At 41.2% G+C, this 1,153,433-nt stretch overlaps 4 protein-coding genes, 1 long non-coding RNA gene and 2 pseudogenes across 24 annotated transcripts in view; 3 read left to right on the top strand and 4 right to left on the bottom strand.

Annotated features, from left to right (window-relative positions):
* Aoah (acyloxyacyl hydrolase) overlaps nucleotides 1-127,687 on the bottom strand; it is a 215,405-nt gene extending 87,718 nt beyond the window's left edge. Inside the window, exons 1-14 of one of the 7 annotated variants that reach the window (XM_087196415.1) lie at nucleotides 127,539-127,686; nucleotides 127,243-127,423; nucleotides 126,902-127,053; nucleotides 126,606-126,763; nucleotides 105,359-105,454; nucleotides 87,841-87,907; nucleotides 71,201-71,300; nucleotides 41,756-41,815; nucleotides 36,276-36,346; nucleotides 33,050-33,110; nucleotides 31,068-31,138; nucleotides 30,281-30,329; nucleotides 27,147-27,195; nucleotides 25,081-25,175 (exon numbers count right to left, since the gene is read on the bottom strand). In XM_087196415.1, the coding sequence (XP_087052541.1) occupies nucleotides 25,081-25,175; nucleotides 27,147-27,195; nucleotides 30,281-30,329; nucleotides 31,068-31,138; nucleotides 33,050-33,110; nucleotides 36,276-36,346; nucleotides 41,756-41,815; nucleotides 71,201-71,300; nucleotides 87,841-87,907; nucleotides 105,359-105,454; nucleotides 126,606-126,732 (846 nt within the window). In that variant the 5' untranslated portion in view covers nucleotides 126,733-126,763; nucleotides 126,902-127,053; nucleotides 127,243-127,423; nucleotides 127,539-127,686. Of the gene's footprint in view, nucleotides 1-25,080; nucleotides 25,176-27,146; nucleotides 27,196-30,280; nucleotides 30,330-31,067; nucleotides 31,139-33,049; nucleotides 33,111-36,275; nucleotides 36,347-41,755; nucleotides 41,816-71,200; nucleotides 71,301-87,840; nucleotides 87,908-105,358; nucleotides 105,455-126,605; nucleotides 126,764-126,901; nucleotides 127,147-127,242; nucleotides 127,424-127,538 lie in introns of those variants that run through there. The other 6 variants (XM_004840290.4, XM_004840291.4, XM_087196417.1 and 3 more) reach the window with 6 other exon arrangements.
* Nucleotides 127,688-210,472: 82,785 nt separating this feature from the next.
* On the bottom strand, nucleotides 210,473-222,864 carry LOC110348171 (uncharacterized). Its single transcript, XR_002393160.2, has 3 exons — nucleotides 216,845-222,864; nucleotides 216,587-216,726; nucleotides 210,473-212,388 (listed from the first exon to the last, which is right to left on the bottom strand). It is a non-coding gene; the product is annotated as an uncharacterized LOC110348171 (long non-coding RNA).
* A 36,965-nt stretch (nucleotides 222,865-259,829) lies between these two features.
* Nucleotides 259,830-838,688, bottom strand: Elmo1 (engulfment and cell motility 1). 12 transcript variants are annotated; one of them, XM_004840282.4, is made up of 24 exons: nucleotides 838,371-838,491; nucleotides 824,749-824,821; nucleotides 733,836-733,986; nucleotides 708,556-708,596; nucleotides 707,493-707,565; nucleotides 666,459-666,509; nucleotides 657,819-657,988; nucleotides 648,650-648,685; nucleotides 639,602-639,701; nucleotides 629,912-630,063; nucleotides 627,768-627,846; nucleotides 623,276-623,320; nucleotides 622,277-622,327; nucleotides 619,080-619,202; nucleotides 616,957-617,088; nucleotides 544,246-544,350; nucleotides 515,941-516,049; nucleotides 420,649-420,785; nucleotides 301,827-301,990; nucleotides 294,390-294,502; nucleotides 285,187-285,294; nucleotides 278,215-278,297; nucleotides 267,506-267,583; nucleotides 259,830-261,186 (listed from the first exon to the last, which is right to left on the bottom strand). In XM_004840282.4, exons 3-24 carry the CDS (start codon nucleotides 733,911-733,913, stop codon nucleotides 260,986-260,988), a joined length of 2,229 nt encoding a protein of 742 aa, XP_004840339.1. In that variant the 5' UTR covers nucleotides 733,914-733,986; nucleotides 824,749-824,821; nucleotides 838,371-838,491; the 3' UTR covers nucleotides 259,830-260,985. The 12 variants fall into 12 exon arrangements, with proteins under 12 accessions (XP_004840339.1, XP_021110238.1, XP_004840340.1 ...); XM_021254579.2 differs by having other exon boundaries at nucleotides 838,195-838,406; XM_004840283.4 differs by lacking the exon at nucleotides 824,749-824,821 and having other exon boundaries at nucleotides 838,371-838,688.
* Nucleotides 274,105-275,328, bottom strand: LOC147822679 (ataxin-3 pseudogene; annotated as a pseudogene).
* LOC101717818 (transcription factor BTF3 pseudogene) lies at nucleotides 761,967-762,585 on the top strand (annotated as a pseudogene).
* Nucleotides 838,689-1,050,963: 212,275 nt separating the features above from the next.
* Nucleotides 1,050,964-1,112,523, top strand: Gpr141 (G protein-coupled receptor 141). Of its 3 annotated transcripts, XM_087196407.1 has the most exons (4): nucleotides 1,050,964-1,051,189; nucleotides 1,066,423-1,066,490; nucleotides 1,106,251-1,106,382; nucleotides 1,108,750-1,112,523. In XM_087196407.1, exon 4 carries the CDS (start codon nucleotides 1,109,005-1,109,007, stop codon nucleotides 1,109,920-1,109,922), a length of 918 nt encoding a protein of 305 aa, XP_087052533.1. In that variant the 5' UTR covers nucleotides 1,050,964-1,051,189; nucleotides 1,066,423-1,066,490; nucleotides 1,106,251-1,106,382; nucleotides 1,108,750-1,109,004; the 3' UTR covers nucleotides 1,109,923-1,112,523. The 3 variants fall into 3 exon arrangements, with proteins under 3 accessions (XP_087052533.1, XP_087052534.1, XP_087052535.1); XM_087196408.1 differs by lacking the exon at nucleotides 1,066,423-1,066,490; XM_087196409.1 differs by lacking the exons at nucleotides 1,050,964-1,051,189; nucleotides 1,066,423-1,066,490; nucleotides 1,106,251-1,106,382 and adding an exon at nucleotides 1,106,460-1,106,823.
* A 25,552-nt stretch (nucleotides 1,112,524-1,138,075) lies between these two features.
* LOC101715521 (putative G protein-coupled receptor 141) lies at nucleotides 1,138,076-1,145,938 on the top strand. The gene is given in 2 exon segments (XM_087196406.1): nucleotides 1,138,076-1,138,646; nucleotides 1,140,801-1,145,938. A coding segment is annotated over 1 exon segment (888 nt). The 5' UTR covers nucleotides 1,138,076-1,138,646; nucleotides 1,140,801-1,140,834; the 3' UTR covers nucleotides 1,141,723-1,145,938.
* Nucleotides 1,145,939-1,153,433: the final 7,495 nt, after the last annotated feature.

Raw genomic sequence — 1,153,433 nt, 5'->3', positions numbered from 1 at the left:
TACCCAAGCCTCCACAAAAATGCCTCTTTAGGTTTCAGATCTACGGCCTTCATCAATAAGGTGACACCCCTTGCCTTCTGGGAGGTTGCAGACATTTCTGAGAATCTAATTATGGTTCTTTTCCCCCTCAAAGACACATGTGTACTCAGCCTGTGACTGCAGGGGGTTCACAGAGCTCCCTATGGATTGAATATGGTTTGGTCCCCCTGCAACATTCACTGGAGATTAATCCTCACCATGAGGTCTTAAGAGGTCAGAAACTTAATCTACTATGTCTCTGGAGGTGGAGGCCTTTGGGAGGTGTTAACAACAATGGAATTTATTGGAGCCATATTTCTATGACTGGTGCAAAATCACAGAAGAAAAATATGGTCAGCTATGACCTCTTTGTGTTCCTTTTATATGTGGCTTCTGGGAACGAGTTCCCCTGTGGTCTAATTTCTAGAGACAGCTTACCTAGCCTGGTGTGTTTCGGATAGGAGTGCTAGACTTTGCAAATAAAAATTTAGGCTGTTCAGTTAAATTTGGATTTCAGGAAAACAAGGAATAATTTTTAGCATTTGCGTATTTTCTGCATAAGTATAGTAAAATTTTTTATTTCTTGCTGACCTGAAATTCCAATTTAACTGGGTGTCCAGAATTTTACCTGGGAATCCCACTTTGGTTAAAACCCTAAAAGCCAGCATTCCCTTTTTGCCTTGGCTGAGCGGAAATCTTGGTGAGCAGCTGCAGGAAGATTCGGTATTTCTCCACATTAGAGATACATGCTTTCTTTGGATGAACATGAAAACCTCGGCCCTCTTTAATACTATTTTGAAGTTTGAAATCAGTTAAGGGTAGCACCTTAAGACAAATCACAGGCTCCTACTTCCTCCTCTCTTCCTCCCCCATGTTGATTCTGCTCCTATCTCTTACTGAAAATCTGACACTGAGGGGAAAGAAAAGCCACACGAATCTTTCATTAGGCCCTTGAAAATCTATGCATTGTTCTTTCTGATTAAAAAATAGTATATATCAGTCATAAAAATTCAAAAATCATAATACTTTACAATGTAGAAATGAAAGCCCCTTGTCACCTTCCCCCAAGACATGACTACGATGGAACGGCCACTGTTAACAGTGTCACAGTACCCACTGCATATAAAATCTGTCCTAGGTCTTTACACCTGGAGAAAACTCAAGTAATCTTCCCATAGAGGATGTAATCTTCCCATAGAGGATGAGAACTCAAAATAATTTTATTTCTCAATTGTAGATCGCTAAAGAGTTGAATTTTGTCCCTCCAAAAAGATATGTTGAAGTCCTAACCCCTAGTGCATCAGAGTGTGATCTTACTTGGGGACAGGTCATTGCCTATGTAATTAGTTAAGATGCGATCGCACTAGAATAGAGTGCATCCCTAATCCAAAGACTGGTCTTTACAAGAAGAGAAGGAAGAGATACAGAAACAAACACACAGGGGAAATCCATGTGATAAAGGAGGCACTGAGGAGAGCAATGCCTCAAGGAATGCCAAAGATGACCAGCAGTATCAGGAGTTAGAAGAGAGACATGGACCAAATTCTCCTTCAACCCCCTGGGAGAGGAGCCAACTCTGCTGATGTCTTGATTTTGGATTCACGGCTTTCAGGACTCTGAGATGACACATTTCTGTTGTTTCCAGCCACTACTTGTTTAGGGAGCATTAGGAAGCTAATATGTGACCTGAATTGAATTACTTGCTTGTAGTTGTTATTCAGAGGGCTGAGATATAAACTCTCCACTATGTTGATTTACTTGGTAACATAAGACAAATGACAAACGAATGAATTAAAACACAGCCATTAGCCTACGATGTCATGTGCATTTTCCATGGGTCTCTGGCTTCCTCTGCTCCTCCTTCCTTAAGTGCCTCTTCCTTCCAAATGCCAAACCCAAGATCCTCATCCTGTCCTTATCCATGTGTGGCTTCCAGCTTGGTGGGGACAGGAGGAGTGGCCAGGAAGGATGACTTCCTGGAGACTCCTGCATTCAGTATGATTTATCTTTCAAAGGAGCAGAAAGCAAACTCACTGAAAGAAACCTCCCACTGCATCTCAGAGGACCCTGGAGTTCCAAAGGCTGGTACTTTGTCATCCACTTGTGGCTGGCATCCATTGCTTCCTTCTCAAAACTCCATCATTACCATGACTCTGCTATTCTCTGTTCTGATTTTTAATTTTCCTGGCACTATGAACAAAAATTTCTTTTGCCTTTTATCTTTTATTCACCCCCTGCCATCTTTCTGCTTATAATGTGTGTTTAGTGTAGGATTTGAAGATATTCAGTTGTGCTAGGGAGGACAGGAAAAACAAACAGGATGGATGAAACTCATAAGCTGTGCTAAGCAGAGTCAGTGAGGAAGCAGGAGGGTTGTGAAATGTCAGCAGAATTTGTGCTCTGTCAGTGAGTCACCTGCACAACACTTTTAGAAGGGAAGTGAAAGGTGTACTCCTGGCCCACCCCACTCCCTCACTTTTTCCTCTGCCATCTGTGCAGTGGTGATTGAAGGCTTGGAGCTACGTTTCTGCTTGTGCACCGACAACTCTGGCTTCTGCAGGAAGGAGGTGGTCAAGACCTCTGCAGGCATAGAGATCCATGTTTAATTCCCCCTGTAGCGGGAAGTAATGGTGCAGGGGTGGGAATTCTGAGTGTGCTATCAAAGCAGGGAATGTGCCTTGCCCTGAGAACCAGAAGATCTGTCTTCTCTTTCTGATGCCACACATAGGTGTGATAAAAAATATGGCAAATATTTACATTAAAATTTATTGCAATGAAAGACACATTGCCAAGAATCCCCTTTGAAATACTTTCCTCTCGTTGAATGCAGTTATTCCACCATTCTTACCACTTTCTGAAGCAGTTCTGGAAGTCCTCTTTCATGAGTGTCTTTAATTGTGCTGTCCTGGCTGCCTCAATATCCTAAATCAATTAAAAATGTTTACCCTTCATGGTTATTTTGACTTGGGGAAGATCCAGAAGATGCACTGGGGAGATCCAGTGAACAAGGTGAATGAGGCCACACTGTAATGTTTTTATCAGCCTGCTTTTCTGTTGGATGACACTGGGCAGCAGCACGCACTGTATTTTTGATCATACCTTGTAAAGACACTCAGGAAAGAGGGCTCGCAGAACTTCTTCAGAAAGCAGCAAAAACAGTGGGATAAGCATGTTTGAAGTGAGTAGTAATGGTAATGTGTCTTTTACTGTGATAAATTTTTAAAAATTTAAACATTCATTGCATACTTTGATCACTCCTTTCACAGTTAAAACTCCATGACGCAGACACAATACCTCTGGAAATGGGTTCATACTCCATGCAACTTCCATTCTCAGGCGGCTGGTAAAGTTCTTGTCTCCAATGGGAGGGGTAGCTAGTTAAGGAAATGGTAGGCAACTGTATCTTTGGGATTGGGGTCTCTATGTCCCAGTGTTCTCCGAGTTCCATCTCTCTGAACATTCAATCTCTCTGGAAGAAATGAGTCAGTCTTAACTACTCAGGAGACCCATTTGCCACTCTCCAGCAAGCCCTAGTCAGCACTGGGATCTTTCCCATTTGGTCTTAAAATGCCATGGACAGTGCCTGGTGCTGAATCACAGCTGGGACTAGGGTGAATTTGCATTCTTAACTGTATCCCTCTAGGGGGCTACTGTAGCCTTCTAGGCCTAAGCAGACAAGCTACATAGGTTTATCACAGTGGTTTGATTAACTTCAAAGTAATACAAAGCTGTGTTTTTCTGATTGAAGTCTTAGATTCCACTTACAGTATTGCTATGAGGTTTTACTCTTTGTAGCTGTACATATCAAGGAAGATGTAGCTTTAACAGCGTCTCAGATGACTACAGGAATATTATCTGGTTCAGCAGACCAATGGGAAGATCAAGAGACACAGTGAGAAATAGGTTGAGAAGCCAGTATGCAAAGCACTGTGGCTAGGACGGACCACCTAGTGCCCCTGTCCAAGAGGACTGTCATAGGTTTAAGAGGAGGGAAATTTATTGTCAGGTAATAAAAAAGAGTTGAGCACACCAACAGCAAACTCAATAGATTTCTTCCCGTGTAAATATGGTAAAATGAAAAGTAACAGCCATTAATAGCAAACACCTTATAGACGTATCAACAAGAGAATGTTTAAGTCATTTTACATTAAACACTGAATGCCTTATTCATGCAACATTATACCCAAGATATTTCAGCCATTTAAGGCAGGAAGAATGCAAATGAAGATTTCCATCATCAACTCCTGATTATTCCTCTTGAGCATTCATGTTCCCAGGAATTCTTTTTAAGTGTGTCTTAAATGTACATACGTGGAGAGACTTAATATTTACCAAGAAAAAATTCTGCTAGTTTAACGAGTCTGAGCAACTCATGAGGGTTAGGTCAACTACTGCATTGTTTCCTATTTTTCTCTTGATTTTTATTGATAACATAAATGTATTTTATGTCATAATTGGAACATATATGCTACTTTTGTGTAATATTTTCATTTAACATTGATCTCTCTTTCTCTCTCTATTTCCATGCATTGAAAAAAACCACTGGTTCTTATTTCTGGTGAATCTTTAGTAAAAACAATGATTTGTATTTGGAAATGATCTAAAGCTGTCACTTTGCTAAGTAACTGATGGTTGGCTTTCTCAAATCTCTGCTAATCTCTGCTAAGATGGCATTGATCACACAGTCATCTGGTTCTGCCAGTCTCCTGTTGATAAAGGGAAGATCCTGGTGGCTTCGATTCATTGTTTGGATGCGCCCTTCCCCCCCTGCAGCAATACCGTCCGTGGACATTCCACGCAGCGTATTCGTTTTCCTAATATGCTTAACTGGGTTAGACCTGGATGGATTATTTTCAAGCACTATAAAGTTAGGGGGATTTGCAGGCAATCACTGTTTTAAAAAAGATATGGAAAGTATTATCATCAGTTAAATCATTTAAATTATTTTCCAGGAATTAAACCCTGAAAGAATAAAAGGGGGTTGTTGTTTAACCAGAGAGGAAAATAGCTCTTGGGTTGGTGTTTTAATAACACACCGGGGGAACCTGAGACAAAGCCTATCTGTTTAGCCTTGAGGTCAAAGACCTCCCAGTACCACTGATTTGCGACTCCTTCATTGTCCTGTAGGTGGCGTACGTGAGGTTTTCCCTTCGTTTTAAGCCTTTCAGTCCCACTGTGTGACCATAGGGTCACCACACCGCTACACTGCTCAGACCCTCCTCTCATATGCCAGTGAGTTAGTGCCTTTTCTATACAAACATCAAATTATGAAATTTAAGGGCCCCCGTAATCCTCACACAAACTTTCCAGCCCAGGTCCCGTTCCTTTAGGCTTTGCTACAGGACAACATCTTGTGCATGATACTTGAATGTGCTTATTGCCTAGGAATAAATATTGAATGCCTCTTATGTGCCAGACACTGAGACAGGCAGCTTGCACAAATTGTTTGACTTAATAACACAACTCTGAGAAGCAAGGGCTTGTCTTTCTCTTTCCCCTTTCCTTCTCTGCCTTCTACAAGCACTTTTGAGAAACTTCCATTTATGAGATGCTGGATATTATTACCTCTTAAAAAACTGTACACATCTTTGCCTTGGACATAAGGTGGTAAATTCAATGGCCATGCCCTAACCCAATTAGCAGTACAGGGAGAGGCCCTTTATCATGGGTGCTTCTGGCTGCTGGATCTGGGGTCAGAGAATTTCTATGTTTTCTCTTAGTAGAAAAATCCCACACATAGTACTGTGCAGACCCTAGGAAAAGGTCTTGTGAGCAGAGTTCAGAGAGAGTTTGGTTGACTTGCCAATGACACAGAGCTTGTGAGAAGTGGGGCTGGGACTTGAGCCAATTTCTGGTGGAACTAGGAAGAGAGAGGCCAACAGCAGACTCATTGTCCTCAGCCTATAGGAGCCCATTTATATATATTTGGTGCTCGTTTTCCCCCCAAGCTGTCAAATCCCATTAAATTAAAAAAAATTGGCTAAGCTGGGTGTGCTAGTTGCTGAAAACATGACTTCCTGGTTGCCTGTTTAGAGGGTGGCCTCTCAGAGACAGCTTTGGATAAAGAGTTCAGGATCCATGAATAACCTGAGTTGCCACCATCTGTTCCTTCTCTGTTTCTGTCATGGCTTGTGTCTAGATTTCTGCCAGAAAGCTGCATGTGGTCATAGGTTGGGCTTTTTCAGAGGTTACTGGATCTAGAGTGTGTGACACTGGGATTGATTCATGGTGCAATGCTAGGCTCAAGGGCTCTAGAATTAAGGGCATGAGTGCCACTCTCCCTAAGTAGTCTGGATAAGATAAAAGGGGCAGAAAGATGCTATTAAGGTCCTTTGTTGCTTTTGTTGTCTTGTGCCCGCCATGAACTGTTTCTCCTCCATGATGCCCCTCTGCCATGTACCACCTCGCCTTGGAGCCAGCCGACTATGAACTGAAACCTCTACAAACTATGAGCTAAATAAACCCCCTTTAACTTTGAGTGTTGAGTATTTTCTCAGCAATGAGAGAAATGTAACTAAAACACTTTCCCTTCTATATACAGCCTATGTCTAATGGATGAAGAGTACAGAATGAGTACTTTTGGGACACATTCTGATAGGACCTGAGGCCCTAATGCAGATATCACAGACACCCCACTCCCACATGCCCAGGGCCAATTCTGGCATTCAGTATACTGGGAACAACACACACAGCTGCTCTGCAGGTCTGTCTGTCCTTGGGGCTAGCAGGTGCTGCTCAAGGAGGAAAGAGAGGGAATGTACCATCTGGCTTCTGCCTATGTAATTTCAGGCTTCACTAGATTAGGCAGTACAGTTCTGGAAAATTAAAACTTTGAGGGTAGACAACTTCAAGAAAGCAATTTAACCCTGCAAGTTTGATTTGTAAAACTTACAGTCCCCTGTGCATGAGATGAGTCTCATATGGAGGGAAGATCCCTGTGTTCTTGTTATTAACTACTTCTGCTTGCTTGGACACACACACACACACACACACACACACACACACGGAGATAGGAACACACCACTGACCAGCCTGCACTAGGAAGTCTGATGACCTTCACATAAGGCAGCTTTGGGATCCTTCTACAGGGAGCTCACTGTATAATGAGGCACAGTCAATGAACAACTCCCCTTTGGTAACTCAAACATGTTTCTCAACCCCTCTGTGCCTCAGTTGTATTACCAATTAAAATGAATTAATAATGGCACCTATCTTATCTGTTGGTTGTAAAGATTAGAAGAGATAAACTGTGAACAAAGTAAGTTCACCAAGTTGCCTTCTAATAGTATTAATAAGGAAGTCCAGGGTACTAGGTCTACATAGGAGGGGCACATACATTACGTGTGGGGCTTTGGGAGAGGAACCTTGAAACAAGTATTATTTACTGTGAGTGGTATGGTCTGAATATTTGTGCCCATTGAAAATTCAAAATATGCTAAAACCTAGCACCAAATGGTGATTGTACTAAAAGGTGGGGAGTGATTTAGTCACCAGAGCTCCATGCTCATGGATGAGATTTGAGCCCTTATAAGAAATGCTTAGATAAGCTCCCTTGTCCCCTTCCACCAAGTAAGGGCACAACTATAGAAGATGCCATCTTCGAAGCAGAAGCAAAACCTTACCAGCCACTAAACCTTTCTGTGCCTTGGTCCTGAACTTGCCAGGATCCATAACTGTGTATAATAAACTTATGTTCATAAAGTGCCCCACCTAAAACTAAGATGGTGAATCCTGAGAGACTAGTAAGAGGCAGCCAGGGAATGAGGGTTAGGGGAAAAGTAATTCAGACATTGGTAATGCCACAAGGAAAACCCACCAAAACAAAACTCACCATATTATGTCCAAAGAAGATAAACAAACAATGTATCAGTTATCCACTGCTGTGTAACAAATTACCCTCAAATTTAACATCTTAAAACATGCTGCATCCAAACAGACCAGTAACAAAAACTGCACATCTATAAGGATGCCCATTTAAACTTCAGCTTGAGCTAAATAAGCAATTTTTTTTTGGAAAAAGTAAAGCATTTTATCTTTGACCTGGTGCCAGTCCCAAAACTTCAGAGGACAATGAAGAAGCAGTCAAAGAATTCTAGAAAAATAAGACTAGTAAATATAAAGAAGACAGAATGGCAGCAACTCTAGATCTTTCATCATTTTGCCTGAAGAGAGCTCTTTTTATTTTTTTTTACCTTGTCAGCTCCTCTTAGTTTCTTCCTTTTCCCTTTTCTATTATTTATTATTTAAGCTCTAGCTCTGTGATTTATTTATTCAGTGAATGAATCAAGGGGCACATTTATCCAACTGCTTCATACCAAATGAAAACACACTGTGCACTGGGCTCTTCCTACTGAGTTCCATGCCTTCCATCATTTTTTCCAAGGTGAATGGAGAACAGTATCCAGACTTGTAAAAGTGAGAAAACAAGGCTTTTATGTGTCCTGCTTTTACACAAAGATAATCACAAGTCAATTCTTCCATGGGGCCGGTGAAACAAATTCTTTCACAAGCAGAAAAAAATAAATCCTCGAAGGGCCAGAAACAAACCACCAAAGGTTCATGTCATGAAAGTTGACCCTTCTGATCTTTGATTTTGGAAAGCTTTGGTTACTTCTTTCACTTACGGATTGATGGGTAGTACTGGGATCTAACTCAGGGCCTTCACACTGAGTTACTTTTAAGTTCTTTAAAAATTAAAAAAATTTTTTCAGACAGGATCTTGCTAAGTTGCTAAGTTGCCCAGGCTGAGCTCAAACTTGGAATCCTCCTGCCTTGGTCTCCCAGAGAGCTAGGATTACAGGCCTGGGCCACCATGCCTGGCTAAGATTTGCTCATTTCTAAGGCAGGCAGGCTGCCATTGGTCTACTCTAGGGGGTGGGTAGTTTTATTTTTCTTGGAGGTGATCTCTGGGATTCGACACCAGGTGATTCCCAAGTTCCCAGTCATAGGGGTGAGAATGTGTGGAGGCCATACTGGGACCTCCTAATAAAAAGGCCTGCATTGGGCACTCACTCTACACTGTCTTGGTCACACACATCTCATTTTCTTCCACTCTGTCTCTTTCATCCACTCCGTCTCTTTCACTTAGACCACGAGGCCATCACTCAGAACCTCCTTGCTCCACCCTCTGGACTTCCATTTTTGTCCATTGGTTATTGCACCTGCCGCTGGCCAGGCACCCACCCCCTCCCTCTCCTCCTACCACCTGCAGCAGGGAGCCCCAGAACCTCTGGAGAGCTCCTTTAAAATTCCAATCCTGATTGAGTGGTTTGTGGTGGGCCCTAGAATCTTCATTTTCATAAGTGATGACTGGCTGAGTGGGGGACATGCTGATCTATAGGCTGCTGTGACTACACAGCGTCATTTGTACATGGCATCACCCACTCTCTCAACTGCATCTCTGTCCTTCTCCTACCATCACCAACCTGCAGGCTCCTGATCCCATCATTGCCCCTGCAGAGCCCTGGGCTTTGTTTCAGCTCCTCCTCTTATACTGGTACCTTTGTTGGGGTTGCTGCTCATGGGCCAGGAGTCAGCTACATCCATGCCCATATGCCCTTCCTATTAGGTTTCTTCTCTGAGTTCTTACTTTGCCTGGTGCAGGCTTGGCCAACTGCATTCAACCCACCAGCACTGGGCAGGGTTGGCACACTTGTTCTGGAAAGGGCTGGATAATAAATATTTCAGTATTTACACATGTGTGTCCTATTTATTTCATTTAAGAGTATGGCCTCAATATGCATCCAGTTAGCTATAAATGTCTCTAGTTTCTTGTTCTTTATGGCCAAGTAGTACTCCATTTTATTAAAAAAAACCCCTACAAAACCACTTCTTTATCCAGTGTCCAGTTGATGGGCACTTGGGCTGTTTCCAAGCTTTAGCTATTACAAACTGTGCCGCTATAAACATGGGTGCACATATATCGCTGTGGTATGATTCTTTTAATTCTTTGGGGAAGATACTCAGCAGGGAAATAGCTGGGTTAAATGGGACCTGTAGTCCTAGTTCTTTGAGGTATCTCCATACTGATTTCCACAGTGGTTGCACCAGTCTACACTCCCACCAACAATGGAGAAGGGTTCCTTTCTCCCCACACCCCCGCCAGCATTTGTTATTGGTTGATTTCTTGATAGCAGCCATTCTTTCAGGGGTGAGGTGGAATCTCAGTATTGTGTAAATAAGGATTAAAATGATTAAAATGAATAATTGATAATGTGAAATAGGAAGAAAAGGTCCAAAAGGGTAGGGAAAGTGGGGATGGGGAAAGAAAGAAGGGAAAGGAAAAATTATGAGAAAAGGAAAAGATGGAAACAAAGTCTTTGTAAATAGGGAAGGGTGGAGGGGGTGAAGGGAGGGCAGGGGAAGGGGAAAAAATAAGAACCAAGATACATCACGTACAGGTACAAGCACCCAATGATAAACGTAAATGTATTGTATACCTAAAATGTACCAATAAAAGAATTTAAGGAAGAAATAGATAATAATATTTCAGGCTTTGTAGGACATTTGGTATCTTATGACAACGTGGACATGCTGTCATAATGTGGAAATGGCTACAGATGATATGTAAATGAAGGACAGGACTGTGTTCCAATTAAACTTAATTTACAAAGACTGGTGGACAGTAGCACTTGGCCCAAGAGCAATGGTTTCCTGACCTCTCTGTTCTAGGGTCTGAGTCTGTTCTAGACTCAATTTGTATTCAGCCTCCATATTTAACTGTATTTATTACCTTGGATAAGTTCACCAACTTCTCTAAGTCCCAGTTTTTTTACCTATAAAATATACATGATAATCGAGTCTTTTGCAGGATTAGCTGCTATAACCAAATACCCGAGACTGAGAAATTTATAAACAACAGAAACTCATTGCTCACTGTTCTGGAGCCTGGGAAGCTCGAGATCAAGGCATCAGGAGAGTCAGTTCCTGGTGAGGGTTTGTTCTATGCTTCATAGACAGTGCCTGGTTGCTGGGTCCCAGAACTTTGCTCATAAGGGCCCTAATCTCATCCATGAGAGTGGAGTGCTAATGATTCAATCACATCCCAAAGATCCTATCTCTGAACACAGTTATCACTGGGTGTTAAATTCCAAAAGTGAATTGGGGGGATGGGCACCAACATTCAGACAATAACAAGTATTAAATGAGATAATTTCAAGTGCAATATCTGGTACAGTGGACCCTTGAGTTACCACTGGTGTGACATACAAACAACTTGGGTTAGGACTGAAATTTTAGTTTTAATTTACGACCAAAGTCTTGAGTCACAACCCAAATGCCAGCCATTTGTCCTTCTAGATGGTCTCAGATACGGATTTAACCCTAAAGAGTTCTGGAAGGAACATGACAACATCCTTTCCTGTGTGAGGTTAATTGAGAAGTCCTGGGCCAGTGTCTCTCTAAGGACACTGAGATCTGCATGTATACAGGAGAGAGGCTTTGAAGGCTGTGTAAAGGAGCCTGAGCCTTCAATCGACCAACTTGAGTTATAACCAGCCCTTGCAAATGCATTGAGTTCATAAGTCAAGAGTCCACTGTATTTGGTAAACACAAGATATTTGCATTGTATTATTATTACATTGTGAATTTGTTTGTTCATCTTCCCAACTAGACTCAAGCTCCTTGTAGCTAAAGACAGCATTTCTATCCCTAGGGCTCCAGTGGTCCACCCATATCCGTCTTCTCTGTCTTTAATGACAGAGTAGTGGTAGTTGGACACATGGCTGCTCAGCTGGAGGCTATACTTCTGAATCTCTGCTGCAGCCTGGTGTGACCATTTCAATAGACTAGAGTTAGGGGCAATGGGGCTTGAGTGGCAGAGAGTGGTAGATGCCTCTCTGTGCCCCTTCTTCCCAGCGATGTGAATGCCCTTACTCAGTCCTTTTTGACCCCACAGTGGGCAGTGGTGAGACCAGGAGCAGCCACCCTAAACTCTGGGATGGAAGCTGCATGTTGAGGATGCACTAAGTGAGTGTCCTCCTGCCCTGGACCACCTCTCTTTGGGTTATTATATGAGAGGATAGCACACTTCCATCATCTGGGACTCTTTTAATAGAATCTGAGCCTATACCTCGCCTGATTAATGACTATTCTTTTACAAGGAACTGACTCATCCACTCATTCTCACTGGCTCTCCAATCTGTTACCGCCTCAATACCCTGACCTCTGTTAGTCCCTAATCTCCTGTCCTTTGAGCCTTTTATCCATCAGGCTTCAAATTTCTGGCTGGTGATGCTGCCCTCAAGGTCTGCCCTGGGAGTTTTTGGGCCTTGGATTTCATACATGTGCTTCTTGGTTTTCCTCTAGAGGAAACTCATCTTTCCAACTAATCCCCCCAGCTATTGCCTTGACTAAGAAATCACCCAGAAGCCAGTCTTGGCCCCCCAGGCATTTGAATTAGTGCTGGACTGGGGTGTTTCTGCCTTCTGTGCTCCCTGAGGAATTGTATGGATCAGATTAGATGCTGAAAAAAAAAAAAAAAGGATGAATGGCATCTAGTAATCAATTCCAAGTACTCCAAATTATTTTTAAATGCCAGAAATTCCTCTTTCCACATCCCAGTGGACTTGACAACCTGTTTCCCTTAGGATGAGCTTGTTCCATGAGATCCATTTGCTGGCCAATATGGGGTGAGGGAAGCAAAGTGCCGAATATAATTAAGTAGAAGGAAAGAGATTGTGCTCAGTTGGAGCAGGGTGAGGGACAGCACAGGTGTGGACTGACTCACACAGACTCCTGAGGGAGAAATTTCTGTCTATACTGCTGGGAAGCAGCCATGGAGGCCGGGCAATTATAAATGCCTTTCAAATGCAGGGAGCTTAAAACAATTTCATCTTGCAGTTTTTCACAACAGTGGACGTTTGGCTTTTTAATTCTCTGAGAAGGCAGCGAGGGCTAACGTGAGGTTACTTCCACGAGAACAGGGCTGGATGCACACACTGCTTTTCTAAACGCTGAGACCCAGATGTCCACGTTGAACAGGGTGAGAGGGAGCTGAGTTGGTCAGAGCTCACGAGCAGCTACCTCGCCTGCCTGCGTTCTTGAACGGAGAGGGAGCAGAGTGACTTTCTGTCCCTCATAGCCTGCTGGTGGCTGGAGAAAAAAATTTGCCAGAGCCAACACGACACCCTCTTTTGGGCAGAGTCGATGAAAAGTCACCAGGAATTCGGCTGGCCTGCTTTCGTTTAGCATCGTTCCTCTGCCAGCCTGCAAGATGTCGGAGGAGCAGAAAAGGTAATTTTGTCCAGTATTACTAAACAACAGCCTTTTCTCCTCTTAAAAAAGCCATAAAAAGTACTCTAATGCTTGGATGTTCTGGAGTAGATGTGAAGTGAACGCAGATGGAATTTCCATATTTTATATGCACCATGAAAATCTGCCTTCATGCTTAGTGGAAGCTCTAAGTGCCCTGAAAAATTCAGAGACCAGGAAGCCAGGCGGGGTAGCGAGGGTGGGCAGGGCACACCTATCCTGCCCAAGCTGTTTGCAGGCTAATGAAGACGCCCTGAGCCCCACTGAGGACTGGCCATAGGGACTGGGAAGATGAAGCTGCCTTGCTGTCAGGTTAATATGCATTTTCTGCAGCCAGATTACAGATTCATTTTGTCCTTGACGCAGCATGAAATCCAATCTGCGCCGCCTTGCCTTACAAACAACAGCCTGCCAGGGGTCTTGTGAAGATTCCATAATAGGACAGAAACAGTCTTCCGAGCAAAATAAACATTTGGCAATGGGCTTCAGAATAGCTTCTCTCCCTCCACCTCCTTCCCCGACCCATCACGCAATTCTGGTTCAGTGAAATCTTTGTAGTGTTTAATATTTTGGAACTAATTTTTGAACAGATGGGGGAGGAAGCAGGAGGGCAGCACCCACGGCTGGCCTCCACCATTGCTCTGCCTCCGCTGCGCTGACAACAAAGCCACTCTAGCAGTGATTGTTTCTCCTTTGAATGGAGGGGAAAGAAAAGCAAAATAAACAGCATGAGCATGTTCTCAGATTTTACTCTTTGCTTTTCTTTGAAATCGTTCGTTCTAAGTTGAGGTCTTCCAGGAGAGAGGGGTAGCTGGATGGGAACCTCGCTGCTGTGGGTCCGAAGACTTGCAGAGGCTAAGGAGAGAGGGGTGGGGTTGTCTTTCTTTCCCCAGCGCGCTGAGGCTCCGGGCCTTTGTTTCTGAGGAACCATGGGGTGATTCTTCACACACTCTTTATTGAGCTACAAATATCTTTCCAGATGAACACACTCCTAATCTAATTAGCTGTAAACAGGCCTCGTGGGTATCACACTGGTTAACTAGAAGATGAAGGAGAGGGGCGAAGGGGCTGTGGCAGGACAACCTACAGTGATGGGTTCCTTTTCCCTGAATGCGGCTGCTATGGTGCAGCTGTGCCTGCCCACAGAAGCATTTTCTGCATTATTGGGAGTCAAAGACAAAGGAATGTTGGCTGGCCTCATAGAGGCCAGAAGGTCTTGTATGAACAGTTGTCTTTCCACAGCATTTATTGTCCTTTCTAGATGATATGATCCAGTTCTTGGGCAGCAAAGAAATAGCACAGACATCAAGTTTTAGACTGTTTGTTTCCACTGAGGCCCTGAGTAAGACCTATTGGTCTACTATTTACCATGTAGTAGGTGGACCCCTGCTAATGTATGGACATCAGCTCTCATCGCACACTGAGCGGCAGGTCCTCCCTAACCTGTTCGTGCTGCAGAATCCAAATTCAGAACCTACATCCCGTGAAACAGGGGAAGGAAAGCCTACACTGCCTCTTGTGTTTTCTTCTTTTGTGATACTGGGGATTAAGTCCAGGTCCTTTGCGCTGAGTGATACCCCCCACCCTTTTTATTTTTTATTTTGAGGCAGGACCTTGCCAAGTCATTAAGTTGCCCAGGGTGGCCTCCAACTTATGATCCTCCTGCCTCAGCTTCCCAGAGTGTTGAGATTACAGGCCTGCACCATAGCATCTGGCTAAGGCTTCATTTTAAATGGTGTCTGCATTAAATCTAACACCAGTGTGGCCAGTTCCCTGTGAAAGATCCACTGACTTGAATGCTTTTATTTGCTTACTGGCCCCGGCTAACTGTGGGCCCTGATACTGATCAGGACCTGCACTAAACAGATTACACCAGGCAACTAGTTCAGGGCTTTAGAAGAGTGAAAGCAGATAGGCCAGGAAAGAACTTAAGAGGAAGTGGCATGGGGGCCACCGGAGTTGTTACTAAGTGCTGTTTCTTCTCTCTTCCTGTATTTCTCCCAATGAGGCCTAAGAGCAGTTGCACCATAGAGAGTTCTAGTTCACTCTTCCATGGGGACTCAAATCTGAACAGAAGGAAGTCAGGGACCTCGCCAAATGTGGCTGCTCCCCTGCAGTGAGGGGAGCATCTGTGGCCAGTGTGCAGACTGTGGGCAGTTGCGGCTGATCTGTCCCCAGATGATGCCTCCTCTGTCCCTCATAGACACTGACATGCTCTGGAAACAGAGTTTAGAGTCCAGGCCACGCTATGCCAATGGCCACCCCATTTTGTCCTAACCTAAAACATTCCTTTCTACCTCTCTCCCAGCATTGTCATATGTGGAAAATTTTGAAAGTCATCCAGAAGGACCCGCCATCACAATTTTTTCCTGTAAATCTTTGAAGGTCATGCATTGGTGGGAGTGCAGATGCTCTATGTCAGAGGTTCTCTGGGACAGAGGCCTGGGGACCCATGGGAGGTCTTTGAGACCCTGCTAGGGGCTCACAAGATCACAGTTTTATCAGAATACTAAGTCTTGTTTGCCGTGACTTAGTCATGAGGGCACAGTGGAATATCAAGTATCAGCACACATAGATGCTAAGAGAGATAGAAGCAGGATCAGATTAGTACTCTGGCTGTCTTCTAGAAAGCCAGATGTTAAAGAGATTCATGAAAATGGAAAATAAGGCTACTCTTTAAATGTACTTCTTTTGTTTTTGAAAAAATTTGTTATAAAGATGTATAATTTATGTTAACATGTAGTACGCTTCCTGTTATTTCTAAATTCATTGATACATTTTTAAAAATTTGTTTTAATTTCTTTTATGGTCGTATTAGTAGGTGTAACAGACAGATATTGATATGTCTATGTATACATATGAATAGATCTCTATATAGTTATATTGATAGATATAATACCTATATTAGTCAGCTTTCTTGTTGCTGGGACAAAATATCCAACATTCAAAACTTAAAGGAGGACAAGTTTAATTTGGTTCATGGTTTGGGGCAATCCAGTCCACGGTAGACTGGCTCCAAGGAAACAGCATGGTGGAAAGGTGCTCACCTCACGGCAGCCAGGAAGCAGAGAGAGAAGGGAGGAGTCTGGGGTGAGGGGTAGATGCACCCTTCCAGGTCACACCCCCAGTGACCACCTCTTCCAACTGGACCCCTCCTCCACACACCGCATTTAGCTATGAGCTCAGTAATAGATGAACCCAGTGATAAGCAGAGTGTCCCCAATGATCAAGTCACCTTCCAAAAGCTCCACCTCTGAACATACGAGACTTTTGGGGGACAATCTAGATCTAAATCATAATGATACCCCACAAGAGCCAAAACTCTTTGGACCCTTTAATTTTTTCTAAGAGTACAATGGGCACTTGATACCAAAAAGTTTGTAAACTGGCTCTTTATGATGTGAGCTACTTTTTACACAAAGCAATACTTAGAATTATTGGGACCAACAGAGAGAAGACAATTCGCACATACCAAGCCTCTATTATCATGTTTGCATTTGAGGTCTGGCACATTCAAGAAGCAGTGCTAGCGGGGTGCAACAAGACAAATTCTATTTTGTCTCCTTAAACTATGGTGTTAAGTCATCCCCTGGTCCAGAAAAAGAATCCAGGCCAGCATAGTTATACATGGGCTCATTCTTAGAAAACACACATTCCTCTGGTTATGTTCCATTCCATTTTAGGAAATACAAAAATGGGCAGTTCTAGGAGTCTGGTCTTCATAATTTGAAGTGAAACTCCTTGCCCCAAGCTCACTCGAGGCAGAGTCTGCCTGTCTGTACCTAGGGAGGGGATGTGTCCAGTTCCTCTGTCCACCTCACCAGCCTTCCCTTCTACTTCTGCACCCAGGGACAGTGGAAGAGGAAGAAGAGGTGTGTTTGGCAATGACTGTCTCTGACCACAGCCGAGTCTCCGCAGTGGGGCTGTCCTGGGAATCTTGCGCAATCCTCCTGCGGCCAGATTGGTGCGTTCCCTACACTGCCCATAAGCCATTTATTTATGGTGCCTTGGCCATGCTCAGCTGGAGATGAAGCCCTGGGTGATCACTTTGTCCTGGCAGGCTGTCCTGTCCACACTGTCCCTCATTCTTGCGTCAGGACACACTCTTTCTACCTTGCTGCCTCAGTCTCTGCTCTTCCACTCCTCACAGGCCTAACATCCTGTTAGGAAAATCACCCCAATTTCTGATGAGGTTGCCATATCTTACAGATAAGGAAATTAACGTTCAGAATAAATAAGTAAAGGTATGTGACGAAGCCAGTGTTTTGAACCCAGTTGGTTTGACCTAGACAAATCCAATCTTATTCATTATGCGGGCAAGTTAGGGGCTTGAAATTTCCCTCAGGACACCGCTCCCGATGCGGGTCAGCTTGTCACATGGCACTCATGCTATCCAATAGGGTGACTGCATTCAGATCGGCAGTGCACATCCACTTTAATGTCTGCAGTCCTGCCATTGTTTTTCTCTACGTCCCCAGTTTGGACAGCGGACTCTAGGCTCACCATAACTGTTGTGGGTGTGATGCAGAGGGACAAGAAGCACCGGAAGTTTCTCAAAGTGTCCGGTTCTTCTCTCGTCTCCAATGTTGACCTAGACTCTGTGAGGACAACTTGAAGTTGGGGATCAAGTTCAGGCAGCCACTTTCAGATGTACCCACCAGGGAACAGCTCAGGGTCAGCCCTAGCCAGTGAGGTCCAGCTGGAGGGGAGGGTGGTTGCTACAGTCTGGATGCTGAATGTCCCCTGAAGACCCATTTGTTCAAAGCTTGGCCCCCAGCTTGGTGCTGTGGGAGTTGGGCCCAGTGGGAGGCTATGAGGCCATTTGGAGAGTGCCTCCTGAAGGGGGTTATGGGACTCTGGCCCCTTCCTTTTTTTCTCTTCTGCTTCCGGGTCATGAAGTGAGCAATTTTGCTCTGCCATGTGCTATTGCCATGATGTGCCACCTCCCTCCAGGCCAAAGCAGCAGGCTCAATGGATCATATATCAGAATCTTCAACCCTGTGAACCAACACAACCCTTTCCTATTTATCAGTTAACAATCTCAGGTATTTTGTTACAGGAATGGGAAGCTGACTGTGGCAGAGGTCTCTTCCATGGTGGTCATCAAGTGCACAAGATGGGAATGGCGTGGGTGAGGCATGTCCAACCTTGATCCTAGTTGGGTTCTGAGTTTGTCTAGTTCTTTGCTTCCCCACTGTACTTTTCTAGTTTAGGACATATTCATCAGAATGGTAATACTCTCCTAGTGGGCTCTCTTGTTTGAGTTTCCCTCCAACTTATCTGCATGGTGCATTGAAGCCAGAGTGAATCGTCTAAGGCTTAAATCTGACTACTGCCATTTCTCAGTTGAGCCTTCCATGGTTCTTCCTTGCCTCCTGGATGAACTCTGAGGTCCTTGGTGCTGAGCCTCCCATGGACTCTGAGACACATCCCTGGGCTCTTCTCTCACTTTCCCTCCTGTGCTGGGTGAGTTTTTGGCTTCTTGCTTTCCCACCTCTGCATATGGCCTTCCCTCTGCAAAGAAAGGAGGCCCAGCCACCTATTTTTTTCTCTCTCTGATGCCATATTGCCTCTCTGTCTTTTTTCCCTTCTGAGTTCTCCTGAATTATTCTCTCCTGTAGTTCTCTAGGAGTCTGAGAATAACATGTGTGATCGATAAATGAGACAAGGGACAGAAACCACTCTTCCAGCCATGGTGAGCCTCACAGGCAGATCACCCCATGATGAGACTACCCTCCCAAGCAGAGCAATGACCCCGTGAGAGGTACTGAGGCTGCACCCACCCAAGCAAGAGCAATCATTTCATGCTGGGAACTGAATTGCTCCCCAAGGCCTAAGGACTTCCCCAGAAGGTCCCAGTAGACCTGAAACAATGACTAACCACGATCTGACCAAGGTTACCTGGTTTGCCATCTATGCAAACCCCCAGCTATGCCCACCCCAACCCTTGCCTTCAGTCTTCTTTCTAATCTCAATGTTCTTGTCAGTTCCTTAAGACAGATTGTAGGTAGCTAGACCTTCCCATTTTCCTGAGTGTGGCTGTGTTTGCTGAAGCTACTTTTCTGCCCTTCACCAATTCTCATCTCTTTGACTGGGGCTTTGGGATGGGAGACTGAGCCTATGCATTGGGACCTCTAAAGTTGGGACCTTTGTCTTAAAACTCCTGTAACATTAGGACTTGTTTTCCTAGGTGCCAGCATTTGGTTGATCGCCTCCACTTGATTCTTCTGTTTGGAACATGTGTTTCTTCCCCTAGGAAGCCTTCCCTCCATCATCACAACCCGCTACTGTTGAAGTGCCATTGCTGGTCTGAATTTCCCACAGGGTCCTGGGCTCTGTGGGAACTGGGTCCTTTCCAACCTTTTCCCTCCTGAGTCATTAGCTCAGAACAGGGCTCTGCGCTATGGGCTCTGGGTTAGTGTTTGTTGATTTAACGAATCACAATTAGTGCTACGCTTATGGCTCTGCCAAGGCGAGGCTCTAGAACCTTCCCTAGATACAGCTGAGATGTTGGTTACATTCGCCTCAAGAACTAAAAGCCAAACAGTGGAAACATGAGACATTCGTGCTCAACACAGCTTGTGGCTGTCAACCAGGCAAGGTGTTTATGTCCAGCAGGACTCCTCCAATGAATGAAGCAATTCTACAGATAATACTTTTAAAAAATCAAAAGTGATGGGCCAGGGATTTAGCTCACTGGTTTTGCCGCCTGCTGAGCAAGCGCAAGGACCCGAGTTCGATCCCCAGCACCCAAACAAAACAAAACAAAACAAAAACAAACAAACAAAAAAATTGAAAATGTTTTTCTTTTTTTATGAAAGGAGAGTGATTCATAATAGTCATAAAATAAAACCATGAATTGGCTTAATATCCACTGGAGGGCAAATGATTTAGTACCTTATCCATGCTCACTAATAGGATTCTCTGGAGCACCCATAAATATAATAAATATAAATACTAAGTAGCAATGTGGACTAGGATTATGATTAGTGCTAATAGACAAAAAGGAGAATTTCCAGTTGTAAACTTGTTATTCCTGTGACTAGGATACATATGCGTGCATATGATATATAGATATACATAAAAACTCACAGAGATACATGTGCATATGTATTGGAGGTGGAGTACTGGTAACACATAAAACAATGAGCAAAATTTAAAATGGTAGGGTGATTTTTACTTCTCAAAATTGACTCTATTGATGAGTACATATCTTTTAAAAAATAATAATATTAAGAGAATATTTCAAAACAAATTTGATACTGCAAAATATTAAAATGACTCTCTCTGTGGTGTAGAATTAAGAAGGAATTTATTATAACTTCTTAGTATTGTTTTTACTTTTCTCCAGAACATGTATAATTAGATAGAAGCCACAAAGCAGCTGTGCACTCTCCGTCTCCCACACTGGGCCGACTGTCCTCTCCGAGAGAACTGTGGAGTGGGCACCGGGTTGTGAGAGAGACACCTCTTTCTTCGGCTTGCAGAGGCCATGGACAGCAATAGAAAGTATAACCACGAAGAGATGACCAGCCTCACTGGGTCCCAGCACGCACTGTGTGAGTGGGTCCTTGTTGATCCAACGTGTGAGTCCGAAACACTTCACAGCCATGAGCTCACTGAAGCACATGACCTTGCCTGAGATGGGTACCCTGTCATTCACCATGTGCAGGTAAGTGGTTCATTCAGGGGATCCTGCCACCTCGGGCAGCCTCCTCAGCCTCCCTATCTGTCTATAAAGTGATACTGTGTTCTAATAACAGCCACCTCAGAGGGCTTATATAAAGCCTAAATAAAGCAGTGTGTTGCTTTTCGTTAGATGGTTTCCTTAGTTATTTGCTTCAAATAAAACAAAATAAAGCACAATGAACAAATCTCCAAATTTTCTGTGTGTGTGTGTGTGTGTGTGTGTGTTTCTGTATGTGTGGTGCTGGGGTGGAACCCAGGGCCTTGCACAAGTGCTCTGCCATTGAACTACACCCTTTGTCCCCTTTGCCACACTTTGTGTCAAAATCTTGAATTATAATATTTGCTTCACATGTAATACAAAAGCACTAAAGAAAAATTAGAAAAATATTACCCATCATTCCACCTTCCAAAGATAGCCCATATTGACGTACTGAACTACAATGTACCAATTATTTTTTTGTTCACACACAGACACACTTATATATTCACAAAATTGGTTCACACACATTATTTTAAATCTGCTTTTGTTCCCCACTGAATCATAATTAGCATATTTTCTTGCCCATAAGCGTGTCAGTTACTATGAGTACTAAGTCAATTGTACAGATGTAATATATTTTCACATCTTCTATTTTTGGACTTTTAAAATTTCTTTTCTTATCCTTGCTCTGATAGACAATTCTCTGATGAATATTTACATACATATATTCTTGAGCAAATGATTGACCATTTTAAAGGGGAAATTGCTGGTCAAAATAAAAAACAGTTTAATGTCTCTGTCTGTATATTGCCAAATTGCCTTTCAGAGTTCTAGCAACTGAACTCTTCATTGGCGATGTAATAACATGCCCGTTTCACCACATTATTGCTAAAACTAGGCCTTTTATCTCTTTGTCTATTTGACCAATGATAAATGAATTACATTGTTATTTTGTTTCTTAAGGCTGAAAATAAAATTCTTGTAATTATCAGTCATGCTCTTGATCATTACAATTTAAAGATTTTTCTTATTATCATAGAAATTCATTAATTAGAAGACTTAATTTTTGACTTATATTTTATAAATATTGCTCCAGTTTTTCATTTGTCTTAGTTTTTTGACATTGCATACATTTGAAAATTTTATGCAATTAAATTTAGTAACTCCTTTGGCTGCCTCTTATAAGATCATGCTTAGAGAAACTGGAGTGCTGTTCAAAATAAATTTTTTTCCAGGGATGGCCTATATCTGGCATGTTTTCTGCATCTTTGAATGACTGAAAATAAGGTTTTACAGTCTCATGTAAGTACAATAGCTGGGCAGTCAGACCATTTTTAAGACACAACCTTTCCTTTTCCAAATCCCAACACTTTGGGTGGCTGAGGCAGGAAGACCATGAGTTTCAGCTGAGCCTGTCAACTTAGCAACTTCGTGAGACACTGTCTCAAAATAAAATAAACCAATGTACGGTTTGGGTCCCCCCAAAGCCTCACGTGGTCTCATAGGCTGGACCTAGAGTGTGTGAAGCTGGAATTGATTCATGATGCAATGCTCGGCTCAAGGGCACTAGGATTAAGGGTGTGAGTGCTACCCACCCTAAGTAGTCTCAATAAGATAAAAAGGGCAGGGAGATGCTGTTAGGTTCCTCTTGGTGCCTTTGCTGCCTTGTGTGTGCCATGTTGTTTCCCCTCTGTGATGCCTGTTTGCCACCCCAGCCTTGGAGCCAGCCGATTATGGACTGAAACCTCTACAAAGTGTAAGCCAAATAAACCACTTCCATTGTAACTTTGGGTGTCGGGTATTTTGTCTCAGCAATGAGAGAAAATTAGCTAACACAGCCAGGGAATGTAGCTCAGTGCAAAGGCCCTGAGTTCAATCCAAATATGGAAAATAAAACAAACAGACAAACAAACAAGTCCTCTGGAGGGCTGTTCCCAGTTTTGTAATTTAGTGTTGAGAGATATGTCTGATGTGCCCTGTGGGCTGGGATTTCATACTTTGGCCTGGCACTCAGTCCTGGGCTTTGGATTGACAACAGTTTTCTGCAATACACAAAAATTGTCTTTCCTTATTTCTTGCTCCTAGCTCGTCATCTACCTGATGTCCGAATTCTTCTGGGCTTCCTGTTCAATCTCCAGGACCCACCCTGCAAGCCTCTGGTCTCTGGCTTGAGTTTCACCTTTATCCTGAGCCCCAGGTCCCCCCGGAGGGCTGGGTGGTTTGGTCACCCTGTTTCAGTGCTGCCCAGCTTGCTGATTCGTATCAATGTGGGCTTTTCCACTCTAGTGCCTCCTGTTCCTCCTAAAAGCAGCTTTCCTTCATTGACCTTGAACTGCTCATGGGCACGGTCCCCTCCCAATTACTGTTGAGAACCTGAGGTGAACATTGTACAAAATGTCACTCTTTCCACCAGCAAGCTGTTCACTAGAGTATCCTTTTCTTTGGTGCCCCTGCGCATCTGTCAAGTACCCACAAGGGTTTTCACATGGGAGGCCACTGCCCTTATATTTGCACATAGAACTGGCACAGTGTAACAAAGATAGAGGTAATATTTGTATCAATTATTTAAATTTTTAATTAAAAAATGACATTAAATAGCAAGCAAAACAAAACAAAAGCACCACAAGAAGGCTGGAGGTTGCAGAAGAGAGGCAAAAACTCCTTATTTTAGCACCTTTAGGGGAACTTCTCCCTGTGTGGTGAACAAAGACATCTGCACTTTTCAGCTGCACTGGGCCCTGCCAGTCCTATAGCCGGCCCGGGCACCAGCTTTGGTGCAGCCCTTTCTGATAAGTGGTGGCCTCAGGTAGCTGGAGCTGCAGATGATCCATCTGACAATGCTGCCCCCTGCTTGAGTGTGTGGCATTTGGACTGTCTTCCTTGTCACTTCCCACTCCTGTCCTTCGGCACACCATTCCCCGAGGTGTTCCACAGTTTGAAGGGAGGACAGAGGTTCTGATCACATGGTACATGTGTGCCACACTGAGCTGCCACGTAGGTCCATCCCATAGTCCCTCCTCAGTGTCCAGGGCATGAGATCCAGGACACCCCTCAGATACCAAAATCCATGGATGCTCAAGTCCCTTATGTAAAATGATGCAGTACAGTATTTCATGTGGCCTGTGTGAGCCCCCCCTACACCTTACAGCATTTCTAGCTGACTTATACTACCTAACTCAGTGCAAGTGCTAGATACACAGTTGTTAGATTGCCTTGTTTAGGGACTAAAACACAGAAGAATGTCTGTGTGTTCAGTATGGATGCAACAGGCCTATCTCCTTTTCCCTCTGTGGCGGGTTGGCTACTGAGGGCGACTGTTCCGGAGTTGATCACCTGAGTTACACTCATAAATCCTGCCCATGGTGCCTGATGCCTGACACCGCCATAACTGTTGGCTTCCTTCCCCTTTCCTGGCCTCCTATGACAATGTCATTTTTTAGGATTCTCTCTTAATGTAGCTCTCTTTGGTTTTACACTCACAAGCCCCTCCTGGAGAGTCCTGCTCTTTGGGAAGGGATGTAGGATTCTCTGTCTCCTGCTATCCTCTGAGGGGGGATAGGGGTCATCAGGAGCCAAGTAGTCCACCCTGCCCAGCCCCTTCTTGCCTGCCCAGACAGAAACCAAGCTGGAGAGGTCCCGAGGCGCTCCTGCTGACCCATAGGCTCTCCGTGAGTGTGCCACTTTCTCCTTTGCTTCCTCTACCTTTATTGATCAACTGATTGATTGACTGTAGTCCTGGGGATTGAACCCAGGACCTTCACACTGAGCTACATCTCCAGCCCCTATTTTGAGACAGGGTCTTGCTAAGTAGGCCAGACTGGGCTGCAACTTGTGATGCTCCTGCCTCAGCCTCCCTGAATGCTCGCATTACAGGCCTGGCTTTGCCACTTTCTTCTTGACACCCACCTGCCATCTTCAGGGTTCCTGGCAGCAGTCGGGCTGAGACTGGAGAGGTGAGGCAGAGAAACCCTCAGCTTCCCTTTGCCTAGGGCTGAAATGGCTGTGGATTTGCCTTTCATGGCAGATTTTGCTGAGGAAGCAAATCGGCACCTGTTTGGAGCTGGCACCACATTGAAAGAGAGCAAAGGGAAACGAAAACAAAGGGCGGCACATCCAGAATGATTGCTGCCCAAATTACTTACCAAAGACATCTGCGAAGCTATGAGCCATTCGGGAGGGATGTGAAAATGAGCCCCAGCTGAGTCTCCCAGCAAAATGATTCCCCTGGGCTGTGAACCTAGGCAGCACAATTTATTCCATTATTTATGCACTCAAGTAGCTGGAGTTCCCACAGGGTGGTAATGAGGGCAGAGAGCCCAGTGTGTGCTCCACGTGCAGCACATGGGGACAGTGGGTGATGCAGGGCCACCTCTCCTGGGCCAGGGTGTGAGGGGCATGGGGCTTAGGAGTTGGATGAATCCTGAGGCTGCAGTACTGAGAGCTAAGCTGAGCAGATGCAGGTGAGTTTCCCAGCTCAGCATCAAACTGGCCATCACACAACATCCAAAGTGAATGATGGGTGAAGAAATGAACCCAAACTTTATCTGGACTCAGAGATATGCTCTGAAGTTTGCTTCTAGAAAGGGATTTCTTGGAAAACACACTAATTTGTATTTCAGTTCACTTTAGGGTCCAATGACCTTATGGAGTGGTTTGGATTTTTCAAAGATGTTATGGTCTGTTAAAGTCCTTAATCCATACCCACAGAAGCATGCAGTGGACAGTTCTAGCTGTTTAATGGAAACATGGAGATGGAAAGGCCACCCATGCAGCTGTGTGTCTGGAGGTCAGAGATGTTTAGTCTGATGCCGAGGCCCCTCCACGCCAATTGCTCACCTGGAGGTACACTCTCCCAGATCCTTCCAACCCCGGAGAACAAATTGACGCCTCCTTTCTCCACCTCACCCCAGCCCCTGAGGGAGGCCAGCTGATGGCCCAGTGGGGATGGCTACACAGTAGGGCCTGAGAAGGCCAGGACATCCAGGAGGGAACGGGGGTGAGATGTGTGGACTCCAAGAGGCTGCCCACAGCGAGTCCCAACTGTCCGGGGCTTCAATTACACCTGCACTATTTATTATTTTTTCCTTTTTTATTCAGTTTTGGTGATTGAACCCAGGGGTTTGAATATGCCAGGCAAGCAAGCACTCCACGACTGAGCAACACCAGGGCCCATGTTTATTCATTAGTTTATATGTCCCGTCTTTTATTCATCCAACTAATGTTTCTCAACTGCATGCATATGGCATGGGCCTTTACATTTTCTGTCCTCCTTTGTGCCCCTCTGAGAGCTTATAAACAAATAGATTTACAGCTGATCAAAGGAAGAGCTGTGTGGTTTTTGCCCTCAAAGTGCATGGCCAGGAAGAGGCTTTGGTGCACAATCAGAATAGCTGTCCCCAGGCCGGGGATTTATCTCAGTGGTGCCGCCACCGCCTGCCCTGCAAGCTCAAGGACCCGAGTTCGATCCCTGTTACCGAAAAAAAAAAAAAAAAAAAGCTGTCCTGGAAGTACCTTGGTATGAAGGAGTGAGTGAGGGAGGGAGGAAGTATGTCTGCAAGTAGGGCAGAGCATTGCTTAATTCAAGGCAGCAGTGTCACCCTGGGTCTGTTTTAAGGCTCCTCGGGGTGGGTTTACAGGGACACAGGGGTGCTGAGTTTCCTCCGAATGGTACCAGTGGCTCAGATGTCTGAGGCACAGAGGCATTTAGGATACAGAGATGCTGCTCAGCAGTCACCTTTGGCCAGAGCAGGGCATCTCTCTCAAGTCCCTCAGACCTGCATCTCTAGCTGGGTGGACATGGGGACTCCTCCCATGAGCTAAGGCTGGGTGCCTGACCTTGCACTGTAGTGACAAGGACCTGCAAATGTAACACATTTCCATTTTCACTTCTCCTTTTTTAAAAAAAATATTTGGAAAAATTCCAGATTTCAGTTATCCTTAGTCATCCTGCAGCCTGTTCCAACATTATTAATGTTTCTAATCCCCGAGAAAAAGAGCCCATTAAGAAAATTAAGTTTGGCATTTTTCTAAGTTCTGCCTCCTTTTTGGTACCTTTCTTGATGTCATTCTCTGTCATGAACACAAATGTAAATTAGTCACCTTAACGTGAGGCTCAGGGGCTCCTCTCAGAGTGGTCTGTTCATTTCAATTTGACTCAGTCAGTGAGGACCGTTCTGCTGTAACAAGCACAGACTTCCACAGTTCTTACCTTCACAGAATTTCTTCTCGTAAGGAATTCCATCTTTGGGATCAATGCCCTTTAAAAGAGGAAAGATGAGATTAGCTGTGTGTGTTTTTAAAGTTATGAGACGCGTACACTAAATCCTTCCCTGCTGGCTTTAAAAGTGCAAAGATAAATCAATAGATAAAATGCTGGAAAGTTGCTCGAGCCCCTACTCCAACACAGTTAATACTCCATGTGAGTGAGAGCTGGGTTTAAGAGGAACCAAGGGCAGGGAAAGGGAGAGACCTAGAACCTGGGCCTCCTCTTCAGAGGGATGGGAAGCAACTTCTGGAAGAGGCCCCGGGCCGGAAGTCCCCCTCCTCAGAGCACTGAGGGGCAGCTGAGGGCTGGGACACAGGTTGGGGGTTCTGTAGCCTCTGAGCTGAACTTCCGTGTCCCGGAAGCTCCAGAGCCTGAAGACTCAGGTTTCTAGAGATGCAAATCTCAACCAGGGGTGATTTTCCCCTTCACCCTCCCACCCTACAGCCATCCCAGAGGATACTAGAGGCTACAGGTTGTCACTACAGGGTAGGAAGACCCTGGCGTCTAGAGGGCAGAGGTGAAGGAGGGCACTGAATATGCCACCGTTTCTAAGACAACCCCCCCAACAAAGACTGATCCAACCTCAGGGTCAGTAGTGCCAAGGTCAACCAAGATATATCATGTACAGGTACAAGTTCCCTACGAGGAATGTGATCACTATGTATATATAAAATGTATCAATAAACTTAATTAAATAAACAAACAAAACCCAGCAGAACAAATCTGAGCTATCAGTTAAAGAAAAAAAAGAAAAAGAAAGCTAGAAGGAAAGTTGGACCTGTAGGGGTGACTAAGTGATGCGACCGAAGTCTTCTAAAGCTAAAGCCACCCTACACTTGGAAGGGACAAGTGTCCCAAGACGAGATTGCTTTGTGGTCAGAGATGGGCTGGAAGTAGTGTATCCCTCTTTTGCACTCTGTGGATCCAATTCGGGCAACGTTGGCCTTGATGGTGGTGAAGTCCCCTCCTCGTTCCTGATTCTGGGATTCTGTGGGCCACTGTTCCTCTGGGAAAGGCATGGGCACGGCAGTGAGGTGCCTTTTTCCCATTATCGAGAGAACCCCTGAGTTCAGTTGGGTTTCCTCTGGTCTCTGCATGGCCTCTTCCTCATGTGGAGGCACACAATGCCAGCAGCCATGGTGGGACCATGGGACAAAGGTGGCAGCCCCGCACACTGATCAGGGCCCTTTGTCCTCCAGTAGGACAAGCAAACTTGGGGATATTAGAACAAAAGCCACCTTGGGGGTCTTGACACCTTAAAGCTTTAGGGGAGGCATCTCCTCTTCCAGGAATGGTCATGTGTCTGAGGACAGTCCTCTGTCACCCTTTCCATGTACCAGAAGCTACTGGGCCCCAATCAACATAGTAGGTGACCGCTGGTATAAAGCTGCGCTGTGAGTGTCCTAGAGAGAGGATGATATTTATAGGAACTTTCTCCACTTCATCCAAGCAGATAAAGGAGGTGACTGTTTACCTTGAGGTCAGAGAATATTAAACTTCAGGGCCCTTTGGTTGCATAGCTCCTGCCTATATGAGTGCTAGGAATGGCTAGGAGCTAGAGGGTGTTCTAGGTGGAGAGGGAGAGGCCAGGCTATAATCAAGACCTGTTTCCATGTAAGCTTTTCTGGTTAGTCTGATAAAAGGTCTCAAAAAAGGGACCTGAATTTACAAGATTTCAGTACCGTGTTAGGAATTTATTTACTTTCATTCATGATCTTGCATTTGCAAGTTGGTTTTCTTTCTTTTTCTCTGTCTTTTTGTGGGATGGGGATTGAACCTGGGGCCTTGGCACTGACCTAACATCCCAGCCCTTTCTTTCTTTTTTTTTAAATTTTATTTTATTGGTACATTTTAGGTATGCAATATAATGACATTCATCATTGGAAATTTGCACCGTTACATAATCTCTCTTGGTTCTTATTTTTCCCCCTTCCCCTGCCCTCCCTTCAACCCCTCCATCCCTCCCTATTTACAAAGACTTTGTTTCCATTTTTCCATTTTCTCATATTAATTCCTTTCCGTTCTTTCCTTTCCCCTACTCCTCTCACTTCCTCCTCCCCTTTAGACCTTTTCTTCCTATTTCACATGACCTATTAAACATTTTGATGCTTATTTACACTTTCAGTTTCTCATACCAGAGACACTATTCGGTATTTACACATGTGTGTCCTATTTATTTCACTTAAGAGTATCGCCTCAATGTTCATCCACTTACCTAGAAATGTCTCTAATTTCTCATTTTTTATGGCTTTTTATTTCTTATTCCGAGGCAGGGTTTCACTGAGTCATCAGGTTGCCCAGGCTGGGCTTAAATTTGTGACCCTGCTACCTCATGCCTAGCTTGTATTCATAGCCTCTTGAGGAGACTTCAAATCATGTAAACCTAAGACCCTGCAAAGTGTGGTGCTTCTATCCTTGCTGTGCACAGGGAAGTACCTGGCTGGCTTTCCTGCTTCCTTCCCTCCTCCTGGAAGCAGTGAACCCTTTATTGCTAGGGTCTGGGACACCAAGATCATATGCCATGATGCGGGGGTGGTGAGGTGAGCTTGGGAAAGCTCCACTCTGCCGACTCAGCTTATGACACAGAAAAGAATGGCTGGGTTGTCACCGTGGAGATGGTGTGGCCTGTGTGGACAGTGGGATGAGCTGCTGTGAACGTTCCTAACACCACTCCCCACTTTGTTTCACACTGTTGGAACAGGATGAAGGGATTGGACCTGGGTGACCACAAGCAAGGCTGAAAGGGACTGTGACAGAGCCTCAGCTTGTGTTCCATCTTCGATACTCTTTGCACATGGTGTGGATTCCATACCCTCTTCCCACATTATGCTCCAGCTAACTGGTTTTGCATATGTTTTTCTTTGGTACCAGGGATCAAACTCTGGACCTTTTGCTTGCGGGGCAGGCAGTGGAACCACTGAGCTATATCCCAGGCCCCACACCCTTTTCCGAGCAGCAGCAAGACAGTGCTTGTAGGCTGCCACCCCCTTCCTTAGGTGGGACCAGCACACAGGCAATGGGCCTTTGGGGAGAGCAGAAAGTAAGACATGGTGTTAAACTCGAAGTTAGTTGCTTACCCAGATGCCATTGCAGTTGGAGTCCCGATGGGCATCCCAGTTGTCTGGCCTAAGAAAGAAACATCAGCATTGGCCTTTGGCATGAACTCACTTCAGCAGTGAACAATGGATGGATAGATGGATGGATGAGGGCTACACACCATGCCATTGAAAGGTAAGTGTTTTTCCAGCTAGCACCTCATACCTCTATGTGTAGTGCACACAGAAGCCTCTCCTTGGCCCTTTGCCTTTAGCTCAACATGGGGCATTTACTAGGAAGCCTGGATCTAACAGTCTGTCCATGGTGAGCTCTTCTCAGGGACTGCATAAGTGGGGAGGGATGCTGGTGAGCATAGTGAACACATCTGCTGTCTTATTTAGAAAGTTGGGGGATTGTTCAAATTGTGCCTCTAAAATGCCACACATCTGGTGAATTTAATGCTTCAGCACTGAAGCCACAGCGTAAGTGAAGGGTGGCATCTTCATTTTTTGAAGTCCATTTTTTTATGTGAACAGTTGAACATTAACCCAGGACTGAAGTGTGACACTCTTTCCATTCCTGGACACCCATGGTGTCCTTTACCACTATTTCCTTTACCACTACATGATGCAAAGTGATTCGCAAATCTTAGCTGCTCGATAAGCATCTCCTGGCCCAGTGAATGAATGAATGAATGAATGAATGAATGTGGTTCTCTTTCACTAGCCATTGCAGCACAGAGCTCCCTTTTCTACCTGGGAATCATCTACACCTGGAAGGGAAGATGCCTCCTGCCTCCTTTGCTCATTTTCAAAGCCTGACGGTTACCTTCTGCCTGGGTACACGGTCTTGTCGCTGTCATTACAGTCTCTCCCTCGCCAGTGGTAGCCCCGCAGCGTCTGAAATTGAAGAGCACACTTGATGTGGGGATCAGGCTGGCTTTGATGTTATGAATGAAGGTTAATCAGAGCCATCTGAGGGGTACTAACCTCTGCAGTCATTAATTCAAATACAGTCTGGGAGCACGGGCCATCACTAAGAAAATGAAGATGATTATAAGCCGTGCTGTGTGCAGTGAAATGTAATCACACACCAGGACAAATAACAGGCTGGAGTGTGGGCCTGTGCGGTATTTGTGTGTGACAGTATGTGCCCGTGTGTGGGTGTGTTGGGGTGCAGGTGTGTGCGTGTGTGTACACGTGCATGTGTGTAAACAAATACATGTGTGTAAGTATGGTGCATGTGTGTTATACATGTAAACATGTACTACAGGTTGTATATGTGTCAATGTTCATGTGTGTCTATCTTCATGTGCACATGTGTTCATGCATGTGTATTAACATCCACCTCCAGACATAGCAGGACCTTCCAAATTCCTAAAATTCCTCTGTTAACCACCAATTTTCTCAAAATAATTGCTCCAAAATAATTCACTTAATGCTGGCCAAATGGTTAATGCTTTATGGGACAATTAAAAAATAATCTATTTTTTTGAAAGGCACTTCTTTTTTTTATTATTAAATTCTTTTATTGGTACATTGTAGGTATACAACACAATTACATTTCTCATTGGGAATTGTACCTTTACATACTGCATCTTGGTTCTTATGTTTTCCCCATTCCTAGCCCTCCCTTCACCCCCTCCACCCTTCCCTATTTACAAAGCCTTTATTTCCATTTTTCCATTTCTCAAAGAAGACTTACAGAGATAAGATCTAACCTGAAGAATGCTTGAAAAATTGCATAAGTAAAATTCTTACTTAATTTTAAGTTTAGATAATAGACAATACATATATGCTGTGCCGTTAGGGTAAAACCTAATGCCATTTGGTCTATTAAAGGAAAAAAGTGAGAGAGAAAAAGTTATTATAATCCAGCGAGGACAATGTATCTAAAAGTGTATCTTACTACAATTGTCTTATGTGTTGTACATATTTTTTTGGCCTAGGTTAGTCTGCTTTTTAATCTGTATTTCTAGTAATTAACTTTCTAAATTATCAATAAATAAATCTGATTCTGGCAAAAATAAAAGAGGGTGGAGGAAAGGGGAAGAAAAAGAATTGAAATGTGTTAAGTACATGTACTGATTCCCTATAATTAATGTAATCATTATGTATGGCAAAAATGTACTAATAAAAGTCAAGAAAAGAAAAAAAAATCTAGCTCAACTGATAACTATGTGAATTTATATGTTCAATCAGATTGATTTAAAAGAATAAAGAATCACAATTATGTCAAACAATGTTTTCATTTTCTCCATTACCAAGTCAATCTGAGATCCCACAATTTTGGAAGTTTGTCACACATTACCTGCTTGTTTGCTTAACTTTTTTTTTTTTTTTTGGTACTGGGGATAGAACTCGGGTCCTTCTGCTTGTGAGGCAGGTGGCAGAACCACTGAGCTAAATCTCCGGCGACCTGCTTGTTTACTTTCTCAGAAAACATCCAGACATCCGAACAGCTCCAAACCAAACACATACACATATGCATACTTTAAAAAATAATATAAAAGAGGCTTAAGGATTTCCAAAATAAATCACAAAACCTTTCAACATATTAGTAATCCCTATGGAGAATTCCAGCTGAGAATGGAAACAAAAAGGAAATAAAATCTGGGTTTAAGATTTACTTTGATGGAAGTATGTTTTGTTATGAAGCTACAAAGTCATTAAACATTGTGAAATGATGTATTTTTCCTCAAGCTAATAATGCATTCAAATGAAACTCAGTCTTGTCTTATTAAAGGAAAGTAATTTGTAGGGAGTGACATAACATTCAGTGAACATCTGGGTATTTGGAACAATACTTACTGGGAAAACACTGTATTTGTCTGAATCGACATCTTTGAACGGCATAGAAGTTTGTATAGATCTGGAAGAGAGAAAACAAAACACCCCGGTGAGCTCAGGAAAAAGGAAATGATGTTTGTAAAATCAAACACACACATTTTCAGATATGGCTGTGTTGAATTCAGGCTACAGAGGGCTCATCTAAAAATAAAGTTCAGCGTCTTCGTGCTGTGTGAGAGCGCCAGCCAAACTTGGCCAGCCTCTGCTTTCCACTTCACAGAAGTGTTTTCTCTGCTATTTAATCGGTCCATGTGGGAAGAGTGAAATAACTGAATTAGTGGAGGGCATGGGATGTTGATGTGAGGATCTCCAGCAAACGGGAGACTGTGTTGGGTCCCGGCAATGAACTCGGAATTACAAATTGAATTCATGTCCTTTTACATATTCTATTTACTCTCTAGCCATTCACTCTGGGATTCTGGAGGCATTTAGTTGTCATTAGCTGGCAACTTTGATCCCCAAGTATGAGCCTGGGTAACCACAGATCCTGATGCAATGACCAACCCAATCATCCCACTCCACGAGGGAGCATTTCCCCCGCGCCATCACTTCCAGACTCTCCCCCTTCTAAATGGCGAATGGTTTTCCAGCTAGGATGGTCTACTGCAGGGCAAGGCTCTTCCTGGAACCTGAAATTTGGAGTTAGACTCTCGGCCTTGTTTAGGATTTACTGCATGTTCTTTTGAGTCCAGGGCATCCTGAAGTGCTGAGAGTCTCAAAGCCAGTGAATGCAGCTCTCCAGAGTGGGTCAGGCTTTTAAAACCTTCTCTCTTATCTGAAGAGTAGGCCTAGGGCTTCAGGGGGCCAAGGAGGGTCTGATGCTGGCTTCAAAGGTGAGGTTTACCCATTGCCAGCCCTGTAACCTTGGGCAAATAACTTTCCTTCCTTGGAGGATGACAAAAATGATGCCTGTCTTAGTGGGTTGCGCTTACAAGAGCTCTTGGTGAATAGAAAACATTGGATAATTTTTAGTTATTATTATTACTGAGCCAGAGGTTGTTTTGAAGAATAAATGAGGCTGTATTTAAGTGAATTTTCTAAATCACAAAGCTGTGAACAAACTGTGATCCAGTGCAAATAATGCTCAGGGCACAATGATTTTGAATAAAGGAGAGAAACACACTGTTTTTGCTTTTCATTTTCATAAAAGAATAATTTCCCTCTTAAATTGGGCCAAGAAAATCCTTGGCTGCAGATGCTCTTGAATTTAATTTTTCAAAAGTGGTTCAAGTGAAGAGTTGTCATTTTGCCACGGCTGGGTTCTGCTGGCCCGTGTCTAACACAGAAAAGAAAATGCAGTGATGTGTTCACCAAAGAGGGGCAGGGGTCCTGATCCAACAGGAGCGAGGCATGATGAAATGAGTGGTCACCAGCATCTTTTCTGTCTGATTCCCTTCTTTCCGCCCTGCTCCCTGAGGCTCCTGCAACTCCCCCATTCACAAAAGGGGAAGTGCTACTCTTTCTGGGATCCAGGCCAGCAGTTTGCACAGTGAGCTGGGAGGCTCTTGCTGGCAGATGAGCCAGGAAGTCTAACTCTTGGATTCCTAAGAGGCTGCGAATGTGGGTCAGAATCACAGCTGTTTGTGCCTCTCTCTGGGTGTTTTCACAGCAGTTGAGATATTCAGTGGGTTTAGCTCCCACCAAGCTCAAGAGATGAAGGATGGTGGGATATAGAAAAAGCCTTTGGTGTGGGTTGATTTACGTTCACCAAAAGTGTTGAAGTTCTAACTCCCAGTGTCTGTGAATGTGACCTTACTTAGAAATGGGGTCTTTGCAGATATGAGCAAGTGAAGATGAGGGTATTAGGGTGGCCCTCATCCAATGTAACCGGAGTCTTTATCGAAAGAAAAGAGACACCCCGGAGAGGTGGCTGTAGGAAAAAGGGAGGCAGAGACTGGCATGATGCAGCTGCAAACCAAGAAGTGCAAGGGTTGATGGCCACCATCAGAAGCCAGGAAAACAGCAGGAAGGAGTCCACTTGGTCTTAGAGGGAGGAGCCTGGTCCTGGTGCCACCTTGATTTTAAACTTTTGGCTTCCAGAACTGAGACAACACACATTTCTATTGTTCTAATCTGCCCAGTTTACAATATTTTGTTATAGCAGCCACAGGAAGCTATTCCAGCCTCTCAGACCCAATGTGCAGATGATTCTCATTCTGCATATTCTGGGGCCTGATCTCTGCCTCCCGTGAGGCCCAGGCTGGAGCAGGTGGTGCTTAAGGAACAGGGGTTCCCACTGGAGAGTGAGAGTGAAAGAATCAGTGGCTGGGGTAGATGGTTTGGTCTAAATGATCACAGGAAGGGATTGGGGACACTGGTTTCTTCCTCTGTTCCTTTCACACTTGGTCATGGGGTGAATAGGCCCTCTCTGCTGCGTGCTCCTACCCTGACATACTGTGCCTTTGTTGGAAACAGGGTCAACTGGTAATAGACTGAAACCTGAAAACCAGTGAGTCCAAATAAACCTTTCCTCTCTTTAACTTGATTATCTCAGGTAGTTGTTACAGTCATGGAAAGGTGACTAACACAAGGGGAAAGGAGAACCTATGCAATTTTGCCTCTTTGTCCAGTGTCCTTTCAAGTCACTGTTTGTTTCTTCACATTTTGATCAGTGGTTCTGTGACATGTAGCTTAACCCTAGATGCAAAGTGGGGCTAGAAAATGGGATTTGAAACTGAGATGGGGGACTTGGGAATTTCAGACAGTGTCCTTCTATCTGGAATCCTATTCTATGTGTCTGACTCAGCATTGCCAGGTAACAGCAGATAGCAGTCTGCTGGGGTCTGTGAAGAACACAGTCCCCTTCTAACCTCCTGAGTGCCTTGCATCAAAGATGCTCAGAGTCCCCATCATAAGCTGGGGACAACTGGGTCTGGGTCTTCCATGGCAAAGGGGTGCTTTCCCCAGTGTCATACAGGGGGTGACAGGGCTGCAGAGAAAGGTCACTGGCACACTGCATCCACACTCACAGGTTCTGCCCAGTCCCGTGCATTTCCAACACAGGGTTCCTGGTTTTGCTGGAGCAAACTCACCTTCTAGTGGGTGTACTATCCCTGCTTGGAGCAGAAACAGTATCAGCTTTAGGAGGATGCTTCTTGGATGTGAAAATCATTTTAGGCATAGGAAAACAGAGACAAGCAAAGATGTTGCCATGCACTTGGAAGGTAGGAAGAGCATATGTACGTACAATTTGATTTTCTGGCAGATCTTGGCCAAAAATGGGAGTGAGCAAATATCAGAACCACCTTTGAGATATTTCTAGAGAGAGAGAGAAAAAACAGAATAAAAAGACAGTTAAGTTTGAGAAATGGTTTCCTATCTGAAAGTCCTTCTGCAGTCCAGATCTCTGGAGTTTCCTTCTAGAATCACTCCACTCCTCTCAGTTTACTCCCATTTCTTTCCCACAGTCCACACCGACCCCACCTCCCATGCCATGGTCCATGCTGGTCGCTCATCCTGCAGGTTCCCTCTTCCCGACACCCAGCCTCTGGCTGCCTTCCCACTTCCCTCTCTCGTTGCCTCTTCTCAGGACGGTCTGGCCTCACCTTGGCGGCTTCCACTCTGACCAGAGCATTCCTCTACCCAAGTGCTTGGAAAAAGGGGTTGAAAATGAAAAATAACTCTTTCAAATAAAACATTTCCATGCTCTGATGGGGCAAAATGAAGACTGAGGGAGAAATATGGTCAGGAACTTGGAGAGAAGGAAAGGTCCTTCTCAGTAGAGTGGAGAGGTGTGCAGAGAGATGGGTTTTAGACAATGGCTTTTCCTTTCTTTTTTTTTCTTTTTTCTGAGGGGTGGGGATTGGTTATTGAACCCACGGCCTTCACACTGAGCTGGATCCCCAGCCCTTTAAACATTTTTTAAAATTATGAGACATGCTCTTGTTAAGTTGCCCAAACTGGGGTGGAACTTGTGATCCTCCTGCCTCAGACTTCCGAGTGATGGGCTTCTAGGTGTGAACCACTATGCTCAGTTTAGACAGAGGTTTCTAGAAGAGTCCAAATGTGTGTTAAATGAAGACCTCTGGATTTTTACTAAGCAGTAGTTTTTAGAAAGACAGTGGTTTCCCTGATGCTCTCTTCAAATGAAAGAAAGAGAAAACAAAGTAGAAAAAGTTGGGAACCAGCAATTATCAGTGAAGGTCCTACCAACTTAAAGAGTCCTTCAGAGGGCTGTGAGCTAGCTGTATGTGTTGGGTATATTTTGACTCTAGTGAAGGGGAGGTGGCAACCTTATCAGAATATAAGTGAGGTATGTGAGGGTCTAAGAGACAGATGCTCGCACAGATTTCTAGGAGCAGAGGAGCAATCCTGACTAGGCATGGAGTCAAGGCATGGGGACAAAGGAGCTATCTTCATCCTGCCCACCAAGTTCAGGCTCTGAGTAGACATCCCAACTTGTGGATCCTCCTGCAGGGTCCATAGTGCCCGAGGCATTAGCAGGGCTCTCCAGGAACCTGGTAGGCCATGCGGATGTCCCGGACCTTAAGCAGGAATGAGGCAGGTGAGAAGCAAGGCACAGGCACCCCGAGGTTTGTAGCTCACAGAACAGCCCACAGTCTCACTAGAGATGCAGCCCTCTGCCCCCCAGACCCACTGGACCAGAACCACAGGGAGGCCCCGGCAGTCCGTCCTCTCATAGGCATTCAGTTCACTGTGGTGCTCTCTCCAGGCTCCTTCCAGGGCCTGCTGAGGCCTGAGATCCACTGCTCAAGGCATGACAGCAGACTGGGCACACTGGTGCCCCAGGAGCCTTTATTAGATGCAGAACCTAGAGCCTCTCCCACCTGCTGTGATGCCACTTGTCTGTCCCCAAGGTCCCCAAGTGCCCACTAATGCTGTGAAGCCTGATCCTGCTCATGGAGAAGGCTTGAAGGTGTCAGGCCGAGGAGTTACATTCATGTCTCAGAGGACATCTCCTGGAGTGGGAGGGAGGCTCGTGGCAGATAAGAGATGCTGAAGTCAGATCCCAGGGTTTGTGGGTGCAGCACTAGTGGCACTAAGGCTGAATAAACCAGTTGTGGGTGTGTGGCTTGTCCTTTTGCTGTGCTATGTCCCCTACCCACTAGATGCCAGCAGCACACATCTGTCCCCAATGATCTCATGGGCTCACCCTCCTGTCTGTGGCCCATTGTCGCCACAATGTCATTATGTGACACCTGACTACATTAGTTTTTTGTGTTCTTGAATTTCATATGAATGGAATCATGCAGTTGATACTCTTTTATGCTTTATCTCTTTCATCTCCATGCTGTTGCAAATACCTGCAGTTGGTTCTTCTCATAGCTGTTCAGTATTCCATTGTGTGAAACACAGATTGAGAATATTGTCAGTTTTTGGCTATTATGAATAAAATTGTTATGAAAAATGCTTAAAACACCAAATCTGTCTCCAAACTTTGTCAAGTACCCTGTGGGTGAGGGACAAAACAGCCAGAGGTTGGGAACCTCTGTTGTAGTGTGAGACAGGTACAGTTACTGGAAAGAAGGGGATCTGATGGAGGTCAGGACTGTAGTCACACAACAAAACAACGAAACAAACACTAGCTGAGATTATGCAGAACATCGGCGGCATTTTGCAGTATGGAGACAATCTCAGACCCAGAGTCCAAAGTCAGCTTGCATTTGGATGTTTGAGCTCCTTCTTTTAATACTCACTTCAGTCTGAAGGTCTCAGTCTAATTATCATAACGACAATGTAGATTTGAACACTGATGATCACCAACACACACCCAAATTTATATGACCAGTCTTGTAATTACTACACAAGAGGCACAATAGGATAAAATTTTATAACTGCACAGCTGATCACCCTCAAAATCCATCCTAAGGCTGCAGCTGTGTCTGATATTCATTGTGCAGAAATCAGGGTTAGGGATTAGGTGATACATGATGTGGCTTGTCCACAGATGCCACAGAAAGCCTGCTGTTTAGACAGAGGTTTTGATTATCGGATCTCTTTTCATCACAGAGAATGGGAGGGACATTTGTCCCCAAGCTGTGCTTCTACCTTGAGACAATTTACTTGCAAAGAAAACTAAGATGGACCCAGAAAAACACTGCAGACGTTCTTGTTTTTTAGTCCCCTCCATTCAGTTTGAACTTTGCTAGACAGGGACAGAAATACGAGCTGTTATCAACTCAGAACTAGGTTTAAAATATTGCCTGTGGCTGCATCTGGTCCCATCTAAAGGAGAGTCTCAAATTTGGGGTGTCCCTGGAGACAGGAGTCAAGCAGCATGTTCAGTTTGCAATCTATTCGACCTGAGTCTACTTGTCTCCTGAGCTGTCCCCCATACCACGGTGTTAAGTGAAGGCAGAATAACAAGTGCAAGAGGAATAGAGGAAATTGTGGTGAATGGCATAAATAGAAGGGCAAAGGGTGAGAGTCAACACCTTTCTGCATGCAGCTAAGCTGAAATTGAGTTTCGGCATTGCGAAGTGCTTTTCAACCCTTTTTGTGTGTTGCACAGCCTGGTTTTAATCTGTCTGGGCTGGGTTTGGACTTCAGCCATTTTTAAAGTCTTCTTGGATGATGCCACTAAGCAGGTAAAGTTGTGACCAGGGCCTTGATGTTCAGCTGCACAGGCCTTCCCCATTACCCCTTTATCAACATAGCTTGGGATATAAACGGTGCCCTCGAGTTCAGCGCTGGGCAGGCTTGGCTGTGGAGCTACTGGCATTGAAGAGAGGCCTGGAAATAGCTGACTCTGGACTTCAATGATGGGTTTCTGACTTACTAGCTCTGTGGAGTGAGAAAATTACTGAGCTTCAGTCCTCTCATCTGTACAGCAAAACTCCTCTATCTGCTTTGTAGTGGTGAAAATTAAATAAAGTTGATTCTGTAACTCAGGTGCTGTGTAACCTGGAGATGTGGTGCTCCCTAAATCCATGCAAAGTTCCCAGGAGATGCAGAACATTTCTGGGGCATTGGCTTCCCTTCCGAAACACATGACTTTTCTCCAGTCTGGATCACAGCCTGACACGCTGTGCTGGGAAACCTACTATGTGTTGCTTTCTGTCCTGACTACATCCTCAGTTCCATCAGCCATCGCAGTAGAATTAATTGCAGTTGATATTCTCTGAGCAGTTTTTCCAGAGATGCTCATTGTTTGCATTTTGTGATTAAATTTTTTCCTTGATAGTTTTAATCCTGAGAGTAAATAAACTGGGCTGTTTTTAAAAGCTTGTTGAATTTTCCATAGAATTTCTTTTGGCTTCTTACAAGTAGTTATTGGAATCCTGCCCCTAGAATTATGCTTTCAATTGCGGTGACAGAAATTTTTAAAATGTAAAATCCTAATTAGCCTTCGAGTTAATGCCAAGGCAGTTTGTGCTAACCAATAAACAATGGCCTGAAAATAAGTTTCTAGACCCACATTGAGAAAAATAAAAGACACATTCTGTTTTTCTCTAATTCTGCTCCAAGTTGTAAAGGTGGCAGTCCCAGGTTTCTGGTGGTGTTTCAATTTCTTATCCAACAATTTAAGCAGATTAGCTGAACTGGCTACTGCCAGCCTTTAATTAGTCACTGAATTAAATAATGATCAGAGAAGCAGACATTGTGATTGATTAATCAATTATGTAGAATGCTGGCATGTTGCTATTTAACATGGACCAGCCTTGTACATCAAAACTCCCATGACTTTTGTGCATAGGATTTCCGATAAAAATACTGTGCTGGACATACTTACACTAAAAACATTTATCCATTGGTTCTCTAAATTTAACTGGACATCCTGTGTTTTTATTTGCTAAATCTGGTAAGCCATGGCCTAAGTGATTTTCCTTCCTGTTTTTCATGTGGCTCAATCGATAACACCTTCAATGCCTTGCATCAGGGTGAGCAGGGAGGGAAGCTTGTGGGGAAGTCAAGGACAAGGTCAGCACCCTCTCACTGGGGATGGATGCGTACTTCCTGCCAGGGTCTCCAGTGTCAAGGATGGTATTAGGCTTTAAGAGTCTGCGTTTCTGCTTCCTTATCAGCCGGGGGTGATTTTGCCACCAGAACCCAGGTTAAATACCTAACTCTGTGATGACTAGAAATGTCATTGCAAGGATGACAAATTAGGGAGATGAATAGTGATGCCGTTAGGGTTTACTGAGTACTTGGTAAGCCAAGGCCAGATAGCAGGTGCTTTGCATACAGGAACTGTGCTAGCACCACCCAGGAGAGGGAAACTGAGGCTTAGCAAAGTCGAGCACCAAGTCACGTTTGTAGGAAGTGGAGGGGCAGGAGGACACAGACTCCTCCAGAACACTCTGCTGGTGAGGAATGTTCTCACTGGGGTGATTTTACCCTTCAGAGGCCATGTGGCAATGCCAAGAGACATTTCTGGCCATCACAGCTAGGGAGGGTGAATGGCACTGCTAGTGTTGAATGGCTAGAGGACAGGGTCACTGCTGGGGACCACAAAGCATTCCCTACAACAGGATTATCTAGCCCTGAATGTCAGTGGTGCCGAGGTGGAAACGCCCCTGAAGGGAGAAGGCAGGAGGAAATTGTGAAAAGGCATGCATGTTTCCACTTTAGTTGCCACGAAACTAGGGCACTGGGTGGATGGACTTGTATCCAAAGCAGCCCCAAGGCTTTGGGGTATAGGGCTAGGGCTAGGGAGCAGAAAGCTTGCCCAGAGAAAGGCTGGCATTCCACCTAATGATCACTTACCATGTTCTCGGACTTCTTGACAGTGTGTTTTGCCTTCTCTTGTCTCAATTTCCATGCCTCCTAGAAAAGCAAAGTTAGACAATATCATAACTTGTGTCCTATGTTTTCTATGTTTTTTCTAAAGTGAAAAGTTTTATGTCTTTATGTTTGAAATAAATGGATTACCCAAAAATTTGTGATAAAGTAATTCACGAGGCTATTTTATGTTACTATATGGATGTGATAAAAACTATAGTCAATGTTTAAATTTTAAAAATTTATTACAGTGAAAGACGTGTTGCTATGAATCGCCCTCAAAATACTCCCCTTTGCTTCAAACACACTAGTCTCACCACTCTGGCTACTTTCTGAAGCAGTTCTGGAAGCACTGTACTCTTTCCTGAGTGTCTTTAGTTGCACCGTTGTGAATTGATTCAAAACATTTATAGCAACTTATGCCAAAAAAGACATGATAGTGTGTCCTCATCTTCCTTATCCACTGGCTCTGACACTGTGTGACTCTGGCTCTTCCTTAAAATCAAAGTGATTACAAATGGCCAACTTTTTCAGTGGATTCAGGACATTGAGGCAGTCATGACTCCAGAAAGAGGACTTTCAGAACTGCTTCAGAAAGTGGCCAGCATGGTGGGATAAGTGTTTAAATTAAGGGGGAATTTTGAGGGGACTAATGGCAATATGTCTTCAACTGTAATAGATTTTTAAACTTCCAATTTAAATGTTTATTGTATATTTTGGTCACAGCGTATATTTGGTACTTTTATTAAGGAGACTCTGTCCCAGTTGCTGTGGGAGGAACTTTGCAAGCATTATCTTACTTCATCTTCACAAAGGTTCCCAGAGATAGGACCGTCTCCTAGGTGAGATGTAGAAAAGGTAGGAAACCGCTCAAGGTCACATTCTTGGAGATGTGGATGCTGTCTGGACCCTGAAGCACTGGGGAGAGAGTGGACTTTGGGAAGAAATGAGCACAGCTGACAAGGAGGTGGCCTAGGGCAGTGACTCTCCACATGGGGGTCTGCATGGAGATTCCTAGAGCCCAATCCCGAGTTCCTGGGCAGAACCTGTGGAAGTCAAGTAAAAGGAATCTGCATTTCTAATCAGGAGCCTGGGTGAACTTAGGGAATTATGTGGTGAGGATTAAGATCTGGGTGATGGGGTCAGGCAGAGGAAGAGAAGGCCAGGCATTGCCCCTCCCATGCCCAGTGCCCTGTGCAAAGCTCAGCTAGTCAGTATCAGCTGCCACAAACAGAATTCCCAACATTTCGGACTGGTAAGAACATCAGATTCGCTCACGGGACGGGTGGATTCAGCATTCACAGGGGACAAGGGGTGGGTGTGGTAGTGTGTGCCTGTGATCTCAGCACTCTGGAACCTGAGGCAGGAGCATGGCACCTTTAAGCCCGACCTGGATGACTTGGTGACTTAGTGAACCTCTGTCTTAAAATAAAAAATAAAAAAGTGCTGGGGATGTAGCTCAGTGAGAAGGCTCTGGGTTCATTTCCCAATACTGAAATAATCAATCAATCAATCAAAAGCCCCACCAGCTGGAGGCTGTCAACAGCTTACCAGAGTCTGTGCCTGGCACTAAAGAGCCACAATCACTGGCATCACAAGCTCCCGCCTCCCTCTCCTCTGGTTCAGTATCCTCTGTCCTCTTCCAGACATTTCCAGAGCATCTGAGAGCATCCAAGTCACCCCCCAGTACCCGTACTTGCAAGTCTAGAGCTGGCTCATTATTAGCAATAATTATTGTCATGCAAAACCCTGAGGACCCCTGTTTGTGTTTGCATGGTTGGGAGAAAAAGAGCACTAGGATTGGAGGTGGGGTGTGGGGAGGGTTTGCCCACAGGGCTGCTTCCCAGAGCTTTGATCCCTGCTCTGCATACCCCAGCCCTGCCACCCCTCTGTGCCTGCTCCCTGTGCAGCTGGAAACAAGCCCCTGCCTAGTCATCCATGGATTAATTGGAAAGCTCTGTCTCCACCCTTGCTTCCCCTGCCCCAGAATCAGCAGGGAAGCCGGGATCTGGGAGAGTTCTGGAGTTCTCTCTCTGTCCGGGTCACTGAGAACACTGTCCATGTACATGAGAAGTAAAATGGATGTGGGAAGGGACTTCTGCAGTGAGGTTGAGTGAGAGAAGGCCCCCTGGGAAATGCTGATCTCTGATGCTGGTGGATGCTGGGGATTCAGGTTCCCTCTTAACCCTGGTCTGTTCCTCACCAGAAGTGCCTGTCTCCACTTTGGGGCTGTGTGGTGCTCTGAGAACACCAGGCACATGAGTGAGCGTGTGCAGGAAGTGACCACCAGCTTCTGGAAAGGGGCTTTCCAGGCTCAGAAACGGTCTCTCTGGTGTCAGGCCCAATCACATGCCTTGGCTCAAGATCAAAGGACAGCAAATTGTGTCCCTGAGGTCAAAGGCAGTGGGTCAGCAGATAGTGCGTGGGAATGACTGAGGAAAGGACACCAAGGACACCTTCTCAGGTGGGGCTGGATGCCAGGTATAGGCCTGCCTCTCAGGACACCGACACCCTGCCGTGCTGCTAGGGACAACTGTGTCCCTGAGCTTCCAGGTGTCTCTCCTTTCCACTGCCCTGGCTGCTGCTCAGTCTCTTCCTCTTCCTATGGTGTCTACCCTTCTTGGGATGGGTCACCTGAGAGGTCAGTTCGATGGTGCCACACAGCAGACACCTCTAGGTTGTGCTCCAAGCCTCCCAGAGTCCACCCCATCAGTAGGGACAGAAGATGACCATCCTCACTTTTAAACAATGGGTGTCTTTAATAAGAAGATTGCTTAGGGAGTGGCCCTGATTCAAAAACTACCCTTATTGAACTACTTTTGGCTTTCCCGGGAAATTCGGGCTAAGCCTTGAAGTCCCCCAAAGTATAAAGTCAGCACATCTGCCATGGCTGGGATAATGGACACCAGGTCTGAATGCTGACTTCTCTGGCTAGCCTTCTTAGCCTCATGTTCACTCTCCATGTATGGATTTTGTTGTTGTTGTTGTTGTTGTTGTTGTTTGGTAGTACTGGGGATTGAACCCCGGGCCTGAGCACTGAGCTACATCCCCAGCCATTCTCTCTCTCTCTCTCTCTCTCTCTCTCTCTCTCTCTCTCTCTCTCTCTCTCAACAGGATCTGACTAAGTTGCTAAGTTGCCCAGGCTGGTCTTGAACTTGTGCTCCTCCTGCTTCAGCCTCCCAGAGTGCTAGGATTACATGCATGCAGCACCATGTCTGGCTCACATACAGAATCTTGAAGGCAGTATTTACAGCCTTCCTTATGAGCTCCTGCTTTTCTGTCTTGGAAAGATTCCCTTGGATTGAAATTCCCCATTTAAACATCTACAGGGCCCAACACAGTCTCTGATGTACAGTAGCTGCTCAATAGATAAGACAAAAAGAAGGAAAACATTTATGATATTATGTTAAGCAAGAAAAACAGGCTTCCAGATTTTACATACACAGAACAAAACCTGCGAAGCAGCACACCATGTTAGTGTTTGGGTGATAGCTTTTTCCTTGTTCTTTTCTGTGCTTTCCAAATTTTCAAGAATGAGCACCAATTCAGAAACAAATGCTTTCTAAAAAGAGCTCAATCCATGAGGTCTTGTTTCTTATTAAAGAGGAGAATGGTGTGCTCTGAGCATGTAAGTGCCGGTGAGGGCCTGGAGGTGGAGTGAAAGGCACCAGCGTCCCTGCCTTCTGGAAGCATCCAGTCTGGCCAGAGCCTGGCCTTGAACATGGACACCAAACTGAAGTGAAAGGAGGCAAGAGAGGACCTTGGTGATAGCTTCCTTGTAGAGGCACCTGGATCTCTTTGAAAGAACCACTGTGATTTTATCCCAGCTCCAACTCGGGCTCAGTGATTGTTGAAGGATGAAGACAAAGTATAACAAGATGATGGGGGTCCGTGGCCCACCCTTGGTGCCAGGTTGCTTCCATGGCTTTCTAGGAGGCTGTGCTCCAGGTTCATGGGGCATTGGAGCCTGTCGGGGAGACAGTGGGGAGCAGGGCTTGGGCAGCAGGGAAACACATAGACCTTTCCAAGGACAGACTTGGAGATCCAAGAGTAGGAACTAAGTCCTGAACCAGAGAGGGACCAAACCCACCCATTTATCCAGTATCCCTGGCACATTCCAGTTACATTGTCCAGTAGGACAATCTGCATTTCTGCAGGAAACCAGAGAAGGGGAGGATCTCACACTGGACCATTGCTGCAAGATGCACCTAGAATATCAACCGAGTGGAGCCAAGAGGGGTAGCCAGGTTTCCAGCACATTCATGGGGAGGGAAGAGGAGGGCCGGGCTGGAATCCCCAATACTTCTAATGAGGCAGGAGGGAGGGACAGAAATCCCTGGAAGGAGGGAGCCTGAAGAGCAGTGGGAGAAAAGAGGAAGCTGGTTGTCTAAAAATCACGAGTGCTGGATTCTGACAGCCGGGCCAGAGCTGGGAATGACAAGAGGAGCCTGTGCGGCTGTTACTGGATTGCCTGGGTCGTGCCCCAGTGGTGACAAAGAATGAAACCATGGATAAAGGAGGCACGGTACAAGCAAATTTATTTAAAAGATATAAAGGCAAGAAAGTAGAGCTCCCACTAGCTGGGAGGGGTCCTGAGTAGGATTCTCAGGCAGGCTCTCTGTTTGGGTGTTAGTTTATAAGGGTTGTGGAAGGCAGCTCAGACTGTTGTGTAAGCAATATCATCTCTAAACTATAGAAGATTACATATTTTTTTAGGGTCCCATCCATGCAGTGTTTATGCAGGGTCCATGTGCCCTTAAGCCAGTGCCTTGTTCATCATGCTCTGGTCACGCTTTGGGGAAGTCCCTGACAGCCAAAGAACACCTGGCAGATGTTTTTTGTAAGATTCCTGGAGGGCTGTGACTCAGCAGACTCTATTTCAGGCTTCCTGACTATTTCTGGGCTGCTGTCATTACTGCCTAATCAAATCCTAAGTCCTCTTTCACTAATTTCTGTTACACTATAGGCCTGGGGATACATGCAGTATGTGTCCCAAAGTGATCCCAACTCAGGTATAATTAATTATAATCTCATTTACATTGTGGTTTTGACTCCTCCTGTGGACTTGGGTGCCATGACAGTTCCTCAAAGGTCTGTATAGTGACACCCTCCCCCCAAAGGAGCAGACTAGTCCCTGATGGAAGTGGATTATGAATCACAGCACCAATTTGAAGAGCTGCCCTCTTCCTGTACAAACTACACAGAGCCTCTGACACCTGGCTGCTTCCGGTGTGACCTCTTCTCGGTGGCCCTTCCAACCCTAAGGAGCTATCCTGCCTCATAAATTTACACTTTCACTTCTACTTTTGTGTGTCTTGTGGAGGCCTTTGTTCAGATACCAAGAACCAGGTCAATCACCACCTCTGACAACACTAAGGCTGGAGACACCCTCGGAGGGTAGGGTGCAGGTTGTGATGCTATAGATGCGCAGAGCAGCCCTCAGACCCAGAGCCTCTGGGGGACTCACCTGTTCCTCAAAGAGCTGTCCCTTTCATTTCCTGGGTGGCGGTGGTGACAAATGTCTCCTACAGCTGTGTTTCCACCAAAGCTTGAGAAAATGGCAGTTGGCTTTACCCACCAATCAAGAGAAGAGAGTAGGGAAAGTACAGAAACTGCCCTGGGCCCCAGACCCAGGCATTGTGGGCAGAGCACAGACGGGGTGCTGGAGGGGCTCTGGGTCTTCAAGGTGGGGTGGAAGTGGGAGCAAATCAGCCTTTTGATTCCTGGGGTAGAGTACTGGGTGCAGGCACTGGGCAGCACCAGCCCAAATGGAGACTATGTGCGTCCCAGCTGGGGCTTGGGGAAGCTTCTCAGAGCCTTCCAGTTTGAGCTGGGCTTTCCCTCAAATGTCCTGTCACCCAGGAGGGGCACCTCTTTCCTGCTGTGTAGTAGGTGCATCCAGAGGCTGGCAACTCACCCAGGGTCACACAGCCAGTGGGAAGCTGGTCAGGAGTCAAGCCTAGAGCTTTTGGGCTTTGAAGCCCATGCACTTTTTCTCTTCTACATTGGCCTCAGTTATAACAAACATGGAATTTCTTTTTTTCCTTTTTTCTTTTTTCAGCACTGGATTGAAGACAGGAGCTTTGTTCTGAGGTATATCATCAGGCCCTTTAAAATTTTCTTTAAAATTTTTAAGTCAAGGACTCACTATGTTGCCAAGCTGTCCAGGCTGGGTTCAATTTTCAATCTTCCTGCCTCAGCCTCCCAGAGTTCTGGGATTATAGGAGTGTACCACCACGCCTGGCTTTGTCACCCATTTGTTTTTAAGCTGAAGGCAGACCTTGTGCAGCCACGAGCTACCATCCTGGGAGATGTCCCCTTTTGGGGTAATTTTCCAGTAGTAGCACTGATGTCTCATACTGTCAATGGTTGTGAGTGCCTGTAGGTGCAGGGACTCATGGTGATCTCTTTGGCTCTCCCTTAACACCTCTGATGGTATGGAGTACAGAGCAGGGAGGCCCCAGAATCTGTTGACCTGAAATCTCAAGACCATTGAAATGAAGAAGACTAAAAGGAGATTATATTTTTCAGATACTTCCTCCTTCCTTTATTCAGCCAACAATGCTACTTGCAAGGCAGTATGTCAGGAACCAAGGTGGGGAGTGTGGGGTGGGGGAGTTGTGAAGACAACTTATCATTCTCACAGACATGAGCTTAGCATTTGTTAGGGGAATGAGACACCCACACTTGACAGTATATTCCAGCAAGCAAAGTCAAGTAAACCGGAAAGGAAGGCTCTATGACAGCAAGAAGCTGGGAAGACGTTAGGAGGAAGCAACCCTTGCACTGAGGTTTCAGGGGTGGAAGTGGTTGGGAAGGGAACATTTTAGGCAAAAGGGACTTCATAAGTAAGGGGCTGCAGATGCCACATTTGGGCCTTAGGACATTGGATAAATCCGACATTCTGGCTGCATGAAGAGAAACTGGGACAAGTGGATGTTGGGTAGAGAGTAGGAGTTCTCGGGTGACATGGTAACAGTGTGGTCTTTAGTCCCAAGGTAGGTGTTGGCTTCTGAGAGCTTTTGAGCAGGAGTGTGTCAGGTTTAGTGACAAATATAAGTTAAGAAAATTAAAATTGAAGAAAGATCAAAGCATCATTTCCTCTCACAATCACCAATGCAAAACGCATTATTATTAACATAAAACAGAACATCTAGATAAAAGCCTGCTCACTTCCCCAGCCCAGGAGAAAATGAATGTAAAAATTCAAAGACATTTGAAGAGTTACTTAGTTACTTGTCTTAATGGCAAATGTGGTGCAAATAAAAATAAAAATAATTATTATCTTTCCTTGGTGATCTTTAAATGTTGGCACTTTGATATTTGTGCTTGTTTACAATGTACAAAGACAACTCTTCAATATTCTGAAAAATTAAAGTGAGACCGGAGGGCACAATTCTAATGAGTATTTGGAGAGAAAGTTTGCGAATGGACTGAGAGCTGGGTAGAACACAATCGTGGTTGAAAGTCAGAATAGTGTTTCTGACTTAGTCAGCCAATAACCAGATTCTCCACCAACAACAAGGAGCTTGGTTCTGGAAGCTTCCATTTGATCCTGCAATTTTTAATGGTCAAATCTTTTCAGAATCTCATTACTTTCTTCATTTGGTTGTCATATTTTCCTATTCCAGCTTCAAATCCCTTCAGAGCCTACTTATTTACCACTCTCAGGAGCGGATGCTGAGGAAGGCATCCCCAGGCTCACAGAGGTATAAGACCCAGACTGGGGTTTACAGTCCAAAGAACCACGGATATGTGGATTGGATTTCTTTCTTTTCTTTTTGTTCGTTTGTTTGTTTTTTGCTTAAATTCTCTTATCGGTACATTTTAGGTATACAGTACATTTACATTTATCATTGGGTGCTTGTACCTGTACATGATGTATCTTGGTTCTTATTTTTTCCCCATTACCTGTGTTCTCCCCGACACCCTTCCCTATTTACAAAGACTTTGTTCTCATTTTTTCCTTTCCCTTCTATCTTTTTATTTGTTTTGTTTTGTTTTTTGATTGGATTTCTTCACTCAAGAGCTAGGCAAGTGCTCAAGGGCAACATGGCATGGGACCCCAGCAGTCTATGATGGACTACAGAAAGACACATTGTGATCCTGAGGGGACACAGTAGCATGTAGCTATGTTAGCTTGCTAAAATGCTTTTGTCTAGAATGGTTACAGTGCCCACCCAAACCACAGACACCCCAAGGTCTTCAGACAAGAGGAGAGGCTTGGTAACCATGGACTGACATTATGGGTGGAATTATGTCCCACCAAAATTTTTATGTTGAAGTCTTAACCCCTTAGTACCCCAAACTGTGACTTTATTTGGAAGTAGGATCACTGCAGATGTAATAGGTTAGGTTGCATATTGGAGTAGAATGGGACCCTAATCCTATACAACTGGTGTTCTTATACATAAGACAAGGGATGAGAAATAGACACATATGAAAGGAAGATGATGGAAAGGTACAGGTAGAATGCCATCTATCAGGAGCACCTAAGATTTCCAGCAGGCCACCAGACCAGGAGTCTAACCCAACAGTTCAAATGTGGACAAAATTTCCACCTTCAATGGAAACTCAAACTATTGAGTTGATCACTAGGTCACAGTCTCCATTGTTGCATTAAAAATTAATTTGGACCACATAGTGTTTGTGGATTTGAGTCCTGGCTTCATGTTTACTGGTTGTAAGGCCTTGGGAAAGTTACGTGAAACACTCAGAGCCTCAATTTTCTCAGGTACAAAATGGAGATGAGAATAGCATTACTGTGAGGATTGAATGATATAGTACTCAGAATAGTGCTTTGCGTATAGTAAGCATGACACCAATAAGTGCAACATTAGTTTTGACGATAATTGATGTTTTCATTTGGGATGGTTATGTTACCAACATGCAACTGGAACACTAATAGTTACAACACCAACCTACACAAAAGTGTGCTGTTTCTCAATGATCCTAAAAACTACCCTGAGGAGAAAGTATTATTTTTCACATTTTACAGATAAGAAAACTGAGGGTCAGAGAGATTGCACTTTAACCAGGGCTTGTCTTCAAGCAGAGCCATGGTTGTTACCCAAGTTTCTACACCTCATCATCTTTTTCACCAGTGCTGCATTGGTTTCTAAGAATGAGGGGAGCCTGACATTGTACCCCAGGGAAGCAAATATGGCTTTGGAGGTTTTGCTAAGGTCTTGGAGAATGGCAAGTTTCACTCCCAGGGAAAAGATCAGAGTATCAGGGGACAGGGCTAGTTCGGCACGTCAAGAAGCCATGCATATGGGTGGAGATTCATGTGATCCAGGCACCAGTGTTCTAACAAGCTTATTATTTGGAATGCAAAGGGATTCGTCCTTTCATTCCATCATTTCTTTGTGCGGTCATTCATTCTACTCATTTATTTCAAATGGTTACTGAGTATCTATTGTATGTTGTGCTATGAGCTGTTGTCAGGGACATAAAGTAAATGAGATGTCAAGGATTTTATCATCTGGAGAGGGAAGATTGACTGTGATCTGTAATTAGAATACAGTGTGGAACGTGTTCAGTACCAGTTACTACTGTCCCTCTTCTATAGATGAGGTCAGCTGAGGCTTCTTTGAATGAATACCTTGCCCCAAAGCCACAGAGCTAATGAGCGACAGTGGAGATTCAACTCAGTCTTGTTTAGCACAGGATCCAGCTTTTAGCCTTGCTCTGGGTATGCTATAAAGACTGTTTTGTTTGTTAAAGGCAAAAAAGTTTGGAAAAAAATCTGAAAATGAAATCCTCCTCTGAGAGAGCCACAGCACACTTGAGAACATTCAGAGCTTTGAGTCACTTTGTGGGAATAAGTATTATTTAGATTGAACAAACTGAAAGATTTCAGCCAACATGCATTAAGCCACACTGACTCTGCGGGGGCAGGGGCGGTTCTAAAGAACGTAGTGTACAGGCATTCTAAGGGACTCCATGTCATGTCCCCTGACATTTGAAGACTGTTGGTGAACTGGACAAGACACACTCACTAATTGGTCCTTTGCAGGGTCTGTGATGGTAAAGAATTGAGCTGTGGTGCACTTGAGAGTGAAAGAAGTAAAGAAAAATGGTGTTTTTATGTTTCTATAGTGAACAATTTTTTTAGTGATCTAGTTCTTTGCTGTCAATTAGGGCAGCAATCGGTTTGAAAAGTACAGAAAGTACCTTTGATCATGCCACATTTTTGACAGCAGTGACAGATTCCCGCAAAGGAGAAAGCCCCTGGGAAGTGCAGTGATGATCGGAGAGGGGTGTTCTTTATTGTTAATGAGTATGCACAGACTGGGGGGAACCGGGAAGGAGGAGGACCACTCATTTACTGTGCATCTTTTCTAGAAGTTTGTTAGGACAGGTTGCTCCTCACACACAAATGAAATGGTACAGTTGAGTTAAAAAAGGGGGCAAGATTTGGAAGATGCTCTCTCCAAAGACTTTCTTGCTTGCTGGCGGAGGTAAGGGCATAGATAACTACAGTTTAACATGATAGTTAAGCTTAATTGTTAACTTGATTGATTTGGGATCCACCCGGGGGATTAGTGGAGCACATTTCTGGGTGTGTCTGAGTGGGTCATGTGGTGTGAACTTGGGGTCTGTATCTGATACTTGGCCCCTTTCTTTCTGGCACTGTTCCCCTGCTCTGCTTCCCTGCTGCTATGAACTAAGCAGCTTTGTACTGCCATGCCCTTCCACCATGATGTTTCTGCCTTAGAGCCAGCTGACCATGGACTGACTCCCCCCAAACTGTGAGCTAAATTAAACTTCTCCTCCTTCAAGTTGATTGTGTCAGGTATTTGGGGCCAGCAATGGGAAAGATTAATACAGTCACCCTTCAATTCATATACTGAAGCTATAAACTTGATATGATAGCAGTTGGAAATGGGACCTTTGAGAGGTGACTAGGTCATGAAAGTGGACCTATCATGACCTTGATTTGTTCTCTTAGCAGAAGAGCCATCTTGAATGTGAATACATAGTGAGAAGTGGGCTGTCTGCAACCTGAAAGGGGGCCCATACCTGGGAACCTTAATCATAGACTTCTAGCTTCCAGACTGGGGGAAATAAATGTCTGTTATTTATAAGGCACCCCAGCTGTGATACTTTGGTATATTAATCCAAATTTACTAAGTCTGGTAGATGGGAAAGAGACCATGGAAAGGTTCAGAAAAGAGCTTTCAGGTGATTTCTATGAAGTAGAAAGAAAAGGCAAGATGTTCCACAGCTTATGAGTTTTTATCGAATAATGGCATGTCTGACCTTTGGGTGGAATTTGCTGGTCTATTCTGATATCTGTGTTCGACTGTGTGGTACAGTGGCGGTTTTCCAAAATGTAGGATTTAGCTCTATCAAAGCCCAATTTGGTCTTCAGGATTTGACATTTTTCAGCTCTGATGGCCATTTATGGCTCTGAGTTCAATAGAAAACAATGAAGTCAAGTTCATGTCATTTTCCTCTTCAAGAATGAAAAAAAAGTAAAAGAAAAAAACCCACTTTTGAAATGCGTTCCCTTTTATTTCTGAATGACTCTCTTCATCACACACATTTTATCATTAGCTACATTTTCTCCCATCCTTTTAGGGTACTTTGGCATTGTGTAGATATTATTATCACCAGTATATTGAATGACAACTATCATTGTTTTTGTCTTTCTCTGGGCAAAATCTTTTTTTTAAAGCCTTATTTTCTGTAGCACTATATCACTCTAATCTTTCTTCCAACATGATTTATTGTTTCCGGACATTACTGTTATCATGACCACCACCATCATATGGCACCTTGCCACAGAGTTTCTTCTATGCTTCAAGGTCTGTAGCAAATGCCGTATGTATTTTATCTCTAAGTTTTATACTAACTCTATAAAGTAGGAAATAACAATTCTTAATCCTACTTATGGTTGAGAAACCAAGACCCAAAGCCATTAAGTGAACTGCCCAAGGCTTCACAGCTTCTATCTCTGCTCCATTTTGCTGGTTTTTCTGGGCCCGCAAACAAGACAGCCAGCACCAAACTCCGTGGGTTCAGAGTTTTACTTATATACACAATGCTATCTCATTCTTTAAATGTACAATTTCTGGGAAATAACTGGGTTAGTCAGATGCTAGTACAATTCCTGGGAAATAACTGGGTAGGTCAGTTACTTTGTAACATAGAATTTTAATTTTTTAAACCATTTTTCTGTTTGCCTTCAGGTTGTTAGATATCTAAGATTTGCTTAATGTTACACAATGAAGTAATTTATTTGTATTGGTTTTCTACTGTTACTGTAATAGTTGACCACAAACTTTGTGGCTTAAAACAACACAAACTTATTCTTTTTTTGCAGTTCTGGAGGTCAAAAACCTAGGGCTAAAATGAAGATGTCTGCTGGTTCCTCCCATAGGGTTCCAAGGGAGAATCCCTCCCTTGCCTCTTCCAGTGTTTAGCTATTGTGCACATTTTTTGGCTGATGGCCTCATCACTTTGACCTCTACTTTTATTGTCAGGTTTTCGACTCTCTGATCCTAACGCTTGCCTCTTACAAGGACTCTTGAGATTATATCAGCTTCACACAGACAATCCGAGATGATCTTTCATCTAAAGATCCTTAACTAAGTCACATCCAAAAATTTCTTTTCACCACGTAAGGTGACCAGTTCACAGGTTCTGAGGATTAGGATGTGAACTTCTTTGCAGAGGGAGGGCATTATTATTTCTACTATGCCATTGTTAACCAAGAGTTATTGAGCAATTACATATGTAGTGAACTGTGCAGGACTCTGGGGAAATTGCAAATAACACTATGTTTGAAGAAAAAGAAAACAGCCAGACTACTTGTGTTCCCATAGAAGCTGCACCTTAATGGGAGACAGAGACATTCAACAATAATTTTATGATTATTTAATACAACTATATTAAGTGCCAGAAAAATGAAGTGGGAAGAATGGAAAGAAGTCCCGGAAGGCCTGGCTTAACTGGGAGCATCAGGAAAAACTTCTTAGAGGAAAGACGTGTAAGCTGAGCAATGATCTAGTAGAACAAAGAGGAGGGCCAAGAGTGGATGCAGAAAGGTCAGTGATTAAAACTTTGAAGTTCAAATGATCTTTCAGAACTATTGAAATTTATTAAGGCCAGCAGCTCTTTTTGAGCTAAGGGAAAAAAATCAGTATGTTCTCAAGACAGAGATAGTTGTGATGTTCTGAACTTCTCAAAAGTGGGCAAGATACATTTTTAAAATATCTTGAACATCATATAAGTACCTTCTTAGGAATAATTTGATTTCCTCTACTTATAAAAAGTCATTTGCATTATTATTGCCATCCTTTGAAAAGTCTACCTCTACATTAGTTAATGCCCCTCAAATAAGTCTTTAAGTAAGTCTAAGTAGATAAATTCTCCAAGATACAAATGTTGACTTTAACAAAAGTACAGCTTGGATTCTCTGGCAAGTTAATTTAAAATGCTTGGATAAAAGATTGAAGAGTAGACCTTTAGTCTGAACACAGGTTCTAATGTTCTCCTCAGTTCTGTTAGGGTTTAAAACCTTCAAAATTTCAGGGACCAATTTAATTTAGTGGTCTCTGATATTTAGAGGTTTTCTATTTCTGTGATAATTTATTGTCCAATAACCATTAGAGAGTCTCATGGAAGCATAAACATGAGAGGTAGATGGCATCTAGTTTTAATTTTCTTTTTCTTAATTATGAGCATTAATTTCCCCTTTAAATTTTTGGCTCTTTGATATTCATTTTCTGTAAACCAATGGTTTGTGATATTTGCACATTTTTTCTTTCTAAGAGCTCTTTGAATCATAGAAAAAATTTTTGTGTGTGGCATATTGCAAAAATAGTTTCCTGGTTTGTCATTTGGCTTTATGTACAGAAATATTTTTAATAGTTAGATGTATTAATATTTCCCTATTAATATTGTGACTTTTGGATCACAAATTATAAATAAACTTGCACAGGTTTGTCTTTGTTTATGGTTCCACTGTGTCTCATTCAACCTTTAGCTCATTTGGGATTTATTTTGCTATAAGGAATAAATATCTAGCTTAACCTCCCCACCATATCTGGTGTTTAGTTCTGTGTATTTATTGACTAATCCAGTGCTTTACCGTTAATTTGAAATGGTATTTTAATTAAAAAAGAACCAAGAATTTCAGGTGCATTTGGGTTTATTTCTAGATACCATATTCCATTCCATTTTAAGCTGATTTTCTATATTGAAGCGGCTCTTTTCCGCTGTCATATGTTTCATTGTTCCTAATTTCCTCAGGTGTTCAAGGAGGTACTTTAAAAACATTGTCAATTAAACAGCTCCATAACCAGCAATTTTCTTAAATTTCTTCTCATCTGTGAAATTAGGACAATGGAATAACCTTGCAGTTGTGTGGGATGGTTTTAGATGACATTTGTGTGCCAAGTACTTTGCCTGATTTCATGACAGTCATCATTGTCTTTTATTTCTCAGCCCCTAATGTATGCCCATCATACAATAATAGCTTGGGAAGCATTTATTACAAGGATAAGACAGTGACAGTCTGTACCTTAGGAGCCTGTTGATTTCACCCAAGGCCCTTGTGATTAGTACCATTTCTGGTCTCAGTGATCAAAGATATATTCATACTCCAGGCAACACCATGGATTTAATTATGCAGGGTAATTTTGAAAAATTTATGAACTCTTCCTGAATACTAAGTTAGCAAATAATGTTCCAAACCTGTAGGTTACTCTTTCTTGGATGTACATTCCCTTAAGAAATAACATTTGATGTTCTGATGGTTTATCAAGTCATCCTCAAAATCAGCCATCACTCAAGAAGGAAATTTCCTCAACCCAAAGCTCTGATCACCACAAAAAGAACTTCTTTCTTATTTTATAACTTGTATTCTGCAAAGCTTGGGTGTCTGAGGAAGCACTACACACGCACTACTCACAGTAAAGGTGGAGGACAGGGTTAGAGCAAGCACAGTCAAATGGGACAGAGAAGCTTAATCATTCTGTCTAGGTTCTGAGCTATTATTTGGCTGGAATTGTGCATGGCAAAAGCCCCAGAAGCTCCAAATAACAGATGATGATGACAGAGGAAGTAATTTCCTTTCTTTGATAGAGAGATTTTGTTAAACTGAGAGCATTTAATTCGTCTTTATTTTCTGTGCACCTGTCACAAAACAAGATAAGTCATTATTTCAGCACAGAGGAAAAATGTGGACTATAGAGATTTGAGTCTTGGAAAACAGATATGGGTTGAAGAAATTTACCCAAATACATACACACATGCAAATGCACACACACACATATGTGCACGCACACGTGTACATGCATAGAACAAAATGGAACTCAGTACCAGGAGATGAGTTTTATGATTAAGAAGAAGGAAGTGGACCGGGGATTTAGCTCAGTGGTTCTGCTGCCTGCTTTGCAAGCTCAAGGTCCTGAGTTCGATCTCTGGTACCAAAACAACAAACAAACAAACAAACAAACAAAAACAAGAGGAAGGAAGAATTGCTGATTATTAGAGACCATTTGGTTTTAAATATGGAGACCATGTACTGCAGTCTAGACTCCAACCCTAGATTCCAATCCTCTTCTCAATTCCGTATTACTTTTTAATTTTTTATTTATTTCTTTAATCATCCTTTGTCAAACACCTACTTGATTTAAGAACTCTGGTTGGCTTTGAAATGTGCTCTCTAAAAGTACTCATTCAAGTGCAGGGCTCCAAGTGCACCGTACACTGTGAAGTAACTAGGAGATGCATTTCCTGGGGGGTGACTGCAGCCTCAATCAGGAAAGAGGCCTGAAGGACAGAGTGATGCCCATGGTGAGCCTTCCAGAAAAGCCAAAGTTGGAAATCCCAAGTCTAGATAAAAGCACTAAGACCTCTTCAGGCTTAGTTAGAGTCTGTGGAAAAGATAAGGAAGATGTAGTGAAGGCACAGAGGCTAGCAAGTCTGGGGAAGGAATGGAGAGATAAGGTAAATCATGAAGGCATTACTGTCTTTACTGTATAGGTAACCCTGGGCTTAAATGCTGGCCCATTTCAACACACATTTGGAGGGCATCCTTAGTGTGCTAGCAATGGGTACAGACAGCTGGACAGGCACAGCCCCAGCCTTACAATCTCGTTGGTTATTTGACATTTAGGAGGTCACTGATGTTCTTACAGGAAAGGCTAGACACCCAGTAACCGAGTTTAAGTTAATGAATTCATCAGGAAAGGAGTAGAAGGCAAGGAATAGTTGGGGAAAGGGCTGGTGGAGCTATGATTCTGAGAGTCTGGGCAGTCACTGGATGACAAAGGGGAGGTCAGTAGCAGAAAGAACAATATGATTTGAGCCAGGTTCCAGAACAACAGTTGCCATTTTTCAGTGCTCATGAAAAGCTTTGTAGAAGTTCAGATATTCAAATCCTACCCCAGTAATATCAGACCAGACACACTAGGATGGGGTCCATGCTTATTTCTGAAAACTACTTCCCATTCTAACATAGGCTCAACATTTTGAACTCTGCTATATTCTTTAAGACCAAATGAATCCTCACAAAGGAAGAGGTAAAGCAGATCTATGTTCAACATTGCTCTTCACATCTGATCACTCACTCAGCAAGTCTCATGAGGCAGCTACTATACATTTGTCTCAGGAATATGATGGTAAGCAAGAAGACATAGTTCATGTCCTCAAATGTGAGAGATAGAAAGGAGACCTTTTTTAAATTTTTAAGATAGGAAAGGTTTATTTAGCTCACAGTGTATAGAGGATTCAGTTGGCTGCTCCATGGCAGAGTGGCACAGTGGAGGGGTGTCACAGAGGAGAAACAGTCCATGGCAGGCAGATGGCAGCAAAAGGAGACCTTCTTTAGACAGGCTGATCAGGGCAGGTGTTTCAGCAGAGATCCACAGGAGAGGAAGGCCCCGACCATGTGAGAATAGGAAGTGTTCTAGGCAGAGGACCCAGGCCCAGGCATCTTTGGCCCAGGCACCTGAGGTGCAGTGGGCGGGGTCAATGTACAGCCTCATATGGGAGGCCCTTTTCATCTGCACTCCACCCTCCTGTACTGGGTTTCCTCTTCCTCCTGACATCCTCTGCTAGAGCACTGTCTCTTCCTCATCATTTGTTTACATGCCCACCTCCCCACTAGAATTGGTATTTGCATATCTCTTGTCTGTCACACTTGCTGGACAAGTGGTCATAATTCATTGTACATAAATATTTGTTGGCTGGAGAAAGGAGAACAATTATTCTGTGGATACTGTGGGACTTTAGGGAAGTCTTTAGTTCTCTAGGTATTTGTAGACATGTTATAAAATAGGGGAATCTTTCTGTCCTGCAGACTTGTGATGGTTAAGAGAGAGAGCTTACTTATGGTACCTGGTTATGGGGTTGGTACATGCTAAGTGCTCAAAAAATGTTCCTTGAGGCATGGCTGAGTGGGTGGGTGGCTATACAGTTTAATTGGTACAGAGAAAGTTGGGATATTTGCATGAGGGTCTTGGAAATTAAGATTCTCAGGATGTTTCATTAAAACTAAAATCAAAGCTACCATTACTTCTCTATGAATCTGAGAAGAGGCTACTCTGTGTGTGCCCCATAATCTATGATAAACACAGGCAGTGCTGATGTGATGAGCAGAGGTGTACAGGCCAAGGCCCTGGCTTGAGTTCAGAGTCTACTCACCAGTTAGGAGCCTTGACTAAGATCTTATATGTCAATTATAAAATATGTTTGATAAATAACACCTATAAAGTAGAATTTGGTGCTGTGCTACTGGATTAAAATTGGATATTTCAGTATAAACTTATTCCCATGCACATGATGAATAGACACAAACAATTCCTAGTTATATGTGTATATGTAGGATGTATGCACATATACTTTACTTAGCTCTCCACCAAGAAGGCTAGAAACAAGGACATACCAGTGTTCAGATCTTGGCTTCTAAATATCATTCTCCAAGAGAAGGAAACAGAACCCTTGGGGGAAAGGGCTGATTCTTGAGTTTGGGCAGAAAGACATCAACAGTAACAACATGATGAGATGAATCTATGTCATCTATTAATACCAAAAGGTAAGAAAGTGCTTAAAAAAAGAGGTATGTTAAGGGGACACAGGAGCCAACCCAAAGATCTCCCAGCGGTAGCAAAACTGGAAAAGCTTGAGCAACAAAACACATAATGTAGATTTAGATTCAAGTCAAAATATATGGTGCATCTACATGAGTCCACATGGAGGAGAAGTGACACAGTTTCTTTCTGGAAGAATTCCAAATAATGTACACAGATGCTCGCTCCTCCAGGAGGTGGGGCTTGATCTGCCTTGGCTGCCTTGGGGTGGGTTAGATTTAGAGACTCACTTTTGGAGAACAAAGTGATGGAATGGGGGCAAACAGCGACTTCACATGGGAAACCTAGCAAACACCACCTTACCTAAGTGGTGAGCCTGACCTCCACAGTGACATCCCATGGTACCGTGTAACCCCGATAGGTTGTGGGGAGAAGAACACTTTCATCTAGGATGTTCTTTCCAAAGCCCATAACCCTGTCTTCTCCGAATAAGAAAAAAAAAAAATCAAACAATCCAAATTTGAGGACTATTTTACAAATGTACTTAAATCAGTATTTCTCTCTATTTTGAAGGTCACATAAAAAAAGGACAGACTGAGAACCTTTCACAGAGCAGAAGCCACCAGGGAGACATGGCATCAAAATGCCATGTGTGTCCCGGAGTGGATCCTGGGGCAGGAAGGGGATATTCGTGATGAAATCTTAAGACTGGAGTTTAATTACCAGTCATGTCTACAAAATCATAATATTGGTTTCCTTAGTTTTGATGGAGTAATGCTGAGATGTTGGCCTAAGGAGAATCTGAGTTCAGGGGATGGGGTGTGTGCTCTGCTTTTCCCTTGCAGATTTCCGTAAATCTGCAATTACTCCCAAATAAAAACTTTGTTAAGAAACATAGAGTTTGAGGAAGACTAGATTAACAGCTGAAAGCATCAGTTCCCAGGGCTAAGGGGAACAGAAAGGCAATGGTACTTTTATTGAAAGAAATTTAGTGATTGATAAATCTTAGAAAATGTTCAATTTCCTGTCCTCTGTGATTTTTTCCTTAAACTTTGCTACCCGACACCCTATATTAAAAGAGATGCCAGAAATTATATTTGTTGCCTGATGTTTAAAAAATAAAAGCAAATTCCTAAGATCAGCTCATTTATTTCCCAGGCAAACAAGAGCTTGTCCCATATTACTTTGTCATAATACCAGTGTGAATTTGTTCTTTCCCAAACTGATTGATGTCAGCTACCCGGAGGTTTGGATTCTGGGGAAACACAAATTCCTACGTACGAGCGCTCCCACACACTCAGCACAGAGAGCTCCTGGTTCCTGCAGAAACTGGGTTCAGCATGGGAAACACCACTTCAAAGTCTGGCTGTTTTCCTAGGATGGAAGTCCTCCCTCCCAGCAATGTAAGTGGGCTGGGGCCCCCAGGGAAACGAGGAAAGCTTATCTCCTTGCATAGCATACATTCTGAAAAGTTCTGAAAATAATTCTCTTCTAGTGTGGATCAGAGGGCTGTGAAGTCATTCCCGAGTGTGCCTTTGAGATGCTGGTAAATACAGCATGGCCCTCTGGCAAGCCATAGGTAAGAAGGGGCTGATTGCAAACTACAAGCTCTGCCTGGGGACCTCAGGGGTAGGCGGCTAGGGAAGGAGCGGCAGAAAGCTGAGGCCCCAGGACTCCTGGCTGGACTGGGCCTCCTACCTTGTGACACTTGGATTCCGAAAAGAGAGGTATAAAGAGCCACAGGGTGCACACAGCTGCATTTGATTTTCAATTTGTGAACCGTGCTATCAGAAGAATGCTTTTGTCCATATACGTACACTCGCAGGCCACTGTTTCGAGTGCAAATGAGAGGGGGAGTGGAAAAAGTAATCAAGGTATAATTAATCCCCCAAAGTAGCTAATGTAAAACCATCTGGGTGATCTTTGCCATGATGGTCCGTAAACATTTTTCCTTCCCACTCCTCAACTTTCTCTCCCCCTTCCCATATCCTTACATTCTACTAAGGAAATCTATATAATTTTAAGATCTTAGCACTTCTGCACCTCATTTTCCTCATCTATAAAATGTGGCCAACACTACCTACTTCACAAGAGTAAATGGATTAATAAACATAAACCATGCAGAACAGTATCAGCACATTGTAAGTACTAGGAAAGTTATTTGGTGACCACGGTTGGGAGAGTTAGGAATTATTTTATGGAGGTGGTGACAGCTGAAATGAGCTGTAAATGCATTTACTACACCAAATCCACCAAATGTCATCGCTCAGCCCAGCCAGCTGCGATGCACTCAGAGCGCTTACATCAACGAGCCCACGGTGTGGCAAAATCATCTAACACACAGGCTGTTTCACAACACAGTTGAATATCTCATGGACACACAGATGGGTGTTTGTAGATGTGATGGGATGTGAAAACACAGTATCTCCAAAAACCCGCACACTGTACACAAAACACAGAACACAAAACACAGTACACTGTAGGGTGTTGCTGGTTTCTCCTGGTAATTGTGTGGCTGATTGGGAGCTCGTTGCAACTGTCCAAGGTCTTGGAGAAGAAGGAGACCACACATGGACAGTTATGGAAAAGATCAAAACTCAAAATGTCATTTCTGCTGGATGCATGTCACTACTGAACCATTGTAAAGTATAAAAAACTGTAAGTCAACCCCTTGTAAGTGAGGGACCATCTATACAAGGTATTTCCACTTCTATGAAGTTCAACAACACATTTTTTTTTTTTGTAAATGAACTAATCTGTGGTACAATTTCAGAATAGGGGCTACTCGGTGGGTATTTATATGGAAGGGCCACGAGGAAGCCTTCTGGTGGGTTGGAAATGACCGTGACTACACCTGCATCCTTGGGTAGGTAGACAATTCATGTGTGCATTGTAGGAAGGATTTGTATGCCAGGGAAATAATACAATTTTACTTTGCACCATTTAAGAATATATGAGAGGTGACCAAACAATATAGGGAATGTTTAAATAAAAATTAAAAATTATTACAGTAAAAGACACATTGGCATTTGTCCCCTTAAAAACCCTCCCCTGACTTCAAACATACTTATTCCATCATTCTTGCCATTTCCCGAAGGACTTCTGGAAGCCCTCTTTCCTGAGTGTCTTTATGAGGTAAACAAAACAAGGTAACAAAATGAGGTAAAAAAACAAAAATAGGGTGGATGCTGCTGCTCATTGCCATTCAATGGAAAGGCAGTCTTGGAAAAATATTAGTGAGTCCTCACCCACCTTATTCAATAGATCTAGACCCGTGTGAGTTCTGGCTCTTCCTTAAAGTCAAAATGATTATGAAGGTAAATGTTTTGAATTGCTTCAGAACATCAAGGCAACAACAACAGGGCAACTAAAGACACTCAAGAAAGAGAACTTCCAGAACTGCTCCAGAAAATGGCAAGAACAATGGCACATGTTCAAAGCAAGGGGGAATATTTTGAAGGGGATTAATGGCAAAATGTCTTTTACTATCATGTATTTTTTTCTTAATTTAAACAGTCACTGTATTTGATCATAACACATATGCTCAAAATGTAATGACAAAAGGGAGAAACAAATACAAATAACATTTTAACACTGATGGTTTCTGGTGGTGGGAATTCAGATGACCATTGCAAAATGACAGCTCAGGGGAATTACAGAAACCCTGACCCAGATGCGACGAGAACACCAACCCTCCTAAGCACAGTGACAGATCTCAGTCCTGTTTCTTCCTAGTGGTGGAACTTTCAGCAAGTTACAGAAACTCTTCTGCCCTCAGTTTCCTCATCTATTGAATGAAAGGATCATAATGATGCTGAAACACTAGGATTCTTTGGGGAAATAAAAAGATGAAACTGAGTCTCTTGGCACATGGCAAAGACACAGGACAAATTATTTCTGCTGTTAAAGGAAACCTTGAGGCAGAGAGGACTGAAGATGCCTAGGTCATTCTGACTGCCCCTGCTTAGGGTCACCCCTAGGAACAGAGGCTGCCCAGGGGATTTGAGGAGGAGGTCTTGAGCAGCACCCAGAAGCAGGGAAGGGAGATGTCCAGGGCACAGGTGCAGGCTTCTTGGGCAATGCCAGAAGACAGAAGGTGAGCCCTTCCCAGTGAAATCCTCAGGCCCTCCCTGATTAAGAGGATTAAGGGTTGACATGTTTTTGTTTTGGGAGTTGAAAAGGCGGTTGTACTGGGAAGAAAAAAATGAAATTTTCAATATAAATTCTAGCAAGTATGACACAAAGGAATGTTATTTTTTAAAATTTTATTTTATTGGTACATTTTAGGTATACAATATAATGACATTCATCATGGGAAATTTGCACCTTTACATGATCTCTCTTGGTTCTTATTTTTCCGCCTTCCTCTACCCTCCCTTCAACCCCTCCATCCCTCCCTATTTACAAAGACTTTGTTTCCATTTTTTCATTTTCTCATACTAATTCCATTCCCTTCTTTCCTTTCCCCTACCCCTCCCATTTCTCCTTCCCCTTTGCCCCTTTTCTTCCTATTTCACATTACCTATTATACCTTTTAGTCCTTATCTACACTTTCAGTTTTTCACACTAGAGAAACTATTCGGTATTTATACATGTGTGTCCTACTTATTTCAATTAAGAGGATCACCTCAATGTGCATCCATTTAGCTATAAATGTCTCTAATTTCTCACTTTTTATGGCTGAGTAGTACTCTATTTTATTTAAAAAACCACATTTTCTTTATCCAGTCTCCAGTTGATGAGCATTTGGGCTATTTCCAAGTTTTAGGTATTACAAACTGTGCTGCTATAAACATGGGTGAACATATATCACTGTGGTATGATTCTTTTAATTCTCTGGGGAAGATACCCAGCAGGGGAATATCTGGGTCAAATGGGATTTCCAGTCCTAGTTCTTTGAGGTATCTCCATACTGATTTCCACAGTGCTTGCACCAGTCTACACTCCAACCAGCAGCGGAGCAGGGTTCCTCTTTCCCCAAAGCCCCGCCAGCATTTGTTATTGGCTGATTTCATAATAGCAGCCATTCTTTCTGGAGTGAGGTGGAATCTCAGCATTGCTTTCATTTGCATCTCTCGAATGGCCAGTGATGTTGAACATTTTTTCATATGTTTATTTGCCATTTCTACTTCTTTGTCTGTTCATTTCAGATGCCCATTTTTGGATTGGGTCTTTAAATTTGGGAGGTCTGATTTTTTAAAAAATTCTTTATAGATTTGAGATAGTAGACCTTTGTCTGAGGGACAGCTGGTGAAAATATTTTCCCACATTGTGGGTTGTCTCTTCACACTGCTGGTGGTTTCTCTTGCTGTGTAGAAGCTTTTTAGTAAGAAGAGATCCCACTTGTTGATTGTTTGCACTAGTTCTTGGGCAACTGAGGTTTTGTTCATAAAATCTTTTTCTACACTGAAGTCTTCAAGAGTTCTACCTAACCGCTGTTCCAGCCGGTTCTGTGTTTCTATTTTAATATTTAGATCTTGAATCCATTTTGATTTTAGTTTAGTGCATGGTGAGAGATATAGGTCTAGTTTTAATCTTTGGCAAGTGGAAAGCCAATTTTTCCAGCAGCATATATTAAAGAGGCTATCTTTCCTCCAGTGAGGGTGTTTGGCTCCTTCATCAAAAATGAGGTGGCTGAGTGTGTCTTGAGTCATTTCTGCATCTTCCAATCTGTTCCACTGGTCCTCAGGTCTGTTTCTTTGTCAGTACCATGCTGTTTTTATCACAGTAGCTTTGTAGTATAGTTTCAAGTTGGGGGGTTGTAATACCCCCTGCCATGTCTCTGTTACCTAGAATTGCTTTTGCTATTCTGGGTCTCTTCTTGTTCCAAATGAATTTTTGGATTGTTTTCTCAAGGTCCATAAAGTATGGTTCTGGGATTTCAATTAGGATTGCATTGAATCTATATAGCAGTGTTGGAAGTATAGCCATTTTCACTATGTTGATCCTTCCTATCCAGGAGCAAGGGATGTCTTTCCATTTTCTGATATCGTCTTCAGTCTCTATTTTCAGAGTGCTATAGTTTTCAGAGAAAAGGTCTTTGATTTCTTTTGTTAGGTTGATTCCAAGGTATTTCAGTTTTTTGGATGCTATTGTGAAAGGAATTATTTGCCCTATTTTTCTCTCACTGAGTGTACAGAAAAGCTACTGATTATTGTGTATTGACCTTGCATCCAGCTACTTTACTGAATTTGATTATTAAGTCTAGAAGACTTTTGGTGGAGTTCTTGGGGTCTTCTATATACAGTATCATGTCATCTGCAAATAATGAGAATTTGATTTCTTCATTTCCTATCTTTATTCCTTTTATTTCTTTTTCTTGTCTAATTGTCATGGCTAATGTTTCCAAAATTATATTGAACAGGAGTGGTGATAGTGGACATCCTGTCTTGTTCTTCATTTTAGAGTGATGGATTTCAGTTTTTGAACATTCAGTATGATATTGGCTGTTGGTTTTTCATAGATGGCTTTTATCAGATTGAGGTAGAGACCATCTATTCTGATTTTGTGTAGGGTTTTTATCATAAATGCATGTTGGAATTTGTCAAATGCTTTTTCTGCATCTATTGAGATTATTATATGGTTTTTGTCCTTGGCTCTATTGATATAGTGTATTACATTTATTGATCTTCATATGTTGAACTGTCTCTGCATCCCTGGGATGAATCCCACTTGGTGAGGGTGTATGATCTTCTTGATGATCTTCTGCATTCTATTTGCCATTATCTTATTAAGGATTTTTGCATCTATGTTCATTAGTGAGATTGGTCTATAGTTATCCTTTTCAGTTGGGTCTTTCTCTGCTTTGGGGATCAAGGTGATGCTTGCTTCCAGGAATGAATTCAGGAGTATTGCTTCCCTTTCAACTTCACTGAAGAGTTTAAAGTGTAGTGGCAGTAGTTCCTCTCTAAATGTCTTGTAGAATTCAACATGAAGCCTTCAGGACCCGGACTTTTCTTAGTTGGTAAGTTTTTAATTACGTTTTCAATTTCATTGATGGATATTGGGATGTTTAGAATTTTGAGGTCTTCTTCATTCAACTTTGGTAATTCACTTGTATTTAGGAATCTGTCCATTTCTTCTGTGTTTTCCATCTTACTAGAGTATAGGTTCTTTAAGTAGGTATTGATGATCTTCTGGATTTCTGCTGGGTCCATTTTAATTTCATCTTTTTCATTCCTAATTGCATGGATTTGGGCCATTTCTTTCCTTTTTCTGATAAGGTTGGCTAGGGGTTTGTCAATTTTGTTTATTCTTTCAAAGAACAAACTCTTGGCTTCATTGATTTTTTTGTATTATTCTCTTAGTCTCCATTGCATTGATTTCTCCTCTGATCTTTATAATTTCCTCCCTTGTATGAGCTTTGAGTTTGTCCTGCTCTTCTTTTTCTAGCAGCTTAAGGTTCAGCATCAGGTTATTTAATTGGGCTCACTCTGTTTTCCTAATATAAGTATTCACTGTTCTGAATTTCCCCTATAAGACTGCTTTCATTGTGTCCCATAGATTCCGATATGTTGTATTGTCATTGTCATTTAATTGAAGGAACTGTCTGATTTCTTCTTTAATTTCCTCTGTGACCCACTGATTATTCAGAAGTGTGTTGTTCAATTTCCATGTGTTTTATGAAATTTTTGCATTTTTTTCCACTATTGATCTCCAATTTCATTGCACTATGGTCTGATAATACACAGGGGATAACTTCAATTCCTTTGCACTTACTTAAACATGTTCGATAAATGAGAATGTGGTCTATTTTGGAGAATGACCCATGTGCAGCTGAAAAGAATGTGTATTCTGATTGTGTGGGGTGGAACACTGTAAACATCTGCTAAATTCATTTATTCAAGAGTTTGATTGAGTTCTAGTGTTTCATTGCTTGTTTTTTGTCTACTTGATGTATCTATTTGTGACAATGGGGTATGGAGGTTCCCCACTACTATTGTATTAGTGCTTATATGATTTTTCATGTCCATTAGTATTTGTTTTATATAGTTGGGTGCACTAGCGTTTGGTGCATAGACATTTATGATTGTCATCTCTTCCTCTTGGATTGTTCCCTTTACAAGGATGTAGTGTCCTTCTTTGTCTCCCTTGATCAGTGTTGGTTTGAAATCCACTTGATCTGCAAAGAGGATAGCTACTCCTGCCTTTTTTCAGGTTCCTGACACATGGAGTATTGTTTTCCACCCATTAACTTTCAGTCTATGAGTTTCTTTTTGAATTAAGTGTGTTCCTTGTATGCAGCATATTGTTGTATCTTGCTTCTTGACCCGTTCTGCCAGTCTGTTTCTTTTGATTGGTGAGTTGAGACCATTAACATTGATGGTTATAACTGATATGTATTGACTTATCATTGTCATGACTTTTTTGTTTGTTGGATTCTCCCCCTTTGCGTTTAATTTCTTGTCGTGCCCAATGGATTCATTCTGCTAGGGTTCCTGGGGTTGTGTTCCTCATTGTCTTTTCCTAGGATATTGTCTCAAATTTTTTGGAGTGCTGGTTTGGTATTCATGAAGTTCCTAAGGTGCTCTTTGTCATGAAAGTATCTTATTTCACCATCAATTTTGAAAGATAGTTTTGCAGAGTACATCAGTCTGGATTGGAGGCTTTTTTCCTTTAAGGCTTTCAGTGCTTCACTCCAAGCTCTTCTTGCCTTGAGGGTTTGCATTGAGAAGTTTGCTGTGATTCTGATGAGCTTTCCTTTGTATGTGATTTGTTTCTCTTCTCTAACTGCTTGTAGAACTTTGTTCTTCTGTTGGGTTTCTGGAATCTTAACAGTTATTTGCCTATGTGCACATTTTTTTTTGATCAAGGCTAGTTGGGGTCCTACATGCCTCACTTATCTGTATGTCAAGTTCTTTTCCTCTTCTTGGGAAGTTTTCTGCCGTCTCTTTTGTGAACAGTTTTTTTTGTATGTCATCTGCTCTCTCTTCTGTTTCTTCATTGACTTCAATCAGTCTTATGTTATTCTTCTTTGCATCATTTAGCAGCTGCTGGACTGATTTCTTGTGGTCCCTTACAATTTTTAAGCAGTTTTTCTTTTCCTGGTTACTAATTGCAATCTTACCTTCTATATCTGAAATTCTTCCCTCACATAAGCTCATTCTGCTTCATAGACTTTCAGTGGAGATTTTAGTCTCCTGGAAATCTGTTTGCATCTGTTTTATGGATTCCATTTGTTTCCTATGTTGGGATTCCATCATGTTCCTCAGATCCTCTATTTTTTTATCTGTGTCCTCTCTAGATTTATTAATCATGTCTTGCACTATGGGCACAATCTCTGCTGTTATCTGAGAAATTATTTCTGATTTTATTTTTTCCAGATCCTCTTGTGTTGCCAGTTCAGGGAGTCCAGGTGTTTGGGTATCAGAGTGTTCCATCTTGTTTCCCTTTGGGGCTGCTCTAGGTGACCTGGAAGTCTGGTTTTGAGGCTTGTTTAACTGTCTTTTCATTTGGGGGGGCTGCTATTGGCACCCGCGTGGCTCACCTCCTCTGTGCTGGGAGCATCGGTATGTTGGCCCAGAAGCCTCCTCCTCTGCACTGGGAGTGGTGGCATGTTGACCCCAGAATGTCCTTTTTAAAAATTTTTATTTTTTTTAAAGACAGGGTCTTGCTATGTAGTCCAGGCTGGCCTTGAACTCAAAGCAATCCTCATGCCTTAGCCTCTCAAGTTCTGGGATTACAGGCATGGGCCAGCCTGCCCTCCAGGAATACCATTTTAAATGGGACAGTTTAAAGTTGTGCATTTTCTGACTATGTCTAGCTGTGGTTATCAAATCTGTAGAACATGATGTTACTTGTGAAAATCACAAAACCCCAAATCACTTGCTTTCCTACCCAGAGACATGTTTCCTTCTTCCCATATTATTCAACAGTGATTATCATGATAAAATAGTCATGTACCATTTTGTTAGGGTTTATATCTAGATGTCCTCCCAAAGTCTCTGGGCTGACAGGTGGGGGTTTGGGGAGGTGACTGGATTGTGGGGCTGTGATACTCTTCAGAGGTTTGATCCACTGATGGGTTTATAGCTAAATGTGATGTTGGGAGGTGAAGCCTGGTTGGAGGAGATGGGTTACTGGGGGTGTGGCCTGGAAGGGTCTGTCTCCTTCCTCCCTGGTCTCTCTCTCTCTCTCTCTCTCTCTGCTTTCTGTACCACACCATGAACTCTTTCTCCTCTGCCATGCCACCCTGACTTGGAGCCAGCTGACTATGGACTGACGCCTCTATAAACTGTGAGCCAAAATAAACCTATCCTCCTTTGAGCTGGTGTCAGGCTTTGTAGCTCAGCAGAGAAAGTGGTTCAGACACATTTGAACACATGAGTTTTTTTCACTCTTCTACAAAGCCGTGGAGTCCACACTTCTTAGGTGGGCTAGGGGAATTAAATTGGCATTTAGTCAGTAACCTCAGAAATATGAGCTACATGGATCCCAAGTATTTGCCTCCTTTCTTCATGCTCAAGGAAACACACTTAGGATATTTAATATTGTCAGTCACAAAATTGTATGCATTGGTTAGCCCCTCAAATACTCCAATTGATTTCATTTCAACATGAATAAAAAGAAAACTATTATAGTAGAAAATTGTGTTTTGTACAGAAAACCCATAATTCTGTGAAAGGAGGCACAGTACAGATATTTTTTTCTTATAGGAAGCTGCTGAAAATCAGTAGAGGCCTGGTTGCCTTTATTGTTATATTCTGATCCAGAGTGCTGGGAGGGAGTTGTGCCAACAATAACAGCCTTGTCTATGATTGCAATCCAATTAAAAGTAACCCGAAGTGCTATATTGCACACTGGGTATTCTGAACCCTGAATAATAATGCATCGATAATAATCTTACGGACTCTCATTTTTATTAGCACTTTTTATGCAGCAAGCATTGCACTAATAAAATTTGCATATATTAGGTTCCTTTCTTTCCATGACAAAATTGTCAGGCATTTTACAGGTAAGGACAATAAAGCTCAGACTAGGGTGATCAACCGCCCAGGTTTTCCCAGGATATGGGCTTCTAGTTCTTATCCTGGAAAAGCTCCAGGCAACCTTGGATGAGTTGGTCACCTTATAAGAAGGACTTGCTTTTTAAGTGGGAGAAGTATTTAAGCCTCTTTTTTCTTTGGTTGACCAGCTCTGTCCCCTACCATCTCAGATCAAGATCATTGTCCACAACATCTGGACAACAAAGACATCCTTTGGAGTATGGGAGGAGGAATCTAGGTTGAAACTAGATGAATTTATTTCATATGGAGTAATTGAAAATGTCACCTTGCCTCTTCTGTCCCCAAACCACTGAGCAAGTGAAGCTGAGCCTCTATGTACAGCATTTCCAAAGAGCTTGCATGCTACTGGAAACACATTGGGAGTGGGACCCACTCACCTTAGGCAAGGGGTAGAGATGGCACTGTGGTCTGCCAGAGTCCTGCTTACAGAACTCCAGAGTGTGACACACCATATCAGCGTTCATGTCTGCGTCAAGCCTGGGGGGAAAAAGGGCAAAGCAAAGGCTGTTAAGATCTCACAGGTGTGAGGAAATAGAAGCTTTTTCAAAGGAAAGTAAATCCCCAGAATGGATTCTAATACCCTCAACTCATTGCAGCTGGGCCTTTCAGCCCCATCCAGTGTAGCAGCTGGATCATAATGATTTCCTGCCATGCTGCTGTCTCCTGCAGTTAGAATAAGGTCCTGGGGGAGCAGAGGGGGCAAGCACAGCTGTAGGCTGAGTTCGCCTCTCACAATAGCACTGCATTCTTTTCAGAAGTCACAAATACAATTGGAAAAGGAAAAATGGATAAGGGCATAATTTGATGGGAACACAATTTTCATATTTTCTGTGTCTTATAGAAAAAATCATTTGTGATACAGTCTTAGATACCTAAAATTATTTTCTTAGGTGTAATCCAAAACATCTCTTCTCTTTTGAAATAAACATATTTCTTATCCTTAAGGAAGAAAATACAATATACTCAACTTGTTTCTTTCCCTGGGGATGGTGTAAGGATCACACTCTTCAAATATTTTGTTTTCTGTACAGATTTGAAAGAGCTAAAACAAACCTTCCATATGAATTTTCTCTTTGTCACTCCCTAAAAACTCTTCTAATCAGGTAAAACACACATAAAGTATTGTTTCTAATAAAGAACAAGTTAAGTATTAGCAAATTTTTCAAGGACATTCTTGTGTCAGACTAAGAGCAAACCAAACCAATGCAAAGAAAATGAAAATCCAACAACACAGGTTGGTAATACTCAGAGATAAATCTTTGTATCTTGTGGATGGAATCTAAAGGATATTTGGGGCGGGGTTTCTCAGGGTTCCAGATCATCCAACTGTTCCCCCTTGCCCATAGGGGTGGGCTCCTTGTAATCACACTCCAGCAATACCTCCCCTTTGGAGGATATGTTCCAAAACGCTTTGTGGATACTTGAAACCCCAGATAATACCAAACCTATACTGTACTTTTTCTTACACAGCCATATCTATCATAAAGTTTAATTTATAAATTAGGCATGATGAGAGATTAACAAAAACTAATCATGAAATAGAAAAAGTCAAACAATATACCATAATAGAAATTATTTAAAACTTATGAACTATTTTCTTCTGAAATTTTCTACTTAATGTTTCTGGACCACAATTAACTGTGGGTAATTCAAACAGGTAAGGAGGTGTTTGGTCTCTGTAGCTCTTGGCCAGTTGATTAGACCTCATCAGACTACTGTTTCAAGCATGAACCCTCAGATTTTTTTCTTAGGAAAGTCTGGAATTGACGTTAACAAAAGTTTGACTTCAGTCTGTGTTCGTTTGTAAGATTTCTGTCTTATTCTTAGAGTAAGAGAAGCTGCGGTCAACACAGTAGTTTCCTGCCATGTGGACCGAGTATCTGGTTAGCCTACCTGCAGGATGGGGTGCCTGCAGAAAGGGGTGCTGGGGAAGAATACAGAGGGGTGTGACCGGTTCTGCTTTCTGCCTCTTTTGGAGGCCTGGATCATTTCCTGCTCCTTAGCTCTATGTCGTGTGTGCTCTGGGTTCCTTGTGTCTCTCCTAACCCAATTATTAAATGACTGTTTCTGTTACTACCACAATTACTATCACCTCTCTTCTTCCTTCCTGACCCTTCTCTTCTTACTCAAGGCCAAACTATTTCTGTTTCTTGCCACTGATGACAGTTACAGCCATGCATGGGCCAACTCTTGAGAACTGCTGGTTAGTACTGGGGTAGGTGGCCCATGTGAGCCAGGGCCTAGATGCAAGTCACCAAGTCTGTTTCCCACTCCATGCCTGTCTCTGCTTTATTCCGTGCACTCTTGGCTGCCCACCTCGCCAAAAGGAATTCTATACTTGGACATGCAGATTAACGAATGAGACTGAAAAAGCTTAAACAAAAAGCATCAGGAAGGCTGAGGCAGGAGGATTGCAAGCTGTAACTCAGCCTGATCAATTTAGCCAGACCCTGTCTCAAAAAAAATTAAAAAGGAGGGGCTGGGGATATAAATCAGTGCTAAGGCTCTGGGTTCAAAAAAACCTCTAATTTTCATTTAGTTAGTAAGCAGAAATTTTAATGGTTACTGAACATCAAAATAACTTTTAAAATCTCTAATAGTTTTATCTTTTCAGACCACCACCCTTCCAAATTTGGACCACCCCTCCAAATGCTGGATGGAACTTGGAGAATTTATTTGTACCATTTACTCCTGTGGATAGAATTACCTTGTGTTCATGCAAATGGATTTCATCAAAGTCCATCAGGGAAAGCAGTTCACATAAGAAACTGCCAAATACATTGAGGGTCACCACCATGTGAAAACACAGGCTGGGACTGTGGGCCCCCAGACTTCATTCCAGCTGAGCGAGACTAACACTGTGGCTGCCAGGATGGTTTATCAACTGTCTGTGTACCTCTGAGCCGAGAGAGAAAAGCAGTTCTGTGAGTGCCACCTGCTTGGCCCCAGGGTCCCTTCATGGGAGATCAGAGGGTGGGAATTACCTCAAAAGTGTAAAGAAGGCCAAATCTTTCAAGCAGCAGAGCAAACTCTGTGTTACAGCTACAGATTATCACCAGACTAATGTCTACCGAGGGTCAGTAAGTCAGGAGAACATGGCTATTTCCAAACACCTGTTCTCAACTTAATGGCTCATTTATTTAACGAATGCTGTCTTTAGGGGGGTCTGGTATTCAGGGGACTCAAGGGAGTGATAATCTTTGCTTAATCTTTGTTTTAACCTAGGGCCACTATCCCATCTGTGACAATTCTGGATGATGGAGCCAAGTCATACATGGTTTCCAAGATCTGCCCTCCTTCAATCCCAAATAATGCACAATTTCAAGGGAGAGAGCTTGAACATGGGAGAGGATAGAGCCACTCAGTCAGGGATTGAGTGAGGCTGGGACAGTAGAGGGGAACTGTGCACTGGGTGTCACTGTGGGGTCCTCTAAGATAGCATTTCGTCATCAAAAGACTTAAAGTGAGGAGTGCTCTTCTTGCCCAAAAGAGAAAATGTTTAGCCTTGTAAATCCACACAAGCTCATAATCATTTTAATGTGCAAGACGCATAAGAAGCAGCCTTTCCCAGAATGTCATATAGTTGAAATTATAGTTTGTAAACTTTTAATTTTAACTTCTTTTACTTAACAATATGGGTTTAAGCTTCCTCTTTGTCTTTTCACGATGTGAAAGTTTGTTGATGTTTATTGCTGAATAACATTCCATTGTATGGTTGCACCACAGTGTGACCAGTAATTGCAAAATGTCAAGAGATTGGTAAAGCACACCTAGGAGATTAGGAAAGCGCACTTCTGGGTGTGTCTGTGGGTGTTTCAAAGGTGACTGGCAGCAAACCAAGTGGGGAAGATCCACCCGGACTGTGGGTGGCACCATCCAATAAGCTTGTAGCCTGGATGGAAATAGAAAGTTCATATATGTTTTGAAGAACTCCATTCTGCTTGAGCTGCTGCATGCTTTTTCCCATCACCTGTGGACATCAGATTCCACTTTCTTCAGCTTTTCAACCCAGACTCATGCAAGGTTACTCCAGGGAGCTTCCAGGCCTTCAGTCTCAGACTGGGGCTGTATCCTTGATACCTGTGGTTCTGCAGCTTCCAGCCTTTTGGACTGAGCAGTTACTGGATCTGCCAGCTCTCCAGTGCACAGATGGCCATTGTGGACTCTCCTTTTGATCCTATAAGTCTTCCTAAAAATCCCTTATTACCATATATATATATATATATTTTTCCTACTAATTTTGAGAACCCTAACTGATACACATAGGTTTTAAAAATCTTACTGGTTGCTTCCAGTTTGAATCCAGTCATTCTATTGTGAGTTACAGTTGTTTATTTTTTTTTTTTGGAACCGGGGATCGAACTTGGGTTAATTTGCAATCCCCTGATGAATATAATATTAAGCATTTATACATGTAATTATTCATCATCTGTATATCTTCTTTGGTAAAATATGTGTTAAGGTCTTTGAGTAATTTTTAAAAAATTTATTGCTGAATTTTAAGTCAGTTTTCTGTCACAGTAACAAAACACCTGAAATAATCAACTTAAAAGGATGAAAGGTTTATTTTGGCTCATGGTTTTAGAGGTTCTGGCCTATGATTGCTTGGCCCTGCTGCTTTGGGGCTGTGCAGTAGCATGTGTCAGAGGAGGCCTGTTTATCTCATGGCAGCTGGAAAACAGAGAGACAAGAAGTGTTCACAATCCCAATATTCCCTTCAAGGGTCACACACCCATTGACCTCACTTCCACCAGGCCCCACCTCCTAAAGGTTCCGCCATCTCCTAATAATGCCACAGGGTGAGGACCAAGACTTCAACCCCAAGCCTTTTGGGGACATTCAAGATCTAAACCATAGTAGGAATTCTTTGTATATTTTTTAAACAGTACTTCATCAGATATGTCCTTTGCAAATAGTGTCTTCGTGTCTGTGACTTGTCCTTTTGTTTTCATTATGATGATTTTTGTGGAATAAAAATTTCAGTTGTAATAATATTAGCAATTATGAATTCCTTCATTCATGGATAATATTTTTCTTTTTTTTTTTGCGTACCAGGGATCGAACTCAAGACCTTGTGCTTGTGAGGCAGGCGGCCACACCACTGAGCTAAATCCCTGGCCCCATGGATAACATTTTTGGTGTCCTATCTAAAAAGTTATCCCCAGACCCAAGGTCCTCTAGGTTTTCTCATACATTATCTTCTGGGAATTTTATAGGTTTGCATTTAGGTCTACATCCCATTTAAATTCACCTTTCTGAGGTCAGCTTCTGGATTCATTTTTTTGGAATGTGGGTATCCTTTTTTTTTAGCACCATTTGTGGAAAAGACTATCTGTCCTCTGTCATATTGCTTTGGTCCTTTTTCCTATCTGTGAACATTGGTTCTTTGATTTATTTCAACAGTTTTACTCAAAGAGCCCTTGTACATATTTTATTAGATTTGTACCTAAGTATTTCAATATAAATAGTATTGTGTGTTCAACTTCAAATTCCATTTGCTCATTGTAATCATAGAGGTAATCAACTGATTTCTGTATGTTAACTTTGCATCCTGCAACTTTGCTATAATTGCTTATTAGTTCCAGGAAATTTTGTTGATTCTTTTGGATTTTCTACATAAACATCATGCTATTGGCAAACAAATATAGCTTTATTTCTTCCTTTTCAATCAGTGTACACTTTAGTTTTATTTCTTGTCTTATTACATTGGCCATGACATTCAGAATGATATTGATAAGTGTGGGGGGGGGGTATCCTTGCCTTGGGTCTGATCTTAGTGGGCAAGTTTCTAGTTCTCAGCATTAAGTATAACATCATTGTAGGTTTTTTGTAGATATCTTTATCAAGCTTAAGACGTTCCCTTTAATTTCTAGTTCACTGAGAGTTTTCATATATAGGTTTTGGGTTTTGTCAAATTTTTTTCTTCATCTGTGAATATGATTATGTGATTTTTTTTTCTTGAGCCTCTTGATATGCTTGATTATATTAATTGGGTTTGAATGTTAAACTAGCTCTGCATACCTAGGATAAATCCCACTTGATTGTGGCATATAATTTTTTATACATTATAATGGTTTGCTGAAGAATTTTTCTCTATGTTCATGATAACGAAAAATATTCATCTGTTCTTTATTTTTTCTTTTTGTCCTCCTATTATCAGGGGAGAAAACCAGATACCAGGGATTGAACCTAGGACCTTCACACTGAGCTACATTCCTAGCCACTTTAAAAATTTTTATATTTGGAGACAGGGTCTTGCTAAGTCACTAAACTGCCCAGCCTGGGTTTAAACTTGCAATTCCCCTGCTTCAGTCTCCCAGAGTACTGGGATTACAGGCCTGCATCACCATACCTGGTTTATCTGCAGTGTTTTTTTGTAATTCCTTTGTCTGGTTTTAGTATTAGGGTGATGCTAGCTTCATAAAATGAATTAGGAAGTATTCCACGAACCACTGTCTTTTGAAGAGATTATAGAGAATTGATATAACTTCTTCCTTGGATGCTTGGTAAAATTCACCAATGAATCCATCTGGGCCTGGTGCTTCTGTTTCAAAGGTATACTGATTCCATTTCTTAAACAGATATAGGCCTTTTCTATTTTCTATTTCTTGTTGTGTAAGTTTTGGTGGTTTGTGTTTCAAGGAATTGAACAATTTCATGTAGGATACTAAACATGGGGCTTAAGAGTTTTTCATAGTATTCCTTACTTATCTTTTTTTTGGTTCTGGGGATCGAACTAGGGACCTTGAGCTTTTGAGGCAGGCAGTGGAACCACTGAGTTAAATCCCGGGCCCCTTACTTATCTTTTTAACATCTATGAAATATGATAAAAGTTGTTTGTATTTTCTTTCTCTCTCTGTCTCTCTCTCTCTCTCTCTCTCTCTCTGTCTCTGTCTCTCTCAGATTCTAGAACAATTCACTGAGCTGCATGGCTATCCATTTAAAAATTTTTGTTTTTATTTTGAGACGTCTCACTAAGTTGCTAAATTGTCCAGGGTGGGATTAAATTTGCTATCCTACTACCTCAGCTTCCCAGAGTTCTGGAGTTCTGGGATTACAGGCATGTGCAATGACTCCCAGTTTTCTCTTGTTTTTTCTTAACCTGGTTAAAGGCTTATAAATTTTACTGATTTTTTTCAAAAACTAGCTTTTGGCTTTATTGTTATTTCTATTGTTTTACTATTTTCAGTTTCATTGTTTTCCTGATCTAATTTTTCTTATTTATCTTTTGCTTACTTTGAATACAATTTGCTTTCCTTTTTCTATTTTCTTATACTAGAAGCTGCAATGCTTGACTTTAGATCTTTCTTCTTTTCTGATATTTGTATTCAATGCTATAAATTTGTAAGATCTGCTTTTACTTCATCTCACAACTTTTGATGAGTTGTATTTTCAGTTTTATTTACTTGAAAATGTCTGTTTAGGTTTCTTTGATGAATATCTTATTTTGGAATTTATTGTTTAATCTCCATATATTTAGGGTTTCCAGTTACCTTTTTTTTATTGATTTCTATTTTAATACTATTGAGGTCTGAGAGCAGGCACTATGATTTCTATTCTTTAAAATTTCTTAAGGTGTGTTTCATGACTAAGAATGTGTTCTATCTTAGTCAATGTTCCATCTGAGCTTGAGAAAAATGTGCATTTTGCTGTTGTTGGCTGAAGTGGTCTTTTTATGTCTTTCTTTTCTCTGAAGTCTATTTTGTCTAAAATTAATATAGCTATTCTTGCTTTCTTTTGATTATTGTTATCATGGCATATCTTTTCCCATTCATTCACTTTTAAACTTTATGTATTTTTATATTTAAAGTGAGTATCTTGTATGTAACGTATAGTTGGGTCTTGTTTTATGATCCACTGTGACAATCTTTTTTATCTTTTAATTGGTGCTTTTTAGACCATTGGGATTCAAAGTGATTACTGATATAGTTGAATTAATATCTACTGTATCTGTTACTATTTCCTAGTTTTTGCTCTTGTTTTTGTCTTCCATTATTTGTCTGTCTTTTATGGCTTTGAACATGTTATATGATTTTACTTTTCATTTTCTTGTCAATGTGTTAATTGTACTCCCTCCCTCTTTTTAATTGTTGTTCCACAGCTTGTAATACATGTTTACAACTAATCCAAACCCACCAAAAAATAACACTATTCTACCTCGTGGGTAGCGTGACTACAAAATCTTCATTTTACCTTCTCATAATCATATCATTGCTGCCATTTATTCCACACACATATACATAATTGAATATATACTTGCTATTATTATTTTGACAAAGTTTTCTGTTAGGTCATTCAGGAAGGGTTTTATTTTGCCATCTTTTATTCTTCGTTGGCACTTTTTCTCTTTATGGAGATTCAAGTTTCTGACTTTCAATATTATTCTTCTCTCTAAATGCATAATTTCCTTTACCATTTCATACCAGGAAAGTCTATTGGAACAAGTTCTCACTCTTTTTTTGTCTATTTGTTCTTCACTTTTGAATGATAATTTTTTAGAGTACAGAAGCCTAGGCTGATTGAGTTTTCCTTTTTTCTCTTAACACTTTAACTATTTTATTCCACTCTCTTCTTGCCTATATTGTTTCTGAGGAGAAATCAGAAGTACAGTTGCTCTTATTTTTGCTCTGCCATAGATAATGCCTCTTCAGACTTCTTTGGGGATTTTTTCTTTATCTTTATCTTTTATTTTATGTGTTTGCAAAAGGATATGCTCAACTGTACTCTTTTGCTTTTTGTTTGTTTTGCTTGGTGTTTGTATTCCTTGTTGTTCTCTGTGCTTCCAGGATCAGTCTGACTTGGATTTGGGAAATTTTCAGTCATTACTTCAGGTATTCTATTTCTTTCTCTTCTTTTTGTATTCTATTATTTGCATATTCTGCTGTTGCCCAAGAGTCAGTCCTTGGATATTGAATTTTTTTTTTCATTTTTTGTTCCTTTTGCTTTTCTCTTTGAAAATTTTTTTATTGATATATTATTAAGCTCAGAGATTCTTTCCTTAATAATTTCTAGTAATAAGCCCATCAAAAGCAGTCATTGTTTTTGTTATTCTTCATGTGCTCTCTGGAATTTTAAAATTACTCTATTTGGACTTCCATCTCCCTCCTTCTTTGCTCTTGCATGCTGTGTACTTGATCCATTAGAACACTTAATATATTAGTCATAATTATTTTAATTCCTTTTTGGATGATTACAACATCCCTGCTATGCTTAGTTCTGGTGCTTGTTCTGTCTCTTCAAACTGTGTTTTTTCCTTTTAGTGTGCCTTGTTATTTTCCTTGATAGCCAGAAACAATGTATTGGGTTTAAAAAAAACTTGTGTAAATAGGACTTTAGTAAAGTGACAGTGTAGTGTGGGGCCAGGGAGAACTATGCTCAGGTCTCATTCTTTCACTGAGCCCGTGCCGCTGGTCTGTGAACTTCACAACTGCTTTTCAAGTTTTTTCTACCCATTTGACATGGGCTAGGATGGCTATCGCTGTCCGGATTTGGGTATTTCTCTTTTCTTAGGTCAGGCAGGGTCTGAAAAAACCCACAGATGTCAGGCTGTGGTTACCAGTTTTTCCTGATGGCAGACTTGGAAAGAATAACAGAATGCTCAGGTGGTTTTTTTTGTTTTGTTTTTTTGCTTCCAGGGATTGAACTCAGGACCTTGTGCTTGCAAGGCAGTTGCGGTGCCACTGAGCTAAATCCCCAGCCCATCTGGTGCATTTTAAAATGCCCCTCCATAGAAGCAAATGAGATCTCTTTTTCTCCAATAATTATTGTGAGAATCTGTCAAACTCCTAGAAGTAAAATTCACCTAAGTGTTGGCATACCCCTATGACAGTTACCCCAGAGTTTTTAACTCTTATACTTGATCATGTCTAGCTTACAGGAGGCTCTCAAATACAGTTCAGCTTCCTATACTTGAGCTTTAGTGTCTATGGCAGTTTCTATCCTAGGAAGCTGCGCCTCCCTGTATCCATCTATCTCTTGTAAATTCTGGAGACAGTGGCTTGCCCACTGATCTTACTTACTCTCTGCAGGATCATTAGAAGCATTGTTATTTCTCAGTTTGTCCAACTTTTACTCATCCGTAGAAAAAAAAGGGTAACGTCAAAACTCTATGCTCATGGAACTCATCCCGTATTAATTTACTTCCTTTACGTAGCTGTATAGGGATATATATGTACCCCTATACGTATGTAGCTGTGTAGGGGTGAGGTATGCAGGGAAGCAGGCATCAACATATTTGGCAGAGATAAGTAGTAGGTTTAATTAGGATCATGGTAGAATGATATCAATGATGATGATCTCTATCATCATAAATCTAAAGAAAAGAACAAGGGTTTCCAGAAGGGAAGAGTAACAAAGCCTATGGCACGGATGGGGACAGAAGGCTTTTTCTGGAAAAATATTCAGTTCTGACTTCAGACATTACTCTCAATGGAAGTTTTATGTATCAATTGTAGCCAAAGAGCTACATCACCAGAGTTGAAAGATCTTCTTTCAATTTAGTATTTTAATTTCTGGATCACACTATAGTGTACTATGAATTTCATAATTTCTGCAAGTAGCTTATGAATAACACAGTTACATTGTTTTATATTTTTTATACCCGGAAAAGCCATTACTTATATTTAAGTTGAATCATAATTGTTATAAATTCTGTTTTCATTTTTTTTTTTACAGTTACATTCATCATTGGGATCTTGTGCCATTCCATGAGTATCTTGGTTCTTATTTTGTTTTCCCCTTCCCTTTCCCTCCCTTCACCCTCTCCACCCCTCCCTATTTGCAAAGACTTTGTTCCCATTTGTTTTCCTCTTCTCATATTTTTTCCTTTCCCTTTTTTCTCTTCCCCTACCCCTCCCAATTACCCTGCTCTTTTAGATCTTTTCTTCCTTTTACACAATATCAGTTACACATTTTTTAATTACAATATTAAGATCTAGGAGACATTACCACAGATTTTACAGAATTTAAAAGGATATAGAAAGCATATTACAAAAATCTTTTTTGAAATAAATTTGACAACTTCTAAGAAGTAACTTGGAAGACAAATTAATGAAACTAACTCTGGAGGAAATATAAAATTTGAATAGCACCTATTAAAGAAAGTATATTCCTAGCTTGAAAACCTACCTATATGACAACAGCAGGCTCACAAACATTTTAACTGATAAATTAGAGCAAACAATTAAAGCAGAAAAAAGAAGGAACACTTCTCCCCTCATTTTAGGAACTCAGCATTGTGGTAACCGAAAACTGGATAAAGATAATAGAAGAAAAAGTATGAACATAGATAGAAATTTGTTTAACAAAACAAACTCTTAGAAGTCAGATCTGTCAGGATGTAGAAAGTGGTTTTGTTATAGGGATGGCAGTGTTGGTTCAGCATTGGAAGATCCACCCCCAAAAGTCATCATTTTAACAGAGGAAAGGAAAAAGCCATATGATCCTGTCACTAGTTGAAGATAAAGTATTGGACTAAATTCTACAGCTTCTCTGCCTAAAGCTATCAGGAGACTAGAAGTAGAACAGAAACTTCTCAACAGATTAAAGACATGTACTCCATATTTCCAGTGAGAATGCCTTATATGAATGGAGAAGATACAATGCTTTCTCCTTAAAGTGGGGAACAAGGGCAGATATGCTTACTCTTTATCTGTCCATTAAATTTTGAAACCTAGTCCCCACCAAAATAGTCTTGCAATAAAATGACACAACTAGGATAGGATTGGGACAGCAGAAGCAAAATCTTTATATGTAGATGAAATGATCATCTACAGAGAAAATACTAAGAAATCTCTAGGAGGCCCTAAAACTTGTACTTGAATTTAGCAGGATTAGAAAACACAAGGTATATATAAAAATTCAGGTCTGTGTATACTTGCTATAAATGAAGAATTGGTTATTGAAATTTAAAAGTTAGGTAGGAATACAAAGGACCTAGAAAAGTAAAAAACAAAAACAAAAACAAAAACAGTGTTGGAAGAGGTTTAGTACCTAATTTTAAGACTTCTTCTAAAGTTACAGTAATCAAGGCAGTGTTCGTGTAAGGAAAGACATATAGATCATTGGAATAAAACAGAGAATCTAGAAATAGAACCACACATATATGGTCCACTGAGTTTTGAAAGATTATTTAACATTAGCATTTTATAGAATATAAACTCAATTCAAGAGCCAAGGAAGAGATAGTGTTTGCAGCAAACGGCACTAGAACACCTGGTATCTGCATATAAAAAATTAACCTCAACCCTTTTTTTCCATACATGAAAATAACTTGAAGGGATCTATGAACCTAAATAAGAAAGCCTAAAAGTATAAAACTTTAAGAAGAAATTATAAGGGAAAATATTTATGAATTCAGGGTAGGCAAGAACTACCTAGGATACAAAAAACATGATGTATAAAAGAAAAAAATTGATAAATGAGATTCCATCAATATTTAGAACTTTAAATGATATCATTAAAATGAAAAGTAGTCCTTAAATAGACCATATTTACAATGCATATAACCTATGACCAGAATATATAAAGAATTCTTAGAGCTCATTAATAGACAACCCAATTAAAAAGTAGACATAAGAAGATGATAAATAGCCAGTATAGCACAAGGAAAGGTGTGCAACTCTAGAATCAGAAAAATACTAATCAGTACAATAATAAGATTGAATTATACACTCATTAGGGAGATGAAGTTCAAAGTTTTAAAAGCCTTGTCATGACTTTGTCTTTTTGTTGGATTCTCCCTCTTTGCATTTAATTTGTCACGCCCAATGGATTCATTCTGCTGGGTTTCCTGGGGTTGTGATCCTCATTGTCTTTTCCTAGGATATTGTCTAAAAGTTTTTGGAGTGCCAGTTTAGTATTCATGAAGTTCCTAAGGTGCTCTTTGTCATGAAAGTATCTTATTTCTCCATCAATTTTGAAAGATAGTTTTGCAGGGTACATCAATCTGGGTTGGAGGTTGTTTTCCTTTAGGGCTTGAAATACATCACTCCAAGCTCTTCTTGCCTTGAGGGTTTGCACTGAGAAGTCTGCTGTGATTCTGATGGGCTTTCCTTTGTATGTGATTTGTTTCTCTTCTCTCACTGCTTGTAGAATTTTGTTCTTCTGTTGGATTTATGGAATCCTAACTATTGTATGCCTATGTGTAGATTTTTTTTTGATTAAGGCTAGCAGGAGTCCTATATGCCTCACTTATCTGTATGTGAAGTTCTTTTCCCCTCCTTGGGAAGTTTTCTGCCATCACTTCTGTGAAGAGTTTTTTTTATGTCATCTGCACTCTCTCCTCTTTCTTCATTGACTCCAATCAGTCTTATGTTATTCTTCTTTGCATCATCTAGCAGCTGCTGGATCGATTTCTTGTGTTCCCTTACAATTTTAAAGCAATTTTTCTTTTCCTCCTCACTAATTGCAATCTTATCTTCTATATCTGAAATTCTATCCTCACATTGGTTCATTCTGCTGTGCAGACTTTCGAGGGAGTTTTTAATCTCTTGGAAATCTGTTTGTATCTGTTTTATGGATTCCATTTGTTTCCTATGTTGGGATTCCATCATGTTCCTCAGATCCTCTATTTTTTTATCTGTGTCCTGTCTAGATTTATTAATCATGTCTTGTACGATGAGCAAAATCTTTGCTGTTATCTGAGTAATTATTTCTGATTTCATTTTTCCCATATCCTCTTTTGTTGCCAGTTCAGAGAGTCCAGGTGGTTGAGTATCAGATTGTTCCATCTCGTTTCCCTTTGGGGTTTCTGTAGGTGATCTGGAAGTCTGGTTTTGAGGCTTGTTTATGTGTTTTCTCATTTCCACAGGGTGGGGGGGGTGCTTCTGGCACCCACATGGCTCACCTTCTCTGCCTTAGGAGCTTGGGATGGACCGGGGGAGCTTCCTTCTGGGTGCTGGGACTGGCTCAGCTTCACTGCCCTAGGAGCCTGGGATGAAGGCAGGGAGCTTCCTTCCTGGTGCTGGGACTGGCTCACCTTCTCTGCCTTAGGAGCCTGGGATGGAGGCGGGGAGCTTCCTTCTGGGTGCTGGGACTGGCTCACCTTCTCTGCCCTAGGAGCCTGGGATGGCAGCCGGGGAGCTTCCTTCCGGGTGGTGGGACCAGCTCAGCTTCTTCTGTTTTCATTTTTCTTTCAAGAATCTTAGAAACAGGTATTTCCTGATCTCTGAGAGTGACTGGGCTTGGACTACAGAGTTTGTGGTTTACAGGGACACATCAATAGATACCAGGGAGCAAGGTGAGACTCAAGGACCAGAGCAGACAGAGGGCTCTGAGCACACGAACACAGGCTAGAACTGGCCTGCTCCTCAGTTAGCCCTTCCTGGCATGCTATGGCCTGAGTGTTTGTGTTCCCTTGAAACTCATATGGTGAAACACAATCACTAATGCAATAGTATTAAGAGATATAGCCTTTAGAAAACAATTAGGGTAGATGATGAAGGGAATTAGTACTCCTTTATAAAAGAGGCCCCAAGGAAACTTATTTGCCTCTTTAGTTACATGAGGGTGCAGCAAAAAAGGCACCATTAATGAGGCTAAGAGTGAGCCTCACCAGATGCTGAATCTTCCACTACCTTGTTCTTTTACTTCTCACCCTTTAGAAGGTGAGTGACAACTTTCTCTTTATAAATGGCTCAGTCTGAAGCATTTTATTATAGAAGTCCAAACAGACTGAGGTACTGCATGACCAAGGCTCTTGGGAATGCCTGAGTTCTCAGGTGTTCCCCCTTTTATAGCAGCCTGTATCTCTGCCTGTCGGTAGGAAATATATTTGTTGCATAATTAGTCCATGAATTATTGAGAACTTAATGGTATGAGATAAGGGAGGTCTGCCCTCTGGATTAGGAAATGGATTTAATATGAGACTGATATTCAGATAAAATTAAAGCATGAAGTTTTTTTCAGGGCTTACATCAACCCAGAGCTGTATCTGATCATTTATATCAAGACATAAAAAGAGCACATTGCAAGAAGAGAAATTCTATCAACACGTGACTAATGGAATGGAATGTACAACAAAACAGCAGACAGAACCATGAAGGGAGATAAGTTATTGCATCAGTCTTCCTTCAAAACAGCCCACCTGGTGCTAATAGGAATGACTCATCTTAGGAGAATTACTCCTCAGTGGGTCCCTTTTTGGTGACTTCCTGGGCTCATTCTTTTTTTTAACATCTATGCCCACTTGTTCCTGCGCAGCTCACCTGCTGTGTCAGTTGCACCTGCAGATGGCCAAAGTTCCAGAGAACAGTTGCCAAAGCAATGTACTGAGAGTAAAAGGGAAGTGAGCTGGGTTCCTGCGGACCTGGAGCTGAGGGCTGAAGCAGGATGTGCCTGGGAGTAGAGGTTTTGAAGTGGCAAGCATAGGGAACATTTCCTGCAAAGGTCTTGAGGCAAAACCCTCGTGGTGTGTAGGGAGAACTACAAGTGGGGTGTGCTATCCTGTGGGGTAGAAAGGGATCAGCCTGGAAAAACTCTTAGGACCAGTTCTTGAAGAGTCTTGCCTGTGGGGTCGGAATCCTGCAAGGGTGTGGAGACTTTAAAGAACCTTATGGAAGAAGGTGCTGTGATGAGACTTGCATTCCCAGGTGGAACTACATGTATTATAGAACTGCAGGACATTGAGCGAGCCTGCAGACCCGAGTCTGGTTAGAAGGCCGTGGCAGTCAGTGCAGTATTAAAAGGCCCAAACACTCACAGTCCACCATAGGTAATTTGCATGACAGAGCGAGGTCAATATTGACAGAAGCAGGTACACAGCTTGAGAAATACTATGTCCTTACTCTTTATTATTTTAAATTCCTTCTAGCTTTAAAATTCCACATCTCTAGGGTATCCTGTTGTGAAGGGTGATGCTATATTCGAAGCCTCTGCCACATGAAGGGGAAAACCTAGAAAACAACCCAACTTTGGTGGGTGAAGGTGTGGGGAGACACCTGTAGAGACAGAGTCAGCACTGTCCGTGGTCGGGGGAATGAACTACAGACATGAGAAGAACACAGGCAGATGAGTTTAAGAGATGAGAACCAAAAGATAAGTCAGATGTGCTAGGTTCTGCATAACTAAAGAAATAGCTAAAATAACAATATAGAGTTTTAAGGATATATATCTATATCTATATCTATATCTATATCTATATCTATCTATCTATCTATATATATATATATCTCCAATATTCCAGTACTGGGGGGACTGGACCCAGGGAATGCTGATCTTCAAATCCGACCTTTTTAAATTTTGAGATAGGGTACCACTAAGTTGCCCAGGCTGGTCTTGAACTTTCAATCTTCCTGACTCAGTTTCCCAAATAGCTGGGATAACAAATGTGTGCCACAGCATCCCACTTGTAATTTATATTCTTATATATAATAAAACTATAGATAAGGACACCAAGAGAAAGATGAACGTGGGATCTAGGATGATGGTAACTTGGTGGGAAAAAGTGACAGAGAATGACAAAGAGGGACCAGGGGGTGAGATTAAGTGATTGCCAAGTCTTAGACTTTTTTTGGGTAATAGGTCTGGGTATTTATTCCATTTCCAAAGTAGCTAAATCACTAAATCAGAAATATAATGGATCATTGGTGGAGAAGCAGATAGTGACGATGGTGAGGGGGTGGGGACGTGGAGAGTCCAGGACTCCAGCCAAGAGGGGAGGAAGAGGCCTGGAGGCCAGGCAGAAAGGGCTGGCACAGGTGGGGAGCCCAAGACGAAGGGTCCATTATGATGGCCTTTGTCAGCCACTGGAATTGGCATTTACTCTTGGTACTGCATGTGAAATTTCCCTGAAAGGTTCTCGGGGAGAAATTGAGCCAGATTGTCACACTGTAGTTCAAGGGAGCCTTCACCCTAAGGACAAAAAACTGAGTCAGGGTTCGATTTCCCATTGCTAACAAGAACTGAAGCAGCAGCCTGCACCCCTGCTGAGTGAGTTCATCGAGCTGAAAGCAGTGTCTCTCATCTGTCCTCCTGTGTCTCAGCAGCCAAGTAAGAACCCCACGCCCAGCATACTCACAGCTTTATGATGTCTGATCCAAACAGGTGAACCAATAAGTAGCAGGTGGTTTTCAAGAAGAGTTTTCCTAAGAAACAGAATATGTTTTTATTGTGATTAATTTGAACATTAAACATGGATTTAAACATGAGTTAATGAAGAACTAAGATTGAGTGGTTAATGACTGATTTCAGTGTTTAATTTAAAAGGCTTAGTAATTTTAAAGTGAATGTATCTATTAACATATCATTTCTGTCTAGGTTTATGTGAATTCCACTTTTCTATATATGCTGAAGACCTCCACTTTATTATAAAAATACAGTTACATTTTGAGTTTTCATTATTTTCTTTTTTTACAGCAGGGAATATCTGAATGTGGGCTAAGATCTCATTTGGGGTTGAAAGAAACAAAAATTGTGTTAAAGTAATAATCTGGAATGTGGATCTACTGGAGATATTCTTTGCCGATATTCATTTTGGGGAGAAGACTTCGCCTTGGCTAGTTTTTTGCTGTGATTACCTCAAAGATAGAAGACCAAATGTTACAAGGGCCTCTACACTGCCATCTATATGAGCGAGCACAGATAGGAACAACACACAATTACACCTATGAAGAGAACACTCTACATCAGAGAATACAGATGCACACACTTATATCTAGATGTCCTCCTAAAGTCTCATGCTTTGTTTAAATGAAACAAAAACTTAGTACAGTAAAAGACACATTGCCCAGAATGATGGGGTAAGTGTCTTCAAAGCGAGTGAATATTTTCAGGGGTATTAATAGCAATGTGTCTTTGACTGTAATTTTTAATTTAAATATTCACCATATGTTTTGATCAGTCCATATCCTCCAGTAAATGACTATAGGGGAAGATGTATGAATCCTTAGAAGAATCAAAGATGTTTGTAGCAAGATTTGTCTTGGTTTGTGAGAGTATGCTATCCTAGTAACACTAATTTCTTGATAAAAATTAATTTTCAGGGGCTTAATAACAACTGAGTTTCTTTGAAGGATTTGTACTTAGGGAGATAAGGGAAATTCAGAATCTCTCACTCTATTTACCTATTGGTAATTAATATACTAAATGACATACATTTGGGTGGCATTTCCTGAGCTCCTTTAACACCAAGCTTCCTTTAATGAGCAATTCATAATTAAGAAAGAATAAATCATTCAACTATAAATACAATAGAAGCTTGTGGATGAGCTTTTAACACAAAGTTAAAATGGCATAGAGCAAATGAAAATTGTGCAAAGTACCTAAATAGGCATCTTTCTAAAAAAGATATACATTGTCACATAAAAGATGAAAAGATGCTGAAGATCATTAGCTATCATGGAAATTCAAATTCCAACAAAGAGGAGATATAATTTCATACCTACTATTATACGCTATAATAAAAGAAGTAGTAAGTATTGAGAATGCAGAAATTTTGGAACCCTCATATAACGCTGGTAGGAATATAAAATGTTTTGGCCTCTTTAGCTATTGGTCACACAAAAACTTATGCTCAAATGTTCATAGCAGCATTTTTTATACCAGCCACCTCATTGCTCATCAACTAATAGACTGATAAATAAAATGTTTATGTCCATACAATGGAATATTATTCAGCCATAAAAAGAATAGAGTTCTGACCCATACTGAACATGAAATCACATTAAAACATTATTCTAAGTGAAAGAAACTATCATGCTGAGTGAAAGAAACCAATCACAAAAGACCCAATATTATATGATTCAATTTATGTGAAATGCCTGTCATAGGCAAATTCATAGAGTCAGAAAGAAGATGGGTGGTCATCAGGGAACGGGAAAGGTGGTGTGTTGGGAGTGACAGTAAGTACGCAAATTAATTGCAGTGGTGGATGTGCAACTTTGTAAATATATGGAAAGCCACTGAATTTTACACTTCAAATGGTTGAATTGTGTGGCATGTGAATTTTATCTTACTAAAACTGTCAAAAATCACCCATGCTCTTCCTGGGGATTCCTTTTTGTATTGGTACATGGTTGTGACACATACTACTTATATTTGTTTTGGGAAATAGATGCACATATATATCACATTTTGATCATTTTCAATGTTCAACTGTTCCCCTTCCCCATCTCCAAAAAGTCTGACTTCCTGTTCCTACAATCTCTCCTTTAATTTGTTCTTTAATTTATTTATATTTTGGCCTTCTCATATTATAAGAGAAACCATGTGATATTTAACTTTGTGTGTCTGGCTTATTTCACTTAACATTGTGGTCTCAAGATTCACCCATTTCCCCTGCACATGACATGAGTTCATTCTTCTTTATTGTGATATAAAATTCTACTGTATTTATAGATTGCATTTTCTTTATCTACTGGGTGGTCCTTTTTTAGGGGTGCTATTGTGGAGAGTCTCAAGAAGGTGTGGGGTCACAGGACTCAGAGACCCAAATTCCTGCACAACTCACTGCCTTCTGACCATGGGAAAGTGCTTCCCTTCTGTGGATTTCAAGTTCTTTATCTGAAACATGTGGAAATGACATTTGGTCCCCTTCACTATAGCATCTTATGCATTTAGAGAATTCTATAAGAGACATTTGGAGCAAAGCAGCTTGGAAGCAAGTTTAAAGTATTGCTGATGTAGAACTAGCTTGCCCGGAGCAGAACAATTTAAAAACCAACATTAGGTCGTCTTTGATTAACTTGTATTACTGGCTGAGAGGCAGAGAGCATTCATCTTCCTTTTGGGAAGATTAGAGGTATTAGTGTGTGTGATGTTTCTTTTTTTTTTGTATTAAATTATTTTGTTGGTACATTGTAGGTATACAACACTATTATATTTCTCATTGGGAATTGTACCTTTACATAATGCATCTTGGTTCTTATTTTTTCCCCGTTCCTAGCCCTCCCTTCACACCCTCCACCCTTCCCTATTTACAAAGACTTTATTTCCATTTTTTCCATTTCTCATCTTTTTTCCTTTCCCTTCTTTCCTTTCCTCTGCCCCTCCCACTACCCCTACCCCTTTGGACCTTTTCTTCCTATTTTACATTTTTGATTATTCATTCTAATTATTGGTACATTTTAGGTGTACAATATAATGACATTCATCATTGGAAATTTGCACCTTTACACAGTCTCTCTTGGTTCTTATTTTTCACCCTTGCCCAGCCCTCCCTTCAACCCCTCCAGTCCTCCCTATTTACAAAGATTTTGTTCCTATTTTTCCATTTTCTCCTATTAATTCCATTCCCTTCTATCCTTTCCCCTAGCCCTCCCACTTCCTTCCCCTTTGCCCCTTTTCTTCCTATTTCACATTACCTATTATACATTTAGTCCTTATTTACACTTTCAGTTTCTCACACTAGAGAAACTATTTGGTATTTTACACGTGTGTCCTATTTATTTCACTTAAGAGTATTGCCTCAATGTGCATCCACTTAGCTATAAATGTCTCTAATTTCTCATTTTTTATGGCTGAGTAGTACTCCATTTTATTAAAAAACCCCCACATTTTCTTTATCCAGTCTCCAGTTGATGGGCATTTGGGCTGTTTCCAAGTTTTAGCTATTACAAACTGTGCTGCTATGAACCTGGGTGCACATATATCACTGTGGTATGATTCTTTTAATTCTTTGGGGAAGATCCCCAGCAGTGGAATAGTGGGATCAAGTGGAACTTCCAGTCTAGTTCTTTGAGGTATCTCCATACTGATTTCCACAGTGCTTGCACCAGTCTACACTCCCACCAGCAGTAGAGAAGGGTTCCTCTTTCCCCACAGCCCCGCCAGCATTTGTTATTGGTTGATTTCATGATAGCAGCCATTCTTTCTGGAGTGAAGTGGAATCTCAGCGTTGTTTTCATTAGCATCTCTTGAATGACCAGTGATGTTGAACATTTTTTCATGTATTTATTTGCTATTTCTACTTCTTTGTCTGAGAAATGTCTGTTCATTTCAGATGCCCATTTTCGGATTGGGTCTTTAAATTTGGGAGGGCTGATCTTTTAAAGTTCTTTATAGATTCAAGATAGTAGACCTTTGTCTGAGGAAGAGCAGGTGAAGATTTTTTCCCACATTGCGGGTTGTCTCTTCACACTGCTGGTGGTTTCTCTTGCTGTGCAGAAGCTTTTTAATAAGAAGAGATCCCACTTATTGATTGTTTGTGCTAGTTCACAGGCAACTGAGGTTTTGTTCATAAAACCTTTTCCTACACCGATGTCTTCAAGGGTTCTACCTAACCTCTGTTCCAACTGGTTCAGAGTTTCTATTTTAATATTTAGATCTTTAACCCATTTTGATTTTAGTTTAGTGCATGGTGAGAGATATAGGTCTAGTTTTAATCTTTAGCTGGTTGAAGCCCAATTTTTCCAGCAGCATATATTAAAGAGGCTATCTTTCCTCCAGTGAGGGTGTTTGGCTCCTTTATCGAAGATGAGATGGCTGAGTGTGTCTGGCGTTGTTTCTGCATCTTCTAATCTGTTCCACTGGTCCTCAAGTCTGTTTCTTTGCCAGTACTATGTTGTTTTTATCACAGTAGCTTTGTAGTAGAGTTGCAGGTTGGGTATTGTGATACCCTCTGCCATGTCTCTGTTACCTAGAATTGCTTTTGCTATTCTGGGTCTCTTCTTGCTCCAAATGAATTTTTGGATTGTTTTCTCAAGGTCTATGAAGTATGCTGCTGGGATCTCCATTGGAATTGCATTAAATCTATATAGCAGTTTTGGAAGTATGGCCATTTTCACTATATTAATCCTTCCTACCCAGGAGCAGGGGATGTCTGTCCATTTTCTGATATCATCTTCAATCTCTCTTTTCAGAGTGGCATAGTTTTCAGAGAAGAGGTCTTTGATTTCTTTCGTTAGGATGATTCCTAGGTATTTCAGTTTTTTGGATACTATTGTGAAAGGAATTATTTGCCCTATTTCTCTCTCAGTGAGTCTGTCATTCGTGTAGAGGAAAGCTATTGATTTTTGTGTGTTGACCTTGTAACCAGCTACTTGACTGAATTTGGTTATTAAGTCTAGAAGACTTTTGGTGGAGTTCTTGGGGTCTTCTATATAGAGTATCATGTCATCTGCAAATAATGACAATTTGACTTCTTCATTACCTATCTTTATTCCTTTTATTTCTTTCTCTTGTCTAATTGCCATGGCTAATGTTTCCAGAACTATATTGAACAAGAGTGGTGATAGTGGACATCCTTTTCTTGTTCCTGATTTTACTGTGAAGGATTTCAGTTTTTGACCATTTAGTATGATATTGGCTGTTGGTTTTTCATAGATGGCTTCTATCAGTTTGAGGTAGAGACCATCTATTCCAATTTTTTGTAGGGTTTTTATCATAAATTCATGTTGGATTTTGTCAAATGCTTTTTCTGTGTCTATGGAGATAATCATATGGTTTTAGTCCTTGGCTCTATTGATATAGTGTATTACATTGATTGATTTTCTTATATTGAACCATCCCTGCATCCCTGGGATGAATCCCACTTGATCAGGGTGTATGATCTTCTTGATGATCTTCTGCATTCTGTTTGCCAGTATCTTATTAAGGATTTTTGCATCTATGTTCATTAGTGAGATTGGCCTATAGTTCTCTTTTTCAGTTGGGTCTTTCTCTGCTTTGGGGATCAAGGTGATGCTTGCTTCCAGGAATGAATTTGGGAGTATTGCTTCCCTTTCCATTTCATTGAAGAGTTGAAACAGTAGTGGCAGCAGTTCCTCTCTAAATGTCTTGTAGGATTCAGCAGTGAAGCCATCAGGGCCTGGGCTTTTCTTAGTTGATAAGTTTTTCATTACATTTTCAATTTCATTGGTTGATATTGGGTTGTTCAGAATTTGTAGGTCTTCTTCGTTCAACTTTGGTAATTCATATGTATCTAGGAATCTGTCCATTTCTTCTGTGTTTTCCACTTACTGGCGTATAGGTTCTGGAAGTAGGTATTCATGGTCCTCTGGATTTCTTCTGGGTCTGTTGTAATTTCATCCTTTTCATTCTTAATTGCATGGATTTGGGCCTTTTCTTTCCTTTTTCTGACACGGTTGGCTAAAGGTTTGTCAATTTTGTTGATTCTTTCAAAGAACCAACTCTTGGCTTCATTGATTTTTTGTATCGTTCTATTAGTCTCCATTGCATTGATTTCTCCTCTGATATGTATAATTTCCTCCCTTGTATGAGCTCTGGGGTTGTCCTGCTCTTCTTTTTCTAGAAGCTTGAGGTTCAGCATCAGGTTGTTTAATTGGGCTTGTTCTATTTTCCTAATATGTGTATTCATTGCTATGAATTTCCCTCCTAAGACTGCTTTCATTGTGTCCCATAGATTCCAATATATTGTCATGTCATTGTCATTTAATTGGAGGAACTGTTTGATTTCTTCTTTAATTTCCTCTGTGACCCATTGGTTATTCCGAAGTGTGTTGTTCAATTTCCACATGTTTATGAAATTTTTTGAGTTTCTTTTGCTATGGATCTCCAATTTCATCGCACTATGGTTTGATAATGTACAGGGGATAACTTCAATTCCTTTGCACTTACTTAAACATGTTCTATGTGTGAGTATGTGGTCTGTTTTGGAGAATGACCCATGTGCAGCTGAGAAGAATGTGTATTCTGATTTTGTGGGATGGAAGACTCTGTAAACATCTGTTAAGTTCATTTGTTGAAGAGTTCGATTGAATTCTAGTATTTCATTACTTATTTTTAGTCTAGTTGATCTATCTATTTGTGACAGTGGGGTGTTGAGGTCCCCCACTACAATTGTATTAGTGCATATATGACTTTTCATGTCCGTTAGTATTTGTTTTATATAGTTGGGTGCACTAGTATTTGGTGCATAGATATTTATGATTGTCATCTCTTCCTCTTGGATTCTTCCAAGGACACTACAAGGATGTAGTGTCCGTCTTCATCTCTCTTAATCAGTGTTGGTTTGAAATCTACTTGATCTGCCGATAGCTACTCCTGCTTTTTTTCGGGTTCCTGTCACGTGGAGTATTGTTTTCCACCCTTTAACTTTCAGTCTATGAGTTTCCTTTTGAATGAAGTGTGTTTCTTGTATGCAGCATATTGTTGGATTTTGCTTCTTGACCCATTCTGCCAGTCTAGTTCTTTTGATTGATGAATTGAGACCATTAACATTGATGGTTATAACTGAAATGTATTGACTTGTCATTGCCATGACTTTTTCTTTTTGTTGGGTTCTCCCCCTTTATGTTTAATTTCTTGTCATGCCAGATGGGTACATTCTGCTTTGCCTCCTGGGGTTGTGATCCTCAATGTCTGTTCCTAGGATATTGTGTAAAATTCTTTGGAGTGCTGGCTTGGTATTCACAAAGTTCCTAAGGTGCTCTTTGTCATGAAAGTATCTTATTTCTCCACCCATTTTGAAAGATAGTTTTGCAGGGTACATCAATCTGGGTTGGAGGCTGTTTTCTTTTAGGGCTTGGAATATGTCACTCCAAGCTCTTCTTGCCTTGATGGTTTGTGTTGAGAAGTCTGCTGTGATTCTGATGGGCTTTCCTTTGTATATGATTTGTTTCTTTTCTCTGACTGCTTGGAGAACTTTGTTCTTCTGTTGTGTTTCTGGAATCTTAACAATTATATGCCTATGTGTAGATTTTTTTTGATCAAGGCTATTTGGAGTCCTATATGCCTCACTTATCTGTATGTCAAGTTGTTTTCCCCTGCTTGGGAAGTTTTCTGCCATTATTTCTGTGAAAAGATTTTTTATGTCATCTGCACTTTCTCCTGTTTCTTCTTTGAACCCAATCAGTCTTATTTTATTCTTTTTTGCATCATCTAGCAACTGCTGGATTGATTTCTCATGTTCCCTTATAATTTTGAAGCAATTTTTCTTTTCCTGGTCACTAATTGCAATCTTATCCTCTATATCTGAAATTCTGTCCTCACATTGGCTCATTCTGCTGTGTAGACTTTCAATGGAGTTTTTCATCTCCTCTAAATCTATTTGCATCTGTTTTATGGATTCCATTTGTTTCTTATGTTGGGATTCCATCATGTTCCTCAGCTCCTCTCTAGATTTATTAATCATGTCTTGCACTAGGGGCACAATTTCTCCTGTTATCTGAGAAATTATTTCTGATTTCATTTTCTCCAGATCCCCTTTTGTTGCCAGTTCAGTGGGTCCAGGTGGTTGAGTATCAGAGTGTTCCATGTCATTTCCCTTTGGGGTTGCTGTATTTGATCTGGAAGTCTGGTTTTGAGACTTATTTACCTGTTTTCTCATTTTGACTGGGGCAGGGGGCTGTTAGTGCCTGCACAGATTACCTCCTCTGAGCTGGGTGAGGTGGGACAGGGGCCCGGAGCAGCAGTAGGGATGGTGACCCAAAAGCCCTTTCCTGTGGGCTGGGAGCAGCCAGAGGGATGGTGGCCGGGAAACCCCTACCTCTGGACCAGGAGCAGTGGGATGGTGGCTCAGAAGCCCCTTCCTCTGGGCCGGGAGCAGTGGGAGGGATGGTGGCCCAAAAGCCCTTTCCTCTGGCCTGGGAGCAGCGGGAGGGATGGTGACCGGGAATCCCCTTCCTCTGGACCAGGAGCAGTGGGATGACGGCTCAGAAGCCCCTACCTCTGGGCCAGGAACAGTGGGACTCAGTACCTTGGTCTGGTGGTCTGGTGTCCTCTGCTTGTTTGTAGTGTGGAATCAGGTGGCTGCCTGTCTGAAGCGGGGTGATTCAGTGTCTTCTGCACGACTCAGGATCTCGGTAGTGCGTGCACAGACCTGCCTGTCTGCAGCAGGCTGATTTGGCGTGTGTTCATCACAACTCTGTGTGATGTTTCTTAGAGTTCCGTTTTGCTCAAGTCACAGTGAAGGACTTCAGAGTTCTCCTAGCTTGCAGAGCTGGGTCATTTGAACCATCCTTTCCTCTTACCGAGTGTCATTATTCGCTTGAGAAGGCCCTGGAGCGATGGTGGATGTGACAAGAGGTGGTCCTCTGGGAGCTAAATCCTAAGACCTCTTACTATTCTCTTGCCCAGTGGCTACTCTGTAAGCCAGGTAAGGCAAGGATAGCCTGATTGGGGCTTGCATTTTTCGTCTCTATAGTTTTCAAGGTTGATTATTTTCCAGTTAGGTCTTATTTTTCAGGGAAATGAGATCAACACAGAAGCATGCACAGCAGAGATATGTTGTCTCTGGAAGGGGCTGGATATTTTAAGTCAGCCCAAACCAGATGGGAACCTGACAATCATGATATAACTGAAGAAAAGCTTGGTATTAGCATATTGCTGTATCCCCTTCTTTAAATGCTAGCAAAATGTAAATCAAGCCAGAATAAGATTCTAGTGTCCAAAGTACTACAGGTGCCTCTGCCTCAGAAAATTCTTGTTTAGCTTCAGAGGCTAAAAGCATATTTAAAAATAAAAACATCTGCTGTGGTTTGCATGTGTCTCCCAAAGTTCCTGTGTTGGAAACTTAATCTTCAATGTAACAGCCTTGGCAGGTAGGGCATAAGGACAGGTGAGTGCCCTCAGGAGTGGACCAATGGTGTCATTGCTCAGGTGAGCTACTGCGAGAGTGGTTGTTACAAAGGCAAGTTCACCTCCTCCTCCTTGCTCACTCTGCACTCTTGCCCACCTCCTCTGCCTCGGGATGCTGTAGCTGAAGGCCTTTGCCATGGGCTGACACCATACTCTGGGTCTTTCCAGCCTTTTGAACGGTGAGCAAATACATTTCTGTTCATTCTAAATTCCTCAATCTGTCCTCTCCTATTACAGCAACACAAACTGGGGAGACACCATCTAAAGTGAAGATTATGCTGTGGAGGCATGGGTGTGCCCAGGAAGGCACAAGAGTGTTTAGTTTCTACAGATCCAAAGAACTGGGACTTGGGCCAGGGATTTAGCTCAGTGGTTCCAGCGCCTGCCTTGCAAGCGAAAGGTCCTGAGTTCGATCCCCGGTACCAAAAACAGACAAAACAAAACAAAACACAAAGAACTGGGACTTGAAATAACATAGGAAAAAGAAAATGCAGCTATTCAAATGGACAAAGGAGGGTGAAAAAAAGTTGAATTGTGCAGCATCATGCATTAGCACACATATGTGTGCAAATAAAACCTAGGACATTCTGGTCAGCAAGTCACCTTCATGTTTACTGTTAATTCCTTTCTTATAAAAAGCTTTTGAGGAAATGGTTATTTTTATCCTTGTTTTATGGACAAGAAGATTGGGGGGTGAAAAGCTTAAGATCCCAGACATGGTAAATGATTCAGCCGAGGTTGAAGTCTTTCACTCCGAGGCAGTATTATTGGTGGTGCACATCTCTACATGCTAGGAGATTTTGTTTGATGCCTTATCTACCTTGGGTAGAGCAGGTGTTTTTATACATTAACTATTAATGAGAAACTTGATGCGCAGTGAGACCAATTAACCACATAACATACTCTAGGCTGCATGAGGTGCCTTCTTCCTTTTCATCTTTGTGAATTTTAAGCTATTATACTGCACAAAGATAAGCTTTCTGCACAGGTGACCCACGAAAGTGAAGTTTTACTAAGACATGCGGGGCATAGATTCTGTTGACCTCTACTGAGTTGTGATTCCATTAATCATTTTTTCCATGAACAATTCTTAGATTCTTTCAATGTGTTTACTAATGAGAGCCAGAGGCAAAAACAGTGGGTGAAATTGAAGGTCAGAAATGCCTTGCAGAATTTAGAAAAACAAAACAAAATCATCTTCCTAAGCATAAGAGAGGGCAGTGTTTTACTGAGTGATTATTCTCAAGAAAGTTGCTTACAAGCCAAGTTTCCGTGTTTTATTATTGTTTAGCTTTAAAAGCAAAAGGTATACTTAAAACACTTTTTGAAATAATTGAGTGTTGATCTGCATAATTTTACTTTCTTCTACTTCCCATTATTTTGGCTGATCAGGCAGAAAACCATATGGGTTCAGGTTGGCTCTGTGGGCCAAGCCTATTATGTTTTCTAGGAGAGGTGCTCAGCTAGGAATAGTCTAGTTTTTCATCTCACAATATTTATCTCAGCATTCCATGCAGCTTTCTACAGCCATAAAATAGGTTCAATAATGCCTGCCCTGCCTTTGTGACTGTGAAGTGGAATGACCCTTTAATTTGAAGGAAGTGCCTGGTTTCCATCTGGAGGTAAAACATTAATTTATAAAATTAAAATAAACTCAATCAGCCTTCTGCTCAATTGAAAAGGCAGCCCACCATTGAAACCCAACTATTTGCCTTCCTTTCCTTGGTGAAGTATCAATTCCATTTTTACCAGAATCTCGCATTTTTCTCTCATTTTCCCTGAGCTAATATTTGGACACTTCCTGTTTTGGGCTAAAGGTGCCAGCATGGTTCCTTGGACACCAGTAATCTTGTTCTAGGTTGTTTTACATTTTGCTATTATGTAAAGAAGAAGGAATAAACTAAGGAATAGGGTTTGTACTCAGTCTTTTGTCTTTGGACAACACAATTGTATTAAAAAAAGAGAAAATCAGATTCAAGTACAAATGGTTATATTTGTCAGTGTGTGGTCTAAGACACAGAAATGGTAACCAATTAAAACTCTTAATGATAATTGTGCCTGTGCATCACTCTTTCCCTTTTGTAAAACTGTAGTAATATTTCATTCTTTCTTTGATACAGAGATGTAAAAATATAAAGGAAGCAAAGTAGTTCATTTTATGTTGCTGTAACAAACTACCTGAGCCTGAGTACTTTATAAAGAAAAGAGATTTATTTAGAATTCAGGTTTGGAGGCTGAAAGTCCAAGATTGGGTGCCCCTACTCTGTTCAGCTCCTGGTGAGGACTCTCCTGGTCACATCACAATGTGGCAGAGACACTTGCAAAAGGGAGAGAGCTGTCACATGATAAGACTGGCAGCAAGAGAGATTCAGAAGCCAGGCTTTATATTTCTCTTGAGTCCATATTGTCTGGGCTGAGTTTAAACTCATGGGATAAAATGATCCTTCTGCCTCAACCTCCCAAGTAGCTAGAACTACAAAGTGTACACCACTAACCTGGTGAGCTTGCTCTTTTTCTAACAATTTACTGTCTCAGGAACTAATGTTCTCCATGAGACCAGCATCACCCCATTGCAGAGTGATACCTGCCATGACCTCAGAGGATTGTACCTCTCAAAGGTTCCACTATCTCAGCATTGCTGTACAGGAGATCTGGCTTCCAGCATGTGAACGTTTGACGGACACACTCAAGCCATAGCTAGACCACAGCACTGAGATTTATAATATACTGTGCATGTCTAGAAATAGGGAATAAAGCAGTGAGATACAGGACATTTATATGGTGGAGACTAGAGTAATTTAAGAGGCTTAACCCCAGTATATGTGCCTTAATGTGTGTAGATCTTACAAACCTAACATTGAGTGAAGAAAGTTGCAGAGCAGTACATACCATAGACCACTGGTGGAAAATTAAAGCCTTTGCTAGGGAGAATTATGGGGAGAAGATGGATGGGAACAGAGTTCTGGAATCTCTTTGAATACACACACACACACACACAGTACTTTGATAGCTGTGTTAGTCGGCTTTGTATCACTATCACAAAATACCTAAGTGAAACAACTTAAAGGAGGAATGTTCTTGGTTTCAGTCCACAACTAGCCAGCTCCATTGGTTTTAGTGGGAGCACATGGCCCAGCAAAGCTGCTTACCTTTTGGCAGCTGGGAAGCAGAGACAGAGAGAGAAGATTCCAGGGCTCCCAAATACTTTTCTTGGCCACAACTTCAATGACTTACTTCCTCCAATGAGGCCCCACCCCCAAATTTCTACCACCTCCTAGTAGCACCACCAGCTGGGGACCATGCCTTCAATACATGAGCTTTTGGGCGACATTTAAGATCCAAATCATAACTAAAGACAAAACAGGCAAAATAACAGCAGAATGAAGTATTTCCAAGAACCCCAGCATCCTCTTAGGTGAGGATGTGGATGTGCTGCTACTCACTACCACAACACCTGCAGCTTATCAACATCTGTACCAAAGAAAGGAAAGGAAATCAATTACTTGAGGCAAACCCAAGAAAAGAGAATCACCACAGAGCTGCCAGATATTAGCTAGAGAGCTCAGTGGGCCAATGAGAGCAAAGCAGCTGAGGTTGGTAGGGTTTTTGCCCACAGGAATGGCCGGTGGGTTCCAGGGGCTGAAGGTCAGCAACACTAAGCAGTCAGAGTATCTGTAAGCTCTAGAAAATGACCCATCCAAGGTTCCTTCCAGGGCCTGCACTGAGGAGAAACTTCTGGGTTTGGATCAAAATTGAGCTGGACAGAAACAAAGCATAAAGGAATTCCAGATAAAAGTGGACAGTGAGAGGAGTCAGAGAATCTCAGAAAGCAAGCTAACCTGTATTTTTAAACATGACACAGAAACAACAAAAGAAAGAGCTCTGGGCATTTAGAAAAGCTACCCCGAACCACCTCTTTCTAAGAGTTTTTGAAAACTAATTTCACATAAAAATGAACAACAGAAATGTATCTAGGTCAATTCCCATACAGAGTTATTATAAGAAGAAAAGAATAAGGAACAGAATAGAATCCCTACAGATAGTCAAAGCATGCCAGGAAGTCATGCCAAAAAAAGGTTAAAACATAGCATTATTTTAAAATGAGCTACGAGGCACTAATAACATGATATAAGACATGAAAGAATAGCAGAAATCAGAATTAGAAAAACTCAGGTATGGAACGAAAGAACTCAGGGAAGAATAAAAATTATCAAAGAAATGAAGTTTAAACTGAAATGAACACAAGAACAAGTGAAAATAATCCATGATGTAGTAGAAATAGAAGGTGATAGGAGGAACAATTTGAAGATTAAAAAAATAAATGAAAGGTTGGGCATGGTGGTACCCTGGGTTCCTAAGTTCTTGTCCAGCATGGGCAACTTAGCAAGACCCTATCTTAAAATAAAAAGGGGGGATGAGGTAGGTAAGTGTGAAGGCCCCTGGTTCAATCTCCAGTACCACAAAATAAAAAGTACTAAATGATGAGATAAACAAAATATTCTACCAAAAACAAGCAATGAAGAGAGTCAATATATGGATAATAGAAATCCCAGAAGAATAAAACCAAATCAAGGGACCTGAAGGAATACTAAAATCTTTCATGAAATGAGGAGATATTTACTTGAAACCATATATTGAAAGAGCACACTGTTTACTTGAAAATATCAACAAACCAAAATTAACATCAAGACATTTTCTAGGTAGGTGACTAACCTTTATGGGAAACAAAAGAGAAGAATACCCATTGCACTCCTAGGCAAAAGCAGTAAGTGACTTATAAGGACAAAAATTAGATTATCATTAGGCTTTACATAATGTATTTAAGCTGTTTGGGGAAAGAAATTGTGTGCCAAGAGTTTTTATATCTAGAAAAATGCTGACTTTCAAGTATAACGGCAGAGATAGCCTATAATCAACATGCAGGATTCAGGGAATATTGTTTCTGGGAGCGCCTTTCTGAGGCATGAACTTCAGACAACTCAGCTAGAGGGACATCCACTCGAGGGTGGGGATGAACATCAGTCATCCACTTGCTGCAGGAACTAAGACTAAATAAGGAGGGAAGGGAATGGACCGTCTGTGTAATTGCTAATTTACTCTGATAAGAGGGCTCAAAGATTTAAAATGGTGGAGAAATGGAAAAAGCATATGCAAAAAACATTTTAGCTGCTCTCAGTAGTTATGAAATATATTAATGGTGGTAGTATTAGGACTGATAGTCTGAGACTGATATGAGTATAGTGAAGAATAGGTAAATGAGTAAGCACTGGATATTTTAATTTGATCATTCACCTTGTCCTTGGCAATTAGAATTTTGGAAAAAAGGAGACAGACATATGAAATTGAAGAGATTTTAAAAAAATTCTGTAGTTCTGTGTTTGAACTTGAAGTGTCAGTATGAATTCATTAGATACTGTTACGGTTTAGAATTAGAATATCCCCCAAAGTCTCATGTGTTCAGAGGCTGGATTTTGGAAGATGACCAGATTATGGAGGCACTGCACTCATCAGTGAATTGGCCCATTGATGAGTTCACGGTTAGAGGTGCTGTTAGGAGATGGGCCCTTGTCGGAGGGTCAGTGGGGGCGCACTTTGGAGAATTCATCTCTCTCCTCAGGTCCTCATTGCTTTCTCTGCCTCCTGACTACTATGAGATGAAGAGCTTTCTTCCATTAGACCCTTCTACTATGATGTTTCTGCTTTTCAGCCAGCCAACTATGGTCTAAATCCCCTACACCATGAGCCAAATTAAACCTCTCTTCCTTTAAGTTGTCGGTGTTGGGTACTATGTCCCAGCAACAGGAAAGCTGACTACTGAAGATATTCTATCTTAGAAATTCTACATGTAAATGTATATACATATATTTCACTGTTCATAGAAAAGACCTAGAAAGAATGACCAGTCAGGAGCCGTGAGTATCCCTAATCACACAGATGGTGGCCTTGAAATAGTATTTCTCACTAAAAGAAAGCAGGGCTTCAATGAGAAATAACTGATGCCAAGCCTGACACTGACTGGATAAATACAAGACAAGGCTGGGACCCCTTGCTGGTCCAGTTCCTGATGGAACTGTCCAAGGTCACAGCCACTCACTCAGGAGTCAAACTGAGGAGTCTCTGCTGGCCAAAGATGGAGTCATTTGAGCATCAACAGAATAATAATTTCAACTGACTGAAGACCTCCAGGTGTGCTTTAATTTGTGAGTTCACTAGCATGTTTTAGAAAACTAGTTGATTACTTTAGAATGATAATAGATCATCAATGGATTATACCGAAAATTGATAAGTAAAGGGAAAAAAATCAAGTATTTATTCGGCTGCTCCTACATAAATTATACCACTAGGTACTATGCAAAAATATTTTGAGCATGATGATGATGAGGGAAAAGGTCTGACATATCTCAATTAATAAATGAAAAATAAATGATGTATTAGAATATTCTAATTTTGTACCTCCCAATAAATTAATAAATGTTATACTGAGCACCAACAGCAGGTAAAACATCACACGCACACACACACACACACACACACACGCACATACAGAGAGAGAGAGAGAGAGAGAGGAGAGAAATTATTATAATCTTGCCAAAGTAATCAAACAAGTCCAATCAAGGCTCTGGATCCAGCTGTAAATGTTTAGGAAATATAGGACAAAGAGAACATTCATTTATGCCACAGGGATGTAATCAGTATAGTCTAGACTGTGAGAAACTCTGGAGGTCATTTTCCACTATAAGGAAAAGAGGATATAAAAAAGTTGTAGATTAAAATAGATTTAGAAAGCACATCAAAACTGCAAAAACTTGGCAGGACTGGTATCTAGGGATGCTCACTAGGGTGATAAAAATATAAAATGCATAGGAAACGATTACCATAAAATTCAGGACATTATTCTATCAGTGTTCACATTTCAATAGCTTTACATTGTGCTGTTTTCTATATTTGTTTTACCCAGAAAAGACTAAAAAATTATGTTGTTTATGGATTTATACAAATGAATATGTGAGTACACAATTTGAGAAAAACATTAATTATTACGTTCAAAGTCAGTTCTTCCTTATAGGGACGTGGAAGGGAAATGGAACTGGAGGTAGGGGCAAGTCAAAGGTGTTTAAAATTTATATGCTATACTTTACTTTCCTAAAAGAAAGATGATGTAAATATGTCAAAATCTTTACAATGATCAATATGCAATGTTGTAAGCACAAATGTTTGTGTGTTGTCCTTTCCTGGTCTTTATTTTTGAATTCTGAACATTTTATCATGTGAAGCCATATTGCATACAATAAATTCTCTGAAAATTCTTTGGTGCTATTTGGCACAGTGTTATATAAATCAAAGATATAATGACCATTGGTCCATCCAGCTTACTTAACAGAAAACATAATGTAGGATCTTTGGTGAACTAGCACTAAGTGAAAGAAAATTTGATTCTTAAAATGTTTATTCATTACCACTGTTCATGCAACAGTATTCTATAAAGAAAATAGATTTTTCCTTCTTTAAGGTTGGAAAATAAATGTACAAGTTTCTTGAGCCACTGATCCTTTCATTCTTTTGAATGGTGGATAAAGGACTCTGTGGAGATCTAGGTGACACCAATGGAATGTTCCAGATTATTTTCCCATTTAGGGTTTTAAGGCCAGTTGTCTTACCAGCCTAAAGCTTTGTTTTCATAGGTATGTGTATTCAAGTAAATATGAAATTATTGACATTATTTATTATTCTGACTTCTTAGTACTTAAGGCATCATATCATTTGTTAGGCAAATCATTATTAATGTGACCCATAAAATGACAATTTGCCATTCAACATTTTATTACCTATTGTCCACAGCAATTTCATTCTGCCATGATGAAAAATGAATGTCAGGGAGAAACTGCCTAGAGTCCTATTATTTTTATTTTAATTTCTATGAGCCCCATCAGAATATCAACCCACAGAAATAAGAAAATCCAGACTGTCCCATAAGCACATGTGGGACATATAGACACACTCATGCTGACTCATGAGTGAGAGGGCAAGCAGATATAGCAGTGAGATGCTTCCATACTTACCAGGCAAGTAGCTGCACAGCCTCTCCATTGAGGCCTCCACTGTAGAGTTGTGAACTTGAGCCAGCTGTGTGATGACAGACATCACCAACACACACCCTACAGGGAGCAGAAGAATAGGTGAGTAATGTCCACAGGAAGCTGGAGTGGGGGGACAGGGAAGGAAAGGGTGCATATGTCTTTGACACTGCAAGCCTCACCAAAACAGAGCTTTTCTTTGCTTTTTGCCTTTAAGAATCCTCTGTGTGCATCAATGCACTGAGTTGTCACAAAATGTGAAGGGCTGTGAGAAGATTGTGGGTCTGGGGGTCAGAAAGTGGGGTGATCAAACCAGTTTTGTCACTTGTGATTTTTGTGACTTTGGGGGAGTAATTTAATTTTCCTTAATTTCTATTTCTTTTTAGTCATGTGGGAGAAAGAGATGATGTTTAAATGATATAGTGCAAATAAAACAGCCTATTCAGAGTAGAAGCTAGATATCAGCTTCTCTTTTCTCCATTTTCCTTCCCTTCTTTAGTACACGGCTTCATTATGAATAGCATCATTCTTATCTTACATAATTTCAGCTCATGACTCAGGGCTAGATTTTTAATTTTGGAACAGTTAATGGTGGAAATTGTCTGAAGGACACACTATTGAGCCTGACCTTGTAACCTTGGATTGGCCATCCAGTTTTCCTGAGCCTTGGTTTCCTCCCTATAAAGCAGGTAATGAAATGTTTCCCATAAGGACTGCTGTGATGATTAAATGCAATAATAATGCAATTGAGTGTGCCTTTGAAATCACACTGTTGTAAAATATTATTTTACTTCAAGCTACAAAAAACATTGTTGAAAACAAGTACCAATACAGTAAGTGTCTGAAAGAAAATTTAGATTAAATTAGGAATATATTCCTTCCCCTCATTCTGTATGTGATAAGTTTGCATGTCCAGAACTGCTAGGCTGAAATTTCTAGAAGTTTTTATTTAAGCCCTGACCTATGGAATTGATAGGGAAGCCCAGATGTCCTTTTTCCAAAGGTAAAGAATACTTTTTTTTCCATACATAAGTACTGTAGTTGGTCGAAGTTCTATAAGTTTGTGAGAGGAAATTATTGTATCCAATTGCAATAAGAAAAGTGGGCACTTGTCAGCAGATTTCTAACAAGCCAAAGGAAGAAGCTCCATCATGAAGTTAAGTAGAAACTTTATGAACACAGGAAGTCCCAGATGTCTGGACCCAGCTTTAGACTCCTTACTATCCATCTGCTCAAGAAGCTGGGGACCTCACTCATGTACACAATATCATCAAAATCAAATTCACACCAAGACCCTGGAGGGAAGGTTGCTGATACCAAATTAAACATGCAACTGGGCATTTCTATAAACTTCAAGCTAAATATTATAAGAAAAGGCAAAGAAGGTCACTACAAATTGATGTAACAACTCAACAGGAAGAGATAGCAATTATAAATATATATGCACTATATATCAGTGCACCTAATTTCATAAAACAAATACTACTGGATATAAAAGATCAAATAAAAACCAACACAATCACAGAGGGTTCTATTTGTACAAATAGATCAAGTAAGCAAAAAATTAAAGAAATATCAGGGCTGAACCATGTATTTGAACAAATAGACTTAATAGATATCTACAGTGTTGTATCCTATTACAACAGAATACACATTCTTCCAGAAGCACACAGAACTTCGACCAAGATAGATATACTAGTCCATAAAGTCTGTCTAAATAAATACAAAATAATCAAAATCATTCCATGTATGCTATGAAATCACAGCACAGTGAAACTAGAAATCAACTGCAAAAAAACCCACAGATTTTTTTTTTAAATCTGGACAAACACCTGGACATTAACTAATACACACCCGAATGTACTCATTGGGTTACAGAAGAAATCAAGGAGGAAATTAAACAATTCCTAAAACCAAACCCTAATGCCAGTATAATACATCAGAACCTATAGGACACAATGAAAAGAACCCTAAGAGGGAAGTTTTTTCAATTGGGAATGTTCACAATAGGAGAACAGAGCAATCCCAAGTAAGTAAGGTAGTGAAGCACCTCAAAGTACTAGAAAAACAGGAACACTCCAAACCCAACCTAGAAGAGGGAAGGAAATCATAAAGATCAGAGAGTAAATTAACAAAATTAAAATTAAAAAATACAAAGAATCAATTGATCAAAGAGGTAGTTCTTTGAAAGAATAAACAAAATAGATAATCTCTTAGCCAAACTTAGCAAAAGAAGGAAAGAGAAGATCCACGTCAATGCAATTAGAAATTAAAAAGGTGAAATCACAATGGACATCACAGAAATCCAGAAGATTATTAGTAGCTACTTTGAAAAGTTATACTTCAACAAATTGGAAAATCTTGAAGAAATGGACAGATTACAAGACACATATGAATTACCAAATCTGAACTAAGAAGACATAAAATCCCTGAATAATCAATCCAATGGGAGGCAATGAAATTGATACAGTAATAAAACTAAACCTTCCAACTAAGAACAGCCAAGACCTGATGTATTCACCACTGAATTCTACAAGACCTTCAGGAAGCATATAATCCAACACTCTTCAAACTCTTCAATAAAATTGAAATGAAAGGAGTACTTCCAAACTAATTCCTGGAAGCTAACATTAATCTGATTCCAAAACCAGACAAGGACCCAACTAAAAATGACAATTACATGCTAATCTGTTTAATGAACACAAATGAAAGTCCTCAACAAGATACTGGCAAACAGAATGCAATGAATCATCAAAAATACCAGCCCTCCAGCTGGAGATTTAGCTGAGTGGTTCCGGTGCCTGCCTTGCAAGTGCAAGGTCCTGAGTTCGATCCCCGGTACCAAAAAAAAAAAACAACCCCAAAATCAGCCCTCTATGCACTGAATATTTGGAGGGATCAGAAATGAGCATGTTAATCCCTTCAGAGAGGAACCCCCTATTGTGTAGTGAGTTCATTTCATTTCTACCACCCCTTCAAAAGGCACTGGCTCTTATATATTATTTTCTACATTCTCCTTCTTTCCTGATGGTTGCCTGTGAATCATTCAAAGTTCTCAAAACCCATGCCCCTTGTGAAACATCATATTCTGTCTCCAATCAGAATACATGGGACCCTCTTGTCCCTTGTCCCAGCAGTATGTAGTCATCATCCCTTTATATTGATGGAGGGTTCATTCCAGGACCTCCCCACCCCAAAGTACCAAAATATACAGATGTTCAAGTCCCTTATATTAGATATCTCAGTATCATAAACATATCACCCACACACATTCTTCCTTAGACTTTAAGTCCTCTCCAGGTTACTTATAATGTTCATCATGATATAAATGTGGTATGAGTCTATTACTTAGGGAATAATGACAAGAAAAAAGTCTGTGCATGTTCAGTGTAGAAAGTATTTTTCAAAAAGTTGTTTTAATACTGAGTTTTTTGTTTTTTAATTAAACCCAGAGCCTTTGCCCTGAGCTACATCCCCAACCCTTTAATTCTTTTTTTTTTTTTTTTTTTTTTTTTTAATTTTAAGACAGAATCTCATTAAATCACTAAGTTGCCCAGACTGGGCTAAAACTTGCAGTCCTCCTGCCTCAGCTTTGAAGAGTGCTAAGATTACAGGCATGTACCACCATGCCCTGCTCTTGAATATTTTTGATCCAAGGTCTGCTGAACCCACAGAATTAGTATCCACTGATACTGAGGGCCAACTGTACTCATCACATTGGACTGGTATTAGGAGCTGCTCTGAGCAAAGTCAGTAACTTTCTTCCACTCCAGATCTAGTGCTGTGTTTGGGTAAGAGCTCCACATACATTTACCACATGGATGAGTGAAAGGAAACATCCCCCTGTGATTTCATCCCCCTGTGATTTCCTCTCAGAATCCCTCTCTGCACCTGGGGAGAATAGCACTGCCTCTTCCTCAACTTGTGCGTGGGAAAAACTATGCAAGACTACATGCATAGATAGAGCAACTCTGACAGCTTCCTTCTTTTCTGCCTCTAGGAATCTAAAGCCATATATAGATTGCCTGAATATCAGAGGAATCTACCAACATTGCCTTTAATAAAGGAAGTGTGCATCCAACCAATAGTTACAAGAAATTTGCCAAGAAACTGCTAGGCTTTGGTGATCCCAGACCAACAGAATGTGACCCCTGTGCACAGGGGCTTCTAGTATGCTTCCTGAATGCACACAAACTATACTGTAAATACCCATCAAACATCTGGTGAGATTTTTTCGGAGAACGGGTGGCAGAACAGGTGGGAGAAAAGACACTCTTTCCCAGGAAAGAAACAAGATCTAGTGGCCTGAAACAGCATATCACGTTTCTCCATATTTTTCAAAATTTAATTAGTGGCAAATTTTCTTTCTTCTTGGTTCATGGTTTCTTAAGAAACTACTTAAAATAATAGTTTCTTATAATTAATGGCATCACAGACTGGAAGAGATGCCAGAACTGGGAAGCTATGGTTAATTTGGGGTAACAGGAATATTGGGTGAGCAAGGGGCACGAACGATCCCCTCTTGGAATTTGACCTTAAGGATCATACATTTCACTGTCCCTGGGGGATGGTTGTTTTCCTTCCATGAAACTTCAACTCCAGCACATATTTGCATGCTTTAATCCATGGCTTAGAAGGATGAATGCAAAAAGAATTGGTCTGGTGGAGACCAACCTGCACCTTTGTACTTACAAATACATACTTTTCTTTTGAGTTTTACTCAGAGAAATCCCATCAAAGACTTGGGGCTATTGCAGCTCCCTAGCACTGCTAGCTAAAATTGGAAAATCATTAGATAGATAAAAATGAGCCACAAAGAGGCCAGCTGTCTCTGAAGACTAGGTGAATCTTACCACTCTCACTTTACCTAGTGAAGAGTTATTATGATCAAAAGGCCCCTGCAGAAAAGCAGGTAATGGGGTTTGAAATCGTGAATGCTGAGGTTGGGCTCAGCTTTGACTGGGAGTCCATCTCTGTCCAGCCCCAGTGGGCCTGACTCCCATTTTTGTGGGATTGTCACTGTAGGGTCTGCAGTGAGGAGTCTTGGATCCTTTAGCAGCAAGAATGGAGGAACTGACTGTTTCTGTGGTCTCTAATAAGAAGTTTCACTGCCTTGAGAAGCTAACAAATGTTTTCCCTGGGAGAGACATGCTTGGTGAGCAATCCCTCCATCTGCAGATGATTCTTTGGCTGCTAATAAAAGGCCTGGTTCTGCTAAAAGGAGTTTGTCCAGGCTGCCATTCATTTAGCAAGTGAGGAGAGAGCAAGACTTGTGCGTTTCGCTCAGCAGTCATCATCTGAAATCTCACATATGGTCAATCTTCTCACCTGGCATCTGCAGATCATAAGTGTAATAGAAACAGACACTCCTGATGGTGTAGGGAAAGAAGCAAATGGGCCTGATTATGAGCACCTGCCCGAGCTCCGCTTCTGGCCACCCACCTTGGGCCGACTGCAGACTCTACAGAGGAATCCTTTTGAAATGAGACAGAACTCTTGAAAGTAATTAGAATCTTGTCTGTGCCGCTGGAAATTTGGCAGCTGCAGAGAGCCGTGTACCAACTCCCGCACTTCACAAGCCTCTAAAGCACCTGTAGTCCTCAGAGCTGGAGTTAGCATGACTGTGCTTCCTTTTTGACCCTGTGAAGGGGCATAAATAATTCATCACCTAGCTGGAGTGTGTGCTGTGGTTTTCAAAGAGTCTCTGCATATATTATTCTCTCATTCAAACCTCACAACAACTTGGAGAGGTAGGAATGATTAATCTTATCTTACAGATGAGCGCACAGAGGCTCAGCGTGTGTCTCGCTGAGCTTGAGCTTATGCAGCTGTAAGCAGGGGGCTGGGACTTGAACACAGTATTGGGTGAAAACAAAAGGAAATGAGGAAGGTATGGTAACAATCCCCTAAATGTATCCTACTGGCAGGCTTGTTTCTCCAAGATGCTAGGTAGCAAGCAGAGCTGGTAGCACACCTTCTGCTTGTGAATCACAGTGCACCTTTACCCTTTTCTTTTGCATCTTTCTCTTAAATTCCAGACACAGACAGGGAGTAGCAGGGCAAGAGAAGGAAAGAGAATGGAAGGGAGGAAAGAGAAGTCTTTCTGAGTTGCTGAGGTGTAATGTAGAGGAGTATGTGGGCATCAGAGAGACCTGAGCTCAAATCCTGGTCCTATTCCTGATGAGCTGGAACATTTGGCAGTATCCAGCCATCCTCAGGATGGAATAGTCACACCACTTGTGCAGTGCATTAGGAATGTCCACAAGGGTATTGCACTTCCTCTCATGAAGGGGGCATCGTCAATGTCTCAGCCCCTTGAGTCTGGCCTCATCAGTGCCTTTGAGCAGTAGAATAGGCAGGAAGTGACAGTGTGTGGGATTGGAACCAGCCCTCAAGGGCTCTGCAGCTTTACTTCTTCCCTAATACTGCAGCCATGAGTCTGACCTAGGCTGTCTGCAGAGGCCCCATGAGGGGAAAGACAGGCACCAGCCCATAGCCTCCCAGCTATCAGATTTGTGAGTGAGGCCAATCTAGGCCACCCATCCCCGCCGCCACTCCAGCTGAGCACAGCAGTGGTAAGAGTGAGCCCAGGGCACAGGGCTGGAAAATGGTTCAGCAGTGCCCGCCTGCAGTCACCGGCTCATGTGTGATTGCAGTGTGGGTGAGGTGACTGTGATACAGCCCATAAGATGCACTTGACCGTGCTGCTGGGCAAGGATTTAGCAAGTGTCCTCTTCCACCTGTGAGGCTCCCAGGGGGACAGACATCATCTCCATGGACTCTTGAAAATAGGAGCTCAGAAACCCTTCTTTGTGAAACGTGTGGCTTTGCCAACACACCTTTACTGTTCTAGAGCTTAGTTTTCTTTCACTGCAGATATCTTGTATTTTCAGCCGATTTGGCTGGATTAGGCTCTGTGACCTTGCTTAACCACCACTTTAAAGCTACAGCTTTTAAAGAGAAAATGCTCTGTGAGTTCCAAACTCGCAGGCTTGTGGAGAACATTAGCAACAGGAGAGGCACCGTACTAGGCAAAATTACTGGTGAAAAGAAGGGCAGAGGGCACCAAAGGGCAAGCAGAGCCCAGGCAAGGCTGTGAGAAGCAATTAAGGCTGTGTTGAGAGACAGGGTCACCTGTAGACTGTCATAGAAATATATTAAAAATTAATCATAAGGAAATGAGAGACCTTCAATCCTGTTATTCATTCAACGAATAATAGCACCTGCAGATTGCTTAGAAGCTGGAGGTTACAAAGGTGAATAAGAGAAGCCATAGACCAGTCAGGGAGACTGATGTCTACACCCAACAGTCCTAGGTCACCTAGTCAGCAACCTGTGAGTGGAGCGATGGACGGACAACCTGCTCTGCTTTGGGAACAGAGAGGACCTCACTGATCAGAAAGTGGGAAGGTCCTTCTGGACAGAGAGTAGCATGTTTTAAGACATGGAGGCGAAAAAGGAAGATTTGGCCAAGGGTAGGACTCAGGGTTTGTAGGAAAGGGAGAGTGGGAGAGGATGGAGGGGCTGGACTGAGAAGAGCCTGGAAGGTCACGCTGTAGAGCACCGAGGTGTGCGCTCCAGAGTGGAGTGTGGAACAATGGTTTCACACGCTTGGCTCTCTGTTCCCTAACAGAACTGTGAAAAGCTATGTGTCTGCTCCACATTTTATTTATTTATGCTTTTAACATTTTTACTGGTATATGTTGGCAATACACAGTGATTACATCTTCATCACCTCCCTGTTTCTTAATTTGTCCCTTTCATTTTGCTCTTTGAATTGTTCATATTTTGTTCTCTCATATTAGAGAAACCATATGATATTTAACCTTCTGGGTCTGACTTCACTTAGCATTATGGTCTTAAGATACAAGTACAGTGTGTTCCTACAAATGACTCAAATTTATCCTTCGTTCTAGCTGAGTAATACTCCACTGTGTACATATACCACATTTTCTTTACCCATTCATGTGTTTATTGGGATTTAGACTGTTTGCATGATTTAGCTATTGGGTTGGATTATCAATGAATATCAATTTAAGTAGGTATAAAGGGTATGTTTTGGGAAGATTGTTACAGTAGAACTGTTAAATCAATATTCTACATATATGCAAAAGCATATCAATACTCTACTGACTTATACCTACTCTCATTCATTTAAAAATATACAAGACCAAACTCTTCATTTTACAGTGAGACTTTCTCTCCTTGAATTCTATCGATTTCAATGAAAAGCCTAGTTTCCTGAATTCTTCTTCTACCATACAATTTTATCCCAATGTAATATATTTTTCATTGATCAATATTAAAACTATGTAAAAAGGTTAAAGAGGAATTTAAATTGCTTATAAAACACCCTATTGAAGGAGTCTTCGGAGCTGGGCATAGTGGCAGATTCCTGGAGTCCCAGCACTTGGGAGGTGCAGGTGGGAGGATTATTTGAGCCTAGCATTTGGAGCTCAACCTGGGCAGGATAGTGGGACCCTGTCTCAAAACAAAACAAAATTCTTCTGAAGAGTTTTGATTTTTTGTAAAACCAACTTATACAAATAATATATATTACCAATTTGATAGACAGTTAGTAAATGATAAAAGTAAAACTCTATTGTTGTACACACTTCATGCAGTGGTTAGACCATTTTAATTAATACCTCTATCTATTGAAGAATATTATTTATTCATCTCAAAAGACAAGGAAATAGAGTATTCATACACAATTGAGTACTCCTCTGCCATAGAGAAGGATAAGCTTGAGTCATTTGTAGGAAAATAGATGCAACTTGAGACCATAATGTTAAGTGAAGTAAATCAGATACATAAACTTAAATATAGCATGGTTTCTCTTATATGAGAAACTCAATATACAAATAAAGTGCAAAATAAAAGACAGACAAGGGGAAAAAAGAGAGAAAAAAACACTCTAATCTAGCATGGGCAATGTATCTAAAAGTGTACTTGACAGTATAATGACATAATTATCTTACGTGTTTTGTATGGTTTTGGCCAGTTAGTGTGGCTGTTAATCTGCATGTATGGCAATTGATTTTATAAAGACTTAAAGATACATAAATGAATCTGAAGCTGCCAAAAAAGGGGAGTGAAGGGGAAGGGGAAAAAAGAATTGCGATGTGTTATGTACGTGTACCAATTCTCCACGATGAATATAATCATGTACTGCAAATATGTGCTCAAAAAAATAAGCAATTTAAAAAAGACAAGTTCCTATTCTTCATGTTAAAATATAAGTGCTGAGAAATATGTTTTCTTAAGTAGATGGGAATGTAAATATTTTTCATACCAACAATGTCACTCAATTCTTTGAATTCCTTCTGAGTTAAATGTCAAAAATTCTTAGAGTGATCTATCATTAAATTCTTTTATATGATCTATATCCTGACAAATCTGTTAAGTGCCCTTCAATTTTGTTGAAAGCAAAGAACTAAAAAGCAACTGGCTTGGAAAAAATATTACCAATTAATGAAATCTTTCACTTTCTTGATTTCAGGTAAATATATTCCCAAATTTACTAATGGTTGCCTTTTAATTCTGTGTATAATATTTCACTTAGACCCTGTTAAACCTCATACTAAGAAATATTAAGAAGTTAAAAACTCTTCTTTTCCATTCATTTTAACTGTACCATATTTTTTAAAAAATACTTTCATCTTTTTTATTTTTGTGGTGCTGGGAATTGAACTCAGGACCTTAGGTATGCTAGGCAGGGTCTCTACCACAAAGATACTTCCTTTGCCCATAAAATATTTTTATCTTAATGCATGCTTCAAATGTTGGAGCTACAGATTTAGTTTATCATTAAATGGCAAAGCCAGGTCTTATCATTAAAAAGCTAACGAGATTTTTCTTTAAGCAATATGTAATTTCATCTTTTAGTTCACTTCAATATTTGTATTTTAAGATAGAGAAACACAGATATGGATGATGGATAGATGGATGGATGAATGGATGGATGGATAGATGGATGGGCTAATAGAAAAAGAGATGGGTGGATGAATGAGTGAGCAGATGGATGGAAAGGATATATAGATAAAGGGTGGGGAGGGAGAGAAATAGACAGATGGCTAGATAATCTTAGACTTTCCAACATTATTCAGTATTTATCCACAAGCCTAGTTACTAACATGAAAAGTTTCCACCTGCCTGCCAGTGCTTACTGTTGCCAAAGTTCTTCTAAATTGTTTAATTGAAAGAAAAACACAGCATTTGCTTTTAGATTGTCTATTTAACAGTCCAAATTTAGAAATAAAACATGACCATACAGCAAGATTCAAACCCCATAAATGTATATCTAGGCAATTGTGAGAGGTAATATAGCAACGTATCAGTAGTGATCATTGGGTTTTGAGGTTGCAGTTGATTGTACTCCTTAAAAATACTCAGGCAGGCTGGGTGAGGCAGTGCATGCCTGTAATTCCTGCACTCTTGGAGGCAGAGGCAGGAAGACTGCAAGTGTGAGCCCAGTCTTGGCAATTTAGTAACTTAGGGAAACACTGTCTCAAAATAAAAATTATAGAGGGTTAAGGATGTGGCTCAGTGTGAAGGCCCTTTGTTCAATCCCTAATACCACAAAAAGAAAAAAAAAACACACACTCAGATCTAAAATCTCTGTAAAATCTTTTTATAATCATAAAAACAAATTCTATTTCATCCAATAGTTTTTTTTGAATAAGTATTTAAATGGTTGTCTTCTACCATAATAAGCTTTAGGAAAACATAAAATAATATTGTCTAGGAATATCTTCTTGGTTTCAGGGTCTCTGCCAGTTGTTTTGATAAATTCTACCTCATTTAATCTTCAAAACATACTAAGAGAGTGATACTTCCTATTTGAAAAATGAGAAATCTGAAGCAAGAGAGGTTAATCAAAGTACTGAAAGCCTTTCAGGTAAGCAGCGGCTAACTGGTGATTCAAATCCAGATCTATTTTACCTTGACATTTATGTTCTTTTGAGCACCACATTGCACATATTAAGACATTGCCGTGGAAAGTGATCCCACTGGATCCATTTTTGTGTATTGTTGAAATAAGTCTATGCAGGGGCAGGGATGTAGCTTGGTGGCACCGCGCCTGCCTCACAAGTGCAAGGACCTGAGTTCGATCCCCGGTACCAGAAAAAAAAAAAAAAAGAAAGAAGTCTAAGCACATCTACCCACATAGCTTTTTATTTGCATACAGATATCCCATTATTTCAGATTCTGCTTTGAAAACTACCCTGTCCTCACTGAATCACTTAGGAACCTTGGTTGAAAATCAAATGCCCGTAAATTGGTGCTTTTATCTCTGACCTTTTTTGTTCCACTTCTCCATAACAAGGCTTCTGTCAATACTAGTGTTTAGTTACTGTAATATCAGTAAGTTTTGAAGTCAGGTGGTTAACTTCTCCAACAACGTTGGCTATTCTGGCTTCACATTTTCTATGTAAATTTTGGAAACGGCTGGCCAATTTCTCTCCTTCCAAAAAGCAAAACATGTTAGGGTTTTGGTTAGAGTTGTGTTTAGACCAAATTGGGATGATTGCCATCTTTTCACGATTGATCTTCCAGGCCATTGATAAAACACATTTTTCCACTTCTGTAAAACTTCCCTTAACTTCTTTGAGCAATATGCTATCATTTTCTGTGTAGAATGATTCCATTTCTGCTGTCACATTTATTTATTTATTTATTTTTTTGGTACCTGGGCTTCAAGTATGGCTGAGCTACATCCTTGGCCCTCGAATTTCTTACGTATCTTTATCATACGGTGAAAGTTGTCATTTTAAAATTTTAATACTTGAATACTTGTTAATATAAACCCATACACTGTAATTGATTTTTGTATATGCTATGGTTTGAATGTGTTTCATGTGTTGGAAGCATAATCCCTAAATTCATATGTTAATGGTATCTGGAGGAGAAGCTTTTGGGAGATGGTTACGATCAGATGAGGTCGTGAGGGTGGGGCCCTATGATGGGATTAGCGGCTTTATGAGAAGAGGAAGAGAGCTCTTCTCTGGTCAAATTAAGCCCATCTAATTGGCAATAGACAGGATGGTTTTTGCATCTATTTGCAAAATGATAAAGCTCTGATTTCACTAAGCTGAGGACAGGATAGAAGGAGCAACACCAGGCAAGAAAAGTACTGAATCTCTAGGTTCTTCCTGATCTTTAAGCATTTCAAGAAACATTTCTCCACTCCTTGTATTCCATTGCTGCTTTCTAGTGCCCCAAAATGCTTCTGACCATTTTTCCAGTTTTATCCCTGGTCTTTTGCACAAAGGAATGTTGCAATCCTTCAACACCATCATAATCCGAAGTCCCTCTTCCACTTACTTGTGTCAACTGAAGCAATCTGGGAGTTTAGAGTTCACAAAATAAAGGGGAAGTTAATCTGCTCTAATTTGCATTCATATGCTGTTAAATTTTAAACCATGGATTCCGCCTGGAGAAAGATTCAGAGAGGAATTTGTCCTTCTTTCCCTAGCACCAACAAACTCCTTCACAGAGTGTGAAGTCCATGAGGAAATGATGGCAAAAAAAAAAAAATTGTAAAGTACAAAACAAAAAATTTGAAATGAAAAAACTTAGTCTGCCACTTATTCCTCATCCATTAATCTCTATTATGCATTAATGTCTATTGGTTGAACCAGTACTGTAGGACTGTAAGATTAAGCCACCCAAATTTTCTTTTTATAATCACAGTATTTAATCTGACAATTTTTTTCTTTCTTTGTTGAGCATTTCTGCATGTGGCAAGCAGAATTACAAAATCCTGGTTTATGTGTCAAAGTGAGGGCAGAACCTGTGGTTGTGATGGGCTGTAACTCCCATGACTTACATTTTATTCTATGACAATGTCAAAGGAGTCTGCATCAGTAATTCTGGACTCTCATCAGTTTACTTTGAGTTAATCAAGATTTCCCTGGGTTAGCCTGACATAATCGGAGCAGCACTTTAGCTGTAGTTTTCTCTGGCTGGTGTTGGGCCAAAAAGAAATAACCATGTTGCTGACTTCCTCTATAGAGTCAGCCTCTAGTCACCAAGAGTAGTCTCTGGCTGACAGCAAGCAAATGGGACCCCAGTCCTGCAATGGTGAGCAACTGAATTCAACAATCAGTGAACTTGGGAAAGAACCCAAGTCCTAAGTCAGACTCTGGCCCCAGGTGACATCTTGATTTCAACCTTCGAAGAGCTGAACAGAGAACCCCATTATGTCATGTCCAGACATCTGCTGTGTAGAAGCTGAGGTGATGAATTCTTGTTGATTAAGCTGATAAGTGCGTGGCAATTTATTACACCACAGTAGAAAGCTAACACAGTGTGAAATCTTTCTTTATAGATGAATCTTCCCTTGAGACATCTCAGGTTTGAGAATTTGTATTTACACAAGATATATATTGGCATGTAATCATGCAGTTAATCAAGACTCTTTGCTTTACAATAGGTTTAATTTCAGAACTTCTAGAGCACAATTTCAAAGCATTTCTTTGCTGATTTCCAAAAGAATAGATAATCACAACCCTTTTGAGTATTTACAATGTACCCAGCAGAGGCCTAAGTCTGCCAAGTGTATTCTCCTGGTTAGCCCTCCACTTTGCTCTGTGTAATTAACATTTTGCAGATGAAGGAAGAGAGATGCAGAGGGTAGAGGCAGTCCCCCAAATCATATTCATAGTGAGTAGCAGAACTAGGATTCAGACCCAGGCTGTCTGACTAAGACTCTTGATTTTATTTATTGCATTTAACCACCATGCCTTACTATTGCTTTCTTAAAAAAATGTGGAGAATTCAGAAAAGCACTGAGAAGAAAATATAAATCACTGTAACCTCAGCATTCCCAGATAGCCATAGAATCACATTTTGGTGTTCATTTTGTCCAGGAAGATATCTACATAAATAGAGAGTGATGGGCACTTTATAACATAATTGGAACTTTATTCTGCTCAGTGGTGTTTCCTATACTCCATTTTTCTCTTTTCCATGGTACATTTACAAAAATAAAAGAAAACATTCACTTTCTTCCTAAAGAATAGCATGCTGTCATCTTGTATGCTTTTGGTTTTTATTCATGGTACAATCTTTCTCCAAAGTTGTGGACTCTTCCCTTCTCTGAAGGATTTTTGTGATCTTTCTTTTTCAGGGTTATGATCCCAGTACAATCCCGGAAATAAAAAGGCAGATGGGTGTGAAAAATTCAGATGATCAGAAAACTAGGTGTGCTAAAGTTAGGTTAAATTCAATTTCAATTTCAAAACAAAGATAGAGGATTAAGGGAAGAAGAGTGTCCAAGGAAACTGCCAATGTGAAGGCCAAGTGCTGAGGGGGTCAGCCAGGGAGTCTCGGCTGGGTCCACCTAGACTTCGAGGGTCTGCAAGACCCTGGGGTGGAAGTGAAGGGGCAAGTCAGAGGGGTGGGGGGCACTGTCCAGAGTGCTGTGTTGGATATGACCATGAAGTCCACCAGCCATGGTGTCTTCACTATAATCATAGGACCTCTGGCGGGGTGGGGCGGGGGGGACAGAGCCACCCTGAAGACTGAGAACCGTGAGTGTCAAGGAGATGCTATAGCCTCTCTGAGGACAGAGACCTGCCCCCACAGGGGACAGAAGAGGACAACTTGAGTTATCCAAAGGAAACTGAACTTTAAACACATCAACGGCAATGTTTTGTCTTCGGAAACAAGTGCTCAGCTACAGAGAAATAGAGAAAGTAAAATTTCTGTGTATCTAAATCATGATCATAAATTTGTAACCTTCTCTGCTGGCTCTGTCTAAATCTTTCCTATTTTTGTCAGTGATGCTGTCTTTTCCCATGCTCATTGACAAATCCATAGGACAACTTTGTCTCTCTGTCATTTGAACCAGTCACCTCTGACCACTCTGGAGGGTTTGTGGGCAGTGATAACCTGACTCCAAAGACAATTTACATATTTTATATAACACAAATGAGGGGGAAAGTAGGTTTTTAACTCTTGAAAAGCTTCCTGAGTATTAGTGCTTTTAAAAAAACCCAAAACTCAATGGATTGGTTTAAATGTCCATGACTGAGAACATAAGAATTATTTCCCCTCTAAATCATCCATATAAAGAAAATGATGTTTTACAAAATTGAATCTGACTTATTATTGATTCCAGATTTGGAAAGCGGCAGAAAGGCAGAGCCTGCCCAAGCAGAGAGAAATCAGCAATTCCTAGTGATCAAAGGGGATGACTAGCTCAATGCTAACAAATGCAGGAAACTGAGGAAGGGGTCCCTACGAATTCCCACCACTTAGTTCTGAATTCGGAATATAGTCAAGTCTATGTCCTAAGGTCTACTGATTGTTTTCCCACCATGAGGCTCCTTGTCGTTACAGCTGGAGCTGGGGCTTTTGTGATGGGATTTGGGCCTAATAGCCTGGAAACTTTGGTGGTAGCTCCCTTTGGAGTATCTCAATCTCTCCAGTCCTAACAATTCCCCCTTTCAGGGAGCCATGTAGGCACCTTGAGCTCCCCTCACTCCCACCTGCCTCTTATCCAGTGGTCCAAAGACTTAGCTCAGAGTCTCTGTGCTGGGAAGTTGGGACGACAATCAGAAGGAGGAGCCATGTGTGTGTGGGCTGTGCGATCACATGCAAACCTAGGACCACAGGAGCCAGAAGTCAGCCAAAGGGCTGAGAGCAGTAAATCGGCTCATCTGTAGATAGCAGTAGAGCCAGAAACAAGAGGCCAGGACAGAGGTTTCCTGGATCCCCATAGTCATCATGTTTTGGCTCTTGCTTTGATTTTAAATCTGACTGACTTTCTGTCTTTAGATTCCAAATTCCATTCTTCAGATTCTCATAAGAAGATTTCCTCCTTTTTTGCTTATTTTGATTTCTTATTATTTGTTTAGGTGCTAGGAAATGAAGCTGGGCCCCACACATACTGAGCATGTACTCTACAAATGAACTATGCTCCCAGTTCCAATTTAATCTCTTTTAATTGCAACCCTAGATGTCACACTCCTTTTTGCCAAAATGGTAGTTGGGAGCTCAGTGTCGGTGAAATAAGATAAATCAGCGGACATAAGACAAGGAAAACAACAATTTTAAAAATATTGATCTTAGATATGATGCCCAAATCATGAGACTAAATAAGTAAATAGGACTTCATCAAAAGGATAAATTTTTTCTTGGGAAGACACTATCATGAAAGGAGAAAAATCCAAATAATTGGAGAGGATATTTGCAAATCATAATTTGGTAGAGGACTTTTATCTAGAATATATTTTTAAATGTACAATAGAATGACAAACATACCGATATAAAAATAATCAAAGACTTGAATCTATGTTTCTTCAAAGAAGACATAGAAGTGGCCAAAAAGCACATGAAAAGATTCAACATCATTATCATTTGAGAACAAATCAAAACCACAATATTTCATTCCATACCTGCTAGCATGGCTATAAAAACACAGATAATAACAAGTACTGGTAAGAATGTGGAGAAATCGTGTCCTTCCTACACTATTGATGGAAATGTAAAACAGCGCCTGTGCTATGGAAAAGTTTTGCAGTTCTTTAGAGTGTTAAAGGTAGAGTTAGCCTATGCCCTAAAAATTCCACTCTTATTATACACCTAAGAGAAATAAAAGCACATGTTCACATGAAAAATTGCATACAAAGGTTCATAGGGAAATAATTCACAATAACCTAGAAGTAAAAACAACTCAAATGTCCATAAACAATGAATAGATAAATAAAATGGGGTAGAGATTCTAAAGGGGTAGAGGAAATAAAAATGATTAAGTTGTGATGTGTATATGTATCAATTCTCTAAGATAAATGTAATTATTGTGTATCATAAACATGTACCAATAAGTAAATAAAATGGGGTATATCCTTAAAATGGAGTGTCACTTGGTCCCAAGAAAAAAATGAAGTTGATAGATGCTATAAAATTAAAGAGCCTTTAAAACATTACGCTAAGTCGAAGCCTGCAGCAAAAGGCCATATATTATATTATTCCATCTATATGAAATCCTCATAGAGAAAAGGAGTAGGCAGTGACTTCCAGAGGCTGTGCAGAGGAAAGCTTAGGGAGTGACTTTCAATGAGGAATAGTTTCCTCTTTGGGTAATGAAATGTTCTAGAATTACATATTGATAATTGATGCCCAATGCATGAATATACTAAGAGCCACTTCATTTTACACTTTAAAAGGGTGAACTTTATGGTATGTGAATTGTGTCTCAATAAAGCAGTTATAAAAGGTATGATGAAGAAATATATCAGCTCAACTTAATTACTTCAAAAACAATACACTTAGAATTACAATGAGGAATAAGAAGCCAAATTTTAACTAGCTATGTAACCTTGAACAAGTTACTTACTTCTCTGTCTCAAATTTTTTTACCTGTTAAGTGGAGATAATAATATGCATTCTATGAGGTCATTATGATGATTAAATTAGTTAATACACATAAACCCTGTGGAAGACTGTTCATCACACAGCAAATTCTCAATAGGTGCTAATACTTCTTATAATTATTAACATACCAATGTAATACACATGGCTGAAGATCTCTTGGCTATAATAATTATTTTCTTCAAGGGTCACTCCAATTACTCCACATGCAGCTCCACAAAAGCATGGAGGGTGAATGCCCCCACAGAATATTGGAGGCTGTAAATACGATGATAATCTAGTAGTAAAATAAGCCTTATGAGTAAGAAACAAATGTGATCACTGAATGCTCATCTTTATAGAAATGGATGGAACTCCATGTCAAATAGGAAAGAAGAGTCTCTTCCATGTGTTGGGAAGGTGCCCATAAGTATTTCATTATGATATTAATCAAGGCAAAAATGTACTTCTGTGATCCAGGTAAGACTTTATATAAGCATGGTGACTAAAAGATAGATGATCTCTAACAAAGATGACTCCTTGCCCAATTGGGCTAACTGACATCCAACTGGGTGTTTAACTTCTCTGCTCAACAAGGTTTTGTTGGCCAGGATCTTGCAGGAAGGAGCCTGCTTGCACAGAGTCTCTGAGGTAACTGGTGCTTCCTTCTGTCACCAGCCATCTTTGGGCAGAAACATTTCTAAAATTCTGAAATTTTAACTTGCTCTGCTCACTTCACTCAAATTCTAATTCCCCCTTCCTGTGATGACCATGAAGATCCTATCCTCTGCTATCTGTCTCTGAGCTGCCTTTGCCCTGTGCTGCACAGTTCTCCGCAGCTCTGCCATTGTTATTGCTGCATACAGGGTGTTGGACCAGGATGTCTTATCTAACCTTTGCTAAATGCCCAGTTAAATGAGGCTAAATGCTCATTTAAAGGACTGCAATCTTTTTTTTTAATTAAATTATTTTATTGGTACATTGTAGGTATACAACACAATTACATTTCTCATTGGGAATTGTACCTTTACATGATGCATCTTGGTTCTTATTTTTTCCCCATTCCTAGCCCTCCCTTCATGCCCTCCACCCTTCCCTATTTACAAAGACTTTATTTCCATTTTTTCCATTTCTCATCATTTTTCCTTTCCCTTCTTTCCTTTCCCCTGCCCCTCCCACTACCCCTACTACCCCTTTGGACCTTTTCTTCCTATTTTGCATTATCAATTATTCATTCTAATCATTGGTACATTTTAGGTATACAATATAATGACATTCATCATTGGAAATTTGCACCTTTACACAGTCTCTCTTGGTTCTTATTTTTCACCCTTGCCCAGCCCTCCCTTCAACCCCCCCATTCCTCCCTATTTATAAAGATTTTGTTCCTACTTTTCCATTTTCTCATATTAATCCCATTCCCTTCTATCCTTTCCTCTAGCCCTCCCACTTCCTTCCCCTTTGTCCCTTTTCTTCCTATTTCACATTACCTATTATACATTTTAAGAACTGCAATCTTTACGGGTCTCCAGGTTCTTGTTTTTCTCGAAACTGGACAGTGATTCCCTGAAGGCATGCATTATTAAAATAGCTATTATTCATCTTGTGACCTTGGCTCAGAGCACTGTGCCTGGCATATAGTGGCAACTGAGGAAGCAGGTGAGGAGTGCATGTATGGAAATGTTGGGGATCCTTCCTGCAGCTGAATTGGAAGGCATAGAATCCTACTTTTTGTCTGAAAGTTGTTCGAGTGTTGACAACAGAAGTTGAATTAGCAAAGCTCTACCAAAATTCCATCTTTCCTCCTTTTTCTCCTCCTCCCTGAAGTTCTTGCTCCAACCACTGGCTGAGAGCAAGCTTCCCTGGCTGCCTCCTAGGACATTCCCCGCACATGGTCCTCAGGAAGGGCACCCCAGGGCCCCTTTTCAGAGGCACTGGCTCTCCCCTAGCTTCTTGGAGTGTTCAGTTGAGGGATCATGGAAGCACCTGGCCAGAGAAATGTCTCAAAATTATGGCACCTCTCTTGGGGTCAGTTCTCATCTGGTGGCTGCAGTATGGCAGAACTCAGGCCTGGCCCACTTCAGGGCAGCTCTGATGGGCTTTGCTAGTCCCAGTGCTCTCAGTGGAACGCATGAAGGTCCTGATCTATGGCTCTGGCCCAGGCCTGCTCCTTCCTCCCCTTCCTGCTACCTTCCCTCTCTTACTGGTCTTTTCCCTGAGGGCACTTCAGGAAAATCCCTTGCCCACAAATGCACATTTCCACACCCAACCAACTTCAAGCGGTAGGCATCAGCAGAGACCAGGCACATGCTTATCCACCATCCAAATACCACCTGGTTACCTCAGTCATTCCTTCAGGAAGCAGAAATATCACCAGCAAGAACAAAATTCCTCACCCAAAAATCATAAATAAAACATGTATTTTAATTGGCTATGAAGCAACAGGTAACCAGAGCAACCTCATCCAGGAATCCCCTCACTACCTCCTTCTAACCTTCTGTGGCCTTAATGGAATGAGGCAGGGAAAGGAATGAGTACCTTGAGTCCATTTGACCAAGGTGAAGGTCCAGGGATCTCAGGGTAGGTAACCTGCCTAAATCCAAACATTTGATTTGCATCCAGCCTAGAAGTAGAACTGATCTCACTGAAGCCTTTCTCAAGTGTATTTCCATCTGCCAGGCTTCAGGGCTTTGTTTTGATAAAATGGACTGGCAGTAAGTAAGCACACAAGGAAACCAAATGCGGAGAGAGGGTGACTTCCCAGGCGTGGAGCAGAGGTAGCTCAAACTTCTGCTTCCTGGTCTCTGGACCAAAGATTTTCAAGGAATCAAGATCTTTTGGTTGTAACTTAAAAGCTGCAGGTGTATTCTTTAACATGTATAACGACCTGAGGTCACGGTTTTGGGAAGCAGGGCTAATTCAGGTATTTTTCCATATTGTCTCCAGAAATAATTTCAAAGTGTTAGAATCTCTGTCCAGATTTTCCATGTATACCATATGCTCACCATATTATCCCCAGGTTTCTTTTTCTGGATTCTCAAGCCAGAATTCTATTTTGAGGTCTGCTGATTGAACAATTGCTACTTAGTTCAGAGTCTGTGTGGCTTCGTGGGTTGTCCTATCTAAACACCCATCACAGCGGTGGACCTTCCAGGTACAATATGAATATCAAATGTCTCATGTTACTTCTGACTCACCTCAGAAGAAACCAAAAAAAACCTCAAAACCAAACACAAACCAAAAACAACTTGGAAATAAAACATTTCAGCAAGAGATAAGTTAGTGTTTCCAGTTGACCACCAAGTCTGGACTCACTAAAATAATGAAGGAAGCTAAAATGGTTGAGTCTTGACTGTGTGCAAATAGCACACATTCACATGCATAACCCCAGTTCTCACAGTAGGTGTTATTTCCTTGAAGTAAGTATTATTTCCCTGTTTCACTGATAAGGACACAGAGGCAAGACGAGGGTTAATAACTTATTCAAGGTTTCATAACCAGGTAGGGATAGGCAAGAGAGGAAGAAGGTGAGCAGCACTCAAACTCACAGTCTGAGGTCAAAGTCATGGAAAGGTCAGAATTTCAGGCTGTTATAGCTGTTTACCCAAGAGAAACAAATTCCAGCCACCAACAAAGTAGAAGACTTTTCTGACTCATCAAACTAGCAACTGCACATCGCACTTCTGTCTACGCCTACATGCATATCCTGTGAATGGTTTCCCTGAGACTCAAAAGTTTTTAGTCTGTGAGGTTAATGGTGCCTTGCTTGGAATCTTACACCCATGCATGTCATTAAGCAAGTGATCTATTGTGCAAGCAAAGTATTAGACCTCATTATCATGCCCACGTCAGAAAACACAAAAATACCTACCTAGACAGCGGTGGCCGTTGGAGTGGCCCATGTTGAACTGGTCATCAGAGGCTGGAGAGGCCAAGAAGCGAAGGAGCAGGAGTAGGAACACAGGAGCCACCTTGAGGATCCTGCACGGGGACTTCATCTCAGAGCTGTCCACCTGAGTCACCACCTGGCTGCAGAGATGGCCAAGTGAGGAATGTTGAACAGAGTAATCCGTCTCTCTCTCCTCCTCTTCCTCTTTGTCAGCCCCCCAGCCTCACACACACTTTTCAATAAGCCTGAAGCGAATAAAACCCCACAGGAATACTCACAGACTCACAGCTCAGTAATCTGAGGGAGCCACAGGGTCTAGGTCGGGGAGGAGCTGGAGGGAGTCTTCAGTGTGTAGTTCTGAGTTAAACATTACAGGGTAAAGGAAAGCCCGAGTTTCACAGTTTAGCAATGGCACTTCCGTCCTCTCCAGCTGAAAGCAGAGGTCATAAACTGTGGGGATTATTCTGTGGGTCTGCTTAGGAGGCTCTTCCCCTTTCACTCTTGCCAAACAAAGCTAGGTAAAACTAAAACTGAAGAGAAAAACGCACCAAAAGATATAGCCCTTTAGCAATGTGATCACAGACCGCATGGTGTAGAAATCATTCTGCATCATACTCACAGCATATTTAATTTTGTTTTAAAGACTTCTGTGTGATGAAGCCAGTCTTTTTGTTTTGTTGTTAAGGAGAATTCTGGACCAGTAGCTACTTGGCTCTAGAGAAGTTGGCTTATTCCTCAAAGGATCAAGTTCTCTCAAGGTCTTTCATTTGATGTGCAGAGCATAAGGACAGTCAGCAGGACTGGATTTTAAATGAAATGAGAAATAAAAGAAGGGTTAGAATTAGCCAACTCATATTTACTTGGGTAAATTGCATCTTTATTCCCAGGGTTTCAAAGTGCATTTATATTTCTTACCTGCAGGTGATTTGTCCGTTTCTAAGAGGCTGCTTTTGTGCTCTGAAGGTGACAATAAAACACTGTTTTATATGGGGAAGGGAAAAAAACCTGAAAAAGATCATAGATAAAGAAAAGGCATTTAATCCAAATGCTTTGTTCTAAAATAAGATACAGCAAAGTCACTTACCATTCTCAGACAAGACCAAAGGACAGGGCCAAAGTACCACTGACCAGATAAGAGATCATGTGGTTCTTTTCTGTCCCTGCTGAGGCCTCAAAAAGCTTATTATATACTGTGACATATTACGGAAACTATCTAAATTGGCAGCCTTTCTTTAAAGACTAAGATTTTAACTAGCAGATAAAGTTCTAGAATCCTATCCTTTCCAGAGTGTATGAAATACCAGTTTTTGTGGTTTGAAGATTTTTCAGGCAGGCATTTGTCTTATGAAGGTCATGGGGCTAAAATTCTCAAACGTGCAGCAGAGAGTCACAAATGCGAGTGTTTCCCTCATTACAACCCCAGCATAGGTTGGGCCAACAAATGTCATGCTTATTTGGATGTCCTTGGTCACCTATGAACCTGTGAATTCCTCTGAGGTAAAGATGCTGCTGCTTGAGATCTTGACCCTGTGACTAAAGGAAGATTTGGAGGTCACGAGGACCATCACAGGGATGGGGCCTAGACTTGGAAGTTCTGGAGTCTTCCTGGGGAGACTGGATATGGTAATGATGATGACAAAAGGGCCCATGTTCAAGCTGCGTATCTACTATTTACTCTGGGTAACATAAACTTTCCCCCTTCAGCATCCTCACTCGGTGGGGGTAGCAATAACGTCTGCCTCATGAGGGTGCAGGAAGGACTCAGATAGATGACATATCAAAGGACAAAACAATGCATCTAACAAGTATGTGCTTATGAATCAGAGCTCCAGCTGTTTCCCAGCAGGGGTGCAATGGGGCACCAATGCTCTTCCAGGGAAGTCCAACAACATGGTGGTTGCAGGGCAAGATGTAATGTAGGGAGATGCTGTGGGCACGAAGGGCAGTGTTTAGTGAATACTTTCTCTGTGCCTGGTGAAACTACAGGCATACATGATCTAGTTCGTGTAACCCAGAGATTGGCTAGGAATCTTCTGAGGGCTCATGGAAGAGCATTCTGTACCGGCTCCGGGATCCCCGAGAACTCCATGTTGTGGATGTACAGCTGTGAGCAAGTCGGGGAAATCTCGAGGTTGGAAAGGAGACGAAATGATCTGCTTCATAGCATACACTGTGGTAGTGCCTGACAGAATGGGTTTTGATGAATGAAAGTGCTTTCCATGCTTGGAGGGTGTGATTTGACTTGGCAAGGTCAAAAGAGCAGCAGAGCGAAAAGGAAGTAGTTTTGCCAACTGAGGCTGACAGTGAAGTGTGGTACACACACACTGCTAATGAATCCGCAGTCCCCTCGCCAGGCTGTCCCTGTCCCATTTGCACGTATTTCCTGTCCCTCAGGCTGGCTGATGCTGTTTCTCCCAGCGGGGCTGCCTTTGTTCATGGAGCACTGCATGTAGATGACTGGGGATCTCTGAATACTCTGCTGAAAGGCCTGGACCCTGCTGGAAGGTGGGTTTGTGACAACACGTCAGACCCTGTATGATGTCCCCACAGGACCCTTACTGTCAGACATTCCAATTTGATTTTCTCAAAATCTATTCTTGAGAATGAGATTTCTTTCTTGCAGCACTTTTGTTACTTTGCTCAGGAGCCCTGATTCAAGCCACAGCCTTTCTCCCTGCTACAGGAGACCGAGGATTGATGGCCTCTCAATGTCGGCCTGTGGTCTGGCGGTTCTATACGAATACACCTGCTTCCTGGTTTTCTTTTGGCTAGTATTGGCCTGGACCAGCTCATTCACAGCAAGTTCCTTAATCAGAAAGGAATGAGAGAATAGGAAAAGGCCTGGGTGACAGAAGAGGCAGTAAAAGCTGCTGCATTACCATCCTGGCTTGGTCCTCTCTCTGATGCCTGGGCTCGCACTTCCTTCTCCCTGTTCCTGCTCCTCAAGCCAGATTTTGTCTGCGGCAAATCTTGTTCGGTTCTTCAGGCCTACCTAACACAGACCCTTTGCAGCCTTCCTTATCCTGGCCCCCTCCTCTTGTCCCTGGAACCTTGCCTCTCTGCTAAGGAAGTGGCCACTTAACCCGCAACCAGGAAGCATGTGAGCTACTTAAAAACGGTCGTGAGTCAGGATGAGGAAATTGCGTGGCTGGTGTGGCTTCACCACTGGCAACCTGCACTGCTTCTCTGATTATCAGTTTAGTTAACTATAAAATGAAGGATATAGTGCCAACATTATTGGAGAGTTGTGAGGATTAAAGAGACAACGTGAGTGGAGAAGCATCAACAGAAATTGCTATATAAGTTTAAAGCTGGCAATGAGAAATGAGAAATGTCTCAGGTAATACATTTGCCAATAACTCTGATCTGATCCTTACATATTACATGCATGTATTGAAATGTCACACCATACCTTGTAATTTTGTACAATTACTACATGCCGTATAAAAATAAGAGCATGTTTAAAATTCAAAGCTAACAATGAATTCATATGATCTTTCTCATGTTATTGGGTGTGCATATGCATCACTGTGTCTATTATCTTGGAAGGTTTAATGAATTTGTTTTAGAAACATGGGCATACAGATACAAAGGGACAAAACCCTGGAGGAATGACATTGCAGGTTTTTAATAATTGGAAAGGATTTTTCTCCTTGGAAGGTGCATTCTTACTGCCTATGTTTAAAAGACATCAACCATGGCTATGGCTGCTGGTGGAAGAGTATGGAGACCAAGGGACCCATCCCTAAGAGCTGCAGAGGAAGAGCCAGGGCCCTCCAGGTATTTTTGATGCAGCAGTAGGTGACACACTGACCAGGCAGCAATGGGATCTCAGTTCTAGCACCCTCCTCCTCCCATGCAGCCCCAAGCCCTCATACACACACTTTGGGATTCTGGAGCATTTTAGAGAGACACTCATGTCTGTTAAGAATGGTGTGAGAGGGCCGGGGATTTAGCTCAGTGGCTCCAGTGCCTGCCTCGAAAGCGCAAGGTCCCGAGTTTGATCCCTGGTACAATTAAAAAAAAAAAAAAAAAAAGAATGGGGTAGGGGAATTGGGAGTGGAAGGGGAAAGGAAAGAAGGGAAAGGAAAAATAATGAGAAAAGGGAAAAATGGAAACAAAGACTTTGTAAATAGGGAAGGGTGGAGGGGGTGAAGGGAGCACAGGGAATGGGGGAAAAATAAGAACCAAGATACATCATGTACAGGTACAAGTACTCAATGATAAATGTAAATGTATTGTATACCTAAAATGTACCAATTAAAGAATTTAAGGAAAGAAAAAAAGAATGGGAGTTTTGTCTGCTATACAGATTCAATGCAATCCCGATTGAAATCCCAACAGGATATTTCACAGAACTAGAGAAAACAATCAAAAATTCATTTGGAAACTGAAGAGATCTAGAATGGAAAAAGCAATTCTAGGCAACAGAGACATGGCAGGGGGTATCACAAGCTCCAACTTGAAACTATACTACAAAGCCACTGTGATCAAAACAGCATGGTATTGGCAAAGAAACAGACCCGAGGATCAATGGAATAGATTAGAAGATGCAGAAACAACACCAGACATACTCAGCTATCTTATCTTTGACAAAGAAGCCAACCACCCTCACTGGAGAAAAGATACCCTTCTTAATAAATGGTGTTGGAAAAACTGGATTTCAACCTGCCAAAGATTAAAACTAGACCCCTATCTTTCACCATGCACTAAACTAAAATCCAAGGGGATTAAAGATCTAAATATTAAAACAGAAACACTAAACTTGCTGGAAGATAAGCGAGGTAGAACTCTCAAAGACATTGGGATAGGAAAAGACTTTATGAACAAATTCTCAGTAACACGGGAAGTAGCACAAAGGATCAACAACTGGGTTCTCATCTTATTAAAAAGCCTCTGCACTGCAAGAGACAACCTGCAGCATGGGAAAAAATTTTTTACCAGCTGTTCCTCAGACAAAGGTCTGCTGTCTAGAATATATAAAGAACTCAAAAAAATCAGACCCTCCAAATATAAAGACCCAATTCAAAAATGGGCATCTGAAATGAACAGACATTTCTCACACAAAGAAGTAGAAGCACCAAATAAACATATGAAAAAATGTTCAACATCACTGGTCATTCGAGAGATGCAGATGAAAATAATGCTGAGATTTCACCTCATTCCAGAAAGAATGGCTGCTATCAAGAAATCAACCAATAACAAATGTTGGGAGGGTTGTGAGGAGAAAAGAACCCTTCTCAATTGTTGGTGGGAGTGCAGATTGGTGCAACCACTGTGGAAATCAATATGGAGATACCTCAAACACTCAGTTTAGAGGTCCCATTTGACCCAGCTATTCCTCTGCTGGGATCGTCCCAAAAGAATTAAAAGAATCATACCACAGAGATATATGTGCACCCATGTTCACAGCAGCACAGTTTGTAATAGCTAAAACTTGGAAACAGCCCAAATGCCCATCAACTGGAGACTGGATAAGGAAGATTTGTTGTTTTTGTTTGTTTGTTTGTTTTTAGTAAAATGGAGTACTACTCCACCATAAAGAACGAGAAACTAGAGACATTTATAGTAAAATAGATGCACATTGAGTCCTATACACTTAAGTGACATAAATAGGACACACGTGTGTAAATACTGAATAGTTTCTCTGGTGGGAAAAACTAAAAGTGTAAATAGGAATCAAAATGTATAATTGGTATTGTGAAATAGGAAGAAAAGGTCTAAAGGAGTAGGGGAAGTGGAAGGGGTAGGGGAAAGGAAAGAAGGGAAAAGTAAAAGCATGAGAAAAGGAAAAAATGGAAACAAAATTTTTGTAAATAGGAAAGCGTGGAGGGGGTGAAGGGAGGACAGGGAATGGGGGAAAAATAAGAACCAAGATACATCATGTAAATGTACAAGATCCCAGTGATAAATGTAACTGTATTGTATACCTAAAATGTACCAATAAACTTAATGAATAAAATTTTTTAAAAAACAATGGGAGTTTTGTGACACTTTTATTCAATCTTCAGAAATATACACATCAGACAAAGTTTGTCATTTGTAACTCCAACTGCCTTCTAGACAGGATGAATTCTATTAGGCAGAATTTCTTTTGTCTGCTGGGCACCTGGCAGCTTGGGCAAAGGACCTGTGGCTAGCAGACTGCTGTTTATACGCAGAAGGATATGGGTACAAGAAGTAGAGAGAGAAGGAAGGGAGAAGAAGGACTACACAAGACAGTGGGTTCTTCTGACTCAAGTTCTATGAGAGAATTTGTAGCAGGTGGCGTGGTAAAAAGACTAGCACTAATAGGAAAGTTTGATGGATTGTAAGCTTGCTGTACAGGAGAAGGGTGATGCTTTGCCCAGATCCTGATGCATTTTTGTGGAAACCAATGAGGACTTTGAGTTCCATGTTGGACTCAGAGCAAGGCAGAGCTAATAAAAGCAGAGGTGGAGACCATGTGAATATCCACCCCAGGGACTCACAGAGACCTTAAGGAGGGCTTTGGGCTCCCATATATTATAATTTCACGGGGGAGAGAGCCTAACCACCTTTACTTAGGTCTCTAAGGTACAGTTAGCTTGACCGCACCTAACCGTATTAAACAGAGTAAATACGGCTTAAACAAGTATAAAGTTCTTTTGTTCATTCACTAATTTGTCATTCACACTTAGGAAAAAGCAATCGGAAGGTAGGCAGTTCAGGATCAGTATGTTAGTCCCAAAGCATCTTCATGGACATCAGCTCTTCATTTCCTGTTCCACTGTCCTAGATTAGACTTTTGTCCTTAAGATCAGCTGAAGGTCCAAAGTGACTACTATAGCTCCAGTTGTCATGTCTATGTTTTAGGCCTGCAGTAGAAGGAAGCAGAGGAAAGCTAGTAAAGCTCACTCACACCTTCCCTTGGGAGGAGACTTCCCCAAAGTCTCTTCCAACATTTCTGCTTGCATCTCATCTCATTGGCCACATCTGGTTGTAAAGCATGCTGGGGAATAGAGTCAGATGTTCCCTTCTAGCTGCAAGGGAAGCTGGGACAGATAGTCTTTATTCTGTTGGCACTGTACTTAGCAAAAAAAAATTAGGGCTTTGAAAAGAAGAGGAGGGGATGGGATATTGGGAGTGCACTGTCCACTATGTATATCATCTCTAAGTACACGTTCATGTTTTTCTTCTAAATTAAATGTGTTCCATCACCTTGTATTATGAGGTTTAGAAGGAGAGAGGAAGCACATGGTTCTGCCTACTCTTCCCACTGGGGTTTTCTATGAATTCTGGACACACATGTGTCCCCTAAAGGAACTTTTCTCATCCCCCTTCTCCTGAATTGCTTCATCTGAGACTTCACTGGGACAATCTAGGCTGTGGTGGTGGGGCCCAGTGTCAGTAAGATAGGTTCCTGCATTACTGGTCCTTTATAGCTAGAGTTTTTAAAATTAAAAATCTCTTCTGGGGTTATGTTCATGGATGAAGCCCAAGAAAAAAATTCAGTAGGCTGACTATTAAACATGAATAAAGAATACTAAAAACTGCTTCATGTATCAGAGGATGACATGGAGCACAACCCTTGTTGTGAGGGATCCTAACTTTATGTGCCCATCTGGGACCATGCTGGTTGGTTGGGTTGAGGGATGAAGTGGCTACACAAATGGCAATCTGAGAACTTGCTTCTATTTCACCCACAGAGCTGATTTCACTGCAAGGGCAGAAGGGATCCACTCCCTCACTGTTCCTGAGGTTCATGTGAGCCTGCACCACTTTATTACAGGCTGTGTTGCAGGCCTTCGTTAGGCCTGAAGACTCCTCCCTTATATCCCACGTTGTTGTGTTGGAGTTAGGAAGGGAGCACGAGAAGGTCAGGAAGTTGCCCTTATAAGGTGGAATCCACATCCACAGCAAAATACCTTCCTGGTATTTCTAGTGGGAGGGGATGGAAAGAAGGGAAGGCATAGCTCATACATTGTTGTTGATTTGGAAAAATCAGTAACTAGCCCAAATATATTCCTACATGACCTTATGTTAACATAATATGAGCTCAAATGATATGGTGTCACATGCCTGTAATCCCAGCTACCCAGGAGGCTGAGGCAGGAGGATTGTAAGTTTGAGACCAGCCTGGGCAATTTAGCAAGATGCTGTCTGAAAATAAAACTTAAAAGGGCCAGGGATGTAGCTCAGTGGTAGAGAATCCCTAGGTTCAATTCCCATTATCAAAAATAAATTAACATGGGCTTTTAACGAAAGGGAAAGCTATAGAAACATACTTAAAGATGAGATTAAACTGAGCACAGAAAGTAATTTTAGCCTAAAACACAATGGATCATATCACCAATGGCTTATGCCCTGTAATAGCTCCCATCTTTGAATCAAGTTGGGAGTGAAGGACTCAGGAGACCTCCTAGAATTCTTTGCATCTCCCTGGCGATGTGTCTAGTCACCTTCCCATGTGCCCTGTGTTCTGACCACACCAAATCACCTGTGATATCCCCAGTTATGCCCAGATGTTCATGCCCCAGTGCCTTGGTACAAGCTTCTGCCTGCCTCAAATGCCTTTCTCCTTATCTTCCTGGAGAATCTCAGAAGCCCCCCCAGTCCCCTCCAGGAGCAAGCGTTGGCTCTATCTGAGTTATTCTTGGGAAACTTTGGCGAGAGTGTGCCTATCTGTGCCCCAATCCTGGGTGACCCTGGAGCACAGGCCATTTAGCACCATTCCTGTATAGTGTGTGCTGGACTCACCTGATACACAGTAAGTGTTCATGGTGGAGAAACAAATGCACAAGATAGAGTAGAAGGAGAAAATGTGTCGGATATCATAGCAACACAATGGAGTAGACAAAAGCAATCTTTGGAGTTTCTGTAACAGGAAGGCATTCAGGGCAGTTACTGGGGCTCAGTGCTAAATCCTAACACAAACACGGAGGCCTCAGGCCAGCCAACGGTATAGCCAGGGCTGATCCTGATTCAAAGGGAGCCCCAAGGCTGGCAGGGAGCAAACCAGAAGCCAGCTTGTGAGGCTTCCTGGGGAGAAAGACTCAAGTCCTGCAATTTCCTCCAGGTCTGTCACAATTTTTGTAGTAAGATGACAAATGACATTTCCCTGAGGCTTAGAGATGTTCTCAGCCCTGGGGAGTGGAGAGGCAGCTCTAGTGTTGTTGCTTTGCAGAGGCCAAACTCCAAGGGAGCACTGCTCTGGGGAGCAAGAAGGGAGTGCGCCTTCAGGTTCCTGTCAGTGGCTGGGGGAGAGGCCCCTAGAGGCCTCCGTATCCCATCAGCAGCTCTCAGATACGTGAACTGCCCTTGGCTGGGGCTGAGAGCTTCATGCCACAGTTTGGGAGAAGTGTCAGGAAGAGGACAAGGGCTTACTTACCTGTCGATGACAGAGCTGGCTAAGGGCAGTGCACAGTGTGCTTCGTTTCCTGCTGGACTGATTGGAGGGGTAGGGAGTCCATCTGGAGTGACCAGCATTTTTCTTTTCCACCAACACCCCAAAGAGCACTTTTGAAAACAACTCTTTACCAGAGTGCACTCCCTGTCACTGTACAGAGTTTTAGAATATGCACATGTCCATTGTCAATGACACACAAAGCAGAGTACCCGTGAGAGTGGTAAGGGCAGGTCCAAATCAGCTACCACTCTGCCAACAGGGAAGAGTTCAGTATGAGTCAAATTCACCTTCCATCTGTTTCCAGGCTTTCGAGTTGCCCTGGGGCATATTTAAAGGGGGATGAGGGAATGGAGGGGTCAGTGCAGCTCACACCAAGGGTAGGTGGGGATGGTCCAGGTACAATGCATCTGGTTCTTTGGAGAAAAGACAGCTTCTGTAATAAACGATGCTTGGGAAAAAGGTAATGAATGCAAGAGATCGAAACCAGACCCAAATCTTTCATCCTGTACTGACATCAAAGCAAAACAGATCAAACATCTGGATATGAAAACAGAAACTTTGAAAGTGCTGGAGGGATGATACAGGGGAAACACTTGAAGCCATAGGTGCAGGTGAGGACTTCCTGGACAGAGCTCCAATAGCACAGGAAATATTATCAAGAATCAACAAGGAGACTGCATCAAATTAAACATCTAACTGGTGCTTCTTGAGGTCAAGTTCCTCCCCTCCCACAGAGAGTGGAAGACAAACTATTGGTTGGTATTAACTATAAATTCTTTCAGCAGCTGAGAGTTTTCTCAGACAAGTAGAGACTAAGGGCAGCTACCTGGGGACGTGGCCTGGAGCTGTGAGAAATCACATTAGTGTTCGTTCAAGTTACTTTTGCTAGTACTGGAAATTGAGCCTATGGTCTTGGACGTGCTAGGCAAGTGTTCTACCCTGGAGCTACATCTCCAATTCTTTTTTATTTTGTTTTGAGAAGGGTCTTACTAATTTTCCCAGGCTGGGCTTGAACTTGCAATCATCCTGTCTGTGCTTCCCAAGTAGCTAGGATTATAGGTATGGACAACTATGCCCGGCCTTTGTTTAAGTCATTTTAGGCCAAGGAGGAAGCCTAGTTGTCAAGAGGTCTCAGAGGGGCCTGGCTAGATTTGGGGAAGAAGAGCCTCTTGTCACCGCGTGTGCATAGGTTGGAATAAAGACTTGAGGCTGATCTTGAATTCTTTGACACTCCCTCCAGAGAGAGAGAAGGTTCTATTTGCTCTTCTCTTGAATCTGGTTTAGTCTGGGGTTGCATTCCTGAGTTTGAGTTCATCATACTAGGCCTAATCTGTAAAAGAACTGCTTCGGTCTCATGGAGCCTAAACTTCCATGTAGGAAGTGTGCTGCAGGGGTCACCGACTGACCCCAAGATCACCTGGAGAGGGGAACAGGCCCTGCTGACCCTGGCTCCTGCTGTCCCTTCAAGGCTCCTGGGGTGTGACTGAGCCCAACCTTGACCCTCTGGACCGGCGTCAAACCATCTCTGACCCTCCAGAAGAGTCTCCAGTTGAGCTCTGACTACACAAGAGAAAATGAAACGGTGGTTGTTTCAAGCCCTTAAAATTTGGGGTTATTTGTATGTGACAGTAGGTAATGAGAAGAGGACATGAGATTGGAGCTTGGGACCTGCACATCCAAGTTGTTAAGGGTTTTGGCAGATCCGACCTATTTCCTTGGTGTGGTACCTGAGGGAGGATTAGAGCTCTTCATCTTATATCAAGCCAACCCAAGAGCACTGGGCATTTCTAATGATCAGACATGACTGCCACATGTCCCAGAGAGGTGACAACCTGGTCAGGACCACATAAGAGCTTCAGATATAAATGGCTTTAAACAGGGGCATGGGTCATATTTCCTTGGTTTTGCCTTTCCAGTCTCCTGATAATACTGCACGGCTTGTTTGGGAATGTGGTTTGCTACTGTGATGGGAGAGGAGTGGGGACCATGTGGAGGTGATGAGGTCCCTCATCCAGAGCTTGTAGATGTGTCCACAACTGGAGTGGGAATGGACAATTACCTTCTCCGTCCCATGAGGTTGATACCGTCTTCCCAGAGCTGAGAGGTAAGGTTGGCATCTGCATTGATTCTAGTTTTTCCAGAGCACGCAGAGGCTGTGACTCCTGAAACCCATGGGAGCAGGTGACGAGGAGACAACATTACCGATGTCAGTGATGAGAGAGCACAAGAGAGCTGGCTGGTCTCCGGCCAAGCCCAGGACGGAAGCCAATTCTCTGCCATTTCCTTGCAGTTACTTCAAATGTCCTTGTTTACCACATTTTCCTTTTAAGGGACCATTATGATATTAGTCAGCCACATTTTAATTGAATATGTATTTTGCAAGAGGATATAAAAGTAAAAAATAATTATTGCTTTAATAGGAATCACACATCCAAATACTGTATAATCAGAATAAAATAATTTTGCCTTGCAATATCTACATAGCTATTAAATTCTACAACTTAAAAAATCATTCAAAGACTATGCTTTGCTAAGACAATGTCTCCTCTCTTCTGCTTCCATATTTTCAGGCTGCAGTTCACAAGGGAAGGGTTTTGCCACCAGTCACAGGTCCAGGTGCAACTGTCACCTTAGACAAGTGTGGATTTGGCTGAGATCTTCAGATTGACTCAGAAGTCCCAAGGGGGTTGCTCCAAGCCCATGGGGATGTGAGTTCCAACTTTGTTATCCATGGCTTTCCTCAGGGAAAAGCACACAACCTTCACCCTGGTTCCCATCTAATTTCCCCCAGAATAGGAAGGCATGTTGCAGTCCACAGCTGGGGAGGTCTGAAGTTAGCACCAGTCTGTCTCAGGGCTTTGGCTTGGGGGAGGTTCCTGCTGGCTCAGTACCCAGGCCTAATGGTTCCCATCCCCTGTCACACTCTTAGGTCCCCACCTGTGTGACTCCCCTCCCAAACTCACAGGGTAGGTGCCTGCCACTAGCCAGTCCTTGCCCTTTCTATCAGCTGAACAGCTTCAGTCCCCACCCTGCTGATGGTGTTTGGAGTCTCACCGGGGTGGCCACTCTCAAACCACACTCGCAGCACACCTGACTTGGCATGTCACCTGTCACCCACACCTCAGTGATAGCCTGGCTTCTGGACTCCCTGAACCCTTTGGATTCCCTTCTGGACCAATATCTTCCCTGTTAAGAGCCAGCCTCAGTAGCACTGTCAGGGCTACCTCAGATTGGTCCACCTTGGCCTTTTCTACCCTCACTGGTCCAGAAAGCTGACGTCTAGATGGTTTCACAGCTGAAGTTGTCTGAGCTAAGATCTCCTGGGCCTGGAGTCACTATAGGATGGAATTGGAATTTGGACTCTTTCTAATGATTCTCTCCTTCCCTAAAAAGGATGTAAATATCCATGACACCTGTAGTAAGACCTGGGGTCTTGGTTATTGGACTTATATCAACTCTACCCACTCAGTTTGCTCTGACCGACAGTGATCTTGTCCTGTGACTCTCATCCTATCTTCTCCTGGAAGTAGACTCTCTCAAATGCCATCACTGGACAATCTATCCCTACCCAAGAGCCTCCCCTCCGCATGGCCCTGTGGCACCAGTGCCCTCCTCTCCCAGAGTTCAAGCCAAGAGAGGATGGGACCCTTGAGGCAGATGTTTTCTGTACCAGGGCTCGCAGGAAGCCATCTCCCAGCAGGCAGAGCTGTGCAGGTAGGAAAAGCAGCCAGCCAGGACTTTGCTTCCAAAGGCCCTGGGGAGACTTCTCTCCTGCAGGGGGTACAGACAGCTTATGGCTGCAGGCTTGATGCACAAAATTTTAATTTCAGATTCAGAAGCTTTCCTTCTCTTTGATGTGAGAAATTGCTTAGGCTTCAAAACAGCAGCACTGTGGATCGAGAGAGGCTGCTCTGTGGTGGCCTTGCTGCCAGATGAGGATGTAGACAGGACCCATGCAGGGCTTATTCCAGCCACCCCAAAGACAATCCAGTTAGCACAGGACACCAGTGAATAGCAGCACCCTTGATTTCCACTGTGCAGGGAAATAGCTCATTTTCAACCACCAAGGACAGAACCCTTTCAGCCTGTCATTAGCTGAAAGAAACTTAGATATTATATTTCCCTGGGGTCATGCATCCTAAATTATATGGTCATGAATGAAAGAATCAGGTAGTAGTATTTCCTTCTATTTTATTTAGTGGGGGATTATCAAGAAATACGGTGAATGTTTAGATTAAAAAAAATAATAAAAAACATATTGCTACTAGTTCCTCCTAAAAATATATAAAATACTCTCCCTTGCTTTGAATATATTTATCTCATAATTCTTGGAAATGTGTCCTTTACTGTAATGTTTCTAAACATTTTCAATATTCACCATATTTTTGATCACTCCATGTACCTGAATTTTTGATGTAAACACAAGGTAATGGTACATTGATGGAAGTCACTGTGTTTCAGTGAACAGTTTCCAGACAGTCAATACTAAAACAATTACAAGTAAAACTTATCAATTTTTGTTCAATGTTAATATGTGACTTTTAAGCAAAATCAAATACCTTTCTTATTAATGGTAAAACACATTAAAAAGTCAGCCTACTCTGGATCCACAGTCTTCATGGGGGACTAGAAAACTATTGATTAATTTAGTCAAAGTACATTGATTGCCTATTGTCAGGCACTGTTATAGGCATGCAAATTAAGAAAATTTGCATAGATTTCTGCTTTCGCTGTTGTGATTTGCTATGTCATATAGCAAGTCGATTCATTTAAATATGGGTGAATTGCTTTTGCATTTTGTCATTATTCCTCTTCAGGATCAGAGATGATGCCACGGTCAAAGCCCCTCACTGGGAAACCCATAAGAACATTATTCGCAGGCAGCAGGAGGCTGACCTTCCTGCATGGTGTCCTTTGTGTGATGGCTGAGGTCGGGCCTCAGGGAGGCATTGTGCACTGGTGGTCCCTGTGTGGACTGTGAGCCCACTCCAGGTTGAAGAGAAACAACTTCTTTTACAAGAAACCATGGATTGATATAAAATAGCTTCTACTTTATAGAGTCACAGACCCCTTTTGACAATACAGTGAAACATCTTTTAGAAGACATGTACATAACACAAGCATACTACATTTTACATGTGAAACACATGAATTTAAAACAACAATGAGCCCTTGAAACCCACTTATTTATCTTCTAGGGGTTTGTGGGTCCCAGGCAAGAACCCTTGGTCTGGAAGTGCTGCTATTCTCAAGTTCTGGGAATCTGCCCTGAACTGAAATTCTCAGGGAATTTACCAACTTGGATTGAGGCAATGTGTGAAATCCCCTGGCCAATCCATTAGTGTGATGCTATAAACCCTTCCTGTTGAGCAAGGTCATTGGAGTGAATGTTCTGAAATCCTGGTGCTCAGCTGCTGATGTGGGAAACTCCAACCCAAGTGATGGGCTGTTTTTTTCAAGCCAAATACCATGCACTGGTTTTCGTTTCCTCTTTCCAATTTGTACCAACAAAGCCAAGGTTCCTTTGTATAAATCCTTTACGTATTTGAGCAAGGTCTTTTGTGTAAGCCTGTATTCCTCTTTTTGTCTTTGATAAAATCTGCTGAGCACTGCATCTTGGCCATTCAGAAAAAGAACAGATGGATGCTCACCAGGGTGAGTTGTCTCCGTCTCCCTGGCCATAGAGGGAGGATTTTCAGAGGGTACAATGGAGAGGTTAATAAATTCATTGCTCAGTGTGGTGACTGTATAATGACTCCCCAAAGACGTTCAAGTCCTAATCCTGGAATCTGAGGACAAGTTACCTTTCATGACAAAACAGATTTTGCTGATATTTAGATTACTTCAAGCATATTGACAAAAAGAGAAGGAGAAGGTCAAAGTAAGAGTAGGAGATGTGAAATTATCTAGAAGGCTGCTTACCAGACGTGCTGCTTTGTACATCTCCATGCACTCTGCCTCAGTCTCTCCTGTTGTAAAATGGGGTTTATATCATCTGCCCTCTCTTCTTCCTCCCTCTATCCTTACCATAGTCAGATGTGATAATACAGGAAGTGTTTTATTTTTAGCTGCAAAGCATGCCAAAATAACACTTGTTATCCAAAGTCACAATGAAAGTTTGATGGAATGCTACCATTGTTTGGAGTACCAAGGTTCTTTAGGCTTTCAGGTAGAAATTCCATCAGTTAATCTTTTATCGGCCACTCACTTAGTTAATTCTACTTGAATATGTTCCATGTGGCAAGCAGGGCTGAGCGAGGAGACCAGAAGTCCAGGAGTCAGGGTGCTGGGATGAGCAGAACTTGGGGCTAATGTGTACCAGGGTCTGAACCCAGTATGTGTGGTCAGGCAGGTTACTCTGTCAAATCCTACTTTCTTCATCTGCAAAATGATGTCAATGGGTATAAAATAATATATAATCCATAGTATGTATTAGCTATAAAATATATAAAGCACCAGAGACATAGTAGGCATTATATATATATATATATATTTAATAATTGTAATATTTGGAGGCTATTGAAGCCCTCTGTTTTCATTCAGAGTCTTCCCCAATACCACATTATCCTCCAGCTTGGTATGGATGGAAAACTGGAGGATTCAGCACTTAATTCCTTCCATAGGCCCTTTTCCTAGCCGACTTCCTGCCCTAGATAAGGGGAATACAGTGACATAGTTTCAGATTGGATAAAAAGGGAAAGGGAGGCCCCTTTGAGCCAACAAATTAGAGGAAAAGAAAAGGATCAGAGATCTTAGAAGCAGTCAGAGACGACTTCTCCCTTTCTAGGTCAAAATTGAGGGCCATGAGGGTTAGAGTGAGAGAAGGGTCAGGAGCAGGGAAATTTTCACTGTGACAGTGACTTCTGCTTAAGTCCCTGCAGAGGGAAGAAATGTGGTGCAGCAGATTTGGAGGGAGGAAGCCTGAATCGACACTCCAAGATTCTCTAGGCTTAGGTGTGGTCTAGAAGGGGGACTCAGACATTTACACATTGCCCATAGGAGCTCAAGTCAGCGATGATGCCGCTGGTGAGGTTTGCTATTACAGGGATTAAGGAGCCTGTACCCATCAGGGAGCAGGACAGATCACCCAGGTTGTCGCATCAGCTAGGGTCGAGTTGGAGCCAATACTAGGGAGAAGACCGCATGGCTGAGATGGAGCCAAGAGGCCATCAGCAAATGAACCACCTACAAATGTCCTCCTCAGAGGCCAGGGTGGTCCAGGTGGTGTCCTCAAGGCAGGCAGGGTGCCAAAGGACACTGTGGGAATGGAGAAAGAGGAGCCAGAGTCCCAGCACCTGGTATGATCCCATTCCCCACACTCAGAGGTCACCTTAAAAAGAAAAGGGTGGGGAGATCTGAAGATTGAACCAATAGCCGCCTGGTCACCCAAAGAGACAGTACCAGCCCCTGGGGACTGAGCACTTCCGGACTGATAAGTTTCAAGTGTAACCTCCACACACAGAATCCACAGAATGAAAGGAAGAATTTCATCATTAGTAGAAAAGAAGGAAGCCACATGCTCTAACCTAAGCAAGCTGTCAGTGTGTGCAGTTTTGATCCCAGCAACATGGTGGCAATCAGGAAGCAGGAGGGGATCTGTCCTGTGGGTGACTCAGCCCCTGCCCTTAAACCAGATCTCTTGGTCAGATTTGTGAGTAGTCAAGACAAAGGGCCACAACAGAAGCAAAAGCTGCCAGGAGAGGCAGAGGGCAAAGGGAGGCTAGCTCTGCTCAGGGAGGGCTTTCCTGAGAAAGGGGGTGCAGTCATCAGGCTAGGGAGCATGCGCACCCTTAAGGGCATGTGAGGGTCTCCCCGGACATGAAACATAGCCCATTCCCCAGGCCAGGCTCTTTGGGTTGCAAGTTATATACACCTGTGGGAGCTGGTTGGAAAACCTGAATCTCAACAGAAAAATGCTGCTCGAACTCAGGGACTATAAGAACAGAGATCATGGGGTTCAGGGAAGGCACAGGACTGGGGGACCACATAAAATATCCAAAAGGGGTGTCCTTTGTGGCTTTCCCCAGTCCTCTGCTTCATCTTCCCCTGGCTTTGGACCATGTTCTGGTTCTGGCAGGAGGGCTACCAACAGCTCCTGAGCTCACACATGGTAGGGCCAAGCTTCTGTCTCAACTGGTTTCCCAGGAAGGGGCTGGTTGGCCTCTTTGGGCCCCATCACCTCTATCAACAGGAGAAAGAGACATCAAGGGCAGAGTGCTGCTCCCAAAGCCACCTCTGGGCTGCCCAAGAGGGCCTGGCATCCTCCACAGGGCCCAGGGAGGCTCTAGAGCAATGGGACTTGGGAAAGGGGAGTGGGCGTAGGCCAACGTGACCAGGGACCTCCCTCCCTGTGGACTTGGACCAGGGCAAGCTGAGGCAGCACTCTCCTGGCCGGGAGTCAGGGATAGAGAGTGGAGCAGGTGGCTGCAGGCCCGCCCGACACAATGCCCTCACTCTTTCATTGTTTGATCTTAGAAACATGAAGTGGCAGAGAATGCACCTAGCACTCTGGGAGGCTGGGGCAGGAGGACTGCAATCTGGAGCCCAACCTGGGCAACAGAGCAACTGAGTGAGACCCTGTCTCAGAAGTTAAAAACAAAATAAAAGAAAATAAATGTATAAAAAGGCTGGAGATATAGTTCAGAGCAAAGGATGCAGGTTCAACCCCCAGAAGCATACACACAAAAAGGAGGAGGAGAAAGAAGAAGAGAGGGAGAGGGGAGAAGGAGAAAGAGAAGAGGAAATGAAATGCAGTAGAACTGTCAGTAAGGAGAAAGGGAACAAATGGTGAGGATATTACTCAAAGGCAAAAAATTGGTTAAGTGTTACTCACTGGGATTTCACAGCAGATGTTGGTGCAATTTGCTCACAGCTCCTTCATGAGTCTTGAGGGAAAAATGATATAATTTTACCACCGTTTTGATTGCTTTGTTCTCAGGCCAGCCTGAGGAGTTTCTTAGGATGTTAAATTATTCATTTTTGTAAGAAGCTTACACGGCTAAAAGCGGAAGTACTGGGTTGTCCAGTGTGGCATTTGAGGAACTAGAGGCAAGGCAAGGGGGAGGGGCTGGGGGAGGGTAAGGGAAAGGTGGTCCAAAAGAGTGGCGTTGCCGAGATCCTGGATGAAGCCAGTGCAGAGAGCTGGCTGCCAGCCTCACGTATAATTTGAGATCTAGAGACACCCTGAGGTGTGAGGCCACCAGGGACACACCTGTTGCCCACAAAGTTGAGGTTGTTACTGCTGTACGGGAAAGGTGGTCAGCAAGGTCTGGGGCTTGCCGTTAGTAACAGGAAGGTCTTGGCATTGTTTAATCAGGTTTTGTGATAGAGAGTTCCTGAAAGAGCAAGTGAGCTTATCTTTAGGACGTACAAGTCTGTGTGGAGTAACCCGTAGGTCAGTTTTTCAGTGGCCCCATTTTGGAAGAAATGGGTCTAGTGTTTCCGGCCTAGGAGCTTCAGTCTCCTATGGTACCCACCTTGGTGTGATCTGGCACAGCCGATCTGTTTTGTGAGTGAGGCTCGTGTTTTGAAAGTTACAGCTTCTGTCTCAACTATTCACTTCTCAGTCCCCCCTCTCCTCCCCTCCAGTCCCCTGGTCCAGCTGGCAGCAGGGTCCTGCTATGTTTAATCACTATTTTTTTGTTTTGTAACTATGGTGCTTCTTCTGATGTGATCCAGGTGTAACTTAAAGAGACCTCAAACCAAACAACCTCCCAAAAGATGCCTTCTTCTGCTCACAATGGAGAGCTGAGGACAATCCTCACACCCAGAAACTTAGCACTCAGTCAGTCATGCTGATTGATCGATCCTCCTGATAGATTGGTTTCTTAATTGTGTGTGGCAGATGTTCTACAGCTTAGATCTACCAAACAATTCAGCTCAAAATGACAATATTGAGGATGCATTATGAGTTCCAAGAATTATACCCCCTTCGGTTCAGAGTCTTTCTGAAGGCCTGGTCAGGATCCCAGCAGGGCAAGCTGCTTCCTGGAGCTGGGTCCCTGGGTGGGTGAGCTGGCTGTGAAGGCTTGCAGAACAACAAAGAGATACCACCTCCCACCCACTATCAGAATGGCTGCTATTTACAAAGCCCACAGAAATAACAGCTATTGTTACTGTTGGTGGGAATATAAAATGGTGCAGCTACTACAGAAAACAGTGTGGCCTCAGAAATTAAAAATCGGACTGCTTTACGGACCCATTAGTTCCACCCTGGGGTGTACCCAAAGAACTGAAAGCAGGGTAACAGTAGCATTGTTCCATAGACCAAAGGTAGAAGCAAAGCAAGTAAATGCCCACGCTGCATGAGTGAGGTCCAGCCACGCAACGGGACATTAGGCAGCCTTAGGCAGCCTTACGAAGGAAGGAAGCCAGACATGGGCTGCCACAGAACTGAATCCTAAGGATGTTACCCTAAGGGAAACAAGCATGTCTCAAAACCATCAATACCTATGATTCGGCTTAGAGGAGGAACCCACTGCAGCCAGCTTCTAGAGGTGGAGAAGAGGATGGTGGATACTGGGGCTCTGGGAAGAGACAATAGTGGATACTGCTTAATGTGTACAGAGTTTAATTTTGAGTAGAAAATGTTCCAGATACGAATTTTGGTGATGGTTCACAATAATGCAAGTGACACTTATGCCAATGAACTGTACATTTACAATGGATAAAGTGGTAAATTTTTTTTATGTATTTCACCACAATTATAAAGATGTTTTAAAAACTTAAAAAAGAAAGTCCAGCTGAAGAAGAGGCCACATAGCATACACTACAGTCCTTGAGGGTGCTGAATGCTCGGAGGGAGGAAGTCACAGCTGTGTGCCAGGTCGAGGGCAGGGAGGGGCCCAAAGCTGAGGGCAGCAGCTGGCCAGTAGGGTAAATCGAGGCACCCTTTCTTTGCTGGTTGGCTGTGGTGCAGAGTGGGCTGGGCCCAGTTCAAGGTTGCAAGGTCAGAGCAGATGAGGGTCAATCTCTTCCCTTTGCTCCCTCCCTTCAAGAACACCCTGTTGAGGCCTGGGGATTTAGCTCAGTGGTTCCGGAGCCTGCCTTGCAAGCACCAGGTCCCGAGTTCGATCCCCGGCACAAAAAAAAAAAAAAAAAAAAGAACACCTTGTTGATTCTGGGTCTGTAGCCAAAGAAACTGAGATCTATAGGTCAAAAGGCCACCTGCATTCCCGTGTTCACTGCAGCACTACTCCCAGCAGCTAAGACACAGAAATGATCTAAGTGGCTATCGGCAGATGAGTGCATAAAGAAAGCGTGGAACATCCACCCAGAGGAATGCTGCTCAGCTGGAACATGCTCAGTTGTATGAGAGGAAAGGGTGGCCCAGAGGACACCCCAAGTTCTGGCCAAGGCAGAAAGGTGGACTGTGCTATGGAGGAGTGCAGGTCACCATGTAGAGTTGCTCTGGAAGGAAGACGATGAGCATGAGAGATGCTGTCTTCCCAGTCCCTGTGCCCATTTATCATTGGCCACCAGAGCCCCCTAGCTGAGTACAGTCCCTGGCAAAAGAGTGGGTTGCCCAGTAAAACTGAAATGAATTCATTGACAGGCTGCATCAAGTATAATGATGTCCTGCTCTTCGCCTACTGTGCCTGGTTCCACCAGTAACTTTAATAATCTCGGTTCAGGTTCTTAGAAAGTCACAAAAGAATGCAGGTCATGGTGACATTGCCCTCTCTATCTGCCAGAGAGCCAGGACTTACCTGGGATCCTGCTTCTCTTCCTTCTCCACGCTGAGGTTTGTGTTACTTCCCTGACTAAGGCAAGTGTTTCTGGAGCTCTGTGTGTGTTTCCTGGTAGAACCCAACATAGCAGTCACCCTTTTCACTTGTCAGCAAAAGGTGAAGCAGCTCACATGGATTCTATTGGCCCCAGGTTAATCAACAGACTCCAGGGAGGCACTGCTCTTGGCCATATAGAAGGAGACCATGCTGCCACTCAGTCACGTGTGGGCAGCTGCAGGCCATTGGGCAAGGAGCCGATGGACTCTGATTCTGGGGAAAACAAGGGGATGATAGGTATGTGGAGGGAGGCAGTGAGTAGAGAAGTGGTGTAAAAGAGAAGGATCTAAACAGAAACCCATGCAGGAGTTTCAGAGTCAAAAACATTGCTTAATCTATGCCTCCCAGTACTCACAGCTGTTATAAAGCCCTCATTTGGGCCAATTCCACAAGTCACTAATCATCCATTACTGACTATGCTGGATCTGTGACCACACTAGAGCTCTACTAGAAATTAAAAATTCTCCCTTGCATGTAGCATAGTCTGACCATAAATGTTGGTAAGGTTGGCCCATGCAGAAGAGGCTGCTGGATCAGCCCCGACCTGAGATGCCTGGAATGCATGCCTGCACCCATCTCTGCTCATGTTGTCCACAGACTGGTTTGAAAAGCCTGTAGAGCCCTAAGTACACATGGTCCCACCTGCTAGAGAGGGGTCAGAGCCAGGCAAAGGACATGATATGGGACCCCATAAGTCGACTTCTGCACCCCTCTAGTCATGCTCCTTTTCATCCACACTTAAAGCATTACCAAGCACCTGCTCTGTGCCATGCTATGCCAGGCATGGATAGTTCAAGGTTGAAGAAACCATCACCTTTGCCCTGGAGAAGACAACAGGCATGCCATGAAAATTGACACCATGGTGCTGCTGTTGTGATATAGATGCATGTACAGAATCCTGCGGGGCCATGAGAAAGGGTGCATGTAATGGTGTGAGGACATCAGAGAGGCCTTGCAGATGGAAGATCTACAGAATGCACACTTTCACTGGGCAGAGGGATTGCAGCAGGAGTCCAGTCTGAAAGGACACTGTGAAGCAGAGGGAACAGTACAGGGGACAGAGGATTTCTGAAAAGTGGCTGCTCTTCCTGGCAAGAGGAAGGGCAGAGCTGGGGCTGTAAGCATAAAAAAGTGAGCACTTCAGAAGAAGTCGCTGGCATGTGCGTGTATTTGCTGTTGAACAAAAGCAAAGAATTGCTCCTTGGGTCATATGGGGATGTCAGAGCAGAGGTGGGGCGTGGGAGATAGACTAAAGCTGGAGAACTTAGGGTCTTAACTTTTAATTCCATTTTACCACCCACATCAAATATCTATGTGGCCTCTGCGGGCAGGGGCTTGTGCAAGCAGTGAGGGTGGATGACGCCGAAGTTAATCAAGACAGCGCTTGGGACCCTATCGAAATGGCTACACTGAGGTACAGACACATGGGGATGAGTACTGGGACACCCTTACACCTTTGCTAATCAAATGTTATCTACAAGGCTTTTTTCTGCCTTTTTATTTTGTTGACACCTTAGCGTATTGGCTTTCAAACATTTTTGACCATGGCTCAAAGTAAGAAATACGTTTTATGCCATGACCCAGAACCCATACAAAACTTTCACTGAGTACAACAGGGATGCACTCTGCTATTTTATATCCTCTCGTAGTTTAATTACTTGAAGGTTGGTCACTGACCCTCTAAATCGATTTCATGACCCACTGCTGGCTTGAAGACTCCTGCCTTCTCATACCTGTGAGGAGGAGATGAGGTGAGGGGATGAGATTAGGTACCAGGAGGTGAAAGAGTGAGCACGTCTCTAAAGAGAAGCAGCAGCACCAGCGCTTCCCGCAGTAAATTCCTAGGCCTAAGTGAGCAAAGGCACTTCACTAAAAAGAGGTATCGGTTTGCCGCAAACTAGAAGACACTTTTTGATGTCTGACAAAGGTATAGGGTAGCACTGACAAAACTGTCATAGGGAAGATTTTGAGATAATAATACTCCTTTAAAAAACTCTTGAGTGGTGAAATCGGTTTGGGAGATGTTAGCATTTTTATCCCCTATCTGGATGGTCATGATGGATCATGAAAGAGTTGAAAATATTTTCAGTAACAAAATCATTCCATCCTTTAAAAAATACCAAGATTGAACTTATTTGATGATAGAGACTTTTCTATGATTTAGAACAATGGTTCCCATCTCAGGGAGCAATGTAGTGTAAAGAAATGCAGTGTAAAGGGATCATTGCTGAAGTTGAGAGAAAGGAGTCAAATGAGTAGGGTCAGTGTGTGGGGGGGCCTTCCCTCCATGTGGGAGCACAACCAGGCAAACTTTCTTCTCTAAGTGGCCAGGTAGTAAATATCTTGGGCTTTTGGTCATTGTTCTCTGTTGCAAACAATCCCACTCTGCCACTGTAGTGTGAGAATATCCAAGGAGGATACATAGGGAACGAGCAGGCCATATCCAATTTCAATTTCCAACTGTACTTGTGGACACTGGTAATTAAATTTTACTTGATTTTCCTGTATTAAAAAAATCACATTTTTCTTTTAATTTTTTCCCAATCATTTAAAAATGAAAAAAGGCATTCTTATCTTCTGAGCTGTATAAAAACAAGTAGCAGGTGCATCTGGACTGTAAACCACATAGCTTGACAACCTGGGTCTAAACATCAAAGTGCTTAAAACTTGACAGGAAGACCAAAGTAGCAGATTGTGCCTTCTCCCTCCCTGGCTTCATGGAAGGAGCCCTAATCTTGAGCAAGCAGATCCCCACAATTCCAAGCTATTTGTGCTCTGAGGATTTTTGCTGTGAGTTTTGCACTTCTTTTTCCTTCTCATAGTGGTAAGAAAATGCTTGGCTTGAAGCCTTCCTTGACCTGACAGTGGGTTCAGACCTTCTTGGGCCCCATCCACCACTGGTCTCCTTCATGACTGACACCTGCTCTGAAGGCAGCGTCTCTGGGAGGCGCCTGCTCAAAGCTTTCTATCACAGCCAGAGGGGAAACTATTTAGAGTCGCAAACTCTACCCTAAAAGAAATTAATTCTCATCTTGCGTTCTACTCCATGATGCTTATGTTAATAAAAAGGAACGTTTCCCCTAAGAAAAGTAAAATCAAGGCTCCATGAAGGGACATGCGTGCTTGGTTTGAAGATCCACCTCTGGCACAGTTCTGCTTGGCCTTTGTGCAGGCTTAGGCCAGTGTAGTGAATTTCAAATCCCCTAGTGCTTACCTCACAGACTGAATTCCAGACTATCCTCCCAGGCCATGCCACCAACTTCCTCCTGCCCACAGATGCCACTAGGACCCACCCCTGCAGAAGGCTCTCCTGAGCTTTGTGCCAATTTGATATTTATTGCCTATGGATCCTAACCTTATTTTATAATAACTTGTTATTAACATGTTTAAAGATCTTGTATGAAGATCTTTGGAAATTCATTGAAAAAGATTTTATAGTATATATGCATATATGGGTGTGTGTGGGTATGTGGGGTGTGTATGTGTGTGCTTTGAGAACTGCAAAACTCAGCATACAATGAATGACTCAGACAAAACCTCCAAAGTAGGAGACTTTCATACCTGTATACCAGGAGACCACCAGTCTCTAGCATGGTTTCTTGCAGAGGATTGTAATATGGATTATGCCCAAAGAAAGCTGTAAAGAGTTAACCCCACGGTTGGCTAGTTTATAGAATTGAGTCCAGCTGAAGCCTACATGCTGAGCTCAGAGTAACTCACACCCAAATACTGTTCCCACAACTAAAACCTTCTTGCTAGAAGTACAATGTTCTAATTACAACTATATATTTTGTCTATTCTGTTCTTAATTCCAGAATGCTTTGTCTTGTCTTTACGAGCCTTGCTTACATTAATTTCCATAGAAACCACACATCTGTCCATCCTCTCACATAGTACTGTCCTTGCATGTAGCTTACCTTTACCCCAATTTATACCAATTTAAATCAGTGGTTTAGGCTGGCCAGGGCCTTTGTTGGTTGTACTGGCATTGGTTGTCCTGGCTCCCCACTTTCTGCCTCTCTTAGCTTTTTTGTTTTGCCTCAGGCCTGCATCGCAGACTGGGAAGGAGATTGGAGCCTACTGCAGAGGTTTCCAGTAACGTTTCATGGTCCCCAGTGGTTTCTAGCATTCATGTCCCCAGGATGACCCCAGGTCCCTGCCAGATGAAGCTGAAATCTGCCAAGAAAATTTACTAGTTGTTCTAACTAATACCTGATAAGTCCAAACTCCTCCCTCACAGCATTTGCTGAAAATGGCCATCCTGCACCTACAACATAAGGACTATGGATAATGGCAATATATTACAGTCAAAAGTTTTGCTAAGTGATTAGAGCTGCTCTTGCCAGAGGACAGAGTGTGGATAATTATATATGTAAGATGATAGATGAGCTAATTTTCTTCACTGCAGTAACCGTCCAAACAGCTATCTCCATACAAACCATGTAAACCCGAGCTCCTTTTCCCACAAAGTCCAAGAATGATATCTCAGGCAAAAAGAAAGAAGTTAGGAGAGTGTTAAGTAGAACTATAAGAAGAAGAAGAATAGATCTCGGAGGGACCCCAAGAGGGTTACCACATTGTCTCTTGGTCCAGAACTTCTTATGGATAAGCAGAAGACAGGAACTGCTCAATTGCTTACTGGCTACCTATTGCAAGGAGCTCTGTAGGTTTGAAATGACCAATTGGAACTCAGGCTCTCTAAACCAGTTCCTCAACATGTAGAGTTTAAAGGAATCCCAGGTTAAAAAAAAAACAGTTATTCTGCATTTTAAGTTCCTTGAAACTCAGGAACTTAGGGAAAGGCTTCAGCTCCCTTAGTTGGAGGGACTGCATTCCTTGTTGCCTGAGGAAAGCCATTCTTGGGCCAAAGTCCTAGTACACTGCCTATTCTTATTTTCATTTTTATCAATGTAGCTGATCATCCAACTCTATCTCAGGCTCTTTCCCTAGGTAGCTGCCTATTCATAAGCTAACTAACTAAACTGTCTTTTACGCCATTTTATTACATATGCTGTGTGTCTCCCAACATCATGTTGTATACCTTAAATATATACAATAAAATTTACTTAAAAATTAAAACTAAATTTTAAAAATTTATGCTTGTGAATTTGTATCTCCTGCAATTCTGAAGGAGCTTCCTGAAGGGCTCTAAAGCCTGTCTTCTGACAGATAATGATCAAGAAGGATGGGACCTCTGTCTCTTGTCTCCTTAAGAAGATGAGATCCCAACTTCCATGACTGCCAGCTTAGAAACAGAGCTGGCCTTAAGCGTTTCCACAGAGCAATGCACTATAACTCTTCACTTCCCTCCCCTACAGTGCCTCTGCTCTCCCCTTCCCTCCATATCGCTTCAAAAATCGCAGTTCTCAAATCTGCATGGAGCTCAGCTCTTTCCCCTAAAGTCAGTATTTCCTGAATAAAATATGTTTTCTCTGCTTTAACTCATGTTTGGCTATGTTTATCTTTGAGATCTGAATTTATATTCTAATATGTATCATATGCACATAATTTTAAAAGAGGCCAGAGGAAAAGCTCCCAGGCTTCCTTCTAAGAGGTTGGCAAAGGCTTTTTGAGGGTCCTAAAGCCACATCAGGGAAATCTGTAACCAGAGTGTTAGGAGAAAAAATTATGTAAATGCTGGCATTCGAGTTCTTTAATGAAGTGAACCAACATTTGTTTGTATGTTTGTTCTGTTAAGCAGATCACCGTGATGGGGCACTTGGCCCAGGGGATCATTCAAGGTGATTCTAGGAGAAAATGTTCTGCAAATAAAACAGGAAACATTTTTGTCCTTCCAAAGGCCACCCTGAGGTCACCCAAGAGGAAGGAGTTCAGGGAGTTGGGAACAGGCTGAATCCCAGTAGAGATCAGGAGGCAGGGGAAGGAGAAGACTATGAGAGGGCAAGAGGCTGGGGGACAGATGTTCCCAGTGGCAGATTGAACCAAGGATACTAAAGAGAAGGGACCACTTATTTAACTGGAAGTTGTTTGCTGTGTGAGAATCCCAGCTCCGAATCTGCAGAATGGACCCTGTTTGCTAATGCAGGCCTGAGCATGACTCAGTACTGATGTGCATTCCCCCAAGGAAAAGCCACTTCACCAACATGGCCCACTGAAGAGTCAGGAGATGAAGGCTTTCCTTCGTGACAGTCCTCATCAAACCCCTACTGGAGGCTCCCTTTTCTCCCCCGAAGAAGGCCACTGCTGCCCATGCACACCTGAATTTGACTCCAGCAGAGAACAAAGGCAGTGGCCCTCTAAGAACCCAGAATGACTAATTACCCTCTCGATCCTTTTTAGTCATGGACTATCAAAGCAAGATGTGAATAGGAGAAATGTAAGTCTCCTGAAAAACAGATGTTAGTAGAGGCGGAAGTGGGAGGAGAGTTATGAAATTTCCTTTAAAGAGGAGGAAATCTCTGCCAGTACCATGCTGTTTTTATCACAGTAGCTTTGTAGCATAGTTTCAAGTTGGGGATTGTGATACCCCCAGCCATATCTCTGTTGCCTAGAATTGCTTTTGCTATTCTAGGTTTCTTCTGCTTCCAAATGAATTTTTGGATTGTTTTCTCTGAAGTATATTGTTGGAATTTCAATCAGTATTGCATTAAATCTATATAGTAGTTTTGGAAGTATGGCCATTTTCACTATATTGGTTCTTCCTACCCAGGAACAAGGGGTATCTTTCCATTTTCTTATATCCTCTTAGATCTCCTTTTTCAGAAAGCTGTAGTTTTCAGTGTAGAGGTCTTTTGCTTCCTTTGTTAGGTTGATTTCTAGATATTTCTGAATTTCTTTCTAAATGGGTCTGCTATTTGCTATTGTTTTTTGAATGTTGACTTTGTATCCAGCTACTCTACTGAATCTGTCAATTAGAATAGACATTTCTCAGACAAAGAAGTAAAAACAGCAAATAAACATATGAAAAAATGTTCAACATCACTGGTCATTCGAGAGATGCAGATGAAAACAACACTCAGATTCCACCTCACCCCACAAAGAATGTCTGCTATCAAGAAATCAACCAATAACAAATGCTGGTGGGGGTGTGGAGAGAAAAGAACCCTTCTCCATTGTTGGTGGGAATGCAGACTGGTGCAACCACTGTGGAAGTCAGTATGGAGATACCTCAAAGAACTAGGACTACAGGTCCCATTTGACCCAGCTATTCCCCTACTGGGAATCTTCCCCAAAGAATTAAAAGAATCATATCACAGTGATATATGTGCACCTATGTTTATAGCGGCACAGTTTGTAATAGCTAAAGCTTGGAAACAGCCCAAATGCCCATCAACTGGAAACTGGATAAAGAAGATGTGGTTTTTTTTATAAAATGGAATACTACTCAGCCATAAAGAATGAGAAACTAGAGACATTTATAGCTAAATGGATGCATATTGAGGCCACACTCTTAAGTGAAATAAATAGGACACACATGTATAAATACCAAATAGTTTCTCTAGTGTGAGAAATTGGAAGTGTAAATAAGGATGAAAATGATCAAAATGAATAATTGATAATTGGAAATAGGAAAAGGTCCAAGGGTTTGGGGATGGCAGGAGGGGAAGGAGAAAGGGAAGAAGGGAAAAGAAAAATTATGAGAAAGAAAAAAATGGAATCAAAGTCTGTGTAAATAGAGAAGGGTGGAGGGGGTGAAGGGTGCACAGGTAATGGAGGAAAAAATAAGAACCAAGATACATCATGTACAGGTGCAAACACCCAATGATAAATGTAAATGTATTTTATACCTAAAATGTACCAATAAGTATATAAATATATATATATATATATATATATATATATATATATATATAAAGAGAAGAGAATCTTAGCTTTTGAAATTAAATATCAAGCCAGGCTAATGAGACATGCCTGTCTTCCTAGCATTCTGGAAGGCCGAGGCAGGAGGACTGCAAGATCAGGCACAACCTGGACAACTTAGCAACTTCACGGGAACCTAAGTTTTAAAGAAAAGACTGAGGATGTGGCTAAAGGTATGAAAGTCCTGGGTTTAATCCCCAGAACAACAGGAAGAGAGAGAGAGGAGAGAGGAGAGAGGAGAGAGAGAGGGGGGAGAGAGAGAGAGAGAGAGGGAGGGAGGGAGGGAGGGATACAGACTCCACCTGCCTATAGGACATCTGAGCCCTTAACACCTAGGTTACAACTGGGTCATAATCCCCAGGAGAGAGACTGTTGTTACAGCTCAGTTGTGTTAATTATGGCAACACTGGCTACTGAAACAGATAAACCCTAAACATAATAAAGGCTCATTTATCACTTGGGTAGCATCACACTGGGTGGTCCTGCTCACCAGCAGGTGGCCATCCTCCAAGTGGCAATTAAAGAACCTAATGCCTTCTTCCTGTGGCCCATTCGCTGTCATCCATGGCTCTCCTGGTTAAACCATCCTCTGTGCCTGAAGTGGAAGAGCTTGGAGGAGTTCCTGTGGGAGGTTCTAATGGGCCAGGCTTGGAGGTGGCTGTCAGCAATTGTGGTCACCAAGAGCATAGGAGGGTGGGAGATGGATTCTTCTCTATGTGGCCAGGAGAAGAGGAAGTGGGTTTCACAAACACCAGCCAATGAAGAAGTAGCGAAGGTGTTTCAGTAGGGGGGACAGGATCAAAAAAGGCACAGCAGGCAGATTGCTGTGGTAGCAGGGAGCAACAAGCTGCATGGGGCTGTCAGAATGCTGGAAGGACAGACTACAGACTGAAGGTGTATAGTACAGGCTCAGCCCACCTCCCCCGTCTGTGACTAGCAATGGTTGGAACATCTAATGTGAAGAGTGACACAAGTGTGGTCATCAACTGCACAATGACAGGTCACATAGAGGATGGTGATCCCATAGACTTATAAATGAAAGATCCCATAGACTTATAATGAAGGTGAAAAATCTCCATATCCGATGATGTCATCACCATCCAAGGTCACAGCACAACACATTCTCATAAGTTGTGGTGATGCTGGTGGAAAAAACCCATTGAGTCACAGTCATGAAAATGAATAGCACAGATAATGATAATAAAGGACCATGTTACTGGCTTATGTGCAAAGTTCATGTTTAAATTTTTAAAATTACTACAGTAAAAGAAATATTGCCATTAATCCCCTTCATAATCCTCCCTCTCACTTGGAACACACTTATCCCATCATTCTTGCTACCTTCTGGAAGTCCTCTTTCCAGTCTTTAGTTGTGTTGTCGCAGTTGTCTCGATGTGCTGAATCGATTCAAAACATTGAACATCCATGGTCATTACGATTTTGGGGAAGGCTCAGAAGTCACACAGTTCCACATTCAGTGAATAAGATGGATAAGAACAAACCATAATGCTTTTATTTGACAGAAATTGCCAAAAACTATTTGAATTAATTCAGGACATCAAGGCAGCCAGGACAATACAACTAAAGACATTCACAAAAGAGGACTTCCAGAACTCCTCCAGAACATGGCAAGAACAGTGGGATAAGTGTGTTCAAAGCAAGCTGGAGTATTCTGGAGGGGATTCATGGCAATGTGTCTTTTACTGCAATGAATTCTTTTTATTTTGGGTTTTTTTTGGTACCGGGAATCGAACCCAGGTCCTTGCGCTTGAGAGGCAGGTGGCGGAACCACTGAGCTAAATCCCCAGCCCAGAATTCTTTTCATTTATCTGAACCTCCAACGTGCATTTTGATCATCACGTGCTTCCTGACTACTCCCCATTGGGGTCTATCCAAGATGAGAGCCGACTCTCTCCGGCTTCAGGAATTTGCATTTGGAGCCTGGTGTGGTGGTGCACACCTATAATCCCAGCACTCAGGATGCTGAGCCTTTAGGATCGATTCCAGTGCAAGGCCAGCCTGAGCTACATAGTGAGTTCAGGCTAGCCTCCACTGCAAGTGAGACTCTGTCTCAACAACCTCCCATAAAAAAAGAATTTGCATTTGGTGGTCTCCCTCTTTGTCTTCATTTTGCCAGGAGCCTCACATGCACGGCACATGTGGAATGTGTACCTGGACACAGGACATGGAAGCAGGACTCCCACTTCAACATGGGTATCACAGGCATGTCAGCAACCCATGGCTCTCCCACACATGTCCACTTCCTCCTCCCAATGCCTTTCTAGGCTCTTACTGTGCTGCTTCATCTCCTTTTTCAAAACCCATAAAGAAAGATCCCAGAGCCTTCCAGAGAAGCAGACACATTCTCCTGGGAATGTAGTCCATGACTGGTGTGAGGTGTATTAAAGGGTAAAGGAATCAGCCATCTGCATTAACTAAGTCTAGCCAAGGAAACTGTTTCTGTCTGCCCAGGCTTGACAAATCAATTGATCTATTACACTGTTCCCTGGGTTTCCTGAGAGTAAGTGTTCAGCCATTCTGCACAAATATATCGCAGTGTTGAACTCAGTAATAGACAGAAGGTTATCAGTGATCATAAGAGAAAAGAGCCTTTCTCTAACATCAGCTCTCTGCACTAAATTGCTCTTATCCACATAGTTTAAAGGCAGGAACCCAGCTCTTTACACCAAGCATCTCTTGGTTATACTGTCCCTGATGTCCCTTTCAGGCTACACAAAGCACATTGCCAGAGGACACCAGCTAATGACCTACCTTTCTTCTAGACTGCTTTTCCGCTTCCTGAACGCCCCTTGATGATGTTCCTGTAAGTTCTCAGCCTTCATTACTACCCCGTCAAGTTCTGTCCAAATGTTCCAAAGCCACATGAAGCGATGTTACATGCAGACGCAGGCAGGGCTGGCTACCTGATTGGCCGAGCCCAGGGCAAAAGAACAATGCGGGGTCCCTTCTTCAAAAAGGAGGAGTAAAGAACCATTAAAGGTACTAAAGTAAAGACCTTATTTTTTTCCTCTATGGTTTCTCTCTTGTCTTGTAATAAGTGTTATTTTAAATCTGTTTTAAAAATACTATTCTAAGTAAAGAAAAATGAAGCTTTTCACTTATTATCTTGAATTTTCCCATTTATATTTGCACTGTGCGATATGATTTTAAATGCAAGTATAATGTTGAAATGCAAATATGAAAGCATTGAACTCTTCAGTGGACTCACAATTCATGTGTCATATTTATGCATGCATATATATTTTCTTTTTGCAGTCTTTTTATTTTTATTAGTACGTGCTTCACAGCATATAATGACTACATTCATGGTGAGCAGTTGGTACTCATACCTAACCCATCTTGATGTTTTTTGTCTCCTTTTCCCCATCACTCACAGCTGCATCTTTTCCCACTTCCTCTTCCTCCCCTCTCCCTCCATCTTCTGATCCTTTTCCCTCCCTGCTTCTTATCTGTCTTTTATTTTGCTTTTTATTTATACTTTGGGTTTTACGTATCTGAGAAACTATGCAATATTGAAGCTTTGTATCTGACTTATTTCACTTAACATTATGGTCTCAAGGTACGTCCATTTTCCTGCAAATGACTCAAGTTTATCCTTCTTTATGGCAGAGTGGTACTTCATCGTGTGTCAATGCCACAATTTCATTATCCACTCATCTGTTGATGGACATACAGTCTGCTTCCAAGATTTAGCTCTTATGAGTTGTGCCACTATAAGCATGGGTATGCATGGATCACTACGATATGATGTCTTTAACTCTTTCAGGAAGATATCTACAAGGGAAATAACTGGGTTGAATGGTATTTCTAGTTTTAGTTTTTTAAGGAATCTCCATACTGACATTCATAGTAGTTGTACTAGTATACATTCCCACCGACAATGTAAAAGGGTTTCTTTCCCCCTGCAGCCTCACCGACCCTTATCATTATTTGATTTGTGGATAATGGTTATTTTTTCCGGGATAAGATGGAATCTCAGTGGTGCCTTAATTTGCATTTCTCTAATGCCCAGAGATGTTGAATGTTTCTTCATTAGACAGGCATATATACTTTCATTTCTCCCAAATCAGAGGAAACACTGCACAAAAACAGAGAGAAAGAGAAAATCATCTCTGTTCTTATTTTAGTTCTTGAAATGCAGACAGTCTGGCTACTCTCTTTACTTTTAGTGAACTGATGAGCAAGGAAGGAAAGACTGAAAGAATGAGAAGTATGGCTCCCCCCGTGTTTCCTTTCCCTCCAGGACCTCAGTTTTTGTGTGTGGTCAGCTGCCATGGAGCACTAACTAGTCAGAAAGGATGTGACAGGATTCTTTGGCCACTTGTGCTTCTTAGAATGTCATTGCCTCTTTTTGCATCTAAAGCCAGTCAGGGTTGGAATAGAAAGCATGGCCTCTTGGGGCTGCCTGCACCCCCTTACTTGGCTGTAGACATAACACACCTCCCTTGTATTCATTTGAGACTTGCAGAACTCACATGCATGTGGATCTATCAGAATCCCACACTCATGGTGCATCTCCAAGGCTGAGCATGTGCAAGTGGAGCTGCATGGATCAGCAGATGTGGGCATTGTATGTGTCTCTGCTGTATACTTCCCAACTCCATGTCCCATTAGGCTTATAAAACATGGGTTCAAAGAAACGGGGGTAAAGAGTTGTAGGATGACTACAGCAGAGCATTAAACCAAGCCTGGGTTCTTCTGAGCTTAGCTCTTGGCTTCCTGCCTGGGAAACCAGCCCTCAGGGCAGAGCATTCGCTGATAGAAATTAGCTACACACAGAGAGAAGCTCCTGCCTGCCTGACTTTCCCCACCAGAGTTTTGACGTGATAATTAGAGTATGTCTACATCTTACATTACCTATGTAGATTTTTAAATATTTGAATCTTTTAAAAAAAGTTTTTGGATATTGTGAGACAATAAAATTTAAAGAATGAAAATAGTTACGATATTATCAACTTAGATGTCATTATATTCAATGCTCCCCAAAGGCCATCCCTGAAGTTCTGACATTAACCTACCGCAGAACTGATGAGAAACCTCTGCCTGGTGTATGGAGACCGATTGGGTCTGTTCCACACCAGTCTTTGATCTCCAAGGTGGAAGGCCACTCTTGCTCCGGAGCAGTTACTAGCAGGTGATCCAGGAAACTAACTCCATTTCTGTGTTTCCTCCTCTCTTCTGCATGTTGCTTTGTCTTCTGGGACCCCTCACTGGAACTGTGCTCTATCTATGGGAATTGTGTTTCAATGAGGGCACAGAGTGGAATTGATTCTTGGACAGAAGTTGGATTAGGGGTGGAGGGGATGTTTTCCACTTTCAGGCTGCTGGAGGATCACATGTAAATTATTGTTGGTATCTGTCAAGGCTCATGAATTTAAGCAAAAGAAGAAAGAAAACATTATCGCAGAGGGTAGGTGGCTCAAGGAATTGAAGAAAAGGCTGACTAGCCAGACTTTGGAAAGTGTAGCAGAAAAATTGCTGTGGTGGATTTAATTAGGAGAAACTGAGGGATGGTCAACACTGGAGAGTGCCATTGCAATACACCTGTCTGTCTGTCTGTCTGTCTGTCTATCTGTCTCTCCAGCCCTGGAATTCCAGAGAGAGAGAAAGGATGAATATGGTGATGGGAGGGGGCAGGGACAGGGGAGAGTGGCAGCTCAACTGGGTGAAGTAGGGGACTTGGCTTGAGGGTGTCTTGGCTTGGGAGTGGCATGCATTGATTTTATCATGCCGCAAGTAATGAGAAGTGTATCCCCACCCTCTACTATTCTCATCTAGTAGAGATCTATAACAAGATACCACACATGGGTTGGCTTTTTTTCCTCACAGTCTCAGGGGCTGCAAGTATAAGATCATGGACTGGGCAGGTTTGCTTTCTCCTGAGGTCTTTCTCCCTGACCAGCCTGAAATATGGCCATCATCTTCCTGTCCTCCCATGGCCTTTCCTCTGTGCACAGGGCCCTGGTGTCTCTCCCCATTCTTACACTGAGGCCAGTGATGCTGGGTTGGAGCCCCACCTTATGTCCTCATTTAAAGGCCCTTAATCCAAATAGAAGCTCATTGAAGGCCAATGCTTTCACATAGGAATCTGAAAGGGGTATGATTTAGTTCCTAACCCCCCTACCAACTGGAGGGGAGAGGCCAGCCAGGCAGGTGATGGGTGCAGCAGGAGGCCCACCTTGCTCCTCTGGTCTGTCATAATAAACACAGAGGTGCTTTCTCCACCTATGATTTTTTAAAAGTTTAAAACATGAGATATCCTTTTGCTTTTATGGCATAAATGTATTCAGATTATGGGGGGGTTGATCTGGGAAGCCAAAGGAGTGAATGTTCTTCCCAGTTAACCTCAGGTGCATTTGCTCCTCTCCCCACCCCTGATGAGTTTAAGAGAAAGAGACACAAGCAAGGTGGGTACCAAAGGGAGAGTTGATGGGAGAGGGAGCTCAGCATCATTGAAGTGAACCATGTGGTTCATTTCAAGTTCTGGCCAGTTTTCTTCGAGAATCTTCAAGTTAAATAAACAATACTTTGATACTCCAATGAGGTTAAATATAAACAACAACCAGAGTCCTCTGGTCTCTCTTCTAATATAGATTAAATCTCTCTTGGTGTCTCATTCTGTCTTCTTTCTATACCTTGGCTCCAAAGACATCTAGAGGATCAGAGATTTATCACTACTGTATCAGCAATTAGGTTTGCATTATTCCCTACCTCTTGCCTGTTATCCACAATCTGTTATTTTCACTCATTGAGATGTATTAAGTGAAGACTTACTATGTGTCGGTCACTGCTCTGCAGATTTGAGGTGTCTCGGGACAAAATAGATGCCAAGAGTACTTACTTTCTAGCCAAGGGGTAGCAAATAATGTAAATCTAGGTATATTACACATCACAACAATGAGTGCTACGGAGGTGAGGGGTAAACAGCACAAGATAAGGAGGATGGGGGATGCTGCAGCCCAGGGACATGTTGGTAAGTTAGAGTGCTCAGGGGGACCCCTTGGTGGACGTGGTGAACTGGGTTATCTGCATCATCCCTCTAGATCATCTTTGCCTTGTGCCCTACTCTGTGCCCTACGTGAGCTGCACCAACAGCCCCTCTTGGGTTGGCCTTTTTTCTCCCTTGGAGTTGGGCCAATGCACGACATTAGCAAGGTCCGTAGCACACTGAGGTCAGGGTATTGTTTCCAGCACAAAACAGAGAGCAGACCCTGCTACCAAGCTCCCTCCGTGCTAGGCACAGGCTTCCCCTGGCTACAGTCCTCTCTGATGGTCACAACTCTTTCTGGGCTCCAATAACTATTCCCTTAACCTTGGGCTTCAGGAAGTGCTCCTTCCTATTGCTGATCCCATGGTGCTTCTCTCTCCCTCACTGGTTTCCAGGAAGTCTACCCACACCTTTATACACTGTGCCTTTTTTACGTTCTCCAGTTACCCTATTTGAATGGACTATTTCCTGAAGAATTTGTGACTTACAGGGTAGTTAGTCTTAGGAGGTGGGACTCCAGGATACTGCCTCCTCTCTGGGTGGGTTACCCATATTTGAGGAGTGCATGGCTAGTCTCCTTGGGAGGAGAGAGGAAGAGATGATGCTGGTAATTCATGGCATCCAAAAGTATATCATCTTACTCAGTTCTTATCCTTTGTTCTTTTTCCCAGTCCCTCGAAATATAGTGAAAACCAATAACCTCAACTGGTAAAATGTTCACATTAGTTCCCCACTCTGTGGCATGGGGATTATATTGAGAAGAAGAACCAGTGGGAGCCCCAAAATAATAAACCCAAAGCAACTGGCATCTCTGGAGGAACTGCAAAGATAAATGCCATCATCAGAGACTTGGGAGATGCAGGGATAATCATTCTTACCACATCTCCATTTCACTAGTCTATTTGGCTGCTGCAAAATCCAGATGGGTCTTAGAGAATAACTGTGGAATGTCCCAGACTTAATCAACTTATGACAATCACAGCTGAGGCTTTGGATGTTGGATCTTCATTGGAGCAAATTAGTAATCACCTTTGTCACCTGGCTTTTAGCTATTGGTTTGCAAAACATGTCAATAAACAAGTAGGAACAGTGGATGTCTGTCAGCCTCCTTCCTCAGCCACACTGGTGTTTGTCCAATGGGCCACATTCAGAGGGGCCAAAGAGACAAAAACGAAGGTTTGGACCTTTTATTCCCAAGGTTGACTCTGCTAGAGCCACCATGACCACCCAGCATTCCAACAGCAGAGGACAACTCTGAGTCCCTAATAAAGCACCATCCAATGAAATGGGCCATGATTCATCCTCACAGGAATATATGTATGCCTAAAGATGCACTAGTCATGAGCAAGCACTTGTACATGTAGACCTACAAATGCCTTATCCTTTGATACAGTACCTGGTAAAATGTCACAACCATCTAAGCCTCTTTTGTGGTGATGAAAGAGGTGGGCTAAGGGGCTTGTGATTTTAGTGTTGAGTACTCTCTCCTGTCACCCAGAAGCAGAAGAAATGATAAATTATTTGAATGGACCCATGAAGACAATCCCTTACAAACTGTGTCATAAGCCAGCATCCAGTATCTGATGCCATCATCCTTAAACTGGAACACATAGGGCTAGAGGCTATGGGAAATTAAGACTGGTTGGATGAATGTCTACGTTATCCCGAGGTGTCAGAATTTGTGCCCCACCAGAAAACAGAGTCAGTATTCAATTAAATTAGGGGTTGAGCCTAACTCTAGGTAATTTTGGGCTCTTCATGCCAATAAACTAACAAAGAAGGTGGTGGCCACTCCACTGCTGGAGTATTGATACAAGGAACTTGTTAAATCAACCTCTGAAAATACTTTAATAAGTTTATATCCAATTGAAATAAACATTTAAACAAATGGAAGCCACAAAAAGAAGTGGTTAAATGTCAAATTTACCATGAAGGATTTCTCTCTCTTCTTTAGGAAAGCAGAGGGCAAAAGTTCTAAGAGTTAGCAGGTCCCAAAGACATCTTCTGCCAAGATGTTCTCCTTCCAGGCACATGTTCTTTGGAATCTGCAAGGCTTCTGTAGCCATCTCTTTAATTTGTTTTTCATATTCTACATAATCTTTATTCATAGCCACACCAGGATTTGATGATCAGCCCATAATGTAAACACCATGCCAAAAAAATGTACAAGCTTTAGCCAAGACTAAAACAGTTGCCAAAATTTTTGATTGGAAGAAGGCAATTTCTTTTTCTTGATTGCAGTAATTTTCTTAGCTTTCTAGAGCGGGATGTTTTTAAGCACCATGATTCTACAATAACACTATGCTGACTTGAAGTTAACAAAAGCGATCATTAAATCCCCTGGCCTATTGTGTCTTCCAGACTCTGCATAATGGTGTTTCAATAGTGTCAAAGTCATAGGATCAGGAATGGTGAAACAGTAAGAGAAAGCAACAGTCTGGTTTGGCAGTTGAGTTGAAGTCCATCACTGGAGGCCGATAGGCTTGGCAAGGGAAAGATCTGGCTGTCCTTGGTCTGAGGGCAGAGATGGTATCCAGGAAATCTGCAAAGCTGCACTAGAAACCAAGGGCAGAGCAAACCTGTGATTAAACAAGAAAGACTAGATCTAGAGCTGGAGTGGTTAAACAGTAGCCTTAGGACTACCATCAACTTTTAAGATGGCGCTACCTGCTTAGCTTTGTTGTGCTTGGCCAGATCCTATTAATTTAAATAGCCCTTGGGCCGGGGATTTAGCTTAGTGGTTTCGCCGCCTGCTGTGCAAGTGCAGGGACCTGAGTTCAATCCCTGGTACCAAAAATAAAATAAAAATAAAAATAAAAATTTAAATAGCCCTTGCTGATTTTGCCCTCACTACCCATACTGTCTGACTAAGGCAGTATTGCCAGTTGGCTGGAGCTTGAGAAAAGAGGCTAAATCCCAACTGTGGCATCTATTAGCTTTACAGTTTAAGAGGAGTTGTATGATCTTTCCAAAATTCCTAGTTTTCTCATTGGAAAAATGGGAATGATATCTACTTCATGAAATAAGATCATGTTTGTGAAGCACCTTAAATATTATTGACTACATTTCAAGGCTCAGTAAATGGCAGTGCTAGTGATGATCATCATGGTGGTGGTGGTAAAGGCAATTTCTCCAAGGTCCATAAGGACTGACATTTAGACAGTCCTAGGACTATTCTTGTGTGTGTGTGTGTGTGTGTGTGTGTGTGTGTTGTTAACAAACCTGGGCAAGAACTACACTAAGAAACTCTCAGATGGTAAAAAGGAGAAGTATATGAATCACTGGCACTGAGCATAGTCAATGTCTGGAAGAATTAAAGAGTACCTGTATGAGAGGAGGAAGAGGCAAGAATATGCCTGAGAAAGTGACCAGAGTTAGAGGAACAAGAGAGACTAAAAAAGTAGAGAAATAGACCGAGATGAAGGCTTAAGTGGTATTTCCAAATCCAGGGGAGAAGTGATTTAAAGAAGGGATGTTATAAAAGGGTGAAATCAAATGAAGATGGAGAATGCAGTTGGACCTGGAAGGAAGTCTGTCTCAACAGATGAGCAATTGCCACGAAGTGGGAGCATGTGCCCGTCAGGGCTTAGTTAGAGAAGCTAATCCAGTGGGACACGTACGTTTCATATATACATTAACTACAAATAGTAATCTAATCCACTAAGGGATTAAGCCAAGTAATTGCAATTATTGCAAGTAATTGTCTTGTACCATTATGGAGATCATTGGGCAGGTGAACAGGAAGAAGGGACCACAGTAGACTGGAATCCCACAGACACAGGCTGGAACTTGTTCTCAGGTAGCACTGGGGGTGGAAGATCCAAGGGGAATGGAAGGTCTTGTGGGGCAGCAGCTGCTTAGCAGCTCAGGAAAGGCCTAAGCCCCCTATAAAGGACTTGTAATTCATTAAATAGGGTCTCCTCAGAATCATCTCTTGATGAACTTCAAGACAACTCATAGGGTACTTTACAACTGTAAAATCCCCCCAGGACAGCGTCTAGATAAGGACTGGGGGCTAGAAAAGTAATCCACTGTGGGCCCTTATCTCCCTACACAGTCTTGCTGGATGCTACAAAAATGCAACCGCCCAGCCATGCCTCTACCTGGGCCCATTCTCAGAGATGTGTTTGCAGTGGGCAATCTTGAGGAATAAGGTAACATTTTACCCTAGACAAAAAATAGGTTTGCTTTCTCTTGCTATAAATGCAGTGAATCCCCCGATTGTGGAGTCTCCTTCCCGTAATACACCCATGGCATGTGCAGACACTCCCAGAAACTCCCTGTGTCACTCATACAGGGCTGTAAGAATGAGGGTGGGGAACCAACAGACACAAATAAATATATATGTAGTTCTAGCTACTCCTTTGCCATGAGCAATAAAGTTCTTTGTCTCTGCTATGGGGAGCCTTGTTTTCTGGTAGCATTTATCAAATAATGATAGGTGAGTTTATTTGCTTTGAAGTAGAGTAAAATCCAAGACACTTTATAGTTCTTGACACTTAGGGAAAGGAAAAATTTTTTAGTAACTACCTAAAGCATTAGAATTTAAATCTAGCAGAAAACTATATACAACTAAATTGCTTTTTGTTTCAAAAAAGATCTGGCTTTCTTTAAAATATTTATCAATTGGTTCTTATAATTTAGGAAGAAAATTAAATATATCCTCACCTCACCCCCAAACTACAATTTCAAATGTATTAATTAGACAGGAATGTAATCTAGTGACCCTGTTTTAGAAACGAAGCCTTCTCCTTGAGTGTAAGCTTTGAGCCTTATTTTCCTTAAATAGAAAATGGGGACAGTAATAGAAAATGGATGAAGAAAGATAGCGCATGTGACACACAGGGCCAGGAGACAACAAACACCTTGAAAATGTTGGATTCCCTCGCCTTTCTCCTACCATTCCTACCTGACACTCTGCCTTAGATATGTTTTCATACAATTTTACTCCACCCAATGACATTCAGTAGAAAGTCTATCCCTTAGATATTTTAAAGATCCAACCATGAAGTGATTTCCATATCATTTTCTCAAGTGTTCACCTACTTAAATTCTATCTTTTCTTTTTTAATCTTTTTCAATCTATAGTCTTCTAAAATATGCTGCTTTCTATATAGTAAGTGCCATTTGCAAGTGCTTAACAGTTTATACAGCATGCTTACATTTATTATCTTAGGTGAGCTTTTTACAATGCACTGTATTATGTATGGCAGTGATAATATTATAGTTCTTCACTTTGTGCACCATGAAACTGAAATGCTACTGTTGTGTTTTGGATCTTAAACGTTGCCCAAAGCACTGTGTGTTGAAGGCTTGGTCCTCAGCCTGTGGCATTATTGAGAGATGCTGGAACCATTAGGAACTGGGGCCTAATGGAAGAAAGTTGGGACACTGGGGGCTGCTCATGAAGGAGCATTGGAATCCTGGTCCCTCCCCTCTCTCTCACTTCCTGGCTGCCATGAGGTGAGCAGCCCTCTTTCACCACTTGTTCTGCCATGATGTATCCAAAGCAGTAGGGCCAACTGACCATGAACTGAAATCTCTGAAACCCTGAGCTGAAATAAACCTTTTCTCCTATGAGATGGTTTTTCCTGTTATTATTTGTCACAGAGATGGAAAGCTGACTAAAACAGCTATGGTATCACTCACAAAGATGGTCATCAGTCTGGGGGCCCTGATTCTGCTTTATCCATTCTTCCCTTTTCTGCCCATTTTCCACACCCCTGGGCTTGTTGTCCCATAGCCTCTTTCTGACAGTGTTTTTGTGATGACCCTGTGTTTCAGGTAGGGCCCTTTCCACTCCAAGGCCAGAAATCTTACTCACAGGATGGATTGACTTGTGTAGAGAAGGAGGTAGTAGCAGGTGATGTTGGCACAGGTGGACCTGGGGATTTTGAGCTGGGTTAGGGCTTTTCTCCTCTTCCTGCCTTAGCCCCACCTCTTCTGAGTTTTGACCTTCTTCACTTCTTGTGGTAGCAACTAGGGCAGCAATACAAGCCTTGAGAAACTTCCACAGGTACCTGTTCCAGGGAAGAAGAGGTATTTTCTTCACAAAAAACAGCCCTGTTTGGAATAGATGCCTACTCATGAGACCAGTCACCAGCCAAAATCAGCATGCTATGGCTGTTCCTTTGAGCATTCTGTGTATGGCAGCTCACCAGGTCCCCTGATTAGAATGTGGGGAACATACTTCAGAGGACAGAGTAGAATAAGAGGGCACCTGATGCCAAAAACAAAACAAAACAGAACAGAGACTCATAGATGTGCCAACCAAGCCTGGCATTCAAGATTGTTACAGATAATTCCATGCATTATAAAAGCTGATACACATTTTCCCTGAATTTCCACGTGAGATTTTATTCCTCACAGTAAAGATATTATTCACTAAAATCAGAGTACGTTATTTAATGTCTGTGAAAGACTTTTCATAAAATTATATTTAAATTTCAGGAGAAAAAAATGTTTGTCAGAAGTGACCAGGAGGTGAAGAAATGTGGTCCTGAATAGGTAAGGACAGCAGAGTCCACGGGCAGCTGGGAATCTGTCAGTTCCCCACCTGCCCTCCTGGGGCCCCCATTTCTTGGCGGAGAAGCCAGATTGCTTGAGCATTCATGAATATATATTTAATGGTGTGACATTTATGCAATGCCAAGGAGACTTGGAAATGACTAAGTTTAAAATAGATCTTAATACCTAAAGCAAGAGAGAGAAAGCGGAGGAAATGAAGAACATTGTGTGAGTTCAGAAGACACATTACAAAAGAGCTAAAAGCAAATATCCCAGCAAACTTCCAAAATAGATGTTTTATTGTTTCATTATCTACCTTGTCTCTTCTTTCCACTCCACCTCAGATGTACCAAGCAAATGAGGGAGCAGCGAGAGAGCAATGGAGATTCCAATGAGGATGTGATTACTGAGAGTGACAGCCATTGATGAGCACTCCCTAGGTGACAAGGATATTGTCAAGCCTTTATAATTAACAATCATATCTCAGATAAGCCTCAAAATCCAACAATGAATATTATCTGTATATTGTTGGAGGAGATGTATGTTTACAACCATTAAGTGTCATGTCCAAGTTTATTCAGTTGATAATACTTGCATTAATTTCCTATTGCTGCTGCAACAAATTACCCAAATTTTTGTAGCTTAAAAATATAAATTTATCACCTTGTACTGGAGGTCAGAAGTCCAAAGACTGTGCTAAAATCAAGATCTTGGCAGGCTACTTCCCTTTTTAGAAAGCTTCAGGGGAGGAAACCCATTACCCTGTCTTTTCCAGCTTCTGAAGATCCCCATTGTTTGCGTTTATATGCCCCCCCCCCGCCCCCAAAGCCTCACGCAGATGAAGTGGGACTTTCTTTTTCAGAGGCAGTTGAATCTGGAATGTATGATGCTAGGGTTAAGGGTGTGTGATTACTAAACCACTACATGTGAGTGATTAGTTTGGCACTTCCCTAATCCTGGTAGTCTGAATAAGATAAAAGGAGCAGAAAGATGCTGTTAAGCTCTCTCTTACTACCTTTGCTGCCTTGTGTGTGCCATGTTGTTTCTCCTCTGCAATGCTTGTTTGCCATCCCAGTCTCAGAGCCAGCTATTTATGGACCGAAACCTCTATGAACTGTAAGCCAAATAAACCCTTTCCCTTTTAACTTTGGTTGTCAAGTATTTTGTCTCAGCAATGAGAGAAAAGTAACTAACACACCCATATTTCTTTGGCTCATGATCTGGCTGTTTCTCACTCCACCATCTGCTTCTCCATTTTTCACTTTTGTTATGGTTGCATAGGGCTCCCTGGGATAGTCCAGGATAATCTCTTTGAAGGTCACTTCGTTAGCAACATTCATTGCATCTGCTCCACTGTTTGCCTTTGTCATGCAACCTAATAACACAAATCCACAGGCTCCACTGACTAGGACATGGACATCTCTAGGGACCATTATTCCACCCACCACAGACTTCTCTGGCTATCCCCTCCTGCCCCTTCTAGTTTCTCCCTTTCTTCTGAACCTTGGACTTATTTGTAACCCTGGACTGGTCGGTACTTCAGTTAAGATGGCTCACCCTAGACATACATACGCATACTTGCAGATATACACAAACTTCCTCTAGGGAACTTTGAGAAAGCATGAGCTTCTTGGGCTCTTCACTTAGTATGCATTTGTGGACCAGCTGTGGCCCAACTGTACACCGAAGACAAAAGATAGTCTCTCCCATCAAGATGCTCAGAAAGGGAAGACAGGTCAACCAGATATCAGAGCACCTTTTGATAAATTGTATTATTTTTCCTGTCTCTGAGACACAATACCTGATCCCTACAATATAAAGGAGGAGACATTTAATTTAGTTAATGGTCTCGAGAGATTCAGTTCATGATCAACTGGCACCAAGGCAAAAACATCATGGCAAAAGGGCATGGTGGAGCAAGGCTGCCTAGTTCACAGCAGCTGGGAAGTAGATCAGGGGAACAGTGCCACAGAGGAAGGGGACAGACACCAGATATAGTAACTAAGGTCACACCTCCATGACCCACCCAGACCCACCAAGAAATGTGCTTTATTAATCTACTAGGCACTTCTTAATCCAGTGAAGTTGACATATCAGGATTAAAGGCCATGTAAATACTGTACAGAGAAAAGTATACATGTGTGTACGTAGTTGGAGTATCTTAGGGAACAATTCAAATGGAGGTTGATGCCTACCAGAGTTTGAAGGCATTAATGGGAGTTATTCAGGTAGAGTAAAAAGATGAAGGGTCCTTGCCAGAGGGAACAGCATGAACATCAGCATAGAAGGTTAGCGAGTATACTGTATTTTGAAACAGCACCCAGTCTGGTGTTAATGGACCACAGGGGTCAATGGAAAAGATGGTGACAAAGGCATGAGGAGAAAACAGACTTATTAGTGAAGGCAGATGCTATGACAGATGACTACAAGACTCCAAAAGTGATGGCCCCAATAAGACAGGTTTTACTCCCTCCACATACTGTCTGGCTGATCTGAGCTATCAGTAGCTCTGCTGAGAAGGAGACAACCTGGGAGCCACCTTGTTCTTATACCTTTGCCAGGTTGAAGATGGGTCAGAGCCACTTCTGGGTTCCAGCTTAAGGGAGTAAAATGTAAAGAAGCCTGAGCCAAGCCATTTCTTGTTAAGCCAATAAGGTGCAAACTTCATCATCTGGCCACACCTACTCTGGTGGAAAATGTAATCAATAGCTGAACCATCTTGAGAAAGAATCAAGAGCAGATTGCATATCAGGGAGTAACAAAAACTCTGCCACCACATGGAAGGATGTCAAGGCTGATTAGGGGAACATTGGTGGCCATTTGACAGAATCTACATTCTATCCTGAAAACAATGGGCATCATTAAGGGATGACAGATTTAATTACAAAACTGCAAATTCTTGCACAAGCAAGGACAGTATACCGGAGAAAAGCAAGATGAAGAAGTGGGAAGCCCATTTAAGAGGCACTGTGCAGTCATCCAGGCTCTGGGAAAATTATAGAAAAATAGTAGATGGAATTGAGATCTATTTGGGAGAATCTACAGGACATGGCGATTACTTTACTGTGGGGATGAAGGTAAAGAGAGGAGTTAAGGATGATTCTAAACTCCTGAGCAAAAGAATGCACTCACCATAACACCAAATATGAGCTGTGATTAAAAATATGGTTAATGTTCAAATTTTTAAAAACTTATTACATTAAAAGACACATTGTCAGTAATCACTCAGGATAACCCCCTCACTTCAAACTCATCCCATCATTCTTGCCACTTTCTGAAGCAGTTCTGGGAGTCCTCTTTCACGAGTGTCTTAGTTGTGCTGTCCTGATTGCTTTGATGTCTTGAATGAATTTAAAATGTTTACCTTTTATGGTCATTTTGATTTGGGAGAAGAGCCAGAAGTTTCAAGATGCTATATTTAGTGAACAAGGTTAATGAGGACACACCATAATGTTTTATTTGATAGAAATTCCTATAAACATTTTGAATCAATTCAGAACATCGAGGCAACCACAGAAACACTCATGAAAGAGGACTTCCAGAGGTGCTTCAGAAAGTGTCAAAAATCATGGGATAAGTGTGTTCAATGCCAGGGGAAGTATTTTGAGGGGGATTCATGATAATGTGTCCTTTATTGTAATAAATATTTTAAAATTTTCAACATTCACTGCATATTTTGATCCCACTTGTGTAAGTAGAGAAATAAATTTGGGCAGAGAAGAAATCTAGTGAGGCAACTAGATTTACTCTTTAAAGCTCAAGAGAAAGGTCTGCCATTAAGATACAGATGTGGCACAGGAGGTGAGCTTCTCCCAGCACCCAGGAGGAGGCTTCCGGGCAGAAGTATCACCCCCTCCCCCAGCACACAGGAGGTGAGATATGCAGGTACCAACAACCTCCTCCATCAAAATGAGAAGACATGTAAACAAGTCTCAAAACCAGACTTCCAGATCACCTAAAGCAACCCCAAAGGGAAATGAGATGGAACACTGATACACAACAACCTAGACTCCCTGAACTGGCAACAAAAGAGGAGCTGGAAAAAATAAAATCAGAAATAATTTCTCGATAACAGCAGAGATTGTGCCCATAGTGCAAGACATGATTAATAAATCTAGAGAAGACACAGATAAAAAAATAGAGGAGCTGACAAACATGATGGAATCCTAACATAGGAAACAAATGGAATCCATAAAACAAATGCAAACAGATTTCCAGGAGATTAAAAATGCCATTGAAAGCTTATGGAGCAGAATGAGCCAATGTGAGGACAGAATTTCAGTCATAGAAGATAAGATTGCAATTAGTGAGGAGGAAAAGAAAAATTGCTTTAAAATTGTAAAGGACTATGAGAAATCAATCCAACAGCTACTAGACGATGCAAAGAAGAATAACATAAGACTGATTGGAGTCAATGAGGAAAGAGGAGAGAGAGCAGATGACATAAAAAACTGTACACAGAAGTGATGGCAGAAAACTTCCCAAGCAGGGGAAAAGAACTTGACATACAGACAAGGGAGGCATATAGGACACCAACTAGCCTTGATCAAAAAAAAATCTACACATAGACATATAATTGTTAAGATTCCAGAAACCCAGCAGAAGAATGAAATTCTACAAGCAGTTAGAGAAAAGAAACAAATCACATACAAAGGAAAGCCCATCAGAATCACAGCAGACTTCTCAACACAAGCCCTCAAGGCTAGAAGAGCTTGGAGTGAAGTATTGCAAGCCCTAAAGGAAAACAGCCTCCAACCCAGATTGATGTACCCTGCAAAACTATCTTTCAAAATTGATGGAGAAATAAGATACTTTCATGACAAAGAGCACCTTAGGAACTACATGAATACCAAGCCAGCACTCCAAAAAATTTCAGACAATATCCTAGGAAAAGATAACAAGGATCATAACCCCAGGAAGCCCAGCAGAATGAATCCATTGGGCATGACAAGAAATTAAACGTAAAGGGGGAGAATCCAACAAAAAGAAAAAGTCATGACAATGATAAGTCAATACTTATCTGTACTGGTTATTTATCATCTTCTTATGTCTACTTTTTAATTAGGTTGTCTATTAATGAGCTGTAAGAGTTCTATATATATTCTGGTCTTAAATTATATGTATTATAAATATGGTCTGTTTAAGGACTACTTTTCATTTTCTTAACGATGTCATTTAGAGTTCTAAATTTTGATGGAATCTCATTTATCAATTTCTTTCTTTTATACATCATGTTTTTTGTATCCTAGGAAATTCTTGCCTACCCTAAATTCATGAACATTTTCCCTTATAATTTCTTCTTCTTTTTTTTTTTTTTTTTGTACAGGGGATCGAACTCGGGTTCTTGCACTTGCACAACAGGTGGCAAAACCACTGAGCTAAATCCCCGGCTCTCTTCTTAAAGTTTTATAGTTTTAGTCTTTCATATTTAGGTTCATAGATCCTTTGAAGTTATTTCTATGTATGGAAATAAAGGGTTGAGGTTAATTTTTTACATATGGATACCAGGTGTTCTAGTACCATTTCCTGAAAACAGTATCTTTTCCTCTGCTCTTGAATTGAGTTTATGTTCTATAAAATGATAATGTTAAATAATCTTTCAAAATTCAGTGGACCATATATGTGTGGTTCTGTTTCTAGATTCTCTGTTTTATTCCATTGATCTATATGTCTTTCCTTATGCCAACACTGCCTTGATTACTGTAGCTTTAGAGGAAGTCTTAAAATTAGGTAATAAATGTCTTTCAACACTGTTTTTTTTCTTTTTACTCTTCTAGGTCCTTTGTACTCCTATATAACTTTTAAATTTCAATGTCCAATTCTTAATTTATAGCACGTATACATAGACTTGAATATTTATATATATCTTGTGTTTTCTAATCCTACTAAATTCAAATACAATTTCTAGGGGCTCCTAGAGATTTCTTAGTATTTTCTCTGTAGATGATCATTTTATCTACATGTAAAGATTTTACTTCTTCCTTGCCAACTGTATGCTAATTGTGTCTTTTTATTGCCAGACTATTTTGGTTTGGGCCTAGGTTTCAAAGTTTAATGGACAGATGAAGAGTAGGCATATCTGCCCTTGTTCCCGCCTTAGGGAGAAAGCATTGTATCTTTTCCATTCATATAAGCTGTTTTTGCTGGAAGTATGGAGTACATGGCTTATCTGTTCAGAAGGTTTTATTCTACTTCTAGTCTCCTAATAGCTTTTACCATGAACAGCTATAGAATTTAGTCCAATACTTTTTCTGCAACTACTGACAGGATCATATGGCTTTTTCCTTTACTCTGTTAAAATGTTATTTATAGGGGTGGATCTTTCAATGCTGAACCAATACTGCCATCCCTATAATAAAACCACTTTCTACATACTTCCAGATCTGACTTCTAATAGTTTGTTTTGTTAAACAAATTTTTATTTATGTTCATATTTTTTTCTTCTATTATCTTTATCCAGTTTTAGTATTAGCACAATGCTGATTTCCTAAAATGAGGGGAGAAGTGTTCCTTCTTTTTTCTGCTTTAAATGTTTGATACAATTTATCAGTTAAAATGTATATGAGCCTGTTTTGTCATGTAGGTAGGTTTTCAAGCTAGGAATATACTTTCTTTAATAGGTGCTATTCAAATTTTATATTTCCTCCAGAGTCAGTTTCATTAATTTGTCTTCCAAAGTACTTCTTAGAAGTTGTCAAATTTATTTCAAAAAGGATCATTGTAATATGCTTTCTATATTCTTTTAAATTCTGTAAAACCTGCAGTAATGTCCTCTAAATTTTGATACTGTAATTTTTAAAATGTGTAATGATATTGTGTAATAGGAAGAAAAGGTCTAAAGAAGTAGGGGAAGTGGGAGGAGTAGGGGAAAGGAAAGAGGGGAAAAGAAAAAATATGAGAAAAGGAAAAACATGGAAACAAAGTCATTGCAAATAGGGAAGGGTAGAGAGGGTGAAGGGAGGGCAGGGGAAGGGGAAAAAAATAAGAACCAAGATACATCATGTAAAGGTACAAGATCCCAATGATGAATGCAACTATATTTTATACCTAAAATGTATCAATAAACTTAATGGAAAAAAATACAGATGTAACTGTGCCCAGCATGTGAATGGTCACTGAAACCAGGAGAGCCAGTGAGATTTCTCAAGACCAGAGGGTGAAATAAGCAAAGGCCCACGGGTGCATTCTGAGAAACAAGCTTGTAGAAGGCAGCACCATGGGGAAACAAAGCACTCCTTGGAGAGACCTGAGAATGGGCTTCCAGTGACAAATATAAAAGGGCTTTTCAAATGAGGCTCTAATAAGCTGTTAAGTGCTGCAAAGAAGTCAAACAAATTAAGCTGTGCAAGCTCATCCATTAGGTTTGGCATTAGGAATTCACCGGTCAGCTTGGTGAGAGGAACTGCATCAGGGACAGAAGAGGTTGGAGAATTGGAGCCAGTTGTCCCAGGTGTTTGACTATAGGATGTGAGCCAATCTTTGTTTGCTTGATTTTGGTTTTTTTACTGTGGAAGAGTTGGAGGGAAAAGATGATGAGAAATGAGAGCAGAGTAATTACTGAAGAGTAGTAGTTAGGAAGAAGGAGCAAATGGGCTCCTGGGTCCAAGGAAAGGAAAGAATTCAGTGATGGGACAGCCAGAGTCTTAGCACACATCATTTCTCCCCTCAGACTGGTGGGGTCTGCAGTGTCAAACATCGGCCCAGAGGTGGAAGACAGTAAGTGAAGGGCAGCAGTGACCACTGTTACTCCAAGGTTTAGAAATTATTACCAGATGCAAGACATAAACCAAAACCTAAAGAGTCAGGAAATTTTCTGGGTTAGTAAATTTAGCCACAATGAAAAATTATGAATTGAGTCCTAGTAGTAATATGATAAGTTATTAATGTAATTAATTCCCTGCAAGTTCAACCAGAATTATCTTAACAGCAACAAAAAGATACATTGGATTGAGCCAAATTTGCTTTTTTCCAGTTCTCTTCCCACCCTCAAGTTTTTCCTCCAGCAGACAATTCTGTACTAAATTATCTTAATGATGAGTTGCCTCTGTTTGTGGTTCCCTTAGCTGATTTTCTAACTCCCTGAGTTCCACCTCACTGTCTGCAGCATTTCCCTGGGGGAGATTTTAGGCATCTGCATCCCAGTTTCATCTTAGCATCTTCACTGTATCTTTTGCATTACATCAATAATCTGTTCATTTCAAACTTTGCCGTATGGAACTAAGTTAATTAGTGTATGGTTTTAAAAGTGTAAATACAAATACATGCCTCAAAGTGCATCAGAGTTGAAAAAAGAAAGAAGCAATTTCTGTTTGCCCGAATAAAGGCTGCAAAACCATGCAGTATGAGCAGCACTGAATCTGTAAGGATGAGTTAGAACTGGTCCCTGCATGTATGGAATTGATGGATGTGAATTTCCCTGTGTGACACTTGGTCTTATCTACTTAGGTACTTATGTGCTTGTTCTCTCTGTCCCTTTGCACACCCTCACAGAGTTCACTGTCCAGGGAGGGGGACGGGTTTGATTAAATATGCACAAGGTGTGACAGAAATATACTGTGAATGTTTAAAAAATCATTACAGTAAAAGACGAGTTGCCATTAACTCCTCTCAAAATGCTCCGCCTCACTTCAAGCGCACTCATCCCATCCTACTTGCCACTGTCTGAAGCAGTTCTGGAAATCCTTTTTTGTGAGTGTCTTTATGAGGTGTGATTAAAAATACAGTGAATGCTGCCGAGTGCCATCCAACAGAAAGGCAGACTTGGAAAAACTTTACAGTGTGTCCTCATCCACCTTACTCACTGGATCTGCCACTGTGTGACTTCTAGATCTTCCTCAAAATCAAAATGACCATGAAAGGTAAATGCTTTAAATCATTTCAGGACATCTAGGCAGCCAGGACAGTGCAACTAAAGATACACTTGAAACAGAACTTGCAGAACTGATTCAGAAAGTGGCAAGGACCATCGGATCAGTGTACTTGAGGTGAGGGGAGGCTTTTGAGGGGGATTAGTGACGATGTGTCTTTTACTGTAAGAAGTTTTTTAGAAAATTTAAACACTCGCCAAATGTTTCAATCATACTGTACAAGAAAAGAATGGGAATTTAGGGGAATGGAATTTCAGGTACAAAGGGACAGAGGCATGAAAAAGCATATAGCATGTGAAGAAGAACAAAAAGATGCAAGTCCACACTGTGGTGTTTTCTATGATTTGGTTAATTGTCATGTTTAAAGAGATTATAAAATAAGAATGTAGGCCAACAATTTCCCAACAGAAGACCATTTTTTTCCCCTGCATGCTTGTTTTTTCTGTCATCCCCATTTGGCTGTTAATTCATTTGATAAATTTTTAATTTCAGGTAGTTTACTTTCCAGTTCTGGGTTTCTTTACTTGATTCATTTTATCTTTCTGTTTCTCAACCTAGATTTCTTATTTTGTCATTCATTGCTAACTTATTTTGCTTTACTTCACTGAGTGTAATTGTAAATAGCTACTTTGGGCCTTTGGTCTGCTAATTCTAATGTATGGATAATCTCAAGATTGGTCTCAGTTTTTATTTATTTTGAAAATGCATTCCATTGTTTTGGTTATTTGTAACTTGGATAATTTTATAGTGCATCTTGGACATGATGAATATAAAATCACAGACATTCCATGCTTTGCTATTTAGTTTCAACGAGGAAAACATTTAACTGCAAACTTTATTTATTTGGGGGTGGCTGCCTTTGTCTATATTAAAATCTTTTGTTTTTATCTGAACATCTTTTAGTCTATACTGTGCTTACGTGGTTCAAGGGTGACACGGAGCTGAGGGAAGGCAGGATTTGGGAATCCTATCTGTTACTCTTTCCCTTTCTGAATTCATCCTCACTCCCCACCCCCACAAGTTTCCTTCTCCACGAAGCTTATGGTTTTCTTTTCAACCTGCAGGACACTCTGACTATATGAGCTACAACTGAAAAGCAGTCCCTATAATCCCCCTCCTCCGAGAACTGGCTATTTCCTTTCGATTTGCCCATTTTGTTCAGTCTCAAATGTCTTCAGGAAGATGCTTTGTGTAAGATATCCAAAGCTTACCATTGCTATGCACCAAAAGGCCAGTCTGAGAGGCTCTTACTCAGCTCTTACCAGAAGCAGAAGTAAGAAGTCTGATGTTGACCCAAGATGGATTTGAAGCAGGAATCAGCATAAACCATGAGCCTGAGGACTGAGAACAAGGAACTCAACATTTTACAATGTACCAATATTTCCAGTTAAAGTCTCATAGATGGTCTCTTGCAGTTTTCTTTAAACAGGCTGGTGTTCCCCCCAATTTATAGGCGCGGAAACTGAGTCTCACAAAAGTTAAATTGCCATAATTCACAGAGCTACAATTCAAATGTTAGGGTGCCAGCTTCCAAATGTATGTTGCTTCTGTTATTATGCTGCATACCATTTGTTATGAATCCCAGGACAGCATCAGGCTAATTCTGATCATTTTCATTTTCCCCTGAAATATAGAGATGATGATTGCTTCCATTTTTTCCAATGAAAATTAAATTTCTGAAAGATATTCAAATTACTTTGACCAAATCTTTAAAACTTCACATTGATTAGTTCTCCAGTTCTGTTATAAGAAGTGTTTAAAATCCTATTCCAATTAGATATAATTGAGGTAAGAAAGCAGAGAATCGGAAAATTATGGGAAGTGCAATCCATATTTCTTCGGATTCATTTTGGAGATGGCATTAAAGCTGAAACACAAAGTGATGAGCAAGGCCAAGATATTTTTTCCAATGCTGCCTCATGTTCCCTTCTCACAAAGCACTCTACGGCGTCATGGCTCATGTATGCCTGACAGCCTGCCACAGGGATAATAATTCCATGCCTCGTTTAGGTTTGCCTTGAAATACCTGCATGGTTTATCTCTCTCTTTGGGCTTCAGACAAGGGCAAAAAAGAAATCAAAAGAAGAAAGTGTCCCACATTGATCAGCCAAGGAGAGAGTTTCTCTCATGGTATTGAGAAAATTATGAGATTGGCATACACATCATCCTATTCAGGTTATTTGTATCGTAAAAAATGCAACATAGTTTAGCATGCCCTAAAAATCACACAGGAAAGGGAATAGACAGAGGGCCATGTCTTAGATTTGCCTTAGAGTTGAGTCACCTTTCAGGACATTGTAGTGGTTCCTCTATCTTCATGGCTTAACTTCTTTCACTTTTTTGCTTCTCTGTCTATTGTGGTGTGAATATGGATGGCATCCCACAAAAGCTCATGTGTTCAAAAGGTCTGAACCCCAGGGAGGTACTATTGGAAAGTTCTGTTGGAAGCTTCAGGCTTGAGGAGGAGGGCCTTGGGTCATCAAGGGCACATCCTCAAAGGAAGTTGTGGGACCCTTGCCTCTGCTGCCTGGCTCATGGAGAGAGTGGTTTGCTTTGCCTCACAGTCCTGCCATCATGTGCCACTTTGCTTGAGCACAAAGCAGCACATCTATCCAAACTTGGACTGTGACCTGCGACCTACAATATACCTTTACTATTTGTAAGTCAGTAGCCTCACATATTTTGTTCTAGCAATATAAAACTGACTAATCTGTTTGCTTTCCTGGCTGGTCTCATCCACTGATCTCTATAGATCTGTCTACTTCATGATAGCTGCAGCTTCTTTTTATAGCTTACTCTCTAGATTCCCTGCCTTCCTTCACGCATTTACTCACAAATAATAGAAATAATATTAAAACTAGATACCAGTTATATCATGCCCAATTTGTGCCAAGTACTGTTTCAAGTGCTTGACAAAAGGTAACTTATTTAATTAGTTCATTTGGGTGTGAGTATGAAGACAAGGCTGTTTTAGTCCTGCTTCTTACTCTAACCTGAGCACCTTCCACAGTCAGGCACATAGAAGATGCTCAATAAATGCTTCTTGGACATGTACACATTTCTGGGTGTTTTGAATTGAAATTTCCAGATAAAAAGTCCCAATAACCCAACAATCACTTTGTAGAAGGTAGCACTTCTACCCACTGAGTTTCCAATCCAGCCACTCTGTGAACTTCAGGCCAATTGTAGGTAAGGACTTAGTATTTTCTATAGTGAATCTCTGATTTGCTAGGTTTTGACCATAATAGAGTGGCAAAGAGTAAAAATGCATGGCGACTATGAATTTCTTGGGCAAGAACATTGATGGTAGCATGAGCTACCCAGCAGAAACAATAGCCACTTGCATATTTACTCTTATACATAGTTAAGAGGTGCATTACATGACTAAAAAAGCCACTTTATGTAGTATATAGGCAAGAGTATGGAAAAGAATTAGAAAAGATTGGGTATTTCCTTTCATTTTGCTGCTGGAATTCATGAGGAAAAAGAAATACTGAATAAGATGTGAACTAATTACCCAATATTCCCTGGCCAATACTGCAGTGTATTTACCAGGGAAAGGGCTCCTGGTACCAGGGGAATCCAGGCATTGAACTGGATATAAAGGCCCCATTTTTTAAAACTCAGGAGAAATTATGATCCTTTATTTTTCTGTAATCACACCCACACTCTCAGAGGTAAGGAGAGTAAGCAAAGCTCTTTGTCATTATACTAAAAAAAAATTCAGGTAATAACAATAATCATCCTGTTGAAATAGAGAATAATTATAAAGATAGCCCTCGAAGTATCATTTAAAGTGGGAAATAGTGAAATCTAAATCTCCAACAATAAGGAATTTGGGTAGATAAACCATGACCAATTCACAGAATCAAATATTTTTCAGTTAGAAACATGTTGCCTAGAAGCGTAAGGAATAACCTAGGAAGATATTAAGACATATTGCTAAATGAAGGCATTGAGTTATAAAATGTATGTGTTTGATTAGGTTTTCTCTGGGAAAGATCTATTTTTTAATCTTCTCATCTTCCTACCCATCAGTCATGCACCTATTGAAGGATATACACCAAACTGCTAAAACTGGTTATCTCAGTATAGGAAGATTATGGGTCACTTTAGGTCTTGTTTTCCTTTTGCTTATCTTTGTTTCTATGGTATTTTTTCTCTGTTGGATATTTTTTATTTCTAAAGTAGGAGAACTATGATGCAATTTAATGAATGAGAGTGTAGGGGGATGGACAGGCAAGCTAGGAAGACTGTCCCCATGAAACAGAAGCGAGAGTGCATTTTTCTGGAGCATCACTGTGTCCCCAGGGGTCTGTCCCCACCTTAACTCTGAGGACAACTCTGACTATCAACCTGCCTCCTAAAGTAATTCAAGTCTTGCTTCTCCATAGATTCTTTTGATTACCAGCGATTGTATTAGCTACTTTCTTGTTACTGAAACACAATAAGAGAATTTTATTTGGCTCAAGTTTCCAGTGTGTTCAGTCCATAGTCCACTGGCTCCAAGGTGGTATGGTGGAAGGGCATGGTACAGGACAGCTGGTCATCCTGTAGTAGCCAGGAACAGAGAGAGAGGAAGGAACTGGTGACAAGAGTATACCCTTCCAGGTCATACTCTGGTGACCCACCTCTAACCAGGCCCCACATGCTACCTGCACATTCAGATATGCACTGACCAACAGATGAATCTACTGATGAGTATAGTGCCCTTAATCCAGTTACCTTCCACACACATGAAAGTTTTGGTAGACATTCTAGATCTAAGCCTTAACAGCTATCTTTAAATTACACATACTTGTAACCTAAAACCAACACATGTGTATATCCAAGTCTCACTTAGAGTATAGTTCCCCCAAACCATGCGGTTATAATATGAAAGTATTTTATTTTTTGTGAAAACTTGAGCCACAGGTGATATACCAGTCCACACTTACCAGTTTTATGAATGGCTGATACACTTTGCAATACATGTATAGAAATACTTCTAACAAACTTCTCTCTACAATGCATGTACTACAATTGCCAGTTGTCATTTATTAATATTCTTAGCAGATTTTTTTCTTGACACTTAAGCCAATTTTTTCAAGTACATTACTTGCTCCTGGCCCATAGTACATACTATCTAAAAATAAATGTTTACTTTTATACATTATAATTCATATGAAATTAAAATTTCAGAAATTGAGATTTTGTTATTTTGGAAATGATTTTTGTTCGTAGTTTTCTTCCATACTGTTAAAAAACAGTGCACTCAGAATTACTTCAGAGCTTGTTTTCTGTTATCTTTTTACTGAGAAACTATTTTACTGTGTCTGTCAGGATCCTGGGCTAGATAAATAAATAATAACTCTTGTGGTTCAACTAAAGGGCTTAAATGGAAGGATGGTTTACTGAGGCATGGGCAAGACTGAAGGAACCAAAAGGATGTGAAGATAGCCATAAACTGGTAACCACCCAGAGAAGCTGTCTTTAGGCCTGGATCTAAAGGGGGAGGAAGAGGAAATGATATTTCTGGAATTAAGAAGGGTGGCCTAAAAGACAGCTCATGAAGATATAGGATGCACACGGGAACTTGTTTCAGTGATGGCAGAAATTAAAACCAAAGTAACAAACAGCAAGAATCTACAAGCAAAGACTTTAATTGAGAAGGAGGGAAATGGGGAAGGGACTTCAGGTCCTGCAGAGAAGCTGAAGAAGGCCCAGCTCTGAGGGAGAAAACCAAACGAGCCATTAGTGAGGCACCAAGATTGGCTTTTAAAGTTAGTGCTGGGGTGGGGGAAGGTCTGGTAATTTTCCACTGGGCCATGACTATGGGTATTCTTTTTGTTTTTACTTTTTTTCCTTGTGTTTTAAAGGATTTCCTCCCTGTATAGGATATGGATTAGTGGTCATTCCTGCCCTTGGGGACATACAACCCTTCACTCTCCTGCACTGGGATCCACCTTCCGAAACGAGTAGGCAATGGGGAGGATGAGTCCCACACATTGCTGGTGAGGGAGCACAGGGAAATGACATGTGTTCACCTCTAGTAGGTACCAGGCCGTGGAGAAGGGCCTGAGAATCCATGTCTCTTGTCCCTCTGAGGATCTCTGTCCTAATTCAACCCTACATGACTTGTCATTGTAGAGGACACAGCCAGGCAAACACAAAGTGCAGAAGCAAGCCGGGTTTGGTAGCATAAACTGGGAGATGGCTGAGGCAGAAGGATCTCAAGTCCTAGCCTAGCATAGGCAATTTAGTGACTTAGCAAAACCCTGTCTCAAAATAATATTTAAAAAAATACACAAGGACTAGAGATGTAGAGGGATTGGAAGAGATGACAAACGTGATGTCTCTCTCTAGCTTTCAATCTCCCATTGCTTGCAGCTCCCGGGAAGCCACCCAGCAGGGATCCTAAGCAATGGGGTCCCCAGGTTGAGGATACCGGAGGAAGCACTGCAGAGAGGGAATGGTGGATAAGCATGAAAATAATCAGCTCAGTCACTCAACAAACCTTTTTAAAAGTGACTGCTGTTGTTCTGACACTAGAGAGATACACTGGGCTGCAGGAGCTTTGTTTGGGGTTTGTAAGAAGTCCGATGGGGTGCAGCCCTGAGGCAAGGTCTGTTTCCCTGAATGCTCTTCCTACTGACAGCGTTGCAATAGGAACAGCGCCGCCAAGGAAGCACACTGCCTCTGCTCTGCTGCCGGTTCAGCACAATGGCGCGCTCTGAAAAGCCCTAAGTGTTAAACAAGCAGGACTTCTTATAATTAATCCTAGGGGCAAAAACACATGAGAAAATGGAAAACTAGGAACAAAATCTTTGTAAATAGGGAGGAATGGAGGGGTTGAAGGGAGGGCTGGGCAACGGTGAAAAATAAGAACCAAGAGAGACTATGTAAAGGTGCAAATTTCCAATGATGAATGTCATTATATTGTACACCTAAAATGTACCAATAATTAGAATGAATAATCAATAATGTAAAATAGGAAGAAAAGGTCCAAAGGGGTAGGGGTAGTGGGAGGGGCAGGGGAAAGGAAAGAAGGGAAAGGAAAAAATGCTGAGAAATGGAAAAAATGAAAATAAAGTTTTTGTAAATAGGGAAGGGTGGAGAGCATGAAGGGAGGGCTAGGAATGGGGAAAAAATAAGAACCAAGATGCATTATATAAAGGTACAATTCCCAATGAGAAATGTAATTGTGTTCTATACCTACAATGTACCAATAAAAGAATTTAATACCAAAAAAAAAAACACCACAGTTGAATTTCAGAATTTTACATGAAGGAATTTTCCAGGCTCTTTGTAGAGTTTAAAGAAAAAAGCACAAATAAAGCATGCAGCACAGGAGAGGAGCCGGGAGGCAGGCACGAAAGCAAATAAGCAATGAGCTACTCACAGGGAAACTTGCAGACTTGCTTCCTGAGTCCTTGCTTAAAAAGGGGAGGCAGTAGAGGAAGGTGCTCAGATTATTTCTGGGAATCTGTTACACTGACAGAGGGGATGGATTACCAAGAAGGACTCTACCTGCTTCTTAATTTAGAGCTGCAAAACCTGGTCAGTCTATGGGGTGCTGGAGGGGCTTGTATTCATTTCTCAGATCTACCCTCCAGCAACTTTTAAGGTCATTTTTTGTCTAAGGAAGAATTTTGAATAGTACAAGTATATCTTTCAGCACACCGAAGACTAGTTCATTTACTACTTTATTTATTTGTCTGTGCTTTTGAGACAGGATCTCACTATATAGTGTCGGCTGGCCTGTGACTCATGAAGATCCTCCTGTCTCAGTCTCCTAGGTGCTGGGATTATAACCACACCCAGCTTCTTTATTACTTTATATACATTGGATTACTGAGTGAATGTATAAAGCTTGGGAATTTTATAACCCTGTCTTTTGATCAGGTCCTATCATTGTGTAAACTTGGAACAAGTTACTTAATTTCTCCAGGTCTCTATTTCCTCATCTGTGAAGTGAGGAGAGTGGGTAGAGTCCAAATAGAACTCAGAGAAGGCTTCAGGAAGTCATTTATTGCCTAACATTATTATAGTCAGAGATGAGTTAGGTAGAAATATTATAGGCAGTCAGATAGGGCTAAGTCCGGGACAGTGTCAGGACAAAGGTGAAACACACCACAGCTGTACTAGAGACACATCGGCTAAAAACCAAGGCCTCGAGATAAAGACAAGATCAGACCTATGTACTTCCTCAAAGGACAGACACTGGGCCTAATGAAGTCTACACAGTCATCACCCACCTTGGTGGGTCTAGAGACCTCTAGATCCACCACTTCCTAGGAGAATCTTTGCTCTTTCCATCCATGCTTGTTTTGTGACTTGTTTCCCAATTGGACCACCATTACCTAAGTGATTATAGTTGTAAACTTATTGGATGTTCATGGCTGTGGCCCACATTTTACCCACATAGGTTTCACCCTATCAAACTCCTCTGTAAAGGGGGGTCCCTGGGGTACCCACTCGGGTCCCTTCCTGCCCCTCAGGAGCTATCCTATCAATAAATATCTTCCCACTCTTAACCTCCTTTGTTCCTAGAACTCCTTCTTGGATTTTTAGAGAACAAGAACTCAACATATCATATAGCTAACAGGTTGGGAGCTATAATATTTCATATTTTATCTCCGGTATTATTTCCTATAACAACATTGCATAGAAAAATGTTATTTGCATGTGTGTCTGTGTTTATGAAGATAAGTATATTTCACCAGATTCCCTAAGACTTTTGTGACCTCTGTAAAGAATGATACAAACTTCACCCCAGAAATATTAGACAAATTCTATTTTAAACTCAAATGTGTGAAAGTTTGGTTGAGATTATGATTTCAGAGCTACCTCAATTCCCTTTCCTATATTTCAATTGATAGTGGGTGGTTTTGTCAATTCTAGGCTTAACCTTCCACTCGAGTTTATTGATCTATAAACAAATAAAAAAAGGTTCTTAACAAGGACAGAAGTCAAAAAATATATTAGGAGAATTCAAATTTAGAAAAACATTTTTACAACGTGAATAAATATGTCCCATTATGTCTGTTAAAAAAACCCTCGGTTTTATTGTTTGGTTTCTCATCACATACTAGGAACTACAGCTTGAGATAGTTAATGGAAGATCCTGCAGAATTACTGTCCCCAAGAACTTTGGGAGATGATGGAAACATTCTTGTAGACTGTTGCATCCAGTATGACAGCCATTTGCCACACCTGGCTGTTGACCACTTGCCATATGTCTGTGCCAGGGAAGAATTAAATTTCAAATTTTATTTAACATTAAGCAATTTGCACTTAAGTGTGGCAAGTTGTCCACCATTGTGGACAACACATCCTGAAAGAATGTCCCCATTATCCACAGTAAGAGCAGGAAATCCTATGTATAACTGTACCCCAAGAGACTCTATGGCCAATTTTAGCTAGTGGACGGCTATCCTGTGTATTGCAGGGTGTTTAGCTCATTCCTGGCCTCTGTCCCCTGGATATCAGTATCAGTCCCTTTCCTCCCAGCTGGGACAACATTTTCATTTTTTAGAAAAATAAATTTTACTAATGTATATTTGTAATAGATAAATACATTCATCTTTGGGAATTGGTACATGTACCTATCACATCTGGATCCTTTTTACTTCCTTTTCCCTTCTACTACGTCTCCAGATCCCCTTCCTATTGCCCATATTCCTTCCAGTCTTCCTGTTTACTATCATCTATCTTTGAGTGTGCTTTTTAAATTATTCAGACTGGTTTTTCTCATAGAAGAGAACCCAGTTGCTATTTTACCTTCTGTATCTGATTCATTTCACATAGCAGTAGGGTCTAATGAGGCAGAATCTTCAGGCCTGGCCACATCTCCCATAGGGCAGAGCTGCCCCATGTACAGAGCCATTGCCCTTGGAGAAATGTCTTTGAGCTTTTCCTTGAAATGACTGAGGGAGTAAGCTCCTCACTAGATAGATCCCTTCCTTAGTAAGTTCTTCTACATATTTAGCACATCCTGATCTTCTCCTTGCTAGTCTGCATGTCTGTTGGCAGCTCTTGTAAACAACCTGTTGAGGAGGAAACCAGAAGTAAAAAGCTGGTTAAAAGGCATCAATATAAACAGGAAGAACACATGTGGTGGTTGAGAGTGTACGTTCTGAAGACAGAGAGACCAGGCTCATTTCCTGGCTTAGTCAAGAACTAGCCGTGTGATCATTTGCAAGATAATTCAGTTCCATTTCTCATTTCTCCCATTCATGAAATAGGAATAATTATATAGTAATCCAAGCTTCTTTAGTATGAAAAGACCTATAAAATGTTTGGCTAAAGATATGGAACCAGCCTAAGAGCTCATGAACAGATGAATGGATAAAGAAACTGTGGTATGTACATAAGCAATAGAGCATTACTCAGCCATATAGAAGAACAAAATTTTGTCATTTTCAGGAAAATGGATAGATCTAGGGATCATCATGTTGACTAAAAATAAGCCAGTCTCAGAAAGACAACTATCACATGTTCTTCCTAATATGTAAAATCTTAAAAAAGATGACATAGAAGGAGAAGGGAGACAGACAAGAAGGAAGTAATGGGGAAGGGGTGTAAAGGAGGATAATAGGAGGTGGGAATTATCAAAATATAGGCACTGAAACCCAATATTTTGTAAAAGTAACGGGCATTAATAATAAAAAGAAAAATACAAAAAAATTGACATCCACCAAAAGTTACTCCAGTCAATCCTTAGAGAACAATTGTCTCATGATTAAGAAATTGTGTTTAATAAAGCCTTTTTATTAAAAAATGCTTAGCTATTATCAGCAGTAATAATAACAACTTTCTGTTTTCCTAATTATTATTAACTATTGTATCACATGTGATCCTCTCAATGATTTGCCGACAGGCGTTCTAATGAGACATGTGGACTCTCATGTAGGCCAGGTGACATGCCTGAGGACAGGCTTGGTGAGGGGAAAGCTGGAGTTCAAATCCAGCTTGCCCAGTGCCATGCAGGAGGAAGACCTCTGCCCGGCCCGTGCTCCTATCTGTAGTGTCTCTGAGGGCTCTGTCTGTGTGCCACCGGGATGGGGAGCTGGCACAGTCGCTAGGGGCGGATGTCACCATCAGCAGAGCTCAAGGTGCAAAGGGCAAAGCAGCCCCCAGTCAAGATCTCAGCAGAATTGCTGAAGCTGGAAACCCTCAGGAAGCCCCGTGAGGCTGCAAGGAGGTGTCTAGATACACAGCCATCTTTGCAGGACAAAGGCCTCTGCTGCTCTCCTGCCTTCCAGAGGTTGCTCATTGGCCTGGCTACTTGGCAAGTGGCATTCTGGGAGCTGTTGTTCTTGCTCTGTGGCTGGGGTGCAGGAGAACTGGACCAGGCTGGTGGAGATGCTAAATCTACAGGTGAGAATGCACTAAGGGTTGTACCAGGTCACGGGCAGATCACAGGAGGCAAGGCGGGATGTGAGACAGACTCCAGCCACAGGGCCTCTTTCCACACCTTTAGTTCTCCAGGGCAAGCATGAAACTACTTGTCATGATCAAACCAAACAGTTACTAAGTGAATTCTACCAAGTGGAACACAGCAATTATTCCATTTGTGCTCTTGCACCTTCAGTTATAAACAGAAGGAGAACGTACACATGATTTGAATTGACACATAATAATTGTCCATATTTATGGGGCACTGTGTGAGATTTAGTACATGGATACAACAGACAGGTGTATGCTGGGGAGTGTTTGCCCTGAGAGATCTTGAAGATTTTGAAGCGTTCTCGGCACAGATTACAGGGTGCCCCCAAGTCTACTCTTCCCATCTTCCCTACAGACAGATTAAAGCCTTAGTTGGGGGGGGTGCACTGCAGGTGAAAACCACACTTCCAGCTCCCTGCTGACTGGGACAGGCTGAGTGGATGACAGCCTGGCACAGTATTGAGCACAGATTGAAGGCAGCAGAGCAGCAAGCCAGCAGGATGTGGGCTCCTTGTCCCTCTGGGACTGCAGTGGCAGCCGGGACACCTGGGGCTCAGACTTCTATATAAGTGAGAAAGAAACTCTTCTTGTCTTATTGCAGCCACTGCGGCCTCTTTGCTATAGCAGCTTGGTTGGCATGCTAACTTTCCAACACTGGACTCAGAAACTCCTACGGCATTCCTCAGCTATGCTATTGAGGCGTCTTCCTTTAGGGTGTGGAAAGCTCACCTGCAACAGGTTTCAAGCCAGAATGGCTGAGATCGCTTTCACTGTGCTATTTTATTTGAAAGACAGAGCCTGGAAGCCATGGGTGATCATAGCAAGCACGAGGGTGGGAAGAAGTGGGGGTGTGAGGCAGGGGCTGCGAGGGGAGCTCATTCGGCACCCACGGGGAGGAGTGCCCTGTGAAGCAGCAAAGTGTGCTACCACTACCGAGACCACAAACTGGAGGGTGAGAAATGCTTCTGATGTGCAAGCCAGTGACACTGCTTGGCTTTTGGGAGTGCTGCTAGGATTAAAAGCAAACAAATTTGATGGATGGAGTAGTGCTTCCAGCAGCTGGGTTCCTGGGAGGCCAGCTTCACGGTTCTATCAATAATCATAATTTAAAGATTCCAAGCCATCAAAGCATCAGACTGAGGTGTCTTCCTGCCTTCACCCCGGGCCTGGCCTCGCAGGCACAAAGAGCTGGAAGAAGCTGCCACCATCCTTGGGCTCTGGGCATCTGTGTTTATGGTGTCATTTACTACCACATCGCAACTCCATCAGTCACATAATGTCCTTCCTCTAGATTGTGAGCCCAGGTGAGTTATTTGCCTTTGGACTTTCTGCTCCTGGGATGACCAATGAATATTTAAATGAATGAGTCTAGTTCAGTCTCTTCATTTTGCAGTGACTTGCTCAAAGTCAAAATTAATTAATAGTAGAAAGAAATCCGACTGCTTTCCCCCCTGTTTTTCCCAGGGCCTAGAGAGCTATGAAAAATCTTTTACTAAAAATCTTGTAACCCAGATCCATGTACACACACAAACACAGAAGCCGTCATGTACACATATGTACAAATCCCCGAAAGCCCTTGAGCAAACACAGTGCAAACATCGCCACAAATATAGAAACACACTAACATTCAACATTCAGATAAGCAGGGAGTAATTTTCTTTTTGGTATAAATAAGTCCTATATATTGTATGCATTAACACACATGGTACATACTTATATTAAAAGAATTATTTGTTGTTTTTTACTAAAAATTCAAAGTTAGCTATGTGTACTGTTTTTGTAGTTGTGGTTGTGGTTGTGGTCCTGGGGATTGAACCCAAGTCCTTTGCACTGAGCTATATGCCCAGCCCTTTTTTTTTTAGATCGTTTTTTTGAGATCGTGTCTCACTAAATTGCTCATTTGGACTAACTAGGTTCGAACTTGCAATCCTCCTGCCTTAGTCTCCCAGAATCCTGGGATTACAGGTGTGCACCACTGCACCCAGGTACATATTGTGTTTATATTTGTTAAATCTAGCAACTCCAATATAAGCACATACACAAAGGCATACAGAAGCCCATAAGTTCACACACCTGAATATACAAACCAGCATGCACACACATAGAGAATTTAGTTCCTTTAGCAAACATTTTCTCTGTCAAACTGGTCATTAGAATACCAGATCTGGTTTTCCTTCAGAGAGATGGGAGATTCCAGGCTGGGGCGGGGGAGGGAGGGAATGCTGTGATTTGTAAAGGATACAGAAGACTGAGTCTCTGCTTGTAGTCATGCTGTGTGATTGTGTGAAAAGGGACTCCCATTGTGTAGTGACAGGAGGAGTGACTTTAGCAAGGTCACACTTCCCCCCAAAGACACACACAGCAACTTACCTTAGTATCCTCAATCACAGCTAACACTAAGAGAACAATTCCCTCTGCATAAGAATTGTAAATAGGTTCAGACTGCAGGGAGGAGTTCCTTTGCCTGGAAATCTAGGATGCTGCTTTTATAAACGTATGGTGGAGTAAGTAGGAATTCTCCATCTGTTTAGTGTATCATCATGGGTACCTAACTTAGAGACCCTTTATTTAGATCATTTCTGACTCTACTTCCTTACTATCCCCCTCGCCTTGGGACCTTTTCTGTCACATCCACTAATGTCTATGGAAGTCCCCTAAAAATTCTGGGATGTGTCTCTTGCTATCATTCTCCAGGCCACTGGCCATTCCTCATCTCCCACCAGATGTGGTTCTCTTCCCTACTGACTTACCCCACACCTGCCAACTAACTCATCTTGTGACTAGTTGCCAGAATGAGGCATTCAGTGTACAAGTTAGATCATGGTCTTCCCTTTCTGAAAGTCCATTTTCTGATGGTTGTCTATTTTTGATGGTTGTCCATTTTTGATGGTTGTCCATTTTCTCCCCAACAAACCCAAGCTCCTCAGCATGGCTTCCAACGCTCTTGGCTTTCAGAACTCATTCCAGCTACTATCTTTATCTTTTTGTCTTAGACATCCAGTCTGGCTTCACCATAATGAATTATGTTTCCCACCAACACTCAGCCACTTCCACATTATTCTAACATCATTCCCTGTGCTGGAAGCAGCTTGCTCCTCCTCCCCACCTAGTGAATTAATTATCTTTCAGATCTACTTCACATATTCTTGCCAACTCCAGCTCACACAGCCTTTGCTCCTGTAGAATTAATCACTCCCTCCCCTGTGCACCCACAGTATGTTGCATAAACTTTCTCCCTTACCATTGTAGTCATTTATTAACATCTGCAGGACTCTCTCCCCAACAAGTCTGTGAACCCCTCCCTCTGGATCTTGTTCATATGTGAACCATCGGGATCCAAGATTCCTCCTGGAACAGAAGAGGATCTTTGAAGGTGAGTGTTACTGGTAGCAGTGTGAACTGGGGTTAATGGTAGAGGTTTTACAAAGTGATCAATATTCAAACCCAGCAAACTTCATTTATTACCTCTACATTATGTAATATCTCTGTAACATCTCCCCCGAAGACATTCATATCTTAATTGTCAGAAGCTGTAAATATATTGCATACATGTCAGAGGAAAATTTAGATTACAAATGAAATGAAGGACTAATCAGCCAACCTTTGAGCAGGGAGCATGTCCTGGGTTACCCAGTGGGTCCAATGGACAGTTGTCCCTCTGTATCAGGGTGACATTGGTCACAGGATCTTTGCCTCTCCTAAAACCAGTAGTGTTCAAGTCTCTTATATAAAATGAGGTAGTGTTGGCATACAACCTATGCACGTATTCCTATATACTTCAAGTTATTTCTTAAAGTATGGAGAAATCCATGGTTGGTTGAATCTATGGTTCTATGGTTCTGTGAATGCATGGAAGTAGAACCTGCAGAAGCAGATGGCCAACCATCATCAGGAAGGTCCTAAAAAGTGAGAGAATAAAATAGAAAAGATTCCGAGTGACAGCACTAGAATGTCACTTAGCCCACCATTGATGGCTCTGAAGGTGAAAAGGTCACAAGCAAACAGTCATCCAAGCTCTACGCCTCTCCTTTGTCTGAAAATGCAGCCAATAATGGTCTTAGCCTCCTAGAGAATGGTGAGAACCAACTCAGCTAATCATTTAATGCACTGGCAAAATCCTTTGCACAGAAAGGTGCTGAATAAGGGCAGTAGTTAAAGCCGAAGTTGTAGTAATGCTAGTCATACTAATAATAGTGATGCCATTTGAGGCAGGCAGAAGGATAAGTTGAGAATTCAAAGAAATACTCAGGGAGAAGCAATCTGATTGGGTACTTCATGAGCAAGCAGGAGGAAATGCAGGGTGGCTCTCCAGAAGGGGATTCAAAAAGAGGAGAGGGGCACAAACCTATGAAGACTCCCATGCCTGCAGGGAAGCTGCACAAACACAAGGCAATGGGGAAGGTTAATCTCATCGATGCCATCCCATCTAAACATCCTGGCTGCTACTGTACTCTCGAGTTGGGTAGGACAAGTGCCCAGGGGCAGAGGGACAGGTTATCTGGACACCGTGATAACAAATCCTCTGGGCCCTTCTGTTCTGTTCTGGATATTTCCTAAGAGATTTCTGGAGTGACATTCAGAAAGAAGACCTTTGACTCAGAATTCTGGTTTTGAAGTTGAGTACCCAGGTTTCAGACCAGACTAAGGCTGGTACCCTTGGACCAAGTGACTTCTCAGAGCCTTAGTTTCCTGGTAAAGAAAGATGAAGGGAAGAGATGTATGTTTTTGATCTGTGTTCCTGAAGAGTCACTGTAGGGACTGGCTTGTGCGGGCCAGCCTCAGTGGACTCCTCTGGCTCCTGCTCCTCATGCTAACCCAAGAAGCATCACCTTAGCCGCTCATAGCGATCTATATTCCACAGAGGATTCTGTGGCATGATCAGGAACAACTTTGAAGGGCACCAGAAAGATGCTGCTCCTGGCCTAAAGTTTGATATTTGGCCCAAATGCATTGAACACAGGTGACATGAGAGGAGAGCCAAGCCAACTCTGCCATGCCATGGGAGGGGTCAACTGGCTTCTGTCTGGAGGTTCTGCCACCTGGGGGCATCCTTTAGAATGCCATATGGCTCTGCAGACTCATACCCATGAGTGACCAGGACCTGTGGCCAGTGCTCTTCTTCATCATGTGGGAAGATGGCTGGCTACCTGGGTCCCAGCAACTCCAGCCTGGTTCTGTCCAGCTGGGTTCCCCATTTAGAAAGCTAGAGCCAGACCCCAGGTTCTCAGCCATGGCTGTAGGCTGGAATCCATCTGGAGAGCTTTTAAATTGCTGATGCTCAGGCTTTATCTTGAACCTAGGAAATCAGAACATCTGATGATGGGACCTGCATCAGAGGTTCCATTGAGATACAATATTCTGGGGCATGAGGGTGGACTCATGGAGCAGGAGACTGCCAACTCCTCCAAGGGCCAGATCTGTGGCCCTAGACATCACCTGCCACCCCTAGGACCATCTCTGCATTGATAATGAATGGAATATATCATCATTCCCCTTCTCACTTAAATTCTAGAATAATCACTGCCATGCATTTGTAGAACATCTTCAACTACACTGCTCACACATGGGCTTGTAGCTCATCAGACAAAAAACCATTCTTTACTTCTCAATGAATTTTCTCTTGTGACTCTTTTATTGGAGAAATTTCTTATCTTTGTCTTTTGGGAATGCTTAGGCTCTAACATATGATGTTTCAGGGCCTCATGAAAGAGGAATAGTTTGAAGACTGCCTTCATCAGGTGAGAGATACTGTGTAAATTGAATAATAATGAACTACATTATTACGATGGTTATTGTTGCAGGAAAAGAAATATCCATACAGGGAAATAAGCCAGATTCCATTAACCAGCTTACTCATAATATATTTGAAATAAACTTACCATGCATTGTCTTTAGTAGGTCCTCTGAGATTAAAAGTCTTTGTCAAAGTCAGTGCCAGGAGAAAACAAAGACAAGCTCTCAGCTCTCTATTCATTTGAGTTTGCATACTTAGGTGACTTGTTTTGTTTTGTTTTGTTTTGTTTGATTGTTGTTGTTTTTTTCCATTTTGGACTCTTGGGTCTACAGACATTCTACCTTGTAGCCAGGTAAATGCATGACATGTCAAGCTTTAGACATGACTTTACAGGTATAGTGTCATTAGTCTTCTTAGCCAAAGCAAGCTTTGTTAATTTGGGCTTCTTACCTTTTCCCATCTTTTGAACCAGTTTCATTTGTAAGAGCTACCATGCAATAGAGTGATGGAAAGGAGGTAGTGAGGGAAGTTGGAGGTCAGAGCGGGTATGGACAGAAGGCACAGTTGTTAAGCCCTGGTGTCCATCAGGCTCCTACTTTTCAGATACCAAACCCTCTGGAATTGCACAGTGAGCTGCAAGGCAGCCCCACTCTCACAAGCAGGCTCCTGTGGAAGTTAAAGCTCCAGGATGAAATCTGGTCACACTTATTACTGTATCTCCAGACACTGACACATATGCACCTGGAAAGGGAACTTGAATGGCTTGACAAGGGCAGTACAGACAGCAATGGAGCTAAGTTTTAAGCTCAGGGCTGTCTGAGATCCAAGCACTTTGCACATGAGCCCACAGTGACTATGATCTGGACTCTCATGCTTCCTAGCCAGGCCTCCCTGTGTGAGGGTTGGCATGGGTGATGTGCGTCCCAGGCCACAGTGTCTTCACTCACAGGACAAGGCTGTCTGCATTTGCAAGAACAGAGGATGACTGATAGTGGGAGAGAAGGGAGATTTCTGGGAAGCAGAATCACAAGTCCTACATTCACCTCCTTCATCTGATAACCACATTTGCACTAGAGTATGATGTTCCTGTCATTGCAGAAGCATGTGACTTCTTAGGACAGGTCATATGAGTCATGGCTCCCAGGTCCTCATGGACATCCCCAGAGGGTATTATATGGAGCAAAATTAGGTTGGTGCATATTCAGCAGGTGGGATGATGCTGGAGCCACAGCCCATCACTCAGCACACATTTGTGTGTGGCACAACCTGTATTATCTCACAAGCTAGAAATATGCATTGAATACATGTTAGGAACACCAGTAAATTCAGAAATAATGAACAAATCAATAATTAGCAGTTCTGCAATCTCAGAAAGATTTAAAAAAATAGAAAATTAAATTGGGTCTTTTTTTTTTTAACCTGGAACTTCCCAAGTTAATTTTCAATGAAAAGAAGAAAATTTGGAATAGCTCAATAGTTACCAGCATTTTCCCCTCTAAGGAGTATATTAGACTAGACTAGAGACATTAGACTAGAGACATTTATAGCTAAATGGATGCACATTGAGGATATACTCTTAAGTGAAATAAATAGGACACACATGTGTAAGTACTAAATAGTTTCTCTGGTGTGAGAAACTGAAAGTGTAAATGAGGACCAAAATGTATAATAGATAATGTGAAATAGGAAGAAAAGGTCCAAAGGGGAAGAGGACTTTCCAAAGGGAAGTAGGGGGAGTGGGGAAGGAAAAGAAAAAAATATGAGAAAAGAAGGAAAAAATGGAAGCTAAGTTTTTTTTTCTATAGTAAACTAGAATTCAGGACTGAAAAAACTAAAATAAAAACATATTAAATTTTTAAAACTACATAGATAAATCATCAACAATGCCGTAGCTCAGAGCAATCACACTTGAAATTTTGGTGAATATACTGTAATTTGAAGTGTGTGTGCATGTGTGTGTGTGCGCACACTCTTTACAAACATGGCATAAAAATACATATAATATTTTTTATCTTAAGGATTACTTTGATGGAGAATTGCAACTCTGTAATATTTACATGTTTTCCTTTTAGGGAACATAACCTGGATGGCTTTACTATTGTTTTCCTTCTTTTATGCCTTTCAGAAAAAATGTTTCTTTAGAAAGGTATAATTCATTTCTAAATGAGTTAAAGATTAAATAAAATCTCATTATCAGAAGTTTCTGTTAGTGTTGTTAAGTTTTTGTTCATGTTGTTTCTGTTACATTTTCCAACAGGCTCATGATGGTGCTGTTGATTTGTAGGAAGACTATATATTGTTAGTAGTATTCATAACTGTCCTATGGAACTCTCACATTGTCCTAGCTCTAATGGTTTTTTAGTTGATTCTCAGAAATTTTCCAAAGAAGCAATTATATTTTCTGAAAATAGTGGTAAATTTGTTTCTGGTATTCATTGGTCTTATTTAATTTTCTATTTGGTGGCATTATTGTCCTTCTGGGATGATGTTTATGGACAGATAGGGACAAGTATGATTCATGCTCATCAGTCTCCAGGATTTCAGTGTTGAGTAAAATATCAAGTATGTGACCTAGGTATTTTTTATCATGTTAATAAAGAAATCTCTCTGGTCCTTGTCCAAAGATCTTTTTAAGTCAAAGATGAATGCTGAATTTCATCAAATGTCTTTGACCTCTAATGAGATCATTATGTTTCCTCCTCTTTTAGCCTATTAATGTGAAAATTGCACTGCTTTGTGATGACAGCATATTTTTACACACATTCCAGAGAGATTGGAGTGGTGGGGAGGTGTGGACATGTGAAGGGAGGAATGGGAAGTGGGGTTAAAATCACATTTCCTGGACAGAATGAGGGTCATCTCTGGGAAGCATGGTTTTGGGACATGATGGAGATGGAGGGAGAATATTAGCCAGCTGTCAGAGAACATTATTGTTGTCTTCATCTGGGACAGCCTACATTTTTAGTGTAGTCACTAAGGTAAAATTTTAGAAAGGTCACAAAATTAATAATGAAATTGATTTTCTGGTAGAAAATGGAAAAGAAGGAAAGACAAATATTGAGTTAGCTATATGACTGATACCCAATTGGTAGTGAGAAGCAGTGAGGCAGAAGCCTGAAGGAAATTTGACCTCGGATTTATGAGAAATGCTTTATGATGCCCCATATTTAGTGAATGGACTCCAATCTCCGAGGACCAGGAAGATCTTAATTGTTGTGTGGGGTAGAAAGAGATTTCTAACATCGAACCATCCTTGCATTTCAGCCATCAATTTTGCTTGCTCATGGTGTATTATTCTATTAAGATTCTGTTGAATTCAGGTTGCTAATATTTTATGAACAGTTTTTGTACCCATAGTACTAAGTTTTAAGATTTTGGTGTTATCGGTCCCATGTTTTGGTATAAAGATCATACTTTCCTTATAAAATGAGTCAAGAAATGTTAATTCCATTTTTCAATGTTTCAAATAAAATGGGGACTTATCTGTATCTCAAAGGTTTTGATGGAAAATTTCCTAAAAAATTATTAGGATTTTAGAATAGATGTAATTCATTTATTTTAATTTTTTTCATTTCTTTATTTTATGTAAGTTTTCTATCTTTTCCTGGAATGTATATTTTCTAGGAAACCTATTTAATTAATGTTCTCTAATTTATTAGCATATCACTTTATTTAAATTCTTTTGCGGTGTTTTTAATTGTATTCCATGTCTACGGTTAAATGCTTCTCATTTTTAATTCTTTCTCTCCTTTTCTTCCTTTTCTTCCTTCTTTCTTTCCTTCCTTCCTTTCCTCCTTCTCTTCCGTTCTTCTCTCTTTCCTTCTCTCCTTCCTTCCCTTCCCTTTCCTCCCCTTCCTTCTCCCCAACTCCTCTCCTCCCTCCCTCTCTCTCTCTCTCTCTCTCTCTCTCTCAGATGGATACAGAAGATAAGGTTCCTAGATTTGTCTGTTAGAACTAGGGTATGGTCATAGGAGGGCTGAGGAGAAATGAGAGTTGCAATTTTGCACATATAGTAGAAGCTTTTTTACCCACTGGCTCACAAAATCATGGAAGCTTTTTGTTCACCCTGCCAGATCTGGAAAGTTCACAATCAGAGCCTGATCCTCTAGTGGCCTTTGAACCTCTCTCATAGGCCTAGTGGGGGGCTAATTAAATATTGTAGAATCCAAAGAATATGAAAGTAAAAAAAATTATTTCTGTGAAACCTTGGTAGAATGTTTTGGAAAGTCTCTACATTTTAAAATCTGCTTAAATGTTGCTGTTGAATTAGGTATGGAAGAGACAACTTAAAATTTGGGACAGAACTGCCAATCATGAAGATTAGTGCTCAAAGTACTTCTCAAGGGGTGTTTAAGTTCTCTTCCTACTCTAAAGAAGTTGAAAATAACAATTAGGGAAGATGTGTTATGAGAATGGTTGATGTGGGAAAATGATGGAGTGCTCCAATTTGCAAATCCTCTGCCATACAGACTGAGAAATAATTGTGTATTTATGCTTTAGGTTGGAATAATGTATGTGTTAACTTGAATGATTTCTGGCTTTGTTTAAATTTTTTGGTTAATTGCTGCTGATTGTGTGAGGAAGAGAGTATCTACTGGATGTTAATTATGGCCTTCAATTGTTAATTCCTTATATTTATTTTCTTGTGGCTTTTTTGTGTTTTTCTAGCCTTTGGAATGGAATGATTATTGTAGTAGATCTCTCTCTCTCTCTCTCTCTCTCTCTCTCTCTCTCTCTCTCTCTCTCTCTCTCTCTCTGTATCCTTTTAAGAAATTGTTCTTTCTTCTGCCACCTATGGTACCATTAAGCCTCTGTAACGGACCCAGGTGTGGCAACAGGTCCCCTAAGATAGCCCATTGAGCTTTTTCCTCTTGAGAATTTGAATGTGGCATCGTGTGGACAGCAATTTTAACTGAGTCCCCTAATTTCAGCATCTTGAAGAAAAGTCCATGAGTTCCTCAGGCTGACCTCTGATTTCTCTTTCTTTCTTTCATTCTGAGGGAAAATCAGAATCTCCCAATAGACAGCTTATGGAAGACCAGAGGATCCTTTTAATACATTTTAGGGTTAGTGCTTTTGGTTTTTGTAACTAAATAAATCTAATAAAAACACTTCATTTATTTATTTTAAACCTTGTTTTTTAAATAATAAAAACACTAAGTGATACAAATTTGTCCCAGGACAGTTTTCACTAGGATGTGTTACAATTATCATAAACATGTCCAAAGTAGTTTATACTAACACACTGATTTATTCTTTGATTCCAGAGTTATTTTGGAGAAATATTTTTGTAAGTTCTCCAAACTCAAGAGGGTGTGGAATTTTTGCTTACTTAAAAACTATTTTTAAATTTAAAAAATTTTTGGCCATATCATTAGCACTTAGAATATTGTTTGTCAGGGAATTTATAGGTTCTCATTAAATATTGAATGAATGAATGGGAGAGAAAACAGGGGCTGAAGAATTTTTACTTTTGAATTTGTTGATGTTATATTTGTAGCCAAGCTTGGTAAACTTTCATAAATGTTTCAGGGATAATTTAAAGAGCTTTTTGGGGGGTCAGGTTAACAGCTTTGTTTATTTATTAAAATTTAAATGTACGCTTCACAGGCTCTAAATCTTTGGTTTTTTCTCTTTCATCTTTTAGTTTACTAAGAAAACTGTTTAAAAATTTTCCATCATGTTTTAAACATTGCCAAAAGTAGAGGTGATTATTTCTCTGGGCTAGACTTGACTTTGTATCTTTTAAAAGCAATGAAATGGAGGTTTGATGACCTCGAATGACAAGGCCCAACCAATACAAGGGAAAGCTAACCAATCCGCAGATGCCACTCAAACTGCTTTCATACCTCTGCTAAGGAAAAAAATAGTGATTTGTTTCCCTACTCTTTTGTGCAGTCCCTAGTTAGTCTCAGCCCCTTGAAGACAAGAGGGATGTAGGAGTTGGCTTTGGCACAGGCTCAGGGTTGGTGGCAATACCAGTAGGTAGCTGGCTCCAAGGGTTACATCATCTTTTATTATTTCTCCAAGGGTGGAATCAGAGTGCTTAAGGATGACACCAAGCCACACTGCTATTAGATTTGAAATGCTAAGGGACTGTCTTTATTTGTTTGTTTTTTCCTTTTCTCTAATAGAAACATTAAACAGCAAGCAAGCATCATTTCCAGACAGAGAGTGTTCAAAGGAATTTTGTAAACATTGTATGGTCTCTCTGGGAAGAAACATAAAGCTTGGAAAACCTGCCATAGTTTATTAATTCCATTTGTTTTCAAAGAGAATGATGGATTTTCGTGTGGCAATGTTAACGAGCCCCAGCCCACAAAAAAGAGAATTTACAAGGGTTTTTCTACAACGTATCACAATTTTCTTATCTGTCTGTTTTTGTTTATCTACGTCTGGACTATGTATTTTCACATGTGAAAATGAATGCTTGCTATATTTTCATTGTAAATTATATTCTTATTTATTAAAATAAATTTGTTTTACTTAATGCTTTTGCCTCAGATGCTACCCTGTCAGATATTATTGCTACCCTTACCTTTCTGCATAGAATTTACATTCACTTTGTAGATCTTCACCTCTCTATTTCATTCCAATCTTACCGATTCTTTACCATTGGCTATATCTTGTTTAGAAAAAAAATTCTATATAATCTGAGGACCTTTGCATTATAATAGGAGAATGTAATCTATATTCTTTGATCTTATTTCTGACGTCTTTAATAAGTTCTTTCTTTTTCTGCAGTAAGATGTGCTTTTTCACTTAGTGTTGTATATTTATGTTCTGTCTCCTTTATTTTATTACTTAGCCTTGTCAAAATTAAATCTCTTTCTTTTGTTTCTCCAGTATTACAGTTTATGAATTTTGGTTCACATAATTATTAGTATTTCTTTTCTTGTGTCAATATTGGTAAAAACATGAGTCATGCACTTTTATTCTTTTTAGAATGTCTTTGATGTAAATTTGGCTATACCTATTAAAAAAAGAAATTCATTGTAATCACTTTATAAATCATCCTTTGAAATTTTAATTTTTTCTTTGCTTCTAGTGCTATTCAATATTATTTTCAGTTTCCAAGTAGACTTTTTAAAAATCATGTGCTTTACATTTACAATTTCTTTTTGCACTGTGTGAAAAATCTAGTTAATACACTGTCTTTTTGGAATTACTGAAATTTGCTTTGTAGCCTAAGAAATTGATTTAAATATACTATTGAGGATTATAATAAATGTGATTCATAATAGGTAGCTTGCTAGAGAGCCAAGCTTGTTAATCACATTAATTTCCTTTTTCCCTTTTCTTTTCTTTTTTTTTTGGTACTGGGGATCAAACTTGGGACCTTTCGCTTGCGAGGCAGGCGGTGGAACCACTGAGCTAAATCCCTGGCTCACATTAATTTTTTATATCCTTGATAATGTTCTTTACCACTCTATGATATTGAATACATTTTTTGTCAAGTTCTTTTCCTATTTCTAAAAATATTTCTCAATATTTTGATATGTGATTCGGTGAATAGATTTAGCCATCTTTCATGACTATTATGTCTTTATTGTAGATATTGTTTAAAAATATAAAAACAATCCTCTGTCCTATTTAAGTGACTATTTCTCTTTAATTTGCTTTTATTTGATGTTATTATTGGATTATTGCATATTATTGCGTTATTATCTGAATTATTTTTTGCTAAAGGTATCTTTATCCATTTTATTATTTTTTAATTTCAATTTTTAAATTTTGTCAATTTTTTGTCAAATTTTAAAATTTTGTCAGTATTAGATGAGTCCAGGGAAACTACATACAGTGATACCTCGGGTCATAAACTTAATTCTTTTCACAATTCTGGTCACAGAATTTGTTCCATGATAATTTAACTTTTTACAAAACTAAGTAAGAATTTTTGTTTGTAATATTTTTATTTAATATATTTCTATACATTTCAATAACTAATTGCATTCATCCTGATTTTGTCATCTAATTTTATACTTTTTAAGCATTTTTTTCTTATCTTTCCTTTCTTTTTTTTATTACATTGGCCAGATTTTTCTTTTTCTTTAGAAATTAAATTTTTATCTCCCATGATGATCTTTAAACTGAGGATATGTCTTTTTAATACTTCCATAAACCATGGGAGATTTAGTAAACTTGTGTTTTTCTTCCTCCCTTCCTCCCTCCTTCCTTACCTTCTTTCCTTCCTCCCTGTGTCTCTTTGCTCCCTCTCTTCCTTCCTTCTTCTCTTCCTTCCCTTCTTCCTTCCATTGTTTCTTTCTTTCCTTTCTTTTTATTCCCTTACTTTCTCCCTTCCTATCCTTCCTTCCTTATTTCCTTCCATTTTCCTTAGTTTTTGCCGACAGACACTGGACCCATTCAGATTATAATAGCAATGCTTTTATAAGTATTAATTTTAGAGAATTATCCTTGATATTTACAAGATGTTTCATTAAAAATGACTATCAATTATTTAGACTAATTCGAAATTTTTCTTATTCTATTGCTCATCACCATTAATTTTCTGTCTGTTGTGGTTTGGATGTGCTCTGTCCCCCAAAGTTTCATGCGTTGTAAGCCTAGGACCCAATATGATTGTGTTGAGGTGGCAGAACCTTCAAAAGCTGGGGGTAGGTCGTGGGCTCTACCCTCAGGAAGGGAGTAAAGCAGTACTTGTAGGGTAAGTTAGTTCTCACAAGAGCAATTATTATAATCAAGGGTACCCCATACACCTGATCTTTTCTGAGCAAAGCCATTTCCCTTGATGTTACTCTGCTATGCTGTGACCCAGCCAGGAGCCCTCACCAGAAGCCAAATATATCGGGGTACCCAGCCTTGGGGTAAACTCTGAGCTAAATAAACCTCTTTGTAAGGTCACAACTTTGGGTACTACTTTCATTGTAACTTTGTTATAGAAACAGAAAACAGACTGAGATACTATTCAATCTCTAGACTCAGTTGTAGAGCTGCAGGATCAGTCCACTGATACTTCAAGTGACTTTTATTCTGGGAAAGTGTGTGGCTATGACACTATTTAGTCCTTATGCCTATGAGACACTCTTCTGATGGCCTGGCACAGGTTTAGAAAGGCTCTTTGTGGACGTAAGACCCTTAGGTCATGATATTTCCTCTTCAAAGGCTGTGGCTATTCCCTGTTGGCTTTGGCATTTGGTATTTTTTTTTTTTAATCTGGTGGCAATCACATTCTTTAGCATTTGTTTTTTATCCCTGAATATCTGCAAGATTTTTTTCCATGTCTTTTGAGTTTAAAAATCTTACCCAGTAAGTGTGGTTTTCTTATGAGATATTTTATCTGGTCCTTGGAGATCCTTTGCTCTGAAGAGTCCAGTCTTTTAAACCAAGCAATTTTTCTTCTATTATTTGTTTATTTATTGTTGCTTCTCCTTTGTTCTTCCTCATATCTGGAATTTGTCTTTCATATGAATCACACACATAGTCACCTGGATCTACCGTTTACTTTTTTTTTATTTCCATGCATATTTCTTAGATTTTTGCTTGTGCTTTGGGAGACTTAATATCATCTTCATGAATTCACATGGGTCTATAGTATCTCAAAAATTCTGAATCCTGACTTTTCTGCATCTTTTAATGGAACAAGCTGTTGACTTACTTTTGATAATACAAATAATAATTGACCTCATCCTATTGCTAAGAGTGGAAGCAACTAAATAAAATAAAAGTTTCTCTTTAGATCTTTTCAAGTTATTTCCTTTCCCCAAACTAAAAACAATATATATGCCTCTATCCCTTTCTCTGAGTATTTATAAACATAAGGAAATACATGCTTTTGCTTTTTTCCGTTGTTGACACAGAAATTTTCTAGTCATACGGCTCTGGATTTGTTTTTCTCATTCAGCAATAGCTACTGGAGGTCCTTGCATGCTAGCTCAGGTCAAGTTTCCTGGGAAACATAAGCTGAGATGGAAATTCGTGTATAGGAGGATTATTGGTCACTGCTCTTGAGAACAGCACTTGTGGGAGAGCAGTGGTGTGAGCTGGATCAGAAGGACAAGGCCAACTGCAGTGCCACCACAATGGAAGGGGCTCAGCCCCCTTATGGGAACTCTGGAGTCCTTGGACTTACTGTACAAGGGTGATCAAATTATATGGTGAATGTCTAAAAAATTTTTAAAATTATTCCAGTAAAAGACACATTGCCATGAATCCCCCTCAAAATCCTCCCCCTCACTTCAAACACACTCATTTATTGTTCTTGTCACGTTCTGAGGCAATTTAGCCCTTACATGTGAGTGTTCTTTTGTGGCTATCTCAGCATTCTGCATTGATTCCAAGTGTTTAAGATAGTTTCTGTCAAATAAAAACAGTATTGTGTGCCCTCATCTACTTTTTTTCACAGGATCTGGCACCTGGTGACTTCTGGCTCCTCCCCAGAATCAAAATCATCAAAGGTCAACATTTTGAATTAATTTGGGACAGCAAATCAGTCACAACAGTGCAACAAAAGACACTCATGAAGAAGGAGTGCCGCTGCAGACAGGCAGGTCTGTGGACACCCTACTGAGGTTGTGAGTTGCGTGGAACACGCTGAATCAGCCCACGCCCCAGCAGCAATCCACTGGACAACCCCCCACCCACCCCGCTCTTCTGTACAGCCACCTGGTTCCACACTACAAAGACGCAGAGGACACCAGACCACCAGACCATGGTACTGGGTCCCACCACTCCCGGCCCAGAGGTAGGGGCTTCTGAGCCACCATCCCACTGCTCCTGGTCCAGAGGAAGGGGCTTCCTGGCCACCACCCCTCCCGCTGCTACCAGCCCAGAGGAAGGGGCTTCTGGGCCACGATCCATCCTGCCAGTCCCAGCCCAGAGGAAGGGGCTTCTGAGCCACCATCCCCACTGCTGCTCCTGGCCCCTGTCCCACCTCTCCCAGCTCAGAGAAAGTGATCCTTACAGGTGCCAACCCCACACCCCATCTCCCCAATCAAAATGAGAAAACACGTAAATAAGTGTCAAAACCAGACTTCCAAATCACCTACAGCAACCCCAAAGGGAAATGAGATGCAACACTTTGATACTCAATCACCTGGACCCACTGAACTGGCAACAAAAGAGGATATGGAAAAAATGAAATCAGAAATAATTTCTCAGATAACAGGAGAAATTGTGCTCCTAGTGCAAAACATGATTAATAAATCAAGAGAGGAGCTGAGGAACATGATGGAATCCCAACATAGGAAACAAACGGAATCCATAAAACAGATGCAAATAGATTTCCAGGAGATGAAAAACTCCACTGAAAGTCTACACAGCAGAATGAGCCAATGTGAGGACAGAATTTCAGATATAGAAGATAAGATTGCAATTAATGACCAGGAAAAGAAAAATTGCTTCAAAATTATAAGGGAATATGAGAAATCAATCCAGCAGCTGCTAGATGATGCAAAGAAGAATAACATAAGACTGATTGGAGTCAATGAAGAAACAGGAGAGAGTGCAGATAACATAAAAAGCTCTTGACAGAAGTAATGGCAGAAAACTTCCCAAGCAGGGGCAAAGAACTTGACATACAGATAAGTGAGGCATATAGGACTCCAAATAGCCTTGATCAAAAAAAATCTACACATAGGCATATAATTGTTAAGATTCCAGAAACTCAACAGAAGAACAAAGTTCTACAAGCAGTTAGAGAAAAGAAACACATTACATACAAAGGAAAGCCCATCAGAATCACAGCAGACTTCTCAACACAAACCATTAAGGCAAGAAGAGCTTGGAGTGACATATTCCAAGCCCTAAAAGAAAACAGCCTCCAACCCAGATTGATGTACCCTGCAAAACTATCTTTCAAAATTGATGGAGAAATAAGATACTTTCATGACAAAGAGAACCTTAGGAACTTCATGAATACCAAACCAGCACTGCAAAAAAATTTACACAATATCCTAGGAACAGACATTGAGGATCACAACCCCAGGAAGCAAAGCAGAATGAACCCATCTGGCATGACAAGAAATTAAATGTAAAGGGGGAGAACCCACAAAAAGAAAAAGTCATGGCAATGACAAGTCAATACATTTCAGTTATAACCATCAACATTTATGGTCTCAATTCACCAATCAAAAGAACTAGACTGGCAGAATGGGTCAAGAAGCAAGATCCAACAATATGCTGCATACAAGAAACACACTTAATTCAAAAGGAAACTCATAGACTGAAAGTTAAAGGGTGGAAAACAATACTCCATGCCACAGGAACCTGAAAAAAGGCAGGAGTAGCTATTCTCTTGGCAGATCAAGTAGACTTCAGACCAACACTGATTAAGACAGATGAAGAAGGATGCTACAACCTTGTAAAGGGAAGAATCCAAGAGGAAGAGATGATAATCATAAATATCTATGCACCAAACACTAGTGCGCCCAACTATATGAAACAAATATTAATGGACATGAAAAGTCATATATGCACTAATACAATTGTAGTGGGGGACCTCAACACCCCACTGTCACAAATAGATAGATCAACTAGACAAAAAATAAGTAATGAAATACAAGAACTCAATCGAACTCTTCAACAAATGAACTTAACAGATGTTTATAGAATCTTCCACCCCACAAAATCAGAATACACATTCTTCTCAGCTGCACATGGGTCATTCTCCAAAATAGACCACATACTCACACACAGAACATGATTAAGTAAGTGCAAAGGAATTGAAGTTATCCCCTGTATATTATCAGACTATAGTGGGATGAAATTGGAGATCCATAGCAAAAGAAACTGGAAAAATTTCAAAAACACGTGGAAATTGAACAATACACTTCTGAAGAACCAATGGGTCACAGAGGAAATTAAAGAAATCAGACAGTTCCTTCCATTAAATGACAATGACAATACAACATATCAGAATCTATGGGGCACAATGAAGGCAGTCTTAGCAGGGAAATTCATAGCAGTGAATATGCATATTAGGATAACAGAATGAGCCCAATTAAACAACCTGATGCTGAACCTCAAGCTTCTAGAAAAAGAAGAGCAGGACAACCCCAGAGCTCATACAAGGGAGGAAATTATAAAGACCAGAGGAGAAATCAATGCAATGGAGACTAAGAGAATGTTACAAAAAATCAATGAAGCCAAGAGTTGGTTCTTCAAAAGAATCAACAAAATTGACAAACCCTTAGCCAACCTTATAAGAAAAAGGAAAGAAAGGGCCCAAATCCATGCAGTTAAGAATGAAAAGGATGAAATTACAACAGACCCAGAAGAAATCCAGAGGACCATCAATACCTACTTCCAGAACCTATATGCCAATAAGTGGAAAACACAGAAGAAATGGACAGATTCCTAGATACATATGAATTACCAAAGGTGAACGAAGAAGACCTAAAAATTCTGAACAACCCAATATCAACCAATGAAATTAAAAATGTAATTAAAAACTTATCAACTAAGAAAAGCCCTGGCCCTGATGGCTTCACTGCTGAATTCTACAAGACATTTAGAGAGGAACTGCTGCCACTACTGTTTAAACTCTTCAATGAAATTGAAAGGGAAGTAATATTCCCAAATTCATTCCTGGAAGCAAGCATCACCTTGATCCCCAAAGCAGAGAAAGACCCAACTGAAAAGGAGAACCATAGGTCAATCTCACTAATGAACATAGATGCAAACATCCTTAATTAGATACTGGCAAATAGAATGCAGAAGATCATCAAGAAGATCATACACCCTAATCAAGTGGGATTCATCCCAGGGATGCAGGGATGGTTCAATATACGAAAATCAATCAATGTAATACACTATATCAATAGAGCCAAGGACAAAAACCATATGATTATCTCCATAGACACAGAAAAAGCATTTGACAAAATCCAACATGAATTTATGATAAAAACCCTACAAAAAATTGGAATAGATGGTCTCTACCTCAAGCTGATAAAAGCTATCTATGAAAAACCGACAGCCAATATCATACTAAATGGTCAAAAACTGAAATCCTTCACACTAAAATCAGGAACAAGACAAGGATGTCCACTATCACCACTCTTGTTCAATATAGTTCTGGAAACATTAGTCATGGCAATTAGACAAGAGAAAGAAATAAAAGGAATAAAGATAGGAAATGAAGAAGTCAAATTGTCATTATTTGCAGATGACATGATACTCTATATAGAAGACCCCAAGAACTCCACCAAAAGTCTTCTAGACTTAATAACCAAATTCAGTCAAGTAGCTGGTTACAAGGTCAACACAAAAAAATCAATAGCTTTCCTCTACATGAATGACAGACTCACTGAGAGAGAAATAGGGCAAATAATTCTTTTCACAATAGCATCCAAAAAACTGAAATACCTAGGAATCATCCTAACGAAAGAAATCAAAGACCTCTTCTCTGAAAACTATAGCACTCTGAAAAGAGAAATTGAAGATGATATCAGAGAATGGACAGACATCCCCTGTTCCTGGGTAGGAAGGATTAATATAGTGAAAATGGCCATACTTCCAAAACTGCTATTTAGATTTAATGCAATTCCAATCGAGATTCCAGCAGCATACTTCATGGACCTTGAGAAAACAATCCACAAATTCATTTGGAACAGGAAGAGACCCAGAATAGCAAAAGCAATTCTAGGTAACAGAGACATGGCAGGGGGTATCACAATCCCCAAGCTGCAACTCTACTACAAAGCTACTGTGATAAAAACAGCATGGTAATGGCAAAGAAACAGACCTGAGGACCAGTGGAACAGATTAGAAGATGCAGAAACAATGCCAGACACACTCAGCCATCTCATGTTCGATAAAGGAGCCAAACGCCCTCACTGGAGGAAAGATAGCCTCTTTAACAAATGGTGCTGGAAAAATTGGGCTTCAACTTGCCAAAGATTAAAACTAGACCTGTATCTCTCACCATGCACTAAACTAAAATCAAAATGGATTAAAGATCTAAATATTAAAATAGAAACTCTGAACCAGTTGGAACAGAGGTTAGGTAGAACCCTTGAAGACATCGGTGTAGGAAAAGATTTTATGAACAAAACCTCAGTTGCCCGTGAACTAGCACAAACAATCAACAAGTAGGATCTCTTCTTATTAAAAGGCTTCTGCACAACAAGAGAAACCAACAGCAGTGTGAAGAGACAACCCACAATGTGGGAAAAAATCTTCACCTGCTCTTCCTCAGACAAAGGTCTACTATCTCAAATCTATAAAGAACTTAAAAAGATCAGACCTCCCAAATTTAAAGGCCCAATCCAAAAATGGGCATCTGAAATGAACAGACATTTCTCAGATAAAGAATTCGAAATAGCAAATAAATACATGAAAAAATGTTCAACATCACTGGTCATCCGAGAGATGCAAATGAAAACAGCGCTGAGATTCCACTTCACTCCAGAAAGAATGGCTGCTATCATGAAATCAACCAATAACAAATGCTGGCGGGGCTGTGGGGAAAGAGGAGCCCTGCTCCACTGCTCGTGGGCTTGCAGATTGGTGCAAGCACTGTGGAAATCAGTATGGGGATACCTCAAAGAACTAGGACTGTAAGTCCCATTTGACCCTGCTATTCCACTGCTGGGGATCTTCCCCAAAGAATTAAAAGAATCATACCACAGTGATATATGTGCACTCATGTTCATAGCAGCACAGTCTGTGATAGCTAAAATTTGGAAACAGCCCAAATACCCATCAACTGGAGACTGGATAAAGAAAATGTGGGTTTTTAAAAATAAAATGGAGTACTACTCAGCCATAAAAAATGAGAAAAAGAAGACATTTATAGCTAAGTGGATGCACATTGAGGCGATACTCTTAAGTGAAATAAATAGGACACACATGTATAAATACCGAATAGTTTCTCTGGTGTGAGAAACTGAAAGTGTAAATAAGGACTAAATGTATAATAGGTCATGTGAAATAGGAAGAAAAGGGGCAAAGGGGAAGGAAGTGGGAGGGCTAGGGGAAAGGATAGAAGGGAATGGGATTAATATGAGAAAATGGAAAAATAGGAACAAAGTCTTTGTATGTAGGGAGGGATTGGAGGGGTTGAAGGGAGGGCTGGGCAACGGTGAAAAATAAGAACCAAGAGAGACTATGTGAAGGTGCAAATTTCCAATGACGAATGTCATTATATTGTATACCTAAAATGTACCAATGATTAGAATGAATAATCGATAATGTAAAAAAGGAAGAAAAGGTCCAAAGGGCTAGGGGTAGTGTGAGGGGCAGGGGAAAAGAAAGAAGGGAAAGGAAAAATGATGAGAAATGGAACAAATGGAAGTAAAGTCTTTGTAAATAGGGAAGGGTGGAGGGTGTGAAGGGAGGGCTAGGAATGGGGAAAAAATAAGAACCAAGATGCATCATGTAAAGGTAGAAGCTCCCAATGAGAAATGTAATTGTGTTGTTTACCTACAATGTACCAATAAAAGAATTTAACAACAACAACAACAAAAGGAGTGCCAAAACTGCCTCAGAAAGTGGCAGGACCAATGGGCTAAATGTGTTTGAAGCAAAGGGGAGGGTTTTGAGGGGGATTAAAGGCAATGTGTCTTTTATTGTAATAAATTTTTTAAAAATTTAAACATTTACCATATATTTTGATCACATCTTGTATGTTAACAAAGGAGGACTTTATCTCAACTTGGACTTGAAAATGGATGTGAACTTGCCCTGGGGAGGGGCCAATATCTGCCCCTTGGCCAGAGGGAGCTCCTAGGAGGATTCAGCTTTGAGATGTGGGCAGGCAGTCCTCTGGGAAGTTGGTAAATAGTCTCTATATCCTCCGGAGAGACATGGATGGAGCAGCCCAGCACCCACCACACAGCTGTGATCTCACACTACAAAGTTCGTGTGTGATAAGTTTTAGAGTTAAAAGATCCAAAAATGAACTTTGAGATCCAGTGGCTAAGTAGTAGGTCAGATGGTGAACACTCTGTCCCTTTTGAGTGAGGTGTCATGATATAGTTAGCAAAAATTTAATATAAACATCTCAAACATACCAAAAGATGGAGAAACTAGTAAAATCAACCTCCTTTAGTGAGTCTCTGTAATTTTAAGTTGCCTCAACATCCATTTCCTGTTTAAGCTGGTCTTTCTTGTAACAGAGGCAAAGTTTAGTTTAGCCTTGATGTTATGTGGGTCCTGAATTCTTCCACTTCCTCCAAGGGTTGACCAGATGTTTGCCTTATACAACTGCCTGCCAGGACCATTTCTGCCTGAATCACAGGCTGCAATGTGCTTGACTTGCCCCACTGATTCCAGCACCTGCAGGGACTGAAGAGATATTCCATGGTGAACATCTTTCAATCACAGTGTGACTCCATGGGGCACCAAAGATACTTCTCTCTCTCTCTCTCTCTCTCTCTCTACCTCTCCCTCTCTCTCCCTGTTGGTTCAGCATGTATGTTTCAGAAAATTCCTTTCCCCTACATGACATGTTAAACTCTTCTCTCCATTCCATAAATGCACACTGCTTCTGTCATTTCATGTGTTCTGTTGAGTGGGGCCGTCAGTGTCTCACCTGATGGACACGCCTGAACCTCACTTCTTTCCCTCTCTTAGTGCCAATCTTCATAGGGATAAACTGGACCCAAGTCAAACAAGATCCATTGCATTATTCACTTTTCCATTACTGGGATGCAATACTTGACCCCCACAAGTTTAAAAACAGAGAGGTTTAATTTGGCTCACAGTTTCAGTGGATCCAGTCCATGCTTAGCTGGCTCCAAGGTAAAAATATTATGGTGGAAGGGCACGGTAGAGCAAAAGTGCCTAGTTCAAGGGCGTTGGAAAGCACACAAGGAAACAGCACCAGAGAGGAAGGGGCCAGCAAACAAATGTGGTACCCAAGGACACACCTCCATAACCCACCCAGACACACCTAGAAGTATACTTCACTAATCTCCTCAGCAGCTTCTAAGCCAACCAAGTTGACACAACCAAGCTTAACCTTCACACTCATAATGGCATCTGCCAGTATAAATAAGTTTACCATGAGGTGGGCATTGGTAGATTCTTAGGCGTTAGGACATCCACTGGGATACAGAGCATCTTGTCAAAGATACATTAGAAATAAACATCCACAATCACTTCTAGAGATCTATCTGGGCAGGGTGTAGAATTTACAGCTATTCTCCAGAGACCTCAAGAACAAATGAGAGGAAAAATATAACACTTCCCTATTTTATCAGCACCCAAGTTCAACACAAATTTAAAAATTGCAACACTTTTCTTTTATCTTTTTGTTATGATATCTTAAAATACTCTCAAACACCCCCTGATGTATTAAATATAAAGTACGCAGATCTAAAATATACTAAAGTATGCATATTTCAGTATGTGTACTGCATACACTGAAGTATGCAAGTCTAAAATAAGATGTACATTTTCTTACATAACCACCATGCCTATAAAATTAACAAAAGTTTCTTGGTATCGCACAATATATAATTTTGTGAATCAAAATCTGAACTTTTCTAAAACCTCTTTTACTGTGGTTTGGTAGAACCAAGACAAAGCCCCCTTTCTGCTGTCCCCACCTCAGGTCCAGTTATTCCTTTTCATAAATTCCTTCTAATCTAGGGCAGACCATTCCTGCCTTGCTTTTCACATTATGCTAGCTGTTTGTCTTATAAAATATCCTATTCTTAGTACTAAAATTGCAACCTGTGGTGTCAACTAATGTGTTCTTTCCTCCTAACCTGACTTTCCTTAGGTGGTCCGGTTTAAATATTTGATTAGACTCTAGTTCTCCTTTCTTTAGCAACAGAATATCAAAGGTGGAGGCCAAGTCTAGATGAGCTCTCTTTAGTACTGCTTTGGTGATGCCCATGTGACTACTAATAACAACACTGGTCCTTTCAGCCCAAGCTCCCCTTTGCAAAGTCTCTTTCTTCTAATGGGGACAGTCATTGACCATCATCATCTGAAAGAGCTCATACATTTAAAAATCCACTAGACAAGGCTGGGGATGTAGCTCAGTGGCACTGCGCCTGCCTGGCAAGTGCAAGGTCCTGAGTTCGATCTCTGGTACCAAAAAAAAAAAAAAATCCCCTAGTCAAGATTTTTCATATTCAGGTAATTTTTTCTCATTATCTTAATTGTCTTTCAGAGGTACAGTGTTCTTTCAAATCTTGTTAAGAGGCTGAAAACATGTTTTTCAAATACATTATTTGTATCTGGGCATTGTTATTCCGTTGTGTAGAAAGAGATTTTCTTTGATTCCTTAAATAAAGTTCCTCTCTTTTGAACCCCTGAAACTTGTCAAATGTCTGGTGACTTTTCTTTGTTTGCTTACATTAGAGAAGATTTTCTTTCTGAAGTATAGGTAGTTATGGTGCTTTCAGCCCAAAATAAAGGACAGTCATTCCAGAGTGGGCAGGGACAAGCGCAACACTTTGGCAGCGAACGAACTGCACCCTTCCACTTGCAAATGTTTACAGGCTGAGTTGCTTCCTGACCACTTTGGGAGATTGTGGGAGCCAGGGGGCTCCAGGCTTGTCCTCTCTGCCTTCTAGACTGTTTTGGGTAGAAAGGGAGTTCATTAAAGGGCTTCCATACACTTCATCAAGTCCAGCAGTTTAAACAAGAAAATATTATTTATTCCGGCAAATGAAAGTGAATTAGTGAGCCATAGCTTTTGCTGCAAAGGCATGCAAGGCTCCAATTAGAATATGTGTCAAAAGAGTAAAAATACAATAGGGTTTATTGCTAGCTTGACTGTTAAAGCTCTCTGTTTAAAATATTTGCTTATCCGTCTTTCTCCCAATTAACAGGCTTCCACGGCCTCTTTTCACAGCTTCTGTCTCCTGTTTAGCGATATGAACTTTTAATGTAGAACAGAGAATTCACCACCTCCTTATTACACGTTCTTATTCCCTATATTTGAACTCCAATGTCTTCAGTGATTCTTACGTTTTTTTCTTTCTAGGGGAGGAGCATCACTTGAAACTAGAACATTCATCTTCTGGGGGCATTTTTCTGTCTTTCCTTCTGTTGTCTTTAAACAGTCTTTTAATTAATTAATTCATTCATTCATGCAACTTGGTCATACTGGGGATGAATCCAAGACCTTTGCACTGAGCTCTTTTTAATTTTTTATTTTGAGATAGAGTCTCACTAACTCACTAAATTTTCTGGGCTGGGTTCAAACTCGCGATACTCCCGCCTCAGCCTCCCTCGGTGCTGGGATTACAGGCCTGTGCCCCTGCACCTGACTCAAAGAGCCTTTCGTATGGTAATACACTGTCTGTCTCTGACAGCTCCTAATTCACTTCTCCATTTCATTTTGGTAATTCATATAAGCTGTTACTAAAAGGGAACATATGGAAGCTATCCAGGGCTGGTCAGAGCAAGGGTATCAGCCCCTGTCTCCTGTGGTTGATGAGGTCTCTAAAGAATCAGCTCTGTATCCCAGTGGATGTCCTAAAGCCTAAGAATCTACCAATGCCCACCTCATGGTAAACTTATTTATACTGGCAGATGCCATTATGAGTGTGAAGGTTAAGCTTGGTTGTGTCAACTTTGTTGGCTTAGAAGCTGCTGAGGAGATTAGTGAAGTATACTTCTAGGTGTGTCTGGGTGGGTTATGGAGGTGTGTCCTTGGGTACCACATTCGTTTGCTGGCCCCTTCCTCTCTGGTGCTGTTTCCTTGTGTGCTTTCCAACGCCCTTGAACTAGGCACTTTTGCTCTACCGTGCCCTTCCACCATAGTATTTTTACCTTGGAGCCAGCTAAGCATGGACTGGATCCACTGAAACTGTGAGCCAAATTAAACCTCTCTGTTTTTAAACTTGTGGGGGTCAAGTATTGCATCCCAGTAATGGAAAAGTGAATAATGCAATGGATCTTGTTTGACTTGGGTCCAGTTTATCCCTATGAAGATTGGCACTAAGAGAGGGAAAGAAGTGAGGTTCAGGCGTGTCCATCAGGTGAGACACTGACGGCCCCACTCAACAGAACACATGAAATGACAGAAGCAGTGTGCATTTATGGAATGGAGAGAAGAATCAGGGGAAGCTGTTGCTTTAGATAGGGCAGCTTTGAATATACTCTTTGGGCCTACAGAAGCAGAAGGTGAGTTGTTTCCAAGCAGGGCAACCGATATGGTTTATTTGGGGAGCACTGTGGTTTTCTCAGCTTAGTTTTTTTTTTCCATTAAGTTTATAGGTACATTTTAGGTAGACAATACAGTTACACTCATCATTGGGATCTTGTACCTTTACATGATGTATCTTGGTTCTTATTTTTCCCCATTCCACTGCCCTCCCTTCACCCCTCCACCCTTCCCTATTTATAAAGACTTTGCTTCCATTTTTTTCCTTTTCTCATATCTTTTCTTTTCCCCTACCCTCCCACTTCCCCTACACCTTTAGATGTTTTCTTCCTATTTCACAATAACAATTATAATTTTGATCCTTATTTACACTTTTAGTTTTATACTAAAAGTGTAAAAATTAAAAACTCAGCTTACTTTCAAGGTGGAAGGAAGAGGGTGTGGTTGAGGCAGCTGCCAGTTATTGTCCATGTCCTGACTGTCCCAGGCCAGTGGCTGCAGAGGTGAAGGGTCAGTTATGAGTCACTTTCCAGTCACTGGGACAAAATACCTGACCCCTACAATTTAAAGGAGAGGTTTATTTGGCTTATAGTTTCCAGTGGGTTCAGTCCATGATCAGCTGATTCTAAGGCAGAAAACAGGGTTGGAAGGGCAGGGAGAAGGAAAACTGCTCACTTCATAGCAGCCAGAAAACAGAGAAGGAAGATAGGAACAAAAATACATCCTTCCAAGTTACATCCCCAGTAACCTGCCTCCAGTCAGGCTCCCCTCTCTGACAACACATTCCGCTATGAGCTCATCAATAGATGAATCCACTCATGAGTATGTTGCCCCTATGATCTAATCACCTTCCAAAATCTCCACCTCTGAACACACGAAATGTTGGGGAAACACTTTGGCTCTAAATCATAGCCATCAGAGTTTTCTTGTCATATAGGGTCTGGCCACTGACCCTTTGCATGTTTATTTTCTCATCCCTACATTACACTTTGATCTTTACTGGCTACAGTGCCTTGGGAAAGTCAGTTAAGCTGTCTGTGCCTCAGTTTCCTCCACTGTAATATAGGGATGAGTGACTGAGAATGCAAACAGACACCAAAGCCTCTTCTGTCAAACCTTGTTCCTCTAGTGCCTTCCCTTGATGAATGTAAGACCCAGAGCAGGTGACTTCCTTCTGCCTCCCTTTCCTTATCCGGAAGATAATTAGGAAAAAGCAAAGCTAAACAAGACAGTCAACTTTTATACAGGGTGTCTAGCACATACAAGACCTTCTGAATATGTGATCTTACATTTTTGAGAGGGAGAGCAAGAATATGCTTTATAAATACAGGTTGTGTTTCCAAGTCCAGTTGCTAATCAAACCTCCAATCCATAATTTGCATCCCCAAATCTTTTCTGTTGTTGTTGTTGTTGTTTATTTGTTAGGGGTTTTCTTTTACATGGAGATTGGAGATGTTTATTTGAAGCATATATCAGGCGGATTTTCTCTGAAAAGAATAAGGTTAAGTTATGGCCGCCTCTGCCTTCTACTAATAAAATGTCTAAAACCTTATGTGTGCTTTCTTCAAATCCCTTTCGCAGAAACTGCTATAGTTTGAAGCCATCTCTGCTATTTTCCTTAATCTGGCAGTCCCCACAGTGGCATCTACTTTCTATTCAGAGAGCCAGGTCTGATTAATCAGAAATTGCATGGCAGGAGGGACTCTCTCTCTCTGCCCTCTCCGATCCCGGCACTGAATCTTTTTTATTCAGCTCATGCTGCCTGAATTGAAGCATGTGGCCTTCACAGTTGGCTTAGCTCAGACCCCATCAGAGGCTGGTGTCTCACCTGATGACATTCATGGTTACTGGAGAGCCTGCCTGAGTTGCTCTAGGGCAGTGATGGGGATGCTTTTAGGGCTTTCAATGTTACGAACAGCCTGCTGTGGCACACGTGCCATAGATTCACCACCAAACCAAACTCTGGAGAGCAGTGGAAGAATTGAAATACAGGTAAGTAGCCTCAAGCTCAGGATGGTCAGTGCTGGGGAAGGAAGGTTGGATGAGACCTAGTGAGTTACTCTGAGCAGAGCCGTCCTGATTCTGCACATCCTACCACGTAAACTATGGTTGGGTCACAACCTCTGAGAGGACACTGCTCTAGATCCAGGGCTGCAGTGAGGTTTAAAGGGAATAACAGATATGAATTGTCTCTATCAATTCCCCTCATCCTAAGAATGGCATGCTAGTTTTCCAACAACCATTTTACCAAACGGTATAAAGACCCCACAATTATAATTCACCAGGGCTAGAGATGTGGATTTAGTTAAAATTATTATCAAAAGACTGATTTTATAGAAAAGAACAGGATCAAGTCTTTCAGCCCTTAGCTGCTTTCCACTGAGCCTCACTGTGTTCATCCATAAGCTGGGGGAGCTGAGTGACACAGATGCAGGTATCAGGCAGAGATGAAGTGATTTTGAGCTGTACCTATGTGTCTGATACTTTCTGACAGTCTCACTTAATACAACAACCTAATGGATTTTTGTATTAGCCAGCCTTCCCATTGCTGGGACACAATATCCAGCACCCACAACTTTAAGGAGGAGAAGTTTAATTTGGCTCATGGTTTCAGTTCATGGTCAACTGGCTCCGAAGCAGAAATATCATGGTAGAATGGCCTGGTGGAATAAGCTTGCTTAGTTCATGACAGCCTGGAAGCAGAGCACAGGGGAACAGCACCAGGGAGGAAGGGGCCAGGGAGCAGATATAGTACCCAAGGTCTCACCTCCATGACCCACCCAGACTCACCCAGAAGTGAGCTCCACCAACCCCCTGGGCAGCTCCCAAGCCAGTCAAGTTGACACGATCAAGTTATCACAGTTTTAAAACATATATGTTACAGAAGAGCAAATAGCTTTGAGGAGGCTGAGAAAACTGCCCAAGTTTCAACTTGAATTCACAACAAATTCCTTAAGCCCATGGGCTGTGGCCTATTGGCTTAGATGGAAGGATCTGAGAATGCATCAGGAAGAAGAGCAACTTTTTATCTTTCGCTTTCTGTGTTCCCAGGCTTTTTCATATCTTTTTGGTAATCCTCAACCACAATCAAACAAGAAAAGTGGTTCAACTTGGTTTTACAGAAACAAGAACTATGGCTAGGTAAGGTTAATTGATTTTCCCAAGTCATAGAGCAATTAAGTGGGAGAGACATGATGTGAAGCTTCAGTCTGCTTCAAAAGTGACTGAATCTTTTAACTACATCACATGAATCTGTGAAGTCTGCAAAGTGATATTCATTCTGCTCAAAGCCAAAGGACTGGAACTCTTGGCTATAGCAGTTACCAAAGAGAGGGGTTGGCAGGGGACAGGAGCTGGTAGAAAGCTCTTGTTTGGCCCTTGGTTATGTTTTCTTTTGCCATTTTTGCTTTGATGTTCTCTCTTGCTATTAACTTGTCACATATAGTTGCCCTGGTGAGCCTGTGAGCTCTTGCACACAGGAGTGTTCTTTTACTTCTCTATGAACTTTAGATTCGTAGAAAAAATCCTGCACATAAAAAGGTTTTGATACAACAATTCAGATGGCAGTGCAGAGAGGAAGGCCAGCAGACTGTCCCCTAAGAGGGGTCACAAGGGGAAAATTGCAAGGTGAGGTATCTATGCCAGGCCTTAGCCTTGGGAGCTCAGGAACCTGGGCTAGTTGACATACAAAATGAGTGAGGCTTCATTTGTCACATAACCACATTCATGAAGTCAGTTTACTGGAGGATCTCAGTCTCATAGCTTTAAATATCATATCAATACTGACACTTTCACTGCTGGATCTCCAACCTAGAACTCACTTCTGAGAACCCACCTCATTATTTGTTGTTTCTACTTGGATGTCTAAAGTACATCTCAATCTTCACATAACCTAAACTAAACTCCTTAAATTGCCTACCAACACATCAGCATCCTTGCTTGATCTTGAAAAAAACCAGAAAAAACTACCAAAGGGATTTTTGAGAAAGTGATCTTGACTTAATGTACTCTTCCTTCACAAATCTGAAGGGATTACTCCCTTACTGTCTTGGAGTGTTTGCTTAAATGTTATTTGCTCAAGGGCCTTCCATGGGCTCTCTAATTGCACATCTCCCACAACAAACTCTTTGTTGTTCACATATTACTTTATTTTTTTCTTCTGGTAAATATAACCTTATAATGTACAAACTATGAGGTATAAACCAATACAAAAATGTTCAAATTTTAAAAAATTTATTGCAATAAAAGACACATTGACATTAATCCTCCTCAAAATGTTCCCCCTTGTTCCCCCTTACTTATCCCACCATTTTTGCCTCTTTCTGAAGCAGTTCTAGAAGGTCTCTTTCTTGTCTTTGGTTGTGTTGTTGTGGCTGCCTTGACGTCCTGAACTGATTCAAAACATTTACCTTTCTTTCTTGGTCCTTTTGACTTTGGGAATGAGCCAGAAGTCACACAATGCCAGATCTGGTGAATATGATGTTGAGGACATACTATCATGTTTTTATGAGCCTCCCCTTCCACTGGATGGCACAAGACCCAGCATTTGGTATATTTTTTATCACATCGCATGAAGACACTCAGGGAAGAGGACTTTCAGCACTGCTTCAGAAAGTGGCAAGAATGATGGGATAAGTGCATTCATAGAAAGGGGGAATATTTTGAGGGAGAATAATGGCAATGTGTGTTTTACTGTAATCAATTTTTAAATTTAAATATTCTCCATATTTTTTCATCACCCCTTGTGAATAATAGACATTTTGCCCATGTACATATCAAAGGTGGGTAGTTTTAAAATGTGAGAAGCAACCAGTAGATCATTTCTTATTTTTAAGTGTCACTTCTGATCTCAGGTTAGAAACTGTATCCTTGTAAGCCTGTTTGGAATGATAGAAAGAGTAGGATTTTGAATCAGACCAGACCATTTGAACTCCCACATTGTTAATTACTAGCTGTATGATATTACTCCAACTGTGAAAATTTAATTTTTCTATGTAAAATTGGTCATTGCTATTTTACTATACAATGTTCAATCTCAAAAAAAAAACCACCCTGAACTTAGGGGTTCCTTTGAAAAACAGACTTCATATACAACTGTATTTATGAAAAGTTGGATTAAACAAAATTAAACAGGTTTTATTTCTGCAGACCTTCTCAGAGGCTTTAATATGTTAATATAGACTGTATCAGTTAGTGCTTACTAGAGAAACAGATTTAATGCAAGATAGACATATAAGAGTTTACAAGATTGGCTTACAATAACTACCCAGAGTCAGGTGTGGGAGAGTGAAAAAGGTCTATCTGTGAGCTGGAGATCCTAAGGATCCAGTCGAAGGCCTGCAACTCACTGTAGTGTCCCATGTGAGTCTGTACCAGGAGGCTGAAGAGTTTTCAGTGGAAGGCTGAAGGGTCTGTGCTGGAGGCCGAAGAGTTTGTACTGGAAGCCAGGAGACGACATCCAAGGTGAGGGTGAAGACTGGAGCTCCTCTGAAAAAACTAAAGCGAGCCTTCCTTCTTCATTTCCTTCTTATACCATTTAGGCAGCAAGCCCACTGGTTGCTGTCATTCACACCCAGTAAACCCCAGCAAATCTTCAGTAAATCCCTCAGCCACACCAGAACTATGCTGATCCAACTTAGTTGGCCACTTACTCAAATTGATAGCATCAGTTAACTATTATACATACCATGTTTATTCAATATGGTAATAGACTATAGGATTTTCCATACTTATTTGACCAATAAATATTTCTTTTAATGGAGTATCTTTGAACATTTCTTGGGGCACTATTTGGAAAATCCTTACCTCACAAAGTTCTTGGAGAGATGAAATGTGTCAGTGGATGTTTAAGAAAGGATTAATTCAGCAATTTTTGGTTGTCCAAGCCCTGAAGATGCCAAAGTCTCAAAACTGGTCCTTGACCAGCTTCTCAGGTCTATCAATATACTGCCTAATAAGAGTAGCACCTCTGCATGACAAGGGCCTTGGCCCACGCCAGATGGTTCATTCTGCCAATGTGATTTATGGTGAATGGTTTCTTGTTGGCTGGCACCTTGGACTATGTTATATTAACTTGACCTTTGGGACCTGGGAGCTGAAGACAGAGAAATTAAGGTCTGTTATGTGGACGTTAATTCTTTATATGATTGATCTTCAAGAAAAACCCTGGAACCAAAGATCAGGTAAACTTTTCTAATTGGCAGTGTTTTGTATTCAGCAAATTTATGCTTCAAAAATTAAGGGGAACTTAAGATATTTCTAGATAGATGAAAATTGAAGGAGTCTGTCACAAGTAGACCTGTTCTACACAAAATGCTGAATGTAATCCATCAGGTTGAAATAAAAGAATACTAGAGAATAATTCGAATCCACATGAATAAGTAAGGGAAACCAGAAAGGTAATTTTAGCTAAATACAAAAGTAAGTATTAATGTATTTTTTTACTTTTAACTCTCCCTTTTTTCTATCTCATTCAAAATACTCCTGCATAAACTATAATTATTAATCTATATACTGTAGATTGAATGTTTGTTTTCCTCCAAAATTGATATGTTGAAGTCCTAATCCCTATTGTGATGGTATTTAGAGGTGGAGTGTTTAGAAGGTAATCTGGTTTTAGATAAAGTTAGGAAGGTGGGACCCCATGATTGGATTAGGGACTTAATACTAAGAAGAGGAATAGGCCAGAGCACTCTCTCTCTCTCTCTCTCTCTCCCTCCCTCCCTCCCTCTTTCTCTCTTCCTCTGTTTCCCTTCCGTGTGAGAACATAGCAAGAAGCTGGATTTTTACAACCCTAAAAATGGTGCTCAGGAAGAAACAAATCTGCTGGCAACTTGATCTTGTACTTCTCAGCTTTTAGAAAAGTAAGACATATATTTCTGTTGTTTAATCCATTTATTCCCTGTATTTTGTTGGAGGAACCTGTGCTAAGATAGCATATTTATTCATACACAACATATAAAGATGTTATAAGATTAACAATAAGATTATAAGATATATATATAAGATATATAAGATTAGCAACAAGAAAAGCATAAAGAGGGTAGAGCTTTATAGGAGAAAAGTTTCCACATATTACTGCAATTAAGTTAGTATTAATCCAAAATAGATTTTTAGAAATTAATTTTAATTTTAATTTCTTGGGAAATCAGTAAGAAAAAACTGAAAATATATCAGAGAAGAAGCAACAGGAGATGGAAACAGCATCCTAGCAGATATTTATTCAACATGAAATGTAGTGATAAGGGAGGGATTGAGGGACAAAATATATGTAAGATACATAGAAAACAAATAGAAAAATGGCAGAAGTCTTACTTATCAGCAATTACAACAAATACAAACAGATTAAACTCCATAGACACACACACACACACACACAACACACCATGTTAAGTTTGGGAAGAGATATTCCACACAAACAGTAACAAAAAAGAACTGAAGTATTTATACTTAAATCAGACAAAATAGATTTTAGAACAAAATCATAATGAAAGACAAACAAGAGTATTCTTTAATGATAAATGACTGATCCATCAAAAGATAAAATAGAATAATAATTATAATGCATATACACTCAACATCAGAACTCTGAAATACAGGAAGCAAAAATTGGTGGAATTGGCAAAAATTGTCCAAGGATAACAGTTGGACCCTTCAATATTTACTTTCAGTAATGGATGGATCAGTTAGAAGATTGGCAAGGAAACAGCAATTGATTCTCAAAAATCACCCATCAGTGAAGCATCCAGGGTCAGATGACCTCACTAGTAAATTCTACTGAATATTTAAAGAAAAATTAACACCAATTATTCTAAAACTGTTTCAAAAAAGAAGAAGAAAGAACATTTTCTACTTCATTCTATGAGTTACTGTGCCTATAGCGAAACACAAAAATATTATAAAATAAAACAAAATTACATACCAACATCTTATATACAAAGTGGTACCTCAGTTCACAAATGCTTCTGTTTGCAAACAATTTGGTTCATAACCAAAAGCGATTGGCAGAATTTTGTTCTCAAACTACATCAGATGGCAAACATCACCTGCAGCCATCTTTTCCACACAAACACAAACATGGCCATCTTTTCCAAAATTGTGAAACAAATTAAGTTCATGAACCAAGATATCACTGTATTTCTACACAAAATTGCAAAATTCCTCAATAAAATGTTAGCAAAAACAAATAAAGTAGCATATGAACAGGATTATGAACCATGACAAAGTAGGAATTCTCTTGCAAAAATGCTCCAACATAGTAAAATCAATCAGTATGGTAATACATCATATTAGTAGAGTGGAAAAAATTCCACATACAGAAGAAGAATTTGAGAAAACCCAGAACTCTTGCATAATAAAAATATTCAACAAATTAGAAACAGAAGAGAACATTCTAAGCTTAATAAAAAGCACTGATGAAGAACCTGAAGGTAACATCACACTTAATGGTAAAAATGTAAACATTTCCTTTAAGATCATAAGCCAGACAAGACTCTCCACTTTTGCTTCTCTTTAGCATTGTGCTAGAAATTCTATCCAGGATAACTGGCAAGAAAGAGATATAAAAGACATCCAGATTCAAAAGGAAGAAGTAAAATCATCTCTATACATAGATGACATGATCTTAGATGGAGAAACCTTAAATAATATGCAACAATAAAAATTAAAGTTAACAAAAGAGGTCATTAAGGTTGTAAGATGAAAGGTAATATACAAAACCAGTTGTATTTCTACACACTAGCAATGAACAATATGATGAATAAATTAAGAAACAATCCCATATAAAATAGCATCAAAAAAGATACCTAGGAATAAATTTAATCAAGAAAGAACAAAACTTCTATGCTAAAACTGCAAAAGTATTATTGAAAGAAACTTAAATAAATTGAAAGATCTTTCATGTGCATAGATTGGAAAATAATATTGTTAGAATGGTAATATTCCCAACTTAATTAAATTCCCTCTCCAAATTCACATTTCCGGATTTCAAAACTTACCACAAAGCAGTAGTAATCAAAACCATTTGTTACTAGAATAAGGACAGAAATATACCTCAATGAAATAGAATTGAGAGTTCAGATACAGACTCGTATGTGTATGGTCAATTGATTTCCAACAGTGGTACCAAGATAACTCTATAGAGAAGGAACAAGTTTTTCAATAAATGATGCAGAAACAACTAGATACCCACATAAAAGAATTAATTTAGAACCCTCCCTGACATAACATAAAATAACTTACTTGAAATGGATCAATGACCTAAATATACAAGCTAAAGCCCTCAACAGGAAATATAAGTATAAATCTTCGTGATCTTAGATCATGCAATGGTTCTTAATTATGATGTTGAAAGCATAAAAATAAAAAATATGACTTCATCAAAAAATTTTAAAAGTTTTGTGTATCAACAAATATTATCAACAAAATTAAAAGTCAATCCACAGATGAGAGACACTATTTCTAATAGATCTGATAAAGTCTAAGAATATATAAAGAAACCTTATTATTCAAAACCAAAAGGGCAAGCTACACAATTGAAAATGGGCAAAGGATTTGAATAGTTATTTCACCAAAGAAGGTATACAAATATCCAACATGCACATGCAATGATACTCAGTATCATTAGTCACTAGAGAAATTCAAATAAAAATCACACGAGTTATGAATTTACTTCCAGCAGCATGACTATAATGGGTGGGGAGTAACAAATGTTGGCAAGGATGTGGATATTTGAACCCTTGTGTGTTGCAGGCAGGAAGGTGAATTGTTGCTGCTGCCATGAAAGACAGTTTGGCAGCTCCTCAAAAGTTTAGATCCAGAATTATCATATGACCCAGGAATTCCACTCCTATGTATGTACCTAAGAGAGCCAAAAACAGATGCACACACATTTTCACAGCGGAATAATCATAATAGCTAAAAAGTAGAAGCAATTTCCATCACTTCCATCAAGTGATAAATGAATAAAAATATGGACTATTATTTAATCATAAAAAGAATAAACTATTTGTATAGGTACAACATGAAGGAACATTGTAAACATTATTCTAAGAAAAGAAGCCAGTCACAAAATCCCAAATATTGAATGATTCTATTTTCATGGTAAGAAATTTTTGGAATAGGCAAATCCATAGACACAGAAAGTAGACACATGGCTGTAGGGACCGAAGGTAGGAAAGAATGTGAAGTGACTGCTTGGTGGGTAAGAAAATTCTTTTCAGGTGTGAAACATCCTAGAATTTGAAAATGGTGACAGTAGACAACAATGTGAATATAGTAAAGCCATTGACCTGTACACTTTAAAACTGTTAAAGTAGCAAATTTATAGTACATGATTCTTATTTCAATGAAAAGAATTCCAAACTGAGGGAGAAAACCAAAAACAAAGAAACCATCTGAATTAGTCAACTTTCCCATCACTGAGACACGATACATAACACCCACAACTTAAAAGGGCTGAGGTTTAATTTGGCTCCTGGTTTGAGGGGATTCAGTCCATGGTTAGTGGCCTCTAAAACAGAAACATCATGACTAAAGGGTGTGGTGAAGCAGAGATGCTTAGTTCATGACAGCCCGAAAGTAGAGTAGAGGAACAAAGTCAGAGAGGAAGAGGTCAGGGACCAGACATAGTATCCAAATTTACACCCTCATGACTCACCTAGACATACCCGGAAGTGTGTTCCACCAATCTACTAAGCATTTCCCAATCCAATAAAGTTCATATGTCAGAATTGATGATCACACTGTGGGATCCAGAAAACAGGAGACAGGGTGGGAACAGAGCAGATAATCTCTAGGATACCAGTTAGGGAGATCCTAGATGAGGGCTGTGCACGGGGGTACCCAGTTCAGTGTGCTCTGGGAGATAATCTGTATCTGTGGATGATGACAGTGCCATTCTTCCTGATGTGTTCTAGAGTACTAAGAGGAGATTTAGAGGATTGGGAAAGAGTCTGCAAATACAAAGGAGATGAAATTTATTTGTTTGGGTTGTCCAGACAAAGAGAACTAATAGGAAAAATTGTAGATAAATAGATGATAGCTAGATAGAAAGATGATAGGTGTTTGTTATAAGGAACTGATCACATGGTTATGGAGGCTGAGATCTGGATTCACCAAACTGGAGACCCAGTAGAACAGGTGGGGTTAGTTCCAATCCAAGTCTGAGACTGAGAGCAGAAGACGATTAGAGCCCAGCTTGAAGGTAGTCAAACAGAAAGAGAACTGTCCTTCCTTTAAGCCTTTTTGTCCTACCAGGTTTTTAACAGATTGCAGGAGGCCTGCCTACACTGGGAAGGGCCATCTGCTTTACTTAACTACCAATTTTGGGTGTGTTCCTGGGGATGGAACCCAGGGCCTCACACATGCTATTCAAGGCTCTGACACTGTAGCTACTCAAGGGTACATCCCAGCCCCTGTGTCTACCAATTCAGACATTAATTTAATCTAAAAAAACCCCTCATAGACACATCCAGAATAATATTCAGCCAAATAACTGGGCACTCATGGTCCAGTAAAGTTGATGCATAAAATTAGCCACGACACTATGAAAATCAATAAATGGCTCAGTTACTGATTTCACAGAAAACAAATAGTTGTGCATATTCTATGCAGCTCTATGTAGTTCAACTGAGACTAGTGATTGTATAGTTATAATGTAAATATTAAATCTTCAATCAAATTTTGACTGACAACTGTAGTTTGATGGTAGGGAGTGTATGTGTGTGTGTGTGCGCGCGCGCGTTAGAGAGAGAGGGGGAGAGAGAGAGAGAGAGAGTGTGTGTGTGTGTGTGTGTGTTGTATTCCTGTATTCTTGGGCCTGCAAAGATGTGCTTGTTGATTTAGATATGATGAAATAAAGGAAGATACATTCATACATATTAATGTTTACTGGCTTGCAAGCAGCAGGGAGTAAATAATGTGATGCTTATAAGAAAAGATTAGAGACAACCTAAGTAATGGAATTCGTTAAACAAATCATAAGCTGACATTAAATTTTAAGAAAATATAACTAAACAGTTCTTCAAAATGTACAGACCCTGCCTAGATGAAGTAATTGGAGATAGGTATAAGTATTATTTTTTTGCTTTGTATTCATTTTCTAAAAATGGAGAAATCAGCTAATTATCTCTGTTAAAAACAAGCTATTATTCATTATGAAATGTATAAACACAATGACTGACAAGTTCTTGACAACTTCTGGAAAAAATAACTGAAAGAAATAAATATTTCAATGCCATCTGCTATTTTTAAAAAGAAAATTTGTATTCAAAATATATAAATTTGGTTGATTAAAAATTAACAACTGTTTTAGAAAGATTTGTACAGTAGTTGGCATGGGGGATTGTGGCAAATGCCCAGAAAAATCCATGATTTGTTGAGATAGAATTTTGGAACGGAAAATATATAATACACACTTAATTTCAACCCTGGAATTGTAACACACCCTGCTTGCTCAGAACCACTTAACCCACAGGAAATTTCCATCACCACCATCAGAGAAATGGTTCAGTTTAGATTGGCGAGAGATGACCAAAGGATAATTAAAAACACATAGACCCACTTCATTAATGACGGTACAATTCACAAAGGTGTGTGTTTGTATATAACAAAAAGAGAAAACTGTGAATTCTGTTGGTAATCCTTGGCTCCTTTGCTTTGAGAAGAAGGACTAGCCATGCTTAGCCTGTTCCTTTCCTGAAAACTACACAGGACCCATGATTCATGGAGGAGATGAACACCCATTCTACCTTGTTTTAGAGCTTTATTATGAAGTTCTAGTATGTGGCCATCCTTCCTACAAATATTTACCCTGAGGGGCCGGGGATTTAGCTCAGTGGTTCAGCCACCTGCCTTGCAGGTGCAAGGTCCTGAGTTTGATCCCTGGTACCAAAAAACAAAACAAAAAAATATTTACCCTGAGTCCTTATCACTAATTTCCAGTTTGTGCATTGCTTGTCTTTAATGTACTTGGCAGGTGTCTTTGTTACTTTTTTTGTTGCTGATACAAAATACCCAACACCCAATGTTAAAGGAGGAAAGGCTTATTTAGCTCACAGTTTGTAGAGGTTTTAGTTCATAGTGGGGTGGCTCCAAGGCAGGGTGGCATGGCAGAAGGGGATGGCAGAGCAGGCAGGCAGAAGGCAGCAAAAGCACCCAAGCAGCAAGCAACAAGTGACAAGTCTCTTTCTGTCCCTTAGATCTTATTCAGGATACCGCCCTTAGTGTGAGTAGAACTCACACTCTTCATCCTAGCATTTCACCCTTGATCCCAGCATCAAATACCCTCGATTCAGCCACCTCTGAAAAGCCTCATCTGTGACTGCGTGAGGCTTTGTGGGGACAACTAGTTACAAGCCATAAGAGCTGGTGCTGGCTGTGGGTGTAGATTTTGTGAGTCTCTCTTCTGACTATTCTGCCCATGCTCTCAGCTGTGAAGCTGTGTGCTTAACACACTGTAGTAATGATGAGGATGCTTTAAATTCCTTTTGGAGGGAAAATAATTTCTGGCTTAAAGTTGGAGCTGAAATTGTGCCTTATTGTGCATAAGCACAGACATCAAGATATTTTCTAGGAAGCACCATCATATATCTCTCCAGGAGCAAATATTGAGTGGGACACTATTCAACATTTCAAACTTGTAGCTCCAACCTTCAGAAGAGGATGGAAGAGGTAGTTTACCTGGTCACTTTTTCTCTTTTCAAACTGCATGCACTACTAAAGTCACAGAGGAATAGATGAATTCATATATACTGCTAGTGGTTGGTAACTTCTCCACGTCAGTGCACTCAAGTGTCTTTTGGCATTGTTTATACTGTTCTCCATCCCCTTCTCTGGTAATAAAACTTCTTGACAGTTAAAGAACCCATTCCATGAGATTTGGGAGGAACCAATTTCCTCAATTCTATCCCAATTCAGAAAGACAAAGTATGTATATAGGAGTTTAGGAACTAGGAAGAGAGGGAAAACCAGGGTGTTAGGGAAATTCATTCTCTGGACATTGCCCAAGTTACAGAAATAGGTAGCATCTTATTTGCTTCTAGGATCTTGTGTTAGCACATATGAAATTCTGATATGATTTGTTTTAACGCATCTTTACTGCTTCTTAGGGTTAGGTTAGTCTGCTGCAAGCGTTTCCAATTATCTTGTTCATCAGAATCACAAAAGGAACTTGAAAGTGAAGATTGAGAAACTGAACTCAAATATTCTGAAACAATGTCTAGCTTTTTTCAGAAACTTCTAACTAGTCCTTGAAATGAATCAAGTTTTGTTTTCATATGAGTTAGGGTGGAAATGATAGTGAAAGTTTAAATTGAAAGATATTTATTGCAGTAAAAGACATACTGCCATTACTATCCCTCGAAATACTCCCTCTTTGCCTTGAAAATACTTATCCCATCATCCTGGACACTTTCTGATGCAGCTCTGAAAGTCCTCTTTCGTGAGTATCTTTAGTGGTGCTGTTGTGGCTGCCTCAGTATCCTGAATCCATTCAGCATAGTTCCTTTTCATGGTTATTTTGACTTTGGGGAAGAGCCAGAAGTCACATAGCACCTGATATAGTGAGTAAGGTAAACACCATCATGTTTTTACAAGCCTACCTTTCTATTGGATGGCACTCAGCAGCAGCATTCACTGTATTTTTAAAAATCATATCTCATAAAGGGAGTCAGGAAAGGGGACTTCAGAGCTGCTTCACAAAGTGGCAAGAACAACGAGACAAGTGTGTTGGAAGTGAAGGGGGTATTCTGAGGGGGATTAAAGGTAACATGTCTTTTGTTATAATACATTTTTTAAGAATCTAAACATTCAGTGTATATTCTGATCACACTTCCTCATTCACTGTGACATCCATTAGCTGAATCACTGAATGAGTAAACATCTGATTGCTGCAGAAAGGCAGGTGTTTGGCTAGGCCTTTGTAATGTTTCACAGCATTCACATGTCTGTCCTGAAGAGCCTGCTGCCTTCCAAAGAGAGCAGGAGAAACCCCACCTCCCACTCCACAGAGCAGGCTGAAACCAGGACAATCACTCATGGCACAGAAGGGAGATGCTCCACTTCTTCAGTAGAGAGGCCACATCCTGCAAAAGATCCTACTTTAGGACAAAAGTCATCAGTGGCCAGTACTTCACAGGCTGCATTTGAAGGAAATAAAAGCTTTGGATCATTGAAGAGGTGCATAATTAAAGTGAATTGTGGACTGGTTCGTAAGCTGAGGATGAAGGACTCTGCTTGCAGAAACTTCTTAACACAGATGAGCCTGGAGCAAGAATAGAGCAGGACCTCCCATTCTAAGCAGCAGATCTTAGACTATCCAGGGACCCCAGGGGACAAGACCAAAATGGAGAAACCTTTCTTCACCACGTGGGCCAGCCAGCCTCTAAGATGGTTACCGAAGATCCCTGCCTCGAATCCTGGGGCATAGTTTCCTTCCACATTGTGCCCAGTTGGTCTGTGTGACCAACAGCATATGGCATAAGTGATGCTGTGCCACTCATGAGATCAAGCAGTAGAAGGCTGCAGCCTCTGTCTTGGGCACTCTTGAATTTGCTTGTGTTCCCCTCTTGGATCACTTGCTCCAGAGGATGATGTGTTGGTGCTGTGAGCGTCCTATGGAGTGGCTGTCATGGGGAGGAGATAACACTTTCTGCCAGTGGCCATGTGAGTCAGTGTGGAAGTAGATCCTCAGCCTCAGTCTGTTCTTCTGAGACTGTGGCCCCAACTGAGAACTTGTCTGCAACCTCTGCAAGACTCTGACCAGGAGGCATCCAGCTTGGCCAGGCCTGGATCCCAAGCCCTCAGAAAATGTAAGATAATAAATGGTTCTTAGTTTCATGTGCTCGGTTTTAGAGTCATTTATTACAAGGCAATAGATAACTAACACATCATGCCAGCATCACAGTGAGAAGGTCTGTACATTAATTATCAGAAACTACTCTGTCTCCAGAACTTGCAATATACTGATGCTTTTGTCAACTTAAAATGTGCCATTTATAATCCAGAATGTTGGCCAGTAATTCTCAGTGAGTGTTTTGTCACTATCATTCATTTATTCCACACATGTTGTTTAATCACCTACAAGACCAGCCCCAGGTTTCAGACTCCATGAATAACACCGTAAAAGAGTGACAAAGTTGCTCTCTCATGAGTTCATTTTATTGGTGACAAGCCATAAAATGGAAAACAGAATTTAAAAAGGTAAATGTACCTTGTGACAACATCCATGGAAGAAAGGAATAGATGACTAGAATTAGGATAACTAGATTTGTGGCCACAAGAGGTAACTCCTCTGGATAGGGTGGTGCATTAGTCTTTCCTATTGCTGAGACAAAACAGCCAACACCTGCAATTTATAGGAGGAGACGTTTATTTGGATCTCAGGTTTCAGTGGGTTCAGTTCATAGTCTACCTTCAAGGCAAAAATGGCATGGTGGTAGGGGCTGTTAGAGGACAGGTGTTCATCCTGTGGCATCCAGGAAGCAGAGAGGAAGGGGAGGAGCCTGGATAAGAACATACCCTTCCAATTAACACCCCGGGGACCAACCAAGCCCCACCTCCTAACAGCACAGTCATCAGTGGATGAATCCACTGATGAAGACAGCAGTCCCACAATCCAGTCAGCTTCCAAAAGCCCCATTTCTGGACACAGAGACTTTGGCAGAAACTTCTAGATCTAAACCATAACAGGTGATCAAAAAGGTCTCTGATAAATGATGTATGTGTTGAGCAAGCCATGGGAAGAGCTTCAGACAAGAAGTCCAGGCAGAAAACAGCAAGAGCAAGGTAATAAGGTAGCAAAATGGACCAGCAAAAAACTCCTTCCCTAAAGAGCTCCTATCAGCCCTGCAGCTGCTGCCTGATGAAGGCTCCCAGAAACAGTGCCCAGGAGAGTGGCCTTCCCTTCAACACATTGCCCACCCAACTTCCCTGGCCCTTTTTGAGAAGCAGTAGAAAACACTCTTGCAGATCATTTTATTGAAATATTGCTTCATGGGCTATAAAAGAAAGATTAGTACCCACTGTATAGGTAATATTTGAGAAATCCTTAACCCTACCCACGTGGTTGCTTTTTTTTTTTTAACAAGCATTTCTTACACTTAGCTTTCTATCCACCGGTTTTCCCCACATTCTAAAGGAATCACATTTTGGAGACCAGATCAAGTAGATTTTGTCACATTTCTCAGGCAGTTCTCCTGTGCAGCCACTGGAAGTGACCCACAGAGTTCTGTCTTCATAACCCACGACTGCTGTGTGAATGTGTGAGGCTCACGGGGCAGATACATGCCATTCTGCCTGCCTGTTCCTTCCCTCACTGTCCCACCCCTCCAGCAGCCCTGCTTCGTGAGTCTGCACACACTTCAGTGTTCTCTGAAAGCTCCAACAGCGCTTTCTGTCACCAGAGACACATAGAAGAAATGAACAGGTAACTGGACCCTGTACTGCCTCCCACAGTGCAAAAACCCCAGCTGTTCTGAGGATCCAAAAATCAGTCCTTTTTCCAAATCTGGCTGTGAAACTCATCTTATGCTTCACAGCATTGAATTTATGCCTTCTTTGCATTGTGCAGCATGTTGCAGTATCAGAATCGGTCATTCAAGTCATCTTCATGCCTATCCTCAGCATACTGGGGTGAACTGAGGGGGGATGGCAACCCATGGAGAAAAGCTGGCCTGTGTACAGCCCTTCTGTTTCATGAGGCAGTACAATGCCACCGAAAATCTGGCTAATTTCCCTTTCCTGCCCTCTAGACTGCCTGCAACATAAATTATAATGACGCTCAAAGTGTCAGCAGATTGGTAATTGAAAGAACTCTTGGCATCATCAAGAAAGGGTCAGATGGGAAGAGAAATCTGTCTGAACACTGCTGTCCTGCCCTTTCCAGAAATTCCTTACTCCCTCCTGGACTGGTTACAAACTGACTTAGTAGAGTCATGAAGTGTGGATTATACTTCGATGAAAAGACAGAGATTAATGAGTGCCAACTAATCATTGTCACAGACGGGGGTGATGTAACAGTTGGAAAGGACTTAAAGAGATACAGCAAGGTGCACTGGTTGTGACAATTCTAGATTATGTTCTTTTAAATACTAACAGAGAAGAGGCTGCAGATTTGGCGAAGTGTTGGAAAACTTTATGGTATGATTTGTTGCCTTGTTATTATTTTCATTCAGAACATTTCTAATATATTGTCTGCCCTCTGGATGGGGCCAGAACAGAGGTACACTCACTATTTAGTATGAAGTAAAGAAATAATAAACATTTCAATATCAAAATATAATCTTTTACAAATGGGAAGGGGACTAGGAGATGGAGGGATGAAGGAGAGAGGGGAGGAAAAGGGGAAGTAAAAAGCATGAAGATGAGTTATGTGCAGGCACCACCTCCCCACGATGAATGTAATCATTATGTACTACAAACGTGCTAATGTACCAATAAAATGTTTAAAAATTTGAAAAAATCACACAATATCATGATCTGGAGGAGGGAAAGGTTTCTTAAATATATATTTTTAACAATCATCAACCAGACAGGAAAACATTGGTGAACTGAGTTACATTCAGATGAAGGACTATTTCAAAGGATAGCATTAAAAAAATTAAAAGACACATTGCAGAGTAGAAGACTGTAATGATTTTGATCTAAAATGTCCCCCAAAAGTCTTGTGCCAAGAGGTGGGCTTTGGAAGGTGATTAAATGATGGGGTGCTATGCCCATCAGTGGATTCATCCATTGGTGAGTTAATCGGACTGTGCTGTTTGAAGTTGGGGCCTGGTTAGAAGGGGTGGATCACTACACGTGTGACCTGGAAGGGTGTATTCTTGCCCCTGGCTCCTCCCCTTGTTCTCTGCTCCCTGGCCACCACATGGTGAACAGTTTTTCTCCACCATGCCATTCTGCCATGCCATTTCTGCCTTGGAGCCAGTCGACCATGGACTGAATGCCAAAACTGTGAGCCAAATAACCTTTTCTCCTTTAAATTATGGGTGTTGCGTATTGTATCCCAGAGATGGGAAAGTGACTAACACAAAAATATTCATAATGCCTTCAAATGAATTATGAACAGGCAGACGATTCAGTAGAAATATGGAGGAAATCACTGAATGGACAACTTAAAATAAATGGCTTCTAGTAGCTATATGAAAAAATAACTATATGAAAAAATGCTAAACTTCAGTTGCATTAGGAAAATAATTTCAAACTGCAATGTGATACCAGTATACACTCACCAGAATGGCTAAAATTAAAAAGGTAGACAATATTCAGTGTTGGCTTCCACAACCATGACACATATATACTTCCAGTGACAGTGTCATGATATAACCATTTTGAAAAATATCTTCTAGTTAGTATCTATTAAAACTGAACATATGCACATCATATGGGTCAGCACTCCTAGATGTCAATAAAAATGAGTACACAACTCACTGAGAAAGATATATAAGAATTTATAACAGAATTATTAGAAATAACTAAAAATTAAAACCCAAATAACTACCAACAGTAGAATAGCTGAGTAAATTGTGATATACATTCCTACAATGCAAAACCACAGAGTCTTGAAAAAGATTCAATCACAACTATATGCTACAACATGAGGAATCTCACAAATGTGTGCAATGTTAAGGGAAAGAACCCAAAAGACCATATGCTGTATGTTTTCATTTGCAAACATTTCAGAAACAGGCAAAACTGACCTATGGAGTTAGAAGTGGTTATGGTTGGAAAGTGATTAGGGATGAAGAAGGGACTGGAGCAGCTTTGGAGATTCTGGTGACACCCTGCCTCTCCATCTGGGTGCTGGTAACTCACATGGCAAGAATTCATCAAGGCATACAGTGATGACTGGCATTCTTTTCTGCCTAAACAGTGACATAAAAGCTTATATAAGATTCTCTCCAGATGAACACATGAGCAAAATATGGTATATCCATAGAATAAAGTATGGCTCTACAATTAAAAGGACTAAAGTACTGATATTTGCTAGAGCTTGGATGAACCTTGAAAATATTATGATAAATGAAAGAAGCCTGTCACCAAGGTGATACACTACATTATCTTATTTATATGAAATGTCCAAAATAGACAAATCCAGGCAGACAGAAAGCAGATTGTTGGTTGGCAGGGGCTGGAAGGATGGAGAAATGGGAAATGATTAGTAACAACCAAGGGGTTTCATTTTGGAAGGATGAAAATATTCTGGAATTAGATGGTGATATTGATTGTACATTGTAAATATTCTACAAACCATGGGATCGTTCACTTTAAAAAGTGAATCATGGGTCGGGGGTTTAGCTCAGTGATTTCGCCGCCTGCTGCACAAGTGCAAGGACCTGAGTTCGATCCCCGGTACCAAAAAAAAAAAAAAAGTGAATCTTATGGTGTCAAAATTATATCTCAATTTTTAAAACCCTCCACAGTGTAAAGATAATTTATGCCAGGACCTGGCTTTCTACAACCATCAAGATGAATGTATTCTTTATTTATCAATTGACACTGGCCACCTGGATCATCAAAACTATATTTTCTGCATTGATTTGGTTTCCCTGGGTCAGGGATACTCAGCTTTCAATAGAGCATGACTGCCATCAAAAGCTTTGATGGACCATAGTGAGCCACTTTTAAACATTTGAAGCCAAACCAGTAGATTAGGGGGTGTAAAATTTTATATACATTGCAAAGCACTAGAGCTCTGTTATTTCTAAGTTATTTGTATGCCCACAAACACATGCCTGTTACAGACCACTTGTCTAAAAGAAGCAATCCATCAGGAAAAAGGTAACACTTCTCTAACAAATGGACATGAATCATGGTTCTCAAAGTTGTTCATACTCTTTGATCTAGTAATTCTATATCTAGGATTGTGGCCTAGAGAGATAATTAATGATACTTTTACAGATGTATTTTAAGGGGGTGTTTGCCACTAGGTTGTCCCAGTGAAACAGACTTGTTTAAATAGGGGAAGAACAAAGCCAGAGGGAGTCAGGAGACCCCTGCACACAAGAGTGATTTGGGGTACAGAGTCTGGGGGAGTCGACCTGTTCATTTCTACCTTCTTGAAGAACAAAGAAGTGTTAATAATGAGACATTATAATAATAAAGTAGATAGGCCCACGGCACTATGTGATCCCCCAACTATATGAATACAAATTCCCTGTCTCCTCCCTTCTCTCTTCCCTCCATTCGTCTTTCGATACTTAACCTAGTTGTTCGTCTGGCCACTAAAATCCCTGGAGAGAATTCTGATCAGCTTTTGGCCTTGACCAGTTAAAATCTGTTGGGGAGCTATGATCTGGAAACATCTCTGGAAGTGGCATTGGGCTGTGTAAATAAATGTGGAAAGTAGGACAATAAAAGTAGCTGGGGTGTTAAAACAAGAACATCCTCAATCACTGGCAGCAGTGAGTCCTCTGCCAAAACGTTTGATCTCTCTTCTGCAGATGTACAAGACCTAAATGGAAGGAGGGGTAGGAAGGGAAATGGGGCCACCTTTCCTCTCCTTGATTAGTTTGCAACACTTTGAAGAGGCACATGGCAGGGCAAGAAAAGGCGTGTTTCCTTTAGGGGGACTCCATGGAATTCTAACTTCTGACTTAATGTAGGAGGAGACAGCATCAGTATTTAGAGGCTATGCTCTTGGAACTTGTTCTACTTTCTACCCTAAAGTCCCAAAAGATTCAGACATCATAGGAAAGTATCCAAAGGGATTGTGTAATAACATTTTAAAAATCATTTCATTAAACTTCTCCTCAGAAAATTAACACCGGCTTATTATTTAAAAAGTGTTATTTGCCCCTAACCTTCCATCTCACTCCCCAGAACAATCATTCACAAGTACACCAGCGTTTCTATAACAGTGTAAAAGTTTATAGGTAGATATGTTTAAGAAGGATTAACCAGTTGGCCTCAAATGTTAGAGTAGACCATGAGATCATCTAGGAAGTGTGTGGAAAATGTAAGTGGGATCCAAGAATACATGATTTTGACAGACACAATGATGCAAGTGGTCTACAGACCAGTCTTCGAGTGATCCCAATAATCACTCCTAGATTAAACAGGTTAATTTTTGTAACTAGAATGCAGCAAATATAGTCAAGTGTGACTTCTGAAACGGATCATAAAACTTGTTGAAGCTCCCTCTTTGCATGCTCTTGGACACCCTTTTCGGAAGCCACCTGCTGAGCCTTTATGACCCTCCGGAGCCCTGTGGAGAAGTCATCCTAGCAAGGAACTCAGGCCTCCAGCCAACAGCCAGTTTCATCCTGCTGGTCACAATAGCAAGCCATGTGGGAAGCAGCCACAGGCCTTGGGCAAACCAAAGCCCAGCCATGATCCTGCCTGCAGCCTCTTGGGAGACTCTCAGCCAGAACTGCCCTGTTCTGCTCCTCCTGCACTCTGATTGAAATGATAATTGAAGGCTAATTTAAGCGCAGTTTTGTGATTTGTGACAGAGCAATAAAGAACCTGCTATGAAGTACACTATTGATCCTATTGGTCACTCTTTGAAACTAGTTACATACAGAATTTTGCATCAAATATATGATATCACAATTCACATTTGTTGACAAGTTAGTGTACAATATTACAAAAGGCTGAAGTTTCTATAGATGTAATTCTTAATTATTAACAGTACTAAACATTAACACTTTAAAAGGGGATCTTTGCTGAATTTAGTTAATAATATTCTAGTCCTTGAGCCAAAATTAGACATAGATTTCTTCATGATCCCCTAGAAGTGTTTAAAAATTTGTTTGTAGTGCTGGAAATGAAACCTTGGGTCTCATGCATGCTAAAAAGAGACTGTACCACTGAGTTACATCCCCAGCCTAAGGTGTTTTCATTTTTAATGTCAACAATAGGGCCAGGTATATCTACATAAATAATTCACTATGTACTGCCAACAACAGGCTCTGAACTTTGTCTACATTACCCACAACTTTACTGCCCCTTCAGTAGGTGAGAACTGTCATCCCCATTTTACAGATGGGAGGAGTGAGCTTCAGAGAGATCAATCAGACCTCTATGTACTTTTCAACTAACAAGAGAAGGAGTCAGAACTTACTATTTTCAAAACATCTGACCCAGTTTTGTTATTGAGTTTAATTGATTCCTGTAGCCATACCCCTGGGTGGGATTTACAGTAGGTTAATCTGTACTAGCATATTTCTTGCCCCTCACCCTACCCTGTTGCTGGGGATTGAACCCAGGGCCTTCATACTGAGCTACATCCTTAGCCCTTTTTTATTTTTTATTTTGAGACAGGATCTCACTAAGTTACTAAGACTGGGTTCAAACTTGTGGTCCTCTTGCATCAGCCTCCTACAGAGCTAGGATTAATAGGCAAGAACCACCATGCCCTTAGGCATATACCAATCTATTTGTCAACAACTATTTTTGAATGCTCCCTGTCTGGTCAGCACAGTGCTGAGTGCTATGTAGTTGGTTGTGAAAATGCACATGGGCTCTATCTCCATCAAGTATATAGACTGGTGAGTCAGTTACCGAGAATTCATTCTCATTTTCCAGTGGAAGTCACAGAGGTTAAGATTCCCTTTAACAGCATATGTTGAATATCTGCAAATAACAAATTCAATAAAGTGACACAAAGTGTTTTTTAATTGCATTAATGATGTTCAGAACACATCTAGCCCAACCATGTTTTAACAGAAGAACCTGAGGTTCAGAGAGGACCCAATGAAAGGAATCTGCATCTAAACCAGTGTGTGAGACCAAGTCAGAGCTCCTTGCACTGCCGTCCAGTAGCTTTCCAAATCCATGGGTCATGAGGTGAAGCCACCCCAATTTTCTAAGTTGTTGCAACACTGGAGTCAGTGCTCAGCTCCAACTGCTTTTAGGCAGTAGTGCTTGATCCCGGCTTTTGAAAATCCTAAACACCAGCTTGAATGGAGACCAAATACATCAGCATCTCCAGAGTTGGATGCAGCTGCAGGACTGAGCAAAGCATCCAAGTGACTCCACATTATGGTCCACTTTGAAAACCCTGGGCTGAGATCCTGGTGACAGAGGCTCACAGTCTGTTTTGCAATAATGTCCCAAATTCACACTCTTCCCTGAAACTTTGAATGTGACTGTATTTGGAAATAGGTTTTTGTGATGCCATTAAGAGGAGGTCTTAGCACAGTAGGGTGGGGCTTGGATCCACTATGACTAGGGTCATTAGAAGAGGGGTACCCAGGAAGAGACACACCACACACATACACACATACACACACACACATACACACACACACACGTAAACACCATATGAAGATGGTCATGTGGTGACAGAGGCAGAGGTTGTAGGGGCTGTAGCTGCTGTCCTGCAGCTGCAGACAGAGAGCATCAGGGACAGCTGGTCACCATCAGAAAGCAATGGGAGACCAGTTCTGCTCAAACCTTGATTGCAGGTTTTTGGCCTGCACCTCTGTGGGAGAACATATTTGTTTTATAAGCCACCTCCTTTGTAAGAGTTTGCTGTGACAGCCCAAGAAGACCATACCTATCTCCAAATCAAGTTGGAGCTTCTGTATACATAGCTTTCATTTGTGTGATCTTGTTCTGGCTAGTCACACCTTGATTCTCTTTCTAGGCCTATTGTGACACCTGTTCTCCCTTACATGGCACATTAGTCAGCATTTCTATCACTGAGACACAATACCTGACACTCAAAACTTTAAGGAGCAGAGATTTAATTTGGCTCATAGTTTCAGGGGATTCAGTCCATGGTTGGCTGGCTCCAAGACAGGAACATCATGATGGAAGGAAAGCCGCTTAGTTCATGGTAGTCAGGAAGCAGAGAACAGGGGAACAATGCCAGAACAGGGATCCTAGCCTATGGAAATCACCCCTATTGTTCTGTACATTCTTTGGAGTCAGAAAGAAGGGGCCCAGAGACTACATACTATCACCAAGGTCATACCTCCATGACCCACTCAAACATACCCAGAAGTGTGCTGTCCTAATTGCTTAGGTGGATCCCAAAGCCAATCAAGTTGACACAATGAAGCTGAACCAAGCTGGGTCAACTGTGAATGTCTTATGCTTCTGCTTTTCACTGACCTCCAGATTGCCCCAGGAGCAAAGGCAACCAGTGGAGCTCTTCAGCCTCTGATTTATAAGACTCCTCAGTCTTCTAAATGGTCTGATTTTGTTCATGGAGCACATTTCCTGTGTTCTACTTTAGAGTCCACAATCTTTTGCTCTTTCACCTTTACCCAGGGAGGGAGCAGAAGGTAGTATTTAGAGAACACACTTTAGAGCCAGAGAGAACAACCTCATTACCTGGCTCTAACATTTAGTGCCTGTCCAGGACACATTTTTCAACTTCTATGGACCTTACTTAGCTTTTCAATCAGTGAAATGAATAATACCAGGGAGAGAAGGTAGTGTCTGCCACAGATAGTGCTGTTATAAGGATGAAAGGAGTCAGTGTGTGACAGACAGCATTTACAATGGAGTCTTCAACTCATGATGAAAGGTAAGTCTCAAGAACTTCTAACTCTCACTCTGCTCCCCCCAATCTGCTTTGACTTTGCATTCAGATCACCTCTAAAAATTAGTCTGATTTCTTATGCCATTGCTCCCATGGAATCCATTTTTCCTGGGCAAGATTACAGCATATGTAAATCATTTTCTCCTACTGTTTTTTGAATTATTCAGCCAGAGATAAACCTACCTCTCCTTATAATGTGATTAAGTGATATACCATCCTCCCAGACCGCAGATGTGCTGTCAGGAGAGGCAGAATTATTGATGAGGAAGGCATTTTGTGGTATAAAGTAAGAAGTGTGAATGTGAGTGCATGGGTGCACACATTGTTTTAGAATTCATTTTGTAAAATCTATGTAGAAAAATCTACAGGGGTCATCCAGAGGGAAGCAGAGTCTATATCTAAAAAGTAAAGGATAACTATTCTCTGTTTAGTGCAGAGACTGGGGTAATTCTATCCAGATTCTTTATGTAAAAACCTAGCTCATTATATAACATGGGCAAAAACAGCAATAACAAATGAGTAGGAGGAATACTAGATGTAAAGTAAGAATAAATAAAAAAGGGTATTAAAAAGAGATAAATTAGTACGACAATGGTTGGGAGGGACAGGCTAAGAACTTAAGGTTAGGAATTTTTTAAAAACCTAAAAGAACAGAAAAGATCATCAAAGGATTCAAGATCAGTTAAATGATTCAAATTTAAACCAAATTTCTTGAACAGGTGAAAGGTTCAATGATTAATAATTTAAGCAACTAAAAATAAAACCTGAAGCTCAAAAGCTAAAATGAAAACCAAAACAATTTCAAATTTATGTAAGGCAGAATATTAAAAATGAAAACATGAAAAAATACTTAAAAAGGAAGTCCTGGCTCTGCAACCCAGAAGGCTGAAGACTGAATAGGAAAGCAGTTAAATAAGCCATGTTAGAAAAACAAACTGAGCTAAAAAAAAAAAATCAAAAGGATAACACACACTAAAAAGACATGAAAAAAGAAATTTTGAAGTTGAGATATTTTAAAATGTCAATAATGAACAATACAAAAAACAAGTGAAGTTCCTTGCAGAGGCTGTGGACCTCTGGGTCCTGAGGTTCTTCAGGTTTGTGATCGGAGGTCCTCCACATCGAGCTTGGCGGTCAAAGCTGCAGCCTAGCCAGTTTTCCAGAAGTAAGAGTCAGTCTCTAGACGCGATGAAGGAACCAGGAGCTTCTCCCGACTCACCTCCTTCATTTCCCATACTGCCAACCATCTAATTGTATGACCCTGGCTGCCATTTCCCCTTAGCTCCTGCTATGGCTCGGGTAGGGTTCATGTGCTAGAAGCTTAATGTCATAACATAGCCATGTTGAGGTGGTGAAACATTTAAGAGGTGAAGGTGATTAGATTGTGAGGATCCTCATAAATGGATCAATGCTGTCTTCTGGGAATGGGTCAAGTCTCTTGGGAATAGATCCGTTTCAAGAAAGTGGGCTGTTATAAAAGAACTAGCCTGGTCCCCTTCACCTCCACCTCACCCCCTTATTTCCTGTCTCTCCATGTGACATCCCTCTTTTGTACACATTTCTGCCATATGATGTCACCTGCCACCATCAGAAGGCCCTCACCAGCTGGGGCTGCCTGATCTTGCACTTTCAAATTCCAATATGTGAGCAAAATAGGTCCCTTTTCTTATAAAGTTCCCAGCCTCGTGTATTTTCTTATAGCTACACAAAACAGACTAAGATAGATCCCCTTCCCAAAAAGAAGCAGTCTGGGTGGACAAGGGAGCAGGGATCCTACATGTCCAAGTGAACAGAGAGAAGGGTAGTGAGGAGTTGACCTGCCAGTGTGTATTTTCTGGAATGTCTCAGGGGTTCTTTAATTCTCAATGACCTAAACTGAAGCAACCATCTTCCCTCAGAGCTCCTCCTCCAACTCCACACAGGCCCATCTCATGTTCCTGGTGCTGGCTGACATCTTTCCTGCCAATTGAGTCAATCAAGCAAGCGACCTTGGATCCACTGTGGACAGTTCCCTCAGATTCACCCCCACATCCAAGCAGAGAGAGGTGCCGTGTCTTCTCACTTGCCAGATGTCTCTTTCATCATTTGCTATCTCTGGACTTTTACAGGCCTTCACTGTGAATGAGATGGACTTGAAGACAGACATAGGATCCTAACATGAAGGGCTTTTAGTTTTCTTGTTACAGCACTAGGAATGTGTGCAAAAGATAATAGTTTACAGGGATGTGTCATATCTCAAGGGCAAAGTATGGAAAACAGCTGGGAAAACAGAGTCAGAAAAAGGAGGGTTAGCCCCAGATCCAGGCCAAGTGCAGATTCTAGAATTCATTCCACAGCACTAGCCCTGCCCTGTGCTGTCCCACTTGATGTGACTTGCCACGCTTCTCTGGGCTTGGTGTCATCCTATGCAGCAGAGGTAGACTGGCCGTTGCCTCCATGGGTCTTCAGAGACTAGCCTTCAAGATTTCTGTCTTTCTTAACACATGTTTTATTCAAAGAAAGACCAGAAGATCTGAGAGACGGTGGAAGGCTTTAGGATCAGGAGGCATTCTAGTAATCCATATCAATCCCTTTCTGCCTCTATCCCTTCACGATGGAGCAGAGGCCACACAAGCCAGGTATTATTGTTATTACTGAAGGACGATTCAAGTCAAGGGACCTCAGGACACAGCCCGAGAGCATTTCTTTCTCTAATCTGATTAGATGCTCAATTTTCTGTTGTTCTCCGAGGCAGGCCAGCACTCAGAAGCCAAGGCATTTCTGAGCTCTCAGGAGATGCACTCGGGCTTTGTTTTTAACATGCTGGGAACCCGCCATGTCTGGAAGGGTTTACAGTGGTGGGACAGGAAGACAAGGCTGTAGACATGTGTGGGAATAAACTCCAACGCTGACATCCCTGAGAGAAACACTGCAGCTTGTTTGAAAGGCATCTTCAAGTGGATGTCGCACTGATGCTAATCAGATTTAAAATTAGCCCTAACATGCCTTCATCAAGGAGGGCTTAATTGCAGGGTTCAATCAGCACGCAAAATACTCCAATGACAATCTTGCTGACGAAGCCATTCTAAACAAACAGAAGGATTTGGAAGTGGGTAACATCCTTTCTCTGAAATTAGCTAGTTTTGGTGTCACTTAAGCCTGCTTCCTTTTAAGCTTATGGCTCCATGTTCCAGGTTTTTAAATTTATAATTTATACACTTAGAATCTGTAAGATTTTCTTACTACTAATTCCAAGAACTATTATTTCTCTGGCCAACTACATCACTGTAGAAGACGCTGTTCTGCTCTTTACCTGCTGTGTGACCTTGGGCAAGTTACTGATCCTCTCTGAGCCTCAGTTTTCCCACCTATAAAATCAGAGCAATAAGACCAACCTGGGAAGGTTGTCAGAGGGATTAAAATAAATGAACTCTGATCCATGTTTATTTCCTTTTTCCTCCTAAGCCCAGGCATCTAGGGTGTTCCTGGTTCTAACTTCCCTAGGGATGCTGCAAATAGTCATTTCTACTAATAGTTCAGTGGTTCTCAGTTTGGGGTGGTTTTGTCCTCCAAAGGAAATTGTCTGGAGATATTTTGGTTGCCATCACTGAGGGAAGAGGCACAGGTCTTACTGGTATTGACACTGTCAATATTGACATTGATGGGTAGAGGCCAGAGATGCTGCTAAACTTCCTAAAAGCTTACGGTGACCTGCTCAACAGGGAGTGGCCTGGCCCCAAATGTCAGTGATGCTGAAGTTGACAATCCTGGTTGTAGAAGATGATGGACCTTCTCACCAAAGAAGCCTTGAAGATGACGGAAATTCTCATCAATGAGTCCTTGAAGATGTTGGACCTTCTCAAGTCCATCACATTCTCACAGAGTTCCTTGAAGGTGAGGGCTGGGTCTTTCACCTCTTCTTTTCTTGTAAGGAGATTTTTAAAGAGAGCACGTGGAGGGGGAGGGTGCTACTCAAAAGAATTGCAGTGAGCTCTAGTTACTGAGGATAAGGGAAATAGATCTAATTCAACCTCAATTCAGATTCTAAATCCAGCCTTTCTTTCCTCTTTATTCTTCAAACTGAAGTCTGTTAACTGTTTTCTAACTTCCTATATTGTCTCGTCTCCTTGTTTTGTTTTGTTTTGTTTGTTTTTTGTGGTACTGGGGACTGAACTCTGGGCTTTCCAACTGGGCCACATCCCCAGCCCTTTAATTTTGAGGCAGGGCCTCACAAAGTTTCCAAGTAGCCCAGGGTGGGCTTGAACTTGTGATCTTCTTCTGCTTCCCAGAGTACTGGGACTACAGGCATGTGTCACCATGCCTGACTTTTTTTCCTTTTGACCTGAAGTGTTTCCTTGAACTTTTTCCCATGCGATGTGTTGGATTTAGATAATGTTGCTATCCTTCCTGTGTATTAGTGCTCTACACTGAGAGAACCTAGACCAGGGAAGAGGTATTTCCAGACCTCATGGATACAAATGCCCAGCTCTAGAAGACACAAATGACCACAAATGCCCAGCTCTGAAAGGGATCTGGAGGATCACTGGATGAGACAACTGGGCAAAGCTGAGGGCAGCTGTATGAATCAACTCATTCTCCCGGCTGCCATTCATCTGGTGATACAGATGTGTATAAATATCCAGTATATATGCTAGAGAATATATTAACACATTAATGATGGTTATCTTCTTCATTAGAAGTATTTTCGCTGTGTAAATACTCTTGGATTTTCCAAATCTTCTGAGTATTTTATATATTAAGACATTAGACATTATTTTAGAAAGAATGAAAGAGCCATTTTCCATATGCCTGCCCAGCATTTGTTCCAAAGATTCCTCCTCCTCTGAGAGGCACAGGCTAGGTGTTGGCAGGCTGCTGCTCTGAGATAGATTGCTCTCCCACCGCCCCAGCTGAGTGAAGTCTGGGTAACAGCTGCTTCCATCATGACCGCACTTGGTGATGGATGGAGTCTTGCTTTACAGATGCTGAGATGATTTGGGCCCAGTGAAACTGCCTGTAGACAGCGGCCCCAAGCCAGGGCAAGGGGATGAATGTGACAGTGCTCTCCTCGGCACAGAGGCAAAGGCAGCCTGGGGCATGGGGTACCAGCCAGCTGCAAGTGTGTGGCTCAGAAATGCACCTTGCAGAAAGACCACCTGCCCAGGCCCTGTTCTCTCTTCTCTTGCATCTTGGCGTGGCAGCATAGCTATAGGGTCCCAGCGTAAGCAGGAAAATGAAGACTCAATCTTGAGAAGGAATGTTCTCACTTTGCCTAACATATAATGGACAAAATTCTTAAAAGCTGTTTCTAGGAAGACTCATGGATGCTCTTTGTCACAAGGTGGTGACCCAGTGACAGCTGAATGGCATGTACTGTACTTCGGAGCTACAACTTCTGGGCATATATTCATTAACATACTGCTGTCAAGAGCTGCCTTGATGGCTTTTAAAGACCACAGTGACCTCAAAGGGAATGGAGAAATACCTAATGAAGGTAACTAAGAGCAAATATAAAACAGAGAGAAGGACCAAGAAGAGAAGAGTTGGGGCATCCAGGATAAATCCATCCAGGAAGTACTGAGGACAGTGAGAAAGTCTTCTTTCAGTTTCTGAGCAGGATAAGACATTCTAGATGTCTGTTAAATACCAGAAGCAGTCCAGCTGGAGAGACGCTCAGATGTGAAGTCGGCAGGTGAAGTCTAGAGCAGAGGAACCGTGACAGGGATTCCAGGCTAGGGCACAGGGCATGACTTCCAGGGCTTACAAAGGATGCTAATGGTCAGAAACAAGGGATTCCATTAGCAAAATGGGGTAATCTGTTCCCCCATCCAAGAGAGAAACAGGAAACAGCAAATTTAGCATCCAAAGTATGAAGAGCATAATTAGCAAAGGATGAAGTTCTCCTACAAACTCCATAGTGGAGTCGTCCAACCCACGGAGTCAAAGAAAACCTGGCAGCTCCCAATTCAACCGGATCTTTACTGGGTAACCTTGGGGAGTGACTTAAACTCTGAGGTTTTGACTTTTCATCTGTAAAGTAGGTTAACAGTACCAACCTCCTAGGGGTTTTTCTGAGAGGGAAATGACATAGAGTGATCTCCCCAGTCGACTGGGGACGTATTCCAAGATACCCAGTGCATGAGCAAAACTGCAGCTAATACTGAACCCTACATATATTTTCCCATAGAGATATACCTCTGATCAAGCTTTATTTATACATTAGTCATAGCAAGAGATTAACAACAACAATAAAATAGAATGATTATAACAATCTTCTGTAGTAAAACTCCAGCATCGTTTCTCTTACACTTAAGGGCCATAATAAAATGGAATACATATCACTGTGACAGTTCAATATCTGAGAGCCCTACTAAGTGACTGACAGGTATACACCATGGTGATGCTGGGCCAAGGGGCGGGTGAATGGAGAGGGATAGGGGGATGTCATCAAGCTACTGAGAATGAATTGCCATTTAAAACTTGTGAATTGTTGACTTCTGAAGTTTTCCAGGTAATATTTTCTGATTACAAGTGACTTCAGGTAACTGAAACCATGGAAAAATGAAAGCATGGATGAGAGGGCACTGCAGTGCAAGGAAAGCATCCAGCACAATGCCTTGCACGGGGGTAGGAAGCTCGCAATCACATTCACGGAAGCCAAAGCCACACAGGCCCCATGCACCTGCTGTCCAATACAGGCAAGTTGTAAAGTCCACCGTTTTGCCTGGCACAAGAAGAGGAGGCCCCTTAGCTCTTGGCCTTGGCATCTTTTGTTGGTTTGGCCTGACTCTTGCGTGTTGACTCAGTTTCCCTTAGTAGTTCCACTCCTGCAGGTTGGACCACTGGTTGATCCTGGCTTTTCGGGTTACATCCACTGTGGCCTTCTTGCTCAATACCCAGCACTACTCACAGGGAGGTGGGGTAAGATTTGGATGGAGGAAAATCAGACTTAGTATCAATTCACGAGGAGTAGGTGTGAGGGGTCCAGTTAGCCTTGAGACCCACATGGACGGCATCAAGCCTGCAAGCAGGCAGGGGGTGTGACCTTACTCTCAACCTCAAATGGACCTTACCACGGACATCTGATTTTCGGCATCAGCAAGTCTAGTAGTAAGTATTTACCCTATGCTAGACACTGTCCTTTGGAATATGAAGACATGATTCAATATAATCCTCCCACAGTTGTCTGAAAAAGATTATCCAAAGTTTTACAAAGCAGAAAATAACCTACCGAAAGTCAGAGAGCCAGGAAGCACTGAAACTACAATTTGAAATACTAGTTCAAACCTTATCTTTTAAAACAAACATGGAACCATCACACCTTATCTTTTAAAACAAACGTAGAACCATGATATCCACTCAAAGTTAGGCTTTTTTTCAACATGTGCTACATATATACATCCCTTCCATACACATAGCCATTATTTGCTTGAAGAAAACCTCATGGATTATTATTTTCAATGTCCTTCTCTGTGCCTTTGTTCATAGAAATTATGTTTGGCATCATCAGAGCTTGGTAAATCTCTTAGAATTTTTGGTAAACAGTGTTGCTTGGTTCCAAAAGGAGATGAAATGAAATGAAGTAGTAAAACAGAAGTGACTGTTCTGAAGCCTTAATCATGCAAAATTATTTTGCAAGTTAAGTATGACCTTTCATTTGCAGGGTGGTTGAAACTCACTCAGAGAACTGCAATTGGTTTCAAGTGGTTTATTTTAAGTGGAACACCATCCAACCAGAATTTATTGATCAAAGGTGAGCTCTAAGCCATGTCAACAGGAATGGCTAAAAGAAGTAAGGAAAGAGAAAATTCAAAAGGGATATAATGGCTTCTTTCAAATATTTAAAAGTTTCCGTAAAGAAGATGGATTGAATATATCTACGTGCTCTTACAGGGTACAAATGGGATTGTTCAATGACAATTGGTAAATGTAATGAATGTTTTTATATTCTTGTACATGTTCAGATCATTCTGTGCATTAGATTATTGATGCTGGAATTTGGTACTACAGTTTTTCATCAAAGGCTTGCTTGAGGTTGGAGTTTGGCACTGGGTATTAGGATGGATTAATGATACCCAAGAATCTATTAAGTCTCATTGTCCAAAGAGGTGGGACTCTTCATGGTTGTTGGAAGATTTTCAAGAACCAAGGACAGACAAACTAGCAGTGGGGAAGGGGTGGCACTGTCCATGGGCTAGAGGAGGGGCGAAATGGTAGAGCCCAGGTCAGAGGTCAGGGAAACTGAGTGCGTGCTGCAGGTAGCAGATCAGCAGAGGCTCAGAGCTTTGGCAGATTGGTGAAAGAAGGAGAGGTCCACGGGAGGGAAGGTGAGGTGAGGCGGGACTAAGGGGCTGAGGGTAGTTCAGGTTATTAGTCTATGACAGTGGCCTTTAGAACACAAAATGACTCAGTCTCTCTCTCTGTCTCTCTCTCTGTCTCTCTCTCTCTCTCTCTCTCTCACCTTCTCTCCTCTCTCCCTTTGAAGTACTGGAGATTGAACCCAGGGTCCTCACATTGACCTACATCCCCAATCCTTCCCTTCCTTTAAAAATTTTTTTATAGACAGGTTCTGAATAAGTAATTACATTGCCCAGGCTGGGCTTGAAATTGCGGTCTTCTTGCCTCAGCCTCCCAGAGTGTTGGGGTTACCGACATGTGCCACAAAAGGCAAAGCATGACATGTTTGCTACAAAATTCTGAAACAAAGCCCTCAATAAGCAAACAAGAAAAAAAAAAAAAAAACTCCCAGAATTCCAACCAATCAGAGAAAACCACTAAAAACACTTCCTTGCACATTATTCTAAATCTCTTATGAGCATATATATAACAAACACATCTACAAAAATACATACACTCTGTACTGTTCGATAATCTAATGTTTTAATGTTTTCTTTTAATGAAATATTTCCTTATGATTTTGAATGTCAGTCACGTATGCCAGGGTATAAAGGAGTGTCCCATAGTCTATTTTAGCCTGAGGTATGAGCACTGAATTTTAAACACTGGAATTCTTTTGTAAAATTAAATCATACACAGGGTATTAGCATGTAAACACATAACAGAGAGCATCTCTGTTTGCTGAATAGAACTGAGTCAGTTATATTATGAGAACTTTGGGTACATATTACAATTTTTCCCTCTGAGATTGTGAAAGTGTGTTTCCTTATATTTTTATCATCACTAAACATTTACAAATTTCTTAGACCAAATTTTTCCTTGAGATATTAACATGCCTTTTGACCTTGAGCAGTTCCTTTGCTTATTGGTTATTCATAATTTTTAAAGGATTTACTGTACTATTTAAATCTGCATTTGTTTTGGATTATTCTGCTTTTCTTGTTGACTTGTAGGGCCATCTCTACATTAAGAAAGATAATCTTTAATCTTATAGCCATTTGCCAATTTCATAGGTTAAAAAGCTATCTTGTGTTTATGTACATTTATTCAAGGTTCTGATGCTGAATATTTTCTCCATGACTCTACTGGTCATTTATATTTCATTAACTCTGTGTTGTCTCCTTACATTTTCCTACTGGAGCACCTTTCCCCTCTCTTTTAATTTATTAGTAAATTGATTTAATTTTTAAAAATTACATGTTTCCCTTCTGTTGATAGGGAAGTCATACATTTTGTTTTGATTATTTTCAATAATTATTTCCGAGGTTGTTTTGTATATCCTTTTATTGGTACATTTTAGGTACACAGTATAATGACATTCATCATCGGAGATATGCACCTTTACAGACTCTCGGTTCTTATTTTTTTCCCCTTCCCCTGCCCTCCCTTCAACCCCTCCACCCCTCCCTATTTACAAAGACTGTTTCCTTTTTTTCATTTTCTCATATTAATTCCATTCCCTTCTTTCCTTTCATTTCCAAGTTTTTAACACATACAGTTTATTTAAAGTCTAAAGATTGCCGATATCTTTAACCTTCTGAAAAAGCGTGGCTAAAACGTTTTAAGTTCCATTACATTTATTCACTGTAGATTATATTCTTGTATTGTATTTTAAGTCCTTTTTGACTGAATACATCTTAAGCTAATTTTTACTGTTGTCTTTTACACAACCATTTCAGAAAAAAATGTTCCATTTTCCCCCTTACTGTTAGAGATCATCTGTGACAAATTCCCTTGCACCTTGTTAGAAAATGTCTTTATTTTGTTTTCATTCTTGAGAGTCATTTAACAGGGAATAGGATTTCAGTTTATAGTCATTTCTCTCAGTGCTGGGAAATCTGATCCTGTTATCTTCAGACTTCCACCCACAGCCTCTTCACTAGGCTGTGAAGTGGCCCCCTCATCTGTGTGCCTGGGGGGATGGTTGCTGGCATCTGGAAGCATGAATGTCGTCAGCACTTGGCGGTGGCCTCTCCCCCTGAGCAGCCTCTTCTCTGCCTCAGTGTGTGGCAGAGGTGTCACCACTTTCTATGGATGCTCTGCCGGGGAAGCCCTGGGGTTGCTGATGAGGTGAAGCAGCTCGAAGGTGACCTATCATTTCCTGCCAGCCCACCATCATTTTCCCTGACTTGGGTGTTTTGCAGTCATTTTGGTTTTTATTCTTATAGATTCACTTATCTTAGCTGGCACTTTGTATTTCCTAATCTCAGGATTTATGTTTTATTGAAGATCCGCGGCCATTATTTCCTAAAATAGTGCATTTAAATTATCTGCTATTCTCTCCTTTTGATTCCCTTATCAGATTGCTCACCTTCATGGCTCTGAGCCTTCAGATTTGTTTGAACCTCTCATTTCTCTGTGCTGCCTTCTGAGTGGTTTTGTCAGATCATTCAGTTCACTGATTCTCTCTTCAGTTGTGTTTACACCAGTAGTGGCAAACCTATGGCACGCAGAGTCCTCTTTGTTGGCAGATGAGTCAAGTTGCCCCAGCGTGCCCAGGAACCCAGCAATGGCTAACAGCACACATAGGGGCCATGTGCAGGCTCAGAAAAGAGTAGCAGCGCCAGGTGATAACGTCAGGAGCGGTGACTCATTGGCCAGGACTCCTTTGAGCTTTCGTGTGGCCGGTCAATACTGAGGTTTAGTTGCAGTGTTGGCACTTGGCCATAAATAAGTGAATTTTGGTTTGCAGTTTGGGCATTTGATCTCTAAGAGGTTTCCCATCACTGATTTACATTGTGTTCAACACACTCGAGTTCTTGCCAATGATTGTATTTTTTACATTTTATTGCTTTTCATGTTTTATTAGAAGTTTTCCCCCCACTCTTCCTCCCTTCCTCCTTCCACCTTTCTTTCTTTTTCATTCTTTCTTTCCCTTTCTTCCTTCCTTCCTTCTTTCTCTCTCCTTCTCTCTCTCTCTCTCTCTCTCTCTCTCTCTCTCTCTCTCTTTCTTTCTTTCTTTTTTTGTGGTTCTGCAGATTGAACCCAGGGCCTTTGCACTGAGCTACATCCCTACCACTTTATTTCTTTGATTTCGAGACTAGGTCTCAACTAAGTCACTAAGTTGCTCAGGCTGGCCTTGAACTTGTGATCCTCCTGCCTCATCCTTCCAGAGTGCTGGAATTGCAGGCATATGCCACCATGTATATATCATTGAATTTATTTTCCTATTTTTGTTCTATTATGCTGAGTTGGGGAATACCTAATCTCTGCCTTACTCATTAGAGCTTACTTCCTCCTGGTGAATTACTTTTATTTATAGGCATGACTTTTTGACCGTGTTTGGTTTTTCTGTGGAACTCCTTGTAGATTAACTTGTAGGGTCATGCCCAGAATAATTTCTCATTTCCTTCTGTCAGGAGTTCCAGCTCTGTATAGCCCAATACCAGGTATTGTGTTAGTCTCAAAAGTGGGGATTCTATGATATATGGAAGCAGTATAAATCTGAACCTTAAAAACCGAGTCATAGGCTAAAGTATCAAAACTTTTAGGCAAGTCTTTTTCCACCTAGAGCTAAGCAGGCAGAGAAAGTTACATACTATCTTGCTGTGCAATTGGTAGATGTTCTTTTCTCCATACAACCTTCAATTGAGGGGGTAGCCTTGTCCGGATCCTAGCTTTCGTGGGAAGACCTCAGTTTCCTTTCCCATCTCTCATGCACATGCAATCTCAAAATGTTGACACACTAAAACTATTGCATAGAATTCCCTTCAGGCTCTACAGTATAAGGCTTAGGTAAAACATTCAGACTTGAAACATTTAGACTCGAATGCTATACCCCAAGTACCTTGTAATGTATGTGCAAATATTCCAAAGATCTGAAATTCAAAACACTTCTAGTCTCAAACATTTCAGATAAGGGATACCCCACCTCTGTAATCACTGTTAGACTCAACTTGTTCCCTGTAGTTTGAATGATTGGCAAATGCCTGAAATCTTCTTTAAACATGAAGCACCCTTGACTTATAGTTAGCTTGGGCTATCTGCCTCCTACCTTATTTCCTCAACTGGGCTTTCATGCCTGTTGCAAATCTAAATTGTGGGAAATTAAATGCAAATCTGGTCATGCAGTGATTATCCAAGTAAAATGTCAGTGGCTCCTGGTAGCATAAAGAGTACACTTCTAACATCAAAGGACACACTTCCAACCTCTTGTCATTTGCATTCCTTTACCCCATTCTCTGAGCTATCCATGGGAGCCTGCTATTCTCTCTCCCATACTTCTCTGTGTTCCATCCATAATGCCCTATGCTGTTATCTTTTCCTGAAATGCCCTTTACCAATTCGTTTGGAAAGTACATTCCACCTGTGATGGTAAATTGTGATCTCTCAACTGGAATGGATTAAGACATGCCTAGCAGATTGGTGAAGCACAGTTCTGGGTGTGTTTATGGATGACTGAAGGCCAGCAAACGGAGAGGGGAAGACCCACCTTAGATGTGGTGGCACCAACCAGTAGGCTTATACCCTGGATAGAATAAAAAGGGAAGGAAGGAAGCGTGCCCTTTTCTGAAGCCCTCCAGTCTTCTCCATCACCTTTGGATCTTGGTCTCTAGTTTGTTCAGTCTTCAAACACAGACTCACACCAGTGACTACCCAGTGAGTGTCCAGGCCTTTGACCTTGGAGTGGTGATACATCCTCCATCCTTGTTCAGCTTCCAGCTTCTTGGGCTCAGCAGCTGATGGATCTGCTTATTCTCCAGTGTGCAGACAGCCATTGTGGACTCCTCTGCCTCTGATCCTGTGGGTCAGCCTAATGAATCTCCTTGCATAACTATCTGTATATTTTCTATTGATTCTGTTCCTCTAGAAAACCTTAACTAATACACCACCCTTCATATCTGTGGGTTCTGCATTCATGGATTCAACCAGCCACAGACCAAAAATATTTGAAAAAGAAATTGTTTCTGTTCTGAACATTCAGAAATTCTTTTTCTTGTTACTATACCTAAACAATACAGCTGTTTTCATAATATTTACATTATATTAGGCATGATATACAGGAGGAAGTATACAGGAAGATGGACATAGGCTATATGCAAATATTATTGTCATTTTAAATAAGGGGCTTGAGCATGCATGGAGTTTGCTCCATGGAACCAACTCCTCACAAACACCAAGATGAAAGTGTGTTCATGGAGTAGGGCTAAGTGCTGTGTGGGCTAAAGAGTCGAGAGAACAATTGGCCTAGCTCCTCCCCTCCCAGAACTCATCTGGTGAGAAAGACAGTGAAATATTCAATCATTCACAATATGGAGTAAGTAAAGTCTGCCATGGGGGCCAAGGAGTCCCTCATTTGATATAATGTCCAGCAAATGCCTTCCAAGAAATCGATCACTAGGCTAAGCCAACATGGCCATGGTGCTCTGGAGGCCTCCTTCCTCACCACCTGCTGGCCGAGTCTGCTAACCTTCCAGGCTTGCTTCCCTCGCTTCCTCCTGCTCTGCAGGTTGGCTGGGTGAATGTTCATCATGGTCCTTGCGCTCATATAATGGGTGCGTCTCTAGTTCCTATTCTATGTGATGAGTACCACGAAGGCAGAGTCCAAGTCTTATTAATTTATGTCCTGGGCCTGGTGTGAGTGCATGGTGAGTGCCCAGAGAGACTTGCTGACTTCACCTGAATTCCTTCCCCCTGCTCTCTCTCTGCTCAGTGCCTGACTTCCAGCCCTGGAGGCGCCCTGTGCATTTCTCACTGTCTGGCTAGGTTTTCCCTGCTGACTCCCTGCAGATTGTTCTATCACTTTGTCCCTCAACTTACTCCAAGACTGCAGAACCCCTCCTTGGATGCCTATTTGCTTTTATCCCTCAAACAGAATGAAGGGGCAACATTTTCCATTCTACAAACAGAACAGATACTACCTGCTAAAAGGCGCCTGTCGAAGGAAGGAGTGCTCTCGCAATGGTGCCTTCTCCAAAGTTTGGTGTTTAAGAAAGGATTTTTTTTTTATGAAGGAATAAAGCTTTTTTAGAAAGAAATCAAGCAAGCAAGCAAGGAAGGAAGGAAAGGAGGGAGAGAAGAAGAAAAGATAAAAGAAAGAAAAATAGAAAGAAGAAAGAGATAAGAAAGAAAGAAAGAAAGAAAGAAAAAGAAAAGAAAAGGAAAAGGGAAAGAAAAGAAAGTGAGCTGTATATCCCAGTTTGCTCCCTTATTTACACTGGCATCCAGGAAGCCCAGATTTAGGGTCAACGTTCACGAGGAGCAACTATCTTTATATCATGTTTCTTATAGAATTATTTCCCTCCGTCATCTGAGTATGTTCTGCTTATTTTTTTGAATTGCAAAAAAGCACTTAACTTGAAGTGTTTATTTACATACATAGTCAGAATCACAAAAATGTAATTACATTAAAAGAAAGATTTAAGATCAGATTATATTTTCATATGGGATTCTGCCTTATATAGCTTTATAAATTTATTTTAAATTATGAGTTCATTGTAGCACCTCACATCCTTAATTCAAGAAGCATGTTATAATAATTTCTCCTTCCTCCTTTCCTTCTCATTTTTCTTTCCTGTAAAATACGGTGGCTTGGTTGACTGATGTGCTTCAGTTCAGCATGCGAAAGCTATATTCAACCACCTCGGGTAACGAAGGAAGGAGGGAGGAGGACTGCAGAGGAGGGAAGGCGTGGGGAGGGAAGCGTTTTCCTTTTTGAGCACCAAGTTTCCAGCTTCCTCCTTCACAGTCATGCCAAGTCATGCGAATTCCAATTTAGAAGTGAAGAAAGAGGCGTGCAGTGGTTAAATGACTTGCTCCAAACCTTATTTTTCTGTTTGGAGAAGTCCAACAAATGCTTACCATGTCATTATTTCATTTCCTTATCCTTGAAATCTCCTGTTCCTCTTTCAGATTTTAGATACTAGCCCTGTTGTCTGCTTCCAGATGTATGGGAATCCTCTGTATTCCCCCCACCTTCCCCAGCTTAACTAGTTGTCTGTTTCCCGCTCATTCTGCCTGTTTAATATCTTCACCCTCCTCCCCATTCCCATCACTGGCACCAAAGTCAGGGCCCACATGCTTTGTGCTTGGGACCATTTCAATAATCGCTTTGCTATTGTCTCTGCTTTCTGATATTTCTCAATGGCAAATCTCACAGCAACTCCTCGGATGCATTCGTTTGCCCACCAGGAAAAGGCCCTTGCCAAGTCCCTCAGGGCTTGAATCTCTGTGCCTTTCTCCCTACGCAGACTCATCACCCTGTGTTCTGTCCTACACACCAGCCACACTGAGTGGCTATAGAGACCCCAGCAGCAGTGGGTTTCCATGCCTCTTAGCTGTTTACTCTTTGCTTTTCCTGGAAGTCTCTTGGGTGGTGAACATCTTCTCTTCCTCAGGATCTACCTGGACTTTCTAGTCTCATTTCTTTTACCCCACTTTCCAAAGTGTTAGGCATCACCTCCCTTCTGCTGCTTTCCCTTGAATGCACTCATATAATACCATTCACCATGCCAGGCTGTGACTTTCTGGTTTTATGTTTGACTAAATGACTTGCCATTTTGATTGTACAAATTTTGCTCTTGTTGCATGCCTAGTGTCTAGCTCTTGCATGTTCTTGATGACTGGGTACTTTATTTTCTCCTTATGTCATACGTTTATGTCCACTGTTAAATATTTTTGATGAAAGGTAACATTGCTTGGTCCATCATAGCAGGTGGGCAGAAGATGAGTTAGTTGGTAATTGGGAGATGGGTTTTTTTAAAGTCTTGCAAATAGATCCAGAAACAGTCAGCCTTGCACTGTTTCCTTTGCAGTTACCATGCTCACTGCTCTGAAAAGTAGTGACAGGAGTTTGAGAGGCAATTAATTATCCTTCTGCCCAAGAGTTCTGAACAATATTAAAATAGGAAATAAGATATCAGCAGACTTGAATGAGCAGTTTTAGTTCAGGTAAAATTGAATTGAAGAACACAACTTGGATGGAGGGATAAGACCAGGCTTCTGGCTTCATTTCTGCCTTGGACATGGCTGATTTGCTTGGGTTTAGAGAATTGTGGGCAAAGGGACTCTGGCTTGCAGCCATGGGCTCACTGCACGGGAGAAAAGCCTTGAGTGATCTCAGGGGAGAAGGTGGGCTGGCCACACATGGGTGGTAAGCCTCTTCCTCACTAACACAGAATGAAAGAATAAAGAACAAGAACATGACACTCATAGGCCTCACCAGTCTATGGAGAGGTAGGAGAATGCTGTCCTCAATAGTCCCGAGTTACACCCACAGGAAATGAAATCAGTGTGTCAGGGAGATCCCTGGACTCCCACATTCACTGTAGTACAATTCACAAGAGCCTGGATATGGAACCAACCTAGGTGACTATCAACAGATGAGTAGATAAAAAAAAATGTGGTGCATATACACAGAGGATTATTACTCAGTCATAAAAAGGGTGAAATCCAGTCATTTGCCATGGCGTGGATGGAACCGCACAGATAAGTCAGGCACAGAAAGGCAAATGTCAGATTATTACATCTATATGTGGAATCTAAAAAATGGATCTCCTAGATGTTGAAAATAGAATGGTGGTTTGCAGAGACTGAGGAGAGAGAGAGAAGACCAGGAGAGGTTGGTCTAAGGGTACAATCTTACCACTGAAAGGGGGGATAAATCTTGGTGTTCTGTGGCATAAGAGGGTAAATAGAGTTAACATCAATGCATAGTGTACCCCCACTAATCCATATGAGATTGTGAATGTACTTACCGTAAAGAAATGATAAAAACTAAGTTGTGGATATGCTAATTAGCTGATTTGCTCATACTGAATGTATACATAAATCAAAACAGCCCATTGTATTCTCAGATGTATACAATTATTATGTATCAAGGGGTCTTGACCTAGGAATTCTTCTTTGCACAGTGGGGCTCTGGTAAGCCTGCGTAAGAAATAGTATGCCTCTGTATGCCTTCCCTCATCTAGGACTTAGCACTTTATTGTGGTGCCAGGTAGAACAACAGATGCTTCTTCCACGAAAGACATGTATGTTACTAACACTGGAGCTAAATGATGAGGGAACTGGGACTCGCCAGCCAGGCATGAGTGCTCTGGGAAGAATGACTCTGTGACTGACTAAAGATTGTAAAGGATTTTTCCTCACGATTTTGTCCACCCAAGCCCAGTTAGTCTTTAAAGCACACCCTGATGGCAATGAAGAGCAGTCACCCGGGTGCACCTGCAGATTGCACAGGTGGGCATTGTGGCCCATGCAGCTCCACACTGCATTTTGAGTGGGGGGATGCTGCTGTCATCCCTTCAGCTCTCGGCTTTTACCACCAGGACCCAGATGCTGGCTGCAGCGGAACTGACTGAAGAAAACTCCTCTGCTGTGCTCTGACCTGGAATTTATTAATTCATATTCAGATTTATCTCGTTCTGGTTTAATTTATTTCAGGTTGGTGGGTCTTCATTCTGTTTCACTGCTATGTATCCTCCAAGTTGCAATGTGTTTAATTTGCCAAGTTCTACAAATTATAAAATGGTAAAGAATTAAAAAAGAATAGGGGAAGTTGTGGCAGGAGGCAGCAGTGTAAAATGAACAGATCCTAACTTTATACCAAAACCCTGCTTTTGTGAATCAAGATGGTGTTCTTTTTCACATCTTTTACTGGGGTGTGGAGCCCACAGTAACCAGGCAGTGGTGGAGTCTTTTAGGCCACTGGTTCATAAATAAATGTGCACACAAGCTACCTGATTCAGCAGGTCTGGGCTGGACACTTAGAGGTTTGATTTCGAATAAGCCATCAGTGATGCTAATTACTATCAAGAACCCAAGTTACCAAATCAAAATATCAGCTCCCCATCTCATCACAATTAATTTTATTCCACAGCATGTGTAAGGAAATGTTATTCTCAGGAAGATGTTTGGGATTAAAATAATTAAAAAAAACCCCTGGAAAGTACACACATTTATGTATCTATTCTTTTCATTAAATATATATCTGTTTGGCAAAAAAATGTTAGACTCTTTTGTACAAAAACAAAGCAAAAAAAACCAAAAAACCAAAACCCAAAACCCTTGCAAACTGCAAATACCTATAATAATTACAATGATGTAAACTAGGATGTCTGAGAGCGTGACCATCCCATGGAACCTGGGCCCCCAGGAGGAGGTGCCACCTAACTCTTGGACAGTGACAGCCCATCACAGAGGCTTTTAGCTTAGTCTATTAGGGATGGAGTGTAACTACTGATTGCATTTGTGCTTTCAGCTAAGAGGCTGGGAGCAGGTGTGGCATGAAGGCAGGTCCAGCCTGTGGGACGGAGGGGAAACGCAAGGCCGGCTGGTGTGGAGGAGGGGTTGGGCACTGTCACTGCACACGCAGAGAGGACACGGGCTCTGGGGACTGTCTAGGAGACCCAGTGCCCACAAGGACTATGATGAGGTTGCTGCTACTGCTTTTCAGACTGCAGAGGGCCAGGGCAAGGCTGAGGCAAGGAGAGGGAGAGAGATCTGGATGCAGATCTGAACTCAGATAGAACTGGTGGGATGAGCTGGTCTAGAGCAGGGAAAGGGCGTGTGGTGCTTGGTCTTCTCATCAAGCAGCTGGGCCATTTCTTCCAGACCCAGGTGGGGGGCCATTCTTCTTGGTCTGGTGGGCAAATCTGGGGGTACCCTGGGGCTGCTGGCTTTCCTCCTGCAGGAAGGAAGGACGTTCCAGCCAGGGATTGGGACAGAAGGGCCCTTGGCTCTCTTATTAGCGTGGCTTTTGCTCTTGTCCTACCAGTGATCTGCAGCAATGGGAAGTGATCTAAAGCAGTGAGTCTAAAATCAGATTCATGGAGGTGGGCAAGGCGGTAGGTCGGGGCTGAAAATGCCAAGGGAGACCAGAAGAAGGACTGACTCGCAGCTTCCCTTCACCAAAGACAATTCCAGGCTGTGCCCACACTTCCGGTCTTCTCTCTTGTTAGCTAGATTTTCCAGTTTGGGGGGAGGGGGATGTCTGGGCCCAGCCACCTCAGTTACAGTCATACACGAAGTCATAGTTGCTGGGCTCCTTGGGGATCGGTGGGGGTGCATCAGGGATCTGGATGTTTTCCAGGTCCAGGAGGCGGAGCTTGATTTCCATGCTGAGCAAGGTGTCCAGGTCATTCCGTGTGAGGTCACTCATCATGTCTTTCCCAAGCAGTGCATTCAGCCCATCAGTCCAGATACAGTACTGGTGGGAGAGGAGGTGACAGTGATCATGACTGAGGACAGTCCCAAAAGAAGTAAAAACAGCTGTAGCCATCACTTAACCAATACCCAACATGTGGTAGGTGGTTTTTGTACAGTGTCATTTCATACAGCCTCTTTACAAAGTGGACGTTCTGTGATCATCTCTGATTTATGATCACAAACTGTGGTGAATGTTTAAATTTTAAAAAATTATTATAGTAAAAGATATATTGTCATGAATCCCTCCTAGTCATCCCCCTTGCTTTAAATACACTTATTCCATCCTTCTTGCCACTTTCTAAAGCAGTTCCAGAAGTCCTCTTTCATGAGTGTCTTTTCGGATCCTGAATCAACTCAAAGCATTTTTGGCAGTTTCTGTCACATAAGAACATGATGTGTCCTCATTCAGCTTATTCACTGGATCTGGCACCATGCTACTTCTGGCTGTTCCCCAAAGTCAAAATGGCCATGGAAGGTCAACATTCTGAATGGATTCAGGTCACTGAGACAGCCTTGATGGCACAACCAATGAAAGCCCTCTGAAAGAGGACTTCCAGAACTGCTTCAGAAAGTAGGACTGATGGGCTAAGTGTGTTTGAAGTGAGGAGGATGTTTTTGAGGGAGATTCATGACAGTGTGTCTTTTATTGCAGTAAATTATTTTAATTTCAATATTCACTATATTTTGTGATCACACCTCATACAAGTTAGTGAACTAAGGCACAGAGAAATTAAGAGATATGGTACTAAGTGGAGTGGGTGGGATTTGAATTCAGGTCAGTTGGCTCCAGAGCCTTGCTTGCCCATGCAGGAGTATCTCCCTACATAACAGCATAGGATTTCTGTCCTTCTGATTCCAGGGTAATATTGCTAACAGCCCACTGGTGAGTCACTGGGTTTAAGGCATTGGTAGAATATATCCCAACCCTCCTAGACTCAGCATCAGGCCAGGCTTGCTTCCTTATTCCCCAGTCATAGTTCCCAGTCTAGTAGCTGATGTCTGCTTGTCCCATCTGACTCCTAGGACACACAGTGTCAGCTATGTCCCATTATGGAGCCAATGGTGGTCTCTCTTTTATGTTTCTCAGCTAAAGGGCTAGGAGATAACCTTCAGCTGCACAGTACACAGTGTCTGGTGGCCAAAACGGCTAAAATTATTGGATAATCTCAGTGGGAGGTAGCTTGGCTGCTTGTGTGGGGACCTCCTTCCCTGACTGGGTCTCCAGTGCCCAGGGCTTCTCTCCACTAGGTCTCCCACACCCTATGCCTTGGCACATCCTTTGCTTGGGAAACTCTCAAAGAGCGCCCAATGAAGAGTTCTGTTCTTTTCTTGCAAAAGCAATGGTAACCTTTTGCCTCTCGAGCAGGCTACTAGCTTCTGGGAGAGGAAGGACTATGCTTCATTTGTCTGAGCACCTGCTTTGTTCTTATCAGTGTCCCTTCCAGAGGCTGGGGTCCTGGAGCTGACCTTAAAGAACCCTGAGACATCACACCTGGTTAAAAAAAAGAAAAAAAAAAGGTGGCTTCTGTTGCTGGCATCTCAGAAAACAGCCTACTTTTGGAGGGTGTGCCTGCTCACCTGTTGGGTCATCCCTGGTCCTTGTTCCATCCTATGCTGGCCTCACTGGGTCAAGCTGCAATTCCAGACCCTACCTAGCCGGTCCTTTGCATTGGCACTGCATGGTCTGTGCAGCTGACCTGAACACGGCACTGAATGACTGGAAGCATTAATCTCAGGTCCCTGGATGTAGTGGAAATCTGCCATGATGCATGCAGTGGCATCATTGTAACTTGAAGAGTGACCCTGGGTGTATAATGAGCTCCACATCTGAGGGTTGCAACATTGAGCTAGAGGGCTTTGGTTCTTCCTTGGGTGTGCGAGCTCAGCCAAATCATTTAACCCATCTAAACACAGGCTGGAGTTAAGGGATTTCTGGAAACACTAGCTAGTGTCTTCATGAGTGCCTCAGCCAGATTCTGAGCACAGCTAACCATCTGTTTCCTCACAAATAACCTCGATAGGAATAGATACCTAATTCCTACCCTGGAGGACCTGCTTTTGTCCATCTGGGATGAAAAAACTTTTGTTAATAAGAGCTTCTAAGAGCATGATGGTGCATGCCTGTAATCCTAGCACTCTGGGAGGCTGAGGCAGGAGGATGGCAAGTTCAAGCCCAGGCTGGGCAACTTAAGGTAATCAGTGAGACTGTTTCAAAATAAAACACAGGATTTGAGAAGGCTCAGTGCAAAGGCCCTCGGTTCAATCCCCAGTACTGCAACACCAAAAACAAAAAAGCACCTCAGACTATTCTGATGACCACCCAGGTACTGGTACCACTCAATGCCATGCTCTGGAAGACCCCTGTTAGCTTTGATGCTGTTTCACAGTAAATCCTCATGTCCTGGGTTTACTGTCTCTTATACACAGCCTTTCTCGCCTAGGGTCATTTCCTGGTGTAGATTAATTTAACCCAAAGGAGCATCTCTTTTAAGAAGCAGCAAGCACAGAAGATCTTATTTTTTGTATGTTCTCCTCTAAATACAAACTCTTAGTACTGAATTTGAGCTGGAACCATCAGTATCAACTCATGATATCATAACTCCCAGTTCTGTCCCCCGCCAAAAGGCCTAAAAATAATGACCAGGTGAGCAAAAGTACACTTTATGTCTAGATTCTATTTGCTAACTACTCAGACTCTATAGTGAAAAGGCAAGATGGACTTGGAGTATCCATATTGCCAGAATGCCACGAAATTATCAAACACATCAGGATCAGGTCATCGGGATTCATACACCACCTTGATGGGTACTTACTTGTCCCAGAGAGAGAATCTGAGCACTAATAATAACAATCACTGCAACATATTGAGACAAATATGTTTAAATCCATGGCTCTGTAATGATCCTCAAATACCAAACACAACTAATTGGCCTTCTTTAAGACAAGCTTATTATTTTGAAAACTGGTAATGAGAATCAAGTTATTTGTTTATCATATATTTTGTGTAACTTTAGGGTAGCCAAGGAGTCAGTGAGGTCAGTTTCTCTATATCCTCCATGAATCAATGAAAGGAATGATACACTTGAGATATCAGCCTTCTGCAACCTATAATAGATCCAAGGACCCAGGCAATGATCATCGGTGGCTGCTAACATTTAAAAGAGAGGCAAGAAGATAAAGTTAAAAGACACTCTACTGCTGCTTATGTGTAGAAATTGAGCCTGAATCTGGTTAGTTTTCTAATTAGAAATTCTGGGCACAGATAGATATATGAAATGATATTGCATGTTGTGGTGGGCAGAATAACATCTACCTGTCTAAGATGTCCACAACCCACCTCCTAGATCCTGTTAAAATGCTAGGTCATGTGGCAAAGGGAATTAAAGTTGGCATCAGCTAACCTTAAAACAGAGAGATTATGTTGGATTATTCAGATGACTCCAATGCAATCACGAGGTCCCTTTAAAGGGAGGAAGAGGGAAGAATCAGAGAAATGAGGAAGAGCAGGAGATTTGCCTATGGAAGAGGAGGTCAGAGGGATTTGATGAGAGGGTTCTAGGTGTCACTGTTGTGGATGGATGGATGGAGATGGAGGAATGGGGACAGCTTCTAGGGTAGAAAAGCAAGGACTCAGACTGTCACCTGGAGCCCCTGGGAAGGAATAAAGCCTCTACCACCTGGATGTTAGCTTGGGGAGACCTGTGTTATGCTTTTGACCTCCAAATTTATAAGATAGTCTTTGTGGTGTTGAAAATGAACACTGAGTGTGTGGTGGTTTGCTGCAGTAGCCACAGGAAAAACACACAGAGCTGAAATCAGCACCATGTAGTAGACTGTTGACAATGTTATCAGAGTCATGACTGGTTTCTTCAATATATAACCTGCCAGGAAAAAGTATATGCACGGGGTCGTGAGAGGAGAGAGAGAGAGAGACCCGAGATTCAGAGAACTTAAGAATCACCCCAGCCCATTTTAATGTCTGTGTCCTATCAAGGTTCTGACTGAACAAAGTGTCAAAGGAAAAACACAAATTAGACAGTTAGAGAAATCTGACAAATGACTGCACATGGTGGGTATGGAAACCACCACTTGATTAATTGTTTGCTAATGGTATTACAGTTCTGTCTCAAAACAGACTCTATTACTCAGGATAGGTTTGGGAATATTTATAAATAAAGTGGTATCTAAGGAGTGGCTAGTGAGTGTAAGGACACAAGATAGGGACAGATAAAGCTGGATGGGGCAACAGTAGACAACCGCTGAAGCTAAGTGCTGAGCTCAGTCCCTGCTCTGAGCCTCCACTGACAGAAGGTGGGCTTGCTGGGAACAGGACTGCCAAGCTTCAAATCGCAGCTCTACCATTTACTACCTGAGTGACCTTGGGAAGTTTCTTAACCTCTCTGTGCCTCACTTTCCTTGTTTACAAAATAAGGTCAATGTTAGTTTGCTATGTAAGGATTTTTAGTGAGGTGATATTTAATGGGGCCTGGTAGAGAGTGATCCAGGCAAATTATCGGTACTATTACCCTTTCTGCTGTAGAGGCCTTCAGTTTTGGGAGGCCTCTCTCTCTTTATTTGATAAATGAGGATACCATAAGAGGACCTTTTGTTTTATGGAGTGATCATGAAGGTAAATAAGGTACTAGATATTCAAGTGTTTTAAAGAAATTAACAGTGTTCATGAGAGTATGACATTTTTCTCCTCATTGCATTTATAAGAAGCGGCAGGATAGGAATAAAAATAAAACTTTGGCAGTCCCAGAGCATTTATCTTTATCTAAAATTAATGTACACACCCTGGGGAAAACAGCCTAACATTAATTCAAGTAACAGCCGAAGTTCTATTATTTTAAGTGGTTTTCTATACATCTCGAATATTGTGGCCTGTGTCTAACCATAATTTTGTCTAAAAACAGAAATAGTAGGACACGGAATCTATTTTCAGAAAAAGTCTTACCCTTCTGCAAACTAAATGTCAAGTGACACAGAATTATATTTAAGCACCCTTCTAAAAGCAGGATTTGTGTCTAATCTTTCTTCTTTCTTTTGGATGTACTATTTTATTCAAAAGCTTCAAACCAGTGAAAACCAGATACTAAATACCTTTTAAATGAGCAAATTCTCCTAGGGGAAATGGGAAACAAAAGTCAGATTCTATTAAACTGTTCCCTTCCTTTCTAAAAGCTGTTTATGCATCTACATGTAAAACAAAAATTTGAATGGTGTCATCTAAAAATAAAAGTTTCAAGCATGATGTTGGGCTCTAGTTTACAAGAGAAAAAGTTAAATCAACCATAACTGCTACTTTATCTTACAAATGCATTTTCCTAGATTTATGCTAAATATTTTAAATATAGCTGACAGCATGCTTCAAGAAAAGAAACAAATTATACATATAACAAGATGTCAAAAAGGAATAAAAGCATCTTGGAAATAAAATTCTAAGAGCAGAGACAGCCTTAAACCTCTTAAAATAGCTTAAAGAAACTTGGTACAGAACCTATTTCATCAGATGTTTAAAAAGATAGAGACTAGTTTATCTTGGGAAAATCTAGATCAAAAACTAAATATTCAATGGAAACCAAAACTCTAGCCTGGGCCACTTCTTCCTTTGGATTAGCAATTATGCCTTTCCTAATTGAGACATCTGTACATCCATTTTCTTTACCTTTATGCTATGGTTCAGGCCTTGAAGGCCCTCCAAAGGCCTATTGGCTAAAGGCTTGGTCACCACCCTGTGGTGCTACTGGGAGGTGGTGGAGCCTTTAAGAGGTAGGACCTTAGGAGAGGAAGTTAGGTCATTGGAGGCATGGCCTTTAAAGGGTGTTGAGACCCTGCCCTTTGCCTCTCTCTTTGCTTTTTGGCTGCCACGAGGTGAGCAGCTTCCTCCTTCATGTGCTCCTCTCATGATGTGCTGCCTCACCACAGGTCCCATGAAAACAGGGCCAACTGAAAATAGACTGAAACCTCTGTAACCATGACCCAAAATAAACTTCTTCTCCTTTTCAGTTGATTATTTCAACTATTTATTTTAGTAGTGGAAAGCTAAAATATAGGTGTTAATGACTAAAATATATGTGCTATCAGGCTGGGGATTTAGCTCGGTGGTTCTGCTGCCTGCCTCGCAAGCCCAAGGTCCTGAGTTTGATCCCTGGTACCAAAAAAAAAAAAAAAAAAAAAAAGAAGGAAGGAAAGAAGGTAGGGAAAAAGGGAGGGAGGTAAAGAAAGAAAATTTTTCCTTTTCAATATTTATCCTTATGCTTGTTTTTCAAGAGATACTGTCCCATTCTCTCATAAATTAACCCCTCCGAGGCCCTCACCTCATGCTTGTCAGGAGCAATGAAATTCAATTGGCAGTTGGAGTCATACAAGATGGAGAAAGCAAGTTCAAGCACCTCCTATAAGAGATGAGAGAAAACAACACATTAAGAAAACAGCGGCATTCCTTTTGCAGTTTCAAATGGCTGCACCTTGAACCTGAAGGAGAGCTTGTCCCTGGCCCAGAAGGAGGAGCAGCAGCAACAATGAGGCTGGAGGGAGGAAGGGACATGCTTTTTGAGAGTCACAGCAGTCCTTTCCTTGTTTAGGCAGATGGCATGAGCCATCTCATGAGAGCGCACGTACAATGTGTCACCCTTGCCTCTTACGGGGTGGGGCTTGGAGATACAGTAATACCTTGGTTCACAAATGCTTCTCTTTCCAAACAATTTGGTTTGCAAACAAAAGCATTCAGAAAAATTTGTTTCTGTTCATAAACTCCACATTCAGTGACAAACACAACCATGGCCACCTTCCCTATACAAACACAAACACAGCTGTCTTCCCCCAAATCATACAACAAATTAAGTTCATAAACTGAAGCACCACTCCACTAATTCTGCACAGCCTCAAAGCTGGGCTGTCCCCCTTCCTTCAGCATTTGCCTTTCAGGGAGATACAGGAAACAGTAAACTCTCACAATGGGGACATTAAGGGCTTCTGGGTGAAACTGTTCTCTTGATGTCTGTCTTCTGATCTTTCACTACTGTATAGCAATGGACACATAGCACCCAGATTTTATCCACTAGTGGCTGCAGGAGACAGAGAAGCAGGGGCTCAAGGGACAGAAGCTCTGTACTCATTCATTGGTGTCAACTGAGTGCAGACCATGGGACCTGCCCCAAAGTACAGGGACTAAGGACTTTTTACTTCATTGCAGCCAGGTGACTTTGGCCAAGACCCTCAGGGTCATGTCTAATAAGTACATTAGAAACAGTTCGCAAACTGCACGTGCTGTATGAATGTTGGGTGCCAGGATCGTTCTCCAGGTCTGAGCAGTCAGCAGGGTGGAGCCTTTGGGGAATGACAGTCCTAGTGTATCTTGACACAGTAATGGCTCCTGAGCTGGAGGGGAAGGGACCAGATGGGGATCAGTGCACACTCAGGAATGGTTGGAGTGTATCCACACCAGCACCCTGCAGTATTATCACACACATGCCCCAGTGCACCTCCCTTCTCTGTGCCTTTAGTGAGACCCGCTGATGACTGTTCCCTTTCCCGGTTGGGATCTGGGGGCTGCGCTTCTCAGTACTTGCCCACAAAGCATGGGTTCTTAGGGAGCCAGGTCTTGCCACATCATCTTCTACCTTAGTCTTTGTAGGAGGAGTTGCCTTTGGAGAATGACTCATGGCACAAATACCCCAGAAAGAAGATGGAAGGCAACAAGATGAGATCACTGCTTCCAGATTTCAGAACTTCAGAAGAACTGAGAAATTCCTTCACAGTGAACACCAAAGACCCAATGTTAGCTGGAAACTGTGACCACACAGCCCATCATTAAGCTACTTCTGGATTTTGGGGAGTTTGTCTGGGTCACCTGCTGCTGTCCCCTTTCTAGGACAGAGTAGCTTTGTTCTGAGTATAGATTTTCTAGTATCTCACACCTGGACAATCTCCCGACTCCGCCAGGAGCAGAAACACTTGAAAGAAAGAGCACTGAGTCACAGGATGGGAGCTATTTTGCAAAAATACTTGTTTTTATTCTTTTTTACCCCTTAGGCCTCCATTCATGACCATTCAGAGAAGATGGCATGTAACAATGGAGTGTATCAAAACAAACACACAATTTCTAATTAAGTTTGGCATTTTTTTCTATAATCATATCTCTTGGGCCTTTTAATTGATAATTAAAATGGTCATGCCCCTACTAGTGGCACCAAAAACTGGTATCATCCTTTAAAAAAAACCAATATAGGGATACATATTAAAAACCCAAGATCCCATTTGTGAATTGATTCTTAAAAATAATTCGACAGCAAGCAAAAATTGCATATTATTATCTATAAGAAAATTATGAGAAACTAAATATCTCTCCCTCCTTTGGGTGTAAGGAAATCATCGATTACCAACTGAGAGAAATGTATGTGGCAAGTCATTCGGTAAGATAATTACAAAGACTTGCCAGTAGGTAAAAAAAGCAGAAAAAATGAAGAGTATGCTGTTACTGGTGGTAATTATGAACAATCATGTCTGCAGATAGAAACTGGAAGTGAGCATGTGGGTTGAAAGTTAAGGTACTTGGATCATATTCTGCCGTCATCTTAAAAATTCATAAGCATTGTTTTTAATACGAGAACAATATATCTCATATCTCAATATGAGAATATATGAGACCTGTATAAATGATGATTTATTTACTAATCTGAAAGTTTTTCATCAGGAAAACTCTATGACTCATACTTGAGAGTTTGGAGGGAAGAAGGGGGAGTTTTGTTTCTGAACTAGTGGAGATACCAGTGGCAGGAGGGGCACTTCAGGGGTAAACAGGACTGGGGGAATTCATCCAGGTCTTTCTGGCTGAGTCTGGATGACAACTACAACTCTGCTCAGGGAAATCACACAGCCAGTCACTGCCTTGTGACAGCAGCTGGTGCGAATGCCAGGACAGCCCAGACATACACTCTCGACTGGGTGCTGAAGTCACTCGAGACCAGGCTGTCAGCGTGGTTAGCACCGCGACATTTTCTCTTCCTCAGAGGGATGGAGAAGGAAGAGGAGGCGGGGCAGTCAGGCTTCGGGCTGTGCCCTGTGCGACATACATGCTTCAGAATGGGAATGATTAGAACTGTCAGGATCCAGTTCCTGATAAACACAGGCAGGAAGTGAGAAAGTCATGAGAAGATCAGTCCTCACTTTAATTTCACCTAGGCTGCCTGGAAGGGGTGGGAGGAATTAATTCTCTTAACTACACACATGCGTACAAGGGTGTTATCACTTATGATGAGTTTAATGGCTGCCTTCGACTTTCTGTCATGGAATCACCAAGGAGATCACTCAGCAATACTTGGAGCAGGGAGGCTAAGGAACTGGGAGCAATGTCACCTCCTGAGCCACCACTCTGGAAGCTGCCACCTTTCCAAGCTCCTTGTGCAGAGGAAAGGTGCTAGGTGGTAGCTGAGCAGGCTGTCAGGGCTTCCTGCCATGCACCACAGTGCTCATTCTGACACCTAACGAACAAGGCCTTGCTGCTCACCGTGAAGGTCTTTCATTATCTCTGGATTTAACTCCTGTTCCCTTCATGCCCACCTGCCACCCTGCCAGGTGGAGGACGGTTGTGGGTAGTCAGAGTTCCTGGGAGAGAGGATGAGGGAGGGAGCGAACATCTCTCTGTATCCTGGGGCCTCTGAGTGCCTTTTCAACCCCCTGGCCCTGGGACCAGAGGCAAGGTGCCCAAGGTCAGGAGGTGCTCAGAGATGGCACCTTGGTTTGGAAGGTGTTTGAATGTGTTCTTTTGTGGATCAAATGACTGATGAAATAAGAACAGAGTTTTATACAAAGTATTTTCAGCATGTGTTGGCTGTCCCTACACTGTTTTGGGGTAGCTAACTATGGTGGTTGGGGGAGTCTAAACTTAATTGGCTTTGGGATCCACCCACGAGATTGGTGAGCACACTTCCGGGGATCTCTGGGAGGTCATGGAAGTGTAGTGTGGATCTGAGGTCTCTGCTTGGTCCCTGGCCCCATGTTCTCAGGCACTGTTCCCCCGCTCTGTTTCCCAGTCCTCATGAACTAGGCAGCTTTGCTCCACCATACCCTTCTGCCATGATGTTCTTACCTTTGAGCCAGCTGACTATGGGCCGAATCCCCTGAAAATGTAAGCCAAATTAAACTCCTCCTTTAAATTGTGTATATAGGGTACTATGTCTAGCAACAGGAAAGCTGACTAATACAATGACCATATTGGCCATTTTGCCCAGAACTTACTGAACTACATTGGTTCTCCATCTGTCCAGGTCATCTTGAAGGATGAATATTCTGATGACAGACATAGGATATTATTTGGTCTGTGTGTGGGTGTTAAAAATGGTCATGTGGAATAGCAGATTTCATAGCTATAGCACAGTGTTACTTGTCTATATACTTGTATATTTTAAAAGGCAAAATAATCACTCATTCATGCAGTATATAGAAGAGATTGCTTTCTTCAAGCATCTATACCTTTCTGTCTCCACTCTATCTTAACAGCATTATCAGCCATTAGTTGGCCAATCCATTTTATTCTTCTTGTCTCCATCTATCTTGGAATTTGCTGTTTCCCAATCAGAGGATGTGCAAAGGCCCCATGGAAAGTCTTTCCTGGCTTCTTTGCTTGGCCAGTTTCTTTTCAAAACCCAGCTCAAGTGCCATTTCCTTAATGAGCTGTTCTCAACCCTCTCAGGGTGCCCCATGCTACAGTTTTGGGGGGAGCACAGATGATAAACTATAGTTGCATGTTTACATATAAATCTTGTCTTGTGGATATTGAGGGCCAGGGGTCAGGTCATCTTTATCTTTGGATTCCTAGTTCCTGAACAGAAATAAGATGTTCAATACATTTGCTGAATGAATGAATGAATGAAAGAGTGAATGATGAAGAGAATTTGAAGAAAAGACTTTATGGTTGTTATCAAGGACTTCGAGCTGATACTAAAATGTCATCTTCTAATACAATTTTCTTATTTCAGGTTCAAGAATCACTCTAGCAAACCAAAGGCTGGATTCTGGAACATGGGCAGAAGGTAGCATCTCTTACATCACATGTACTCTTATTTGAATCAATGGGATCTGCAAGATCTGTCCTTTGGTGATTACACAGTGACTATCAAGAAGAGGACTAAAAACTTGTGAGGTAAGTACCAAGAATTTCCAACTTAAAATGTACATGAACAAATCAACTTATAAATTAGAGCTTGAATTTTTAAATCATTAATCCTTTAATCATTAAACCTTAAAACTCAAAAAGTCTTTTCACTGGATTTATATCCACCCATGACAATGTTTTTGTCTTGGTCAGGAATTTTCTACTCTCTCTGTGAAGACAGCCTTGTTTTCCAAAAAATTTGCCTGTTGCCTGACTTTTGGTAAACAAGGTTGGACTCTGAGCTCCAGGAGGCTAGCCACACCTGTCCTGTTCACCATGGCCAGAGCTTGTCAAATCTGGGGAACTACAACATTGATTGATGAAATAAATGAACACGTGTCTCCGCAGGAGACACCTCAAGGGAAAGGACCACTTCCCTTTGTCTTTCTGTCCCCAGGGCTTTGCTGAGGGCCAGGCACTCCAGCAGATTTTGAATGGGTAAGAGGACTGGTAAGTACTAATTTTATCATGCTAACGAAGTGTTTCCTTTATGGATGCTAATATCTTTTGCTCTTGGTCAGCAGTTGAGCTAACCAAGAGTCCTGAAGCATAGAGCGTTAGAAACTGCTTCTCTACTGGAAAACCTCTGGAGAGCCAGCAGCAGGTCTTGATTATTGCCCACCATGCAGTGAAGACTTATGTGAACACACCTTGGCTAACTCCTCTCTAGAGTTGCAGATCTTCCCTTTCTTACCTCAAGGTCAGGAGCAGTAGTGCTGGGAGAAGCAGTGTGAGTGTGGGGAGGTGAGGAGAACAACTGTAACTTTATTTTCTGTATTTTGATGTTTGTCTGAAGGACTAGGTGTATGAACACTATTAGCATTATGAGACAAATAATTTCCATGTGTTTGGCAATGAAAGAGTCAGACTGCTGGGGATACTGCATCCTCAGCCCACAAGTCAGACTGGAAGAGGTGGTGGGGTGGTTAGAACATCTGGATCAAGGAATTCCAAAAAGGAAGTTCCATTTGCAGGCTTATATATCTGTTTGCAGCAGTGTGTCCTGCCTGCCCACCTATCTGTCCATCTATCCATCCATCCATCCATCCATCCATGCAATTACTTGAATGCCATGATAATAATTTCAAAAAAAGTTAGCAAACATTTCTCATTTGCTCAGTTTGCATTGTTAGTCTCCTTTAAGGGGAAAGGAGTCTGATACAAGAAGGCCAAATCCACACACGTAGTATGAGATCACCACCGTTTTCAGACCTGATTTGATATTGCTGACTTACGTCTCTCCTCTCCTCTTTCTGCCCTTCCCCCTCCTACACGCCTCTCCCCTCCCCCATCCTTTCCTTTCCTCTTCATTCCCCTCTACTTCGCTTCTTTTCACTTCGTTCTCCACCTTTTCTGGTTAGTTAGGGTAGAAGACAATTTTACTCAACTTCTCAAAGATCCAGCTTTTCCTTTTTTAAAACAATTTTTTTCCCTCTTTTTATCTTGTTTTTAGTTTCATTGATTTCTATTCTAATTGTTGTATCTTTTGCCTGGCTTAGGCTTAAACTGCTCCTCTTTCTTTCTTGTCCTAAGGTAGAAAGTTAACAATTTCAGATCTTCCTTTTTTGCTATGCTATATATTTCCTGATAAGCAGTGGTTTCATCAAATCCCACATACTTGGATAAGTTGTATCTTTATTCTATTTATTTTATTTATTTTTTTAGAAGACTATTTAAATTTCTTTAATTGCTGAATGCCTCTTTGGCTAGTTTTTGGAGGATCATTATTTATTCCTACAATTGACACATTTTCTACTTTCTCATTTTGTTTGCAAGCCATCTAAACATTTCCTCTGATGAACAATGTTCTCTTTGATACATTACCAAAATGGACCCTATGCTGTAATCACAAAAGACAATGTTGGAAAGTATGAATATGTGAATGATTTTAAAAGATATTATTTTTTCCCTTCTGTTTTCAAATTCTTTGTAACAGTTTCTGAAGACATGGTCACAGCTGCCTGAAGCATGTCTTCTTCACTCACAGAATCACCTAGATCACTCCCAAGTCCTCCTAAACTTGTGGTCGGGCTTTCACGTGGCTGTGCAGCCTGTCCCGGTGGATCTGTCTGCTACTGCTGCTGCTGCTGCTGCTGCTGTTTTTCAAAGTAGGCTTCTCTTCTTTTCTGTAGCTCTTCAAATGTAAGATTTGTACCTGATGTCTGTGGAACATCTTGAGATATACTGGAACTACTTTGCATACTGGGCCGCATAGCCCTGCAGAGATCTGCTTCTTCATCTTCCATGTCAATTTCCTAGCGACTTAGTGCCAGAGCCCTCTGCAAATCCTCCTCATCTTCATCTAACATTCCTGATCCATCATTTCCTTCTAAGACTTGTTCCAGGTCTGTTTTAAGGACTCTCTGCTCTTTCAGTTGTGCTAATTCTTCTCCAATAAGTTTTGGTCGATGCATCTGTTAGACCCTCATCATCTGGAGAAGTTGGTCAGCTTCACAATCTGGCAGATCATCCTGTTTTCCTAATTTTCTAACTGTAAACCAGTGTTCTTTATAATTGCATGTAAATGATTTTTCATTTATAGGATCGATCCTGAGCCTCTGATACTCTGGACTGTTGAACAGGATTAGTTCCAAACCCCAAACTTTCAAGGCATTGCTTCTAACTTGAATAGAGAAAAAGCCACTGTCATCCATGTTTCCAGAAGACTGCTGTAAAAATGTGCGATAGTCTTCACTAGTGACTCCTCCTTCTGCCATTCTCATCCTTTCTTCTTCATCTAGCTGATGAGCAATTGAGGATAATTCCACAGGGCTAAAATATTCTCCTTGCAGTAGATTATTTAGGCAATGCTGAGCACAAAGAGATCCTTCTTGTTTCTCGTGGAAGATGGACTCCATGTTTATTTGCCTGGAGCCAATGGCTCCCCATGCGGAACCCTGTTTATTCTATTTAGTTTAAAACATATTATTATTTCTCTTGAGCCTCCTTCTTTGAACTATGGCTTATTTAGAAGTGTATTGGTAAAATTTGAGACATTTGGAGAATTTTTCCTCAGCTATCTTTTGGTGAGTTTGAGAGGTACATGTATTCTGTGGCTTGTTGGGTGGATTGTTCTTTTAAGATCAATTTTATCAAGTTGACTGAGGATGTTGTTTAAGTCATCAATATTCTTTTTAATTTTCTGCCCTGATTCATCTATTGATTACTGACTGAGGGATGAAGTCACCAATATAATAATGAGTATGTCTGCTTCTTCTTTCAGTTCTGTAAATTTCTTGACTCATGTAACTTCATGTCTTCTTATTAAGTTTATACATGTGTAAGATTGTTACGTATTCTTGGAGAATTTACCCCTTGATAATTTCCTTTGGTCTGAAGTGTAGTTTGTCTGAGATTGATATATCTTCTCCAGCTTTCTCTTGATTAGTGTTAGCAGGATGTCTTTCTCTATCTCATTACTTTTAACTTATCTTCATTTCATATTTATTATCTTAGTCTCATGTCTTATGTTTAATTGATGTGTTTAGAACATTTATATATTTAAAGCAATTATTGATAGATTAATATGGTTGTGATGGTTAAGTGTGACTATATCAACATGATTTGCTTTGGGATCCACCAAGGGGATTGGTGGAGCACATTTCTCAGTGTGTCTGCATGGGTCATTGAGGTGTGGTCTTAGGCTCTATGTGGGGTCCCTAACCCCTTCCTCCCCGCCACTGCTCTGCTTCCTGGCGGCTGTGAACTAAGCATCTTTGCTCTTTCACACGCCTCCACCATGATGTTCCTGCCTTGAAGTCAGCTGACCATGGACTGAATCCTCTGAGACCATGAGCCAAGTAAACCTCTCCTCCTTTAAACTGTGAGTATTGTGTCACAGTGATGGGAAAGCTGACTAATAATAAAGAATGTGTTGATAACTCTTCTATTTTTTGCCTTTGTTCTTTGTTGCCTTCTTTTTGATCTGAGTGTCATTCATTTCACTTACCCATATACTTTAACCATCCAACACACTGATACCACAATAAATGGTGAGTAGTTTTTAGCTGGAATAGCAATAAAAATTAATATTTTAATTTTACCTTCATCAATTCTTTCTCTGATACAGGTCCTTTCTTTAAGTAGACCTAATTTTCTGACCTGTATTGTTTTTCTTCTGACTGTACAAATTCTTTTAACATATTTGTAGAGTAGGTCTGTTGGCAATGAATGCCCTCAGTTTTTGTCTTATCATACATGTTTGAAGGGAAACTTCACTGGACATGGAATTCTAGATGGGTGGGATTTTTCTTTAAGCACTCCATCCACTCCACTCTCTTCTTGCTTGTAATGGTTTCTGGTGAAAAGTTCACTCTAATTTTTATCTTTGTTCTTCTATGAATAAGGCCTTTCCCCCTTTTGGGTTCTTTCACTTTTTTCCTTTTTCTTTGGTTTTTCTTCAGGTTGAATATGATATGCTTAAGTATTTGCTTTTTGGGGTCTTTATCCTGGTTGGTGTCTTCAAAATTTTCTTTATTTGTGCTTTGATGTCTGTCGTTATTTTGGGAAGTCCTTGGCCACTACTGCTTCAATATGTCTTCTGTTTCACTGTCTTTATCTCTTCTGGTCTTACATTATCCACATGTTTCTCCTTTTGCAATTATGTTACAGTTCTTTGATGTTCTGTTCTGATTTTTTTCTTTCTTTTTCTTTTTGCTTTCTTAGAAAGTTTCTATCAACCCATCATGAAGCTCACTGATTACTTCCTCAACCATATGAAGTTTACAAATAAATGCACTGGAAGAAATCTTCACTTCTGCTACACTGTTTTTGATTGAAAATACTTTCTTTTTGAATCACAGTGTTTCCATCTCTCTGCTTACATTACTTCTTTATTTCATGTGTTGTCTATTTTTTTCCATTAGAGCTCATAACATTTGAAATCTTAAATTCCTCATCCAACAATTTCACTATCTATGTCATACTGGAATCTGGTTCTGATGATCACTTTGTTTCTTCTCCATAATTTCTCCTTGGTTTTTGCATGTTTCTAATTTTTTTTTTGTTGGAATGTAGACATGTTATATCAGGTAACAAGAAGAGAGATAAAGTGAGGGCTTTAGGGTGACAATTTATGTTAATGTGACAAGGATTTGAGCTATGTTTAATGTCCACTGTAACTGCAAGGGCTAGAGGCTTCAAATTCTTCTAATTTCTCTGTTTTTGTGTTCTCTATTGACTTTGCCTTCCCTAAGCGATCCTCTTCAGACAGTCTGTACCTTCCAGATCTTTTGGTTATAATCCACTACTACTATTTTGGACTTTGCCTGACATGGTGGTAAGGGATGGGAGTAGTGTAACAGTCTATAATCATCCAATAAATATTCAACTTTCAGAGGTCCTATGTGCTTCTCTTTTTCAAGTGTTTCTCCAGTTGCATAGGTTTATTCTTCCTGTCTGCTCTTCTTTTTCCCAGCTGCAGAATTTCCACCTCTTTAAGGCCCTGATCACTAGTGACTATGTTTCATTCAAGCAGCTTGTCCCTGACTATCTCAGTGACACCCCAGAGAGGCTGCTATGGACAAGACTGGGGAAGGGAGACATGAACATAAACAGGTCAGGGCAGAATGGATAAGGATGGGGGAGGAAGCTCGGGAGGACAGGGTGAGAAAAGCCAGGACAATTCTTAGGGTTGATTGTACACAGGAAGTGAGAGAATGGAAGACACAGTGAGCATTAGAAAATGGCTAGGGAGAGAAGAATAAGGGCAAGAGACATAACATGAATCAGAAACGAAAAAAGATCAGAGATATGTGTCTCAATATAATACAGATATACCCATACATATTGCTATAAAGAAAAGCTTAGATCATCACAACCGCTGGCTGCATGGTGCAGTCAGAGCTGTTTGCAACAATTTGGAAATCATACCTTGTTTTGTTTAAGGGCACCTTTCTCTTTCATATGAGGGCAGTCCTTTCCCGTCACCACGGCTTTGATATCTGCCACTGGCACTGCAATTCATAAAAGAAAACAAAAGTAATGACATCATTGAAAGCTTGGATATCAATAAAGAAGCAGGACAAGGCACCTGTGGTGCCATTCCCAGAAGCTACTGCAAAAAGAGAAAAGGACAGTGCTAACAAGATGAAGATTAGCCAGGCAGTGTCCCAGGCCTAGAAACTAAAATACATTCTTATATTCTGGTAAAAAATCATCCCTGGAGAGACAAAGCAATATCCATGAGCAGAGTTTTGGTCACTGAAACAAAGAATAAATAAACAGCCCTCATAGTAGTGTTGGAAGATGGCATCAGAAGGCACAGGAGGTAACAGTGATGGAAACAGCAACAGTGGTGCTGATCCTGACACTACAGAAGGTTTCTGTGTGCCTAGAACAGTGCTAAGTGCTTTATGTGCATCAGTATCTTTTCCACAGCATCTGCATCTATTTAGCTTCTGAGTTTGGGATAAATAGGGAAAGCAGCCCTATCTCAAGAAATTTATCTGACTCTGAAAGTTCTGAATTCTTAACTCTCCAAAGTCTCTCTCTACCATCTAATTAATTCTGACAACAATTCTGTGAAGTAGGTTTGATTATCTCCATTTTATGACAATGAAACTTAAACTCAATTAAATGAAGAAAATCTTCCTTTCTGATAGAGGATGATGAAAATAATGCAATTAGATGAGATGATAATATTTCCCTCTTACTTAGGAGTTAGAGGCAGCTAAGAAAAGATAGGGAAAATTTTGTGCATTTAAGATCAACTGAGAAAGAGAAGCCAGAGGATGGTTTAGAACCTTAAAAATGCATATGACCCTCTCTAATCCCTAGTTGCTCTGTTCCACCAGTGGTAAATGTGGGGAGGGGCACATGCTCACTGGCTTGGCTCAACCAAAGGTGGGAGTTTAGGATCTGTGAGTGATCAATTCCTTACATTCCCTCAGTGATGGTAACGAGAGATTTCACAGTTAACACTCACATGCTTTTATTGAGGAAAATGACTTTAGGATTTGACAGCTAGATGAAGATAAAGTTACACAGTGTATAGAAGTTTAAAACAATAGAACTGGAAGGTCCTTTAAAGCCAACATTTTCCTGGTCCCTTAAAATTACTAAGAACTTTATCCAAATCTGATGACACCCCAAGAGCTCTCTTTTATCCTAAGAGTGGGATTGTGATGAGCCTTCCAGGAATCTCTGCAGGCTCCCTACCATCTGCCCTACTACATCTGCTCCTCTTCCTTGCAGCCCTGATTATAGACCTTTTCATTGGACATAATTTGTACTCACTAATATGTGACTTTTTACTTCACCTAGCAGCATGAAAGACTGTATTTCCCAGAAACCTCAGCAGTTAGGTGAGGTCATATGACTGGTTCTGACCAATGAATTGTGAGAGGAAGTGCTTCTTGCCTAGGCCAAGCCAATGGAAAGCACATGTCCTTGATTATACCTTCCCCAGCTGCAGAAACTGAAGGAGCACACGTTCTGTCCAGATGGTGTAGCTATGGATGGCAAAGAAGCCCTTGGCTTGTGTCCCTGAATGACTGGGTGGAGCAATCCTTCACCAACTCATAGCAGTTATGTAATGTGAGTGAGAAACTAACTTTGTTGTGCTAAGCCATTGCGATATGGGGTTGGTTGCTTCTGTGGTGTAACGTGGGAGTGCAGCCTCTCCTAAGTGGCATAATCTTTACTTCAGGCACCTTTCCTGACACTGCCTCGCACCTCAGATCGGCATCTTCCTGTTAGTGGTTCCTGAACTTTCTGTGACCATGAACAATGACTTCCATTCTCCTCAGGTTCACTTTCATGACCAAGGATTGTCCTGTTCCCCTCTGTGGCTTACCTGGCAGTTTAATCACTATCCTACAAGGGCACATAAAGACACTTTGGAAAACGGGTCAAAATTTCAGTAGAGACATAGAAGTACATTTTTGATATAATTATATATTTGATATAATGATAAAACCAATTCTGAAAACCTCCTCAAAGCTCACATGGGGTTTGCATCACCAGTACATTTTGAAAAGTCATTTGTTATATTACATGGTCAATGAAGTAGAGGCAGTGTTGGCAATCTACAATTTTAAGTCAACCTTTGGCTTTGAAAACTTACCATATGGAATGGGATGAGAGTAATATAAATGCCTGACATGGGGGTCAACCTTCAGAATGGCTAATGGGAAGACTTCAGGGGAGAAAAGGCACTTTCTCCCTAGGTTGTGCGACAGTACATATTTCATCTTTTTATTTATACTGTCCCTTGTCAGGAAGATAAGCTGCTAGATCACTCATCAGATTATGACTAAAAAGAAAATACAAAATCTAAAAATACAGAGTAGCTCTGAAAGGTTGCTTTTTGCATACTTTGTCTCTAGATGAATTGGAAGAGCAGCCATGGGGAGGGCTAAAAATGTCCTCTCCATTCCAGGAGCAGAAATAGAGGGGTCAGACTTTTGGTTTTTGAATCTATACCCTAAGAAGGCAGCACAGGGCTCTCAATGAGCTCAAAGCCAAACTAGTATTTTGACCAGGTCTTTTTTGAGGGAGCCAAATAAAGAAGTGGAATCCAGAGATAGTAGAACCAAGAGGGTCGCTAGGGGAAGGAGTACCACTCCTACTACTCTTGTCTCCTGGGGCATGGCCTCATTTCTTACCATTATTCAGTTTAGGGTGAGTTGAGACAATCTTAATCTTACAGATGGGAAGACTGAGGCTCCAAGAGAGGAAGTCACTTATGCAGTGTCACACATGGTCCTTGATAGGCTGGGATTCCCCTCTGTGGAAGATGCCAGCACCACAAATCAAGCTGAGTATGGCCCCAAATGTGATTACCATTTCCAACATGTTCAAGAAACTCTTTGCTGACATCTGTGTAAGAGACTTTAACTGTGATTTAAAACAAAAATATTACTGAAAATGTAAATGTGGCCACCATGAGGCAGTTTCTACTGTCACTGCTGGGAGCCTGGTTAAGGCATAACAGCTCCCAAGCCAAGGCTCGGGGACAGCTCCATGCAGAAGCTCCTTTGGGGGGTGACAGAGGAGGCACAGGCTGAGCCCAGGGGAGCTGAGTGCAGATTCTGGTCTTCTCTCTTGGCAGGTCAGCCATGAGCACCAAGTGATGGAAAGAGAGAATCTAGATCCCCTACTATTCTACCACTTTGGGCTTAAATTCTCAGAGCTGTAGCTTCCTCATCTGCAAGGGGAAATGATACATGCTGTGGCCCATAGGGCCCTTCTGAGAATTAGCTCCTAACACTGGAGTCAAGATCACTGTTGTCTCCCAATTTAAGCTGCAGATAGTACTGGGTAAAAATCTGGGCCACGCAATGGGATGGCTTCATTCAGACCTTTGCGTTGGTATTTCCTAACCTTGTAACCTTGAACAAGTTATTTAATCTTTCTGCACTTCCATTTCTGAATCTGTGAAATAAGGATGGGTAATACCTGCTTCTTCAAGTTGCATAAAGATAATGTATGGAAGTAAAGCTCTTAGCACGGTGCCTGGCATATTAGATGCACTCAACAAATGGCACTTGCAATTATTGCCATTTTCAATAATCACAGTTAATTCTCTCTGTAATGGAAGAGGGACCTAAATTCTTCACTGTGCTGCCTGGGCCCACGGTCTGCACTTCATCAGCCTGTGTGGGCTGCTCTTCTCTTTGGCCATAACAGGCTTCTTCTCTTACTGCAGGGGCGTCTGCTCATGCTCTTCTCCCTGGCCCTTTGATGTGGGAGTGAGGAGCCTGACCTAGATATGATCAACGGGAGGCCGGGAGGCCTGGGGCAGGGCTGGAAAGCAGTGTGAGAGGGGCATATGGAGATGTGGATTTTCAAGGGCTGTATTTCCTGGCAAACAAAATGAATATAAAAAGAGAGATTTCCCAAACCTTTGGGGAAGAAGACAGTTAAGAACAGGCCTTCAATCTTCAGTAGGGTAAGTTGTGTGAAGAGGATTTAATTACACTGTTTGGTCCATCAATATCTCAATATTCAGCACTGATTAGCTGAAGGGGCGGAAGAAAATTTCTCGCTTGGTCTCAAGAGAGTGCAGTCATACATGGCAAGAGCAATGACACTTAACATTAATTAATGGCAAGTCTCATTTTTCTAGTGGAAGGAGGTTTCTGACTTGTAAGAGCTCCAAGAGGGCAGCTGTTTTTGCTCCAGGCAGAGTGCAGAATGACAGGGAATACAGACCAGGAGGCATGCTTGAAGCAGCAGACTTCAATCTAGTGGGCCAAGGACTTCTCACCTCCTCTCAGGGACATTCGTTATGTGAATATATCTGCTTCTCTGGCACACGTGTGCAGACAGATGCAATCTCACCAACACATGCAACAAGTACACACACGCACTGTCACAGCTATGCACTCTTGGTCTATCTCACAATGGATAAAGTGTGGAGCAGCCTTTGGAATTTCACATTACTGGACTTCAAAGGCTGCGAAGGAATGGGAAGGAGAGGAGTTTTGGAGGCCTTGAGAAGAGGGACTGCCACAACCCTCTCCCAGAACTAGTGTCACCATGGCTACTCCCAAAGCCATGATCTGAGAGATCAGCTCTGGCCTGGAGCGTCTGCCATCCCCTGGCAAGGTGGAGACTTCCTGTGTTTAGGATCATGCTAGTCATTTCCAGCCTGGGTCCTTGGAATTAAAGGCCTTGTAGAGTCGGGGGACATCAGTTCATGGATGAGGTCTGGAAGTGCCTGACATGGGGCTCCGGTTCTAGACACACTCTAGAGCCTTCTCTAGAAGCAAGGCCCAGTTGCCTAAGAAACTGGCCAGGGTACATCAAACTGAGTATGGTGCATTTCACGCTGGCAAGCCTGCCAGCCACACGCTGACTTGGGGTTGAAAAATGGATTTTATTCCTATAAATTACGGAATATCATGTCCAGTGGGCGAGAGAACTGACTCACTGGGCACATGGGGAAATCATGTTGTGACTTTCCTGTTGAGATAACCTCCCACTGTCTTGGTCCAGTGGACCGTGGGGCGGGGCGGGGGGGCGCCTCCCAGACAGTGGCTGTTGCTCTAACCAATAATAATCTCTAATTCTTTTCGTTTAACTGTGATAGAGCAGTGAATACAAATTGCTGGCCCCAGATAGTTCCTACTTCGAAACTTTTCCAGTGAGTTTTTGCCCATTAACAGCAAGTGGGACAAAATGAGGACATTGGTATGAGTCTTTCATGAAGCTGATTTAATTCGGCAGAAGGGACTGCCTTTATTCCACTTTCTTACCTATTTTTGTCATCAAGGGCTATTTGTTTTATGAAAAATTGTGATATTAAATTTTAGTTAGATTTTATTCTGTGACATCCCTTTCTTGCCAAAATTAAAGAGTGGCAACACTCTTTCAATTCACTTCATGTACTTATTGGTGAAAGCTGCACTGGGGAAATCACTACGTGCAGTATAGCGAAAATCTAGCTTAGCCATTCTCAAACTGGAGTAGGCATCAGAGTTACCTGGAGGGTCCATGAAGACAGAGTTTCCATCTCCCCACCAAGTCTCTGATTCAGCAGGTCCGGGGTTAGGACCCATGGATTTGCCTTTCTATGAACTTCTTAGGTGACACTGCTGTTGAGTTCTGGGCACCACACGTAGAGAACCACCCGCCTGGCTTTCCAAACTCTGAATGGAGGGTCCTTGTGTATAGGGACAAGTCCAGGACCTATAGCGTGGATGTGGGGCACAGCCCAGGCTCTGCCGAAGAACACTTCAGGTTTCTCCTCCCTGCCTTAGGGTTGCAATTGTGTGGGCCAGGGAGGGAGTTCTCCCATGGAAAGAAACGAAGTACCTGGCACTACTAAGACCAGATTGTCCCATTTTTAAGCTGGAGAAAGAGACAGTGCTCCAGGCTGTATGCCTGAGATGACAGTGTGGAGTCTGAAAGTTTCACAAAATTTCCTGCTCATGTTTTATTTTTGCCTTCCATGGCCGTGAGCTATAAGGAAGGACGTTCAGATTTGACTTCCATGGTCCCTTGGTGACAAGGGGAAGGAGTGAGGTGGGGGTGCGTTCTCCCTGGGACACATTCATCTGCACAATGCAGGGCCAACCTGGCTTTCAAAGGTCACTTCAAAGTGACCTGACTGTTTACTCCCTCTTTGATTTCTCTCCCTGGCATCTCCCCTGAGGCTGCATTTCCTTTATCTCATTTCTCTTCCAAATCAATTCATCACCCTTGAGAATGTCAATGCTTCTATTATACTTTACTTTATACACTTAGCAATGAACTTGGCACTTGGCACTTGGTTTGGTATTAGGCTAAAAGAATTATGCATATTACTACCTCTTCAAAAGCATGTGTGTTAAACCAGACAACATACAAAAAGCAAATAAATGTAAATAAATATTTGGGGAATATTTAGCAAACAGTAGGATGTCATTCATCATAAAATTTTCAAAGTGTCAGTTACTTCTTTGGAATAATAATATTTGGATCCAGCATTAACTCCTCATTAGCAGTATGGGACACATTAAACCATTAGGAGTACATACGGTAAAGGCAAGTATATAAGTTATGTGAAATTATTTCATAAGAAATAAGAAAAAGACAACTGACAAAATTGGATTTGTGCTCTTTTGGGCCCTTGAGATAGCATCTGGATAAGTAATGTCAAAAGCAGGCATCAGAGCCCCAATTTTACATTGTTCAGGAAAGATATATGAGCATTCCTTTTGTATTTCCTCCTGTTTGGTCCCAAATGTCAAATCCATCAAGGTCTCACACTTCCTGAGAATGTTCAGCCAGATCTGTGCCAAGATGAGCCACGTTCCAAAGGTCTACCTGGGCTGATAGTCTGGGTGCATGTTACATTGGGAAGAAAACCAACCAATGAACCCAAACTCAGGTGTCCTACCCAAAAGCGACACTTACGTTTGTCCTGCAGGGAATCATGGGGGACCTCTCCCTGAGGGTTTTCTTCCAAGTCTCCATAATGCAGGACCTTGTGATTTGGGGAAAGCCGACAATACCAAAACTTGTCTAAGGAGAAAAGCACAAGTATACAAGGTAAGTGATTCTGGTTTCCGAAAATATGGGCATGGTTATTTTCTAATGCTTTTGCCTGGAAGAACAAATAATTTGTTTGATTTTAGGCCTTGAGAAAGAATAGATTCTAGCACCTAGGGCAGGAAGCCCCCTTCTGATCTGGATACATAGGTGTCACTTGTACTGCTTGGTATACATTTGGTGATCATTAGGAAAGTCACCAACTCGTTCCAGGTTAATAGCAAAAGATTTTCTGAGGTGATGGCTTCCAAAGGAAATTTTCCCACCAAGGGGCAATTCTTTATCCACTTGGGCCTGTAAAAGCAGGGAGGGAGCTGAAGACGAAACAGCATGCTTAGAACTTAGCTGCTTCTATTTCTCCCTGGCTTTTCAGAATGCCCAGGTAGTTGTGGGCAAGGTAGCACCTTAGCTGACATACTATAATTCACTCCTGCAACTGATGGAAACAAATGATCGATGAATGATTGCTGGGAGAGGAGTGAAACACACGAGGGTGGGATTCGTGAAGGGATCATGTGCATATATCAGGAGTTTAGTGAAGGAATGCAGATATGCAGTCATTCTCCTTGTGAATTCCGCAAGTTTATTTCTGAATGGGCATGACCAGGGCTCTGGGATTATTTTTACAAATAACTCCTTCAACTTTTACCTCCTGAGCTACAAAGTGTAATAAGAAAATTTGAATAAGGCTGTGAGGCAAAGAGAAGTAGGCAAAGGGCACTTTTTATAGATCTGCAGATTACGAATGAAGAACTTGAATGGTGACAGTAATGGTTGTGCTTCTTGTGGCTCCAGAGGCTTAGCCTAGATGCTGCCTCCTCCAGGAAGTCCCTTTGATCTCTTCAGTAGAAGGGGCTCTCCTCTTGATCTGAGCACCCTCCCTGTACCACAAACAGCTTGGGCTAGCCGTAATGCTGCCCACAGGCTAACCACTAGAGCATTCCCCTTTATTTTCAGCGACCCTAGGAAAGCAACTTGCCCAGTTACTGATGGGAGAAGAGAACTCCAGGGTGCTCATCAGTACTCATCAGTGTGGAGAAGACAGTGTATCTCTGATGACAGCTACTGTCTTCAAATTGCAATGTCCCCTTGGTGCTGTGCGTGGCGCATCAAAGCTGCATAGGTGATCTTGGCTGATTTGATAAATGAAGACCCAAAGAGACATAATTAAAAGACTGAAGGTCCACAGCATCCATTACCTTTGGGCTCCTTCATACCTTTCCAGGGCTCACTCTATGGTCTTAGTCAAGTCACCTCCTGCAACCCCAAATTGTTTTTGAAACCACTCTGACTAAAAAGCTGTCTATTACATTCAAAGAAAAGAGGTTTTCTATCTAAAATTGCTTTCACTGCAAAATCATGTTTTAACTATAATCCTTTTCATCGACAGAAAGAATTTTAAAAATAGAAGTAAAAGCCACACAATGAACAAGGAAAATGCCCAAAGCTGGCCCACAAAAGGGGAATGCCTTTGTGATTCCTATCTTCCGAGGCCCTAAGCTGGGCTTAAGAATTTCTTAGTGCGGTCAGAACATGGCGACCATATATTGAAAGGAATCTGAACAACGGTTCAAAAATTTGAGGGGGAGGTGAAGGTCATTTGATGACTAGGAACACATCTGGAGTTGCTACATCTTCAAACTGGCATTATACACATACCAAACCCAGGTCATTTTTCTGGAAAAGCACTTCAAATGGAGATGGGAAAAGTTATCCCCTGAATTATTCACAGCCATTTTAATTACGCAAATGTGCAATGACCGGTTTTCCATCAGGAGATGTATTTGGGAATTTGACTTACAATTCACAGTAGGAATTGTGAAGTGCAGAGGAGGTCACCATGAGTTTTGACCAGTGCCCTTGATGGCTCCCTCTTCCTAGAAGGAATTTCACTTCCCGCTGGCCTACACAGCCTGTGATGACCATAATTAAGCTTTCCTTCCCCTGCTACCTCTGAGGTGGGATTTTGGACTGAGTGACCGATGGGTGACAGGAAGTTTGGAAGAAGTCTGGACACGGCGACATTATATGAAGGAAAGCCTCAGCCTGCTCTTTATAGGTCTCCTTTCTGTTTAACCTGGTGTAAGCCCAAGGGCTTGGTGCTGGAACCTGAAGACAAGGATTCTATATGGCACAACCAACAGAGATCATGTATACTCAATGTATTTTGAGAGGAGGAATTAAGACATTTAACTTGTACACAATTTAATATAAATAGATATAATATGGAGTAAATTATACAACATACTCATTTATAAGATGTCATCATTTGAGAGACTGAAATATTTTGCTGTTTATATTTTCAGGCTACATTTATTTACCCAACAAATATTTTCAGTGTGAGTGTGCAATGAACAGTGCTCTACTGGGTAGCAAGAGATCACTGGAATGAATGGAGACTCAAGAGACAAAACAGAAACAAAACACAGGAGAGAAGGCTGCCCTCAGTTTCTACAGCCAGCCAAGAGAGAAATGGTGGGCACGCTTGTGTCCCAGATCTGGAAAGTAGGGGCAGAGAGTAATCAGGAACTCAGGCTGCACCGAAGCAGGACTAGAGAAGGTTTTTTTGGCAACATCTTGAATTCACTAATTATTAGAGAACAGAGGCTGTTTGTCAGGGTTCCAGGAGACAAACGATCATCTTCCTTGCAAAGCTGTCATGGATAAAAGAAACACAAGGCTGCCTGGAACTCTGTGGTAACTGTCTGGTGTACAGCTGATAGCATTTCCTCCTTCCTGAAGCTTGCATTTCCTTGACTGACATGACACCACCCTCCCCCGCTTTTCCTTCTTTTTCTGGCCAATTCTCCTGTTCTTCTGTCTACATCCTGTCTATTCCCAGAATGGTTAAGTGCAAAGAGAGCGGTGTATCACTGGTGTAAGCGATGTGTCCAGCTCTTGCATGTCAAACGGCAAGTCTTAGCAGGATGAAAAAACATAGGAAGGAAGGGCTGAAAAGCCCGAGAAGTTGTCTGGACTCATACACAAACGGGCACTGCTCAGCTGGTGTCTTCCTCTGGGAGGAATCTGGAGTCTGTGGCTTTGGCAGGTCTGGAGGCACCACGGCTTGTTTAGCTCTCCCTCAGGTGGAACTGCCATGAATGAGGGAGAGCTGAGCGCTAGTTGCCCCAGGACAGCACACTGACACATTGGCGCCAATGATTTCAGCATCAGGCACCAGCAGCAGCTTGATTTGCAGTTTCTTTTATGGTAAATACAATGTGTATTTTCCTTTCAAAACCCAGCATGATGTTACTAGTTCCTCAGTCCCTCTGGGCAAGAGAAGAGTGGATTTCATCACTAAAAGCAATTAGCAGGAAGCCATGAAAACATTAACAAAGATTGTTTGTTAGCATTTAAGAAGAAAATAAGAGTTAATATGGAGGTCTTCTATACAGTTATGGATGAGAATATGTTAATAGGAATCTCTTCATTCTCAAACTCACAACTATGGAGACAATTTTGTATGTCAATCTCTTTCAGAGAGAGAGAGAGAGAGATCAGAGGGGAAAAGCTACTATTAGACTCACAGGCCCAGGAAGAAAGGCTGATTAAAAATATTCCCAATGTCACACAGATTATCACAGAGCTAATAACCACTGACCACTGAGATTCCTGCCGTGCTGTCCAACAGATCTTTCTGTGCTGATGGAAGTACTCTATATCTGCTTTATCCAAAAGTAAGGAAATAAATTTCAAATTTTCTTTCATTTTAATTCACAAGTTCACAGGTGGACCAGCCAGCTGACTAGTAGTTGCCATGGGTGAGGTTGGTCATTCCGTGAAGCAGAGGGCAGCAAAGGAACTCAGTCCTGACCCTGCTGTGGAGGCAGGGGGCACTTCCACTGACTGTGGAGCCTGGAGTCAGCAGCTGGCTTATGATCCAGAGGACCCTGAGAGTCCATATCAGGGAGGCAGGACAGCTTTATCTCAACCCTGGCCTTCAACTACTTTCATGAGGATTTTGTGTCTTGCCTAATTCCACCTAAAATGTGCCAGATCTTCAGTGTGTTCAGGAGAAGGTCCTCTTCCTTCTTAAGACAGAAACTTCCCAAGCTGCAAAACAAGAAGGGCTCAGCAATGCCTTGAAAGAGAAATGTCATCTTCCAGGGGACGAGATCCACAATTTCTCCGTTGATCTAGTTAATGGAAACAGCAGCTATCGGTGCGGATGAAGGTCATCCTGCTTTTCACATCTTCCTCACTTCCTGCATATTGTTCAGAACCAGACCTGGCTGTGGTTCAGAACTCTGCCTCCCGGAGTCAGCAGTCTCCTGTTCCAGAGCTCCAGGTGCTCTCAGAGACGATCTGGCCTTACAGAAGCGTCAGAGCCGTCACACTGGATGCTCAGCAGCTGTGAGGCCTCAGCCAAATTATAAAGACTTAGGGATCCCCATTTTTCATTTGTGAAGTAATGGTAAATACATGAACAAGATATATATTAAGTATCCATTGTGCCTCTTCCACAGGGCTGACTCTGGACAAATGTTCATGCCTTTCTGCCTTTTGGGTCCATGGAGACTCCTCGTGTTCCCACAAGTGGCCCTTCCACATTTTGGGAACAATGATTATCTGTTGTTTTGATCTATTGGAAACTGCCTTCTTCCTGAAAATGAATTAGCTTTTTCTTCACTTGAAAAATATGCACTTATTTATACCTGACATTTTGTTAAGATGACTTATGCTGAGGTTTAATGAAATTGCAAAAGAAAAATTCCATTAAAGATAGAGGAAGAAACAGGCTGCTCCTCCAAATGGTTTATATGATTCCTGGGCTGAAAAATCCCATTTAGCTCAAGGATTCTGACTGGGCCACAGAAGCAACGTAAGGTGGGGAAGCGCGAAAAGGATGAGGGGGCAGAAGTGTTGTCCAGAATTCAAGTTCAAGATGATTTTGTCATGTTAGCACTTAGAGAAGGGGTGATGTTCACTGAAATGGACAGTGTCCTCAGTAGATTCTAATTTTTATTTTTATCATTTCCAGTGTTTAGTTCTGGGCTTTACCAAGACCATTCAGTGCTGGAGCCTGGGGTGTAACTCAGTGGTAGAGTGTTTACCTAGCAGGCATGAGGCTCTGGGTTTGATCCCCAGCAATACAAACAAAAGAACAAAAAATAAACCATTTTTTGGTTCATTTTCAGTGATTTCAAGTGATGCTGAAAGACCTTAATTTCCAAAATCTAGAAAGTAGAAAGCAGCTCTTGAGACCACAGATTCTCCTGCAGCAAATGGTGGCTTTAGCACAGAACACCTCTGGGATTCCATCTTCACTGGACCCTGCAGGAGTCCAGGGAATGGAGGGAGAGGCAGAGGCTCTCTACTGTGTGGTGAAGAAAGACTGGGGGAACAGGTATGGGACATCGACTGCCACTCTGCCTTCTGTGATTAAAAAGCTATATTCCGAGGAACTACAAACCAAACTTAAGAACATCATCTGTAATATTTGGTCAATGAGCTAAGCGAGCACCATGCTCAGTGTGAAAGATGTATAATTTTATTTAACCATTTCAACTACTAGATACAGGAACTGGTATCATCTCTGCTTGACCAAAGAGGAAAGAAGCACAGAAAGGGGCAGCAGGTTGCCCAAGGCTACCCAGCTCAAGAGTGGGGAGGCCGGGACTTGGCCCCAGCTCGATGTCTGACATACTTCACCGTCTCCCAGCTCTCATGTAGCTAGAACTCCCAGAAGCCCATGTGTTTCCTGTTCACACCGGACTATCCAGGCAGCAGAACTGTGAATGAGACAAGTGGAAGGATGGGCAAGGACCACCTAGGGGCCTTGGAGCCAAACGTGGTCCAGGAGAGCAATCAGTGTATGTTCCTCCACTTTCCAATTTTGTGGGACTGCAGGCTCATTCATATTTTCCCTTATGAAATTTGTCACTTGAATCCACACGTATGCATTTTTCTCCCTGCTGGACAAGTTTATAGGGAGCGTGGCCATCGCTTCCGTCCAAAGGGACCTGCTCTTTACCCCGCAATGACTGTGAAAGGCAGGTATCTATCCTGGTCTGAGCTCTGTTGTGGAAGTGAGTCTTTCTTAACGGGATTAAAATTGATTTTATATCACATTCTTGTTAATCAGTGTAAAATATAAATGGAATGTTCTGATGGGGTGATAGGAACCCAATTTCAGGACAGTCTGCTTGAATTCCCATTTTTAAGCACAAAGCAGTCAGTAGATTGCAAATCCACTTACAAACACCAAGAGCCTTCCTATTGCATGCAAGATGATCTTGTGTTGAATACAGATGGCCATGCTCCCTGGGGAACTCAACAAATAAACTTATCATTTGGATGCTAATTTTTTATTAACTAAGTAGTTCATTTTTAGAAAGTTAAAAAAATCTACAGATAAGGGATGAATACTTTTTTAACAACAACAAAACTGTAATAATTATATCTAGAAACAGGATTATTTTGATAGGATCTGCCCCTATAAGCCTAGAAAGGGAAGTCTCTAGTAGACTGGAAGGTTTAATTCAGTTTGAAGAATTAGGATTTTAGCATCAGTGGAAGTATTTGGTGCTTTGTGTCTATCTGCCATCTCCCATCTGTACCCCTTGCCCAATGCCTCAGTTACCCTGATGAGGGCCATGTATCCTGAATGTTAATTTTTACAAAAGCAACAAATAAATCAAGGCATGCAACTGACTATCTGGGTAACTGGGCTCTCTGCTCTTTTAGTGCATCTCTCTCATTTTTTTCAGATTGGAACTGGTGGCCTTGAGTGGCACCATGTCCTGCCTAATGCCACCCTGGTGGGTAATGACAGAGCTGAGAAGCTCAGAACCAAGCCCCCTTGATATCAGCTCACTGACTTTTTTTCCTACACAATCTTCCAAATAACAGTAGTTAACTTTTGTGATGTTTTCTAATAGCTACATTCATGACTATCTTTCTTCCTCCCAATGACCTCAGGAGGTGGGATTGCACAGGATCACATAGCTGGATGGAGTTAGGAGAAGCCACACCATCTGGCTCCAGGTTTCCTGTCCTTGTCACTATGCTACTGTTGTCATCTTGGAGTGCCACTTATGCTGACATGACGCCAAGTGTCAGGAAGACCATGAGCAAGGAAGGCGTGGACTCATCTTCGGTGGCTCAGTGGGAGATGAGTCCCCTTTCCACGCTCTGCTTAACTCTGCCCCTTATCTTCTCCTGATGCCCAGCACAAAGCTCACAGTCAGGCTTCCCAAACTCAGTGAACAACCTGCACACTTGTTCTGCCAGAAAGTTCTGCCTTTGGGAGTTCCTCAATATGATTTTTTTTTCTCAATATGATTTTTAATGGTAACTTTGAAATAGTTCAAATCTACTGAATTCTCAGTACAGAGCAGATAAGTAAATAGACAGAGAGACAGGCTCAGCACAAACCCAACATGACTATTATTATTAGTGAGTGAGCTGTAGTGTCTATGGTTTTAAAAATATACACCAGAGTTTCTCCCAGGCATAAGTGATATTTGCGCTTGTTACAGTTGTCAGTGTCTGTGCCTATTCCTGGCTCTTCCTCAATCTCTTCACCTCTCCCCAAACTTTATTTTTCAGTTTTACTGTTGGGCTGTTGTTTCTAGGACAGTATGGCATGAGAACTTTGTGTAACCAGTGCCATGTCAAGACAGCTAGAAAACAATCAAGGCAAGGAAACAGGTGGAAATGCTTCCCACCTACTGGATCTGGTCGATGGCAACCATTTTGGTTTGACATTTTGAGGTTAGAAAATATAGAGACAGTTCAGAAATCTGCCTTAAAAATTATGAAAACTCATTCTACTTCACCTTAATTCACTGTTATTTATATCCCCCTAATGAAATAACTGGCCTAGAAGAGAACCTGTTAGGGAGCTTGAGAATAAAAGCTATCCATGCTGAAAACTCCCAGATCCAGTCCAACACCGGATGCCAGCTAACTTAACATCACAGAAAGTCATGAAATGGGAGGGCCATGGAGCTGCAGAGGAACAGTTATTGCTCTTCTGTGACTTTGGGCAGGTTACTTAACCTCTTGGTATCTGTTTCCTTCTCTGTTGTTAGGGTATAGATCTAAAATACGACCCCTCTCCAAGTCCAAGAGTGCAGAGGTGGGGCTTTCATAAGGTCACTGGGTCACAATGTCTCTAATGTCATCAGTGGGTTCATCCACTGACAAGATCATGATTTGATGACATAACTGGGAGGTAATGAAAACTTTGGAGGTGGGCCCAATTGAAGAGAATGGCTCACAGCAGTATGACCTTGGGGACTTTATCTTTTCCCTGGCCCCTTCCACTCTGGATGGCTGTCTCTTTCTTGCTCTCTCTGCTTCCTGGCTACCATGAAATGTGTAGCTTTCCTCCACCACACCCTTCCACCATGATGTTTCTACCTTGAAGACAGCTGACCACGGCCTGAAACTTTTAAAGCCATGAGGCAAAATAAATCTTTTCTCTTTTTAGTTGTTTTAAGGTATTGGGTCACAGCAACAAACGCCCACTAACACATCTGTAAACATGGCATAATCACAATAGCTACTTCACACGGTATTGTGAGGACTTGCTGCATTAACACAGTTATGCACCGCTTAATAGGAGTATCTATGAAATGTATCGTTAGATGGTGTTGCTGTTGTGTGAACATCACAATCTGTACTTACACACAAACTAAGATTGTTATAATTTCACTAGATGATAGAATCCTATGGGACCACCATTGTCTATGTGGCCCACTGTTCATCAAAGCATTGTTATGTGACACATGACTAAGTAACATGTTTAGAAAGAAGCAAAGCACATGGTAGGGTCACAGTACATTAGCTGATGTTGATACCACCATTGCAGCCTTATGTCACTAAGCAAAGAATGAACGGCTCTTCAGCTCACTCTGTGGTTCCTCTGGTAAATCTGGACTTCAGTTTTCCTTCTCCCTGAGGATGAATAGGAACCAGAACTGGCCTGGACTGTTATTCCTGTCCTGAGCTATTTCTGCGGCATAGCCTGCCCTTTCTTCATCAACACCAGGCCCTGGAGATCCCCCAGGAGCAGCTGCTGTTGGTAGTACCCCAGTACAGAGTGTCCCCACACATACCTTGCCTCCGCCTGGCATTGAGTTTCCGAAAGCAGGTCCCTTCCACGAGACGATTCAGGCGTTGTTGTTTGATCAACTCCAAGATCTCTGGCTGGATCTTCTCCTTCAGTTCCCTGTTGGAGGACACACACATTGCACAATGTGCCTAAAGAAGCACTGTGTGGTTGGTAGCATCATGGGCACAAGGGCAAGGGAGTGTGGGTGCCACAACCGTTTATGAGCATCCCAGGGGCGCCCAAGTTGGCACTGTACAGAATTGCTTATTAAGGGCCAGTGGCCGGGGTTATCTGACATTGTAATGCTACCAATTCTCTGACATTTACAGAATAGCCACAAAAGCACCAGCTATTTTAGGGATGTTTTTCCAGAATAAAGTATCCTGATACCTTTTCTCTGGCTTTTTAAAAGCATAGATCGAACTTATATAAGTTCTGTAAGATAGTAAATCCCTGGCCTCAAAAAATTTTTCCCTTGCAGCAAGTAAACTCCTATAGTACATTTGTGATCTGACCAAACAGGAATATTGGGAAACCATGTGATTGCCACTTGTAGTAATGCTTTAAAAATGAAGTGTCTCCCAGAGACATCTGTATTGAGGGCTTGATGCACAAAATGGCAATATTCAGAGGCCATACTTAGAAATGTGACTGGATCATATAAAGAGTTCATAGCTCAATGTGGCCTAATTGGATGAGGTAGGTCACTGGGGCTGGGGCTTTGAAGGGTACAACCTGTTCCTGGCCTCTTTCCTTGGTCTCTGCTTCCTGGCTGCCATGGGGTAAGCAAGTTTCCTCCACCATGCCTTTCCACTGTGATGTTCCTGCTTTGGAGCCAGTGGACCATGGACTGAAACCTCTAAGACCATAAGCCAAAATAAACTTTTCTTCATTGAAGTTGATTTAAGTCAGGCATTTTGTCACAACAACGGTGAGCTAACATATTATTCCACAGCACAGTCTCTTGGAAAACCACAGGACCACTTTCCATTTTCTATTCTGTTCTTTCACAAAGGGGACCCATGATGCTGTCCTAGATTCTTGCCCACAGAAACTGAGATAATGATGAGATAAATTAACAATTATTTGCATCTTGTCTCAGGCTAATATGATGTAATTAATTTTACATGCACTATGCTGCAAAGATATCATGATGGAGTGTAAGGGCCTTCAAATTTTTTAATTTGGAAAGAATTTTAAAGAAGAAAACTTTATGTGGCACTCTGCATTTGAGTTTAGTGAAGCCAGAGTTGATCTACTTGAAGCTGGACAAGGAGACTCTGAGCCCAGCTCAAAGACTGGTGCTGGAAGTACTGGCTACAGATTTAGAAGTCAGGAGTTCCACTGAAGGTTGAGCCCTAACAGCACTAATTCATCTAAGTCTCAGTTCTCTTCTATGTAAAATGGGGATAAGAATTTTTCCTGGGATTTCCCTAGAAGAGGCAATGTGAACAGGATCCTCTATTTAACGGTGGGCAGGAACACGAGGCATTACTAAATGAGCTTTGGCCTATCTTCTCTCCTTTCTTCCACCCAAACACTCCACATGTCCGCACTGCAGTCAAGGCACCCAATCTTCATCAGCGTTGGCCTTAACCCTGCACTTGTCCTGACACTGGACAGCAGGCAGTAGGCTTGCACCTGGTGCCCCATTCCCAGGTGAGGGAGACACTAATGCTTGGTGTCATGTCCTCTGGACCTGGAAGTGCACGTGCAAATTTACCTCAGTTTATACCACTTTGCTCTGCAATCTCTGATCCCCCCCAAAACCAAACTTTTGAGCATAGGTATTGATAGTATTATGCCCCCATTTTGCAGATGGGGAAACAGCTCATGGATAGGGTATGGACTTGTCTTCCTTGTGCAAGCTGCTGTTTTTACCTGAGCAAAATGGAAAAGAAATCCATAAAGGGATTTGGATATCTAATGCGATACTCTAGTACTCTATCAGTACATATTTTGGGGCTGGTAAATGGCCTCACACTTCAATCATTTGACAGTGCTCCAGCTGAACATCTATAAAGCATAATATGGACATTTTTCCCTAATAATACAGTGTGGAAAATTTGTACAGTCTTTCCTTTACAGGTCTCTTAGGGTCTCATTTCAGGCTTTCAGATCACTGAAACTATTTATTATCAGCATTCAGCTTTGGTAAAATGGACTCAGTAAATTGCAGCTTCGATGAACTCTGCACTGAAAGAAGAATAGGGTGACAAATTGCCTGAGCAGTCACACATGGCAATAAATCATGGCTCTTGACAGCGTCCATGCAACAGGGCAGAGAAGAAGACGTGGCATCCAAGGATGAAGAGAACACAGGAGAAAGGGTTTTGGAGTTTTATCAGTTCTTAGGTCAAGGTATGTCTTTAAATAATGACGTAGATTCTTTGGACTTTGTGAACCATATGGTCAAGAGACACACGAGCATGGCTGTATTCTAGTAAAACTTTATTTACAAAAACACATGGTGGGCAGGTTTGGCCCCAAAGCCATGGTTGGTGCATCTCCAACATAGAAGGGCTACGTGGAGACTCTGGGCTGAGTGACAGTGTGTGTCCACTTCATGGAAACCGATCTGTTTCTGTCTCAGTCCTGAAACAACTCAGGATTTAGTTCTTGACCCTCTTCTGTTCTTTATATAGCAAACCCATGGCTTTAAAGGCCAACTTCATTCTGACAGCTTCCAAATTTGTATGTCCAACTTTGACCTTCCTGCTGATCTCCACTCAGCTGTCCACAGCCCACTTGGATGTCTTAGAATTTGACAGGTCGAGAGCTGAGCTCCTGATCCCTTGTCTCAATCTACTCCACTCACTCTGTCCTTTAGCTGTCCAGGCTCCAGACCTTGGGTTCACCCTCAATTCCTCTTTCTTTTACACTTACACTGAACAAATCAGGGAACAGCAGTCTCTTATCTTCAAAATATAGCTAATCTTTAGTAAACACTTCGTCACTTCTCATTACCTATTGATTAGTTTATTGAAATAAAGGGTTCCATGGTATAATGGTGAGCACCCTGGATTCCAAAATAGCTTCTTAACTGAACTTTCTGCTTCCAGACTTACCTTACAGTCCATTCCCAATACAGCACATTTAGTCAGTGCTCTGCCCCAAGCCATCCAATGGCTCCCAACAAGGGCTTACATAATTGGGTTCCCAGATGTTTTACTGGCCTCATTTCCTTTTGCTCTGCTCCTCACTTATTCTGACCAAGCCACACTGGGCTCCTTTTTATTCACTGAATGCTCAGACCTGCTCTGACTTCAGGGCCTTTGCACGGATGGTTCTCTCTGCCTGTCATACTTTTCTCTCAAATACCTACATGACCCCTTCCTGAATCTCTCATACATTTTTATGCAAATATCACCATCCTGATCAGAGAGATCTATTCTAAGTATTCTTTAGAACTAGACTCTCCATTTCCCTTCTCTTGCTTTGTGTCCCCATTGCATGTACCCCATCTTGACATACTGTCATCTTATCTATCCTTCTTGAGTGGATATTATGTCCTGGGCATGTGCTAAATACTTTTCACACACTAACACTACTTTGTTGAATCCTGCTAGCAATCCATTGTTGGGGACACTTTTATCATGTTTATTTTCCGAAATGAGAAGAGCAGACTTAGAACTTGCCTACAAAATCACATTTGTAAATGGCAGCATGGTTGAAATCTGACCCCGCTGGCCTTTAGTTCTCTGGGCCTGGGTTTCAACACATGTGACCTCCTGCTTCACTGATGTCTGTGGCTGCATCTCCCCTTCCTCTAACTCAGTGTCAAATGGATTCTGCAAGCTTCTTATATCCACTACTTTGGACTAATTGTGTGGATGGGCTTATCTTTGCTGTTAATGCACACCTGGTAGGAAACAAAAAATATCTTCTCTTTGAAAAAATAAGAACTAAGAACTAAAACAGAGCTTCTTTTTCAAACCACTGAATATATATCCCCCAGTATTTTTTTCATATGGAATTTACATTTTTTCAGGTTTTTAATGAACAGTATTAATTGTATGAATAACTGGGTTTCACTGTGACATTTCTGTCCACCTGCACTGATTATGTCCACCCTTCCTTCCTTCTTGTCTTTCCCTAAAACCCAGCCTTCTTCGATGTCCCTAATGCCCCTCTCCTACATTCAGGTTTTTAATAGTTTCTGCATGTGAGAGAACACATGGAATACTTGTCTTTCTGTGTCTGGTTTATTTCACTCAATATGATTGCCTCCAGTTCCACCCATTTTCCTGTAAATCTCAGCTGTATTTTTCTTCTTAGAATATATAACCTTTTTTGTCGCCCTTGGGTTTTTTCTCAGTAGTGGGGGTTGATTCCAGGGTCTTCAAATGGAGCTGAACCCCCGGCCCTGTTTTGATTTTTGATTTTGACACAGGGTCTCATTAAGTCACTAAGTCACCCAGGCTGCGTTTGAACTTGCAATCCTCCTGCCTCAGCCTCCCACAATGCTGGTTAGAGATGTGTGACATCACACAAGAATGCAGAGCTATTCTTCTGAAGGTGTGATGTGTGGCTGATGGGTCTGCCTTGTGTTGTATGTGGCACACAGGCAGCTGTCTGAGAGAGAACACAATGACATGGGGGTGGAGAGGCTGGACGGACACACAGGCGGTCGGACCCCTGTCTGCAGCAACAGGCTTGGACTGGATGGTGTCAAAGGGGCTTTCAGCTCTAGAATGCCTCTATGCTTGGAAGAGGTGTCTCTTGTGAGCTTGGGACCCTCCCCTGCACAGTTCTTCCTGTACCCCACCTGAGCCATTTGTGATAACTCTCTGCCTTTCTGGGGACCAAGCATCTCTGGGTCTCTGCTTGCCCCAAGCACCTTAGGCAGGGCCTGGCATGGAAGGGTTGCTCAGTACATGTATGTTGAATGAATGAATGAATGAATGAATGACAAAGAGCATACAATCTACCTTTTCCCTCAGGTGACTTGGGTTTATTATATGAGCCACACTGGCAGCATTTAGACTTCACCCAGCACCACAATGATTTCCTATCTAGTAGATCATGCAATAGACAAAGCAGATCACTGGAGAGTAGAATACTCTTAATAGACAAAACATGTACAAGCTCTTGCCTGCTGTTTTCGGAGGTTGGGAAACAATCACACTGGTCCCTGGCCTTCCACTTAACTGTTGCAGCTTCTCATACCTTTATGCTGTCAGCAGCGAGAACTGCAGTGTGGTCAGGGTCCTCTCCAGGATCATGGCCAAGCAATGATGCCACAGCTACAATCCTCCAGGAGACTTCCCTTCTATTGGCACTGTGCCTCCTCACAGAGTAAATGCAAAGATAAGAGCTCCTTATTAGGGGAGAGGAAATTTCACAATGTGACAGGCAGTGCCTCGGAAGTGGAAGATAGAAAGGCAGAGTCACAGCAAAGTGGAGCTGATGCTGTTCTCTGGAACAAAGTCATGGTCAAACATTAACTGAGAACCCTTGGCTTCCGATGAAGTGATATTAATTTAGAATCACTCGGCCTCCACTAAAGTGGTTCTTCAAGCATCCTTTTAGTTTTTAAGAGTAGTTGCCAAAAGTGTAATAAAATGTCCTCATGCTTGCAAATGGGTTGAAATGGAGGCAGTGAAAGCCAGCCTTTCAGGGATGTGGCCCTGAAATGTGGTACCACTGTCCCTCCTACCAGGTGAGAAACTGCATCTCCATGGAGCTGGCTGCTTGTCCTAAATGCTTTCCCCTCGGAAGTCCTGGCTGCTTCCTTCTGCTGGTTATGGACCAGCTTTGCCTCTCTTAGGGCTGGCTGGGGCTCTTGGCCTGGGTGAGTGAAAGCCCCTGGCTCATGGACTCTGCAATCTGCAGCTCTGCTCTGCAGTTTTTAGTGCTGCTTCTAAAGAGGTGAAAACAAGCAGGTGGTACCATCACCCCTGGACTAGTCCTTGTATACCTGTGCCTTTTCTCAGCCTCACTGTGCCTCAAAGATGGCAAAGAGGCTCTAATGGGGTGGATGGGGCAGCATTCAGGGTCAGCAGACTTGAGTTCAAGTCTAGGCTCCTGCTCTTGTTGCAAGGCCTTTGCCTCTCCAGATGGCATCCTGCCTTGGTATAGCAGCAAGCCTCGCCAATCTCACTAGGATGTGAGGGACTGAGGGAGTAGAGAGGGGTCTCTGCAGATCGCCACCCCTCAACAGTGCCAAATATCTGAGAACAAAGAACAGAAAGCAGGGGACACAGAGAGAAATAATCAGAGAGAGGGCAAGAGCAGTTGAAGATGGGCTTCAGAACCCGCGTCACAGTTTGTCTTTGAAAAAAGGCTCAAATGAAGCTGCATCCAGTCGTCCTCTGAGGGCAGAACAAGAACAAAGGTCAAGCCCATTTCCTATTTCCCCTTGGTTCCCCACTTCCTTCTCTGTAAAATAAGGGAAAAAAAACTCCCTGAGCTATTAGAAAAGGACAGGAAAGATGCACAAGGCAGGCTAAGGACAGATGAAGCAAGAAAAATACTTCTCATCTTTGAGGTTCAGAACATTTGGAGACACATGAAAGTCTGAACAGGTTGCAAGTGACATTTTGGGCAAAGTCCTATAAAAAGGGGGCTGTTGCCTCCCCCCGGTTTACAGTTTACAGTCACAAGGGAGACAGGAGAGCCAGGTGTGGTGGCCTACACCTGTAATTCCAGCAATCTGGGAGGCTGAGGTAGGAGGATCAAAAGTTCCAGTCTGGCCTGGGCAACTTAGACTCTGTCTAAAAAAAAAAAAAATAAAGGTCCTCGGTTCGATCTCCAGTACTGTAAAAAACCCCAAAAACCAAAACAACAGGGTGACGAGTGACTCTGTAGTCCGCTGGGCAGGGGAGGGTGGACCTGCCCATCTTCTCAAGCTCCCTGCACTCACATCATGCTGCTTTAGGGTCTCATTGGTTTAATGATCAGTGGACCTCACTCCAGCAGGGTCAGAGCCTCTTACCACTCCAAGGGCACCAAGGTAAAGCACAGTTTCACAAGCAAAAGCGGTGGTCCCAACTGCTGGGAAAGGTCCAGAACTCTTCAGCCACACATCTCTAGAGAAGTATCAGTAATCAGGCCTGTAGTTCTTGGTTCAGATCCACTCTGCCAGCACAGGACCGCCTCCTTCCCACCCAGCTGTCCAGACTTCCACCTCCATGGGGACCCCACTGGCTGATACATGTGCTCATTCCAGAAATGGCGGGTCAGAGCCTTTGAGGAGCAGTGGCAGAATTAGTCCTGGGTGGGTGGTGAATGCCTGTAATCCCAGCAATCTGGAAGGCTGAGACAGGAGGGTTGTAAATTCAAGCCAAGCCTAGGCAACTTAGTGAGTTGGTCAGACTGTGTCTCAAAATTAAAAAAAAAAAATTTCGTTTTAAAGGGCTGGGCATGTACAGTGAGAAGGCCCTGGGTTCAATCCTGCAGTATCGCTTTAAAAAAAAAAAGAAAGAAGGGGGTGACTTACAAAATCGGGCGAGACTGGAAATCTTCCTGGTTCATCCTCTCGGACTGGCGGATTTTCAGGATCTCAGTGTAGCTCAGATTCTGTAGTTTGCTCTTGAACTGGTCCAGGGAGCTAGGCTTGGTTGTCAGCGCCCTCATAACCTGCTCCCTCACCACCTGAATGACCTGTGGGTGGAAGAAGGACTGTCATTTCTCTGGGACTGATCTCTCCCGTCAGAAAAGTCCCCCCACATTGACAGCTTCCTGCCTCCCCAGTCCCTACTGCACATCCTCTTGGCCCAAACCTTGAGTGCACTTTTCCAAAAGAATATATTTCCATTATGTACATCTTCTTTTTCATGCTGTCAGAGCCACCAGGACGGAAATGGACTATGTTGGAATAGAGGGGAGGGAAGCTCAGGGTGGAGGAGTGCTTCATTTACTATGTGATTGCTGCTGAAACTACACTGTAAACAATGCAAACTCCAGAGTCAGAAATGCACAAAGGCCAAGCCATAGCTAACAGCCTGCATATTAATTATTTCTTCCAGGAGAAAATCGCAGAGATACAATTAACTGGGGAAGTTTGTTGGCAATAGTTCAAGTGAATGTGTGTGGATACCCACATTACCCAGACCTCTTTTTCCATGTGTTCATGGAAATTAAGCATTTAGAAATATGCATGTGGTCTTGCCTCTTTAAGTCAGGCATTAAAGAAAGAGATTTATTAGGTAGGAGCAGACATATCTCACTGGAAACCTCAAGGAGAAAGAATATGGTCATTTTTTGCCTCAGGACAGGTCTAGCTCATGAGCAAGCAATTAACCACTGCTTCTATTAATGTGGATTCATCTTCATCAGAATACAAGAGGCAAAAAGGACCACAGAACACATAGAGGCATCCAAGGGACTTGTGATCTTGTTGCTGCTCTTTGCACCCTCTACTATAGATGAAAACAATAACCATTACCCTTTGTAAGGTGTTGACTATGTCCACAGAGCTATGGTATGTCAGATACATATATATTTTTTTCTTTCATTTTCCACTCAAATCTGTAATAAGGTAGATATTACCATCACCTGGACTTTATATATGAAGAAACTGAGGCTTTAAAACATTAAGACATTAGTTTAAAATCATATAGTTAGTTGGTAGGTGGCTGAGCTGGGATTTGAGCTCAGGATTGTAAACATTCTGCTATACACGGTATGATCAAATTATACAATGAATGTTTAAATTAAAACAAAATTTGTTACAGTAAAAGAAACATCATCATTAAGTCCCCTCAAAATACTCCTTCTCCCTTCTCCTACCACACTTATTCCAAAGTTCTTGCAGTTCTGGAAGTCCTCTTTTGTGTCTCTGTGAAGTATGACAAAAATTATGGTGAACGCTGTTGTCAAGTACCATCCAATGGGAAGATAGGCTTGTAAAAACATAAGGTGTGTCCTCATTCACTTTATTCACTGGATCTGGTACTGTGGAATTCAGGCTCTTCACCAAAGCCAAAACGACCATGAATGGTGAAGGTTTTTAATTAATTCAGGACATCAAAGAAGGCACGATAGCACAACTAAAGACATTCATGAAAAAGGACTTCAGAAAATGACAAGAATGATGGGATAGGTGTGTGTGTGAGGCCAGGGGACTCTTCGAGGGGAATTAATAGCAATGTGTCCTTTATTGTAATAAAATTTTAAAATTTAAACATTCACCCCAGTTTTTTATCATACTTCATCCATAACTAGTTGAGCCCAAAGAGAGCAAGTAGTCCAGTATAATGAATACCCGACAGATTTGGTGTTGAACAAGTATAAATAAAGTACAATCTTTGGCTTCTGTGAATGAATGACCTAATGAGAGATTTGTATGTGGCTAAAGATCATCACAATGGAAGTGTGGAAATACCGTAACAAAGACTGATGGGCTTAGTTGGCTGGTTGGGAGACATTTCATTGAAGAAGACATCTGACAAAGAATGAGTGTTCAATGTGACAACAGTTCAATAACTGAACACCCTCACATAAGATGAACCTGGACTTACATGTAAATTGGGTCTGATTACAGAAGCATTGTTTCATGCCCCAGCATCATGGCAAAAAGGAAAATTTCCAGTTGACTTTCCACTGGATCTGCTCTTTATTTTTTTTTAACTCAAGGAAAATGCTAAATTTGAGATGCCTGGCGAACTTGCAAATAGTGACATAATGGTGGGCGGACTTGGTCAAGGCTGAACTATAACGCTTTGCCATCTTGTATGAGGGGCACCACAGGATTGGCCCTTTCCCCATTCAGAAAGCCTCCGAGTTGAGGCAAGTTTGTTGGTAGGTGGCTGGTCACTGGAATCTCCCAATGCTATTTGTCCTTCTAGTGGAAAACAGGCCAGGTAAGAATGACAAAGATATACTGATCAGAATACTAAAACAAACAATTTTTAAATAAAAACTAGTTAAAGTTGAGAGATTTTAGAACTCTCTGCTTGGTTTTCTTTTTACAGTACATAGTGACTGTATTTATCATCGGGCATTTGTACATGTACATAACACAACTTAATTCATTTCTTTTCTCCTTCCCCTCTCCTCCCTCCCTGCTCCCTCCAACTGTTCTTCCCCTTCCCATTTGCAAAAGCTCTATTTCCATTTTCTCTCTTCAAATCTTTTCTAAAATCCTTTTTCCTTCCGTTTTTCATCCCTCCTCCCATCTCTATCCAAAGTATAAATAAGGAACAAAATAAAAGAAATTAGAAAGTAGAGGGATCTTTCTCCTTTTGTTTTATAGATGAAGAAGCAATTCAAAGGGCTGATTGATTATGTCACTTCATGGGTTCCTTAAGGGATGGTTATAGAGATGACCATTTCCATACCACATCTGCCTAGACACAAGAGTAAGTCTAATAGGCAGGCATATGACCTGAATTGGCCAATCGGCATCCTTACCAAAACTGTTTTGACTTGATTTGAGATAGAGTTGAAGCACACTTTTTTTTTCCCCACTCAAATTGAGAAGCATAAGTCTATGTCCTTTAATATGGGGGAGTGTGGAAGATGAAGAGACCAATGTCAATAGAAACAGACAAAAAAGAGGAATGAGATTGTGAGATAGTGTTAATAATTGTTAATCCTTAGTCAACCACAAAGGACACTTCAATCTTTACATTCAGTACATTGGTTACATGAATCTTTATGTTCTTAAGATGTCATGAATGAGACCTTGGTCCCCTGGAACCAGAATCCCAACAAATACATATAGTGAAGTCCAAGAGGAGAACCAGCTGGAGGGCTGAGGATGTCCAGATAAAAGGAGAAACCAGGAAGCTGGACAGAAACTACTTCAATAAGAAATATAAAACAATAAAGAAATGGGTTTTAAAAGAACAGCACGGTTGTGTCTTTGCATGGAAATGACCATGATCTCCCATGGAATATGTAGAATACATCCCCTACTTATATCTTATGCTTAAAATCTAGGCTTAAGAGTTTCCTTAGCTGTAGCTTAAGAGTTTGATTCCTGTTAGATGCAAGAATAAATAGTAGGATAAATCTTTAACATCTCCTGAATCACTCATACTCCAATTTGAAGAAAGTGCAGAACCCTTCCTAAGAATATGTTGGGTAACAGGGAGAGGGGAGAAGAGGCCATGGGGTACCTGGCCCCAGGTGGAAGGATGCAAGTGGTGTGTGTAAGGCACAAAACAGAGGCCCAAGATTACCTCTGCCTACTGCCCTTCATTGTTTCGTTTGGCCACGGCCCTGAGGAGTTCATGAGTCACTCTGTATGCCATGGAAAATAACCTCAGTGAGAAACGTCATTGATTATTTTTAGGAGACAAAATTTCTAAATAAGGCAAATATTACTCTTCACCTTTGCAAAGTAGCTTCTCCAATTCTTATGATTAATGATGTGAAGTCTCTGTTAGCATCCCAAGTGTCCAATGCCAACCAAGATGTTCTCAATCACCATCGTTAATTCTACCCTCTTAGAATATGTTGAGCCTTTTAACATTTGTTTGAGCACCTGCAGATGGTGTTGGAGGGTGTCAGCAAATCAATAAGGCTAAAACTTTTTAGTTGTGGCATGTGCTTTGCCACAGATATCAAAGACACAAGCTTTTAAATCTGTATGTACGGGTGGTGTGTTCTGGAGTTTTCCTAGCATATGTTTGTTCTCTGTAATAATGTCATATGTCACAAAAAAGTGGGATTCTTACAAGGCATTTATAACTCAAATGGAGGAGAACTTTTGGCTCCTTGGAAGACTAGGGTGAAGACTTGGCTCAAGCATGCCACTGATAAAGTATTTAACTGTGCCCCTGGATTCACTGTTGTTCTTTTACCTGTGTTCCTGTGTCTTATTCCAAGATCTATGGAGCCTCCATGTTGTCTTAATATCATCCTTTCTCCAATCCTGCCTTTTACTCTGCATCGTTCATGCAGTCACTCAGCAATTGTTTCTCCAGTACCTACTCTATACAGGGCCTTCTGCTGAACAAGTTCTGTATCTGGGAAAGTGGGTCAGACACATCCTGCCCTCAGCCAGGGCGGGCAGGGCGGGCAGAGCGGGAGGAGTGGGCCATGTGTTCATGCCACAAATAAAATTCTTCTCAAATGCTGGCAGGAGGAAGACATTATGAGGAGACACCACGTGTAGCCATCTGAGGTGCATGGGAGAGGACTTTCTTGGTGGGAGACACAGCAGGAACACAGGCTCAGAGGGAGCAGGAGAGCACAGGTATGGGTAGGGAAGAGGGTGCAGCAGCATCCTGCAGCTGGAGAAATGAGATGTGGTTTCCTGGTGTGGTTGAAAGGCAGGCTGGATCAGATGTAGGTGGCTTTGATGGCTAAGATGAAACATTTGGAATTAAAAAAAATATATATATATATAAAATGATAAATTATCACAGGATTTTGGAGAGTGCAGTGGAATTCATTAAAGTATGCAGGGACACTGTGGTGGGAAGTTGGACTGTGTCGACTTGATTGGATTGACATCCATCCAGACAACTGGTGGAACACACTTCTGGGTGTGTCTGGGCGGGTCACAGAGGGCTAACCTTGGGTACTATATTATCCTTGGCCCCTTTCTCTCTGCTCTGCTTCCCAGCTGCCATGAGCTAAGCAGCTTTGGTCTACTATACCCTTCTGCCATGATGTTCTTGTGTTGGGGTCAGCCAGCCATGGACTGAATCCTCTGAAAATATGAGCCAAATTAAGACTTTTGCCTCTAAATTGTGGGCATCGGCATTGTGTTTCAGAGATGGCAAAGCGACTCATACACCCTCCCAGAAAGAAGTCACTCACTCATGTGGGTGTTTTCTCCTATAAAAATAACTTTGACAGGTTTTTCCTAAACCATGTTTATTCCCCTTAGGAACTTGATAGAAATGCAGCTTGCTGGGCCCACCAGATATCCTGAGACTTACTGCATGAAAAATCCTAGGAGTAGATCTCCAGGTGATTCTGATGTTCAACTTTGAGGACCATTAATCTCAGCAAACCACCCAGCACCTCTTCTGATTCTTCTCATATTCTTGTTAATTTCTTTGTTGGAAAGCAGTTAAGTTCACTGGTATACTTTCTACCCCATCTAGATCATAAGTCCCTGGAGGGAAGGCTCTATTTCTTATTTATATCATGCCCCATAGTACATAGTACATAACACAGTCTCTTCTAGACTGTAATAGTGATTGATAGGCTCAATGTCAACGACTTTTAGCCTCCCGCCTTTCATCTGTAGAGTTAAACAGCAAATCAGTGCTTCAAAGAATTATGAGACCCTCGGCAAAATTTTAAAGTACCCTTATTCAAAACCTAAAGAATTGAGTCTGTGGGGTTGAGATGACATTCTAGGATGGCAGAGTTCATGATGGGCTTCTTTTCAGGGCTGAGTTGGAAGGCAGATGATACAAGCAGGCAAAGGGTTGCTGGTGAGGCCACAATGGTGTATCCTACTGGGAACTGCCACTACTAGGTCATCAATGCTTGAAAAGCACAACTTACTCCCACTCAGTGCCCATTACATTGATTTATCTTTCTACTGAGAGAGAAGGCTTGGGGAAGACAAGTCAACACAGTCCAACTGAAGACCAGCTCTTCTGGGAGATAGTTCCTAATGCTGGGTCCTTTTTCTTGCAAAGGATGTTCTCCCTACAAAACAAAATGATGGAAGGCTCAGATACCAAAATATTGGGGGGATTCTACCTGAAGAGGGTTCTGGGGGAAGGTGGATCCTAAGTGGTCAGCTGTGAAGGATAATATTCCAGAGGCTATACTGTAATGTTAGAATGTGGAGAAATGGCTGTATCAAAAAAAAATACAAGAAATTAAGGCAAAAAATAATGACTTTCTTGGTAAGAACAATTATTGACCCAGATGCAGGCTATTCATTGATTCTTTCCCAACCTTCATCTCCCCAGGGAGGTCTTTAAAATCAGGCTCCTGGAAAATCAAGGTGGTTTGTACAGAGTCAGGGAGTAGATTTTTCAGGCCAGGCCACACATAGGAGATTATATTGAGTGATGTCAAGTGAATTAAACAGAGGAGAGAGGAGATGAAGGTGTTCAGTAGGCTCAAGGAATAGCATTTGTGTTTTCTGAATTTTCTTTGGAACAGGGAGGCACAGAGCACTACTTATGTCAAGTATAGCGCTAGCCTTTTTCCCTTAAGGGGCAGACAGTAAATATTTCCACCTTTGCTAGCCATCTGTGTGTCACAGTGAAAGTCACAAGCAATGAGTAAGTGAAGGCATGGCTGTGTTCCAGTAAAACTTTATTTGCAAAACACAGGTCATGGGCTGGATTTGGTTTGCAGCAGCAGTTTGTCAGGTGTGGAGGAAAAGCATCTGGCTTTAGAGTTAGACAGTGTTCATTTCAGTCTGCCTCCAGCACTCAGCAGCTGCCAAATGGCTCTGCTTCTGCAAACCTCACTTTCCTTAACTACAAAGTGGGCAGATCGTGTGTAGCCAGGTTTAGGAGATGCACAGCATTGAGCCCCATACCTTATAAGGTTCGACTCACAGTTATGAAGACATTGCATCCAAAGAAAATAACCTCTCTTGCAGCTTGCATACAAAGTGCACATCCTCATAGGAGGACTCCCAGTGCTCATAGCACAGGCAGGCAAGTTCAAGGTTATCTTTAGATTGCGTGAAACAGAATTGGTCAGAACAGATGACAGAGGTATTTACTCAAGCAATATTCTCAATTTTAACCTGAATGTCTCCAGGGCCTTCGTGGGTACTCTGGTTCAACCCTGCTTCCTTCTGCCCCACATCCAGCCCTTGAGTGATCACTGCAGTCCCTCTGGTGAGACGTGGTCTGCCTATGGCTCTGGGGATTAGGCTTGATGTAAATGAAGAGAAAATGCTCCCAGGAACTCAGGGGCAGCCCAACTGGTGTGCAACCTCTAACCCCTCTCTATTTCACCATGTGTCCTCAATGATATCGGCTGAATCTGAAACATGTTGTTCATTAATAAATGCAAAAAGCTCATGTGGACATGGCCTCATCTTGGCATCCAGTAATATGGCTTAGCAAGTCTGCCTTAGTTACTTTTCTTGTTGTTGAGACAAAATACCTGACACTTACAAGTTAAAGGGGGAAAGGTTTATTTCAGCTCACAGTTTGTAGAGATTTCAGTCCATAGTTGGCTAGTTCCAAACCAGGGCAGAGGAGAGAGTTCATGGCGTGGCAGGCAGAAGGCAAGGAAGCAGGAAAGCAGCAGGCAGTAAGCCTGTCTTTCCCTTTTATCCCACCCAGGCTAAAAACCTTTAGGGTGGTGCCACTCATACCCAGGGTGGTTTCTATTTTGAGTAAATCCATTCAGCCACACTTCAAGCTATGGTAATTCCAGTCAGTGGACTAATTTAGTACCACACACCCTTAATCCCAGTATTGCATCCTTAATCCACACTCACACACCCTAGATCCAGCCACTTCCAAAAAGCCCCACGTATGACTGCATGAGGCTTTGAGGGGATGTCTAGATATAAGCCATAACAAAGTCCTCTCAGTTCTCTGTTTCACCAGTGTGAGTCTAATGCAGAACCAAAGGCCAGTGCCATGCTTGAAGTAGGCACTGAGATCCTTGCAACTCCTGCTCTGTAAGGAGCATTTCACACCGAACAAGGGTGAGCTTCTGGTGCATCACAGCACCAGAAGAGAACCATGGGCTGAGAAAATGGAACAGTTTGCTGCAGACAGGCTCTTGCTCATGGTTTGACTCCTCTGAGTTAGAGTTATGGGATGCGATCACTGATAACATGAGGCCTGCTCCCTGCCCTGTGACTGCTGAGCAGCTCTTGGAGTGGGTTTGCTATGTCGTGATGAATTCTGCAGCAATGATCACAATAATGGGGCCTTTGGGCTTGGGAAACCACACGTTTGTAAAGGGTGGGAAGTTTGCTCTGAGGATCCCAGAGTTGAGGGGCAGAGTGAGGTGCTGTTGGCTGTGCCTCCGGCTTTGTGTTCCTCTGTCTACTTCACATTGTTCTCGCTGTGCTCTCTGGGGAGTGCTGCCTATCACCTCTCCCAGGGTATTGGAAAGCCTTCTAAAATGCTGCCCTCCCAGGCTCTCCTCACAGCAGCCTGCTCATTTCAAAGTGTAAAGCTGATCCCATCATTTGCCTGCTTAAAACCTCCTGTGGCTCAGCACTGCATTTGGCAGGCAGAGTAGCCTCTTGATCTTGCTTCTTCCACCCCCCACCCAGCACAGACACCCTAAATGGGCCCAGCCCCTGTACCCCATGATCTTGCTCCATCAAGAACTTTTCAGTGTTTGAACTCCACTCTGGTGCCTGCAGAGCTTCTTCTCCTCCTACCTGTGACTAATACCTTCCTCCTGCCCTGGTCATTAGTCAAATTGAAGCTCGGAAGCTCCTGCTCTTCATGACCTTTACCTGACCTGCTGCCCTCCCCAAAAGTCAGGGTCACCATCCCCATTCTCCCAAGCTAGTCTGGAATGACCTGTGTCCTCCTCATTTATTATTTTATCTCTAGAGCCTGCACTGACCAAGAATGTAGTAGCTATTGGAAAAAGTATGTCTAATTTATGACTGATGATCAAAATGGTCAAAGGAAAGAAACAGCCTCTAAAATCAGTAGCTCCTAACTCTCACAGTGTAACAAAATTTACGACTTGCCTTGGTCCAATTCTGTTGCTGCAGTGGGTGCCGGAAGAGGATCATATTTTATTCAGATCCCCAGAGGAGCGAATGTGTACCTGGGGCTAAGAAGGGGCCAGGGGACAGGAGCGTGATTCAAGAGAAAGGAGAGAATGGGCCACTCTGGCCCTCAGTGCTGCCCAGTGGGACTTACAGTGGATGAGCTGAGACCTTAGCTCATTGTTGCCTATAGTTTCCCTCTAGCATAGACAACATCAGTGTCCTGACCTGGGACAGGACAGGGGCCTTGCCTGCTCTCAGCCTGTGTAAGAGGGTCCCTCAGATGCCACCTCCACTGGGGGTCAGGGAGCCACTACCACCATGCTGAAGGCATCTGCCTAGTTGGGTCAGGCTGCTCTTTAACAATGGCAGCCAATGTTTTCCAAAGTTGCTCCGTGGGCACCAATCCAGGTCAATGTCCCCAAACACTTGCTTGGGGCTGGGCTGCTGAGCAGGCAGGCTTGTGGCAGGCAGGGCTCAGACCCCAGGGAGGCCATCATGAGAGAGGATCAGAGGTGACTGTTTCCAGTGTCCCCCGGAAGAAGAGCTTCAGATGGTGCCACTGTAGTGGCAAAGGAGCTGCCATAGCCTTGCTCTGTCTTTGAGCTTCTCATGAAACAGAATGGAAGGGCAGCAGGTAGTACTGCTCAGGCAGCCTCCAGCATCCTGAGAATCTGACTGTAAACCAAATGCAGGGCTTTGAGGGCTCGGAAATAACTCATTATATAACACCCAATCCCACAGTTCAGCACAGGTGCTAACCAGGAAATGCTCCGTTCCACAAAGACTTAACTATCCTGCTCCTCCCCAGAAGGCATTTTAATTTAAGGTTTAAGGTATTTTTTTAGCCAGTAAAAATAAATAAACCTTTCAGCCAGTGATTCATCTGAAAATCAATTAAGGCTCGGCTTGCTGGAGAAGCGTAAGAAGGAAGCAACATCCCTCTCTGGTCCTTTTTCGTCTGCAGCGCAGGAGGCCCATCTAGAAGAGGAGCCAGAGAGGTGAGGTTTGGGATCACTGCTTTCTCCTGCCCTTGAGGAAAGTACGATCAGGAGGCAAACAGCTGTGTGACAAACTACATTTCCCTATTGAAACAGGAGCTAAATTAATGTGGCAATCAGGCTAAATTTGCTGGTTAGCTAATTGAAGGCCTGGGTTGGACAACAGGAAGCTATTCTCACCAGCCTCTGATGGAGTCTGCCTGAGGCAAAGAGAAGTCTGAGCAAATCTCAGTAGTGAGTGGCATTTAATCCACAGCCTTAAATAAACAGCATGTCAAGCAAGTCAGTCAAAACATGCAACTGTGGGTGTGTGGGGATTTCCTTGTAGACGTTTTCCCACAGGATTGGGGGTAGAAGACCTATACATTTTGAATGATCTTGCTATTTTGTTCACTTCCTAATGCCTGTTTGCAAAATTTATCCATATTTTGCCAAATATAGTGGCTGAAAGCAAAATATTTTGGAAGTTGCAAAAAAACCACCTCTCAATTGGAAAGTTTCCCATACTGGAGCAAGCAGCTAGTTGGGTGCTGGTCCCTTGAAGCTTCACCCACTTGATAATGAGGGTGGAGGAATGACTGACCTTACAGGGAGCTCCCCCAGAATCAGGAAGGGAGTTTCGCCGAGAAAGAAACTGAGCCTGGATGGAGTTTTCTTTTTTCTTAAATTAGAAAATCACAGTACCATAATACAAGTTGCTGAAAATGATGATGAGTTCCTACTGTCTTTGTTAGTGACTAAGTGGCATCCACAGGCACATAACCTTGATCTGATCACGGCCCCTTCTCTACTCCAACCACTGATCAAGCCTGGAAGAAGGACCACATGGTCACCCTGCTGACCTCCTTTTCTATGTCTCAGCCTCTAAGGAGATTAGGACTTTACCTCTGCACTCCCAGCATCTAATATCAGTTTTATAAGCATTTATAGACTGAATGAACGAAGGAGCTACAAGAAAGATGCAGAAGCAGAGTGTTGGTGGGCCCTCATTATACATCAGCTTCCAAAGATTGTAAGATTACTCACTGATAAGAAATAAATGAAATGTCTCAGGTCTCATTTTGAGGCTAAAACCTGAATCCCTGCATGCTCAGATCTCTCATCCTGTTTCGTAGTCACTGTTAAATAGTGACAAATGAAACTGGACACTCCGGCCCTGTGGAAGGCAAATTTAATAAACTTTTCTTAGGCAGACTGCTCAGATGGGACCACAAGGGAAATGGGGTGGAAAAATCAATGTTTAGCTCCCACAAACTAGCTCTTCCAATAGGCCAGGATGCAGAGCCCAGAGGAAACCGGGGGGACTTCAGCAGGCCAGTCTGCCGGGCCAGCAGGGAGCAACCCATGTGCAGCTGCTGGCGGACACTTGTCTGCAGATAGATGGGGAGGGGAGGCGGCCACACAGCTAGATGTCAGACCTCACTGGTCAAAACTGACAGAGACACCGGTGTCCTTCAGTATCCACTAGTGTTTGCTTCTTGGATCTCTGCAGACACTGACATCTGAAGATGTCTGGGGTCCTTTGTGTAAAATGGGACAGTATTTGCATATAACCTACCAACATCCTCCCATGTCCTTTAAATCATCTCTAGACTTATCATACCTAACATAATAAACTGCTATGCAAACAGTTGTCATAATATATTGTTTTGGGAATAATGGCAAGAAGAAAAGTCCATACATACTCAGCAGAGAGGAAAAAAATCCTTTGGGATAGTATTTGATCTGAGGTTGGTTGAATCCGTGGATGTGGGGCCTGCAGATACAGAGAGCTGATTGTATAAAAAAATATTGCTCTAGGGCCGGGGATTTAGCTCAGAGATTCCGCCACCTGCCTCGAAAGTGCAAGGTCCCGAGTTTGATCCCCACTACCAAAAAAAAAAATTTGCTCTTGACAACCTTCTTCAAATATGTTCATCCATTTAGCAAATATCAGACTCATGATAGAAGTGGTCCACCTTTTGTTGAGACATTGAGATCCCCATGGTATGCATTCTATTTTCTAATAAATTCATGTGAATTAGTGAAAGCATGTCTTAAGGATAAATACATTCTGATTTTCTAAATTCACCCAATTACTATTAGTTTCCAATGTTGCATTAGAAGTTTTAGAAGTATAATTGGTCCTGCATTTGCTCAGCTAACATTTATCAAGCACCTAACATGTGATCATCACTGGGTAAGGTGCTAGTCACACAAAGAACCAGACCCAGTGCCCATCCTTGGTCCCTGAGAAATCCAAAAGCAGTTGATGTGTAAACAAATGGGCCTCAGTAATTGCTCTTATGAGGTGGGCTGTCAGCAATGTTTTTTGGTTGTTGTTGTTTTGTTTTTGTTTTTTGCTCATATAAATGTATTTCTATTCTTATCCCAGTCACATTTCTCACAGTGTACTGAAATTATTTATTTACTCATCTCTCCATGAGTACCTTGAGTTCTTTAAAGCAAGAGACCATGCCTCTGGTTTTTTTACTAATATATATATTTTTTTGTTTTTGGTCCCGGGGATTGAACTCGGGTCCTTGCACTTGTGCAGCAGGCGGCAAAACCACTGAGCTAAATCCCCGGCCTTTTACTAATATATTTTAAAATCCATCATACCTAGAAAGCCTCTCCCCCTATTCAGCAAACTGAAGGTCAACGAGATCGTATTTCTAAAGATACATGTTGAAAAATGATTTCTACCAAGTTGTTGTGCAGGCCAGGATTGAATCCTGGTGACACTGTAAGCAGGAGAGAGAGGGTTGATAGTGGAGCAATGATAGATTAACTCTGGTTAGCACACTGCTCTTACCGATGTCCTGCTGTATTTCTCCCAGATGGTTGAAAACTGGGACACCTCCTAAATCCCCAGGCCTTTGCTTTTCCATGGCCAGCTATTACAATGTCCCAGGGCAGAAGAGCACTTTCTAAAGTAAAGTAATTGTGAGCCATTTATTATCTTTAAAGGAGAACCTTTCACCCACCATAGCTGCAAAGCCCAGCCAATTAAAGCAGCACAAAGTGTTCTAACTGCAAAACCTGGACCAACACTTGGTAGTTTGGAGCTAAGGAGCCCAAAGGAGAAGTGAGATGTTCCTGCGGTTTCCAAAAGCCACTGGGCTTGCCCAACTTTCATCTGAATGTGGCCCCTTCTACACTGATTTATGCAGTTCAGGAAACAGCATAGATATCAATTACATGACACACATACCACCATTCTTCTTGCCCATGGCCATGGCAGACATCACTAATCTATCTAGCACTTCTTTTCTTCTGCTGAACCAGGATTCTCCCTGTGAGGAACCATTACCAAGTCACTACATTTGGCATTCACAATGACACCCACCCTCCATTTCTGACCTTGGTGAGCACCAGTTTATCTGAGTTAACCCACAGGACTTGTCAATGACTTTGGATTACATTTTCTTGAAAGTCCCAATGTCCATTAAAACAAAGTTCCTTAATGATTAGCTCAAGGCTTTTTAGGACCTGAAGTTATGTTCAATTTTGTGTCATCATGAAAGTTGTTCAATCTAGCAGCTAAACAGTATTCCTACATAACTCGCCATCTTGGTTACTGAAGCCCATACAAAAACCTCTGAAAATGATGTAGAGTTTGTGATAAGGACACAGGCACAAGCCCTAAAACAGTACCAAGTACTCAGAAGGAGCAGACAATGCTGTTGACAGTGGATAGACAGAGGCCAAATTGTAGACCTTCTGATGTTTAGCACAACCACCTTTTAAGTTCTTCCAAATTTCAATGGCTTTGTAACTCTAGAAAAAATTCTGACTATTATCAATCTCTAGGATTTTTCTTATTATTTGAATGAAATCAATCGACTTTTTTTTAGAAGTAATGCTTATTTGTGTAACAAAAACATGGTTGCTACTTGTTCATTAAAGAAAAATAAAGTGATTTGCAAAAGAATAGAACCGGTGTTAGAGTTCAGTTATACAGTTATGTGTCTCTAAAGATGGGTTGTATATGGCAGCAGTACCAGAGATTATGTTGTCTAATGATGCTTTAGTATCTTAGTTTGTTTAAGTACATTCTATGATGTTCACACAAGAATGAGATCAAATAATGGTACATTTTTTTTTGGATCGTGTCCATATCATTAAGCAACAAAGAACTATGTTGCTAAGGAGAGTCAATGTTGTTAGGTTTTATTATTTAAAAAAATAAAGTGTGAAAGAAGAAAGTAAAGAAGAAAACATGCATCATGTAAAGTGGCAACCACAACAAGCTTCAAAAATAAATGTTAAGCTATACTATGGCAGTTCTCAAGTTTTTGCCTAAAGAAAAGTATTCACGTTATGTTGAACCTCACCATATATCTCAAACAAAGGCAATACTCACCCTCTCTGCCATCTAGTTAGGGGCAGTCAGAGGGTCAAGTGTGATAGGAACATGGAAAACATCTTTTCTCTGCTAGAGCCAACAGCACAATGAATTTATTTACTGGGCACCCACTAAATAAAGACACAGAGCTCTTGGTATCTTTAAATTCATTATGTCTTCACCACAGTTCACCAAATAGAGACTACCCATTTCTCTTGGGCCCAGAAACTTAGGCTGGAGGAATTTAGTAAATGATAGAGGAGGTGCATGAATCCACATTCTGTAATTAGAAAGCCTATGCTTTCAATGACTATAATGGAGATATTTCAGAATATGAGATGAATGGACAATGTGTTTCACTTTAGCCTGTAGCTATTGACTGCTCCTGCACTATGTAGGTGAAAATATTACTGATTCATACATATCTCTTCATGAATGGTAGGCACTCAAGTAGTAATCCAGCAAGAAAAGTGTTGATTACAAATAAAATTAATTCAACGTGAGAATTTTACCTTTATTATCATGGTAATGAAGAAGTCTGGGAATTAGCATGGACACCCTGTAAGTGAAAACTGGGGGCCAAAGAATGTTTTGGGCTGGGGAGGACAAAGACAATCTCTGCTTTGTAGAGTGATGTCTGGTGATGAGAATAGTGGAGATAAATGGCTGAGCACCTGCAGGATGGGGAGGGGCCAAAGCAAAACGGAACAGTGTCCCCAGAGAGGGTGAAGAAGATAATCCTTTCATGAGACCAAAATGGAGCTTGGTGACTTCCACTGGTTGTAACCAGGCACTCTCCCATGCAGGTTCATAACCATGATTTGTCCATGCAGTTGCCTGAGGATCCATGAAATGCTGGAAGAACTTTGATGCTACAAATGTTACAAAGTACTTCCTGGAATTTGTCCACATTTCTTTTTCCTGAGATCTCACATTGTAAAAGTGACTTTTTCTTTTTTGGGTACCGGGGATTGGACTTGGGTCCTTGTGCTTGCAAGGCAGGTGGCAGAACCACTGAGCTAAATCCCCGGCCCAAAAGTGACTTTTTCTCATTTGCTTTGCTTATAAAATAAACGAAGAGTCCCTATCCTTGAGAATTTAATTTGAACCAGTAACTATATTTTTCAAAAGCAGAAGTGAGTCCTTCAGAAGGTCTCATGAAAGATCTGGGAAAGTACTAAGAAATTTCAATGCCAGCCGTGAATAAAAGAATGAATGACTAAAGAAAACACAACAAGCCAATAATAAATAGGAGTGAACCAGAATGGAAGAACCGAAGCATCTCCCAACAACACTTGACTTCCCCTTCTCCTGCAGAAGCTAATCTGTTACAGTGGGAGGTTGTTGGGGGAAGTGGGCGCAGATTTAAGGCATACTCATTATATATATATATATATATATATATATATATATATATATTTTTTTTTTTTTTTTTTTTTTTTTTTCCTGAAATTTGGGGCTTGGTGTGGGACTTCAGAGGTTAGGTTGCAGCATATGTCAATACAGAACTAAGTGACTCACTCAAAGCCAGCTGCTAGAAAGTGTCAGAGGAGAACTTTGAGCCTAAAGCTCACAACCCCTACCTTCTCCCTGTGAGCCGTGCTACAGGTGTTGATGGCAAATGATAGCTTCCAAGTGCTACGTGGTATGAAGAAGGAACACCCTTCCCAGGTGGGAGACTAGAAAACACTGTATGAGGCTCGGTATGAGTTCCGCTGGGTGGATATGATTTAGGTCTGGGGGAGGTGGTGGTGGTTTACGATCTCAATAGAGAGGCAACTGCTTAAGATCATTTTGGGTTTTGAGAAAGACTAAAGAAAAATAGTGGGAAGACTAGGTTTGATTTTTGAGTTCCCTCACTTACCATCCGTGTCCTGGGGTAAATGTTTGAACCTCTTGAAATCTCAGATTTCCAGTGCACCGAAGGGAGCAGTACAAACCTTGCACTGGGGAGTAAGGATTAAGAGAAAGAATGTTTGTCAAGGAGCTTTGGTGGAATCAGACATAAATATGGTGGTTTATTTGGACCATTATTCAATTAGGAAGAGGTGAAAGGTGGGTACCCATTACTGCCACATGGTCGAGTTTGAACTATATCTTTCTAAAAGTGGTGAAAAATCAAGATCTTTGATCAGAAGAATGAAGTGATAAAAATCAAAAATTACCAGCTTAACCAGGACACCCAGTGCTTCCCTGGCTTTGTGTCTTTGTTCTCAGACTGCCTCTTGGGAAACCTTTGGGACATCCTTTAACTTTTCTGTATACCCCCCCTCCCCCATGAGTTTGGATATCCTTATAACTTTTGACTTGAATAATGTGGATGGGCTCATAAGAAAATCCTCTCCAAACAAGAGCTTATTATCTGAGAAATAGATACTTCAAAAGCTTCTGGCTAGGAGGTGCTAATGGAATTGAGAGTGAGACAGAGAAAGGTGTTCTCTTCCAAGAACCAATCTTCCTGTGAGGCTAGAGAGTGTATTCTGGAAAGGAAGATAATAAATGTTCTGGGCTTAGTTTTGACATTCCATTAAAAGTATAGCATCCCAGACAGAGCTGAAACATTTTCTTTATCATTTCGAGATGAATGCCTCTTGTTCTTATTGTCCCACCTACATAACAGAAAGGCACGAGGGAGAAAAAGTGAGTAAAGAGACAGATGTCAATCAACATGACTCAACAGGCGAGTGAAAGGAGAAGGGAAAATGAAAGACAGAAAATGCGTAAGACAAAGTAAGTACAAAAGATGAGCAGAGTGAAACATTTTTCAGTGTAAAATCCATTTGATAAAGAAAAAGCAAAGCTACTAATGCTTCCTATTTCAGAATTATATCTTCTAAAGTGAAGTTTCAAGATCCTTTCTGATTCAACTATGGAGATAAGATGTGGTTTTCTGAATACAGGTGGTCTCCAGGTTAGGATGGATTGGCTTATAATTTTTTGACTTTAAGGTGGTACATAAAAGAAAATGCACTAAGTAGAAACTGTACTTTGGATTTTGATCTTTTCCTGGGCTAAGGATATGTGATGTGACCATCTCTTTTAATACTGGGCACCTACAGGTGAGCTGCAACTCCCAGTCAGCCACATGACCTCCAGAGCAAACAACTGATCATACACAGGTTACTTTGTTACTAAGCTATGATCTTTGGCTAGGTTAAATGTATTAAATACATTTTATTTAGATGCAGGTCCCACTATGTTGCCCAGGCTGGTCTTGAACTCCTAGTCTCACTCAAGTGATCGCCCTGTCTCAGCTTCCTGACTACCTGGGACTACAGGTACATGCCTCCATGCCCAGCTAAATGCATTTTTGGTTTCCAATATTTTCAGCTTGCTGGGGTTTATTGGGATGTAATCTCATCATAAGTTGAGGAACACCTGTATTATCAGTAGCATACCTTTGAGCTGATCTTGGAGTGCCCACCAAGAAACCAGGCCAGAAAACACCCACTAGTGTAGAACTGGTCCCTCCACCTAGTTAGTTAGTATAGGATACCCGTGTCTCTAAATGACTCCCTTTTTCATGAGCCCACCTCCCCTCTGCCACCAGCCAACTTTCAGCTATTTGTCTTTGGCTAAGTGGGTTTCTGAGGTGGCTCTGCAAACCGCTCCCTCCCCACACATCATTAATCAATGACAAACCAAGCAGGCTCCATGCCCAGTGGAGAATACAGCGCTTGGCTCCCACCCAGACACCTCATGAGCAAACATGAGTCATGACTGCTGCGTAAATACCACCCAGAGAGCACGAATCAGCTAAATGTATTGCTTTAGATGTTCCACGAGGAAGGCCGTCTGACAAATGCTGATATCTAAGTTGCTTCAGACATACAGTAATTTTCCAATGAATTGAAGCTTGCTGGCATTTATTTGGAGAGTTAAATTGTGAGAGAGATGAAATCTGGATCTAACAATTTTGGGGATATTAAATAGGTGTACTGGATCTGCAAAAATCCCTTCCAGGAAAGGGAAGCACCAGGGTAGGTTTGTTAGCAGTTTTGTTAAAAAGGACAAGAGAGTCAGGCATGGCGGCACAGGCCTGTAATTACAGCACTCTTCCAGGCTGAGGCAGAAGAATCGGAAGTTTAAGCCCAGACAGGGCAAGCTAGTGACTTAACCAAGTCTTGTCTCAAATTTAAGAAAACAGAAAAAAAGGGGCTGGGTATGTAAGACATACCTCAAATCATGGTTAGGAGTATGAAATTAGATAATGTAAGTGAAATCACCAAAAATAATCCCTGATACACAGGATGTGCTTGATAAATATTTTTTTCCTCTTTGTTTTTCCACATGTGGCACTGTGACAGTTTAGATCTAGAATATTTCCCTTCCCCCAGAGTCTCATGTGTTCAGAGGTGGGGCTTGTGGAAAGTGATTAGACCATGAGGTGCTGTACTTATCAGTGGATTCATCCGTTGATGAGTTCATGGCTGAATGTGCTGTTGGGAGATGAGCCTCTTCAGAGGTGGGTCACTGAAGGTGTCCTCTATAAGGGTGTATTCATGTCCTCATCTCCTCCCTTCTTCGCTTCTTGGTTGCCAAGGAGTGAGCAGCCTTCCTCAGCCACACCCTTCTACCATAGTGTTTCTGCCAGCTAACCATGGACTAAACTCCCCAAAACAGTATACAAAAACAAACCTCTCCTCTAAATTTCAGATGTCTGACATTTTGTTCCAGTGATGGGAAAATGACTAATACAGGCATGCGTCACATCTACCATTATAGATTATTCTGTATACTTTGGTTAAAATGTGAAAGTATCTCAAATGGAAGATTTATCTGAAGATCTATCACTGAAGCACCTAGCATACTACTGGGAAGGGGTGCAACATGGAAAATGAGTAAAAAATTTGGACCCACCATACTATGGCACACATGTTATGAAATCCTTCCTTGGCCTTTATGTTCATTACACTGTGTCTAACTTTTAAATTCATATCTGGCTCCTTCATCGAGAGATACCTACAAGGTACAGAGCAAGGACTCAGTAAATACCATAGGACAGAGTGCTATACATTGTATCTGTTTGGAAACTCTTGAACTGTATTAGAAGACAGGAATGTCAAGATGATACCTGTTTTCCAACAGAATCTACAAAAACATTTCTTTTGTAGAAACTTGTACAGGGTTGGCGGGGGGAGACACCAAAATATAAATGTGAAAAGTGTAGAATATTCTTGTGATAGAAAAACATAGCTTGGTTCTGCTCACAGAGTTTGGCCAATTTCAGCAGAGAGTACAGCATCCTGACAATAGGAGCTTTACCTTGTAGAGTGAACTGGGAAAAGAAAGACCACGTGCAAGTCAATAAACAGTGACCAAGCTTGAATGTGTGCTCTGCTACCCCTACCTTGGAAGAGTTTATGAACCAAGCAAAGACTGGGCTCATGAAGAAAAGTTTCTGAGTGTGATATAGATAAGTTAAAATGAGCCTGTATGCCACAGTTTCTGAGTACTGCAATCTTTGTTCATCTACTGACTTGTGTTGATAAAAAAATCATGGGGTTCCAAGTCCACTCCTCCAATCATACAACAGTAGAAAGGAATCCTGGACAGTCTTTCAGTATATGACTTGGTAGCTCAAAGATTTGTTGGGGAGTTTTAAAACTCCATGCCCCATTTAAAGCCAGGATTACCAATTTGGAATTCTACATACAACCTGAAATTGTTTCTTAGTTTGAAAACATGTACATGTTTGTCTTTACAAGCCCAGAGAGTTCCTGAGGCTTTAACTGAAATGGGTCAAGAGCACGTATCCTGAAAGGAAAGGGTAAGATGACAGGGTGACAGACTGCACAGATGTGAAGGGGATCTGGGGACAGAGGGAGACAGGAAGGTGGTGGGGAGGGGAAGTAAAAATGATCAAGGTGCGGTATGCATATGTACCAATTCCCCTCGATTAATGTATTTACTATATGCTACAAACATACACTAAAAAAACCTTTAAAAAAAGAGAAAACAGTTCACAAATAAGGGTCTTACTCTTCACTGGAGATTATAGAGTTCTGATTAATTTCAGAAATCCCGCCTCTGGCATTGACCCAAGTGCCATGCAGCTGAATAACAATTCAAACATACCTTAATTTTCCCTGTGGATCAGCTGCCCCAAGGGAAACAGTACTATTATTTCTTCATCCACATAGTATTGTTTGTGGCAGAAGAAACAAATTACTTGCACATGATAGGCCTAAATAACTCTGTTAAGTGTTCTCATGCATACATTTATTTTACAAAAGTAATGCTCCCTTATAAAGTTCAAGGCTTTTTGTATCTGACTGTACTTACAGAAATAACCTCAGAGTCATTAAGGTAAAACAAAGCACAAGAAAACACTTTATCAGTTACAAAGTGCTATCTGAATCTACATTTTTACTCCTCACTGTTTCAGAAGGATCAGAAAAGAGATGGATCTAAGTAAAGTAAGTTCTGGTATAAAATGCAAGATTCCCTCAGCTCAAGTTGTGAAATGTGGATACCTTTCAATTATACAGAGGTTTCTTCAACAATTAGCCCCAGTAATAAAAGGCTAAGCTAAAATGTGCCTACTTTTGGTAACTGCTCTGTTTTGCCTGGGACACAAGTCATAATATATGCACATTTGAAACAAAACCTCTTAGCCATGTAATTCAATATTTTTATTCATTTACTTAAGACTAGCAGAGGAAAGTGATTTCATACCCTGAAGGATTCTAGCTGGAGGCGTGAAAACAAAAATAATCAAAACTGAGACTGTAGAGAGCTCCCATGTGGGTCCCAGAGATGGACCCACGGTGGGGAGAGACAGGCCTCCTAGTCCTGAAAACCTCTTCAGCTTGAAGTACAAAAGGAATTCATGAATGAAGAGAGAAAGCAAAGCAGAAACAACAACTTGGTAGATGAGAAGGCTGTACTGGTATCTCCCAATCTTCTTATTGAAGACAAACTAAAAATAGCACGGGTTTGTGTTGGCAACTCCAGAAATTGAGGCAGGAAAGATGCCACCGGCTGAGTCATCGCAACTGAGTGCATGGGAAAGGGGGGTGCCTGCAGCTGTGAGTGACAGACAATGTGCAGGAGGTAAGGACTGCAGGGTCAGAAAGGATGGAGGCATCAATGGGAAGCCCAGAGTGAGCCAGAACGGCTTATGAAGAACTTTCTTCCAAAGCGGCTGCTTCAGCGAGGTTCTTGGGAGGCTAATTTATGCAATGCTTGTGAGTATCATTGTTATGCAGTCCCAGAAGCACTGGTCTTGGACCAAATCTGAGCTTTCCCACTTAGCCTTTAGGAGGTTCAGTTCTATCATCTTTAAAATGGATACAAGAGCCCCTCCCTCCTAGTGTAGCTCTGAGGACTCCATGAAAGGTAGTGCATAGTAGCAATGGTGATCAGGCCAAGACAGGAGTCCCATAAATGTGAGTCCTTCCTTCCAGTCCCCAACAGATGAGAGGCTTAGTTTATGTAGTTCTTTTGATATACTACTTTCCTCTCTCATCGTTCTCAGTCATAACATCTCTGCACCAGCAGGGAGATTAGCGATCATCTTCCACCCAAACTGGTGATAATCTCCTCCACGCTCCTGACATCCAGCCCTTCTGCTGCCTGCTGGAACTCGTTCTGCAACACAGAGCTTTAATTGTGAGAAAATCTGCTACAGCTGTTAAAATATGCCTACCTTACCAGTTCTTATACATTCAAATCACGTGAAAGTGTTTTTCAAGATGCAAAGCACTGTGTAAATGTAACATAAGCAGAGATGAAAATGTATCAGTTTATATTAAGTTGTCTAGTTCTGAGTCAGTGCTTCTCAAGCACCCCCACCAGCAGTAGAGTCCATTTATAAATAAATCTTACATCTTACTTAATATACAAAACCAATCAAGGCAATGTCTGTGTGGGTTAAATTGGAGGACAGAGCCTGTACCCAGCCTCCTCTCCATTTCCCCAGTCACCCCTCAATTCCACTTCAGGAGCCCAGGAGCACCAGACCTGCCTCCCAGCACACCTTAGGGACACAGTGTTATTGGAGTGAAATGGCTCCATGTGAGAAGTAGTAATCAGTTAATGATGGCCCAAAGCTACCATTTCAACCAGCCTTGTTGTAATGCAATTTTGAGACATCTCGCAACAATTTAGAGGCAGAAAGTAAAACTCGGTCCAATCTGACCAACAGAAGCTGCAGGTTGAAATTTTGGAGGAATCTCTTCGTAAAATTCATTTGGTTTCCTCTGAAGGTTAAATGAAATCTGTAAGTCAAATTTCCTCTCAACAGGGGAGCTGCTCAACATCTACAGCTCCCCTACAATTCTTACAAAGTGTAAAAGCGATGGTGTGCTCTTTCCTCTGTTCCTCTAATTATTTTGCAGATTAAAATGAACCACAAGAATAGGAGTAAGAGTAGCACTCAGATATGAGTATAGAAGATTGGATTCTCAGACCTGGGTGCAAATCAGTACTACTCAGAGGATTTATAAGAGATGCAGAAAACTCTCAGTCTCTTCCTTTCTCTTGTTATGACAAAGTGGATCATCAAGCCTGGGGTGGGCCGAGCAGAATTTGGAAATCACTAACATTATGTCTGAGGTCTATCCATGGGCATTCAGCCACTTTCGTTCTTTGAATTGTTGCTTTAAAAACTTTTGGTGGCTTTTGCTAAATAAAGCAGCACTGAATTGCTCAAAAAGAAATACATTTCAAAATATATGACTAGTGTATACATTATGGTACTCCATCTGCTCTTCTAAAATACAGAGTTTTAGAAAACAATGTGTAGATAGATCTATAAATTGCTACCTCCCACAAAACAAAGTAGAATCACTTTAAGAGTAAGGAAAATATTTTTCACTTTGGTTTGCCTGTGTAGCAAGAGAGTTAATCCATAAGAGTGAGCAGGCAGGCCTTCATTCATTCATTCCAGCAGCAGGCACCTGGGCTACCACAACACACTTCATTCTGAGACTGCTTCAGTCAATTTTTAGGAATTTAGCATTCATAGTAGAGATAACTTGAAAAATTTTGTAATTTCCCTTCTCACAGCTCAACATTTCAGTAAGTGAATGTACACCTTTGGATGGCAGATCTGAGAGAATGTAACTCTTTCTGCTGAAGGTTGCTATGATCTCTATGGAATCCAGCATCTGGTGTTGCTATCAGCTAGGACAATCATTCGTCTTTACTACATTTCCCACTGTATTTAGTACCATGTCAGTCTCTACCTTTGCCAGTGCTGCTCAGATGCAGGCTGGAGACCCGTGAGACTTAGGGCCATCCTAGACAAGTCTGCAAGCCAATCTGTCTGGACAGTGGCTGAAGCTTGGGTTGGTTTCAGAGAACCAGCACAGTAAATAGGCAAATTGTAGACTCTGGTGTCAGATGGCCCTCAGTTTGAAGCCTGGCTCTGTACTTACTGGCTAAACCTCAGTCTCCACATCAGTAAAATGGGATAATGACATCAAAATTACTGGATTGCTACTATGAGAATCAGATAATGTACATGGACTGGCTAGAAACTGTCGCTGATCCAAGCATGATGTTGCACCCTCGGTGCTGATGAGGTTCTCCTAAGAGAAGTGCTGAGCTCCAGTGCTCTGGAGCTCTAGGTCATGTCTTAATGTCTGTGATGGCTACTGTGCTCAAGGAGAAGACTCTGTAATCCAAAGCTCTCATCAGAATGGGACCCCTTCCTGGACCACCACTGCAACTGGAAAAACCTATAAACATCACCAGGCCCTTCTCTGAAGTCCGAGCCGCATCCTTAAAATTTCTGTAGCCAAGGTCTGAAATCTATGTCATCATTTCTGTGGACCATTCAAAACTATAATGGATCATTATTAGGAACTTCCAACGAGGTGTCAGAAGGTCAACCCTGATCGAGTGGCCTAGATCAGGAATGCTCTCGAGCTCTTCCCTTGGGAATCCTAGTCTGGACTGATGTTAAACAGTGTTCTCCTCCAAGAGCCAGCCTTCAACTTCACCCTCCCAGTATGGCCTGCAAGACCCATCTCTTGCCTTTTCTGCTGTGACCCATAAGACCCGTGAGACTTACCACCAACCCACCTGAGTGCAAACCTATAGGGTTTGGGACCTGTGCAAAAAATTTTGTTGAATAAAAGGATCAATAAGTCCCAGAAAATGAATGACTGAGTGAATGAAATGAGTCATCTTTATCAAATGAGGTTTGGATTGACTGGCTAGCGGGACCACTGCCCATTGCTGAGGATACCACCTCCAGAGAAGGAGGCTGACCTCATATTGCTCCAGAGGGATTTTGTTTTCTCATTCAGCTGATTTGTAGCTTATTAAAAACAACTCTCACAATGTCCAAAACTATATGGTTCTTTACAATTTAATCTTAACATAGTTTTTGCTTTATTTTCTAAAACATAATCTCTCACCCAGCACATTAATTTATATACCTACATAATGAAATTCATGCATATATATGTGCATGTATTTTAATGAATCTAAATAGATCAGTGTGGTTTTATGCATAAAAATTTGGCATGAAACATGTCCGTATTAAATCACTCTCCAAAATGGTAATAATAGAATTTCCCATGTTGGTATCCACTGCTTATTTAATTTTCTGCTGAGAAACCACCTTGCCTCTCCTAGAATGTCGCTTGTCTGGGAAATCCTTTTTGACTCTCCCAAGAGTCACTCTATTCTCTGTACACCCCAAACCCTTCTTAGTGGCCTCTCTGAACTCATTTAGGCCACAATGTCAAGGTCTGCTATTGTCTGGATATTTGTGACATCCCAAAATCTGCATGTTGAAACTTAATCTCCAATGCTATAGTTTTAAGAGGCAGAGACTTTGCAAAGTGATTACGACGGTACTAATGCTGTTATAAAAGCAGCTCAAGGGAGCTCAAGGGAGCCCCTTCCACCATGTGAGGATGCAGAAATAAGGTACCATCTGTCAAGCAGGGAGGGGACTCTCACCATGCACTGAATTTTCCGGCTCCTTAATCTTGGACTTAGCAACCTCCAGAATGGTGAGTAATGAATTTCTATGCTTTATAAACTACCCAGTCTAATGTATGTTGTTAAAGCAGCAAAAAGGGACTAAGACAGCTTCCTTGAGAAGCAGTGTGGCCTTGGGGTTAACAGCAGGCCCACTAGACCAGACCTTGCACCTTTAGAACTTGGTGCTGCCACTTTCCAGCTGTATGTTTTTGGAAAGTTAGTGCTTAATCTCTCTTGCCCTCAGTTGCTCCCACTGTAAGGTGGGGATAACAACAGTATCCCATCCTAAAGGATTGTGAAAGCAATATGGCGTGACGTCCTGACACCAGAAACACAACAAGCATAATGACTGTTATTATTATTACTACTGTTACTCTTTTCTTACCTTGTCTGTGACCAGGCAAAGCCAAATCATTCCTGGGTATGGTGAGTCCATCTGCATATTCTTGGATGGAATTGTCCAGACCTCTTTCCCTTTCTCAAGAATCTTTCCCTAAACACTTGGATTTCTAAATATTTGTTTTCTTGATAACTTTGGTTTTTAAAATTCCTTTACGAGATTGAGGAAAATTTCAGGGAAGCAAAATATGGTACCTGTATTAGGCTATTTTCAATTGCTGAGCAAAATACCCAACATTTGCAATTTAAAGGAGGAGAAGCTTACTTTGGCTCATGGTTCCAGCACCTTCAGTGTGAAGAAGCAGACACCAAGGCAGAAATGGCATAGTGGAAGGGTCTGGTGGAGGACAGCTGCTCACGCCGTGGCAGCCAGGAAGCAGAGTGGAGAGAAGGAGCCAGGGAGAAGAATAAACTCTTCCAGATCACATGCCCAGTGAGCCCCTCCACCCACACTCCACACCCCAACAGCCCAATGAGCTATGAATTCATCAATGGATTAATCCAGTGATGAATATAGCGATTTTATGACCTAAAAGCCCCATGGAACACATGAGACTTTTGGGAGACATTTTAGATCTAAACCATAACAATACCTATTTACAGTAAACCAGTTAAAAGTTCTAACAACAATGAAGAGAGGGTCAGGTGCCCAGTGTTCAGCTGGTGCTTTAGCATAAAGGAGAGAAGGCTGGTTCAGAATGCTATTATTGAGAACAAACTTACAGATTTTTTTTTATCTATGAACCTTACTATGACTATATTTTTGATTAACAAATTCCCAAAAGCTCATGAACTTCTATTATTATTTTACTTTGTATGCTTAAATTTTTGCTATATTTTCCCTTTTAAAGTCAGATATCATAGACTTAAAAAACTCAATAGATAATTGAATTTCTTTTATCGGCCTCTTCCACCAGGCACTTGAAGAGACATTTTATTTATTCCTAGCTTTTGACAAAATTTCAGCCCACAGATTATTTGTCATTTTCCTCATTTTGGCCAATTTGTCATTATAATTAGGTTTATACTTGTATTGTGGGATCTCTTCCCACTGAAAATTAAGAAATCTTCCCCAACATTACTTGACAGCAAAGGGAAAGGGAAGAAAACAAGTGAGACAGAGGAAAAAAATAGAAACTTCCATCTTAAAAATGAGTACGACTTAACAATTAACTTGCTGCTTCTTGGGAATATATCGAGGGGAAAGGTGGCTGAGTTCCAGAAAATAGTGAGCCCTTCTGTCACGATGCTGTACTTGGCTGCCAGCGCTAATCAAGGTCTGAGGACTTTCATTTTACATTCATATTCCATGACTGCTTATTTTAAAAAACGGCTTAGTGTTCGCCTCCAACTTCAATCTGATGACACGCTTCCTATGGAAAGTCCTCATGAGCCTCTCACTGTATCCTCTGCCTCTCTTAAAGGAGATAATGAGCAGGAATCACCAGCATGAGAGGTCATGGAGGGTGATGGCGAGGGACTGAAATCAAGATAGGCATCATCCAGGGCTACCCAGTCACAGCCAGTGTCACACATGCACACGCGCGCACACACACACACACACGCGTGCGCGCGCCCGTGTACGGTGAGCTTGCTCAGTTCCCAGAGCAGGACTCCACCAGAGCGTGTTCTGTGACAGCTGCGCTCTTAGATGAGGTAGTCGTCTCATCTGACTATGATGGGTGGTGGAACTGTATTCTCCTTTCCTTCCATATCCCTTAGATGCCAATGTCTGCACGACGAGAGATTCATCAGTTAGGGAAAAGTTGAATTCCTAGGACAGAACATAACTTAGGGGTTTGCAAACCTAACAACGAGTGAAATTTGTTCGGAAACTGGGCTCACATTTTGCATGTACACCAGGTAGGTCAACATGATATTTTCAGGTAGGAGCATAAAGGTAAAGAGGAAACACAATTTCAGTTTTGGGAAAACAATTTCAAGGATGCTATGACCATTGAAAACCTCAGAAGAAGGGAAATCATTGCTGGGTATAATGGTACATGCCTATAATCCCAGCACTCTGGGTGGCCGAGGCAGAATACCAAGTTGAATCCCAGCCTGAGCAACTTACTGACTGAGAGAAACCTTATCTCAAAATAAAAAAAATCAAAAAGGACTGGGAATGTAGCTCATTGTCAAGAGCTTGGGTTCATTCTCTAGTACTACCCCCTACACACAAATGCAAAAATAAAGGAAGGAAATCTTGATAAAAACCCCTGTAATGGTTGGCTCCATGACAGCAGAGAGCCTTGGATGTGGGTGTAGGACCGGCCAGGACTTCCCCACCAAAAGAGGTTGGGTGGGGATATTTTTAGGCATCTTCTGGAATTTAGAACTTCAATGAATTGATTTTTTCTAAAATCTCTTTCTAAATCTAAAATCTAAAAATCTCTTCTAAAATCTCTTCTCCAGAATGCTGTGTTCTAAATGACCTCCATGGGACTGGGGTCATGCTTTAGTTCATTTAAGCATGCAGAGAATGTTGAGTTTGTACCAAATACTGGAAATGCAGAAAGGGACACAAACCCATAATTCCAAAATATCATGAGCAGAACTATAATATATCAGCGATATTGGGCCAAAAGGGTATTGGAGTAGCTCGAGGTAGGCGAAGAATAAGCAGTAATTTCCTAGGCAGAAGAAAAGGGAGGGACAGTTCAGGCTAAGGGTGAAATAGCCTGGCACCACTGGAAAACCTGAAGTTGTTCTGCAGATGTGGACCACGGGCCATGAGGAAGCGTCCTCAGGGAGGATAAGCCATGAGGAAAGCAGGGGCAAATCGGGGCCTGCATTCTAGGGCAAAGAGGCTAAACTCAGGATGCAGGAGCTGCCAAGGGCCTTTGGAGAAGGAGACTATGGTCATCAGAGCTGTGTATTGGAACAATCGCTTTTCTAAATACTACTTGTTCTAGCTAGATTCCACTTCCAAATTCTAAATTTAGATCTTATGAAACATTTCTGTCTTAGACTTGTCCAACAGGCCTGGCTTTGATTTCATGGTGTTGCTTGCCTTTCTGAGAAACAAAACAAAACAAAACAAAAAATCGCCTCTTCTTCAGGAGTGCACTGTACCTAGGTACAAGAGGCTTGCAAGTCCCACAGAGTTGGAAGCTGTGTCCCCCTCAGAGAGCATTGCCCCACATCACAGTAGGGGCTGTGACAGAAGGCCCTCCCACCAGCAGATCACATCACCCTGCTCGCCTGGGACCCTAAGCATTGGGAATGTGTGAAAGAAAAGTCACACCGTACAGAAACCAGAGCCATGGAGACCTCAGGACGTGTTGGTGCTGCCTTTCAAAAACACCCCAAAACAAAGCCAAATGGAAACACTGAGTGGAAATGTGTTTCCTCCTGCTGAAGCAGCACATTTGGCAAACTTGTACTTAAAGGAAATATATTTGGTAAATAGAATGCAAACATTTCCTGACAAGAACAGCGTGCAGTACCCTTGCTATATGCTGTGGGGGAAGGAGGGAGTAGAGTGCATGTCATTTGCTGGAGGTGAGCAGGGAGCAGAGGGGAAGCAGTGTCCCCAGGGACACAGTGGCACAGGATAACCAGAAGGAAAGAGGATGGGAGGGAGACCAGGGACAAAGGGGCACAGCTGACAAAGGAAGAAAAATGCAGGGGCTGCAGGAGAGGTTGGATTTCCTGCCTTTACGCTGCATTCTCTGGAGGGAGGTTGGAGCAGTGGTTTCAACACAGGACACTTCTGGTGCCCCAGAGACACTGGCATGTGGGTACTCAACAGCAGGGAGCAACGATGCCACTGTGCATCACAGGACGCACAGCACAGGACCACCCAATCCCAGACATCAGGAGTGCTGAGGCCAATGTGTCTCCTCTGCCACCGTATGGAAGGCCCGTCTATGTCGCCTGGCCTGTCCTGTCTCCTTTCCTCAGCTGCATCTGCAGACAACTGTCAGTAGACAAAAAAAAAACAACCCCAAAACCCTGCCGTAATGTCTAAAAATAAACCATCATTATACTTCAAGGAACAAACAGGGCGATCATTTCTTCGTGACTCTCTAAGTAGTCGGAGGCTTGTCGAGTCTGGGAAGATCGGCCAGAGGTCTATACATAGCTCCCAGCCTCCGTTCTCCCCACCCCCCATGCTGCATAAATGATAAAACCTGAATTTATGACCGATGCTATTCCCAGCAGGAAGTAGCCAGAAGCTCCCAGGAGAGGTTCCCTCCCTTAGGACTGAATCTCTCTGGGTTTATTCTTTAGTCCTTAGCATCTGGTCCCAACATTGCCCCCTGACTCACTTCAATTTCCCTGGGCCCCAACGAAGAGCCTGAATTCTCAGTAAATGTTTGCTCCTTTTCTCTTCAATCTGCCCCGACCACAAACCCTCCAACTCTGACTGCAAAGTTAGGCTGGAAAATGAATTTTCTAACAAGCAATTTTTTAAAAGGCAAAAGGTCCAAATGCCATTAAGAATACAGAACCCAACCCAGCGATTACCTCAGACAAATCACCTACGCGTAATTTTCTTCCAACAAATGTCTGTGAGCGCTGCCAGGCTGCAGCTGAAATTTGTTCAGAGACAGTCTCTGGAAAATGAAACACTCTCGAGCAATGGTGATGGACATGTCCCTCCCCCTCCGGCCCTACCCTTGCGGCCGGCCTCTTTTCCAACCACGGCCCCAGCAGTGACACAGAGGACGAATCAATCTGTCTTTTACACACACTCCGTTCCTTTCCATTTCCCCCTGTGTCTTCATCGTCATTCCTCTGTCCCCAGAATCCAGCACAGTACCTCTTGCCTACAACTTTGGGGTAGTGTTTTTACCTTCCTGCCCTCCTTCCACTGAACACGTGACATAAGGAAGATCCCAGCTGCTCAAGGCAGACAGGCAGAGGGAGGGAGGAACTCCACATTCAACACTGAGAGTCCATTCTCATCTTTACTCTGCTTCCTATGTCTCAGTGCAGTTCACCATCCTCAGAGAAATTACAGGCAGTCTCTTTCTTCTTATTATTATTTTTACCGCCCTGGGATGGATACCTTTGCCCAGAGCTACATCCCCAGCTCTGTTTAAAGTTTTTTATTTTGAGACAAGGTTTTGCTAAATTGTTAGTTGCCCAGGCTGGGCTTGGATTTGTGATCCTCCTGCCTCAGCCTACCATAGTGCTGGTGTCCTCTTATTTCCTAGATGAAGAATCACATTAGGGGTTGGAGCAAGTCGCTCAAGGTCATATCTAGTTAGTGACAAGGTTAGCACCCAGCCTCCCCAGACTCCCAGCTCCCTAGAGTGTATTGGCTGGGAACATGGAAGGTGTGACAAGGTCATCTGCAGGAGTATGTGAGTCCAACGGGGAAGGTGACTCATGCAAACGGAGGCCAGGGTTCCAGGTTTGCCTTTCTTAGCTTTGGGATTGGAAATGCACTTGAACCTCACATGTGCCAACTGTTTCCCCTTCACCGGATGGAAAGGAACCCAGGTTCACAGCCCTTGGTTTTGCTCTCAGCCCAGAGCCCACCCTTTGGGGTTCCCAAACTATGAAGTTCAAATTCCTCCTGGACTCCCAACTGGTATTTTTCTGTATTTATAATGCAAATTACTGCTAGTCATTTGTCGTGCAACGGAATCCCATAATTTTGTGTGCTTCCTGCTTTTGAATTAATTTTGCCCTAATTCCACATGTGCTCAAGAGAATAAAATCTCCAGAACTTAGTTTAAAGCAAACAACACTGAGGCCTGAAAAGACTGGTTCTCACGGGAGTTATCTGTGAGTGCTTCGTGCTACCTAAAAAGATGTCCAGCCTCACTGTTTTGAAAAGGGTCACATCCAGAATACCAGTCCTCACAGAGCACTGGCTATGTGCTACCCACGGTTCTAAATGCTTTAAAGGCTGTAACTCACTTACTTATCTCGAAAGGCCTAGGAGGTAGGTACTATTATCATTCCTACTTAACAGATGAGGAAACTGGGGCACCTTGTTCAGGGCCACACAGCAAGTGTCTGGCAGAAGCAGGCTTTGAACCAAGGTGCCCTGGTCACTGTGCCATCCTGCCTCAAGAATGCTCCCCTGAAAATGGCTTTAATGAAGGAGGAAGAAAGCAAAGGATGGACTGGAGGCTGCAAGGCAAGCAGCAAACTCAAGATCCGTGGTTTAACCCAGTGCTTCTCAAATGCGTTGGGCCTCAGAATGCTCCATTGTGTTCCACTTGTTAACAATAATTTCAGCTCATATTCCATGGAATAGAATTTAGAATTTGTGGCTCGGCAGCAATTCCACATAGAAGAATCCTTGTTTAAATGAGTGACAGTAAAGACCCAGATCCTCACTCTAACACCAAGGGGGGAGGTAATAGAACCCTCCCTGGAGAAGAACCAGAGGAGCAGAGCTGAAAGTTCATATAATACATGAGATCCCCAAATTGGGAATTCCCACTATGGCACCACGTCCAGTCTTACTTGTTTGGGAGACAGTACTAAACTATTTTTTTTGTTTGTTTTGTTTTTCTCCTTGACTTAGCTAACTCTAAGATTCAAACTTGAAGGAATTAGTTTATATTAGAGTATGAGTGACTGACAGTGGCCCAAGTGCTATTTACATGTAGTTCTTAAATTGTTACTTCCAAGGACTGTCATTTCAACCACTATACAGGGTCAAAAAGCATTAAATTCGATGTCCCATCTCTTAACTGTTCTATGAGTGAGATTCCCATTTAACCTTAGTGACCCAAGTCGGTCAACCTCTGATTACTCAGAAGTCCAAACCTCTTCTCTTCATTTATCATTTACCTTGGGTGCTGCTAAGTCTCCAAAAATCTCAAAAGACGAATAAGGGAAAAGATCTAAAAGCACTCCCTGACATCACTTGCTAACTGAGGAAAAGGAAAAAAAGACAAACTCTTTTGATTCCAGTGAGGCCTCAGGATTATCTCCAGGATTCATAAACGTGCTTCCCTGTGGCCCAGAAAGGAGAGCTGGCTGTCTCTGCCACCTGTGATTCTACCCAAGAACAGGATTATTTTAAGGCAATCTGAGTCTTCTTCCACCTCCTCTCCTGCAGACTCAACTCAGCTTTGACAGCTACACTTGCCTTTTCCCCATCCTATCAATAAGACTGAGCAAATCTTGGAGGCCAACCAGTCAGAAGGAGCCACCTGGAAACCAAGTGCAGAAGGGGACTACAATGGCAACAGCGACATGCGAGTGGCATTCTGCACTGGGGAAGCTGAGTCTCTGGTCGGGATGATATAATACTGTTTGCTCTGCCGCCTGGTGGATAACACTAGCCACCAGGGAGCTGGCCTGGCATCTCCCAACCCCTTCCAGTCCAGACGTAAATATTAACCATGGTCTGAAATTTGGTTGGTCATCTTGTGCAGCCCAGCCCATGGAGTCTGCATGATGAGGCCCCAGGAATCAGACTCTCCAGCTGCGGAAGGAAGGAGCTCTCTCTTCTAGACTGCATGTACAAGAGAGCTTTTGTGGAGTGTGATGTGTGATGCACACAGGGGTCCATGTGCATGTACATGCACTTGTGCACACACACAGCTGCTCCCATGGACCTGATAGGAGTAGTGTATAGCACATGACCATGCTATCCACAGACAGTGCACATCTGTGGAGTGCTTCCTCTGGCCAGCCACTGAGCTAAGCGCTGTACCTGCCCTTTGAGGGGAGATGACCAGGACAAGGTCACTGAGACAGGTCAAAAGTTTACTCAAGGTGGCATGGCTGGTAGCAGACAGTGAACCAAACAGAAGGTAGAGGAGACATCAAAGCCCATGTGCATTACTATGTCTCCAACAAGGGGCCCTCAGGCTGGGATGTGGCCTCCTGAAGGGTCACTTCCTGGTGTCAGAAGCTGGTGACACTGCCAGTTCTGCACCAACTCTTTCTCCTGCACAGTGGTGGGGTTTAGCTTGGGGTCCCTTCCTGTGCAGATGAAGGAGTTGACGCTGCTACCTCTTCTTCTTTGGCTGGAGTCACTCCTCCTGCCTCTCAAATTCCGACTGAAGGCAGATGGCTACAGATCAAGACCCTAGGTAGAAGATTCCTCATTCTAAGTTGGAGTTACAGTGCCATGATCATTACAGCCACTTCTTAATGGTGAGATATACTATGGCTCTTGGCACCTGGCTCCACACCTTTAGCAAGCACCTTGCATGTTCCTCCAGCTCTGCATCCAGCACAGAATGGTCAGTATTTGTTGAATGAATGAACAATTTGTTTAATCAGCTGATGCTTGTTAAAGAGACTTAGAACAACTGTAATTGAGCCTATGTGAAAGCAGCTGGCAATATATACTGAAATATGAAATATTAAAGTCTGATGGCCATACTTTATCTATTGGGTTGGCTTTCAAATGCACTAAAACACCACCACTCCAGGTGGAAAATATGGATATGGGCCAGAGCTTGTCTGGTCAATAAGTTGCTCCTAAAGTGTTAATAAGAAGGCTCCTCAGCTTTGCATACTTCTTGGGAGCAACTTATAATATAGTCTGCAGCTCCATGAGATTCAAGTGGCCTAATGAAATAATTCAACTCCACAAAGGCCTAAATTATATTTAGAGGTAATGCAGCTCATTAGGTGGGATCTCTGCTGTGAGAAGAACTGGTCAACCCGAAGCAGAGAGAGATGGGAACCACATCCACTCAGTCCTTAGTACTCCCTGTGTAATGCACCTGAAATGATGCTTGTGGGGTACAGGATCTCTCAGCCCAGAGGCAGCTGCAACTAACCAGGGAATAATTACATCCACTGGATGTGTCTAGAAACTCTAAGGTGGCTTTTTTGGGACCTAAGGCACTTATATTAATAATATCAGTAGTAGACTAGTATTACCCTAATTTGAAAGCTATATTTTGCTTCCAAATTACAGATTCAGTAAATTTTATTCCACATGCATATATTGTAATATTTCAGGATGAGCCTTTTTAAGATGAAAGGAGTGGAGAGCCCAGCTTCTTGAAGTTCCCCCAAGTTAAAGCTCAAATTTCCTAACCTTTGACGGTTCATTCCTCTTAGGCTGTCATTAAAATTACTTATACCTTTACTTTGCTGGCTTGTGTTTCAGGGGAGCCTCCGAAGCCCCATGTGGGGTTCTGTCACTCATCCTGTGTTCCAGGGACACTGACCCTGACAAGAGCAGCTGTGATTGCTAGACCCGACCCCCCCCCCCCACCGGCCAGATAAGATAAAAATCACCTCCCACACAGCATGCTCAGGGACATCAGTTTCTAGTGTTGTGCACTAGAAACACCTCACTGAATTTTAAAAACTAAACTTGACTCTGCTTTCCTCCCTCAATGAGCATGTTTATTATTCTGACCATATCATGTTTGCAGCTTCCGTGTTTTCTAATGAGACAAGTGCAAAAAAAAAAGGTCAAGGTGTGCTCTCTAGGGTGGAAAAGACATGCTTTCTTCCCTCTGCATAGGGAGGCTTGCAGGACAAAGCAGTGCACCTGTGCAGGAGGGTCTGCAAGGTGAGAAGATGGGTCCTGACAGTCTCCCCCACCCCCTCTACCAGTCATCGAAAGGGCGAAAAATGACTATGAGTCTGGAGGTTTTGTATTTCATTTGATCCATTAATGTCCATTGGACAGTTGAGGAATTTATTCTTAAATATGCAGAATTTAACAAGATGGAAACTTTGGCCACCATACACTATTAAGCATCTTGTTATAGGAAAGAGGTTGGATGGAAAATTTGGAAGAAAGGTACCTCCTTTGGAACATTTGTGAATTAGATGTGAAGGGCTTATCCTAGAGAATCTATCTTCCAGGACCAGTCCTAGCTGCTTGAAGTTGTAATAGAGATGCTACCAGAAAAAGAGGTCTGTTGTGTGAGAACTGTGCTTTTAAATAAAACTCACTTATCTTCTCAAGACCTCAGTTTCATAATCTCCCCCAACCACAACAGGAATACAGACTTTATGGAGTTGTAGGATTAAATCACCAACATGTGGGAAACACCCAGTGCTGTATCCAGCACATAACAGGTCCTCAATGCATGTAACCTGACACAAATCCAAAACTTGAGCTTTGTGGCCATGAGGAGAGGCTGTTATGTAGCTCACAAAGTTCTTGTAATGACTGGATGTTAAACAGTAACTGAGCAAATTTTATGTGCTAGGAACCTGCATATGTGTTTGTGTGTGGGGTGAGTGTGTCTTAAAGCCATGCATGGAAATCAGGAAGCTCTGCATCATAGAAGGTGTAATTTCAGGTAACAAAAAGAGTAGATGAGCCCAGGTGGGATCAGACATATGCTGAGATGTGAGATGCCCTGTCCTTTGGAGGGTAAACCTCATTTATTCACAGAACACTGGTTGTGGGTGTGTACAAAGGCACTGATAGACAGCTACTAATACTACAAAGCTGTTATCTGCAGGAGGGAGGGTTCCTGTGGTACTGGCTCAGTGTTTATCACAAGCATAAGTTTTGCCTTTTTCCTCCTTCAAGGAGCTCCCTGATTAAATGGAATACAAATGAACCTAATTCAGGACTGGATGGTAAATGCTCCAAGAAAGAAAAATGTTCAATGCCCTTCTGTCCATTCCAGTTTCATGGAAGGAGAAGAGAGTGTGTTGGGGTTGAGGAGTGTATCACCTCCAGGTTGGGAGTCTTGAAATGTATGGATGCAACAGTGTCATGAACGCAGATCCCACTATGCAAAATCTATGTAGTTCAAGAAAGGACTGATTGTTGCCTACTCTTGGAGAGGTATGGGTGGGTAGAGTGCTAAGGAAATACTAAGTGAAACAAAACTCATTATGTTTCTGTCAGCTAGAGAAAGAGCGGGCTGAAAAGATCCACAGAGAAAAGATGTAGTGGGCAAAGTTTAGAGCTGATTTCACTCTTCCTCCATGCCTCAGACATCCAAGTCTCTCTGGTGTTTCTACGATGAGGAAACTGCTCCCTAGGACTCTCCAGCAGCTGTGCCAGGCTAACAACACCTTGTCTGTGCTCCATCCATCACCAAGTGCCCAAGCTCCATCCAACACCTAAGTGCAGCAGATGAATGGGAGATGCCTGCTCCCCATGGCTGGGGTCCCTGGTGCTCAGAGGAGACTTCCCAGCGTAGTGCTCCAGCCACAGCCCGGACAGCCTATTGCAACTAGCTTTGAAAGGATGAGAAGATTCAGTTCTGTCTTATTTTTTATGGCAACCTTGCAGTGCTGGGATACAAAGAAACTGAGGTGTGTTTTGTCTTGGTTAACCCCTGCCTCAAAGTGGCACCATGCATGTGGGGCTGGAAAATCCCAGCTATGCCACTTGTTCTTCCTGTGAGAAGATGGTGGCACTCCAGGATGCAAGCTAAGCATAACTGTGTCTTGAGCTTGCGTAGATGTGACTATTCACAAGGCCACTGATTTTTCAACACAGTGCAACAGTGATATTTGCAAGGGCACCCATTCATTTGGTTCAACCCCACCACCGCCGCCACCATAGGAATGACAGGGCCATTTCCTTCTAGAAAGTCCAGCCACTGCCTCATTGCAGATGGGCTCCAAGTCTACACTCTGCTCTTTGTATGTGGTGTGGGATGATGAAGCGCAGCCCCTGCCAAGGCTCCACAGGGAATCATAGCTGCCAAAAAATCTCTTTGAAAGCTCTGTGTAAAATCCTGTGCATGCCTGTGATGTGATGAGAGGCCTGTGACCAGTACTAGCATGTGGAGGATGTACACCCAAGACAGGGCAGCATGCAGGGTGATCTTCCTATGGGAAGGGAGGAGGGGGAATCGGTGGGACCTTCCAGACACCTGGTGAATCAGAGTGCAGGACCAGTGGATGTCTACCAGGTGGGCAGTGGCCTGTGGCTTCTGCTCTGTGATTTTGCACAGCATTTAGAAGAGGTAGAAGGATTCTAAAGAGGCAACATGAAAAAGGTCATCTCTGAGGGGCCAGGGTAGGACTTCCATTCCTCTTCCCATCAGAGGGACAAGAACTCTACTTAGTTCCTGAATGTCCGCTAAGCTTTTTTTTTTTTTTTTCTTTTGAAGAGTTGGGCTGTAAGAAAGTTTGAAATATGCCGATACATGCTTTGCTGGCAGAACCCCAGGTCTTTGGGTGAGTGAGGGTTGGAAGAACCTTCTGGAATCTTCTGCAAGTGAAGCCCTGAGGCTTTATTTGAGGGCAGCTGAGACCAGGCAGGGAGAGCACAGTCTTAGGCAGATTGGGCCAGCATGGCCAGTGACACAGTGTGAGGAACTGAGAGCAATACAAGGGCTGCTAGCATTTGAGGCGAAGCCAACACCAAGTCTGTGAGAGCCGGCTACCAAGGCACTTCCTGGGCAGGCTCAGGAGACATCGTTGGAGGAGGAGCAGCATTGGAAAATGAGGTGAGGGCCACAACATCCACCTTTGCTTTAGAAACTCTGAAGGTACAGCTGGGTGTGGTGTAACCCCCAGAGCCAGGAGGATCGTAAGTTCTAGCCCAGTCTAGACAACTTACAGTGAGAACTTGTCTATGAATGAATGAATGAATGAATGACTGGAGATGTAGCTCATAAGCCCTCTGTAGGTGGGGAAGGGCACTGGGCTTGGAAGCATCACACAGGATTCATTCTCCCCACACACGCAGATATCACATCTGGCATATACGCTCTCTCAGGCCAACAGCAACATCCAACATGGCTGGGTGAGGCTCAGAGCCATTTACTTTTGGACTTTAGAAAAATCAGTAACATCAATATTGTTCCTGCTTTGGATGCAAATAATTTAAATGATTGATATGGAAATGGAAACATGTACTTCTGATGAATAGGAGATGAAAAAACAATTAGCTTGAAGGTTAATAATGAATAAGGTTGTTTTCTTGCTCCTTAACAAAAAAAGAAGTCAGAGGCTTCTAAAAGAAAATGTCCTTGAACAACTTTCAGAGTTTAGGAAATCACAATTTTTTTTGATACCAGGGATCGAACTTGGGACCTTGCACTTGCGAGGCAGGCAGCAGCACCACTGAGCTAAATCCCTGGCCGTACAACTTTCAGATTTTGCAATCCTCCGCTAGTTACTCTAGAAAAAGTTCCAAAGAGCTAAGGGCCAAAGAAATTCTAAAGGCAACACCTGGAAGGGATTCAGCTCAGGGTCAGAACCAAAGCCCAAGTGTCCCTAAGGCCCCCAAGGTCTGCACTAAGGAAGACATTTTCTCCTTCCCCATCGCCTATGAGACATGCCAGGCACACAGGGCAGTTTGCTTCCTTCTCCGAAAATTCTTGTTATAGCTCAGCAGTACTGTAAGTACCACTGTGGGTTTTACTCTGGTACATCTTTCCTGAGAGGTTGTTTCAGAACTACCTTTCCTCTTTTGAAGAAGGACTCAATGAGCCAGGCATGGTGGTGCATGCCTGTAATCCCAGCACTCTGGGAGGCTGAGGCACAAGGATCACAAGTCTAGCCTGGGCAACTTAGTGACTTAGTGAGACCCTGTGTAAAAATAAAAATTAAAAAGGGCTGAGGATGTATCTCAGTGGGAAGTCCCTGAGTTCAATGCCCAGTGTCCCAAAATGAAAAGGAATCAATGGATGGATCTAACTGCAAAGTTGGGGAGAGGACTTTTCTTTTGTGTTGACATTCTTACCTGGTGATCCAGTCTATCTGGTATGAGCATCAAAGTGCTTTAAAGTCCAAAAGGAAAGCTAGTAATTCAGTGGTTCTGTTGAGAGTGTCTATTGCAGTGAGGGACCCTCCAACCATGAGCACCTCAGAATTCTCACTCAACACTCCAGGACACTGCAACAGCATTCCTCATTTCATAATGGGATGTTCTCTGTCTTTGTGCTCTGACCAGAAGATGCATGATCAAGGATGCTGAGGACCAAGTTACCAATAAGCTGAGAATATGTAGCTACCCCATACCTTAGGAGGTGGGCAGCCACTTTGGTACCAGTGCATGTGACAGATGACAAACAGTCAAAGCCATCTGGCCTTGAATGAGGACCTACTGCAAACTGCATGCTTTTAGAAAGAAGTCCCTGGTTCCTGCAACCTTGGGTACTTCGTCTGTACGAGGTGCTGTTGCTTGCATACCTAATAATGGTCTGCTCCTCCTTCTGCAGAGAGCCCTGTTTTATTCTACCTGTCATCTTTGGGGTAGTTCCAGGGCCTGGGTGAATGCTGACAGCAGTTCTCCAGGTGCAGCTGAACAGTGTGAGTGCAATTCCTTTGATAGCATTGCTCTCACAGATGGAAGTGTGCATAGACTCACGCCAAAGAGACAAGAGTGCTGAATGAGTGTTTTCTATGAATATTTTTTCTCCATCCGTATTCCATGGCATGGTGCAGTGTGCAAATTTCCCCTCACTGTCACAGTCACTTTACAAGATGCCCCACAGATGAGGAAAGAGCCCAGGGAGTCACAGAGAAATGCAGCTGCTGGCCCGGACCATGCTAGCTCTGAAGTCGACTCTATTTCTAATTTCTACTTCATGAGCCAATATATTTTCTTCTTGTAAAAGGACGATTAATGTGTTCTACTTGCCAAAGAAAGCATATGAAATGGTGAAGACATCTATTAGGGTTTTGAAGGAAAATTTAAAAATAAAAGAATGTTTGTTTATCATAGGTCTAAGTACAGAGTTAGCATTGAAAAATGTTTGTTCTTCTCACTGGGGTTCTTTTCTGACCCACACCACCTTGCCTCAATGAGTGGCTCCTCCTGGGGACCTCCCTAGGTCTTACTTGGTTACAAGCACATCTCTGGCATTGTAAATGTTGGGAAACTTTATTCATTGGCATTTCTAGGGACTGAAAGTGCTGGAGAGAGAAAAATCGTATGTAAAAAGCACCTTTGATGGATTGAACTGCAGTCCCCCAAAGGGATACTGAAGTTCTAACACCAGTACCTCAGAATGTGACAGTTGTTGGAAACTGCAGGTGTAATGAGGTAAGGTGACATTATACTGGAGCAGGGTGGGGCCCTAATCCCACGTAACTTCTTCCTTATGAGAAGATGACAATACAAACTCAGAGCCATACAAAGGCAGAAGCTACAGGTAGGTAGTGACAAGCTAAGGAAAGCCAAAGATTGCCCAGAAACCATTACTAGCTACAAAGATACCAGGAAAGAGCCCTCTACAGGTTTCTGAGGGAACATGACCTTGTGGACTCTATATTAGATTTGTAGCTCTATAACTGTGAAATAATAAAATCCTGTTATTTTAAGGCACCTGCCTTGTGGTACTTTATTACAGCAGCTCTTGAAAACAAATATGGTGCCTACTCAGAAACACTAGAAACAAATCAGGTGGAAACCAGGCCATTTAAATCACCTGCCTGTTAAAGATTTAAAACTGTCACCAGGTGTCCTATTTGATGATAGCTCACACCAGACTTATAAATCTAAGATTTTCTGTCTAAATAACCCTTTGTTTAAAGACACTATCATTTTCTAAGTTTTTTTTTTTAAACATGGAATTAAATGTAGCAGTCATGTGTATAAAACAGGTAAAACTGGAGCTGCTGCAGATGAAGGGAGATAGGGAAATTCAGCTCTGGTTGTTATTCTCGCTAGTGACCTCTGAGGCTCCCATGAAACCCCCAGGGTTCCGTAGCAGTCAGGCTGAGAAAGCCTGTCTCAGGGAATAGAAATAATTTGTGCTTGTGGGCAAATTCAAGAACACAGTAGGAGTTCACTTAACTGATTTCTCCATAGCTGACTTGCCATTGTTAAGAAACATCCTCAATTCTTTCCGTAAAATATATTGACTGGGGTCCCAGCTGACACTCCAAGCTAACAGCTAGGTTGCTAGAATGCCCTGCCCTCTTCTTCTACCTGCTGAAATGTGAAATTCTAGAGTCTATTTCCAAATGTGTTTCTGCCAGTCAACTTTACAATTGCAGTTATGTAATTTGGTCACACACCTTACACACTCATGAAATATGAATGTAAAAAAGAAAAGAGCTGTAAGTTGAATGCTTTGGAAGACTAGATTTTTAAAAAGTTGCTGGAACGAAGCGAAACTTGCTGCCAAGCCAGGTATGTCGGCGGGGGGGGGGGGCGGTCAGCCACAGAAAGACTAGAAGAGTCTGTACTTACATTGCTTCCAAAGTGTCTTTAAGATATACTCCACTTTAAGAGAACTGTAACTGGACATGACAGCTGATGTCTTCTGAGTGTGATTTTTGTAAGAATGGTAATTAGGAACTGTAGTCAGCAAACCTAAGAAAATGCTTTGGTCCTGCATCAAAAAGTTGGTGACTAAATATGTATCTGTAGGTTTTAAATTAAAATATGTAATGGGTGCACATATCACATTAAGACTGACCATAGCATTGCTATGTTTGTCCTTTTGAGAGCTCAATTGAAGCTTGAGCTTCACTGTGGTGATGTTAGGAGGTGGGACCTGTATGAAGTGATTTGTTGTTAAGAGGACTGAACATATTTCTCCTGTTAGTTCTCACTCTCTCAGCTGGGTTAGTTACTTCCACAGTGGGTTGTTATAAAGTGAGTTCACCTCTCCTATTTTGTCCACCCAGGCCTGATCCCTTAGTGACCCTCCCCCCCCTCCGCCGACTATGTACAAAGAAGCAGGAGGCTTTCATCACATGTGCCCAATAAGCCTTGGGCTTTTCAGCCTCCAGAACTGTGATCCCAAATGAGCCTCCTTTCTTTATAAACTGTAAAGTCTCAGGTACTCTGCTAGAGCAACAGAAAACAAACTAAGATAACAATTTCCATCAAGTTTTTAATTAACAATTCATCTGCCAACTCCAGCTGCATTGATTAAGAGGCTCTTTTCTGCAGCTGCTTTATTTTGCATGCTGTGTTTTTGGAAGGGAAAAAGCCATTTTTGTCTATCTTAGTTGTCATTTATGGCACTAGGAATGCATGTTGCTTTGGTAGCATGTTTGCTTTTTTGGGGGGGTACTGGGGATCGAACTCGGAACCTTGTGTTTGCAAGGCAGGCACCGGAATCACTGAGCTAAATCCCAAGCAGGATGTTTGCTTTTTGCACTGGTGTTAACTTTAAAAAACTATTGACTCAAAATCTTATTGATTCATTACAGAGAGTGAAATTTAAAAAAAATGAACATGCATTTGGCTGTATAATTAAGCCATTAAAAATAAAGAATGACCCATACATCACCTTTTTGTGGATAGAATTGTGCATTTCAACACATTTCAGAGTGCTGATTTCTTGGCTACATAATATCTTGCCAAAGGTTCTCCCATTTACTAGAGACAGAAACCAGAAACTTGCTCCACGAACTAACCCCTTAATCTGGGGGGCAACCCAAGAACATAGCATCCAGAGTGAAGCTTTTCCTATAGATGCTGCCTGATTCGGCGTCTACAGATAAATCCACAAACAGCAGACTCCACTTCAACTTGTACTTCTGCTTGGAAGTGGTGAGTAAAGTACGGTCATAGCATTCCAGGGGTTTTGTACCAGGTTAGCCACAGATAAGGGACCCCATCCCCACTCAGCATGCATGGAAATCCTGTCCCTGGGAAGGTTTCTCCAATCTCAGAAAGCCAAGCCAAGAACCAGACAACAGGAAACGCTATAGCCCATCTTGCTTCTACTGCTGTGGGGACAGTGAGCCACAGGGGCCAAGTGACTGGCCCATAACACAGAGCAAGACATCCAACTCAGAGCAAGAACCGAAATCTCCCATCTTACTCTTCATTACACTGCATGCCTACAGTGAAAAAAACCAGGAATTAAAATCAAAATGAGTCCAAATGAATACACAGGCCCCTTCCTACCTTACCAGCGGCACGTGCCCACTAAACACTGTTTGGTTTGTCTTCCCAACCCCAGAGGCAGCCATGAAATTTCGAGAGTGGAAAGCATCAAGGATTCATAAATGGGAAGAATCTACAGTAGCATACGTGGTTGGCATCCTCTTAACCCCATGAGTGGCTGGGCAAGTGGAGAGAAAACAGAAAAACCAACTCCCAGTTCTGAGGCTGGCTTCCCTAGGGGGAATTTCTAACTGAGAGCACTGCCTAAATTAGCAATTAACCTGAGCTTAGCAAGGGCTCACAGCCGCAGCAGGGTAGGTCTGGGGAAAGCAACCTCAGACAGAACAGGCCAACAAGCTTGCACACTCAGGTTGTTTGAGAAAAAGCAATTGGCCTACAACCCTTTCCTTTCTGGGATTACTATCTCTACAGTGTGGAAGAAGGGGAGTGAGGAACAACCAAGGTTTCTCTAAGGCCACTCTTCTGGGCTGTGGGTATCTGTGCATTCTTTAACCTCGACGAGGGGGCTTTAGAGATTTGGTGCACAGGCTCAGTGAGACAGAGCTCCAGCGTGGAATGCTGGTTATGGGTCTTGGGCAAGATATTTATAACTTCTTAATGCCTCACTTTCTTTATTTGCAAACGGGAGAAAAGAGTTTCTACTTCAGAGGTTTTTTTGTACATACTAAATGAAATAGTTCAATGCACCTAATGCAGAAATGTTCAATAAATATAAGCTAACTATTAATAACAACAGCGGTGGTAAATAAATGAACTCAGGGGAACAGGCGGAGCTCTCTCACTGACTCAGACATCTGAGTGTCGAGTACGTGCAAGTTTCCTGCGAGGCATCATGGAAACCACCCAGGAGATTCTTCATCAGCAGGGGAGATAAGTGATGCACACAATTAACTTTCCTGTGGTAGAAAATTTTCAATGCACAAGAGAGGCATTGATAAAGAGTGATATGTGGGTAAGAGAAAAAGCACAGCTTCTAGCTAGAGAATCTAGAGCAGCTTCATGAAAGAGTTGGCACTAGCTGCCAGCTGTATGTTTTATGCAATATCCCCACTTATGTAACACATTTTTGGATAACTTTCATTACTTCTCCACACTGGTTCAGAAAAGATAAGTTGATCACTAAAATTTCAGCTAAACCAACAACATGTGGGGAAAAATGCCCAGTACTACAATTATCTTCACTTACTGTAGGATATACTCAGAAGTCATGTAGTTACTCTTTATAGGACTGTATTTAGTATTTGACATCATGTAAGGCACAGATGCCAAGAGCTGAGTCACTTTATAATTTCTTAATCAGCATTTTCCATGATATGCTGGGTGGGTACAGAAAAGAAAGGGAGCAGAATTTTATAATGCAAAATTTTGAGAGAAATTCCATTTCCTACACATCCCCTTCATGGAGACTTATTATGCATATTAGCATATACACGTTAAGTGTTTTCAACTTCCTAAATCGAGCACATTACAAACCTGGAGAGATCTTTTATCCCCCCGCAGATCAATAGATATTAAAAGGTTAATCTCCCAGCTCACCTTGGAAGCTGTTGCCATGAGAAACTGGAGTGGCCCCACCAAAGTATGATAAGAATAGTGCCTAAAGTCTTTCTGGCAATCTGGAAAGTTGAGAAGGTGGGTCTATGGTGTCTGTTTGCTGCCTATTCCTGGGTAAAGATACCAGCATGCACTTTCAAATACTGGATTGCTTCCGAGGCCTTCCTGGGCACTCTAGCCCAGCTGCCCTGGCTTCCTGAAGGTGCCTTCACCTTAGCTTAGTTCTGGGCAATTCCAGAGAGCAAGAGTGTAGAGTAGAGATAAACATTAATTTGTAACTTACATCAAAATGAAGGATTCTAGTTACAATCTCACCAACAACTACAGACAGATGTTGTTCTATTTAGGCCAGATCTCACACACACTGACTCACACCCTGGTAGGCACTGATGGGAGAACTGTGGAGGTCACAGAGCTGAACCCAACCCTGATGCACGAAGCAGCCCCCTTCCTTCTGCTGCAGCTCTAAACTCTTTCCTCTTCCACCAGAGAGTATAGCTATAGGTGATTCATGAGACCCCCTGAGCTGACTCTGAAAGAAACAAAATGATTTTACTGGATCATGTCAACAATCCTTAAAAATAGAAATATGAAGTAATTACAAGTGACAGCCCTTGAACTGTGGGACAGCTCCAAAGTAACGTTTTCTTTGTCTCAAGGGACATGTGGGTGCTTCTGCCCTCTGAGGAAGCTCACAACACAGGATGAGGATTTCAGGCGAGAATTGCAGAGCACATTTCCTTTGGCACAGACAATGGATTATCTTAGTTGAATGAAAACCATAGAGATTACATTGTAAGGAAGGAAATCTGGACAAATGGCTTGATTTACTCCACCTAAAGGACATTCTTATTCTGAGCATGAGTTCACTGTGTATTAGCTTGGAGGATTTATAACTTCAGATCACACATGGCTTTGCATGCTAATGAAGAATCCTAATACCCCACCCAGGAAATTTAGTAGGTTCGGTGAAAAGTATCCACATGTATGATGAAGACTTCCTGACAAAGGAATGCACAGGATAGCCTACAAGTCATTACAGCAAGAGATAAGATGCTCCTAGGAAGGAGAAGGGGCTGGACAGGAAAAGGAAGTCATTACAGCATGTTGCTGACCTGCTGTAGTTCAGACTAATGAGGATTAAGTGATGCTTAAAGAAGACTCCTGAGAAACTCACTCGGCACAGTGCCTGGCACATAAGAGACCCTCAATAAAAAGGACAGCTAGGAGAGGTGCATGCAGCAATGAGTCATCATGACTGACTACCTGCAGAGTAGGCCAGTGGCCGAGCACGTGACACAGATGAGAGCTACCTGTGGGACCCATATGCCCATCTCCAAGGGGCTCTGGCTGAATGCTGAGCCCTTTCTTCACGTGTACCATGGGTCACCACACCTGTCTGTAATGGTTAGAGGCGGAGAGCAGGCAAATGGTAAGGAAACACGTTTGCTAAGATTATGGCTGGGTTCGAACATTTGTGCCCCCCAACATTCCTCTGCTGAGAGCATTAACAGGTGGCTTCTTGCTCTGCCTTGTGAACTGGACTGCTGCCCTTGCAAAAGAGGCTGAAGGATGCTCTTAGTCCCTTTGTCTTTCCACCTATTCTTCCCTGTGAGGACACAACATGGGGTGACACCTTGAAAGCTGAGAGTACCAGACACTGCTGGTACCTCCCTACTTCTAGAACTATAAGAAATAAACTTCTATTCTGTATAAGTTACCTAGACCAGTGGTGGTGAACCTAGGGCATGCATGCTGCAGTGGGCTGTCTGTATCACTGAAATCTCTAAAAGGTTTGACATCACTGACCTAGACTGACATTTTGTGATAGGAACTGGAGCAGACTAATACAGTTCCTCCATGGTACATGTTCATTATCACTTCTTAACTTTGTCTGTGCAGTTCTGGGATTGTCAATAATTCTATTATTAAAAAAATTCAAAGCAGTATGTGTTTGTATAAAGTCAGTCTTTCCTTTCCCACATTTTCTGGTGCTCCCTCCACTGAGATATTACTATACCAGTCCTAACACAAGGCTGCTTTCCACTTGTCTGTGCTCTCCTTGATGGTATTCTGGATCTTTATTTGTAAACAGATCTTTGTTCAATTGCTTGTATCACCAAGTTTCACTCATTGAGTTTACTAATTTGACTGGAGTTCTGGGGGTTAGAACAGCCCTGGTCCTATTTCTACCCTACCTCTGAATTTACAGTTACTATAAAAGGAAGCTTGAAGGAATGAATAATTGGAGTACTGATCTAACATCTTGAATTCCTAAAGTAGATTATATACCTCTAAGAAGTAATATCATCTTGGGGCCAGGGATTTAGCTCAGTGGTTCTGCCACCTGCCTTGTAAGCATAAGAACCCGAGTTCAATCCCTGGTACCAAAAAAAAAGAAGTAATATCATCTCTTATTCAATGAGCATCTATATTGGTTTAGTTTTCAGAACATTTTCCACACATTTTTTTCAATGGAAGAAGATATTTTCACAACAACAAAAATAAAATAAAACCCTAATGACTGTTCTGCATAACAGCACTCATTCTTTTCTTTCCTGGGGCTGCAAGAGTTTTCTTCCTGGCTTTGCATGGAGCTGGCACAAAGCTGCCTTTTAGGGAGGCAGCATACACTAAACGATATCTTGTGCGATCCTTTACGAAAATGACAACAATGTGGGTATTTCCACAATTGAAAAAATGATCAAGAATGTGTCCGGAAAACACAGGGGTGTTAGAGATTGAGAGAGGGGGGCAGCACCACAGGCAGGGCACTCTTCTCTGTGTCACAACTGTCACAAGTACACATGGGGCACATATGGCCACACTGTTCTCAGTATGTGACATGAATCAACTCTTTATTCCGCAGAGCAATTTCCCCCCTTTTAGGCATGAGGACAGGTGGGCACTGAAAGGTTAAGTAATTTGCTGCATATCGCTCAACTAGTAATTGGCAGAGCAGGGATATACATTTGGCAATGCAGGTCCAGAGTCCCTGTTGACAAATGTAATAATATGCTGTATCTCAGATATGACCTTCCTGAGAGTTCAATTATTATTATCCATATTGTAAAAACGAGGAAGCTAAGATTCAAAGACACTCAAACTTGACCAAAGCCCACCTGTTCCTACAGAAGAGCACACAATTCTAAACGAAGTCTCCCTGCTTTCAAAGCCCACAAACTCTTCAGATACTACTGGGGCTTCCTGTATAATATTTTCTACCCTTCTCACATTCAGTGGAAGGTGGTTCATTGTTTTCTACGATGAGCACCTTGCTCACCTGTTCTAGTGAACATTAGGTTGTAATTCTTCCCGTGATGCATGTCTCTGGTCTCTTTTCCAATATGGAAATTAGATTCCCTGGTTACCAGAGCTCCCTGGAGTCATCTCCACTCCACAAACATGAATTTGCTGCCTTATAAAGTTCCTGGGAAGCACAATAAAATGGACATTGCCCTGTCTCCGAGGCACTTGCAGCCCATATTGAAAACTGAGGCCTTTGTACATGCAGATGAGGCTTGAGAAAAATGTCCAAAGCTCGTAACGCTAAATCACTAGTACTACTCCTGAATGTGGAATTATAAACAGAAGGCATTGGCCCACCAGGAAAGCAAAGAAGCCTCTGCAGATGATTAGATGCCTAGGAGTGGGAATTAAGGGCCCTGGATGCACTTTGCACATTTGCTGTACTTTACAACACCTGCTTGCTCACATCTGCTTTGCTCCTGTGTCCCAGGATAAAGCCCAAACCCAGGACCTCTCCACGAGAGGCGTGGCACCATTACTTCATCTCACACCTGTTATCTCCTGTGCCGGGTCTCAATGCTATCTCCCCTCGGATTTTCTATTAAAGTTGCTCAGCATCTATTATTATCATATGTTTTCTCAAAGCCTTTGTAGAAGGCAAACAAATACATGTTTTCATTACTATTGCTATCTTAGGCACCTTCTATAATCATCTTTATGTGATTTATACCTTGTCTACTTCCATGAGAGCATAAAGGAGCTTACAATATAATGAAATTAATTAATGAGCCCACTGAAACAGAAGTATGAAATAAACACTAGGAGTGAGAGGTACAGGCATAGTCCAGTCAAAGCACAGCCACAGTCATGGAATATCTAATTTAGCACTGAGCTTTGTGGGGATCCTGAGAAAGAGCATTTAGAATATCACATTTCAATCAGCTTTATTCCAGCAATGAGCTCTTAATATTTGATAAATAAGAATGCCTCTGTATTTTTCCAGCAGTGGCTCACTATACTCCCTTTGGCTCTTCAGATGGGGTGAGGTGTTGTTGGGTGATTTGGCCCACTGAGATGACTGGCTAATGTGAAGGACTCCATGCTCTGCATGGTCCCTTTAGGACAAAGTCCATGGTGTGCCCATGTACATGGCTTGATGTGCTTTCTGGAGCTCTTGAGAGCCTTATTTTGAGCAATGGCCATATGGTACAACAACCAGAATGACATTTCATTCCACCTGATTTTCTTTTCAATAGGACCAACTGTAATTAAAAGAGGCCAACAAATCCCTAGATCAGACAAATTCCCACTTTGTGAAACCCACAGAAGTGACATTTTTAAGAAACCCCTTTGGAATCCTGGGATGAAAGGCAACAGACCAAGGTTATGGAGATGTCTGATCTCCACCTGTCTCCGCCTCTGGCTGCCAAAGGAGGCTGGGATGTGGGCTGTCTGCAGCAGAGCAGACATGGCTTGAGCTCTGAGTGGGATCAGCAAAGCTAACAGCTGTGCTTCTCTGCATCAAGCACCCTGGGAAAAATCAACGCTTGGGCAGCCCGGCTGCCATCTGTGGAGTTTCTACAGCAGACAGGTTATTTATAGAAACTTGTTTGTGCAAAGCCAATATTTACCTGTCGGAGTTGTCAAAATTTACAATTCATCTGCGCCATTAGCTTGCTGTTTCCCTGTCAATGATGGAAATTTCCATCCAGGAAGGGAGGCTTGGGGAAGAGAGCAGGGTCCGCTCCCTTCCCAGGAGGTGAGAGAATGAACGGCATTACTGGTAACAAGCTCACTGTATCTGTCCTCCAAGTGGCCACCAGATCCTCCTACCGCACTGGGAAGATAAAAGGTTGTCAGGACAAAAATGTGGAATTCTCTCAGTCATTTATTTTTGGTTGAATCTTGAAAGCCACTGCTGGCTAAAAATCAGAGTAACATTTTCTGCAACAAACCCTTCTATTAGTCAGCTTTTTCATCCTTGAGACACAATACTGACACCCACAACTTAAAGGAAGAGAAGTTCAGGAGATTCAGTCCATGGCTGGTTGGTTCCAAGGCTCAACTATTACGGTGGAAGGGTGTGGTGGAGTAAAGCTGCTCACCTCATGGCAGCCAGGAAATGGGGGTGGGGGGGGATGAGAATGTACCCTTCTCAGTCATACCTCCAGTGAACCACCTCTTCCAACTAGGTCCCACCTCCACACACGTGAGACTTTGGGGGAACATTTTTATTTTTGGTATTGGGGATCAAACTCAGGACCTTGAGCTTTTGAGGAAGGCACAGCACTGAACTAAATCCCTGGCCCTGGGGGTGCATTTTAGATCTAAACTGTAACACCCCTGTATATGTTTCTTTTTGCCTTCCAAAGGAAAACTGTGAACTACGGTAGGGATGAGGGGCTGGATACTTGTCCATGAAAGCCCACCTTTTTCTGAAGCCACTAGGACTCTGCAGTTTTCACTGAAAACAGCCATCTTGTCCATCTCTCTGACTGTTCTTGTAAGCCCTCGTAGAGAGTTCATTTTCTTCTGTGAGCACCTTAAACGTAGGTGCATCATCTAGGGTCCTCCTTCTCTTCTTACTCTCTACCTTCCATCTCAATGTGTCAAAGAACTTACAATTTTATATAATGCATATGACTCCAAGTTTGTATCTCCAGGCCACCTCGCTCACCTTTCCTCTCTGGACTCCAGCTTTGAGCAAGACAATATCTCCATCAGGAGGTACCCAGAGCACTTCCTTCTACTGTGCACACTGAACTTCTCTTCTCTTCTCCAGGTCTGGGTTTGCTCTTAGTCTCTTATTTTCTATCTCCACAGGAAGTATGGGTTGAGTATCTCTTATTTAAAATTCTTGGGATGAGAAATATATCAAATATTGAATTATTTGGATTTTGAAATACTTGCATAGTCATAATGAGATGTCTTGGGGTGGGACACAAATCTAAACACAAAATTTATGTTTCTTATACCTTATACACATAGGCTAAAGGTAATTTCATACAATATTTTAAGTGTACCTGTGTTTTGACTGGGGTCTGTCATATGACAGCAGCTGTGGAACTTTTCTGCTGCTGGCATTATGTTGGTGCTCAGAAAGTTTTGAAATCTGGACCATTTTGGGTTTTGGAGTGTAAGACTATGGGTAATCAACCTGTATCAAAATGCACCAAGAGATCATCTTCAATTTCTCATTCTTCAACTCAATATCAATTTCAGACAATCACTTCCCAAATCTATTGATCATAGATTCTAACCACTTACTAACCCCATTCCCAGTTATGGCCACCACCTTGAATAGGCAACAGTCTCCTAAATGTGATCTGGGTCTTTTCATCTAAAGAGTTCTCTTTGTAAAGTACAAATCTGATCATGTCTCACCTACCCTTGCAATGATTCTGCAGTTCTTAAAAACCCTGGGTATAAGCACCAACTCTATCGTACTTTACACAAGAACCTTCCCAAAGCGAGAGAGCTTGCTGCAACCTCTCACTCACTTACACCCTGACCAGTGACCCAAAGTGTCCTCCTGTTCTCTGGCGTCTATGCTACGTATGCCTGAAATGTCCCCTGCCTCTCCCTTCCCAGGGATTCTTTTCATGGCTGACTCTATCCTCCTTTTGACTATTTAATTAAATGGCATGGCAAAGTTCATGAAGGCAGAGGCCGAACAACAGAAGATGAGCAAACTCTTGTCTATAAAACACATGGTCAATTGAGGGGTTGTACATTCTTTGACTTATTATCTGCAATTTCTAATGACAGTTCTTAGCAGGCAGTAGATCCTTTATTTAATAGATAATGGTGAAAAGCATAACTAGAACCAACAGATATTTGATTTTATAAGACATGCATATCTTAGAAGAGCTTATAAGAACATTAGAGGACATATACTTTGTTCTTAAAATTCTTGTGGTGAGACAGAGGATGGAAGGGGGCTGCTTCTTAGTACCGTGAGGAAAGAGGGATCCTATTAAAATATGCAGGACCCTAGCTCACTTATGTGTGCAGGAGAAGCCAGACTCCTTCAACTCAACTCTAGTGTAAGGAAGTTAAGATTTGGCTACTATGTCAGCCATGCACAAAGTACTTTGCATACATTGCCATTTTATCCTTATAAAGATTCTACAACATAAATCATTTTATCTCCCTTTTAGAGAAGAAACTGATGTTCACAAAAATTAAACCAATTGTCAAAATTCACATAGTGATCTAGCAATAATAGCTTTCTTCATGCACCTATCTCCACGATTTAATGAGCACTATATGGTGAGGCCTGTAGGAACCATTTTAGATTATCTCATCTTTTCCCTCACAATAACCACTGGTTATTTCCTTCCTAAGAAGAAGGAAATGGAGACTTGGGCTATTTATCACTGCTTCTAAACCCATACTCTTCCCTATCACACTATAACAAGATGGGATTTCACATCATTATGGTTCTAACATGTTCCCACCATACTGCAGATACATGATCCCCGTAGAAGGTACTGCCCACTCATTCTTCAGAACTCTCATGACATCTTCTGACCTCATCACAGAGGCCCCGACTTCCACCTGCCTTGCATGATGGGGCCTCACCACAAAACTATGAGCTCCTTGAGGATGGAGACCATCTCTCTCCCCTGTATCCCCACTTCACCTTGCCTGGTCCCCTAGACACAGATGGAGAGTGATAAACATGTGTTGATTTCCAGGGAACTTGCAGTAGAGCTGGAATTACAGGAGCAGTTTCACCTCATTTCCTCATCTGATTTCTCTGATGTCTTCCCAGGACAGAGCATAGCGCCTGTGCTCTGCGTACATGGCTGTGCCCTCTCTTGGTGGCAGGCCTCAGTCAATGTCTTCTTGATGTGCTCCTCACTTGGTCTAGCCCAGGGTTCCTCAACCTTGGCACTTTTGATCTTGGACCAAGTAATTCTGTTGTGTTCATCTCAGGGTGTTTTGCAGCATCCTCAGCCTGCACCCTCTTAATTGTCGGTGGGCTCCAATCTCCACCCAGTTGTGACAAAAGGGTCTCAAGCTATTGTCAAATCTTCCACCATAGACCAATTCTTCTTGTTTGAGAACTACTGGCCTAGTCTCATGCCGATCACATACACACTGTGAACATCTTTCCAAAATGAATCCTCAAAGGCCCCTTAGCTCAGATGGATGGCTTCTCAGTTTGAGCTCATTACTCTTTTGGCCTAATTCCGATGCTCTGTGTTATCCCATGTTCCTTTACACCCATTTTACACCTCTCCATCCCGCATCCATCTCACCATTTGTTTACATCTAGAAGATGCAGCCACCTTAATGTCTTAAATAGACACAGAAAACATAGGACAAAGGTCTACATAAGATGCCCTCAGTAAGACAAGGACAAGCTGAGATGAGGAGTGCTGGCTGGCTGAAAGGGCAGGGGTGTGCACTACTGACAGGTAAGAGAGACAGATGGAAGTTTTCTCCTGAGCACGGGTCAGGAACTGAGCAGCACACAAACGCTACTTCATGTGATCAGTCCATCTTCTCTGCAGGAGATGAGAAAAGTTAAAAATCTGCTTTCTTCCTTCTCCCCTCCTGCAGTTCACATTTCACAGTGGGTGACTGGTCAAAGGGTCCCTTACCACAGAGCTGTGGATTCTCCAATTTCCTCCTCTGCCTCTGGCCACTTCTGTCTTCTGCTTCTGTTTTTGAGTTCAGCCCTCAGTGGATTGTTGGGCTGTCTGTGCTTCATGGCTCAGGCAATTTCTCTCTCCCCCTCTCTCTCTCTCCCTCTCCCCCTCTCTCTCTCTCCCTCTCTCCCTCTCTCTCTCTCTCTCTGTCTCTCTCTCTGTCTCTTCTCTCTCTCTCTCTCTCTCTCTCTCTCTCTCTCTCTCTCTCTCTCTCTCTCTCTCTTCTCCTTCCTAAAGTGAAGATAACAAGTATATTCCTCAAGCAATGATGGGGGCAGACTCAATCCCTTTTAAACTGGAAATCTGCTCTCCAGGCATAGTCATCCAGGTACTCTTCAAGGGTTTACTGCATATACGACACTGATTGGGCTACAGGGACAGAGCCTGTATGGGAATGGGTCAGTGGCTCCTGATTCAGAACTCTGGGCTGGACTGAAGGTGGAACCTGTAAATGAAATCTGAAGATGAGCTCCAGGAAGCTGTTTTCAGCCCCAACTCATTAGGGAGATTTAAGAGAAAGACCAAAAGGAGATACCTATCCAACTTCCTCTCTGGAACAGTAAACATTAGTTCCATCTACTTAGCTACTCAAGCCAACCACAGGGGTCAATCATATTTCCCCCTCTCCAACCCCATCCTACCTTAACTCAATTTACCATTGGGCCTTTTCAGCTTCTTTCTAAAACATAACTCAGGATGATATTCTTACCTCTGTCTCTACTGCAATCCTTTGGTCTACTGCTTGAAGTCATCCACTTGGACCAGCACATCAACCTCCTAACTGGTCTCCAAAGTCTACTCTTGGGCCACTCCAACCTATTCTGGTATCAGCAGCAGGGCTCCCATCTTAAGTAATTCAGAAGAGCATAAGCATTGTTTAAAAGGCTTCAGCAGCTTCTTGCCTAAACTAGATTAGGTCTAGAGGAGCCTGCATGCTCTTCGGAGGTTGAATGTCCCCCATAGGTCCATATGTAAAGGCTTAAACCCCAGGGTGGTGGTACTGGGAAGTGCTATGGGCCCTTACAAACTGAGGTATTGGGCGGGTTCTTAGGTCACTAGGGGCATGCTCTCAAGGGGGACCTGGGGATTCTTCCCATCTTTTCTCTCTCTGCTCTGGTTAGAGATGTGAATGTTTGCACCTACATGTGCTCCCACCATGATGCACCACCATCTGCCAAGCCACTGGAGCTACCAATCTGGGACTTTGAACCTCTAAAACTGTGAGCTAAATAGCCTTTTTTTAAAAAAAATAAAGTTCAGGATCTCAGGTATTTCATTGTAGTAATGCAAAACTGACAAATACCCTGAATTATTTGATTCCTGCCCACATGGCCAACAGCATCTCTACCACTTTCCCCTTCACTTTGCTCAGCCCAATATGGTCTTGATCTGTTAACAAGCCAAGCTCTTTCCCGTCTTTGTTCTTCTGCATCTTCCATCTGGAATGTACTTTCACAGCTGCATGGCTACTTCCTTGGCATCACACAGTCACAGCCTAAATCATTGGTTCCCAAACTGGTATGGGTACCAGAATCTCCTGAAGGGTTTATCAAATAAGACTGCTGAGCCCCACCTTGGAGTCTCTGACGAATCAGAGATTGAGTTGGGTGTAGGATGGGGTTTGAGAGTCTGCATTTTTATAAGTTCTCCAAGTTCCCCAGCAATGTTAGACCAGGAGCTGCAGTCTCTGATCATAGTCATCCTTGAAATCAGGTCTTCCCCCCCAGGACATTTTGTCTTTGCCCTATTTTGTTTATTCATAGCATTCCTTACTTGTTTACTCCCTTGTTCTGCTTTTTTGTGTATTCCCTACTAGAATACACATTCCATGAGGGTAGGACCATGCATCTGGCTCTGCATTCTATCCCTAGTGACTGGTGCAGAGCCTGCTCATAATAAGTACTAAATAAATATGTATTAAAGGATGACTAAATGAGGGAGGTTTGAAGACCAGCACAGAGAACGGAACTCAAAGATCTTTATATGGAAATCAGGAAGTGCATTAGAGAAAGAGCTGGCACAACCAGGGAGGAAGCTCTGTCACCAGCAGGACGTCCCCAGCTGGGTGGGGGGCAGTGACTGATGAACAGAGCTGTCATACTGGCAAACCCACTCCACACAGATGCTCAGCGCCATGCCAAGGCCTGTCTTCTCTCCTGGGGGCTGCCATTTGGCTCAGTGTGGAACACAAATCCTGAGAAGAAGCTTCCAGAGGATCCAAGGATTTGAAAGGAAATCAGTCAAAGAGGCCACCAGAGGCCCTTTAATTAAATGTGCTGCTTAGTAACCTCTTAGTGATCTTTCCCTTTGCCCAGGAGTACAAACACAGCACCTGGCCATGGGAGGTGAGAGAGAAAGCAATGGCAGCATTTTAATGAATGCCACCTACAGCATGCAGGGTGGGGAGAAGAAAGCAATGACAGATGACACTAATGAATCTCACCCAGCTGTGCAGGTTTGTGTGATTAATGTCCAGTGCAGAGGCCGCGTTTGATTAATAAGGCAGCATCTTCCATCATCTTTCTAACCTTTGGGGGCTCTCATAAAAGGGACTGGGACACTTTCTAGCAAGGTTCAAAGAAAAAGAAATCATTTTAGACTCAGTTCATTAAAATAATGAGTGGAGGGAAATTGGGAATTGTAATGATGCTTTAAAAAAGAAGAAAAAATTCAGCACATTCTTTTACACCACAGAAAATCCTGGGAGAGGTCTATACCCAAAAGAGAGATTCTACTGGCCTTTGAATACCTGAGGAGGAAAAAATACACGGATGAGACTGGAGCAGGTTCTGCTCTTAGAGAGGGTGGATCTCTTTGTCACTCTCCAAGGCAGGTGAGGGGATCCATAGGAGAGTGAACACCTCTGAGGACGTCTAAACAGAATGAAATCAGGGTGCCAAGTGGCGATGGTATTGCTTTCTTGATTCATAGAAGGCGATCACACAAAAGCTCCTGATCAGCTGGGCAAATATTATTCTGCTTGCAGCTAATGCCTAAAAGCCCCAACTACAGTATTACAGTCTTTTAAACATATCTGTTTGCTGCACAAGTATGCTAAGTTCAATGAAAATTAAATCAGAATGAATAGATAAGCAATTTTAAAAAATGATCTCTTATCCTGTGGTCTATAGAAAACCACTGTTTAAGGCTTTGGTGCATATCTAGTATGTAGTTTAAAAACTTCACAACATGAACACCTTTTCTATATAAATAATGATGCTTATATACCACATCATTAATGACAACCCATATTTTCTTTATGGAGCTGTTCTCCTAAGGTTATTTCCAATGTTGGCCAATATAAAATCAACCCACAGAGAGGCTGGCATCTCACAGGCAAGCACAGTTTGCATGCTGCTGAATGAATGACGTGAGCTGACTCTTCCCTGCTCTAGGCCAGGTACAGGATGATGTGGGGAGAGGAGGAAAGGGAGGGTTTCCATGGGAATTTTAAAAGGAGGAGAATCACTATAGTCCAAAGTTACTATCTTCACTCAGAAGTTAATACAGTGGTCTCCTCTTATCCATGGTTTTGCTTTTTTGCCACTTGAGTAACTAGTAGTCAAATATGGGCCACATATATTAAGTAGAAAATTTCAGAAACAGTTCATTAGTTTTAAATAACTTTCCTTACAGTAGACTTGTTCGATTGTATTACTAGTTATTGCTGTTAGACTCTTACTGTGTCTACTTTGTAAATCAAACTTTATCATAGGTGTGTATGTAGAGGAATAAGCAGTGTATCTAGGGTCTGGTACTGTGTGAGGTTTCAGGCATCCGCCAGGGGTCCGGGCATGGATCCCTGGAGGATAAAGGGAGACCACCGACCTTTAGGGCAGGCATAGCGGCTGCTTTCTGCTGGAGATTCCATGTTTGCAATTGGTCCCCTGACTCTGACTCCTAGGCAAGCTCTCTGCAGGCACTGCTGCTGCTCAGGAGGCATCAGCACAAAGCTCCCAGGAGCCACAGCTCACTGCGGACTGGACAGCAGACCCCGCAGAGAGCTCACGCAGAGCGCCAAGCCCCTGCCACACTGCTCCATCTCACAGTGAGGCTGCCAGCTACATGTGTCCCCCTCACAGCTGTGGGAACAGGCAGAAAGCAAGGGGACTGCCTGAGAGTGCAGACCCACGAGGAAGGAGAGGGAGGACAGGACACTTTGAAAGGCAGCTAGGTGGATTCCCACCCGGGCCACTGCTGCCAAAGGAAGGGTCAAAGTGATGGGAAGGTCTAAGCCTGTGCTGCTTTTGGAAGGAGCTCAGAAGGAGCAGGGGAATCACTTCTCCCATCCCTTATCCCACACGCACCCATGGGAGTTAAAAAAATGTACATGCTGTCATTAATTGGCACAAGACAGCAAGACTGAGCTCAGCTGTGGTGCCTGTCAAAGAGGACCCTCAGAAGACCAGCATCCCAAGCATTATTAATAAGTGGGAAATTCCCAGCCTGATGATATTGTATACGTGTTTCTTTTTAAAGATCTTTGCGGTCAATTTATTTAAAAAACTTTCATGTATTGTGGAACCTCATGTGATGTTTACTAACAATGTAGAGTCTTAAACCTTCTCCTAGTCCAACCGAATCAGAAATCCTGGAGATGGTTCCCCTAATTTGAAATTTTCATAAATATAATAGGTGAAAGATGAGAACTGCTCTTAAATTCATCCCACAACCCATGACTCTGGGGCTATAAAAAGCAGAGTTCAAAGAGCACCCCGAGAGACGAGAAAGACTCTTGGTCTCAGTTCTGTGGGGCTTTATGGCACACACGGGAGCTTTCTCATATCTCACATGTGGTGTCTTACGAGCCTCAGAACAATTCATCACCTTGCCTACATAGAGGCAGGAAGGAGCTCGGGGAGGGCAAGGGATTTTAAGATCACAGAGCTCCTAACTTGTCACATTAGCAGATAAACCCTTCTTTCTTGGCTCGCTCCTTTGCTTCTTTTTCTAGACCATCTCATCTCTTCTTTCTCATCCATTCACCAAAAAGTTGGAAAATCCACTTTCAAGAACAAAGTCAGAAGTAAAGACACTTGGAAGAACACCACACTGAGCGGGTGTAAAATCTTCCTCTCCAAAAACAGACACCAGATGAATTACTTACACTCATCATAGAAAAATGGTCTCATTCTGTGGGACATTCAACAGAACAATCTGATTTTTGAATGCCTCAGAATATATGTAACAAAAACAAATGTTCCCCATTACATCTTGGAAACACAGATACATTTTTATTCTCTCTCAATCTGTCAAAGATGGTACTCTAGGAATATCAAATTTGAGTCTTTTCCATTTGTGAGGTCCCAAGTCACCCAGGATGTCTTTTATCCCTTATTTCCTCCCTAGGGTCCCATAAGTTACCTTATTCATGTTTCCAATCCTTTGCTCAGGCTTCTGTCTCATCTTTGAATTGCTTCTCTCATGCCCTCTACCCTATTCCTGTCCTGAGTGTATGCTGCTCTTAATTCTCTTTCAAAGTGCATTTCAAACATATCCATTCTTTGTACTTCCCAGCGCCACCCCTCCCCACTGAACCTGTCCTTTCTCTCCAAGGCAACCAGGTGCTCCTCTAGTTAAGTCTGTGGCTAACTCAACAGGGTTAATAGATTATACTTCTCTCCTCGGCTACACTATTCCCCTTAGACAAGATCCTTTTTTTATGTTTACACCTCTCTTTCTTATCATGGTATCTAATGCAGGAAAGGTACCAAGTTCAAATTTACTTATCTCAATATCTGTTCTTTCTATAAATTTTCCCTTATCAAGGGTGTCCTGAAGGCTATAAACATTTCTGTTCCGAAACAGGTCAGGACAAAATCTATACTTCCTTGCAAGTTCTGAATTTGTCTTCTCTTTTTTGAAAGAAAATCATTAAGTCAGAAACTTTCAAAACAATGCCTTGTTCTCTCTCTATCCAAGAAGTAGTTTTAGACCCAAATGCCATTGGATCAATCAATGTATTATATGTTTGTAAAGGACAATTTTGAAATGGGCTAGATTGCATTCAGAAACAAAGGTCACCTTATTCAACAAGTTTTATTTTATAGCTTAAAAAGTCACCCACGCATACGAGAAAACTAATTAGACTAAAGTACCAAGTGAAGCCATCTGTGACAGCCTGTAGTGACAAAGTTTTTAGTAGATGTTAGAAAGACTACCATCAAAAACATGTTTTTCCTCTATAAAAATCATCAGTTGGGCAATTTTTCAATGACTATTTTAAAATGGGAAAAGCAAGAAAGCTGAACTTGGAATAATAAATAGGTAAATAATGAGTGGCCTTGGGTTTGATTATAGTGCAGGAAAAACTGGCAAGAAATCATTAACTGCTTAAATACTTCTTCACAAGTAAGCAAACATTGCCCTTTCACAATAACTACTCCTCTGGTACTTGGGTTTTCTCAAGCCCAAAATGTTCAATGATGAGCAAAGGAAAGTTCCATTTCTGAATTATGTCCCATGGTGCTGCTGTTGCACTCCCACCATCTGTGATGTCCCCAAGAGACAGCCAGAGCAGTTCCAGGGCTGTCAACCTTGGTGGTGGAGAGGTGGCACCAGCACTTTTCCAATGCAAACACAAAGCACTTTCCATGAAAACAGTAGTTACTGAAGCACCCAACCAACCTGGTGATTCTGAAATCCACTCAGGCAGAGATGCCGTTCCCTGCCTGGTATGTCCGATGTAGACAAAGTCATGGGCAGTGGAAGGAGTACAGTTTCCAGAACCCTTAAGGGTGCACTTGACCAGATGGGGCAAAAGCCCCTGGAGCACCACAGCCCTTATAGACGCCTCCCCGGCCTCCACAGACTCGTCTTGGTGCAATTCTCACTGCCCTCTGCCAAACATGCAGCCGCCTCAGGACCCTGCTCAGTCCCTCTTTCCTGTGCGCCTCAGCCAGGCGCAGGAGCCACGACTGCATCCATTTCCTCCCACCTTCCCAGAGCCTCACAGGTCTTCACCCTAAAGGCTCTGCTCATCCCTGGTCTCGGCTGTTTTTCACCCTCTCCCCTCATCTCCAGACCGTTCCAGGTTGCCTCTGGAACTCAGGGTCTGTCATCAATAATTCTCCTCTGTCTTTGCCAAGCACAAGCTCCTCTGTCTTGTCCTAGCTGACTCTCCAGATGCCCGCTGTCTCTCACAGCCTCTCACACCCAGGGCACCACAGACCTCTGAGGCAGGACAGGTGTCCTCCTTGCTCCTCACTGCTACACCCAGGCGACAGCCTTGTGTACTGCCTAAGCCCCCGTGCCCAGTTCCTTGGGGGCACTGGCATCAGACTGTATGACCCCCACCCCTAACTCCTGATCAGGGCAGATTTTCTTAACTTTCCTTCTCTTCACTACTTTTCATAATTTCCAGATCTTCACTGAGGACTCTTCTGATGCACAGCTCCTCAGCTGCTTAGCCATCTTGATGCAATTCATTTTGCCCTTTACAGTCTCCTAAGCTACACTTCACTGTGACTCTATCCTAGACCTTGTCACTGCCGATGCAGAACCACCAGGGTCTCAGGTTCACAACTCCCAGCTCATGTCTTTCCACGTTATTCTTTGCTGTCTCCATTTCAAAATTCATAGACTAGACTGACTTTTCCACATTGCTACCTTTTCTTCGTCAACTGATCCACTCAAGCCTCCGTTCTCCCTCTGGCATAACTTCCACTCCATTCTAGGTATAATCACTCCCTTCCCAGTTACCACCACATTGCCAGTACCTCTTCCCTCCCTCATATTTTCCTAGCACCACACTGACCTTGCTTGCTTGAATCCTGTTCTCTGCCTCCACTCACCTGAGCAGCTGACATGGCTAGAGAAAAGCATCCAACTGCACTGGCTCATCGCATTTTAAACTACTACCTCGACTACCAAGTCCATTCTTGGTTTTTCTTCAGGAATCTGACTGTGTTTCCCTACTTGATGTGCTCTACTGAAGACCCCGTCTTTTCCCTCATGTTTTCACTGGATAACTTTCATTCTCATTTCACTGAGAACTTCACTAAGAAGTTCCCCATTCTAAGGGAACTTCTTTAATCCGGAAGTATGCTAGAGTTGAAATTGGACTAATCGTGGGCACCAGTGATGTCCATGAGGCCAAATCTGACAACTTACAATCTTCATTGTAAAATAGCACTTGAGGCTGCCTCTTCCTAAAGTCTTTCTTCTCTTGACATTCATAAAACAAACAAACAAAGAAACTGGAGAGCCAGCCTTCCTACCTCCCTCCTTCCCTTTTTGGGTTGTTGTTTGCATACTTCTTACCTCCAGCATTTTCTTTGCACTCTCCTTGACTAGTTTTTCGCAGCTTCCCCACCTCTACCTGTTGAGGAGCCCTGGGTCTGACCCTTGGCCCTCTTCTCTTAATGTCTGGGTGGCTGGATTCAGTGCTGTCTACACGTGGAAACCACCTGAATTCTACCTCTAGCCCCATCCTCCTCCTTGGACTCAGACACCTCAATTCCTCTGCTTTCTCCACATCTGAACTTGGATGCCGACTAGGCATCTCAGATGCAATGTCTCTGAACTCAGCCTTGCCCGAATCTCTCCCTCCCCTCAGTGTCTGCCATCTCCACAGATGGGGTCACCAGAACCTACAGTCATATTTGACTTCCTTCACTCTCTCCTAACCTGCTCCCCGTCGAACACGTCCAGTTACTACATTCCATCAGTTCTGGCTTTAAACAGCCTCAGAAGGTGAGGGCTTCTCACCATCTCCAGGCTTCCTCCCTGGGTCTAAGCTGTCACTCATCCTGAATCTTCAGCAAGAGGCTCCTCATCTGCCTCGTTTCCTCCTTCCTCCCCTGTAGTCCCAGTGACCCCGCGAGTGCCTGTCCGAGGACAGACCTCCTGTCCTCAAGACCTCTAAGGTTCCAACTCATGCAACATGAGCCAAAGTCCTTGGCAGGGTTTGCACAGCCCTGTACAACCTGGTCCCAGCTTCTTCTCTGGCCCCTGGTAGATCTTTAACCAGTTCCCTCTGCTCTCCTCTTCACTGCCCTCCACATTCAATGACTGCATTGGTTTACAATTTTTGTCAATTTAATTTTTGCCTTGCTTGTTTATTTTTGAAGACAGTGAGCTTGATCCTACTCCAAGCCTTTCCAAGCAGGCTCTTCTATCTGACAGGAGCTGTCCTGTAGCTCCCTCTTCACAGCTCAGGTGTCACCACTTGGACACACCACCCATGGTCTCAAAGTGCATCCTCTTCCCTTCTCTAACGCCTTAACCTACTACCTTATCTTCCCATGTCATTGTTATTACCTGGCATAACGTTATCTACCCATTTGTCTCTAGAAAGAATTATTATTTACATCTTAAATTACAGGACATAACCATTTCAAAAACTGATATTGATACCTTAAAAGGGCCATTTGGACACCCTTGGAGCCTTTGATGAAGGCCAGTGCCTATTCCATGTCTGGTTAATGATGAGTGATGACCCATGAACTGTTTTAGACCCATTCACAACAAGAAACAGAGCCTGTTTAAATTGCCCATGGATCCATCGCTTTCTTCATTGAGAAAGTCTTACCAGGTAAAAGAAAACTCAGCACTGTTCTCTGTGACTTTGCTGACTTTTATCGTAACTTTATCCTACTGTGGACCAGTTAGAAATAGCTCACTGACCACCATTTTTGGAAATATGGATGGACCTCAGCTCGCTTTATCCTTTCTGCAATCCAGTGCTTACATCTTTGAAAATTATTTTTTAAAATCTCTTGATACACCTGGAGACAACCATAAAACAGTATGCTTCTGTGACCCTGCCACACACATCTACACATGCAATTTAGGGATGCATGTATCGATATGTGTGGAAGGTGATAAGAAAAGGAAGAAGATGAGACAGACTTTCTGTTGAAAACAACCTATTTTCGGCCCGGGGATTTAGCTCAGTGGTTTTGCCATCTGCCGCGCAAGCGCAAGGACTCGAGTTCAATCCCTGGTACCAAAACCAAACAAACAAACAAAAAAACAACAACCTATTTTCCAATGTCCATAAATCACAATACTTCGATACATCAGGTAGACTAGAGCAAGGAGGGGTTCTCTGCTACTATGAGCTTCCCTTGGGTAAAGGATGGAATTTCTCCCTCCCTGCACACGTCCCGGAGGAGTCCACTATGTATGCTAAACCCCCTTCCTATTCCTGCAAGTATTGCATTAGCAGATACTGCCCAGGCCTGCCAGGGACCAGGCATTGGAGGCACGTGGTAAGTAACACAGACAGACTCTGGCTTGGTGGAAATCACATCCTTGTGAAACAAAAAAGCAACCAAGTTCATCTTAAAATCTCATTTCTCATCTCTGTTTTAGGAGTGATGCTAGTGACTATTCAGGGTGTTTGCAGTATATGACACAAAAATTAATAAATTTTTAGCCCATAGACTATTTCAAGATCAGTGAGACATATGTTAAAAAATAAAATGTTATTATTGCAATATCCCTTTCAGCATCCCAAAAATACATTTTTCTGAAAATTTCATCACTAATTGAAAGAAAATGCAGAACCACTTAAATTTTTTTCTTTTTTTTAACAGTTTGGTGGTATTTATGGACATTTTTTCTTATGACAAATACAAAGAATTTAATTGTCAGTTTTTTCCCCCAAGAACCTGGAATTTAAATGTCTAAACTAAAAAAAAAAAAAAATTAACCTGATGCTTCAGTAAGACTTAAAACAAAATTTCCCTCTGCCCCTCCATGGCACACAGCACTATGCAATACTCTGACCTTCCCTCCAGCCAGGCCTGCAGGTAGCTTCCTCTTGGTGCACATTTCTAATTCCAACTACCTGCTTTATATTAGCAGAGAGGCAGAAAATCCTGACTCGGTAGGAAAGGCTTTCATACCTCAAAAATTATGTCACTTAATTAAATTAGGCTTCCTAAATGGAAATGATCTTCTAATCTACACTTGCAAACATGCTGCTCTTTGGCAGAATGCTTTTGAAATTTTTCCTGAAATAACCACATTGTGCTGCCTCATTTTGGGCTGTGGCTGTGGGAAGTTTCCAGCTCTAATTCGCTTCTGGCCCTGGAGTGGGTACCAAGCAGACCAGGGCACCCTCAGTGCCCATGATGGGGTCTGTGAAGGGCCAAGCTGTCTGCCTGCACTAGAATCACAGAGGAGATTCAAAAAAAGACAGACCCTCGGGCATCTGCCTGGTGACTTGATCCGGAAACAAGCCCTGTATGTCCAGCTGAGATGTTCAAGTTTGTCTAGAAAGCAACCTGGAGCCATCAGAAACTCTGGATGGGGTATCACATCATCAGGTTGACATTAAAATGATGTACAGAAGTTGGATCGGAGTGGGAGCCAATCTCAAAATGAAGAGAGCATTTAGGAAACTCTGTGACCCAAGGTGGGTGGTCAGGACCAGAGGATGTGGGAGGAGGGTGAGTGTGCAGATTCAGGGCATTTTCCAGGAGGCAGAAGTGAAAGAACTTGGTGACTAATTGCATGTGGTGGGTGTTGCATAAACAGGCACTGCCATGCCTCCTGTGCTCTGGCTTGGGCTACTGAGTTAAAGAATTTATGGGAATGCAGGTGGGAAAACAGGAAAACACAAATGAGAATCTAAAATTCATGAGCTCACTGCTGCTCTGAAGTCCTCCTTCCTTCTGCAAAAATGATGGCTTCGAATTGCCTGTACTCAGTTGACAAGTAAAGGTCTGAAATGAAAGCTTTGGGTAAAGATGTGAATCACAAGAAGTTGGATCAAACACCACGGTTCTGCTTCCACAAAAGTATTTCAGAAAGTTGGAAAGTGGAGAAGAGAGGCATGTAAAGAATGTTCATTCCAGCATTGCATCTAATAGTGACAAACTGGGAGCTACTCTAGAAGACTGGTTAAATCAGTGCTGATATACTGGCACCTTCAAACTGCATGTCTTCACATGAAAAGATGAGAAAGGGGAACCCTAAACAGTTGAGATGGGGTGGCACTTTCCCTGCACACATGAAAAATGCCCGAGAGCATGCACACCAAAGCGTTAGAATATATATTTTTTTTAAGTGGATGGATTGTAGGGAATTTTTCCTGTCATGTCTATATATTCTAATTTTCACCCACAAGCTTGAATCAATTCAACATAAAACATACATTTTAATAGGAAAAATGCTACTCAGTTTTCACAGTGTTGGTTTCTCACTAATCCATCTGATATCTGGCAACTCTTCAATTAGTAATGCAGGACACTTGCCCCAGGCTCCTGGCACAGAGTCCACCATGGCCTCAAGAGGATCAGCTTCTCCATCCGGGGTGACATCAGAGAGGACAACAGGAAGAACCCTTCCTCCGTGCCTTGAGTGTTAAGTCAAAGCCTACAGAGAAGCTACACACCTGAGCAGTTACTTTAACTCTTCCCCCTCACCTTGAAACGTCTTTAATGCTACATCTGTGATGGATAGAAAGCTACGTGAGAGCTTGTCTCTAGATGGTCTGAAAAGGAATGGTCTATTTATACTTCCTGCCACATAGTACAGTTATTTTGCATGTTCATTACATACCTTCTTAAACTGTAAACTCGTGGAAGGCAGAATTTATGTCTGATTAGGGTTTGTATTCTCTAGAGTGCTAACAGTTTGCATTTATTAGGTATTCAATATTCCTAGAGATTTTTGATGTTTCTTGTATAAGACCCAATGGGATACATTATACTTAGACTTTAGTACTAAACATTTCTTCCCTTAAGAATGCCAAGCCTTCCTTAACTGATCAGAATTATGTAAGCCATCACTTTCTTCTTCTTCCCCTTCCTTCTTCTTGAATCTTCATTCATTGTTTCTTCTTTTTCTTCTTATCTGGGCTTTGAGGAAGTGTAGAGCCACATTTTGAACTCTATGTCACTATCTATAACAGGCTGCAGTTTCAAAAATGCATTTACTTCCGCCCCCCCCCCCCATAGACCTGAGCTTTTATTTGAACCTGTGCATACACATCAGGTATGTGAGCTGCCTCAGAGTCATTTTGGAAGTCAACGGAATAAAAACATACATAGTGGAGTCTTAAGTAGTTTAATATCCAACAATACAACATTAAAACTGAGTTTCAAATAACATGAGAAAGGACTTACTCACAATCCTGGCATACTAGAGGACCACCAGATGGCTTGCTTACATCTGTGTGACTCTGGCCTGCCCTGGCCCAGGTCTTCCCCATCTTTCAGTGGGCGCCACCCTCCTGCCACTTCCTGGACTGCTCCTATCTCTGGGCTTTCAGGAGCGTCCTTTGCCTGAAAGCCTTCCCAAGCTCCCCATGTGGGCACACTTGCCCAGCCCTTGGGTTCTTCCATAGGCCTTTCCTGCCCACTCTCCCCACAAGGGGCCTGTCTCCTCTCTTCACCCTGCCCTTCTTCACCACCCCCTGGGTGCCTGGCTGCCTCCCTAAGGTCAGGTACCTGTCTTTCCTCTTCAAAGCTGCATCCTCAGTGACTTTTAGAAGGCCTGGCTCATAAAGAGACTGAATGAACATTTGCTCCATCAGAGAAGGGATGGATACTTAAGCCATTCCCACCCCAGGTCACAGAGAAGAAACTTTGTTCTTTCTCAGCTTGGCTAATGGGGAAGTGAGGGAAATACTGGGGGAAAAAAGCTTGGCAGGTGAATCACTGGGATCTCTAACCTGATTGCCATCAGACTTGCACTAGCTTTCTAAATAGGTTTCCACTCTTTTTCAAATAAGGGTTGGGCAGCTAAAATAAAATGTGAAAATGAATGATCAACGTAAGTGATATGACTGCAAGATAATCCTGTCTCTAGTCAGTACTGAAAATTGGAAGAAAGTTTCTATTAAAAATCTAATCCCAATCACTCTCCTTGCAGACCATAAAGATGACAGTGGAAAGGTACAAATGGGACCAAAACCCATTCCAAACATCATTTCCTCAGCATCACCTAGCAGATCATCAACACTGCCTGGAAGCAGCACATTTGCCAGTATGACATGGAAGCAGACATATCCCCCCACATTAGCACATAGCTGATGGATACAATGCTCACATTTTGATGTCTTGATCACCCCATGCTGTCTGTGTTAGTATTTCATTTTTTTCCTTACAGAATACCTTCAAAGCAAAATTCTGAAGGAAAAATGAATATACTTCATTTATTTTAAAACTCTGTCAAATCATCTCAGGCAGGCAATAGAAAGGAAAAGAGTAAAATGTGTGGTGTTATACAGCCATATTTTTTTGTGTGGCTTCTCTATTAATTCTCAGGATCTCTGGCTGCCTTCTTTTCAGAATGCAGTCCCATTCAAATCTTACATTATCTTGTCTCAGTCACCCATTCATTATGGCCGAAGTCATGCCACCATGGCATTCTGCCAACGTGAGCTTTAAAGTCACTTCTATACAACCTAACTGTATACCTTGGAAACCATTTGTGAAATGGGAATCAGACCTGAATCTGTGGGTCAGCTCAAAGGTTATTTATATTTGGAATCCTCTGTGTAGCACTGAACATTAAGACCATGGGTTTTTAAGTGAGATTCCTGAAAACTTGCTCTATATATACTGATCCCCAAATAATGTCTTTTCATATCACAAGGACACTACTTCCTAAGGCAGAATTAGCAATGGGAAGAAATTCCTAATCTGTGATTCTAAAACAAAAAGACTTTCCTTCCTCAAACAATACTGCTAACAAGCCTAGACTCTAAAACTTTACAGGTAAATGATAAACAACTGCGGCCATGTGTTGATATTTATACCAACAAATTTCCTTTTCCCTGCACGTATGATTAACATCAATGAGTTGAACTAATGCACCATTTGATAGTTTTGAACACAAACATGGTGAAAAGAGATTACAGAAGGCTACAGAATGATAATGAAAGAGAAACTTTGACCATAAAACAAATTATTCTATAAAAAGGACCAGAATAGAAACACCAGTTAGAATTAGGGCCAGTTTTATTTAAGAGACCCATTAACCATCTGGGAAACATGATAAGCAGCATGTTGATTAAATCAGCAGGCTGTTGCAAATAGAACTCTCTGGCTGGCAACTAGAGAGAAAACCCAAGGTGTAGGGCATGTTTAGAAATGTGCATGGAGAATAATAAAACAATGACGCCCTGGTATAACAGGCTCATTTGTGATCTCTACTTCTGTGCATTTTCAGCAGCATGAAGCAGTAGCTGGTGTTTTGCAAGTCTTCGTTGTAGGTAATGAATACTAAGTTAGTTTACAAGAGCTTCCTTCTTACCATATTCCCTCTCTTTTTAAAAACATACAGGGATATATTATCTAGGTCAACAGACAGCAAACTTGAATATTGTCATCATCTGGACTGTTGTTAAAGAAAAATACACGTTTCTGGGTCATGCAGCTGAGGTGGATCCCCATTGCACGTTTTACTAACAATTGACCCAGTAATTCTGCGAGGCATCCATCCATTCTCAGCCCTGGCTTTGGGAGGCCATTTTAGGAGTTTTCTTAAATTGCCACTAGGGGGAGCCTTGGCCAAACTATGATCGGGGAAAGGGAGATTACGGCTGGCTAGTAACTTCTTGAAGCTCAGACTCACAGATTCAGAGGACAGACAGACAAAAGGAGGAAAAGAAGTCACTGTCTCTGGGTGGGAGCTAAGTGTTTCTGGTAGAGAAATGGGTATCTGGCACTGAAGAGGTGACTAGCTTCTTAGGGATTAATGATTTAAAAAAACAAACAAACTCACAGCGGAAACACTGTGTTTACCAAAGAGCTCGGGTTTTGGAAAGAGAACTTGCTCTAGCTGACCTCTCCTCCCTCCACCTCAGCCTTACACAAACTGCCCAAGGAACACTATGGCTGGCAGCATCCTGTGTCTTGGTAGGATATGCTCACACATACGTGCTTTTCTTGTTGTTAGACCCTTCTACTGTTTTTATATTAAACTTTCTCCTTTTCTGTCAGCGATGCTGTGGTTCATTAACAAAAATAGCATTATCTAATTGAAGAATATTTGAAAGATATAACAAATGCAAGGAAGAAATTAAAACTCACTTGTGATGCTTACTTTCAAATAGTGTTAACATTATGGTGTGGGGGTCTCCCAGAATTATTTCTAAGTTTATAATTATTTTTTCTAGATAAAAAGTCTATTTGCTTTATTTCTCACCACACCCATTAATACCATTAGCACACTAAAGTAACATTAGTCTTCCTAAATCCCTGACTCTTAATTTATCAAAGATTTATTGCAAACTTCTTCTTTTCTTAGGATAAACTCTTTGGTTTGGAAATAGAGGGCCAAAAAAAGAGAGACAATTTTAAGTTCTTGACACCTACTGCTATTTTCAGGAAGACTACTATTCTGTACCTCATCCAGAAAAGTATGAAACTTTGCTTCGTTAATATTTATATATTCTATCCTAAGTGCTGCATATTCACAAATTGTCTTTAGTTATTTTGTTTGTGCACATGTGTCTGTGTGTATACCAACTGAGTTTTGTCAAGCATATTGGCAAAGTGACACAAGTCATATTCATCAATAATGTTTTCATCACCTCTCTGCTTGTTTTTATATAATTTTCAATTATGACATTTTAATTCATGTTTCATTTATATCTCATTTGATAAATTTGTCAGTGATTTGTCTATAATAGTGTATCAGAAGTAGTTCTTAGATTTGCGTATGGATTCTATTATTTCCTTATTTTGTAGTTAATTATACTCTGTTGTCTTTCTTCTTGGATTCTTTGGATGCATGTGTTATTTCCTAACAGCACCTAAATGCTGAGTTAATTTATTTTTATTTTCTCTAAAAATAGTGACTTTAGGGCTAGCAACCCACCGTTTGAAGGCAGCTTTGGCTGTACCCTACAAGTTCTGGCATGCCACGTTTTCACTGTCATCATTTTCTCAATAGTTACTAGTAGCAGTTTTGATTTATTCTTTGATTCAGTAGTTATTTAAAAGCCTTTTATTTTCAGAATTTATTGCAGATCTATAGTCATGTAAGTGATACATTCTTAAAAAACTATGGATATCAACACATACTCTGAATGTAAGGTACCAATTGAGTATGTACGTATTAGTGGAGACTTGTTAATTACAGTATTAAAGTACTCTATATTTTTAACATAATGTTTTAATGATGTTACATAATCCAATTATATTTTTGTCAATTTCTTCTTACATTTCTATCTCACTTTCCAATATTTTGCTAATACTGTGCTACAAATAAAGATACATATCTACTCTTTTTTTATTTGGAGCTTGAACTTCTAATCTAGAAAATGTCTTTTCTTCTCACTTGAAGTATTTCGGCTTAATGATATCCATATTGCCATTCCTATTTTGTTATTTTCATTTGTGTGCTATAACTTTCTTATAAAGTTTTACCCTATCATTTAAGTTACTGTTTTCTGAGTGGACCATGATTATACATTGTTTTAAAATCCAATTAGATCTTTGTCATTTCACAAGATGTTTAATTCCATGTGATTGTAGCCACAACCCGCTGATTTTCTCTACTCTCTCTTCTTTATTTCGGAAATCGGTCCACATCAGAATTAATGTAGGAAGCTGTTTCTGAGGGTGGTTTATTTGTGTAGTGTGTGCATGTGTGCGCGTGTGTGTTATTGTTGTTTTTAAAGATACCTTCTTAACCTTTACTTCCACTTCCTATTTAGAAAGTCTTGGGTGATCCCGGACCTGTCCTCTCAATTTTTAAAAGGCTCAACAGATGATTACAATGTGTAGCAAAGGATGAGAATCACTGGTTTAACTATTTCTGAAACAAACTCTTAATTATATTTTTCTTGTCACTGAAGTCAAGAGTAATGCACACCCTTTGAAACCTCTTCATTCATTTCTCTATTGTCAATAATACTGTTAGAGTTTTAAACTTTTATTTTAGAAAAATATTTTTCAAGTCTCCACTTTGACAATTACATTAAGATTATTGTAAAGGTCAATAGTACTGATAGTAAAAATATGTACAAATGAATAGTGTTACAGTGTGGATCTTACATGCTCATAAAGGCCCACATGTTGCAAGGCTGTTTCCTGGCATCCATGGTGCTGTTGGAGATGGTAAAGTCCCATGAGATGGGCCTAGTGGGAAGACTTGGTCACTGGGAGCTTGCCCTTGAGGGAACAGGGACACTCCGGCCTCACTCTTTACTTCTTTTATGGCTCCCTGTGATGGTGTGCTGCCTCACTACAGACCCAAAAGCCACAGGGCCAACTAGCCATGGACAGGAACCTCCAGAACTGTTAGCTGAAATAAATCCTCCTTGTATGCTTATTATCCCAGGTGTTTGTTATAGTGATGAAAAGCCAACTAACACAGAAATCATACTGAAGATACACGACTCTGTGTACTCTCCAGTTTTCCTATGTATACGCAATCAAACACACACATAAACCCACTCACACACACACAAGGATCACATGCTGTTTATTGTCCTACTACCTGTGTTCAATGAAATATTTCTTGTCCATCTTTCCATGTCAAATACATATTGATGCACTTCATTCTGTACACTGAATTAGTAATATCACGATCTATGCCGATGCCGAGGACCTGGCTGTCAAGTGTGGTGCTTCTGAGTGTGGAACCTGTAGAAGGGTATCCTTGCACTTAGTCCACTTGGACTGACAACTCTATAATTTCACTGGATAATATTGCTTTCTATTTTGTAAACTTTTATTGCTTCTTTAGATCCATAGCAGCAAAAGCTGGCTTTGTCCTGAGCAGTGCTAGATACTCAATAGTCATTTGGTATTCTGTTGAATCAGTGAATACTGATGACAATGTGTAAGGGCCACACTTAGATTCTTCTAAAATAAGAGTTAAATATTTTCCTGTTTTCTGTTCTGCTTGATACAAGAACAAAGCCCAAAGTCTGAGTTAACTTAGGGATGTGGCTGAGTAACGTCAGAGCTGGTCAGTTCACCTGGAACTCTTGCTCCTCCAGAACTCCACTCTGTGTAATCAGGAAGGGACAGTGGTCACTGAGAAGGTCCCAGGTGCTCAGTGGAAGGCTGCCCATGTGAGAAGACACTGGAGGATAGGCCAGGGGCCGTGTCCCTCTGGCCTTCTGGTACCCAATAGGGGTGGAAATCAGAATGGATGCATCCTGCTCACTGCCTTTACCAAGAGGACAGCTCCATGCTAGGAAGATGCTCTCTTTCCACCTGTGGGAGCCAAAACACTCAGGCTCACTGGTGAATCATTTCAACTTGAGGGGAGCTTGAAAAAGACTACCTGAGGAGGTCTTTCCTAGCAAATAATTTAAAGTCTAAAATTGAGTCCCACCAGAATGCAAGAAGAGCTGATAATTTTCTACAAGTACTTAACAGGCCTTAGCACCAAGGTGAGGCATGAACGGTTTGAGGAGCTTTGTGGAGGTGTGAGAAAGTCTTGGCAGGTAGTGCTAATTAAATTATATTGAGAAAAGTCACACTGGAGCTGGGGATCTAGGCAAGCCTCCTTTGAGAGAGGTCTATTACATAAAGGTCCCAAAGGATGCACTTAAGCCACTAAACTGGGCCACTTACTTGAGGACAGAGAGAAGAAATCATTTTAAATGAGAGTAAGGGAAGGGTTAGAGAGGGTAGTAATAAGTTGGTTTAATTAGTTACATTTTTCCTATTGTTTTGAGGGGCTGTAAATAACAATTTTCATCTCTCCCTGGGATTCCAGTGATTCAGAAAAGCAGTATTACCAGAAGAGCAAAGCCTTGCTTTATTTACTCACCAAATTTACTCTTTGAGATGTTTGGTCAGCTGTGCTTGGCCTCTGTGACTATGTATTTGTCCAGAGGCTAATTAGCTTGAAGGGTAAAAAGATCAGTGAGTTAATCCATATTCTCGAGTGACTGATGAAATCTGCCAGTTGGTGCTGGAGCAGACCCTCTCTCCCCTCTTTTTCTTAAGGATTAATAAAGGATGCTAGCTATTCTCAAATATTAACCTTTCTAAGAATGAGACAGAATAAAACAAGAGAAAAGAAATCAGAGACATGTTTACCCCCTCAGCCAATATTTATGTGGTAATTTTGCAAATCCCTTCTAGACTCCCAGTGGAGCACGCAGGTTATCCTGCCTGGGTCACTCAGGGGCTTGGGAGTAGGTTTGGGCAGAGGTAGCTTTTTGGCTTGCCAATAACGGCAATAAAGGCTTCACTGCTGAGTGCTTACTGTATGCCAAGCAGTAACTGTTTTCCACATTATTAATTCACTTGATCCTCACAATAATCTAAACAGGTAGGTATTATTTTTTGATTTTGCATTCATGCCTAAGGTCCCACAGCTAGTCAAATTTAAACCCAAGAGCTCTGGTGTTAGTCCAGATCTTAACTATTCTGCTGAGTCCTGATCTTAGGGAAAGGAAGAAGATGGGGGTCAGGACCAATCTGTCCTGATGGACCAAGGCATGCAGTAATTACAAAACATAGCTGTAGTAAACATAAAAATTCACTGGGCTTTGGGGAATCTATTAAAAGAACATATACTTGTTATGTCTCTTTAATCATGTGTTCAGAGGTGATACTCTTGGAAGGTGATTGGATCACAGGGGTTCTATACTCATAGCTGAATGTACTATAGGAGGTGGGGCCTGGCTGGAGTTCAGTCGTTGAGAATGTGACCTGGAATGGTGTAATCTTCTCCCTAGGGCCGCTCTTCTCTCTCTGCTTCCTGGCTGCCATGAGGTGAGCAGGTTTCTTCTTCCAAGTCCTTCCACCATGCTGTTTCTACCTTGGAGACAGCTGACAATGGAATAAATCCTCTAAAACCATAAGCCCAAATAAGCCTTTCCTCTTTAGAGTTGTGGGTGTCAGGTATTTTGTCCCAGGGACAGGAAAGGGACTAAGCCAATGATTTTGAATACAGTGTATTCATTTGCTGGAGCTGCCATAGCAGAGATACAAACTGGGGTCCTAAAATAGTAGAATTTAGTGTCTCACAGTTCTGGAAGCAGGAAGTTGGAAAACAAGGGGCAGCAGGGCTGTGAGGGAGAATCTGTTTCAGACCTTTTTCTCTGGCTTAGAGATGGTCATCTTCGCATTATCTTCCCTCTATGAATGTGGCTCCCACCCAATTTCCATTTTTCATAAAACTATCAGACATACTGAATTAGGGCCCCATCTAAATACTTCAGTTTAAGTTAATCTCCAAATAAGATCACATTCTAAGGTAAGGATTCTGGCATATCTGCTTTTGGAGGAGGGGGCAGTTTAACTCATAACAAGCACAAAGATCATTCCGTAGGTTTGAACATCCACTCAAGTGCTGCAAATCACTGTCAGGTCAGCCACAGCCCAGCATAGGCAATGCTACTTCTACAGGTCTCACTCTGTGTGTGTGTGTGTGTGTGTGTGTGTGTGTGTATGTGAGTGACTGGGGATTGAACCCAGGGGCTTTGCCCTGAGCTACTTCCCTAGCCCCTTTTTTATTTTTCATTTTTAGTAAGAGTCCAGCTAAGTCACTAAACTGCCCAGGATGGGCTCAGACTTGCAATCCTCCTGCCTCAGCTTCCCAGAATGCTGAGATTACAGAATGAACCCCAACATACATTTTATAAGGCCAACATTCTGCCTCCCTGATGGATGCTGCTGTTCCTTCTCCTCTGATGGGATGTAGAAGAGCCAACTATTGAAAGTTTTTTTTACCTCATGACTGAGTGCAGAAGTGAAGAGACGAGTCTTTAATAATGCTATGTTAGAGTCCCCAGTCTCCATCAGCTTTAGTGAGAGCTGAGGGACTCACACGACCCTCTACTATTTGCTCCACAAGGGAAGAAAGAAGCTCCTTCACATTCCTAGGATGGTCTTGAACTATGAAGGTCATGCCTTTCTTCTAAGGCAGTAGTATCCTGACTCTCTATTTTTTTTCGCTTGTTTGTTTTTTGTTTTTTTGAGATAGGGTCTCACTTTGTAACCCAGGGTGGACTTCAACTCACTATGTAGCTCAGGCTGGCCTTGAACTTGCATTCCTCCTGTCTCAGCTTCTGAAGTGCTGAGATCATAGGCATGTGCCACCAGGCCCTGCTCCATCTCTCTATTTTTTAAAAAATTCTGTATACCCTTCACATATTTTAAAGTCAACAAACGAAAAGTTTTCATTAAAATTGAAATAGTATCAAAAAAGAAAACTTTAAGTATATTACAATATTGACATTTAAAAAACAAAACTGAAAGTTGCTCTTTTTTTTAAATGTATACTTGCATATACATACTAATTTGATATGAGCTCCATACATACTGATTTGAAAAATATCAATTAGCTCTTCTTAAACAGTTGGAAATTTTACATCATCATTTGTCTCCTTGAATAGGGGGTCAGTAAACTTTTTAAATAAAAGTTCTAATATTGCATATTTTAGGCTTTCTAGGCTGCTCTGTCATAGCTATTCAATTTTGCCATTGAAGTATGAAAGCACCTGTAGGCAATATATAAATCAATGGTTACCTGTGTGTTTCAATAAAACTTTATTTACAAGTTGAAGCAGTGGGCCAGATTTGGACCACAGCAATGTCTGTCCGAGAACTCAAATACCTACTCTACTTCCCACGTGGATTCCACTCATACAGAATTTTATCATTAACATAAGTTCATATTTAAAAGTCAACTACTAATCATCTTATCATACTTCTCTGAAAAAAAAAAATATATATATATATACACAAATCTAATTGAAAAATACATTTCCTAGGAATAGAAGGATTTAACAATATTGTTCTTCTTTTTTTTTTTGTATTAAATTCTTTTATTGGTACATTGTAGGTATACAACACAATTACATTTCTCATTGGGAATTGTACCTTTATGTAATGCATCTTGGTTCTTATTTTTTCCCCATTCCTAGCCCTCCCTTCACACCCTCCACCCTTCCCTATTTACAAAGACTTTATTTCCATTTTTTCCATTTCTCAGCATTTTTTCCTTTCCCTTCTTTCCTTTCCCCTGTGCCTCCCACTACCCCTACCCCTTTGGACCTTTTATTCCTATTTTACATTATCAATTATTCATTCTAATAATTGGTACATTTTAGGTATACAATATAATGACATTCATCATTGGAAATTTGCACCTTTACATAGTCTCTCTTGGTTCTTGTTTTTCACCCTTGCCCAGCCCTCCCTTCAACCCCTCCAGCCCTCCCTATTTACAAAAATTTTGTTCCTATTTTTCCATTTTCTCATATTAATCCCATTCCCTTCTATCCTTTCCCTTAGCCCTCCCACTTCCTTCCCCTTTGCCCCTTTTCTTCCTATTTCACATGACCTATTATACATTTAGTCCTTATTTACACTTTCAGTTTCTCACACCAGAGAAACTATTCGGTATTTACACATGCGTGTCCTATTTATTTCACTTAAGAGTATTGCCTCAATGTGCATCCACTTAGCTACAAATGTCTCGAATTTCTCATTTTTATGGCTGAGTAGTACTCCATTTTATAAAAAATATTGTTCTTCTTGACTGCATCTAAAAGTACAATGATTATTCATATAAACTAATGAAGACATAAATATATTACACATTGTGATAAATAATTACTAAACCACAAAGAAAGATTTCATTGGGCATGGATCTCATTTTAACAAGATGGGGACCCCACACTGTTCTTTATTTAACAATCCATCACCAGTCTCTGGCTCTCAGGGAAGGTTTGCAGACTTGGGGAATGCACCTTAGGAAGGTCTGGTGGGGTGAGAAGAAGCCCTTTTCCCAGGAGAGAGAAGGGGAATGAAGGAGAGAAGGATTAGAACCAACCTCTCCTGATGTGGACAAGCCACAGGTGCTGTCTGAATGAAGATCATCCACTTCAATGCACACATGAAAGCCAGAAATCTGGAAATGGTTTACTTCAAAACTATCCAGCCCTGCCTTTCTTTTACATAGTTCTCAACCTTTTCAAAAGAATGAGCAGCTAGTTTGAATATTGCTTTTCCAGTGCATCAGCTACAAATCCACCTCCAAGTGATAATGAAATGGATGCCTTAGACATCACTAAAAATATGGGCTTGTGACTTGGATTTGAACTTCACTCTGCCACTTGCTCAATGGGTAATACTCCAGTTATTAGATGGGTAATAAGCCAATGCTCTCTGTGTCTCTTTCCTTATCTCCAAAAGGTGTTTGGTGCCTTTTAACACTCCAGAAACAGTAATAAAATGGACAGAAACTGATAATTAGAGTCTACATAGGGTCTCTATAGAGAGATCTATATACTCTTCTGTAAAAGCCCATTGCCTGACAGACCTCATCTGATAATTTAAGAAAAATAGCTATATTCTAAGAATTAGAACAATAATTTGGGACATTTCACTGCAAAGGATCTTTGAATATGCAAAGTGCCTAGCACACAGAGAGCACAATTTTTCTAACTATCAGAACATGTATTTCTGATGTTGGTTTGACCTTGAAGCAAAGGACAGAGAGTCCACTTATGAAGGACAATTATTCCAGGGAAGTGGAGAGAGACAACTTGGCATCCACAGTTGGTGGATGATTGCACACTTAGCTGTGGTACACCAATCTTGGGCCAAGAAACTTTCATATCCACAATCATTTATCCCTCTACTCAGGAAATACGGAGTCACTGTAGCTGCAGATGGGCAGAGCTACAAATTCTTTCTCCTTTGATAATTCTAACAGTTGAGAAACCTTTGGTAAAGTAGGAAAATGTTGGTTCATCCACGTTTTATTTTGTAGGTTGCCATGTAACACTAAGACTACAGCTCTTACATTTGCTTTTTTGGTTCAATTTCTCTTAGGCATTTACAGAGAAAGGAAGGCAAGAAGCAATAAGACAATTTGTTTTCATCAACTACCTTTAAGTTGTTTCAAACAACATATGAGCCCTTTTTGAAATGAGGGTATTTTTTCTTGTTTTTGGCAATGAAATTAACTTTTTTTTATTAGTATGCTTGAAGTATATACAATTAAATTCCTTGTGAGGAGTTTGTATGTGAACATAACATCTCTTAATTCTTTTTTTATCCCCTACCCCCTTCATCCTTCCCTGCTCATTTTACCTCTTGATCCCCTTTCCATTTGCAAAAGTTCTATTTCCATTTTTTTCTTTCAAATTTTTCATTTCCTTTCCCTTTCCTCCTACCCTTCCTTCCATCCATTTCGTGTTCTCCTTTTCATCTGAGAAAAAGATCTCCCTAGTTCCTCTTATCTATCTTATATTTTGCTTTTATAGTTTGGATTTCTCATATAAGAGAAATCATGCAATATTTAAGCTTGTGTGTCTGATTTATTGTACTTAATATTATGGTCTCAAGGTGCAGCCATTTACCTACAAATGCCTCATGTTTATCCTTTTTATGGCAGACCATATTATTCCATTTTGTATAAATACCACATTTTTGTTATCCATTCATCTATTGATGGGTGTTAAGACATTTTCCAAGATTTAGCCGTCATAAACTGTGCTCCTATAAACATGGGTATGCAAGGGGCATGGAAACAATGCATACTTGAACAAATGACTTAGTGGGTATGTAAATGAATGTGGCTGGCTGGAACTTTTTCTTACTTTAGCATCCATGCTCTGGGAAATTCCAATATGGAAGCTATTGATTGCCTGAAAAAAAAAGGGTCCATGCAGATTAATCCATAGATGTTCACACCCTGTAATCCCAATGCCTGAAATAGAATCTGATATATGGTAGCCATTCAGCAAATATTAGTTGTTGAATAAATTAAGAGAGCAAGAAAATGTGAATTTTGTTCCTAGTTAACAGTAGCATGTTAGAAGGTCAGTGAATTTCTGTGAGCCTCACTTACTTCTCCTATGAAAAGATAAATGCATTGTATCAACCCTCCCTTCCCTGCTGATGGGCTCACTGATCTCAGGTATAGGGCCTTAGGCAGCCACTACCAGCAGACCCCAGTCATCATCAGTTTGCCTCTATTTGCCATTCAAAGTCTCACGCTTCTTCAAAATCCAGGATGCTCTGGGTGTATAGTAAATAGATGACCACCTGTAACCAACCGAAATTGCCCCTTCTCCCCTGTCAGCACACAGGAGGTGAGCCGCTACCAGCACACAAGAGGAGGCTTCTGGGCAGCTGTGCCACTCCCACCAGCACACAGGAGGTAAGCTGCGTAGGTGCCAGCAGCACCCCTCCCCCATCAAAATGAGAAGACATGTAAACAAGTCTCAAAACCAGACTTACAGATCACCTCAAGCAACACCAAAGGGAAATCAGATGGAACAATCTGATACTCAACCACCTGGACTCCCTGAACTGGTAACAAAAGAGGATCTGGAAAAAATGAAATCAGAAATAATTTCTCAGATAACAGCAGAGATTGTGCTCATAGTGCAAGGCATGATTAATAAATCTAGAGAGGAACTAAGCAACATGATGGAATCCCAACATAGGAAACAAATGGAATCCATAAAACAGATGCAAAAAGATTTCCAGGAGAATAAAAACTCCATTGAAAGTCTATGCAGCAGAATGAGCCAATGTGAGGACAGAATTTCAGATATAGAAGATAAGATTGCAATTAGTGACCAGGAAAAGAAAAATTGCTTTAAAACTGTAAGGGACCACGAGAAATCAATCCAGCAGCTGCTAGACGATGCAAAGAAGAATAACATAAGACTGACTGGAGCCAATGAAGAAACAGGAGAGAGTGCAGATGACATAAAAAAACTCTTCACAGAAGTGATGGCAGGAAACTTCCCAAGTGGGGGAAAAGAACTTGACATACAGATAAGGGAGGCATATAGGACTCCAACTAGACTTGATCAAAAAACATCTACACATAAGTATATAATTGTTAAGATTCCAGAAACCCAACAGAAGAACAAAGTCCTATAAGCAGTTAGAGAAAAGAAACAAATCACATATAAAGGAAAGCCCACCAGAATCACAGCAGACTTCTCAATGCAAACCCTCAAGGCAAGAAGAGCTTGGAGTGATGTATTCCAAGCCCTTAAAGAAAACAGCCTCCAACCCAGATTGATGTACCCTGCAAAATTATCTTTCAAAATTGATGGAGAAATAAGATACTTTCATGACAAAGAGCACCTTAGGAACTTCATGAATTCCAAACCAGTACTCCAAAAAAATTTAGACAATATCCTAGGAAAAGACAATGAGGATCACAACCCCACAAACCCCAGCAGAATGAATCCATAAGGCATGACAAGATATTAAATGCAAAGGGAGAGAATCCAACAAAAAGAAAAAGTCATGATAATGATAAGTCAATATGTATGAATTATAACCATCAATGTTAATGGTCTCAATTCACCAATCAAAAGAAATAGACTGGCAGAATGGGTCAAGAAGCAAGATCCAACAATATGCTGCATACAAGAAACACATTTAATTCAAAAAGAAACTCATAGACTGAAAGTTAAAGGGTGGAAAACAATGCTCCATGTGACAGGAACCCAAGAAAAAAGCAGGAGTAGCTATCCTCTTTGCAGATCAAGTGGATTTCAAACAAAAATCTGAAAAACTCTGGTCTCAAGAATTTCAGACAAGGGATACTCAACTTGTTTGTACAAATCTATTGTGAACATGTGTTTTCATTCCTCTCAAGTAAAAACTTAAGAACAGGACTGTTGTTTCTTAACAGTAATACAAGAAATTTCTATATTGTTTTCCAAAATGGTTTTATCATTTTACATTCACATTAGCAGTATTAGAAAGTTCTAACTGGTTCACACCTAAGCTGACATTTGTTCTTTTAAAACTTTTAACTTCATTTCCCTAATGAGTGTATAATTCAATCTTGTTATTGTACTGATTAGTATTTTTCTGATTCTACTGTTGCACACATTTCCTTGTGCTGTACTGGCTATTTATCATCTTCCTGTGTCTACTTTTTAATTGGGTTGTCTATTAATGAGCTGTAAGAGTTCTTTATATATTCTGGTCATAGGTTATATGCATTATAAATATGGTCATTTAAGAACTTACTTTTCTTTTCTTTTTTTTTTTGTTCGGTATGGGGGACCAAACTCAGGTCCTTGCGCTTGCGCAGCAGGCAGCAAAACCACTGAGCTAAATCCCTGGCCCGACTTACTTTTCATTTTGACAATGTCATTTAAAGTTCTAAATTTTGATGGAATCTCATTTATCAATTTTTTTCTTTTATAAATCATGTCTTTTATATCCTAGGAAATTCTTGCCTACCCTAATTCATAAACATTTTCCCTTATAATTTCTTCTTAAAGTTTTATAGTTTTAGTCTTTCTTATTTAGGTTCATAGATCCATTCAAGTTATTTTTATGTATGGAAATAAGGGTTGAGGTTAATTTTTTATATAAGGATACCAGGTGTTCTAGTGCCATTTGCTGAAAACACTATCTTTTTCTCTGCTCTTGAGTTGAGTTTATGTTCTACAAAATGTCACTGTCAAATAATCTTTCAAAATTCAGTAGGCCATATATGTGCAGTTCTATTTCTAGAGTCTCTGTTTTATTCCAATGATCTATATGTCTTTCCTTACACCAACACTGCCTTGATTACTGTAGCTTTGGAGGAAGTCTTAAAATTAGGTGCTAAATGTCTTCCAACACTGTTTTTTTTTTCTTTTTCTTTTTTACTTTTCTAGGTCCTTTGTACTCCTACATAACTTTAAATTTCAATATCCCATTCTTCATTTATAGCAAGTATACATAGACCTGAATTTTTATATATACCTTGTGTTTTCTAATCCTGCTAAATTCAAATACACATTCTATGGGCTCCTAGAGATTTCTTAGTATTTTCTCTGTAGATGATCATTTCATCTACATATACAGATTTTACTTCTACCTTGCAAATCCTATCCTAATTGTGTCATTTCATTGACAGACTATTTTGGTTTGGGCCTAGGTTTCAAAGTTTAATGGACAGATGAAGAGTACGCATATCTGCCCCTGTTCCCCACCTTAGGGAGAAAGCACTGTATCTTCTCCATTCATATAAGGCATTTTTGCTGGAAGTATGGAGTACAAGTCTTTGATCTGTTGAGAAGGTTCTGTTCTACTTCTAGTTTCCTGATAGCTTTTACTATGAATAGCTGTAGAATTTAGTCCAATACTTTTTCTCCAACTACTGACAGGGTCATATGGCTTTTTCCTTTCCTCTGTTAAAACGATGACTTTTGGGGGTGGATCTTCCAATGCTGAACCAACACTGCCACCCCTATAATAAAACCACTTTCTACATACTGCCAGATCTGACTTCTAATAGTTTGTTTTGTTAGACAAATTTGTATCTATGTTCATACTTTTTTCTTCTATTATCTTTTAGTATTAGCACAGTATTGATTTCCTAAAATGAGGGGAGAAGTGTTCCTTCTTTTTTCTGCTTTAATTGTTTGATATAATTTATCAGTTAAAATGTATATGAGCCTGCTGTTGTCATGTAGGTAGGTTTTCAAGCTAGGAATATACTTTCTTTAATAGGTGCTATTCAAATTTTATATTTCCTCCACAGCCAAGTTTCATTAATTTGTCTTCCAAGGTACTTCTTAGAAGTTGTCAAATTTATTTCAAAAAAGATTTTTGTAATATGCTTCCTATATCCTTTTAAATTCTGTAAAATCTGTGGTAATGTCTCCTAGATCTTGATATTGTAATTTTAAAAATGTATAATTGATATTGTGCAGTAGGAAGAAAAGGTCTAAAGGAGCAGGGGAAGTGGAAAGGACAGAAGAAAGGACAGAAGGCAAAAGAAAAAATATGAGAAAAGGGAAAAAAATGGAAACAAAGTCTTTGCAAATAGGGAAGGGTGGAGGGGGTGAAGGGAGGGCAGGGGAAGGGGAAAAAATAAAAACCAAGATACTCATGTAATGGTACAAGATCCCAATGATGAATGTAACTATTTTATACCTAAAATGTACTAATAAACTCAATGGGAAAAAAAAGGAAATTGCCCCTTCTCTTCTCTTGACAGAACACATAACTGAGAGGTGTGACATTATTGGCTGGTTGGAGGGTGGGGCAGAAAACTATCAAAAGGCCTGGGAACCTGTCTGTAGAAGAACTAAAGATGTGTGTGTTTTTCAAAGTGTTCAGCATGCCTTCATGAAGAAGAAAGCTAGTTCTGGGGCAGAATGGCTAAGGCTTGGCTATCCAGAAGGATTTACAGGTCCTCAGTTGTTTACAGCAGAATATAACCTTTTTGAATGCTGCAAGGCATCTGGCCAGAAGTACAACACCGTTTGATTTGGCCTGGCTTCCAAAACCAGCAAAGTATACAACACCCTCCTAGAGCTTCTGGCTCCAGAAGCAAGTTTCCAATGATTCCTCCTCAATAAGTAAGATTGAGCTGTTAAAAGATACTAGATTTGGAAGAACAACTGTAATGTCTGATATTACAATCCACAATGCATACAGAGTATATTAATACATGTGTTCTCTGAACATTTCTACGTGTCTGATAGGGTGGGTATTATTAATATTTCATCCATAAGAAAAAATACTAAAGATTAGAGCAGCAACATGGTAGAGCACAAACCTGACATGCCTAAGCTGGCACTTGAGCTCAGTCTCTTGTTTGTCAGGGTTTATTCTCTCTGGGTAGCCTACCATGCTACCAGGGTTCGAGTCATCTTGATGATGTAGGAGGATAATCTAAGAGCAGAGAAACCCTCCCATAGTAAAAGCAGTTCTGTAAGATATGAAAACAAATGGCTTGCACCCAATAATGAAATCATACCATGCTTCCCTGACATAGCCCATTATTGTTTATTAATCACTCACACACACATCATTCTTATTTAATTTTCATTCTTCATCAGACTCATGAGAAATCTACCTTTACTTCTTTTTTATATTTAACATGCAAGCCAATCCCAGTTGAAGGAGATTAAGTGATTCTTAGAAGTTTTAGGAGGGCAGACGGGTGACAAAGAAGACGTTCTTTGCAAAGCACCTGCTGTCTACTTTGTAGAAATGTCTGAGCCAGGCTTTTAGAATGAGGAATGGGGCTTTTACACTTTGACTCCCACCATCTTGGGTTCTAGAGAAGTGCAGATGCCTTAATACTGTCATCTTGGCCTAGGGGCAGTACCGATCTTATTGGCTTTAAACTAGTTCCTGTGTTGATGTCACTCTCTCTACAGGTTACAGATTCTGAAATGTAGTTGAAAATGGTTGGCCCATTAGGTAGGAATGGGTGACTCCTCCCATGCTGGGGCTGTGGCTTGGCTGCCTAGATTTTAAGCTTACTCCCAGGGGCTCTGACTTGGGCTGCCAATACGAAGGCCCAAGTTCCATTAGCTGATGAAGGCCTCTTTCCAACTGGGCAAGAGGATGTTAGAATCACCCCAGATGCTATCTCAAATGCTCAGCCGCAAGAATTCCAACCGAGTCAGAGTGAAGCTTTATTTCACTGTGCTCCCAGGTCTGGGAAGGATGCCAGTGAGCAACTCTCCTTGACAGGCCTCTCATCACTTACAGCTCAAAGGAAAAGAAAAGTGAGTTCCTCAAGTGCCAGCCCGCAGCCTTCCCTGTCAGGTGGCAACACCTCCAGGGAACAGCTGAGTCAGAGGCGGAGTAAAGAGCTGTCACTGCCTTATCACTGAAACCCTGCATCCTGATGATAATTCCCCACCTTTTCCTTCTCAAATTCTTGCACAAGGCACAGAGTTGAGGAAAGGACATAAGAGAGGGGTGAAAATCCACTTTTGGCTTTAAGCCAATTCTCAGGAGTGTCTGACTCAGTGCTGTGTTAAGAAGGATTCTGAGGTTCTATCTGGCTACATTGGAAAAGATGGTTCAGATCAATATGACATGGGCTCTAGAAGATGGATAGATTGTCATAAGTCTGACACATATATGAGATAGGAAGTCTTCAAGTCTAAACTCTTCTTTACCCATATGAAGATGCTGAGGGCCAAAAAAGTTAAGCAACTTGCAAAATTTAGCTGCCAAAGGAGAAACAATAACCCACATCCTTAGATTCTAGATTACTGCTCTGCCAGCCATACGGATGCTTTTCCAGCCTCAGATTTCTGGAATATCACAAATTGCTTGAAATAAGTTGGAAAATCAATAGACTTCAAATTCCTGTGGAAACTCAAAGACTCTAATTGTAATGATAATTTTACTCATGTGATGCACACCTGTCTCGCAGTGTCTCCACATTCGCTGAAATCCTAAATCACTCCTTCTTACTCATGATGAAAGGTGTGAGTCCTTGGGATGGCCAAATATCAGCAGATGTGCAAAGCAACGCATCTTGCAGTTGGAGTCAATCCTAACTATGGGTTAATCTACTTGGTCCACTAGTGTTGCCCCAGGAAAAAAGGTTAAGACATGTCTTGAAAGTAAGTAAGTTGTAAAGAATCCACACAATTTACTCCAGCAAACATTTGTTGAGTGTTTAAGCACACAAAGCATTCTCCTAGAGGATTCTGTCCAACATGCAGGAAATGGGGAGTGTTGGACCAGAAGGCATCTCTGATATTACAGATGGTATTCAACCATATGGAATTTGTGTCTTTTCTCATTGTTTTGTGTAATTTCTCACAAGCCCTTTATTAAAGCAAAGTTTATGAGAGTGGTGCTCGGAGTGAACTTCATCCTTCCGTTTTTCAGATTTGGATGAAACTGTCCACTTGGGTCAGTTTTAGGAGGCTGAGGCTAAATGCTTCTATGTAAGCTCTGAAGCATAATTTTGGTGTAGTTATTAAAGACACTGACTCTTCTTTCAAGGTTGGTTTTATATGAAAAACTCTTTTAGGGAATAGACAAATAGGATAGTGATATTAAAGGTATGGATTTTAAGATTAAGTGCAACAACTACTTAGTCACCATATTCTAGCTAAGCAAAATGTGTACAACTGAATAAAATGGCAGCCATCAAATTGCCCCTTTGCCTTAATTTGTACTTGTCTTCATAAAGAAGTATCTGTTCACAATACAGTTACTGTCTTAATCATGGTTTGTTTATCATTAAAATTAAATCCAGGCTCCCTATTGAGCTGAAGGTTCTTGGATTTAATGTGCCTTCTAAAAGTTCATGTGTTGGAAACTGAATCCTCAAATTTGTATGTTGATGGCATTTGGAGGTGGGACCTTTGGTATATAATTAGGGTTAGATGAGTCTGAGGGTGGAGTCTCTATGATGGAAGTAGAGTCTTTATAAGAAGAGGAAGACGGAATTCATTCACAAACTCTCATCTTGGGCGTGTCAGGATGTCATGCCCTTCACCACATTACAATGCATCGAGAATGTCCTCACCAATTGCTGGTACCCTGACATTGAACTTCCAGCTTCCACAACTGTGAAAAATGAATTTCTTTTTCTTATAAATTGCCTAATCTTGGGTGTTCTCTTGTAACAACAGGAAACAGATTAAAACAAGGGTGGCAGATTCAAAGCATAGTGAGTAGCAGCACCAAGATATTTAGGGACTGAAACATCCCACAGAAGGATGAGTGTGGGTTTTCTGCACTTGGAAATGGTGCCCCTTTTAATTCCCCATGTCAAAGAGTGTAAGGGAAAAGTAAAGATTTAGCTACATGTTGACTTTGCCCAGAGTAAACAGGTATGTGAATATTAGTGCTCTGTTTTCTTCGTTAGCAGAACAGTCTTCTGGGTGCCCCCGGAGATAAAAGAGGAGCAAAGGAGTCAAAGCACGATAACAGGTACAGAAGTAACTGGAATAGTCCCTGTCTAGTGGAGAGCTCTGAACATGGAGCTACAGCAGCCTTGAAATTTGGACTATCACGACTAAACACTTGAATTCCAAATCTCATTTAATTTTAGCTAATTTAAATTTTAAAACTGATACTTAAGTTATTGGAAGATTTTTAAGTATGTGTGGAACAACTTGCAAATGTGAGTCTACTTTTTTCACTATAAATTTTGTGAAGTCTTAAGTACAGATTCGTTGTGAAAAATCCAGCATCCACACTAAGTTGTGTTGTAAGCAGGAAACACATCAACTTTCAAAAGCTTCCTATGGAAAGTTCAATGTAAATTATTTTGCTAATAATTTTGTACTTACATGTTGAAATGACAACACCTTGCATACAACAGGTTAAATAACATATATCATTAAAACTAAAAGGCCTGTTTCTTTTTATTTTTGAAGGTGACTACTAAAAAATTAAATTACATACGTAACTTGTATTACAGTTCCAATAGGCAATGCTGGTCTAGATAGAGACCTACCATATTGTCCCTGTGATATATTTTTGTACAGTTATTAACACTGTCTTCTTTTTGTATAGTTATTAACACTGTGGGGTAATCAAAAGTATGATAAACGTTTTAATTAAAATATTATTACAGTAAAAGACACACTGCCATTAAGCCCCCTCATTTATCCTATTATTCTTCGCAATGTGTCTTTTACTATAATGGGTTTTTAAAAGTTTAAGCATTCACTATATTTTTCAATCATCCCTGTTATACCTAATCTGAAACTAGAACGTCCATAATATTAGGCATGCGTAATCTGCTAGAAAGACCCTACTATAGATTCCTTTTCCACTTAGCAATGTGATCTTGTTCATACGTTCTGGTCTTTATTTCTTTCTGTAGTGAACAAGAAATACTGACAAGATCAATACTTTTCCCCCCTAGCAGATTAATCCCTTCCTTTTCATTTTTTATTATTACATCTTCACGGTGAATGTCAGTTTGTAAAACAGACAGAAGAGGAGATGCAATGGTTGCAGAAGGAGTGGAGGATTCATTCACCCACACACTCCTACTTTATACTAGTGGCCATCAATTCTTCCCAAAATTACAGAAAGCATAGTTTGAAACCACTTCACCCTGTGAATTCCAAGAGTAATCTAGGAGTCTCTGGCTGCTCCATCACTGCGTCTGTCATCACTAGGTGGAAGTGATTTCTCTGTGGGGCCCATTGTCCCTGCTCACAAGGCCTTCAGAATGTGTGGGAGTCTGATGATTTCCAAGGCACTGCACACTGTGTACACCCCCGCTGGCTGCCCTTCTGTCCCTGGTCCTTCACAGCCTTTGCCACTGCTCTGGCTGCTGCACATCATTCCTGGAATATGCAAGCAAAGGGCAGAAGCAGAACACTGGGGACCTGATACATCTCAGATGGCCCAGCAGAAGCATTTCCCTAAGTCAAGGGATCCAATTCATGTTAGTCCAGTAAAATTGTGCAAGGAGATCCCGTATCATATAATAACTTACATGGGTAACCCATAGCACATTCTAGTGACAACTGTTAGTTAGCTCAAACTTGTTTTCCTTAATGGGATTATTAATAATTCACTCAACTACCCCAAAATGCTTTTTCAGTTTAATTTTAATTACTGTGCTGATTGTTTAATTCAACTACCTGTGGTGTGACTCCACTAGACAAGCAGACAAACTGATGAGACCTTCTTCTACCATCCACTTACTTTTCCTCCATCTACAAATGTGGCCACAAGTAAATCAACATGTGTGAAATGCCATCTATGCACCAGTTCCTAGCTGGATAAATGAGGACAAGTTCCTTAACATTTTGGGGACTCAATTTCCTCATCAATAAAAGAGATATGAAAGTAGTCCTGTTAGGACTTTCCTGAAGGTTCAGTGAGTGATTAGCCTCTCGCATTGCATGTATGTAGCACCTAAAAAATATTCCAGGCAGCTTAGCTACTACTGTTGTGATTGGTTTTATTCCAGTGGAGAAGCTGAGGAATTCTATCACTCAAACTCTCAATACTCAATGTCAAGTATTGGATTCAACGTATTTATATCGCCTCTGACTTGTGTGGGGGTAACTCCAATGTGCAGCTGAAAGGCTAAGAGGATTCATTTTCCTTTCTCTTTATATTTGTCTTTCCAATATGTTCCACATCCTACAAATGCCAAGAGGAGACAGTGGGAAGAAGTCTTCTTGTTCAAGGATAAACAGAGTATTTACAAAGACACAGCTCTCATTGTGCCATGTGAAAGAGCACTTTCAATTCAAGTCCCATAGCTCTAGTTTCATCAACCCTCCAAGCTCAGAAGTCAGAAAACCACCATGTCCTAGAATCATTTCCAAGACTTTATTTTTCCTGTGCTGGGCATCAAACAGCCCCACACATGTTAGGCAAGGACTCTTGTCATGGAGCTACATCCTCAGCTTTAAGATTTCTGAATCTGAGCAGTAACTGAGAATGCTCTGGACTTCACTGAGGTATCAGTGTCTATCAAACCCCAGCAGTTGCTGGGAGACGGGGCTGCAGCAGTACTCAATGCTCCCATTTGGAAAAAAGTTGATGATCTGAACTCCAGGGTATAATAGTCTTCCAGGACAGGGATCCTACTTTCCCCTGAAGTGGCCAGTCCTCAGGATGTTAGAGGTTTATGCAAAGTATATTTTCTTGGGGGCAGACAGAAGGTTCATTTAAGAACCTTCATGTTCTTAAAGAGCTCCATGATCTAAAAATAGGTTATGAACTACAGTTTTAGGGTTTTTTATGCATGTTTTTAAAAAAACATTTTATTGCTTCCATAAAAGGCTGGTTTCTTTTCTCATTCTTGCCAACAGGTGCCAGTACTTCACTCATGTACAGTGACGCTACCAGGGGAGAGAAGGGGGCAAAAAGAGGATGGAGAGTCACTCTAATGAGATAGCTGTCACTTAACATACCTCTGCTGAAAACCAGAGTGCCTCAGAATTGTGCCTGTCCATGGGTCGATCGTGGAGTGAGACACTGCAGGCACAGTTAATATGCACAGCCTCCTCTGGGCAGGTGGAATTCTCTATGTATCCAATCATCTGAGCCTCTGGGGACCAGAGACATCCCGCATCTCCAGAAAGGTTTTCAGCTAACAAAGACGTCAATGACCTGGTCAAGTGACCAAGTGACCCCAGTGCTCTGTCACCCACAGTCAGGAAATCCTCCCTTGCCCCCACAGCATCAGCCCCGCTTCCCTGATGGACAGAGTACCGAGTCTCTCTCTCCCAGGCACCCGGTTGTCCTCACCCAGTCTTGAGTCTCGGACAGGCAAAACCTTCCAAGCTCTTTCGTTTCTTTATTGGTTAATTACAGATCGCTATTTAGGACACAGCAAATTCCATTTCAGAGCCATGTGAAGATCCACAACATTCTCCTCTATCAAAAGGACACCAAGGACAATGAATAAGAGTGCAACTATTTCACAACCATTTCTTTTTAAGCCCAATGAAAATGCTTTATCCTCCTTTCCTTTCTCCATTATTTGAACCAAAGTGGACTGTAAATAGAAGACACCAAGTATGCCATGACTCTTTCTTACACATAAGATAGGAAATCACATTTTTATAAAAAGCAACAGTGAAGAAGTCTCAGTAGATAAGAGACAGGAGAACAGATCTTGGGCAGAGATGGGAACCTGAGTTTAGCCCCTACTCTCTGCATGCAAGCAGAAAGCAATACCTTCCTTCTGGTGTTTGGAAGGACCATCACTTCTCCAAACTCTGTGCCTTGCATTCTGTCTTGCCACATATATTTTAAATTTGCAGCTTGGATGGCCTCTAAAGGCAAAGAGTTTCCCTTTCTTCATGCTGCTTCTCTATGGCTGTTTACAATTCTGCTTTTTTGTTCGTCCTGTGTCTACCAAACAATATTGAAAATTTCATTGCCAGTGTCAGAAAATTAAACCCCAGGGAGCAGAGCAATAGCTCAGAACATCCCTTCCCTGGCTAAAAGCCAATCCTTGGATATAACTTTGCAAAGCTTCCCTGGTTGTCAGAGGTTTGAAAGGGTGCAAAACAGAGTCATTTCAAAGAATACTTTTTGATTGCTAAAATCTTTCTGAATTCACTTCAACTGATCTTCAAAATTAATCTGAAAAATCACATTTCAATTTGGAGACTGGTTGTACAAAAGAAGAAAGAGACACAACCTGGTTCAGTTGCACATTTCCCGAACAGAGCAAAGAATAGTGGCATACAGCGAAGAGATGCTTCATGCCATGGCTGGGGGTCTGAAGAAGTGTGTGACAGACGGTTGTAATAACATCTCTCTCCACAATGCAAACACCAGCAACATGATCAAGCAGCTCTGGGCTCTGTGCACCTTTCTTTCTTCCCAGTAATGCATGGGGTTGCCTCTTATTAATTGGGCTTGAAAAACAGTTTCTTTTCAGATGAATCAATACTGAGGGAGATTAAGCAGAACTCTGCTCTTTGCACTAATCTTAACTAGCCCACCAATGTCCAAATATAATGTGCAGTCAACTACAAATCTGATCCGCGCCATGCAAAGCATGCAGCCTTTTGAATACAGTCTCCTGCATCATGGGTACCCTTGAATGCTTGCTCTTCCATGCGCCTTCCCAATTCAATTTTTTTTCTGCAGACAATAGGACAAAGCTGCACTCAGGCTCAGGCTCAGGCTGCTAATACCCACGGACAGATGTGTAAGACTGAGTTTTACTCACCAAGATCCCACAAGTCCATCTTCCCCAATTACAAATGCTGCTGCTAAGCTGCTGCTACAGCAAAGCAACCTAGAGTCGTCCCGCAGAAGAACAATGCACTGGAAGACCAGCCAGTGTCTGAGGAAGCGTGTTCATGAAATAGGTTTCCAGTTGCGCCATGTGAACAGGGACGGGCTGCACACCTCTAACTGCCATCCACTCCAAGTCCGGAGGAATAAGCATGTACCTTTGCTTATGTTTATGGGGCTGGAGCCCCGGGGTGCTCCGATTGGCAGGAGTCGTGGCAGGACCAGCCAATCAAAGGGAGCCTCCATTTCGGGGAAACTCCTGCTCATTTATTTAGCATCTTCAGAGATCACCCGCTTTTCTGGGAAGAGCTTTTCTCTTCTAGTATCACCAGAAAAAAAATAAACAAACAATAATAACTTCACTTCTGTTTCAGTGCTCGATTCCCTTTGTCAATAAGCACGCAGTTCTCTTTCTTGATATTCATCAATATGCCCACTTTTTCTTTCAAAGAACTGAAAAAAATAAGAGGGAGAAGAAAGAGCTGGCAGTGGGCTGGAGACAGTTCATTTTCGTCAGCTTGCACCTTGTTGCGGGAGAGTCTGCAGTGGGGGGGGGCTGCTTGGGCTCAATAATTACCGATTCTGTTGCCATGGAAACAGACTGGCTGCCAAGGAGTTGGATTCGTGTAGAACATCTGCTCCCAGACCCATAATCAAACACAATCTCATCTCTTTCCCTCTTCCTACTTTTATTTGATTGTGAGTTTGCTTGCCTACACCTTCTCTTGCATACAGTTTGTGTCCAGATATGCTATACAACTGCCTCACTTTACACACACAGGGCATGTACACCAGCTCACATCCCTACCACACAAGCATGAGACAGTGTACCCTGTGGAAGACCCACACTGATTCCCACTCAGGATGGAAACAAATAGCCTCTAAAACTTCTAAAGAATAAGTAGAGTGGGGTTTCTAAAAACATAGTTTTATAACAGCCTTGAAAACCACCCCCCAATAAAAATTTGCAATGGTATTCTCAGAGGGCACTGTGGTGGTTCCTAGGAAACCTTTATAGTGATTAAGTCCAGAGGTTTGTGGAAGATTTGGGAAGCATGAAGTCTTTAGGCTCAGCTCTTTTTTGGCATTAGCACCATCCCGGGGAACCCCTGAAATGATAGGCATCTCCTTGGGTTTTTCTCTGTCCTTTTTCATTTTCTTCAGCTCTTCCTCGGCTTGCTCCAAATTCTGGGGGTTGACAAATCAGCACCAAAGTCAAGGACTCTGTGTGTGCTGCCATCTTTCTCCTTAGCAGCAGGGGCCGCCACTGAGCAATGGATGAGGTGTGACCGGCCTGGTCTGCTGCAGAAGGAGTCTCTGTTTCTCTGGAAGCCCCAGTCCCTCAGTGGCTGGTGGAAAATGGTTAAGTGAGAGAGACAGCTAAGATCGTGCTGAAGTTAGAGAGAAAAAGCTCATTCCCTCTCTGCTGTCCTCAAGTTTAGCATCATCACAACTTGAAGGAGAAACTTCTCTTTCATAAAAGTCTCTGTGAGCCTGAGACCATCAGCACGTTGGTGACACAGGACAGGCTTTTGTGGGGGCTAAGGCTGAGCTTGTGTATGTCTCTGACACTTGAGGTCACAGTGGATTATCCATTCACCACACATACTCTCAGGCTCACAGCAACAACAGCCCTTTTTGCTTAAGTGATACTCAGTCTAAGTCCCGTAACTACCCATCTCCTAGTGTCCCATTGGTCCTGATGTTGGATTTCTCTTTTGAGAATCAGAATCCTAATATTCCATTCTATCTGTGTCTCTGTCTCTGTTTCCCTCTCTAGTGCGCTCTCTCTCTCTCTCTCTCTCTCTCTCTTTCTCTCTCGTGTGTGTGGTACTGGTAATTGAACACAGGATCTTTGCACTGAGCTATATTTCAAGACTCTTTTTTGAAAAAGTATCTCCTTAAGTCACCTAGGCTGGGTCAAGCTGATAAGCCTCCTGCCTCAGCCTCTCAAAAGTTCTGGGTTACAGGTCTCTGCCACCATGCCCGGCCATTTTGTTTCTTCATGCCACTATGGATTTAGGAAAAACTTCTCTCCCAAGTTCTGCTTCCCAGGGAGCCAACTGCACTACTGGGAACTTTTCTCAGTTCTTTCCAGAGCTCCAGGGGTATGGGTAGTTCAGGTTTTCTCTACTGCCTTTCTGTAGCATCTCTAACTTGGCCTGCCAACTTTTCTGCCATTGGGATTCCAATCCACATTTGCATGCTCACACCCTTGAAAACACCCTGATCAGGGCCAGAGATTTAGCTCAGTGGTTTTGCTGCCTGCTGCGCAAGCGCAAGGACCCAAGTTTGATCCCCAGTACCAAAAAAAAAAAAAGAAAGAAAGAAAAGAAAACACCCTAAGCACTAGTTTTCATGCAGAAATATGCCATTCTAACCAGGTCTTCCCTCAACCAAAATAAGATGTTTTTCCCCAAAAAATATTTAATAAGTGTCCACATGTTTACGTGGAAGTTATGCTGGTATCACAACCTCGTTCAGTCAATGAGATCAGGAAAAGTTTACTAGAAGAATTTATATTTGAGACAATAACTAAGGAAGAATAACAAAGTGATAATGACAGAGAAAGTGTGTCAGATATAAGGAGTAGCAAGTGCAAATGGCCTGTAGTAGGAGAGTGAGTGGAGTTCTTGGAAAGAAGCCAAATGTGGCTTATGAGGGAGAATGAGTGGGGTGATGATGTGAGACCAGGCCAGTAGGGTCTTCACCACCAGGTGAAGGGGTTCAGTTTTTATCCTCCAATCAATAAAATCCACTGCAGTACTCCATTAAGTGGCTCCTTGCTCCTCAACACACCAGTCCATATATCCTTCCATTGACTCAATGATAATACAAACAGAGTACGACAATCTAGTGTACGACATTCATAATTTGTTGGATTGATCTAGTGAACACCTAGCCATCTATAGCTCAGGTAACATTCTAAGCACTTTATCTGGATTAATCAATTTAATCTTCACTACAACCCCCAAAATATCACTACTCCCATTACACAGACAAGCACCCACAGGTACAAGGAGGCTAAATAATTCAACCAAGGTTACAGAGACAGTAAATGGCAGAGCTGGGATTTGAACAAAGGGATTCTAGTGTCAGAGGGACTATCTCTGCCACTATGTGTGGAAATCATTTGGAATTCTCACTAAAATGCAGATTCCTGGAAGCCTATTGCATCTTTAGCAAATTAGAATGAATCTGGAACATTTCCCCAAGCACACCAGAGGATTCTTACATACAACTCTGTAAGAGAGGCATTGCTAAGAGATATTTTTGTAAAGGAATAAAGGAGTGGAAGATGAAACCTAACTAATCTTCAACGTGTAAAATGGCAAAGGGCATTGTTTTGAGAATGGGACCTCAACACTCCAAGCTATCACAAAGACTCATGCACATCAGAACAAGGTCCTCTCTTTGGAATGACTGCAAACCCTACTGTGCTATGCAACTCAAAGTGAGAGCTGAAAGTGGGTAGTGTGGACCTCAGCAGCTGTGTCAGTAGAAGGTCTATGAAGAAGGATGGAAGTTCCTGAAGACAACTTTCACCAGGAACCTGGAAGTGCATCCAAACCTGCCAGGGGTGGACACTGTGTAAAACACCATCAATTTTCTTCAGGTAACTTTTTTCCTAGAACTCATTTTGATGACAAAATTGCCAGGTAGACAGATAATGTTGTTGTTTTACCTACAATCTGACCCACATGACTTTGTCTATTCAAAAGCTAATATGCAAGCTCTTTGTTTCACCTAGCTTCTCATGAATTTAGTTCTGAAAAATAACCAACTTCATTGACATTTTTAGAGGGATCACTTTATAGAAAATAGCTACAGCATCTTTGAAGAAACATGCACAAAACTTTCCTGTGGAATCTTTTCCAATGGTTTCGTTACTGAGATCGCAGACTGAGAGCTCTGTTTAGTTAATTTGGCCTAATTGATTCTTCCCTTTCTAGACTGTGCTCTGAAAAGGGAATACAGAAGCTTACAGAACTTCCACTGAACCTCAAAAATGAGGAGACTCAGGTTTTATTGGTTTTCTCTATTACCCAGTGCTTGCCAAGGTCCCAAGGACTGGCATAAAGGTGTTCTGCATGTACGAAGTGGGCTTGAACTCCAGAGGCCCAGGTGCATGATGGGTAGTGTCACATTTGGCTTTTGAACACATTTAGTTCATTATGTGCTCTGTACACACAGGGAAAGGAATCACAACAGCAAATACTTGGAAAATTCAGGGGGTAGAAATCACTCCTCAGTACCCGAATAGCAATCAGGAAAAATTTCTTTCCACTTGAACTACACGACGGCACTCATGTACTTTGTTCTGCTCTGGGTCGGTTCTGTCAGTACCACTGATCCTTCATTATTTAGGGACAGGTTCAATCTAATGAAATTTTACTACCCTCCGTAAATATGATGTATTTCTATGTATATTACTAAATATAATGGAATTCATATTCCTTTAGAATACTTTTAAGCTGCATTCACAAAAGAGTTCTGTCAGGTGATATGCCATGTATTTTCTGAGATCAGAAAATAGTGATTATGACATAATGATTTCTAAACTAGCCATGTGAGTTTTCCTTAGCCCACTCACTGGCCTCCCCTCAAACGAGCAGCTTTTACCTAAGCACTGAGAAGTGGGGCGAGGGGATTCTCTTCACCTCACTGCAGATAAGGGACACTATAGCCAACCCCTCCATTCACCAAGTCTCGGCCCTAAACAGGTCACTTCCCCATCTGGGCATCCATCTCATCAGGTTGCACATTAGCCGCAGGCAATGGAGGGAGGAAAAGGCCCCCACAGCTCATGACATCGCTATGCTGCCTGCTGCTTTGGTTTGGTTGGTTCATTGTTACCTTATGGTCATGAAGGTCAAATTGAATTTGAAGGGAAATCCACACAGCAGAGTGTGTGTGGTAGCAGGTTCTCCCCAGCATCTTCATCTTCTAAGGCGACTCTCACATGCTTACCCATACACACACACCCCCCTCCTCCCTTCCCCTTTCCTCTTCTCTCTGTCTCTCTTTCTCTGACTTTAATTCCATAAGAGAACCAACCTCAGTCCCGACTGGACTAGGCCATATTGCTTAAGGATGTCAGGTCTGAAGTGGAGACTCTGCCCTTGTGGTCAGAAGCATAGTTACTACTGGTTTGGTTCAGCTGCTTTATTTCATACTAGAGACACTGGAGAGAGAGTTTTCTAGTTATCTGTGCTGACCAGATATAGTTACCTCTGGCTCATTTCCATGGTGCATTTTTAAAATCAAAACACACGCGAAACCTCAATTAAACATGGTTAGGATAATTTTTCTGTATCTTTTTTCTCCCCAAGGGAACGTAGTCAATAATATCTCACAGAGATATCTGCAGGCATAAACAGCTGCTTCTCTCTATCTTACTTTGATGGAGAAATGATCCTAAGCAGGACATACAAAGCTTGCTGCATTGTCCTTTATGTTCCAGGATGCTAAGCTGTATGTGATAGGCTTGGATATCTGTGGGAGTTCAGAACAACTACTGCGCTCCCCACGGGCCAATGTCACGAGAGTCCCCATTTTCGCACGGGGGCCCAAGAGATGTAGGTATCCTGTCTCCAGTCACCAGGAGTCTCTCTGTGGGGCACCAGAAGCAGCACACAGCAACAGGACCTCAGTGCAGCTCCAGCAAGCAGCTGGAGCTGGCTGTAAGGCTCAGCCATGAACCACGAGGGATTAATATGAGGATGTTTATTTCCTGGGACCTCGCTATATTTGTGTTGCCCACAAAAATGTCTAAAATATAAGCAAATCCTACAAACACTGTGAAATAAAGCCAGATCTACAAGATACAAACCTATTTATAAGCCTATCTCCAGCCCACGTATTTCTTCTTCCCCTGTCGAGAGTACCAACTTTTGACAGGTGACCATGATTTGCTTCCATAAGGTTAGAAGGTCAAGGTCTAAAAGTCCTTGGGCCATAATAGATCTGACCAAAAGGAACAGGCTGACCTGAGAAGCATGTGGAGACCAGAAGAGGAGGGCTGGTATGATGCGCATCTCATCATTCTGAGTGTCTTTGAAGAGATAATTGGTGAAATTCTGAAAACTTATCATCTTGCCAATTTGATTTTCCAAATATAACAGGGAAATGCATTCCAGAATTGCAGGCTGATGAAAAATCATGCCAAAAGGAAAAGTGAAAATGCCAAAATTCTCAGCTCATTCGTGCCAAGCATGTCCATGGGCAATATGGTGGCAAAAAACTATGAGATCAACAGCAGGAGATGCTTTGGATGATGCCAAATGGGAAACAACTTCTTCACCATTAGGGAAAGGGACACTTCTGAGCTGGCCCTGCATCTTTCCAGGCTTCCAGATCTAAGTAACAATAAGTCCACCTCTTCTAACTCTGAAACACCAATTCCCTACATAATTCCACCTTTCTAGGAAAAAACTTAGTTTCTTTCTGATATTCTCAATTTGAAAGCTAATTTCATCAAAGTTCATAGACATTAAATCCATGGATTACCATGTTTTTGCCAGTGGGTGAACATTAGATGCTATTCTTTTCTCTGCTCTTTTGGCTCACAGAGTCACAGGTACTTTTGCAAATCAAAAAGCTCACAGGGGACCGGCAATGTATCTGAGTGGTAGAGCTCTTGCCTAGCATGCACAGACCCTGGGTTTGATCTCCAGTACATTAAGTCTCCGACTTATGAACATTTGAGTTGCAAACTTTCGTAAGTGTACTGTGTAAGACGCACTTTGTTGATTTACAAATGAATCTGACTTACAAACAATTCTTCTAGAATAGCACACATTTGTAAGTCAGGGCATTACTGTACTAGGGGAAAAAGAGGGGGACATAGGTAAACTATGGATCTTGGTCACCTGTCACAACAGGGATTACATCACAGCAGGACAGTTTAAGCCAGGGGTGAGGGAAGTGTGCAGGGTGTGCTGTGCAAGAGAGAAACCAAGACTATCAGTGGACAAGAAGACTCAGTTCACCTAGGCAAGCGAGGAAGAAGAGGAAGTTATCAGATTTAGCAAGTCCATTGCAGGGAGGTCACATTCTAAGATGTGGAGAGGGGCAGGCAAGGCAGAGGAGGTTACAGGAGGTCTGGATGAGGCCAGATGTGGACCCGCAAGGTGGGGACACCCACACGACCAAAGGACCCAAAAGGACTACCATATGCAATTCTAGAATGAGTCCTGCTAAAATCCAGTTATGTTTACTTTGCCCTCTGGTAAATAACTTTGCTTTCCCAAAAATCACTCAGGTCACATCTGTGCACCCAGAGTTATCAAGAATATCACTAACAACTGCTTACCTCAATAGGAAAATCAACTCAAGACTGTGCCTGGTCATAGCGGGCACCACTACTGTTGCAAGGACAGGGATGGTGTTCTTAAACCCAGTCTGTTCGTATCAACAGCTTGGAGGAGGCAGATTGCAACAAACTATCCTCTATGTACTCCTGATAAAAGGAAATTGGAATGTGAACCGTGACTTCCAGGAAGATAATAGTGACAGGTTATTCCCACTGGGAACAAGCTCTACAACCTAATCTGTGCAGAAATTAAATTCAGATAAAATACAATCTTATTTTATTGTTCAACATTTGCTTGCATCTGTAAGCCATGAATTTTGGACTGTATATAATTGTATATAAATAAAAGTTGCCCCAAAGGGCAATAACTAATCTGTAAATATGCCATGCAAAAGTACTTCCCTGCCCCCAACAAGTCACCCAAAGGCTAGTATGAAAGTTTCTAAAATGCATTGTCTACATGTCATAGTTTAGATCTAAAATGTTCCCCTAAAACTCTCCTGTGTTTGGAAGGTGATTGTGTCAAGGGAGCATTATATTCATCAGTGGATTCATCTACTGATGAGCTCACAGCCGAATGTGCTGTTAGGAGGTGGGACCTGGTTGGAGGTAGATTACTGAGTGCATGAAATAGAAGGGTGTATTCTTATCCCTAGCTCCCCTCTTCTCTCTCTCTGCTTCCTGGCTGCTGTTCTCTATGAGACCCTTCTACCATGCCATTTCTGCCTTACAGCCAGCTGCTGTTGACTGAACCCACCATAAACTACGGTCCAAATAAATCTCTCCTTTAAGTTGTATCAGATATTTCATCCCAGCAACAAAAAAGTGGCTAATGTCCTACAATTCTCTGAACACAGTAACAAACCTGATAATTGGAAAGCAAATATTTCAAATAATCACCGATGTTGATATGTGGGTAAATGTAGTTCCTTGGCTTGCTTGTGTTTTGGGGGGAATCTATTGTGTATCAGACATCTCAGTGGTTCTGTACTTACAGTGAATGAACAAATTTCATAAAGAGTCCAATTTGGAAGTAAATAATTTGTGCCTATTCATTATTCATTATTATTTAGGAACATCCTATAATGTAATTTTACATGTGGCTCAAGTTTCTTTTACAAATACAGCTTTAATATACTGGAAAGATCTAAAGTTTTGTTTATTAAATTTTCTCTTCACGTATTCCATCATATTTCAAGTCTTTTCTAGAAGACTCTTCCACTTCCCGTGTGAGCTCTGATTCACACATCGAAGCTCTCAGAAATAAAGTTCTTTCTCTATGTAACTCTTTCTTTGGATTACAGTGGTACCTTGGTTCAAGAACACTTTTGTTTGCAATTTGTTTCACAAACAGAAGCCTTTGGCAAAATTTTGTTTTTGTTTGCGAAGCCTGCATGGGGTGCTGAACACAACACCCATCTTTCCCACGTGAACATAAATGTGGCTATCTTTTCCAAAATCATGGAATGAATTAAATTCATGCACTGAGTTACCACTGTATTTCCAATGTGTGTGTTTTTGCTATTACACAAGTCAGGTTATTGCAAAGTTACTTTTTTCCACAGCCATCTTCAATACTGGAAACCCAATAAAGCTGGTTAAAACAACACCAAGAATACCATTTCTAGATGTCTCTGGTACCTTAAGCAGGCAGATGAAATCCTATTGCAAGTCTTTATACCCAGGCACATTACAAAAGCTGTCTGGGAACTTCTCTGCTCTTCTGCCCAATATTGTGGATGAAGTCATGAGATGTAGACATCTGAAAACGTGTCTGTGATTCATTCCCATTGTCTCCCATCCCTTCCTCTTCCCACTCCTGCAATTCCAGCCCAAGAGGGAGAAGCACGCTCTGGAAAGCCCACCCGCACATCCCCTTGCTTTGGAAACCCTGTTCACAGGCAGTGCAGGTGCTGGGCTCTGCTCTGTCTGTCTTTTTTCAAGGATGTCACATCTGCTAAGAACTTCCTTCTAGTTAATGAGTCTCCATTGAATCCAGACTCAGAGGGCTTTTGATCCTAGTACCAATCAACTTCAGGCTAAGATGCTAGGCCCTGGCAAAGCTAGGACAGCTGGCCCAAATCCATGTTTTATTCCAAGGAATCAACAACTTTCTCCTGAATTTTAATGTGGAAGGTCAAGATCAAGGAAATTTCCCCAACCCTTACCACTGATTAGACCAGACCACACCCAGAGCTGGATGACAGTTCAAAGTGGGTTTTTTTTAGTATAATTATAGGAGCATATATGTTCAATAGGCAAAATGTGGACTTATAGAGAAAAATACAAATAAACCATTATTAAATCATTCAACCCTTTTAAATTCTGTTTTTAATTAGATGTAATATAATCTTGCATCCTTCTACAATAAACATAAAAAGTATTTTCTGGTATTTGGGTACTATTCACAAGTATTCTGAGTGACAGAAAAAAATCCAATATATAAATAAATGTACCCGTACTTTGTTATAGCCTCAATGCTGAACAGCTGAGTCATTTATTTATTTTTGCCTCTTATAAATAACAACAGAATGACCATCTATATGCATTGATGTTCACCTTCTTGACTGCCTATGATTCTAAATCACAACACTGGTGAATGGTTTTATTGCTGAGATCATCAAGTCTTGGTGAACTTCCCAACAGGACCTTTGTCCCGACAAGTTTCTTAAAAATCTATTTAAAATATCAAGGTTTCTGCCAGCAAAGGGCATCAAGGAGCCCTGGCCCTTTGATGTCACCCTGGGTGCCAGTTCTTCCTTTCCTTTTTGCAGAAGGAGCTAGAGGTCTTCTGGCACCGGCAGGGTTGAGCAGTCAGCCTCCCCCACAGCTGAAGACCAAGTCTCCGCCGCCTCTGCCATGCTCGAGGTTGGGATGTGAGTGTTTGTGAGCATCTTAGCCCCGGGTCCTGGTGCAGGAGCCCAGGCAGTAAACAGCACCAACCCAAAATTCAAAGGTGTTTAAGGCAGAGGGAAAAGACTTCCATTTCTCCTGTAAATTTATTAACTTTTGTTTTGGTCTTAAAAGAAACTGTCACTATGAAGAATCTCTTTCTCCTATCATAACTTAGCCAGGAATCCTCTCACCTACAGACTTTCTAAAGTGTGCTTTTTTTCTTTTAAGATATTATCAGATTTTGTTGGGGCAGGGGGGTTTTACTGGATTAAACCCATGGCTTTCATGCCAGCTCTTTCTTTTTTTTTTTTTTTTTTGAGATAAGGTCTCTCTAAGTTGCTACACTGCCTAGGTTTAGCTCAAACTTGCAATCTTCCTGCCTTAGCCTCCCAGAGTTCTGAAATTGCAAGTATGCACCATCACACCAAGCATCAAATATTATTATCTCATTAAAAAAAAAAGAAATGGGCAACCCACTTTCTGGTCCCCCTTCTGGCTCTCTTAGACAGAAGCTTTCTTTCTCTCAATAAATTGTACTAGTTTTTTTGTTTTTTTTTTTTTTTTTGGTACTGGGGATCGAACTCAGGTCCTTGTGCTTGCACAGCAGGTGGTAAATTTTACTACTCTTAACCTCCATTGTTCCTAGAATTCATTCTTCAGTTTTAGAGAACACCAACTCACCTTTCGGATATCTAGTAGGTTTGGGAGTTACATCTCTTCCCCCTACATCATTTTGGAGGTCTTCCACCAAGATTACTGCTCAGAGATAAGAGACTGCTTTTGTTCCACGGGTTCTAACTTTGGTCTTTCTGCTTCATAGAGGTAGGCTCTCGACATTTGTTTCATAGATTCTGGTTCTTGTTTCATAAATTCTGGTCTTTGTTTTGTTTTTTGTTTCACAAGTGTCTTAATTTTAAGTTGTGTGTTTTAAATGTTTGCATTTCTTGTTTTTCTTATGCATTGTCTTTTGTTAAAATTCTGTTTTATTCTTGTTTTGTATATGTCGCATTTGGGCTTAGGTGCTTAAAAATGTAAAAAAAAAGAAATAAGATTAGCTGTGTTTTTCCCACAATGACAGGATGAAAAGTTAACACAGGTAACATCTATTGAGCATGTGTGTTGAGTACATTTTTTTTTTGATAGGCAACAGTCCTAGTGCTCCAGAGTCAGTGCAGAATGGGGCCAAGTAGGTCACTACCTCTCCTCTAGGATCATGGTTTTCTGTGCTTTCTGAATTCTGCAGCATTGCTTCAAAGCAACCAGGAGTGGAACAGAGAGTGGCCAGACACCGCCCTGAACTGAAGATACTTGGCTGAAAGAAGTTCCAAGCTCAGTGTGTGGCTGAGTGTGTTCAGTGCAACACAAGATGGAAGAGTCCTTCAGAGGCAGCAATCACTCTGTCCCCATGGAGGGTACTGCAGAATGGGTCAAGGGTCTTCCTTGATGTGGGACCAAGGTCAAGCAGGCAGGTCTGGCAGTGGGAAGAGTGCTCACGGAGCCACCTATATAGGACTCATCACAGGCAAGCAGGGGCATGTTCCTGGGTGTAACAGACACATAGTTTGGAAAAGTTGTTTGAGATAGAAGGCGGGGCTGTGTTATCATTGTGTAAGAAGAGGGAGCTGAATAGTTGGGGTTTTTTTTAGTTTGGATGTGCTGGACAAGAATACTGTGTTCTAGAAAGGTGTTTCTAAAGGCTAAGGGTAACACAGCATACAGGTGGGCAAAGTCCAGATCCAGGTAGAACAATTAGAAGACAAATGCATTGTCCACCCAAGAGATGAGGGCTACAGGAAGCAGGGTCATAGGACCAAAGGTAGAGAGCATCTACACATTAGTGGGTTGGGAAGATTGGGGGACCTCTCAGGAAGAAGAGGTAAAGAAGCCAGAGATCAGTCCAGGATTTCAAGTCCAGGGAAGGGCAGGTATTCATGCTGGTCCCAGAGTTAGAGAGCACGGACAGCCCCAAGTGGGGGAGGGCACCAAGAAGGGCAAGTATGGTTTGGGTCCTGCTGCTTTGGAGTCATGGACCATCTGTGAGGATGGAGCTCTGGAGGTGAGGAGAGCAGGAGGTGGACTTCTGTCTGCTGCAGGTAGTGGCTGATGGTGAGACAGCAGGTGGAGGAGAAGAGGTGGTAGAAGAGGAAAAAGCTGGCCTTGGGGAATGTTATGCTTCCTGAGTTTAGGGGCAAAGTCACCAGGGGCCAGGAATACAAAGGCCCCCAGGAGGCCCAGGGTGAGAAAATACTTCGGGTGGTGGGGTGGGAGGAGTTCTAGGGGAGACCTTTCGACGGGACACTCAAGGCTGATTGCTGACCTGAGTGAATACCTGTGTTATGCCAGGTGGGTAGAGGTGACTGTTAGACCACAGTGAGCGGAGGGCACAGGAGGGGGAATCATGGGGACAGGCAGATACTGGGTCAGGCCTTGGAAGAGGAACAGGCTAAAGAATACTGTTTAAGGATAGGAATGATTTTGGTATATTTTTAGGCTGAAGAGAAGGGATGGAAGTTGGGAAGATGAAAATAACATGAAGGTGTAAGGGATGAAAGATTTATTTTATAATTTTTTTGACGTCTATCTTCTTCATCAGAGCAAGGATTCATAAGAATGTGATTTCTTTCCAGTGTTAAATTTAGAACAAGTAAATGACTCCTCTCCATTTCCATGTATGTCTTAGAAATCACATCTTTTAGGGAGCTGTGGTGCAGCTCAGTGGTAGAGAGCTTGCCTAGCGTGTGAAGCAAGTTCCACCCCCAGCAACACACTGACAAAAGCAAAGAACAAACAAAATACATACAAATCATGTCTTTTGTGATGAAAGAGGTTTTCAAGTGTTATGTGCATATTATTGCATTTTACTCATATTTTTCTTTCTGTTATGTTTTTGGTTACTTTTAATTTTTTTCTACAAATAACACTGCTGCAGAAAGTGATAGTTCTTTTGTGTCTCCCATATGTCTATGCAGTGTGCCCTTTGTACCTGTATCCTCTGCATGTGTAATTGTCTCATCATGTATGTGTGAGTCCAAAGCCCGGTAAGTTTTTACAGAGAGAAGGTGGCCAGCAGGATCTGAGTCCTGCAAAGAAGGCAAAATAGAACTGAGACTTGAAATTGTCCATCAGATGTCATCCTTGACTCTGTCAAAACCAGTGGCTAAAGGGGTTTTCAAAATCAACCATATATTTTAGTACACTTGAGAGACACAGACAATTTTCTTCTGCTGTTCAGCTGCATTTCTAGCAGGGGCAGAAGACAGGTTGCAGCAATTAACACATGAAAGGGAGAGGAGGCAAGTAGGGGCAGCTGTGTGGGGAAGTCTGATTTGGAGGGAACAGGAGTAGACGGGGTCAAGAGTTATTTGTTCTTTAAAATGCAGAAGACTTCAGTGTGTTGGCATGCAGGTGAGGCAGCATCACCAAAAGGAAGAGAGAGATCGACAAGGTAAGGCTTAGGAGTGATAATTATTCCATAGAACAGGGACCCAGAGTCAGCCAGGAAGGGCCGAATTCCAAACATGGTGGAAGAACAGCCCTCAGGGGGTCTCCAGGAACACAGCCTTTGTCTAGGAGGTGCAAAAGTTTGGGTTCTGCAGAGGTAGAAGCTGAGCCGGAACAGTACCCAGGCCTCCCCATGCCAAGTGTGGCTGCTAGGTGAATTTGCCTCATTCCCCATTCAGAAGTAGCCCAAGCATTTTAGATATTTCAGATACAGCCACACAGAACTGCTAGTTTTGCAACTGAGAACATGTTTCTGTCTCATATTGGCTTATTTAATCCCCACAACAACTATAGCAAGACCCATTTTTTTTTTTTTTTATAGATGAAGAGACTGAGGAGCAAGGCGGGTTAATCACCCAGCGAGGTAAGGTTGGAGCTGGGGTTTAAGGCCCACTCCTTGGGCCCAGAGTCAATGCTGCTGGCTGTTAGAACTGATTGCAATTTATTTGATAAGTGACCAGAGAACAAGGGTACATGAATAGAAATAGGTGCTGTGGATAACAGTGCTTGTGGTTAATTACCTCTGATCGCACGTGACATACAATCATAAGGGAGAACCATTTGAAATTGCCTGTTTGTCGGAGAAAATTGTCAAATATGAGCAATTCCATATGGTTCTGTCTAATCCATTTCTTATGAATCTCTAGACCCTCTGCTGGTTCCTTAGCCGTGGGTCGGAGGTGGACAAAGTCCAAGGCTGCACCTGTGAGAGCTTCAAGTCTCCTTTATCAGCCAAGTCCGACTTAAAGCATTTTATAGCCTGAGAATTTAATGAATATAAAATTCTGGTAAACTTAATCCAGTAAACATTGATATCTTTCACTCACAGTCTCATTTTTCCGGGACACGCACAAGTGAATTCTTGTCTATCGGGAAAAAACCCAACTCTACCTCACTTCCTGCCCAGCATCTGTGTGGCTGAGGCTTGGGACCAAGCACTGTGCTCAGCCAGCACCCTGAGCATAATAAAACAAGCCAACCAGCTTTTCCTGAGAGCACTGAGACTTCCATTTTATCACGATAAATGCATCTTCGTAGGAATGGTGTCTCCTTCCCTTTCCTACTTCTGCTTTAAGAGCACACAGCGGCCAGGGAGCTTTCGGACAGAATTCTATGCTCTGTGAGTCACAAAATGGAAATCTGGCATTCTATGCCAATGACATTTCCTTCCGAGGCAGCTCAAGCGGCAAAAAGCCATATGCCATCCACTTCGGATCCAGCAAAGCCACGAAAACGGATATGCGAAAGAGAAATAAGGAAATTGGGGCCCAGAGGAGTTCTAGGGAGTTGATTCCCTCCAGCTTCAAACATAATCACTGTGGAAAGGGCTGAGTCTTCTTGCTTTTATGATACTCTCTGGAGAATGCAACTTCTCCTCTAAGAGAATTTGGGGAGGTAAAAGTAAAATATAAATAATCATGTTTGTGAACAGCATGATGTGCTTGCGGTGGTGATCTGATAAGCCTGCTACACAGAGACACGTTTCCTGAGTCTGCCTGGGGAGGGACAGTCACCTAAATGGCTCAGAGGGCCAGGAGCTGTGCACATCCTCTGCACTGGAAAGTCTCTAGACAGCCATCCTGGGTAAGGAGAAGTGCCATTATTGGTAGTATCTCTCCCACTGACCTGGAAACAAGACAGTGGGGAAATAGTGCTCCCTGTGTTGCCAGGGTATGTGGGTTAATCATCCCTAAGAGTGATAGAATAAATGAGTGGAGCTGAGAGACAAAACACAGGGATTTTTTTTTTTTAAACTAAGAGCTCTTCGGAAAAGAGAAATTTATTTTCTTTTGCACTGGTTCAATCTCTTTGAGGCATTCCATTCACCTTGCATAAAAAGTACATAAGTGGAAAAGTAGTTACTCTTCCTTTTTCATTAAGAAATGAAAGGTAGGGTTGGTGGTGCCTGCTTGTAATCCCAGCACTCTGGAAGGCAGAGCCCAGTCCAGTAACTTAGTGAGACCCTGTCTCAAAATAGAAAACTAAAAAGGGATAGGGATGTAACTCAATGTGAAGGCCCTGGTATCATTAAAAAAATGGCAAATCATTTTATAAGTTCCTCAAAGTATTGACATCTGAAGATATGATGCTGATGGACTTTGAAGTGTTTTTCAATAAGGCTTTTTGCATTTGAGGAAAAAACAATTTTTATTCAGTAGAACTGAAAAATAGCACTATGGGTGGGACTCCAGGAATTGAGCCAAAGTAACCATCCCATATTAAAGTTGTGTAAATTAATTCAGCTGTTGGCCAGTGGACCATTTTGAATGAATGAGTTAGATGTTGGCCATTCATTCATTCATTCATTCAATAGCCATCCTAAAGGAGTTGAGCAGATACTACTTTAAAAGCATTTGGAGAATACTGGGACATAAAAAGTCTTTACTTCAATGATTTATTGACTTAATTTGGGAAGAGACTGTATTAATGAACAATTACTATAAAGCTAGGAGATATTTACCGAAAGAAATTTTGAATTCTCTGCTGTGGGGGCTGAGGTGCAAAATTTCATACTGAATGGAAGGGAGATGGTAACCATCTCACTAAGGTGGCACTTGTGCAAAATCCTAAATTTCAACAGGCAGATGGGGGAAGGCAGTTCTGGCAGAGGAATGGGGATGAGCCAATGCCTGAGCTGTGAAAGCATTAAAGCATGTACAAGAAATGGTGAGTACTGAGGCAGTGTTCATATATCCTAGGATGGTTGAAGGGAAAGACATAGGGGTGAAGTAGGAAAGTTATGCTTGGTTAATTAAGAAGAAAACAGAATATTTTGCAAAAGCCATGAAACTTTCTGAGGCAGGCAATGGATAGCCAAAAAAAGATTAAAGTCAGAATGATAGGACTAGCTCTGTGGAGGGGATTTGGAAAGAGAAAAGATGTCAATGCTGAGAGACAGGTTAATACAACAGTTGGCTATCTTTGGCAGTTATTCCTGAACTAATGCTGTGTAACTAACAATCTTGAGAGATAAGAAGTTATTTTCATACTCTCAGGTCTACAGATCTGCTAAGATGCCTATTTTAACCTGTAATTCCATGGTCTAAAAAGGGAAAATTGTGTCCTATATGTCTCATTCTCAGACCTCACTGAGAGAATAGTGGTGACCCTGGGTCTGTCCCTCTCATGAGGGTGACAGGAATACTAGAACCAGACAAATAATACCAAGACCACTGACTTTATATCCATGCATACCCCACTGGCACAAGCAAGTCACTTGGCCCTTCAAACATCAAACAGCAAAGGGGAGATGTTTCATTCCCCTGAGGTCATGCCAAGGAGGTGGAAATATACTCCTACCACAGAGCACTGGAGAACTGTGGCCAGTCATTCAACGGCCACATGTGGGGTGAGAGAGGAGAAAGACAAGAATCAAGGCAATGATGAGAAGGCAAACAACCACACAGTGGTTGCAGAGACTGATTTCACAGAGAGACCAGTCTGTAAGTTTCCAAATAGAAATTGGCTAGACGGCCAGCTGCAGGAAGGAGGAACCATCCTAGGTCATCACTTGCATATTCCCATTCCTACTATGGTGCCCGATGAGCTGCAGACCCAAAGGGTTGTGGAAAGAAAGGACAACATTGAAAATGTAGCTCAGAGAGTGACTCTGTTAGCTAAGATGTGGACAGTGATGTGGCCTTGCAGTTTGCATGATGGACAGGACACAATGGCTTTGAGTGTCTTCTCAACCCCATGTATTAGCTACTTTTCTCTCACTACTGAAAAAATATCTGACACACAAAGTTAAAGGGGAAGAGATTTATTTGGCTTACAGTCCACAGAGGTTTCAGTCCATAATCGGCTGGCTCCAAGGCAGAGTAGCACACGGCAGAGTGGTATGGCAGAGCAGACAGTTCATGGCGCCACATGGTAGCAAAAGCAGCAAGGGGACCTTAACAGTGTCTTTCTGCCCCTTTTATCCCATCCAGACTTTCAGGATTAAGGCGGTGCCAAACCAATCACTCACAGGTAGTGGTTTAGTAATCACACACCCTTAGTCCCAGCATCACACATTTCAGATTCAGCCGCCTCCAAAAAACACTGCATGAGGCTTTGGGGGGACATTTGGACACAAGCCACAACACCCCAGGCACAATGGTAGATTCTAGGGTCATAGAAGATGCCTCTGCTCTCTGTTCACAATGTTAGCTCAAGGGGGTGGGAGGTCACAGGGACAGAGCAAAGGGAAGAAACACTTCAGGGGCATCTGAGTAAGTTACTGCCAAAAGTGACTGTGACCTCTACAGGCTTAAAGATAGTGTTGGTCCAACAGGAAGAGTTAACTTTCTCCCTCAATGACTTCCTCCTACACAGATTCACTGCACACCAGTTATTACTTTTAATTTTACCAGAACAGCTAAACACATAGAGGTAATGAAAGAGAAGGGAGAAGAAGAAACTAGCAATCCGGAATCCTCATCTCTTGAATTCAAGTTTTAATGTTTTATTTTTCTGCCTTTAGCAATGGTCACAAAAGCACTGAGAAAACTGCTATGAAATTTGGCCTGATTTTGATCACTCTTCTTGCCTCTCAATCTTTGTCCCTGCTCTGACCTGTTTGACTTGGTGGCTTTGCTGCATGCTTGGTGGTGGAGCAGGCTGGCCTGTTCGTGGCTTGAACAAGGAAGGTCAGTGTTTCAGCTCCTTCTTGACAAAGTGAAGGTGGCTAATCTCAACCCATAATTCACTGCTGCTCAAGTATAAAAGTGTGATTTTTTAAAAGATACTCAAATGGATATAAGCCATGCAAATTGGCAGTTGAATATACATATTTAAATAATTAAATGTCCTTTTGAACTCCTGACCACCATATCTGGCGTTTTTGCAAAGGGAGTTTGGAAATCTCACTTGAGATTTCTAACTTTTCCCTACTCTCGTCTTGGAGTCTTTGCAAATGGATGGGGTTCTATTCTTTCATTCTGATTTTCTTATTTCTTCTTATCTAGGGCCTCTCTTTGTCTTCAATCCTTTGCCCACCACATCTAGTACCCACAGTTGGCAGCAGGAAGCACCTATGTGCTCTGCTTTCTGTTCTACCTTAGGAGATGTATTCTATTCAAGAATGGCATTTTCAACCTCTCATTTAACAAATTCCTTTACAATGGCAAGATGCATACTGTATTTGCTTTTAAATCAATGGTGACTTGTATTTCATGAGATCCCACCTAATGTTCTTTTCTCAGCTAAACAACTGTGATTTCTATTTGCCCTTTAATTTAAAATGCCTAAATCTCATTATGCCTTACTTAAAATGTAGGTAATTTCTTTTTAATTGGACATATACTAATAAAATGGTTTGTGCCATTATCAAATCCCTCATATAATCCACAATGGAATCTGGAATTCAGGTCATAGGAACCTGTTAAATTCGTACAGAGTCCCTAAGTACAGTCTATAAAAGGTGGAGAAGTTTCAGAAGCCGCTGAGTAGAGTTATGTGAAGCAGTTAACTGGGAGAACAGTTATTATTCTCATATTTGGGGATCATCTGAAGTTGAACCAAGGGATGGTGCATCACCTTGCCATCCCGTGGAAGAGGCTGCCGATTATTTCCTCCTCCTCACAATTAAGTCTCAAATTAGCACATGGGACACACAAAGAAAGATATGCAGGCCTTAGAAAAGCACAGAAGCGAGAAGAATTCTATGCCAGACCTTGGTCACAAAGGAACAACCAAAAATATATTTGCTATTGTCAGGCTTAATCAAATTATTCATGACAGTCACTCATGCTAAGTAGAATTTGGGTAAATGCTCCAGATACAGAGAATGTCGAGAAACTGAAACATGTGAGCCATGACTTCAGCCAACTAAAGGTCACAGTTAACCTTTTAACAGATTTTCAACAATTTAAGAATTTTTATGGCAATAACATGAATAGGGTTAACAACACCTAAGACTGTGGATGAAGTGAACGTCCTCAAATGTCCCTAGTAAATCTGGGGTCAGGGTGCAGGCGACTGGAAAGGGACCACTGCCTGGTCATCTCGGTGGCCCTCATAAAAGCTGCTGTGCAGCTAGAGCCCTGTGATGGGAATTCTCTTTCCTGAAACTCTGACATCAGCACTCACCCTCCCTTTCAGGGACAATGAGAATCCTATGTCACCTGATCCTTTTCCAGTTCAACAATGCTGGTGACTCCAGTTGGCTCCAATCTACCCAAACCCAGCAGTTGATCTGATTGATGCCAAAAGGGTACACAGCCATCTTGCTCTGGGGTCACTCCTTCTGCCCCCTCTGCACAGATGAGGACTTTGAAGCTGACAGGGGTGAGTTCTTGCACAAGGTCATTCATGGGGTGGGGGCGACATGGGGTCTTTAGTTTGCACTGTGTCCAGTGCCAAGTCACCTGCAGGTGAGTGGGGAGGAGTGAACTCCCAACCTGGGACCCGAACAAAAGAGCTCCCTCACCCATGAATTGGTCAGAATCCCATTCTGTGATCAAACCCGACTTCAGTGGATTTCCACACTATGGACAAGAAAATACATCCTTATAGATATTCGAATAGTCAATCTTGAGAAGTCAAAGCAGCAAATTACACTGCACAATCAAGTGCAAACTGCAGCCAATTTAGGTCTTGTCTGTTGAGATTAGCATCTCCCATTTGTGTAGATCCACTTGCAAAACAAATCTTTGAAGGCCTCTTCCTCACTGTGGCAGTGGGAAATACTATTGTTATCTTTATTGCCATTACCCTGGACAGATGAGAAGGCACTTGAGGGTTAAAGATTATGTTTAAGGTCACTCCCCAGTGGCGTTCAAGCTGGCATTGTCACCAGATCCTCCTGCTGGCTCTCAGCCTTGGTTGTCCAATGCAGGTAGAGATCTCATCCCCAGGAGCACAAAAATGTTTCTTGAAGGAGCAGTAAGACTCAGTCATTTTCTAAGCAAAGCACAGCCCATGTATATAATGTAAAATAAAAAATATGTCTGTAATTAAGGTTTCATGCAGGTCAATTGTCTAAAGAGGCTTCTTAGGAGGGAGTAATGCAGAAGAGATGGAAAAACACTGCTCTTCACCACAGGGGCCCCTGACTTGGGCCCCCTGTCACCTGTTATAATACACTGGGATCTACTTAAACAAATAGCTGCTGAAAAAAATGTTGACAAAGTCACTCTCAGTCTCTCTGCTGTACTTAGATAGTATTAATTGTTACTAGTGAGGCCCACTGGGGTCATGTCTTGATTGTTACCTCAAAGAAAGTTGCCAAGTCTATGAATGTGGCTAAAAATACCTTAGATGAATAGCTTAAACACATACACACATGCAACCATCTTGCTATGCATTCAATGGGAAACATCAAAGGAAAAATAAATCTATTCATACGGTGTATTTGCCACTAGGAAAGATTTGCCTGCCCTTGTGGCAAACCCAAGACCTGTGCAACACATGAAAAGCCTTTTGAATAAACGCTAGCTAATAGCCCAGACAGTTGAAAAATGGCTCACGTCACTGTGTGACATTAGGGCTGTTTAAGAGACTTCACTACTTCAATATTCATGTTTCAATTAAAACGTACACCTATTTTATTAGCCACACCAGGCCCAGTTCAGATCAATAACAGCAGCACTAGATGGAATTCTAATGAAGATAAACAACGCTGAGTCCTCCCGGCTTCCCCTGGGCATGGACATACAAAGCTTCCTTTCATAACTTGCTCCAAGATATTTTACAGTCACCTGCCTCATGCAAATGAGGAGATTCATGTTTATTCATGGAGAGAGTTACAGACCACCTTTCATTCCCCAGGCCAGCTCTGCGAACCAACACAGCGCTGGCTGCACCACTGCTATGAAGTTGAGCTGGCCTAGGAAGGGGACTCCTGAATATATGATTGTCCCTGAAAACATTGCATAGAAACTCAGTAAGCTGCAAGCAGTTGTATGAGCAAACATCTCCCTCTTTTTAATTCATGAGTTCTCTGCCTTTAAGGTTTCAAATAAGATTCCCTCTCTATACCACATTACAATCCACTCCATGTGACTAGTTGAAGGATATTTTGGGTGGATAATCTTCCAGAGGAATCCTCAGGGTGCTTCCTTCTGGCCAGTTCTCCAATTCTGCCTAATTGAGATTTTCTCCTATTGACTCAGAAGACATTCACAGCCTGGCCAGGGCAGCTGTGTCTTTGTTGGGCCTGGATTCCCTCAATGCGCAGCCTCTGCTATTTTAATCTGACATGGTTTCTCATAGTGAGCCTGCGATTTTACCCTCTACCATGTGTGCTCAGCTTATTATGCCATTGTATAAAGTTTCAAAATAGTCCTTTTACTGTAGACTAACTACATTTTCCAAATCACTAGCTTCTGCCATTTTGCTGAGTCTAACACCTGGCAAGGTCGTGTCATCTTGGTTTATCAGTGTTGGTTTTGATGGAGTCTAAAGTGACACCGAGGCTATTCACAAATATTTTGCTGATTTCTAAGAAGGTTCAACTGTCTCTGGACAGGTCTAGGCAAGTAAGTTGGAGAACCCTTAATTCCCACCACCCACGAAGTATGTGAGAATCATGGTACGTGCTGATACGTAGGCTGATACCCTTGGGAAACGAAAGTATCTAATAAAGTTATCTGAAAGGTGAATCAGCAGAGATTCATAAAATTTTCAGCTTAGAGCCTATTTTGCTAAAGTTAAGTGGGTTATTAATTCAATCCAGAACTTAAGGCGGGGCTCACAGACAGCTTCCCTTTTTCTTTTTAACATAATGGACATCAAAGGGTCTTCTTTTGAAAAGGGCAATCAACTCACATTTCCCAGACAGAATTTATCTGATGATTGCAAAAAGAATGCTTCACAACTGCATAAGACTTTTTATGTTCTGGAAGCATTTTTAGACTTCTTACTTCAACTTCATATCACAACTGCCATAGGAGACAGTGATGGGATGGTCTCTATTTTTAATTAACATTCAGTCATAGAGATCTTGAGTAGAAAAACAAGGATTAGAATCTGTTTCATACAGATGAAAAGACATACAATTCCATCAAAGCAGGAGATTCCTGCTAGTTTGTTGGGGATACATGTGGCATGTGTCAACTGATGACAATTCTATACAAACAAATCACTTTCAGCAATCCAATCGGCCTTAATGAAAATATTCATTTATAGCTTTGCTCCTAAACTATGATTTAATTGGTCCACAAAACAACTGGGCACTGGGGTAACAGACTCCATGTGATCTTAATGCACAAGTAAAGCTGAGAAACCCTACTACATGCAGGTACATATTGTGATGTGTAAGCCATTGTTACAATCTTCAAAGTGGAGTAGTCAGCCACACACACTTTAACATGTTTCCACCAGCTTGAACCAGCTGAGGTATATGCATGATTGTACCACCTGAGGGGACTGTCCCATGCTGCTTGATGGGACACTCAGGCGTGTATCACTGGTGGTTCAGAATTGCCCGGCAGCAAGACGAATGATGGCCCCATCATGAATGTGTTAAATGAGACTCCTGTACCTGAAATAACCCCACCACTGTGTCTTCTTTCCTACCCCGCTCAAAAATGAATGTTTCAGTGAAATAATTATGGGGCCACTTTCCTGCAGAAGTAACCAGCTACAGTTTAGCTCTTCTCTAATGCCCATAAAAATGAATAATGCCCACTGTAAACTATTGATAATAAAAGGCAAAAATATAGAATACAAACTCAGTGGCCTGAATCAATGGATTATTCTGCAGACTGCTATATTGAGAAACTGAAAGAAAGTACTTTTCAAAGCATAAATATTTTAATCACTTTCCAATTCTACTTCTCTTATCTAAATACAAAAACATCCCATCTGCTGCTTCCTAAGCCTAGAACAGAAGACAGCTGCTTTTCCAAACATTCTCTTCCAGCAGTGGCATAACTACCAAGTGGTAGATGCCCACAAAGTAAGGCGGGTGGAAGAAGCTATTCTTGTCTCTCAGAGAATCTGGTATAGTTTGCTGGATCGATTAAAATTTTGAATTGAAGTGTCCTGCTTCTCCAGAGAAGAGCCTAGGAAGGCAGACAGCTGAGCCCTCTCCCAGAGTCCTAGGTCTCAGGATTGACAATGAAATCTGCCTTCTCTGCTCTGTTCAAAGTGGTGAGAGCCTGAAATGGTATCCAAGAAAGTTCAGAAGGAATTATATTTCATGTTGGGCTCTTTTAAGATAATTTCTGAATTCAAATTTGAACAGTTTTAGGGAACAAGAAAAAACATTAAATCTACCAGTAACTCCAAACCCACCTTGGTTCCTAAATTCAATCTCCTCTGCTACCAAGTTAATAACAAGAAGAAAAGTGAACTGATTTCAATTTCACCACTTCTCTCTTCTTCAATTTATTATCGGGGAAAGCAGAACAGGGGCTGATAGGCAGGCAGGAGGAAAAATCAGAAAGACTGTCTTCACACTGAACTAGTGGCTCTCACGAAGGGCCCTTCTCGTTAGAAAAGGCTACTGGAGGCAGAATAGGTATATAAAAGAGAAGGACATAAGCATATCTGTATTCAAGCAGCCACTAGCAAAACTCTGTGTCTGGGAATAAACCTACCAGCAGAGAGAAAAACAAGACTGGCCTGTCCATAGTTGATGACTTTAAATTGATAGAGCCACCTAAAAATCAAATATACACCACGATGGGCAGAATCATGACCCCACAGATGTCCATGTTATGATCCTGGGAAGCTGAGAACGTGTCACCTTTTATGACAAACGAAGATTTAGGTTGCAGTTGGAATTAAGATCACTATCTACTGCCCTTAGGAAGGTGATCATCTTGGATTATCCAAGTTCAAGGTAATCATTTGCAAATTAGAAGACCAGGGAAGCAGAGGGAGGAGAGTGAAGGACTGTGATGTGAGAAGGATTGGACTTGCAGATGCTGGCTTTGAAGGTGGAGAAAAAGGGCACAAAAGAATGCAGGAGGTGCCTTGAAGTTGGAAAAGCAAGGAAGCAGATTCTCCTTTGGAGCCTCTAAAATGAAACACAGCTCGGCCCAGGCCCTGGTTTTAGCCTCATGAGACCCATTTCTGGCTTATGAATTCTGGAACTCTAAGGTAATAAAATTGCATCATCTAAGTTTGGGGTGATTTGTTAGAGCAAGAATAGAAGATGATACACATGTGATAAAAATGCATATACCTGATATACTCTGCTGGTCAGGGGAAAAAGGCAAATGTAGCAAAAATATGTAATGCAGGAAATTACAATTCCTTGCCTTTCCCATCCCCGAACGTCCTCTGACAGGCTGGAACAGGTGGTGGCGGTGAGGTCTTCTCCTCCGGAGGGCAGGTGGCCCTGTGTACACAGCCCAGCCCTGGGCAGCTTTCACAACACAGCACATAAAGAGTCAGGCTGCTCCAGAGCAAGATGGCCAGAGCCCCTTTCAAAGACTATTGATTTAGCTATCTCTCTCTCTCTCTTTTAGCTTGATTTTACAAAGGCTTCCTCTCTCCCAGAGATGATTTGCACCTGAATTGCAAAGTCTCTCATAATCAAGAGAAGCACACTGGGGAGGCGGCAGGGCAGGTGTAATCACAAGGAATTAACAGGTTTCTCTCCTCCCCTGTCCTCCTTGAGTAAGAGACAGCTCCAGATCAGACCTCTGCATGAGGGTCACTGTGAACTCAGTCTGGGCCCAGCACACAGAGGAAAGACAGTCGGGTGGCTGAGAGGGATCAGTGTCTGTCCGCTTTCACAAGGGTAGGTGAGGTCATTATGTCCAGTGTGACAGACAGGTTAGGCCTGACTGAGGGTTGGGTCCTTTTTCTGGTTTTCTTTCTTTTCAACCAGTATTGCTTCGAGATGTCACAAACCAGAAAGACAGTGGAAAAGAAGACGTGTCAATTCTGAGAGAAGGTGACAGGAAGGCAAAGACCAGGAAGAATAACAAATGCAGCTGAAGTTCAGATGCTATTTTATGCACCAAGCCCAAGACACAAAGGTGCCGCAGTATGGCTGTGAGACCAGAACCTCAGACTCTTGCGGATGGTTTTGTATCTTAGCACCAGGAGAGCTTTGTCCACGGGGACGACCTCCCCAGGCCCATACCTCCAAGTGTATTAAAGGTGCCAAAGGCTATGCCTGACCAACCCTAAAGGCAGTTATTACCCATGGCACTATTGTTGATCAGGACTTTATAGAAGGATAGAAGTTTTATTTATCTCAAAGTAAGGGCTGTGATTCCTTTAAGCTGGTCAACAGCTTTCTTTTCACTCAAAATTTACATAGAAGTGGAAATGGAAAAGTCACACTATTGTGAGACCTTATCGCACAGAAAACCGAGACATCTCCATTCAAATGATCTAATGTTTACTATAGCCAAGAAATGCCACACGTAAACTTACTCAATTTCCTGAAAGAGATCTTTCATTTCAACAAAATTTCCTTTTGACGCACCACAAGGCAGATGATCTGAACACATTTATATTCCATAAAGAAACTGATGGGCCACCCGACACAGTCTTCCTCCGGGTCAGTCTCCTGCACCTCTGTACAGCTAGAGCAAAGACATCTTTTCCAATGATCCTGTGGTATTGACACCACATCCCACACTCACACCATGAAGGAAGATGTTCACCTGGACAAAGTTCCCAAGAAAGAGTCCCTGCTGGCAGTTTAGACAAAAGGAATAATCTTTCTCCAAGCTTATCCATAGAGATCTCTTCCATACTGGAAGCAACCTAAAACTGACCTGTTCTTGACTCTCTTACCTTGGCAACCACCTGCTACAGGCAGCTGAGGGACCACAGCACAGCCCTGAGGAGGTCACCCCTTGGATGACTTGGGGAGCCTCTGACCCCACTTTACCTTGTTGAAGTCTTCTGAAGTTGCCCTCATTTCCTTCCAGGTCTTGTTCAGGAGCTGGATGCAGATGCAGAAAAACTCTTCGAAGGATCTGTCATGGGTGAAGAACATCGGGTGGAAGTCATTGCAGGTCTCACTGGCTGAAGGAAAGAGAAGGGAAACAAGAGGGCGTTTTAAAACAGGGAAATCAGAGGATCACAAGTTGATGCCTCAAAGACAGATGTCAGGAGGCATCTTTGCTTAAGCAAACATGGAGAAGAGGCATTTTGAAAAAGCAACTAAAGGATAGTCCTCATACAACTTAGAAGTTCAAAGACAGATGGTCAGAGTTGCCCTTAAATACATATGTTTTTGTGAAAGAGATCCATTCTCAACTGGAGCAGGACCTATCCTGATGGCTGCTGGTGCAGAAGTTGAGCTTTCCATCTGCCTTCCTGATCCTATAAAAACTATTCCAAGTGCCCCTCAGGCACAGCTCCTCCTGTGCCCTTAATCTGCCTTTTCTTTACTACACAATTCAACCCAACTTTGGAAACAGTATCTGCGATTATTTCTCTGGGGAGCTCTTATGACAGTGAGCAGGGGACACTGGAGATCATTAAGCATCTGATGCCATTCACCACTCCAAGGCATGGATGGTTGGAGGACAGAGGAGCTCTGAGAGATGAGATGCAGTGCCTGAGCGAGATGTGTGGCTACCCCTCTCTTCCTCCTCTGCAACCCACACCCAGCTGCTCCCTGCATCCCAGCCGTCGGCCAGACTTACCCTCGACTGCCCTTTACGGACACAGAACCTCACCTGAGCTTTGCTATGAGCCTTTCAACTTATACATTAAGGATGAGGACACCACGGAGCCAAGAGATGAGGCTTTGTGACTCCCCCAAAATAGCATTCTAAGGGTATTCAAAAAGCAAATAGATGGGGCATGACCAAAATATGCTAAGGTAAATTTTTAAATTAAAAAATGATTTACAGTAAAAGACACATTGCCAGGAATCTCTCCAAAATTCTCCCCTTCATTTTGAATATACTGATTCCATCTTTCTTGCCAACTTTCTGAAGCAGTAATAGAAGGACTCTTTCATGAGTATCTTTAGTTGCACTGTCATGGTAGCCTCAGTATATTGGATCAATTCAAAAAATTTACTTTTCATGGTCAGTTTGACTTTTGGGAAGAGCCAGAAGAGAAGTTTCCTGGTGCCAGATCCAATGAATACGATGGATAAGGACACGCTGTCATGTTTCTACAAACCTGCCTTTTCATTGGATGGCACTTAACAGCAAAATTCACCATATTCCTGATCACATCTGGTAGAGAGATTTATGAAAGAGGACTTCTGGAACTGCTTCCGAAAGTGACAGGAATAAGGGGACAAGTGCGTTTGAAGTGAGAGAGAATTTTGAGGGTGATTCATGGCAATGTGTCTTTCAATTATAATACAATTATAAAAATATAAATACCATGTATTTTGATCACACCTTATATATACGGTTATATTAAAGCAGAACTTAAAATCAGTTTTCCTTTAGAAAGCAGTCTCCTAGCTCCTTGCAGCGCTCGCATGTAACTGTTGACCTCCGCTCTGCTACGAAAAAGGTAAACAGCCAGACTGATTCAGGAATATGCCTTCCTTCCAGGCTGCCCCCCCGCCCCAATACTAACAGGGCAGATAGTTACATTCCTATAAATAAAATCTTTGGAACCTTTAAGGAACTGTATGCCCTCAAAGATACAGATGAGACCGGCAACTGGCCTATAAAGAAAGTTCATGATGTCCTGTTCTTACCAGATTCAGAAGGAACAAAACTGTCACAACGTGAGATGTGACTAACTTGCTTTTTGTTTGCTTCTGTAACCTTGCTTACTCACTCCTCCCCCAGTTTCAGGTTGCTAGAAAGACCACCCCTTTGGAAAAATGTAGAAAAACCCAAAAATATTTCTTTGGCACTCAGTCTTTTGGACAAGTTCAGTTGAGTCAAGGTGCACCAATGAAATCCTCCCGGTTCCAATTTGTTCTCTCTTGTCCTTTTGGAATTCTGCAACAATATACAGTGAAAGTATTTCCATTTTAATTGAGTCTCTTTAAATAGTGATTAGGCCTCAAAGGCCAAGGTGCTGAAATTTCAGGCCCTGGAAAGCTAGAAGAGGAGAAAGGGGAAGGGTAGGAGCCGAGTTTTCAGCAGAGACCTCTACCCTTGCTGACAGCCCTGGGGCAGATCAGGTAGATGAACATCAATATAATCAGAGAGCAAATATTCTGGTGCAGACTGCAGGTCCTGTGTCCTTCTCACACCTAAGAGGATGTGCTCTGGCCTGGCCACAAGTTATTCCATGCCACCTTCTTCTATCTTCATCCTTCTTGAAAACAGCGAATTCCAGACCTCTGAACAATCACCAGTTAGTATATGTTGGTACACCTCACCCCTTCTGAAAGGCACAATCAGATCTGAAGGTATGGGAACCCAATTTCTCCCAGACAACCCAAGGGCACAGGATGTGTTATGTTTAGAATGAGGCTGTTCCCCAAAAGTCTCACATGTTCACAGAAGGGGCTTGCACAAGATGACTGGATCACGGGGGCACTGTACTCTTCAGTAGATTATGCCACTGATGAGTTCATAGCTGAGTGTGCTGTTAGGATGTGGGGCCTGGTTGCAAGAGGTGGGTCCACTGGGCTGGTGGTTTGGAAGGATGTGTCTCCCTCCCTAGCTCGTCTTTTCTCACTCTGCTGCCATGAATGCAGCACCTTTCTTCCATCCAGGCCCTTCTACCATGCTGTTTCTGCCTTGGAGCCGGCCAACCATGGACTGAAACCATGAGCCAAAATAAACCTCTCATCCTTTAAGTTGCATGTGTTGGGTATCATGTCCTGATATGCAATGGGAATGTGATTAATACAGGCTGGCTGCAAAGGACACCACCATGCAGGAAGGGTTCCAGAAAACTAGATTTGGATTCAAATCCAGCCATGCCAATCAGAAGCAAGGCCTTTGCTTTTTTGAGGCTGTATTTTCTAAACTAAAATGGAAAGAAACTCTCTTCTGTTTTCTCTCTAGGCTCCAGAGAACATAAAATGACCCAAGTCACAGGAAAGTATGTTGGAAAGAATGAAAGTTAACACAAATATGGAGAGAGGTGGCAGCAATGATGATAAATAGTACACCAGCACGTTGCTTTCTGGAACATGAATTGTTCTGTGACATTTCCCCTCTTGCTAGGCAAGCCTGTCCACATCTCAGCAATGAGAAGCAAGAACACACTAAGTCAATGCACCACAGCCTGTGTCGCTGGCAGAGAGATGCTGGCAAATGTGAAATTTTGACCTGAGACACAAAGCTATTTAGAGAACGTGGGATGTCAACACAGGCGAACTGTTCTGTTTGCTCCCCTGGGCCCAGAGCTGTCAGGCCCAGTTTTCATTGGTACTGAAGCCAGTGAAATTTACAACTGTGCAGAAGCTCCTTGAAATGCTATGGCCACTGGTTATTAACCACATTATCACAGAGTATCATTTTTGGACCTAGTGTGATTATATGTGTACTTTGTGCCCCAGTTAAAATTTTTATGAGATCACTGGAGCTGAGAGAGTCAGAAGAACCTAAGAACCACCAGCCCCACTGGGTAAACCGGGAGGAAAGTAACCTAGTTAATAACAGGCAAGACTTGTCTGGGGCACATTCTGTGCCAAGGGCAACCATGGCATGATGACTGCCACAGCCCAGGCAGCAGGCATCTTGGGCATCCTCATTTATATAGGAGGCAGGTAGAACTTGCAGAAATGAAACCTTCCATCACGGGCTTCTTTTAGATGGCCCCAAGTGAGCATTTGAATGCACAGTTTAGCTGACCCAGCAGCTGGCCTCCTGCCTTCCTTGACATCAAGAGCTCGGGACATTTTCTGATGGCTGCTGTTTTGAAAATTAATTTCTCCACCCACTCTCCTGGATCACCCAGACTCCTCCTTCCACAGAAATCCAGATCACGATCTGCAGTCTGAGGGGACTCCCAGCAAGTGCACAGTAAGCACCTGCTGAGGACACTTGCATGGGGCCACAGCACCAATGCAAGCAGGACCTGCACCTTGGGCTTCAAACAGGCCTGGGTCAGGGCCTTGACTTACCTCTCCATGTGCGATCAAAACATATGGTGAATGTTTCAGTTTTTAAAATATTTGTTAACAGTAAAAGACAAATTGCTAAAAATCTCCTTCAACCCCCATGCCCCGGTCTTCAAATACATTTATCCCATCATTCTTGCTACTTTCTGAAGTAGTTCTTGAAGTCCTCTTTTGTGAGGATCTTTATGCGATGTGATGAAATATGGTGAATGCTGCTGCCAACTGTCATCCAAAGGCAAGGTAGATTTGTGAAGATTTTAAAAAATGATGGTGTGGGGCCGGGGATTTAGCTCAGCGGTTTTGTCACCTGCTGCGCAAGCACAAGGACCCGAGTTTGATCCCCGGTACCAAAAAAAAAAAAAAAAAAAAAAAAAATGATGGTGTGTTCTCATCCACCTTTTTCACTGGATCAGACCTTGTGTGACTTTTGGTTCTTCCTCAAAGTCAAAATGACCATGAAAGGTAAACGTCTCAAATGGACTAAGCACTCTGAGGCAGCCAGGACAACACAACTAAAGACACTCACGAAGAGGACTTCCAGGGAGTGGCAAGGAGGATGGGGTATGTGGGTTCTGTGTTTCTGTGTTTGAAGTGAGGGGGATTCATGGCAAAGTGTCTTTTACTGTAGTAATTTAAAAAATTTTTTTTAAAGAATTCACTATTTTTTTAATTTTACTTCATACATTCACTTCTTATAACAAGCACATGGGAGGTGCTACTAATTTCTTCTTATTTCAAAATCAGAAACAGGAGACTCACAAAGGGTAGGTGACTTGTTTGAGATCGCATGGGTAACAAGAATTAGTGCCGGACTCAGAACTCAGGTCAGTGTGGTTGCAAAGACCATCCTTGTGTTGCTGAGCTATACCTGCTCATTCTGTTCTCTGATAACTCTGCCTCCTATTGCAGTTCCCCAAAAGAAATTGAAAGTAATACCTCTTCTGCCCATCAATGGGATTAATGAAGTAAAATCATACAGGGGTATGACATTACGTGTTAATGCTAAAAGTATACTTTCAGGCTGGGATTCCTCTATTTTCGTACTGCTCCTTGTGGCCCCCATGAAGTCAGACTCAAATCGCCAGCGTTGCCACCCACTCCCAGACTTCTTTCTCCAGGCTTGGGCCCAGCTGCACTCTTGCCAACTATCTTGGGTCCCCAAGAAATAGTCTCCCTGGCTCCTGGCACCTACTGACCTCTCCTGTCTTCATTGAGATGGTCCCAGCTTCTGAAACACAGCAAATTTTCCATGGGGAGTCAGTCACTGGGGAAGGGTCTCACTGGATGGATTTATTTATGTTTTTCAAGAAACTCACTAGTTGGGTTCAGTGTTAACAGAATTCCAATTTCGTGTATGTGCTGCCGATGCAAGCACCAGAATTCCAATTTTGTTCATGACAACAATGTGCCCAGCTAAAAAAAAATAGATTCATTTATAAAAGTAGTCATAGGATGGAAAACCAATGATAGAAAAGTAGAATTTCCTGAATGGAGCTTTCAGAGAAGACCTTTAAAAGGGTGAAGATTTGGTTGGGTTGCTCCCTTCTGCCTCCATCTTCCTATGTCAACTTCTTCATATTTGGAACATAGGAGAGATGACTGGAGCTCCTACAGTCACTTTGTCAGCATAAAATGAGGGCTACAAGTTAGACAGTTGGAAGGACCTCCTACTAATGACTTCGTAATGACCACACTAACCTGCAATGTCTTCCTTTGGAATTTTTCATATATGCTGTGCCTAAATCACTGTTTTAGGTTATTTATTATTCTTAGACATATGTAATTATTAACATGGAAAATACAAACTCAAGCAAGCACACAGACACTAGCTTAAAAAACACACACCCGAGATTACCAGAGGCCACGAAAGAAGGAGAAATGAAGAGTCAGGAAGTACAATGCCTACCTGAATGCAAATATCAAATCTGATGATCCCTACTATGCCACATATCCTTCAATAATGAAACTCCCAAACCTGCTTCATTATCTGTGAAACCACATCCATTTGCAAGCATCAAACTGGATTATTTATAAGTGTGTAGAAAAATGCCCAGCATAGACTATGGCTTTAGTAAACAGTGGCTGTTACTACTTTCATCCTCACCAGTACCACATTATACAGCTTCTTACAGACTCCAACAATTTTAGCACAGGAGAAAGAGAAGAGGAACAGAGTGAGTACACTTTGAGATCCAGTAGTTATGAAGGGGGTGGAGTCACCAGTCATTCTGGTTGATTGTATAAAAACCTAGGAAAGTATTCAGATCTGAAATCTGAAATTCCACACACCGAGGGTACATTATGCTGCGCACTCTTCTAAAAGCCTTTCCTGTTTGAGGTCTCTGAATTCACAGTGACAACAAAGGCACTGTCAGTATCCATATTTTACAGATGAGAAGATGGAACGGTAGTGAAATTAAGTAGCCTGCAGTGGCAGAGCTTGGAATCAAACCCAGAATTCTCCAGAGCCAGTGTTTCTACCTCCCTGGAAAGACCTGGGCTTATCTTCATCAGATGCACCTTTAGTTCCAATGCTTCTTGGTGAGAAATGCAGAAACAACAAAATGCAGGCAATCTCAACCTTGCCGTGCTACATAGAAATAATGAAAAGAATTTTATGCAGATGGGATTTATGAATTCTAATACGGTTTCTCTAAATCTTACAAAGTGCAGATATTTAGCAGGAAGGACTGGTCCAGGTAATTTGATCCATCTGTAGGTAAGAACTGTCAGAAAGGTAAAGGGCTTGCCTAAGAGTTCGTGATGGTAGAAGGTCACAAAGATGCTAAAGGTAGACTGCTGAGGTTCAAAGCGCACCTCTACCACCTACCAGCTGAGTCACTTTGGCAAACAAATTTATCTCTCTGTGCCTCAGTTTTCTCAACTGAAAACTGGGGACAATAGTGCAAAGGATGCCCCACTGTGAGGATGGGAATAATATCACTACAAGAGTAGGCTCAATGCAAGTTTGGCCTAGGAGGATTACCAAGTTCAGTTACCAAGTGGACTTTGCCTTTGGCTATCCTTTTATAAATGTGAGCTTGGGTCAGATTACAGGGATGGACTAAAGAATAGGGTCCTCAATTCAGAGGTTTAAAATAAAAGCAAACAAAGATAAGGAGTGTGAAGTTTATTACTACTTTGTAAAGAAAACAACAACTATTATGAGGGGGAAAAAGAACTGAATTAGCAGGCAAGGATTTTATAAATGAAATTTAGAGCGAAGTTTTCAATGAGACAAAAATAGTAAGACATTTTAAAAACCAAATTGTTTTTAAGCACACTATTTTTAACACAATGGGACTCTGCTTCATAAAAAAGAATTCAATTCACTCGTCTTTTAAGTCTGGAATATAAAGATATTTTCAGAGTTGAAGGTGGAATGGATTCTATTAATTTGTTGACATCTAATTAACTTATAAGTAGGCCAGCTTTGAAAGCAATCATAACCTACATATGTAGTTTTTAAAAATAAAAATAAGAGTATGGTATACTTATATAGCATTTTGTTTGTTGTATTGGTCCATTTTCTATTGCTCTAATAAAAGGCCTAAGGCTGGGTGCTTTATGAAGAAAAGAGATTTAGTTATTTCACCATTTAGCATCTGCTGGGTCTAGTGAAAGCCTTTGGCTACACCACAACATGGCAGATGGCATAATTATGGTCATGCAGGCAAGACAGAAAGTAGAACAATATGCAGGGATCAGGTTTACTCTCTTATAACAGCTTGTTGTCTTCAGAGTCCACACCAAGAGTGCAGCATTAATCTTTTCCAAGGTCATGTCCTCACGACCTAACTATCACCACTTAAAGGTTTCACCACTTACTAGTCTACATCAGGGACCAACACTGTAGCACAAGAACTTTGGGGTGCAGTCTACATCCAAACTGTAGCACCAATCAAAGTCAGTTTGTTCTTATTTTGCATTCGCTTGTGAGGTAAGGCAGCTGGAGTCATGAGGGTCTCAGAAAACAAGGGGTGATGCAGGGTAGCAATAGCTGCCCTGTGACCTTGAGAAGGTCCTCTCAGCTCCTTGGACTCCAGGCTTCTTACTTATAGAAGATAGGCCGATTTCTAAGGTTTCTATTAATTCTAAAATTCCAGCTGTCTACATATATACACATACATCAGATCATGCATTTTTCACTTTCTAATATTCATACAAAATTATAGAATTTGGAGACTGTGCTTGCACTGGAGTTTAGTTCCTTAATTATTACTTTCTTTTTGACAGGATGGCTACATGTTTCATTGAGGGGCTAAGGTATGGGAATGGCATTGGATAGGCCTAGCAAATAACTGATGAGCTAGTATTTACCCTTCATAAGAAAATTGTTAGTTGTTTTCACATCCTTTCAACCTATTCATACCATCTAATGCAGACCATTATGTAAGAAAATTACTCGACTAAAGATGCAATGACAAATGACACAGGAAAAGACAGACCATTTTTGTTCTTTCAAGGAAATTTTCTAAGAGACATATAATTTTTGAGATGCTGAAACGCTTTCTGTGATCCTGGTCATGCTAAGAGAGACTCTGAACCCATTTACAAATGACTAGGGAGACACAGGTTTTCCAGACACTGGGTAAATTATAATATTTTTACCAAAGCATTATGAGCTATTTCCCTAGCAGTGGTATGTGGAAACAGTGCACCCTGGAACAGAGATATGTAGGCCTAATATATGGGGCGGGCAGTTTGTTATAAAATCGTAACAAGAAATGGTGGATAAGTCGCATATATCCAAGAACAGCTAACACATGAACATTGCCTAAAGAGTCAGAAAATCTGACCAGCTACCCACAGCATGGAAACTCATGATGGTTCTAGGGTCGAAATGGATTATATGATTATGAATTCTCAGATGCAAATGGATATTTATACCTTTGCAGGAAAAAAAAATCATCCTAGCCTCTCTAGAAAAACTTGAGAATTCTATTTTTAGACTTGGTATTCTGTAATGATTTGATTTTGGAGGGTGGTACTATGTGGGAGGATGCTAAAAGTTCAGCACCTTTTGTAAGTAGAAGAGGTGAAAAGAGGAGAGTGCAGGGAAAGAACTCCAAGTTCTCTCAATGCTCACGAGTTGGGGCTCCAAAGAAGCTGCCCTGTCAGCTATTTGGGGATGGACGATCAGAGGCTTTAAACCTTCGCAGCCAATCCCAACTCCTGCAGTCTGGTTTAAAAGAACTCCCGATAGTCTCTTCTATCCTTTACCATGCCTAAAAATAGTGTGAAATCCACACAGCAAAGACACAGTCGCTAAGCCAATGCTTCATTGTTCACTTTCTCTATAGGCATTTTCTTTTCTTTGACATGGAGAGAGGAAAAAGAAAATACTGGCTGGTATTAAGGTTGAAAATCAGACAGATAGCCCCAAAAGACAGCCAATTCAGCCAAAATGACTGAAGTTATATCTCCAGTGTGTGGCAGTGTGTGTTACCAAAAGAGCAGGGATCCCTCAGCCAAAGTTGGTTTGGGTACAAGTCCACAACTCGCTACTTAATATGAATGTGATCTTGACCACTTTACAATTCTGCACCTCTATTCCTCATTTAGATAAAAAGAGGTAACATCCTCTCTCTCATCAAATTGTTGTTAAGATTAAGCACAAGTGTAAAATGATTCATGTATTACCTGACATAAAAGAAGTCCTCAGTAAATGTCAGTTGCTACTGGGTTTCACACCAAAGCAATTATTACAGTACTCAGCCAAAATGTAAATCTGGAGAACTTAATGCTACCAAATGAAAAGACTCATTATAAAACTACAGCAATCACAACGGTATGGTCTTGGCACATGAATGGAAAGACAGGGCAGTGGAAAAAAATAGGGAGACCAGAAAGAGAGGTGAACATGTTGTCACTGGATTTATGACAAAGTGGCAGCACAGTAGGAAGGATTTTTCTAAAACTTGTGCTGTGTCCATTACATCTGCACCTGGAAGAAATGAACTGAGATTACCTACAACACACCTGTTCAAAAATCATGTGCAAGTAGATTATAGTGGAAAGAAAAAACATGACTTAATGCAATGTAAAAGCACATGTGTAAAAACCAAAGTTTCTCTGGTGTGAGAAACTGAAAGTGTAAATAAGGATCAAAATGTATAATATATAATCTGAAATAGGAAGAAAAGGTCCAAAGGGGAAGGGGAAGTGGGAAGGGTAGAGGAAAGGAAAGAAAGGAAAGGAATAAATATGAGAAAAGGAAAAAAATAGAAACAAAGTCTTTGTAAATGGGGAGGGGTGGAGGGGTTGAAGGAGGGGCAGGGGAATGGAGGAAAAAAGAACCAAGATATATAATGTAAAAGTACAAATTCCCAATGATGAATGTCATCATATTGCATACCTAAAATGTACCAATAAACTTAATGAATAAAAAAAGAGAGTACTATGAATGATATTAAGTTGGACAAAACTTTCTTAAATAATAGAAAGTCATTAACTATAAGGAAAAGGTTTTATCAGATTATATTAAACATATGAATTTCTGTTTATCAAAAGATACATAAAAATGGCAACTGCAGAACAGGAAACAAACTTGCAACATCATATGAGAAGTGGTATCCATGGGATCTATAAGTCAGTATGGAAAAGACAGACAAAATAGGAAAATGGGCAAAATGTAATAAGCACTTCATGAAATAGAACATCTAAGTGGCCAAAAAACACAGAAAAGGTGCTTGGCTTTTTTAGTCCTGAGGGAATGCAACTTCAAACAACAATGAGATACATTCAAAGTCCACCAGAATGGCTAAGAAGAAAGGATGAAAAATATTAATTGTTGATTAAAATACAGAACCAGTGGAATCATGTACTGATGATGGGTGTGTAAAATGGTTCAACCACTTTGAGAACTAGTTTAGCAGTGTTTACTAAAGCTAAAACATTTTTACTCTATGCCACAGCTATTCTAGCCAATGATTTAAAGCCAGGAGAAATACATAAGAATGTGTTCTAAATGTTCATGAATGTTCACAGTAATACTGTTACAGTCCTAAACCTGAAACAATCAAAATGTCCACCCAACAGCAGAGTAGGCAAGGAAATTATGGTTTATTCAAAGAGCAGTGTACTTATTATAAAGACATTATTTTAAGTGCTATGCACAATATAAATACGCTGAGATGATATTCATAATAGCATTAATGACTTGAAATAAACATAATGTTAATTAAAAAGAGCCCTACCCCACTTCAAAAGTACAAGGAGTAATAGTATGTGGTCCCACTTATCTAAATCTCAAAACAGGCACAACGTATCTAAGGTAGTGGAAATATGACATTGTTCTTTTGGAAGGAAGAAGCGTTTGGAAGTGGGGTGGAGGTTTCCCTGAAGAACCCATGATGGTTGTATAATACTGTCTGAATAGTAACTGTATGGATGAGTGGTGGCTTGAAAATTCATTGAGCTGTGTTGAGCTCTGAAGATTTGGTCACTTCTGTGACTACAAGTTACACTTTTTAACAAAAGTTAACGTAAAAAATAGACTATGAGTTTTCAGGAGAATGAGAAGGGACAATGACTTTGTAGGTAGGGTAAAATGATTCCAATGGGCATTAGTGCTGTGTTTGCCTTGCCCATCACCATTGGAAACAGACTGGTATTTCAGGTAGCCAGGTTTACTAGCTGGATTAAAAGTCATATAACTTGTCTACACAGCAAATGAGTGCAATCACCTAACTGGTACTGGCTTTTGAGGCTGGACAGATGGCACCTCTCCATTCCTTGAGTACGTGTATGCACTGCCTTTCATGGATGGGGACTCATGGAAAAGTACAGTAGCTGGTGATACAAAGGCTGTAATAGATTTGACTGGTTGTGTATGAATACTAGGAAGAGAGGCAAGTTTCTTTTAAATGACCTTCCTTCCTTCCTTCCTTGTCTCAATGCATGCACATATTTATTCATTTGTCAATTCAACCATGCATCTATGCATCCATCTATCCATGAATCCATCCATCCCACCCATCCAACCATCCATCTAACTACCAAGGTGGTTAAGCATGTGTTTCTGAAAACATTTCTGAGTTTAGATCTTGGCTCTGCCATTTACTTCTGTGTGACCTTGAGTTTGTGACAAATAGAGATGGGTCAAAGGCAAGGCTGAAAAAGCAGGTAGCCATAGGCTCACACAATGCTTTGTAGATCACATTATGGAGTGTGCACTTTTATTTCACCTGCAACAGGAAGCCATCAAGGGGGTATAAACAGAACTGTAATAAAGTGACAAACTCTCTTATATATTTTTACTCTCACTGTTTGTCTCTTTTATAATGGAGTTAAAATTCAGGTAATTTGAGAGCTCTTGTTAATCTGGAATCTAATTAACAGAGGCTTTGGTGTATCAAGGATGAGTTTCCAGTTGGAAACTTCAGCACAAAGCAGCTGGGAGTATTTATTCTGGAGTTAGGGGTCTGGGGCTTAGAAGTCTCCCTCTGAAATTTAACTGAGTGATTTCAATCTGGTCCTTTAATGTTTCTGAGGCTCTCTTGCTATGATAAGAATAAGATAACTTATTAACAATAACAATCTTGTAGAATTGAATGGATATATATTCCATAAAACGTCCAGCACAGCACCTAGACTTGAGTAAGCACTCAATAAATGTTAGTCATTAAAATGTGGAACAGAATATAAATATGATGCACAATTTTTTTCCAAAAAATCTTTGGTTTAACGTTCAACTTGTGATGAAATCTTATGCACTAAACTTTCCATTATGAAGGCACCTAGCTCCCCTGGCAAGTAACAGATCAACACTCCCAAGGTCATTATATGAGATGCTTAACCAAAGGACAAAATATGCAGAAATTTCAATAAATTAATATTTCTGATAAGAGGAGCAGAGTAACCCCTGGGAGCTTGCTTATAATTAAAAAAAGATCTTGCGCATATGATCTTTTGCTACAATCAAGACCTGTAGGCAACAGAACCTGGGTGCCTGACACCTCATCTGTTCATAGAATCATTGTTGCTGGAGCTACTGACAAAGCTAAGAAATAGTTCTTTCTTGGACTGAAGAGAAGAAAAGAAGGGCAGGAAGAAGAACTTGTTGGAAAGAAGTATCAGGTTTGTGGAGTGAGTCAGCAACATGAACAAGAGCATGGAGCACAGTTACGTTGCTTTGCTTGCATTACCTTCCTTGTGGGCATCCTGTTGCTGAGCACAGGGTGAGATGCTGATGAATTCCGTGTCAGTCTGACCGGCTAAGGGGTCAAGGCTGGTCTACACAGAGGAAAAGGTGGATGCAGGAGGCTCTTTCCCTGCCTTATCATCGCCTGCACAGCACCTGAGATCTATGCTCCCCCAGTTCTCAGGACTTCAGCATGGACTGATTTGCCCCACCCAACCCCTGAGTCTCTAGCTTGCAGATAGCACATGCTGGGACTTCTCAGCTTCCATAGTCCTGTGACATAATTCCTCGTAACCAACCTCCTATGTATATACATATTTATGAATATGTATATGAGATCTACTGTGAGGAATTCCATATAGCCTATTGGTTTTCTTTCTTTGGAGAAGACTGACTAAAACAGGAAGGTATGGTGGAAGATTAAGAAAGTTCTAGTTGTGTGGTAAAGGTTCAATGCAGGCAAAGGACAGCATATTCAGAAGTGATCTCTGCATGGGCTTGTTATCACTTTCTTTAAGAAGAAAGTTAGTCTGAGAAGTGGTACCGTAAGAGGCTGTCCCAAGGTGCATTTAGCATGGGCCTTCAAGTGCTGAGCTGGGATGGAGGCAGATCTACAAGCAGCTAGGATATGCCTTGCTGAAGACTGTGTGCTGGCCGGGGCCATCATGAGACCTTGGGTTACACCACGCGTTAGCTGGGTCTATGGAGCTGTCGGAAATAGGCTAAAAATAAATAATCCTGAATAGACGGGGTGAAAGCTTAAGGGAGGAGCATATACCAAGGCTTGTTCAAAGCACATGTGTTTTCTCGTTTCCGGTGTTCTACAAATGTCTCTCCATGAGTTCATAACCTTACAGCGATCACTTGCAGGTGTCATGATAAATGCAAATACTTTGGCAAGGCAGTCACCTCCATGTGACCTCCTCCACGCCACCGGTTCTAACTTTCTCTTACCTGCAAGGGAACCCTCACGTCAATCATGGCTTCTGCCTCCTTTGCAGATAAGCCGGCCCGTTCGGTCATCACACACAGCTCTGGCTTCCCTCCTCACAGGGTGCTGAGCTGTCTTCTGAGGCCCAGCCCCTTGTGAAAGGCCTTTTACCCCTGAAGCTTGGCAGGGCTTCCTCTTCCTTTGCTTCCACAGTCCTCTGCTTCTTTCATCTTTTGCACCTGTCGGGACCTCTCTACTCTCCCAGGTGAAGAGCAAGGAGAAACTGGGCCCTGACATGGCTGAGTCTGAATCCTTCCTGGTCCTCGCTCAGCCAGCCTTCCAGAAGCACAGACTGTCCATCCTTTCTCAGTTTCCTACTCTTCAAGCCTCCACCCCCGCACTTGCCTTCTCTCTGGTTTTCTCTGTGTCTTGCTCCATACACAGGACAGAAGAGTCGCTGAATTCTCACAAGGGGCCAACCTAGATCTGTTGCCTTGAAGTAAGCCACCCTTCAGCGGGAGCGATGAGTTACACAAGTTCCACAAAATCATCGGGTGTGGCGGCACACACCTGTAATCACAGCACTCTGGGAGGCTGAGGCAGAAGGATGGCAAAGTTCACGTGAACCTGGGCAACTTGGCAGCTTAGGGAGACCTTGTCTCAAAATAAAATACGGAAAAGGACTGGGGATGTGGCTCAGGGCAAAGACCCTGGGTTCAATCTCCAGCACTGTCCCCAAAATTTAAAAATCAACAGAAAAGAAAAATAAATCTGTTTCTGAAAGACAAAAATGTAATCCTCCTCTGAGGATCAGTTGACACTCAGTTGACACCTCCCAGTCCTCAGCAAGGGAACTCCCTTTAGCACTGTCACCTGCCAAACTTACCAGGCACCCACTCTGTGTAGGGGCACAGGGCTTAGTGCTCATCCTAGGCTTTTGAGTCTCCCTTGGGTGAACACATGGGCCCAGCATTTGCTCCACAGCATTAACAACGAATTAACCCTGGGTGACAGAATTAAGGGAGATATGGAGGATATTAAAGAAATAATCTATTGACAATCAAGCTTCTGTCAGTGTGGGATTTGAGAGGATAGAGATTTATATCAGTAAACAAAGTCAAATCCCTAACATCTTTGCTTCAAGTGATTCTGTCCAGTCTCTTAGACAAGAAAGGGGAAGGACAGCACTATCAGATGCCCTGGTCACATGGGAGGGTTGACGGGGGACACAGAAGCCCTCTCCATCTGTGGAGAGAGCATCGGGCCTCAGAAGCACATCCTGAAGTACGGTGATAATAATTTAGGAAAAGGTCAGGCTTCATCCAGGCACTTGACTGAGATTTACCAGGAAAAAGGGAAAGCGAAAGGATAAGGCATTAAATATCAAGCTGGCAACAGCTGGCTGCGGAGTCTGAAAAGGACATAATCTGAATAACATGACACTTGAGGCGTCTGCTTCAGCAACGAAGGGGAAAGGGGGGCATTTATTTTAGGGCACTGAAATGACCGTGGGCCAGGAGCTGTCTCCTCCCAGGAACGACATTTATTTTTTCATCTGCATAACAGTCCCACAAGTTTGAGGCAGCTGTGGTCATCCCCCTGTACAAATGAAGAAAGGAGGGCGGGAGAAGGAGTAGCAATCCGAGAACTAGAAGGAGATGCAGCCCAGGGGCACACAACAGTTTGGAGTCAGAGTCCTGGCTGTCCTCCACTCCCTAGGGAACCATTTCCTCCCATGGAAGGAAGTTAATAATTTCTAGGATGCTTATCCGTTGTGATTTAAAATTTAAAAAAAAAATCCCACCTTTCTTCTCTGACTCATGACATGAAGATTTGATCTGGACAACTAAGGATATACAATTCCATTCCCCTCCTCCCAGCACTTGGGGGATTGAACCTACCTAGGGCCTCCTCAACTAGCTACATCCCTAGCCACTCCCACCCCTCTTTAAAACAATTTTGAATCATGATTTTGCTAACTTACTAAGTTGCTCAGGCTGGGCTCAACCTTTACAGTTCTCCTGCTTCAGCCTCCCAGAGTGCTAGGCTTATAGCTCCCATGAGTGCACCACCATGCCCAGCTTGGACAGGTAATTCTTACAGTTGGTAAGCCAGCAATGAATTTTCTAATACATCCATGGCAGATGTATATTCCCACAGAAATGCTGTTTTAATGCTTGAAAAAAATTAATATATAGACTTAGTTTCAGAGATTTTTTATTTGTTCACTGGCGTAATAGATCCATATCTTAAAAAGAAGAAAAAGTATGCACCTCTTTTAATGAAAGGCTAATATCTTAGATTAAGAAAATCAAGCTAATCAGAGTGGTTTATCTTTTGTTATGTAATTATGTAAAGCTTCCGTTCATGGTGCCTTACAATTATTAAATTATTTAATTCTTATAGGATCCCTATGAGACAAGTTTAAGTCTTGTTTCTACTTCACAAGTGAGAAATCTGAGGCACAGAGAGACAAAGTGACTCACCTAGAACACATAGTCAGAGAGGCAGTGCCCGGAAGTATATACAGGAAGCAAACTGCCAGCAGAGGCTGTGCTCTTAACCAAATCGGAGGGCCTGCAGTGTACCTGCCTAAAAGCTTTCTAATGACCAGGTGTTGCTGTTGCTCCTACCGTTATGCAGTGGAAGATGCAAACTTGCCCAGAGTTCACATAACAGGGCCGAGGGTCTCTCTGATCCTGGTGACCGCATACATGTCCATGATTACCCCAGCTTTCTCAGATTTTAGAATCTCTCATCAAAAAGTAGCCAAATTAGCCAGGCGTGGTGGCTTGTGCCTGTAATCCCAGCACTCTGAGAGGCTGAGACAGGAGGATTGCAAGTTTGAGCCCAGTCTGGGCAATTTATGGACTTTTGAGACCTTGTTTCAGAATGAAAACTATTAAACTTTAAAAAAAAAAGGAGGGATTGAGATCTAACTCAGTGTGAAGGTGTTCAATTTGTAGTGCTAGAAAACAAAAGAAAAAAAAGAGGGAGAGAGAGAAAGGGAAAGAAGAAAGGAAGGAAGAAGAAAAAGAAATAGCTAAATTAATTTAATTCCATATATTTTTAAAGGCCACTGGGAGGGATGTTCTAGAAATGTGTGCTTGTAGGAAATCCAGTCTTAAATGGATGGGTAAAGATAATTTTCTAAAAAATCAATTATCTCCTGTCTTCTTAATACTGAATGTCTACTCCTTTTTTTCCCCCCAGTCTTGCTAACTTGTAATGATAATTAACCTTTGCAGTTTCAATAAAGTCCCTGCAAGTCTTGCAGGGGTTGTTACCCAACTGCAGACTTTACCCCCAGCTCAAATGGCCTTAAACCAAGTTCTGCAAAGGCTACTTTGTCCTCCAGCTTCTTGATTGACCTTTCTTTCCCCTTTCTTTTCAAACTCTCATCCAAAAAGAGATCATTTTTCTCTAAGAACACATCCTAATGAGAAAACATGAATAAGGATAAGACTCAAAATAAGACGCTTTTAACCCCAGGAGGAAGACACTGATGAAATTTCTCAGATCTTCCTTCTTCATGAAATAAAAGTTGCTCTCTGACATTTCATTCCCATGTTTTGCACACAGTTCTTATTTTATGTTTTAGTCATTCAATTTTGTGACTGACATTTTGAGACTTTCCTCTTTCCCCCCTGACAAGAGCATTGTGGAACTTTCATTTTTATCAAAACATCTCAATTCTCTAAAAACAGAGGATGTTTTTGCTATTACTCATACTCTCTCACACACGATGCAGAGCATCTTCTATGGCCACCAGCGTGTACACTAGGGCACTCAGTCCAATGCCGTGTTTCTACCTAAGAAAGACATTGTATCTAGGTTGTGAGTCCTCTGTGGATTCCTGATGAACACCTTCCCAGTTATTTGAGAGCCCTTAAGATCTCAGAAGGGAAAAAAATAATGGCCCATTAACACTGGAAAATAAAAACTTAGAAAATTGTTCTTCCCAGTCTCAGAATAATCTTCCCAGATTTGCATGGGTTTCTTATTTTTTCCCTTTGGTTTTTTTTCCCCCAAGGCTGTTCTCATCTTCTCTTTGCTCTCACCCTTCACTCTTGCCCTGGAACTCCTAGAGCGCTGTGACTTCCATGCTCCAGCTGTTCTGTCTTTATTTAGAGCCCAGCTATTTCCCTGAGCTCCAGGCAAGCAATTCCTACCTGGACATGTCCATCTGGATGTCCCAAGTCACTTCCAACTCAAAATGGACAGACTGGAGCTCATCATCTCTAGGGTGGATCCCAGTTCCTGGCCCCAGCTTAGCCTGGGCTGCTTGCCCAGGTTTGCTTCCCTCTCCTTTGCCACTGTTGCTGGCCTGGTCTCAAGGATCATCCAGGACCAGTCTGCAGATAATGACTCTAAAAGCCTCTAAAATGGCCTCTGAGACTCAAAACGGATCTGTTTTCATATAGCTCCCCGTGAGGAGTGCTCACTGAGACCTAACCATAACTACACTTCTCCTCTGCTAAAAATCCCTCAGTGTAATCCTAACACTTAATATCTCTTTATAACGTGTACCCTGCCTACCCCTGAATGAGCCCACTCCAGGGTCAGGTGTTAAAAATGAAATTTCCAGAATGCATTTGTCAGGGGAGAGAAGGAAACAGTTTCAAGGTATTGAGCACAAAATATATTCAGCAAAAACAAAGCCCATGCTTTGCACAGCTCCTGGAGTTGAAGATCTGCTTCTCCCTGTGCCTTCCACACCCTTCCTCATCTCATTGCCCTTCTGCAGGGACTGCACTACAGAGCTTTCCAGACCCAGTGAATTCACCACTGTCTCTAAGGGATCCTCTTTCTCCCACTACCTATAGTCTGATGCTTCTGAGTGTCTCCCTCTCACCCTCTGCCAAGTTTCCAACTCTGCTTTTTTGCCTCCCTATAGAAATTCCAAGACCCTTGAGGCTCGGGACTCTCTAAGGCTTCTCTGTTTCTATGTACTCAGTATTTAGGGCCTTAAAAACATGTGTGGGGTCCATGGTTAGATGAAAAGTGATTCTCATGCAAGGCAGCAAAATTTCTGAAGTCATCAGCTTCGAAAACTCCTCATCTCCTCACACTGAAATACTGCACTGGAAAATCAGATCCTTGCTAGTGCCAGTTAATCACTAACTCTCCCTCCTCAACATGGCAAAACAAAACATGACCACAGGAGAAGGCTCCCAGGAGACCGTGCCCACACATTTCGGGGCCTGCGCTAAAATAAGCACACTAGTGTGTGGGACTCATCACCCTATTGTGCCAGGAAACCCTCCCTCCCATATTTAAAAATACACTTGTTTGGCTTGATTCAGGCTCTGCATTCCAGGCCCACGTGAGTCACCACAGAAGCGTCCCATTAGCCTGCACCCCACTGATTGGCTTCCTTTGTATGTTGGGGTGAGTCAGAAAAGATGAGTCACAGTTCACGCTTATGACAGAAAGAGCTTGCTCTCCCTTTCTTTCCATTTCTCATGTTTTGCAGCCTTTATTGGCACCTTTAAAAACATCTAAGGGAGCCAGGGAAAGAGAGCGCAGGGGGCAGCTTGAGAATGGCATTACTTATTTTTAACAAGCAGCTGGACTTAGAGCGCCTTTTATCAAAGTAGCACCGATTTGCTCTGGAGGCTCCACACAGCCAGTGCTTGCATTACTTGCAAGAAGTCGGCAACAGGCAGCTGTCAGTCAGTGGGGAGCAGGAGGGCTCCAGGGAGGGCGAGACCCTGCTCAGCATCCCTTGGCAGGTGGACACCCTTCGGTCCCTCGCAGCTGCTGGGGTGCACTGTCTTGGTTATCACACCCAAGCCTTGGCCCATCAGAGAGACATTCTCCTGCAATTAGGCAATGGACAGGGAGCTGGGCTAGAGGACAGTCCAACTACAGCAATTATCTGTCTACCCTTCAAAGCTTCCATGACTTCCCAGAACAAGACGCTTTCAGACTGCACACACAGACTGCATGTAGAGCAACAGAATAAATACAGAGAGTTATATACAGTAGCCCCCTTTATTTGCCCTTCTTCCAGGGGAGGCCCAAAACTGCAGATAGCACCAAGTGGCACAGGTATTATGTTTTTCCTGTATATAAGGACCAATGACAAAGTCAGGACCCTATATATTTTCACTTTGCAGCTTCTCTTTGTCATATCCTAATTGCAAGACTGACTACTCTTGCACTTTGGGGCCATTACTATGTAAAATAAGGGTTCCCACATGCCTGTAACCAAGCACTCCGCTCTGGGAGTCTGAGGCAGGAGGATCACATGTTGAGGCCCAATCTGAGCAACTTAACAAATTGTCAAGACACTGACTCAGAATAAAAGATTAAAAATGGCTAGGGATGTAGTTCAGTGGGAAAGCACTAGGTTCAATCTCTACTGCAAATAAATAAATTAAAATGTACTCAAACACAAGCACTGTGATGCCACAGCAGTGGATCTGATAACCAAGACAGTGTCCAAGTGGCTGATGGGTAGGAGGGAAGGGTTCATGCGGCAGAGGAATGACTCAGACTCCAGGTAGGACAGAGAGGGCTGTTTGTTGCACAGTGTCATTGGGGTGCACAGAAGAGGACACAATTTAAACCTTGGGGCTCGTTTGTTTCTGTGATGTCCTATTTAGCATTTCTGGACTGTGGCTGATCGTAAATAACTGAAATCACAGGAAAGCAAATCATGGATAAGGGCAGACAAACATACCACACAGGGAGAACAAGGGAAGGAGTCAATGTAGGAGAAGGGCAGGTTTATTCCCCTAGAGCAACGGGCATTTGAATGGGACCAATGGAAGGCTAAGATCTAATTCATTGTTCTGAATGTGTTTTTCCTTCACAGCAATTTCCCAGGCGGTCACATCTCGAATCCTATTCACACCCAGACCCCCCACCCATCACTGTTGTCCTCCAGTAAGTAGCCTCTGCCATGCATGCGTGCAGTCTGCCTGCAAAGGACACACTTCATGCACGCTGTTGGGGATGGGTTGGGGGCGGCTGAGGAACAAAGAAGAGCAGAGCCTGGCTCAGTCCAAACTGCTCTGCTTCCCAGGGGATCTCTGTGTGTGTTTGCAGTGGATTCTGCCTCTGCTTCAATAAAAGGGGCTGAAAATACTTGCCACCTACTTACTGCAGAGGCTCACAGCAAGGGTAGATGGTGTTCCCAGCACTCTGGGTGCAGAATAGGGCTTTATGAAAACAAAGCTTTGTTATCAGCAATGTTAGGTGCAAAGAAAGCAAAACCAGTGTTAGGAACACGTGCTGAGGGCTAAAACACCACAGGGATAGGAGTGTAACTTCCCCAAAGTGGGCACTTCCCTCCAGGGCCTCAGCACCCATCCTCAGGACCAGGTTCTTAAGAGTGCAGGGTCTATGAATCTAGGGCAGAAAGGGGAAGGGGTAGTTCTTTGATTGGCCAAAGATCTTAGTAAGAATATAGAACCTGGGAAAGGAATTGCAAGGCAAATTTGTCCCACAATGTGGTATCAGAGACAGGAATACTGGAGGTCTCCATGAACAAAATTGATTCTTAGAAACCGGAGAGGCAAGACAACACGTTGAGGACATTAACACTCTTCCATGCCCACGGCTGAAAGAGGCTGGTGGCCTGGAACATTCAGTGTGGCAGTATAAAGACTGAAGAAATGAAGGAAAGGGGTGGACAGTTCCTGAGTATTTCTTAGTTAGATCTGAGGTAAAAGAGGCAGCACCATGTAAGAGAAATTAGACTGAGATTCAGAGGGCTCAAATTATAGCTCCTCTCTGGTAAAAAAAAAAAAAATAGATGTTTTGGGGATGAAATATTTAATTTCCCAAAACTCACAGTTGACAGAGCCAAAAAGAAAAAATGTATAATGGTATGAGCTGAGCTGTATCTCCTGAAATGCTTATGCTGAAATCCTAAAAACCCCAGCACTTCAGAATGCTTGGAGATAGAGCCTTTTAAAAAGGTAATTAAAGTAAAACAATGCCCTAGTTCAACATGACTGGGACCTTCTAAGGTTAGGACGCAGGCATCCAGAGGAAAGACCATGTGAAGAATCAGGTAAGATGGCATCTAAAACCAAAGAGAGGGCTGCAAGAGGAAACCAACTCTGGTAACTCTGATCTTGGATGTCTAGCTTGCAGAATTGTGAAAAAATAAATTCCTGATGTTTAGACCATTCACTCACTCTGTGGCACTTTGTGATGGCAAGCCTAGCAAACTAAGGCATACAGAAAGTATCTTCAATACATAGAAAAGTACCTTTGATGCTGTACGAATGTCAGGATGATTATAGTTGACCTCAGTCCAGGAAACGAAAGAAAGTCAGGCAACGGTTCACAAAGAGAATCATACATTTCAGTTAAGGAATTTTCTTTTTAAAATAGATGCAAGACACTGGAGGTGGAGGAAAGCTTGTATCAATCACCTACTCACTTCAGAGGGCCTATTCCCATGGTTTGGGTTCCCATGGGAGGAAAGTACAGAAAATAAATTATCAAAAAATTGTACATGGCATCATGGGAGACAGGCAAGAGGGTCATGAGTCTGAGCTCAGCTTGTGTGACTTAATGACTTAGTGAGATCTTGTCTCAAGGAAAAAAAGTAGGTGATAATGGAGGTCGAGGGGAAGTGAGAAAGCCCTACACCCAATCCCTAGCACCACAGTACATAAAAAACACTTTTAAAAAATAAAAATTACATGGAAGAGAAGACAAAAGAAATAAAGGTCATTTCATAGCCTGAGTTTCCAAGAGTCACAGGAGAAGGAAGTAGCCTGGAGAAACAGGAGGGTCAAGCAGAGGGAAAACAGTGACATAATGGTGTCTGGAGCAAGACATTTGCTGGTGATAAACACTGATGCAGTTAGTACAGAATCAAAGACATGCTCCTAAGGAAATCACCTAACAAGGCACTGAAAGTTAATTTGCAGAATTTTCTGCACCCACTACTTAAATTCACAACAAATAAAATGGAAACTCTCCTACATAAAAGAGGAGAAGATGCCCTGTACTGTTTTAACAAAAGAAAATCTGCGATGAAGCGGTTTCTCACCGGAATACATCTGATGCCACGAGTTCCTTGCTTGGTGTAGGAGAGTCACACATGCTCTTCTGTTATTTTCAATAACTTTAAAATTCGAGGGTGACATTTATGTTTGCATTTCCTTCCTACAGTCAGCCAAAATCTGATCAGCCCTTTTCTCCCTGGGGTTGCATTCAATTGTGTCCACTGACCCCATGGCAGAGGAGGCTGGAAAATAATTGAGCTGCTTCCTGGAAGTCATCCTCTTCTTCTATGGCAAGGACTTAGCAAGCAGCACTAGGGGACAAAGGAAAGTGGGCTGGGAGAAATACACTTTAGCAACACAGCCCATGAAATCTCTTTTTAGGTGGACCTCTTGCCAGTCCAAAATGCAGGTGTTTTTTTAAAAATTAATTTTATTGGTACATTTTATTGGTACATTTTAGGTATACAATTCATTTACATTTATCACCGGGTGTTTGTACCTGTACATGGTACATGATATATCTTGGTTCTTATTTTTTTCCCCATTACCTGTGCACCCTTCACCCCCTCCGCCCTTGCCTATTTACATAGATTTCATTTCCATTTTTTTTCCTTTTCTCATAGTTTTTCCTTTCCCTCTTTTCCTTTCCCCTTCCCCTCCCTTCACTCCTTCATCTTTGGACCTTTTTTTTCTATTTCAAATTATCAATTATTCATTTTAATCATTTTAACCCTTGTTTACACTATCAGTTTCTCACACTAGTGAAACTATTTGGTATTTACACATGTGTCCTATTTATTTCACTTAAGAGTATGGCCTCGATATGCATCCATTTAGCTATAAATGACTCTAGTTTTTCGTTCTTTATGGCTCAGTAGTACTCCATTTTATAAAAAAACCCCACATCTTCTTTATCCAGTCTCCAGTTGATGGGTACTTGGGCTGTTTCCAAGCTTTAGGTATCACAAACTGTGCCGCTATGAACATGAGTGCACATATATCGCTGTGGTATGATTCTTTTAATTCTTTAGGGAAGATCCCCAGCAGAGGAATAGCTGGGTCAAATGGGACCTGTAGTCCTAGCTCTTTGAGGTATCTCCATACTGATTTCCACAGTGGTTGCACCAGTCTACACTCGCACCAGCAGTTGAGGAGGGTTCCTCCTTCCCCCAAGCCCTGCCAGCAGTTGTTGTTGGTTGATTTCTTGACAGCAGCCATTCTCTCTGGAGTGAGGTGGAATCTCAGCGTTGTTTTCATCTGCATCTCTCGAATGACCAGTGATGTTGAACATTTTTTCATATATTTGTTTGCTGCTTTTACTTCTTTGTCTGAGAAATGCCTGTTCATTTCAGAAGCCCATTTTTGGATTGGGCAGGTGTTTTTGTTAGAAGATAGCACTGTGCTGAATGGATGACACTGAGGTGTATACAAAGATGTCTTCAAGAGATGGCTAGTTTGGGCAGCTCAAACCCTAAATATGTTAATACTGAATTATCGCCAAGGCAGGCCATTTAAATGACAGTAACTGGAAACTGCAATATACAAAGACCATGTTTGAGTGGACCCACCTATTCTGGCCATCATCCCCTGTCTCAATGAAAAGATATTTTCCTTAACTGTCCTCTGTGACTCTGTGTTTTTCTACCAGGCAGCCAGGCACAGATGGGCCTCGTTGGAAGCCAAACAAAATGAGCATCAGCCACAAGCCCCTGGGTAACTCTTGCCCTGCAGCCTCCAGCTCATCCTCTTCTCATTGTTCCAATATTTGTGTGGCTAGCTGGGCTTGTGCTTGAGTTTCTCCTATCTCCTTGGAACACCTGATGGAACACAAAGTACAGGAGCTGCACAGCCTTCCTTGTCCCTAGATGCTCCAGGTCACTGACCTATTGCTCATGTGGTACCTGCACTTCCCACAACTGCTAATTTTATTTCAGTAGAAGTGAAAGTATAGAAGTGAGGAACTCAGTTCCTGCCAGTGATCCAGAGGTTGCTGACATTTTGGGACAGACTTCCTGATCTCCTTGGTTGTTATTTTTTCTAAATATTCTAAACATCACAAGTACCTCAAATTCTCAGTACCAGAGTGTGAGACTGCTTTAAGGAACAATAAGCTTCTGCCTTGCCCAGAGATTTTCCTTCTAAGACATTTTCAAACTTAGTGTGTGAATCTGCATGGGCTGACATAACAAAAGACCGTAAATTGTATGTCTGAAGAAACAGAAATATATTTTCTCACCATTCTAGATGCTGGAGTCCTAGAAGAGGGAGGCAGCATGGTTGGGTTTGGTGACCACCTTCTTCTTGCTCTAAGGAGCACAGCCCTATTTCTTCTAAAGGCACCAATTCTTTCATGAGGGCCACATCCCGGTGATCTCATCCATACCTAATTACTTCCCAAGGGCTCCATCTCCACATGCTACCTCATTGGAGATTAGGACTTCAACACATATTGGTGAAAGGGCATAATTAAGCTGGTAACTCTTAGAAAACTCTGAGATTCTTGCTTTTTCTTCCAAGAATTAGACAAAGTAGAAATACACATAACTTGGTTTGTAGGGACAGGTGCACAGGCACACACAGGCTCACAAAGGCATTGCCCTGCACACCATAGATTTATCAAGGGGCAGGACACACAGATTATGACAGGCTACAGTATGTGGGAAACTAGTTCAATGTGTCTCAAAACAGTGATGTTATTTCCCTAGTAAGAGACACATAGGGGCTCCTAGGAGCCCCTTAGCATTGGATCCAGGGATAAGCAAGAGGAGGTAGACATTTCTGTGCTCCCTGGCTCCATGCAGTAGGCCTCATGCTCTGGGTGCAGTGGAGCAGGCTGGGCCAGACATTAGCACAGTGGCTCTCTCTTCCTTTCCGCAGTGGAGTAGAGAATGAATCCCCCATTCCAGTTCATCTTAACGTAAAGCCAACAAGCAGAACTGAAATGCTAAGGGGGCATTTTTGACTTTTCCAGTTAGCTCATCATAAATAAGCACCAGAGGAGCTCACAGGACCACTCGACATCACTGCTAGAGGATTAAGAAGGCAGAGACCGTGGCAGCCTTGCACAGCCTCCTGCTGGGAAAATCCAATTGCCTAATCCAGTCCGGGCTCAATTCTTCTTCCTACTATTGACAGTAAGGCAAATCCCCCTACTGCCCAGGACAGGTGGTTTACAGTGTTCTTTGGAACACAAATAGCCAGTCTCAAACTCGAACTAGCAAATGTTTCACCCACTATGGTGCTTAGTGCCTGTTCGGGTTTCCATTTTAGTGAAGAACAGGAGAGTGTGTAGTTTATCAGCCAGCAAGTGGTTGTAAGAAGCATGCCTCCTTTTTTCTTGTCTCATTAGGGTTCTGTAACTCTAAAAGCTATATGGGAACTAGAAGCTGGGGAGACCAGAGAAAAAGCAGCATATATAATAGGTGGTATCAACGTTCTACATAGGGAAAGAAGGAAGGAAAATCCACACTCAGGTCACATTGATGCCTATAAAATCCACAGAGAAAAGAAACAACACCAAGATTAATATGATCATTTATCATTTTATAGCCATAAGTCTGAACAACGTGAAGGCCTTATTCATCATGGACAGACTGGGAATATACAAGGTCCATTTTCAAAAATCAAGGTCTTCCTTCACCAACCTAGCTGATGCTCTGTGGGCTCCTGAGTTAGGACTGAGACAAAGTGAGTGTTGGCAGACGCAGGCAGCAGGGTGAAGAGAAGGCTCTGGGGCAACCAACCTATGGGGTCTGAGTCTGTCAATCACTTGGGTCCACTCTAAGGATCGTATTTTCTACTATATGATAGTTTCTTCTTTATATGTGTGTTTATTGCTCATTGGCTGCCTCTACCCACTTACAGTAAACCCCATTTAAATATTTTACTCTAACTCATTTTCCTCGGAGTGTTAGAGCCAGAATGAAGGAGTAAGGAACAGGGCAGAGGCATTGTTTGATTGAGGAGACCAAAATAATCTGTTTGTGACATGAATCTAAGATAAATGGGTGAGTTTAAATTGAAGTTACAGCCGCTGAAATACTGCCTATGCAAGCAAGGTGAAAATAGAGGAGTACTGGGCTGGGGTGTAGCTCAGGGGTAGACAGCTTGCCCTGGATGTACAATGCCCTGGGATCACTCCACAGCAATACACACACACACATACACACACACGCACGCACACGCACCTGTGAAAAGGAAAAAAGAAAAACAAAGAGGTAGAAAGGAAAATATGAGTAGCATGTACAGCAGTGACACTAATGGCAAGAACAAAGTTTGCATGTTGGAGCAGCCACATCACCCAGGAACGCCCTGTCACCGAAGAGCTGTCCATCAAGTTTCATGCAGTTACGGCAGCACAGCCAGGCGTGGTGTGGTGGTGTCTGCCTTTCAGCACTATGGGGGCCTGAGGCAGGAAGAGTATGAGTTCGAGGCCACCTTGGGTAGCTTAGCGAGTTAGCGAGCCCCTATCTCAAAACGAAAACTTAAAAAGGGCAAAAGGGCTGGGATACAGTTCAGTGCAAAGGCCCCGGGTTTGGTCCCTATACCGAAAACAGCACGCATCAAAGTGTTCATAGGTTATTTCACTTTATTTTCTATCCAGATGGAACACATGCAGCTAATTACTTTTGAAAATAGTGATCCATGATTTCTGTTTCACATTTGTAATTGTCTTCAAGAATTCTTTTTTCCCCCAGGTCTAGGGATCAAACCCACAGGCATTCTACCTCCGAGCTCCATCCCTGGTCCTTTTTATTTTTTATTTTGTGGCAAGGTCTCATGAAATTGCCCAGGTAGGACTCAAGCTTGTGATCCTGCTGCCTCAGGCTTCCTCAGTGCTGGGATTACAGTTGTGCACCACCAAGTATGCTTGACAGCTCTGTTTTGTTCAAGAGTTAACACTCACTGAGACTTTATACCCTAAAGGCATATTCAGAATCATATCTGTTTTCAAAACACAGTTTATTTTGGCTGCCTTATAGTAATGGGTTGAATACGACCATATTTAACCATGTAGCTGCTGTGAGACACTGCTTTCTCCTGGTTCTATCTGTTCCCCCCACACTACCCCCGTCCCCATGATAATCTCCAGGAGGGCGGCATCAGAGGCAGAGCCAATCAACTGCCATGTGAGTGACATCACAGCCATGGCTAATGTGTCTGGGCACAGTGGGCTGGACTTCCAGGAAGGGACTGGGGGGATCTGTATGATAAAGATGAGGTTCTGTGGGGTGAGGACTATGGGATCTATCACAAGTGGCTCCAAATCTGAGACATCTTGGGTTCCATTCCTTCCCTTATGCCCCATACCCAAACATCAACAAGCCCAGGGAACCCTGCTCCAATACAGTGATCTCTAAAGCCACTGCTGCCTCCCCCAAGGGACCGGAGGCTGAGGCAGACCACTGCCACCTCCGTCCCCGCACACCTCACTCCGCCAGCCTCTTCTCCGTCTGTCTGTGCCCCACGGGTCACCACTCTACTGCCACAGCCCATTCCCCACACAGCACCCACAGTAATATTTTAAGATGCAGCACATCATGGTGCTTCCCTGCACCAAACAACACAGCTGTCACACTCCGAATGCGAGCTAATTAGTGCTACTCTAAAAGCCTCAGGAAACGTGGCTCCTGCCTGCCTCTGGTATCCACCCCCACCCCCATCCCCTGCAGGTAGGCACACTGACCTGCTTTCTGTCTTCCCTCCCAGGAATTTCATTTCCAACTGGCAAGACTTCCTGCTGCTGTTGCCTCATTCAGGAATACTCCTTACCCCACGTGGCTGCTTTCCTCGTAACACTTGTGGCTCAGTGTCAATCTGACCAAAAAGGCCTTTCCTGGGCCACCAAGTATCAAGTAGTCCCCAAGGCCTCTATTGTGTCCCCAGGTTCAGTTCTGTGCACAACACTTTCTGGGATAGGTTATCCTCTTCTTTGTAGGCTGGAAATGCTCATCTCCACTCACCTGAACAGAGCCCCCTCTCAGCAGGGATGCTGTATACACGGCTCACCACATGGCCACACAGCTGAGGACAGTGCTGGGCACCTAGCAAGGGCTACATGTGTGTCCATACCCTCAGCATCCACCATGGTAGGCACTGGGTCGAGCATCCACCCTTCTCATTCCAACCCTTCCTCCCCTGGGACCATTACTGAAACAAAGGACCAGCAACAGGAAACCGTAGGGCTGTCTTCTCTTAGCTGATGTGCTAGAAACTTCCATGGGAGGTCATCTGGTGGATTTCCTATACTGTGCCATCAGGCCTAGCAGTTCTCCTCTTCTGGTCCCTGGCATCTATGAATGGCTGCCTGGCAGCAGGACTCAACCTGGCTGCAGTTAGAACCACCTGTCTTTAAAACACACTGATGGCACAGGAAACAGACTTATGGACAGTCCCCACACCAGGAGAGTGGTGCAGGTGGCTTGCCTCTGCCTGTGGTGTTGCCTGCATGGTGGTGCTGGGGTATGTGCGTGTGTGTGTGTGTGTGTGTGTGTGTGTGTGTGTGTATCAGAGCTCAAAGCACTGTCCGTGAAAAGGGGTAAATGCTATTGTGTGCAAACTATCTCTCAATAAACTTAATCACAAAAGCATACTGATGCCTGAGTCTATGCCTAAATGAATTAAGTCAGGAAACCAGAATATGAGTAAAGGCATAGCATTATTTAAATTTTTCCAGTGATTCCAGTATGCAGGAAAGATTGGGAAGGATATGATTTAAAACTTGGGATGGAAGAAAACCACAGCAAGAACAAAAAAGAACCATAGAAATAATAGGGCTGCCGGGAACACAGAAGTCAGGGCCTTGCTGCCCAGGCTGTTGGTCCTCTGCATCCTCACTGCAGGGAGGCCAGCTCCACTCAGAGGGGCAGGGAACATGAGTCACTTCTCTTTTCTTTTTAAGTGAACATTAAACAGACTTCTGAAGAAAAATTAAGCATAGGGTGTTTATTTCTAAGAAAAAAGCTCTAAAACCTACTCATTTTTTAAAATGAAGAATTACAATAAACAGGTTTGTTTTTTGTAATATAGTAAATACATACCTCTGGGGCCAGATGTGGGGACACTCAGGGAAGCAGAGACTGGGAAGAACTCTGTCTCAGCCACCTTAATATTCCCTTCTGGTCTCTCTACAGGTGAATGTACAAGGACAGTGACCACTGTGACCATCCCCTGCCTTCAGACCACATGGGAGGCTCAGAATAGCCAGCTGCTATGAGCGTGATCTACAGCCTCTATCCATTGAGGCAGTGAACAGAACTGCACAGTTACTGTGCTAAATGCATGCGTATAACATGCATTGTATGGTAATTCCCATAACTTATAACAATGCACTGTAATTAATTTCATTTAAAAAATGCAGGAACACTGTCTTTTCCCAGACTCTATGCTACCAAATCCAGTCATAATGTGTCTAGGTCCCTTCTTACTCTGCCTACACATGAGTCTGATATCCCCTTGTACATGGGATGACATTCCCTCTTGGTCCCTCCTCCTCCTCCTCCTCCTCCCCCTCCTCCTCAGTTTTAAACCTGGGACCTTCAGACTGAGCAACAACCTCAGCCCTTTTTTGCTTTTCATTTTGAGGCAGTCTAGCTAAGTTTTCCAGGCTGGAGTCAAATTTGCCATCCTTCCAACTCAGCCTTCAGAGTGCTGGGAATACAGGCGTGCACCGCCATGACTGTCTTTCCTGGTCTCCTTAGGATCAGCTGCCTGTTTCACTGGCTCCTCCTCCCGATTCATAACCTACAAAGCTGGAGCTCAGCACTGCTGGTATGTGCTCACCCTCTCGGTGATGAGATCTTACCGGTATCATGGCAGGGAGAGGCAAGTTTTCATTAATGCCTAACATCTCTATTCAGATGGCTGGCTCCCAGACATCTCAAAACCTGAATTCTGGATTTCTACCTCAATCCCTGGTTCCCTCGTCAAATTGATCAAAGACCTTGAGGCATCTCTGACTCCTCCTCTTTTCTTAAATCCTGTATCAAATCCACTAGCAAATCTTGTTGGTTTTATTTTGAAAATAAATTCAGAATCAGAGTACTTGTCACTACCTGCGCTGTTATACCTAGTCCGAATCCCATCCCCTGGCTGGGTGAGGGTCCTCACCTCACTGTCCTGTTCCAGTCTTGCTTTCCCAAAGAATTCACAATGATCCTTTTATGACACTAATGAGATGGCACAACTGTCAGTTGGCATCACAAAGTTCCAGTCTTGCTTAGGAAAAATCCTCGGAATCTTGGACCCATTGGCTCACCCTGGTCTCTGGAGGCACCAACCTTCTGGCCCTGCTTTTCACTTGGGGTCTCAGAACCCAAGGTTTCCCAGAGACCCTCAGGGCTCACTCTCCTGACTCTTTGGCCTGTACCTGTGGGTCACTGTGTGTCAAGGCGGTCTCCTGGGACCATCCTTGCTGCTAAACATACCCCTCACCCTGCTCCTTTGTTTTTCTTGGGCTGGAACTACACCTGATATTATGGATTTATACAGAGATTATACAAGATTATACAAGAGAGAATAGAGTGTGAGCTCCATGAGATGCAGCCTTGCTTCATCTCTGTTTGCTCTGTAACTCAAGAGTCTAATAGGAGTACTGGGTGAGGGAATAGATGTGCTCCTTGTAGTGAATGCCCCACACTGAGACCACGGCTCATGACTGGCATGGAATAGGCTTGACCTAGGGCCTGCTGTCTCTGGTGCCTGTGGCTTTATACCTCTCAGCTAGAATAAAGTTACAGTTATTGAACTGCCTCACAACTCTTAGTTTTAAAAGGATGATTTCATAGTCCATCTCCAAACCCTTCTCCAAGTTCAAAACTTTCTGAGACTCAGCAGAGCCTAGGTCTGGATACTATTCTTTACTGTTTCCCTGAACTCATTCATGCTGTTACTATTTTTATCAGAGGCATCTTCACCTTTGTGATTATGCTGAATTCAAAACATCTTAAAATTACTAAGAGCATCACATTTTTCCACACACTATCTTTTGAGTCCTCTGGCTTCAAGACTTGTCTTGAATTTCAATTAAACATCCACTGCTTATGGATATGCATTCATTCTTCAAAACAGTCTATGGTAAAAACAAAAATGGTCAGAAATGTAGGTGAAGTAAAAAAACCAGTAAGTATGAAGTAGAGAAGCAATGCTAGAGGTGATATGCATGGATATGGTTAGCACTCTGCCATTTACTGTGGCTGCTCTGGGCTATTTTAAAAATCTTGGTACTAAGTTTTGCCTGTGTTTTGCTTAGATAAAGTGGCTACTTAACTGAGCTCTGGGAAAGAGTTCACGTTACATTTCTAAGAGTAATGAGCTTAATACACAGAGACACATATAGATGTTCACACTGCAACCTGAGGCTGAAGCTGTGATCACCTATAGAAGAAATCAGTGACTAAAGGTAACGTGGTATCATGGTGAGACTGTGAAACAGAAAAGGGACAATAGATAAAAACAAAGAAAATCTGAATAAAGGATGGATCTTAGTTAATATTACCAGTATTAATGGTAACAAATATAATATACACATCTAAACTATTAAAAGCTAGGTGGAAGATATGAGACCCTTCTGTGCTATTCTTCCATTTTTCTTAAAATCTAACCAGTATAAAAAAGTTTCACTAAATATGTGGTGATACAGGAATATTAGCATTTGCACTATCTACTTGCTGCCCCAAACTAATGACATGATAATTATTCAAAAATATCCCTGTTTTGTAGAACACAATAATTCCAAAGCTTTTAAAAATGCTGTTTTCCCCTTCGCTTCCTGCTTTTGCTCAGTAGCAATTTCCCTTTTTTACTTCTCCAGTAAAATTTAGTATAGACGAAGTAAAAATACTACTTATTTGAACTTGAGAGAAGGATGACTTATGTATTTATGTATACATATATGTGTAATGCTGCATTCCACAAAGGAATAAGAGAAAAGGAAATCAGTTACATAAAGTTCTTCTTAGATTTCCTAAAACAATCTAGGGTTGTAAACCAGTGTATATTTCCACGATAGTAAGTATTTTGTATGCAGTGTTTTGGAGTTAAAGCATTTGCATAGATTAGAGGTTCAGGATTTCCCCTACCTTATGGGCTCTGTGAGTTGAGGGAAGTCCTTCTTAGTGTCTGCTTCCTGTAAATTCCATCACCTCCTCTCCACCCTGCCTGCCTCCCTGCTTTATGCCCTCAGGAGCTTCTTGCCTACTCTAAATCTGTCTTCAGTTCATCATCACCATGTCCTGTCCACCTTCACGCGCATAGCATTCCCTGCTTCCTGAACATAAACACAAACCCACAGCCAGCTGATCTTTCTTTGTCACCTAGAGCGCATATTTTCCTTGTGTCCTCTTAAGATTGTAGACTGTAAAACTGCCAGGTAATTATGCACAATTTCAACAGACTCAGGGCCAGCCTTTGAAAGAGAGAAACTGTTTCTACATATATAAAATCATGTTTGTCCGACCGTCACAGATGATTCTTCCAAAGCATTCTTTGCATTTCCCCAAAAGGATTCCCAGCCTTTTAGCTAGTGCTCACTGATGTGAGAAAAAGCAGGGTGGGGAGGGTGGCCCAGCGACCTTCTTGCTGGAGAGTTCAAGTGTGGACATGTCCCTCTGGGTTTCAAACTGGGCAAGGCAAGAAGCCCAGTATGACTGCTCTCATTTGACCAAAAGTCTAGGATTTATGTTTTGATATTTTATAACCATTCAGTGATGCAATGGGAATGATGGAAACACAACAAAACACAAAGAAATCAAAGTACAAGACAATCAAAGTGCAGTCAATGTCTGCAGTTAACCCTAACTCATGGTGGGATCAAGGGGGAGACAATGATATACGCCTCACATCGGATTTTGTTAGAACAAGATCTTTCAAAGATCAGAGGAATTTCCAGAGCAAAATAACAGCTGATAAAAATTTATTTTCTCATTTTTTGAAGGAAACTTGAGAACTTTGTGTAATTCCAGTACAAAGCACACAGGTATTCTCAAGATCCTTTTAGGCTTGGGAAAGAGACCTGCAGAAGCTGGGAGCAAATCACTGTGTTCACCAATGAAATAAATTCTCCTTCTAGATTTAAAAGTCACAGTTTCCCATGTAAGGAAATTATGACTGAGGGGCAATATAATGTGATACTTTAAAAAAAGATTGTCTTAGGCAGTTGTTGTTGTTGCTTATTCAGCTTGCAAAGGAGAAAGCCAAAGAACCGAGCCACATAAATGGTATGTTCAGGAGCAGGGCCGTGGCTGCCTGCTCTTCTGTCCCCAGCCTCCTGCTCTCCGCAGCGTATATGTTTGTTGGATACAAACAACCTGGCATTTCACATTATAGTCCAATTTAACAAAATAGCTTGTTACAAACATAGAAATAGCTCATTAATCACTCATACCTTCCTGTTGCAGCCTTTCCCTCTCTCTACACCAGATACGTGCTATTTTGTATGAGCTTTAAAACATACAAGAGAGTTGGGCTGATCACAGAAGTGGGTTCAGGTCCCTTCCCCAAATATGGATACCAAGGGCAGAGTTGCCCCCAGGGATGGCTGAGCCCAGGTTGGCTACCACAGCATAACCATGACTTGCAGCCACACACATGCCTGAACTGGACCTCAACCAGAATGAACCCCCTCTGATCAAGAGTTTTCCCCCAACAGAGTATAACTTCAGTGCATAAACTTGAAATTATTTGTCAGCAAGAGATCTTTGTGTGCTCAGTTGAGGCAAGTAGGTAAATGGCCTCTGGAAAAAAACTTGTGTTATACAAAATTTTTTTTCTTTTTCTAACTTCTTTGTAAGAGACATCGCAGTTTTAAAAACATCTTAAAAAGAGAGACTTTGATTTCTTTGATCAGAATATGTCACTATCTTAAATATTTCCTATGACAGTTGATCTGAAAAATCCTTGCAGAATGAAATTTTCCCATCTTGAAGTTCATGCATTACTGATGTTTGCTGAGAAAGAACTGCTCTGCTCAGTGGAGGATGCTTCACAGCCTGGATGCCAATGGCCCTCCCTAACCAGCTGTGACAATCAAACCCATCTCCAGGCCACACAGCCCTCTAGTTCAGAACCACCGTGCCTGCTAGTATTGATTTATGAATTAAAACCTGGCCAGGAACCTACGAATCACAAACTCACAAAATAAATCTCCTTCAATGAGAAAAATGAAATAATTTCTTTGCATTGTGGTGACCGATTCGGATTCTTTTATAAGAGCATAGATGAAAACTGTTTTCCTGAGCCTCTGCAGCATCATTATGATTATTCTGCTACTTGGGATGCTGAAACACACTCCTGTCCTACTGGTGTCAGGGGGTAGATGTCTTTCTCTTGGGATCTGTTCCCTGTTGGCACATGATGTCATTCTAAAGCCAAAGCCTAGCCTGAGTGTGAAACACAACATTTATTTTATTCTTGGCAACAGACAAAATAAGTAAATAAGCAAAGGTATGTATGTTTGAAAGTTGTCACAGAAAGACTTACAAACATCTCAGGAGACAATCAGAGTGATTCCTACCCCAAATCCTTTTACATTTTTAAGGTGCTTTCTTGCATATGGTTTTACCTTGGAATCCTGTAGCAACTCTATTTTCTAGGAGTTTAAAAAACAGGGTTTAAGAACAATTGGCCTTCCATACCCTCTGGTTACGTGTCTCAGATTCAACTAACCACAGATGGAAAATGTTCAGAAGAAAACCCTGCACCTTATTGAACCTGTACAGGTTTTTTCTTGTCATTATTCTCTAAGCAAAACTGTACAACACTTACTGACATAACGTTTACATTGTATTAGATATTATAAGACATCTAGACATGATTTAAAGCATGCAGGAGTATGTATGTAGTTATTTGTAAATATTGTGTCACTTAATAGAAGGGATTTGCACATCCCTGGACTAGGGGGATACTGAGGATGACTATAGCAGCCTATTTGCATGAAATCCCACTGGCCCACAACACCCAGTACTTGCTGAAAAGGCTTGGATTACATTTCCTGATGTATGCAGCTTTTCTCCTGTTTCACAGAGAGAAGGAGATGCACAGGGATGTTCTCAATGAGCCCAGTGGAAGTTTTGTGGTTGGGCAGACCCACAAATAGCACTGGCTTGCTCTTCTCTACTCTGGTCATAACTTGGTATGATTTGTACTTACTTATTTTTAATTTGTCTTTATCTTCCCACTGGAATGTCAGCTTTTAAAGTGGAAACTACTGCATCTTGGAAAAGGATAGCTGCTAAGTGCCTATTAACACCACCTGGACCCAGAACATGTGACACCTAGAGGGCTCCTGGCTCAGCTGTTTGGAAGGGAGTCTCTTCTGCCCATATCAACCCTTTGAAAGACTATTCAGCTGTGGCCAAATCGCCCCTTTGAGTTAAGCACAACGATGGGCCCAGCACCATTCTTTTGCAATTAAGCTTTCCCCTTTGAAGGCAAACCAGGGGCAAAATTGTAGACAGTCTCAAACTGCTCACCTTTCCTGAAGAACTTACAAATTAACTGTGTCTGATTTCGAACCTCATCTTCACCTAGCTGAATTTGTTGATTTTTCCCCCCAGTTTAGTTCAGTGAATGGGTGAAGAAAGAGAAGCTCTTCGAAGAAACACAATAAAATCAAATATCTCTTTTTTTTTCTCTGCATTGCTGATTTCTTTCTTTTTTTTTTTTTGCACTTTATTAAATTCTTTTATTGGTACATTTTAGGTATACAACACAATTACATTTCTCATTGGGAACTTGTACCTTTACATGATGCATCTTGGTTCTTATTTTTTCCCCATTCCTAGCCCTCCCTTCACCCCCTCCACCCTTCCCTATTTACAAAGACTTTATTTCCATTTTTTCCATTTCTCAGCATTTTTCCTTTCCCTTCTTTCCTTTCCCCTGACCCTCCCACTACCCCTACCCCTTTGGACCTTTTCTTCCTATTTTGCATTATCGATTATTCATTCTAATCATTGGTACATTTTAGGTATACAATATAATGGCATTCATCATTGGAAATTTGCACCTTTATGTAATCTCTCTTGGTTCTTATTTTTCACCCTTGCCCAGCCCTCCCTTCAACCCCTCCACCCCTCCCTACATACAAAGACTTTGTTTCTATTTTTCCATTTTCTCATATTAATCCCATTCCCTTCTATCCTTTCCCCTAGACCTCCCACTTCCTTCCCCTTTGCCCCTTTTCTTCCTATTTCACATGACCTATTATACATTTAGTCCTTATTTACACTTTCAGTTTCTCACACCAGAGAAACTATTCGGTATTTATACATGTGTGTCCTATTTATTTCACTTAAGAGTACTGCCTCAATGTGCATCCACTTAGCTATAAATGTCTTCTTTTTCTCATTTTTTATGGCTGAGTAGTACTCCATTTTATTTAAAAAACCCCACATTTTCTTTATCCAGTCTCCAGTTGATGGGTATTTGGGCTGTTTCCAAGTTTTAGCTATCACAAACTGTACTGCTATGAACATGAGTGCACATATATCACCGTGGTATGATTCTTTTAATTCTTTGGGGAAGATCCCCAGCAGTGGAATAGCAGGGTCAAATGGGACTTACAGTTCTAGTTCTTTGAGGTATCCCCATACTGATTTCCACAGTGCTTGCACCAGTCTGCAAGCCCACAAGCAGTGGAGCAGGGCTCCTCTTTCCCCACAGCCCCGCCAGCATTTGTTATTGGTTGATTTCATGATAGCAGCCATTCTTTCTGGAGTGAAGTGGAATCTCAGCGTTGTTTTCCTTTGCATCTCTCGAATGACCAGTGATGTTGAACATGTTTTCATGTATTTATTTGCTTTTTCGAATTCTTTATCTGAGAAATGTCTGTTCATTTCAGATGCCCATTTTTGGATTGGGCCTTTAAATTTGGGAGGTCTGATCTTTTTAAGTTCTTTATAGATTTGAGATAGTAGACCTTTGTCTGAGGAAGAGCAGGTGAAGATTTTTTCCCACATTGTGGGTTGTCTCTTCACACTGCTGGTGGTTTCTCTTGTTGTGCAGAAGCCTTTTAATAAGAAGAGATCCTACTTGTTGATTGTGCTAGTTCACGGGCAACTGAGGTTTTGTTCATAAAATCTTTTCCTACACCGATGTCTTCAAGGGTTCTACCTAACCTCTGTTCCAACTGGTTCAGAGTTTCTATTTTAATATTTAGATCTTTAATCCATTTTGATTTTAGTTTAGTGCATGGTGAGAGATACAGGTCTAGTTTTAATCTCTGGCAAGTTGAAGCCCAATTTTTCCAACACCATTTATTAAAGAGGCTATCTTTCCTCCAGTGAGGGCGTTTGGCTCCTTTATCGAACATGAGATGGCTGAGTGTGTCTGGCATTGTTTCTGCATCTTCTAATCTGTTCCACTGGTCCTCAAGTCTGTTTCTTTGCCAGTATCATGCTGTTTTTATCACAGCAGCTTTGTAGTAGAGTTGCAGCTTGGGGATTGTGATACCCCCTGCCATGTCTCTGTTACCTAGAATTGCTTTTGCTATTCTGGGTCTCTTCTTGTTCCAAATGAATGTTTGGATTGTTTTCTCAAGGTCCATGAAGTATGCTGCTGGGATCTCAACTGGAATTGCATTAAATCTATATAGCAGTTTTGGAAGTATGGCCATTTTCACTATATTAATCCTTCCTACCCAGGAACAGGGGAAGTCTGTCCATTTTCTGATATCATCTTCAATCTCTCCTTTCAGAGTGCCATAGTTTTCAGAGATGAAGTCTTTGATTTCTTTTGTTAGGTTGATTCCTAGGTATTTCAGTTTTTTGGATGCTATTGTGAAAGGAATTATTTGCCCTATTTCTCTCTCGGTGAATCTGTCATTCATGTAGAGGAAAGCTATTGATTTTTGTGTGTTGACCTTGTAACCAGCTACTTGACTGAATTTGGTTATTAAGTCTAGAAGACTTTTGGTGGAGTTCTTGGGGTCTTCTATATAGAGTATCATGTCATCTGCAAATAATGACAATTTGACTTCTTCATTTCCTATTTTTATTCCTTTTATTTCTTTCTCTTGTCTAATTGCCACAGCTAATGTTTCCAGAACTATATTGAACAAGAGTGGTGATAGTGGACATCCTTGTCTTGTTCCTGATTTTAGTGTGAAGGATTTCAGTTTTTGACCATTTAGTATGATATTAGCTGTTGGTTTTTCATAGATGGCTTCTATCAGTTTGAGGTAGAGACCATCTATTCCAATTTTTGTAGAGTTTTTATCATAAATGCATGTTGGATTTTGTCAAATGCTTTTTCTGCGTCTATGGAGATAATCATCTGGTTTTTGTCCTTGGCTCTATTGATATAGTGTATTACACTGATTGATTTGTGTATGTTGAACCATCTCTGCATCCCTGGCATGAATCCCACTTGATCAGGGTGTATGATCTTCTTGATGATCTTCTGCATTCTGTTTGCCAGTATCTTATTAAGGATTTTTGCATCTATGTTCATTAGTGAGATTGGCCTATAGTTCTCCTTTTTGGTTGGGTCTTTCTATGGTTTGGGGATCAAGGTGATCCTTGCTTCCAGGAATGAATTTGGGAGTATTGCTTCCCTTTCAATTTCATTGAAGAGTTTAAACAGTAGTGGCAGCAGTTCTTCTCTAAATGTCTTGTAGATTTCAGCAGTGAAGCCATCAGGGCCCGGGCTTTTCTTAGTTGATAAGTTTTTAATTACATTTTCAATTTCACTGGTTGATATTGGGTTGTTCAGAATGTTTAGGTCTTCTTCGTTCAACTTTGGTAATTCATATGTATCTAGGAATCTGTCCATTTCTTCTGTGTTGTCCATCTTATTGGTGTATAGGTTCTGGAAGTAGGTATTGATGATCCTCTGGATTTCTGCTCGGTTTGTTGTAATTTCACCCTTTTCATTGCTAATTGCATGGATTTGGGCCTTTTCTTTCCTCTTTTTGATAAGGTTGCTTAAGGGTTTGTCAATTATCTTGATTCTCTTGAAGAACCAATTCTTGGCTTCATTGATTTTTTGTATCATTCTCTTAGTCTCCATTGCATTGATTTCTCCTCTGGTCTTTATAATTTCCTCCCTTGTATGAGCTCTGGGGTTGTCCTGTTCTTCTTTTTCTAGAAGCTTGAGGTTCAGCATCAGGTTGTTTAATTGGGCTCATTCTGTTTTCCTAATATGCATATTCACTGCTATGAATTTCCCTGGTAAGATTGCTTTCATTGTGTCCCATAGATTCCAATATGTTGTACTGTCATTGTCATTTAATTGAAGGAACTGTCTGATTTCTTCTTTAATTTCCTCTGTGACCCATTGGTTATTCAGAAGTGTGTTGTTCAATTTCCACGTGTTTATGAAATTTTTTGAGTTTCTTTTGCTATGGATCTCCAATTTCATCTCACTATGGTCTGATAATATACAGGGGATAACTTCAGTTCCTTTGCACTTACTTAAACATGTTCTGTGTGTGAGTATGTGGTCTATTTTGGAGAATGACCCATGTGCAGCTGAGAAGAATGTGTATTCTGATTTTGTGGGGTGGAAGACTCTGTAAACATCTGTTAAATTCATTTGTTCAAGAGTTCGATTGAGTTCTAGTATTTCATTACTTATTTTTTGTCTAGTTGATCTATCTATTTGTGTCAGTGGGGTGTTGAGGTCCCCCACTACAATTGTATTAGTGCATATATGACTTTTCATGTCCGTTAGTATTTGTTTTATATAGTTGGGTGCACTAGTGTTTGGTGCATAGATACTTATGATTATCATCTCTTCCTCTTGGATTGTTCCCTTTACAAGGATGTAGTGTCCTTCTTCGTCTCTCTTAATCAGTGTTGGCTTGAAATCTACTTGATCTGCAAAGAGGATGGCTACTCCTCCTTTTTTTCGGGTTCCTGTTGCATGGAGTATTACTTTCCATCCTTTATCTTTCAGTCTATGAGTTTCCTTTTGAATTAAGTGTGTTTCTTGTATGCAGCATATTGTTGGATCTTGCTTCTTGATCCATTCTGCCAGTCTAGTTCTTTTGATTGGTGAATTGAGATCATTAACATTGATGGTTATAACTGAAACATACTGACTTGTCATTGCCATGACTTTTTCTCTTTGTTGCGTTCTCCCCCTCTACATTTAATTTCTTGTCATGCCAGAGGGGTTCATTCTGCTCTGCTTCCTGGGGCTGTGATCCTCAATGTCTGTTCCTAGGATATTGTGTAAAATTTTTTGGAGTGCTGGTTTGGTATTCACGAAGTTCCTAAGGTGCTCTTTGTCATGAAAGTATCTTATTTCTCCATCCATTTTGAAAGATAGTTTTGCAGGGTACATCAATCTGGGTTGGAGGCTGTTTTCTTTTAGGGCTTGGAATACATCACTCCAAGCTCTTCTTGCCTTGAGGGTTTGTGTTGAGAAGTTTGCTGTGATTCTGATGGGTTTTCCTTTGTATGTGATTTGTTTATTTTCTCTAACTGCTTCGAGAACTTTGTTCTTCTGTTGAGTTTCTGGGATCTTAACAATTATATGCCTATGTGTAGATTTTTTTTGATCAAGGCTATTTGGAGTCCTATATGCCTCACTTATCTGTATGTCAAGCTCTTTTCCCCTGCTTGGGAAGTTTTCTGCCATTATTTCTGTGAAGAGATTTTTTATGTCATTTGCAGTCTCTCCTGTTTCTTCATTGAGCCCAATCAGTCTTATGTTATTCTTCTTTGCATCATCTAGCAGCTGCTGGATTGATTTCTCATATTCCCTTATAATTTTGAAGCAATTTTTCTTTTCCTGGTCACTAATTGCAATCTTATCTTCTATATCTGAAATTCTGTCCTCACATTGGCTCATTCTGCTGTGTAGACTTTCAATGGAGTTTTTCATGTCCTAGAAATCTATTTGCATCTGTTTTATGGATTCCATTTGTTTCCTATGTTGGGATTCCCTCATGTTCCTCAGCTACTCTCTAGATTTATTAATCACGTCTTTTACTAGGGAGACAATTTCTCCTGTTATCTGAGAAATTATTTCTGATTTCATTTTTTCCACATCCCCTTTTGTTGCCAGTTCAGTGGGTCCAGGTGGTTGAGTTTCAGAGTCTTCCATCTCATTTCCCTTTGGGGTTGCTGTAGGTGATCTGGAAGTCTGGTTTTGAGACTTATTTACATATTTTCTCATTTTGACTGGGGGGGGGGCTGTTGGCGCCTGCATGGATTACCTCCTCTGAGCTGGGAGAGGTGGGACAGGGCCGGGAGCAGGGGTCGGGATAGTGGCCCAAAAGCCCTCTCCTCTGGGCTGGGAGCAGCAGGAGGGATGGTGGCCGGGAAGCCCCTTCCTCTGGACCAGGAGCAGTGGGACGGTGGCTCAGAAGCCCCTACCTCTGGGCCGGGAGCTGTGGGACTCAGTACCATGGTCTGGTGGTCCGATGTCCTCTGCGTCTTTGTAGTATGGAACCAGGTGGCTGTACAGAGGAGCGGGGGGGGGGGGGGCGGGTCCAGTGGACTGTTGCCAGGGCACGGGCTGATTTGGCATATTCTGCGCAACTTGGGACCTTGGTAGGGGATGTGCAGACCTGCCTGTCTGCAGCGGGCTGATTCGGCGTGTTCTGCATGACTCTGGACCTCAGTAGGGCGTCCCTCAAATGTCTCTTTTAAGACATTAAGTTTGGGTAAAGACATAGATCCTGAAATGGGATGGTCAAATCTTCTCTCACAGGGGCTTCCTAAGGGCTCTGTACTCTCATCCTAAAGGTTCATCATCTATTGCTATCAATACATCAACATTTTTGCCTCTCCCAGGTAACTAGCACTGCAGAGGGGTTTTCTATAAATGAAGCATTCTGGTAGATGTTTACAGACAGTTCTTACAACATCTACACAGGGGTTTGCTGATGTCCATGGGAGCGGTGAAAAAACTGAGATGCAGAGATAGCAGGCAGTCTCCTCAAGGATATTCAACTATTAATACAAATCTATAAGGGTCTGGACTCAACGCCCTTCTCTTTCATATTTGTGCTACTGGAGAATACCAGCTTTTAAATTAAGACATGATGCACATACCATATTATTAACCCAGTTAAGTATATAAGTCAATGGAGTTTAATGTATCCTGAAAGCTGAGCAACTAACATCACAATCTATTTTTAGAACATTTTCATCTTCACAAAACAAAAACCTCATATCCACTGAGTCCCTCTCTATCTGCTTTTGGATTAAAATTTTATTTTCCTCTCCTCTGTCATTCTGCCATTCCAGCCATCAGAAAAGAAAGCATTTACCTTAATAATTTTTTTTTAAATTTTAAGTCTCATATCATATCAACCTGTCTAGGCTTGCCTACCCAAATATGGCTTGTTTTGGGGGCTTATGTTTTATCTTTTTTTGTTCGGATAACTGTATGAAGCAAGAGCTTAAGTCAGCAGCCTTCTCTGTCACATTCAATCATGGGACTGGAAGAGAGCTGTCCCCTTGGAGACCCTTTTCAAGAGTAGATGGATCCATCAACAACTTAATGTGCAGCCATAAGACTTTCAGAGTCAGGAGAGTGAGAGCTAGGTGTTTGAGCATTCTGACACTAATTGGCAGGAATAAAACTTCCTTCCTAGTTCTGTTTTTTAAACGTGCTTATCACAACCTTGAAAGAGTCAACAGTTACTGTGCACTACCATGGTCAAGTGCCTTACAGCAACTCTCTGAGGTCATTCATATAAATCTGGAGATCTAAAGTACAGCAAGAGAACTACACTTATTGTTATATTGTGTCCTGAAAATTAGCTAAGAGAGATTTTAGGTGCTTTCATCACAAACACACATGGGGGAGGGGGTAAGTACGTGCAATGAGGAATATGTTAATTGGCTTGCCTGAAGTAATTATCATTAATTATATTATATATATAAAATCATATTGTACAGTTTATTGCATAAAACCAAAAAAAAATTCCTACTAGATAATGTGGAAGTCAAGTTCAGAGGCTGACTAGCTTGAAATGTTTTTATCACATCTCCTCTCTACTTCAGTGGAAGAAAATCAAATACTTGTTGCTGATATATAGTTTGTTCCAACTGAAGTTTAGCCACCATCCAGAGGGCAATTTAGGCACAGACTACAGTCCAGAAGGAGGGTCTGGTTTTTCCCCCAGAGCACTGGGGAGAATGCCCTGCTTTAACTGTGGAATTTCCCATGGAAATTCTTTCCTCCATACCTTCATCTTTCTTCCCCCACTGGCAAATACAGAGTGCTTGATGCGAGCCATTTTGTGACACTGTTTTCTTTCAGAGTAGAATTAAGTAGGACCACAACTCTGGGAAGAACTTTAATAGTAAGGGGATGAGGAACAATGAGAAATGGTCCTCCTCTAATTGGCCCCCTGAACATGCTGGGTGAGATATGCTAATAAGAGCTTTTCAAATGAACAGTGGGACACCTTGGCTCTGGAGAACATTTCAGAAAAAAATAACTTTAAGAGAATTACTCAATAAATGGGCTGTTTCCTTAATGACTTCCCATTTTAGATTGTTTTTTTCTAAGATGTATTCATAAATCTGACCTTGAGTTTGACCAGATGTTAAAAGACGGTTGTAAATTATGAAAGACTACACATTTTTCACTCTTCTAGTCCTTTATAGAAAATATTACTCAATCACAGAATCTCACTGGATGAGTCCTGATGATTAAATGTTCTGCTTGTTATATTTCCTGAAATTCTGTTTGTATTTTTTCCCTTATGTCCAAGAGATATTTTTTCTCTCTTTCTCTCAAACTCACATGAATCATGGAAAGCATTTACTGACTGCATGATTGGGTGTAGCAATGTTCTGTGAATTATAACCAGTGAAGTACTTTGAATGAATCCTTTCCTCAAGGAAATTTTTCCATTAAAATCTGGCTATGTAATTTATAAGCCTGAAGTGGTTTGTCTTTGCACAGGCTTTTAAATAAGTTAATCTGTCATTAAGTAGCAGAGGTCCTCAGACTTGTCCTTCCCTTGTGATTCACACTCTTCTTTTTCTTTGGCAGCTCCTTCACCTTCATTTGAAGTCTGAGGTTCCCAAGATCCTCTCATCTGAGCTCAGTCACAGATCCCTGCCCCCATGGGAGCCAATGGGCCCATCAGCAATTTCTCTCTGTCTGAGACCCTGCAAAAGGGCAGAAGCACCCTCTCAGATGGCCCAGCAGTGCTGTCCTCTCCCCTGCAGAATGTCTGTTGTGCACAGCTCAAGTTAATCAGTAATTGCCTTTTTTAAAAGAAGATATTCTGCCAATGTCGTACTTCTAGTTGTCACCTGGAGAACTTTACTCAATTCTTTTTCATTTCAGACAAGGCCCCTTTAAAGAATTGGTAACTCCAGCCACAAAGGACTGTGTTGTGTATGTACAAGAGAAATCAAAAGCACAAAGAAAAGCATCCGATGCTTATGTCCAACTTATTAGCAGCCTCATCAAACCCTTACAGCTCTCTTTCTCAGGTAGAAACCCATCGTAGCTAATATTTGCCTTCATGTCTACGTTTGCTAAGAATCAAGGAACAGGTATCACAAGATGACTCTGGGAATGAGAGGAAATGTAATTGCTTAATAAGTCAATATAGACCTATGAATGTGATATTTTGTCTGCTGCAGCTCTCTCTCCAATCTCTTGACTAACTCATCTTTGGAGGCATAGGTCAGGGGTGCTAGCTGGGTTTACGCTCAAGCAGGCAGAATATTCAGAAGGCTTGAGGTAAAGACACAGTCTATATGGTTTGCAGCCATAATGCAGAGATACATCAGCAAGGGAGAGGTGTATGCTTAATTGTCATAGGGCCAGGATAAGGGAGAAGCGAACTACCCTGGGAGAAAGCCTGGCAGGCTGCTCCTTTATTCAGCACCACGGAGAGCGCCAACCCCAGGCCCTGTTTGTCTATTCTCTAAAACCGCAATCCAAACCTCTTCCACAAAAAAGCAGGACACAAGTGACAGCAGTTCATGGGCTGTTCAACTGACAACCTGGGGTTAGGTGTGTATCAGGAAGAAAGAGTCCAGCTGCTCTTCTACCCTTACTTTTGTTAAAACATTGCTCTAAGAATCTGCATTTCCAGACATGGGGGAAATCCATTTAGAAAAAAATCCTTCAGGTCATATACTTTTTAAGTAAGTTAATATATATGTGCACAAGAAGAAAATATGATGAGAAAATTCTAACCTGGGCTTAGCAACCTCCACTAAAATGGTCATGTAAATGGTTAGACCAGGGGCAGTGTCTCATGATTTTGTAGCGTATTTTTATTTGTTTAAAGAACCAAACAAAATTTATCTGGTTTTCTAAAACTCCCAAACACATCAGTTCTAGTTTATCCTCTAGAGTAATAAGCAGTAAGTCCAGATTCTTTTCCCATGACAGTCCTTGAAATACTGGACGAGAGTTATTGTGTCTCCTCCTAGCCTTCTCTCCACAAGGCAAATCATACACCATTTCATTGACTGTTGCTTTGAGATATCATTACTTTCTTCTGAATATACTTTTACTTGCCAAAGCCTTTCTTAAAATATGTATGCCAGAATGATCCCTTCTGCCCAACCACATCCAGAGGCAAGTATATTTGTCATGGGACTGTTAGTTCCCTTCTTGGTCTGGAAACTGTCTGTAAGTGTAGCCTTGTACTGTGATGATTTTACTTAACAGTCATTTACCCCAGGTGTAGACTGACAATGTTGTTAACTCAAATTCCCAGGTGTTTTACCCAGAGTTACAGATCAAACTCTCCTCAATTATACACTTGTTGAACTGACATTAAAAATATAAGTGAAGAATTCTATCAGGATTAAGCTGATTTTGATATCTGCCCCATAGTTTCAGTCTATTGGGATATTATAAATCTTTAATTATGAAATACACTTCTTGGTTTTGGGGAATTTTGAAAGAAAATTCTGGTCAGTGAAATTTGTCTTGTTCTATTCAGAAGCTAGGTTCAAATCTTTAAAACTACACATCACCAAGAACAGAGCCAAGCTCCTTCTAGACAAATCAGTCTAAGAAATTCTCAAAACACGCCCTCATGCCCACATTCAGATACACTATATTTAGAGCACCTGCCTAATTTATCATGTGACTACTTCTGACAGAAAAGTGATTTTCTGATAGAAATTAAATTTAATGAACCCAACCTGGCTGTAAGTATATGCTACTACTTTCTCTTATAAACACTAAAAACTACAATTTTCAATAATCTGTTTAAAATTTTGTCAGGGATACTGTTTTTAGAATCCACTTAACATTCGTCCTCCTTCGCCTAGCATACACTGATTAGCTGACTACTATAAAGATGCCTGAGACATGGTCCCTGTTTTCAAAGATTTGGGAAGAGGCAAGAATTGGCTACAGGCTCAAGAACTCCACTGCAAGAAGGGAAGTGGCCTTTATTACAGTAAAGCAATATACAAAATTCCAAGGAGCCCTTTTGCTTTGAGGCTAGTAGTAACACCAAAATGTGCTAACATTTTATTAAATGCTATAAGAAAATCTTAGAAGATGGTAAGAAAAGAAAACAAAGTTTAGCATTTTGTATAATCTCAATTATAGGTAAATTTAAAAACTTGTGTTTATTTATAGTATAGTTAAGGTACCTGAGGAATTTTTCTAATATATACTCTGTGGGGGATTTGTTGTTGTTTGTTTTGTTTTGGCAATCTCTTCTTTTTTTCTCCAGGCTGGACTTGAATTTGTGATCCTCCTGCCTCTCAGCCTCTCAGAGTGCTGGGTTTACAGGTGCACACCACCACCTCTGGCTGATATGTGATATTTTACAGAATCTTAGCATTTCAAGGTTGGCAATCATTTTATCCAGTTGCTTATAGGCCAAGAATGTCTACAGTAATTCAACGGAAGGCACCACTAAGTAGCAATCTCTAGTTTCTGGCACCTCTCCCACCTTCATTACAAACCTGCTGAAATTTTTCAATTTCCATTGCCTGTGAATGTGAAGCAGATAAGCTGCTTTGATTCAAACCTTTTCTCCAACCATTCATGTACATATTAGCATATGTATTGCATTTCTTGTCCTAGCAGGAATGCTACTGCTTACAAACAACAGAACTGTGCGCCTTCCATCACTTAGGGGACAGATTTATAAGGAGCTTATAATTTAGCTTTCCCACAACAAGCATGTCTCCCCATCACCCATGTCAAAATGAATGCATGACTCATCTCAAGCACCATAAACACTGAACACTAGCATGAGTATGATCAAATGGCCTCCATGACTAGTGGACAATGATACAGAAGAATAACAAGGAACAAAGACCTGGAATTTCTATAGAAAATGACATGTCTAAACTAGAAGCAGCATCATGTACTGTATAGAAATAGAGGTTAAAAGATTTGCGTGAAATCCATCCCTACAACTTAGCTGTGTGAATCTGGGCAAGCTGAATTCCTTTTTTGGAGCTTCAATTTCATTGCCTTTTGGCAATCAATAGTAGAGCAGGAGCCAAAAAATGACTCCTGGGACCATAATTATACAGATTTCATTCAGAATTTCAGTATGCATATGAATCTAGAGTCAAAGGTTCAACAGTCAAGGTCCACAGAGCTCATTGTCCATCTCCCAAGAACCAGTGAAACATCATCTCTGGCCATCTAATAGCAGAGTCTGCCCAGCCAACTAGGGAATCAGTGCTCAACGAGGTATTATTAGCTCCAGCTCTTGGAAGGAAGAATCTCTTATTGGATCTTTCTCTTGGGATTCTGAGCAGGAGCGGTTGTCTGGGCAATGCACAAGCTCACCACGTCTCCAATAAGTCTTATCTGTGGGCCTGGTGGCACCCACAACTGGGGCACTGCATCCTCATTAACAGTGTCAACTGCAGGGATGACCACTGTCCCCATGGTTATCTAATGTGAATGTTGCACAGCAGAGATGGACCAACCATACTGTGGGCTGCGACAATCTAAAGGAGATGCTCTCCTCAGGCCTGGGCTGGAAGAACAGCCCTATAATCCATCAAGATTTAGCACTGAGTTTAACCTTAATTAGGAACCAATTAACCACACAATATTTAGTAAACACTGGTGCTTTGGGAGGAATAAGAGAAATGTACAAGCATCATCCTGCCCAGAAACAATTTACAGTTTACAATGGCCTGCTGTTCTTAAAAATATTTCAAGAAGATATTAGTTCTAGTAAAATTTGTGGAGAAGTTCTTACACTTTGGGGGAAGGATGATTTATAAACACAAGCTATTTTTATTGAGTACAGATCTCTAGGCAGTTCTTTACAAGGTCAGCATACCCAGGAGGGAAGAAATACAGTGATTAAAAAGCAACAACAGTTGCCATTTCTTCTAAGTGCCTTTCCTGACAGGGGCACTGGGCAGGGCAGCTTCTCATGCATCAGTTCACCATGAGATAAATAATTCTGGCTGCTCCATTCTTCAGAATTCCTGCTGCAGCCATCCAGTAGTACCAGCTCAGACCAAAGGCAGCTGCTGTGAGCAAATAGCAATCAAATCATGGTCAACTGGGCTAGAAGGCCAGAGTGAAAACCAAACAGGATATCCCTAAAGGGGAAGGCAAAGACATGGAAGATGGAAGAAAATGCTCAATTTTCGGTTCTTTCCATGTAAACAATTGATTAGTTCAGCCTAGCCAGGACTGCAAGGTCTAAAGGATGGGACTCCTGGGGACATTAAAGAGAAGGTTTTCAGACTCTAGTGGACACATCCCCCACCAAGATAGATGATTTGGTATTTGTCCAGGCGTGCACATAGTGGTGGGAAGGAGAGGAGAAGAAGAAATACAATGGCACACTCAAGGCAAGAACAGTGGATCCCAGCAATGGTGGTGTGATTGGTTTGGAATCAGAGTCCTGAGTTCTGATTGTTAGTTGTTCTCCTTTCAGCTGTGAAATCTGTGATAGCTGTGCTGGATCTTTGAACATGAGCTCTTATCTATAAAATGAAGATTAAGATGGTAGATATATCAGCTTTTTAGCACTGTAACAAAATACCTGAGATAGTCAACTTAGAACAAGGAAAGGTTTATTTTGGCTCAGACTTCAGATGTTTTGATCCATGATCACCTGGGTATTTTGCATTAAATCATTTACACAGTAAATCATGGTGGGAAGTGCCTGGTGGAGGAAGCTACACGAGTTATGGCAGCAAAGACACAGAGAGAAGGAAGGGGCAGGGTCCCAGTGTACCCTACAAGTCCATGCCTCCCATGTCCTAGTCTTCTTCCAGGAGATCCTACCTTTAAAGGTTCCATCACCTCCCAACAGCATCATAGTTGAGTGACCCAGCCTTTGGCACATGGGCCTTTGAGAACACATCATATCCAAAATGTAGCAACTTGTCTCATATGATGGCTTGAATATTTAAAGAGATAAATGTAAGAATCCTTAGCAGAATGTCCAGGACATGGTAAGTGCTAAAAATATTTGTGTTTTATTTTTAGCATGTTAGGTATAACCCAGAAGAGGAAGAGAAGGGTGCTTACTACATGACAGTGAAATCAACTGAAACAAACATGTAACAAGGCAGACATTAATGACTTTGAAGTTAATCATATTACCGACAACATTTTTACATGATATTTTTTTCCTTTTGTAAAGTCTTTGGTAGGATTTGCAACCTAACTTTGATTTAAGAAATTAAAATCACTGATACCATGCTATATGGTTGTCATTTGTTTTTGAAAAAAATCAATAACTTTTTATGCCATTATCTAACTTCACAGGATTGAAAGTCCTTTCCACAGGCACAGCTTGATGTTTGTAGGTTAGATCCTGTCACCTACAATGGGAAAGCCATTTGGAAGTCAAAGTCAAGTTCTCCTAAGGCAAGAGGATTTCATAAAAGATATTCTCTACAAAAGAAAATCAGTTGTGATCTTTATTTTTACAAGGGCTTTATCTTTCTTGTTCTCAGATGTTCCCAAAATATTGAGGCTTTATCTGGCTCTGTAACACTCCCTCAACCAAGCAAATTCACCATCGCTGGAAGAGGAGAAGGTAGTCTCAGCTTTAGATGTACATGCATGTACACACACACACACACACACACACACACGCACGCACACACACAGTGAGCAGTACTCTCCCTCAATGAGGGAGAATGCTTCAGTTATGGTTTAGATCTATAATGTTTCCCAAAACTTTCATATCCATAGAAGTGGGGCTTTCAGAAGGTGACTGGATCATGGAGTACAGTACTCACTGTACTCATCCACTGATATGTTCATAGCTGAATGTGCTGTTAGGAGGTGGGGCCCAGTTGGAGGTGGCAGATCACCTGTGGAAGGACTCTCTCTGTCTCTGGTCCCCCACCCTCTGCTTCCTGAATGCTATGAGTTGAACAACCCCTTCAAAGCCTTCCACCATGCTGTTTCTACACTGGAACAGGCTGTCCATGGACTGAACTCTCTGTAACCATGACCCCAAATCAACCTCTCCTCCTTTAAATTGAGGATGTAGTGTATTTTGTCCCAGCAACAGTAAAAGTGCCTAATAGAGCTTCTCTTTACATTTCCAAGTTTCATCTAAAACTTGATGGAGTAAGTGGCTCCTGGAAGTTCTACTAGTGAATGAACTCTACTTGGGGCATCTGCAGACTAGAAAATATTTTCTTTTAAATGTGGGCATTGACATAATGTTACCAAATTTCTATTGTGAAGATTAACGACATGTAAACATTCTTCTGTAATTACCATCATTATTAAATAAAAAGCAAGGTGTTTTTTAATCTAAAGAAGTTGGCAGGACATCATTACAGGCAAAAGATAGCCCTTCAGTGGGACAAAAGAAAAGACAGATGTCAATTTTCCACAGGCATGCACATAGATTCACTCATGTATGTGAACACATGCACATGCAAACATTACACATTATTATAGGTCACCAGGTAGTGAACAATGAAAATTCAGTTCAGGCCAGCGGGATCTTCTGTCTGAAGTCTCACAGTCTCCTTCAACACTAAGCTCATGTCTTACCCTTCCCACTTGCTTTGATTCTACAGGGCTGGTTTCATATAAATGTGAAGCTATCTTATTCAGGATGTAAAACAACCTAGATGCAAATTTTTTAAAACATCTCCCACTCTTGGGGGAGAGTTTTAGCTGGCTTAGCACATTTCACTGTAGCTTCACTTTAAAAATGAACGAGGTGGGAGTCATGTACTAAGTACTCTCTTTCCTTCTGCCCCGAAAAGTGTACCAATGCCCAATGCCACCCTGTCTCTGGCAAGGAAGAGGGGGCACCAACCAGAAGGAGCCAGGGAAGAAAGTCAGAAAAATGAAGGAATCCCACTAAGATCTCCTCAGACTGACTGGAGGAACTGATGGGCCATGGTTTTGCACGCCATATGAAAATAACCTCTGAGTGTTCCATGAGGGCACAGGCCCTTCTTCAGAGCACAAAGTGGTTTCTCTTTCACAGCCTCTCAGTTCAGGCACCCAGTGGGGTTAGATCATAAGACTATGTCCATCTCTGGGTATGTGAACTACTTTAGAAAGTCTAGATTCAGTCATCTAAGTAAGAAAAATGGCTATGAAATTGTAGCAGCAATTCTGCTACTTACTAGCTGTGATCTTACTGAGATGAGTTCGGACCTTCGTTGGAGGATAAGAACCTTTCCCTTTTTCCTAATAGTTGCCTCATGGGAGAGTTGAGAAGATCAACTGAAATTGTGCATTTAGAGTCCTTGGCCTGGTGCCTGCTGGTATCAATGGCAATACATCCAAGAAAAGATCAAGAAGGACTATGGGGAGGGAGCTATGACCTCCGTGGATTGCAACCTGTGGTGAGTTAGGACTTCCACTGGGGCCACCTGGGGCAATGGACAGTCTCCTCATCATTATGTTCCAGTCAGAGCTGGAGGCTGATGCCTTTTGCAATATCCAGTGAACCTCTTAACTCCTCACACTGACTCCTCTGTCTTCTCCAAATATTTCTCACAACGAACCCAAGGGGCTCAGTTCTGATCCACTTAGGGTCAGTGCGGGGTTTTATAGACAGATGCTCTGAGTGCCAACAATCCAACCATGATCCTGGGTAGATGCTCACTGCATGTCTTCCCTTCTTCCAATGGGATCACAGATGCCTACAAGGGATGCTTGTCATAAACCAAAATGTCAGCAGGTGGTCCTGTGTAGATCGGTACCTGCCCTTGGACAAGTCACTCATTCATCACTCCTGTCCCCTTTTTCTTCACTTTCAGATCAGACTGGTGATTTGGAGCCCCAGGGGACTAATAGGAAAATTAAAGGCATCATTACAGCTACTGCTCTAGTACCAGAAGGTGTTTGGGGGACCCAGATTGTGAGTGGCAGCAAGTCACAGTCCTTTGCAGTACCTGTCGTAAGTGATGGGTTGAAATTTCTCAAAGCAAGAAGCAAGATGAGGACCAATGTATCAGGTTTGGGATATGAAATAACATAAAAATCAGATAAATTCTCCTTGTGGGAAACTAATAACACATGTGTCAAACTTCTAGTATACAATAGTAGGAACTATTTATTGGCAATTAATTAGCTGTTATATTTTCCTCTTTCATTGTATGGCAGAAGCCATTTCTGTGTTCCGCTGCTTTTCAGTAGAAACTGCCATCAATGGTAACTCACGGAGCCAGCCCCAAATGCTTCACTATTATGTTAATCGTTAGGAATTATTTTTGACTGGCAAGAAGATTAAGGTTTTAACTCCCACTTAAGGAAACATAGCTTTGAAGTCATGTGCAAGAGGCCCTGGACAGCACAGCTTAACTCGAGGCAAGCTTCTTTTTCTTATTATCCTTTTCCTATCTCAAGTGTTCCTACCAGAACCCCAGGCACCAGAGCAATAATGGAAACAATGCCTTTCATTTTCTCATTAACTCCCAGTGGTTCCAAATTACCCAGTGGCTCCAATTGGAGCTGGGAATGGAGGCAGGGAAGAAATGATAAATAAATGACTTGCCCACAGGCAGGTATCGACCTACACAATGCAGCCTGTTGGTATTTTAGCTAAGACAATCATCTCTTTAGAGGTTTCAGAGATGCTACGCAGAAAGAGGATGGAAACAAGGAAAGACACCTACAAGGGAAGTCATGCACTGAGCATGGATTATGGATTCATGTCTGTGATTGCTTTTGACCTTGACAATGGACCTGTGAGGTGGGAATGATTACCCACACCTTTAAAGGCTTAAATTAACTCATCAGTCATCACAGAACCAGCAAGAGGTCCATGAAGGTTTAACCACCTAACTTGAACCCCAGGGCTGAGAAAGCCACAGAACTGAGAATGAGCATTGTGTTCTTTTCCTTTTGGTTAGAAATAGGATGCAGAATTCTACATCAATTGACCAAAGCATTAAGCTTCAGTTGGAAGTTCGCTTTTTTTAGTTTTGCTGAATAAAATTATTAGATCATTGACTATTTTATTTACAGTAGAATTAAACAAAGCATTTGCTCTAAAGCCTCAAGTCACTTGATTCTACTCAACTGTATGGCAGGCTTTTGTGGAAGGGGACAAGAAAAGGTAGAGAAGGACTTTCAGATACAGGAGACTTCTGACCACACAGGTCAGACCAAGATTCAGATTTCCAAGTACACAACGGAGAGACCTTTTGAGTTAAGGACTGTTTTGGATTTTCCTAACTTGCTTATTGATTATACTGTTTTGGCAAAGGGGATACCTGTCAGAACATCAGGTGTGTTTTAGCATAAAATGTTTCGCCTTCAGTTGTCACTGAATAAAGAACAGCTTACTTAGAGAACCAGAAATAGTCAAATTAAAGGGGGAGGGAAAGAGTCATTTTACATAAAAGTCAAGTCAGAAAAGGGTAAGGAGTTTTTTGTTGTTGTTGTTGTTAATATACAAGAGATCAGGAAGGAATGGACTTAGCCTCTTCAAAGCACAAGGTACAGCCACAATTTAGAGATCTACTCTGCAGGAAAAATAAAAAACAAAACACCTGGTTCTAAAAATGAAAGCATTGTTTAAATATGGTTTAAGAAAGCAATCAGGACTGCCCAAATTCTTTCCTTCCTATCTCTTTCTTTCCTCTTCCTCCTCCCTCCTTTCTGCCTTTTTTCTTTCCCTCCCTCTTGCTTTCTCTTCTTTCATCTATTCCTTCCTTTCTGTTTTCTGTCCTTCTACAATATTTTCTTGACTACCATTTACAGAATATTGAGTTAGAACAGTGGAAAATAGAGTAATAAATCAGTCAGTGATGCAAAGAGCACATAAATGTCAATAAAAGAATGAAGTCATTTAGCAATGCTGTGTGCTGTGGTCTGAATATGTCTCCCAAAGTTCATGTTTTGGAAACTTCACCCCTAATCCAGTAATGCTAAAGGTGGGATATTTAAGAGACTATTAGGTGATTAATGGCATTATCTTTAAGTGGGGTAATTTTCTTCAGAGAAGACTGATTGTTGCACGAGGAGGATTCTGATAAAAGGTCAAAAATCAACTCTTTCCTCCATCTGTCTTGCTGTTGTCCTTACCTGCCCTTCCATCTCCCCCTGTGGAACAAGGAATCTTGAAGGCCCTCATCAAAAACCTGCACCAAGCTCTTGGACTTGTAGAATTCCTGAACCATGAGTCAAATAAATATCTGTTCTTTATATACTACCTGGTCTCAGGTACAGTATTCTGTTTATAGTAGCAGAAAATGGACTAAGGAAGGGTACCTTGCAGAGCCTACACTGTCTACTGCACTTTATAACTAAATAAACAATAGATTACACCTGAATGAGTATATCAAAAGACATCCATATTTACCAGACTTTCTCTGTGACTCAACATTTAGCTAAATCACCAAACTAAGAAGACACTTTTACATTTTAATATTTTTCATTCAGGACTTCATTCTTTTAATCCCTGATATTCTGTAATTGATATAACTCCACACATACTTAATCTAACAAAATGGAGAGGCACACTGAAAGGCAGCTTGTGACTCTGGAGGGAAATAAACCCTGGCTGGGTTATATTTCATTTTATGGGAAATGTTCAGCATTCAACCTGCAGCGTCCTGGTTGACAGAGCGGCATCCTGTAATTACCCCTAAAGGCCATTTGATTTGATAATGTATTCAGCACCATGTGTAATTTACATAATGTTTTACAATTATCCATTAATATGCAAATGTTAGGCTAAAGATTATGTGGCCCAGAAATGCAACGCAAGTACTTCTCTGACAAGTGTACTCTATGTGTATATAGATATGTAACCTAGAAGGTCTTTGGATTTTAGGGAAGAAAAGATTTGTGGCAATTAAGAAGAAATGTGAAGGAGCATAACATTTTAAATCTGCAGTTCACTTACCATAGCACCCAAAGCCATGGTTAAGTCTAATAAACAGTGTGGAGATGGCCGTTTTCCCCTTTAGGCCTGGGTCTCTATGATGTGTGGAGAACTCTGAAACTAGTACCTAAACTAGGAAGTAAAGTTTAGACAGGCATATCCTTTGGAGATGTAATTACCATGAAAATAACTTGCCAGGTGAGTACTGTGACGTACTGATCAGATAAACCAGCCTTTGAAATTAAATCCTCTTTCTCCTTTCCCCAACCATCATCCATCTAAAAGAGGAAGAGGAAATGAAAGTGAGGAAAGGAAGAAATACTTATGTCACTGTAACATCATTGTTGATGTGTTCAATGTACAAGAGCCAGGAAATTCAGTTACTGTTCCCATGGCAACTGCAGCTTGCCTCCTGGATCTGGGAAATTAAGTTATGAAAATTAATCCCACTTAGAACATAAGGAAGCAGGGCCCTTAAGCAGGGGAAACCACAGTTAGGTTGAGTTTTATATTAACTGAGTAAAAAAGTCTGGAGAGGAGGTTCAGGGCAAACAAAACCTGCATGAGCAACACACTACTGGCTATTTTTCAGGAAGAGAAATGTCTCCTTTGACTGGCACGAGAGGGACCAAAAAGGGAATAACAGACACAATTCCTCTATACATCAAGGCAAGTGACATGAATTTGTTTCACCCACTTTGTAAGAAATGGAACTGCAATGCTTTCAATGTAACTTACTACGGCTTCCGGTGCTAGTTCTCTTAGTTTCCATGAAAAATCAAGAGAGAGAAAAAGTAGGAATCAAAGTTTCAGGTCTTTTGCGGTTGTCATTTATATCCATGACATTTGCACTTGGACAAAGTCTGATTGCATTACCCAAAGTTTGTAGATCACATTTTAAATAAGTGTACAGTTTTTGATGAAAAGCTAAACCTCAGTGAATAGTAACCCAATTATGATTTCTTTATTATGTCAAAACTTACTTTCAGTTTCAACATGGAGTCTAAATCTTCAAAATAACTTCTGATAAAACCTCCTAAACTTAGTACTAAACAACATTTTAAAAAATTATAAAATATGCAGATGCTTTCCCTCTCTCATGAATACAACAAATTAGCACTATTCGTATATGCAAAATTTGTCCATTATGTATCACAGGCACATGCTAATAAAAAAGTTGTCTACAATATCAGCAATACGTGAATTCAATGATATGCTATTTAATAATAAATGTTCTAGAGGCATGATAGATCTTTCTCTTCATTGCAACTTCTGCCATCATCCTGGACTACTTTAAATTCACATGAATGACCCTTGACCAATAAGGACCCTTGTTCCCCTTTCATAGCCACACCTTGAACAGAGTGTGAGAAAAGGAGTCATCCCAGGATAAATACATTGCAAAGTTTAAGTTTTCAAAGACATCCTCTTCTACCTCCCAACTAGCTCAACTACTCCAACTGCCATGGTGCTTCAGCCACATCAAAAACCTCAATTCAACCAGCCCCTCCTGCCTCCACATGCTCTTTCTCTTGTGCAGATTCCATGGTCCATTATTATAATCATGCTTTCTTCCCAATTCCCTAGATCCCTACATTTCTTCATCCTGGTGTGCACCTGTCATAAGCCTAATCCTGGAAGAGCCCTAAGCTGTGCCCTCTGCCCCCAAACAGAACAGCTGAGGAGTGTGTAGGAATGTACTCCCACCTGATGGACTCCCTACACCTTTAAGGTCCAAACCACCGACAGGGTCCCCTGCACTACCTGGGCATCTTCTTGTGTTTCTAAAGCCAGCCTGCTCCCTAAGCTACACAGCATCATTTCGTACACTTTCTACTCGCTTGAAATGTCTCATCGGCTGCGCCACCCTAAGGGGAATTCTTGTCTTCATAAGCAAAAAAGGCATTCAGGTCAGCTTCCTGCCAAAGCATCTGCACATTTCCTGGTATGCAGCACTCATGGGAGGGGCAGGAATGAGGGGTGCAGCACCAGGTCATCATCGGGTTCAAATCCTGGCCCTAAATTTGAGGGCTGTTGGGCACTGGGCAAATGACTTTACCTCTCTGTGCTGCAAGTTTCTCATGTATGAAAATAAAACAGCAATACCTGCCTCAGTGTGACACTAATCAACGAAAGATCATGCAGGTAAACCACAGGTAAAAATGTTTCACACAACTGGCAACCAAGAACGTCCATTTGCAGAGCTGGTATTCTTAACTGCTTAACAACCAGCTCTTGCTGTTGATGGTGGGGATCTGCTGCTGTTCACCGGTTTCTGTAGAATATACACTCCCACTGTGGCCCATTTTAAGCTGTCAAGTGTTTTACACTGGCTATCAAAAACTTGCTGAAAATTTAATAACTGGCTTTAGCACATCACTGCCACACCTAGAGTTTCTCTTCAACCCCCTTCCCAAATTGTAACACAATCACAAATAAAAACATCACCAAGATTCCAACATCCCTCTGAACCCCACCAGTTCCTGCCCTACCTCTTCACTCACCTGATGGCTGCCATCTTGAAAGGAGGCACCTCCATCAGCCTGGGGTATCCATAACCAAATCTCTCATCCTCACCTCACATCCACTCTGCCTTCTATCTCCAACCATCGATGGAACTGCTCTTGTTGAGGTCTTCAGGGGTACAGGACACATTCCAGTCCTCTTCTGACCTGACTCAGCAGAATTCACTGGTGCCTCTAGGTTCTTTGGTTCTGTGCTCCCCCACTGGACCAGCCCCTTACATGGTCATCCTCTTCTTCCTCCACAAGACCCTTTAAGGAAGGTCTTCCCTGAGTCCACATCCTCAACTTGTGTATGTCTTGCTCTCAATGCTCTTGAGATAATATTCATAATCTCACAACATTAGCATCAACTCACAGGGCAAGAATTGCCAATTTAGTTTCTCTAGCACAGGTTTTCCTTCTTTGTTTACCCAACTGAATATGGATTTATTTTGAAAGTAAAAACAATCTTTATCCTAGCAAGCTGGAAAAAACCACACAAACAGGAATGTTGCTGGCCTCTTACAACCTTCAGGCTACCTGGAAAGAAAAGACCACCAACCACATCAGTCACAGGCATGCAAGAATGAGGGGCAGATGAACTCCTAGGGCACTTGATATGGTGTGTCGACTGATTTTTGCCCAACTCCTCTGAAGCTCTCATATTTGGCAAATCAAGGGCAAGAACTAGGTAAGAACTCGGTAAAACTGAATCACCCTCAACATGCAGTGATTCTCTAGGGGTAAGCACAGGACCCGGATTCAGGACCTGAGTTATCAATCAGCACCCAGTGCCCAGGCCTTCTAGGGCCTCAGTGCTCCACAGAGCTGTTGATCCTGTGGCCTCAAGAGTTCACATCAAGTTTAGAATATAGCAAAATTAATTTTAAAAATACAGCAACTAGAGGGCTCCATGTTTGTGATCTTCCCTGATATTTGAAAATTGACTTGCATTATTCAGGCAAGAAAATAATGAATAGGGTCCGATAATCTGCAAGAATTTTGACAGGTTAGACAGAGACATCAATCGAAAGGATTTGGGAAAGTATTCTCACCTGGGAAATTTTAGGGGCAAACAGCATTTTGTACAAGCTGCATTTATGAAGCAAACTTTATCAGACTGAAATCAGATTTCCTAACAATCAGGGCCCATCTAGTCTCCAGAAATTTGCCCATTCATTTTCAGCGAAAGCCCCTAAATTTATGGACACCACTAATCACTGAAGAGTGGCAGCAGCCTAAGCGACTGGAAGTAATCACTCTGATCAAATGGCACTGAGGTGTCAAATTAATTGAAAAAAGAAGATTGTCCAGTCCACACATCCATGTTGAACATTTTAGTACTTTTCACGAGGTCTGCTGGATGCTGGGGTACAGTGGTAAACAAAATTATCTAAATTATGTACATAAAAGACTGAAGGAAATGGGACCTATATTCACAATGGCCATTTAGGATGCTATTTTCTTTCTTGTACTTCATTTTCTAATTATTCTATTGTATATGGTATCCTTGTACAGGGCCTTCGTTTAAAGAAAAAAAAACTTAAAAGAATGATAATTTCAGAAATGGCTTCTGATTATTAAAACATTAAACCATCCGTTGTTTCCCTCTCAGCTATCTCTATTAACTCTATAATCACAAAATTAATAAACCAGAAATTCAAACTGTTAGTCTGGAACAGCCTAAAAACTCACATTATTTTATCTTAAAGGCAGAATTTCTCTGTTGTTACTGTGAAGGTTAAAGTTTCCTGGAATTGAAGGTTATGCAAGTGATAAATGTGTTCACGTACATTCTCCTTGGGTTGGATCCATTCACAAAACTCAGAAGGATGAGTTAAACTATGGACCCTGGGCAGGTTATTCTCACTCATAAATAAAACAGTTCAATTTCTGCTTGGTGTTATAAGAATCCCAATGCAGTGCTTTAGAGAAACCCAGAGCATCTGCATTGGAAAGTCAGCAGCAGAAATCTGGGCTGAGAGGGTGCAGAAGAGCAGCAGGCACCTGCCACAGGTTCCCCTGGCAGGTGAGTGCTGTGGTGCAGTAGAAATGAATGGGATCACCTACTCCACTCTGACACATGTAGACATTCTTGCCCTTTCCCGGCCCTGGGCTCTAATTTAAGGCTGCAGGGGACATAAGTCCAGCTGTGTGGTTCCCAAGCAGGCCAGGCGAAGTTCTGTTCCTTTCTCTCCATCTCAGAAAAACACGTTAGTCAGGAGGGGCAATCTCTTAAAGGATTATTCTTGAACATTCTCTGGGAAATCACCACAAGTTTTGGTACTTTATCTATTAGTAACAAACTATTGGTGACCACTCACATGTGACAATATCACAATTGCAAGTAGCCAATGTATATGATATTTGTCAATGTTAATTTCCCAGAGTACCCACACCTTTTTCTGATTGTGTTCCCAGTATAGGTATAGGCCCACAAGAATTTTAACATATGTGTGAATTAAACATAAATTTAAAAAAATCAATTTCATAGCCAGATGTGGTGGCACATGCCTGTCATTCCAGTACTTTGTGAAGCTGAGCAGGAGGATTGTGACTTCAAGGCCAGCCTAAGGAACTTTGTCTCCAAATTTTAAAAATTAAATAAAGAGAATGCAGAGGAGGAAGCTTCTGGGCCAATATACCACTGCTCCCAGCACAGAGGAGGAGGCTTCTGAGTCGATGTGCCACAGCTCCCAGTCCACAGGAGAAGGCTTCTGGGTCAACATACCACCACTCCCAGCACAGAGGAGGTGAGCTGCGCAGGCGCCAGCTCCCTCCGCCCCATACAAATGAGAAGACACATAAACAAGCCTCAAAACCAGACTTCCAGATCACCTACATCAACCCCAAAGGGAAATGAGATGGAACACTCTGATACTCAACCACCTGGACTCCCTGAAATAGCAACAAAAGAGGATCTGGAAAAAATGAAATCAGAAATAATTTCTCAGATAACAGCACAGATTGTGCCTATAGTGTAAGACATGATTAATAAATCTACAGAGGACACAGATAAAAAAAATTGAGGAGCTGAGGAACAGGATGGAATCCCAACATTGGAAACAAATGGAATGCATAAAACAGAGGCAAACAGATTTTCAGGAGATTAAAAACTCCATTGAAAATCAATGCAGCAGAATGAGCCAATGTGAGGACAGAATTTCAGATACCAAAGATAAGATTGCAATTAGTGACCAGGAAAAGAAAAAGTGCTTTAAAATTGTAAGGGACCACAAGAAATCAATCCAGCAGCTGCTAGACAATGCAAAGAAGAATAGCATAAGACTGACTGGAGTCAATGAAGAAACAGGAGAGAATGCACATGACATAAAAAAATTGTTCACAGAACTGATGGCAGAAATCTTCCCAAGCGGGGAAAAGAACTTGACATACAGGTAAGTGAGGCATACAGGACTCCAACTAGCCTTGAAAAAAAAAAAATCTACACACAGGCATATAACTGTTAAGATTCCAGAAACCCAACAGAAGAACAAAGTTCTACAAGCAATTAGAGAAAAGAAACAAGTCACATACAAAGGAAAGCTCATCAGAATCACAGCAGACATCTCAACGCAAACACTCAAGGCAAGAAGGGCTTGGAGTGAAGTATTTCAGGCCCTAAAGGAAAACAGCCTCCAACCCAGATTGATGTACCCTGCAAAACTATCTTTCAAAATTGACGGAGAAATAAGATACTTTCATGACAAAGAGAACCTTAGGAACTTCATGAATACCAAACCAGCATTTAAAAAATTTTTAGACACTATCCTAGGAAAAGACAACAAGTATCACAAACCCAGGAAGCACAGCAGAATGAATCCATCAGGCACAACAAGAGATTAAACACAAAGGGGGAGAATCCAACAAAAAGAAAAAGTCATGACAATGATAACTCAGTACATATCAGTTATAACCATCAGTGTTAATGGTCTCAACTCACTAATTAAAAGAAATACACTGGCAGAATGGGTCAAGAAGCAAGATCTAACAATATTCTGCATACAAGAAACACACTTAACTCAAAAAGAAACTCACAGACTGAAAGTTAAAGGGTGGAAAACAATACCTGCAATAGGAACCCCAAAAAAAGCAGGAGTAGCTATCCTCTTGGCAGATCAAGTAGATTTCAAACCAACACTGATTAAGGGAGACAAAGAAGGACACTACATCCTTGTAAAGGAAACAATCCAAGAGGAAGAGATGACAATCATAAATATCTATGCACCAAACACTATTGTGCCCAACTATATAAAACAAATACTAACGGACATGAAAAATCATATAAGCACTAATATAATAGTAGTGGGGGACCTCCATACTCCACTGTCACAAATAGATCAACTAGACAAAAAACAAGCAACAAAATACTAGAACTCAATCAAACTCTTGAACAAATGAACTTAACAGATGTTTACAGAGTCTTCCTCCCCACAAAATCAGAATACACATTCTTTTCAGCTGCACACTGGCCGTTCTCCAAAATAGACCACATACTCACTCATAGAACATATTTAGGTAAGTGCAAAGGAAGTGAAGTTATCCCCAGTATATAATCAGACCATAGTGCAATGAAATTGGAGATCCATAGCAAAAGAAACCACAAGAATTTCATAAACGCATGGAAATTGAACAAAACACTTCTGAAGAACCAATGGGTCACAGAGGAAATTAAAGAAGAAATCAGACAATTCCTTCACTTAAATGACAATGATAATACAACATATCGGAATCTATGGGACACAATGAAAGCAGTCTTACCAGGGAAATTCATAGCAGTGAATACTCCTATTAGGAAAACAGAGCAAGCCCAATTAAACAACCTGATGCTGAACCTCAAGCTTCTAGAAAAAGAAAAGCAGGACAAACCCAAAGCTCATACAAGGGAGGAAATTATAAAGATCAGAGGAGAAATCAATGCAATGGAGACTAAGAGAATGATACAAAAAAAAAAAATCAATGACACCAAGAGTTGGTTCTTCGAAAGAATCAACAAAATTGACAAACCCTTAGCCAACCTTATCAGAAAAAGGAAAGAAAAGGCCCAAATCCATCCAATTAGGAATGAAAAGGGTGAAATCACAACACACTCAGTAGAAATCAAGAGGATTGTCAATACCTACTTCAAGAACCTATATGCCAATAAGATGGAAAACACAGAAGAAATGGATATATTCCTAGACATGTACGAATTACCAAAGTTGAACAAAGACCTAAAATTTTTAAACAACCCAATACCAATCAATGAAATTGAAAATGTAATTAAAAACTTATCAACTAAGAAAAGCCCAGGTCCTAATGGCTTCACTGCTGAATTCTACAAGACATGTAGAGAAGAACTACTGCCACTACTGTTTAAATTCTTCAATGAAATGGAAAGGGAAGCAATACTCCCACATTCATTCCTGGAAGCAAGCATCACCTTGATCCCCAAAGCAGAGAAACAGCCAACTGAAAAGGAGAACTATTGGCCAATCTCACTAATGAACATAAATGCAAAAATCCTTAATACGATACTGGCAAATAGAATGCAGAAGGTCATCAAGAAGATCATATACCCTGACCAAGTGGGATGCATCCCAGGGATGCAGGGATGGTTCAATATATGCAAATCAATATATGCAAATCAATGTAATACACTATATCCATAGAGCCAAGGACAAAAATATGATCATCTCAATAGATGCAGAGAAAGCATTTGACAAAATCCAACATGCATTTATGATAAAAACCCTACAAAAAATTGGATTAGATGGTCTCTACCTCAAACTGATAAAAGCCATCTATGAAAAACCAACAGCCAATATTATACTAAATGGTTAAAAACTGAAATCCTTCACACTAAAATCAGGAACAAGACAAGGATATCCACTATCACCACTCCTGCTCAATATAGTTTTGGAAACATTAGCCACAGCCATTAGAAAAGAGAAAGAAATAAAAGGAATAAAGATAGGAAATGAAGAAGTCAAATTGTCATTATGTGCAGATGACATGATACTCTACATAGAAGACCTCAAGAACTCCACCAAAAGTCTTCTAGACTTAATAACCAAATTCAGTCAAGTAGCTGGTTACAAGGTCAATACATACAAATCAATAGCTTTCCTCTACATGAATGACAGACTCACTGAGAGAGAAATAGGGCAAATAATTCCTTTCACAATAGCATCCAAAAAAACTGAAATACCTGGGAATCAACCTAACAAAAGAAATCAAAGACCTCTTCTCTGAAAACTATAGCACTTTGAAAAGAGAGATTGAGGATATCAGAAAAGGGAAAGACTTCCCTTGCTTCTGGGTAGAAAGGATCAATATAGTGAAAATGGCCATACTTCCAAAACTGCTATATAGATTCAATGCAATCCCAATTGAAATCCCAGCAGCATACTTCTTGGACCTTGAGAAAATAATCTACAAATTCATTTGGAACAAGAAGAGACACAGAATAGCAAAAGCAATTCTAGGTAACAGAGACATGGCAGGGGGTATTACAGCCCCCAACTTGAAACTGTACTACACAGCTACTGTGATAAGAACAGCATGGTACCGGCAAAGAAACAGACCTGAGGACCAGTGGGACAGATTAGAAGATGCAGAAACAACTCCAGACACACTCAGCCACCTCATCTTCAACAAAGGAGCCAAACACCCTCCCAGGTGGAAAGATAGCCTCTTTAATAAATGGTGCTGGAAAAATTGGGTTTCAACTTGCCGAAGACTAAAGCTACACCTGTATCTCTCACCATGCATTAAAATAAAATCAAAATGGATTAAAGATCTAAATATTAAAGCAGAAACACTAAACCGGCTGGAAGAGAGGTTAGGAAGAACTCCTGAAGACTTTGGTGTAGGAAAAGATTTTATGAACAAAACCTCAGTTGCCCATGAACTAGCACGAACAATCAACAAGTGGGATCTCTTCTTATTGAAAAGGTTCTGCACAGCAAGAGAAACCACCAACTGTGTGAAGAGACAACCCACAATGTGGGAAAAAATTTTCATCTGTGGTCCCTCAGAGAAACCTCTACTATCTAGAATCTATAAACAACTTAAAAGAATCAGACCTCCCAAACTTAAACATTCAGTCCAAAAATGGGCATCTGAAATGAACAGACATTTCTCAGAAAAAGAAGTAGAAATAGCAAATAAACATATGAAAAAATGTTCAACAACACTGGTCATTCGAGAGATGCAAAGGAAAACAATGCCGAGATTCCACCTCATCCCAGAAAGAATGACTGTTATCACGAAATCAACCAATAACAAATGCTGGCAGGGCTGTGGGGAAAAAGGAACCCTGCTCCACTGCTGGTGGGAGTGTAGACTGGTGCAACCACTGTGGAAATCAGTATGGAGATACCTCAAAGAACTAGGACTGGAAGTCCCATTTGACCCCACTATTCCACTGCTGGGGATCTTCCCCAAAGAATTAAAAGAATCATACCACAGTGATATATGTGCACCCATGTTCACAGCAGCACAGTTTGTAATAGCTAAAACTTGGAAACAGCCCAAATGTCCATCAACTGGAGACTGGATAAAGAAAATGTGGTTTTTCTATAAAATGGAGTACTACTCAGCCATAAAAAATGAGAAATTAGAGACATTTATAGCTAAATGGATGCACATTGAGGTGATCCTCTTAATTGAAATAAATAGGACACACGTGTAAATACTGAATAGTTTCTCTGGTGTGAGAAACTGAAAGTGTAAATAAGGACTAAAAGGTATAATAGATAATGTGAAATAGGAAGAAAAGGGGCAAAGGGGAAGGGGAATTGGAAGTGGTAGGGGAAAGGAAAGAAGGGAATGGAATTAATATGAGAAAATGAAAAAATGGAAACAAAGTCTTTGTAAATAGGGAGGGATGGAGGGGTTGAAGGGAGGACAGGGGAAGGGGGAAAAAATAAGAACCAAGAGAGATTATGTAAAGGTACAAATTTCCAATGATGAATGTTATTATACTGTATACCTAAAATCTACCAATAAATTAAAATTTTAAAAAAAATTAAATAACAAACTCGGCATGTAGCTCATTGTGAAGGCCCTGCTTTCAACCCCTGGTATTACAAAAAAAAATTTAATTTCGCAAAAAGACAAAACATTTCAGATACAGATAACTCAAGAGATAAACATAATACAGTCTTGCTGGGGATTTAGCTTGGTGGTTCCAGTGCCTGCCTTGCAAGTGCAAGGTCCCGAGTTCGATCCCCTGTACCAAAAACAAAACAAAAAACCCCCCAAGAAACATAATACAGTCTTTGAAACACACAGAATTGATGACTTAAGGTGGTACTGCTGGTTATTACCTGATATAATAAAATTAAAGAGTGCTCAAGCAGGTTTACAAATGAAGAGATGGTGATGTTTATGAGTGTGGATATCCTGAAGTGTCCCCAGAGAAATCCCCCTCCATGGTGCTGGGCTCCACAAACAAATGTTATTTAGGCTATGAATGATCATCTCTAAGGCCCCGATTCAGTTGAGGGCTAGTGATATTAAATATCAAGGTGATGCAAATTATTTATAAGGTAGCAGTCTGAATTGATCTGACAATTTGACATCTAGAATATAAACTTTTAAATGACTGGCAGGTCACTCATCCCTAATGCCTGGTGTCTCCTTAGCAGTCAGGGCTGGACCCTAGTGGTCCTGCAGGTAACTGCATGGCGGCCCAGGATAAGACTCTTCACTCTTCCGCTGTGGCTTCTGGTGCTCCCTCCTCCTGCGCTATTCCTGCATGCATCACAGGAGCTGCAAGAATCTCCTTTTTCTTCCTTGCTTGGCCAGCAAGTCCTGCCTCTCCCCCACCAGTTCTAACTAAGGAGAACAGGAAAACATAAAGCTTGCTGTACTCAAATCTTGCAAGTCTGTGCCGAATATTGCTGTATTAAGAAGGAAAAAAACCTGTTTCTATATCGAAATCAGTGGAATTATAAAGCAAATCCTCAGGAAGAGAGAGTCAAACCCAAATCTACCTTATCACTTCCCATCTCCTGCAACTACGAGGCAGGATAGAAATCAAGGCTCAGAGGAACTAAAAGCAGAGATATTCTAGCAGCTGTAAATGCAAAATGAAAAAATCCACTAGAAATTTGCAAGATGTGTCAAAAGCAAATCATCAATAGGAGCTGAAATTTCTAATGTCTTCCATCTCATAACATTTCCCAAATTTTTAATTTATTTCATAACAAGCATTTTAGTTGGATGTTTGGAAGAATTATTTTAAATGGAGCCCATCTCCAATTTTATACTAAAAGTTAATGAGAAAATGGGTTCAGACTTAGCAATCAACTTTGCTAGAAATCTTCCTCCTGACTCTGTTAAAAATTATGAATTGGAAGAATTTCGGGATCTAATTATGTGTTATATCCTTTTTTGCTCCCCCTTACCAGCAAAAGTTGAAATTTTTCTCGTGTGAAGTTATTCTAATTTCACCCTTTTTAACTTTGAGAACATGAGTTAATTTGTGTGCTCACTCTGCATATTTAGATCTAAATCCTAGATTTGCTCAAAAATGTGAATTTTATCAGTTGTCAGAGGCAACTCAGCATGGGATGGGCAGAGGAGGAGAAAATCAAATTATATTCTGTTGAAACCTAAGCTGGTGCCCATCTGGCTAAACTTTAAGCTTAAAGTAAATGCCAGTTTCTTCACCTCAACCTATCAGACATGGGAGATGTTCCTCTAGGGGTGAGGATACAGCAATTGGGGTGGGGGACAGAAGGGGAAACTGAGGCCATCAATTTCCACCAATTTCCATCAATTTCTGGTGAGCAGAGGGCCTACACTGCTTGTCACCCCTCCCTGGAGCTTCTCAAGGGCCTTCTGTGTCCTGCAGCCCTGTGGCAGAGAGACAGACTTAAGGAGGATGCAGTAGGCTGAGCCATCTCACAGGAAGATGCAATCTTGTCTTTTTTTAATTTCTCCTTCATCTATCATAGAGGGGTAAGACTTAAAAATGGACTTACAACAGTAATCGAAAAGTGAGGTGAATGTCTAAATTTTTTTTTTTTTTTTTAATGAACTTACTACAGTAAAAGAATGATAGGACAAGTATCTTTGGAGGAAAGTGGAGTAGTATTTTGAGGTGGACAAATGGAAATGTATCTTTTACTCTAATAAGTCTTTTTATTTACACATTCATACTTCGATCACTCTGATCCCTATTGATTTCTACTCAAATCGGTGAATTGCGTTTGCCTGTGTGTGTGTGTGCGTGTGCACATGCACGTATGTGTGTCTTATATTCAGGACACGTGTTTAAATGTCAATCTGGAATATCATCTGTAGAGGAGAAACAATGATAGCTAATAAGGTCCTCATCTCTAATCCCTTGTTTTTATGAGTGAGGCTTTCAAAGGGTCTGGTCATGACTGATTCTAGTTAAAGATGAGTGACAAGCTTCAGCATGATGGGTCCCAGTTTTACTCTGTGATCAGAGGGGTTCCAGCTCACTCCATGGATCTAACCATATCAGGCTAAGCCAAGCGCAGTAATCCAGTAGAGGTGAGCACCTGTGATCTATTTTCTCTCCTGGTCACTCCTTTATATATGATTCAAACTCATCAAGGAATAGTTTGCAATCCTAAAAGCTGAGTGGGTACGATGAGTGCAGGTCTAGGTCAATCAGGTTAGAATTAACTGTACTATGCTCCTCCACCATCCTTCTGGGATAATAACTACTGGCCAAAGGGACAAAACAAATTGTCAGAAGGAAACTTTCTAGACAGATGGAAAGATCTTATGATCTGGTAGTGATGGTGGTTCTAGAGTGGCATAAATGTACCAAAACTAATAAATTGTACAACCAAAAGTGGTAAATTTTGCTGTACTGAATTATACCTCAATAAATTTGACTTAAAAGGAGAAAAGATAAAGTAAAATGAACCATAGCTCACCTGGCAGTACACCAGTATTTGATCACCAATATGTGACTCTCAAAAACTTTACAACAAGCTGGGCATGGTGGCATATGTCTAGAATCCTAGTACTCTGGGAGGCTGAGGAAGGAGGATTGCAACTTAGTGAAGCTCTGTCTCAAAATAAAAAAATAAAGGATTGGAGATGCAGCTCAATGAGAAGCCTCTAGGTTCAATCCCCAGAACTGGAAAAAAAAAGAAAAGAAAAGAAAAAAAAGAAACAAAACCCAAACAACAACCAAAAGGGGCTGCGGATTTAGCTCAGTGGTTCTGCTGCCTGCCTTGCAAGCGCAAGGTCCCGAGTTCGATTCCCAGTACCAAAAACAAAATAAAACCAAACCAAAAAAACCAGTGTTACAATATTTAGTAAAAGAAGCCAATCATAAAAGACTACACATTTTACAGCTTCATTTGTATAGATAGTAGATATAGGAAAAAGAATGAATCATTCTTCCTCCTCCCCAACACACATATAAACCTCATACCTCTTACCTCACCCTCAATACTAGGGAAAATACTTCATTTTCTCTAAAACAAAAACAAAACAAAACAAAAACTAGCCAGGGATTACATTACTATGTTCTCGAGTCATGTGCAGGACCAATGAAGAACATAATCAACTTTGGATGTTTTGATTCAAGTTTCCTACAGAGAATTCCATGGGCAGATCCAGGATGGTACACATTCAGTTTATAACACTCCTCTCCAAATTTTTAATTAGGCTCCAAAATTTAAGTGAATTCAGTGAATAAAGGACAATTCAATTTGGTAACATCTTTTCTTTGATGTAATTTAAGAGACAAAGAAAATGAAGTTCCTCTACCATGTCTTTTCTAGTACTGTTAGCTAAAAACATCTCCCAAGACCTTAAATCTGTCATCAGATAAAAATAAAAAATAATCTCTGCAGGGAAAAACTAACTTTGTGCTCACATTTCAAATTCATTTTAGGGCGGATATTAGTTTGGAATTATGCGGTGATTAAATTAGTAAGTTCTCTAACAACACATACACAGATATGATGTATTAGTACACACTGTGAAAAAGAAGAGGGGAGCTGATCAACTAAGAGTTGAGACTCAAGAAGAAACAAGAAGCTAGGCCTGCTGGTATATGCCTGTAATCCCAGCACTCCAGGAGGCTGAGACAGGAGGATCACGAGTTCCATACCAGCTTGAACAATTTAGTGACTTGGCAAAACCCTGTCTCAAATTAAAAATAAATAAATAAAAAAGTCCTGAAGATGTAGCTCAGTGTTAAGGTGCTAAGTACCCTCCATTCCTCCCTCAAAAAAAAAAAAAAAAGGAGTGAGGCCTGGGCTGATACACTCCTCACTCTGCCAAGCGATGCCCTCTACCATGCTATGATGCAGTGAGAAGGTCCTCACCAGAAGAGGCTCCTCCAGTACGGATTTCCCAGCCTCCTACTTAGTCCCCTCGAAACATAGGGCTGGGGCTCACATAACTAAAATTCTCATTGCCTCAGATTTAAAATCAACAGTCCTCAGTTTTAATATTTCAGAATAGTCTAGAGTGCATAAATAAAACCACCACTTGGTGTATGTTCCAAATATGAATCCCTCATCCTCCTTATTAGTTATTTTATTAAGGATCTGCTTTCCTACTTCCTTGATCAATAATGGGGGCCACTTGATAATGGAGTGGACCCTACAGTATGAGAAGGCCACTGGCTTCTCTTATTTATAAAATGGAAGGCCTGAAGCAATCTCATGTAATTAGAACAGAACCGACCATTTTGATACATGAAATAAAAATGGTCCACACATGTCAAAAAATGTTTCACAGTCTCATAAAATAGCCGAGAAAAATGACAACATTCTGAACTCTCAGACTGATGAGGAGATTTCTTGGTGTTGTGTTCCTGTTGTCCTTGGCATGAAAATATTTCATGTCATGAGACAGGTACTGGAACTTGAGAGAAACACACCTGCTGGAACTGCAGAGCATATTTCGGTAATACGTATCTAATAACTTAATAGTGTACACACACACCGACAAGCAATTAATTTCACTTCTAAGAATTACTGGTAAGGATTAAAGATGAATCCTTTTCATTCATTCTGGTGGTAAATATAAGTGTTTGTAAAATTAAAAATTTGAAAACAATATCAAGATACAAGAATAAACATTCGCTAAATATAAATTATGATATATCTATAAATGGAATGCTCTGTATTCATTAAAGAATGTCTTTGAAGGATATTTTAAGACAGAAAGAAATTATTGATATGATAATTTTGATTGAAGAAAAGAGAGGAATCTGAACTACAGAGGAAGTAGGACAATTTTATATGTGCATATAAATGCAAACATATGCAGATAATATGAAGATGCAAATGTAAATATAGGAGAGGCCAGAAGGGAACACATCACTATTCCTATGCTGTTATCTCAGAGTGGTAGAAGAGTGAGTGACTTTAACGTGTCTCTTTAAACATTATTCCCATTTTCAACAATTTCTAAATTTTCAATGATGGATAAGCAGTTGGCTTCTCAAAACTTTTTAATGGATTGACTTTCTAATATTGAAAATATACTTACAGATTTTTACAGTTTTGTTATGTATAGAGAAATGGTAAAGAAAAATTATTTTTGAGCATTTATTTCAAAAAATGAAAATACTAATCCTCTCCAAAACTTACAATATAGTATAAGAAGTATTAACATATATGTAGTATACACAAATATGTTTATATATAAATATATATTTAGACTATATTTGTAGATAAGTTTATGTAAAACATACGTATAAAATATAATAAATGATACTTTTTTGAAATAAAATCTATGGTGTATCATATGTCTAAATAGTGGTAGAAATCACAGGATTACTGTGGGAAAACAACTTTATTATTACTCTTTCATTTTGTTTCTATAGAACTCATCTTTGCTGAACATCTTAAAACAATGTTAGAATACAAGTTAATAAGGAGCACACAGATAATTCCAGTATCCACTCCCCAGATCACTGAAGCCTCGGCACCTAAAACAAGGTGTGGGATGAGTTGATGTACAGTAGATATTTGCTTAACAATCCTTCAACACGGGTTCCTGGGACAGAGAGATGACAAAGACAAGGGTAATGTCCTTGCTATCACAGCTGAGCACTCTGTTGGAACACTGCGGTTGGTGCTCGGTAAAAGGGCACTGACTTGAGCTGGAATGATGCTTCATGAGTACAGCACTTGCCTAGCATGTGTGAGGCCCTGGGTTCAATCCCCAGTATTAGAAAATTAAAAAGTAAAAATTACTGTACTTACTTACAGTTAGTCCAGAGATCCCCAGGAGATTTCAGGCAGATGTAGGCACCAACTAACCTGGGCTAGGAAGCTCTGTTGATCTGGAGCAGATACTGTAGGGGAGGGGAAGTAGCTACAGAGGCAGGGATGCACCATGTGACCTGCATAGCAAGCTGCAGATAAGCTATTACTAAACAAAATGCACTCCACTTTGGTCTGTAGCTTAGCTTTGCTGGAGCTGTATTAGAAGGTGAAGTCAGAAAAGCAGATCAAATGCTAGCTGATAGGGTCTTTCAAACCCCCAGAGCTGTAGGTGGTTTCCTACCAAGTTGGCTTGAGTGGGAGTAAATGACTATTCAGTGATTGTCTTATTAGTCCAGCCCTTGAAACTGCTTTCTCATGCCCCACTTACTCCCAGCCTCTGGATTGTGTGTGAAGGAGATCAGAAGGAAGGAAGCAAGTTCATTGTTTGGCCGGCCATCTCCTGGGTTTTAGACACAGGGCTTTGACATAAATGGCAGGTGATGGCTTCTGAGTTACAAATATTTAAAACAGGAAATTCTTTTTCAAATAGCACACTGAAATAAATGAAAAACACAAAACTTGTTTTAAGATCTAGTTCCAGGAAGATGAGCCCAAAGTCCTATTTGGCAGCTAAAAGCACAGCACTGGCCCCACCTGATGTACACGTAGGAGATGTTGCACTTAAAACGCTCTTTTTTTTTCTGGTACCAGGGACCAAACTCAGGACCTTGCGCTTGCAAGGCAAGCTCAGTGCTGCTGAGCTAAACCCGCAGCCCCAAAACTCTCATTTTTTAATTAGAAAAGAATCCCTTCTGCAAGGAACAAGCTTAGGGAATCAGGAATAACTTGAAGAGACAGAAACAAGTGAGCAGGAACCATATCAATGATTATGGTTGAGGATCAGTCTTGCTTATATCCCTATACAGTGGGTAACTCATCCTCTAAGATAAACCCTGATGTAAAATAACATGTTTGAGTCCAGAAATGTGTAATGCATACACAGATGTGAAAGGACACAATGCTCTAGTGAGTAAGTAATTTCAAGGTGAATTGTCTTATGATGGGGCGCAGGCTGGGGGAACTTAGAAACCTCCTCAGCCGTGACCCAGAGCACAAAGCACATTCTGCACTGCATGCCCACACACATGCAGATAAGTGGAAAACTGATTTAATGGAACATTTGCCTTTGCTACTTGTGAAGCTCTCTAAAAATTATTTTATTCTGTTCTTTAAAAACACTATTCAAAATCCTCTAAAGTGATTTCGTTACTGCCAATGAGTCACTATTTGCAATTACTACAAGAGAGCTATCCATGTGCCTGCCTGTTTCCAGATATGTTCTCCTCTTTCTCGAGATAAAATGCCTATAAACACATCTCACGAACCATTCAACATCAGCAATGAAATGATTCAAAGTCATGACTGAAGAGAAATATTAAAAAATGATAAAAATCATGGCATTATCTTAAGTCTAAACACAGACAAAGCCATTACGTGGCATTTGGTGAAATAAGGAAGAGAACAAGAAAATGTTCCTTCTTGTCACAGTACCAACTGGCCCAAACCACAAGTGTGGTAAGAATAAACATCAATAGCCGGAGAGTTAGATTTATTTTGTTGTGCTGTGGTTTTTACATTTCTTTCCTCATCACCTGAAAATACAGTTCTCTAGCCTACCAATAAGCTCAGAGGTGTCACTAGTCATGAGCTTGACCTTTCCTCAGGACCAGGAGCAGTGGAGAGGCATGGGCTCTGATCTCACATACAGAGAGCCCAAGGTATTGATCCTGTTGGTGAGAATCCAGTAGCAGCAGAACTCATCTGCTGGTTTCTGAGCTCCATCTGACTGCTGGGAACACATATGTTCCTGAGATCACCTTATTCCTACAAACAGTGCCCAAAGGGCAGGGGGCAAACGTGAGCTAGTCAGATCCAACTCTCTGGCTCCACTGGGATGTTGGTGACCAGGAAGACTGGCTGTGTGTCAAGCACCGTGGCTAAGCCCTTTCCCACTGCCTGGTATCATCCCATGTGACACTCTTTACCCTGACCCAGAAGTTCTGTTGGCTATTTGCTGGCCCAAAGAGGAGGAACTCAACTTTCTAACAGAACTGACCTCCATCTGACTCAATATGGCTCCACTAACTGCCCCCACATACCTTGTCTCAGCTTTTCATACACCCTAGATTAACAGACAAACTTATATAAAAATCAACAGGGAACAGACACTAATTTTGAGGCAGATGATGAAATGGTGGCAGAAAATATGTAAAGATGAGCAAATATGCAATTTTAGTAGAGTGTGAGCTGCACCTCAGCAGGGAAAGGCCCACAGGTTTAGGTATGCTCCTGGGAGTCAAGCCAAAGAGTGGGTCTGCAAAGAAAAGAAGGAAAAAATTCTAGAAGGAGCAGCCAGGGTAGGCATTTTGTCCTGAGATGTCTGAAGGGTGGGGTGGTGATACAAGTCTGGAATTCATCCTAAGAGGAATCAGGAGCGAATATATGGTTTTAAACAGATTTGAGAAGAAAACAAGATTGTAGGGTGAAGCAGAGAAGAATTAAGAGGAGAAAATCTGGAGGAAATAGGATGGGGATCAGAATTAGGGTAATGGTGGGGGTAATACAGGAAGATTGGGGGACACAAGAAACATTGATGGGACTTTGCTACTGAGGATGTGAGGCTGTGCCTTAGGATGAGAAATCTCAGTAGCCCACAACTGGATAGATGGTACAGCAGGGGCAGCCAGTGGCCAACTGGGTAGATGATACACCTGGGGAAGGCAGTGATGAACTGGGTAGATGCGACACCAGGGCTTGGCAGTGGCTGGTGGGGCAGAGGGTACACCAGGGGCCTACAGAAGCTACAAGTCGGAGAGAGAAGCAAGAGAGTTTTACTGTTTTTTTCCGTCAAGATCTGTGTCTTCTACTACATCCCACTGCTAGGGAAAGAACAGCATGGAACACAGGAGAAATAAGTAGCTCAGCTCCTCCCTTTAGGGATAAAGAAAAAGGAATGCACTTGGGAAACATGCATATTTATACACTTAGTTTGATACTTTCCTCTTTCATTTTTTTGTCATAAGGAGTGGCAATTCATTATCAAAAATATCAGTGGCCTCCTACCCATGAGGCACAGCACACTGTGACAATTTAAGAGGCCATTAAAGCATTTAATTTTAATTTTAAATGCTTTAAGTAAAAAGAAAAAACATAAATAGAATTAAAATTTACATATAATAATGAATTCTGCCTGGGTTATATTTATCTTCATAAGAATGCAATGATACAATATAAATTTTAATATCATTTTATGGAGGAAAGGGACCAAAAAGGGAAAGTTCCTAAAGCCCATAAAAGCCACTATATAGCTATGACACAGATAAATGTATAGTGTCTATAAACTTCTATTACAAATCTACATCAAATCGGGCACATGCCTGTGATCTTGGCACTACGAGAAGCTGAGACAGGAGGACTGAAGTTTGACCTTACCCTGGGTAATTTAGTGACTTACCAGACCCTGTCTCAAAATTTAGAAAACATAAAAAGGGCTGGAGATGTAGCTCAGTGTGAAGGCCCTGGGTTCAATCCCTAGTACAGTACTGGTATAGTACTGCAAAATACACACACACACACACACACACACACACACACACACGTTTACATATATATATTCCATAAATCTATCATGTCAGTATCTATAAATTTCTCTTAGATATGTACCCACGTGTCTTAGTATCTCCCTCCACATGATCAGCTGAAATCCCACTATCTCAGCTACATTCTTTCTTCATCCTCATTTTTTCAGTAGTTCAAAAAACTGGGTTAAGCCTTTTATTTAGAGCCATACACCTGCTCATTGGTGTGCAAGTGCTTCAGCCTTTCTGCAGGTAAATTTGTAAAAGAATAAAAAGCTTTAAAATTGCAGACCATTTGACACAAAATGTTTCCTTCTAAGAATTGATTCTCAAGAAATTATGACTTACGAGGACCTGGACTTACAAGGATATTTATCACAGTGCTATTTCTCCCAAATATGCTGTAATAAGAGCCTGGTCAAATTAATGATGAATTAATTATGAAATACCAAACAACTTCGAAATAATGACATCATTGTGTATTTCTACTGGGGAAAGATAGTCAGGATATATTAAATATAAAGAATAGAATATAAGAAATAGTATACTCTAATTCTGATTTAATGCCCAAAAAACGTGTGGAAAGAAGTACACTAATCTGTTTTGATGGTAGGATAATGGATGATAATTATTTTTGCTTCTCTGCATCTTAATTCTTTTCAGATGTAATCATTTGAAATTTCAAACTTAAAAATTGCCCTGAGTACAAGACTCAATGATAAATGTAAATGTACTGTATTCCTTAAATGTACCAATATAAGAATTTAAGCAAAAAAAAAAAAAAAATTGCCCTGAGTATAAACTATCTGATTCAGGATACACTGGTAGACATTTTAGATGGAAGTTATTAAAGATTCATGTGGTGTGATCCACAGATACAGTTAATGTTTAACTTCTTAAAAATGTGTTATAGTAAAGGACACATTGCCATGAATGGCCCTCAAAATACTCCCCTTCGCTTCAAACACACTCATCCCATCATTCTTGCCACTCTTTGAAGCAACAGCTCTGGAAGTCCTCTTTCCTAAAGATCTTTTAGTGGTGCTGTCATAGCTTCCTCGACGTCATGAATCAATCCAAAACATTTACTTATCATGGTCATTTTGACTTTAGGGAGGAGCCAGTAGTCACAGTGCCAAATTTGGTGAATAAGGTAGATAAGGACACATCATCAGTTTTTATGAGCCTGCCTTTTGGTTAGATGGCACTCAGCAGAAGGATTCACCATAGTTTTGATCACACCTCATAAGGACACTCATAAAAAAAGACTTGCAGAACTGCTTCAGAAAGTGGAAAAAAATGAAAAGTGTGTTTGAAGCAAGGAGGAGTATTTTGAGAGGATTCAATTGCAATGTGTGTTTTTACTGCAATAAATTTTTTAAATGTATACATTCACTGTGTATTTTGATCACGCTGGGCAGCTAGAGATACAGGTCTCCACCATCAGTGGCCCCATCCCCCCTCAGCCTGTCCATGAGAATATAAAATCCTATAATTTCTCCCACCTTTAAAAAACCCCACCCGGCTACAACTTCCTCTCCCATTTCCATCTTATTTTTCAGCTCTTCTAAGAAGCAAATGGCTTTTAAACAGTCATCTATGCTATCTGTGGTGAGAGGCCAGTTTGCTTTAATTTTCTAATCTGTTGATTTGAAACAGACTCCTGAAAAAGCAATGAAAGTTCCTGAGAGCTTGCTCTGTGCTGTTTTCTCAGTCCATACTGCAGCATATATGTGCACCTTCTGTCACATTGTCTCTGCCCCCTCTGCTCTTAACTCACCCCATGAGCCTAACACACACAGATACACACAGATACACACAGACACACACACACAGACACACACACACACACACACATCCAAGCAAACTGCCCTGGATCAGGTCAGCCCTGACCTCCATGCGATTGAACTCCATATTCAGGTTCATCCTCATTCAACCCTGCTGATTGCAGCACCTTAGACAGGGAGCATCCTCCACTTTGAAGTGAAATGTTCTCGGGTTTCCTCTTAATTCCTGGCACCCAAATGCACCCTTTTTCCTAGTCCTTTTTCTTCTCCCCAGCTTCCAAATTTTGGGGTGCTTAGGGCTCACCCTAGGGGCTCTTTGATGTTTTCATTCAGTCTGAGAAGTGTAACTATTATGTATATGCTGGTGATGCTGAAAGTCAAATCTCCAGTGCAGAACCATCCCTTGAGCTCCAGGCACATGTCCATGCATGAAATCCACATTTCCATGTAAATGTCTGAAAGGCATCTCAAAACCATTACAGCTGAAAAAAAGAGTGGCTGGTCTTTGACACCCTACCATCAATCTCTATAACAATTCCACACTTCTGGTCATCCATCCCTAACTCTCTTCCTATTTCCTACCCCACATCCAATCTGTCAGGGGAAATCCCACTGGCTCTTTCTTTAACACATATCCCAAATCCAACCTAACACCCTGGCTCAAGATGCCACCATCTCTCAGCCTGCTTATTACAGAGGAGTATATTAACTTGCTCTCTTACAGTTTAACCTCAATGGATCCATCCAACCATTCTTTTAAGTCTTGGTTACTGGAAAGAGAGAGGTGTGTATTACATTAAGTGAAGAGAACCAGGTTAAAAGTAATATGTATGATATTAGTTCATTTAAAAATAAAATTATATGAGAAAATTTGTTAAAGTATATGCATTAAGGTAAACTCCAAATGAGCTGTACAACTCATATATTTTAAGTTATGTAACAAATATGCTCCATCTGCTCAATGGTTCTCTTCCCACACAGAGTAAAAGTCAGGTTTGTTAAAAAGGCCTATGAAGGCCAGCAGGTTCTCTCATCCATCAACCTCGCTGAGCTCCTGATCAGAATTGTCCCCTTCCACTCTCTGCCCCACCACTCCCCTCCTGTGCTTCCTTCATTACGTTAGTTTCTTCTGTCTCCAAGCCTTTATGTTGATGGACATTCCTTCCTGGAAAATTCTTGTCCAAGAGACTAGCTGGCACTGTCTCACTTCATTCATTTTTCTGATCTGTGTCACCTCCTCAGCAAGATGATCTCATGCATCCTACCTTTGCTGATTTTTCTTCGTGGTATTTTTACTGTATTATATGCTCTTCATTATTTATTTTTCTCTAGTTAAAATATATTCTCCTTAGGGAAAGGACTACAGTCAGCTTTTTCACTGACAGCCCACCACTAATAGTCTAAATGGATGTTTCAGTTACTTCTTCTTTGCTAGGACAAAAGACTCAACAACCACAAGTAAGAGGAGAAAGGCTGATTTTAGCTCACACTCTGTAGAGGTTTCAGTCTATAGCTGGCTGGCTCCAAAGCAGAGAGGCATGGCAGAAGGACATGGCATTGGAGAAACAGTTCATGGCAGGGCGGGCAGGAGGCAGCAGCAGCAAGCCTCCCTTTCTTTTTTTATTTCATTCAGGCTACAAGCCTATTGGTTGATGCCATTCACACCCATGGTAGGTCTTCTGCCTTCAGTAAATCCATTTAGCCATACCCAGAACCATATTAATCCAATCAGTGGACTGATCCAGTTACTACCCACCCTTAATCTGGTATCACACACCCATGATCCAGCCACCTCCAAATCCCCATGTATGAGTGCATGAGGCTTTGGGAGAATATCTAGATATCAGCCATAACAATATACTTAGTGAACAAATGTCCATCTTAATGGCCTCTGTAAAATAAAAAGTCTGTGATCAATGTGAATTTCTGCCAGTAGGGAATCTGTGCTTTTATAAACGAAATATCACTTACAACTATACCCACAAAATGATCATATCTATGCAATATCTAGCCAACTGTCTTAGTTACCTTTCTCATTGCTGAGACAAAACACCTGATACCCAAAGTTAAAAGAGGAAAGATTTCAGTTCATAGTTGGCTGGCTCCAAGGCAGGTTGGCATGGCAGAGGAGAAACAGTTCATGGCAGGCAGAAGGCAGGAAGGCAGCAAGCAGTGAAGTAGTGAAGCAATGAAATAGTAATGCAGCAAGTGACAAGCAGCAACAGTAGCCCTCTTTCTGTCACTTATATTCTATCCAGGCACCTTCCCTTAGGGAAGGTAGTACTCACACCCAGCACGGGTCCTCTCAATATCCACACCAAGAATTATGACAAACCAATCAGTGGATTAATTTAGTAAGCATACACCCTTAATCCCAGCATCACACACTCTAGTTCCAGCCACCTCTGAAAAGCCTCACCTATGACCACAGGAGGCTTGGGGGGAGGGGGTGCATCCAGATACAAGCCATAACACCAACTATTAAAAGTTTAAATAAACTGCAAATAAATGCATTTATTGAAAGGAAAGAGGTTTGTAACTCCCTAAGTTAAAAGAATCAGGTTACAAAGTACTAAATGCGTGATATTAGTTCATTTTCAAAATAAAACTGTGTTAGTTACTTTTATCTTGTTGCTGAGACAAAACACCTGACACTTAAAATTAGAGGGGAAGGGGTTTATTTGGCTTACAGTTCATAGAGGTTTCAGTCCATAATCAGCTGGCTGCGAGGCTGGGATGGTAAACAGGCACGGCAAACAGAAACAACATGGCACACACAAGACAGCAAAGGTAACAAGAGAGCTTCAATTCATGGCAGCAGAAGACAGAAAAAGCAACAAAAAAAAGAGCTTAACAGTGTCTCCCTGCCCTTTTTATCTTATTTAGATTACTTAGGACCCATAGCACTCACACCCTTAATCCTAGTCCCCTTGAGCCTAGCAATGCATCCTGAATCAATTCCAGCTTCACACACTCTAGATCAAGCCTATGACTACATGAGGCTTTATGGGGACATCTAGACCCAAACCATAGCCATAAAAATCAAATAGGAAAATCTGTTAAAGGTCACCTATTAATCTAAAAGAAAAACAAAAATAAAATGATCAAAGGAGTGAATCTCAGGAGATCTTAAATTTGAGGACATTTATGACAGAGAAAAGCAGTAGAATTAGTTGTGACCAAGGCAAGTCCAATGGGAAGAGAAGCCTGTGTACCTGGGTAGGATTCTTATGGCTTCAGTGGAAAGCAATTCCTCAAACTATTAAGTTGCCAATAAAAGCTGTGGGAGCATTAGTGCTGTGCTGCTTAGGGACAGGTATGACTTGCAGAGATGTTAATAGCACTTGGGCTTAGGCTTGTTTCTTCTTCCCAAGTTTCTGGCTTATCTAAACACTCCTGTTTCCATGAAAAGATGGGCCTGCAGTTGCTTTGGTGCCCCGACAGCCCTGCTGACATTATAGAAAGGTAAGAGCCACCAAACCCATGCCAGAGGAGGTCTGGGTGGGAAAATACAGGGGAGGAATCAGCTGGGTAGAAAAGAAGGATGAGAATGGGGTGAGGGTATAGTTCAGTGGTGAAGCACACAGCGTGCATGAGGCCCTGGGTTCGAACCCCAGAACTAATCACAATAATGATGATAATTGTATAATTTTAAGAGGGCTCGGGATGTGGCTGAATGTAGAGCACATGCTTAGCATGAAAAGAACCTGGGTTCAATCCCCAGCATCAAAAGAAAATACAAAAGATGGAAGGTAAGAAATATTTTTGCCACTTTCTATACTGTTCTGGAAAAACTGAGATTTAATTTCTCTGGAAAGACTCTTTGCTGGCCAAGAAATTGACAGACTGAGTATTTCTAATTCAACTACCCAAAATCCCAAACACACCAAAAATCCAAAATTGTTTGAGTGCTGACAGGACACCAAAAATGGAAAATTCCATGCCATGAAACTGTTTCATGTACACAATTACTTAAAATATTGCAAAAATGTATCTTCAAGCTGTGTGTAAAAGGTGTATGTGAAACATATATGAATTTTATGTTTAGACTTGTTTCCCATCTCTATGATATCTCATGCATATGCAAATATTTTAAGATCCAGAAAGATCCCAAATCCAAAACACTTCTGGTCCCAAGCACTTCAGACAGAGATACTCAATCTGTATTCCAAAAGAGGAAAATATTCAGGGTGAAATATAAGCACATTTTAATGAATTTTATGTCCCCAAAGTGGGACATCTTAGCAGCACGGGAGGAACAAGTTCTTCACTCTGTGCTTCTAGTTTGCTTAATCCCTAAGAGCCCCTACTAACAAGGGCTATAGATATTTCATTATACAAAATCTAGCTAATCTAGGTTATACACATGCCACTCAAGAATAGATGGTGCCAAAGGTCTCTAACCACTCAGTTAGCTGGAGTCGCTGTACCAGTGACATAAAAAGGATTCTCTACTTCATTGAAGATTTGGAGCTGGTGGCCCCATGCACAGTCATGGTCATTAACCTAAGAAAAACACGAAGCAGATTGTCAACAGGCAGTCAGGGGTGGAGCCAGAAATAGAATCCAGTCTACAGCTCTTACCTCCTCATAAAGATAACCATTTAACCACAATGGGAATTATCATGGAAGGATGGGCTCAAACTTGGGTGGGGCCGATGGGGATGCCTAGGAGTCAGTTAGAGAGTTTACTTAACATCCCAATTTCTGGATGCGTCTGCAAGAATTTGCATTTCACAGAAGCTTCCCTAAGTGAATGCAATGCACAGCCCAGGTCAAGAATCACCAGACTAGGTTATGCAAGACAGAAGAGCAAAGAAATGAGCAGATTTCCATTTGAACAAAATGCAAGTCATCTTCCTTACTCATTCTATGAAAAACAACATGGGAATATGCAATTATAATGCTCAAAATAGCTTCTTTAGGAGGAAAATATGATTCACACTTCTAAAGATGCTCAGGCCACAGCTGCAATCTGTTCTTGTGGCCCAAACCCTTGGAAAGCGAAATTGAAACGTTGAACCTGTTTGCTCAGACCCAGAACACTATTCTGCTTCACGGCACAGGTCCCTTTGGGCCTCTTTGGGAGGCAGGAAGCACAGAGACAGACATTCAAGGGGTGGTGGAGTGCCGGGCTTCTCAGCATGCAGCAGCCACCCCACGGCACATGGCTCCTTCCAGCCCTGGTGGGTGAGTGTGCCTGCTGGGTAGGGGTGTCTTTGGAGAAGGGCTGTTCACTGGGCCTGCTGAGCCTTCACTGGAATCCACCCAGACCAGAGGCTACACCCTATGCTGATTAAAGTTAGACCCGTTTCCCAGCCCAGTGCAATGCTGCATGCCTGTAATTCTTGCATTCTGGGAAGTGGATACAGGAAGATCATAAGATCAAGCTTAGTTTGGGCAACTCAGCGAGTCCTGTCTCAAAATAAAAAATAAAAACGGGATGGAGATACAATGCAGTGCAAAGTGAGCCCTGGGTTCACTTCCCAGTACCACACAAACACACACACACACACACACACACACACACACACACACACACAAAAGGCCCCGTCTCTTATAGCAAGGAGTGGGTAGAGAGGAAAAAAGCAGCAAGCAGAGAGCTGTCTAGAGAGGCAGTTGGGGACATAAATTGGGAAGTCACACAGCTGTGTGTTCTGAAACACATGACTGAAAATAGATCAGTTTTTCCTCTTTGGGGAACACGCTGTATTGTTGATATTTTTAATTTAAATTTGGACTCAGTGGCCCTTACCAACCAAATTACTGTAAGAAAAGAAGTGGGGACAAAGAGGAGCCCCTTTGAATAACTCATTTTTACTTATTTTAGAAGAAAAAAGGATGCTGTTTGAGAGTTTTTGGGATAGTATGCAAATTCTTAAAAATCTGTAATATCTAAAGAGTATCTTAGGGACTGATCTTGAAGCAAACACAAAGCCACTCTTTTTTTTTCTTTCTTTGTACCAGGGATCGAACTCAGGACCTTTCACTTGCGAGGCAGGCATGGTGCCACTGAGCTAAATCCCCGGCCCATGCCACTCCTTAAATGCAGGTTGTGCATGAAATACCAGAGGCCAGGATAGCCAATGAGGTCACCGCAAGTCTAGTCCCCAAGAACTCCATGTGTGAAGGTGACAGGGCACTGAAGAGAGTGCAGAGGCGGTGTCCACGGCACTGCACATGCCACACTAGCTGGCTGCATCTAGCTCAGTATACCTAACTGCTCAGAGTCCCCCATTCTGCGTTCCGAATTAGTAACTGGAGATACTGGAAGGGTTAACAGAGGTAATGTGTGCTTTGTGTTGACCTCAGGGAGCTGCTTGTTATGTAGAAAGCATCCAATATGAAGGGTAGTACCTTTCAGAATAAATTTCTTCTACTTATCTTTAAATTAGCAAGTGGTTTGGGCTGAAATGAAGCTCCAGTGCTTAGGGTTGGGAGACTCAATGGCATCTACTTCTAACCTTGTCCAGTGAATCTCTCCACCCATAACCAGCAGGATGAGTAGCCAAAGGCATTGGGGGCTCCCTATGGGGACAGCTGGCACTGCAGGAAGCCAGGTGCCCAAGGGACGTGAGTCAGACGCCAGCTGTGGGCATGTGTGCTCCTGTGCTTTCCTGTCCTGTGTTTCCCATCTGTCTGTTTTCCTCACGTACATTTTATTCTTATGAGCTTTAACGATTAGTACTTACCACCATTTCATTGCAGTGTGACATCATGATTTTTGCTGTATAACTACTTTTGTAGTTATTTCCTTCTTTGATCTTATTCTAGTTCATCAATCTACTTGAAAATTCTAGCTTTCTGCTTATACTTTTGGTCCAATTTTCTGCTGCCTTCCATGAATATTCTTCTTTGACAACTTAGTAGGAATATAGAGCTCGTGGACTAATCACTTTGGAGCTCATGGACCCATCCATAGTGATCCTGCAGTAAATTCTGGTGAAGGTGATTAGTGATCTGCTAAAAATAATAATAATACCCTATGGGCCTACGTGTAAATTTTCAAAGGTATCTCTGAGAGTGCTGGGAAGGTTGTCACCAGGCAGGGCTCCTTGGCACCTTCTGTTCCCTCCCAGAGAACACAGGCCAGAAATACCCTGAGTTTTAAAGACCTTCATTTTGAATTTTTCTTCCAATTATATTTTAGAAAATGGTTCTCTTTTTCTGGTCAGAAAAACATATTTTTCATATTTTCCGTACAATGTATGTGACTGTATGTGTGTAGGGTGTGCACGGTAAAATACATGTGGTACATGTGGTACAATGTTCACATGGGTGGGCCTGGTTGAAAGGCATGATGGAGTATCGTTCCTCTGTGTCCCCTAAAGTTCACGTGGGGGAAACTCGATTCCCAACGTGACAGTTATGACAAGTGGGACCTCTGTGATTAGGCCATGAGGACCCTGCCTTTGCGAGTGGATTAATGCTGTTCTCACTGGAGTGGGTCAGTTATCACAGGTGTGGGCTCCTGGCTCAAGGACCAGTTGAGTCCCTTCCCTTCCCTCTGTCTCTCCCATTGGATGGCTCTGCAGGAAATGCCTACCAGAGGCAGTCCCTCATCTTGGCTTCCCAGATGCTGAAATGGTAGGAAATGAATCTGTTCTTTACAGATTCTGGACTGAACTGGCCCTCGAGTCAGGAGCCCACGCCTGTGATAACTGACCTACTCCAGTGAGAACAGTGTTAATCTACTCACAAAGCCTCCAGAACTCTTATAATGGCACAGGACATGCTGTGTTCTTTGGGCTTTCTTTTAAAAAAAAAAAAAGTTTTAAAAAATGGAATATTTTTTCTTCTTGTTTCTCATTGCTATTCTTTATCAATTTTCACTACTGAGTTTTACCAAATGAACTAGAATCATTTTGCAAAGTTTCTACCCAAATTTGCATTGGTACTAGGGGATAAGGTATGAGCCAGCAGGCTAATTTGGAACAACTTATTTCTTTTTCACAATATTAACATTTTTCTACCAGGAATAAAGCATTTTGCTTGTTTATTTATTTGAAGCTTCTGTTGTATGTTTTGGTAAAGTCTTACTGTTTTGTTTGCCTAAATCCAAGATGTTTTCCATTGAGATTATTCTGAAGCGGTTTACATTTTCATGGCCACTGCTAAAATAATCCTCTTTTTTTTCCATTTTATAATTAACTAATTACTGCTGACATATGGAAAAGCTAGAAGTTTTGTTTTCCCACTACTATTCTAAATTACATTAATTCTAACAGCTTTCCCTTTGCTTTTTCAGGGATTTCTAGACTTAATGTCTTATTGGCTATAATTTGAAATACATTTTTTCTATCAATGAATTCTATGTATTTGTGTCTTCCTGGCCAAGATGAAATAATTCATGTGAATATCAATCAACATTCTGTAGCATCCTAAGTTAGTTTCATTTTTAATGTTGGTGTCATTGTTTTAAGTATAAGACTGGTTCGTTGCCTTTTTCTAATGATAATAAAAATGTGAACATATTCTACCAACTTTCACATATGATATTAAATCTCGTCATATTTTAATTTAGCATTAATTGAAATTATTGTCTGGGTTTTCACACTGAGTTATTCATGTGAGAATGAGGTGGAGCACTGACCCATTGTCTGTTATTGAGGTCCTCTTTAGTTCCCTAGCACAAGTAAATTTCTGAGTAAAACTCAGTGCCCATGGTTAGCAAATACAAAAGCTTTTGTATTATGCACTTGAAAATACACAGCATCCTCATTCTTTTATTTTTTATGGCCACCAATCTATTTTTTTAAATCACCTTCAAGGCTTTCCTATAAATTACCTCAGCTTTTAGAGGAAATAGGGGTAGAAACTAAAGGGGAAAAAAGTAAGTATTGACAAGCAGTAGAAAGTATAGCAAAAAGGACAAAGATACAGGTGTGTGCTTTGAGGAGGGTGTGATACCTTCTCACAGTGGGGTAAGGGGAGGAATTGGAATAGTAACCCAAACCTGATGTTGCAGATGATCCAAAAGAAGTTGTCTTTCCATAAAGCAGGAGGAGGAGACCATTGGAGTCTGTGTCTTTTCACCAGGTTTGTCCCCCATGACCACCACCACCATTAGGCTGGGCTCCCTGCCCCATCTGTCTATAACCTACTCCCTCTAAGAGGTGACAAGGTGGACACTGACGATTATAGCCATGCATCTCAGAAAAAGCATAAAAAGGACTAAGTCCTAAGAAAAGTCTAGGATAAATTATTTCCATCCATTTATAACTGAGATGCGCTTGATATAACCTCCTTTGTAAAACTGTAAGTTTAATTTCTCTCAGCAAGCACTTCCTATGTGTGAAGATAAAACATTTTATTGCCACTTCAGAAATATCTACAATCCTGCCCTCTCCGACCTAAACAAACTATCAGAACTTCAAAGCCCTCAGACAGCTACTGAACAAACGGGAACAGGTGGCTTTGCTACAGGACGCATCTCAGCATCTCAGGGTCTGTGCACAATCCTGTTAACATTATTGCCCACATAGACAGAGCAGTGTAGAGTTAACAAAGCACTTTCAGCTTATATTTCTCCTCCTCTTTCTCAAATGAAAGTGTTGCTGCTGCTGCTGCTGCTGCTGAATTGTCCCCATGTTGCAGTTGGGGACACCAAAGAGCAAGAGAAAGCATAACCGTCTTGACAGTCTGATTCTGAACACGTGACCCTCTCATGAAGTTTCCCTGTTTCATAGCAACCACCACCACCATAAATCCTACCTTCCACTTTATCATTATTGTAAACAACCATCTCAAAATGATTTTTATATTCTCTGCTAAGACAGTTTCATTTTGGGACCAAAGTACATATACATTTCTAAAGTCAAATTCAGGACTCAAAACATTTATTTTGTTCTGTTCATTATTTCAAAAGTTGAAATAGAGCATAACATTAGAAGTTCAGTATGAAAATGCAAGGTAGAATCGAGATCTGAGGGCCTTTAGCTTTCCAAGAAGTGAGAGCACAAAGTGGTATTAGAAGAAAAGGGGTTCTTAAGAGGTTTAATTGTTAAAAGCTAATTTTCATGAGGTTTCTTTACACCAGAATGTTCTGATTACAAATGAAAGTGATGGATGTTTTTTATCAGTGTATGAAAGCACTGGTGTGCCAGAGTTAAGTGTCTAGTCTAGTTGCTGCCACACTCTGTAAAGTCCTTCAGCCTGATCATCTGGGTTATTTTTACTTGCTAAAGCGGAGGTGTCTGGGTGATAAATTGCATGAGGTATTCCATTCAGCACCATTGGTGTGTTATAATAAATACTGCCATGGAGAAACAAGGTAAGGAAGTAGGGAGCTTTTCCTAGTGCGGGATGCAAGTTTCATTCCACTGTTCTTCAAACACAGAAGTAGTTATTAAATTTTAATCAAATTATAAATGATCCAACAGGCAAAGATGGCAAAACTGTTTCAGAGACATATGAAGGCGGCCACGACAGAGGTACCTCCATTCTGTCCTTCAAAATGTTCCTGAGAATAACCCACACACAAAAGCATAACTGAGGGAGAAGAAGTAGCCTTCTGCTAAAAGGAAAGTAATATAGTAGAGCCCCAGCACCTTAGTGATGAAAAAGAAATGCATTATAATGAAACCTCAATTTCCATTTTCTGCAACCTTTGATATTGCTACATTAAAAAAAAATAAGGCATTTTCCGAGTTCCCAGTAAAGACAAAATGACAGAGGGCTTTAATCTGACTTCAATTCGTTATAGCTTTCTGCATCTGTAAGGCAAATGTAGAAAAGGATTTTTAAAGTATAGGGACAGAATCAAGGGTTCCAGGTACAATAGTTATTTCTCCCATTTTAACCAAACTTCCATTTTCTTTTAGCTGTCACTAACATCCTGTAGTCACCTGTTATGGGGAGATTGTTCTCACCTGGAGTCTAGGTAGTGGGTCATGACTGGTCTGATCCCTGGAGACCCCACTGTCTAGGTTAGGCACAGCTGCAAGCCCTGGTGTTAGCCAATGCCATGTGAGAGGAAGTTCGTGGGATGGCTTCTGAAAACAATTCCACACCCCTAAAAGGGATCCACAGGAAGAGTCGGCCACTGGTTCCTCTGGATCATGTAATGGTAGCTGCCATTTTGTTACCAGTAGATCAGAAATGGAAAGAATGTGGGTCCTCGTGACATCACTGAGCAGTGAAGTTAATCTAAACTCTCGATCTAGGCACTAAATTGGGGTTTCAATAACTTGCCACTGAATTATTCTAGCTGCTCCATAATAGATCTGGGCTTATTCAAGGTCAGCTTGTCCCTGCTCCTGGCCCAATACATTATCTTGCTCACAATTTTTGGTCCCACTCAGAAAGCATAGTCCAATTCTCGAGTTCTAGGCCTCTGACTGGGACATTCCTTCTTCATATTAAAATCTTTCTATTATCTTCCATGGCCTGTAAAGACCAGTCCAAGTTCATCTGCTTGACAAATACTTATGATCAAATATTTGGTTCCTTAGCCACCATCTTTTCCACTTGCTTACTCCTGCGAACTTTCTGTTTTTGTCTGATTTCTGTTTGTTTGTTTGCTTGAGGTGCTGGAGATAGAACCCAGGGCTTTGGACATGCTAGGAAAGTGCTCTACCACTGAGCTATACTCACTGCCTGAACTTTCTGCTTTAACTACATAGAACTAGAATCCTCAGAAGGCCTCAGATCTTTCTACCTACAGTTTTTTACTGCCTGCAGTTCTCAATAACTGCTCCTAACCATCCACACAGCCATGGCTGCCTTGTTATTCCCCTCTTCATTTTTGTGATTTCACACAAAATCTCTTTTTCTCCAACACAACTTCCAAGACTCTCCCTTCCCTACCCTGCCCAGCTCCCTGTGAAGAAAAGGAAGCAAACACTGCCTCCTAGAAACATCAATATGACTTCAGTGTAAAGTTACAAATGTTAAAAGAGTATCATAATCATTTATGTATTTGAAGGGCTATGCAGTCTGCTTAAGGCTGGAGAATGGCCCTGGAGTCCTGTTATCTGTGATTAAGATCAGACTCATAGAGGTTGCCCTGTGTTTATTGAATGACACAGAGAGATGGGGAGGGGGCAGACAGATGGACGACAGACAGATGAGACAGAGATACAACTCTACTAATATTGGAATACAATTGGGTACAGAGCTACATAGTCAAAAGATAAGCAATTAACCTATCTGTATCAAAAAATCAAGTTTCCCTTACATCCACAGATAATTCATTATTTCTTGTGGCACAGGTGATAAAATAATAGGTACCACATTTTTCGCCCCATGTGGGAGCTGGTTGGTATCTTTTTCAGAGAGTCTCAACTGTAATGAGCCCTGTGGCTTTGTCTACCCTATGCCTCCTGCATTGCATCTATAAGGGTACTACCCTACCTCCCTCCACCCTCACCCATGCTATGCTGACAAATCCCTCCACCCTCACTGATGCTATGCTGACAAATCCATTTCTCCTTGGGAAGACCTGCTCTTCCTCCTACTTCAATCTTGTTCTTGTAACTGGAACTGCTAATTATATAACCGTGGCTATGAAGATATATGACCACATCCAGGCTAAGTATTCTCCGTGATTTTAAAAACTGAAATTGAGGGAAAACATGTCTTACTCTCAAGAAAGCCTCATAGTGAAAGCAGGTTGAAAGTAATACAGTTCTTCTTCAGTATCTTGGAGACAGATTCCAGAATCCCTACAGGATATCAAAATCCTCAGATGTTGAAATCCCTTATAAAAAATGACATAGTTTTGCATATAACCTATGTTCATCTGTCTACACTTTAAAGGGTCTTCATTTACAATACCCAATACAATGGAGAGGCTATGCAAATTGTTGTTAAACTACATTTTTTAAGAGAATGATGACAAAAAATATTTATACGTGATCAGTATAAATGCAATTTTTTCCAAATATTTTTCATCTGCAGTTGTTGACTCTGAATTTGTTCCACAGGTATGGAAGAATGGATGAACTAAATTTTAGCCAATACATACAGCAATTTAAAAAGGGACACTGTATCAGGTCTGGGTTCCTGCTATCACTTAATTGGGAGCTACCTCCCCATCTCACTGAACCAACAGGTTGCTCTTGGATAGTGAGATCGTATCCGAAAGAAAACACTAAACTAAGGCAACATCTACTATCTCATTTAAGCCTCCCACCCACTGTGTACAGCAGGTATTATCTTTGCTTTAAGGATAGAGGAGACATATGATCAAGGTATCCACAAAGTAGCTGAGCTGTCATTCAAAGATGAGCCATTCAGATGCCAAAATGCCACCACACTACATTCTGACCACTTTCCAGGCTGATCCTCTTTCAGCATCCTGAACACCATCCTGAGCACGGTGACCCCACAAAATACACAGGCCCAATTCATGTCTTCCCTTCATGAATTGATACTGATGGTACTGATCTTGGTGACCTCCTGGTGGGGGGTGTATAGACTTCAATTAAATACCCTTGATGAAGGACTCTGAGAATACAAATAGACATTGTTTGGGACCACACTATTAGAGATAACATTTGCCTCTTGCAAAGTCAATAAATGAGAAGCAGAAAAGAGTGCTTTCTTTAAAGCAATCTTTAAAAAAGTACATAATTATTTAGAATCAGCAATTTAATCGAGCATTAATATGTTTGCTTTTGACACCAAAATATAATTGGTATTTCAGAAATAGGTTTCCTCAAGAGACCTAAAATTGAAATAAAGAAATCATTTCTAGAAAATTAAAACTTTCTACTTTCATAAACATCCTTTTTATTCCCCCCAACCAAATCAATTAGATTTTTAATTGAGTACTTTTTTGGTCTCAGAATCTGCTTTTAGAGCTAAAATGACCGTGATTTCCAAGGTCAATTATTAACACACATCTGAGAAGTGCTCAGAACTGTGAATTTAGGCATGAGGAAACTAGATGCATATAAATCAAAGGAAGATGGATTTGGGTGTGAAACTAATCTTCCTGGGAAGAAAAACAGATATTTCTTTCACCATAAGGGTGGATGCAGATTTGTTTTTCATATTAGTAACTTATTTAATATGGCAGTGGGTAAAAAGCAATCCATTAAAAAGGCAATTTTCCTCTTCCCATGTGGTGTTTTATCATTTGATGTCTACCATTCAATCAGAATGGAGCAATCGTTTAATATTTTATGAACAGAAAACAACTCATTTCGGCATGTGGGCCACAGAAATGTGATAGTTTTTTGTAAGCTTTAAAAATATGTCCAGAATGGCCTTTGCAGATGCTGGTGAGCAATAGGTCAGCCTGGAAAGTTAAATATGAAGCTATCAAAACACTGAGAAAATCAAGCTTGAGAACAGATAATGTGCATTTATTAAAAATGCAAGGAATTTCAGCTGATGGGAACAAATATTAGTTCCCACTTTCTGACTTCTGAGAAGCCTTCAGAAGGTCCTGGAGGGATCAGGACCCAGTCTAGTTCAAGGGTACCTGTGGTGTCCACCACCACAGTCCCTCGCACATCTTAAGTGCTCAGTGGATCTTTTGGGGCAAGTGGAGAAATGTATTTGTCATCACAGATGAAGGGGAGCCACCTTGACTGCACCAGGCCCCAGGTGACCAAGCTCAACTTCTCTGCTGAAACCACTTGGGCAGAGGTTGTGGGAGCTGGGGCAGAACGTCGGGCCCTTCTCTCCACCAGAAGGTGAAGCTGGAATTGTCCACAGTGCGGGAGGAGCATTTGCCTCACCTCCAGGAATTGGTGAGAGGTTTGCCTTTGTCTCCACTGTGTTACCACCACTCAACAGCCACGGTCTTCCACCATGCTTTCCAGATTGACTACCAAGGCCTCAAGGGCTGGAAAAACTGCCTTGCACTGCCAGGGGTCACACTGCCCCCTAGCTGCACCCAAGCACAGAGCACACACTCACCTGAGGAGGACTGAGGGCTTGGACTCCTGCCACCTCACGTGGGCCGACCACAAGAGGTCTGCACAGACCCTGCCTGCCAATACACTGGCCTTGTTTTCCAAGCCCACCCCATCCCAACACCGGGTTGAATATTTTCTGTCCCCAAAGAGCTCTTCTCACTGCTAGCTCTACAAGTCCAGCTAGAAAATGAAAACTACTACTCAAGACCCTAAATACTATCTATTCATTTCTGGATATTCTGCAGCAGGAAAATGGGTGGCTGTGGCAGCACCATGAAGCTGGTAACTTATCCAGGACCACAACAGTCCTAAGAGGCAGAGAAAGACCCAGCCACCGTTACTGCCGGCATTCTCCCTGCCCCACACCATGATCTCTTTGCCGGGTTACTGTGTAACATGACAGGCACATGTCTGCTGGACAAAGGAGGGAGCAGAGAGCTGGGTATGGACATACAGCACAAGGAACATCCCTCCTGCTGTCCTTAAGGTAAGAGCAAGCAGCCAAAATGTTGCCAGGGAGGATGGCAGAGGAGGGGACAACCACCCAGGCCCAGAAATCCCAGCCCAGGAAAACAGGACTGTTTTCCAGTTCCTGAAAATTTCTGATGGCCTTGAAATACTTTTTAGCAAGTGACTTGCAACAGTTCCTCCCATGAAATTGAGATAAACATAAATAGTCACTGTCATGAGATGGGAACTTTAGTAGGATTTGTTTGATTACATCCTTAAGAGCTTACATCTCTAAGCACGATAAACAGCAAGCCATACTGCAGCCCGGAGTCTCATGACTTAGTTTAATCAGGGAGCAGGATGGAGAACTCATGCCAAAGACCCGCATAAACCAAAGTCTTAACACTCGGGAGCAGTACATGAGATCAGATGAACACAGAACCCTCCAGGGTAGGTGGCCACTGTCCCCACACAATACCTCCTGGTGGGGCTCAGGAGCAATGAGCTTTCATGGCATTTCCATTAACAGCTTCTTTCGCCAATCTGCCCTCAGTGGAGAATGCTAAGGTCCCCTGCTTGCTCAAATAGGCTAAAACTCTTTGTGTATTCTTCACTCCATACTAAATTTTCTGTTTTATCTCAGCAGCACCCGTACTCAGTCCTACCTGTTAATAAAACATAACTCCTTTTTCCAATTTAATCATCCGATTCTTTCCATTAATCATTCTAGACCATTCATTTTAGCTTCCAGGCAGGTGACTGCATATTTATGCTTTCACAATGACACCAAGCACGACAACGTGTTCCTGATATAAACAACCCTCTCTGGGGCTCACGATATTAAGCCTACGAGGAGAGATTTACATGCATGCTGGCTCCACAGGCACACGACGGAGGGAAAGTCAGCTACTTCCAGGAGACTGAGGGCTGACAGTGACAGCGGGAAGAGGTTAAGTCACGTTCACCTTCATGCCAATGAGCAAAAGGCAAGAAAATGATCATCTCCCCTTTTCCTCCAAGTCCCCTCATATATTTTATAACATAAATGAGAAAAGGAGTCATAAGCATATCTCTGACCACATTTTTCATTTTCAGCCACCAAATTTCTTCAATAATTTCTTTTCTTAGAGAAAGTGTTCCAAATAACAGAAACACTGGGAGCAAGCGAATTTCATTAAGGTATTCGATGTTTCTTCATAGAGAAAAATCGCTTTGAAAGAAAGAAAGGAACAGGATCTACTGGCAGGTTATAAAATGGAATTCCAAAGAAAAAAATCCACAAATTATTTTCCCAACTAGCAACAAGGCTGTTTTAATATATGCTCATTTTCGCAATATTTGAAATTCAGCCATGAGACCTCCACAGCGATGTCCAGGTGAAATCTCTGTGCAGCTGGGGGCTCAACCCTGAGACCGGGCCACTGCCAAGCTTCACACCCACATGGGAGCAAGTGTACTTACGCAGCTCGCCCACTTTCAGGATCTCGCACAGCATCTTGGTCAGCTCTATGCTGCTGCGGCCAAAGGGACATTCATGCTTGTCTTCTCGGCTACTGTTCTCGAGCACAATCTGCCAGGTGAAAGGGAAGAGGTCAGAGAAGGGAAGAAGGAGCCCAGTGGCTGGAAACATCAGGAATATTGGCCACACTCTGGTGGAGAAATCACGACACCCACTCCAGGGCCCCAAACTACGATTCTTGGGGCCAGAATAAAATTGTACTCAGAGTACACAACACCCTGACTTCTCGTGTTTTACAAATCTCCTCCAATGGTCTCTGAGCTGCAAGCGGGTATTTTGCCTGTCGGTTTCTATTTATACAGAAGGATCTGTAGCAGATTTTTCAAAAGTGTATAATAAAGACGTTTTATTAAGTGACAAACTACTCTCTTGTCTTCCCAGCTCTATTTTTCCTTACTCAGGAATAGTAACTCTTTCTGTGACTTCATCTCCCACATTTCAATTCCACAGTTTCTACAGAAGCTTCCATGTTTTTGCAAAACCTCTCCCCTGGCATCAGCTGGCTGAATCAGGCCTGGGGAATATGTGACCCAACCTAGACCCATCAGAGTCCTTCCCTGAGACAACCTGGACCAATCGGAATCCTTCCCTGAGACATCCTAAAGGGGAAAAGTTGGCCCAACTATGCTGACCCGCTTGTGAGGTGTAAGCAGGGGAGTTATCTGGATATTGGCCTGTAAAATAGAAAAATGAAGCCCTAGGGCCAGGGATTTAGCTCAGTGATTTCGCTGCCTGCTGCGCAAGCGTAAGGACTCAAGTTTGATCCCCGGTACCAAAAAAAAAAAAAAAAAAATGAAGCCCTGTGCAAAGGATAAGAGACAAGAGGCCGTGAGGGCCTTTGGGGGGTTTGTGTCTTGGCTCTGTTTGTTCCTGCAGGACAGCTAATTCTCTCATCCTTATGCTTTGTTTATTCTATCCTTCTTCTGAAAATCTTTCAGTTCATCCAAGAAATTCTCCTCTTTCCTTCAGCTAGTTTGAGCTGCTCCCACCATTTAAAACTAAGGGAATCATTCCACATAAAAGCAGAAGACAACAACAAAACTCTATGGAACAACCTAAGAACAAAGCTCTAAGCAGCCTGGGGAGGCTACTTACTTCATAAAAGAAACAGTTTATTCCTGCCAGAAGCTATGCCTATAACTCTTTGTCCAGGAAACATTGTCTGATATCTTTCAATAGATTCACTTTGAATGCTTGCCTCCCTGTAGCATCTACAAGGACGCTGTGCAGTGACTTCCTGTTGTTTTCCCTTTGCTATGGTTTGGATATGAATTGAGTGTCCCCCAAGGCTTCATGTGTGGAAATGTAATCCCCACTTTGAGAAGGAAAGATACTCCCTGTCTCTGGCTCGTGATGTCTTGTACCCCCTCAGGCCTCTGTTATAAAATGCCATCTCCTCATCAGCTGTTCCCACTCGGGGCTGCTCCTTCCAACCCATCATGTTTACCCGGCCACCTTCACCTGCATGCTCAGCTTGCTTCCTCAAGGCATGGGACAGTCTGGGTGGCCTTTAGAGCATCTCAGGAGTTGGTGAACTCTCCCATTTTGTGGGATTTTTCAACCATTTGCAACATAAGCTCCCATAAAGAATTAGGCATTGAGTGCCATCATGGACACAGCCTTTACTGTCCTTGAGATTTATAACAAAAATGTTTCCTTAAATTGTCTTTGAGTAACAGGTTTTATGAGTTGGTTGTTTTTTCTCAGAGAAAGCTGACTGCAAGGACCAACTAAATTTCTACTTGGCATCATTTACAAACTGGCTTTACATACATGTTGCCATCGCCAGGGTTCCGAAGTTTTCATTCCCTCTTTTCAGCCTGTTAGGAAGACTGACCCCTAGGCTGAATCACCCTCTTTCCTCTTAAGGGAACCCTTTGTGGTCCTAACTAGAAATTCTAGTTAAGGAAAGCAGGAGTAGAGAATACTAAATTCCTATCCATCAGTGAATCTTGTTTCTTTTAAAAAAAATTTTTGTATCTGAGACAGCCAGATCAAAGGAGCAAATGTGAGTCTCTTGATGATGGGGGAAAAAATGCAAGAAGACAGGACATAAAGAAAAGACAGCAGACAGGTAGTTTTCAGCCAGCCCTGGGCTCCAGCTCCCAGGCAGCACATTCTGTTGTATTTCACATTAACATTCTATTAACATTTCATGAGGGCATCAATATTTAATGAGGATGTGATCCGCATACACTGTAGGTAGAATTACTGCAGCCAATAAATGTTCACAAAGCATTTTCAAGCCACAGTTTATTAGCAGGCACTAAATTAAGCAGTAATTTAAGTAATCAATATGTAAATCCACTTGGAGACACCATTCTCTTTACTTTTTAACACACTATCCATCTTCTCATATTTACCTACCCAAAGAAAAATAAACCCTCCTTCCTAGCTTATTTCTTCAGTCAAGACCCAAATATGTGAAGTTATTTATCAATGTTTTAAGGTGAACTTTCTTACAGGAATACTTAACAAAAGACTATGATTATGAAAATTACTAATTAGTATTACTCTACTGAGAGATCGTACTTAAACTGAACAGCAGCTTTTATTTTTTAAACATACTCATATATCTATAGTTAACTTCAGCATTCTGGTATTAGCCATGTCTGCCTGAAAAGCTCCATTTGGAAATATCAAAACATACTTTTTAATCCTTATTGTCCCCCTCTTCAGTTTTTTTTTTTTTTCTTTTTTTGGAACCAGGGATCGAACTCAGGTCCTTGTGCTTGTGCAGCAGGCGGTGAAACCACTGAGCTAAATCCCCAGACCTAACCCCTCTTCAGTTTTAAGAGAAAGTGCAAGGAGTGAAGCCCTAAAACCTGACATTACCATTCATTTTAGAACACATCCTATAGCAAAAGAAGTTGTAACGACCTGCATGTTTTATAAAAATGAAAATTCTGGATATCTATGCATTAAGTCTATTTTATGAGATGCTTTATAGTTTACAGAGTGCACTTACATATTCTCAATCAACTTGTCATTACCAAATCTCTTCCTGCCCCTTCAAAGTTCACAAATTGGCTTCCTGTACACATTGCCATGAAATTCAGTGGATTTCAGGGCTAAGGAGACTGAGGGGAACATTTCTCAATTTCCTGCAGCACAATGAAGTGGATCTATAACTACCAGTCCCTCTTAGCACAACTATAAGGTTCTCTTGCATCTTGTCGATCCTCTAAAGATCAGTGTCAGTTCCTCGAGACAGCACCAAAGCTTCTGTGGGATGATCCCACAGGCTTTATTTCCATAAACCCAGGCTCCCCTCAGAATGCTAATTCTTCTCATTCTCAAATGTGCAGACCAGAAACTCACTGCTTTGGCTTGTCGCTGAGCACAAGACCACCCTTGAGCATCCATCTTTTCTAGAGATGAAACCAGGCCCTCTTCATTTCTCTCAGCCTCACACTGTTAATGCATACAAAGGCAGATCAAAGCATATGGTGGGTGTTTAAATAAATTTAAAAAGCACAGTAAAAGACATATTCTCATTAATCCCCCTCAACATCCTCCTCTTTGCTTCACACATTCTTATTCCATTGTTCTTGCCAGTCTGAAGCAGTTCTGGAAGTCCTCTTTCATGAATGTTTTCATGGGGTGTGATAAAGAAAAATACAGTGAATGTTGCTGCCAAGTACCATCCAACAGAAAGGCAGGCTTGTAAAAACATGACGGTGTGACCTTATCCACCTCATTCACCAGATCAAGCATTGTTTGAATCCTGGGTCTTTCCCAAAATCAAAATAACCACAAAAGGTAAATGCTTTGAATGGGTTGAGGACATCAAGGCAGCCATGACAGTGCAACCAAAGACACTCATGAAAGAGGACTTCCAGAATGCCTTCAGAAAGTGTCAAGACTGATACGATGTGTTTCTGAAGTGAGAGGGAATATTTTGAGGGGATTAATGACAATATGTCTTTTAAAACTGCAATACATTGTTTTAAAGTTAAATATTTGCTGTGTTGTTTTTTTTTTATCACATCTTATATGAAGCAGCTCTCTCAATCTTCCTTCTTTCATGAGATTTTAAAGCCCTCTCCATTGCGGGCCAGTCCAATCCCTTCTGTTGCCCCAGTAGCCAACCTTGGAGTGAACCTTGATAGCTTCATCTTTCCCTGTTGTCCATGGGGGCATCTCTTCTCTTTTGAAACATCTTCATGCTGCTTCAACTCTAACCGAGGGTCCAAGGAAGCAGAGTGGTCCCTTCCCAGGCCACTGAGGGCAGTGTGACAGATGATACTATGTCCTCCCCAAAGAGAGGGACTGTCAGCAATGCGCAACTCTAACATGAGGCACAGGCAATGTGGAGGTCCTGCAGCGCATCTCTGTGAGACTCGCAGATGCTATGTAAGGCCCACTTCACAGGGCAGCCATGACCATCCAAAGGTAACGTGCCTAAAACAGACTTCACAGACTCCCTGCGTATGATCTCTTTGCTGGCCTTCCTCTTCCCACTCCTGTGTGGCCCTCAGCTCACTCAATATTTTTACCAGCAACCAGTGGAAAATCATGATGACTGTGAGACCCTGGCTTTCGGAAGATGGGCCTCTGGGGACATAAGAAAGGGAGCCAGAAGCCCACTGGGCATTTAGGTGAGAAACAGAGATAAAGTGGTATCTTCACCTACTCACACTGAAAATGCACGTAATAGGCCCCACAGACTTGATCACGCAGAAACCTCTCACAGGAATGCAGGGTGGAGGGAGCTCAGAGACTGAGCAACTGACCCAAAAGGCAAGTCACTTCCAGCTATGGCACTTCTGGCAATAAAGCCCTGACACTAAGCAGTTCCAGCACCACGGGACATCTTTCTTCAGATCCCTTTCAACCTCAGGAACCTGAAAAACTGTCTCCTGACCAACTGAGCAGGGGGACATGCCCATCTTATCCCATGCTAATCCAATATGTTCTGACCAAGAAGTCCTTCTACATTAGTAACAAAATCAGGAGACACCTAGAATAAAGTTTCAGCCATTGAATATGTGAGGTCACATCCTTAGACCTAGACGTCTTTCAAGGTCAAAGAGAAAGCCAGAAAGCAGAGCCAGGAGTGGTGGTGCATACCTGTAATTCCAGCTCTCTGGAAGACTGAGGCAGGAGGATTGGAGGTTGGACACCAGCTTGAGCAGCTCAGTAACTCAGCAAGACATGCGACAGCTATATCCCTTCCTCCTCCTAATGACTGGTCCCCATAAAGCCAAGACAAGTACTGGGAAGAACACCTAGCTGCCTCAAGGGTGCTTTACATAAGGTTAATTGTGAATTTTAAGCAAGTCTGTGGAATTAAACAAACATTCCAAAGCCTAATAAGATTATTTTAAATGGGCAAAGAAAAAATATTAAAATTATATTAGGTATGCCAAGCAGGAATGCAAAACAGAGCAAATCAGAACCATGGGTAGCAGATCTGCATGGAAGGGAGCAGAGACCTCCAAGTAAATAATGCTAAGAAAAAGAAGCTTTTGGAATGTTGTTAAGGTGGCAGAAAAGATAAATGGAAAATGAAAATAAAGGTAAAGATCTCCAGCATTCCCAAAAGACTGGGTGATGGAGACTATTGCCAATAGAGTTGCTATAATAATTACACGAACTCTTCTTCTAGGGTGCTAGCATTTGCATTTCTGAAACATTCTTATAACTCTAGGGCAAAAGTGCTGGAAAACAAACTCAACAGAAAACAAAACACAACTGCTGTACAGATTATTAATTGCTTTTTGGTAAAGTGAAGTCTCAGGTGGAATCAATATTACTTTTGATTCAGATGAGTTTCCTCAAGTTCTTTTAACAGCTCTTCAGAACAGTGGTTTTCAAACTTTCGTGTGCACCAGAATCTCTGGAAAAGCTTATTAAGCACAGACTGCTGGGGAGCTTCCCTAGGTTTTATATCCAGGGTGGAACTCAGGAAAATATGCAAGTCAGTACACCAAGCCCTACATTTTTTCTTAGACATTGCAAGAGTTTAAAGAATGGAGTGTTAGAAAAACATTTAAAAGCATGTTTGAAAAATTATTTTTAGCAGTCTTCTTTGAAAAGGGACTAGGGGGGATTGTAGCATCTCTCAGCCTTCCCTGAGCCTTAATTGATCATTTAGAGCTAGGCAGCTGTCCATGGTATGTTCAGGGCCAAAGAGCCAGCACTCAAGGCTTTGGACAGGAACTGTGATGCCAAGCAGCTGAGAGGGGCCTTCAGAAGATCAGAAAACAACAAGTTAAGGGTGTTGACCACCAGGGCAAAGAACACCCAGAGCAGAGTTTGCAAAAACGTTAGGAGCTGTGTCCAAGAGCCAAAGAACAATGGACTCCAGGAAAAGGAGAAAAGGGATTTATAAGAGATCGGTGCAAAAAAAACCCCAAAAAAACCCAAGTAGAAAATGCACAGAAGGAACTAGAATAGATAACAATATGGACAAATGAGAGGAACGGAATAAAACCCAGCTAATGAGGTGAAATGCTTCTAAAGTAAAATTAGGCAATTGTACATACAGAGGCATAATAAAGGCCATAAATATAAAATGGCAAGGAATTGACTGGGTAGTGGTGTAGTAATTAAAGCCTGGAGGTTCATATTAGACCTCGAATAGAACATTAATCAACCAAAAAGAAATGGTCCCTGCACTTTGATATAGTGCAACAAAAGCCAGATGTATGAAACACACCCAGCAATCACAGTCATGCTAAGCTGGCAGGCCCTCTCTTTCAAAAGCAACTTGGGGTGCGCAAAGAGAGAAAGGTATTAAAAACCTGCAGAGACAACTTGTGTTTGTGCCTGGCTGTGACCCCAGCTTTACAGAGGGAAGCCAAGGAACCAGCTCTGCTGAGAATTCCAAGGCCAGCCGGTAGCAGAGCTGTTCTCAGCAGACTCTTCCCCCAAAGAAGCTGCGGGATCACCTCCACTCTTTGGCCAGCACTACTGGCTCTGGCTCAAGGTGTGACAGCATCTGTAGGCATCGCTGCAAGTCTGTTTGTGTAAAGAAGTGGTTCTCTAACTTGAGCTTGGATCAGAATCTTATGGAAGCTTTTTAAAACAGAGATACCTGGATCTCATCCGTAGAGTGGTGTTTTAGTCCGGCTGGGGTGAACCTAAGAATATGTATTGCTAACACTGTCCTAGGTAATATGGATACTGCTAATTTGGGACCATAGTTTACCAAGTTAAAGCTGTGCTATGTTGGGCTGGGGATGTGGTTCACTGGTAGAGTCCCTGCCATGTGAGGTCCTGGGTTCAATCCTCTGCACCTCAAATGAATGAATGAATGAATGAATGAAGTATTTCACATCTATCCTCCAAGTTCTTACCATTAGCAAATGCCTTGGTTTTTAAAGACATGCAAAGCAATGAGAGTACATGGAAAAAGCAATAATCTGGTTGCTTTTTTCTGTGACTAATAAAAATATCATTAATAAATTTAAGGCCCCAGCGGGACAATGAAGATTGGTGGTTGCCAGGAGCTGATGAGAAGGAGGAAGTAGGGTTGATTGCTTGGTGCATATGGGGTTTCCTTTGGGAACAACAACGATGTTTTGGAAATAGGCAACAGTAGGGTGGGTAACGATGTTAATCACTAGTGCTACTGAATAGTTCAGTTGATTTTGTGATATTTGAATTTTATCTCAACTTTTAAAAAAAGACTTAATCCACATGAAATGATTAAATTTGCAACTGTTCAGCTCATGCAGTCCTCACGAGCCACTGAAGCTGGTTATATTTCACAGGCGAGGAGACCAAGCCTTAGGGCTTTAGTCACCTGCCTGCTATTTAGGACTGAACAGACAGGGTCACCCTGGCTCCGAAATGGCCCAGGATGACAACCTACAGGAAGCTCAAGGACAAGGTCAGGGCTGAGAGGGGAGTGAAGATGAAGCCCTTATCATGCCCTGTGGGGTCCCCTGATGGAGATCCTTCCACTGCACACTGCTTACCTGCACACCACATACACATCCTCACCTTTGCTCTGAAAGCCTACATCTTTATTTCACCCTTATTTACTGTCCCAGTCCCATCAAACTTTAAAGTATCCACTCCTCATCAAGCAAGGATCTTAAGATGCAAGGGAGAGGGGCTGAAGTCCCACATTTCTAACAAACTTCCCTGCACCGCTGAAGCTGCACATCCTATGTTCACATCCCAAGACAGGGTGCATTGCTTCCCCAAATCCATCTGGTAAATTCCAGCACCAGGCCTCCCACCACCCCTATAATGCACGACTGCAGTTGATTCATTCGACAAAGATTTTTAAGCATTTAGGATTGCAGAGCAAATTGCTAAATGTTAAGAAAATGCATGAATCGTGAATGGTTTACCACCTATTTTAAAGCTACGAGGGCAGACGACCTCTCTGATGTGCCGGTGTAGTGCTAGCCCCTTTCTTCACAAGGGAGCTTCACTTCCCTTTGTGAAAGTGCTGAAGGTGGGAGGGGAAATGGGGAGGCAGGGGGAGCTTTGTGGAGAAGGGGAGCCCTGAATTGAGTCTTAGAGAAGACACAGACAGCAGCCTCTCTCCTGAGGCATCTTTTTAACATTCCAAACCAGACTGAGCAGCAAGATGCAAGAAATATTAATTACAACAGGGAAATGGATGCTGAGTGAAGGCAATGGAGCCCCTTGCATCTTGGGCAATATTAGCAGTAAATCCTATGGTCACAGCACAGAATTTTGACTTGCTCACTGTCACATGACTGAATGCAAATGCCTCCTCTCTCCTTCACTGGCACGCAAAGACACCGAGATGTGTTTGCTTCTGCTTGTCAGTCACTGCTGGGTGAAAAATTAAACTTGACACTTCTCAAGCCTGGTTTCATACTGAGAAATTGTCACCTCTAAGTTAATAGCTATGGAAGTCTTAAAGCCAGGTTACCTTGCACAAATATTGTCTGAAACCTATTTGGATATAACTGGCTTTACTGAACACACCTTTTCCAGGAGATCTGCTAGCCTAGTGGATTCCTGTGGATTCAGCTCCCAGGCCACTTTCTCCCACAGCTTATAGACTTAGACATTCACTCTGCACTGGGGAAATGGGCTTGGGATAGAAAGGCAAGGAGACACAACTGTCCACATCTTCCTCTTCTGGATAAATCATACCTCAGCCATCCCAGAGACATACTCTCACATGAAAAACAATAAGATTCTGATTATGCGCACACTAAGTTAGCCACAACAAGAAAATCATTGGCTAAAAAACAATTAAGAAATTAAACCATGAGTTGTTTTACTTAACGTGAAAGGAAATCTCCCCCGCCCCCATTAAATCTAGCTTTTTAAATGGAATTCATCTCATTACATCTCTTTCGGTATAAGAATCCCAAATCTTGGCTACCTCTGCTAAAGGACAGATCCCGGCTATGGGAAGAGTCTTCCTAGGGTGTTGGCTGGCGTGTGGGTCTCTCCTATGGAAACTGAGTCAGAGACACCTCTCCCCCATACCATCCCTCTGGTACCAGCCTGTTTTCCTTGTGATCCCTTCCTCTGTAACCCTACCATCTTGTATCTGGGACTCCCTTACAGCAGCTCTCACTTTCTGCCCCTGACTGTGGTGAGAGTCTGTGCATCTTCCCTTTCCTGATGGGGTCAAGCTCCGGACACCGGGAACTGGGACTTCCTCACCTGTGAATCTCTCACTCTACAGCAGAGTGGTGCATACAGTAGGCGCTTATTAGTACAATAGCTACTGTGTGAATGAATGAACAGTGGAAGACATGAGCTAGGCTGGCCAAGCCGCCGAGTTAGCATTTCTACCCCTTATGGGGACCTCACCTTGCCTGGTTTTAACAGCAGACTGCTTGTAATTCTTGTAAGTGCAGATGCATTTTAGTCATAATAAGACACTTTCCGTCTTCCTGTCCTCTGCCATTGCTGGTCCCCAGACTACTTTACCTGTGGGCTGTCACAGAGCACAGGCTGGACTCCCAGAATTTCCAACCCCACTCTTCACCATATAGGTGGCTCAGGGCCAAGAAGTCCCTCAGCAGTGCCCAGAATCCACACACTGGAGGAAAATGCATGAGGAAATCTCTGATGTCAACTGCAAGAGCCCAGTGTACCCCCCGACCCAGGGCACCACCATGTGGAAGGATAGACTTGGAAGCAGATTCTCACTGGGCCAAAGGCCCACTTAGAGAAACTGTGTGCTCAACCTTCTTTGTGTATTGAGAGGAAGTAAACATTTACAAAATGCTGGGATGTGTGAAAAATGTCCTGAGTTGTGTGTTTATGGAAAACACTTGGCAAGTATTTGCTATAAAAGCTTCCAGTAAATGCTGGGGATGAGAAGCGGCAGGAAAATGTATGGGACAACAGGGAGTCAACTCCCAGAGTAAGGGATGTCCCCTACTGCACACCCCACATGCAGCCTCCACTCCACCCACTGGCCACCCTCAAAGGTGTCCTGGGGGGGTAAGGTTGGGGATGGGACCATCTGCAAAGGTGCCTTCAAAGTTGCGTACCCTTGAAGATCATATGGAGAGGAAAATTCCTCTGATTCCCTAGGTGATAGTGTACAATAGGATTTCCTTTGGCTTCCTGCCTACTGGTTAGCACTTCTGCACCCAATTCCCCCCTTCCAGCTGGAAACAAGTACTCAACTTTCAGCTCATCTTCCCTGCCTGGCAATCAACCTGTCTTAGTCAGGATGGTCTCTGGTGACATGTGAAAAGTGGAAAATAAGAGACTCAATGATTTCTTCAGAGCAAGACGAACAGGGGTATCTCTCTCAATTCCTCAATAATGGACATAAATCTCTGAAGAAATGGATGGAGATGACAGGAAGAAGGTGCAATGCAAAGTACCAAAGCAATGCATGAGTGTGGTTTTCCCAGGAACCAACCTTGCCAGCTCAGAACTGCCCTTTGGGGTGAACCTGCCTCCTTCTTTGTCCAGGAAGGACATGTTGCTTCTACAGAGAGGTTGGCTGCTCTTGGCTCTCCCTAAGCCCACACACTACACAGCACAAGGGTTGAAGTATTAGGAAGAGTAATTATCTCACAGATTTATGTACCAAAAAGGACTCACATTTTTCTTCATTTCAGAATACTCTCTTTGAAAAAAAAATATAAATCCAGTGTGCTTAACCCTGCCAAAAGGAAAAGGTCCAGCTGGCTGGCTGTGTTCCTATCTGCACAGGTGCCCAGTTCAGCCCCCTCCCCTGGGAACCCATTCTTCTGGCCTGAGCTCCTCACATCCACATCTTACCAGAGCCTAATCCTTACATAGCAATTTTTATGCTGATTTACAAAGAACATTTCCAGATATGGTGAGGTTAAGTTGAAAGATCTCAGCATGCTTGCCACTTCAAATATATTGATAAACCCTCATCTACCAAACATGTGTCACTTCACATTCCTCAGAGCAATGGGGGAGAGCTTCCTGTAAAATCATTAAACTGGGTCATCTAGACTGAGGATGGGTAAAGAAAATCTGTGTGTCCTTGACACTCCTCATCATTACAGGCCTCCTGCCAAGCCATGACCTCATGGCAGCCACCCTCTAATCCTGAAGAACCCAGGATTCCTTCCCCTTGATCCAGGTGCATACTGCTATAGCCTGGGGTGCTAGGGAGGATGGCAATCTAATTGTAGACTTTTCCTACATCACTGAGGAACTAAGAGTCTTCTGAATTCATAGAAGCTTGACAGTTTCCCTATTCCTCTCCCCATCTACCATGACTTTCTGCTACAATCAGATGCCCCTAGACCCCATGAAGCCTCTTCCTGACTAGAACCACTTCTTGTGAGTGCTTCAGCCATTCCACCAGTAGGTTTCCCACAGCTCTATATGGCCCTGAGAGGAATCAGCAGGAGACAAAGTGTGTCACTCACCTCATGACAGGACTAGCTGGCAATGTCAACTGGATGCATGCCTCACTGAGGGACACACCAGGCCACAGAACTAACCCCACCCATTCTCCAGAGTCCATCCTATTGCTAAGAAGAGCAATTAAGACATTCACATGGTAATGACAGCTCTGGAGCAATGTGAATAAGTGCCATGCTGGAGCAGACTAACCAGCAAATGTTTATCTTTCACCAAGTATTGCAAGCCAGAAACTTGATAGCTAGAAATCACCCATGGCAGGAATATTTATACCACAGAAATTGACAAATGCTACATATTTATATTGGTCAGCTTTTGGTTGCTCAGGTAAAATATTTGACATATATAACTTAAAGGAGGAAATGGTTTATTTGGCTCATGGTCTTAGAGGTTTCAGTCCATGGTTGGCTGGTTCCAAGGCAAAAGGATTAAAGTGGCAATGTGTGGGGTAGCAAGGCTGCTCTGATGACATATGGGAACCAGAGTGGAGGGAAACAGTACCAGAGAGGGAGAGGCCAGGGGTCAAATAGAGTTCCTAAGGTCATGCCCCCATAAGCCATGCAGACACACACAGAGTTATGGTTTACTAATTTCCTAGGCATCTCTCAAGTCACTCGAGTTGATGATCAAGATTACCATCACATTCCACCCCTTGCCAATGTGACAACCAAACACATCTCCTTAATCCGTACTTAATCTCCAAATAAAGACAATAAGTGTCATAATTCCTCCTAATATGATGTAACTATCCTGCCTACAACAAAAAATACATGAATCCCTTCTCCAAAGTGTCAGTAATTCCAACATTGCTCAAAAGTCCAAGTCCACAGTCTCATATGAGATTCAAGGCAAATTTTAGATTTGAAAAGCCTTCAAGTAAGAGAACACTTGCTGTACAACAGCATTTAATAAACTAGCCAAAGAGAAGTTAGTTGTTGGTGCCATTAAATCTGTTATAAAAATTGTTCCAGTTGTGTTGTACAATATAAGAAAAATATTGTCTACCATTTATGATTTACATGTACTAAATTTTGGAATCTTAAATTTTACTGCCACAGGGAAAGAATTGATAGAATCAAGGTCATTGTAAAAATAAAATTACCTGACAATGTCAAACACTCCTTGGGCACCAGGTGTACTGCACAGTTTCTAAGGCAGAAACTATTTTTAAACAAATACAGAGGGACATTTGGGGACATTGCCACCTAAAATTGTATGAAACTGATAGAGAAAGCCTTCTGATTTGGTAGGCAGGTTGCCTAATATTGGCTCAGCTCTGCTCACATGAATACAACTCAAAAATAAAAGTCAGCAGTGAGTCACCCACACAAGTATAAGCATCAGCATATCTGGGGCAAGGCCACTTTGGAGGCATAACAGTAAAGCAGCTAATGTGGTTTCCATTCCAGGATGGACAAAGGCCAGAAGGACAGCTAAAGCCAGAAAACTTACAGTGTTTCAGATAGAAATCTATTCCTGTGGCTTCCTTTCTTAGTATGGCAGAACATAGAACACTAGAACAAGGTATTGCTACTCACTAGACTCTGCCCCTACCACTGTTCTGGGCCCTGGGGTGACACAATAGATGCTCCACACCCTCATGGACTTCCAGGCTGGTAAGAGTAAGCAGGAAATGGACAAAACAGTAAATATAGAGCATGCAAAAAAATTAAACTTGGCGAAGAAACAAAGGATGTAAGGTGGACAGAGAGCAAAAGAATGAAACTTCTACTGTCTATTTGATGGTAGAGAAGGGCTGTGAGAGGGAATGCCAAGTGCTTCCCCAGGGAACAGATTCACAGAACAGGAAGGAAGTGAAATGCCTAGAACTAACAGTATACTTGCTATGTTCAAGGTCAGCAAGAATGCTATGGACTGAGTTGTGACCTCTTTGTTAGTCAGCTTTTTGTCACTAGGACACAATATATTACACCCACAATTTAAATGAGGGGAGGTTTATTTTAGTTGAAAGCTTCAGGCAATTTAGTCCATGGTCAGCTGGCTCCAAAGCAGGAGGATCATGCAGAAGGGTGCAGTGGAGCAAAGCTGCTGAGGTCATGAAGTCAGGAAAGCAGTGCCAGAGAGGAAAGGGCTAGGAACCACATATAGCACTGAAGGTCATGCCTCCATGATCCACCCAGACATACCCAGAAGTGTGCTTTATTAATCTGTTTCTTAATCCAATGAATTTGACATATCAAGATTAATGGTCATACTTCCAAACTCATATGCTGAATTCACAATCCTCATCACTTCATCATGCAACAATATTTGAAGATAAGACCTTTAAAGAAGCAGCTTAGGTACAATGAGACTAGTAGAGTGGGGTGCTTACCCAATACAACTGGTATCCTTATTAAAAGAAACACAAGGGTGTGGTACTGTGAGTGCACAGGGGCCATGTGAAGAGGTACAAGAAAGCAGCCACTTATAAGCCAAGGAGAGAGACTTCAGAAGAAAGCATCCCTGTTGATGCTTTTATCTTGGACTTCCAGCCTTTAGAACTGTGAGGAAATAAATTTCTGATACTTAAGCCATCCAGTCTGTGGTTATTTCTCATGGCAGCCTGTGCTGACTAATACAAAGAGGTCCCTGTAGCTGGAGTTCAGTGGGAGAGGAGTGAAAGACATAAATAGAAGATTAGAGCCTCCAGGGCCACAGTGAGGGCTCTGAGTTAGATAGGAACCATTGGAGGACTGTAAACAAGGGGGTAACAGGATCAGACCAGTTCTGAAAGGATCACTCTGGTCTGATAATATTCTGGCTACTGTGTTGAGATCAGGCAAAGAAGTTGGGAGTGGAAAGAGATAGAACTAATTAGGAAGTAACGGTGGTACAGGTGCGGAAAGAGTGGTATTCTGAATATTTGTCAAAGGTAGCATCAATAGGACTTGCTGATGGTTTGCTTCTAACTGGGTTTTAATGGGATGAAAAATAATTCTGAGACAAAGATTTTAGAATCACTGAGAGGATCTTTCAAGACAACCCATATTGAGTGCCATAAAACATCTAAACAGAAATTCCTGAGCAGGTGTTGCCATTCCTAACTGCTGAAGAAGTTAGAGCCACTGCTGAAGGTTATTAATAGCAAAACAACTATGGAGTAAGGAATTTGAGCAATGATTGAGAGGTATAAAATCAATAATCTAAACTAGAAAAAGAATAAAACCAAAGAAAGTGGAACAAAAAAAGTAGAACTCTATGAAATTGGAAGTTGAAAAATAAAAGAGAAAACAAAATGGAATATGAAGTTGATTCTTTGAAAAGATGAATGAAAATGACCACCCTTTAACCAGGCCAACCAAGGGGAAAAAAGAGAAAAGACAAATTACTAGCATCAAATGTAAAAGAGAAGGCAATATTACAGACCCCTTGAACATAATAAAGGGATATCACGGATAAATCCATGCTCACAAAATTGGTGACAGATGAAATGGAGTAAGTCCTTGGAAGACACAATCTACCAAATTTCAGACAAGGAGGAAGAGATCATTTCAAATAGGTCCATATCTGTTAGAGGAAGGTAGAACACATCAGGACTGGACAGCTTCATTGGTGAATCCTACCAAACACCTAAGCAATAAAATCACACAGATCTTCCCTAATCTGTTCCAGAGGACAGAAGCAGAAGGGCACCTCCTAACTCATTCTATAAGGCCATAATTACCCTAAAACTCAAACCGAAGACATTACAGGACAGGAAAAGTAGAGACCAAATGTTCTACTGAACACAGATGCAAATATTCTCCACAAAATATTGTCAAACAGAATAAAACTATGTATGAAAAGAATTGCACACCATACGGAAGTGGGATTCATTCCAAAAGGCCAGGCTTGTTCAAGATTTGAAAATCAATTGATGTCATCCATTGCATCAACACATTCAAGATACAATAACATCAGTAGATACTGAACAGCTATTTTATAGAATCCAACACTCGTTTACAACCAAACTCTAAGGAAACTAGGAATAAAGGGGCACTTTCTCAACTTGATAGAGAACGTCTGCAAAACGTAACAGCCAACATCAGGTGAGAAACCTGACTCCTCATTCCTAAGACTGGGATTTAAACTAGGATGCTCCTTCTCACCACTCTTAATTAACATCTCACTCCTAGTTCCAGATAATGGAGTAAATGAAAAAACAAAATAAAAGAAATACAGACTGAAAGGAAGAAATAAATGTGTTAATCCGCAGATGAGATAACTGACTATGTAGAAAATTCTGAAGAATCAACACCAAAGTGCTTGGAACCAATAAGCAATGATATCAAGTGTGTGTGATAACCAGTGTCCCACACTAATAGTGGAAATTAGGGAGAAAGGGGCGAGGGCATATATGGAATCCTCTGTATATTCTGCTTAATCTGTGAACCTAAAACAGTTCAAAAACATGAAGCCCATTGATTAAATAAGCAAGAAGGCCTGTAAGCCATTCCAACTTTAGGCAGACGAGAGGAGCCTGTGCCTCCCAGGGGAACAAGTGACTGGGAGTTGGTGCTCCTCAAACTCCTACACTGCAGCTGAGTACAGCAACCATGCAGCCAGAGCAAGCCTGCACCACAGGTACTGCTGAGCTCTGTGCAGCCAGGAGACGCACGCTTGTGGACAGGCACACGCAGCAGGAACTCAAGAAATATTCATGGAAGTGGCATAAAAATGGACAATTTGGACCAAATTTGGAGAGCCAGTTTGAAGAAATAAGATGTTAACTGTCTAAGACAGAGAAAACACCTGGGCATGATAGTGCATCCTGTGATCCCAGCACTCTGGGAGGCTGACACCGGAAGGTCGCAAGTTCGAACTTAGCCTTGGCAATTTAGCAACTTAGTGAGACCTTATCTCAAAATGAAAAATTTCAAAAGGCCTGGGGATCTGGCTGAATTGGAAGGTCCTGGGGAAAAAGTGTAAAAATAGAGACCACAACAGCTACTCTTGGCTAAGGGTTTAGCTGGTACCTTGGGGAAGGGGTTCACATACGTGAACCTTCTGCCATTTTTTTTTGGCCATTCATAACTCTATAATTCACATGGAACTTGGGTTTCCAAGGTATCTACCACATATAGTTTGTTACATAGATGTGTTTCATGTTCTTGCTCAGTCAATCCACCACTGTAAAGTCCACTGTAGCATTTATTTATTTACTTACTTATTTTGGTGCTGGGGATTGAACCAGGGGTTTTTCACATGCTAAGCACTCTCTCTACCACTGAGCTATACCCTCAGTGCCTCCCACGGTGTTTTGAAGTTTAAATAACAAGATTCTTCAGATAAAGCTAAGTAAAAAATTCAGAACCTGATGCCCAGTTTGGGGTAGTGCCAAGAAAGCCTACAAGACCAGACTTTGGACCTGCTTCAGATTTCAGCTAAGGAAGCCAGTACCCATGCAGATAAAATGGGCCTGTGGAACACAGTGTGCACGGAGCCATCTAGCATGGTGATGTGCATGGACTCAGTCCTCCCTCGCTGGGACAGGAGAGCTCTTTGGAAATAAAACCAAGCCCATGTTTAACAATGATCTCATCCTGAGGGCTGAAGCATTCCATTCAAATCCTTGGCTTTGGAAGTCAGAAAGTGCCTTCTAGCTCAATTAGTAAATCTAATCACATATATTCACACTCTCAAGGGGTCCTGATTGTTTAGCTGTAACAGCTTGGTTATTCACAATCAATGAAATTAATGTCGCTCTTTTTAAAACACGGAAAAAAAATTGTACATAAAAACAAGCCTCCAAGCTGTGGACCTTAGTCAAAGAAAGAATAAAAATAAAAGCCAGGAATAAACTATTTAAATGAATTACTAGACAAAGAATCATTTTGAAAAGCCCAGCAAGGCCATGCTGTGGGATCCTTATTATTCTGGACTGAATCCTCACTCCATATCACCTAGAAAGAAAATATCACTCCAAGAAAAAAAGGTTCCTTTACACCAAACTGTGTGTTTAACTGGCAACATATAATTTTATTTAAAAAAAAAATTAGAAGCAATTGCCACTGAAGCTGTTTCAGGGACAAGGGGAGGGGAAGATCTGTCAGTATGAAGAGAACAAAAAAATGATGTACCACCAAGCCCTGTTCCAATCATCTACTTCACAGTTAAGTCTAATTGCACATTACACATTGTCCTATAATTATGCCACTTGGAAACTGCCAATTGCCCCCTTGAAATGTTAAGAGTTCCTTAATTGACTCTGAAGACGCAGCATTGCCTACACCAGCACCCATCTTGGTGCACATGGGGTACCTAGTCCCTGTTCTCGGTCACTGCAGGCTGTGGATGGAGAGGGATGGATTCACTTTCTGGTCTGACACCCAGAACAGAAGGCTGGTAATACTCAGAGTCCTCAGAGAATGCATAATAAGATCCAATGAGTTCTTTTTCCTTTAAATTTTCTAACAGGAGAAATCGGAAAATGTCTTTTCCTTAACCTTAGGAAGTCAGAATTAATGTCCTTCATTCTCAGCAAGGGAATAAGCATCCAACAAAAGTGAAGCCTCTGGTCTCTGGAAACTTACAACAAGGATAGAAAATGCCCAGAAGATATGCTGCTATCTTTTACTATTTTGTGGACTGGCAAAGTAAACAGTCAATTAAAACTGTCTGAGGACCTTCTAAATGGTGTCAATGAGCTCAGAACTTCCCCAGTGACTGCAAACTATCAGTATCAAGGACCACTAACTCATGTCCTCTCTTCCAGTACCAGGCAGATAACTAGAATGCAAGAAGCAGCTGGACAGAATATCATAAGGAGTCTAGGGCTTCTGATTAATTGGAAAGTGTCATGGTTGGTATTTAAAATGTCCCCCCAAAACCTTACTGTGTTGAATGCTTGGCTGCTAGCTGATTGGATCTGAGGAACTAAATGGATCATGAGGCATCACCTTCATCAATGCACTAATCTATTGATAATTTCATTAGCTTTCTGGGCTGTTAGAAGGTAGACCCTAGCTGGAGAAAGTAGGTTTTTGACATGTCTTTGACTGGTGTATCTCTTTTGGGCTCTTTCCCTGCTTTCTACTTCCTGGATGCCATGATGTGGACTGCTTTCCTCCACCACACTCTTCTGCCGTGATGTTCCTGTCTTGGAGCCAACTGACCACAGACTGAAACCTCTGAAACTGTGAGCCAAAATAACTCTCTCTGCTTCTAAGTTGTGGGTGTCAAATATTTTGTCCCAAGTTTATGCCCTGCCCTAAGGCAATTCAAATTCCCTTTCCTTTCAAAAATACTGAGCTTGTAGGGCAAAGCATATGTGTAGGATTCACTGGAACTGTGGTTGCAACCTCCACCTGAATGTCTGAGCCCTTCAAAAGCACAGGACACAGACGATGGAAGCAGACTACCTGGATGTAAAATTCAGCTCTAACATCTACCTCTTTAGCTGTGTGATCTTGGGCAAGCCATTTAACTTCTTGGTGTGTCAATATCCTCATCTGTAAAATGGAAATAATAACTGTGCTGGACTCAGAGAGGTATTGTAAGAGATATTCATGAACATGATTAATATAGTTGTTTTCTCATAGCAAGCTCCAAATAGGTGTTTGCTATTATAATTATGCTTATGCTTTTTGACTCAAAAGGGAGAAAACTTGACAAGAGTTTCCCCAAAAGGCTTTGAACGTGAGTTGGGCCTATGAGGACAGAGCAGGAAGATTTACAGATTGGTCACCTTATCTTCCCATGCCAGGGAGTTCTGAAGGGTGGATCACAAACAATGTAGGTTAAGTCCTCAAATTATAGTAAGGATTCAAACGATGATAGTCATTTTCACACTGTGCCATCTTATGGAATTTCTGGAGGTTTCTGCCTAAAGAAACAGGCCTCCTCTGTCCTATGTGCAACTTAGGGTCTACATTAGTCAGTTTTCTGTCACTTGGACACGGTACTTGACACCAATAACTTAAAAAGAGGAGAGGTTTATTTGGCTCGTGGTTCAGAAGATTCAGTCCATGGTCTGCTGGCTCCAATGTAGAAACATCATGGAAGAGAATATGGTGGAGAAAAGGTGCTCAGTTCACGGTGGCCAAGAAGTAGAGCAGAAGAACAGTACCAGAGAGGAACGGGCCAGAGATCAGACAAAGATCCCAAGGCCACACCTGCGTGACCCACACAGACACACACAGAAGTGAGCTCTTCCAATCTCCTGTGTGGGTGCCACGCCAATCAAGCTGACACTCCCTCCATCCTAACTGCCACAGAGTGCAACTCATAATTCTCCCAATTCTTTGAAAAAGAGGTTTTTTTTACTATGTATGCTTGAGGAGAAGGTTTTTAAGAAATTCAGATATATTTTATATTTTTCATCTGTGGGGAAAAAAGCCATATTGAAAGAATCTTGAAAAAAATATTCTTAGGTAGAAATATCCATCTTTTCATACAGCCTCATTCAGTTGAGTATTATAAATATTTCTTTTCTGATTTGGTATAATATTAGGAATATGCATATACCCTGACTCACAAATGCATGAAATCATTGGAATTAATCTTATTTTTAAAGACATTTCTACACTCCCCCTCTCAAGATTTTCATTATCTTCTCCTACAGTCACCCAGTATATCAAGATACTACACTGGATGAAAAGTTGGTCATAAATTATGAAGGCTGATGTAGCAAGGATGGTAGAGTATATCACCAAATGGATACATTAATTATGCAGGTCACTTTTTGTATAGCAATTATAACTCTAACAAAGAAAGAATTGCAGGTTATGTACAGAACAAGCCATTTCCAAGATGTACTTTTCATTTTGTTCCTGGAAGCCTCAAGATTGTCTACATTCTCTTGGGTAGCAGTATTTTGGGGTAAGATTTTATAAATCAATTGGGGAGCAGCTTCACTAAGCCTTTTGCAGCTGGGCATGATGGGTACACACCTATAATCCCAGCACTCTGGGAGGCTGAGACAAGAGGATCACAATTTCTAGCCTGGCCCAGGCAGAGGCTTAGCCTTAGCTTCAAAAATTTACAATCTAATAAAGACAATTCAATATTGTATATAAGGTTTGCTATAAAAAGGAGAGAGGGTGTAGCCGCCCAAGTTTAAAAGAAGCCTTAGTCACACAGCAAGATCCTGTCTCAAAATATAACATAAAAAAGGGCTGGGAATGTAGCTCAATGGGAAGGCTCTGGGTTCAACGCTCAGTACTAAAAAAATAAATCCTTTTATTTATGACAGAGCACCACATGAAATGAAATGGAGAAAAGGGACAGGTTTGTTCTGTTCCATGGTGTCCGACCATGAGAATGCCTCTCTAGGTAGCAATGTCATTGTTTCAAGCCAGTTCCCTGGGAAAGGAAGCAAGTCCTGAGTGATTCTGATGAACCAATATAATCGATCAAACGGTGAGGTAGTTACTTGCTCAATACATTTAAAAAACTGGCAGGGTGTCTTGAATAGAATTTTCATGGCTTGTTACAGGTGTCTGTTAGGGCTTGTATCTCGATGTCCCCCAAAGCCTCCTGTGGTCATAGGTGGGGCTTTTCAGAGGTGGCTGCATCTACAGCATGTGATGCTGGCATTGATTCATGGTGTGATTCTAGGGTTAAGGGTGCCTCCCCCTGATGTGAGTGCTACCTGCCCTAAGAGTAGGTAGCCTGGATAAAATATCAGGGACAGAAAGAGGGCTGCTGTTGTCACTCACTACTTTGCTGCTTTGCTGCCTTCTTGACTGCTGCCTGCCGTGAACTGCTTCTCCTCTACAATGCCCCTCTGCCATGCCACCCCACCTTCGGAGCCAGTCAACTATGAACGAAAAGCTCTACAAACTGTCAGCCAAAATAAACCTTTCCTAGTTTACCTTTTGGCTTGGACATTTTGTCTCAGCAAGGAGAAAAGTAACCAAGATAATGTTCGGTAAAGGTCACATCTAAAAATCCCTAAAGACGCAAGGAATTTCCCCAGATTTAAAAAAAAAAAAAAAAAAAAGCACAAGCAAGCAAGTGCTGTCTTTTCTTGCTTTCCTCTTCCTGCCATGCAGAAGCAGACCCCATCTTTCTTCTTTATCTCCCTAACAGTGCCTGAAACCTCACTTGACAGATGTCTGAGAATATTTCCTTAATGAGTCAATGAATGAATCAATGATTGTGAATGCCAAAGGGTTTTTCCTCCTTTGTGAGATGCTTTCTTATCCTCTGAAAAGATGGATTATTTTTGTTTTCCATTTACTATTTTTAGCCTCTGACAAAGACACGAGCAATAATAGGAACATCTCATTTGCATGCATTTGGTTTTTACTGCTCCACATTAAAAGTTTATCTGATTTTTTGAGGGTCTGAGATTAATGCACAGCATGCTTCTGTCTGGCCATAATGCTGATGGGAAACCAGATGCCTGAAAGAGGCTTCTGAATGTCTGGAATCCCCCTGCATGTGACTTCTCATGTAACTAGACTGAAACTACAAAACATCTGAATTCTAGGGAGCTCCATAGTGATACCTTCAGTGGGCTCCTTTATTCTGAAAGTAACACTGTTTCAGTGTCAATCAAATAGTTGATAATATAGTGATATCTACAAAAGAGACGGCCATAGCCTTCAAAGGATTTACAATCTAGTAATGACAATTCAATTGTGTATATAAGGTTTGTTATAAAAAGGAGGAAGGGGGTCACCTCTCCATTTTAGAAGCATCTTCCAGGCCAGGCTAGATTTAAGATGGTCATAGCCAAATGCAGCGGCTAGTCTGATGGTCCTATGGACTTCCCATGTCTTCTGATCATGCTCTCTGACTGTGCCTTTCCTTCCAGGTCAAGAGGGTCAAGGCTGTTTTCTCCATCATACTCTGAGTTCAAGGACAAGAGACTGCAGAACTGCAAATAGCCTGAGGTTAACTCTCAAAGACTCAAGCTCAAATCACACCCATTCACTGGCCGTTTGTGTGACATGGTAGATGTCTGTGTCTCTCTGAGCGTCAGCTCGTGAGTCTATGAAATGGTGGCAGCAAAGCCTATCTTCCACATGTTTCTAAGAATGCTGAGCTAACCTATGCAGTGAGTCTCCTAACTAGCCAACCTGCAGTAGGAATTCATTTTCTCGGATCAAATGGGAAGATGAATACAAGCAGGAAGTATTAGTTGATCTTGGAGTTGTTGCAGCATTTTTGTTAAATATTTCTTATTTTCTCTGCTCTACATTAGCCTTGGCTCAGGTTTCTCTGCCATTCCTTTCTGCTCTGTGGCTGGATCTTGGCTCCCACAAGGATCAACACAGCTCCTGAGCCAAAGGGAAACTATGTCATTTGGGTTTCTCGGTAGTGACCAGTGTAAAATTAAATACATATGAGTACAGCTTCTAAGTCCAAAGATTTTCTTTCCAATGCACTCACCAAGCTTCTTTCTTCCAAGGCATCAAGAATTTCTATTCCAGGGAAGAGCATAAAAAAACACAATATGGAATATCCTCATCTCTCTCCTTTCATCTGGTCCCTGAATGCTGACAGCAGAATCAAGGGGAGTGAGCCGAGGCCCACCTTCTACCTAGCACAACTCCTTGGTGGGGAAGGCACAGAGGGAAGCATCTCTAAAAGGAAGAGTAATTGTTCCCAAAGTAAATAAGACTCAGAAGTCCAAAATCACATGATGCCTCCAGATTGTACTCCTCACACTGTGGGATGCTCTGAGGTGAAATTTCTCCTCGAGTTCTGTGCCCATCCAAGGGTGGGGTAATTCAAGTACATCTGCTACTCACTGCTTTCATTAGTATACAGCTATAAAAGTTTATTCAAATATTATATAAGATACCAAACTGCCCAAAGAAATTCATGGCAAGAGTACAACTGTTACAGGCCGTGATTCTATGATGATCAAAAGAGAGAGAGAAATGATTGAGGGTCACTGTGTGTTAGGCAGTGTGGCAGGGGCTAGGAATATAAGTGTCCTTTACTGCCAGCTCACCAGGAGTTCATAATGAATTAGAGGAGATGGAAGATACACGCATTTAAAGCTACAGAAGATTATATAAGAGCTGAATTTCGAGTGTGCACTGGATGCAGCCCTAGTACAGGGCCAGGAACTTTCTGCAGAGATTAGCTCTGCCTTGAAGCTGCTCCCCAGGCCGATGGTGTGGGAGGTGCTTAGGGGCACAAGGAAGAGTGAGAGCAAAGACCCATGGTGGGCAACTGCCCAGCCCGCTGGTGGCCTGCCATCATTTTGTGGGGAAAAAGAATTCGGTGGCAGTGCAGAGGACAGAGAAGAAAGGAAGTGGTGGGCAGTGAGTGATTAAGCCACAGAGATGGGCTGTGGGCCAGGGATGATCCTTGAAGCACTCTGAACCGTGTTTAGAAAGATGAGCCTAGCAGCTGGAGTGGCAGATAGACAGAGGAATGAGGTTGTGTAAAGGGGTAGAATACAGAGAATGAGGTCTTGGGCTCTGCTGCCCACGTCTCATGGCCTGCTACCCAGGGCCACCACCTGCACAGATGTCCCACACACACAGGCACGTCAGCCTGGATTCCCCAAGGGACTACCCCTCCCAGGCCTGTGCTACTTCACTTGTGACCCCCATGCCAGACCCATCCATTCCCTGAAGCCAGAACCCTCCCTCTTTCTTGGAGAAGTTGCTTCCATTAGCTCCAGCCTGACTGCCTCTCCCCCCTTGCCAAGCCCACTGCTCTAGTGAAGTGACTGTCACTTCTCCACTATTTCCATTTTTTTTTTTTGCCTCTAGCATTTATATCTTAGTCCAATCTTCTAATGAGTGATTTTTCTAAAATTCATTCTTATCATCTTTACTGAAAACTCCAGAAATTCTCACTGCTTTAGGTCCAAACAAACACCATAAGATGGCTTCACATGTCCATGAGGAACACTGGTTTCTTGGGCTATGATCACATTGCCACTCCCACTGCTGTTTGCTAGTTGGCTCTCTGCCCAGAGCACCCAACATCATCCACTGTCAGATCCCTGCTGGCAGGATCCCCTCTACCAGGAGTACTCTCTACCCGGTTAACTTAGAAAGACCCAACCTGGATACCACTGCCCGACCTGACCTTTGTTATCTGTGGCAGTGACTCTCCTCTGTGCAGGGTCCCCCTTTCAAGATATATCCCAAGTGACTCAGAAACTGCCTCCTGTTTGTTTCTTCCCCCGTTCCACCTATATCCCCCTGTTATGGTCTGGGTCTGGATGTTCCCCCAAAGCCTCTTTTGGTCAGAGGTGGCTGAATCTGGAATGTGTGATGCTGGGATTAAGGGCGTGTGATTACTAAACCACTACACGAGTGAGTGGTTTAGCACCGCCCTAATCCCGGTATTCTGGATGGGATAAAAGAGGCCAAAAGACAGGTGAAGCTCCCTTGTTGGCTTTGCTACCTTGTGTGTGCCATGCTGTTTCTCCTCTGTAATGACTGTCTGCCATCCATCCTGCCTTGGGGCCAGCCGATTATGGACTGAAACCTCTACAAACTGTAAGCCAAATAAACCCCTACCCCTCTAACTTTGGCTGTTGGGTATTTTGTCTCCGCAAAGACAGAAAAGTAACTAACATAGCCCCCCCCCTTCCTTCTTGGACATAAATTCCTCAATGCCAGGACTCATGGGCATTCTCTTCCCTACCAACCAACTCCTTGTTCAGAAACACATACAGCCTGACAAGATCCAAAGCCAGAGTCCTGGGGCCATGTGCATTTGAGAGTCATGCAGAGGCAGAGGAAGCCACTGGGGAGCCTAAGCAATGTGCAAGCTGAGAATCAAGACAGCACTGGCTGTGGGGTAAGAAGAGAGGTGGCCACTGGAAACACTGCCAGGTCAAAAGAAGCAGAGGTACATGTTGAGCTTGGCCTTTAGCGGCAGGGCTTCAGGAAAGTGAGGGGCAGAAGTGTGGGGCCAGCTTGACAGGTGAGTGGCAGGTGAGTTAGAATACGGGAAAAGAACACACACAGGTACAGAGTGGCCAAGGAATGTGACATCCGGGGATGGGGGGTGTCAGCCGCAAAAGAATGTTTGTGCATGCATGTGTGTGAGAGTGCATATGTGTGTGTGAATGTATCTGTGTCACAATTCCTTTTTCAAAAACCTCAACTATAATTCTGACTGGCAAAGAAAGGCAGGCAACAGAGACACTAGATTCAGGTAATAAGCACTTATCAAATGAAAGATGTAAATAACAAACGAACTACATTTATACAGGAGATGTAGATAGTAAAAATATAGATTTTATTGAAATATAATATTTTAAAAATAAACTCCTCTATATGTTTCGAAGGAGACCATTTAGCTCATAGATAAAAATGTAAGGAACATCTGGGATCACTCTTTTCACTCTTTATACCCTAGGGCAATGTCCCTGGGGATAAAGTCTCAACTTCCTCTAGGATCCACTATGCATTCACATAAATAATTTAAGCTTTCCATCCAATGGTTACTGCCGAAAAGTCAGATGGGACCTAAAACACATTGGGGAAGGGATACTTTGGGGAAAAAATGCAGACATCTGAGATATAGGACTCTCACCCAACAAAGCAAAATGCATGTGAACCAAAAGGGCCATACTTTTCCTTATATATAGGTTTTTTTTAAGTCTCTATCACATCTTTCATGTTGCCGTGGTATTAATTTCACTTAACAGTTTAGACAAAACATTGAAGAAAACAGATTTAAAGCATTAAATTTCTTTCCAGGGACATATGCTTCTTATGCAATTAACAATACCTTCAGCCCCAATAAGCTCTAATTTTGAAGACATTCATCTGCAAGCATCTATCAGTTGATGGCAAATTCAATTTCTACTTCGCTTCTACTTTTCACACACGCAATTCTCCAAGGCTATATACTACACAGTATCTCAAAAATACTAATTTATTTACTATGAAAGCAGATTACATTCCTAGAAAATACATGTTCAATAAATTTATAGACATATAAGTCAAATCAAGTTGTATGAAAGAGCAATTTTCTTAGGCAGGCCTGCATTTCTGACCAAGCACTTGATCTCAAATCTTTCAGAGAAATGACTGTAAAATCCTCTTTATAGTCGAATTACAAGTAATATTTCAGAAGAAGTCAAGCCTTCCAAAATTGCATATATAGAAAATCACATGAATTTACAATATATTGCCTACAGAAATCACAAAGACCTGGCAAGATTTGCTGAAGGTGGCGGGGCTGGGGGTTCAGCTTTTTATCATGCAGGCCACCCCAGAGGTTACTGGTTTGGAACAGTAGCTCCCCACCCTGCGTGGCGACAACCGAAGAAAAATGCCCACACCTTTCCAAACGCCCTTGGGGGAATAGTGCCCAGCTGAAACCCATCAAGTCTCTTGTTTTTAGAAGAAACTCTGGCCCAGACAAAAGGATGAGGCCGTGTTTAAGTGAGTGGATAGTGAGTGCCACCGCTCAAACCCAGGCCTCCAGGAAACCAGTGCCACTGAGAATCCAGTGGAGAATGTCAGAGTAGCGAACGTCCTTTAACCTGCTTTTCAGTTCCGGCTACTCTTCCTGTTTTAGGTAATTTATTTCATCAAATGCCTTCTAGCTGGGTGAGGTGGTGAACGCCTGTAACTTCAGCACTCCGGGAGGCTGAGGCCAGAGGACTGTAGTTGGAGCCCAGCCTAGGCAACTTAGTGAGACCCTGTCTCAAAATAAAAAATGAAAAAGGGCTGCAGATGTAGCTAAGTGTGGGAAGGCCCTGGCATCAATCCTGAGCACTGCAAAAAAATAAAACAAATCAAAAATCCTTTCTAATCTTAAACTAGTCATCGTCTTAACTCCTTGCCGATTCCCTTGTGCCAATTTCTCACTTCCTGCCTGATCTCAGTCTTAGATCTGCCCCTTGTCATACCCCGCGCCTGTGACCTCTGCTTCCTAAGGACAAGGGAGAGGGGTCATCAGGAACCAGAGTTCCAACTGTGCAACCAGGGTGGACAGATAAGAGTTTTACGTCTCTGTAAACTCTGGCTCCACTCACTCACACTTTGTTCTCTCCACAGGGTGCTGCCCATTGGGCAGGTGGTCTCTTCTGTGTCACAGAGAAAACAGACGCCTTCTTCTCCCTCCAACAACTCATCTGAATGCCCAGCCTGCTGCAAAGCTGAAGGCATTTCTCTCCCTCCCTCCAGCTCCTTCTTTCCTCGTTCTTTTGTTTATCTTGTTGCATCTGCAGTATTAGACTGAAGAGACACAATGTACAGCAAGAGAAAGATTCTTCATAGTTCTGTTATTTAAGTCTTTCTAATAATTCAGTATTGAACTATATAAAATGTTTTCCAAGAATTAATTTTATTTTTTAAATGCCATCATGTGGAAAATAATTAAAAGATTAAAAAGATTCTGATTTCAGTCACTCTTATCAAGGTCATTTAATTTTAATATTTAGTTTACTGAGTGATGAATGCTGAAACCCTGGAATTATGCATCTGAAGGTAATACCTCTGTATGTGCAAGTTTGACTTGGAATTCAGTAGGAAGATTACGGATGTGAAAGAGGCCTGCAGGCTTACCCGGATGTAGGCGTCCTGGTGGTGCTTGGCGAAGTAGAGCATGTTGTCCAGAGCCAACATTCCAGGAGGGGTCTGGGTGAAGTCCATGGCAGGGTTGACATGATTCTGGGGTGAAAACGAAAGGTTCTGTGAGGTTAGTTCTTCAACAGACTTCACCATCCTCAGGGAATTGGTTTCCTCCTCAAGACAGGGTACTACAAAGCAAGCTCCAGATAACCAACTCTGATGACCCTTTCTGTCTCCATGGAAACCACTGGGACTGGGAGAGGGACATCTTTCAGCCCTATAGGTTCAGCAAAATCAGCTTTAATACCGGGCTTGGGAGGCCCAGGGCTTACGAAAGTAGGATAATTCTTAGACATGTCACATTGTGAGACTATGAAGATAACAGAGAAATTGTATTTCTGGTGCTTCAATGAAATGAAACTGACAGCATCTGGCAAGAGAAACTGGGACGAAGCCACACTTCTGTCATTTGTCTCTGACACAGGCTCCAGGATATCTGTCTACCCCATACCTTCCTCATCCTCACACGTGAGGTGAAGTGTGGCCCTGCCTGTTGATGGAAGTTGAGAACTTTCACAGGTTACACCAACCGCAGCCTCTAAGCAAAAACAGTGGACACAATTCAGATGTCCACAGGTTCCTGACATCTCCCTGCTGTTGAGGGCATGCCTGTCATCACAGCCCCCAAACGTGGCACAATGGAATACATGACATGTGTCTAATTGGAAACAAGCTTGGCAGAACCCAATACTCTGTGTGCTTGACATCATCCACTGCACCCCACGGAGACCCTCATTCAGACAACAAGCCCACTCCACCATTCACCACTGAAAATGAGCACCAAAAACTACCCTGAAAATGTAAATCTAAAGAGTGAATGATTAAAGGAAGGTATATTTTTTTCTTCTCATGTCAAACAGATGAGAAGAAACTGAAAAACAATGTGTTGTTGCTGTATAGAACTGCTCCTGATTTTCTGCATGTTAGTTTTGTATCCTTCAACTTTACTGAATTCACTTTGTAATTCTCTAATAGTGTTTGGACGAAGCTGCTACAGTTTTCTATACATAAAATCATGTCATCTGCAAACAGGGACGACTTGACTTCTTTCATCCCAATTTGTATAAATTTGATTTCTTTCTCTTGCTCAATACCTCTGGCTAGTTTTCGAGTACCACACTGAATAGAAGCTGTGAAAATAGGCATCTTGTGCCACCACCAACATGGCACTTGATGGGATAACACCGTTGGTAATTAGCTGGATTTAACCATCCTACACTGCATACGTACTTTAAAACACCATCTTGCATGAGATAAAAATCACACAAGGTTATCTGTCAATAAAAACTTGTTTTAATCGATAAATGTTCTGAGTATTAAAGAAAACCGTTTTTACCTCATGATCCAGATAATGACATGAAATGACATAGTTGCATTTCGATCCCGAATTTTTTAAAATAAATATATCACATCTCTGATTTGTTAGGGAAATTTTGGTTAACAGCAATCTTTTTTCTTCTTCTAATTCTGGTGCAGGAAGACCTTTTCATTCCCATCTCCAAGGTTCAAAGCACCCACTTTTCTACATCATTCAAGAGTACATCTAAATTATCTTTCCCAAGCTGATTTGAGGTTTTGTTTGTGAGTTAATAAATAACTTGTAAATCAGGAAAGACTGTGCTGTCACAGGCCCACAGATCTGGGTTCAAGAATTCCCCTGTTGGTCACATGTGTCCAATCCTTGTGTCACTGCAATGATTTCAATATTTTATTTTAATATTTTATCCTGATTCATTTGTTAAAATGTTGGGAAGTTTTTAAAATGCCAAAATACTACTAACAATGATAAAGATATATCTCATAAAATAATTATAATTGTAACAAAAAATGAAAACCATTCAATATGTCAAATACCAGGCAGTTTCATTTTAATGTGATATTTATGGGAGGAACTCATATTCACTAGTGGGTAAAAGGTAAAATAAAATACTGGAAATAAAGGACATAATATTTAATCTAAAAAGTAACTTATATGTAAAGATTTTCTATTTTAGTTATTTAACTAAGAATAGTGGAAATTCTCTCATGCATAAATTGATTCCTCTGAGACATTAGATCTTCATGAATGTTAAGTAGCACTAAAAAGTTTGCTGTTTGCTGAAGCCTTTCTGGGTGCTAGCATTATTTTGTACTTTACATATATTGAATCTCACAATGCCCTGATCCAGTAGGTATTACTACTAATATCCCCATGTTACTGATGAAGAACAGGAGCCACTTCAGATGTCCGTTCCCAGCTCCTCACACCTGGCACTGGCTGAGCGGGCAGTGTCTTCTTTGGATAATGCATCTCACCAATCCTTTGTTCCTACTATTTTCCTTCTCACCAGCTGAGCAACTGAATGCATTTATTTTGGTACAGCTTGCATTTAGACTTTACATGGCTTGAAAAGTTTATTTGGCGAACATATAGACTCATGTATATTAGCCATCATGCAACCCAAGCCAGCCAACAAAGGACAGTAAGCCAGATGTCAAAAGGAAAAGCATAACATTTATTTCAAACCTAGTTCTAGCATTGGTCTATGAGTCTATTCTTAAAAATATATATGAAGAAGAAAAGAAAGTAAAAAAAATTAACTTTTCTAAATCTAATTCCACCCCTCTCCTTAAAAATATGTATTAGTGGAGCTGACCTGGGAGGAGATCCTAATGACTCAAGAAATCACTATGTTTCTTTCAATTTTGCACCCATAATCCCCTCAAAGCCTTCTTCAATCAATCCCACTCTTCCTCAGGCACATGTGTGTGCCAAATAGGGCACTACTGCTTTCAATCAATCCTTACAGATAAAAATAATAATATGCAGTCATAACTTGGTTTCCATGAAGGAATGGTTCCAGGAGTGTCTGTGGGTACCAAAATCTTAGGATGTTAATAAGTCTCTTCTGTATACTGGAGTAGTATTTACACTTGGCCTGTGTAGATCCTCCGTATACCATAAATCACTTCTAGATGACTTACAGTACCTAACACAATGTAAACGCTATGGAGACAGCTGTCATACTGTATTGTTTAGGAATAACAAGCAAAAAGTCTGCACACAATCAATAGATATGAAATATTTTAAAAATTTTTCAGTCTACAGTAAATTAAATCTGTAGGTGAGGAATCCATGGATAAGGAGGGTGGGGCCAGTCTACAGTTTATTGTTAAGAGTTCTTTTAAAGAACCAGATAGCTAATGAGTAAATCACCCTAATGAAACACCAGGTACTATGTGGCAGACACTGTACAAAGTCTTATATACATACAAGCTCTTAATCTTCATAAAACCCTCAAAAGGTCAATGCTATCAGTATCTTCCTTTGACAAGAGGGAAACTGAGCACTAAGTGTTTGGGCCGCTTCTCTGGAGTTTCAGAGCCAGTGTATAGCAAACTCAGAGCACGGGTTTGGAGGGCAAACTCTGTAGTGTTCATTGACTGATCTAATTGCGGCAGACTTCACAAAGATATCCACTGTGGGTCCCCAACTGTCAGTCCACTTCGATCAGTATTATTCCCTCAGGCAGAATGGGCCTGTTACCCATTCTCTTTAATAAAAGCTATAATTTCTCTACCCCTCCCAGACATTATAACAGACTAAAGTCTCTCTTATATTCAATGAACCATGTCCTAATTGTCTCCAACAAATAGGTTCTTACTAAACAAAAGCCAATAAGAAAATTGCTTTTGATTTTCAATGATTTGCTCGAAATTAAGAGGCATAATTATATTTTAGATGAAAAATTTTGTAGTTGGTAAACTATGCCTCTCTCTTTGTCTCTCTCCCTCTCTCCTTCCCTCTCTCTCCTCTCTCTCTCTCCTTCCTTCTTTCCTTCCTCCGTTTCTCTATCCTTTCAACTTTAGGTATCACTTTCTAGCCTCGCTTTCTTGAAATGATTGTTTTCTTTTCTTTTCTTGATTTTAATTGCCAGCGAAATAATTTTACAGCCATGAATTTTTTATATGGGTAAAAGAAAAAAAATTATAGGCCAAAATATGTGTATGCTTTCTGTACTCTGACAAAAATGCACCAAGAATCCAGCAAGGCCAAGAGCTCCCCAACCTTTCTTATTTATGAGATGCTCTGGGTACAGATTTATTTTCTTTTCTTGTTCCGTGTTATTTTTTTCCACCTATCTTGAAATGGGAGCTGCAAGAGCTTTGACAAATGACTTGAAATTTCCCTTGTTTTACTGCAAAGCCTGTGTATCTCTGTACATCCTTCTGAAACGTCATTTGTTAGTTCCCACAGAAGTTCTGCTCCGTGAATCACAGCAGACAGTTCTCAGCCCCTAGAGTAAAAGGAATGGCTGCTTCTCTTTCCAAAGCACCAAAGTCTGTCACTTGAAGAATGTGGAACCAACCAGCTGGAGACACTACGAGTTATTTTATGGCGGGCACCCTATGTGCGGTTTGCTCTCTAGGTCCTGGAAATCAGTTTCTCTTCTGCTACCCACAGGCCAGTTTTATTTTTTAGAATTATTTCAACCATACATCCAGGGAAGGTTTTAAGCTCTAAGATAGAAAATCTCTATGTCTGTTCTGGGTCATACACCACAACAGAGAAAGGGGTGGACTGTAAATATAACCCCTTATCTCATAGATGAGGAAACCATGCTTCTGGTGTAGAGTGGTACTCAAAATTTGTGCAGGCAACCACCTCCTGGGGAGGGCGTGGCAAAGCAACAACTGCTAGCAACTACCCCAGAGTCTGACAGTTTACACTGGGGGTGGGGCCCACAAATTTGCATCTCTACCAGATCCCCAGGTGATGCCATTCTTGTGGTTGGGGACCACATGTTGAAACCCACTAGAGGACAGAATGATGCATCACAGGTACCACAGGTAGCATCAGAAGAATACCCAGAACTCTCATCCACCAATGCCCTGAATCCTACTTGGCACCCACTCCATGGTGCTTTAACTCACGGGTTAAAATATCAAGTACACTTGCTGTTCATTTGCTTTGTGTTTAGACCTCTCATCCATGAGACAAATTTCTTTATCCCAAAAAGGGATTATAATTTAGAAGCCTCTCACTTATTCTATCGCTCTAATTTCTAACTGAAATAATACATACTAGCACCTCCACAGGAAGCTGTAATCAGTCAATATTTTCTACACTTGAGTGCTTCCTAGTTGGGAAAGTAGGGCTGGCACTAGCCTGAATGATTTTTAAATGATCTGTGTTTTTCAATTACCAATGCCATGCTAGTCCTTCATTAGTGTGGAAAATAAAGAGATGATTACAATAATGCCTGCCAGATGGCATATCTTGAAGGCCTCTGAGGATTTAGGAGTTAATATTGGTATTATATGAGTCCCTACATTTGCTGCACAAATATAGCATTAAAAGCAACCTTTAAAGCAAAATACACTGAGTGAATATGTATCTAGTCTACGGAAGCCCATTCAAAGATATTCTCTGAGTCTAGCTGTGTAAGGTCACATTCTCCAAGCAGAAGCAGGGTCACCCAGGAGCTCTGTAAACCCCCACATCTCCCTCCCTTACCTGACCACCTAAGAAGAATAAGTATGACCGTGTTTCAACTGGCATCCTGGAGCAACCATCCTCTACATAATTACACCTAAAAGTTCTCTGGGGAGCTGTCAAAAGTCCTAAAGTTCAGGCTGTACCCCAAATAGGTTCAATGAGAAACTCTGGGAAATAGCTCTTTGAAAATGGGAAGGAGGCCAACGGATGGAGGAAGAAGGGAAGAAAGGAGAGGCCAATGTAAAAAGAATCAAGATCTGTTATATGCATGTATCAACTGCCCATGATGAATATAATTATTATGTACTACAAATATGTACCAATAAAAATAAAAATTCGAAGTAAAAGAGAAACTGCAACTGGGAACCAAACAACCGAACTCTTACAGCTTTCTAGGTGACTCAGATATCCAGCCAAGGTCAAGAATCGCTTTTCCAAACCAGTCCTTAAACTTGAGCAAGCATCGGAACCTCCTAGAGAGTTGACTACAGCCCAAGTTGCTGGCCCACCTCTGGTGTTTCTGGTCCAGGAGATGCGGGATGAAGTTCCAGATCTGCCATTCACACCCCTCCCCACATGCTGAAGCTGGTTTCTGGGCCACACTATATAGCCACTGCTCTGAATCACAGGAACCAAATACAAGAGAGGTTAGGGACCTCTACCCTCCAACTGATGAAGCAGAAACCCTGGATGTCCTCTACCATGTGTCAGTTTAGGCAGCTATTCTTATTGGAATGGCTTCCTTGTGCAGGGCATTTATTCTCTGACTTGACACAAGCTCACTATTCTCTTACCTGACACTTTCATGCATTTGTATGAGGCTCTCGAAATCATCTGACTTCGTAACTCCAAAACTAGATCCGTGTCCCCAGTACAGTTTAGATCTATAATGGCCCCCCAAGCCTCATGTACTCGGAAGGTAAATGGGTCATGAGGGTGCCATACTCATCAAGGGATTAGTCTACTGACAAGCTCACAGATGAATGTTTTAGGAGGTAGGGCCTGGTTAGAACAGGCGGGTAACTGGGGTGTGTCCTAGAGGTGTATATTCTGATCCCTAGCTCCTTTCCTTCTCTGCTTCCTGGCTGCCATGAGATGAGCAGCTTTCCTTCTGCCATGACATTCCTGCCTGGCGGCCAGCTGACCATGGACTGAATCCTCTGAAATTGTGATCCAAAATCAATCTCTCCTTCTTTAAGCTACATATTAAGTATTAGGTGTTAGGTATTTGTCCCAGCAATGGGAAAGTGGCTAATATTGTCCCAAAGATCCCTACCAGTAACCTGTAGAAATTTCAGATTTTGGTATTCATCCCTCTTCATGGAATTCAAGAAAAATAAACAGTTTGGGGAAAACAGAGAAGATAGTCTATCAGTTCTGACTTAAGACTAGGAGAGAAGACAAATACATGCTGAGGACCAGAAAAATACCTGTTACCAAGTATTGCCATTGGTACTGGTGGGCATCATGTCAAGGATTCTAAATGAATGATTTCAGTTCATCTTTCCAGCTCTCCTCTGAGGCAAGTGTCAGGAAAGAGGGAAGGTTCTAATCCTCCATATGAAGGTCCAAACTCACAACTTCAGTAAGATCACAGCTAGTAAGTAGCAGTCACCACTACAACTTCATAGCTGCTTTTCTTACTTAGATGAAAAAGGTCTTGGAGACTAGGAATATGGGCCCTATTAACAAGAAGGTATTTAATCACAGAAATGTAGAGTCTTGTAATAAAATTTTTTTAGAAATTTAAGCACATCTATAGAATAAAGGAATCTGACTTATAAGCAATTTATAAAAGCCTAGCTCTTCATCATTAAAATTTGATTCTTTGAAGTAAAGCGCAAAGAATCCTCAGAAAAGAAACACAAAGCAAGCTGTTCAAGATTCAGGCCAACAGAGTCTAAGCCACCTCAGTCACCTGCTGAACTTTCCTCTTGGCTGCACAGTGTTCCCTTCGCCTTCTTAACACTTCTCTTAGTCTCTCTAATTCCTTTTAGGTGCTCTGCAGCCCAGGACAGCTTGCAACCATTCCCGTGACTGAGAACTAAGAGAGCAGACAATGAGTTCAAGAGGAGTCAGTTTCACATGGCAGCAAAAAGAAGCACAAATAGAAGAAGCATAATAAGAAGACAGGTGGTTCCACTGCACAGGGCTTGGGACAAGTCCTTCGAGGACAGAGCACACAGTTATGGAGGCCACACTACAAGCCAACTCCTCACACACAGGAAAACATGCATCAAAAGGTGGCCAGAAGAAGCAGAGTTGTCAGAAAATGGAGCATGTCAGAAAAGCTGGAAAAAGACTTCTGAGATTTAGTCCAGAAAGAGACATGTGGTGTGGTGGCAGAGATGGGACAGGTGTGGGTCACACTGTTGACTGTCTTCAGACCTTGGAAGGGTGTTGACATATTCTGCATTGCTATAGTAAATAGGCTTAGCAGAGACTTTCTTGCCCTTTGAAATACTGAAGTGGGAACTAGGGTGCAGCATGGACACTGCAGAGAGAAAGGAAGGGGCTAACAACCTTTAGAAGTCTTGGGCCCCCAGTCCGTCCTGTCATTAGATATTTTGGATCCCTATTTCTGTGCAAAGCACTACACCAGCCAGGTACATTTCACTCAAAAAGTGATATTAAAACAAGCATTGTGCCTGTCTTCAGGGAACTTCTATTTCGGAAGCAAATTATTAAAAGCCTTAAGAATTTAGCTTTAAGGTCGGGGATTTAGCTCAGTGGTTCCATCACCTGCCTTGCAAGTGCAAGGACCCTAGTTCAATCCCCGGTACCAAGAAAGGAAAGAAAAAAGAATTTAGCTTTGAGGCCTTGCAGCATCTGTTGTCTCCTGTGACCTGTGGGGTGGGGGTTCACTGGACACAGCTGGCAACTCTGAAGGCTGAAAACGACTTCTGGGAAGATGATGGAGGAGTAAACAGCAGCAAATCAGCCTCTCAGAGATTTGGAATCCAGACACTCGAATATAACAACTTAAGAACGAAAAGAAGGAGGGAGGTGGAACTCTGGGACCCAGGAAGGATCTGAAGGGAGAGTGGAACCCAAAGGCAAAGTGAAGAGACAGACTGCAACACAGAAAAAAGGAGGTGGCAAACTACACTTTCTCCCTGACTCCTGGCTCTCAGCGTGAAAGAGGAGGCTTGAATATACAGAGATATAGTGAGGACAGGTGACTCCAGAAGCCTCCAGGAAGAAACGCACCAGTGGAATGGAGCACCGGATGCTGTGAACTAAAATAGCTGGTGAGTGACTCCAGTCCAAGCATCTCTTGGAGAGGGTACTTGTCCAGACACCATTTTAGGGAGGGGTGAACTGAGCCTGGGACTCAGAGAAGCCACGAATTGACTATGTCTCAGGGGCCCCAGCAACTGAATGAAGTAAAATCATGGGAGACATTCAGGGTCAGGGAGCCAAGGTCAGGCTGGCAAGAGACATCCAGAGTGTTGTAGGCTGAACAATTTAGGCCATAATCAGCACTTCACCCTATTCCTACTGCACTCTTGCTAGGGTCATCCAGCTTGGATCTGGCCTCTGTCTGCCTCCTTTGTCTACTAGTGACAGCAGAGATATGCCCTGAATTAGATACTACCACAAAACTGTAAACCCCAGAAGATAAGATGAGGTTTGAAATCACAGAAAAATCTGGGGTTTTTTCTCTTTTTTTTCCTTTGTTTTTTTTCTTGATTGTTTTGGTTTATTCACGAGTGTGAACATTGTTTTTAGGTGTTTTTTGTTGTTGTTCTTTAGTTCTTGGTTTTGTTTTTTCCTTCTTTCTTTTCCTCCTGTCTTCTTCACAAGTTTTCCAAAGCTTGGATAATCTTCCTTTTTTCTTAGCCTTGCTTCTAATCTCTTTCTACTCTTTTATTTCTCTTTATTTTCCTTTTATCCTTTTTAAATTTTCTCCCCTTATGGTAAAAAACTCAGCTTTAAAATGTGTAGTCATGGACACACACAGAGATACACACTCATAAATAACTTCTTATGTGTACACAGTGACAGATCTTACCCCAAAAGTGTTGGATTTAAGGTAAAAAGAAAAAAAAATTCAATTTTCTTAAAAGGTCAGAAAAGTCTATGCCCCCCACCCCCAACAATTCGTGAAAACCTGGATTGGCTGCTCCTTGCATTCTTTTGAAGAGGCAGAGTGGAGGCTCTCTGAACTGAAAGATGAGCCAGAGCACAGTTTATTTGGTGCAATGACTCAACAGTCAATATACAGAATTACCATAAAAACATAAAAATGCTTTGAAGAATAAATTTTCTTTAAAATGTAGCTGGTTATAATTTTTAAAAAGAGTCTTTATGAATAATGAAATAGAGCTATTAAGGTTCATAAAGATATCTGTAGTTTTTCTACTCAGCCAAGCACACAAAGGATCTTGAATCACCTATGATCTAGGCACACTGTGGTAGCACCAGACATCTCTCCACCCTCCCACCCAGCTCCTTCAGCCCCACTCCTTTCAGGAGCCCTTTTCTCCCACAGATCACTGTAAAGCAGGGGTGAAGTAGCAGCAGCCATTTATGTGCCTTCTGTATCTCCCTATTTTCATCCACCCTAGGCAGGCAGAAGCTAGACGTCCAGCAGAGGACACAGCTCAATGAGTCACCACTCCAGGGTGGCCCTTACTGATCCATAGCCAAACCACTTCCCCAGGACCCCTGCCCAGACCTCTGGGCTCCTCTGGCAAGGACCACACCAGAAAGATGAAACCTTCTTGCCTATGGTGGAGCCTGGAGCCCACCATGAGGCTGCTACAGATAGGATCTGTGAGGTAAAACTTAATTACTTCATTGGCTTGGGAGCCTTGTAAGACATTAGTAAAGCACTGTTCCAGAGTCCTGGGTGTGGCTAGATGGCAAATGGAATTGTAACCTTGGGGATCTACATCTAGACCCTGACCCCTTCCTCTGTAGCACAGTTCCCCTGCTCTGCTTCCCAGCCACCATGAACTAAGCAGCTTTGCTCTACCACACCCCTCCACCAGGATGTTCCTGCTTCAGAGCCAGCTGACCATGAATTGAATCCCCTGAATTATGAATCAAATTAAACTTCTCATCCTTTAAGTTGTGAGTGTCGGGTACTGTGTCTCAGTGACAGGAAAGCTGATTGATACAGGCTCCAAGAGATAGAGACTCAGGATCCACAGCCTGGATTCCTCCAGGACCTGGCACTGTCTGGCCCTGGCATAAGGCTACAATTCAGTTGCAGTAAAATTGCAAAAGCAGAAAAATAAAGTTTTCCCCATGAAGATGGTCTTCAGGGCTTTATTTACATTAGCAGGATGGTACAGATGGTGGTGAGGGCTCCAATCATGGGAGCAGAAGTGAACACATTCAGAGCACTATCATGGACACCAAGACTGTTCAAGCAGCAGTTGGCAAACTACAGCCCAGGAGCCTAACCAGGTCCACCGTTTCTTTTTCCACTGTTGTGAGTCTACATTTTTTTCTTTTACATTTCTAATTTTTTAATCAAAGAAAGAATAACGCCTGTCATTCGAAGTACATGCAATTAAAAACTTAATATACTTAATGAAAATTTTATTGGAACTCAGTGATGATCGCTTACTTTGCATATTGTCTGGCTTCTTTCACCTTATGGAGCAGAATCAAGAATTTGTAACAGAAGCCTGCAGATGGCTCACAAAGCCTAAAATATCTGTTACCTGCCCTTTTAAAGGAGATGTCTGCTGACCCCTGATCTAAGCATCTGGTACTCACAGTCTCCCTGAGAGATGTTAAGAAAATCAATTCTCTTTAATCAAAAGTTAAGAATCCCAACTTTAACAAAGAGATGTTGATGTTCTGCTCCCTAGGCAACCATGATGCTCTTGTAAATGTTAACTGTTTTACTTCATTCAATGAGTATTGTAATAATATAGAATCCCCAAAGTGAAGCTGGGCAAACCCACATCCTGCAATGTGACACTGAAAGGAGTGTGTTCAGTAACTTTCACTCAACACTAGAAGCTCCCCGCCCCTGCCAACCACTGCCACAGTAATGCAACCTCCACCCTGGTGCTTTTAGGCTCCTTCTGCCCTGCTGACTGAAGATAAATGTCAGATAAGGCCTTCGATATATTCAAATATAAAATATGACCTGGCTGGATGTGCTGGCTTATTCTTAAAATCTCAGCATTCTGGGAGGTTCAGACAAGAGGATCACAAGTTCCAGCCCAAGTTGAGCAACTTAGTAATATTCTGTCACAAAATAAAACAATAAAAAAGGGCTATGCATATAGCTCAGTGCTAAGGCCTTGGGTTTAATCCCCAGGACTAGAAGAAAACAAAACAAAACAATGGCAACAAAAATGTGATGTGTTGGGCACACTGACTATAGCTGTGTCTGTAAGCATCTCTTAAAAATGCCAAAATTTGGCTTTTAAATTCGGAGACTATGGTTTCTTTTCTGTAGCAAGGTGAGTTCAATTCCTATGTCCATTTTAGATGTTAACAAACTGAGACACAGAAAGTGCAAGAATGTTGCTTATGTTCATACAACCACTGTGCTGGGATTTGAGCCCAACAGTCCAGAGTATGTCCTAAGCTACTTCTGTGAAAGGAAAATTAGGCTCATGATAGAAAAGCTACTCAGTGGAATACATTACTGCCTTTTAAAATTACATGCATTGAGTAGATATCACAAGTGAAAAGTCTAGGGCTATGAAACACATGTCATCTATATTTTGTGCATAATGTCCATGGTAGTACACACTTCTCTATGTGTACTTTGTATAAATATTCTCTACATTTTTATTACATAAATTAAGATTTATCATAATCATGAATTTTTTAAATGCATTAAAGACTGGAAGGAAATTCACCAAAGTATTAATAATAATGATTTGTAGTGGCGGGGAGGAGGGTAATTCTTTTTCTATCTGTCCATATTTTCCTAATGAAGATGCATTGATTTTTACTTACACATGATTAGGGGTGTGCTGAGTGCTGCCACTCTCCAACAAGGAGACAGATTCATTGTGTAGGAGAACATGAGAAATAGTTTGGAGAGGAAGAGTGAAGTACAAAGGATTAAGATGTGATATGTGTATATCTACCAACTCGCCAAGATGAATGCATTATGTACCGCAAACATGTACTAATAAAAATTTTTTAGACCACGGCACGGTGCGGTCGCAGAGGCGTCTTGCAGCCCCCGCCCCCCAGCCGACGCTCTCTAAGCTGCTACCGGCCAGGAGAGAAAAGCACCTTGAAGCTCTGCGGGCCATCCTGGGCAAGCCCACAGCACTGTGAGGTCCGCTTAGTTGCGCAGGCGCAGGCGGCTCCAACGCCCCAGTCCTGTCCCAACGCCCACCCCCACCCCACCCCCGTGCGCCGCCTACCTTCTGGCTTTTCTGCTACCTGGTCGCACACTACAGAGGCACAGGAGATTATAAAGACCCTTGTCCTGAGCACCACAAGATACAGCAGAAGTTAGTAACAGAAAGAGGACCTCTCAGGTTCCTTGATGAAAACTGAAGCTCAGCAGAAAAGTAAAGAGAATCTCTACAATAAAGGCACATCAGACCACTGTACTTGGTCTGCTGCTGGCTTGCTGAGACTCATTGACTTGTATATGCACAGGGATTCCTACTTTGCCTTCTGTGACAGCAGAGACATACCCTGAAGGAGGCCCAAAATTTCTATTGCTATTTGCAAAAAAGAAAAAAAAATTTTTTTCTCTTATTTTTAATTCTTAATTTTTACTTTTTTTCTACCCTTCAAAGTTTTGCTTTTCTTTCATCTTTTCTTTCTCTCTCTCTCACTCATTCTCTCGCTGTCCCACATTGCTCCTCATCTCCCCATTTGTTCCTTTCTGCACTGAATTCGGATTTCTCCCTTATTGTTCTTTTCTTCTCTTTTTCCTTCTCTTGATTATCATTAGGTTTAAAGGAAAGTAAATTCGGTATCTAGCCTCCCTGTTGCTGTTAGGTGATTCTATTCACATCTTTGTTCTTTCATTCTGCCTTTTTCTCTTGCCTTTAACAACTTCTTAGAGTCTGTGTGATCTTTCTGTCTCTGACCTCACCCTTAATCTTACCTGACCTTTCTACCTGTCCCTCCCTCCCCAACTCCTTTTAACTCCCCACCCCCAAGGGGAAAGATGCTATATTGAAGAGTTTATTCATTATAAACTTATGTTGGGTTGGTCCTCGGTTTCAACTTAATTCACATAGTTAAAAGTGATAGATTAATAACTAACACAAATTGTCATTTTCTAAGCTGTGCTTGATGCTATGGTATTGCTGACTATGTCATTTGAGCTAACATGTTGTGACTGATCTAATTAGTTGTCCTTCCTGGTATAAGAAAAAGAAAATAGCTTCAGAATCATTAGTCTCAAAACACAAACACAAGCTATATCTGGAAGACACCTCTGAAAAGCAATCATTCCGCAAGGGTTTCAAACACAAGCAACAAAGATACCTACATTAAGCAATTTTGAAATATCAACCCAGGACAGTACCAAAAACAAAAATGAGAAGACACTTAAGCAAGGCACAAACGCAGGCTTCTATGCCACAAAAAAGGAAATTCTGGGGGAAATGAGGTGGAAAAGTCCGATGCTTTTGGACACACCACTTGGACACCCTGAACGGATAGCACAGAAAGTAACAAAGCAGATGCATGAGGCTCTAGAACATTTCAAAACAGAAATAATCTCCCAGATAAATACAGACATGGTGAGCAGAGTGAAAGACATGATTAGAAGCTCTAGAGCAGAAACAGGTAAGAAAATAGATGAGATCAGAAACATGCTGGAAGCCATGAATGCCCAGCATAAAAAAGAAATGGAAACCATGATTGCCCAACATAAGAAAGAAATGGAATCCATGAAACAGATTCAAACAGATATACAGGAGATTAAAAACTCCATTGAAAGCATGCAGAGCAGACTAAGAGAATCTGAAGACAGAATATCAGATACAGAAGACAGGATAGCAGTTAAGGACCATGAAAACAGAGATTTCTTAAAGATTGTAAGGGACCATGAGAAATCAATCCAACAGCTGCTGGATGATGCAAAGAAGAATAATATAAGACTCATAGGAGTCCACGAAAAAACAGGAGAAAGTACAACTGACATAAAAAAACTGTTCACAGAAGCAATAGTAGAAAACTTCTCAGACAGAGGTAGAGAATTGGACATACAGATAAGTGAGGCATATAGAACTCCAACCAGCCATGACCAAAAAAAATCTACACCTAGGCATATAATAGTCAAGATCTCAGAAACCCAACAGAAAAAATCCTACAGGCAGTTAGAGAAAAGAAACAAATCACCTACAAAGGAAAGCCCATCAGAATCACAGCAGATTTCACAACACAAACCCTCAAATCAAAGACAGCCTGGAGTGAAGTATTTCAAGCCCTAAAAGAAAATAACTTTCAACCTAGACTGTTGTATCTGGTAAAATTATCTTTCAAAATCAATGGGGAAATCAGATACTTCCATGACAAAGAACACCTGAGAAATTTTGTGAACACCAAACCAGCACTCCAAACAATTTTAAGCAATATCCTAGAAAAAGACAATGAAGGTCACAACTCCATGAGGCCTAGCAGAGAGAAGGCACCATACAAGGTAAGACACTAAAGTGAAAGGGGGGAAAATAAGAAATAAAAGAGCAAACAAGAGTAAAACATCATGACAAGGATGAGTCAATATCTGTCAATTATAACTATCAATGTTAATGGCCTCGATTCACCAATCAAAAGAAATAGACTGGCAGAATGGATTAAGAAGCAAAACCCAGCAATATGCTGTATACAAGAAACACATCTAACTCAAAAGTAAATCCACAGACTGAAAGTAAAAGGATGGAAAACAGTTCTCCATGCCACAGGAACCCAGGAAAAAGCAGGGGTAGCAATCTTATTTGCAGAAAAAGTAGATTTCAAACCAAAACTAATTAAGAGAGACAAAGATGGTCACTACATTCTTGTGAAAGGAACAATCCAAGAGGAAGAGATGACAATCCTAAATATATATGCACCAAATATGAATGCCCCACCAAAACAAATATTAATGGACATGAAAAAGCAAATAAGCACTAATACAGTTGTAGTGGGGGACCTCAACACCCCTCTATCACAAATAGACAGATCAACTAGAAAAAAAATTAACAATGAAATTCTAGAACTGAACCAAGCTATTGAACAAATGGACTTAATAGATGTTTACAGAGTGTTCCACCTGACAATATCAGAATACACATTCTTTTCAGCTGCACATGGATCGTTCTCCAAAATAGATCACATGCTAGCTCATAGGACATATCTAAGTAAATGTAAAAGAATCTAAGTTATCTCCTGTATATTATCAGACCATAGTGCAATACAATTGGAGATCAATAACACAAGAAACCGCAAAACTCCCACAAACACATGGAAATTGAACAACATCCTCCTGAACAACCAATGGGTCACAGAGGAAATTAAAGAAGAAATTACACAGTTTCTACAAGTAAATGATAATGCCAGTACAACATACAGGAACCTGTGGGACACAATGAAAGCAGTTCTACATGGGAAATTCATAGCAGTGAATGCCCATATTAGGACAACAGAGAGAACTCAGTTAAACAAGCTAACACAGAACCTCAAGGTCCTAGAAAAAGAAGATCATAACAAATCCAAAGCTCGTACAAGAAAGGATATTATAAAGATCAGAGCAGAAATCAATGCAATGGACACTAAGAGAACAATACAAAAAATCAATGAATCAAAGAATTGGTTTTTTGAAAGAATAAATAAAATCAATAAACCTTTAGCCAACCTTACCAAACAAAGGAAAGAAAAGGCTCAAATCCATGCAATTAAGAATGAAAAAGGGGGAGCCACAACAAATTCAGCAGAAATCCAGAGAATCATCAATACCTACTTTGAGAACCTGTACTCTAATAAAATGGAAAACACAGAAGAAATGGACAGATTCCTAGATACAAATGAACTGCCAAAATTAAATGAAGAAGATATAGAAAATCTAAACACCCCAATAACAATGAGTGAAATTGAAAATGTAATTAAAAACTTACCAACAAAGAAAAGCCCAGATCCTGATGGCTTCACTGCTGAATTCTACAAGACATTTAAAGAAGAACTAACACCACTACTCTTTAAACTCATCAAGGAAATTGAAAGGGAAGCAAGTCTTCCAAATTCATTCCTGGAAGCAAGTGTTACTTTGATTCCAAAACCAGGGAAAGACCCAAACCAAAAAGAGAACTACAGGCCAATCTCCCTAATGAACATAGATGCAAAAATCCTCAACAAGATACTGGCAAACAGAATACAGAGGGTCATCAAGAAGATCATACACCCTGACCAAGTCGGATTTATCCCAGGGATGCAAGGATTTGTTCAACATTCGTAAATCAATAAATGTAATACACTATATTAACAGACTCAAGGACAAAAACCATATGATCATCTCAATAGATGCAGAAAAAGCATTTGACAAAATCCAACACCCATTCATGATTAAAATGCTACAGAAAATTGGAATAGAAGGCCTTTATCTCAACCTGATTAAGGCTATCTATGAAAAACCAAGAGCCAACATCATCCTAAATGGTTAAAAACTCAAAACTTTCATGCTAAAATCAGGAACAAGACAAGGATGCCCACTATCACCACTCCTGTTCAATATCGTTCTGGAAACATTAGCCATAGCAATTAGAAAACAGAAAGAAATAAAAGGAATAAAGATAGGAAAGGAAGAAGTTAAACTGTCATTATTTGCTGATGATATGATACTTTACATGGAAGACGCAAAAAACTCAGTCAAAAGTCTTCTAGACCTACTTGACAGATTCAGTAGAGTAGCTGGATATAAGGTCAACACTGTAAAAACAATAGCCTTCTTATATGCAAATAGCAGACCCATTGAGAGAGAAATTAGGGAAATAATTCCTTTTACAATAACATTTAAAAAAATGAAATATCTAGGAATCAATCTAACAAAGGAAGCAAAAGGCCTCTACACTGAAAACTACAGCTCTCTGAAAAAGGAGATTGAAGAGCATATAAGAAAATGGAAAGATATCCCTTGTTCCTGGGTAGGAAGAACCAATATAGTGAAAATGGCCATACTTCCAAAGCTACTATATAGATTTAATACAATGCCGATTGAAATTCCAACAATATACTTCACAGAACTAGAGAAAACAATCCAAAAATTCATTTGGAAGCAGAAGAACCCTAGAATAGCAAAAGCAATTCTAGGCAACAGAGACATGGCTGGGGTTATCACAAGCCCCAACTTGAAACTATACTACAAAGCTACTGTGATAAAAACAGCATGGTACTGGCAAAGAAACAGACTCGAAGATCAGTGGAATAGAGTAGAAGATGCAGAAACAACTCCAGACATACTCAGCCACCTCATCTTTGACAAAGGAGCCAACCACCCTCATTGGAGGAAAGATAGCCTATTTAATAAATGGTGTTGGAAAAACTGGGTTTCAACCTGTCAGAGATTAAAACTAGACCCATACCTATCACTACACACTAATAAACTAAGATGGAAATGGATTAAAGATCTAAATATTAAGTCAGAAACACTAAACTTGCTGGTAGATACGTTAGGTAGAACTCTTGATGACACTGGCGTAGGAAAAGACTTTATGAACAAATCTTCAGTAGCACAGGAGCTAGGACAAAGAATCAACAACTGGGGTCTCATTGTATTAAAAAGCTCTGCACTGCAAGAGAAACTACCAACAGAGCTAAGAGACAACCTACAATGTGGGAAGAAATATTTAGCAGCTGTAGCTCAGACAAAGGTTTACTATCGAGAATATATAAAGAACTGAAAAAAAATCAGAGCTCCCAAATTCAAAGACCCAATTCAAAAATGGGCATCCGAAATGAACAGACATTTCTCAGACAAAGAAGTAAAAATAGCAAATAAATATATGAAAACATGTTCAACATCACTGGTCATTCGAGAGATGCAGATGAAAACAACACTGAGATTCCACCTCACCCCACAAAGAATGGCTGCTATCAAGAAATCAACAAATAACAAATGCTGGCGGGGGTGTGGAGAGAAAGGAAGCCTTCTCCATTGTTGGTGGGAATGTAGATTGGTGCAACCACTGTAGAAATCAGTATGGAGATACCTCAAAGAACTAGGACTACAGGTCCCATTCGACCCAGCTATTCCCCTACTGGGAATCTTCCCCAAAGAATTAAAAGAATCATACCACAGCGATATATGTGCACCTATGTTTATTGCAGCAAAGTTTGTAATAGCTAAAGCTTGTAAACAGCCCAAATGCCCATCGACTGGAAACTGTATAAAGAAGATGTGGTTTTTTTATAAAATGGAGTACTACTCAGCCATAAAGAATGAGAAACTAGAGTCATTTATAGCTAAATGGATGCATATTGAGGCCATACTCTTAAGTGAAATAAATAGGACACACGTGTAAATACCAAATAGTTTCTCTAGTGTGAGAAACTGAAAGTGTAAATAAGGATGAAAATGATTAAAATGAATAATTGATAATTTGAAATAAGAAAAGGTCCAAGGTTTGGGGATGGTGGGAGGGGAAGGGGAAAGGGAAGAAGGGAAAGGAAAAACTATGAGGAAAAAAAAAAATGGAATCAAACTCTGCGTAAATAGGGAAGGGTGGAGGGGGTGAAGGGTGCATAGGTAATGGGAGGAAAAAATAAGAACCAAGATACATCATGTTCTGGTACAAACACCCAATGATAAGTGTAAATGTATTTTTTACCTAAAATGTACCAATAAATATATATATATAAATTTTTAAAAAATTTTAGAAAAAGAGAAACAGTTTGGATCCTCCTCCTTGGAGCCCAGCATCCAGCAGTGCCACAGGGGTAAGGGTCTGTGGTCGGAAAGGCTCATGCCCACCTGCCAGAAGGCTCCTCCGTGGGCAGGACTGATGGCCTGGACCCTGCGAGTGCGGGAGGGATAAGCACTGTTACTGCAGAAGAGGGCAGGAAGAGGACTTGTCTGGTTCTAATCCGCGGAGTCAGGACAATCTCAGGCCCTGAGCTCTCCTGGGTCTGTGCTTAGCATCCCTAACTGCCAGGGGGGCAGCACAAAAACTGTTTCCTTTGTCCTGACTCTGTATGCAAGCCCCACTTGCAGCCTCCCAGTGCACATATTCATGGTGTGTTTGGGAGCTAAATAATCAGGGTTTCAACCCCAGGCCATCACCTCACCACCACTGGGCAATCCTAAGCCAATCCAGGTGCCAATGCTGAGAACTGAATGACATAATTCCAAAGGGTGCCTCCAAGTCCAAAGCCCTCTGACCAGTAGATATTCAGGCTTCCACAAGCAGATTGGCTTGAACCACTGATCTGCCAATATCCAGCCATAGTTGACCTATGAAAATAGAATTTCACAGGGTTCAAACCTAATCACTGTTAAATACACCCTATCACCCTGTGATCTTGAAAGGTGATGGCTTTCTGGAGAAATGGAAGCAAATGTAGAGAGAAATGAGTCCGAGGTGAAGCTAAAAGACCAGAGGGTTCATTTTAGTTTGGGTTTGAAAATCAGTACTGAAGTCAATTTTTAACTCCCTCTTAAATTGCACATTGTAACACTCCACTATCAAACTAGTACATACCAGGAAGGAACTTGCCACTCTCCTTCAGTATCACTGATCCCCACAGTAGTACTCTTGTGGTCCACAGTAACCTGGCCCTTCTACAGATAGAGAAATGTGCCTTTCTCAGCCCTGAGGATAAGGATTTGAGACAGCTACCAACAAGAGAAGCAATAAACCTTGAGGGCAGATGAGAAGAATTGGAAATGTTAGGTAAATAGCAGGGGAATGCCAAGTTGCCCCTAACCTCAGCAAGGAGATTAAGTGGAATTAAGAATTACTATGTTAACAAAGAAAAAAAAAAAAGCTTTGCTTGTAAACTTCATGTGATTAGGGTCCCAGGCAGAATCTGGGTAATCTCAGGTATCAGGAGGCAGGGCCTGAAATCTAGAACTTTTAAAGTGGGTACCTTCTTTCAAGCCAGAGGTGGGTTCAAACAAGGTCATGACGTCCACAGTGCTGATCCCTGCCTTACCATGGACCATGCTGTGTGGCAGTATAGGAGGGATTGTCCTTCAGAGCCGAGGTGCAGGGCACAGAAGACTTGTCTGTGTGAGAGTTTTGGCTGTGGCGGTCTACTATGGCACTTTGATTTGAGGAAGATTTTCTCTGTGTAAAATATCCTTAAAAATGCCTCTCAAATCACATCAGAAATAGTCACTTGGTATATAACATGCAGCAAGTGACAAAATTGTACTGGCCTGTATTTTCATATAGCAATGACTAAAGCACCTATGCATGTGTGCGTGTAGGCATGTGTGCTCATGTTTGCACATTTGTGTGTCTGTGTGATCGTAAGAGCATCAGGCATAGGAGGAAGAACAGATCCCAGATGCCTACCACTTGCTACTGGAAAGACGCAAAGCAGAAGAGGAGAGGCAGTTCTACGTGATGGCATGAAAAAGGAATTTATTTATTAAAAAAAAAGTAAAAACAACAGAAATTCTGGTATAAATATATTATAGAGCACCAAATTTTTATCAACTTACACGTGAGTATGTCCATGATATTTTGAGAAGTAAAAAAATCAAGTTTTTGCGCAAGTGTGTATTAGTTGGATGAAGGCAAAAGCAAAACAAAACAAATGCTGACCCTCTTTACGCACACAGGCTGCACCTGTCAGAGGGAAGACATGCACGGACATGTGTGTGTAGGACCTCCCAGGCAGCTAGCTCAGAGTTCAGAGCAAGGTGTTGAGGGGCAGCTGACACTGGACCTAACTTCCTAAAGTCCAGTTTATATTTTTGTGGTTACTATTCTAAGACTAATCTCTCTCATTGGTGGGCATTTATAATAATTATAATTCACAGGAATAGAACTCTGTTTATGGCTCTAAACAGATAATGTCACCACAAAATACTGTTGGGAAAATGTTTTCAGTTTTAGTTCCCACAACCAGTTTTCAATGTATGGAAAACAACTAGCAGCACGCCAGGAGAAAGGAGGAAGGAAAAGAGACAGGGAGGGTTTGGATGCCATGGATGTCTACCATGTCCTACCCCTTAACTCACGAAATTGTCACATTTGAAGAAAATACAGCCAAATGCTTGTTTCTGTAAAATTTGAGTGCTGGATACACACATGAATACCATCTATATTCTGGTTTTATTCCACTGGTCAAAATATCTTATGAAAATTTTAATTTAGAAAATCAATATTTTCATCAATTTTAAAGCATAATTAAATTAGTACTCGACAGAAGCAAACTCCAGTAGGTTTAATTACTTCAGCACTTTAAATAATGCGGTATAACACCACATACGATCAAAAGTGCTCAGTGCTGAAGATGAAAATGGGTGCCCACATCTGGCCACCCTTACATGCTGACCAAACTATCCCTTCCCTCTGCTTTCTGCTGCTGTGTCTTGAGCTGAAGACCATTTTCAACAAGGAGCAAGGAGGCAAAATACTAAAGAAGACTTTTGGAGATCATTTTGCATATTACATTTTGTGACATCCAATAGACACTTCTGTTCCCTTAGATAAGGAATATTAATAGGAGCATTGTAATCCTCCCCAAATGAATCTTTCCTGGACAGACTTGATGCCTATGTGTGCAGTTTCTGTAAAACCATTCGAACATATTCACATAAAATCTCCCCTTGTCTACAAAGGAGCATGCTTTCCTCTCCTGGTCCTCACTTTCTACAAGGATCTTCTACTCACTCCACTGGAACCCAGGTATACAAAAGCTTCTGCAAACTTCTCACCCTGTTAGACAGAAAAAGAGGGGAGGGAGAGTGGTTTTGCTGGTTCACAAAGTGCTCATTCTGCCTCTGGGAAGCTGGTGTAGATCATCCCTCCCTTGGTGCCCTGTGTGTTTGGGAGGGGGATGAATCAAGGACTGATGCAAAGTACGTATGCCCAAATGACACACACTTGGGAGTCCACTGTTTGGAGAGGCCCCACCCTGGCTCTCTGTCCACCAGGCTCACAGGTGTGTGCACTTCCAGAGACGCCATGCAGCTGGGCTTCAGGCCTGCTGGCCATCATCAGGAAGGGTGCTGGCTAAGTCATCACCACAGAGGGAGCAGCACAGTCACTTGGGAGGCAAAGCTGCATCAGGAGGAGCAGCCTGGGCTCCAGTTCAATCCACAGTACCAGTTGATGTCTTTAAAAAAGAAATTGCACTTTCTATACCCAGTTCTCCACACACGACTGTGGGGCATCATCTCTCTCATGGGCCTGGCATGGCAGTGAAGTGACACGATGCACAGAAAACTCTCAAGAAGCCCCAAGCACCAGGTAGGCCCTGGGTGAATGGCAGATGTCAGTGAATGATTAACTTTCAACTTCAGTGCCACCCTCACAGGCAAATCTAGGCCCTAATTCTAGGTGTGGTAGCCTGCAGGACCTCAACTGCCATTAAACTCTCAGGCTTCAGGTGTCAAAGGCATCATGGCTTTCTTGTTGACCTCAGGGTTCCAATTCTGGAGCCCAGTCCAGGTCCAAATGGACTCCGGGACCTCACTGGCACTGTTTTGAAGGGGTCTCCTCTCAGACATCTGTGCTTGAATCATCTCCCCATCCCTGAGCTCTGTAAAATGGATCTAATTAAAGAGTCAAAAGTCCCCCAAAGACAGTACAGGATGTTCTACCTTCTCTATCTCCCTACTGTCTAATGCGGAAATTTCCAGTGTCCCACAGGGATAGTAACTTGTTCTATTTATAAGGATTTCTGGCAAAGAAGATTCAGTAGCATTTCTCCTTTGTGATGCATTTATACATTCAGCAACATTTTACCTGGCCTCCAGGTGCTGAGTTACATAAGGTACTGCAGCACTAAACTTTGAGTGTCCATCAATTCAAAATTAGTGACCTTACAACACTTCAAAATGAAATACCTTCATTGCAGGTTGGGCACCCCTAATCTAAAACTTTGAGATTGCCAACATGACACTCAAAAAAGTTTTAGACTTTAGAGCATTTGGGATTTCAGATGAAGGATGCTTGACAATAAAGTCTATGCAAATATTCTTAAATCTGAAAATCTCTGGAATCTGAAATGCTTATGGTTCTAAGCATTTTGTATAAAAGATATTCAACCTATAACATAGTCAAGAAAATGGCTAAGCAAAAGAGGTAACATGACAAATGCTACATTCAAAAAGGGAAGAAATTTGTTTTCCATGACTTCTGCATTTCACTGATCAACATTTGCTCTAAAAAAAAAAATCTTCCTAAAGCATGCTAGAAAGCCTTCTAGTAGTCAAATAAATCTGTATCTCAGTTAAACACGAGGTCTTCCACACTATTCGGAGGGACGGATTGTCTGTGAATGGTAGAAGGGAGGGAAAGAGTAAAGGTAGGGACGGAGGGAGAGAAATGGAATTAATGGAGGAGGAAGAAAGATAATTACACAATAAGTGCTGGTGGCATGGAAATCTGAACCAAATATAAGACCTCATACATTCAATACTTTGCTTAAGAGATCATCCTGAACACCCAAGAAAGGGAGTCAGGAGCCTCTGAAAATAGAAGAATCACCCCAAATTCCCTGATGCAGAAGGGGAACTGCAGGGAACCATTACTCACATGGTTGAGTCTGGGTGCTAAAGCAGCAAACCAAAAGGCTGCGTCCACAGGGTACCCCTGCACCCACACTCCCCAGGCTGCTCTTCTGAAATAGGTTTTAAAGTTGTGTCTAACTCCCTACACAAGCCCAGCTTCATCCACAGCAGGAGAACCATTTTCTGATCCCTGGATGAAGGCCAACTCCTATACAGTCTCAGCAGGTGACTTCTGAACATGGCAAGAGCCCACTGTCACACGTTCAGGAGACTATGACCTGCTGCAGATGCCACACACACTTTTCAGCCTATGAATGTGGACCACAATGACGGGTAATAACCTGTGTCATTGGAGAAGTTAAAATCTTGATGAAGAAAAATTTTCTAAAAGTCAAACACAGCACTCTCATAAAAATATAGAAAGAACATGTGCTGCGATTTATATAACTCAATAATAAAAGCCTAGGTGGATGGTAAAGAGCTAGATCAAGGGATATTTGAGGGAGAAAGTGTTTATAGTATTTGCATAAATAATTTTAGTATGCGATTGCTAGGTTACCTCAAAACTACAATGTCTTGGGTGTGGAGAGAAAGGAACCCTTCTCCATTGTTGGTGGGAGTGCAGATTGGTGCAACCACTGTGGAAATCAGTATGGAGATACCTCAAAGACCTAGGACTACAGGTCCCATTTGACCCAGCTATTCCCCTGCTGAGTATTTTCCCAAAAGAATTTAAAGAGTCATACCACAGCGATATATGTGCACCCATGTTTATTGCGGCACAGTTTGTAATAGCTAAAGCTTGGAAACAGCCCAAGTGCCCATCAACTGGAGACTGGATAAAGAAGATGTGGTTTTTTATAAAATGGAGTACTACTCAGCCATAAAGAATGAGAAACTAGAGTCATTTATAGCTAAATGGATGCATATTGAGGCCATCCTCTTAAGTGAAATAAATAAGATACACAGTGTAAATACTGAATAGTTTCTTTAGTGTGAGACACTGAGAGTGTAAATAAGGATTAAAAGGATTAATAACTAACAATTGACAATTTGAAATAGGGAAAGGTCCAAAGGGGTAGACGTGGTGGGAGGAGATGGGGAAAGGGAAGAATGGAAAGGAAAAATTATGAGAAAAGAAAGAAAAAATGGAAACGAAATCTATGTAAATAGGGAAGGGTGGAGGGGTGAAGGGCGCACAGGTAATGGGGAAAAAATAAGAACCAAGATACATCATGGACAGGTACAAGCACCCAATGATAAATGTAAACGTATTGTATACCTAAAACGTACCAATGAAAGAATTTAAGCAAAAAATAAAAAATAAAAGAAACAACAAGAACAAAAAACTACAATGTCTTATGGAGCAATACCTTTCCTACTGGACTCTGGTTAAAAAAAAAAAAAAGAAAAAAAAAAGACATTTTAACTTCCAGGTTATCTGGTTTTAGTGAGTAAAGTCAAACACAAGGATGTTCTCCAGGAAAGCTAAATAATCCTTAGTTTGACTTGTTTTGTGGGGAAAAAAGCTCCAATATGGACATTGAAAGGGTATATCTCCCTACCTGTTTTGCCTTATTTCCATTTCCAAATAATTTTTCTTAACCTATGTCTATAATACATTTCAAACAAAGGAAATATACCACTTCTACCACAGTTCTAACTTTGGTCATGCTAGGTTACAAATACAGTACAGGTATTTCTCTACTCCTTTTCTCTTTGCTAATTAGAATAACTTTAAATGAGATTTGTAGATTTCTTATAGTAAAATAAGTACAGTAGTTATTGACTCATTAGGAATGACAGAATTTTTTAACCTGCCACTTAAATATTCAGACTGACTCACTTCAGATGTTTTGAAGAACAAATGTATTGTTAATATTTGTGAGCATTCTGAGAAGGGAGGTTCACACGTAGGATAAGACATTTCAAAATCTCAAAGCTTTTGCTTTATGAGTACCAAAAAAGGCCACAATTTAGAGAGATAATTCTAATCTAACCATTAAAATTCTAGAGATTGTATTTTTAACTAGTAATCTCACGATGAATATTGTCATCTCTCATTGAGTCTAAGGAGTTTTATTCCTCCAAATTTTAACAGTTTCAAATTTGCAAAGAATCTCACCATCAATAGTGTCTTTCAATCGGTGTGAGGTAAAAATCATGAAATCATTTTCATTAAATTGACATGTATGAATACTAAAACTAGCATCAAATTAGGATGGATATCGGGGTCTCAATAAGACCCAGGGGACACCAGAGAAGTTTTACCTCCATGCTCCAAAGGGTTGGTGGGCGGGAGTGGGAACTGGAATCTCTCTAGCCTGCTTCTCCACATTCCCAGCCAAGCGACTGTAAAGACTGTGTTAACTCTACAAAAATAATACTACCAATAAATAAGCAACAGTGGATTTTCACTTTTATTGAGATTCTTTTTAAACTGCATCACCAATGCTTTGGACAGCACAGGTGAGAACTATGTGGTTGAGCTGAAAGTTATTCAGAAGAGTTGAGTCCCCATAGGCAGAAGTGTCAGGAATGAATATTGGCTGATTTACTTTCCTTGTATTTTTACATGTTTATAAGAGTGTTAAATGATAAACATCTTGATATCATTGAGTCTAGTAGAGCTATTCCAAAAAATATTTTTAAAATATCTAAAGAATAGGTGTTGGGTAGTAGTTCAACTGCCCAGGTTTTTTATTTTCTTTCTTTCTTAGTTGTACCTAAAATTTGTATCTACCAATCAGTAATACTTTGAATAGTGAAACAGGGACACAAAAACATAGAAACAGCACCAAAAATATTCATGTAGAAGATTTCTAGGTACAGTACTTATTAGCTAAAAGTAATCAGTTTATTCCTATATCCAGGCCTTATTTTCTCTTCTAATACATTATAGAATTATGGTAGTCAATAAAGCTATATTAGTCAGCTTTTCTATCACTAAAACAAAATACTCAATACCCACAACTTAAAGAAGGCTTTTGGCTTACAGTTATGGAGGGTTCAGTCCATAGTTCACTGGCTCTAACGCAAAAACAGCATAGTGGAAGGTGTGGCAGAGGAAAGCTGCTCACCTCAGGGCAACCAGGAAGCAGAGACAAGGAAGGAAGCAGGGACAATAATACATATTTCCAGGTCACTCTCTCAGTGACCCACCTCCTCCAACCCATCCATCTCCTAATAGCACATCAGCCATGAACACATCAATGGATTCATTCACCTTTGAATATAACATCACCTTGACTCAATCACCTTCCACACACTTGAGACTTTTAGATCCAAACCATAACAGAAGCACATTGCACTCTCGGTGTCACTTATACCACATCAGCTCCTAAACACAATCAGATCCAACTGAACACTAAAAATCAACAAGGAAATAGGAAAGATTGTTTGCTCTGTAGACTGGGAAAGGGAGCCTGGAAGAAAGGGGTGAAAGGAAGACTTCACTGTATTGTACCTTTGTATTAGCATGTAAGTAAAGTTAATATAAACATTTTTAAAATAAAACTTGTCATTTGGAAGAACCAATTTTCACCATGTAAACAGAAGATACACATCATATGAGGGTGACAGAAGCCAAGGGTGGCAAGAGCTTCCAGTGATGGATCTGTAAGAAAATTCTCAAAGACAGCCCAGTTTGTTGGACTCAGAGTGAGGACAATATCAGAGGAATAGAATAAGGATTTCCATATGGAGAATTTTAATTTTAGATGATGTCTCTAGTCTACTTCATTTCTGGTCCTCTTCTCTTTTGAAAATCATTGTTCTTAGAAATTCTGCAAAGGGCTGAACATGAGAGAATCATCTATACTTTCATTTTAAAAAGGAAGAAAAAAGTCATTTCAAACTGAAGTCCTTTTCTGAGTCACTTAAGTTTTTTCCACAATTTATTTGTAATACCTTGGAAATGCTCCCTCAATATTACTTTTAACATGAGAAAGACTGAGTGAGATGGTTGAATGTAGCTCTCGTTTGATGTCTTCCCTGCACCTCATCCAAAATCCCACAACATCAAAATCAAGTGATTGTTATTGTCCTAATTTTCCATAGACTTTGCTAGATAAAAGCAAAAGAAATGAAAAGACACACAAAAAACAGTGAAATCTGGTGCAAGATTTCTGGTATATTATGATCGGGAGGTCCCATTCACCTCGAGTAGCACAGTGAAGGCTACATCCAGTGGTCACATGACCTGTCTTAGCCAGTCATCACCACATAGCAGAAGTAACACTCAATCGCCGGGGAGTCAGTGGATTTGCATACTATATTAAGAAGGAAACCTGTCATCCTCACTGTGGTATGAGAATTAAACAAGTAGGTTCCAAGTATCACCTAAGTACCTACTATTTTCACTGGATTCCAGTCCCAGACAGAGTGGCTTTGGACCATGCCAGAAATAGAGTACACCCGGAAACTTGGAGCCTTAAACAATGAGAAAATTAAGTCAAAATGGACAAGCAACAACCTTCTGTTATAGCAAGCAACTTTCACAAGATGTGACTTTCCTCTGGAGGGAAAGGTGAAATACCATTTCCTGTATCTTAATTTAATTTGCCTAATAAAATGTCTCTAAGAATTACATCACCTGCATCGGTTCAGAATGTAAGGTGAACTCATTTAACCCTAGAGATGCACTCTTTGTAATCAGATATAGTGAGTGTTCTATTATCCCTTTACTCTCCAACCTGGCCTGCAGGGGTGCTGCATCTTGTGTCCCCTACTCAGCTGGCTGGCCCTGCATCACCATCCCAGGGATCAAGGGGAAGGACCATTGAGGGATAAAAGGCAAAAAAATACTTGACGGAAACTCCTTTTACTTTCCCTTTGAAGGTGCTAGTCCAAATCTGCCTTCGACTATATGGGGGACCAATTAGCAAGGAATTTATTTCAATGAACACAATGAAATGACATTGTAAAATTTCTAACAGCACCTAGGCCAGTGGTGGTGAACCTATGGCAAGAGTGCAGTGGCCAGCTGTTATGATTGAAAGCTTTCAAACAGTGATGACAAACCTCTTAGAGCTTCCAATGATAAAAACCAGCCCACTGAGGCACGTGGGCCATAGGTTTGTAATCACTGACCTAGGCCACGCTGATATTTGTGAGTGAAGAATTAAAAAAAGAAACGAAAGGGCGTTGAGGACAGTACAGGTCTCCTGGCCTCTCTGACATCCCCACATTGAAGGTGGCACCTGCCTCAGGTGGGCTGAAAGCAGAATCCCAAGGTGGAACCCTCTTTTGATCTCAACTTGTTAAATTCAGACCTTACTTATGGAAGAGAAAAGAAGTGGATTCCTTTTCAAAGGCCTCTGTCTCCCCTGCATGCTCCACCAACACCCCACACCTGAAAGCCAGACCAGACAGTGCCCACTCAGGTGGCTTCCCTGAGACTGGACTAAAGGTCGCCATGGTGGTGGCTTCCTGAGTGCCAGCAAGTCCAGGCTTCCAGTGCCACAGCGGTTCACAAACTGGTGAAATTAAAGCAATCTGGTTTGTGTTCTGGATAACAAAGACCTTACTGATGACCAGAAAATTGTTACATCCAACCCGCTGTCTATACATCCCAGATCTCTCTGAATCATCCCACTGAGTCCTCTAGTTTAGTAAATGAAGTCATGTTTAGGGGTTTAACTCTTCTGTGTTGTCCCCTCCCCATCCTGACCCAACTTACCATCTGCACCTCAAGCATGTGGATTATCCCTCCCATGCTTTGTACCTTCCTCGCCTGTTCCCCCATGAATGTGCCACAGTGTACTCATTTCTCTGTTATTCAGTAGACAACTCAGAGGCTACAAAACTGTCAGAGTTCACCGTGACCGTCATTGGGGCAGCACACCTGCTTTGCTGCGTGAAGCTCTGGTCACGGTGTTCAGGTTCGGGGAAATCTATTTAGAAGTCAGATTTCATCTGTAACACTGGAGCCCTCTACACTTCAGCCGAACAATAAATGGAAATGTTTTCTAATTATTTTCTAAACAGCCAGCACAGATGCTGTGCCTAAAGAGAAAGGGTCACTTTGCCCCTGGGCTTCTGGACACGGCAGCCGGAGGCTCCAGTGCTCATCAGCCATCTGTAAGGAGTGGCTGTCTGGGGAAGCATGTCAGAGCACTCGCAGTCCAGCTCGGGCCCCTGAGTTTAAATGGCACTCCAGGCGAGTTCTCCATACGTACCTCATGCCCGCCAGATCCCTTGGGTAAGACGAACTCCAGGCAGCGGTACGTGACATTATTCTTTGAATTGCACTCGCTTTACAGTCCTGTGGCCAGCATACTGTTAATTACATGGCAAGGAGAGGTCAAAATCTGGCCAAAATAGAATCAGCTGCCCACAACATAAGCAGGGCCACCTGAGACACTGCTGTCACCTTTAAATCACTCCCGCAAGCACCAGCTCCTGCGGCCTCTCCTCTATCAATAGGTCAAAAATGTCACAGAATCCTGCAGGGTTTTTTTTTTAAACCATGAAATAACATTATTTTTTTTAGCACACTCTAAATTTAAAACCTATTTTCCCAATGAAAAAGGGAGGAAGTTAAGAATAGCAAAAATTGCCAGGCATGGTGGTACATACCTATATTCCCAGCACTCTGAAAAGCTGAGGTAGGACTGCAAGTCTGAGGGAGCCCAGTCTGGGCAACTTTGCAAGTCCTTGACTCAAAATAAAATATACAAAAGGACTGGGGATGTAGCTCATTGCAAAAGGCCCTGGATTCGATAAGCAGCAGCAAAGGCAAAAAACCATCTGGAAAGTGGGACCTAAGGGTGGAATGGAAGAAGAGATAAGCAATGCAGAAAAGGGATGGTGGGCAGCAAAGCAGCATTTTAAACACTGCAAAGGGACAAAACCGAAGGGGAAAATAAAGAGGAAAAAAAGAAAAATAGTTTGAGATGAGCATATTTAAGGGGTGTTTGTCCTTCCCAAGCTTTGAATACAGGCTTCAGAGAGAGCTGTCACTGACCAGCACCACCTCCTGTCACACCAGCCACTTACGGCTCACACGGCTTTAAAGTGGTTTTGCAAATCCTCAGTGTCCAGATGGAGGGGGCTGGCAACAGTCACCCACTACACAGGCATGGTCTGGTTCCCAGCGAGCCTGCCCTTTGGACAACAGAGGCTGCCCAGAAGCTCACCCTGCAGCCCCCAGGCTGCACACAGGGTCACCTTCAACACATTAGTTTTAATAGCCTGTGGCTATGGTTGAGAATATTCTGTTATTTATTAGAGATAACTTCAAGAAAGATTTAAAAGGCTACAAAAATTCATTTCAAGATGGTCCTATACACCCCAACAACAGGACAAGTGCCCCAAGGATTCATGACAACTACTGTGCCTTCCCCGCCACTTCCTAGAAGAACTGTTGAGATCTCCAACAATTTCACACTTGAGGGCAGCTCCAAAGGGGTGTCCTTATCACCACCTCATCCCTAGCTAACGACAAGACCCCTTTTTGTAAATGGCGAGAAACCTAATGAAAACAAACTTGTACAGCCTAAAACCATGACAATCTGCAAATACCAAGATTTACCCCTGTGAACTCATCCAACAGGAAGGGAGAAAGCTGTAAGAACAAAGAAGCACAAAACAGTATTACATTTATAAATAGAAAAATAATGGGACATTAACTATCCAGTCATTGAAAAATACCAAAATCTGTGACAATGTGTAGCCAATGAAATACACAGCCTCAGAGGTGACTGTGACATAACAATATAAAGAAGTGCTTGTGATAATACTTCATGTAAAACACAGAATAATCTCTCCTCTTGTAGTACAAATATTTGACCATATGCAAAATAACCAAAAACTGGAAAGAAACAAAATAAAATTTGCTGGTCTGTGGTAATGAGAACCTAATACTGATTTTTTCTTTTATTCCTTTATGACCATTATACCAATATGTGTGCAGTAAACAAAAACCAAACAGAAAAATAAATAAGGAAAAAGTGAAACACAGTTCATAGCTTTTAACGATCCATGCCAGCCAACAGTGATGTAAACCAAAACGGAGTCTACAGCTCCATGAGAAAGGGTAGAGGCGCAACTAAGAATGCTTAGGAAGAAGGTCCATGTCTACTTCAGTGGAGAAAGTGGCCCCATACCAAAATGGACAGGCATAGCATTTTTAAAACAAGGTCACAAGTGGGAGGAAGAGTTCTCAATGGGACTGAATGAGAGCCTCAGTGAATTCCAGCTGTCCTGTGCTAAGGACAGCATGTCCTAGCAGAAGACGGCAGGCTGAAGCCAACCTGAGATCATCTTGTTCTGCCCTGTCAGAAAACCTTGTGCACACATGTGGCTCAAGAAAGCCCTGATCCTCAACTCTGCAACATGGGCTACCAGACACAGTCACATCCAGCAGGAAACAGGAGCAATGAAGAACATCAGCAGTATGAGGAAGTATGAGAAGTACCTCGGGAATTGTGCTTATTTCTATAGTTCTCAAACTTCAGAGCCAATTACATGTCTTTTTTCCTCCAATTGGAAACACAGGTAATTAGTGATATTCAAGCTACAGCACAATCATTTAGGATGTGTCCCAGGAATCGCAGTTAGAATTAAGTCTAGAAATAAACAAAGGTGACCTTCTAAAGATTAACTTCATTAAAGAAAAAAAAACAACCTACAGGCACGTGTTTTCCTTTTTGTGTGTTTTATTTCATTTGTGTTGCTCTGTGCTCAAAGGCCCTGGCTGTGAAGATTTCCAGTGTGTGGCTGGCTGGTGGGACTATATCAGCCCGACTGGCCATGGGTTGATGCTGGTGTCTGGCTTCTTCCAGTCCTTTCTGCTTTGGGGCTCCTTGTTTAATATTCAATGTGTGCCAGGACTGAGACAGTTCATCAGTGAGGAAAATGAAAGAAAATCCATAGGATATATGTTACTCTATATCTGAACAGGAGGTTTATTGGATGGATTAAAATCAGCTTTCTGAAATAACCACACATTCTCTGAAGGCCGCTTCTCCCAAGATAATCAACTGTTACTTCAGTGGGGGGAAAGGCACCAGAGGATTCATTGTGGGGCTAGTTAATGTCTTAGTCCATTTTCTGGTCCGTTAATAGAATACCACAGACCAGGTAAACTGTAAGCAATAAAAGGTTCTTTGGCTCCTGATTCTGAAGGCTGGGAAACCCAAGACCAAGGGGTCATATCTGCTAAGGGGTTTCCTGCTGCATGGCATGGGAGAAACAGGAAAATCTGGGTCACTGCACCCTTTTTATTAGGATCCCACTCCTGTGATAACCGACTCTCTCTTCAATGGCACTAATCCATTTGTGGCAATAGAGCCTTTATGTCCTAATAGTTTCTTAAAGGAACCATCTCTTAATACTGTTCGGATGAGAATGAAATTTCAACCTGAGTTCTGCAGGAGACACTCAAACTACAGCAGTTAGTTTTACATGATTGGGCCAATGAATGTCCCAATACCCAGTGAAACGTGATTCCTGGGTGTGCCTGTGAAGCAGATGGCCTCCTCAATGCGAATGGACACCATCCAGTCTACACAGGGCCCCAACAGAACAAAATGGCAGAGGAAGCCCAAGTTCATTGTCTGCCTGATCACGAGCAGTATGTTGCTGTCTCCTGCCTTTGGTGTTCGTTGGCCTCAGCCTGAAGGCTCAGACTGGAACTTACAGCATCAGCTCTCCAACTCTCTGGCTCTTGGGGCTCTTAGCTCCCCTACCTGGGCCTTCAGCTGGCAAGCTGCACATGGGACTTCTCCCTCCCACGATCTCACAAGAGCCGCTTACATATCACAAACCCACCTTCCCCACTGGCTCTGTTTCTCTGGAATCTTCACCAAGTCACTCACTCAGTCCTTTCTGTTTCTCTTGCATTATCTGCTCCAAGTATGGGGTCCCAGTTTGTGAGTCACTAAAAGTAACTCTAAAGGAAATCCCAAGATTTGTTTGACGGGTTTTGTCCAAGAGCTGCAAAACAGCTCAGGTGGAGGTAAAAAGGTGAAAAAGGATTTGAGGAAGAGGAAGCAATACTGTGGTTTGATATTCTACCACAATGATATCCCACATTGTAACAGATAATGCAAAGGGGTTCTGGGGGTTCTGCAAAGTGTATCACACACTGTCATTCTCTTATTCAACATCTGACGAATAAACACACAGCATGAAAAACCAAGTAGCTGTTCCACAACATTCCCCTATAAAAGACAATACTAGCACCGTAAAGAAACAGAACAGAAGAAAATCAGAAAAATGTTGAGACAAGAGATTACCATGTACCCTCACATGATAAGATGAGGACACTTAATCTATGTGGTCCTCTTTTTCAAAAAAAGAAAAAAACTATAACCCGAGTCTACTCATGAGAAAATGCCAGGCAAATTCATATTGAAGAACATTCTAGAAAATTCTTGACCAGAACTCATGAGAAAGTACCAAGGTCCTGAAAAATGAGAAAAAGCTAAGAAGTTCGCACAGGCTGCTTGGAGGAGATTAAGACTAAATGGAACAGGGGATCCTGGGGGAAAAGAAAGGACCTTAGTGGGAATAATGATGTAATTCTAATAAGCTCTCTTTGTAGTTTCTAGTATCACGGAGTGTTAAGAATACTCTGTGTAATATGCTGGCATAACCAGATGCTAGGTAAAGGGACAAGGTCTCTGCATTACCATTGCAGCATTTAGTTAATCTCAAATTAATTCAAAATTAAAAGTTGAAAAAATAAAGGCAATGGAGAATTTTTTCTTCATGCATGTGGCTTAAAAGTCATCCAGATTCAATCTCCACTTATTTTCATAGAAGGTTTCCATTTCAATTTTTAAAACAAAAGCTGAAACACTTTTAGGAGAAGCCAAGTTATCAAATCCATCAAATACAGCAAAGGCTGAGGAGAGGCTAGATAAAGGGAATTGAGAAAATAGCAGAAAGACTCTGCTTTATGGGGTCTGCTTCTAACATTAGCTGCAAAATAATAATAAAAAAATAGTCATAAGCAATTAGCCATCTACCAAAACTGAGATCATGGGTTTATTCTCAGGGCGGAGGCACGATTTTGACCTGGCTGCGGGAAACACCGCTGAGGAAGTGAAATGATCTGTCTGGTCTGGGAATGGGGCAGGACACTCAAAAGATCCACATCTGAGGCCCAAGGCTCACAATTACCTAAAGAGAAGATGGCCTAAACTATAGGGAGAACTTGACTCTAATCACGATAAAGAGCAACGAAATTCAAATTGACAGAGTGCACACAAAACAATCAGCCTGTACTCTTCAAGACATGTCAAGGCCAAGGAACACAAAGGAAGGCAGAAGGAAGAGTCCGGGTTAAAGGAGGGCACTAGAAATGTCAACCAAATGCAATACACACAGTTGTGAGCTGGATCCTGGACTGGGGAAAAGAAGGTGCAAGGGACATTTGATGAAATTTGCCGAGGACTATAGATTAAATAATAATATTGCATCATGTTAAATTTTCACGTTTTCAGAATTGTGCTGTAGACCCTTCTTAGGAAACACATGTATGCTGTGGTATTTAGTGATCAGGGGGAACAATGCTTCCCCGAGGTATGACTATCTCAGGGGAGAAGAATGTATGTATGCAGATAGAAAGACTAGATAGATCGATAGACAGACAGACAGACACGCCACTGGGCAGACAAATAGATGATAGCTATACAAACAGATGACAGACGGTAGAGAGACAGACAGACAGACAGGTAGAGATGGACAGGAAGTCCCAGCCACAAATCTGTAAAGTCAAGGCAAATAGTGCATCTGTTTAAACATTATATAGGAATTCCTGTACAAATCTTGCAACTTTTACCTAATTTAAAATTATCTCAAAATGAAAAGTTAAAAAAATAACAATTTTTGGAACTAGAGAGGGGAGTTGCACTGCGTTGTGTGTGCACTAAATGACCTATTCGCTTTGAAATGTTGTATTTATACTATGTGAAGTTCACCTCAAGAAAACTAAAAATAATGAGAGGCTCAGGATCCATAACTCCAAGGCCCTCCACTACCCAAACTCCAAACTGGAGACCTGCCCCACACCTCAGCTCCTGGGGCCAGGCAGGGCCTGCCTAGAACGGCGGCCACTTCCCACCCTGCCAGGGAACCACTCCAGGCCCACCTCACCCCTCACCCCTCAGGGCAGTGCTTTCCCAGTCTATGGGGCTCACTCTCCATTCACCCTTCACAGTGTAAATAATCTGCCATTACCGGAGGCAGCTCCATACTGAACTTTTAGACTGGGCAACCTCTGAATCTCCCCGGATCAGCCCATGGTTTCAACAGACATACAAATCTGGTTCCACCAAAGACAGGCCAATTTATATGAAAGTGGATTGAGAAGTATATAAAAGGCCATTCTATCTAGGGCAAAATATTGTATCCCGTGTGTAAAAAAATCCCAGTCAATGTTTAATGAATGAAAAAAGGAGCAGAAATGTATTATAGTCTGCACCAGAGTATACCAGAGTATGTGATCTTCAGAGAGGTTAAGTGAGTCACCTAAGGTCACACAGCTGGTAAGGGCCTACACTGGGCTTTGTAGGCAGAGTGGAGGATTCTAAAGTCAGGACTTAGAAAAGTGACTCTGGAGACCATGGTCGGCATTGTCCTATGGAACAGCCTCTAGTGGCTGCCATGTTCCCTCAGGAAGAGGAAGGTTAAACTGTGAGTCAGGAGGTGTTGAGCAGAGCAGCGAAGGGAACAGCTGTGCCCTCACTAGGGCAAAGAACTCCAAATACACTAAAGCAACTCTACTTATGAAGTGCCAAAGATTTTAAACCTGTATGCCAACATGTAAGGTCTATTTCCTCCCTCTCATCCCCACTCCTTAAAAAACCAAACCAAACCAGACTACAGACTGGTTTACATCAGTGTACCCGACCTGGGTGGCCAGGCCTGGAGGATGAGCAGTGAAGAGCTCAGAGGTCTGGTTAGAGGCCCCAAGACTACCCGGCCCGCCCCTCTCAGGCCCGCTGGGTACCCGTGAAACTGTGTGGAGATGCTGCCCCCTGCTGGCTTCGGGGAGCAGTCACATCAACACAGAGAGTTGGGAGTTTGCACCTCTTCACTGACTGGAGACACTGGCAAAGCACCGTAGGCCCTGGTGAGTTCCATGTACTTGCAGATGCAGTGGGTGAATCCAGAGGGATCACTGTGAGAGCCCCACACCTGTTCATTTCACACCTGTGCTTTCATGTGTGTATGGATGTGTGTTACTGGGGATTGAATACAGGACCTTTGCAACAAGCTACATCCCCAGCCCTTTTTTAATTTTTACTTTAAGACACTAACTTGCTTAGAGTGGGCTCCAACTTGTGTCAGCCTCCAGAGTGCTGGCATTACAGGTGTGGGCACCAATGTGCCCCTGTGCCATAGAGAAACAGGTAGAAGATTAGCTTTGGGGCCAGAATTGAGGAATACAATCAAATGGCATCCTTCTGGGCTTCCGCAGTGGGTGGGTAAATAGTCCTTTCTCCACAAGCTCTCATTTGCATCCCTCACTTCTGTGAACTTTCTTTTCAAAGAGATGTGGTATGTAGTCAGTGAGGGGGGAAAAGACCCAGAGACTTAGGTACAAAACAAAATTATTAAAATTTGGGGTCCCTTCTCTTGTGAGACTCTAGCTGAACCTTAATATTTTCAGGTATGACAAGGAAAACATCTACCTCACCTTCATCTTCATCACCCTCACCTCATCGTCATCTGTAGTTGACAATGAAGAAAGTATGTCAGACACCCAGGAGCGTTCCTCTTTCAGTTCAGTTCCTCTTTCGCCCCGGTGCTGGCCATCCAGAATAAAGAGGGGACACCTTCTCTCCCTGCCTCTCTCTCATGCACACACACACACACCTTCAAAAATTGTCGACAAGGACTAACACATGGAAGCTGCATTTAAAAATGCATGTGGGAAAAGCAGCCAGTGTGCTGACAGGCAGCTGTGGTGGAGTAGTTTTACGTGAGTTCTTTTATGGGTGAGAGTGTTTTTTGAAGCATAGAAGTTTTTAAACTTGGGGCTGGAGGTGTAATTCAGTGGTAGAGATCAGGCTTAGTACACATGAGGTCCTGGATTAAGTCCTCGGCACCAAAAAGAAAAAGGTTTTTAATTTGATGATGTCTAGTTTATCTGATTTTTCTTTTACTGCTTATGCTTTTGGTATCATGTCTAAGAAACCATTGTCTAACCCAAGGTCATGAATATGTAGGGCTGTATTTTCTTCTAAGAGATTCTAGATGCTGTAATTTTTCTCCAATGAGCATTGCTTCCTTTGATTTAGCAGATAATTTCTTGTTTATGCTTAAGGTGAAACGATTTCTGTCTATGCTTAAGGTGAAAACAGATCTGGTCTCAGCTGAGATCTCTGAGATGCACGCACGGTACAGTCAAGGCTGTGGTGGGCAGGACGTGGAGACCCCTCTCTGGCCAGCTAAGTGGTGTGGCTCTAGGCATCATGCTACATCGATGTGGATCTGTACAAGCTATTCTACACAGTCAGTGCAAAGCACAAAAAAAAGGAACAAAAAAAATATAATACCTAAAATATAACCTGAAAAACCATACTTGCCATAGTACACACTAATTTGCAAGCTCATATATTTCTTCTCATGTGTAAGAAGTGCATCATAAATCACCAGATCATTATATGATTTTTCTCTTCCTGCACTGCATATTTGACCAGCCATCATATTTATTATATAAGAAGTCACAATATGTAAAAAGTCTGGATTATTTTTCTATTATAACTAAGTGGACAGAGTAAAGGTTAACATGAGGCACTTTCCATTTCTGCTCTCATAATGTTATTAAACACTTTCCAAAGCGTAGAGGGATTCTGAATCAAGTTTGATAGCCTAAAGGCAAAGAAACTAGAATTTCTGTTTCATTTGTGGTCAATCTTCATTTTTAACATAGCAGCAGCCAACTACTTTTAAAATAGAAACTACTTCTATGCTTTTTAAAAGAGATTACAGTGGAATCTGATAGTGGGCCTAGAATATATAATAGAAGGTCTAACTAGTGTGATTTATAGAAAGGAAAACTTTGATCTTACTTCTCTTTTCCATTTACTACTTATTAAAATAACACAATATGTTATTATCACAAGGATAGTCCTGAAATGAATAATCCTGAAAAAAATGATAAGTATTTATGTGAGGTCCAGGTCCCAAACAAAGGTTCACTTGTGATGCAGTGAATTATCCTGGGGATGCTAATCGCACACATCTTCTGTACATCCTTTTATATGGAAAACAGTAGAGCATATAACATGGAGAGACCACATGGTCCCTGCATGTGGGATTGGGCTAATCAGCTGCCAAACAAGACTTTCCATCCAGAAATTTTTGAGAACTCAGGGCTGTTGCACTGTGCTCTGCCTCTAGCCCTCTCCCCCTTTTTGGATAAGGTCTCACTAAGTCACTAAGTTGCCCAGAGTGAGCTCAAACTTGTAATTCTCCTGTCTCAACCTCTCAGAGTGAACATTGTTTCTTTGGCGATAGCTGTTATAATTCTATTTATGATAGCATAAAAAGTAGGAATAAATTCAAGGAAAGAAGTACAAAATTTATCCTTTGAAAATTATAAAAAGCAATTTTAAAAGATCTTGATAAAGGAATGAGCAACTGTGCTCATGAACTGGAAGGCTCAGTATTGCTAAGATAGCAATCCTCTCTCCAAATTGATGTAGAGATTCAACTCAATCTTGTCAACACTTCAGCTGACTTCTTTTAGAAATTTACAAAGTGAGCATAAAATTCACATAAAAATTCAAAAGACTCAGCATGGCCAAATAATCTGTTAAAAAGATTACAAAGTTGGAAGGCTTAAACGTCCGGATTTCAAAATTTTCATCAAAGTTACTTTAAGACAGTGTAATACTTCCATGTAACAATGGAATAGAATTGAGAATCCAGAAATGAGCCCTCAATTGCTTTTTGGCAAGGGTGACCACAAAATTTAATGAGGAAGGAATCAGCTTTTCAACAAATGATGCTTGGACACTGGATTTCCACATGCAAAAGTAGTCTGGTTCCTTCCTCACACCATACACAATTAACTCAAAATGGATCAACAAACTAAATGTAAGAGCCAAAATTAGAAAACTTTTTTTTTTCCAGTACTGTAGATGAAACTCAGGACCTTGCGCTTGAGAGGCAGGCATGGTGCCACTGAGCTAAATCCCTGGCCCTATAAAACTCTTAAAGGAAAACATAAGTCTACATATTCATGACCCTGGGTTAGATAATGATTTTTTAGACACAACACCAAAAGCAAAGAAATGAAAGAAAATTTAAACTAAACATCATTAAACTTAAAAACTTTTTTTGTATGTGTGCTAAGGACTTAACCCAAGATCTCACGTGTATTAAGCACACTGTCTACCACTGAATTATACCCTCAATCCCAAATTTTAAAACTCCATCAAAAAATGAGAATACAGTCCACAGAGTGTGAGAAATATCCCTGGTGTTTATCTAAAACACATACTGAACAATTACAGCTTAATTTCTAAAAACTAAATACTTCAATTCAGAAACTGGCAAAGGATCTGAGCAGATGTTTATCCAAAGAAGAAACCCAAATTACCAATACTAATAAGGAAAGAAGCTATACATACAGCATCTAGAATACAGAATATAAATCAGGCAATACAAAGAAGTGAAATGCTGACACCTGATACAACATGGATGAACCTTGTCAACATCAGGCTACATGAAGGAAGCCGTGTTTGTGACCAAAGGCCACATACTGTGTGGCTCCACTTGCAGGAAGTATCTGGAAGAGACAAGTCTAGGAGATACAAAGAAGACCAGTGGTTTCCTGGGGCAATGGGGAGGAGCAGATTAAGGGTGACAGCCAAGGGATCTTGCGGGAGTGATGAAAAGGTCCAAACATTGATTGTTAAGATTGTTGCATGCTCTGTGCATATACTGAAAACACTGAACCGTACACTTTAAATGAGTAAATTATATGGTGCATATCAATAAAACTGTTCAATATAATACGTATTTTCTGACTTTTATAAATAGTACAAAATCACTTAAATAAAGCTGCCCAAATCACCCCATTCTTCAAACAATATATTGTGCTGTTTAGCATGCTGAATTCAATAATTTGGGTTTAGTATAGATACTACCATCATCAGTTCCTTTTACTGGTCATCTACTTCAAAGAAATTCTGATGGTTAAAAAAATACAGCACAAGTAATCTGTACTGCTCCAAATACAAAGTCTTAAGTGGACTAAAATGAGATAATGTGATTATTTCCATTAAATCAAAGAATGCTTTAACTAATTTTATGCAGAATAAAAACTATTAAGCACTTGAATTCACAGTGACTAAGATAGCAGATTATATTTTAATGGTATAAGCTCATTCCTCAAGGGAACTCTCTGAATATTAAGTTTCTGGAAGTTTCTTCCCCAGCTCAAAGCAGGGCATCTGAATGATTGTGGTTAGTTCATGCTGCAGGTCTTCTCAGCCTAATTCTCCCTTTCGCCTTGTGATAAGAAGCTTCGTTTACATACTTTCCAACAAAATAAAATCATCAACATCTTGTTTCTGGTAGTAATTACAGTTTTTGCAGAGTGCTTGAGAAATTATATAGTATGTACACTTCCTCTGTCTGATCTCTAGCAACTTTAAGAGGGAGGTGTGCAGAAAATCAGCACTACTGCTCTGCAAAAATATTAGCTGAGGCTTGCAGCAAGCCTATGGAGGAGGGCAGGAGACTATAGTGCCCTGGTTCTCTGGCTCTAAATATCATCGATGAGATGTTTTTACAGAAAACTGGATTGTTCTACCATCCTTAGTTAAATGAAATTGTGTTTTATCATCACTTATTCAAAGGGAGAAGGGGAAAAGAAAAGAGGGAAAGGAAAAATGAGAAAAGAAAAAAAATGGAAATGAAATCTATGTAAATAGGTAAGGGTGGAGAGGGTGAAGGGTGCACAGGTAATGGGGAAAAAAATAAGAACTAAGATACATCATGTACCGGTACAAACACCCAATGATAAATGTAAATGAATTGTATACCTAAAATGTACCAATTAAAAAAAGAAAAACGGAGAGACATGCCTAACATATAGACCCTTCTCTTTTTTAGAAAGACAAGTTCACAAGTCAGTAAAGGAAGGTAGAAAATAATAATTAATAATACTAAGAGCATGAGAAGACTATAATAAAGAGCCCGGAAATGTGACCATGGTACAGAGAATATGCATATTGAGCTTTATTTTAACTATAAAATTAGTAAGCCGAAGAAGTCTTCAGAATTATTGAAGGTTCAGTCGAATGAGCACTTTCTAAGGTTAAGAGTGACAGCATATGTTGAAATAATGGTTCTTCCAGAAAATTTTGTCCTACATATCCACATCCTTAAAAATGCAGCTAGTGGGGCTGGGGATTTAGCTCAGTGGTTCTGCTACCTGCCTCGCAAGCAGAAGGACCCGAGTTCGATCCCCGGTACCAAAAATAATGCAGCTAGTGGATAGTCAAATCTTGTTACAGTTGGGAATACAGAATGCACAGATGTGGCCAGCCATGCACCTCGTGACAGGCACATCCACTAGAAGCTTCTATAAGACATGTGGAGTTCCTCATCGGTGCAGCTTACCTTATGTGTTTTTGAGATTTTCATGCAGTTTCTGATGGTTACTGGTATGGTGGATCCGGTTCGAGTATGTCTGCCAAGGGTCTGTGTGTGGGGAACTTGGTCCTAAGTGTGCCCATCCAGGAGGTGGTGGGGGCTGCAAGACTTGGGCTTGGTGGGAGGTCATTACTGGCCTCTCCCCACTCTCTGGCTTCCTACTTTGTTGTATGATCTGTCACTGTCACACACATTTCTATCATGGCATGACAAAGCCAAGAGGGCTTTACAGAGGCTAAATGAATGGAGCTTCCCTACGTTTGCAGACTTCCAGTCTGCAAAATATAAGCTAAATAACCTCTTTCTTTACAAAGTACACAGCCTCAGGTATTTCATTATAGCAAAGGAAAACAGACTAACACAACTACCAATTGTTTTAGTCCTTCTCTCTGATAAATATAATTTATGTCATAAAACGTGCTTACACTTGACCAAGGAATTACACATGTAGAGACTGAGCTATATGCATGTTCATTATGCCACTGTAGATAATAGTTTTTAATCTGGTAGCAATATATATATTCAAAAATCAAGAATTATTTAAAAGAATTTGGTATATAGTGTATGGAATGCCATGCTGTTTACTAACGATGTTAGAATGACTTGTACTTGACAGAGATTTAAAGTGCATTGTTACTGGACAAAAAGCATTCCCAGTTCAAGGTATGACAAAGAGCAGAGAGTGGAGCCATGTCACATGAACCCACATTTCCCACTTTGAAAACGGAGATTCAAAGCTGAGCAAGGCAAAAAGAATCCTTTCAACAAAAGACACCTGTTTCCGCAAGGCATTTCGAAAGAGATCCAAGAAACTGGTGCAGAGATACTACCTGACCATGACCCTAAGGGGAAATGAGAGTGAGGGGCACTTGCGCAAAACAGACATGGCACAAGGGCCAGGGATTTTGCTCAGTGGTGCTGCCACCTGCCCCATAAGCACAAGGACCCGAGTTCAATCCCAGGTACCCCCCCAAAAAACACAATAAAAAACAGACCCAGCAGGCTATCATGGCAACGCCAGGTCAGAGATAATGGGCCCTGGGATGCAAAGGAACCATGGCTGAGAAGTCAAAGGAGACATGGCCACCCCTGAGGGCCACACTGGTACACAACCATAGTCATTCAAATGCTCATCTTCAGCATCTCATGGAATCAGAGTGCTGCCTCACTAAGCCATAAACGCTCAGAAGAATGAAAAGACACACTTCTAGGGAAAAATTCAGGAAAGCTTGCCTAAAACTTGATTGCTAAGACTTGGAAAAGAAAACAAATTAAGTGGCAGATTTTTGTGAAGCACATCAAATGTATTTTCAACGTGTTATTTGATCATTTATAAAGCATATGTAAGCCACAAGTCTTAATGCTGAGTATGATATTCTCACTCTACAGTTTTATTTTTAAAGAGGTATCATGTCAGTTTGAATCTCATGGGTAAACTGGAATGAATATCCCAAGAAAAGCTTGAGGACTGGATCCTGAATTATGATTCTGTCTGCAATCATGCTCAATCATCTGACACCTAGATGTTTCCTTCATTGTTTTTCCTTCACCTACATAAAAGAGGAATGATGATGTTTATCACAAATTCTTGTGCCAGACAGAGGAGCTAAAAAGATCAATAGGTTAATATTTATAAACCACAATTTGGGTGATAAAAAGTCAGCAGAGGCATACAATAAACATGTTGATGACAGACTATTGATCATAAAATAATTACTTTGCTCAAGGGCAACACCTTTATTTTATCTGTAGGTTGCATGCATGCTACTCTCAGATGGGTACATTACTTAATTACAATAATTACTGTTTAATAATCCCAAGATCAATGTGGACAGCACAAGTCTCAATATACTTGCTACAGGGAAATATTTTTTTAAATAATACTTGTTTTGTACCTGAGTTATTGAAAAGAAAAAAAATCAGTCATCATAATCTATCAGATAATAAAATTAAGCATGTTCTAAGATGGCATAAAAAAACTCTCCCACACTGGCTTTTCGCTTAGAAACTGTATAAATAAAATTCATTTTAAAATTTTTTAAAAGCTACCTGATTACATTTTAGTGAAAGTATAGTTATTTCTGTCAGCAAAGAAAATAATATGGAAAGATATAGACCAAATGTAGTAATATTTCATTTATATATGAAAGAATCGGGGTGATTCTGAACTAAGTGATATCAGTTATCTACATTTCTAAATCTTCGGCAATTGCATGTCTTGCTTTAAGAATCAGAATACTTTTTAAAACAAACAAGAGTAAGAACAATTAAGTAGAAACACAAACAAGGATTCAAAGTAGTTAGAAAAATATGAACAAAACCCACTTCATGGAAAGCAGGAAGAATAATTGGAAAATAAAAGTACAAATAAAATTTAAAATAAGAGTTTCGAAAAGGTCCTTACATTTTGACCCAAAAGTCAATTAATCTTCCTAAGGGAGCAATCCTAAATGTGAACAGTCCTACACATATGCTTGTGGAACCCTTCTTTGTAACATTAAAAAAAAAAAACCCACCTAGATATGGTCCAACTACTCAGTGAAATGGTATCCAGCCACAGTGCCTGCATCCAGGTTTCCTGGTGACTCATGGGAATTTGAGGAATTCAAACACAGAGTTTGGTCTCCATGCTCTCTGGCCACTCAAGCTAGGATCAGGAACATTTCTGTAGAGCATCTCATATGATTGTCTGACTCCCTCACGAGCTCCCCTCCAGCTTCCCCCATTGGGGTGCATCACACTGATTAGAAGAAAGAAATCTTGCTGGAATGTGGACAGAAAAAGTTCACAGGACAATGAACAAAATAAAAACAAAAACAAAATATGCAGATGTCTATTCAGACTTAAAGAGGAACATTGTTATGGATTGAATCCAGAATGTCCTTCAAAAGACTTGTGGGTTGGAAGTGTGGCTTTTGGAGGGTGATTGATCATGGTTATCTACACTCATCAGTGAATTAATCCATTCTTGACTTCAGAGCTACATGTGCTGAGCAGGCGGGGCCTGGTTGGGAATGGCCACTAGGGCATGACCTAGACAGGTGTATTCGTGACCTGGGCTCCTTCCTCTCTCTGCTTCCTGGTCACCATGGGGTGAGCAGCTGTCCTCCACTCTGCCCTTCCACCATGCTGTTTCCGCCTTGGAGCCAGCTGACCATGGACTGAAACCATGAGCTAAAATAAGCCTCTCCTCCTTCAGGCTGTGGGGTGTTGGGTATTCTGTTCCAGTGATGGGGAAGGTGACTAAGAAAGACTTTGTAAGCAACTTCATTCCACCTGACAGTGACCCGTCATTGGGTTCCTGGGAGCTGTAAGAACTGCTGGGGATTTGCACGAGCGCTGTGACGCTTGTCCAGGGAGGCTGTCTGAGCACCAAAGCCACCTGGGGACCGTGATCTGGCCCAGGCCTGGCGGGCGGGCTTGGGGCAGGCTGCTTTCACAGGACTCTCTTTTGAGATGGAGGTGAGTTTTTCTAACACATACACTAAGTGGAAAACATAAAAGCTGTGGCATAAACAGCAGTGGAGGAGTCACTGGCCACTAGAGCCAAGGCTGAGCTCTGCCAGGGCTTTTCAGAGAATGACACAGAGCAGTGAGTCCGGGCCGTGGTGGCTCCCTGCAGGACAGGAGTGGAGGGGCAGCATCCTTGACAACCACGGCCTGGTGCTGCACATTTATTGCTCGGTACTAAAAATAAGGCAATGCCATATTTACAGTGTTGAGTCACTAGGAAACACTAAAAATAGGACTGCGCCAGTGGCTTTTTATAGGAGGACTAGCAACTTTGGGTCCTGACTCTTATGAACAAATCAGTGCCTGTGCTACAGGCCAACCTGGTTCCAGGTTTTCCTTATCATCACTTTCTCTCCTGCTGGTGGGTGGGCACACACATGCATGCGCGCGCACACACACACCTACCATGGACACATAGGCAGTCGTGCACACACAAACGTGAGGCTACCACACACTCTGCTCACCTAGGGTATTCAACCTAGCTCTCTCACAAGACCCCATTTGTGAGGTTGTAGGTCTACTTGCATATGCACACAAGAAAGATGAAAGGGGTCTATACAAAGGCCACCATTAGCTGGTGTGGTGGTGCAGGCCTGCGATTCCAGCACTCTAGAAGGCTGAGGCAGGAGGACTGCAAGCTCCAGCCCAGCCCAGGCAACTTAGTGAGATCCTAAAAAATAATCATAATAAATAAAAAGGCTGGAGGGTCCTTCCCAAATCTATGCTGCTAGTATTCAGAAAGAGAAACCCAAGATTCCTGGGCACACAAGCTCTTCTACACGGCCCACATCCAATCCATTACCAGCCCCCAAATCTCATACCTTTCCCTTGGCACTTGTTTTCTCCCCTCTATTCCCAGAGTCCCAATTGTTAGTTTGGGGCAACATCACCCCCAGCCTCCTCCAACTTCCTGTTATCTTCTTTATCCTACCACCCAAGGGAAATTACTGGCTTGAGCCATACTTATTTGAAATTATTTCCTAATTTCAAAGTGATCCTCTATCATGCAAATTCCAGCACACAATCTAACATGATTCACACTCAAAGGAGAAGAAACAAAGAAACTTCATGTTTTTCCAACTTTCCCTCCTTGTCCATCATCTACACCCCCCGTCACCGCTCTCATAGTCAAACACTGTCACTGCTTGAGGTTCATCTCTGCTCTTCCTTTCACTAGAAAATCCCATGGATTCTTTAACACATTCTTTTTATTCCTTTATGGAATGCTAAAGTCACTTTATGATCTACTTGTATTTTTCTCATAATATGTATCAACTCTACTTGTTATGACAGACAGACACATACACATATTTATAGACAGATCTCCTTCTTGAATGGAAGAACTACTGATTAACTGGTTGACTGATTCATTTATTCACCCATTCAGCACACAAGATCACCTTATATTTATCCAATGTCAGGAATCATTCTGGATGCTGGATGCACAGGACACAATGACATGCCAAGCTAACAAAGTCCTAGCACCATGGAGGGTTATCAGGTCAGCAGTAAGCAATAACAATGCCTGGTGACATGCGTGCCAGAAACCAGGGGAAAAATGTGGCACTGGCAGACCCTCCTCCAAGAAATAACAGCAGAACTGAGTACTACCCAGGAGAGAAGAAAGTTCAAGAAGAAGGACCAGCGGGTGTCCAGAGTGAGAGGGAGTCAGCACCAGTAAGGTACATGAAGACCTTGGCTTCTCCCTAATTCAGCTTTGTGACTCTAACGCCTTAAATATCACAAGTGTTCCTAAACACTGGTTACATGAAAAAACCCCTCAATACCATAGACTAGTTCAAATTCCGATACAACCCTACTCCTCTGCTTGATCCAGTATCAAGGTGTCCCACAGGGCACAACGGGGTTGCCACCATTCAGGCCATCCGGCTGGCATCCACAGCCCCTCCTTGGTGCCTCTGAGGCCTCCCTCCAATGCCTGGCCTGGTCTCCCCAGAGGAGTGACAAAGCCGCCTCCCAGGTGCAGGTGCGGTGTTCCTGTCCTCCGGGCCCCACCTGGCTCTTCTCCTACTGCACTCTGTGGTGAAGCTAAACGCGGCCCTCCTCCTCCTAGTGCCCCTTCTACATCCCTTCTCCTTCTCCGGGTGGCTACGGGAGACAAGGAACAGCTGCAGTAGGAAGAGGGAGCCAACAGGGAAGAGTCTTGAAATGCAACATCTGGGATCAGTGCAGAAAAAGGCAAAAGGGATGGGAGGGCTGGGAGGCATGGATGTCAAGAGAATTGAAATCAAAATTGCTAACTTCGGCTCCACGAACAATGAGGGAAAAATTAAGGTGAATTACTGGGCGTTCGGAAGCCAGGTCGTCAAAGCACTTTCCTTTCTTCCTTTCTCTGTGTGGTTGTGCAAGGTGACCAAGGTGTAGGACAGGGAAGCATCTCCGAGGGGAAAAGGCCAAAGTGGAGAGGGCAGGAAACCCAGAAAGCGCATTGATGAAATTCACACAAATGAGAAACATGGAGAGACCAGCAGGGGCAAAGCAAGCGAAGAATGCAACAAGGACTCCGCGTTTTCCCTGCGTGGATCTGCAGAGATGGAGATCTTGGCCTCGCGTTCCCACTTTCCCTTAAGTAGCAGGAGTGCACAGCCTGCAGGCTGGGAAGGAGAGAGAGCTGGAGCGGAGCAGACATGGGGCCAAACACCAGCACGACTGGGCACTGCCACGGGCTCTCGGGAAGGGCCTCCTGCATCCTCGGGAAGCTGGAAGTGGCACTGCTTGCAGGGACGTGTAGGAACTTTTCTGCTTTCTACTCCCACACAAGGACATGACTTCCTCATGGCTTCCATCTGAGAATGGCCTACACATGTTCTGGTAAGGCGAAGTGAGCAGGGGTCAGGGTGCAGCCTTCAGCGATGGCAATACCAGCTGCCAAGGGACAAGGCCACTGAGAAACCCAGCCTTTTCTACTTCTAGGTGGTGCTCCACCGGCAGAGTGCAAAGGGCAAGGGGCAGATATTAACCCTCAGCGCTCCTGTTACTCCTGCCTTTTCTCTTGAAACGTGTGCATTTTGCATTACCAATCTCTTTAGAATACTGAAAATAGACACTTTTTAGGTGGTCACTGGGGTTCCTGGTTTTGAACCATTGAGAAAGTGACTGCAGCAGCCACCTCAGAAGCAGTTTGTGCTTTTCAGGATGGGGCCAGATGGTTCCCTACAGTGTCTCACTTCCTTTCCACAAGACACAAGGCACAGGCATGGTGGGTGCTACTTCAAGCATGAAGAAGATGCAGCTCTGCTGTCTCCAGAGGGTAAAAGCCTCTCCTCACGGGCTGCATCGCCGGCCTGGGCAAGCACCTTCATCTTTGTCTTCAGGAGCATGCAGATGCGGAGAATTGCCACTGCCCGCCTCTCTCTCCTCCTCGGAATGAAGAACAGGGTGTGTGCCGAGAAGCCCGCACAGGGACACTTCTTATATAACCACGAGATTCTCAAATTGGTTCTGTCCCTTCCCATTGGAAAGGTTTTGACAGTCTTCCTACACACACAAAATGCCATCCCCAGAATTAGCATCCCACACCTCAGAGCCAGCTCCTGGTGCATAAATCACTTCCTGGCAGACATGAAACAGACATAGAACACGCATGTTGAAGTCTGGACGCTGGCGCCTCTTCTCCCAAGGTCACAACACCTCAGTTCAGAGCTATGAAGGACACCTTGGCCCACAGTGATTGCTTGGAAAAAGGAAAGTGAAATAAAAAGTACCGGGACAGCACAATGTCCCAGGAAGAAGGACAAAAGCCGAAGGCACGCGAAGTTCACAAGCAGCTGTCCAAGGTCACCAGATTCAGAGCCAGCAGGGAGCCAGCAACCGCACTGTGGGTCTCTGACCTATTTCCCTCCGCCTCCTGGCTGTACCTCAACATACCCAGCACTGTTCTCAGGGGTGATTTTGATACGATCCTCCCAGGCAAAACCATCTGCCCAGCACCGACCCCTCATAGGTACCAGAGGCTTGTAATTGCCAGTCCTAAGCAGACTCTGACATACTTTCGGGTCCTGCACTGCCCAGCCTATTTCAGGACAATCTCAAAAGGAGATCATCTGCCGAGTATGGCAGTGCACACCTGTAATCCTAGCACTCAAGAGGCTGAGGCAAGAGGATCGCCGCAAGTAAGTTCAAGGCCAGCCTGAGGTACATTAGTGAGACTGTCTGGGGGAGGGGGGTCATGCATGGAATCATTCAACTATAAGTGTTTCCTACTACAGCCAAAAAAATTAACTTAATAGCTGCCCTGGTTTTGAGCCCTGCAAGCTTTTGAAAATGCCCCTAAAAGTGGGGATCTCCATTCTAACAAGCGGCACCCATAAAGACATAGTGAGTGCCCTGCATAAAGTATTACTCTACTAAGTATGCTTAAGGGAACTCCAGGATTCATGGATCTGGGGACATGTTACCCTTCAGGACTAGCTCTGGTGCTGGAGCCCCAGATTTCTGCCTTCTGGTCCAACTGGTTGGGGTCACATGGACAACGGTCCCAGTAACCCAGACCCCCATTCATTTCAGCTGTCAGATCCAAGTGGCAGCTCCAGTATTTAAGAATGCATGAAGATATGCTTAGCGTGGACAAGTTTGTAAGAATCTGACATGTAGTAACCCATGAATCCCCATAACCAGCCTCAGTAGGAGCTGTTGTACCGGACTGACTAACCCGGCACGAACAGGTTAGATAAATCATGCAGGGTTGCAGACCTAATGAGCAATGGAGCTGAGGCACAGAATAGGGAGTCTGCTGCCAGAGCTGCTGTGGTCATGAAGGATAAAGCTGGCTCATTTGGACCTCACTCCCCTCGGGCTCCCTCACCCTTAGTCCCTGAGCATCACTTTGGTATCTGCTGGATGGTCGCCTTTGCTGCCAACTCCCATGGAAGAAGAAAAGGCGCCAAAAGGGGTCAGAGGAGGCAATAAGAGGTGAGCAACCGTGTTTCTAAGCTGCCTTCTTCTGTCCCAGCTTAAAAGGGGACAAGGTTCTTGTAGATTTTACGCAAAAAATGGAGGGACGAAGGTTTTGTCTTTGGTCTGAACCTTCTAAAATTTCCCCATATAGAAGGCTAAATACGTACTCCACCTCCTCAACCACATACCTTATCAAAGCACCACCAGGCTGTACTGGTTCCAATATTCATTCCTTGGTGAGCGGTGCCCCCTAGTGGCCAGCAGGCAGATCGGCGGGTAACAGGCCATAATACTCCTCAGCGGAACAACGGATGCCAAGCAGAAAAGCAGTTGGGAAAAACAGGACGGGAAGAAACCTGTCTCCCCACTGTATGTTCAGTAACTATCCCCAGAGTTAAAATTACTCCAGTACAAAAAAAATTGTAAGAACAGAACTCGAGTATTGTCATGGTGATGAAAATCATAGCTCATGTCCTTTAAAAAGTTTTCCTTCAAAACGTTTCCTTTAGAAATATCAAAGCATTGTGCATATAGAATTCTTCGCGCGTTCTCTTGTCAGAGGACCTCTGCTTCTTAAATGAGAGTGCTGCCCATGTGTGCACTTCTCTGTGTCTCCTCCCCCTGCAGGGACCGGAAGCAGAAAGAACACATCACATGCACAAAATCATCACACGATGGCAGACTGTGACAGCACACGCCCGCAACAAGAGGAAGAGGTGGGGCTGGTGGTAACGGGGCATGGGTGGCCACCTCTTCAGCCACAACACACCAGAGTGGGGCGTCCCTCCCAAAGCAGCGGGCAGCAAAGTGACTGCAGAAGGCAGGACCTGAAAGTACTGACAAGGCACTTCTGGTCTCTCTGAATCACGAGGGGACCCGGTGACGCTGAACTGAAGCAGGGTGGGACCCAGGACCTCAGCCTCAGCCTGTGGAGCTTGCCATGCATCAGCCCTGCCCACAGATGACCTATGCTTCCTTCAAGGACAGGAAATGAAGCCCGACATGGATCCTTCTCGGGTTCTCTGGGAGACCTTTCCAAAGCTATTTCTTTTTTCTACTTGTGCAACTGCAACTTTAAAACAGCTGAAACAATTATGGTCTCTGCATGTGACAGGAAACCCAAAGGCTGTGCCTGTCATGCTCTGTGTGATCTGACCACAGATGTCCCAGGAAGACACCACAGACAGGCCCTGAGACATCCAGGGAAGACACCAGTGGCCTTCTCTCCACCTCAACAAGAGGCCCAGCTGCCAATTGGTGGAGAAAGAAATGGCCTGAAAGTTTCTGCTTAACCCACAGAGGCCTCCCGGGCTGCTGTGCTGTGGCTCACTCCTGCTTTCAGAGTCCTCTGGATATTTTCTGCAGTGCGGAAGAGCAGTGAGAAAGAAACAGTTGTTCAAGAGGCTCATGGGTCCATACCACTGAAACAGATGTCTCAGTCTCCACGGACCTCTGAACATACAGCTGCAGAACTGGCTGCCTAAAACGAAAAGTGCAAAAATGATCCCCAAAAGGTCCCCCCGACACAAGAAGTGCACAGGAAGAGTTGCATCCCAGGAGCTGTATGCAACTTCCTAGCAACGCTGGTTCCCTCTGCCCCCATTTATCTCTGCTGCCCTCTCCATGTTATCACCATTACATGTTTTAATTATGTGTATTCTGAAGCCCCAAATGATTATTGTTCTTGATTTTCTGGTCAGTGTTCACTTACATTTTCCATTTGCGGGGCGTTCTTTCCCGTTTCCACGTTGAGACAGAAACAACACACTGGGTCTAGCTATAGGTTCTTGTGCACCGTTTACAAGACTTGTGACAGCATGAAGAAAAGCACTTGGAACTGGGGCTCTGGAGTTGTGGGTATTGGGGGAAGCTCATCTGCCATGAACAGCAGGTGAATTGCATTGCCTAGGGAGCCAGCTGGGCATCTTAGAAACCTTCTGGTCTCTGTAGGGAACGTGATAAAGGCTTTGGGGATCTCTCAGGAGCCTGTCCTACAACTTCAAATCCTGCTGGCGTCAGGACCTCAGCCAGAGTGCAAATGGGGCTGCTTGGAGCCAAAGGCAGTGGTTTGGCGCCACCTGGTGGCCACTGTGGCTCAGGCTTCACTAAGGGATTTATGGCGAGTCAGCATTGCCCCATAAATGCTGACTCTGCCTAGAAATGAGCAGATCTGGGGTCCACAGAATTTCCTATGGGGAGAGAGGGTGTCTGATCAGAGGAAAACGTCAAGGAGGCTGGGAATGTGAGATCGGGTCCACCTGGTGTCAGCCTGAGGTCACATGAACCGGACACAGGCCTTAGTCCCTGATCATCACTAGGGTACCAAAGAGCACCCAGGGTCAGCCTGAATGCCATGCAGCTCAGTTAACAATTTCAGTAAATGTGGGCTTAAAATATTCTTAATTTAATTTATTCATTTAATTTAATTTATTGTCCTTTTATGATCTATTGTTTATGGGATGTATCCATAATTTAGTTAAAAGCAAACTGTTTGGTTAGTAACACTATGTCAACTATTAAATTCTTCATATAGGGGAAAGAGATTCAATTTACAAAAACCTGCTTTATTAGGTGCTTTCCCTTCAGGGGAGGGCAGTAAATATCACAAAAATCAAGTAAATGTAACTAATCTCCTCGATTGCGACAAATGTGTTCTAGATTCTTATTGACGCTGTCCTTGCTCTCCAAGGGGCTGAACCACATTCCCAGTGACCAAACCTTTCCATAACATCTTTGAAAACGGAGCTAAAATACAAAACCAGTTCATTAGAGACTGAGTGTTCTACTTAGAATAGTTTCAGTGAAAATTCATCAAATTTCAGGGACATCAAATTTTAGTCCCACAATAGTTTCAAGGTAGTTTCTGGCTTTAAAAGGAATGAATGAACTCCCAGTAAGTTCAAATGCTCTTCCCATGAATTGCCACAGTTGGAGCAGGGCTGAATGGTCTGCACAAACCCTTTAACCCGTCTCTCGTGAGTGTCAGGCATTTCAGAAGTAGGCTCCTTCCGGCCCACCTAACCCCACAGGACACACCGGGATGGTCCCCTCTCCCCGGCTTCCTCCTGCCCCATACCTCCTTGCAGACTTCCAAGCACGGGAGAGTCCTCTGCTCCTTATTAGCAGTAGTTCCATTCTATAAAATCGCTGCGGGCCCTAAACTCACAACTACTGAATTACCAGAGGCAATGCTTCCATGAGCCTTACGTCACCAAATTTAGGCCAGCCAGTCAATAGTTACGGCCGCGTTCTAAGTGCATGTGTATTGGAAGACACCTCATGTTATATATACGGTGGTGAACTGACTAATGGTCATCTTGTAACGACCAGCTGAACTGGATCAGCGCGTTCTGGGCATGGAGGACCCACCTGAAGACTGTTACCAATAGCCATAAAAAGAGAACTGGAGAGGAAGCTCTTGGCCTGTTGATTTTCTAGGAGAACCCCGCTGCAGATGGTTTTCCTGATGCAAACCAGGCTGTTCTCATTGGAGGAGGAGCTTGGGGCCTCGCTGTCCCTGGGAATGGCTGCTGTTCTGTCAGGGGAGCTCTGATCTTCACTATGAGCATCACTTCCTGGCTCCAATGTGGATCCCTCAGCTTGGTGGCACAAATCCTTCACCTCACTGGAATAGGTTTTCTGGCTTCTACTATTGGCCTTTGGGACTTTCAGGTGCAGATTCTCAATACAGACAAGCATGAGACATTACCGTGGGCTCCAGGTCACTGGTTGGACCTGTGGAGGACACTGCCTTGGACTTTAAGCCTTTAGCTGGACTTGTGTGGGAAACTGCTGGGATCTAGGCCCTCGGCTGGATTCTTTGGGCCCCTAGCATGTGGTTAATCCCTTGCGCTCCTTTGCATTTGACTTTTTGGGTAATTATCATAAAAATAATTTTATAAATTATGTGTTCTGTATTTAATGTACCCCATCCCCTTGCCAAACCCCTGTCTATATATATATATATGTGTGTGATTCATTACATTCAATTTGTAGTCAGGGGTGCTACACCTCGCCTGGATGAAGCTCAGCCAACACGCATTTTCACATTTTCTCTGTGGGGTACATGACAGCTTCCTTGCACTTAGGCATCTGAGACAGCATTTCAACACATTGCCAAGCTAAGCAGCAACATTAGAAAGGGGAGAAATGGGACAAGTGAGGCCCAAGCTGGACAGTGAAAAGGAAGGCAAAGGCCCATTTACGGCCTTGTTTGACTTCAGCTAGGGACGCCTGAGGCAAGCAGCTTGGAATTTTTGCCACCATGCACCAGGTTGGGAATGATGGCAAAAGCATCTTGAATTTTCGTTTGGGGATTAGAAGTAAATTTTGGTGCCTAGGGGGATTTGAAAATGCAACCTGGATAACAAGGAACTTCTGAATATGAGGATTGTGCATTTCAAATTGAAAATCCTCTATCATCTTTCCTTCATTCCCCAAGCTGACTCTCCCTCTCTCCTCCCTCTCCCTTTCTCTCTTTTGCCCTCCCCCCACCCCTCCTGCAGCACGGGCATGGTTAGGCTCAAAGTCCCTGTGTCTGTAGATGCCACTTTGTACCATGTGGTCCCACTCCCCCCCGCCAAGACAACATACAGTCCCACATTCCCTTTCCGTCACCTGTCACGGTTTCATGGGGCACCAGCTGCTGTTCCCGAGACAATAGTTATATAGTCATCATACCACCACAAGGACAGTAGCTAGATTCATGGACAGCTTACTATGTGCCAAGCACTGCTCTGAACAATTTAAAAGCGTCGGATAACTTCATCTGCGTAAGCCTCAGATGGACATGATTACTATCTTTCATTTTGAAGGTAAGAAAATGGAGATGAAAATGGGAAATGATCTGTCCAAATCACTCAGCCTGGGAGTAGGAGAGGGGACATTGAGGGGGACAACTAGAATCCGAAGCTCAGGTTTAAATGCGATGCTGCATTCTTTCAACAACTGGGGAATCTAAGTAGCATTTGGATAAAAACGCTTCCTTCTTCTATAAGACAGGTTCAAGATGGAGCTGGTGGAAGGGAGGCATAACTTATCAGCTCACCTCATTTCCTGCTGTCTGCTTTTTTGGGAAAAATATATTAAGATGACACCAAGCCCCGTACATGTAATTACGTAGAATTATACTTGTATAACTATGTACAATTATCTTCTGTCACATAAGGAGGTAAAAATCCTCTTAAAAATTTGAACATACATGAATCTTCATTCGGAAATAATATTTTCCCATTCCCCATCAGTTTTTCTGCATTCACATCCTAAGTCATTTTTTAAGGAAGAATCTGAACAGACCAAAGGAAATGTTTATAAGATGTTTCAGGTTAAAGCATATTACATGGCTCAGAAACAGTGTCTTTTGAAAAAGAAAGAAAGTAAGAGTTTATTTTGTCCTTGATCAAGTTAAAGGAAGTGGAGAAAAAAAAAGCCTTGTCCAATTTTAGCTTCTGAATTAAGACAGATGCTTTTAATGGTTGTCCAATAGACTGAAAGAGGCACAATTCACAAATAGAGAAGGTACAGATTTAAAAGCAAGACAGTGACAAGTTCTAAACAGGACAGGAATGCAGCCATCACAAAGCGTGAGATTTACTTTGCAGTTCCTGGGCATTGCAATCGCAGGGTATAGTTAGGATACTGCAAGTCATTCTAAACAGGAGATGCTGCCTTCTGTCTCCTGGGGGGACACACGACCCCTTCCTTAGCAATTCCAAGGGTGAGATCATTGCAGGCCAGCCTGGCCTCTCCTCCCACAGGGATCGATAACAGCCAGTCCATTTTCTAACTAGAGAATCAGTAAGGAAGAGTTCTCACAAGATGAAGCTGCTATATTTTTTTGGGGGGGTACCAAGAATCGAACTCAGGACCTTGTGCTTGCCAGGCAGGCGCAGTGCTACTGAACTATATTCCTGGCCCCAAAGCTGCTGTATTTTAAACCAGGTGCCTTCCTCTGCTGTGACTAACATACAAGCCATTTAGCTGTTGTAGGATGAGCTTCTGGAATTATTTTAGCAGAAAAACCTGCTGGGTTGGGATGTGGTGCTGAGTAGGAATGTGAGACCCATCTGTCTTCTAAGGGTGTTAGGGTTTATCAACCTTTAGCAATCTGTTCTTGCCGTGTCGGAGCAACAGTCGCTCCTACTTTGAAAATCTCCCACACACGCCTGTGACTTCCATGATGTGTGTTCCATGCAAGGAAAGAAAGGACACACCAGTAGCGCAATGCTGCCCAGATTCCTGACACATGGCCTTGCAGTGTCCTGGGTAAGACTGAAATAGAAAAGTTCCTGCCCAGTTTTGTAGCTGAGGAAAATGATGCCCATGCAGGTTAAATGACTGACTCCCTGGTTGGGGGCTTGAAAATAGGAAAGCTGAAATTAAAATCTAGGCCTCTGGACTCCAAAAATTCATCATGCAATGCCTCCTTAGGTTTGACTCTGAGACAGGTTTGAAATGAGAAGTTCATCTTGCAAATTGAACTTTCCTACAGAGAGATCCAAAATACTATCCAAAGCTCAAAGTACTCTTTCAAGTTCAGTAAGGAGTTTAACAGGCAAGATGATCTTTCTCCTGGAAGCAGGTACAGAATCCCAGCCAGGTCGGCCTACACCATCTAGATAGGGCTCCTGCCCACTGGGCTATGTAGTCAGCTCATGGTGTTTCTGAGGATGATCCCTAGGTGGCGCAGTGACCCCATGAATCCTGGACCTAGGCTTGTGGATTTCTGCCTGGCTGGGTACTACGAAGTGAAAAATCAGCTGTCAAAGTCCTTGGCTTCTTTCCAGCATAGAAGTCATTACTCGACAGTCTTTCCAACTTCTCAAGTCGCTGATGCAAGACTGTGACATGGGAGGAGCTGCCAAGGAAGTTCTCTAAAACCAAAAACTGAGAAAGAACCACGGAAAAAATAAAGGAAACTGATGCTCCCTGTTGAATCTTCTCTATTGAGGTCTTTGCTTTTTCTAAAATAGTTTTTCAGGTCTTTGTGGAAGGGGACTTCAGAAATTCTAAAGGCTTTGAAAAACACATATAAATAACTGTCAGGGAAAAAAATCAGCATAATTCTTCATAAAGTACTCTTGAAACACAGTGCTCAACAGGCGTAGAAAATAAAGATAGAGAGGGGTGCCCTACGCCTAAAGTGTGGAAAGAATTCACCGTGATGTTAAAACAGATGGGGGTATGCTGAGAAAAATGACTCAGAGTTTAGCTCATGGACTACACTGGTGATTCCCATAAGAACACAGCCCAAAAGTAAAAAGGAGATGGTTGATTCAACATAACATGCACAGGGACCCAGGGCCTGGAACAACCTGCTCCCACTGGGTGCTTACTCTCCGGCCTCTCTCTCTCCTCCGTTCCTCCACACCCGCGTGCTGGAACCCAGAAGTCCCCAATGAAAGCCACCAGGACCAGGGGTACAGACACAGAGAATGCTGGAGGCAGAGCTCAGATTTGCATTTTCTACATTGTTCAAAAGTAACCCAGTTGCTCCACCAGCCTGCCACCAGGACAGGATTGCCACCATGACAGGGTGAGGAGGACCCCCCTGGGCACGCCCACCAGCCGATGGCTTGCAGCCCCTGCTGCCACCCTCCACCCTCTGGCCTTTTGGCTGTGCAGCTACTTGGTTACACACTGCGAGGCACAGGGGGACATAAAGGCCATTGTCCTGAGCGGCAGAAGTGAACAACAGAGAGAGGGCCTTTCTCAGGCTCCATGATGAAAACTAGCCCACTGGAAAAGTGAACAGAATCTCTGCAATAAAGGCCCACCAGACCATCGTGATTGGTAAGCTGGAGGGATCATCAGCTCCTATTGGAACCTGGACTTTCTTCAGGGGAAAAGCAGCTGAAACCTGCAGTAGAACCTTGCAGAGTGCAACCCTACAGGAGGACAGGGAGCTCAACTTGGGACTTGCAACCAGAAATCTGCCTGAATCTCACAGGTCTGGGACTAGCTTACTGAGACTCATTGACTTGTAACTGCACACTGCTGCCCACGTTGTCTATTGTGACAGCAGAGACATACCCTGAAGGAGGCCCTTCATTTTTAAAGGTGATAGATTAATAACTATCACAAATTGTCATTCTCTAAGAGGTATTTGATGCTACGGTGTTGCTGATTGTATGACTTGGGCTAAGGTGCTGTGATTGATCTAGTCAGTGGTTCTTCCTGGTATAATGAAAATGAGATACCCTCAGAGTCATTAGAGACTCAAAACCTAAAGACCAGCTATATCTGGAAGACACCTCTGAGAAGCAATCATTCCAGAAGGGTTCTAATTACAAGCAACAAAGATGCTTATAATAAACAACTTCAAAGTATCAACCCAGGAACTAAACCAAGGACAGTACCAAAAACAAAAATGAGAAGACACTTAAGTAAGTCACAAACCCAGACTTCCACTCCCACAAAAGGCAAATTCTGGGGGAAGCGAGGTGGAAAAGTCTGATAATCAACCACCTGGACACCCTGAAATGATAGCACAGGAAGTAACAAAACAGATGAATGAGGCTCTAGAAAAATTCAAAGCAGAAATAATCTCCCAGATAACTACAGAGATGGTGAGCAGAGTGAAAGACAAGATTAGAGGCTCTAGAACAGAAACTGATAAAAAAATAGATGAGCTCAGAAACATGCTAGAAACCATGAATGCCCAACATAAGAAAGAAATGGAAACCATGAAACAGATTCAAACAGATAGGAGACTGAAAACTGCATTGAAAGCATGCAGAGCAGATTAAGAAAATCTGAAGATAGAATGTCAGATATAGAAGACAGGATTGTGGTGAAGGACCATGAAAACAGATTTCTTAAAGATAGTAAGGGACCATGAGAAATCAATCCAACAGCTGCTAGACGATGCAAAGAAGAATAACATAAGACTCAGGAGTCCATGAAAAAACAGGAGAAAGTACAACTGACATAAAAAAAAACCTGTTCACAGAAGTAATATAGAAAACTTCCTAGACAGAGGTGGAGAACTGGACATACAGATAAATGAGGCATATAGAACTCCACCCAGCCACCATCAAAAAAAAATCTACACCTAGATATATAATAGTCAAGGTCCCAGAAACCCAACAGAAGAACAAAATCCTACAGGCAGTTAAGAGAAAAGAAACAAATCACCTATAAAGGAAAGCCCATCAGAATCATGGCAGACTTCTCAACACAAACCCTCAAATCAAGGAGAGCCTGGAGTGAAGTATTTCGAGCCCTAAAAGAAAATAACTTTCAACCTAGAGTGTTGTATCCTGCAAAATTATCTTTCAAAATCGATGGAGAAATTAGATACTTCCATGACAAAGAACACCAGAGAAATTTCATGAACACCAAACAGCACTCCAAACAATTCTAAGCAATATTCTAGAAAAAGGCAACGAAAGTCACAACTCCATGAGGCTCAAGAGACGGAAGCCACCAGACAAGGTAAGAAACTAAAGGGAAAGGGGGAAAAAGAAATAAGAGCCAACAACGGTAAAACATCATGATAAGGATGAGTCAATATCTGTTAATTATAACTATCAATGTTAATGGCCTCGATTCACCAATCAAAAGAAGTAGACTGACAGAACGGATTAAGAAGGAAAATCTAGCAATATGCTGTATACAAGAAACACACCTAATTCAAAAAGAAATTCATAGACTGAAAGTAAAAGGATGGAAAACAGTTCTCCACGTGACAGGAACCCAGAAGAAAGCAGGGGTAGCAATCTTATTTGCAGACAAAGTAGATTTCAAACCAAAACTAATTAAGAGAGACAAAGATGGTCACTACATCCTTGTGAAGGGAATAATCCAAGAGGAAGAGATGACAATCCTAAATATATATGCACCAAATACGAATGCCCCCAACTATACAAAACAAATATTAATGGAAAAGAAAAACCAAATAAGCACTAATACAATTGTAGTGGGGACTTCAAAACCCCACTAACACAAATAGACAGATCATCCAGACAAAAAATTCACAACAAAATTCAAGAACTGAACCAAGCTATTGAACAAATGGAGTTTATAGATATTTACAGAGTGTTCCACCCCACAAAATCAGAATACACATTCTTTTCAGCTGCACACAGGTCATTCTCCAAAATAGACCATATGCTAGCTCACAGGACATGTCTAAGTCAGTGTAAAAGAACTGAAGTTACCCCCTGTATATTATCAGACCATAGTGGAATAAAACTGGAGATCAATAATATGAGAAACTGCAAAACTCCCACAAACACCTGGAAATTGAATAACACCCTCCTGAAGAACCAACAGGTCACAGGAGAAATTAAAGAAGAAATTAGACAGTTTCTACAAGTAAATGATAATGCCAGTACAACATACAGGAATCTATGGGACACAATGAAAGCAGTTCTACACAGGAAATTCATAGCAGTGAATGCCCATATTAGGAAAACACAGAGAACTCAGATAAATAACCTAATGCAGAACCTCAAACTCCTAGAAAAAGAAGAGAATAACAAACCCAAAGCTCACACAAGAGAGGAAATTATAAAGATCAGAGCAGAAATCAATGCAATGGAGACTAAGAGAACGATACAAAAAATTAATGAATCACAGAGTTGGTTTTTTGAAAGAATAAATAAAATCAATAAACTTTTAGCCAACCTTATCAAAAAAAGGAAAGAGAGTCGCGGGGAACACACGCCGAATCAGCCCGCTGCAGACAGGCAGGTCTGTGCACGCCCTACCGAGGTCCTGAGTCACGCGGAAGACACCGAATCACCCCACTGCAGACAGGCAGCCACCTGATTCCACATTACCAAGGCGCAGAGGACACCAGACCACCAGACCAAGGTACTGAGTCCCACTATTCCTGGCCCAGAGGTAGGGGTTTCTGAGCCGGCGTCCCACTGCTCCTGGTCCAGAGGAAGGGGCTTCCCAGTCACCATCCCTCCCGCTGCTCCCAGCCCAGAGGAAAGGGCTTTTGGGCCACCTTCTGTCCTGCTGCTCCTGGCCCAGAGGAAGGGGCTTCCGGACTACCATACCTCCCACCACTCCTGGCCCAGAGGGAGGGGCTTCTGAGCCACCATCCCACTGCTCCTGGTCCAGAGGAAGGGGTTTCCCGGCCACCATCCCTCCGGCTGCTCCCAGACCACAGGAAAGGGCTTTTGGGTCACCATCCCTAACGCTGCTCCTGGCCCCTGTCCCACCTCACCCAGCTCAGAGGAGGTAATCCGTGCAGGCGCTAACAGCCCCCCGCCCCAGTCGAAATGAGAAAACACATAAATAAGTCTCAAAACCAGACTTCCAGATCACCTACAGCAACCCCAAAGGGAAATGAGATGGAACCCTCTGATACTCAACCACCTGGACCCTCTGAACTGGCAACAAAAGGGGATCTGGAAAAAATGAAATCAGAAATAATTTCTCAGATAACAGGAGAAATTGTGCCCTTAGTGCAAGACATGATTAATAAATCTAGAGAGGAGCTGAGGAACATGATGGAATCCCAACATAAGAAACAAACAGAATCCATAAAATGGATGCAAATAGATTTCCAGGACATGAAAAACTCCATTGAAAGTCTACACAGCAGAACGAGCCAGTGTGAGGACAGAATTTCAGATATAGAAGATAAGATTGCAATTAGTGACCAGGAAAAGAAAAATTGCTTCAAAATTATAAGGGAACATGAGAAATCAATCCAGCAGCTGCTAGATGATGCAAAAAAGAATAAAATAAGACTGATTGGGCTCAATGAAGAAACAGGAGAGAGTGCAGATGACATAAAAAATCTCTTCACAGAAATAATGGCAGAAAACTTCCCAAGCAGGGGAAAAGAGCTTGACATACAGATAAGTGAGGCATATAGGACTCCAAATAGCCTTGATCAAAAAAATCTACATATAGGCATATAATTGTTAAGATTCCAGAAACACAACAGAAGAACAAAGTTCTATAAGCAGTCAGAGAAAAGAAACAAATCACATACAAAGGAAAGCCCATCAGAATCACAGTAGACTTCTCAACACAAACCATCAAGGCAAGAAGAGCTTGGAGTGACATATTCCAAGCCCTGAAAGAAAACAGCCTCCAACCCAGATTGATGGACCCTGCAAAGCTATCTTTCAAAATGGATGGAGAAATAAGATACTTTCATGACAAAGAGCACCTTAAGAATTTCGTGAATACCAAACCAGCACTCCAAAGAATTTTACACAATAGCCTAGGAACAGACATTGAGGATCACAACCCCAGGAAGCAAAGCAGAATGAACCCATCTGGCATGACAAGAAATTCAATGTAAGGGGGGAGAACCCAACAAAAAGAAAAAGTCATGGCAATGACAAGTCAATACATTTCAGTTAGAACCATCAATGTTAATGGTCTCAATTCACCAATCACAAGAAATAGACTGGCAGAATGGGTCAAGAAGCAAAATCCAACAATATGCTGCATACAAGAAACACACTTAATTCAAAAGGAAACTCATAGACTGAAAGTTAAAGGGTGGAAAACAATACTCCATGCAACAGGAACCCGAAAAAAAGCAGGAGTAGCTATCCTCTTGGCAGATCAAGTAGATTTCAAACCAACACTGATTAAGAGAGATGAAGAAGGACACTACATCCTTGTAAAGGGAACAATCCAAGAGGAAGAGATGACAATCATAAATATCTATGCACCAAACACTAGTGCACCCAACTATATAAAACAAATACTAACGGACATGAAAAGCCATATATGCACTAATACAATTGTAGTGGGGGACCTCAACACCCCACTGTCACAAATAGATAGATCAACTAGACTAAAAATAAGTAATGAAATACTAGAACTCAATCGAACTCTTGAACAAATGAACTTAACAGATGTTTACAGAGTCTTCCACCCCACAAAATCAGAATACACATTCTTCTCAGCTGCACATGGGTCATTCTCCAAAATAGACCACATACTCACACACAGAACATGTTTAAGTAAGTGCAAAGGAACTGAAGTTATCCTCTGTATATTATCAGACCATAGTGAGATGAAATTGGAGATCCATAGCAAAAGAAACTCAAAAAATTTCATAAACACGTGGAAATTGAACAACACACTTCTGAATAACCAATGGGTCACAGAGGAAATTAAAGAAGAAATCAGACAGTTCCTTCAATTAAATGACAATGACAATACAACATATCAGAATCTATGGGACACAATGAAAGCTGTCTTACAAGGGAAATTCATAGCAGTGAATACGCATATTAGGAAAACAGAACGAGCCCAATTAAACAACCTGATGCTGAACCTCAAGCTTCTAGAAAAAGAAGAGCAGGACAGCCCCAAAGCTCATACAAGGGAAGAAATTATAAAGATCAGAGGAGAAATCAATGCAATGGAGACTAAGAGAATGATACAAAAAATCAATGAAGCCAAGAGTTGGTTCTTTGAAAGAATCAACAAAATTGATAAACCTTTAGTCAACCTTGTCAGAAAAAGGAAAGAAAAGGCCCATATCCATGCAATTAGGAATGAAAAGGGTGAAACTACAACAGACCCAGCAGAAATCCAGAGGATCATCAATACCTACTTCCAGAACCTATATGCCAATAAGATGGACAACACAGAACAAATGGACAGATTCCTAGATACATATGAATTACCAAAGGTGAATGAAGAAGACCTAAAAATTCTGAACAACCCAATATCAACCAATGAAATTGAAAATGTAATTAAAAACTTATCACCTAAGAAAAGCCCAGGCCCTGATGGCTTCACTGCTGAATTCTATAAGACATTTAGAGAGGAACTGCTGCCACTACTGTTTCAACTCTTCAATGAAATGGAAAGGGAAGCAATACTCCCAAATTCATTCCTGGAAGCAAGCATCACCTTGATCCCCAAAGCAGAGAAAGACCCAACCAAAAAGGAGAACTATAGGCCAATCTCACTAATGAACATAGATGCAAAAATCCTTAATAAGATACTGGCAAACAGAATGGAGAAGATCATCAAGAAGATCATACACCCTGATCAAGTGGGATTCATCCCAGGGATGCAGGGATGGTTCAATATACGAAAATCAATTAATGTAATACACTATATCAATAGAGCCAAGGACAAAAACAATATAATTATCTCCATAGACGCAGAAAAAGCATTTGACAAAATCCAACATGCATTTATGATAAAAACCCTACAAAAAATTGGAATAGATGGTCTCTACCTCAAACTGATAGAAGCCATCTATGAAAAACCAACAGCTAATATCATACTAAATGGTCAAAAACTGAAATCCTTCACACTAAAATCAGGAACAAGACAAGGATGTCCACTATCACCACTCTTGTTCAATATAGTTCTGGAAACATTAGCCACGGCAATTAGACAAGAGAAAGAAATAAAAGGAATAAAGATAGGAAATGAAGAAGTCAAATTGTCATTATTTGCAGATGACATGATACTCTATATAGAAGACCCCAAGAACTACACCAAAAGTCTTCTAGACTTAATAACCAAATTCAGTCAAGGAGCTGGTTATAAGGTCAACACACAAAAATCAATAGCTTTCCTCTACACCAATGACAGACTCACTGAGAGAGAAATAGGGCAAATAATTCCTTTCACAATAGCATCCAAAAAAACTGAAATACCTAGGAATCATCCTAACGAAAGACATCAAAGACCTCTTCTCTGAAAACTATGGCACTCTGAAAAGAGAGATTGAAGATGATATCAGAAAATGGACAGACATCCCCTGTTCCTGGGTAGGAAGGATTAATATAGTGAAAATGGCCATACTTCCAAAACTGCTATATAGATTTAATGCAATTCCAATGGAGATCCCAGCAGCATACTTCATAGACCTCGAGAAAACAATCCAAACATTCATTTGGAACAAGAAGAGACCCAGAATAGCAAAAGCAATTCTAGGTAACAGAGACATGGCAGGGGGTATCACAATCACCAACCTGCAACTATACTACAAAGCTACTGTGATAAAAACAGCATGGTACTGGCAAAGAAACAGGCTTGAGGACCAGTGGAACAGATTAGAAGATGCAGAAACAATGCCAGACACACTCAGCCATCTCATCTTTGACAAAGGAGCCAAACACCCTCACTGGAGGAAAGACAGCCTCTTTAATAAATGGTGCTGGAAAAACTGGGCTTCAACTTGCCAAACATTAAAACTAGACCTGTATCTCTCACCATGCACTAAACTAAAATCAAAATGGATTAAAGATCTAAATATTAAAATAGAAACTCTGAACCAGTTGGAACAGAGGTTAGGTAGAACCCTTGAAGACATCGGTGTAGGAAAAGATTTTATGAACAAAACCTCAGTTGCCCATGAACTAGCACAAACAATCAACAAGTGGGATCTCTTCTTATAAAAAGCTTCTGCACAGGAAGAGAAACCACCAGCAGTGTGAGGAGACAACCCACAATGCGGGAGAAAATCTTCACCTGCTCTTCCTCAGACAAAGGTCTACTATCTCGAATCTATAAAGAACTTTAAAAGATCAGACCTCCCAAATTTAAAGACCCAATCCAAAAATGGGCATCTGAAATGAACAGACATTTCTCAGACAAAGAAGCAGAAATAGCAAATAAATACATGAAAAAATGTTCAACGTCACTGGTCATTCGAGAGATACAAATGAAAACAATGCTGAGATTCCACTTCACTCCAGAAAGAATGGCTGCTATCATGAAATCAACCAATAACAAATGCTGGCGGGGCTGTGGGGAAAGACGATCCCTGCTCCACTGCTGGTGGGAGTGTAGACTGGTGCAAGCACTGTGAAAATCAGTACGGAGATACCTCAAAGAACTAGGACTGGAAGTTCCATTTGACCCTGTTATTCCACTGCTGGGGATCTTCCCCAAAGAATTAAAAGAATCATACCACAGTGATATATGTGCTCCCATGTTCATAGCAGTACAGTTTGTAATAGCTAAAACTTTGAAACAGCCCAAATGCCCATCAACTGGTGACTGGATAAAGAAAATGTGGTTTTTTTATAAATTGGAGTACTACTCAGCCATAAAAAATGAGAAATTAGAGACATTTATAGCTAAGTGGATGCACATTGAGGCCATACTCTTCAGTGAAATAAATAGGACACAGATGTGTAAATACCGAATAGTTTCTCTGATGTGAGAAACTGAAAGTGTAAATAAGGACTAAATGTATAATAGGTCATGTGAAATAGGAAGAAAAGGGGCAAAGAGGAAGGAAGTGGGAGGGCTAGGGGAAAGGATAGAAGGGAATGGGATTAATATGAGAAAATGGAAAAATAGCAACAAAATTTTTGTAAATAGGGAGGGCTGGAGGGGTTGAAGGGAGGGCTGGGCAAAGGTGAAAAATAAGAACCAAGAGAGACTATGTAAAGGTGCAAATTTCCAATGACGAATGTCATTATATTGTATACCTAAAATGTACCAATGATTAGAATGAATAATCGATAATGTAAAATAGGAAGAAAAGGTCCAAAGGGGTAGGGGTAGTGGGAGGCACAGGGGAAAAGAAAGAAGGGAAAGGAAAAAATGATGAGAAATGGAAATAAAGTCATTGTAAATAGGGAAGGGTGGAGGGCATGAAGGGAGGGCTAGGAATGGGGAAAAAATAAGAACCAAGATGCATTATATAAAGGTACAATTCCCAATGAGAAATGTAATTGTGTTGTATACCTACAATGTACCAATAAAAGAATTAAAAAAAAAAAGGAAAGAAAAGGTTCAAATCCATGCAATTAAGAACGAAAAAGGGGAAGTCACAACAGAACCAGCAGAAACCCAGAGGATCAGCAATACCTACTTCAAGAATCTGTACTCTAATAAAATGGAAAACACAGAAGAAATGGACAGATTCCTAGATACATATGAATTGCCAAAGTTAAATGAAGAAGATATAGAAATTCTAAACACCCCAATTACAATGAATGAAATTGAAAATATAATAAAAAACTTACCAACAAAGAAAAGCCCAGGTCCTGATGGCTTCACTGCTGAATTCTACAAGACATTCAAAGAAGAACTAACACCATTACTCTTTAAACTCATCAAGGAAATTGAAAGGGAAGCAAGGTTTCCGAACTCATTACTGGAAGCAAGTGTGACTTTGATTCCAAAACCAGGGAAAGACCCAAACCAAAAAGAGAACTACAGGCCAATCTCCCTAATGAACATAGATGCAAAAATCCTCAACAAGATGCTGGCAAACAGAATACAGAGGGTCACCAAGAAGATCATACACCTTGACCAAGTAGGATTTATCCCAGGGATGCAAAGATGGTTCAACATTCGTAAATCAATAAATATAATACACTATATTAACAGAGTCAAGGACAAAAACCATATGATCATCTCAATAGATGCAGAAAAGGCATTTGACAAAATCCAACACCCATTCAGGATAAAAACGCTACAGAAAATTGGAACAGAAGGTCTTTATCTCAACCTGATTAAGGCTATCTATGAAAAACCAAGAGCCAACATCATACTAAATGGTCAAAAACTCAAAACTTTCACGCTGAAATCAGGAACAAGACAAGGATGCCCACTATCACCACTCCTGTTCAATACAGTTTTGGAAACATTAGCCTCAGCAATTAGAAAACAGAAAGAAATAAAAGGAATAAAGATAGGAAAGGAAGAAGTGAAACTGTCATTATTTGCTGATGATATGATACTTTACATAGAAGACCGAAAAAACTCTACCAAAAGAAAGACTTAATTGACAGATTCAGTAGAGTAGCTGGATATAAGGTCAACACTCAAAAAACAATAGCCTTCTTGTACACAAATAGCAGACTCACTGAGAGAGAAATTAGGGAAACAATTCCTTTTACAATAGCATCCAAAAAAATAAAATATCTAGGAATCAATCTTACAAAGGAAGCAAAAGACCTCTACACTGAAAACTACAGCACCCTGAAAAAGAAGACCGAGGAGGATATAAGAAAATGGAAAGACGTCCCTTGTTCCTGGATAGGAAGAATCAATATAGTGAAAATGGCCATACTTCTAAAACTGCTATATAGATTTAATGCAATGCAGATTGAAATTTCAACAATATACTTCACAGAGCTAGAGAAAACAATCCAAAAATTCATTTGGAACCAGAAGAGACCTAGAATAGCAAAAGCAATTCTGGGCAACAGAGACATGGCTGGGGGTATCACAATACCAAACTTGAAGCTATACTACAAAGCTACTGTGATAAAAATAACATGGTACTGGCAAAGAAACAGACCTGAAGATCAGTGGAATAGATTAGAAGATGCAGAAACAACTTCAGACATACTCAGCCACCTTATCTTTGACAAAGGAGCCAACCACCCTCATTGGAGGAAAAATAGCCTATTTTTAAATGATGTTGGAAAAACTGGATTTCAACCTGTCAGAGATTAAAACTAGACCCATATCTATCACCATGTACTAAACTAAGATCAAAGTGGATTAAAGATCTAAATATTAAGACAGAAACACTAAACTTGCTGGAAGATAAGTTAGGTAGAACTCTTGAAGACAGTGGCATAGGAAAAAACTTTATGAACAAAACCTCAGTAGCACGGGAACTAGCAGAAAGAATCAACAACTGAGATTCCATCTTATTAAAAAGCTTCTGCACTGCAAGAGAAACCACTAAAACAGGTAAGAGACAACCTACAATGTGGGAAAAAATTTTTAGCAGCTGTAACTCAAAGGGCTACTCTCTAGAATATATAAAGAACTGAAAAAAATCAGACCTCCCAAATTCAAAGACCCAATTCAAAAATGGGCATCTGAAATGAACAGACATTTCTCAGACAAAGAAGTAAAAGCAGCAAATAAACATATGCAAAAATGTTCAACATCACTGGTCATTCGAGAGATGCAGATGAAAACAACGCTGAGATTCCACCTCACCTTAGAAAGAATGGCTGCTATCAAGAAATCAACCAATAACAAATGCTGACAGGGGTGTTGAGAGAAAGGAACCCTTCTCCACTGCTGGTGGGAGTGCAGACTGGTGCAACCACTGTGGAAATCAGTATGGAGATACCTCAAAGAACTAGGGCTAGAGGTCCCATTTGACCCAGCTATTCCCTTGCTGGGTGTCTTCCCCAAAGAATTAAAAGAATCATATCACAGAGATATATGTGCACCCATGTTTATTGCGGCACAGTTTGTAATAGCTAAAACTTGGAAACGGCCCAAGTGCCCATCAACTGGAAACTGGATAAAGAAGATGTGGGTTTTTTTATAAAATGGAGTATTACTCAGCCATAAAGAACGAGAAACTAGAGTCATTTATAGCTAAATGGATGCATATTGAGGCATACTCTTAAGTGAAATAAATAAGAAACACATGTGTAAATACCAAATAGTTTTTCTAGTGTGAGAAACTGAGAGTGTAAATAAGGATTAAAAGCATTAATAACTAATAATTGATACTTTGAAATAGGAAAAGGTCCAAAGGGGTAGGGGTGGTAGGAGGAGATGGGGAAAGGAAAGAATGGAAAGGAAAAATTATGAAAAAAGAAAAAAAATGGAAACGAAATCTATGTAAATAGGGAAGGGTGGAGGGGTGAAGGGCACACAGGTAAAGGGGAAAAGATAAGAACCAAAAAAACATCATGTACAGGTACAAGCACCCAATGATAAATGTAAACGTATTGTATCCCTAAAATGTACCAATGAAAGAATTTAGGCAAAAAAAAAAAGAAACCCAGGCATTGGCCTCCTGCCAGGAAAGTGACAGTGTGTTAACACAGGGGGACCCTAGAGCCAGGCTCTGCACCTCGACAACAGCATGGCATACTCAGTGGGGAACATTTCTGAAATACACAGGATCTGCGCTCTTCTTGGCAATTTTGATGATTCAAGGGTGAGAGAGTGGGTGCCTGCACACTTTGCTCTGCACACAGTAGGAAACTGAGAAGGAACTGGAGGTGAGGCACAGGGGAGCCCCACCCTCCATCGCTGGGCGGTGTCTCAGGTGGGGCCTTGACCAAAAGCCCACCAGGTGCAGGACATTCTCACCTGATCCATCGGATCCATCGGCTATGACACTTTCTGGCAAAATTTTTAAAATGTAATTCAACTAAAAGACCAAATGGAATCTCAAGGTCAAAATATGGGATGGCATGGGATAAAATGATGTCAGACTACCTTACAAGCTACAAGGCTAAGTACGTTGTCAATAACTATTCTTATTAGAAAAGACATATTGAGACTACCACTTTAAACACAGTAACTTCCAATTTTTTTAGGAGACACTATTGAAGAGGTTTTTAAAAAGTGGTCAGGTTGGCCCACTGCTAAAGTGAACATTACTGAATGTTTATAGACAGCAATTTGGCAACAGCAAAAGCCTTGAAAATATCTACCGTAGAAATTATGGCCCCACAAATATATCCTAATAATGTGGTCAGAGATGTGCATAAAATGCCGAGCTACAAAGATGATAATTATAGATTTATTAATAGTTTCAAAACATTGACTCATTCAGGAAAAGGGTGTAGTTAAATGGGCTGCAGGACTTCCGATAATGAAGCCTCAGCAATGAGAAAGGCTACCTAGTCATCGATGTGGAAACATTTCCCAGGAAAAGTTTCAAAGAAAATGGGTATTTCAAGGAAAATTCCCATGAGAGACAAACCTTCTGGAATAACACATGAAGCACCATACCGTTATTGTCACATGAAATGTAAATATTAACATTTACACACATGAATGTATCTCTGTGTATATGTGCATGCGGTTTATATTATTTTCCAAGAAAGAATATTTAAAATTATAAAATAATGTATAAATGTACATACAGTTTGTATTGCTTTCCAAGAAAGAGTATTTGAAATGAAAAAATAATGCCTAGTGATCGCTAGTCACTGAAGCCAAAACCTTATTCGTGTCATTTATGGTGAAGGGCAAAACAGAAATCCAATTTTACACTTGCAGAATCTGAGGTCAACTGAAGGTCACCAATGATGGAGATTAAGGGAAGAACAGAAGTAAATAGAAACAATGGGTTGTATTCAGGACACGTTGTGCTCTGATCTGCAAACTGAAGAAAAAAATCTAGGAGACAACTTACTAGCATTTGTAGACAGAAAGCTTCAGGAAAATGTGAACTGCATAAATCTCATCATGATTAAATTCTAGGAGACCTTCAGTTTGCTGTCGATACGAAATCACCAGATCACTGGCCCAATAATAAGGCCCATCCGAGTTAACAGGTTCCGTTTAACTCAGAACGTCAAGCACCTTGCTCAGCAGTTCAGTGAAGGGTAAATGCATTCTAGGCTAACTACTCTGTGTTACACTTAATCAGAGCCGAATAAACAAAGGCCATATTAGTCACACTTGTGCAAGTTCTTCCACTGCACTGCAGCCAACAGCGATTTTCATGTGATCCTGTTCAAACCAGCTAACCATCTGGACATGTGGAAAGTATCCTTTAAAGCACAAGAGGACCACACACTTGACGCGGCTGAGGTCAGTCCCTGGGAGGGTGGATGGGGCCAGCGTCCTGAGCTGGCTTACTTACAATGAAGCCAAGTTTTTTATAATCCCGCGTGTACATGGACTTGCGCTTCTCCATGCTCCCGCCACTGTTATTCGGCTCAGTCTCCGCATCAAAAGCAATTCTTCGAAGTTCAAATATGATGTCCCTCTGAGCCTGAAGGAGTTCGGGAAGGGGAGAAAAGAGAGAAAGCTACTTTCATTGTGAAATGTGACATGGTCTTCCTCTTCCCCAGGGTCTCAATGAATCACTGCGCTCAAGAAAAAGAAAAACAGATAAAAGGCAAGGAGCGCTCTAAGTTAGGGCTCTGAGAACTGCTCTTCCTCCTGCCACTCCCCCTGCTGCCACCCAGGGTAGCTTTAGTTCCCGATTACCCTGGCAGCAAAGTCATCTACAGTGCTAAAATCAAGTGCCCAGGGCAGTTCCCAATGAGAGCCCCAGATGCCATAGGAGAGGCAGGAACCAAAGCTAAGTCAGAGAATCTGGGAGGTGCACAGGGCTCCCAAGCAGGCATTTGAGTTTCAAGAGATGCCTTTCTCCATAAGGGAATGACTTCATGGAAACCAAGACAGTCTAAAAATAAAAGAGCAAAAAGTGGAAAGCGCCCAAATGTCCATTCACGGTTGAATAACAACATGTGCTACAGAAATGCAGGGGGTATTAGTACTCAGCCTTAGGAGGCGAGTTCTGACACGTGCTGCCCTACGGGGGAGCCTCCAAGGTATTATAGGAGTGAAGTAAGCCAGATACAGAGGATACACATTCTTACTGCACTCATAGGAGCGCTCTAGAGTGGTCAAATTCATGGAAACAGAAAGCAGAATGCTGGTTGGCAGGGGCTGAGGGCAGGGGCTACTGGGGAGTTACTGTGTAATGACACAGAAATTCAGATATGTCTGTCTGTTTTGGCTGTCCTGGGGATGGAACCCAGAGCCTTGCACTCGGCTACACTGCTAACCTCTCTTTTTCATTATTTTTTCTTATTTTGGAGCAAGGTCTCCCTAAGTCTCTAAGTTACCCAGGCTAGGCTTGAACTTGTCATCTTCCTGCCTCAGCCTCCTACAGTGCTGGGACTACAGGCGTGCACCACCATGCCTGGCTAGGAATTCACTTTTGGAAGATGACAAAAGATTTCTGGAGATGGATGGTGGTCATGTTTTCACCACAATGTGAAACAGACTTAATGCTAGTCAACTGTATACTAAGATTGGCAGATTTTATATTAGGTATATTTGACCACAATAAATATTGTTAATTTCAAAAAAGGGGAAGAGTTTATAAATAAGGAGGGTTTTTCCGTATTAAGAAGCAGTGCCCTCTTCAGCAGCAGCGGTAAGGTGACAGTCTCGTCTCAATGGGGTGACCACATGCAGCCTTGCCAAACACAAAGGGTACAGTCACGGGCCTCTTCGGGCCTCTCTACCACCCTCGGTCGTCAGGTCTCGCACCGTGAACAAAGTGTTGCTGCGGCTACACACTCCGCATCTGCAGTGCACATCTGCAATAGATCAGGCCCTCACGTGCCAATAATGAGTCTGTTCCCTCCCAAAGCTGCAGCTCTGTTTGAGCTGAAAATGTGCTACAGCAGGGGCAGCGTTCCCAGCTGTTTCCTCTCCCTCTGCCGTCACACAGCAAAGTCTCCCCTCCCCAAGCCTTCTGGACTGAGACGGAACCTTCCATGCACAAGCACCAGAGACCCGGCAGGAAGTTGCAGCCAATAACCAACCAACCAAAATGCCAGCCCAAAAATCAGGTTCAACCAGGGGACCTCCCTTGGCATGGACTGCTGGAGAATGGAAATTACTCCCCTTCAGAGTCAAAACCAATCAGTGCTACCCCTGGGCCCCCATGGGCTAGGAACCTGACCCAAAAGTTATCTCCATGGAAGGGATTGTGGCCAAAAGCCAAGGCCTGGAATCATGGGGCATCAAGCCATCTTATCTGACACAGGAAGAACCTGCACGTGTTTGGGCCCCAATAGAACAATCCAGTCTGTTTATTTTCTGCTCCTAGATTCACCTAAATTTTAAAGCAGTCCCTCCAAGTTTTGAGATGATAATAAAACAATTATAGAGTCACCAAAAACTCAAGACTTTTGCTGATACTCTCTCCCTCCCACGTTTTCACTGTGTCCAAGGAGCACCCACCTGGTCCTGCGGGTCCATCTTGGTCATCATCCTGTCTTCCAGGAGGTTGAAGGTGAGCACTTGCAGAACATACAGCTGATGTGCCATCTCATTGTTGATGGCCCGCTGTGCTCGGATGACGTGCTAGGGAAATGGGTCACAAGTGACACTTTAAAACGTGAATGAAGAATGAGAGAAAAAGCAGACAGCAACAGTGAGCCATCACCATGCCAGGTAGAACCTCAGCATCTTTCACACAGAGGCACTAAGGAAGGAGACTGAGGAATCAGCCTTTGAGGAAAAGCCCAGGCAATGCCATGTGGGAGCTCCCCTTGGCATGCCAGGACCCAGTGAGGTTAATGATTTTGAGGCCAGAATCCAAGGAAAGACCTACTGTGTGCAGGAGGGTATGAAGAGGGAAGGCACTTCAAGAGAGGAAGTGTTGCCGTGAGAGCTTTTGGAAGACACCCTTGGGTACTGTGCAGGGTCCAGTGGTGCCTATGGATCATGAGCAGCTCTGCCACCGTCTCAGCTATGGGCTGTCTACCAGGTGTTCGTACTTCTAAATGGGGAAGTTTGAGATGCAGAAGGAAAGTACTGCTGTCCTGCCCAGCAACCTCACTGCGGGAGCTCCACAAAGCTCACCCCATCACAGAGCAGTGAGCAAATGTGGGTGCACTGCTTCCTACTGGAACAACTGAGTGAAGAACAAAATGGCCTTTCCCACAGCAGACAAAAAGGGGAGTGGCAGGAAGCTGGACAGTGGTCTCTGCTCCCACCACAGCCAGGCATGGAACAGGAATGGAATAGCTGCTGCCACTTCAACACTCCAGCCTGAAGTACAACCTCTTGGGAGAGATCATGGGTGTACCTAAAAATGTCAAACCACCAGCCAAAGGGGTGAGACTTTGTTCACATCTATGATTTCAAAAGTGCTAGGCCCAGCCAGGCCTTGCAATCTAGAAAGGGCTTTCTCGGGGCACTCTCTTGTTCTAAGCCATCTAAGTCCCCAGTATGGAAAAGTTATCTCACAGCCAGGACTACAGGAAGCCTAGGTCCTCAGGGCACTCCCTGGAAGCCCCCTGACTAGCAGACAATGTTTAAACAGTCAATTAAGGAAGGAGGAGTGGGAAGAGAATGAGGAGAGAAGGAAGGGAGAAAGTGGTATAATAAAGGGGCTGAACCAAAATTCCTGCTGGGGGAAAAGCCAGACAACGGCATGTGGAGGGAATGAAACGCCATCCCCTTCATTCTCAGAAGAGAATGGGAACTTTTTTAGTACACAATTGGAATCTACAGTGCATGAGCATCTATTTTATGAATAACTCCAAAGGTATTTACACTCTAGGAGGCTAACAAAGAGAATCAACCTTGAACTTCTAGCCATCGAAGTCCCATAAAATCAATGCTATCAAAGCAAACTGACCTTTGAGACACTCGTTTCTATGGACATTCTAACCTCAACTGCCACACATGATAATATCAAGAGCAAGGTAAGACCACCTTAGTTCATCACTTCTATCCCTTCATCTTCCACCTTCTAGCCATTCACTGGAGGGGACTTTGATATTGCAGCAGCTACTCTTTCTGAGAACCAACAGAAAGAATGATCTATTATGCATCCTTCTGCACTGTCTAAAACATAATTTCATGTAGGCCTTATCAGGATGCGGTATGCACACACATTTCAGATTTCTGTGGGATGAGCTATGCTTCACATTCTCAAACAACGGAGACATCTCTTTTTCCTAAATAATGAAAATTGCACTTATGTTTCTCTTCATCCTTGACAGCCTGGAGGTTTCAAATCAAACTCTATCACAACTGACCTTGCGTTCTGGAATATTTCATTCCTCTGCTCTCATAAAGGTTTTCGGTTTTAATGGCTTCCTTGCATGAGTGTGTGTGTCAGTGTTGCTGATGCTCTGATGTGGAGGGCCCTGCTGATCCTGATGAGACTGACCCTCCCGGGCCTAGGCAATTTTTGGAGACAACAAGTGACTTCTTCATAAGCACACAGCTAAGGTTCAGGCCACCATCCCCTCCCCAGTCACCCAGAGCTGTGCACCAGACTCCAGAGACAGTCCACAACCCAGCGGCCACTGCAGTTATTCAAACTGGCCAGGCCTACACCTGCTTAGGCAGCTCCCTGGGCCCCAGGTGTTCCTTCCCTGGAAAATCACAGTGAAGACTCCTGCCCACATTTCCCTCTGGCTGCTCTCCCCCGGCCCCGACCAGCCAGGTGCTTCCTCGTGTGGCCTCCATGGCATGGGATCCCCTCCCTTGGGGGTGATAAGAAATAAGCTTCTCTTTATTTTCAATGGCTGTGATCTCTCGAGCTGTTGGCTTCACCATAGCTGAATAATAATAAAACTGACATTTTAAACGTGTGTGTGAGTGTGAGTGTGTGTGTGTGTGTGTGTGTGTGTGTGTGTGTTTATTTTAAGCCTGCTGAACTCTTCTTTGGAATCCCATTATCAGAAATGCTCCCTGGGCCAGGAATTTAGCTCAGTGGCACTGCACCTGCCTGGCAAGTGCAAGGTCCTGAGTTCGATTTCCATTACCAGAAAAAAAAAGAAATACTTCCTTTCTTTCCTTCTCCCTCCCCTCCCTCCCCCCTCTCCTCTTTCCTTCCTTCTCGTTCTTTCCTTCTTTCCTTCCTTCCTTCCTTTTTAAGCAGCAAGCTTGCTTCCTTTCAGCAGCTCACAAAGCCTCAGCACATCTTGCTGTGTGGCTGCTTTCTGAACACTCACAATGTAACACTTAAGGCCTCTTTCTTCACCAAGGCTTAAGGTCACTTTGGATGAAAAGCCCCTGTGCACGTCTTTCTGTCCATCTGCTTGCAAGGGGGCGGGGAAGATGGTGGCTAGAGTCTCAGGACTTCTCTTAGAGTCCTGATGTTTCCAGGGACCCATCTTCCCTTCCCGGCAAAGCTAAAGCTGCGCAGTGCAGTAAACTGAGGCCCAGCCCTCTTGCCCAGAGGTGTCTCCCACTCCCCAGAACAGGTCCAGACTCCGCCCTCCAATCCTACCAGGCAACTTCTGCAGGAAGCCTTAGTTATTCCAAAGCCCAGAGCACTCTTTCCCCTTCTTGGTGGATCCTATTGCCTGAGCAGTTTCAAATCACAGAGCAAACCACAGCCTGAAGCCACGAGAGGAGAGAGGTGACAGCCCCAGGCCGTGCCCCCCAAGCAACAGTCCCAGCGAGTAAATACTCACCGTTAAAATGATGGAACGGAGCTGCTTCTGCGCCAAAATATTCGCCATCTCCTGTGGAAGAGAAACACACCCACACCAAGGCAAAGGTTAGGAAGACATATTTCATCCCAGCCAAGAACGACTTCATCCTGGGAGTGCTCTGCAACTGTACATCAGCAGTATTTCTTAGGAAACGGTGCACCCTGACAGGCAGTAGTATTCAAATTATGGTACAAAATCCAGGTCCATTTTCCTTCCAGAAAAAGTAGAGTGGTCAATAACAATCAAACACTCCAAAGGAGGTGGTGACTTCCATTAGAAAGGCTCACCATCTTTTATGAGACCATCTATGGGCAGAACGGGTTTTCTGGACACCACATGGCTCCTTGGAGCATGTTCCAATAATAAGAGCCATCACTTTAAGGATCTAAGCCTTCTAGAAACAGTTCAGCTTGATCTGTGCAAATCCAAAGCAAGCCACAGACATCCCAGGCCTGCAGGAGAACCAAGCGGGGTTTAGCAAAGGACCACATCTGGGCAGATGTTTTACTCTGGAGTTCATGCTGGGCTTCAACTCCACTAGGCCTCATGTCTATGGATTGTACTTTGTGCTTTGGGATTTCCTAACCAGAACAGAGGATTGGGGGTGATTAAATGAAATGATTCACACACTTGCTTTATAAATATTTACAAGTAGCTACCAAGAGAAAATTAAATAGTCCAGCATAGCTGCAGTATGCACAGTCAGAAAGTGAAAATACTGCTGATATTCAGGAAGACACTCAGGTCGTTCTGGTATTATTTAATGTTGCTACTTTTACTGAATAGAGAAGAAACTAAGCTATGATTTTTTTTAAAAAACCATGAATTCTACTGGGATTCAAATAAATGTGCAGAAAGCCAGGAGAACCAAGAACACGGAGGGGGACACTACAAGGGGACAGACAGGCAGGGCGGACAGGAGCAGAATGGGGCAGCAGGGCCTCTATCAGGCTGACAAAGGGAACGTGAGTGACTTACAGTCAGAGGACAATCAAGGATGTCAACATTGCTCTCTACATCAACCTAACGGCGTCATGGCCACCACAGAAAGGAAAGCAAGCAGGAGAGAAGAGGGATGGGAATTCAGAGCACTGTTAGAGGTCAGCAGCTTCGACGTCGTGCCCCTGACGACCCACTAAACTGAGACAGTCAGGCGAGCCCACAGGACTGCAGCCCATGGGCCTCAAGTTCCAGCACCAGGTCTGCTCCTGAGCTCTTGAGAACATGTCAGAAACAAGCTTAGTGGGACCCCAAAGGAATGCGCCCTCCACGCTGTGAGGTGGGCTCTGCTCTCTTCCCCATCTATGCAGAAGGGCCCATTGGGTTGTTCAGTTTGGTTTTCGTTTTATGGGATCCCATAACAAAAGGCCCAAAGGAGCTTGTCTTAATTTTTTTAAAATAAATAAAATTACTGCCTACCAAACATACAGATTTTTTTCTGTGCATATTTTTGCCTATCATTGGTTTGTAAGATTTTAAAGGGGACAATATTATTTCCAATTCTCCTGAAGTAATTATTAATTATCTACATACAGCATTTATCTTCTGAATAAGATTATGGGCTTGTCCAGGATACAGAGAAAGTCTTCGTGTTCTAAGCCCGAGTCATGATGTCTAGCACACAGCAGACAATAAATGTTTCATAAAAGAACAAATAAATATTTTATACCATCTTCCTAAGGAACAGGAGCTTTGACTGAAAGAAAACAGAAATATTCTTGTCTACATTAAGAACAGTTTTGCATAATATTAGGGAATTGTTTGAGTGAACATAAGAATCTAAGGGGAATATTTTATAGCGTTAAAATGATGTAAAAGTATAGATACCTATAAATGTGGATAGAGATATACCAACAGTTAGATACTAGACAACTATTTTTTGCTGTTGTTTTAAAAGTACTTTTTAAAATAAAATCCAATGGATATGCTCACCTTTGGTGAAAAAAAAAATGATACATGTATGAGAAAATTTGCATAGAATGAGGCAGGAAGTGGCTTCATGAAAGTCACAGGGCTATGTGGAACTCCAGTAGTTTTGTCTTTTGGAATTTAGCTATGGGAGCCTGTCAAGCTTCCTCCTTGTGAATCTATCTTTTCTGATTTTTCTGCGAAGTTTTTTAACTAAAAAGTTTTTTTTTAAGTAATGCTGATCAAGACTAAATATTTGAAAAAAATTTTGGAAAGGATCTCATCAACCCATTTTGCCATTAAAACAGTAACCAGAATAATAGAATATAAGGGGAAGGAAAAGGATTCATTTCCCTACTTGGTAGCAACCCCTTCTCCCAAAACAGTAAAGCACATATGTCCTTCAATTGTTTAGAGAAACAGAGTGTCCTATAACCTGGAGGTTAGGAAAGCATGGCTATCACCCCAAGGGAAGGAGACCATGAAATAATGTACAGATGTTTCAAATCATTCAAAATCACTTTATACATTTGAAAAGTAAAGAAAACACAGATAATAGAGCCCTATGAATGTGTTTGCCCTCTAGTTAGAAAGAGAAGGTGAAACAAAGAAGTGTTCTAAGTAGAACTGATTCAGTGTCTTAAGGTTTTAAACATCAACAAACAAAAAGGTGTTCTATAAGTAAAATACACAAATATGTGATTACATTTTAATGTGATTGGTGAGAAAATGGGTGTAGGATGTTCAAGGCTTCTGGGAGGTGTTTTCCTGGCAAACAGAAGAGAATTATGTGTGTGACGCCTCCTCTGAGGGTGCTCAATGGAATTCTTTGCAGGTAAAAGCAAGGATAAGTTTGGGCTTCTAACTCTGGTTCTCACCAGCTTGGCAATGTGGTCAAGTTCTTTATTCCCTTCGTATTTTGATTTCTTCATTGGTAAAATACAAGTAATATGGCTTTCTCTTAACATGAGAATTACAGAAAAGAGTAAGATACAAACAGTAAATAAAACAGTAAGCCTGGCATTAGGGAAGGCTCCTGTTGATACTCTCATGGGCAACAGGGTTTCATAAATTTTTCTGTTTGCTAAAAAAAAATTCAGAACTCTGTCAGTGTCAAAGTTAGACCAGATAAATGTTATTTCACTTGTGCAGAAGAGTCCACACTAAGGTGTACCATCCCTGCTGTTTTTACAACCTAAAGGAACACAGTGATATCACAATTGGCTTAATGTTCTGTTCTGCAAGTCCTCTGCTGACCTTCAAAGAAAAAAAAAAATACCAAACTCACTTTTCTTCATGGTGAACTTGCAACCTTTTTAAAAAGTGCTAACTCTTCTAACTCACTCAAAAACTTTTTTATTTAAAAACTATAATGCTTTCTTTGTTTTAAGGAAGAACAGTCTTAAATTCAATGGTTTATAAAGTCAACATCAATTTTCCACTGGCAAGAAAACATCTTGTAGCTATTTTTATTTCAAAGACCAAATTAGTCATGTAATACCTTGTCAATTTCTGCTGAACACTCTTTATTAGTGAGATTGTTTTCTTAAATGGTTTAAAGGTTATTAGACTATTCTTTGTGGTGATTCATTATTATTATCATAGAACTAGACAACCAGACTGGGTCCTACAGACCTATATTGCATGATTTTCAAAAGAAAAAGATTTGGTTCACAGAATCCAAACCTATTATTTTATTGGCATTCCATTATATTTCCATGCTATGAGCATCCTGAAGTCAGTATGGATTGACATCTGGTTCCCTATTCGTCCACACCCATGAGAATCTAACTCAGTAAGGTAAAAGCAGTGCTTGGTGTAAAGCAAGATGCGAAAGTCTACGAGGTATACGCATCTGCCTGGATGTGTCTAGATCCAGAGATCCCCAGCCCTTGGTGGGCCTGAACTTCCATTTCCTCTGATCTAACTTCTTCCGCAGATGGGGAGAGGAAACTACCAGGACCAGTACACAGTCTTCCTGACCATCATCTACACTTCACTGCCATGTGGCCTGCCTAGTGGAGGGATCACACTCTTCCAACGCCCAGTGAGAGCTGCCAGGAAATTCCCCAGGCTGCCTGGGAGTTATTATGAGCTTAGTATTTAGATAAAAATATCAAAGGAGCAGCCCCATCCACAATGCCACCTCAGACCTGAACAGCCACCCTTAAAAACTCATCTTGGATATGTGAGTGTCCCCAGCACAGGCTAGGGGAAGTCTGTCACCTCTTCCTGGCTCCACACAATTGAAATCGAACACACAGGAAACCATAAAAGGACACCACTCTGTGTGCAAATGCAGTCCCCAGTGATGAACAAATAATTCTAAGTGAAAACAAACCAGAACCTCTCACACTTAGTCACTAGGATTTAAAAACTTTGCCAGTGAAAAACTAAATTAAAAATTTACAAGTGGGTATCATGGGTCATGCCTATAATCCCAGCACTCTGGGAGGCTGAAGCAAGAGGATCCCAAGTTCAAGTCCATCCTAGGGAAATTAGCAAAGTGTTGTCTCAAAATAAAAAATTAAAAAGGGCTGGAGATGTAGTTCAATGCAAAGGCCCTGGGTTCAATCCCAGCACCACAAAAACAAACAAAATACTTGACACATTATTCACTAGCGGGTTAGCTTTTTAAAATTCTTCTAAAACAATTCACTGGCACCTGTCATGGGTTCCCCAATAAGGCTTTTCTTTTTTTTCTTTTTTTTCTTTTTTTTTTGGTACCGGGGATTGAACTCAGATCCTTCTGCTTGCAAGGCAGGCGGCGGAACCACTGAGCTAAATCCCCGGCCCCAATAAGGCTTTTCTAATGGTTGAAACAAACTTGGACCAGGGTAATATGTTATATGTTATGTTGACAAGAGAAACACTCTGACGTGTGGGCTAAATTCCAAGAGCTAGCGAAATTCCACTTCTTCCACTGCCCTCTATCCTAGCCCTATCCCTAGTTGAAAAGAAGGCTTAAAGAAGCTACAGACCAAAAGGGCTGTGCAGGGACAGGCTTCCTCTGGGTCCATGTCAGGGGCTCCCTCCTCATTTACGACAGAGGAGAGCATGCTGCTCAGTCCTCCAGCCACATCCACACATGGGTAGATGGTGCTGTCACTGAACAAAGGGCCATCTGACAGGGGAAATCTGTTATCCCAACCAGGGGTGCAGTTTGCACATTTTCCCTCCCGTTTATCACCTTCCATCTCCCTTCCTGGGGGCAAAGCAAGACATCTCATCCCAAAAATGAGGCCTCCACCTCCCCCACCCCAGTGAGCACCCAACACAGGGATGGAGACCATTTGGGCTTCTAACTCTGCTTACACCCTACAGCAAACGCTTTGGCTTTGACTTGAGATTGCCTTCTGGGAAAGGCCTCTTCTGCCACAGCCCCTAGGGTGTGTCCACCTCCACCCACTTCCCTGGCCCTGCCTTGGGGCCACTGTGGAGCTCCCACCTGGGAGTGGGGCAGCAAGGGATACAGTGATCCTCCAGGGAGGAAGAGCGGTGATCTCCACACACGAAGTTCCCAGCCCTGGATGCAAACTAAAACCAAGGAGATGCAGCTTACCTGCCTCCTCTCATCTGGGGCCTTCAGGAAAAGCGCATTAATCACAGCAATGGTGTAGGTTTGGATTTCTTGATCTGTGCTGTAAGACCCAGAACAACACAGAAAACGTTAGAAGATGCCAGCTCCAGCAATAGCGCAATATCTCCTCTCTCTCTCCTCTGTCTCTGTCTGTCTCTGTCTCTGTCTCTGTCTCTCTCTCTCTCTCTCTCTCTCACACACACACACACACACACACACACACACACCTGCTCACAGGTGAGAGAAAAGGGGAGGGCCTAGAAAACAGATTCAGCACTGAGAATGTCTTTCATCCACCCCAGTGATGGAAGAAGAATAGGTGTACAATTATTACCAGCTGCTCTGTGGAGATCATGCAGTACAGGCAGCCAGCTGGCCCTCTCCTGTTTTTCCTCTGATGGGATGAAAATCTGAGCCCAGGAGATGTAGTGGCCATAGTAGCAGTAGTAGTGGCAGTAGTGGTAGTACACATGTTAGTGAGTGATTCTCTGTTTGATATATAATATATGCCAAAAATAGTGCTATCTCCACATTCCTACACTTATTTCAAGGAAACAGCTTTGCCTCCATGCGTATATAACATATTCTAAACATCTATTTCCAAACAGAAACTTTTTGGCAGTAAGAAGAAGTGTTTATGTTTACAAATTTGCTTTTCAGTGGAAAGAAATCAGAAATCCCTAATGAAGCAAAGATGGAAGGTAAGCAGAGTGAAGAGTAGGTGAAAAGGACCCAAGGCAGGCACAAAGGGCTGCCTCCATGCGCCATTTGGGGGTTTATCTGGCTGGGTAGGGTGGTAGAGCTTAGGACACAGCCAGGGTGGGATTTGCAGACCAGTAAACTGTGGCCACCTGTGCAGTCTCGCTAAGTTCCTGGCATCTCTCTAAGGCACAGTTTCCTCATCTGTCACAAGGGTAAGAACACATCGATTTCACCAGGTTTCCGCGAGAGCCATACAACAAGATAACACACAGAGTCCTCCCCACTCTGCTTTTTGGGGAGGTGCAATGTGGATGGACCCGCGTGCTCTTGCAAAGCTAATATCCAGAGACTGTTCCACATACTTTCCTTGACTTAAATTCCAAACGCTGGTCACCCTCCCACTTCCCAACAGTGCATGCATTTGGGGAGTTCATACTGTAACCTCGAACATGTTCAGTGGACTGAGAATACCAATACTCCCTCTCACTCCCACCCCTCACTGCCACCTGCCATAAGCCAACCAGGTCTCCTCTTGAGAATTCACACGTGTGACCTGAGAGACCAGGGACAGGAGAGACTCAGAGCTGGTCATGCTTCTGACAGCCAATATGCCACAGAAAGGGACTCCAGGGAGGCCATACTTTCTCTCTGTGCCAAAGTGGGGCAGGCCACTTGGCCATGTATGGATTCCTCAAGGTGTCCCAGAATCTTTCCTGTAAACTCCCTTTCCTGTGTAAGCTGGCTCACAGTGTGCGTTGCAAGCCCAAATACTTTAACATATTGAGTCTCTCTGCCCAAAGGAGTGATCATGGGTGCCCATGGGCAGGATGATAGCACTGGAGGCAACCCATTAACTCCCTAAGGGCGGAGAGAAGGAACAAACCCCAGAGACTGTATAGGCTGCTGAGCATCTGTCTAACTTCACAGCAAAGCTTGAGCTTCTAGAGGGGGAAATGCACATGTTATATTATAAAATTCAAAAGAAGAACATCATGTAATCACCTAAGGCTCAGGAAGAAGCCTGCCTTTGGATATTCCTTGTCGAAAATTCCTAACATAAACTTCTAATTGATTATAAAAAAAATTATGATTTCACAGAAAATATTATCTTACATATTTAGGGAATGACTCTGTTAAGAACTTAGGAGAACAAAACTGTGCTATTATGTCTTACTACAAATAAAGCTCTACCAACATCTAGCAAAATTCATCAAAAGGGAGAGCCCCCTAAAGGCTGGGAGCTGGGGAAAGAACACAGCAAGGAGGGGAGTGGGGGCGAACATGGTGCGTGGTTTGGTTTTTATACCTGATCAAGATTCACTTTTCTGCATTTAACTGGACCAATACAAAAAGCTCCCCAGGGCACCATGGAGGCTGTCTCCCCAAAGTGTCCCCACCCCAGGGGCCCCTGGCAGCTTACTTACCCTTGCAGGTGAGGAATGAGCTGGCCGATAGTGATCTCCTGTGCCACCTTCTGGTACAGGTCATGGCTGTTGAGCACCATGGACTCCAGAATGGCCAAGGACCGCTGCAGGATTGAGATGTCCATGGCAGACTTGTTCACAAAACTTGCTATCTGAAAACCCAAGGGGGACAACTGATTGCTCGTGATAAGCAGTGCAGAGAAGAGGAAAAAGGACAGATAAAGTAAATCGGGAACTTGATCAAGACAGCCAGATGCCACGGAAAGTTCATATTCCATGGTTTCTCTTATATGAGACACCCAAAATATAAATAAAGAGTAAGATAAAGGAGAAGTGGCAGGAAACAGGGAGGTAGATGTTTTGGAGTTAGGGAAGAGGGTTGAGGAAGTAAAAGGGTCAAAAATCATCAAATATCATATATATATATATATATTCATTCCTCAAAAAGAATGTAGCTATTATGTATTGTAAACATAAACTAATAAAAATATATATGAGAAAATAAAAAGGACAACCCAATACTTAGGGTGTAACATACAGCAAAATATGAGCCAGTGACTGCACATAATATCGTTACAATGTTACGTAATGAAGTAATTTTATAACTCAGTGATAATCAAACATCCCTTTAAAAGACACCTTCAAAAAATTATACTCCAGTTTTCTCAGGATAAGTCTTCTGAGTTTCAGCTTTCAGGGCCAGACAATTTCAACACACATCTTGTAGGTATTCCTGTGTTTCTCTGAGACAGTAATTTCAACACACACTAATAGCTGTCCCTCTCCCAGTCCCGAACCTCCCCTTCATCCACTCGAGCCTGGGCTTTTATGTTCTTATTATGTTCCTGTTACGTTCTTAAGGGACTCACACAAATCACACTTGTCAGCCTAACTTAACTGGCATATTTTTGGTGCCTGGCTATTCCTAAATTTTAAAAAAATCTTTCCTGTATTCCAGTTTCTTATGGTTAAAATAAATTCTTCTCATCTTTCCCAAATGTAACGAACAGGAAGTCATTTAAACTAGCAGTACTGAGTCAAAATACTAAATTCTGTCCTAAAATGCATTTCCTATGGAATTAATAACTAAAATCCCGAATATAATACATCACAATACAAGAGAGAAGTAAAATAGGGGTTAGAATCATGCATCACAGCCATCCAAACACATGGGTACCATAAAGGTTTTATTTTAGAGGCCTCATTAAAACTTATTGCTGACTGTTGACAACTCATGCTAAAAGGCCATTATTATAGCAACATAATGACCAGTTTCTTAAAAGCTAAGTAACTTGGCTCCCTGACAAGTAAACAATAACTCCTTCCCTCTGTCAACACATAGCTCCCTTTCTGCTGTCCCATGACCCTCCCTCCTGTACATGATAAAATGCAAAGGCACCCACAGGAAACCCCACTTGCCATTCCAATCGCCTCCAGCCCAAAGACTCCCTGGGGACCCTAGGGGTCTGGGTGCAGATGCCAACATCCTGCTGGTGGCACCAGGTCTGTGTGCACCTCAAGAGGTGGAGAACAAAGAAATAAACGAGTTCAGGGCATGATGATTTTACATTCAAGAAGCTATTTTGTAATACTGACTACAGTACGGGAGAGTGTGAGAACTTTAAGATCCTCAGAAGACTGTGCTAGCTCCTTGCATGCCTAACACGCTTCCCCAAACTCTTCCCGCCAGCCCTGCCTCGGCCTCATGTCTGTTCTCATCTAATTAATGGACCACATGAAGACCCCACCCTCTGAGAAAATGGGAACTGAATCCACAACCTTTGTACTGAGCTATACCCCTGCTCTTTTGTGTTTGTTTTCAGGAGAGGGGCTCCCTAAGTCCTCCAGTTGCCCAGGCGGGGCTTGAACCTGCCATCCTCCAGCCTCAGTTCCTCAGAGTGCTGGGATTACAGGTTTTCACCACCACATCTGGCTCCCCTCTTTCTTTCTTTCTTTCTTTCTTTCTTTCTTTCTTTCTTTCTTTCTTTCTTTCTTTCTTTCTTTCCTTCCTTCCTTCTTTCTCCTTCCTTCCTTGCTTCTCTCTCTCTCTCTCTCTCTCTCTCTCTCTCTCTCTCTCTCTCTCTCTCTCTCTCTCTCTCCCCTCCCCCCCCCCCTTCCTTTCTTCCTATCTTTCTGGAACAAATATTCAATTGCCCTCAGGTAACCTGCAGTACAAAATGGAACTTTAAAAGTTAAACTGTTTTTCCTTAGGGATAAGCAACTTCCCCAAACTTCTTGCTGAGCACATCAACAATACCCACTCTTCTCCTCAGCCCAGATGAAGTGACACACAGGAAGATGCCACAGTACCAGATGCCATCAGCCCCAGGAGGCTGGAGCCCAGTTTCCTTTGCACAGGAAAGGGCACAATGAGCTGAAGATGGCTGGAAGCCACAGGGCAACCCTAGAGCTCTGCATAGTCTTTCTGTGCTCCTTCTCCTCCACTTCTTACTATAAAAGACACTTGCTCACCTGTCCACGGGGAGATGGTGATTTGAGGCAATGAGCCCCTTCATCTCCTTGGAGTTAGCTTTGAATAAATCCTTTTTACCAAAATAAATGACCTGTTTTCATTTGGTCAGCAGCAGCTGAGTGGCCAAGAGTAACACACTGTGTTCATGGCTTCATACTTAACTTTGGCCCCTTCAAAGTAAAGTGTAAGTTCCTTAATTTCCCCACCGACACCCCACAACTTTTCTTTGTCCAGGTATAATTCTTGGCACTGGTGTTTCAGAAACTAAAGAACTGGTGAAGTTCATTATCAGTACTACTACTTCTGGTCTTCTCCCCGCGAATTAGCTTCGCATTCCAGGCCCCCTTCTTGCCCCCATTTATTGACTTGCAGGTGTGCTCTAACACATCAAGGAGTCTTCTGTCTGAGAACCTGTTGCTCATATCTTCAAATTCTCTCCACCCTCTGCCTTCATCCCCTGTTCATTCTCTCATCATTTACTCATTCACAAATCCACTCATTCAAATACTACCTAAGGATGTGGACCATACAATAGGTTGGAAGCACAAAGATGACCAACATTCTGAGTTTGTAATTTCAAGGACCTTATAGCCTTTACTAGGAAGTACACTGAGTGCTTATTCTTGGCATCCACAATTTTACCTCCATCTTAATATTCCAAAAAAGCCTAAAATTAAATGGTATGAAAAATAATCTCATTGCCTTTTTAGTCTTTTCTTCCCAATCACCACCTTTATCCAAGTACTCATAATTATTACTACTTAATAATCACAATTCCCTGTTTCCTATCCCTGAGAATATATTTGAGAGGTTGTTTTGTTTTGTTGCACTACTAGGAATTGAGCCCAAGGCCTTTGCACTGAGCTACATCACCAGATGCTTTTACTTTTTATTTTGTGACAAGGTCTCACTAAGTCACTAAGGTGTCCAGGCTGTGCTTGAACTTGTTGTCCTCTTAGGTCAGTCTCCTAGAGTGCTAGGGTTACAGGTATGCACCAGCATGCTAGGCTGAGGGTGTCCCTCTTGACACACATTCAGTGTAGGCCTGTGACCCTGGCCCACTGGTCCAACTCATTCCTGAATTACTAAAATACCACTGTCTTCAGTTTCTTCTATGCTCAAGTTTTCTACATAGTGTAAATTTGCCCCCTACTTCCCTCCATAAACAACCTTTGGACAATATTCTCCATAATACGTTCATTCAGTACTCTTGCTCTTTTCTGATAGGAAGTGTACATTCTTGTCATAGGTTTTAACCTTCTCTAAAAACCATCAGCTCTCTTCTCCTCTCAATGGGCTTGTTCAATGATGGCCAGATCATTTGTGATCTTTGTTTTAATTCAGGGATATTTATGGCTCGCATACATATTACTATTTGCCATTTCTGTGTATTTCTCTCCTATGAAACTAAGCTTTTACTTTCGTGAACATATTATTTCCATAATTTCACCTGTTCCTTGACATTCAGTACCAGTCATTTCAGAGTCCCAGAGCATGTCACCTGATAAGTGACTGTAAAACACAAGGATCTGAGTGCCTGCCTGGGGGAGAGTCAGGGACATTTATGACAGCCCCATGTCCAGTGCTGGAGTCCCTACCAGTGATTGACACTAACTTCTTTTGTCTTTATTTGTCAGTAGTTTTAAGCAGGTACTTAATGGCCTAGTACTTTCACTGAGTATTAATAATCAAGGCATCAGGCCTGATCCAAATGTAATGACAAACTTCCTCCAGGGACCTCGAGACAAGTTCTTCAGTAGTGAGTGTACAAATTAGTGTAAGGTATAAACACTACTCTCTGCATCCAGCTTAGAAAGCATAGATATTAGTACAGCTGGAGGAGCTTACAGATTGCTTAAATTTTAATTTCCATTTCCCCATCAAAAAATTAATAATGGTTTCTTTTGCCTTTCACCTTTTCCTTGCTCTGTGACTGCATTTTTGGCTGACCCAGGTGTGGCTGCTTCAGCCAGGTACCATCTGAGAACTGGCTTGACTCCTAAGGGAGAAGAGGTCGGAGGAGTTAGTAATAACTATCAGGTGTGATCCAATCGTACAGTGAATGTTTAAATTTTAAAAATTATTATAATAAAATATACACTGCCATGAATCTCCCTCAAAATAGTTCCCTTCCCTCAAACACACATTCCTTATTTTTGACACTTTCTGAAACAGCCCTGGAAGTCCTCTTCACGTCACTACAAGGTGTGATCAAAAATACAGTGAACATTGCAGCCGACTGCCATCCAATAGAAAGGCAGACTTATAAAAACATGACAGTGGGTCCTCATCCACCTTACTCACCGGATCTGACACCCTGCAACTTCTGGATCTTTCTCAAAGTCAAAATGGCCATAAAAAGGAAACACTTTGAATCAATTCAAGACATCAAGACAGCACAGTGCAACCAAAGACACTCACAAAAGAGGACTTTTAGAAGTGCTTCAGAAAGTGGCAGGAAAGAGATCAGTGTGTTCCGTGTTTCTATGTTCAAAGAAAAGAGGATTCATGGCATTGTGCCTTTTACTGTAATAAACTCTTTAACTTAAATATCGTATTGTTTAATCATACCTTGTATAAATTCGAGCTCCTCGTGCTGCTCTTTTAGTTTAAAATGTTAAGGTAATAAAACAGAGTGAGTACTATTTGGATGACTTTTAAGAAGCCAACTGGCATCACAGCCCTGAGCCAACAATACACCTACCACTTCTTATAGTCACTTAGAATTAGATCTCAAAATTCTTGTATACATTATAAAAACCAAAAATGGCCAGAGAGAGCATGAAGCTTTACTCTTGAATTTTAAGTCATTTGGGTAGAGTGGCTCATAAATCTCTGAAAGTTGGATGTTGGTCCAGGCCTGGGGGAAAGCAGGCTGAGCCAGGTCCTCCGCAGAACTGAAGTCTCCGGAGCAGGAATAGGAAACTTTCCTTCCAAGAGAAGGCACTGATGTTATACTTGGCTAGCAGAAATCCAACTCAGAGCAAGTTCTATTTTTTTCTTTTCATCCTTCTCCATGCCTGCTTACCTTTTCCCTAAGGAACCAACCTTTTACAAAGCAACCACATTATATATTGGTCTCCAGGGACTCCAACTTTCAAAGTGTTTATGAAATGATGTTATTGAATGCAACCACAAATGGTAAACTGGAATTTACATCCATGCATAACCAAACAAAAAAAGTAATAGCATAGCAGACAGGGGCTGGCAAGGAAAAAATATTTCTCCTAAGTGGTTTGAATTTTGGCATTGATAGGAAGCCAGTTTCAGATCACAGAGATAGGCATTTTTTGTCTGTGTACTTCCTATGATATTTGCTGGGACAGAGTTCCATTTAAAAGACAGTTGCCCACGTACAACCCCAGGTTGTGGGAATATATGTACTGAATCTGGTCCAGGTAATAAACTTTTAAAAGTTAAACTTACAAAAATTAAGTAATTTTTTGATGACTGTTTTCCACATTCATGTAAGGGATCTCTAAGGAATAATGCAAAGGAAACAATAACCAGAAGTGAGGACATGAAATATACTGAATATTGCTGCCCTTTAAAAATTTTTTTAATTTTTTTTATTTAAACTGGCAAGACTGATATGCTTAGTTTCTCCGGATTTAGTAAGATTTTTTACTTCATTTCAATGAATGAAAACTATTTTCTTAAATAGAAAACTAAATCACTGCCTCATTGCTGACAACTGTTCACCTCATTTAAAGAAAAATAGCTTTGTAAATGCTTTCCACTTATAACCAAAACTTTAGACATTTAACACAGCATTAATATTTCTTCTTTTCAAGTTCTATGGCTTTTTTTCATTCTTTCTTTTTTGTAGTACTGGGAACTGAACTGAGGACACAGAGGCTCAGAGAGGGTAAGTGTTACACCTCTAGCCCATTTGCCTTTTTTTAATTATTATTATTAAATTCTTTTGTTGGTACATTGTAGGTGTACAACACAATTACATTTCTCATTGGGAATTGTACCTTTACATAATGCATCTTGGTTCTTATTTTTTCCCCATTCCTAGCCCTCCCTTCACCCCCTCCACCCTTCCCTATTTACAAAGACTTTATTTCCATTTTTTCCATTTCTCAGCATTTTTCCTTTCCCTTCTTTCCTTTCCCCTGCCCCTCCCACTACCCCTACCCTTTTGGACCTTTTCTTCCTATTTTGCATTATCGATTATTCATTCTAATCATTGGTACATTTTAGGTATACAATATAATGACATTCATCACTGGAAATTTGCACCTTTACATAGTCTCTCTTGGTTCTTATTTTTCACCCTTGCCCAGCCCTCCCTTCAACCCCTCCATTCCTCCCTATTTACAAAGATTTTGTTCCTATTTTTCCATTTTCTCATATTAATCCCATTCCCTTCTATCCTTTCCCCTACCCCTCCCAGTTCCTTCCCCTTTGCCCCTCTATGGCTGCTATCATGAAATCAACCTATAACAAATGCTGGCGGGGCTGTGGGGAAAGAGGAACCCTGATCCACTGCTGGTGGGAGTGTAGACTGGTGCAACCACTGTGGAAATCAGTATGGAGATACCTCAAAGAACTAGGACTGGAAGTCCCTTTTGCCTTTATTTGTAAGAGAAGGTCTCGCTAAGTCACTAAAATACTCAATTTGGGCTCAAACTTGCAATCTTCCTGCCTCAGCCTCCCAGGCTGAGATTACAGGTGTGCACCACCATGCCTGGATTATGGTTTTCTTAAAAAAAAATGCTTTGAAGCAAATACCATTCATTCATTTCACAAAAATGTAGGAAGGTCTGACTCCATACCAGGCCATGAGGATAAAGTCAGGGAGAAAGCTGTTCTCCCTCCTGGGCTCAGGGCTTACTGGGAGAAACGGTCAAATGACCAAAATATTCATGGAAATGTGAGAAGGGCCAGCCCAGGGGCATTCGGGAGAAATGGAGACAGCACTGGCTAAACAATGCTGCAGACATGGCTGCACCCCAGGAAAATAGAACAGCAGCTGCTGGAGGGGAACCCTGTGACTCTGGGACAGAGGACAGGATGTCCCCTCACGAGGACCTCCCACAGCCCAGGGGTCGCTGCACCTTGACCCCCCTAACCAGGAGCAACAAGACTCAGTTGCACCCTTCTGGAAAGGGTTGCAGTGGGGGTCCAAAGAGCTAACGTCAGTGTCAGCCCTGTATAACTTCAAGGACCTCACATTCAGGACATGGTAGTTACATTTTACACCAGGAGAGACTCCAACAGGATAGGAGCAAGGCTACTTAGATGGAGCAAATTTAGAAAGAGTTAAAAGTTTTGTAAAGTATGACTAGCCACAAAATGCTGAGCTTTGGATCTGCTTCTCTGGAACTCAGAAAGACAGAATAGAGCAATGTCTGCTCTTCTCATCACTGAATGCTTACCATCCCTGTCACCCTCAAAATTAAGTATGGAAAACACATCACAGTTGCTTTGCTTTCTCATCTCTAACTGTTCCTCTTCTCTTTAGCAATCCAGACCACTGACAGAGATAAGAAAGGGCCTTCTCTTCGGTGGCTGTCTCTGTCAGGTTCCCTTTACTCATCATCTCCTTGGCCTCAGGGACTCAAATATAAGGAGTGAAGAATCAGATGTACATCAAGGAGGGCCAAGTTTCCCATCAGCTTCAGTCTTAAATAACTCCATAAAGCGGGGTGCTTCATCCCATGGGGCCACCATTCTCAGCACCATCCTTGGGCAGACTAGGGCCGTCCTCTGCCCTTCAACTCCAAATGTCATCTCCCCAGTATACTGATCCAGTGGAAAAGCAGTAACTTCACCCAACAGATGCCACCTGCACCGAGCCTCGAGGGCAAGAGTGCCATAAGGAAGACGTATTCATACTGAGAAGGAAGCGTTATTACTTCTATCAGATTAAAGCCCCAAATGCACAAACTTCCTTAATTTAATCGTCAAGAAAATATCAGACAAATACAAATGGAGGGATATTCTACAAAATAGTGGCCAGTAATTTTTGTGAGTGTCAAAGTCATTGACAACCTGGAAAAACTAAGGGATTCCCAAAGATTGGGCCACTAGGAGATAGGACAGCCAAGTTCTGTGGATTAGACAGACCCATAGACAACGTTCTCTGTTGCTCTTCAAAAGAGAGTATTAGAAAAAATGTATATCTACGCACATACAACTGGTGACACCAAATAAAAGCACTGCAGGAGTGTTTACTGACTGGTTTGGATAACTGTGCCATAGTAAGGGGATACTGTATGAAGGGACACTGGAACTTTCCCTACTTTTTATATCACCTTTTCTTTAAGTCTACCATGATTTCAGAATAATTTATATTTCAAGGGACCCTTCCTCAACTTTGCTTTGATTTTCTAGGTTTTGCACAGATTCACTGAAGCTCCTTAATTGAGATCACCCATCCCAGTAACCTATATTTGTAAAATATATTTACGAATTCCTAACATTTCTTGATTGCTAACACAACTGTAAAGGGAACAAAATGCCAACGAATGTATTTCACAGAGACAAACAGAGGAAAAGTTAATAAATGGATAAATAACAACCATAGTTTAAGGCTATATTTAAAGAGTAACAAGATCAGAACTATTTATTGTTTGTTGGAAGGGTGGGGACAGAATGGGAAATTTGCAGACATGCCTTCATTGTGTGCCCATTGCGGGGAATGGCAGGGAGCCTTCTGCCCTTTCTCCCCACACTGTCCTTTGCCGGTCGGTCCCTTTATCAGTTTCCTTCCCCAAGAGGAGCCAATCCAACCAGAGAATGCCTGAGACATTTTCTGCAGCCTGACTGCAAATACACCTGGGACACAAGGACCCAGGCATGCCTCATTCTCATACTCCAGTTCGGACCTCAGAATCAAGGAAACTCGTGTCCTCTCTCCCTGTCCCTAAACACCAGTTTGGGAAGAGACCACTGAAGAAGGACATTAAAAACTCTGCTCAGATCTCTACTCCTACAGTATCCTGCAGTTGGCAGACCCAACCACGGGACACATGGATTACCCCTCAACTTCAGGTTCCCACATGCAATCCTTGATGACCTCTGTGGGGTGAAAATACCACTTTCACATAGAATTCAGGTGCCTTGACCCCCACACGGATGACACTATACTAAAATACCACTCCAAAGAACCGAAGGAAACAATTATAAAATATCCTCAATGCAGAGAAAAACATTTCTAACCAAGGAGGGAGGGAAGGAAAGCTGGGTATGAAGGTCTCCTTTACCTTCTTAATGAATGCCACTGAGAACGTATCCCACGACACGATGCCATGGTCCATGAGCTCTACAAAGGCCGTCAGTGTGAAGGACAGCATGTCCCCAAAGCTGCAAAACAAACACAGTCACAGGCCCACAGCTAAGCATCAGGAGAGACACAGAAGTGAGGAATCTTTAAGTATACCGGGTACAGACAGCCTTCTCATACCCAAGAGACAGGAAGGGGCAGTTGCTTCAAGATAGCCAGGCCCTCACAGGGACCTCCCTCTGGACAGCTGTGTCACCTTGGACAGTCCACTTACCCTCTCTGAGACTCTGTGTCCTCACCTGATGACCTAGTGGTGAACCATAGCTATTTAATCCCAAGGCTGTGTTAGAGCACTTCACAGAGTGTGCAGTATAGAAGCAGTTGGTAAATGCTAGTTTAAAGAAAAGCTCTTCTGTCAATAAATGCTAAGAGAGAGCAGTGTGCTTCTTCTATTAGCCACAGAGGGCAGATTGTAAATAATTCTATTAGAGGATCCCCGTTTTACAAACTAGAACAAGGGTTAGAAAATTACCACCCTTGGGCCAAATCCTGCTGCCACTTGTATTTATAAATTAAGTTTTTTGGGGGGGATTATTAAAAAACAAACATTAATTCTATTAAGACTATTAGCCTTTTGGATAAAAATGATCTATACCTCTGTGTGTAGACACAGATATAAATACACATGTAAGTAAATATACACATTTTGATGTTCACTAGCCAACCTTCTATCTTTAGAGAGAGATTCACAGAGTAGCTGTAAAGATAATGACTCCCTATATTGGGTTTGCTGGGTTTGCCGACCCTAAGGCTTTCTGGTCTGTAGGGAGGTCCTGATGGGTGGCTCAGAAATTCAAAAGCAGATTCGGAAGTCTATGGTTTGGGAAAGTATGCTCCAAAAAGTCCATGCATCCCCAGCTTGGTACAATTCAGAGGTGGTGGGAACATCAAGAAATAGGGCCACGTGGGAGGTCTTTTGTCATTGGGCATTGCCCTTCAAGAGCACTGTACAACTCTGATCTCTTCTCCTTTCTCATTCATTTCAGGCAGTGAAGTGGTGGGTGCAGTCCTCCACATGCTCCCACTACATCATGCCTCACCCAAAGCGATGGAGACAACCAGTCAGGGACTGAAACTGCTGAAACTGTGATCCACCAGTAAGCTTCTTACCTCAGGTATTGTTATAATAATGGAGAGCTGCCATAATAATGAAAGTTCAGGGGAAAACACAGTCTCTCTATGGCAGTTCCATCCGGGACTCTGAGCATGGTATGAGCTGGTTTCTAATGCTTTCAAGACCACACTTCTGCAGATGTTTATACACTCAGAATCCTTACAGATACTCACCTTTATCATAAATTATCATCATAAATGTTAACTCAAAACTCTCAACATTAATTTCATGAATACACAGAATTACAACAATCAGGATTTCTCCACTGTATTATATAATTCAAATTCCTACACTCGATTTTTTAAAAACTAAATGTTGTTATTCAGATTTTTCATCTACAGACTCATATACAAACTACTATTTCTTTTAACAAGGTTTCCTAACAAATTTAGACTGAATCTTCTCATCTACTTTCAAGTAACAGAATAAAAAACAAGTTCATGTTTTTTCAAAAGCTTCTCAATTTCCCTTCCTTGTGCTCTTCTACTCAGCTCAGCCTTGAAAATGACTTTTGAAATTCTGCCTCCCTCAGGTGTTGTGATGCTGAAAGGAACCTAAAGGAGGGGATGTTCCTGACCCAGAAGGACCATGACCCCAAGCTGGGGAAAGCACCAAAGAGACCCAACCACAGGTGTCCCAGCTTCTGGCTGGCCTGGGCCACACTGACTCAGGATGAAGGGTCTTGGGCTCCACAGAAAGTATATAATGTAGCCAACATACTCAAGTAACAAAGTTTCAATATTTTTTATTTTAACATTAACCTACAAAGAGGGCGGGTGGCCCACAGACTTCGGGTGAACATCCTGCTGTGTGACCAGTTGGAAATAGTTAAGTGGGTGGTGTTCAGAGCCAGAGGGCAGAAGGTCCCTGGAGCTCTATGTAGACAAGTTAACCACTTGTCTGTGCTTCAGTCTCCTCATTTATTAGAAACAGGGATGAGGATGGTGGTGGTGGCAGCGGTGGTGAGACCTACCTCAGGGACAGGTGGAGAAAAGAAACAAGCTAAAGCCCTTCAAACAGCATGTGGGGAACAAGCTACGCATTAGCCATGATCACTCCTCAAAGTTAGTATTTTAGAAGGTGAGTGAAGCCCAAGATGTCCAAGCGTTTTGCTGTCACTGTGCAAAGGACTCTGTTCTTAGAACCCAGGAGGGAGGAGGGAATAAAGCAGTAACAAACAACTCTGCTGTTTGAAGCTGCATGTGAGGTGCCCCAGTCTGACAGATGCCCCTAGGTGGCATCAAAGGGCCACGGCTCACAAGGAAATTGCAAACTCAAAAACAGAAAGTTAGAAAGATGCCTGGACTATGGATTACAAAGACTAGGAAGAAAAAGTTAAATTAAAATTCCAGAATGATTTTTTCTACAGATGACGAGTCATAAGAAAATGCAAGTATCAGACTGCAAAAGAAGAAAGCCACCTCGAAAAAAATAAGAGCCAGGTAATACATGCAATTACCAAGATTTATAACTAGATTGGATAGGAAATAATATTACTATGAAAACATTATTAAATAATAATGTATATATTAGTAAGTAATATTAGATATTTTATTTAGTTAAAAAGAGAAAAACGTTCACCGGGTAATAACTAATAGATGGTATTTGCTTTGTACCTGGCATGCAGAAAGATTCCCACATATGTGCCACAATACAAATTCCTAGGCTCATTCCTTGGATGGTACCCATGGCCTCCTCTGAGGGCAAAACTCTAGCTCTGATGACAGTAACAGATTCTGCAATAGAACAGGCAGTGGAAAAGAAATACGCACATTCCTGGAATCAAACTCTACGTTCTCAGTTAGCTATCTGAGACTGGAAATACAGACGACACCAGTCTTCCTGAGCTGCTTCAAAAGCAAATGAGGAAATTGTATGTATTCTCTCCAACAATCTGAAGGTGAAATGAGTGCTGGCTACCTGCTCAATGGAACCCTGATCTACATGGTCTCAGAAGCATCTGGGAAAACTCCATCTCCCCTAAAATGCTCCAGAACTCTGCCTAAACTGCAAGGGCCTTGGGAAAAAGATGGACAAAGAGTATTATTTGGCTTCCAAATCTCCAAGCAGGTTTGGGGGACAGGATTTGAATCTCTTTATCTGTTAAGAAGATGGATCATCATTTCTAAGACTGCACACAGGGCTCCCTGTGCTTTTTAGTTCTCTGTTAATGAGAATGATTGACAAGTGAGACAAAGGCTTCTCTCCTTCACCCACCAACCAAGGTGCCCATTAGAAGATTGCTCTCTGGGTCCATTGAATAAGAAACATTAAAGATAGGTGGGCAGATACACAGAAGTATATACTATAACCTATTATATAATATGTCAAATATTAATATAATTTTGTGATCATGTATATTATGTACAATATATAATACAAATATTATAGAACTTCCTATATGCATATATCCTATATATACCACATTTAATTTTTCTAAGACTGGTTGCTAGGTGGCAAAGTATGTTTCCCTAAAGGAAGACTTTTTTAAAATTCAGTTTTAAAATTTCAGCTGCAAGGAAAGGATGCCACACTCAAATTTCATTATATATCACATCAAAAGACCTCTTTCAAATGAGGTGGCTCTAAAAACTCTTACCTAACCCTGACATCAGTGTTTATTTCCACTCCTAGAGGAGTAATTCAGATTCTAAAGAAGCAAGGCAGAAGCCAAGGGTCTACTTTGAAAATCAGTGCTGAGCACAGAGCAGCAAACGTTAAAAGCATTACAATTATAAAGTAACCACATGGCACATTCTGGAACCTTTATAATTATTTGGTTAATTTGTTTTTCTAAAGTGCTAGGCTAAAGATTTTGCAGTGCTGACTGCCACAAATTAAGCCATCTGCAAACTTTGCATGCTGGTCGACAGCCACTATGGCAGCCAACACGCCATGTGTGCTGGAATGATTCAAATAAAGGTTTCTCATGAACAGACTAGAGATCATCTTCATTCCAACAAATCCAGCCTATCTCAAAACAAGCATGTAAATGTATGCTACTCATTTTATAAAAGAATACTGCTTCCAAATGCTTCCATAGGATGGCATGCTCAACACAGAATTGGACAAAAGATGAAAATAAAGGCACCATTTAAAGCTCTCAAAATATTATACTGAATAGAACCCTGACTGCCAAATTTATTAGCTGTAGTTTTGCCTGGCCCTTTGATTTTTTTTCCTATGTATTTTCTATTGGAGGGAGGTAAAATTTACATACACTGAACAGTATGGATTTCTAAGTCATCTTTTAGACCCTCAGGCTTCAGAATTATAGCCTGATTCACATCAGCAAATATTCCATGGCTCTTTTTAAAAAAATTTAAATGCACTCTGTTCTGTTTCACTGATCTATTTGTCTCTTCCCTAATAGCAATATATTGTCTTGACAATTACTCATATGGTTAAGTCTTGAAGACAGTGAAATTCTCCAACTTTGTTGTTGACTTTTTGGGCTATTCCAAGTTTGATGTATTTCCATTTAAATTTTAGGATTAGCTTATCATTTCTTTTTTAAAATTTGATGATATGGCGTTGAATCTATAAATTCATTTGAGGAGAAGTGCTACCATAAATATCTCCTAATCCATGAAATGGTGTACCTCTCCACTTCCTTAGGTCTCTAAATTTCTCTCTGCAATATATTTATTTTTCAGTGAACAGATACTACGTGTCCCTTGTTAAATTTATTCATAAGAATTTTATATTTTATATTTTTGAAAATATTTGGGTTTTTGTGTAATGATGTTATATCCTGAGACCTTGCTGAATTCAAGAATTAGACTTAATTTCTTTGTAGATTGTTTAGGATTTTCTACATAAACAAGAATGTCTTCTATGAACAGAGACATTGTAACATCTTCTCTTCTAATATGCCCTTTCTTTCTTTCTTTCTTTCTTTCTTTCTTTCTTTCTTTCCTTATTGCAACGGATAAGAACTTGTGTACAATGTTGAATAGAAATGCAGGAAGCAGATATCTGTCTTTTTCTCAAAGTTTAGGTCAGGAAAAATTCAATCTTCCAATATTAAGTATGATGGGTTTTTATAGATGGCCTTTATCAGGCTGAGGAAGTTCTCTTTATTCCCATCTTGCAGAGAATTTTTATTATGAATGGATGTTATATTTTATGAAATGCTTTCTTTCTACTAAGATAACTTTTTCCCTTTATTTTTCTCCTTTATTTTATTAAAAGCTCAATCATATTGATTGGGAAGGTCTTTGATAATAAATTGAATGTCTTCAACAGTGTAGCCATTTGGATTTTCTCGTTCCTTAAGTGTCAGCTTTAGTCCCGGGAAGGCAAAGGCTGTGCTGAAGTAAGGAAGAGCAAGAGGTTTATTGGGATACTGGGTAATGCCTATGAGGGGCAGAAGGGCAGAAATTAGGACTGCTATGGAAATCTTGCAGACCATGAGACAAATCTGATGTCAGTGAGAGGGAAGGGGTATAAGAAGCAGATTTGGGAAAGTCTCAGTCAACTAATGGGCAACTCTAGAACATACACTGCCTGCAATAAGCAGAGTGGTCACCACCAGGCCCTGACTTAAGAGCTGCCATGGATCTGGGATGTGCTGTAGCTAGAAGCTGTCACCCTAAATGTACGCCTCCTGGCAGAGTAGCAAGTTGGGGGTGGGGGGTGGGGTGTTGTTGCTATGATTTATTTATTTATTTTTTAGTGCCAAGGATTGAACTCAGGACCTTGCCCTTGCAAGGCAGGCGGTGGAACCACTGAGCTAAATCCCCAGCCCTGTTATGCTTTAGATCTAGAATCTCTCCCAAAAGCCTCACATGTTTGGAAGGGGATTCAATCACTGGATCATAGCTGACTTGGTGTTAGGAAGTGGTGCCTGGTTGGAGGAGAGTCACTAAGGTGTGACTTGACTAGCAGGATGTATCTCCCTTCTGGGCTTCTCTCTTCTCTGCTTCCTGGCTACCACGATGTGAGTAGTTTTTCTCCACCAGACCCCTCCCATATACCCTTTTTGTCTTGGAGCCAGATGACTCTAGGTTGAATCCTCTAAAAACCGTGAGCCAAAATTAAATCTCTTCTCCTTTAAGTTGTGTGTGTCAAATATTGTATTTCAACCATGAGAAAGTGACTAAAACAGTTGTCTTCTTGTTTGTTTGTTTTTCAGTAATGGAGACTGAACTGAGGGCCTCTGCACGGAACTACGTTTACAGATTTATTTTTACATTTATTTTGAGATGGGGTCTTGCTGAGTCACTAAACTGACCACACTGGGCTCAAACTTGCAATCCTCCTGTCTCAGCCTTATAAAATGATGAGATTATAGGCATGTGCCATCATGCCTGGCTGCAAATTCTTTCTTGAAGGGAGATCAAAGCCACATGTTTCCATGGCTGATACATTTGGTAACTTCTGTTTCTGAAGGCCCTCGCCCATTTCATCTAAAATTTAGTGTGTTATGATGACACAAACCTGTAATTCCAGCACTCTGGGAGGCTGAGAGACTAGGTTCAGAAGTTCAAGCCCAGCTTGGGCAATCTAGCCACTTAGCAAGACCTTGTCTAATCAAAAAGGGGGGCCACTGGGTTGTAGCTCAGTGTAAAGGCCGTGGGTTCAGCTGTCAGTACCAAAAATCACTGGTGTAAAGTTTTACAGTATTACACTAGGATTGTACTACAGTATCCCTTTATTTTGCTTTTATTGTCAATAAGATCTATAGTCACATGCCTCTTTTAATTCTACTGTTGACATGTGGGGTTCTGTCTTCTTTCCCTAAGTGATATTTCCAAATAATTAATTTTGGCTTTAGTCTTCCCTATTATTTCTCTTCTAATTTGTTGACTGCTCTTATTTTATTATCTTGTTTTCTACTTACTTAATTCACATTTTCCCCTAGTATCTTAAATATTTGGGTCATTTTTAAAAAAACTTTCTTCTTTTCTAATAAGCACAGAAAGCTATACATTTCCCACAGAGCACTGCTGTAGCTTCATTCACAAAATTTGGTAAGCTGTCTTTTCAGTATCATTCCATTAAAAATATTTTGTATTATATTGAGTAAAAATTTTTAAGTGTGCATGTGTCTTCATGCCAGAAGCATTGTATTTTAGTAGTCATTAAAAAAAAAGGGGGGGACAAAAAGAGTTCTATGCCTGATCTTTTGACCTACTAAGTCACTTTGAGTAGCATATACCCAGCAACTTGTACAAGTTTTTTTAAAAAGCCCATCAGTTGAGTAATGGATCTCAGTGTGCTGCCATTGCTATGGTAATCTGTCATATAGCCTTTAAATATTGATATATGTTAAATTGTATGCAAAAATAAAATGTTAATTAGAATATAAATTGTTTACTGGTTATAAGGTTGTAAAAATATAGATTTCAATATTGAAAACATAAGATGTAATTACAGTTTAACATTAAAGGGGTTTTGTTTGTAAAATACTGACGTGTCTAATAAAAATAAAAGATTAATTGGCAAAAAAAAATTTTGTAATTTCAGCAAGGTTATCCCTTAACTCTTGACTTATAAAAATGGTCTAATTTCTGATCTTCAAACATCTGGAGATTTTCAGCTATTTAATTCTTACTCATTTCTAATCTAATTTCCTTGTGTTAAATTGAAAAATAAAAGACAGATGATAGGAAACAGACAGATTATGTGGAGATGGAAGGAGATCTGGACATAGAGAGAAGGAAGGGGAAATAAAAAGGATAAAGATGTGATATATGCATGTACCAATTCCCCATGATGAATGTATTTATTGTGTATCACAGGCATTTATTATTTAAAAAAGCAAAGAACATAATCTGTATAATTTCAATCATTTGAAAATTTCTCAGACTTGCTCTGGCCCAGCATATGGTTCCTACTGACGAACGTTCATGTGCACTACAGATGAGTGTTTATTCTGCTGTTGTTACAAGACCTTCAGTAGTGTTAAACTGATCTTCTTCACCCTTGTGAATTTACCTAATTTTTCTATCAGTTAGGGATGGTAATGTTAAAATCTTCAAATAGGATAATGGGTTTGTCTGTTTTTCTTTTTAACATTCTGTTTTTGGTTCAGGTATTTTGAAGCCTTAGTATTAGATGAATGAAAATTTAGCATTTTTGTATCTTTCAAATGAGTTTAGCATTTTTATTATGTTCTACCTCTTTTTTTGTGATAACGTACTGTCTTCAAGTCTTAATTGGCCTGTTAAAAGTAAAATTACTCAATTTCATTATTGTTAGCATTTGCATAGTATATGTTACTTCATCCTTTCCCTTCCAAGGCACATGTGCTCATGCATGTCTTGTAAAGAGCACAGAGCTGGAATCAGCGTGCTTTGGACTCTCCCTCATTCGTGGGTAAGAATGGCACTGCAGAATGGGGCTAAAAAAAGAAGTTCTGAGATCTTCAAACAAAATTATAATGTAACTCAATGAATACACAAGTGATCGAGAGTTTTCTCAGACCCAAATTAAGTAATCTTCATTCCATACAACTATCTTGAATATTGTCACAAAGGTGGACCTTCTCTCTGAGTCATTGAAGAAAATCAAAGACTTTTAACTTTGAACATCACATAGGCCACAAAAGAGAAAGTTTTCTTTAAAGTAATGCATAAAATTATGCCTAGCATTACTCCAGGAAAAGGCTAGTGATCCTGATATGATCATTTCATGGTTACAAACGTAAAATACTCTTTGCACTACAAAGTAAAAAGAAAAGGAAAATAAATTTTAAGGGACCTGTTTATAGGAACATCAAACAAAAAGAGAAAAACTGCTTACTCAAAATATCTAAACACAGAGCTATAAAATTAGTCACAGGACAGGGTTTATCCAGAGGAAAAGAAGTATTAAATCATCAATATCAATTGATCATTATGTTCTTACCAAGGCTTCATGATCTTCTGCAACTTCTGATATCGTCTGCAAAATTTAAAAAAAACCAAGTGAGAGGCATGTTTGAAAGCAATCATTTGTACACAATGAATATATCGTGATGAAAACTCAGGATAAGATATAGGATAGATTAACTGCCACCAAGCAAAGGGACTTTACCCACTTTAACACATCAAAGTAATAAATTGGTATTCTTTCATGACAAAAGACAATCAAAAGGCCCAGATTAAACTATTCTCACCCATCTCCTGCATTTATTTTGAGCAAAGGCAAAAGAAGCCCTCCATTTGGATCCAAAGGATCTGGGTTTAAAGGGGGGAACCACTAAGGATAAGAATGGGTGACTTTGCAATGAAAACAGTTGAGCCAAACAGCACTAGAGACATTGCAATCATGTTGGATACCACGATGGTACCCTGGGTTGGAGCCCACAGTAGACAAATCTGCCTAGAACAATGGGCAATTGTGCTTTAAACCAAATGAGCAAACTAACTAAAAACCTAGCCTCAAGAAGATAAAGGAACAAGTGTCTCTAGTCTGGTCAAAGTGCTTTCCGTTCTTCAAGCCTGCCAATCTCTCCTGCTTTAAGTCTGTCTTCTGCCTGTGTTGAATATCCTTCTCCTGTTTCCAACTACTTTCATCCTACTCCCAAACTCACCTAGTGCTAAGCTTGCTGAGGGAGCCTCACTGACCTCTGATTTCTCTTCCTACATCTTTAGGCCCTGGAGCTATATCAGCTCCAAGCCTTAGGATAATCTCGCTGCCCTTCCCAACTCTCCAAAATCCAGGGCTCTGCACTATGAATCACACACACAATGTCAGGCACATACGGGAAAGGCACCGCATAAAGGGCTGATGTATGCCTTTGTTCTTCCAAAGAACTTAACTTTCACATTCTCAACAACATAAAGCATAGCCCCTTCAGAAACCAACTAGCCACATAAAAACTAAAATCTGCTGTTTGGCAAAACTTGATGGAGGGACACATGTAAGGAGTTTCTCCTCTTATTCCCTTCTCTTTCCTTTGAAAATATTTAATATTTTCCCTTTTTCCTCCATCATAAAGTTATTGACAGAGAACAAGAAGTAGGTGGTCAGAGAAGGCAGGACTGAGCAGAAGCTGGGGACATTTGCAAGGGCTGAATACAGCTTTCCACTAACATGAATCAAGGTCCCTTTGAGAAACAGCTCATGCCAGGCTGAGGCAAGGAAATACCTAAATAAACCAGGAATATCTTGTTGAGCCAGAAAGTAAAGAAATGCTCAAAAAATGATGGGAGATGGATCAAAGGAACACTCGATTTGGTTTTTAAAAGCTTTCAGGGACCAATTCTAGGACAAGATGAGCATCCCAATAAATAAGAATGGTGATAGATGATACCTCCCTAAATAATTAGGAGAAAATGAGCCCACCTTGTCATGAAGAGTGATGTGCTGATAGAGTATAAGAACAAAGCCTCTGGAGAAGGACCCAGAAATCTGATTAGTGCCATTTTCCACTTTCCAAGAATTTCTACTCTCACCCCAGCCAATTTAAAGAATCAACTTGACATCAGGGAGAGGGAAAGAGTTGTGCAAAAGCAGCCGTAGGGAAGCTATTCAAGCCAGCCCTAGCACACCCCACTGGAAATCAGTGCACAAATGAATAAATAAAAAGGGAGAACATGGAGCCCTCCCAACAGGAGGCAACCAGTCAATGTAGAAACAATGATAGCATTGGAAATCCTCCTTTAGGAACCATCACAGTAATAAGTAATTCAGCTGAGATGCATCACTGTCAAAACTAGTGAATATAGTTGAGGTGAGGAATCAGATTTCACATGGTTTCAAAGTATCTCCCTACAAATTATTTATGAATGGACTATAAAGGTTAGGGGAAATGGTGTAATAAAGGCACCTTGAGAATGTCCTTAATCAAGAAGTCACAGTTAATATAACTAATAAAATATAGAAACATCATGCCCCAACAACAGAACACACTAATACCACTTGCATTTGTGATATTCCAGGTAGGGACATAGAATATGGGTTTGATCATGAGAAAATAATAGGCAAGCTCATAGAGGGAAAATGTGTTTCAGTAGAAAACTATGCTGAGTCTATAACATCCTCTTCTGGGTTTTCAGATTCTAGCCCTGCTGTCTTTCAGCTACTTTACAACTCCTTTCAAGCTGGAGGTATCTAACAGATATACACATTTTTTGGCCCTGTCTGGTAGTGATTTAATTGGTGTCCTCCCTGCTGGTGGAAAACCAGCTAGGTCTCCATTTGCAATTCATTTCAACATTCCTTTGCTCCATATAAATTTGTGCTCCTTTGACTTTTGCTTTGAAATGATTACAACATCTGCCTGGTTCCCTCATATCATATGGGTAAAATAAATTCTTTTAACACATGTTAATTTACATATTTATAGGAGAGACATAATTCTGCCTTTCCCTGAAAATGAACTTCAATAAATTACATTTTAATAAACTCAACTGGAGGATACTCTATCAAACTGCTGACCTTTAATAATCTTTAAAAAATGTCAAAGTCATGCAAGAAAAGGAATGACTGTGAAAGAGATCTAGTCTGAAAGAATAGCAAGGGATCAGTTAGACAAGCAGGGGACATGCTACTACTGTGTGTGTGTGTGAACCCAGAGTCTTCACACTGAGGTACATCCCCAGCAGACTTTTCACTTTTTATTTTGAGAGAGTCTCACAAAATTGCTACATTCCCCAGACTGGACTTGAATTTATGATCTTCCTGCCTCAGTCTCATTGGTATTACAGGCTTTCTACCTCTGAGTTAGGTCTTTTGTATTAAAGATGCAACCAGGACAAACTGGATAAAATGTGAGTGGCATCTTTAGGTGAAGAACAAATTCGAGTTCTCTGTTCTGTTCTTGTCACTTTTCTGTAAGTTTAAAACTGTTTGAAGCAAAATGTGTGTGTACACATATGTGCTTAAGCATGCGTGTTAATATACTAAGCAGTCCCTGCAAAGTTTCAACATAACTGGCTTTCCAGTGCTGTACCTCCTGCAGCCATCCAACCCTGGGGAGTTCTCCCTGCCCAAAGCACACAGGTAAACCAGGGCAGAGAAGGTGTTTCCTACATCTCCACATCGTACACTCATGTTGGCTTCAGATTATGCAGGAGGAGAAGGGAAGTTTTTCGTCATGACGTTTGTCTGTTGTCTTAACTGGAATATCCTCTTTCCTAGTGTACTCACTTCTTAAAAAGAAATGAGAGCAGAAGAGAAATGGTTTATGGAAAGGCTAAGGTTTCACAGCAGCCTAAAACCCTCACCCCAGCCCAAGTAATGACAAGATTTGTACAGGCAAAAGATAATCTCGAATCTTTAAACTGGTTGCAAGACCCCTTCTCATTTCCATGTTCAGCGAGATGGACAGGGACACAGAGAAAGCAAAGGGGGAAGGGATGAGGAGAGGCACAGCCTGTTTAAGGAACTTTCTGCTCCACCCCCTCTGACGAAGCCCAAACAGACACAGCCCTGGCCCTTGTGATGCAAATTCCCCAGAAGGACCCTGAGGTTGGGACTCCCAGTCTTTGCAGAAAGCACCTAAGGGGAGAGGCGAAGAAGGAGCTGGGAAGACCAGGCAACCCACAGCTGGTGCTGACCATGCAGCCTGCAGGCAGCAGCTTCTTTCGGGCTCAGTCTGGGAGCTGTTTGCAACTCCCCATGGGCTCTGAGGGGCTGAAAAGTAAACCTCAAGTGGCGTGATCTGGGCTTTGGGCTGGGCCAGACCTGCCAGAACAGCCAGGGCTTTTAAGACTCACACAATTCAGAAGCAACGAGGAGAGTTAAAGCTGGAAACCACTTTTAAAAAAAGGAATTCATCTCTCGTGCTAAGACAAAATTTCCATAAAGGCCATACACAGTCAAAACTGTCATATTCATCTTTGTATTTTTCCCACACACCTCCCTCCACCCCCTCACCTGCCCAGCATGGTGTCAGGAACATGGCAGCCCCAGCCTCAAAAATATACACTTTGCTACAAAGAATAAAATCTACAAATCCCTTCCTAAGTGTGGGTGCTAAGTGACAACCAAGCTACGGAGTCACTCAGCAAGCATAATTCAAGTTGGACCTCTATTTTCTCAACACCTAAAAAATGAACAGCTCTGGTGCTGGTACAGGAAAAATGATTTGAATGATGAAAATTTAATATGATATTGTTCTTGTTTGTGATGAGGACAGTTTACACACATACGCAAACACACACTCTACAGCCAGCATCGGCCAGACTCCATCACTTATATCCTAAGTATGACAAAGTGGGAGGGGACTAATTACTTATACAGTTAATGTTGTTTATTTTGAAGACAACTACTTAAGGGTCTTCCACATCACTGAAATAACTATGAAACACCTTTCATGGTTCCGACCTAACACAGCCAAATTTTGGAGAAATGACCTCAACCAAATAAATCAGTACTTACAAATTCCCTAATACTGAGAACTCCTCACAGCTATTTTTCCTAGGAACAAAGAAAAATCATCACTTCTCAGGCTTTTGGCTAAGAGCAAGTGGAAAAAAGAAAAATCCACAGGAATGCCAGCTCAGTAGTGGCGAGGGTATTAGAAATGGACATTCTTCTATAGGAATGGTAACCTACAAGGTCTGTCTTTTTGTTTTAAAACAGCTTTAAAATGGATGTGTCTCCTCAGTCATGAATTTTATTCCAACAATAATTCAACAGTCACACAGATTTTGCTAAAAGGAAAGTCAATTCAAAAAAGGCCAGAAAAAATTTTAAAGTGACATAAGTGTCCCTCTATAGGGGAATGGTTAACTATCTCAGGCACATCCTTCCAGTTATTGCATCACTTCCTGCATCGACTGTACCTGCAGGAAGCTGTGAAAATGAAGTGATATTCAGGCCACAAACATGATGCAAGAATAACATTTAGGGACATGGAATTATTGCTAGGCAGAAAGAGCTAGTTATAAAGAGTGTGAATATTATAATTTTACTTGTATAAATGTCGTGCATATTGTGTATTTAAAAGGAGACACAAAAAGGACACCCACCAAGATATTCAAAATGCTTGTCCATGGAAGGGAACATTACAAAGAATTTTTTTCCTTCTGCTTATCTACATGCTTTTTTTTAACAATAAATACGATTTTCCCTTAAGAAATGGAAGTTAACTCAAAGACTGTCTGAGTTCTTTGGAAATCATGAATTTCATTTTTTCTCAGTGGTGCCTTTACCGCCCAGCGTGGTGCACAGCTTGCTAGTGCCCCACCAGTGCCATTCTGCCATCACATTGCCCCCGTTAGAAAGAAGGAAACTAAGTACCCTGCCCTTTCGTACGTGGAAACATGTGCCCCGTTCTCTGCCCCCAGGGATGACAGATCGTTTAACAGCAGAGGGCCACAGAGTAAGCTGCCCAGCTGTCTGTGTACCTGGAGGCTTGAAGAGCACCCCATTGTACTGAAAGTCCAGAAAAGAGCAGAGTTACCTGGGTGTGATGGCACACACTCAGAATCCCAGCACTCTGGGAGACTGAAGCAGGATCGAAAGTTTGATCCCTGCCTGGGCAACTTGGTAAGACCCTCTCTCAAAATAAAAAATGAGAAAGGGCTGGCGATGTATCTCAGTGCCAGGGCCCTGGGTTCAATCCCCAGTACAAGAGGAAAAGAGAAGCAATATAATTCGTTACTTCAGACTATAACATATATCGTTTCTGAAAAATCTCTGGATAGTCACCTTTTTTTTAGAAAAGCACCATCCGTTCCATCCCATGCTCAGGTTGAGGCAACACAACTCCCTACAACTTCATTTGTTTCCATGCCTATGTTCCAATCAAAAACTAGGAATGGAATTTCAAATTCCAGAAGGACAGAGAAATTAAATTCAGGTTTTAAACACTGCGCTCTGGCAAAACAGCACGGCCCTGGTGCTCCTTTGTTGATGATTTTTGCCCCATGGCCTCTTCTCCTGGTACCAGCTAGAAAGAGATTTGAAAAGCACAGCCCTGGGTAATAACAAGCTGTAGAGAAATTTCTGAATCTCATTATTACTCAAAGCAAAGACAGAAATTCCAGCTATGTTTCTTAGGTGTTTCCTAAAAATTTCCACAAGTCCAGCTTCAGAAACCTCCAGGTTCCTTTCCCAACTGGAAATGAGCTGAGGATCATGACTAAATGCCTTCCTGACCACGGGACCTATTCATTTTGTGTGCTTTCTATTCCAAAGATTTCTTGGTAATTAATTAGAGTCTTGCTATAAGTTCAATTGAGAAGCCAGGTTTCCTTGTTAGAAAAATATCTTCCTTTTTTTTTTTCTTTTTAATCTGAGCAAAAGATCAGAAAAAAATAGATGTGGGTAAAATGAGCCACGTCGTACGGTGCAGAACAGCACTTGTGTAACAGAGAAAAGCGTCCTTGCAGCTGTCTCTCTGTATCTTCTGCAAGTGCAGTGCCTTTGAACTTGGGAACAACAGTGAGGGGCCACCACCAGGGACCAGAGAGGAGTCACTCCTTCTCAGAAACAGCATGATGGGAAGTGTAAGAGAAAACTGCAACACACAATTTGTCCAAGATCTGGTCTTGTGCTCCGTTTACCTGTCTGAAACACGGATGTACACATCACATTGCAATGGCTTGCTGGTTATTATAAATAGTTAAAATGTTAAAAAATAAAAGGCATTCAAATGCTCTGGTTCACATAACGAACTCAGACAGGTGCACCATGAAGATGTGATTCCATCCTGCCATCCACAGTTTTAGGGGCTAAGGGACAGTTACTCTTTTGAGTAGCTCTGTGAGGTGAGATGAGTTGCAGAATAAGGCAGGAGGACTGATGAAAAGTGAGAATGTTAGCTGGGTGCGAAGGTGCAGGCCTGTAATCCCAACACGATGGGAGGCTGAGGCAGGAGAAGTCCAAGTTTAAGGCTAGCCTGGGCAACTGAGCAATTTAATGAGACCCTATCTCAAAAAAAAAAAAAAAAAGTACAAGAAAAATCTTAACAAGAGAAATAATTACTAGTTATTATTTTTCTTTTAAAACAAAGTCATAGTGTTCCTTTGAGTGCTACAGGTTCAATTTGCGCCCCCCCCAAAAAAATTCATAGTCTGAAGCTCTGACCTCCAGTACTTGGGGATGGGGCCATGTTTGGAGAAAAAGCCCTTATTTAAGGGGGTGACTAAGATAAAATGAGGCCACCGGCAAGGGCTCCGATCCCATCTGCCTCCTGGGTACCTCTGACCAGCTACTTTGCACACAGAGACCTCCTGAGGACAGAGGGGGAGGAGACCATCTCCAAGCCAAGGAGCAAGACACCTTGATCTGCAATTCCAGCTCCAGAGGGCCCAGTCTCCCAATCTGCGGCCCTGTTACAGCAGCCTCAGTCCTCAGTATTTACCCAGCATCACCGCCCCTATTCACCGGCTTTCGCACCTGGACACCTCCTGTCTGTGGTGTAGCCCCCTAACCTTAGCAGGTGACGTCACCCTGGCTGTAGCACACGGCCCTGGATGCCGCAACGTCTGGCACTTAGACGAGTTCATAAACATGTTGATAGTTTTCATTTTTCTGTAATACTAGGACTTGAACCCAGTGCCTTTGCATTGAGCTACACGCCCTGTCCCATTTCCATTTTTTATTTTGATAACAGAGTCTCGCTAAGTCGCCCAGGCTAGGCTTCAATTTGTGGTCCTTCTGCCTCAGCCTCCCAGAGTGCTAGGATCTCAGACATGTGCCACCACACCTGGCTATTTTTACATTTTGATTTAATGGATTTGTGAACAACATCACTGAAGAGGAAGCTCCCTGGGCTCACTGCATCCCCGGAAGCAACTAGGAGCTTGAGCTCGGGTCTACTACCCTCTGATGAGGAGCAGCAGCTCCAGTGGAAAGGGAGGGTGACAACCAGCATGCAGGGGTGACAGGCTCTGTCCTAGGTGCCCCCTGAGTGTCTAGGGTAGGAGCCTCTCTGTCCTTTTCCTCTGCCATGAAGAGGAAAGAGGTCTGCTTACCGACCTCTTTCTGGCAGTCTCAGCTCTGCCCACCTTCTGGCAGCCCCTGAGGACTAATTCCCCAACACTCAAGAGTCCCAGTTCCCCAGGCCCCTTCCAAGCTGATGTTTTCCAACACTGTCAGGAGCAGAATTTTAGCCATCATTTTAAAAACAAAATAGTGCCCGTCTACTGTCTATAATTATCCTTTTCCAGATAGTTGAACATTTTCAGCATTCTTGGGTTTGATTTTTTTCCCCCTATTCAGTTCTAGGACTTTTCTCTACTTGTCTTTAAGGTAAAATCCCAATTCCAAACTTTAAAGAACATTCTTACGTGGGAAATGGCCCTGCTAATTGCACATACTGTCTTCAAAAGACAAGGAAAGGCTTTTTCACTCGCACCAGCTACAGAGATTAAATAATAGAAGGGAGAGAGGAAAGGAAGAGAGAGGAGCAGATGAGTCTCCATCAGGCAGCAGCAGCACCAGCGTCTGTTCATTGTGTATCAGTAGGCACCCAATGACATTTGCTCTTTCCTATCAAGTATCTATCCCAGGTCTGCACTTCATTAATTCAGTATTAATGAATTTATTAATTCAACATTAAGATGTCATTGACTGGTTCAGCAATTTTGGACACTCAACTGGCTTCTGATAACCAAGGTGAGCTCCCTCATCAGAGGAGCCAAGCCCACCTCCGTCATGATGGAACTCAAGCCCAAGTTCACTGTCACGTCCTCTGTGAGGCCCTCTGACATCCGCCTGGCCTCTCCCTGGCAGGAACTGGACCAAAGGAATTCTGCCTGCAGACCAGTCGTCACCAGCGTTTGGGAGACTCTCATCTTTCACATCTTCCCCACTTTCTACTCTTTTGTATAGAGTAAGTACTCAATAGATATTGGTTGGATTAAATTTTAAATAATTAATAACAGTTATTTAATCATTTAGGTGTTAAATTGTTTCAAAAATTACTTCAAGGTAGTGCCTTGACCTAGTTTAGTAGTTTGAGAAGTTTGAGCTATTTAAGTTACAACCTGCTACCTTGCCACTATGGGAAAAGCCATTGCCCCGAGCCTAGCCAAGTTCCTGGTGTCTAACCCGAGACACTGCAAGCATAGGGTAGGTAACAAACACCACAATGCAGAGGCAGGACAGAGGTGGAAATCAGATGGAAGTTGCTTACTCGGTGCCGCTCTCCACCATCTGGGTGAGCAGAGAGATGCCGTCCAGGTTGATAAACTCCTGGGCAAAAGTGACGTCCCGAGAGAGGCTGGCCAAGTCCTTCAGGGCCTCCAGCTTGGCGTCCATGCTGGATGACTGGATGCGCTCGTGGAGCTGCTGGGCATTCTGAGCCTTGAGGGGCAGAAAGAGAGGAAGTGTTCAAAATGGAAACCGGAACCGCGCGAAAATTAGCACACATCACCAAGAAATAAAGGCACGCGGCCAAAGCACAGGATCACACACATCCTAGGGAGTGGGCATCTCAAGGGCAGATTCCAGCCCCAAAGACCCCTACAGTGCTTGTGCACCCATGTCGCTATGAGAAGCAGATGTGAGCTTTGGAAGACACCTCGTCATTCCCATTTCAAGGAGAAGCAAGCACAAGAATATTAAAAGCCCCAAGCAGGGAACAGTGGGAAATACACAGAATGTTTATATTTTAAGTACAATTATTATCTGAAATGACAAAAAGGCTGCTTGCTTAGTTCAGCAGTTACACAAATTTATACAATATGCTCACTCGTTCAGTGAGGGTTCTAAGTATTAAGTGTCTACACTCTAGGTTCACAAACTGCACTGGACACCTCCAGGAATCTCTCCAGCAAAACTAAAAATCTTCCAGCACAACATAATGCTTTTAAATTCCAATTTTCAACAACAGGAGTCTCACATGCACTGGCCACTGACTGTGCAGATTGGAAAAAAAATAATTAAGAAGCCAAGTGAACAGTGAGGCCTAGAACTGGAGTTCTCCTTAAGACATTGGCACACACATCAGTGGACAAGGATACCTGTCGGTCAGCAATGCCGGACCTCTGGATAATAATTTGTGGTTTATGTGTCCTGTTCTCCAGTCAGGGTTTCTGTATCTACTTTTCAGTTGGGGCAGCCAGTAAGAAAAATAAAATATTAAATTTTTCTACCAGTGTATTTTTTTCTTATTAGAAATAACTGAGCATCTCTTGCAGCTATTATTTAACTCAATATCTGCACCATCATCTTCTCTTTCTCAGGTACCTGCTTAAACCCTGAAATGCCTGTATTTTAAAGAAAAGGGAAAAATGAGGTTTGGATGTGATCTGTCCTCCAAAGGTTCCTGTGTTGGAAGCCTGGTCCCCAGGGTGAACAGGGTAAAAAGTGGTCAGATCTTCTGTACTCTGCTGATATAAATATGGGTGCACATATATCCCTGTGGTATGATTCTTTTAATTCTTTGGGGAAGATCCCCAGTAGAGGAATGCCTGGGTCAAATGGGACTTCCAGTCCTAGTTCTTTGAGGTGTCTCCATACTGATTTCCACAGTGGTTGCACCAGTCCTCACTCCCACCAACAATGGAGGAAATTAAATACTGTACCGTATTGATGAGCATTATAACCAAATCCAAGATGAAAGGGTAAGATAGAAAGTGACTGGTGATGTTCTTACATGGGGTGGCCTTCAGGGACAAGAGGCCTGAGGAAGTGGCCTTCCCTTGGAAATCTGATTCAGAAGAAGCCAGACACATCGGGCCAGGAAGGATGCTGGGCAGTAGGAATGGTGGGTGCAGGAGCCTTCTGCATGAACACATCTGGTATGTGCGAAGAGACAGAGGAGGAGCCAGGTGTCAAGAGCACAAACAGCTGAGGGGATTTTGGGTGGCGATGTGCCATCCAGAAAGAAGACACTGAAATATCTGACACAGGTTTCACTGGGGGCGCCTAAATAGTATCTGTATTCTAGCACTAGACAGCATGCTATTCAACAGTAAGATGGTGATAAAGTACCCGTGACACAGGATGAAATCATATATAGAGGTAAATGCCAAACTTGTAGAGAAGGTAAGGTGGCATGGGCACATCCTCATGACAGAGCTTTAAGAGAAATGGCCAAAACACAGGTAGGACTGAAGGTGCAGCTAAATGGGCACAAGCGTGTGTCCTGTCACCAGCACCTCAATTCCAGGAGAGGAAACTTGTTACACTTGCTCACCACTATATGCCCAGCACCTAGAACAGTGGCTGCCCTTTACCATGACTTTGGAAAAGAACTTCACTAAATAAATGAATAAATTAAGATATATTCATGTGTGCACACATATGTACTTGCATGCAACTGACCAAAGGAGGTAAATCAAAACATAAGCTGTGCAATTGATGAATTATATTTCACACAATTGTCTTTATAGAAAGCTTGTTTTTTTTTAATTTTTCCATGATTCTGCATTGCTTCTATACTTGGATGGAAATAATCAATATTATTTAAAAAATAAGACAGGCTTATTCTAAAGAACAGAATCTAATGGCAGGGGGTATCACAACCCCCAATTTGAAACTATACTACAAAGCTACTGTGATAAAAACAGCATGGTACTGGCAAAGAAACAGACCTGAGGAACAGTGGAACAGATTAGAAGATGCAGAAACAATGCCAGAGACCCTCAGCCACCTCAACTTCAACAAAGGAGCCAAACACTCTCACTGGAGGAAAGACAGCCTCTTTAATAAATGGTGCTGGAAAAATTGGACTTTAACTTGCCAAAGATTAAAACTAGACCTATATTACTCACCATGCATTAAACTAAAATCGAAATGGATTAAAGATCTAAATATTAAAACAGAAATGCTGAACTGGCTTGAATAGAGGTTAGGTAGAACTCTTAAAGACATTGGTGTAGGAAAAGACTTTATGAACAAAACCTCAGTTGCCCACAAACTAGAACAATCAACAAGTGGAATCTCTTCTTATTAAAAAGCTTCTGCACAGCAAGAAAAGCCACCAACAGTGTAAAGAGACAACCCACAATGTGGGAAAAAATTTTCACCTGCTGTTTCTCAGACAAAGGCCTACTATCTAGAATCTATAAAGAACTTTAAAAAATCAGATCTCCCAAATTTAAAGACCCAATTCAAAAAAGGGCATTTGAAATGAACACACATTTCTCAGACAAAGAAGTAGAAATAGCAAATAAACATATGAAAAAATGTTCAACATCACTGGTCTTTTGAGAGATGCAAATGAAAACAATGCTGAGATTCCACCTCACCCCAGAAAGAATGGCTGCTATCACGAAATCAACCAATAACAAATGCTGGCGGGGCTGTGGGGAAAGATGAACACTGCTCCATTGCTGGTGGGAGTGCAGACTGGTGCAACCACTGTGGAAATCAGTATGGAGACACCTCGAAGAACTAGGACTGGAAGTCCCATTTGACCCAGCTAGTCCCCTGCTGGGTATCTTCCCCAAAGAATTAAAAGAATCATACCACAGTGATATATGAGCACCCATGTTCATAGCAGCACAGTTTGTAATAGCTAAAACTTGGAAACAGCCCAAATGCCCATCAACTGGAGACTGGATAAAGAAAATGTGGGGTTTTTTTTATAAACTGGAGTACTACTCAGCCATAAAAAATGGGAAATTAGAGACATTTATAGCTAAATGGATGCACATTGAGGCAATACTCTTAAGTGAAATAAATAGTACACGTGTAAATACTGAATAGTTTCTCTAGTGTGAGAAATTGAAAGTGTAAATAAGGACTAAAAGGTATAATAGATAACATGAAATAGGAAGAAAAGAGGCAAAGGGGAAGGGGAAGTGGGAGGGGTAGGGGAAAGGAAAAGAAGAGAATGGAATTAATATGAGAAAATGGAAAAATGGAAACAAAGTTTTGTAAATAGGGAGGGATGGAGGGGTTGAAAGCAGGGCAGGGGAAGGGGGAAAAAATAAGAACCAAGAGAGTATGTAAAGGTGCAAATTTCCAATGATGAATCTCATTATATTGTATACCTAAAATGTACCAACAAAATTAATTTTAAAAAAGAACAGAATCCAGCAGTTGTATGAGGGACTGTACCAGACACTGTTTTATTATCTAGATTTGTTCTAAGGGTAGAAAGCAAGTTTCACAGTTCAACAGCTCGAGGTGGCTGCCACATCCTGTCCTGTACTGGGAAAGGTTCTGACACCAGTTCAGACACAGCCCACGGATTTAGTGGGGGTACATGAAGGGGTAGTGGTGTGTGGATGCCAGGTATTTACCACCTCTGCTCTTGAAGGAACTAGCTAAATCATCCCTGAGAGGCATGGTGGTGCACACCTACAGTCCCAGCCCTCTGGGAGACGGGGGCAGGAGAACTGCAGCCCAGCCTAGGCAACTTAGCAACTTAATAAGGCCCTGTCTCAAAATAAAAAGTGAAAATTGGGTCAGGGGTCTATCTATGGGTTCAGTACCCAGTATAGGGAGGGGGGAAAGGCCACCAAGAGCATCCCTAGATCCTTCCTCAAAGCCTACACCACAAAGCCCCAAGCCTGGGCCTCACCCTCCAAAACACTCCTTCCGACCCTTCTCATCTCCCAAATCAGGAAGGCCAGGCCATCTGCACCTCCTGCCTAGACCATGGGGGACATTCTCACTGTCCTCTGGGTGTCCCCACAGTCATGGCAAGAAGTAGAACACAAGACATTTATTACTTCTTTTTAGTTTGATACCAGTAGAAAAAATATTGAAAAAACTGAAAAGTAATAAACTGCTAATGGTCTTACTGTTAAGTGCCTCGGAAAACCTAAAACCACAGAGTGACTGAGATAATGCCATACTCTTCTTCCCACAAGAGCTACCCCCTCAAATCACTGTGACAGCCTGCTGACCTCGGTAAGCCTCATCCACAGTGAGCAGAGGGTTAGGATTATCCTGGGGGCCCGACTGGCACCAGCAGGGACTTCAGGACCAGTTTGGGGTTCTCTATCCACAGGGGCCAAAAGGAGGACTAATGGGCAAAAAGAATTCAGTTCCTAAATTTTTAAGGGCTCTGGGCCAGGGATTTAGCTCAGTGGTTCTGCCACCTGCCTAGCAAGTGCAAGGTCCTCGGTTCGATCCCCGGTACCCCCCCAAAAAATAAAAAATTTTAAGGGCTCTTTAAAAAAAACCTCACAACTTGGAATACCTAAATGCTTTCAGCCAGGGACATTTGGACTCAGGTTTTGTACATGGTAGAGACTTAAGAACATGTTTTGTGTATTTAATTTAAAATAATACCAGCACATGAGACAGAAAGAAATATCCAACTACTGCCAGCAGTTATAAAATAAAGTTACCTCAATATTAACCATTGATGGAGGTATCCCTGGAGAAATGTTTTTATTGTTTTAACCATGCGTGAGCACGCATGCACACGTGTGAGATGCATGTGTGAGTGCAGGTGTGCAAGCCATACAGCTGGCATGGTTCTAGCTACACTGCACTGCAGCCTGCTCTGCACTGAGCATGACTATGGATTTCTCCACGATGGCCCACACCACATCCTATCAGCAGCTGCACAGTATTCTTGGGTGCAGACATCACTCCCTGCCTCTACCTAGTCTCCCATGCATACTGTCAATTGTTCTTTCTAATGGGCTATTTTTTACTTTCTTCCTGAAATTCTTTCCAGATTGAAACGTTTGGAGGGGGGAGATTGTTTTTCTTTTTTGGTAGTCAAATGTATAGATCATTTTCTTTATGGCTTCTGGGATTTGTGTCCTGTTTGGAAAAGCCCTCCCTACTCCAAGACTACAAGCACATTCATTGTTCAGATGAGTATAAACAAAAATTACAGGAAAGTAAAAATAGTGATCTGGCAGCAGTAGCCAAAACTCATTTAAAAATGCACCTCTCTCAGATTCAATTTCGGGCCTCAGATTCAACCTCTGTACTTATGGCTCCCCAAGCCTGCACTGCTCTGGGGCGCACACACTCTCTGGATGTGTTTCTGTCTCTTTGCTTATTTAGTTATTTGCTTGTGCTAGGGATCCAACTCAGGGCCTTGCACATGCTAGGCAAGTGCTGTAGCTCTGAGCCAGCCCCCAGCCCTCTGGTTTTATTTTTATGATATGCAGAGATGGGTAAAGATATGACGACAGAAAGATACACTCAAACTGGGTGCAGTGATTTACACCTGTAATTCCAGGTACTTGGGAGGCAAAGGCAGGAGGATCACAAGTTCAAGGCTGGGGAATTTAGCAAGACCTTGTCTCAAAATTTTAAAAATTAAAAAGGCTGGGGATGTAGCTCAGTGGAAGAGCACCCCAGGGTTCAATCTTCAGTGCCACAAATAAAAGAAAAAAGAAAGATGCACTCTTAACATGGTCACTAGATTGTCTAAAGACACAGTGCAGCTTTTGTGCAAGGACTTTTACAGGAAAAAATAGTGCCAGGTGGATTTTGTATAGATCTTCTATTTTTTTAATTAATTATATTGGTACATTTAAGGTATATGATATAATGACATTCATCATTGGAAATTTGCACCTTTACATAATCCATCTTGGTTCTTATTTTTTCCCCATTCCCCTGCCCTCCCTGTATAGATCTTCTTGTATTAACACTTTATTTCCTTGAGGGAACATTGCAGAAGAGAATGTTTTGATGAAGGAAGACAAAAAATGAATTCATCAATCAACAAAAAGGAAGTGTAGAGGTAAAACTTAGCATAGCTATACATTAAGAATGAGTGTGTGTGTGTGTGTGTATGTGTGTGTGTGTGTGTGTGTGTGTGTGTGTATTCTTATATGGCTACAGGAAGAGTTCACTGTACTAGATGAAGGAACTTTGAAAGGTAATATAACACCATGGGCTGGGTTCTTCCTGCCACTCTTAATACTTTCTATCAGATTGGATACAGTGTTTTAATATATATTTATTGTGTACCCAGAAAGTGAAAAAGTTAGCATGTGTGACTCATATCTTTCAATTAAACACAAAATAATTTTGAAAATCTATTAGCAACAAATACAGTTTACAGATCCCAAATATCTTGCCATAGAGTAACCTCCAAATCTGTATCCTGGGGCTATGGCCAAACCACAAGGCAACTGATTTCAATGCAGATCCTTGGGCTACTCAATATCAGGCCCAGATATCAGCATTTTTAAAATTCCCCAACTGATCTAGGTTTGGGGACCACAGCTTTCACATCTTCCTGTCCATCCAGCTGGGAATGTGAGGCTCTTCCCCTGCAGAACAGAAACCACCCCGTCCCTAATGGCAATGTCACACCACAGCAACAGTACTCTCCCTTGAGCACACTGAAAAACCCTGCCCTGCCCAACACCTAAGTTTCCTTGAACAAGTGACTTAGATTGTAGCAATTTTGCTCCTGAACCCATGACAATCACAAAGGCCACTGCCTCCTTTGCTTTAGAGAAAGCCCAGTTAAAATAAGCTGAGTCTACCTCATTCCAAGAGGAAACAAAGACTAGGTATACTTTCTGCCCAACAAGTGCATGAGTACTTTCAGCAGGATAAATAGAAACTACAAAAACAAAAAGGCATGGGGCCAGGGATTTAGCTCAGTGGCACTGCACCTGCCTCGCAAGTGCAAGGTCCTGAGTTCGATCCCCAGTACCGCAAGAAAAAAAAAAAGGTAAATAAAACCATCCTCCCTAAGGGTCAAGTTCTCATATCAGCTCATGCTGACTAAGGAAGCAGACCACTGCAAGGCCCGATCCAAAGGGTTCGGCTCATCACTTAGCCACTGCAAACTGAGCACAAAATGTAATTTCCATTATGCGGAAGAGGCCGCATCGGAAGAAAGTTCCACCAACCCAGCAGTGCAGTCCACTGGGCTCATCATTGACTTTAGGTTCCAGTTGTTCATGGGTAAAATGTTGAAGAGTTTTTAAGCCTCTCTAATGTAATTTTCAACAAGAAAAATTTGTGGTGGTTACAGAACCCACAGTTTAATTCTAGCCAGATGCTTCTCCAGTTTTTAAAATTATTTTTAGCCTTCCACATGGCTTCAGTGGAAACTGGAAATGATAGTTAAATGCAGTTGTCATCACATATGCAGTGTGAAAATAGTAACACTTGGTGTATTTTGTGCAGCTTACTTTTTTAGGAAAGCAAAAAAAAAAAAAACACGCTGTGAAATAACAGAGTTTAAATATACCAATGTCACTATCCAGAATCTCTGTATGCAAGTAAGAAAGATCAAAATAAGCGACACAGCTAGCATAGTCTCAGTATACTGCTGGGTTGTATTTAGCAGCTTTTATTCAGAGACTTTGAGGTGTTTTGTCTAGAATCGGCTGTCAATGAAACAGCCCAAGTGGCCAATATTTTGAACTGTATTTTTAAAAGTTGTCATCATAAGCAGCCAAAGCTAGGAAATGTTTACATTTTCTTACACACACACACACACACACACATACACATTCTCTCTCTCCCTCCCTCCCGCTCTCTGGCTTTAAAGGGAAGGAACAGGCTATTTTGGTTTGGTTTGCTGTGTTTGTCCTCTGAGTTTGCTCATCAAATGGAATTAGCTGGACAGCTTGGCAAGTAGGCAAAACCAATCAGTACATCCCAGGTCTCTCATCTATAACAGAACTGTTCAGATTTGCAACCATGCAACTCATATTTCAAGGCCTCAGAATGATTCACTTGCCCTTAACTTGGCAGAAGTGTTCCTCCTCTGTGGTGGGAAACAGGAGGAGAGCATTCCTGCTAATGTGGAATTGCAGGTGAGGACATTCCACAGACTGTTCATTTTATACTGAAGTCACCCTCAAAAGCCAGTATCCCATAACTGACAGTGGAGCAAAAGGGCTGTTTATTAGGAAGTAATACACTGAGATCAACTTACTGGAGATGTGGTTAATCGAAGGATAGTGCCATTTTTTATTTCATTGCGATTCTGGAAAAGGAAACAAAAAAGGTCCTGGTAAATTTTCAAGTTTGTGACAGAAGAGAACAAAAACAAATATAATCTAGTACTTTACACAATAAGCATTTTTTGTGATTCACTTCATTCTCACTTAAATAATTTTCAATTATTTCTACTAAGAATTTTAACTTGGGTCTCAGATGTGTTAAATTTTAACTCACCGACACAGTCAATACAGAAGAAGTGAATATGAACTCAAACGTGGGGCCCAAGAACAGCAAACAAAAAAGTAATTACAGTAGCATGCACCTGTAACCCCAGCACTCTGGGAAGCTGAGGAAGGAGAATCATAACTTTGAGTCCAGCCTAGGCAACGTAACAACTTAGAAAGACACTCTGAAAAAAGAAAGAAAGAAAAAGAAAGGAAGGAAGGAAGGAAGGAAGGAAGAAAGAAAGAAAGAAAGAAAGAAAGAAAGAAAGAAAGAAAGAAAGAAAGCAGCCTAGGTTGGCCCTGAACTCACAGTGATCTTCCTGCCTATGCCTCTGGAATGCTGGGATTATAGGCATGCACACCTGGCCTTTTTCTGGTCATAGTCTCTCACTATGTAGTCCCAACTGTCTTTGAACTCACTATGTAGCCCCAGCTAGTCTGAACTCAAGATCCTCCTGCCTCAGTTTCCTGAGTGTTGGGATTACAGGTCTAAGCCATTATGTCCAGTACATTTTAAAACAATATTTACATGAGAAATGGTGGAATGGCAAGACAACAACTCAGTCTCTCAGAGATGTGGAATCTAAACACTGAAAAATAACAACTTGGGGAAGAAAAAAGAGAGAAAAAGATCCCCAGAAACCAGGAATGATCTGACAGGAAAATTAAAACCTACAGAGAAATTGAAGAGACAGAACACCATGCAGAGAAGGGAAGGAATAGTCGGTATTTTCTCCCCAGCTTCTAGCTCATGGCTTGCAGGAAAAGTAGACCAAATCTACAGAGACAAAGTGAAAGCTGGGGATTCCAGAGGGCTTCAGGGAGAAATGCAGCTGTGGAACAGACCAGCAGGGACTGTGATCTGCAGGAAGAGCATGAGATTCTGCTCCCACGTGAGTTCCTCCACTGGAAAGATCTGGTGAATGACTCCAATCCACGTGCGCACCATATCCGTGAAGAGAGTGGTTGGTTGGTTGCCATTCCGGGGAAGAGTTGATTGTTTGAATCTGGGACTCAGTGAGAACAGGACAGCTTTACTTCAGGGCTCCCAGTGTTATGGTCCCATAGTGACTGGGTGAGAGAGGACCACAAGAGACAGTTGCAGTCAGCAATCAGGCTGAAAAGAAACCTCCTGAGGGCTTTGAGCTAAAAGACACAGGTCTCGCCCCCACAGCCAGGGGCCAGATTCAGCCTGAGTTGCTCTGGATTTGAAAATTAGCATTGGTGTCTTCATCCCAATCCTACTGCCTGCTGGTACCTGCATCCAGCAAAGATCTGGTATCTGACTGCTTTATCTACCAGCATGAGCAGGGACATGTCTTGACTTGGACACTGCCCTAAAATCGTAGATTCTGAAAGGAAACCATACATTCACAATCACAGAGAAAATTTTTCTTTTTTTTTTTTTTTCTGCCGAGGGGGTGATCATGTGTGCTTTTTGTTTCATTTTGTTTTTATTCTTCTTTCTCTTCCTCCTTTCTTCTTCAGCAGTTTACTGTAGTTTAGTGAAATTTCATTTGTCCTTCCTTGCTTCTTATCTCTTTTTCTTAATTTCTTTTTTCTTTTTTTAACCTCTTCTCACTCCTAATTATTTTCTCTTTAATTTTTTCTCTTATTTTTACTCCCCACATAATTTTTTTTCTCCTGCTTTTTATTTTATCTTCTATTTCTTGTTAGATTTTTCTCTCACCTTTACCTAATTCTTTTTTTTTTTTTTTTTTTGGTACCAGGGATCGAACTCGGGTCCTTGCGCTTGCGCAGCGGGCGGCGAAACCACTAAGCTAAATCCCTGGGCCCCCCTTCACCTAATTCTTAAACATCCTTCTACTCTTCAATAGGCTCCTTTGTACCACTTCTCTCTGCTCCTTCTCATATCAAATAGTTTAAGGTTTCAAATATTTCCTTGTGCATTTCACCATTCCCAACCCCCTGTATCTTTAGGAGAGTAACCACAAAGCTTTATTAATCTGTAAGTAGTTAACTCCATAATATTACTATTGAATTCTTTTCTACAGTTTCCAGAGATATAGCTGCCACATTTAGTACACATTAATTCTAAGTCAATACCTGGATTGTCTTAATGTTTATACCATGATTGTGGATTCCTTCTCTAGGGTTAAGGGTGGTACATAATTGGTTTTTATGATATGTTAATATTCAACTTATCTTGGATGATACTACTGTGGTTGATATGCTTGATATTATCAGGGTTGCATAACTGTTGCTCTTTCTCTGTAAGCCAACGCTCAGATTATATTTGTGACATTAACAATACCAGAATACACCCCAAAGAGAAACCCAGGGCCAATTAAACTGCATCCTATTCTCCCACATTAACCAAGGTGGTTTGTTCTTGGAGCTGAGGCAAAGGACTATAGTTGGGCATGCCCAAAATACATCACTGAAAAGTGACTGACTAAAGAGAGTTCTGTACTAGCAACAAAGACTTTACACTATAAGTGTTGACAAAACTCAGCAAAAAAAGCAAAACAAAAGCACAAGAAACATGAGAAGACAAAGCAACAAAATCACTCCCCAAACTCCCAACACCCCAGAGAACAATGCAGTGGTCACTGAGGAGGAGAGCTGCACAAGCCATACACCCAAATTACTTGAAAGCATAACAGAGGAGGCTAGAAAACAAATCAAAGAGGAACTCGGTGAAACCACAGAAGACATAACTAAACAAATAATGGAAATAATAACTAAAATGATCCAGAAGGTTTCAGAAGACACTAATAAAAAGCTAGCCAAGCTAAATAAAATAATGCAAAACATAAGTGACCAACTTAGCAAAGAATTAGAGTCTATAAGAAGGATTCAATCAGAAATCTAGGGAATTAAAAATTATATTGAAAGTATAAGCACTAGAAGCAAACAACGCGAGGGCAAAATTTCAGAACTAGAAGACAGTGATACCTTCAAATACCAACTACTGAAAGACACCTTAAAAGCAATAAAAGAACATGAAAGATGGATGCAAGAGCTACTAAATGACACAGACAACTAATCTAAGAGTAATTGCATTAAGTAAAAGATCAGAAGATAATACAGGCATAAAAAACCTGTACACAGAAATATGGAAGGAAACTTACCAAATACAAGGAAAGAAATAAACACACAGGTAAGTCTGGCATATAGAACCCCCAGTAGTCACAGCCAAGAGAATCTCTTGATGCCACCTTATACTCAAGGTACCAGAAGTCTGTCACAGGAACACAATCTTAAAAGCTATTAGAGAAAGGCAACGAATCACATATAGACACAAACCTATTAGACTTACAGCACACTTCTCAACATGAACTTTAACATGTTCCCACTGGCTTGAACCAGTGGTGGTACATGCATGACTGTCCAATCCAGCAGCATGTACTACCCAATGAGACTGTAACATGCTGCCTGATGGGACAGTCATGCACGCAACACCGTGGTTCACAGATGCCTCATAGTAAGATATATGAATTACAGCCCCATCATGAGCATGTTAAATGGCAGGAGGGCTTGGAGTAAAATGTTTCAAGCTTTGAAAGATAACTTCAAACCCCAATTTATTCATCTTGCACAATTTTCCTTCAAAATTGACAGAAATAAGGTATTTCTGTGACAAAGAGCACCTTTAGAAATTCATGACCACCAAACCAGCATTACAAAAAAATCCTCAAGGATATCCTAGAGACAATGAAGCCAACAATGCAAATAAATCAAAAAGAATGAATACACCTGGCAGGATGAGCAGCTAAACAAAACAACAACAACAACAACAAAAAGAAGAAGGAGAAGGGGAAGGGGAAGGGGAAGAAAGAAGAAAAGTAGCAACAGGAAAATAATCCAATGATAAGAATGTCAGTGTCTTTCAGCAGTAACTCTCAATATGAATGGTCTCAATTCCGCAATCAAAAGACAAAAATTGGCAGAATAAATCAAGAAACAAAACCTAACAATATAGAGTGTACAAAAAACACATTTAATTCAAAAGGAAATTCACAGATTAAAAATCAAAGAATGGAAAAAAATATTCAATTCAAAGGGAACCCAGGAAAAAAAAAAGCTAAAGTAGCTATACTCATTTCGGACAAGGAGAGTTTCAAGTCAAAATTGATCATAAGAGACAAAGAAAGTCATTATATGTTGGTTAAGGGAACAATTCAACAGGAAAAATTACAATTATAAACATATATGTACCAAATATGAGCACGCCCAACTTCACAAAACAAACACTAAAGCACATGAAATATCAGATAAACATCAATGTCACAACTTGACAGATAAACTACACACAAAAAATCAACCAAGAGATATCAGAGTTGAACCAAATTTTCAAACAAATGGACTTAACAGATATCTACAGAGTGTTCCACCCAACAACAGAACACACATTCTCCTCATCAGTACATGGGACTTTCTCCAAAATAGACCATGTACAAGCCATACAGCATGCATAAGTAAATGCAAAAGAATCAAAACTATCCCATATTATCAAATCATAGTACAATGAGACTAGAAATCAATGACAAAAGAAGCCACAGAAACTATGCAAACACATGGAAATTAAGCAATACCCTCTTGAATAATCTGAATAATCAATGGGTTACAGATGAAACTAAGGAAGAAATTAGACAGTTCCTACGATCAAATGTTAATGCCAATAAGAAAGCAGTCCTAAGAGGGAAGTTTATAGCAGTGAATTCCCACATCAGAAAAACAGCAAGCTCAAATAAATACCTAATTATGCACCTCAAGGTCCAAGAAAAACAAGAGCAGTCCAAATCCAAACTGGTACAAGGAAGAAAATTATAAAGATCAGAGCAGAAATTAATAAAATTGTGACTAAAAAAATACCAAAAAAAAAAATCAATGAATTAGAGTTATTTCTTTGAAAAAATAAACAAAATTGACAAACGCTAGCCAACCTTGCCAAGATAAGGAAAGAAAAGACCAAAACTGACACAACTAGAAATGAAAAAGGTGAAATCACAACTGAAGCTGCCAATATCCAGAAGATCATTGATTACTACTTTTAGAACCTGTTCTCTAATAAAATGGAAAATTCAGGAGAAATGGAAAGACTTCTAGATACATATGAACTATCAAATCTGAATGAAGAAGATATAAAAATTATGAATAATTCAATGTCAGTCTATAAAATTAAAGACGTAATTTTTTAAAACTGTCAATGAAGAAAACCCCAGGTCTCAACGGATTCACTGCTGAATTGTAGAAGAACTTTAGAGAAGATCTAATATCAATACTCCTCAAACTCTTTAATGAAATAACAAGGGATGCAGTACTCTCAAAGTCATTCCTGGAAGCAGGCATTACCCTGATTCCAAAATCAGAAAAGGACCCAACCAAAAAGAAGAACTACAGGCCAATCTCCTTAATGAACATAGATGTAAAAGTCCTCAGTAAGATATAGTAAAACTGTGGTTCACGAATGCTTCTGTTTGAGAACAATTTAGCCACCTTTCCCAGAGTCAGAGAATGAATTAAGTTCATGAACCAAGCGAGGTACTACTGTACTGGGAAACAGAAAGCAGCAAATCATCAAAAAGATCACAGCACTACCAAGTCAGATTCATTCTAAGGATGCAGAGATGGCTCAACAAACACAAAACAATAAATGTAATACACCACATAAACAAAAGCAAGGACAAAAATCACATAATAATCTCAATAGATGCAGAAAATCATTTTACAAAATCCAACACCCATTCATGATAAAATCCCCTAAGATAATAGTTATGAAGGTCTTTATGAAAGATAAAAGCCATTTAGAACAAACCAACAGTCAACACCATATTAGAGGAAACTGAAAGCTTGCTCTCTAAATTGAGGGATAAGACAAAGATATCAGCTATCACTATTCATGTTCAATATAGCTCTTGAAACAATTTGAGCAATTAGATGAGAAAGTAATAAAATAGATATGGATAGGAAAGGAAGGAGTTATATCATTATGTGCAAATAATATGATCTTGTACATAGAAGACCCTAAAAGTGCCACCAAAGACTCTTAGAATTAATAACCAAATTCAGTAGCATAGCAAAATACAAAATCAACCCTCAAAAATCAATAGCGTGTCAGTACAGTAATACTTTTCACAATAGCATCGAGAAAAATGAAATATTTTAGAACTCACCTAACCAAGGAAGTAAAAGACCTCTACAATGAAAACTATAGTACTCTGAAAAGGGAGATAAAAGAAGACATCAGAAAATGAAAAGATAAGGCCTGTTCTTGGATAGACAGGACCAGTATAGTCAAAATGGCCATCTACTTCCAAGACTGTTATATAGATTTAATGCAATCCCAATCCAAATACCAATAGTATTCTTTACAGAACTAGAGAATATAATCCTAAAATTCATACAGAAAAAGAAGAGACCCTGAATAACAAAAGCAATTCTGGAGAGCAAGGGCAAGACAGGGGCATCACAATCCTAGACTTCAAGTTATACCACAAAGGTACAGTGAGTGATAGAATGGGATTGGAGAAAAAAGAAAAGCCTTATGGATCAATGGAATAGAACAGAAGGTGGAGGAACAACTCCAGGCACACTCAGCTATCCTATCTTTGACAAAGGAGCCAATACTTTCATTGGAGGAAACATAGCCTCTTTAACAAATGGTGCTGGTAAAACTGGCTATCCAAACATTGAAGACTGAAACTAGACCCATCTCTCTCAAAAACTAAACTAAAGTCAAAGTGGATCAAAGTTCTAAATATTAATACAGAAACACTTTGTTGGAAGACTATGGAAGACATCAGTGTAGGCAAAGACTTTCAAAACAAAACCCTGGTTGCACAAGAAATAATACCAAGAATCAACAAATGGGATCACATCACACTAAGAAAAGCCACAGCAAAGGAAACAACCAACAGAGTAAAGACACACCTAGAGAATGGTAAAAATTTTGCCAGCTTCTCCTCAGACACAGGAATAATACCTAGAATATATAAAGAACACAAAGAAACTACACACCCTAAATGTAAAGATACAACCAAAACATGGGCATGTGACATGAATAGACACTTCTCAGATGGAGTACAAATGGCCAATAAATACATAAAGATATGTTCAACATTGCTGGTCATTCAAGAAATGCAAACTAAAACAATGCTGAGATTCCATCACACTCCAGAAAAAATGATTATCTTCAAGAAATCAAAAAATAACAAATGCCAGAGAGGCTACAGGGAAAAAGGAGCCTTTTTCACTGTTGACAAGAATGTAAACTGATACAACTACTATGGAAATCAGAATGGAGCTTTCTCAAAAAAAACTAAACACAGACATTCCATTAACCCAGCTGTTCTCCTAGGTATCTTCCTGAAAGAGTTAAAGACATCCTATTACAGTGATTCATGCATACCCATGTTTATAGCAGCACAACTCACAATATGCAAGTACTTTTTTTTCCTTTTGGTACCAGGGATCGAACTTGGGACCTTGTGCTTGCAAGGCAGGCAGCAGAACCACTGAGCTAAATCCCCGGCAACTCACAATAGTTAAATCTTGGAAGTGGCCTATGTGTCCATCAACGTATGAATGGATAAGGAAAATGTGGTATTTATATACAGTGGAGTACTACTTTGCAATAAAGAAGGAAGTTGTCTACAGGAAAATGGGTTCACCTTGAGAATATAATGTTAAGTGAAGTAAATCAGACACACAAGCTTAAAATATTGTATGGTAATCCAACATGGGTAATGTATCTTGACTTAGTATAATTGTTTTGAATGTTCCATATGTTTTTTGCCCTGTACTATGGCTCTTAATCTCTGTTTATGATAATTAGTTTAATGAAGACATATTAAATAAATCTGATCCTGGCAAAAATAAGAAAAAATTTTTTTTAAAGAAACAGAGGTGGAAGGGGAGGGGGAAAATACATTTGAGTGTGTTATGTACACATACAATTCCTCAAAAAGACTATAATCATTATGTACTCCAAACAAGTACTCATAAAGAAATTTTTAAAGGCAAAAAATAAGTAAATAAACAAGTAAATAAGGCTGAGAGGTGTAGCTCAGTGTAAAGGCCTTGGCTTCAATATCCGGTACTGAAAAAACAAATTAAAAGTTTACCCAGGGAATATAAGCTGTCGATTCCATTCCTATGTCTATACCTGAAAGAACTGAAAACATATGTCCACACAAAACTTACATATTAAGGTTCACAGAAACATTACTTCAAGGTAGAAACAACTTATATCCATCTAATGGCGAATGGATAAATCAAATATGATACACACATTCAATGGGAAATAACTAGGCCATAAAAGGGAATGAAGTATTGATATTGCTATAACATGGATGAACACTGAAAACCCCACATTAAGAGAAAAAGACAGACACGAAGGATCACGTAGTGTATAATTCCATTATAAGAAATGTCCTGCACCAGCAAATCCATAGAAAGAGAAGCAGATCAGCGGTTGCCAGAGGCTGACAACAGGGGTGGAGAATGATGCTAATGCGGACAGAGTTTCACTCTGGGGTGATGAAAATATCAATACTCATTGTGGTGCTGGGTGTACAACTCCACGAATACACTAAAAGCCAACCAATCAAACACTTATGAATATTGTGAATTTGAAGTATATCTCAATGAAGCTGTTTGTTTGTGTGAGAAAGGGTCCCGCTATATACTTGGACTTAATATGTAACCCAGGCTGGTCTTGAACTCATGGTGATCCTCTGCCTCAGTCTCCTGAAGACTGGGATTACAGATGTGCACCACCATGCCCGGTAGAGGGTTATTTTTAAGAAGGTTATTAAGGAGCATCATTTGTTAACATGTGCTAGTTTCTTCTGCGTGTTGCCTTGAAGTGAACTTAATGATTAGATCCCAAGAAAGGTGGACGGTTTGAAGGTACACTTCACTGGCAGTTCCACCTCCTTCCACCAGAGGACGCCCCATACCCGGTTTCCAGGAGGCCGCCTTCCTAGCTCACCAAGGCTGCACTTCCCAAGGGACTCTCAGGCCAGCAAGGTGACACAGGAGCCCTGAGACAAGCCTCATGCTGCAATCTGCCCAGGGTGCAGGTAGCAGGCACAGGAGGTGGTGGGAACTTTCTCAATGAGCTGTCCAGGATGCATAGATCACTTGCTCCTTCAGCTATTTCTGTCTATTGGACGCTGAATTTTCTAGAGAGCTACCTGTGAGGGGTAAGCTTTGGGGCAGTACTCCCTCCCAAGGAAACCTGCATCTGAAACTTTCACGCCCAGTGCAAGCTGGCCTGAACCCCAAAGCCGCTGGATCCAAACCCCACCCAAGGCCAGGGCATCCCGGACACACAGGGCCACCCAGAAGACTGCCAGGTCCCTGTCACCAAAGTGTCCAAGCCGTGCCGAGTGGCCACCTGCCAAGCAAACTCAGGATGACAAAAAGAATTCAACCATCTTAAAATTGTCTCCCTTGAACTCTAAAATTGCACAATTCTATGAGAACTGAAGAGGAAGACAGAAAAATCCCATATTCTGTAATTAGAGCATCAAGGAAGCTGCATACATAGCACGGCTCTTCCCTGCTCAGCTTCTAAATAGACTGAGAAAAGCAGTCTGCGACAGTGCGAACTGAAATTTCCGCTGGGTTGGTGATTATGGAGACCAGCAGAGAGGGCAACCAAAGCCACTGTTCCAGGGAGATGTCAGGCTCCTTTGCAGAAGGAGGAGGGGGAAGTGGACTCTTCCATGATTTTCTAATCAGGTAGTGAAGAGGACAGGAGGCTTTACAGGTAATCTGTCCTGGGCATTTGGAGAGGAAGTCTATCATTTCTTGGAAGGCACTGGGCTGAGGGCTTGTGGTTTAATGCTTGTTTAACCATCCTTACAACTCTATGCCCACTCTAAAGATCAGAGCCCAAAGCTGGGGAGAGGACAGTTTATCTACTTCCTCAACATCATGGTCAGGGCCAGGAGGACTCGGACCCCGGTGACCTGAGACCAGAAGGGTCCCCTATCTGCCATGCAAGGAGGAGGCTCAGATGTGGTCAGGTGAGTTCAGAAGTCAGTCAACAGTCAGGAGTGCGGAGCTGAAAGAATGGAGGGATGGAGACTCTGCAGATCCCCCAGGCTTTGCTGCTACACCTCAGGGTGTCGGGCAGGAGGCAACTGAGAGGGAATTAGCAGAAGCTGCCTTCAGTCTCCCATGCAGACTCTGGCCAAGTTCACTCCATACTTTCTGGAACCCAAGCAAGATTATTTTAAAGACAGGCTTGAGGATTATTTGTACGAAACCAAAGCAATATTTAAACTACTGGTAGGCAAAGTTGGGTTCAAATTTCTCCACTGCTTCGAAACAGCTGTGTGGACTCAGTGCAAGCAACTTACCCATCTTGACCTATGGTTCCTCGTCCTTAAACGGGGTCAATTCCCTGCTGAAACAGGGTCAGAAGAACAAGAAGCGATCTATATGCTGGGCCTGGCTGGGACTGGCTCAAGAATGGCAGTGATTTGTACGCTGTTACGGGCAGAGCAGCTCCCATCTGTTGACCCAGGCCTTCCCTGTTAACAATTCATTGGACTTCTCACATGGTTGGTGCATGCCTGTAATCCCAGCACTCTGAGAGGCTGAGGCAGGAGGATTTCAAGTTTGTAATCAGCCTGCACAACTTAATAAGACCTTGTCTCAAAACAAAAAATAAAAATGACTGGGAATGTTGCTCACTGCAAAAGCCCTGGGTTCAATCTCCAGCACTGGGGGCAGGGGTGGTCGGGACACAGAGAGACAGACACAGACATTCTGACGTGTGGGTCCTGAAAGAAGATACATCAAACTCAGGCAATGGTAAGGCCCTGCTTTCCAGCTTGTCCTCTATCAGGAAACTCAAACCTAGCACGCCTAGTTCTTTCCTTCCTTCCTTTTTTCCTTTCTTTCAATCTGTGGATTGAACGCAGGGCTTTTGCGCTGAGCTACATCTACCTTTTTCACATTCTGTTTTCAGACAGTCTCGCTAAGTTGCCCAAGTTGAGCTCAAACTTGTGCTCCACCTGCCTCAGCCTCCCAGAGTGCTGGGATTACAAGCATACAGCACCACGCCCAGCTGGACCTCACCTCTCTTGCTGAGAACATCAACTCCTCTGTAAGGAAGCCCCCATGTGGAATGTAAACTTGGTTATGGAAGGAAAAGGCTTGAGTTGTTTTGTTTCCTGCATTCCACCCCAGGCAAGTAGAGAGTTGCTCAAGAGTGATGTGACCACTGAGACTGGACAAACGTCACTGCCAGCTGGGAAACTCAGTACCCGTGGCATTGCTATCCAGTGGCCCAGATCCCTCAGATAGGAAATGGGGACAGTGCCTACTTCCTGAGGTCATTGTGGGTGTTCAGGATAATCCATTTAAAGTGCTTGGAACAATGGCTGGCACATTACAAATGCTTTTTAAAAAATTTATTTATTATTAAGCACAAAAATAACATCTAAAAGATATACTGCTGCACCCTTAGATGTTTTTAGCTAGGTCCTGTATGGAATCTGATAAATAAAACTGACAGTGTGATCTACGTTGCCGTGAGGACATTAGCACATATCTAGCAGAATCACAAACATTAGCAACCTCTTCTGTGTGCAGGCCAGCATAGCCAGGGAGGAACTCTGCCTTACAGTCACTTCCTGTCAGGGGCCAAGCGCCCATCACCCCCTCTCTCACCTTCCTCCTCGGTCTTCTAGGTCTGTTTCAGAAGCACATTCTCTAATGCAGCATTCAGTAAGCTGTGTGTGCGCGCGCGCGTGTGTGTGTGTGTCTGTGCACACCTGTGTGCATGTGATTTTTACTACTCATCTTGGTCACTGGCCATCTCCCTCCATCCCTAGGGTGTCCCCTCCACTGTCCCCTCCCAGTATATTGCTACTAAGGTCCTTGCTTCAGGAACAGTCAGCTTGTTCAGCCTGGCACAGGGTCAGCACTCAGTAAGCATTTGTTGAATGAACAGCGAAACCTACTGCATGCTGTGTCACAGATGAATCACTGAGGCAGATATCAAGTTAAACAGGACTAACTCTTGGCCTCTAGAAATTCAATAAAGTAAGACAGAATGACACATAATAATTATATCTGCACCATGGAACAGTTCAGTCCAGAGTACCATAGGGAGATGAGCACTGCATTGGCTAAGATGGGACTGGGGAAGAGAAGAAGCAGAAGAAAGGAGAAGCACCTGCTGTTAGTGCAGTTACCCTGCAGAAGCCCCTCTCAGCTCCAGCATGATTTGCCAGGGGAGAGGAAATCTCTGGGCACAAAAGGACACAACATCTTCGTGGAACAAAGGGAATCTTGTGTGCCCACTTAGCATACAGGGACAAGTGAAGAATGGGAAGACATGGCACTTGGCAGGGAGCCTGACCTTTGGCCATTAAATGGGGAAGAATGAGAATTTGCCAGTTAACAGGGAAGAGCAGGAACAAATGAGCGAAACTGCAGCTGTGGTTTGCTGCTAGTGAATTTGTCCCTTGGGGGAGCCAGTTTGGCAATATGGTGGCTGTATCCATCCATAGTCATAAGGAGAATCACAAGGCTCACGCTTGGAAATAGGAGTGCTGTGCTCTGCTTCTTTCCAAGAGCATCTGGCTGAAAACAAAAACCATGTGCACCACTCCATGCTCTGCTGGACACCAACACTTGAGCCCCACTCTCTACTTTATGCTCTTCCTCTATCTTCATTAGCATCGCCTTCTTCTTCCAGGAGCCTTCAAACAAGGCAAATGGCAGGACCACTGATCAGGAACTTTCTGAAAAACCCAGGAACTCCTCAATGGAAAATAACTGACTGCACCCCAAGATTCTTTGAATTCCTCAACCTTAAAATTCCCTCCTGGGTCCACCAATCCTAGAATGTAGCATCATGGTCCACACATGCTTTGAATGACCCACCTACAACAAACTTCTAATTCTCAGTAAAGTCTAACCTTCTAGGACGGTCTTTGTTTTTATTTTTTATGGTCTTTTTGATGTGTCAGCATGACTCGCTATGGTCCCAGTTATTCAGTCAAATACAACTCTAGGTAGTGCTATGAAGGTATTTTGCAAATGTGATTGAAGTCTGTACTTTGTTGACTTAAGTAAGAGAGATTGTGCTAAATAATCCAGGCAAACCTCATTCTCTCATTCAATAATTTGAAAAAACTTTAAAAACAGAGCTGAGAGTTCCCTGAAGAGGAAAAATTCCACCTGTAGACAGCAGATTAACTCAGTGCCCCAAGATGCAGCCTGCCCTATGGATTTGAGGTTTGCTGAGCCAGCCCCACAATCACACATGGCAATTCCTTCCAGTAAATCTCTGGCTACATAGCTGCCACTGGTTCTGAATACCTAGCTGAACCCTGTCTGATGTGTCCCTACTCCCTGGCATGATGGTGTCCTCCCTCTCCATAGTGTGCAGCAAACTTGTCAGCTCTGTCTTAGCAACTAACTGTGTTGGTGACAGTCTGGGAGCCAGATGTCCACAGAGCAGATCTAAGCAGCATTCAACTAAGGTCAGACAACTTTCTCAGTCTGAACAGGGAGCATCATTAGTGATACATAAAGTACGTGTTCACTTTGGCAGCACATATACTAAAATTGATCCATAAAGCACGCAGGAAAGGAAGGAAAAATGGAAAACCACTCCCCTCCCCCTAAATGAGGAGGAGGATTCTATTATGGTAAAAAAAAAATGTGTCCATCAATTCACAAGACCGAGAAACTGCCACATGCCTCACTCTGAAAAATAAATATTTAACCCTCTATTTCTGGTAGGACCTTCAGAATCACCTTTGGTATTAAAATGCAGGGCTCCCAATCCACAGCCACTGAATCAGATGCCTGTAATGCTGATTTTCCACTGTGCTCCCAAGTAATTCTGATGTACAATGAAATTTGGAACCATCACAGTATAAACCTTTGTAAGCAAGTAAACGAAACAATCCAAAGTGAAGAGAAAACCTATAGAATAAGAGAAGATACTTCCAAACTATACATCTGACAAAGGGCTACTATCTAAAACTATGAAGAACTCAAAAAACTCAACGCTTAAAAAAAACAATTAAAAGTAGTCAATTCACCTAAATAGACAATTCTCAAAAAAAAAAAAAAAAAGCCCTACAAAAGGCCAATGGCTATCTGGAAAAATGCTCAGCATCACTGATCATTGGAAAATGCAAATCAAAATCATAATGAGACATCACTGCACTCTGGTAAGAATGGCTGTTATCAAAAAGACAACAGATAGCAAGAGCTGGTGAGGATATAGGAGGAAAAGAATGCCTTCCCACTGTTGGGAGTGATATACTTTAGGGCAGCTATTATGGTAAGTACTAGGGAGGTTCCTCAAAAAGCCAAAAATAAAGTATGGTACAACCCATCAATCCCATTATTGGGTCTACAGCCAAAGGAAATTAAATCAGTATTTGAAGAGACTTCTGCACTCATGTTCACTGCAGCCAAGAAATGCAAACAACCTAAGTGTTCCTCAACTGAGGAGTGAATAAAGAAAATGTGGTCCATACACACAAAATATTATTCAGTCATAAAATGAATGAAATCCTGTCATTTGCATCAACATGGATAGAATTGGACATCATTATCTTAAATAAGATAAACCAGACACAGAGAGATAAATACCACATGATGTCATTCATATGTGGAATCTGAAATAGGTGATCTCCCAGAATCTGAGAACAGAAGGGTGGTGGTTACCAAAGACAGGAGAGAGTAGTAGGGAAGTAGGAGGGATAGGAAGAGGTTGATCAGTGGGTATAAATTATAGTTACATAGGAGCAAACAGGTCTGGGGTGCTATCACACAGGAAAGTGAGTACAGATCACAGTTACTGTTATATTTTGGATAGACAATGACCCCAAAATCTTGGTCACCAGCCCATGGTGCTATCAAGGGATGGGAGAAACATTAGGTGGCAAGGCCCACTGGAAGGAAGTTACACCATGGAGAGTGTATCCTTGAAGGGATTATTGAGACCCAGGTGACCAGGTGACCTCTCTCTCTCTCTCTCTCTCTCTCTCTCTCTCTCTCGCTCTTGCTCTCTGGCTGCCATGAGGTGAGCAGTTTCAACCACCATTCACTGCCTGCCATGATGCCTGCCTCACCACAGGCTAACGGCAATGCGACCAAGGTACCATGGACTGAAACTTCTGAAACCATGAGCCAAAATAAACTCCTCTTTATAAGTTGTATTTCTCAGATATTTTGCCAAAGTGACAGAAAGCTAACACAAGCACTATATATTTCAAAAAGCTGGAAGAAAGGATTCTGAATGTTTTAATCATGAAGAAATGATAAACATTTGAGGAGATATATATGTTTACTTGATTTAAAGATCACACAATATATATGTGTAACAAAATGTCCCAATGCCACTTCATAAATATATGTTTTTCATGTTTTACATATCAAGTGAAAAATGATTAAATTTTACAAAATAAATAAAACGTTTGTAAGAGGACCCGGTACATTTGTAGCAAGTATTCTGCACTTCAAGGTAATAAGTCTATGGCAAACAAAATTCATGCCAGCGTTCAAAAACGAAAAGGCGAAAAGATGCAGACAGAACATTTCTGCAGGGGAATATCCTATCGGCACACAATGCACAAGAAGAATGACAAGTGGCCCAGGGAAGCCAGGGAAGCCACTGTCGTATTTACTTACACGGCCCATTCCAGACGGCACCGGCCCCTGACACTCTCAGGCGCCTGGATGGGAAGCCTTGGTGTTATTTTATAGAATTAGCTCATCCACGTAGCTTCCACATGGACTGGATAATGAAACCTTGCAGAAAAATGTCATTGTTGTCATATTTTCCCCTCTGAAATTTGTCTCTCTCAGTAAAACAACTTTTTGATTAGCCAGACAAACTAAGAATTACTGCCCAGTCAAAAATTCAAATTACACTCCTCTTTCTGCTCTTTAGCTAAGACAACAGAAGGTCTGAGGGAGAGGGAGTCCAGGCCTTCTGGGGACAGGCAGTTCTAGGGACCTTCTGGCTGCCTGAGTCTTCTCCTTTCTCCGTCTTCATCTGTCTTTGTCTCTCCCTCTCCAGAAGTGAAGAGTTCCTTACTTTGGATATATTGCTACAAAATAATGCTGTTCTTCAGATCCATGCATTAATGGTCACAGAGACTGATTCTGCATGTAAACCTGATCCCTGTTGACGGTTATGTGTCCACTGGCTTTATCTTCACATCTTGGGGCTAATAAAACCACTGAGGGCCACATAGGATCTGCTGGTTGCTAGGTTACAGAGCAGTGCCCCTAGGACCACAGATCTGACATTTAAGGAAGTGTGTTAAAAATGTCCTAAAATAAAACCCCCAAAGAACCAGAGGAAAAAAGGCAGAGAGGTGAGAGGAAGGAAGGAAGCCAAAGAAGAAAAAGTGGGCAACTGTTATAAATGCACATTCCCTATAACTAGCCTTGTGACATTTCCCTGGGTTGAGTGTCATTAGGGCTGGGGTCCCTAACACCCCATTATAGCTGTGGCCTTTCATCTTCACCCCTTAACTGAAGGATCTGTAACCTGACTTCTTTTCTACTTTTCTTTTCCATCCAGTCCTAACTGGATTCTACTCTTGGCTGTCATTTCTTTCATCATTTTACTTTGCACAGCACTGAGATATCCTGTACCCAATTCTGAAAGCTAGGGAGAAAAAAGAAAGAAAGAACAAGACGAGTGAAAAGAGGTACCTATTAACTATCTATGTGTGGTCTGTACACAGAGACCACGAAGGTGGAGGACCTGCTCCACAAGGAATGGTTTGGTCTCTCTCTAGATATGACCTATCTGGCTCTCCGTCCATCCATCTATATCTGTAAGAAGATCCGGGTCAGAAGGAGCACAGAGGTGGGCAGACAGCTCTCAGGGGCCCAGAAGTCTACTAGGAGCTGGCAAGTCTGAGTGGAGGAAAGGAGGAGGCTGCCTGTCCCCTTTGTGTTGTCATCAAGGACCTATGGAAGACAGAGATAAAGAACAGTATGTCTTTCTAGAGATAAGCAAACTTCCCTTAAAGGAACATGCGCTATTTAAGGTCCACCATTGCTAAAAAGCAGGGAAGTTGTTCACTTCCTTAGACAACTTGAGGCAAGGAGACAGCTCCTAGCACCTGGTGCCCAGGATCAGAAGCTCAGGGTAGAACTTCAATAATGTCCATGTTCCTCTAATGACCTAAGGACCAGTGCTGTGGACTGCACCTCATTAAAATGTCCTGGGAGGTAGCTATCTGGCAGTGAGTCTTGGACTTGGCAATGAAATAAGTGCAAGGGGTCTCTTTCGAGCACAGAGGTGGAGGAGACCACTGAGATACTGCAGGCAGCACCAGCAAGGGAACACTGTGAGCATTAGGCGGAGAGGATATGAAGCCTTTCGAAAGAGAGGTGCTGCGCTGAAGAACAATACCAGGGTGAGGATGCTGGAGCAGGAGCAGGAGCGATCTGCGAAGGTCAGTGGGCTGGAAGGAAGGAAGCCCTGGGTTGGGCCGCGGCCAGCACCTTCCCGAGTGACCTTGGGCAAGTCAGTCTGCTCCAGTTTCCGCAACAACACAACACAGGCATGGGGGCCGGTGCCAAAGGTCAGTTCTCTCCTGTTTTATTTTCAGTACAATAAACAAAAGGGAAACATTTAAGGCTCTTGAGCAAGACTGCAGATATGATGAAGGAGCTTTAGGGAGATGAATCTGTCTGATGCAGTGAATTCAAGTGTGAGGGAAGAAGTTCAGGAGACTCAGCCAAGGACAGAGGATTTTAGCTTCCTCACCTCCACCCCCATCGCAGTGCTGGGCACTCTCGGAGCCAGATTGTGCAGCATCAAGCCTTGGGAGTGCAGCTCTGAGCACCGCCCAGCTTCAGAGTACACAATCCCGAGACACAGCCAAGAGCCAAAAGGCGAAGGCGGAGCAAGTTCTCTGACAGAGACTGGTGCCTTTCTTCCCACGTGGAGCACAGAGGACACTCAACTGGGACACACTTTGGTGGATTACATTGCCTTGTGTAAGGAAGATCTTAAGAATGTTCAAATTCAAATTCCATCAAACGTTTATCCCATAGCAACATCAGAGAGGCAGACGATGTTTTATACAAGATGTTCGCTGCAGCACTGTTTATGGGAGAGGAAAAAACTAAAAGCCAACACAAGTATTCCAGTGTTTGGTTTGTTGTCTGGAGCTCAAAACCCACCATTCTTGGTCATGCTTTGTGACTCTGGGCTGCACCCTGAAGGGTCCTTCCCCTCCCCGGGCTGGAGGAATGCGGATCACTAACAGGGAGGACAGAGGGGACAGCAGGGAGGGTCTGGGGATACACAGGCGCTCCTTTTCAGTAGAACAAGCCTTCCAGCACCAGGGATGCTGTGGCCCAGCGCAAGTCAGCTAACCCAGGATCCGTCTCTGACCAGCAGGCTGTGACGTCCCCGTGGTAGCCACGCCCCTTTGCAGAGCCCTGTCAGGACGGGCAATGCCCACCTGGTCTTTAGCTCCTATGTCCTTCTCTTCTATGGCCAAGGTTTTAGCATAAACCATAATCACACCGCCTAGGATAGTCTGCCCCCAAGACTTTACTGCAGTGCCCTCATTTTAAAAAAAAAAGTACTTTGTTCATTTTGTAAAATGTCCCTGTCTGTTTCCACACGCACAAAAACATGCACTCAGGGAAAGGGGGTATCTTCAAGCTTTGTCCATCCCCAATGTCTAGAACAGCACCTGGCATACACAAGACGTATTCAGTAAGTGCTTTCTGAAAGAAAGGAATTGATATTTAAGTTATAGCAGAGCTGGGAGCAGTAGGCAAAATATATCTATAAACAAAAGCTAAAAGGCTATTCAGGCTTCAAAGATGGAAATAATAGTCCCCTCTTTCTTCCCACAATGCAAATAAATCTCAAACCATCTTTCCTTCCCTTCCCTATGCTATAATCATCAGTCAACCAGTGAGCATTTGTGACACGCCTAGGATGAGGTGCACATATCACAAGCATTTTGTAAAAAAGAAATGAGATACATCTGCTCACATTGCTCTATCAATCCATGGGTATGCAATGAGTCCTAAATACAAATGAACCATATTCCACCAGATTACACGCCAAAGCCACAGCACCAGGAAGCCCTAACACCAAAGAAAGGTTACAAACAGCCCTAGACATCTATGACAACTGTGCTCTGAGGCTCGAAAACTGCCCAGAACCATTCCCAGACCTTCACTTGTTCCGGGCCCAAGAGGAAAGAGCTTGGGAGGAGAGGAGCCAGAAGCAGTATAGAAAATCAGGATCTCCACTCAGAGCTATAAGGAAACCAACTCACTAGAAACACACCAGGGAAAGAATGAGATTTCGCTTGCATCCCCTAGAGGTCCCTTGCTTCCCTCTTCTCTCTTTCCCTTCCTTTGTCAAAAAGCAAAATTAGAATCTAAGTATAGTTTTCTAGAGGTGTTAGAAGAGATGCTATATGTAAGAGGACAGTTAAATAATCAAAAGTTTAAAAGTGTTAAAACCTGAAATACAAATAGACACTACAATGAGATACTGCCTCACCAATCAGAACGGGTATTACCAGAAAGATAAAAAGTCACGAGTGCTGATGAGAAAAAGAAACTCACCCCACTTGGTGTGAATATAACATTAGTACAGCCATTATAGAAAACAGGAAGTTCCTCAAAGAGATAGAAATAGAACTACAGCACCATATAGCCCAGCAATTCCACTACTGAGTGTGCATCTGAAGGAATACAGTCAGGATGTTGAAGAGACATCAGCACCCCTGTGTTTATTGCAACACTATTTACAACGGCCAAGTTATGGAATGAACCTAGGTGTCCGTCAATAGATGAATGGATGAAGAAAATGTGCTATGTACACATGGTGGAATATCATTCAGCCATAAAAAAGCGTGAAATCCTGTTTGATTGTGACACAATGTAGATGTAGATCAAAACATCACCTTACCCCATAAATGAGTACAATTATTATATGTCAATTAAAGCAAAAAATAAAGTGTTTAAAAATTCATATGCAGGCCAGGGATTTAGCTCAGTGGTTCTGCCACCTGCCTGGAAAACTGAAGGTTCTGAGTTCAATCCCCAGTCCCCCGCCCACCCCCCAAAAAAACCTCATATGCCTGCTACATTAACTTTTCTCCTACCTTTCCTCTGGAGTCCCACAGTACACTCCAGGATTTATATCCAGCGTTATCCATCTAGGGAAGGCAACCCTACATAGGCCTAAGCATTCATATGGTAGTAAGCAAGTTTTTAAAAGGGCCAATTCAGTTAGGACTGGTGTTTTAATTCCCTAAGAGATGGCACAAAATTAATAGCTGGAGAAAGCCTTTATTTTATAGACATTCTTTGCCATGAATGTGCCTATCCAAATGAATTAACTAATTGATCTTGAAGAACATCCACTTGGTGAATTAATTGCCTTTTTCACATAAAGACTCTAGAATCGCATTTATTTTTTTCACAATAAAAAGATCCTGTTAAACAAGACAGCATGCATCAGAGATACAGTAGCTTAATTAAAGAAAAGCTTTTAGCAAAAGATAAAGATTTAGTACAGCACAGTTCAAGTCCAAGCTTTACAGATACTTATAAACAACCACATTCGAGTTAATCTCTGATATTTAATTTTGTTAGCCTTCTCAAGAGAATACATTGATAAATACATCTCAGCATATTTGCAAAAATTAAGCTCAACAGAATGTCCTGAACACAGAAGACAATAAATGGTACGTTAACATTATAAATGGTAAACATGCTTAACAACAGGTACACTTTTGTGTGTGTGTGTGTGTGTGTGTGTGTGTGGTACCAGGGATCGAACCCAGGTCCTTGTGCTTGCAAGGCAGGTGATGGAACCACTGAGCTAAATCTCAGGCCCTAATAGGTATGCTTTTTGAAGGATACAAAATTATGAGATATCTGGGCATATATCTTACTAAATAAATACAAAGAACTTAAGGTAAAATGATAAAGCAGTAGTGGAATATGTTAAAGAACATTCTAATAAATAGAAAGAGAACACTGTAATAAAAAGGAAAACCTATTGTTTTCACAATGGGATAGTCAACATCCTAAAGAAATTTCCCCCCCAAATTACATCAATTAAATTCAATTTTAATCAAAATTCTAATGAGATCTGGCAAGCAGATGCTAAAATTCACATGAAAAAATAAAAGATCCACAAGGCAAAGTCCTTTTGATGATGCTGATGGGAAAAAAAAGGAGGAGAGGAAGAGGAGGAGGAGGAGAATGAAGGGGAGGAGAGACCAGTAGCAGAGATTCACTCTACTAGAAGGGAAGTTTTGTTATTAAGCAAACACAGCTGCATGGTAATAGAACAAAATAGAGCCAGCAGGCCCTCATGAAACATAAAAACTTGATATATGACAAAAGTAACAATGCAAATCATGGGAAAGGGGATGGGTAATAAATTCTCCAATAAGTGGTATCGGACAATTGGCTGTTGCCACTAAAAAAGATAAAAAGTAAAATCCCATCTCTCTCACACACACACACATCACTTTCAAAATGGATTAATGACCTTCATAAAAAATCATAATTTTCCGGGCCAAGGATTTAGCTCAGTGGTTCTTCCACCTGCCTCGCAAGCTCAAGGTCCCAAGTTGGATCCCTGGTACCAAAAAAAAAATCATAATTTTCCAACTTTTGAAAGAAAACACAAGAGGATATTTTTTAAACATATGAGCCTGTGTGGTGGTGCACACCTGTAATACCAGCACTTGGGAGGCTGAGACAGGAGGATCACAATGAGTTCAAGGCCAGCCTAACCTGCATAATAAGTCCCTTTCTCAAAGAGAGAGGGAGAAAGAGTTTTAAACAAGATACTGAAAGCCCAAGTGATAAAGAAAAACAAATAAAAAAGATAAGTCTGATCACATTAAAGTGGTTGTAGAAAAGTCAGATTGAGACTAGACACCATCTAAAAGCTTAAAAACATCTATAGACTGTATGGAGATGTGTAAAAAAGAGTTTGTGTTCAGATCCTATAAAAAGCTCCTATAAAGCAATGAGAATAAAACACCCCCACCCACTGTTGGACCAAGATGGTACAGGATGTCTGTATAAGGGAAATCTGAATAGGTAATAAATATAGGAAAATATGTTCAGCCTTAGCAGTTGGAGAAATATGAATTAAGGCCACAAGAAGTCACATGGCAGCTCCATCCAGTAGCTAACATTAGCAGGACCCTGACAGCACACCCTGATTTATGGATGGGAGCAGGAGCTCTTGACACCTTGCAAGTGGCTGGAAGCTGGTAGAACCACTTTGGGAAGTTTTCTGGCTATACCTGCTAAATTTAAGATTAGTGTGCTTTCTTATCCCAAAGGATTCTACCTTCTATTCTAGAGAAACTTCCAAACAGTCCCAAATAAATACACACAAATACAAGTACAGTACAGTACTACGGGTAAGGCCAAAATTGAGAAAACCACCAATTATCTGTAACCAAATGGATAAATCACCTGTTTTATTCATGCCATGGGATATCATACATAATTCGATGCAGGAATGTTACTCTGAGTGAAAAAATTAAATTGCAAAAGGTTACCTACAGCAGGATACCAATGATTTAAATTTTAAAACACAATTCTATATATTATTCATGCAAACATACATATGTAGAAAAGCCATCAAACATTCATGAGAACAATACACATCAATTGTGGGCTAGTATTTACCTCCAGGAAGGGAAGAATAGAAGGACAGGCAGGAAAAATGAGAAGACAGGGCTGTAACTGTACTTGTAATGTTTCTGAAAGATGATGTAAAGCAACAGGAAAGATGTTACCAATTATTAACATCTGCTGGTGAGGTGGATGGGAGTCAGTTTAATATTTTTCTGCACTTTTAAGATATGCTTGAAGCATGACTCTTACAGTTTGGGTCACAAATGTCCCCCAAGGCTCATGTATTCAGAAGTGGGGCTTTTAGAAGGAGATTAGATCATAGAGGCACAAACTCATCCGTGGATTAATTTACTGAAGATTTCATAGCTGAATGTGCTGCTAAGAGGTGCGGCCTTGTTGGAAGAGGTCAATGCGGGCTTGACCTGCAAGTGTGGCCATGACCAATCCCTTCCTCTCTCCCTACTTCTCTACCTGTTCTCTTTGCTTCTAGCCTCCATGACATGAGCAGCTTTTCTCTGTCATGCCTTTCTGCCATGGTTGGCCTTGGAGCCAGCCAACCATGCGCCGAAACCTCTGAAAACTGTGAGCCATAGTAAATCCTTCCTCTTTTAAGTTGTGTATGTCAGGTATTTTGTCCCAGAACAGAAAGGTAATCAACTCCATGGCCTATTTTTTTCAAGTTTTAAATTACTATTTATATGAATTTTGCTTTTAGAGAGTATTATAGCGCACAACTCATCTGTCTGAATCAAAATTAGTGGCTGGATTTCTTATATCCATGCATTACTCTGTAATGAGAGAACAGTTAAAGATAAATGTACATTTAAAAATAATGTGCTCACTATAAATTAGCCTTGCACCATCCTGCTTTTCTTCCTGCCAACATTACAATCTTAAAACAACCAAAATGCAGTCTTTTTAAAAAGTGCCTATTAGTCATGTTAGCCGTTTCCAAATAATGAAACCCTTTTGTTCTCAAATGGATAAGAAAAAAATCTCCAGTGATGCCTTAGAGCCTAAAATAGACAAGGAAGTATTATATCAATATCAGTATGTTTTATAAGCTGAGATTTATAAATGCATATTTTATTATTAAGGTAATCAGCAGGAATAATTACCTATTAACATAAAAATTCAATAACCAATATTACAGATGATTCTTATAATAATATATCAAGATCCCACATTCAATTTGGTTTAGTATTTTGTTGTTTTACTCCACGTGAAGGAAATCTGGATACAAAGTGTACTTATGTTTCTCCTGCTGTCCAACAAATTGCCATGAACCCAATGTCACAGTTTCTACAGGTCTGAAGTCTGGGTCTGCACTGAAATCGAGATGTAAGTTGGCTCTGAGTCACTCCTTCCTTAGACCTCAACAGTCCCCTTCCATGCTCCTACAAGTTGCTGCAGAATTCATTTCCTCTGGCTGCATGTCTAGGATCCCTTTTTCCCCTGACTCCTAACTTGCTGCTAACCAGAGACTCTGCCCAGCTCCCAGGGCCTTCCTTACCCTGTGGCCCTGTCAGGACCAGGCACTGTGGCCCTCCCCAGGGCCAAAAGGAAAACCTGTTCCTGCTTCTCCTTCTTTTAAAGGCCCACCTGATTAGGCTGGGGCCACCAGGATAATCTCCCTTTGATTAACCCAGGGTTAACTGATTAAACACCTTAATTAGGAGGTGTGATTAAAAAACAAGGTGAATACTTAAATTTTTTAAAAATTACAATATAAGACACACTGCCATGAATCTCCTTCAAAATACTCCCCTTCACTTAAAACACACCTCACTGTTCTTCCACTTTCTCAAGAAGTTTACAAGTAATGTGTATGGAAATTTCTGTCAAATAAAAACATGATGGTGTCTTCATCCACCTTTTTCAATGGATCTGATACCACATGACTTCTGGCTCTTCCCAGAAGTCAAAATGACCATGAAAGGCCAATGTTTTCAATCAGCTCAGGACATTAAGGCAACCATGACAGGACAATGAAAGACATTTTTAAAAAGGATTTCCAGAACTGCCGCAGAAAGTGGCAAGAATGATGGAATAATTGTGTTCAAAGTCAGAGGAAGCATTTTGAGGGGATTCATGGCAATGTGTCTTTTAATGTAATAATTTTTTAACGTAAACATTCACCATTTTGTTTCATCACATCTCATATACCTGCAAAATCACAACTTCAGATAACACTGGAAGGAAGTAGATTTGTGAGGCCTGTAATGCTAGGAGGTGGAAGCCTTAGGGCCACCCTAGAACTCTGCCCACCATGCACGGTGGGTCACTGTCCATGGAACCACTTCTAAAAGCTTACCTTGAAATCTCAGGAATCCTCTAAATCCTTGGAAAAACAGGAATAGGATATTTTTCCTTTCAAAGTTGTATAATTTCTAATCTCACAAGAGTCCCGGACCCAGCACAGTAGCTAGGAACTTGCTTAGATGACTTCTCTGAGTAAGTGGATTTATGCCTGATTTAGAATAAAGGCAAGGCAGTCTTCACAGCCAATGACATACATATACAGTGTGTAAATATGTGCACAGGAGAGGAGGAATGGGCTACTTCATGCCTAGGTGGGCCGGAAACCAGCTTTACCTGGCAGGTTAAGCTAACTATAACGACCCTTGCCTTCACTATGCTCTGATCTATTGTTAGAATTCGGGGTGACTGTTTCATTCACGTCTGAAGAGTTCAAAACAATATTGTAAAAAGTTATAAGTAATCAAATCCTTCTGCAAGTCATGGACCACCTCTGAAAGCCCCTGAAATGGCACTTTTTTGCAGTAATATTGACAATCTTGGTTTCAGTTCTAATTCTAACAATCAAAAGCTATGTGAACTAAAATCCTAAAACTCCCACATCTTTTGTAAGCCATGAGGCTTAAATAAAGTAACCCACTGGCATCTCCACACATGGAGGCTACAGATGCCTCTGTGACACTGGTTTCTTTGACTTATCAGTTAACTTCTACCAATGTCTTGTAAGAAAATAGTGAAGGAATTACCAAAGACTTAGTTTAAGAAATAGACACCATAATGTTGCTTAACCAAAACAAACAAAAACACAGGTTAGGAAAGAAGGAAGGAGAAAAAGAGACAATGTAAAAGTCCAAATATAGGGGCCAGGGATTTAGCTCAGTGGTTTTGCTGCCTGCTGCGCAAGCACAAGGACCCAAGTTCGATCCCTGGTACCAAAAAAAAAAAAAAGTCCAAATACTAAGATCTGCTTCAAAAGTTGGATATTTTTCAGCTATTAAGAAAGACTGACAAGTGAATAGGAAATATGAGCTGAGCGTGGTGGCACATGCCTGTGTTCCCAGTACTGATGGGGCTCAGGCCAGAGGGTCACCATGAGTTCAAAGCCAACCTGGGCCACATAGTGTGTGGTCAAGGTCAGCCTGAACTGCACAGCAAGACCCTGTCTCAAGCAAACAAGGAAAAAGGAAATATGACTCATTGGGATGACTATAGGCAGACACTTTGTAAACTGTCTCTCTGTCATTATCTCATTTAATATTCATTACACAACGAAATAGGCTGAGCATATTAACTAGCATGGTACAATGCCTACTACATATTAAGTTCAGATAAAATTATGGAACTATGTGTATTTTACAAATAAAAATACACTCCCAGGCTCAAACATCTAAAATATACATACTTGTCTATTAGTAATAGGATTCTGGTCTTCATGTATGCTTCTTTTCACTTAATGTCTCCAGGGGGCCTAATCTGTTCATATAAATGTTTAAAAGGATATCTGAGATTTCATCTCTGCTTAAGAAATGTAGACTATGAAAAAAGAATGTTTTATGAAAGTTATATTTCATTAGTAGGATCGTAATTTCTTTTCGGTAACTAAAAATCAGAGCCTGAAAGGAAGAGGCTAGGGATAAAGCTCAGGAGTATGGCAGTTGCTTAGCATGTTCCAGCTCCTGGGTTCTTTTCCCAGCACCAAAAGAAAAAGGGAAAGAAAACAGAAAGAAGAGGAGGGGAGAAGATGGGGCCAGGGAAGGGGAGTAAAGGGGAATCGGTGGACGAGTCCAGGAAGAGAAGGTTTTAGCAAGATGGTTGGGTCAATATAGGAGATTGTAGTGAAAAGCAAATAGAATGAAATAAAAACAAAGTCACACAAAGAAGGGAAGAAAGAAAAATTAATCTTAAGAAAAGGGGCCAGAGGACAAAGAAAAAAAACATTAGAGAGGAGAAAAAGAATGGGGAAAGAGAACACATTGGATAAAATGGAAAAGGAAGCTCTCCCTCTCTTAATGCAATAGAAACTCTTAGAAAACATCACAACGAATGACTTTTAAAGTTTGTTTTTGGAGCCACTTGCTCCAAGAGGCTACAAAGGAAATGAAGGATGCCCTTGACTGCTCACAACCAAGGTGACCTTGACCTACATCAGACCTTGAGACCTGAGAGGACAGCAATTGATTCACCACAGCCTCGCCAGCTGAGGGAAGCCTCAGTCAGGGCACTGAGGACAAGACGGTCTTTATAAAACGAAGAGGAGTCACTACTTTACAAGTGCAATTGATGGCAACAAAGCCCTCGCTTTTTTTTGTTTTGATTTTAATCTGAGGTTTAGTCACGGAGGTGAGGCTCCTCAAAACCATACTAAAAAGAAGGTGTTTAGTTGATATCAAAGTACCTAATTCATTCCTGTGAACACAGTTTGCCCCATTATGTCTCCCTCCCCTCATCCTCAACTTAAGAAAGAGAGGCAACAGCTCTTTCCTTGACCTATGTGTTTTTTCAGTGTGGCCTGACTGTGGCCCTAAATTTTTATGATGCACTTTCTTCTATTCTTCTTATTTCATCTTTTCTTCTTCCTCTTAAATTAAACAGTTGACATTTAGCAAAAGAAGAGCCCAGCAGAAGCTACTGTATTGGACTAACGTCTTTGGGAAGCGCGGTCTCATGGAGCGCCTTCTCAGAACATGGCCGCCATGCTGTGAGGCGCCCAGGCCATGGAAAGGCCACTCAGGGAACTCCAGCTCACCATCCCAAATGAGCCAGCCTTTGAGTCATCCCACCAGGTGCCAGATGAGTGAGGCACCTTCCAAATGGTTCTGGCCCCAGCAGTCTGTGTCTTCCCAGCTGTGGCTCGAGATACCAAGGAGTGACAAGCCATCACCCTGCTTTGCCATGTTTGCCATTCTGTGTGCAAAATCCCTGAACTGAACAACTAGTGGGTGTGACAAACCATCTCCAACAGAAATACGCACTTCTCTTTTATGTTGCTAAATTGAAGTGGTTGTCTAAGGCAACAGTAGATAACTAGAACAACAGGGACCAGAAAAATGACCACACAATAATTATTATTATATCACTTCTGATCACAGTGGGAAGAATAGACATGCTAGGTAGCCCTATATCACTGTCACCTCTATAAAACAGTTGTAGGCATAATATCTTCTCTGATGGAGGCACAATCTCTTTCCTCTTTCCCAAGCCTTTCTACCTAATTTTCTTACTTTCTTTTATTTCTTTTTTTCCATGTTCTTTTTCTTCCTTCCTATCCCTTATGCTGACCTTGGGTGACTGGTTTACTGTTTAAGAGATATTCTTGATTCCATTAAGTAAATATTTATTGAATACTGTTCTAGACACTAGGACAACAAAGGCAAGGAAATCTAACTTTGCTTTTGACTTTAGAGAGCAAATAGTATAAGGATATGCTTTGCAAACTATAGAACACAACCACCAGTAGTCATGAAATCACCCTAGCAAATATTTTTAAACCATAATGCAAATAGAAAATAGATTAAAATCAACAACAAAAGAAGCCATTCCAAGTAATAAAATGTCTATTGTTTCATGAATCATTTTTTCACCCTACACACACACACACATATGATGTACATATTATATCTTCATCTCAAAACTTTGAGAAACAGAATCTAATAGCTACTCAAAAATAAATCTCACTGGTGAAATACAAAAAACATGAACAGGATGGAGCTGAAAAGTTTTGCAATTAAGTTTCTAGCTTTGGAACAGATGATAAGCTTCACAGAGACATTCTTGGAATGAACCTGCTCTACTGATAACCCCGAGTTTTTGCTTTGTCCTGCTGTTAGTTTTGTTTGCAAAGGGTGTTCCAGTGTTTCCAGGGTCATTTGTGGTAAAGAAATGTCTGTCTTTGGAGGAAATTCATGTGTCATTCATTCCAATTCTGAGCACTACACAGTTAAAACGTTCCAGTACTTGAGTCAATCTATTCATTGTTTTAATAGCTGAACTGGAGAACATGGAATTATCATGACCTCTGGCATTTATCTTTGCCTGCAATTCTAAAAGCTGTTCTATCTTACCAAACACAAGCTAGAGAGCCTAAGCAAAATAGTTGGCTGCCTGTAATCATCTTGTTACAGCCTGTATCCAATAGTCAGTGGTAAACATTAAATAACATGTCATAAAACCCACCGAGTTCTGAGTAATACTAGTGGCAGTCACTGCTCTCCTCTCTCACATGCTCTCTCATTTATGTGACTCAACTTAGACTGTCTTTTTTCCTTCATCCTGAAATAAATATACAGGCTTCCAAGTCCTCTCTAAAAGAAAATCATGAAGTGATTTCAAATGATAGCTTCCATCCAATTCTCAAACTTAATTAGAAAATTTCAAAACCACCCAAAAATGTTTTAGAGACTTCAGAAAATCTACTGCAAATTAAGTTTGAGTCACTAGACCAGCAAAAGCAGCAGGATAGGGGGCAGGGGGAAAACACTGACAAGAAGGGGATTAATGGGCTGAAGCCCAAATCTAGGGCTAGACGGCTCCAGGGGAAAGTTGGACAATCTGAAAGGTCCGTGTGTGCTGGGGTAGGACCCGCTATTCTATCTCAGTCTCTCTCAATCACTCGAAGTTCTGGGGCTGCCCTGGGATACCACGCTGCCAGGGCTGAACCCTGCCTTCAACTTCAATGACTGAGTTGGGAAACCCCAACGTGATGTTAAAGTAAACATTAATATTATGAATAATGTTTTAGATTCTTGATTAGAGAAACCCAAAATATCAGATCTAGGAGGTAAGGGGAAGGACATTAAAATATTTTTAGTTCACACTTCACGTGCTAGCAACTCCAAGATGACTTATTTCAAAGTATTTTTCCTGACGGCCAAAATATCAGCTCCAACCTTTGCTCTTAGGGATTTGCTGTCAACATAAGTACACAGACCGCAAACAGTTTTGTGCCCTTGCTCCTTGGTTGTAGGAAAACGTGTCAAATAGGATAACATGACCATCCTAAGTCGTTCCTTCATTTAATGAGACGGTGTGTGGCATGGGGGTCATGGGCGAGGAGGTTTCTAACCTCCACAGGGACTCTCAAGTGGGCAGGGCAGATGAGTCTGTCCTTGGGGACCAGAGCCTTCAGAGAGCCCCTGCCTGAAAGAAAGGGCTAGGGGAGGGCGGGCCACAGGAATACTAATGGCTCTTGGCTCCAGGAGAAATAAAACAAAACCACTTTTTCAGAATCGAGCAATCACAGAATTCTGGGTAAATCAACTGGCAACCACCTTTTGGTTCTTGGAGGTTATCTGCTATAATGAAAACAAAATGGATAATGCTAACTTTGAAAATGTATGATTATTTGATCATCTACATAATGACGGTTGGTTTGTATATTACAAGGTACCAGAGGGTCTACATTACTTATTTCCCTTCCCATCACTATGGCTGGGAATTGGAGAAAACGTCTTACAGTTGACCAACTTCTCTGAAATATACCATTTATTCTAAGTAGGGGGTATTAAATCCATGTGACAAAATTTACATATTGTTTTACATTTTGTGAACATTTTTAAAAATTTTGGTCAATATCTTAGTACAGTAGAGATATGATATGTGTATGTGTGTGTGTGAATGTGTGTATTTATTTTGGAAAAGATAACCAGTTGTGAGGGACTGAAAACTACACTTCTTGAACACTGTTTTAAGACTCTACAAGGATCATTAAGATTGATTTATTCGCTCTCCATTTCTCTACTGTGAATCATCTGGAAGGGTAAGTGCAGTCTGGTAACTGAATTAACCAACATCACACATAATTTATTAAGCGGCTAATTATAGTTTTTCTCTTACAAAGCAAACTACATTGCCTAAAATTGACAATCTTTAATCGCACAAATACTATGTTGAAGGAGGCACATGAGACAATATAGGGGTAGGACACATGGGGTTTTTTCCCCCTAATTGTAAAACTCTTGGGATCCCACTAGGGAAAAATAAAAATCCACACATAAATAGTTAAACAACAATTCAAAATAATAACAAAGAGATGCAAGTCTCGTCCAGTTAAGAAAGGAAACTAAGAGACAGTAAGCTAAGAAGGTAGTGACTCAGAGCAGCAGAGAAGAGGGGAGAGATTAAGAAAAGGCTGGATTAAGATGCTGATCTCCAAAATTGGGGCAAAGATTGCTTAAGGCCCAAAGCAAAGGGTTCTTGCAACTCAAACAATTTAAGATTAGAGGGAAATGCTTTGGTTTGAATGTGCTCCACCTCCATCCCAGTTCATACGTTGGAAACTGAATTCCCAGACCCTCAGGGTTGAAAATGAGGTCTAAAAGGGGAGGGGGCTGCCCTGAGGTATGGATTCCCACAGCCACGGCAGGAGTGGGTCAGCAAGGTTAGGAAGCTGAAGAGTGGGTTTGTTATAAAAGCCAGGCCTGCCAGGAGTGAGGGCACATGCCTATGATCCCAGCACTTGGGAGACTGAGGCAAAAGGATCACTATGCATCAAGGCCAACCTGGGCTATATAATGAGTTCAAGACTAACCTGGAACCCAGATAAAGAAGCAGAAACAGCAAATAAATATATGAAAAAGTGTGCAACATCACTGGTCATTCATGAAATGCAAATTAAAACAACACTGAGATTCCACCTCACTCCAGAAAGAATGGCTGCTATCAAGAAATCAGCCAATAACAAATGCTGGTGGGGCTTCGGGGAAAGAGGAACCCTGCTCCACTGCTGGTGGGAGTGTAGGCTGGTGGAACCTCTGTTCACACTGGAAATTAGTGTGGAGATTTCTCAAAGAGCTAAAACTAGAGGTTCCATTTAACTCAGCTATTCCTCTCCTTGGTATCTTCCCGAAAGAAAACCATCATACCACAGTGATATATGCACCCATGTTTATAGCAGCAGTGTGTAATAACTAAATCTTGGAAACAGTCCAAATGCCCATCAACTGATGAGTGGATAAAGAAGATATGGTTATTTTATACAATGGAGTACTACTCTGCCATAAAGAAGGATGAACTTCAGCCATTTATAGCTAAATGGATGGACCTTGAGATCACACTCTTAAGTGAAATAAATCGGACATACATGTTTAAATACTGTATTGTTTCTCTGGGGTGAGAAACTGAAAGTGGAAATAAGGACTGAGATGTAAAACAGATGTTGGGAAATGGGAGGAAAGTGTTGAAATGGGAAGGGGAACAAGGGAGGAGGAAGGGAGAAAGGAAGGAAGGGACCAAAAGAAGTGAAAATAGAAGGAAAAATGGAAACAAAGTTTCTATACAGAGAGGGGAGAGGGGGCTTGAGGGGGGGGAAGGGATAAAATAAAATTTTTAAAAACAAAAAAATCTAAAAAATTAAAAATAAAACTAAAATCCATTCCTGCCTTCTCTTGCTGTGTCTTGCTGTGCCCTCCTGCCCTTCTCTCTTCTGCCATGGATGACACAAGCAAGAGAGCTCAGGAGAGGCATGCCCCCTTGACCTTGAACCCTACTCAGCCTCCAGAACTGTAAGAAATAAATCTCTCTCTTTTTATCAGTTACCTCTATCTGTGGAATTCTGTTAAGCCACCACAGTGGAGCCAAGGCAGAGAGAGAGGTCACTATCCTAAAGTGCAATTATCGATATTCCTCCGTTAACAATCTACTTTGTTTAACAATTGTTTGGATTTACGACCAAGGTGCACTGTTCAGACTTAGGATCCATCTTTCTTTTGTACAGTTCTGTATATCTTGTGTACAGAGCCTCGGTATCTTTTTTTTGTGTACAGTACACCTTGTTTATTCAGTACTGTAATTTTTGCTGATTGTACTGTCTGGTACAGTACTGTAATTTTATGTTCTCTTATGTATTACAGTGCTGCATGTAAGAGTTGTGCAAATCAAAGCAAAGTCATCAAGTTGGAGTTTCCTTTGACCATTTCCTTGTTCTGAATATTGTAATGGTATCTACATACTAGATAAAATTCCTCACTTAGCAAGTGATTTAATCTAGTAACCTAGTAGCAGGAATGGACCTCGGTGGTTAAGTGAGGAATGACTGTGTTTTAATGATTTTGCTTCCTTCCAGCTCTGTGCTGCTCACAGACTCAGCTCCCTGGGCCAGTCCACTCACTACCTGACCACATCACAGGAGGGAGACAAGGGCAGTGGGCAGAACAGAAATCTGAGTTAGCAAAGCTAGAGGAGGGAAACATTGAAGGTATTTTCAGAGAACACCAAGGTAGTGGGACTAAAGTGAGGGAACAAGAGAAAGAGAATAAAATGGAAAACATTGACTGAGTGCACCGGGAGACACTAGTTAATTAAGGAGGTTGGACCCACTCTCCTGGCAACAGCAGAAACCAATTAGAATGTTGCCCAGATCGTGAAGCACAAAGGGAAACCTTTCCAAACAGGAAGAACTCACAATGGGGCTTTTTCACCTGTGCAGAAATAAGGAGGACGGTCTCACTTCCGGGGGGGCTAGTTCAAACACAGCTCTAGGACCACCTGTGCTTGTTACAAATACCACAGCCCCAGCCCTGAGCCTCAGAATCCACTTCGTAGATCTACTTGTCAGTTTGAGTTACAGCTTTGGAAGATGGAGATGCCCTGGATGAAAATATCACAGCTTTGCTATCTAAAAAACAATGCACTGCAGAAACTCTGCAAATATCCTAAAAACCACCACGTGACATAGTTTATATACTTAGATTTTTAGGGGGGTGTGAATTATATCTCAATAACAATGTTAAAAAAAATAAAACGGAAGAGTTCACATGCTACTCAAAAGATTTTTCAATGTACGGAAAATCAGATGGGTCAAATTATAAGCCTAAATTAATAAAAAATCCATTCCCAGTGATCTTCCAAACAGGACACCTTTCAGTCACTGGACGATATCAATTCATCCACCTCTAGACTATAACCTCTATGGGGCCAAGGACTGTGTCCTAATCATCTTACCCCAGTACTTACAAAACTGCCAAACTTGGTCAAATCAATTTCTCACCCTTATACTCCCCTGTCTCCAACTAGAGGAAAATGGTACAGATATCTTCTACTCATTTTTTTCTACAAATATGGTTTACATTTAAAATGAGGAGAGTCTGGATTCCCAATTAAATTCAAAGGAGAATTTTAAACTGCATATAAGTCAGACAGCCAGGGAACCAAGTATAAATATTAACATTATAAATATAAATGGACAAATTTATCAAGAAGATGTCACTTTGGAAATAAATACAATAAGCAGTTTTATTCACCTGTGAAGGATCATTATATCCCTTAGCCAAGCTGTCAGGGACATAACAGGAAGCATTTTGAAGACCAACATTTTAAGACTGTTACATGGTTCTATTTTCTCCTTGCAATCAAAAGTGCTACCAGTATCCATTATCAATCTCTGTGCATATTTCAAATCACCCTTGAATTATTTTCCTCTCCACAGTGAGCTGTTTTCTACTATGGTTTCTACCATAGATTGATAGTAGATTCAGAGTAATCAGGGTGCAATTATTTGTGGTCAGATCCAGCTTGAAACCAGGCTTCTGGATGCTCTTTGGATAAAGTTCAGAAATTTTAATACACCTTTAAGGGACTGGAGAATCAGAGATTAAGCAAAACTCTCCAGTCACCAATGGCCCATCCCACCTCTAGCTCTCCACGGGCCACTTTTAAGCTTCCATCCTCCACCCTCCTTTCTTAGATTGCTGCCTAAATGGTACTTCCTCTAGGCTTTGTTACATCCCAGTAGGACAGCCAGCTAAGTCAGACAGAAATCCGAGAGGGACTGAGGGAGAGGGACTGAGTCAGAGAGGGTCTCAAAGAAGTCAGCACTAAAATAAAGAAATCAGAATTATGGTCGAGGAAGAATGTGAAGAAGGCCCGGGACTCAAGATGAAGATGCAATGGTCGGACCTACCCACCTCCCTAAGGGATAAACAGTAATTGTAGTGTCATTAGCACCACCTGCTCCAGTGAGTCCAGATAGGCATCAGTCGCCCAGGAGGGTGGCCAGAACAACTGGACCCATCCCTTCTCAAAAATGCCTTTGTTTATTCCATGTACCCTTGCCATGTGACTCGTTTCCCTGTCAGATCAGTATGAGCAAACCAGCAGTACTTGTAATCCCCACGTTGTATCCACGTTGTGATTTTGCTGTATAAATGACCCAGACAAAGGGCCTTGGTGGTCACCCACTCAGGACCACTCCTGGAAATCCAAGAGCTATTCTTCTTCCCCTTATTTCCAAAAGAACTTACCTAACTTCTTTATTTGGTTCACAAATTCATCCTTTGATGTTGTGAGCCCATGCACTTGGCATATTTGGCAACTAACAGGTCAAGAGTTGTATTTTTTCTACATCACCAATACCCATATGTGTCCTTTGTGGCACTTCCTGTCACTGGAATGGGCCAATAGAAGGTAGATATTTGTCTGGGAGGATCGGGAAAGCTGACACTATTCCTGGCACCACACGGAGCCTGGCACACAGCAGGCAGTCAATCTGTCTCTTGTGTTGAGTGCCTTCATCAGGGCTTTTCCTCCCAACATGGCCGCTTCCTTCTGGGAACCATGGATTACGAGCTGGCTGACCATAGGACCAGCAGCCTGTCTAGCGAGTCCCCTGTTTGCCAAAGGCTGGGACCAGGTGTACAAGCAGCCAAGAAGGCAACCGACAGTAACAGAGGACAGCTTTGGTCACAAGGCAGGACAGAAAGAATTCAGCACCAAGACACAGAGAAAGCCGGCTTTGAGGTGTCAGGAGAGGGAAGGACAAGAGAAAGGGTGGCAGGAGAAACGTTTGGAGTGGAACCAGAAGAGCTGAAGGGACAGAGCAAAGAGAAGAGTAAGAATATTTCCCATGACCCATCCTTGCTGCTGAGAGCCGCTTCTGGGGGAGCCAGGCCAGCTCAAAAGTGGGTCACACCTGTATGAGAGGTGGCTTGCTGAGGAAGCCACAGTGACTTCCCTGGAAAAAAATCTCAGACCTTTTACAAGAGTCAAAATAACAAAACAAAACAAAGAATGTTGCTGGCTTAGGAAATTTGCCACTTACTTGGGCTTACACTTGTTCAATTAAAATGCCCGTCATAGAGAATGCTCTCAGATCGAGATTCACAAAGATGATCATAAAGGGGTTTCAGTCAAGAGAAGGCGGGCAGGTCCTCTCACGGGAGGACACGCAGCCAGGAAACAGAAAGCCGAGATGGAAATCAGGGCCAGAAGCTTTCTCTCTCCATCACAGGCCTTCCCTTACCTAATCTCTGAGCCTCAATCCATGATGGAGACAGAACTAAATTCCACACAATAATCTCTCCCGGGGTGGGGTGCACACATCCCGGGGGACACACAGTCCTGTCAGCCCAGGGGTTCTGGAAAGCTCAGGGGCTTTGTGACAGCCCAGAACACTCACGAAGCAGTGAAGACAGAAAAGGCGTGTCCCGCAAATGACCCCCGTCTCCTGAAGGCTTCTGGGGTGCACTACGCAGAGAAGGCCCAGATGGGCTTAGTTTATCTCTGTGATTAGGAAATAGGTAATTTATGGAAGTAAGATACTGGGGCTACATCACTGTACTTCATGGACCCAGGAGTTGAAGCAGAAAGCTTCAGCCAGCCACAAGTACTGTACCCGCCTCCGAATGCTTCCTCTGGCACGCCCTGTACTTTTGGTGGACCCATCTTTCTGCACATGGAGGGTTAAACAGAGTAAGGCCATTTTCCCATTTGCCTGAAGATGAGATTAACAATAGGAATGTAGACGTGCTATGACAGACAGTGGCACAATCCGTGGCAAAGGCAAAGACGTTGAGAATCCCCAACTTCTCCCAATTTACCCGAATCAGGGACCCACAGACTGAAACAGAACCAGGACTCACAGCCTGTAACTTCCTGTGTTTAATTTCTTGAGGCAATTTTCATTAGGATCCCGGAGGCTGACATCAGCTAAGAAATGGCATCCTAAGCAGCTGGGGGCCGAGAGGAGTGGATGGGGAGGAACAGATGGCCCAGAGAGCTCCGCAGTTGAACGGCCCTGGGTCGAAACCTCCGCGTGGCCCCTCTGATCCCTGTCCCCTACACAGGCTATCTTGATATAAATCCTCTCAGTCTCACTTCCCTATTAAAATGAAGGCTATGCCCACATCCTTACATTACGATGAAAAAACGAAATGCTGAGCGCTCTCTCCCCACAATTTTTTTAAAAATTTGTGTATGTTTATGACACATAGCAAATACACTCACAATGGGGAATTGGTCCATGAACATACTGCATCTTGATCCTTTTGAATTCTTATTCAAAAGAAATTCCACAGAAACACATAATTTACTTTTTAAGTTTTATTCACTCTCTCCCTCCCTCCCTCCCTCTCTCACTGAGATCACCCTGAGATGTATGTTTCACGGACAGAATTTGAACTTGCAGATACATGAATCTTAACTTTCTCTAAGGCATCCACAATCTACGCTTCTGCAGAAGGCTACTTGACATGACATTTTCCTCGCTGCACTGAAAAATCTGAGTTAATGGCCTAATAAGCAAATGAAGGCTGCTGCTGAAAATTGGTTTGGATAACCTGAGAAAAACAGGGGAGGAGTCTTCCTGAGAATGTTAGAAAAGAATCACAGGCATCCCTTGGTCACTACATTTTCGTTAGGCTGGAGCTGAAGAATTCGTCCCCTCTGAAATGACAGGTGATTTTTATCTCTGGCAGAGGGAGGAAGACCATCTCATGTGCTGGTGAAAGTCAGTAACTGACGGCATGCACAAATTTCAAAAATTAGTCACTGGTTACCATGGTGATACAAACATTACCTAACAACTCACTGGGCTGGTAAGTAACCAAGAGCCTGCTAACTACATTATTTTAAGTATGGAAAAATCTCTCTATTTTGGGGAATACTTGAAAGAAACAAGATGGACTCAACCAGCAGGCCCAGGACAGCCCAGGTCTGTCTGGCTCCAGGAAGTCGGGACTCACCCTCACCTCCTGCCCTGTGCGTGCTCAGCCCTGTGTCACACACAGACAGACAGACACACACACACACACACACACACACACACACTCAGAGCTGAGGCTAGCAACAGCTGCATGAGAAGGACATGACATTTTATTTACAAACAAAAGGGCTGTGATTGGGAAGCTTAGCGTTCTGACTGTCTCAACTCCTAATAAAAGAATAACCTTTGCCACCACCCATGGATGACCAAAGACCTAATGCCAGATTTTGCTGGCCAGTCCTCGTGAAACTCAGCCTTCCCTCTGAATTTCTCAAGCCAAACTAGATTTCCCAGAAAATGACTAAGATGCCTCATAAAATAATAAATTGCCCCCTTGTGCTCAGTAGTTTGAATTTTCTGAGTATATATGGATTTTAATTAGGAAAAAGAAAGCAACATTATATATGGTATTATTAAGTTTTAAATTATTCCAAGAACCAACAAACAGGGCACAAACACTCTTAATCAAACTCTGCAGTGACTTCTGTTCAGCATGCACCACAGTGTACACAGCAGCCCTGCTCTTCAGAGACGAGACCCCGGGTGTGTTCCCCTGAGGGTGCCAGGGCACCCAGCATGAGAAGACGCCGGAGGGCAACTTAAAATGAAGAAAACCCCAGGACACAGCCAAGGCCTCTGCAGTACCAATCTCCAGGGCTGAAATTTGAAAAATCTGTGTTTTTTGTTTTGTTTTGTTTCATTTGCAGTACTGGGGATTAAATCCAGGGTCTTCTCCCTGAGCTACAGCCCCAGGCCTTTTAAAATTTTTTTAATTTTGAGACAGGGTCTTGCTGTGTTGCTAAATTGCCCACGTTGGGCTCAAACTTGCTATTCTCCTGCCTCAGTCTCCCAGAATGCTGGGATTGCAGGCGTGTGCCACCACTCCCACCTAAAATCTGCAAACCTCACATTTTCTAAAGTCTGGGAATCCCATTCTTACTGATCTCTGATAAGAGAGGTGTCTAGACCAGGATGACAGGAGACACACCAGCCAGTAAGGTACACAGGCCAGCTCACTTTACTCAAAGGCTGGGCAACTCCTGGCTCACAGCTTGGCTCACAGCTTTTTGACCACAACCCAGGACACAACTCAAGTACAATCTACCTGCATGGTGGGCTTTGAAACACATATTTCACAAACAACACAAGTGATACAGTCTCTAACTATCCTCATTTTTAGTGCTTATAGAAGGCAAATGAACTGATTTCAATACCCATGGTTAATTAATGAAACCATGCTGATACAGCTAATTGCTAACATTTAATTCTCGTTTACATCTGCTTTATCTCAAAAAGACTAGCATGCGAAGTCTGTATAAAATAAAGGACAGCTATTAAGAAAATGGAATAAGGGGAATAAAAAGACAGGAAACTAAATGTTCATGGAATGAATCAAATGAATCAACCCATACCTGCCAGGAAATCTAATCCTCTCAGTAATGCTCTGCTTTCTAGCAATCAATATGTAGAGTGAAACGAGATAAGGTATGAAATTCTGTGTCCATCTGGAAAGAATGAAGCAATTTCCAAGCAGCTTTCTGAGGCCTTGGCCAGCCCGCTGCTTCTAAGTGAAGGTCCACCCACCGGCTCCAGGACACACCAGGTGAGGCACAGGTGGGAGTGGGACACTTTTACTCTCCCACCTTCTGCCACCACTGCATTCATTCATGGATAACAAGACAGCCACTACACTAGGCATGCACTCTGGGACTCTGGGGCAGGAGCATCACAACTTCAAACCCAGGCTGCACAACTTAGTCAGGCTCTGTCTCAAAATTTTTTAAAAAGTGCTGGGGATGTAGCTCAATGTGAAGATGGCAGGATCGATCCCTAATAACACACACACACACACACACACACACACACACACACACACATACACATAGAAATTATAGCCACTCTTGAGACTTTTTGGCACCAACTGGGACAAAGTAAGTGTAGCAGAGCCCTAGGTAACCGAAAGCTCTCTTCTCCCAGAGCACAGACTCTATTTCCATTTTCAGCACAGGCCACCCTGCCTAGTGACACTGGGCCGCTCCTTCCCTCCACACCAAGACCCCCACCTCCCACCCCATTATATTCCATGAAGTCAGTTACTGGTTCCTACGAGTTCAGTGAGCTCTCTTGCAAACTGAGTCAAACACTCCACTGAGAAACTTCCAAAAGACAAATCACAAAAGCACAAGATCTAAACTTGCTTCTTAACTGTAAAGTCGAGGATGCAGCATCAGTTTTTGACCTCAAAGGCTCAGCTTCTTATCTGTTACCAAAAAAACAATACTTTTACATCATAGATTAGATTTGAAGAAAATAATTGCCTGGCTCAGTTACTGGCATGCTGTCTGAGTTCAATAAAGGCTGGATTTCCCTTCTTTCACCAGAGAGCATTTAGATATTAATTTTATTTGCTTCTGGGGCCACTGTAATCTTCAGAATCTCTCCTTGTTAGCTGAACTTATTAAAGACAGTAAAGTCACCCAAGAAGAATGCCGGTCCTCAACATCTCAACATCACAGAACACTCTCAGTGCCCACACAACGCCACATTTCAAAAGGTTTCTTGTCATTGTCTCAAGCACTTTAAGCAAAAACTTTTAAAATGGGGGAGGAAAATAATCCAAGAAAAGAGAGCTAAGCCAGTAAGCATCAAATAAATATTTAAAGCAGCAGTAAGAGAGGTCATTAACATATTCACTATTAGAATACAAATGCAGCTCGCTCCACAGGACTGGGAAACATACTTGTTCTTCATTCTTGAACAGGTTAAATACCATCTTATTGACAGTAAAACAGCAGTTGTTTGCGTTGTAGACCCTATGTTCATAGATGGTAGAGACATAAAATTTAGGCTAGCATGTCGGGTCTTGAACTAAGAAAACGTCAGCCATGATTTACCTTCCTTAAATATGACTGTCGCAGGTTAAATAACACGGTCAACCTACCTTTTCTGTGATGTAGAAGTTTGAACTATCAGCGTGCTGCAGTGCAAAATATTCATGGTTGGCCAGAGACCACCTTAAAAATAGAAGCATACATTGATTAGAACAACAAAAATGGTCATTTTCATTTCTATTAGCTTTATAGAATTAGATGAATTAAATAGCCTGTGGTTAGAATCGGGACAGTCCCAACATACACCAAAATACACGTCCCAAAACAAAATGGCACTGGTCCACCAGATCAATAATTTCATAAATATTCCAGACCTATTCCAAAACTAAGTGTTTCATCTTCAAGTCTTGATGTGAGAGATATAAATACAAATTGCAGCGTTCTTCCCTATTTTGAAGGACTGAAGCAGAGCGAGAAAAACAAAGGAAATGAATGGCAATTTACATTTTTGATACATAGCACATTTCAACAGTCTCTGAACTCGAAAGTCCCCAATCAGAATACTTGATGCAGATGGGAACACTCCAATTAAGTAACCCAGGTCTTATATAAATTCCAAGTAATATTGTGTTCACAGTCTGCTTTACAAGTCCAAAAATCGCATGCAAATTTCATATTGCAGAACAGCTGAAGAGAAGTAGAAAAGCCACATCAGTGTGAAATTCCATGTGCCAGTGAAACTACCCACAGATGTCGTGTCTTTTAAATCTGTCCATCTTCTGTGGGGAACCTGAGCCATCCTTCCAGTTTATACCACGTAGAGTCTGTATCTATCCTCAAGAGCCCTTAGCCTGCTCCCTGCTGGGTGGCACGATAGAAATACCACTTTCTAAAAGTAAAACCAAGTAAAACCAAGCCCTGCATATTCCTTCCTCACCTAGCCACTTCAGACTTGTGCTCTGTGAGGAATCCTGGCCAAATTTTGGTGGAAAAGGATATGTAACTTTTACACGGTATTTCTTGGCAAGGTCACCTGGTAAGTTATGAATAATATTTGTATTTAATATTTAATTTATGATACAATGAATAATATTTGCTGTCCCACTGGAAATTTCACCTGTCAACTTCTATGTCTTTGTGTTTTGAATGAAGATGCTTTGAAGTAACACTTACCCATCACAGACTTCCTTTATTATTGCAGACAGTGGCTTTTTCTGCAAAATAACAAAAAAGGAAATACTATGTGTTAGTTTCACTTCATCATTTTATGTTTTGCTTTAAAGAAAAGAAGTTACCCAATTTAAAAAAATAGCAAGGAGAATTTGCATTTGCTATTCTTAACTGTTACCAATGAGTATCTTACTTTTCTGAAGTTAAGAATCTATTAGCCATCACTACCAGATTTATTAATGATGTATTACCCTTCTGGTCCTTTTTTCTATACTTAGCATTGTTGATGAACAAAATATGTACCGTATTTAATTTTGCCTTATTAGCATGAGGACGACAATACAGCTGTGTGCAAAGACCTACCAGGGGGTGGCAGCCTGGAAGGTGTAACCAGGACCCCTCCCACGGGCAGGGCACACATCAGGCCCACAGCCTTGGGGCTTGGACCCAGTGTTTTTATGAGAACATGTGGCAAATGTAATATGAAGCACTGTAAAACCGTTCCTACAAAGTACATAGAATTCTTCTCTCCAATGAGACCCTGATAAATGCCAGTCACGCAGCAGCTTGAGCCAGACACACTCGGGTAATGCGACCATGACACCATGTGCCAGGCTGTCAACTGGCAGGTGCCTGCAGCTGTGTTCTCACCCCGACAGCCACCATTGTGCACCGCCTGCCCCACCCCCAACATAGAAGGAATGTGGGCACGAGACACCCCAGCTTGCCCAGAGATGCCGAAACTCTTTCTGCTTTGGATGCAAACAGACACTGTCTCCTGGGTGAGGACAGGTGTACTAACCCAAACAACAAATCACAGACAAGAAATGGAGGGGGAAGAGAGGAATGGCAATCAGAGAAGTGCAGTATGGGGGCTTGGATTTTGAGATACATCCCTTAAATAGCTATCTATAGAGCTGAGTGTGCTGGTGGACACCTGTAATACCAGTATTCTGGAAGACTAAGCCAGGAGGATCTTAACTTAAAGCCCAACCTGAACAACTTACCAATGGAGACCCTGTCTTGAAACAAAATTTTTAAAAAATTAAAAAAGGGTCGGGGATGTAGCTCAGTGTGAAAGTTCTGGGTTCGATCCCCAGTAGCACAAAACAAGACAAAAACAAACAAACAACAAAATAAGCCATGGTCCACTCCTGTCCCTCTGAAGGGCAATGTGGCATCCGGAAAGAGACTCTGAACCAGAGAGGCCAGTTCAGATCCTGCCTGTGTCCATTTGTCTGCAGCAAACCTATCCCTTTCACAGTCTGCTGAACCCCAACTAGTTTATCTGTAAAATGGGAAAAGGAGCTGCACATTTCTCAGGGATGTTGGGAAAAAATTGAAAAAATTAAGCTATTTTAAATTAAAAAGGAATTAATTATAAAAAGCCTAAACCTCCTAAAAGAGTGAGCCTCCTTGGACTCCTGTGTCATCTGAGAGCCCGAGTCTTCCTGGCATCCTGGCTCAGGGGCACGAAGCTGCTCCATCTGCCCTGTTCGTGAATACAAAGGCTGTCCTGCCTGCCACTTCCATGAATCCCATGGCTGCCTCTGCCAACCACTATGAATACAGTGGGTTCGGAAAGGAGAGCCAAGAATATGTCTTTCTTTTTTTCTTTTTAAAAGTTATTTTTAAATTTTATTTAATATTTTAATATATTTTTATTTTGGGTTGACCTACAGGAACTGTACCTAGTTATGGGGTACAATGTAACATTTCAATGCACATATACCATGCAGAATGATCTGATTAGGGTAACTGGCATATCTGTCCCTTCAAACTGTATCATTTTTTGGTGGACGTTGGGAACATTCAAAATCCTCTCTACCACCTATTTTGAAATATTCACTTAAGTGCTATTGACCCCTAAGCTATCCTCCTGTTCTACAGAACATTAGAAGTCATTCTTCCAGGGCCAGGGTGTAGCTCAATGGTAGAGCCCACGTTAAGCATGCTTGAGGCTTACATTTGATCCTCACTACCAAAAAAGAAGTTATTCTCCTTGTCCCACTCGATCTCTGTACCCATTCACCATGTTCTCTCCATCCCGGGCCTCCTCATACCATTCCCATGCTCTCCTTTATTCTCCACTTTCCTCAGATCAACATTTTAGCTTCCATATACAAGTGAAAACATGTAGCATTTGTCTTCCCGGGTCAGACTTATTTTACTTAACATAATGTCCTTCAGAAGAACCAAGAGTATGAAGGAAGAGAATGACGTGGGTGTATTCTGAACAGCCTGAGTCAATCTCCCTTCAAATAATTTTAGAAACGGCGGTGATGGGCTCTGCGGAGAAGTCACATGTCACAGAAGTCCTAAGCAACAATCTGTCCACTCTTGATGGCTCTAGTGAAGAGCTAAGGGGTAAATAGGGTCTCATAACCAATAGCAAAGGAACGTTAGGAACAAAACTGTTCCCATAAGATGAAGATTTTGCATTTCCAGCCGCAAGAGACCTCTCAGGACACCATATGTCATGGTCACCAAGCCCTAACTCTTTTTACTTGTACCTTCAAAAACAAAGCATGACACTAGGCTTGGGTTTTGGTCTTAAATGACATTGGAGCTACAGATCAGACCAAAATGGTTATTGTTGAGGTAGGTCAAGGCATGAAAAGCAAATATTCCCAGAATTATACTTTTTAGCTGAGGACCCTCAGAGAGTGATTCAAATTTTAATTCAAGTCTGATTCATATATACAGAAGCTAGGTAAAAAGGCAAAGGTCCCTAGGGTACTATTATACCTAGAACAACCTGAAGTCAGGGAAATATATGAAAGGAATAAAGACCATGAAAACACAAAGCTTAGAGATTCAATAAAGATTAAAGAAAAACTAAACCACAGATGGAAAGGAATGACGGTAAAGTGAACGCCTTTCACATATCTGAGCTGACTAAAACGAGTGTCGTATAAGAACAGGGCTGGCCCCAAGGCCCACTCCCCAGCCCTTCTACTTCTATTTAAAAGCCCTTTTCCAGAGTTTCTAGGATATTAGGTTTCATCAAAATATACAGTAATTGTTTAACTAAAAAAATTTTCTACAGTAAAATACACATTTCCACGAATGCCCCTCAAAATACTCACCTCATTTGTAGCACCCTTAGCCCATCAATTTTGCAAATTCCTGACTCATTCTAGAAGTCCCTTTCCATGAATGTCTTTTCAAGGTGCAGTAAAAATACAAGGTGCTGCCGCTTATTGCCATCCAACAGAAAGGCGGGCTTGTGACAACATGACATCGTGTCCTCAGTCACCTTATTCATCGGATCTGGCACTATGCAACTTCTGGCTCGTCCTTAACATCAAAAGGACCATGAAAAATAAAAGCTTTGATGCAATTCAGGACATTGAATCAGCTATGACAGCACAACCCAAGACACTCATGAAAGAGGACTTGTAGAACTGCTTCAGAAAGTGGCAAGAACGATGGGATGAGTGTGTTCAAAGCAAGAGACAGTATTGATGGCAGGCATCAATAGTAATGTGTCTTCTACTGTTATTTTTTAAATTTAAACATTCAGTGTATTTTTCAATCACACCTTACCTGGCACGATATTTATAACCAACTCTTCCATAAAGTCCAAGAAATACTTCGCAGTTCCACTTTTACCTCTAGCTTCCTAATTCCAGATGTCTACTCTTGTCTTCCCTGCTGTTGTTTAATTGGTCAGTTCTGGTGGCTCTCATCCACTTCAGCTGTTCTAAGTCGGTGGTGCTGATCCCAAACACTCACTTGCATTAAATCTCTCACTGAGAGAAACTTCCAACTACGCTTCAGATAACTTATTAAATGTACCAGCAAAACACCTCCACTCTCAGGGTTTCCTACCCTGCCATCTACCTCAGGGGCATCAGGCCTCCCCTCCCACTATGCCTCACCATGACTCTTCCACTCTCACTGTGACACCACTGCCACCTCGAAGATCACTAACTGTCATTTCTTCACTCTTCAGTCTCGTTTATTACCAGTTTATGCAGATACCCCTCTCCCCTCCTACTCCTCCTCTGAACTCCTCCTTCTCTTCTCGCCTCATCCCAATGCCCGCCCTCTGATGACTTTTCCAACACAACCCCTCCATTCTGCAGCCCCAGCCCCAGGCCATCCAAGTACTAGCCGCTTACTAGTAATCCCAGCCATCCATCTCCTGTCATGTGCTCTACTGGCAAATCAACCCCAACTCATCTCCAGAGCTCCTGCATTCTACTGGCTACCTTTCCGCATTCCTCCAGGCACATTCCAGAGAACCGGTCCTGGCTCTTTCCTCCTCCCTCAGCCTCTCTGTGATCTGGTCCTAGACAAAACACCAAGTCCTGTCATTTCCTCCGCAACCCCTTTCCCCTTTCTCCTTCCCAAATCTCTTCCACCACCTCTGTTCTTAGGATCCCACCCCTAGACTGTGCAATAAATCTCCACATCGCACTCTCCCCAATCTCCACGTCTACAAGAGTTAGACTTTGCCCCCCCTCTTCGTTCCAGCATCCTCCATGAATCCCTAAGGACCACTACCAACAAAGTGTAAAGCTCTCAGCTCAAGAAACTCTTCTGTACCTGCCACCCATGCATCTGGATTTGGTTGGCCACAAACACACACACACGAAGTGCGGAGATGGTGCGTGCGCGCGCGCGTGTGTGTGTGTGTGTGTGTACATGCGCATGTGCCTGCTCATGCATGTGCTACTGGGGATTGGACCCAGGGGTTGCACATTGAGCTACATCCCCAGCTCCCTTTTTATTTGTATTTTGAGAAGTGGTCTCATTAAGTTGCTACATTGCACACAATGGGCTTGAACTCGCAATCCTCCTGCTGCCTCAGTCTCCCCGAGTACTAGGATTACAAGCATTTGTCATCATGGTGGCTCCCCTCGCCACACTTCCACTTGCACCATTGGTCAGTTGAAATGTCCCTCTCCTTTCTGTCCCACCTCCAACATTGACTGTTCACCTACATTTAACATCCACATGACAGCCGCCATCTCTAAGCACACATCCCTCATCCCCCAAGAGATATAATGACTGTCTCTTGGTACTTAGCACATGAAATGAATCACTCCCAGGGACTTTGTGTACTGCTCTTTTCTTGTCCCTTGAGAAATCTTAATTCATCTCTGTAATTTCCCTCACCCTCACCCTCAGTTCTAGTTCCCAGAGAATTTAGGTGCTAATAGGATCTAACAGGAAACTCAATATATTCCCGTTAAATGGAAAAGCCATACATTCAGTAACTTTCCTTTAAAAATCAAACATAGGAGCGGAGGGTGTAGCTTAGTGGTAGTGTTTGCCTATGCCCAATGGCCCAGGTTTCATTTCTAGCAATGCAAAAAAATAAAATATAAAAATGAAATCAACAACAGTGCAGACATGAAGCCAACTATTCTAGCTGGATTGATCGGATGTTTCCCGCTTCCTATCATGTACACTCCTATTGGGTGTCTCCAAGCAGCTGCTGGCCATAAGCTGCTGGACACAAGACAACTCTCACTGCCCCCTGCACAGAATCAATTTCCTAGGAGTTTTGCAGTGAGTGGCTTAGAAGAGCACTGAGCCAGCCAGGCAGCTCAGGCAGGAGTAAGACAACAGATGATGAAACAGGTAACAGCCAGATAACTAAGCAGGACCGCACAGGTGAGCTCTTCTGCTCTGAGCAGACAAGACTGCCAAGACCCCACAGCAGAGTGCACAAGCCTGTTATCACAGCTCTTCTTACTTCTTGAAAGAAACCCCTGTGGGATACATGCGCATTGCCTACGAAGTAAGTTCCAGCCGAACATGTCTCTCTCTGCCTAAAGACTTGCTCCTTAGCATTCTCCTCAGAGGTTACAAGTTTCTCTCTCTCTGTCCAGTTCTCCGAGACCTGGAGGGAGGTGAGCTTCCTATACACGAATGGGTCTCTGTAGGCTCTTGGAACCATCTGCCTTTCACCTCCTTGAGTGGAATGGCCCCAGAGGAAAGAACATTTCATCTAAAAGGAAGAAACTGGTTCTTCTCCCAGTGACCCTACAAGCCCTAAAGAAACTAACAATTAATTTCTAGGCTCAGTTTGAAAATATTTAGATTTAGAATACTGAGGCAAAAGTATTTTAACTGCTTGAGCAGGTTTCCCTAACTTGTATAAAAATCAAATTTAGATCCTTAGGATTTTTGTTCTGAAAGTCAAAATTATCTTCTGGGACTCCACGATGAGCTGAGATCAGAAGATCAGGAATATTTTTCAGAATGACCTGGAGGGTTACAGTGGTCAGATGATCATGCACTGCGGCCCCAACCTACATTCTTCTTCCACTCTCTTTAGCTACAGTGAGGTCCTCTTGCAGCCTACAAAAGTCTTTCTTCACTTTATATTATTCTGGGGAACTTTTAGTGTTTGAAAAAATGTCTTTATTTGTTAAATGGAGTATGCATTTCCATGTGAATCTGAATGGCGATGTAACATGTATCAAAAGTTAGGCTCAAGAAATTATCTTTCTGGGGCTGAGGATTTAGCTCAATGGTTCTGGTGCCTGCCTTGCAAGCCCAAGGTCCCGAGTTCGATCCCTGGTACCAAAAAAAAACCCCAAACAAACAACCAAAAAAAAAGAAATTATCTTTCTTTTAAAGGATTTATTACTCTCTTTTTACCTTATCTCTTATTCTCTAAGAGTTCCTTTTCCTTTGCTTTTCTGGGCAGGGCTAGGGATGGAACCCAAGGCCTTGAGTATGCTAGCCAAAAGCTCCAGGACTGCACTACACCCCCCAGCAAGAATTCTTTCTTTAATTTAATCGACCACAGAAAAGAAGTCCAGAAAGCAAATTTCCAGTACAAAAAGATTTTCGGCCTTCGGTTCATGGAATAAGCTAGATTCCTGAAAATGGCCACATTTCCAGCAGTTCATTTCTAATCGACCCCTCCGTTCCTCCAAGTGGGTATTATTCCTTTGATCTCGTCTGTGCCCTTACTAAAATCTCAAACCTGAAAATTCCACAATCCGTATCTCCCATCTTGATCCTTCTTCTAACATTTGCTCCTGCATGAGCCGTTGGGTAAGTCCATGAATCTATACCCATGTCTGCCACACCTTCTCTCTTAATACTGGCACTTTACTGAACTAGATTCTCCTTTGACCTCCCTCTTACCTCTCAAAAAATCTGATCACTCTGTGACCCAGGGTACATGTTCCTTTAAGATACCGGAGAGGCCCTTCGTACATCTGGGTTGTTTATTTAGGAGGTGGCCAGGACAGCCTGCCAGGAGGCTCCTTCCCAGGGGACTCCAGCTGCTGTCCCTCATCAGAGCCCCTCCAGCCTCGCCTAATGACCCCTGGTGGCCCCTGACAGCTCATCCACCTGTTGCTTTCTGTTAGCCAAGACACCTGGCCTGGGAACTCTACACAGGCCCTGGTGCTGCCGTATTTCCACCTGATACCTGCCTGCTGTGGCTGGCAACACCCCGCCCATGCATCCACATTCCTGTTAGCAGCCCCACACCATGGGCCTCTGCCTCCCTTCTGAAATCCACACTCAGGCTCACGCCTGCCCTGACACAGACACCACCTAAAAGACGGCCTGGCTCCATCCAAGCGACGAGACAAGTGAACAGACTCCTGAAAAGCACTTAGGATGGTGATGCTTTATCAACTACTTGCTTCTCTCCACCTTCACTCGACTGTGAACACTTGAACGACTTTAGAAAAAGACTTCCTGGGACTGAATCTCAGTTTCTGTAGTACCTGGCTTTGTAATTGTAAGCATACTTCTCTCAACATTTGTTTTCTCTTCTGAAATGAAGGCAGAAACATTCCCTTGCACAAAGTAGTGTTGTGAAGATGAAGCGGAATAATGATATCAGATCCCTGGACTAGCTAGCACCTGCTACATACAGAGAAGTGATGTACAAGACACCCACAAATAGGTCCTTTCATTTCCTATACTGGCTGTTTGGACATTCTCTAGATACTTTTAAACAATGGCTGGATGAAGAAATTACACAAATGAATGAATGAGTATCCGATTCCTCATTCCTCCTCACAGGGAATCTGGACCTCTGTGCTGCCTGCCATTGGTCCCTGCCTCATCCTGCTCCTTATTCTTTTTATCTGTGGTACTGGGGATTGAAACCAGGGCTTTCACACTGATCTACATCTTCACCTCTTGTTTTTAGAGAAGGCCTCCCTAAATCACTGAGTTGCCTGGGCTGGACTAGAACTTGTGATCCTCCTGCTTCAGCCTCCCAGAATGCTGGCATTATAAGTGCGCACGACCAGGCCCGAGTCTGCTTTTTCTTAAGCTCCTTTTTGTGTGTTTTGCCAACTCGCTACACTTCTTTTGAAGTCAGGCTGCCTCTAAGACATTCCGTCACAACCAGTTGTTTAACTGCCAAGTCCTTGCAAGAGCTCATTTTTGTTTCCAGACTTTTTAGCTTCTTTCCTTTTTGTATGGTCTCTTTCTGATCACTGCTGAGGTTCCGGCGGGCAGCTAGAGGTGGCACAGAACTGGAGGACAAAACCAACCCCAGTCACCACTGTGCATCGCCTTTTCACACAGCCATCATTTTTCAGTCTTCTTGCAAAGCTGTGTTCCACAAAGGCTTAAAGTTTTTGGTCCTGTACTATTACTCAAAAAACCCTTCTCCAGTGCTTTAAAAGAATCTGACAAATGCTTTATTCTGACACTTTGGGACGTCACAACAGAGCACTTGGGATTTTCCTTTGCTTTCACAGATGGAAATCCACTGAACATATTCCACACAGCAGTCATGAGCCATGTTGGCCCAGGAAGAAAAGAAACCAGCTTCCCGGTGTCCGGACACCACTGAGAAAGGGTACGAGGGTTGACGGCAACTCGAACCATGTGACTTGGGGAAACTTTAATGTACAGGAACCCAGCCAGTCCCCTCAGGTGCCCCTGACATTAGTCAATGATACCAGTCACTTCGTTACACTTTCATTCTTCTCCTGGGCTCCTTGTGAGTCTGCACCACACTTGGGAGCCACACCTTTTAATGTGGAGGGATCTCATGTGCTCTGAGAGGGGTGTGTACACTGTTCTAATAACCGCCTAACTAGTCTGAAAGATCAGGACAGAAGCGCATTTTCCTGGGGCCACCGTGGCTGGCTCTTAGAGAACGGGTCTTTGGACAACAGTTGCAATGTGGACCATTGACTCAAGACTCCAGCCACTCTCAAAAACGACAGGGGGCACAACAGCACCCCCAAAATAGTAACCTCATGTTACCACGTTCATTTCAAAAACTGAAAGATGAAAGGCGAGGCCACCTTTCTCTTGGCAAGTGATGATTCATTCCAAAAATGGTCTACTAAAAAAGGACGCCTTTCAAGCTTCTTGAAACTAATTGGATATGAGATTTTATCCAGATAAAAAGTACAAATTTCCCTGTCATAAAAGTCACTGGGCCATGAGGATGAGCAAAGCTATAAATAATTAGCACCTAAATGTGTCAGAGGGTTGAAGACAAGCAAACCTACCTTCTCTTTTAGGTCGTCTTACAGCTTCCACTCAGTAGGAGCTGAATTTCCCTTTAATTGGAAGGAAAACTACAATTATGGAAGGCAGAAATATTGAGATGAACAAAAGAAAAGCGCTACTTGAATCAAGCGTGATCTTTTGTGACTCTCTTTGCTAGTCCTTGCCTGTTTTATATTGTTCCGTATCAGTATTGCCATGGATATAAGGAACGACTTTTTTCCCCTAAAATGTCATGAGCTCTGACAGCAACAGAGATCCTCTGGCATGTCTTTGTGAATCTTTCTTAATATGTGTCTTTTCCAAGTACCTCCAAGTGGCTCCAGCCTCACCAACAGGCTGTATGAGTCCTCCATGCCCTTATAATCAGGTGTCCTCTTGTGTGTGGAAATGAATGCTTCATACTGAGGGGATGAGGTCTTGTGATCTGCCTACCTTCCTCTGTGTGAAATAGTCTGTTCATTTGGGTCAAGATCATGGGCCGAAGGCTAAGTATATTCATGTGCATCGTTTACAAATAAAGTCAGACCAAGCACATAGAAACAGAAACGACCACCCACTCTGACAGCCAGGATGTTACCCGATGAGATGAGAAGATACAAGGCAGCCAGAGCACCTCTGCCGACAGAGTAGGGCAGGGCTTCCATTTAAACACAGGTCTATGGAGGCTCAGACACTGCAGAGGAACTCTGATGGAAAGTAGGACACCAGTCAGAAAACTGTATGGAGTGAACTGGTGGTGACAGTATCAAGGAGGAAGCTCACATTTTTTGTTTCATTTTTAGCCCATTTTATTCATCTCTATGCACTAGCAGTTGGTCTCTGTATCTCGGGGTAGATGCATGGACGCCAGTTCATCATTCTTTTCTTGTGTGTGTTGAGTACTGGAAATTAAACTCAACTTTCAGGGTGATATACAGTCCCAGCCCTTTATTTTTCCTTTTGAGACAGTCCCTAAATTTCCCATGCTGGGCTTGAACTTGTGATCCTCCTGCCACAGTCTCCCAGAATGCTGAGATTCTGTGCCTGGCTCTGTTTCCTATTTTGTTGTTTGTTTGTTTGTTTGTTTTTAAAAGGTACCAGGGATCGAACTCGGGTCCTTGCGCTTGCTCAGCAGGTGATGAAACCACTGAGCTAAATCCCTGGCCCTCTTCTTACTATTTTGAATGGTTATGATCTGCTGAGAAATCTTGCCAGCAGGTAGTGGAAGGACTTGGGCTTCTAAATCTCAAGACAAATGTCCCATTACTGTGGTAGTGGCAATTTGAGGCTGAATCACAGCCTTGACAAATATGCAATCAACGGTCACATCCTTTCTCCGAATTCCCCTCCTTTCACTATATCATCAGCCTAGACTTCTACTGTCCATCATCACTTGGCCAGCCCTTCTGATGTAAAAACAGTAATACTAGTAGCTACAATTTACTGACTGACTATCACATGTGCCCCATGTGATAATGTGAAAATGGCATTATCACTAAGTCTATTTACTAATAAGAAGACTCTCCTAGGAGCTTGGGATGCTATGCAACCTGCTCAAAGCATCACAGCATGGGTAACAGTCAGAATTTTAATCCAGACCTATACAAGTCCAGAACTCTTGCTCTTTAACACCATCCTAAATGTAGAATCGTTGCAACCAAGAACAACAAGCCCACTTATCCAGAGCTAATATTTGAGGGGAAGGCTGGTGAAACTCTGAGGATCTTGGTCCCTGGTACATGGGAAGTTCTTGACAAATGGTATTTGCAGAAGAATATTCGGCATTACCATGAGAACAGTAGGTGATCCTTCCTCATGCATTAACTACATAAATTTTGAAGAAATCTCAAACTAACACCAAAATTTGTGACAGCATCTACTCTCCCAGGGGACAAACCTTCTTGTTCCAGCCTCTTCTCACTTTTAATGCCCAAATCACAACCTCCAACCCCACTTCTCTGTGGTCCCTTTATTTCCCGGCCACCTCAACTTGACTGCAGATCCATCCATATGTTCACAAAACTCCCTTTCAATTCTCAAGGTGTCCATCTCCTGGTTTTCCACAATTATGATATGTAATGAGTATTACATCTTCCTTGCCCTTGACACTGGGCAGGTCCCCAGTCCTGCCAGCCCTGCCATCTGAGGTGACTCTAACCCTTCCTCTTTATTCTCCCTCTGGGAACAGAGAAGCAATTAAAAGTAGATACTGTTTGGACTACCTTGGGCATTTTTGGCTGAAGATAGGGCAGGTACAAAGGTGTAACTAAATGAAGGTTCATGGTGTGCCTAGAGAAGGTGGCAATGTCTCATGAATGACAGAGTAGTTAAAAAGGCAGGCCAAAAGCAAAATATGTCTAAATCCTATGTCCTACAGACAACTCATCATAGGTTTTTAGACAAAAAAAGTAGCATAATTGGGTGTGCTGTCTAACAACAGGTTATTTTGCTGGAGTCTGAGACCGGTAAATTGGGTAATTGGTCAGTGTGTCAAAACCCAAAGGAAATATGGAAAGAGATCCAACTGACACCTGACCCATTTTTCTGTACCCATTTGTAAGTTGTCCATGAAGAATACGAGTCCACCTACACATTCCTTTAGTAGCATATTTTATCTTGGTAGATGTCACCACCATCTGTCCAGTCATTCCTATAAGGAACCTTGGAATCATCCTTAACACCTCCTTCTAACACCCGTATATAATCACGCCCCAGATTCCTACAAAATGAGTCTTCTAATACGTCTCAGTGTGATACGCACTTTACCTCTCTCCCTCTTCTCTGTCACCACCCAAGGCCATGGAATGGATATTTCTTGACTGGGTTGCTGTAAGAGCAGTCTAACTAGCTTCTCTCATTCCATCTTACTTCTCATGAGATAATTACCAAACTGGGGCCACCTGAAAGTACAAATCATGTCACTTCCTGCTTACATACTTGCCATTTCCCCATGTCTTGGACAGAGGATTAAGTCCACACAGCTCCTCAGATAAAGCCTCTACCCATCCAACCAGCCAAATCCAGGGCTCCTGGACTTTGCTTGTCAAATCTGTCCTCAGTTCCAAGGGGATAAGATATCAGGCAGGATCTCTCTCATGCATTCCCTTCTCAGTTAGAAGCACCACTAATTGAACACTGGTTGGAACTTCTCAATTTACCCTTTTCAACACAGCTTGGCCTTCATCTTTTCCAAATCTTAATCTTTCGGGCTATATTCTGAACTAATCCTTAATTTTCATCCACCAATTTACCAATCTTCTCCTTAGCTAAATCCATTCTGGAGTTACTTCATCTGTAAGTTTTGGGTTTTAGTTTTCTGTTGCTCTTGATTTTTTAACATTATACTTGCTGTATGTATATTTGTTATCTCTAAAATTTCTAATTGGTTTTTTTCCTCATGTTCACCTATTCTTAGTGTATAGCCACCTACTTTCTACTCACAATCTGTTGGCATAGGGTTAGGGTTAGGGTCAGGGTTAGAGAGAGAAAAGCTGAAACATCTAGAAAGACACATGGGTTCAGCTAACTAGGTGGACGTGCACATTTGTCAGCAAGAAAGTTAAGGGCTTCGACGGCTTGAAGGCTGTTAGACTTTGAAGTGCAAAGGACATCTGGATGGGCAAGGCAAATGGATGGTCATTTATATGGGTCGGAAGGTCAAGAGAGAAGTGACAGATGGAAATTATAACCATGTTATGATTATGAGGCTGATAGATCCAAACAGATCTCCATGAACTTGTCCCAGGGGAATGAGTAGTCTATATCATTTTGAAGATGGATATGGCTTCTCATAAATTGTTGTCTTTTGACTATGGATGGCTTTATGGGTGACCCACATAGATCTTCATAAAGTAAAGTCATAAAATGTAATAATACATTTAGAATATGTGGTGGGGAAAGGGAAGGGATGTCCTCTCACAGTAGCTCATTTTCATAATTAAACTGTCTGTATCAACAAACACACACACAATGCAAATATCATCCATCTCCTTTGCTCAAGGAACATTTTTATAAGCTTGCCATGTGCCAGGCACTGTGTGGGGCACAGGGAACACACCAGGTGCGTGCAGAACTTCACACTGGTGTCACAAATGCACCTAGCAATGGCCCTCACCTGATCTGCAGAGTTAGAGAGACCTCTATCCAACGCACTTATACTCTAGGATGGAAGAATGAACAGGACTTGGACAGACAGAGAAAAGAGGGATACAATTTCCAGTTAAGAGAAAGGCTGTGAAGAAGGAAGGGATTTGAAAAAAAAAAAGTAACATGAGATGAAACACACAGGAGGAAGCCACGATCACTCTCTACAAGGCTGGGAAAGCAGCAAGGACTGGGGAGAACAGGGTTCCAGAAACCACAACAATGAAGCCCAGATTTCATTCTAAGGGCAATGGAAGAGCCACCGGCCAAGGCCAGACTGGGAGAGGGACTGCAAGGGAAGCAGAAGCGGACGCCTGGAGGCCAGTGTGATGCTACTACAGTCACCCCACACAGACAAGCTGGAGAGAGGCAGTGAGTGTGCACAGGAGAGCAGAACCCAGAGCCAGCTGGAAAGGAGGCCCCACAGGCCTGGCTGTGTGGGGGGCTGTAAGGGAAGAGGAGGAGGGTCCTGTCACACATCATGATGATGCTACTGACTAAGAAGACCCAGCAGGCCTTTGGAGAAGTCCAAAAAGGAAAGTATGGAAGCACGTTTCATTTCCCCAAGGTTGCTTGCATTTCCCCAGAGTTCTGGGCACACTGCTCATCATGTCAACATAGCCCAAGGGAAAAGGTACAAGCTGCCTTTATCCAGAACAAGCTGCCCCTTTCTGGGAACTCAGCAGCCTTCTTCCTATTGAAATGTACATACATGTGTGACTGAAAACCATGGTGAATGTTTACATTTATTTTTAAAATTTGTTAACAGTAAAGGACACACTGCCTTGAATCCCTATAAAAATACCCAGCCCTCACTTCAAGCATACTTATCCAATCACGCTTGCCACTCTCCGAAGCAGTTCTGAAAGTCCTCTTTCCTAAGTATCCTTAGTTGTACCATTGTGGCTGCTCTAATGTCCTGAATGGATTCAAAATTTTGAACTTTCATGGCCATTTTGACTTTGGGGAACAGCTTAGAAGTCCCATCCATGGGGCCAGGTAGGTTGAATAAGGTGGATGAGGACACAGCGTCATATTTTTACAAGCCTGCCTTTCCAGTTGGATGGCATTTGACAACAACATTCACCATATTTTTTATCACAGCTCGTGAAGACACTCAGGAAAAAGGACTTTCAGAACTGCTTTGGAAAATGGCCATTGGGGCTGGGGATTTAGTTTAGTGGTTCCGGAGCCTGCCTTGCAACCGCAAGGTCCCGAGTTTGCTCCCCAGTACCAAAATGAAAAGAAAATGGCCATCGATCGCCAGCTGACCTCACAGAATTATGAAGCACACATGTGACACACACAAAAGATTCTAGAAATAGACAAGGTTTTGGCCACCGACTCTCAAGACAATACAGCTGATACAAGACTGCCCTGCATTGCCCCAGCTCCCCTCCCACACAGCAGTGTGGAAGGAAGCTGAAGAGCAGAGAACAACCTCCTGGACCTGCCAGAAAGCAAATCAAACTATGATGCTCATCATTTTCCAAAGGGAAAGTGGAATGGACTCTGGGGTTCATTCCCACTCAATTAATCTCAGCTGTCAGTCGAGGTGGGAAATGTATTTGCTGGCTTTCTCTTCCAAAGCTTGGCACATGCTAAGACCTTATGAGGTTATACATACTATCCCACAAGAAACATGAGCTAAACTATAAAAGGAAGTACCCCCATCACTTTATTTGTAAGGACGGTTAAGAAATGGCTGTTACATTGCCAAATCCAACAGTTGCAAAAATCAGGTGAGGGATAACTATTTCTCCTCCAATTTCTCGCTACCCACGGGGGTCAGCACAAAAGCAATAGTACAGCATCCACAGGCTTTATCACACCTTTCCTATCGGGCATAAAGGGAACTTGTGATGGTGCTACATTGGCATTCTCTGTAATGAGGAGAGACTGATAATTATTAGGACCATCTTGAGATGCTGCCTTTAAGGGACTCCCTGAAAGTTACCATGGGAGGCGGAGGTATTGCCAGCAGATAGAAATTCTGAGGGCCTCACAACGGTGCTTTCCAATGGCATGAGCATCTCACCAGGAAACCCTGATCAAAACAGGAATTCCTGGATCTTGAATCACACTGACCAAATAATCTTCTCTGTATTTTCAGTAAGTTTCATGAGCAGTTCTGATATGGAGACAAGCTGGGGAACCCCAATCTAGTCTGTTCTCAACAGGGGGGACTTTGGTCTAGAGCCCAGGGCACATGTAGCAATCTCCAGGGACATTTTTGGCTGTCACACTGGGGAAAGGGTGCCACTGGCATCTAATAAGTAAAGGCCAGGATGGGGTTCAAATGCTATCATTCACAGCCAAGATTTATCAGGCCTAAAATGTCAATACTACCAAAATTTAGAAAATCTGATCTAATCTAAAACACAAGAAATTTAAAAACTAACAAACCAAAAAACAGTGCAGGACTATTTCATGATTTCTGGTTTCTGCAGCGCAAGGTTTGGACCCCATTCTCTAGAAATCTGACCCATTGTCTTTATTCCTGGGGTCTTAACAGACCCATCTGAATTCGAGGCCCTTTATGTGGGGCTCAATTGTCTTTCAATTTTCTTTTGCCAGGCAGTCAGGACTTAAATGCCTTGGGAATTATGCTTTTTCAGGCTAAAGAGCTGGCTTTTATGTATTCAAGGGAAAGTCTGTATTATTGGTTCCAGTCTTGCCTGAAACATGAGAAGCTTGTTCTATTTTATGTACCAGACAGAAGAATTATAATTGGCTTTTAATGATTACCACTATGAAGCAGACCGCTGAGTGATTATCTCACAGCATTACCATAACACTAGGAAGGATTTATATTGTCAATTCTCCCTTACAAAGCACTAAACATGCTCCTGGTCATGTGTGAGATCATGGCAGAGCCCAATTTTGAGTCCCTATCAGTCTACCTCAAAGTCCATACCCTTCAGCACCAGGCAGAACTGCCTGCCCAAGGAGCTCAGCTGTGGGCAAAGCAAAGGAGACTTTCAAGGGTCTGTGGGGCTTCAGATGGGTACCTTTGTCACCAAGACCACTTGACAGATGTCTTCTAGTTTTTAAGGAAAACAGTCTTTGCTTCTGTCCCTGGGACTCTCATTGTGTCACTGGTGGGAACCAGTTAGTAGGAACACAAAAGATGAAGAGTCTAAAACAGAGCTGACAACTGGAAAGGCACGATGATGTAGCAAAAACGGCCTGAGCTATGGTATTAAACAGTGCTGGATTCCTATTAGTACCTTCCCAACTGAGTAATATTGGACCAAGTAATGGACCTGTGGATAATCACAAAATAGGAAATCTAAAGCCAACTCTACAGGGCTGTAGTAAGATGACAAATTCCCCTAAGAAGCTCTAATAATGCTTGGTACTTAGTGTGTGCTGGGCACATGGTAGCTGCTATTATTACCTCTACTGTTATTATCATGCAGAGAAGGAGCAAATCCCCATAATGTCAAGTATGAAAACCTGAGTGTGCTTTCCTCAATTAATGAGCTTTTAAAAGGTCTTGTGTAAATGAAATTTATGCACATTGAATTATATCTTAAATATGCTACAGAATGACAGTAATTGAGGAAAACTGCAGGCAATCATTTTGAATGTGCTCGCCCCAAAACACACACATCTGTGTTTCCATTAGGAAAATAAAACCCCCACCAACACATGGGGAGCAGAGAAGCCATTACAATTTTGCTGTATGGGGAATGGAGAGTGAAGAATCTCAACGTTTAATTCTTCAAAATTCTTCTCTTCAAACTTCAAGCCTGGAGTGTACACAAGGATCGAGATCAATGTGATGGGTACTCAGTACAGATGTCTGTAACCCACTGGCTGACCACAAGGGGCTGAGAATCTATTTCAAGAGATTCACACACATAAAAAGAAATGTAAATCACACTGCATGCAGAAGGTATTAACTGCAAATAGATGCTACAAGCACAGAAAATGGTTCAAGACAATAGAAGGCTGGAGAAGTGATTGCGTTCTAATGTGATTACAAAACGCTTGCACACATAGGCTTCTCCACAGAGCTCAGTGAAGCCAGGCTAGCTGTGCAACGCAGGAGGAATTTGAGCAGGTGCCATGTTAGAAGGAAACCCCAGGAGCTGGGAAAGTCTATGAATGTGCAGGGGCTCCAGTCTAAGGCAGCAGCTTCCGCAACCCAGGAGGGCACTTGGGAACTGCACGCTGTCCTTGCAGATGTCTTCAACCACAAGCAATGCTTGCAGAATGCATGGAGGATGCAGGGCCATTCTAAGGAATCTGAGTTAGGTCTCTTGAGACCACTAGAAAATTCCACAATCATCTATGGCATTTTTTAAATGGCACTATACTTTCTTCAAACAAAATCTTTCTCAAAATCATCCAAAAATAAAATGAGACAACATAAAATGACTACAGTAGGAAGGAGCAAGGAGGGCTGGAAGCCCTGTGCACACAACCCTCCCAGTCATTTAGGAAGGATCTGAGAACTTGGGCTGAAAATGTGGTATTTCTCTCCCCACTTCCCTTTCCCAGCCCCAGTGGGCTGCCCCTCAACCTCCCCAAGTGCCTATCAGATGCACACACTCAGTAAAGACACAGAGGCCCTCACCTGCCCAGGTGGCCCATGCTACCTTTGCTTAAGCTCAGGTGAGATCTTTCTTCTTGGACAGAGAAGAGGGAGTCCATACACTGGGCCATAAATGATACATCTGGTGATCCCTCCTCTACACAAAATAACTTCAGAAAGGTGGATGACACCCAAGAACCCATTCTTCAGGGTCCCAGATGGGCAGTTTCATCAACCCTTTGTCTGCCTCCTACGGTAACTCAAGGTTTACAGGGAGGACCAACAAATGCATCGAACGGAGACTGGAAACGGAGTCAGCCAGTCAGCCACACTGGTGATGGAGGCTGGTGTCACTTAGAAATGACACTTCATGTCATGGGAGAACATGGACTCTGAGAGCAAGAGTGCTCATCACGAACACAGACCGGAGAGCAGAGCATGGTGGCTGGGGCAGAGTTAGACAGAAGGAGGCAGGAGTGGGACCATAGAGGACACCTGCACAGACTAATGAGGAGGAATCCCAGGCACTGGTGCTGAAGGAGGGAAAGAGGGTTGAGAAGATGGCCAAGAGCAGCTTTGCCCAGGATAACCAGGAGGGCAAGCAAACCAAGGTGTACAGGAACACATGACTGAGCCAGCAGGAGACCACGGGCGCCGTCAGAGACGGCAGCTCTGAAAACCAGAAAAATGCCACTGAGCCAGAGATGAAGTAGACGAGACACTGGACACCACGGATGGCTACACTGATGACATCTAAGTAAGCTTGGAATGGAAAAACAGAGTCAATTACTCACTAGCAAAAGAAAGTTCTAGGTCAAGGGAGGATTTTCTAAGGTAGCAACAGAAGAGCTCGCCGCTGGAGTCAGAGAAGGGGAGAAGGATGAATGAAGAGGAGAAGATGTGAGAGGCCCAGCTTAGGGGAAAGCCTGGGCAAACTCACTCCGAGCAGAAGAGATGGAGAGTACAAAGCCCTGGGAAAGCAGGGAGACCTTCTCTCTTCTCCTGTCTCTCCTACAAAAGGAAGACGGGATGACAGGGCACAGAGGCATTAAGAGGTCTGTGTCGCCATGCTAATTAATATTCAGGTCGAGAAGAGGTGAGGTGCAAGCAGCCATGATGGTCTCTGGCCTCCGTTTTCCTTGGAAAGCAAGGCATGAGCAGGCAGGTATGGGCAGGAAATACTGCAGGCGTGAAGAGTGTGTTCAGGGAACAAAGAACGGCTGTGCAGAAATGATAGCGGGTGGCTAGGAGACAGAAGGAAATATCATGGAAGAGTACTAGGGAGCCAGTGAAAATTCTGCAGCATGAACTGGTTGCGTGTCCTTTACAACCAAGTGATGCCACCCACTTGCCCTTTAGTTTTCTCTCCTTTCTACACATGTAAAAAGTGAGGTAGAAACACGGGCGTGGCGATGCACATCTGTAGCACACCTGTAATCCCAGAACTTGGGAGGCTGAGGCAGGAGGATTACTGTGAGTCTGAGGTCAGCCTGGACTACATAGTCAGGCCGTATCTCTAAAAAAAAAAAAAAAAAACACTAGAGAAAGAATGAGAATTGGGTGAGACGGAGAGAGTATTCATGATGAAAGGGCAGGACAGTTAAAAAGGAAAGCTAGGGTTTCTAATTTTCCAATCTAATGAAAAGTGGCTTAAATCAATAGTAATAATGGCCACTTGGAGTAATGACTTTGAGCCAGGCTATATGCTACATTCTTTCTCCACATTTTCTTTAATCTTCTCAGGAGCCATAAAAGTAGCAGATTATTAGCCCGATTTCACAAGACAAGGAATCTAACTGAGCTTCTCACAAAAATAAAGGCTCGGGCTGGGGATTTAGCTCAGTGGTTCCGGCGCCTGCCTTGTAAGCGCAAGGTCCCGCGTTCGATCCCTGGTACAAAAAACTAAATAAATAAAGGCTCTTGAGATGCTCTGGTCCAAAAAAGTTTGTGCAGCACTTCCACCAGCTACCCACTGAATTCCGTGTGGAAACCAACCCTTACGGTGATGGTGTTTCTCTATCACTGGAGCATAAGGTTCTTTTTCCTTTTTTTTTTTTAAGTAAAAATGAGACTGGTAAATTGGTGTAATAATGGTGTATCAGTGGGTCCTTTATTTAAACAATTAAGCACCACAGAGCATCCTATATAAATATTATCCAATCTCAAACATGTCGTTAATAAAAATCACAATGAACCGTAAAGTGACTGAATTTATTTTAAGAAACATGGTGAAAAAGTATTCATGAAGAAGCACTTCCCTTTAAAAGAGAAAGAAAGAAACAAAGAAAGAGGAGAGAGAGAAAAAGAAAGAGAAAGAAAGAAAGAAAGAAGGAAAGAAAGAAAGAAAGAAAGAAGGAAAGAAAGAAAGAAAGAAAGAAAGAAAGAAAGAAAGAAAGAAAGAAAGAAAGAAAGAAAGAAAGAAAGAAAGAAGAAAGACAACCAGGGATGGAGCTCAGCGGCACCACACCTGCCTGGCAAGCGCGAGGTCCTGAGTTTGATCTCCAGGTACCAAAAACAAAGAGGTGCAGCCTTCAAGGGGTGATTAGGTGAAGAGGGTGGGGGAGCCGACTGAGAAATCTGCTGCTCAGTAAACAATGAAGCAAGAACTCTGGAGCCCTTCAGCTCCCCTGCACCCCAACAACCACCACCCTCAGCCTCAGGTGGCCCTGACTCACAGGCCTGAGCAGATGCCGGGGACCAGCTAGCTGACAACTCTTCAGAGTGTGCTGTGGCAAAGTCCACTTACAAAAGGCTCCCAGGAACTTCTCCAGCTGAGTAGAAACACAGAATTGTCCCCAGAATTGACACAGAAGATAAACCAGCCCCTGGGGGCAGACATTCCCTGAACCCTACAGGCACAGTCTGGGGATGGCTGAGCAGAGTCAAGCAACCCATGAAATCATCACATTCAGGAACCGGATACCTTCTCCACAATTCATTCAGGAAACATCTGGCTATGAAGCAAGGATTCTTGACTCAGCACTGGGGAACCAACACTCAAACCTGAAGCCACGCGGTGCCTAAAGACTGCTTCCCAAACTGTTGGGACCCAGCACAGGATCCTTCTGGTGCTATCACAGATCCAGAGTAAGGGCCCCGCTCCTGTGGACAGAATCAAAATCTGGGCAGCGGGGGCTGAGGCTGCACCTTCCCTACAATCCTTGTGCGCACTCCAGGTTGAAGAGCATCAGTTTAAATTGGGAGTTGGTAAAGTAGCAGCACAGTGCAATAAGTGGATAGAAGCACTCGGTTTCGGAAGAACAGGACATGGCAATGACTACGCCAACCTCTGCAAAGCCTTTGAGTGAAACAGTAGCTATCCAGGTTCAAAAGAAGGCAAGTGCTTTCTAAAGGAAGCTGACACACAGCGGGAGAGAGGTGGGTTATGCGGTACTTACTGAACAAGGCAGAAGATCAGGAGAAAGTGCAGGTCACAGAGTCACAATGATTGCCTAGACTCTGCACTGACCAAGCAGAAACAGCACCAAGTCCTGTGCTACATTCTGATTCCATCAAAAAGCAATGTCAGACGTCAATACCACTGTGGGTCTTGTTAAAACTTCAGCCACTGCTGGGTAACATGAGTCTGGGGACTTAATTCTTCACCCTTGTCTCAATATGGCATCATCAGGAGGCCCATAATTTAGCCAGTTTGTCTTCAGTTCAGTTTATGGAGGAAGGGAGGCCCAGGGTTCTCTTCTGCTCTGTCACTGAATGACTAATCGTGAAACTTCCCTGACTACAATATCCTCATCTATAAACACAGAATAATTACCTAGAATGAAAGAAAGCCTCATGTGCCTCCTGAGATGATGCAATGAGAAAGGTACACATTCATTTCTCTGGCATTTCTACCCAAAATGCAAAACTCCAATCAATCTGGTAGGAGGCATCAGAGACTCCAACCCGAAGGACTTCCCATAAAATAGCTGGCCTATATCTCATAAAGATGCTGCAGAAGATAATGACCAAAGAATTGTTCCAGATCAATGGAGGGGAAAGGGGCACGACAATAAATACGTGATCCTGGATGCGTTATCAGTCCGCAGAGAAGCCATAAAGGAATTCATTGGGACAAATGATGAAATACAACTATGAACTATGAGTTTGATGACAATGTTACAGCAGTGTTCCATGTCCTGGTTTTTCTAAATGTACTGTAGTTAAGAAAAAAAGAATGATTGTTTTCCCTTAAATACATACTGGGTATTTAAGGGCAAAGAGCAGAGGTTTCACCCTCAAGACTCCCACAACTTGTTCAGAAAAAGTGTAGGTAAGGAATTCTTTGAATTATTCTTGCGGTTTCTCTATGATTGAAATTGTATCCATGTGAAATAATTCCCTCAAAACTGTCCAGCCATGAAAAAGAAGGGAAGACATAGAAACTCTCAAAAGTTGGGGGAGATCAAAGAAACAGAACAGCTAAATACAAGGCGGTTGATATTCCCAGACTCAGTCTTAGAGGAAAAAGAGGGACATTCATTGAAAGATGGGTGAATTCAAAAGAAGTCTGTAGTTAATTAACATACTGGGGCAATGTTCAATGTTCATTTTTCCTTTTTTCCTTCTTTTCTCCTGGTACTGGAAATTGAACCCAGGGCCTTCACACTGAGCTATGTTCTAGTTCTTTTTACTTTTTATTTTGAGACAGACTCTCAGTAAGTCACCAAGGGTGGACTCAAGGTTGAGATCTTTCTGCTTCAGCCTCCCAGAGTGCTGGGATTAGAAGTGTGCACCATCCAGCCAAGCTTTACAAAGTTTATTTCTTAGTTTTGAGAAATGCAGGAAGATTTATTAAGATTAGATTAGATTTATTAGATTAGAGGAAACTGAGGCACAAGAATAAATGGAAAGGTATACAATCTTTGTAATTTTCTATAACTTTAATATCATTCCACAGTAAAAACATTATTTTTAAAAATTATGAACACACATGCAGCAAAGGTCATCCCCAAAAGCAGAGCGCTTCTCTAGCATTTATAATGCCCTGGAATTTAATCCCCAGCACTGCAAAAAGAAAGAAAAAAAAGAGAGAGTCTGTCTTAAGGCAGAGATTTCCAAATTCCACTAACCATGTTGAATCAAAATTAAATAGTTCGTCAAAACCACTGAATTGGACTCTCTTGGAATGGACCCACCAGGAAAATTTATTTAAACAAGTGCCCCAGGCAGTTTTGATGAGCAACCGAGCTGGGACACCAGTACTCAGGTCGGCCCTTCTCAGACTAAGCCATGTCCAATGATCTCCCTGGAATCTTATTAAAAATTAGCTACAAATCAAGAGCTCTGTGTAAAACCTGAAATTCTGCATGTCCACACCCAGGTGAGGCCAAGAATATGGTCCTTAGCCCCATATACTGTGCAGGACAAAGCAACATGTCACGGGGGCCTGGGTCCATCCACTGTGGAGCTTCCAGGGCTCAGGATGCCAGCGTGTGTGAGAGAGGCCAATTTTGGTCTTGCAGAAGTCAATGGTTCTCTTACAAGATGTGATCAGAAAACACGGTGTATATTCAAAGTTTTTTAAATCTCTTACAGTAAAAACTACATTGCCAATAATCCCCCTCAAAATCCTCCTCCTTACTTTGAACATACTTAGCCCACCATGCTTGCCGCTTTCTGAAGCAGCTCTAGAAGTCCTCTTTCATGAGTGTCTTTAGTTGCACTGTCATGGCTGCCTGGATGTCCTGAATGAATTCCAAATGTTGACATTCTGTAGTCATTTTGACTTTGGGAAACAGCCAGAAGTCACACAAAGCCAAATAAAGTGAATAGAGTGGATGAGGACACCTCTCTCGTTTTTATGAGCCTACCTTTCAGTTGGATGACACTGAGCAGCAGCATTCATTGTATTATTTTAATCACACCTAAAGACACTGACCAAATTTCATCTGAACTGCATTTTTATGCACCAAGTACCCCTAGACATTTTTTAAGGTAAACTCTAACTACCAAACCACACATGAAAAAGGGTATCTGTTGTCTGACAAATTTCATGTAAAACTACCGGATGTAGCCAATTTATTTGCAAGCATTGCTTCTAGAGTCACAAACAAAGCCACCTAAAGGATCAGTTTAAATGACAGCAAATATGATGGTCTGTTGACACTTTTTTTTGACAATTCCCCAAATGTACATTCAAGTTTAAGCTCAGCTAATTGTGGTTTGACCTCTATAGTTTGTTTTAATGATTCCTTTGGATTCACTGTGGTCTTCAACTAGGTAATACAATCTGACCAGGAAAAAAAACAGTTGTAAAGCATAATTATAAAAGTAGTATCAAGAACATAAAGGTTGGAGTTGCCATGGTATTCTAATTTTGGAAATGTAGAAAGTCATCTAGAATCTGTATTATATGCTTTTTGAAATGGATAATAATATATTAAGTCTTGACCCTTTTTTCCTTCAATCATGTGCTCTAGAGTGACTAGAGTAAAGCATAAAAATAACCTTCTTGACACACTCTATAATCAAATAGTAATGAGAACCATACCAGGCAATTATTAAGATCCAAGCTAACGGATACCCTTCTGCTCAGAATCATTCTTCTAAACTTCCTGATATTTTTTCATTTAATAAACATTTACTGAGGATGTATTACATGCCAGACAATACACTGGACACATGGTGAATTTTACTCTAATAATAAAACTGTAACTGGTTGGGATCCAAGACTGAGCCCTTGATACTCATTTCATTATGAAACTGTTAATACAACAAAAGTACCAATGTACTTGTCAAATGCTTCTGCAAAAATAGCAAAGAGAAAAATGATGCATAAACTTAAGTTTTGTATGGCCTATATTAAAAAAATCTCCACATACTCTATTTCTGGGGTCAGGGAGGCAGGGCTGGGGTGGCCTCCGCCATGTCAACCGCTGTGTAAGCCGTCACTTATCCCTCCCACCTTCCTCCCTGCTTCAGACACAAATCCTGTACTGGCACAATCCAAGTCTATTCTGGAAGAGATAAAAACGCCATCCACAGCCACTGTATGTGGTTCAGAAAGCAAACTACAGGGCAGCTATTATTGTACAGATTTTCTACGCAGCCAGAGAGAGAAAGGGGGAAAAGGGCAATGCAAAGTCTATAAACATTCCCGGCTTGAGAGGAAACGGAAAATAACGACACCAGTGCCGTCTGTGATACTAACCTGATCAATCTCCATGAGTTTGGGGTAGGCGCCCGGCCATTCTATGGCCACCTTCACAATGTCCACAGGTGGTGGCATGGTGAGCCCCAAAGAAGTCCAAAGCTGGTGGAATCCGGGCTCCTATGGCGTGGATGGCCACACGTGTCTACACCTAATGAGCAATGACAAAAAGAGAAAGAGAAGTCGCTCAGTGCAGAGGCAGAGCAAATTCTGCTTTATCACTTCCTGTTTTCACTAGTGGTTTGGGTACAAGAAACGGTCCCTTTGGCGCCTGGGTGCTGAAGACACCCAGCAGCACAGCCAATGGCACTACAGGCTCCCCAGGAAAGAAGAAAGAAGGGGGGGACCATGCCAACACCCTGGATTCAGAGCGCTGAGCTGAGCATTCGGCTTGCGCAAACTCTCCATGGAAAGCAGGCGGCCTCTTACCAGGATTCTGCTCTGGATGGCGCCCTGGGTCTGAATGAGCAGGGTTCGCTCAGTCCATGGGAACGCCTGGCCCCAACAGTCTCCGGAAGGACAGATTGCAGGAAGTCGGGGCAGGAAGCAGCTCTTATTGAAAGCATTCTCTGTGTGTCACAAACAGACCTCCACACTACGGCAACCAGGATGTCATGAGGAAGGAGAAATCCGCCAGGAGCTCACACACATACACACACACACTCGCTCCCCACGGCCAGGTCACATGATGCGTCTTCCAGGGTGTGAATGTGCACACGCGCATAGGTCAGCATTCAGAACACACCTGCAATTCCCATCTGAATGAGTAGTGTGGCTCACACAAGGGAAGTAAGGATTATCCTGTCCTGCCTCTCCCATTTCTTTAATTTTTTAAACAGGTAAAACAGATGATCAAACTGCATGTACAAAGATGAACAAAATACAGGCACAAACCCACCTAATAACCACTTAGACCCCCCCCCGCCAGTCACCAGTTATCCAAAGATCCAAAGTTAATAGTTACCTATGCATCCCTCGAGAAGTCTTTCAGTATGGAAGCCAAACCTAAACATATACATTATGTTTTCCCCTTTCTTTATAGGAAAGTCAGCATCCTATATCTTTTTTCCCCCACTTACTGTATCTTCGTAAGTCACTACAAATAGAGCATCCTCATTCTTTTTGCAACTGCACAGTAGTTCCTTGTATAGAACCAGCTCTCTGCTGTGGATTGTTTCAGTAATTCCAACCCTTGGCTATTACAAACAAGACTGTGAAGCATAATCTTCTGCATACATAATTCTGCACATGTGAAAGAATACCCTTACTACACATTCACAGAAGTTCAATTGCTGAGTCAAGGAGCATGCGCAGTTTTACATTTTGATAATCATTTCCAAACATCCCATTTCATGGTCTCAATTCATACTCCTTCTCCCTCTAGCCATGTATGAGGTTGCCTGCATACATACAGCCAGGCTAACAAGCAGAATGCTTGCAAACCCAAAAGGCTGAAAAGCATATAGCTCAATGTACTTTCAACTTGTATTTTTCTGATAGGGTCAACGTAAAGAGGAAAAGTCACAGTTACTTTTCCATGAAGCATCCTAATCTTTTGCCCTGTTCAGCTGGCCTGTTGGTCTTTAAAGAACCTGGGCTCAGTGGGAAGGTTTTAACCAAACACGTGCATCTGGTTCTTTATCAGACCAGAGCAAACCTTGTCAGTTTCTGTCCCAGATCTCAGTAGCGGCTGGACATCACTGAGAGGAGACAGACAGCAGAGTTATAATGGAAGCCCCTGTGACAGCGGCACTTACATAAATAACTAACACGGGCAGGGCTGACAAGCGGAGGAAATGAACCCAAACAAAACTGTGCTCCTTCAGCCAGGGACAGTTGGGGAAGCCTGCCGGGAGCTAATCAGTGATAACAGCAAGAGCAGATATACAAAGCAGTGGTGGAATCACTCCGTCAACAAATAATTATTGAGTCTCTGCTCTACACCAGGTCTGTTTTCCATGCTGGGAAGACAGCAGCAAATGTAGATTTTAGATAGCCACAAGGAACATGGGGGAAAATAAAGAGGGGAAGGAGACTCCACAGAACTTGAATTAGTCAGTGTGGAGTGTGGTCAAAGAAAATGGAGGAGGACAATTTTATACAAGAAATCCAGGGAAAGCTTCACTGAGAAGGCAGCATTTGAGTAAAAACCTATGAGAGCTGAGGAAGTGGGCCCTGTGGACAACTGGACAGGAGTATAGCAAGCGCAAAGGCCCCGTGGCAGGGATATGCCTCCTCTGCTTCTGAAATTGGTGAGTTCCCAAAGCCAAGCAAGTGAAGGCAAAAGTTGTAAGAGAAGAAGCTTAGAGAGTGGTTGGGTCACAACTTGTTGGGATCATTCCCCATTCTCCTGAGCTCTGACACATTCTACCACACTCCGTGGTTTGTGACTTCTGGAGAATGATGTTCATTCTCATGCACATATACTAATGGTGGAAAGTGGTGCAACTTTCCAGGGAGCCCTTGACAAAACACCAAAATCCTGCACATTCCGCATTCAATTTGAGCAAGTTAAATTTCTAGGACGGAATCCTTCAGAAAGAATGACTTATTTCAGCATAACAGTGCCAACTGCCGTTTTGTTTATAATTCCCCAAACTTAAAAACAATTGGCTACCCAAGAAGAGGAGCATGATTAATAGTTAGGGTATCTATCTCCTAAGTGCAGGCACACACAAACAATGGGGCTTCCTCTTCATGCTCTGCACCCTCACTGAATGCATGAGACCTTGAAGAACAAGGAACAATTCTACCCAAAGTCAATTCCACCCCCTGGAATAGAAATTAAGGAAGCAGGCTCTGATGTGAATACAGACTGTGTGTGAATATCAGGAGATGATCTTCAAAACAAAGAACACAGGGTCCTAGGGGTCAAGAGAATGGATAATAGAAATAAAAATGCACTCTGAGCACCGTTTCACACCTCTACATAAAACACTTAAAATTACACCAGGAGACGTCATTTTACCTTCTAGGAATCAAAAGCTGGGCTTGTTTTCCTACACCTCTGACTGGTATTTATTTCTGGAAGTCCTTTCAGGGAAAACCTGCCCAGCAGGTGAGAATACAATAGCATGGCTCCCCTGGTCCCCCAGGAGTACAGGAGGTGGCAGCCTGGACAGAGCAGCCATTGAGGGAACAAGGAGGCTGGGATTCCCCTGGGAGTCTCCTCCCACTCAGTGGCTTTGGCCACAGTAACTGCTAGCGGCAGGACTGGGTGGCAGGGAGGCTCACTGAGGTGGAATGAGATGCTCCGTGCAGAATGAATAATCCATCCGCTTCTGACTCTGCACTCTATCCTCTGGGATGTGCATTGCCACAAGGGAACAGCTAGCTCCAAAGGCTTCTAGCCACCATCCCTGTTGCTTCGGATGGAATTTAGGGGAGAAAGGTCCCAGATCAGGCACAGCTGGCAGCTGGGACCACAACCATGTGCATTGTGGAGGGCGGGCAGCATCCCTGGCCTCTTCCACCCCCTCCAGTCAAGACAGTGGAAACTCTCCAGTGACACTTAGAGCTCACAGGCCTTTGGGCGAGTCCCTGATGCTCAGGGCCACCCACCCCAGAACAGTCACAGGGCAAATGGCCTCATTAGACCCCAGTGCTTGTGCAGCCCAGGAAGAGATGGAAATGAACCTGAACTTCTGCACCCAGAAGTGTCCTTGTGTCCTCTGCTTCCCCCAACAGAGCACCAGTGGCACTTGTTCTTGCAGTCAACTTCTCCCTGCTGCCCCTGAAGCGCTGGAAGGGGGAGACCCCCACCCTGCTCCCCCTCAGTGAAAGATCCTGACGCGACATTTAATGCATGTTTACTGAACAGTCACTCCCCACCAAGACAAACTTCTCATTAGAGCTACAAGCGGTGGAACCAAGTCTTGAGTTGTCAAAATCACGCATGTAATACTTAAATTGCCCAGTAAATATAAGCTACACAAATGTCTATAGACAGCATAGTATAACAATTCTTATACAAACTGAAATGTCAGATCCACTAAAGGCAGAAATAAAAATGAAGGCTATGCAGCTGGCTAGACATTCCAACCACTATGCTTCTAAAGTAGCTATCAAGTCCTCGGAGGTGGCTAGGAACTAGGTGGAGAATTCTGGAATGTTCCTGCTTGCCTGGCAGTTTGACTTTATTCCATGTAATCTTCTATTAAGATGCTACAGCCTTCATCTGCATGTTCAATGGCTTGCTCATAATTAAGTGAATTAAATGAGATAGGAGTCCCTCCCTACTCAGTTACTTACTAACCTGTGTGTATCACTGACACAAGCCAGATCAAGTCTGCTGAATTTCTCCTTGGTTTAGGTCACATTCCCAAGACAAAGCAGAGAAATCTCTCCATGCCCATCTGAAATCCTCTCTCTCATTACGTTGTACCATGCCCAACATGCTCCATGTCTGCTTGTGTTTGAAGCTCACTTCACTGTAGTCTCTTAATGATTGGTTCCATGTCTCCAAGGCTTCCCATAAGTTGAGTAGATCTTGGGCTCCAGAAAGTTCCCAAATACCTGGGTCAACTTTTTTTGATTTTCCAAATTTCCCATACCATTTTAGTTTGGGGATCCTGCAATGGCTTTAAACCCTTTTATCCCACTTTTAGTCTTTCTGTTGTACCACAAACCCTACATTAAGGTGGGTGGAGGGGCCAGACCTGTAAGGCCATGTCTGTGGAATCTGCGTGTGAGGAAAACTAACACAATGGCCACCTCCTCCTGGCCCCATTGCAATGTAAGGACTCAACAGATGGGCTGGCGGAAGCTAAGCTGGATCACTGGGAAAGAAACACCAAACAGCTGGAGAAACAGCTGGAGGAATTCGCTTCCACTCCTCTGCCCCTTCCCTCTACCCCAAGAGAGGGGCCTTCTGCCCATGAACTGATGCTATCTTTGGTGATAGATAACAGGTTTATAACGACTATGAGGAGACTGGGAGGGAGATGCTAGCCTCATTTAAAAAATATTGAACATTCCCAGATAGACAAAGAAAAATGGACACCATTTTCCCTTCACATCAGGTTCTGGAGAGGTGGGAAAGGGCCCCAGACGGTGCACCCACAGGAGGTCCCTTGCTCTCACTGTGCCCTCCAGTGTCCCTGGAGCTCCCAACATTGCCCTTTTGAGGACAGCCTTGTGTGGTACACTGAACCTCAAGAAGGCTCGAAGAAGACAGCTTCAATGAAGGTTGGGATCTTTGAGCCACATCCATCAACTCCACACAGACTGATGGCATCTCAGCACTCTTCCTGCACAAGAACCGAGGAAGGGACAGGTGGCACCAGCTGAATGCAACTCGGGATGCATGACTGTCCTTTTCCCAGCAGGTTTCAGGGAAGCAGACTTGGTCCCAACAAGCCATGTGGATGAGCGACATCTCCAGGAGGACCTCAGGGCAGGAGTGTGGCCGGGCCCCTACACTGAGGGTGCAGATGGGTGGATACACATGAGATGCCACTGATCCTGTCCTCAAGACCAGGGACCTGAGGGCCATCCTGAGAAGAGCAGAGGACCAGGGAGGAAGATGTCAGCTTCAGAGATGAGAGAACACAGTGCTTATAGAAAACAGAACAGAGCAGCATTCAGGAAAAGGGGGGAAATAACTGAATCTACTCTGGAAGCTCAGTACTGCCTTTTGTGTGTCTGCTATTGACAAAAGCCATGCCTGGCAATCTTAACAGTAATTTGGGCCATTTACTTGGGAGGAGGTAGAAGGTGCTGCTAGCTAAGGTTAGTTTGCAATATGATGGAATCTTGCACAAAAAATGTCTTTGCTTTTACAATACCCTGAACTATCATCACGAAAGCTACAGGACAATCGCCAAAAGGGACAGTGGATGGGAACTAGGAGCACTGGGTACTGACCACTGGGTGAGTATACTTCTCTACTCTTCATCACAGCCCCAAGTGATAGGTATTATTATTTGCAGTAAATAAATGAAAACAGAAACCCTTAGCAAGTTTTAATAATTTTCTCCACATACTTACACACTCTCAGGATTATGCCCTGCCCTGTTCATATGTTGAAGTCCTAACCCCATGAACCCAAAATGTGACTGTATTTGGAGACAAGTCCTTTAAAGAGGTCCCCAGCCACGGAGGGAAAGACCATGTGATGACAAGGAGAGAAATGGCCGTCTAAAGGCCTCAGAGAGAAGATTCTCTGTTATTGAAGCCATCCAGTCTGTGGTACAGCTATGGCAGCCTAAGAAAAATAAAGCTACAACCCCAATAACAGCATTAGGAAAAGACTACTATTTGATACAAAGAAGCTTAAGAACTTCTGCATTCCAAAAATGCACTGGAGGAATTTAAAGGCAAATAATAATCTAAGAAAATATGCCAACAAATGGGACTACATCTTAATAAATAGCCTTAATAAATAAATGTACATCCTAAAGAAAATGGACAAACCAATCCATGGAGGAGGAAATGCATGATGAATAACACCCCAAAAAGTAACAAGAGGAATTCAAATTAAAATAACAGCACATTGGGCCTGGGATTTAGCTCAGTGGTTCCACTGCCTGCCTTGCAAGCACAAGGTCCTGAGTTTGATCCCCAGTACCAAAATAATAATAATAATAATAATAATAATAATAATAGTAAGAGAGCATTGCTTTTTGCCTAATATTGGCAAGGAAAAAAGTTTATTGATTGCTGAGAATGTAAGAAAGATAATCTTATACTTTATTACCATCAAGGTAAAAGTATAAGCAAAACCACATTAAAAATAAATATGACTGCTTTATTTTTAAATCCACCAATTTAGAGTGATTAATTTTTACATTAGGATTTCTATTTTCATAAAATCACTAATGCAGGGTTTTGCAACCACACTTTTGGCATTTGGAGGGGATAACTCTTTGTTCTGGGCAGGCCCTCCTGGGCACTGTAGGATGCTGGCAGCATCCCTAGCCTTTAGCACCTCCCTGCTCTCCAACTGTCAAAGTGTCCCCTGGGTGGAGTGAGGCAAAATGTCCCCTGGTTAGAACCAAGGCACCAAAGGTGACTGATTATAATCTTGCTTTAAAAACACTTATAATCTTGCTTTAAAAAAACTCCCATTATATCCAGGCATGATAGTATACACCTATAATCCCAGCACACCAGGAGGCAGAGGCAAGAGGATCTCAAGTTACAACCCAACCTGGGCAATTTAGCAAGACCCTGTCTCAAAACAATAAAATAAAAGGAGGGGTATGTGGCTCAATGGGAAGGACCTGGGGTTAATTTTACAGAAAATAAAAGCTCATTATATCATACTCCAATTTTACCTGTGAGCATTAACAGACAGAAATCACAAATACAATATTTTAAGTACATAAAAAGGAGATGAGATCGAAGCAGGGATAAGTGTAAAAGGTACAATCTTTTTGGTTTTTAAAGTTGCTAAGAACCGACAGGAAAGGGAATTCAATGTGAAACATAAACATCTAAGGACCACATAGGGGCACTGTGATAAGGCCTCACTGCAGCACTTTTCTGTCGCACACAGCTTGCAGAGCCCTAGTAGCTTTGGTGTCTGTCCATCCAGCACACGCTTCCATCTCTCCTTTTTGTAGCAGGTCCTGCCTCCCTGGCGACTGGCCAAGAGTGGGCAGGTAGACGACCTGGCTAACACAGTCACCCATCTCCTGGGTGCCAGCGGTGGGTCCAGCCAGGGACAGGCACATGACCAAGGAGTCCCCTTCTGGGGATTGATCTAAGAGGCCTGGGAGGAAAGGCTTCTCCCTTTCCTGCCAGGGATGGTTGAAGTGGAAGCCATTGCAGCCATGTTCCCTCCACGCGGGGAAGGATCCTGTGCAGTGGGGAGGGATGAGTCAGACAGAGGCAAAAACAAGCTGGGAAGAGAGGTGCTAAGGAGGGACAGAGGAGAGAAGCCTCGGTATGTCCAGTTCCTGCTTCCTCACACTTTGCTTCTGCTCTTTAAGCTGCCCTAAAATTGAACACTGGAACAAATAAATTCTTCATCAGGCTCAGCAAGTTTGCATTATGATTCTGCTACTGATCATTCAAAACTTCCCAACCCAGCAGCCCTACCCTACCTATTTGCTGCCCTGAGTTCTAATCGTTTTGTTAGATGAGTGACACAAAGTCACACTTTCAAATTACACAGTCTAATCTTGTAGCCACATGGAAATGGTCTTTTACTCCCCAACTGTAGATCTCATATATGAAAGGTGATCAAAAAATACAGCGCATGTTTACAGGGGTTGTTTCCAAGTTACAGTAGAAGTTATATAAATACTCCTCAAAATACACCCCCTTACTTTGAATGCTTTTATCCCATTGTTCTTGTCACTTTCTGGAGCAGTTCAGGAAGTCCACTTAATAGTTTTACTGTAATGGCCGCCTGGATGTCCTAAACTGATTGCAAATGTTGATCTTTCCTGGTCATTTTGACTTCAGAGAAGAGCCAGAAGTCACACAGTGCCAGATCAGGTGAATCAGGTGGAGGAGGACACAGCATTATGTTTTTACTAGCTTGCATTTCTGTTGAATGGCCCTGGGCAGCGGCATTCACCAATTTTTGATCAGATTTTATAAGGACACGAAAGAGGACTTCCAGAACTGCTTCAGAAAGTAACAAGAAAGATGAGATAAGTGTGTTTAAAGTGAGGGAGAGGATTCTGAGGGGGATTCGTGACAATGTGTCTTTTGCTGTATGATCAGGTTTTTAAATGTGAACGTACATTGTTTACATGCTGTGATCACCTTCCTCACATCAGCTTACCCTTCGGACCTGGAAGCTGTGTGCTCTCTCAGGACTGCTAACAGAAGTCATTCATGGATTTCAGAATGAGTCTCACGCCAGTATTTCCCACATAACACTACCTACCTCTCTGAGATATTAATAAATGCAATGAAAAAAAAGTCAAGTCTCCTGGAAAACACTGAATGGAACAGTAGCTACTAAAAACAGGTACGAGGGCCAGGGATTTAGCTCAGTGGTTCCACCGCCTGCCTTGTAAGTGCAAGGTCCCAAGTTCCATCCCCGGTACCAAAAAAAAAGTGGGTACATGTGCCATATACTTTTCACGACATCCTTATGAAATAGATACCATTGCCAGCCAATTTTGCAGACAAGAAAACTGAGATCCAGAGACACTACTTAACTTGTCCAGTGTCTGGTGTCCCCATAGGACCCCAGCCAGAATGCAATCCACACCTGTCTCATTTGATAGCCCATGTCCTTAACCACCAAAGCATTCTGTGGCAAAAGCTTCCTTTACTGTAGGTCTTCTCAAGGCCTTAATGAAATGCACATATACTATGAAATCTCCATATGTAATCTACAATATTTCCCAACTGTATTTGTCCAGAAGATTTAGTTTTCACAGAACATCTTGTGGCATTGGTTGCTCATGGAATATACATTGGGAAATAATGATGGGAAAACTTTTACCTCTTGAGCTTCTTAGGGAAAAAAAGAATCACCACATAATCTTGGCCAAAAATGTAGTGGAATGCAGCAGAAAAAACTCTTTCCTTTAGTCCCATGTTGGATTATCATCACCTGCATCTTGAGACTGCCTCTAGGAAAGCAGCCCAAATTTTTTGAGTAATTCTTTCCACTTCACCTAAGACAGTAAAAATTCAATTAACTGCAGCTTCTAGTATGCAAATTAGCAGAGGAAAAATAACAAAAGAAACAGAATCCTCACATCTGATCACCAGTGTCCCACTCCACCAAGGACATCTGCTCTCCACCATCCATGCAAGGACTGTAAGTCAAACAGCAGATTGGCTTTGCCTGAGGATCCTCAACAATTCCTCTGTAGTGACTGCTCCCAGCAGTGCTTAAAGCAGCCTCCTACCCCACTCTGAGGCCAGCAAGTCAGGCTCATTCCCCAGGTGTGCATGGGCTGAGGGAAGACTTAACTGGTGTGATCAAAAATACAGTGAATATTTTTTTTTAAATTTTTAAGCTTATTACAATAAAACTTATTATCATTAGCCCTCCTCAAAAGTCTCCCGCTTACTTCAAACACATTTATCCCATCCTTCTTGCCACCTTCTGAAGCAGTTCTGGAAGTTCTCTTTTGTGAGTGTCTGTCATGCTGTTATAGCTGCCTAGGTTCAGAACATTTACCATTCACAGTCATTTTGACTTTGAGGAAGAGCCAGAAGTCACATAGTGCCAGATCTGGTAAATAAGGTGGGTGAAGATACAGTGTCATGTTTCTTACGAGCCTGTCTTTCCACTGGGTGGCATTTGGCAGCAGCGCTCACAGTATTTTTGATCATACCTCCTAAAGACACTCATGATAGAGGACTCTCAGAACTGCTTCAGAGAGAGGAAGGAATGATGAAATAAGTGTGTTCGAAGCTAGGGGGAGTATCTTGAGGGGAATGAATTCATAGCAATGTGTCTTCTACTGTAGTAAGTTTTTTTTATTTAAATATACACTACATGCTTCAATCACATCTCGTAGAGACTTGTGATAAATGGTTGGCATCCATACCCTCATCAAAGTCTGCTGTTTCCTGAGCATCCCCCTGGCTGTGTTCATTCTGTTACTCAAGTTCGAATGTCCTGTTCTGCTTCAAAGATTCCCATCTAGACTTCAAAACCAATGTTCCAGGTCCCCTGAGAGAAGACCCTGACCTCACAGGCTCCCAAGCTACAAGTACCTACCTGAATCCATCTTCTTGGGTGCTTATAATGACCTACTAGCTGCTCTTTCCCGCCTCCTATCCCATTAGTTTCCATGGATTCCTGAGGGTAGAAATCTGATCCTATTCATCTCCATACTCTCATCCTCCTGAGATGGCATAGGAAAGAACAGCTCACTACTTTATAGACAAGTGAATGACTGCATCACTCCTTAAAAAGAAATTCATATATTTAAAAAATGAAAAGAAGAAGTAAGGATTACTCAAAGGAGTGATGCATCATTAAAATCCAGAATTGCTTGCACAGAAAACCCTCAGGTGTATCTTCCAGGAGCAGCTCCTCAGTTGTCTCACTGGACAGAAATAGAACCAGGGCCACTGGAGCTAAGAGCAGATTCCTTTTCCTCCTGGAGAAATTGTTGAGAACAGGATGAGATTCAAACTAGGCTGCTGGGCCTCTTCCTTTTGCTCTGAGCCATCTCCCACTTTGGGAATCAGCATTTCAACTGGAAAGTTCATTACTCTACAAACGAACACACATACTTCCTCCCTTGTTCTGGGTTAGTGGATATTTGCTTTTCAAATTCTTTCTCAGCTGCTGCAGTGCCAGTGGTTGCTCCCCTGCTCCTAGGAGCCCTGTCAAGCCTGATGTGTCCAGAGGAGGGGCGAAGCCCAGGCCCAACTCCCTACTGCAGGACTCAGACGCACAGTCGGTCAGGAAATACTGGAGTCTTTCCGCCATCCCACAGTCAAGCACTCAGCCTCCAAACCTGCTGATCAGAAAACAACACTGGAAGCCTCCCTCTCCAGCAGCAGGAGAACTCTGACAGCCACTCTAGGAAACGTGACTGCAGCCAGAGGACCACAGAGGCCCTTTGCAGGATGAGGGGACACATGATGCCTTGCCAAGGGCACAGTGGCACAGGATGGCATTGCCTCCACCTTCCTGTCTATCTCAGGTTGCCTGGGTCTCATTCCCCAGATGGCACAGGTTTATCTGCTGTTGAAGGCTGGCCTGGGTGTTAATCCTGCTTCCACCACATTCAAAGCTCTGTGACTCCGAGCAAGTTACATAATACATCTGAGCCTCCGTCCTACTCTGTGAAGCTGGAACAACAGGAGGCTGCTGGGCTTAGAGGCTGTGCCCGAGTGTGGTGCTTTGTTGCTGAGAACTCTGCACTGCTGGCCATAGGGGAACAGCCTCAGATGCAAAGCCTCTCTCTGTCCTTCTCACTGGCTTCTTCCACTTTCTGTCCTTTCTTCTCTGAGGCAGGCTGTAGAAACCAGAAATCCTCTTTCCCAGGGTGGATCATAGAACCTAGAGCCCCTCTCATCCAAAGCCAGCCATAAAACCTCAAAAGGCAATTCCAGAAAGTTCATTCTCTACCTTCTCCCTTAAAGACCTTCATTCCAGAATGGACTGTGGCCTCTCCCCAGGAGGACGGAATGAGTGTGGAGAGGGAAAGAGAATCCGGGCAGGCCTTGCTACCCACCAGCTCAGTCACTTTCCATGCAATCCCAGCATAAAAATCGTTTTCCCTGGCTGGGGATTTGGCTCAGTGGTTCTGCCGCCTGCTGCGCAAGTGGAAGGATCCGAGTTCGATCCCCAGCACCAAAAAAAAATCGTTTTCTATGAGTCTTTGTGTCTTCATTTTCAAGGACTTTTGTGTCCCATAAAATCATGGTTAAATATGTCTGTTATGCTTTCCTCTTGTCAGAATTTCTTTTATTTTATAGGTACTTTACCTGAGACTCACATGATAGGTAAGGCACACCTTTCCACCTGGACAGTAACTTTCTCACAGAACTGCTCTGAAAATGAAATATCTGATGACAATTACAGCAGTGCCAGCCTGATATTATTTACCAGACATGACTGTGGTGGGTTAAATAACGGTCAACTTGGAACACCCAGATGAACTAAATCAGCGTGGTCTGGGTGTGGAAGACCCAACTGAGGACTGTCGCTAATGGCATAAAAAAAGAACTGAAGAGGAAGATGGTTGGCTATTGATTTTCCTGGAGAAGCTTGCCATGGCTGCTTTTCCTGACACTAACTTGCTGTTCTCGTCACAGGAGGAGCTCAGGTGCTCACTGTCTCTGGGGATGGCTGCTGTGCTTATCAGGGCAGCTCTAATTTTCGCCTTAAGCGTGCCTTCCTGGCTCCAGGGCAGATCTTTCAGCCTAGTGGCACAGACCCTTCACCCTGCTGGCACAGGCTTCCTAGCTTCCACCACTGGCCTTTGGGCCTTCCCGGTACAGATCTCGATATGGACTAGCATGAGACACTGCCATGGGCTCTAGGCCTCCGGCTGGACTCATAGAGGACATGGCCTTGGGCTCTAGGCCTTCAGCTGGACTTGTGAGGGACACTGCCTCGGGATCCAGGCCCTCAGCTGGATACTTCGGGTCTCTAGTGAGCGGACAGATCTCTTGCACTTCTCTTCATTTGACTTTTTAGGTGAATATGATAAAATAATCCTATAAATTATGTGGCCTGTATAAATCTATTCCCTGGCAAACCCTGACTACAACACATGGGGTCCATGGATAGATGAAAGTGTGCCTGGGGAACGTGTTTACAGTCTCATCTCAGGAACACAGAGCCCCCCATGCCTGGGAATCTATGCCACCCTCTATCCTTCCAGACTTGGATGTAATGGTGTTATGGAGAGGAAATGATAACTCTGCCTGAAGTCCCGAGAGGGGTTTTTAGATTTGAGGATTTTTTTTTTTCTAGAATGTGCAGCAGGTTCTAGGAGACACCGGAGGAAGAAAGCTGGACTCAGACCCTGGAGCACTGGTTTGCTCTGAGAACCCCCTGAACAGATGCCCAACAGAACATGTGACACCATTTTCCCTCCCCACCGCAGGCCCGGGTCCCCCGGGAAGGCTTTCTGGGAGAAGCGAGTGTTGTCTTGAGTCCCGCAGGTTGGGGGATGAGTGGCTGAGAAGGACCCCTGAGTGCACAGCTTCCCCAACTGTGTGTCCTTCCAGACTTGCACAGTCACTTCTGTTCTCTTCCGCCTGAGGGACAGGTCCTCCCTGCAGGTAGACAGCGGTAGGCACAGTCCACCTGGGCCCAATGGGTTTGCTGCTCCTCTCAAGCTGCGATTTTACTGGGAAGGAAAACAGATATGACTCAGCTCCCTGTTGACTCTTGAGGTTGGTCTAATTTTGGCTCTAAAAAAAATCTCAACTGGGTGCGGTAGTGCACGTCTATAATCCAGAACTCTGGGAGGCTGAAGCAGGAGGATCACAAGTTTGAGCCCAGCCTGGGACGCTTAGCAAGATCTTGACTCAAAAGAAAATTAAAAAGGAGGCCCTATAACTCAGTGGTAGAGTGCTCCTGGGTTCAGTCCTCAGTACTACAAAGGAAGGAAGGAAGGAAGGAAGGAAGGAAGGAAGGAAGGAAGGAAGGAAGGAAAAGGAAAGGAAGAACCTTAAAACGCTTCCCAAAATACATCAGCCAGAAAACATGAATGTCCCCTACTTTCAAGGTTTTAAATATAGTCCACTCTGGTACCTATTTGGAGCAAATATGGTCTACATTTCTCCTGTAAAAGCCAGGGTCCTATCTGCATCTTGGGATTGCCTATCTACTCACCACCATCTTCAATGCTCTGGATGGAATTTTTCTTATATGCTCACTTCACCCTCACTGAATCCTGGGCAGAGCTTCCCCACCATATCTATGAGTTTTGCCTTTACAGTTTAAACCAACTAATGTTAGAAAATAAAGCCAGACATGGTGATGCATACCTGTAATCCCAGAACTTAGGAAGCTGAGGCAGGAGGATCACCTGGTGTTCAAGGCCAGCCTTGGCTATACAATGAGATCAAGGCCAGTCTGAACTACATAGTGAGACTCCATCTCAAAACAACAACGACAAAAACTGGAAAATAAAAATTTTTAAATTAATGCAACAAAGTAACAGAAACTTTTAAAACACAATATAAATATTTAGTGACATTTGTAATTAATTATTATAAGTAATCTAGAGAAGATCTGAAATATTTGGGAGAATGTGCATGGGTTATATAAGGACTAGAGCACCCAAAGATTTGGGTAACTATAGGAGCCTTGGGGTAGCTGTATTTTATCCCTCTAAATTTTAGGTACAACCTCACATCCACCAGCACAACAAACAAACCTATAGCATTTTCCCTCTTCTCTCTTTCACCTTAGGAGGATCTGTTATTTTCCCTGTATTGTATAACACAAATCTCTTTTTCTAGTTTTTATCTAAATTCCTCCAAAACGTTGGTGTGATTTGTCTTAAGACAAAACATTACTAGGGACATGCTATTAGCATGGACATATGGCAACACTTGGAGGAATTTCCCACAAGAATACCTAGAAGACCCACTGGCTCTTCCACAGGTATGCAGATGACTGCAGGAATTCCTTACAATATTCATTTTATAGGGAAAACCTGGCAACGCTTTTAAACGGCACCCTTTGTGCCTGTTTGAGAGAAGTGGGGTCTGCAGTTCTATTGCAGAAGCCAGCATTGTAGACTGCGTCCTGAGGTTGCCCACCATCCTGAAGATAACATTCTCAATGGAGTTCTTTGCAAAATGCTCATCCTCCCTTACTGTATCCTGAGGAGAGCTTCCCACAACCTGTTGTAGCTCCCCAGGAAGTGGTCAGATTAAAGCTCGTAAGAGGAAAACAGAAAGAAGAACTTCGAACTCAGTGTGGGCAGCTTGCTGGGTTAGTACCTTCAAAAACTGACTTTGAGGGCCTGGGATTTAGCTCACTGGTTCCACCGCCTACCTCGCAAGCACAAGGTCCCAAGTTCGATCCCTGGTACCAAGAAAAAAAAACTGACTTTGGTTTCTCCTCTATCTTCTATTAGGCTGCTGATAATTTAAAATTCTCTTTATGGGGCCGGGGATTTAGCTCAGTGGTTCCGGCGTTTGCCTCACAAGCACAAGGACCCGAGTTCAATCCCCAGTACCAAAAAATAATAATAATAAATAAAATAAATTTCTCTTTATCTATATTCAGTTCTAGTAAAATGGGGGTCCACCTGGCAACATCTGCTTTGGTGAGGATTCTGATATGGAAAAGCAACCCAATGACAGTAAAAACAACCACAAAACACACACACACACACACACACACACACACACAAACTTGCTAGATTGATGAGGGTAATTGTGAGAAAAAATAGAAGAAGTCACCATATGGATGTTGTCATGTTATTATTATACTATTATCTTCCTGCCTAGAAAAACTCATCGGGCATTATAAATCTGGGTGGAACACTTGAGTTCTACAGACAGATCTGGTAATGGGGGAGGATTCTGAGACCCAATTATCAGAGGTATGAATTTGATGAATGAGGTCAAAGGAAGCCAAATCCCACTGGAACCTGAAGAATCTTACTTTTCTCAGCCTTTTAAAGCAAGGGCAACTCATACACAGGCTACACAAGTAAGGAGGGGGAAAAAAAGAAAGTTCTGGAAGCAGACACACCCAGATTTGAATGCAAAAGCAGATGAGGTTTAAAGGTAGAGCATAAGATGAGTATTTCCATCCATATTCTACCTCTCCCTACAGGAAGAATGGGTTGAAACCAGACCAGAATGGACAAGTACAGGTTGGTAAGAAAGACACTGTTGCTCCCATCCTTGGGGCTGAGGTGCAACCGCAGAAGGACAAGGTGACAGATTTTTAATGTTCTTAAAAGATTAATATTAAAAGCAATTGACAGTAAGCGATCGAGAGAAGCTGGAGTCCAGGGGAACCCAGGATGCTGGCTCCTCTACCAGAACACACGGTGATGTCCTTTATTGAGACCAGACTGTCCCAAATAGAAGCCAGACTCTCTCAGCCGATTTGCTGACCCCTGGTATGATTCACTTGGAGGAACCAGAGAAAAGTCCAGGCTGTTGGTAGGAGACTCACCCCACTCACATGCCTCTTCCACCTGGACCTTTCTGCTCTACTCCACATGCATCCACACAACCAAAGTGCATGGCCGTTTCCTTGTTAGTAAGTAGGAAGCAGCAGAGTGGAGCGGGAACATTCAGATGAGACTTAGACTGCCTGACTTCTCTTCCTAGTTTCACTAATCCCTAACCTTGCCAAAAATGCTGTCTGTGCCTCTCTGCAAAATGGAGAAAGCCACAACACCTGTGTGACTGGTTCCTCAGGATAGGAAAGTACCAAAATGATGAAGACAATAAATAGCAAACACCTCACAACTTAGCAGGTTCCAGGCACCGTGTGACACAGTTCACACAGACTCCCTCCTTCATCGCTCTGTGACAGGTGCTATCATGGCCCACGCTCCAAAAAGGAAGAGATGACGTCTGGAGGGCACTAGCTGCCAGCTGGGCGAGGGGGCAAGCTGGCCTGGCCCAGGCCAGTGTTCTGAGCCACCACACTGCACTTCTCCAACCTTAGGACACACAGTGCTTAGCAGTGCCTGGCAGAGTGAGAGCTAAACATCCCTAGCCCTGCGATGGAATGGCAAATCCAGGCCTTTACAACCAAAACAGTTCTGAAGGAAGAAGGGTCAAAGGTCAGCACAGCTCCATTACCAATCCCTTCTGCCCTAGTTCATCTCCATCTCGAACTTCCATAATACCAACCGGGACTTCCTGAACCTGCTTCAGACTTTGACTGTGTCGCCAGCAAGCAGCTATGGCTCGAGATTTCCAGGCTCAACAAAGACACAATTCTTGGTGCTGTGATGGAAACTGCAACTTAATACTGCCTCTGAGAAACGCTGCCGAGAAAATACCCCACAGCTTGAGCATAACTTCCTGTGTGGTAAAACAGGGATCTTTTTTATGACCTCTATCTTTTTACCTTTCCACTTAATAATGAATGGATATTTAACTTTTGCGTGAGTTAAATACACTCTCCCACCTCCTAGAGAGAGAACAGAGAGATTCATTTATAAGCGGGTAACATGATTTTATTTCCACTAACAAGGAATAATCGTAATTGACATCTAGCTCTGTCAGAGAACAGGCTCAGAACAAGTACTGAAAACTGAAATAATCACTTTTTGGTAGCAGGTTCCAGCATTTAATGAGCTTATTATGACAAAGAACCTAAATGGCAAATCAATTCACTGGGGTACAAGAGTTCACTGGGAAGTTACACAGCTTCAAGTGAAAGTTTATGAAACTAGACTGAGATTTAAAAAAAAAAAACTATCCTGTGGTTGACATTTCAAACATCTACTTAAAAATCTTCCAAGCACAGATTAATTCAGCCACACACATAAAGCATAAATGCTGGGGGCCCAACAAACCCAAATAACTTTTTTGGAGAAAAAGATCCAGATGTGCCTGTAGGTACTTTTAACTGGCACACTTAGGAGTAGATAGGAACATCAAATCAGGGGCCTCAAAGTTCAAAAGGATTTCCACCTAATCCTCAGCTAGTCAACTATCTGTTTTAAGAGCCTGCAAAAAATAAAGAGTAACTGTACTATGCACCCCCATTAGTAAGGATGATACTGAAATCATGGCCATCTACAATGATGGTGACTAAGTATCTTCAACCGGAAATTCTTATAAACAACCTTAAGGTTTAAGAGTGAGAACTTGATTTAAGAACCTATGGGAAAGCCAGAAGACAGAACAAGTAATCCTTTACAAAATAACATTAAAAACACAGTGACACTAAGCAATAATCACAGCATATTTTCATTGACTCTATGTCCCTTAGTATTTAAATATTAATAAATATTTACTCAGTATACATCCACTACAATGGCGAGAACTTAGGTCAGCTAGAATTCTCATACATTACTCATAAAAAAGTAGGACTCCTTTCAAAAACAGTTTGCTGAGTCTCTAATAATATCAAACACACACTTCCATATGTCCAAGATATCTTCCTTTCCGGGGTTCATCTCAGAGAAGTGAAAACATACATCCACACAAAGGCTTGTGTGTAAATGATTCTAACAGCTGCATTTATAAAAATACAAAAGCTAGACATCGCCAATTGCTGAACTGAAAAACAAATTATAGAATATCATCCATACAATGGAAGATTAGTAATAAAAGAAGAGGAAGGTACTGATACACATAATATCACAAGCGAATCATGCTAAGTCAGGGCTCTGCCAATTTTTACAAAAAAAGTTACTTATTTTCATTGGCTTTGTTTTTTGTTGTTGTTGTTTCTTGGTACTGGGGATTAAAGGCCCTCACACTGAGCTACACCCCTAGCCTTTTTGTTATTTTTTATTTGGAGAGGAGTCTCGCTAAATTTGTAAATTGTCCGGTTTGGGCTTGAACTTGTGATCCTCCTGCCTCAGCCTTGCATGGTGCTGGGATTGCAGGCTTACATCACCGTGCCTAGCTACAATCAGTTTTATACCTATTCAGTTACATATTGTTGGACTCAGAAAATGACACCCCAGAGGACAATGCTTTGGCACGCTGAGTACATTGAACTAAAAGCAACTGGAAGGCCTCAGAAGCAGAGTCTCTCTGACTGTCTCCCACCCCTCTGTCTTCAGTCCCTTCTAATACCCTAAAGCAAGTCATAGCAACCAGAATTCTCCCGTAATCATGGTTATAGAAACTAGAATTTCTCTTCCCCCAAACAAAACATGAAACCTATAAAATTTATTTTCTCTCGTCTCTCTTCTTCCTGGAAGACTTTCATTCCATGGTGGTCCTGCTCTATGCCCAGGAGGAAAGAATATCGCAGAGAGGCCAAGAAGAATCTGGACAGAAGGGCCCTGCTGGGTCCTTTGTCTACACAGCTCTCCATGCTTCAGCAAAACTAAGCATAAAAATAGTTTTCCCCGGGTCTTTGGGTCTTCTTTTCTGAAGGCTCTTGTATTGTGCAATCTTTGATTTTAAAAATGTGTTATGCTTCTGTCTTGTGAACTTGGGTTTTTGTTCTGTTTTGTTTTGTTTTATAGGTGCATAAGCTGTGACCTTTTGCGGCAAATGGTAAGGAAAAGTACCACAAGGCTGTATGAGACCCTTCGTGTGCACTACTAACACCAGAGCTGACTAGTTCCTACAAGCACCACAGAGGCACCACGTCTGAAATATTTACTACCTGAACCTTAAGAGAAAAACTCTGCCTCTATTTCTACACTAAGTAAAAGAACCCACATACAAAAGACCACATATGTATGATTCCATTTATAGAAAATTCCAGAAAGGACAAAACTGTATGGATAGAAAGCATATCTGCAGTTACCAGTGGTAAGGGTGGTGGTGGACTCTGCAGTGAGGGACAAGGGAACTTTCTGGGGTGGTGAAAATGTCTGTTTCTTGATTGTGGTGATGGTTACATGACTATACACATTTGTCAATTAATGCTCCATGAATGAAAATGGATTGATTTCATTACAACTTACTAAAGCTAGCCAAAAGGAATACATCTATTTTATATATATGTGTGTGTGTGTGTGTATTTCTCCTTACCACATTCTGCCAAGTATTACCAAATATTAGCTACCTCCCACTATGTATTCTTTGAGGTACTAGAGATTATGAGATTGACCCAAAATGACCAAGTTTCTGCCCAGATGAAGCGGTTATAACACAGTGGGCCTCACGCTGTTCCACAGCACACAGGCAGTAAGGGTAAAGTGTGATAAGACACAAGGATTTCAACAGGGCTTAGACTCCCACAGCCAAGCTGAACTCCTACAAGGCTCACTGAGTCCCTGTCTTCCCGCTCTCTCCGGAGAATCTCATAAAACCCCATGAACACACTTTTCATGGCACACTGACAGCCCTAAACCACCCACTTACCTTCTATCTTTCCTTCCATCCTCAATATCCACCTGTTTACTTGACATAGCTACTTAGGTCTATCTCACAAGCATCTGAAACAAAACATGTCTAAAATTAGACCCCCTCCAGATTCTCTTCCTCCTTCGGAGTTCCTCATGGTAAAAAGTGGGTTTGTGGTAGACCTTTCACCAGCCTCTCTGCTTCTTCCCTTGTGGGCTCACTGGGAGCCTGGGCTTCCAGCTCCTATGTGGGTAACAAGCATAGCCATCCATGTGACTCACTGTGACCAAAGCCACATGCATAGAACAGGCAGAGGCATTGAAGGACTAGAATGGGTCTCCATGTTCTCTTCCTTGTTCACAGCAAATATACTGGGGACTTTTTTGAAAGAATGGGCAGCCTGGTCCATGGAATTTGTAACACAGTCTCCTGGGAGGGTCACCTGGACCTACAACAGACTCTCCATGACCACAAACTCTTATATTGGCCAGCAACTTGGGGTATGACCGAGCCTCCTCTGCATAACCCAGGGATCTCCAGAGCTCATGCCAGAACTAGGGAGTCCTCCTTCACCCTCCTGCTCCCTTCCCCTCCATGTGCAGTCAGCCATGACCCAACTCCACGCTCAATGACTCTCTGGGCCAAAGCAATCTGGGCTCTTGCAACAACCCTGCGATCTCTCTTTCTCCACACAGCCACCTAGGTAGAAACCACAAAGACTCAAATAGCTTCTCTGCCTCAGTCTCTTCAACGGCTCCCCCTGCTCTGAGGCTAACATCCAGTCTCTCATATGCCCTACAAAAGCCTGCACAGTCCTACCAGGCCCACCTACCCAACCCTCTCCCTCCCTCCTCTCCATCCCTAACCCATTTCCACAGCTGCCTCATTCCAAGTTCCTCCAGGAAACATGGCCTCCTCTCCTCTGCTCTCCACTTTTCCTTCCTGCCACAACTACATGGCATCACTCTAAAACACACTGTAGAAACATCCTTTCCCTTATCTCATTTCTTGCTAGAGTGCAAAAAATGACTCTTGGGGAGTCTCTAGAAGGCCATGTGCTTGCTTTTGAGTCAGAGGACACAAGGCTAAGTCATGAATTTGAAATCTCAGACTTCCTGGTACCACAGGGTCTATCCACCGGTAGAAGCAGAAAGAGAAGAGGAAGATACCTCCAGAGCCCAGGAATGAGGAAAAGAACTGAAATGGGAGTGACAAGGCATCTAAAGAAGCCAGGAAAGGCACCCTTAGAAAACTACACCATAGAAGGACTCCGACCCCAGTGCCACCACCTCCCACCCAATGCTTCTGTACTGACTAATGCAAATCCCTCAGGAATAATCCTTCCCTGAAATCTAGCTGCAACCCTGTGCTAAGTCATGGACTTTCTGTCGTTAAAGGAAAAGCCTTCCCATGAAAGGCCAGGGAATCACCCTACACACTGCATCTCTTGGCCCCTAAAGTGTCAAGGGCCAGTATCCTCCTGGTATGGCACAGTGGGCCTCTCAATGCACTTTCCCAAAGACAAGACATAGTTTTCATCTCCCTAATATAAAATGGTATTATATTCAGGAAAAAGATATTCAAGAAACCATCATATGGCTGTCTATTTGGTATTCTGCCAAATATTAAATATATGCATGAAAGTGTTTCAAGTTCAGATCACAAGTAGAATGTTGAAACACATTCTGAAATGAGGGCTGTCCTACAGAGTTTTATTCACACTTGACCATTTTTGCCTTTACCTAAATGTTAATCCCAGTGGAGAAAGACTCCTTTTGTTTGCTTCTTTCATTTTAAAACCCTTAATGCTTAGGAAAAATAACTTCTAAATTCTATAAGGCAGATTTTAATTCTAGACAAATCCTTTTTATTTTCTTTTTGGCAAAATAATTACTTTTGGTAATCAAAAGAACAAAAATATTCAAGTCAAACTAACTTTTCTTCTTCTTGCCATTTCACCATCTTTAAAATTTGGCAAGCTTTACTCGAGGAAGCAAAAGCAAACCAGAGAGCTTTTGTGGTCACATCCTGTTTTTCAGGTGCCAGACAGCTCAGCGTATTTGCTTTTCTATCACCATTGATGGAAAAATAACATAAAAGGTGAATCCTACTGCAGATAGGTCAGAAGCATCTTTGTAACAGAGCTCGGGATGTTTTTATAAACCCTTGTGTGTCAAGGCACTTAGAACTCATTAAAGATTATTTGTGGATTGGTGTTCTAAACATTTCTGTATATGACAGTTGTGAATAACTCTCCTAATTTAAAGGTGAAAAATGCAGGTAACTTTTTTAGCTTTTATCAAACTAAAAGCTCTTCGCCCCCACAGCTTCACATCTGAGCCTGCAAAGAAAGGAAAAGCAATAGCCACTCTCCTGTGTGCACCCATTGACTGGAAAACACACCCAGTCTTTACTGAAACAGCCTCTAATAGTAGGCCACAACCCCACACTGTGTTCTCAATTCGGTGATGTGGCCCTAAATTCTTAGGGTAATCAAAGGCTGGGAAGCTTCCGAGAGTGAAGGGTCTTTTAAAAGGACACCTGGAAATAAAAAGGAACTGTTGCGGCAAGCACTAATCAATCACTAAGCTTGCTATAGGGATCCTGGTGAACTGGGAAGACCACAGTGAACCCAGGAGCTTCCAGGCTGCCTGGGGATGACAGGCTCATTCTGGGAGGTGTTGGCCTACACCAAGGCAGCACAGGAGAAAACAGGCAGCGGCAGGATGCCTGCTCAGCGGTGGCGCCTGAGAAGCTGTCCCCACCAGTAAAAGTGGAAGAGTGGTCATCTTCCTACTTGCAACTACCAAAGCGCTGGTTCTGAACACCGTCTGCTCTTCTCAGTCTTCTTTCTTACGATCAAAACTTTAATTTCCCCAATAATCAAGTTCAAACCCAGGGTAAAAACACGGGGGAAAAAATGTGGCTTCTGAGGTAAGACAGTGTGCTCAAGAACTAACCAATGAATTAATCAGTGCAGACAATCTCAAGAGTGCTCTTTTCCTCACTAGGAGCCTCTGCTCTCAGCTACATAAGCAAAGATCCCAACCTAACATCAATCTTCTCTGCAAAGAGAGACATAGTAGACTTTCACCATTAGCATCATTGTCCCTCCAGTGCTGTGCTTTAGGGTCACGAGTATAAAAATGTATAGCTAATGTTCCTTGTAGAACCTACAAAAGATTACAACTGCCACACTGATAAGGAAATACCAATAGATGAATGGCCAAGCTAAAATTTCACTTCCATTAACCACTTGGTGGAGATTCCCTCCACAAAGGCATTTCCCAAGGTCAAGACAATGACCTGAAGTTGTTTCCAAATTCTAAAACAAAACAAACAAACAAACACTTCACTTCGTATTGAAAGAGCTTAAGGATGAGATGGGAAATTCAGAAAGAGTAGCTGCACTTTTGCTCTTCAATTTTCTTTTTGTTTTGTTTTGTTTTTTGGTACTGGAGATCGAACTCAGGACCTTGCGCTTTCGAGGCAGGTGGCGGAACCACTGAGCTAAATCCCTGGCCCTGCTCCTCAATTTTCATAACTATGTCATTCTTCTACAAGTGAAGAAACTGTCTAGCACATTTTTTCTTGAGTTAAATTATGTGGCATACAACAAAAATGAACACTGTTAGTCAAAACTAGCTTGTATCAGACTTTAGCATTAACTACTTTTCATACATTAAGAAATATATATTGGGTCTCAAAATATCTCAAAATATGGGGTCTTGGCCTGAGGAATGCTTTCTGTTGAAGGAAAGAGTCTCATAAGCAAGATCTTTCTAGTGCTCTTGTCTTCTTTCATTTGCCACCCCCCTTCTCCCCAAGGCAGGCTGCAGAAACCAGAATTTCTTTTCCCCAAGATAGATCATGGAAATTCTAGTTCCCCCTCCATTCCAGAGCCAGCCATAAAAGCTAGGTATGCTACTCTAACTTTCCCCACCTTTCTATGTTATGAGCTGGTCATCGAGAAACGCTCAGACCTACCTTGCCTAATTGTAGTTTATCAGACTCTCGTTATAGAAGGAATCTAGCCCTAAAACTGGGAAGAAGAAATGCCTCACAGAAAGGGAAGAAGAATCTGAACAGGCAGGCTTTTCTGGCTTTCTCTTCTCCATCTGACCCTTTTTGTCTAATCACATTTCTATATGGCCACCCCTTCTTCATAAAATCTGAACATAAAAATGGTTCCCTGGCCTTTTGAACTTCATTTCTGAAGACTCCCATATTAGGTAAAACTCTGGTTAAGTAAATTTGCTCCGTCTTGCTCTTGTTAATCTGTCTTTCGTTGTAGGAGTGTCAGCCCTGAGCCTTATGAGGGGGAGGAAAAATATCACACCTCTCCACCCCTACACTTGTCAATACTCATAACATCTCATCACACAGGGTGTCTGTGGTAGGTCAGCAGATTCTATTCATTAATCTCATTTTACAAACAGGCTCTGAGGCATAGGAGGTGACCCCTGGTTGACAATGACATTCATTCCAATCTCCTAAACTTAAGTATTTAGAGTAACAGCACACGCAAGACAAAAAGACAGGCAGACACATGAATCACTTACACTGTGTTCATGAATTTCTATTTGAGGAAACAAAGGTGGACCTGAAATCCCTACCCTCACACCCAGAGTCTCTGTTGATGGTGGTGACTTAAGCCTGGGAAGACACAAAGGTCCATGCATCTGTGGTCTCCCTGGTGGCATCATCTCCCAACACGGAACTGAGAACCAGATTAAGTTCAGTGACAGCATTTGCCAAACTCCTCCAAGGGAGAAAGAGAGGCTCTTTATTCACTTCACAACTGTTCACAAATCAGTCACCGGACCTGGAAGCTCTAACGAGAGTGGCAAATGCCTGGGTTGCTGTTCGTGAGGAGCTTATATTCATAACCTCAGAAATCAGAGAGTGGACCAAACAGTCCATTGAGAAAGTGAAAGAACACACACACCACATCCTATGAAAATGCATTTATAAAGCTTCATTACATCAATAAAAATATGAAAACAAAATCTTTCTGATGACCTAGTTTTTATAAATTTTCTGGTGGTTAGGGTAGAAGGTCAACTTGCCTGGCACTGGGATCCACCAAGGGGATTGGTGCAGCACACTTTTGGGTGTGTCTAGGTGGGTCGTGGAGGCGTGGACTTGTGGTCTATGCCTGGTCCCTGGCCCTTTTCTGTAAGATATTTAGGAATCCAGTTGGCTCTCCATATCTCTGGGTTCTACATTGCAGGTTCAACCAACCATGAATGAAAAAATTTTTAAAAACTTCCATAAAGTTCCAACATGCAAAACTTGAATTTGCCAATGCGGAAGACTGTCTTGAGTGCACAGGAATGAAGTGTTGGGGACACACATTCCGCTGTAGCCTGCCACAGATCCTCAGCCTCAGCACTGCTCACCTCGTATCTCCTTCATGTGTTCCTCAGAGAGGCCTAAGACGGCTTTGTGTTTGTGTTAAATGCATGGATTTTTTTTCCTCATCATTATTCCCTAAACAATAGAGTATAACAACTATGTAATAGTATTTCTCTGTATCAGAGATTACAGGTAATATAGAGATGATCTGAAGTACTCAGAAGTGCAAGGGAAAGGGAAAGGAAGGAGACAGGAGGAAAGAGTGAGAGAGGACAGGGTATCAAAAACAATGACGTTATATGCATAGGTACCAGCTCCCCAAAATGAATTTACAATTATGTATCATAAACATATACCAATTAAATAAATAGATATTTTACATATAAAGTATTTGGGAGGATGCGCATAGCTTGTATGCACATTTTGTGCCATTTTATTCAAGGGACTGGAGTACCTGTAGATTTTGGTGTCCTCTGGGGTTCTAAAACCAATCTGTTTTAAGTACTGAGGAACAGCTATATATGGAACAAAACTTTACAAGATCTTTCTGCATAAAATAGTAAAATGTATTGAAAATATTAAGGAACACGAAAATAAATGGAAAGACATACAAAGATTATAAATGAGAGGACCCACTGTTGTAAAGATGTCACCAAGTATCCGTGACTGAGATAGAATGTACATAAGGACCTGCACCTACGAGGGAGCCGACACTGCTCAAGATGACAGCGTAGAAAAATGCGGAGTGGAGAACAAATTGTTTAATAAATGGTACAGGAACAATGTTGGCTAAGGAGGAAATGAAGTTAAGTCCCTATTTTTTAATCTACCTTAAATGAAACAATTCCAAAGAGTACATATTTGAATGAAAAAACATAGAAATCTAGTAAATCTTAGGGTACAGGAATATTCTAATTACCAAAAGGCAAGTATTTTTTTAAACTACAAATAGTCTAAAATATGCAGACTCTGGCTATCTATAATGTAAGCGGGAACATCCATTTACCAAAGGAGCCATAAGAAAAAATAAGAAATATAAAAACATGTAAGAAAAAGTAAACTCCACATATGGAGAGAGATATTCATAACATTTATAATAAACAAAGAACCCTAATGAATCAATACAACAAAGACAACAAACCCAAAAGACATATAGAGACATTTCATGAAAAAGAAAACATGTAAGACATCAGTGTATGAAAAGATGGTCAATCTCATCAGTAATCAGGGAAATGTAAAGAAAGAAAAGTACCCAAAATGCCACCACTTTATATCCAAGTTAAGATAGTATTATACAACTCATCAACCCCCAGTGTTTGGCAAGTACACGGAGCAAAATAATATAAATGGCACCACTTGAAAATGTACTGGCCTCCCAATATCGTGTTCTTGAGCTCTAACACAGAACACAATACCTCTTCTCCTGGTTATACATCCTGGAAAAACTGCTCATCTACAACAGGGAATGGATGAAAGGATCCATCATCTTTCCTAACAGCAAGAAACTGGAAACAGATAAATGTCTACTTCCAAGAGAAACCAAGTCTACTATAGTCATGAAATAAAATACATTACAAAAAGCAAAAATAAGCAACAGCCACATACATCAACAAAGGTGAACCTCAGAAACATAATGCTGTTGCTTGGCAAGCCATTGAAAAATGCAGGCAGAATAATCCCATTTTTATACAGTTGCAAAATATACTATTTATGTATCTCTAAAGAAAAAGAAAAAAAAATACTGTCTTAGTTACTTTTTCTCGTTGCTAAGACAAAATACCCAACACCCCAAATTAAAGGAGGAAAGGTTTATTTGGCTCACAGTTTGTAAAGGTTTCAGTTCATAGTAGGCTGGCTCCAAGGCAGGGTGGTGTGGCAGAGGGGCACTACAGAGGAGAAACCGTTCATGGCGGGCAGAAGGCACCAAGGCAACCAAGGGGCCCTAGCAGCCTTTTTCTGCCCCTTTTATACTCTACGTAGGCTACTGGGATTAGCATGGTGCCAAGCCAACCAGTGGAGTGATTTAGTAATCACACACCCTCAGTCCGAGCAATCACATACTCTAGATTCAGCCACCTCTGAAAAAGCCCCACATATGACCGCATGTGGCTTTGGGAGGACATCCAGACACAAACCAGAAGATATTCAGGACAATCTTTACTAGGGTGAAGATGGGAAATGGGATCCAAGTTCCAGAATTACTAGTAATGTTCTATTTCTTTGGATGAGTGGTGGGTGCCTGGATATTCATTTTATTAATCTTCATTAAGCAATACATATAATATATGCTCTAAAATTCTGAATCCTCATTTACCTACAGGGCATATTTAATAAAAAGCTAAAATTCACTCTAGCTGCCATCTTGAGTCCCTGCGTGTGTGCACCTAATCTCAGCTGGTCTGCCCAAGACCCCCTGAGCGCCAACCCTAGTCCCCTGTGCTGCCCCATAACCGCTCCGACAAGATGAAAGAAACTATCACGAACCAGGAAAAACTCACCAAATTGCAGGCACAAGTGCACATTGGTGGGAAAGGAACTGCTCGCAGGAAGAAGAAGGTGGTTCAAAGGACAGCTGCAGCAGATGATAAAAAACTTCAGTTCTCATCAAAGAAGTTACAGCTAAACAATATCTCTGGTATTGAAGAGGCGAATATGTTTACAAACCAAGGAACAGTGATCCACTTCAACAACCCAAAAGTTCAGGCATCTCTGGCAGCAAACACTTTCACCATGACAGTCCATGCTGAGACGAAACAGCTGACACAAATGCTACCCAGCATCTTGAACCAGCTCGGTGCAGACAGTCTGACTAGTTTAAGGAGACTGGCAGAAGCTCTGCCCAAACAATCTGTGGATGGAAAAGCACCACTTGCTACTGGAGAGGAGGATGATGATGAAGTTCCAGATCTTGTGGAGAATTTTGGTGAGGCTTCTAAGAATGAGGCAAACTGAACTGAGTCAGCTTCTGAAGAACATATAACTTGGAAGAAGTTACTGGGAGCTGCTATTTTATATTATGACTGCTTTTCAAAATTGTTTTTGTTTATGGATCTGATAAAACCTAGATCTCTAATGTTTTTAAGCCCAAGCCTCTTGGACACTGCAGCTCTTTTCAGTTTTTGCTTACATACAATTCATTCTTTGCAGCCAATTAATGAAGAAGCCTGGGAATAAAGTTTAAAACAAAGATTAATAAAATTCTTTGCCTAGTTAAAAAAAAAAAAAAGCTAAAATTCTATCATAAGTTACTATCAAGTGTTTAGTTTATCTGGACATTTTGCTTATGTGAAGCAACACACTGAAGTAAAATAAGATAGAAGGAGGGTTTCTACACTAATAAATACAGAAATCTCTTAAACTTCCTTGTACATATTTAAATTATCTATGTCTTAGGAAACACTAAGCAATGCAGAGGAATCTGTGATCTGGTAATGAATGCACCTTTTCTTTCCTGAGGAAATGAGGTGCACATTTTCTCCTGATGTAGACTTGAATAACCAACCTCCAGATTGAACAGCTCAGGGTACTGCAGTCTCTCTCGGGTCTCCTGATCAGTAATATGCTTCGCATTCACTGCCTGAAATTCCCTCTTCTCCCTCACCTTCTCCATTTAGTCATCACTGCCTGGGTGGGTTAGTCAGAGTGGCCCATTTCCTTGGCTTGCCCACAAGATTATTCAGCAGGTCCAGAGGGAGGACGGGGATACGGGGGAAGGTTTACTCAGAGGCAAATCAGAAAGGAGCGAAACGCAGGCCTCAAAAAACTTTCGTGCCAACATTACTAAAACTAATAAAAATAACTGTCAAAGGCAAAATCATGAAATGACTTAAATTGCTACAAATACTACTGGTAATTACCATTTAGTCATTCTCCTGACCTTTCACCAAGAGTACGAGGTGAACATTGGCTCTGCTAAATTTCAGTTTAAAAAGAGAAAGAGAACGAGTTTCTAGTTCCAAAACTGATTTACTGTGAAGAATCTCATCCTAGCCCCACATTAAGGAAATTAACTAGAAAAGTTAAGTGACTGAGACACTTAACATGAAGAAAGATCTTAACTTCCAAAGTCAGAGGCCATAGGTTGGAATCTTGGCTCTACCAAGAACTAGCAGCTAAGGTGGCCCTTAACAAATGCCTTAAACTGAGGTCTCAGAGGATCAGTTTCCCTATCTGTAAAACAAGAAGGAAACTGCTACCTCGTAGAGTTACAGTCATGATTAGATGATTCAAAGTAGTTCAGACAAATCCCAGGCACCCCATGAGTGGTTAATAAATGATCACTACTATTTTCCAAGGCCACAAAAGTTATGCAGGTCCCAAACTAAGGTTTCCATTAATATATCTTTTTATCCACCCCTAACCTACACTCTTTATTGGAGTGTGAGGCAGCCTGGGGATTGAACGCAGGGCCTGTGCACTGAGCCACATTCCCAGCCCTTTTTTAATTTTTTGAGACAAGATTGCCCCTAAGTCACTAAGTTGCCCAGACTGGGCTCAAACTTACCATCCTCCTGTATCATCCTCGCGGAGTGCTGGGATTTGAGACATATGCCGCCATGCCCCGTGCCATTTTAAAAATGAGAGCAATATAGTAAGTACCCCTTATTATAACTTTGAATTGTACTAATAAACTTTTCTTTTCTCCCAGGACTAAGAAAAACATGTATTTCAAAGGATTAAAAATACAGTACTTCAACAGAAAACTGTCACTCTACTCTGCTCATCCCCTCAGTCTAGATTATACATTTAATGGGAATTTTCCATTGTGTTCCTAGATAAATCACGCAATCATTAAGGGATCTAGCAGTTGGAACTTCCCTTTAATGTTCTTTTTCAGGATTATCTTTCTTTCCATCCTGGCATGGCATGGAGCAGATGGGAGCGATTATCATGAGACCACATCTTTTCCAGCCAGTCCACTGAAGCTCCAACCAGTCTTGTACATAAGGCCTATCTCCAGACTTCCATGTTGGAGAAGTAGTAGCATATACACTGTGACACGGACAGGGAAACATCATCCAGGGCAAGTAAATGGTTCCTCCTGAAATCCTACCACCCAAGCTCCCTTGCAAGGCAGCATTTCAAGGTGTAGCTGGGGACAGAATCAGGTGTAACACTCAAGATGGTGCCCACAGAGATCCAATTCCAGGAAAGGCACTTATCCCAAAGCCAAAAGCAAATCTTTCCACTAATCCAAACAGGATCAGGCAGAACTGATAATTTTAATAAATTTAGACCTATAAGATAAATCCCTCTGTTGAGTATTTTGCTTCTTTTTCCCATTAAAAGAAGTACAAGCCTTAAAAAATAAAATAAAATTTAACTTAAAAAAAGAAGTACAAGCCTTATTTGTTCATGGTGCTATTTTAATTTAACCAGAGCTTTCCCTTTAAAAGGCTCGACATGTTATCATAAATGCTTAATGGTTGTGCAAACAATATTTACTTGCCGTAAGTCAACACAGCTACCGATGGAGGCTCAAAATGTAAACAGAGTCAACCCATAATTCCTGGTTCTCTCTTTCACTGCTCCCTTGGGAGGTTCTCTCTGAGCCTAACAGGAGCTCATGTTTAAGGCGCTAGAAATCAAAGGCATCCAATGAATGAGCAAATAAAACATAACTTGTTATTTAATATTTCTAAAAACATACTGAAGTCATCGTCATGGGAGAAATGTGCACTGTGCTGGAATTCCCTGCAATCATTTTATGACTGTTGCTCATTTTAATTATCTATGGGGTGTAGGCACTATGCACCAAGTTCCCAAAAAAGCTAAGTTAGCGAAGACTAGAGAATTGGTTGCTCTAACCTGAGGTCACATTTTAAGTACTCACCACCAGTATGGGCTGCACAAAATCTAATTAGAAGGGATGCTGGCCATTCTGGACCAACATGCCCACAAGTCCTGCCTGAACTCCAGCTCCACGGATGCCCAAGCAACTCCGGGGCAAAGGAGATGCGGGTGAGGCTTGGCTGTTGTCATGGAATCACTTGTGTCTAACTGTAACAGCAACCACCTCCCACTTCTCCATGATAGCTCTGAATTTATTAATAAAGTTTTGGAAGTTCTTGCTAAAAACTCAGTATATGTATACAAGGTATGAACAAAAGATGTGGTGAATGTCTAATCTTTAAAAAAAAACTCATTATAGTAGAGAACACATAGCCATTAACTCCCTCCAAATACTCCCCCTCACTTTGAACACACTTATCCTGTTACCTGGCCACTTTCTGAAGCACCTCTGGAAGACCTCTCTCATGATGGTCTTGCATTGCAGTGTCATAGCTGCTTTGATATCCTAAATCTATTCAAAATATTTGCCTTCCATGGTAATCTTAACTTCTGCAAAGAGCCAGAAGTTGCATGGTGCCGGATATGATGAATAAAGTGGACGAGGACACACTGTTATGTTTTTACAAGCCTGCCTTTCTGTTGGATGGCACTCAGCAGCAGCATTCATTGCATTTTTTTATCCCACCTCATAAAGACACTAGTGAAAGAGGACTTCCAGAACTGCTTCAGAAAGTGGCCAGGACGGTGGGATAAGTGAATGAAGTAAGAGAAAATATTTTGAGGGAGATTCATGGCAATGTGTCTCTCAGTCTAACAACTTTCGTTGGAATTTAAACATCCACTGAATGAATATTTTGATCACCTCTTTTATATCACTCAAAACACTATATGGCCAGATAAAAAGAATGTAAGTTAGTTGTTTTTTAAAAAATCTATGACTCTACACAGTAACTTTTTGTTCTTTTCTTCCATCCCCCTGATTCCTCTAATATCGCCTCCCCCGGAAACAAAGCAACACATAAAAGCATGTATAATCACATTTTAATAGGCTACAGCTCCCCTACTACATATTTGATAACTGGAAGAAAAAAAAAAGGGAAGCCTTCTTGTTTTTATGAACCAATAAGCAAATATTAAAAGTTTTCCAACCAAAAAGCACTGATTCAATGCAGCCCGAGAGGGAAGGATTGAAGCAACACAAGTTTACAAAGTTCAGAATTAAACATGAGACCACAGGCCACACTTGATGCTCAGTTTTTTGTTTCGTTGTTTTTTGCCTTTTTTTTTCAAACTTCTTTTACTCAAGATCAAAAAGTTGCAAAAAAACCCCTGTGAACCTGGAACTCAGAATTCTTTAAGTATCTGTTAGTTAAAAAGCTCTGTATCCACAGGATGTGGCAGGTCTTACAAGCTCCAGCACAGTGACGCTGCCAGGCCTTGGGTCTCCAAAATGAAGTCATTTGCAGCAGACAGGGCTTGGTCAAAGATGAGCCTAGAGCTGGCCTCACATTGCTATGAGAAAGATGAACATGCATCAGGATGGGAGCGGAGGGCAATGCCACATTTCTGACCCAAGCATTGCCTCTACCAGAGCTCCTTGTTAGGCAATGCAAGTCTCAGAGGACAGGTGGGTCTCTCTGCATAAGGAAAGAAGAATCTTCCAGAAGCCCTTTCTTCTGACTTTGAACTTAATTAGACTCTCTGGTGGGTTGGGATTTTTCAGGCAGGAAAAGATCTGAAGGGATTAACAGCCCACCAAAGTGATAGCAAAACTAAAAACATCCCAGTAATCTGCAGACCCAGAGAAAGGGGTGGAGAATATTTGATTTTTCTGCAGAGCCTCTGGGAAACACAGCTGCTATTGAACCAAAGGAGTTACCAGTTGGGCAGAAGACTAATCCTTAGCACCAAGAAGTGCAAATCAGTTGCCATTAGCATCAAAAAGCCCCATTACAATCTTCCACACTCTCCCCTAAAGCCCTGGACTGCTTTCTTGTTAAATCTTCTCCTCTGGCAATTCAGCTACTCAGCACTGGGCACCCCGGTATGCAAATGTAAATAAACCTTGACTTTCCTCCTGTTAATCTGTCTCTTCTCAGTGAATTCAGAGCCCTCACCTCCAAAACCTTTAAAGAGCTAAGTGGGCAAAGGGAAAGTTTTCCTTCCAGCAGGTCCCAAAGCCAAATGAAACAGTCAGAAATCCAACCCAAGTTCAAAAGCAGAATCTGGAGGCTTCTGCAAATGGGTGGTCCAGCTGGTGGGACCAAAACCCCAGCCTTACTGGCTGGAGAACTCTGCCCAGGACAGCATCAGATCTTTGTAATTAACCTGAATCGTTGTCATTGGAAGAGGCCAAAGCCAGGCACTGCCAGGGCAGCACAGTGATGGAGACCACGTGAACCCCCCAGTTCTCTCTTTCCTGACATCCTGAAGCAAATGTGAAGTGTGCATCAGGGAAAGCCAGAAGTTAACAGAGAGGGCCAGAACCGGGGAGGTGGGCATTGCCTTTCTGAGCCATGCATACAAAGAGTGTACAGGGAAGGCTGACATGAAAAGTAAAAGTGATCAAATTTTTACTTCACTAGATACACATCCACAAAGACAAAGAGAGAAGGGAGAAAAAATAAACATTTTAAACCTCCTAATCCTAAGATTAAAAGGGAGAAAGAAAAGAAACTACTGTTTACGGGTTATTTTCTGTACAAATACACTTGCATCTAATTCGCTGAGTTCTAAACTCTGTTCCCCTGTCTCTCTTTCAACATTTCCTCTTTCAGAAAATAGTGTTATTATTAAAACAATCTGAGAATCACTCCTGTTCTTTTTTCTTCATCCTGAAAACTCACATTCATTAGCACCAACAAACCCAGTCTCGTAAATATCTCCTCCAAATCTGTATTCTCCTTTCCCTCCTGTTGACATCTCTGCTAGTGATATTGGGTGCATGATATAGGGATGACATATGGACCTTCAAATAATTTAAGGGAAATATTATAATTCTCAACCTGCTAGATGACCCATACATCAAGTTCCTGTTCTCTAAAATCAAAGAATGAATTCTAGGAACAACAGAGGTTAAGAGTAGGAAGTATTTATGGAGAGAAAGAGCTTCTGTCTAAGAGAGACAGAAGGGAGCCAGAAAGTGGGTTGCCCACAGATCCAGCTTCTCAAGGGAGTTTTATAGAGCAAAACCTTGAGGTGAGGCAGGCATAAGGTGGGACAAAACTATAGTCAACTAATAAGATTACAAGTATGGTCACTTAGGTAACATTGATCCAATGGAAAATCACAGGGTGAGTATAAGGTGGGACAAAACTATGGTCAACCATTAAGATTACAAGTATGATCCCTTAGGTAACGTTGATTAAATGGGGTTCAAATGGGGAAGCAAGCAAGTGTACACGGAACAAACAAGGATTTTCCCCAAGGAATGGGCAGGGAAGGTTTTGGTTCCTACCCAAGGTGATTGATGCTTATTTAGAATATCAATCGTGGCTGTTCAGCCCTAGGGGAGCTATGTGGGTGTAATCCTTTCTCCTTGTTTTAAAGCCTTGACCTCTAACAAATGGGCCTCTAGCCACAGTTGTAATAGGTTCTTATCTTCTGCATTGACTCTCTAGAGGGCCCAGCCCTGTCTGACTGCCTATAGTATTTTAAGTAACTGAGCTATGTGTAATGCTAGGACTTGTGCAGGAGCCTCATGGGTCTCTAGCATTCACTTGCTCCCTCCCCACCCCAGTTCCTTACAGGACAGAGTGTAAAGTCCCCTTCCTTGCTTGGAGTTGCTCAGTGGATTGACGCTGCTTCTAGAATCTCTACCAAGAGTTATCCCTGACAGGTAGGCTCTAGCCTACCTCACTCTGCACCTGGAAAACAACTCCTGGTGGAGTGCAGCTGACTCTCTGACCTTGGATGAGACATCAAAATCTTCCCTGCCTCACCATCCAACTTCTCAGAAATTTGTCCTTGCCAATAACAACCTGTTTTCCCTCATAGAACTGGTCGAAATGTACAGCAATAGATTTATTTGTGTGCAAATTCATTCTATGTCCTCCTTTTCCAGTAGACAGAAAAATCCATGAAGTCAGGAGACGTGAGGTTTTTATTTCCCACTGGTACCCAGTACAGTATCCAGCTCCACAGCAGATGGTCAAATATTTGCTGAACGCTACTGCAAGCATTTTAATCTCCCTGTCTTCTGTAACAGGATGACCATATGACCCAGTTTGCTGATAAGGTCCTTACTCGCACCTGCTGCCCTTGCACAGTGACTGTAATGTCTGGCTTGGACTCTCCTGGGCTCATTGATAAGTAAAATAGTCACATTACTTATAAGGAAGCTGAGATTCAGAGAGATGGAGGAGTTATGTGCCATAAAGTCATCCTCAAGTCCCCTGTGGGAGTAAGGACACAGTATTGCTGTCACCCCATCCAACCACACACAAACTTATTTTCTGTTTTTCTGTTTGAAAACACACCTGCTTAGTATAAATGAATGGGCTCACGGTCAAGGCCACGCTAACTGATGCTTATGTAACAGCAGCAGCTTGTCACACCAGCCTTCTCGCACCTAAGAACACTAGTCAGCACTCCAGAAGCATGCTCAGGGCCATTTTATTAGCGATAGGTTTTGGGGGGTTTTTTTTTGATACCAGGGATCCAACTCAGGACCTTGCACTTACATGACAGCCGCTGGAACCACTGAGCTAAATCCCCGGCCCCATCAGGGCCATTTTAAAGATTGAAATCACCAACAAAAGTACAAAAGTGTTAAAACTGTGGCATTAAACAGACCATGAAACACACACTTGGTTACCATGAGGGTGCTGGAATCAGAAGGCAAAGCTCCACCATGCTCAACCTTGGCTGGGAAATTCACCTCTTTGGCCCCGCTGCTTATCTACAAATAACCACAAAAGCAGCAGAAGTGTTGATTTGAGGGTGACAAATAAACATCAGCAGACACTCGGTGGCAGTGGACACTGCCCAGGACCAACAGGGGTACACTCACGAACCTCAGTCCACCTCCTCCTCAATCATGTCTGAAAAATCCGAGGCAGCTGCGATCGAGAAAGTGGAAATTAAAGGAGACAAAATCCCAGAGATAAATCCACTGCCCTGTAAAGAAGTGATGGAACAGGAGAAGCACGCGGGCAGACTGTCTTGGGCCAAATGCCGTGAGATGTGCACCATGCCTAACTAACCCTCCTGTTCAATTTTGCAAGATGGGATGTGACTGGGTCGAGTTGAAATGGCTGTGCTGTCCCTTTCACATCGAAGAGAGGAGAACTATTGACAACCTGCCTGTCTGGCTGCCGGGGACAAGAGCTTGCCGGTTGATGGAAGAGGAAACAAGGTGGCACGACCATGAAACGTAAAGTGAAATCCAGTCTGGGCCAAAATGTCCTCCAGACTGTAAAATGCAGTTCAATCCAAAGTGACCTTTGTCTTCCAAATGATTTTGATCATTGGCCTGCAAAACATTTTAATACATAAATGAAAAGTTTTAAAACCTGAAACAATACTAGCAAGTGATGAATCCTCCAATACAAAATCAGTAGATAATGAGGGTAGCTCATCTCGGGTTCCACAGTGCTGTAAAGTGAGAAGAGACCTCAGATGATGTCCAACTTCACCGCTTATGACCATTCCTTAGACAGGGCTCACCTACCTACCATTGCTTTACTCAGGTTGAGTGTAATGATTACAACTCCCTCAGGTTACCAGCTTCCCAATGTGCCAACAGAAAGTGCAGCATTCAGGAAGAAAAACTTCATGAAGTAGACAGGAGGTTGAGGCAGGGAGATGGAAAGTTTGAGCCCAGCCTGGGCAACTTAGTGATTCAGCAAGACCTTGTCTCGAAATAAGAAAAAATTTAAAAAGGGCTGGAGATATAGCTCAGTGGGAAGGTCCTGGATTCAATTTCCATAGGGCAAAAAGTAAAATTTTCTTCAAAGCCAGTAATTATAAATCCAAGGCAGCAATGGCATGGTGGAAAGATGTGGAAGAGGAGAGCTCCTCACCCCAAGGCACTCAGGAAGCAGAGAGAGGAGGAAAGAGTCGGAGACAAGAATCCAGGCTCTGATCACGCCCCTGGGATCACCTCCCACCAGGCCCCACCTGCTCACTGCACATTCAGCCAGGGACTCACGGACAGGTGCAGCCACTGAGCACAATGCCCCAGGATCCAATCACCTCCCAAAAGCCCCACTTCTGAATAGAGACTTTGGGGGAACATTTTAGATCTATACCGTAACATACATCACGTGTGAATAAACCTCCACTTGCTTTTTCTCTTGTTAATCTGTCTTTTGCAGTCTAATTTGCAAAGTCCTAGTCAAAAAACCTGAGCGGAGAGAGCGAAAAGAATTATTTCTTTTTCTCACCATACATTACATTGCAGCCAGTTATGGTAAAACAGACCTGCAACCCCAGCATTCTGGGAGGTTGAGGCAGGAGGATCAGAAGCTCAAGCCCAGCCTGGGCAACTTAGCAAGACCTTGTCTCAAAATGAATTTTTTTTAAAAAAAGGACTGGAGATGTAGCTCAGCGCAGAGGCTCTGAGTTCAACCTCCAGGGCTACAAAAGAAAAAAGAAGCCACAGTTGTGAGGTGCCTTGTGGCCTCACTTGTTCATAGTCTATTTCTTTTTTTTTTTTAATTCTTTTATTGGTACATCTGAGGTATACAATACGTTTGCATTTCTCATTGGGTGCTTGTACCCGCACATGATGTAGCTTGGTTTCGTGGTCTATTTCTTACTGTGTGTTCCCTCACACAATCGCAGCCCTGTATCAAAATCAAGGAATTAAAACTGATCCATACTATTATAAAATCGGCAGGTCCTCTTCAAATTTCACTAATTATAGCAATAATGTCCTTTACTATAAGAAAATTAATTTGTTTCCATTGTGTGGGAGCCAATCCAAAACTGCTTATGGTATTGACTCATTCTATCTCTCTGACAGTTTTAGTCTGGGATAGTCCTTCATCTTTTTTCTGCCCTGTTGGTTTTTATGACCTTGAAATTTTTTGAAGAGTATTGGAAAAATGTAAAAAAAAAAAGTTATTTTGTAGAATGTCTCTCCATTTGGGTTTATCTATCATCTCTTTGCAGAGGGATTTGGGCTATGCATTTTTTGCAGAGATTTCAAAGGAGTGATGTTATGCCTCATATCAGAAGGTGCTTGTCTTCAGTTTGTGTCATTAATGGAGCTGTTACCTTTGAGCACCAGGAGAAAACTGAATCTGCCTGGTGAGTTAGTGGATTTTTACTTGTCACTTAAATTCCAAAGCATTTCAGACAAAAATTTCAAAGCATTTCACTAATGAGACCACTTTCTACTCACTGCATTTTTATTGCATATTTTAGAGATTTTATGTGGGGGTTCCTCTATTTTCTGCCTTTTTAATTATTCATTCTGTTATTAATATCATGTTTCTAGCACTTTTCCTTTTTATCTTATAATATGATACAGGAGGGGTGTGTGATCATGAGTTACTTTAGGCAACCTTGAAGAAGGTGTGAGGTCTAGGTAAACTGATTCATATATATAAATTTTTCTATATTTTATTAGTGAGATGAACTGTGTCATTTGGTTGATCTACGAATGCTACTTTGAGTAATACCTCCTTAGTAATAGAGTAATACCTGTTGTGGTAACACAGTCTATAAACTCATGACAAGATTAAGATGTTAACATGCACATTTAATTGCCGAGACTCAAACAAGATTAACGGGGTGATACAAAGTGCAAATAAAATGTGCAAGTCAGAAAAGACACAGCATCTATGAACAACCCTGACCAAAATGATTAGATGAGAGAAAAGTTGGAAGCGTCCTAATTGCTTACTTGTCAGGAAAACACGAAATTTTAAATCTACACAAGCAGCTGCCCCAGAAATTTGACCTTGACAAATTACTTCTTCCACCCTATTCTGTAATAAAACTAGCATACCAAAAAAGGTACAAATAAAAACGCATACCAATTTGCCTGAACTTGTGACTATGTTCAAATAACACACCAAATATCCCATGTGAAGACAGACTTATTGGACAAAGAGCCAAATATATATATATATATATAGTAGTCCATACTTTGATTTTAAGTTCTTTGCAGAGTAAATGCTGCCTAGAAATTATTTTGAAGAACTGACTGAATGTGTTACCTGAAAAATATGCATACATCTTTCACAGCTGCTGCTGGTATAGTACCTGAAACTCGATGACCGGCTGATTCCTTCCACTCTCCTTGTGCCCAAGGGGTTGATGACCCACTGAAAATGCATCAGAGCCTGTCACCCGCTGCCCTAAACTTTCAAAGCCATCTCCCTGCCTCTGGAAAAAAGCATTATTACAGCCACGACCAAAGCCCAGCACCTCTGGGGTCCAGCCTGGGCTCCTCTCTGCCGCACTCCTCCTCCCCTTCCCAGCATACCCACGCCTCTACCCGTGTCACCCCCAGCTCCCTCCCAGGGTGATCTTCACCCAGGCCTCCCTTCAAATGTTAGCTCCTCTCTAGACTGAGGCTCCCTGTCCTACCCTGCTTTATTGTCTTAATGGTACTTTCATAATTGTAAATCACTCCAGGAATTTAGCCATTCATTTATTTTCTGGGTCATCGGTCACAAAAGAAGTTTTATGCCACCGTGTTTGGTTCACCACTGGCTCCTCCATGTCAAGACTCGGGCCCAGCATACGTACAGAAACCTACTAAATGTTTGTGGAACGAATAACTGGACAAACACCTCACTTTCCACCCAACAAAATACATCCACGCGCGCACAGGTATGCACACATGCATGCACACAGGTAAGTCAGCACTGACCTTAGGTTAGAAGGACCAGTTCAGCTTTTGAAATTCCCAATGTGCTGGTGATGCCAAGTCTCCTGCAGTCCTTGTACTGACCTGCTTAGCTGACTGTGACTAAGTCAGAAGCCCAGGCAAGGAGTCCAGCTATCTACCACCTTCAGCTTGGAGCCTGGATAAGATGAGGCCCTTGGGCAGCCTCAGATGCTCCACTGGAGCTGCTGATCTTGTCTGGAAGGAGCCAGGGACACGCCCAGGGGGTGAGAGTCACAGTGACCAGTGAGCACATGCAAAGCCCTGAGGCCTCCAGGAACAAGCTCCCTCTCTGCACCCAGAGGCATTGGGAGGAAGAGAGAGCATGCAGGTTGGCAGGGCTTAGGAGGCAGCCAAGGTCTGAATGTGGCTCCCAAAGTTTGGGGGTTGGAAAATGAATCCTCACAGTAAGTGTTGGGAGCCAGGACCTTAAAGGCAATTAAATCACAAAATCTCTGCCTTCCTGCCTTCTGGAATAGATTCCTGTGGTAATCTCAGAAACTGGTTTGTTGCAGAAGCAAGTTTGCCCCCCTGGCTTGCCTCGTCTGTCTGTCTGTCTGTCTCTCTTGTCCTTCCACATTCTGCCATGGGGTGACAAAGCAAGAAGGCCCAGGCTAGAAGCCAGCACCTTGATCTTGGACATCCCAGCCTCTACAACTGCAAGAAGTTAATTTCTTTTCTTTATAAATAATCCAATCTGTGGTTTTTCCGTTCTAGCAACACAGAAGGGACTAAGACAAAGCCTGGCAAATGGGGCAAGGGTCCTGAGCAGCTGGTTGAGGAGCAAGGGCAGGGTAAGGAAGGAGAACCAGGAGGTAGGTTGGGAAACTTCACAGAAAGTGCCAGAGGCAGGCTGTTCTTACCTAGGGAAAGGGCCAAGAAAAGGGAAGGCAGAGGTCAGGGCCAGCTCCCTCCTGAGCTCAGTCAGTGTCTCCCTGCAGAGCATCTCCTGGCTTTGCTGGCCAGATGTTTGATGCTGATGTGTGGAGAAGGCACCACATGTACACCACAGGCTCAGGCTCTGAGACTCACAGGATGAGTGTTCTTCAGCCTCCTGTTCCACCATAAATTCAGGTCCCTGCCTCCTAACCCAAAGCCCCTCCCAAACACACCCAGGGTGGTCTGTTCTTCCTCAGAATCAAAGACTTTTTCTTTTTCTTTCAGTACTAGAGATTAAACCCAGGGCCTTCACTCTGAGCTACTTCTCTAGCCTTTTTCCTTTCTTTCTTTCTTTCTTTCTTTCTTTTTTCATTCTGAGACAAGGTTTTGGTAAGTTGCCCACACTGAGCCAGAACTTTCGATCCTCCTGCCTCAGTCTGCCAGAGTGCCGGGATTACTGGTTTGTGCCACCACATCTGGCTCATCCTGACTTTTTGTTGTTTTCTGTTGGTTGGTTGGTTGGTTGGTTGGTTTCTGCTGCTGGGGACTGAACCTAGGGCTTGGTACAGGTTAAGCAGCCACTTTACCACTGAGCTAAAGAGGACACCAACCTAAATCCTGACTTTAAATACACAATTTATGTAGGTTTTTATATTAGAATACAATAATTTTTTTTATATTAGAAACCATCCCCCACCACATCACAAAGGACTTTTGGCCCCTCTGGGACTCTAAGAGATTGAAAGAAAGGAGTGCAGAGGGTTCTAACGTAGGGTGGGGCGCGTGGTGGCTGGGAAAACCAAATGTCCCTCTGGCTCTACACCAGCACATCAAGAGCAAGTGATTGCCTAGAAATAAACAGTCGTAGAAGTCGAGGGACGTGACCTTGGCTTTCACTGGCTACGTGACGTGGCAGGTCATGCACAGAAAAGACCCCACGCTGCCACCTGCCCAGCACAAAATACATTCTGGATTTCCACCAGGACTTTGGGAAAGGTTACTCTCAGTGTGTAAAATACTGCACCACACATCTCAGAAGAAGGCAGCTTCTAAAAATATAACCATGTAATTTGCATGTTGTTTTTGTTTTTTATTTTTGATACGGGGATGGAACTCAGGACCTTCCTTGAGCTGGTGAGGCAGGTGCCGGAACCACTGAACCAAATCCCCAGCCCATTTGCATGTTTTTGAAGCAGAACTTTCTCAAACAATCCCCGGAACATAGGGATCGGTGGGTCATTTCCATACTGCATGGCTTCTGTTTTCCAGGTTTTTTTCTTTTCAGCAAGCCAGACTTTCCTTCTTAAACTTTAATTCAAGGAAAGAAATCACAATGCACCACCAAAGCACTAGTCTCCGCAGCAGCAAATTAGAGAGGGCTAATTTGTGGGCAAGACTGTACCCTATTATCTGTACCTTGTCACTTTAATTTTGCACAATCCAAACCCGGCAATTCTCTTCGATTTTCCTTCTCCGCAAAGCCGAATGTTAGCCTTCACACTGGGTTTCATGGAGTCCAAAATAAAACAAGCCCACATTAAACAAAACAGCCACATAAAACCTTTCCTTCGTATATGGACAAAAAGACTTTCAGAAGGATTTTTTTAAAGCACTAAGCAGTCTTGGTGATGTTTTAAAATATCCGTTTTAAAACAGAGGAATTTTTTCCTGCATTATTCTAGGGTGGACAAGAACATTTTTCCCTTTCACAAAACCAGTGAGGTTGTTACTTGAAATCTGTACACTGTAACACGTTGCTGAAATATCTCCAGTATTGGAAATGCCATGCACAGAAGGATAAACAAAGTGTGGTATTTATATACAATGGAGTACTACTCTGTCATAAACAAGGTCAAAATTTAAGTCACTTGTAGGAAAATGAATGTACCTTGACACCATAATACTACATGAAATAAGTCAGACACAGATTAAATATCACATGGTTTCTCATGTGAGAAGCTCAAAGTATAAATAATTTAAAGAGCAAAATTTAAAAAAAAAACATGACAGGAAACAGAGGTAGACCTTTATAAAGATGGGAAGGAGATAGAGGAATAGAGGGAGGAGGAGGGAGAAGAGGGGAAGGGGAAATAAAAATAATTGAGATCTGATATACCTATGTACCAACTCCCTACAATGTCTGTGTGCAACAGGTGCTACACATACTGATAAAAAAAAGCATGAGTGACGGGTTGGGCTTGGAGAACTAGCATCTGGATCCCCGGATCCAGCCCTTACCATCAGGAATCCCAGTCGTTCAACCACAGGAAACAGGCTGGCAGACTGTAGCAGAATCAAACACTTCCACCTTGGCTTACAGGTTTATAGAAGCATGAACCACAGGCCCCTCCAGCCCCCCAAGATTATGTATGCACCCTCAGGCACAAGCTACCTTCTTCAGTCCAAAATGAATCATTTAAACAGTGTTGCCGTGTCACCCAATTTCCAAACTCTCAGCTCCTTCCCATGCCATTGGCATCGCTTGACATTCAGAGCAGAGCTCCAGCTCTTCCATCTCCCAGGAAGTGAAGCTGTAAGTATCCATCACTGGCGCTCTCATTCGGCAAATGATTTGCTCTGAACTATTAGCGCCAGGGGAGGGCTGGGCACAGGTTATCACAGCAGCACGGTGTAGAAACACATGACAGACAGGGGAATGCAAGCTCTTTAACAACTCAGAAGGTAATTGGAATTCAGGGCTCATCCCCTCACCATAAATCCACACTTTGCAGCTGTCATCGGAGCCAAGACTAAGCTAAGAAGGATGCCCATTGCAGGAGTGCTTCCTTCCACAGCTGTCAGCTTCCTGCCATAGTCATCAGTGTCACTTCAAGCACGGGGATCCTCAGCAGGGGAGACCTGGCAGAGCTGAGCTCTGGCGGACTCTGTCTATCAAATAGGAAATGGGACTGGGAAAGGCACAGCCCAGGAGGGTGCCCCAAGGAAACTGCTCTTCGTACAACATGGTTTTTTAAATCTTTTCTGAAGCACTGGGGATTAAACCCAGGGCCTCGAGCATGCTATGTGTGCTAGGCAAGCCTCAGACACTGACCCAGACCACCAACTTCCACCTTTTTTTTCTGACTCAGGTACATAGAAGCCCAGGGACAGACTGAAGCAAGTGATGCCCTAGTCCCTCAGTGGACCTCAAGCCCCACCCACTTTGAATGGCCTACGTTTCAGATGGTTCTACAAGTGTTTTTATGAGGTTTGATTAAAAAAAATATATGATGAACGCTGCAGCTGAGTGCTATCCAATAGAAAGGCAGGCTCATAAAAACATCACAGTGTGTCCTTGTCCACCTTATTCACCAGAGCTGGGACCGTGCAACTTCTGGCTCTTCCCCAAGGTCAAAGTGATCATGAAAGGTTGGTATTTTGAATTGATTTAGAAGGTTGAGGCAGCCATGACAGCAACACAAAAGATGCTCAGGAAAGAGGACTTCCAGACTGCTTCAGAAAATGACAAGAACAATGGGGCAAGTGTGTTCAAAGCGAGGGGGGAGTATTTTGAGAGGGATTCAAGGCAATGTATTTTTTACTGTTAATTTTTAAAAATTTAAACATTCACTGTGTTTTTCAATCACACCTTGTATTTCAAATCCTTTTCACTGGTCCACAGTTTGAACACATCACAGTCACTGACTCAATAAAAGATCAAGGAAATGTCAAACACTTGTGCTAAAGTCCAAATGGGACTACTGCTTTGTTTCCTTTGCAAATGGAAACCAAGCATCAGTTCTTTGAGCCATAGGGTGCTCACCATCCATCCTCCAATCTTCTGTTTCTGTCTCCAGGTGCTGAGGGCCCTGAACTTCTCAAAAGAAAAGAGGACCTGGTGTTGACATCAGTCTTGGAGACTGGGTGCCTAGGCCAAGACCCCAAACTGACATGGTGGCCACAAAGACACTGTCCCAACTGAATACGTTGTAGAGGAATGTGAACGCCCTTGGACAGGAGTGGCTATATATGACAAGGAATTACAGTGATCTGCTAAAGGATAAAACAAAATACAGTTACACTAAATAAAAGACCCTTAAGGTGTACCAGTATGAGCCAGTAAGTATATGTACCTCTTTTCTAAAACCCTTAGAAGATGGGCCGGGGATTTAGCTCAGTGATTTTGCTGCCTGCTGCTCAAGCTCAAGGACCTGAGTTCGATCCCTGGTACCAAAAAAAAAAAAAACCCTTAGAAGAAGACAGGGTTTATGCCAGATAGTGCCTGTGGCCTTTGTCACCCACAGAAGGACCCAAGAGTGGCTAGTCTCTAAGGACTGAGCAATACAGAGCCCTCAGCTGCAGGATGGTTGCAGCTGATGTTTGATTCCAGGTGCCTCTTCAGAAACCAGCTGGAGCCCGCAAGGCCCCATGGATCACCTAGGAGGCAACAAATGGCTGTACTAGAAGGAGCCATTTGGGATCACAATTTGCAGGGCTAAGTATTCTGGGGCCTAAGGGCAGCAATGAGGCCCCCAGTGTAAGAAAGCCAGAAGCCCAAAGGTGGTGGGGCGAGATGCAGGAGGGGGTCTCACCCTGAGAATGCACCCCGTGGTAGAAAGAGAACTATAAACTCCTCACACAAAGGAGCCCAAGGGGACTGTGCACTGAGGTACTGAAGAACTCAGGCTCGTACCAGGGAGGCACAGTGTTTTCAAATGAGAAATGTACCTGTTTTATCTCAACTTCTAAAAGAAAGTCTGCAGCCCGGGGAGGTTGAAGAACTCTAGGGAAAATAAAATATTCCAAGATGGTAAGCTTTTATTAAAAGGCAAAAAAGTTGTTCTTTCCTTCCTTCCTTCCTCATACATGGCTCCAGACTTTTAAAAAAATAAATAGAGGGAAACTGCTACTCCAGAGCCAAACATCTCTTTAACCCAAGTTCTCCCAGGGTGAGCACCCCCCCCCCACACACACACACAACGTGGCAGAAGGCAGCAAGGAAGGTCCCTCAGGAGTCCCAGTAAAGCAGTATTAACCTTTGAGTGCTAGCATATTAAAAAAAAACCCCAGAAACAGCCACTGAATACGGAATCACAGAGCTGCAAAGAAATTCTAGTTTGCAGGTCCTACAGCCATCGGAACTCCCGGCTGAGACTGCTCCCGTATGTAAAGAAAGAATGAGTGGTCAGAGCAGAGGTGGCCAAGCACGAAGCCCAGCTCCATCACAGGAAGTGTGAGTCCCACCACCGCCCGATCCAGGCCTCCACATCCGAATGCCAAGTGTAAGAGGATGAGGAATCCAGGGGCTCTGGCCGGACTTCCTCATCACATTGGCCAGCTCCTCTCGCTGTGATTCCAAGCACTCTCCAGACTACAACACTGCTTCCCCCAAATTTGCCTACAGTAGGGAAGAAATCTGCTAGTCAGGCAGGCCCAGTGGTGTTGATTACAATTCTCACAGTCAGTCACCCATCTGGCCTCGGGGTCCCCAGTCCCAAGACACCTGCTGATGGCACCAGCCTCTGGGAAGTGGTTGTGCTCTTGTGGACCAGTGGTTGGTCTTCCAAGCCTATTTGCAAGCAAGGTCACCTGGTGAGGGTTGCTGGGACAAACTCCAGGCTTTCTGTTGGCTGGGGAGCCCTGCATCACCACCCACTTCACCCTCATCTCCTACCAAGGCCCCACCTCCGCAGTTTCCAGGTCCATAACTGGAAAACGTCTCACTTGAAAGACCTGTCTACAGGAAAAAGGCCAAAGTTGTTCATGACATTGTTTTTCTCTTTAAAACGTTTTATTTTAAAGCAATCTCAAATTTACCCCTCCCCCCAAATTAGCAACTATATTCTAAGGCATCTTCTATCTTCCTGGGGCCACGAGAGGAACCTGCAAATCTGATGCTCTACCCTCCCATTAATACTTTATTAAGGTGCATTTCCTCCATTATCCCAAAAGAAGCATCACCAAAACTTCAAAATGAACATTTAATGCGCATTCCATGTGCTCCTCAGACTGTCTTTACACGGCACCAAATATCCCCAAATGCACTTTATACCAAACGGATCCAGCTCAGACTTCCACAGTGCTTTTCGCTGTTCTGCCTCTTCAGTCTCCTGCATTCTCAAACACTTCCCTCAGTCTCCCCGTGATTGTTCTGACCCAACCACCCGTGAGGATGACCAACTGGTCACTTTGCAGAGTGCCTCTCATTTGGGATTCAGAAGCTGCTTCCTCTGATTGGATTCAGGTTGCACAGGTTGGGGGGGAAGCACAGAAAAATGAGACTGCAAATTTTTCCTTGCACATCGAGTGGTGTGGATTTTGATTCATCTCACTGACGATACTCCTGTTCCCTGGCTTCTGGGCTTGTCTTTTATACTTAGCTCCCCACATGTCCACAGAGATCTCCCTGCCCGGCCCAAGGTCAGAGGGGAAGATGAGGGCACTGGACATGGCTTAGCATGCACCTCTCTATGTCCTCTGGTGGTCCATGAGCTACCTCTTTGGGGGAGTCTCCAAGGATGGCCACAGTAGCTGGTTGGCAGAGAGATATTTACAGACATGGGACAGAATGGTGGGAAGGCAAAAAGACAAAAAAGAGATAAGCTGTGTTCACTTTTCCACGTGAGAAAGGTCCCCTTTCATTCATTCATTTACTCGTGCCATGGCATTGATGGGACACCTGTCCTTTTTAGCCACAGGGACCCCAGTTCATACTGGACTGCTGCTCGGCCAATATAGACTGGAAAATATATATTGGTCAATGCTCTGCCCCAAAGGCAGCAATCTGTAGTTTGCAGAAATATTGTACCTAAACACTTATGAGACAGCAGTGAGAAGGAGATGTTTGACCTGAGCCAGGCTGAGAAGGAAAGAGTCCAGCACAAGAAATCACTCAACCCAAGCTGGCTGTCCGGGACCTCACAGTAGACGTAGGTAAGACCCCAGGTCAGACTGGGAGCACAGGTGGGCTGCAGGAGACGGGAGACTGAAGAAGGAGTAGACAGGCTGGACCTGAAAGGTCCTCAGTACCTGGCAAGAGCCCGTGGCTCATCCCCTATCCACGGGGACCGCGGGGGCCTGGAAGCCAAGGAACCAGAGCAATCAGACATGTTTACTACAATGAGGAAGGGCAACAAGGGGGAACAGAAGGAAAGGAAGATCTAGGGGATGGTAAGGGTCATCCAGAGCAGAGGCTGACAGCACCCATGGGTTCCTGGGAGGGCGTGAGAAGTGGAGAGGAGGGAATAATCCAAGTCCAAGGGGTTCCTGGATTCATGCAAGGTGGTGGGGTGCCCTAGACCAGGAGGAGATGAGTAGTCGTAAATGACTTAGTACTTCTGGACATGAAACCAATTTCCCAGTCTCTTAAACACGGGGCCCTAATGAATTATTTATACTCACCGAGTCCTAGAATGTTGCAAGCACAAAGGATGTTGGTATGGGTGGAAATCATGGCATGCTGGGTTTCAGCCCTGGTTATTTTAACTACACCTGAGTTTCCAGTGTTACTGTAGTATCTGTTGTGGGCATAGCTGGGAGTGGTTCTTTGTATTGGAAAGAGAGGCTGAACTGTCTTTCAAGACTCGTTCACCTTTCCCATTTTCTTACCATGTGCCACTTCTATTTCCCCCGTCATTTTCAAGAATGTCAGTCAGAGCAATCCACTGTTGGCTTAATTTTATAGCACACATCTCATATACTACTCTTTTAAGTAAATTCTGACTGATTTTGGTTTTAGAACTTTATGAGATCCTTGGGGAAAACTGAAAACACTATAAAAACACTGAAAAGCTAAACTTAGACACTGTACATATTTTCATTAGGTTTACATATTGGAAGATGCAAACCCAATGTTTGGTTGGAGTCTAGAAGCAATTATGGCTCCTCTCGCTCTACGTTATTTTTGTTTTGTTTTGTTAACGTAAAGCAAGCACCTCTATTACTTCTCATTTTAAACTACTTCTATATATGCCCAATAAGCAAATCTTCAGGTCTCAAGCAGGTGACAGGGACTTTCCAAGTGAAATCTATGCAGTGCACCAATGAATAAAAACAACCACAGATCAGGCCGGGGATTTAGCTCAGTGGTTCCGCAGCCTGCTTCGCAAGCACAAGGACCGGAGTTCGATCCCTGGAACAAAAAAAAAAATACAACCACAGATCCTTGCCCACCACTTTTTAATCCACAGGGAGAAAAAATGCAATAGTATCATAATTTTTTTTTTCCTGGTACCGGGGATTGAACTCGGGTCCTTGCACTTCGGCGATATCATAATTCTTTTGTGGGCCACCTTAGTCTTTTCTCGTTCGCGAAATGCTTCCTTTTATTAGCCTACATCTTTTTGTGCGCCTTGTCAAGCTCACTCGGCTGCACTTTGCTGTTGTTCTCAGTGAGAATAGCAGGCGTTTTCAGGGTCACATCGCAAAGGGACATCGACAGAGGACCTTGAGGCAGATACCTCAGGCTCCCTCGGCCCTTCCACAATATTACCCAGCCAGCCTAAAGCCACTTGAATACCTCTGAGCCTCCTTCCTCCCTGTGTACAGTGAAGACAATGATGAGCTCACCTGAGAGGAAGTACTGGAAGGTGAAATTGCAGAACGCATGTGACAGCTTCTAACTTCGTGCCTTCAGTAATTTTCAACAGTTAAAAACATGATCCTCTGGCTAACATAAAATAAATATACATCAAAGGCAATTCTCTCACTGAGGTTGTCGTGGGGATTAAACAATTTCAAATCTGCAAGTTACTCGACACAAAAGTGTGTTCCAAAAACTGCTAGTTCGCCGGGGATTTAGCTCAGTGGTTTCGCTGCCCGCTGCGCAAGATCAAGGACCCGAGTTCGATCCCCAGTACCAAAAAACTGCTAGTTCCCGTCCCCTCCCTGGTGTGAGGAGTGCCAATTCATCTCACAGAAGCACAGCTATCGACTTAGGGACAAAAGCTTCTGGGGACGATCCAGCGCCAGCTTTTTAATAGGGCTCAAGTTGGGTTCGTCTCTGTCTCCACAGCAGGATGGGAACCACACTTACTGGGGGAGCTTCGCGTTGTCACTGAGATGCAAACACAAGACACCAGACAGCACGCGCCACTCCGGTCTGGGCGCTCAGGTTGGCACACAGCAAGCTGCCTTAACTTAAATGGGCACCAACCTCACTGGAAAGCCGACACGCCTCAGGATGCAGGGAGAAGACAGCCTCAGAATCTTGTCCCCATACCACACTGTGCTGTATGAACCATGAAGCCACAAAGGGTGAGTTAAAAGAAAAAGACATGGAAAAAGAAGCCAGGTGTGATGATGCACACCTGCAATCCCAGCCCTCTGGGAGGCTGAGGCAGGAGGGATGCAAATTTAAGCCCAGCCCAGGCAACTTAGTGAGACCCTGTCTAAAAAAAAAAAAATCACAGAGAGAATGCCGTAGGTTTAATCCCCAGTACCTCACCAAAAAAAAAAAAAAAAAAAATCTCACCCAGCAGCAGATGCATCCTTAAAAAGGACAAACTTTATTTTTTTCTTCTCATCTATTTACCAATTCTTAAAATTTCATAAAATCATTGCAGGGTGTAAATGCCAATGACAAAACATTTTAACTAAAATATATATTTTTCAGCCCCTGGGAGTTGCTGGCAGAAATTAAATACCACATCAAATATAAAATGTCCATCTGAAAAGCTCACAAACTCTGCATAAACCCTGCATGGGGGTAGGAAAGGGTGGAGATCACAGGTCACCCTTCCCTGCCACTCGAGGACACTGGATAAGGCGCATCTGAAGACAGCCAGGAAGTCAAACCTGTGACTGCGGCAGAGGCAGCACACAAACTCCTGCCAGCCTCTTATCTCTGCTCCCAGATCCTCTTCCTGTCAGGAAGAGCTAAGATTTAAACCACTTTTTAAAAGGGTAAAGGAAACCTTCCTTCTTTAGGACTGAAGAGAAAGCCCATTTTCTTCAACCTGGGTTCAATACAGGCAGAGTTTTCAAGACAAAACTCCTAAGGATTTTACAAAGGACTTAGGAGGAACGAAGCTCCATCTCAGCCGGATCCAGAACTTTGGCTCTTAGAATTCAAAGTGACTTCCGTCTAAATGGCCGCCGCTTTGCCTCTAGGTGGCGCTGCACGCAGAGGCTGTCCTCAAGCAACCCTCCAGCGCCTTTCTGGCCCAGGAAGCCGGGGTAAGAGTGAAAGGGTCCAGGAAGTGGGAAGCAGGAGCCTGGCTCCCTCTACTCTGGTTCATGCGACCAGCAGGGTCCTCTAAGCTCATGCCAGAAACTTGTTGCTGCATAAAACATAGTTTGAGCCAGGTATGGTGGTGCACGCCAGTAATCCCAGCACCCTAGGAGGCCAAGGAGGGAGGATCACAAATTCAAGCCCAGTCTGGACAACATAAAATTAAAGACCTTGTCTCAAAATAAAAAATTAATACAGGGCCTGGAGATGTTGCTCATTGTGAAGGCCCAGGGTTCGATTTCCAGTAAGGCGAACAAGGCCCATGTGTCACAGATGAAATATGGAAATTGAAGTGTTAGGGTTCAGGATACGCTACCCCAAAACTTGGCACCTTGGCATTGGACTAAACAGTAAGGGCAAGGAGGCCACTCCCACGCTTCCCTCACCCCCTCTTCCCAGAAGTGAGTCATAAAACTGGGAAGGATTTTTGACCATCCCTGAGCAGGTCATGAGACCTCGGAGGAGAGGTGACCTCCCTCTACCTGGAGGAAAGGACCTGCAGCCACAGATGACAAAGAGGCCCAGAGCACGAGGGCCCTGTGGAGCACCCCCCACCGAGTACTTTTAGGGGGGCAACCTATTACCCAGTCACAACCGGAAAGGCGAAAGTTTCCTCCAACCTGCAGGTCTCCCTTTCTTGGGGAGGCTCAGGAGCAACATCAACCCACAGTAAGTGTGTTGTTGATCTGTCTTTTGTTCTAAAGGTCTCCACCACGAACCCAGGGATGGGTGAGACAGGGGTATACTCCTCCGCTTCCGTACAGAGGCGAGGAAGTTACCAGCAGCTTCTGTGATTTTCCCCTGCATGCAAGAGTAGGGACGGTGGCCTGTGAGGAACGCCCTTTCCTGTAATCTGGATCCGAAATGTCCCAGAGGCCCTAGTGTTAAGTGCTGCTGGGAGGCAGTGGGACCTTCAAGAGGCAGAACCTAGCAGGAAGAAGTTGTGCCCCTCAAAGGGATCACGGTACTGCAGCCTCTTCCTGTTCGTTCCTTCTTTCTCTCTCTCTCTCCCACCATGAGGTAAGCAGTTTACTCCACTACCCACTCACTGCCATGAAGACCTGCCCTTGTCACAGGCCCAAAACCCACAGGGTCAGCCTCACGTGGTCTGAAACTGTGAACCAAATAAACCTTTCCTCTTTTCAAGCTGATGACCTCAAGTACCTTGTCACAGTAATAGAAAGTTCATCAACACAACCATGTAGGAAGAAACAACAGGAAGAAATTAGAGAGACTCAAAAAAGTTGTTTTCCTGGCCTATATAACTGGAGGGATGACAGGACCCATTTCAAGCCAGTAAGACATCAGAGGAGGTTTACTGGGGATTTCTGGGAAGGCTTCCATTTTTCTGATTAAAAAGGACAAAGTGAGAAGAGAGCTGATGGTGTTTTTCCTCCTTCTTTCTTGTTCAGTGTGTGAAGACAGGCTGTCTGGTGCTACAGCAGCCATCTTGACACTATGAGGTGCAAGCAAAAGATAAAAGGCTGGCATAGTAAAAGTGGAGGAATAGAAAGAAAGAGTTTGGGTCCTTGATGACATCCTCCAGTTACATAATGAGTATGAGGCCACCTGCCTCTGGGCTTCTGGTTAACAATAAATGTCTTCACATAATAACATTGTCAACTCTTTCCTACTGTTCCTCACCCAGAACAACACACTTCTCTGAATATTTCAAAATCAACATGATATACTTTACATAGCTCCTGTCTTCTTCCACAAATTATCTCCACATTGTTTCCAAGCTGAAGTCATGCTGAAAATTTTAAAAAATCATTTAAATGGCCACCTAGGAAGACAGTATGGCACCTTCTTATGTTTGTGCTCCAAGGTATTTGCCCAAATGAGTTGAAAATATCCACTCAGAAACCTGGACACAAGCTCCACCTGGGCAATATAGTGACCTAGGAGATCCTGGATCAAAAATAAAAGGCAGCCTGGGGCTGTAGCTCAGTGCAAAGGCCCTGGGTTCGATTCTCAGGACACCACACACACACACACCATGGAGACGACAGGAACTGCCAGAAATCTGGGGACCCGTAGGAGGGTAGGACATAATCTGGTCAGGCATCGGGACCTCTAAGGCGATGACGTTCTTCTCTGTGACGCTCTAATGGTGGGTTCCTGCCATTATGTGATTGTTAACACCACAGAATGTAAGCACACAGCATGAATCTTGGTGACGTGCATGCAGCAATTTGGGGCTGTACCCATCCGCCCTCTCTGGACCACACTCCTCACCAGCACAGAGACCCATCTCTGACCTCTGGGTGGCTCCCTCATCTTCCTCAGACTCGGGCCCCTCCCTGCATCCCAGGTTCTCTTTCCTCCTGCACCCCCAGGATGCTCAGTTATTTTTACCTCTGATAATGACATCCCTGGCAGAAAAAAGTATCCTTTGGATGCTTCTCTATGTCTCTGGAATTAACATCCTAGTAAATAACGAATCCCCAGGCCATTCCTGTTGTTTCCATAAACGTTCCTATCCCCAGGACAATTCCCTTTTCTTTTTGTGGTAGTACTCGGGATTGAACCTAGGACCTTTACACTGAACCACATCCTCAGCCCTTTTTCGTTTTTTCCTTTGAGACAGGGTCTCACTGAATTGTCCAGGCTGGGCTTGAACTTGGATTCTCCTGCCTCAGCCTTCCAGGTGTGCCCCCCACACCCGCTCACCACAACCCCGTTAGACAACCCTGCCTGGGAGGCCCATGGGCTTAGCCACTGCTGGGCTACACCTCTGCTACGCACACAGAGCAAGCTTTTCAAACTGCACACCCCAGCCCCTCCAGTTTCGCCTGTCTTTTTTCTACAGTTTCCTTTGGGGTTTGGAAGACTGGCTTAAAACTGGAGTTCTAAAGAGACTGCAGTTGTAACTGGGCAACTGTTACTTGATTAGAAAAAATAGCTAGTTGAAAAAATTCAGCTACTGCTTCACTGTCATTTCCCTTCTTTCTCTCTTTTTTTCCTCCTTTCTCTTTTATATCTGCTGAATAATTTGGAAATGGCACATGACCAGGAGTCCTCATCAAATGCATGGACTCCATGAAACCTGCCAGAAGAAAGCATTTGCTGAGCAAACACTCCTTGGCGAGAAGTCACTGTGGCCAGCTCAGTGGAGCATTGGTAAGGAAGCCACCAGCTGGGCCACCGAAAAGGTTTTGAGACAGCATAATTCTGAGCGATAAGATTTTGTCTGAATGAACCCTTCCCAAGAGTAAAATACGGGTGTTTTTAATACAAATGAATCACCAACAATTGCTCCCAAATGTCAGGCTTTCTCTCACCTCCCAGCCTTTGTACACATGGTTCCTCTGCCTGGAAAAGCCACCCCCACCCCTCCACCAGCCTCAGCCACGCCCCTTCCCCATCTCTGTCTGTCACACCCATGTGCCTTATTCGGGATCCAGCAGGAAAGCTAGTGTTTTGGAAACACTTCCAGGTTTCCCAGTGGTCATGCAGCTCTTCTCCCTACCCCAGACTGCCTGGTACCTACCTCCCCGCACCCAGTGACTGTGGCATCTGTCTGCAGAGGGCTCGAGAGGACAGGGCCTCTCTGTGACAGTCTGCTGCGTAGACTGGGTCATCAACAGATGTCTGCTCAATGCGTGAGTCACAGAAGAGAGAAGCACACAAACAAACTCTATGCCCAGCCTGCCTGTGGGGCTTTAAAAAGCCTGCACCCGAAGTCTTTCTCAGCAAGAAGTATTTTCCAGCCTGGCAAAGTATTAACATGCAGCATGTGCCTCAATGAGCACAAAAATAAGCCCCCAAACTTTAACTCTAGGGAACGCTTGTTTATCTGCAGTTACTCTTTCCAATCACAAAGAAGAGCGCGCGCGCGCACACACACACACACACACAAAATTACAGGTCTTTGAAATAAAACAAATGCACTCCCAGGTTGCTCTGATGGACACAAATACCTGTAATGAGATAAAATGCACAGGGTCTCCAATGCTACCTCACAGTCAACGTTCCTGCATTTCACATCTTCGGCACCCACAAAGCAGAGCAACTTGGATGCATTCACTGGACACTGGGACCCAGGCCGTCAGGCTCTTTAGTGGGAATTAGGAAGTCAGGAAGATAGGTGACTGCTGTCCCAGTCCTTAACACACAGCCTGCTGGAATGGCAGCCCTGTCAGTCCTCTTTCGGCACTTCAAAGCTTTGCAAGGGCCACCCATGTCCGGTTAAGTCTCGGGGTCAGTGCACATGCTGCTCTGCTCAAGTGGGTCAGCCCAGCTGTTCCCAACAGCTGTCCTCTAGCAAGTTGGCCTCGAGAGGGCTGACCTCAAAAGCAGGGATCAAAATTCGTCCAGGGAAGCTGCTGTCCTAATAAGGAAAATGCCAACACATCCTCCCCTTATCAGCAATTCCCAGTGTACTGCAGCTACCGCAGGACCAGGAAATGAAGTTCATGCTGCAGAGCTGAGATAGCATTGGCTTTGGGGGGTTTTTTTGCAAGCTGCTTTGAAGACCTTATTATTTACTCACTGCATCTTAGGGCTCATTCCATCACTCCAGACACTTGGTGTCCTTCCTGGTCCAGGTGGGGTGTCACACCCCATTAGGTTTAGAACAACGGGCTCTTTTTCTAGTGGCTAGTGAGAAACAACAGTGGAGTGGGAGAAACCTGCGCGGTCAGAGTCCGTTATCTTTTCTCTCTACGTGTAATTTCCCATCCTGCTTGCATATGTGAAAGGTTTCCATTTGATGAGACACTGATTTCAATAAGGTGAACAAGTAAGGGGCCTGCCACCATGAGACTGAAAATAATGTAACTGAAAGAAAAGTCAAAGTAGGGCTGGAGATTTAGCTCAGTGGTTTCGCCGCCCATTGTGCAAGCGCAAGGACCCGAGTTCAATCCCCGGTACCGAAAAGAAAAGTAAAAGTAGCAAGAAAGTCAGAAAAAGTCTTCTTCTTTTCCACATCTTTAAAATGCACTTTTGCATAGAAGATCTCGAGTCCGAGTTGAAAATTTGATGACTCGCTAATAATCAGGAAAGTGTAAATAAAAGTAACATTAAGATACCATGTTCGCCCCTCCAGATGGACAATACTTAAAGAATTCAACAATATCAAGAATCAATAATAATATGGAACAAATAAGGCCTTACATATGCTGCTGAATGTGGGGTGTTAATTACCACAGCCAGTGTGCAGAAAAATTTGGTAATTTATAATAAATCTGAATAAATTCCATGGGGCTTTTACTTGGCATCTAGAATAACCATAAATGTGCTTAGGATTTCATGCACAAAACTGTTCACTAAAGAATGATTTTTTAATAGGGAAATTAGAAACAACCTACACATCTATTGATAGATAAAATATGATAATCTTAAGATAACACAATGTATTCTCAGCTTTCCATTACTCTAACAAATGCTTGAGATAAATGAAATTACAAAGAGGAAAATTTTATCTGGGCTCACAGCTTTGGAGGGTCGAATCAATGGTGTGGGCCTCATTGCCTTTGGGCCTGGGTTGAGGCAGCACATCATGGCACCCAAGGCCAAACAGACAGATGAAGGAGACGGGAAAGGGTCCCAATATTCCTCCAAGGACATGTGCCCCGTGACATCACGTCCTTACATTAGGCCCTGCCTCCTGCAGGTTCCACCAGCTCCTAGTAGTGGCACAGACTAGAGACTAAGGCACAGAGACCACTGGAGGCCAAAGACCTAAACCACAGTACCCAATACATAGCAGTTATAGGAATGAAGTACAGTTATAAATATGACTGAATCCAAAAGCCCTAATAATGAATGGACAAAGCAAGATGTAGAACACTGCAGTATTTCAGTACCAGATCATTTATGCAAATTACAAACTAAATTATATACTGCTCATTGTGAACTTGTGTGTGTGTAAAATCAGTGCTCCAACAGGCAAGGGTGATCCCCCTCCCCCAGGGTACATCTGACAGTGTCTGCAGAAATTTTTCTTTATCACAACTCAGGCAGGGGGTGTAGTAGAAACCAATGGATGTGCTGATAAGCACTTTAGAAGGCAAGATATAGTTCTCCATGAACAAAGAATTACCTACCATACAATGTCAATAGCACTGAGCTTGAGTATGCCCTAGAAATCGGGAACACAGTTGTTTTTTACATTTTAATTATTTAACTAGAAAACCTCCTGGCATGGATATATTGCTTATCCAACCGGAGTAAGGGCCCAACTCCAAAACACAAAATGTCATGTCTCCTCTTCCTTTCAAAAAACAAAAAGTCACATTGGCTTCTGATGTACACTTTTATCCCCCGAGAAAAACCTGAGAGGTTAAAACGCTCCCAACATCCGACATGTCTTTGGTGTTCTTCAACACTATGGCCAAACACACAAGGATCCCTTCCCATTCTCAGGGGCACCTTCTCCATTTCCGTCTCCCTTTGTTCCTCCCCACCACCATTCTAGTTTCTGTCAAAGGCATCAGTTGGCTGGTTAGTGAATACAAGTCGGTATTTCTTTTGAAAAATTACTGGTACATTTTGTTTTGGTAAACTGAGTCATGCTGAATCATGGTAAACTAAAGGAGGTCACTCCATAAAAGACCTTACTAAGGAAACTTAAGTGAAGTTTTCTATCACATAATAATCTCAGGCTAATTTATCTGTTCCATTTAGCAGTAATGACTATATATCAGGTTCTATAGAAGATATTAAACATATTAAATTTTCTTTATAACTTTTAAAAGCTTTTATTTTGATTAAGGCATGTTTGCAGTACATAATATGACCAACTTCAATGAAGAAAAGGGTCCCATTTTACAAACCCATGTACTCATTCTGATCAAACTGACTCTAGATTCATACACGTCAAGTCAAAAGGAAAAAACATCTATCAGTAACTCTCAGACATACTGAGGCAGGGACCAAAGTAGATCAGTAACTCTGGAGATTTTTTTAAAACAGATATCACACCAGTAGTCACCAGCAATTAGGGATAGGGTGGGACCATAAGACTATAAAGAAATAGCTCCGTGGAATTTCTCTGTAGTCCTCGGACAGTTCTTTATCTTGACTGTGGTCATGGTTACAAGAATCAACATAAGCAATAAATTTTATTTTATTGTATAATATTGCATAGATGAATAAACACACTCCAACATAGAACAGGTGCACATAAAATCTAGTGTGACCCTAATAAGTTCTACACTTTGGTTCACTGTATTGTGAAAATATCATTTTCGGGTTTTGACCATGTTGTAGTTAATATAAGTTGTCACCACTGAGAAGGCTGGATTGAGAGGCCTTTATGTACTTTCCCCCTTTAATGTCTTGTAAGTTAAATTACTTCACATATTTTCTTAAAATGTAGATGAAAATAAAAAATGTCTCATCTGAAAAGTGTTCAATACCATATGTCATTGGGGAATTGCAAATTACAGTAAGAGTGAGATTTCACTTTGTATCTACTAGAATGGCTAAAATAAAAAATATTGACAGCACAAAGGCTGAGGGGGTCTCATTCATTGCTGATGGGATGAAGACAGGTGGAATGTAATGAAACTAAACATACTCTTACCATATGATCTAACAATCACACACCTTGGTATCTACCCAAATAAGTTCAAAACTTATGTTCATACAAAAACCTACAAGTACATATTTGCAGAAGCCTTATTCTTCAGTGACAAAATTCAAAAGCATGCAAGATGTCCTTCAACAGATGAATGGATAAATAAACTGTGGTCTATTATTGCTATTATTACTACTATTCCACACAATGGAACTGTACCAGGCAACAGAAAGATAGTAAGGAGATAGTAAGGCATAGAAAAGGCACAGATGAATCTTAAATGCATATTTCTAAAGAAAAGAAGCAGTCTGAAAAGGCCACAGATATGATTCCAGCTGTATGACATTCTGGACAAGGTAGACTTATATATAGTAATTACATCAGTAGTTGCCATGAGTTTGGCCATAGGGAGAGGGATGCAGGTAAAACGCAGAGGATTTTTAGGATAGTGAAACTATTCTGGATGACAGTAGAATGGTAGATACATGATGCTCTGCCTTTGTCAATACACAGAACTGCCCAAAACAAAAAGTGAATGCTAATGTAAAAGATGGATGGAAGGCCAGGCAAGATGAGGCACACCTGTAATCCTAGTACTTGAAGGCTAAGGTATGAGGATTGCCATGAGTTTGAGGCCAGCTTAGGCTACAGAGTAAGTTCAAGGCCAGCCTGGACTACAGAGCAAGACCTTGTCTCAAAAAGAAAATTAAAGGATGGATGTTAGTGAATAATAATTTATGAGTAGTGGCTCATCAAATGCGAACAGTTATGCAAGATGTTACCATGAGGGAAAGTTGTGTAGGGAGAAGGGCATATGGGTCTCTGTACTTCATGCACAATTTTTCTGTTAACTTAAAACAACATATATTCATTTAAAATATATATAAATTTTAAAATATTAACTTCAAGAATTGTGCCAAATCTATTCATAAGCAAAGCACACTTGATAAATAACAGCTAAAACCACATTGGAGCTACATTGGACAGCTACATTGGAGTTGACATCCACAGTCCTGTGTCCTCATGTTCCCCATATTAAAGAAAACAGCCATCCTGCAAGAGAGGTAAAATAATGCTTGAAGCTGCTCTGAAGGACGCATAAAGCCCTACAAATACAGGTTTAACTCTAATACCTTCCAAGTTTACACACTATATATACATAATGAACTTCCCAGGAAGAATCCAAGCAGTTTGGCTACATGATTATGTATCTCTTTCTACAACATGTTGGGGGGAAAACAGCAATGAACCCAAATAATCCCCCTGCCTCTCTCTCTCCAACACACTTCAGAGATGCTGCTGTTAGTGAGGGGTGGAAAAAAATAGCAGAACATTATTTGCCCACCAAAGATCACTGCAGCATTACTGACAACAGCCAAGGGCCAGGGGCATGAATACAGAAACTGTGGTAATATATACATAATGGAATATTATTCAGCCTTGAAAAAAGAAATCCTGTTTGTACTTGTGGGTAAACCTGGAGGACATTATATTAAGTGAAATAAGCCATATTAGTACAGGTAGCACAATGAGGACTAGGAGACCACTTCCCTCCATCCACTTGAGTTTGGGCAACATCCCTGAGCCAATTCTGCTTCCACTGTGCACTCTGGGACAGGCATGCTTATTGATAGCCTCTACTCAGGTTGATTCAGCACTCTGTGAATCATTCCTGCCAATCTTACCTAGAGACCCAATGGAAGGCACTTCCGGGGCGGGGCATACCTCCTTAGAAATCCAAAAGCCTGGTTTATCGGTATGTTCTTTGCTTTTCCTGTTGTCCTGGCTCTACTTTTCCTTTTGTGCCACATTTTTGTTTCTGCTGGCACAGATCTGCCCTGAGCACTTCTTCCTGTGATCATCAGTAAATGTAGCTGCTTTTCTTTCACCATTGGATGTACGCTTGCAGTTCTTTGCTCACTGTACACAAAGGCCTGGAATCTTATCTGTAGGATCCAGCCGACGGTATCTCAAGCAGTCAGGCTCTTTGGAAACAGAAAATAGAATGCTGGCTGCCAGGGGCTGAGTTATTCACTGGGTACAGCATTTGGTCACGAAAGATGAAAACATACCCAAGATCTGCTGCACCCCAACACACACACAGTTAATGTCAATGTATTGCTCATGTACAAATAGCCAAGACTGTAAATTTTAAATTGCCTATTTTTTTTACCACAATACTTTTTTAAATAAAAGAACAGTGGTGAGCATGGTTTCCATAGCATAATCTGACCATGACTCCACAAGACTGTTCAAACGGGGGACCTGGAGCTCAGCACAAGGAAATCTAGCAATCCGATGCACAGCAGGATTGTTGCAAATAAAAATGAAAAGCGAACAAAATGAGTTCCCTAAAACCTACTGGGTACTGGCACTTTGCATGGTGAACTAATGCTGATTTCCATTCAAGATCCTCTCTTAATTGGCAGCAGTGATCAAGACAATTGTCACTAGTGCACAGCTAGTTTTGTGCTGGCTCTCGTGCACCCTTCATTGACTCTTCTTAGTGACTTTATATGGCAGGTAACCTGGTTATTTACCAGTAGGCAAATCAAGCCTAAAACTTTCGGCTTCAAACAACGACAATCATTTGTGACTGGATTTGTGTAATTATAATCTGGGCAGGCTTGGACAGGTGTGGCTTAACTGTGCTCATGCGGAGTCAGTCAGGGCAGCTGAACTGCCCGGAGGATCCATTTTCAAGATGGTCACTGGGCTCTCACCTGGGAGTCCAGCCAGGCCAGTGGGCCAGAGGCTGCAGCTTCTCCCACAGGGCCTCTCCGTGGGGTCTCAGGTCACTCACAGCAGGGGACTGTGTTACAAGAGCAGCACTGCATAGCAACATGGAGGTGCATCTTTACAATGCAGCCTTTGAAATCACACGGTATCACTTCTGCTACGCTGTACTGATCAAGGCTGTCACAACATCCCACTCAAGATCCACGTGATGGGACATGAACTCTATCACCTGATGGAGGAGTGTCAAGGGATACTGGAAGGACGCATGTGATGCACCTGATCAGGGACACTGGATGGCCATCCTTGGGAAACACAGTCTGTCGTAGTAGTTACTGACTGTATCATCCCCCCGGTATAGACAAGGAAACTGAGTCTTGGAGGGGTCATTAATTCCTCCACCTAACCAGAGTCACAGAGTTATGAAGTAATGGAGTCAAGATCCAAACCCAGATAAGCTGACTCACAAGTCAGAGCCCTTGAGGACTGGGGCTCTTCTGCTCCTACCTCCTCTATAATTTCCCTTCACAGTGCAAACTCCTGCAAGGTGCTCTCACTTCTGTGGGCAGGAACAGTTTACTGAATATAACAGATATGAAAATAAACTTGAACTTCCCAGGGCTACAGCAGCATAGTAACTGACACATAAGAAGACCTCTACATTTTTGCTGAATTAGACACATGTCTTCTCTCACCTTCTAAAGTATGATCTCCTTAAAAGAAAGGATTAAGTCCCACAAAACCTGTAATACACATGAAATTTGACCCAGTTCCTTGAACGTATTGGGAGTTCAATCAATGCTTACCTGAAATGCTCTCACTTGTTTACTTGTCTGTCTCCCTAACTCTGCACCAGACTGTGAGCTACAAATGTAACTGTCTCAGAACCCCCAATCCTTCAACACACATGCGGCCCCTCCAAGTGGGCCTTTAGTAAACTATGTCCAGCAAACAAATGAATGAATGAATGAATGATACACATGAGTGAAAATGGAACTGTGGTTGTTACCGTGGAGGGTCAACTTGATTGGCTTTGCAATAGGGGACTGGTAGAGGACACTTCTGGGAGTGTCTGAGTGAGTCAAGGAGGGCTGGCCTTAGAGTCTGTCTGCCACCTGGCCCCCTCCCCTCTGGTACTGTTCCCCTGCTCAGCTTTCCAACCACCATGACTTAAGCATCTTCATTATGCCGCACTCTGCCACCAGGACGTTCCTGCCATCGTGCCAGCCGACCACGGACTGAATCCCTTTAAAACATGAGCTAAGTTAAACCTCTCCTCCTTTAAGTTGTGAGGTTGAGTATTATGTCCGGCGATGGGAAAGCTAATACAGGTATGAACAGTACCAAGGTTTATAGTCCCTTTCTTCATTCAAACAAGCAAAAATGAGCACAATAAGAAAAACAGGCAACTATCATCCAGGCCATGAGCCCATCCCTAAAAGAGAGTAAGCTGACACATTTTAGTGGAGCAATGAAAAGCAGTGTGCACCGGTGAATTTTGATTGTCAACTTGACTGGATTAAGAAACTCCTGGAGAAGTGACTGGATTATGAAGGCATGAACCTCATCAACCCATTGATGATTTCATTACTGAATGGGCTATTAGGAGACGGGGCCTAGCTGGAGGAAGTGGGATATGGAAACACAATCTTAGGAACTATATCTATCCCCCCGCCCCTTCCTCTCAGTCTCTTTCCCTGCTCTCTGCTTCTTGGCTGTCATGAGATTAGCAAGCTTTGTTCTGCCATTCCTTCCACCATGATGTTCCTGTCTGACAGCCAGCTGACCATGGACTGAACCTCTGAAACCATGAATTAAAATAAACATCTCCTACAAATTGTAGGTATCATGTGTTTTGTGCCTGCGGTGGAAAAGCTGATTGATAACACAATCAGTCTCATGTAGTACAGAAACAAAGATGCAAAGTAAGAAGACATGACCAAAAAGAGTTTTGAACTGGACAAAGTAAAAGATGCAATTTATAAGCCTAATGACCTCCTCTGCCATTTTTTGTCCCAGTCCCTCCTTGGATTCTAGGTCAAGCGCAGAATGCCTAGAAAGAAGAAAAGGAGGAAGAGAATGAATGTTTACTGATGCTACTCCCTGGCAGACCTCTACAAAGTGAGAGCTGGAAGTTTTACTCCCACATAGGCATTTTCCTAATAAAACTCAGAGCAGCTGGAACCGGAAGTAGGAACACAAAATAGCAGACCATTTTACTGGCTTTTAGAAGGCCATTTTAAGACATAATTACAGAGATGCAGTAACTAATTCTCCTTTACCAATATTCTAAATGGGAAATCCCACAGGTGTACAAGATTGTTAATAGATGGGTTCAAAGAACAGTATTCTCCCTCCCTACGTATGTCTTTTTAAATGAATAGTTGCCTTTCTTTCATTTACCACCAAGCCGCTGATTTCTTCTAGGTTTTCTACATCTACCACAACACGTCTTTATTTTAAACAGAAATCATGGCAGGAAGCTGTATGCTCTTTCTTTTCCAGAAACAAGTGGGCACCATGGATCAAAGCATTGAAAGTGGAAAGTAACAGCGGAAAAAAAATGAGTATCTTTGTGCTTTTCCTCCTCCAAATTTTTAAGAAAAGCTTAATTTTGCTGGTTCTTGCCTTTTAAGGGCGTTAACTTAGATAGATATAATGTATTCTCCTTTTCCAATTTCTCTACTGTATTAAAGACTTTCTTTTTGCACATAGTCTACAGAAATTTTGTGAGAGGCAGGGGACCTCACAAGTACGTTTTTAAGTTGAGAAAATGTATTCATATGATTAATGAGCACGATTTTCCTTATCTGGTTCACACAAATTTCCTACAACTGCCAGTAATTACTGAAGACACATATGGAAAAGCACAGAGGTTCTGTGTCTCTCAAAACACCACCTGCAGCTCAGCAGCAGTACTTACACCAGGGTGTAAGGAGCTGGTCACACAGGGCTTGGGCTCTGCCATCACTGATGACAGTGGCCCATGCCTTTCCCTGCTGTAATCCACTCCTTCTTGACTCAGTCCCAAGTGCAGTCATGAGCCACACAACAATGTGGTCCACGGCTGACCACAAGTGTGATGCTATCTTAGGATTATGATTGAGCTGAAATATTCTTATTGCCCAATGACAGCACAGCTGACTAGAGCAACGCATGACTCACTTGTGTGGTGTTGTTGGAGTCATCCTGGTCCTATAAACTCAGCACATACGATGATAAGGACTGATCAACAAGATAGGGGGAAGCTTTAAATTTAAAAAATTTATTACAGTAAAAGACACATTGCCATGAATGCCCCTCAAAATCCTCCCTTCTCACTTGGAACCCACTTAGCCTATCATTGTTTCCACTTTCTAAAGCAGTTGTGGAAGTCCTCTTTCGTGAGTGTATTTATGGTGAATGCTGCTGCCAAGTGCCATCCAACAGAAAGGCAGGGTCATAAAAAAATAATGATGTGTCCTCATCCATTTTATTCACCAGATCTGGCACTGTATGACTTCTGGCTCTTCCCCAAACTCAAAATGATCATGAAAGGGAAATGTTTTCAATCAACTCAGGACATTAAAACAGCCACAACAGCATAACTAAAGACACTGGTAATGTGTCTTTTACTGTAACAATTTTTTTTTTAATTTAAAATTTCACTGTAGATTTTGATCACCCCTTGTATGCTGTCTCACCACAGGACTAAAAGCAACAGGTCAAGTGATCATGGACAGAAACCTCTAAACTCCTGAGCTAAAAGAAACCTTTCCTTTTTGTAAGTTGATTGTCTTGGGTATTTATCACAGTGATGGAAAGCTGACTGACAGAGTGACTCTTTCCCAACCCAGTGTGTGGGAAGTGATGCTTTGTGATTTCCAAGACTAGGTCAGAAAAACATGGAGTGGCCATTGACCACCTCTTCCTAGAACTTTCACTGTAGAGGAAGCCAGCCACCATATCCAGAGGACACCAACCAGCCCCAAGAGACATTCCCCAGCACCAGCTCACCATGTGAGCAAGCCATGATAGAGCAACTCTGCCAGCTCTGGTCAAGCCTCCAATGACTTCTGACAGCCATCACATGAGAAATGTTGAGCCAGAAGCACCTTCCCAGCTGCCCCCCATTCCTGACTTGCTGGAACTGTGAAAGAAAACAAACACTTATGTTGAGCCAAGCCACCAAGTCTTAGAGATAATTGGTTATGCAGCAATACATCACTAACAAGAAATCACTTGGCTGGCTTCTACTTTAACTGCTTTACAACATTTAGGCTCTAGCTGGCTGTGGTGTTACAACCCTGGAATCGCAGCACTCAGGAGGCTGAGGCAGGAGTGTTGCTGTGAGTTCAAGGCCAGCCTGTCCACATAGTGAGTTCAAAGCCAGCCTGAACCATATAGTAATACTAGGTCTTAAAAAAATGAAAACAAGCAAACAAATACAAAGTTAGGCTCTAGCTAAACAAGATCACCCTTTTCTGGGCACTCCCTCTGTCTGAAGTCTCTTCTCTTCTCCTTTCATCTAACACAAAGGCTCTTCCTTATCTCTCCTGTAGTCCTTCCTTCCATCCTCCATCCTCCAAATTCCCACAGACCTATATCTGAGCCTCCCTTAGGTTTTGGGGGGTTTTTTTGAGATAGGGTCTTGCTCTGTAGTGCAGGCTGGCCTTGAATTCACTATGTACCCCAGGCTGGCTTCAAACTCATGGTAATCCTCCTGCCTCAGCCTACCCAGTGCTAGGGCTGAGATTATAGTTATGCGCAACCATGCCCAGCTAGCTTGGCTCTTGAATCTTTATATTACAGTGTTTGTCTGCCTGCCTCATCACCTTGACCATCCTGAAACAACAGGAAACCTACATTTCCAAAAAAAAGTCTCCTTCAACTGTGAATTCACATGAAATACCTTGCATACTGCTGGCATTCAAGCTGATCTGCTGAAACAAAGGAGGAATTATTACCAGATGGTGCTACATGGCAAACAGGGCGACCACAAAAGAGCCAGGTTGTCCAAAGACATTTTTCCCTTCTCAGAAGAAATCCTCTTGGTCAAAATCATGCAAATGGTAGCCCTTAGTTCTCCATTTCTTGCTGTCTAAAGCTCCAGCCTGTCATACAGTAAGACACCCTCCAGCACTTCCCTGAGATCTAAGAGAAACTGTACAAATAGCAAAGTGAAAGCTAAATGAGGAAGAGTCTATTTACTTCCACCAAGATACCTAAATATTAAAATAATAATATGTGTAAATACAGTAACCATCAATTGTACATCAATGAATCATTGTGCTAATGGAAAACTGAAATATGCAGAATGTTACTTTTTAGTATTCCACCAGGAAAATTTCCATGTTTAGGGAAAACTAGAGAAATATTCACAGAATATTCACCAAAATATCTGAGGAGGAGGGACCCTCTATCCACTACTTTTAGATTTTTTCATAATTTTTTGGTGGTGCCAGGAGGTGATCCCAGGGCCCTGTTTGTATTGGGCAAGTGCTCTACTCCTGAGCCACCTCCCCAGCCCAAAATGTCAAATAGTAACACATACAAGGTGGAGAAGAAAGGGAATTGGTATCTTCATTAAGTTATGTGATTCTAGGTCACCAACAATGGCAGGGTCTTGTTGGCTCTCTCTCCAGCATGCTTGTGCCATTCTTAAAAATCCTCCAATTCTGCTCTAGCATCTTCTGGTCTCCATCCTACGTGTCTGTTGGGGGATTTACCCCTGGCCAGCTCCAGAGCACAGCCTTGTTTGACAGACACACAAAGACAAAAGGAACTAAACCCTCAATGGCTAGACAGTGGCTCTGTCAACCTAATTCTGTAGCTTCTCATCTTCTAGACAGCTAAGTTAGATAGAAATTAAAAGACAGTCAAAGATTGAGCCCTTGAGGGAGTCAGTGCAGATGAAAGCACATCAAAATGATGGCCAGAGGCACATCTGAAAAAGGCGAGGCCACAACATGACAGAATAGCCAGACCTACTAACAGCAAGTTGAGATTACATTGTAATTAGCACCACCTAGTCCAGCAAGTCTAGATAGATACAGGACTCATAGGGTGGGGACCAGAATATCTGGACCCATCCTCCCATCCCCTCTCATCCCTTCCAAGAATGTTTTTGTTCTTTCTATGTTATAAACTATAGATAAGCTAAAGGTAATGATGCTAGCCATAGGCCCTTACTGGGTGCATCACTTCCCTACTGGACCACTATTAGCTAAGTGGGTATTCTTGTAATCCTATTCGTTGATTATAGTTTGACCCCATGTTGTATCCACCTCCTGATTTTGCTCTATAAAATATTTTTGACAAGACAAGGGTGTCCATTATCACCACTCTTGTTCAATATAGTTCTGGAAACATTAGCCATGGCAATTAGACAAGAGAAAGAAATAAAAGGAATAAAGATAGGTAATGAAGAAGTCAAATTGTCATTATTTGCAGATGACACGATACTCTATGTAGAAGACCCCAAGAACTCCACCAAAAGTCTTCTAGACTTAATAACCAAATTCAGTCAAGTAGCTGGTTACAAGGTCAACACACAAAAATCAATAGCTTTCCTCTACACCAATGACAGACTCACTGAGAAAGAAATATGGCAAATAATTCCTTTTCACAATAGCATCCAAAAAACTGAAATACCTAGGAATCAACCTAATGAAAGAAATCAAATACCTCTTCTCTGAAAACTATGGCACTCTGAAAGGAGAGATTGAAGATGATATCAGAAAATGGACTGACATCCCCTGCTCCTGGGTAGGAAGGATTAATATAGTGAAAATGGCCATACTTCCAAAACTGCTATATAGATTCAATGCAATTCCAATTGAGATCCCAGCAGCATACTTCACGGACCTTGAGAAAACAATCCAAAAATTCATTTGGAAACAGAAGAGACCCAGAATAGCAAAAGCAATTCTAGGTAACAGAGACATGGCAGGAGGTATCACAATCCCCAACCTGCAACTATACTACAAAGCTACTGTGATGAAAACAGCATGGTACTGGCAAAGAAACAGACCTGAGGACCAGTGGAACAGATTAGAAGATGTACAAACAACGCCAAATACACTCAGCCATCTCATCTTCAATAAAGGAGCCAAATATCCTCACTGGAGGAAAGATAGCCTCTTTAATAAATGGTGCTGGAAAAATTGGGCTTCAACTTGCCAAAGATTAAACTAGACCTATATCTCTCACCATGCACTCAACTAAAATCAAAATGGATTAAAGATCTAAATATTAAAATAGAAACTCTGAACCAGTTGGAACAGAGGTTAGGTAGAACTCTTGAAGACATCGGTGTAGGAAAAGATTTTATGAACAAAACCTCAGTTGCCCAGGAACTAGCACAAACAATCAACAAGTGGGATCTCTTCTTATTAAAAAGCTTCTGCACAGCAAGAGAAACCACCAGCAGTGTGAAGAGACAACCCACACAATGTGGGAAAAAATCTTCACCTGCTCTTCCTCAGACAAAGGTCTACTATCTCAAATCTATAAAGAACTTAAAAAGATCAGACCTCCCAAATTTAAAGACCCAATCTGAAAATGGGCATCTGAAATGAACAGACATTTCTCAGACAAAGAAGTAGAAATAGCAAATAAATACATGAAAAAATGTTCAACATCACTGGTCATTCGAGAGATGCAAAGGAAAACAATGCTGAGATTCCACCTCACCCCAGAAAGAATGGCTGCTATCATGAAATCAACCAATAACAAATGCTGGCTGGCGGCGCTATGGGGAAAGAGGAACCCTGCTCCACTGCTGGTGGGAGTGTAGACTGGTGCAACCACTGTGGAAATCAGTATGGGGATACCTCAAAGAACTAGGACGGGAAGTCTCATTTGACCCTGCTATTCCACTGCTGGGGATCTTCCCCAAAGAATTAAAAGAATCATACCACAGTGATATATGTGCACCCATGTTCATAGCGGCACAGTTTGTAATAGCTAAAACTTGGAAACAGCCCAAATGCCCATCAACTGGAGACTAGATAAAGAAAATGTGGTTTTTTTATAAAATGGAGTACTACTCAGCCATAAAAAATGAGAAATTAGAGACATTTATAGCTAAGTGGATGCACATTGAGGCAATACTCTTCAGTGAAATAAATAGGACACACATGTATAAATACCGAATAGTTTCTCTGGTGTGAGAAACTGAAAGTGTAAATAAGGACTAAATGTATAATAGGTAATGTGAAATAGGAAGAAAATGGGCAAAGGGGAAGGAAGTGGGAGGGCTAGGGGAAAGGATAGAAGAGAATGGGATTAATATGAGAAAATGGAAAAATAGGAACAAAATCTTTGTAAATAGGGAGGAATGGAGGGGTTAAAGGGAGGGCTGGGCAAGGGTGAAAAATAAGAACCAAGAGAGACTATGTAAAGGTGCAAATTTCCAATGATGAATGTCATTATATTGTATACCTAAAATGTACCAATGATTAGAATGAATAATGGATAATGTAAAATAGGAAGAAAAGGTACAAAGGGGTAGGGGTAGTGGGAGGGGCAGGGGAAAGGAAAGAAGGGAAAGGAAAAATGCTGAGAAATGGAAAAAATGGAAATAAAGTCTTTGTAAATAGGGAAGGGTGGAGGGGGTGAAGGGAGGGCTAGGAATGGGGAAAAAATAAGAACCAAGATGCATTATGTAAAGGTACAATTCCCAGTGAGAAATGTAAATGTGTTGTATACCTAAAATGTACCAATAAAAGAATTTAACAACAACAACAAAAAATTTTTGCAAAGCCTCCATGGTAACCCACTTTTGGGACCACTCCTGTCTCTCAGGAGCTTTCTGTCAATAAACTTTTCTGACTCTTAACCTTTGTGGTCCCTAAAGTTCATTCTTCAATATTTGGGGAACACAAACTCGCCACATGTGACATCAAACAGGTCGGAAGTTCATTTTACTCCACCACACCCGTACTTCAACCTTTCCAGTCATATATGCTTTTATTGCTTAAGCCAGTCAGCACTGGAGTTTCTGTTCCATCTCATCAAAATCATACTAACTGCTACACTGGAAAATTCTAAAACTTCAGCTCCCTAGGTGAATTAGGATATTTATTTATTTATTCCCTGCCAGAAAGAAGAATAAACAAGCACATGCTTGTCAGGGACATTTGAAAGACACTAATACTTCTTTTGTTCTTTCTCTTGGAGATTCCAATGCTCACAGCATGTATTAAAAATCTTAAGTAATTCCTGGAGCTGAGAAACCTATTTAATTTGGGAAGCAGTTATTTATCTAACTTGATTTAATCGTGGTATTATGTCTTGATTACAAAATCAAGTATTGCCCTACATTCTGAAACACACATTCCAGGCCACAATGCCCATCAACATAGCAATATAGTCAAATTTCCTTTGTCTGACCATGGAATTTGTGCGTCTCTTATCTCACTGCTAGTTTTTCTAGTAACCTGGAGTCCTGGAGGAGGGACTTTGTTCTGTTGCTTCCAGCTTTGGCCTAGGCACCTTAGGAAGGCTGCCCCTCCCCCAACAAAGGAAAGCAAACAAAGTGAATCTACTGCTCCTGAATTCATTTGCATGAAAATGCAGAGGCGTTTGGAATTGCTGAAAAGGTCTGGATTACATTTCTCTCCTGAAATGCAAAGATGTGTCTGCAGTACCAAAAATGCTGGGTTTAGGTGCCCAAGATCTAGAGTCAGACCACCTGGGTTCGAATCCTGCGGTCAAGTCCACCATTTATAAACACGTGACCTCGGGAAGTTCATTCCCCCAGACTTCAAGTCATTGTTACAAAATGTGAGTTATAATAAACAGTACTTAAAGCCTAACCCTGAAATACAATTAAACAATAACAATAAGCTACCTAAAGCAGTCAGCACAGTGCCTGGCACATAAGTGCACACAAATGTCATCACTGTTGTAATCATTAATACTGAAAAATAAATTAATACATAAAAAGTGACTCTGTCAAAGACACATCAGGAATACAGGAAAATGAAATATGAATTAAAGTAATAACTCTCAATATAAAGTAAATGATCCAACCTAAACATTAATTCTTCATTATTTGCTTTGAGAAGAAAAAAGAGCAGAGTATATTAAAAATAAATAGTAGCTCAACAACTCATAAACCTATACCTATAGTAACTCTGTCTTAGCACAAAATTCCCAAAACATCAGTAGACCTACATACGTATAAATTAAGCTTAAAATATATTCCATAACGAAATCTACAGTCTTTCGAATCTTCAGCACTTCTGATTATCAGCATCACTAAATGAGCACGGGAATTCAAGACTGTGTTTTCAGATCTGCAGCTGATTTGTTACAGAAATTAGTAAACTAACTACAATTCCTTACTGGGTTTCAATTGAAAACAAAGCTTTATTTAGCCCTTCAACATGTGGTACCTACTTCCTAAATCAGATATGCCACAAAAAAATTCTAATTTTTGTCAACTGTCACTAAAACTGACAATATGAACTTCACAAGGATAAAGCAGGGAGGAAAATAGTTTGATTTACAGTCAATTCCTAAGTTTTAACTTGATGCTTCATTTATCATACACACATACTCTCCAAATCTATGGAATATGGTTTTTAGAATCTTGGGACTCCTGCTACCATTAAATAATTAAGCCAGCAGAATATGGCTCATATTCCATCCTCTGATGATGTCACCCCCAAACTCACTGAACTCCAGGAAGGAACCACAGCCACAGCACCCAGCAGTATGGACTGGACTCAGGCACACAGACCACAACTTGAGAGGTACAAGGCACAATCAACCCAAAAGAGGGATACATTCACTCTGCCCAGCTCAACACCTAGATTCTTGGTTCCTTGGTGTGCACTTTAAACAGCAAAAGAGATTTCAATCAAGCAAATACTGCAGCAAAATTCCTGCTGACAACAAGCTGGTACATAAAACTGCTATGCAGATGAGAGAAAATCCGTTTCAAAGCACTGAAAGGGTTAACTTTCTGCTCAATGTCAGCATCAACCTGTGTGTGGCTTATCCACTTCCTCAATTTCTCCAAGAATTAGCTTGTGAAACCCATAGTGTGACTAGCTGTAAGAGCTAACCCTTACTGAGCACATCCCATGAGCCAGATACTATGCCAAGCACAATTTCATTTAATTCTCACAACAGTCCTGCGAGAGAGCATCACTGCTACGTGTGCTTTACAGCCTGGGAAATAAGAATACAAAGTCTTTCTGGTGGCCACACCACTGAAGAGGGGACAGGAAGAATGGACAGCAGGGATGTATCATAGGTTAAGCTGTGTCCCACATAAAACCTGTTGAAGTTCTAGCCTGCTAATTGCAAATGTAACCTTTCTTGGAAGTAGGGTCTTTGCAGGCCTAATGGAATCAAAATGAGGTTATTAGGGTATGTTCTGTCCCACTGACAAGTGTCCTCATAAAAAAGAGAGCAGCATGCTCAGACTGAAGCACACACAGGAAGAAGATGGCTCTAAGAAGATGGAGGCAGAGACTAGAGAGATGCTACACAAACTAGAGGCAGGGAAGGACTCTATATTATACCTGGCATACGCAACTCAAAGGAGGAGAGTTGTTGTGGTTTTTTTGCCTCACTGTTTCAGGGCATTCAGTCCATGATAGGCTGGCTCAGAGGCAGAAACATGGTGGTGGAAGGACATGACAGAGGAAAACTGCTCACCTCGTGGTGGCTTGGAAACAGACCACAGGGGAAGGGACAGAAAGAGAAGAGATCAAGAACAAGATATACCTTTCCACGTTATGCCTGGGTGACTACTTCCTCCAACCAGGCTCTACCTCCTAACAGTACATTCAGTTATGAACTCATCAGTGGGTTAATTCACTGATGAATATAGCACCCCCACGATCTCACCGCCTCCCAAAAGTCCCACGTCTGAACACACCAAAATTTTGGGTGAGATTTTTGGTCCAAACCATAATAGATTCTACTGAAGACCGTGGAAGGAGCAGGGTGTCCTACCAACACCTTGATTTTGGTTGTTTTTAAGCCTTCTAGTTTGTTGTGATCTGTTAAGGCAGCTCCAGGAAACTAACTGAACATCCAGGGCTCTCACCAGGTACTCTTTCACCTCTCTATACTTTCCATTTAACCTGAACTATCTTTTAAGGAACAGAAGCTAAAACTTCCATTCCCTGTTCCTCTTTTGGACCTAAGATTGTAGGTGGAAAATGCAGCACATTTTGAACTGAGATAATAGTATTTTTTAATTGAAGCTGAAATAAGTAATGTGCCCCTCTTTTCCAAAGCAGCTCAGTCATGTGTGAGCTCCCAGCCTCCACCTCCTACAGCAGCCTGCAGCTCCACTTGGCCTCACACAGTTAGCAACTTCAAAACACTTTCAAAGTGCGGTATCTGGTGGCCTGGCCCAGTTCACTGCAATGAGGTAAGGTCCGTGGGGAGATTCCAGAACCTGGAATTGGATATGTCCAGGCCCCCAGAGTGAGCCAGATCTCTGGCCAGGAGAGAGCTTCTGTAGCTGGAAGGGATCAGGCTGTGCCAGGGGAACTCTATCTGCTGAACATCAACACCATGGATGAGTCAGAGTCAGCTCAGGTAACCTGGTCACGATGTGCAGGTTAGGCTTGGGATAAGAAGTCAGGCAGGGCCAAGCGAGGAGATGGCAAGACCAGGAACACACAATATTCTCAGGTTCAGGCAGCCAGTTGGAATCAGGGATGTCCTCAAGCGGGAATTATAAGGAGGTGTTAGTGACCAAGCTGCAGGTGGGAGATAAAATTCAGTCTGCAGTGAAGGGCCAGGAAGAGCTAAAGGCCCAGCTCTGTGTGTTGCTGAGGCTCAGATTTTGGCACTTAGACCAAGACCAAGCGAGGTACAGAACACCAGTCAACCTGGTGTTGGTTTATCCAGTTCTATGGAAAAGTCTAAAGCATTTTCTGATAGGACAATGCTAGGATCTGCATTAGTCAGCTTTTTATTCCTATAATAAAATACCCAATGCAGGCTATGTTATAGAAAAAAGAGGTTTATTTGGTAGAGTTTGGGAAGCTTTAAGTTCAAACAGCATCACACAGGTTCTAGCAAGGGCCCCCGGGGCCGTGTCACATCGTGGTGAGAGCACCCGTGTCTCTCTGTCCTGTAGTCTCTTTTCTTCTTCTCATAAAGCCACCAGCATTCAATTACGGGGGCTTCACCCGAGTGACCTTACTAATCCAATCACTTTCCAAAGGCTCCACCCCTGAACACCATAGTTAGATTAAATCTCCACCCTCTTAATACCATTAACTTATCACTTTGGGGATTAAACTCCCACTTGAGTCTGGGGGACAAACCATAGCAGGTTCCAGGTCCTGCTCTAGAACTTCCATGAAAAAATAACCCGAATGACTGTGGTTAAGTATTTGTAACTAAAATCTAAATAGAAAAATTATTAATATGGAGAGTTGTATTTTCACCTTCATTATAGTGGTTGGCAAACAGCAGCGTGAGGGAACTGTGAGGAAGAAGAGGAACACCTTTCTAAATTTGCTATTGGAATTGTCAACACATTCAAGGTTTTCCATAGTTAGCTGGGTTTGTCTTGTGTGTTTTGTATTAAAAATGTAAGGTTCCTTTTTCTTTCTTTGTTGTCTTCCTCGGGTTACTTTAAATATGAAACATGATAATATGTCATAGCACTTTGGAAACACTGATATTAGGCAAATTTAAGGTTGCCAGATTACTCTTTAAATGGAAGGGCCATTACTATCATTATTTAAATAACTATGTAATTTGCAGAGTGCAGACAAGTAGAAAGATGAGGATAAAGTCTGTTTCTACATTCAGGATTCAGAGAATACTAATCCTAGTATTTTCATATGCTTTATCAGAATGTTTTTTTAAACTTACTCATCACTTATGCTATTAAGATCATACTGTTTCATACGAACCTACTTTCACTTCTATGCATTTTCCCTTTGTGAAATGTTTTAACATTATTTTTAATTGCTGAACTATCTCATTGAATAATTGGGATGTTTGCATTTTTAAAAACATGCCTAATGCAGACTGAACACCTTCAAACACAAATCTCTGTCCAGCATGTATGATAGCGAAAGGCAGACAGCATGGATTAAGCTCCTACTAAGTTTAGCCAGGTGTGGTGCCGCACGCCTGTAGTCCCAGTGATATAGGGGGGGAAAGACATAACTCCCAAACCTGCTAGATATCCGAAGCACGAGTTCATGTTCTCTAAAATCAAAGAATGAATTCTAGGAACAACACAGGTTAAGAGTGGGAAAATTTTATTGGGAGAAACATAGCTTCTGTCTAAGAAGAGATAGAAGAGGGACCAGAAAATGGGTTACCTGCTCATCCAACTTCTCAAAAGTGTTCTATGTGACAAAGCCAGGAAGTGAGGCAAGTTCAAGGTGGGGCAAAAATGTAGTCAACTAGTAAGATTACAAGTACAGTCACTTAGGTGATATTGATTCAATGAGAAATCACAAGGTGGACAAAACTATGAGCAACCAGTAAGATTATGACAAGTATAGTCTCTTAGGCAATACTGATTAAATGGCGATCCATTGGGAAAGCAAGCCATGTAGCAAGCATACAAGGAATGAGCAAGGATTTTCGGGTAAGGGGTGGCTCAGGGATCTTTCTTGGAAGATCTTGGTCCCCCACCCTGGTGATTGATACCTATTTAGAATATCAATCACTGCTCTTCATCCTATGTGGTAGTTACTTCTCTTTTACAATGCTGGCCCTCATTCCATGTGTCCTGATTGGTCTCCATGTTGGCTCCTCATGGGATGGCCCTTTGTAACTGCTTACAAAATATCTAATTAACTTCCTATCTACAATACCAGCAGTCAGGAGGCTGAGGCAGGAGGACTGCCATGAGTTCAATGCCAGCCTGGGCTACATAGTGAATTCAAAGCCAGCCTGAGCTACACAGGAAGACCTGGTCTCAAAAAAAGAAAAAACTAAATTGCAAGCATGATGCTAAATACTTCCTAGGCCCCATTCCAAATAAGCTTGATCCCAACATTGAGGTACATGCTCTCTTTATGCCTATTTTATTTAATTTTATTTTTTGAGACAGAGTCTTGCTATGTAGCCCAGGCTGACCTTGAACTCACAGCAATCCTCCTCCCTCAGCCTTCTGAGTGCTGGGATTATAGGCATGCACCACCACGCCTGGCTCTTTAGGCCCATTTTATATATGGGGGGAACTTCAGTCAAGAGGGATTAAGGAACACAGAGTACATCATCGCTGGGTTCACATCACCCAGGAACCTGCCCCACACCCATGCCTCAACCCCTCACAGCCACTCAGAGGCTGAGTCGAGACCACAGAGTCCAAACATAGAGTCAGGAGCTCTCAATGGGAATAGCCAAATTACTTCCCAGAAAGGCTGGAGCAATTTCTCCTCTAAACAGCAGCATGAGAGTAGCTGGCTGTGCACCCTCACCAGCATAAGTGCTCCACAGGGCATGAGCAAGGGCAATTTTATTAGGTTGCAAGTCAGGGACAATCACATTTTATACTTGGATATCCAGGAGCAGAGCTGCATTTATCATGCAGCTATGAGAACTTTCATAGGATGAGCTCAACTCATTCTCACTGCAAATACATATCCACTTTTATACCTAATTTTGCGTTACTTTCTTAAAGGGACCCAAAAAATTGAGCTCTACTGCCCTCTGGGAAGAACATTCGAGAGTCTGTGGCAAAGACAAAGGTATATGATACGCTCCATATACCGATGGCATTTTCCATTGGCACATAGCTAAACTACACCTCCTAGACTCCCCTGAGTCCTGGCCCAAGGTGTCGGGAGCAATTCTACATGATTTTGGGGAAAATTCATTTCATAATTAAATCATGATTAGGGCCTAGTTCTCCTGTCCACAGACCAGCTATGGCTTGTCCAGATATAACTCTGTATTCACCTCCAGTCACATCTAAAACCTCAATGGTCTCATGATGCTGTGTTCTAGGATCATGGCTGCATGCTCTGAGTCAGTGCTACTTTTGTTTCTGCTGATGTTCTGAATAAAGGTGTGGTAAGCTCTGGGTCTGGGGTCTTTGCCACCCAGAGTGGCATTGATCCGGCCAAAGCTCAGTTTCTTCTCTAAGTCTCATTTTCTGTCTATGTATTAATTAATTCACCTTGTGCTGTTGTGTCTGGCAGGAGACTAGGACTTACTGCAGAAGTTCTAGTAACGTCCCCTTTCCCCGTTCCCTACACCAAGGAACACAGGTAGGTGAGCTGCATGTTGGCTAGATGTCGACACCCAGGACAACACACCTGACCAGCATTGGACTTCAAAGTGATCAAAAACTACACCCTTACTGGATTAAGTCATGCGTATTTTGGGATCATTTGTATTGAATACAATTTATAAGAGGTCACTGATTGGAACTCATACCATGTACTGGGCCCAACAATCAAACCAATATGAAGTCACTCGTGCTAAATAAACGAATTAACTGAGAAACACACTTTTGTGAAGGGCAGCTGAGCTTCAGCTAATTGCAGAAGGCCAGCTGATTTGAATAATATAAAATGTTGGGCCATAACTAATTAACTAATTAAGCTGCAAGCAATTAGATCTTCTCTGTGTCTCACTTCTGCTTTCTATCTATAAATGTTGCTCAATCATGTTGACCTCAGGTCCCTCAACTTGCTTCTGCCTCTGGGAGCTAACCAAGTCACTAATCCTTCTGTTTTGTTTTTGCTTTGCTTTGTTTTTAATTGCTCTGGGGAATAAACTCTGTTTCATTTCATTAGTCCAAGCGGTTTTCCTTTTAACATGCACAACAGCACTTAGCATCAAATAGGTGACTAAAGAAAGTGAGGGCTCCCAAGAATTTGTTATTCATGTCCATGCTTTGTTGCAGGGCTGTACCTTGCTAACATGGTCTCTTTCACTCTTATTTCTAGATAAGCAACCAAGTGTGTGCACTTGTGTCTGATAGCTGTGGAATTCACTGCCTGAATCACACGTATGCCACAGTGTATAAAAGGAAGCCCAAAGCCACATCTTCCTTACACAGCCAGCTCTGAGCAGCGGACGCTTAGCTCTCTCCAATAAGAAGGCAGAGTGAGTAGCAGTGTTACACAATTTCCACCAAACACTTTAGCATCCCAAGTTCTCTGCAAAGAATCACAGATGTTCGTATCTCTGACAACAGCCAGAAGCTTCTGCCAACACATCAGCCCATTTCAAGAGAAAAACAGACACAAATACCAAATAGATGCCAAGTTCTCCAATAGCTTTTTCCCCCTATTTTCTTATTCCATTCTACATGGCTCTCTTTCTACGTTGCCTGCCACATATGTTCTGATCTCCCAGTGCACACACATTTTGCAATTATCAGCCAGAAGGGCTCAAAATTATTTGCACCCTTCAGAAACCTACTCTGTTTGATATCCAACAACCTAATCCAAATATCATGGTTCACTGGGGTCTCACTTCATATTCTGACCTAGGTGCCATCAATCTTGTCCTGTAAGGCCAGCCCTCCAGATATTAAGCCTAAGAACACTGGAGCCTGGAGATTCTCGAATATAATCAAGGCTTCTGAACTCAAAGCTGCTTTGAAGTGTGCACCTCCATTCACCCCTGGCTTCTCTGGGGTTTGAATAGAAAGTGAATGGATGAAGCTTCAAAGGAAGGGATGGAAAATTAAAGGCTCTATCAAAACTGGGGATTGCAATGGCTTTTTCTGGATGTTCTTCCAACAAGCAGGGATGAAAATAGCCATGTGCATCTATGGCAAACTTCAGCAGGAGAAGGCTACCCAGAAGAGGTTAAGCACTTTCATTGGCTAAACCAGCCCCACACCTGGAGTTGACAAATGCAATGGGATTTTACCAGGAGGAGCTGCAGTCCAAAGTGATGAGCAATGGTGTTTCTGATTTTAGGGGGACCAGGAAGCCAACCTACCCTCCTGAAATGCAGACAAGAGGTGCTTCTGTCCCCACACAAATGATGACCTCTAAAGAATGCAGTTCACAATCCAATTGTCTTGTGCAACTGAGATATGTGTGGCCTCATTGGGCTGGTAAGCTCTAATGCTTAGAACATCTGGCTAACAAGATTAAAGCCAATCTCAGCCTAAGAAAATTGGCTTTCCACTATTTCAACACCACAGACTCATTCTCATCCCAACTGGATTCACAGAGTGAGCAGACAGTATTTATTGATTTCTTATTACATGCATAGCATCTAGAGAAATAAATGCAAGAGGAAATGCATCTGCATTGTTTATCAAAGACTTATTTTCCAGCCCTGAAAGGGTCTTATTTATGTGAGTTCACACAGAGAATTCACATGTCTCTGGCCAACAGGCACCATGTTATTGGCTTAATTCATCAGAGTGTTTGCCTAAAAAATCTGTTTTGCTTTGGCCTCAGGGACCTGGTACAAGTCACAACACATAAGTGGCATTAATAGTGAAGCTCTTGTGGCCTTCCCATTTCTTGGCTGTAGACAGGCAGAGACAATGCTTTTAGGGGATTTTGTTTAGTTATGAAGCAATAGGCTTTCATGTGTTTTGGTGAACATTGGCTTGGTTGTGGAAAAGCAATAGGTTTTCGAAGTGTTTTGGTGGATTTTAAAATGCTTAAACAGGTGTTCAAGTTCATGGAGGAAGCAGGCAACACCTACTTTCCTATTTAGGACAAGAGTTTTAGTATTCATAAAAACTGGTGGTAAAGACTCCAAAATGTGTTTCAGGAAGGAGGTGGCCCCACATTTCTTAGGAAATCAAAAATCACAATTAATGAGGTCACAAAGTCTGAAAGGCATTTCAGAGCACCTTTTTGGATTTTGTGGGTGCCATGTAGACACTTTTCTACCCATAACTTGTACTAAAAGTGACCATCTGTTGGGTACTCCAGTGTGTGAGGCCTGTTACACACTGCATTGCAAAGCCTGCAGGTCTGATTATCACCCCCATTTATACAACCTAAGATTCAAAAGCCTACATCACTTGCTTAAATCTTCACAGCTACTCTATTCAAAGGAGGGCACTCAGGCCTGGCTATTTCCGATTCCAGGATCCATGCTTTTCACCCTGCATCAGTGTCTTCCCCATTACAGCCACTTTCCCAAGAAGATATAAGGAAAAATACTTCACCATTTCCCTTCAGCAACACACGCTAACATCGTGCCAGACATTCCTCTTGCAAAGTACAGTAAACTACAAATATGCTGAAGTCCTATCTCTTTACCTAACTTGTAAAACTTCTGCTTTCACTTCTGGGGCTTGATCAAACTCAAGGCTTTTCCATTTTATTTTATTTTCTGTAACATCTACTCCTAACCCTTTTATATACATTTTTTTTTGCCTTTTCCCCCCAAAAAGATAAATGTCTGATTTTTGCTATGCTCCATAAAGCGATGGAGAGTGAAATAATTCCTTCTCAGGGAAATGACCTCTTGGGGAAATGTAGATTTTCACAAGAAGCCTAGAAACAGATTTGACAGATGGTAGTGAATTCATTTCCCTTTCTCGTCTTTTAAATTGTAAGTGTCCTCTACCAGCCAGGCTGTGTTTGTAATCACTAAAATACCACTGTGTGAAACTGATGATACCATTCCCCCTAAAAAAATGACCTGCTTTCCAGAAGACTGAGGCGAGAAGGTCTTAAGAGCTCTGCTGAGTGCTGATGTGGGGACCTTGAGGTAGGCCCCCTCTGGAGCAGGGAGCTCCTTGTGTAGTCCAGATCAAGAACCAAGTACCCTGCTTCTCAAGACCCCACAAACCCCCAAGACCTTGAGCAAGAGGCATCGGGTCACCACTTCCTGCACAGAAAAATGGTCGTTTTGCTCCTCGGCCATGAATTCCTTGAAGAATAATATATGCAAATGGAAAGACATTTGCTTTGTTGACTATTTTTTAACCTTTCCTACTAGCATTGACCATCTGGCCAGCTGAGAGCCTCTGGTCCAGTGGGCTCATGGGCCTCTCCTACTGCACTAACATTAGCCACTTTTCTTATGCTTGAATCCTATAGTGCAAAAGAAGCTGGGCATCCTTCCATTCATCCTTGGTGTTCATGGACAGATACTGAGAAAGTCACCACGTGCCATTTAGTTCAAGAAATTTTCAACTGGACCACATAACAAGTACCCACTAATTCAGGGCATGAAAGAGTGGACTAATCAGTAAGATTCTACTGCAATTGAGCAAAGTACATGTTCCCCAAGAATAGCAATTTGGTTAAGGCCTTGGAAATTTTGGTACTTAGGCCAAAAGCCTAGGAATCAAAAATCAGATGCAATCTAATAATTCTAGCCAGTGACACAGCTTAACAATGCTAAAATACCTCATAGAGATGATTTTTCACACATCACTTGTTTCATAAATCATCTTTCTTCTAATAAATGTCTAAGGTCAATGCTACTCAGAACTGGGCTTCTTAGTAGGGGTAACTAATGAACATCCCCCAAAATAATACACACTAAAACACTTGCTATTATTACTTTAAATTGACTTTAAATCCCTTAAAAAAAATGGGGGGGGGATTCAGATCATTAACACCATGTTCATTTATTCAACAAATATTTATTGAAACTACATCATTTCTACCTCATGCTAGGCACTGGGAAAACAAAGATGAAAGATGAAAAAGACATCTGTCTTGAGATTATCCAGGGAGTGTGAGGATGTTCTTTCTCTGTAGATTTAGTGTTTTCTTAGTCAACCCCAGCTGCTCTAACAAAGTACCACTGCCTGGATGACTTAACAGAAAGCAATTTCTCTCAGTTCTGGAGGCTAGAAGTCTGGGATGAGGGTGCTGGACAGTCAGGCTCTGGGTTGCCGATTGCCAGCCTCTCTCTGGGTCCTCACATGGCAGACCTTAAGAGAATCAGAGTTTGCTGGGATCCCTTTTATATGGGAACTAGAGTGCCATTCCCAAAGGTTCCACCAGGAGGGCCTAATATCTCCCCAAAGCACTTGTCACATCAGACATTAGGATTTCAATGTATGAATCTGAGGCGGGAGTGGAGGTAACACAAACATTCAATCCACTGTAATTATTACGTAAAATGATTTATGTCTTCTTACATCTTTGTCATTTCCACTTTTGCACATGGTACCCTCAGTTCCTAGAATGCCTGGCACATGGAGGCACTGGATGTTTACCAAATAGAGGAATGAATGAATGAACGAACGAACGAATTGACATAAACTCTCCCAGCAATGACTTCTGACTTTGGCCAACTTATCATGAACCTCAGATTTTGCCTGTTTAAAATCTATTAAAAGGATTAGATTGGGTCCTAAGGGCTCGCTCCAAAGAATATTGATTCTGCAAACAGATTTTTATCAGAGAAAAGGGAAGCTGTGGTCAGACAAGTTTGAAAACCATCAATACTACAGATTTCTGACTGTGAGCTGCCCAGTCTTTAGTACACTAATACACAAAGAATTTCCCCGGGGATCTCCTATGTGTCTCCCACTCCAGTAAGGTGACAATCCTTTCATTCACAGAACTCTCCAGAGCAAGTCTGAGGTCCTGAGTGGCCGAAGCAGTTTAACACACTTTGTAAGCTCTCAATAAATATTTGTTCCTAGGGCCTTTCTAATTTCTTAACAAAGGGAGCCATTCTTCAAGATCTTCCTTGATGTTAACTCTTCTTACTGAATTAAGATCAACGGAGGTACAGGCCTTTTCCACTTAGCTCTGCCTCTTTTTAGCTCTACAACTTCTAACAAGTGACTCAGCCTCTCCAAACTCTGAGTTTTCCCAAGTAGGTATTCTACTTGTAGTTATTTGAAAGGACTCTAATGAGACAGAACTAAATGAGAACACATCACTTAGCATCCTTCACAATAAACCCCGCATAGGGGCTGGACGTCCATGTTGCTATTCACAAATAAATGCACCAGTGCTTTGGAGTCCAGTCTCAACTCTAAGAAGACCACAAATCAATTCCTGTCTACCTTAGCAGATCATTCAAAACCCAGGCTTTGGATTTCATTAATGTTTCCCAAACTTGAATTCTTCAAATACCAGTTCTCAGCCCTAGCACACCTGAATTTCTCATTTAATGACTGCATCTTAATCTCACTCAAAGCAAGAAAATCAGTGAAATCATAGATTTGATGGATTTCGAATATACATTAAAATGAATAAAGAATTATTTAAATGTTTCTTAAAAGCCAGCCTTAATGCCTAACTTATTTCCTCCATATTCTGGGAAACACTGACTTGGGATCTCCATCCAAGACCATATCAGTAACAGATTGTGTATCTTCGCTTCTGTGAAATCACACACTGACCTTTACAAATATTTACCTGAGCCCCTAAAGGGAGTACAGTGGCTCAGCCCACCACAGGATCCTCCTTAGAAACTAAATTCAAATCACTTGGCATCTGAACATCAGAGATGCAATGCTATAGCTTGAATCTTGAATGTTCTCACAGGCCCATGTGTTAAAGTCACGGTCACTGGCCTATAGCATTAATGGCAGGTGGAGGAACCACCAGGAGCTGAGGCCTAGTGGAAAGAAGCTAGGTCATTAAGGACATGCCCTTGCAGGAGATATCAGGCCACCCACCCTTTCCTCTCACTCTTTGCTTCTTGGCCAACATAAAGAGTAGCTTTCCTCTACCATATGCTTCCACCATGACGTTTTTCCCTGTCACAGGCAATGGAGCTGAGCAAACATGGACTGAACCTTCTGAAACCATAAGTCAAACTAAACCTTGAGAAGTTGATTATCTCAAGTATTAAGTCATAGTGGAAAAAAAGCTGACTAGCAGTGGTATGGAACCGGCACCAAGGGTTTCCAAAGAAAGACTGACATGAACAATTTTCTCTCAAGCTCAGGTATTTCAATCCTTTTTCTGTCATTATTTTTTCATTGTATTTCTTTGGGACAGCATGGTTTGCCCAAAATGACAACTGTTTTGCAGCTCAATTGATAGAATAAAATGATATCTCTGTGATATGTTATATTAGCTGAGAGACGCAGAGATACTTTTTAAGATATGTTTTGGGCTAAGAGTTTTTCAAGTTCTTAAGTTTAAAAGACATACAACAGGCATGATTGCACCCAGCCAAGAGCAAGAAGCTCTGCTTCCCCTGCAGGAAAAGCTCCTGTTATAGGGCCCTGGCACCTCGAGTGAAATAACCCTCAGTTACCTCATCCTGGGTGGCAGCAACTAGCCCTGACAATGTGTCACAGCTTGCAAACTGAATGTCAATTTCCTTCAGGTGCCCACAAAACCAAAGCCACCAGGAGGTGGCAAAAAAAGAGAATATTTTTAATTAATCGTAAATAAGATGAACTAGGATGACATTTTGCAAGTATTTTATGGACTCCAAACATTCAGCCCCTTTGTGCATAGAAATGAGTATAAGTGGTAGTGGATAATACAGTTATCTTTGCTTCTAGCTGGAATTATTCTAAAGCCCTCTTAATAGCTGTCACTTACTCATTTCTAGACTGCAGGAAATTATAATGAGAGAAGGGAGCTGACAGTTCATTTCTTCTGTGAATGGCAAGCTTTCTATTAATGCGAGGCCAGGGGTCTCTCTTTTATGGCCCATCCTCCATGAACACATATGTAAATGCTGGCACAAGGAATAATAAGGAAAGCAGCGCCTGGCCCAGTCAGCTTGGACGTCCTGAGTGCTCCAGGACACATCTCTAAGTCCCTAGGGATTCCTTCTCCTAATCAAAAGGGGGAAAAATAAGTTTTCCCTATAGGTGCAACAAAGACATTTATCAACACAAAGGATGGACATATTGAAAGACAACAAGGACAGTGGCTTATTTGGAAGGAATTAAATATTCCAGATTTTACTAATGTTAGAAACCTCAAACTTAGAGGACAGACATCCCAGGAGAAAGAGAACTGGGTCAAAGACACAAAACAGTATTTAAAAAATAAAATATTCTTAAATCTAAAATAGCATCTCATAAAAGAAAAAAAACTGAGTGATCACTTTTGGCACCTGGAAAATGGTGCAGCCTGTCCCCAAATATTAAAATTGTATGAAGACAAAAATAACTCTTAAGAGGAGCTTTCAGAACTCAAGTTAATGAATCCAGTTATGTTGCTGCTTAGCAGTCTTGAGGAAAGGGAATAATCTACTCCAGACAGCGATGGGGCAGGACCAATTAACGAGTGTGTATCCTCATCCTCAGAGCCCAGAGACTTTTGTGCCACCTGAATGATAATCAGAAACCAGCACCTTGTCATGTCCCTCCTTTTTCTAATGCTGGTTCTTTCCCAAGTCAACGCATCACCTACGGATCAAAATAATCGAAATGCAAAGGCACATTAGAAAGACCCCGAGGAAATATTTTTCGCACTTCATGTTTTCAAAAATTCAAAGACTCAACAGATGAAAGAAGAGCAATACACAGATTAATCACAGCTCAGAAGATGAGCTTTTTACTTTTTAATTAACATGCTGTCCTTAATCCAAAAGCAGAAGCAAAACACAAGATGTACAGTGCTTACGCACCTCTTACGGGGACGTGTTACCTTCTTCCCCCGGGCTTTCTCTATTCTCATCGGAATGTGTTTAAATTTAAGATGCAGTCTTGGCAGTGCACAGCTCAGTGATGCAAACAGCGTGGGATGGTGCCACCCGGAACTGTGTGCGTGGGAGGACATCAGGAAGTCAGCTTCCTTTTCTGGGAGACTCTGTTCCGTCCAGAGCAGGAATTGGGCACACAGATTGTGGGCTTTTTCAATGGGGCTGGGGGAAAGTACAGAAAGGGAAATGCCAAATACTATTCTGGAAGGATCTGCAGAACACCTGGGTTCAAACTATCTGCATCCAACGTACCTCCTTCCCCACTCACTCCATACAGTGATTCATCCTTTCTGGAGGCTCCACCAACAGATGCAATACAGTTACTTCTGTAATAGTCACAAACTGGGGAGGAAGAGGCCAGCACAGATGAAACCTCTTGATTAGCAATCACAACTATACCGGAGTGATTTGTTTGAGACATTTCTTTTTAATTTATTTTAATGTTTTGGCAGCGTGGGGGATCAAACCCAGGGCCGCACACTTGCTAGGTGAGAGCTTGGCTCCTGACCTACACCTCCAGGTCTGTCTGCCACATTCTTGAAATCTTTCCTGGCAGTGCTGCTATGGCTTGGGGAAGGCTTAAATGTGTCTCACTAAGGCTCATGGGTTGGAAGCATGGACTCCAGTTGTTTAAAAACAGACCACCAAGATACGCATGTATCTTGTATACACCAAGATACAAGAGCCCAATGATGTATGTAAATGTATTTTACACCTAAAATGTACCAATAAAGTTAAATGGGGGAAAAAAAATAAAAACAGACCTTTAAGAGGCGTGGTGTAGTGGGAAGTTAATTGGTCACTAGAGGTACTGACCTGGGGTGGGGGTGCGGGTGAGTGGAGCTCTCCTGGGACCTCCTTTGTGCTCTGGCTTCCTGTCTCATCATGTGGATCTCTCCTGGTGCACATACTGGGGTCGTAGTGATGCCAGCCATCGTGAGGCCTCTCCAGAGCCCAGTCTATGTCCGCACCACACCCTTGAACCTCCAGCACTATGAGCTAAATAGACCTTTTTTCCTTATAAAATACCCAGCACCCAGTATTTCACTATAATAAAAAAAATAGACTAATTAAGTACTAAGATGCAGAGAAAAGGGCTGATCTTCAGTCTTACCATTCTCCCATCCGGCCATCTTTGAAAATCCCCTACTAGGCAGATTCTCTGCCAGGCGGCAGGCAGTGTGCAGCCAATACAAAGACAACTGACTACAAAAGTGTCATTATACTGATGTGTGCCCAGGCCAGCAGAGCAGGTGGAGCACTGAACAAGCACAAACCCATGAGTCTTAACTTAGTTCTGTTTTCTTTCTCTACACAAAGGCCTGAACTAATCTCCTACGTAGGGTTGCTCACTTAGAGGCCGAGAAGGCTTTCCAAGAGACATTTTAAGATGGCAATAGGTTGTGAAAGGTGAGGAATGGTGCTTTTGGGAGCAGACTTAGAAGTCACCTGGACGTCTCCAAGGGCTTCACAGCACAGTCACCTGGGGTGAGGAGCTCTTTGTCTAAACATGGATTCTGGGAATCCTCCCCAGAATCAGCTGAAGCTGAGATTTCCAGATTCCAGTTTTTTCAAGTTGCTGAGATAATTCTAAAGCAGCTGATTGATCCACAGGTTTCAGCTTGGGATGTGTCCATCGTATCTAGCACCTTCCTTCAACATTCACAGCCAGGAATACTGAAATTAGGACACTGATGACAGTCTGTGGCATCCCTGAGGGTAGCACCCTGGATGTCTGATCTCAAGTTCTGCAACTGGACCACCAGACTCCACGGAGCCTCCCAGGGATGGAATCTTCACCAAGCACACTTTGGTGAACAGCATGTGGGCTCCTGCCTGCATGGAGTGCCAGCCATGCTGCATGCAGCTGTCCCCATTCCTGCCTGCTCCCCCAGAGAGCGCACAGTTGCCCCTTCAGCACTATCATGCCCTGGCACTGTGGACTTGAACATGAGTTGATGAATGAAGCCCACAGCCAGGACTTCTCAGAGCATCTGGAAAGTACATAAAAGGGCCACTTGCCCCAGACAGATCGTATTTTCTCTAAACGAAAAAAAGAACAAGCCCCAGAAAACTTTGTTAATGGGAAACACAGCAAGCTTGAAATTTAAGTCACAATGCAAAGAACAGGAAATAGGAATTTTTGTTCACAGACATAACCCATTCTGATGAAAATGGCCTTTGTTCCTATCAAAGTTAGAATCGAGCATGCGTTTCAGATCACCAGCAAAGCTAAGGGGTACAGGACACTAGTCAGGAAGGGTGTAACCCTGGGGAGCTCACTGGGGTTTGCAACTTTGGTGGAGAGGTTCAAAAACTATATATCCTTTGACAGCAATTTCACCCCTGCAGAGCCCAAACAAGTTTGGTACGTATTGATGACACTTTCCATTAATCTTGACAAGAGTACTCTGGCCTTGTTTCCATTTCTACAAGAGGAAATGGAAGTCTTGAGAGCTTGATAAACTCGAGCAAGTTACACAGAAAGGAAGTAGTGAGTAACTTCAGTCTGGGTTGTAGAGGCGAGGCCCTGAGAGGGAAGTGTCTGAGGGGCCAGGTGGGGTCAGGGCTGGCAACAGCAAGGACTGTGACGAAGAACTTTCCGGTGACACTGAGTGACCAAATTGGACAGCAGAGTCAATGCCACCACTGGAAAAGTCTATCCCTGCACAGGCCTGTGGGGTGAGCTTCTTGATCGTGGTAACTTTTAGAAGCGAGTCAGATGGGAAGTTGCTATGGTCTAGATGTGGACTGAGAGTGTCCTCCAAGGATCATTTGGTGAAATTGAACCTGCATTTGAGGTGCTAAGAGGTTAGGCTAACCTGACTGTGGTGTGCAGAGTAGGGGCTGCTGGAAGGGGATTAGGATTAGACAAGGGCACCAGGCTGGAACTCCATGATTGAATCCTGGTGGCTTTATAAGGGAAAGGACACTGCATCCTGTGCTACGTGAAGCCCGGAGCCTCCCTGGAACTCAGCCAGAAGGATGGCGTAAGCTGTACACCCTCAACTCTAGAACTGTGAGCCAAAATAAACTTCTTTGCTTTACAATGTTATCCAGCCTCAGGGATTTCATTACAGTAATTAAAAAATAGACCAATACAGAACCCTACTAAATTCCTAATTGTCTATATAAGCAGAAAAGTTCCAGGTCAAATAAACCAAAGTGATTCTAATCTGAATATAAAAACAGACTGACGGCCTCTCAACCAGTTCCTAGACTTGAGCCAGTCTGCAGGTCCAGAATAAAGAAAGGTCGAGTTTCTTTGAAAAACAGCATTACTTCACTGTCCAAAATTTCATCTGTTAGATCTTCTCAGCCTTCCCCAAGGGGCCCAACACAGAGTAACTGAATTGGGGAAAAGGATCTAACCAGGTCTCTCAGGGATGACTAGACAAAGGCTTTGACCTAAGTCCAAGAGATGCCAAACATCGCTGTGGCCCCGGCAGGGAAGGAGCTGCAGGGTCAGGTGATCTATGGTGTCTTAGCTCAGGCCCCTGTCACAGAGGCCATGACTCCACCCTGTGGTTATTTCCCCAGTTCCAGGATGCAAAATGGGAACAGACACATTCAGCACCAGGCAGCAGCTCCCTGGGGCAGAAGCACAGAGCTGCATGGCTGTTCCAGAGGGAGCAGGGGGCTGTGGAAGGCCCGCGAATGTGGTTGCAAAGGCCCAAATCGGCCCCACATCCAGGGTGAACTCAGAACACTTAGGTCTGGGGCTGACTGAGTGTGGTGCTATTTGGCTCAAAAGAAACGGGCTCAGCTCAGCATTCAAACATCAGGCGAAATCATTCCAGCCATCAGGAGCCAAGACAGTATCAAGTTTCAGTTGCTAGCTGAAATCCCTGATAGCTGCAAGGAAAATAAATGCAATTATAGGCTAGAAGCAAAAATTATCAAGGCCTTGGTGCTCTCAGAATGCAATAAATGAAGTGTGGGTAACCACATGTGTGGTGAAGATCCCAACCCCCGTGTATGTCATGAATGCCTGGTAACCCACAGGAGCTGGGGAGGAAGGGAGAAGCACACTTCTGAGACCCAGCACTGGCTGTGCTGTGGGGGAGGCGAGAGGGGACAGATGCTTTAGGGAAGACAGCACTTTCTTCTATAAATGCTCACTGGACACTTCTTCTGGGCCCAGCGGGGAGCACCAGCCTCAAGTCCTCCAGGCTACCCAGGGGAAACGATCCAGGCAGGAGTGAGCGGTGTGGGCACCACCAGAAAACGGGCATATCATGCATCCCAGGAGCCAGCACTAGGGAATCACAGAAGGCTCCCACAGGAAGGGACAACCAAGTGGCACCATGGGGACCAGAGGAGATGATATCCAGGCCCAGAACTTGCAAAGGGAACTTGTTGCTCCCTCGGCAGGCCCAGGTCTTCTGCACGACCTTTGCCCCTAAGGTTCACTTAGGTCTGACTTCACCTGAGCAGGAATTCTGGACTCTGATAGTCTCTGGGGAGAATCCTAGACCACCCTGTCACTCACAGGTAGCTTCTGGGCAGAATCAGGAGACAGGCAGAGGGAACAGGGAGCAAAAGGAGAGGACTCCCAAACTACTTCTGGTACACCTGGCCCTTTATGTCTCTGAAAACTAGCAATATGGACCAGCCTCTCCCCTGGATGCTGAGCCCAGGCAGAGAGCAATGCAGGCCAACTCCTCTCTCCATCAGCAGGCCACCACCTCATCACACACAGCACCCCCCAATCCAGGACTTACAGAGAAAGATTTACCTTCAGTGGCGATGAACTGAAAAGCAGAATATCAGAGACACAAAGACGGTGGGCCACAGAGCTGAGAGATGAGCTGCATGAGAAAGGATTAGAAAACACATTAGCAGAAACTCTGAGGATTTAGAATCCATTTCAGGTGCACTGGAAGAAAATCCCTGCAGCACTGGGAGGAGGAGTCGGAGTCCAGGTTCAAACCTGGTCATGAAGAGGATCCATCCTCCTGGACTGTCTGACGAGGTTGCACCCTGAGGCTGCCAATCCACTTCTTCCTCCCTACCACTTGCTAGGGTGAGGCTTCTCAAAGGAAAGGCTGGGGTCGCCTGCACCAAGAGCACCTGAGGGTCTGGTTAAAATGCAGTCCCCTGAGTCACCCAAGACTTGGAGGCACTGGAAAGCTGAGTTCCACAGAAATGGGTCCTTTATCATTCCTAAGTGGTTGCAACACCCATGCTAAATCACTCATTTAAATTGCTGCTTAAAATCTGTAGACACTAGAGGCTAAATTGATTCTTTCAGAAACTGTTAGCTTCTAGTAATAATGCAGTCACATTGTGACCAATTGGAAGTGATGTAAAATCTACACAATGAAGCCAGAAAGATCTTTTCAAGCAGAAATGTGACCATGTCACTCCCTTGGGTCAAACACATCAGTGACTTCCCACTGCCCTTTTGATAAAGGCTCAGATCTGTGGTCCCGATCAACCCCTGTTCCCAAGCTAACACAGGGCTAGAGTGAAGTTCTGCCCTTCCATGGCCTTCAGAGGCCAGATGTCTGCATAGACATCTCTCTGTCCTCCATAAAATCTTTTTGCCCTCTTTCTAGACATCCTGAATACATTAGTGGCCCCACTGTAGGCCTTCTTAGCATCAATAACTTCCCACCACAGCCCTTAGCCCAGCTGAAATGTCACATTTGTTTGTGTGATCTTTTGATTAATGTGCATTTGCTACATTAGTGTATAAGCAGGAAATCAGCAACAAGCCTTTTATGATGTAGATCTAAAATTTCCCCCAAAGTCTCATGATCTTGGACTTGGGGCACTGGATCATGAGGACACTATAGTCATCAGTGGATTAATTCTCTGTTGAGTTCACAGCTGAATATGCTATTAGGAGGTAGAGCCTGGTTGGAAGTGGGCCACTGAGGGTGGGACCTGAAAGGTGTATTCTTGTCCCCAGCTCCTGCCTACCCATCTCCCTCTGCTTCCTGGCTATTATAGTTTGAGCAGCTTTCCTCCACCATGCCCCTCTACCATGCTGTTTCTGCCTTGGAGCCAGCCAACCATGGACTGAAACCTCTAAAACCGTAAGCTAAATAAACCTTTCCTTCTTTAAGCTGCACATCAGGTATCTTTTGTCCCAACAACTGGAGAGTGACTAAGACAAGGTCTTTTATTTTTCCTAAGACAGAGGCCCACTAGTAGGTGATACTAGTAGTATCACCTAGCATATCACATATACAGCTGATACTCAGTAAATATTTGTGAATAAGCAAATGATTTAAAATAATTGCCAAATCAAATGCTAAAGGAACATTCACATCCTGAATAAAAGAATGCAAAATAGACTAGGAGCCCATCCTTAAAGTCAAAGGCTTTAAATCTCTCCGGTAGCAGAGGACAAACATGAGAAGGTGGCTTCCTGCACCCTCTTGTGCAACTGCCACTTCAAATGGATGGCTCAACTGTTCCTCATACAATTGCTGGATTTTGAAAGAAGGAGGAAATTCAATATTAAAGTTAGTTTGTGTCATTTCTCTGATCTGGTTAGGAAAAATTAGCTTAAGGTAGTTTTGCATTGTCTGAAAGATACACAGACGCTCAAATAAAAATAGACCAGGAAATGTTCACAATGACATCTCATATTCCGTACATACTCAAACGTCTTATTGTTCGCAGGTCCAGGCAACAAGTCTCAGATTGCTCCACTGTACACCTCACTGTGCTAGAACTGCTGGCAACACATTTGAAAAGATTCAAAGTAGATCTAAGCAAGTGAGCCACAATTACAATACAATGTCTACCACCATGCAGTGGCATCTCACAGAGTGCATAAAGGAACACGCCACTCTGCCCTCTTCTCTCTGACTTCCTGTGAGCTGCCAGCCACAGCTGGGTCATGGTTTGCTGTCCTGACTGCTCTTTTACATGCTCCTGAGGTGACAAAGCTCTCAGCACAGATTGTTCCCCATCCCTCCCGAGGAGCATCACTCATCACAGTGCGCTAATGCAACAGGTTCAACAGAGGCAAAAACAAATGCAGTGATGGGAAACTGGCAGTGGGCAAGGGAACCGGACGGTACAGTGCAGTAAAGAGGGTCCAGTTTTGAATGTGTATGATGCTGGTCAGCCAGCCTCTCTGACATTTAAATGCCCTCATCTGAGAAATGGGTATGAAGTGAGTTAATACATATGTTTTAAGTCTCTTAAACTGTTATATAGCTTGGTGCGATATAATTCTCTGATAATTAACCATAAACTACTGCAGAAGTCTTTTTATGGGTCCTTAAACATATTTAACATTGAAATTCTACCTAAAGCTATACACCAATCCTGATATACAGAAAAGGGGCATCGCTATACAACCGTCCCTTTCAGAGTGAACCAGTCCCTACTGATGGCCCTGCTTGATAAAAGAAAAGAAAGGGGCTGGATATGTCACTCCCTGAAGAGAGTGTGTAGTTTGTTGAGTTCAATCCAGATCTGCACACAGTGATTAGGTCAGGAGCTTTTCAGAACTATAGTAATGGAGAGGGGAAGAGAGTGGGAACCAAGGAAGACAGCTTTCAAAGCACAGGTTTGGACAGCTGGCTTCCACTTGGCACAGTTGTCTCTGGCTTCCATTTATCTGTCCATAGTATTTTAATGTTGTTTTATCTTTCTGCAACCCACGCCATAAAAACCACACTAAGGGACTATTTAATGGGTACATGAGCTAAAGAGCTCATGACTCTGAAAGCTGATTCCATTCCCAAAGGAGCATCAAGTAGAAAAGGCGCCCACCCAAATGGCCAATAGCCAGAAATGCTGCACAGAAATAGAAGCAGGTGGTCTCTGTTTAAGAAGCCATAACATGAACTGGCCAACAAGGGACACTGTTTAAAGTGGTTCAATTAATGATGCTGGAACAGCAGAGCTATACTGGATCTGCAGACCCCAAGAGTAATTCTTAATCTTGTTGATAGTCTGACGAACTAACTCAAATTTTTAAATGGAAATGTAACACTTTATAACTACCCAAGTGCCAGTGAACATTTACATAATCTCCTACTTACTAGGGGGTTCTTAGTGATTCTAAAGGAAGGTTTACTAAGCATCACCAGAACCAAGGAGTTTCCTTTCTACATTTCATGATCATATGAAATCCAGTTCAACAGACTTAAATTCCTGACAATTGCTCTTCCACTATTCTTCCACTAACTTGGGATGTCTCACTGGGTTCTTGTCCGCACTTCAAAAATACAAACAACCCCAGACACCTGGACTCAAGGGAAGGGAAAGAGCTCTAATCACAAACCTTCATTCTCTCTCAAAGTAAAATAATAATGAAATAAAATAATGAAATCCAAGCCCCAGACACAGCTGAACTTCATGCCTGTAATCCAGCACTCTGGGAAGCTGAGGCAGGAGGATCCCAAGTATAAACCCAGCCTGGGCAATTCAGTGACTCAGTGATACCTTATCTCAAAATAAAAAATTTTAAAAGGCATGGGAGTATAGCTCAGTGTGTAAGGCCCTGGGTTCAATTCCTAGTACCAAAAAAGAAAGAGAGGCTGAGAGAGAGAGAGAGTGAGCACTCGAGAGAAAAGAAATGTCAGGGTAGTTTGAACTAAACTGGAGACATATCTATTTATAACAGCTTTTGTTTGAGGACCCTAAATTGCTGAAACATTTCATTATGACAGTTCTTTTATTTCATAATTGATTGTAATTTATCTTGACCTGTATTTTAGCAATTTATTCTCCTTTGTTAGGGACAAAAAGATGTATACTGCCAGGTAACCACCTAACAGAGATTTTAGGAGGTATGCCCTATGCCACAGGAAGGAAATGAAATAATAAATGTGTCTTTAAATGATTTTAGCAAGATATCTGAATGAAAAACTTCAACAGAAACTACTGAGTTCGTAATGATAACATCAATAATAACAGCAAATCCAATGAGTTTGGGACACCCTACTTTACAATCATTATTTCCTTTAATCATCGCACCAACTCCAGAGAGACAGGAACTTACATAATTATCTCTGTTGGAAAGAGGTGAAAACTGAGGCTGAGAAACAGAATTAACTCACCCTAAGTCTCCTAGCTAGTGTATTCAAAAACAGACTTGACTTCTCAATGAACAAGTATGTATTTATTTAGCTTCAAACTTCAAAGAGTCCTTCTTATCCCCCCCCCCCCAAGTCCAATCAATCAGCAAGTCCTTTATTTGTTTCCATCCAAGTCTCAAGCAAACATCACGACCAGGGCCACCTTCCTCTCCTCCCCGTGCTCCTCTGCGGCTGGCATCCAGCTGTGGGGCTTAGATGGGAGGGGTGGGCAACCTGTCTTCACACACACTGACACAGCAAGCACACTGCTGGATTTATTCATCCATGTGACCAACATCATGTGTTTATTTGTGGAGGCCTAGAAAGGCAGGCGCAGGAGGCCGCCTCGTTTCTTGGCTCCTTTCTCCAGATGCATTCTCGAATTTATCTTCCCCGCTGCCCGAGGACATTTCTTCTTTCAGGCTTTGCTTCACTCAGTCCAGATGCCCAGCTCCCAAAAGCTGACCCAAAGCCCCTTCCTGATCTGGCTCCACCACGCTGACTGCCAGACTCCCCAAATACATATATTCTTTCCTTAATACTGCAGAGCAATGGCGGCAAACCCTTTAGAGCTTTCAATGATAAACAAACAGCCCACTATGGCATGTGTGCTACAGGTTTGCCACCACTGCTCTAGATATTTCTCAAAAGATCATCTGGAGAATCCTTCCTCTGTGATCTACAAGCACTGGAAACATAGCCAGTAATTACTGTCTCTTACTGAGTCTTCCTGATTCAGCCCTCCCTACCCATATTCTACACATGGAGTGCCTTGACTGCAGGTTCAAAATAGCAGCTGCATGACTGATTGGGTGGGTGGATGGATGGATGGATGGATGGATACATTCAGTATTATAGCCCAGCAATAGCTGAATTTGAATTGTGTGTGTGTGTGTGTGTGTGTGTGTGTGTGTGCGCGTGCTACTGGAGGTTGAACCCAGGGCCTTCTCACTTTTCATTTTTTATTTTGCGACAGGGTATCACTAAGTTGCCCAGGCTGGGCTTCCTAGGGTTGCTAAGTTGCCTAGTCTGGGCTCAAACTTTCCACTCTACTGACTTGGCCTTCCACAGTGCTTGGGGTTACAGGCACGTGACACCACATCAGGCTTGAATGTGTTTATGTGTTTACATAGAAAAGTCCCACATTTTTTTTGTACCAGGGATCCAACTCAGGACCTTGTGCTTGCGAGGCAGGCGCTGGAACCACTGAGCTAAATCCCCAGCCCCCACTTTTTAAAAAATTTATTTCTTCTTTCTTTTGGGACCCAGGGCCTTGTCCATGATAAGTATGTACACTACCACTGAGCTACACCCTCAGAACCCTCACATTTCTTTTTAACATATACTACAAGTAATAAAGCTTCAAAAAAATAAAAAAATAAAAAATAAATAAATAAAGCTTCACTGTGCTTCTCTCATACAAATGCACACAAATGTTTCTCAAAAGCCCTCAACTGCAGAATGGATAATAATTGAGAAAATAGTTGTAATGAGTCAAAGCTACTTGCTGGCAATGAAGTAAGTCTAGATATGATGGAAACATATTCATTCCTTGATAAAAGTTTTGATTTAATGTGATTTGTGCTGACTTGCTATAAAAATGATAAGTAGGAGAGAAAATGGGATTTAGCAGCTGATAGTCGTTTCTTTGCTTATAAAGACCTTTCATTAACAGGCGAGCTGTGTGTGTGTGTGTGTGTGTGTTTCTATTTTCCACACGTATACACAGCACACATTTATTATTTATTATTTGAAAGAATACTATTCCCATTCCCCCAAGCCAACATTTTTAAACAGTAGTCAAGTCCACTGAGTGACCACCAGTTGGATTAACTAGGTCAGGAGTCCACCACAGGAATCTAGGACATGGTGGGCAGGGTCGGGTGGTGGTGGGCAACAGTCAGGAAGAAACCAGCCTTACCGAGTGTTATTGGAATTTACTCCTCATTTGGCCAAAAATGTGCAATCTGACCAAAACCCTTCGCCTGGCTCTACCTCCCAGGCCACATGCCTTCTGAAGGCCAAGGGTAAAGCCAGCTGTGGTTATGCATTTGGGTTAAAGAGTCCAAAAACAGAAAAAAAAATTATTTTGCAATGCATTACATTTCAAAATTAAGGGTAATTGTGTGTAGCAGCCTGGAAAATAGAGCTCACAGAGTACTAGTCAGTCATGGAACCCCAGAGCATAAAACACTGGCATTTTGAATGCCAATTTCAAACTGAAAATAAAAAGGTACAAAGGGCGGAAGGAAGGGCGGAGAGCCGCTACAGGGCTGTGACTTTTGAGAAGGCGTCTGCCTTGGGAAGCCACAGCTAACCTGCAACCCAGCAATAGTTCTACATCGCTTAAGCCACTAGATGCTGCTGGGGACCACTCCAGCAGCCAAACAGAGAAGGTAAATAACAGGTCGACACATAATTACATAAGAAAATAAATGTGGTGAGATTAGGACTGCAATCTAACAGGCAAAGTGGAAAAGGGGTTCACAGAGACCAGTCCCCTGGAAGGCTTCCCCCTGACTTGCTACAGTGTCCTGGTCACACTAACAGGGCATCAACATCCATTACTATCCCACAAGCCAAGGAGGATCCGACAAGCAGAGAGAGAGGCACTTCACTCTGTCAACTCATTCCACACCGACGGCTCCTTCCCTTGTGACCCAGGCCTAAGCTTGTTACCCAACTTCCTTCGGTCCCTGATTCTACTCCCACCATCAAAAGGCTGCAATGAATGCACCGACCAGTCGTCAGATTCCAGACCTTTATTAGCAAACTGAGCCACAAACACTACTTACAGTTTTCTTCTGCCACAGGGTACCAGGGAGAAACACAGATGGAATTTAAACTTGCAGCCATCTGGGACAGGAAGATGACTGCAATGTAGGAGTGAAGGAAGCTAGGGTGCAAAACTGGAGAGCCGAGGACAGGCAATGACACAGGGTGAGCCCCCATCTGTGAAGATGCCAACGGGGCTCTAAGGAATAACCCATCTGTAGGAAACCCAGGCACTGACAGTGCTGTGCAAAGTCTAGGTGGTTTGCTAACACACAAATATTCTAACTTCTTCAAGCAAACAAAGCAGTGGTTTTCAGCCTGGGGAAGAAGAGGAGGCAAGGCTTGGCCAACCTGCAAAGCATAGGGAGACATGTTTGGCTGACACAGCTGAGTGGTGCTACTGGCCTCTAGTGAAGAAAATCAGGGAACATCCTGCAGTGAGTGCACAGGGCGGCCTCAGCAGCAAAGAACTATTTCACGCGGCAACGTCCAGACCAAGGAGGCTGAGACAGCTTGAAATCCAGCATCAGTAAAATGTGCTATAGTCTGCAAGCAGGAAAAGAACAGCATGGTAATCTCCACCCAAGGGAAAACCCATTTGGGTCACAGGCCCTGGTTTCTGGTTCCCTTAGTGTTGATCTATGGGCAGGAGCAGTAGCAACAGGAGTCCTCTCCAACTGGTTCCCTCCCAAAAGGGTCTAAGCTTCTGCCTGCACTGACTCAATCCACAGAGAAGAACATACTGGCTGAAGAATATGTGTCCATCCTCCTTGGCCAACACTGCTCTCATTTTCTACTAATAAATTTCCTTCTGGCTCACAAGCATCCATATCATGAGCTTGGTGGCCGGACACACTGCCCCCAAGAGAAGAAGCCACTGTCTCAAGGCTAAGGTCAACTTGAGAATGAGATACCCAGAGAAGGACCAACTCTGAAACCCTCTGAGCAGAGAGCTCTCTGGACGTCATGACAACCCAGGGCTCATCCACCTGAACCCAGGGCATGTTTTTTCTGTTTTTAGTGCTGGGGATTGAACCCAAGCTCTCATCTGAGGGGATGCGCCCCATAGCATAGCCTGACACATGGAGCCTGGCCTCAGAGGCTGTTAAGAGCAGAGCCAACCAGGGAAGGAATGCACCAACATGGGCATCATGGCACCAGGGCAAGAAACAGCAGGAGAACGAGATGGAAAATTTGGGTTTAAGACTCAGATCAACTCTCCAAATATGCTTATGACATTTCCATCATCCAAGCCACATTCATGAAATGGGTGAACAATAAATGGCGATTATTCCCATAATTTCAAAAACTGCATCCAGAGGGGAAGGGGAGGAGGGTGTCAGCCTTGACCCTGTGCTCCAACCCCCTGGGACACTGCTTAGCAAGCACCGACTGCGTCCCTACTCCCACAAACCACTGCCTCCTACCCAGAAGACCAGCCCCCTGGAGTGCTGCTACTAGTGCCTTTCCAGAATTTTCTGCAGAAGAAACTTTCGTCCCCTACATTGTTAGAACTGAAATACCCCAAACTGGACCTGCAATTCCTAAAATTGAGATTCCAATAATAATCTCACTCAGATTCTGGAAACCAGTGTTTGTGGGGGCCCCAAACCCTGAGAAGCATCTCCTTCTATTTATACATGTGACTAATTTCTCTACTCAGTCTTCTGCCAGGTGGCTGCTGTGCTTCATTCTGCCTCATGAGCTAGCATTCCATCTCCCACACCTACTCCTCTCTGATACTTAGCTGTTCACCTCACTTGAGGCCACTGACACAATGCGGCTCACACTGTGCCTACACTCATTTTGTAAGAGGTTAGAAAACAACACTAAGACACAAGCAGTTAATTTAAGCATGGGGCATGCTATAGTTTTGCAGGCCTCAGAGCCAGCTATTACAGGTGAATTGCAATTGTTATCGCCCAGATAATCAAATTACCTGGGGAATTGAGCGAGGCCACCAGGGTGTGCGTGGTGCATGCAGCTTGGTGTGGCTGGTCCTAAGAACTCAGTACTGGCTTGTTGGGAGGCTCTGGGGCCACATGCAAGTTGCGGCAGGCTCACGCCATCTGGATGGCTTGGCCTCCACCATCCTCATGCTTTGAACAGCACGGAAGTTCTCAGCCTTTGACCCTGTCCTTCAGAGAGCTGTCCCATGCCCAGGCCAGCTGAAATGCTTAATCTAAAGATACACTGAAGCCATGTGTCAGCCACCAGAAGAGATGACGACTGTCTCTGTGAATCTCTGGAAGTAATTAAAATCAGGCACATGGGGAATATTAGGCATAAAATATGAAAGGAAAGGTCAAGCAAAGTACATTTCCAAAGGCCTCCTAAGCTCTCAACTAAAACTTGGTGAGAAAAAAAGTCTATGTGGTCCATTTCCTTCCAGGTACAAAGTAAAGAAGAAAGAGATACCGGGGCGGGGCTCTACCACCTGTCTTCACCCCTGCGGCAAACCTGTGACCCTTGAGTTTCCAGTCTCTGGACAGTGACAGTCCCTGGGCCTAGCACACTGGCACATTACATAAACAGTGGCATTTTTGAAAGTTAAGTCAGCCCACTCTTGTTGTTCCTGCACTCTAGGAAGTTGAGTCAGGAGGGTTACCAGTTTAAATCCATTCTGGTAAACCTAGGTACTCAGTGCAAAGGCCCTGGGTTCCCCAATATGACAAAAAAAGTTAAATCAACAGCTGACACTTTTACTTGCATCTGTGCATCTGGTTCAGCATCTGGAAATAACATCTTTTGCAGGATTAAACCAATGCGTTTTGTAAACAAGGAACAGCAACATGCTTCAAGTATGGCCCACTGCACCATTTTCCCCAGAATCCCAAGCAAGCTAGTTTAAAATGTAGATTCCTAGAACCTCCAGAATTATTAAAATCACAACCCATATTGAGCCAAGGATTCAACATCAAGATTCTGTGACTATTTTGTAAAACACTTTATTTTCCCCTTCCATTCCCTTCTATATTCCTAACCTGGACCTACACAATTGCTATGCTGGGTCTCCTGGTTGCCTCAATGCACCAGAGAAGATGGAAGCAGCACTGAAGTTGCAGGACTAGTAGCAAACATTTCAGGCTTTGTGATGCAGAGAGGGCTTATTAATTCCCCACCTTTTCCACATTCAACAGGATGTCTTATAAATCCAACTATCTACTCTACTCGGATGGCTTCAGGCATTAAAGAGTGATTGCAGGCTTCAGTTAGAGCTCTGCGTGGTACCCATGGTCTTCGATAGGCTCAGGAAACATCACCTCCATAGGAAGGATCACCTCTAAACCTTCAGAGTTGAGCAAGAGGATTCAGTAGCACAGTGGAGCTCCTGGCCACGCCCTCAGCCACATCCTTTGGCCCAGGGCTTCAAAGCCTCCTTTCTGCACCTCACCCCACCCACTAACCCCAGACACCCAAGGGAACAAACACTCAAGCCAGCCTGGGTTTGGGGGCACACACCTACCTGGCATACCAGCACTCTGGGAGACAGAGGCAGGAGGAGTCCATATATGAGCCCAGCTTGGACAACTTGGCAATTTGATGAGACCCTGTCTCTAAATAAAAAAGTTTTAAGAAGGGGTGGGGAGATAGCTCGTGTGAAGGCCCTGGGTTCAATGTATAGTGGCAAAATAAGTAAATAAATAACCTGGAGTACTGGTTTATCTCCAGTCCTGTAATGTCCTACGTTCCTGCATGCTCATGACGTAAAAAGCCCCTCACCTGCTTCCTCCTGGTCCTGTCTCTGTGCCTCCTCACCCGCCTAGCTGAAGGCTCCTCTCCTCTGCCTTCTCGGTAGTGACGGGGCTTAGCCATGCCTCCAACTTCAGGCCGATTTTGAGAATGCCCATCCTCTTCCTCCTCCCAAGGGAGCGTTTTTAGGGCTAAAGCAACTCAAACTTTGGAAACACCAAGCTCAGGAGCGGTGATGTGTTTTTAATAAAATGTATGGGTTTTATGCTCTCCCTAGAGTCACCTCTCCATTCTTTTCTTCAGTCTCCCCAAGGCAGAAAGAAGAGCAAAGAGCGGCTGAGGATGGGAGAGGGGAAGGGGAGAAAAAGCCAAGGCCTAGCTTCTCCCTCTCCTTTGACCCTGCAGTATCTTCTTGCTATATTTCCCTGGCGGGCCTCTCTTAACATGAGCATCTTTCAGTCAAGTCAACAAACATCTCCTGTGTGCCTACTGGGTGCTGCAAAATTAATCCAGGGTCTGGAGCTGTAAACAAGACCAGGTTACTGCCCTCCTGGAACATCTATGAGTGAAAGGCAGTAACCAAATAAGCAAGTGAATATATAATGCTATAGGGAATGAGCACTGAGAGAGAAAAGTGAGCAATGTAAGAGTAACACAGGGAGGACCTGTCTGCTGTTTTACATGCAGCAGTCCTGGAAGGTCCCTGCAGGGTGACAACTGGTTAGAGACCTGAAGGAAGCTAGGGAATGAGCCAACAGGGCATGCAGAAAAACCTCCTGGTGCAAGAGAAATAGCATGTGCAAAGGCTCTGGGGCAAAAACTCAGTGAACAAGCAAAATTAAGGTGGAAATGGCTGTAGTTAACAAAGACAATGTGTACTTCCGGTGATGTGGCTGTCCAGACCACCCATCCTGTGGCTCCATGACCATTCTGGTCCTGAGTTTCTGTGGACTCACCTCTGAGTCAGTCTCCTGGCCTGTCCCTCCCTGATCCAACACATGCCAAGTTTATCGTTCCCTTCCCTTCTGACACCTCTTCAACACCCAAGTCCCAGCATTCAGAGTCATTCCCTCCAAATGTTTCAGTCTGTCTAATTTAACAACAACCTTGGGAGCGATCAACACCCGGTGAGGAGGGACACACACATCCAACAGCAGCCTTCACAGATAGGTAGGAGACCATAGCAAAGAGCAGGGATCAAAAGGTCAGCTACTGACAAAGAAAACAGACAAACTAGGTCTGTTGTGTGTCCACAGGGGGTCTGTCTCCTAACTTATACTGATGGCCGGCTCTGTGAATAGGTGGACAGAATCCTTGAATCAACCTTGGGGAGCAGGTGTGGAGGTATGAAAAACCCCGACCCAAGGGGACCTCCTGAATAACAACTTGTAGCCTTTGCCATCCAAATCAAAGCGCCCGGGAGTGCAGTGGGGTGGTCCTGCTAGTTCCGGGTTACTCTCTACGATTTGATATTTAAATGCAGCTCATTAATTGCTTCTCTAAACAGAAATTTTTAAAACACTGGGCCATTCTTCCACAGTCCCATCCACCCCATTTCCAGGGGATTGGCAGTGGTAAACAAGGAACCTCGGCCTCCGAGGGGGTAAACCCCCATTCTTAGGGTCTCCAAAAATCTCAACCCTAACGAATCGGGTGCACAGCCAAGCTGGCCTGCGGGCCAGAGTACAGGGTCTCCTAAAACACTTCCCGGGCGCCTCAGGAGCTGTCCAGGGGCCCTAGAAACGGTCGCCGCGGGGGTAAAGCTCTGTAGTTTCAGGTCGTGGCGGATTCCAGGATGGCCAACACCCCGCCCCCAAGCGGCCAACTTCAAAGGGCCCCCAGACAGAGAGGCTGAGCGGGAAGTGAGTCCCCGCTGCCGAGCCCCTACGGTCGGTGTCACCTCGCGGTCTGTGTCGGGTGCGCGCGCGCGCGCGCACACACACACACACACACACACACACACACACACACACACACACACACACACAGATGACCGCGCGCGCCCGCGTCCCAAGCACACGCGCGCACCCCGGCCAGCAGAGTTCTCGGTTTCCTCTTCCTCAAAGCTCCTGGGCGACCGCGGCCGGCCCTCTCCCCTGGAGCCCCGATGCTCCCGCGCCCGGTGTCCAGCAGACGCCGCCCAGTGCGTCCCCTCACCCGCGCTGGGGTCCCAATCGGAGCCCCCGCCCGCCGCCGTCCGGGTCCCCGCGGGGACCTCTGCGCGCCTCCGGAAGGCGGGTATTTACCAACACCACCTCTATTCAGGCTGCCTGAGCACCCGCTCCGGGTGCCCCGAGCCCCTGTCACCTTGGACCCTCGCAGAGCCAGATTCCTTCCATCGGCGGAGGTCGCCGCGAGAACCCCGGTCCCAGTCGCCAGCCGGGTCTCGGCCCCGGGAAGCCGGGCTCAGGGTCCCAGCCCCGCGCTGCTGTGTCCCCACCGCCCCGCACCCGAGCGCCTCCCGCCAGCCGACGCGGGCGCTCGCGTCTCCGCGGGTTCCGGGACCCTGCGCTCCATCCCGGGGCCCCCTACCTCGGTCCTCTCCTCCCGGACTTGCACAACTGCAGATCGCCCCACACGGGTGGAAATCAAAGTGTCCCCGCGGCGCCCCACGGACGCCAGTCCGGCCCCGGCCGGGCCGCGCCAGCCCAGGAAACTTTACGAACCTGCCGAGGGTCGCAGGACCGCTCCGGGTCCGGGGACCGTTCCGGGAGCGCAGAGCTCCAGCGACCCGCACCCGGGTGGGGCGGGGGCAGGAAGAAGAAGGGGACCCAGCGAGGCTCCACCGCCGGCTGCTGCCGCTATCCCGCGCCCATCTCACGCGCCCCGCACACGCACTTACACTCCGGGGCGGCCGGCTGCTGCGCCGCGGGCGGCCGCTGCTCTCACTTCCTCTTCCTTCCTCCTGCTGGCCGGAGACACATCTTGCAGCTGCAAGCCATCCCGCGAGCAGCCGCGAACTCGCCTCCCGGGCGCAAGCCGCACGGGGCCACCTGCGCCCAGACGCCCCCCCGCCCGCGCCTGCCGCCGGCCCTCCTCGCTCCACGGAGCTGGGGGTGCGTGCAACTTTCGGAAGCCCCGCTGCTTAAAAGGAGAGCAGTGCCACACACGGTGCTCGCCTCGTAGCTACCATAAATACAGTGTGTGCGGAGCAGAGTTCTCTGGTGAGCTCAGACAGGGCGCTTTGCAGGCGCTCATTCACTCCGTTACCCTCACAGCGCCACCTCGAGAGGCAGCTTTTCCTATGCATTCATTTTTGGCAGCTCCTTCGGGATTTTAAGGGGAAACTTCTGTGGGCTGCTTTGAAGCAACTTGAAGAGACCAGGATGTTTGTTTTGACGTGCGCCTTTGCCCTTGCGCCACGTGGCAAAAAATAACGGAATGTTTCCTCCCTCTCTGCAGTTATCTATATATTTGTGGATCCTTGCTTTGAAACCACAAGATTTCTTTCAGCTAAGCCAGGGAATCCCTAATTTGCATAGAGTGATAATTTCTACACACACACACACACCATTGGGTATTTGGGATACATTATTTAATTCATACAACCTACTTCAAAACAGTAGCAGAAGTCAAACAAGTTGATTCCCACCCTAGCTGGCAGAGGAAAATGACAGTTGTCGTAAGGTTCCAAAAAACCACCTGTCCTCTCCAAATTCAGGCGACTCTGCGTTGGCTGGACTGGGAAACCGAAAGGCAGTTGTTATGCCTCCCCTTCTAATGGGCAAAGGAGCTAAGTTGGGGGCTGGGAGGCATCAGAATCTAAGAGGGGAGGCAAAGCTCCCCTAAAGGGTCCCATCACTGAAATTTGAATTTAACCCTACACTGAGCCACTGTGGCAGCCAGGAGCCACAGCCACTGGTGGACCCTTGAAATGTAGCTAGTCCTGAGATGTTCTAGGCACAGGACTTAGCATGAAAGACAGAAAGTAGAATAGCCTAATTGTATCAATTACAGCATTTCAATAGACAATTATTCTATGGTTTGGATGCAGTGACTGAATTGCATTCTTGTTTAAGCTATATATGGATGTATATGGTTAAAATTAATTTTTACCAGTTTCTTTTTACACACTTAAATGTAGGTACTAGAAAATGTCAGATTACCCAGGTGTCTTCGTGGGTGACTCACATTATATTTCAAATAAACAGCTCTGATCCAATCCCTTATTATAGGGAAAACTCTGGGAATAGAAGTAGCAGGAATGCCTGGGTCCAGATGGTTATGCACTGGTAGCTTAGAGCAGAATGACCCCAGGAAAGTAACTGAGCTTCTGTATCTCCCCACCATGAAACAATAATGGTGTATATTAACAGGCAACAGGGCGACCATTAAAGGAGGTTCTTTAATAAACAATCAGAAAGTGGAGACTTTACCAATGAAGGAGTAAGAGGCTTGTAGTGACAAGTGCGAACTCAGTCTACAACTTTTTATCTAATTCTAAGGCATATAAAGACTCTAACTTTCGTGCAGGCATCATGAGCACTGGGTATCTGTGAGCTCTCATAATTGTCCCCTCCTGGCACAGCAATGAGAAAAACCCACTTCCCTGTAACCCGTGGTCCCAGCTCTGCCCTCTGGAGCCAGCATGGAGTAAATCACATCTTTCCTCCAGGAGATAATTCTTCAGATCTTTGATGATAGTTTTTAGTTCTACCTAAATATTTTCTGCCAAGGATTAAACATTCTCAGTGACTGACTCCTCTCTACATGTGACATGGTTTTAAATCCCTCTCATCTTTGCCATCTTCCCACTAAAGGAGACTTGCTCTAACTTTTTAAAAGATTACTTGCGTTATAGAGCAGTGGCGGCGAACCTATGGCACATGTGCTGCAGCAGGCTATATGTATCATTGAAAGCTCTAAAAGGTTCGCCATCACTGTATATAGAGAAATCACCTAACTAGCCATTAACAAATACAATGCAAGCTGAGCACTTGTTAATTTTCTTTTCAGGACTAGGGATTGAAGCCAGGGCCTTTGCACTGAACTATACACTCCTCAACTCATTCCCTACTTCTTTCTTCAAGACATCTCTATAAGTTGCCCAGGCTGGGCCCAGACTTGCAATCCTCCTGGACTCCGCCTCCAGATTTCTAGGATTACAGGCCCAGATTCTTGTCCATTTTTAAAAATTCAAATTCATCCCATTGTTGGTCCAAGTGCAAGGTGAGCACTGGAAATCTTTTGCTGTGTTACTGCTGAACCAAATCCTTTCTAATAAAGTTGGTCCTTGGGGCCAAAGCCCTTATCCACCTTCTTTTCCTCTCTTTGGATTTAATTCATCTACAAATTAGGTAAAAACCCTAAGATGACATATGAAACGCCATTAAAGGGCTCCCAGGGATCCCTCTTCCATGGCAAAAAAAGCATTTTTTGTTCCTTTGGATCTTTCAGTTACTAGCAACACTAATAACAGTGCAATCTCCAAATCTCATTTCCTCTTGTGTACATAAAGACATCTTCCAGGTGGTGTCAAGTGTCTTAGGGAAATCTACTTGTGTCCAGCAGTGGGACAGTAGCATGGACAGTGTGGTGGTGTCACAGATAAGGGCTCCATCTCTGGATAAGGCTATTCTTGGTAGAAACCCCAGCATGGCCATTTACTTGTTGTGTTAGTTTATGCAAATCACTCAGCTCATGGATAAAAAACACTCTTAAGTGGTAGGATTGAGCAAGAACTAAATGAGTTAATTTAGTGCTAGTGTCACTGTCTTTTTTCAGGTCCTGGTTAGAGGCTGGGTCATTCAATTATCAGCCCAGGATCTAGAGGAAGGAGCAGAATCCAAGTGCAGCTCTCCATTTGCATGTCCATCCAGAAAGCTCACCCAGGCAGGGTCTGGAGTCTGAGCTATGTTGTCCTCTCTAGTGTTCAGGGATGTACACTAAGGAGTCCTGGGTAGGACAACCCATCTCACTTTCAAAATGGGGGGGGCAAGGGCAGGGTAGGAGCACATGACTAGAGAAAGAAACTAGGTAAAGTGTTAATTCTAAACTTTATTCTCAATCATGCTTTTTATGAGAAGGCTTTGCATGGTTGGTGGATGGTGGGACAGGTAAGGTTAATTGTGTCAACTTGATTGGCTTTGGAATTCTCCCAAGGGATTAGTAGAACACATTTCTGGGTGTTCCTGGGTGGGGCATGGAAGTGTGGCCTTGGAGTCAATGTCTGATCTTTCACCCCTTTTTCTCTTGTTCTGCTCTCCTGTTGTGCTTCTTGGCTGCCATGAACTAAGAAGCTTTGTATCACCACACCTTTATGCCGGGATGTTTCTGCCTTGGAGCCAGCTGATCATGGACTGAGTCCCCTGAAACCAGTGGCCAAATTAAATCTCTCCTCCTTTAAGTCACGTGAACTAGGCATTGTGTTTCAGAGACTGAAAATCTTGAGAGTTATTTAGGGAAGTTCCTTAGATTTAAATACCTTGATTCTGTGTCTCTCAGATCTTTCTCCTTCCTGTTGTGTTTAGACCTCCAAGATAGAAGGAGTGAGTGGGAGCTTATCAAAATGTCACCATGAGAGTGCAAAAATGGCCTGTTGTATTTTAATCAATGGTGACTCATATTGATCAACTCCTTTCTGTCTAAGTGCTCGCAAATATTCACTTATAACCCATTAAATAAAAACACTTATTGGACTCCAAATCAGCCCTTTGAATTTAATAATACATTCAGTAATTTGCTTCAAAATTCTGCCCCAAATCAACAATAAACTTCCTTGATCTATAGCTTGATGAATCTGTTCCCTCTTCCTGTGTTAGCATCGATCTCTTGCTGTCTATCTTGTTTTCAACAGCACTGGGAGCAGAGAGCGCGGCCTCTGCTCCAAGAAGGCACCACACTGGGATAATGAGGTCTGGGCAGCTGGCAGCCACCTGCCATGCAGAGCCACCAGGGTCAGCCCTGAGACAAGCCAAGAACAGAGAATTCTGCTGCAAAAGCGCATTCCTTTGCTGGGTCCTTCATTAACTCAGTGTGCACCTGATGCCTTAAGTGTAAGTTTATGATGAGGGCAGGGAGGTTTCACAGGTGCAGAGATGCCTGGGGCAAACCCTCCTGGTGCTTCCATTCTAGCTGAGAAGGCAGGTTTGATTTTGCAATGCTGAGGACCAAACTCCAGGCCTCCCACATGCTAGATCAGGACTCTCCTTCTAAACCATATCCCCTGCCTAGATTTTTACATAAATACAGTAACAACAGAGGACTAGGAGACTTGGGGAAAGACAGAAGTTGCAGTACCATATGGAGACAGGGATTCTGATCTTGTGAGCAAGTCAGGAATGAGGCCTGTGAGCTTCATAAAAGGGAAAGAAAATAGGTTGTTAAAAGAGGAAAACAGTCCCTTTGTCTGAAGGTCTATAGCAATTCTGTAGGAGGAACCTTTAAAAGCCAATGTGTCTGAGTGTGAGCATGGTAAAATTACATTAATAAAAGCAATAGCAAAAGCCAAAATTTGAAAGCCTTTGAGGATCATTTCACAAAACTGGGTAGACTTAGACGGAAGTCTAATGATAATTTGGGTAGATCTGGAGGTCAAAGGATAACGAAAGGTTCTGACAGCGGTTTTTTTTGGTTATTCTTGTTTTGTTTTCCACTGAAATACTTTAAGCAGATAGTTCTCCTGGTTAGATTTGTTTCAAAGGCCATCATACTGAACAGAGAAAGGATTAAAGGGAAGACAAAGACGCATGGGCTGAAAATTGTGCATCATTCCACTCAGGGTGCTATAAGAAAACGTGTAGACTAGGTGGCTTCAGCAATAGAAAATCTATTTTCTCACAGCTTAGAAAACTAGAAGTCTGAGATCAGAAAGCCAACCTGATAGGAGAGGTCTCTCTGCAGGGTTGCCAACTTCCGTCTGTGCCCTTAGATGTCAGAAAGAGAGAAAGAAAGAGAAAGGAGGGAGAGAGAACGTATTTCAATTGCATGGTCTCATCTAACTGTTTACATCCCAGTGGCTCCATCTCCAAAGCCCCTTGCATTTGGTGTTACTACTTCAACATATACATTTTGGGTGAGGGGCATAAACATTCAGTCCGTGAGTCACAGGAAGTGATTGCAGTAAGAATGAGGCAAGAGTTGAAGGAGCCTAAGTCAGGTGTTAGCAAAGCAGCTGAAGAGAACTGGAGAATTTAACTGTTACCTAGGATACAGAGGGTGCACAGGACTGACGTTCATCCTGTCTGGAGAAACTCCCAAACCAACTCTATTCATCTTTATCTTTCTGTGTTAACCAAGCCAAATGCTGAATTTAGTTGGCTTTCATGTAGGCCCAAGATCAATATAACATCACCCACAACATCTTCCCCCAGCTCATGGACAGGCACAAGAAACAAAAGGGTGACACCATTCTTGTTGAATTCCCGGTCATTTCTACGACACCAGTACCTGGAGTTCGTCTCCGACACATCCCTATTTCATAGTCATCATATTACTGCCCGCTAAGGACCTCTACCCTAAAACATGAAGTTTATTCTCTGTCCTATCTCCCTAATCCCCTTTTATTCCAGTCATCCAATTCCTTTTAAACAAAAACATATATTTTTATGAAAGTCTAGCTCAACTATTAATCAAATGTGCTCTCTTTCTTAGAGTTCCGTTTGGTAGATTGATCAAGCCTTTTGGATCTCTATTGGCTCCCACTTCTTCAAAGACCCAGGGTCAAAGAAATAGCATTGATCAGTAACTATAGGAATCCTTCTAACCCTACAATAAACAGACAAGAGGATTGTCCTGCCAGTCTCATCACAGCAAAATTTGCAGAATATTTAAATGTCCACACATTGGAGTTTACAGATTTGGAAATCACAGCTCCAATTCTTATACCCATGTGACCTTGGGGAAATTATTATAATTTTATCTAAGACTATAAAATGGAGATGTTGGGATAATGACACCTCTAATGGTGTTTGCATGTACCAATTGCTCAATAAATGGAACTGATATGAATGTTAACCCCTATGTACCTGTAATGGCTATGAATGTTCTTCACAATAGGTTAAAATACCAATGTTCCTTTCTCTGTCTTTAAAACTATTTTAAAAATATATGTCTATTGTAAAAAGTATAAAATAGTAAATGAAAAGTACCCTTATCCCAGTTCTGGTCCTTAGCTATCAACATATTTAATCATTTCTGTTTTGATTTTTTTTTGGTGATTAATACCACTGTTCTAACTGTTTACACTTTGTCTCATCAATTCCACATGGCAACTATTACCTCTCTTCTGTGAAAGATTTTTCAAACATTTGCTTCATATCCCTCTTTCTCAATTCTTTTATTATTTATTTGATTACATCATCAAAGTCTGATTTTTCTCATGCATAGATTTTTTGCCATATAGATCTTCTGATAGACATTTCTTGCATTTTTCTATCCCGGTAGGTTTTATTTTACAGTCTTCTGAAAGAAGGAGAACATCCTCCAGCTCTTTCAGTTCACTGGTTCAGTCTTTAAGCATCAGTGTCTTTATGAGGTGTGATTAAAAATCTGGTGCATGCAGCTGCTGAGTAGCATCCAACAGAAAGGCTGGCTTGGAAAACATGGGTGAGTCCTCATCCACTTTATTCACTGGAGCTGGCACTGTGCGACTTCTGGCTCTTTCCAAAAGTCAAAATGACCATGAAAGGTCAATGTTTTGCATTGATCCAGGATATCAAAGTAGTCACGACAGCAACTTAAAACACAAAAGAGGACTTCCAGAACTGCTTCAGGAAGTGGCAAAAATGATAGACAAGAATAATTTGATGGGAGATTCTAGCAATGTGTCTTTTATTGTAATACATGTTTTAAAAAATTAAGCATTCTCTGTCTTTTTTGATCACATCACATATCTTGTATCTCTGAATTGTGCAATCCATTTTTGCCCTGGAAGCAAAGATCTCTGTGAAGCCTTTGGATTTTCCCATTCAACACACTTCTCCATTACTGGCTTTTGATTTCTTTTTATTATCTTCTGTTTCATGGATGCTTCATCTTTTGCTTTCTAACCCTCCTTTCTCCATAACCAAATACCTTTTCTCCCCCAGAAAGTATGAATGGGGGTTAACTCCCATGAGACCATATATATATATATATATATATATATATATGAAAACATCTTTGTTTTGCAGTTACATTGGTTGGTAATTTATTGAGTTAATAGATCTTAAATATCAAAATCTTTTCCATTAGAACTATTAAAATATTGCTTCTTATCTTCAAGCTGATAAGAAATCTAAGGCCAAGTGATTTTTTTGTGTGTGTGTGTGATTTATCTTGTGGGTGTATGGCTGTGTGTCTGCAGAAACATTTAGAATTTTCTCTTTATCTTTGGCATTCCGAACTGTTATCAAAACTGAAATGGTTATATTTTTTCATTGTTCCCAGCTGGCCCTACATTGGCCTTTGCAATATGGACTGGTTTCACCACAGCCTGAGAAAGATTTTCTCCCCACATTTTGTTTATTGTCAGTTCATCTTCTGTATTCTTGTTCCTGCATGTTCTATTTAAATCAGCCCTGGACTTTATCAAGCCTTCTTGTGTCTTATTTTCTTCCCTTTTGTGCTCTATGCTCCTCTGTATGACCTTGGCTTTATCCACTGACCCTGGTTTGGAATTCTTTTAGCATCAGCCTTCACGTGTTTTAGTATTTCTGATTGTTCCTTTCTCCATAGCAGCCCATTCTTCTTTTACGATTTTTATCTGTGACCATAGTCGGTGTACGTGTGGGCATTTTCAGCTGTGATGGAATCCCTTCTCCCAGCAGCCCTCTCCTCAGAGTGTGAGGACCACCCAGAAGCCCATGAGTAGGGTAAAGACCATATACAGCTGGCAGGCTGCTTAGGGATGACTGACAAACATGGGCTCCAGCTTTTTCTAAGCAAATCTCCCACTTTCTGCTGAGGACATCTCTGCATTTGTAACTAAGCAGCAAATAATGCCACTGCCAGTCACTTAGTGTGAACAGGATACACGGGGCCAGTGCCTCAGTGCCCTACTTCCCTTCCTGCCTTCCTGGATCACTCTTTTTTTTTTTTTTTTTTTTGGTACTGGGGATTGAACTTGGGTCCTTGTGCTTGCACAGCACGAGGCGAAACCACTGAGTTAAATCCCCGGCCCTTCCTGGATCACTCTTCCATGTCCATTCTTGCCTTCAGTACCTGCAAGCTCTGAGTGTGGAGCCCTGTGGGGTCACTTGTCCTATACCTTACAGTGGGCTTCTCCTCTGTCCCTGCTGAGTGTCACTGCCTCCACTTTGGTGGTGCTTGCTAAAATCTCATCGGCTCTCTCTGCCCGTCAGTTCATCAGCTCTCTGGACTGTGCTCCTCCCTCTCTATCATCCCTGTGGTTTCCTAGAGATCCCCTTTTGGGTGCCTTTATTGTTGTTTCAATAAGGTTTTTTGGAAGAAGATCAGAAAACACAAGCACTTAGATCACCGTCTTCAAAGCAAGCCTCCCTGACTTTTCTGAATCTCTTCAATCTGACACAGCATCCACTTGCTAAGCTGACTGGAGATCTCATCTTGGTTGATTTGACAGGTCCATCACCCTCTCCATGATGACAGGTGACCCCTGAAGAAATCTTTGGTGGCATGGTGTCAAAGCCTCCATGGTGAAGGCAGACAGTTACAGCGGCTCCTCCTCTTACTCTCAGTGACATGTGGACATTGTGACCTGGCTCGCTGGGCTTTCCGCAGCTTGCTGCCCAGCCCTCAGCCCCCAGGGCTCTGGTTTCCATGTGTCCAGCCCCGCTCTCCACATGGGCAGAGTTTGTCTGGATTCTTCCAAATGCCAATGTCGGGGCTGGGGATTTAGCTCAGTGGTTCCTCAGCCTGCCCGGCAAGTGCAAGGACCCAAATTCAATCCTTGGTACCAAAAAAACAAAACAAAACAAAAAAACAAAACAAAAACCAAACGCCAATCTCATGAAGATCTACAAAGAAAGAACAAAAGGCAGTAAGGAAAGTGAAGAGACTATTCCAGACTAAGAGAGATTAGTCACACATAGAAAATGCAATGAATAAGTCTCGATTAGGTCCTGAAGATATTATATTATTTTCATTGCATATGCAAATTTGTATATTATACACAAATATATTATTAGGTCACTCAGAGAAATTGAAATACTCAGTGGATATTAGACCATGATACAGAATTATTTACACTTAGGTATAAAATCGTATTGTGCTTACCGAGAAAAAATATTCTGATAGAAATACATACTCACAAATGAAAATGGGTAAAATTTTAGCAATCCTTGAACCTAGGAGGAAGCCATACAGACATTCAAAGTTAGTTCAATATTTGTACAACATTTTTTTTAGCGGGTTGTGTCTGGAAGTCATTCTCCAGGGCAAACAGTAACAGTTGGCTAAAATTATATGATTTAAAAATGACTACTAACCACTTGTTATAAAAAATTACCTGTTTTATTTTTGTATCAGTTTGAAAAGTGAAATGTTCATCCAACTTAAATTTTTAAGGATAAACAGTTTAAAATGAGAATAAATGTTTTAAAAAGACAAATCAACCAAACAGTGGTGTCTCATGAGCTGGATTCTTGTGGTCGATAATGTTTATTGTCAAGTAATAAACATTTTGCCACCCAACTCCAAATCTGTAATTAGCATTTCTTTTTAAAGGAAATTTTTACAGCTTTTATATTATTTGATTTGGTATTTAAGGGCTGGGGGATTTAGCTCAGTGGTTACTCCACCTATCTTGATTTGGTATTTAATAACAGTTGTAAGTACAATGGCAGACATTGAAACAGAGAACCCTTCGTAGAAAAGAAAATACAATTTAAAGTTAAGTTTTATTAAAGGGTTTTCTAAGTACAACATTATTCATTAAGCATTATTTTCTTAAGGTATTTTCATGGTCAGATATCTCAACAGGTGCATCCAGGTTTGTGTTATAAAATGGGCTCCTCTTTCATTATTCATTCAAGGCTTAAAAAAGGACTTAAAAGTAGCTGAAAAGAAAGAAAAACAAATTCACCACTTTTTTCGTAAAAAGTAACTTTAAACACAAAAGCAACTTAGCATACACTATTACTCCCCTGTTCAACATTTTTGAATGCTTAAAATTTTTGAAAGTAAAATGTTGGAGACAAAGCTGTGCTTGTTGGAGGGAGCCATTCTGATATTTTATCCAAAACTACCTGGGCCTGAGGTTTGTTTGCATTGGCCAGCTGATGTGGGCCAATTCCACAACACAAACAGATTTCTCCTACAAGGTGTGGTGCTCCCTGAGCCTCAAAATCTTGTCTCCTGAAATGAGCTGAGACCTAGTGGGTCATTGCAGGGAGTTGTAAGTTCATTGAAAGAGCTGTTTTCATATGATTCCAGACAATGAAAGGACCAGATGGAAATGCTGAAATTACACAAGGAATAAGGACTATGTATCTTCAATTATTTAGTTAAATTATGTTCAATTATATTCTATAGGTGCTATGTAGGAAGGCTCTGGTCTTCATCTTCAGGTTTTTTTCTGATTCAACAATTGTTCTAAGGGTCTGGGCAGAGTTTCTTCTTCAATTATACAGTTTCTAACTTGTTCACCAACTTTATAACCTATTAGAAAGCAAAGTATGTCTCTATTTCTCTCTACACCTGGATTATTACTAATTACATACCAATTTGTAGGGTTGGGCATGTCCTCTCATAGAACAAACATCTTGCGGTCTGGATTTATCTGATTGTTTCCCGTGGGGTCTTATGTTCCACTGTCCTTTGTATTTCTGTAAGAGCTGGGTCTGATTGGCAAGAACCCTCCGTGGGTGACAAGGCACCTCACACTGTGTCACACCAGCATTAGATGTACCATATGGCTATCCATTAGTCCTACTGTAGGTGGTGCTAACCTACTACTGGCAAGATAGTCCAATGAATTCCTTTACAATTAATATGAAATTTTGGGGAGGATACTTTACACTGCAAATATTTGATTCTAGAACGCTCTTATTTTGTGATTATTCCCCTCAATCACAGTTTTATTCCAGCTTGCTTTTCATTTATTTTAGTTTATCTCCCTCGTTCTGACTTCAGTAATCACAGCTCATTTCAGCCTCACTTCCAGGACCTCTGGAATGGGTGCTTATTCCTTGTCTCAGCTGTCTTTGGACCTCTATTATTTTGTGCCCTTAAAAACTCAACTCATGTCTCCAGTCCTATTATCTTTCCTAGTTCTCCCTTCTGTTTCTTACCCTATACATAAAGCTGGGCAAGTTCTGCCTCCTTCAGGGATGGAGGGGATTGGGGAATATATATTGTGCAAAAAGGGTTTATTTCTATCTTGGCATGCCATTCACTATTTGCCATTAAGTACTTCAGGAGAAACAAAGAGCTCCCAGTAGGTCATCAGTAGAATATTGTATTTTGTCATGAAAGTATCTCTTGTCTCAGCAATGAACTTTTTCCCTGTATGTTTCTTGCTAGAACAGTGTATTTGTCCTCTATAATGAAATACTTGAGGCTGGGTGCTTTGTAAAGAAAAGAGGTTTCTTTAGCTTGTCATTTGGAGGCTGAAAGTCCATGTACACTGTACTGCCTCTGGTGATCAGTTCCCTCCACCCTAGTATGTCATGTCCAAGAGGATGGCATAGGAGAGGGAGAAGTCACAGGTGAGACAAAGAGCCAGAGAAGAGAGGCCAGGCTTGCTCTTTTATAATGACCCTCAAGAACTAACCGGGGACCTACCTGGCTCTCTTCCTACGGTGACCTTATTACCTTGTGCGGGGCTGCACCCTTCAAGATTCAAGCACCTCCCACATTACCGCACTGGGGACCAAACTTCCCACACAGGAACCCTTGGGGAACACAACTAAACCACGTCCAAAGCATAGCACAGAGGCGATTGTATGTCATCCCAACAAAAGGAAGCAAATAGAGAGTTTTCCTGTCCACCTCTTTCTGCCATCTTGACCTCTTTCCTTTTGGATTTACTGGCCCAAGTTCTCCTACAGGATCTAAAGAAGGGCAGCACACACAGTTGGGTAAAGATCACAAACCAAGCCAGAGGAATCTGCATCATATAACTTGATGTCGAGAGCTTACTTCCCTGGTGTTACATTTCTCCAATCGGCTCTCTGCAGTTTGAAGCTTTCATGGGGATCTTCCCAGTTTGCCCCACTGTCACCTTTGGGATTCATTGTTCTTTTATACTTTGATTCCCTGGGCCTCTGTGACTTATTTTACTCTTCTTTCTGTCGTCCATAATCAAATTTATTTTCCACCAGTTCCTTGTTTTCTAGGAATGTAAGATCCTTCTCTTCTAAGCAACAAATTCTCTCTACACTTAGGGTTTAAAATGTTCTTAAACCACACAAAAAATTATCTTTCCTCCCTTTCTAGCTCATCCCATCCCTCCCTGACCCAGCCCACTTCTCTGGCCCTGGCTGATTGCTGTTGTGCTGACACCACAGATTAATTTGACCTTTAGTGGAACTCCATATATATGGAATCAGAGCATCTACTCTTTTGTGTCTTACCTTTTTCACTGTGTGATATTTTAAGATTTGCCCATTTTGTGTATAAGTTCATTGCATTTTACTGCTGAGTAGAATTCCATTATATGGATATATCACAACTTATAGGTTTCTTTCTTTATTTTTTTGTGGTTGGACATTTGACTTGTTTCTAGTTTTTAGGTATTGCCATTTAAGCATTACAAGCAATCAGGTAGTTTTTATGTGAACATACGTTTTCATTTCTCCTTCTGAGTAAGAACGTGTCCTATTAATTGGTTGTAGTGATGATTCCATGAGTATATCAATTGATCAAAGCTCACTGAAAACATAAAGTTAAAACAAGTGCATTTCATCTTTTGATGGGTCACTGGCTAAGTAAACGTGGTGCTCCTACACCATAGGTAATCACTTAGCAATAGGAGGAAGGAACTGTTGTTGAACAGCTTGGATGAACTTCTAGGGAAATGTGCTGAATGAAATAATCCTACCCTAAAGGTACCATACTGTATGATTCCATAAGTTGTACTCCTGAAATGAAAAATGAAAGAAATGGAGAACAGATTAGTGATTTCAGGGGTCAGAGTCAGGGGAGGAGGAAGAGTGTATGTCTATATAAAGGTGACACGAGGAACCTTTGCAGTGGTGAAAATGCTTTTTTTCATGGTGTATCGATGTTAATATTTTGATTGTCACACTGTGATATTGTGATCCTGGTTGTGTTAGTGTGCTATATGTCTAGTTTTACCATTGGACTAAACTGGGTAAATGATACACTGAATTTTTCTCTCATTCTTCCTTACAACTAAGCAAGAATATGTAAAAAGCTGATTTTTTAAAAATTAGTGCCTATTTTAATAGTGATGTCCATTTTGGGGAATTGGTACATGCATTGATCATCTTCAATTCTTTTTGTCCCCTCTCCCTTTGTCACCCCTCCCCCTCATCCCCTTCTATATCTTCAATAGTCTATCTTCTAGTTTCATCTCATCTGTTTCTTATTAGTTTATTTATTTATATTTTAACTTTCTTTTTTGGTACTGGGGATTGAACTCAGGACACTGCACTTGTGAGGCAGACGGCGGAACCACTGAGCTAAATCCCTGGCCCATATTTTAACTTTCATAAGAGAAAACATATAACATTTAACTTTCTGACTCTGGCTGGAAACAGCTTAGATGTGGATCAACAGATGATGGGATAAACAAAATGTGGTAAACACAGACAATTCAGCCATAAAAAGAATGAAATCATATCATTTGCAGGAGAATGGATAAAATTTAAGACCACATTACCAGCAAAATAAGCCAGACTCAGAAAAATTGAATTTGCTGTTTTGTTTTTTTTTTTTACAAAAAGTCACAAGCTCCGGTAGTCTCATCTACTTGGGGATTTGAGGCAGAAGGATGGCTTGAGCTGCGAAGTTTGAGGTCAGCGTGTGCGACATAGCAAGAACCTGTATCGAGAAAAAAACAAACAAAAAAAAAAAAAGAAAGAAGAAACAAGAAGTTGGATTTCATTACATTAAATTATGCCTCATTCAAATTGTTCTTTAAAGAGTTTTCCTTTTAGTACTCTCAACTCTCAAAGATATACCTCGACATCAATTTTATTTTAAGATCAATGTCCCAGGTTTGCAATTCTTTATCAATATCCTATGTTGTTTGTACCCGAATATGACCTTAGCACTTCTTCACCTTCAAAAGAAGATGAAGGAAAAATAAAAATTTAAATGTGAAAAGAAAATTTAAAGACAATGTAGTAATTTTACTGTTAATTACTAATCTTAAGACTATCAATCCAAAATAGTTCTTAAGTTTTGTAGAGAACAGAAGAAAAAATTTGCTACATATTTGGATAAAATTTGGAGAAGTAATATTAGACCCCATGTGAATAAAATAGCCTTCATGACTAAGCACTTTACTTTTCTTGCTTCCAAGTATGTGAATTTCTTCCCCTAATGAGCCTGGTATTCAGGGCATGAATGAGGAAAGTAAAGGGCAAGTAATATTCCCTGTTTTTTGCCAGAGATAAAAACTTAAATAGCATTTTTTTATCCATAAGCAAAACCTTTAAATGAGTCTAAGAAAGTAGATCTTCTTTTGGAAAAAAAATAAACTCTGGATTTGAATATAAAATCAAGATAGATTACCTGAGGAACATAATTATGTTATCTTAAATACTCATAATTGAGGTGAGATTCTATTTAATTTGTATATGCATTTATGGAAAAGGAACATTTTGTAATATTTGGAAAAGATGACTCTGTTGTGTATTCCAAAGAGACTAATTATAAAGGAAAAGTATTTCAGCATTTTAGGCAGTGGGCTGTGTGCATCTTACTTCTTAATTAAGATAAAAATAAACTGCTTTAGATACTGATATCCCTTGTCTGAAATTTCAAATCTAGAGAGGCAAGAATTAAGTAAAGAAAGGACTTTTATTTGTGTTCAATCCCACAACAACGAAAGGAAAGATCTTCTACATATTATCTCCATTTTGCAAGTGGAACAGAAAGTCAAAGAAGTTAACTGGATTGCTGAACTCACATAGTTATTAACTGGCAGATTAGAATGGAAAGAATCTCAATCCAGAGCCAATGACCATTCTTCTACAACACAACAGAAATCCATACAACAGCTCTAGAGCTGACCTATGGGAACTGCTGAGGACTTAAATTCAAAGGCTACCAGATGACTAATTGAATTTGGGGAAAGTGTCTTCGAAGTTACACAAGTGAAAAAGAATTGGCATATGACTGGATGTCATAGACTCAGATAATGCTGAATTTATATTAATTTAATTTCAGGCACATACTTATGGAGTGCCATTTTGAAGCAGGGTCTGTACATCAATAAGACCTTACTTTGGTATTTTAATATTATGTACAGGAAGGAAAGACAGGAATTGGATACTTTTATTTAGTGAAACTGACTTTAGATAAGATGTGCTTAGAACTGTCTGATGACAGTCCTATGAAATATCACCTGCATTAGACAGTGCCGTGGTTTGGATTAGGAGTGTTCACCCCAAAGGCCTATTAAGAGTTTAATGTTAATGGCTTGGTCCCCAGATTATGGTAATGTTGGGAGGTGGTGTAGGCTTTAGGAAATGGGGCCTAACCAAAGGCAGTTAGGTCATCAGGCGGCGATGTTGGAGGTGATATTAGGACCCTGGTGTCTCCCTACTGCTCTTTGCTTCTGTGGCCCCATTAGGTGAGCAGTTTTGCTCTGCCACAGACTTAACACCAGGAAGTTCTGCCTCACCAGAGCCCAAGAGGGATGGTGTCAACTGAAACCATGAGCCAAAATAAACACTTCTTCCTTTAAGTTGTGTCTCTTACGTATTTTGTCACAGGTATGGAAGCTGACTAGCACAAATGAAACACATAGACTAATGCAAAGGTGGAGATGCTCTAAGCATGTACTGCTTTTTGTCCTGTGCTTTCATTTAAATGTTATTTCAAGGTGAATAAATGTAAATTTGCATCATGATGCTTAATTACTTTTGAGTATTTTAGCTAATGAATTATTTTTGGATATCTTGTTTTTAAGTTTTATTTTTTCTCTATTGTAAGCAACAGTCTGGTGGACACCCTTGCACATTCATCTTTACCCATTTTTCCTATTGTTTCTTTAAGAAAATTCCTGGAAGCAGGCTAGGGGATAGCTCACTGGTGGGTCACTTATTTCACCCATGAGGCCCTGGATTTGATCGCCAGCACTATAAAAAAATTTTCGAAGAGTGAAATTATTGAGTCAAAAGATGAATGTATTCTATATGTTGCTGCACACTACAAATTGTCTTCTAGAAATATATCATAAATGATCATCTTGCTTCTATTCTTTCTCTTATCAATTCTTACTGCACACTTCTAGGCCAATTTTCCCCCAACAAACTACCTTATTCAGGCCTAAAACTTTAAAAATTACCCATTGCCTATGAATGATTCCAAGGTATGTGCAGCATCCATTGTCTTCCAGTGTTCCCTGATGGATTCATCGCTCCCATTCTTCTATATGACTTCCAGGTTGTGTCTAAATAGGTTCACCAAATAGGCTTATATTTGAGAAGAATCTATACTACTTTAATGTCAGTTCCCTTAAATTTTTGAATTTATTGATATTTTCATTCATGTTTACCTATTTTATTTCTTTCTATGAGAAAGAGATGTTTACTCTTCTCCATTCTGTATTTTAAATTTAACTACTTAAATTAAATATAAAGAAGCTAAAAATCATCTTCCTCAAACTCAGGAGACCAGTGAGTTCCTACTACTAATCTACATCCTCCTTAACAGTAGATTTCCCTTCTGTTTCCCCTTCTTTTTCCTTCCTTCCTTCTTTCTTTTTGGTATTGGGGATCAAATTCATGAGCATTCTACTACTGAGCTACAACCTCAGCCCATTTTTTATTTTGAAGCAGAGTCTTGCTAAGTTGCCCAGATGGGACTTAAACTCAAAATCCTCCTGCCTGAGGCTCCCAGAGTGCTGGAGGTACACCACTGTGCCAGACTTAGGTCTCTATTTCTAAGATATGGATATGATTATATCACTTCCTTTTTTAAACCTCCAATAATTCATCACTGAATACTAACAAAAATATAAAGTTCTAATGTTCCTAGTCCTTATGATCTCACTTTTTCAGCTACTTCTATAGCTGCAGGGCACACTGTGTCCAGTAGGTCCACATCCATGCCAATCCTGCTTCCCACAGCCATCAGAAGCTTTGCTGAATCTCCGCTTTGCCCCTGTCCACATTTCTGTCAAGAAGCCGAGGTATAATTGAAAGGAAAACCACTAGTGGGGGAGACCTTTAGAAATATTCACTACAGATATACATCATTAAAACACTAAAACTCGAAAATACCAAATGAACCAGGGTTAGTAACAGAGAACTAATAAAAGTGGAAATGCCAATGGCTTATGAAACATTACACTCATTCAAACAAATAACTCAAAGAGTTTGATGAAATGCTGTTTCAACTCATCAAATTATTTTGGTTCAGAGTTTGGTGAGATAAGTACACATTCACATTCCTAGAAGTAGAAATTGTTGCAGTCTTTCTAGGAAGTGATCTGCCAATAGCAGTTAAAAAGTTAGTATTCTTTAATCCAATAGTTTTGCTCTCTATTCCTGGCAACAGGAGATAATCAAAGGTGAAGATACAGTGGTCATGCAACAGTACTTATTTCAGCTTATTTTATCAGTAATCAATAGTTGCAAGGTATTCAAATGGCCAAAAATAGGGTGATACTTATATCATTTACAGTTTGTTTGTCTAATGGAACATAAAACAGTCATTAAAATGGCCTGTGAAGAATTTTCAATAATGTTGGAAATTATACAACATGGCATGAAACATGATATATCATTGACTATGAAAAAGAAGTCTGTCTGTACATCCTACCTCAAATGTATAAATGTCCTCCGGGAACATTCATACATCTTGCTCAGAGCATTCTGAGCCAATTGTGCGGGTGTTTTACTTCTTTCCTTTGTCACTGAAACAATGGGCACATATATCCTTTAAAAATTGGAAAAGTAAAAAATTATTTCTGTTTAATCATTGCCATGAGTCTTTCCTGCTGGGTTACCACTTTTTTCTGTCTTCTCCCAACCCTGTTTCGGTGTCTGTCACTCCAGTGGGCCTTGACAAAGAAGCCAAGTCACTCATTTCTCCGTGAAAACCACCAATTTTGCAAGAGCTGGGCTGCTTCTTCTGCATTGCTGTGTGCTTTGCAAAAACTCAAAACAACTGCCTGTGTGGACGATTGCCCACCTGCCTTACACATTTCATAGTTGAGTTGGGGAAGATTGCTCTGGCTAGTACAAAGAGTGATGAGTTTGTCTTGAGGGGACGTCTATGGGCCGCCATGGCTTGGTCCTGTGTCTTTTCCAGGGTGTGAATATTTGGAGATGTCTTAGGAAAACTTTGGATGAATCTCAGCCTTTCCACTTGGAACTTGCCTTCAGCACTAATGCAATGTAGGACTCCAATTATTCAAAGGTTTGGGGAGCCTATTTTTTAAAAACCATGCCTAGAAGCTATTCTGGTGAGCACATTTTCATAAATCCAGTAAACTAGAATAGACTACGTTCACTCAGGTACTTCCTCTATGAATGTCTTGGGCATATTGTCAGAGACCTTATTTAGAACATTTACTCTTAAAAATTCCAGATTCAGTGGAGGTTGATGGCATTTCCTAAGTCCTTTTCCCACTTGTATTTATAAAAAAAAAATATCTACAGCCTCCACTCAGATATTCTCAGCTACCCGTAAAATTATCTAAATCACTGCCAAGGATTATCTAGCAATGACATTTAGCTTGTTACCAAAATTATTAGTGAACTGAGAAACATGGTATTTCTTTAAGTGGGGATGGTAAAGAGTCTGGCTTTTACTGTATGTCAGTCATGCTTGTTCTCTTGTCTTTGGCTCCTATCTCACAGAAGATAGGAACAAGGACTTTGAAGTCAGAATTTGGGTCCCAATCTTTCTCCCATCATCTGGTACTGTGTGGATTAGTACAATTTCTTACCTCCTCAAGACTTAGATTCTCATCTATAAAAGAGAATAGTCTGAATACTTACCTCTCGGGGTTATTTTAAGTATTGAATAAAATATTGTATTTTAATGGGCAAATTTTAATTGCTCACAAAATGTCAGCTATTATTAATTCAGCTGTGTAGGATAATACAGAAATTAACAAAAAAGTAGTGTAATTCACAGAAGGTCTCTCCCACACTTGCCCCATTTATTATAAATATTGCTATCTGGTCAGTTGATTCTTCTCACATTTTGAGTGGGCTTGAAAAAGAAGTGTTACAGTGTGTTCCACAACCTGTCTTGTCTGCACTGTGGAAATGGACAGAATGATTGCATGGCAGCAAAAATTGGTTTTTTAAAATTATTTTTTATTGGTACATTTTAGATATACCTAACGATAACATTCATCATAAGGGATTTGTACCTGTACATGATCATTGTTTTTCTTTCCCTGTTTACCTCTGTTTTCCTCCACTGTCCCTTCAGTCTGGCACCTGGTCCCACCGCCCCATGGAAGCTGCTTTGACAAGGCCAACAAAACCCTCCCGTCTGGAAGGAAAGATGCCAGCTATCCATCTTTGCTCACTTTCCCAGCAGAATTCACACAGTGGGCTGCTGCTCCTTCGGAAATACTCTACTTTTGTTTCCTTCCACCCACGCTCCTCCACTTGCCTGGACCCTGGTTCTTGGACTCCGTTGCTGGTTTTCACTGTTTGATTCCCAAATATTTGGGTGCCCTAGGATTCGGTCTGGGTCCTGTTCTGTTCCTTTAAAGTGATCTCTCCCTATCCTAGAGCTAATACCAGGAACATGTGAACCCTCCCAACTTACATCTCTGAGGCACAGCGTTCCATGAACTGTAAGCTCACAGACCTATCTGCCTTCCGCCTCCTTTCCCATGTTCAAACAGATGAGGTCTAAAACCTTCTCTAAACCCCCATACTCCATCTCCTTCCCCACCTCAGTAAATGGCACCATAGTTCAATCAAAACGTGTCTTGTGCCAGTCCACTTCCATATTAATATTTTATAAAACTGAGATGAGATCAAATCACTTACTTATTTCAAATCCTTGAATGGGAACCCATGGCTAATGGATTACCCACCTACTTCAAATTCCTCACCAACTGTGGGACTAGCATTATCTGTGTTCCTCTGCCTAACTGATTCACCTGAGGTCCCTTTTCTCCCTGTGGAGGACTCTCACCCTGGTCCAGCCACAGTGACCTTTAGTTTTCGTTTGGAAGTATAGTGGTACCTTGGTTCACGAATTTGATTCTTTCCACAATTCTGGCTGCAAACAGTTGGGTGAGAACCCAATCAAATTCAATGGTGCTGACCTGGTAGGGAAATTTGAATGGGTCCTCACCCAGGTCAGTTCGTGACCAGAATCACGGAGAACCGAGTTCATGAACCAAGGTGGCACCATATTATCAGAGACGGGTCTCACTGTGCTGCCCAAGCTGGCCCTGAATTACTAGGTCTAAGTGACCCTGCTACCTCAGATCCCTGTGTAGCTAGGGCTACAGGCCATACATCATGCCTGTCTTGGAAGCTGCTATTCTTAAGCAAATACATATTTTAGAACTTTGAATTTTGCATATATTTATATAGAGCCCATATAAAAGGTTTTGAGCCCATAAACTTTCCAGCATGCACCCCTCACCCTGTGAACATTACTGTTTTATGGGCCATGTAACCCTTGGCATACTCAATTGAGCAGATCATTTGTAAAATAGCTCCTTAAGCTTATTTCCAAGAAAATTTTGTTTTGTTTTGGAGACAGGGTCTCACCATTACGTTCAGGCTGGCCTCAAACTCACGGTGATCCTCCTGCCTCATCCTCCCAAATGCTGGGATCACAGGTGTGTGCCACCCCCCCCCCCGCCCCCAGCAAGAGGGAGATTGAATCTAACTGGAATACTTCAGTCTGACTGGTTCTGTTGAAAGTCTGATACACAAAGCACGCATCCCTTGATTACATCAGGATGTATAATCAATCCTCTAATGAACAGAAAAGTTAACTCTCATATTCTAAGCGAGCGGTAGAAAACGAATGGCTAATCCCAAACATTAGCTAAAAACAGATCTCTAATTTTGGGGTGCTTAGGGAAAGGGAATGAACTGGGGTTCCTAGAGAGAATTTTTTTAATTTAAGAAGTATAAAAAGGGGAGTAGGCAGATTAATATTGACATTATCCTAAACTGCACAATTTTACTCCTAAGTGAAAATATAACCTATTTGGTGCCAACAAATATCTGAGTAAATTATCCCAGTAGGGTGGACACTGAGAAGGCTCTGAGGTTCAGACACAGCGATGGTGGAAACAGGTCATTATCTTAGTGTTTCTGTCTTGTTTTGACAGGGCCTTGCCATGAAGCCTAGGCTGGCCGTGAACTCAGTACATGTGTACACCCCCATAGCCAGCTCATCCCAGACTTCTGATTCCACCTGAGGCACAAAATAATTACACTGATGCTTTTAACCTGCAATTGTAATTTTTAATGTATTGCTATTTAAAAATTCTGAGATAGCTAAAATTTAGATAAATACTTGTTGTTTGGAAATGATATTTAAGTAACTAATGCTGTGACATTTCTGTTAACTTGTACCATATGGAGATTCTCTTATTTGAGACAGGGTCTCGCTGTGTAGTTCTGGCTGTCCCTGAACTGTGTAGCCCAGGCTGGTCTCAAACTCACAATGATCCTTCTGCCTCAGCCTCCTGAGTGCTGGGATTACAGGTGTGCAGCACCATGGCCAGCCCATATTAAGATTCTAAAACATACAGTTAATATATGTTATGTTGATTAACTGGTATTTGAAAATAAGTGTATTTTTTTTTTCTGAGTAGCCTTTTGGAATATACAAATACAAGTACACCTTCCAGTCATATGTTACTTTCCTAACTTGTAATGATTAAGAATCCCCGCATCAGGCCCAGGATGTAGCTCAGTAGTGGTGAGGACGAGGTCCTGAGTTTAATCCCCGGTACTGAGAAAAAGAAAACTCTCATCAGGAGAGAATTAAATATCACTAGGTCAGCCGGGGATTTAGCTCAGTGGCACTCGCCTGCCTGGCAAACGCAAGGTTCTGAGTTCGATCTCCGGTACCAAAAAAAATATCTCTAGATCAAAAGTCTAGCAAATTCGAGTTCTCCTCTCTCCCACTTCTGCAGGTCCACTTGCAGCCATCACGTTTCTGCAGCTTCCAGGCTCTCAGAAACCAACACTAGGAAAGCTCTCTAAAAGGCGCGGCCGTGTTTCCGAGTCTCTGAATGATCACCGCGTTCCGCAGATCCGCTTCCTCCAGAGTGAGCGACTCGTCCAGAGACGTCCACCTGTTTCTTCTGTTCAGTGGAGGATAAGCATTTGCCTCCAATCTTCTGAGCTTCCTCAAAGAGGCTGTCAACAAAGTATTCACAACTCCTTTGTCGAGTATCACTAAGCGGGTGATTGTCAGGTCCTGTTTCACAAACCCATTCTTTTATACTTTCAAGATTATCTGCTTCTTTCATTCTCTTGGTGTTACTGGGGCACAGCCGCGCGGCCTGGCCCTCCGGTCCCTCGGGGCCCGTGGGCACCGTCGCCACCACCCGGCGGGAATCGCTCCCCGGGCGCGGGGGACCTTTAGTTTTCTTTGAACAGGGTGAGCTTATGCTTTCCTCTGCCTGCAATGCATTTGGCTGTTTTTTTCCTACAGCTCATTCCTTCTCACACTTTACCATGGCCCTCGTTTTTCCTCAAGTAGGCCTGCCTTGACCACTCTACCTTAAGTAGATCTTCCCCAACTCCTCTTGTATCCAACTCCACCTATATCATTCCTTTTCTTTTGGTCACAACTCCGACAAAGCAAATCATTACCTTTTGTACTAGGTAACTAGGGAACTCCACAAGGACAGTACTGTATTTCCCTGTTCACTGAAGGACCCTGGGAGTCTGCTAGGGGGCCTGGTACCCAGGCAGCTCTCTGTAAATATTGCTTCATCACATGCATGCATTTCGCAGCGCACCAAGAAAGGGGCTGTGCATGGAGGAGAGACAGGCGCTGCCCTGCTTGATAAGCATTGTCCCAATAACTGTACAATGTCCACAGGTGAAAACGAACTTCCACTGAGCAGGTAATATGAGCATTCAAATGAGTGTAAATACACTGGGAAAGACGGGCTGAGGGTGCTTAGGCCAAGCAAACAGCACCAGCAACTGGAGGTATGAAAAAGCACACTGTGTTTAAATTGTTGACTTGAGTAAGTTGTCCAAAGAAAAACAAAATGAACACAGATCCATGACATGGGGGGTTGGGCCGGGGATTTAGCTCAGTGGTTTCACCGCCTTCTGCGCAAGCGCAAGGACCTGAGTTCGATCCCCGGTACCAAAAAAAAAAAAAAAAGACATGGGGGGGGGGGGAAAGTCGAGATCTAAATAAAATCAGATGATGGAGAAAGACTGTTAAATTTAAGTTAAAGAAAAAGACAATTTTGCAACTGTGGCTCATTTAAGCTACTGGTAATTAAAAGCATATATAGTAACAAACACCACCTGGGTTTTGCAGGTGTGAATAAACAAACAAACAAACAAAAAATACAGATGGAGGAATAGTTTGAAATGGCTGAACACACAGCTAGAGAAACCCGAGACTGAATTCATTACTTTTTGACCAATAATGTCGATGAACGTTCTAATGTAATAACCATCTGGCAGATTAATTTCATTTATATCAATTCATTCCAAGTCCATTTGAAAAACCTACACCCAGGCTCTGGGCTAGGTAGTGGGGACAACAAGAAATAGACCCGAGCTTGCAAGAGTCCACAGTCTACTAAAAGACACAGGTACATTAATGATTGTCACGCTAAGATTTCTAAAGAAGAAGAATCCCCTATCTGACCTCAGTAAATGTGCAAATAGTTGTTTAGGGCAATGTGCCCTACTTTACCCCCCAAAAAACTCCAGCTGGAAGTTCGCATTAAGCCCATTTCCTCATGAGATGTCTAATTGAGCTTGAGCACAAGAAGGAATATTCCAATGGTGCATTTCAGAAAGGAAACAAATGTCACTGGGAATTGGTTGTAATATCTCCATTTACACTTATGTTGGCATCTCTTTAAACACTTTTTTTGTGTGTTTAAAATTAATATATGCTTATTTTAGAAAACAATGAAAATTAAAAAGAAAATAAATCTATCCCATTGTTACACATAGGTTTATTTTATTTGCTGGGTTTCTTTTCTTTTTTTTTGAGACAGAATCTTGTTATGCATTCCATTTACTCACTCTGTAGCCCAGCCTAGCCTCAAATTCATGGTGATCCTCTTGTTTCAGCCTCATGAGTACTGGGATTACAGGCATGCACCATACATAGAGATTTTTAATAGGCACTTTAAAAATTGAAAGTAGGAACACATCATGATGTGTTTACCTTTATTTTTACTGATTTCAAGGTTATATACTATATATTTCATTTTGTTATTGGCTATCTTTGAGGGTTTTAAAATTCATTTTATTAGTACATTTTTGATATACATAATGATCACATGTATCATAGGGAACTTTTACCTGTACAAGGTATATCCTGACTCTTCTTTTTTTTCCTACTTTGAGTTTTTTAAATGAAAAAATATTATTGTCTTAATATCAAGAAAGAAAAGCAACTATTTGAATCCTTCTCATATAAAATGCAGAATTTTAAAACTTTTTTCAATCATAATCACCATAATTTCTGGGTTTTGCACCATAGTTATAAGCCTTTGATTAAGATTTTTGATAATTAAATTGGTTTTTGTGTATATGTCTTCTTTTAAAAATTTTTTTGAGATGTGTTTTTGGTATTGTAAGTAAAAATCAAAGAGTTGCTTGGATTAAGTGGTACAAGTTGTTACAACCGGACTTTGATATCAACCAACAAACAAATGAACAAAACTGTACTTTTGAGTTTTTAATTTCAATTTCTTTCTTACTGAGATGCAATGTACCCTTTAAAATAAGGATATAAGTCTAGCATATTTTTAGGATCCTTACAAATCTGGGAATAGTTTTATGTTGATTTCACACTGCAAGAAGACCATCCTGCATGGATAAAAGTCTTATGTTATAATTTTCTCCATCAAAACCCTACAATATTTTGTCTTTAGCATTAGTGTCACCAAGAAAAAGACCAAAGCCTGCCTGTTTTAAAAATATTTTTTGCACACAATCCCATTTTCCCTGTTTATGCTTGTTTTTTATCCCTTTCTTTTCAGTTCTTATAAATCAAGTATTTGTCATAATGTAATCTAATTTTTTGTAGGAATGTGGTGAAACTTATTGAGTTGAACTTTTCACTGTTTTCTAGTCCAAGAAAAAAATTCTGCATTTATGTCTGATTCCTGCCCTTGTTCTATCACTCCATATTCTTTTTTTGGGGGGTACGGGGGATTGAACCTGGGACCTTGTGCTTGCGAGGCAGGCACCAGAACCACTGAGCTAAATCCCCGGCCCCCATTCCATGTTCTTCGCCAGGGTCACCAAGTGATTTCTGAGTGGGTCCTGAACACTTACTAGGATTCCTATTCTGACCATTTTTCCTTTCTTTATTCTCTTTTGCTGTCTTCCTGAGTCTGTTAATCTTGTCCTCCTGATTGCTGATTTGATTTTCTGAATTCTCAATTTTGTTTTTGCCTCATAATGGTTGTGATTTGGATTTTTATAATTCCATTTTTAGTTTGTTTTTCTTACAATTTTTGAAATAGGGCATGTCAAAGCCAGCTGGTTGCCCAGGCCAGACTTGAACTTGTAACCCTGCTGCTTTAGCCTCTCAGTGTTGAGATTACAGGCCTGCACCACCAGGCCCTGGATATACACATAAGCAGCATTTAATTTTCCTTGAATGCCTTCCTTATCTCATGCATTTTCCTTTTCATCTTGGACTCTTCTCTTCTTTTGTCCTTTTTCATCTTTTTCCATCTCGTTGAGGTAGACAGCTTGTAACATCCCTGTTAATAGCTTGTTTCATAGGCATATTTTGTCTCTGCTTCCCCATTGCTTGCCTCTCTTTCCCAGGGGAAGAGAAATCTGTGCCCCATATTTGGAGCTTCAGCAACCAGGGTAGAAACAGACCAAACAAAGGTAAGCTCTGCTCATCTCATGGCAAACCAGAACCCACTGGATAAATGGGGTTGCACTTCCCATCCCAATCCCGATCCCATCCCCTGGAGAGTTACCCAATAATAAAATAGTAGAAAATGTTCTCACATTTTCAACTCTGCTTTATTTTAAGTTAGGAAGATTCATTCGGGGCCCAATAACCTGAAGTCATTTTTGTCCCCCATGAAAATAGCTTCCTGCAGACTCATTTCTCCATGGCTTAGAAATTATATTAAGTGATTAGAGCTTTCCCAACAACATGCTGGGTTGGATTCTCACCATCTGATAGAGAACCTCCCTGCTGCCCTTACTAGTCCTGAGCGTTCCTTTCCTGTCATGTGACAAATCAATGGTCAGAAAAGCTTAGTGCCTCCTTCCCCAGAAGAATTTTTGATTTGCTCAGAGAGGATAAAACCCTAATCCAGGGTGAAAAGGTGCCATGGAAGCAATGTACTGGTCTGCAATTTGGGATCCCACTTCTTGGCTTTGAGTTTATGGGTAGCCTGGCCTCCCAATAACTGTAGTTCTACACTCCAATGGAAACCTCCACGTGAAGTAAGCACTGTGCTAATTTGGTGACAAGAACCTATGTGTTATAATTTAGGGCTGAAATATATATACTTCCCACCCCAATCTCATGTGTTTACAGGTAAAGCTTTTGGAAGGTGGTTGAGTCATGGGACCCCTATAATCACCAATGGATTCATCCTGCTGGTGAATATATTGAATATGTTGAATATAGTTGAATATGTTGTTAGGAGGTAGTCACTGGGGATGTGACCGGGAAGGGTGTTTTCTTGTCCCTGGCTCCCCTCATCCCTATCTGCTTCCTGGCTACCATGGGGTGATCACTTTTCCTCCACCATGCCCTTCCACTGTGCCATTTCTGCCATGGAGCTGGCCAGCCATGGACTGAACCCACCGGAAACTGTGAGCCAAATAAACCTCTCTGTCTTTAAGTTGTGAGTGTTGGGTATCTTGTCTCAGCAATAGAAAATGACTAATATACTATGCAAAGGCTTTTGAGTGAGGGAATTAAAAATAGTTTGGCCTACCACCTCACAGCTATCTTTCAGAGCTGAGGGAGTGAAGAAATAAAGCCACTTAGATATAGGGATCATGGGAGCTGGATGTGGGGAGAGAGCAGAGATCAAGTTCCCTTTGAACAGCAAGTGCACATAAACCTCCAGTCAGTACTCATGACGTTAGTGTGTATTCTGGAAATAAGTATGTTCTGACCTCTAGAATCAGGAGGTTAGCAGCAACCTCCACCTTGACCAGATGGAGGGAAGCAGGAGGTGTGTGAGGTGCCCATTCCCAGGTGCAGTGAGCCAGGTGACAGTGTGAGTCTAATTCCCCCTCAGATTCAGGTTCAGTTCACTGTCATTCCATGCACTTTATTCTACTTACCACATTTTCATTTCTAATCCTCTACCCTGGCATTAAGCACTATTGCTTTCATTCCCATTTTATTCTTTATTTTTTACAAATTGAATTTTCCCGAGTGCATAAATCAATACACAACTTTAAAAAGTAATTATTTCTCTTCGTAGCCATGGCAGTGGCATTAACAATAGCCCCACTCTGTCCTAACAAGTGACCCAGCTCATTAGCACTCTCTTTGGTTAAGGAGGAGAGGACAAGGAGACAGGTCCTGAAGGTGACCAGCAAACAAGGTCTACTTTTGGTTTTTTACTGTTAAATGGACTATTCCTTCCCTCAAGAGGCTTTTGGTTTTATTTTTCCAAACTTTTAATGAATTTCATGATCAAATTTTGTATGAAAATATTAATATTTAGCACTTATTAAAGAATACTGTGCCTGAATTGCCTTTAAAAAATGAAAGTTAAAGGTGATTAGGAGCCAGTTGCAGTCCTATTGATTTTAAAAAACTAATTACAAATATTCAAACAATGAATATGAATTGAGTATTTACTATGTACTGGACACTATTCCAAGTACTGAGCATTGATCATTGAACAAAATAGAATTTGTCTTATTATATTTTAAATGTAAGACAATTTTTGCTATAGTATTGGCCCATATAGAAGTAATAGTGCCAAAAGATATATTGAGATATTGTCTGAATGTTTACTCTTTTCTACATAGTTCTCATCTGAAAAATTCATTTCTTGTTTGTTTGTTTTGTTATGGTGCTAGGGATCGAACCCAGAGCCTCTCACACGCTAAGGCACTCCCTATCTAGCACTACGCTACGTCTCCAGCAAAGGCTAGTTTATTTTAATGCTTTGACTTCCCAAAATGAATGAGGCTGAGGGACCCTCATTCAGATTCCAGGCAGGGGAGACTTGGGTCCTGAGGTAAGGAAGGAGGGATGCAGATTTTTCAGTCACAAAATACTTCCTCGGTGTCACCAAATCTGATCTCAGTTGTGTAGATACTGATCCCTACGAAAGAGCTGGTGCAGGTGCCACACTTGTTCTGGCATTAGCTGGCCTGTCTGTCTGAGCTGGGCCATCTCTATGCAGCATCCTTATCCCCTGAATCTTCCCAGGTGTTCAGTGGGAAGCTAGGTGAGGCCGAGTGAGGCCAATGCCAAACCTGCTATTCAAATGCCAAGTGAACAAGCAATGCTCTTTCTGAGAGCCAGATTTTCAAAAGCCTGTTTTTTCTGCCCACAGGTGAAATGCTTTTAATCTTTGAAACTCTATAGTCTAACCTTATGTGATAAAAAAAGCTAACTTTATCTCTGACCTCAGGCAGTACAGATATTTGGAAACAAAAACAAACAAACAACCTAGGAAATCTCATTTTTATGTGTTTGTGCTAGAAAGATTGGAATAATCATGTTCCCTCCAGCAAGCTATATACAGTGGATCCTTGACTTATGAACTCAATTGGTTCCCGAGGGCTGGTTGTAACTCAAGTTGGTTGTAAGTCAGTACAGCTGAGATCTGGATGTTTACTTGGGTACATGCTATAGTTAACAAGAGGCAGATGAATCTTCCATTAACCTTATTAACCCAAGTTGTTCATAGGTCAGGCTGGTCGTGACTTGAGGGTGCACTGTATATAGATTTACCTTATATATATAACTGAAAGACACCCTGTGTCTCATGGCTGGGAGTGGTGATCTTGCTAACAAAAGGGTGAGGGTCAAGGAAGAGGACAGGCAGGAACTCCTCACCAGGACCCTGGCTGAGGCTTGTACTGTGCCCTGCTAGCTAAGTGAATAAAATGGTGACTTCTCCTCGAACTCATGCAAAAGCGCTCAAGGGTGCTACCGGAAATATTTGGCTATGATAAATAATGCTGCTGTAAATATTTGTATGCAAGTTTTTGTACGGTTATATTTTTTCATTTCTATTGGGCATAAATATAAGAGTAGAATGACTGGGTCAAAGATCAGTTTTTCTTTTTAATAATTGAAGGAACTTTTAGGCTGTTTTCCAAAGTGGCTGCTCCATGTTCCATTCCCACCAGTAGAGCATGAGGGTTCTGACCCCTCTACTTCTCACTAACACTGTTAGGTTTTGTGTGCAGTTCTCTAATGACAACTGCTGCTGAGTATCCTATCATATGCTCATGGGCCATTTGTGCATCTTTGGGAAATGTCTATTCGGATTCTCTGCCCAATTTTAGATTGTGTTATTTGTCCCTTGCTATTACTTAGTTGTAAGTGTTCTTCATATATTCTAGATATGGTGTCCCCCCCAGATTTGCAGATATTTTCTCCCATTCCATGAGTAATCTTCACTTTCTTGATAGTGTATTTTGAAGCATAAAATTTTTAATTTTGAAAAAGGCCTATTTATCTATATTTTTATTTTGTTGCTTATGATTTTTGTGTCATTTAGTAAGTGTCATTTGCCAAGGTCACAAAGATTATCCCCATGTTTTCTGGTAAAAGGTTTATACTTTTGCTTCTTACATTTAGACTTTTGTTTCATCTCAAGCTATGGTTCTTATTTTAGTTATTTTTCTCTTTTCAGTTTCAGTTTTTGAGGGAGGAAAGAATTGAATTTGTTTAAAACAAGTTGGCTGAATAATATGGAAATATTAATAGAGTGGCTAGTGGTGGTGTTGAAGGATGGAAATTTAGATAGCAATTCTAGTTAATTTTGTGTTTTTATGACATATTATGTGATCTACATTATGCCTCCTGGATAATATTGTGGTCAAACAATATTCAGAATTCTATCTTCACTCCCTCCTCACAAATGAACACTTCTTCTGTTTTTCTTATGAATATTCATACTTTGCTTCCATTCTAGCTATACAAGCCATTTCAGTGTTGCTTACATAACTCGGCTTTTGTTCTTAATTTTTTAATAAAATTGGCTTCCTCCACAGACACACAGTTACATACACCACACACACACACACACACACACACACACACCACTACTTATTTCCAATACGCTCATGTGTTTGCTGTCACAGATGCCCCTGCAATTCACCTTTTTTGTCATCCATCTTTCAAGTTATATACACATCTGAGATCCCTCAGTTATTTTTACAGGCACATTTCAGCATGAGGACAACCTGGTTAATTTTTTTTTAAAGTCACAATGGAAAGTAAGGAGATAAATTAGTCATTCCTTTGTATTTTAGTATAAAAATGTAAGATTTAGCCACAGAGTAAGCATAATGCATAATTATCACATTGGGACCCTAAACACAGACACTGCATTCACTCTGTGCATAGAGACAGATCTGGTTCACTCTAGAAATGCAGGTTTTGTGTTTTTTCCCAGCAAAATGAGTGAGTGGGTGTAGAAGGAGACTGGCATTTTGATGATTACTTCCAGAATACTAATGCCCACCAGAGGCAGTAGCAATGTCACATTGACCAGTCCCTTCTGCAATATACAGAAGAGAACGTTTCTTTATCTCTTGGATGCCTTTTATGGCAGTGGCCCAACAGGTGGTTTTGATAGCCAGCCAATAATGCTTCTTCACCTCCACAGGAGAAAACACTGTCAGAGGTTTCAGGGAGAAAGCTATACTCATGAAGAACTGGGGGACCAGTTAAGCATCAGATCCTGTGATCGTGAAATTTGAGGGCGTTAGGGACACAGAAGAGCAAAGTCAGGGAGTTTTGGTGGTGGGGGTGGAAGGGAGCCTGCAATTAATTCTTCATGCAGAATGTGGGCTGACATTGGATTGCAGAGAATGAAAACAATTTTAGAAAGGGAAGAAGAGCAAAAGAGAGGGTCTACTACGTGAGAGGGAGGGAGGAAGAAACTGGGCCTAACATGGCAGTCACAAAGGACTGAGCTTTGGGCAGAAGCCTTGCTAGGATTCTGTTTAGAGCATTTTGCAATTCTGAAAGACAGGTGTAATTATCTTTTTGAGGAGTTTTGTGACTTGCTAGTGGTTTCATAGCTTCTAAGGAGTAGTGTAGTGTTTGGATTGAAAGTTCTGAATCTTTTCCCCAGCAACACACCCTGGAGATGCTGTCCTACAGGCCCAGACACTGGAGGAATGATCCAGTTCTGTATGCAGTAGCTCCAATCCACCCTCTTGCTCCCTTTCTGACCTACCAGACAACATGAGGCAGAGAATCACATTTTCAGATCTGTGGGTTCCTAACTTTCTGATCTTTAGTATCATCTCAGGAGTTTAAAACATTGCTTTTTTTCTAGTCCTCACTCCAGATCTAATGAAACCAAGTGTCTAGAGATGAGATACTTCAATCATTCCTGATTGTCCTCCAGCAACTCATATACTACCCTGGATAAAGTAGGGACTAAAATATATCAGGCAGATGAAGAAACAATTAGAACATTACCTAAGTGATGTTTTAATCTATTGATTTGATGATTGTGAGTTCCTTGGTACTATGGTTTGTTTCTTCTGTATTACATCGTGGTCACCCTTTTAGGGGAAATGCCTGTTTCTGAGTAACAGAAGTGAGGACCGATGGGCTTCTTCCAGCCAGAAGACCACCATGAAACCAAAGATCATTTGAGTGGCACTTGCAGCAAGATAAACACGTGTCTCCTGGCACCAGGGTGGATGTACATACCAACATGGTAGCCCCTTTGGCACCAACTTACCTGCTGGCAGATTGGCTGTCTTTTACCCTAAGCTATACCATACTGTTAAGAACAGCCTTGGCTGGAGTTAAGCATCAATGCTCTGATCCTCTTTGCAATTGTCCTACGGGACAGAAGAGTGATGGATGCATCCTTGGTGATTTTCCTGAAGTGGCCCAAACCAACTCTGGTTGCTTAGCAGAGTCCAGCAGGAGATGACAGTAGGCAAGTGAACTTGCTTGGTCTTTCTTAATTCCATTTGTAATTTGGTTTAATGTCAAGCTGCGGGTGTGTTTTGGGTGCACTGTGTTCATCAGGATGCGTTGAAACATTGCTTGATTTGGTTGCACATTGAAGTGTCTGATAAAGTGATTTTTCTGTTGCTTTCTCTCCATATCCATCCACTTCAGCATGGTACCAAGGCAGCAGCTGGACCTCTTAAAGACAGGTGATTGGAGATTTATGACAATATGATTAGAAATACTGGGCTTCTCCAAGTTTAAGAGTGCTTCATTTATGGATGTAATTATTAGTATAATAAAAACAGGAAAAGTCTAGGTTAGATTCCTCTCCTTTAAATATCAAAGGATTTGAGATAGTATTTCAGCCTTAGTTCATTTTTTTCCCCTTCCATATTTATTATTCCATTATTATAAAATGTCACATTGCCTGTAAAATATGGTGCCTTGCCGTCAAGTTTTATTTGGTTCAAGTCAGGAGCATTTGTGGCTAAACACTCCCGTGTGTGCCAAAGGAATTTTCCAGCCTACAGTGTTTGTTAGTTTTACAAAAACACACATTTTTTTGGAGGTAGTTTAAGAACACACATTCACTGAAAATAAAAATCAGTAAAACTCCCAAAAGTCATAATATGCAGAAGACATAAACACAATTGAACTCAAATCTGATGGGAACGTCCTTTATCATATAAGCTGAAAATTTGTTGAAGGGAGGGCTGGGCAAGGGTGAAAAATAAGAACCAAGAGAGATTATGTAAAGGTGCAAATTTCCAATGATGAATGTCATTATATTGTATCCCTAAAATGTACCAATAGGCCGGGGATTTAGCTCAGTGGTTCCGCCGCCTGCCTCGCAAGCGCAAGGTCCTGAGTTCGATCTTCGGTACCAAAAAAAAAAAAAAAATAAATAAATAAATAAATAAAAATGCACCAATGATTAGAATGAATAATTGATAATGCAAAATAGGAAGAAAAGGTCCAAAGGGGTAGGGGTAGTGGGAGGGGCAGGGGAAGGGAAAGGAAAAATGCTGAGAAATGGAAAAAATGGAAATAAAATCTTTGTAAATAGGGAAGGGTGGAGGGGGTGTAGGGAGGGCTAGGAATGGGGAAAAAATAAGAACCAAGATGCATCATGTAAAGGTACAAGTTCCCAATAAGAAATGTAATTGTGTTGTATACCTAAAATAATAATAATAATAAAAAAACAAACAAAAAACTGCTGTCCATATTTCCAGCTGCTTCTCTAGAGGTAAAGTGCCAGCAGCTGGGTGTAAGCACTGACTGTTGTCCTCTTGTCCTCCAGCTTTCTCAATACTCTTCGGTAAATTAATTCTCCTCATACAGTTTGATGAGTGGCAGCCTTAGTCTTTGGGGGAGGGGTAAAATAAAACACTGACAGTCTTGATATGAGAAGCAATTTTTATAGCAACCATCCAATAGGAGTCCTGGTTAACTGATGCAGTTGAAGTTCTTGCTTACTAAATATGGCCAAATTTAAGGTTCTGACTGCAATCTACCAGATTGTTTTTTTAACCCATAAAGTAAGCTTTTTGGGGGGTGGACTTTTCAATATATCCCTTATATGCATAAGAGTAGGCATGGATTTTTTAAAGAGAGTCAACAATTCTTATACAAGCTCAGTTTTCAGGTGTTTTTCCAGTAGACAAGATAGCTTACTTTTACCTCCAAAGACACAAATGCTTCTGATAAAAGTGTAGGAAGTTAACAGATTTTACTTACTGTAGGGAAGAGGCATTACTTCATCGAGGCTGTGTCTTTGCTAAAGCCCTCAGGACTGGAATTCCTAGCTTTATCACAGTTCTGGGCCTCTGCTTGGACCACCCTGCAGAACATCTCACAATACCCACTGTCAGCTTTCAGCAAAGACAACAGATGAGGCCAGATGATTTATGGGGGGCCCACACTGATCTTCAAGTAGTTAATGCATTGTTTCCATGTCACACTTCTGATAGTCGACCAGCTTGTTCCCAAAGGCACCAGAGATTGTTCTTTATTTTTGAAATACTGTGTTTTAAGTTGCAAATTACTGCATGAATGACAGCTAATACAAAGGAAGGGACCATTGGAGAAGGAAAACCCAAATCAGGGGTTTCTACACTTTTGGTGAGTTTACAGTAAAATTTAAGGGCTTTTGATGCAACATCAGTCAACTCCTCACTGAAAAGCACTAAGATGTAAGAATTCAGGCTTAGAAAGCATCAATTTGTTGGCTCATTACCAATACAGTGCTTCAAGTCCAGTCTTTGGTTTATAGAGTGGAAACAGATAGACATCAAAGGAAAAAAAGTAAAGAAATATGGTGGTTGCCGAAGGAAGAGAGAAATGCCTTTAATGTCATGAGAAATAGGTGATATTCAAAGTAACTGGCCCATGGGCCATTTGTCAATGACCTGCTGTGTACTCTCCTCACCCCAGTATGTAGGCCTTTGGGGCGAGAGGGGAGGTGAGGGAAGGGTAACACCTTTTGTAGGCCCTCACAGCCAGGAGGAAACCCTCCCCAGAAGAGTGCAAATGCCAGCAGGCAGCCGGCATGGCATCCCCAGCTCTCTCCGCCCCTTTAATGGCAATCTGCAAAGGTGGGTTTCGTATTAAGTCCAAGTTGTCTTGATAAGGGTAGAGCTGATGATAACATCCTGGCAAGGGGCTCACAGTAATTAAATAGATCCCCAGGCTGGATGCCATCTGGGAATATACTCCCAGACCCTGGCTAGGCGGGGCCCTGGGCACTCACCTTATTAGCAGGGCTCTTGCTCCCTCCCAGAACTGGGGGCTTTGCTGTCACTTCCAAGGAGTCTCATTTTCCCATTTTCCAAAACAACTGCATTCAGCCTTCAATGTGCCTGCGAAGCCACTGAAGCCACTGAGCTGGCTCACTCCAATTCTCCATGCATAGAATAGGCTGTGATTTAATGTGGATCTTCACTTCTGTCTCAATAGAATGGGTTTCCTGCATGAATCACTTTGATTGTGATTTTACCCTGGGCCACTTAGCCATGACATAAATGATCCTTGGAGGCATGAGATAAATCTCCTGCCTCATTGATTCACCATTCATTCTACAAACCCAAAAAAGCTTAGGCTTATTTAGCCATCTATTTTCAGTGTGGCCAACAGGGCTTTTGGTGGGGTTGACAGCTGAAGATAAATGGGTGGCGTTGGGGCTGTGTGTGAAGCAGCTTGTATAAGACTTCCTTGTCTCCCCTGTACCGTTCGGTTTTCTTCACAAGCTCTGTTAGCAGATCTCTTCCCACCTCTGAATTCATGTGGCAAGCATAGCTCTCTCTTTTCAAAGTTTCAAGTCTTCTCCTACCACAACGTTTAACAGATTCCTCCGTGTAGTGCTTGGGGACAAGTGTCCTTCCTTTGGTACATTTTTGGTGAGTCTGGACTGAAGTGAGTTCTAGGAACTTTCAGGGTGAACCTCATCAAGGAGACCCAACAACTGAGGCCTCTGTTTCCCTCCACTCCCTGAGAGTGCGGAGGATGTGAAGATTGCGTTTCAGGTCTGGGCCATTTTTCCTTGCCCCTCGCCCAGTGGTTCAGATCTGCATCTTTCAGGAATGGCTCCTGGCTTCTCATGGTGTTTTGCAGAGAGCAGAATTCTCAGGTGACCGTGTGGGCTGTCTGCCTGGCCACAAGGCACTGTGCACCTGGGCTCTGCTCTGGGCCAGCCTCGGTGCATGGCACAGATTGCTTTGCCTTTCTCTCCACTGCATGCTCCCTTCCTGGAACCCAGCATTCCTGGGATCTGTTCCTGCCTGGATGTGTCACTGACACCTCTCAGTAAGTATCCACAGCAGCAGCCACACAGGGAGCACAGCTCATTCCTTCCCACAGGCTGAAGGTCTCACCTTGCCATCAGGCAAGTTTTTCTTGTTCGGATTTACTGTCACCAGAGGCATCTGGGATTCTTCAACAGGTTAACTTTCATTTTAATGAGGCTCTTCAGAGGCCCTCCGATTCCTAGAGGAAGGCAAAAAGTTGAACGTCTGACACAGGTTTATGGATGTGATCCAGTGTTCCTTGTACAATAACAAATAGTGCCCATCTCTCCTAAGTGGTTCTTCAAACTGATGGTGAAATCCCCAAGAAGAAACTTGATCCATTATAAGTTACCAAATGCAAAAATTAGCAGCTCATTTTCCAGAGTGAGATGACATTTGACAATAAGTTAGAACTTTTGGTTTTCAAGTAATTACAGGCCCAAGAAAAATTGCAAAAGTAGTAGAGAGAGTCTCATGTTCCCTGTCACTCAGCTTTCCTCAGTGATAGATAACATCTTTTTTTAGTATAGTACATTAACACAATTGGAAAATTTTATGGCAAGGAAGAATAGGCATAAAAAAGCCAAATGTGACTTAAGATTTGAAATTCTGGTCTGCTTTTTGCTTTAAGAATGGTTATAAATGACCATAAAGTGTACATGCTTTGTGCTTCACAAAAAAGAAGGGTCCTAGCATACGTCATTCAAGGCTATGGTGAACTTCATTCCCACACAGGAAAGATTCTCTCCAAAAGTCTATAAGAGATTCAGGAAGAGGGACTTTTTAAAAATAAGGGCCTTTCAAATAATCTTAGTTACCTTAGGTGTTCACGGCTAGCAGGGACACTGCTGGCACCTTTTAGTAGGAGTCAATCCCTCAGATATTTTGAATACTACGTTGACAGAATAAAGCTTAGGAAGAATGAAAAACAGCCTTATTAATAGCTGTGTACCTAGATATTTTTAGCAAAAATTTGGCTGACATTTATTTATTTCATAGGAGTCAACAGGTTAGGTTGTAAGCTCAAACGGGTCAAATTTAAGTCCCAGCCTTGCTCCTTACCAGAATATTGTCTTGGAACAAATTTCTTGACTGCTCTATGGCTCAGTTTTCTTATTTATAATATGGGGACAACAGTGATATCCGAGAAATAAATACCAATTAGTTAGGAGCTCAGCATATAATAAAGTACTCAATAAATGTTAGTTATTGTTATGAACGATTATTTCTGATATGGTGTTCTGGGAACTAGTTGGTATTCCATTCCATTTTTTGGATGTATTTTCAATGATGATCCAGATAATTTTTAAAATATCTTCTAGCTTCGTGGTATGAAAAGCAATTTGGCATAGAGTGAAAGTTAATTATACTTGGGAGGTCATTTTGACTTCCATTACAGTCATTATTTTTAAATAGCGATTGCTCAACATCCTACAATACATTATAAATCATTGTGTGACTTTCTGATTATTAGCTGATTGTTGATAAATTACTTGGAACATAAAAGTCTAAAATTGGATCAAAAACATTTGAAGGATGTTAAAGTTTAAAGTTAGTATAACGTAGGCTCACATAACTAGTTAGTATAACTAGTTTCATTGTTACCTATACATTAATTTCTTCAAAAAGGTAACAGAAGCCACTGTAACAAATAATCAAGCATATATATGTAATGGAACATTAATTGGTTTTAGAAAAATTTTATTTGTTGTAAAAAGTGGATCTGTTACCACGGTTGCTTGTGTTTTGTTTATAATTGTAGGCTGTCTTTTCCCAGTAGTTAGTAAAAGACTAGTTTAGTAACCAATAGCAAATCAACTCTTTTCAACACCATACTTATATTAGCTGATAATTAATTAATAAATCACTGAAAGGTGCATGTAAACAATTTCAGGCTTATAACCTACAGTGGATGAAATAGCTATGCAATAACTCCCCAAAACAGGCTTATGCTTCTTTATAAACAGAATATTACACTCTCAATTTTAATGGTGTAAATTAGTAAAAATTTTAAAAGGTGGCCTACCTCAAAGCTTTTATGTGGAGAGTTATCAGCAAATAGAATTGACAAAAAAAATGAAAGAAGCCCTAATTATAGCATTGGGAGGTTTTGTTGCCAGGTAAACAGATAATGTAGAGATTTGTAAATAGAATACTGTGCTGTGATCCAGCCCAGAAGGCAAATATCTCAGATTGGAGATGCTTCCTTTTAGGGCTTAAACTTCAAAGGTAATACTTCATGACTAACTCTTTTGGCTTCTTATACTGAGATCCAACCCAAATGAACTGTGTAGTGCCTGGGGAGGGGATTTGTGTTGGTGATGCCATAGCTGAACCCTGGGGCTCAAATGCATCCCTCTGGATCCGAGGTTGTCACTTGGTAATATGTATCTATACTTACTTTATTTCCCCTTTCTGTTAGCAAGTTAAGGGGAGAAGAACACAATTGTTGTTTTAAAATTTCTATGAATTGCATTTTCAAAGTACCAGAAATCTCATAAAATATTTGTTTCCGTATTGACATTAGCACTGGATGCATTCTCAGACAAATAGAAGAAATGCAGGGCTGACAGCCAGATTTTCTGGGAGGAGCAATTGGCTGATCAACACGGAGGAAGGGCAAAGTTTTCAGAAGGAAATTGAAGTTAATATTGATTTGAGCTCTCTGGTACAGAATGACTCTCTGAGCATGAAAGCAAAGGAAAGGAATCACAAAGAGAAATGTCAATATATCTGACTGCCTAGGAATGAAGAAATCTCATATGTTCAAAACATAAATATAATTAAATGCCCAGAAAAAACAACATTAAGCCACCAGTAGGTGCAAGGGATGAATGTTTTTAATATTTAACAAATTTATATAATAAAAGAATCACTAAAGAGCAAGTGATGGGAGCAAATGGTTCACACTGGCAAAAACATAACTGGCCTAATTACTTTACACAAAAGCATTGGAAGTAGCTAGTATTAAAATTATGATCTTAAAAACTTGTAGGAAATATAATTTTTTTCCTATCGAATCAGCAAAAAATCAAAACGTTGTCTACACAGAGCACCTTTCAGTACTGGCCAAAGTTCCTGTAGAACAATTAGGGCTCACACCCTGCAAGTGGATCACCATCAAGGTCCATGGCCTGGGTGCACAATCCTGCTGCATAACTGTTCTCTGCCTCCATATCTCCTCTGTAAAGTGGGTATGAAAGAATACTGTCTTAGTTACTTCTCTTGTTGCTGAGACACAATCTCCAACACCCACAGCTCTAAGGAGGAAAAGTTTATTGTGATTCACAGTTTGTAAAGGTTTCAGTCCATAGTTCACTGGCTCCAAGTCAGGACATCATGGCAGAGGAGAAACAGCTCATGGCATGGGAACAGGAAGTGGAGAGGGACCAAGGAAAGAAGTAAAGAAGGAGATAGAGCCTTCCAGGCCACGCGCACAGTGACCCACTGCTTCAGACCAGCCTTCACCTCTCAACATCACATTTAGCTATGAATCCATTGATCATTAAACCCTCCGATGATCCAGTCACCTCCCCAAATACCCGCTATGAGCCCATGAGGGCTTGGGGGGAGGCTTCTAGATATAAATGATAACAAACACCTACTTATGTACTGCTATGGAAAAGTTAAATGAGATAACACATATAAAACATCTAGCGTAGTGCACAAAGTAAATTAAGATATAAAAAACCCCCAAAATGAAAAGGATAGTTGCTACCATTACAGTCTCACTCACTGCTAGCAGATTCTCTCTTTTTTTTTTGTTCTGGGGATTGAACTCGAGTCCTTGCACTTGCGCAGCAGACAGTGAAACCACTGAGCTAAATCTCCAGCAGCAGATTCTTAATCTACAAACTGTTGTAAAATTAGAAGGCAATATAGCAAAATTTAATCTAACAACTTAAAGTATTTTTAGAAAACTATCTCCCCAAAGTCACAAATATTATGCGCACAAACATTATGTATAAAAGTGTTCCTAATGATCATTTTGCAAGTGATTTAAATGTTCAACAATGGAAATAGATTTAAATGATTATTGGGGCATATCTGTGATAGAACACAACATTGGTATTAAAATTATGGCTTTTAAAGAGGTTTTAATGACTTGGTGCATACTCAAGAAATAGCATTAAATTTAAAAAGTAGGAAATGAAATTCTATGATCAACATCTCAATTATGTATAAATCAAGGACAGAAATATAGAAAATATGAAGGAAACAATAAACATTTTAGTAGCTGTTATTTCTGGACAGTGAGATTATAGGTATTAAAAATACACTTTTCTGTGTTTATTTTTTAGTAGTGAATTTTTCTAACTTCTTTTTACAAATTGAATTCAGACAAGTTTGAGAAGGCAGAGTGTACCACATCATTTATTCCTCATAAAATTTAAAATCTATTTTCAAAGATTCTTGAGAAGAATCATGAGTAGAGAAATCTATAGGAGATACAAATGAAAACACACTTGTTCCTTGATCTGACTTATCTTCTTTCGGGCTAAGCTCACTCCCAACCCACAAGGGAGTTTCTCTTTGTACCTCTGGTCATTTGATGGGCAAGGCTTGTTGTGGCCTGTTTTGGGGTGGCCAGAGACCTTGCTGGATGACCCCTAGTCACGGGAGTAATTAGTTGCTCCATGTAAAAAGTTTCAGCAAACAAACCAAAAGAAACATAATACCGTGTATTTTGAAATTTGAAAATTTTTTTTCATTAAGTTTATTGGTACATTTTAGGGTGAAATTTGAAAATTTACTCCAGTCATTCTTCAATTAAAAAACATACTTTTAAAAATTGCATTCTTTGGAAAAAATGTTTAAGATGAAACAGCAAAAGCAACCTTTTCTAATGTGCGTGAGGTCAGGATGGTGGACGGGGCAGGGTGGAATATTTAGCTGGGTCTCAGTGAGGGAGTGGGTGTCTGAGGACACAGCCTGGCCAGCTGGGCTGCAGGTCACAGAGAACCCCATTGTTGTTCTTGGAAACTGTTGGCTTTTGTTCCCTGACTCCTCCGTCCTGCCCCCAAGAGCACAGACAAGCAGCACAGCCCCACTGGACAGGACCCTCGCTCCTCTCCTGTTAGCCTTTCCACCATCCATGGACTGACCCAGACAGAAATGATTCAGCTGTAAAAATAACTCGAGAGGAACAGATCCTAGTACAGAAAAACCTCTTTCCAAAATGGAAGAATGAACCCTTTCCTCATTTATTCTGCCTTATGTTAAAATATACATTCACCTACACACACACACACACACACACACACACACACACACACACACACACACATACAGCTCTGTTATCCCCAGGTTCCATATCCATGCTTATAGTAACCCATGGTCAACCATGGTCTGAAAATATGCAATAGAAAATTCCAGAAATAATTTGTAAATTTTAAATAATGTTTATTACAGTATGTTATCATTGTTATTATTAATTAGTATTTTTATTAATCTCTAAAAGTGCCTAATTTATAAATTGGACTTAATCATGGGTATGTTTCTGTAGTAGAAATCATAGTGTATGTAGCTGGGCATGCTAGTACATGCCCGTTTCTAGCTCTTGGAAGGCTGAGGCAGAAGGATTGCTGTGAGTTTAAGGCCAGCCTGGGCTACATAGCGAGACTTTCTCAAAAAAACAAAAAACCCAACAAGCCATGGCATATATAGAGTTTGGCATTTTCAATGGTTTAAGGCATTTCAGAATGTGTCCATCACAGAGAAGGAGGGACTACTCTACAAATACACAGGCATATAATCTTGTGGATGTGCTTTTCTATGAAGGAAGAGGAAAAACATTATGCTATTAGGACATGAAAAATAAAATACTTAAGGAGATTTATGTAACTTGAGGGGACCACCAAGCTTTTCTATAAATGTTATGATTACAGCCATAAGTAAAAATAGTTGTTAGAAATAACAATTCAACTACTCACGAGTCAACCACCTACCATTTCACCTTTTGGGAAAACAAGTGGAGTAAGAAAATACTTAAAAGCCTGTGCCAGATGCAAAGTTCCAGGAGCAGCATCCTGTCTGCTGGGCCATGCACTTCTCTGTCCTTTTCCCTCCCCACTCATTTTAACACAGAAGGCCTCTGCAAATGGGTGGAAAGGGCCCTCTCTACTGCTTCGGAATGTGACCAGAAATAACAATTGAAAGTAAGGGGAAAATAAGAAAGCCATGATGTGTAGGTGGAATAATACAAACAATAACGGGGCCTAGTTAATGTCCTGTGGGTGCTACAGGCCTTTAGCACCTCACTGCACCATGAAGACCCCGCCATCAAACAAGGGAGGAGAGTGATTTTTAACTCTGATTGTACTAAGACTTAATGAAATGGTTAAATTTCTTCTTTACTCAGTTGAAATGAGAGTGTGGGAAGTGCATTTTAGAATATTGTCCACCCAAAATATTTTAAAATGAGTGAATTTAAAGGATAAATCTTTGATTCTCCAAAAAGAAATCTGGGTAAAAACCTGAAAATTCATTTCAGGGTGTTTTTGAGAATGTACGTACAAATACAAGTGCACACACACACACAAACTCATGTGTGTGCACACACATGCCCATACAATGATTGGCTGTACTTCAGGAAGATGGTATCCTTTGTCAATCAAATTAGGGGGAGAAATGAAATGCTTTGGATTAAAACAACAACAAAAAAGAGGTTTTTGAAAACATCCACAGGGAATGAGCACTACATTTCTTCAAACTCAATGTAATTACTTCAAAAGACAGATCAATGCGGCTCAGCTTTTGAATATCTAACATAAATACCACTAGTTCCTCCCAGAAGTAATTATTTTCACTACATTCTGTAAAATACATTTTTTTTCCCTTTTGCAAAGCTGCGACTACTTCCCAAATATTCTATTAGACATGGAGTCGATTCTGCCACGCTGAATTGCCTTGGAGTGATAATAGCTTAGCAAAAGATTCACCGAGAGAGTTCCCTCAGTCTAATCTACGACTCCTGCTTGTTAAGATACAAGCTCTAGAAAGCTGGAAAATGGTTTCTAGAGAACCTGGAGTTTCTTACTAACAGGAAGATTTAGAGCTATTTGGATTTGGTTCTCAGAGTTTTGCATGAAAATGAAGTCTGTTACAGGTTGTCTGCCCAACTTGGCCTCCACCATTCTGAAGGAACTTGCTGCTAGACTGTACAGCCCTGTGGCTCAGCTTTATCTTTCTTGGTGGGTGACTCTTTGAGAAGCACTGGCTACTTGAATAGGCTTTTCATTCTCTTGTTAATGTCTCCTTGTCTGTTTCCTTTATTAAACACGTTGGGATACTGATATAAAATAGTTACCTCTTTTCCAGTTTAAAATTACCCTCTTCTATTCTTTTGACCTTGTGGAAATGATTCATCCATTTGATAACTTGTTTGGCTTTGATTACCCCACCTAGCGTCAAGAGAGAGCATTGCAGGTTATTTTGAAAACGCAAAATGATTTGAACGCTGCTACAATTCTTAAGATTTTGCAATCTGACTCTTCTGTTCAACATTCAAAGAGATATAGACTAGCTATAATCTCTTCAAGAACTCTTTACATGCTAAATGTTTACGAAAAATATATGTAATGAAATACTTAAAATTTATTTTCAGGGCTAACTTTATATATGTTTGTGATACATAATAATTACTTTCATCTTGGGGACAGGTATATATCTTAATCATTTTTACTTCCCCTTTCTTCCCTTTCATCCCCAGGTACCCTTTCCATTTCCACAAATACTTAACATTTATTGTTGCTAAAACAAATATTTTGTTTAGCATAAAATTTCACAAATGTTTAGACTGGCCTTTCATCATTTTGATCTGAAATGTATATAGTCTGTTGGGAACCCAGGTATATTTAGTGTTCAACACATTTACAACTTTGGGTGCAAAAGAGTTGTGCTTATTTTATGGGACTTGAGGAGAGTGCCTTAACCTTCTGAATTGTCACATAGCTCATGGCTAAGTTTAGCATTGTGATAAGATATTGATCAGAGAGGGGATTTGCTCCCTGCTCACTCAGTATCAAACTTCTGACTCTAACATTGTCCTTCTCTATAGGGGCAGCTGGTTGTGTGATGTGGCACACTGTGGCTTTAAAGACAGGCTGCCTTTTAAGGGACTCAGGGAAATAACTGCTCTAAACATTTACTTGACAAACGACACTCAGTAGAAAACAATACTATGCTGCATGTGAAGCCACAAACATAAATGGGTGGAGCAGCATTTCCTGTGCTAAGATTCTATAAACAAAGTAAGAGAAGCCAATCTCTGTTCTTGTCCCACCCGACTTTGTAAGTTTGAAGTGCATCATGATATGCACTCTTGAAACCAGGACTTAACTTTTGAAAACATTATAATAGAATAATTGATAAACATGTTAATCATGTATCTTGTAGTAAATTTGACACTGCAGAGAGGAGCTACCCTTTCTTCCCTCCTATTCATGAGGAACTATCACACTTCTTCCAAGTTGCCTTAATTAACTGCCTCTCCTAAGCTCCGCTGTTGTCACAGATGGGTGCTACTCAAAACAGCTAGCAATTCATTTACCCACCTCTCACAAGGAAAAACATTATTTATTGAATTAAAAAGGCTCCCTATGAAAGCAGCATGCTGCGTGGAGGAGGTGAGCTGACCAGTCCCTGATTAGGTCGAACGTGTGTGCTGCTTCCAGTTGCAGTCTAGCAAGGCTGTGTGGCCCACTCAAACAGAAAGTACCCCTCTTCGTGCCATGACATCTAAGTGTGATCAGTCTGCCACCTCGCCAAAAGGACAGCTTAGAATATACCACTCTGCATTTCTTGAGCTGTGTGTGGAGAGAATCTACTTGCCCTGAATTCTTGTCGGTGCACTCGATGAAATTGTGTTGAGAGTCAAACAACCCTGGAACCACTGTGCTCAGTAATATCAGCAATGCTTTTAGAGCAGGGCGTCTCAGAGTGTTTAATTGTGTTTCCCATGGGATCCCTCGTTTTCTTTTTTTAATTTTTAAAATTTATTTATTTTTCCAATAAGTTTATTGGTACATTTTAGGGATAAAATAGAGTTACATTCATCACTGGGCTCTTGTACCATTACATGAGCATCTTGTTTCTTATTTTTCCCCATTCCCCTGCCCTCCCTTCACCCCCCTCCACCCTTCCCTATTTGCACAGACTTTGTTTCCATTTTTTCCCTTTTCTTATATTTTTTCTTTTCCCTTTTCCCTACCCTTCCCACTCCCCCTACTCCTTTAGACCTTTTCTTCCTATTACACAATATCATTTATACATTTTTAAATTACAATATCAAGATCTAGGAGACATTACCACAGGTTTTACAGAATTTAAAAGGATATAGAAAGCATATTACAAAAATCTTTTTTGAAATAAATTTGACAACTTTTAAGAAGTACCTTGGAAGACAAATTAATGAAACTAACTCTGCAGGAAATATAAAATTGGAATAGCGCCTATTAAAGAAAGTATATTCCTAGCTGGAAAACCTACCTATATGACAACAGCAGGCTCATAAACATGTTAACTGATAAATTAGAGCAAACATTTAAAGCAGAAAAAAAAAGGGAACACTTCTCCCCTCATTTTAGGAAATCAACATTGTGCTAATACTAAAACTGGATAAAGATAATAGAAGAAAAAAGTATGAACATAGATAGAAATTTGTTTAACAAAACAAACTCTTAGAAGTCAGATCTGACAGTATGCAGAAAGTGGTTTTGTTATAGGGATGGCAGTGTTGGTTCAGGATTGGAAGATCCACCCCCAAAAGTCATCATTTTAACAGAGGAAAGGAAAAAGCCATATGATCCTGTTAGTAGTTGGAGAAAAAGTATTGGACTAAATTCCACAGCTGTTCATAGTAAAAGCTATTAGGAGACTAGAAGTAGAACAGAACCTTCTCAACAGATCAAAGACAAGTAGTCCATATTTCCAGGAAAAATGCCTTATATGAATGGAGAAGATACAATGCTTTCTCCTTAAGGTGGGGAACAAGGGCAGATATGCTTACTCTTCATCTGTCCATTAAACTTTGAAACCTGGTCCCCATCAAAATAGTCTGGCAATAAAATGACACAACTAGGATAGGATTGGCATGGCAGAAGCAAAATCTTTATATATAGATGAAATGATCATCTACTGAGAAAATACTAAGAAATCTCTAGGAGCCCCTAGAACTTGTATTTGAATTTAGCAGGATTAGAAAACACAAGGTGTATATAAAAATTCAGGTCTATGTATACTTGCTATAAATGAAGAATGGGATATTGAAATTTAAAAGTTATGTAGGAGTACAAAGGACCTAGAAAAATAAAAAAGAAAATAAAACAGTGTTGGAAGACATTTAAGTACCTAATTTTAAGACTTCTTCTAAAGCTACAGTAATCAAGGCAGTTTTGGTGTAAGGAAAGACATATAGATCATTGGAATAAAACAGAGGGATTCCTCTTTTTCTGAACCCAGGGCCTCATGCATGCTAGGCAAGCTCTCTGCCCCTGAGTTACACTCCAGCCCACTGCATCCCCCTTCTTCACTGAGTAGCTCCTGACCGTAGTGTTTCTGAGAACTTACTTCAGGAAATGTTGGCTTCATGGGTTATTTTAACTCAGAAGTATTTTATGCACATGTACATGCATATATGAGCATGAATTTGGAAAAACAGAACCAGTGGTCTCTGTGCTCTGTAATTGACTACATACTTTGCTGTTAACTTGAGAAAACTTATATATATATGTAATTACCCAGTTTACAATTGAAATAGTCAATTTTATAGTGAACTCTAGTTAATGGGAAGAGATAGTTTTGCTATAATGTGAAGATGTTTTTGTGCTACTGCTACAAAATGCTCTGTGAGACCAAAAGAAGAAAAATTTACTGTTTGAGCATATGAAGTATTTCATTTTTGGATGGACTTCATTTGATGGGTAATGGATCTTGGAGGAGATAACATTGGAGCTGAGAATTGAAGAATAAGTAGGAGTTCGTAATCAAACAATGGAGTTAGGCCAGGCTTGTGTTCCAAGCCCGGGCAGCCTGAGGCATGGAAGATAATGAGGTAATGGGTGAGTTGTGTTTTATTAGGAAGAAAAAGGGGAAAAAAGAAATGCAAGGCAAGAGGAGTCCGTTTATGGAAAAGTTTGGACTCAGTGATTTTCAAACATAATGAGACATTAGAATCATCCAGAACTTGGGATTCAACAAAGCCAGTTTGGTTCAGAGACATTTATGTTTTTGGTAAACTCTTCAGGTGATTTGTTGTGGCCAGTTGGCATGAAGTCATTTGAGATCCTGCTTGCTACAGTATCACCATTTGGTTTTAAGTGAGAGAGTGAGTCACATGTATCTTAAAAAGCAAACTTCACTAGTTTAAAAATACTGTGGAGGACACTAATACATACTCATTACAGGAAAAAATGCACAAACAAAATAAAGAAGACAAAGCCCTATCATTTAGCCTTCAAATTCACTTTCCAAAAGAAACCAATCTTAATTGCTTGACGTAAATGATTATGTATATAATCTGCATATGGGCATGCAAATGAAACCAAACCAAAGAAAACATTACTAAAATATTATTCAGCTGTAAAACATAATGAAGTAATGATAACATGCTACAATATGGATATATCTTGAAAAATTGATATTAAATGAAAGAAGCCAGATCCAAAAGGCCACATATTGTATGATTCTATTTATATGAAATATTTAGAATAGGCAGACAGAAATAAAGAGTAGATTAGTGGTTGTCAGGGGATGGGAGAAAGAATGAAGAATGACTATGTAATGAGCATGGGGTTTCCTTCTGGGGTGAAAACATTCTGGCACTAGCTGGTGATAAAGATTGTACAGAAGTGTGAATGTGTTAAATGTCACTGAACTCTGCACTTTAAAATGGTTAAAGCTGTTAATTTTGGTGATGTATATTTGACCACTAATTACATATGACATTTAGATTAATTCTGCTGTGCTAGCAAGGCCTGGAACACACACACATACACACACACACATCATACACACCACACATACACACACACACACACCATACACACCACACATACACACACACACACACACACACAGAAAGAGAGAGAGAGACAGAGAAAGGTCTTATAATTTTAAAAGAAATATGTGCTTATCAAAAAGATTCAGAAATGTTTTTGTGTAACAATTGTATAAAGACAAGAATCAACACATTGTTTTCTGGATTCCAGACACTTTATTGAGGCTTTGTGAATATTAATATATTTTATCCTTATAATAGCTCTTTGAAACAGGTTATTCTTATCTTCAATTTGAAAATGAAACAGCAGAGGCCCATAAGATTAAGTAACTTGACCAACATCATAGGGTTTATCAGTGGCAGAGCCAGGAGTACAAACCATGTAACTTGTCTCTACATTGCTTATGATATCAAGGACTCACTTTCTTCCTTATTTTGTCTTTTATTTTGGGGGATATGGCAGATTTTGCCTCTTGTTCACCTTGAGTCCTTCTCCTGAGCCTTGCCCCTCTGCGGTGTCTGTCCCACACCATAGTGAGTGACCTTTCATTTGATTTGTCATTCTGGCCTGGAATGCACTGGTGATGTGACTCTCTCTTCATAGGTCTCTGAAGGTGGACAGACGGGTTGTGTTGGAGAATGGAAGTGTGACTTCACACAAAGTTATGTAAAGGGTCAGTGAAACTAAAGGGAGTTGCAACGTGTGAGGAATTGAAAACTTCCCCTTCAGTGTGTTGTAAGTACATGTTGCTGTAAGTACTTCTGCAGGCCCCTTCTAGAGACTCTAAGTTCCTGACTGACTCCCATATTCACAGGTCTCTGCTCTTGGCTGTGTGGATCTTCTTTGACACTGTATTTGTGCCTTTCCACTTTCCTTTATGGCAATTCCACCCCATTCAGGGTTCAGTGTCTCTCCAACCCTATCCATTCCTCGCCCATACATTTTTCTCATTCTGAATCTGGGGCATCCTCTGAATTAGCTGTAGTGTCCCTCTGGGAAGTATTGTAGGGAGAGTTATAGTGCCATATATAGTTCATAATTCTACTACTATATATTGTTCCAATTGCTTGTCTTTATATTTTTAAACACAAAACACCCAAGGGAACAAATACAGTATAGGTGACATTTAATGATTTCCTTTCCTTTTAAGCTTAACTGTGTATCATGGACTTTTGTTAATATCAAATATTGAGCTCTATAATTCTCAATGGTTGTGTAGAATTCCTTTGTGTGGCAGATCCATCCTAGAAGTTGAGTTCCATCTTGACGGATAAAGAGGGCAAATGGATGCCCACTGTTGCCTATTGAACACATACCCTTGAATACATATTTTTTCATGCACTTGGTCCATTTCTTTAGGATCTTTTAAAAGTGAAATAGCTTTGTGTGAAGAGAGACTGTCAACAAATAACAAAGCTGCTCAAAGAAAGCTCTTTCCAAAGAATTGGAGTTGGAGGGCTGAGGAAGCAGGACTCATGCAAGTCTCAAGCTGCTGCCTGGGAATGTAAACTTTGGGTCAGTCTTTCCCTTTGACTGCAAGCATCTGGAACAACCGGATGATTACATTGTGCTCAGACACCCAAGGTCTGTGTCAGAGCATGGGACTGTGGTGCACACCTGTAATTCCAGTACTCTGGGAGGATCAGGTAGGAGGATCACAAGTTCCAGTCCTTCCTGGGCAACCTATTAATTTAGCAAGACCTTGTCTCAAAAAAAAAAAAAAAAAATTAAAAGGAGTTGGAAATATAGCTCAGGGTAAAGGCCCAGGGTTCAATCACTAATATCACCTCCTCACACAAAAACGATGTGTCAAGAGGTTATTTGACACTTGTTTTATGGATCGAAATGTACAGTGAATTGTTTACATTTAAAAAATTATTACAGTAAAAAACACATTGCCATTAAACCCTCTCAAAATACTGCCCCTGAACTTTGAACATGCTCACCCCATCACCCTTGCCACTTTCTGAAGCAGTTCTGAATGTCCTCTTTCATGAGTCTCTTTACAGGGTGTGATAACAAATACAGTGAATGTTGTTGCCATGTGCCATCCAACAAGAAGGCAGGCTCCTAAAAATATTACAGTGCTTATCCACCTTATTCACTGGATCCTTGCAACTCCTGGCTGTTCCCCAAAGTCAAAATGATCATGAAAGGGAAATATTGTGAATCAATTCAGGACATCAAGGCAATCATGACAGTGCAACTAACAACATTCATGAAGGAGGACTTCCAGAACTGCTTCAGAAAATGGTAAGAATGACGGAATAAGTGTGTTTGAAATGACAGGATGTATTTTGAGGGGTATTAATGACAATGTCCTTTAATGGAATAAGATTTTTAGAAATTTAAACAGTCACTATATTGTTCTATTATACCTCCCATCCATTCTTCAACTTCTGTTGGCCACGCAACCCTCATAAACCCCTCATTCTCTCCCAATTTCAGTTGAAATTTAACTTTAAATAATTTTAATTATCTTGTAATGCTTAAAGAACTTTTGTCTATATAAACTCCCATTTTCCTTGTCTTCCTTGGAATATACATTAAGTGTATCTGAATCTGTGTCTTCTGAGTTGTAATTCTTAAAACCTCAAATAAAGTTATTTTTATAATATTTTAATTAATTTAATTGACATGTTTCAAAATTGATAGACATATATGGAAAGAGCTCCTATTTAGTATTGTGACACAATTTGCTTAATTGGTCTTCAGAAATTTTTTCAATTTTTACTTGTACAATTTGGTCAGCACTGGATATTTAAAAACTTTGATAGATGAAGAAACACTAGCTGTGCATTTTTTTTTGTTAAGTTTATTGGTACATTTTAGGTATACAGTACAGTTACATTCATCATTGGGAACTTGTAACTTTACATGATGTATCTTGTTTCTTATTTTTTCTCCATTCCCCTGCCCTCCCTTCACCCCCTCCACCCTTCCCTATTAACAAAGACTTTGTTTCCATTTTTTAATTTTTCTCATATTTTTTCCTTTTCCTTCTTTTCTTTCCCCTACCCCTCCCACTTCCCCTACCCCATTTAGACCTTTTCTTCCTATTTCACATTGTCAATTATACATTTTGATCCTTATTTACCTTTTGAGTTTCACTAGCTGTGAATTTTAGAATAATTTATAGCTTTTAAAAAGCCAGTACTTTTTTTCAGGCTCTAAATGTCATTTATTCTTGTCCTATTACTACAGTGATATAATGATTTACTTTAATAAAGGGTTTTCTATAAGAAAAGGCCATTATATAAACCACTTTAACTCAATATTTTTATTAAAAAGTCATAAGTCACAGGAATTATTTTCCTGTCATACATGCAGATAAACCTGTGATATTCTGGATTTGCATAGATTGTGCAGTGTAGCAATAACTATTAATTAATCCACTTTCATGAGCATTTAGGCAACTTCTTTTCCCTGATTTTAAACCTAGTAAAGTGATTAAATAGAAATGTGAAAGTGAACACACATAAACAATTTCTTGTGTATTTGGATATACACATATGTATGATCAACAAAGCTTTTCAAATTGGAATGAGGATAAAGGAAATGAATTGGTTAGTAAATGGAGCTGAAAATTTGATGTATATTTGTCACAAAGTGTACACAACTTATTTAAAAGTAAATTCCAGATTCATTTTAAAGGTAAAGAGTAGTAGATATAAAATATTTAAAAACTTCTATATGTTTAAAGAACTATAAGTAAAAAACAAATGACACACTCAGGAAAGCATTGTCAATCTATTAAAAAGAGATACAATGTTTCATTTGCTAGGATGATTATTAACAAAAACAAACATGATTTCAATAGAAAAATGGGTTAACGATATGCACATGTATTATACAAGGTAGAAAGTATGGTCAGTAAATACCTACTAATTAATGGGACGAGACAGATTAAAATAACAAAAGATTCCACTGTTGTCCATAAAGTTATATATGTATTATCCTGTATTTGTGAAGGTATTGGGTTGGTGGGAAGCTTCTGATGGGGATAGAAATTACATAACTATTCTGAAGAGCAATTTAGTAATTCATAGTCTTTTTATTTGGGTATATTTTTAGTCCAGGAAACTATGTAATACTGTATGTTTGATTATCCATCTTTACCACTCCTCTCCTGTTGTTACCACTTCTCCCTCTTCCATTTTCTAAGAATTGTATATAGTCAGCATTTTTATATGATTCCATGTAATTCTTCATAGAATCTCTAAGAGAAGATAATTTTATCTCCATTTTTTACTTGCAGAAAAATGAAGATCAGACTGATTAAGAAACTTGCCCATGGTAATTGCATTAGCTTTTCATCACTCTGACAAAGTACCTGGCAAAGGCAACTCATAGATGGTAAAGTTTATTTTGGCTCACAGTTTAAGAGGTTTCATTCCATGGACAGCTGGCTCCATTGCCTGTAGGCCCGTGGTTAAACAGAACATCATGGTGGAAGGGTGTAAAGAAAGGGCATAGTAGAGGAGAAGGCTCACCTCATGCCAGAGAGAGAGAGAGAGAGAGAGAGAGAGAGAGAGAGAGAGAGAGAGAGAGATTGGGGGGTAAAGGAGTCAAAACATTCCCTTCCAAAGCTTGCCCCCAGTGACTCACTCCTCCAAATAGGCCAACTCCTAGTAACCCATTCAGCTATGGACTCATCAAGGGATTAATCCATGGATGAGGTCAACATGCTTATGATCTAGTCATCTCTCTAGGCCCCACCTCTGAACATCACTGAATTGGGGATCTCAAATTCTCAATACATGAGTCTCTCCTTGCGGGACACTTTGTATTTAAACCATAACAGTAATACAACAAACAGGGCTTGAATTCAGGTATTCTAACATTCAAGTGAAGATGACATATACTAAAAATGATTTTTCTTGGTTCCTTGAGAAAGTTGTGATTTCTTTGAACATTCAAGGTACTTTCTTTCCCCTATCTGGATTATTTTTTTCATTAGCTATTCTGTCACTTTTGTAATCATTCGTATTCAGATAAAGAGTTCTGGCAGCTGTTAATATGATTTATGTAGAAAATCAATCACCCTTGTCTGTATCTATTGGGTTTTATGGGAAATTCCTTAGGCTATAGCAGGCTTTTGGTTTTATGGGAAATTTCCCAGGCTGTAGTAGGCTTTCATTTAGGGCTTTTCTGTGGGCCCCAGATTCTCCTATCATGTGAGCCAAAGGGGAAGACTAAAAACCCAAAGTTACTAGGATATTGTCTTACCAGTGCGGGTCCTCTGCCTTTATCTCTGGTACTTCAGTGAATGGGAACTCCCAGGATGCAAGGAACTCAAGTTACTCCCTATGTTGCATTTTTAAAAAAGTAAATTTTATCGGTACATTTTAGGTTTACAATATAATGGCATTCATCATGGGAAATTTGCACCTTTACATAATCTCTCTTAGTTCTTATTTTTTCCCTATTCCCCTGCCCTCCCTTCAAGCCCTCTATCCTTCCCCATTGACAAAGACTTTGTTTCCATTTTTTCATTTTCTCATATTAATTCCATTCCCTTATTTTCTTTCCCCTACCCCTCCCACTTCCCCTTCCCCTACACCCCATTTCTTCCTATTTCACAGTATCTATTATACTTTTTTAGTCCTTATTTACACTTTCAGTTTCTTATACTAGAGAAACTATTCACTATTTACACATGTGTGTCCTATTTATTTCACTAAAGAGTATTGCCTTAATGTGCATCCATTTAGCTATAAATGTCTGTAATTTCTAATTTTTTATGGCTGAGTAGTACTCCATTTTATTTAAAAACCCCCCACATTTTCTTTATTCAGTCTCCAGCTGATGGGCATTTGGGCTGCTTCCAAGTTTTAGCTATTATAAACTATGCCACTATAAACATGAGTGCACATATATCACTGTGGTATGATACTTTTAATTTTTGTGGGAAGATACCCAGCAGGGGAATAGCTGGGTCAAATGGGAGATCCAGTCCTAGTTCTTTGAGGTATCTCCATACTGATTTTCACACTGACTACACCAGTCTACACTCCCATCAGCAGTGGAGCAGGGGTCCTCTTTCTCCATAGACCTGCCAGCATTTGTTATTGGTTGATTTCATGATAGCAGCCATTCTTTCCGGGGTGAGGTGGAATCTCAGCATTGTTTTCATTTGGATCTCTCTCTTTTTTTTTTGGTACTGGGGATTGAACTTGGGTCCTTGCGCTTGCGCAGCAGGTGGTGAAACCACTGAGCTAAATCCCCAGCCCCTCATTTGGATCTCTTGAATGACCAGTGATGTTGAACATTTTTATATGTTTATTTCTTATTTCTACTTCTTTGAGAAATGTCTGTTCATTTCAGATGCCCATTTTTGGATTGGATCTTTAAATTTGGTAGGTCTGATTTTTTAAAGTTCTTTACAGATTCTAGGTAGTAGACCTTTGTCTGAGGAGGAGCAGGTGAAAATTTTTTCCCACATTGTGGATTGTCTCTTCACACTGTTGGTGGTTTCTCTTGCTGTGCAGAAGCTTTTTAATAACAAGAGATCCCACTTGCTGATTGTTTGTGCTAGTTCACGGCCAACTGAGGTTTTGTTCATAAAATCTTTTCCTTCACCAATGTCTTCAAGAGTTCTGCCTAACCTCTGTTCCAGCTGGTTCAGCATTTCTCTTTTAATATTTAGATCTTTATTCCATTTTGATTTTAGTTTAGTGCATGATGAGAGATATAGGTCTACTTTTAATCTTTGACAAGTTGAAACCCAATTTTTCCAGCACCATTTATTAAAGAGGTGATCTTCCTCCAGTGAGGGTGTTTGGCTTCCTTGTCAAAGATGAGGTGGCTGGGTGTGTCTGGAGTTGTTTCTGCATCTTCTAATGTGTTCCACTGGTTCTCAGGTCTTTTTTTTGCAAGCACCATGCTGATTTTATCACAGTAGCTTTGTAGTATAATTTCAAGTTGGGGATTGTGATACCCCCTGCCATGTCTCTGTTGCCTAGAATTGCTTTTGCTACTCTGGGTCTCTTCTTGTTCCAAATGAATTTTTGGATTGTTTCCGCAAGGTTCCTGAAGTATGCTGCTGGGATTTCAATTGGGATTGCATTGCATCTATATAGCAGTTTTGGAAGTATGGCCATTTTCACTATGTTGATTCTTCCTACCCAGGAGCAAGGGATGTCTTTCCATTTTCCGATATCATCTTCAATCTCTCTTTTCAGAGTGCTATACTTTTCAGAAAGGAGGTCTTTGTTTACTTTTGTTAGGTTGATTCCTAGGTGTTTCAGTTTTTTTGGATGCTATTGTGAAAGGAATTGTTTGCCTTATTTCTCTCTCAGTGAGCCTGTTTGTGTAGAGGAAAGATATTGATTTTTGTGTTGACCTTGTATCCAGCTACTTTACTGAATTTGGTTATTAAGTCTGGAAGATTTTTGTGGAGTTCTTGGGGTCTTCTATATAGAGTATCATGTCATCTGCAAATAATGACAATTTGACTTCTTTATTTCCTATCCTTATTCCTTTTATTTCTTTCTCTTGACTAATTGCTGTGGCTAATATTTCTGAAACTATACTGAGCAAGAGTGGTGATAGTGGACATCTTTGTCTTGTTCCTGATTTTAGTGTGAAGGATTTCAGTTTTTGACCATTTAGTATGATATTGGCTGTTAGTTTTTCATAGATGGCTTCTATCAGTTTGAGGTAGAGACCATCTATTCCCATTTTTTGTAGGGTTTTTATCATAAATGCATGTTGGATTTTGTCAAAAGCTTTTTCTGCATTTATTGAGATGATCATAAGATGATCATACGGTTTTTGTCCTTGGCTCTATTGATATAGTGCATTACATTGATTGATTTGCATATGTCAAACCATCCCTGCATCCCTGGGATGAATCCTACTTGGTCAGGGTGTATGATCTTCTTGATGATCTTCTACATTCTATTTGCCAGTATCTTAGTAAGGATTTTTGCATCTATGTTCATTAGTGAAATTAGCCTGTAGTTCTCTTTTTCAGTTGGGTCTTTGCTTTTGGGATCAAGGTGATGCTTGCTTCCAGGAATGAATTTGGGAGTACTGCTTCCATTTCAATTTCATTGAAGATTTGAAACAGTAGTGGCACTAGTTCCTCTCTAAATGTCTTGTAGAATTCAGCAGTGAAGCCATTAGGACCTGGGCTTTTCTTAGTTAGCAAGTTTTTAATTACATTTTAATTTCATTGATTGATATTAGGTTATTTATAATTTTTAGGTCTTCTTCATTCAACTTTGGTAATTCATGCATATCTAGGAATCTGTCCATTTCTTCTGTTTTCCATCTTATTGGCGTATAGGTTCTCGAAGTAGGTATTGATGCTTCTCTGGATTTCTGCTGAGTCTGTTGTAATTTCACCCTTTTCATTCCTAATTTCATGGATTTGCGTCTTTTCTTTCTTTTTTTCTGATAAGGTTGGCTAAGGATTTGTCCATTTTGTTTATTCTTTCAAAGAACCAACTCTTGGCTTCATTGATTTTTTTGTACTGTTTTCTTAGTCTCCATTGCAGTGATTTCTGCTCTGATCTTTATAGTTTCTTCCCTTGTATGAGCTTTTGGTTTGTTCTCCTCTTCTTTTTCTAGAAGCTTGAGGTTCGGCATCAGGTTGTTTAATTGGGCTAGCCCTCTTTTCCTAATATGAGCATTCACTGCTAAGAATTTCCCTCGGAAGACTGCTTTTATTGTGCCCCATAGATTCTGACATGCTGTATTGGCATTGTCATTTAATTGTAGGAACTGTCTGATTTCTTCTTTAATTTCCTCTGTGACCCATTGGTTATTCAGAAGTGTGCTGTACAATTTCCATGTGTTTATCAAATTCTTGTGGTTTCTTTTGCTATTGATCTCCAATCATCGCAATATGATCTGATAATATACAGAGGATAACTTCAATTCCTTTGTACTTACTTAAACATGTTCTATGAGTGAGTATGTGGTCCATTTTGGAGAATGACCCATGTGAAGCTGAAAAGAACATGTATTCTGATTTTGTGGGGTGGAACACTCTGTAAACATCTGTTAAATTCATTTGTTCAAGAGTTTGATTGAGTTCTAGTATTTTGTTGCTTATTTTTTGTCTAGTTGATCTATATATTTGTGAGAGTGGGTTATTGAGGTCCCCTACTACTATTGTATTAGTGCTTATTTGATTTTTCAAGTCTGTTAGTATTTGTTTTATATAGTTGGGTGCACTAGTGTTTGGTGCATAGATATTTATTATTGTCATCTCTTTCTCTTGGATTGTTCCCTTTACAAAGACGTAGTGTCCTTCTTTGTGTCTCTTAATCAGTGTTGGTTTGAAATCCACTTGATCTGTAAAGAGGATAGCTACTCCTGCTTTTTTTCACATTCCTGTTGCATGGAGTATTGTTTTCTACCCTTTAACTTTTAGTCTATGAATTTCTTTTTGAATTAAGTGTGTTTCTTGTATGCAGCATATTGTGGATCTTGCTTCTTGACCCATTCTGCCAGTCTATTTCTTTTGATTGGTGAATTGAAACCATGAACATTGATGGTTATAACTGATACATATTGAGTTATCATTGTCATGACTTTTTCTTTTTGTTGGATTCTAACCCTTTGCTCTTTCTTTCTTTCTTTCTTTCTTTCTTTCTTTTTTTTGGTACTGGGGATTGAACTCAGGTCCTTGCGCTTGTGAGGCAGGTGGTGGAACCACTGAGCTAAATCCCCAGCCCTACATTTTATTTCTTGTCATGTCTGATGAATTCATTCTGCTGGGCTTCCTGGAGTTGTTATTCTTGTTGTCTTTTCCCAGGATATTGTCTAAAATTTTTTGGAGTGCTGGTTTGGTATTCATGAAGTTCCTAAGGTATTCTTTGTCATGAAAGTATCCTTTTTCTCCATCAGTTTTGAAAGATTTCAGGGTACATCAATCTGGGTTGGAGGCTGTTTTCCTAGGGCATGAAATATGTTACCCCAAGCTCTTCTTGCCTTTAGGATTTGCTTTGAGAAGTCTGTTGTGGTTCTGATAGGCTTTCCTGGGTATGTGATTTGTTTCTTTTCTCTAACTGCTTGTAGAATTTTGTTCTTCTATTGGGTTTCTTGAATCTTAACTATTATATGCCTTTGTGTAGGTTTTTTTTTGTTTGTTTGGTTTTGGTACCAGGGATCGAGCTTGGGTCCTTGTGCTTGCGAAGCAGGAGGCAGAACCACTGAGCTAAATCCCTGGCCCATGTGTAGGTTTTTTTGATCAAGCCTAGTTGGAGTCCTATATGCCTCACTTATCTGTATTCCAAGTTCTTTCCACCTGCTTGGGAAGTTTTCTGCCATCACTTCTGTGAACAGCTTTTTATGTCATCTGCACTCTCTCCTGTTTCTTCATTGATTCTGATCAGTCTTATTTTATTCCTCTTTGCATCGTCTAGCAGCTACTGGATTGATTTTTCATGGTCCCTTACTATTTTTTAAAAGTTTTTCTTTTCCTGGTCACTAATTGCAATTTTATCTTCTATATCTGAAATTCTGTCCTCACATTGGCTCATTCTGTTGTGTGAGCTTTCAATAGAGTTTTCAATCTCCAGGAAATCTGTTTGCATCTCTTTTATGGATTCCATTTGTTTCCTATGTTGGGATTCCATCATTTTCTTCAGCTCCTCTATTTTTTTTTTAAATCCATGTCCTCTCTAGATTTATTAATCATGTCTTGCACTATGGGCCCAATCTCTGCTGTTATCTGAGAAATTATTTTAGATTTCATTGTTCCCAGATCCTCTTTTGTTGCCAGTTCAGAGAGTCCAGGTGGTTCAGTATCAGATTGTTCCATCTTGTTTCCCTTTGGGATTGCTTTAAGTGATCTGGAAGTGTGGTTTTGAGACTGGTTTACATGTCTTCTCATTTCAATGGGGGTGGGGCAAGAGGTGTGTGCTGTTGGCAACCACATGCCTCACCTCCTCAGTTCTGGGGGCAGTGGTACGTTGGCCTGGAAGGATCACCTTCTCAGTGCTGGAAGTGGCTCTGCTCCTCAGCACTGGGGATGGTGGTAAGGCAGCCCAGAAGGTTCCTCCTTGGCGCTGGGGGAGGCTTTGCTCCTCAGCACTTGGGGCAGTGGTAGGGTGGCCTGGAAAGTTCACCTCCTAGGCACTGGGGACTGTTCTGCTCCTCAGTGCTGGGGGCGGTGGCCTGGAAGGCTCCTCCTCGATGCTGTATCCTATGTTGCATTTTATGACTAGATGGAAGCAGGAGAAGCACTCTGGGAAATGTCTAATACTATTCCAATGTCTTAAAAAATCTCTTACTCAAGCATTAGAAGAACAGAGGATGGAACACCCTGAATCAGGAGGTGGAAGTTGGGAAAGGTTACAGGACATCTGCCCTTATTTTCAAATAGAAGCTCCCATTTTTTTCAGAGGCATATCACCCATTAGTCAATCACCTGTTGTTTTTGTCAGTTGGCTTACTTGACTTCAGAAGTAAAGGTAGAAGAAATTCTCCCAGATTCTGGCAAGCATCTTTTTTTTTCTTTTTAAGATTGCATTATGACTGTCATTAAAATGTTTTTGTGTGCATTTTAGTGGGTGATAAGAGAGGCTGTATCAGGGACTGCTAGCCAGATTGGACTTTTTAACCAATTATTTTGAAAATTTGTAACACAGAATGAAATCCTGTAGCTATTTATCTCCATAGAAATGAACAAAGCTAGTTGCTTGACAGTTTCTACTTGTAGAGGTAAATTTTTGGAAGCATGTTATAAAAGAATCATGGTGCATAGAATACTTTATTTCAATGTTTATATTCACTTGGACCTTGTTATAACAATTTTAGAGTTAGCAGCTGCATTGAAGGACTGCTGAATTTTTTTTCTAGGTAAGACTGTAAGGGGCAAGTCTCTTTAAATGTGGTGTGTGTGTGTGTGTGTGTGTGTGTGTGTGTGTGTGTGTGTCTGAAGGGATATGTAGGTGGGCAAAGGCATTTGAGGGAATCTTAGTTAATGTAACAGATAAATGTCACTTAAATGAAGATGACCTGACCAAGAATGAACCCATAGACAACCAATTTCTGTCTGTAAACATACCAGGGTCTCTAGTCCAGATGGAGAATTTGGCAATTCTGGTTTGAACTATAAAAATAACAAGGCCAAGATATTATATTAAGCAATGTTCTCTCAAAATAATCATGCTTTGCAAGATCACCAGGCTCAAGGACATCCTTAAGTAGTTATGCTTTTATCTCTGTAAAGTCTTTGGTTCTTATTTGACTTTAGTTTTTAAAAACAGATTTGTCTCTAAAACAACAGTCTTGATATAAGTGGCAGCCACTGAAGTGATGAAGGATGAATGCTGACTTGGCATTTCCTGGAAGTAAGGACATTTGTAGGTTTTTAAGTTTTCAAGTTGAATTGCCATTTTTTTCTCTTGATATAAATGAATAAAATATCAACTTATTAACAAGAAGATCATACTGTTTAAAAATGAGTTAGTCTAACATAAACAAAGCTTTATAAGCCACATCATTTTTACACTTAAATGGATCTTATCCAATTCTTTTTATTAGTCAGTATTAACACCTTCTTTTTACAAATGGGGAAACAGAATACAAGCAGGATCCAGTTCCTCCAGTGAGGGATCACAGCAGGTGAATCCAGGTCCTGGGATGGGACCAGAGGTCTTAGAGCTCCCAGGCCGAGATTCTTCTCACCATGCCAATGGTCATTGAATCTAGAGCTTTTTCTTTTCGAGGATTAAAAAAGGCTCCCTTTGTCACAGTAATAGATTAGAAAAATGCCACTTTATTTTACTTTACAAAATCTGCCTATTATCACAGCAGGTATGTTTACTGTGTAGGGGGAGAACATGTCACTACTCCAATCAGATTTTTATCATTTTTATTGTTTTATAAAACATGTAACATAAAGTAGATTCTTATTTTTGTATATTCAATTCTAGTCTCTTTTGTAGATATATTTTGTGGCCATAACTTTTTCATAGCTAATTATTCTATTAGGTACAGTACAATTTATTGAGAACTACCTAAAGCTAGGGACTGCAACAAATTGTTTAGCATTTTAGCTATTCAATTTTTTTCAACTCTGTAAGGTAGATGTCAGCATTTTGCATTTTCAAATGGAAAACTGGAAGTTTAGAGTGGCTAAATAGCTTGCCAAATTTAGTACAGCTAATTAGCAACCTGAACATGGAAGCCTTGCTTTCCTTCAATATCATCATTTTAATGACAATGCACAGTCCAACCATGGGGTCTGGTTATATACACCTACCACATTTATTGGGCCATTAGTTTGCTTCCAGATTTTTACTATAATATATATGAGAACTGGGAAATGTTTTGAATGGAACTTTTCCCACAATTTGGTTTAGTTCCTTAGGATAGATTCTCAGAACACAGTTCTTGTATCAGTTATCTTCCTGTTACTATTAAACACAAATACCTGACACACTAACTTACAAAGAGAAAAAGCTTACTTTGGCTCCCAGTTCTGGAGCTTCCAGTCCAGTTGCATTGCTTTGGATCTTCACAAGTCCAATACATCCTGACAGGAGAGAGCCACAGGTGGAACTATCCATTCACTTCATGAGCCAGGAGGCAGTGAAAAGAGACAGGAAAAGACGAGCATCCCACAAACCCCTTTGAGCACACTCCCCTAAGCTCCTGAGGACTTCTCACAAAGCCCCAGGGTTCTGCTACGTCCCTGTAGTGCCACTCTAGGGGCCTTTGAGAGAACATTCAACATCCAAACTATGCAGGTTTTTCCTAGTGAATATAATACAGCAGTTCATATATCAAACATTCTGAGTAATTTTATGGTTCTTGATACAGATTCCCAAGTTGCTTTGTAGAAGCGGTTTTCCAACTTATACTTAGTTCAATGTAAGGTATTATTTGCTACTGTCCTATCTTTCTTATTAGTTCTTTTTTTCTTTGGTGGTGGTGGTGGTGTGGAGTTATAGCCATAAAACAAAGAGTCATGGGGAGGCATTAAACACCATTCCATAGTCAACTCCCTCATGGCACAGGACCAGTGAAGGAGGGAAGGCACAGTAAGCACTTAAGAAGGAGCCAGGAACTGGCGGGTGCTTAAAGACAGTCACCATGCAGCCCCAAACGTAAGAGCAGAGATGATGCCAAGCCACGTAGGAAGGCAGTGCAGTTCTCCCACCTCATCCCTCTCCAACCAGGCTCACGCTAGGCTTCACATGTGTGGATAAAGCCTGGAACATGACCATAGTTCAGAAGAGAACTTTCATCATGCAATTAGAAAATAAAGCTCACGAGGCAAGATTCAAAGAGTTAAAATAATTCATCTGGGCAGAATCTACTCAGCCTTTTGGTAATGTGAGGCACAGGACCAGCTCTTTTGGAAGTAGGCAAAATAAAAAGGGTACGTGTTTCGAATAAAAGCAAGGCCAACTTGATTTTTTACCTCCTACTTGTGTGATATTGAGAAGACACCGACTGCCCAATACTCAAACAAAGATTCAGGTCCTTTCCTACACTTTGTCTTCAAAACTGAAAGGACTTTCTTTTCATTGTGATGACTTTAGGTGGGATCCAAGGAAAGAAATCCTGGCCACTGCCTGAGCCAAGTGTAATGACTCACCTTCTGCTTGGACCTCAACTTGGAGGAGTCCATTCTCCCTGTGTGCACTGGATGGACACACACGTTCCTGCCCTGCCCTCTTTGGTTCGACAGTGTAGTCCTGAGACACATTGTTCTGTGATCTGTCTTCTGCAGCCGGATTCTATCTTCTGTATGGGATTTTCTACCAAGGAAGGCTGTTTACATTTTAATTTACTGTGGTGTGCAACTCCCGCCAATTTATGTGTCACCATGCTTTCCATAGTGGAGCCTTCCTTTCTCCACAAGGGCGTTTATTTAGTCTGTACAGTTTGTTTAGCGTCTCCTCATGGAAATCCTGCATTTAGGATTATGAAAGTAACTCTTAACAGAGTCCCTAAATATGGTGAATTCCACATGAAAGCTGGCTTTCCCGAAGCTTGTTGTAGATGAATCACCATGCACACAAGGGTGACTGAGCTTACAGATGACATCAAACTATTTTTACGTCGGACAAGCAAATACTCGCATAATACACAACACATGGGTCATTAACTCAAACAGAGGGTTTTCAGATGCTGAAGCCACAGGGCTGTTTCATTGTTGAGTTCTCCTGTTTTGATCATCTATCTTCCCATCTCTATTCCCTCTCACTCTCTTCACCTTGACTCTTAGCATGGGAAACAGATTATTTCTGGAGACAGAAATGAAATGCACTGAACCAATCCTGGTGTGCATTGTTGTAGAATCTTCCATCGTTTCTATAGAAAAAGGCCCATTGTTCACACATGCTGTCTTTGGGAGCAGTATTCATCCACCAGTGAAAGAGAAAAACAGTCTCCCACCCCCATTTTTTTCTTTCAGTGTTGAAGCAGAGAACACATCACTATGGACTCTCTCAGGAACACGCACAGAAAGATTTCAGAATGTTTTCCATGCTATAAAATTGCACATTAAAAGCAGAGAGAGGTGTTTACAGAAATTAGACTGTCTTTCCAGTTTTGTATCAGAATATTTACACTTCCGCTTTTGAGGCAGGTGAAATAATAATGGATATATGGGACTCGAGTCATATTTGATGTGTGAAAGAGAAAGGTGATCTGCATCCCAATTAGTTGAATAAATCGGTTCAGAGTTGCTGGGCTGCAGCCACCACTTCTGCCATTTAATCTTGGTGCTGAGCAGCAGTCAAGGGAGAAGGCAAAGGGAGCTAATACTCATCGCTATTAAACAAAGCCTTTCATGCGAATCTGTACACCACCTGTGTGGCTCCATGTCCTTTAGGAGTAAGAAGTCCAAATATAATCCTTTCCTCAAATGAGACAGTCCAGGGTTTGGCTTCCCTTGAGAGAGAAAGCCCCTGTCATTAAAATACTGCTCTTTCTTGACTGTGACTCCCTTGATATGCTAAAATAATAAAATGGCAAAATTCTTTTAAGCTAAAAAGCAATCTCATCTAAGTAATTATAATGTATCAAAACGAACTTGAAAACATGTTTTAGGAAATCAAGGGAAAGAGCAAATCAAGGGAAGGAAAATACATTTTCTCAGTTAATGCCAATGTGAATGGCAGCACATTTATGGTATTTGGCTATGAAAATGTCCTCCACTGGGAGGAAGAATACCTAAAAACCTGAGACTCCCTAATTTAACTGTAGCGTTTCAGTAGGATTTCCATAGAGACTAAGCACTGATCTTAGTGTCCATCTGCAGGGACATCAATAAAATTCCTCATAGAGTAATTTGCAAAATGATCTAGGTAAATGATGTACAACCAAATTAAAACAAAAAAGAGTAGTTAAGTTGGAACTCTCTTATCATCAAAAAACCCAGCTCCACTGAACAATTGCTTTTATGCGGTCATTTAAATTATGTGATAATTTAACTCACAGACTCATGGGAAAGTCATTATCTCCTGTCCTTTAAAGTGGCTGTCTTGGAAAGACATTGGCTTTTAAGGGCCAACAACATTAAATTTAAACAGCAAATTAGAGTAGGAAAAAGAAAAAATCACAAAAGGAAAACTCAGGGGAAAATGCCACTGACTCTTTCCCCCTCTTTTGGGTATTTATACACTGAGTCAGAAAAAAACCCAAAGTGTAATTATGCACCTCAATTCTGAGAGGGCAGTGCTTAGATACTTTATTCTGGTGTATTGTTTGTTTGTTTGCTTATTTGTTTTTTGAGACAGGTTCTCACTATGTAGCCCAGGCTGGGCTTGAACCTGCAGAAATTCTCCTGCCTCAGCCTCCCAAATGCTAGGATTACAGGTGTGTGCCACCGTGAATGGGTCTATTCTGGTGAATCTTGTAGGCAAATATAGTGAGAGTGAGTCAGATGCCTATATATTTTTTCTTTTTCAGTTTTCAAAATTAGGATTAAACATACAACAGGTGAAATTCATCATTTTAAGTATACAGTTGAGTGGCTTTAGATCCATTTACACTAATGGGAAACCATCACCAGCAGCCTTCCCCAGAAGTTTTTCATTTTGCAAAACTGAACTCTACCTACTAAGCAAAACTCCCCTCTCTCCCCTGGTTTTACTTTCTGTCTCTATGGATTTGACTGCCTTAGGTGGGAGGTGTCATATGCTATTTGTCCTTTTGTGATCAAGTGTTTATTTTTTAAACTACAATGAAATATTACAAAAATACAAAGGAAACCATGAGGGGAGATGAACTGCAGGAGTATGTAAGAGTTGAGGATGAATAAGTGGAAGAGGAGATAAGAAATTAACAGAGAGAGAGAGAGAGAGAGAGAGAGAGAGATCTCTGTGACTCAAAATTCCTGTTAAGCTCCTTGACTAGAAATAAGAACAAAATAAGTAAATTGCACAAAGACAAACAGCTACCATGTGGTGGAGCTCAGTCTGAATCTGCCCTTCCTGGCTCCAAAGTTTTATTGTACTGCTAACTTCCTACTGTGCAGTTCCCCATCTTTGACAGCATTAAGGAATTCTCCAGTGATAAACAACATGTGCCCTTTTCATTGTTTGTCTCACGCATGCTTTGGTCACTGATCACTGAGACCTTGGTACCAGTAGCCCACCCTTTGTGTGAAACTCTGTAACTGAAGAGTAGCTGCTTACCTAGAGCACTGGGCCCAGGATCAGGGCAGTAATTAGAATGAGAAGTTATCAATACAATAAAACTTTGGAGCCAGAAAATAGATTCAGACCCAGATCCTGTATTGTGCTTGTCTGTCTTTGAGAAATTTACTTATTTTGTTCATATTTGCAGTCAAGGAGTTTACAGGAATTTTGAGTCATGGAGCTTTAACTGCTCCCCATACTTAGTGTTAATTTCCTGCCTCCTCTTTCGTGTACTTGTCCCAAACTCTAGCATACTCCTTAAGTGCAACTCCTCTCATTGTTTCCTGTGTATTCTTGAAATATTTAATTGTAGCTTTAAAAATAAACACTTGATCACAAAAGGACAAGTAGTATATGATTTCTCCTATACAAGATACTGTATGTAGAGTAGTCAAATCCATAGAGACAGAAAACAGAATAGCTGAGGGCAAGAGGCAGAGGGCAGTGATTGTCACTTGACTCTACTTCATGAAGTTAAGATTCTTGAAGGGTGCCTGGGGGGTTTCCAAACTGGAGATATGTAAAATCAGCAAAAGGATTGGTGGAGACAAACAGAAACTGCAATGTGTTCCTTTCACTAAGGCAGCTTCAGTATGCTTCTGGGATCAGTTGGTCAGCAGATCAGCACCTGGGGAGATGCTCGTTGAGTTGACTGCCTCACTGAATCTGATGTACCATTTACTACAGGGCTTCCTGGCATTGTCCAAACTGGTGGGCATCGGTCTTCCTCTGCAATGAGCTTTAGGTTCACACTGAAACCCACAGAGCCTCTGTTATCTGCAGCATTTCTAAGGCTTCAGCTGGTGATGTCTCATTTCGTCTTGGTGAGTCTGCAATAGCTGGACAGGTGATGTTCTCTTTCTGCAAACTGACTCGCTGATTGAACACAGCAAGCAAATGGACAGGGTACCCTTCTCATTGCTGGTGCTGGCAGTGTTGAGGGAGGGTGGCTTTACTGCTGCCAGATGTTGATGGAAAGACAGAATGTTCTGGCTGGGAAAGTCACTTCTCAGCCCTGTTCCCTGGAGGGCCTTACATGGGTTCCTTCCTAGGTTGTCAATGCCTCTCCTCCTGAAAAGCCAGGAGGCTCAAAGGCAGTCCATTTTGCTATTTGTTTAACATCATTATAAACACTTAATATCACATTATGTTATTATGATATTTATGATTAAGTTGTAGTTACTTAATCAATGCTTAGTGGCTAAATAAACCACTAGGTTATTGAAATCTACTACGGGGACTTTGGTCAAAATATTTGAGGCCAAGGAAGATTCAAAGGCAATGAGGTGGGGGAAGTAAACTCAGTTGCATTAGGTATCATGCCTTGCTGGTCTGTAGGCACTGGGATGCTTCAAGGAGAAGGTGCTGTGAGATTCATTCTGGTGCAGCAGGAGAGAAAGGGTCTTCTGCTGCTGTCAACAGCTGAGCTGTCCACAGGACTGGCTTTCTGAGAGAATTACCTTTTATGACTACCAAGCTATGTGTAGAGCCAACAAGGAGAGCAGTGACAGTGCTCATGGGCTCCTGGATCCTTAGAATGCCTTTCTCTCTGCCGTGAAACGGATAATAACAGAACTTGTCTTGTTCCTGGTGGAATTTAACCTCTGCAGTTGGTGGGACTCTGGTATGACAGCTAAAGCCCAGAAACTGAAACAGACCCTGGAGCCTTGTGGTACTGAATATCCAGCATTTGTATCTGAGCGCACCATCAAGGAGACCACAGGGACCATTGTTTGCGAAGACTGCTCCCATTTGACTTTGGGGAAGACTGAAGTCACAGGATGCCAGATCATGTGAATAAGGTGAATGAGGAAACACCATAATGTTTTTATAAGCCTGCCTTTCCACTGGGGGACACTGGGTAACAAACACACTGCATAAAGGCATTTATGAGGGAGGGCTTCTAGAACTGCTTCAGCAAATGGCAAGAAGGATAAGTGTGTTTATAGCAAGAGGGAGTATTTTGAGGGGGATCAATGGTAATATTTCTTTTTCTATAATGTTTTTATTTATGTACACTGAATTGTTGTATTTAATCTGGAAACACATACATTTCATGATTAAAATACATACCACATACACACACACACACATATATATATATATGCTGTTATGTGCCACACAATGACATTCTGGACAATAATGGAGTGCCCATGCAGTGATGGGCCCTTAGATTCTATTTCTTAATGATGTTGTAGCCACCTTAGTTTAAGTACATGGTGTTCACTCTGATGAAATCACCTAATGACATGTTTCTCAGAACATACTCCTGTCACCAAGAAAGATGTGACTCTGTGTGCGTATTTGCTCAACACACTGTAAGTACCTTAAATAGTAGCTAAGTTGTCTAAAGTGAAAACATCTACTTTTCCAGAATAAAACCGTTATTGTCATGATTTTTTAAATGCAAAAATCATATTGCTACAAATTTGTTTTGCTCATATCATACTGTGAACTTTTAATCTATGGTCATAAAGAAGAGTAGCAATACTTTTCGTTTCTTATACTGTATTGTCATTTGGCTTTGGTATTAATAAGATCATTTTATTGTCACAGAATGTCTTGGAGAGTTTCACTCATTCTCTAATACTTGTAGCATTTCATGTGCAATGGAATATCTATTTCCTGTAGGTTTGGTTAGACCCATAAAATTACCAATGATTGATGGGATTTGTGTGTGTGTGTGTGTGTGTGTGTGCATGTGTGTGTATGTATTTACAACTACTGAATTTATTTGTTTTGTGTTTAGTTATCTCTGGATTTTCAATTTCTTTTTTAAATGATTTGGAAGATTATATGTCTTAGAACATTTCCTATTGCATTTCACTTTTCAATTTATAGCACAGATTCATAGTGTGGGCTTTTAATTGAAACTGCTATAATATTGTAATTTTGCCTTTTTTCTTTATTTTATAAAAAAATTAACTGATATGTAAAATTATACATATCTATAGGGTACTATGTAATGTTTTGATACATGTATACATTGTATGATGTTCAAATTATAATAAATTTATTTCTTCAAAAAATATTTGAGGCCAAATTTCCCAAAATACAGTCAACTCTTACCCTTTTATAAGACAATACAGTAGTTCACAGGAATGAAAGGCAGGTTACAGGAACCCTTTGCTTTAAAATTACATGTATGGGCATAATACTTAATACATAATATTTCCACTCTGGCTTACTAAATCCAGAGAATTTCTTACAATTATAATTATACCTTTTATAAGCCAAGAAGTTTATTTGATATTAGTGAGATCTCTATCTGGAGTCATCTTCATTGCACGACATTAAGTTTCTTCTGGTCCTCACAGAGCTAGCCATGTGATCCTCATTCATTTATGCTCTGCTAGAGGTGGAGCAGGGCCTGTATCCTGAGCTCCATTAGGTTTATTTGTGCTCACAATTTTGGAGTTTCCAGCCCAAGATGTGTTGGCATTGCTTGCTTTGGGTTGTGGTCAGGCAGCCCATCATGGTGGATATGTGTGTGTGTGTGTGGGGGGGGACCTGCTCTCTTGATGACCAGGAAGCAAAGAGAGGAAGAGGAAGAGGAATGAACTAGGGTCCCACAATCCCCTTCGAGAGCATTCTTCAAATGACCTCGGACCTCTCATTAGGCTCCACCTTCTAAAAGTTTCAACACCTACCAAAGTTCTGCCACCCTGAAGACCAAGCCTTCAACCCAGAGGTCTCTGGGGGAAATTCCAGATACAAATTGCAGCATTTTGGCCTGGAGCTCCCAAAAGCTCATGTCCATCTCACAATGCAAAATGCATCCAGTCTTCCCCAATGATTACCAAAGTCTTAACTGTTCCAGCATCACTCCGAGTCCAAGTCCAAAGTCTTTTCTGAAGCTCAAGATAAACTTTGTTGTGAATCCTTGCAAAAAGTTAAAAAGAAAATTACACACACATACTTCCAAGATGCAGTGGTGGGACAGACATCAGGTATACATTCCTATTCCACAAGAGGGAAGCAGGAAAATTAGTAAGGAAGTATTGGTCCAAAATGAGACTGAAGCCCAATAAGGCAAACAGTAAAAACCAAGTCTAGCATCCAGGGCATCCAGGATGCTGGAGGGAGTGGTCTCCTAAAGGTTTGAGCAGCCTCATCCCTATAGCTTTGCTGGTTGCAGCCACATGGCTTCACTCTTGAGCAGATTTGTTATGCTACCTGCAGCATCTCTTGGCAGGGGTTGCACACTGCTGGCCCCACTGTCTTCCTGGGGTCTCTACTACAGCTTGGGCTTCTTTTCCACAGCTCCATGTATCACCCTGGCTGGGACTGCCTGTAGGGATTCTAGCCCTACAGCACACTGCCCGGCCTCTCAGGATTTCCTTTAAAATCTCAGTGGATGTCAGTATGTCCCCATGACTCTGGCGTTCTGCACACCAGAATCATGTGAACGATGTTAGGGTCTGTTGCCAGCACAAATTATACCTGGGCCTACTTGAACCATGGCTGCAGAGGCCTCAGAGTGCCTTTCTGTTTGAAAGTAAGGAAATGAATCCCTAGGAAGTCTTGGAAGAAAGTGTGCTCTGGGGCTCTTTCCTCAAATGACTCTGCCCTGGAAATTCTTTGAAACAAATTTGGCACCTTCCACTTTTGAAGCTGTGATGGAGAGGAGAGAATTGCAGATTCCTCTGATGTCCTCAAAGTATCCTCCCTGTGGTCCTGTGCAAAGCGCTTCCCTCTTTTCTATCAGTGTTAAAACTGTACTCTCCTTGGCTGAAACCCTACACCAACTCCCTTTCTGACCAAGATGTAGATTTTCCAAATTTTTCTGCTCTGCTCCTGTTTGTGTTTGATTTTCACTGTAACAATGACTAAAAGTAGTCAATATTTTCCTATTTTTTAGTCTGAATGCTCTTTGCCTTGAAATGTCCTCTGCCAGATGTACAATTTCATCTTTTTAGAGCTCATCTTCCCACAAAGTCTCAGGGTGTGGACAAAATGCATCCCAGTTCTTTACTCTGGTGGGGCAAGGGTGGCCTTGAGTCCAGTTTCCAATAGAGTCCTCCTCCTCATCTAAACCTCATTGGCTTCCCCTTCACTGTCCACAGTTTTATCAACATTTTGTTCTTTTGAGCTTGCACCAGAATTTCCCATTAAACATGCGTGGAATTCTAGGTTTTCTTTAGCTTCCTCCTTCAAATTTTTCCAAATTCCTTATACAAACCAATTCCAAAGGCATCTTCACATCTTGTCTGGCATAGCTATAGTCAATGGCCTCACTTTGTGTTTGCATTCTATTACTATAACAAGGTACTTGAGAAATCCATTCATAAAGAGAACAAGTTTAATTTTGGCTCACAATTCTGGAGCTTCCAGTCCATCCTTAATTGGTTGGCCCCATTACTTTGGGGTTGTAGCAAGGTAACACAGCATGGTGGGAGTGCATGGGAGGCCATGGGAGCAAAGAGAAGAAGAAGAAGAGACTGGGGTCCCAGGATGCCATTCCGGAGCATGCTCCCAGTGACCTCGAATCTCTCACGAGGCCCACTCAAAATGTCACCTGAGGATCAAGCCTTTAACATGTGGACTTTGGTGGGACATTCAAGACACAAACTAAATCACTTTCTCATGTCTAGAAGGCTTGTGGCAAGCTTCTCCCACTCAGAGGTCTTAGGAGCACCCTAAATGCTCAGGTCATACATAGTGGCTCTCATTATCTGTTAAAGGAGTAGGAAATTATAGGTCGGGCTTTGGATTTTGAGTCCATCATTAATTCTTATACTTGATTTTCTTTTTAAAGCAGTGCATGTTGTGGCCAGAACCTACCACTATGTTTTGTTGTAATCCAATTGTAGGCTCAATGACTTGGTTTTCCAAAGACATATTGCTTATTACCACATTTTCAGCTATCAATTTTCTATAGGCTTGAATTTTTTCACAATAAAATAGTCTTTTCAAATGAATAAACTAATCTCTGAAGCAGTAGGATTTGACTGCTTGGCTTCTCACCCCAGCTCTGTCTTTCAATATCAAGGTGAGCTTAGGACAGTCTTTTCTGTGTGTTTTAGATTTCTCTTCTGTGAAATGGGCATAATAACAATGCTTCATAGGTATTTGTGGTGGTGTTACAACTACATAAACAATAAATCACTTAGAACAGTCAGTTCCTGGCTCTTGAGCATCACTATTATTGTTAATTACTTTTCTTAATTCACAGTTCCAGTATTGCATTGGCTTGTGGTGAGATACAGTGTGTGGGTGATACAGAAAAGAGAGAGACAGAGACAGAGAAGGGGCAGAAGCACATTAGTCCCTGGGTGGAGGGACCTAGGATCTGATGCATTAAAGGTGGTGAGCAATGTTTTTGCCTTGGTGGTCCCCAGTCTGGTTCTAACACACTCAGAAATCACAAGCTGGTTCTTTTTCCCTCCAAAGCCCTAGTTAGCTATGAATGACCTGTCCAAGGAATTTGCCTAGGGACCTTCCACGTCCATGACAAGGGGGGGATAGTAGAAGGTTTTATGGCTTCTGGGGACTGAAATAAGGGGTGTCTCATCAAACACGTGTCCTCCCAAAGAGCACCTCTCCTTCCTCTTTTTCTTCAACCCCGAAGGATGTAGTTTATTCAAGAAACGGCCACTTGCCACCGCATTCCAAATACTCAAATCTAGAAAGCAATGTACTTGGCTGCAATATTCCCTTCATCTAAGATGTCTAATTTAGGAACTAAATCCCTGCAATCATCTGTACAGTAGAGGTGATACTACTACTCTACCAAATTGTTTAAAAGGTTACATAGCATTCAATTTGGGAGTCAATCAAGATTGGTGCAATGTAAAAGTTGAACACACGTTTCATGCTGTTTCTGTTGGTGGTGATGATAATCAATATGACTGAGCTTCCCATCCTACGAGGACACGGAAACAGACATCCAGATGGCCCGGACTAGGCTTCACACAGCGCTCACTCCTGGTACTGCTCTAGACTTTTAGTTTACAAAGCCCTTACCCATGCACCACTTCATTGAATCCTCAACACAGCCAAGGAAGAAAAACATGGGTCAGAGTGATCTTCATCCAACACCAGCCCGAGCTGCAGAGATGTTTGGTAAATAGAAGTCAGGACGGTGACAATTGTGTCTCACCTGCCCCTGGATTCTTCTGGTGGCTCAATTAATTCATTATGAAGATACATTTAAAAGTTCACTAGACTTTAATCTCTGGAAGAGCAGGGCCCCAATCTCTTCTTTAGATATCTCCACTCTACCACTGGTCCCGAACCCCAGACTTTTTCTGGGCCCCCAGCTTCACCCAGCTCAGTGCTCAGCACATGCTAATGATCGGAGCACTCTGACTTTCCCAGGAAACAAGCTCAGCCAAGGGGCTGTTCCAGTTTTGTCCTTGCAAAAAGCACTCAGAGAGCAGACAGGTTTATTCTTTTCTGAAATCATAAAAACCTGAATACTTTCTCCTCCCCAGGCAATGGACCACATCAGAAGGATTTGGGCACTACCCCCTTTGCGTTATGTGACCTTGAGCAATTCTTCTGAGCTTCAATTTTCTCATCTGCAAAATGGAAACAGTATTAACTACCTTAGTCTTTAAAGGTAAGAAAAGATGTCTTTCAGACGGAAGAATTAGTAGCTCCACTCCAAGGTGAAAGGGTGGGAAGGGTGGAGAAGGAGGGAAAAAGGATTTTGTTGCAAAGATATCATGGGCTGGGGAATACTTACCCTTATTTAGGATCTGTTTTTGACAAGAATTTCCTATCTTACAAGTAAATCTAGGTTATGAAATAAAAATGAAGCAAAATAAAAATAAAACACCCCTGTAAACAGACACCATTTCCAGGATTAGCAAAAAAGTGATGTGTGTATTTATCAGTGAACAAGCTGAGGCTGCTCTATGAAGTATTCACCTGTGTCCCAAGGATACTACCACAACATGGATCATTACCTAGGAAATCTCACAGGTATCTATGGCTTCACAGTACTCCTGTCCTTTCCATTTATAGCTGAGCTGCTTTTTTTCTTTAAAAGAAAGATGCACAGCCTCACGTAGGTCCGACCACAAGATGGTACTCATGGTTGGGTGCAGATGTTCCTCCAGTCCCGAAGCCAGGTTCACGGGATTCCAGCCTGGGCAGAGTACTGTGACGCAGAGAACATTTTATTCTCTTAGCAACTGTCCTAGAATTCCTCCTAAGGAGATCCACTTGGGTTGAGTAATGCAGGATGGGAGACAGGAAAGACATGGAGATAATCATGGAGAGAGAAGGACTGTCTTGGTAGGGGTGAAGGGAAGACTCCTACCGGGACCCTAGCAAGGAAGAGAGGGGAAAGTGCAGAGAACCACAGGCTGCATAATGTGATCCTTTCTGCCTGCATCCTCCAATCTTGATAACGAAATACAGTAACTGTAAACTGCTTGTTGTGCTGAGTTCTTTGTAGGAGACTGTGATAGGCTGACGTGCAGTGGTCACCAGGTGACATAGTAAAGAGGAACAAAGAACCTGGAAGCAACAGGATGGAAAATATTAGGTCACAAGAATTTGCATAATTTGGGGGAGGGCTTTAAATGTTCCCAGACTTGGATGTTACAAGCCTAACATCTTCCTTGCAGGGGCAGGAAGAGGCCTCATCTCTTATAGCTGTCCCCATGCTCACCATGTACTAAAGCCTGTCCCCGCTCGCTGCTCCCTCAGTGTCACACAAGTCAACATGACCCTGGAAACACTTTGCCTCTCATTCCTATAGCTCCCTGAATGTCACCTTCTCTAAGAAGCCCTCTCTCTCCACTGCTAATCTAGGATGATGCCTGCCACTGCTCTCTTCTGACTCCTCCCCATTTTAATTTTTTTCATAGCTCTAATTACTTGGGGACATCTATAGTATATCAATTTGTTTATTCTTAGCCTTCCCTATTAATATATTTGGTTTCTGGGGACAAGGGTACGGCACTGGCCCTTTGTGTTTAGTGCCTTGTCTCAGCTCAGAAGAACTCAGTATATGCTAGTTGAAAAGTGACCGCTGAAGGTAGCAGTACTGAATACAGGATCATGCCTCAAAACAGCTCACAGCCAGCCTACTTGGATTGGCATGGACCTGTTACTCACCAGCTGCCTGCTGACCTTGAAGGTTTTTGTGGTTATTTCATCCCTTCTTCAACTTCCTTTCTGCTATTAGGGCTTTGGAGACCCTTCCCTTTCATCCATTCTCGTGCCTCTCCCTGCAGTACACAGATCATGTTGTTTTGATGCCCCACAGCATCGCTCTCACATTGCCCGGAATTAGCTTGCCTGAGTCTGTGCACCTTTTGAAGGCCTCCTGCCTCCTGGAGAAGAATCTGGGCTTTGCTAGCAATGTAGTCTGGAGTTGGATTCTGCCTCTTAACTGACTTACTATCTGAGCTTCCATTTGCAAATCTGTCAGCATGAGGATTTGACCAACCTGGATAAATTCATGGAACCCTGCCCAGTGTCCCTGCTCTATGCAGAGAGACACTGCTCAGAGGGACAGTCAATGTGCTCATGTGGCTCTTGGGGAGTTCCTGTGCAGGAAAACGGAGCAAAGATGTCATTTCCCCTAACTCCTCTGAGCAATGTGTCAATGACGTACATTGCCATTGGGCAGGGCATCCCCAAGGGGTTTCCCCAGCTTGTTTGCTCTGCACCCCCACCCATCTGCCCATTTATATGCTGTAGTCCTCCTGACACTCAGGAAGGTAAGTTTCCAGTGCAGTTACAGGGAAAGAGAAATAGGGACATCTTAGTTTCTTTCAGGTCCCCAGAAGCAGATTGTGAGTCAAGAGCGTTGGTGGCAATGGCTTTGAGGAGGTGACCCCGCAAGCATAAGCAGAGGGTGGAGAAGCAGGTCAAGCAGAGAAAGAGAGAGGTCTGGAATGGACACATTGCTGAGGGGGATTGTGGGGCACAGCTGAGGCCCAGACCTTCTTAGACTCCATTAAGCAGGGAGGCTGGGCACTTTTCCGCAAGTTCCCCCTTCCTGAGCTGTACCTGTATGCAAGGGGTATGGGTGAGAAACCTTGGGGAGGGAAACTGAGAGAAAAGGTGCTGAGGTTGGGAGCGGTCCACAGACTGTGCAGCACAGTGTGATGGACTCAGCTAGGCCAAGGAGTGGGGAAGCACTGCTACGGGTTGGGATTGAGGAAGTCGACCCTGGGATGGCCCTCAGTAGGCAGGAAGTACTTTCAGGTGCATTCTTGGGATCAGCATCTCTAGGGGTGAGGAAGGAAGTGGGAGTGGGCAGAAGGAAAAGTTTATTTGCTGCAGTGTAGTCCCAAGGAAGGCCTTAGCCCACTCCACAGGGAGATTCGGGTCAGAGATGTCCTTCCGAGTTTTCCTGGGTTGAAGTAAAGGGACCGAATCTTTATATCCCTTCACGTGGACCACTCCCTGGACCCAGGGCAATTCCCAAGAGGCTTGAAACTTGAGGGTTGTTGGCCAGTAGCCCATGGAGCTGCTGGGGAAATGAGTCTTTCATTTCTGAAGGAAGGTCTGGTCATACATCATGACATCTACTATGGACATAGACCATGTCCCCATCCCATGTTTACAGGAGAGGATGAGGTAGAAAAACTGCCAAACGGGGCTGGGTATTTAGCTCAGTGGTTTCGCTGCCTTTTGCACAAGTGCAAGGACCCGAGTTCAATTTCCGGTACCAAAAAAAAAAAAAAAAAAAAAAAAAAAAGAAAAGAAAAAGAGAAAAAGAAAACCGCCAAGTTACAAGACCCAAGTCTTTGACTTTTAGGTAGAATTCTTTTTTTTTTTTTTGGTACCAGGGATCAAACTCAGGACCTTGCGCTTGCAAGGCAGGCACTGGAACCACTGAGCTAAATCCCCATCTTTGACTTTTAATCTAGGCTGGAGCCCAGCAGTTGAAAATTTGCTCTTACTTAGGGTAAGAAAATTACCAAAACATGATATACTTACCCTTGTAGGGATCTTACATTAATTGGGTCCATTACTCAGTGTGACGGTAGTAGATGTTGGTGTGTTTTTTTCCTTCCTTCATGCTCTGCAGTGACAATGTTAATAAAATGAGAGTTATGGATGATGTGGATGGAGCCCAGGCTCCCTAAATCCACTTGGGTAGCTTCCAATAAATACACTTTGGTGGCCACTGGGGGGCACTGGAGTGAAGACCTGGAGTAGACAAGTGGGCATAGATGTTGGGAGGTTTTCCTGATGGCATTGGGAACCCAAGAGGGTGGCATGGGCTGTTCAAAAAGATCTTAAAGAGACGCGTATATTCATTTGGTTGTCAACAGGTAATAAAAGCCCACATTGCCTGGAAATTCTGTTCTGGCTATCCAAAATCAAGACTGCATTGTTAGATATTAGCGGTCATTTTTAAGCACTTTGTTGTTGAGCAATGAAAAACTATTTTTGTTAATGCAAATAGTTGCAGTGATGATAGAAGTATTTCTGGAACTTGAGTCTTGAAAGACACCCAGGTGCCTGTGAATCAGTTTCTTAGCACTGCACGCCTGCCTTTTCCTCCCCCTTTCAGGAGCACATTTACAGTTATATGTCACATTATTGGGTTTCTTGGCTAATTTTCCTTGAGGTCTATGCTGCAAAGGTTGCTATGATTCCCAAGCCTGAAAAAGCGGTGAACAAATCCACTAAAGTAAGGTACCACCCACACTGAAGGCTCTTTGTGAAGTGGAAACTCTCTCACTATTTACGATTCGTTCAATACCACTTTGACCGAAATGGCACATCACAGGTGAGGGCAGATACAATGGGAACAGGTACTGTTTAACAATTTTGCATTTGGAGAGGGGGAAGTAGGGTTATGCTAAGAGAGAATATAAATGTATGTTAGTCTTCATAGCTCAATGAGGGCTTTGTAAAATGATGAGAATTTTTTGGCTTTGGGATACAATAATCAAATTTTCTAATCTTAGGGGTAAAGGTTATTTCAGTGCGCTAGGAAGAATGAGGAGGGCGAATAAAGGCTTCTGTTCTATTGGTTGTTGGAGGGCAGAGCTAAGCACTGTAGAGTGTTTAGTAACAATTTGGGTTTGGCATTGTGTACTTTGAGATGTTAAAATTATATTCATAGTTATTTCAGTTTAGCAGGTACTTGGGACCATTCTGGGATTGTAAGTTAGGTGGATGTGGCAGTTTGGGTTGAGGGTCAACTTGACCGGCTTTGGGATCTGCCCAGGTGGTTGGTGGAGCTCACTTCTGGGTGCATCTGGGGGGGTCATGGAAGTGAGACCTTAGGTAATATATCTGGTCCCTGGCTCCTTCCTTCCTAGCACTGTTCCCCTGTTCTGCTCCCAGTTTATCATGAACTAAACAGCTTTGTTCCACCACATCCTTCTGCTATGATGTTTCTGCCTCGAAGCCAGCTGACCAAGGACTGAATTCCCTGAACTGTGAGTCAAATTAAACTTCTCCTCCTTTAAATTGTGGGTGCTGAGTATTGTGTTCCAGTGATGGGAATGCTCACTGATACACAGTAAGCGAGGAAAAAGTGTCTGGAGTATGACATAAAAAGGAGCTGGTGCAAATATTCCCTGGCTCGTTTTCTATGCACTTGCTCCACAGTCCCTGACACAGGACCTTCAAGGGCACCAAGTCCACTGGAGTCCTTGACAAGCTACTGTTTTCACTCTGGAACAGTGTGAATGATTCGGGAAAAGGGGCAGTAGGAATAAAAGTGATAGCTACGTGAGACATTTTCTTTCCCCCCTCACAATCTCTTACATTCTGGATTGTTTTTTAAGGAACCTATCACCTATGGTGATGGATGATTTTATTGTGCCAACTTGACCGGATTGTGGAGTGATCTGATATAGTAATACCAAAGTTCACAAATGCTTCTAGTCACAAACAATTCAGTTCTCAAACAAAAGTGCTTGACAAAACTTTGCTATTGGATGACAAACACAAGAGTGGGCATCCTTTCCACACAAACACAAATGCAGCTATCTTCCCCCAAGTTGTAAAACAAATTAAGTTCATGAACCGAGGCACTGCTGTATTTGATGAAGTATCATTTCTGGTGTGTCTGTGATGGGGTTTCTGGGGCAAATGGGCATTCCAGTTGATGGTGGGTGCTTGCCCAGAGTGGGTGGGCATCATCCAATGTGTTGAAGGTCTGAATAGAACAAAAGGTAGAGGAGGGGGATTTCACCATCCTGTCTGACCATGTGAGCTTGAACATCAGTCTTCTCCAATTCTGTGACTAAGACTTATGCCATCTATCCTTCAGACTCTGGCTGAACTGGCTTTTTCGAGTCTCCAGTGTGCAGGTGACAGATCATAGGACTTTTCAGCTTCCATAATTGTGTGACTCAGTGCCTCAAAATTATCTATGTATCTATCTATCTATCTTCTATCATGTATGTATGTATGTATTTGCACATCTGTTTATTATCCATCTATCCATTAGCTATCATCCATGTATCTATCATCTGTCCATATATCATCCATCTACCCACTTATCTATCATGTATGTATGCATTATCTATCTGCCCATCTGTCTATTATCTATCTGCCTATTTATCTATTATCAACTTATCATCTACCTATTATCTATATATCCACCTACTTACTATCTATCTATCTCTCTATCTCCCTCTCTCTTTATCTATCTAATCCTATTGGTTTTATCTCTCTTCGTCTCCCAGGCTAACACAAATTTGTTAGCCATAGGCCGAATGTTTTTGTTATCTTCTAGTCAAATTCGGATGTTGAAACCCTCATTCCCATATGTGATGCTAGTCAGAAATGGGGTCTTTGGGCAGTAATTAGGTTATGAAGCTGGAACCCTTGGGACAGAATTAGTGCCCTTATAACAACAGGTTCAAGAAGGCCCTCCCCTGTCTCTTCTCTCTGCCATGTGAGCATATCAGGAAGGCAGCCATCTACAAACCAGGAGGCCAGCCCTTACTAAACCCAGCACCTTGATCCTAGGCTTCCTGTTTTCAGGATTATGAGCAATAAGTGTTTGTGGCTTAACTCTCTTATCCATGAAGTTGAATGATAGCTATTACAAAGATCCTTGCATGTAAGTATTTCAACCTTACCAATAGAGCAGCAAGCTGTAGTGTTCTCCATGAAGGACATAGAACCTGACCTGCAGGATGGTGCCAGTTACTTGCAAGGCCAGAGTGGGGCACAGAACTCGGACCTAGATCTCATGTGATGTGCCTTCTGAAAAGAAGCAGTCATGACTTCTGCTCTCCTGTGTTTCAGTCCAGCCTCTCACTTCCACATTTCCAGAGCTTTGTCTGACCCCCCCTTCCCCTCTCTCTGATCAATATCTATCTATGTGATCATAAAGGGACAGTCCTACCATCCAAGTTAGTCTTTGAAACAAGGGAGAAATTAATGGACAACAGCCATGTAGCTATTGCTGGTGAAACATTTTTAAAAATTTCGAGCTATATAAATTCAGGATTTGTTCATAATTCACCCAGAGCATAACATAAGTATCTAGTGAGATGAAAATAATTAGTGAGAATTAAATAAAAGAAGACAGTTTTAATTTATTTTAAAAGTCATCTGAGAACTTTAGATGTTAACAACTCATGAAAATGAATGTCTGTTGTTGTATATGAACAATTAATGCACTAAACACTCTATCCATTAAAGTCTGCTTAGGAAAATGTTAATTTGGAAACGCTTTGTTGGTTAGTCATTTGAGTAACTATGTATTTGGTAGAGCATTGTATTTTTAAGTGAAAAGAAACTTGGGCGAAGACTCTTGTTAGAAATGATAGAGCACATTCAGCTCTTTTTTTTTTTTTTTTTTAATTATCAGAGAGCAGAGGGAGTTAAACTAAGAGGCTGGGAAATGACACCCTTTGGCCTCCTGAAAAGCAGCCCAGGAATCTGAGGCTCCTCTGCACTGACCCACCCCACTCTGGGCAGAGGAATTCTGGCATGAATGGGTCTGATATAAGGATATTTAAGTTGTGGAATCCTTATAAGTGGAGGATTTTGAGAAACCATGAAAGAGGTTTAACTTTAGGTGAGAATGGAAAATTTTCCCTTTGAATTTTCTTCTCTCTGCCAGTTTTTCTCTGCTCTGCTAGAGCATTTCCCTAGGAAGATGAGTTGGGGGCTGCCTCCCCCACGTGCTGCTTTCTGCCCACCCTCTTCCTACCTCTCGGGCTTGGTCAGGTTCAAAGTCCCTCCCTCTCTTGCTTGCTCTTTCCTGGTATGTCCTTACCTGGCCATTTAGTAGCAGTAACTAGAGGGCCAAGATATGAGTCTGGGCCCAGAGGAAATGCACACAGGAAGCAGTTGTATCAATCAGTGCTGACGAGAGAGATGGACTTAATGCGTGATATGCAAGTATATAAGAATTTACAAGATTGGCTCACCATGGCTGCCTGCAGAGTCAGGTGTAGGAGAGTGCAAAAGGGCTGTCTATGTGCTGGAGATTCGAAGGATTCAGTCTAAGGCCTGGAGCTCACTGTAGCGTCCTGTGTGAGTCTGCATCAGGAGGTCAAAGGGTCTGCAATGGAAGGTTGAAAGGTCTGCGCTGGAATCCAGGAGACACTGTCCAAGGTGAAGGCGAAGACTGGAGCTCTTCCAAAGAAACAAAAATGAGCCTTCCTTCTTTGTTTCCCTTTATATCATTCAGGTGACAAGCCACCCTAGGATGGTCTTCTGTCTTCAGTAAATCCCCTCAGCCACACCCAGAACTATGCTGATCCAATTTAGTTGGATGTTTCTTAAGTTGACACAGTCAGTTAACTATCACAGCCTCTAAGATTCAGAGGTGCCAAGTTAATGGGGTGAGTGATTGATTCTCCAGAATGATCCATATTGGAATATGGGCCCCAGCCCCATTAATGATAAATTGATGTTTGCCTAGTCATATGCTGTATACGTTTATCTATGTTGCATTCATTATCTATTGCTCTGCATCAAGTTACCCCCAAACTTAGTGGTTTAAAGCAATAAATAGAAATATGATTGAAAAATACAGTGAATGTTTGAATTAAAAAATTATTACAGTACAAGACACAATGCCATTAATTCCCCTCAAAATACTCTCTCTTGCTTCCAACACACTTATCCTACTGTCCTTGTCACTGTCTGAAGCAGTCCTGGAAGTCCTCTTTCATGAATGTCTTTAGTTGCCCCACCCTGGCTGCCTCAGTATCCTACATCAATTCAAAATGTTTACCTTTCCTGGACATTTGGTCTTTGAGGAAAAGCTGGAAGTTATATGGTGCCAAATCTAGTGAATGAGGTGGATGAGGACATGCTGTCATGTTTTCTTTTTTTTTTTTATCTTAAATTCTTTTATTGGTACATTTTAGGTATACAGCATGTTTATATTTATCACTGGGTGCTTGTACCTGTACATGATGTACCTTGGTTCTTATTTTTTCCCCATTACCTGTACACCCTTCACCCCCTCCACCCTTCCCTATTTACATAGACATCATTTCCATTTTTTTTCTTTTCTCATAATTTTTCCTTTCCCTTCTTTTCTTTCCCCTTCCTCTCCATTCACCCCCTACCTCTTTGTGCTGTCATGTTTTCATGAGCCTCTCTTTCCATTGAGTGGCACTCAGCAGCAGCATTCATTGTATTTTTGACCATACCTTGTAAAGATGCTCAGGAAAGAGGACTTGCAGGACTGCTATCAGCCTGTATCTGTCATTGCATAGTTTTTGTGCATCAGAATACCAGTGACTTAGCTGGCTCCCTCCCAAGACTGCAGTCCTATGAAGGCCTAATGGGCTGGAAGATGTATGTCTAAGCTGTCTCTCTCACATGGCTGTTAGCAGGGGTCCTGGCTATTGGTGAGAGTCTTAAATTCCACATAACCTCGGACTTGCCACTTTTATTTTCATTACCTTTAAAAAGTAAAATATGTGTCGTATAAAAGGATCATGTCTTTCCTTCCAGGTCTGTTTTTACTACTTTTTTTGTTTTCTCTTCTCTCACTCTGATGACTTATTTTCTTCAGGTTTTTGGCATCCAGTCACCAAGATCTAGCAGATTATGCACCCAGGAAAGCCAGTGACACACTTCTTGTCACACTCTCCCCCAGCTGAGATTCTTGTAGCTCATAAAGGTAGGAAAGGGGAGGCACTGTGAGCAGGGAGGCTGAGTCAGGAGATCGGCTGGGCTCCTGCGGGCAGCAGGAAGGAGAAGCCAGGACCTGGTGCACAAGGCAGGTGAATGTGGCTGAACTATGAGAGGTGTCTTTCCGTGGCCCTGGTTTAGGCTTGGCTGTGCTTTTTGCACTTTATAATAACTAGTTTCTCCTCCCTTCCTGTCTCCCCCTTCCCTCCCTCCCTCCCTCCCTCCTCTCTCTCTCTCTCTCTCTCTCCCTCTTGATTCTTATTACATCTCAGTCTCTTTTGTCCTTATGAGACCCAGGTTCAGTTGACTCAAGGTAATACCCTCCATGTCCTTTTGACTAAAACATGGTAAAATGTTACTTCCTTCTTCCTTTCTTCCCTCCTCCCTCTCCTTTCATGCCTCTCACTCTCTCCTTGCCCTTCTTTCCTTCCTCCTTCTTTTCTTCTCTCACTCCCCCTTCTTCTTACCATTCTTCCTTTCCTCCTTCCTCCTTTTTCTCCCTCCCTTCTTCTTTCCCCTTCCTTTTCTTTTTCCTTCCCTCCCTCCTTTCCCGTCCTCCCTCCCTTGTTTTTTCCCTTCTCTCTCTCCCTCTCTTCATTGCTGGAAGTCATTCTTGACATGTATTCTTCCAAGTTTTCAAGAAGCATTACCTTTTCTATATACTTCAGGGTATTTCTGAATCATCTGTTTTTCTTTTTTTTTTTAATCCCCATATTTTAGTAGGAAAAAAATCTTTCCAAGACAACAGATAAGATACTTGGCCTATCAATGACATTCAAAGAAAATAAGAAAAGAACTTGCCTCCCAAGCCTGCCATCTCCACTCATACCAAGACACTAACCAATGGTCTAACCAATGACCACAATGGCTGGTACTACTGCAGACAGAGAGTTGCTCAGTCTGGGAGTCAAGAGGGAATGAGGAGCATGCATAGAGGAATCTGAGATGCCTTAGAAAGAAGACCCTTTTGGCTCAGATCTTGAGGGATGGATCCTACTTCCCTCAGCAGAGTAGAGAAAGAGCAGGTGCAAAGCTGGGGAGGTGAAGGAAGCTGGAAAGGAACAGCAGGAACAGGGACAGTGTAGGATGATGTCCAGGGTGGGAGAAGGACAGAGAGGCAGGCACAAGGCCATGGTAATGCTTTTAGGTCATATTTGGAGGCCACAAAGGAGTCAGAGAGGATGTGAAGTGTTTTGCATTCTGAGAAGCTTTAGGAAGCAAGGTAACATCGTAAAGGACATAAATCAGAGGGACATGGTGACTTCTCATGGTCGCCAAAGGCCTACAGGGATTCATGCATGCCTGGGAAGGATGCCACTGATGAAAAATGCTCCTTGACTTATGATGGGGTCACATCTTGAAAAACCTATCATAAATCAAAAATGTATTTAATGCACAACAAACATCATAGCCCTGCCTGACTGAAACTTGCTCACAACTTTGCATGAGATGGCACATAGCCTATTTTTATAGCACAATTTTAGCTCTCTCTGGAGTTCTTTTTCAAAGCTGTACTGGAATTAAGAAGTAGAATGGTCATGTGATATACTTTGTGTTATTGTAAATTCTCAACATTGTCAGTCAAACTGGCATAAGCCTGGGGTGTAAAAATATGCCTTTATGGGTCTTCATTCAAGAGTCTATTCAATTATTTTCTCTCCTCCTGTTTAATAATAGATCTTTCTGCTATACAAAACCTTTAGGATATCCCTGGATTACTTTTTTCCCACTGAAACCTATTTTATGAGCTTGGGCCTTGTTTCTAAGGCTGTCTTTGCCTTTAAACAATCCATGATGATAAGTCCTTTGCTGTACTTCAAAACACTTCCATGTCACTTTCCCAGCCTGTGCCTCCCATCTTCTCTTCTCTGCCCTTTGGAGACTTCAGCTTGCAGCTGGATTTGTGTCTGTCACCTTCTGTCTGCCTTCTGAAACTTGAGAGAAGAGGCCTCATAGTCTCAAGTGCACTGTGGCATCTGCTGGCCTGTGGTTGTTCACTGGGCCTTTTGGCAGCTCCCATTACCAGTGAAATGGGATGGTTTGATTAAGACAAACAACTGCTGCCAAAAGTTGGGGGTTGGACCATGTCAGGTGGGTGCAGGTGGCAGGGCACTACTACTGTAATTCACTAACAATTATAGACAGGCAATTTCATTAGGTGGAGAAAATCTATTCTCCATCCAGCACTCTTTGCACAGGAGCAGAGACACCAAGACAATGAAATTCTCTGCTAGCATTCCTTGGACCCACCAGGAGTCTTCCTGTGGCTGACATTAGGCAATGTCCCTAGTCATTATTCTACAGGATTCTCAAAGGCAGCAGGAAGGAGGGTTTCTCTTTGAAATATAGAAACCAATGAGTGAAAAATAACCAATGAGGAAGGTGTCCCAGAAATGTATTTCTTTAAAAGAACCTAGGAGGAGTTTTACTGCATTAAGATTTTTCTTAACTGTCCAGTGGATCTGCCTGGATCTTTATGGACTGTCTTAGTCAATTTGGACTTCTGTAGCAAAACACTACAGGCTAACTCTAGAGCAAATGCTCTTGAGAATTGTGCAAATAGAGGTGCTGTTAACTTATTTTAGTAGATGTGTCAACATACTTTGAAAGAAATGATGTGCAAGACCGGCATGAAACATTTAAAAAAAGAATAAGTAATTGCCACAAATCATAACTCTTGGATATTTTAGCTTTAAGATTATTATTATTGGGAGTATGATATGTACAAATATCCATATAGACACATAGGTATAGATAGGTATAGTCAACTTCAAATTTACAATCTATACTTCACGCGGCCAGCTGCTAGAATTCAAAGCAGGGTCTGGTTAAGAGTAATATTTATTCTTTTATTGGTTCTTTTTCCCACTTCCTTTATAAGCCATGCAAACTTCCACCAAGCCTCCTCTAAATCTGTTAATTCCAGGGAATCCTTTGAAATGTCATGCATGTTAAGACAGCATTGGCAACTGTCTTAGTCAGCTTTCATGTTGCTGGACACAATATTCATCATTCACAGCTTAAGGGAAGAGAGGTTTAATTTGGCTTATGTTTTAAGGAGGAGATTCAGTCTATGGTCACCTGGTTCCAAGGCAGAAACATCATGGTGGAAGAGGCTGGTAGAGCAAAGCTACTCAGTTCATGATGGCTGGGAAACAGAGCAGGGGAACAGAGCCAGAGAGGAAGAAGCCAGGAACTAGATATAGTACCTAAAGCCACGCTCCCATGACCCATGAAGTCACACCCAGGTTGCTTCACCAATCCCCTGGGAGGATCCCAAAGCCCATCAAGGTGATACAATCCAGCTTAACCATCACAGCAGGTAACACATGGTATTGACATCCTCTTCACCTGTGTTCTGATTGTTTGGTATGAGGCTTGCCAAAACCACTTTGGCTGTCACTAGCATGACAGTTAGCACTTTCTTACAATATTACAATCCAAGTATAAAGTAAGAAAATTCTCAAACTGTCTCACAATTCAATTATTAGGCAAGAGAATTCTTGTGTAAGTTTATATTTCCTTTAGGATACCCTAAACTCCAAAGTGGTTTTAGATTGCCCCAGTGTCACCAAAGATTTATCAAAACCAGTTCCTCCAGTTTTTACTTAGATACTGCACCACTGACCCACTGATATGTTCAGAGATGAACCTTCTACATGTTGCTGCCCACCAAATCCCACCATTTCCAGTAAACACTGACCACCCTCCCATCCTTCCCAGGCTTCAGGAACCAGACTCAAGTTTTGCATTGACTTTGAAGCAAGAGGGCATTCCTTGTAAATTCTTTACAGAAATAATTCCTTGCTTTTCTACTTACTAGCTGTGAAATTACTTAAACTCTCCAATCTTCATTTTCCATATCCATAGGATGAATTAATAATAATGCAAAGACAAAAATACTGCTGTGTTCTGAGCATATGCAGAGAAAGAAAGGGTAATGGACTGGGATGTAAAGTGTTCTTGTATTGCTCCAGTCTTAGCAGGCATTGAAGGGACTTAGGAGAAATGAAATTAAGGTCAGAAAGGACTTAGGATACCATCTAAGGTTTTGCTTAAGATTTGAACAACCCTAAATATATTAGTTATGGAGTTGAAGCTGCCTAAATGCTAGGCACTTGTATCTACCTTGTGTGTACTTGCACCAAGCAAGGAAAGGTTCATTATTCACAATGTAACAAAGTAACGCACCATTTACCCAGTACTATGCTCCTCGAGTCATTGAACATACTGTGAAACAACAGGAGTTAAATGGGAAATAGCTGTCTTCAGGTCTCCACGTCTGTCCACAGCACAAGGGCTATGTAATTCCTACCTCTCCTCCCTCTCACCCGCCATTGCAGCTGGCTATCCATGAAACTGTCTGCTCTGTGTCAGGCCCTATATGGGGTGCTGGGACATAGGTCTAAATAAAATGACAACTGCTCCAAGAAATCAATGCACAGCCCAGTTGAGAGATGTATATGTAGACAGAAACAATATAATTCAGTGAGTCAAGCACCTTAGGGGAGGGGGAAACAGGGCCATGGAACCCAGGGAGGAGAATGGGGAGACTACCTTGTGGTCTATTTCCCCTGGGTCCTGAGGGGTGAGGACATTACATGTGACTCATATCTTGAATGTGAATTATGTGTAAAAGAACACATCTCACTTAATTATAGGGACTGTTTTCATGACAAAAGAGAAGAAGCACCTAACATTTGCCTAGCCCCGACATGTGCCTGGTATCCCACCAGGTAGGTTAAAAAAGTCTTCTTTTACTCTTCTTCTACTGTGAGATAAGCTCTATTCTTACCTTCTTTGTACTGATGAGAAAACTGAGGCTCAAAGAAGATAAATTGACTGGTGGTGTCACAGCTAAAAAAAATTGATTATGAAGAAAATAAAACAGCACAGTGGCACACACCGATAAGTCCAGTACTCTGAGAAGCTGAGGCAAGAGGATCAGAAGTTCAAGCTCAGCCTAGAAAATTTAGTAACTTAGCAGGACCCTGTCTCAAAATTAAAAATGAAAAGGGCAGAGGAACTGGGGATATAGCTCATGGGAGAGCCCTGGGTTCCATCCCTAGGATCACAAAAAAGAACAAATAAAATAAAATAAAAGTGGCTTAGAGCCAGAGTCCTGCCTAAATACCATCAGCAAGTGCATGCAGATCCCAGCAAAAAGCCCAAGTGGACCAGAATGGCATGGGTGCATGCAGGTCCAAGCCAGGGCCCTGCCCAGACACCAGTAGTTTGGGTTCACAGGCCTCAGCCAAAAGCCCACCTGGAAAAGAGCTGTGTAGGTGCACATGCAATAGCCAGAGGCCTGCCCAGATACCAATCCAGCAGCTGCTAGATGATGCAAAGAAGAATAACATAAGACTGATCAGAGTCAATGAAGAAACAGGAGAGAGTGCAGATGACATAAAATACCTGTTAACAGAAGTAATGGCAGAAAACTTCCTAAGCAGGGGAAAATAATTTGACACACAGATAAGTGAGGCACATAGGACTCCAACTAGCCATGAAAAAAACCCCAAGCCTACACCTAGGCATATAATAGTTAACATTCCAGAAACCCAACAGAGAACAAAATACTACAAGCAATTAGAGAAAAATAACAAATCAAATACAGAGGAAAGCCCATCAGAATCACAACAGACTTCTCATCACAAACCCTCAAGTCAAGAAGAGTCTGGAGTGAAGTATTTTAAGCCCTAAAGGAAAATAATCTCCAACCCACATTGATGCTGTAAAACTATCTTTCAAAATTGATGGAGAAATAAGATATTTTCATGACAAAGAGGACCTGAGGAAATTCATGAATATCAAACCAGCACTCCAAAAGATTTTAAACAATATCCTAGGAAAAGACAGTGAGGATCACAACCCCAGGAAGCCCAGCAGAATGAATCCATCAGGTACAAGAAGAAATTAAATGCAAAGTGGGAGAATCCAACAAAAGAAAAAGTTGTGATAAGGATAAGTCAATACATATAAGTTATAACCATCAATTTTCATTGTCTCAATTCACCAATCAAAAGAAATAGATTGGGAGAATGGGTCAAGAAGCAAGATCCAACAATGTGCTACATACAAGAAATACACTTCAAAAAGAAACTCATAGACTGAAGATTAAAGGTTGGAAAACAATACTCTGTGTGACAGGAAGCTGAAAGAAAGAAGGAGTAGCTATCCTGTTTGCAGATCAAATGGATTTCAAACCAACACTAATTAAGACAGATGAAGAAGGACACTACATCCTTGTAAAGGGAACAGTCCAAGAAGAAGAGATGACAATCATAAATATATATGCACTAAATACTAGTGCTCACAACTATATAAAACAAATACAGACATGAAAAATCAAATAAGCACTAATACAATAGTAGCAGGGGACCTTAGTACCCCACTGTCACAAATAGATAGATCAACTAGACAAAAAGTAAGGAAAGAAATACTAGAACTCAATCAAACTCTTGAACAAATGGACTTAACAGATATTTACAGAGTGTTACACTCCACAAAATCAGAATATACATTCTTTTCGGCTGTACACAGGTCACTCTCCAAAATAGACACGTACTTACAGAACTTGTCTAAATAAGTAAAAAGGAATTGAAGGGGTCCCCTGTATATTATCAGACTACAGTGTGATGAAATTGGAGATCAATAGCAAAAGAAACCACAAGAAGTTTATAAAAACATGGAAATTGAATGACACACTTCTGAATAACCAATGGCTCACAGAGGAAATTAAAGAAGAAATCAGTTTCTACAATTAAATGACAATGCCAATACAACTTAACAGAATCTATGAGACACAATGAAAGCAGTCTTTTGAGAGAAATTCATAGCAGTGAATACTCATATTAGGAAAACAGAGCGAGCTCAATTAAAAAACCTGATGCCGAACCTCAAGGTTCTAGAAAAAGAAGAGCAGGACAAACCGAAAGCTCATACAAGGGAGGAAATTATAAAGATAAGAGCAGAAGTCAATACAATGGAGACTAAGAAAATGATACCAAAAAATCAATGAAACCAAGAGTTGGTTCTTTGAAAGAATAAACAAAATTGGCAAACTCTTAGCCAAACTTACCAGAAAAGGTAAGAAAAGGCCCAAATCCATGCAACTAGGAATGAAAAGCATGAAATTACAATGGACCTAGCAGAAATTCAGAGGATCATCAATACCTACTTCGAGAACCTATATGCCAATAAGATAGAAAATACAGAAGAAATGGACAGATTCCTAGATACATATGAATTACCAAAGTTCAACAAAGAAGACCTAAAATTTCTAAACAACTCAATATCTATCAATGAAATTGAAAACCTATTTAAAAAGTTACCAACAAAGAAAAGTCCAGGCCTTAATGGATTTACTGATGAATTCTACAAGACATTTAGAGAACTATTGCCACTACTGTTTAAATTCTTCAGTGAAATTGAAAGGGAAGCAATACTCCCAAATTCATTCCTGGAAGCAAGCATCACCTTGATCCTAAAAGCAGAGAAAGACCCAACCAAAAAAGAGAACTAATGAACAAAGATGGAGAAATCCTCAGTAAGACACTGGTAAACAGAATGCAGAAGATCATCAAGAAGATCATACACCCTGACCAAATGGGATTTATCACAGGGATGGAGGGATGGTTCAACATATGCAAATCAATCAATGTAATACACTATATCAATAGAGTCCAGGACAAAAACTATAAGATCATCTCAATAGATGCAGAAAAAACGTTCGACAAAATCCAATACACATTTATCATAAAAACCCTACAGAAAAATGGAATAGATGGTCTCTACCTCAACCAGATAAAAGCCATCTATGAAAAACCAACAGCCAATATCATACTAAATGGTCAAAAACTGAAATCCTTCACACTCAAATCAGGAACAAGACAAGGATGTCCACTATCACCACTCTTGTTCAATATAGTTCTGGAAACATTAGCCATGGCAATTAGACAAGAGAAAGAAATAAAAGGAATAAAGATAGATAATGAAGAAGTCAAATTGTCATTATTTGCAGATGACATGATACTCTATATAGAAGACCCCAAGAACTCCACCAAAAGTCTTCTAGACTTAATAACCAAATTCAGTCAAGTAGCTGGTTACAAGGTTAACACACAAAAATCAATAGCTTTCCTATACATGAACAACAGACTCACTGAGAGAGGAATTGTAGAAACAACTCCTTTGACAATAACATCCAAAAAAGTGAAATACCTAGGAATCAATTTAATGAAAGAAATCAAAGACCTCTACTCTGAAAACCATAGCACTCTGAAAAGAGAGATTGAAGACAATATCAAAAAATGGAAAGACATCCCTTGCTCCTGGGTAGGAAGAACCAATATAGTGAAAATGCCCATTCTTTCAAAACTACTATATGGATTCAGTGCAATCCCAATTGAAATCCCAGCAACATGCTTCACAGACCTGGAGAAAATAATCCAAAAATTCATTTGGAGCAAGAAGAGACCTAGAATAGCAAAAGCAATCCTAGGCAACAAAGATACGGTAGGGGGTATCACAATCCCTGACTTGAAACTATACTACAAAGCTACTGTGAGAAAAACAGCATGGTACTGATAAAAAAACACACCTGAGGACCAGTGGAACAGATTAGAAGATGCAGAAACAACTCCAGAACACTCAGCCACCTCATCTTTGACAAAGGTGCCAAACACCCTCACTGGAGGAAAGATAGCCTCTTTAATAAATGGTTCTGGAAAAATTGGGTTTCAACTTGCCAAAGATTAAAACTAGACCTATATCTCTCACCATGCAGTAAACTAAGATCAAAGTGGATTAAAGATCTAAATATTAAGATAGAAACACTAAACTTGCTAGAAGATAAGTTAGGTAGAACTCTTGAAGATATTGGCATAGGAAAAGATTTCATGAACAAAACCTCAGTCACATGTGATCTAGACAAACAATCAACAAATGGGATCTCTCCTTATTACAAAGCTTCTGCATAGCAAGGGAAACAACCAACAGCATGAAGTGACAACCCACAATGTGGGAAAAAATTTTACCAGCTGTTCCTCAGACAAATCTGACCTCCCAAATTTAAAGACCCAATCCAAAAATGGGCATCTGAAATGAACAGACATTTCTCAGACAAAGAAGTAGAAATAGCAAATAAACACATGAAAAAGTCTTCAACATCATTGGTCATTTGAGAGATGCAAATGAATGAGAACAATGCTGAGATTCCACCTCATCCCAGAAAAAATGGCTCCTATCAAGAAATCAACCAATGACAAGTGCTGGTGGGGATGTGGGGAAAAAGGAACCTTGCTCCACTCATGGTGGGAGTGTAGACTGATGCAACCACTGTGGAAATCAGTATGGAGATACCTCAAAAATCTAGGATTAGAGGTCTCATTTGACCCAGCTATTTCCCTGCTGGTTATCTTCTTAAAAGAATTTAAAAAATCATACCACAGTTATATATGTCCACCCATGTTAATAGTGGCACAGTTTGTAATAGCTAAAACTTGGAAGCAGCCTAAGTGTCCATCAATTGGAGACTGGATAAAGAAAAAAAATTTTTAAATAATATGGAGTGCCCTTCAGTCATAAAGAATGAGAAATTAGAGACAGTTATAGCTAAATAGATGCACATTGAGGTGATACTCTTAAGTGAAATAAATAGGACATACATGTGTAAATAATGAATAGTTACTCTGGTGTGAGAAACTGAAAGTGTAAATAAGGATCAAAAGGTATAATAGATAGAGTGAAATAGGAAGAAAAGTTCCAAAGGGGAAGGGGAAGTATAAGGGGTAGGGGAAAGGAAAGAAGGGAATGGAATTAATGTGAGAAAAGAAAAAAATGGAAACAAAGTCTTTGTAAATGGGGAGGGATGGAGGGGTTGAAAGAAGGACAGGGGAATGGGGAAAAAATAAGAACTAAGACATAACATGTAAAGCACTGAGATTCCCAATAATGAATATCAGCATATTGTATACCTAAAGTGTACCAAGAAAATTAATGAATAAAAAAGTGGCTTATGTCCTTTTATCTGGGTTTATATAATTATTATAACAATTTAATATAATCAATTATTTATAATAAAACAGATAAACAGTAAGAACTTACTGAACACTTACTATGTATCAGTCACATTTCTACACAACACACACACACACACACACACACACACACACAAATTCGTATAATATTTAAACTTACCCATAGAGATAGGCAATTATGCTCACTGCCATAGTAGGAATGAGGAAAGTGAGGCAGAGGAGTTGAAATGACTTGTGCAGTGTCTGTCTGTGGCCCAGGCTGTACTCTAGCTTCAGAAAACTGCCCCTCACCCAGGGGACAGGAGCTAGACAGGGGTCCTTGAAGCCCACAGTTGACTTCAGTTTGTCTGCATTGGCCTTTCCAGCCTTTGTGCTTCTTACCAATCCAGGAAAATATGTAGTTCCCACCAATTATTTCAGAATAGATGCAGATAAATATTTTATGAATAAAAATAAGTCACAAAAGTGCAATTCCAGAGATAGAGCACAATTCTGAATGAAGTGCTTGAGTTTGTAAAGGTCATTGCGAAGATTTGATGGGGCAATGGGATTGGTGGAGTTCATGGGGCTATTTTTTGCTTTAAGTTCTTTTATCTCATCAGCTGCCTCCTTGAGTTCCTACCCTAACGTCAGTCTAGACTCAGGGTGAAGGACAATTGCTCTATTCACCTAAACGTGGGAACTGTTCTATACTAAAAAGATGTCACCCTGCATATTGGTCTATACGCGTTCACATTGGAGTTCCCTACACAGGAGCTCAGACCCAGCCTTGTCTGAATTTATGTCTTTTGGGGGTGAGGCCCCATTCAGTCTGGTTTGGGAAGCACTGACTTTACAGAGCTGCTTCCCCAGCTTTATATGCCCGAGAGTCACCTTGGGCTTCTAACAGGCACAGACCCAGAGGATCTGGGAGGGTGAAGAGTCTGCATTTCTAGAGGCTCCTTGGTGGTGCTAATGCTGCTGGCCACAGGCCACCCTTGGAGGAGCAGGGACAACTTGTTGTAGACAGAAGGGGTGCCAGGTACTACCACTGACCAACAAGCTAGCAGCTGTGACAGAAGCTGATACCCGGAAAGAGATGAAAGACCAACTGGGATGAATTGAAGTCAAGCCTTTCTGCACTAGCCCTTGATGTCAAGGGCTGTTGGATATCAAGCAATAATAGTAGATAATCTTAAGAAAGGAACCTTTTCTAAGGAGATAGTATTATTGGTTTCTGGATGATACACTGAACAAGTTAGGGAAGTGTGTAATATGTGTAAAAATATTTCCATCATGTATTAGTAAATGAAAAGCAGAGTGAGAGATGCAGCTAATAAACATCTGCTATATAGAAAAAAACCCCTACATCTGCAGGTCTCCCACAAGTTCAGGTAAATAAAGCAATATATAAGCTTATAAAAGCATTTCGTAAGCTCTGTGGTGCCATGGGTTCTGCCACGATGAAAAATTCTGCTTGGATTGTGATCCAAGGAAACAACAGATGTTTCCCAGTTCCCCAGTTCGCTTGTTGCCCTCAGCCCTCCACCCACTGAGCCGCTCATTACTCTATGAGGCGGTGGATTCAGAAATGAGTTTCTGAATGAAGTCAGTGATTTTGAAAACCTCTGGTGATAGGGCCAGACACAGGAGTTTTGAAAAAGTTTTTTGAGCATTTAGAATGTAGGGGTGATTTCAGGATGGAGGAGCTCGTGGGATATGAGATCAAGTATGATTCACTCCTAGAAGGATGCACAGGAAGGTCATGAATTCTAAGACCTCAGGGAATGCTTGAGAAAGGAACAGGTCCACTTTATCTCTTGGCTGAGACCTGGGTCTGGGAGAGAAAGTCCAGATGCATTTGGGAACACTCAAAACATCTTCCCTCTGGGTGTAGCCATAAGACACAGCGGATCCAAGGGCCACATAGAGGGAAAGGCAGTACAGATGGAATGGTGTGAGAAAAGTCATGTAGAGAGAAGACTTTGTATTCTCCTTCCTGGATCTCCTACAATTCTAGAACAGGACAGGCGATTGATTCTCTGAAAGTTGCCTAAGCCCCTAGGAGGAGCTCACATCTGTGAACTGTGGACCTGCTTTGTCTCAAGAGTGAACACAATCAGGGACATAGGTGCCTCCAGTGAGCAAATGGTGGAGAGGAACATGGATTTCTGCAGTGGCTTCATGGGTGACACATGCTGCTGAGCAAAGATTTCCAGGACAAGTGATGGTCTTATAGATGTCAAATGGACTACATGGAGGAGGAAATGTGGCCCCTTCACGGTGCGCTGTAAAATCCTCCTCAAAGAGAGGGGCCCCATGTTCCAGAAGCTGAGCTCATCTTCCCAACAGCTGAAGAAAATGGAGGCAGGTGATGAATAGGGTAAGATGTCATAGTGACTATTGCCCCAAAGGAGAACCTGAGGAAAACGCAAGTTCATTTTTACACATCCTCATTGGTGACTGTAAATTTTGCACCTACCACACTAGAATTTTTAGACTAGGCTAAAGAAAATGTTAAATAAACGTCTGAATGGATGTGATAAATTTTTACTAAACTAGTATGTGTCAGCCTCTGTTCTAGGTGGCAGAAAGAAAGCAGTGAACAAAATAAGCTACCTTTTTGAGCCAGAGAACAGAGGGTAATTAAATAAATATATCAGGTGTTAAATTCTGCGAAGTCAAATGAGGAGGTAAAGGAATGTGTGTGCTCACGCCCGTGCATGTGTGTGTACATTGCATGTTCTTTTGTATAATTTTTTTTAATTAGTCCGTCTAAGAAGACCTCACAGATGAGGTAGAATTTGAATGGAGACCTACTGTACTGAAAGGAAGCCAAATAACTCTTTGGGAAAAGCATATTCCAGGCAGACAAAACAGCAGGTGCAGAGTCCCTGAGGTCTGAGCATCCTTGAATGAATAGGTAGCTTTATTTCCCACTAAAAATATCACGAACTTCCTCTCATCCAAATTTATTTGGTTTTGCATATTTTTGAACTTTGTATGTTTTTTTCAGTGACATACGCTCCTGCCTATTCAGTTGAAGCTTGTGATATTCGCTCATGTTGACAAGTCTGTAGTTCATTCCCCCCCTGGTATATTCTAGTCAATTCCACTCAATGAGCCCCTCCCATTTATCCATTCTGTGGTGATGGATTTTGGGTGGTTTCTGGCATGAGTCTCTATTAAGGACAATGCTGTATAAACATTCTTACACACCATTCAGGCAAAATTTTGCTTAAAATCTGTTTTCTGACCTTGGCACAGATTTTTTAAAAAAGGCATTTGGTCAGTGAACAGGGGTAAATTGGGGAAAGGGGGCCATTTCCATTTCTTGGTTGGAATAGGGAATTTTTAAAATATTACATGATTATATTGAGAAAATGAATTTGTATAAAAATTCTGCACAGAATCTTTTCACATTTTTAAAAACAAGAAATGAGCTTTCCTCCTTGAACATACTCTATAAAATAATTAAGGTTTATGCATGAAATAATTACATGCTATTTCTGGTGCAGATTTAAAGGATGATATCTTTAAATTTTTGATAACCGTAATTGATGGCAACCATTGCTCCCAAGGAAGGTAATAAAAATTTTAAAGCTGTTTAATAACAATTCAAAAATGCTATTTAAAAAAATTAGACCATTTTTCCTCTTTTTTCCTTGACAAATTTTTGGTTGAAAATACCCTGATAATACAACTGAATCTCAAGGTCAATGGAAATTTTTTTTCTATCAATTATTATCTATTAATGAGGACGCTCTCAGCGGCTGAGTAGTTTTCACGCATAGAGTAGTCCTTAGCTAAATGGATGCCATGAGAGGAAATGCCAGCTACTAATATCTGGAAGTACTCAGGTTGGACCTGTGACTAAAGCTGCCTTTCTATGAGACCTACCTGACTTCTTTAGTCTCTGACCCTACAGCCCAGAAAGGCCACTCTTAAATTTGTATACTGTGAGCAGGGCTACCCAAATGGCCTTTGGGAAAGAGATCATGGCTGTACCTTGGGTCAAAGGGCTGCTGGAGGACTTCTCTTGTATTATGTGTCAAACGAGGCAGATGTCAAGGTTGGAGAGGACCTCTTTCATGCACACAGGAACAATGTGTTGCAGACAAAAGTGTGTTCTGGGCAGAAGTGTGTTCAACATGCTTCTGACCTTCTAGGTGTCCTATTCATTCTGGGCTCCTTCCACTTCAGCATCCACTAAGAGAGACCAAAAGCCACAGCCTGGGGTGTCACTGGCTGCAAAGCTTGACTGTACCCTGAACTCAACTTGGATGTGTTGAAAGTTACTTAATGCCTGAGTCTCACTCCTGTATCTTCTTATATAATTAGTCTGGGTGCAGTCTGAGCCCTGGGGTTTTGAAAAGCACAACCAGTGGCTGTGCCGTGGAGAAAAGTTTGGGATACACTCTTAGGAGTGAATTTTTTGGAATGTAGGGTCAGGTATTTTCAACTCTACCTAGCAGTAGCTATTTATTTACCAGAGGTTGGCACCTGTGTACCTGCACTACATCTGAATACATATGCATTGGTTTGGTATTCCTTCTATGCTTGTATTGTAGCCTGGTGGTTGTGAATTGTATGTTGCTGTGATTTCAGCTTGCATTGCCCAGTCTACTAATGACATCGAACATATATTCATGTTTCCTTTCCTCTTTTATCTTGGTGAACATCTGTGAAATCTTGTTCAAGGCCTTTGCTCTCTTTTTACTGAATTGTTATTTTTCTTCTCAATTCATTGGTATCCTTTTGTTGTCTATATAATCTTGGTCAGTTAAATGTGTTACAGATATGTCCCCCCAGCCTGTACCTCTCTTTCGATTTTTTAGAGTCTTAATGAGCAGAAGTTCTCAGTATTAATGTAGTTGAATTTATTAATAGCTTTTCAAAGCAGTTTGGTTTAGTTTTGTTTTTAAGGAAATTCCAAACCTGAGGTTGTAACAGTATTCTTTTATGTTTTCTTCTAGCATTTTTAATGGTATGTGTTTTGTTTTTAAGTGTTTTATTCATTCCGTTTATAGTTGGTTTTTTTGGGGGGAGGGTTGGGGTTGATGCTGGATATTGAAGCTAGAGCCTGTGCTATTCTGCCGAGCTACAGCCCTGGGCCCCATAGTTGAGTTTTGTGATACTCTTAGGTAGGGAGCTAGCATTTCATTATTTCCCCGTAATGGTCACCAACTATTCCAGACCCATTGTGAATTTATTGGTCCTTCCCTTCCTCATCTACAATAGCCAGTCTCTCAGCTCAGGTGACAGAATACTTCAAGACAATCTCCCAACACACATGATTCAAATTTGTGCATCAGGAAAATGAGAAATGCTAGTAATTCTCAAGTATACAGCACTGTTCCAATACTTACAATAGTCATGTGAAGATATACTTTTCTCCTAACCTTTTCACAGATGGGGAAACTGAGGCTTGGAGAAATTAAATCATTTGTCCCAGGTTACATAGCTTGGGTTTAGATATGTGCTGGCTTCAGAATTTGTGGCTTAACTACTGTGTTGTGCTGCCTGTCTAAATGACTACATGTCCTGAACCTTTATGTTCCTCATTATTAATTGTGGGTCATAATCCTTCTATTGTATTGATAAACTACATGGAGGTTGAATACAGAATTCCCTCATATCTAAGGGGATGGGTTCCAGGACCCTCCTCACAGTGGGTAATAAAACCTGAGGATGCTCAACATTTTTACAAAAAGTATGTAGTGCTTGCACATCACCTATGCATATCCTTCCATCTATTTTTGCTTCTAATGCCTAATATCACACAGATGCTAAGTAGCATGATTGTTATGCTGCAGTATTTAAGGAAAAGGTCTGTATATGTTTGATACAGATGCATTTTTCCAAATATTTTTGATCCAGGGTCAGCTGAATTCATGTATGTGGAACCCATGGAAACCGAGGGTCCAATATATACATATAAAGGGTGATCAACTCATGGTGAATGCTGCTGTTGAGTGCCATCCAACAGGCTCATTAAAAATATGCCGGTATGTCCTCATCCACCATATTCACTAGATCTGGCATCATGTGACTTCTGGATCTTCCCACAGTCAAAATGACTATTGAATTGATTCAGGACATCAAGGCAGCTGTGACAGTGAAACTAAAGATAATCAGGAAGGACGACTTTTAGAACTGCTTCAGAAAGGGGCAAGAAGGATATTGGGATAAGTGTGTTTGAAGCAAAGGGGAGTATCTTGAGGGAAATTCATGGCAATATTTTTTTTCTGAGGTGCACATCTAAAATTTTTAAAACCCGCTATATTTTTCAATCACACATTATATAAGGAAGCATATGATAGCTAAATGATTCCTAAATGATGCCCTTTAAAAAGCCACTCTATTTTTAAATATTACAAAATCAAGAAATCCACAGAAGGTCTTCAATTCTTTAGTGTCTCCTAATAACTGTGGCTCTAGCATCATTACTGACTATAAACAGCTCATCACTCAAGGGGCAGGTCACAGGGTTGACAATTACCATTCAACAGTCCAAGTTCACCTTGAGAATTAGTACTGCAGCTCTTGCTTGTTTCCAAAACCACTACTTATCTGTTTTAAATAAATAAAAGAGGACAGGAGAGAGCTGGTGCCTCTCAGGTAATGACTGGTTTCCAGAGGCTGGGAGTGGGTGAGCCAGAGCCCAGAATTCCTCACTGCCCATTTGGCTGCAGATCGGGTGTCTCTTGACAGAGCGGCTGTTCCAGGCCAGCTAACATCAGAGCATGAGGAATAATGACTTATGTGTCTTTTGCTTAAGCCAGCAAGTGAGTAAACTGATCTCATACAAGAAGGTTTCATGTGTAATGCGATGTTTTTTCTACAAACAAGAGGGTATGCAGTAGAAGATTGTACACAATTCTAATGACCTTTTGGCTGAGTATAGAAAATATTGACAAATGGCTCTAAAATAACCATGGCTGATGATCGCTTTGTCGACTCTTTTTTGAACAGTGTTTCCATAAGAAAATGGACAGAACGATATGCGTGGCTCTAAGAATCTTCTATTTGTCAGGGAAGTTATTTGCCCCCTACCACACTTTTCCAAGACAATGCTTTGTTTTTCTGACTTTCAACTTTCCGTCTGCAAGATCTGAATCACATCTAAGGGAGACCTGCCTCCCAGATGTCGGCATCCCAGAGCATTTTCCACTATCTTTTATTAACACCAATTGCGGCCAGTGCTGTTGAGGGCAGACAGTGTTGAGCATGTAATGCCTTTCTTTCCTCCCTCTCTTCCTCAACAAGAAGAGAAATAACCCATCAAACATAAACAAACTCATCCAGATGTTGAGCATGGAATCAAGGATCAAACTCCAAATTATTTTGTGAATCATCATTCCTGAAGATGCAGTCAAAATAACAAGGTTTTGCACAGAGAGAGGAACATGATTTTTACATTCAGGTTCCAAAGACAGGAAGAGATGTATTCTTTTGTTTGTTTGCTTTTCTCTTAAGCTGAAAAAGATTTTCTTCTTTTATGCAGAAGCTAAAGGACTTTGGAAAGAAGAAATGGGGCTTGGTTATGGAAATAACAATAAGAGATGGTATGAAATGGGGAGCAGATTCCTTTCACTTGCTCACTAATAAGGGGAAATGTGTGACCATCTGTCCTATTCAGGATTTTCTTAGCTAGATGAATCTAAGGTCATTTTGTTCACTTTTTATTAAGGTGAGTAATTAGAAGCTTAACTAAATCTGATTTCATTTTCTTATTTTTCAGATTATTTTACTTTCAAAATTTACAAATCTCTTGTGAATCAAGTGGTAGGCTTTGGTTCAGAAAATACTGATAGATTTCAATCTAGGGCTCTTCTATCCAGGAGCCCAAGGATAAATCTGTCCAGGACCTGGAAGGTAGTCAAGGTCAGCACAACCCTGCCAAGACAGCCTTAATTTCCCTACCGGAGTTGGGGTGAAGGTAAAGATGAAAAGGGGGACAAGTGGGATGGGTGAGGCCAATCGTGCTGGGGCAGTTGACCAAACTGGCAGAGCAGCCTGAGTGGTTCTACAGGCAGGCGATTCCTCTGCACCATCTGGGATCTCAGAAAGGTCACAGTTTGTGGAGAGGAGAACAAGACGGCTCAGGACTTGAGCTCCTCATTACATGACCCAACCTTCTCTCTATGAGAGATGAATTGTATATTTAGTGTGTTGCCCTTAGCATTCCACCAGTTTAACCAAAAAAAATATACAAAACCACTTGCTATGGGGAAATAGAAGCCTAGAGAAGTTAAACAAGTTATTCTAGGAAGTGTGACTAGTGGATGCAGAGTCAAGACTAGACGTCAGGCTCTGGACTCCTTGAACCAGGTCGCCCATGATACCCCACTGCTGGATAGTCACTGCCCTGTGTTGCTTTTAGTATCTTTGCTTTAGGAACTGAGAACTTAGTCAAGGGATGACAGGTCTATTTTGGTGGCTGGAATCAGGGGAGGACAAAGAACATATAATAAAGCCAATATTCCCTTTGTTAGTAGCTTTCAGAGCTAGGCAGAGGACCAGGGAATAAGTAATATATATAAAAAAGGGACCAGAGACACACCCAACACCCATAACATCCTGATTGATGCAGGTTGTTCTCAGTAAATGCACATATAGCTGCCATCTGTTCTAACTTGTCCCCTTTGGGTAGATGTATGTATGTACATATGTATGTATGATATATGTATGTATGTACTGGGGATTGAACCAAGGGCCTTTGTATTGAGCTATGTCCCTGGCCCTTTTTCTTATCTTTTAGTTTGACACAGGATCTTGGAAAGTCACAAGTTGCCCAAGCTGGGCTCGAACCTGTGATCTTCTTTCCTTAGCCCTCCAAGAATGCTGGCATTACAGGCATGCACCACCACATCCCCCTCCTTTGGACAGTTATTTATAATTCTTCCTGCTGCAGGCAAAAGGTTCCTCTCATGGTGCATTGGCACTCTTTGCAAATGCAGCTATGTGAATTTCAAACAGTATGACCTGAAATATTAACAGGCTCCGAATCGGTTGCTCAAATTTGAAAAGATCTTCCAAGTTAAAAAAATCACACAGTTTCAAAGCAGGGGACTTACGACTGTATACCGTCTCTGTACCATTGTCTGGTGCCAGTGCCAACATTGGCAGGTTAATGGGACTACCTGACTAGCGTGATCAGTGGCTTGTGATCAAACTTACGCTTATATGCATCCGAATTTCTGCAAGGGATTTTGGTCATTTTAATATTCATTGCTATTTAAAAATTTAAAACTTTTTATATCACACAATATCATCCAAGATATCATTAAATCATATTGCCTATACTTGTGCTGAAAACCACATCTGAAAGTCAGTAACTTTGTAATGGAAGTTACATAAAACGGCATTATACAAGCCAAAAAGTCACTGAGACAGGCCAGACAAATTTTCAGTGAGTCCCCAAAGGAAACTTTAGAGAAAATACTTGGAACAGAATGGGGAAAAAAATCTTCAAAGGCAAATATGCTACATGTTTGGGGATAAATACATTTTGAGATAGTGGTTCTTTCACCCTGTCATCAGCTATTATTGTTTTTACTTTAGAAAAGTTCCTTTTGCATTATAAAATTTTAAATTGTGCAAAGTTTTTGGGAGTGCATCCTTGACACAAATAGAATCCATTATATTCAAGGATTAAAGGTTGCTGGGACCCTTACCCCTGGTGCCTGTGAAGGTGACCTTATTTGGAAATAGGGTCTTTGTAGATGATCAAGTTGAGATGAGGTCATTATGGTGGGCTTTGTCCAGTACGACTTACGTCCTAATACCAAGGGGAGAGTTGGACCCAGAGACAGATACATGCAGAGGGGGGATGGTGTGAAGACAAAGGGAGAAGAAACTCATCTACAAGACAAAGACTTGTGGGGAGGCGGAGGAAACTGCTTGTCTCTCACCACCTGTGATGGAGCCAACCCTATTGACACTTCCCTTTCAGATGTCTGGCTTTCAGGCCTGCGGGACAATACATTTCTGTTGTTCAAGCTGTGCAGTTGTTGACACTTTGTTATGGCAGCACCTAGCTAGCTAATACAGTAAGTGACTGACCTAAGGTGCAATGACTCGTTTTTGAGAAGGGCACCATAGATTGTGGTCTCCCTTTCTTGGCTGACAGAGGACCTTGAAGCAGGTCCCTTAAGGGGAGGGAATGTCCACCCCTGTTGTCACCAGTCTCGAGGGGGAAGCTTTGCCTTCCTCACCATGGCAATGTGATTAGCGTCTCAAACCCATTTCTAAGAGATTGGCTGCCTTGAAGGTGGAGAGCAAGGAAGCTAGGGATGAAATTGTAGAGGGAACTTGGAACGTTGCCTCAGAGCATGCACATTTCCCAGCAGCGGGTTCTGGGCAGCTTGCTCTAATCAACCAGGGGTAAATTAGAGGGAACAATAAGAAGAGTTGAAGTTTGCCTAAGGGAGCCAGAGGCAAAGTTCATCACTGGACTTTTTGCTGCCAGCCAGGTCTGTAAGGTGGCAGAAGGTCAAGGCTGTATGAAGGGGCAAGGCCAGAGGTGGGTGCGGTGAGGGAGGAGTCAGGTTTAGAGTTGAGTGGGTCAGAGCTGAGGGGTGAAGGGGGTGCAGGGTGAGGTACCCTGGTTTAAAGCACTGCATGCAGCCAGCACCCAAGAGGAGACAGGGCTGTGGGTTTCAGCGGGCAGCCTTTGAGGCTGACAGCAGCACCAATGGGAACCTCTCTCTGTTCTTGGCCAAAGGAGCCTGGCAGCATCATGCCAGGTGTGGGGGAGGAATCAGCAGTGTGGGCTGTCTGCTGTCTGCACCTGGCAATTTTGGAGTCACATGTCTGATGATTCAGAAAGCAAGATGACTTCTTAGGGTGATGCATATATTGTGCACAGGTTGGTAATTTTTCAGGCAAAACCAGAAGTCAGGTTGGAAGCAAAAATGTCTAATGATGACTCTGTGTACAGAATACAAAACAGGTAAGCACAAGGGCTGATAGATAAGCACCCTTCTAAGTACTTGAATGGCTAAGACCCTTGGTTTCAGCAAGAACCAGGTTTTGCTTACATTTCTGCTACCACCTTCATGCTCCACCCAGGACAAGAGAAAATCAGAAAGGGAGGAGGAGGAGATGGGGCTATAGGAAAACAAGCCATTGGGGGAGAGTGGTTACAAGGACCACCACAATGATAGCATTGTAGCTAACGTTTACCAAAGACTAGACCTGTGGGAGCCCTGGACTAGGAGGCAGGTTGATGCCCACTGCAATCCTACAAGGAAGCTGCAGTTTTTCCTTTTGTAGAATGAGAAATTGAGGCCTCTCAGATTTTATGAATGAAGTCTCCATCACACAGATGGTAAAGAGTAGACTGGAGTAATATATCATGCTAAAGAATAACATATAGTAAGCAGAACTCATGGCCTAGTGTTTTCTTCCCATATTTCTCACCATAAAACAAGAGATTTGAAGCAGACCACATCTTAGTGCTTTGCTGTAATCTGTGACGGGTGGGGGTGGCCCATGTGGAGGCTCGCAACACAGCACGCTCTGTTTTTCTTAATGAGGCTTCCTGTAAATAAGAATGAAGTCAGAAGGGGAGGTGGATCATGCAGATTTCCCAATGGCAGGGTTTGCTACATGTTGAAATTCAGATTTCCACAGTAAGTGCCAGGAATAGCCATCATTAGAAAAAGGTAAGGTGGAGGAAACAGCATCAAAACAAATGGATGTTCATTTTGACTTCTTCTCACTATGACTTCTTGTTCCCATAGATTGAAATTCTGAGGCCATAAAGATCAAATGAGAGAAGTGACCTCCCTTAGAGAGTGCATACCGGAGAGGAAAGTTGTCTTGCTAGGCACTGTAGGAGGGAGCTGGTTTGTTGGTGCCCATCTTCCCCTGTTTTGTTCCTCAGCTGCTGACTATGGGCCAAGTTTGGGCTGTATGTGGGCTGCAGTTCATTGTGATTTGGGTAAGGAGGGCGAGGAAGTCCAGGGTGGCAGCTCTCTAACAGGGCCATGCCTTTCAGTGCAAATAGAATCATGATGCATGGTTAGGCTGGTAGCTGAGTTACACTGTTGAGCTTGGCCGAGGTTAAGGGAGGTGCAAAGAGGCAGCCTAGGTGAGGCTCCCTTTGAGGGCCAAAATGCAAGGCCCAGAGGAATGCAGGCCAGGGCTCATTGCTTGGGGCTGCAGCAGTGACCATGGGTACCGAGGGCATCTGAAAGGCAGGGGAGAGGGAAGAAAGGCGAAATCTGTGCCAATGTTCTCTGCACAAATGTGACTCTTCCCATAGCCCAGTTTGGGCCACTCTATGCCTACTGTTTTTCTGTAGGTTATTGGATTATCTTCCTGTACCTTCCATTAAAATTTTATCAAACTTGGTGGGTTAAAACAACAAAAATTTATCCTCTTGAAGTTCTGGAGGCTGGAGGTCCAAAGTTAAGGCTGTTAGCATTATGGTCCACAGGAGTACCCGTCCTTGTTTCCTCCGGTTCCTGCAGGCTGTCATTGCCCTGTGCATCCTTGGCAGCATTACTCCAGTCTCTCTCCGTGGTCCCAGTTCCTCCTCCTCTTCGTGTCCTCTTCTCTTTTATGGCTCTTGTAAATATACTTGTCATTGAATTTAGTGCCCACCTCAGTAACCTAGAATGATCCAATCTCTTAATTCCTTCTGCGAAGACTTTGTAAGTGAGCTTCTGGGAGTTTAGAAATGGATATACAATTTTGGGAACCACTGTTCAACCCATTATAGTTGCTGAAAGAGTCAGCGAATTGTGAAGACCTGTATCTCTGTTGCTTTAAAAAACATTTTGGGACCTCTGTTTCATACATATTGACTGGCTTTGAATTTGCATGAGGCCTTTAGTGACAAGGCACACCAATATTCTGGAAGTCTTGTAGTCAAAGGTACACTCTTGGGTTATCTCTAGGGTCTTGGCCTTCTTGGACTTCCCAAGCTAATCTTCTAAGGCTCCCCTTTTGTGTGTGCCCTTCATCTTATGGAGGGTAAATTAGATTCAATGACTATTAAGAATGTAAAATGACCATCTAATTCACATGATTGACAGTTGTTCAACTCAACTCTAACCAACTCTACCCTAGACTCAGGACAAATACAGTCATGCAGCACATAACAACATTGTGTCAATGATGAACTGCATGTTTGATGATGGTCCATCATTATTATATGACCTAGTAACTTTGTAGCCACTTTAGTTTGTATAAATTTACTCCATGATGTTTACACAATGACAAGTTCACTTAATGGTGCATTTCTTAGAGTATATCATTGTTGTTAAGTGACACACAACTGCGTTAATTATCTCTTATGACACCAGTCTAAATAGAGCTTATTATGGTTAATTGGAATGTGTCAAATTGATTGGGCCATGTAATGCCCAGGTATCTAACTAAATACTGTATCTAGGTGTGACTAGGAGGGTATTTCCAGACAGACTATGATTTCAACCAGTGTGCTAAATAAAGTGGCCAGGACGCTCCAGTGTGAGTGGGCTTTGTTTAATCTGTTGAGGGCCTGAATAGAACACAAAGTAGAGGAAAGTTGGAGGCTCCCTCTCTCTAGCAGAGTTGGACATGGATCTCCTGCCCTTGGTGTTCCTGGATGTCAGGGGTTCAGACTCAGTTTGGGGTCTATACCATCAGCTCACCAACTCTCAGACATTCAAGCTACTGTGCTGGCTTTCCAGCTCACAGACAGGAGATTGTAGGACTTCTCAACACCATAATCAAGTGAACCATGACCTTACAATAAAACACACACCACACACACACACACACACACACACACACACACACTCTCCCTGCTTCTCTGGCAAAACAGAACACAGCCTCAGACTTCTCTGGCCAGTCTTCCAGCAGCCACTGGCATGGAATAGAAGTAGCAAATTAAGTGAAATCCCTTCCCCATCTCTAACCCAAACCAAGCTCCATTTTATGCATGAGAAAATTGGGTCCCAGAGAAGATAAGAGCATTGAAATGTGGTTCTTTATCCCAGTAGTATCTTAACATTTCATTTTCTAACTAAAACAATCAGATCAACAGCCTTTAGACTTCCAAATTATGATTTTCTTCACCTTAAAACTCTTATGTATTAACCTGATTGTTTTTATATTTTTAAAATAGCTCCCCAAGCTATATAGACACATGGAGCCTGTCATCCTCCTAGTGTGACTTACAACTTACTATACAGCCATTCTGCTCCATAGTTTTCCAGCCCCATCTGTTAGCCCATATAAAGCAAAATTTATATTAAATGAGTTTTTAGAAACATCATCATGGCCTAAATTGAACATCACTTGATGGGAAACAAAACATATGTTGGCAGTTTTGCTTTTGATTCTTGGCCTGGGGCTATTAGAATTCTAGGGTCAAATGGGGAGCCCCTCTCCAGACCTCATCATACTCCTGCCAATAGGTTATTCCTGACACCTTCATTTTTTGGGAGCAGCTTCCATCTGAGGGTGAGTAGCGGAAATGCTGGCTTCCTTGTAAATTTGAATTTGCTTTGACCTAGTGTTTAAAAAGAACCATTCTAAAACATCACATTCAACTCAGCTCATCCAATATCAGTTCTTTTTAGGAGGGGGATGCTGCTACAGCTGTGGAACAAACAGCATTAGCTTGGATGAGGAGTAACAGAACAAGAATATTTCAAGTTTGGAAAAGCATGAGAAAAGAAGGCTAGAATCAATCTCTAGCTTGATGAGTTTGCTCCTAACAAACATGTCTGTTAGATGCAAGGCACAGTGCTGAGGGGTTTGAGGGAGAGGGGAACTAGTTTACAGTTACACAAGGGTTGTATGAAATGTCCCATGGGCCCTCAAAATGACTCTAGGAGACAGCTGTTGTTGCTCCCACTTTGCAGAACAGGAAACCAAGGGTGAGAACATTGATATGCCCAAGGGCAGCTACAAGCAAGTGAAGTAATCAATTTGCAGCACTGCCTTCTAGTTAATTAAGTATCCTAGTGGGAATCCATGATAACTGCTGGTGCTTTTTTTTCTCCCAGAATAAGACATTTTCTGCAGGGAAATCCTTCAAGTAAATTAGATCAGACAGGATCGAAGAAAGAAGAGGAAGACTGTCACAGAACACATGGTATAAAAGGACTATAACAAAGAACAGATTGGAAAACTGTGTGATAAACCATAATTACCTCTACTCCCAAACTCTTGCTAATTGGAATCTTGAAAACTTTATAGGCATAAAATGAATTTTATCTATATTTTGAGTAATGATTAGAGATACCATGCTTGACCATACCTAAGATTAAGTATCACATTTTTAATCCTCACAATAACTTGAGATGGAATGGGATAGGTATTGTCATTTCCATTTTGCAGATTAGGAGGCAAATGCAGAAGGCAACATAATTTGCCTTCAGTCCTGGGAAAGAGTGGGATTTAGCGCCAGTGCTATAACTCTCCAGTGTGCTCTAGGTGACAGCCTCTGGTTTGCAGTTTCTGAGACTCTTCATGTTTTGTTTTTGAATTTTCATCACTGGAGAATAATGTCAGCTACAGGTGCCTTTCTTGGTTCCCTGCTGACCTTTTCTTTTTAGAGTCAGTCCTAATGTTCCATTTTGGTTTGGATATCAACCAATTGAAACCTAATCCCTTGTACTTTTAGCCAAGAGAGCATCAAATATTAATCCTCTGAGAAGGGTGTTTTGAAAGGAGACTCTGGAAGGGCAGCAGTCTTTCAAACTCAGGTGAAGGACATCAAAGCAGGTTGATGGGTGTCTTGTCGCTGAGACAAAATACCTGACACCCAAAGTTAAAGGGGGAAAGGCTTATTTGACTTACAGTTTGTAGAGATTTCAGCCCATCATCTCTTGGCTCCAGGCAGGGTGGCATGGCAGACAGGCCTTGCAGAGGAGAGACAGTTCATGGTGGACAGAAGGTAGCAAAGCAAGTAAGCAATGGACCTTAGCCTCTTTCTGGCCCTTTTATTTTATCCAGACTACTTAGTGCAGGTAGCACTCACACCCTTAATCTTATTGCCCTTGAGCCTAGCATTGCACTGTGAATCATTTCCAGGGTCACACATTCTAGATCCAGCCACCTCTGAAAAAAACCCCACCTATGACTACATGAGGCTGTTGGGAGACATCTAGACATGAGCCATAACAATGAGGGAGACAATTTTGAGAAGAATGATCATCTCAGAGCTTCAAGATAGGTAGAGAAAAGTGGCTCATGAATTAGGGGAATTAGAATTGCTTGGGATTGGGTTGAAAATGCAGAATCTGGGGCCTCTCCTACACCTGCAGTCTGCATGTAAACAAGATCCACAGGTGACCTGGGCGTGCATCACAATTTGAGAGGTGCTAGTCTAATCCATCCTCTGACTTCCTTGTCTGAGTTCAGGCAGTGAACTGAGCTGGAACTTAAAGATGAGCTTGAATCTCCTGGCGAGTGATCAGGCGAGAGGTAACTTAAGGCAAGAGCAGCAAAAAAAAAAAAAGTCTGATCTGGGCATATAAGAGTTGGCAGTTTGTTGGGAAACACAGTTGACTCGTTCAAAACTGGTTCAAAACAGAACAAATGAGCCAGCTCCCATGAGTGGTTGCTGAGCTAGCAAAAATCCACCAGGTCAAGTCAAATGCAAAGCATTTTAGCATTAGATAAGCAATATCTAGATTCATCTCCATGAGGGCACATGCAAAATAGCCCACAATTTTTATTCGCAGGGGAGAGTTGGCCAGATCCTTTCCCTCTGGGATGGAGTGCAATCATTTCCCTCACAGTTCAGATCATGAATTAACTATTTCCCCTAGAGCTGAAATTGGAAGAGTTTCTCTGAGCAAAAAGCAATTTCTTTCCTCTCTGATTTTTTTCTCAGTGCAGGTTTGCTTGAAGCTCAGCGCTGCGCTGCTCTGCTCTGCTCTGCAGAGTTGCTCCAAGCTGACCTGTTCTTCTTGCCAATGTCATATCAATCTGAGCCTCAGGATCAGGGGAAAAAAAGCAGCCCAGAACTTGGCATTTTCTTAGCTTATCACACTGAGTTTTTGGCAAGCCTTTCAAACTTTAAGTGTTTCAAATTTTCCCTAATATGATTTCTGTTGCTACCTCCCCCAGAGATGGTGAGTGAAGGTTAATGAGAAGATGCAGTTGCTTTGATTTCCTGGGAGAAAAGGGTAGCAGGTAAATATATCAAACACAAGAACTAGATATAGATGATGAGGTCTCAAAGAGGGCAATGGTAAGTCACCAATAAAATACATTACAATACCACACATTAACCATGCTGTCACCAGGCTGGTCTTGTAGGCATGACCCAAAGAGTCATTTTAGCAAGTGAGGGAGAAAAGGGGGAGATCGCTCTGTCCACTACACATCTGGCCATTTTCACCCTCCTGCTGCAGACACTCTAATGCCTCCCCATCGCCTTCAGAATTACATCCCAGAATTTCAGTTTTTGTGTTTTGATCTTTGTTGGTCTCTCCAAGCTCAACTTTTATCCCCTCCCATCTCTCCTTTTCTCTAAGGCCTTTGTGTGTGCCCCAACATAGCAGGATTTCTGACCCTTCTTGGCACTTTCTTTTGGTATTTCCTTACTGTTCCATCATCACCTGGGTGTCATGACCTGTCAGTTCTCAGCTGAGTTGTGCTCCTACAGGAGATCTCTTGTGTCTCCAAAGCCTGAGCAGAGGTCTCATCTAACCCCATTTTGTCACATGCTTAGACCTCTTAATTCCCTGCTCATTCTTCCTCCTCTCCCCTTAGACTAATGGCTCTCCACCATGGCTTCACACTAGAGTCACCTACAAGGGGACAAGGGGATAGGGAACCAGTATTTACAGCTCTCCAGGCCACTCCAGGGCACAAGTCAATTTGAAAACCATGGCACTAGTCTGTAGACTCCTGAGAGTGGGGACAGTGTGACTGTCATTCTTGGCACACCAATGGCTTGCAATAGTGCTTTAGAATGAATGGATAAATGAAGGCTGAGTTTTGCAGATTCTGAACTTTGGTTGGCAGCTCACTACTGGAGGATCAGAACCTTGGGTCCTGAAGCCAAGAATACCTGAGGTTCCCCTTCAGCAGGGATGAATTAATTTGATTTTCAGGAAATGCAAACAAATTATCAAGTAATTTCACTATACTCTTTTCTCAGTTCTCCAGTATTAGCTCATTCTTTTCCCAGTAAGAAAGCTTAGTTAGAAAGCCAAATTAAGATTAGACAGGGAAAGGAAAGGATGCTTAAGTCTTTACTGGATGTTTTTAGTTGTCTGTGATATCTGTTAAATATCAGCATTTTATTGTAAAGGTCTATTCATTAGATATTTTTGAAATTTAAGATAGTTTACCTGAAAGGGCTTTGAAATCAGCAGGTAGCATTATTGTTACTGTCACTGCACATCAAGTATTCCCATTGTACATCTTCGGGATTGCATTAGATAGGATTGTAAGCAAGGACAGGGAAGGTGATGCCCCCATGGTAGAGTGTGAGGGAACAGTGGGATACAGACTGAGAATCCAGGAATTCAGAAGTTGGAGGAAGGAGAACTACTCACCTGCCCTTTTTATCTGGATTCTGATGTCTCAAGGATGGAGATATCCTATTTATTCCCATTTCTTCAAGTCCTGACACAATTCTCAGAACCTTGTACTTATATTAGTTATCAAGATAAATAAGTAATGGACCATTGGTTAGTTAGGCTTCTTTGAGCCTGGTGATCAAAAACCAGTGTGAGCCTATCCAAACATAAAAATATTTATTGGAGAGTTAAAGTAGTTTGAAAGTCAAAAACAACTTCAGGAGAGAACACAACCCACAGCAGAACTTCGGGAAGATGAGGACTCTTGACAAGGGAACTTCAGTACCCTGGGTCACTTAAGTTTGCTTCTCTTTTGTGGTTGGGTTCATTCTCTCTTCCTGCAGGTGAGCTGGCACCTGCTGTGGGTATAGGAGTAGCTGGTGGCACTGAACTCATCTCCAGAGAGGCTCAAGCTTGTGTTCTACCAGTCCCTGTGAAGGATTCTGACCAGTCCAGGATGAGCAGAGAGGTAACCCGTGATGCCCCTGAGGCCAGTGACAGGAGTGCCTCTGGAAGAGCATGGGGCAGGATGAGGCTTCAGCAGAGAATAGTTAGTACAATACCTTGTTCTTAGAATAGTACCTCATGCTGGCATGAGATCACTATAGGACCCTCTGGCCTCCATCAAGGTAGGTGGGGTTAGTAGGCTGCAGCTCAAGTGCAGATTTTTGGGAAAAGTATAAGATATGATAGAAAAATATACTGTGTGTTTAAATTTTAAAAATTATGGTCATGACTGCCTCAATGTCTTGAATTAATTCAAAACATTCCCTTTCATGATCATTTTGACCTTGGGGAAGAGTCAGAAGTTGCATGGTGCCAGATCTAGTAAATGAGGTGGATGAGGACACAATGTCTTGTTTGGCCAAGCCTGCTTTTCTATTGGATGGCACTCAGCAGGTGCATTCACTATGTTTTTGTTCACACATTGTAATGACACTCACGAAAGAGGACTTCTAGAACTGCTTCAGAAAGTGGCAAGAATGATGGGAAAATTGTTTGAAGCAAGGGGGAGGATTTTGAGGAAGATTTATGGCAATGTGTCTTTTATTGTAATAATTTCAAAAATTTAAACACTATTTTTTAATTGGGCCCATGCACAGTAAGGTCTAGATCCCCCACTTCGAATAGACTGAATTCCAACCATGAAGGAAAACATCTAACTTAGGCAAATATTAGGCTAAAACTTCATTCATTTAGAAATCATGTTTTATTTGCTTTTAGGTTTCTACTCAAATTAGGATGAGATTCATCCCAGTGTGTTCAGATTTGTTCAGAAGAATTTATAATGATAACTTCTGGTCTGAATGAAATAGTCAGAGTTTGGAGATAGTTGTCCTGCCCTTGTATGAGTTGCACTTGACTCTGGTAGAATTTTGGTGGCTCTGCTCACTGACTAGTGTTTCTTTTGGCTCTGGGGCCAGTAGTTCTGTGGCCGAAGAAGGTGGTCTTTATTCAGGGATCTGCGTGCAGGGATTATTTAAATATTACCAGGTACTTCCTTTAGCAGGGGATGAGATCCTTGAACAAATTTGTTTCTGATTGTCCTGAAGTTTCTGTTTTATTGCAAACAAAAGACTCCAAAATAGTCTTGCGGAGAATAAGTAAGTCTGTGGCTGATCTTCGACCCTTCATTAATAGTTTGTTGGTTCTTTCTGATGGTCCAGTCTTCCAAAAAAAAGGGCTGAGAAGGTGTTGCCTCCCCCCTCCAAATAAAGAACTAAAACTAGACTCGGGCAAGAAACATCTGTGGGTGGTAGAGGAAGAAATGACAGGGAAAGAATTATGATCTTGGAGGGTGGCTATGAAAGTTTGGGATGGTAAAAATGGTATGAGGAGCAGAGGTTGCAGAGTCCTGTTCATATGAGATAAAACGCTGGGGGACAATGTACTGGTTGCAGAGAATTCCAGAAGAGGAGGGGTCTGGGTCCAAAGACACTGAATAGAGTGCATGAAACTGAATAGAGCTGTCAGCCAGAGAGCTAGGCCAAGAACACGAATGGCAGTTAGAAAAATAGAGTGGAGGTGGACGTCTTTACATCTTCTCAGTTGTCCTCTCTCAGGCCAGTGACCCAGGAAAATATGACAGTGTACTCCAATAGCTCATTTTAACAGGACTGCTTTCCTGCAGCAGGCTTTGCAGATGGATTTCCCATCCGAATTGCTTCCATGTTCTGTCACATTTTAAATAGAGTTCTTGGATAGCGTTGCATTTTAGAGTGGCAAGAGTTTAAAAAATTGCTATTTAAAACCAACACTCCCTAGATGCTTCTGCCCTCTGCTAGCATAATTGCTCTCAAGGGGCAAATGGTTTTGGTTTCGCTAAATGAATGAATAGATATGTTGCTGGAAGGGAGGCAGCCCTCACAGCAGACCCTCAGACTCACGATTTGAAGTGGAGGGCAGACTCTAGAGAGGCCTGGGTGGCTTTGCATAGGAACTTGTGTAGGATTCGAGTTTGTGTGGACAGAGAGAGGGAGGAGTGGAAGAGGAAAGAGAACCAGCAAACAGTGGGCCAGAGACTGGGTCTTGAGAAGAGAGGATCTGCAAAAAAACACTCACTGGACCTTTTGGCGTGTGTGGGGTCCCCTTTTAGAAGGGGACTTCTAAATCCAGAAATTGGCCGCCTTTCATTTTCCTCATTTTATTAGCAATGTTGCCAAAGAATGATAGCTGTTACTGTATATATACACACATATATAGATAGCTATTACTGTAATGTGGCTATTACTTTAAGATGTTAGTGTATATCATTCATTTTAAGACCATAAGGGAAAACTGAGAATGTGTGTGTGTGTGTGTGTGTGTGTGTGTGTGTGTGTGTGACTGGGGATTGAACCCAGGGACTTTGCACTGAGTTCATCTCCATATCTTTTACATTTTCTTTTTTTGAGACAGGGTCTCCTAAGTCACCAAGTTGCCCAGGATGGGATCCAACTTGTGACCCTCCTGCCTCAGCCTCCCAGCACACACAAATCGAGTTTTCAAAATTTTGATTTAAAATACATTTGAGATCCACATTTGTTGATTCCACAGACAGTAGATTGAAAACATTTGAGGGAAAATTGTATCTGTACTGAAGATGTGCAGACATTTCTTTACCTTTTCATTATGTCAGAAACAGTACCATCTAACAACTATTTCCATAGCTTTTACATTGTGTTAGATATTAGAAGTAGTCTAGAGAGGATTTAAGCACAGGGGAGGGTGTGTGTAGCTTACATACAAGTACTGGACCATTGTGGACGAGATCGGACTGTTGTGGAGAGACTGGAGCATGCGTGGATGTTGGCATTCACAGGCGTCCTGATGCCAGCTCTGCAGGTGCCCAGGGATGACCACATTTGATTTTCATTTGTCCCTTGGTGCTCAGTGATAGACACACTGCCCCTTAATCATTTCCTTGCAATCACTTTCATTCAAAGTCATCTCACACAACGCTGTGAGTGGGGCTTGGGCTGAGTTGGGGAAGAGGAGCTGTCAGGTTCCCTGTGGGGTGGGGAGAAGGGAACAGCAGCAGGCACCATGTGGAAGCCATGCTGCAGCTTCCTCAGGTTGGTGGAGGCACCAAGAATTCCTAGCCAGCAATGCTGGAGGAGAAAGAGAGAAGGATTTCCCACCACCTGCTGGAAAGGGCTGAACCCACTCATTTCTTGCTTTAGATTTAATTATAAATTCTAACTGTAAAAATGCACTTAAAATTTTAATTGACATAATCATTGTATGTATTTGTGGACTATAGTGTAATATTTCAAGGCAGGGCAATATATAGTGTATGGTGACTAAATCAAAATCAGGGTAATCGTCACATCCATCGATTTTCATATTTATCGTATTTTCATTTTGGGAACTTTCACAATCTCCTCCTCCAGCTACTCTGAAATATAGGATTGATTATTGTCAACCATAGTTGTGCTACATGCTATGGAACATTAGAAGTTATTCCCCATCTACTTGTTAGACAACCTTGTTCTTCCCCATCCATTTCCTGGTCTCTGATAAACACTAATATATTCGACACTTAGATCATCTCTTTTAGCTTCCATATATAAGTGAGCTCATGCCCTACTTATCTCTCTGTTTCTGATTTTTTTCACTTAGCATAATGTCCTCTAGGCACATCTCTGTTGCATATATATATATATATAAATATATATATATAAAACATATACATGTGATATATATACACACAAAGATATGATATATATCATGTGATATATATGTGCACATATATCATATATATACATATATATATATCACATTTTCTTTGCCTTTATCTTTTGGTGGACATTTAGTTTGATTCCATATCTTGGCTATTGTGCATAGTTTTGCAATGAATATGGGAATGTAGATATCTCTTGACGTACTGATTTCTTTTCCTTTCCGCATTACCCAGGAGAAGGAGTCCTTGGTCTTAGCGTGGTTCTAATGCAATGTTTTATGAATGAAAACTTAAACATTCTGAAATATTGACTCATTAGCATTCTGATTTCCTTTTTGCCTGGCATATGGTTAAGAATTATTAGCGTTTTGTCATATGTTCTGTATTTCTTTTTCTTAATACAGGATTTCAATTGTTACTACTTGTTTTATTATTGTTTGTGGAAACATTTGCATATAAGTTGCAGAACATCAAGCCATTTGAGTTCTGTGGACGTAAGCATCTATTTCCTGGTCATGAACTACTAGCTCTCAAGAGGGAGGCCAGCCCTAAAAGCTGAGGGACTCAGCGGTGCCCAGGTGGCTGGTACCAGAGCTGCAAAGAGGAGGATGCAAAGGTCCCCACCTCACCTCTCAGGGAGTCCCCCCCAACACTGCTGCAATAGAAGCCCTATGTCTGTTCCCCTCCCTCTGCTTTACTCAAGAACGTGACTATCCTTCCCAGAGTCGCTGTCCTTGTCACTGACTCACAGTTTCTCCACTCTCTCTTTTCTTCTCCCCAGGGATGTGTCCTGTGTTCTCTTTTCTCCATCCTGTCTCATCCTGTCATTCTGAGAAGCCTGTTCTTGCTGCTTCTCTCCCAGACTGGATCTTACTGGAGTACCACCTTTTAGATGGGAGGGAGGAGAGGAGGAAGTGCAGCCAGGCAGCAGAGGAAATGATGTTTGGAAGAAAACTGGTCTTAGGTGCCATTTAGCCCAGATCAGGCCTTTCGAGGTGGGGTTACTCCATCCTGGACTAGCCTGGGTGGTCCCTTGTTCTCCGTCAATCTGCTTTGCCAGGCCATGTGTAACCTTCTGTACGTCATTCTGTTTCAGTTCATGCCTCTGATTCATATTTCTCTTCCTGTCTCTATCTCTTTCATTGTCTTTTTTCTGGCTTCTTCTGTTTTTCTGTATCTCTGTTTGCCTATCTCCCTTTCCAGCCTACATCCGCCACCTCCCATCTTTCCTCCCTCACAATCAAATGATGCTTAGCTTGGAGGAGATGTTGAAGCAGGGAGAGCTTACGCCGCTGAGCAGTATCGCTCTTTGGTTAGGGATGTTTGTGTCCAGACACCATCTGAGAAGCACTTTGAGACCTTTAAAAGGCAGTGTATGGCTCTGAAGAATAATGTTGGCAATAATGGATAAGGAAAAGGACATAAACCGCTTTGTGATTTTATGTGTGTTTCCATTTGGGTGTAAGTGCTCACGGAATAAATGGAGATCATTCCTTGTTGGTGGGACTCATTATTTACCACTAGGCTCTTCTGTTTCCACCTGGACTTTTCAAGAAGAAGGATTTTTTCCTGTGCCAAATAAAGTGTCAGGAAGAAGTAGGAGCTGTATTTCTAGAGTCTGGCTGGGCAAGTCTGCTACCCATGAACCTGAGCACCCTGGTATCTGTTGGAGCTGTGGTTTCTCCCAGGAGAGGGAAGCCTTGGCCAAGGAACTGGTAACTACATGGTTCCTCCCTATGTGCATCTTCCAGAGTAACCCCAGGGCTTCTGGAATGTGCCACCCAAGCTTATGACTCACCTCAAAACCGTGGGGCTTGGGAACTGATACACAAGTTCTGGTTGGCATACAGCACCTGAGGTGCATGAAACAAAGTCAATGGGATATTTTCTTGTAGGGTATAACAGAAACACATATCTTGTGTGTAGGCAGCATCTGCAATCCACACCAGTATGGTCAAGAGCAATTTATAAAACAGCCATATAGGGTTTGCAGTGTGTGAATTCAGTGTTAGGTCATTACAATGTGATTGTCAATGTCTTCTGCGAGACACCTCTAGAGAGAATACTTTGTTAAACCAGATTATTTAGATTCACTGTGAGTAATGTTATAGACACTCCCAATTAGGTCCCCCTAGTATGCTAAGTCTGTAGGGGGCTTGCACAGATGGCTGACAATGACCTAGACCAGGAGGCAAGTAATAGATATGCAAGCAAAGAGAAGGAAATTGGAAGGGGTTAGGCCACTCTTTTCAATATGGATGGGATGACTTAACAAGAGACTGAAAATGGAAAGGAGTTTGGTTGTTTGAAGAGGGAAGTAAATGCAAATCTAGAAGGAGACAACCTACAACAGGGAGTGCTACAGAATAGACTGTTCCAGGAAATGGGGTCTGACTGACACCGTGACTCTTCTTGGTGGGAGGCTGGGAAAGTCTTTCTGGGAGTTCGGGTGTTTTTGCTGGCCATTAAAGTTTCTTCTGTAGTATGTTTTAGATATTGAATATTCCAGGTCCTCAGAGCGGTGGTTCTGTAAGGTGGTCTGTACCTTTAGGAGGTGGGGTCCAGTGGGAGGTTTGTGGGTCACTGGGGTTATGTCCTTGGGGACGAGTGTGGGACTCTGGTCCATCTTCCTCCTCTTTGGTTCCTGGGGGATGAAGTGAGCACTTTGTTCTGTCACACAGTCCTGCCATGTTGTGTTTTTTTTCAGAGCTCAAAGCAATGGAACCCATAGACCATAGATTGGAACATCCAAAACTGAGTTAAAATAACTCTTTCCTCTTTATTAAGTTGCTTGTTTCATTATAGTGATTGAAAGCTAATTAACGCATGTACTCTACTTTCTGAAATGAGCATGGATTGAAGTTTTTTAGTGGGCTGACCTTTAGAAACTAGTATTTTCTTGTATGCTTATACTTTAGGAGGAAATGCAGGACTTTGAAGTTAGAGATGCTTAGGTTCAATTGTGGAACTCTGCATATCCAAAAAGAAATAAAACTCATTTCCTTCTTCCTTCCTTTCTTTCTATCTCTGCCTCTTTTCCTTCTTTCTCTAGTTTTTCTTTCTTCTTCTTTTTCTCATCACCATTTCCAGGACATTAGAATATTGACTTGAAGCCTGAAGAAGGAGACGTTTCAGGGAAATGCTTCCCACAGGTCAGCCAGGGTTCTTAAGATTCTGCATCTGTCATTTCTTTTTTTCTCAGATTCTCCTAAGCAACAAAATGACCTGCACTGGATTTCCTATTTCAAATACTGTTTTCCTGGATGGATCCTAACTGATCTACTCAGCTATAACATAATAAAAGCTCCCTGATATATGGGGCTGGTAGAAATAAAAAGGTTTTGTGTTATTTTCCAAAGTTATAGGCAAGACATCGCTCATCCAGTCACAGGAGAGGCTTTAAACAAGTAAACATACCTACATGTTACCTACTACTCACTGCCTGGAAGTTACTCTTTTTTTAAAAAAATTTATTTTTTGGTACATTTTAGGTATACAGTGTAATGACATTCTTCATTGGAAATTTGCACCTTTACATAATCTCTCTTGGTTCTTATTTTTCACCCTTCCCCTGCCCTCCCTTCCATTTCCTTCCCATGAAAATCATCTCTTCCCAGCCCTACCCCATTTGCCAGCTGCATTCTGTTCACCTGGTCGCAATGGTGAACAAGTCCAGGATGGGGTCCTGGTGGTCATCTAGCAGGAAATCTTTGTCATTTGGTCAGCCAGTGAGAGGTGTAATCCAACACGTGCAGGGAATACTTTAATGTGGGACCTTATGAAGATGAGAATTCGATTTGTAGATTGAAAGGGTCAAGTGTATTCTGTGATGAGAACAATGTAAACATGATCAGAAAAGTGGATATATTCAATTATTTCTAAAGGCTATGTGAGATGGTTTAACATTAATGTCTTGACTCTGCTCACTGTGTGACTGGTGCCAAATGGTCTAGTTTTGGTGGAGTTTGATTCTATTTTATTCAATTCCCTTCCCTTGGCTTTCCTTCCTTTGCCTCTCTTCCCCTCCCCTCCCCTTTCCTTTTCTTTCCTTCCTACCTTCCTTCTTTGTTTCCTTCCTTTCCTTGTCCTAAGGATTGAACCCAGGACCTTTACACTGAGCTATATCCCTGGCCATTTAAAAAATGTTATTTTAAGATTGGGTCTTGTTAAGTTGCTCAGGTTGAACTTGAACTTGTGGTAGGTACTCTTACCTCAGCCTCCCAGAGCTCTGGAATTACAGATGTGTGTCACTATGCTTGGCTCTGATTCTATTTCTTTCTGTTCCTTGTTGGTCTTGTCCCTCACACTAAGGAGGAATGTCCTCTTCTAGCCTCATTATGTTTTCTGTAGTTCTTAGCTAATGTTCCTTATCTTCAGGAATGGCTGTAATACTGCGGCCTGCTCACCACCACCTCTTTCTCTTGTTTGCAGTTGCTCTGGCAACTGCTCTGTGGGTTCAGAGTTCTGCATATTCTGGTGCCTGGAATGGGAAGATGTAAAGTGGATCCCCTAAATATGTCATTTGGTGGCATTGCTGTTGAATATCCTTATAAATTCTACCCACCTCTCACCATAACATACTTACATGTTACAAAGCAACAACTTCATGCTAAATCCTCTCTGGGTTTTGTGAGCTACAAGACCTTGACTGTGAGTCTGTTTATCCACATGTATAATGGCAGCAATAGCATAGACGTGCAGCACCACAAATGCAGGGATGAAATGTTCTCTGTTATACAAGTATCTTCAAAGCTACCTATATTTCTTTCCTACAATTTCTTCTTCTTCACTGATAATACCTTGATATGACATCATGACATCTGTTGATAACAATATTCATTTAGGAAACAGAAAAACCAATATAATAAACAGTATTTGTTAAACATGTAGTGCATGGTATTATGGAAATCAATAGGAAAGCTAGAGAAAGAAATGGGAGAACTGCTGAGGAGCAGGCCACAAAACTAACTTGGAGGGAAAACCTGAAATCATCACCCATCCATCCAGATTTTAAGTCATGGATTATCAGCTAGAGACCTAGATACATGTAAAATATTATATAGGTCCTTATTTTAGCCTGGAAATAATTTGTTTCCTTTTTCACCATCACAACGTAACTCTGTTGATTTTTCATCAAGTATTTAATGTCAACATTTTCTTCCCAAATGATGATATGAAAAGAGCTAATTTTGACTCCATCTCTGACAGGGGAAGTGGGAGGGGTAGGGGAAAGGAAAGATGGGAAAGAAAAAATATGAGAAAAGGAAACAATGGAAACAAAATCTTTGTAAATAGGGAGGGGTGGAGGGGTTGAAGGGTGAGCAGGGGAATGGGAAAAAATAAGAACCAAGATATATCATGTTAAGGTGCAAGTTCCCAATGATGAATGTCATCATTTTGTATACCTAAAATGTACCAATAAACTTAATGAATAAAAGAAAAAGACAGGTGACTTTGGGCAAGTTTTGAACTGTGTTTTTTCAGTGACACTGCAAGAGGCTACTTACCTCACGTGCAGTTCTACAGCACCTAATGCGAGCTTACTGAACTTTGAGCCAATCAATCCTGCCCACGTGTGATGTCGGCCTTGACCTCATACATTTGTAAGGATGTCATTTTCTCCTCTTAGATTTTCAATTCCTTCCCTCTCTTAAACTTTACCTCAATGGACTCAAGCACCTTGCTTTGTCACTCTTTTCCTAATCTTTCTAATTAAGTGTGCATAATTTTTGAAACTTCCATGTCTGCGTGTGTATGAGGGTGTAAAGGGGATTTATTTGTGAGCAATAGTGAAAGCAGACAGAGATGGCCAGGAACACCTACTCTTGATGCTCATCCCCCATGGACCCTCCTGCATTTCCCAGCCATGGTTTCACACCCTCTCCTGGCTGTGGATACCCCAACACTTTGGATCACACATTCTACAAGAAGTGCCAGAGGGGGGCAAATTCATATATTGAACTTGTCCAATTCATACATTGAATTACCCATGAAAATTCATACATTTGTAACCTGCAAATAGGGAGTGAGGCATTGTCAAGGCTAGAAGCAGAAGACTCTCACTGGCATTGAAGTTTAAAATTTAGGCTGGGTTAGGTCTAGCAAGTTTTTTGCCTCCAGCATTTAATAGCAAATACATGGAGGTTGAGGGCAGGCAGAGCAGGAAACCCACAGACTGACCAGATACAACCCTTTAAGGATTTAACGGAGCATGTGTCTGACTGTAGGGAGTGAACCTTGGGGTGAAGTGAGATAGGATAAGACTGTGTCATCGTTAGGTCTTAGTCCCAGCCTTCAGAAGTTCCTGTCCCTGTGTTCTTTCTTAGGACACTCACTTCGGTTTCTAATTGTGCATTCATGAGTGCGATTTCATTGTCTTCTCCCAGACCACCAGGTCCATGAGATTAGGGACCATGTTTAACACAGTGCCAGCACAAGGAGACTTTCCACTATAGAAGGGTAGAGAAGGGGTAAGCATTGACAACTGTGTATTTTAAGTATCAACTGAATGCTAAGTAGAAAGCAAATAAATCATTACCGAACGTAGCTGGGAAAGAACATTGCTAATACATGTATAATTTGGATTCATAAATTTTCTGTCTAACCTTAATTATGTTTTCTTATCTAATTTGTTTTGAAACAAAAATGCCTTCATTTGGATTTTGAGTTTGTTTGTCCTGGTATTTGAGTAACAACCTGGTGTGAAATCAGAATTGGCCTGTACAACAAGAGAGCAGGGCTGAGGATTTTAATATTTTTCAAGACATTAAATTCAGGCTGCCCTTTAACAAAAAGCAAAATATTTAATTATTTTTAAACCTACCTATGTTTTCAACTGTAGCACAATGAAATATTATTATGTTTTGTGGAAGGAGATGAAATATGAAGTCAAGCAGGAATTAACCAGAAGTTACTTGGAAATTGAAGAAAACTAAAGGTAGGAAACAAAGAGTATGATTGAAGAAATAAAAATATCTTGAATCTATTGATTCCATGCTGAATGAGAAATCGAATAATGACATGAATAAAACCTCATTGACAAAATAGGAGCGCCACTGCAGTAGATGAAAAAGGCCTGGGATGAAATCGAATGCAAGTCACTTGTGCTGAAAAACAACCTTTAGTGGCAGTGTTTCATAGCACAGTTAATACAAAATAAATCATTATTTGAAAAGAGAAAAAGAAAGCTCGCCTTATTACATCACATCAATAATGCATTTTCTCGGAACTCATCGCGGCTCATTCTGTAAAGGCCAAGAAGCAGAGAGAAATCATCCTTTACGTTTGTGTCTGTCTTCCTGCCTCAGAAGGTTCACTTCATTATTCTGTTTTGGCTCAACCTGTAAAAATTCTCATGGGGTCTCAATGCAGATGAATCTAATCATTCTATGTAGCAGTCGGAAACAAGTCAGAACAAAAGGAAATGGAACAATAAACAACCTCTTCCTTTTTCCACTCCCAATCCCATCTTCCTCCAAGGTGATTTTTGATTTAATTTATCCAGACACTTAGATCAGGTCTCCACCTAATTTAATCTTTGCATAAATAGCTGTAGACTATGTGTGCATTTTTATCTCATTATTGTTTGCATTGACTATGTGTAGGGGGATGTTGAGGGTGATCCAGATTCCTAAACTCTTTGGACTTCATTCTCCTCGTTGGAAAAAGAAGGGTGAGAATCTTGGTTAGGATTCAATGAGAAGAGCCAATGAGATGTCCACAACACCTGGGAGACTGGTTCCAGTCATCACCTTACTCATCACTTACCACCATGCACAGGTTTTGAGTACAGTCTAGATGCTTCCCTGGAGAAACTCAGAGTTCAAGGAGTGAGAAGGACAAGCAAACAGAAAATGGAATAGACTGTGGTGAATGCAGTGATGTAGCTGGGCTTGGGCTAGCCCATCCACTAAGCTGCCCGGGGACAGCAGGGAGCTGTTTCACCAGAAGAGCTTGACAGAAGTCAGGAGGGGGCATGTGGGCTGGGGCAAATACCAGTAGGCAGAGTGAGCCTTTCTGTTAGCAGAGAGCTGGGAGTAGTTCTGTCCAGCCTTGGGCTATGTACAGTAGAGGAGGGGGCAAGAGCATTGGTGTAAGTGAGCAAGGCCTAGATAATGATGAGTTTATGGATCTTCTGATAGACATTGGACTTCATCTTGAGGGTCACAGACAGTGTCTCAGTGTTGTTTTTAAAATAGCATTTTGGGGGCTATAGTTGTGGTTTATTGGTAGAGTATCTCTGCCTAGTAGGCACAAGCTCTATGTTTCATCCCCAGCACCACAAAAAGAAGCAAACAAACGCACACACAAACAAATAAACAAACACATACTTTTATTCAGATTACAAAAGTTTCCCCTGTTCATTGGAAGGAGATACTGAAAAGCCTATGAAATAAATGAAAACCTCTATGCTACTTTTACTCAGAGGTAACCACTGTCACTTTGGTACAATATCATTCATGACTAGGCTCGTACATTACATTGGCTTTTGTTGTTTCAATCATTGCATATTTGTTCATAAATAAAGAAAACACAGATAATTAAAAATATAAAATAAACTACACCAAAATCCTATACATTAATTTTATATTTACATATCTATGACAGGGCACAAGTTATCCTACCATTTGTCTAAAAAAGAGAAGCTACAAATATATATTTTTGCTCACATTTAATATTTACATACCAGTGGAAGAATAAAACTTAACTAATAACTAATAAGAATGGTTTTTCTCCAGGGATTGGGGGAAAATAGAGTGAAAAGGATAAAAATGGAAAATAAATTTCTTAGGAAGTATCTTATTTAGATTTAACTTTGGAATCCTATCTATCTATGAATGATACCATATCATATATATATAATTATAAACAAGATTATGCCTTAGTAATAAGAGGCAAAATGACCCAAATAACTCTGGACTGAGTTGATGGTTTTATAAAGAGAGAAAAGTTACTTCAAGTGATTCCAAAACAATTCAATAGTAGTATGCTTTTTGTGGAATATATCCTAAGAACAGAAAGAACAATAAAATAATTTTAAACTGCTGTGATTAACCACAGTGTTTGTTAATAATACTCTTGTAATTATTATTCTAACTCAATATATGTATATTTAGGTGTGTACATATATATATACATACATACATACATACATATTTTATATATATAATGTTTTAGGGTAAAGAAAATTATGTCAATGCTGTTAGTATTCAGTATTTTCAGTGAGAGAAGGTAAAAATATCGAGCCAAACAAATTGCATAAAAACTTGTAGTCTTAAATTTTAATTGGAAATATCAATCTGGATGCTATGAACACCCAATGAAGTTTCCTTTTAACAATTACATATTTTTCTAAGTGTCCACTAAAAAGATCAAGAAAAATTACCAGCTCAGGGCAAATGATCATTGTACTTGTTGAGACTCTAAAGCCCAACTCTCATAAAAGGACTGAAGGTTTTTAGAGAAATGGCTGGTTTCGGGTCTTTGACACCAGATGCACAACATATAAGTCTGAAACTTCCAGGAAGTCATTGAAAATCACTGAAGTCCTGTCCAAAGCGTTCAAGAAACAACTTGAATTGGCTTCCACTTATCTCATGAAATGGATACTGGAATCATTAGTAAGGATTAGTAATTCTGATGAATTGAAACATATTAAACACATTGAAATCCAAAAATATAAGTACATAATGATACAATGAGAAAAAACCCACCCAAAACTTAATGAACACAATTAGAAGATGCTATGGAACTAATCTTTCTGTCAAGTGGTATACAAAGGAAAAGTATTTATTCTGCAGTTTGCATACAAACTCTAAGTAAAAGTAACCAAATATGTATACACTCATGCACACATACACACATTTTCATATTTGGCTAGTGAAAATTTGTTGCTTATAAAAGGACTCTAAGGGATAATCATCAATGACTATTAAAATTATTGGCAAAAATCTCATTAAAAACTTTATAATGAATAGCCTGGGTTGACAACAGCTGACCAGGGTGAATCTACAGACCAATTTTATTATAAGAAGAAAGACAGATGTCATATGCCTTATGATTTGATGCAAAAGGAAGTACAATTATGAAATCTTCCTGCCAAATATCTTACCTGAAACCTACCCATCCTCTAAATCTGGCTGTAACTGCCCAGGAAACATAAGATTAACCCCCACCCAGAGACATATCAATGAAATTCAGTGTGTGGAAGACTCCATAGAACAAATTGCCCATTTTCTTTCAAAGATAAATTGCAAATAAAAATATCAGAAAACTCAGGGAAGCTGAGGCAATAGAATTGCAAATCTGAGCCCAGTTTGAGCAACTTAATGACTTAGTGAGATCCTGTCTCAAAATAAAAAATAACAAAAGGCTTAGGATTCAGCTCTCTGTGAAGGTCCTGGGATTAATCCCCAGTATCAACCAACCAACCAAACCCCAAGGTTAGCTGAGCACTACGGATGAAAAGGGTCATAAAGGGTACAGCAACCAGTGAAGGTGTACACCTTCTTTGGATTTGGGTTTTCAAAAAGGTAACTATTAAACAAAATGTAGAATACCTAACCAGCAACAATAAAAACATTTATGTGAAATCTGGGTGAGTCTGAGTGAGGTAGAAAACGAAGGAGGCCTGACTCTTCCCTTTTCCTTCTGACAGAAGTGGCAGTGACCAATTAGCAGCTGTTGGATCTTTCTACTTGATCCCCATTGTCTCCTTGAAGTGGCCTGGTGTGAATGATCCAGGGTCTCTGGCACATCTGGGGTTATTTTATCATCCACCTCCGGGCTGTGCTACTGAGAGTCATGTCTCTTCTGACAGCTGTGATGTCCCTGTTCTATTCTGGGCATCTCTGGTGCTGCTGCTGCCACTGTGAGGAGAAGCTGGGGACCTGCTCCAGACAGGGTAGAGATTGGGGATATCTCCCAAGCCTCCAAGCCCAGGGGGTCATGATCAACACAGATTAATCTCCTAGAATGAGTCTTTAAAGGCAGCTGTAGTCCCAAGTCCCGTCCCCCCCCCCCCCCAATTTTCATGGAAAACTATCAATCAAGCACCTGCTTCTCAAGTTCTCCCAGCTGTTGCCATGACAACTGCTGCATCCTAGACATCCCGCCTGGCCAAAGCCAATTGAAACAGGGACATATCCTACATGGCATCACCCTGCAGCCACACCTGGTGACTGCCTATAAATTCCAGATGATTCTGCTCCCTCTGTCTTTATTCTTAAAGTCCTCAAATAAGTCATTGAAATGAATGAAACTGCCCATATCCAGTATACTCCTGTTTTATATAAGCAATGCTCCCCAACACTCCTCAGATCTGTGGAGGAGGGCTCCCTCCTGTGCACCCCACTGTGCTATAGCACAGATCCCAATAAAGTCTCACCTGGGTTGTCTGATTGCATTCTAATACTTTTTATCCCAGGTCAAGTGGGCAGGGTGGCTTGCAATAAAAGTAGCTGATAACACTAGGGGGTACTAGCCCTGAAGAGTTCCAGAGACCAGAGGCAGAGACCAGTGGAGACCAGCAATGACCAGCAGAGTCTGATAAACATAGGTAGTGACCTCTGGAGAACCCCAGAGAGGCAGGAGAAACTTTTGGAAGGGCTCTATAAGAGCCACCAAGAGGTCATGAGCCTCAGCTGGTGAGGAGCTGGTAGAGTGACTGGGGCCATGACACTAAGAGCTCTAACACTGAGGGTAGAGAGCTCCCAACTCTCAAAGCTCAGAGCAGCTAACATCAAGGGAGCTGCACTCTGCCAGGTTATGATTTCTTTCTGAATTGAGCAAAAGATCAGCTTAGCTGATTGGTGCCCCCAACACTGACTGGATATCTAAAGGTCCTAAAGAATTATCATCATTTTTCAGGTGTGACAAATGTATTCCTTTTTAGGATCAACACATTTGTGCATGAAGTGCTATCATCTCTGCGATCTTCTTCAAAATAAATTTAGAAGAAAAATGATAGTAGTATAAATGGAATAAGATATGCCTCATATTTAAAATTAGTGAAGCTGAGTGATGGCTACATGGATTTCACTATTCCATATTCTATATTTTTGTTCTTTTTTTGAATTTTCCATTGCAAACAATGACAAAAATCTAGAGGGCTTCCCAATGCTGAAGCCAGAGACTTCATAGGGTAATGGTCTGAGAGGCGCCATATAACAAGTAGCCCTTTTTCTTGACCCATACAAGTTCATGTTTACCTTAGCCCACTTAGCTATGGATGTATCTGAATTATTAGCACACATCTCAACAATTAGCACACTCTTCATTGTCTTTTTATTTCAACATGTTCTAGGGTGGCCCGAGGAAAACATTTTTTCAACCTCAAAATTTTAACCCAGTTAACTGCTCCCTCTTCTAAATCACATACAGAGGAAACACATCTTCATAAGTCTACACTGGCTCTACTTATCAGTCTATAGCTGCCCATATGTCAGAGATTTCCTCTTCTCACCCATGCTGTACTTTGACAAGCATTAATTAATGGTTAATGAAATGCTTGCTGTGAGTTCCAAACTGACACATGCTTTAGGACTGTGGAATAAGTAGAAATGGCGTCATTTTCTTCAGGGAAATGGCACATAACGTGCTTGGCACATCATAGAGGTGCTACCCAGACTGACATCCTTCCTTTCTTTTATTCTGTGTGCCTGCTGTTCAGAGGAGCACACTACGTATTCAAGAAACAAGAGAACTCAAGTCTTCCTGGGTGTTGTTTCCAGGCTACTATCAAGCATAACAATAATTTTTTCAAAAGCATTGGCCATGATTGAATCTAGCAACTTTGACTTTTCCAAAGATCCTGGTTATTTTACTCACTGTTCCTATGAAGACCCTTTCTGTGGAGGAGGGGATATTTGGTAACATCCTAAATAGAGTTGAGGTTTAAAGAATATTAATGGGAAATTTTTTGATGGGTGATTACTGAAACCTTATCAATAAACACAGTTGTGCTTATTGTATTATAGCCATGAGACTCGAAGTAGCCTAGAGAAGAAAATGCATGCCTGAACACTCTGTAGTGTGGAATGACATATTAATCAAATAACCACATGCACATGATGGCAACTTCCAATAAATGCTCTTTTTGTGGTACTAGGACTTGAAAACAGGGCCTTGCACATGCTAGGTGAGCCCTCTGTCACTGAGCTACCTCTCTGAGTAGCTGTGATTACAGGCTATGCAATTCTTTTTTTTTTTTTTTTTTTTTTTTAAGAGTATTAAACTTTCCTGAGCAGCTGGCCAAAGTCTAAAGGCTGACTGGGACTTAACTAAAAGGATGGTATTGTGCAGTGGCTGGGGACCACTGGGGGTGGCCGGTGAGGTTATAGGCAGGTATTGGAGAGCACTGGAGGTGAGACCACAGCCTGTGTAAAGACACTGAGGCAGAGAACCAGGGGCAAGTGTCTGGAGATGCCATTTCAGGCACAGTACAGAGGCAAATATAGACAAAGGAATCTTGTGGAAAATATAACCAGACCCTAACCCAAAGGCAGTAACTCAGATCAGCTGTTCAGTGTCCACAGAGTGAGGTGGTGCTCTGGGCTGATGAGCAGATGGGGTGGCAGAGGAAAGATCAACTTTCAGAAGGCAGTGACAGGGAGGGGCGCTGCCTCACCCAGCTCTCGCCCTTGTTTTGGTGTCTGTGACTCACAGGTGAGGAAAGGGACCTCTGTGACCTCCAGTTCCAGCTTGTTTCATCATCTCTAGATGCAGGGTGCACAGAGTTGGCAGAAACATCGAAGTCACCCTTCTCCCAGCACAGTAGATAGGAAATTGTGCTTTCTTTAGACCACCAAAATGTATTTTTAGTTCAAATGCAAGGAGAAAAAGATTTCGTTCCAAGCTAACTCACACATTGGGACAAAAATCAGGTTGAAATGAGGAGGAAAGAGGGTAGAGTAAAAAAAAAACAACCCTAGGAAACCAGCATTTATTATGTTTGAATGGATGATGGAATGAAGGCATAAACACCGTGCTAAGGGCTTTACATGCATGTAGAATGTTTACTTTATATGTAGTGGAATATATACTTCCTATGACTAATATATAGCTTATATATTAGACATATACACATGTATCTTCTTTAAGTCTTTCAAAGTGACTTGGAAGGTCATCATTGTCATTGTTACTATTTTATCATAATTTTGCTGATCAAGAAAGGTAAATAGTTCTGATTACCTGGTCCAGTGTACGCTACTTTTACTAAACTAGGCGGAGCAAGGACTGCATAAACATCCTCAGCTGTCTGGTCTTCCTTGTCCCAGTCCATTCTGCTTGAGTCTGGTGGAGGGCAGTGGTCCTGCTCAGCTCCTGGTGACAGCCCTCCTTATCCTGAGGCTGGTCCACCCAGTGGCCAGTCCTTGTGGAGTCACTGTGTAAGAAGCTTTCAAGGCAGGAGGCTGGATTTTCTCCAGTTCCTGCTTCTCACAGCATTTCTATTCTTTTTTGGAGCCCTGGCACTGATGTGCAAGAAAAATTCTGCTTGTGAGTCTATTATGTATTTAATCAAATTTCCATTGTTATAAACTGAAAAACTAACCTGTTTTTAAACTAAGTTGGGCAGAATATTATCTTTCATAAGTGCCTTTCATTAAAATTTTGTTTTTAATCAATACACCCACACAAACTCTCCAAAATAAGCAATAGCATAACAAAACTAACCCCCCAACCCCCCCAAACCAAACAAACCCTACATGGCTGACAGATTCATTATGGTCTTACCATGTGTTGGAAGAGGGACCTCATTTCTACCTGGAGTCAGTCTCCTGGTCTCCTAGGTGCCCCCCAGGAGAAGAAAAGCCAGGATGAAAGTCATGGCTACTTGATGGGTGGTGGAATAACAAAAGATGATTATAGCCTTTTCAGGTGAGGAGCATTCCGGGGAAATAGCAGGCCTCAGACGCTGGGGCTATAATTTTGGCTCTCCATTGCCTGCCTCAAAAGACCTTGTTAGTAACTGGATTCTTTGGGACTCAGTTCCTGCTCTAAAAGTTAAAAATAAAAAAGAGATTTCTCTTTTCTTCCTACGTATTGATTATTAGAATTCCTAGATAAAGATATCCTTTTCCAGATGATTGAATTTGGAAGGTCCCCAAGGACCCCAATGACTTGGGAATCATAAAACATTTAACATTGGAACTTTCTGAGCCTCATATATAAAATAATACTCAACTCAAATGAGATCATGTATTTGAAAGCCATAACATGTAATCAAAGAGTAAACACATTGGTATCCAGTAAACATTTCCTTTATAATTATTATTACTGTAAGACAGAGCATGATGTAATAATTTCTAAAAAACACAAGATTTGGAGACAGACAAACCTGGTTGAATTACTAGCTTGTCCATTTTACTTTGGTACAATAATAAATCCTGTTCTTGGAACTTTTAAAAAAATTAATTTAAGTTCCATTGTAAAGAGCAAATTATGCAAACTACCAGCTACAATGTGTGATACCTGTGAAGTATACATTGAAGAAATAGTGGCTTCAATCTATTTAAATATCCATCTTCCCGTCCATCATGTATTTATAACTTACTGTGTAGCTTATCACATTTTTTAATACTTGCCTCTCTGAGACTAAATCATTGGGAATATGCGTAGCTAACTTAGAGGCTGCTTTTGGTAAGAAACATTGACTACTCTTCACTTGGGCCCGCAGATATCCATTGATTACTAAAAGCAGGATAAGAGTAACTAAGATATGTTGAAGATTTTCAGGGAATCATAATCAACAAATTGTAAACTGCCAGCTTTTAAAATGTCCTGTTTCAGACCACCAGAGCAATGCCTGGAAGTCTCCAATCATTACCATAAACCTGAAGGAGGGCTCAGACATTGTCCTCTCTGACCCCATCTTCCCTTTCTGAATTGTTCTTTCTCAAGGCCATTCTCTCTTGCAGTTGCCTTGGTTTCCAGGAATCATAGATCTGATTCACAAACATCTTTCCATCTTTCCACTAACCCCAGACAGCAGTAACTTTATCATAGAGAAGGCTCCCAATGGCCACTCCGTAGAAAGTGATCAACAAGACCTCAGTTTGACCAAGCCTGCTTGACTACACAGACTTCTTGTCCCCACTTCCAGGTCTTACAGTTCCCCACTATATAGTTTTGAAGCTCTTGTCATGTCCCCAAAGACAGCCCTTAGTTTTGCTTTCCCAGTGTGGCCGCACTGTAAGTTCTTTTCCTGCATTCACCAACACTTGCCTTACATTTGTTTGGAGCAAGTGGCTGAGCTTGGTCTGTCTGGATCCCTACAGATAGGCTCCCCATCACCACGCCAGCCTAAGACTCTGGTGACACACTGACACTGAATTCATGGGATTGCATCCAAATTTTAATAGTGTCCCAATGAGGGGCATCAGGATGAGTAATGCAACAAAAATACTTCTCCTTCTTAAAATATTGCCACATTGAAAATTAAGGGCTCAAGGCTTGCATTGTGCTATGGAGTACTTGCTATTAGCAACACTTGTAATGATAAACATTTTTATCTCTCTCTCTCTCTCTCTCTCTCTCTCTCTCTCTCTCTCTCCTTACTAGCTCAGCCCTTTGCTATATATTTGGGTACTGTAGTTTTATTTGTGCTAATAAATTGGCCTGGAATTTTTGGAATTAACTGTGGCATTTTGATCCTAAATGTCTGAAATCAATTTATGAAGCAGAAGCCAATTCCTATCATAAGCACAAAGTAACTGTTAATGCTCTCTGTCTCCTCTAACTTAATTTGGTTGTCAATGAAATATATGTAGAGTGATTTAATCAAAAGGGTTATTATCCAAATTAGTAGAATCTCTTTCCAGACAGGGTAACAGCCTAGTTATTTTGGGGCTCTACTTTAATGGATATATTGCAACAATGTATGATGTACTTGATTAAAAATAATTTCCACACAAGTTTTCTTGTAAGGACTTTTTTCTTCTTTAACTTTATTAGTTAACACTTTCCCTGATTTTTACTTACCTAGAATTTAATTTACTCTGCTGTATTGTATTTTGTAAGCTACATTAAAGTCTTGTTGGAACAAAAAGCTATCTGTCCTGAAGATATTTGATCGCCAGATCCTGAAACTTATATAAATACTTTGCATAGCTTATTACATTAAAAACTCTTATAATCTAATGCTGCTACAGCATAAATGTTAAATATAAAAATATATTAGTTTTGATATTAGTATTGGATTCAGTGCTAATTTAGCAGAATTATGAATACAAAACAAAAAAACCCCACTTGTTAATAGTAACAAAATAACTAGAACATAGGCTTTTATTTCAATGAATATAAAATCTAGGGATGTCCACAGCCAACTAAAAATTTTAATAACCCACATCAACTGCATTACCAGTACAGGAAGTTTTAAAAAGTAATATTTTTATTGTTAGCTTGGAAAAGCATTTCCCTTTAGGCTAATTCTGAAAATATGCTAAACCAGATGTTAAAATGATAGTTGACAAAATGAGTTTTAAATGAGATAATCTCAGGTATAGAAATGGGATGTAGCACATTCTGTAACGAAATCAATAATTTGGAGGAAAGTCATAAATTAAAAGGGTAAATTTTGCTGACAGAACTAAAGCTCACCCCTGAAGTGAGATATGAGGCTAAAAGTAAAATATACCATTGATTAGTTAAATGATTAAATACATCTCAGCAGATCTGATCCAGCTACCCAAGAACAAACGTGTTTATGGAAAAACAGTGACTTAGCTTTTTGTTTCTATTTTGCTACCTATTGTCATACACTGAAGAAGAGAGAAAAAATTGCTTGCTAAATCCTCTAAGTTAATAATGTAATAGTCTTAAGTGTCTATTCTGAAATAAATGGCTCTGTGTCTGCTATTATGAATCCTGAGCACCTGTGTTTGGTTTTTTCCCTGCTAAGTTCCTGAAAAAGACTATACTTTGGGGAAGAAGGTTTTAAAAGGCATGGCAAGACTTCCTGCTTCACAATAAAACAATTAAATGAGAATTTCTGAGCAGTTTCCAAGAGCAATCAAGGAGGATGTAGCTTTTATGCAAAACACTCACCAAATAGCTTTGCATCTTAGTCAAAGGAACAAATTCTTATTATTTATTTAGACTGATCTGACAGTTATTCTCGAAAGAGCTCATTAGAGTAAGTTATTCCAAAACCATGTTCATTTGCAGGCTCATATTCATTATCTCGTGTTTATTTTCATATTTTTGCAGAGTTTCCCTACTAAACATCTCATGAATTGAGTCACATCAGTCTACCTGAAGAACTAGTCCAAGAATTCAGCATTTTCAGGTTAGTGGAATTGCCTGGGAAGTGGGATTTCCCATCTCCTCTCTTGTCTCCTGCATGTGTTCCCTAACCCCCAGTCTCCATGACACTTTGTTTTATAGCTTTATTGAGATACAATTCACATACCAAATAATTTAATAGTTTTGGGTATGCTAAAATACTTATGCAGCCATCCACCACCACAATCTAATTTTAAAACGGTTTAATTATTCATCAGAGAAATTTTGAATGGACTACAGTTTACCGATGTCTTTTAGGGATCATGAGTGCTTTTGGTGTTGCATTTAAGAAATCTTTCCCTAAACCAAAGTTCTGAAGAATTTTTTAAAAATTAGAAATTCACATACCACAATGTTCACCATGTTAAATTTTCACAGGTGATTTTTAGCATCTTCAAAATGTTGTGCAACTATCCCTACTATTTATGTCCAGAACATTCCCATGCCTCCCAAAAGAAGCCCATATCAAGAAGCCATTGTTTACAATCTCAGAAGCCTTGTGTCAGATAGAGGAATTTCCTTTTTAATTCTAGTTTGTTCCATATTTATTTTTTTACAAGAGAGATAGAATATTTTTACAAGGACATAGAATAATGTTAAATGCTTTTTTCTGTATCTATTGATATGATCCTGTAGTTTTTGTTCTTTTTTTCCCTCTCTGTTCTTCAGATTCTACAATCTCTACTGATCTGTCTTCATGTTTTTGCTCAATCTACTATGGATTCTGTAAAGCAAATTCTAATTTCAGTTACTGTATTTCGTTTTCTGTTCCAGAATTTCCACTTGGTTTTTTAAAAATAATTTCTGTCTACTCATATTCTCTACTTGATAAGGAATTGTCATTATATCTTCCTTTATTCTTTTTTTTCAATTTAAATTTTAATTAATTTATTTGTTGGGGAGGTGGTTTAGGTTTTTTTTCATTAAGTTTATAGGCACATTTTAGGTATACAGTACAGTTACATTCATCATTGGGATCCTGTACCTTTACATGATGTATCTTAGTTCTTATTTTTTCTCCATTCCCCTGCCCTCCCTTCACCCCCTCCACCCTTCCCTATTTACAAAGACTTTGTTTCCATTTTTTCTTTTCTCATATTTTTCCTTTTCCCTTCTTTTCTTTCCCCTACTCCTCCCACTTCCCTTGCTCCTTTAGACTTTTTCTTCCTATTTCACAATATCAATTATACATTTTGATCCTTATTTACACTTTTAGCTTTTCACACCAGAGAAACTATTTGGTATTTCCACATGTGTATCCTATTTATTCTTTAAACAGGCCTTCTTCTCTTTCTTCAATATTTATGATAACTGCATTGAAGCTTTTTTTCCATAAGTCGAACATCTGATCCTCTCAAGGGAATTTTTGTTGCCTGCTTTTTATCCAGTTTATGGGCAACACTTTCCTATTTATGTTAATGTCACATCATTTTTTATTAAAAACTAGGCATTTTGATAATATATTGTAGCATCTATGAATACTGATCTACTTCTTCCCCGACTTCTTTGAGGGATCCTGCTGTTTGCTTGCCTGTTGATTTTTAAAAGACAGCATTGAGCTTGTTCAGTGGAATTTCTTATCCTTTGCTGCCCAGAAAGTCTAGTCCTGGCCATGTGCAGATTCCCTGAATCCTTTCCCAGACAGGATGCTGGTGTTAGCCAGCTGCCTTTGTCTCTTTCCCTGGACACTTCTGGACACTTGGTTAAGCTTCAGGCTGATGCCACACCTAGTTGCCAGCCTCCAGGAATTGCTAGCTGACCATTATGTTTGACAATAGTGCAAGCTATCAATTGCTCACAGTTTGGTCCAATTAAAGTGGGGCTCCTTTGCTGGGGTCTTTTTTGTGGCTCTTCTTGGCTAACTTGTTGCTTGGTTCTTTCGGTTGTACTTCCCACCACTCTAACACTTTTATTATTGCTTTCAAGGATCATTCTCTTAATTGCCTGCTGTCAAGAATTCTACAGTGTCCACTAGTCCTCCTGGGCTTGAATGTTCCTTGCTTTTCACAAATAAAGCAATACCTTTGCTGACTTCTCTGTTTAAACTAACACCACCTCTTGCTGTCTTTGTTTGTTCTGCTTTATTTTTCTTTATAGCCCTTACATGGATCCAACAATGACACCACTAACAACCAGAAAGAAAAGAGAAAATTCATTTAATGTAGTCTTGGCATACACATGACAATTTCAGAAACTTTTCTAAGTCTATGAGTCAATAACAATGTAAAGAAAATGAAAAATAGCATAGAATGAATGGATATAATGCCCAAAATGAAGACAAACTTAATAATTATGGTACTAGTAACAAAAGTATAAGCAATACTAATGTAATGCTTGCAGTGGGCTGACCCTTGTGCTGTTTTTGGATGCCTTATTTCATTCAACATACAGTAATGATACTTTAAAGTACATACAGTTATTCCTCAGTACTCTAGGGGGATTGTATCCAGGATTGTGGATATTAAAATCCAGGAATGCTCATGTCTCTTATATGAAATGAGGCAGCGCTTGAATATAAACTACTCACATCCTCCTACAAACCTTAAATTGTCTCCATATTACTTGTAATACATAATACAATGTATATGTTATACAAAGTAGTGGTTATATTGTTTAGAGAACAGTGCCAAGAAGTCTGTACATGTTTCTTTTTAAATACTTTTGATCTGTGTCTGATCAAATTTGCAGATGCTAACTCCTAGCTACAAAGGACCAACTACTGTTTTGCAGATGGTATGGTGAGTAGAGAAAGGTGTGAATAAACTAGCAAAAGGCCAATGTGGGCAGCAAGATAGGGCAGTTAGACCTCAGAGGACTCTATCAAGTAAGCTATGATACTATGGCTAAACATGATATTAAGAATGAAGGAAATAGTTGAAAGGCAACAAAAATAAAATCAGAGTCTGTGCTGCTATGAACATGCGTGCACATATATCGCTGTGGAAAGATTCTTTTAATTCTTTGGGGAAGATCCCCAGCAGGGGAATAGCTGGGTCAAATGGGACTTCCAGTCCTTGTTCTTTGAGGTATCTCCATACTGACTTCCACAGTGGTTGCACCAGTCTGCACTCCCACCAACAATAGAGAAGGGTTCCTTTCTCCCCACACCCCCACCAGCATTTGTTATTGGTTGATTTCTTTTTTTTTTTTTAAGTTATTGGTTGATTTCTTGATAGCAGCCATTCTTTCTGGGGTGAGGTGGCATCTCAGTGTTGTTTTCATCTGCATCTCTCAAATGACCAGTGATGTTGAACATTTTTTCATATGTTTATTTGCTGCTTTTACTTCTTTGTCTGAGAAATGTCTGTTATAGCCCAATTGCCCGTCAACTGGAGACTGGATAAAGAAGATGTGTTTTTTTTTTTTTTTTAATAAAATGGAGTACTACTCAGCCATAAAGAATGAGAAACCAGAGACATTTATAGCTAAATGGATGCACATTGAGGCCATATTCTAAAGTGAAATAAATGGCACACACGTGTAAATACCAAATAGTTTCTCTGGTGTGAGAAACTAAAAGTATAAACAAGGGTCAAATTGTATAATTGATAATGTGAAAGGAAGAAAAGGTCTAAAGGGGTAGGGAAAGTGGGAGGGGTAGGGGAAAGGACAGAAGGGAAAGGAAAAAATATGAGAAATGGAAACAAAGCCTCTGTAAATAGGGAGGTGTGGAGGGGTTGAAGGGAGGGCAGGGGAATGGGTGAAAAATAAGAACCAAGATACATCATGTAAAGGTACAAATTCCCAATGATGAATGTAATTGTATTGTATACCTAATATGTAGCAATAAACTCAATGGAAAAAAATCAGAGTCTGTATAGATTCTCAAAAGCTGGGGGGTAAAAGTCAGATCATATTCACATTAATTCTCTAATTATTTTGGGAATACCTTTTTCCCTTGGAACATGATATCACTTCTCCAAGAAGTCAGCTTTCTGCAGCCCCTAAAAATCCCTGAGGGAACCCCATGAAAGATCTCATTTGAGCTCACAATAATTACATATGTGTGCTAACAGCTGCTGTCTTCTTGCACAAGACTCTCTGGGCTCCCATCACCTCTTGCTGGGCATCAAGGTTTTCATGGGTATTGTGTCGCTGCTTGGTGGCTCCTGTTATCAATGGACAAATTTATAGTGCTAGAGTTACAACAGTATGCCAGTCACTTTTCTATTGTTTCTGAGACAAAATACTCAACACCCAAAGTTAAAGGGGAAGGGGTTTATTTAGCTCACAGTTCATAGAGGTTTTTCAGTCTGTAATCTGCTGGCTCCAAGGCAGGGTGGCAGAGGGGCAACAGTTCATGGCAATGGAAGCAGCAAAAGCAGCAAGGGACCTTCAGAGCATCTTTCTACCCCTTTTATCCAATTCAGACTACTTAGGGCTGGTAGCACTCACACCCTTAATCCTAGAGCCCTTGGACTGAGCCTCACTGTGAATCAATCACGCACTCTAGATTCAGCTACCTCCAAAATAGCCCCACTTCATTTGTACGAGGCTTTGAGGAGACATATAAACACAAGCCAGGGACCACACTCAGGTCACTGTGTGTTATGCTTTTCCTACCATCTTGGAAACCAATCCACTGTGCTGCCACCCAAGTCTAAGAGCATTTCTTGCACAAACATTTTTCATCCTCAATCCTATGGCATCTATAGATTTAGAACTAAACTCCCGGACTTGGCCGTGGGAAGATCCTCAAAGCTACACTCCATCAGCCCATTTTCGGTGTTAATATATACATAAATAATCCTGTGTTTTTTCTCCTATTAAACCCAAACCAAAGTAGGGTAGCAGAAGCTGGTTTATGTAAATGGATGTCTTTTATTTTATTTTTTGTGGTTTTCTTTTTTTATTAATTAAGTTTATTTGTACATTTTAGGTGTACATAATGATCACATTCATCATAGGGAATTTGTACCTGTACATGATATACCTTGATTCTTATTTTTTCCAATTCCCCTACCTTCCCAGTGATAGAGATGAATAAAATATCTTGAAACAATGAAGTTGAAGTCTAGACTGAGCAAGTTGTTGAAAAACAGGTAAAATGTAGGAACTATATAAGACATAGTACAATGTTTCCTAATTTTTTGAAATTAGATCAAATTCATAAATATCTTCAAACATCAATTGAATCGTTCATTTATGAAATTCATGTTCATAATACATGTAAAGATCATTTCATTTCTTTTTTTTTTTTTTTTTTTTGGTACCTGGGATCGAACTTGAGTCCTTGCGCTTGTGCAGCAGGCGGTGAAACCACTGAGCTAAATCCCAGGCCTGATCATTTCAAATTTTGGGAAAAATGTATATGGGGAGAGATAGAGAAAGGGAAAGAGAAAGAGAGAGAGAGAGAGAGAGGGAGAGAGGGAGAGAGAAAGAGAGAAAGAGAAAGAAAGAGAGAGAGAGAGAGAATATTCTTATGTCTATTTTGTTAAAAAGATTGTTGTATCTTGAAATATGTGCTTTCAATTGGTAGATATAGCACTTGTACCTGTCTCTTCTTCTGCCCCAAATTCTACTGAGAGATGTGAAAAATTTATTTTAAAAGAAATCAATCTTAACAGTAACATACAAAACGTATAAACATATAAGACATATAAACATATAAAAATATAAAATGCTGCAATCATGGAGGCAGAAATCTTGAGGCTTTGCCATTCCAAAGAAATCAGAGGTGGAAGAATACAGCACAAGATAAAGATTGGAGGAAAGTTATCTCACATGGGACTCTTTCTTCCCCACAGAGCTCCAGAGAAACTTGAAAGTCAATCAACAAATGCAAACAAACAGTCATCAGGGTAACTACTTAAAGGTCTTCCTTAGTAACAGCTGTTCCAGGAAGGCCTTTGTGCTTGCCCATTTCCAGGGCTCACTGGGGAGATCTCCAGGGAGAATGCAGGCTGCATTAAAAGTAGGGCAGAGGCAGAGACAGGCCGGCACATAAAGTAAGAGCTGGGAATTAGAAATGGAAGAGGAGCAACAGATGGCAGACAGCCTCTGCCCACAGGGGAAAGGCAAAGTGAGAGCTCCTGCTGAGAAAGTTCTGATGCAGAGACTCCCAAAGAGCCATTTGGTTGGCAGGAAAAATGAGAAACATGTGGTCACCTGCCCAGCTTCCTTCTGGATCCCACCTCTCAGCAAACACCATTTGTCCATCGTCAAGACTTCTAGTTACGCACAGGTGAAATAAAATTGTCTTCTGGATAATAATAAATTTGTGGCCAATAGTATTTTAGGCTAGGCCATCAGCTCAAAATAAGAGTATGTATTTCTGAAACATCTAAAATTTTAAGAAAATTACTTTAAAGAAAACATCAATATTACAAAAACAGTGTGGAGAAGCAGTGTTAATAGGTGAACAACAGGATACCTTAACAAAGGACAGTTCAAAACTCTTTTAAACATGCCACAGAGTTATTGGAAATTAAAAAGAAAAAACAGATGGGCTAAATTTTGAAGTTGACATGACTAAAGATAGCATTATAGTTCAAGAAATAGAAAGAAGAGGGTCTTCCAGAATTCACTGCAAAAGGAAAGGTAGGCTAAAGTAGTTTGCAGAGGTTGGTCCCTGAGTTAGTTAGCTTTCTTTTTCTGTAATAAAATACCTGAGGGAATCAACTTATAAGGAATGAAGGTTAATTTTGGCTCATGATTTCATAGATTTCTGTTCATGGATACTTGGTGCTATTCCTTTTGGACCTGTGGCAAGGCAGAACATCATGCTGGGAATATGTGGTAGAGAAAGTTGCTCACTTCACAGCAGCCCAGAAGCAAACAGAGTGAGGAACAGGATGGGTCAAGATCTCAATACTCCCATTAATGACCTAACTTCCTTCTACCTAAATGTCCTACATGTCCTGCCAGTTTCCAATAGTACCCGGAACTGGGAACCAAGCCTTCAACACCTGAGCCTTTGGAGAACACAAACCATAGCAGACCCTAAACATATTTAAAGAATTATTATTTGGGTCACAATGCCTTTAGCAAAGTTAGTGTGTGCTATGTATTCTGGAAGCTATGGACAAGCAGCCAAGGGGGAACACTACTTGAGATGGGTTTTATGCATTAGAAGGGTTGGCTTAACTTTGTATCTCATAGTAATTCATTTTATTTCATGTGATTCCTTCTCTGTGTTAAGATTTTATGACTGACCAGGAAAGGAGGGCGTAGAGGTGTTTGTCAGCTTGAATGAACGATCAGCCTCCATTATCTGTTGTTCCTATTCTGCTCCAAAATCAGCATGGCAATGTATGAGATGGATGTGAAAGGTCCCCTGCTGTGGGTTATTTCTAAGTGTCTCCTAGTGGGTGGTTTATAATTCATATAATCTGGGACTCACAATCGCTTTCCTGTACTTAGTACCAATTTAGGAGAAGGCAAACTCAAAATACCTTCTATGCAGGAAGTAGTGTTGGATACAAATGGCAGATACTGTGTTTTATCAGGGACACTGTTAATTTTCTGAGAGCAACTCCAGACTGTTTATATGATGAAAAATTCATAGAGGAGTTTGAAACAATTTCACACTCCAGTCTGGCACTTTGGCAGATGTGATGGGAGTGTTCTGCCATCACTGCAACAAAGCTGGGAAGGCAGATGAGTCCCTGGAAGCCATCTACCAAAGGCAGCCGTGTTACGGGCTTGTCTGGACCTGTGCTCAAGATGGGCTTGTGCAAAATAACTTTGATGTGATAAATAGTTGTCTTTCCTCCTAGACTTTGACAATGTGGATAAAGCCAATTGTTCTTCTGACAAACTTCTAAAATGGCTGTGCCACAGAGGTTTTTGAAAGAGATGTGCTCTTTCAGGGGAATCACTTGCCAAAATAGGGATCACTTTTATTTGGGGACATTTTGAGGAAAGCATGGGAAAGTAATCAGGGAATAAGTTTCAAAACCTCTGAAAGTATCAACTTTTATGTAATGAGGCCATCTTGTTTTCAGTAATTCTGTTAGGGTAAGAATTGCTGAGTGGTTAAATATGACCCTGAAATTTTCAATGAGTGAATTTAAGTGTCCTTAAAATGTCATTCAGGAAAGTTCTTGAGGACTGGGAGTATCATGGCAGGCAGGAAAACAATGGTGAAGCCTGGTATGTATGGAACAGGTTAGTATCTTCAAGTTCAAGAAGAAATTTGAAAAGGATCAGAAACAGCATTCAGATGGGATGATGCTTTTTAATTACTGGCTCTGGCTGGTTTGTATGTTTAAATACTTCAGAATATTTTTTGAAAGCATTCAGATGAAGTTTAGGAGATTTGCACTGACTTGCCCACGATTTCCTGGACAAGAAGCAAGAATGGTAGTGTGTTAGTAAACGTCAGAGTGGTCGGGTAGTTTGAGATTCCAAGGATTTGAGTTTTACAGTCTGAAGATGGATAAACTGAATTTTATATTACACTCCTCAGAAATGCTTCACTTGTTTGCATCTAAGTGCAATTGTTTCACTAGAGCAAGGGTTGAGAAACTCCAGCCCACACACTAAATCTGACGTGTCATCTGTTTTTATAAATAAAGTTTTATTGGAACACAGTCATACCTGTTCTTTATGTACTGTCCATGGTTGTTTTTGCTAAAACAATTACTACCTGGTTATTTATCGAAAAATTTGCTGAGCCCTGCCTAGAGCATCCCTGGATATGATACAGGGTCTCCAAAGATGTTAGTGCAAACCAGGGCACAGGGACAGTAGATAACAATCTGGTACTGGACACGCGTGGGTGCACTGGTGGGGGTGAAGGTCTTCAACTCAAGTCACATTAGATAAACTTCATTTTGATCCCACCCAAGGGAGAGGTTAAGCCTTCTGGGTCCACTGTTAGGAAACCACGTGGGACACTCTGGGCCTGTTATGGGCTGAACCTGTGGGAACTGGGTCTACTGGCATCATAGCTAAGGAGGTTTAAACCTCCATAGATCTACATGGTATGGGGCAGCGTCAGCCGGACGGTCACTGTAGGAGCGAGATACGGCCGGAGCCCCACTCCCCACACGTCCATGTCCACTCTGGTTAGCATCCCTCCTTTCTCCTTGCACTGTGCTCACAGTCATGTTTCCAGGCTGGCCAGGACTGAGAAATATCACTAAGATTTGTGTGTGGAAAAATCTGGACTATTCAATAGACAAGTGTGATTTTCTAAGAAGAATAGAATTGTAGATTAACATATTTTTACGGAATAGTAATGACCAGTCTTCCAGATCTTTTGGAAGCTCGTTTGGAAGACTATGCTGGTTTCCCATCATCACTGCTTGTGGGGTTTCCCGGAGTGCAGGGTTTCTGTGATAAAAATTGAAAACTGGGTAAAAAAGATGAATTTGTCATCTTCAGGTCATGCTTTTTTTTTTTTTTTAAGTTTCTTCTTTTAATTTAATATTTACTCCATGCATATAATTTGCTTTAGTTACACCTTCACTAGACCTTTAAAATAGTTTTAAGACTCATAAAAAAATAAAGGCAAGTTTTAAAGATCACTATAAAGCAATAAAAATAATCCTGGGTTGACGTGTTGGCATATGCTCAAAGAGCTACACTCATTAAAGAAGTAGAAAAGAAAGGGGATGAGATTTAAGGTTTTTTTCTGAAATTTATTTCCTAGAACAGCAAAAATTCTAAAGTGAACAAATTAGACTTACCACATTTCATAGAGGACATCAAAAGAGGAAGAGAGAACACCCCAAGATGAATAAACTGTTTCTGAGTCACCTTGGGCAGTCATGAAAAATACCCTAAGTGAGATTTCTTTTAATGGCATTAACTCGATTTGAGGGTTCCTTTCTCAGGACCTCACCTAAATCTAATTATTTCTTCAAAACTCTAGCTATCTATCATCCCATTACTTCCAAATAACATCACATTAGGGATTAAGGTTTCAAAATATAAATTTTGGAGTCGGGGACAGAATTTAGTCCCTTGCACTAGTTTTTATTTTTCAATAAAGTAAGTTGAAGAAAAACTATGAAAATGTCAATTGTTCATTGAAGTTCAAAAAATCAGGTTGGTTTTGGAACTTTTAAAAATATGACTTGTGTTATCACAATGGGAAAGTTTGAACTTCATGTTTTCAGAAATGGGGAAGACGATTTGAAGCTGAAAAATTTGCTGGTTTTTCACTCATAGAAAACTGGGGCAAAAGACATATGTGGAGAAGTTGTGTAGACATGGTCTACACATAGGTCACTGTCGACACTTGGAGTAGCTGAATTGTGAGGCCCTCCATCCAGTGAGCATCCATGAGCCCTCACTTTCCAGTGGTAGGAAACTCTCGCAGCGCTGGCTCTCCATTTGTTAATGTCTCTTTGTGTATTGACCTTTGTCCTGGGACTTTTGTCCAAAAGGACATTAGTGATGGAAATCAAGCATAGTCTTGAAAAGTGCCTTCACATTAGATGTGCACCTCTATGACCATGTGAGCAAGCTAAGCTGCTCTCCTAGAACATGAAGGTTGAGGAGGAATGTCTTAGTCACTTTTTTGTCATTGGACAAAATACTGGACATCTACAACTTAGAGGAGGAGAGGTTTATTTTAGCTTAAGGTTCTTTTGAGGATTCAGTCCATAGTTGGCTAACTCCAGGGTAAGAGGAAAGGGCATGGCGGAAGAGTCCAGGGTGGGAAAGCTGCTCTCTTCATGGCAGTCAGGAAGGGGGTGAAGTGGAGGGAAGAGGAGAGGATAGAGGAAGGAGAAGACAAGGAGTGAGATACAGCATTCCAGGTCACGCCCCCAGTGACCCACCTCCTCTGACCAGGCCTCACTTCCTAGCAGCAAGTTAGCTATAGAATCCATGATTCAATCACCTTCTGGAAGCCCCATTTCTGAACATATGAGGCTTTGGGAGATGTTTTAGATCCAAACCATAATGAGGAAAAACATTCCAATCATCCTAGAAATTTCAGTTATTCCATCCGAGGCCCCCCAGACTGCCAGGCCCCAGCACTTGCTGTCTGAGTGACATTATTCGTGACCACCATGAGACATTGGCTGACTGCGCTAACAGGCCACACCAGATGAACCACCTAATCTGCTATCTAATCACGACAAAAAATGCTTGCTGTGTAAAGCCACTGAGTTTTAGGAAGTTAGTTATGCAGTAAGCGAGTGACAGAGTCAAAGCAAGAAAGAAGTTAAGATTCTAAAGAATGTTCACATTTGACTATGTTAAGTAGATATTTCAACCTATTTGGCCTCGTATGATCAAGGACCATGCATGATCAAGGAGTAATAGTGCTCTGTATTATAGAGGTGATCAGGAAACTCCACAAACTGCTCGTGCTCTCTGTACTCTGTTAGGAGGACCTGACAGGTCCGGAGGAGTTCTGTCCTGGGCTAGTGGGCTGGGAAGGCAGGAAGGTGTGTGCTGAGCCCCAGGGAGCCAAGTATGTGAACAAGAAAATCTCTTCTGAGGCAGCTGCTCATATAACTACTGCTGGCTTCTGAGGCTAATGGCACCACTAGTAGGAATTATTATTAAAATCTTTACACAGTCTGACATTGACTTCAAGCCTCTGCAGATAGATGGGGAACTGTGGAACAGATTAGGAGGGACACTTGGGAAGGCTCTAGGGTGGCACAAAGAGCAGCAGATGCTGTAAGTGAGCTGATAGCACACAGCCAAGCCTTCATTTGTGCCTTTGGTCTATCCTCTGAACTGTTCTGTCTCCTCTCTCAGAACAAAGAAGTGCTTAAAATGGGCATCTGAGAGCAGACATCTGGTTTGCCAGAGATTTTGCTGAAAGTGTTAAAACTGTCATCTGTACTATTTGGGATGCTGTACTCAATGTCAACCTTAATTGAGATATGTTATTCCGGGGATTATTTTTTACTACCATTTAACCAGAACTGCTCAGGGATGGGGCAACATTTTAGACAATATCTCCACACACTGCCTCCTGCAACAGTGAAGCAGCAGTGAAGTGCTTGGTCAACTGTGAATCCACATATTAAAAAACTGTTGCTAGGGATTTAGCTCAGTGGGTCTGGTGCGTGCCTCTCAAGAGCAAGGTCTCAAGTTCGATCCCTGGTAACCCCCCGCAAAAAAAAGAAAAAAAAAAGAAAAGAAACTGTTACAAAATTCAAGTTGGTGGCGCACACCTGTAATCCGGTGCTCTGGGAGGCTGAGGCAGGAGGATTGCAAGTTTGAGTTGAGCTTGGTGAAAGCCTGCAAGTTTGAGTGACTTGGTGAAACTCTGTCTCAAAATTTAAAAAAAGTGGGAGTGGGGATGGCTGAATGGCTGGGGATGTAGCTCAGTGTGAAGGCCCTGAGTTCAATCCCTAGTACTGCAAACAACAAACAAACAAACAGATAAATGTTAAAATTGGTAATGGTACAATTATAATTGTTAATAGTAGAATTACCAAGTAACTAATTGCAACCACTGTGGAAATCAATATGGAGATACTTCAAACAACTAGGATTAGAAGTCCCATTTGACACAGCTATTCCTCTACTGGGTATCTTCCCAAAAGAATTAAAAGAATCATGCCACGGTAATATATGCTCACCCATGTTCATAGCAGCACAATTTGTAATAGCTAAAACATGGAAACAGCCCAAGCGCCCATCAACTGGAGACTGGATAAAGAAGATGTGGTTTTTTTTTTTTTTTTTAATAAAATGGAGTACTACTCAGCCATAAAGAATGAGAAACTAGAGACATTTATAGCTAAGTGGATACACATAGAGGCCATACTCTTAAGTGAAATAAATAGGACACACATGTGGAAATACCAAATAGTTTCTCTGGTGTGAAAAACTAAAAGTGTAAATAAGGATCAAAATGTATAATTGATATTGTGTAATAGGAAGAAAAAGTCTAAAGGAGTAGGGGAAGTGGGAGGGGTAGGGGAAAGGAAAGAAGGGAAAAGAAAAAACATGAGAAAAGGAAAAAATGGAAACAAAGTCTTGGTAAATAGGGAAGGGTGGAGGGGGTGAAGGGAGGGCAGGGGATTGGGGAAAAAATAAGAACCAAGATATTCATGTAATGGTACAAGATCCCAATGATGAATGTAACTGTACTGTATACCTAAAATGTGCCAATAAACTTAATGGGAAAAAACCTCTGATTTTATTGTTCCTCCTTCAAATACATATAAATGGGTACATCCTGTTTATAAATAACATTTTATTGGAACACAGTTATACTCATCCATTTACATAATGCTCACGACTGCTTTCATCCTTCAATGGCAGAGTTAAGTAGTTGCAATGGAAACTGGCCCTGTGAAAGCCTGAAATATTTATGATCTCGTCTTCAACAGAAAAATTTTGTGACTCCTTCTTTGCAGCCACCATAGACACAACCCCCACACTATTTGCCGTTGTCACCCCGTATTTGTTCATTTTTTGTTACTATAACAAAGTACCCGAGGGAGATTGCCTTATAAGAACAGAGGTTTATTTTGGCTTACAGTCTTGAGGCTGAAAGTCCAACAGCACTGTGCAGGCTCGACATGCCTCACACCCTGGCAGGAATATGTATGTGTCTTTGTGTGTGTCTCTGTCTCCTTATAAAGCCACCAGGATTCAGTCACGGGGTCCCCACCCTAATGACCTAATGTAATGTCATCATTTTTAAAAGGCCTCATGTCTAAACATCATGGTCTTAACACCCTCTTAACACCATTAATATGTGGCTTTAGCGAGTGCTCTCTGGCATGAGTCCAAGGGACAAAGCACATTCAGGTCATTGGTCACCTTAATGCATCCCCGCACCTGCTACTGTTCACCCACACTGCACACCTGTTTGCTTTCTCTCCCTCCCCCTTTTCTCTGTATTTTCCCCTTTCAAGAAAGTAAATGGAATACTCACAGAACTTTAAAAAAAGCCTCCATATTTTATAAAGTAATCCATTTTTTCCTTTTCTAAATGTTTAGCTTGTCTCAGGATAATCTTTCACATCCCCAGAGCCATAGCACTGAGCATTTTTAAGAAGAATGTTTCTTGGAGACATTAGTTCTATCTGCTCCAGTTGATAGCTCTGAGATAAGATGCAAAACCGAAAGTTTAGTTCTGATAAAGGTTGAAGGGAGGGGAGGGGAATGAGGGAAAAAGGAAGAACACAGATATGTCATGTACAAGTACAAATTCCCTGTGATGAATGTGATCATTATGCATAACAGAAGTGTACCAATAAAATTAATTTAAAAAGATCCTCATGAATGGCTCCTGCCCTCGAGGGTGTTGCTTAGCTGAGCTCAACTCTTTGGCAAAAGCAGAACAAGTCCCTGTTATGAAGGATAAAAGCTTGATGCTCCCACATTCTAACTGCTCCTCTTCTGATCATGCAGTAATATCTGGATTTGTTCCAGCTTGTTCAGAAATAGTTTTGTATTTTTATGGGGCTGATTCATGCTGAGTTAGGTAAAATCTAACGTCCACTCATTTATAAAAAGGTACAAACACCTCTCTCTTCGTCTCTGTCTGTCCTCTCCCCATCCCCTCTTTCCTGTGATGCAGAGCGTAAAGTTTGTAGAAGCACAGATTCATAATATTCTATCTTTTCAAAATAGTTTTTATTTTTTACTTTGGTTTAACACTTTGAGTCTCTGATGTTTCTTTCATGCTCACCATCATGTAACAGGGTAGTGGTGGTATCTGCATTTTTCTTGGCAGGGATATCCTTCACGTTTTCCTTCAGTCCAGCTCTTCTGCCTCCTCTGCCACTGGTTACAGGCTGGAGGTGAAGCTGAGTTAGGCAGAAACTCACCAGGGATGTGAGAAATCTTACTCAGGCCCAGGGGGCCCAGATGTTACTCATATCTTTGCTTATGCTTGGCTTTGGTTGCTAACCTGACCCCCTGTGAAGCCTGGGGATGTTTTCTTTTATGGTTTTGAGGTCTGTCTCTGGTTGTATAAATGAGACCATCAGATACAGCTAATGGTGAGCATTACTTTGTTTTGGGATGTTTTCAGAGATCATTCAGAGGTTCAGGCTTCTCATCGTTTAGCAAGATATGCTGCAGCTAAGTAGGTCAGAAGCAGAGGCAGTGCCCTGCCGGATTGATCTTTTTCACACCTTCTCAGAAGATGCCCAAGGCCCATGAGGGAAAAGTGAATGAGTCTTTTGTGGTCACTTCACAGTCTGTGCTCCTGGACTTGTGATTAGGTCTACTGTAGTGGGTGTGATGGTGGTCCACAACAGACATTCACCCAGAGCCTTAGAAATGAAGAGTCTTTCTTTGCAGATGTAACTAAGGGAGAGCTCCTGAGATGAGCTTATCCTGGATTAGGTTGGGTCTCAAGTTCAGCGATGGTGTGCTTATAAAATACAAAAGGAAAAAATACACAATGAAGACCATGCAAAGGCAGAGGTTGAGATTGTAATGATATGGCCACAAGCCAAGGAATGTCTGGATCCCCCAAGGCTGGAAGAGACAAGGAATGATTCTCCTCTACAGCCTTTAGATGGTAGTGGTCCTGGTAACACCATGATTTCAGACTCCCAGCCTCTGGAAATATGATAGACTACATTTCTGACCTTTTAAGCCATTAAATTTGTGGTGATTTGTTGCAGCAATACAGAAACCAAATGTATCTACCAACAGGTAACTTTGGAGAATTTGGTAGTATTAGACAAGGATTATTGAAAGAAAAGTGCTAGGTTTGTGGATATCTGTAGGCTGCTGTTACTCATAAGGGTTTTGAAAACAAACATTGGTCTTTTCTTCCCATTGAGGAACCAGTTTTCCTTGGCATGGAAAAATAGATTTTAAATGGTGACAAAGAGCTAGGTTTTAGGGAATGATGTGCTTGGTAAGATGTATTTTAAAATGTCATTGTCATGACATCTATTGAACTGGATATCTAAAACCGCAATGTGCTACAAGAATTTATCATTAAGTGCTAGAAGACCACCCATGAAAGGTATGTGGTATGATTGAGAAATATTATAAATTTAAAAATGAAAAAAATTAAAAAGTATTATAGTAGGAGACACATTGCTGTCAATCTCCCTTAGAATACTCAGAGCACCAAAAATACTCCCTCTCACTTTAAACACGCCTATCCCACTGTTCGCGGAAATGTGTTTTTAAATTGTAATAGGTTTTTAAAAATTTAAACATTCACTATATTTTTTGATAACCTCTTGTATATATCGGAAGCTGGTCAGTAGATGTGCGGATCAAACAGTAGATCATTTTATCACATACCATAAGACAATTTTCTTCAAAACCCCCAGAAATACACAATTTCTGGGGTTTTTTCCCATAGATGTTTACAAAATAGCTTTGCCTACTCATGAGTTAGAGGATTTGTCTAGTTTTATATAAAATCCAGTTGTCATGACTATCAAAAACTGAGTAGTAAGAGGAAATGTTTTAAAGCTATCAAACTGTTATGTTGGCAACAACTGGCTATTTTTCCCACATGCTTTGTCTCAATTTGTCATAGCCTTTTATTACAAACAACAGCCTGCTCTTTCTCAAATGTCTTTAGACTTACATACCCTTCTGGGGAAGTAAGCAAGCATGAATTCTTCAAGCCTTCCACATTGATTTGAGGGCTGTCTTCAGCTTTGTGCAGTGATTCTAAGCCCAGTAGAATGTTATCCTTGATGAATTCTTACTCCTGATGGGTTGGACCCACAGAACCAGGCTCTGCAATGCTTGCCAGGGTAACAACTAGTCAGTTCACCCAGCTCATCAGATGCAGGGTGGTACATTGAGTTTCTCTTTGTTGCTAAAAATAATGGAACCCTTTACCACTGATTAAAGAGATTAAGCAATCAAGCAGATTATGCTACTTTGTGGATGAACACTGAATCTAAATAGGCAATGCCAATTATACTACATCCTTCTGTCTTAGGTAGTGAAAATAAAAATTGCCACACACCCCAGGCCAGGAGTCTTCCCAGAGAGGAGCTGCATGGGAATGCAGGCTCCCGCTGGAGGCCCGCCATTCCATCCCTAAGTGTGGGGAGATCCCAGGAAGCAGCTGTGTGGCCTGGATCCTATCTGGGGCTCTGCCCCGACCCCAGAGGCTCTGGCACACCCACCCAAGCCAAAGGCCCAAGGAGAAAGGGGCTGCACAGGCACACAGGATTCAGCCAGAGGCTTGCCATACCATCAACCACAGCCAGGGACCCACCTGGAGAAGAGCTGTAAGGCACACAAGCAATACCTAGAGGCTCGCCCCAATACCACCAATAAGTGTGAGGATACCCTAGCCAAAGCCAGTGCAGACAACAGAAACTGGGGTACACAGCCCCCACCAAAGGCCCTCCCAGACAATAGCTACATAGGGTCCCCAGGGAGAGGCATGCCTAGATACCATCATAAGTGTGCACAGGCCCACACCAGAAGCCTGCCCAGACAACAGGTCAGCTCAGGGATCTAGAAGGCCAGCACTTTAAACCCAGGAATTGGTGTACTGGTGAGCAGCAGAATAAAGGCTGCTCAGTGGCTTGCTAAGAATTCAAGACCACTGGGTGAGCAAAAAGATGCCTCAACAAAGACACAGCAGGCTGCATCTGTTGAAATGAGAAGACATGTAAGTAAGTTCCAAAACCAGATTTCCAGATCACCTAAGAGAACCCCAAAGGGCAATGACATGGAAGAATCTGATATTCAGCCACCTGGACTCCCTGTACTGGCAACGAAAGGGGACCTGGAAAAAATAAAATCAGAAATAATTTCTTAGATAACATCAGAGATTGTGCCCATAGTACAAGACATGATTAATAAATCTAGAGCTAACATAGACAAAAAAAAATAGAGGAGCTGAGGAATATAATGGAATCCTAACATAGGAAACAAATGGAATCCATAAGATAGATGCAAAAAGATTTCCAGGAGATTAAAAACTCCATTGAAAGTTTACACAGCAGAATGAGGCACTGTAAGGACAGAATTTCAGATATAGAAGATAAGATTGCAATTAATGACCAGGAAAAGAAAAATTTCTTAAAAATAGTAAGGGACCATGAGAAATCAATCCAGCAGCTACTAGACGATGCAAAGAAGAATAACATAAGACTGATTGGAGTCAAGGAAGAAACAGGAGAGAGTGCAGGTGACATTAAAAAAATCTGTTCACAGAAGTAATGGCAGAAAACTTCCCAAATAGGGGAAAAGAACTTGACATAGAGATAAGTGAGGCACATAGGACTCCAACTAGCTGTGAAAAGAAAATCTACACATACATGTGCAATAGTTAAGATTCCAGAAACCCAACAAGAACAAAATTCTACAAGCAGATAGAGAAAAGAAACAAATCATATACAATGGAAAGCACATCAGAATCACAGCAGACTTCTCAACACAAACCCACAAGGCAAGAAGAGGGTGGAGTGACATATCTCAAGTCCTAAAGGAAAACAACCTCCAACCCAGATTGATGTACCCTGCAAAACTATCTTTCAAAATTGCTGAAGAAATAATATATTTCATGACAAAGAACACATTAGGAAATTCACAAATACTAAACCATCATTTCAAAAAAATTTTAGACAAAATCCTAGGAAAAGACAATGAAGATCACAACCCCAGGAAGCCCAGCAGAAAGAATTGACTGGACATGACAAGAAATTAAAAAAAGGGGGAGAATCCAACAAAAAGAAAAAGTCCTAACAATGATAACTCAATACGTATCAGTTATAACCATCAATATTAATGGTCTAAACTCACCAATCAAAAGAAATAGACTGGCAGAATGGGTCAAGAAGCAAGATCCAAAAATATGCTACATACAAGAAACACACTTAATTCAAAAAGAAACTCATAGACTGAAAGTTAAAGGGTGGAAAACAATACTCCATGCTACAGGAACCCCCCAAAAAGCAGAAGTAGCTATCCTCTTTGGAGACAAAGTGGATTTCAAACCCACACTGATTAAGAGAGACAAAGAAAGACACTACATCCTTGCAAAGGGAATAATCCAACAAGAAGAGACAGCAATCATAAATATCTATGCCCCAAATACTAGTGCACCCAACAGTATAAAACAAACACTAACAGACATGAAAAAACATATAAGCACTAATACAAAAGTAATGGGGGAACTCAGTACCCCATTGTCACTAATAGCTAGATCAATGAGACAAAAAACAAGCAATGAAATACTAGAACTCAACCAAACTCTTGAACAAATGAACTTAACAGATGTTTACAAAGTCTTCCACCCCACAAAATCAGAATACACATTCTTTTCAGTTGCACATGGGTTGTTCTCCAAAATAGACCACACACTCACTCATAGAACATGTTTAAGTAAGTGCAAAGGAGTTGAAGTTATCCCCTGTATGTTATCAGATCATAGTGCTATGAAATTGGAGATCAATAGCAAAAGAAACTACAAGAATTTCATAAAAACATGGAAATTGAACAACACACTTCTGAATGGGTCACAGAGGAAATTAAAGAAGAAATCAGACAGTTCCTTCAATTAAATGACAATGACAGTACAACATATCGGAATCTATGAGACACAATGAAAGCAGTCTTACAAGGGAAATTCATAGCAGTGAATACACATATTAGGAAAACAGAATGAGCCCAATTAAACAACCTGATGCTGAACCTCAAGCTTCTAGACAAAGAAGAGCAGGACAAACCCAAATCCCATAGAAAGGAGGAAATTATAAAGATCAGGGAAGAAATCAATGCAATGGGTACTAAGAGAAAAACACAAAAAATCAATGAAGCCAAGAGTTGGTTCTTCAAAAGAATAAACAAAATTGACAAACCCTTAGCCAACCTTATCAGAAAAAGGAAAGAAAAGGCCCAAATCCATGCAATTAGGAATGAAAAGGATGAAATTACAATGGACCCAGCAGAAATCCAGAGGATCATCAATACCTACTTCCAGAACCTATACACCAATAAGATGGAAAACAGAGAAAAAATGGACAGATTCCTAGACATGTATGAATCACCAAAGTTGAGTGAAGAAGACCTAAAAATTCTAAACAACCCAATATCAATCAATGAAATTGAAAGTAATTAAAAACTTACCAACTAAGAAAAGCCCAGGTCCTGATGGCTTCACCACTGAATTCTACAAGACATTTAGAGAGGAACTACTGCCACTACTGTTTAAACTCTTCAGTGAAATGGAAAGGGAAGCAATACTCCGAAATTCATTCCTGGAAGCAAGGATTACCTTGCTTCCCAAAGCAGAGAAAGACTCAACCAAAAAAGAGAACTAGAGACCAATCTCACTAATGAACATAGATGCAAAAATCCTTACTAAGATACTGGAAAATAGAATGCAGAAGATCATCAAGAAGATCATACACCCTGACCAAGTGGGATTCACTCCAGGGACCCAGGGGTGGTTCAACATATGCAAATCAATAAATGTAATACACTATAATAGAGACAGGGACAAAAACCATATGATCATCTCAATAGATGCAGAAAAAGCTTTGTACAAAATCCAGCATGCATTTATGATAAAAACCCTACACAAAATTGGAACAGAGGATCTCTACCTCAATCTGGTAAAAGCCATCTATGAAAAACCAACAGCCAATATCATACTAAATGGTCAAAAACTGAAATCCTTCACACTAAAATCAGGAACAAGACAAGGATGTCCAATATCACCACTCTTGTTCAATATAGTTCTGGAAACAGTAGCCATGACAATTAGACAAGAGAAAGAAATAAAAGGAATAAAAATAGGAATTGAAGAAGTCAAATTGTCATTATTTGCAGATGACATGATACTCTATATAGAAGACCCCAAGAACTCCACCAAAATCTTCCAGACTTAATAACCAAATTCAGTAAAGTAGCTGGATACAAGGTCAACACAAAAATCAATAGCTTTCCTCTACATGAACAACAGACTCACTGAGACAGAAATAGGGCAAACAATTTATTTCACAATAGCATCCAAAAAACTGAAATACCTAGGAATCAACCTAACAAAAGAAATCAATTCTGGGCAACAGAGACATGGCTGGGGGTCTCACAACCCCCAATTTGAAACTATACTACAAAGCTACTGTGATAAAAACAGCATGGTACTGGCATACTGGCAAAGAAACAGACCTGAGGATCAGTGGAATAGATTAGAAGATGCAGAAACAACTCCAGACATACTCAGCCACCTCATCTTTGACAAAGGAGCCAATTGCCCTCTTTGGAGAAAAGATAGCCTGTTCAATAAATGGTGTTGGAAAAACTGGATTTCAACCTGCCAAAGATTAAAACTAGACCCATACCTATCACCGTGCACTAAACTAAGATTGAAGTGAATTAAAGAGCTGAATATCAAGACAGAAACAGTAAATTTGCTGGAAGATAATTTAGGTAGAACTCTCAATGACATTGGCATAGGAAAAGACTTTACGAACAAAACTTCAGTAGCACGGGAACTAGCACAAAGAATCAACAAATGTGACTTCATCTTATTAAAACACTTCTGCACTGCAAGAGAAACCACCAAAAGAGCTAAGAGACAACCTACAATATGGGAAGACATTTTTAGCAGCTGTACCTCAGACAAAGGTCTACTCTCTAGGATATATAAAGAATTGAAAAAAATCAGACCCTTCCAAATTCAAAAACCCAATTCAAAAATGGGCATCCGAAATGAACAGACATTTCTCATATGAAGAAGTAAAAACAGCAAATAAATATATGGAAAAATGTTCAACATCACTGGTCATTCGAGAGATGCAGATGAAAACAACACCGAGATTTCACCTCACCCCAGAAAGAATGGGTGCTATCAAGAAACCAACCAATAACAAATGCTGGCGGGGCTGTGGGGAGAAAGGAACCCTTCTCCATTGTTGGTGGAATTGCAGACTGGTGCAACCACTGTGGAAATCAGTATGGAGATACCTCAAAGAACTAAGACTAGAGGTCCCATTTGACCCAGCTATTCCCCTGCTGGGTATCTTCCCCAAAGAATTAAAAGAATCATACCACAGTGATATATGTGCACCTATATTTATGGCAGCACAATTTGTAATAGCTATGGTTTGGAAGCAGCCCAAGTGCCCATCAACTGGAAACTGGATAAAGAAGATGTGCTTTTTTAATAAAATGAAGTATTACTCAGCCATAAAGAATGAGAAACTAGAGTCATTCATAGCTAAATGGATGCATATTGAGGCCATACTCTTAAGTGAAATAAATAGGACATACATGTGTAAATACTGAATACTATCTCTAGTGTGAGAAACTGAAAGTGTAAATAAGATGAAAATGATTAAAATGAATAATTGATAATTTGAAATACGAAAAGGTCCAAAGGTGGAGGGGTGGTGAGAGGGGAAGGGGAAAGGGAAGAAAGGAAAGGAAAAAATTATGAGAAAGAAAAAAAAAAAGGAAAAAAGTGTGTGTAAATAGGGAAGGGTGTAGGGGGTGAAGGTCACACAGGTAATGGGGAAAAAAATAAGAACTAAGATACATCATGTTCAGGTACAAACACCCAATGACAAATGTAAATGTATTGTATACCTAAAATGTACCAATTAATAGAAAAAAAAAGTAGACACAACTTGAATAACTTTATTTCCTCTAGGGTTTGTGAGTAGTAAATGCCAAATGCTATTTTGAATATATTTTGTTATTAAAAATTTGGGTAATGCAAAAAACACACTATAACTTGTAAATATTCTGTTGCCAGTTGTCCCACAAACTACATATATTTTCATGGGAAAAATATATTTTTAGTCAGCTCCATTAAAAAAAAGAAATCAAAGACCTCTTCTGTGAAAACTATAGAACTCTGAAAAGAGAGATTGAAGATGATATCAGAAAATGGAAAGACACCCCTTGCTCCTGGGTAGGAAGAATCAACATAGTGAAAATGGCCATACTACCGAAACTGCTATATGGGTTCAATTCAATCCCAATTGAAATCCCAGCAGCATACTTCATGGACCTTGAGAAAACGATCCAAAAATTCATTTGGAACAAGAAGAGACCTAGAATAGCAAAAGCAATTCTAGGTAACAGAGACATGGCAGTGGGTATTACAATCCTCAACTTGAAACTATACCACAAAGTTACTGTGATAAAAACAGCATGGTACTGGCAAAGAAACAGACCTGAGGACCAGTGGAACAGATTAGAAGATGTTGAAACAACTCCAGACACACTCAGCCACCTCATCTTTGACAAAGGAGCCAAACACCCTCACTGGAGGAAAGATAGCCTCTTTAATAAATGGTGCTGGAAAAACTGGGTTTCAACTTGTCAAAGATTAAAACTAGACCTGTATCTCTCACCATACACTCAACTAAAATCAAAATGGATTAAAGATCTAAATATTAAAATAGAAACACTGAACCGGTGGAAGAGAGGTTAGGTAGAGTTCTTGAAGACATTGGTGCAGGAAAAGATTTTATGAGCAAACCTCAGTTGCCTGTGAACTAGCACAAACAATCAACAAGTGTGATCTCTTCTTACTAAAAAGCTTCTGCACAGTAAGAGAAACCATTAGCAGTGTGAAGAGACAACCCACAATGTGGGAAAAAATTTTCACCAGCTGTTCCTCAGACAAAGGTCTACTATTTGGAATCTATAAAGAATTTAAAAAGATCAGACCTCCCAAATTTAAAGACCCAATTCAAAAAGGGGCATCTGAAATGTACAGAGATTTCTCAAACAAAGAAGTAGAAATGACAAATAAACATGAAAAAATGTTCAACATCACTGGTCATTCGAGAGATGCAAATGAAAACAGTGCTGAGATTCCACCTCACTCCATAAAGAATGGCTGCTATCAAGAAATCAATCAATAACAAGTCCTGGCGGAGCTGTGGGGAAAGAGGAACCCTGCTCCACTGCTGGTGGGAGTGTCGACTGGTGCAACCGCTGTGGAAATCAGTATGGAGATATCTCAAAGAACTAGGACTGGAAGTCCCATTTGACCCAGCTATTCCCTGGCTGGGTATCTTCCCACAAAAATTAAAAGAATCATACCATAGTGATATATGAGCACCCATGTTCATAGCAGCACAGTTTGTAATAGCTAAATCTTAGAAACAGCCCAAATGCCCATTAATTGGAGACTGGATAAAGAAAATGTGTGTGTGGTTTTTTTTAATAAAATGGAGTACTACTCAGCCATTAAAAATGAGAAATTACAGACATTTATTGCTAAAGAGATGCACATTGAGGCAATAGTCTTATGTGAAATAAATAGCACACATATGTGTAAATACTGAATAGTTTCTCTAGTGTGAGAAACTGAAAGTGTAAATGAGGACTAAAAGGTATAATTGATAATGTGAAATAGGAAGAAAAGGGGCAAAGGGGAAGGGGAAGTTGGAAGGGTAGGGGAAAGGAAAGCAGGGAATGGAATTAGTATGAGAAAATGAAAAAAAGCAAACAAAGTCTCTGTAAATAGGGAGGGGTGGAGGGGTTGAAGGGAGGGCACGGGAAGGGGGAAAAAATAAGAACCAAGAGAGATTATGTAAAGGTGCAAATTTCCAATGGTGGATGTCATTTTATTGTATACCTAAAATGTACCAATAAAAGAATATATAAAGAAAGTATTAAAGTAATAATATCACAGTGATATATGTGCACCCATGTTCATACCAGCACAGTGTGTAATAGCTAAAGCTTGGAAATAGCCTAAGTGTCCATCAACTGGAGACTGGATAAAGAAAATGTTTTTTTAAAAAATAAAATGGAGCCTTAAAGAATGAGAAATTGGAGACTCCTAAGTGAAATAAATAGGACACACATGTGTAAATACCACATAGTGAGAAACTGAAAGTGTAAATAAGGATCAAAATGTATATTAGATAATGTGAAATAGGAAGAAGAGGTCCAAAGGGGATGGGGAAGTGGGAGGGGAAGGGGAAAGGAACAAAGGGAATGGAATTAATATGAGAAAATGAAAAAATGGAAACAAAGTCTTTGTAGATAGAGAGGGGTTGAGGGGTTGAAGGGAGGGCAGGGGAAGGGGGAAAAATAAGAACCAAGAGAGATTATGTAAAGGTGCAAATATTCCAGTGATGAATGTCATGATATTGTATACCTTAAATGTACCAATATAATTAACGAAAAAAAAGAAAAGAAAAATTGTCCTTCTAACAAATCATAGCCAGATAGTTGTGTATGAATTGGCTTCAGGACCCAGCATAGGAAAGAGAAAACAGGGAGTGACCAAGTTCTGCAGACATCCCCACCAAAGCGATGTTGGAAAGATCCAACTACCGGACAAATTTATAACCCAGAGTAATGAGAAATAGCTTGGCAATCTGCCTCCTGTGGGCTTTTGTACATCTGTTGGGGATTCGAAACAAATCCCCTATAGGGTGATAATCTTCAGGACTTTTGTGGTTGCTGGCTTAGAGTCCCATACATCTGGGACAACTGAAGCCTCTTGTTTATGGTTTAGGGTGTGGTTACTGAAGAGTTCTGTGGAAGTTTCTCTTCAATGTCAAAGTCTTAAATCTCAGCACCACATTGAGTTCCAATATGCCTTGGGCTCCTGTTGAGCGATGCTACTTGCTAAAGTGCCTACCTTTGCTCTGCTGAGGACATCAACATAGGTGCAGCACAGGAGAATGTTCTCCACCCACCTTGGAGCTCAGTGTGGGAAACACAGTATAATTTCACTTTCAACTCTCCAAATGTGATTTTTGAAGCTCTTTAAATTCAACACAAGTTGGTGTTGAATACTTGTGCCTTACAAGTATTTCTTGCACTTATGTACAAAAAGCTACAGGTTTTGAAGATGTAATAGTGTAACTTCCTGCCTGAATTTTAAAGCATGATGTAGACTAATTTTCTTTGGCCCATCCAAAAGACCCAGTAATTGGTCTCTGGAAGCAAGATGGAGTCTTCCAGGTACAACACATCTTAAGCTCTCAATTCAGAGACTAGTACCACTAGTGTGAGAGGGACGACTGTCTCAAACATTACACCCCTGAAATTTAAAAATCACCTTATGGTGATATGGCCAAATGCAGTCTGAAGGACTAACCATCCACACACCCAAAGCAAGGCATGTGGGGGTTCCATTGCTGTGTATGCCAGGAATCTTATTGCTTTTGGTGCTGATAACAACTTTGGGGAGGTGAACACATCAAAGTGGATGGTTCTGTGCCTGTGTAGAGTTGGCCAGGGCAGGTGCCAGCTTCATGTTCTAAAAGTTGTCTGTGTACTGTGGAAGCAGCAGCACTGCTGGTTATGTGTATATTCAAAACATTGCATGGAAGTGATGGAATGAATCTCCTCGAAATCTTCTTCCTCAATAGAGCAGTGCCACGATTCTTTCTGAAGATTAACTGCCTGTGATGAATTTTTTTAAGTACCAGATTGCAAATTTTTCTCCGTTCATAATATAATATGCTGAGAATCAATAGCAAGAGTCACATAATTTTGATTCTGAGCGACGTTTCAAAATGAGGAAATTTTTCCTTACTTCCTAGACATTGGATGGCTTTGGACAGTTTACACACCTATAAATAGCTGTATAAAATATAAAGAGTGCTGTTACATTTTTATGTCCCTGAACATGAACTTCTTATTGGGGTCATAAGATCTGGGAGTACCTTTTCAAATTACCCGTCACCTGTCACTAAATAGTGGGTGATAAATGAAGCAGCAGAAATTCAGCAGTCATGTACAGCCCCTCAAGCATCAACCAGAGCCCCAAATTCCCACTCGCACTGTCTCTTAAACAGGTGTGCAGCAGATACAGGGCATGGGTATTTAATCCAATATCCGGCATTCAGAAAAGATCTTATGCACTAGAATCTCCGGGGAATTTAGTAATTCCAAGCCCATAGGTCCCAGAACATTGAGATTTACCAAATTTTAAAATAGACTCTTTAGAGACATCAACAAAAGGCTTCATTTTTATTATTCTGGAGAGAGAAATCCCTGAAATGCAGTAGTCGACATGCTTGCTTTATTTCCGTACCAGCAGCCCTCATCTCTACCCTTGTGTCTGGCTTCTCTCTGGGTTCAGAATGGCAGATGGCCTGCCTCACTGGCTCTCACCGGGCACTGTGTGTGTGTGTGGTCCTTCAGTGTTTGTACATGGGCACTGCGACCCTCGTCACAAATGGCATTGTCACCTGAAGACTTAATATGCAAATTTGCAAAGTCATCATGTGTAACACACAAAAATTCTTTGCCTCATCACATACTGGGAACTCCATGTAATAACAAGGTTACCTTTGGCATGCATGATTCTTACATACATGATTCTAACAAAGTTGAGGTGGCTCTTAAACTCAGGCAATGTGCAGGTAGATAATTTCTTGAATGGACAAAACTAAGCCCTCTTGAATTATTTCTGTTTGGGCATCAACTTTGACTATACTCTTGAAAAGGGCTGCTAATTATAGTTTAGTGAAGCTGCTAAATTCCGTATAATTAATACTGGATATTAAATATCCAGATGAAATATTAAAAGCTAAATTCCTCATATTCCAGTTGTCAAAATGTCATTGATTCTAAAAATGAAGCTTTCTGGATGACTCTCCCCCAAACTTTCCCTGTTGTTACTGTCAACATTAACAAATCAGCACAAATAAATTCTATGTTGTTCTGCATTGCATTTGCAAGAATTAGTTAGAAATTTCAAAGCATTTAGCTCACTAGTCCTTGGCCTGTAGGAAGAGGGTTGTTCAAAGTCTTTTGAATGACATAGCTGTCTAAAATCTTCCCCATGAAACTTACAAATGAATCTCCAGTTAATCACATCCGCGGCTTCTAGAAAAGATGGTATCCTGCTAATATGTATAAAACAAATATTGGTACTTAACTTATTGTTCAAAAATTTGGAAAGGCCTAACAGAAGTTGGTACTATTTCCAGGCAGGCCTCCTATGGTGCGTATTGTATGGTATGAGGAGGCTTTGTGAAGTGGAACCATAAAAAGGATGTGGTCCAACTGCACCGTGGCTCTGAGATTTATCTGCAGCCTGCAGGCTATCCCCACCCTGGTGTGGGACTGCAGGGGAGGAGGTGAGGTGTGCAGGGAGCCAGAACTGCCTTCAACCCTTCCATTGTTGAACATCAGATAGCACAGGCAACTGACCACATGGTGGAGGGTTGGTTATGTCTCCACTGGGATCTGTACTGACACTGTCATTAATATTGTCTACTATATTTTGAATAATATCAGTTTGTCGCTTCCAATTTGGAGTTTAAAAACCAAGAATTTTATTCTTTAAAATCTGGATAAACCTGCAGTGTTACTGTACTTCAGCTTTGGGTTTTTTGTTTGTTTGTTTTGTTTTTTGATTGTTTGGTCTTTTGTATCACACCCCTTCGATTGTAAAATAAAATATTTATATCTAAATAATATATTAAGCAAAGTAAACACCAATGACACACAGGTCTATGAGATTAGCTAATGCTTTGAGTGGCGGATCTACATTCCAGCTTTTTCTATACTTAGGTAACAGGTGGCAGTGACCACGACACAGTGAATGTGGCTATGTGCATGTAAAGGCACGATGCAATTCCTGTTGGCTTTATAATTCATGGAATCACAAATCACATGTGTTAAATCACATAGACACATTTTTCATAGTCAAAACCCTTCTTTGAAAAACAAGGTATCAATAATGTAAGGAATATAAACCAGCCATTACACTTGGCTGACAGTGAGTATGCATTCCTATGTCTCGAGAATGATTTTACATATGGACCTTTTGGGGCACAAAAAATCTTCAAGGTAGTCAGTATATATATATATATATGTGTGTGTGTATATATATATATATATTTTTTTTTTTTTTGGTACCAGGGATCAAACTCAGGTCCTTGTGCTTGTGCAGCAGGCGGCGAAACCACTGAGCTAAATCCCTGACCCAGATTATATTTTTTTATATCCCCAGGTTGTTGGGTGCCAGGTATCATTTTAATAATTTCTCATGTAATTTTACTTGTATTGACATTTATTTACACTTGTTAATACAATGCTAAAGAGTAATTTAGACCAAGAAAATTACATGAGAAAAATGTGAAAATTCTCTTTAGCTCTCAGACCTCCTTTCTCTTTATTATGGTTTGTATGATTGTACGCAATTTTCAACAGATACACATATAATTTTATTTAAACAAATACAATGAGGCTTTAACAGATGACCTAGGTGAGATACAAGTATTCTGTGATGTATTCTTTTCTCTTTTAGTAATGAATTTTTGTTATCTTTATTTGTCAACTCAAAAAAATAGGATCCTATTATTTGGATGTTCATTATTTAACCCTTCCCAGCTAATGGCTCCATATGTTTTCAATAGTTGTTAGGAAGCAGTCTCTAAACATGATTGGGGTAAATGTGAACACAGGCTGCAAACAAAAACAAGCAAACTTGGGCTCATGGGGATAATAGTAGTGCTAACTATATCAATGAGTTCATACAAATAAAGTATTCAGAACAGTTCTTGAATATCATCAACAATCCATATTTTTCCTCTGTGCTAGGCATGGAAACCAGTACCTTACACATGCCAGGCAATATTCTATCACTAAGCAATAACCTCAGCCAGAAAATATTTTTGTGTACCTGTCTTTTTGTGTACATTTATTAAATAAATTCCTAGAATTGAAACTGCTATATAAAAGTGTATATATTTAGAACTTAGAATTACTACCTCCAAATTACACCTATCATATATGTAGTAGCAATTATAAGAAAGTATCAATGGGGGCTGGGGATTTAGCTCAGTGGTTTCGCCGCCTGCTGTGCAAGCACAAGGACCCGAGTTTGATCCCCGGTATCAAAAAAAAAAAAAAAGAAAGTATCAATGGACCCAAAGTCTAATATTAGACATTACCAGTTATTCAAAAATTTTCATTGATGAGGAAAAAACCTTAATACTTGAATTTCAATTTCCCCAAGTGAGCAGCATTTTTTATTTATTAAGCACTGGAATTTATTATATAAATTTATTGTGAATATTCTTAAACACTGGATGATCTTTTAAACATATACTTTTAGCATTTTTATTAACTTGATATTCATAAATTTGGTAGTCTATCTTAAACTGTGATTTTTCTATCTTTTGATACATTTAAATAATTATGAAGTTGAAAACAATTATCAGTCTTTCAATAAATAAGTTCTGGACTTGGAGTCTTCTTTAGGAGGATTCTCTCTATCTGAAGTTTATGAAAATATTCTCCTATATTTCCTCCTAAAGTATGATTTCATCTGGAAATAATTTTGGATATGGTGTGAGTGAGGGGTTTACTACATTACTTACTTCATAGGTGGCCAATATTTTCAGTACTGTTTCTGTACTGTTGATTCAAAGTAAGTCAACTTATCTATTTAACAAAAACATTTTGAGGACCTGCTGAACACCAGGTCATAGGTGCTGGACATTCAGTGACCAGGCAGACCACCTTGACTTTCACCACTCCCTGGGACTTAACTTTTTGGGTGCATATGAAGGAAAGGAACAAGCAAATAAGTAAACAAGAGCATTTCAGATACTAAGATGTACTATAACAAATCCAAACAGGTCATGTGGTAGTGGAAGCCTGCCTGGGTGGTGGGAAATCATTCAGAAGGAAGGTGTAGTCAGAAAAGGGATCTCTGAGGCGATGCTAATGGGATAAAGACAACCGCAACCAGTAGGATCAGACCTCCAGGAAGAGTACTCTACACCTAAGAACTCAGGAAGTGCCAGACTCTTTGTCAAGATCATGGATAACATCTCCATTGTTAAGTCTAATGGTCATTTACTAATCCTACAGCAATTAGTAGGATTTGGCCATTTGCTCATACTGCTTTGAAATATTTTCATCTCTTGGCTTGCAGGATACATTTGACTTTGTTTCTTTCTATATTGCTGGCTTTATTTTCTCAGTCTGTTTTATGGATCATCCTTGTCTCTTCCTGATCTTTAAATGTCATCATTCCTCAGAGCTTACTTTTAGGAATCTTATTATTTTCTTTTCTTCTTCTCATCCAGTGTCATGACTGTAAATGTACGCATGGCTGCAAAATTTATTTGTGTAGCCTGTAACTTTCTCCTAAACTTGAGATGTATCTATCCATTTGTCTAACCAACTTTTCCACTTGGATGTCTAACTAGCATCTCGTACTTACCACATCCAGGATAAAGTCCCTAATACTCTTCCCCAAGCCTGATCATCTTGCAGTTCTTCTTATCTCAGCTGAGAACAATTTGTCTTTCTAATGGCTTAAACCAGAAACCAGGGCACTGTCCTTATCTCCTTAGTTTCTCTCACATGCTGTGTCTAATCTGGCATCAAATCCTTTAGCTCTAGTGTGTGTGTGTGTGTGTGTGTGTGTGTGTGTGTGTACATTATGATTCCTTTTTTGTGTCTCTGTGGGTGCCATTTTATTTTATTTATTTGTTCTTATCAGTACATACCAGTAGAACTGAATAATGGGATTTATGATGGTATATCGGCACAAGCATATAACCTATTTTGATTCTTTTAATCCCCTTTATTCTTCTCCCCTTTCCCAAATTCCCCTCTCCAATACCAGAAGACTATCTTCTAGTTTCCTGTTCTATCTCCTTTAAATTTTAATTCATTTGTTTTCAAATGTCATAAATAACAGAGAGCATGTGATTTTTAACTTTCTGAGTCAGGCTTATTTCACTTAACATGATGCTCTCCAGTTCCATCCATTTTCCAGCAAATGACATGGTTTCTTTCTTTATGGCTAAAACCTTCCATTGTGTACCTACACCACATTTTCTTTATCCATTTATCTTTGGATGGGAACTAGGTTATTTCTACCTCCAGGCCTACTTTCAAACATTTCTCCTGCATCTTCATGCTCTTTCTGGGTTTGCTATTTAGCCAGTGTCTCTTCCTGCAGGGCTACTTGCTGTTCTCTACTCTTGCTCATCTTCAGCTAGTAAAGCAGCCTCAGCAATTCTATCATCATTGGCCCTGGAGGTCAGATGGTGTCATTATTTTTCCCTAACCTCCCTCCACGGCATACGCCCACTCAGAGTAAAATTGAAAGTTCTTATTATTCACGTTTTCTCCCTAATCTTGAACTCATTTGTGAAGAAAACACTCATCAATTTCAAGTATATTTCACATTTTTATTGGTACATGTTATGCATATAATATTTTAAAATTATTTTTATGATGGACTTGTACATGTTATTTGGATTCATCACTACTTCTGCATTTAAAAAGGAAGAGCTAAATCGCTTCAACATAAGTTGTATGCAAATTCTTGGGATGGTCACAAAGCAGGTTAGCTTACTACTACAACTATTGTTTTTTATTTTTTTGGTACCGGGGATCCAACACGGGTCCTTGCGCTTGGGCAGCAGGCGGCGAAACGAAGCTAAATCCCCTGCCCAACTACAGTTATTATTAAGTGACTTTAGACTGTGTAATACACATACAGGAGCCATGTGTTTAAATGGTGCACTCAGGTGCTCCAGGTGCACAATTGGTCGATACATGGCACCTACACATGGTGTTGCGGCTTGTGTTTTGATGCCCCCCAAAGCCTCACACAGATGAGGTGGGGCTTTCTTCTACAAAGGTGGTTGAATCTGGAATGTGTGGTGCTAGGATTAAGGGCATGTGATTGCTAAATCACTACCTATGAGTGATTGGTTTGGCACCACCCTAATCCGCATAGTCTGGATCAGATAAAAAGGGCTGAAAGATGCTGTAAGGTCTCTTGTTACCTTTGCTACCCCGTTGTTTCTCCTCTACAGTGCTGGTCTGCCATCCCTGTCTTGGACCCAGCCTACTGTGCACTGAAACTTCTACAGATTGTAAGCCAAATAAACCTTTTCCCTTTTCACTTGGGATGTTGGGTATTTTGTCTCAGCATGGAGAGAAAAGTAACTAACACACATGGTATATTCATTTTAGGTTACAGATCATAGATGAACATTAAATTTAGAACTTCATTAGGTGCAGGCCATGTCTCATTTGTCTTTGTAAACATAGTATATTGCACAGTTAGATTGTTCTTAGGTAATTAGCTTAATGATGGGTTATGTAAAATATTCAGTTCATGGTTATTTATATTTTTCTTTGAAAGGAAAGCAAGGAAAAATACTCTTGTGCTTATTATAAAATTGTAGGGTTTAAGGCTAATTATACATCTTGTAACAAACCTCAAAAAATGCACACCATTAAAACATATTACACTATCAAAACTTGTTTGGTAAAGTATATAAACATTCATGCATTGAACTTTTCAAAGATATAAAAACATTAGGGGGCAGTGATAATGAAATTTCAACTAAGAAAATAACTACAAATATTCTAATATTCAGAATAATGAATGAAATCTTGACTTGAAAGTTTGTCTTGCAAAGTATTTGGAAAAATTATGGAAAATACCTGATTGTCATTAACTTAGTTGCTACATATATGAACTTTAAATACATTTGAAATAACTTTTTTGCCTCAACTTTTTAGTAAAAATTTCTGCAAGTAATTTTCCCACATAGCAAGTAGATGGCATTATATCACTATTCTTAGCATAAGAGTAATGTTCTTATACAAACTTTGCTAAGTATTTTCTCTTCCTTGATTTATCTTCAAAAATAAATAGATTTACTCCAAGTAGAGTTTAAGAATCTCTCAATTATGACATGGCCTATGATTTCCTCAAATTAATTATAATAATGAATGAAAATGAGATATTTAATAAGAAAAACAAATTAACATAGAAATGAAATATCCTGAATGATTTCACACTTAAGAATATGGTACAAATTTGAGATATTCAAAGATTTTGAGGAGAGATAATGGATAGCTAATTATGGTATTTCTTCAAAGAATACAATGTCAAAATAGTAATGCCAGCACAGATAAGCACAATTACTTATTAAATTTGTATGCTATTTCTAAAAGTTTTAGTGTATTAAAATGTATTATCTAATCACAAAAACATGCTTAAACATATTGAATGCACTGAAATCTTTGGAAAAATAATGAAGAAAAATTTTTCTTTTGGAAAAATTCTATGAGGCCTTGGGAAACAGCCTCTCCATAAAATACTTCTCTACACTGTTCATTTTCTTTAGTACTTGCTCATAAGGGCACTTAATCAGAAAAATACATATTTTATAAGAAAACAACTTTAGTTTTATCCAGTTAGCATGCTTCCTTTGCAGAGAAAATGAATACACCTGAGAGTGCTTTACTTTGATTTATGAAATGGTTCTAGATGCCCAGTAATTAGATTCTATAAAATTAAACTATTTATATTGTGGATTCATATGCAGATGTAAGAAATAATATAGAGCAATCCTTTTAATTCTTTTATCTAGTTTCCACCAGTGGTATCAATTTGAATAATGACAGTACAATATCACCACCAGGATGCTGGCACTTGTAAGGTCAGGATACAAAACATATCCATTGCCAGCAGGTCCTCTTACATGGCTTTTATTAGTCACGTCCGCTGGTCCTGTCTCACCCCCTCCCCAGCTCTGTCAACAACAAATCTGTTCTCTATGTCTGTATTTTCATAACTTCAAGGATTCTGTATAAATGAAATAACAGCATATTTTCTTTGCAGACTGGCTCTTTTTAGTCAGGAAATTCTCCAGAGATTCATCCAGCTTACAGGATATTCATACTCTGCTCTTGTTTATGGCTGAGTAACATTCCATTGTATAGAGTACCACAGTTTATTTAACCTTTCAATTGTTGAGGGATATTTGATTGTTTCTAGTTTTTTCATAAATAAAACTGTATAAACATATGCATACAGATTTTATGTGAACATACATTATCATTTCTGGGGATAAATACTCAATAATACAACTGCTGGTTGTATGTTTAATTTTTTTCTTGCCTTCAGAATGTTTATTGTAACCTATATTTCTCAATATTTTTTTGAACCCAACAAACTGTTCTGTAGAGTGGCTGTACCATTTCACAGTCCTATTAGAGGCATATGAGTGATTTGTTTCTCTGCAATTTTACTGTCTTAGTTACCAAATATCCAACAGCCACAAGTTAAGGGAGGAAAGGCTTATTTAGCTCATAGTTTGTAGAGGTTTCAGTTCATAATATGGTGGCCCAAGGCAGGGTGGCTTGGCAGGGGGGCATCACAGAGGTGAACCAGTTCATGGCAAGGAGAAGACAGAAAAAGCAAGCAAGCAAGGCAGGAGACAAACCTCTTTCCGTCCCTTATATTATATCCCGGCTACTGGGATGAGGGTGGTGCCAAACCAATCAGTGGACTGATTTAGTAATCACACACCCTTTAATCCCAGCATCACACACTCTAGATTCAGCCACTTCTGAAAAATCCCCACCTATGACCGCATGAGGCTTTGGGGGCATCTAGACCCAAACCATAAGATTTACCAAAGCCTCATTGTCAATGATAAGGTCAGTCATGTTGAGCAACTTTTCATGTACTTATTGCCATCTATCTGCCCTTTTTTGATGAAACACTTCTTAAACCTTTGTGCAAACTCGGCTGGGCTTATTTTGGGATAGATTGTTGTGTTCTGTTGATCTGTATGTTTACCGTTCTGCAGCCTCACATAGTCTTGACTACTGTGGCCATGTAGTGTGTCTTGAGATCAGAAGGACTGATTGCCCTCATTTTATTCCTTTACTTGAAAATTATTTTAGATATTCTGTTCATTTGCTTTTATGAAATTTTGAAACAACTCATACATAACTACAAAAAAACTTACTGGGACTTTGATAGAAACTGTGTTAATCCTGTATGTCATAGTGGATGAACTAGGAACTTTATTTACTGTATGGTCTTCTGATCCACGGACATTCTTGATCTCTTCATTTGCTTAGAGATGTTTGATTTCTTTTATTGATATTTTATAGTTTTCAACATATATCTTGTTATGTATATGAGAGACATGCATGTATTTTGTTAGTTTTAGACCTAGGCAATTTACCTTTTTCTTTTTTTAGTACTGGGGATTGAACTCAGGACCTTAGGCTTGTGAGGCAGGCACGGTGCCAATGAGATAAATCCCCGGCCCAGTTTACCTTATTTTTGAGTAATTAATTTCCATGTTCCAGTGCTCTTTTACATGGAAACATGCCTGTGTGTGGATGCTGGGGAGGATGTTTCCTAATTGCAGGAGTGAGTGGAAGTCCAGGCTCCACTCCTTGCTCATTGTCCCAGCACTGTGTCCGCCATGGGTGGGCAGTGATGGGGACTCATTACAGCCCACGACAATGGATATCAGGGCTCACCATGCAACTTCTGCTAGTGTGGCTGGGAACAGAGCCTCAGACTTTTTCTGCTGTGTTTAGTTACTAAACAGAAGTAATTTAACAAGTTTTTCTGTTTGCCACAGTGCTACTTTCTTGGTCTACTTGCTAGACAAAGCAAGCTTTTGCTAAAGTTTTTTGTCTGTGAACATTGGCATTTTGGGGTGACCACCTTCCCTAGCACCCAGTCTGGGATATAGGAGGCAAAAAGAGCCCCAGAAATTCATTGTTTGGGTCACAAGGGGTCCCCAGTGAGTCTGCCAACTTCTCTCCTCCTTTCAGTGTTTATTAATATTAGATAGATAGATAGAGAGATAAGGGCTTGCGTTTATACTTAACGGCAGGAATAAAGAAAAATTAGTTTATTCTGTCTTTCCAGAAGCAAAACTCACTTCATTATCCTGAAATTATTTTTACATGAGGCATCAAGAAGTTATTTTCAGATTTTCAGTTTTTGCCTATGGTAGCTCAGATCAGAAGTACACATGACCCCAAAGACAGACCTATAAAATATGGATAAATGATTATCTAATAATTAAGTTTCTTTTATCACCGGACATCATAGAATTTAAGAGCAAAGAATGCATATAAAAATATAACATATGCTTGCAATATTTATGACAGTATTTTACACATGGTTTTTTTTTTTTTTTTTGGTACCACAGATTGAACTCGGATCCTTGAGCTTGCACAGCAGGCAGTGAAACCGCTGAGCTAAATCCCCGGTCCCCAGTATCATCTATCTATAATCGATCACTCTAAAATATAAACGTGAAAGATTATTATAAAAATAGGAAGGTTCCATTGGAAAATAGTCCATTAAAATCAATAGATAATTCAAAAATTAATTATTTCTACATTTTTAGCGTTCCGTGCTAAAACAAAAATTGAAACTAAAATTATCTCTCCCTTCTCAGCTATTCAATAATTAAAATGGTTAAAAATACCCAGTTTTGGAGCAGGAAAAGGCATTCTTTCATGAAGAATTAGTAGGTATAGTACATAGCTCATAGAGAGCCATTTGACAATATGTCAACATTATTATATTTTTTGATCTAACATTTCTATTTTAAGAGTTTATTCTCAGGAAATAGCTAAATACACAAAGATATATATATATATATATATATATATATATATATATAGTGTGTGCATGTGTGTATGAGAGTATATATGGAAGTTCTATTTATAATTATAAAAATACAACTGAGGGTTAAATTTTTCAATTTAAAAAATTAAAATGGATTGGGAACATAAATTGTGCCACAGCACTGTATTATAAAATACTCTATATGACATAATTTTGTGCAGTTGTTTTAAAAGAGCTAAAACAATATATCTCATCTTGGAAAGATGCTGTGCTATATTATCAAATGTAAAACTCATAGAATAGCACATTTACAATGGCTTGATTTTTGTGAATATTTTGGCATACATATGGATATAACAGAAGCACAAAAAGTAGAACTAGACACCAACATGTTACCTCTTTTTGTCTCTAGGTAATGTGATCAGAGTGGGTCTTTCACTGCTTCCTTTATTAATTTATGTATTTATTTGAATTGTTTTTCAGTATAAATGCGTGACTTTTTTTTTGAATGAGTATAAAATACAGAAGAATACAAAGAACAAATGCTTTTATTCCTAATGAGAATTTGGGGATTCTGCACCAGGACAAATGTCCTGTGCTTGGTATCTTAGGCCTGAGCAGGGCTTGAGTGAGGCTTTGTGTGGCTGACCTGGAGAGAAGCTGCCTTCACTGCGGACTTGGTACACAGCTGGGGCTTTGCAGTTTGCTGGAGGTGGTGCCAGTCACGGACTGAGCCCCCAACCCCAGCCCTGCTCCCTGCACTTCAGCATCCCTCACCCTGCTGCCTCCCTTAAGAGGCCCCCTTGCAGGTGTAGCACTCTCCCCTACTCTGGCTCAGCACTTTCCCACTTACAGACCTTCTTGCTCTTCTTCCATCTGGGGTCTGGATCCATAAAGAGGCAGGAGTCTTGCTTGGGGATTCTCGGCAGTAAGATGACAACCCCTACCGCCAAGTGCAATGCATCAACCTGAGCCTCATGGGTGGCATTCTGTGGGGAAAGCTGGACCACTGAGGACCTGCAGCTCCTTTGTGCTCTTTCTTGCTCTGCCTTAGTAAAGAAGTAAAGGGGGTGGATTGTTACTCTCAGTTTGTCCTTCTCACCCAATTGACCACCTTGACTCTTAATAGAGTTAGAAGTTAACATTGTCTTAGGTTTCATAAGGTAAAAAGAGAAACATACAATATTTCAGATGGAGTTGAAGTTATTTTCCAGTTACAGTCGTTACATTTTGCAGTTACATTCAGTTTCTTTTCTCCAGGATTAAGTACTATAAATTTGAAAGTATCGTTTCTCAATACACACAAGCACATATGCACAAAAACTATGTACATGAGTTTTGAACAGTATTTTTAATCAGAAAAATAAAGACATGCTTGCCAGTAGACTCTCAGATGAAGCAGTTTTTCTGTTTTGCAAATAAAGGTATCATAATTCATAAACTATATACTGGATTATTCAAGAGAGTGCTAAAAATGTCCAGGATATGAACTTAATCTATTAGCCATAGTGTGTGAGCCTGGCCAAATAAACAAAGACTGAAAACTTGATGCAATGTTGTGATCATAAACAGTAAGTTATCAGATGGCATGGAGAGTTTGTGGCTCACGTTTTTCAGCTCTCCCTGCACAATGTCCTTCAGACTTGGCTGCCACCAATACAAAACCCCTTTATAATCTCAAACATCCCACTGTCATTGATAGCTCTCCCTTTGTGCACTCTATTTTCTTGTTTGGAAGTCTTTCCTTTATGTATTTTTCACCTGGAAAACTTCCTTTTTTTAAACTTTAAACTGTAGTTCAAATGTTTTGTTTTAATTGGCCAAGTGACATCTTAAAGATTTTGAGATGTGAGCTATGAAGTGTAACTCTTTATATAAGTAAAGTTCATTGGTTCATTGGGTAATCAGAAAATATGAATGCGACTTTACATTTGTACCACAATTTTGAAATTAAACCTTAGCAAGAAAGACAGAAGCAATAGAAAAAGCTTCTTATTCTTTTTTCTTTTTATCATGTACAGGAGATTGAACTCAGAGCCTTTGTGCTGAGCTATATGCCCCGCATTTTTGTATTTTGTATTTTGATACAGGGTTTCTCACTCACTAAGTTATCCTGGCTGGGCTCAAACTTATGATGCTCCTCCTGCCTCAGTCCCCCAGAGTGCTGGGATTACAGGCTTGTGCCACCATACATGGCAACCTTATTTCTTCCAGAACTGGCACTCAGTATAAAAGAAAAAGCCATTCGAGGAAATCAACATTGGTGACTTAGTACATTTTGTAGCAATCCCAGGGGGCAGCTAATATCTCATTTAACATATGAGCAAAGCAAAGCTAGAAACTGTTAAGGACCGACATCCATGTGACAGAACAGTTTAAAGTCAGCATTTCAACTACCTCTCTAGAAAACCAATAAAAAGCAAAAGGTGATAGAGAAAAGAAAAAAAGAGACAGGAATATAAACTTTAAAAAGAAGACAGGGGACAGATAAAATATCAAATGGTAAATAGCTGGAAAAGGGTCTCAGATAAAGAGAGAGAGGGAAGGAATGAGAAAGGCAGAGCCTCCAGGTGCCTGCAGCCAGGGTGTGACTGGGCCTTTGGTTGGTGAAGGCAGCTATGAAGCAGCTGCCACAGAAGAAGCCACTGTTATTGGCAGCGCCTGTCGGTCCACGTGGTGGGGATGCAGGGCAGCTGCCTGGGGACAAGTGCACAGCTGCTTGCTCCATTTTCTGGGAAGAAGAAAGGCTGTAAATTTAACATTAAAATCTTCTAGTCCTGAGAAGTTCTTGAAACAAGGCTTGGTACCTTCCATTTACCCTGCTCCCTGAAAATAGCTGATTCTAATTTAGAAAGAGGAAAAATTGAGTCAATCAAAAGGATGTCAGAATAGAACCCCAGAAATCAGTATAGTATCTATTTAATAAAGCTACATGAGGAGAAAAAAAAGAAAGGAAAAGACAAATAAAAAACAGTTACCTGAAAACTTTTGCTGTGAAGATTTAAAACTATTACTTTTATTACATAAACAAATTTAAAACAAATATTTATGAAGAAATTGCTTACGTAAAAAAAACAAAAATAAAAAACAGTGAAGGTAATAATCAGGGATGTTGAGACCAAGGGAAATAAATATTTTCTGGTTGAACTCAGAAATATACAGAATACCAAAAAAGTCACAGAAATAAAGCCAATAAAATTGGAAATGATTCTGGAGAGAATGCATATTGTTGAATGAAAAAAAATACAGGACAGAGAGGACAAGAACAAGAAAACCCAGAAAAATAAAACATATATAAAGAATTAAAAGGAATTAGAAAGTGATTGATACAAATTAAAAATTGACACAACTTTTCCACAAAAGGCCTGATAGTGATTAGCTTTTCATATTTGAGGGCTGTATGCTCTCTGCCACAGTCACTAAATCCTGCCATGTTATTGTGAGAGTACCCATAAACAATATCTTCTACTGCAAAAATTTTGTTTTACAAAGATAGGTGGTAGGCTGAGTTTGGTTCATGGGCCATAGTTTGCTGATATCTGATATATAGGACAAGACAGAAGATGGAATATTTTTTAAAAATTAGAATATTAGAGAAAGAAACAGGAATGCACTGATACTGTAAAATATAACTCAACATAATATTGTGAAACATAATATTGTGAAACACGAATTGAAAATAGAAATGTGATAAAATGGAAGAGTATTTCAGTAAACTTACAAGATTTCAAAGCGAAAGAATCTTTAGGAGAGGAAGCTAAGAGGGTATACTAATTTATAATTTTTAAAAATCAGTCTGGCTTCATATTTTTACACAGCAATATTCAAAATTAGGCAAAGTGTGTAAAATCCTTAATGAGAAGGAAGTATGAAAAGATTTTTTTAAAGCCAAGTCAAACTGTCGCACTAGTATAAAGCTGAGAAGGGTGTTTAAATACACAAATCTTTTGTGAGCATTGTCCCTACAAACTGCACATTTATTTAACTTATTATTTATTATTTATTTTTGGTGTTGGTGTTGAGCCCAGTTCTTCACAACTGCTAAGGCAAGATCTTTACCACTGCATGACACCACCACTCCCTTCATAAACCTCTCTTGAAGACACTATTGGAGTAAATTGAGGATATACAAGTAGATAAAGTAATATGGCAAGAAATGTATGTGTCATACTCTCTGGCAATATTAATGTATTACTAAAAAGAATTAGGAAGGGGAGGTGACAGGTGGTCTAATTTCATTATCAGGAGTCAAAAAGCATCTTTTAAAATTATCAAATCAAGTAGGTTAGAAACATGCATACTTCACAACACAAAACACAGAGTGAAAAAAAAGGACTGCCAAGCAAATTGTTGTGATAGACCAGAGGGGTGAGGGGAGAGAAAGAGGGTCTCAATTCATTATTCATCAGAACAGAGAATTATCAGTGGACAACATAACATTTATGATATTATTAAGCTGGTATTGCTGGAAAGATTACAGGTGATTGAGACAAATATATAGGAAGGAAGGTGGCTATTTGAATGTAATATATTACTGACCACTCCATAGTAAAAGAAACCCAATTAAATTGTTCTGCCATTACATAGAATCGTGTCCCCCTGATTCAGCAGGCTGCCTCTGGGAGTTGGTGTTGGTTTATTTACAGCTAGATCAACTTGATGAGGGAAAGTTCATGCTGTGAAGTCTCAGGGATCTCTCTCTGTACCACCTTTGAGCACCTCGTCCCCAGCCCATTGTGATCAGCGATGTACTTGGGCTGGCTGATATTCATGGAGCAGGTCTTCTTAATCACTTTGTCGCTAATCTCTAAGTCTCATTCTTTCTAGGTCATCTGGCAAAATCAGCAGTATAAACCCAGATGCAGTGACTATCTGGCCATTGGTCCTTCCAGGGAAAGGTTTCTAGGAGATCGATGGTGGGGAGATCTGAGCACGGTGAGGATTTCTCAGACTCTCTCTCTCTCTCTGTATTAGTAAGCTTTCTCATTGCTGGGACATAATATCTGACATCCACAATTTAGAGGAGGAGAAGTTAATGTGGCTTATGGTTTCAAGTGATTTAGTCTATGGTTAGCTGATTCCAAGGTGGGAACATCATAGTGGAATGGCGTGGTAGAGCAAAGCTGCTTAGTTCATGGTGGCTGGGAAGCAGAGCAGAGGAACAGAGATGGACAAGAAAGTGCCAGGGATCAGATAGACCCAAGGTCCCAACTCCATGACCTATAGGTAAATCCCTATGGGGCTGTAGATACTGCTGGAGGCTGAAATGCCAGTACAGCAGGTAATGCACTGGAATCATTTCCTACCAGCTCAATCAAGTTATTTGTGCCTTCATGACATCTTTAAATTCAGCCTCATACTCCTCCTTCTCCTTCTTGACGGTAAGATACTGCCTGGCAGCCCCAGCATAATGGAAGTGTTAATGTACCAAATTACACAGTCACCTGGTGTCTGTGGTTAAGAGTTTCATCTATACTAGGGTCATCATCTATGACTTGACCCAAAATATACAAATGATTCCTATTATTTTTGTATTTAATCTTTAATCTTCCAGGATTGGAATAAGCCAGCCCACTCCGAAGTCCTTGCATACCTACTGCCTGATTTCAAAGTGGCCTATTAAAGCAGACACTTTCCTTTCTTTTTGACTCTGTAGATAAATATTTTACCACTTTGAGTAAAAAAAATATAGAGTCTCATCCTTTAACCCTAACTTTAACATCCTTTAAGCAACACTGAGTCAGATGACTAATTCCAAGTGCCTTGATGGAAACATTTAAAAAATTCTGATTGTTGTGGCATAGAACAGAACATTCAATAGATTAATCATAAATTTCTTTTTTGTAGGATTTCTGTAAGAATCGGGGAATGTATTTTAGATTTTTCACAGGATTGAGGCAGCCAGGAGACACTGATTGTTTAGTGGAAACCTCAAAGTTATTATCACCTACTCCTCAATCCTTGGGATGGTGACGTCTCTGCCACAAATGCCCTGAGAATTTCATTTCCTCAGGTCTAGCTGTCATCGCACATTGCCCAAGATTCTCTTCCAAGTCTTGTACAGAGACTTCTTCTTACTGGAAGGCCTTCAGTTTCTTTGCCACTGTGGTCCAGGAGTGAGGCTTCATGTGCTTGGAAAAGCCACCAAACTGCAGAAAGTGTCACCAACAAATATACTTGTGCTTGTCTTATAAATACCTGTGTAACAGAAAATGCAGATGCTCAGCAGCAACATAACAGAAGATGAAGACAAAAAGACATACTGATTACTTGGGTAGAACCAGTTACTCTCCTGAAGATGTAGATTCTCTTTAGAATAATTTAAACATTAAATTTAAACATTAAATCCAATCACAGCACATGGTAAAATATACATATTTTAGCTAGAGAAGATGGTTCTATAGTTCACAGGAAAAAGTAACCTAGAATAGTAATTTACAGGTTAAAAAATGTGTAATAAAGGCAAATTATGCCTACTGAAGACTTAAACATAGATTAAAGTCGTAACAACTAATACAATGTATCAAACATTTGAAACTGAACAAACCTGTAAGCTCTAGAAAAACCTATGTGAGAAGTGGAAATGGCCTTTAAAATAAAGACAAAAACCCTAGAAGCCATGTTCATAAATTTAGAATTAAAAATAATTATTTCCAGGGCTGTGGATATAGTTCAGTAGTAGACTATTTGCCTACCGTGTAACTGGGACCTGGTTTTGATCCCAGCTCTGAAAATTCTCTACAGCAAAATATGATAATCAAAGTTAGAAGTCATACAGAAAAGAGGGGAAATTATTTTCAACTCATTTTTTAAAAGGAAACTATTTTAATGCAGAAAAGATATAATAAATCACGGTGAGTAAATGTCAACAATGCCTTTGAAGAGAGACGAAGAGAGAGAGAGGGAGGAGAGGGAGAGAGAGAGAGAGAGAGACAGAGAGAGAGACAGAGAGAGAGACAGAGAGAGAGGGAGGGAGAGAGAAACAGAAAGAGAGGGAGAGACAGAGAGAGAGAGGAGAGAGAGGGAGAGAGGGAGGAGAGAGGAGAGAGGGAGAGACAGAGACAGAGAGAGAGGGAGAGAGAGAAGAGAGAGAGGGAGAGACAGAGAGAGAGAGACAGAGAGAGAGAGAGGGAGAGAGAGAGGAAGGATAGACCAGCTTTACGAAAAACAAGCAAGAAACTGCTAACATTGTTGGCTCCTAGAAAAAGAGTAGAGATAGGAGTGAAAAGGAGATTGCCACCCTATATCACCTGTGTGTTTTGAAGTGTGAAGCACGAGACCAAATTATCTAATAAAGAATCTTTAGAACTATAAAAGCATTGTTTTCTATATGGATGTGGGTGTGTGCATTTCTACTTTTTTAACCAAATTATCTAGCTAAGAAAGTGTCAGCTTGAAATTTAGAAGACAGAGGCTCTCTAAATAAGAAAGCCATCTGATGTTAAAATTTTAAAATGTCTTTTTTCAATATTTTAAGAAGGGAAAGTGTTAGACCTGTCAAAAACACAAGAGCTCTGTGAAATCAAAACTAAAGAAATGATATAGGTGAAGACAGTATTTTTCACACCATGTTTTAGAGCTATTTCACTCTGACAGGCTGATAATCCATAGTAGGGTGAGTTTTGATCCTGCCAGGTATAGCAGAACATATCAACTGCACATTTATTTTTTTCCCCCATTAAGTTTATTGGTACATTTTCGGTATAATATACAGTTACATTCATCATTGGGATCATGTACTATTACATGAGTATCTTGGTTCTTGTTTTTTTTCCCCTTCCCTTGCCCTTCCTTCACCCCCTCCACCCTTCCCCATTTGCAAAGACCCTGTTTCCATTTTTTTTCCTCTTCTCATATTTTTTCCTTTCTCTTCTTTCCCTTCCCCTACCCCTCCCAATTCCCCTGCTCTTTTAGACCTTTTCTTCCTGTTACACAATATCAGTTATACATTTTTAAAATTACAATATCAAGATCTAGGAGACATTACCACAGATTTTACAGAATTTAAAAGGATACAGAAAGCATATTTCAAAAATCTGTTTTGAAATAAATTTGACAACTTTTAAGAAGTACCTTGGAAGACAAATTAATGAAACTAACTCTGGAGGAAATATAAAATTTGAATAACACCTAATAAAGAAAGTATATTCCTAGCTTGAAAACTTACCTATATGACAACAGCAGGCTCATAAACATTTTAACTGATAAATTAGAGCAAACAAAGCAGAAAAAAGAAGGAACGCTTCTCCCCAAATTTTAGGAAATCAACATTGTGCTAATACTAAAACTGGATAAAGATAATAGAAGAAAAAGTATGAACATAGATGGAAATTTGTTTAACAAAACAAACTATTGGAAGTCAGATCTGGCAGGATGTAGAAAGTGGTTTTGTTATAGGGATGGCAGTGTTGGTTTAGCATTGGAAGATCCACCCTCAAAAGTCATCATTTTAACAGAGGAAAGGAAAAAGCCATATGATCCTGTCAGTAGTTGGAGAAAAAGTATCGGACTAAATTCTACAGCTGTTCATGGTAAAAGCTTATCAGGAGCCTAGAAGTAGAACAGAAGCTTCTCAACAGATTAAAGAAATTTACTCCATACTTCCAGCGAGAATGCCTTATATGAATGGAGAAGATACAATGCTTTCTCCTTAAGGTGGGGAACAAGGGCAGATATGCTTACTCTTTATCTGTCCATTAAACTTTGAAACCTAGTCCCCACCAAACTAGTCTGGCAATAAAATGATACAACTAGGATAGGATTGGCACCACAGAAGCAAAATCTTTATATGTAGATGAAATGATCATCTACAGAGAAAATACTAAGAAATCTCTAGGAGCCCCTAGAACTTGTACTTGAATTTAGTAGGATTAGAAAACACAAGGTATATATAAAAATTCAGGTCTGTGTATATTTGCTATAAATGAAGAATTGGATATTGAAATTTAAAAGTTATGTAGGAGTACAAAGGACCCAGAAAAATAAAAAAGAAAATAAAACAGTGTTGGAAGACATTTAAGTACCTAATTTTAAGACTTCTTCTAAAGCTGCAGTAATCAAGGCAGTCTTGGTGTAAGGAAAGACATATAGATCATTTGAATTAAACAGAGAATCTAGAAATAGAACCACACATATATGGTCCACTGAGTTTTGAAAGATTATTTAACATTAGCATTTTATAGAATATAAACTCAATTCAAGAGCCAAGGAAGAGATAGTGTTTTCAGCAAATGGCACTAGAATACCTGGTATCTGTATATAAAAAAATTAACCTGAACCCTTCATTTCCATACATGAAAATAACTTGAAGGGATCTATGAACCTAAATAAGAAAGCCTAAAAGTATGAAACTTTAAGAAGAAATTATAAGGGAAAATATTTATGAATTCAGGGTAGGCAAGAACTATCTAGGATACAAAAGACATGATGTATAAGAGAAAAACATTGATAAATGAGATTCCATCAAAATTTAGAACTGTAAATGACATCATTAAAATGAAAAGTAGTCTTTAAACAGACCATATTTCCAATGCATATAACCTATGAGCAGAATATAGAAAGAATTCTTAGAGCTCATTAATAGACAACCCAATTAAAAAGTAGACATAAGAAGATGATAAATAGCCAGTATAGCACAAGGAATAGTGTGCAACTCTAGAATCAAAAAAATACTAATCAGTACAATAATAAGATTGAATTATACACTCATTAGGGAGATGAAGTTAAAAGTTTTAAAAGCCTTGTCATGACTTTTTCTTTTTTTTGGATTCTCCCCCTTTGCGTTTAATTTGTCACACCCAATGGATTCATTCTGCTGGGTTTCCTGGGGTTGTGATCCTTACTGTCTTTTCCTAGGGTATTGTCTAAAAGTTTTTGGAGTGCTAGTTTGGTATTCATGAAGTTCCTGAGGTGCTCTTTATCATGAAAGCATCTTATTTCTCCATCCATTTTGAAAGATAGTTTTGCAGGGTACATCAATCTGGGTTGGAGGCTGTTTTCCTTTAGGGCTTGAAATACATCACTCCAAGCTCTTCTTGCCTTGAGGGTTTGCATTGAGAAGTCTGCTGTGATTCTGATGGGCTTTCCTTTGTATGTGATTTGTTTCTTTTCTCTCACTGCTTGTAGAATTTTGTTCTTCTGTTGGATTTCTGGAATCCTAACTATTATATGCCTATGTGTAGATTTTTTTGATTAAGGCTAGCTGGAGTCCTATATGCCTCACTTATCTGTATGTGAAGTTCTTTCCCCCTGCCTGGGAAGTTTTCTGCCATCACTTCTGTGCACAGATTTTTTATGTCATCTGCACTCTCTCCTCTTTCTTCCTTGACTCCAATCAGTCTTATGTTATTCTTCTTTGCATCATCTAGCAGCTGCTGGATTGATTTCTCATGTTCCCTTATAATTTTAAAGCAAGTTTTCTTTTCCTCCTCACTAATTACAATCTTATCTTCTATATGTGAAATTCTATCCTCACATTGGTTCATTCTGCTGTGCACTTTTGATGGAGTTTTTAATCTCTTGGAAATCTGTTTGTATCTGTTTTATGGATTCCATTTGTTTCCTATGTTGGGATTCCATCATGTTCCTCAAATCCTCTATTTTTTTTATCTGTGTCCTCTCTAGATGTATTAATCATGTCTTGCACCATGAGCAAAATCTTTGCTGTTATCTGAGTAATTATTTCTGATTTCAGTTTTCCCAGATCCTCTTTTGTTGCCAGTTCAGAGAGTCCAGGTGGTTGAGTATCAGATTGTTCCATCTCGTTTCCCTTTGGGGTTGCTGTAGGTGATCTGGAAGTCTGTTTTTGAGGCTTGTTTATGTGTTTTCTCATTTCCACGGGGGGTGGGGGTGCTTCTGGCACCCAAGTGGCTCACCTTCCCTAGGGAGCTTCCTTCCGGGTGCTGGGACCAGCTGAGCTTCTCTGCCTTAGGAGCCTGGGATGGAGGCGGGGAGCTTCCTTCCAGGTGCTGGGACCAGCTCACCTTCTCTGCCCTAGGAGCCTGGGATGGAGGTGGGGAGCTTCCTTCTGGGTTCAACTGCACTTTTAAACAGTGTCTTTTAACTTGTTTCTTCACAAAGTAAAACTTCTATATTCAGAGTTCCTGCTGTATTCTTTTACCTTTTACATTCTACTTCAAATCCTCTCAGTGCTTTCTCTCTCATAGCTCAGAAATTAATATATAGTGAGTGTGGTGGTGCACTCCTGTAATCACAGCACTCTGGGAGGCTGAGGCAGGAGGATCATAAGTTCAAGCCCAGAATAGGCAACTTAGTGACTCAGTAAGATCCTGTCTCAAAATAAAAAATGAAAAAAGCTGAGGCTATAGTTCAGTGCACATGCATTGATTAGATACCTTGTACCACAAAAACCAAACAAATAAAAATTTAAAAGAAATTAATATGCAGTTGACTATAACTGTGGATTTATTCATTTTTCTGAAATGGAAATAAAATCTTTAGATATACTCAAGTAGATCTCTCTTAATTTCTATGAACATGGATTTTGAATTTCTGAAAGGTAATGTATATGGAATCATATATTTACAAATCATGTATATTTCAAGCAACCAGGATATAGTTATCATTTCAGTTTTCTTAGTATCTGTATTACAATAGAAGCATTGATCTGTGGATACATCTTTCTGATGTCTACAAATATCTAGTGAGGCCTTACCTTACTTTTTGCTCAAACTTCCTACTGAACTCGGGGGAATTTCAAGCCTCAGTAATACTTTCATATTTACCTTCTTCATTTTATAATTGAGAAGCTCATCACCATAAATTATGTTTTAATTTTGAAAATACAATTGTCATTTCATTCCAGATAAAGCAATTAGTAGGTAAACAGGGTAACAAGGAAAAGATATCTCACGTAGATCTAATGGGAAAGAAATGAGTTAGATTATAAGTTTTGTTGAAAGCCAGCCATGCAATTTTTACAATAGTGTAATCTAAAATAATGGATATTTAAAAACTTTTACTTCTTTTGTACTTTATTAAGGATTTGGGGTGAGGGCAGAGACTTTATCCTGACATTGTTGTACTGCCATAGCCCAGAACAGTGCCTAGGGTAGAGAAAAGACATTTTGAGTAAATTTTTAATATATTTTTAACAAATGAGTGAAGGAATAGTGGTTTATTCCTTCTCTTGCTAGACTTAGAGGTTCAAATATAAATAGCAAACTGCTCCTGTCCTCAAGTTTATCATTAGTACATACAAAGTACATACAATATGGCCAGTGCTCTAGGGGAAAACTTGAAGAAGTAATTAATTTTACTCAAACATGAGTTGAAGTCCCAGAGGAGGAGGTATTGAACTGAGTTGAGAAAAAGGAGAGGATGTCTGTTGATTAGTCAATCAAGGGATCATGCTTTTTGGAAGTTTGAGTAAGCATCACAGTTGCTTTGGAGAATTGTAAATACATACATCTGGCTGGTAAGATAGCTGTGGTCGGGATTATAGAGCAGATGAAAATAAACCACACAGATTTGGGAAGTACAAAGATACCTGGTGTCTCCCTTATCAAGCAAGATGCACTGGGCTTGATTTGGGTAGATAAAAGAGAAAGAGAAGGTGTACAATATGCATAACAGTGCCTATTAGATCCTTTAAAGTGAGAGAATTCTTTCTTGCTAAAATTTGACTTAAAGTCATTGTGTTAATGATTGAAATTGAAAATCAGTAGGGATGAAGAGTATAATTTATCTGAATTGAAAAAAATCCAAAGAGGGCAATGATTAAAATTTGGGTAAGAGCCAGGGATTTAGCTCAGTGGTTCTGGCGCCTGCCTCACAAGTGCAAGGTCCCAAGTTTGATCCCTGGTACCAAAAAAAAAAAAAAAAAAAAGGGTAAAAATGGGTGGTTCCGACAAGACAGGTTGATCTTAAAATAAATTGTCACAAGGTGCTCACCTACTCTGCCAATTCTGTCTTCTTTTAAGTGAAACAGGATCAGAAACTTTATTGCTAAAGACTCCTCCCATGTGTGAAAATGCCCACCTCATGTCTCATGCCACCATCTGGTACTTACAAGGGGTGGAAATATGAATCCTCTTTTTCTAGTTCTGACTTTAATGAGGGCATCTACAGTGTTCACCAATAAGCATAATGTTGGCTTTTAGTTTACCCAGTCCTTCCTTCTGATGAAGAAGCAAACATTAGATAGCAGGAACGAGATCACACTGACATTGTGACCATATTTGCCATAAGTGAAGTGACCTACTTAAATCAAAGATTTTCAAACTAAAAGAGATTTTTAAGACAAAAGATCCCATGACTAATTTTAGAAAAGAATTTCGATATTAGAAAACCACAAACAAAAGCCAAGAGGGCAATATTAATTTTAAAGGCACATTCAAGGTAAACAGTTTTTAAAGGACAATTTTATAGTATTTTATATTACTGAAATAAACATTCCACGATAAAGATAGCCTCATGAGGCATTAAGCTCCAAATTGAATATTGAAATACTCGATGCGTAACTAAATAGAAATGTTAGCTATGGTATTTCTTATGGATGAGAAAAACAAAACTCTTAATTATCAACTCAGATCTTCTACCACATAAAATTTTTGAAAACCGATGAAATGTATGCACACCCACACCTCCTATGTTCTTATTTCTGTGGCATTCTGGGTCATTATTTCTCTCATTATAGGTTTAAGAAATTTCCAAAGTATCCAAAGACAATATGCACCATTCTTAGAAAACACAATTATTATTTTAAAAGTGTATGCTTATTTTTTCCTCCATTACCACAAGCTAACAATTGAAGTTGCATACAATTAAGAAGAAAGCTGCCAGACAGCTGGGTAGGTGAAGATGAAAGAGGAGAGTTTGTTGGTAGGATGCTGGGGCTGAGATGACATTCTATAATATCATTTTTCCCTGATATTCCTCTTTTCCTTCCCTTCTTTTCCTCTTCCCTCTTCCTCTTCCTCTTTTTAAAAATTTTTAAATTTTGAGACAGGATTTCACTAAGTTAGTAAGTAGCCCACACTGGGTTTGCAATTTCGATCCTTTTGATTCAGCCTCTCAGAGTGCTGGGATTACAAGTGTGGGCCATCCTACTTGGCTTCTTTAGCTTTTTTGTTTAAAATTTGCATCTGAGAGAACCTCATATATTGTTCAATGATTTGTTCACTCTAGAAGGAGTGACCTTTATGTACCTCATGAGTGGTTCTATCTTGAGTTGTCACTTTCTTCCACCTTTGGTTATGATTTTGAAACTGAACTGCAGAGCCAAACAGGACAAAGATATCCTTGGTATATTCCAGTGAAAAAAATGATGGAACTTCCAGGATTTTCTGTGGTTCCTTTCTGAGGCAGCAAGCTTCCCCTGCCCCTCTTCTCTCTCTTCACCTCTGCCCTTTTGCTGCTCTTCCCCCCTCTGCCTTATTTCCTTTCCTCTCATCTCTATGGCTCCACTTCCCTCAGAGTATTACAACTACTACAGAGAACATGAACTAGAGGGTGTTCATGAAAACATCTGAAACAGAAGCCCAGGGGCTTCCTACTTCAAGGTTCCTGGGAACAGCCTTCTTCTGATCATGTTTCAAAGAAGAAAGTATTTTGGAAGCATCTGCTGTGGGTTCTCAAGAAAAAATAAGAAAATAAAGACATTGAAATGACATTAAAGATGACACGATAAGAGTATGAGACAAAATAGGAACTAGCTAGCATGCAAAATGTTGGAATTGGAGGGAAGGCTGGTAGTTGTCATTTCCTTTCATGATGTTCCCATGACTAGAATTATAAGACAGAAGATCAAGGGAGATAGAATGAAGATTATCATTAATATAAAGCTGATATTGAATGCTGTGTTACAGTCAAATGGGCTTGCCAATTTTGTGCCCATTGGGCACAGCCTGTAGGAAGGAAACTTTGAATCACAGATATCTATGGTGCAGTGTGGGAGAAGAAAGAGAAGAAACCACATCTTCCACATCTAGGGCTTTTAATACATTACCTCCACCCAATACAGAAATGTAAATCAAAAGTTGTTGCTTACCAACAAAGGAATCTATCTTACCTTTGTGGGAAAGATTAAGAGTTGAACAAGAGAACATAAGGGTAAATTCCCCTACTGGATGTCCTTTAATATTCCATCTTTTTCTGTTAATCTAGTGGGCTTAGCTATCAAGTTTAAGCTAAGTAACAGAGACAGTTGCTTCCTTCAGGATAGGGCAATTAGGGTCTATCAGCACATTCCTGCTTCTACCTCTAAGATCTTGCTCCTCCAATACAAACCATTGTTTTTTGGGGGATCCTTCTAGGTCTGTAACATTTTTCTTACATAAGGCTCTAGAAAGAGTCAAAACAAAATCTTCTCTTGCAGTGCAGAAGATGAGATCTTTTCAATAAGATGAGATCCCAGTTGTTGATTCTTTGTGCTAGTTCCTGTGCTACTGAGGTTTTGTTCATAAAGTCTTTTCCTATGCCAATGTCTTCAAGGGTTCTACCTCTCTTATCTTCCAGCAAGTTTAGTGTTTCTGATTAATATTTAGATCTTTAATCCACTTCAATCTTAGTTTAGTGCATGGTGATAGGTATGGGTCTAGTTTTAATCTTTGGCAGGTTGAAATCCAGTTTTTCCAACACCATTTATTAAATAGGCTATCTGGGGAAAAAATAAGAACCAAGATACATCACGTGCAGGTATAAGCACGCAATGATAAATGTAAATGTATTGTATACCTAAAATATACCAATAAAAGAATTTAAGGGGAACCCCCTCCAAATATTCAACAAATTGTATACCATGGCCAGTCTTTTCCTCAAACCAAAGTTTTTTGTTTGCTGTGTCATTCCCCAATCCATATTACTTATGGGCACATTATTCAGTATAGGCTTCTGAATCAAGATAAAATGATAACATGAACAGGCTGATATAGCAGAGATGTCCAAGTTTGGGATACACATGTCTCTTTCATTTTGATATTCCAAGGAAGAAAATTTAAAGTTTAAATTCTCTTGCAAGTTAAAATCCAACTACCATTACAGACCAAAAGAAGTAAGGCATGAAAATCAATTCACTTGACTCTGGAAGTTAAAAAGAAGTTAGAAATATATCTTGCCCATTCTCAACTTATTCCATGTCAGCTAGATGGATTTTTGATACTAGATGGGGTTGATGTTTTGTTTTATTTCCCTGCTATTTTGTATTTAGAAGCATATAGTTACTTCAAAATTATTAGTTCAGTTCTAAGTCATTGAGTGCCTTATGTCTTTAAAGTTTATCACAACACTGACCCCACAAGTATGGCAGCAAAATAATCAACACTTAGCCTCAAGTTTATTTCAGACAAAATATGTTCCTGAAAAGTACTATGTCAAAAGACACAAAACCTAGAGGAGAAAGGAATGTTTGGCTCACACTGTCACAGACATGTGCTGTATAGTACAGGCACGTCTATTGCTTACCTGTGTTGGAAATTGGGCAAATGTACAGGTGCATAGGCAGAGAAAATCTGTCAGAATAGATTCATGATTTTGATCCAATGCTTCAAAATAAATTCCTGAAAGATCACTTTCTTTAGAAAGAAATGTTGAAAAAAGATGAAAATAGGAGATGTCACCTACCTTACATGCCTACTGGTAAGTTTTCTGGTAGAATTAGCCTAACAATGGAACATACGAAGTCTTCTTCATTTTTTTTTCTTCACAATGGGTTGTACATTGTCCATGCATTTAGACTGTGATGGTTGAAATAACAAGTGATGTCAATGGAAAAGGTATTATGGATGTTCATGACCAAAGTTCTTCAGAGAAGTTTCTGGAAAATGGAGAACTATGATTTGTCTGCCTTTTCCATAGCATTTACCATAAAACGAAAATTCAGTTAAATGAGGTAAGAACAACCAATTTCTCAGAAAATGCTTCATCCATCCCCTTTGGCAGATAAGTGTAAGGAAATTGTCATTTATCAGTTACCTGGCTTTAGTTACCTATTAGATATGTGTTGTGTACATTTCTTTTCCGTAGTAATCTTTTGATAACAAGTGCCATAGTCCTGCTTTTTACAAGAAGACCGGTGGCCCAGAGAGGCATAGTAGCCTGCCCAAGTGGACAGACTGTGCAGACAGCTCAGATGGCGCCTACTTGGGCTCCAAGCAGAACATTGACTGAAGGTTCTTCCCTAGGATCCAAACTCTGCCATTCTTTTCTCAGTTGCAACTGGTAATGTGTATTGATTAAGTTACAGATTATTTTGGACTTAAATAGAAAGCATAGCTAAATATGACTTAGATGATATGAGCATGAAATTATCTCACACTTGAAGAAGAGCCCAAAGTTGAGATTGAATGGGGGTCTTATGAAGTGGTGGGATTAATGTCACAGATCAGTGGCTTGGAGAGCTGATTTGTCAACTTAGCTTGTTGGCTACTTGTTTTCATACTTGATTCCACATGGTTAAAGCCATGCTCATTTTTTATTTAACTGAGGCTGTAAGATGAAAGAACAGTTCTTCTTGCTATCTTTTTTTTTTTTTCTCAAAGAGAAAACAAAGCTTTTGTCAGGAAGCTCCAGTGGTCATTTTCCTATCTTCAGGCCAATCATTGCTGGTAAAGAGGACATGAGTCACCAACCTTGGCTGTGAATTTATTAGCTAAGATTTTATCCACCAGAGTGGGGCATTTTGCCAACCAAACAAAATATAATATCCCTTCTGTAAGAAGTAGAGAAATTTCTTGCTAGGAAGTAGGTTTACTATAAATATTAATCCACAGGGAGTTTCATCCTTGCATCAATTTTGAGTTCTTGATGCTTGATGCATATTCTAGTTTCTGCAGATGAATAAGCAAGTATTTGAGACTAAATTTCCGTGCTTGAAAACAATTGATGAATATACTGATCTGGGTGGTAGAGAACATTTAAATTAAGAATGATGAAATTAGATGAATCTGATACATACTTGAGTTCTCCTATCATAAAAATACTCCAGTTTCACTATCCTGACCTTCTGTATTTGTCACTTTTCTGTTGCTGGAACAAAATATATAACACCCACAATTTAAGCAAGGAGAGGCTTATTTTGGCTCATGGTTTCAGTTCATGATTGGCTGGTTCCAAGGCAGCAGAAACATGGCGGAAAGGCGTGGTCGAGGAAAACTGTTCAACCCATGGCAGCTGGGAAGCATAAAGAGAAGGGAAGATCTAGGGACAATAATACGCCCTTCCAGCTCCTGGCCCCACTGACTGGCCTGTTCCAACCAGGTCCCAATAGCACATCCAGCTATGAACTCATTAGTGGATTAATCCACTGACCATATCACACCCCCATGGTCCAATCACCTTCCAAATAACCCACCTCTGAATATATGAGACTTCTGATGAACATTTTCTATATAAACTATAATCCCTCCCTACTAATGGCATATGGGATACAAATTGATTTTGTGATAATAATTTAGTGATCCATAGAACTCTCCTTATGGTAATGGGGAACTAGAAGAGCAGCTGTACATATAAGCAGATTATATCTGAGTGACACTATTTTCAGGAAACAGAAATTTTCATTGTATTCTTTATTTCCTGAGTTTGCCATGAAGAGAGATGTGTGACTAAGTGAAAAGATAACATTTAATGTTTCTCATTTTTGTTGTCATGTACCTAAATGATACTTTTGAGTGTGACACTAGAGAACATTTATAATAAGATAATGCACAATAAAAGCATTATCTTACAGGGTTGCCTGTAAGGCAATCTACATAAGGCAAAGTAAAGAAAATACATATAAAGGCATAAATATTAATAAATGCTACATAATAGGATTATGAATATTATTAATACAATTCTAACTTAATACCAAGTAATAATAATATTTGCTAATAACATCTTTGGCAAATTATCATAATATATCTAATTTGCTTCCCCATCTATAAAACAAAGCTAATGATACCTACCCTTAAAATTATTTTGAGAATACTATAAAAAATATAGCTCTTCATATCTGTCTGTTACAAACTGAGCATTCATCCATCCATCCATCCACTAAGTAAATATTTACTGAATATACAATCTGCTGTGTGAAGTTGTACTAAATATCAGTTAATTGTTTGTAGAGAATTCATAATTATTAATTTCATAGACATCCTTTCCTGTTGAACTACCAAAAGCAATAGTGCCATTTCATATAAAAGGAGTCTATTATGAAAGTAAATTAAGGTTTGGTGTGTAAATTGGAGGTTAGAGAAAATGGGGAAGAGGGTGCAAGAGAGAAGACAGGTATGCAGAGCTGAGGACGTCAAAGACAGAGACGCTGTTAGCAGAGTGCTGGCCTCTGAGAGACGCTGGCCAAGGAGATGACAAGTGCCCAGCAGAAGCAGAATCCAGTTCACTAGGTGCTTTGAACCCAATGTGTTAAGTACAACGAGTAGTATCAGTAAGCATTCATGAATGGATTGATAACTTCATTCTTGGAAGAAATGCACTCCGGAAATTCAACCATCGAAATAGAAGATTGAGATAAGACGCTAAAAAACGAAGTTTTTAAAAAGTGAGAATAAAGCTATTTTAGGGTTGTAAGGCAAAGGGCCCACATAACGGCCTCTTATCTTTCTCTGGCGAGCACTGACAATTCTGTGGGAACTCCATGAACCCCTTACTTGAAAGGTTTGTGGAGTGACAAAGCGGATTATCATTGGCAATGAATTCTATGTTAGGGCTCCATCGGGTGGTGACATTGCTTGGAACGGAAGAAACCAAATCAGTCTTCAGGTCCAAAGGGCAAGTGTAGGTCCACCAAAGAGATATCAAGCTGAACAGTCACAAGGTGGCAGGATGTGGAGTTGGAGGTGAGATAAGAAGCTAAGCTTAAGGTCAAGAGAAAAGGACTAAGACTAATTCAATAATCAGCATCGAGATGCCTGAAGTTTATGATTGGATGCTGAACTGACCTAGCCAGAAATAAATGTTCTTGTCTGATGAGTCAAACAGTTACTAGATTGCTTTAATGAGAGTATGTGCATGTGTTTGAATCTTACTGATGCATAAATGCATTCAGAAATGGAATTTTGCACCCATATTCTAAGACTTCTTGGCCAAGTAAAAATACCATTAGATTTATTCTCCATTTATAAGACTGTGTTTTCCCACATTGCAAAGGTTACTGCTCTGCCTCTAGAAAAATAAGTTCTTTAAAAATGGCACCATGAAACTTTGCCTCCGGGGAATTGCATAGGCCTCGAATTTAGTCCTTTGCTGAGAGAAAGTGTAGATTTGAGGAATATTCATATTATATTCATAAAATTGATTAATCACTGTAACAACTGCCCTAAAATACTTCACAATATCCTGACATGAATATAAATAGAAGTCTTCAACTCTTAAATTACAGGTGGGAGATGGCAGTTACTCCAACAGCAGAAGCATTCTAGGTGTGGACCTCAGGGCTGGAGTTTCAGTCTGTATATCTGAGCATTGTTATCCTCCTCCTCCTCCTCATCACTATTTCTTTACATGTGACAAAGATTAAACATAGTGTATGAATACATTAAAGGGTAAAAATCCTTGTGTTTCTTCCCCGACTGAGATGTTTTCTGGTCTCTGTTCTAGACTAGTTTGGATGTGGAGTTTGAAATTCATGGAACATCATACAAGGAAAATGCTCCCTCAGAAAAAAATCATGCAATTTGTAAAACAAATCACACACACACACAAATACACACACACACACACACACATACACACACACACACGCTAGAGGCAAAGGCAATTACTTCATTTTCTTTTTTTTTTCATGCTCCAGCAGTTATCTTTTTTTTTTATTAAATTCTTTTCTTGGTACATTTTAGGTACACAACACAATTACATTTCTCACTGGGAATTGTACCTTTACATAATAAATCTTGGTCCTTGTTTTTTCCCCATTCCTAGCCCTCCCTTCACCCCCTCCACCCTTCCCTATTTACAAAGGCTTATTTCCATTTTTTCCATTTCTCAGCATTTTTCCTTTCCCTTCTTTCCTTTCCCCTGGCCCTTCCACTACCCCTATCCCTTTGGACCTTTTCTTCCTATTTTGCATTATCAATTATTCATTCTAATCATTGGTACATTTTAGGTATACAATATAATGACATTCATCATTGGAAATTTGCACCTTTACACAGTCTCTCTTGGTTCTTATTTTTCACCCTTGCCCAGCCCTCCCTTCAACCCCTCCAGTCCTCCCTATTTACAAAGATTTTGTTCCTATTTTTCCATTTTCTCATATTAATCCCATTCCCTTCTATCCTTTCCCCTAGCCCTCCCACTTCCCCTTTTATTTGGCCCCTTCTCTTCCTATTTCACATTACCTATTATACATTTAGTCCTTATTTACACTTTCAGTTTCTCACACCAGAGAAACTATTTGGTATTTATACATGTGTGTCCTATTCATTTCACTTAAGAGTATCACCTCAATGTGCATCCACTTAGCTATAAATGTCTCTAATTTCTCATTTATTATGGCTGAGTAGTACTCCATTTTATAAAAAAACCACATTTTCTTTATCCAGTCTCCAGTTGATGGGCATTTGGGCTGTTTCCAAGTTTTAGCTATCACAAATTCTGCTGCTATGAACATGGGCACACATATATCACTGTGGTATGATTCTTTTAATTCTTTGGGGAAGATCCCCAGCAGGGGAATAGTGGGGTCAAATGGGACTTCCAGTCCTAGTTCTCTGAGGTATCTCCATACTGATTTCCACAGTGGTTGCACCAGTCTACACTCCCACCAGCAGTGGAGCAGGGTTCCTCTTTCCCCACAGCCCCACCAGCATTTGTTATTGGTTGATTTCATGATAGCAGCCATTCTTTCTGGAATGAGGTGGAATCTCAGCATTGTTTTCATTTGCATCTCTTGAATTACCAGTGATGTTGAACATTGTTTCATGTATTTATTTGCTATTTCTACTTCTTTGTCTGAGAAATGTCTGTTCATTTCAGATGCCCATTTTCAGATTGGGTCTTTAAATTTGGGAGGTCTGATCTTTTTAAGTTCTTTATAGATTTGAGATAGTAGACCTTGTCTGAGGAAGAGCAGGTGAAGATTTTTTCCCCACATTGTGTGGGTTGTCTCTTCACACTGCTGGTGGTTTCTCTTGCTGTGCAGAAGCCTTTTAATAAGAAGAGATCCCACTTGTTGATTGTTTGTGCTAGTTCCCAGACAACTGAGGTTTTGTTCATAAAATCTTTTCCTACACCAATGTCTTCAAGAGTTCTACCTAAACTCTGTTCCAACTGGTTCAGAGTTTCTATTTTAATATTTAGATCTTTAATCCATTTTGATTTTAGTTTAGTGCATGGCGAGAGATATAGGTCTAGTTTTAATCTTTGGCAAGTTGAAGCCCAAATTTTCCAGCACCATTTATTAAAGAGGCTATCTTTCCTCCAGGGAGGGTGTTTGGCTCCTTTATTGAAGATGAGATGGCTGAGTGTGTCTGGCATTGTTTCTCCATCTTCTAATCTGTTCCACTGGTCCTCAGGTCTGTTTCTTTGCCAGTACCATGCTGTTTTTATCACAGTAGCTTTGTAGTAGAGTTGCAGGTTGGGGATCGTGATACCCCCTCCCACGTCTCTGTTACCTAGAATTGCTTTTGCTATTCTGGGTCTCTTCCTGTTCCAAATGAATTTTTGGATTGTTTTCTCAAGGTCCATGAAGTATGCTGCTGGGATCTCCATTGGAATTGCATTAAGTCTATATAGTAGTTTTGGAAGTATGGCCATTTTCATTATATTAATCCTTCCTACCCAGGAGCAGGGGATGTCGGTCCATTTTCTGATATCATCTTCAATCTCTCTTTTCAGAGTGCCATGATTTTCAGAGAAGAGGTCTTTGATTTCTTTCATTAGGTTGATTCCTAGGAATTTCAGTTTTTTGGCTGCTATTGTGAAAGGAATTATTTGCCCTATTTCTCTCTCAGTGAGTCTGTCATTCACGTAGAGGAAAGCTATTGAGTTTTGTATGTTGACCTTGTAACCAGCTACTTGACTGAATTTGGTTATTAAGTCTAGAAGACTTTTGGTGGAGTTCTTGGGGTCTTCTATATAGAGTATCATGTCATCTGCAAATAATGACAATTTGATTTCTTCATTTCCTATCTTTATTCCTTTTATTTCTTTCTCTTGTCTAATTGCCGTGGCTAATGTTTCCAGAACTATATTGAACAAGAGTGGTGATAGTGGACATCCTTGTCTTGTTCCTGATTTTAGTGTGAAGGATTTCAGTTTTTGACCATTTAGTATGATATTGGCTGTTAGTTTTTCATAGATGGCTTCTATCAGTTTGAGGTAGAGACCATCTATTCTAATTTTTTGTAGGGTTTTTATCATAAATGCATGTTGGATTTTGTCAAATGCTTTTTCTGCATCTATGGAGATAATCATATGGTTTTTGTCCTTGGCTCTATTGATATAGTGTATTACATTGATTGATTTGCATATGTTGAACTATCCCTGCATCCCTGAGATGAATCCCACTTGATCAGGGTGTATGATCTTCTTGATGATCTTCTGTATTCTGTTTGCCATTATCTTATTAAGGATTTTTGCATCTATGTTCATTAGTGAGATGGGCCTATAGTTCTCCTTTTTGTTGGAGTCTTTCTCTGCTATGAGGTTCAAGGTGATGCTTGCTTCCAGGAATGAATTTGGGAGTATTGCTTCCCTTTCAAATTCATTGAAGAGTTGAAACAGTAGTGGCAGCAGTTCCTCTCTAAAGGTCTTGTAGAATTTGGAAGTGAAACCATCAGGATCTGGGCTTTTCTTAGTAGGTAAGTTTTTAATTACGTTTTCAATTTCATTGGTTGATATTGGGTTGTTCAGAATTTTTAGGTCTTCTTCGTTCAAGTTTGGTAATTCATATGTATGTAGGAATATGTCCATTTCTTCTGTGTTTTCCATCTTATTGGCGTATAGGTTCTGGAAGTAGGTATTGATGATCCTCTGGAATTCTTCTTGGTCTGTAGTAATTTCACCCTTTTCATTCTTAATTGCATGGATTTGGGCCTTTTCTTTCCTTTTTCTGATAAGGTTGGCTAAGGGTTTGTCAATTTTGTTGATTCTTTCAAAGAACCAACTCTTGGCTTCATTGATTTTTTTGTACCATTCTCTTAGTCTCCATTGCATTGATTTCTCCTCTGATCTTTATAATTTCCTCCCTTCTATGAGCTCTGGGGTTGTCCTGCTCTTCTTTTTCTAGAAGCTTGAGGTTCAGCTTCAGGTTGTTTAATTGGGCTCATTCTGTTTTCCTAATATGTGCTATGAATTTCCCTCTTAAGACTGCTTTCATTGTGTCCCATAGATTCCAATATGTTGTATTGTCATTGTCATTTAACTGAAGGAACTGTCTGATTTCTTCTTTAATTTCCTCTGTGACCCACTGCTTATTCAGAAGTGTGCTGTTCAATTTCCATGTATTTATGAAATTTTTTGAGTTTCTTTTGCTATGGATCTCCAATTTCATTGCACTATGGTCTGATAATATACAGGGGATAACTTCAATTCCTTTGCACTTACTTAAACATGTTCTGTGTGTGAGTATGTGGTCTATTTTGGAGAATGACCCATGTGCAGCTGAGAAGAATGTGTATTCTGATTTTGTGGGGTGGAAGACTCTGTAAACATCTGTTAAGTTCATTTGTTCAAGAGTTTGATTGAGTTCTAGTATTTCATTACTTATTTTTTGTCTAGTTGATCTATTTGTGACAGTGGGGTGTTGAGGTCCCCCACTACAATTGTATTAGTGCATATATGACTTTTCATGTCCGTTAGTATTTGTTTTATATAGTTGGGTGCACTAGTGTTTGGTGCATAGATATTTATGTTTGTCATCTCTTCCTCTTGGATTCTTCCCTTTACAAGGATGTAGTGTCCTTCTTCGTCCCTCTTAATCAGTGTTGGTTTGAAATCTACTTGATCTGCAAAGAGGATAGGTACTCCTGCTTTTTTTCGGGTTCCTGTCACATGGAGTATTGTTTTCCACCCTTTAACTTTCAGTCTATGAGTTTTCTTTTGAATTAAGTGTGTTTCTTGTATGCAGCATATTGTTAGATTTTGCTTCTTGACCCATTCTGCCAGTCTATTTCTTTTGATTGGTGAATTGAGACCATTAACGTTGATGGTTATAACTGAAACATATTGACTTGTCATTGTCATGACTTTTTCTTTTTGTTGGGTTCTCCCCCTTTACATTTAATTTCTTGTCATGCTAGATGGGTTTATTCTGCTTAGATTCCTGGGGTTGTGATGCTCAATGTCTGTCCCTAGGATATTGTGTAAAAGTGTTTGGAGTGCTGGTTTGTTATTCACAAAGTTCCTAAGGTGCTCTTTGTCATGAAAGTATCTTATTTCTCCATCCATTTTGAAAGATAGTTTTGCAGGGTACATCAATCTGGGTTGGAGGCTGTTTTCTTTTAGGGCTTGGAATATGTCACTCCAAGCTCTTCTTGCCTTGAGAGTTTGTGTTGAGAAGTCTGCTGTGATTCTGATGGGCTTTCCTTTGCATGTGATTTGTTTCTTTTCTCTAACTGCTTCGAGAACTTTGTTCTTCTGTTGGGTTTCTGAAATCTTAACAATTATATGCGTATGTGTAGATTTTTTTTTGATCAAGGCTATTTGGAGTCTTATATGCCTCACTTATCTGTATGTCAAGTTCTTTTCCCCTGCTTGGGAATTTTTCTGCCATTTCTTCTGTGAAGAGTTTTTTTATGTCATCTGCACTCTCTCCTCTTTCTTCCTTGACTCCAATCAGTCTTATGTTTTTCTTGTTTGCATCATCTAGCAGCTGCTGGATTGATTTCTCATGCTCCCTTATAATTTTGAAGCAATTTTTCTTTTCCTGGTCATTAATTGCAATCTTATCTTCTATATCTGAAATTCTGTCCTCACATTGGCTCATTCTGCTGTGTAGACTTTCAATGGAGTTTTTCATCTCCTGGAAATCTATTTGCATCTGTTTTATGGATTCCATTTGTTTCCTATGTTGGGATTCCATCATGTTCCTCAGCTCCTCTCTAGATTTATTAATCATGTCTTGCACTAGGAGCACAATTTCTCCTGTTATCTGAGAAATTATTTCTGATTTCATTTTTTCCAGATCCCCTTTTGTTGCCAGCTCAGTGGGTCCAGGTGGGTGAGTATCAGAGTGTTCCATCTCATTTCCCCTTGGGGTTGCTGTAGGTGATCTGGAAGTCTGATTGTGAGACTTATTTACATGTTTTCTCATTTTGACTGGGGGGGGCGGCTGTTGCTGCGTGCAGGGATTACCTCCTCTGAGCTGGGAGAGGTGGGACAGGGTCCAGGAGCAGCCATAGGGATGGTGGTCCAAAAGCCCTTTCCTCGGGGCTGGGAGAAGCGGGAGGGATGGTGTCTGGGAAGCCCCTTCCTCTGGACCAGGAGCAGTGGGACGGCGGCTCAGAAGCCCCTGCCTCTGGCCCAGGAGTGGAGGGACTCAGTACAGTGGTCTGGTGGTCCAGTGTCCTCTGCGTCTTTGTAGTGTGGAACCAGGTGGCTGTACAGAGGAGCGGGGGGATGGTGTGTCCAGTGGATTGTTGCTGGGGCGTAGGCTGATTTGGCATGTTCTGCACGACTCACAACCTCGGTAGGGTGTGCGCAGACCTGCCTGTCTGCAGTGGGCTGATTCGGCATGTTCTGCGGGACTCGCGACCTCCAATTATTTCATTTTCTAAGTTAGCATGAGGCTGAAAAATTCTACATAGTTTTTATAAGCCTCCCTAGCTTCCCGGGTGGGATGGGACTTGAATGTTGTACTATGAATGTAATTTCCACTCTCAATTTATAAGACTGTGAAGTTAGGCAGCAAAAGGGATACTTTGGATAGTTAATAAAAGTGAATATGGACAATGTTCATTAGACATAGTCACATGGTTTTCAGGCAGGCATTTGGCGAGGTCATAAGGAAAGTTGTACTTACAGAACAGCTCTGGGCAAAGGACATTCATGAATGAACTGGAGCCCAGCTGGAAGCTTTTTGGAATTGGTAAAAGACCTAAGCTTGGATTCTGTTCTGTTGGATAACTTGTCACATTAAAGGAAGGTACAGTGGTCAGACATGTGATCTAAAAATTCCTGAGAGTCTAGGACAAGATAAAATTTAGTAAAGACTAATGCAAAGCCCTCTCTTGGTTCCAAAAAACACAGAAAGGTGGAAGATGTATTTTTCAGTGGTTCTCAAAGAAAGCACCACTTCAGAAGAAAGAGACTGTATGACAGGTCAGACCACACTAAAGGTTACTTGGTATAAATCTAGATGCACCCTTGTCTTAGTTCCTTTCTTGTTCTGGGACAAAATGCATGGCAGTCACAAGTTGAAAAAGAGAGATTTATTTTAATTCACAGTTTGTAAGGGTTTCAGTCCATAGTCAGCTGACTCCAAGGTAGGGCAGCATGATGGAGGGGCATAGAGGAGGAGAAATAGTCATGGTCTGGCAGGGAGGAAGCAGCAAGCAGCAGGCCTTCCTTTACTTTTTTATTCCATTCAGGACAAGCCTAGTGAGTGGTGCCACCAGTACTCAGTGTAAGTTTTCCCACTATCCACACCCAGAGCTGTATGCTAATCCAATCAGTGGACCAATTAAGTTATCATGCTCTTAATCTAGTATCACACACACATGATCCAGCTGCCTCCCTAAATCAACACTTAAGCACTTACAGCTTCAGGCAGGATATCTAGATATAAGCCATAACAACCCTTTAAGAAGAAATGTCTTAAACAAACTGAAGAATAATGAAAGCAAAGTGGCAAGGAGGTGGAAGACTTCAAAACATCACATTATTCTTGAAGCTCCAGATATGGGGAAAAGAAGATTCAGGCCAGACAAGGCAAATGTCTTCCAGGACCCCAGGTTTGTCATGTACAAGAAATTTAAGTTTTTGTCTGTGACTAGAAGGCAGAAGTTAAAGATGGGTGTTAGATGTGAAAGCAACCATTTCGGCAAGTAAATAATGAATAACTTTAAATGGTAGTGCTGCCAGAAGGTGAGGAAGTGGAAGCTAGATGATCAGTTTAAGGATGTTTCCAGTATCAATGAATATTTTCCAACTCTGAGATCTTGCATTTCAAAGATCTCTCCCTTGTTCTTTGAATATTCAGTGTGTAATCATTACTACCTTCAATTTTATATGGGGGCTCAAGATTGGAAACTATTCCTTTGACATGATTAAAATGATTTTGAAGCTCTAAGGCAGAGTTCAACCAGAGTTTTGCAGACTGATTTAATAGGTAAGAGCTAGAAACTCACAAATGTCATATGTAAATTTGTTCCAAATGAGGTCTAAATATGGACTTGGGGCTAATTTCTCTTGCACTTATTTCAGTGGCGATGCAACATCAGCCCAATATATTCTAAAATGGGGAAGATGATTTTTTAGCATCATACCCAGAAAAATGAGTTGTGGTGTGCAAGCAACTTGGAAAAGAAGATCAGTCAATCTGAAGTCCTCAGTGAGAAAAGAGAAGGTTGCCTGCGCCATTATTAAGGCATAACAGAGTTGCGAAAATAATCAGTGTTAAATCACATATTGCACTGAATTTCAATGTGGCTCACTTAAAAAACAAACTTTGATCTCCTATCTACATGGGATGATCAAAATATATGGTAGATTTCAAATTTTAAAAATGTATTACATTAAAAGACACATTGCCATGAATCCCCATCAGAATACTCCTGGCTTCCAATATGCATATGCCATCATTTTTGCCACTTTCTGAAGTAGTTCTAGAAGTCCTTTTTCATGAGGGTCTTTAGAAGGTATAATAAATGCAGTGGATGGTCCTGCCAAGTATCATCTAACAGAAAGGCAGGCTCATAAAAAACATTACAGTGTCTTCATCTACCTTATTCATTGAGTGTGACACCATGAGACTTCTAACTCTTCTGCACAGTCAAAATGACCATGATAGGTAGTTGTTTTGAATCCATTCAGAACATCGAGGCAGCCACAACAGTGCAACTAAAGACAATTACAAAAGAGGACTTGCAGAACTGCTTTAGAAAGTGGCAGAAATGATAGGATAAATGTGTTCAAATTGAGGGGGAATATTTTGAGGGAGATTCATGGCAAGGCATATTTTACTCTAGTTTTAAAAAAATTAACCATTAACCATTTTTTTTAATCACACTGTGTGTATTGTATAGATATAAAACTTTACAAATCAAAACTGTACAAATTATATTATGTAACTAGCACTCAGATCAAGAAGCACTAAACAAAACCTTTTCCATATTTCAGCCCCTGTTCCACTCTCCCCTCATTAGTTCCTAGTGGTTATCACTTGCCTGACTTTCAGTGTCATAGATCAGTTTTGCCTGTACTTAAACTGCAAATAAATGTCACCACACAGTGAATGCTTTGCTGTCTAGCTTCTTTTTCTCAATATGGAATTTATAAGTGTTTTTCCATGTTGCTTCATCTCACATATTTTCATTGTTGCAGACGAACTCCACACAGCCCACTTTACTTTTTATTTTTTGCATTATCAATTATTCATTTTAATTATTGGTACATTTTAGATATACAATATAATGACATTCATCATTGGAAATTTGCACCTTCATATAATCTTGCTTGGTTCTTATTTTTTCCCCTTCCCCTGCCCTCCCTTCAACCCATCTATCCCTCCCTATTAACAAAGACTTTGTTTCCATTTTTCCACTTTCTCATATTAATTCCATTTCCTTCTTTCCTTTTCCCTACCCCTCCCACTTCCCCTTCCCCTTTGCCCCTTTTCTTCCTATTTCATATTATCTATTATAACTTTTAGTCCTTATTTACAATTTCAGTTTCTCACACCAGAGAAACTATTCGGCATTTACACGTGTGTACTATTTATTTCACTTAAGAGTATCGCCTCAATGTGCATCCACTTAGCTATAAATGTCTCTAATTTCTCATTTTTTATGGCTGAGTAGTACTCCATTTTATAAAAAAAAACACATTTTTTTATCCAGTCTCCAGTTGATGGGCATTTGGGCTGTTTCCAAGTTTTAGCTATCACAAATTCTGCTGCTATGAACATGGGCACACATATATCACTGTGGTATGATTCTTTAATTCTTTGGGGAAGATCCCCAGCAGTGGAATAGCTGGGTCATATGGAACTTCCAGTCCTAGTTCTTTGAGGTATCTCCATACTGATTTCCATAGTGGTTGCACTAGTCTACACTCCCACCAGCAGTGGAGCAGTGTTCGTCTTTCCCCACAACCCTGCCAACATTTGTTATTGGTTGATTTCATGATAGCAGCCATTCTTTCTGGAGTGAGGTAGAATTCCAGCATTGTTTTCATTTGCAACTCTCGAATGGCCAGTGATGCTGAACATTTTTTCATGTTTATTTTGCCGTTTCTACTTCTTTGTCTGATGTCTGTTCATTGCAGATGCCCATTTTCGCATTGGGTCTTTAATTTTGGGAGGTCTGATCTTTTTAAATTCTTTGTAGATTTGAGATAGTAGGCCTTTGTCTGAGGAACAGCAGGTGAAGATAATTGTGGGTTGTCTCTTCACACTGCTGATGGTTTCTCTTGGTGTGCAGAAGCTTTTTAAAAAGAAGAGATCCAACTTGTTGATTGCTTGTGCTAGTTCATGGGCAAATGAGGTTTTGCTCATAAAATCTTTTCCGGCACCAGTGTCTTCAAGAGTTCTACCCAATCTCTGTTCCAGCTGGTTCAGTGTTTCTATTTTACTATTTATACCTTTAATCCATTTCGATTTTAGTTTATTGCATGGTGAGAGATATAGGTCTACTTTCAATCTTTGGCAAGTTGAAACCCAATTTTTCCAGCACCATTTATTAAAGAGGCTATCTTTCCTCCTGGGAGGGTGTTTGGCTCCTTTGTTGAAGATGAGGTGGCTGAGTGTGTCTGGCCTTGTATCTGCATCTTCTAATCTGTTCCACTGGTCCTCAGGTCTGTTTCTTTGCCAGTACCATGTTGTTTTTATTGCCATAGCTTTGTAGTATAGTTTCAAGTTGGGGTTTGGGATACCCCCTGCCATATCTCTCTTGCCTAGAATTGCTTTTGCTATTCTGGGTCTCTTCTTGTTCCAAATGCATTTGTGGATTGTTTTCTCAAGTTCCATGAAGTATGCTGCATAGCAGTTTTGGAAGTATGGCCATTTTCACTATATTGATCCTTCCTACCCAAGAGCAGCAGTTGTCTTTCCATTTTCTGATATCATCTTCAATCTCTCTTTTCATAGAGCTATAGTTTTCAGAGAAGAGGTCTTTGCTTTCTTTTGTTAGGTTGATTCCTAGGTATTTCAGTCTTTTGTATACTATTGTGAAAGGAACTGTTTGCCCTATTTCTGTCTCAGTGAGTCTGTTTTTTGGGTAGAGGGAAGCTATTGATTTTTGTGTGTTGACCTTGTATCCAGCTACTTATTGAATTTGGTCAATAAGTCTAGAAGACTTTTGGTGGAGTTCTTGGAGTCTTTTATATAGGATATCATGTCATCTGCAAATAATGACAATTTGACCTCTTCATTTCCTATCTTTATTCCTTTTATTTCTTTCTCTTGTCTAATTGCTGTGGCTAATGTTTCCAGAACTATATTGAACAGGAGTGGTGATAGTGGACATCTTCGTCTTGTTCCTTGTTTTAGTGTGAAGGATTTCAGTTTTTGACCATTTTCAGTTTTTGACCATTTGGCTGTTGGTTTTTCATAGATGGGTTTTATCAGATTGAGGTAGAGACTGTCTATTCCAATTTTTTGTAGGGTTTTTATCATAAATGCATGTTGGATTTTGTCAAATGGCTGTTCTGCATCTATGGAAATGATCATATGGTTTTTGTCCCTGGCTCTATTGATATAGTGTATTACATTGATTGATTTATGTGTACATTTATTGATTTATTTATTTAACCATCCTTGCATCCCTGCAATAAATCCGACTTGGTCAGGGTATATGATCTTCTTGATGACCCTCTGTATTCTGTTTGCCAGTATCTTGTTGAGGATTTTTGCATCTATGTTCATTAGTGAGATTGGCCTGTAGTTCTCTTTTTTGGTTGGGTCTTTCTCTTCTTTGGGGATCAAGGTGATGCTTGCTTCCAGGAATGAATTTGGGAGTATTGCTTCCTTTTCAATTTCATTAAAGAGTTTGAACAATAGTGGCACTAGTTCCTCTCTAAATGTCTTGTAGAATTTGGAAGTGAAACCATCAGGATCTGGCTTTTCTTAGTAGGTAAGTTTTTAATTATGTTTTCAATTTCATTGGTTAATATTGGATTGTTTCGAATTTTTAGGTCTTTTTCATTTAACTTTGGTAATCCATATGTATCTAGAAATCCATTCATTTCTTCTGTGTTTTCTGTCTTATTGGCGTATAGGTTCTGGAAGTAGGTATTGATGATCCTCTGGATTTCTGCTGGGTCTCTTGTAATTTCACCCTTTTCATTCCTAATTGCATGGATTTGGGTCTTTTCTTTCCTTTTTCTGATGAAGTTGGCTAAGGGTTTGTCAATTTTGTTTATTCTTTTGAAGAACCAACTATTGGCTTCATTAATTTTTGTATCATTCTCTTAGTCTCCATTGAATTGATTTCTTCTCTGATCTTTATAATTTCCTCTCTTGTATGAGCTTTCAGTTTGTCTTCCTCTTCTTTTTCTAGAAGGTTGAGGTTCAGCATCAGGTTGTTGAATTGGGCTCACTCTGTTTTCCTAATATGCCTATTCACTGCTGTGAATTTCCCTCATAAGACTGCTTTCATTGTGTCCCATAGTTTCCAATATGTTGTATTGTCATTGTCATTTAATTGAAGGAACTGTCTGATTTCTTCTTCAATTTCCTCTGTGACCCATTGGTTATTCAGAAGTGTGTTGTTCAATTTCCACGTGTTTATGAAATTTTTTGAGCTTCTTTTGCTATGGATCTCCAATTTCATCACACTATGATCTGATAATACACAGGGGATAACTTCAATTCCTTTGTACTTACTTAAACATGTTCTATGAGTGATTATGTGGTCTATTTTGGAGAATGACCCATGTGCAGCTGAGAAGAATGTGTATTCTGATTTTGTGGGGTGGAAGACTCTGTAAACATCTGTTATGTTCATTTATTCATTTGTTCATTTGTCAATTGAGTTCTAGTATTTCATTACTTATTTTTAGTCTAGTTGATCTACCTATTTGTGACAGTGGGGTGTTGAGGTCCCCCACTACAATTGTATTAGTGCATATATGGCTTTTCATGTCCATTAGTATTTGTTTTATATAGTTGGGTGCACTAGTGTTTGGTGCATAGATATTTATGATTGTCATCTCTTCCTCTTGGATTCTTCCCTTTACAAGGATGTAGTGTCCTTCTTCATCTCTCTTAATCAGTGTTGGTTTGAAATCTACTTGATCTGCCAAGAGGATAGCTACTTCTGCTTTTTTTCGGGTTCCTGTCGCATGGAGTATTGTTTTCCACCCTTTAACTTTTAGTCTATGGGTTTCTTTTTGAATTAAGTGTGTTTCTTGTATGCAGCATATTATTGGATCTTGCTTCTTGACCCACTCTTCCAGTCTATTTCTTCTGATTGGTGAATCGAGACCATTAACATTGATGGTTATAACTGATACATATTGACTTCTCATTGTCATGACTTTTCCTTTTTGTTGGATTCTCCCCTTTTGCATTTAATTTCTTGTCATGCCTGACAGACTCATTCTGCTGTGCTTCCTGGGGTTGTGCTCCTCATTGTCTGTTACTAGGATATTGTCTAAAATTTTTTGGAGTGCTGGTTTGGTATTCATGAACTTTCTAAGGTGCTCTTTGTCATGAAAGTATCTTATTTCTCCATCAATGTTGAAAGATAGTTTTGCAGACTACATCAATCTGGGTTGGAGTCTGTTTTCCTTTAGGGCTTGGAATATGTCACTCCAAGCTCTTCTTGTCTTGAGTGTTTGCATTGATAAGTCTGGTGTGATTCTGATGGGCTTTCCTTTGTATGTGATTTGTTTCTTTTCTCTAACTGCTTATAGGACTTTGTTGGTCTGTTGGGTTTCTGGAATTTTAACTATTATATGCGTGTGTGTACATTTGTTTTGATCAAGGCTATTTGGAGTCCTATATGCCTCACTTATCTGTATGTCAAGTTCTTTTCACCTGCTTGGGAAGTTTTTGTCCCTTACTTCTGGGAACAGTTGTGTTTTAATGTCACCTGCACTCTCTCCTCTTTCTTCCTTGACTCCAATCAGTCTTATGTTATTCTTCTTTGCATTGTCCAGCAGCGGCTGGATTGATTCCTCATGGTCTCTTACAGTTTGAAGTAATTTTTATCTTCCTGGTCACTAATTGCAATCTTATCATCTATATCTGAAATTCTGTCCTCACATTGGCTCATTCTGCTGTGTAGACTTTCAATGGAGTTTTGATCTCCTGGAAATCTCTTTGCATCTGTTTTATGGATTCCATTTTTTTCCTATGTTGGGATTCCATCATGCTCCCGAGCTCCTCTCTAGATTTATTAATCATGTCTTGCACTATGAGCACAATCTCTGCTGTTATCTGTGAAATTATTTCTGATTTCAGTTTTTCCAGATCCTCTTTTGTTGCCAGTTCGGGGAGTCCAGGTGGTTGAATATCAGAGTGTTCCATCTCATTTCCCTTTAGGGTTGCTGTAGGTGATCTGGAAGTTTGGTTTTGAGCCTTGTTTATGTGTCTTCTCATTTCGAAGGCAGGGCGTGTCGGTGGGTGCTGTTGGTGCCCACACAGCTCACCTCCTCTGAGGTGGGAGTGGGGGAATGATGGCCCAGAAGCCCCCACCTCTGGGCTGGGACCGGTGGACCAGGGGCCCAGAAGCCACTTCCTCTCTATTTGGAGCAGTGGAATGGTGTCCTGGAAGCCCCTTCATCTGGGACACAGCCCACTTTAATAGCTGATCCACATGAAGGCTATCTCTACAGTTGGGTTTATATACATTTGGTATTAGGAATAATCTCTTAACTTTTTTATACATATTTTGTTGTGTATGTATCCAAAAATTGAGTTACTGGATCAGGACTTACATGAACATTCAGCCATAAATGTAAAGCTTTATTTGTACCACTCTTCCACTCTTCCAAGCAGCATATGAAAAATTCTATTTGCTCTAAGTCCTCTCTAAGACTTGTTCTTGTGAGTCTAATTTTAGCCCTAATAAACAGCACTTTATGTGTTTATTGGTAAATCTTCATTTGCAAGTTGCCTATTCCTGTATTTTGTATGTACTAATTTTATTAAATTATATTTTTCTTTTTCATATGCATTTGATATGTGTTTTGCCAGTTACATGAACTATAAATATCTACTCCCTGCCATTGTTTGTCATTTAATGAGTTTTGTATTTTTCTTCATTATCATCTAGAAGTCTTATTTTACTTTTCATATTTGTGTCAACAGTCTTATCTAGAACTTACTTTTGTTTATGGTGAAAGATGAAGTCAAAACTCACCCCCCCCTTTTAAAATTTAACAAGTTGCTAAGCATGTAGTAAGAATAACATGGTCATAGAAAAGCACTTGCTAGAAATTTAATTCACACATATAGAAAGAGGCTATTTTATTTTGTTTCTCTTATATTTTATACAAAATGATGAAATCCAGAAAATAGTAATTTACCAGTTCTGAAAACTGAAAATTTCATGAAAGTAACCAACCTAATCACCTCAGTCTTTTCTCAAATTCTAAACAGTGAGATTTATTGAACTCTACTGTCAGAAAGTTTGTTTGATCCATCACTGTTTATTGATCAGAACTACTTTTTCTTTTCCTACTTCTTTCTATTCTTTCCTTTTCCTCATCTTTATTATCTCCCCTCTCACTCTTCCTCTCCTCAGTGGTCGGCATTGCCACTATTTTTGCAAATTGACATTTTGTGTACATATAGATCAGTTTATGGACTATATATTGTTCTATGGACAATTTTTCTAAAATTGTGCCAAGATCTTTCCATCTTAATTATTTTAGATTTAAAACTAATCTTGATATATGGTAATTTAATCTTTCAAATATTTTCCTTTCATTATTTTGGACATCTTAGATCCTTATATTACCATGTAGAAGTTTGAAACAGCTTGTCAATTTCAAAAAACAAACAAACCAAACAAAACACTTGGTATTTTTATTAGAAATGCATAAACTATGGGTAATTTTGGAGAGAGCTAACATTTTCATTACATTAAATCTTTTTCTCTCAAAACAATGTATAATTTTCTGTTTATTGAGATCTTTATTTTCTTTCAATATTTTACATTGTTCTACCTTGAAGATTCATCTATCACTGTTAAATTTATTCCTAGGTACTTAATTTTTGTTTTGATGCTAATATGAATAGTTTTAGTTTAAATTTTGTATTCTCTTTTGTGTTGTGAGTGTGAAAAGAAGTGGATTTTTTTTCAGAAAGCCAATCCTATAATAATGTCTTTTTATATTTGTTGATATTTGCTGTATACTGGGTCAATTTAGGTTGTTCCTTTCATGTGAATTCATGTGAATTTCATGGGTGTAAGGTATGTATAGTAGGTCAAATTTATTGATGGTGCTTTTCAAATCTACCATGCCTATACTGAATTTCTGTGAGCTTGTTTTATCAGTTACTGAAGCAAGTTTGTTAAATTTTGTCATTACAAAAATGGATTTGCTCATTTATCCTTTAGTGGTGCATCATCTAGCTTAATATATTTTGAAGCTTCATCATTAAGCACAACAAATTCAGAACTGTACTGTCCTGGCAAGATTGACTCTTATTTTAATGAAATATCCCTTATAAGTCATGGTAACTTTTTTGGCTTCAATGTCTAAGTTTTCACACACACACACACACACACACACACACACACACACACACACCTAACACTGCCACTTTTTAAAAATAATTTTTTCATGGCACATATTTTTCTTGCTTTTGGTTCAGATTTTTGTATTGCTACAGTTTTGATATGTTTGTTTTAATCAACACAGAATTGAATGTAGTTTTTTTCAACTATTATAGCCAGAAACACTTTGGTTTTGACTGTTCAGAGCACTTACATATTATGGTTGTACTTTGACTTTTAAAGTTACCCCTTTACTCTTTATTTTCTACTTGTTGACCCTTCCTATATATCCTTTTCTCTACATTTTGACATATTTCTTGGATTAACACCTTTTCACTTCTTTCTTTTTTTCGGTTTGCTCTTGCTAATTATTTGTTACTTTGTTATACTTTTAATGATTATCCCAGAGGTTACAATGAACATTCTTGACTGATTAAAGATTAGCATAAATTAGTAGGCTTACTACCTCCAAGGAGTTTGGGAACACTCTAACTCCACTGACCTCTCTCCCAAGCTGTGCCCTACACAGGTCATGCATTTTTTTTCTGCCTGTGTTTGAAACCCTGTTCGGCGTCAGCATTGTTGCCATCCCACATCTTGGATGTTTTCTCAGGTATACCCCCTACCTACTCTCTCATTGTTCTTCAGCACTACATGAATCACTTCTCAAATCACTTTGCTCTTTCCAAACTGTTCCGTGTAGCATTTCCCTCATTCTGTAGGACACATATTATCATTGCTTTCATGTACTTAAAATAGTATTATTTTGTTTTGAAGATAATGGATATTTTCACGGGATAAAATACACTAAGTTGGCAGTTATTTTCTTTCATAATTTTGAAGATGCTGCTCTATTTCCTTTGGGTTTCATTGCTGTGGGTTAAGAAGTTTGTTTGCATCTTAGTTACTCATTTCAAAGGTTTTTTTCCTCTTGAAATTGGTCTTAATGTATTTTTCGGTCTCTTTTGGTTTTCAGCAAAACTGATACATATAGCTAGGTATAGATTTTCTTTGCTCCTGTCCTGTTTGGGGTTAATGGTGTTTCTTGAGTTTTAGTAAATTTTAGTAGTGAAATTTTTTCATTTATTGATCTTTAAATATTGCTTTTTCCAAGTTCTCCTTGCTGTTTCTGGTGCACCAATTATAGGTCTGTCAGTCTTTTCCCCTGTGTTTTTTATCTCTTTAATGAAATTTTATGTAATTTTCATCCTTTTTAAAAATCTCCATTCTCTGATCTACTATTTTCTACCAACTTTTATTCCCATTCTCTCTCATATTCTATCTCTGCTCTTCTAATGCTTCGTATCTATTGAGTATTTAATGTTAGCTATTTTTCAGTTTCAGAATTTCCATTTGATTCTTAAAAAATAAATTCCACTAGAAATTCTCTAATTTCATCTGGATTCTTCAAATTGATAATTATAATTACTTAAAGCCCATCAGTTTCATAGCTCTTTACGCATTGGTGTCTGTGTTCTGTTTGTCTTTCTGGTTTTGTTAATGGAACACATTAGATTCAGCCCTGGTGAGTGCAAAGCCAAAAAGCAAAACCCAGAGATTTAAAAAAAATGAAAATTTGTCACTTGTAGCAAGTAAGGAGGACAGGAGAATGGCCCCAAATCAGAATCTCTCTGAACAAAGGAAGCAAGGGGATTTTATTGGGGACACTCATGCACATTCATACTGGAGAGATTTGTCATTGTATGTAGAAACTACCTTCCTGTGTGAATGTTGTTCAAGATCCTGCTTCTTCATGCATTGCATGTTTAAAAATAGCAGACAAGTACATTTCTAGGGCAGAGAATTTAGCATGGTTATAGATTACAAGGGGTGATCAAAAAATACAGTGAGCGTCTCAATTAAAAAATATTATTACAGTAAAGACACTCTGCCATCCTTCTCAATATATACCGATTTGCTTTGAAACATATGCTTATCTCATTCTTCTTTCCACTTTCTGGAGCACTTCTGGGAGTTCTCTTTTGTGAGTGTCCTTACAAAGTGTGATTAAAAGTATGATGAATACAGCCGCCGAGTGCCATCCAATTGGAAGGCACGCTCATAAAACCATGACAGTGGTTTTTTATCCACTTTATTCACCAGACTTGGCACCCTGGGATTTCTGACTCTTCCTTATAATCAAAATGATCAAAAAGGTAAATATTTTGAATGGATTCAGAACATTGAGGCAACCATGACAGTGTAACAAATGATACTCATGGAAGAAGACTTCTCCTGTAGGAGGAACTGCTTCAGAAAGTGGCAGGAATGATAGCCCGAGTGTGTTTGCAGTAAAGGAAAGTATTTTGAGTGGGATTAATTCCAATGCATTTTTCAGAAGCCCAAGTGAAAGCTTGAGATCATAATAAAGACATCATTTCTTTGGTGATTTCTGCACTCTTACTTAACCTCTTAAGCCAGTACCTTTCCCTCCTAGGTGTCTTAGTCACTACTGGCTTCCTTCTTCCACCTTTCCATTGTGACTTGCAAATCTGCAAATCAGCAGTACTTTGAATAAAAAAGCAAAAAGCACAGCTGAAAATCAAATTCACCTTTCTATACTTCCCTTCTCCTGGAGATTTTATTTCTTAAATTCTTACTTCCTGAGCAGTTTTCTAAAGCCTTTGGACAAATAGAATTTTTTTCCTCTTTAATATTTTTAGCTGTTCTTGGCAGGAGAGTTTGTCTGCAGAAATCTTTTCTACAATTACTAAAATTATTTGAAATCCCTTTGGCATGAGTTATTTTGAAGCATATAAAACTTTTACTCATGTGACAGAAAGAGCCCACATCTGCTGAAATTGAAGCCTTTCTTGATGTAAGTCTTTCCTTTCAAACTAAAAAAATTACACTCAGGAGCACTTGTAACATTATGTTTGGAATGAGAAATGTGAGTCCTAACTGAAAATTGCAAAGAATTGTCCTAAGACGTTAACATTCTAGCATTGTAAAGGAGACCAGAGATCACCAGAAATTACAAAAATTATAATTCTACTTAGGGCCTTTAAGATAGACAGAACTTAAGACTAATATTAACTTGGTACTTCCATAATTTCTTTTAAAAAATTTTACTAGTCCATGTTTGCAGTATGTAATGGTTATATTCACTGCGGGAGTCGGTGCATGTGCGTAACACAACTCAACTGTCTTCGCATCCTTTTCCCTTCCTCCCTCTTCCCTCCCTCCAGCTCTTGGCATTTCTTGTTTTTATTAGTACCAGGGATTCAACTCGGGTCCTTGTGCTTGTGAGGCAGGCGGTGAAATCACTGAGCTAAATCCCTGGCCCAGCATTTCTTTTTAAAAGGCCAGATAGAGTCTGTAGTAGATACATCCAAAGAGAGTTTTAAAATGGGGCTACATCTAAAGTGTTGATATCAAATAAATTAGAATTTACAATGAACAAGTTTCCAGACAATATTAAGTGATTTCCAAGATAATTATAATATCTATAAAGTATTAATTTACAGTGTTGCCATAAAATGATAAGCAAGTAAGAGCAGTTTGAGGAACTTGTTTTCCTTTCAGTGTTTGTATCTTTATGACTGCGTGCACAGCTCTTTTAAGAGATCATGATGAATGTAAAAGTGGATCTGTGGACAAATGAACCCCCCTCTTCTGCCATTTTAATACACTCTAGTGTTAAATCATCTCTTTTTTTCATATCTTTGTTTTGTTGTTGTTAAATTCTTTTATTGGTACATTGTAGGTATACAACACATTTACATTTCTCATTGGAAACTTGTACCTTTACATAATGCATCTTGGTTCTTATTTTTTCCCCATTCCTAGCCCTCCCTTCAGCCCCTCCACCCTTCCCTATTTACAAAGACTTTATTTCCATTTCTCATCATTTTTCCTTTCCTTTCTTTCCTTTCCCCTGCCCCTCCCACTACCCCTACCCCTTTGGACCTTTTCTTCCTACTTTGCATTATCAATTATTCATTCTAAACATTGGTACATTTTAGGTATACAATATAATGACATTCATCATTGGAAATTTTCACCTTTACATAGTCTCTCTTGGTTCTTATTTTTCACCCTTGCCCAGCCCTCCCTTCAACCCCTCCAGTCCTCCCTATTTACAAAGGTTAAATCATCTCTTAATTCTAATTAAGTGAGATGACTATAGTGTCATATCTGAGTCACTGTTATATATGAATAAAAATCAAGCAGGCTTGGTAGTGCACGCCTATAATCACAACACATTGGGAGGCTGAGGCAGATATTGAAAGTTCTAGCCCAGGCTGGGCAATTTAGTGATTTAGAGAAACCCTATTTCAAAATTCAAAAGAAAAAGTGTGTATGAGGGGGAGGCTGGGAATGTCACTCAGTGCAAAGACGCTGGTTCAATTTCAAGTATTACAAAAACAAACGTTAACACAAGTGCTAACCACCAAAATTACAAAAAAAGAAACTCTGGGTCACCAGTGCAGAAGAGAATAACTCCATAAATAATACACAAGTGCACAATTTATCTCTCATTTTAAAAATAATATCACTACTTCCGCCCATTTGCTGCAATGTTTAGTTCAAATAAAATATTTGACTCAGCATAGTGGCAAAAGCTTTATAAATATTTCTTAACAGTTCGCCTAGCTGTCATTTTGCAACTTCCTCTTCAAGAGATTGGTTGTTCAGAGCTAGTGTGCTGTAGTGGTTTTGAGGTTTTACAATCCGTTGACACTTGGAGGAACTTAGAACTCGTCAGCTTCCTTCTGTCTGCTGAGCCCTCCAGGGCTTTGATGAACTCACACAGAAAGTCCTGGTGTCATAGAAGACCTGAGGTTTGAAAGAATCCATTTTGGAAGTCAGACAGGTAACCCATCTTTGCACCTCACCCTGAGAAACCCAGCTGTTCAAGGTAAGCGCAAATGACTGAGCAGGTAAATGACTCTAACATAGAAGGCAGGCACACTGAGTTAGTCGGCTTCAGTTTCAGATGCCCTTGCTATAAAAAGCACACTTATTTACTCTGACCACAGCTCTTCCACCATAAAAGAGAATTGTTCTTCTCTTCCTGAAGGTATACTTGGAGATGTCTTCTTTGAAGAAGTATACTGAAAATAACATAGGAAATAATGGTTATTATAATTCTTTCCATTCCACTTTTAAAGTACTGCATGACAGGAATAATCTGAAAATGCCTTTTAAAATGCATATAAAAATTAAGAACAATATTTGTGAAATTCCTCCTAAGCTGTTATCTCTTATTTCTAGGAATCAGTGTGCTTAAAATATAGGTGATGAAATAAATGCAAAATAAAAAATATGTCAGTGACTACACAACAGGAATTTAAGAACATTCTTATTTCTTTATACAATGATTTTTGATAAGGCATTGAATTCACTGAACTTCAGATTCCTACACAACTGTTTAATTATTTATCTGAAAAATTATTAAGAATCCCTGTTTTATAACTTTGTTTTCATTGTTTAGTTTAAATCAATCAATCAATTTGTGCATATGTTAATCAGTCAATAGGAGTAATGGGAAGATCCATGGATGAGGAATCAGGTGATATGAATGCCAGTTCTCTTCTAGTAACTGGATAAATAATTTGGGTACTATTAGCTAACCACCTTAAGACAAGAATTTGGGTAGCTTCTCTAAAGGGTGAGATAGCAAATATTTCAGGCATTGCAAGGTACAGAGTAAAATTAAAGATGAAACATACTTACATTACTATTTAAAATGCAACCATTTAAAAAATATACAACCCATTCTTAGTTCACAGACTGAACCAAAATAAGAAGTGAGCCAGATTTAGTTTAGGGGCTATTATTTTCCAACAGTCTTATATGGAATGATTTTAATCACTATAAAATTTAAGATAGACTAGGTCAGAGCTTCTCAATATGAGCAGTCACAGTTTGAGTACATGTAAATATGTGTGTGTGCTTTAAGTGGGGGAAATATACACAGATTTCATCAGATTTTTAAAGAGGTCCCAAATATAATTATGGTGAAATACACAGGGCTAGGTGATTTCTAAAATGTACCTATGAAATATTTGTTGATGGGTGCTATGTAAATCCTCTGTGCTAGCACTATAAGAAATATGCATGTTATAGTTAAAATAGTATATCAAAAAAATTTAAAATATTAGAATATGTCCAAATCAGTGATGACTTTCAAGTAACCTTGAGGAAAAACTTCATTGATCAAATCTTTCAAAATACTATTTTGCAAATTATTTTCAAAGCTAGTTCATAATTTATGCCACATTATCTGCCAGATTTTCTTATCATCCCACCTTAGTTTGGAAGTCAGTGGTATTTTTCATGGCAATCAAAATCCAGCAATATAAAAGCAGAGTCTTGGACGAATGTGATTTGCTTAAGGGTAGTAAGTACCCAACATCTTTGAAATAGATATGTGAATGAATGAAAAGATAAAGACATCAACAATGAGATTATATGGCATAGATACTGAAAACTTAGAACCCTAAATGTTCCAAAAATTGTAATTGCTAAGTTCAAAGATTGCTTCTTTTTTCAAATTTGGATGTAACAGTGATTTCAAAATACTTGGTTAACTGAAGATTGCAGGTCCTGGGGATTTTTGTTGAATTTGACTCTTATGTGAGAGGTGTCTTACAAAGTTGCTGGCAATGTCTCTTCTCTTTTGAGGAGTAATCTCATTACAAAATAAAAGGAAAGGAGCTGGGGATTTAGCTCAGTGGTTCCGCCACCTACTTTGCAAGCTCAAGGACCCGAGTTTGATCCCCGGTACCAAAAACAAACAAACAAACAAACAAAAACATCTATGGTAGCTAGCTTATGGCTCCTTCACTTCTTGGGGGGCAATTTAAACTCTAAGGTTTAAAAACTTTAGGAAATGTTAACAAAAATCCTGCACAATTCTGCATGTGTCTGATGTTATGCCTGCAACCTCCTTACTCAAAAAAAGTTCAGGTCACAAAGACCTGAGTTCGATCCCTGATACCAAAAAAAAAAAAAAAAGTCCAGGTCACCTCCCCACCTCCCACCCCCTCCACCAGCTCCTGGCCCAGAAGCTCCTGACCCAATAGCAGTGCATTTCCTGAATACTTTGGGGTGGAATTGTCCTGAGAGTCTGCGGAGTGTCCTCTGTATTAAACAACACCCTTTGTTCACAGGGTTAGGGGTTACATTGAGGACATAATCCTGGGTCTCCTTCAGATGGAGATTATTCTTAGATATAGTCCAAAGACCAAAATTTTCATTAACAGGACCTCAAGTACATATCTCAAATATAACTCATCATTTAGGGTCTCATTGCAATGCTGACAGGAAACTGAGCCCCTCCCTGAGGATTTCAGAAACTCCATGAGCCATGTCTGTGGGTTCTACAGATCCAGGATGGGTAGCTGTTGTCCCTCTCACTCAGACTCCTATCCTGAGTGCTGTCTCCCTCCTGATGACTTCTGCAGCTCGCTGCTAAACTTTACTCCAAATAATGGCCAATGGTCCTTCTGTTCCCTCTTATACACAACTAACCAATATTTGAGACTATTTTCTTTTTCTACAAATTTCTTAAAGGACCATGTTGTAAAACTTTTAGGTTTTGGCAGCCGCACAATCTTTGTTGCAACTAGTCCGCTTCATAGTTGTGGTGAGAAAAGAGCCACTGACAATCCCTAAATTAATAGGTATTGTTAGGATTGGATAAAAACCCCAGTTATTAAATCAAGTGGCCTCACAGCCATCTCTGACATGAAGGTCCATTATATAGAAAGATGGTTTCCCTAGGTCTGAAGGAACTCCAATATTGCAAATGGTACTCACCACCCATTCCACCACTAAAAGGCTCACCAAAGACAAAGTTCTGTTTTGTCCCTTTTTTATTATTTTTGTGGTAAATTATGAGGTGGGATCAAAAATACAGTGCATGTTTTAATTTATCACAGTAAAAGACCCATTGCTATGAATCTTCCTCAAAATACTCCCCTTTGCTTCAAACACACTTATCTCTTGGTTCTTACCACTGTCTGAAGCAGTTCTGGAAGTCCTCTTTCATGAGAGTCTTTATGAGGTATGATAAAAAATACAGTGAATACTTCTGCTGAGTGCCATCCAATGGAATGGCAGGGTCACAAAAACATTGTGCTGGGTCCTCATCCCCCTTATTCACTGCATCTGGCGCTGCGTGGCTCTGGCTGTTTCTCAAAGTCAAAATGACCATCAAGGGTACACATCTTAAATTGGCTCAGGACACTGAGGCAGCCACGACAGTGAAACTGAAGATACTAAGAAAAAAGAAGGACTTCAGAGCTGCTTCAGAAAGAGGCAAGAATGATGAAATAAGAGTGGAAATAGTGAGGAGGAAGATTCTGAGGGCGATTAATGGTAATGTGTCCTCTACTGTAATACATTTTTAAGACTTAAACATTCAGTGTGTATTTTGATCATGCCTTATACATAAAATTTACTATTTCAGACATTTTTGCATATAGTTCAGTAGCTTAAGTACTTTCCTTATTTTGGAACTGCCATCATCATCCATTTCCAGAATGTTTTTATCATCTCATAATGAAACTTCATGTATTAAGCAATCACTTTTGTGTTCTCGCTCCTCAGGTCCCTGGAATTCTCTGTTCTATTTTCAGTCTCTATGAACTTGACTGCCTCAGGTCCTCTGTATAAGTGAGTTCTTGTAATGTTTGTGCTTTTGTATAAAGACAAATTCTTGGTTGTCTTTTTGGAATCACATGAAAAAAAATGACCCATATTTCCTGTCTTCCAGCCATGTCTGGTTTGGAAGAATTGGAATCTCGTCTGAGAACACCCCACTGGATACTTTTCATGTACTATCTCCCACTATTCTCCAACTTGCTGCTCTGCAGGCAGATATTGTAAATTCTGTCCTTCATAATGTCACGATGGATGCCTACAGTATAATCACCTCATTTTCCTTTGTGGGGCTGCAAGTTATCAGACCTGGCACAAAGACCCCTGATAAGAGCAGATACAATTGTTCTTGTCTTTGTGTTATTCAGCACAATGGAACTCACATGATACGTCCCCCCTGCCTTGTCCCAGAGATGATTCTACTGCAGATCTTACCTGTTGGCTGTCTCCTTGCAGTCTAGGGGTAGTGGCTGCAGGCCTGAGTACAGTCTTTATACAATGACCTAGCATAGATTTAAATGAGAGATACAAATTTTTAAAAAATTAAAATAATTGTCACATTTCCTTGAGACTCTCTTTCTCCTTTTTTCAAATTTATATTCCATGTACACATAATCTATCCTTTAAACATCTCTATCAAGAGAAGTTGTGGAATTGGCTTATTTAGATTCTCTACCCATAAAGCAAATCTGACACAAATGTATCTAGTTTCCTTTGAGTTTTCAGGAAAAAGGAAGTTTAATAGTAAAACAGGGATTATTATATCTACTTCATTTTTAAGGTGAAGTTATGTAGATAAATGTATAGATGGATAAATAAACATATTCAAAAATTTTGTAGTCCATGCATTCCACAGGATTATAATCTTACTGGAAGGACACGATTTATACACGTAAAACAAATGTATAGGTCATGCATTGTTATGAAAACTGTGCATTGCTAAATGCTTTATAATTTTTAAAGAAAATGTAGGTATAATCACTACTCCCCCCCCCACCAAAAATTTTAATTAAACGAAATTTCATGTTTAGTGTCAAATTTTCTTCATGGGAAAAGAACCTAAAATGAACCATTTCAAATCTTTGCCCTTGGCAAAGACATTTACAGAAAAAGAGTGTTTGGATAATCTTTGTGAGACTAATGTTTATTAGTATAACTTTAAGAGTGTAAATATGAAAAACATCCAGTAAATATCATTAGCCAAGTGGCTGAATGTGTAGCTAGCTTTGTAAGCTAGTTGTCTAGAATAGACCTTAATATCATTAAGATTTCTGAAAGCCATAAATTTAAACTTTTTACCAAGAATGCAAATTGCTTTCCATGAGGACAAGTGAGTTGGATTATAACAGGATAGCTTTGTCCCTGGCCAGGTTTGACATCAGTTTTCCTTTATATTGCAAATGAGATGAAAGCACAAGGTTCCTAGCTAGTGCTGCACATCAGGAGAATGGATTCTGGAGTCTCCAGTTTCCAGGCATGAGTAGCCAAGGACAGACCCCGAGTACTGTGAAGGAAGTCAGTAAAGACAGGAAAAAAGAAGGCTGAGACTCTGAGTCTTGATGTGTGGATAAAATGTGGACAAACCACAAGGAATGTGACTGTCTGACACAGTAATGTTAGCAAGCTACCAGGAGAGTTCCTCGGTCCTGAGTTCTTAATGAAAAGAATTCAGCCAGGACATAGGAAAGCACTGTGAAAATCATTGCAGAATATATTGCAAAGAAAAGTTAGTGCAAAACAAAAGAGACAGGGTGGGAAAGAGCCGAGATGAATGGCAGTTTGGAATTCTTCTTATACATATGACAGTAACTCCCAAGCTTAGGGAACTACAGTGGTTATCACTGCTCGGTTTCTATAGTGTTGATGTCTACAGATATTTCCTCTTAGAAGTTATCTTGGAATGTTTATGTCTTACTTGTGGCAAAATGCCCTTTTTTTGTTCTCTGCAGGTGGTCAGTACTTTCTCTGAAGTGAACTATTGTCTCTGAGCATTTAATCATATAAAATATCTTCAAAAGAAACTTAAGGGAGAAATTTTTTAATCTAAGTTAGATCTTACTTTAGTGTGGGTACCATGGATAGATCTTGAAAGGTACTTTGGTCTTGTTTTTGTTATCATTGGGCCGTAACCACCAGGAGTACTGAGGGGTGATTGCCTATTTTGAAGAAGAAATGATCCCTAAGTTCTGGCTGAACATTTGGTGCAGTTATGAACAATGTCTGACCTTCAGAATTCATTAAGTTGTTTAGGGACAATTTTGGTGTGAGATCTATTAGATAATTACAAATATACATAGTGAAGTCTTTGTTTCTTTGATTAACTATATATAATTGGCAGTGCATATTCTTTTGATTCTTTTGTCTAACTATCCACCTAACAGTAAGACAATGAATCTCAAAGTAAGTTTGTATCAGAATCACCTGAATCACTTGTTATCAGTACCAAATTCAAAGACTTGTCATGATTATGATCCAGTGGAGGGGTGATGAGCCTGTGGGTATGTGTGGTTTGGCCAGTCTCCTTGGGGAATCCTGAAGGCTAGCGAGTAGATGGATGTTTCTTTCTTAGTCTGTACTCTTCGCCTTGTATATTAAGTGCCAACCAAGCATCCCACTAACAGTTCTATGAGGGTTTATGTCTAAAAGAAAGAGGAATGGAGAGGCTTCTAAAACATACATAAAGATGACATTTGCATCCCGATCCCAGAGCCCAGCACTTTGCAATACACATAGGAGTCCTATGTTTCAGGGGAGATCAGGCCAGTCAGTTTGTTTTGCTTACATTTTCTGTATAAGAAGACAGGGTTGATTCTTTCTATTATTGTTTACTTCCAAGAAACAGATACACCTGTCAATCCTAGATGTTGAGCCATTGTGAGTTCCATCAAGCCAGCATCTTTGTAAGGAAGAGTGATCATGATGTCTAACTCATGAGAATTATGAAAATCAAAAGGAACAGGGGATAAAAAAGAATGAGCTAGGCTGTTAATTTTTTTTGTAAAATGTTACTTTGTTTTGTGCAGAATATATAGGATATACTCTTCAGTAAATATTTTTTAAAACATACAAATGCTTTGCTACTGCAGCTAAAACAATTCTTAATTATGTTGCTGATATTTTTGTAATTTCTCCATAGTTACATGTAGTTGTTTACCAAATTATTTTTGTGTGAAGCTTGATTTTTTCCCTTATCTTCTCAACCTTTCACAATAAAAACAAAAAGAAAGAAGAAGTGGGTTCTCCTAGTAAATTGAACAGGCATCTAATATTTTGTATAGCTCTTGAACTGTGTAACTTAGTATTTGGATGCTCAATCATTTGTTTTATTATGTAATTGATATAATGGCAATATGTATTAATGTTAGTTCAATTTAACCTAGTGTTAGTTCTTATGCTAAATAAAATCTGGGTATGTGTGGCTATACTTCTGTGGGAGAGATAATTTGTCAGTGTTCACCAGCTTGTAAAAAGTTAGTGGATAAGCTTAAACATCTAAATAAATAAGGAAATGTATTTATTATCATTGAGGCAAGAAAAAAGTATACAATATGAAAAATGTCTAGGACACAGTATTATTCATTAATGAGTACTTTTCTTCCCTCCTACCAGCATTGTACTGTTATTAGTTATTTTAACACCCACAAGTACAATAAAACTGAAACTATCAACCACTCACCCTTCTATCCATCAGTAACATTCAGTAGAAGACAGCAGTGTTTGAACAGGTGGGATTAATTACTTATTTCGAGGAGGGAGGACTCACATTGTTGGGAATCATGAGCATCTCAGTTATAGGGTGCTACAAACAATCTACTGCAGGATTGGGGGTTTGGTTAGTCACTAAGGTAAGTGTTCACTCTGTATTGGATGCTGTCAGAAAGCAGAGACACTTTTATGAGTGAGTAAAGAAATAGCAATCACTAATTTAAACCAAGAAAGGGGGAATTTGGTATCTAAAGGATGGCCCAGCAACCTTGTTTTTGTCCATGCTTGGACAAAATGATGCAATTGGCTTTGTTTGATCTCGTGTTATCACAGCCTTAGAGTGATCTTACCTAAGGGTTTTGCCTTTTCTTTTTATCATATCTGAACTGAAGCAGATGCAGGCAAAAAATAGATATTCATTTAAATTGTTGAGAGACTGAACATTTATTGAGCACTTACTGTGCCCAACAAGGTAAGCTTTTATTTTCCCAACAATCTTGCAGGTATATAATCTAAATAAAGTAGCGTTTGAAGCCAGATGTAGCTGATTCTTCACAATAGCTTCTAGATGAATTCCCACCCTTCACTGGAAATGGATCACCTTCTACTTTACTTACAACAGAAAAAGACTTTGATCTAAAATCAAGGATTGATTTTTTTTTGCTAAAGAATTGAAAGAAAATATTTTTTGTCTTTGTGGACCATACAGTCCCCATCTTGTGTGCATGTGTCTTTCACTGTATCTCTTTATTTCTCTGTCTCTGTGACACTTTCTTCCCTTCCATATCTATATTCCACATACATATAATCTGTCCTATACAGTTTCTAATGGAGCAAGAAAGCAGCCATAGATCAAATGGACTTTGTTCCAATAAAATTTTATTTGTAAAATCAGGTTGCAGATGGGATTTGACCTTTGGGCTCTACTTTGCAAACTCTTGTTCCAGATTTTAAGTAACCAGAAATCCCAAATCAATATGGATTAAAAAGATATTTTAGACAGTTAAGGATGGTTTGAATAATTAAATATATGTACATCATAAATATAAACAATCAGAGTGTATAAATATGTTTTATAGACTTTGTTTATGGGCCTATTTATTTGTTTTTAATAAAATGCTATTCTCAAGCTTGACAGGCAATCAGGATGGTCCCTCAAGCCATTTGCTTCTGCCATCCTGTACAGTGACAGCTGAGCTTAAGAGGCCAGAGGCCCATTCTAGTGGTTTTCTGTGTTTCAGAGTGTCAGGCACTGTGCCTGGCCTTTTCTTTCATTATTCCTTAAAGAATCCATCATGTCAGCTTAACTGAAGCTATGAGAGGTTGCACAACTTCTCCTCAGGTACCCAGATATTGTGAGTCAAACCAGTCTTTTCTACTACTCCCTATGCCTGATTTTTAATAAATTATTGAATTGATGGATGGTTTTTGGCTTGAGAGGATCCTTGGGAAGGCTATCAAAGTACAATGGCATGAGCAGAGTAACTTTAGTGCAGAGTGTATTTTGTTACGTGTCAACTTTTTGAAAAATTAAGATGAGTGAGTGAATATGGAAATTGGAATTCAGTGCCAGAACACCGGAGGAATAATGCATGTCTAGCTTCACAACTTACTTCTTATAGTTTCCTCTTTCACGAGGATAGCATAATGTCCCAACTGAAGACAGGCAGCCTTCCCCATGGCATGAGGGTAGAAAGAAAATGTGGGACATATCCAAGGTGTTGCTCTGAACCTCTCTGACCACATGCAATGCCATTGCCCTGTCAAGAAGAATTTTCAATTAGAATCTATTTACCTTCAGGTGTGGAAAATAAATACCAATATATATAGGTAACTGGAACATGTGCATCTTTATAACTTATAGTTGAATATTACACGTGATATTTTCAAGCAATTTAATTAAAATAATCTTCCAGTCTTATACTTTATGGATTAATTTTTACTGTAAGCCCAGCTCCTACATTTTCTATGGATAGATACAGAAGTATCCCCAACAGTCCCAGAGGTGTATTATGTATATAAGATGGGATTTGAAACTACATCATCAAATCTTCCAGTCTTTTATTTAGCTTTGGGCAGTATCTCTCTTTTCTATTAGAAGAATCCAACATATGCTTTTACCACCAAGCTTAGCTTTGAACTCATCTCTCCTGGGAAATCTCTGATTAATCTCAGCCTGAGCATCATTTTTCCAGCTAGTTAGGATTTGTGCCTTTGACTTATGATGCAAAGCAAACCTAGATGCATACAACATGGGGCACTGTGGTACAGAATATACTCCTGTGAGCCCCATTTGCACTCTTTGTGGTAATGAATATCATGATATATTGTGAGCTAGCCAGGAAAATCTAGGCTCCCAAGTGCTGCAAACGGAATATGGAAGAAGAGAATTTATGAATATTTTTCCTATGTTGTTGGGAGAGGGATGGAAGAGAGACTTGTGCCATGAACCAAAGGGAGAGCTTTGAGAAGCACCATTATATCTCAGCTCAGCTCTGTCTTATTTATTTCACTCCCTATCTAGAGTTGAGAGACTTAGAAAATAAAAATAAAGGACTTCCTGTGAAATTTGAATTTTAGATAAATGTTAAATAGCTTTTTTAAGAATAAATACTTTCCAAATGTAGACATCTATGAGTCTTTAGACAAAGTATTTAACCTGGAGGCAGTAATTCATATTGCAGAGCTGTCATAATGATCAAAATGCAAATAAGTCCCTTAGGTTAGGGCCAGGAATAGGCAGGAGTTCAGGGAACATTAGTCAAATGTTCATTGTTTTCCTTTTTTTCCTGAAACTTCTTTCAGTTATTCCCCTGGCCTTTCTGAGAAGAATTTGCCATATCCCTCATCTTCCTCACAACAAGCCTTACCTGTTCCTATTACAGCAATTGTCTTCTGTTCTTTAAGGTCTATTTTGTACAGACAATAGAAATATGCTGATTTCTTTCTTTTTTCTGTATTTTTTTTGTTAGCATTTGCCACGTATAGTTTTTAATGTATCTTTTCCTTTTAAACTTTCTAGGCCTTTTTATTTATGATGCTTTTAAATAATGAACTTCAAATTGGGTTTTAAACAAAGTCGAATACTTTTTATAAAAAAGAATTTGGCTCACAAATTACTTATTAATAAACTGTGAGTTCATTTCTACCTTTTAATTTTGGCTTTCTGAGTACATTTTTGTAGGTTTAATTTCTCCCTTTTCCTTCCTGCTGCTTCTTCCCTTCTTCTCTTACTCCTTCCTTTTTTCTTTCCTTCATTTTCTTTTCTTTTGAATGAACTGATCTTGTTTCTTCATTTTTTTTGCTTTTGCTAGATAAGAAGAAATATGCTCTATTGTTAGTCCTTTAGTTCTACCAAATAAATATGAATTTCCACATTAATTTAAGGATGTGGAAGTTGAACTGTCTTTCTCTCTGAACAATGTACAGATCTTAGGACCACTGATAAAAACAAAAACAAAAACACAAAAAACTCCCTCCCAAGCTCCACAACATAATTGTCCAGTATTTTAGTATTCTCTTATATTTTAACCCTTTAAATTAGATGGTATTGTTGCTTATTTATGCAAAATCTGTTTAGATTTACCCATATACTTGTAGTTCTTTGAGTAATAGTTTTTCCTTTATAACTTATTTGATAACTTTCCTTGTCCATCAAATGTATTGTCTGTATATTCCTTCAGTAAGAGCAGCCTAGTATTTTTCTTCTCCAGGTTTTGCTTGCATAACAGTCTTTGCTCACATTCTTGAAAGACAGCCCTGCTGGGTACCCATTATAGGTGGATGGTTATTCTTACTCATTATCTCTAAGATAATAGCCAGTTGTCTCCTGGCCTCCACACTGCTTATAAAGAAGCCACTTCTGTCTGACAAAGATTTTCTTTGTAGGGATTGCTAACGAGCTGCCTTTATGATCAGTATTGCTTTTTCTTTAGGATTCTGCAGTTTCACTCTGCTGTGTCTGGGTGTGATCTCTTTTTATTCATTCTGCTTGGAGCATTTTTGACCTTACTGAATCTGATGATTGATGCTTTTCATCAATACTGGAAAATTCTCAGCCATCGTTTCTCAAAGAAATTGTCTTAGTTTTCTCTCTCTCTATCATGTTTTTCTAGCAAATTTAACCTCCACCTGGCTTCCCTTTTATGATTTCCATTTTCTTGACAGGAGCATAGCATTGTTGTTAAGAGGCAAAACTGAAGCCAAGCTCTGGGTGGAAAGTCTAGCTCTTTCTCTTCACAGCTGCATGACTTGGAGCAAGTTACTTAACCTATCTGTGCCCATGACCATTTTAAATAAAATGGTGAAACAACAGTGTCTGCTCGGTAGGAGTGCTGTGAGAATTATAGGAGAAAACACAGCATGTGTAAGTGCTAAGAAACTTGTACTGTGTGTTTGCTTCTATTTTGCTTTCTGAGCAATCTTTTCATCTCTATTATACAGTCCACCAAATTGTACTTTCTTTGTCTAACATGTCCTTTGAGGTTCTCATTCTATTGGTATGTTTTTCAATTTCAAAAGTACAATTTTCCAAAAGTAACATTTTGGTAATTTTTCAAAATGCCTGGTCATTTAAAAATCATTTATATTAAATATACCCTTTTATTTCTTTATATATTCACATTTGCATTGGTATTTTCTTCTGCCAGGTAACTTTTGTCAGATATCTAGATACCTGGGGCCATGTGAAGGTAAATTTTCAGTATGGAATTTTAAAGGCCCACTGATAATGATTCTTTTCTCTAAACAGTAAGGGGCTACATTATAAATATGCATTGTTTGGGGAGAATTTATTTCTCTTTTACCAAAAGCTAAAGCAAATACCATGTCTTTCTCTGGGGCGGGATTTCTCCAAGTTCCTTTTCTTTGTGCTGGCTTCGTGTGGTTGAGTCTGATCTGATCTACACCTATATGGGACATGGCTTGGTATGCTGTGTTGTGTGCACACGGAACTGTTAGCATGAAATGTCAAGGTCCCCAATGTTACTAAATAGCCACAGGGCAGCTATTGCTGTCAGTATTCAGTTACCAAATTAACTTTCCGGATTTATGCTCTATAAAATTATTTTTTTCTCATACTTTGTATTTGTTTCTAATTCATTCATAAATTTTAATAAGATGTTATTGGCTAGTGATGTGCCACTAGTAGAGCATGTGTCTAACCTGCACAAGGCCCTGGGTTCAATCCCCAGGACTGTTAAAAGTTAAAAAAGATATTCAGCATTTTAAGGTACTTTCTATTATGAACTGAACTCTGCACTTCCCACATTGTACTACAAATTTCTTACCTGAGTTATCATTATATTCTCAGTGATAAGCTCAATACCTGGTGGGAATGACCACTCTGATAATATTAAATAAAGAATAGAAAGATGTATAGTTTGCTATTACTTTGATATTATTTAGATATTTGGTACCTTAAGCAATTGAAGAAATGTTAAATTTGGAACATTCTGTTAAAGATCTGAACACAGTAAAAGGCCTCAATCTGTAACTTTAGGAATCTTTACCAATTTCAGATCAGCAGTCCAGAAGTTGGGGATACGACAAGTTCTAAAATTTTCTTTGACTTCAGTGGTTTTTGTATTTGAGAGGTATATTTCCATAGAAAATAATACAATTGGCCATTCATAACCCCAGGTGTTATATCCTTGGATTTAATTAAGGATTGGGAATTTCAGAAAAAATAGTTTTGAACTTTTGTTTTGAATTGACTTTTTCCTTATCATTATTCCTTAAAGTGTACAGTATAACAGCTATTTATATAGCATTTACATTGTCATAGGTATTGTAAATCATCTATAAATGATTCAACTTATATGGGAGATGTGTATGTTATATGAACATAGTATAATATTTTATAAAAGATATGAACATCCACAGATTTTGATATGCTTGGGTGTCTGGGATCTAAGCTCCTGCAGACACCAGTGGAGAACTGTATTCAGAATGTTGCTTTGCTCACCACACAGACCTCAGAAACTGACATCACTGAAAAAGTAATTTAATTACTTATATAAATACATCTTATAGAATGTATTCTGTATGCGTTCATAATTTTATTTGTATTAGCTCAGCAAAGAAAGGAAACCTGGACAGTGTGATACAGAAGGTAGATTCTGGCTTGCATTCATTGTCCTCAGCAAGATACATCACCAACCCAAGGTTCTTACATTGGAAATTACTTGTCCCGACCTCTCCTCCTATTCCCAGTCTGTTTGGGAAAACATATTGGAGTGAGTATGAGATGAAGGTGTGACAAAAAAGCGACCAAAGTACAAGGCTGGGAACTCAAGTTTGAGACCAAATCCATGTTAGAAATGTGGATGCTGAGGTCCCATTCCCAGAGGTGAGAATCATGCACAGGCAGCAGCTACCCAGGCAGTTCTGCAGTGTGCCCAGCATCAATGCATCCTCCATGGGTCCAGAGAAAATGAAACTGCTCCAGATGTTTCACACAGGAAGGGATCTAATATAGGGCTTCAGAGGGTGTGGAAGCAGTGGAAAGGCAGAGAGAGTGAAGATCAGGGAAGGCTGTAGCTCCTGCTCCTGAAATCAGTACATACAGAGACCTCTGGAAGCTACCAGTAAACACTGCAGCTGCTTATGTGTGCAGTGTGGTTTGGAAGAAGCCTGAAACTCATTGGCAGCCTTACTTCTCTTGAATCTCTCTGCCTTGCATGTTGTTAACACAGGAAAAATAATATCTTCACTTCAATTCCACCACTGTGACCAATGTGTTACTTCTTACTCTTGGTAGCATCTAATCCCACACTCTGTGGCTAGGCATTCTAGGGGATACAAAGAAGAGGGGAGATGGTGCTAATCTGATTATAAGTTGAGAATCACTGCTTTGGGGTGGCAAATTTAAGAAATCCAGAGCACCTGAGGACTTGAGCTTATTAGGAAACTTGGAACGTTGAAATGCTTGCAAAAGCGTTTATCCAGATTCAGCCAGGAGGTTAAAGTTGAGATTAAATTGTCCTAGTGGAGAGAAGGTTTTTTAACTCTTCAGATTTCTGTAAGTACCAGGAGGAAATAGGGATATCTACTTTCTTCTCAAAGTTTCTTTCAACTCTCAGAAAGTTTCTTTTTCTGGCAGTGCTAAAAAATTTACAAATCAATGGCAAAAAGAATCCATAGAAGTATGTTACTTACTTTTCTCTCATTGTTGAAACAAAATACCCAACACCCAAAGTTAAAAGGGGAAAGGTTTATTTAGTTCACAAGTTTTAGAAGTTTTAGTCCATAATTGGCTGGCTCCAAGGCAGGTTGGCATGCCAGATAGGCATCGTAGAGGAGAAAAAGATCATGGCAGGCAGAAGGTAGCAAAGCAAGCAAGGGATGACCACACCTCTTTCTATCCATTATATTTTATCCAAGCTACTTAGGACAGGTAGCACTCACACGCTTAATCCTAGTGTCCTTGGTTCTAGCATTGCACCATGAATCAATCCCAGCATCACACACTCTGGATAAATCCACCTCTGAAAAAGCCCCACCTATGACCGACCGCATGAGGCTTTGAGGGGAAATCTAGACGCAAACCAACAAGAAGATTCTAGTCCAGTGAATTAAGGGTACATTTGGCAGAGGCTCAGATGAATGTTGTATTCAAATGGAGAGGTTTAATGATGGGTAGCATGAAAATGTGAATATAGTATTTGTTCTTTGTTCTCCACACCATTGCTTCTCTGCTAGCAAGTGACAGTGTGAATTTTGTAGGATTTTTTTTCTTTTTATAGAAATCTTTATGATTGATCATTGGCTTTTGCAAAGGTGGACATGGATGAAGGAAGAGATGCCCTTTCCAATGTGGATGGCTCCCTCAACCACTCACCCACATGGTATGTTCCTCATTTCTCTTTCACTACCTTTGCCTCTTCCTCCTTCTCTTCCCTTCCAAAGCTTCTGCAACTCTTTCCTCCTCTTCTTCCTGTTAAAAGGTCTGGTGGTAGAGCCAGATAGAGTGGTGGTCAGACCTGTGTGGAGTTTCTCAGTGGCCAGGTAACATCAGACACTATGTCCACCAGAAAAGCATCACCCCAGAGGAAACCAGTTGCACCCCACAACTCTCAGTACCTCTCACGCCTTAAATAAATCAATGTTTACTGCTTTTAGGACCATTCAAAGCGTTAAAAAATATAGTGCTTAGAACCATGATTTGGACATATTTATTATTTTACAATGGGAGTGTTCTTGCCATTCCCATTTATGTATAAGGAAACTGTAGACTTAGAAAAATCAAATGCTTTGCACAATTTCAGATAATAATATCTATTCAGTGATAAGCATCCTACTGTGTTCTGGGTTTTCCTAATTATTAACATTTTTATGCCTCTTGTTTTGGGAGTATAATTTATGAAGATTATTGGCAAACAAGTGGAATGTTCAAATAAGGAAAGTATTGGAAATCACACCATCACTACCACTTTCATCAACAATAAACATTTATCAAGTGTGATCTGTATGCCAAGTCCTACATGCTTTTCATAGATTAACTACATGTATATGAAATACTTAGTATGACTTTATAAAATAGGAAACATTATTATTATTCCAATTTGAAGGTATGGAAAATGTTAAGAATGGAAATGTTAAGTACTCTGCCCACAATGGTCCCCTAATAGATGGTACAGGCAGGATTCCAGAGCCAAACTCTTATAGTCAATGGATTACACTCTGTAGTCAAAACAATTAAGGCTGGAAACCTTAATTTCCTGAATAAGAAAAGATGACAGGGCACCGAGGAAGATAGAGGTTGAGAGCAAAGGGAGAAGATAAAAATGGTCAACTGATGAGGAAATATCAGCTGGACAGGGAGAACATTGACTTTCTACAGTTCCTAAGAATGTGACCATGACAACAGTGGGGCTGATATCTAGAGATAGAACTCTGCAATATGACATAGAACTTTCCAGCAGTATTTTCTGTCTAATCATTCACAGACTGCCTCTCAAAAAACTGAGTGAATTCTTTATACCAGGAAGTTTCCAGATACTAAAGAAATATCCTAAATTGCTGAGAATATTGGATTGTGTATGACCTCTGAGCTAAGATGTGACCTCTAAGATGCTTTGGATGTACAAGTCAGTTCCTTTGAACTATCAGAGTAGCCTAATCAATTTAAGTATATAATTTTATTAGTGCCTGAGCTGAAGCAAAATAGGATCAATTTTTGAACCCAGGGTAGGAACTCTGATTTAGTCATTGAGCTGAGCTCTCAATCTAGGCTTTGGTGCCATCAGGGTTTCTTCCAAACTGTTTCCCGACAAAAGCCTTGGAGAAAAAGCTGGCCCAGAGCAGCCTGCATTCTAATTAAGGAGAGAGCTGTTGTTCCTGCATTTAATTTTGTACTTGAAAGACGTATTTCTGCCTTTTCAGTTGAATGGGAGAATTAGCAAGGCAGTGGCAGTTTCAGTATCAGCAAACACTAAAGCTGATCATGTGAGACATGGAGAAATGAGCAGTGGTAGCGTGTCTGAGAGCAATAACAACACACTGTGTGCAGAAAAGTCCTGGACTCCTCCTGGCAAAGGCAGATGATCTCAGGATACCAATGATGAGAAGCAGAAAGGATCCACAGGGTCCTTTTGCATATCCATTAGCTTTGTTATGCAAGAACTTCCCAGAAGGGTATGGCAGAAATAAGACATCAAAGCTCTGCCTGCTTACAGAATCCATTCCATAAGTCATAATAATGACTCCTATTTTCACACCATTTCATACAGTACAATGCATGTTCTGGTATGCTATCTCAACATTTTACACACAAAGGAAGCTCTGAATTTAAAAGTTTATGAGCATTCTTTAATATATCATCTCACTTATCTTCTACATATTCTGATGGGGAGATATTATTAAAGAATTTTTTAACTAAGCCATTAAAAACTAATTATAGGGCCAGGGATTTACCTCAGTGTTTTCGCCAAATGCTGCGCAAGCAGAAGGATCTAAGTTCAATCCCCAGCACTGAAAAAAACCAAAAACCAAAAAACAAAAAACAAAAAAACTAATTATAGGTATGTATGTGCTAGAACTTACCCGAATGCATCTATGACTTGTTTCATTTCTATTCTCAAAATCCTTATCATCAATTAAGAAGTATGGGACAATTTTGTGTGGTGGAGAAATGTTAGAAGAAAGAAAAGTTTAAAAATATTTGTTTATGATTGTGAAAATAGTATTTTTATAATTGCAGAAAATTTGGCACACATTGAAAAAGTACACAGCAAGAAATGAAAACTATTCATGATTCAACTGCCCAAAGAAATTGTGCTTAAATTTTGGGTATAGTTACTTTTAATAATACTGGACATACAGTGAGATTATGTAGTGGACATCCCAATGCATATACAGTGTTATCTTTCTAATTTGGTATGGGAATTTTCTATATTATTTACTATTCTCAGTAAGCATCATTTTAATGAATTAGTAGATCATATGAGTGTGGCATAATACACAAAACTTGCAGATTGCACCTCTTCTCCAGTATAATGCATATACTCTGTATATGTTGCTGGTACTGCTCTTTGTAACTCCTGGAAGAGAGGTTCCCTTCCAAAAGAGCACAGTTGTTATGAATGAGCTTGCCACACATTGGCAAGTTGAATTCTAGATATGTGGTACCAATTTCAGCTCTAATGTGCAGTGCCAATTCATCTTTGCCAGCATGGAAGATGGTCATAATAGTTTGATCCATTAATTTTATGGATGAAAGAGATCTTATCACTATTTTAATTTTCACTTAGTTGAAAACCATTGATGACACGATGGCTTTGTCTTGTCAACACAACTCCTTGGACATATGGGTAAAGGAAGTACCTGTGGAGGGCAATCTGCACTCAGTCTTTCCTCCTGGGCAAAGATCAGACAAACACAGGGAACTGCCAGTCAGGCTTACTTTGAGGGCTCAGATTAGGCATTGAACACAAGGGTAGGGGGCACAGCAGGGACTAAAGTGTGTCTGTTGTTTGTCAGCTTGCTTCTCTTTCTTTCACTGGGAGTATTTTTTATTGAGTGAACATGGCTAAATGCTTGCTGGGTGCCCACATGCCTGCACTGAGTGTTCCTCCCAGTATTTGTTTCACAGTATGACATCTTGTCTCTGTTTCTGAAGTCTTCTCTGCAGAGGGTAAACCAGGGATGGGTTCCAGGGAGAGAAACTGAGAAGATTTGGTGATCTGAAGAAAGACTCATCCATAAGTATTTCTTTTGGAAGCACTGACCTGGGTCATGCATTGCTCTTCATAATAGAAATATAACTAACCGGCATCATATTTTTTCCTTTTGGATAATGATTTCTGTTCTCATTCTTTTGCTTTCTAGTTACTATTTTTTAAATGTTATTACGGAAAATTTGAAATGTAGAGAGCTATCCCTTACCCAGCTACACTCAGTTACGTACAGTCCACTCCAGGCTGCTCTGAACTCATCGACGCTGGCTCCCTGCCAACCCCTTCAACTACATCATTTTGAAGAAAATCTCAGATGTAATATCATTTTATCTATATGTATTTTCATAGGTATCTCCAAAAGATGATGTAACAAAACTATATTACCATCTTTTTATGGCTTATGTCTACACGTCCCTCCAAAGTGTTATGCAATCATAGGCAGGGTTTTGTCAGAGGTGGCTGAATTTAGAATGTGTGATTGATTTAGGGTGCAATGTTAGGCTCAGAGGAACTAGGGTTAAGAGTGTGAGTGCTACCTGACCTAAGTAATCTGTATAAGATAGAAGAGGGAGAAAGAAGCTGTTAAGTTCCCTTGTTTGCTGTCTTCTGTTGCCATGAACTGTTGCTGCACTGTCATGTGCCACCCTGCCTTGAAGCCAGCCAGTTATGGACTGAAACCTCTAAAAACTGTGAGCTAAATAAACCGTTTCTCCTTTAACTTCAGATGCTGTATATTTTGTCTCAGGAACAGCAAAAAAGTAACTAAGACAATCTTGCCCCAGATAATTCTTTGAAAATAGCAAATAGCCAAATAGGTTCAAATTTTTCTGATGGGCTCATTTTTTTTTCATTTGTTTCTTGGGGTCCACAGTTCACATAAGACCTACACATTAAAGAACTAAGGATATAATCTTTACTCCTCTTTTATCTAGCAGGCAACTCTGGTTCCTGTTGGTGGGAAGTGTATTTAAATAAATGCCCATGGTCTGGATGCCGTGGATAGTTATTGGTATTGTGCAGTCATTACTTCTAGACAGAACTAGGAAGTGAGTAATAGGAAAGTGCTTTCATTCTGCTTACATAATTTTAATTGCTTTTTATTTATTTATGTAATAACATAACCTTTTTTCCCTTGCATGGTTACTCAGTGTGGTTGTTATAATTATTGGTATTCTGGGGGTGAAAATAGGGATAACCCACTATGTGATCTGACTCTCAAAATTTTCGTTTACATTCTGTGACACCCAGGAATTAAACAAAAAAAATCAAGGGAAGAGACACATTATTTGGAGTAAATTCATGGAGTAATAGAGACACAAATAACCACTAAGATCGTTCTACCTGACCTGTTCGCTTTGCAGGCAGATGCACCAAGGTTAGAGAGAAGATTGGCTCACAGTGACCTACATCAGTGGTCCTCAGATGGTAACATGGCCAGGACCTGCCTGGAGGACTTGTTCAAACCTGATTGCTGAGCCCTCCCAAGAGGTTCTGACTCATATTAATGCAGTCAATGCATTGACTGAGTGGCACTGATCTGGTGATGCCTAAGGCACAGCCACATGAAGCTTCTTCTTGGCCACAGTCTTGGTAAAGTAGAGATGAACTCACTTTGAGCTACCTATTGGAACAATCAAGTCATGGAGTCAGGAACAAGTAAATTGTGGGTTGATCTGGTGTGAAGTATGGAGAAGACTGGGTGGCCTCTCCTAATCTACTTGAGGTCTTCAATTTCTTTTTATGATAGATTCATTCCTTTGGGATTACTCCTGTTGAAAATCAAGTCCTTAAGAAAAATTCTACCTCTCTTGGCAAATTGAAGCCATTGGATCTCAATTTCAGCCTGTTTTTAACACCAGGAAGCTTCCTGTGAATCTCTCAGAAGCTGGAAGCAATTTTTGTCTGAAATCCTGTGGCTTCTGTCTCTAACCCTGTCTTGGCCGAGAATAATTACTATGGGATTTGTTTAGACATTTTTGAACAGGAAGTGATCTGGCAAAGGAGGTGTTTCAGAGATGCAAATTTTAACTCCAGATAAAAGACTACACTGATTTACTTGACTCACAGCCTCAAAGTTTGATTAAACCCAGCCACAAGTGCTGAAGGTTTAGAGAACTCCATTCTGTGTGGGAAAAATAGATGACAGATTCCCCAACAGTCAGGGTAGATACCATCGTTTTGTAACAATGCAAGAATTTCAGGATAAGAACCATCTTTAGGAATGTAAAGTTTCTAAATGCTTTGTAGCCCTCCCAGCAGCTCTATCTTCCTCTTCTCTTCTCTGTTATTTGATTAGTAGTAAGGGCAGGTCCAAGGGAGAAAGAATCTGCTCTAGAGAAAAGTTCCAAGGAGAAGAATGGATGGGGACATCACAGGAGATTGAGACACTGGCTGGCCTTTGGGAGGAGTGATTAGGATCCTGCCTATGAGCCTCTTGCAAACAATGACTTATTCACCTTCATATTCCCTAATAAGTGCTTATAGTAAGGACACAAGAAATAAGGTTGGTTAAGGAGCTCAGAGGTATATGGATGGAGAGGAAGTGGGGCAGATCTTACAGAGTATGAAAGAAACAAAGAAAAGGGAGACATGATAATCACTATTGCCTACTTCATATTGCTTTTGATTGATAGCCAAACCACAGAATTTCACTACTCACACCATCTGTCTGTTTCTCTAGGTAATATATCAGTGTATCATGTCATGAATCAAAGGCCTTTTTTTGGTAAAGTAAATCTGATATCTGAAAGACAGCACAGAGTGGTTGCCCTTCTGGCGATAATGTCTGAACAGATGGGGATAATAATTTAAAAAACAAGACACCTCCTAAGAACATTATGTTTAGGTACCTATTACCAGCAAAACCCTAGGTAATAAGTCATCCCAAAATGCAGTAGCATAAAAGAACAATTATTTATCTCCATATACCTGAGCTGTGTTTTGGCTGGAGGTGGCTCTTAGGTCTCACTGGACCCTCCTTTCACATCTGGAGTTTGCTGACCTAGGCTGGGCTCTACTGAATGGTTTAGAAGCCTCTTCTGAGTGTCCTTCTTCTTCTTCTTCTTCCAGGGACCACCAGCTGGCCCAGCATGCTTTTGTCATGGTAATGATGGAGAAGTAAAGGAATGTACACTAAGGCCTAAGCTTGGAGCAGGCACACTGTCACTTCTGCCTTTCTCTGTTGGCCAAACACAAAGCCAAAGGGGCCAGAAACACATTGTGCTTCTGCAGTGGGAGGAGCTGCAAAGTCATACGTGGTGATGGGGTAGGGTTGTGCACACAGGGATGGTAAAGAAATGGTTAAATAATGCCCTTAGCACAAATATATACAGGGTTTATTAATTTAGGTCCACATTGTGACATATAAGACAATTCAGATAGAATGCCATTGGATTCTGATGCTAATTTATAATGTTTTCTTATGGACAAAGTATATAAAAAAAACCCTCAGTCCATGTGATCACGTATTACGTTTGGTCTTGTTCAAATTTCTTTTCTTCTTTTGCTGTCTAGACTCCTCTAATTACTTTTTGTATTTCCTGTGGTTCCAGTGCTACACTTGTCTGCCTTGAGCCTAATTAGTCAATTACAGATTCTCACACTCCTTATCTGCAATGGCTCCCTTGCATTAAATATGCACTGTCTTCAGAGTTGCTGTTAAGGGGGATCCAATTCACTCTGCAAAACACCCATCACTTCTTTTGTACTTATGTAAGTAAAACATTAATCTCTCCTTGGGTATTTTGTGTAATTTCAGCCAGTGTGTATTCAGAATCTCCTAAAAGAAGGTTCTAAACTGGATCCCTCACATCTCTTTGCTGTCTCCTTTAATGTTCACAACAGTTCTGCCTTGATAGCTTCCCAAAAGAATTAAAAACATCGTGCCACTGCCATGTATGTACACTCATGTTTATTGCAGTGTTGATAGTGTAATCCCCTTTATGTAAACTGTACTCAGGGAGAGTAGGTGAATTGTTGAAGGCCAAATTGGTAATAGCAGGAGAATTCAAATATATGTATTCTGGCTGCAAAATCAATGTTTTTTTTTTTTTTTAACTATTTTCCACATGTCTTTTGTTTTCTCACTTCCACCCCTACGTACATTTTGGTTTCTAGATTTTCCTTGAGATATAGTGCAGGGTAGCTTTTATGCTAGATATTCTAGTGGTATGTATTAGTGAGATCCCATCTTATTCCCTGAAACAGCTTATGGATTTTGCAAGGCACATCTTATAATTAACCTCTAGGTAGCTGAGGTGGGTATCTACACAGCTATTAAGTGGCCAAGCTGGGAAACAGGCTCAGTATATTTTTCTACTGCATCATTTAAATTACTGCATTTAATCTCAGTAATCCAAAGTATGATAGTCAATAATTTTGCTAATGGAACCATTCAGTTAACTTAGACACCAAAAAAACACATTTTCCTACAAAGTTCTGGGAAAATTTGGAAATGATAAAAGAGTGGGTGTTCATCATATTTTCATATCCTAAAGATAAATTAGTAAAGGAGAGCAGCTATGCAGTCATATAGTCTACTAGGTTCTGGAGTGTTAAGCGTGTAATAGAAATTTTTAGTAACTTCAGACTTTTGGTAACTGGCTGCTGATTACACAACTTCTTGAAAAAGTTAAGTAAAAGAATAATCTTAAAAACAGTCAAGCTATGAAATTTATCTAACGAACCATGAAGAAAGAAAGTTCTGAAGAACTTTGAAGAATAAAATCTTCCTTTACATTATCTTTATCTTCCACTTTTTATTATAAATGTAATGGTCCAAGAAACAAAGAGTTTATTTTTCTTTGTACTATTTTGATCGACCACTTGTGTAGCAAGAACTATTACACCATGCTTCCTTACTCTGATCTGTAGAAACAGGATGTAAGCTGTTACTTTCTTTGCAATGCCTTCCCATTAATCTGTGTCTCAAGCAGTGGGTGTTACAGAGAACTCAATGAATGGATTAGAGTATGTGTGTGTGTGTGTGTGTGTTTGTAGTTCTGAGTATTGAACCAGAGCCTTAGCACTAAGCTACATTTGCAGACTTTTTAAAAAAAAAATTTATATTTTGAGAAAGGGTCATGCTAAGCTGCTCAGGCTGGGTTCAAACTTGGGATCCTCTAGCCACAGCCTCCCAGAGTACAGGGATTACAAGCATGTGCCAGCACACCTAGATTGGGTTAGTTTTATCCTCATGAAAGATGGAATTCTTCAAGACAGGCTTTTACAAAGTTTTTTTGCTTTTGGTTTATTTCATTAATTTTTTTTTAAGGACAAAGGCCTCCAAATGTGGAGGAAAAGAAATGAAAACTGTTGATATATATGGAAGGGCTAATCACCTATGTTGGATCCTATACTTAATTTATCCCATTATTAGTCCCATATTACAGGTGAGGAAATCATAGTATTTTGACCAATGGAAACAGGATAGAACTCTAACTTTCTTTTTGTTTGTTATGAGATATTGATGGGTTCAAAACTTTTAGGGAACTTTTTTCTTTCATATTGAAGCACAATTCTTAGATATATAAACATGTTAAGCTAAGAAGTATTCGCATCATGAGATGAATATTAATTTGGTATGTTGACTTCTTTTACACAAACTTACACATCCCACTCTTTAAAACAAGAGAATTTGCCTCTTCCAGAATTCCCAGAAACAGTCCTGAAATTCATCCTGATTGGGCCATCTCAAGTCACATGTCCATCGGGAGTCAATTGTGATCAGGAGTGAGTCAGGGTTGGGATGGGGATAAATTGTGTTGTTCAGTTTAGCGCAGTCCAAGTTCAGAACCCACCTGTGGAGTGGAGAAAAGGAGTCAGCTTCTCCAAAATGACATGGATCATGTGGAAATGAACTTTGAGGAAGACAGAGATGGAGTCTGGAGAGACAGGTAAACATAACTTTCCACAGCATCATTCATTTTTCCACAGAACCAAATAGCAGTCTTGCTAAGAATTGTGGAGAAAATTGAAAAGAATAGTCATAGTTCCTGCTCTGGGTGTCTTTATTTTATTATGTGGAGAAAGGAGCTAAATTAATCACAATAATCAAAATTTGAAATGATGTGAAATAATAGTTTTTCAACTTTAGGGTAGGGAGGAGAGTTATTTATGAGGAAAAATAATGGGACATCCTAGGACTAGGTGAAATAACATAGAATGTGTAAAGCTGGTTAGAATTTTTTGGGGCCATGTGTGATTAGTTGCTGAGAAGAAATGGGACACAGGAAATAGAAAAATAAGCTTTTTAAAGGAACAGAATGGACAGGGCAATTAGAAGAATAAGTCATGTCCAGGGCATTAGTAGAAAGTACTGGGTTCCAAAGAGCCAACATTATCGATTTTCAGTGTTTTATTTGCAATCAGTTCTTCTAAAAGACAGTGTCAAAAACTTAGGAGTTTGTTGAGAAAGGTATCACTTCTTGTTGGCTGAAAGTGGTAACTTCTATATTCTTTGGGGAGTTAGCCCTGTTAGCTAAGGAAACTAGGGTACTGCAAAATGTTTGTTTTTTAGTTTGTATGATTCCTCTTAAGAATTTCTATTTCTGAATGAAATTTCAATTAATTTGTGTCTTTTTTTTCCTACCAGAAGACATAAAGTAGTTGAGCTTTCAGCCAAGTTTTCAACTTAAGGTTTTTGTTTCTAAATGTTAAGGGCAGTATTTTCCTGTATACACTGGAAATGGATAAAGTACCTCACATGGGATCAGGGTAGTGGGAGGAATAAGTATGGCCTAGCTCTATATAAGATTTCCAGGAAGATATACGAGAGGTTTCCCATGTAAGAGCTTTAATTTTCCATGATGGATATGATCAAAAGGGAGTAGTGCCGCATCCAAACCATGGGTACGACTCTTGACAGATAGGCTTTGCCCGTTAAGTGTGCCTCCAGCTAAGGTTCAAATTTGTTTGATTTCTTAAAGGTATAGGAGAGATCATGAGGAAATATGGGCCAGAAAAATATGGAGGAGACCCTGTGAGAAGAAGCAGGAAAATCTGGTTTCAAATCTGAGAGAAGGAAAATTATGCTTCCTTCCAGTTTAAAGTGTGTGGGCTATGAACCAAAGAAAGGAATTGAAAATATTACTGAAACTTCCCCTCCTATTGAAACTTCTTGTCTCTCCAAAAGTTAAGTGAGTTGAGGACAACTTTGAAACACGAGAACTAGATCATCAAAATCTACAAGAAGATTGTGTATTTGCTGATTGATACATTTCAGATCGGAACAGAGAAGAGCATGTTGACTATTGTAAAACTTCCAGTATTTGGTGTTTTCCCCGGGGAGCTGATTTTGTTCCACACACCCCCACCCCACACTTACTCTCTCCACTTTTATTCTCTTACCCTTTCTCTGCCTGTCAAATCCTTCCCATCCTTCACTTTAACTTCAAAAGCAACTTCTCCTATGAAACCTTCCAGGCCTCCCCCTCCTCCCAATTTTTTCTTGTTTTCTCACTGTAATACTCATAAGGCACCATGGATTTCACTTCTTTCCTGTTTCCCCACCCACATCTGTCTCCTCCACTAGACTATAAGCTACTGAAAGGCAACTGATCTTGTTTTCCATTGTGTCCTTCATGCAATCTTTACACATCTCTTGGGCAAACACATGCATCTTCATATAGTCCATAAATATGTGTGTAATAAATATACCAGGAAGAAGCACTCTGATCTCATTGCCTGGCAAAGTATTTATTTCTTTGTCCTTGCAGAAATAAATCATTTGTAATGAAAGTTTCCATCATTAAAAAGTTGATAAATAGTAAATGAGATTAAAATCCTTAATTTCATCAATCAGTCAACAAAAACTTTAGTAAATTACTAGGTATGCAGCATCATATTATTGATGGCCTAAATATTCATTGTCACTGTCTTTTTGGAGATTCTAGTCTAGAAAGAAAAATGGTCAATCAATGTGGAAATTAATGAATACATTTACAGTTCAACATTCTATTAGGTACAACAGCTTTAAAGAAAATATAATTTAGAAGGTTGTTTCTGCTGGTGAACTTCATTTTAGACAGAGTAACTCTTATTCTTGGAACTTCCTGGAAAAACTAAGGGCTAGCAAAGGAAACAGTCCTGAGCAGGAATGACAGTGAATTTGTATTAACCCCTCATCCACGTTTGCTTCAGTCCTGGCTTCCCTGAGATCACAAGGGATACAGAGAAGCTCTTCCTGGCTCACTGAACTGCAGCACAGAGACTTTGCCAAGCTTCAGGTGCAGACTTCCAGCAGAGATTTTGAAGCTGCAGTATTTCTGGCAGGGCTCCCTTCTGAGGCTTTCCAGGATAGTCTGCGGAGAGGGAGCATTTTGAAGGCATGAAGAATAAGTTTTGCAGTTTGTCCTTGAGGCTTTTCAGCGAATGATCTTTTCTTTCTCCTGCAATCTGGAAAGGCTATGAAAATAAGCATTTAAAGTAATTGGTTCTTAAAAAATCCACACAGACCTGGGGATTCTGAAACCCCAGAATCAGAGTTGGGGGCCAGGAAGAACTATCCCTGGTTACTTCATGGCCAACGCGGATCACAGAGTAGTTCTGCTGTTGAATCTAAGGTGGAAGTTGGTGTTAGATAAAAGATAGAGTAAGATAGGACTGCAAAATCTAGGTTTTAATCAAGTCACAGACTCTCAGGATTGGCCATTTTTTTCCTCCAGCCTTTAGATTTCAGCACAAAAATCTGCAAAGAAGATTTCCAGCCCATCTTTGGGTTGCTTCTGTTCTGCTTCTAGCTTTATTCAGCCTTGATGATTCATGACGTTGAGCATGGTTCTCATCCTGTGTTTAAGAATGGGCAAAAGGGTCCTTGCCTTTTTCCACTGAAAGCCTAATGACCCTAGCAACATAGCTCCTTTCTTTGAAAGCACTGATTCCACCTCTGCTGCAATATCTGTGAGTCATGAGTCACTGTGGTAAGAAGGGACCAAATTTTCTAATCTTAGAGTTCACCTTGACCATGTTTAGAACATGTATCTCAGAGGCAGCTGAACAGAAAATCAGAAAAGGGGCTAAGAATTCAGTGGAAACTGAGGAAATTAGTGACAGAATCATCTCCCTCTCCCAAAAATTTTATAGGAAATTACTTCAACCACTGTGGTATGGGGCAGGGAATAAGCATTTGGAGGGAAGAGGTGAGGAAATAACAGTGTAAGGCCAAGCCTGAATTTTCAGAGGCATTCTATTAGAAATATCAATAAAGAAGGACAAAGAAAAACAGGTCCAGCAGGAATTACAGAGGATCAGGGATCCAGAGAGCATCAGAGTCCAGCTGGCAACTGGTCTTTGGAGGGCTGGTCTTTGGTCAGAGAGGAAGATCTAAATTACTGCTGGGGCCAGGAAGGAAGAGAACAAAGCATGGGGTGAGGACAGCTGGGTAGGTTTCAGAAGGCTTGACACACAGAAGGGGCTGGAGGTGAACCAGGTGCTGGGCAGAAGGCAGGTACAGGAAAGGCATGGCATGACTCCTGCTTGGCATTTCCAGAACAAGGCCTCATCTGGCCATTCATCTGGGGATGGCTGGGCACAGGGTGGCAGATATTGCAGATACCAGCTTCTGATGCCCCTCAAAAGCTAGACATGGTCCTCCTCAGAGCTGGCCATCTAGGGCTTAGCAGGTCAATAGGTGTTTAGGTGTCTGTGCCACTTCTTGCTTTATCCAGCATTGACGGTTGGTAATTCTTCCAGCCACTCTGATGTGGAACATGGATCTTGTACTACTATAATAATCTCTTGGTGTGATTTTCATTCTCAAACAGGAGCAAGTAAGAACTTGAGTTAAAAGTAAAAATAAATTAAGAAAGGGCTCTGAACTCTCTCCAGAACAAATTAGGTTTTAGTAATTAAGTTTTAAATGTAGTTTTGTTTTCATCTTACATTGCAATCTGATGAACTGCTTTTCAAACATTTATTGGCTTTAGACAATATTGAGTAGGCCCATTTTAATTACTTCTTCAAGTTTCCTACTAGTATTCAAATTAATTCCCTTTAAATAGCCTGATAACTGGCCATAGAGACATCAAGAGTGCACTGCAAAACCAGAGACCAATTATCTAAGGAAAATCCTCAGCTCAGAAAGAGGCAGGGATGAATCAGGGAAAGAATATTTATCTTTTTGCCTCCCCAGAAGGGATTTCTGCAGTGCAATGGCCCTGTGATTCAGTGCAGAACAACTGGGCTTTGGAATTAAACATACTGAAGGCCTCATATCAGTGCTGGCAGTTGGTAGCTGAGAAAATCGAGAAGAGGTGCTTAACTTCCCTGAGCCTCAATTTCTTCATCTAATATTTGGGATAAAAACACTCACATCCTAGACCCTTTGAGGGGATTATAAGTAAATAAGTGTAATTTTCATCATAGTTTCAGGAAGAGAAGAACTGCTCAAGACTTGCAATCCTAGTGACTAATCAAGTATGCTACAACAGACTCACCCATTATTGATCAGAAATCACAAGCTAGAGGTGTGCCTGCTCAAAGCAGGAATAAGAGTGAAGACTCAGAAGCCTGGCCTGGCTGCATCTATGTCAAGTTCACTTTGGAAGTCTGTTGCTTTTCAACCATGGATGTGGGTTAATTTTCCAAATGAAATGCCATCTTTCCCTTGAGAAAGGGGATCAACATTTTCTAAAATTATTTTCCATTCCTGAGTCGCCCCAGATTTTCTGCTGGCATGAAATCCGGATTTCCTGGAGATCATATTAGTCTCTAAGATAGAACTCAGTGATTTCTCCAGGGCTCTGTTTGGATGTAAAGGGGACTCATTGTGTGAGCAGAAGATGCCTGCAGAACTTCTGGGGGAGTTTTCTTCCACTGTGGGCTTGGCTCACTGAGGGCTTAGAGTTGAGGGTAAGTCTTCAGGAGTAATGAGTTACTTGAGGATAGTATTTTCCCCCTGCTATCCCTTTTCTTACTAGTTTCAGAATTTTGCCTACAAGAACTGCAAGTAAATATTGCTGGCTGATTGCAGTCATCTGGATAAAACATTTTAAAAATACATAATAGGAATAGCTTAAATTAGAGGGCAGGAATGAACTTTCAAGCAGTGTTTTGTATCTTTGAATGTAAATCAATTTGGCATCTAAATCTATATCCGTAAATATTACCACATTGTACGACCACTCTTCTTCGATATCACTTTCTGGAAATCATCCAAAATATGTAAAATGCTTACTTCACAAAAGCATTTGTCAAAGTTATTTGTAATAAGAGTAAGTCAGAAATGCACCATCACTGAAATGTTGGTTAAATGATTTCAGACACAGCTACTTGACATGACATTATGCTGTCATTTAAAAATGAAGACACGCAGACTGCAGTTCTTTGATATATTGCCAGTGAAAAATATGCCTTGAAAATTGAGGCACACTGTGATTATTATTATCATTATTATCTAGCTCACACAAGTGCATAGAAAGATGCTATTAGGAAATATACTAAAATATTAAAGAGTAGAAAGATTCTGCTCATCTAATTTTCCCTTAATTTCTTTTGTTTAGCTGCCTCTTTTTCTAATAAGATTTTTTTTTAATTGAAAAACGGAAATAAAATCCTGGTAGTTACTAGAAAGAAATAAAGCAGGCAAGCAAATGGTTAGCTAAGCACACAAAATAGTCCAGTGGAGAAGAAGGAAAGAAACCCCACCGTGATGCTGTGTGGATGGAACCCACTGTGGGTGAATCCCATGAAATGATCACATGAAAAGCAGCCTACTTTAGTGCTTTCCTGTTCTTGCCTTGTTATGCTTTTGTGCTTCACAGGTCCTAAGGAGACCTGGAAGTAAGGAAGCAACCAGTATTGCTAAATGTAGTGGTCCCTCCTATTCTTGGGGATACATTCCAAGACCCCTCCTGGGTGGCTGAAACTTGTGGTATTAAAGTTCCAAACCCTGTAACTTAATGTCCTGCCCATCCTAACAAGCTCTTGGTGCTCACTAAGATGTGGTGATAACTTCTGCAGATGCAATAACAAAACTAGCATAAGTTTTTTTTTCTTCTTTACAGCTTCAGGGACAGAAGTTGATTTTATTTAAATCTTAGCTCATAGCAACCTCAACTTTGGCATAAGATTTTCTTTCTATTCTTATTAAGTCACCTTTTCACTTAAAGGAAGCACTGTACAGTTTCTCTTTGGCATATCTAAATTGCAAGCATTCCTGTGCTTGCATTTTCGAGCCTTTAATAAGCAAAATAAAGGTGACTTGAACATAAACACCGTTATACAGTGACAATTGATTTGCAACCAAGATGGCTGCTTAGTAACTAAGGGGTGGGTATTGTATACGGCACGGACACAGATAGACAAAAGGATGATTCATATCCCAGGAAGGACCCAGAGGGATGGCATGAGATTTCATCAGACTGTTCAGAATGGCATGGATCTTAAAATTTATGAATGGAGGTGTTTCTACTCAAAAGTTGTCCATTAACTGGAACCATAGGAAGCGAAGCCACAGAGCAGGGGTCACTACATACCAAGGGTTGTCTGCCTGAACCCTCCTCCTGTAGATACTCATACAAATATGCTTATCTGTCATACTGCATCTCTGTATTTTGGAGTTAGGGGATGAAATAGGTGGGGTAGTTGACAGGCACTCATGGAAGCACATGGTACTCAGGATTTCCAGGAGCCCCCCAGACCCCAGAGTTTCCCAAGAACAAAGCAAAATCCTGGGACAAAAATTTCTTAGAAGCAAGACTTCTGGTAGGGTGAAGATCAGAATTCACAGCACACTCTAGAATCTCTCCACCCAGAGACTGGTGCAGAACTCTGGCTGGGGATGGGAAGAACTCATTACAAACAGTTCCTTCCTGTGGAAAAGCAGGTGGTAAGACAGGTGCCTGATGTGCCTCACAGGGCGATGCAGCTCTTGGTCAGCATAAAACCTCAGCGTTTCGTCTCATGAAGGTTAGACTTCAGTTTCCATTTCCTCCTGGGTAACCAGAGCATATACTACCACCAGTTCCAAAGTCAGCAGCCTGCTTCACTCCCCAAGTGAGAGGATAAACGGCTGCCCCAACCAGCATAATGTTCTTTGGATGCCATAGATGTTTTGATCAGTAACACTACAGGGTTAACTTTACTTCCAGCTGTCTAAGTAAGTGTTTTTTAAACCATGGTAACTGAAGATCCAGGAGATTCCTTTCAAACTTCTGCAACAGTATACCCAGAGGAAGATAAGGACACTGGTGAGACAGCATCCATATGAAAAAAGGTGGATTTAATATGCTACATAGGCACATAATTCTTTGATGCAGATTTTTTTGTACTTAAATTTTTGTTGATGTTGATGCTCTGGATATTTTTAGATGATTTTTTTGGGGGGATGTTGTTTTTAGCTACCCTGAGATGATTGGTAATGTGAAAGCTGTCATCTTGGAGTCTTTTCTCAATACATTTTGGGTAAAATGCTGTTGGAGTTTTGCAAAGTGAGTGATGACAGTAACTGCTCCTATTCACTTTCAAGGAACACACAAAAGGTAATTGCTTGTGAGGATGTCTCAAAGGCAGAATGCCATTTGTCTCCAAAAAGCCTCTCTCAGGAAATCTCTTCTGCCTTGTAGCCGTTCTGGCTCCTCCTGGTGTCCCGGAGCTGGGTGCATGGGGGTGGTCTTAAGCAGAGCTCTGCCAGTAAGTACCTCCTTCCCTCTGTCTAGTTCCCCAGAGGGAGTTGGCCTATCCCAATGCTGCCTCCTAGGAATGGCTCTGTTTTCAGAGGCAAAGGTGGAACTGCTGGGGCTCAAATCCAGGACCTTGCTCATGCCAAGCTTGCTCTCTACTGCTGAGACACACCCCAGCCGCTGCCTTAATTCACTGTCAATGTTTCTTCCTCTCCTTCCTCATCATCTGGTGTTAGCGTCAGATGCAATCTCCCCCCACCCTCCCTCTCATTGGGTATTGAACCCAGGGCCTTTGAAACTGAGCTGCATCCACAGATCTTTTAATTTTTTTTATTGTGAGACACGGTCTCACTAAGTCACTTCATTGCCCAAGCTAGGCTTGAGCTTACAATCCTCCTGACTCATCCTCCTAGAGTGCTGGAATTACAGGGATTACAAGTGAGTGCCACCACATACCATGAGCTCTCTCTCTCTCTCTTTCTCTCCTTTTGTTCATGTAATGTTTTCAGCTTTTAGTTTTCATTAGTACATGTTTGCAGTGCATAATGACTATGTTCCTTTAGGGAGTTGGTGCCTGGACAGAACACATCTTTTTTCATCTCCTTTCTCTTGCCTTTCTTTCTCTTCCCTCCTTCTCTTGACCCCTTCCCATTTGAACAAGATCTATCTCCCTTCTTCCTATCATTTATCTTTTATTTTGCTCTTTATTTATACTTTGGGATTTTCATGTAACAGAGACCATGTGATATTTAAGCTTGTGTTTCAGATTTATTTCACTTTAAGGTCTCAAGGTGCATCCACTTTCCTACAATGACTCAAGTTTATCTTTCTTTATGGCACAGTATTATGTGTAAATAGAATATTTTCTATATCCATTCATCTGTTGAAGGACCTATAGCCTGGTTCCAAATTTAGCTATTATAAATTGTGCTGCTCTAAATATGAATATTCATGGGTCACTGTAATGAGATGTCTCTAACTTTTTGGGGGAAGATACCTAGAAGGGGAATAGCTGGGTCAAATGGAATTTATAGTTTTAGTTTTTCAAGGAATCTGCATACTGATTTTTATAGTGGTTGTATTAGGCTTCCTTTTTTCCCACATCTTTGCCTGTATTTGTTGCTACTTGGTTTCTTGATGCCAGCCATTCTTTCTGGGGTAAGATGGATTCTCAGTGTTATTTTAATTTTCATTTCTCTAATAGATAATTACATTGGATATTTTTCATTTGTTTATTTTCCATCTGTACTTCTTCTGAGAAGTATCTAATCATTACTTGTCCATTTTTTGATTGGGTCTTTTATTTTGGGGGGTCTAACTTTTTTGAGTTCTTTATATATTCTAGATATTAGTCCCCTGTCCAAGGAATAACTGACAAAAATGTTTTTTTCCATTCTGAAGGTAGTCCCTTCACACTGTTGGTTGTTTTCTTTGCTGTGCAGAAGCTTTTTAATTTGATATCATCCCATTTGTTGATTTTTGGTATTATTGGTGCTCTGTTTAGAAAGTCCTTACCTATGCCTATGTCTTCAACAGTTTTACTTGTTTTATCTTCCAGCAGATTCAATATTTCTGTTTTAATATTTAATGGATTTTTGATCCATTTTGATTTTAGTTCAGTATGTGGTGAGATATGTGGATCTGGATTTAATCTTCTGCATGTGGATGGCCGGTTTCCCCAGGAATATTTATTAAAGAGGCTATCTTTCCTCCAGTGTATTTTTGTTTCCCCTTTGTCAAAGATCAAATAGCTGAATGTGCCTGGAATCATTTCCATTGATCCGCATGTCTGTTTTGGTGCTACTCCCATGTCATTTTTTTTTTTTTATCACTGTAGCTTTGTAATATAATTTGAAATCCAGAATTGTGATCTCTCTCACTTTGCTTTTGTTACCTAGGATGGCTTTTGCTACTCTGGATCTTTTCTAGTTCTATGAATTTTATGATTGTTTTCTGTAGTTCTGTGAAGAATGTTGTTTTTATTTTGATTGGGATTGGGTTAATTCTGTATATCAGTTTTGGAAGTATAGCCATTTTGACCATATTGGTTCTGTCTTTGCCGGAAAAGGGATAGCTTTCCATTTTCAGTTGTCTTTTGAGCCCCTTTTTCAGTGTACAGTAATTTTTGTTGTAGAGATCTTTCACTTCCTTGGTTAGGTTAATTCCTAACTATTTCATTTTTCTTGATGATTATGAATGGTATTTTTTCTCAATTTCTTTCTCTGTGAGTTCGTTATAAGTGTACAGAATGCTATTGATTTTTGTATTGATATTGCATCCTGCTACATTGCTGAATTTGGTTATTAGTTCTAGGAATCTTTTGGTGAAATTTTTAGTTGTCTATGTAGAGGATCATGTCATCTACAAATAATGATAATATGACTTCTTCCTTTCATATATATATCCATTTTATTTTTTTCTCTTGCCTGATTGGTCTGGTTAATGTTTTGAGTACTGTGTTGAACAAGAGTGGGGAGATGCCCTACTGAGGTTGCGAGTTGCGCGGAACTCACCGTTTCAGCTCGCTGCAGACAGGCAGCCACCTGGTTCCACACTACAAAGATTCAGAGGACAACAGACCACTGTTCTGAGTCCTGCTGCTCCTGGCCCAGAGGTAGGAGCTTCTGAGCCACCATCTCACTGCTCCTGCTCCAGAGGAAGGGGCTTCCTGGTGCCCATCCCTCCTGCTGCTCCCAGCCCTGAGGAAAGGGCTTTTGGGCCACCATCCCTACTGCTGCTCCTGGCCCCTGTCCCACCTCTCCCAGCTCAGAGGAGGTAATCCCTGCAGGCGCCAAGAGCCCCCCCCCCCAGTCAAAATGAGAAAACACATAAATAAGTCTCAAAACTAGACTTCCAGATCACCTACAGCAACACCAAAGGAAAATGAGATGAAACACTCTGAAACTCAACCACCTGGACCCACTGAACTGGCAACAAAAGGGGATCTGGAAAAAATGAAATCAGAAATAATTTCTCAGATAACAGGAGAAATTGTGCTCCTAGTGCAAGACATGATTAATAAATCTAGAGAGGAGCTGAGGAACATGATGGAATTCCAACATAGGAAGCAAATGGAATTCATAAAACACATGCAAATAGATTTCCAAGAGATGAAAAACTCCATTGAAAGTCTACACAACAGAATGAGCTAATGTGAGGACAGAATTTCAGATATAGACGATAAGATTGGAATTAATGACCAGGAAAAGAAAAATTGCTTCAAAATTATAAGGGAACATGAGAAATCAACCCAGCAGCTGCTAGATGATGCAAGCAAGAATAACATAAGACTGATTGGAGTCAAGGAAGAAACAGGAGAGAGTGCAGATGACATAAAAAAAACTCTTCACAGAAATAATGGCAGAAAACTTCCCGAGCAGGGGAAAAGAGCTTGACATACAGATAAGTGAGGCATATAGGACTCCAAATAGCCTTGATCAAAAAAAAATCTACACATAGGCATATAATTGCTAAGATTCCAGAAACAACAGAAGAACAAAGTTCTCCAAGCAGTCAGAGAAAAGAAACAAATCACATACAAAGGAAAGCCCATCAGAATCACAGCAGACTTCTCAACACAAACCATCAAGGCAAGAAGACCCCGGAGTGACATATTCCAAGCCCTAAAAGAAAAGAGCCTCCAGCCCAGATTGATGTACCCTGCAAAACTATCTTTCAAAATGGATGGAGAAATAAGATACTTTCATGACAAAGAGCACCTTAGGAACTTCGTGAATAACAAACCAGTACTCCAAACACTTTTACACAATATCCTAGGGACAGACATTGAGCATCACAACCCCAGGAATCTAAGCAGAATAAACCCATCTAGCATGACAAGAAATTAAATGTAAAGGGGGAGAACCCAACAAAAAGAAAAAGTCATGACAATGACAAGTCAATACGTTTCCGTTATAACCATCAACGTTAATGGTCTCAATTCACCAATCAAAAGAAATAGACTGGCAGAATGGGTCAAGAAGCAAAATCTAACAATATGCTGCATACAAGAAACACACTTAATTCAAAAGGAAACTCATAGATTGAAAGTTAAAGGGTGGAAAACAATACTCCATGTGACAGGAACCAAAAAAAAAAAAGCAGGAGTACCTATCCTCTTTGCAGATCAAGTAGATTTTAAACCAACACTGATTAAGAGAGACGAAGAAGGACACTACATTCTTGTAAAGGGAACAAGCCAAGAGGAAGAGATGACAATCATAAATATCTATGCACCAAACACTAGTGCACCCAACTATATAAAACAAATACTAATGGACATGAAAAGTCCTATATGCACTAATACAATTGTAGTGGAGGACCTCAACACCCCACTGTCACAAATAGATAGATCAACTAGACAAAAAATAAGTAATGAAATACTAGAACTCAATCGAACTGTTGAACAAATGAACTTAACAGATGTTTACAGGGTCTTCCACCCCACAAAATCAAAATACACATTCTTCTCAGCTGCACATGGGTCATTCTCCAAAATAGACCACATACTCACACATAGAACATGTTTAAGTAAGTACACAGGAATTGAAGTTATCCCCTGTATATTATCAGACCATAGTGAGATGAAATTGGAGATCCACAGCAAAAGAAATTGGAAAAATTTCATAAATACGTGGAAATTGAACAACACACTTCTGAATAAGCGGTGGGTCACAGAGGAAATTAAAAAAGAAATCAGACAGTTCCTTCAATTAAATGACAATGACAGTACAACATATTGGAATCTATGGGACACAATGAAAGCAGTCTTATGAGGGAAATTCATAGCGGTGAATATGCACATTAGGAAAACAGAATGAGCCCAATTAAACAACCTGATGCTGAACCTCAGGCTTCTAGAAAAAAAAGAGCAGGACAACCCCAGAGCTCATACAAGGGAGGAAATGATAAATATCAGAGGAGAAAACAATGAAATGGAGACTAAGAGAATGATACAAAAAATCAATGAAGCCAAGAGTTGGTTCTTCTAAAGAATCAACAAAATTGACAAACCCTTAGCCAACCGTGTCAGAAAAAGGAAAGAAAAGGCCCAAATCCATGCAATTAGGTATGAAAAGGGTGAAATTACAACAGACCCAGCAGAAAACCAGAGGATCATCAATACCTACTTCCAGAACCTATATGCCAATAAGATGGAAAACACAGAAGAAATGGACAGATTCCTAGATACATATGAATTACCAAAGGTGAACAAAGAAGACCTAAAAATTCTGAACAACCCAATATCAACCAATGAAATTGAAAATGTATTTAAAAACTTATCAACTAAGAAAAGCCTGGGCCCTGATGGCTTCACTGCTGAAATCTACAAGGCATTTAGAGAGGAACTGCTGCCACTATTGTTTAAACTCTTCAATGAAATTGAAAGGGAAGCAATATTCCCAAATTCCTTCCTGGAAGCAAGCATCGCCTTGATCCCCAAAGCAGAGAAAGACCCAACCGAAAAGGAGAACTATAGGCCCATCTCACTAATGAACATAGATGCAAAAATCCTTAATAAGATACTGGCAAATAGAATGCAGAAGATCATCAAGAAGATCATACACCCTGATCAAGTGGGATTCATCCCAGGGATGCAGGGATAGGTCAACATACACAAATCAATCAATGTAATACACTATATCAATAGAGCCAAGGACAAAAACCATATGATTATCTCCATAGATGCAGAAAAAGCATTTGACAAAATCCAACATGCATTTATGATAAAAACCCTACAAAAAAATGGGAATAGATGGTCTCTACCTCAAACTGATAGAACCCATCTATGAAAAACCAACAGCCAATATCATACTAAATGTTCAAAAACTGAAACCCTTCACACTAAAATCAGGAACAAGACAAGGATGTCCACTATCACCACTCTTGTTCAATATAGTTCTGGAAACATTAGCCATGGCAATTAGACAAGAGAAAGAAATAAAAGGAATAAAGATAGGAAATGAAGAAGTCAAATTGTCATTATTTGCAGATGACATGATACTCTATATAGAAGACCCCAGGAATTCCAGCAAAAGTCTTCTAGACTTAATATCCAAATTCAGTCAAGTAGCTGGTTACAAAGTCAGCACACAAAAATCAATAGCTTTCCTCTACATGAATGACAGATTCACTGAGAGAGAAATAGGGCAAATAATTCCTTTCACAATAGCATCCAAAAAACTGAAATACCTAGGAATCAACCTAACAAAAGAAATCAAAGACCTCTTCTCTGAAAATTATGGCACTCTGAAAAGAGAGATTGAAGATAATATCAGAAAATGGACTGACATCCCCTGCTCCTGGGTAGGAAGGATTAATATAGTGAAAATGGCCATACTTCCAAAACTACTATATAGATTTAATGCAATTCCAATGGAGATCCCAGCAGCATACTTCATGGACCTTGAGAAAACAATCCACAAATTCATTTGGAACAAGAAGAGACCCAGAATAGCAAAAGCAATTCTAGGTAACAGAGACATGGCAGGGGGTATCACAATCCCCAACCTGCAACTCTACTACAAAGCTACTGTGATAAAAACAGCATGGTACTGGCAAAGAAACAGACCTGAGGACCAGTGGAACAGATTAGAAGATGTTCAAACAACACCAGACACACTCAGCCATCTCATCTTCAATAAAGGAGTCAAACACCTTCACTGGAAGAAAGATAGCCTCTTTAATAAATGGTGCTGGAAAAATTGGGCTTCAACTTGCCAAAGATTAAAACTAGACCTATATCTCTCGCCATGCACTAAACTAAAATCAAAATGGATTAAAGATCTAAATATTAAAATAGAAACTCTGAACCAGTTAGAACAGAGGTTAGATAGGACTCTTGAAGACATCGGTATGGGAAAAATTTTATGAAAATACCTCAGATGCCCATGAACTAGCACAAACAATCAACAAATGGGATCTCTTCTTATTAAAAGGTTTCTCCACAGCAAGAGAAACCACCAGCCATGTGAAGAGACAACCCACAATGTGGGAAAAAATCTTCACCTGCTCTTCCTCCGACAAAGGTCTACTATCTTGAATCTATAAAGAACTGAAAAAGATCAGACCTCCCAAATTTAAAGACCCAATCTGAAAATGGGCATCTGAAATGAACAGACATTTCTCAGACAAAGAAGTAAAAATAGGAAATAAATACATGAAACAATGTTCAACATCACTGGTCATTCGAGAGATGCAAATGAAACAATGCTGAGATTCCACCTCACGCCAGAAAGAATGGCTGCTATCAAGAAATCAACCAATAACAAACGCTGGCAGGGGTGTGGGGAAAGAGGAACCCTGGTCCACTGCTGGTGGGAGTGTAGACTGGTGCAACCACTGTGGAAATTAGTATGGAGATACCTCAAAGAACTAGGAGTAGAAGTCCCATTTGACCCAGCTATTCCCCAAAGGATTAAATAATCAAACCACAGTGATATATGTGCACCCATGTTCATAGCAGCACAGTCTGTGATAGCTAAAACTTGGAAACAGTCCAAATGCCCATCAGCTGGAGACTGGATAAAGAAAATGTGGTTTTTTTATAAAATGGAGTACTACTAAGCCATAAGAAATGAGAAATTAGAGACATTTATGGCTAAGTGGATGCACATTGAGGTGATACTCTAAAGTGAAATAAATAGGACACACATGTGTAAATACCGAATAGTTTCTCTGGTGTGAGAAACTGAAAGTGTAAATAAGGACTAAAATGTATAATAGGTAATGTGAAATAGGAAGAAAAGGGGCAAGGCAGAAGGAAGTGGGAGGGCTAGGGGAAAGGATAGAAGGGAATGGGATTAGTATGAGAAAATGGAAAAATAGGAGCAAAATCTTTGTAAATAGGGAGGACTGGAGGGGTTGAAGGGAGGGCTGGGCAAGGGTGAAAAATAAGAACCAAGAGAGACTGTGTAAAGGTGCAAATTTCCAATGATGAATGTCATTATATTGTATACCTAAAATGTACCAATGATTAGAATGAATAATCAATAATGCAAAATAGGAAGAAAAGGTCCAAAGGGGTAGGGGTATTGGGAGGGGCAGGGAAAGGAAAGAAGGGAAAGGAAAAATGATTAGAAATGGAAAAAATGGAAATAAAGTCTTTGTAAATAGGGAAGGGTGGTGGGGGTGAAGGGAGGGCTAGGAATGGGGAAAAAATAAGAACCAAGATGCATTATGTAAAGGTACAATTCCCAATGAGAAGTGTAATTGTGTTGTATACTTAAAATGTACTGATAAAAGAATTTAACAAAAAAAAATGGGGATAGCGGGCATTTTTTTTTCCTGATTTTAGAGGGAAACTATCAATTTTTCACCATTTAATATGATCTTGGCAGAAGGTTTGTCATAAATGGCTTTTATCAGATTGAGATAAAGTCTTCCTATATCTATTTTCTTCATAGTTTTTATCATGAATGAATGTTGGATTTTGTCAAAGGGTATTTCTTTGTCTATTGAGATAATAATGTGATTTTTTGTTCTTGCTTCTGTTTATGTAATATGTTGTATTTTTAATTTCCATATGTTGAACCATACTTGCATGCCTGGGATAAAGCCTACTTGGTCATGATATATTGTCTTTTTGATAATTTGTTGCATTCTTTTGCCAGTGTCTTGTTCAGAATTTTTCCATCTATGTTCATTAAAGATATTGGCCTGTAGTTTTCTTTGTTGGTCAGATTCTTGTCTGGTTTTGGAATCAGGGTAAAAGGTAGCTTCCTACAATGATTTCAGGAATACTCCTTCCCTTTCAATTTCATTAAAGAGTTTCTCTCTGTCTGTGTCTCTCTAAATAATAGTTTTATTGAGATGATTTACCCACCATAAAATTCACACTTTTCAAATATGGAATTCAACTGGTTTTTAATATATCCATTGAGTTGTATAGATTTTTGATAGATTTAACAAGGAACAAATTATAAATCATTTTTTCTCATTAAGTTTATTGGTACATTTTAGGTATAAAATACAGTTACATTCATCATTGGGATCTTGTACCTTTACATGATGTATCTTGGTAATTATTTTTTTCCCCTTCCCCTGCCCTTCCTTCACCCCCTCCACCCTTCCCTATTTGCAAAGACTTTGTTTCCATTATTTTTCTTTTCTCATATTTTTTCTTTTCCCTTTTTTCCTTTCCCCTACCCCTCCCACTTCCCCTGCTCCTTTAGACCTTTTCTTCCTATTACACAATATCAATTATACATTTTTTAAATTACAATATCAAGATCTAGGAGACATTACCACAGATTTGACAGAATTTAAAAGGATATAGAAAGTATATTACAAAAATCTTTTTTGAAATAAATTTGACAACTTCTCAGAAGTACCTTGGAAGACAAATTAATGAAACTAACTCTGGAAGAAATATAAAATTGGAATAGCACCGAATAAAGAAAGTATATTCCTAGGTTGAAAAACTACCTATATGACAACAGCAGACTCATATACATTTTAACTGATAAATTATATCAAACAATTAAAGCAGAAAAAAGAAGGAACACTTCTCCCCTCACTTTAGGAAATCAACATTGTGCTAATCCTAAAACTGGATAAATAAAATAGAAGAAAAAAGTATGAACATAGATAGAAATTTGTTTAACAAAACAAACTGTTAGAAGTCAGATCTGGCAGTATGTAGATAGTGGTTTTGTTATAGGGATGGCAGTGTTGGTTCAGCATTGGAAGATCCACCCCCAAAAGTCATCATTTTAACAGAGGAAAGGAAAAAGCCATATGATCCTGTCACTAGTTGGAGAAAAAGTGTTGGACTAAATTCTACAGCTGTTCATGGTAAAATCTATCAGGAGACTAGAAGTAGAACAGAACCTTCTCAACAGATTAAAGGCATGTAGTCCATACTTCCAGTGAGAATGCCTTATATGAATGGAGAAGATACAATGCTTTCTCCTTAAGGTGGGGAACAAGGGCAGATATGCTTACTCTTTATCTGTCCGTTAAACTTTGAAACCTAGGCCCAATCAAAATAGTCTGGCAATAAAAATAACACAAATAGGATAGGATTGGCATGGTAGAAGCAAAATCTTTATATGTACATGAAATGATCATCTACAGAGAAAATACTAAGAAATCTCTAGGAGCCCCTAGAACTTGTATTGGAATTTAGCAGGATTAGAAAACACAAGGTATATATAAAAATTCAGGTCTATGTATACGTGCTATAAATGAATTGAAATTTAAAAGTTATGTAGAAGTACAAAGGACCTAGAAAAGTTAAAAAAAAAAACCAGAAACAGTGTTGGAAGACATTTAGTACCTAATTTTAAGACTTCTTCTAAAGCTACAGTAATCAAGGAAGTGTTGGTATAAGGAAAGACATATAGATCATTGGAATAAAACAGAGAAACTAGAAATAGAACCACACATATATGGTCCACTGAGTTTTGAAAGATTATTTAACATTAGCATTTTATAGAATATAAACTCAATTCAAGAGCCGAGGAAGAAATAGTGTTTTCAACAAACACCACTAGAACACCTGGTATCTGTATATAAAAAATTAACCTCAACCCTTTATTTCCATACATGAAAATAACTTGAAGGGATCTATGAACCTAAATATGAAAGCCTAAAAGTATAAAACTTTAAGAAGAAATTATAAGGGAAAATGTTTATGAATTCAGGGTAGGCAAGAACTACCTAGGATACAGAAAACATGATGTATAAAAGAAAAAAATTGATAAATCAAATTCCATCAAAAATTAGAACTTTAAATGACATCATTAAAATGAAAAGTAGTCCTTAAACAGACCATATTTACAATGCATATAACCTATGACCAGAATATATAAAGAACTCCTACAGCTCATTAATAGACTGCCCAATTAAAAAGTAGACATAAGAAGATGATAAATAGCAAGTATAGCACAAGGAAAGGTGTGCAACTCTAGACTCAGAAAAATACTAATCAGTACAATAACAAGATTGAATTATGTACTCATTATGGAATGAAGTTAAAAGTTTTAAAAGCCTTGTCATGACTTTTTCTTTTTGTTGGATTCTCCCCCTATGCATTTAATTTATCATGCCCAATGGATTCATTCTCCTGGGTTTCCTAGGGTTGTGATCCTCATTGTCTTTTCCTAGGGTATTGTCTAAAATTTTTTGGAGTGCCGGTTTGGTAATCATGAAGTTCCTGAAGTGCTCTTTACCATGAAAATGTCTTATTTCTCCATCAATTTTGAAAGATAGTTTTGCAGGGTACATCAATCTGGGTTGGAGGTTGTTTTCCTTCAGGGCTTGAAATACATCACTCCAAGCTCTTCTTGCCTTGAGGGTTTGCATTGAGAAGTCTGCTGTGATTCTGATGAGCTTTCCTTTGTACATGATTTGTTTCTTCTCTCTCACTGCTTGTAGCCTTACATTCCATCGAGTTATGTTGATTGGACTCTGAGTAAGATGAGAAGCCATTGGATGACTGGGTTAAGAAGAATGACATCTTCTGACTTACCTTTTGAAGATATCTCTGGCTCCAGAATTGGGAATAGTCTATAGGAGAGATAGGAAAAGAGAAAGGAGAATTCATGAATTTGCTGTAGTAATCTCAGCAAGAGAGGATATGACTTGAATCACAGTCAAAACAATGTAAGTGTGGGAAGTAGCTCAGCTCTAGTTTTATTTTATTTTTGTAGTACTTTAATTTAGGAACATTTTCAGCACATTTACATTTACAGAAATGTTATAAGAATGTTATAAATAAATGCTTATAAATATATGCTTTGTCCCAATTCCCCAATTAAACTTTTTACTGCTTTAACTTTTCACTTTTTATATAAGCCCATTATAATTTGTCAGATTCTTTTGAAAATGAACTTGAAGACACACTGCTTCTATCCCTATGGTATGTCATGTATGCTTCTTAAGAACAACATATTCTTTTTCACAACCACGTATAGGGATCAAGTTCAGGAAAATAACATTGATACAATTCCGTACCTTAAAACACAGGCTTTGTTAATATTTTGTCAATTCTACCAGGGATGTCCTCTACAGAAAAAAATCTGACCCAGGGGTCTCACGTGGATTCTTTTGAAGGACAGAGATAGGATCTGCTGTAGGAGTGGAAGTGAATTTGGAGCGAAAATAAGAAATCAGACATGATTGTCAGGTCAAGCAGCTGGAAAATAGAGTTAATGTATTGCAGAATTCCAAGAGACAGGAGAGCTCAATGGGAATCAGAATTCAGATTTTAGGTGTACACCGACCGGCTCAACGGACTCCTGTCCAAAAGAAGAATGTTGAACAAAGAAAAGTTCCAGCTCTTATACATTTTGTCAAAGGGGTTGGTTTTTCTAAAGATGTAGCAAGTGAGTTTACCAGAACAGGACAAGAGCAGACAGTTTTGTAACTTTGCCTTGAAAGAAGACAGTGTCTTATGAATCATATGAGAACAGAGGGTGATAAACTTTGTTTACAGGACACAGCTGTCAATTTTGTCTGTAAGGAAAGGAGAGAGGGACATGATATGGGGCAGGGGGAACTTCCCGAGGCTGGGAGCAACTTGTTTTTCTTTAAGTCCTGCTTCAACTGTAACCTGAGAGAGGAATTTGCAAGGGACACCTTTATGTGTCTGTCTTGTGTTGAGTGGTGGTGCTCCGCTTTGGTCATACTTTACTAAGTCAGAAATGCTTATTAGACAGTGACACGGATGTACGGTTTTGTTCCTTGTGAGTTCTCTTTCATGTGTCTAATTAGGAGTCTTTTCTGTTATTTTTTCTTAGCATTGGGTAGGACCTTTCGACATAACATTTTACTTTTTTATGCTAGGGAATGTTCTTTGATTCTTTATCTGAGCATTCCATTCCATTCTGTTGCCTCCACACGATGTTGAAACTTGTAGTTTTTGTTTCTTACCTTTTCTTTTAAATCATCCTCCTGTTGTTATTGTTTCATCTGTGAAAATCTCTTTGAATATTTTCATAAGCTCATTGATTCTTAAGTAGTAAGATTTTTATTTCAATAATAGCCCTAAATCTTTCCCCACATGAGTGTCTTTTTTCTAAGGGCATTTGAAATTATCTTTTTCTCCTCTTTGCCTTTTTAGCAAATTAATTATTCTGATAATTTTTTTGCTTGAAATATTGGAGGTGTCTATTTAATATGACATTTGATTTCCTAAAACGTTCAAAGATATTCCTGTCTTTTTATGTCTGTATTGGCTATGAAGATGTCACCATTTGCTGATGGATGTAGCTGAAGCATGCACCTCCCTTGCCAACCTGTCTTCAATTTTTGCTTAGTTTGGCAGCAAATTCTCCTAATGCTGACTTGTGTGAACTTGCCTTTTACCATTTAAACCTGATCAACATAATAACCAGCCAATGATATCACATTTTTTGGGGTCTTACCCTCCTCCAACTCTTTACTTTGTTGCCAAAATAAGCTTTTGAAATGGAAATATTAAAATGTCACTTGACATAATTCTCTGCATCTCATAACTTTCGGGTTAAAATAGGAAACCCTTGGTATGGCAACATAGTGTGTATTTGTTAAGCCTCATCTACAGGCATCAGCTGTGTTCTACTCATTTATCTTCTGACTCAGGTGCATTAGACTGTTGGTAATTCCCTGAGCATGTATCCAAGCCTTTGCTCAAATGCTTGTCCTCTGCCAGAGTGCTTTACCTCCTCCTCTCCATTTCCATAAATTTAATACATTCTTCAAGATCCTGTAGAAGGATAGGGATGTAGCTCAGTGTAGACCACTTCCTTAGCATGTACAAGGCCCTGAGTTCAATCCCTGCTATTAAAAGAAAAAAAAAAGAATCTAGTACAGGTTACATATCTGTATCCAAGCCTTTGTTAATCTATTTTGATAGTTTCACTATAGACCACTTAAACTCTTTTTCTCCTACTAAACAGAAGGAGATTTAATTGCAGGAGATTTAATGTGTTTTATTTATTTCAGAATCTTCTTCACTACTGGACAATTGTTGTGAGAAAGTGAGACAGCTCAGCATGACAGCCAAGTGTTACAGCTCTGTGTTACAGCTTGGTGTTACAGCTACAGCAATTTGAAGACATGAGAATTGAAAAGTCACTTGAAGAGGTGGAGAAAAACCAAATTTTATTAGCTGGCTGACCCAGAGGAGTTTAGGCACTCTAAATTGTGGGGCCTGAACTGTAGTGAGAGTGAGTTTATATAAAGTTGGGGAAAGGAAGTTAAGAGGAAAATTTTAGGGCAGAGACATAGCAATAAGCAAAAACCTCTTGGAGCAGAGTTAACAGAACATTCTTGAAAGTTTAGATAAAAACATGGAACAGCACATACAAACAGTTACATTGTTTGAGCACAACACGTTGATACATTGGACAAGGACATCTTGTAGCACAAACAGCTACATTTCTTGAACAGAACATTTTAGGGCCAAAACATCAGGGAGGGGAAAGGCAAGGCCTGCCATGTTGTGCATTATTTCCTTATCACAATAAACACTTAAAATGATATTATTTGTTTAATAAATGAAGTGAAAAATCCCAAGTTCGACTGTAGTTGCTCATCTGTTTGGAAGTAGTAAGAGGTCCTGGCAACTAAAGTCTACACATTCATGAAGCTGTGAATTGCTTTTTTGTTTTGTAAGAGTCTACAAATATTGCAGGACTATCATTTTGCAGACTCAAGTTGGTTCTATCATATATTCTTTATTGAAGAACCAGAGAAGCCACATCATGTCTCACTTCTAACCTTGGGCCAGTCCTTGTCCACACACAATAACTGCCAAGGCCCATGCAGGGTCATGGGCAAGGCCTAGCACAAGAACTGGCAAGACTCAGGAAATCTCCACCAGGCAACCTTAGACAAACCCAAAGAGCTCCCCTTATGCGGCCTGAGGTTAGAGCAAAACAAGAAATTATGCAGGCAGGAGGGGAGAATCCTGGTGCTCCAGTTGGGTGGGAAGCTGTATAGAGAAACAAAAGCCACTGAACCCTGGTCTCCAATGATAGGCTAAGTAAGGGATACAATGCAGACAATAGGAGGCCAGGAAAAGTTTTCAAGAAGAGAAGTGAAATAAATCCAGGATGCAATATGGACATCAGTCTAGGCATCTAGGTGTGTATTTAGAGGAGAGAGAGATAAAGAGAGAGAGAGAGAGAGAGAGAGAGAGAGAGAGAGAGAGAGAGAGAGAGAGAGAGAGAGAGAGAGAAAGGGAGGGAGAGAGAACACAATTGGAAGTATGAAAGAGGACATTCCAGGAATGGCAAATAGTTTGGATGAGAGTGAAGAAAGGAAGCTGTGAGAAGTGTGCCTTGCAGTGTAGATTGAAGCTAAATTGCAAAGGGCTAAGGTGACATGGTTTCAAGTAGGAGAATGAGAGAGGACAGGCTTGATGTTGGCCTTTGGGGTCATTTGTGGAGATGGAGAAGGATCCTTGTCCAGGACAAGGTGGCCTAGGGACACCTAGAGAGGCCGCCATGCTATCTTGAAAGGTCGCCTGGGGTCCACAGTTCATGGCTAGATCCTGACATCAGGTGGTGGTCTAGATTCACGTGGCACCATCGCAGAAGGGTTTAATAGCTCAAGGAGTTTTTCACCGTCATTTCACTCATTCAGTGAACAACTTGTGACCACAATAAAAAAAAATCTAGTGTTGAAATGAATTTAAAGTTACAAACAAGCACACAGATGACTAAAATATAGAATTAAAACAGAGGAATTAAAGAAAGTGAAGGGAGAAATGAGAGGCATACATAAATCATTTCAAGAAAGCAGCTGACAACATCTATGGAGACCACCCAGGGCTCTTGAAGGAAACAGAATCTGAGTTTGTTTCTCAAGGATATGAAGAGCATTTGAATAGGATAGAACTTTTTAGGAAGAGAAAAAACAATAAAGATATATGGATGAGATGTCAAAATAGCACCAACAAATCTATGCTGTTAATGTTGTTTTTTGAAAATTTCTAGGTTTCTCATATTTGTAATGGATTGTTTCCATAGAAGCAAAAAAGACATCACTTTTCTTCTTTCAGGTCTTAGATGAATCAGTTGCCCTCAACAGCGACCATTTTATTAGACAACTGAGTAAATAATCAAGATATTTGTATCATTTCCTGTTGTAAAGACCCAAGCCTAGGAAAATATCACAGAGTGACACCAGCATTCTACTTAGGACCCCTAGAATCTGCCCTGTTCTTTTCCCTTTTATTCCTCCTTTTCCTTCTTCTTATTCTTTTCCCCTTTTTCTTTCTTCTTTTTCATCCTTCCTCCTTCTCTTTCCTTCTCTCATCACCATCATGACATCTTTTTCTCTCTTATTTTGTTTCATGAGTTTATTGAATAATTGCAGAAATAATAGTTATCATCATGGGCTAGTATACATTTCCTTCCTACAACATTTGTGTGTGGAGTCTTTACATAGTAACTAAGTGTGTCTCAAACAAACACTCTATCTTAGGTACCTTCTAGGTTTGGTAGGGTTTTTTTTGTTGGTGGTGTTTTGTTTTGTTTTCCTCTTCAAAGTATCTATGCCTCAAGGCTGAGGAAAAATTTCAAAACGTGGGCCTAAATTTTAAGAAATCTAAATACATATCATCTAAACTTGACATTCAGGAAAAGAAACAGAACCTCTCATTTAATAAGACAGCATTTATTTAACCACAGTTGGCAAAATCTGCACATAACACTTCAAAGCCTTCACCTCTATTTGTCCTTGAGCTTGTGGCTGTGTGTACTGGCTCAGTTGTTCTAGTTCCCTGGATCTCAGCTGTAGAGTTTGTCTCTCACATCTGTAATAGCAACAATTAACAAGGGTGTTTAATTTCCACAAAAAGGACAAAAAGAGCAAGTGCCTTGTAGAAAGAGGCAAAGACAAAGAGATTTCTTTTAAAAAATGGTACACACATTAGGCAGAACAAACTTTTTAAACCTTGCCTGTCTTTTTTCATCATTGTCTCCCTGGGAGTGATGTGAAAGGAAGATGCACCCCAGCAGGCAGATTGAAAGAGAACAGGCACAATTTAGAGCTCCAGGGGACAGAATGGAGAAGCTGCAATTCGAGGCTGGGAGTCCTGCACAATATCCCGATTAAATATGAACTAAGCACAGTACAAAAAACATCAGAAGTGTTGGGCATTGTTCTAAGTCCAGGCAGACACAATAGCCGCATCAGGACAACCTCTGAAGACCTGCCTCAGGGAAGGTGTTCAACAACAGTGAGACCAGAGAGCTTGGCCAACAAGATTAGCTTAGAAGGAAGATGATGACCCAGTACAGGTAAACAGCAAAACTAGAGCATCACAGAAGCAGAACTGCAACCAAGGAGCAGAGTAAAACTCATTGCCAGAACTGGACAAGTCATAAGGATAGGGTTGGAACAGTAAATGGTCCGTGTAGACTCTCCTGAGATGTGTATAAATCCTTTCTGATTGGAAGATGGTGGGTAGTTCTAGACTTGAGCTGGTGCTGGGGTCCCAAGAAAAGAGCAAGATGGAGCGTGGGAGCTAGGACTTGAGGAGGGCATACTCTGGAAGAGAAAGCAGACTGCAAAGCCAGGTTTAGAGAGAATATTGGCGGTGTTTCCTTGGGAAAAGCTCAATCAATGAGGTTAGAAGAGTGGAATCTGAGTCAGGTCAAAGTGTGTCAGTTCAAGCAAGAACCTGTAGCAGATGCCACGTGGCAAGTTAAGAATGAGTAACATATACAGTGTATGTGGATGGGCATGGCACGGCTGGAAGAGGTGGGGTCATGGTTCTTGTGCTTGGTGAGCTCAATGACCAGCAGCTATGGCTAAAGCTGCTTTTATTCTCATGTTGTCTGGCAAGGAATGTCACTGTAAATAGCTTGGGTAGTAGGTTTTGGAATGGGAAGTTGTCTCAGACCCTGGGGACAACTGTGAAGTCACCATAACACATGGAACTTATCTTAGCACATGGGAAAGGGACATTGGTGAGCAGAGCCATAGAAAGAGGTGGGTGAGATTAGTATCTCTTGTTATTTTTCAGCTGTTGTTGAATCAATTTCCTATTCCTCTAAGAAAAGCAGAGAGTGCAGAATTTTTGCAGCCAAAAGAGAATATTTAGGATATTGCTGGAAAATGTGTCCACATCAGGTTTTGGTTTATTTTTTATCTCATAGAATAATCAATATTAGTTATTAATGATTGTGCTATATATTATTTTAAATTTTGCATACATTATCTAAATTGTCGTATAATGACTATATAGGCTAGGTAGAGATCACATTTTAGGTGAAGTAAATATGTCTTATGAACATTAAGCAATTTTCCTATAGTAACGTTGTAAACAGCAGCAGGAGCAAGAACTGAAATAAAACACTATATTCTTGGATGGACATTTACTCATTCCTCCACTTAATATCATGTTCTGTGTGATATTGGTGTGGAAACAAGTGTAGAAAAAATTAAAAACACAGTTCTTTTCCTCATAGAACTTATAATCTGTCGGTAGGGGTAGAGAGTTGCCAGCATCCAGTACCATTTACAGAAGTAAATATTTAATCACACTCATAGAATTCTGAAAGAGAGGGTCGGGCTGACCTGAGCTAGTGTGGGGAGAGAGAAAATTTCCCTAGGGAAATAGACATAGATTTGAGGTCCGAGGATTGGTAGATAGCTAGATTACGGGGCTTCTGATAAGAAGTGGTGGTGCTATGGCACTGGCACAAAGCAAGAGTTTGAGGCATTGCAGCACCTGGAATGAGACAAGTGTAGCCAAGGCTGAGAAAACGAATGTCAGGAAGGTTGTGGGTTGTGCCTGCTGTAAGCAGGAAATAGACAATGCATTTTAAAATTGACAAAACTCATTACTATAACTTACTCATGTCATAATGGAAAAATTTTGAAAGTTAGGGAACTAATCTTTCCATGTTAGAAGGATGTTACTTTTCACTTCTATTGAATTCAATTGAGTTCAAGACTATAATGGTTTATTGCATTGCCAAAACTTTAAAAACTGCATTAGCTTCTGAATCTTCATGGGACAGAATGGCTATCAGTTTATCAGAGATCTCACCAAGAACAATCTAAAAATCCAGATAAAACACACTACAGAAATTACTTATTTAAAGAGAGCAAAGTGTAATAGAGGCAATGAGCAAAGAGGCCAAGACTCCAGAGGACAAGAAAAGATCAAACAGGTGGGCTGAGCCAGGCACCCACTTTTACCATAGTGGCATTTTTCAATTCAGGGCCGAGAATTTATGTTCTTCACCAGTGTGTGGTGACACTGTGGTGAATTTTGGGGTTTGGGGGGTGAGAGATTAAAAATAAGCTTGAAAAATACAGAAGTTATCAGTAGTTTTCTAAGTCAAAGTCAGAAGTCAGTCCAGATCAGAAAGGGGATTAAGGATAACACTTTAGGCAGTAGTTGCAAATATAGGAAGGCTAAGGTAACCCCGAAGTACAAAGAATTTTACTAGGACTATCAATGAGCCTTAACTACAAATAATCTGAATATATTGGAGGAAGGGGTAACATGCCTTTGGAGGAATAGAGCTTCATTTGGAAACTACATTATAAAAAAAAACCTCTACATTTCCAGGACTTAATAGTAAAATACTATAAATGCCAAAGGCTAAGATCATATAATAAAAGACTAAGAGAGAAAAATACAGAATACATCCACAAATATATGTGCTGCCGAAGCGAGCACAGATCCACAAATATTACTAACAAGTCTTTAAAAATAAATATGGTTAAAGGTTTTAAGAAACTGGAGCAAAATGTAAATAGTGTATGAGAAAAATCCATAAGCAAAGTAGAATTTATAAAAAGAAATAATTACACATTCTAGAACTGAAAACATTTCCTATCTGTCATTATGAATACATAGTTGGTTTTACAGCTGATTAGACACAATCAAAGATAAGAGTGTTGAATAGTAATAGTTGAAAATATCCAAAAGGCAGCATGGAAGCGAAAATGTATAAAGAATTCAGGAAAGCGTAGAGGTAAGGGGGAAATGTCTAGCATGACAATAGTTGAACTCTGAGAGAAGAGACTGAGATAAAACTATATTTGCAGGAGTAGTGTGGAGAATTTCCTAAAAGTGAGAAAAGACACTCTTAGTTACTTTCTCATTGCTGGGACAAAATACGTGACACCTACAAGTTGAAGGAGGAAAGATTTATTGTAACTCACAGACTGTAGAGGTTTCAGTCCATAGTTGGATGGCTCCAAGGCAGGATGGCATGGCAGAGGGGCATCACAGAGGAGAAACAATTCAGGGCAGAGCAGGCAGAAGGCAGGAAGCCTCTTCCTTTCCTTTATATTCAATCCAGTGTACAAGCCTATTGGTTGGTGTCACCTAAACCCACAGTGGGGCTTCCCACGACCCACGCCAAAAACCACATTAAGTCAGTCAGTGGACTAATCCAATTATCACAGCCCTTAATCCATATTTATTCACCCTAGATCCAGCCACCTCTAAAAAGCCCCACTTATGAGCTCATGAGGCTCTGGGGTAACACAAAAGCCATAACAGACACCAGCCCACAAATTTAAGAAAACATGAAGATTCATCCTCAGAATAGAGAAAAAAAGTTTGAAAAAGGTATAAAACTAACCAAACACAAAGCAGATACTTTTTAAAAAAGCTAAAACAAAAGAGAACACAATATTATTATTATTATTATTATTTTGTTCTTATAAACATTTATTTTTCCTCCAAATTTATTGTACTTTTCTATAATGATGTGAAAAGTCTTCATTTCCCTTTTCCCAAGTGTTGAAGTTCAAAAAGTCAGATCTTAACCATAGACTAATCATCTCTTCAAATGTCTTGTATGTTGATTTAGTTTTATATGTATTTATATTAGTTTTCCTCGGGGATTTATACATCAATACATATATTCCTACACAGATATATACAAGCTTTTCATCCTCAGCTTACCACTTGAAAATACAACTTTAAGTATGTTTTACACAGCTGTTCCTTGGTCAAGGTCATTTGCAAGAGCAAGTCGGTTTCTGAAGAAATCTTGTTCTGTGGGTGAAGGATCCATTGAGGGATTCTCATTAGTTTTTCCCCTGTATTTTGATCCACTGGACTTCTTTTTAAAGAGCTTGTGGAAGGAGCTGCGAAAGCCCCCTTTCTGGTCTTGCCTGGGATTTTGATCGCTGAAAGATGTTTGTTCACTTTCTCTTTCTTCCTTTGGACCGAAGCAGGTGGTGTCTTCTAAATACATTTCTTCCAAATAGGTCTGTTTTTCGCTTTGGGACCTCTGTTGGGGGAAGAAGGTCGGCGGAGCGCTGTGCACGGAGATGGCGGTGGAAGAGCCGTGCGCCTGCGCTGCGCTATCGGCCTTGAGCGGCGCGCCAGGAAACACAATATTAATAGAAGCAGTAACAATAGTTTTTATATTCTAAAAGTTAAGATAAAATGAAGATAATTTCAAACACACGAGATGATAAAACCCAGAAACTTGTACTAAAAGAAATAGTAAATTGAGTTCTTCAGCAGAGGAAAAGTTTTCCTGGATATAAACATAGATATACAGGAAGAAATTAAAGAGTTAATTAAATATTAACTGCATAATAAAATAATAATAATGTATGGGGTTTAAGGTAAAGGCAGAATTAAAATGCATGAAACAGTAAAATAGCGGAATGATGGAGTGGAAATGCTCTGAATTTGTAGCATTATAAGACAAGAGTTATTTTTGTTTACAAAATACACATTTGAAAAGTAACGGTCACAAAGGCTGCAAGGAAAAGGTTAGAAAAAATGGGAAGTATGAACACAAAAAAGGCTCAAGTGTGTCAGATAAAGTAGATCTTAAAAAAGAATCAGTATTAGGAATGACAAAGAATTCATACATTTCATAATGAATGTATCATTTTTATTATGATTCTTATATCTAAAATGCATATTTTGGACATACCATATAGTTGATCCTATTTATTTAATTATGCAACAACTTTTGTCTTTTAATTTGTATATCATTTGCTTTTGATTTTATTTCTGGCTGAAGTTGTGTTTGATAAATTATCTTGATATTTGAAATTCAAATTACTTTGGACTGAGTATGAGAATTCTAACAGAACTGTCCCAGAACAAAAAGAAATTTTCATTCCTGGCTTACCAAGTGTTCAAATCTCTGTGTACACTGACATTTCTCATTTGGCTGAGTTCTTACCTCCAGGTTTTGCAGTAGTGTAATAGAAAAGCAGAAATCAAGTCATACACAAGCACTAAAGCTGCAAAAAAACTATCACAGAAGAACAGAAAAGATAAGAATGGACATTGAGTGAGCTAACCTGTACAATCCACCGTAAACCAAGTCGAGTGGATGGGAAAGTAAGAAGTTCAAAAAGAGGGAAGAGCAGCTTTCAGGATGTACTGGGAAAGGGGTAGGAAGATAGCTTAGCGACAGAGCACTTGCCTAACATGTGCAAGGCCCTGTGTTGGATCTCCAGCAAAACACACACACAAATTCATGGTCTCCTTTCTGCTGATGATGTAGAAATATGGTCTTAGGAGAGTCACAGTGATTCTCCATGATGCACAATAAGGAGGTCAATGTGTGTGTGTGTGTGTGTGTGTGTGTGTGTGTGTGTGTGTATTAAATTGGAAACCTTCGCCAACTGCCTTATTCTGTCTAGGGCTCAGTTTCATATCTAAAATTCAATGAAATAATACCTTACATAATCCATAGGATTCTCATAAGGATTAAATTAAATAAGACAATGTACAGTCAAGCATGTAATAGAGCCCTGGAACATAGCATTGACATATGTTTCTGATATCTGAAAGACAGAGACTGTGTCAGTTTGTAATAAACAACAAAAACGTAAGACAAGGAATATGCTATTGGTTTTACTTCTTTTTTCAGAAGCCAGTTGTACTAGGCCAATAGCCAAAGGACATAGTGAGTGGAAGTCATGACATATCCATTTGAGACTCAGATGTGATCACAAGACAATTTCCACTTGATGGAACTACTTTTCTACAAGAAAATTAAAAGGTAAGTAGTGAGATTATACATCATATAGAGCAAGTGTAACATGAGGCAAACCATTGTAGAATCCATAAGAAAATAGTTACATGGGTAGCAATTTTTGTAAATTGTATTCCATGTTCATAAAAGCAGAGGTTTTCTAGGATTAGGTTCTTGTTATTATTAAATTTATGGTGCTGGGGGTGGAACTCAGGGCCTCCTGCATGTTGGGCAGGTGCTCTACCACTGAGATACATCTCTGATCCCCATTATTATTTATGAAAAAGCTTTTATTGTATAAGTATCTCCAAGGAAATTCACTAGTTTGATGGGCTTTGACAAATAACCACAATAGTAGCTGAATGACATAAAATGTTTCCATCACTCCAGAGTTCCTACATAGCCCTTTGAAGCCAGTCCTTTCTCCCACAACTTGGGTCCTGGCTGCACAGATCTGCTCTCTCTCAGGTTAGTTTTGCCCTTTCTAGAGAAAGAAATCATAAAATATAGTTTTTGTGGTTGGAATCTTCTAGTTAGCAGTGGTTTTCAACTTTTTATACATTTCTATCCCCCTCAAAAGCATTTTTAGGTAGTTTTCCTTAATTGTCTCTCCCCTCTTGAGATTTTATTACTACAGATATATCTGTGTGTCTGGTTTGTATTATATGTGTGCATGTATGTGCTATGTGTCTGCTCTGATATAAATACAGTGAATTTTTTTTAAATTTAAAAATATTACATTAAAAGGCACTGTTATATGTGTATTTTGATAGAAATACAGTGAATATTTTAAAACTTTAAAAATTATTACAGTAAAAGACACCTTGCTATTAATCCTTCTCAAATACTCCCTCTTACTTGGAACACACTTGCCCCATCCTGCTTGCCACTTTCTGAAGCAGTTCTGGAAGTCCTCTTTTGTGTCGTGGCTGCCTTGATGTCCTGAATCGATTCATAACGTTTACCTTTCATGGTCATTTTGACTTTGGGAAAGGGTTAGAAGTCACATTGGGCCAGATCCAGTGAATAAGGTGGATGAGGTCACACTGTCATGTTTTTATGAGCCTGCCTTTCCATTGGATGGCATGCAGCAGCAGCATTCACTGTATTTTTCATCACACCTCCTGAGGACACCAGGAAAGATGATGAGACTTTTCCACTATAACCCAGACCACACTAGTCCTGTGAGGGTCATTGGTCTTTATCTTAAAAGACATCAGAAGCCATTGAAGGGATTTGAATAGGAAGTGTGACATAGTTTATTTAGTGAAGTTAAAAGATTTGTGAATCTTTAATAATACATAATGAATTAGAATATGAAGTATGAGAGACTGATTATTTGTGAAGTGGACATTTCAGGAGTCCAGAGGAGAAATGACTTTTCAAAGCATTAGAAGGTAAGGGAGAGGAAAATTGGGAGACCTGCCATATTTTTAGTGGGGATCTTGGAGGAGCTTAGCCAAGGCCTTCATTTTTGATGAAACTATAACTATAATGAGAAGTTCAGATAAACCTTTCTGTTGTTTGCTGCTGCCTTAATTTCACTGAGATTTGACAGAATTAACCAGAATCCTATATTAATGAAGTGTGAATATTCTTGGGTCATTTGCTAATGAGTTAGAAAAACATGGAGAATGAGATCATGCCTAAGAAAGTATTTTGCATCACTTCATCCATCCATTCATCTTTCCATCCATCTTACAATGTTTTCCAGTAGATACTGTAGAACTAGTACTCATGTTTCAGCTTCAGATGGTCCCTGATACTCTGAAGATTTGTGCAAATTGCTTTTTTAGAGATTAATAGTAGGTTTTTATTCCTATTAAAGGTTACAAATCAGTGGGTGCTATGGATTGGATAAGGTTTGAGTATATGTTGGGTAAGGTTTCATGTGTTGAAATTCAATCTGCATAGTGAAGTACTGAGAGGATAGAAATGTAGTCCCATTGTAGTGCTTAAGGTGGAGTCTTTAGGAGGGGATTAGGATTAGGTAGTCCTTAGGGTAGAATCCTTATGACTGAGTCTGGCTTTAAAAAAGGAGAGTGACCAGAATAAAATATTGACCCCATAGGCCCTCCTGGCCTCTTGCCATGCGATGCGCAGTCATTTGTGATTCTGCCAGCAGGAAGGCCACCATCAAGTGTGTCACCTTGCCCTTGGCCTTTCAGAACTGTGAGCCAGCGTAAACCTTTCTTTATAAAGTTCTCCAGTCTGTGATATTTCGTAAATATCAAAAGAAAATGGACTAACACGAGGACTTACTGTGTTTTAGGTCTAGGGGTATAGAAACAGACAAAGGAAATACCTCCATTTGTGTGTGGGGGGGCAGGGGGTACTGGGGATTGAACCCAGAGCCTTTCAACTAAGCTACATCCCTTTTTTATTTTGAGACAGAGTCTCTCTAAGTTGCTAAATTGTCCAGGCTGGCCTCAAACTTGGGATCCTCCTGCTTTATCCTCTTGGAGTGCTGGGATTACAGCATGTGCCACCACACATGGTTATAATCATCTTGTTCAAAGCACACACTGTTGACGTCACGTGAACGTGTAATTATGAAGCCACATGCCAGTACCTTGAGGGAGCTCTAAACAAGTGTGGAAGCTTGCTGGGTACACTGGTGCTTCTGGTCTTCCAGGCAATGTCTGAAGGATGGCTGGCTACAATGCTTCCTGGAATTCCACCTGTGACCCTATCCTGACACCCCATCTAACCAGGCTCTACTTCATTGTGCTCACTGGGGGACTGGTGGGGGTCATCTCCATTCTGTTCTTGCTCGTGAAGATGAACACTCGATCTGTGACCACCACAGCTGTTGTTAACTTGGTGGTGGTCCATGGGGTGTTCCTGCTGACTGTGCCTTTCCGCTTGTCCTACCTCATCCAGGAGACATGGACATTTGGCCTGCCCTTCTGCAGACTTGTGAGTGCCATGTTGCACATCCACATGTATCTTACCTTCCTCTTCTACGTGGTCATTCTGGTCATCCGGTACCTCATCTTCTTCAAGCGCAAAGACAAAGTGGAATTCTACAGGAAACTGCATGCTGTTGCAGCCAGTGCTGGCATGTGGCTGTTGGTGATTGTCATTGTTGTGCCTGTGGTCTTTTCTCATTATGGAAATAAGGGGGATTATGATGACAAGCACTGCTTTAAGTTCCACAAAGAACTTGTGTATGTGTATGTGCAAGTCATCAACTACATGATAGTCATCCTCGTCATAGCCACCGCGGTGATGCTCTTGGTCCTTCAGATCTTCATCATTATGTTGATGATGAGGAAGCTCCGCCACTCCTTCCTCTCCCACCAGGAGTTCTGGGCTCAATTGAAGAACCTATTTTTCATAGGTATCATCCTTACATGCTTTCTCCCCTACCAGTTCTTCAGGATCTATTACTTACGTGTTGTGGCTCAATCCAAGGACTGTAACAACAACTTCGCATTTTACAATGAGATCTTCTTGAGCGTAACTGCAATTAGCTGCTGTGATTTGCTGCTCTTTGTTTTGGGGGGAAGCCATTGGTTTAAGCAGAAAATAATTGACCTGTGGAATTGCCTGTTGTGCCATTAGCCGTGTACTGCAGTACTGCTTTTTTTTACATTGGGAGGGAAACTGGGGAGGGAAGGTAAGAATGATATTTCATCACTTGATCAAAGCCATGCTTTCATCCAGCTGAACAGAAAGACTACAATGTCAGAGCAATCCTCCCAATCTTAATTTGATCTTTGTGGACTCTGAAAGATGCCATTCATAGATCAGTGACATTGTTTCCCAATATACAATGTCTGCTTGGTCCATCTAGGCAATTTTGATCTAATGGTGCTATAGTTTTCTTAGCTCTCGATTTTGTACTTTGAACTATGGTCTTTTGTTAGGCTTCCCATTGGACTCAGCTGTCTAGTTCTGTTACTCCACTTTGCCTTATGCAGGTTAGTCCTAGTCATAATCCAGATCCAAAGACACAAACTCTAGTTGACTTACCAGAAAAGATGCCCTGTTTCACTCATACCATGGAAAAACAAAGCAAAATAAAACAAAAACAGATCAAGGGAGAGAATAATAAGACACTTTCCTAGATTATTATAGATTATTTCTAGATTATTATAACTTTCATGAGAATTAGAGTATCTAAAAATGAAGAGAAACTCAATCCATGGACTTGTGCTATAACAAGATTTTCTAGATATATCTTTTGAAAGGTCAAGCTTAAGGACCTGAAGATCAACTGCTCAACATCATCAATTTCACTGTTTCTCCAAAAATTATTCATAGGTTTACTAAACATATCTCAATAATTATGAAACTGTAACTTTGAGGATATTTCTGACGAATGTGCTGCTGGGAATTAAAATAAATTTCCAAAGAAGGTGATTAATTTTTTTCCTTTTCTCTTTTTTAATATCCTGGACTAAAGTTAACTTAGATTTTCTTTGAAAAATAAAAGTTTGACAAAGAAAATTTGTTCTAAAATCTTTAGAGTTCCATTCCAGTCTTAAAGATATGCTTTTTAAAAGTAAATGACAGCTACATTCTTAACAAAAGAACTTAGGAGAAATATCCAAAGTAAGAATTAATTTAGACTTTATGAGATGAAGCTTCATCAGAAAGATTTTCTGACTATATGAGGAATGGATGGATCGATGTACTTGAAAGTAATGAAGTTGTAAGCCTTTAAACTATGAAATAAATTGGGGTTTTCAAATTCTGAGCAACGTTTTGCAATTTTATTAATAACATAACATGTAGCATATTAAATTGATTTTACTTCAAGAATGTCTAGGAAGAAAATGTCTAAAGGAATAGGGGAAGTGGAAGGGGAAGGGGAAAGGAAAGAAGGAAAAAGAAAAAATATGAGAAAAAGAAAAACATGGAAACAAAGTCTTTGTAAATAGTGAAGGGTGGAGGGGGTGAAGGGAGGGCAGGGGAAAGGGAAAAAATAAGAACCAAGATACTCCTGTAATGGTACAAGATCCCAGTGATGAATGTAACTGTATTGTATACCTAAAATGTACCAATAAACTAAATGGAAAAAAAAAGAATGTCTAATAATGGCTAGATTGATACACAGGCTTGTGTGATTTTGCCTTTTGGTTTTTTTTCCGCTCCTGCCCATATTTCTATTGCCCTAAAAATTTCATAATCTTAGAACTTTCCAAAGAACTGATCCCATTTCATATTTAATGCTCCAGAAAGCCAGAAGAAGTGAGCAATATAAATAAAAGAACCAAATAGATTAAGAATATTTTTCCTCAGCAAGTATGTCTGTGATTTAAAGGTCTTTCTTAATTTGTTATCATTCCATGGATTCTTCAGAGGAGAAGGCTGTACTCCTATGAGTTTCTCTGATCAGTAAAGTTGCTAATTCTGAAGAAGATAAAGTAGCGACAACTGCCAATGTGACTTGTTACTCAATTTTTTTCCTGCTTCAAATTTTCTGTCTTTTTTCTATTTCAAGTTATGTTTATTTTATTTTTTTAATTGTCTTTCTTTCCCGTTCATTTTCTTAGGCTTTTTTCTCACTTAAGCCCATAAATTTGTAAGGTAAGTATTAAGACCCAACATTGGTGGAGACCCCTGTAGTCGGGTTCCAATACACTGCCAAGTGTGTGATGCAGGCCTGAGCAAAAAAGATACACTAAGAGATAGAACTAGGAGAGAGAAAGCGAGGAGCCAAGACGATCAATGCCGGTGCAACTGACAAAGGCCCTGGCCAGTCCCAGGCACTGACTGATTGGCAATCAATTGAGGTAAAGGTGATGTGTGGTTTCTATGGAAATTAATGTAAAACAAGGCTCAGAAAGGACAAGACAAAGCATTCTCGAATTAGGAACAGAATAGGCAAAATACATTATTGTAATTGGAACATTGTCCTTCTAGTCTGAAGGTTTTAGTTATGGGAATGGAACTGGTTGCGAGTTACTCTGACCTCGGCACGTAGGCTTCAGCCAGACTCACTTCTGTAAACAAGCCAATAGTGGGGTTAACTCTTTATAGCCTGCTTTGGGCATAATCAATATTATGGTCCTCTGTACAACATCATTTTAAGAAAATGTGCAACACCTATAAAATATGTGAGAAAATAAAGATGTATGGTGAAACATTTAAAGAAATTGTTTTTGAGAGTTTCATTAACTTTCTTTTCTTGTATTACTGCTATAATCGTATCTTTTATCCTGTAGATTGTATTATGATCTCTTGCAGATTTTAGATATGTTGGGGCCAGGCATTTGTGTCCTTCTCTAAGTTACAATGTTATAGTAAAAGACCTATAAGAAATAGTACCCAAAATATAGAAATGCAACATTGCATTATGTCAAATATTGTTTCAGTATTTATAGAATAAATAGAAAAGCTTCAAGTTGCCTGTTCTTTGTCCTTAATTGCTACGGAAATGGATCTCACATAGGAAAATGGACAAGAGTAACCTCAAAGGCCACCTTTAGCTGTCACCATTATATGAGAGGACCACTAGCATTTGGTCCTTGCTTCCTTGCACACAAAGATGTATTATCAGGTCTTGCTCTGTATTTGAAAGATCAGCCAGATATTCACAGAGTGAAACATACTGGTATTAATCAGGACAGTTCATTAGATTTTATTCAATTTGGAAGTATGGTTGAAGTTTTTTTTAAATCTCCAGAAATGTGTCTATTTTTGATATTGAGGAAGAACTTTATTCTGATTCTCTCATAATTTTACCAAGAGTGGCTCGTTATATTGAGAAATTGCCTGGTTTATAGCAACACCATCTTTGGTATTAAAATACAACACAACACAATTGGAAGCAATAACTTCAGCCGGGCATTATTTAATTTATTTATTTATTTATTTTTATTTTTATTTTTTGGTACCGGGGATCAAACTCAGGTCCTTGTGCTTGTGCAGCAGGTGGTGAAACCACTGAGCTAAATCCCCGGCCCATCAGCTGGGCTTTATTGCAACATATGACTGCATCATTTTTGTCTCTGTGAGAGCTTATGCTGTAGCACACACTGATGTACCTATTATTTTATTGTAAATAATTTCCCTTACTAAGTGTGGTGGTGCATGCCTATAATCCCAGCTCTCTGGTAGGCTGAGGCTTAGTGACTTTGCAAGATTGTGTCTCAAAATAAAAAATAAAAAAGGGCTGGAATGTAGTTCAGTATGAAGGGACTGGATTCTGTCCCCAATACGGAAAAAACCCTTTTATTAATAATTTATATTACAGTTAGGGCATTATATAAACAGTATATGTAAACATAGTTTACATTGTTAGTATAAGAAAATAATGAAATTTATTTTAGAATTATAAAATTTTGTATGAATTTAATTTTAGAGCAGTAAAAATGACAAAATATTATTTGTGACAAAAAGCAATGGGTCTGAGAAAATTGAAAACAACAGGGTCACCACCGAGACTATTTAAAAGGGAGATTTACCAATTTTAACATTATGGACAGGAAACCTGTCTTATATTTTGAGACTATTTACCTCAACTTGATTCAATTCTAAATTATTTCTTTTGTTTCTGTGTCAATTAAATGCAATTTCAAAGAAAATCGATATGTGTATTTTCTTTTAAACAAAAGAAGACATTCTCTGAATGCCTCACAATTCTCAGATCCTCTCATTCTCAATATCCTTCAGACTCTGAACCCAGAGATAATGATGGCTTTGGAGGGCCAGGCAGAAAGATTGCTTCAGGTACCCTTAAAATGTACTTTTCTCAGCTACTGTTCATTTCTTAATTGTCTTCTGAAAAGGTTATTAAGTCCCCTCCTTTGTCCTCAACTTTATGTAAAATAGGGAGGAAAGGACTCTTTATAGTTGTAGTGAAATGAGCTTTGTGTGGATGGATGCAAGAAGTGGAGAAGATCCTTCCTGCCATCTTGAATCATTCTCTGTGGAGTCACAGCTAAAACACATTATGGTGATACATGCATACCCACATTGATGGCTGCACAATTCATACTATTTAAATCTTAGAAAGAATCTGTAGGTCCACTGACAGATGAATAAATAAAGAAAATGTGGTATCTGTACATACTAGGGTACTACTTGGCTATAAAGAAGGATAATTTGAGACATTTGTAGGAAAATGGATACATCTGGAAAATATAATGTTAAGTGAAATAAATCAGACACACAAGCTTAAATACTATATGATATCTCTCATTTGGGTACAAACAAAGAGCAAAATAAAGGAGTGATAGAAGGAAACAGGAAGATAAATCTTTGCAAAGAGGAAACGGTCCCAGAGACTGAGGGCCAGGGGAGGGAAAGAGGAAGGGAAAGTGAAAAGATTTAAGATGTGTCACTTACATGTAGCAAATATCCACAGTGACTGTAACCATTACATGTTCTAAACATGAACTAATAATAATAATTATAACAATGAAAATGAGGACAGGAGATTTAGAGTTGGAGGGAGGGAGGTGGGTGGGGAGAGAAAAAGGGTTAAAAAGAATCAAGATGTGTTATGTACATGTACCTACTCCTTAAAATGAACGTAAACTTCATGTACGGTAAGCATGTGCTAAAATAAATGTTTAAAAATGCAAAATGCCACAGCATTGAAAAAAAAACTGCAGGAGCTGCTAGGGAAATGAGACTTGTCTGAGAAACCTAGCAGAAGGCAGGTGGGCTTGGGTGAGCCTTCCATAGTAGATTGGAGCAAAGGGGAAACAGCTCAGAAGGCAAATGGAGTGATGGGTTGACATACAAGGAAGACAGTTTTGAACAGGAGCTAAGAGGATGACCATTCTTTCTTTTATGTGGAATTTTCCAAGTACTTTATGGCATTAGCAATAAACAATCTCTACCTTTTATTGCTAGTCTGGACCAGAGACCTTACAGAGAGTGTGGAATGGTACACAGTTGTGGACATTGGCTGCCTGAAGAGTGGTTTTAGATGAAGATTCTCATTCTAAGTCAAATAAAAAGCAGCACTGGGAGTTTAGAAGAAACCGAGTGAAGGGTCTCCCTTTTGTTACCATGAGATTATCTTCAGCATTGAATAGACTTTCACCAAGGTCCGTACTTGCTTTCTCCCACCCTTCACATCTCTCTACTTTCTTGCAGGTCCACAAAACTCAAGTTCAGGAAGGCCCAGAAAGACATCCAGCTAGTTCTCCAATGTCGACAAAGTCTACACACAAAGCACTTTTTCACCACGGCCCAGTGGGTTGTCACATTGCCTGATCTGTCTTGTGCCTTTCCAAATTTCATTATTCTAACAGCATTGCACTTGGCCATGATTGGGCTCATTGTTGAACTGTACACACATGATGATGGTCCATTTTATGTTATTTGTGTTTACCATAGTTAAAAGTTTTTAAAAGTTGGGGGATTCAACCTATGTAATAGAAAGTTTTATAGGCAAGAAATGAAGAGTTTGAAGAAAGGAGATAAAATATAGGAAAACAAAGGTACTTTGAGATATTTTAAAAAATCAGTTCTGCAATCAATTGTACATTCTAGGTCTGGGACAAGCCTACAGTAAAGACTTTTATATCTGGACATATCCTGCACAATGTTTTGAATTTTAAAGACAAAGAATAAATATAGCAAAAGCTAGGCAAAGGAAATGTCATGAAGAGAAAAATAATTATGAAGGTAGTAGGCGTTTTCTTTTACAGCATAGACACCAGAAGACAAAATGTCAGGGGTGAAAGAGGTCAATGCCTGTAGGATTTTGGTTGAAAATATTGTGACTGTGAACTTTATAAACAGGCAAAATTGTTGTGCACACTCTTGTGTAAATAAAGGGACTTCAGGAGGATTTCTCTCTCCCACTCTCAGGGGTGAATATCCCAATGCCATTGCTTTTCCAACACCCAGGTCTTCCCTGGGTACAAGAGCACCGCTACTTCTGCACCTTGAGGCCAGATCATGTTTTCAGGAGACAAATTGCTGGCAAATCCTGTTTCCTTTTAGAGTATGATCCATTAGTGCTTATTGTAAGAGGAAATTTCTCCCATGATTTGTGCAACAAGAAGGCAGCCTTTCCCAGCTTCCAATCCCTTGTACTCATGATCTGTGCCCCTCGTGTTAATATTTCTCGATTAACTTCAGTTGGAACTAGGACATACTAGATATCTGTTCTGAAAGAATCATCTCTCCCCCACTCCTTTAGAAGAATCTTTAATTTTAATCTTGTGGTTAGTTTCACAGTATTATGTCCTAAAATTTACTAAACTTAAATTTCTACCTCTCTTTCATCATCTACATTTTTGTCATGACATGTTAACCTCTAACTTTACCTTTAATCTCTTATTCTATAAGAAATATGTATTTTTGGGGTGGGCTGGGGATTTAGCTCAGTGGTTCTGCCGCCTGCCTCCCAAGTGCAAGGACCTGAGTTCAATCCCTGGTACCAAAAAAAAAAATGTATTTTGGATTTTAATGAATGGTTCAAATTTGACTAATATTGTCTAAAATTTTGGTCTCATTCAGAGAATTCTTTTCAACAGTTCTGTCTTCTACTATGTGAGGAGTTCATATTATTTGTTTCACATTGTCTTTTGTCTTTTTTCTCCTTCTTTTTAGTTATTCTGAGGTTGTTTTGTTCTGCTATTTGACACAGTTTCTCACCATGTATTTCAGGCTGGCCTTGAACTTGCTATGTAGTCCAAGGTGACCTCAACTTCATGGTGATTCTCTTGACTCAGCCTCCTGAGTGCTGGGATTACAGGTGTGGACCACCATGCCAAGCTTGTGCTGAGGTTTGAAACCAGGGCCTCAGGCATACTAGATGAGTGTTCTACCACTGAGCCATATACCCAGCCCCAAAATACCAGAGGGCTGAGGGATTGAGCCCAGGGCCTTGGACATGCTAGGCAGGTACTCTGGCACTGAGCTATACCCCAGCCCCTTTTGTCTCTTTTCAGAATGTTTTCTAGAATAAGAGATCAGCCAGGCTTTAAGTTTCTTATTAAGTGCATCACTGACTTCTCAGAAACTTCTTATTAATGTTAAAATTGATTGCCAGTTCCTGGTGTCAGCAGCCTGAAAGCAGAAAAGAGGCTGTAGGGACTATAAAAAATTTTGCCTCATCTCCTCTTTCCTCCATTTTCTCTCTCTCTTTCTTCTTTTCTTTTTCATTTTCTTTCTTTTTTTTTGGTACTGAGCCTTCATGTTTTTTTGAGACAGGGCCTTACTAAGTCACTGAATGGCCTAGGCTAGGCTTGAACTTGCAATCATCCTCCTGCCTCAGCCTCTCATAGATCTGGGATTACAGTCATGCGCCACCATGCCCTACCACAACTTCCTCCTTACAGTGACTAATGCCCTTGTGTTAAGTGTTCAGCCCCATGTGCTCAGAATTACTCTGGTGTGGAACAACTGCCCTGTCCTTGTATACAAACCTCTCCACCCAATGGCAGTGAACCTGTGAGTGACCTCTCAGTCTACAAATGAGAGGTGCTGGCCTACAATAAAATCTTTGTTTATCCAGGGGAATGAGAAACACAGTAATAATGTGGTGAGTTTTTCTTAAAGAGAAATACATCCAGTGTTGCATTGTGAAACATATTTTTATTAATCACTTTATTTGTATTAGATCATCACACAATAGAAATATAATAAACAGAAATTATGTGATCAGCAGGATGGTGCTTGTGATAAGAACCACATAGAGCCGGCCCAGAGGAAAGGGCTTTTGGGCCTCCCTTGTCCCACTGTTCCCGGCCCAGAGGAAGGGGCTTCCCGGCAACCATCCCTCCCGCCACTCCTGGCACAGAGGAAAGGGCTTTTGGGCCACCCTCCATCCCACAATTCCAGGCCCAGAGGAAAGGGCTTTTGGGCCACTGTCTGTCCCGCCACTCCCTGCCCAGATGAAAGGGCTTTTGGGCTGCCATCTGTCCCGTCACTCCTGGCCCAGAGGAAGGGGCTTTGGAGCCACCGTCCCACTGCTCCTGGTCCAGAGGAAGGGGCTGCTGGGCCACCATTGCTACCCACATCTCCCAGGTCAGAGGAGGTGAGCCACGTAGATGTCAACAGCACCCACACTGCCCACCCAGTCGAAATGAGAAAAAAAGTACATAAGTCTCAAAACCAGACTTCCAGATCACCTACAGCAACACCAAAGGGAAGTGAGATGGAACATTCTGAAACTCAACCACCTGGACCCACTGAACTGGCAACAAAAGGGGATCTGGAAAAAATGAAATCAGAAATAATTTCTCAGATAACAGGAGAAATTGTGCTCCTAGTGCAAGGCATGATTAATAAATCTAGAGAGGAGCTCAGGAACATGATGGAATCCCAACATAGGAAACAAATGGAATCCATAAAAGAGATGCAAATAGATTTCCAGGAGATGAAAAACTTCACTGAAAGTCTACACAGCAGAATGAGCCAATGTGAGGATAGAATTTCAGATATAGAAGATAAGATTTCAATTAGACCAGGAAAAGAAAAATTGCTTCAAAATTATAAGGGAACATGAGAAATCAATCCAGCAGCTGCTAGATGATGCAAAGAAGAATAACATAAGACTGATTGGAGTCAATGAAGAAAGAGGAGAGAGTTCAGATGACATAAAAAACTCTTCACAGAAGTAATGGCAGTAAACTTCCCAAGCAAGGGGAAAGAACTTCACATACAGATAAGTGAGGCATATAGGACTCCAACTAGCCTTGATCAAAAAAATTCTACAGATAGGCATAAAATTGTTAAGATTCCAGATACTCAACAGAAGAACAAAGTTCTACAAGCAGTTAGAGAAAAGAAACAAATCACATACAAAGGAAAGCCCATCAGAACCACAGCAGACTTCTCAATACAAACCATCAAGGCAAGAAGAGCTTGGAATGACATATTCCAAGGCCTGAAAGAAAACAGCCTCCAGCCCAGATTGATGTACTCTGCAAAACTATCTTTCAAAATTGATAGAGAAATAATATACTTTCATGACAAAGAGCACCTTAGGAACTTCGTGAATACCAAACGAGCACTCCAAAAAATTTTACACAATATGCTAGGGACAGACTTTGAGGATCACAACCCCAGGAAGCAAAGCAGAATGAACCCATGTAGCATGACAAGAAATTAAATGTAAAGGGGGAGAACCCAACAAAAAGAAAAAGTCATAGCAATGAAAAGTCAGTATGTTTCAGTTATAACCATCAAAGTTAATGGTTTCAATTCACCAATCAAAAGAAATGGACTGGCAGAATGGGTCAAGAAGCAAAATCCAACAATATGCTGCATACAAGAAACACACTTAATTCAAAAGGAAACTCATAGACTGAAAGTTAAAGGGTGGAAAACAATACTCTATGTGACAGGAACCAAAAAAAAAAAAGCAGGAGTAGCTATTCTCTTTGCAGATCAAGTAGATTTTAAACCAACACTGATTAAGAGAGACGAAGAAGGACACTACATCCTTGTAAAGGGAAGAATCCAAGAGGAAGAGATGAAAATCATAAATATCCATGCACCAAACACTAGTGCACCCAACTATGTAAAACAAATACTAACAGACATGAAAAGTCATATATGCACTAATATAATTGTAGCGGAGGACCTCAACACCCCACTGTCACAAATAGATAGATCAACTAGACAAAATATAAGTAATGAAATACTAGAACTCAATCAAACTCTTGAACAAATGAACTTAACAGATGTTTACAGAGTCTTCCACCCCACAAAATCAAAATACACATTCTTCTCAGCTACACATGGGTCATTCTCCAAAATAGACCACATACTCACACATAGAACATGTTTAAGTAAATGCAAAGGAATTGAAGTTTCCCCTGTATGTTATCAGACCATACTGCAATGAAATTGGAGATCCATAGCAAAAGAAACTGGAAAAATTTCATAAACATGTGGAAATTGAACAACACACTTCTGAATAACCAATGGGTCACAGAGGAAATTAAAGAAGAAATCAGACAGTTCCTTCAATTAAATGACAATGACAATACAACATATCGGAATCTATGGGACACAATGGAAGCAGTCTTACGAGGGGAATTCATAGCAGTGAATACACATATTAGGAAAACAGAGCAAGCCCCATTAAACAACCTGATGCTGAACCTCAAGTTTCTAGAAAAAGAAGAGCAGGACAACCCCAGAGCTCATACAAGGGAGGAAATTATAAAGATCAGAGGAGAAATCAATGCAATGGAGACTAAGAGAATTATACAAAAAAATCAATGAAGCCAAGAGTTGGTTCTTTGAAAGAATCAACAAAATTGACAAACCCTTAAGCAACCTTATCAGAAAAAGGAAAGAAAAGGCCCAAATCCATGCAATTAGGAATGAAAAGGGTGAAATTACAACAGACCCAGCAGAAATCCAAAGGATCATCAATACCTACTTCCAGAACCTATACATCAATAAGATGGAAAACACAGAAGAAATGGACATATTCCTAGATACATATGAATTACCAAAGTTGAATGAAGAAGACCTAAAAAGTCTAAAAAACCCAATATTAACCAATGAAATTGAAAACGTAATTAAAAACTTATCAACTAAGAAAAGCCCAGGTCCTGATGGCTTCACTGCTGAATTCTACAAGACATTTAGAGAGGAACTACTGCCACTAATGTTTAAACTTTTCAATGAAATTGAAAGGGAAGCAATACTCCCAAATTCCTTCCTGGAAGCAAGCATCACCTTGATCCCCAAAGCAGAGAAAGACCCAACCGAAAAGGAGAACTATAGGCCAATCTCACTAATGAACATAGATGCAAAAATCCTTACTAAGATACTGGCAAATAGAATGCAGAAGATCATCAAGAAGATCATACACCCTGATCAAGTAGGATTCATCCCAGGGATGCAGGGATGGTTCAACATACACAAATCAATCAATGTAATACACTATATCAATAGAGCCAAGGACAAAAACCATATGATTATCTCCATAGATGCAGAAAAAGCATTTGACAAAATCCAACATGCATTTACTCAAACTGATAAAAGCCATCTATGAAAAACTAACAGCCAATATCATGCTAAATGGTCAAAACTGAAATCCTTCACACTAAAATCAGGAACAAGACAAGGATGTCCACTATCACCACTCTTGTTCAATATAGTTCTGGCCACATTAGCCATGGCAATTAGACAAGAGAAAGAAATAAAAGGAATAAAGATAGGAAATGAAGAAGTCAAATTGTCATTATTTGCAGATGACATGATACTCTATATAGAAGACCCCAGGAATTCCAGCAAAAGTCTTCTAGACTTAATAACCAAATTCAGTCAAGTAGCTGGTTACAAAGTCAGCACACAAAAATCAATAGCTTTCCTCTACACAAATGACAGACTTATTGAGAGAGAAATAGGGCAAATAATTCCTTTCACAATAGCATACAAAAGACTGAAATACCTAGGAATCAACCTAATGAAAGAAATCAAATACCTCTTCTCTGAAAACTATGGCACTCTGAAAAGAGAGATTGAAGATGATATCAGAAAATGGACTGACATCCCCTGCTCCTGGGTAGGAAGGATTAATATAGTGAAAATGGCCATACTTCCAAAACTGCTATATAGATTTAATGCAATTCCAATTGAGATCCCAGCAGCATACTTCATAGACCTCGAGAAAACAATCCAAACATTCATTTGGAACAAGCGGAGACCCAGAATAGCAAAAGCAATTCTAGGTAACAGAGACATGGCAGGGGGCATCACAATCCCCAACCTGCAACTCTACTACAAAGCTACTGTGATAAAAACAGCATGGTACTGGCAAAGAAACAGACCTGAGGACCAGTGGAACAGATTAGAAGATGGAGAAACAACGCCAGACACACTCAGCCATCTCATCTTCAATAAAGGAGCCAAACACCCTCACTGGAGGAAAGATAGCCTCTTTAATAAGTGGTGCTGGAAAAATTGGGCTTCAACATGCCAAAGATTAAAACTAGATCTATATCTCTTGCCATGCACTAAACTAAAATGAAAATGGATTAAAGATCTAAATATTAAAATAGAAACGCTGAACCAGTTGGAACAGAGGTTAGGTAGAACTCTTGAAGACATCGGTGTAGGAAAAGATTTTATGAATAAAACCTCAGTCGCCCATGAACTAGCACAAACAATCAACAAGTGGGATCTCTTCTCATTAAAAAGCTTCTGCACAGCAAGAGAAACCACCAGCAGTGTGAAGAGTCAACTCACAATGTGGGAAAAAAATCTTCACCTGCTTTTCCTCAGACAAAGGTCCACTATCTTGAATCTATAAAGAACTTAAAAAGATCAGACCTCCCAAATTTAAAGACCCAATCTGAAAATGGGCATCTGAAATGAACAGACATTTTTCAGACAAAGAAGTAGAAATAGCAAATAAATACATGAAAAAATGTTCAACATCACTGGTCATTCGAGAGATGCAAATGAAGCAATGCTGAGATTCCACCTCACCCCAGAAAGAATGGCTGCTATCATGAAATCAACCAATAACAAATGCTGGCGGGGCTGTGGGGAAAGAGGAACCCTGCTCCACTGCTGGTGGGAGTGTAGACTGGTGCAAGCACTGTGGAAATCAGTATGGAGATACCTCAAAGAACTGGGACTGGAAGTCCCATTTGACCCCAATATTTCCCTGCTGGATATCTTTCCCAAAGAATTAAAAGAATCATACCACAGTGATATATGTGCACCCATGTTCATAGCAGCACAGTTTGTGATAGCTAAAACTTGGAAACAGCCCAAATGCCCATCAGCTGGAGACTGGATAAAGAAAATGTGTGTATTTTTTTTTATATATAAAATGGAGTACTACTCAGTCATAATAAATGAGAAATTAGGGACATTTATAGCTAAGTGGATGCACATTGAGGCCATACTCTTAGGTGAAATAAATAGGACACACATGTATAAATACTAAATAGTTTCTCTGGTGTGAGAAACTGAAAGTGTAAATAATGACTAAAATGTATAATAGGTAATGTGAAATAGGAAGAAAAGGGGCAAAGGGGAAGGAAGTGGGAGGGCTAGGAGAAAGGAAAGGGAATGGAATATGAGAAAATGGAAAATAGGAACAAAATCTTTGTAAATAGGGAGGACTGAAGGGTTTGAAGGGAGGGCTGGGCAAGGGTGAAAAATAAGAACCAAGAGAGATTATGTAAAGGTGCAAATTTCCAATGATGAATGTCATTATATTGTATACCTAAAATGTACCAATGATTAGAATGAATAATGAATAATGCAAAATAGGAAGAAAAGGTCCAAAGGTGTAGGGGTAGTGGGAGGGGCAGGGGAAAGGAAAGAAGGGAAAGGAAAAATGATTAGAAATGGAGAAAATAGAAATAAAGTCTTTGTAAATAGGGAAGGGTGGAGGGGGTGAAGGGAGGGCTAGCAATGGGGAATAAATAAGAAGCAATATGCATCATGTAAAGGTACAAGTTCCCAATGAGAAATGTAATTGTGTTGTATATCTAAAATGTACCAATAAAAGAATTGAAAAAAAAAAAAGAGAACCACATAGCGATCATCAGTCAGGTGTCAGTCCTCAGCTTTGAATACCCTTTGGTTCATTTTGCTAAATCACGGAGTTAAAAAGAGCCTGTATCTGCCATTTCTGTCAGTAACATCATCCCCTTGCTTTGTGGGGATCTGCCAAAGTTTAAAAGCATTATTTTTTCAAATTTGAGATTGAAGTTAGTTGTAAACATTGGGGAAGTGAAGGCAAACTGGGTTGTTCTGAAAGCACTGACTTACGACATATTTAATTTTCAAAATTAATCCTGACTTTTGTGGATATTAAGAGATTAAGGATGTTAATGTCAAAGTGAAGTTTGTTCTATCTGGTCAGCTTGAAGGTTCTTGAAAAGACCTGATGGGATAAAAATGTGTACATGCCATGATTTGTGTTCTGGGTCAACTCACAGAAGGGCTTGACAAGAATAATCCTCGGCCTGTTGAGGAGTCAGGCAGAGGCTAGGAGAAAGGGGAGTTTAGAGGTTTAATTCAGATTTATTAGGCTAACTGAAAATGACCAAAGAAACTATAGTGCTTCTTATTCATGGATTTTCTCTGCCACGGTGATGTGAAATCACAAAACATTTTAAGACATTTAAATGTGACATTGCTCTAAAAGGTCAATACAGGTTATTTTTTAATTGGTGTATATTTGCAATACATAATAGCTACATTCATTTTTGTTCCTTGATCAGTTTTGTTGTCTTTACCCTGCTCCCTTCTCCCTCTTCTCCCCTTTTCCCTAATCCTCTTTCCGTCTCTCCAAAAAGTCTGCCTACCTGTTTCCTATCTCCTCTTCATTTTACTCTTTCAATTATTTTTAACTGAGTTTCTCATATGAAATAAACCATGTGTTGTTTCACTTTCTGTGCCTGACTTACTTCATTTAAAATTAGGGTCTTAAGATCTACCCATTTTCCTACAAATGACTTGATTCATCCTTCTTCGCGACTGAGTAGAGTTCCATTATGTATACATACCATATTTACTTTATGAATTCATTCATTCATGGGCATGAAGACTGTTTCCAGAGGTTAGCTCATGTGAATTTCATTGCTATAAACATGGATGTGCATGTATCACTGCAGTATGTCTTTAACTCTTTTGGGAAGATGTCCAGGATAGGTAACAGAGTCAAATGGAACTTTTAGTTTTTTGAGGACTCTCCATACTGATTTCCATAGAAGCTGTAGTAGTTTACACTTCCCCCAACAGTGTAGAAAGTTTCTTTTTTCCCCACGTCCTCACCAGCACTGGTTGTTTTTTGTGTCTTTGATAATGGCTGTTCTGACTAGAGAAAGATCTGAGTTGTCTTGATTTGCATTTTCCTAATGGCTAAAGATGCTAAGCATCTCTTCTTATACTTGACCACGGTACTTACTCTGAGAAGTATCTATTTGGATCACCTGCCTATTTGTTTTTTGTTGGGGTCATTTTTGGGGTGTGTTACTTTTTTTGAATTCTTCATATATTCTTGCTTCAAAATTATAAAATCGGAGACTCATGATTGTTGCATGATTGTTGCATGATCGTTGCATGATCGTTGCATGATCGTTGCATGATTGTTGCACCACCCATTCCATTGTTCACCCCACTCCCCCTGTGAGTCCCGCACTCAGGACTTTGCCACTGCCTCTGTGACCTCAGCCTCCTTCAGCATTATTTTCTGTCCTATCAACCACTCACATCTGCATAAACGAAACTGGAGTAAAGAAACAAAACCTCTCTTTACATTCAATCATCTCTAATAAATGCCCTATCATTGATTTGCTCACTTCTGTAAGTTTTTCTAAAAGAAAACCTTTCAAATGCATTGCCTGTTTTCTCAGGTCCCAGTTCCTGACATCTCAATATTTCCTTGGTTTATTCCCACAGTTTTGCTTATACCAGACCACACTTCCCAAGGTCAGTAATGACACTAATTTACAAATGCAGTGGTTAACTCTGAGTTTTCATCTCAGTCAATCTCTGAGAAAGGTATGACACAGTTGAACAATCTCTTTTTATTGAAATATTTTATCTATCAGAATATCTCCTGCTCTTAAGTTTTCTCCTGACACATGAGTTACTCTATTTCCTTTTGTTTTTCTTTTTTTGCCATTCGTTCTCTCCTCCTCAGTCTTTAGATACTGGATTCCACAGGGCTCTGCTCTCAGTAATTTTCCCACTTCTCCCTCTACACACTCCCAGAAGAGATCAGATTGTCCTGTGACTGTAAATGTCATCTACCTGCCAATTTTCCCCAATTTACATCTTGTGCTTTGTCCTCTTTCCTAGATTCTAGTGTTGACTATAACACCGTCAACTTGAAGCCCTCATTCATAACCATAAGCAGCTTCAATTCAACTTAACCAAAGCAGAACACTCAATTCCTTCTCTTCAGTAGCCTTCCTCATCCATAATAACACTGCTTTTTATACATTTGCTCAAACCAAATACATTAAGAAATTATTCTCAATGTGCTTTGTATCCATCAAGGTTCAATCAGGAGTTAGAAAGCACATGGTAATTTGAATAGGGAAAGTTTAATAGAATGAATCATCAGCTGTACTAGGAGATTGTCGTAATAAAAAATTTGCTACTAAGAAGTAAAGAGAACACCAAAGAATGCAGGAATAGGGGATACAGGGAGCAAACACTATCATTAAATTTGAATCAGAGCATGCAAAAAACTAAATCTCATTGAAATGCTCCTACTCCACCACACACTACCAAGCAAAGTTGAAATTCAGACCTTGTAAGACAGGATGCAACAGGAACCCACTGGATGATGGAAACACTCACAGTGCCACTGAACTGATGGGACTCTCTGGAAAGCCACACATAGAGGTGTTAGGACTATCTGTCCCAGGGGAGAAGCTGCATCTGAGACCATGCGGGGAATCTGCCCATGGACTGATGCCTTCGAGAGCTGTCTCTGAGGCACAGAGGAAGTTGTTCTCGGGGCGGTGGCCTTTGCAAACAACTGCAAGAGCCTGATGGGAGAGGTCACGTAGCAGAACCAGGGAGGAAATCCCCTTCTTCCCCGGGGTAGAGTACCTGGTAATGAGGATACTTAGGTTAGCATCAAGCCTGTTGGAAGGGAGAAATGTACTAGTTTCACAGCAGGGCAATAGATGGTGGGTTTGGATCCAACAGGCAGCACTTGGATAACCCCTCTTTCTTTCACTTCTGCCTGCACTCTTCAGTCCATGGGGTGCCAAGGGCCACTTGCACACTAAGGAAGTGTTCTACCTCTGAGCTGCACCCCAGCCCTGATGACTACTTTTGAAACACATCCCTCATGTAACCACTTCTCTCCTGTCTACTTCCGCTACCTTCTTGGGCTGCTGTAGCAGCTTCCCTTTCCCTGTTTCCACTTTGGCTGCACTAGACTCCTGGTCTTCATGTGAAAACCTAATGCTGCTTTCTTAATTCTTACTTATATTTAAGTAGGGCCATCTGTTTGTTGAAGAAAAATGTAAAACTGAGCTGGAACAGGCAGCTGTTCAATTTTTATCCTTTTGGTGAGGGAGTGTTCCTTGACTGCTTGCTCGCTTGAAAATATTTAAATTTATTGATTTGGATTTATCTGAAATACATTTTTACACATTCTGGGAGTTTAGGACCCTCTCTTTTCAAATTTCCAGCACAGTTCCTCTACTCCCAGCCTCTCTGCCATGGCGAGTTTTGTTTATTGTTGCACAGTAGTTACCCAACGCAGTTGAGCTTGGAGAACAATATATCTGTCAACTTAGTTTCTTTTGAAGCCTCATCTTCCTTGCTGGGTGAAGCTGAGAACTGGTGCTGCTTTACTCTATCCTGTGGAACTTGCCCCTGATCCTGGAAAGTGCAGCATCATTGAACAGCTGGACAGGAGCCCAGCAGGACCGGGGGGCAATGCCAGTCTCTCTCAGCTTCAGGGTTTGTGGATTGTTGTCTCTGTTACTGTTATTACTGCCTCCTAGCTCATTGGCAATCAGGAGTTTTCTTTTATTAAAGAGATGTTATATATTGCTTCTGTACACATTTGCAGTGACATAGCTGTTATGATTTAGATCTAAATGTCCCCCCAAATTTCGTATGTCCAGGAGTTGGGGTTTTGGAAGGTGATTGGATCGTGGGGGTGGTTTAGTCGTCAGTGGATTGGTTCACTGAGGACTTCAGAGGTGAATGTGTTGCCAGGAGGTAGACTCTGGTCTGGAAGAGGGGTATCACTGGGGATTTGGCCTGGAAGATATCTGGCTTCTGTTTCCTGACTGCCATGATGTGAGCAGTTTCCCCCTACCCTGCCCTTCCACTGTGCTCTTCCCTGTGATAGGAAAACGACCAAGACAATAACACTATGAACCTATCTTCTTATTCACTTTGTGCAGGTGCTAAAAGTGAAAGTCTGAGGGGTTCAGTGACTGGCTTAAGGACACTCAGCAAGAAGATGACAGAGGTGTGACCATACCCAGTGATCTGTGGCTGAAAGCATGTGCCTTGCCACTACGCATGACAGGTAGAAGATAACTGCTTGTTACTAAAGATCAGCACATATGTATACACATATCAGAGCAAAACCAGAGGAAAGAGAAACCACCTAGAAAGAAGGTCAAAGGTCTTCTTTGCAAGGAGACTTGAACTTTGCCAAAGAATTGAGGTCACTTTAAGCAACGACTGGGTGAAGTGATCAGATTTGGAACTCTTCAAAGGTTTTTCATCTCTCAGGAGTGGGAACTAAGCCCTCTTTTCCCTTTTATCTGGTGATTTGGAAAAATGCGTTGCTGGGTATTTATGAATATTTACAGAGGATAATAATAATTAGAGACAAGTTGCAGAAGACATATAGCAGAATTACAACACAAGGCAAGATTTAATGTGTCTGTTAAATGTTTGAGAAAAAGATCTCTCAGATGTGGATTTATATTCTGTAAAATTGTATCCTAAATGAATGACCATTATAATATAGGGGCATTAGAGGTTACATACTATGATCACTTTTCTCTTTTACATGACAAAGTTTTTTAAAGTAAAGAAGGTGTGCAGAGAAGTAGGTATAACCCAGCCAAAAAGAATGATTAGAAACCAAATAGGGGCAAGTCTAACCCTGTCTTCTCTGGCTTTAACCTTGGAGAATTACGGTTCTTTTGAAATTGTTTCTAACACTGCATCGATAGGGATTGAACCTAGGGTCTCACACATGTTACACATGCACAGGTCTTGCTAAATTGTCCAGGCTGTCCTTGAACTTGTGATCCTCCTGATTCAGGCTCCTGAGTAGCTGGTATTATAGCTGTGCTCCATCATGCCCAGCTCTGGTTGTAGATTTTTTATTTTTTTGGTACCAGGGATTGAACTGGGGACCTTGCACTTGAGTGGCAGGTGGCTCAACCACTGAGCTAAATCCCCGGCCTGGTAGATTTCTTATATGTACCTCAGTGCATGAGTCTATAGTTGTCACTAGAGCTTCAAAGTGGCCTGCAACCCAAAAGCAGTTGAATGGCCATTGACAGGTGGGATACATCCCCCGTTCTTCACTATGGCCTATAGAATTTGACAATTAGGCCTTAAGAACTTCTAAAAACTGTATACATTTAAAATGTACAGTGTGATATTTTGATATAATACAAACAGTAAAATGATTACTATACAAGAAATGAACACATTCTCTCCTCTTTTTGTTTGTAGTGAGAGCACTTAAAATCTATTCTCTTAGAAAATTGTCAACTTACAACACAGTGCTACTAACGTAGTCATCCTGCTGTATATTAGATCGCTAGATAGTTAGCTTACATAAATACCATGTGGTACTCTTTGGCCAACATCCTCAAAATGCAAATAGTGGCCCCAACTCTATTCCTGTGAGTTTATTTGTTTAGTTTATTGGATTCCACATAGTGAGATCATGCCATACTTTTCTTTCTGTGTCTGGCTTATTTCACGTAGCATAATGTCCTCCATGTTCATCAATATTTTCATAATGGCAAGATATCCTTTTGTTAAGGCTCAGTAGTATTCTGTTGAATAGATACATACTACAGCTTGTTGGTCCATCCATCTATCCATGGACACTTAGGTTGTTCCCATGGCTATAATGTGGGGATTCATTTCCTTGAATATATGCCTAATAGAGGGGCCATATGGCAGTTTTATTTTCATGATTTTTAGGAAATTCTATACTATAAGAGCTGTACCATTTTAAATTCCCACCAAGAGTGTATAAGGTTTCATTTTTTTTCTCCACATCCTCACAAACACAGTTATAATGTGTCTTTATCTTTTTGGTAATCACCGTCTTAATAGGCAGGTGGTAATACCTTCTTAAGGTTTTGATTTGCATTTCCCTAGTGATTTGTGATGTTGAGCACCTTTTCATATATTCATATATCTGTTGGCCATGTGTAGATTTTCTTTGAAAAAAAGGTTTGTATATTCAGATCCTTTGCCCATTTTTTTCAATCAAGTTGTTTTTTGTTGTTGTTATTGAGTTCCTTATATAATTTGGATATTAGTCCTTTATTAGATATCTGGTTGAGAAATATTCTTTTCCATTCCATAGACTGCCTTTTCATTTCACCGATTGTTTCCATTACTGTGGAAGTTTTTAGTTTGATGTAGTTCTACTTGTTTATTTTTGTTTTTGTTGTCTTAGTTTTGGGTATAATATTCAAAACAATCATTGCTGACATCACATCAATGTCAAGGAGCTTTCTCCTATGTTTGCTGGTTTGCAGGTGTTACATTCAGGACTTTAACACATTTTGAATTTATTCTGACGATACTGTAAGATGTGAATGTGACTGTGTTTCTTGATTCCAAGGCACTAAAGTGGGACACACTGGTGTATGGCTGCCACATTGCTTGTTGCAGAACTCCGCCAAAAGCCCGCAAAAGTTCAGAGTGGTCTGTCTCTCCGCCCTCATTGTTTGGTTTTGGCGAAGCTTGTTATTTCCTTAGCTCTGATAACCTAGTAAAATTAGTGACTGGATTAAATTGTAGTAAATTTCATCTGACTACTAACGGTTTTATGATTCTATGTTCTCTCTCAACAATTATTCTTCTGGAATTTTTTCATTTATTATCCAGCCATCAGGGTTTCTTCATAGATTTTTAGATGCAATGGTTACTTGTTCTGCAATATCATTTTCTTGCTAAAAAATATTAAATAGTCTGCGTTCAATAATCAAACTTAAGATTGTTTTGAAATTGAGATTACATTTCATTTCTTTAATTTTGCCAAAGAAAAGGGAAAGAAGGAATACAGAAGTCAGCTGAGAGACTCTTACTGCTGGTATTTATTCTCTAGACATAGCTTTAGAAGTACAAATTAGACATTAAAATTATGAAACATGACTGTAACCAAGCAGTCTGTTTCTCTGTCTCTAAATTACATGATTTACAGAATCACGAGGAGTAAGTGATCCTGTGGGCATACAGAAAACATGCCATCTCAAAGGAAAAAAAAAAGAAAAGAAAAGAAACCAGATTACTTATGTACATAGCACTTTTATAGATGCTTTCCATAAGGAAGAAACATCTTAGAGGTCCAAAGTCTTGAAATGAGTCTTGGTTAAAAATGAAAAAGGAAGTTTGAAGAAGGAATCTTTGGTCCTAAAAAAAAGGAAATTGATTAACTATCTAAGTTAAAAATATATATGATAAAATGCATATGAAAATACAAGGTTTCAACCCACATGGACAAGACCTGCAGGCCAGTGTGGAGGCATGTTTCAGAGGGTGGAGGAAAGACTAGCAGTCTTCTGGGTTATATTTAGAGCTTATTTTTCTGACCATGACTTTACCGGATCATTTGATAATGAACTGACTATAACTGACTATAGCCATATGGTGCCATTTGATAATGAGCTGGAACTGACTGTTTCTCTGCATGTGGAATCCCTGCAGAAGATGAATAAGTACACCATCAGTTGCTTTTTCAACCTTCCAGTTCCCTCCTTGATGACTGCATCACAATTCTTCCCCGAAATGGTGGGCAAAAGCCCCAGAGAAGGATGACCCTCCTCCAGCCACAGGAAGTGGAACCATGTTGGTTCTGAGATGGATTGAAGGATCAACACATAATCCATGCTGTCCAAGGAGGTGGGAAGAGAGGTCTGGGCAGGTCTCCAGGAAATGTAAGTTATATCGTGCCTTTTCCTACCTCCCCAGAGGGTAGTGAGAGGGGTTGAACATTGAAGGAATAGTCACATTCAGTAGCCATGAGAAGGAAGTCATGTGACTCTCAGGGAAACCAGCCCAGAATCCTGCCACCCTTACATGCTCTGGCAGAATCTTCCTGCAGCCATCCACCCTCCCCTCTTGTAAGGTAGGGTACGAAATATCTCACCTTACTCAAGACTCTTGCTTTGGCTGTCTGTTATTTGAAGACATCTCTTTGCTACAAACACCTAGTGAGGCTTCTCTATACATGTTGTGTCCCTACTCCCAGACTTCCCTACAGTTGGATATGTCTCTAAACCCTGCCTTGAAGGCCAGTGATCAGGCAGGACATGGGGTAGGACTTGTTCAATGTGACACTCCTGGCTAGGTTCCCACCAGACTGGGACTGTGTTTCCATGTTCTCTCTAGAACTTCAATTTTTTTTTATGTCCCTGGAGTAAAGTCTAGCTCTTTTGGTTGTTCCCAGCCAAAAGCATAGAAGCCTAGAAAGATGAATGAAAGAGTTAGGTGCTTCCACCAGCCTTACAAGTGGTTATCTGACCAGCTGCATCAGAATGACCTGGAGCCTTGTCAGAAATATAGGCACTTCTGCTATGGTCCAAAGCTGAAATCTCTGCTTCCCCCTCTCCCTGTCCCTTCATGTCTTGACTTGTCATCGGGATGGCTGTCTCCTTATCCCTCTCACCAGGCAGGATTGTCCTTGACAGCCCATCAGCCTCTCTGGGGCCAGCTCCTTAGCTGCTGTCTATTTCTCAGTCCTGCCTTCTTTGTCTCCATCTTTCTCCCCAGTGTCTGTAACGAAGCCAAGTCCCCACAGAGCGATTGATCAGTCCTTAGACGCTCAGATTTCTTAATTCCCAAAGTGGAAAACCCTACCCTAATTTTTGAGAAAGGACTGTACCAAGAGCTGGGTCTACACTGCTCCACAGGCTTTGGGAATGAAGGTTCACTTAATGTAACTATGAGTTTCACCCTTTTGGGTCAGGGGAAAAAATTATATGCTGTTTTTTTTTTTTTAAATAAAAAGGATTCAAAGATTCTGTTGCTCATCCAAAGTCACATGATGTGCATCTGAGCCTGTTAGGAAAAAGGAAACGAAACAGAGGTACGAGCTCACAGGACAGGTTTACTCCAGAACAAACCTGAGAGGGACTGCTTTGACACTAGAGACCAGACCAGCTACTCTCGTACAGGCTGTAAGGTCTTTATAGGGTCCTGGGCATAAGGGGGGAGGTCAGTGAAAAGGAATTGTGGTTACTAGTTATGGAAAAGACTTGAGAACACACAGGGAGTTGCAGTTACTTGTCAGGCACAGGGCTAACTAATGATAGGAGTTATGGATTGTAGCTATGGTTACTGGGGCTTATCAACCTATGATTATACATTTTTAGCAGGAATACAAGCACAGCAGTAGGGGAGGGTGGTTATTGTGATTTCTGTTCAGCTGAGAATGGAGGTGGTCAGATTCCTTCAGAGCTCAGATTCCTGTTGTCCCAAGAGTCTGATTCAAGTGACATGTCAGCTGTCCTTTGGCACTGCAAGGCAATGGTTTGGTAGCAGTCAGGAGCTACCCAGAAGGCACTATTCTAAGAGTGTCCAAGCTGCTGGTGGGGGCGGAAATTAAGCCTTGTTTACCAGAGCAGGTGATGCGTGTCAGTCTCCTTGCGGGCTTTTGTGCTGCAGCAATGGGAAAAATGTAATCTGCCCTGCTTACCACTGCCTTCTATAAACTTTTGTGTTCTGTTTTATTTACTAATAATAGGGCAATTAATGCAACTTTAAGGAGTTTTATTTCCTTTAAAAGGAGGCTGGCCTGTGCACCTAATCAAAACTAATTTTCAAGCTCTGAACAAGGTCCCAGATTTCAATGCACAAAATCCTATCAAGCACGGACTCCACTTGAAGAGAGGGTTGATGATTTTTAAAGGTCTGGGGAGATTTTGAGTAAAAAGTGATTAGCACAATTGCTCTCCATCCTAACCAGAGACTGCAAAAGAGTCAAGATTTCTGTAGACACTGGTATAATAAAAAAAAGTAATTATTTTTCTAATGAGTCAGAAGGAAATGTGATGTTCCTTTGGAAGCTTATGATCTGTGCCTTAGGATGGAGACTCTGAAATCTTCAATGGCTAAAGGTATTTATTTGACGTCTTTGATGGTCAAAGCACAAATTAGGTCACTGCAGGGCCTGTTTTGATCAGAGCATTAAGAACCAATGTCTCCCCCTGACCAGTATCCCCAGTGGCCCAAGATGGGCACTATTGAGTTTTCTTATATGAATAAACAGAAAGCTTCCAACCCCTCCAAATCCTTGTTCAATGTGGCAGTCTGCCAACTACTGCCTCTTTTTCTGCCCATTTCCTTATGGTCAGGGACACTTTTCAAACCTCAGTATCTTAGTCCTTCAGCAGCATTTGACCCTGCCGACCACATTGTTTTTAAAATACTCTCATGTTTGGATTCCATAACCATGCTCTCTACTCTTTCCAGCCCCAGGTCTCCGGGTTCCAAACACATAACCTTTTCCAACCAATGTTTACTATATCCTCCAAATAGCAGCTGGCAGCTCATAGCCAGAAAAGAGATGAGGTGAGATCACTGCAATTAGGAATTATTTAATCAATCGTGTTTTCTTTAGTAAACGGATGTCAAAGAAGTTTCTAAGATGGAGCCTTTGAAATGTGGCTAATGGGAATGAGGAAGTAACTTGTGAACTTTTAGAGAGTGTAGATGAATTGAAATAGCCACACGTGGTAAATGGCTGCCATATTAATGGTGTAGGGTGGGTTCTGGCTACACAAAGTGTGCTTGTGCAGGTGTGAGTTAAAGATTCAGGGGCTCTGTCCGCCCTCACACACTTGCTGAATCAGAAGCTGGGACAGAACAAGACCAGAGGTGACTCAGGTGTGCAGTAACAGCTGAGAATTGTGGCTCTTCCAGGTTAATTCTTCAACACTACAGCAACAGATGCATGCTTGGAACCTAGAGCAATTCTGGATGTTGCAACACCCCGAAGAAGGTGCTTTCTGTGAATTTTCACCATGTCCTCCTTATCACATTAATCAAATACATTGTGAACTCCCTCTGGATGTCAGAACTCTAAGATAATTTTCATTTCAGAAGACAGTTGAGCTTAATCTATTAATCTGAGTTGTGTCTTGTTTTTGGTCTAGTGTCTATCTAAATAGGGGTTGGTGGAACTGATAGTTCCTTTCCTATGCTCTGAGGCAATAGTGTCTTCCTTTCATAAAGGAGTAGAATAAAGATGAGGAAAAAAGTAAACCCCACTGTACCCTAACTTTCAAAGAAGTAAACTGTTTTTTATATAATTAAATTAGAATGGAGCCCTAAGTCACAAGAGATAATAAGTGTACATTTAGAGATCTGAAATGAAAAATGACAGGAAAGGTCTATTTTGAACAAAACTGAAGAAAATGTTTCCTTCTTCTTCTTTTCTTTTTGTGGTATTGGGGATTGAACCCTGGCCCTTTGCACTGAGCTACATCCTTGGCTCTTTTTTATTTTGAGACAGGGTTTTGCTAAGTCACTATGTTGCCCAGGATGGGGTCAGGCTTGTGGTCCTCCTGCCTCAGCCTCTAAGAGTGCTGGGATTACAGGTGTGTGCTAAGCTTTAATCTTGATTGAATGTGCTCCTGCCCTGGGATGCTTCCAAAGTGGTAAGATATTGTAGCACCCCTGCAAAGAGACCAGACCAGCTAGGCTCGTCGCCACTTAATTGTAGTCCCAGCCTAAAATGAGGTCATGTTTGTATGTGTACCCCAATCTTCCTCTCATATTCTTGAATCATCTCTAGATTGCCTGCAATATTTACTACCATATAAATGTTACGAAAAGTTTTATTGTTTAAGGAATAAGGAAAACAAAAAACCTATGCATGTTCAATATAGATGTAACATTTTTCCATCTCAGTTTCAAATTCCACCCATGTGGAGCCCATGGAAACAGAGAGAAGACTGTATATGTATTTAAAGACTAATAACCATGATTTCCAACTAAATAAGACTTTCTTGTACCAACTATGGTTTTATTACTTGAGATTTTTATACAGCCAGAAAATAAATGTCAGAATGCTTGGCTGTTTTTTTAAAAAATATGTTTGTTTGCTTAACCCCTAAAGATGCTTAGAAATACTAGCTTGGGTCATCCTCCTTGGGGGAGAGGTATAGAATGCTCTTCTTGGGTTTCCATCTTTCATCTGCCAAATAGAGGGGAAGGATGGGATGATTGATCTGGACTCTTCTCATTCCACATCTCATGTATCCATGCAAGAAAATTCTGTCACTTCTGGGAGGGAGAAAACGAATGTACACAAACATTCATAGGAAGATGAATAAATAGAGACTAAGAAGTGGGTGCCTAGAGTAAAAAAAAGGGTGAGGTCCCAGATGCTGCCTCCATTATCAGTGTTGGCTCAGTCTCCGGGTATTTTGGACCAAACATGGCACCAACCCTCTAATTTTAAAGGTGTTGGTTTATAATTTGTGAGTATAAACAGGTTTGAGAACGGCAGTTGCTAATTTTGTTACCACTTTCCTGGGAATATTTTAATTAAGGATATCCTAATGACGCTAGCACTTTCATAGTGCTAAAGACAATAAGCCATCTCCATCCTGTTACTTCAGGGGCAGGGCTGCCCTCCCATGGCCCTCTCTAAGGTGTCTCCCAGGAAAAATGGTGGCAGCAGCTTCCAAACTGCTCCTGCTGAGACCTGCTTGACTTTGTCTTCTGAAAACTAACAGAGGCTAATCATTTGTTTCTACCTTACCCTAATAGTTTGGAAGGGGGAAAAACTATACTTAAAGAGGAATTTTGATTCTGTAGAATTTAAAAATATGCTTCCAGTTGAAAGTTAGTTCCATTCCAAAAATAAGATTCCAGGGGAGAAGGTGGAAAATTCAGCCATAGATGTTTAACATGCCTCTCAGAGACTATCCGAAATTCCTCACATTGTGTGCATCATGGTGCAGTGGGAATGAAAATTTGGAACAGGGGATCTTGGTTTTCATCCATATCTACTTCCTAACCAGATCTGTAGCCTTGTGATAATATCCTAAACTCTGAATTCCGCAGGCTTCATCTATTAAATAAAATTGCACTCTTCGGGGGTAAATAACTTCTAAGCTCTCATATTAAGGATGTACTATTTTTCTTTAAACTATTGTCACTTTCCCAAGGAGAAGGAGCTGAATTCTGACCATGATAGAAAGTGCGGAATATATGGACTCTTTTAGCTGTGTTACAAATACAATATACAGACCGTGTAGCAGAAATCTATGTCATTGATGTAAACAATTCATTTGTGTTTGACTCATAGGCCTGAATCATAGTTGAGTTTTATTTTATTTTCCAATGTTGGTTTCATCCAACTTATTTCCCAGTTTGTCCTTCATCAGACAAGCAACCCCTAAATATAGCATGGTTTCTATGGGAACATACTTTATCCTGTAGACTCCAGGAACACATTTTATCTGAAAAATAAGGATTGTCAGATAATATGTTCAAATCTGGGCCTACAACCCAGATTTTTGTATCTTTGAATTAATTTGATTTAAGGGGAGATGTTTAAAATTGGTTGAAAAATTGGTTCCATATGAACTTTTTCCAGTTGAGTTGAGTTGGTACAAATCCGACTTTCATAAAAAGAGCTGAAATTTTATCTTTCATTGAGATTTTTTCTCAAAATAATTAAGCATATGGCTCCATTACATTTGAATGCTATTGTTTTATATCTTTGTGGCCACAAGTGCTGTTGGGTGATCAGGTAGCAGATGGTGCAGGTAGGGATAATACTTGCTTTTTTTTCAAAGCAAATGTGAATTTTATCAGCTGGTACATAAATGTAGGCCATTATAAACATGCATTACAGGTGGTAAAGTTTCAATTCTTTTTAATTTCCATAGCTGAACAATAATAAGATTTGAGCTATGGTTACTTCCAACTATTGGAGGCGTGTTGTTTCTTTGCTGTCTTTGTTTTCTATTAAGCTCAATACTTCATTAAAATTAGGCTTTGATCTCATAGGACAGTTCAAGATGTCTATGAAGTTAGGACTGAAAGTGAGAAGGTTCATGTAAGAAAATGAAAGACTTTGGAAATAAGAATGAGCCTTGTTGAAGTTACATTGCCAGAGGATCAAGCTTCCAAAGAACCATATCTCCAAATGGCAGATACAATGAGAGAAGGGAGATTTTAGAAATTGGAAGTAAAGTATATAAATATTTTGAGCTCACCCTGAGAATACAAAAGTCACACAGAAAGTACTTCCCCCTTAACATTCACATTGTTACTCTGAATGTGAAATATTTGGGAAGTACATGAAAGTAGGAAGAGAAACAACATTGGAAAAAACCATTTAATTTTTTTCACATTAATGAGGACACTAAGTCATTGAGAAGTGAAGATGAAAGTCTTCTAGAAAATAATTTTCTCTCTGTGTCACAACACACAGTAGTGATAAACATCCGTTTGTGGCTTGGATGGTTTATCATGACCCATTTTGGCTGCTTAATTTTGTCTAAGACTTGAACTTCTTCTCGGTGAGTACATCATTTGTTCCATGAATTCGCCTGACTGCTGTGGCATCTGGAGTCTTCGTTCCAGCAAACTGGGCTTATTGCCTGCGTGATGTAGACCCACAAAGGACCAGCACACCTTAAATCACCCTCAGAAGCCAATCATAAGAGGAAGAGATAGTAAGTAGTTTGGGTGGCCATTTCTTTTTGGGTACAGTGAGTATCTAAAAATTTCAATATTTGGCTTTAATGAACAAAACCCATGTAGAATTGTAGGCTTTTGAAAGGTGATATTAGGAATGGTGTTGTGGTCATAAGGGTAAAGTCTTGAGGGAAAAGAAAAGTGATATCTAACTTCTTCCTTCCCTATGAACTTACCTTATGAATGTAAATATCTGTCTGATGAATCTGAGAGGGAACAAAAAGAATAAAATCTTGTGTCTTATTTTTATGTAATATCTTTGTGTACAGTGTAGAGTGAAAAATGATGTTGAGTCAGAGAATCTGTTAGGTTCTTCTTGGTTTTGACTTAACATCTCATAAAAATCTTGCAAATTAGCTATTATAATTCTGTTTTTTATTGCAGAAGAGAGAACTGTAGACTTAAATATCTGCCCATTATTAGCCAGGAGGATGTGGCAGTGTTTCCCAACACTGCCTTAGGTGGTGTGTCCATTTAAACTGTGGAATCGATCAAAAATTTAGGTTTTCATTGCTTTAAAATAATTTCAAACATAAATCATGCCTGCTCAGCCTTGAACAAAATTTATAACTAAATCAATATCATCTTTGCTGTATACAAAATTATATTGCTTTACGTAAAAACCTTATGTGTATGTACTTTATTAAAATGCATATTTTAACATGTAATGCAAGTTGTAATTATGTTTATAAGTTACAATAAAATTTTATTGAGGGTGCTAAGTATGCTAGATCTCATATGATTTTTTCACAAACAAAAAAAAATATAATTATTCTCTCCAAGAAGATTCCATGGCAGCCAAGGCAAAAGTCTAAGAAATTTGGATTTGTTCTGTAGGATAACTTCTCATTCGGATACCAATGATTAGATTCTGCCCTAGCCAGGTGGGCAGGAGCTCTGTGGGGAAATAACACAGACATTTCTGCAGACAAAAGCAAGCTATTGCTTCCTGGAACTCAAACTGCCAGAACAAAGGTCTAAAAAAGTTTTTGAAATAGTCAGAGATTTATAATATACTTATTGATGCAATATCAATTGTATGTAAGCTCACTGTGGATCTGCCTCTAATTAGAACAAGGAGAAAGGTACAAAAAGTGTTCTCTTGCTTTAGCTTACAAATCATAACATTTATATATATTTTTAAATTCTAAAACTGTCTCAAACACACTGACTCATTGAATTTTTAAAATAAATCTTTAATGCAGGTGGTACAGCTTTTCTTATTTCTCAGATAAATTTTCATGAAGCTAAAGGCACTTATGTCCAGTCCCTCAGCAACTAAGTGGCAGGACTGGCTCCTATTTGCACGATGGCGGGTACCCAGTGCTCTGGCTTCTTACTGGTGCAGGATCATTGTCCCTTAAACTCACAGCTGCAAGACTCAAATAGCAACTAACCCACTTTTGTTTCTTTTTTTTTAACTAACCCACTTTTAAGCTTTGTCTTTCCACCAAATTATAGCACCGCAGTGCAAGAAAAGATTCAAGTCCAAGAGGAGAAGGGTGCAGGAAATATGTATTAGAAGCTGCTCCTTGTCTAAAAGCTGCTCAGAGAAATTACTCGAAAAAGATGTCTGGGGCACCTTTTTACAATAATTAATATGATTTATGTGGTTTTTCTCTATACTATCCCAAATTAGTTTGCTTGACAGTAGGACAGTTGACCTTCATAAGCTTGACCTGAAGGTGTACTGAACGTATATGATCCGGATTTTATTTAAAATTTTGTCATTTTGTTCATCATGAATTTTTGCATTCACTTTGGTTTTAAAATATTTCATTAAAATTTTATTTATTTGGGTAACTGAGTTGTTTGGCCCTTCCTTAAGTTTTGCACCTGAAGCTAATGTATCTCCTGCTAATTTTTATCCTGATATATGTATAGAAACATGCCTGTCTGTAGAATACCGAGGTGCACAGCTCTGAGCTTGACATTTAAACTTATTTTTGCTATTTTATTTCAGTCTCTTCTATATTTTCAGTATATTTGAATTATTGGATAGAATCTCTGATAAAATTTTTTGGCTTGTAAATAATTGTCTAGGATTGCAAAATTCAATACCATAAATGCTTAGGCTATATACTTTCACCTACTATATATTCATCACAACTTTGTAAACTTTTTGATTTAAGGTTTTATGATCTTCTAAAATCCTCGTGGCAAAACATGGAGATAATCAATGCAACCATCCTGGCAAATGTCTCAAACACAGAGTTAGGACAATGCGATATGTATTGCAGGATTATTCTGATAATACTCTACGGCGTGGTTTTACTTGGTGGCACTACTGGAATGGTTATGATGTCATGCATGATGTTTAAAAGGAACAGCCAATCAGTGGTTGCCACATTTGTCCTCAATATCATAGCACTGCACTCCATCCTGCTGGTGAGCCTTCCCTTCAGTGTCAGCTATTACTTCTCAGTCACCTGGGGCCTTGGATCCTTTACTTGCCGCATGGTCAGCAGCATCATTTACAGTCATATGTACTTCACCTTTGTTTTCTATGTGGCCATTGTCATCTTCCGATTGCTCATCTATTTCAAGAAACTTCAAATGCAACAGTTGAAGAGGCACCATGCAGTAGTTTTGAGTGTTACTATTTGGACAGTGGGTAGCCTCATTTTTTTGCCAGTTTTTTTTTTACAATATGGCACAGATCCGAGGCACTCAGAACAACAGCGATGCTTTGAGTTCTACAGAGATCTCAACCGCAGGGAAACTGTTATCATGAACTACTCGATGATTGTCATTATGATGACCATGGTTGTGATCCTCTTCCTCTTACAGCTGATTGTCATCTTTCAGTTGATAAAGGCTCTGTGGCCTGATATGTGAGCCCATCAGGAATATAGGGCCCAAATCAAGAGTTTCTTCTTCCTCCTAGTAATAGTTGTTTGTTTTATACCCCACCATGCATTCCGGATACATTTTATTCAAAATTATTCAGAGAGAGAAAATCCTAAATTAGTTCTTTACAATGAAATCTGTGTTGCTTTAACAACTGTCTGCTGTTTGGATATGCTGTGCTTCACAAGTGGAGTGATCCACTAAAACTTTCTGTGTTGCTTTCTTGATAATCATGTTCCCCATCGTGACAAAGTCATTCCAGCTGAATAGGAGCTGCTGTGATTGGAAAATTTTTCAAATTTTCTGCTCATAATCATCAAATTGTTAGGTTGCTCTTAATCAAAACTGTCTTTCTACAAAAAGGCAATGAGGAGCGATCATTCCTCTCTCCTTGATGAACACTATCATTCCACATTTACAATAGCATGTGCTCAATCTCTTAGCTCTACATAAATTGACCAGATCATCCTTTTGTTTTTTTTTCAGGCATTACTTACTTTATTGTATTTATTTATTTTTACATATGTATTTTATTAATATATTTGCAGTACATAGTGATTACATTCATCATGAGGTGTTGGTACAAGTACATAACACATCTTAACTCTTTTAACTTCTCTTCCCCTCCCCCTTCTCCCTTCTTTAGATACCTTTCTCATTTGCAAAAGCTTTATCTTCCTGTTTCCTATTATACATCTTTTATTTTTCTCATTAAATTATTTGTACTTTGGATTTCTCATGTAAGAGAAACAATGCAATATGTAAGCTTGTGTCTGATCTATGTCACTTAACATCATGGTCTCATGGTACATCCATTTTCCTACAATGGCTCACATTTATCTATCTTCATGGCAGAGAAGTATTTCATTCTGTATTAATACCTCATTTTCTTTACCTAGTCACCTGTTGATTGACATATAGGCCTCATCCAAGATTTAACTAATATGAATTGTGCTGCTACAAATATAGATATGCATGTATCACTGTGATATGATACCTTTAACCCTTTTGAGAAGATCCCTAGAAAGGGAATAGATGGGTCAAATGGAATATTTATTTTTGATTTTTTGAGGAATGTCTATAGTGATTTCCACAGTGGCAGTACTAGTTTATGTTCCCACCAACAATGTAGAAGGGTTCCTTTTCTCCATAACCTGGCCAGCATTTGTCTTTTGATAGGCATTCTTTCTGGAGTAAGATGGAATCCCTGTGTCATTTTACTTTGCATTTTTCTAATGGCCAGAGGTGATGAACATTTGTTACTTCTATTTATTGGCCATTTGTTCCTCTTCTGAGAAAAGTGTCTGATCATTTTAATTGCCAATGTTTTGATTGAATTATGTTGGGGGTCTAATTTTTTGAGTTCTTTATAAATTTTAGTACTCCGTCTGAGGAGTAACTGGCACAAACTTTTTTTGCTTCCTGTAGTTTTTCTCTTCACTCTGTTGGTTGTTTCCTCTTCTGTTCAGATTCTTTTGATATAGTCCCATTTGTTAATTCTTTATGTTATTTCTTGTGCAATTGGAGTTCTGTTAAAAGTCTTTACCTATCCCTATGTCTTCCTGAGTTTTACCTATTTTCTTTGAGCAGATTAAATGTTTCTGTTTTAATATGCAAGTCTTTGATTCATTTTGATTTTATTTTGGTGCACAGTGATAGATACACATCTAGGTTCAATCTTTTGCAAGTGTGTAACCAGTTTTCCCAACACCATTTGTTAAAGAGCCTATCTTTCCTCCACAGTATGTTTTTGGCACCTTTGTCAAAGATGAGGTGACTGAATGTGCCAGGGGTTGTTTTGTGCTGTGATTATTTTACCTAAGCACAGGGTTTTCCTTGTATATTTGCAGACATTTGCTTTTTCTGAGTTCTGATTTTAGAATGTTCAGTGTAGTTCAATTCTGATCAAAACATAGCAGGAGTTTAGGAAGCTGAGGTCATTTCCCAGACTTACCTGCCCAAAAATTAAAGAATAAAAAAAAGTCAGAAAAAGTGGGAAGAAATCAGATTTAGTCTATTGGAGCCCAAATATTTGAGACTATGAGACCCTATGTGATTTTTTTCTAGGCACCCTGTACAACCATGTAATGTTATATAATTAAGTTTAATGCCAGTATCAGCTAAGGCTCCGTAAAAACAATCAAGACAGCCAATTTGGGTTCTACTTATACAGAAATTGACATGCACTTACTTTTCTTATAATAACAGTACCTTTAAGGCCACATTTCATGAACCACATACCCAAATCATGCCTTACTGGCTAACAAAGCAGCATAGTTCATATAAAGGAGTTTTGGAGCTGTTTGGAATCAAACTGTGTTCAGGAATTAAGATATTTCAGGTGAAGCATTTACAATGTATGCCATGTTTCTTGTATTGCAGGGCTCTGGTGGGGGTGAACAGTATAACAACATGTGTGAAATAATACAGTACCTGGCATGTGGAATTCAGAATGACATTACTTGTCTTTCTTAATTCAGTAACATCTTTTGGAACAAACTTTTAATGCAGGTCCAAAATCACACATAGATATATAGAAATACAGATAGAAATATATTTTAAAGGCTTGGAGTGTTACTGATCTCATGCTTTACTAATAACGCCATTATTAAATAAATAACTACATGAATTTTTTTTCTATTTTTGCCATTATCATTACTATAATTATGAATTATACTTCAGGATACTATAGCAGAACTATTTTGTAATTCTGTTGTCACAGAACAAGATAAATAGCAGTATATTTACGATACAGTTAGCCAATTATTTTAGGGGACATGATAAGTATGAGTCTCCTCAAGATAGACTGGGATTTATTTACTCAGCACTCAATTTGCTTGAGCATAGGTTCTATGAATTTCTTTTTAATATGATAGACAACCTCTAAGAGAACTTCCAATTATCCTTTGCCTCCTAACATTCACAACTCTGTGAAATCTCTTCATTCTTCATTGACTTATGACTAGAATAGAGAAGAGGAAAGAGATTGTCATTAGCGATGTTAGATTATAAAAAGGCTATGGCCATTTTCACTATGTTGGTTCTTCCTACCCAGAAGCAAGGGATGTCTTTCCATTTTTTAATATAATCTTTGATCTCTTTTTTCAGAGTGCTATAGTTTTCAGAGTAGAGGTCTTTGATTTTTTTTTGAGGTCTTTGATTATTTTCATCAGGTTGATTCCTAGGTAATTCAATTTTTTGGATGCTATTGTGAGAGGAATTGTTTTCCCCATTTCTCTCTCAGTGAGTCTGTTTTTTGTGTACAGGAAAGCTATTGATTTTTGTGTGTTGACCTTGTATCCAGCTGCTTTACTGAATTTGGTGATTAAGTCTAGAAGACTTTTGTGGAGTTCTTGGGGTCTTCTAATTAGAGTATCATGTCATCTGCAAATAATGACAATTTGACTTCTTCATTTCCTATCTTCATTCCTTTTATTTCTTTCTCTTGTCTAATTGCTGTGGCTAATGTTTCCAAAACTATATTGAACAGGAGTGGTGACAGTGGACATCCTTGTCTTGCTCATGATTTTAGTGTGAAGGATTTCAGTTTTGACCATTTAGTATGATATTGGCTGTTGGTTTTTCATAGATGGTTTTTATCAGATTGAGGTAGAGACAATCTATTCCAATTTTTTGTAGGGTTTTTATCATGAATACATCTTGGATTTTGTTGGATGTTTTTTCTACATCTATTGTGATGATCATATGGTTTTTGTCCTTGGCTCTATTAATATAGTATATTACATTTATTGATTTGAATGAACAGACATTTCTCAGACAAAGTAGTAGAAATAGCAAATAAACACGAGAAAATGTTCAACATCACTGGTCATTCAAGAGATGCAAATGAATGAAAACAACGCTGAGATTCCATGTCACCCCAGAAAGAATGGCTGCGATCATGAAGTCAACCAATAACAAATGCTGGCAGGGCTGTGGGGAAAGAGGAACCCTGCTCCACTGCTGGTGGGAGTGTAGACTAGTGCAATCACTGTGGAAATCAGTATGGCCATACCTCAAAGAACTAGGACTAGAAGTCCCATTTGACCCAGCTATTCCCCTGCTGGGTATCTTTCCAAAAGAATTAAAGAATAATACCACAGTGATATATGTGCACCCATATTCATAGTGGCACAATTTGTAATAGCTAAAACTTGGAAAGGGCCCAGTTGGCCATCAAATGGAGACTGGATAAAGAAAATGTGGTGTTTTTTTTTTTTTTTTTTAAATGAAGTACTATTCAGCCCTAAAGAATGAGAAATTAGAGACATTTATAGCTAAAGGGATGCACATTGAGGTGATACTCTTAAGTGAAATAAATAGGACACACGTGTAAATACCGAATAGTTTCTCTGGTATGAGAAACTGAAAGTGTAAATAAGGACTGAAAGGTGTAATAGGTAATGTGAAATAGATGAAAAGGGGCAAAGGGGAAGGGGAAATGGGAGGGGTAGGGGAGAGGAAAGAAGGGAATAGAATTAATATGAGAAAATGAAAAAATGGAAACAAAGCCTTTGTAAATAGGGAGGGATGGAGGGGTTGAAGGGAGGGCAGGGGAAAGGGGAAAAATAAGAACCAAGAGAGATTATGTAAAGGTACAAATTTTCAATATGAATGTCATTATATTGCATCCCTAAAATGTTATATTGTATCAATAAAATTAATTTTTTTAAAAAGGCTGTGGCTTCCATCTTGGGCAGTTTCTTTCTGTTTCGGTTGGCCTCATTCTGGAAGAAGCCAAGGGATGAAACAGGCCTGTGGAGAAGCCCATGTGTCAAAAATTATGGAGACTTCTAGCAGACATGTAAGTGAGTTTGGATATGAATTTTCTGAGATCCACTACTACTAGTAGTCATGGAGTAGGCATGGAGGTGATTCCTCTCCCATTGAGCTCTCAAATGACTATAACCCTGCCTGGCACATCGCTGCCTCATGAAAGACACTGAGCCAGGATCACTCAGTTAAACTACCTCTAGAATCCTGATCTGAATCTGTGAGATACTAAATGCTTGTTTTAAGATCTTTGTGTTTTTGGATACAGCGTGTTATGGTTTGAGTTTAGATGCCCCCCCGCCCAAAGCCTTATGTGGTCATAGGCTTGATCTAGAGCGTGTGAAGTTGAAATTGATTCATGATGCAATGCTAGGCTCAAGGGCACTAGGATTAAGGGTGTGAGTGCTACCTGCCCTAAGTAGTCTGAATAAGGTAAAAGGGGCAGGGAGACACTATTAAATTCCCCTTGTAACCTTTGTTGCCTTGTGCAACCCATGTTGTTCCTCCTCTGCAATGCTTGTTTGGCATCCCAGAGTGATTATGAATTGAAACCTCTACAAATTGTAAACCAAGTAAACTTCTTCCCTTTTAATTTTGGGTGTTGGGTACTTTGTCTTAGCAATGAGAGAAAAGTAACTAACACATAGTGCTACTTTATTTATGCAGAAAAAGATAACTAATACAGTAAGCTAATTTTTTACATTTGCAGAATCCCACCACATAAAGTACTAAGTCTGATGTTTACAACTCACTAGGCTCTGCCTGATCCACTTGATAATAGCAAACACATTTGTGCTTCTTCTCTAAGAACAAAAAACCTGTATCTGCTATTGTATTAGAAGCTTTAGTTTAGTTCTTGAAGAGTAGGGGTATGAATATATGATAGTATTAATTATGATCAAAACATATAGTGAGTTTTTAACTAAGAATAAAAATATTAGAGTAAAACACACATTGCCATTAAAACCTCTCAAAATACTCCCTCTGAACATATTTATACTACTGTTCTTGCCACTTTGTGAAGCAGTTCTGGAAGTCCTCTTTCATGACTGTCTTTCTAGGTGTGATCAAAAATATGGTGAATGCAGCTGTCCCATGCCATCCAAAGAAAAAGCAGGCTTGTGAAAACGTAATATTGTGTCCTTATCCACCTTATTTCCCAGATCTGGCACTGTGCAACTTCTGGCTCTTCCTCAAAGTCAAAATGACCATGAAAGATAGACATTTTGAATCAGTTCAGGACATTGAGGCAGTCACAACAGCGCAACTAAAGACACTTATGAAAGAGGACTTCCAGAACTGCTTCTGAAAGTGCAAACAATGATGGGAAAGGGTTGTTCAAAGCAAGGGGGAGGACTTTGAGGAGAATTAATGGTAATGTGTCTTTTATAGTAGTAAATTTGAAAAATTCATACATTCACTGTATTTGGTGACCACCCTTTGTACCTAAAGATACTATGATAGCTTAGGGTAAAAATTGCAAGGAAGATGGGGGGGAGTAGGTAGGGATGATTAGTCAAGTTGACATTGAGACAATGGCTCTCCAGGTGTGGATCTCGAATCACCAGTAGCAGCACCTGTGACCTTGCGTTTTGTTCTGTTTTCTGCTGTTAGAGCAAAATACCACAGACTGGAAAATTTGCAAAGAAACTAAATTTATTTATTCTAACTCTGAATATTGGGAAATATACTATCAAAGTGACATCTGGCAAGTGTCTTCTTCCATTATCCTGTAAAGGAGGGCAGAAAGGCAAGCGAGAAAGAACCAGAGAAAGCCAAATTATTTTCATAACAAACCTGCTCTCAAAATAATTAATCACTTTCATGATAATGGCATTAATTCATTCATGAAGGCAGAATTCCCATTACCTAATCACCTTTTATTAGCCCCTACCTCCCAGTACTATTAGGGGAAATTAAATTGTCCCCAATTAAGTTGAGTAATTAGACCCAACTTTCAATATTATGGGGAATTAAATTTCTAGCACATTCAAATTATGGCACCTTGTTGAAATGCAAATTTGTGAGCCCTCCCTGAGATCCACTGATTCAGAAATTCTGGGTGTGGGACCAGAATTGTGATATGAGTAAGCCCTCCTAGTGATTCTAATGCAAGCTAGTGTTTGAGAGGCACCATAGTAATTTCAATTGATAGTTTTAAAAGGTACACAGACAAATTGCTCCCATGGAGGGGTAGAATCTCTATCTCCTATCGTTCACTGTGAGTGGAATTTGTGACTACTCCAGCCAATGGACACATGGGAAGTGATCCTGGGCCTACTTCCAGATTCACATGCTTTAAGATACTGTCAGCCTCCGTTTTCTTGTGCACACTGCCTCTTGGAGCTTGAGCTGCCATGGAAGAATCTGACTTCCTGCTGAAGAGAATACCTGGAGATGCCTGAGGCTAATAGAGAGGAGGGGGAGATGAGCCAGACAAGACAGGTCTGCTAGCCACAGCACCAGGCACATGAATGAAGCGGTCTTGGGCCTTCCAGACCAACACAGCTGCCACTTGAATACCTCCCAGTGACCTCAGTCTACCCACATGATGCAGAGAAATTGCCCACTCAATCCTGATGAATTCTAGATCCATACAATGGTGCCGTAAATGCAATGGTTGATTCTAGGGATGATAATTGCCACATACATAATTTAAAAATTTCTGGTTGCCATATTAAATATTTAGAAAGAGATAAAATTAACTTGAATAATATAATTTAATCTATTTTACCAAAAATATTATGTAAAAGCATAACCATATAAAAATCATTGGCAGGATATTTTGCATTTTTTAATTTGTATTAAGATCCTCAAAATGTGGTATGCATCTAATGCTATAGCACATCCTAATTCTGAGTAGCTATTTCAATCATCATGCATAGCTACTGGCTAATATATGAGACAACACAGGTACAAATCATCCAGAGATTTTCTAGATGGGCCTCAGGACACTTTCCTTATGGGATGCTGGGCCTGTTATCTTTCTGATAGTTTCCCTCTAAAGTAGAATGGAAAGAAGCTACTCCACTCCAGGGAGGTGACACAAAAATTATATGAAATTATATAACATGCAATTGACAGGGCCCCCAGCATGTAGCAGACTGCAGAAGTGGAATGCTATTCTTTTTACTATGTTTACTGTAGATACTGTGAAGAGGAGGACAAGGAATAGACAACTGGGTAATCAGGTGCCCTGCAATGTTCCTGGATGGGACAGGCTGAGTGTTCCCAATATAGCCTTAGTTTTCCCTCCTGCCTGTGCATCTCTGCATCCCACTAATACCCGATCTTAGCTGTCAGTGACTTCAGTGTGACAAATAATCATTGACTTAAAGAGTGGTCCTTCTTTGGAAAACATGCTCAGACTGCATCGTCCTGAGGAATCCTTCCTCTATTCTCCTTCTACCCAATCTTTGTTGCTTCCATACTGTGTTATCTCTCCCCTCCATATTATTTGATTCCTAGTTATTCACCAAGTTTCTGTAAGAATAACTAATACTTTAAAATAGAACAACTACTTAAAAAATGTATGAGACATACCTGAAATACAACTAGGTTTTGGTTAAAGGTAAATATCATGGGTGTTTTTATTAGCCAACTTATTATTGTTCCAGGCTTAGACCAGAAGGCCAGAAAAGCTTCCTCTAAACTACAGGCTGTCATTTAGTCATCACATAGTCTCACTGTCCTGCTTCTTTTGCTCATGGTTGGTCATTTCTTTTCCCATAAAATGGCATGAGATTTCCAATGTCCATGTCTCTGATTTTCCTAGTGTTTTGTGGTCCTTGCAACACCACAGCACTGCTGGGTTTTGGGATGAGACTGAATGAATGGCCTTCTTTCTAAATTCAAACAGCACATCCTTGGCTGAACCCCAAATCAGTTCAGCGTGGGTCAAGAGTCTTCCAGATCTTTCTCTCAGTGCTCTGTTAGCCTCTGGGCTTCATTCCATGTTTAGAATCTCATCGAGTCTCTTGATCACCTTTCTGAAATGCTTCTGATTATACCTTTATCACCACGTGCATGGTTCCATTTTCCCCACAACACCTCTGTTCTTCCCTCTTCTCTGCCTGGCTGGCTCTGATCAGGAGGCTGTCCTTAGACACTTTTCTGGGCTTCCTCACATCCTGGCTTCATACTGATGTTGACCACTAGGAGGTGCTGTCTGGAGATACTCTCATGGGACTAGTGAGGTTGGGGTATTTGTCTTCTCCTTCCTTGCCTTGACAGTACAAATTAGGTGATGCTTGATTCCTTTGCAGACCAGAGCTCCTGCCAGTGCCCAAGATAGCACCAGATTCTGTGAATGCTGATTTCCTCATTGTCTCTTCCATCCTAGATGTGCTAGTTTCTGGATACATCATACCCTTTGGTGACTTCCTCATTCTCACACACGCCTGTGGAAAGAGCACCTTTGTTAAATTTATTCATCTGAGTTACATTCTGTGCTTTGGCTTCTCTGTCTGACCTACATTCTATTTCCTGAAAAACAAAAAACCTGACTCAAATTTATTCCTTGAGGCAGAGAGGGAAAAGAATCAGGCCCATCTTTTCCAACTTCGTGGCTTGCTTACCTCAAACTTCTTCTTTCCCAGAAGCCACTCTGCGCCTGGATGCTCGCATCTTTGGCAGTAGGGAGAACTCCGGGATGGGAGGCGGGATTGGTGGTGGCGGCAGCGACAAAGCGGATACAAAACCAAGAGTCTAGGTGGACGTGGAGATCTGGTGCCTCAAGAGAAGAGGAGGCTGCAGCCCAGGGATCCTAGCGGCCTGGGGAGCAGGCGGCGGGCATGGGAGAGCCGGCGGTGGGGCATCCGGGAGCCGGCTGAGCACCCTCCGTGGGTGTGGGCGTGAGTCCCCCAGCACCCACCACCATCCCCGCGGGGATCTGGCCCCGGGGCCAGGTCATGGCTGGCCAGGGTTGCAGCTGCATCCCCGGCCACCTGAAGGAGGACAACGTGCCCTTCCTGCTGCTCGCGGCCCTCATCCTTCTCTACCTCCTGTGCGTCACTGCGGTCTTCTCCGCACTGGAGCTGGTGCACGAGCGCCAGGCCAAGCAGCACTGGGAGGAGCTCCTGGTCAACTTCAGTCGCAGCCACAACCTGAGCCGCGAGGAGTTGCGCGGCTTCCTCCACCACTATGAGGAAGCCACCAGGGCCGGCATCCCCATGGAGGACAACGTCTGCCCACGCTGGGCCTTCACCGGTGCCTTCTACTTCATGGGCACTGTGGTGTCCACCATAGAGTATGGCCTCAGAGAGAAGCTGAGCCAGTCCCAGCACCTGGAAGGAAGCTCCCCTGCCGCCATCCCACGCTCCTAGGTCAGAGAAGGTGAGCTGCGTGGGCGCCAGAAGCACCCCACTGCCCCGTGGAAATGAGAAGACACATAAACAAGCCTCAAAAACAGACTTCCGGATCACCTACAGCAACCCCAAAGGGAAACGAGATGGAATACTCTGATACTCAACCACCTGGAGTCTCTGAACTGGCAACAAAAGAGGATCTGGGAAAACTGAAATCAGAAATAATTACTCAGATAACAGCAAAGATTGTGCTCATGGTGCAACACATGATTAATAAATCTAGAGAGGAGACAGATAAAAAAATAGAGAATCTGAGGAACATGATGGAATCCCAACATAGAAAACAAATGGAATCCATAAAACAGATACAAACAGATTTCCAGGAGATTAAAACTCCATCAAAAGTCTGCACAGCAGAATGAACCAATGTGAGGATAGAATTTCACATATAGAAGAAAAGATTGCAATTAGTGACCAGGAAAAGAAAAATTGCTTTAAAATTGTAAGGGAACCTCAGGAACTTCATGAATATCAAACCGGCACTCCAACAAATTTTGGACAACATTCTAGGAAAAGACAATGAGGATCACAACCCCAGGAAACCCAGCAGAATGAATCCATTGGGTGTGACAAATTAAACGCAAAGGGGGAGAATCCAACAAAAAGAAAAAGTCATGACAAGGCTTTTAAAACTTTTAACTTCATCTCCCTAATGAGTGTATAATTCAATCTTGTTATTGTACTGATTAGTATTTTTCTGAGTCTAGAGTTGCACACCTTTCCTTGTGCTACACTGGCTATTTATCATCTTCTATGTATACTTTTTAATTGGGTTGTCTGTTAATGAGCTCTAAATATTCTTTATATATTCTGGTCATAGGTTATATGCATTGTAAATATGGTCTGTTTAAGGACTACTTTTCATTTTAATGATGTCATTTAAAGTTCTAAATTTTGATGGAATCTCATTTATCAATTTTTTTCTTTTATACATCATGTCTTTTGTATCCTAGGTAGTTCTTGCCTGCCCTGAATTCATAAACATTTTCCCTTATAATTTCTTCTTAAAGTTTTATATTTTAGGCTTTCATATTTAGGTTCATAGGTCCCTTCAAGTTATTTTCATGTATGGAAATAAAGGGTTGAGGTTAATTTTTTATATATGGATACCAGGTGTTCTAGTGCCATTTGCTGAAAACACTATCTCTTTTTCGGCTCTTGAATTGAGTTTATATTCTATAAAATGCTAATGTTAAATAATCTTTCAAAACTCAGTGGGCCATATATGTGGGTTTCTATTTCTAGTTTCTCTGTTTTATTCCAATGATATATATGTCTTTCCTTACACCAACACTGCCTTGATTACTGTAGCTTTAGAAGAAGTCTTACAATTAGGCAATAAATGTCTTCCAACACTGTTTTTTGTCCTTTTTTTTTTTTTTAACTTTTCTAGTTCCTTTGTACTCCTACATAACTTTTAAATTTCAATATCCAATTCTTCATTTATAGCAAGCATATACAGACCTGAATTTTTATATATACTTTGTGTTTTCTAGTCCTGCTAAATTCAAATACAAGTTCTAGGGGCTCCTAGAGATTTCTTAGTATTTTCTCTGTAGATGATCATTTCATCTACATATAAAGATTTTACTTCTACCTTGCCAATCCTATCCCAGTTGGGTCATTTTATTGCCAGACTATTTTGGTGGGGCCTAGGTTTCAAAGTTTAATGGACAGATAAAGAGTAAGCATATCTGCCCTTGTTCCCTACCTTAAGGAGAAAGCATTGTGTCTTCTCCACTCATATAAGGCGTTCTCACTGGAAGTATGAGTGCA

The sequence above is a fragment of the Heterocephalus glaber genome, unplaced genomic scaffold (genome assembly GCF_053883595.1).
Source record: "Heterocephalus glaber isolate CG9 unplaced genomic scaffold, H.glaber_assembly_v1.0 deba00001610, whole genome shotgun sequence".
NCBI lineage: Eukaryota > Metazoa > Chordata > Mammalia > Rodentia > Bathyergidae > Heterocephalus > Heterocephalus glaber.
The sequence above is the reverse complement of the archived record's forward strand: the minus strand, read 5'-3'. Positions and strand labels throughout refer to the sequence as shown.

Excerpts from the sequence above, each read along its gene's own strand:
- Elmo1 (XM_004840283.4), bottom strand. The coding sequence starts at position 733,913 with ATGCCACCACCTGTGGACATTGTGAAGGTGGCCATAGAATGGCCGGGC. Across the intron at positions 648,686-657,818 it reads ATGGTGGAGAGCGGCACCGA|ACGATATCAGAAGTTGCAGA; the intron begins GTAAGCAACTTC and ends TAAATTTTGCAG. Across the intron at positions 617,089-619,079 it reads AGATGGACCCGCAGGACCAG|GCTCAGAGGGACATCATATT; the intron begins GTGGGTGCTCCT and ends GAACTCCTTCAG.
- Gpr141 (XM_087196408.1), top strand. The coding sequence starts at position 1,109,005 with ATGGCTGGCTACAATGCTTCCTGGAATTCCACCTGTGACCCTATCCTG.